The sequence below is a fragment of the Bos javanicus genome, chromosome 14 (genome assembly GCF_032452875.1).
Source record: "Bos javanicus breed banteng chromosome 14, ARS-OSU_banteng_1.0, whole genome shotgun sequence".
NCBI lineage: Eukaryota > Metazoa > Chordata > Mammalia > Artiodactyla > Bovidae > Bos > Bos javanicus.
Genome location: NC_083881.1, coordinates 57,818,033 through 58,971,465, shown reverse-complemented (window position 1 = coordinate 58,971,465; position 1,153,433 = coordinate 57,818,033). Strand labels below are relative to the sequence as shown.

At 39.2% G+C, this 1,153,433-nt stretch overlaps 4 protein-coding genes, 2 long non-coding RNA genes and 1 pseudogene across 26 annotated transcripts in view; 3 read left to right on the top strand and 4 right to left on the bottom strand.

Annotated features, from left to right (window-relative positions):
- ZFPM2 (zinc finger protein, FOG family member 2) overlaps positions 1 to 23,262 on the top strand; it is a 525,437-nt gene extending 502,175 nt beyond the window's left edge. For all 7 annotated transcript variants that reach the window (XM_061439163.1, XM_061439164.1, XM_061439169.1 and 4 more), the window contains 3 exons: positions 10,641 to 10,847; positions 16,223 to 16,447; positions 19,520 to 23,262. In XM_061439163.1, the coding sequence (XP_061295147.1) occupies positions 10,641 to 10,847; positions 16,223 to 16,447; positions 19,520 to 22,011 (2,924 nt within the window). In that variant the 3' untranslated portion in view covers positions 22,012 to 23,262. The remainder of the gene's footprint in view (positions 1 to 10,640; positions 10,848 to 16,222; positions 16,448 to 19,519) is intronic.
- Positions 23,263 to 443,023: 419,761 nt separating this feature from the next.
- On the top strand, positions 443,024 to 992,198 carry OXR1 (oxidation resistance 1). Of its 13 annotated transcripts, XM_061439148.1 has the most exons (18): positions 443,052 to 443,195; positions 542,746 to 543,022; positions 713,778 to 713,974; positions 869,561 to 869,647; positions 914,539 to 914,621; positions 917,531 to 917,638; positions 919,055 to 919,168; positions 929,153 to 929,305; positions 937,395 to 937,579; positions 940,699 to 941,456; positions 948,493 to 948,661; positions 953,125 to 953,287; positions 981,355 to 981,435; positions 983,232 to 983,357; positions 984,136 to 984,288; positions 985,652 to 985,747; positions 988,274 to 988,347; positions 990,294 to 992,198. In XM_061439148.1, exons 2-18 carry the CDS (start codon positions 543,000 to 543,002, stop codon positions 990,427 to 990,429), a joined length of 2,706 nt encoding a protein of 901 aa, XP_061295132.1. In that variant the 5' UTR covers positions 443,052 to 443,195; positions 542,746 to 542,999; the 3' UTR covers positions 990,430 to 992,198. The 13 variants fall into 13 exon arrangements, with proteins under 13 accessions (XP_061295134.1, XP_061295137.1, XP_061295132.1 ...); XM_061439150.1 differs by lacking the exon at positions 869,561 to 869,647 and having other exon boundaries at positions 443,024 to 443,195; XM_061439152.1 differs by lacking the exon at positions 917,531 to 917,638.
- LOC133260634 (uncharacterized) lies at positions 843,057 to 852,272 on the bottom strand. Its single transcript, XR_009740903.1, has 4 exons — positions 848,403 to 852,272; positions 848,157 to 848,213; positions 847,443 to 847,550; positions 843,057 to 843,534 (listed from the first exon to the last, which is right to left on the bottom strand). It is a non-coding gene; the product is annotated as an uncharacterized LOC133260634 (long non-coding RNA).
- Positions 876,766 to 879,844, bottom strand: LOC133260633 (uncharacterized). Its single transcript, XM_061439162.1, has 2 exons — positions 877,433 to 879,844; positions 876,766 to 877,354 (listed from the first exon to the last, which is right to left on the bottom strand). The coding sequence occupies exons 1-2, from the start codon at positions 877,668 to 877,670 to the stop codon at positions 876,924 to 876,926; spliced, it is 669 nt and encodes a 222-aa protein (XP_061295146.1). The 5' UTR covers positions 877,671 to 879,844; the 3' UTR covers positions 876,766 to 876,923.
- Positions 992,199 to 1,005,591: 13,393 nt separating the features above from the next.
- Positions 1,005,592 to 1,017,345, bottom strand: ABRA (actin binding Rho activating protein). The gene is made up of 2 exons (XM_061439146.1): positions 1,016,614 to 1,017,345; positions 1,005,592 to 1,007,536 (listed from the first exon to the last, which is right to left on the bottom strand). Exons 1-2 carry the CDS (start codon positions 1,017,282 to 1,017,284, stop codon positions 1,007,059 to 1,007,061), a joined length of 1,149 nt encoding a protein of 382 aa, XP_061295130.1. The 5' UTR covers positions 1,017,285 to 1,017,345; the 3' UTR covers positions 1,005,592 to 1,007,058.
- Positions 1,017,346 to 1,021,975: 4,630 nt separating this feature from the next.
- Positions 1,021,976 to 1,022,599, top strand: LOC133260184 (transmembrane protein 126A-like; annotated as a pseudogene).
- A 6,910-nt stretch (positions 1,022,600 to 1,029,509) lies between these two features.
- On the bottom strand, positions 1,029,510 to 1,046,419 carry LOC133260631 (uncharacterized). Of its 3 annotated transcripts, XR_009740901.1 has the most exons (5): positions 1,046,250 to 1,046,419; positions 1,043,394 to 1,043,435; positions 1,042,304 to 1,042,383; positions 1,038,749 to 1,038,796; positions 1,029,510 to 1,029,603 (listed from the first exon to the last, which is right to left on the bottom strand). It is a non-coding gene; the product is annotated as an uncharacterized LOC133260631 (long non-coding RNA). The 3 variants fall into 3 exon arrangements; XR_009740900.1 differs by lacking the exon at positions 1,042,304 to 1,042,383 and having other exon boundaries at positions 1,046,250 to 1,046,414; XR_009740902.1 differs by lacking the exons at positions 1,038,749 to 1,038,796; positions 1,042,304 to 1,042,383 and having other exon boundaries at positions 1,029,516 to 1,029,603; positions 1,046,250 to 1,046,410.
- Positions 1,046,420 to 1,153,433: the final 107,014 nt, after the last annotated feature.

Here is a 1,153,433-nt window from a genome sequence, read left to right as displayed (position 1 = left end):
TCAAATATTATTCAAAGCTATTTTCAGTTGTCATTTTCTGAGTTTCAAAGTAGACATCTCTCTATTGAACTGTTTGAACAAGTCAATGAAATATTTGATTATCAAGAGAGACTTTTTTGTTCCTAGACTTCCATTCTTTCTACTCTGTACAAACTGCGAATAGTTTACCCTTATGCCAGTGATCCTTAACTCTAGAGGCATAGGAAGCCTTTCAGGGAGCTTCTGAAAAATAATGAAGCCCAGACCTCACTCCTAGGGATTCTGATTTGATTTATCTGGGGTAGGACCCAGGAACCAGTGGTGATGAAGAGTTCCCAGGTGAATGTACTATGCAGTCGTGGTTATAAAGAATTTTGATGCCTTTTAGTATCCAACTCAACTTGAGCAAATGCTACATCCATATTTAATAGGTCTGAAATATTTAGACTAGCACTCAGCATATAGTAAGTACTAAGTATAAGCTCTTTGTCATGTTAGAAGATAACCTGGCATTACTTCCACATCACAAAGATGAACATTATTCTCCATATTGTGGTTATACATTTTCAAGCTATGTCTTATAACCGTGTAAATCTTCCTGATGTGCATGCTAAGTCACTTCTGTCGTGTCCGACTCTTTGCGACCCCATGGACTGTAGCCCACCGGGCTCCTCTGTCCATGGCGTTCTCCAGGCAAGAATACTGGAGTGGATTGCTGTGCCCTCCTCCAAGGGATCTTCCTGATCCAGGGATTGAACGTGTGTCTCATGTCTGCCACATCGCCAGGCGAGTTTTTTACCACTAGCGCCACCTGGTAAGGGCATGAACTATCTTATTTCTGATTCAGAGACATATCAGTGATTCTGAATACTCAAGGTAAGGTACAAGATAGTTAGTTAGTGAACATCAGATAGTGCCGTGACTTGACACCTAGCATTTCATCCAGAATCCAGAGCCCAGCTGCCTTGTTCAAAATCCCATCTCCCATATCTCCTTTTCTTCCACATCCCCTCTGGCTGTGTGCTCTTGAACAGCTTATGTAAAATTCCAGCTTCATGATCCCACAGTAAAATGGGAATAAACAAAAGTCACCTCACTGCTTTCTTGGGAGAAATTAAGATAATGGATGCAAAGCACAGTGTCAGTGCAGAACACATAGTAACCACTTAATATATGTGTGATTATTCCTGTTATTAGCACTTTGGTCACAGAAGCATAAAAAGGTGCTCACTACTTGATGATAATAATCTAGGGGTACCTAGCTAAAGACTGTCATGTTATAGATATAGCTAAAGGGCTTCTACAAGACCACACAATAACTAATAAAGTCAGGGCTAGAACTAAATTTTCTCACCCACAAGTCAAGCACTCTTTCTAGTTCATTTTTATGCTGAGGACAAATAAATTTTCAGTGATTTTGGATGCAAGCAATACCTCATTATTAGCATATAACCCCTTAGACCAGGATCATTAATTCTCGAATTACTGTGAAAAGAAAGTTGTAAAAATTTTATCAGATAAATCTATATGACATTTCCATACTTGCACCCAACTTACATGCATGCTCAGTCGCTCAGTCGTGTCCAACTCTTTGCAACCCCATGGATAGTAGCCCGCCAGGCTCCTCTGTCCATGGGATTATCCCAGCAAGAATACTGGAATGGGTTGCCATTTCCTCCTCCGGAAGATCTTCCTGACCCAGGGATCCAACCTGCATCTCCTGTGGCTCCTGAATTGGCAGGCAGAATCTTTACCACTGAGCCACCTGGGAAGCCCAACACCTTTACATAATTTTATTGATGTTTGTATCAATATACCATTCATGTAGATTAGTATGTAGAAAATCCTCTTGGTTTAAATCTGGAGACATTAAACATACCACCGCATTTGAAAGCTACAGAAAACATCTGTTTAGATTCCTTAAGTTTCACATCCATAGAAAGTTGACAGGAACACTAAGCACAGACAGAAACCCAAATCAACAAAGTCACCAGGAGCTGAAACACTCAAAAGTTTCAGATCTAACAAACATCTAAAGTTCATTCAAATGAAAATAGTTAATGTGGTCAAAGAAAGTAAACTGCATCTCAGTAGAAACTTCATTGTGCTGGTCTTGGCTGTCAGTTGCTGCTGCTCTGCTGCTGCTGCTGCTAAGTCGCTGCTGCTCAGCTGTGTCCAACTCTTTGTGACCCTATGGACCATAACCCTCCAGGCCCCTCTGTCCATTCGATTCTCCAGACAAGAATACGGGAGTGGGTAGCCATGCCCTCTTCCAGGGGATCTTCCTGACCCAGAGATCGAACCCAGATCTCTCGTGTCTCCTGCATTGTCAAGCGGATCCTTTACCACTGAGCCACCAGTAGTTAAAGTAGCTTCATTAGGAAAACTGAAGGAAGAAGGCCTCACTCTTGTTTGGCTTTTGCTGTTGCTGTTGTTCAGTTGCTAAGTCATGTCTGACTCTATGCGACCCCGTGGACTATGGCCATGCCAGGCTCCTCTGTCCTTCACCATCTCCCAGAGTTTGCTCAAATTCATGTCCATTGAATTTGTGATGCCATTTAACCATCTCATCCTCTGTTGCCCCCTTCTCCTTTTGCCTTCAGTCTTTCCCAGCATCAGGATCTCTTCCAGTGAGTCAGCTCTTCACATCAGGTGGCCAAAGTATTAGAGCTTCAGCTGAGATGTTGGTTTGATCTCCTTGCTGTCCAAGGGACTCTATACCCATTAAACAATAGTTTCTCACTCCTGCTGCCTTAGCCCCTGGCAACCACCATCCTACTTTCTGTCCCTGTCTTTGAACACCCTGAGGACCTCATATCAGTGGAATCATACAGTATTTGTCCTTTTGGGACTGTCTTATTTATAACAAGGTCCTCAAGGTTCATCTATGTTGTAGCATTGCCAGCTTTTTAAAGGCTGAATAATATACCACTGTATGTATACACTACATTTTGCTTATCCATTCTTCTGTCAGTGGACAGTGGGTTGCTTCCATGTTTTAGGTATTTTTAATAATGCTGCTTTGAACATGGGTATGGAAATATCTCTTTGAGACCCGGTGTTCAATTCTTTTGAGTATATACCCAGAAGTATAAATGCTGGATCATAGGTAATTTTATTTTTAATTTTTTGAGGAACTGTCATACTCTTTCCCAGGGTGGTTCTCCCATTTTACACTCCCACCACTAGTGCACAAGGGTTCTAATTTCTCTACATCCTTGCCAGTACTTGTTTTCTGGTGGTTTTGTTTGGGGGTTTTGGTTTGTTTTCTTTGTGTTCTTGTTTTTGTTTTGATAGCGGTGGTCTCATGTTAAAACCAAACATAATACCCTGTGATTTGTTTCCATTGAACATGAGGACAATCAGTAAAGACATCAAAAAACCTAAATATCAACATGATTTATCATTTTCATGCACTTAGATCGTTTCCTAATCAAGATGAATACTACTGTCCTCCAATAAATGTCCTCTCATTTATTGAATTGTAAATGAGAGTTGGCTCTATTTACCCTAGCTCTAAAACCAGTAGGGTAGGAAACTGGTTCTCCTGTCTCCTCAGCCCCATGTAGATTGCTAGAAACTATGTTAGTTTCTAATGGGTCAAGATACGGTATGTGATCCAAAAATGATGCAGCCTTAATCTTTTTTTCCGAAATGAGTTAGTTTTCTCCCATGAAGCACAGACACATGTACTCACTGAATTCATAGGTTTGTGTTTTCTTTCCTGTGAGATTTCTTTCCTTGGACTTAGCAGGGCAATGAGAAATGAGAAAAACAGACCCACCCAAACCAAACCAAAAGGAATAATGGTTAACAATTACATAGCACTTACTGAAAAGCTATGACCAACCTAGACAGCATATTAAAAAGCAGAGACATTACTTTCCCAACAAAAGTCCATTTAGTCAGAGCTGTGGTTTTTCCAGTAGTCACGTATGGATGTGAGTTGGACTATAAAGAAAGCTGAGTGGCGAAGAATAGATGCTTTCAAACTGTGGTGTCGGAGAAGACTCTTGAGAGTCCCTTGGACTGCAAGGATATCCAACCAATCCATCCTAAAGGAAATCAGTCCTGAAATCAGCATCATCGGAAGGACTGATGCTGAAACTGAAACTCCAATACTTTGGCCACCTGATGTGAAGAACTGACTCTTTGAAAAAGACCCTGATGCTGGGAAAGATTGAAGGTGGGAGGAGAAGGGGATGACAGAGGATGAGATGGTTGGATGGCATAACTGACCTGGTGGACATGAGTTTGAGTAAGCTCCAGGAGTTGGTGATGGACAGGGAAGCCTGATGTGCTGCAGTCCATGGGGTCACAAAGAGTCAGACACAACTGAGAGACTGAACTGAACTGAAATGCTGTTCTTAAGCTTCCACCTGTACTACCTTATTTAGTCCTCATGATAATATCTTGAGTTCAGTATTATTATCATCATTTCCATTTTTAATTTTGAGGAAACTGATAGAATGCTTAGGTGACAAGTTCAAAGTCACAGAGTTAGCAAGTGGCAGAGCCAAGATTTGCACCCCAGGAGTCTGGTTCCAGTGTCCACCAAGGAGTCTGGTTCCAGTGTCCACACTTCCTCCAGATGGGATTATATCTTCACTAGCAGTCACACTTAGAATATTTTATTTGAATCAATAAAACTGTGTTACAGTACTTGGGATATCTCTCCATATAAGTGGCTTCCTCAAGTTGTATGCTCTAAACTCATCATCTAAAAAATTTGTCCAAGCTCTTTCTAAGAATCAATCCTTGACTTTTGTGACACCATTTTTTTTGGTTCCCCCTCACCTTTCCAAATATATGTTTTCTATGTCTTTAAATGATTGTATCTCTTCTACCCACATCTTAAATGTTTAGATTCTCCAAGTTTCAATCTTCATTCTTTTTCTTTTCATGTGTATTACCACACCAATGCAAAGAACACCCATGGTTATTTAGAATGTGTTGATGACTTTCAAATTTTTTTTTTCTCTAGCCTTATTCTTCCCCTAGGTCCAGTTGCCTCCTGGATACATCCACCAAAAAACTACTCAGGTACCTCAAACTCTACCATTTCAAAGCCAAATTTCATTTCCATCCATATACATACACAAATACATACAACACACATGTACATACATGCACACTTGGGCTATGGAGGTGGACAGACAGAAATCTAAATCATGATTCTGCAAAGGGAAACAGCTTTGAAAGTGAGTTAACCTCTCCAATTTTTTGGAGTTAACCTCTCCAAAAAAAGCTTCAGTTTTTTCAAATCTTAAATGAGGATACTATCATTCACCTCAGAATAATCAATAGGATTAAAGTAGATGAGAAATACATAAACTACCTAGTCTATCAGGCCCAAAGAAATTATTCCTAAATTAATACCAATGATATGTACTGTCTACATAATACTACTTGTTAATATACCAGCTTTCAGTTCAGTTCAGTTGCTCAGTTGTGTCCGACTCTTTGCCACCCCATGAACTGCAGCACACCAGGCCTCCCTGTCCATCACCAACTCCTGGAGTTCACTCAAATTCACGTCCATCGAGTCGGTGATGCCATCCAGCCATCTCATCCTCTGTCATCCCCTTTCCTCCTGCCCCCAATCCCTCCCAGCATCAGAGTCTTTTCCAGTGAGTCAACTCTTCACATGAGGTGGCCAAAGTACTGGAGTTTCAGCTTTAGCATCATTCCTTCCAAAGAACACCCAGGGCTGATCTCCTTTAGAATGGACTGGTTGGATCTCCTTGCAGTCCAAGGGACTCTCAAGAGTCTTCTCCAACACCACACTTCAAAAGCACCAATTCTTTGGCGCTCAGCTTTCTTCACAGTCCAACTCTCACATCCATACATGACCACAGGAAAAACCATAGCCTTGACTAGACAGACCTTTGTTGGCAAAGTAATGTCTCTGCTTTTGAATATGCTATCTAGGTTGGTCATAACTTTCCTTCCAAGGAGAAAGCGTCTTTTAATTTCATGGCTGCAGTCACCATCTGCAGGGATTTTGGAGCCCAGAAAAATAAAGTCTGACACTGTTTCCACTGTTTCCCCATCTATTTGCCATGAAGTGATGGGACCAGATGCCATGATCTTTGTTTTCTGAATGTTGAGCTTTAAGCCAACTTTTTCACTCTCCTTTTTCACTTTCATCAAGAGGCTTTTTAGTTCTTCACTTTCTGCCATAAGGGTTGTGTCATCTGCATATCTGAGGTTATTGATATTTCTCCTGGCAATCTTGATTCCAGCTTGTGCTTCTTCCAGCCCAGCATTTCTCATGATGTACTCTGCATATAAGTTAAATAAGCAGGGTGACAGTATACGGCCTTGATGTACTCCTTTTCCTATTTGGAACCAGTCTGTTGTTCCATGTCCAGTTCTAACTGTTGCTTCCTGACCTGCATATACGTTTCTCAAGAGGCAGGTCAGGTGGTCTGGTATTCCCATCTCTTTCAGAATTTTCCAGTTTATTGTGATCCACACAGTCAAAGGCTTTGGCATAGTCAATAAAGCACAAATAGATGTTTTCCTGGAACTCTCTTGCTTTTTTGATGATCCAGCAGATGTTAGCAATTTGATCTCTGGTTCCTCTGCCTTTTCTAAAACCAGCTTGAACATCTAGAAGTTCACCGTTCACATATTGCTGAAGCCTGGCTTGGAAAATTTTGAGCATTACTTTACTAGCATGTGAGATGAGTGCAATTGTGCGGTAGTTTGAGCATTCTTTGGCATTGCCTTTCTTTGGGATTGGAATGAAAACTGACCTTTTCCAGTCCTATGTTGCTAATGGAATTACCATCATCTGGTTTCCCAAACCAGGAAAGTCTGTGTCACTTTCAAGAATTTCCTTTTTCTTGTCCATCTCACGAAACTACCCCAGTCCTCTCTCAGCCATGTCTCTGGAAACTGGCCCTTTGCTACCTTACAATTTACACGTCTTACAACTGAACTAAGTACAACAGCCTCCTAATAGCCTTTGAGGTAACATTTCCTACCCCTTCAGTTTATTCTCCTCATGACCCTCAGATCTATATTCTGAGGGGGAAGAGCTCAGGTCAAAAATTTTTTCATTCATTCACTGGAAAAAAAAAAAATGCACACCATCTCCCCACCATGAGCCAGACACAACTGTTTTTATGTTACATCAAAACTGTCTCACCCTCTTCTAAATTTTTTGTGGGAGGAAGCCCTGATTTGTAATGTTTCCAATTTTGACAGCAGATGCTCCAGCTCTCACAGCGGCTAGTATCTAGTTACCAACCTGACATCAACAGCACTCAAAACTCCTGACAGTTGAACATCCCACCCTGTGATCCTGAACAGGCTGGTTCCGGCGCCCCACTTCCCATAATCCACCTGTTTCCTCCCTCAGGCTCCAAGCTCCAGGTTTGCCAGCCCCTGAGTCTCTTCCGTAGCCCTGCCCTCACACCCATGTACCTTTCTCTGCCAGTAATGATGCCAGGTCCCCCCAAAACGCTTCAGCTAGTTTACCTCTATTCTTCTTGAGTTAATAAAAAAAGAAAAAAGTCATCTGGGATGCCTTGCCTGACTCCCCCAAGAAGTCTCAGCTATTCACCTGTCTCACATTTTCTTTAGCACTAGGGCATGACACCAGCATGTAGTATTAGAATTCGTTTACATGTGTACATTCAGTTTGTATGTAAGGTGTGTGTGAAGCCAAAGCACCCGGCCTGGCACACAGTGGGGAGTTCAGTGAATACTGAACTGAATGATTCATTTGAAAGACTAAATCCTAAAACAGCTGACTCTCTCGTCAAACCTGCAAAGTACATTTTCAGTCCAATTTAGCCTTTTAAAATGACATGCTCTGCTGAAACCATAATATAAAATGGTAAAGACAATAAAATATGAAACATTACTGAACACGTCCAAAAACATATGTATTACTGCTGCCAGGCTGCCTAATAATGTAGAAAAATGATTTTTTGTTTGTTTTTTGGAGAAGTTTTTCTACATGTTTCTTTATTCTTTTTTTTTTAATTGGAAGATAATTGTTTTACAATGTTGTGTTGGTTTCTGCTGTCCAACAATGTGAATCAGCTATAAGTATACATATATCTCCTCCCTCTTGCACTTAATAATTTGTGGATTTTATTTTATTTTATTGACTGGATCTTTTGGGTTCAAAGTTTGAGCACAAGTACTCGGAGTCATCTTGCTATGGAGCTCACTGCTGTGATAAAGATAAGCTGAGTGCTACCTTCTCTAAACTATTGATTTCTCCTGGGTACCTGAATTTACAACTTTTCCGTTGTAAAACATAGCCATAGCTAGATTTACCAACAATATAAATTTATCAAAAATGGGAAACTATTACCAGTAATATAAGTTATGCAGTTCAACGCTGAAATCCCGTGACTCCAAAAGACCAGGCTAGGAGGCTGAACTGCCTGCCTCTGCCCTCCCCACCTCTCTATTACACGGACTCACTTAATAAGCAGCTTCCCAGAGGAAAGATAAGGTGCAGATGATTACCTTGTCTAGAGCCGTGAGTAGTTTGGATCTGTATGCACATCAGAGAAGGCAGAGCAGCCAAATGCAGAAGCCTCCCGGGTGAAAGAGGTGGCACCAGCAGAAACAGCACCAACTTAGCGCTTTCCACGAATTCCATCATCGAATTCCACGATGATGCCATTTAGCTTCTACGTTTGTAAATCAATCAATCAGTACCAAAATGAATCTGTTTTTCAACTTGGGCAAATTTGTATTCTTTCAGATATGTTAGCGCCAAAGTGGAAAAAAAAAAGTGGTTGTTTTCTAGTCCTTTAGTAAATGTGTGTTTTCCTTGGAAATGTTCACATAAATTTGAGGTCGGTAATTTTAGCTTTATTTTTTCACAAACATACTGTCACAAACGGTGTCTTGTTTGCTTGCCTCTAACATTTAATCAGCTGCTTTAATTAACGTCCCAGGTCTCTCTAAAGCGATGTCCTGAATCTTCTAGTCAACTGTGCCATATCATATGCTGTTGTTATCTTTTCCACCCGAGTTTTACCACAAGTTGTTTAAAAACTATGATCTCTTTGAGGGTGGAAAAAATGAAGTGCAGTTGAAAAGGCAGTTACTCTGAAAGATAAACAGAGCAATATTACTTATCAGAATGGATACAGTTTTTGCTTGCTTAATGAGTACAATATATAGCCTTGCAATATATACACAATGAGAAAAAAGCTTTATAACATATCAACTATGCCATATTATTTCAGGCATAACTGTATAGGATACGTATCTAGGCCTGAGAGTGTAGATAACAAAATATAAGTGCTTTGCCTGTCTAAACATGTTAAATAAATGAGCATTTGCTATCGCATTCCAATACATTAGAAGATGTACTTGCATAGTTAATTTTCTTTTTAATGCACCACACGTGATCATTTGAAGCGCCGAGCCAGAGTCTATCTTAGTGTTTGAAGAAAGGGTTCTTTTCATTTAAACAAATCTTTATTTAAATAAGCCTTTTTGAAAAGGATCTTTGGTGTATCTTCTTTTCAGGAAGTTCAGTCAGGGTAAAGAGAGATAAAGAAGCTGTATTATAAGAAATATTATAAAAATAAAGATCACTCAGCATCTGCCCCTCCGGAAAAAAAAAAAAAAATGGAAGCAGACTTATGCGGAGAACAAAACTAACTGGAATTTCATTTAAACTTTCTAAATTTTAGGAAGTTTGTTTACTTGCTTTGTAGTTTTAGGTATCATATATATATATATATATATATATACACACACACACACACACACACACACACACACACACCAGTATCAGTATCTGATATATCAGTGTCTGGGAAAGAGAGAAAAAGAGGAGTAAGGTATAGGAAGAGTAACTTCAAAGGCTCACTTGGAATACATTTTGTGCTTGGATCCCTACCATGCTTGTTCTTTGGCAGTATATACCATGTAATAGCACGGTTAATGATTAAGTCAAGCACCAGAAGGCAAAAAGTTGTCAACGTTTTGACAAAACTCTGTACAGATTATGTCTATACTCGGTCCTTAGTCTTCTCCCACTGTTGATCACTGAACAGTACATTTAATGCAAGAAATATAATTTTCCACACAGGAGGTATGAAAATTCATAAAATGGAGTAGGAAGGTCAGATGCAGGAGCTGGCAAGTACCACTTAACTTCAATACAGAGCCCAACAGGAAGAAATGGACTTTGTATCTCCATCAGGAAGTGACACTATTTAATGCCGCTCAACTGGAGGAAGAAAGCATTTCTCGTCACCTGACAACAGCTCAGCCAATGAAAGTCTGTAACAACTCAGCCAATGAAAAGCCACTATATTTCAAACTTCCAGTTTCCAATGGACTTTTGGTTTATCATAGCTCTCCAACTTCCCCTTTTCTATAAAAATTTCCTCTCTTGTTTTACCAGACTTTCATGTGGTTTGCCATAGTTGCCTGTCCCGAATTGCAGTTCTTTGCTATTATAAACCTGTGTCGCTGGTAAAATAACTGGCTGTTTTATTGTTTTAAGTGAACAAAGGGAAGAGGAGGGCAGCTGTTGTCTTGATCCAACACTCCACCCAGTAGAAACTGATGTGAAAATGAGAAGGTGCTGTTAACATCAATCCAATGTACAGCAGGCTGGAGCATTCTATGTCAATTCTATCTTTCTCTTCCTTTTTTTTTCTTAATAGGGGGTCAGCTTTGGTGCACGACTACGAAGGCCATCTCTGAGGGTGAAGAGCTAATTGCCTTTGTGGTGGATTTTGACTCAAGGCTACAAGCTGCCAGTCAGATGACTCTTACAGAAGGGATGTACCCGGCGCGCCTGCTGGACTCAATTCAGCTGCTTCCTCAGCAAGCTGCCATGGCTTCTATTTTGCCCACAGCTATTGTCAATAGTAAGTTTTGAGTGTAATAGCCCAGTACAATAGCTTTGTAGTGGTGATGGGTATTTATGGGAGAGAAAAAAATAATGTCTACTGACAGGCAACCAGGGACAGAGTTTTCCTCCAGTGCTGTGATTTTATTTGATCTTCTCTCCAACTTTAACCCTGTGTGTGTGTGTGTGTGAGAGAGAGAGAGAGAGAGAGAGAGAGAGATCATTTCTCATGGGAATATAAAAAGAACTTAAATTCATTCATTTCATGTTGGGATTCCTGAACGTCACAAACGAAAATCTGATATTCTATACTAAGCAATGTTTAAGGCTATTTAGCTATAAGAAGGCTAATATCTTTCACTGATGCTCCTATGGTAGAATAATTTTGGTATTAAGAGCCAGAGAGTTAAAACATAAGAAAAAGGAAACAAAATCAAATTTGATTAGATATGCTGCTGCTGCTGCTAAGTCGCTTCAGTCGTGTCGGACTCTGTGCGACCCCATAGACGGCAGCCCACCAGGCTCCCCCGTCCCTGGGATTCTCCAGGCAAGAACACTGGAGTGGGTTGCCATTTCCTTCTCCAATGCATGGAAGTGAAAAGTGAAAGTGAAGTTGCTCAGTCGTGTCCGACTGTAGCGACCCCATGGGCTTCAGCCCACCAGGCTCCTCCATCCATGGGATTTTCTAGGCAAGAGTACTGGGGTGGGTTGCCATTGCCTTTTCTGGATTAGATATACTAATGAAAGGGAAATGTAGGCTAGATAAATCAAGACACCATCTAATATAAAAAATTAAAAAGAGAAAGAAAAATACTTCTTGGAGTACTTTGTATGCAAAATTTGAAAATATGCCCTGGAAAATCTGTCTTTGGGATTATATTTTATTAAAAGGGCTTTTGAACTTAGTTTGTATTTCTGGAACACATAGTGACACCTGATGTGACCTAAAATCAATGATGCAGGAGTCCCCAGATCCGAGTTCTAGAGTCCACTCTGCTTTTATCCGTCTCTGAGAGAAAGTATGAGTACCAGTTACATCTTAAGAGGAGAACAGAAGCTGAAGCCAGTGGGCAAGTGAAATATTGCCTTGAGTCAAAAATGTCCTTGAAAATGCCTGTGACTTTGAATGATGCAGAAAATTCTAGAGACTACAGCCATGTCTCAATATTATATATATATATATATATATATATACACATATATTCAACAGTAATTATGTTCTTGCTATAACTGCATCCTCTAGAATAAGAACTTCTCATGTATATCTGGAATTATTCTGCATGCAACCACTGGATTCAGTGCACCCAACCCAAGTCAGTATTTTCAGATGTCCTTAGTGTAAATGTAGTTATCTTCTTTATTGTACCTTTACTTTGGATAGTGAGGAACTTGATATAACTTGCATTTGAGACCAAGTGGTTTTGTTACCAGATATCCTATACATACATACTAAGTCATTTCAGTCGTGTCTGACCCTTTGAAACCCTATGAACTGGAGCCCACCAGGCTCCTCTGTCCATGGGGATTCTTTAGGCAAGAATACTGGAGTGGGTTGCCATGCCTTCCTCTAGGGGATCTTCCTGACTCAGGGATCGAACCCGTGTCTCCTGTGGCTTGGCAGTGCAAGCAGATTCTTTACCACTGAGTCACCGGGGATGCCCACCAGGTATCCTAGGGGTACCTTATATTATTGCGACGCTTCAGTGTATGAATGTTCATTCTATTTGAGGTTATACTTTTTTTGCTTTCTGTAGCAAGATAACTGTTAATCTCAAATAAATCAACATGGATGCATACAGGCTTTTGTTCTCATTCTTTAATTAGCTAATCAGCTAAAGTCATCTTGCATAAATAGCCACTTTATTAAATATTGTGGCCCTCTGAAGTGTAAATGTAACTAACTTGGGTGGGAAGGGTTAAATAATAAACAGTAGCCAGGTGTAATTTTGTAGTTAGATTGTATTGGGAAATTCTGTATTGTACCTACCTGTTCCTTACTTCTCGTTCACGAGAATTTGGTCCTTAATTTTCTCCTTATCTCCTTCAACAGGATCTCTTGAGCTGCCTCCTTCACTATCATGGGTTTCCACCACCCACTATACATTGACAGTTTATAAATCACAGGTCCAGCTGTGTCTGGCAAGTTTCAGACCTCTGTTGCCATCTTTGCAATGTTCATCTCTCTTTCTCACAGAAATACCCACTTGCATGCATCTAATGTGACCATGTACCCCAGTGTGCCTGGATTTGTCCCAGTTTACAGGGTTACCTGCCATCCCCTCTGATCCATGCCCCCTTTCACTATAAAAGTGCCAGGTTTGCACAATACAGTGTCAGAGTTGGTCGCTATACATGCGCTAGTCTGAATTCATCACCCAGCTGTCTTCTATGCCCTGTAGAGATGAATGAACCATCACTTAACACAGAAATGCTAACAAGAAGCCTAGGCACCAAGGACAAACCTTACCCTCCAAACTAGTGGTCATCACTTTCAGTCAGTTCTGCTTCCTCAATGTAATTTTTCTTCCTCTGTCCCTCTTGCCACTGAGGTATTATGGAAGAGTGTTTACACCAGGGTTTTCCAATCTCAGTTCACCCACTTACATGATCATGGCAAGTTACTCAACCTCACATTCTTTACCTATCAATGAATGGGGGTGAAAACACACACAGAAATTTTCCATGAATGAATCCATGAGAAATACATATCATACATATTATAGCACGAGGTGATGGAATTCAAGTTGAGCTATTTCAAATCCTGAAAGATGATGCTGTGAAAGTGCTGCACTCAATATGCCAGCAAATTTGGAAAACTCAGCAGTGGCCACAGGACTGAAAAGGGTCAGTTTTCATTCCAATCCCAAAGAAAGGCAATGCCAAAGAATGCTCAAACTACTGCACATTTGCACTCATCTCACACACTAGTAAAGTAATGCTCAAAATTCTCTAAGCCAGGCTTCAGCAATATGTGAACCGTGAACTTCAAGCTGGTTTTAGAAAAGGCAGAGGAACCAGAGATCAAATTACCAACATCCGCTGGATCATGGAAAAGGCAAGAGAGTTCCAGGAAAACATCTATTTCTGCTCTATTGACTATGCCAAAGCTTTTGACTGTGTGGCTCACAAGAAACTGTGGAAAATTCTGAGAGATGGGAATACCAGACCACCTGACCTGCCTCTTGAGAAACCTGTATGCAGGTCAGGAAGCAACAGTTAGAACTGGACATGGAACAACAGACTGGTTCCAAATTGGGAAAGGAGTACGTCCAGGCTGTATATCGTCACCCTGCTTATTTAACTTATATGCAGAGTACATCATGAGAAACGCTGGACTGGAAGAAACACAGGCTGGAATCAAGATTGCCAGGAGAAATATCAATAACCTCAGATAGGCAGATGACATCACCCTTATGGCAGAAAGTGAAGAGGAACTAAAGAGCCTCTTGATGAAAGTGAAAGAGGAGAGTGAAAAAGTTGGCTTAAAGCTCAACATTCAGAAAACGAAGATCATGGCATCTGGTCCCATCACTTCATGGCAAATAGATGGGGAAACCGTGGAAACAGTGTCAGACTTTATCTTTTTAGGCTCCAAAATAACTGCAGATGGTGACTGCAGCCATGAAATTAAAAGACACTTACTCCTTGGAAGGAAAGTTATGACCAACCTAGATAGCATATTCAAAAGCAGAGACATTACTTTGCCAACAAAGGTCCGTCTAGTCAAGGCTATGGTTTTTCCTGTGGTCATGTATGGATGTGAGAGTTAGACTGTGAAGAAAGCTGAGCACCGAAGAATTGATGCTTTTGAAGTGTGGTGTTGGAGAAGACTCTTGAGAGTCCCTTGGACTGCAAGGAGATCCAACCAGTCCATTCTAAAGGAGATCAGCCCTGGGTGTTCTTTGGAAGGAATGATGCTAAAGCTGAAACTCCAGTACTTTGGCCACCTCATGTGAAGAGTTGACTCATTGGAAAAGACTCTGATGCTGGGAGGTATTGGGGGCAGGAGGAGAAGGGGACGACAGAGGATGAGATGGCTGGATGGCATCACTGACTCGATGGACGTGAGTTTGAGTGAACTCCGGGAGATGGTGATGGACAGGGAGGCCTGGCGTGCTGCAATTCATGGGGTCCCAAAGAGTCGGACACTACTGAGGGACTGAACTGAACTGAACTTAACAAAAACTATATGGCTATTAGTTACAATTCAAACTGTAACATAGATCACTTAGATTACTTCAATTATCATAAAAGTCTTCCTTCCAAAGTTGCTACCTTCAAATTCTGCTCCACAGTGAGCATTATATCATAGCGGTTTCTGTCAATCTGTTATTTAAAATGATTCAATAACTTTCCATACTCATTGAGATAGAAACCTGAGCTTTAAAAGCCCTACAGTGGGGAATTCCCTGGTGGTTCAGTGGTCAGGACTCCTGCCAAGGGCACAGGTTCAACCCCTGGTCAGAGAACTAAGATCCTTCATGACATGCAGTGAGCCCCCCCCCCCACCAAAATAAAAGTATCCATGGTCTTTGGTAGTCTGTCCCTGCCTTCTGCAGCCTCATCTCTTCCAGCTCTTTACCTGAGATTACATAATAGCCTCTCAGCCTCCACCCAGTCCCTCGTAGACTCCCATGAATGATCTCTTGACTACAAGAATACAATCCCCTTCTCCACCTGACTAGATTAATTTCACCTTTCACAATGCAGCTAAGGCATGTCATCGTCTCCCCTCTAAATCCTTCTCTCACCTCATCCTCCCTCCAGTTCTCTCCCAGACTTGTATCTCTTTTCCATGCCCTAAAACACCCCTCAGATACCTCCATCAGAGCAGTCATCACATTCTTATATAATGATCTAACCACCTGTTAACCAGTCCCAAGCTATCTAAGCTCCTTAAGAACAGCTGTTTTGTCTCTCATTTTGTTTTACAGCCAACTCAGCATAAATCAGGCACTTAGGAGGCACTCTGTAATTAATTTATTAAATGAATAAGTGATGTCAGGAGTTGACTTCACTGCAGCAGCCATTAGATCCTTTACCTTTTAATCAAGCAGATAAAACATTTCATACTGCTATTTTCTAAACGCCTACTTTTCTAAACCATAAATACAATATAAACAATTTAGGATCAACCTCTTGTGCTTTATGTTGGGAGTCTCCTACAGCACCACTTTTTAAAGAGTCTGTGTGAAAGTAAATTGCATTGAATGTAACATTCCTTTATAAGCTCAGTCCTGTACAGTGGAACAACACCAACAATTCACTAGCCACTGTCTGATTACCTAATTCAGAACCAGAGAGCAGACTCAAAAAAACTGAACCAAATGCTGTTTACCCATGAATGGCTCTAAGTGGGCAGCAGCTAACGTGTCCCTGTGTTTCTGCTTGCAGAGGATATATTCCCTTGCAAGTCCTGTGGCATCTGGTATCGCAGTGAGCGGAATCTGCAAGCCCATCTGATGTACTATTGCAGTGGAAGGCAAAGAGAAGCTGCACCAGTGTCAGAGGAAAATGAGGACACTGCTCCTCAGATTTCCAGCCTGTGTCCCTTCCCACAATGCACCAAGAGCTTTTCAAATGCCCGAGCTCTAGAAATGCACCTGAACTCACACAGTGGTAAGTGCCTCCCTTGTTTCTTCTGCTCCAGGAGACCTGTTCTTTCTCTAAATACATACACATGTACATTCGTACATATTGTGCGTACATTCATTCATACGTCTCTTCCTGCCTATAAAATCAAAATTAAACTTGCTGAACCAGATAGTTATTACCTTTTGTCACGTACAATCAGTATATTCTGTTCAAAGGACTTGGGTCTGAATTCTTTTCTAACGACTTACAGTGCTCAGCTTACAGGCCAAAGCACTCTATAGTTTTTTTTCCAACTAAAGTCAAATAGCATCAGTTTTAGAAATCGCAATACCCTTTGTATATTGTCATCAATATTCATTCATTTCTGTGCCAGGTGATCTTTGCAAACTTACCATGCACTGTTTCCAACACAGCAGGGACTAAATAGTAGGTACATAAAAAATACTTGTATTTTTACATATTTTACATAAAAAGTAAAATTGCTTTTTCCATAAAATTCCAATGGAATTTCCAAAAATTCCATTATTGCTGAATGGAAATAAAGCTTTATTTTGAAAGATCCAATTAAAATCCCATTTGAGAGAAATTAACTTTTAAATACGGATCTGTAAAAGGTTCCTGACTTCTAGAGTGTGCATGATAACAACACAGTTGAATTTTTGACATAAAAACACTTTTAGTGCTATGTGTTAAAACTTCTTAGGAAAAATTAGCCTGAAAAACAAGTCTTCTTTTTTTAAAGCCTTCCCTTACCAGCAAGGTGGCAACTGTTCCCATTTTTTTAAATTACTTTTTATTGGAGTATATATGCTTTACAATGTTGTGTGTCTACTCAGCTGTATGTATTCACATATCCCCTCTTTTTTACTATTCCCATTTATTTTGGAATTGTATGCCCAGTCATCATCAGTATCACCTCATAGTATTCTAATTCCTATATTTTAAAAATAATTAAAGTGAACCAAATGTACATAATTACATTAATTTTAGGTATTTTTTTCGAACATTTTTGGATAGGGCAAACCAAGTTTTGGGAATCACAGTTCTTCAGCACCTAGAATACAAAACTTGTTAGACACCCCTGACTGACTTCCTTCACTGTTTTTGCTTGGGTTGAATAATTAAAAATTAAAATAGGTGCTCAGTTAAAAAAAAAAAAAAAAAAACTAACTCCAATCTACAATACTCTAGTACTGTGCAAGCTTTTGTCTTTGTACCCATAAAAATAGGCAATTTTCTTTTTACTCATTCTCTACCTTTTCCCTACAAATGAGCTGTCTTTATGTAGGTGATAAACCAGGGGAAGCAGAAACAGGTTGGTTGTCTCACACAGTGAGTGTAAAGTCATGCACAAAACAAAAATAAGAGATTTTTCCAGCTCAGTAGAAAAATGAGTCCTGGATTAGCTAAGGAGAAAAATAAAAGAAGTCCTCTTTTATCACTGTAGGACTGGGTGCTGTTGCCATATTTTTATTTTATGAATATAGAAGGTATTTCTCATTTTAGTCTAGAGTACAGAGAAGAGGAAGCAAGCCTGACTTAACCATATGAGAACAAATGGGACAGGAGTTGACCTTAGTGAATAAAAGTATCTAGCTCCCAATTCCAATTCATAGGGGAATGGTTCCCCCCGCCCCCTGCCCCCCAAGTAATTCTTTAGACACCAACTGGGTGTCCTGCAATTCAACTCCACTCAGTTCTGACGCTACCAAGAAACAGCATTGAATTCCACAGATTAAGGGGTCAGTTCTACAAGAGGGACCCCCCTCACTCTCATTCCAATTCAGACCAGTCTACTGTGCTCCTGACCAACTAGCTGTAAATCAGAGATTGCCACAGTACCCCCTCGGTTTGATTGATTTGCTAGAGTGATTCACAGAACTCAGATAACACATTAACTCACTAGATTACTAGTTTATTTTAAAAGGATATAACTCAGGAACAGCCAGATGGATGAGATGAATAGGGCTAGGTTTGGGAATGGGCAAGGAGGCTTCATTACATAGGCATGATTGATTAAGTTATTGGCCATTGGCAATTGAACTTAATCTCCAGCCCTTCTTCCCAGAAGTGGAAGGCAGCGTAAGTTCTAACCCTTTACTCACAAGGTTAGTTCTTCTGGCAACCAGTCTCCATCCTTAGGTTACCTGAGTGCTTTACAAAAGTCACCTCATTAACATAAAGACATATTTATCGCAAGACATTCCAACAGTTTTAGAAGCCTTGAGCCAGGAACCAAGGATAAAGACCAGATGCATAGGAGAAATAGATTTTCTTCATGTGAGTGACCAAATATACATTTCTTGTAAATCACAATATTGCATTGAGACTTATCCACCAGTCAGTGGTGATATTCAAAATATTTAATAACTGACCAGAAACAGGCCATGATCAATCAGCACAAATGTCAGTCTGAAACGACTATATTAGTATACTAATATAGTTGAACATACTAGTAAATATCAGCTGAATACCAGCCCTGGATAAAGATAACCCATATTAAGCAAAACATGAAATTCTAAATTTTTACCAAAGATAAATTAGGATGTTATTAATTACTTTACAAAATGATTTCTATTTGGATTCTGTTTTATAATTCTAGCACATTAAGTGCACTAAGTTATTTAGTTTGCACACAGGTTGTCAAAATTATCTCTGATAAATGCCTGCCTCTTCCTACTGTAGAGCACAGTGGTTTGGTAAGAAGACTTATTGGATTAGAAATCATAAAATCTGAGGTCTGGGCATGGCTTCATCACTGAATTTATTAGATGATTATTGAGATTTATTACCATAATCAATTCCTTTAGCCTCCTTGAATTTGTTTTCTGACCTGTAAAATTAAAACAGCAGTGCCCATCCCACTACAATGTGATAATACTCATGAAAGTGCTTTAGAAAGTATTAACTACAGTTTATTATTATCACATATGGTGAAAGGTATCATAGGAAAAAAGTTAATATCTCAAATGAGATTCTGCAAGATTTCAGTTCATTTCTGCTGTGTTGAAGACATGAGGTCATTAGTAATGGTTCATATCACCAGCAAACCAAAATGTGTGGTTCTCAGTATTCTGATTTTGTATGTTTCTCCAGGAGTGAAAATGGAAGAATTCCTCCCCCCTGGTGCTAGTCTAAAATGCACCGTCTGTAGCTACACTGCTGATTCTGTGATCAACTTTCACCAACACCTGTTCTCCCATCTCACTCAAGCTGCCTTCCGATGCAATCACTGCCACTTTGGCTTCCAGACTCAGAGGGAGTTACTGCAGCACCAGGAGCTCCATGTCCCTGGCAGCAAACTGCCCCGAGAAAGTGACATGGAACACTCTCCAAGTGGAACTGAAGACAGCTTACAGCCAGCCACAGACTTGCTGACCAGAAGTGAGCTCCCCCAGAGCCAAAAGGCCATGCAGACTAAAGATGCGAGCTCTGACACGGAGCTGGACAAGTGTGAGAAAAAGACTCAGCTCTTTCTCACTAACCAGAGACCCGAAATTCAGCCTACAACCAATAAACAAAGCTTTTCTTACACGAAAATAAAGTCTGAGCCCTCTAGTCCAAGACTCGCCTCATCTCCAGTTCAGCCTAATATTGGGCCTTCTTTCCCCGTGGGACCCTTTCTATCTCAGTTTGCTTTTCCCCAAGATATTACAATGGTCCCTCAAGCTTCAGAGATCTTAGCCAAGATGTCTGAACTGGTACACCGGCGACTGAGGCACGGAAGTAGTAGCTACCCTCCTGTCATTTACAGCCCCCTGATGCCCAAGGGGGCTACCTGTTTTGAGTGCAACATAACCTTCAATAACTTGGATAATTATCTAGTACACAAAAAACATTACTGCAGCAGCCGATGGCAGCAGATGGCCAAGTCCCCTGAGTTCCCTGGGGTTTCAGAAAAGATGCAGGAGGCTGTGAGTCCCAACACGGGTCAGCCCTCCATCAATCTTCTCAATCCAGCCGCTCACTCTGCCGATCCCGAGAATCCACTTCTTCAAACACCCTGCATCAATTCTTCCGCCGTTTTAGATTTAATTGGGCCAAACGGGAAGGGCCACGACAAGGACTTTTCCACGCAAGCTAAGAAGCTCTCCACCCCCAATAGCAATGATGATAAAATTAATGGGAAACCTGTTGATGTCAAAAACCCCAGCGTCCCCTTAGTGGATGGGGAAAGTGACCCAAATAAGACTACCTGTGAAGCTTGCAACATTACTTTCAGCCGGCACGAAACCTACATGGTCCACAAACAGTATTATTGTGCGACACGCCACGACCCTCCGCTCAAGAGGTCGGCTTCCAACAAAGTGCCTGCCATGCAGAGAACCATGCGCACGCGCAAGCGCAGGAAGATGTATGAGATGTGCCTGCCCGAACAGGATCAAAGGCCCCAGCTGGTCCAGCAGCGCTTTCTTGATGTAGCCAACCTCAGCAATCCCTGTACCTCCACCCAAGAAGCCACGGAAGGGCTGGGCGAATGCTACCATCCAAGATGCGAACTCTTTCCCGGAATTGTCTCAAAGCACTTGGAAACCTCCCTGGCCATGAACAAGTGTGTCCCGGTTTCTAAATGTGACACTGCTCATTCCAGCGTCTCCTGCCTGGAGATGGATGTCCCCATCGATCTCAGCAAAAAGTGTTTATCCCAGTCTGAGCGGACGACCGCGTCTCCCAAAAGGCTGCTGGACTACCACGAGTGCACCGTGTGCAAGATCAGTTTCAACAAGGTGGAAAACTACCTGGCCCACAAGCAAAACTTCTGCCCGGTCACCGCGCATCAGCGGAACGACCTGGCTCCGCTCGACAGCAAAGTGTTTCCAAATCCAGAAAGCGAACGAAGCAGCCCCGATGTCAGCTATGAAAGAAGCATCATAAAATGTGAGAAAAATGGCAATCTGAAGCAGCCCTCCCCCAATGGAAATTTATTCTCATCCCATTTAGCGACGCTGCAGGGCCTGAAAGTCTTCAGCGAAGCCGCTCAGCTCATCGCGACAAAAGAAGAAAACAAACATTTGTTTCTTCCCCAATGCCTGTACCCTGGAGCAATAAAGAAGGCAAAAGGAGCCGACCAGCTTTCTCCGTACTATGGAATCAAGCCAAGTGATTACATTTCCGGTTCTCTGGTCATCCATAACGCTGACGTGGAGCAAAGCACAAACGCGGAAAATGAATCTCCCAAAAGCCAGGCTTCTTCCAATGGGTGTGCTGTGCCGAAGAAAGATTCCCTGCCCTTGTTGCCCAAAAATCGAGGCATGGTCATCGTGAACGGTGGACTGAAGCAAGAAGAGCGTCCTGCCGCCAACCCCCAGCAAGAGAACATTGCCCAGAACCCTCAGCGTGAAGACGGCCACAAGTCTCCCTCCTGGGTCTCCGAGAACCCCTTAACCACGAACGAGAACGTCTCCCCAGGCATTCCCTCCGCAGAGGACCAGTTGTCTAGTATAGCAAAAAGTGTGAATGGCTCCACCCAGGCGCCCACCAGTGGGAAATACTGCCGGCTCTGTGACATCCAGTTCAACAACCTCTCAAACTTTATAACTCACAAAAAGTTTTATTGCTCATCACATGCCGCGGAACACGTCAAATGAAATCACTAAATCAATGGACATCAGTCACCTTTGGTACCAGTGTTTAGTATGTTGTTCTACCCAGTACAGAAAAAAAAAAAAGCTATTTGAATTACATCCGGGCGATCAGGAGATAATTCATTACGGCTGAGTTGAAGACTTAAGGTGTAATTTCATTACAGTCCATTAGTAAAGTGTATTATTGGTGCCATTTTCCAAAAAAAAAAAATTTTAATTTATTTTACCAGCAGTATTCATAGCTGTGGTTATGTTATTTTTTATTTAAAAACTTTATATTAAAGTCATTTGTAATGTTATTGTATAGTTATTGTGTAGCACATATGGTTTGCACTGTAAGTAGCTTTTGAAGAAAATAGTCACAAACAATACAGAAAAGCATTTTAGAAATAGCTTCCAAAGCACTTGTGTATCTTGATTTCTTCTTATATGCTGTTGCAGATACATGTATATGCTAAAATATAACTTGCAAAGATGTTCTAAGTACACGTGCTATAAGTTCGCCTTAAGATTTCAATTCTTGGATAATCAGGCTCCGTTTGCACTTTATATTTTAGCAGATACAGTCTCTTAGTCACTAGGCTTTGCATTTGTATGTAGCCGTACGTTTCCGTCCATTTTCTTAATCTTAAACATGTATGTTAAATGAAGATGGCGATTTTTTTCTTGTATAGTACTTGTATTTTCTTTCGCTGATGCAGCTCTGTCTCAATTTTTAAACCTTTGCTGTTAAATGCAATACTTTGTAAGAATGAACAAAATTACTGGAAGCAGTATTGTAAGTAATGAAGTAGTATTAATCGGTTTTATCTTTTGAAAGGCACAGTCTAAATCAAAACCCTAAACTCAATGCTGCAAGTATGAATTTAATTCATATATAAGATCTATTTAAATATAAGAGTAGCAATACTGCACCTGGTGATCACAAAGATAATGTTCTACTTCTGATAGAAATAATTTCTCAACAAATGTTGTTACTATGCATGTATATGAATGGAATAAAATTCCAGATTGTTGGAGAAGTTTGGCATACTTTTTTTCTTTAAAATACAAGGGAAACCCTATATGCCTGTTCTTTGTAACATGAGTAGGTTCAAAATAGTACTGGATAAATGTAACATGATGACAAACCAGTACAGGAAGAGGTTGTCCTTTTTATGCACCTAGTTAATATAAAACTTATTATATTAAAATGAACTGGAGACTCCAGGCTCTGGAACTAGAAAAGTTCTTCATTATAAATATATTTAAGAAGCACTGTCTTTGTGTTCTCTACCCCTCCACCCCCTACCCCCTACCAACTGTAGCACAGAAAAAGACTGATTTCATAAATGTCTGAAAGGCTTACAAAATCTACCGGAAGAATTGGCACCAAAGTTGGTTACATGCACCCAACTTTTAGATGGAGTTTGCCAGAGAGAGACGTTTGTCTTTTGAGCAGCAGCAAAGTGGTATGGTAAAGTGACTCATGAGTAAAGATGCCTGGGTTTCATGCTGGCAATTTGTACAAGACCCTAGTTTTCACACCTCTCATTTATTCATTCCAAGGGTTTGCATGTTGAGGGGGAATGAAGAGCAGATAATGTTGGTTAGATGATGGCAGATCTGATGGGCCATCCAGAGATGCTGAGATGTGATTCAGGAGGCAAGATGGCACCGGTCACACAGCAAGACAGATGCAGTCTACCACAGTTTCGGAAACTTCCCCAGCTGGAAAGGCAGTTGCCTCACCTGTGGCTAGGACTCACTGCTGGCAGGTAGGTTGTGATGCACTGTTCTTCCTCCTTATTGAATTTGGTAGCATAATGAACATAAGGTACTAGTTCCAAACATAGCTTATAAATACTGTGACAAAACAGTAAAAAATATATTGTGTGGTCAAGAACTTTTCTCCAGTTGCTTGTTGAGAATAACTGTTTTCAAATGTAAAATCTTGATCTTAGCTGATGTTTTCCGTTTTAGTCAGTGACTAGACAGTGAGGTGAACCAAACTGACATTCTTAGTAGAGTTTTGCAGGAATCTACTTTTAGTAGTATCATGTTCCTCGGGAACCACAGGACTGGCCGTGAAGACCTGCTGGGCTCTCAGATGGAAACCAGCAGGGCTGGGCATTCTTAACAGGACTTACTTCCCCAATCTCTTCCTTTTCCTTTTTTTTTTTTTTTTCTTTTAAAAGAAAAGAAAGTCTGCCAGGCAACATATTTTTATTGATCATGACTAGGACTGTATCCACTATTTTGAGGATGAAGCCAAAGGGGTCTTCCTTCCCCAGTCTCTTCCTTTTCCTTTTTTAAAAAGAAAAGAAAGCCAACCAACATATCTTTATTGATCACATTGGACTGTATCCACTATTTTGAGCATAAAGCTAAAGAGGTATGTTACGCGGTGGCTTCTCTAAAGGAGTTTGTCATCTGGCTCAGGTTAGTGTTTTCCAACGCTATTCCTTCATTTGAATCACTTAGGGAACATCTTTAAAATGCCAACATATATATATATTTTTGTTTGTTTGTTTGTTTGTTTGTTTTGGTACATTGGGTTACATACTATATCAATTTTTTAAAAAATCCTGTCTGTAGGTCTTGGGAATCTTTTATTTATATATTTTTTTTCTCCTTGGAAGATTTTATTTTTTTAAATTTAATTTAATTTTATTTTATTTTTTAACTTTACAATATTGTATTGGTTTTGCCATATATCAAAATGAATCCACCACAGGTATACATGTGTTCCCCATCCTGAACCCTCCTACCTCCTTCCTCCCCATACCATACCTCTGGGTCGTCCCAGTGCACCAGCCCCAAGCAGCCAGTATCATGCATCAAACCTGGACTGGTGACTCGTTTCATATATGATATTATACATGTTTCAGTGCCATTCTCCCAAATCATCCCACCCTCTCCCTCTCCCACAGAGACCAAAAGACTGATCTATACATCTGTGTCTCTTTTGCTGTCTCGTATACAGAATTATTGTTACCATCTTTCTAAATTCCATCTATATGCGTTAGTATACTGTATTGGTGTTTTTCTTTCTGGCTTACTTCACTCTGTAAAATAGGCTCCAGTTTCATCCACCTCATTAGAATTGATTCAAACGTATTCTTTTTAATGGCTGAGTAATACTCCATTGTGTATATGTACCACAGCTTTCTTATCCATTCATCTGCTGATGGACATCTAGGTTGCTTCCATGTCCTGGCTATTATAAACAGTGCTGTGATGAACATTGGGGTACACATGTCTCTTTCAGTTCTGGTTTCCTCAGTGTGTATGCCCAGTAGGGGGATTGCTGGATCATAAGGCAGTTCTATTTCCAGTTTTTTAAGGAATCTCCGTGCTCTTCTCCATAGTGGCTGTACTAGTTTGCATTCCCACCAACAGTGTAAGAGGGTTCCCTTTTCTCCACACCCTTTCCAGCATTTATTGCTTGTAGACTTTTGGATCGCAGCCATTCTGACTGGTGTGAAATGGTACCTCATTGTGGTTTTGATTTACATTTCTCTGATAATGAATGATGTTGAGCATCTTTTCATGTGGGAATCTTTTAAAGTTCTTTCCAAATGCTTCTAATATGTTAGAGTGTTGGGAGATACTAAATGGTAAACTAGGGCAGGGTATGAAGACTGAGGGAGATTAAGGGGCATAGAAAGACAAAAAGAAAAAGGGAAACCGATACAGGAAAGTTGGGGAAGACTCTCTGGATACGGTAGGATCTAAAAACGTGGGTGAAATGATAAGGAAAGCTACATGTCATTTTGGGAGCCCTGTAATACCTGTGCACTATATCCAAAAGAATAGTTTAAGTACTATTTGTATAGTTGAAAATAACTTCTAATAGCCATTCACAGAAGGAAATAACATTGGCTAAAATAGTTTCATTTGGACCAGAACCAGACCCTGCAGAGTACAGAGGAAGATAAACGTATTTGTACATGTGAAAGTAAAAGTCGCTCAGTCGTGTCCAGCTCTTTGCGACCCCTCCAGGCATTTGTGTTCATGGAATTCTCCAGGCAAGAATACTGGAGTGAGTAGCCATTCCCTTCTCCAGAGAATCTTCCCAACCTAGGGATTGAACCTAGGTCTCCTGCATTACAGATGGATTTTTTACTGTCTGAGGGAAAGAATCCCCCTACAATGTAGGAGACACAAGACATGTCAGTTTGATCCCTAGGTCTAGAAGATCCCCTGGAGATGGAAATGGCAACCCACTCCAGTATTCTTGCTCAGGAAATCCCATGGTCAGAGGAGGAGCCCGGCAGGCTATAGTCCATAGGGTTGCAAAGAGTCAGACACAACTGAGCAACCAAACCCAGGACCCTGTGAGGCCCTCCTGCACATAAAAGCCTTTTCATGTCCCTCATTTGTACGTGTAGAGACCATTATAAATGATAGCATGAAAGTAGTATGTGAGGGTGAAGAATGAATGAAATTTTTTTTGAAGAAGAGGGTTCAGCTTGGAAAATTAAAGAAAATAAAGGTATAAATAGGAATCTGGTGTCACATGACCTTAAATGCCAGGCTGAGGTTCATGGGCTAACCCTGTACCTTGCTTATTAGAATCATGAAATGAAAATGGAGTTTAGGAATGTGGTTGAGTGAGTGTGAGGCCTAGCTGCTAGAGAAGAAGATTAGTTAGAAGGCCATAGTGATGGTCTAAAGGGGGGTAGTGAGAGTCTACACCAGGTGAGTGGAGAAGGATGGGTCTGGGTCTGGATTACTTGAAGACCAAATCACAGAAAAAACCAAAGATCTTCAATGCTCACTGATAAGAATGCCCCATGTTCAACAAAACAAAATGTAGGTCAAAATAGCACCAGTTGAATGGTCTGGGGAAAGGGTGATGAAAGTGTGATGGTTTATATTTGTTCTCCAGGTTGTTCTGTAGTTAAATCTTCTATGGAATATGAAAATCTACTCTATCAGCATATCTTAAGAGTGAGACTGGATTTCTGAAGACTTTTGGCAGAACAACCATAGCGTATTCTATGTTCTCCTCCCTTGAGCACAAGATGAGAATCATTGAATTAAATGTAGACAGAATCAGAAGTGGTATTCTGTGGTCAGTATCAAAATAAACTAAGCTCGCAGCAGAATTTATTACCCAGTCAGTCTTCAAAGTGTTGCTATCTGATACGTAACTCATTTGAGTGTTTAAAACTGCTATAATTTTCAAATAATTCAACATATGACTTTTAACATTGAAATTAAAACTAAAAATTTGGTCATAATGGAATCTGTAAGCAATATCTGAAAATCTTTTAATCAGGTGGAAACGTCTCATTTTTAGGCAAAACTAAGGGTCAGAGATTTTAAACACCCAAAGTCACAAAGCTAATGGGTAAGAGCCAGAGACCTGAGTCCTGTTCTCAGGTTCCCTCCCCTCATCACTTTCCTTTTACCACTAAAGCAGAAGGAAACACAAGGCAAGCAGGCAAGCAGCTAAAATTCCAGCTACTTTTCCTTTCTCTTACACACTTAAGTCTAGCTCAAATGTTCTCTGGAGATAAGGAAAAGTGAGAAAGTTCATTTCTCATGACTGTTGTAACAATTACCACAGACTAGGTGACTTAAAACAAGAGAAATGTATTCTTTTTGGCACTACAATACACTCCATGCCTCAGAATGCCTGATTTGACAACCCATTCCTACTGACCTCATATCATATTACTATTTTCCTCAACCTCGCCCCAGAGTCAGTTATTTCCTCAAAGGATCCAGATTCCTTCTATTGGAGGATGGTATTTGGAAGCCTAGATCTTAACCCTAGGTTTGTTTATTGCTACTGAACATCCCTGCTTTTAGATCGTCTCAGCAAATAGAATTAGGATGTATGTATGTATGCTGCTGCTGCTAAGTAGCTTCAGTCGTGTCTGACTCTGTGCGACCCCATAGACAGCAGCCCACCAGGCTCCCCTGTCCCTGGGATTCTCCAGGCAAGAACACTGGAGTGGGTTGCCATTTCCTTCTCCAATGCATGAAAGTGAAAAGTGAAAGTGAAACCGCCCAGTTGTGTCCAACTCTGAGCGACCCCATGGACTGCAGCCTTCCAGGCTCCTCCATCCATGGGATTTTCCAGGCAAGAGTACTGGAGTGGGGTGCCATTGCCTTCTCCTGTATATATGTATAGCAACCAGTATATGTACACATTTCTATATCTATTTCTGTAATTGTTGTTATTCAGTCGCCAAATCATGTCTGACTCTTCAAGAAATATGTATTCCTATAATACATAATTACAGACATATGTATTTCTGTAATATATGTATTTTAAACTAAACTTAGGTTCACATTGATAATATAGCAAACTCTTAACCTAGCACTTATATTAACATTCAGGTCAACATAAAGAATTTTTTCTTTAGTATCCATTGATATGTTTTATTTCTATTTTTTAGAAAGAATTTATTTTTAAAGATGGCCTATAGCTATAACTATTTTATAGATCCACTTCTACATAAAAATAACTTATTTCTTAATAGCTAAGTATTTTTAAAATATACAGTTACACTTATTTTAACACCCCTTATTCACACTCACACATGTCCCCATCTGGATAATAAACTCTAAAGTGACCCTAAAGTGAATCAATCTGAGCTCAGTAGACCCTTGGAATGCTGTGATTTAGAGCGAAGCCCCTAAAGCTGTTAGGTCCATACGAGTCACCTGAGGATCTTGTTGCACTGCAGACTCCGATTCAGTAGGACTTGGTGGGGGAGGGGCCTGAGAGTGCATTTCTGACGAGCTCCCAGGTGACACGAGTGTTGCAGGGGTGCAGCTGCTTTGAGTGACAAGGCTAAAGATGATGATGATGGTCGTTACATGAGCTTTCATTGCGTGAGTTGCCTGTGTCGTCAGTCCTGTCCAGTCTTGCTTTCTTCCTTACTCCAGGCTCCACTCCTACTGAACTCAGTAACCACTATGATTCCACTCGGGTCTGTAGCTCTTTTCTGCATTTTGACACCTATTCGTGTTTGGAGGTGTATGATCAGTCCACTCAAAATGGCTGTTCTCTCGCTCTCTGTCTATCCCCTACTTGACCCATGCCTGCTTCACCTACACCCTACTGACAAGACTCAGCTGTTCTCTTAATCAGAGCCTAATCTGTAGATGCCTACATACCTGCCCCAGGCCCCACTCGGTGACTGTTCTAATCTTTAAATCAGAACTCTCCACCAAGATAGCTTCTCAAAGGGATGGTGAAGGGCGGGCTCCTCTGCTGGTTTCCCTGGTAACCAGTGAGCCCACCTGAAGTCCATTCCCTTTGTAGCTGGTAACCTCCCTCTCTGTGGTAGTGAAGACTGTTGCTGTGTCTTGCTCACCCTTCCTCACACAGAGCGGGTGTCGCTCCCAGACCTTGCTTCTGATGGGTAAGCTCCCCTACCAATTAAACCGCTGATGTCTCCGTCGCTGACTCTGGGCTCTTTCTTCAGTCTTGAGGTTGGACAAATACAAAGCTTGCAGGCCTGCAGGGAGCAGCCCAACAGGAGGATACATCATACAAACCAGGCAAGTTTATATCTATTGGTAAATTAAATTGGCCTTATTTGATAGATGGGAATAGGCAGGTATCCCTTTCACCCACTTTTCATTCTTTATACATAGTTTAGAAAAAAGAACTCATTATTTGCCAGACTGCATGTTTCACTTACACAAGACAGCTAGCTCACTGTGAATGTCCCCTTTTCAATTTAATATTAATTTTGATGAGTTTTTTAACCCAAGGAAAACACTTGTGGAGTCTATTACAAGATTGCTGGCCTCACACTGTGATCAGAGGCAGATGCTTCAGGGAATCGTGGAGTTATTTGTGATTCATGACCATTCCTGGTAGGGGGTAGGGTGGGAGTGGAGAGAGAGTGAGAACGAGTGGGAGCAGAGTAAATATGTAAAGAGAATTGCAATCTCGAGGCCATCTGTGCTAGCTGCATGCTGCAAATCTCAAGAAGAAACAGTATGAAAGCAAATGCAATTAGTTGGTTTCAATATTGTGCCCTTCAAAATTACTCTTGTTTCACTCATTCATTCACTTATGCATTTATTCATTCACTCATTCATTGTTTCATTCCAGTTTTGAGTTCTTACTCTGACACAAGCTCTATGATGAGCACTGGGGAGACCCTGGGTTCAATTAGCTTTGGGTAGAGAAGTGTAGAAGAGCATTGTTCCCTGTGGTAACTACGACTTCTGAAAGCTTCTTTACCTTTCCCTGAACTCATCTTAGTGATGTCAGCACCACTCCATGGAGGTGGTGGTGGTGGTTCAGTCACTAAGTTATGTCCGACTCTTTGTGACCTCATGGACTACAACATGCCAGGCTCCTCTGTCCTCCCCTGTCTCCCAGGTGGTTTAGTTGCTAAGTCGTGTCTGACTCTTGCGACCCCTGGCAGACTGTAGCCTGCCAGGCTCCTCAGTCCATGGGATTCTCAAGAATACTGTAATGGGTTGCCATTGCCTTCTCCAGGGGATCTTCCCAATGCAGGAATCGAACCCGCGTCTCCTGCACTGCAGGCAGATTCTTTACCGACTGAGCTATGAGGGAAGCCCAGCTATCTCCCAGAGTTTGCTCAAATTCATGTCCATTGAGTCAGTGATGCTGTCTAACCATCTCATCCTCTGTCATTCCCCTTCTCCTTTTGCCTTCTATCTACCTTCTCCCTGATGCATCCCAGCATCAGGGGGCCAAAGTATTGGAGCTTCGGCTGCAGCAACACTCTTTCAATGAATATTCAGGGTTGATTTCCTTTAGAATCAACTAATTTGGTTTCCCTATAGTCCAAGGGACTCTCAAGAGTCTTCACCACAATTCAAAAGCATCAACTGGTTGGCGCTCAGCCTTCTTTATGGTTCAGATGACTGGACTCCCGGACTCTGACCACAGACTAGGAGTAATCCTGCTCTTCTTCCACTGTCTTATTCTACTGCGCCCACCCCTGATTTGGAGACTCAGCCTCTGTGCACTGGTGCCGAATCAAATCCCAGAGTTTTAGGTGAAGTAGAAAAGAATAGCTCCACTGCTTTGCTGGGTGAAGGGGACACAGCAGGGTGCTGCCCTCAAAACAGTGTGTCCCAACCTGAAAGGTTTAGTGAGGAGTTTTATAGCAATGGTTCAAGGGCAGTCTTGCTGATAAGGATCAGGGTGTGTGAAGGACCAGCATTCCTTTTCTCTGGCCTCCTGTGGTTTTCCTGATGAGCTTTTGTGGTTCAGAAGGTTATCAAACTGTGAGCTTTCCTTTGGAAGGAAGAATGCTTCAAGTAGTTAACACCTCCATTTATAGGGGGTTTTAGCTCTGCCTGCAGGTGTGCTAAGTCACTAAAGTCTTGTTTGATTCTTTGGACTGTTGCCCACCAGACTCCTCTGACCATGGCTTTCTCCAGGCAAGAATACTGGATTGGATTGTCGCGCCTCCTCCAGGGGATCTTCCTGACGCAGGGATGGAACCAAAATTTCTTCTGTCTCTTGCATTAGCAGGCCGGTTCTTTACCACTAGTGCTACCTGAGAAGCAGGGCTCAAAGACATTGTTATGTGTATTCCTAGAGGCAGAACTTGGATCCTGTCCCAAGCCTGCTCTGTTACTTCTTAGCTGCTCCTCCATTGTCTCTACATCCCCTCTCTTGCCTGATTAGCAACTGTTTGAACCTGCCCTTTGGAATTCTAGGAAGGTCATGGAGGCTAATGCCTGTATTCCACACACAAGAAAGTGAGGACACGTGCGTCCATGCTCAGGAGCCCCACATGGTCCTGCTCAGTTTTCAGCCTCTCAATTTTAGAGGATCTTCTAGTTCTGTCAGGTCTTCCTTCTGGATATATCTCAAATGGATTTTCTTGCCTCCATTCACAGGACCACTAATTTATAGCACAATCATCTCTTACCAAAATTATAAAAGCCTCCAAACTGATCTTCCTTATTGCAATTTTCACCTTTTTCAGGTGGAATAACTTTTTGAGTATGATGTCAAAAAGGTAAAATGTCCAAAGGTAAAATCTGATTACTCACTTTCCTTTATTAAATCTTTCAGTGGCTCCCCATTGCTCTCAGGATCAGGTCCAAATTCTCTTATATCATTAATAAGACCTTTATTGGTTGGGCTCCTGCTTCCATCTCCACCTTGTTGATCCAATACTTGATTCATTTCATAGATACTTGTTAATCACTTCTATGTGATAACCACTATGCCAGACACTTTAAATAAGATAAACAGTCCCACCTGCTCACAAAAGATTTATGTTCTGCCAAAAGAGACACTAAAACAAATGATTCAGTTATTCAATTCAGTCAGTTCAGTCGCTCAGTCGTGTCCGACTCTTTGCAACCCCATGAATCGCAGCACACCAGGCCTCCCTGTCCATCACCAACTCCTGGAGTCCACCCAAACCCATGTCCATTGAGTCGGTAATGCCATCCAACAATTTCATCCTCTGTCATCCCCTTCTCCTCCTGCCCCCAATCCTCCCAGCATCAGAGTCTTTTCTAATGAGTCAACTCTTCACATGAGGTGGCCAAAGTACTGGAGTTTCAGCTTTAGCATCATTCCTTCCAAAGAAATCCCAGGACTGATCTCCTTTAGGATGGACTGGTTGGATCTCCTTGCAGTCCAAGGGACTCTCAAGAGTCTTCTCCAACACCACACTTCAAAAGCATCAATTCTTCGGTGCTCAGCTTTCTTCACAGTCCAACTCTCACATCCATACATGACCACAGGAAAAACCATAGCCTTGACTAGATGGACCTTTGTTGGCAAAGTAATGTCTCTGCTTTTGAATATGCTATCTAGGTTGGTCATAACTTTCCTTCCAAGGAGTAAGTGTCTTTTAATTTCATGGCTGCAGTCACCATCTGCAGTGATTTTGGAGCCCAGAAAAATAAAGTCTGACACTGTTTCCACTGTTTCCCCATCTATTTCCCATGAAGTGATGGGACCAGATGCCATGATCTTCGTTTTTTTGAGCTTTAAGCCAACTTTTTTACTCTCCTCTTTCACTTTCATCAAGAGGCTTTTTAGTTCCTCTTCACTTTCTGCCATAAGGGTGGTGTCATCTGCATATCTGAGGTTATTGATATTTCTCCTGGCAATCTTGATTCCAGCTTGTGCTTCTTCCAGCCCAGTGTTTCTCATGATGTACTCTGCATAGAAGTTAAATAAGCAGGGTAACAATAGCAACACATTTGAGAACACTTCTCCACAACCATTTTTATAATGTGAATACCCTAGACATTCTAACTATAGTATTTAGGATTATCTTGGGACTGCTACTGCTGCTGAGTCACTTCAGTAGTGTTCAACCCTGTGCAACCCCATAACAGTAGCCCACCAGGTTCCTCCATCCCTGGGATTCTCCAGGCAAGAATACTGGAGTGGGTTGCCATTTCCTTCTCCAGTACATGAAAGTGAAAATGAAGTCACTCAGTTGTGCCAGACTCTTAGCGACCCCATGGACTGTAGCCTACCAGGCTTCTCCATCCATGGGATTCTCCAGGCAAGAATACTGGAGTGGGTTGCCATTTCCTTCTCCATATCTTTGGACCGATCTATTCTGAAGTAGACATTTTTCTAGACCTTAATTTTAAAAGAGAATCATTACTTTAAAAAAAAAGCAAATAAAAAGCATAGTCATTCTATTAGTTATGGTAATGCTAGGTACTATGATAGACAAATTATGGAATTTTTAAGACAATGACAATTTATTTCTAGCACCTGTAGGCAGAAGGGGCTTCCCTAATAGCTCTGCCTACAATGTCAGGAAGATCCTTATAGAAGGAAATGGCAACCCACTCCAGTATTCTTGCCAGGAAAATTCCATGGACAGAGGAGCCTAGCGGGCTATATAGTCCATGGGGTCCTGATAGCTTATGGTGAACGGTGTTGGATTTGTGACCTCTGAAGAAGAAGATTTAACTTCAGGACCAGGGACCAGGTTTGATCACTCAAGAGCTTTTGTATAGCAGAGTTTTATTAAAGTGAAAAGAGACAGAGAAAGCTTTCAAAATAGACATCAGAAGGGGGCTAGAGAATGCCCCCTTCCCTAGTCTTAGCAAGGGAATTATATACTTTTTAATTGGTTATTACAATAAATCAAAATAATGTCTCAATGTTGTAAGATCTTACTAGACCCACTCCCATAATATACATTTTAAGATAACAGGATTAGTCAGAAGATTTTCAGGAAGGAGAAACATGTCCTCTATAATCCTTAGTACAGAGTTTAAACTGAGTTGTTTGTTGTGTAATCATCAGTTCTGGGCTTAAAGAGGAAAAAAAAAAAACCCAGCTTTATGTGACTAAGACTAAGGAATGGAGAGGGGAAAAAAAGCTGTTTGTCCTTTCTTCCTCCTTGAAAATTTCAGACCCCTATCTCTACTTCGAGAGCCCCAGACCTCTTTCTCCTCCTCAGGAGCCCCAGAGTTGTTATCAACCTGCCTAGGAATTGACTCTCTCAGTTCCAAAGAGTCAGACATGACTGAGAGACTAACACTTTCACTTTTTTCAATTTTCATAGGCAGGAGGGAGCAAGCAATCATCTAGGTATTCAGGCTGTTGCAGACTTTTTTCATTATTAACCCAGGGTTTCTAAGTTTTGGGAAGTAGTATGTATCCCTTCTAACCACATCATATTGGCTAAGATTCTTCACATAGTGAACTGAAAGGAGGCTAGGAAATTCAGAATAGTTCTGTGCCCAGAACTATGCTCACCAAAGTATGCAAATCCCTGGAAACAATTGTTAGGTAAGTAGAACAAGGAAAAGGAGTCCAAAATGGCGGTGGCTAAAAGACAAGGAAGGTCCGAGGACCAGAGTGAAGACTTCAAGCCGAACAAACAGAACAAACAGCACTCCTGGCTAAGCCCAATTTGCATAGGGCAGGCCCAGGTGGAGGAAAAAACATATAAAAGGAGGAGCCAAAGCGCTTTCTCTCGGACGCTGTCTCCCGCATGCGTGTGCTCTTTTCTTTCTCTCTCTCTCTGTCACTCTCCTGCTATCTTCTAAATAAAATAGAGCTGTAACATTGATTTGCCTAAGAGCTGTAGCACAGTTTGTCCAAGACCCGAGAGCTGTGACGCGCCGAGGGCTTTAATGTCCGTCACTCCAAATCTTTGTTGTGATGAGACAAAGAACCGAGGAACATACACTCGTGTGACACAATGACCTGTCTGTAGTGAGTTTACTGTCATTATCTATTGTCATCTGTACTATCTGTCCATGTTGGACTGACATGGCCATTTCTTAATTTATTAAAGAATTAATGAACGGAAACCTCAATTGGAGTTGGAAAACCAGAGTAGAGGACACTCAGTCCCTGCTATGGTAGGAGTCCAACAAGAGGAAAGACTGTTCTTCCCTGGCAAGATTTCAGCCAGTGAAAAGCCATGGACTCTGATTGCTGTAGCCCTCCCAACTTCTTTTCCCCTCTATTAAAGTCTGCTCCTTCCCTTGCTCTGCAGGGACTTGCACCTGTCTCTCTGTGATTGCAGACCCCGAATTTCCATTATCTGCAGATCCCAAATATACCCATCTTTGCTGGAGAAATATCTGGTGGTCTGTTTGTTTTAGGTCAGCCACCACACCCTGTAGATCATGCCATCACCATGTGCCTCACTCTCTAGTAAGGCTTATCTTCATCACAAATTTTAAAACAGATGATGATGTTAAAAATCTTTTTAAAATAATTCTGCTTCTGGGGTTAAGACTCAGAGCATCTGGTCCATTTGCTTTGTCTCAGCTGTGAGCTTTCTGTGGAAAACAGTCCCTGCCACCCACCCCCATGCCTACCTTTTCCCCTCCCTGCCTGTGTCCTTATCAATCTGCTATTTGCTAAATCTCAGTCTTCTTTTAGATCTTAATTTAACATTTCTTTTTATGTTGTACTCTTGTGATCTCCTCAAATCTGGGTTAAAGTGTTCCTTCCGTGAATTCTAGGAACACTTTGTCATCTCTAGCTATGCTTACTATGAAAATGTGTGAATTTGTGCCTAGGTAATTGTTTTATCTCTGGAATTTAGCACAATTCCTGACACATAGTACGCCTTAGTGACTGAATTGTTTTTCAACAAAGCTGGGATGTAGAGCATAAAGTAGGAAAAACATAGAAAGAGTCACTATCTTGGATATGACCTAAGGCAGTGATTCTCAGTGTGGCCCCTGGACAAGCAGTATAATCATCACCTGGAAATTTATCAGAAATGCTCACTCTCAGTCCTTTCCCCAAACACCCTGAGTGAGAGATAAGAGAGTGTAGCCCAAAAATTTATGGTTTAACAAGCCCTCTAGGTGGCTCTGATCTTCTGATCCCATGCTAAAGTTTGAGAACCACTAACCTAGGTTACTGGGCTTCCTTGGTAGCTTAGCTGGTAAAGAAGCCTCCTGCAATGCAGGAGACCTGGGTTCAATCCCTGGGTTGGGAAGATCCCCTGGAGGAGGGCATGGCAACCCACTCCAGTATTCTTACCTGGAGAATCTGCATGAACAGAGGAGCCTGGCAGTCCACAGTTCATGGGGTCACAGTCAGACACAACTGAGCAACTAAGAATAGCATAGCACAGACCTGAGTTACCAAAGGAAGCCTAGATAAATCTAATTTCAAGAAAAAAGAAAATGGCAATATTGATAATCTAATAATACCAGCTCTCATTCCTTGAGTATTTCTTATGCCTTTTATAAAATTGTGACCCCAGAATAGTCCTATGACTCACATAATCCAATTAGATGTGGCTTAAATGTAAAGCCTAGTACAGACAGATGAAAAGAATGTGATAAGAATTCAGAAGAGAATCAGCAGTAAATAGATTGATGTAATCCACTCAAGTGGTATAACCACCTGAGTAGGGATTACTGACTCAAGTAATTTGAAAATTAGGTAATATATAACTTGAATCCAATGGGCAAAAGTTGTGTAGTACCTCTTTTCAAGGCTTTGACATAGCATCTATGCAAACAGTCTGAGCTTGTCAATCAGAGTTGCATTCTGATTCATAGCTCAAATTATTAAGATTTTTAACAAGCTGAAGAGTTGGTTCTCAGCAATACTTGAAAAAGTGATCTCTGATAGTGTTTAGAATGACATAAATGGTTTAGAATTAATGTCAAATATGTGATTGTAGTTTAAATGCATGTTTAACTCATTGCTTTGAATTTATGATTTTAGGTTGAATTGTTACTATACTTGTAAAGAGTGTCAAAACATGTTAGGGAAATTAGTGTTTACCAAATTTTTAAGTTTATTTTGTTAGACCTTACAGAATTGCATAAATATTTAGGAGTTAACATGGAATTGAAAAACTTTTAAACATTATTAAATATGCTGTTTGTTAATGAAATTTAAAAGTTTCTAAATATTTAAATTGTGAGACCAGGATTTAAAAGTGCTGATTAAATTTGTTTGATTTATGATTATGAGACTCCTAAATTAAACTTGAACATTTAAGGAAAACTAAATTTTTAAATTTATAACTTTTAAACCCAATACAACTTTATAACAATCTTTTCTGCGTATAAAAACTGCCCTTGAGGATCTTCAAAAAGTAAAAAACTCACATTGAACACCAAGGGCTTTACCTGAACTGACTCATTTAACCCTCCCAGAAACCTGTGAGGTAGACAATGTTTTTATCCTTTTTTTATTATGAACAATAGATTAAATAACATGCCCAAACACACAGCTAGTAGGTGGCAGAACCAGGATTCACACCCTGGAGGTCAGGTTCCACAGCCCACCTTCCGACAACTCCGTTCCATTCCCTCCCACTTGCAGGCCTGTTTGGAGCCAGAGGGACAGACAATGAGACTGAGGGGAGAATCTTGGGGTTTATTTGGAGGAAATCCTAGTGGGAGTGCTCTGAAAGTGAAAGTGTTAGTCGCTCAGTCTTGTCTGACTCTCTCTGCCACCGCATGAGCTGTAGCTGCGAGTCTCCTCTGTCCATGAAATTCTCCAGGCAAGAATACTGGAGTCGGTAGACATTCCCTTCTCCAGGGGATCTTTACTGGCTATAGGGCTGAATTTTGCTTCTTTTCTCACCTCCTACTGGCACCTGCTCACACTCATGTCCCCTTTCTTTCCAATTCTCCAAGGAAGGAACTTACAGACCTCTGGTGGTGAAAGATTCCCAACAGGGGATTTATGCTGGGGAGATGGAGGGTTGGAATCCTTGCTACACTGCTTTTTGGCCCTGACCTTCTCGCTCCATCTGGGCCCCTGCCTTCTGGCCATAACCCGTCAGTCTGTCCTCTTGCCACTGGCCTGTTATTTGGGGCCTTTCTTTTTCTTTCTTTTTTTTTTTTTTTTAGGTGATACATTTTCTCAACAAATATTTAAGCACATAATTTTTATATATTTATTTATTTTTAATTGATTAATTGCTTTACAATACTGGTTTGATTTCTGTCATACATCAACATGAGTTAACCATAAATTATTGGTTAATTAACCATAGGTTCACAGGGAACATATGTTCCCTCCCTCTTAAATCTCCCCTCCACCTCTGACCACCCCTCCTTGAGGTTATTACAGAGCCTCTCCTTCCAGCGCTCTCCTTCCTCTCTCCTTGTCCACTAATCTGTTCTCTCTGTCTGCATCTCCATTGCTACCCTGTGAATAGGTTCATCAGTCCCATCTTTCTAGATTCCATATATATGTGTAAATAGATGATATTTGTTTTTCTGATTTACTTACACTCTGAAAAATGGTCTCTAGGTACATCCACCTCATTAGAAGTGATCCAAATGTGTTCCTTTTATGGCTAAGTAGTATTCCATTGTATACATGTACCACAACTTCCTTTTCCATTCATCTGTCCATGGATATCTAAGTTGCTTCCATGTACTAGCTACTGTAAATAGTTAAGCACGTAATTTTATTTCAGGACATGAACTAGGGACATAGATTCCAAAGGGTAAGATATAAAATAAATAGTTAATAATTTGCAACTATAATGTAAGAGGTCTTTCTCCTAAAAGAAAGTGTGAATAGCTCTTTGATAACAAAGAAGCTGGAAAAGAGTATTTCCAGAGAGAAAATATATATTAATAGGCCTGGAACTGGGGGGAGTTCAGCCCATTAAAGGGAACTGAAGGAAGTCAGAAAGGCTGTTGTTTTTCAGAGCAAGAAAGGAAACCACTCCCAAGTGAGGCTGTGAACTTTAGTGTCACTGTGCAAAGATTCCAGATTATCACACAATTGGTTTGATACTCAAGCACTGTTCATGGGATCAGGAGAGTTAAGCAAGTTGACCAAAGAACATTAACATTATCCATCAGGAGCTCTAATCCATCAGACAGGAGAAAGTGTTCTAAGACACTTGGACATATAAGTAAAAACCTACTAGTGGAAATGTGAGTTGACTATGGGCAGAAAGCAAAGAAGAACTAAAGAGCCTCTTGATGAAAGTGAAAGAGCAGAGTGAAAAATTTGGCTTAAAACTCAACATTCAGAAAACCTCCCATGGCATCTGGTCCCATCACTTCATGGCAAATAGATGGGGAAACAGTGGAAACAGTGGCAGAGTTTATTTTTGGAGGCTCCAAAATCACTGCAGATGGTGACTGCAGCTATGAATTTAAAAGACGCTTACTCCTTGGAAGAAAAGTTATGACCAACTTAGCATATTTAAAAGCAGAGACATTACTTTACCAACAAAGGTCCATCTAGGCAGGCTATGTTTTTTCCAGTAGTCATGTATGGATGTGAGAGTTGGACTGTAAAGAAAGCTGAGCGCTGAAGAATTAATGCTTTTGGAGAAGACTGTTAAGAGTCCCTTGGACAGCAAAGAGATCCAACCAGTCCATCCTAAAGGAAATCAGTCCTGAATATTCGTTGCAAGGACTGATGCTGAAGCTGAAACTCCAATACTTTGGCCAGCTGATGCGAAGAACTGACTCTTTGGCAAAGACCCTGATGCTGGGAAAGTGTGAAGGCAGGAGGAAAAGGGAACAACAGAGGATGAGATGTTTGGATGGCATCACCGACACAACAGACACGAGTTTGAGTAAACTCCCGGAGTTGGCGATGGATAGGGAGACCTGGCATGCTGCAGTCCATGGGGTCACAAAGTGGGACACGACTGAGCGACTGAACTGAACTGAAGAGTTCGGCTTTTTTCAGTTCATCAGGTGTTTATTGATCTTATTGACTGACTTTATTTGTATGTCATTCACAGTGTTAAATACTGGGACACAAGAATGAATAAGGAATCCTGGCCTTTGAAGACCTCTAGACTCACATTTACACACATATATGTATATATATTCTGTACATGACAACTATATGTATATTTAATACACAGCATATATGGCAAATATTTATGGCATATATTAGATATGCATATATGTATGTGGACGTTCTTAGTGGCTCCAAGGTAAAGAATCCACTTGCCAATGCAGGAGACAAGTTTGATCCCTGGGTCAGGTGATCCTCTGAAGAAGGAAACAGCAATCCACTCCAGTATTCTTGCCTGGAGAACCACATGGACAGAGGAGCCTGGTGGGCTACAGTCCATGAGGTCACAAAGAGTTGGACATGACTTAGTGAGTGAACAACAACAACAATACTTGTGTGCGTGTGTATACAAAGAAAAATATAAAAGTACCCTGGCTGTTAAGAACTGCTGGTTTAGTCTTGTGTGTACATGTATTTAGTAATACATGACTTAGAGTACATATATATATTGTTGTTGCTGAGTTGCTAAGTCATGTCCAACTCTTTGTGACCCCATGGATTGTAGCCCACCAGGCTCCTCTGTTCATGGGGATTTCCAGGCAAGAATGCTGGAGTGGGTTGTCATTTCCTTCTCCAGGGGATCTTCCTGGACCAGGAATCGAACCTGTGTCTCCTGCATTGCAGGTGGATTCTTTGCCACTGTGCCACCTGGGAAGCCTGATTTTTATGTATAGTTTATATGTTATGCACTTTAGTAGCTTAGGTGATGGGCCACTAATTAATGGGAATGCATGAATGAAAAGCCAGCAATTTACTTCCTAGGAAAAAGAAAGTGTCCCCCTATGGTCCAAAAAACAAAAAAGAAAAGAAATATTCTCTGTACAATCAGTGAGACATCTTCCGGGTCCTCAGGAGGGCTGACCCAGGGACATGGTTTGGTTATAGGATAAAGCTTTCGTCCTTAAGTAATTGAGAGATGTCTGGAGGATGAACCTGAGAACACTCTAGTTCTAAAAAGCAAAGCATCAAATCTGCTTAACCAGCATCTTTAACAGGACACCCACCAGGTGTAGCCGGGTAAGACTAGTGCTAGAACTGAGAAAGCTGATGACCCCTTCATCACAAGAAAGGCCCTTTTTTTCACCCACAATTTACATGATGATCTTGAAAGAAATGAAAGACATGTTTGGAAACATTACTTTACAGAAACATTTCAGTTCTTCACTGAGAACTATTGCCTGGGAGTAATGACAGCATTGCCACCACTTGAAAAGCTAACTTGGAAATGGAAGGGCTCAGTTTATCTCAGACCCCATGACTCATGAGGGAATCACTGACATCTCCTTCTCTTCATGTTTTCCAAAGAGACTTACTGATCAAAGTTGTTTCCTTCCCAGAGGTGTGTTCCTTCCAGCACGGGGATGAGGCATATCTCTGGGACACCCAGAGGACATTTATAGTCACTTCCCAAGTGGCTCTTGTTCTCTGGATTAAAAACGGAAATTATCTCTTGGCTGTCAATGTAACATCATCTGGCAGCATGAAATTCTGTCAAACAGCAATTGAAGATGAATAAAATAAAGATACACACTCAGGATTATTCCTATTGTGAAGCAGCAGTGCTCTGCCCTGACGATTCTACACCCTAATAGTAGATTTAGGGAAATAGAGACATACAGGTTTTCTAAATGCCCCTGTACACTTTGCCACGGGAAATAGCTGTGATTGAATAGACTGACAAATGCTCTGAGCAGATGCAATGAGCCAGCTCCACAGTGCTCCAGGGCAGGATTACAGATGATTTGTGTGCATGGAGGGGGGTAATCAGTTATCATAATTCCATTTGTAATTTATGTTTGCATGAAAATGCAGTTTTTAAACCATTGCTAGGATTTCAGGAACTGGTGCAACCTGTTTTCATTTTGTCAAACACCTAGGAATTTCAGAGTGTCTGTTCAGTAATCATGTATATCTACATTATTGGATGGCTGGTTTCAAAAAATAAATAACTACCCTTTATAGGAATAGTATTTATAGAATGTGTCTAGTGCGTGCAAAGTTTCATTCCCTGTTGGTCTTCATTCTACATAGACAGAAGCCCAAATTGAAGATGAAGGAAAGAAAGGCAAATGAAGAAGATGGTCAGAAAATGCCCTTCTCTCTAGATAAGTCAGCAACACCTGAAAGACAGGTTTTTAAAGAGAATCGGGGAGGGATATTGTACCGGGGTTCAGTCAGATGAGTTGCCTTTGAAAATTTCTTTTGTTTGAAGAAACAAGCAGGTGGTTCAGAATATGAGAGGGAGAGAAGATGTGGAGACAGCCATAGAAAATCACATATGAAGGGAACGTATGGACTAAAATGAGAGGTTTGGGGTAAAACAAAACATTCAAGAATTGAGAATGTTCCATGTAATTATAAGGGCAGCAACCCTTGAGCTTCTACGAGTAACATTATTATTATTATTTTTTTAATTGAAGTATGGTTGACTTACTGTTGTTAGTTTCAGGTTTACAACAAAGTGATTTTTATGTGTACCTATATATCTATTCTATTTCTGACTCTTTCCCATTATAGGTTATCACAAGGTATTAAGTATAGTCCCCTATGCTTTACGTAGGTCCTTGTTTGTGCTGTGCTTAGTCACTCAGTTGTGTCTGACTCTTCATGACCCCAGGCTCCTCTGTCCATGGGATTATCCAGGCAAGAAAACTGGAGTGGGTTGCCATGCCCTCCTCCAGGGGCTCTTCCCAACGCAGGGATTGAACCCAGGTCTCCCGCGTTGCAGGTGGATTCTTTTCCATTTGAGCCACCAGGGAAGCCTTGTTGTTTACCCGTATTATATATAATAGTGTGTGTCTGTTAATTCCAAACTCCTATTTTATTTCTGCCCACCTGCTTAGCAACAGTAAATTTTCTTTGAGCTTATGCTCCTGTGCATTTTTCTGGAAAAGGGCCATTGTTTCACCAGATTTGAAAAGAGATCAGCTTCCCTGGTGGCTCAGTTGGTTAAGAATCTGCCTGGATCTTGTCTGGAAAAGTCATGTTAAGTTTTCAAGGTTGACTTTTGGTTTTGTTTTTAAAAAAAAAAAAAAAACAATAAAGAGAGAATGAAAGTGCTATAAAAAAAAAAAAAAAAAGAATCTGCCTGCAATGCTGGAGACCCAGGTTCGATCATTGGGTTGGGAAGATCCCCTGGAGAAGGGAATGGCAACCCATCCACTCCAGTATTCTTGCCTGGAGAATTCCATGGACAGAGGAGCCTGGTGGGCTACAGTCCATGGGGTCACAAGAGTCAGACACAACTTAGCAACTAAACTACCTATGCATAGTAAATAAAGTAAGTAAATGTTGCTCAGTTGTGTCCAACTCTTTGCGACCCCATGGACTGTAGCCTACCAGGTTCCTCTGTCCATGGGATTTTCCAGGCAAGAATACTGGAGTGGGTTGCCATTTCCTTCTCCAGGAGATCTTCCCAACCCAGGGATTGAACCCAGGTCTCCTGCATTTTAGGCAGATGCTTAAACTCCCAAATCACTGATAGATTTAAGAATGTTAAATCCCTCTCTATGGAATGTATCCTAGTCCCAGAATTTAAGCTCACTGTTTCTCAAATGCTTCTGACCATGACCAATGGTAAGAAAGCTATTTTACCTGGGGACCCTGTACATAGCCTTTTTCTTTCTCTCAACTGAGAAAGTTTCCCTTGCGGTTGTGCTGTGCTGTACCGTTACACGTGCTCTATTTTCTACTCTACTCTAGGCAATTCTCTTTCATTTATAAAATGCTAGTCATGACCTTCTAAATTGACTTCATGACCTGTTTATGGATCGCATCCTATAGTTTGAAAAACAGTGTTTTGACTGACTGAAAGGTGACAAGCGCAGAAGAGAAAAAGAGGCAATGCACAGTTTCAATAGATGAAGTGAATTCCACTTCCCTGCTTTGACAAAGGTACCAGTGAAAGAGGGGAAGAGCTGACGTTCAGAAAACTGATGTAAGGGGACTTGGAGGGAGGGGGATCAGGATGTCCTGGTGAGATGGGGGCGGAGTTTACCATTCTGTTCAGACTAAATGAAATGGTCCATTAATCCAGGAAGAAAAAAGCGTTTAGTTCATTAAGCAAAAGACAAGTGTAATAGCTGTGTAGTACTTTGGTTTGCTCTGCCATTAGAGCCAAAGTTACTGAGAGAAACACTAGAAAGAGAAGATGGGAGAAGAGAGGGATTTGAAGAAAATGTTTATAACCTTACTTCAGGCCTCTAACAATAAACAATATTTCTATTACTAACCAAATGTGACTATTAAGATACCGTTTTAAAGAAAAGATTTAGGTTAGGGAGATGACTGTCATATTGGGTGGACAAATCACTCATGTGTTTTTTTCCTCCAAAACTAATAGAAGCTACTATAGGTCAAGACTAGCTCGAAGGGAGGCACAGTCATTCAAGCTGAAAATCCGGCTGAAGGTGGCAACAAGTGCCTTGGAACAATTCAATTAGCTAATCACAGATGGCTGCCAGACATGCAGTCTAAACTTGCATTTCACTAACAAATGTCACAGCTAAGAAAATCTGAACTTTGACAAATTGGGGGTGATTCCATGTGAAGGATAACTTCTGTTCTCATCACGATTTCATAGGAAACAGAAAAGGAGGTGGTTGTCACATGAGGGATGCTTCATTAGAGTTGCCCAATGTTGAGTGGTCAGCACATCGGGAAAATGAGATTCCTGTTGCTGATCTCTCTGGGGACTCCTTTGTAGGCGAGGCCCTGCACTTCAGGATCTCCATACTCAGCAAGACCTGGGGCACCAAGATTCAGAGAAGTGAATATTTAGCAATTTATAATTCAACAAATCCACTAAACCGAAGTTTATCATCAAGTGAATACATTCCACGGATATACACTATAGGTCCAGTTCCCTAGCTCTTTTCTCTTATAAGAGTCTTTTTCTAGAAAGACAGTCTCTTCTTCCTGTGGGGAATTGGCATTGTGATTTGATTCGTCTGCTATTGTGTCTGTGATTATAACTGTTTTTAAATAACAGAATCATTTGGTGAACTGATAAAAAATTTTTTCATAAAAGTGGATATATAGGCGATCACACAATCTTTCTCAGACAATTTGAAGTTTCAGAAATCTTGCAATCCATCCACAGGCAGCTAGGCTGTGAACTTAGGTTGTAAGCTACCTGGATGTATTTAGTATGAAAACCTAGTTTTTATATGGTTTGACTATGTTAAGAACTGAAACTATATTTGACACTCTCATTTGGGGTAGGATGGGAGAAAAGAGGAATCATATTTATAAATGTTCCTTGTAGTTGTCATTGGGGCTTCCCAGGCAGTACTTGTGGTAAATAACCTACCTACCAATGCAGGAGACATAAGAGATGTGGGTTTGATCCCTGGGAAGATCCCCTGGAGGAAGAAATGGCAACCCACTCCAGTATTCTTGCCTGGAGAATCCCCATGAACAGAGGAGCCTGGCAGGTTACAGTCCATAGGGTTGAAAACAGTCAGACACAGCTGAGAGACTTAGCATGCACGCACGCACGTAGATGTCATTACATCCCCATGGCGCATATCCTTTACCTAACACAGTTAAAACCATACTTGTCAGATTTAGTCTAACTTCTAAAAGTAAAAAACAACTATGTATATATCTGAGTTTTCTTAAAGGTTCAAGTTAATTTTTTTACAACAGAAAATGTTTCTTTAAGTAACACAAATCTTTTGTTCATCCCACAGTAATATTTGTAGGAGAATTAATGAATAGATGGGCTAATAAGTGATTTAGAGGTCTCTGTAATGAGGGGTAAATGAAATTGCTTAATTATCTAGTGAATCATGCCTCAAAAAACCCATTAGGTTTGGTTGATGTTTCCAAATCTTTTTCCCCTACAGGAAGCAGAAGACATTCAAACTACCTAGAAAACTTTAGACTTTGTATTTCCAAGTAAAAAATAGTCATCACCTATGAACACACATAACTACACTCCTTTTTAAACTTCTAATAAGAGCAGAAAAACCTGTTAAGTTCCATCAGCAGAGCCCATATCATAAAAGAGGTGTTTGGTTTGACTAATATAAGATAAAAGGTGACAGCTCCATTTATCTTCAAAGCCAGGGTCACTGAATTTTCTTCCCCACCCCAGCACTGGAGTGGTTCTGATACTGCGGATACACAATAGCATTATGAAGTGTGATACCCATTACTCCATTACAAACGTCCACAATCCAAATGGTGCAGGGACCTTAGAAGCTAAACTAGCAGATTCAGTTAGACCCAATAAATACTAAAACTCCATTTAGACTTTTGGATACAGCTTTGCAGTTACTCCTTCTACAGAGAAGTAGGAGAAGAGAGAAACCAGTGTGTTACCTCCCTTGTTCACTGGCTGGACCTGTTAACATTAAGGAAAAATTAAGTCCTCATATTTATGTCTATCTATATAGTACATATTTCAATATATGAAGGCATACATACTTATAATATCAGTTCAGTTCAGTTGATTAGTTGTGTTGAACTCTTTGCAACCCCATGGAATACAGCACACCAGGCTTCCCTGTCCAACACCTACTCCCAGAGCTTGCTCAAACTCATGTCCATTGAGTTAGTGATGCCATCCAACCATCTCACCCTCTGTCATCCCCTTCTCCTCTTGCCTTCAATATTTCCCAGCATCAGGATCTTCTCTAATGAATCAGTTCTTCGCATCAGGTGGCCAAAGTGTTGGAACTTCAGCTTCATCATCAGTCCTTCCAAAGAATATTCAGGATTCATTTCCTATAGGATTGCCTGGTTTGATCTCTTTGCAGTCCAAGGGTTCAAAAGCACTGACTCTTTGGCGCTTAGCTTTCTTTATGGTCCAACTCTCACATCCATACATGACTACTGGAAAAACCATACGTTTGAGCATATGGACCTTTGTTGGCAAAGTAATATCTCTGCTTTTTAATATGCTGCCTAGGTTGGTCATAGCTCTTCTTCCCAGGAGCACAGTCTTTTAATTTCATGGCTACAGTCACCATCCACAGTGATTTTGGAGCTCCAAAAAATAAAGTCTCTCACTGTTTCCCCATCTATTTGCCAGAAAGTTATGACCCACCTAGATAGCATATTAAAAAGCAGAGACATTACTTTGCCAACAAAGGTCCGTCTAGTCAAGGCTATGGTTTTTCCAGTAGTCATGTATGGATATGAGAGTTGGACTGTGAAGAAAGCTGAGTGCTGAAGAATTGATGCTTTGAGACTGTGGTGCTGGAGAAGACTCTTGAGAGTCCCTTGGACTGCAAGGAGATCCAACCAGTCCATTCCAAAGGAGATCAGTCCTGGATGTTCTTTGGAAGGAATGATGCTAAAGCTGAAACTCCAATACTTTGGCCACCTCATGCGAAGAGTTGGCTCATTGGAAAAGACTTTGATGCTGGGAGGGATTGGGGACAGGAGGAGAAGGGGACGATGGCTGGATGGGATCACTGACTCGATGGACGTGAGTTTGAGTGAACTCCAGGAGTTGGTGATGGACAGGGAGGCCTGGCGTGCTGCAATTCATGGGGTCGCAAAGAGTCAGACACAACTGAGCGACTGAACTGAACTGAACTGAACTGATGGGACCAGATGCCATGATCTTATTTAAGCCAGCTTTTTCACTCTCCTCTTTCACTTTCATCAAGAGCTTTTTAGTTCCTTTTCACTTTCTGCCATAAGGGTGGTGTCATCTGCATATCTGAGGTTACTGATATTTCTCCCAGCAATCTTGATTCCAGCTTGTGTTTCATCCAGCCCAGCATTTTGCATGATGTACTCTGCATATAAGTTAAATAAACAGGGTGACATATACAGCCCTGATGTACTCCCTTCCCAGTTCTTGCTGTATGCTTCTTGACCTGCATACAGATTTCTCAGGAGGCAGGTAAGGTAGTCTGGTATTCCCATCTTTCTAAGGATTTTCCACAGTTTGTTGTGATCCACACAGTCAAAGGCTTTAGCATAGTCAATGAAGCAGAAGTAGGCATTTTTTTCTGGAATTCTCTTACAAGATGTATATTTATAATATGTGTATACTTAATTTTAGGGCTTCCCTGCTAGCTCAACTGGTAAAGAATCTGCCAGCAACACAGGAGACCCCAATTTGATTCCTTGGTTGGGTAGATGCCCTGGAAAAGGGATAGGCTACCCACTCCAGTATTCTTGAGCTTCCCTGGTGGTTCAGATGGTAAAGAATCCACCTGCAATATTGGAGACCTTCGTTTGATCCCTGGGTTGGGAAGATCCCCTGGAGGAGGGCATGGCAATCCACTCCAATATTCTTGCCTTGAGAATCCCCATGGACAGAGGAGCCTGGAAAGCTACAGTCCATGGGGTCACAAAGAGTCAGACATGACTGAATGACTAAGCACAGCGTATATAATTATAAATGTTAAATAACTTGTTATTGTTTTCATAATACACATCATATAACATCTGAAGAGGTTGACCACCCCCCAAACTCGTTTACATTGTATAAATATTTGATCTTTAGAGTGTGTTATATCTATCATACTAGAAATTGAGAAAGGATAAAATGTTTCTTTTTATTGTCCCCTACAATTAAAAGTGACTTCAGAGGAAGAGTCAGAGACAAGTAACTTCATAAATAACTACTTGTTATTCAGTTACGACTATTTGTGCTAACATGCAAGTCAATATCATGAAACAAGAATGCCTTGCAACAATAAAACCCGGTTCTTCTCAAAGTGAGACACAACACTGAGTTTGAAGCACATTCATCACACTGACTCAAGTTCAGTTGAGGGAAAGCAAACATCTCAGTGTTTTTTAACCTGGCAAAAAGACACAAAAACGTTTTCTTCTTTTCATCATTTTAAGAAGGTAGGAAAGCAAAAATATTGTCTGAGTTACCTCTTTAAGCACAATTTAGTCTCCTTGAGAAGACAAAATGCTGAGCTTGGAGGTGACCGGGTAACACAGAATTAAAGCCCATTTTGAAGACACTCCCGGTTGTCAGCCTCAGGAGAAATGTGATGTAGCCTTTGATAAGAATAATGGATTTGAAAAAAAAAAAAAAAAAGAATAATGGATTTGGCTCATTACTGGCTGAAGACACGTGTTGTGAGATGGAGTATCCTCAAAGCAACAGGGAAATTTCAGCTTCCTTCAAAATGGCAAGGGTTGAGGCCCTGATGAGGCTAACAGTACACACAGGTACTAAGAAACAATCTAATGCAGAAGGCTTCTTCTACGGGATTACCTAATTTCAAAATTAGTTGTAAAAATTCATGTCAGGCTTCTAAGAGATGCAACTGATATCAACAAACACCTTTTTTTCTTTATTAAAATTTTTTTTCAAATTGAAGTGTAGTTTACAATGTTATATTTCTGGTGTACAACCAAGTGATTCAGTCATACATATACACATATTCTTTCTCATATTCTTTTCCATTATAGTTTGTTACAAAATATTGAATATAACTCCCCATGCTATACAGTAGGACTTTGTTGTTTGTCTGTTTTACATATAGTACTTTGAGCTTCCCAGGTGGTGCTAGGAAAGAACCTGCCTGCCGATGCAGGAGACGTAAGAGACCTGAGTTCAATCCCTGGGTCAGGAAGATGTCCTGGAGGAGCCCACGGCAACCCATTCCAATATTCTTGCTTAGAGAATTTCCATGAACAGGGGAGCCTGGTGGGCAACAGTCCATAGCGTTGCAAAGAGTCGAACACGACTGAAATGACTTAGCACACGTGCGCAGTTTGTATCCGCTAATTCCAAACTTCTAATTCATGCCTCCCCCTCTTCTCCCTTTGGTAACCATAAATTTGTTTTCTACGTCTGCTTCTGTTTTGTAAATAAGTTCATTTGTACCATTTATTTAATTCCACATATATGTGATACCGTATAATATTTGTCTTTCTCTCTCTGACTTCACTTATATAGGACAGTCTCTGGGTCCGTCCATGTTGCTGCAAATGGCATTGCGTCATTATTTTATGGCCGAGTAGTATTCCATTGTATATTGTACTACATTTTCTGTATCCCTCAATATGTGGCTGGACGTTTAGGTTACTTTCATGTCTTGTCTGTTGTAAATAGCACTTCTGTGAACATTAGGGTACATGTGTATTGTCAAATTACAGTTTTCTCCAGATATACACCCAGTAGTGGGATTTCTGGGTCATATGGTACATTTATTTTATTTTTTTAAGGAACCTCCATACTGTTCTCCAGAGTGGCTGCACCAATTTATATTCCCACCAACACTGTAGGACAGTTCCATTTTCCCCACATCCTCTCCAGCATTTATTGTCTGTAGACTCTTTGGTGATGCCCGTTTTGACCAGCGTGTGGTGATACCGTGTAGTTTTGATTTGCATTTCTCTAATAATTAGTGATGTTGAGCATCTTTTCACATGACAAGATGTCCATCTTTTGTCTTGAAAGATGAAGAGATGACCACATGAAAAGATGTCCAGCCTATTGTCCATCTGTATGTCCTCTTTGGAGAAATATCTACTTAGGTCTTCTGCCCATGTTTTGATTGGTTTGTTTGTTTCTTTCATTTTGGGTTGTATAAGTTGTTTGTATATTTTGGAAATTAAGTTCTTGTCAGTCGTATTGTTGCCAAATATTTTATCCCTTTCCTTAGGCTGTCTTTTTGTTTTATTTATGGTTTCCTTTGGGCACAGCTATCTTTAGAAATGTAGCAAATCAACTTGTAGCCTTAAAAAATATTTTTATTTTAATACCACATCATATATTTTTGTTTCTAAGTATTGTGTTGATTTTATAGTTATTTGAATGCAGACTTATTTATGGTCAAGGGTATAAATGTGAATATAAGTACATGTAGAGTGAGGACTCCAATATTATGTTTACACAGGGTTGATTCACCTATTTATTAAGTATATCTTAGATAATTACATGTGCTTGGTGACTTTTGTTCAAAATAAGGGCATCTAGCAAAAGCCGAATATCTTACCCTATTCTAAAATTCTATTCAAAGCTATTTGATTGTTGCAAATCAACGCTAATAATAAAAACTTCAGTAAAATAGAAGCTACATTTTATGGTGCATTCCATGGTACTCTTCTTTTGGAGAGGAACAGAAAAACCAAGACTTTTCAATAGATATATAATAAATGACTTGTTCCTATATAAGATATATAGCTCTGATAAATAAAACATAGAAAGGAAAAGGATCAAGTTATATCTTGCTGAGTAAAAATTCATCTTAAAAGATTTTCCATACACTCATTAAGAGGATTAACAATACTAACTTCTGTAGCCCAGGGAATCAAAGTAGATTTAGACTTTGGGTCTGGCAGGTGGTCTGTAGAAAAAGTCTTGAATATGTTGGATGGGAGTTGCAGTGATGTAGGGATTTCTCTGGTGGCTCAGACGGTAAAGCGTGATGTAGAGAAATAGAACTTCCAAGTCCCCATTCTTTGTGAGATAGTAAGTCATCAGGTCTAAAGCAAGCAAAATGAAGATTCCCTGTTCACAAGATAGGGAAAATTTGGCTTTGAAAATTTCTTTCTAATAATGAAATGTATGGGACTTAGACCTTTTCTAGATTTCGGTATAAGTCTTGATTCTTTCCTAGATATTGGTAAGATTGTCAGTAATACTTATTCTCCATCTTCATACATTGTTTCTGAACCTGTGAATGTTTTCTATTCCCAACTCTAAAATTTCTTCTCCTCTGTTTCAATTCCAGACACACATCTCTATGCCCCACTTATCTATAATTTTGTAACATTGAGGACATTTGCAATACCTTTGTAAATGAATTTTATACTCTGTATAAAAGCACATTGTCAAGTATATGATTAAAAATTCATTAATCTTTTAAAAAATTTTATTGAAGTATAGTTGATTTACAATGTTATGTTAATTATTGCTATAAAGCAAAGTGATTCTATTATACATATATATACACATATATATTCTTTTCTAAATATTATTTTCTATTATGATTTGTCATAGAATATTGAATATAGTTTTGTGTGCTATACAAGACCTTGTTGTCTATCCATTCTATATGTAAAAACTTACATCTGCTCACCCCAACCTCCCTCTCCATTCCTTCCCCAACCTCCTCCCCCCATTAAATTTTAACTATTACTACTATGGCTTCCCTGATGGCTCAGATGGTAAAGAATCTGCCTGCAATGTGGGAGACCTGGGTTTGATCCCTGAGTTGGGAAGATCCCTTGGAGTAGGGCATGGCAACCCACTCCAGTATTCTTGCCTGGAGAATCCCCATGGACAGAGGATCCTGGGAGGCTACAGTCCATGGGGTCACAAAGAGTCAGACATGACTGAATGACTAAACACACAAAGCACACACACACACACACACACACACACACTACTGCTACTGCAACTATCTCTGTTACGATTAAGCTGATATATAATATGCCTAGAACTTATGGTATATATTGAATAGACTAAAAATAATTTTGATCTTAGTTCTCTCTTTTAGCAGAGTGCTTTAGGTTTGACTCCTAGAACACTTATAGTTCTGTGGCCAGAGAGATTTAGTATTCAGCAATTCTCCATGCGTTCTTTAACATTTCATTGAAATGTTCTCCACTGAAATAAACTTTTTAGCTATGGTGCTATATAAGTGAAGTTGCTTAGTTGTGTCCAAACTCTTTGCGACCCCATGGACTGTAGCCCACCAGGCTTCTCCATCCATGGAATTTTCTAGGCAAGAGTACTGGAGTGGGTTGCCATTTCCTTCTCCAATGGTACTATATAGCCTATGGCTATTTCCAATCTAGACAGTGGGAAAGGGTGTGGAGAGCAGCATCTAAGCTCCAACTAAGAGCAATATTGTTCTTTATTTGCTAAGTCGTGTCTGACTCTTTTGTGACCCCATGGACTATAGTCTGCCAGGCTTCTCTGTCCGTGGGATTTCCATGGACAGTATTCAGGCAAGAATACGGAAATGTGTTGCCATTTCCTTCTCCAGAGATTCTGCCCAACCCAGGGATTGAACCTGCATCTCCTACATTTGCAGGTGGGTTCTTTATCACTGAGCCACCAGGGAAACCCAAGAGCAGCACAGAGAATCCTGAAGAGCTTGGAAGAGCCGGGCTGTATTACACAGCTCAAATACAGGCCATGATGTGCTAGAGGCAGTAGGGTAATCTCTTACTCTTACCTTCAGAACGGCTAATATTCACCGTTTCATAAATGTTAGCAGTTCACATTTTCTCATTAAGTCATCATGATGGCCATAAGGAGTAGGTGTTTCATTTTCCTTATTTTATAGAGATGTAGGCTGAGTTCTTAGAAGATTAAATGACCTACCCTAAGTTTGGTTGAGCTCTGGAATCCAGCTGAGAAGTGAGACAATGGGATTTGAGACAATTTTTTTTTTTTTTTTTTCCCTCTTGTGGGCTCAGTTTCTACATCTTAAGGAATTGTTTCATGGTTTGAATAAGATGGTTTAATCTTAAACAATGAAAGTGAAAGTGAAGTCTCTCACTCATGTCCGACTCTTTGCGACCCCATGGGCTGCAGCTTGCCAGGCTCCCTCGTCCATGGGGTTTTCCAGGCGAGAGTACTGGAGTGGGGTGCCATTTCCTTCTGCAATCTTGAACAATAAATATTAGCTATTGTTGTCACAAAACAGGTAAATGATAGACTAGAGTAGGATTCAAACCTAGGTTTCTCAGACTCCAAAATCTATTTTGAACCACTGAATACAACACCCTCCCCATTTTAGTCTATAATATGGTGCTCCATCACCTAATTTGTCATTTAATCAGAAGTCTGCAACTGTATTCCCAATAAACCTTGGAAAGCATAACACTGTCAGTCCTTCTTGTCCAGTTCTTCATATCAACCTTCTCTATTCAGTGAGTATGATAATTACTCACTTGACAAACATGTATTGAGGATCTGTTATGTAGTAGGCAACGGACTAAGAGCTGGAGCTACCAAGAGGGGCTCACAATCTAAAGGACAGGATAGACACCACACCCAGCAAATGTCAGTCAGCATTATTAGAATTACTTTTAAAAATGACTGTAGACAGTTTAAGGAAACTCTGTGGGCCCTATGCAACAGCTCAACCAAACCTCAAAAGATTAGAGGTTAAAAAAATTTGTCAAAATAAAGAAAGATAAATATATATTGGACGTTGGGATAGACTGTGCTCTTATTTACTAATATCTCATTCTTTTGTGGGAAGGATTATGTGTTCTTAGCCTCTTATGTCAGTTTGGGCCACATGGCTTGCTTTGTTTTTTATTTTTTAAAAGAATCTTGCTTTGTTATTTATTTTTTATTTATTTGGCTTTGTCAGATCTTTGTTTCAGCAGGTGGGCTCACTAGTTGTAGCACATGGGCTTAGCTGCCTCGCTGCATGTGGGATCTTAGTTCTCCCACCAGGGATTGAACGTGCATCCTCAGGAAGGCAGATTCTCAACCACTGGACCACCAGGAAAGTCTCCACATGGCTTGCTTTAGTCAACAACTTTTGTGTGTGTGTGCTCATTCTTGTCCAACTCTTTGCAACCCCTTGGGTTATAACCCGCCTGGCTCCTCTGTCCATGGAATATTCCAAGCAAGAATACTGAAGTGGGTTGACATAAGGGATCTTCCCAACCCAGCGATGGAACCCAAGTCTCTCGGATCTCCTGCATTGGCAGGCAGATTTTTTTTTTTTTTTTTTTTTACCACTGAGACACCAGGGAATCCAATGAAATGTTTATGTCTAGGTAAAAGCTTTAAAAGTCTTCCCAAGATTTGCCATATTCTCTCTTTCCCTTTGTCTATAAATGAACAATTAGTAAATATTTCAGAGTTTGCAGGCAACACAGTCCCTGTTGCATATTCTTTTTTTTTTTTTTAACCTTAGCCATTTAAAAAATTTTTGAAGCATTTTTAGATCATTGGTCATAAAAAAAAAAAAAAAAGCCCACAGATGGTAGGTCAGATTTGCCCACTATTTTGCCAACCTCTGTTCCAGATAATGGATGTAGAATGAGAAGAGTGATGACAGGGAGCAGAGAACCCAGGTGACCCGTGGTGGGCATGTGTTGTGATGATAAATAAAACTTTCTTACGAGCAGCCACTGAGACTTCAGCATTATTTGTTACTATAGCATAATATACTCTAACCCGAGAGATAGCAAATGTTGAAACATTCCACCAGGGGAAATTTAGAGAGTAGGGTTTTTTTTTGTAAAATGTTTTCTTTGTAAAATGTTATCTTTGAGATACATCTTAAAGGATGCATAAAATCTTGCCAAGGAAAGAAAAGAGCTAGGATTTTAAACAGAGAATACAGATTGGGCAAAGTTTTGCAATCTTGAATGTATGTGGGTGAGAGCTGTGGGGACTGAAGAATGGGCAGAAAAAGCCCGAGAGGGCAGCTTGTGCTTAGTCACATCCAACTGTTTGTGACCCAGTGAACTATAGCCCACCAGGCTCCCCTGTCTATGGGATTTCCCAGGCAAGAATATTGGAGTGGGTTGCCATTTTCTCCTCCAGGGGATCTTCCTGACCCAGGGATCAATCCTGTGTCTCTGGGGTTTCCTGCACTGGCAGGTAGGTTCTTTCACCACCGAGCCACCTGGGAAGCCTGAGAGGGCCCTGCTGCTGCTGCTGCTAAGTTGCTTCAGTCGTGTCCGACTCTGTGCGACCCCATAGATGGCAGCCTACCAGGCTCCCCCGTCCCTGGGATTCTCTAGGCACGAACACTGGAGTGGGTTGCCATTTCCTCCTCCAATGCATGAAAGTGAAAAGTGAAAGTGAAGTCGCTCAGTCGTGTCCGACTCTTAGCGACCCCATGGACTGCAGCCTACGAGGCTCCTCCGTTCATGGGATTTTCCAGGCAAGAGTACTGGAGTGGGGTGCCATTGCCTTCTCCGGAGAGGGCAGCAGTATTGTATTATTGTCCAGGATGGTAAGGGGGGATGTAATTTACAGAACCCTAAGTGCTTAGACTGAGCCTGGTGGGCTGCCGTCTATGGGCTTGCACAGAGTCGGACACGACTGAAGCGACTTAGCAGCAGCAGCAGCAGCAGCAAATTGCTTAGAAGACTACTTACATTTATTACAAATAAATGTAAAATTTTTGCCCAATGATTGAGGAAAGCTGTAACAGAGAATAAGAAATGTTGCAGACTAGAAGGAAAAAGACCCCCAAGTCCATTGTATAGAAGCTAAATCTCTTGCAGAGTTCTTCAAGACTATGTTTATAATTTGAGCAGTGCTTCCTAAAAAATAAAAAAAAAAAACCTAAAGATTTTAAAGAGGTTTTGAGGAGAGCTGAATCTCTTCAATATCTCAGTCCTCAAACAACCAAGGCTGAGGTGGGGATCACTTTAGTAGTGATTCACCTGAGCTTTAAGCTTAATAGTTCTGAAGATACATTTGTTTAGTTGCTAACTCATGTTTGACTCTTTTGTGACCCCATGAACTGTAGCCCTCTAGTCTCCTTTGTCCATGGGTTTATCCAGGCAAGAAAACTGGAGTGAGTTGCCATGCCCTCCTCCAGGGGATATTTCCAACTCAGGGATCAAACCCGTTTTTTCTGCATTGGCAGGCAAATTATTTACCATTGAGCCACCAGGGAAACCATTGTAAATCTATTATACTTCAATTTAAATAATCTGTATGGTGGCTAAATAGATTTTATAAGTTCAATTGGATACTTTTTACATGGGATTCATGTTAACTGTAATGCCCTATATAGGATAAAATTGAGTGATTGGAAAAAAGAAATTCTATGCAAATGATACTTGCCTGACTAGTCTATTGTCAGGCAAAGAAGACTTTAAATGAAACCTCTCAAAGAAACAAAGGTGGTTATATAATGATGAAGGGGAGGTAGGTATTATCACCCCCAATTTACACATGAGGAAACTAAGGCTTGGAGGATTAAGTAATGTTCCCAATCCAGGGAATGACACAGCTAGGGAACTAAGCATCTTGGGTTTTGCAAAAACTCTGGTGAAATAGAAACACATGTATACGACCTTAAAAAAATGATCTGGCACAGGAATTTTAGTCCTTCGGCCTAATTAGTAGAAAATATCATTTTCCTAATATATATTTGTTACAAGTGCGATTTTCCAGGCTACATTTTAGAGTATGGAGGTGATGGTGATGGGAACAGAGCTAACAATGAACTTGATAGCCTTACTATCAATCAAAGCACTCACAGTTTATAGAGCCTTATAGTTAAACTAATGCAATTTTCATTTTCAATCCCCTACTCCATTCAACTTGTATTTTTAAAAATTAGGTAGATATTTATTCCAAATGAGTATTTTGGTTATATATATGGATTTTCGATGACTCAAATGATTAACTTTTAACCTTGTAACTGGTTTATGAACCTATTAATATAAATGTCAGGATTCATTTGCCATCTTGCAGTAAGCTGTCACTAGTTGTTTTTCAATTAAAGTATAATATCTCTGCAGTGATTGATGTTAAGGTTGGCGATATAACTCTATTATATACACACCAGTTATTTTTAACTACTAATAATGCATTTTTGTTTACACATTTGTATGAGTTTGGGAATTTTTATGAATTGAGAAGTTGACCCAGTAAACAGAAACATGTGACCACTCCATTCTATAAAATGTCATTTCAAATTGTTCAATCTGGGACTTCCTTGGTGATCCAGTGGTTAAGACTCTGCGCTTCTAATGCAGAGGACCCAGGTGTGATTCTGGTCAGGGGACTAAAATCCCACATGCTGCACAGCCAATAAAAGTAAATGAATTTTAAAAATGAGAGAAAATAAGCATGGAGTCATTATGGAATCTATGATAATAAACAAACAAAAATTGTTCAAGCTATGAAAAAGATAGAAGGAATAATAGGGAGACATTGAAAGAAGAGAGAGCTAGGAATTATGATGTGAAGACCCTTCTAATGACCAGTTTTTTTTTTTTTTCCCCCTAATTTCAGCTGGGAGCTAATATGATAATTTCCAATAAATTTTTTAGCTGACAGGCTGTAAAATTTACTAGATATCTAAAATAGTTCAGCACAGAGCTGAATAAGGCAAATCCCAAAGCTCAAAATGTTTCTCTAGGAGGATGGAGTTGGAGACAGTCATGTAAAAGGAAACATGAGTTTCAGCAGGGCGAGCATGAGGGTATACTGCATCAAGAGACATGCGCACGCAGGGCAGCATGGACAGGCTCCTGTGAGGGCAGGGATTCGAGAAAGGTTCTTGACACAGGAGTAAGACACCTAAATTGAGTTTTAAGGGATCTAGAAGAGACAAGCAGGTGAAGAGAAGCAGGCAGCTTGAGCATCCCAAACAAAGGAGTATCCTCCTACCAAGTCCTTTTCTGGGGCCACGCTTTTCTTATATACAAAATTGTTCAGAAGCCCCACATTTATCCTGCAGTAGATGTATATGGTAAATACGTACTACAGGGTAGTATATAGTATATAGCATATACCACCCTGGAGTATAGTGTCCAGGCATTCTTTGGGCAAGAAGGAGAAAAACAAGAAGACCAACTTGTTGATGGAGAGGAGCTTTGACTTCTGCCCTGCATTTACCTGAGAAATGGCTCCCAGGGAAAAGTTTTGGTTGAAGATTTAGTCCTTGTGTTATGTTTATCAAACAGTTATCTTATACAACACATTGCTAGGTTGTTTGTGTTTTTTTTTTCCCCCTCATGCGTCCTTTTATAACCAAGAGAAAATCATGTTTAAAGATTTAGAGGATTGTTACTCAAGTCTTCTCAAAACTCCAATCAGATAGTATAACCTTTCCTCTGGGAGCAGGCAGTAAAGAGTACCTTTCTCAGAATTACTTTGGGTTCATAAAGATGTGAGTAAAGTCACTGGATATGGAGGACTTGGAAACGTACCCCTACATCTTCTTCAAGGAAGAGCTTTTTGCTCCAGCTGTTGAGAGGGCTGTGCAGTTGTGATATCTTTTAGAGTTTTTTTTGGCCCCAAGGATATGCCCTTCCCCTGACAGCCCTCATCCAATTACCGACTGGAGAAGCATCCAAAAGTGAGCCATCATGGGGCACCATGGGGCAACTCTGACAGGCTGCATACAGGCCAGTGCCCTGTGGGCCCAGTGCCAGGGAGGATCCAATGCAGAGCCACCATGAGTAGTGAAGTTCATTTTCCAGATAACCACATTCCTACCACATTGAATGCTCAGAGAAACAGAAGCTCTATATTCTCTATCTTCAATGAGACAGGATAATGATAATATTCTGATGCCTGATAATAATGTAGAAACAATATAGAGGCACTTTCTGCTCATGTAAAGTTAATATTGTCTAGAAAATGCTCTGAGTTAAATTCACCCATTCCTGTCCATTTTAGTTCACTGATTTCTAAAATGTCAATGTTCACTCTTGCCATCTCCTGTTGGACCACTTCCAATTTACCTTGATTCATGGCCCTAACATTCCAGGTTCCTACACAGTATTGTTCTTCACAGCATCAGACTTTACTTTCACTACCAGATACATCTGCAACTGGGCATTGTTTCCACTTTGGCTCAACCTCTTCATTCCTCTGGAGCTATTTCTCTGCTCTTCACTGGGAGCATATTGGACACCTGCTGACCTGGAGGGTTCATCTTTCAGTGTCGTATCTTTTTGCCTTTTCATACTGTTCATGGATACTCAAGGCAAGAATGCTGAAGTGGTTTGCCGTTCCCTTCTCCAAGGACCACATTTCGTCAGAACTCTCCACCATGACCCATCAGTCTTGGGTGGCTCTACATGGCTCATTGTTTTATTGAGTTAGACAAGGTTGTGATCCCTGTGATCAGTTTGGTTAGTCTTCTGTGACTGTGGTTTTCATTCTGTCTGCCCTCTGATGGATGAGGATAAGAAGCTTGTGCAAGCTTCCTGATGGGAGGGACTGGCTGTGGGGAAAACTGGGTCTTGTTCTGGTGGGCAAGGCCATTTTCAGTAAGTCTTTAATCCAATTTTCTGCTGATGGGTGGGGCTGTGTTCCCTCCCTGTAGTTTCACCTGTGGCTAAACTATGGTGGGGGTAATGGCAGTAATGTCGACCTCCTTCAAAAGGACTTATGCCAGCACCCCACACCTCCCAAGACTGCTTGTAGTCAGTGACCCTGACCCCGAAGCAGGCCACTGTCAACCCATACCTCTGCCAGAGACTCCCAAACACTCACACAGGCAAGCCTGACTCAGTCTCTTGTGGGGTCACTGCTCCTTTCTCCTGGGTACTGGTGCACACAAGGTTTTGTTTGTGCCTCCAAGAGTCTCTGCTTCCCCAATTCTGTGTAAGTTCTGTAATCAAATCCTGAAACACAGTACTTGGTGCAATCTCAAAAGCAACAGAATGATCTCAGTTTGTTTCCAAGGCATATCATTCAGTCTCACAGTAATCCAAGTCTATATCTCAACCACTAATGTCAAAGAAGCTGAAGTTGAACAGTTCTATGAAGGCCTACAAGACCTTCCAGAACTAACACCAAAGAAAGATGTCCTTTTCATCGGAGACTGGAATGCAAAAGTAGGGAATCAAGAGATACCTGGAGTAACAGGCAAATTTGACCTTGGAGTACAAAATGAAGCAGGCCAAGGCTAACAGAGTTTTGCCAAAAGAACACACTGATCATAGCAAACATCCTCTTCCAAAAAGTCAAGAGACAACTCTACACATAGACATCGCCAGATGGTCAATACCAAAATCAGATTAATTATGTTCTTTGCAGCCAAAGATGGAAAAGCCCTATACAGTCAGCAAAAATAAGACCAGGAGCTGACTGTGGCTCAGATCATGAACTCCTTATTGCAAAATTCAGACTAATTGAAAAAAGTAGGGAAAACCACTTCCTCAAGAGGGATAAGAAAGCATTCCTCAGCAATCAATGCAAAGAAATAGAGGAAAACAACAGAATGGGAAAGACTAGAGATCTCATCAAGAAAATTAGAGATACCAAGGGAACATTTCATGCAAAGATGGGCTCAATAAGGACAGAAATGGTATGAACCTAACAGAAGCAGAAGATATTAAGAAGAGGTGACAAGAATACAAAGAAGAATTGTACAAAAAAGATCCTAAAGACCTAGATAGTTACAGTGGTGTGATCACTCACCTAGAGCCAGACATTCTGGAGTGTGAAGTCAAATGGGCCTTAGGAAGCATCACTATGAACAAAGCTAGTGGAGGTGATGGAATTCCAGCTGAGCTATTCCAAATCCTGAAAGATGATGCTGTGAAAGTGCTGCACTCAATATGCCAGCACTGGGAAAATCTGGAAAACTCAGCAGTGGCCACAGGACTGGAAAACATCAGTTTTTATTCCAATCCCAAAGAAGGTGAAAGAGGAGAGTGAAAACCTGGCTTAAAACTCAACATTCAAAAAATGAAGATCATGTCATCCAGTCCCATCACTTCATGGCAAATAGATGAGAAAACAATGGAAACAGTGACAGACTTTTATTTTCCTGGGCTCCAAAATCACTGCAGATGGTGACTGCAGCTGTAAAACTGAAAGACACTTGCTCCATGAAAGAAAAGCTATGAGAAACCTAGACAGCATGTTAGAAAGCAGAAACAAATGTCCGTATAGTCAAAGCTATGTTTTTTCCAGCAGTCATGTACAGATGTGAGAGCTGGACAATACAAAAGGCTGAGTGCCAAAAAATTGATGGTTTAAAACTGGTGCTGAAGAAGACTCTTGAGAGTCTGTTAGACGGCAAGGAGCTCAAACCAGTCAATCCTAAAGGAAATCAACCCTGAATATGCATTGGAAGGACTGATGCTAAAGTTGAAGCTCCAATACTTTGGCCACCTGATGCGAAGAGCTGACTCATTGGAAAAGACCCTGATGCTGGGAAAGATTGAAGGCAGCAGGAGAGGGGACAAGATGGTTGGATGGCATCACCAGCTCAATGCACATTGAGGTTAAAGACAGGTAAGCCTGACGTGCTGTGGTCCATGGGGTTGCAAATAGTCATACATGACTGACTGACTGCAAAACAAGAAAATACTCTGGGCTTCCCAGGTGGTGCTAGGGGTAAAGCACACACCTGCTAAGGCAGGAGTTGTAAGTGACACAGGTTCAATCCCTGGGTTGAGGAGATCCCCTGGAGGAGGGCACAGCAGCAACCCACTCCAGTATTCTTCTCTGGAGAACCCCTTGGACAGAGGAGCCTGGCAGGCTGCAGTTCATAGGGTCGCAAAGAGTCAGACATGACTGACACGACTTAGCACACATGCAGAAAATACACTTGACAATTTTTTTTATTTTAAATGTGATTAGATGCTTTCCCCAGAGATCAGAAGCCAAACTGAGAGACTCATTCAGCAGGATATCTCCTCTGTCTTCTTGGAAATAAAACATGTTCACAAGATGAAATGGTTTCTCTTGCTCCTAAACTGCTTGATCTGCAAATTGGAAGGCTCAAAATTTCCTAAAGGACTCTAAAGACAGAAAAATTCCAGTTTTCTCCTCAGGGTCATTGGTCTTATGCATTAGCCATTCTATTATTATGACACCAATGCCCTTGTCCAGGAGAAATATTTTTCAAGTCGGATACCCCATATATTGAGTAATAAAGTTCTCTTATTTTAAATTTTTTTTAGTGTTACATGACATGGGACTTCTATGGATGTTTAATACAGAGCTCTGAGATTAAGGGAGACTAAAGGAAGTAAATCTCAAGACTGGTACATATACTTGAAAAGAATTTTGAAAAGAATTAAACATCTCTGCATCATGTGGACCCTAATAGATGGCAATCTGTCTTATTTTGAGAAATATATATACATTCCCTATCCACTTTACTGAGAATTCAAGGTCACTTTTATAAAGACTTCCGATAAATAGGAATCATTTGAATCATGAAATATCATAAACATTTGAAATATGAAAATAAAGGGCAGTAAAGCTCATGAACTTCAATACAACTATTACAGCTGAATAAAAAATTAGACATTCAGCCTCTTCATTCACCAAAGACAGAGGAGGTTAGAAGCAGTCAATTATGTATTTAACCTTCTCCACATAGAAAAAAGTCTTTTAAAAATTTTTTAGGGAAGGCAGTGTTTTCAGATATGAGGTCCTGAAAACAATTTCTCATGAGGGGTTTCACATCCTCCTCTGTCATTTCTGGCTGTGTGACTTTAACAGCGTGTGTAAAATCCCATGCTTTTGTTTCTTCATCTGAAAATGGAGGTAATTGTAATAAACTCATAGGTTTATGAAGCTTAATGAGTTAATACGTGTGAAATGGATGGAACAGTGCCTGACTCTCCATAATTGCTGTATCAATATTTTCTAAATAAAATACAATATAGGAAACTCCTAAATAACTAATGGACATATTCAGTAATATTCCCACAAAAAATGCAACAGTAGGTATCCTAGGGATATCATGTGTAGAGTCTTTCCATAGATGCTCAGACCACAATAAGAATCCCAGAAAGCCTTAATTGCACAGGACTAAAAATAGCACTCCAAGTATATAGCTTTTTGAAATAAAACATAGCCTTTATATCACATTAGCTTTTAAAACATGCTACATGGCATCCCATCATGATATAAAGTCTGCCCTTGAATCAAATAAGTTTTCTGAACGTGGATTTGTTTTAGAAACAAATCTTTCAGGACAAATAAATTATGTTCTATAAATCCACTATCATCCTGAAGGAAGAAGGGATAAAAGAGTGAGGAAGCAAAGGGGGAAAAAAGTTAAAAATCAGAATATTAGAATATATTGTTGATTGCTTATATATATATATATTAAATGTTTAATTGGATATTTTGCTTTACAATCTTGTGTTGATTTCTACCATATAATAATGTGAATCAGCCAAAAGTATACATTTACCCCCTCTGTTTTAAACCTCCCTCCCATCCCCAACAAATCTCACCTGTCTAGGTTGTTACAGAGCATGGGGTTGAGCGCCCTGTGTTATATAGCAACTTCCCACTAGCCATCTGTTTTACATATGGTAATTTATGAATTTCAGTGCTACTCTCTCAATTCGCCCCTGTCTGCATCTCTATTCCTGCCCTGCAAATAAGTTCATCAGTATGATTTTTCTAGATGCCATATATATGTGTTATTATATGATATTTATTTTTCTCTGACTTCACTCTGTATAACAGGCTCTAGATTCATCCACCTCACTAAGACTGCCTCAAATTCATTGCTTTCATGGCTGAGTAATATTCCATTGTATCTAAGTATCCCAACTTCATCCATTCATCTGTTGCTGGGATCTAGGTTGCTTCCATGTCCTAGCTATTTTAAATAGTGCTACAATGAACATTGGGATACATGTACCTTTTCCAATTATGGTTTTCTCAGTGTATATGCCCAATAGTGCGGTTGCTGGGTCATATGTTAGTTTTATTCCTAGGTTTTTTTGTTTTGTTTTTTTTTTAAGAAATCTCCATATTGTTCTCCATAGTGGTTGTATCAATTTACATTCCCACCAACTGTACAAGAGGGTTCCTTTTTCTTCACATCCTCTCCAGAATTTATTGTTTGTAGGTTTTTTTGATGGTGGTCATTATATATTTTTTAAAAATTTTTATTGGAGTACAGTTGATTTACAATATTGTGTTAGTTTCAAGTGTACAGCAAAGCGAATCAGTTACACATATATGCACTTTTTTTTTACGATTCCTTTCCTATATAGGCCATTACAGAGTACTGAGCAGAGTTCTAGATTTTTTATATAATATTAATTTCTCCCTTCTTATTAGCCAAACTTGGGAAGATTAATAGATCCAAATTCACTTAAAACCTTAATTAGTCAACTTTAGCAATATCATTCACCTCACCATTCATTGATTAAAGATTAAGTATGAGCATGACTCTGGCTTAAGAAATGTGGGGCAAAGTCTATGGTGGGATTTTTAGAAAAAGTATCCTCACTCTTAAGGAGATACCAGAAAAATTCTCTCTCTTCACCCTCTTGCATCCTCTTGTCTGCATTTGACATAAAGGACTGCTACATCCATCCTTCAGTAATGAGGGAAGCCAGTTTGTGGACAGAACCTGGAGACCAGGTATATTCCATTAATAATAAAATTATGGAAAGAACCTTGGCTTCTGGGAACATTGTTAAGTCATTAAATGAACCACCCTGAAGTCACCCTAACTCTGAATTTGTTATATGAAATAAATCCCTTCACTGTATAATCCTAATGAGATGAATTTTCCATTACTTTCAGATCAGATCTTCCTACATTTAACCAATGGTTCAGACCTTTTAAAAAATGAGAAGTTGGTGATCCCTTGACAGTGTATTCATCCGTTAATCTTCTTCCAGAATCAATTTTTTGAGAAAAGGGTTGAAAGATACCCAAAACAGCAGAATTAGCATTAACTTGAGATATTAGAATTATTTGAAAAAATACTGCAATAAGATTGTTTCAACTGTTATAGAGATAAAAAGAAAGAGGATTCATTTTTTTTTTTTAATGTTTAAAAAAAATTTCAAGCCATTCATTCTAAGAAAGAACCAAAGCCTCTCATGTCAGAGAGAAATTAAAATATAGACATTTTTAGATGCTGAGAGTTCAGACCTCTCACAGATTTTCATGGAAAGAATAAAGATGTAAATGGAAAAAACAAACAAACAAATGAATGATGTAAGTGATCTCAGTAAGATGAGATTTATACCAGAAAGGAAGAACTGGCATACAAAAAAAGCAAAAGTAATTGAAGAAATGGGTAAATGTGTGGTGAATCTAATAACATTTACACAGAGTCCATGGAAGAAACTGACATTTAGGCTTTGTTTGCCTCGGACTTGTCAGGGGTGATTCGTTAGAGATTAGCGAAAATCTCAAATAAAGTGACTTAATTTTGTACAGTGGTAAGAGAGATGGTCATGTGCTTTCTATCTTAAATGGATATTCATAGTATATATAAAGAGATATCTGTACCTGTCTTTACACACAGCTGAAGATATTATTTGTGGGTTGAATATGTTATATTCCTCGAATACATACGTTTCGTGACTTTTAGGACAATAATTAACACCTGCAAGGCCTGTCATAAACATTTTTTAAAATTTTGTGAGCTTCACAAACATCATGGTTAAAATTACATTCCTGAAGTGAGGAAGGGTATTTCATATTTAAACTTTCGAGTACCATGGAAAGCCTTTCATTCCTTCTTCTCAAACATACCCAATAACTGTGATAAAGCTAATCAGATCACGTAGTTTTAAACTTAACACAACCCATGCTCCAACTGGCTAATCTCTAATGGTATTCTTTGTATATAGAACTCATATGGTCACTGGAGTGAAAATTCTAACCTTCTCTTTCTTATCTCCCTAATTCCGACATGCACTTGAGTACTGTCAACAAGATAATTCATGTGTCAAGGTTTCTCATAAAATTCTAAATTACATTTCTAAATTTCCATAACTTGCATTTAAAGTTATAACTTCTGATTTTCACAAGGCTCAGGCACTTTCTGGGAGAAAACTCAAACTGTGTCCATTTTTAAAGTTTCATCTACCTTTAAGCTCATAAAGTGAAGGGAGACTTCAGCAGAAGCTTATGACTGTGTTTTTAACTTTTCTCCTATAAATTTTACGCATTTGTTGCTGAAATAAAGTCCCTTTTCTTCTCACCATATATTTCCTGTTAATATAAGAAACCTTTTGATTTTTGTATATTTAGTTCATAGCTGGTCTTACTAAATGTTTTTATTCCTAATACCATTTCAAGGAATTCTTTTGGATTTTCAAAATAGTCCATTTTCAGAAAACAACAATTTTGTATTCTTGCTTATTCTTTTATAGTATGTACAGCGCTGATTCCAAAATCTTACCTTTGGAGAAGCAGTGTACAGGTCACTGTTTATCACCAACAACCATGGATTCAAAAGATTTTTAGTTCCCCAGCTGTATCATTAGCTAGATTGGGAACAGTACTTAATCCTCCAAGCCTAGTTTCCTCATGTGTAAATTAGGGGTGATAATATCCACCTACGATAACCTTTGTTTTTTGAGAGATTTGACTTAAAGTCTTCTTTGCCTGACAATAGACTAATCAGGCAAGTATTATTTGCATGGAATACCTTTTTTCCAAACACTTAATTTTACCCTATTCGCGTGTGCTAAGTCGCTTCAATGGTGTCTAATTCTTTGGGACTCTATGGACTGGAGCCTACCAGGCTCCTCTGTTCATAGGATTTTCCAGACAAGAACACTGGAGTGGGTTGCCATGCCCTCCTCCAGGGATCTTCCTGACCCAGGGATCAAACCTGCATCTCTTATGTCCCCTGAATTGGCAAGGAGGATTCTTTACCTCTAGCGCCACCCAGGAGGCCTAATTTTATCCTATGTATGGCCTTAAATTTAACACAAATCTCATGTAAAAAGTATATAATTGAACTTAAAATCCATTCAGTCACCCTATGGAATTTTTAAATTGAAGTATAGTAGATTTACAATCATTTTCCTGGTGACTCAGTGGTAAAGAATCCACCTGCCAATGCAGGAGACACAGGTTTAATCCCTGGATAGGGAAGATCCCCTGGAGAAGGAAATGGCAACCCATCCCAGTATTCTGGCCTGGATAATCCCATGGACAGAGGAGCTGGTGGGCTACAGCCTATGGTGTTGCAAAAAGTCGGACATGACTTAGTGACTAAGCAACAACAATAATAATTACCTCAAGGTTATCAGGAACAAATTAAGTTATATTTAAATAAAAATTTAAGATGGTGTCTGACACACAGTAGGTACTCAAAATGTACTAGCTAGCATTATTTTTGCATAGCTATAACATTCTTAATAATGTTATATATAAATTTTGATAGAATTCTTGTCTTACTACTGATTCTAATGATGAGTGTTTTCTTATTATTTATGATATTGACTAATTTTGGGGGGATAATCTCAAGAAGTTGTAAGAACTGAAGCATAAGGGCATTTGTGGAGGGCCAATGATCAGAGTTACCAATGTGGTTCTATATTTTTTCTCCATTATTATGTAACAGGTGAGGAGGCAGAGGTTACTTATACCTTTACATTTATTGTTTGCAAGATGGAAAAGAGTCTTATCTGGATGGAATTTAATATAAATGTATTCAAATTTCAGTGAAGAAAATAGAAACATGATAGATATTTTAAAGCAAACTATATTGAGGTAGAATTTGCATATAATAAAATTTGCTGCCTTTAAGATTATGCTGTGATGAAGTCCGGAAAATATGTATACAATATAGTCATGACTACAACAAAAATATAGAATGGTGCTATCCAATGTGGTAGCCACTAACCACAATGGCTATTGAGCATTTGAAATATGACTAGTCTTAATTGAAATGCATTTTAATTTAAAATACATACCAGATTTCAACAACGTGGTATTCAGAATGTGAAATACCTTATTAACAATTCTATATTAATTACATGTTGAAGTTCTGTCTTAGATTGTTATTGTCACAAAGTCGTGTCTGACTCTTTGTGACTCCAGGGACTGCAGCATGCCAGGTTTTCCTGTCCTTCACTATCTCCTGGAGTTTGCTCAAACTCATGTCCACTGAGTCCATGACATCTTCCAACCATCTTATCCTCTGTTGCCCCCTTCTTTTGTCCTCAACCTTTTCCAGCATCAGGTCTTTTCCAATAAGTCTATTCTTTGCATCAAGTGGCCCAAGTATTAGAGCTTCAGAATCATTCCTTTCAATGAATATTCAGGGTTGATTTCCTTTAGGATTGACTGGTTTAATCTTGCTGTCCAAGGGACTTTCAAGAGTCTTCTTCAGTACCATAGTTTGAAAGCATCAATTCTTTGGTGCACAGCCTTGTTTATGGCCCAACTCAGACATCTGTACATGACTATTGGAAAAATGATAACTTTAACTATACAGGCCTTTGTGGGCAAAGTGATGTCTCTGATTTTTAATACGCTGTTTAGGTTTGTCATAGCTTTTCTTCCAGGGAGCAAGTGTCTTTTAATGTCATGGCTGCTTCACTGTCTGCAGTGATTTTGGAGCCCCTATATAGTCTAGATACAAATCCTTTGTAAGGTATCTATCTATCTATCTATGTATTTATGGTCAAAATTGTCTCTTAGTTTGGTTTTTAATTTTTGAAGCAATATTTTAGAAAAGCATAAATTTTACATTTTGATACAGTATAATTTATCACATTCTTTTATGAAATATGCTTTTTTTTTCTTACTGAAAGTTCTGTGCCTACTCCAGGTCATGAAGATTGTCTCCTATACCATTTTCTAGAGTTTTTATAGTTTTAACTTTTATGTTTAAAATTCATTTTGAGTTAATTCATTTGTGTATGATGTGAGTGCTTGCTATGTCTCCAAAATTTCTGAGTATTTTTCTGAGATAATCTCAAAGAGGAATACATTGTCTTAGTCACTTGCACTGGGAGCCTTGCCTTGAGCTTTTATTCAGTAACAAAGATGGCTTAAATAGATGAGAAATAACCTCCAAAAGGATAAGGGTTGAATGTACAGATTCAGCATAGGGTAGACATCAGAGAGCTGACTGGGTTTGGGAGAAGTACAGCAAGACAGCTTCTTACCAGCCCATAGAGGGTATATATGCCTTTTGCATGTTCACTGAACTGAAAAGTTGCATGTGGTGCCTAAAACAAAATTCACCCAATGAAGAACTTACCAGTTCCATTCTAGGCCCCAACTCCTCTAGATCTTACTGAAAAATATGTATTATAAGGCTATGGTAAGGGTAACTGACTCGAAATTGATAGGCACTGCCAACCCTGAGGGTACCCTAAGACATTCTTCATTCTTCTTCTACAGATGATTGAACTCATAAGCAACAAAAGTTATTTAACTTCTTTTTTATAGGCATATTAGTATCTGAACAGAGAATGCCATGGTGTTTTGTTTTGTTTTGTTTTTAATCAATGAAAAAACTCCACTTGGGAGATTACGGCCAAGAGGGTGACTTTGGAGGTTGTGACTAAATAACTAAGAGTTTGATCGGATAATATTTAAAGATGTTTAGGTTTGCAGAAGCCTAAGGAGTGAAAGAAAAAAAGACTCCATAAAACTTAAAGGTCTTCAGAACTAGATGGAAAAGGCATTTCCATATCCTAACAACCAGAGAAATGCTCCATCCAACAGAGATGTGGGGATAGGAACTTGATGGCTCCTGTTAGATTGCTCTATCCTTTTCTTTCTGTTTTATTACATATTATATTTAAATCTAGTTAAATTTACTTTTTCCCAGTTTTATTCAGATAATAATTATACAGTGATATATAACACAATATGTAGTGACATATAACACCATACAAGTTTAGAGGGTCAAGCATAAGGATTTGACTTTCCTATAGGCAGAAACCAACATAGTCTTGTGGAGACCACTCTATCTTGAGCATATGTTTTCACTGATGCAGTGAATCCCCTAGGAGTCTGTCAGCCTTTTAGCCAAAATGTCTTGTCCTTAAAAGTACAGCTTCAAATGTTTTGATAAAGCAACACAAAATTACATGGGATAATATACTCCTAACTTGTGTTAGGAGTATATAATAGTTTCTTTGGTAGGTGAGTACCTTTTAAACCTGAGAAATTTTAGAATTAAATGTACAAATGTTTGAAAGAAGAGAATCTGATGATCTTTATTAAATGGCTTATGTATGTTTATGATTTTATATGGAAGTAATATTTCAGTTATTTTGGCATATTAGAAAAATAATTTAGCCATGTATTCAAATTAATTCATACTTGTGATTTATGTAGAGTTCAGAATCACTTAAGACAACCCTATATTCATCATATATGTTCAAATTATTAGATACATAAGTTATTTTAGTACTTGGGAATAGTTTGTTTATTATTTCAGACAACCCAAGTACTTAGAAGGAAAGTAAAAATTTAATGAAATTTTAAATGAAACCAAATATTTTCCAAAGGCAATTAGGTGGTTGGTAAAATTTGCTAGAATTTTAAATAGAATTATATGAAATGTAACTCAAACAAAAGCCTCTTAAAAGAGAAGATAGGTTATTGCATTTGTAACTTTAATGGAATAAGAACTTTTAAAACAAAGAAAAAACACAAATTGACTTTTATGCATACAGAAATATCCTAGAAGTCACCCCAAAACTCTTTATGTAATGCATAAGCTGCACAAGTAACCAGTTTTACTAAAAAAAAAAAAAAAGATTCTTGTTTTACCTTGTACTGAAATGGCAACCCACTCCAGTACTCTTGCCTGGAAAATCCCATGGACGGAGGAGCCTGGTAGGCTGCAGTCCATAGGGTCACAAAGAACCAGACACGACTGAGCGACTTCACTTTCACTTTTCACTTTCATGCATTGGAGAAGGAAATGGCAACCCACTCCAGTGTTCTTGCCTGGAGAATCCCAGGGACGGGGGACCTGGTGGGCTGCCGTCTATGGGGTCACACAGAGTCAGACACGACTGAAGTGATTTAGCAGTAGCATACCTATTTAATAGGAGAAGGCAATGGCACCCACTCCAGTACTCTTGCCTGGAAAATCCCATGGATGGAGCAGGCCAGTAGACTGCAGTCCATGGGGTCGCTAAGATTCGGACCTGACTGAGTGACTTCACTTTCACTTTTCACTTTCATGCATTCGAGAAGGAAATGGCAACCTACTCCAGTGTTCTTGCCTGGAAAATCCCAGGGATGAGGGAGCCTGGTGGGCTGCCGTCTATGGGGTCGCACAGAGTCAGACACGACTGAAGCTACTTAGCAGCAGCAGCAGCATACCTATTTAATATTTATCTATATTAAACTTTAAGGCATGTGGTCAGTCTTTTAAATTCTTGTGTGTATGGGCAGTGCTTGGTCTTTACTTATAAGGTTTCAGATGGTGGTTATAAGCCTCCAGTACAAAAAGCAGAGAAAAAACCACCAGAGGATTGGCATGACTGATGGGAGAATGTCTCCAGTTACCTACAATATATAATACAGTTTCAACATAAAGCCTCGTGTATACTTCTCCCCTAAAACAGCGCTTATTCAGCCTCAAATGTAGATTACAGTATGTGGTACTGAAGTGTGCCAAACTGTTGGACTGAAAGCAAGAGAACGCAATAAATAACTATTCAGAGAGATTTTTTCCTCCAAAGGGTATTTAAGGAACCAAAACTGTACAAGAACATGTTCCAGGCTTCACAGTTACATTGAACAAACACTCAGTAGGCACACTTACATGACAAGCACTAGAAATGCAGAGACGAGGAAGACACGAATGGCCCCCTGCCACCAACCTTTTAGTCTAGACATAAGGTAAACAATTAGAGAAGCATTTATAGGACAGTGTTCTAGGAGCATCCATAGACGTGAAGGAGCTCATTGTATGGATCCCTAATCTAGTCTGAAAGGATGCAGAAAAAATATCAATGACCTGAAACTTGAACAGCAAGTAAGAGTTGTATTTGTTTCTTTGATAAATGAAAAATCATAAATATGACTTGGTGAATTTCAGGGTTGCTTTGGATACTGAAGAGCAAAAGGAAAATAAGCCAGAAATAAAGCTCTCCATTTGGTAGAAATGGAAATAAATGTGTCTGTATTATTGGACTCAAAATTTAGATTTCCAGAAAAGTAAGTGAGTTATAAATTCCCTTGCAGTGTAACCAAAGAGTACAAATGTTTGGGAGGCTAGGGCATGGATGGAGAGAGTCAGAGCATCTAACCCATGTCTCAGTTCTCCAGAAACTTGGAGGCTTGTGGTTAGGTGATGATCCAAATTAGAAAGCTGGTGCAATGTGGACCTTCTCTCTGATGATACAATATGCTCTGGTGGAAATGCCACAAAGCATCACAGCCATGTCAGAGCCTGATAAAACTGATCAGTTTTTTGGGCACAGAACTATGACATATCAAGACACACAAATCAAAGGGCTAAATTTACCATTTCCTAGGCTCCTTGGATCTAAAAACCTGAAGAACTAATGCACAATATTCCCAAAGACAGGAACATTGCTAAGAGCTAAATCATGCATACTTCGAAGTTTCCATACGGGCTTCATTCAATTTGTTGTTTAACTTTTAATTTGAAATTAAAGTGTTAAAATTTTCTTCTATATGTTGAATAATCAATATCCTAAGGCCTTTTTTATTTTTTCCCTTTTATTTTATTTATTTATTTTTTTTGCATTTTTTAAAAAAATTTTATTTTATTTTTAAATTTTACATATTTGTATTAGTTTTGCCAAATATCAAAATGAATCCGCCACAGGTATACATGTGTTCCCCATCCTGAACCCTCCTCCCTCCTCCCTCCCCATACCATCCCTCTGGGTCTTCCCAGTGCACTAGCCCCAAGCATCCAGTATCGTGCATAAAGAGATATTTCTATGTCAGTGTTGTGACCAGCATTTTTGCTTAGAGAAATGTGAAATGATTTATAATAGTCATAAAAGTTGGCATAGTTTATGATGCTTCAGTCAATGCTTCATTAAAGAAGCATATTTTCCAAACTTTTGTATAATTCTTATGAGTTATTGAATGTTTACATGCTTATCCCAGCACTTGGTATATACGAGATGCTCACTTAAAGTTTGTTTGATTGCATTAATTATATTGTGTGAATTGCATTGCATTGCTTTGCATTTAATTGTGTTGGACTACATTGAGCTGAATTTGGAATGAGTTTGGTTGACTTGAATTGCAGGGAATTGAGTTAAACTGATTTGAGTTGTATTCAAACGAATTGAATGAAATTGGCTAGTCTGAGAATGACAATACTTATTCCATATGCTGAGGGCCCTTATACTTTCATTTCATCCCTTTATCCCCAGAAATTAGTTCATTTCTCAGTACAAAGCACATACTTAGTAAAATTTTCAGTAATTATTAAAAGATAGACTTTAATAGCACCTATACATTCAATAATACTTTTAATCATACTACTCTGTAGGCACTGTGCTACATGCTAGGGATAGAATGGTGGGTAAGGAAGAGGCTGTCCACAAAGAGAGGACAGCTTACTGCTGGGCAACAAGCAAGTAAATAAGCACTAAAATATAGTATGAAAGAGTATCAAGTGTTTAGTAACTATTGGTAGGCCATGAGCCATTCATATGAGGCTTCCCTCAGCTCAGTTGGTAAGGAATCCGCCTGCAATGAGGGAGATCTGGGTTTGATCCCTGGGTTGGGAAGATCCCCTGCAGAAGGGAAAGGCTACCTACTCCAGTATTCTGGTCTGGAGAATTCCATGGACTGTATAGTCCATGGGGTTGCAAAGAGTTGGACACGACTGAGCGACTTTCACTCCACTTCACTTCTTCATGAGATCAGTACATCCTGACATCTGTACTGCAGTGGCCATCCTAAGTGATAGGAATAAATACCAGTCCTATGCCAGGACCACAAAATATGGTTGTGTCCTATGCAAAAGTCACTGACCCGAAAGGAAGTAATTAGTAATCCTGTGCTCTGGTAACCCAAATGTCTGCCTTCTGTGACCTATCTTCTGAAAATTCCCAGAAAAAAAAAAAATTTCCAATTCAGTTACATTATCACAACTGTCAGGGGATCAAACCATGAAGAGTATTGATTGAAATATTATTGTTAAGTGATGGAACAACCTGATCATATTTTCTTTTTGAAATTCATGTGAAAAATCCTTGGGAGGCTGGGAGACCATCCAAGAGGGCACTTCGGTAATTTTATCTAATTTTATCTAATTTTATCTTTCCCTCCCATCTCTTCAGTTGCTAATTTCCATGTTTTTGCTGAATCTTCTTCTCACTGCCCACCTTCCAAATTCTGGAATTCCTCAAGGATCCATCTGAGATCTCCTTATATTTTATCTCTACACTTAACTCCTAAACAGTCTCCTTCATTCCCCTGGTTTTAAACGCCATCTGGTGATATTCATGTCTCTGATTCTAACCTCATCTCTATGCTCCACTCCCATTTTCCCACTTGCCAGCATATCTTAATGTCTCCCAAGGAACTCAAAATAAAATGTCTCAAATTAAAGTCTTGATTTATTTTCTCCTTGCAGTCCCTCCCTTCCTGTGTGCATGGTTGTGAGCAGAACTTAAACCACCATGAACACGTTCAGTTCCTCCTGTCCTTCCATTGACCATACCTAGGGCTATGCCGCTGCTACTGCTGCTGCTAAGTTGCTTCAGTCATGTCCGACTCTGTGTGACCCCCAGAGATGGCAGCCCACCCGGCTCCTCCACTGTCCCTAGGATTCTCCAGGCAAGAACACTGGAGTGGGTTGCCATTTCCTTCTCCAATGCATAAAAGTGAAAAGTGAAAGTGAAGTCGATCAGTCATGTCCAACTCTTCGAGACCCCATGGACTGCAGCCCACCAGGCTCCTCCGTCTATGGGATTTTCCAGGCAAGAGTACTGGAGTGGGTTGCCATTGCCTTCTCTGATCTAGGGCTATACTGTAGTAGTAAATCTCTTCCCTGTCATCAAGACCTCTGTAGCTAACAGATATTGTATGGTGACCATAGGACCACGAGCCCTCTATGCTCTGGTAGTCTCCAAAGTGTGATGAAGACCTCTGCTGACATATTTCCAACAACTATGAGAATAGTTTTTGTTGTTGTTCAGTCTTTAAGTTGTGTCTGACTCTTTGCGACCTCATGGACTGCAACACAGCAGGCTCCTCTGTCCTCCTCTATCTCCTGGAGTTCGCTCAAATTCATGTCCATTGAGTCTGTGACGCTACCTAACTATCTTATGCTTTGTTGCCCCCTTCTCCTTTTGCCTTCAATCCTTTCCAGCAACAAAGTCTTTTCAATGAGTTGGCTCTTCGCATCAGGTGGTCAAAAGTATTGGAGATTCAGCTTCAGCAGTAGTACTTTCAATGAATATTCAGGGTTGATTTCCTTTAGGATTGACTCGTTTGATCTCCTTGAAGTCCAAGGGACTCTCAAGAGTTTTCCCCAGCACCACAATTTTGAAAGCATCAATTCTTTGGCACTCAGCCTTCTTCACGGTCCAACTGTCACATCCATACATGACTACTGGAAAAACCTGCTTTGTGGATCACAGCCTTGTCATGGCAAAGAGGCTTTTGTAACTCAATGAAGCTATGAGCCATGCCATGCAGGGCTACCCAAGATGGACAGGTCAGAGTGAAGAGTTCTGACAAAATGTGATCCATTGGAGGAGGAAATGGCAACTCCTGTGTTCTTGTCTAAAGAACCCCATGAACAGTATGGGACTAGTTACTCATTCATAAATCTTGACTAAGGAAAGCACTTTCTGTCTCCAAGCACATACTCCCAGGCCCTAGGTTAACTATAAAATCATCCGTTCGGTGGTGCAGAGTATAGCTGTGAAGGCTTCCAGATCTCATGCGCTCGATCTTACCCTATGAGTAAGTTACCCTTAATAAACTGATTCACTGATTGTCCTGATCTGCCTGTCTCATTTTTCTGTCTCAAGATACCTTGTCAGTTGGGGGCGGGGGGTCACTTTTTGTTCCCTCCCTCCTCCAAAACTGTATCTACCCAGTTTCACTAAATGCCACTCTCATGTTTCTCACGTCCTCAAGCCTCAAACTGTGATGTCACTCTTGATCCTGCCCTTCTCTCACCACTTGCTCCCACTTCCAACCACCATCTACACAAATAGCTTTTAAAACAGGGTTAGAGAACTCATGTGCTGGGGAGCTGGTTAGGAATGCTAATAGCAGGATCCTACTCCCTGACACTGTGTCCGTGGGATTTTCCAGGCAAGAATACTGGAGTGGGTTGCCATGCCCTTCTCCAGAGGATCTTCCCAACCCAGGGATCAAACCTGGGTCTCCTGAATTACATGAACATTCTTTACCATCTGAGTCACCAGAGAAGCCCCTCCCTGACACTGCCTTCCCCCCAATTTAATTAAATCTCTAGTTGTGGTGGCCAAACAACTACATTTCTAGCACATTCCCTATGAGTTCTTAGATTAAACTGTAAGAACTGCTGATAAAGACTATACCTTCAAAATATTCTTTATTACTCTCTTCATTTCCCCAATCTTCCCATATCAGCTCATTACTAGAAGAATAAAATAGCCTTTTAAATGGTCTCTTCAACTTCATCTTCTAATCTGAGAGTTAGCAAACTTTTACTCTAAAGAGCCAGCCAGTGTTTTAGGCTTTCAAGGCCATGTCTTTGTGGCAGGTACTCACCTTGGTCATTACAGCATGAAAACAGCCATAGAAAACATGTGAATAAATGGATGTGGCTTTGTTTCTGTAAAAGTTTTCACACACACACACACACACACACACACACACACACACCCCAACACACACACAAGTGCCAGCCCATTTGCCATAAAACTGCAAGAGTAATATTTTAGAATTGATTATTTGCTACCTGCTCTTGTTCTAGAAACAACATCCAATTCTTTAACCAGGGTCTTTAATGCCTTGGGTTACTTGCCTCCAGCCTCCTTTCCAGTCTCACCTGACTACCCATTTCCAGCTTGATCACTTCACTCTAATCACATGGCCCTCCCCACTGGCTCCTAGAACGCACCAGCTTTTCTCCCAGATTAGGATTTTTGCCCTTGCTCTTCCCTTTTTTGGAATACCTTCTCCCTCCTTTTGCATGTAGTTAAGAGAGTGAACAAAGGACTTAGTCTTATTCCAATAGTAGCTCTACTACTTATACATTCTGTGCCTCTGTTTCTTCATCATAAGAATGAGAATAATAATGGTTTCTATTTCATCAGGTTCCTATACGGTGCACTCATAAAACTTGTAAAGCATAGTAAAGTGTAATAGTATTAGATTTCATTATGGACATTTGTGTAGTTATATCTGTAGGAGGAAGGTATTTGAAAGCTGGGTCATTATTGCAAAATCGAAAATTCTTTCACGGTCTATGCAGAAATCCATGTTATCCTTCCATATTCTAACAATTGAAACTCTTTAAAAAAAAAGCATATGTTAAGAATGTGAACATCTACTTATTTTACAAAAATGACTTGATCTGTATAATTAATCATTGTACAGTTTCTTAAAAAGCCTCCTCCATATGCATTTTTTTCACCATTTGACCCCATGATATTGTGATGTATAATATAAAATATATATAGATTTGGTCTTTGCCTTATTTCTGGCACAGAGCTCATAAACCCTTGGAATTTCCTATGTGTTGAGACTAGACCATTCAGGTATGACCTAAATCAAATTGCTTATGACTATAGAGTGGAAGTGAGAAATGGATTTAAGGGACTAGGTCTGAGTGCCTGATGAACTATGGATGGAAGTTCATGACATTGTGCAGGAGACAGGAATCAAGACCATCCCTAAGAAAAAGAAATGCAAAAAAGAAAAATGGCTATCTGAGGAAGCCTTACAAATAGCCGTGAAAATAAGAGAAGCGAAAAGCAAAGGAGAAAAGGAAAGATATAGCCATTTGAATGCAGAGTTCCAAAGACTACCAAGGAGAGATAAGAAAGCCTTCCTCAGCGATCAATGCAAAGAAATAGAGGAAAACAACAGAATGGGAAAGACTAGAGATCTCTTCAAGAAAACTAGAGATACCAAGGGAACATTTCATGCAAAGATGGGCTCGATAAAGGACAGAAATGGTATGGACCTAACAGAAGCAGAAGATATTAAGAAGAGGTGGCAAGAATACACAGAAGAACTGTACAAAAAAGATCTTCACGACCCAGATAATCATGATGGTGTGATCACTCACCTAGAGCCAGACATCCTGGAATGTGAAGTCAAGTGAGCCTTAGAAAGCATCACTATGAACAAAGCTAGTGGAGGTGATGGAATTCCAGTTGAGCTATTTCAAATCCTGAAAGATGATGCTGAGAAAGTGCTGCACTCAATATGCCAGCAAATTTGGAAAACTCAGCAGTGGCCATAGGACTGGAAAAGGTCAGTTTTCATTCCAATCCCAAAGAAAGGCAATGCCAAAGAATGCTCAAACTACCACACAATTGCACTCATCTCAAACACTAGTAAAGTAATGCTCAAAATTCTCCAAGCCAAGCTTCAGCAATACGTGAACTGTGAACTTCCAGTTGTTCATGCTGGTTTTAGAAAAGGCAAAGGAACCAGAGATCAAACTGCCAACATCCGCTGGCTCATCGAAAAAGTAAGAGAGTTCCAGAAAAACATCTATTTCTGCTTTATTGACTATTCCAAAGCCTTTGACTGAGTGGATCACAATAAACTGTGGAAAATTCTGAAAGAGATGGGAATACCAGACCACCTGACCTGCCTCTTGAGAAACCTGTATGCAGGTCAGGAAGCAACAGTTAGAACTGGACATGGAAAAACAGACTGGTTCCAAATAGGAAAAGGAGTACATCAAGGCTGTATATTGTCTCTCTGCTTATTTAACTTATATGCAGAGTACATCATGAGAAACGCTGGGCTGGAAGAAGCACAAGCTGGCATCAAGATTGCCGGGAGAAATATCAATAACCTCAGATATGCAGATGACACCACCCTTATGGCAGAAAGTGAAGAGGAACTACAAAGCCTCTTGATGAAAGTGAAAGCGGAGAGTGAAAAAGTTGGCTTAAAGCTCAACATTCAGAAAACAAAGATCTTGGCATCTGGTCCCATCACTTCATGGGAAATAGATAGGGAAACAGTGGAAACAGTGACTGACTTTATTTTTCTGGGCTCCAAAATCACTGCAGATGGTGATTGCAGCCATGAAATTAAAAGATGCTTACTCCTTGGAAGGAAAGTTATGACCAACCTAGATAGCATATTCAAAAGCAGAGACATTACTTTGCCAACAAAGGTCCGTCTAGTCAAAGCTATGGTTTTTCCCAGTAGTCATGTATGGATGTGAGAGTTGGACTGTGAAGAAAGCTGAGCGCCAAAGAAGATGCTTTTGAACTGTGGTGTTGGAGAAGACTCTTGAGAGTCCCTTGGACTGCAAGGAGATCCAACCAGTCCATCCTAAAGGAGATCGGTTCTGGGTGTTCATTGGAAGGACTGATGCTAAAGCTGAAACCCCAGTACTTTGGCCACCTCATGTGAAGAGTTGACTCACTGGAAAAGACTCTGATGCTGGAAGGGATTGGGAGCAGGAAGAGAAAGGGACGACAGAGGATGAGATGGCTGGATGGCATCACTGACTTGATGGACATGAGTTTGAGTGAACTCGGGAGTTGGTAATGGACAGGGAGGCCTGGTGTGCTGCAATTCACGGGGTTGCAAAGAGTTGGACATGACTGAGTGACTAAACTGAACTGAACTGATGGCTGATTCATGTTGAGGTTTGACAGAAAATGAAAAAATTTTGTAAAGCAATTATCCTCAATAAAAAATAAATTTAAAAAGGCTTAATCAAAATATCATTGTCACATTGTTAAGAAATCAAAATAATGCCATAATATTATTAACTAAGCAGAGTTCAAATTTACATAATTATCTCCTTTGATTGTAACTATTATTGTTTAACTTGTCTCTTAAAACTCTTTTAATCCATAGATTCTTCCATCTCTCTCTCTCTTTTTTTTTCCCCTTGCAGTTTACTTGTTGAAGAAATCGATTGTCCTGTAGCACTTTCAGTCTATATTTTGCCGTCTGAATCCTCTGTTGTCACTTAATATGTTCATTAGTGTAGTAGTGCTAGTCACTTAGTCATGTCCAACTCTTTGTGACCCCATGGACTGTAACCCGCCAGGCTCCTCTGTCTTTGGAATTCTCCAGGCAAGAATACTATTTCCTTCTCCCAATATGTTCATTCATCACCTCTATTTCTTGCTTCCTGTATTTGAATCTAAAGTTCTAATCAGATTTCAGGCTGATTTTCTGGCAGGACTATTTCACTGTATACATCCATTGAGAGGCACTTAGTGTCTAGTCTAGCTCTCTTTTTGTGATGTTACTATGATCATTGCTTAGATTCTCTTATTCTTTAGGATTTTTAAAGAGAAGATATTCCAACTTTATCATTTCTTTTGTCTTCAACTTGAATACTCTTTCGAAGGGAAACTTCCAGTATCAGCTCATTGATTAGCTTGAGTGCAATTTGATTTGCAAAGAGAGGATGAATGCTTGATTTTTTCTTTCTTTTTACTTATAATACAGTTTTCAAAAATAATTAATTGGTCCCCCACCATCCCTCAAAGATGACTAATCAATTTTTCTTGTCCCTACAAAGTCATCAGTTTAAACAAATGATATATTTAAATCTATATTGTATTTATGATCCTTCTTGATGTTCAGATTGTCCCATCTGTGACTAATGAGAATCTGTACAAATAAGTTTCTGAGTACCTTGTTATGACTCTGGTACTCTTGGGCTGAATTTCAAACAATGGCTTCTAGGGCTTCATCTGTTTTATGTAATCTTCAGCTCAATAGGACTTAATTTTGCCCAGATGTTACCCATGAACACAGATATCAGTGACTAGGGCCACCATTGCCACTGATCTCTGAAGTGAAAGGGCAGGGGGGATTCTCTTAAGGCAATGTTGGGAGGAGCTTGCTTCTAACTAAGCATCTCTCTGCTGCATAAACACCACACACACACATACACACATGTCACATGCCACATGGCACATCAGTTCAAGGTAGGTTTCAATCTGGCTTGGAGTTCTTCATGGTTTGTTGGTTCTCTCTAACTTCTGTAGATTCTCCAGGTTTGATTTTGATCCAGTAGCTTATCCTAGTTCACCATCATGGCAGGAAGCAGAAGCCCCCTCATCCCACTTTTAAGCTAAGTTTTTCAGTTAACAACATTTGAAAATCTAATTATAGGCAGCCTCTTAAATATTATATGAAATGGTCTCAGAAACCACATCAGTCTTAAGTTTCTTGGTTTGGGGAGTAATGTACTCAGACTTATGTAAAGTCATCGAGATCTTGAGAACAATAATATTTCTAGAAGTTTTTAAAAAGGCAAAAAGGAAGATACCAAAATTAGAGCTAAAGGAGCCTTTAAAACACCAGTTTATTTAAGTGAATCAATTATGTTGTTCAGTCACTAAGTCTTGTCTGATTCTTTGCAACCCCATGGATTGCAACACACCAGGCTTTCCCATCCTCCACTGTCTTGTGGAGTTTGTTCAAAGTCATGTTCATCGAGTCAGTGATGCCATTCAACCATCTCATCCTCTGTTGCCCCTTTCTCCTCCTGCCCTCAATCTTTCCTAGCATCAGGGTCTTTTCCACTGAGTCAACTCTTCTCATCAGGTGGCCAAAGTATTGGAGCTTCAGCTTTAGCATCAACCCTTCCAATGAATATTCAAGATTGATTTCCTTTAGGATTGACTGGTTTGATTTCCTTGAAGTCCAAGGGACTCTCAAACATCTTCTCTAGCACCACAGTTTGAATGAATCAATTCTTCAGCACTCAGAATTCTTTATGGTCCAACTCTCGCATCCATACATTAAGCAGGAGGAAAGAGACAAATTTGAAAATTGTTCTACCATAAGTTTAGGGATGAAAGTATTATTCTTCCCTCCAAGCAGCTAATTATACTGCACCAAACATTACCATGAGTTAATAGATAACTTTTCTCTGACCTTCAAGGATCAGCAATTTTGAGAAAATATAGGGATATATGTATAAAGAAGGGAGTATCTTTAATTCCCCTTTTAAAAGGAGCAGATTCATTTCTAGGAGTATTTATTTTTCTGATTATAGAAATGGCAAATGTTTTTTGGAAATACAGAATATTATATAAAGAAAAAAATGTAATTTCAACCACCATAGAAAATCATTATTATTCATCATGATGGCATTTTTCTCTAGTACCTTCCAATCTTTAAAAATGTGTATGTATGAATTATGCAATTGACAGTTGAACAAAATGGGCTTAAAATGCAGGATCCACTAATAGGCAGATGTTTTTTCAATAAATACATAGTTGGCCCTCCGTAGTTCAGGGTTTTGCATCCTTGGATTAAACCAACTGAGACTGGAAATTTCTGTCTGCCATGTGTTGAATCCTAGAATGAGAAACCTGCAGATGCAGAGGGCTGATTGCATTCATTGTACTACGCCCTTTTATGTAAGCAAGAATCTGCATTTTGGTGTACATACAGCTCCTGGAACCAATCTCCCTCAGATACTGAAGGGCAACTGTATCCTTATATATGTACGTGCAAATGGTGTTCATGTCTTCCAGGTGGTTCAGTGGTAAAGAATCCGCCTGCCAAGGCAGGAGGCAAAGGTTCAATCCCTGGGTTGGGAAGATCCCCTGGAGAAGGAAATGGCAACCCGCTCCAGTATTCTTGCCTGGGAAATCCAATGAACAGAGTAGTCTGGTGGGCTAGTCCATCAGTTCAGTTCAGTTCAGTTGCTCAGTCGTGTCTGACTCTTTGCGACCCCATGAATTGCAGCACGCCAGGCCTCCCTGTCCATCACCAACTCCCGGAGTTCACTCAAACTCATGTCCATCGAGTTGGTGATGCCATCCAGCCATCTCATCCTCTGTCGTCCCCTTTTCCTCCTGCCCCCAATCCTTCCCAGCATCAGAGTCTTTTCCAATGAGTCAACTCTTCACATGAGGTGGCTAAAGTATTGGAGTTTCAGCTTTAGCATCAGTCCTTCCAAAGAACACCTGGGACTGATCTCCTTTAGAATGGACTGGTTGGATCTCCTTGCAGTCCAAGGGACTGTCAAGAGTCTTCTCCAACACCACAGTTCAAAAGCATCAATTCTTCGGCGCTCCATGGGGGCTCGCAAAAGAGTCAGATATGATTTAGCAACTAAACAATGGTGTGCATACGTGTGTATATTTATTTAGGTGCCTTAAAATAACTGATGACACATGATTCATACAGTTTTATTTTACACAGTGGTTAGGGTGTATGGATTTAATTTATAGCTATACCATTCATCTACTGTGGGATCTTGAGCAAGTCACTTAATCTCTCCAATATCTTACTGCTGCTGCTGCTGCTAAGTCGCTTCAGTCGTGTCCGACTCTGTGTGACCCCATAGATGGCAGCCCACCAGGCTCTGCCATCCCTGGGATTCTCCAGGCAAGAACACTGGAGTGGGTTGCCATTTCCTTCTCCAATGTGTGAAAGTGGAAAGTGAAAAGTGAAAACTGAAAGTGAAGTCGTTCAGTCGTGTCTGACTCTTAGTGACCCCATGGACTGCAGCCCACCAGGCTCCTCCGTCCATGGGATTTTCCAGGCAAGAGTACTGGAGTGGGGTGCCGTTGCCTTCTCCACCAATATCTTACTACAGTTTTATATTTTCTATCTGGAATTTACTTTATTATATATTGCAAATTAAAGATATAGCCATATTTTACTACATATTTAGCTAAATTCCCTAATATCAATTATTAAACAATGCATACCTTTCTAATTTATCTGTGATTCTTCTTTTATCATAATACTACACATAAATTCTTATGTATATGCTAAACCTTGTTTTAGATTGGTCTGTTTACTTGCTACATCTATTGAATCAGTATATCCTTGTTTAAATCAGCCATATATTTTAATATCTAGTATGGCAAGTTTCCCCATTTTGTTATTTTCAAAATGTCATTAATTTTTTCTCATTAATTATTCTAGAAGTAGAACAGCAGGAACATTTTGTCTCAAAACCTCTGTTATAATAATTTATATCTTCATAGCATTAACATTTAGCCTCTCAGTTTTAGGTTAGAATATATTCTAGGTGCTTTCTGTGCAATGTATTTTTTCCTTTCAAAAACCAGTTCAGACAGATAAAATTATAGCCTTTTTTTTGTCAAGAATCCAAAATTCAGGGAAATAAGTAGCTTGTTCAAGGTCATAACACTACTAAGTAGCAGAATTAGATTCCAAATCCAGATTATTTCTCTTCTAAAATGCTAAGATGCCATCACTGACTCAATGGACATGAGTCTGAGAAAACTCTAGGGCATAGTAAAGGACAGGGAATCCTGGCATGCTGCAGTCCATGGGGTCGTAAAGAGTCAGACACAACTGAGTGATTGAACAAGAAGATAGATGTTACAATCTTCCTTGTACTGCTTCACACTATCCTTTTCTACTGGTAAAATAAATAATTGCTCTATTAACTTACTTTGTAAGATATGTTTAAAAAGGAAAGTCACACTAAAAAAAAAAAAAAAAATAGCTGAAGGAAGGACTGATAGGAAAGGAAGTATCCAGGAATGGGTCATCTGAGGTCAAGGTCAGGGACCAACTAATGCTGGCCATCTCAAGGGCAGACAGCATGCACATTAAGTACAGCCAACTGTCGCCATGCTCAGCACCCTGCTCTGTATTCAATGGCACTTGTCTCTTTCTCCCCAATTCCACATATATATGATTGGTTTGACTAAAAAATATCATGGTAAACAAACACAATGACCACTGAAGTATAAATAAAAATAATAAGCGTGATCATTTCATCAGCCATATCATGTGGTAACTCTTCATCTGATTACTTTATCTTGTCCTTATTTCTCTCACTTTACACTGAGGAAACTGAGCCTCAGAGAGATTAATTCATTTACCCAAAAGAATGTACAGCTGCTATGTTGTAGAAATGGAATCCACACCATTGTCTGGCTTTGTCCTACCACCTTAGCATGATAAGATTGGAAGAAAACAGTGAGGTTACCAACTGTAAGCAAGGTTGTTAAGACATAGCTGACTCGTCAACTTATTTTGAAACACCTAAGGTCACAGGTAGTGACAAAGAACAAGCTAAATAATGAATCTTCTTCTACTGTTTACAGGCAAAACAAAGGCCAAACCCAGAGGAGTTCTTGCTCAATAAATGGGAAGTAACAAGTGAAGGAATCTGGAAGCAGAGTGAACAGCTAGCTGAATGGTGCCTTTATCCACAAGTAGGAAGTGATCTTTTCTTGTATTCTCAAGAGGAACTTACCTTTCATTGCCTTAGGACACTTTTTTCCCATGATGTAAACTCTAGAGACACTAGAGCTGACCAGCATAAACTGTATTTTAGTTTCCTAAATGAATACCAAAGTTAGACAAGAGTCAAGGTGGCAGGAAAGATACTACTCAAGCTGATTACAAGTATATATATTTTCTGTGAACCTAGAAATAATTGCTCCACAGCTCTTCCCCATTAGATTGCAGCAGTAATAATAATTAAGTTATCATGTTGTATTTTCACAAGATAGGCTATCATTTTGAATCCTCAGAATAACTCTGGGTCATCAAATGTATTGTCATGGAAGTTTTGGAACTGTTATATTTGCAGTACAGAGAATTCAAAGCAAGTCACACAGGTGGTGAATGACAGAGGTTGGCTTTGTAGTGAGTGAGTTGTGGGACATGCTGGGGTCTCAGTGACTCAGTAGAAAAGTAAGAAAGAGAAGGAAACTGGGACTGGGCCATTACTAGCCTGGCTACTGTTTGGGAGAAGGTTGGCTCTTGGCAAAGTGAGACAATTAGTAATGTCAATATAATTTAGATTATTTTTTTCTTCACTAAAACATTTATTAAACCTTCTGATGTTCTTCTGTCCAGTGACTAGCTAGTATCTTCAATGTAGTGGACGCAAGATAAATGCTTGATGAACGTATCAATTCGAATCCTTGCAATGTGAACGTTACATCCTGGTAAAGTCTATGTAGCAATATTGCTACATCTGGTCTTCAGGTGAACCATGTCTGGCTTCAGCACTGCTGAGCCAGTAGTAGAACATATGAAGGATTTTCCTTTTAGGAAGATTTTGCATATTCAAGATTAAGTGTTAGGAAAGGAATTGGTACAAATGCCAAGCTGAGAATATACTATTATACATTGGCAATTAGGAAATTGGAGAAAGAAAGAGTTAAAAAAAAATCAACTTAATGGCTTTCCAAAGTTGAAGAGCAAAATAGAAGTAGCTGAAGAACATAAACATGTTGAATATACAAGAGAAAGAAAAAGCAAGATTTAACAGTATATTAGTTTGTTGTGGCTGCTGTAACAAGTACCAAACTGGGTGGTTTAACAATAGAAACTCATTCTCACAGTTTTAGAGACTAGAATTCAAAATAAAGGTGTCCACAGGGCTGGGTTCCCCATGATGCCCTTTCAGAAGAACTTTTCCAAGCTGCTTCTAGCTTCTGGAGGTTGCTTGCATTCTTGACCCTTGGCTTATAGATGTGTCACGCGAGTGTATGTTCCTCGGTTCTTTGTCTCGTCACAACAAAGATTTGGAGTGATGGACATTAAAGCCCTCAGCGTGTCACAGCTCTTGGGTCTTGGACAAATCGTGCTACAGCTCTTAGGCAAATCAGTGTTACAGCTTTATTTTATTTAGAAGACAGCAGGAGAGAGAGAGAAAGTGAGAGAGAGAGAGAGAAAGAGCTCATGCACTCGGGAGAGAGTCCGAGAGAAAGCGCTTTGGCTCCTCCTTTTATATGTTTTTTCCTCCACCTGGGCCTGCCCTATGCAAATTGGGCTTAGCCAGGAATGCTGTTTGTTCTGCCTGAAGTCTTCACTCTGGTCCTCGGACCTTCCTTGTCTTTTAGCCACCGCCATTTTGGACTCCTTTTCCCTATTCTACCTACCTAACAGATGTATCACTCCAATCTCTGCCTCTGTTGTCACCTAGGTTTTGACATTTTTGTTAGGTAGGTAGAATAGGGAAAAGGAGTCCAAAATGGCGGTGGCTAAAAGACAAGGAAGGTCCGAGGACCAGAGTGAAGACCTCAGGCAGAACAAACAGAACAAACAGCACTCCTGGCTAAGCCCAGTTTGCATAGGGCAGGCCCAGGTGGAGGAAAAACATAAAAGGAGGAGCCAAAGCGCTTTCTCTCGGACTCTCTCCCGAGTGCATGAGCTCTTTCTCTCTCTCTCTTTTTCTCTCTCTCTCTCTCTCATTTTTCTGCTATCTTCTAAATAAAATAAAGCTGTAACACTGATTTGCCTAAGAGCTGTAGCACGGTTTGTCCAAGACCCAAGAGCTGTGACGCGCCGAGGGCTTTAATGTCCGTCGCTCCAAATCTTTGTTGTGACGAGACAAAGAACCGAGGAACATACACTCGCGTGACGATTTTGCTCTAACAGCTGTAAGACATTCACACAGACTTTGGTATGAGAAATGGGGCACTACCGTTGGAAATCATTTAAAATGTGAAGTGGCTTTAGGATTGGGTAGTGGGTAGAATCTGGAGAATTTTTGAATATTGAATAGGAATATTCTGTCCTATTCTGTCCCACCACTGTATTTTGGAAGCAAGTCTCTATTTTCTAGTTTTACAGGTCAACAGGTGAGGAAGAAATTCTCCCTCAAAACTGCAGCAACACCAACTCCTGTCTGGGTTTCTAGCTACCCTGCCCTACAGATTTCAGACCTGCAGCCTCCTCAGTCATGTGAGATAATCCTTTAAAAAATGTATGTGTTGGAGTAGGAAATGGCAACCTACTCCAGTATACTTGCCAGGAAAATCCTTTGGACAGAGGAGCCTGGTGGGCTCCTACAGGCTACAGTCCATGGAGCCACAAAGAATTGGGACATGACTTAGCAACTAGACAACAGCAAATGTAAAACTCAACCCACCCTATTCCCCCAACATCCCAGTTTGCCCTCCCACCCCTTCTTATCTTTAGTTAATGTCCCCAGGGTTCAGCCTGGCTAGAGTTGGAGGCCAGACATAACTTTTGGAAGCAGGGTGGTCTCTGGAGCCTCCGCAGCAAAGGGCTGGAGGTGGCTGTGTGGCTCCACCCGGACTCTGCCCCTTCCCCCAGTTAGAAAAGAAGTCCCTGGTGTCTCCTGGGAGAGCAGTGCAGTGCTTTGGAGTAGGGCAAGCTGGGGCCTGCCTGGCCTGGTCATTCTAGCGACCTAGCCCCTGCATTGCCTGGGGCTGGGAGGTCCCAGGAGGGCTGCCGCCCGCCCCCGCTCCTATACCCGGAGGCAGGGGTTTACATAGTTTCTGAGTGCCTTCCTTTCCCTGCAGGAGTGCATGGGCTGCAGTACACTCAGAAGGTGGCCTCTCACTCCATGCCAGTCCCCCAAAGCAGGCTGGAACAAGGGGTAGCTGGCTGGACCAGACTAGTTTCCCAGATGACTGGGATGTAGCACCAATTAAAAAAAAAAAGTATGTGTGTGTATGTGTAATTGTGTGTGTGTATGTACATACACGCAACCTCTCAGTATGCTTCATACCTACATACTTAAATTGTTAGCTCACCAAACAGTGTTATAATTGATCATTTAGTAGGTTTGATTTCTTTAAAGCTTTAGGAATACAGATACACATGTTAATTGCTAGCATGAAAAATGTTTCTGTAAGAGTTATGAAAAAAATAAATATAAAGGCTGCTACTGCTACTGCTAAGTCGCTTCAGTCGTGTCTGACTCTGTGCGACCCCATAGATGGCAGCCCACCAGGCTCCCCTGTCCCTGGGATTCTCCAGGCAAGAATACTGGAGTGGGTTGCCATTTCCTTCTCCAATGCATGAAGGTGAAAAGTGAAAGTGAAGTAGCTCAGTCCTGTCCGACTCTGAGCGACCCCATGGACTGCAGTCTACTGGCCTGCTCCATCCAGGGGATTTTCCAGGCAAGAGTACTGGAGTGGGGTGCCATCGCCTTCTCCGAATATAAAGGTTAATTGTACCTAATTAAAGCTTTAGCAATATGGCCTGTTATATGTTTACTTGGTCTGATTATAAGGCAGTTGGTCAGCTATATTGGCTATATATATCTAGAGAATAAGTTCAGGGTTTCAATAAATATTTAAATATAAATATTAATCAATGAGGTTGATAATTGTTTTTTATTGATGATGAATAATGCAGTGAGTTGTTTCCATACTTCCCTCTGTGTTTCTTCTCTCCTTAAAAAACTTACAAATCTTTTCTAAATGCCTAGTAAATACAAGCTGTGATTGAAGAATCCATGTCGTATCAAGGAATATATACCTGTAAATATATTAAGCTTGTCAACAGAATGGGAAAGACTAGAGATCTCTTCAATAAAATTAGAAATACCAAGGGAACATTTCATGCAAAGATGGGCTCGATAAAGGACAGAAATGGTATGGACCTAACAGAAGCAGAAGATATTAAGAAGAGATGGCAAGAATACACAGAAGAACTGTACAAAAAAGATCTTCACGACCCAGATAATCATGATGGTGTGATCACTCACCTAGAGCCAGACATCCTGGAATGTGAAGTCAAGTGGGCCTTAGAAAGCATCACTACGAACAAAGCTAGTGGAGGTGATGGAATTCCAGTTGAGCTATTTCAAATCCTAAAAGATGATGCTGTGAAAGATGATGCTGAGAAAGTGCTGCACTCAATATGCCAGCAAATTTGGACAACTCAGCAGTGGCCACAGGACTGGAAAAGGTCAGTTTTCATTCCAATCCCAAAGAAAGGCAATGCCAAAGAATGCTCAAACTACCACACAATTGCATTCATCTCACATGCTAGTAAAGTAATGCTTAAAATTCTCCAAGCCAGGCTTCATCAATACATGAACTGTGGACTTCCAGATGTTCAAGCTGGTTTTAGAAAAGGCAGAGGAACCACAGATTAAATTGCCAACATCCGCTGGATCATCGAAAAAGCAAGAGAGTTCCACAAAAACATCCATTTCTGCTTTATTGACTATGCCAAAGCCTTTGACTGAGTGGATCACAATAAACTGTGGAAAATTCTGAAAGAGATGGGAATACCAGACCACCTGACCTGCCTCTTGAGAAACCTGTATGCAGGTCAGGAAGCAACAGTTAGAACTGGACATGGAACAACAGACTGGTTCCAAATAGGAAAAGGAGTACATCAAGGCTGTATATTATTACCCTGCTTATTTAACTTCTATGCAGAGTACATCATGAGAAACGCTGGACTGGAAGAAGCACAAGCTGGAATCAAGATTGCTGGGAGAAATATCAATAACCTCAGATATGCAGATGACACCACCCTTATGGCAGAAAGTGAAGAGGAACTAAAAAGCCTCTTGATGAAAGTCAAAGTGGAGAGTGAAAAAGTTGGCTTAAAGCTCAACATTCAGAAAATGAAGATCATGGCATCCGGTCCAATCACTTCATAGGAAATAGATGGGGAAACAGTGGATACAGTGACAGACTTTATTTTTTGGGCTCCAGAATCACTGCAGATGGTGATTGCAGCCATGAAATTAAAAGACACTTACTCCTTGGAAGGAAAGTTATGACCAACCTAGATAGCATATTCAAAAGCAGAGACATTACTTTGCCAACAAAGGTCCATCTAGTCAAGGCTATGGTTTTTCCTGTGGTCATGTATGGATGTGAGAGTTGGACTGTGAAGAAGGCTGAGCACCGAAGAATTGATGCTTTTGAACTGTGGTGTTGGAGAAGACTCTTGAGAGTCCCTTGGACTGCAAGGAGATCCAACCAGTCCATTCGGAAGGAGATCAGCCCTGGGATTCCTTTGGAAGGAATGATGCTGATGCTGAAACTCCAGTACTTTGGCCACCTCATTCGAAGAGTTGATTCATTGGAAAAGACTCTGATGCTGGGAGGGATTGGGGGCAGGAGGAGAAGGGGACGACGGAGGATGAGATGGCTGAATGGCATCACTGACTCGATGGACTTGAGTCTGAGTGAACTCCGGGAGTTGGTGATGGACAGGGAGGCCTGGCGTGCTGTGATTCATGGGGTCACAAAGAGTCTGATACGACTGAGTGACTGAACTGAACTGAATATTATGCATGAAAAAGTGAAAGTGAAGTCGCTCAGTGGTTTCTGACTCTTTGTGACTGAATGGATTGTAGCCTACCAGGCTTCTCTGTCCATGGGATTTTCCAGGCAAGAATACTGGAGTGGGTTGCCATTTCCTTCTCCAGGGGATCTTCCTGACCCACGGATCGAACCCAGGTCTCCCACATTGCAGGCAGATGCTTTATCCTCTGAGCCACCAGGGAAGCCCCAATATACCTATTATACTGACACATTATTCTCTTCAAGCTGATTTCAGAGTTCCACTGAAAAGTTTAAAAATTAAAGCCCAACCCAGCACTGATAAATTACTAAAGAAAAAAAAAACAAAACTTGATTTTTGAAACTATAGACTGAATATATTATGTACATTGAAAATATATATATAATTTCCCAGGTATATCTTTATATGTTCTACTCACCTGCATTCTTTTATTCCTATTTTCACCTCATGTTTGACAAAGGGATGGGGTGTGCTGCATCAAAAGTCACATTAAGAGAAATGGACAGTAGCTATTGTCATGTGTACTGCGCAGTTTATGACTTAATAGTTCACTGCACTAGAAGTTGTGTGAAATGAGACCCCGGTATTCTCATACCCAGTGGTCATAGCTTACTGTGTACTATCAGAAAATCTGATGTTAAAGTTACTAAGAAGAGGGGACTTCTACCAGTGTCTTTGGTTGTCAAACAACTTTAATGAAAATAATTGTGATTTTATACATGTGAAGTCAAAAGGAAGTCAAATATGCATGCATTTCTCATCTACAGTGCCTGATTTGAGAAGGCATAGCCATGTCCGCTTGGTTGTCTTCTCTGTTCGTTCTCATTTCAGTTCTAGGTTTGAACAGCTCTGTGGGTTGAACGGGAATTTCTCTGTTGGCTCAGTTTCTAGGGTGTTCCCTGAGGTCACCCAGCAAGGGCTGCTGTCTCAGCTTCTCCAGTGAGCTTCAAGAGTTGGTAGCCTGCAGCTTCCTAGTAGCTGTTTTATATTTCCCCCTTCAAGTATTCTTTGTCTGACTTCACAGAAACCTACCTTAAGAATACAAAGCTTATATTTCAGATGAAAACTTAGGGGGACACCTTTATAGCTTTTGGGCTTCCCTTGTGGCTCAGTTGGTAAAGAATCCACCTGCAATGTGAAAGACCTGAGTTCGATCCCTGGGTTAGAAAGATGCCCTGGAGAAGGGAAAGGCTACCCACTCCAGAATTCTGGCCTGGAGAATTCCATGGACTGTATAGTCCATGGGGACACAAAGAGTTGGACACAACTGAGCGACTTTCACTTCACAGTTTTCAGCAGCAGCTACATCTCTGGAAGCTCTCTCTCGCTTTCTCTTTTTTTTGGCTGTGCTATGGCATCATGTGTGATCTTAGTTCCCCCACTAGGGATTGGATTTGCACTTTCTGCATTGGAAGCATGGAGTCCTAACTATTGAACCACCAGGGAAGTCCTATGTGAGCTCGCTTTACTTTTGATTATTCTGCTTCACAAATGCCAGCTCTCCTCATGATCATTTACTTTAACATCTATCTTCTTTTTCCTAATTTTTAAATTTGAAATATAGCTGATTTACAATTCTGTGTTAATTTCAGGTACATAGCAAAGTGATTCAATTATATGTATATGTGTGTATGTATATATATTCAGGTATATGTACTCAGTTATATGTATATGTGTCAGTTTTTTGTGAAAACAAAAAGTGAAAGTGAAAGTCGCTCAGTCGTGTCCTACTCTTTGCAACCCCAAGGACTATACAGTCCATGGAATTCTCCAGGCCAGAATACTGGAGTGGGTAGCCTTTCTCTTCTCCATACATATAACATTCAGTTATATGTGTGTGTATATACATACACACACATACATACATGTGCTTAGTCACTCAGTCATGTCTTTGCAACTCCATGGACTGTAGCCCACCAGGTGCCTCTGTCCACGGAATTCTGCAGGCAAGAATATTGGAGTGGGTTGCCATCCCCTTCTCCAGGGGATCTTCCCAACTCAGGGATTGAACCTGGGTCTCCTGTACTGCAAACAGATTCTTTTATATATACATATATATGTATATATTCTCTTTTAGATTTTTTTCCTTTATATGTTAGAATAAGATACTGAGCAGAGTTCCCTGTGGTATACACTACATCCTGTTGGTTATCTAGTTTATGTATAGCAGTATATATTTTAATCTCAAAACTCCTAATTTATCGTCCCCTCTTCCACAATCACCTTTGAGAACCATCAGTTTGTTTTCTTTGCCTCTGAGTCTTTCTGTTTTGTAGATAAGTTTGCTTATATCATTTGTTTAGATTCCTCATGTGAGTGACATCATATGGTATTTGTCTGTCTCTGCGCATTCGTCTTCTGAGTCAGCACGCTTTGTTAATGGTCCTCCATCTGTGCAGCCACCTGGAAGTGTCCCCCGGAGAGAAAGACTTCATGATCCAAGGGCCCCCTTTCCTTGAGTTCATTCTCTTAAGAATCATAAACCTGCACTGCCAGTCTTCCAACATCTAAGTAGCATCTAGCTATTTTGAATACTTTCTTCACTTATATAATTGTTCTGGCAAAAGGTTGAGCCATATTTAATATGTTCTATCATAGCCGGAAGTAGGATTCTCTAAGAACATATTTTATGTTTGTTTCTTGCCTTAGGAATAACTGGAACATCCGGATTATATAAATTCAAACTCCAAATAATTTAATTTACCTCCTACAGGATGTCTGTCTTGTCTTCTCCCTGTGTTAACTGGCATATTGCTTCTAGACCACCCTTTCACTGAATGTATAAAGCTTTTATCAAGGGAGGTCTGTTTTTTTCATTAGTTGATGAGGGCTAAAACCTAAATCCCTTGATTACAGAGTCTGGATTTCCCTTCCGTAATAGTCACAGTTTCATCACATTGCTCTGATTACAGTGCCTCGAATAAACAAGCAGTTAGTTCTATTTTATGGTATACTGATTAGCCCACTCATGGAGTAATGTTTGTTTTGATTGTTCCTTATTAAGAGGAAGATACACTGTCTTCAGTTACCAAGAAGCAGATTCTAAAATGAGGACTAATGTGAAAGTGATTTATTAAGGAAGGGCTCTGAGAAGATGGATGAGGAAGATTTCTTGGAAGCAGGACAGGGAGGGAGAGGACGCTGAGCAGGAGGTACTTTAAACCTCAATTTTACCTGGCTCTGCAGGGAAGCTTTCAAGTGAGAGACCTCAGAGTTATCCAGAATTGAGACAACTTTGTCACTGACCTGGGTTTTCAAACTTCCCATCTGTGATTTCTTGGCCAAAAGCCTTGAGGATGAGCAATAAATTCCCAGATGCACCAGTTTTCACCTGTCCACAAGAGTCTCCTGCAGCCCAAGGACATTCCTCTAAGAAATAGACCAGACAAAGCATACCCAAACACAGGGAGGGAACCACCACCCCAGTAAAAAGGGGTGCACAAGCCATGGTATTATATATGACTGACTGAGTGATAGGGTGTTTATCCAAGATGCTACAATATTCCAAGGGAGGGAAAAATAGAGTCTTTAAATAGTATCTTGTGAAAAGGTATTCAATCTGGTCTATGTGGTCTCAAGAAGGTAAACTAAAATTTCTGGATGAAAGGAACCTCTGAAAGGTTAGAACTTCTCAAAACGTTTTAGCAGAATTCCCTGTAGATGCCACAGTGGGGGTGGAAACATCTTTATATTCTTACTCTTATAGGTGTCAAGATCCTCTCCCCAGCACATCATACCAATAGAAGCAAGGTAAGGTATGATTACCAAAACTTCCAAATTGTAAGCAAGTTAGACAATCAAGCTTTCAGACTTGATCTCTGAAGATATTTTAAGAAAAAGGGCATATATCCTACTAACTGCAATCCGTCAAACTTCTACAAAATTACACAGTTATTAAAATAATGCATTCTGCTATCAGTTTCTTATTTTCCCTGTGTCACCATCCAACATCTATTCAAACTTCTGAAATGGTTTAAGTCCATGATAAGTTGGAGCTAGAAAAATGAATAGGAAAGGAAAAAGAAAAAAACTCACTTCTATACTTTCCTGCTTTCTTGTTTGCAGCACTATGAAATAAGTAAAGGGAATCACATAAAATCTCAGGAGAAGGAGGCCACTACCCAATCTGGGGACCTTCTGAGAACTTCCTTTTTTTTCACTTCTCTCTTTCCACTGTTGTTTTTTTTAATAGCTTTGTATACTTGTGAGCCTGTAGGCATAAACATTTTAAGTGTGGAGGATGGGCCTCTAAAAGAAGACTTGAGGGACTTCTGGCTAAATGTAAGTAAAGAAAAATCCCCTCACTCTGATCAAAACCACCAAGTACCACCAATCCGAGGAGAATTTGCCTTTGACCATTAGGCCAATGGGGTGGTCAGAAATTGAGAGAGAGGGACAACCATTTTCTGTTTCTAATGGTCCATGTCCAATCCTTCAAACTGAGGCTTTATCAAAATAAAATTTATTTTTTTTATTTTTTTAATTTTTTTAGAGAGCAGAAAATCCTCACTCGCAGGAGCTATTTAAAGTCTCTGGCCTTGCATTGAAACTGCGGATTTGGCAGGAGCAGGTTTCAGCTGGATTTTCTGGGCAGTAAGTAATGCAGCAGCAAATTTACTCTTTTTAATATAATGGCAACCATCGTTGGAAGGAAAGCGAATGACTGCAGGCGGTGCCAAATTTTAAATGAAAAATCTAACTATAGCTGTTCCCTGCTCTCGCTGGGAGACCGCTGAATGATTGTGCGGGAAGCCAGGGTGAAGGGTGACCTCAGCCTGCCTGCTTTGGAGACTAACTCACAGGGTAGCTGAGGTCAGCTCGCCCCACACTTGGCCCCTGGGGAGGATTTGCAGTCGTGTGACAATGGGAGCAGCCTGGAATTGAAAAGCAACTTAGCTCGGTTGAACCCACGTAGAGCTGGTATCCAGCAAGGGAGGTTTCCTCTTTGATCTCTGAGCCCTTGAGCTGAGACATGAGAAAGAATCAGAGTTACAAAATAAGAACCCAACTTACTGTGTAAGCCAGCCAGCGAGTCTCTGGGGCCTTTCTGGATTCTGTACAGGGCCTGATGGAGCCAAGGAGACATCATGGTGTACATTCGTCCTTATGTAAGTGAGGGGGAAAGACTTTTCATTGGAAAAGACTCTGCTGCTGGGAGGGATTGGGGGCAGGAGGAGAATGGGACAACAGAGGATGAGATGGCTGGATGGCATCACTGACTCGATGGACGTGAGTCTGGGTGAACTCCGGGAGTTGGTGATGGATAGGGAGGCCTGGCGTGCTGCAATTCATGGGGTCGCAAAGAGTCGGACCCAACTGAGCGACTGAACTAACTAACTAAGTGAGGGGAAGCACCTACTTAAGCTGTTTACTTATAGTGATTTTGCTTTTCACTCTATTTTTCTATCCCTTGACCTCCCATTCCACCTTAAAAAATGAATTGCTTTATGAAAGCAGACTTTGTGAATAATGATGTTAAGTCTCAGGGAATGACTCTCTACCAATCTAAAAGTAGATATTTGGAGTAGAGGGTACAGTCTTGAGCTAAACTGGAATTAAGTTATATCAGAGTGTGTTTGATAGAGTGATTTTCACTCTAGGGCAACTTTACCCTCGTTCATCACCCTGGACCAAGTTGGAAGACGGCTAACTTATGCAGGATGAGTTCCCAGATGTCATTAAGAGAATCACTGGGGAGAAAGGATATCTTCCTAGACAGGTTTTTAATGCAGAAAAAAATTTCCTGTTCTGGAAAAATAAAGTGCCACAAAGGGTATCTATTAGTACAGAAGATAAACGAGCACCAGGATTTAAGGCAGGAAGGAAGAGTCTAATGCTACTGTTTTGTACAAATACAGTCCGGTTTATGATCAGTTCTGCAACTGCCCCGATCTACAAAGCTGCTTATGTGTGACCCTTGAAGGAAAAGACACTGTCAGCTGCCAGTCTTTTGGTTGAACAACAAGAAGTGCTGGACAACAAGAACCCTTTTTTCTGGATTGTTTCTATCTATGGTCCTTTCCACCTGTTTTCCTTGGACAATGCCCGTAGTCATGCAGAACTTTATGAGCTCAACACCGAAGGGGTCAAAGTGGTCTGCTCATCCTCAAACACAGTGTCTCTAAAGCAGCCGCTAGATTAGGGAGTCACAGGACCTTTGAGGCTCATTCCACATGGTATTGTAAAAGGATCATCAACAACACTATGGAAGAGAACTCCAATAGAACATCATGAAGTTCTGGAAGGATCACACCATCAAAGGTGTCATCATTGTTATGGAAAAAGCTGTGAACAGCGACAAGCCCAAAACAGTAAATTCTTGCCATGTTCAGATGTTGTGTATGGCTTCAAAGAATTTATAACAGAGGCAATCAAGAAAATTGAGAAAGAGACTGAATATAACCAAAAAATATGAGGGTGTTGGTGAGGGTTTTAGATATGAATCTTCGAGAAATTCAGGAGTGAATAGACACCGCACCAGAAATTAATAGAAGATGACCTGATAAAAATGAGTGCTTCCAAACCAGTGCAGGCGATGAGGAAAAGGACATAGAAGAAGAAGTGCCAGAGAACAAATAGATATCCTACAGTCTGGCAGAAGAGTTTCAACTGTTCAAGACTGCTTTAGACTTCTTTTACAACAGGGACCCTTCTATGATATGGACACTGAAGCTAAAGCAAATGGTGGAAGAAAGATTAGTAACGTGTAGAAGCATCTGAAAAGAAATACAAAAGCAATAGAGTCAGACAGAGATTATGATGGATTTCCGTGAAATGACAGGAAGTGTGCCTGTCTCTCCTGTCTCCCCTTCCACCTCCTCCTCCTCTCCCACCTCTGTGACCCCTGACTCAGCAAGACCAGTCTCTCAAACTACTCAATGTGAAGATGATAAGGATGAAGATCTTGAAGATGATCCTCTTGCATTTAATAGTAAACAATCATCATACCATACAGATAATATTAATAAACATACCTGCTGTGTATGTGTGTGAGAGGCATTGTTTGAAAATCTAGTGACTGTACAGTAAGCACTGTATGAGAGGTTTCTGTGTCATTATCATCATGACCTAAATATTCATCGTGTACATCATGTGCAAGACTTGTACAGGATAGTCTGTCCTCATATAGGCTGAAGATGAGAGATATTTAATGCAAAATTAATAATGTATTAGTTTTGCTACTATTTCATAACTTTTGCTTTCAGTTAATCACCTTACCAAACAGCAGTGGTCCCTAACTTTTTTGGCACCAGGGACCGCTTTTGTAGAAGGCAATTTTTCCACGGATTGGAGTGGGAAGGATGGTTTCAGGATGATTCAAGAACATTACATTTGTTGTGCACTTTATTTCTATTATTATTACATCAGTTCCACCTCAGATCATCTAGAATTAGATCCTGTAGGTTGGGGGCCCCTGCCATACAGTATGCCTGTCTCTCTCATAATTTAAGAAATTTCATATCAGCCTAGCATCACAAGTAAGCGGCTTAAAAAAAAAGTACCAATGTTTACAGTACTGTCTTATGACTATGATACTGTATGCCCCAAAAATTTTATAACGATTTATTCAGGGTATAGGCTAGCTTACCATGAAGCAACGCACTGGACTAACATAAAGCAATCATTTTGCTGTTGCTTTGTTATCAGGGCATGAATCCTTATACCTTTGAATAAATATAAATTTCTTTTTCACATATCTTTGTTTTTGATGTCTAATGTTAGTAATATGTGTAACATCTAGTGTATCATGTGAGATAATATTGATGCAAGTACTGACAGTCAATTCATCTTGTAAACAAATGATATAAATTTATCATATTGATAAATACAGTGCAGAACTGTAAGTGTATTTTCCCTTATGATTTTCTTGATACACTTTCTTTTCTCTAGGTCTCTTTATTGTAAAAATATATATGGCATATAATACATATGCCATAAAAATTTGTGTTAATTGACTTTTTATGTCATCAGTAAGGCTTCGAGTTAATAGCTGGCTATTAGTAGTTAAGTTATTGGGGTGTCAGAAGTTTTTGACTGTACCTCTAACCCCCATATTGTTCAATGGTCAACTGTACTATTTATACATTGCAGTAGTAGTTTTCTAAAAACCTGAGTGCCAGCTAAGCAAAACTGAAAGCAACATGAACTCTTGAAAAACCCCTGTAAGGAGTTTGATCTCATCTATGCATTTTTCTACCAAAAAAAAAAAAAAAAAATGCTGTTCTTTAAGAAGCACTTCACATGGTTATCTCATTTAAACTTCACAGCAGCTCTATGGAGCAGATATGATTAGCTTCACTTTAGAGTTAGGTAGCTTAGACTTTGCAAAGTTAAAAAGTATGTCCAAGACCACAGAATCAACATGTAGAAAGACTAAAATTCAGCTCCTATTTGACTCTGGCTCACAGACTTGATCAAGGTGCCATGCAACACACCATTAGGACTGCCATGTTGATCATAAAGCCATGAGGATGAAAACGAAAAGCCAGCTTTGGAAGGCAGCAAAATAGAAGGAAAGAAAGGACCTGGATCTTTCATAATATCATTGATACATAGATCCCTGGAACTGTCTACTTCCAGACATCTTCCTAAGGGAACAGTAAGTATTGATCTTTTTTCCTTTCCTAGTAAAATTCCAAGTGCACCATGCAGTAAGTATTGTCAATAGCACATACCTGTGCAGCTCAAACCCTGATTCAGATGCAGAACATTATCATCCCTGCAGGAATTTCCTTTATGCCTCCTCCCAGTCAACCTCTATACCATCCTACCTAACCAGGCAATCACTGCTGTGATTTTCTTTTTATGCACCATAAATTAACATTGCTTGTTCCAGAACCCATATAAATGGAATCCTACAATATGGAGTCTTGGATAAGGCTTGTTTCACTCAACGTGTAACGGGAGTAGATCGTTGCTTTTATTGTTGAGTATTCCTTGGAAGAAAAGCTATGTCAAACATAGTATATTAAAAAGCAGAGACATTACTTTACTGACAAAGGTCTATATAGTAAAAGCTATGTTTTTTCCAGTAGTCATATACAGATGTGAGAGTTGGACCATAAAGAAGGATGAGCGCTGAAGAATTGATGCTTTCGAACTGTGGTGTTGGAGAAGACCAACCAGTCTATCCTAAAGGAAATCAACCCTGAATATTCATTGGAAGGACTAATGCTGAAGCTGAAGCTGTAATACTTTGGCCACCTGATGGGAAGAGCTGGCTCATTAGAAAAAACTTGATCTGGGATGGATTGAAGGCAGAAGGAGATGACAGAGGACAAGATGGTTGGATGGACCTGAGTTTGAACAAACTCCAGAAGGTGGTGAAGGACAGGGAAACTTGGCATGCTGAAGTCCATGGGGGTCGCAAAGAATGGGGCACAACTGAGCGACTGAACAACAAATTCCATTATACAGGGCTTCCCAGGGCACAGTTGTAAAGAATCTGCCGGCTGATGTAGAAGATACAGGAGATATGGGTTTGGTCTCTTGGTAGGGAAGATCTCCTGGAGGAGGAAATGGCAACCCACTCCAGTATTCTTACCTGGAAAACTCCACGGACAGAGGAACCTGGCAGGCTATAGTCCACAGGGTTGCAAAGAGTCAGATACAACTGAGCATAAGCACAATTCCATTTTACATGGTTTGTTTAATTTGCCTATTGAAAAACCTTGGACTGTTTCTGATAGTCAGAAACTATCAGATAGTCACTCAGTCATGTCCAACTCTTTGGACTTCCCTGGTGGCTCAGACGGTAAAGCATCTATCTGCAATGCTGGCGACTTGAGTTCGATCCCTGGGTCAGGAAGATCCCCTGGAGAAGGAAATGGCAATCCACTCCAGTACTATTGCCTGGAAAATCCCATTGACAGAGGAGCCTGGTAGGCTGCAGTGACTTCAATTCACTTATAATCTATAAACAATACATTAGAATATGTAATGAATCCACATACCTTTTCCAAAGGAATACCTGCGAAAAGAAATAGCAATAAATTTATAAATGACAATCATCAATCAGATGAAATAATTTAGATGAAGGTTGTCTCTCTTGAAGGAAGTAGTCAGGCAAGTAATCAGGAAGGAAATACAATGTGCTTTTAACTTTGTATGAAAAATTATGTTCAGTTCTGTGTTGCTGAACATAGTTCTGTTTTTGCCACATAAATCCTCTACATCAAATTATTGTCTGAATGCTTTATTAAAACGCCACTTCTGCCTTTGTTTTGGAATCTGTTATTTTCGTTGCCACCTCCTGATCGCTGTCCTCTGAAGCTTCCTTTTTCCCACTGTAGTCCGACACCTTGGATACCCTCATCCTGTTCCCTGAAGCCTCAACTGCCTTTCTGCAAGCTTGGGTTATTATCCGGGCAGGGAGGGGTGCTGGGCACAATAATATTCTTTTGTAAGTCTTTTTGTGGACATATGTTTTTATTTCTATAGAATAAATATCTAAATCTGGAATTTCTGGGATAATTCCAGTGTTCAGTTTTATAGAGGTTGGCCAGATCATGTTACAAAGTGGCTGTACATTTTACACAGTAGACAACAATGTAGGAGTGACTGGCTTTTCCACATGATCGCCCACATTCAGTGTTCAGTTTTGTCAGTTTTAGTTCTGGTGAGTGGACAGTGGTATCGCATTATGGTTTTACTTCACATTTCCCTAGTGACCAATAAAGTTGAACGTTGCTATAAAGCTACCATAATCAAGACAGCATGGCATTGGTGAAATTAATGATTAATTAATCAATGAAGCAGAATAGAAGGCCTAGAAATAGGCATACCCAAATATTATCAATTGACTTGTAACAATGGCTGAAAGGCAATCAATGGAGAAAGGACAGTCTTTTCAACAAATAGTGGTGAACAGTTGGATATTCATGTGCAAATTAATGACTTTGTATCCATAGCTTGCAACATGCACAAAAATAAACACAAAACGGATTATAGCTCTAAGTATAAAATCTAAAACTATTAACCTTCTAGAACAAAATGAAGGAGAAAATCATTATTAGTTTTAGGCAGAATTTTTTTGATATAAACATGATCCATTGAAGAAAAAAATAAATTGGACTTTATGAAATTTAAAAATGTTTGTTCTACAGAACTCACTATTGAGAGAATGAAAAGGCAAGCTATAGACTGAAAGAAAGTATTTGCAAATTATACTTCTGAAAAAAATTTCTATTCAAGATACATTAAGGTCTCCTAAAACTCAGCAATAAAATGAACAGTCCAATTAAAACTTAGTAGTAAAAAAAACAGAAAGATCTGAACAGACTCTCCATCAAAGCAAATACAGAGGGCAAACTGGTGTATGAAAAGATGCTCAACATCATTAGTCATTAGGGGAGTAAAACCGCAGAATGATACTACTGCACATCTATTAGAATGGCTGAAAAATTAAATATCAAACACTGCCAAGGACGCAAAGTGACTAGAAGTCATTACAGTGCTAGTAGGAGTACAAAAGACAAAAAAGGGCAAAATAGTGCTGCTAGGAATACAGCCACATTGTGGAATGCAGTACAGCATGTTTGTTTTAGTTTTTGCTATGAAGTTAAACGTACACTTATGATATGACCCACCAGTTCTCCTTCTGGGTGTTGACTAAAGTGAAAAATGAAAATCTCACACAAAAATCTGTATGTGAATGTTTATAGAAGATAATTTGCACTCACCAAAATTTAGAAATGCCATGGATATTATTCAATTGGTGAATGCATAAACAAACTGGCACATGCATTAAAAAAAAAAATAGACAAATCTAAGAGCATTTTGCCAAGCATAAGAAACCAGACTCAAGAAGCTGCATAGAATATGATACCATTTATTGCCAATGGGCTTCTCTGGTGGCTAAGTGGTAAAGATTCTGTCTGTAAATGTAGGAGATGTGGGTTTAATCTCTGGGTTGGAAAGATACCCTGAAGGAAGAAATGCCAACCCACTTCAGTATTCTTGTCTGGGAAATCTCATGGACAAAGGAGCCTGGCGGGCTACAGTCCATGGGGTCATAAAAAGAGTCAGATAGGACTTAGCAAATTGTTGTTGTTGTTTATTGGCAATATATATGCCATTCTTAAAAAAAAAAAAAAAACAGAACTGTTAGGAAGAAAATCAAGCCAGTGGTTAATAGGGATAGAAAGTGAAGAATTTGGTTGACTGCAAAGGAAGCATGTGGGAATTTTTAGGGAAATGGAACTATTTTATACTGTGACATTATGGTAGGTATACAACTCTGTGCATGTGTCAAATCCTATAGAACTGTCCATCACAAATAGCAAATTTTACTTCTTAAAAATCTTTATAAATCAACAACAATGTATGGGGAAACCTCAGTAAATACAACCTATAATTAATGAACTTAGTTGCACTGAAAGTAATAACATTACTATACAGAATGGAAAATCATATTTTGATTGGATAATGTAAGACAAAAGACTGAAAGAACCCATACACAAATATTGTATTCTAGATAGGAAGTTTGTTTCTCACAGAATTATAGGTTACCAATCCTGAAAATACTTTATGTTTATGCTAGATTTAGAAAATAAGTATATGGTAGATATTGAGAGCTGTTGGGTTTTTTTCGTTTGTTTTTTTTTTTTTTTTTTTTACTATTAGACAAAGAAGTTACAAATGATGCAAGAAATTGGGGTGGAAAAGCTAGAATGAACCCAAGGCATTTGATTAAATTCACAAGTATCAGTATGAATGCATGTTTTTGTTTTATTCTTGTTTTACGCATTTGTGTGTGTATGTATGTGTGTTCATATGGGTAGATAAATAAGGAGATAAATGTAGATGTGTATGTAGAAATGAGAGATAGATAGATAGACAGACAGATAGATCCAAACTCCTTTGTCCACTGAGAATGCCTAGAAACAATGAAACCTTACTAATAATTAATCCATCTAGCATCTATGTGATGAATTCTAAATATCATTCTCAAATAAATAAAAGGAATCAAACTAGTTTTAGACATGAAAGTTCAGTGAAACATGTGATCCTGGCACAGAAAAAGCCTCTGTGGAAAAGTGGTTGATTCCTGGCTGATTCCTGGTAACTACTAATGTCTCCTCAGCAGCAGCATCTGACGGTTGATCTCTGGTCTCTTCAGCTGATGTGGGCTTGCTCCGGGCAGAAAGATGGCTCACTACCTGCTCTCTTGCGGTCCTGAGGAGATAGTCACATTGCTGCCTCACTTCCAAGTGTAAGACCAGAGAGGCAGCAGGAATTTGCTTAATGGTCCAGGTGTAAGTTATCTCTGACAAAAGACAACATGTTGAAAAGCTAGTAAGATGTAGTAAATGGAAATTAATTGTAACGTTGTTCAGTTGCTCAGTTGTGTCCGACTCTCTGTGACCCCATGGACTGCAGCACACAAGGCTTCCTTATACAATATTTTTGGAGAAGGCAATGGCACCCCACTCCGGTACTGTTGCCTGGAAAATCCCACGGACGGAGGAGCCTGGTAGGCTGCAGTCCATGGGGGTCACTGGGAGTCGGACACGACTGAGCGACTTCACTTTCACTTTTCACTGTCATGCATTGGAGAAGGAAATGGCAACCCACTCCAGTGTTTTTGCCTGGAGAATCCCAGGGATGGGGGAGCCTGGTGGGCTGCAGTCTATGGGGTCGCACAGAGTTGGACACGACTGAAGCGACTGGGCAGCAGCAGCAGCAGCATACAATATTTATGAAAAGTGATATTGATAAGCTTCTACTGTATTGCGCTATTCTCAGGGTCTTTTTTCAGTTCACATGAAGAATGTTTAAGTTCATGCTTGGCCCTGGTCCCTCCACACCAAGCTTCAGTTTTTACACATCGGAGTTCTCAGGAGCATCGCCTACAGACAAGTGGACAAAGAGCCTTCTGCCCCCTGAAAGTCCTAATCGCCTGTATCTTTACTCCTCTCTTCATAGACACCGGTCCCCCGGTGGTTCAGAGGGTAAAGCACCTGCCCGCAATGCGGGAGACCTGGGTTCGATCCCTGGGTAGGGAAGTTCCCCTGGAGAAGGACATGGCAACCCACTCCAGTATTCTTGCGTGGAGAATCCCAGGGATGGAGGAGCCTGGTCGGCTACAGTCCATGGGGTTGCAAAGAGTCGGACAGGACTGAGCGAGTTCACTTCACTTCACTTCACTGACACACACCTGACAACTGCTGTTTCTCAAACATCCATGCTTAAAGCTCATTGCTGGATGAGTTACTTCAGGGGAACCTTCTTGAATTTTGATCACCTTTAAAAAAAATAAAACTAGTACAAAGCAATGTTAAGGCATTATTTTTTAAAAAAATAAAGCAAGCACACACTTCCAATTTACAATGAAAAGATTTTCATTTTTATATATTCAATGTTGATTTGTGCCCAGAGGCAATCATAATGTTATATGGTACTAATCATTGGTGTAGAAGGAATTTTATGGTCTTTTTTTTCTCATTTAAGCAGAGCATGAACATTTTCCCTATACTGCCTAGTCTTCATAATTACAGTTTTTAAGAGCGGCATAATCTTCCATCTAGTGGGTAGAGCATAGTGTATTACACCACATTCCCAGTGTAGGTCTTTTAAGTTGCTTTAATTATTTTTTATTATGAAGAGTGTTGCAATAAAATTAGCCATTTGTGGACCACTTTTGTTCTTTCAGGGGTTTCCTCAAGGTACATTTCCTTCTTCCCACAAATTTCCTCCATATCACAGATGGCTGGGCCACAGACTCTCGGATAGACTGCTGCTTCCTTATTCACTCAATGATCCTATTTGTCTTGATTCTTGGAAATAATAGAGGTATATATGACCTGCAAGGAATTTATAAGACAATGGGAGAGACAAACTTATAAAAGATCATTGTATTTCCCTTAAGTTTTATGGTGGAAAGAGGCACAAAGTGTTTTGGAAAAGAAAGTGAGGATGGTGCTAACCAAGAAGGAGGAGGTCAGGGGAGAGTCCTAGTGAACCAGAATATCAAAACATAAAGAGGGATGGAAAAGGGAAATGATAGAAGATGGAAGATGTGGAAGAATAAAAAACTGCCCTCTAGGCAGAAGGGAGAGGATGAAGGAAATGATGGAGAAACAAAAATGATGTAAACTGTTGCTGTTGTTCAGTCGCTAAGCCACGTCTGACTCTCTGTGACCCCATGAACTGCAGTGTGCCAGGCTTCTCTGTCCATCACTATCTACCTGAGTTTGCTAAAACTCATGTCCATTGAGTCAGTGATGCCATCCAACTGTCTCATCCTCTGTCATCCCCTTCTCTTGCCCTCAATTTTTCCAACATCAGGGTCTTTTCCAGTGAGTCAGCTCTTGGCATTAAGTGCCAAAGTATTGGGGCTTCAGCATCAGTCCTCCTGTGTACAGTACCTTAAGTAAATCGTGGTGACAGAAGCATAAAGAGTGAAACATAGAGTTGTAGTAGTAGAGGTTATCAGAGAGAATGTTGTGAAGATCTTAGGGGGCAAAAGTACATGCACTCCTGAAGAGTGCTGCATGATACAGTACATTTAGCCACATGTGGTCAATCAAATTTAAATTAATTAAAATTAAATTGAAATTTCAGTTCTTTCATCACATTTCAAAAGCCTTTAGCCACACTGACTAGTGTTTAGAGTATAGAACATTTCTACCATCGCAGAAAGTTTTCTTGGATATCACTGCCAGTGGCAATGGAAGTGTACATAAAAAGTTGTTAAAAGTTGTTTTAAATATTTTGCCTGAGGAGAGGCAGAAAAGAGAAATTTTCAAAAATGCAAATATTTATTTGTAGTTGCCTATATCACTTGTTGGAAAAAAAAAAGTGCAGTATTTTAGTTTTGCTAAACTCTGCATTTCCAGAAAGATGGATACCTGAGCCACTGAGGAATAAAGCCCTGTTTCCTTGGGAAAAAACTTGGTAGTGTCAATGCAAGGAAGAGAATAAGCTTCTTCCACTTTAAGGGCAATTAATTCTTTGCATGGACTTGGAAATACAGAAGGCAACTTAGTCAATTGTCATAAAGTGACTGTTCCCATTTAATTGGCATCCAGATCAAGAAGCAGAATATTACTAGCATCTCCTAAGTGCATCTACTCTGTGTTTGCTTCCCGGTACTACTCCCTCAGTGTAACCACTGCCCTGGTTTTACCAGTTGTAAAATTTTATATAAAGATTTAGGTAAGTACCTTTTCACATCTGATTTCTTTCATGAAACATGTTAACATGGTACTGCTAAGTCACTTCAGTCGTGACCGACTCTGTGTGACCCCATAGATAGCAGCCCACCAGGCTCCCCCATCCCTGGGATCCTCCAGGCAAGAACACTGGAGTGGGTTGCCATTTCCTTCTCCAATGCATGAAAGTGAAAAGTGAAAGTGAAGTCACTAAGTCGTGTCCGACTCTTCGCCACCCCATGCACTGCAGCCCACCAGGCTCCTCCGTCCATGGGATTTTCCAGGCAAGAGTACTGGAGTGGGGTGCCATTGCCTTCTCCGAACATGGTACTAGTGTTTTTTAATTTATAGAAAAAATTTTTTTTTGACGTGGACCATTTTTAAAGTCTTTCTTGAATTTGCTACAATATTACTTCTTTTTTGTATGGTTTTTTTGGTTGCAAGATCCCCAACCAGGGATTGAACCCACACCCCTTGCATTGACAGGTGAAGTCTTATCCACTGGACCACCTGAGAAGTCCCAACCAATGTTTTTTACTACATGAATTTTAAACTTCTTTAGTTATGTCACAGGCATACCAGAAAAAGTGCAAAATGCACATGTGTGTTTGAAGTGAAATGAGAAAATAAAAACTTGGGTATCCTCATCCAAGTTTACAAAATAGATTTTTACCAGGATCTTAGCAATTCCCTGTGTGCTTTTCTTTCACTACAACTGTTTTTCTCCAAACAGAAGTAACAACAAACTTGCCTGTGTAAGGACAACAGTGAGTACAGGAAGACAGGCAGAACAGAGTGTCTGGGTCCTGCTTCATCCAGCTGGAGGTCTGTGAGAACCCCTTCCAGGGACGTCTGTGCAAAAGTATTCCTGCCAGTTCTGGGAAACCTAGGGCTCACTACAGTCAGGGCAGGTGAAGCGACCTGCATGGACCAGGAATGTATTGTTGACCTGAAACAAACAGACTGCCAGATATTTCTCCAGCAAAGATGAGTTTTTTCAAGGTTAGCAGAGAATTGTAACTCCAGGTCTATAACCATGGTGAGCCATGTGCAAGTCCCCACACAGCAAGTGGCGTAGAATACATTTTTTTTTAAATAATTTGCTTTTTTATTGAACGATAATTGCTTTACAGAATTTTGTTGTTTTCTGTCAAACCTCAACATGAATCAGCCATAGGTATACATATATCCCCTCCCTTTTGAACCTCCTTCCCATCTCCCTCCCCATCCCACCCCTCTAGGTTGATACAGAGCCCCTTGTTGAGTTTCCTGAGCCATACAGCAAATTCCCATTGGCTATATGTTTTACATACGCTCATGCAAAGAGTTGACTCATTGGAAAAGACTGTGATGCTGGGAGGGATTGGGGGCAGGAGGAGAAGGGGACAACAGAGGATGAGATGGCTGGATGGCATCACTGACTCGATGGACGTGAGTCTGAGTGGACTCCGGGAGTTGGTGATGGACACGGAGGCCTGGCGTGCTGCGATTCATGGGGTTGCAAAGAGTTGGACACGACTGAGCGACTGAACTGAACTGAACTGAACTGAATGTAAGTTTCCATGTTACTCTTTCCATACATCTCACCCTCTCCTCCCCTCTCCCCATATCCATAAGTCTGTTCTATATGTCTGTTTCTCCATTGCTGCCTGTAAATAAAATTTTTAGTATCATTTTTCTAGATTCTGTATATGTGTATTCAGTTCAGTTCAGTTCAGTCGCTCAGTCGTGTCCGACTCTTTGCGACCCCATGAACTGCAGCACACCAGGCCTCCCTGTCCATCACCAACTCCCGGAGTTCACCCAAACTCATATCCATCCAGTCGGTGATGCTATCCAGCCATCTCATCCTCTGTCGTCCCCTTGTCCTCCTGCCCTCAATCCCTCCCAGCATCAGAGTCTTTTCCAGTGAGTCAAGTCTTCGCATGAAGTGGCCAAAGTATTGGAGTTTCAGCTTCAGCATCAGTCCTTTGAATGTTTAGGACTAATTCCCTTTAGGATGGACTGGTTGGATCTCCTTGTAGTCCAAGAGACTCTCAAGAGTCTTCTCCAACACCAACTCCAACAATTCAAAAGCATCAATTTTCGGTGCTCAGGTTTCTTTATAGTCCAACTCTCCCATCCGTACATGACTACTGGAAAAACCATAGCCTTGACTAGAAGGACCTTTGTTGGCAAAGTAATGTCTCTGCTTTTGAATATGCTATCTAGGTTGGTCATAACTTTCCTTCCAAGGAGTAAGCGTCTTTTAATTTCATGGCTGAAATCACCATCTGCAGTGATTTTGGAGCCCAAAAAGATAAAGTCTGACACTGTTTCCATTGTTTCCCCACCTATTTCCCTTGAAGTGATGGGACCAGATGCCATGATGTTAGTTTTCTGAATGTTGAGCTTTAAGCCAACTTTTTCACTCTCCTCTTTCACTTTCATCAAGAGGCTTTTTAGTTCCTCTTCACTTTCTGCCATAAGGGTGGTGTCATCTGCATATCTGAGGTTATTGATATTTCTCCTGGCAATCTTGATTCCAGCTTGTGCTTCTTCCAGCCCAGCGTTTCTCATGATGTACTCTGCATATTAGTTAAATAAGCAGGGTGACAATATACAGCCTTGATGTACTCCTTTCCCAATTTGGAACCAGTCTGTGGTTCCATTGTTACTTCTTGACCTGCATACAGATTTCTCTGGAGACAGGTCAGGTGGTATTCCCATCTCTCAAAGAATTTTCTACAGTTTATTGTGATCTGTACAGTTACAGGCTTGGCATAGTCAATAAAGTAGAAGTAATGATTTCTGGAACTCTCTTGATTTTTTGATGATCCACCAGGTGTTGGCAATTTGATCTCTGGTTCCTCTGCTTTTTCTAAATCCAGCTTGAACATCTGGAAGTTCATGGTTCATGTACTGTTGAACCCTGGCTTGGAGAATTTTGAGCATTACTTTACTAGTATGTGAGGGGAGTGCAACTGTGCGGTAGTTTGAGCATTCTTTGGCATTGCCTTTCTTTGGGATTGGAATGAAAACTAACCTTTTCCTGTCCTGTGGCCACCGCTGAGTTTTCCAAACTTGCTGGCCCATTTAGTGCAGCACTTTCACAGCATCATCTCTTAGGATTTGACATAGTTGAACTGGAATTCCATCACCTCCAATAGCTTTGTTCATAGTGATGCTTTCTAAGGCCCACTTGACTTCACATTCCAGTATGGCTCTAGGTCAGTGATCACACCATCATGATTATCTGGGTCATGAAGATCTTTTTTGTACAGTTCTTCTGTGTATTCTTACCACCTCTTCTTAATATCTTCTGCTTCTGTTAGGTCCATACCATTCCTGTCCTTTATCAAGCCCATCTTTGCATGAAATGTTCCCTTGGTATCTCTAATTCTCTTGAAGAGATCTCTAATCTTTCCCATTCTATTGCTTTCCTCTACTTCTTTGCATTGATCACTGAGGAAGGCTTTCTTATCTCTCCTTGCTATTCTTTGGAATTCTGTATTCAAATGGATATATCTTTCCTTTTCTCCTTTGCCTTTAGCTTCTCTTCTTTTCACAACTATTAGAAGGCCTCCTCAGACAGCCATTTTGCTTTTTTGCATTTCTTTTCCATGGGGATGGTCCTGATCCCTGTCTCCTGTACAATGTCATGAACCTCCGTCCATAGTTTTATTACTTCAGGCACTCTGTCTATCAGATCTAATCCCTTGAATCTGTTTGTCACTTCCACTGTATAATCATAAGGGATTTGATTTGGGTCATACCTGAATGGGCTAGTGGTTTTCCCTACTTTCTTCAATTTAAGTCTGAATTTTTCAATAAGGAGTTCATGATCTGAGCCACAGTCAGCTCCTGGTCTTGTTTATGCTGACCGTATAGAGCTTCTCTATCTTTGGCTGCAAAGAATACGGTCAATGATTTCGGTATTGACCATCTGATGATGTCCATGTGTAGAGTCTTCTCTTGTGCTGTTGGAAGATGGTGTTTGCTATGACCAGTGTGTTCTCTTGGAAAAACTGTTAGCCTTTGCCCTACTTCGTTTTGTACTCCAAGGCTAAATTTATCTGTTACTCCAGGTATCTCTTGACTTCCTTCTTTTGCATTCCAGTCCCCTATAATGAAAAGGACATCTTTTTTGGATGTGAGTTCTAGAAGGATTTGTAGGTCTTCATAGACCCATTCAACTTCACCTTCTTCAGCATTACTGGTGGGGGCATAGATTGGATTACTGTGATATTAAATGGTTTGCCTTGGAAACAGAGATCATTCTGTTGTTTCTGAGATTGCATCCAAGTACTGCATTTCAGACTCTCTTGTTGACTATGATGGCTACTCCATTTCTTCTAAGGAATTCCTGCCCACAGTAGTAGATACAATGGTCATGTGAGTTAAATTTACCCATTCCAGTCCATTTTAGTTTGCTGACTCCTAGAATGACGACATTCACTCTTGCCATCTCTTGCTTGACCACTTCCAGTTTGCCTTGATGCAAGGACCTGACATTCCAGGTTCCTGTGCAATATTGCTCTTTGGAGCATCAGAGTTTATTTCCATCACCAGTCACATCCACAACTGGGTATTGCTTTTGCTTTGGCTCCATCTCTTCATTCTTTCTGGAGTTATTTCTCCACTGATCTCCCCTAGCATATTGGGCACCTACTGACCTGGGGAGTTCATCTTTTAGTAACCTATCTTTTTTGCCTTTTCATGCTGTTCATGGGGTTCTCAAGGCAAGAATACTGAAGAGGTTTGCATTCCCTTCTCCAGTGGACCAACTTTTGTCAGAACTCTGCACCATGACCCCGTCCATCTTGGGTGGCCCTACAAGGCATGGCTCATAGTTTCATTGAGTTAGACAAGGCTCTGGTCCATGTAATCAGTTTGGTTAGTTTTCTGTGATTGTGGTTTTCATTCTGTCTGCCCTCTGATAGAGAAGGATAAGAAGCTTATGGAAACTTACTGATGGGAGAGACGGAGGAGAAAACTGGGTCTTTTTCTGATGGGCGCGGCCATGCTCAGTGAATCTTTAATCCAATTTTCTGTTGATGGGTGGGGCTCTGCTCCCTCCCTGTTGTTTGACCTGAGGCCAAGCTATGATGGAGGTAATGAAGATAATGTCCACCTCCTTCAAAAGTTCCCATGCATGCACTTCTGCACTCAGTGCCCCCGATGCTGCAGCAGGCCACCGCCGACCCATGCCTCTGCCGGACACTCATGGGCAAGTCTGACTCAGTCTCGTGGGGTCACTGCTCCTTATTCCTGGGTCCTGGTTCGCACAAAGTTCTCTTTGTTCCCTCCAAGAGTCTGTCTCCCCAGCCCTGTGTAAGGTCTTGTGGCTCTATGGTAGGGTTAATGGGGACCTTCTCCAAGAGGGTTTATGCCATACCCAGGTCTGCTGCACCTGTCTTAATCAGTGCCTGCTTAAGATGGGCCAAGTTCAGATAAGATTCCAACTCTGCCCCTCCTCCACTCCTGCCCGGTCTGTCTTACAGGTAAACATAGAGCAATTGGCGGTGCAGATATTTTAAGAACAGTCGTGAGTCCGTTGCATCACACTGCCCCTCTCCTAGTACACACTCTTGCTTCTGTTAATGGCATTGGAGATAAACCATAGCCATTTTTTTCAGAATAAAAGAGAAAGGAAATGTCCACTCCCTAAAGAAAACCTCTTGTTGAAAAGCCTTGTGTTAAAAGGCCCTGGTCTGCAAGTGGGCAGTTTCCCGGTGCTGCAGTGGTGAAGGATCTGCCTGAAATGAGGGAGACCTGGGTTTGATCCCTGCACTGGGAAGATCCCCTGGAGAAGTGAATGGCTATCCACGCCAGTATTCTTGCCTGGAAAATTCCATGGACAGAGGAGCCTGGTAGGCTATAGTTCATGGGATCATGAGTCCAGCAGGACTCAGTGACTGAGCACCACAAACAGGGAGCAGCGTATCCAGGCGACAGGATGCACAGGGTTATCAGGCGGGGTGGGGAGGGGTGCCCAAAACTAACTGTCTGGTTTTGCTGTTGACTTTGCTTTCTTCTTACTGAGTTGAATACATCAAGGCAGGATATAAACTCCCTGCTTTATTTCCCTTCCTTCTCAGTAATAAAGACATCCTATTATCTAAATGGGAGTGCATTGAGGTGACAGTAGAGAGGGGGCAGTCAGAGACCATTTCAGCCAGAGTTGGAAAATAAGCTCCTGTCCTCCACTGCCTGGGGTTTAAGGCCAAGGCAGAGTCGTCCCTTTGCGTCCTTCTTGTTAGCCTTTATCCACCACAACACTCCCAGTTCCAGGTGAGAGGTGTACACACAGAGCAGGCTCTTACAGAATTAGTTGTGTTCACAGGGAGAATTCTGAAAAGCGCCATTCATTGCTAGCAGCAGAGCCAGTGTGGGGAGGAAAGGCTTGGCTCCTCCGTTTGGAACGTGTGTCTTAACGCTTGTTTTCCATTCAGCCCGTAATTGCCAGGGTTTCCGGGAGGTGACCCGGGAAAGGGCTCCTGAATTCATCCCAAGTTAAAACCGCAGTGAAAAGAAGGAGGGTTGCTTTTTAAAATGTAAAAGGAAAGCAGCTCATTGCCCACAGGATCATTAGGGAAATAAACTAGTTTTACTAATTTCTAGTTTCGATTGGAGCGTGTAGGTTTGCTGTAGCATTTGCAAAAAATATTTCATAGAACTGGTGAAGGATGCTAATGGGTATATGGGAAGGGATTTTTGGTGGTTAAATTTACTAACTAAAAGAGATTTAAATAAGTTAATCATTAACTTGCTATGAACGGTCATAGTGAATTAGCTAGGACATTCTAACTGTAGTTAATGGACTATTTATTGTATTTCTTTGGTCGAACTCAGTTTTCTTATGAAACATAAAAAGCATTACTTGCTGCTGCTGCTGCTAAGTCGCTTCAGTCGTGTCCGACTCTGTGCGACCCCATAGACGGCAGCCCACCAGGGTCCTCCATCCCTGGGATTCTCCAGGCAAGAAGACTGGAGTGGGTTGCCATTTCCTTCTCCAGTGCATGAAAGTGAAAAGTGAAAGTGAAGTCGCTCAGTCGTGTCTGACTCTTCGCGGTCCCATGGACTGCAGCCTACCAGGCTCCTCCGTCCATGGGATTTTCCAGGCAAAGTACTGGAGTGGGGTGCCATCGTCTTCTCCGAAGCATTACTTCAGTTCAGTTCAGTTCATTACAGTGGCTCAGTTGTGTCTGATTCTTTGCAACCCCATGAATCGCAGCACGCCAGGCCTCCCTGTCCATCACTAACTCCCGGAGTTCACTGAGACTCAGGTCCATCGAGCCAGTGATGCCATCCAGCCATCTCATCCTCTGTCGTCCCCTTCTCCTCCTGCCCCCAATCCCTCCCAGCATCAGAGTCTTTTCCAATGAGTCAACTCTTCGCTTGAGGTGGCCCAAGTACTGGAGTTTCAGCTTAAGCATCATTCCCTCCAAAAAAATCAGGAGGTGCTATAATTTTATTTCCAGAGGGAAATATGCCCTTTAAACCACAAGAGGGCAGCAGCATCACATTTTTAATCTAATGCTTCTTTTGAAGCCTAAATCCATTATTAAACACGGTGACAATTACGTTTTTCTGCAAATGGTTCTTATTAATTCTGATGGTGTTTTATGAGGAAAGTTATTTTTAAAATTTTTGTGACTATAGTTTGTTACATATGAGATTACTTTCAAAGTGCAATAAGATCATTTTAATGAATGAATTAAAGTGCTTCACTAGGGTGAATTTTTTAAAACCTTTAAAATTCATTTTTAAAGATCACATCATTAAAATTCTACAAGTAGAGCTTTTCAGAAATATTAAAGGGTATTAAACAAAACTATATTTAGCAATGGATAAAACTTGTCATGGTCTAGATATATGTATTTTTTATAGCTATTATCTGGTAGTAAGTTTTAATAGGTTATATGTATCTTTAAAACTAGGCATAGTTAAAATGAGAAAATCAGTACCCATGAAAATTTACAACGAATAACCCAAATTTAATGTAAAAAATAATAGAATATTTTTCTGTGCTGACTCTACATTTTCTTCATTGCTCAATATTCTGTAACAACCTAATTGGGAAGGAATTTGAAAAAGAATATACATGTATATGTATAACTGAATTACTTTGTTGTATACCTGAAATTGTTAATCAACTATGCGTGTGTTAGTCACTTATGTCTGACTCTGTGACCCCATGCATTATAGCCTACCAGACTCTTCTGTCCAAGGAATTCTCCAGATAAGAATACTGGAGTGGGTAGCCATTCCCTTCTCCAGGAGATCTTTCTGACCCAGGTATCGAACTCGGGTCTCCTGCATTGCATGCAGATTCTTTACCTTCTGAATCAAATATTCAAATATAAAAATAAAATTCACTAGATTTTTTTGACAAGTACAGACTAAGTTTAATTTCTGTGACGGAATCCTTTGAGAAAATATGTTTTTAAAAATCCAGGGAAAGAAAATGCACTGTCTGGACCAGATAGTTCACAGAACTAATATGAAATTCATGTAGTGGTGAAACTTAAATGTGGATTTTGACCTTTTCACGCACAAAAGACAAAAGAGTCTATTCTAACAAAAGTCTTGTCCCATGGAAGCTACTTATTTTTGTCCCTGAAATTATTCCTTTTGTTTCTCAGGCACCGAAAAACAATCACATTTCATTACCTTTCACTTTAGTAAAAGGAGAAAGAAAATTGTTCCTTGATTCAGCAAAAGGTGAACTCAAATCAAATCTCATGTAATCTGTATCATCTTTAGATGCTGAAGTAATTATATGTGTAGAGAAGCCAAACTTTATCCTTATTCATTCATTCAAAACTAGTTCTGTTTAAATTTGGGGTGTGTGTGTGAGAGAGACAAATGACGTGATTGTAGATATTCTGCTATAGAATAAATCAACTTGGAATGCATTACCCATTTCATTTAAAATGTGCTTTACATTGATTACTTGTAGTATAACAATCAAATGATAAGAAAGTTATGAAATTTTACAGGTATGAACATAGTTTTAGGTCTGCTATGCATTGTTGTCAAACCATATATAGGAAAAGGAGCTACTAACATTTATTGAGTTCTACAGAGATGATTTTTTTTTTTCATTTATTATCTCTGTTCTCAGTTTTGCAAAGAACTAGAACTTGAGTTCTAGTTTTGGCCCTGCAAGCCATGCTCTTTTCTTCAAGGTTGGTAAAATCAATGAGGGGACAGGAATGTCACCTCATGCCTTCAGCAACAATCACTAAGTGATTCTGAACTTCTTTCCCTCTGAACCCGGATGGGGCTTTGGATTCTCAATTTAGCATTCCAGGTAATTCTACCATCAACTTGTGGCAGATAGCGAGGTTTAAAACTGTTTGCTATCTTGCCTTTTTAAGTCATATTGCTCATAAGCAGAAGTTCTCTTTTCTCAAAGTTTCTTTAAAGTTCTAGAAGCAATTATCAGCCATGGAACACTAAATAGTAACAGAAGGTTGAGACATTTGCTTTTAGTTCATGAAATTAAGTCCATATTTACTTGTATATGTTTTGTTGGTGGTGAACAAATGCCTGTCTTTTCTTAAGTTTCATTAATTCCCTGGTAGAGGAAGGTATGTGCCCTAAAATTGTTGGTATTTGAATTTTTAGTTATCTAACTAAACAAGATAGTAATCAAATAAGAGCTAGTATTTAATGAGTCCTGAGGTCTTAATCTGTGTCACCTACTGTTCCAAGTGCATTTTATGTGTCCTCTCGACAGTCCTATGAGCTACTTTTTATTGTCATACCCATTTGATAGATAAGGAATTTAAGGAAAAAACTTTCACATCAGTAACCACAAATCCAGGAATTTTGTCACACTTTTGGGTCAATGTTTGCAGAATCATGACTCAAACACTTTTCTCTGTTGGTCACTGGCTCATTTGCTGATCTTGGCCTGATCATATTAAACATTATGCTAGGTATTGATTTATTTTTTTCTCAGCTACAAACCTTGTCTTTACTCTTCTTTGTGCTGCTGGGGCTAGAACTTTACAGACAACAGGTCTGCTTTGCCAGCATCCCCTAAGAAACTCTACCAATAGGGGGACACCATGGGAAATAGATGGGGAAACAAGTGGAAACAGTGTCAGACTTTATTTTGGGGGCTCCAAAATCACTGCAGATGGTGACTGCAGCCATGAAATTAAAAGATGCTTTCTCCTTGGAAGGAAAGTTATGACCAACCTAGATAGCATATTCAAAAGCAGAGACATTACTTTGCCAGCAAAGGTCCATCTAGTCAAGGCTATGGTTTTTCCAGTAGTCACGTATGGATGTGAGAGTTGGACTGTGAAGAAAGCTGAGCGCCGAAGAATTGATGCTTTTGAACTGTGGTGTTGGAGAAGACTCTTGAGAGTCTCTTGGACTGCAAGGAGATCCAACCAGTCCATTCTGAAGGAGATCAGCCCTGGGTGTTCACTGGAAGGACGGATGCTGAAGCTGAAACTCCAATACTTTGGCCACTTCATGCGAAGAGTTGACTCACTGGAAAAGACTCTGATGTTGGGAGGGATTGGGGGCAGGAGGAGAAGGGGACGACAGAGGATGAGATGGCCGGATGGCATCACCGACTTGATGGACATGAGTTTGGGTAAACTTTGGGAGTTGGTGATGGACAGGGAGGCCTGGTGTGCTGCAATTCATGGGGTTGCAAAGAGTCAGACACGACTGAGTGACTGAACTGAACTGGACTTATCTGACCTGAGGGGCTGAAAGTGTGCAGTTCCCCTGAGCATCAGGGGATGCTTCACCCAGGGAAGAGCAGTGCCTTTTTGTAGCAGCAGCTGAATCTAGCATGCAGTTTCTCCAAAGTCTGTAGTTTTTCCAGCATTTTCCGTCTTCCCAGCATTTGTAGAAGCAGCCTCATTGCACCCTTCTCAAGGATTCTACCAGGTGAGCACAAGTACACGTACTCCTTCCTCTTGGAGAAGGAAATGGCAACCCACTCTTGTATTCTTGCCTGGAGAATCCCCATGGATGGAAGAACCTGGCAGGCTAAAGTCCATGGGGTCGCTAAGAGTCAGACATGACTGAGTGACACACACACACCCCTTCCTCCAGCTCCTTGAGTGTGCCTTCTCCAGGCTTCTACATCTTATGTTCAGCCCCTTCCCTTTGCTCCTCCAGTCCTAGCGGTGGTAGCTCGTCCTTCAGTTTCTATCACTGTAAAATGTTTTGGTTTTGTCATGTATGGATGTGAGAGTTGGACTGTGAAGAAGGTAAACTTTGGGAGGTAAAGAGTCGCAAAGAGTCGGACACAACTGAGCGACTGATCTGATCCCATCTGATGGATTCAATTGTGTTCCCTTAAAAGATAGTGAATTCCAAGCCCCAGTACCTGGAAGTGGAAACTTACTTGGAAATAGGATTTGTCAAAAACCAAACTCTGCACAGTGAGAAAAACAAAGGAGAAAGAGGTGTTTATTGCAAGGGTTTCCACCTGGAAACTCAAGGCTCTGAAAGCAATGAATTCCAAGTTGCTCACAGGTAAGGGGTTTTAATGAGGCAAACGTGAAAGTGATTTGGCTTTTTCATATGACTGGTTGCCGAGGGGTTTTCTTCCCTATTGGATTGAGGAGAACAAGCAAGTCCAGACCTGATGTGAGCAGACTTGGTGGCTAGGAGATTCGCCAAAGTCCTCTGCTGATTTCTGAGAAAAGCTGAAAATTCTATAACTTAGGTAAGGTTAAGGGTCATTTTCTTCGATGCACTTGCAGTGGCCAATTTTATTTTGTCCCTAACATAAGTACTGCTTTAAGTTCTGGTTCTTCAGGCCTTTGCAGATAGTTCAGATGGGCTCACTGGGGTGGGCCCTAGAGCAATAGCTTGTTGTTTTGTTGTTATCTGGTTGCTCTTCTGTGAGCCCATGGACTGCAGCCTGCCAAACTCCTTGGTCCAAGGAACTTCCCAGGCAAGAATACTGGACCGGGTTGCCATTTTGTACTCCAGGGGATCTTTCTGACCCAGGGATCTAACTTGCCTCTCCTGCAAGTCTCCTGCATTGCAGGTAGATTCTTTACCGCAGCCATGGGGGAAGCCCTGTGCAATATGACTCTGTCCTTCTAAAAAGGGAAATTTGGACACAGAGACAGTTGCTCACCCAGGGAGAACACCGTGTGAACAGGAAGGCAGGGATCAAGGTGAGATATCCATAAACCAAGGATTGCCAGAAAACAACAGAAATGAGGAGAAAGACAAGAAACAGCTTCTCCCTTACTGCCTTCAGAAGGAAGCACCCCTCCTGACACCTTGATCTCGGACTTCCAGTCTCCAGAACTGTGAGACGATAAACTTCTGTTGTCTAAGCCCTCCAGTTTGTGGTTCTATGTTATGACTGTCCCAGGAAATTCAGATGGCTAGTTAGCAATTTTTTAGGTTAAATTCTCTCTGTTAAAATAACTAGCATGACTTATCTCTCTCAACTGAGTACCAAATAATATAAGAACAGAGAATCATAGATCCTGTTTTTATCAGGGTACCTTTAAGGGTCCTCCATTTGACATCGCCGCCACATGATTCTTATTGAACTTTAGCTGCTGTGTTTCATTTGCTTGTGCTGCCATAACAAAGCACTCCAGACTGGGAGGCTGAAATAACAGAACTTTATCTTCTCAAAGCGCTGAAGGCTCAAAGTCTGAGATCAAGGTGTCGGCAGAGTCAGCTTTTTTCTGAGGTCTCTTTCCTGGACTGGTTTTCTCCCCGTGTTTTCACACTGTCTTCCCTTTGTGCGTTTCTGTGTCCTAATCTCACCTTAAAAGGTGACCAGACATATTGGAGCAGGGCCCACTCATACGACCTCATTTGAACTTAATCACTTCTTTAAAGACCCTATCTCCAAATGCAGCCACATTCTGAGATACTGGTGGTTAGGATTTCAACCTATAAATTTTGAGGTTGACACAGTTCAGCCCATAACAGCAGGAATCTTTTGATAAATAAAAAGTTAATTCCTTGGGGTCACACATCCTTCTTTCAGCAGCTCTTAGAAAGGCCGTGTGGCAGACCTTCCAATACTTTTCTTGCAGAAGCTCACAAATCGTTCCTTTAATAATAATCTAATTCAGGGTGTTGCCCAAGGTCAGACTCAAGAGCTCACTGATCAGTTTTGTCTCCTCTTGAAAAATCAAACTGGTCTTCAAACTTTTCGTATTCCTCCTGGTCTCCAGCAGTGTTCAGAGTTTAAGAGACCGGCAGGTGGGTCCATGGGCTTTCTCAGAATCCTAGAAGGTGGTCCATCCATAAGAACATTTTCACTCTTTTAAAAGAGAAATGTATTCTCTTAAAAATGTTTCACTCCTCTGGGCAAGTTGAGTAGTTCCACATGACTTTGCCATGCCTTACCAAGACTCTATTTACCCCACACTATTTTAATTATTTTGTTTCAAATGTAACTTAAAATCCTTTTAATCAGCTTTAATATTTTAATGACATTTATCTTTGAGTTCTAGAATTATCACTGAAATATCAAATCCATTTTCTTTGTTGTTGGTTACCTAAGTTTCGCTCCATTATTGAACTTAAAAATGAGATCTTTAGAAAGCACTCTGAGAAGGCTTTATATTTATCAATCCCTTCTCACTCTCTCCCTAAAGTAGAGCATTTCTAATCAAGATCTGGTTTTAAGATCAGATACATCTTTTCAACAAATTCTGTGCAGTGTGGGGTGTAACATTAACCATTCCTAACCTTTCTCCACAGAATACCAAGATGATAATTCTGATATTGAAATGACACTTGGACACCTAGTAAAACACAGGCATAATTCATGTTAATCCTCATAATTAGCCAATTTGAATGAAACTAAAAATAGTGTGAGCTGATTGGGAACCCTGGGAAAGCTCCCTGATTGCAGGGAAGTGATATTCATCTCATTAGGGAGGAATATTAAAATCTCCAGGTGGCACAAGCTGTCGCTACCCTCCACTAATTAGAACTCCCAACATTTCAAGGCCAGCAAGGTGATTTCTCCTGCCAGACCTCTTCCTATATTGGCAAGCTGTAGGTAGTGATAATAACTCATGAAATATGAAAATCTTTACTTAGAGCAGAACTTGACATGAAAAACTAGAGGAAAGCCATAATGTAGCTCTTCAGAAAACTGCAGTTATTAATTTCAGAAATAGTTCTTCTGAGAGAAAGTTACCATGATACATCTTCATTTTAAGTGACAAGTTCAGTTGGTTTTGAGCCTTCACTCTGTAAAGAGAAGTGTACCTGTGCCATGAAATATAGAGGAAAAGCTAAAGTGTTAGCCACTCAGTCACGTCCAAGTCTTTGCAACTCCATGGACTGTTGCCCACCAGGCTCCTCTGTCCATGGGATTCTCCAGGAAAGAATATTGGAGTGGGTAGCCATTTCCTTCTCCAGGGAATCTTCCTAACCCAGGGATTAAACCCAGGTCTCCTACTTTGCAGGCAGATTCTTTACTGTCTGAGCCAAAGGGAAATGTGAATATACTATAGTTTTAATAAAGTCACAAACTGAAGCTAAAATATATATGATCATATCAAAGTTGTAAATGTTCTGGAATGTTGTGTTTCCTTCCCTGTCCACCATTATTCTCTTAGCAATACAATGAAATTTTTGCCTAATCAATAAATCTTGCAGATAAACTCAAAATTATCAGTTCATCTTGGTCATGACTTACCTCCTTCCAAATATTAGATTGAAATAATGATAATTCAAGAGAACAAAAAAGCTTTCAGAGTTCATTTCTGAGATACAAGTGGTGGGTACTCAATTCGATATAGTCACAATTTTGTTTAAAAGAACTAAAATGGTAGTTGATATAGATAAATAAAAAGGTATCTATATGCCCCAAATATTTTTGGTCTGAGATCAGATCAGATCAGTCGCTCAGTTGTGTCCGGCTCTTTGCGACCCCATGAATCGCAGCACGCCAGGCCTCCCTGTCCATCAGCAGCTCCCGGAGTTCACTCAGACTCACGTCCATCGAGTCAGTGATGCCATCCAGCCATCTCATCCTCTGTCGTCCCCTTCTCCTCCTGCCCCCAATCCCTCCCAGCATCAGAGTCTTTTCCAATGAGTCAGCTCTTCGCATGAGATAGCCAAAGTACTGGAGTTTCAGCTTCAGCATCATTCCTTCCAAAGAAATCCCAGGGCTGATCTCCTTCAGAATGGACTGGTTGGATCTCCTTGCAGTCCCAGGGACTCTCAAGAGTCTTCTCCAACACCACAGTTCAAAAGCATCGATTCTTTGGCGCTCAGCCTTCTTCACAGTCCAACTCTCACATCCACAGGAAAAACCATAGCCTTGACTAGATGGACCTTTGTTGGCAAACTAATGTCTCTGCTTTTGAATATGCTATCTAGGTTGGTCATAACTTTCCTTCCAAGGAGTAAGCGTCTTTTAATTTCATGGCTGTAGTCACCATCTGCAGTGATTTTGGAGCCCAGAAAAATAAAGTCTGACACTGTTTCCACTGTTTCTCTGTCTATTTCCCATGAAGTGATGGGACTGGATGCCATGATCTTCGTTTTCTGAATGTTGAGCTTTAAGCCAACTTTTTCACTCTTCACTTTCACCTTTATCAAGAGGCTTTTGAGTTCCTCTTCACTTTCTGCCATAAGGGTGGTGTCATCTGCATATCTGAGGTTATTGAGATTTCTCCTGGCAATCTTGATTCCAGCTTGTGTTTCTTCCAGTCCAGTGTTTCTCATGATGTACTCTGCATAGAACTTAAATAAACAGGGTGACAATATACAGCCTTGACGGACTCCTTTTCCTATTTGGAACCAGTCTGTTGGTCCATGTCAAGTTCTAACTGTTGCTTCCTGACCTGCATACAGGTTTCTCAAGAGGCAGGTCAGGTGGTCTGGTATTCTCATTTTTGGTCTACACATTTTCAAATATTTATTTCATTTCAAAGTTCTTGCTCCTTGTAGATGAGTATGCAAACACAGCTGTTTGGATTTTTTACTTTTTTTACTTTTATTTTATCCTGGTGTACAGCCAATTAACAATGTTTTGGTAGTTTCAGGTAGATAGCAAAGGGACTCAGTCATTCACATATATGTATCCATTCTTCCCCAAACTCCCCTCCCACATAACATTGAGCAGAGCTCCTGTGGTCCTTGTTGTTTATTCATGGTTAATCCAGCTTTATGTCAGTTTACTAACATTTGTACAGGACTCAGGAACATGGCCACTCTCTAAAATACCTACATACCTACTCGGTCATTCTCTGGTTTAAGGAAAAATATCTGTTCTAGAAAATTCTGTTTCTAGAATTTTTCCAATCCAATTCTTGTATTACTCTTTCCTGTTTCACTTGCTTTTTTTCCTCTTCTTGCCTTTTGGTTTCAAGCATAGCAACCAATGAATAAAAGGTGCCTCCTTCCTGTATTTCCAGCCAGTCCCCAGTGGGGAGGGAAGGTGGATGATAAAAACTGAAAGAAAAATGAGAAGCAGAGAGGCTCTATACGTGAGACACCAGGGTGCTAACTACTTGTTTTGCTCTTATACTTACTGTTAGACTATTGATTTGGAATCACACAAGTCACAAGAGAAAAATGGACCATTCTTTAAAACTTAAAAGCGTGAGCAAGTCTGTAAAAGAGAAACAGTGAATGATCAATACAAAAAGATCACCTCTTCTCTAATCATCATCATCTTGGGGGATATTTAAGATGGATCACAACTTCCCTGCTTCTGGTTTCCATGAGGAGGCCCTTTCTCTCAGCACTCTCCCGGTCCTTTTCTTCTGTCTCTGTCTCCCCAGAGGAGGGAGAGTAACTTATTTGCATAGTAAATTTGAAAGAGATACTCAGCTTGGGGCTTCCCAGGTGGCTCAGTGGAAAAGAATCCACCTGCCAATGCAGGAGATATAGGAGACTAGGGTTCAATCCCTGAGTCAGGAAAATCCCCTGGAGAAGGAAATGGCAACCCCCTCCAGTATTCTTGCCTAGAGAATCGCATGGATAGAGGAGCATGGCGGGCTACAGCCCATGGGGTCACAAAGAGTCGGACTCGACTGACTGTGCACTCATGCACCCTTATCTTAGCTGGGCCTAGCTGAAGCTCTAACTGTCTTTTTTTTTCCTCTCAACCACCCCCCCCACCACCCACCCACCTCAGCTGGGCTCCAGACTTCTCCTGAGAGCCTGCTGCTTGCAGGAAGCACTGTTTCCTTCTTCTTCCAGCTCTGCCCCGGAGGAGAGAGGTGAAGGTTGGTTGGTGCAAAGGCCAGAGCTTCTGTGACTGGTGAGTCAATGTTTTTATTCCGAGGTTTGCATAACAGGTTCATTGGCTCACCTGGGCATCCATCTTATTCCTGACTAAACTCTCAGCACAGATACTAGTTTGGTCTTCTCTTTATTCCGTTTTATTTATCTATTTGTTTAGTGGAGAAGAGGGATGCTCTTTGTTGGAAACCATCTTGTAGACCAGCAGTCCCCAACCATTTTGACACTAGGGACAGGTTTCGTGGAAGTCAGTTTTTCCAATGGAGGAGTGGGAGAAGGGGAGGGCATGGTTTCAGGATGTTTCAGATGCATTACACTTATCATGTACTTATTTCTAATTTAATGCCTTGCTGATCTGACAGGAAGTACCTGTCCATGGTATGGAGATTGGGGGCCCCTGTTATAGAACATACCATATCGGTCATAATTTACTTAAATGCTCCATGAGCAATCAATACGTATAGAATTAAAGTTATTGCTGAGAACTTGGGTTTACAAAGCTGAGCCTACCAACACAGGCTATTGAAAACAGTTCAGTAGAACTAAGAACATCTTTAAGTGGAAATATGGGTATTTGTCAGCCTTCAAGTCTTGAAGTCTTTATATTCACTACTGTTTCTTCATCAAAGCTTTTGCACACAGTTTAAGTCTGGATTCAATCTCTTCTTCCCTCTTCTTCTGTTGTATATAAACCTCTTGTGCCGCACTTGCCAAAATCTGCTTTGTCTTACAAATGTTTGTGTACTGTTTTCATTGGAGATCAGGGGTCATGGGTTATTGTAATTAAATGCTTCCAACTCCCAGATACGTGCCCTGCATAGAGTTATACTCAATAAATGTTGATTGAAATCAATTAAATCACAGCTTCCTTGAAAGCTAACAAAGAACAAATATGAATTGCTTTATTAATAACTGAGAACTGAAGAGTTAGATAATAGAGGTGTGTTTATTCCACTTTACAAAATTGCTGTAGCTAGACTAGATAATTTTCCACTGTTTGTTTTTTCAAAATCTGTGGCAAGCTTTATTTCTACTAAGTTTTGTGGAAATTAAATTTTAATAAATTGAAGTTTATTTAATAAGTAATCGAGCCTGCAGTGATAATAGTAATTCATTCTGTACATGAAGAAGTACTTGGTAATGGGAATAATTACCTCCTGTATCACTTTTTCTGATATTTCTCTTCACATATGCTTGAAATTATCTATGCTTTCTGTTTATTCTTTTAAGAACTTAATCGCAGTTACAGATATTATTTTGGAAATGGCAGGGCTTGACACATGACGTTTCTCAATTTGATGAAATTCTCTCCTTTAAAAACTGACAGTCGTAGCTGTCATAACGTGCAGGACTGTATATTTAGTTAAGTAGTTTAAAAATATCAGGAATTCTATACAATCATTTATTATTTGTGAAAGAACAAAAGGCTTATGATTAGAGAACCTGACATATAGTCCTTGGATGACCACTTACTTGTTATGAATTTGGGCAAATAAGTTATTGTGGATGGTTTTCGCTTATTAAAAGTGAAATAACTACTTCAAGGGTTAAATGAGAAGATCAAGTAAGATTATGTATATAAATATGCATTGTCAACTTAAAGTTTATATAAACAATTGTTATCATTACTTAACAAGGAATACATTTGCCTTCTGGTCTCAGGATTATTAGAAAGATATGAATGAGTTTTCTTCGATTTTCTATTACTATTACTCTGGTACTTTGATGCATAGATGAGATGCCGCCTAACAGTGCTGTAAGCCTTAATGGAGTAGTGGGTGAACAATCTCCAGAGACCAAACTCAAAGTCACAGCTTAAAGACTTCAGAAACAGCCCACAGTCATAACCGAAGGTCTTTATGAATCAATATAATTTATTGACATGGTAAGTGATTATATGGTAAGGGGTTATATGCATAACTCTTTGAGTTCTACAACTTCTAACACAAAGGTGTTATTTTTTTCTGTTTTGTATATTATCATCAGCAACAGTTTTGCTAAACTCTCCAATACTTCCTATCAAAAACCTTTTCCTCCAATGTCCAATAATACTTTCTCCCTGTCTGCCTAAGCTTTATAACTCTGTCCTTGAGATATTTTCAGTTTTCAATAACAGTCTCCTCAAGGCCTTTCAGTCTCCTCCTAACCTGAGACTCAAAAGCAATGCCAATTCTTTGTAGCCTATATGGAAGCTCCCATGTCGGTTGTATCACTATTACATAATATTCATCCCAAAGTTTACTGGTCTAGTTGTTTTATTGGTTTAAACAACTGCTTTATTATAAATTCACATATTTAATGGGAAAGAAATTCAAACAGGACATAATAAGAATAGAAATTTGAGTCTTCTCTGTTCTGTGATATCTGGGGCCTCAGTTGGGAAGACTGAAAAATTGGATCTTAAGATTGGGTACTAGAATCATTTGGAGAAGGTCATTCACTGTCCATGATGGTTGCTGACTGCTGCCTAGGTCGTCAGTGGAGACAAACGATGAGGAAGAACAGCTGGTCCCACAGCACACACAGGACACGTGATTCTCTCATGACCTAGTGACTTGTACAAGCTGAAGCAGCCCCTCAGTTCAGAGGAAGGCCTGTAATTAGCTCCACCCAGGAAAGTAGTGGTATGAGGAGTTCAGCTAGTCAAGAACAGGTTGATACTCACAGTTAATTATTAGATTTTCTTTTAGGCTAGTCCTTTCTAGAATTAGTTTAAAGCCAGTGATATTTCAATATTGCAAAGGAAAAAGCCTTTGACTTACACTTTTAAAAGTGATTAATCTACAAGTATGTAAAATTTTATTTCACATAGACTTAAATGTGATCGGGTGTAGGTTTGACATGTTTCATATTTGCTAATATTGTTTTATAGATATTACTTAACTTTGTTTTCAATTCTATGAAAGGAATTTGCCCCTCTTCTAAAATGTCCTATCTTGAAATGAAGAAATAGAATTCCAGAGAGATGACATAACTTGCTCCAGTCTCTTAATAACTGGCCACAATCCCTAACTAGGTCTGTTTACATCAGATTTCACATTCTTTCTGTTGCATGGTGTGGGAGGGTTAGTTATATAAGACAATACATTTTTTTCCATTTAAATATAATAGTTATGCTTTGGTTTGTCACTTACATTAACAACTAAGTAGCAAACTAAGTACATGGGTGGCCAGGACATGCTATTATTTTCTTATTCATCAGTGTGGTGATATCATAAATGCCAGTGAGAGACAGATGAGGACTGACTCTCCCTGTCTCTTTGGATTGAGTTGTACTTGAATTGCATTTGAAAAAGTGCACTGTTAGAGATTTTAGACCCAAAGTCTTTGAAAGGAAACATTAGTTAACAGAAAAAAGTTGGGTATTTTGCTTATTGATGTTACATTAAAAATCATTACCCACTGATACTTGAAATTTTCAGAGTATTTTTGAAAAAATTAACATGCTCTAGAAAACTTGGAAAGCAAGTGAAAAATAAATTTATTGCTATAAGATTTTTGTAAATTTAATGAACTATGTGGTTTTATGGGTGGTACACAGGCATTTAATATACCATTTTAACACTTTATTGCCTAAAACAGAGAGGAGAATTCCCTTGTGTCTATATGTATAATTCTGAAGGGACACTGTGAAGGATTTTGTATTTTTTCCTAAAGGACAGTGTGAAGCTAGTAAAAATCTTAAGCAGTACAGAGACATCATAATTTTTTAAAAAAGAATTCTGGGTGTGGGCAGAAAAATGAAGTAGATGAGGTATGGACAGAGTGGACAAAAATCAGAAATAAATCATAGGTCAATTACTGTGGTTTAACTGATCAATAATAGTAGCTTGGGTATAGATGTGGCAAGGGAGCAGATCAAAGTAGATAGACATACTTTATAGAATCAGTATTACTGGCAATTTATTAGGGGTGTAAAGTATCAGAGCAGGTGGTGTCAAGAATGACTCTGAGGTTTCAGACACCTGCAAATGGGTAAGAAGTGGAGTCATTTACTACAATAGAGATCACAGCAAGAAGATCAGGTTTGGGTGCCAGGAGTCAATATCACGAGTTTAATTCTAGGTCTGTGGAACATAAGAGGCCTGTGAGGCATGTGTTTTTGCAGGGATTTGAGGAAAAGTCTAGGACAATCTGAACTGCTGCTGCTAAGTCGTGTCAGTTGTGTCCGACTCTGTGCGACCCCAGAGACGGCAGCCCACCAGGCTCCCCCGTCCCTGGGATTGTCCAGGCAAGAACACTGGAGTGGGTTGCCATTTCCTTCTCCAATGCATGAAAGTGAAAAGTGAAAGTGAAGTCGCTCAATCGTGTCCAACTCCTAGTGACCCCATGAACTGCAGTGCACCAGGATCCTCCGTCCATGGGATTTTCCAGGCAAGAGTACTGGAGAGGGGTGCCATTGCCTTCGCCACAATCTGAATTATTTTCTTTCAATTCTCTGCTGGGCATTTGTCTTCTATGATCATGCTCGTTCCTAACCTACAATTGGCCCATGCTATATTATTCTTTGCTTTAAAAGGTCAAAGGCATGAAAATACCAGTGTATGTTGCAATAAAAAGCAAAGTGGTCAGCCTGGTAATGTGAAGATAGTTATGTATGTTGAAATGCTGAGTCAGGCCATGATCCAAGTTAACTTTGCTAAGATCTAGAGATGATTTATAACAGATCAGGAGGCCATTAGCTTTCTAGTCCATCCTAACACAGAGGAAGATACTCTGGAAAGATGGCCAGGATGGGCTCCCAGCTTCAGGATCACAATAGCTGGGAGGATGGTGATATGGGTCATTTCTATACTTACTGATATTAATTCTTGAATATATCCCCACATGTCAAAGAATATCACAGTGTCTAATTTCTTCCCTTCTCTTTGCCCTATACTTTCTTCACATCTCTTCTCAGTGTCCCTCTTCAGAAAGGGCTTTCCTGATCATCTCTGTAAATCTGTAGCTATCTCATAACTCTATACCCTCATCTACTTATTGATTATCCTACTAATCACCACCTGAAGTATATTTATTTGACTTGTCTCCCCTGTTCTCCCATTTACCCCACTATAGAATGTAAACTCTATTAGGGAAAAGACTTGTGCCATTCACCATGTATTTCCACTTCATAGTAAAAATCCTGGCACATAGTAGGTGCTCAACAAATATTTGCTGACTGCGTATTGTTTGAATAATTACTGGATGAGTGGATTACTGGAAACTGGGGTGGAGAGGAAGGAAGAAGTGGCAGGCAACCAGAAAACCATACCATACTCATTCTGATTGTTAGAATGTCCTCTGTGTGTTGTGTTAATCATTGTCATACAGAAGTTTCATTTTTTTTACATAGTCACCATATTTTAAATTTTCCTTTAGATCACTGGGTCCTGGGAATTATTGATTCATTATTTCAGGTCAGGTGAAAAACTTTGTGAGTCTCTAAAGCAACATGTTTATTTCTTCAGTTAGCTCACTGATTGCCCTACTCTGTGTCCCAGTATTCACGCCTCATTTCTGTGCATGCCATCAGTTCAGTTCAGTCGCTCAGTCATGTCTGACTCTTTGCGATCCCATGGACTGCAGCGTGCCAGGTTTCCCTGTCCATCACCAACTCCGAGAATGTGCTCAAACTCATGTCCATTGAACTGGTGATGTCATCCAACCATCTCATCTCTGTCATCACCTTATCCTCCTGCCTTCAATCATTCCCAGCATCAGGGTCTTCTCAAATGAGTCAGTTCACATCAGATGGCCAAAGTATTGGAGTTTCAGCTTCAGCATCAGTCCTTCCAATGAATATTCAGGACTGATTTCCTTTAGGATGGACTGGTTGGATCTCCTTGCAGTCCAAGAGACTCTAAAACGTGTTCTCCAACACCACAGTTCAAAAGCATCAATTCTTCGGCGCTCAGCCTTCTTCACAGTCCAACTCTCACATCCATACATGACTACTGGAAAAACCAAAGCTTTGACTAGACGGACCTTTGTTGGCGAAGTAATGTCTCTGCTTTTTATTATGCTGTCTAGGTTGGTCGTAACTTTCCTTCCGAGGAGAAAGCGTCTTTTAATTTTGTGGCTGCAGTCACCATCTGCAGTGAGTTTGGAGCCCAGAAAAATAAAGTCAGCCACTGTTTCCACTGTTTCTCCAGCTATTTCCCATGAAGTGATGGGACCAGATGCCATGATCTTAGTTTTCTGAATGTTGAGTTTTAAGCCAACTTTCTTCACTCTCCTCTTTCACTTTCATCAAGAGACTCTTTAGTTCTTCCACCTTTTCTGCCATAAGGGTGGTGTCATCTGCATATCTGAGGTTATTGATATTTCTCCCAGCAATCTTGATTCCAGCTGGTGCTTCATCCAGCCCAGCATTTCTCATGATGAACTGTACATAGAAGTTAAATAAGCACAATGACAATATACAGCCTTGACGTACTCCATTCCTGATTTGGAACCAGTCTATTGTTCCATGTCCAGTTCTAACTGTTGCTTCCTGACCTGAATACAGATTTCTCAGGAGGCAGATCAGGTGGTCTGGTATTCCCATCTTTTTCAGAATTTTCCACAGTTTGTTGTGATCCACACAGTTAAAGGCTTTGGCATAGTCCATAAAGCAGAAATAGATGTTTTTCTGGGACTCTTGCTTTTTCGATGATCCAGCGGATGTTGGCAATTTGATCTCTGGTTCCTCTGCCTTTTCTAAATCCAACTTGAATATCTGAAAGTTCATGGTTTGCATACTGTTGAAGCCTGGCTTGGAGAATTTTGAGCATTATTTTGGAGCATGTGAGATGAGTGCAGTTGTATGGTGGTTTGAGCATTCTTTGGCATTGCCTTTCTTTGGGATTGGAAAGAAAATAGACCTTTTCCAGTCCTGTGGCCATTGCTGTTTTCCAAACTTGCTGGCATATTGAGTGCAGCACTTTCACAGCATCATCTTTCAGGATTTGAAATAACTCAATTGGAATTCCATCACCTCCACTAGCTGTGTTTGTAGTGATGCTTCCTAAGGTCCACTTGATTTTGCATTCCAGGATGTCTGGCCCTAGGTGAGTGAGCACACCATCATGATTATGTGGGTCATGAAGATTTTTCTGTATAGTTCTTCTGTGTATTCTTGCCACTACCATAGCCTGTAAATAAAAGCACACCTTTTAAAGAAAATGGTCAGTCTAACTACTCTGTGTGCTGCTGCTACTGCTGCTAAGTAGCTTCAGTTGTGTCTGACTCTGTGCGACCCCATAGACGGCAGCCCACCAGGCTCCCCCGTCCCTGGGATTCCCCAGCTAAGAACACTGGAGCGGGTTGCCATTTCCTTCTCCAATGCATGAAAGTGAAAAGTGAAAGTGAAGTCACTCAGTCGTGTCTGACTCTTAGTGACCCCATGGACTGCAGCCCACCAGGCTCCTCCATGCATGGGATTCTCCAGGCAAGAGTACTGGAGTGGAGTGCCATTGCCTTCTCCGAACTACTCTGTGTAATTCTACCCAAATACCAGCATATGGAGCTATTCAGCAACATCCTGATTACTCTTCCCTGAGAAAAGCGCTGTCAGAGAAATGGCAGTTTTTCCAAACTGAAATTTGAGGTTTTAGCTGCTTCAGTCCCCATAGTAAGGGACATCTTTTGTGTTGTCTCTTGTTCATAGTTATAACTGCTTTAGGTGTAGGTCTTACAGAAAGCATGTGCCCCAGAGCAAGTACAGGTATCTGGCTCTTTTTTATTTTTCCCTTTCTTTCAAGTCGCTTGGCTTTTGGGAAAGACCTCTACTCTACATTAGTACCTGTTTCACTAACCAAAAGAAATTCAAAGATTTCTGTTTTATGAATTAAGCTCTTCTCTACTAATATAAGTCTTCTGTAAAAGCAAAGTGGTGTAACGTGGGCTTTTGGAAAGCAGGGGGAATATGCTTTTTTAATGCTGTTTCAGCTCAAAGGTTTCATAGGAATGCTCTGTTGCTGGATAGTGGGGGAAACCTGTGTCTCATTTTCCAAATGCTGTGGAATTGACTACTCAAGGTGCATCTTTCAAGAGCTTAAGAAAATGTCTATTCTAGTTCCAACTTTGTCCTGATTCACTGTCTAGATAGGGTGTTCATTTTAAAATAATGTCTAATTAGGTGATCACTCCTATTGCTTCCACTTTAAAACTTTTAGTTTATGTCACTCTTTTCAAACTCCTCTAGGCAAAGCCAAATGCTAAAAATAGCTAAGAGTAGAAGGCTTGTGTGTACTCAGAGACCATGTGACGGATATGTAAATACATGTTCTCTGAAAATAAAGTGAAAGTTTTATTCTAAATACATTGTTTTTGAACTGTTTGACTTTGGGCAAAATTCTCAGCTTCTCTGACCTTCAGTTTCTTCAACTATAAAATGACAATAAGAAAACCTGTTTTTCAGAATTATTGCAAGTATGACTACTGAGGAAGCTAAAACTACAGTAGTTGTTATCTTGTTTTATAAATACGTGTTCTGTAGAACACTGTATATTAACCCAGGAGCCCCAAACTCACAGTAGAACAACATATTTGAGAAGACAGTGTGTTGGGAACTTTCTGTGAGGAGTCAGACCTGATTTAGATAGGCTTAGAAGAGAAGATTTCTTGTTTTTAAATAGAGTGATCTAATCCAGAAAAAAAAGAGATGCCAGTGGGTAAGACCTGTTTGCTGGGTAGCAGCAGCAGCCGCATGCTGTGGCTATGGCAAAACTACTGAAATTTTCACAGCCAGCGGGCAAACCAATTGTCTAGGTTGGTCAAGAACTCAGAACATGAGCCAAAGAACATGAACGTCACCAAAAGAAATGTCGATTCATGCACTTAATTTGTAGGAATGCCATTGGCATCTGGGAAGCCCACATGAATCTCTACAGACACATTTTTATTAAAAAAAAAAAAAACAGAAAGAAGGAAAACAGTGCTTCTAACCTGAGTTGAGGAGAAAACAAACATAAAATTTAAAAAATTAGTGGTAAGAAACCTCAGATCCTGACATCCTGGGGCTGTGTATGTACTACCTGATTATGAGTCCTGGGACCCCCTCATTGTAAAACAGCACCATACAACCATTGACATTCAGAGTGATGAGTGATGAGCCCGGTTTATGTATGTGGAATGTACTTTGAAAACATTACCATATAAAAGAATCACGGGTGGTAAGCTTCATTTATTTAGTATTTCAGTTTAATTTTCTGATTCTGAATTTTCCATGGTTTCTTAAATCATGCTTTCAGAAAGTTTTAAATCATATAAGACTTAAAACCTGATTCCTTCATTCATGTTTACAGTGATCTAATGTTTCCTGATTTTATTCTGTGTGTGAGACAGTGATCAGAACATATTGAGAGGTCTGACCTCTTGCTGTTTTTAATAATCCTTTACCTTGAGAAAGTTAAGTGAAGTGACAGTTGCTTAGTTGTATCTGACTCTTTGTGATCCCATACAGTCCATGGAATTCTCCAGGTTTGAATACTGGAGTGGGTAGGTAGCTTAGCTGGTAAAGAATCTTTTGCAATGCTGGAGACCCTGTTTTGATTTCTGCATGGGGAATATCTGCTGGAGAAGGGATAGGCTACCTACACCAGTATTCTTGGGCTTCCATGGCGGTTCAGCTGGTAAAGAATCCACCTGCAATGCAGAAGACCTGGGTTTGATCCCTGGGTTGGAAAGATCTCCTGGAGAAGAGAAAGGCTTTGGACTGTATAGCCCATTGGGTCACAAAGAGTCAGACATGACTGAGTGGTTTTCACTTTTGCTTTTACTGTGAGAAAAAGACAAGAGTGCGGCTACAGTTTATGTAAGACTCTGAAGTATTTTTCTACGCTTTGGGACAACTACTTAGAGCAAGCTGAAAGAGCACAAATTAGCTAAAAAATCCCATTACCCCTTACCTTCTCGTTCATGATTGATACAACAAATGAGAAAATGTAAATATAACACATTGTAAATCTATGACTTACAAAAAATAAAAAAAGAGGTGAGGGAAATATTTACCCAATGAAAAAATGTAAATATGCATATTTAAGTGGGTATTATTGATATATGATAAATAATTTTTAATAGAAGTACATGAGAATATGAATCCTTTTTTATTAATCTAAATTTATCATTTCAAACATTTGTATGCCTTTCTGGGGCAGGTTTAATTACAGTATGTAAGGCCAAATTTATTCCACTGAAAACAAGAGAAGTTCTATTCAGCTGACGTGTGAAAAATATAAATCCGAATTCAGTCCAAGACATCTTTTCCTTACTTGTTTCGGTACTCAATGGTGGACTCCTACATTTGTGGAAAGTTTGAAAACAGACTCAAGTACGCTTGCCCATCAGTGCCCGACATATTCCTCAGCCCTGGTCCTATTTCTTTGAGGACTTTCATTTCCCTCAAAATGCTGTTGTGGTTAGAGTAGAGTTGAATTCCTTAAGTCTTGAAATAGACATCGTTTTAAATGATCCAAAAGTAAAGAGGAATTGTGTCATTAAGTCATTTGGGGACCATGGAATCGACATCAGTAGGAAACAGATATGTGAAAAATTGTGAAAATGCTGAGCTCACTCAGTGAGCACATTCACCACATCCTGTGACTGGACCCTTCAGTGCTATTTGCACAGAATCCAAGAAGCAGCGATCTTATCTTGAGATGTGTATGAGAAACTGGCCGTTACATTCACACTCCAATCTCATATTATGCAGGCAAATGTATTGGTTACGTGACTTGCGCTGGTTGTTTTACATATCTATCCCATGAATGGCCTCAACAATCTTCTGAGTAAATATTGCATTCATCTTTTTTAATAAGTGATAAAACTATGACTCAAATAATTAAGTTCCTTTTGAAAGTCACTGAGTAGGTAAAAGACAAAAGTGGGATCTAAATTTTTTGAATGATTTTGGGGTCCGCAAGTACTGTCTGACACCTTATAATGCCAAGGTGCTTCTTAAATTGACCTTGAAGATAACAAAACCTCATTGTAGTTAAGTAGGACCTTCTGTGCCCAGTGTCAGCCCCAGGGAAAGCTAATTAGATACAGTAAGTTCCTATATATGAACCCTCAGTTGCGAACTTTCAAAGATGCGAACATGTATTCCATCAGTGTCAGGTCATGAGTGAAATTGGAGCTTGCTCTCATCTCCTATTGCTGACAATCCTTCAGCTCTACTGTCTCCCACCTCTTCTCCTTTCTCTAGTCAGTAACTCTTCTTGCCTCTTCACTGGAGGCCAGCCCCTGTATGCCAGCTGTTGTACTGTACTGTAAGATTAAAAGTGTGTTTTTTTGTGTTTGTTTTTAATACAGTATTATTTGTGTGAAAAGTAGTATACATCTATTAAAGAACAGTAGGTATAGCTGATTGTGTTAGCTGGGTACCTAGGCTAAGTTTCTTGGACTGAGGAACCAATTAGACTTACAAATGTGCTCTTGGAATGGAACTTGTTTGTATGTAGGGGACTTTTAAAAAAAATATGCTTTATTTTTTAGTGCAGCTTTAGGGTTTTTGCTTCCCTGGTGGCTCAGAGGATGAAGCATCTGCCTGCAATGTGGGAGACCTGGGTTTGATCCTTGGGTCGGGAAGATCTGCTGGAGAAGGAAATGGCAACCCACTCCAGGATTCTTGCCTGGAGAATCCCATGGACAGAGAAGCCTGGTGGGCTATAGTCCATGGGGTCACAAAGAATCAGACACCATTGAGTGACTTCAGTTACTTTACTTACTTACTTAGGGTCACAGAAAAACGGGATGGAAGACAGATTTCCCAAGGCCCTCTGTCTTCATTCATGCATAACCTTCCCCATTATCAACCTCCCTCACGAGGGTGTACAGTTGTTTCAATGGATAAACCTACATATCACTTCATGGCAAACAGATGGGGGAAATAATGGAAACAGTGAGAGACTTTATTTTCTTGGGCTCCAAAGTCACTGCGGATGGTGACTGCAGCCATGAAATTAAAAGATGCTTGCTCCTTGGAAGAAAAGCTATGACCAACCTAGACAGCATATTAAAAAGCAGAGACATTACTTTGCCAACAAAGGTCCGTCTAGTCAAAGTTATGGTTTCTCCAGTAGTCACGTATGGATGTGAGAGTTGGACTATAAAGAAAGCTGCTGCTGCTAAGTCTCTTCAGTAATGTCCAACTCTGTGAGACCCCATAGACAGCAGCCCACCAGGCTCCCCACCCTGGGATTCTCCAGGCAAGAACACTGGAGTGGGTTGCCATTTCCTTCTCCATAAAGAAAGCTGAGAGTCGAAAAATTGATGCTTTTGAACTGTGGCGTTGGAGAAGACTCTTGAGAGTCCCTTGGACTGCAAGGAAATCCAACCAATCCATCCTAAAGGAGATCAGTCCTGGGTGTTCATTGGAAGGACTGATGTTGAAGCTGAAACTCCAGGAATAACATATCACAATACTTGTCTCAAATTTTCTTATATTATCATTTTAGAACTCTTTTTTAAAAGAATATTTAAATTACATATTGAATCTCTTTGATTTTGGCTAAAGTTTTATTATTATCTACACCTTAAAGTTTACTCTCAAAGTTTTGGAACTTTTCTTGTGAGTATCACATTGAGAGCAGAAGACCCAGCTCTTCATGACTTAGAAATATCTCCTGTGTATTTTAATCATTTACCATGTTATTTATTTGTTCCCTCTGGTAGGATATAAACTCCTTGAGGTAAGGGATGCTTATTTCTTCCATTCATCACACTAGGCTCTGATCCTAGAAACAGTAGCTGATATATACCTTCTCAATGACTGTTGTGAGGCAATGACTATTTAGCAAAGATTGTATTGTTGAATGAATGAATTCCCCTTGCTTCCTTCAGTATGACACAGAAACTGATATTTCCCGATATGTTGTCAAAATGGCTTTAATCTTCTGTCAGTACTTTAGTTTGTCAATTATCTTTTTCAGATGAGCTTACCTTGGTACCACAGTCATCCCCCTTTCGTGGGGTTTCACTTTCCATGGTTTCAGTTATCTGCAGTCAACTACAGGCCAAAAATATGAACTAGAAAATTCCAGAAATAAATAATCCTTAAGTTTTAAATTCAGAATTGCCGTTCTGAGTAGCACGATGCAATCTCGAGCTTGGCCCCTCCATCCAGTCTGAGATGACCTCTTGTTCAGCGTATCTCCCGTTAGTTACTTAACACCTGCTTGGCACCTGCCTCAGTTATCAGATTGTGTATCGCAGTACCACAGTGCTTGTGTTTAGATCACCCTTATTTTTTTTTTTTTAATCAACTTTTTTATCAAATATTTATTGACTCTTTCTACTACAGATAAAAGTAGTGAACAAAAAAAGACTATATTCTTAGCAACCTTAAAATCGTGGGCTTATTCCATTTAGTAATGTACTTCTCCATTTTTTAGAGCAAACCTAGATTCTTCTTAAGGTGTATTCTTTAAACCACTAAGAAAAACCAAGGAAATATAAAGTAAGAGAAGTGCAGTTTATTAATTTATTGGCCAGATACTTTACAGGACTTTATATATGCTGTTTATACCTTACTAAAAACTTAAGGAATTTGAGGGCTTATTAGTTAGTGGGTCTGTTTTATGTTTAAAGAAGTCCTGAACGCATTCATTTTTTTTTTTCAATGCCATTCTCCCAAATCATCCCACCCTCTCCCTCTCCCACAGAGTCCAAAAGACTGTTCTATACATCAGTATCTCTTTTGCTGTCTTGTATACAGGGTTATTGTTACCATCTTTCTAAATTCCATATATGTGCGTTAGTATACTGTATTGGTGTTTTTCTTTCTGGCTTACTTCACTCTGTATAATAGGCTCCAGTTTCATCCACCTCATTAGAACTGATTCAAATGTATTCTTTCTAATGGCTGAGTAATACTCCATTGTGTATATGTACCACTGCTTTCTTATCCATTCATCTGCTGATGGACATCTAGGTTGCTTCCATGTCCTGCCTATTATAAACAATGCTGCGATGAAATAATGGCCCCAGAGCACAAAAGTAGTGATGGAGGCAATTTGGAAATGTCAAAGAAAAGTCAGAAACTGCTTCATTGAAGTGAAAAGGTGAAAATTCTCAATAAGGAAAGAAAAAAAAATGATATGTTGAAGTTGCTAGGATTTGCTGTAAGGAAGAATATTCTGTGAAGTTGTGAGGAAGGGAAAATAAATTTGTGCTAGTTTTTCTGTCACATTTCAAACGGAGAAAGTTACAGCCATTGTGTATCAGTGCTTAAAGATGAAAAAGACATTACATTTGCAGAGATCACATTCACATAACTTTTATTACACTATATTGTTATAAGTGTTCTATTTTATTAGTAACAGTTAACCTCTTACTGTACCCAATTTATAAATCTTTATCATAAGTATGTACATATAGAAAAAGTCATGTATGTGTCAGGTTCAGTTCTATCTGTGGTTTCAGGAATCCACAGCGGGTCTTGGGACATATCCCCCATGGATAAGGAGGCACCATTGTAACACTTAAGCACATAGAACTAGCACAAACGTGGTATTTACTTATGGTGTAATTTACATAATTTACATACAATTTACATAAGTTACTTATGAAGCCTCCATGTTAAGCATATATGTTCTATTTATATTGGGTTGGCTGAAAAGATCATTTGGTTTTTTTCCTTGCCATCTTACAAAAATATTTAACATTCTAAAATATTTAAAAATCCTTTCAGCTATTAGCAGGAATTTGACCACAAAATGGACTGGGAGCACACAGTGGATAGAATTAGCTAAGTAGATTTTGCCATCACTGTTGCAATAGCTTCACGGATTGTTTTTGGCTTAAAAGTTTGGGGCATTATGACTATTTACATTATTAACTGTTTAACTTGCAGAGTATTTAGGGTCTTCGCCTATCAATAGAGAAAGAATAATAACCAAAGCTACAAATCATCTGATCCCAAGAATACACCACTTGCTATTTGCCCTTCCGCTTGCTTTATTTACTCCTTGATATTAGAGAATAGCTTGCATAATTTATTATTTCTGGTATGTGTTTAATAACTGGCTATGCCTCCTAAGGGCATTTGAATCATGAGTCTGGAGATAGCAGTAGGATATATGATTCTTTACTTGAAAATGCTGCCCCATTTCATTTTGAGTCTTCAAATGCTCTCTGCTGAAAAACATATCTGTAGAATAAAATTTGTTCTTCTAGAGGTTAAAGGAGAAAAAAAAACGTGACAAGCTTTCATGCAAAAGGTAAAATTCATGAATTGAACTGAACTAAAAGAGCCTGTAACTTCTGTGCACTAATATTACAGAAAGTACTATGTAACTTGTCAATCAATCACTGGACTTTTGCTTAAAATATTTGCATTTTGGTACCTAAACTGTAGTCATCCTATTAAGTGAGTACTGTTTGAATTCATATTAGCTGTTTTTAGTTACTAGCTATTTGCTGAAAACTTGAAAATCCATTTTTTTCGGCCAGCTCTTTTACTTTCAAAAATCTTTGTTTTGAAATGAGGAAAATTTCTGAATAATAAATGTATTACTTTAATTCTTGATTTATATCAATCAAAATCAAAAATTAATAAATTTTGTACCACTACTTTGAATATAATTAGGTTTGGGGACAAAACAAGCTAAAAATGAAATAATTTGCTTTACCCTGTCCTTTCTACCCTTCCCTCTAAAAGAAGATTGGAACTTGAGAGAAGTGAAAAAACCTTATGACTTAACTTTAAAAAAAATCCCTACGCTTGGATATGTCAAGTATTTCTTTTTTCAACCCAGCCTTATAATACCTAAATGCTAAGCTTCTCTTGAAGACCTATGAAATTTTTTTTTCAATTAAAGCAATTTTTCTTTAATATGAAGGAGAGTAAAGTATTCACACTTATCTAGAATCCAATTTCAGAGATCTATTTAAGCTTATGAACTTCCAGGTGATACAATTATGCTTTCCTTCTCTCCCACTAAACTCCAGTTGCATTTTATATAAATCTGCTTATATTTTAAGAGCAGTTTTAGGTTTACACAAAATTGAAAGGAAAATAAGTTTTATTATAAGCCCCTATCCCCATACATGTATAGCCTCCTCTGTTTTCAACATCACTCAGTAGAATAGAATGTTTCATACCAAGGATGAACCTATATTGACACATAAGTCTTCCTAAGTCCATAGTTTATCTTGGGGCACACATTTGGTGGTGTATATTCTATAGGTTTGGACAAATATACAGTGACATATATCCATTGTTATATATCACACAGGATAGTTTCACTGTCCTAAAAATTCTCTTTGTTCTGCCTGTTCATCTCCCTCTACTCCAATTCCTGGCAACCACTGATGTTTTATTGTCTTCATAGTTTTCTCTTTTTAAGAATGTCATAAATTTGGAATCTTACAGTATTTAGATTTTTCAGATTGGCCTTTTTCACTTAGCAGTGTGCACTTAAGTTTCCTCTGTGTCTTTTCATGGCTTGAAAGCTGCTTAATTTTTTAATGACTCAAAACTTTCTGTATTTTAAAAATATTGCTAAAATACTCCTCCAGAGGGCAGTATGGTCATATCAGTGAATATAGCAGAGTGGTACTTTGCAGAAAATAGGACAGATGAAATCAAAAGTAATTAAATAACAAGAGGGTGCTGGCTGCATCTTTTTCTAATTTCTTTTTCCTTTTCTATCATTCTCAAGAAGTTGCACACAGAGGATCCCACAAGGGGGTTATACAGAAATGAGAAGAGGCATTTTGTTAGGACAGAAGTGAAGGAAAGCTATAAAATGAAAAACAAAGTTTTAAAGGAAATGTATTGTCCAAATGTCTGTAAATTTTTCACTTTCGTGGCTTTACTCTCTGGGAAAGCACCTGCTCTTTCTTAAAGATTCCTATGTTAGATGTCAGTTTCTCCCAGAAGCTTCTTAATTGACTACCAACCTCTGGAACAATGGCCTTCTTATTCACTCCCAGAACAGCCTGTGTTGCTCAAACCCTATTATGTCTCACACTAAATTATTATTTTCTACTGGTTCTACTGTTCTCAACCCACATACTACACTATAAACTCCATGAGTGTCTTTATCAGCTTTTTATGTTCATGACCTAATAAAGCATTAACAAATAATGACTTTTAAATAAGTATTTTTGAAGGAAGAGTTAACTAATACATGGATTTAATTATACACACACCATTAAATTAATTAAATAAGACTTAGGTGGCTCTCATGACATGACAATCTCAAAAGCAAACCAAAATTCCTCAGGGTTACAAGATCAAAACTTTAAGGGCAACAAATCACAGACAGCTAACTAGACTTTAAACTGCCAATCAAATAACTTCCTTTCTTTTCTTCTTCATTTTCTTTATAGAAGTTTTTCTTCCTGCCTCCAACAGGAGTCCTTCTAACCACCTCTGGTTTAGTGCTATCTGATTGGAATGGTTAAGTGCTCAAATAAACCCTTAAAATTTTTAATACACCTCACTTATCTTTTAACAACACACATCTGTGTTCTTTTGGCAATTATAAGCTATTTAGGAAGAGTTTCAGGTATCAAAAGCTAAAATTTCTGGATAAAGTGCCTTAAGAAGGTATTTCAATGCATCACTAAGCCACCAGAAAAGGAGGATTCCAGAAGTTTAGAAAGGAAGAGAACACACAAATCCCAAGAGGAAAGGGATGGCTAAAGTTACTGCTCTACAAGTAGCACCTGGAGATTTCTGCCCAGAGCTTGGACTTAATGAAACCTTGCCCCAGTTGGAGAAAAGATAAGATTTTGCACTTGTATTAATGACTTGGGAATTGAGCTCTGACTCTCTTGCATAAAACAAAACACCCTCAATGGAAATCAGGTGGAAAACATGACGTGAAGACAGTGGAACTACTTGTTTATTTTATTTTGGCTCTGGGTGAAAAAGAAATAAAATTTATACATATATATATAAATTTATAATGTGAAAGTTTTCATGAGTTGGTTTACAGGGGTAACTGGCAAAACTAAATGTCAATTCTTTCTGTAAAAAGGCATCTTGAACCCAAGTAGAAAAAGTAACCTGTAAAATAAGCCAATAAAATGTGTTCCAAGGAGCATGATTTCATGATTTACAAAAAGGAATCATTTCACAAAAAATGATAGTTATGTAAGTTTAAATTAACAATATAGAACATGAAAGAGTAATTTTTATTTAAAGGAACCAAATTGTATATTGAAAATATAATACATAAATAAAAGGCTGTCAAAAATAAACAGCTTTGATAAAAAGATTATCTGAAGAGGAAAATAATTAGTGATTGCTATCAGAGACTCAATGAATGAGTTGCCAGCACATTAATCTGAGATAAAGAATTCATGCACTAAAGATAACCCTAAACTCAGGATTCAAGGCAATGGCATAAGAAATGAAAATTATGAAAAGATAAAATTAGAAGAAATAAAAAGTTCTAACATACCCTTAATGAGATATTCAGAAAGGGGAAAAGATATGTCCAAGAAGCACTGTGTGAAGATCAAAGCAAAATCAGACTCCTCAGCTCTAAGAGAAGCTAAGAAATGGAGTATAGAAATAAAAGGAAATCCACCCTAGGCACGTCATGTTCCCACTGTAAAGCAGCAAAGGCAAAAAGAAGATCTTAAAAGTAACCAAGGTTGGATGCATGGATGGAAATGGTGAGAGGGTACGCTACCTACAAAAGAACGATAACTTCCATGTGGCTGATTTCTCAACAGCGACAGTAGAAGCTGGTGGATTGTGTATTAGTATTTTCAAAATGCTTAGAAAAAATAACTATCCACCTACATTTTTATAAACTGTATGACAATCATTCAAAAAAAGGAATGAGATAAAGCTATTTCCAGGCCAAAGACAAAAAGTAATATTGTGGGGTGATGTTCAGTTCTGCCTAAAATGGTCAGCTAATTCCTCTGGTTGCCCTTGCTACCCATAAGTTCTAAAGGAACTAGAGAGGAAAAGTGAAAAAAAAATAGAAGAAACCCTTCCAGTGACAGCTGGGCACAGGAGGTTCTTCGGAGCTAATGTGTGTGCAGAGGAGTAGATTTGACCTAGGACTGGAGGCAATCTGTCAGTGTTGTAAAAATGTATACTTTTTTCTTTTAATAGGAAAGGAAAGAAATTGTTGGAAAGCTGCTCTTGCTATTACCTTGGGAAACAGTGCGTGACCTACACCTGCCTGACTCAGATCTCTGATCCAGGTCCCCTAAAGGACAGAATTCAGTTCAGTTCAGTTTAGTTGCTCAATTGTGGCCTACTCTTTGCGACCCCATGGACTGCAGCATGCCAGGCCTTCCTGTCCATCACCAACTCCTGGAGTTTACTCAGACTCATGTCCACCATTGAGTCAGTGATGCTTTCCAACCATCTCATCCTCTGTCCTCCCCTTCTCCTCCAGCTTTCAATCTTTCCCAGCATCAGGGTCTTTTCCAATGAGTCAGTTCTTTGCATCAGGTGGCCAAAGTATTGGACCTTCAGCTTCAGCATCAGTCCTTCCAGTGAATATTCAGGACTGATTTCCTTTAGGGTTGATTGATCTCCTTGCAGTCCTAGGGACTCTCAAGAGTCTTCTCCAACACCACAGTTCAAAAGCATCCATTCTTTGGCGCTCAGCTTTCTTTATAGTCCAACTCTCACATCCATACATGCCTATTGGAAAAACCATAGCTTTGACTAGACGGACCTTTGTTGGCAAAGTAATGTCTCTGCTTTTCAGTATGCCATCTAGGTTGGTCATAGCTTTTCTTCCAAGGAGTAAGCATCTTTTAATTTCATGGCTGCAGTCACCATCTGCTGTGATTTTGGAGCCCAAATAAAAAAAAAGAAAATAAAGTCTCTCACTGTTTCCATTGTTTCCCCCCATCTATTTGCCATGAAGTGATGGGACCAGATGCCGTGATCTTAGTTTTCTGAATGTTGAGCTTTAAGCCAACTTTTCTACTCTCCTCTTTCACTTTCATCACAAGGCTCTTTAGTTCTTCTTTGCTTTCTGCCATATGGGTGTTGTCATCTGCGTATCTGAGGTTATTGATATTTCTCCCAGCAATTTTGATTCCAGCTTGTGCTTCATCCAGCCTGGCATACTTAGGATTATTTTCATTGGTAGGCACAAGTGATATTGGGCCATAGTTCCTAAGTGTCTAACATGATCACACTTTGGAATTAATTACTGTTGCATTCATTTTACAAAAAGATTCTGAAAGTTTCTCTCTCTCTTTTTTTGACTATTCTTTGAAGCAAACTAAATAATCCTGAAATTTATTAGCTCTTCAAAGATTTGGTAAACTTTCTTTGTGAAACCATCTGAGCCTTGTGATTTTTAGTAATATACTCCTTGATGAATTGGTCACCTATGAGAATCAGTCTATTTAAATCCTCTAATGCTTTAAGAGTCACTTTTTGTAAATATAAAATTTCCTGGAAAATTATATATCTATTCTTATTTTCACATTTGTTTTGAATTGAATTATGTAAAGTAGTTTCTTATGGTTTATTAAAATTTGAAGTATTATTCATTTCCTTTTTGAGGTCAAAAAACTGAAGCTGAAACATTTAGTTCCCAGCTGTACACTTAGGAGAAAACAAAGCCTGTCTTTAAAAATCAGGCTTTCTGACTCATTTTTGCATCTGTTCTCCTAAATCTCATTGCACATCCACCCAGTTTCCAAGCAGCTGGTCTTGACAGGACACTAAAATGTTAAGTTGTTGTCAGAGGGTGATAGAGTCTCCTTAAAATAATGCTACTTTTGCTATGATAGTGTTATGAGTTCTGTCAAATTTCCTCACTGAAGATAAATCCTGGCCATCCTTTACTGAAATTAAGCAGCCTGAATATAGCTAAGGGGACACTAATCAAAATGACATCCTGTCATATATTGGGCTAAGGAAATGGACTTCTTCTTTAAATTAAAAAAAAATCAAATTAGGCTCTCTTGCTGTGTTGCAAACTTTGCAAAAGAGTGTCTGCAGGTACAGAATACAACTCAGTACAAATTTACTTGATGAAAAGTATCTCACAGAAATATTTTCAACTTATATTATTCCTCATACAGAGTGGAAGTGTTTATTGCAATTAAAGTCCAATTAAAATAATACAAATAAGTAATATATATTTTAGAGGAGGTGTACTTGGAAACAAGGTTTATAGAATGGACTTTGATATATCAATTCATTTAAGTTTTTAGATTGACATAAAAATTGATTCTGGGTGAAAATATAATTGAACATCTCTTGCAAATGTAATGAAATGACCAATTGTGCCACGCTATCAGTGCCAGACAATTTCTATCCTGCATCCAGGAGCTCCAAGCACAGCGTGGAGTACAGTGCTCTATCCGCCTTGTGAGCCTGAACTTGCCAAGAGCCGGAGCAGCATTTGCCATGGACTAAACCCATGGGGCCGAGGACAGCAATTCCACGTTGTTTTCCAGCTTCACTCTAGGCTATGCTCCTGCTTGTTCCCTAAGCTTCAGTCACTCTGCCTGGCTTTTCAATTCTAGGAACATACATATTTTACTTGTTACAGGTTGGACCTCATCTTTACTTTTCCCCACCCCACCCCTGGCATAATCTTTTCAAAGGTCTCCATAAGGCTAACTCTGTCACTATTCAGCATTCAGTTCAAATGTCACTTTCACAGAGATGTCTTCTCTGACCACATCTATTATTGCCCTGAATACAGGTTAAATAGCAATGACTCACAAAGGACATTGTATCAATACTTCTGCTGCTAAGTCACTTCAGTCGTGTCCGACTCTGTGCGACCCCACAGATGGCAGCCCATGAGGCTCCCCTGTCCCTGGGATTCTCCAGGCAAGAACACTGGAGTGGGTTGCCATTTCCTTCTCCAATGCATGAAAGTGAAAAGTGAAAGTGAAGTCTCTCAGTCGTGTCTGACTCTAGCGACCCTATGGACTGCAGCCTACCAGGCTCCTCCATCCATGGGATTTTCCAGGCAAGAGTACTGGAGTGGGGTGCCATCAATACTTTTAGGGTGTGTTTAAATTCAAGGTACATTGAGTTTTGAATATGAAATAGTATGAAAATCCTTGGTTTTGTAATGTGCCTGGAATGAGAAAGATTTCCAACTGAGAATCTGTTTTAGCCTTTATAAGACGGACTAGGTTCTTTTACAAAAAACAATGTCATAAAAACTTGCCATATTCAAGCATGAATTTAAAAGGCTTATATAAAACAGATAAAAATATGTTTAGAAAAAACTTAATATTTTCATGTTTATTACAAGTATCTATACACTGATGCTACATTATATTCATGCATTTTAGACTTGCATTGAAAATGCACTTAGCTGATTTAAAGGAATTTCAGTGGGGACTTCAAAGGGATCTTATTCATGCAAATATGATCCAAGATGGTACAAGATTGTATCACATCTACATGTAGTATTAGCTGTTTTACTAAAATATAAACTACATTTTAGATACCATTTCTTTTTTATCAGTTAATAATTCTACCACCACAAAAATTGTTATGAGGTTACAAAAAAGTATAATAGGATCCTCATTCATACTATTAGTGTAGTCTTCTAATAGAAAGATGAAGTACATACAGGAGAGAATTGGTGACCAAGATAGCCTTATGTACTGAAACAAATCATAAATATACTAAATAATAAATACTAAATGATGTTAGAGAAGAGGCTGTAATGTGAAAAGTTTCTATGTAAAAGATTAATTCTTGGGGCCCACGGGACAGTAACATGAACTAAACTTTTCAGAGAATATTCATTGGATTATTGGAACTTCTCTATGTTGAAGGAAGATGAGACATGGATAAGATGAAAAAGGAAGAAGACTGTTTCCTAGACCTTTTAGGGTTTATACTTTTTTGTGTGCCTATATTCACAAAGTTGAATATTAATATATTCCAAAATAGATTTAAGTACATTTCATTTATGTTTTATATTGTTTCAATTGTATGTTGACTATACATTATGTCCACACAAGGACATAAGAACTCATGTATAGACTTGACTCTTTTTATAGTTGTAAGAACAATTAATTGCTCAATTTGGGAGGCAATGGGCTTCCCAGGTGGCACTAGTTGTAAAGAACCCACCTGCTAATACAGGAGACATAAGAGACCATCCAGGGGGTTCAATTCCTGGGTCGGGAAGATCCCCTGGAGGAGGGCATGGCAACCCACTCTAGTCTTCTTGCCTGGAAAATCCCATGGACAGAGGAGTCTGGTGGGCTACAGTTCATAGGGTTGCAGAGTCAGACATGACTGAAGCTACTTAGCACACACAATGGAGGCAGCACAAAATTCACCTCATTCAAATTGTCATCAAATCTCTTGTACAAGTCACTAGGTTCTCATCTGAGTTCTGCTTGCCCATGAAGCTAAGTGCTTGTAGCAGCTAATTTCATGTTTCCAGATGCTATTTTTTTAATGTCTCTGTTTGGACCCATGCTTATATTCTTGTGGTTGGCAGAAGTATGATAGCTGAACAGATAGAATTTTAATATATATATATAGCAAAAAAAAAAAAAGTGTTAATTAACTAGTGTTCTAACTAAAATCTCTAGATTTTGTCATCCTATAAATATTCCAGCAGTGAAGTTCAAGGATCACAATTTATTTGTGACTTTGTAAGATCAGCTTAAAGAAATTACTAAAACACCAAACAAATAAGTGCAGATTCAAGGTCACAGAACAGGTGATGACAAAATCTTTTGATATTGTTAACATTTTTTTAACCTTTAAAAAATTTTTATCTGGACAATTTTAGCCATAAACAAAGCAGAGAAAAGAGCCCCATGAGCCCTACAGCAAGTGACCTCAACTTGCTCTCCTCCATTCTGGTTTCAGCCACACACTCACTCCTCCAGCACGCCACCTCCTCATGGGATTATTTGAAAGCAAGTTCCATATTTCATTTATCTATAAATAGCATAAGATGTGGCTCTTTAAAATATCCTGAAGAAACTCCCACAACTGCAAAAAATTAACAAATCTTTAAACGTCTAACAGGTAGTCAAATTTAAACTCAGCCCATGTCCTCAGCATGTATGTCAGAACTTCATTCCCTATTGTGGTTGAATATACCATCATGTGCATTGGTATATGGCACAGCACATTTGGTTCATTCATTCATCTGTTGATGGACACTTGGGATGTTTCCAGCCTTTGATATTGTGAATAATGTTATTAAAATAGTGGTACAAGTATCTCTTTGAATTCTTGTTTTCACAATTGGGGGTATATACCTGAGAGAAAAATCGCTGGATCATATGGTGAATTCTACGCTTAACTTCTTCAGAAACTGCCAAACTGTTTTCTACAGCAGCCGCACTATCCCATTCCCAAGAGCAGCATTTGAGGGTTCTAATTTATGCACATCCTCACCATTTCTTATTTTCCATTTTTTGATATTAGCCATCCTAGTGGGTGTGAAGTGGTATCTCATTGTGATTTTGATTTGCATTTCCCTACACCATTATGGCAGAAAGCAAAGACAAGCTAAAGAGCTTCTTGATGAAAGTGAAAAAGGAGAGTGAAAAAGTTTGCTTAAAAAACAACATTCAGCAGTGTAAGAGGGTTCCCTTTTCTCCACACCCTCTCCAGCATTTATTGCTTGTAGACTTTTGGATTGCAGCCATTCTGACTGGCATGAAATGGTACCTCATAGTGGTTTTGATTTGCATTTCTCTGATAATGAGTGATGTTGAGCATCTTTTCATGTGTTTGTTAGCCATCTGTATGTCTTTTTTGGAGAAATGTCTATTTCTTTGGCCCATTTTTTGATTGGGTCACTTATTTTTCTGAAATTGAGCTGTAGGAATTTCTTGTATATTTTTGAGATTAGTTGTTTGTCTGTTGCTTCATTTGCTATTATTTTCTCCCATTCTGAAGGCTGTCTTTTCACCTTGCTTATAGTTTCCTTTGTTGTGCAGAAGCTTTTAAGTTTAATTAGGTCCCATTTGTTTATTTTTGCGTTTATTTCCAATATTCTGGGAGGTGGGTCATAGAGGATCCTGCTGTGATGTATGTCAGAGAGTGTTTTGCCTATGTTCTCCTCTAGGAGTTTTATAGTTTCTGGTCTTACATTTAGATCTTTAATCCATTTTGAGTTTATTTTTGTGTATGGTGTTAGAAAGTGGTCTAGTTTCATTCTTTTACAAGTGGTTGACCAGTTTTCCCAGCACCACTTGTTAAAGAGATTGTCTTTAATCCATTGTATATTCCTCTTACACTGTTGGTGGGAATGCAAACTAGTACAGCCACTATGGAGAACAGTGTGGAGATTCCTTAAAAAACTGGAAATAGAACTGCCTTATGATCCAGCAATCCCATTGCTGGGCATACACACTGAGGAAACCAGAATTGAGAGAGACACATGTACCCCAGTGTTTATCCCAGCACTGTTTATAATAGCCAAGACATGGAAGCAACCTAGATGTCCATCAGCAGATGAATGGATAAGAAAGCTGTGGTACATATACACAGTGGAGTATTACTCAGCCATTAAAAATAATACATTTGAATCAGTTCTAATGAGGTAGAAGAAACTGGAGCCTATTATACAGAGTGAAGTAAGCCAGAAAGAAAAACACCAATACAGTATACTAATGCATATATATGGAGTTTAGAAAGATGGTAACAATAACCCTGTATACGAGACAGCAAAAGAGACACTGACGTATAGAACAGTCTTTTGGACTCTGTGGGAGAGGAAGAGGGTGGGATGATTTGGGAGAATGGCATTGAAATATGTATAATATCATATATGAAACGAGTCGCCAGTCCAGGTTTGATGCACGATGCTGGATGCTTGGGGCTGGTGCACTGGGACAACCCAGAGGGATGGTGTAGGGAGGGAGGAGGGAGGAGGGTTCAGGATAGGGAACACATGTACCTGTGGCAGATTCATTTTGATATATGGCAAAACCAATACAATATTGTAAAGTTAAATAAAATAAAATAAAAAAAAATTACACCTAACCAAGTCTAAATACTCTAAAAAAAAAAAAAATCAGAAAACTAAGATCATGACATCTGGTCCCATCACTTCATGGCAAATAGATGGGGAAACAGTGGAAACAGTGACAAACTTTATTTTGGGGGGCTCCAAAATCACTGCAGATGGTGATTGCAGCCATGAAATTAAAAGACACTTGCTCCTTGGAAGAAAAGCTATGACCAACCTAGACAGCATATTAAAAAGCAGAGACATTACTTTGCCAACAAAGGTCCATCTAGTCAAAGCTATGGTTTTTTCAGTAGTCATGTAAGGATGTGAGTGTTGGACTATAAAGAAAGCTGAGGACCAAAGAATTGCTGGTTTTGAACTGTGTTGTTGGAAAAGACCCTTGAGAGTTCCTTGGCCTGCAAAGAGATCCAACCAGTCCATCCTAAAGGAGATAAGTCCTGAACGTTCATTGGAAAGACTGATGCTGAAGCTGAAACTCCAATACTTTGGCCACCTGATGCGAAGAGTTGACTCATTGGAAAAGACCCTGATGCTGGGAGGGATTGGGGGCAGGAGGAGAAGGGGACGACAGAGACTGAGATGGCTGGATGACATCACTGACTCAGTGGGCATGAGATTGAGTAAATTCCGGGAGTTGGTGGTGATGGACAGGGAGGCCTGGCGTGCTGCAGTCTGTGGGGTTGCAAAGAGTCGGACACAACTGAGCGACTGAACTGAACTAAGGATATTGAACATCATTTCATGTGCTGATTAACCATTTGTATGTCATCTTGAAGAAATGTCTATTCAAATCTTTTGCCACCCCCCCCTTTTTTTTGGTTCTGAATGTTTTTTACTTTATTTATTTGTTTATTTTAGTGGAATACAGTTTATTACACCAGTGGGCCCAAGGCAGAGTCTCCTCTTAGCCAAGGACCCTGAATTTTTTAAAATTATTCAAGTACTTTAAATTGTCTGTCTGTATTGAAGTGGTTTTTTTATTCCAATAGTCCACAAAATAGAGACTGTGTGTCCATTGTCCATTTCCTTTATCTCACTTCTAAAGGATATGTTGATGTACACTATATAATTTTTAGATTAAGACTAAACTATTAAAAACACTAAAGTGCATTTAAAAAATAGTGTGCAGTTAGAAATAAAGCTTTTTCTTGTATGAAAATGAGATTTAGATCAAAACTTGCAATAATATGTATGTTCCTTTACTTTTGCACTAAGTGATTTCACATTTATTTAATATTGCAAATGAAATTCCCAAATGAACAGTTATTTGGAGGAGGTTTCTCTCTGGAAATGGAGCTATACTGGTAGTATTTTTGATAACTTGAAAATATAACACATTCTTAATCATATTTTTAGAAAAGGATTTTCCACTGTCCTTGGTGATAACTACATTGGAACTACATTGTGCCATTAAAATATATCAGCTGCCAAATTCAGTAGTATTTATTAGTAAGTATTATTTAATGGAGTCTGCAATGAATCATTCAGCACATGAAGAAATGCTTAGTAATGGGAAGAACTGCTTCTTCTATCACGTCTTTGATATTTCTATTCACATATATTTGAAGTAATCTTGAAAGGATGCAAACATTGGGACAGTCAGTTCTGGCTTATGGTATGGATTGAGGAAGGAGACAGTGGTCAAGAATGAGGGAGCTACTCGTTCAAAACGTGGAGGTGAGATTAGTTGTTTGTCGGTTGTTTCATTTGCTATTATTTTCTCCCATTCTGAAGGCTGTCTTTTCACCTTGCTAATAGTTTCCTTTGATGTGCAGAAGCTTTTAAGGTTAATTAGGTCCCATTTGTTTATTTTTGCTTTTATTTCCAATATTCTGGGAGGTGGGTCATAGAGGATCCTGCTGTGATGTATGTCGGAGAGTGTTTTGCCTATGTTCTCCTCTAGGAGTTTTATAGTTTCTGGTCTTACATTTAGATCTTTAATCCATTTTGAGTTTATTTTTGTGTATGGTGTTAGAAAGTGGTCTAGTTTCATTCTTTTACAAGTGGTTGACCAGATTTCCCAGCACCACTTGTTAAAGAGATTGTCTTCAATCCATTGTATATTCTTGCCTCCTTTGTCAAAGATAAGGTGTTCATATGTGCGTGGATTTATCTCTGGGCTTTCTATTTTATTCCATTGATCAATATTTCTGTCTTTGTGCCAGTACCATACTGTCTTGATAACTGTGGCTTTGTAGTAGAGCCTGAAGTTAGGTAGTTTGATTCCTCCAGTTCCATTCTTCTTTCTCAAGATCGCTTTGGCTATTCGAGGTTTTTTGTATTTCCATACAAATTGTGAAATTATTTGTTCTAGCTCTGTGAAAAATACCGTTGGTAGCTTGATAGGGATTGCGTTGAATCTATAAATTGCTTTCTGTGGGAGAGGGAGAGGGTGGGAAGATTTGGGAGAATGGCATTGAAACATGTAAAATATCATGTAAGAAACGAGTTGCCAGTCCAGGTTCGATGCACGATACTGGATGCTTGGGGCTAGTGCACTGGGACGACCCAGAGGGATGGTATGGGGAGGGAGGAGGGAGGAGGGTTCAGGATGGGGAACACATGTATACCTGTGGCGGATTCATTTTGATATTTGGCAAAACTAATACAATTATGTAAAGTTTAAAAATAAAATAAAATTAGAAAAAAAAAAGGCAAAAAAAAAAACAAACAAACGTGGAGGTGAGACCAACATGGCCTGTGCTGAGAGAATGGCAGTCATTCCTCATTTCTGAAGCATCAGTATTCTTTCCACGGTTCTTGAATTTTTATTCTAAGTCCGGAAGGCTTTATAATGATTATACTTCAGGATCCGACAAATCTGGATTCAAGTCACACTAGGTGTATGACACAATATTTCTCTGACTCAAGACAAGTTATACATCTTTGTTAAGCCTTTCTGCCCTCATCCATAAGTAGGGTTAATAATGCCTGATTCCTCAGGTGCTTCTAAAGAATAAAGGGAATAATGTGTATCCATATTGTCTCTCAGTAAAGTGGGGTCGCACAGAGTCGGACACGACTGAAGCGACTTAGCAAAGTGTTTAGAGCACAATCAGTTAAAAACATAATAGGACTCTTGACCTTACTTGTGTTAGTATTCTATATGGCTGATGCCTGTGTCTGGGTATTTTGTGGGCTTGTTAAAGGATCCTGGTAAATGATCCTGTTGTGATCACTGATTCTTCTACCATGTAAACCAGGGATTTTCTCTCATTTACAGCTACAGCTGATAATCCTTAAAGCCTACCAGGGAAGCACAGAGAAGACACTGTGCAAATATACTACTCTTACTAGAAAGCAACAATGCATGGTGTGTGCATGCTTGGTTATGTCCGACTCTTTGTGACCCCATGGACTGTAGCCCGCCAGGCTCCTCTCTCTATGGGATTCCCCAGGCAAGAATACTGGAGTGGGTTACATTTCCCCTCTGGGGGATCTTCCTGGCCCAGGGATTAAATCCTCATCTCCTGTGTCTCCTGCATTGGCAGATAGATTTTTTTTTTAACCACTGAGTCACCTGGGAAGCCCAGAAAACAGCAATACTGCTACCTTATCTTTGAACTTCACTGTTTCAAAGCACCTTTACATAAAGCTGTGAAAATTATATAGAAAAAAGACACTACCATAATTAGTCCCCTTGTCTAGATCTGTAAATTAATCAAGAAATATAAGTAAATTAACCAAAGTCAATATATTTTGGCTCTTACTCAAGATACATTAGTCATATCTCCTTATGAGAAAACCTAATAATCATGATTATGAGATACAACATTATTTTGATTTATACTTCTTGTTTGCTGGTAAGTCTGCTGGCAACATACGTTAGTCTGTGGTTATGCAAAACCATCCTATTAAAGTGTAATAGATCACTGGTCTGTAGTCATCTCAAAGTGACTTCAGATGTAATGATATCAAAGGTATGTCTTCTACAAATGTGCACACCAGTGGTGACAGACTAATGCATGCAAAAGTCCTAAAATAAAGTTGAAGAAACAAGGCAAGACAGTTTGTATTTGCTTTAAACCAGCGGGATAGCTCATATTTCCATTTCAAACAAAAATTTTATGGAACTTCGGTTTCGTGTCAGCACTATGCTAAGTAGCAATAGGACATACAAACATCATTGTCAGTCTTAAGCAAGAGAGAGCTCATAGGGACTGAGTCACAAAACACATAACCATAGCATGCCTCATGAAATGTTTATAGTTACATCGTTTTGTAAAAATGTAACTGCCATAGTGTGAAGGGAGAGATCTGGAAATTCAAATGAAGAGATCTGATTTGGGTCTGGGCAAGCAAGAGAAGTTTTGTGATAACATTGATATTGAAGATGGTTCTTGAAAGATAGATAGTATTTTTATATGCAACACTGACAGAAAAGAATACCCTCTGGGTCATAGAAGCAAAAAAGAGATGCATCAGGGGAGAAAGTAACTTGAGAGGCTAGGCTAGAGCATGAAGTAGGAGAACCATGGAAAAACAAGCAGGATGTGACTATTAACGGAATATTATGGAGGGTCTAAAAGTGAAGAAATGCCACTCATTTTTCTTTTTTACGTAATGGGATGTCAGTACGTGTTTCTGAGAAGGAGTAGGATGGTGTGGGGAATAACTGAATCTGATCTACTTGACAATCACTCAACAGATCCTTGAGGCTAGATGCAAAGGAAAAAAGGTAGAGATTGTCATACTGAGTGAAGTAAGTCAGAGAAGGGCAAATGTCATATGACATCCCTTACATGCAGAATCTAAAAAGAAAAGATACAAATGATCTTAGTTACAAAGCAGAAACAGACTCAGAGAATTAACTTACAGTTGCTGGGTAGTGGGGAAGAATGAGGGGGAGGGATGGTTACGGAGTCTGGGCTCAATATGTATACACTGGTATATTAATAAAATGGATAGCCAACAAGGACCTATTGTATAGCATAGGGAACTCTGCTCAATGTTATGTGACAGTCAGCATAGGTGGGGGTTTGGGGGAGAATCGCTATATGTATATGTGTGGCTGAGTCACTCTGCTTTCCACTAAAACTATCACAACATTGTTAATCAGGGGTACTTGAATATAAAATGAAAAGTTGAAAAGGAAGAGCTGCTGCAAGGCTTTTTTAAATAATAAGAGCATAATACACACTGTACATGGAGAAGGCAATGGCAACATACTCTAGTACTCTTGGCTGGAGAATTCCTTGGACAGAGGAGCCTGGTAGGCTGCAGTCCATGGGGTCGCTAGGAGTCGGACACGACTGAGAGACTTCACTTTCACTTTTCACTTTCATGCATTGGGAGGAAATGGCAACCCACTCCAGTATTCTTGCCTGGAGAATCCCAGGGACAGGGGAGCCTGGTGAGCTGCAGTCTATGGGGTCACACAGAGTTGGACATAACTGAAGTGACTTAGCAGCAACAGCAGCAGCAGCAGGCTGTAAAAATGGCCAGGGAAAGGCTAGAATCAAAGCCTGGGTCTTTGGAGAAGTTGTAGCCATTTGACTTCATAAATCTGAGTGAAGCAGTGATGATGGGAAATGATGGAAGAAGGACACGGGCTTCAAGCCTTGCTGACAGTATCTTCTCAGGCCAAAAAAAAAAAAAAAGGCAAATCAGGAGTGAGGAGCTGTCATCCCTCATTGTACTGACCAATCGTGTTCACTCTGTGCATCTGACCGACGAGGCCCGGATCTTCTCCTTTGTCCATCACCATTTTGTGCATCTCTCCTGAAGGACCGAGCATGTCTAAAATATGAGGACTTGCCTAGATCGAGGAGGAGATTTTGTGAGGCAGTAGTATGAGGAACAGTAATCTGAAAACATGTGCTTCATACAGGGAAGTCCAGAGGAAGAGAATTTGATGAGTTTGGTCTTGAAAGTGTCAAGCTTATTTATTTATTTTTTAGTAGTGTTGGGGGAACTAATATCTTTCCTAAAAATTAATGTGTGAATTTTACTTTAAATGTCAGGTATCTCAATTGTTTCTGCTATTTAAAAATTTTTTTTCACTGGTGTATAGTTGCTTTACAATATTGTGTTTCTGCTGTACAGCAAAGTGAATCAATTGTATGTATACATATATCTCCTCTTTTTTAAGATTTTCTTCCCATTTTGGTCACCAAAGAGCACTGAGTAGAGTGCCTTGTGCTGTACAGCATGTTCTCATTGGTTACCCGTTTCATACACAGTAGTGTCCAAGGTAAGAGAAACCAAGTGAGACTGTAGGTGTTGCAAGAGGGCCAGACACACTGAAACCATAATCACATGGACCACAGCCTTGTCTAACTCAATGAAACTAAGCCATGCCCGTGGGGCAACCCAAGACGGGCGGGTCATGGTGGAGAGATTTGACAGAATGTGGTCCACTGGAGAAGGGAATGGCAAACCACTTCAGTATTCTTGCCTTGAGAATTCCATGAACAGTATGAAAAGGCAAAATGATAGGATACTGAAAGAGGAACTCCCCAGGTCAGTAAGTGCCCAATATGCTACTGGAGATCAGTGGAGAAATAACTCCAGAAAGAATGAAGGGATGGAACCAAAGCAAAAACAATACCTACTTGTGGATGTGACTGGTGATAGAAGCAAGGTCTGATGCTGTAAAAAGCAATATTGCATAGGAACCTGGAATGTCAGGTCCATGAATCAAGGCAAATTGGAAGTGGTCAAACAGGAGATGGCAAGAGTGAAAGTCGACATTCTAGGAATCAGCGAACTAAAATGGACTGCAATGGGTGAATTTAACTCAGATGACCATTATATCTACTACTGCAGGCAGGAATCCCTCAGAAGAAATGGAGTAGCCATCATGGTCAACAAGAGAGTCTGAAATGCAGTACTTGGATGCAATCTCAAAAACGGCAGAATGATCTCTGTTCATTTCCAAGGCAAACCATTCAATATCACAGTAATCCAAGTCTATGCCCCAATCAGTAATGCTGAAGAAGCTGAAGTTGAACGGTTCTATGAAGACCTCCAAGACCTTTTAGAACTAACACCCAAAAAAGATGTCCTTTTCATTATAGGAGACTGGAATGCAAAAGTAGGAAGTCAAGAAACACCTGGAATAACAAGCAAATTTGGAATACGGAATACGTATTGAATATGGAATACGGAATGAAGCAGGGCAAAGACTAATAGAATTTTGCCAAGAAAATACACTGGTCATAGCAAACACCCTCTTCCAACAACACAAGAGCAGACTCTACACATGGACATTACCAGATGATCAACACCGAAATCAGATTGATTATATTCTTTGCAACCAAAGATGGAGAAGCTCTATACAGTCAACCAAAACAAGACCAGGAGCTGACTGTGGCTCCTGGAGAGCAATAAGGAGATCATGAACTCCTTATTGCCAAATTCAGACTTAAATTGAAGAAAGTAGGGAAAACCACTAGACCATTCAGGTATGACCTAAATCAAATCCCTTATGATTATACAGTGGAAGTGAGAAATAGATTTAAGGGCCTAGATCTGATAGACAAAGTGCCTGATGAACTATGGAATGAGGTTCGTGACATTGTACAGGAGACAGGGATCAAGACCATTCCCATAGAAAAGAAATGCAAAAAAGCAAAATGGCTGTCTGGGGAGGCCTTACAAATAGCTGTGAAAAGAAGAGAAGTGAAAAGCAAAGGAGAAAAGGAAAGATATAAGCATCTGAATGCAGAGTTCCAAAGAATAGCAAGGAGAGATAAGAAAGCCTTCCTCAGCAATCAGTGCAAACAAGTAGAGGAAAATAACAGAATGGGAAAGACTAGAGATCTCTTCAAGAAAATTAGAGATACCAAGGGAACATTTCATGCAAAGATGGGCTTGATAAAGGACAGGAATGGTATGGACCTAACAGAAGCAGAAGATATTAAGAAGAGGTGGTAAGAATACACAGAAGAACTGTACAAAAAAGATCTTCACGACCCAGATAATCACAATGGTGTGATCACTGACCTAGAGCCATACTGGAATGTGAAGTCAAGTGGGCCTTAGAAAGCATCACTACGAACAAAGCTAGTGGAGGTGATGGAATTCCAGTTGAGCTATTTCAAATCCTAAAAGATGATGCTGTGAAAGTGCTTCACTCAATATGCCAGCAAATTTGGAAAACTCAGCAGTGGCCACAGGACTGGAATAGGTCAATTTTCATTCCAATCCCAAAGAGAGGCAATGCCAAAGAATGCTCAAATTACTGCACAATTGCACTCATCTCACACGCTAGTAAAGTAATGCTCAAAATTCTCCAAGCCAGGCTTCAGCAATACGTGAACGGTGAACTTCCAGATGTTCAAGCTGGATTTAGAAAAGGCAGAGGACCCAGAGATCAATTTGCCAACATCTGCTGGATCATGGAAAAAGCAAGAGAGTTCCAGAAAAACATCTATTTCTGCTTTATTGACTATGCCAAAGGTAGACTGTCTCTACCTTTGACTGTGTGGATCACAATAAACTGGAAAATTCTGAAAGAGATGGGAATACCAGACCACCTGACCTGCCTCTTGAGAAACCTATATGCAGGTCAGGAAGCAACAGTTAGAACTGGACATGGAACAACAGACTGGTTCCAAATAGGAAAAGGAGTACATCAAGGCTGTATATTGTCACCCTACTTGTGTAACTTCTATGCAGACTACATCATGAAAAATGCTTGGCTGGAAGAAGCACAAGCTGGAATCAAGATTGCTAGGAAAAATATCAATAACCTCAGATATGCAGATGACACCACCCTTATGACGGAAAGTGAAGAGGAACTAAAAAGCCCTTTGATGAAAGTGAAAGAGGACAGTGAAGAAGTTGGCTTAAAGCTCAACATTCAGAAAAGTAAGATCATGGCATCTGGTTCCATCACTTCATGGGAAATAGGTGGGGAAACAGTGGAAACAGTGTCAGACTTTATTTTGGGGGGCTCCAAAAAAACTGCAGATGGTGATTGCAGCCATGAAATTAAAAGATGCTTACTCCTTGGAAGGAAAGTTATGACCAACCTAGATAGCATATTGAAAAGCAGAGATATTACTTTTCCAACAAAGGTTCATCTAGTCAAGGCTATGGTTCTTCCTGTGGTCATGTATGGATGTGAGAGTTGGACTGTGAAGAAAGCTGAGCACCGAAGAATTGATGCTTTTGCACTGTGGTGTTGGAGAAGACTCTTGAGAGTCCCTTGGACTGCAAGGAGATCCAACTAGTCCATCCTAAAGGAGATCAGCCCTGGGATTTCTTTGGAAGGACTGATGCTGAAACTCTAATACTTTGGCCACCTCATGCGAAGAGTTGACTCATTGGAAAAGACTCTGATGCTGGGAGGTATTGGGGCAAGGAGTAGAAGGGGACAGCAGAGGATGAGATGGCTGGATGGCATCACTGACTCAATGGAAGTGAGTCTGAGTGAACTCCAGGAGTTGGTGATGGACAGAGAGGCCTGGCGTGCTGTGATTCATGGGGTCGCAAAGAGTCGGACTCGACTGAATGACTTAACTGAACTGAGTATATATATGTCAGTTCCAGTCTCCCAACTTCTCCCACCCTCCCTCTCCCCCTTTGGTGTCCATATGTTTGTTCTCTATGTCTGCGTTTCTCTTTCTGCTTTGCAAATAAGTTCATTTGAACCATTTTCCTAGATTCCACTTGTATGTGTTAATATGCGACATTTGTTTTTCTCTTTCTGATTTTCTTCACTCTGTGTGACAGCCTTTAGATCCATCCATGTCTCTGCAAATGGCATAACTTCCTTCCTTTTTATGGCAGAATAATATTCTATTGTGTACATATGTGCATCTTCTTTGTCCCTTCCTCTATTGGTGGACATTTAGGTTGCTTCCATGTCGTGGTTATTGCCAGTAGTGCTGCAATGAACATTGAGGGGCAGGTGTCATTTGTATGACTAGCAATTGAGTAGGACCAGGGGCTCCAAAGTGAGAATAGAGTCCTGTGATACCTGGCCAGAGGCAAGAGGCCACCAGTCCTTCATCGCTCCTTCACTACCTGCAAAGTCTCTAGGCCTTCTTCATGGTCAGGCTGATAAATGACTATTCTACCTTTAATAATTATTGTCAATTACAAAATAAATATTTGGTTCTCAGACTCATTTTACCCACAATTGACAGAAGATTGTTATTATTTAGTTGCTAAGTCATGTCCTGGAGAATCCCAGGGACGGCAGAGCCTGGTGGGCTTCCATCTATGGGGTCACACAGAGTCGGACACGACTGAAATGACTTAGCAGCTTAGCAGAAGTCATGTCCAACTCTTTTATAACCCCATAGACTATAGCCCACAAGGCTCTTCTGTCCATGGGGTTTCCCCAGCAAGAATACTGAAGTGGGTTTCTATTTCCTTCTCCAGGAGATCTTCCTGACCCAGGGATCAAACACATGTCTGCTGCATTGGCAGGCAGATTCTTTACCACTGAGACACCAGGGAAGCCCTGATAGAAAATACTAGGTATTAATTTCACAATCAACATGTTATCAAAAAGAACTGTTGAGAAGGAAAAAATCTGAATTAGATTTTTCTTACCGAGTGACATCAACAAATAAATTTAATCCTCTGAGTTAACTGAAATGGAACATGTAAATAGAGCTCCTACTGTGTGCATTTCATTTGGTCTTGGCAACTACATAAATCAGGTTTTGTTTTGTTTTTTTAAACAGGAGAGAAAACTTAGCTTCAGTAAGAGTAACACATCTATTAATTTCCAAAGTTTATATTCCAATCCAGTCATATCCAAAGTTCAAGCCCTTTCCATTCCAATATATTACCCCCAACCTTGCATCTGGAAGAATCCAGCTAATGCAATGCAAAGAATATAAAAAGCTTAAAGCAGGATGCAAATGTGGCAGGGATATTATAAATATCTTCTGAATGGTTCCGAGATACTTTCTACACACCTGATGATTTCTCTCTGAATTAACTGATTTGTTTAATCTTGCTATCTCAGATCCTATGGAAACCTTCAACCTGATAAAGGGTTAAAAGTGATTTAGATTAAGGAAGTCACTGAGCATTCACTGTGAGCACAAAATATACAGCAGTGTGGATTATGAAAAATCCAGAAACCTATAAGAAGTACAGTTAATCTGAAGAAGAGAGTGACAGAGATGAAACCTGTCCACTAACAACCAGGAAACATTTCCATCATTGAACATACATCCACCCAAATGCATCCATTGGCACATAGGCAACATTGGAACAATTCCCCTGGGGACAACAGTAATAATTTGTAAAGTGTACCCAGACTTTACACTCCATTAACAGTTTCCCTGAGACTTAACTTGACAGTCTAGCAGTAACTCAGCAAGCGACTTGGAAGTTAAAAATGTTCCAGGGTCAAAGAATCAGAGTCCCTAGGTGCTAAGATTGTCTTAGGAATTAATTCCAGGCCCTATTAACTTTAGGGCATGAGGTACTCATGTGTCTTAATTCTAATTTATAAGTAAAATTGCTTATAATTATGTTTGACTTTTATTCATTGTGTAAACTGGCTCAAGCCAGACGGGAGATTATGGTATAATCCCCACTTGGGCTTGGGCTATTTAATATTACAAAATATCAGAGAAGAAACAAATCCCGTATCCTGGCCAGTCCTCATGGCTGCTTAATGCACTCTGGGCCTTTACCCACCCCCATTGGCCCAGCAATATGTTTTCCCATGCCTGAATAATTCTTTTTTCTAAAAAAAAAAAAATGCCCTAAAGTCACCATCAAGATCATTGGTAGTAGCCTATGCTTTTCAAGATCTGCATGAAATTCTAAGGGAAGGAAGTACGGCCTCTTTAAAGTAAGTATCCTTTCAAGATTTGCAATCCAGGTGAGTGAGAAATAGTTTTCCATGGATAATTTTGTGAAAGGGACATAACACAGATACACATCAATGTTTATATAAGCATATACACATTTCCTAGGGGCAGGTGTTGATTTTGAAAAGACAGTAAAATTTGAAAAGGCTCTAACCTAAAAAAAGAAAAAAAAAAAAAAAGTAAAGAAACAGCTCCCTAGCTGTCCTTTAATTTGCAAGGTGGTATTTTTCACAAAGGAGTTTATGCTGGGGGGTATGAAGCAACGTTGTATTCAGCTATTTTCTCAAATTCATTCCAACTTTTCCCCCTGATGCCTGCTGGGCATGAGAAACATCTTCCTACTGCTGAACTACATGCCTTTATGATGTTTGCTTTCTCAGAGCCACATAAACCCAGGTGAAATACTGAGTTTTATACTCATAGGTATTTTTTTCTTTTAAGATTTTTTTGATGTGGACCACTTTTAAAGTCTTTACTGAATTTGTTACAGTATTGCTTCTGTTGTTTATGTTCTGGTTTTCTGGCCAAGAGGCATGTGGGATCTTGGCTCCCCCACCAGGGATCCCACCCGCACCCCGTGCTTTGGGAGGTGAAGTCTAACCCTGGGCCACTGGAAAGGTCCCACACATGGGCATCTTATCAAATTCTTAAGCAGGACCACCTCCCGTCTGTCTTAGTAGTAGAGCAGGTTTGTTCACTCAGTTACTCCTTTGTCTTCATTCTGTAAGTGCATTCATTTTTTTTTTTTTTTAACTTCTGAAATTGTGGCATATTTCCCAAAGCACTTAGAGTCCGTTCCACTTTGCCTTAACAGGAAACTTGCCCACTTCTCCACACCAATGACCTATTGCTTCATGTATGTTAGTCTGATTCTCCTAAACATACAAAAGGATCCTTAAGGCAGAAACTGAGATTTATACTTTTAGGATCTCCTAGAGCAGCGCTGTCCAAAAGATCTTCCTGTGATGATGGAAATATCCTAGCGCTGGCGGTTCAGCACCAGAGCCTAGAGCCACATGAGTCTACAAGCACTTGCAGTGTGGCTAGGGCAGCTGAGGGACTGAATTTTCATTTTATTTAAGTGTACTTAGCTTCATGTAGTTAGTGGCTAAGATACTTGAAAACAGAGCCTTAAAGCATCCAGTTCAAGTAGATTATACAGCAAATGCTCAGTAACTATTGGCTAATGAACACATAGACCTTCATTGGGCATAGTACTTCTGTTTTCATGTACAGAATTTTTATTCCCTTTGGAATTATATCATTAAGTAGGGAGGGGGAAAAAAAAACTTTTCTGAAAGAAAGGAAGGGAGGGAGGGAAAAAGGGAGAGGGAGGGGATGCTGGAATGAGATACTTTAAAAGGAGAACTTTAACTGATGCCCTTGAAAATCACTTTAAATTAGAAGTTATTCTCTCCACCTAGAGTTGGACTTAGCTGTATTATAATCTAGTTTCAAAGATTTCTTATGGAAGCTCAAAATGTAAAGTGGTTCTTACACTGATTGTAGTAAGACAAATTATCAGTAATATGAGGACACCTAATTTCATTCCAAATTGTTCAATCAGATTTAATCAACCGGAACCAAAGAACATCCATAAACATTTTCAGAAAATGTGAACTTGAATTGACTTAAAATTGTATTGTGTTCTTTTTAAATATATTGATTGGCATTTTCTTGATCAGTATTTTAGACTGTAAACTCATGCTTTTACTTCATAAAATATTGATGAACTTTTAAATGAATCGAATAAATGTTATTGTAAGTTTTATCACAAACCTTAAGATTCATGTAATGTTGCAATGTTGTAGGAAGTATATGAGCTGGTTACAGTAAGATAGCTATTCTAATTCTGTACCTGTGATTCAACTCTAAATGGAGGAGGATGTATAAATTTTAAACTATATTCTGAAGAATGGTTGAAAATATTTAATTTTCACAAATACAAAGACTGACATGCCTAAAACATTTACTCATAATCCCCATCACATATGTTTTGAAACACGCTCAGTATCTTCATTGATTACATACCTTAAGAAACATAAATATTAACAATTTAAACTTATAACTGAATTTATATTAAAGAAATATCACCTATATGTATTTTAGACAGGGGTTCTTATAAGGTTCTATTTGGACATGCTCCACTGCTAAAATCTTTCAGTACTGCTGGCCTGTAAGGTACCTTGGACTCGTCAGAGCAATCTTGATTGCTCCCGGCAATCTTGATTCCAGCTTGTGCTTCATCAGCCCAGCATTTTTCATGATGTACTCTGCATATAAGTTAAATAAGCAGAGTGACAATATACAGCCTTGACGTGAATTGTATTAATCAGTTGCTTTTCACTCTTATGTCCATTGTCATAATTGATCTTTCTCATGTTAGGAAGATAAGATTGGTGTGTGCCTACTAGTCTATTTGTGACCCCATGGACTGTAGCCCACCAGGCTCCTCTGTATATTGGATTCTGCAGGCAAGAATACTGGAGTGGGTGGCCATGCCCTCCTCCAGGGGATCTTCCTGACCCAGGGATTGAACTCCTATCACTTTCGTCTTTCTATTAGCAGGCAGGTTCTTTACCACTAATGCCACCAGATTGATATGTTTGCTTGACCTTATATATTATAATTATGATTGCAAGCCTCTTAAGCAACCTAGATCTTCTGACTAGTCAAGCTTCCTTCCCACAGAACTTTCCTGCACCTGGTATAATTTAGGTTGAAGATCTTCCTCTCCAAGGTCTCCTAGCCTGATGTTCCGGGGAGCTGTGGTCTATCTAGAAGTGTAAGACAGTTTTTCCCACTCTCAGATCTTGAACATCAGATGATTGAAATTGTTAATAGTTATTGATCACCGGAAGAAGAATTTTCACATGACAGGAAGAAAGTTTCCATCTGATGGTGAAGGTTCATGTTTTCCATTTCTCCCAAACTTCTACATAAAAAATTATGAAGCATTCAGCTCAGTAACTGCTATAGATAGTCTGCCTGGTGTGTGAGTTTAATTGCATTCCTCCAGGTGTACCGTTTGGCAAATCTAATTTGATTTGTACAAAGAGTCTTCCCTTAAACAGTGTTCCCTGAAAGTCCAGAGAGAAGGAGACTTGAATATAAAGTAGGAAAGGTTCTGATTCAGTTGATACACTGCCAGTCACATCCTTTAGACTTCATGGCTAGTGATAAGATGATGGAAACCAGCTATATATCTGAGGTGACGATCTGAAGAGCAATGAATTGGAAGGACAAGACCCATCTCAGACCTCAGAAACACCTGGAAAACCAGGATCTCTGACCCTCACCATGTGTGGGAAACAGATTATCTTCGAAAAAATGTCACTCACCATCAGGCTTTCCGTCTCAAGTAGGTAAACATTTTGACTCATCCTTACTCCTGTTTTCTTTCAAGTTTTGGAATTTTGTATGTAAGATTCAGTCTCCCAAAGACATTAACCTCACTATCTTTGATTATCCAATGCTAATTTTTGCAGAAGGATTTGACAGGTCCAGCTTAAGTCAGCAAATTGTATTAAACCAATCAGCTATGTCAGTGGTGAGGTGTGGTCTTTGGCTTAATTTGGATCAGGTCCTCATATTTCATGGCATTGGTGGGGCAAGGGTTGAGGTTAATAATGACATGCTGTGTACTCGCATCTTCCTCAGATTTTGAACTCGTTGAGGGTATAGACTGCTGTAGTCCAATTCCGTAGCAGAATGCTAGGCACATAGTAGGTGCCAAATGAAATGTTATGACTTCACTGTTGAGTTTTTTACTTTGCATTTGGGATAATATTGCAGCCAACATAAGAGTCTATTAAGCAGTTTCATATGTATTTCAGAGACCACAGACCTTATAATGGTTTCAATTTGTATACAAGTTAAGGCTTAGCCCCCACCACTCCATCCAAGGACTGTATACCAGGGCTTTCCTTATGTAGTTATGCTCCCTGATCCTATAATTTTAATTGTATTCTCCCAGGAGCTCAGCTTGACATCCAATTTGATTTGTACATAGAAGTTTCCCTAAGGCACATCCCTAGAATTGCTTACTCTAATGAATTTTAAAATCTGTTTTTCCTAGTCAGCCAATGGAACTATTTTTTTTTTTTTTTAGCAAAGAGAACTTTTCAATTTTTCCAGAAAATGTCTCACTGTGCTTATATTTTCTTTTTGTAATATTTCATATATTTTATGTATTAATCCAGGGAACTATTCGTTGCTTATTTTCAATATTGGTTTCTGAATATGTAATTTGTCATTTCATTTTGTTTTTTTCCACATACTGTTGCCCTTCCCTTTAAAGACAAGATATTTATGGGCAAGAAAATAGTCACTATGTGAAAAGAGAATTCAAAAAAAAAAACCCACAGCTGGCCAAAGAAATTCAATTCTTCCCTGAAGCTTGGAAACATCTCAAACTCAAGTGTGAGGAGAAGTCAGAGTTCTTTCTTATAATTATATCCTCCACTTACTATTTAGGATGATTCAACAGGTAGAGTTTTTTTTTTTTTCCCCCATAACCAATGTACATGTCATTTTGCATGAAATACCATTTTTGTTTGGTGTTATTTGCCAGGGTCACAGATAACAATCAAGCACTCCTTTATGTAATTCATCTGCTTTTACTTTTTTCAGTGTGTAGAGGGGTTGTCGATGAATTTAAACTTATGAATAACATTTAAAAAAAAACAAAGGTCTCCCTTCAAGATGGAGTCAATTCTGGAGCAACATAAAATACCGAGATTAACTTGCTGCAGTCACAGTTACCTCTCTATTTAGTACTAGCCATGTGCCAAGCATAATTCATGTACTTTCCTCACTTCCACTTATGCTGGATATATCAGTTAATATTTTTGTCTCCATTTCCTTATCTCTAACAGAATAATAGTTACCTACCTTATAGGATTGTTCTGAAGGTTAATTTTAAAACATGGTATTCTTAAACTAATCCCTAGCACTTAGTAAATGGCAACCCACTCCAGTGTTCTTGCCTGGAGAATCCCAGGGATGGGGGAGCCTGGTGGGCTGCCATCTATGGGGTCGCACAGAGTCGGACACGACTGAAGCGACTTAGCAGCAGCAGCAGCAGCACTTAGTAAACAGTCAGGAAATACTAAGTTATTCTTACTGGACTCTAGAGGGCAAAATTGGTATTACACTTCCACTATGGTCTAGAAGAAAAAGTAAATCTAATAATTTCTATTGTGTGTACAAAAATTCACGTAAAGTGAGGAGTGGCAATGAAGGTCTCATAAACTTATGGTAATTTTTATTAATATTAACCTCCTTCAATTCTATGCCCACCAAGCAATACTTCTAAGTTGCTGCATAAGATTGGGCTGCACAGCTCTAAGGACATCATTTGCACAGTAGTCCATGTAAATGGGGTCCCTGCCAGTTGTTCTGTATACAACCTGCACACCCCTACATGGCAGCCCTGCTTCGCCTGTACTCATTTAGAACCTACCCAAGGGCAGATGAGAAGGTCTGAAACTTTCAGATTCATGAGTTCTTTCATGTGATTCACTACTTCAAACTCTTACTGTCTCTAAATGAATTGATGTGATCATGTCACTAAATTTCAAAGTCTAAGCAAAGAATGATTGACCAGCAAGTGACACCACTTGAAAACAACAACACTCTAAAGTCCACCTTAACATCAGGCCAACCTCTGTCTTCATCATTTTTTTGGATAGAGTTACAGCAAATTTCTACTGAGCACTACTTATGGATGTGCACTGGGATAAGTTAGGTCCTGGATTGATTGATGTTCAGTTGCTCGGTCACGTCCGACTCTTTGTGAAAAGAGTGTCCCCATGGACTGTAGGACACCAGGCTTCTCTGTCCTTCACCATCTCCTGGATGATAGAGGTGAAGAAATTAGATGTAAAAGTTACTATCTAAACAGTATTGTCATCCTAGGTTAAAAACATCTGGCAGACTTGTATCCAAGAGGGACAGGTAATTGTTACCTCTCCTGTATCTCTTAATGGCGGTGCAATGGAATTTGGGGTGAGTGATTTTCCATCATATAGTAATGTCCCCTATAAAGCAATAGGATCCCTGGCCTTCAGGCCATGAGGTCAGGTAGCAAGTTTCAGTCATTGTGACAATCAACATTACTGGTCAATTTCCAGATATTTCAGTTGGAGAAGGAATGGTACTGTTTTTTGCATTTTTGGTTTTTGAGTTTGTTTAGCTCCCGCCCTACACATTAACCACTACTGGGCTAGAAGTTCATCCCTATTCTGAAAGAGCTTAATGCTAGGATGTGCAGAGAAAAGAGAGAAACCTTGTTACTTTCTTTATATCTCCCCCTTGAATGCTTTGACCATATGGCTGGATTATACTAGGATAGAATATTTTTTCTAATGAATAAAGAGTTCTGTCACTGTTTTGAACTTCTTTCTTTAATATGATGCTAAGATGTCCATCTTATCTGCATTCAGAATTTTCCATCTATATTTCTCTAATTTTTATGTGAAGTCAATAAATGCAATGTCAAATATGCTGTGATAGAAAATATAAGAGATAGTGTTAGTTGCTTGGTTTTTAAGCTCATTTTATTCTGTTATCAACACAATGTTTACTGAGGTATACTATTATTTATTGATTATTTCCTTGTTCTCTAAGCAAAGATTTTTTAAAATTTTGACATAGGACTTTATACCAATGTTCTTCCTTACCTTTTGATATTTCACTTTTCCTACAACATTTTTCCTTTCTCTACCACAATTTCTTCCTTTCTTTTCTACTTTTTTCAATTTTATAATCAAACTTTAAAATAGTGTAACTTTTATTTGAATATACTTGTCAAACATATGAACAGAAATAAACAAAGAAGAATAACCAATATAAAATATTGAATATGTCCTCTCTTATTTAGAATATTGAGTTAGTAATCCTGAGATAAAGCTTACAATCTTACTTTGTTTCAAGAGTCCAATCTGCCAAATGGGGATAATAATATCTGTACCATAATTTCTCCAGTGGGACAAACAACTAACCCCAGTATCGTGCTTCGACCTTTGAATACACAAATTCTGTATACGGTAAGCTTACTTTTATAAAAATGAGTTTAACTGAATTACCTTAAGCTTCTTACCATAGATTGTATGACCCAGATGCATGATTGTTCTGTCAGACACAGTTTAATGTACAAACTATGTTGAAATGCATACATAAACTCTAACCGCCCCATGCCTGGCTATGTTGTCTATCTAATTACTTGGCTAATGCTGAATGAGCCAAATGCTTAAAGACCATTAATTTTCCTCTCCTATTACTTCCTAATACTTCTCAGAAAAGCTTGTAATTTTCTTATCTAAATGTTTCAAGTATTAGGAACCACTGCTGAAGTTGGAATGGTAACATAAATAGCTATGAAAATTATCTCAGTAACCAGATATTATTTTCACTCCCTAGGATCCATCACAGGCAATTTTGTTCCAACTGCTAGGGAATGTCAGTGACCAAAATCTAGACCCTGTCGCCCTTTAATTCTTTGCATTCAAGTCCAAGTATGCTAAGCAAACAGCTCTAGTCTTTTATTTTAGCTTTCTGTTGGCCCTAAGAGATGCAGTAACTCTGTAGCTAATTGCATATATTTTAAAATAACTCACGTAAGCTCTTCAAACTATAGTTAGCATAGAGACTATCACATATTAGAGGATAGCAGTTTGTTATTTTTCAGATTGACATGGGCTGTAGCAATTTTCAAGGGTCCTTGCTCCTCTGTGAAGGCTAGTTCAATAAATCTATGTCAAATTTCCCACCATTCATCTAAGGCTTTATTCCCAGATTGATTTGTGTTCTTTTCGAATATGTCTGGTGGTTCAGGATTTAGGGAAATAGGTTTTACTGAGTATAAAGTAGGGATGTATTTACAATTTTACTTAAAAAAAAAATTCTAGATTCCAGACAGATCATAAAGAAACCAAAAACTGAGGTGAGTAAAACTAATGTTTTTCCTAAATATCTACATAATAACCTTCAAGAAAGGGTGGCTTTGGTGAAAAATCAGATTTTATAAAATATAGTCAAGCACATTTCCATTCTCTTAAACTTACCTGCCACTTGGAAGTTGTTTAATAAGCATTTGCTGAAGTAAAGCATAAATGAACGGTTAAGAAACAGGTTCTGGATTTGTACAGTGTTTCTATCACTGATGGGCTTCCCTGGGGGCTCAGCTGGTAAAGAATGCACCTGCAGTGCAGGAGACCTGGGTTTGATCCCTGGGTTGGGAAGATCCTCTGGAGAAGGGAAAGTCTAGCCACTCTAGTATTCTGGCCTGGAGGATTCCATGGACTGTATAGTCCATGGGGTCACAAAGTATCGGACACGACTGAGTGACTTTCACTCACTCACTGGCTCTATTACTGACTAGCTAGGGGATGTGTGACCATTTATTTAACCTCACAAAATCTGTTTCCTTAGGTTGAAAGGATTATATGACCTAATGCTCAGGGATCACCTTGGAGAAGGCAATGGCACCCCACTCCAGTACTCTTGCCTGGAAAATCCCATGGATGCAGGAGCCTGGTAGGCTGAGGTCCATGGGGTCGCTGAGAGTCGGACACGACTGAGCAACTTCACTTTCAACTCTTCACTTTTATGCATTGGATAAGGAAATGTCAACCCACTCCAGCGCTCTTGCCTTGAGAATCCCAGGGACGGGGGAGCCTGGTGGGCTGCTGTCTATGGGGTCGCACAGAGTCAGACATGACTGAAATGACTTAGCAGCAGCAGCAGCAGCTCAGTGATCACCTAGCATAGCCCCTGACCCACTAGTGCTCAAGAAATGTTAGAAAATAGATAATAATGATAATGCTCATAGCAGTTTACTCAAAGTGTAGGTAGCAGGGTGGGAGTTCATGCTTTCTTCCAGGCTCTGACATTGACATGACTCAACTCTAAATATTTTCAGTATGTGAGTGCCTTCACCCTAAGTTTCCAGTTGTTTGGATATTACCAGCCCAGTTAGGGTCAAGTGTCTACCCTAGAGACAATCAGCATGGTCAAAAGGACAGAGCCATGTAATGCTATCACAAGGGTAGGAGTTCTGCTTCTCTGTTGCAGGCCTAGTTCCATTAAAAGCAAAGGTGACTGAGAACACAGTAGTCACCTCAGGTATTGTCTAGTTTTACTATTGGGTTACACTGTTGTTGATTTCAGGTAGCAGTCCAGTATTTCAGTTAGTATTGGATTCATTCCTATTTAATGTTCTACTTCCATTAATGACCAGAAGGAGGTGACCTATTAACTTTAGCGGTGGGGGCCAGGTTGTGGGTTGGTATAGAGAGAGTTGCAGAACAGTAAAAACCAGAAAAATGAGGTTAGAATAAATTTTACATTAAGGAGTTAAGGAGTCAGGCAAAACAACAGGTTACCACGAAGGGGTAGTAATATCATTAGAAAACTATAAGATGGGTTAGACTCTATAATAGAATGAAAAAAAAGTTTTTTTTTCCTCTTAGGTTTTGGTTATTTTTATGTTTATATGAAATATGGTTGTTCATGGTATTCTAGGAAATTACTTCAGATAAAGTAATGAAGCTAAATTATGAAAACAGCTCAGTGAGAACTGGGAAGCAACCCCATGTTCCAACCTATTTCCTTAAGTAATAATCAAAGAAATCAACTTTTCTGTCTTTCAAACATTTCATCAATCAAGAAATATCTCAAGACATGTATTTGAAACTGAAAACACTTTTGTAGAAAAGTAAATAAAAAGAGTTACCCTAAACTATGATTTTATTCCACTAATGTGGAATCATTTTGTGTCAGCAAATAAATTCTTTTAAGTAGTGAAAAGTTCAACAAAGATTGAAAATCATATTCTCAAGTATAAACTTGAATTTGAGTAATTCCTAGTAGGGCCCTGCATTTGGGCTTACCTGGTGATTCAGATCATACAAGTATCTGTCTGCAGTGCAGGAGACCTGCATTTGATCCCTGGATCAGGAAGAGGGATCAGAAAAGGGAATGGCAGCCAACTCCAGTATTCTTGCCTAGAGAATCCCTTGGACAGAGGAGCCTGGCAGGCTACTGTCCATGGGGTTTCAAAGAGCTGGACACAACTGAGTGACTAACACTTGAGTAATTCAGATCAAAATAGTGTATCACCTTAATATAGCTAGGCAATTAGCCATGATAGTCGACAATGATAATAAAAGTGGCTATTTAATGACAAACAGAATATTCAAAATGTGTGGACACATTTTAAAAATATAAAATAATAAAAAACTTATTTTGTTTAATCAAACATTTTAAAATGAGATTAATATTTTGATAACAAATCTGTGGAGTTTGTAAAAGTACAGATTGTAAATAATAATAAATCCTGAATTAGCACTTTCCTCTATGCTAATCATGCTTATTTCTCTTACACAACCCCATGTTCCCATTTTATGTGAGAGGAAAATGAGGCACGGAGAAGTTAAATAACTTGCCCTAGGCCACATTAGTACAGCAAAAATTGCTATTAGAACTCAAGTAGTCTTTCTCCATAACCTGGGCTCTTAGCCTCATATGACAGGATTATTCAGAGAATACTCATCTAAATTAAAATAACACATGTCCAGATAATCTTTCCAGAAACTCTCAGCAAAAATATCTTTTGGCATTTGGAGATTAACATTTGTTCCAAAACCATATTTGAATGCTTCTATCTTTTCTTTTATACCAAATTTAATTTAAAGACTGTTTTGAAAGCTTTGTGTTCAAGTGTGCTGAATTTACCCAGAAAATTATCCAAGAATTGATTGTTATTGCAATGTCTGTCTCCAGTTTTGTCTCAACCAAGGTCTTTTGCTATAACTATGACAAACCTCAAATTGATGACTCACACTTCCAACACAAATACAACTCAATCTCATTCAGCTGCTATAGAAACTATGGAAACTATGCCCAGATGCTCAGTTACTATTCAGTCTTGACTTGAATGGCCAAATGTTTCAATGAGGATAATCAAGATAGAAAAGAAGTTGGGGGAAAAAGCAGTAATTCAGAATCTCAATGCAGTTTTTAATACACTATATCAGTTGGGGCACATCTGTATGATTCTCAAGGTTCAAAACAGTTTTCTACATTTCTCTGTGCTTCAGATGGGTCAAACTATGCAAAGAATTTGATCAATTTTTGTTAATAAACCAAACTTGGGTCCACTTGCCCACGTGCAGTAAAGCTAGTCAATTAACACAAGGTTGGGGTGAAGGAAAGTGCAGTGTTTATTGTAAAGGCCTCCATATGAGGAGTATGGGGTGACTCCTGCTCTAAAACCCAAACTTCTGGGAGGGTTTCAGCAAAGCATTTTTTAAAAAGTATTTATTTTTAGTTTTGGCTGTGCTAGATCTTCGTTGCTATGCACAGCTTTCTCTAGTTGTGGCAAGTAGTGGCTACTCTCTAGTCGTGGTGTGTGGGCTTCTCATGGAGGTGGCTTCTCTTGTTGCACAGCACAGGCTCTAGGTTGCATGGGCTTCAGGAGTTTTAGCTCGTGGGCTTAGTTGTCCCATGTCATGTGGGATCCTTCTGTTTGGGGATTGAGCCAGTGTCCCGTTCAACAAAGTATTTGTAAAGGTCAGGTGAGGGGGGCGGGGGTCACAGGGTATGTGATCAGCTTGTACACAATTCTCACAATTCTCTGATTTGTTGATGGTGAGGTAACAGGTTAGTGTCACAGGGTTAACACTATCAATCCTTAAGCATAGTAGATATGGGGAGGCATGTGCTCATGGTTGTCAAGGAGCTAATTTCTTCCATGTGGTGGTGGTTTTAGCATCTGTTAAACAACTCAGAAACTGTGCACTAGATACTATTATCTAGGTACTTCAAAGAGGAGCAAAAGCAGAGGATATGGGGGAGTGATCTGCCCTGGGAAAGCCCCAGAGGGTTCTGCTCAGTTACATTTCCATTTCTGCAAATTTCAAAATTCCAGTGAATCATGGAGCCCAAACCATAAACCATTATTTTAAGTAAAACTGAACAGAGTAAAATTCAAGCACAGTAGAAGACAGATATAGATTATATTACATGTTTAAACTGGAAGAGGTCTTTCAAGCTCAGATTTTCTAATTTTTATTGTTTGGTTGCCGAAATATTTTATTAAAATCAGAGCCCATATAGCAATATGTTCTTTGAAGTTTCCTTTATTATTCTCCTTTAACTCTCTTGCCTGCTTCCCCAGGGAAGAATAGTTCTTTTTAAAACAATTTCTATTGGAGTATAGTTGATGTACAGTGTTGTGTAGGTTTCAGGTATACAGCAAAGTGAATCAGTTATACATACACATACATCCACTCTTTTTTAGATTCTTTTCCCAAAGAGGCCATTAAGAGCATTGAGTAGAGTTCCCTGTGCTATACAGTAGGTCCTTATTAATTATCTATTTTATGTATAGTAATGTGCATATATCAATCCCAATCTTCCTGTTCATCCTTCCTCCCCTTTTCTCCCTGGTAACCATAAGTGTATTTCCCACATCTGTAACTCTATTTCTGTTCTGTAAATAAAATCATTTGTACCCTTTTTTTTTTTAGATTCCACATATAAGCAATATTTGCCTTTGTCTGACTTAGTTCACTCAGTGTTACAATCTCTAAGTCCATCCACGTTACTGTGAATGGCATTATTTCATTCATTCTTTTGGCTGAGTAATATTCCATTATGTATGTATACCCTATGTTCTTTATCCCTTCCTGTGTTGATGGACATTTATTAGTAGGTTGCTTCCATATCCTGGCTATTGTAAATAGTGCTGTAATGAACATTGGGGCACTTGTATCTTTAAGAATTATGGTTCTCTCTGGAAACAATAAATGCTGGAGAGAGTGTGAAGAAAAGGGAGCCCTCCTACAGTGTGGGTGGGAATGTAAACGGGTTCAGCCACTATGGAGAACAGTATGGAGGTTCCTTAAAGAAGAGCTACCATATGATCTGGCAATCCCACTCCTGGGCATATATCTGAAGAATAGTCCTTAATGCAATTGGCTCTGAGCATGTTTGCTCATGAGCAGAATCATGAATGAATACAGACATGTGGTTGCTCTTAGTTCTTCATCCTCTCTATCCTGTGTATCTTCACTAGGATACTGTCATTTGGCCAGCTCTTGGGCCTTTGTTCTCATCAGTACCTCCCTTTCTTGCTGAAATGGGGAAAGCTTTAGGTTGCCTTAAAGGAAGGCTTCCCAGTTGGTGCTTGTGGTAAAGAATCTGCCTGCAAATGCAGGCGATACAAGAGGTGTGGGTTCAATTCCTGAGCCAGGGGAGACCCCTGGAGAGGAAATGGCAACCTGCTCCAGTATTCTTGTCTGAGAAATCCCATGCGGAGGAGCTTGGTGAGCTACAGTCCATAGGGTCACAGAAAGTTGGACACTGAGCAACTAAGCATACAAAGGAAGGTGGGATACCTGTTGTTCCAGCCCACTTTATCAGTGCTCTGTATCATGATTTAGGGAATATCCCAGTAAAAATTAAGTTGTTTTGCTTTATTTTGTAGATTGTTTCTAATGGGAACGTGTAAGGAGAGGGTCTTCTAATTTGGATCTTTTATTTCCTGAAGGCCTTGGCTAATTTACCATTGAATAAGAGAGCTTAACATTGCTATAGCTTTGGTAAACTTTAGACAGCTTTAACTTTCTGATTCGAGGCCCTGACCTGTCTTTCCTTAGAGCATTCACTTTAGAAAACTTAACACTGTAAATTCTTTCTGTCTTGTTAAGATGTAAATCTTTTTAAAATCCTCTTGCCAGATTTATAACCCAGGAATGTCTTTCTTAAGGACCTGGAAACCATCTTTTTGAATTGTGAACATAAAAGAAGATAGCATCCTATCTCCCAGTCTTTACGGCAAACACAAATGGCCTAAACACAGAAGGAAAAATGTGCAAGCTCAGAAATAACTCACTGTACTTACATATCCCAGTGACCAGCTTCCCACAGTGGTTGTCCTCCAGTGCTTTTCCACCAGCTCATCCTAGTACTTAAAAACCCCTCCTGCCTTTTGGTTTAGTGGAGTTGAGTCCAGTCTGTCTCTCCAATTGCAATATCCAGAATGAAGTCATCCTTAGCTGTTTAACTTTGTCTAGTGCAATTTTTGTTTTAACACCATCTTCCCAACCCAGGGGTCAAACCCAGATTTCCTGCATTGCAGGTGGATTTTTTACCACTTGAGTCACCAGGGAAGCTCTGCTGGCTCAGACAATAAAACCATCTCACAGTCTTCAAATCGTAGATTGCCTTATGTTGATCTGGGCCCTATGTGGATGGAATGCTCTGGATCAATCTCTAGATTGTCCCTGGAAGCAACCTAGAGGAAATTCCCTCAGCCTCAGGACTACACAGAACATAATTTGAAACCTGCTGAATTCCAGCTTCCTCAAATGAGAGAGGTTTATCAGTTCTCTTAATTAACCATCCCCACCCCCACAGAGTGGAGAAGGAAATGGCATCCCATTCTAGTATTCTTGCCTGGAAAAATTCCATGAACAGAGGAAGCTGGCAGGCTATAGCCCAAGGGGTCACAAGAGTCAGACAGGGCTGAGTACACATGCACACACATCCTGCATAGACTATCATAGCCATGCAGGGTCTACTCTCTGGATCTTGGGACATTTTTTGTTTTTTAACAAGTGTTGTTGACTGAAAAAAGAAAGGCACAACCTAAAAGTTGAGAATTACATTTTTAATAAAATATATTTATTTTAGTGGGCTTGCTGAGCACTTAAGCCTGGGAGACAGCCTCTCAGATGGCTCTGAGAGATTGCTTCAGAGAGGTTAAGGGAGTAGCCAGGATGTATAAGAGGTGTTTTGTTGTTGTTTTTGTTTAAAAAAAGAAAAAAAGCTAGGTAGTTGGAATATCAAAAGATTACAGTTAATTAAAGAAAACCAGATATCTCAGATTTAAAAATTTAGCACTTTTTTGTGTTTGGGAGATTACAAGAGTCTGGGCTCAATGCAATCACTCCTCTAATATGTACCTCAGTTATCTAAGGCCAGTTTCTGGTTTTTCTCCATCCTGAATCCCCTCAGGGTGGACTGTCTGGGTGATTATAGTGGCTGGTAGCTTGATGGCACAACATTCTTTGTTTACCGATACGGGAGGTGACATTCTTACATTCCTCCGCCTCTCTCTTAACTGGCCTCTTACATATTATGGAGGTCTCTACAGAAGAGATGGTCACACCCAAAATGTCAAATACGTCAAAGGTGGTATTATAGCAAGGGTGTTAGGTGAGCCTGAGAAATGGAAAATTTCCTGCCAGATCAGTAAATGATGTCACAGTCATCAGTGATTGCATGGATGAGCCCTGAGGGAATTCAGGAAGGAAAGAATACCTGCTATCTAGCAGCCACCAGACTGCAGCCACTCCCTATGGTGAGCCCTGAGGAAACTCAGGATGTGAAAACACAGGATACTGGTCCCATATAGGTGAGGTATATATCAGAGGAATGATTTCAGCAAGCCCAGACTCTTGCATCTTTCCATACATAGAAAAGTGCTAAATTACTTCAGTTGACATATCTGCTTTATTTAATTAGCAGTAATCTTTTGATGTTCCTGTCTACCTACGCTTTTTTGCAAAACTCCTACATATCCTAGCTGCACACCCCCACCCTATCTCCTCCAGAACAGTGTCTTAGAGCTATAGGAAATGCTGCCTCCTAAGCTGCAGTCCTCATTTTTCCCCAAATCAAACTTAACTCACAACTTTCACGTTGTGTAATTATTTTTTCAACAAACGTAGTATTTAAACTCTCTGGGTGGGTCTGTCAAGCAAACTGAAACCAAGGCCTCGTGGTATCTATTAACTGGATTGACTTATTGGGGAGGAGGGAGAAAATTTTCTGGAAGAGTAGAGAATAGCAGGGTACCTGTTCCCTAGAATGGTCCCAGATGTCTGTCTGAGTTCCAGAGGGAACTCTGGGCAGAATTTCAAGGAAAAATGAGCCCTCTTGGGATACAAGCCTCAGTAATTCATAATGAGATAGTCTTCATCAAAAAGTATTACAATGTGGAGGCACAAGTTCATGAAACTGGAGTTCTTATTCTTCATATAATAATAACATAAAAAGCTGGAATAAACTTAGTTATAGTGGTAAGAAGCAATGATTCCACTGAGCAGCTGAGCAAATAATTTTTATAATGATACTTCTTATGACTTGACTTTTAATAAAGTCACATAAAAAAGGTTTCTATGTGTATAGAGGAATAGCAAATGGGGAAAAGAGGCACGTGAAAATGAACAGGAATTCAAATTTACTTGTTGTACATGGGGTTTACTTCCTTCTCATGTGGCATTTCCCAGAATATTTTTTTGGAACACCAGTATTTCCAGTCAAAAATGTTGGGTCACAGTGCATGCTGTAAGCATTGACTTCCCAGATGTGGATGTCACCAAACACAAGTTCATGTGCCCAATGTACAGGCCAAACAAACCGAAACATCAGTGTTTGGAGCAGAGAAAGGTTTATTGCAGGGCCATGCACAGAGACAGGTGGCTCATGGCCCCCAGACCCCAAACTCTCTGAAAGCTTTCAGCAAAACATTTTTAAAGGCCAGGTAAGGGAGGAGGGTCACAGGGTATGTGATCAGCTCATGCGCAATTGTCTGATTGGTTGGTGGTGACGTAACAAGGCTGTGTCACAGGGGTTAACATTATCAATTCTTAGGCTCCAGGTGACCTGGGGACTGCATGCTCATAGTCATCAAGTAGTTACTGTCTTTCATTTGGTGGAGGTTTTCCTGTCTGTAAAATGGTTCAGAAATTGTGCATCAGATACTTTTATCCAGGTACTTCAGAAACTAGCTAAAGCAGAGGATGGGGGATCAAGAGTCTGTCCCGAGAAGGTCCCATAGGTTTCTGCTGGGTAATAGATATGCACAATGCCATTTTAAGGAACTATGGTGGACAGACTCTAAGTTTCCATCAAGCTCTCTGTCTTCAGGGACTTCCCTGGTGATCCAGTGCTTAAGAATCCATCTCCCAATACAAGAGACTTGGGTTCGGTCCCTGGTCAGGGAACTTAAGATCCCACATGCCACAGAGTGACTAAACCCAGATGCCACAGCAAGAGAAGCCCTCACATGCACAACAAGGAGTCAGCACAGCCAAAAAAGATCTGCCTCCAGATGTTCGTGCTCATGCCCTTGTTCCTTCTCCCACTGAGTGTGGGACCTTTGGCTTGCTTCTGCAGGGGAGCAAAATAACCACCCCAAAATGCTCCTTTTGCACGTGGATTATTTCAAACTGAAGACAATCAAGACTCAAAAAAAGCAGGAAGAAACTTTGATCTTCTCCCTAAGTGTCTCAAAGAAGGACCTGTTGCAGGAAGGGAGCTATCACCATAGATAACTACACTGTGAAGCAGGTGTGTGGACAGGGAGGAATCTAACAAAGTCCATTTGTTAAAATTCCTATCTGAGTCCATTGTCTCTGCATGGCCCAGCATACATGTGTTTACTAAACTTTTGCTTTCCCATCTCCATGTGAATTGCCATCCTCTCCTTTGAAATCCCAAACCACTACTGCCAATATTTTCTTTTGTCTATAGCCAAAGATGGTATTTAAGATGAGAGTTTTGAGTAGTTTGGCAAGTTACACAGTTATCCTGGGTCTTTCCTGTATATACATGTTATTGCACTTCTGATTTTCTCTTCTTAATCTATAATATAATTCTTGGACCAGCCAGAAGAACCTAGAAGGGTAGAGGAAAATTTCTTTCTCTTCAACACTTGGAACCAATAGAATATAGCAAAGATGATAGCATGTTACATCCATAATCATGTTACATCATAGAAGACTGTACCTTGCATCTAGAGTCTCTAGAGACACTCCCTGCTGGTTTGAAGAAATAAATAACCATGTTGGAAAAGCCACTTGGCAAGGAACTAAAAGCAGCCTCTAGGAACTTATGGTAGCCTCTAGAAGTTGAGGGCAGCCTCCAGCAGAAAGCCAGCAAGAAGCCAGACCCACAGTTCTACAACTTCAAAGAAATGAATCTTGCCATCAACCTGAGTGGGCTTGGAAGTGATTCTTCCCCCAGTTAACCTCAGGATAAGAATGTAGCCTGAATGACACCTCAATAATACCCTTGTGAGACTTTGAGTTCAGGATCCAGCTAAGTTGTGAGACAGTAAGGATGTAGTATACCTTTAAAATGTTAAATTTGTATTAATTAGTTACACATCAATAAAAAAATGAATACAGCAACTGAACTATTTTGCAGTAGAGTGTGTGTTAGTCATTCAGTCATGTCTGACTCCTTGCAACTCCATGGGATGTAGCCCACGAGGCTCCTCTGTCCATGGAACTCTCCAGGCAAGAATACTGGAGTGGGTCCATGTGTATTACCCCCTTCTCCCCACTGGACTCTCTCTTAGGTATCTTAAACCTAACACTTTCCCCAAAGAAATCTTCCTGCATCTGAATACCACTGTCCACTTGGTCATACAAACAAACCCTGGGAATCATCTTAGTCTCACCTCACCTACCTCTCGTATATATATGTTGGCCAAGTCATATTGACTGTAATCTCTTGCAGCCTAGTTGTCTGCCTATTCCATTCTGATCCTGAGCAACTTAATGGAGGAAAAAATGTTCTTCCTAACTGGTCTCACTTTAAATTTTTTACTTTGTCTCATGTCTATAGACCTTAGGGGTCATCCTAAGGCAAGTGAAGTCTTCATAGCCAGGATTAGGGGACATTTTCCTCCAGCTTTTTTCTCTCTGGAATTCCTATCTGCCAGTCTGGAGGTGGGCTGTGATTTCCCGGTCCTTTTAGTTTCTCTGGTCAAAGAGGTGGTAATCTTTCTATCAGAGTTTTTAGCCTCCTGGACTGTGGAGGGTGCCCTGTGGTCCATCTTCAGGGCAAAGTTGCAAATAATGAAAAAAATGCCCCCCTGTGCCTCCCACTTCTCTAAATTTAGATTCCCCTCACCTGTTTGCTTTCTTTGGTTTCCAATTTGGAATCATTAAGATTGTGGGTTTTTTTTTTTTTTTTTTGGTGTCTGGTCCAGAGTTTATAGCTGTCATCAGTGTCAGGGATGCTCTTTGATAGCTTACTTTACCATTCTGGAAGTGGCATTCTGAGATATTTTTTTAAAATTATGTTTGAGTTTTTATTCCTTGTTTTTATTTATAGTATTATTGTGTTCTATTTAAAGTATGTGGTCTACCTAGTTTCTAGTATTCTGAATTGAGTGAGGTATGCTTATTGTCTTATAAGACATCTCATAAAATGATGACTGAAAAAATGTATTTTATATAATACACAGAGAGAAATAGTTTCAATACCTTCAGATATATTTTGTTTACTTGGTCTGTCAAAGACTGAGAAAATGAAATATAAATCCATTACTACTGTGTTTATTGGGCTTCACTGATAGCTCAGCTGGCAAAGATCCGCCTACTATGCAGGAGACTCTGGTTTGATTTCTGGGTCAGGAAGATCCCCTGGAGAAGAGAAAGGCTACCCACTTCAGTATTCTGGCCTGGAGAATTCCACGGACTATATAGTCCATGGAGTCACCAAGAGTTGGACACGACTGAGCGACTTTCACTTTCACTGTGTTTATTATTTCCCCTTATATTTCTGAAAGTTTTGCTTTATATATTTTATACAGTATTTTTAGAAGCATAAATATTCATGACATCTAGAGTTCCATTGTGAAGTTAATCCTTCATCAGTATAAAGTCATTATATGTGACTTCCTTTGATATTGATATTCTGAACCTTTCTTTTTATTTGTATTTACTTGGTGTGTGTACATATATATATAAAACTTCCTGTTTTGAATTTTTTGTTTTTACTTCTTTTTAAAGCAGATGACTGGCTCAGGTTCCTAAAGCTTTGTTTCCCCTTCTCAGGGGAGACATTCTTTTATTTTAATCAGTATTGTTTTTATTTTTTTTTCCCCCTGGAGTATTAGTTATTAGGGAATTTGTATTATGGTTTATTTAATTATGTTTTCTACATTGCAACAGAATCTAATGAATCTCTTCCTTAATGAGATACGAAGAAATTAGGATAGTCAATCTTGTCATTTTTTTTTTATCTCCATTCTGGGAGTTTTGTCGTGCTATATTATAGGATTTTTGGTCCCCATAATATTGTTATCATACTCCGCTTTCCTTCTTAACAATTAATATATATTACTATGTATATAATTTATAACTATAACCATTTAACATTAATTCTGTGTTCAGATATATACAGAGGTGAACTTTCATAAAGTTTACATTTTGGTTTATTTTCATCGCGCTAAATTACATACTCAAGTAGATTCATCAGGATGTACATGTAGATGATGTATTCATGACCGTTCACATAGTTGACAGCCTTTGTTGACTTTGCATTGACAGGACTGTAAGGAAGCCTAGTCTGTGATGCACATTCTGTAGCAAGTGCTGCACTTTTGTCTAACAGCTATTTTTGCTGACAGATTAAAGCATGACTAAATTTTTCACTTGTAGGTGACCTTCTGGTCTAGGTATATGAAGGACTCTTTCCTTATTCTTAGAGATCAGTAAGCTCATTAAAATTTTTCTGAGTGTTAGCTGATAAGCCCTATCCTATGAATCTGTAGTTTTAGGTTCTCATTCAATTCAGGAATAGTTTATCTTTGAATTTTTATCTGTTGAATTTCTTCTTGTTTCATATTCAAACATGAATATTATCTCAATGATGGATTTCCATTCTTTTCTACAGTCTTGATTATCTTGTATTTAATCACATGCTTTGAACTATATGATATTCTGAAATCTGTCCTCCATTCAGAGGCTTTTATATTATTACTTCTCTTTTCTGCGTCCAAAGTGGTTTTAAGATCATCAGTGTCATTTTCCCCTTTAATGCATTTTATGCTAACTTTTTTTCAGTCCAGTGTGTTTTTTTTTTTTTTTTTTTTTAATCATCTCATTGCTATCTCCATTTCTTAGAGTCAGGATTTTCTTTAATTTCCTTTAAGAAGGTAAAGTTACCCAATATTTTTTCTGTTACTAGGGGGAAAAATCTTTGAACATAGGCTTTTTTGTCAATCAAACATAGCATACCATACTTTCCTTTAAGTCCCATTTTTATTGCATACAGACTTTCTTATTTTTCCTTTATTCATCTTAAATTGTGAGTACAGTTGACCCTTGAACAACATGGGGATTAGGAAGACAATCTGAACATAACTTAAGAGTTGGCCATCCATGGGGCATTTTCTCTATATTCAGAGTTCCACATCCACAGATTTAACCAACCACAGATCATGTTGTACAGCAGTATTTGCTACTGAAAAAAATCTGTGTATAAGTGGACTTGCACAAGTCAAACTTGTGTTATCCAAGGGGCCCAACTATACTGTTTTTGGGCCTTAAAGTCTGAGAATGGACACACCTCAGCTACCTTGTCTCCCTGAGGTCCATTTGAAGTCCCCTGTTAGAATCTGACTGGAGCTTTGATACTGGTATTTGCATCATTTCCATCATTCAGGCATCTAAAGGTGTGACATGAGCATTCACAATCAGGATATTTTGCCTCTGCCTTCCAACTTCCTCTGTTCTCAAGGAGAGGGTAGGGGCTCTTTGCTTGATGCAGTTGCCATTCTCCTTTCTGCACGTTTGTTCCCAACTCTTACAGTGACTCTCAGCTGAAGCAATGGCCAGTCACTCCAGTCCACCACTAGACTTTCAAGGGTGTCCCTGCAAGTAAAATATTCTCCACATTCCCCTGGCTTGGCAATAGGCCTGACTTTGCAGAGAAGTGGTGTAGTTAGTCTTTAATACTTTTAAACTGTGTGGGAGGAATGCATGTGTATCCGTGTCCCAGACTGGCTGAATGATCAAAACACAATGGCTTTATAGATTGGGTCAGGAAAAGAATGGAAGAATAGACTAAGATCTTGTTTCAGAACAAAGAACTAATGAAATTCAAAGTGTATTTGCATGAAATAGAGCTCTGTGTCTTTTTCCTATCATTTACCTGTGGTAAAATAAGATTACGTGTTATGAAACTCTTATGAAAGTGACAAATATTTCAAACCAAAATAGGCTTTTATTGTTAAAAAAAGTTACCCACATAGGATTTTTATTTCTGTATGCTACCTCATTTCAATTTTGCTTTTAAAAAAGTGGCAGGATAAATAAATGTATCACAGCTTTCAACTGTTAAAGGATACATTAAAATTCTAATATATCATTATTTTTTAGAGATGGTGATCCAATTTCTTATGCAATAAATTCAGTTAAAATTCTCAGAATAGAAGAAAGGATTCTTGGAAGATTTTGAAGTGAATAATGAAATAATTTGATAGTCTTTACATTAAACAAGGCAAAAATCTTTGAAAATAAAAATAAATCACTCAAGAACAGTCTTATGAACCCCTATCTAATGAATATATAATTTCTTAAGAATTTCTGGTTGAAAATGCCTTCTAAGACTTTAGTGGCCAACTTATTGCCACTGGAAGCATTATCTCAATATCCCTCTTATTCTTTTGTTTATAGATAATATCCACCAGCTTAGTACCTTGCTTGTTATTCAGTAAGAAGATGATGCCCAACTAATCATAGGTTTTTCTTTCTTTCTTTTTTTTTTAAGTTTCTGGGAAGAATTTACATTCCAAATATCTATAGAAGAGAAAAACTGCCAACATTCTTGGAAAAACACAATACTGATGCTTGTATTTCTATCTAAATTTCAAGTTCTCTTTTATTTCCTAGAATTAAACTTAAAGTCATACCCTTAACATTAATCATTAGTATGCCTTCACATCCCTAGACAGGTGTTAATAATTTAAATATATAAAATTTGTTTAATATGAAAAAAAAGAACGTTGGTTCAAGGAAATGATGACCAAGTAGAAACAGCACATTTTTTAACTTTTGATCTGAAGAGTATTGTCTTTGAAAATAATACCCAATGATGATGACAGTTGGGTTGATTTTCTACATTAGAATCTTCTTAGCTCTCTACCGTTGCAATCATAGATAAAAGACATTACAAAGAATAATATTCAACTGAACAAAATATTTTTCAAGGACAAGCTATTACAAAGTAATATCATATAATAAATTATGAAGCAAATGTTTGGGTTTCTACTACTTCAGTGTTTCTCTCTATTCCTTTGTCTATAGGGCAGCCAATCAAGAATTTATTGAAATTGTTTAAGCTTCCCTCCCAGGCAGGGGAACTTTGGTAACTCTACTGGACATCTCTACATTTAAAAGTCTGCCTGTTGTCACACAGGCAGCCAATCACCACTTTTATGTGGATTTTAAACCATAATTCTGAAATGGTTAATGAAACAATCCATATAAAGCACTTAGGGTAGTGCTAGCAAAGAATAGGAGAAGGCAATGGCATCCCACTCCAGTACTCTTGCCTGGAGAATCCCATGGACGGAGGAGCCTGGAAGGCTGCAGTCCATGGGATCGCTGAGGGTCGGACATGACTAAGCGACTTCACTTTGACTTTTCACTTTCATGCATTGGAGAAGGAAATGGCAACCCACTCCAGTGTTCTTGCCTGGAGAATCCCAGGGATGGGGGAGCTTCATCACAACTGAAGTGACTCAGCAGCAGCAGCAAAGAATAAGAACTCCATAAATCTTAGTTGTCATTATAAATTATTAATATCATCATTATATTGTTCTCTTGCTAGATAAACATTCCTAAATATATGAAATACTAGGAAAGCTTCTATTTCTTAGATTCCTTCAAGTTCTTTGAATGTTGCCAACATCTCTCTCTACTTAAAAAAGTTGACTTCTCTCTTACCTGTTCTATTTTAAATTTCTGTTTAATCCTAACCCTGTCTCTGTCCTTGCTCATTTTACTTTTACTCCCTTTTCCCCTCTCTTTATAAATTTGAATGCATGTATCCTTAACTTGATTTTAAGGTGGACATTATATCCCTATTATTTTTCTCTATAAATGCTCTTAATTTTATATTTGGAACAGTTTTCACAGAAAAGTAACCTATACTAAGTAACTTTTTTTCTCTGAATAGTCCCTAAAATTGAGAATTTCCCAAGTTTTTCTGAAAGCATATTCTTCATCTTATGATTAGTCAGGGGTCACACATTCAGTAACTACAGGTGTAAGAGGGGAAATTAATGGGTGAAGCTGGTTAGGTTTTTTTCTCCAGCAAACTGGAGAGAATGCAGGCAGCTACTTCTTACCTCCAACCAACTGTTGCCTAGAGGAAATGTAGGCTGGTGTTGCCAGATCATCCGATTTTTTTTTTTTTCCCCAGAAAAAGCAGGATTATGAAAAGTTTTGGTGAGATCTTCGGGTGTTTAAGTGTTATTAATCAATTTACAAATTTATAAAATACCACATGTTTAGGAAGCAACAGTTAGAACTGGACATGGAACAACAGACTGGTTTCAAATAGGAAAAGGAGTACATCAAAGCTGTATATTGTCACCCTGCTTATTCAACTTATATGCGAAGTACACCATGAGAAACGCTGGGCTGGAGGAAGCACAAGCTGGAATCAACATTGCTGGGAGAAATATCAATAACCTCAGATATGCAGATGACACCACCCTTATGGCAGAAAGTGAAGAGGAACTAAAGAGCCTCTTGATGAAAGTGAAAGAGGAGAGTGAAAAGTTGGCTTAAAGCTCAACATTCAGAAAACTAAGATCATGGCATCTGGTCCCATCACTTCATGGCAAATAGATGGGGAAACAGTGGCTGACTTTATTTTTCTGGGCTCCAGATTATTCATCTGCTCACTGCAGATAGTGACTGTAGCCATGAAATAAAAAGATGCTTACTTCTTGGAAGGAAAGTTATGACCAACCTAGATAGCATATGAAAGAGCGGAGACATTACTTTGTCAACAAAGGTCCATCTAGTCAAGGCTATGGTTTTCCCAGTGGTCAGGTATGGATGTGAGAGTTGGACTATAAAGAAAGCTGAGCACCGAAGAATTGATGCTTTTGAAGTGTGGTGTTGGAGAAGACTCTTGAAAGTCCCTTGGACTGCAAGGAGATCCAACCAGTCCATCCTAAAGGAGATCAGTCCTGGGTGTTCATTGGTAGGACTGATGTTGAAGCTGAAACTCCAGTACTTTGGCCACCTGATGCAAAGAGCTGGTCTTTTCAAATGAAAAGACCCTGATGTTGGGAAAGATTGAAGGCAGGAGGAGAAGAGGACGACAGAGGATGAGATCGTTGAATGGCATCACTGACTCAATGGACATGAGTTTGGGTGGACTCTGGGAGTTGGTGATGGACAGGGAGGCCTGGCGTGCTGTGGTTCATGAGGTCGCAAAGAGTTGGACATGACCGAGCAACTGAACTGAACTGAACACGTTTGTATATAAAATATATGAAATCTTGACATGTAGATGTGACAGAGATGTTGAGCTGTCCACTGAATATCTGTTTTCCATTCTGTTGGGTTAAATTCTTCCTGGAAAGTGACTGCATAGCAGGGATTAAGTTTCCTGGTATCCTTTGCAGTTAAGGGAGGCCACAAGATGATGTTTATATACTTTTACATTCATAGGTCCTGTTGTTACACAGCTAGCCTCTTCTTTAAGTAGATGTGGGGGATGTTAAAAGGTAAACTGAAAAACCAGCATTTTCATATTTCCACCAATAAGAAGTACAAATGTCAATATACAATGACAACTTTTTTTATGGCAGTGTTTTTTATGTGAAATGTATTACAGAAAATTTTAGACATCGTGATTATAACGTGTGTTAGTTGCTCAATTGTGTCTGACTATTTGCGACCCCATAGACTTGGTCCACCAGGCTCTTCCGTCCATGGAATTCTCCAGGCAAGAATACTGGAGTGGGTTGCCATTCCCTTCTCCAAGGGATCTTCCCAATTTAGGGATCAAACCTGGGTCTCCCACATTGCACACAGATTCTTTACCATTTGGGCTACCTAGGAAGCCAATTAATACTTGGCATTAATTACTTCTTTCATTTGAATTATAATACTTTGTTCATGTTGTTTTGTAGTTTAAAAATCATCAAAGGGAAAAAGGCTATCTTGTATTCACTGGATTTAATCCAATTGCTGATGGTAGAACGGCTTTTGTTTGACACTCACTCACCTAATGGCCTCCAACCGGGATAGACTCATCTTCTGGTGTGGAGCTGGGCAGAGAAGAGCAGGATGGGGCAGGAAAGCAGCAGCAGCAGCAGATGAGGAGGTGTGAGTTGGGTCTGTCATTCCTACTATTATCTGTCTCCAGTATCTTCAGTAGAAGTGGAACCAACAACAACCAGCAGGTTTTTGGAACCCCTGCTGGTGTCTTGGAGGGACCAGTCAGCCACTGAACCCAGAGTTGCTCTCAGCTGTATTTAAACCCCAAATCAAATCTACCACCAGGTGGCACTAAGCCACACACAGGACGTGCAGCCTTTGGTATGACATTTCTCCGAGGCTAGCTGAGCTCTCACCCTTGTCAGTTCCTTAACCTTGAAAAGAAAAAAAAACACAGCTCCGTATTTTGTGCCATGTAATCATGTTGTATCCCACATATTGTCTTATGGCAGGAGTGTGACGTCTTTTCCAATACATTTTCTCACTTGTTAATAACAACCCTAAGTGGGTGAGGCTGGTATACTGTTGTCCTTTTGGGTAAAGAAATGGAGGCACAAAGATATAGTGTGACACTAAATAAAACAGTAAACAATAAAATTGATTGCACATTTTTTAATTCAAAAATTAATATTAAATGGAAGTTTTTAATTGCTCTATTGTAAAAGCCCTAAGTAAAGCAGTTCATCTTAACTTGTGTAAATGGTTTTCATGCAGCCATGGCATTACAGTTCATATATGTTGCTCTCTTGTCATGTAACATCCAACAGATAAGGTCCCAAGGGCTCAGAACAGTTACTAATTGTTTGATCTTTACATTCTGTAACATAGATAGCCACTGTCTCAATCAAGCTACAGGCATCACGGTAACAGAGGGAATTTGTCTTACTGCTAGCTGTGTATAGCAGACAGACATCGATCTAATTTGTTGGATAGCTATTTTGTATTTTAAAATATAATTTTTAAAGAAACAAGATGCCTAAGGACTTTTATTCTAATTTTACATGGACTAGAATTAGTTTTCTCTTTTTAACCTACTCTAATTCTCTTAGAATTAAATATAGTTTAAAGATGAATAAACAAACAGATAGCCATACTATGATTTAGGACTTCCCTGGTGATCCAGTGGTTAAGAATGCACCTGCCTATGCAGGGAACATAGGTTCAGTCCCTGGTCCAGGAAAATCCCACATACCGTGAGGGAGCTAAGCCCGTGTGCCACAGCTGCTAAGCCCGTGCTCCACAACACAGGAAGACACTGCCAGGAAAAGCCTAGGCACTGTGACTGGGGAGAACCCCAGTTCATCAATGAAGACCCAGCACAGCCAAATATAGTACATTTTCAAAAAACATACTATAATTGACCAACTAGGCTCCTAACTCAAAGTCATTAATAAATTCAAAGCTGTCATGCTATTAATGAAACCTACATTATTTAACATTGATTAGCAAAGGAAGAGTTGGGCTTAAAATGTGTCTGTAGTATGGCAAGATACCAGATTGCACTATTTAATTATGTAATAACAAATGAAAAAAACTATGAATTTTGAAGGAAGATTCAGATGTCCAAGAGTTCCATGAATTTGAGCAAAGTATATGCATTTGTTTTAAAGACTGAATACCAACTTTGTTGAATGGTTCTAAATTGGAGGGGCAAATTATTCTAGTAAGAGAGCATTCATACTTCAAACACTAGAAGAAACAAAAAATAGACAAATATGTTCCCAATTCTGCATTAATTATTAATTCAGAGGGCTGATCCCATGAGGTTCCATACATGAATAATGAACAGTCATTTGTATCAAACCTATAACTTGTTTATGGGCAAGGGAGACCTTTTCTTTATGAACAAGGAACTAACCACATTTTAAACTTCAGAAATAACTCATGAAAAAAGGAAACTTTTGCAGCTTATCAACATTCTTATTTAATAATTTCAGTTGCTTGGAGGTAAAACTTACCTTTCATGTTAATCTAAAATATTAATCTTTAATATGCATATTTTAAAGAGACATCACTCAAAATAGAAAAAAGACAAAAAATACTACATATGTTGATATATTTCATTGATTCTAAGATGAGCTTTTTCACACTTGATATGCTAACTTCAGGATGCATCTTCAAATGAATGATGTGTCATAGTGTAATTGACAGCAACTTTTTTTCTTTCTTGGTAGTGAAAAAATAATCTTAAAATTAATGACTTTCAGATTCAATGAAATATGTGATCTGTCTTCTACCTCTCTCTGTTTGAACCAAATAGATTCTCTCCCCCAAATTTGTATCGCCTCCCTCTCTTTTTCCTTATCTTTAAAAATGTATCTTAAGAACACTCCTACTATCCCTAGTATTCCATAAGTATTAAGTATATGTATACATGTTTTATACAAACATATTGCATAAATATATAATTTTATAGTTAGATATATTATTATGGAATATACTTAAAAACTTAAAAGCTCTTGCATAGGAAAGGAAACTATAAGCAAGGTGAAAAGACAACCCTCAGAATGGAAGAAAATAATAGCAATTGAAACAACTGACAAAGGATTAATTTTTAAAATATATAAGCAGCTCATACAGCTCAATACCAGAAAAACAAATAACCCAATCAAAAAATTGGGAAAAGACCTAAACAGACATTTCTCCAAAGAAAATGTACAGATGGCTAACAGACACATGAAAAGATGCTCAACATCGCTCATTATTGAAAGTGAAAGTGAAGTTGCTCAGTCGTGTCCGACTCTTTGCGACCCCATGGACACAAGGCTCCTCCATCCGTGGGATTTTCTAGGCAAGAGTACTGGAGTGCGTTGCCATTTCCTTCTCCAGGAATTCTTCCCAACCCAGGGATCAAACCCAGGTCTCCCGCATTGTAGACAGACACTTTACCATCTGAGCCACCTCAAAACTACAATGAGATATCAACTCACACCGGTCAGAATGGCCCTCATCAAGAAGTCTACAAACAATAAATGCTGGAGAGGGTGTGGAGAAAAGGGAACACTCTTGAACTGTTGGTGGGGATGTAAATTGATATAGCCACTATGGAATATGATATAGAGATTCCTTAAAAAACTAGGAATAAAACCACCATATGAACCAGCAATCCCACTCTTAGGCATACACCGTGAGGAAACCAAAATTGAGAGAGACCCATGTATCCCATTTTTCATTGCAGCACTATTTACAATAGCTAGAACATGGAAGCAACCTAGATGTCCATCAACAGATGAATGGATAAAGAAGTTGTGGTACATATACACAATGGAATATTACTCAGTCATAAAATGGAATGCATTTGAGTCAGTTCTAATGAGGTGGATGAACCTAGAACCTATTATACAGAATTAAGTGAGTCAGAAAGAGAAAGATAAATACTGTATTCTAACACATATATACAGAATCTAGAAAAATGGTACTGGAGAATTATTTACAGGGCAACAATGGAGAAACAGAGAATAGACTTATGGACATGGAGAGAGGGGAGAAGAGGGTGAGATGTATGGAAAGAGTAACATAGAAACTTACATTTTTTTTTTCCTCCTCTATTTTACATATAGTAATGTATCTTAAGAACACTCCTGCTATCCCTAGTATTCCATGAGTATTGAGCCATGAGTATTGAGTGTATGTGTACATATTTTATATATACATATTATATAAATATATAATTTTATAGTTAGATATATTATTATGGATTATACTGAAATTTCACCAAGGGGAGGAGATAACAGGAAATCCTCAGTATAAGTTGTCAAATTCACACAATATGTATGTGATCATATTTTGGGTCTTATCAAGTTTATTGCATGATGACCTAGAGACAGCCACTTTGACACTTCTTGAAAATAAAACAAAGTTTAAAAACTTTCCTAGATAACATGATCTAAAAACTTTTCATTCATCTTATATTTTTTCTCAATTATGTCCAAATGATAGCAGTAATAATAATGCCAATTTCTTTATGCCCTTTTGCCTAAGTTTTATTTTTATAACATAAAATAATTACATAAACTTTTCTGTATCATTGTGGTGATGATTATTTCTCATATATTTATGGCTAAAATTTGGTGATTTCATCTTTTGGTGTCACTTGCATTTCAAAATTGGAGAAGGAAATGGCAACCCACTCCAGTGTTCTTGCCTGGAGAATCCCAGGGACAGGGGAGCCTGGTGGGCTGCCGTCTCTGGAGTCAGACAGAGTCGGACATGACTGAAGCGACTTAGCAGGAGCAGCATTTCAAAATTAAATTGCAAAACTGCTGGAATAGAGTCAGTCATCGAGAATTATGCTATATTTTTCCTCTGTAATTTCTCACTGCTTCTGATACAGTTGAAATAGTGTTAAAGGCTAATTGACTTTAAAGATTCAACTCTTCAGGCTGTTTATAAACAATGTAAACCTAATCAACCCATTTTAAATAGTAATCAAACTAGTTATATGACATTTTTATTATTTCAATATTCACATTCTAGCTATTTTATCAATATTCATGCTAATTCAAATTATTTCAATTTTCACATTTCCACTATTTGACTATATCTTCACACATTTTCATGTGAAAGTGAAGTGAAAGTCATTCAGTCATGTCCAACTCTTTGCAACCCTATGGACTATACAGTCCCTGGTATTCTCTAAGCCAGAATACTGGAGTGGGTAGCTTTTTCCCTTCTCCACATATTTATATGATTCTCCCCTTATTTCCCTTACAAAATTAAAATGGCTTAATTTTTAAAAACAATTGGTAACAATTTTTAAGATAAAGAAGATAGACTTTATTATTTGTGTACACTTTGGTCACGATGAAGGGAGATAAAAGTACTTGGAAAAGGGATCAGATGGTTACCATAACTAAGCATTTAAATGTAGTTCTGTGGTTTCTGGCATTCAGGCTCCAAAAATTAAAAATACAAAAAGCAATAGCACTCATATTTTCTGGTAAATGTGTCAGTCCTTCAAAAGATAGAATGATTTGAATCTGAAGTTCAAAATAGATTCATCAGTTAGTTTCTTATACAAAGCTCAATGAGTAACATCATGAAGTTGGACATGGAAGTAAAGCAGAACTGGTATGTACAATAGGAGTTACACATTTTTATCTGGACTAGGTGATGTGTGTAAAATCCATAGTGTTTACAACTGTAATAATTTGAAGGTCTTTCTCTTTTGTAAATTATTTTATTTTGTGGAAAAGACATAAATCTGTTGAATGTCATAACAGAGATAACCCATACACTTCTTCAAAATGGTCTGTAAGTACAGTGTTCTTATTCTCACTAATATAACTGTATAGAAGTTTAAAATGTAAATGTCATTTACTCAATGACTGTCACCGAAATTGAATATATATGTGTGTATATATATATATGTTGTGCGTGCACACATACATCCCATTCATACAGCTTTCATTAACCTATACAAAGCATTGATTACCTTTTGTCAACATTTTAACCACCAAAATGTGGCTAGTTAAAAGTTAAATATCTTAGCCCTGTGTTTCCCTTTTGATAATGGTGAGTAGAGAGCCTACTGAACTTTACAGAGCAATACAGATCTTCTGAGTTTTTCAGGAATTTTTTTGGTATAAAATAAAATGCTTTTACACATGAATGATTCACATAGAAGTAAATCTCTGCCCCTCTCATCAATTCTTGAAAGTTTCAAGATTTTTAAAGCCCAAAAGCAATGGAAAAGCTGTCACTTTCTGTTATTTTCAGGTCAAGCCTTACTTAAATGACTGATAAATCTGGTGGACTTTGCAGCTTCAAGCCACAAGTACAAATTTTTAATTTTAAAAGAAATTCTGAATCCAAATTACATGATAAATTCTTGGGTCATCTCTGCTTTCCTGGATCAGTCATAATGGAAGAGATTTCAGGCATGAAGCTCCATTGGGGCTTAGAGCAAATGAATGACTGCACAATTTAACCCAAAATAAGACATTTGCATGGCCTGAAACCTTTGCATTTAACCAGCAACATTCTTCTAGAAGGCTACTGACAAGGATTAGGAAGAATATCAGGTTCTTACACAAATAAAATTGAGACTTAAGCCTCCTGCCAGTCCTAGAGAAAACTACAACACTAGGGAAAGAAAACAAATTTCTAAGATTAAGCCATTATTTCAGGGTATAAGAATGCTCAAGTGCCAAGTCCTGATCTCTCGGCAGCAAGATTTATTGCAAGGCCTTCTAGACCGTGGTGCTAAAATACCTAATATACTTACTGCTCTATTTGCTTTTGGCTCAGAAATCAGACAAGGCTGAGTCTCAAGGTAGAGACATCAGTGAAGTGATTGAAAAGGTAGGGACTGGTAGATTTTAATGAAGAATTAGAGTTCCTACCTAGTTAATAAAAAAATATTAACCTAGTTAATGAAAACACAGTATCACAATGGTGTCCAGGGCACATAATAAAAGCACCGAAAGAGTAGCTTAACCATATCTTATTTAGGTTCCCTGCTTCATAGCATAGAATTAGGAAATATGTAATTCAGGTTTGGTACATCAGTTCAAGTATGCCATCAAAAATTCATTTGCCTTCTGATTTCCAGATCTGCTGTTCTTAACACAGTATTTTTCTCATGCTCTCAAGATATCTACTCATTATATCCGTATTGCTGGTGGTGACATTTATTTATTAAAAAAAATCTCCAACAACTCATCTGGAAATATAACACATGACCATCCTTAATTGCAGTTGAGACCAAATGATTAAATTATTTTCTTTAGATATATTGATGTCCTGAACACAACTGCAGTTATGTTAGAAAGGAAAAAAAAGTTAAATGGATATTGGGTAGATACCTTCATTTTCTGCTCTGAATTTTCATATTCAAAAACCATGTATTTTGATATTGGATTATAAGATGTCCATGATGAAATGAATAGAGAAATTGTTGCAGAAACCCTAACCTTGAGGACATGAAGTAAAAATGGAATACTATACTTGAGAACTATTTACCTTTATTATGGAAACATAACAAACAACAAACTCTTTGGACTTTTTAAAGCTATTAAAGAAAACACAAAGTATATGGATATAAATGAAATTACAGACCCCATTCTTCATTCCCGAAATAGAAGGATATAAATGTGTATCATACACTGTTTTGATAAAAAAGTATAACTTGCAAATTTTTAATGTATTATCTTATTTTGGAGATAGATATGCAATCTCATTTGAGATATCTTCTGTGAGGTAACACTGAATTTTTAATGCTATTTGGAAGAGATTGTAGGAATAAAATGTCTTATCAACCCATTATGTTTCTCAGAGAGATGAAATTAGCATTTAGACATAGTTTTGCAATAGTCCTTTTAAAATAATTATATTCAGGTTTGTAGCTTTACATATTGTTAGTAAAATGCTATCTTAGAATATACTGTTTGTAACATCCCAATGCAAAATTCAAGCTTGCCAATTTTTGTTCGGATTCCTTTAATAAATTTCATTTGTACTGAACACTTCAGCTCTATTTAACCAAGGGAGAGATTTTCCATTTTATTGCCCATGTAAAATTACAACTTACTTTAACTCCATTCTTGTTTTTCAAATATGGTTATGTTATTATGAACATATTTTGTTAAGCACCCATCAAAATGTAGTATAATTTTATCCTTTATTTTCTAGAGTAGAGACTGCACCATGAATTTTTTAAAATAACATTTTCTTCGATTGACTTCAGATTTCTTTCTTATCAATAAGAATTATATCATTTCTAACCTTTTCATTATGAAGCCACATGGATGTGAAATATAAGTCAACACAATAAAAAATGAGGATGAACGGGCTTGAGATTCTGTAAGTGTGCTGAAAGGCAGGTTTTGTTGCGGTTGTTTAAGTAGTCAAGCTATTACTTCATTGCTGTAGAAATATGATGGCTCCAATTTTGTTTACAATGTGATTGAGGAAACACTTAAACAGGAAGGAAAAAAGACAATGGCATTTCATATGGGATATTCATGATGAAAAGTCACCTTTTAAATATAGCATTCACTGTAGTGGGACCAAGAAAATGCACAATGGCATTTGATAACATCTCAGAGCTACATGTGTGATCTAAAATTCAAATGTTTTCAGGTGTCTTAATGTAAGGAACAGACAAAGTCTTTTTAAAACTCTGTAGGACTTGAAAGACAACACTACCTCTCTGCTTTCGGGAAGAATGGATTAGAGACTGGATACAGAGGGAAGAAAACTGATGCAACACTTATTTTAGTCACTTTGCTGTAGAATAGGAGACAACAGAGTAGGAGTTAATCTTCTGCTGGCGGTTTCTTTCCTCAGAGATGGTATCTGTTGATTTGTCTTTATTGTCTGGTTTTGAAAGAAACCTTGGCAGTACAGTAATGCAGGCATGCTGACCAACCTACCTGTGGATGCCAGAGTGTTAGGATATCAAGAAAGTAGAAATATGGTTGGACTGTTTCTGCTGACAGTAACTGAGTTCGTGAAATAAAGGTTGCCGGATATAAACTAGTTAACATAAGGATTACCTACCTACCTGGCAGTATATGTAAAGGATAGTCCACGAAGGAAACAAAAAACGCTTATTTGTTGTGAATGGGGTATTTGGCAAAGGAAAATTCTCTATGTGTGTCTTATTATTTTTTTGATAAGTTTTGTTGGTATATAGTTGATTTATAATACTATGTTGTATTGGTTTCTGGTGTAAAGTGAATCAGTTATACATATACATATATCCATTCCTTTTTTAGACTTTTTTACATACAGGTCCTTACAGCGTATTCAGTAGAGCCCTCTGCTCTGATTAGTTCTAAGTTCTAATTAGTTATCCATTTGTCATCCCATATACTAGTGTGTATATGTCAGTCCCCATCTCACAATTTACCTCTCCCTTACCGCTTAATCCCCTGGTAACCGTAAATTTGTTTTCTACATCTGTGACTCCTTTTCTGTTTTGTAAATAAATTCATTTATACCGTATTTTAGATCCCACATATAAACAGTATCACATGGTATTTGTCTTTGTCTGACTCCCTTCACTCAGTGTGACAATCTCTAGGTCCATCCATGTTGCTGCAAGTGGCAGATTCCCTTCACTTTTTATGACTGAATAGTATTCCATTGGGGGTTTCCAGCTTGCTCAGTGTTTAAAGAATCTGCCTGCCAAGCAGGAAATGAAGGGTTTGACCCTTGCATTGGGAAGATTCCCTGGGAAACGAAATGTCAACCCTCTCCAGTATTCTTGCTTGGAAAATCTGAAGGACAGAGGAGCGTGGTGGGCTACAGCCCATGGTGTAGCAACGAAAACAGCAACAACAATATTCCATTGTGTATATGTATCACATCTTCTTTATCGACTCGTATGTTGATGGACAATTAAGTTGCTTCCACACCTTGGCTATTGTAAACAGAGCTGCATGTTTACAGGTACAGGGTACTTGTATCTTTTGAATTATGGTTTTCTCAGAATACACGCCCAGGAGTGGGATTGCCAGATCATATGGCAGTTCTATATTTAGTTTTTTAAGGAACTTCCATACTGTTCTCCATAATGAAAAGATGTTCAACATCACTAGTTATTAGAGAAATGCAAATCAAAACCATAATGAGGTGTCACCCCATACTTGTCAGAATAGTAATCATCAAAAAACCTACAGACAATAAATGCTGGAGATGGTGTAGAGAAAAGGGAATCCTCCTACACTGTCAGTGGGAATGTAAATTGGTACAATCATGAGATTTTTCATCTACCTGACTAAAAATTATTACATTTGGGAATTTCAAGCTAATATAACTTTATAGTTTTATTGTGATATTTTGAACTATATTGTATATTTAAAATGCTTACCCCAGTTCTTGACTAATAGTAAACATTCAGTAAATATAGTTATAATTAATATTTCATTAATACTATAAATTGTAAATATCTTTAAAAGATTTTTCATATATACACTGGTTTCATAAGTGGTTCCTCTTTTTTTTTAATCAACTCATTGAATATACATACAATACAATGCATATATTTTAAGTGATCAGTTCAATGAGCTTTGACAAATATTTACACCATGTGACCACTACCTCAGTCAAGATACAAACCATTTTCACTACCAGAGAAAATTCTTTGATGCCCCTTTTCAGTCAACCCTAAACCCCTAAAACCACTATCACCAATTTGGAGTTGTAGAATTCTAAATCAGAAGAGTATTGTACCTACATTTCTGTGTCTGATTTATTACCCTCATTATAATATTTAGATTTATTTATGTTGCTATATGTACCAGTAGTCTATTTTTATTGCTGAGGAACATTGTATTATATGAATATTCCATGTTTTGTTTAGACATTCACATGTTGATAAACATTAGATGATTTCCTGTTTGGAAAATGAAAATAGCTGTACAAACATCGATGTCTTCTTATGTGTGTGTCAGTCATTCAGTAGTGTCCAACTCTTTGCGACCCCATGGACTATAGCCCTCGAGGCTCCTCTGTCCATGAGATTTTCGAGCCAAGAATACTGGAGTGGGTTGCCACTTCCTTCTCCAGGGGATCTTCCTGACCCACGAATCGAACCTGGGTCCTCCTGCATTGCAGGCAGATTCTTCACCATCTCAGCCACCAGGAAAGTCTTCTTATAGCCACATCTTTTCACTTTTCTTGAGTAAATATCTAGGAATAGAAATGCTGTGTCATTGAGTAGGTGTGTGTACATATATGTGTGTGTGTGTGTGCATAACTTTATGAAAGTTAAAGTTCCCAAAGTGGCTGAACCATTTAACTTCTATCATCAGTGTGTGAGAATTTCATTTACTCTAAATTCTTGTCAGCATTTTGTTTTGTCAGTTTTTAATGGCTGTAGAGTGGTATCACATTATTGTTTTGATTTTATTTTACTGATGACTTACATTGAATATCTTATGATGTACTTACTGGCCATTCATATATCTACTTTTGTCTTTTGCCCATTTTATTGGGCTGTTTTTCTTAATATGAATATCTGAGTATATTTGAATAGGAGTGTGTTGTCAGAGAAATGTTTGCAAATGTTTTCTGTCATTTTGTAACTTGACTTCTCAGTTCCTTCATAGCATATTTTGAGAAGCATAAGTTTAAAACATTTTTTAATGATTAATGTGTTTTCTTCCTCTGTAAAAATCTTTTTGAATCTTAAGCTCATTATTTCACAATCTTTTTTTCTTTCATACAAGAATTTTGAATTCTGTTGACTTGGATTCAGTTTCATTGATATTCCTGCCATTGTGTTAATTATGCTTGAATTTAAGTAACAGGTGTCCAAGACTTTGTTTTTCATTCTAGTCCTCAATTTTTTATGCTGCCAAGGGGATTTGTTACTAAAATTTAATTGTATCAGGATTTGGTTACAACAGTAACCATTTGAGAGTGACATAACATTTTGAGAGTGAATTCAGAGGACTCTGAAACTAAGCATTATGATACTGCTGCTGCTACTGCTAAGTCACTTCAGTCTTGTCTGACTCTGTGCAACCCCATAGATAGCAGTCCACCAGGCTCCCCCATCCCTGGGATTCTCCAGGCAAGAAAACTGGAGTGGGTTGTCATTTCCTTCTCCAATGCATTAAAGTGAAAAGTGAAAGTGAAGTCTCTCAGTCATGCCCGACTCGTAGGGACCCCATGGACTGCGGCCCGCCAGGCTCCTCCATCCATGGGATTTTCCAGGCAAGAGTACTGGAGTGGGGTGCCATTGCCTTATCCAATTATGATACTGCTAGACTTCAAAGCTTCATAACCTTAAGTCTGCTAGATCATGGACCTGTGAGACTTGGGAGTCTATGAGACTTTGAGATTCTGAGAAAGTGTAGTTGACTTAAAGTATTAGTTTCAGATATGTAACATAATGATAATCTTCAAAATTTTTAAAGATTATTATCTTTTTAAGATTATTGTAAAATATTGACTATCTTTCTTGTGCTGTACAATATAACCTTGTAGCTTGCTTTATGCTTATTAGTTTGTACATCTTAAATTCCTACCCATATCTTGTCACTCTCCATTTTCCTCTCTCAATCGATAACTACAAGTTTGTTTCTGTTTTTTATATTCAATTATTTACTTTTTATCAGTTCAGTTTGGTCACTCATTCATGTCCTACTCTTTGCAACCCCATGGACTGCAGCACACCAGGCTTCCCTGTCCATCACCAACTCCCGGAACTTATTCAGATTCATGTACATTGAGTCAGTGATGACATCTAACCATCTCATCCTCTGACATCCCCTTCTCCTCCCGCCTTCATTCTTTGCAAGCACCAGGGTCTTTTCAAATGAGTCAGTCCTTTGCATCAGCTGGCCAAAGTATTGGAGTTTCAGCTTCAACATCAGTCCTTCCAATGAATATTCAGGACTGATTTCCTTTAGGATGGACTGGTTGGATCTCCTTGGAGTCCAAGGGACTCTCAAGAGTCTCCTCCAACACCACAGTTCAAAAGCATTGATTCTTCAGCACTCAGCTCTCTTTATAGTCCAACTCTCACATCCATATGCGACTACTGGAAAAACCATAGTTTTGACTAGACGGACCTTTGTTGGCAAAGTAATGTCTCTGCTTTTTAATATGCTGTCTAGATTGGTCATAACTTTCCTTCCAAGGAGTAAGTGTCTTTTAATTTCATGGCTGCAGTCACCATCTGCAGTGATTTTGGAGCCCAAGAAAATAAAGTCTCTCACTGTTTCCATTGTTTCCTCATCTATTTGCCGTAAAGTGATTGGACTGAATGCCATGGATCTTAGTCTTCAGAATGTTGAGTTTTAAACCAACTTCTTCACTCTCTTTCACTTTTATCAAGAGGCTCTTTAGTTCTTTGCTTTCTGCCATAAGGGTGGAGTCATCTGAATTTCTGAGGTTATTGATATTTTTCCCGACAATATTGATTTCAGCCTGTGCTTCAACCAGCCTGGCATTTCACATGATGTACTCTGCATATAAGTTAAATAAGCAGGGTGACAATATACAGCCTCGACATACTCCTTTCCCAATTTGGAACCAGTCTGTTGTCCTGTGTCCAGTTCTAGCTGTTGCTTCTTGACCTGCATACAGATTTCTCAGGAGACAGGTCAGGTGGTCTTGTGTTCCCATCTCTTGAAGAATTTTCCACAGTTTGTTGTGATCTTCACAGTCAAAGGCTTTGGCATAGTCAATAAAGCAAAAGTGAATGTTTTTCTGGAACTCTCTTGCTTTTTCAATGATCCAACGGATGTTGGCAATTTTATCTCTGGTTCCTCTGTCTTTTCTAAATCCAGGTTGTACATCTGGAAGTTCACAGTTCATGTACTGTTGAAGCCTGGCTTGGAGAATTTTAAGCATTACTTTGCTAGTGTGTGAGATGAGTGCAATTGTGCAGTAGTTTGAGCATTCTTTGCCATTGCCCTTCTTTGGGCCTGGAGTGAAAACTGACCTTTTCCAGTCCTGTGGCCACTGCTGAGTTTTCCAAATTTGCTGGCATATTGAGTGCAGCACTTTCACAGCATCATCTTTTAGGATTTGAAATAGCTCAACTGGAATTCCACCACCTCCACTAGCTTTGTTTGTAGTGATGCTTCCTAAGGCCCACTTGACTTTGCATTTCAACATGTCTGGCTCTAGGTGAGTGATCACACCATCATGGTTATCTGAGTCATGAAGATCTTTTTTTATATAGTTCTTCTGTGTATTCTTGCCACCTCTTCTCAATATCATCTGCTTCTTCTAGGTCCATGACATTTTTGTCCTTTATTGTGCCCATCTTTGCATGAGATGTTCCCTTGGTATCTCTAATTTTCTCAAAGGCTAACAGAGTTTTGCCAAGAGAACACACTGGTCATAGCAAACACCCTCTTTCAACAACATGAGAGGACTCTACACATGGACATCACCAGATGGTCAATACCGAAATCAGATTGATTATATTCTTTGTAGCTGAAGATGGAGAAGCTCATCAGTCAGCAAAAACAAGACCAGGAGCTGACTGTGGCTCATATCAGGAATTCTTTATTGCCAAATTCAGACTTAAATTGAAGTAGAGAAACCCACTAGACCATTCAGGTATGACCTTAATCATATCCCTTACGATTATACAGTGGAAGCGAGAAATTGAATTAGATCTGATAGACAGAGTTCCTGAAGGACTATGGACAGAGGTTTGTGACATTGTACAGGAGGCAGTGATCAAGACCATCCACAAGAAAAAGTAATGCAAACAGGCAAAATGATTGTTTGAGGAAGCCTTACAAATAGCTGAAAAAAGAAGAGCAGCAAAAGGCATAGGAGAAAAGGAAAGATATACCTATTTGAATGCAGAGTCCACATTTAAGTGATAACTTAAAGACTTGCCTTTCTCTATCTCACTTATTTCACTAAGCATAATACATTCCAGCCCCATCCGTGTGTTGCAAATGGCAAAAATTCATTCCTTTTATGTCTGAGTAGCTGCAGTCCATGGGGTCGCTAGGAGTCGGACACGACTGAGAGACTTCGCTTTCACTTTTCACTTTCATGCATTGGAGAAGGAAATGGCAACCCACTCCAGTGTTCTTGCCTGGAGAATCCCAGGGATGGGGGAGCCTGGTGGACTGCCGTCTATGGGGTCGCACAGAGTAGGACACGACTGAGGCGACTTAGCACCAGCAGCAGTATTCCATTGCACATATACCACATTGTCCTCACCTATTCATCTAGTGATGGATACGCAGGTTGCTTCCATATATTGACTATTGTAAATAATGCTGATATAAACATTGGGGTGCATGTATCTTTTCTAATTACTGTTTTTTTCAGAAAAATACCCAGGAGTGGAAACGCTGGCATGATTATCGACACTGAGCATCTTTTCATATGCTTATTAGCTATCTGTACATCTTCATTGGAAAGATATCTATTCAGGTCTTAAGCTCATTTGTAATCAGATTGTTTTTTGATATTAAGTTGTATGTCTTGTTCATATATTTTGGATATTAACCTCTTATCAATAGTAACATTTACAAATATTTTTCCACTAAATAGATTGTCTTTTTGTTTTATCAGTGGTTTTCTTTCCTGTGCAAATGCTTTGAAGAAATAGAAAATATGAGTAGTCTTAAGTATATTAAGATTGCTATGCAGTCTTGAGAGATTTTACAGTTTTAGGAGTGGTTTCCATGGTGGTGGTATTTTATGGACATATTTTCCATGTTGCAAACTGTGAGATTTCAAGACCAAAAGGCTGTGAAACTTAGAGGTCTTGATGTTATAAGACTGCATACAATGGGGTCTGAAATTGAGGACCGAGGACTACTGAGACTGTGACAGTGGGAAGATTGACAAGAGTCTCTGAGATTACAGGATATCAAAATTGTGATACTTTGAAACCAGATTGATCTTTTGGCTTTCCAGCCATTCCCAGCCTCTGATTATGCAGCAAAATTTGTAGATGCAATACTTTGGCCACCTGATGCGAAGAACCAACTCATTGAAAAAGACCCTGATGCTGGAAAAGATTGAAGGCAGGAGAAGAAGGGGGCAACCAAGGATGAGATGGTTGAATGATATCACTGACTCAAGGGACATGAGTTTGAGCAAACTCCGGGAGATGGTGAAGGACAGGGAAGCCTGGCATGCTGCATCCATGGGGTCATAAAGAGTCAGACTTTAGCGACTGAACAACAGCAACAGCAATGAGCAGAGAAACGTGTCTTTGGGTTTGAGCTTTTTCCAGATTGAAGCCTGACACACTAACCCACAGATATGTCAGAAGTTTGCCTGGCTTCTCCTCATCTAAGCCAGGATTTTCATTTTACCAAAAATGTGTCTCTCCTGTCCTCTCCTCCTAACACAGCTTTGGCCATGGGTCTCGAGGATGGAAGTTTCCTCCATCTGCTCCCTTGTAAATGCACAATGTCTCATTCCTCTGAGTTTAGTGTTTTTAGGTCCTACATTTCTTTGTGTTCACGTATCTTTAAAGAAAATATGTATATCTGGAGTAAAATGTTTACCTTTACATTGAAGTATATAATAAAACTGAATGATTTCTACTAATTAATGTAACTTTGCCAAAGCAGAATCGCTAACTTCTGCTGGATTGTCCAGGCAGCTAGAAGCAGTGATTCCCCATGCAGGAACACCCAGGAGAAACTTGAGAAACCCCATTCCATAAGCTTCCTTTCAAGAGACCCCACCACATTCTTTGTACATGCACCCACACAGACTTAGGAGTGTGGATATGTTCCCCATTTTCATATGCTTTAGTTTCTTCTTTACTGTGATAATCACAAAATTGCCAGTTGACATATGACAATACAGATAATATTTCAAGCTTTACATTATGTCTGTATCTGTCTATCTTTCTGAATATGTACATTTGTGCAGTAATTTCTTATTTTTTCAGTAGGAGTAACAGTATTTCATATCCTTCTACATTCTAATTGGTAGTGAGAACTTGGGTTTCCCAACTTTCCTGGTGTCTTGAGAGTATCCATTGTCCATTTCACAGGGAGTCCTCTGATATTAGTAGTTGAGACAGATTTCATCAGAAAATTTGACAAACCCTTATTGGTTATTTCAGTTTGGTTTTCCTTGTCTGTGTGGTGAACGGTGACTCATTAGTGTGGTCAATGTGTATTTGCAACATAAAAATTTTAACATTATAATTTTGTTCTTGGAACTGATATCTAATTTTAAATTGAGGCTTGCACTTTCCTGCTTTTTCCATTTCAGCTGAACACTGGAAAAATTTGGAATTTGGAACTTATGTGTAGAGTTTTATCTGGGAAAAGAACTCTCCAATTTGAGCCTTATTTCCACTTTTAGTCCATTTAGAATTGCCTTTTTATTTTTATTTTTCAAAAGGATGTTGAAAATGGAGCTATCTAATGTAGCTGCTATTGTACTGTTTTTTAATCTTGTATAGAGCGTGAGTCATGAATGGGTTACACCTTGAAAGTTGTGAATAGGACAACTTTAGTTAGTATTGTGTCATGGAGAAAAGAGATGGATTTAATTACTACACAAGGTCAAAGTTGTTAAAGTGATTACTAACAGTAGGAGACTTCAGAAAAGAAATAGAAGAAAGAACAGAGGTCACTGAGGTTTCTTTATAGCATTTTTTCATTTCCCAACATAGGACATTTTTAGTATATCTGTTTCTGAAAAGACATAATATGAGAGGCAGATGTCCTCAAGACACGGTGTTAAACAATTACACTGTCCTCTCACTTTCAGTGTTCATAACAGTGACACTAGAGGAAAATTACAGGTATTAGTCCTGCAAGTAATATAGCATATGTTATATCCCAGACAGACTTTGTTTTGTCTGTTAATTAATGTACAGTCTGCCCTATTTTTGACTAAAATTTCTGAAAAAAAATCTAATGTTAAGATAGCTACCAAAAATAGACTGTCATTGAATTTGTATTCAATGTAAAGGTGTTAAAGTCTAATATATTATTAATAATTAAAGTTCTTAATATTTAGGATTTATGTTCCTAAAGTTAACATATATGATAAATACTTTGAAATTGACTAGAGAGTAGATTAATACACATGAAACCTCTCCCCACCTCTCTCATGTCTAAGGGAGTTCACACACATACACAAATGAATCAGTCTTCTTGGGATAAATGCACTTTTTTTCCTATGGTACCGATTTTTCAGCACTCTACAGTTTGAAATTTTCATGAATAATAGTCTTAAAGAAAAGCTGTTTGAATTCTGAAGTAGATAATTATTGTAGTATACACGACTACAAATACTTATTCAAAGACATTGTCATCCTTTTCTTTTTTGTATGTGTTCCATTTACATTGATGTTCTTTTTTAATTGTATCTTATCCTTGAAGGATAACAATCGCACAAATAACTCATACATTCTCAGCAGAAGTAAATAAATTTGAAAAAATGGAAGGTACTTCCTCCTTGCATAGGTGATAGAATTTCATTGACAAGTATCTGGTGAGTCAGGTTTTAGTCTGAAATACTTTGACAGAATGTCAGAAGGTTGACTGATGTTACAAATGTGTGTAGTGAAATCTTACTTCTTAAGATAATTGAATAGGAAAGAAATCCAAGATCAAAAATATGTACTGGGACTAAAAAGGGAATAACAAGATGGAACAACAAGTATCAGATAATAGTCTCCCACTGAGTCCTCAACAACAGCAACCACAACAAAAAGAAGATACAAGAAGCAATGTTGCTTTTAAAGACCCTGGGCATCAGACAATGAAAGACAGTAGTCTTGAGAAATGGGAAACAAATGAGGTGAGCATTTCTATTGCCCTTGGCTTATTGTTTCAAGTTGCTAGTTCATGACACAAAAAAGGGAACCTGGGAGAGTCTGGTAGACTCCCTTCTTGAGGAGAATTGTCTAAGGATCCCAGAAGACCAAGTTCTTAGAGTTCATAAGACAGAGTAACATAAAGGATCAAGTTGCATAGAAAGAGAACTCTGGAGATCAACAGAAGATCTTTCTTTAGTAATCAGAAAATACAAAAAAATTTATCAAACTAGACATATAACTAGTGGAAGTATCTTCCAAAAGGAAAAGAAAAATGAAGACTTTTACAGACATACACTAGCTCAATAATTCATCACCAACAAACCCACCAGATTACAAGAAATGTTCAGACTAAAATATACAGACTATCAAGCAAACATTTAAAAGTCAAATATTAGAGCTGTAGATTTTGAGTATCCATCTCTCAGTAAATGATATAGATGTGAATAACGCTATCAACCGCATTGACCACATTGACATCTATAGAAAACTTAATCAAACAGCAAAAAATGTACATTATTTTAAGCGTACATAGAATGTTTCCCAAGAAAAACTATATACTAGGTTTAAAAATGTGTCAATTAAATGTAAAAGGATTCAACTCTCACACAAAACAAATTTTCTGAGCATAATAAAATTAGTAATTAAGAAAGAAGAATCATTGGCAAACATGCAAACATGTATGACTAAGTAACATTGCTAATAAAATACAATGGGTCAAAGAAGGACTCCAAAGGAAGAAATAAAATATTTTTAACTGAATGAAAATAAAAATGCAATATGTCAAAATGTGAGATGCAGCTGAAGCACTACTTAGCAGGAAATTTGGGGCACTGGATGCCCATAATTTTGTGTGTGCAAGTTCCTAAATCATTGTCAGCTTCTATTTTAATAGACTAGAGAAAGAAGATCAAAGAAGATCCAAAGTAGCATGAAAAAGGAAATAATAAAGATCAGAGTGGATATCAATAAAATTGAAACAGAATATCAATAGAGAAAACAAATGAACCTCAGAGATGATTCTTTGAGAAGATCAATGAAATTGATTAACTTTTAACCAGAAAAATGAAAGTGTTAGTTGCTCAGTCATGTCTGACTCTTTGCGATGCCATGGACTATAGCCCTCCAGGCTCCTCTGTCCATGGTATTATCCAGGCAAGGATACTGGAGTGGGTTGCCTTTCCCTTCTCCAGGAGATCTTCCAGACCCAGGAATTGAATACAGGTCTCTAAGCATTGCAGGCAGATTCTTTACTATTTGAGTCATGAGAGAGCCCTTTTAACTAGAGAGAAAAAGTAAATTAGCATGATCAAAGATGTGAGGAAGTCACCAATTGCATCAGCTAACAAGAGAGTCAGTCTGTCCTTTGATGTTTTGAAGTCAGATGTTGACTTCTCTCTAGCTGTGACATCTTCTTCCAACATAAGGCTGTTTCATATACATTGAAAGTCTGTAATTTAGTGTAGCTACATTTGTTAATTATTTTATCTAGATCTTTTGAATAACTTGCTGCAATTTCTATATCAGCACTTGCTGCTTCACTTATAGTTTTATGTCGTGAAGACAGCTTTTTTCCTTAAGGCTCATGAACAAACCTCTGCTAGCTTCATACTTTTCTGTAACTTCCTCATCTCTCTAAGCCTTCATAGAATTGAGGAGAGTTAAGGCCTTACTCTGAATTAGGCTTTGGTGGAAGGGAATGTTATGAGTGGTTTGATCTTCTATCCAGACCACTTAAACTGTCTCCATATCACCAGTAAGGCTGTTTTCAATTTCTTATTATTTGTGTATTCACTGGAGTAGCACTTTTAATTTCCTTCAGTCTGGATTCACACCTTAGCTAACTATTTGGTGCAAGAGGCCTAGATTTTGACTTATCTTGATTTTGGGCATGCCTTCCTTAATAAGCTTAATCATTTCTAGCTTTTGATTTAAAGTGAGGGACATGTAATTCTTCCCTTTACTTGAACACTTACAGGTCATCATAGGGTAATTACTTGGCCTAATTTCAGTATTCTTGTATCTTAGAGCAGGGAGGCCCAAGCAGAAGAGAGAGCTGGAGGAATGACTGGTCACTGCAGTAGTCAAAACACACACATTTATGGGTTAAGTTCACCATTCTTAGTTGGGTGCAGTTTGTAATGTCCCCAAACAATTACAATAATATCAGAGATTACTGTTTACAAATTACCATATGATATAGCAATTGCAAGAATTATTGATATTACAAAGACACAGAGTGAGAAACATGGTTGGAAAAATGACACCTAGAGACTTGCTTGATGCAAACCTTCAACTTGTAAAAAATGCAATGAAGTGAAGTGTAACAAAACAAGATGTGCCTGTATTTGATGATGAAAGACTGGATCCTTCCTCTCTAAGATCAGGAATGAAACAAAAAACTAGCAAACATTGTCGAGAGAATTAAAGACCTAGATAATTCAAGAGTTTCATGTTATTCACAGAGAAAAACACTTAATATTCTTAAAACACCAAATCTCTTAAAATTGACCTGTAGATTAAATGTGATCTGAATCAAACGCCCAGAAAACATTTTGTATTGATAGATTTATAAGCGAATTCTGAAATGTATGTGAAAATGCAAGAATCTAGGAAAAAAGAAACAACTATGACAATGTAAAACAAAGTTGAAGAATCGGCAGTACCTGATTTCAGCCTTAGTGTGAAGCTGCAGTATTCAAGACAGTTTAGTGTAAAGATAATCAATTTGATAAATGGGATAGAATAGAGACTCCAGAAGACCAAAATTATGGATTTTCAACAACAATGATGAAGGCAATTCATTGAAGAAAGAATATCTTTTCCACAAATGCTGCTGTGCTGGGATAACTGGCTACCCATATGCAAAAAAAAATTCTATCTATATTTTATAACATATACAAAAGTTAACCTAACAGACTAAAACTTCTAGAATAAAGGATAGAACAAAATCTCTGTGACTTTGAGTTAGGCAAAGATTTCTTAGATATGCCACTGACAGCGAAATTCACAAAATTAAAGATTGATAAATTCAGTTCAGTTCAGTTTACTCGCTCAGTCATGTCCGACTCTTTGCAACCCAATGAATCGTAGCACGCCAGACCTCCCTGTCCATCACCAACTCCTGGAGTTTACCCAAACTCATGTGCATCGACTCGGTGATGCCATCCAGCCATCTCATCCTCTGTTGTCCCCTTCTCCTCCTGCCCCCAATCCCTCCCAGCATCAGGGTCTTTTCCAATGAGTCAACTCTTTGCATGGGGTGGCCAAAGTATTGGAGTTTCAGCTTCAGCATCAGTCCTTCCAGTGAAATTGATAAATTAGGCCTCATCAAATTTTCAAACCTTTTTTTTGAAAGACACCATTAAGCTAATCTAAAGAAAAACCAAAGGCTGAAAAAAATAACTGCAAAGCATATATCTGATAAAGGCCTAGTGTTATGGGCTGAATCATGACCCCTAAAAATTCATATATTGAACCCCAAACACCTGCTCCCCCAACGTGACTCTTTTTGGATTTAGGGCCTTTAAAAATTAATTAAGGGGAAATGAGGTCCTGAGTGTGGGGCCTTAATGCAATATGACTGGTGTCCTTAAGAATAGGAGAAAACAGGGATGTGCATGCACAGAGAAAAGGCCTTGAGGATGCAGAAAGAAGGCAGCCATCTGCAAGCCAAGACAGGAGGCTTCAGGAGAAAATAACCCTGCTGTCTCCTCGATCTTGGACTTTCAGCCTCCAGAACTGTAAGAAAATAAATTTCTGTTGTTCAGCCCATCAGTTTGTGGTATTTTGTATGGTAGCCTATCATAGCACTCTTGCCTGGAAAATCCCATGGACGGAGAAGCCTGGTAGACTGCAGTCCATGGGATCGCGAAGAGTCGGACACGACTGAGCGACTTCCTTTTCACTTTTCACTTTCATGCATTGGAGAAGGAAATGGCAACCCACTCCAGTTTCTTGCCTGGAGAATCCCAGGGACGGTGGGCTGCCATCTATGGGGTCGCACAGAGTCAGACATGACTGAAGTGACTTAGCCACTAGCCTATCATATCAACTCATCTACTCTCTGGAAAATATGTATTCCATGCATACATGCTAAGTTGCTTCAGTCGTGTCCAACTCTTTGTGACCCCATGGACTGGAGCCCACCAGGCTCCTCTGTACAGGGCATTCTCCAGGCAAGAACACTGGAGTGGGTTGCCGTGCCCTTCTCCAGGGGATCTTCCTGACCCAGGGATTGAACCTGTGTCTCCTGTAGCTCCTGCATTGCAGGCAGATTCTTTATCACTGAGCCACTAGAAAATATACGTGTATATACATATATATATACACACATATATACAAAACTCTTAAAACTCAATAAGAAAAACAATCCATTTAAAAATGAGCCAAAGATTAATAGAAAATTCACCAAAGAAGATGTAAGATGGCAAACAAGCATATGAAAAGACTGAAAATATCATTACTCATTACAAAAATGCAAATTATAACCATAGGAAGATACCATAACAGACCTATTAGAATGGCTAAAATTTTAAAAGATTCACCACAAGTTTTTGACTGAATGTGGAGAAAATGTGATGCTCATACAGTGATGGGAATGTAAAATGGTACAGTCACTTTGAAAAGCAGTTTGACTGTCTCTGGAAAAATTCAGCATACTCCTATTGTATGATTCCTCTCTTAGGTATTTAATCAGGAGAAATAACAGCCTATGTTCATAAGAAGACTTGACACAATTTTTTATATCAACTTTGTAATATCCTCAAACGGGAAACAACCTTAATGCTAGTTCTTCAACATGTAAATAAATAGATTGTGGTGAAACCATACAATGGAATACTATTCTACGCATGGAAAGGAATAAACTGTTGATAACCGAAACATGGGTGAATGTCAGAAATGAATCTGAGTGAAAGCAACAAGAAAAGAAATGAAAGAGCATATCGTGTACGATTTTATATATATAAAATTCTTGGAAATTCAAACTAGTCTGTAGTGACAGAAAGTACGTAAATTGCTGGCAGCAGGAAGAGTACACAGAGAGAGGCAGTGGGTAGGGATGAGAAAAGGGCATGAGGAAACTTTGGGGGATGGTGGACATTATGGACTGACTGTGTCCCCTCAGAATTCATATGTTGAAACCCTAATCTCCCAGTGTGATAGTTTAGGAGGTAGGCCCTTGGAAAGTAATTAGGTCATGCGAGGGGATCCCCCATGAATAAAATTATGCCCTTATAAAAGAGACCACAGGGAACCCTCTTGCTCTCTTTCCACATGTGAAAGATACAAGATGTTGTCAGTCTGCAACCCAGGAGAGGGCTCTCACCAACTCAACCATGCTGGCACCCTCATCTTGAACTTTCAGCCTCCAGAAATTTGAGAAATAAAATTCTGTTATTTACAAACCACTCAGTCTGTGGGACTTTGTTACAGCATCCTGAACTAACAAAACGTGTATGTCACTATCTTTAATATGTGTTAGTTTCGTGGGTATATGAAGATATTAAAATACATCAAAATTTTATGTAACCTGAAATTTATCATGTATAGATTATTCCTCAGTAAAACAGTTAAAAATTAAATAAATTTAAAATACATTGGTGCATACTTTAATTACACACTGGAAATTATTTTCAGTTGTTTAAATTTAGCAAAAATCTTCGTATAGTGGCTTCCTGGCAAGCAAGAGATGTTTAAGTGGAACCTCCGTATATTAATTAGGCTGGTGTTTCAGAAAAATCGTGCCTGTTATATGAAAATGCAGTTTTTTGTTTTGTGATATGAATTAATGCTATTTTATAATCCTCACTGGTGACTCCACATGATAATTTCTTTCCAAATAGTAAATTCTATCAGATAATTTTACCTTCAGTTTCTAAGTGAATTAAGAACTTCACAGAAACTTTTTCTGTACCTAAGCCACTTAATGAAAAAAGTAGGCGATGGTTGTATTTAATGGTTATATTACTGTATGGGAATGTGTCCTCACAGACTCTGAATACCTCTGGCAGCTCTCCACTGACATCCAAATATTAGAATATCCCATGACCTGATCCTCTTATTTTCTGTCTCTTCTCTTAGACAAATTGATTTCATGTCATCCTGTTGTTTCCAATAGCTTCTCTGTCTTGATGATCCTCATATTTTTATTTTACTGAGTCCAGGCATTTTCTTCCTCTGCTGGGTAACTCTACACGTGGGAACTCAAAGTGGTTTCATCCACTTCCAGAGTCTGCATGAGGAATCTTAGCACATAAGAGAATGACTGCACTATCTAATTTATACACTAAGCTTTTTCACATTCATTGTGTATTTCAGACCTCTCTCCCTCTCTAAAATGCTCCTGCTATGTAGGCATTATAGCTATTATTCTCATTTTATAAATAAAGAAGCTAAGAGCCAAAGATTAAAACTCACTGGTAGTCACACAGTTAACAGACTAGTTTTACAGAAAAGCCCATTTTTATGCAGCTGGACTGTAAGCCATGTGAAAGTGAGGACTGTCCAACTCTTCATTATTATTCTTAGTTGCAGGAAATAAGAGATATTTAATCACTTCTTAAATGATTGAATCTATTTATTTCAATCTTGCTATTAAAATTCTTAAGTACAGTGTCAATCCATTTTGCTGATTGAAAACGTATCTTCAGATAACCAAGGATCTTAGAATGCATCTCAATCAAATTCAGATCATCAATTTTTATACATTTGTGAAGTTCAAACCTGGAATGAATGAAAATGAAACCCAGAACATTGTCTCAAAGGAATTTAAACCCAGAACATTTACCAAAAGGCATTAAAATGAAATGAAATTATAATATTGAATTGTTTTCTTGTTGTTTGCTTCATTTCCCACTTGTAGAATGCCAAAAAACTATTTAAGAGCTTTAGTTCGTATATCACTTATTTTCATAGCAACAAGTCACATTGTAAAATATTATCACTTAGTTTCATGAATCACAACATATCATAGAATTAGGTGACTGTAAAAAGGAAGTGATGACTTTCGGGTCAAATCTAGAGGAGATATGGGACTAGCAGTAGCTTCTCATTTAACGGTGCTGGCATGCTCAGGTGCTTCAGTCCTGTCCGACTCTTTGTGACCCTATGGACTGTACCCTGCCAGGTTCTTCTGTCCACGGGATTCTCCAGGCAAGAATACTGGAGTGGACAGCCATACCCTCCTGCAGAGAATCTTCCCGACCCAGGGATTGAACTTGTGTCTCCTGCATCTCCTGCATTGCAGGTGGTTTCTTTACCCACTGAGCCACAAGAAAGTAGTCCAAAGCAATTATTGTAAAACTAATTTTAAATCTTTGTTACTTTATTTATTTTTGGTGACAAACCATTTATTTACAAGCAAATAATTATTTCCTTTTATTCATAGTGAACTCATCCTACTTTCTTTTTTTAAATTTATTTTTAAAATTATTATTATTTATTTTTTTAAATTATTATTATTATTTTACTTTACAATATTGTATTGGATTTGCCATACATCAACATGCATCCGCCACGGGTGTACACGTGTTCCCCATCCTAAACCCCCTTCCCACCTCCATTCCCATACCATCCCTCTGGGTCATCCCAGTGCACCAGCCCCAAGCTTCCTGTATCCTGCATCGAACCTGGACTGGGGATTCGTTTCTTATATGATATTATACATGTTTTAATGCCATTCTCCCAAATCATCCCCCCCTCTCTCTCCCACAGAGTCCAAAAGACTGTTCTATACATATGTGTCTCTTTTGCGGTCTCGTATACAGGGTTGTAATTGCCATCTTTCTAAATTCCATATATATGCGTTAGTATACTGTACTGGTGTTTTTCTTTCTGGCTTACTTCACTCTGTATAATAATGAATGTAATAAACACAATGAATTTCAGTGAGCTTAATGAGTAAAAGTATTTTTTTTAGTCTGTAGATGAATAAAGAGGAAGAGTTCATCTTAAAGAAATGGGTTACTTTTAACCACTTTAGGGAAAATGTATACTATTCCTTAAATAAAAACGCCCTTAGAATAGGGATTCTGGTCATGGCAGTGGCAATTGTAGCAGAGATGTTGCATTTTCACAAATTCAAATGAAAACAGAGCAAAAGGTAAAACTAAATCATATGGATAGCATGAAATAAACAACACGGATTAAGCTGAGGGGAATTCTACAAAGCGAAATAAGCCAGACAGAAAGAAAAATAGTATATCGTATCACTTATATGTGAAATAGTAAAGGAAAAAATAGAGTTTACTTCATAGACCCAGAGAATAGTGGTTGCCCAGGGGGTGAGGGAAAAGAAAAATGGTGCTATAGGTCAAAAGGCACAAATGTCTAGTTGTAAAAATATGCTCTGAAGATATATATGAGTATATATGTGATTATATATTCACTAATGTATATTTATATATATATAAAGTATATATATAATGTTTAGTATTAATTATACAGCATTAATCATACATATTATATAATATTAATATATAATATTATATATCATTATATGTTGTATTATATGTATTATGTTAATGACACAGTATTAATAAAACTGAATGTTGCTAAGAATCGATCATAAGCATTCTTCACATTTCATTCGCTCTGTTGTGTCTGACTCAGTGACCCCATTGACTGCAGCAGGCCAGGCCTCCCTGTCCATCACCAACTCCCAGAGGTTGCTCAAACTCATGTCCATAGAGTCAGTGATGCCATCCAACAATCTCATCCTCTGTCGTTCCTTTCTCCTTCTGCCTTCAATCTTTCCCAGCATCAGGGTCTTTTCCAGTGAGTCAGTTCTTTGCATCAGCTGGCCAAAGTGTTGGAGTTTCAGCTTCAGCATCAGTCCTTCCAATGAATATTCGGACTGATTTCCTTTGGGATGGACTGGTTGGATCTCCTTGCAGTCCAAGGGACTCTCAAGAGTCTTCTCCCACACCGCAGTTCAAAAGCATCAATTCTTCAGTGCTCAGCTTTCTTTATAGTCCAACTCTCACATCCATACATGACTACTGGAAAAGCCATAGCTTTGACTAGATGGACCATTGTTGGCAAAGTAATGTCTCTGCTTTTTAATATGCTATCTAGATTGATCATAACTTTTCTTCCAAGGAGCAAGCATCTTTTAATTCCATGGCTGCAGTCACCATCTGCAGTGATTTTGGAGCCCCCAAAAATAAAGTCTCTCACTGTTTCCCCATCTACTTGCCATGAAGTTATGGGACTGGATGTCATGATCTTAGTTTTCTGAATGTTGAGTTTTAAGCCAACTTATTCACTCTCCTCTTTGACTTTCATCAAGAGGCTCTTTAGTTCTTCTTCACTTTCTGTCATAAGGGTGATGTCATCTGCATATCTGAGGTTATTGATATTTCTCCCAGCAATCTTGATTCCAGCTTGTGCTTCATCCAGCCCAGCATTTCACATGCTGTACTCTGCATATAAGTTGAATAAGCAGGGTGACAATATACAGCCTTGACATACTCCTTTTCCTATTTGGAACCAGTCTGTTGTTCCATGTTCAGTTCTAACTGTTGCTTCTTGACCTGCATACAGATTTCTCAGGAGGCAGGTAAGGTAGTTTGGTATTCCCATCTCTTGAAGAATTTTTCACTGTTTATTGTGATCCACACAAAGGCTTTGGTATAGTCAATAAAGCAGAAGTAGATGGTTTTCTGGAACCCTTTTGCTTTTTTGATGATCCAACGGATGTTGGCAATTTGATCTCTGGTTCCTCTGCCTTTTCTAAGACCAGCTTGAACATCTGGAAGTTCACAGTTCATGTATTGTTGAAGCCTGGCTTGAAGAATTTTGATCATTACTTTTCTAGCGTGTGAGATGAGTGCAATTGTGCGGTAGTTTGAACATTCTTTGGCATTTCCTTTCTTTGGGATTGGAATGAAAACTGATGTTTTCCAGTCCTGTGGCCACTACTGAGTCTTCCAAAGTTGCTGCCATATTGAGTGCAGCACTTTTATAGTATCATCTTCTAGGATTTGAAATAGCTCCACTGGAATCCATCACCTCTACTAGCTTTGTTTATAGTGATGCTTCCTAAGGCCTACTTGACTTCGCTCTAGATGAGTGATCACACCATCATGGTTATCTGGGTTAGTAAGATCTTTTTGTATAGTCCTGTGTATTCTTGCCATCTCTTCTTAATATCTTCTGCTTCTGTTAGGTCCATACCATTTTTGTCCTTTATTGAGCCCATCTTTGCATGAAATGTTCCCTTGGTATCTCTAATTTTCTTGAAGAGATCTCTAGTCTTTCCCATTCAATTGTTTTCCTCTTTTCTTTGCATTGTTCACTGAGGAAGGCTTTCTTATCTCTCCTTACTAGTCTTTGGAACTGTGCATTCAAATGGGTATATCTTTCCTTTTCTTCTTTGCCTTTTGCTTCTCTTCTTGTCTCAGCTGTTTTTAAGGTCTCCTCAGACAACCATTTTGCCTTTTTGCATTTCTTTTTCTTGGGGTTGGTCTTTATCACTGCCTCCTGTACAGTGTCATGAACCTCTGCCATAGTTCTTCAGGCACTCTGTCTATCATATCTAATACCCTGAATCTATTTGTTACTTCCACTGTATAATCATAAAGGATTTGATTTAGGTCATACCTGAATGGTCTATTGGTTTTCCCTACTTTCTTCAATTTAAGTCTGAATTTTGCAATAAGGAGCTCCTGATCTGAGCCACAGTCAGCTCCAAGTCTTGTTTTTGCTGACTATATAGAGCTTCTCCATCTTTTGCTGCAAAGAATATAATCAATCTGAATTTGGTATTGCCCATGTGTAGAATCTTCTCTTGGAGAAAGCAATGGCACCCCACTCCAGTACTCTTGCCTGGAAAATCCCATGGATGTAGGAGCCTGGTAGGCTCTAGTCCATGGGGTCGCTAAGAGTTGGGCACGACTGAGCGACTTGTCTTTCACTTTTCACTTGCATGCATTGGAGAAGGAAATGGCAACCCACTCCAGTGTTCTTGCCTGGAGAATCCCAGGGACAGAGGGGCCTAGTGGGCTGCCGTCTATGGGGTCGCACAGAGTCAGACACGACTGAAGCGACTTAGCAGCAGCAGCAGCAGCAGAGTCTTCTCTTGTGTTTTTGGAAGACAACTTATGCACAGAATTTCATCTTATGTCATTAAGATCAGATTATGAGCATGCCTAGTTCCTTCTCTTGACCAAAATGTGAGGTATTAAATAACTTTACTCATTCATCCAGCCATCCATTTATTAAACAAGCCAAATGAACAATAACTTATTCTCTCTCTCCCTCCATCCCCCTCCCAACCTTCTTCCCTCCTTCCCTCTCTTTGTCTTATACACAGTCACATTATACTTGTGGTATCTCTATAAATGGGAGGATCAGAGATAAATGACAGTTATCTTGATCTCAGAATTAATGTAGTCTGCTAGACATTTCCAAAGAATTTTATCAAGTACTTTATCAAAAAGCCTCCCAAAAGAGGATCAGAGCTATTTGGAAAATTTTAAAAGCCCACTCAATATGAAACAAGCTAAACTTTTATTTAATTTATTGACTTTTGAGAGGTTCATCTAAAATCTTATTGAATAAACATTTCTATATTAGACTTTTCTTGACTCTATTAAAGAAATAAACTTGCAATTTCTGATTTTCCTTCAGAGGTTGGGTGTATGGAAAATTTTTTCAATATAATTTTTGAAGATTCAGTGGGATTTAGTTTTATTCTGCATTTTAATTCTCAATTGAAAGTAAAGATTAAAGATATCTCCAAAAATATCAGAAAAGAGAACTATAAATGTAAGGTCCTTGTATATGCTATGTCTGCCATTTGTTTCTTTAAAACAACAGGTCCAAGTTCTGATCAGTCCAATTTTTTTTCACAGAGACAATTATAGAGTTTATATGAGAAAGGCACCCCCCTAATAAATCTTTATAAAGGATATTTACCCTGGAGGAGGGCACGGCAGCCCACTCCAGTATTCTTGCTTGGAGAATCCCCATGGACAGAGGCGCCTGGCGGGCTATAGCCCATAAGGTCGCAAAGAGCTGGACAAGGTGACCTAAGCACAAGCACAAGGATGTTTAACCAAAAATGAAATGGTTACAAGTTGTAGAAACTACTACTTAATCAGAGTTTCATTATGACCAAACTTTTAAAGCCTTGGCTCACCACCATAACATTAAACAGTTAACTCTGCGTCACTCACTCTCAAGATAAAAGCAATTATAATTTGTAAATGGCCCCCTCAGTTGTTTTTGAACAGCCACCTTGTAATTATATTCAGCACAAGGTTAATTGAAAACCTGCTTTCCTGGTTCAACTTGAATTTTTATGCAATTATCCAATTTTTATACATGAAATCAATATTAAGGAAGCAATTTGTTTGAAAGGAGTTCTGACTTTATGACTGAAAAACACTTTGCTAAAAAAAGAAAACTTTGTAAATAATGTACTTGGGGAAAAAAATCAGCCTTTGGCTCAACTCACAAAGTATGTACTTTGTCCAAGGGTAAAGATTCTCCTCTAGAGTTTTCTGATGTACACATAGGTTTTTCAACGAAGATATTACCAAGTTGTTAACCCAAACAGGTATCTATTAGAAATACAAATGCTTTGCGCCTTATTTCACGGTGTATGTGGTACAGAGACGTCTACACATGAAATCATAGTCGTGGTTAACACCCACACAGGGACATACTGCCCCTCCTGTAGTTTGTACCAGCTGAACACAGAGCGGCCTTTGCCCATTTCACTGCCAGCGGTGTTACATTGTTCGCGCCCTGGGAACCGTTTGTAGCTGGAACCATAAGGAAAGTTACAACTCAGAGACCAGCATGAGCAGTCAGTGTCCCATCACATCCCTGTGAGTGATTATCTTCAGCTAAATTTCTCCTATGGTGTTTTGTTATATTTTATAATGCTTTTCCAAAGCTGGAAGTGGCTCACGTAAACCTATAATCTAAGCACTATGAAAATGATTTAGCTATACTACTAATATAAATCTATAGCTTACCTGTCCACTCATTCAATAATTTATATGCAAATAGGAAGATCAGTCAGAAATTATTTGTGATGCACTTACCACTTGTAATGTGCTAGGCCAATTATTACAATAAACAGATGAATATTACAGTGAATAAAATTTACATCAAGTTTAGCGTATGCAGGTGATTCAGGGTCATTTAAACCTAAGGATTTGAAAGACATTGTCCTTATAATTTCAAGATATCATTTATAATCCAGATGGCAAGAGAAATTATAGATATTACCTTAAAACTCTGCTGGGCTTCTAAAAATGGACCACTGTATCATGGCTCAGTATTAATACTGCATTTCAAAGGCTCACAAACCAAATGATGACTTCTAAAATATATTCACATTCCAGGAAAATATCTCTAAGTCATAAAGTAACTCAGATAAAATAATTAGCTAAGAAAAATTATTTATGAAAAGATCATAAAATGTTTTGAAGAGGTGATCACTGTTTGTTGAGGGCAAGTGAAAAGGCATAGCAAGAAGAGCTTTCTCCAACGAAAATGTTAGCAACATTTTCAGCAAGCCAAAGGAATCAAACAGAAGAATCCAAGAAAAGAATAAAATGTCCAAAATTAAAGATCGAATGCTGCATTGGTTTTCATCACTTGGTTTCATTTGATAAGCTAGGCATTATTTTAATTCTCAGAACATACCTACAATGTAGGCATAGTTTTCTCTATGTTATGGGTAAGAGAATAGGGACCACATTAAACTGTATCAAGAGCACAGAGAGAAAATAGTAGGGCTTGGAACCAAGTTGTATTTTATACCTAATCACATATCATTTCTAAAGTGCTAAGTTGCTATCTTTGAAGATTACCTGAAGCAAAGCTTAGTGTATAGAAAGATCTGAGTACCCCTTGAATATCACATTCTGAACTTTTAATGAGAGAACGTGAACTCTAAAGGAGAAATACATAATAATTTATCACTACTATTTGCAAGCTAAACTATCCTTTGACCCAAATAGGCCCTAGTAAGTTTATTTCTGTTAGAAGTACTCTAAATATTAAATATATTTGTGTTATCATAGCAAAATCTAACAGGAAATCCACATGGAATGAAATTTATTGAAGTCAATAAATATCTAAGGCAAAATTCTGATGACTGAAAAAAGATTCAGTTCAGTTCAACTCAGTTCACTCAGTCATGTCGGACTCTTTGGGACACAATTGACTGCAGCACACCAGGCTTCCCTGTCCTTCACCAGCTCCCAAAGCTTGCTCAAACTCATGTGCATTAAGTCAGTGATGCCATACAACCATCTCATCCTCTGTTGTCCCCTTTCCTCCTGCCTTCAATCTTTCCCAGCATCAGGGTCATTTCCAATGAGTCAGTGTTTTGCATCAGCTGACCAAAGTATTGGAGTTTCAGCTTCACTATCAGTCCTTCCAATGAATATTCAGGACTGATTTCCTTTAGGATGGACTGGTTGGATCTCCTTGGAGTCCAAGGGACTCTCAAGAGTCTTCTCCAGCACCACAGTTCAAAAACATAATTCTTCAGCACTCGGCTTTCTTCACAGTCCAACTCTCACATCCATACGTGACCACTGGAAAAAACATAGCCTTGACTAGACGGACCTTTGTTGGCAAAGTAATGTCTCTGCTTTTGAATATGCTATCTAGGTTGGTCATAACTTTTCTTCCAAGGAGCAAGTGTCTTTTAATTTCATGGCTGCAGGTACCACCTGCAGTGATTTTGGAGCCCGAGAAAATAAAGTCTTTCACTGTTTCCATTGTTTCCCCATCTATTTCCCATGACGTGATGGGACCATGTGCCATGATCTTTGTTTTTTGAATGTTGAGTTTTAAGCAAACTTTTTCACTCTCTTTCACTTTCATCGAAAGGCTTATTCATTCCTCTTCACTTTCTGCCATAAAGGTGGTGTCATCTGCATATCTGAGGTTATTGATATTTCTCCTGGCAATCTTGATTCCAGCTTGTGCTTCATCTAGCCCAGCATTTTGCATGATATACTCTGCATATAAGTTAAATAATCAGGGTGACAATACACAGCCTTGATGTACTCCTTTCCAGATTAGGAACCAGTCTGTTGTTCCATGTCTGATTCTGTTTCTTCTTGACCTGCATGCACATTTCTCAGAAGGCAGGTAAGGTGGTCTGGTATTCTCATCTCATGAAGAATTTTCCACAGTTTGTTGTGATCCACATAGTCATAGGCTTTAGCATAGTCAGTGAAGCAGAAGTAGATGTTTTTCTGGAATTCTCTTGCTTTTTCTATGATCCAATGGATGTTGGAAAATTGATCTCTGGTTCCTCTGCTTTTTCTAAATCCAGCTTGAACATCTGGAAGTTCTCAAATCACGTACTGTTGAAGCCTAGTTTGGAGAACTTTGAGCATTACTTTGCTATTGTATGAGATGAGTACAATTGTGTGGTAGTTTGAACATTCTTTAGCATTGCCTTTCTTTGGGAATGGAATAAAAGCTGATCTTTTCCAGTCCTGTGGCTACTGCTGAGTCTTCCAAATTTGCTTGCATGTTGAGTGCAGACTTTTACAGCATTATCTTTTAGGATTTGAAATAGCTCAACTGGAATTCTATCACCTCCACTAGCTTTGTTCATAGTGATGCTTTCTAAGGCCATTTTGACTTCATACTCCAGGATGTCTGGCTCTATGTGAGTGATCACACCATCGTGGTTATCTGGGTCATTAAGATTTTTTTTTTGGGTATAGTTCTTCTGTATATTGTTGCCACCTCCTCTTAATATCTTCTGCTTCTGTTAGGTCCATACCATTTCAGGAAAAAGATTACTTAACAGTAATATAGAAACTATCATGTTAGATCCAAAGTTAAAGCTAATAGCCAGTTTCGTAGTTACTATAATTTTTCACATGTTATTGCAATGGTATATCTTAGCTCCATCAGTAAAATTTTGAGTAGATTGCACAGAACAGCAGTTGTCTAAGGAAACCTTAATATGCAATCGGTATCAACAAGGTTGGGAAATAGAGAAGAACATTATCATCTTATGGTAAGCTTCCTCTTGTGACATTTGAGATTTTCTATAATGGTGACCTATAAATTTATACTTTGGAACAAATTAGCAAAGGAAATGTTCCAGAACATTAATAACTGAACTTACAGAGCAAATGTAACAATCTAATGAGGTACTTCCAGAGCAGACTAGTCCTTACTTACAGAGGAACTGAAGAGATGATGGAAAGATGTAATATGATAAAATAATACCGTAATCCCTGAAGCAAGTTGTAATCAAATGCAACTCAGAGTAATTAAGAAGATGGCCACCAGATAGAACATAGTCATCAGCAATAATATGTGTTCTAACCTAAAAAGTGAAGAAGGATATAAGGAAAATGCAATGCATTGCTTCAAAAAAATACCAACATAATAAAAAAACAAAAATCAGTCATCTTTGCTGTGACTCTTACCAGTCTCCCCAGTCTTCCCTTCCCATCTTCCCTGATACACATAGAATGTGACCTAAATATTGAGAAAAAAGCATCATTCATAATCTCACTAGAGCACATTCAGGAGCCCCTCAGGGTAAAAGTTAACTAGATTGTCATCAGTGCAAAAAGATCCATTGCTTATATAGGATCTAGGGACAAGGAATAAAGAGAAGAACAAATAAAACATCTATGTTAGGCCTCTGATTTTCCACTGGACCCCTTTTTAAGCCCTTGACCATCTGACCATCCTTCAGCATATGGAGGAGTAGATGGATAATAGGAATCTGCAACTCAGCGGAGTATTGGTCTCATGGCTAGAATTAGTTCTGATGAAGTAGAAGAAAAAAACCAGAGTATATTCAGGTCAGAATTATCTTAGGTATATTTCCCCAAGATAAAATATCAAATCAGATCTCAAGCTTGCCAAAGCATAAACATTTACATACATATACATATAGGCACTTACACACACAAGTACTCAAGGTTTACTTGCTTGAAGTAGGTTGGAGAGAGAGAGCTACCATATACATATTCTTTTTCAAGGACAGCATAGCATGGCACACCTTGTGACACTGTACTTAATAAGCCTGAAATGAAATCTCCACTGTGTGTCCCTTTGTGTCTACAACTCATTAACAAATACAAAATATGCACTTAGTGGTAAAATATGGAATGGTGGTAGTTGCAGCAAATGGCAAGTTCTCCTTTCCATAAGTTTTAAATTTATTCGGCCCCTCTCAGACCTTAGGGTTTTCTTATGTTTTCGTTCAGTCACTAAGTCACGTATAACTCTTTGCAACCCCATAAACTACAGCATGCCAGACTTTCCTGTCCTTCATTATCTCCCAGAGTTTGCTCAAATTCATGTCCATTGAGTCAGTGATGCCATCCAACCATCTCATCCTCTGTTGCCCCCTTTATTATGTTAGTATTTCCCAAACATGGCAACACTTTAGAGTTCTGTGTAGAGATTTTTGAAAGTATTGATACCCTGGCCTCATTCCAGACTGTCAGAATGGTACAGATGTAGTCTGTAGCAGAAAACCATCATATTACATGATTCTGTGGCCACATGTAAATCAAGTCTGTAGAACCTTGTTATCACTTAGAATTGACAAGTATTGTCATGAGTTTTGGTGTCTTTGTGATAGTTATGAAAGCACATGCCGCCCTTTCCCTGTGCTTCCTTGGCTAAGAGTCTCCTCTAGCTGTCTTTTGTCCTTGCAGCATTCAAAAGAGTATCTTCTGATCTATTGCCCCCAGTACTTTTCTCATTTCTGCTCATCTTTCCTCCCAGTGGGATCTTATTCAAGCTTCAAATCACATCATTTTATTTCTACAGAAAAAAAAAAAAAAACTCCTGAGGCTATGAACTTATTGCAGTGAATCCAGAGAATAATTTCAGCCTTTCCTTACAATCAAATTATGTATTTTATTGAACATATATATCAAGAGATCTAAAATGAGTGCTCTAAGGTTTCAGTCCTCTTAAACAGAAATGGATTGGTCCCATATATATTTTTTTTTAAAGTAAGTATATCACATGCTTCTTCTGGTTCAATATCTCTATGCAACTACCATATTTATTGGTATACTGTCATGTATGGATGTGAGAGTTGGACTATAAAGAAAGCTGAGCACAGAAGAATTGATGCTTTTGAACTGTGGTGTTGGAAAAGACTCTTGAGAGTCACTTGGACTGCAAGGAGATCCAACCAGTCCATCCTAAAGGAGATCATTGGAAGGACTGATGCTGAAGCTGAAACTCCAATACTTTGGCCACCTGATGTGAAGAGCTGACTCATCTGAAAAGACTCTGAGACTGGGAAAGATTAAGGACAGGAGGAGAGGGGAACAATGGAAGATGAGATGGTTAGATGGCATCACCGACTCAATGGACATGGGTTTGGGTGAACTCTGGGAATTGGTGATGGACAGGGAGGCCTGGCGTGCTACAGTTCATGGGGTCGCAAAGAATCAGACACGACTGAGCAACTGAAATGAACTGATGAGGCCTTGAACCATGCCAAACTAAAGTGAAAATTTAGTACTTTTTTTTTATGCAAATATTACTCAGTTTTCAATTCCTACTGCCCCACCTCATTTAAATGAAATTAATTTTGGTACTGTTTTTCTCCCGCTGTGAAAAAATTAGAGAAAAACACAGGATGGACAAAACAACCACCCAAAATCTGGCATGCAAGAATAACTTCTGTATAATTAGGCTTCATGTGCATTTTAGGAGAGCAGTATCAATCTTATTCTTTCAACAATGGAACAAATGATAACTTTCCCAAAGCTATCAATTCAGTGAGTTACTGAAAAACTTCCTCATGACATTTGCTGATGTGCTAAAAAATGCATATTACAAGGCAGGATGTGAGAAAGGGTAAAGCAAAGTAAGACTGATAAGACTAGGTTGTTATATCAGAAATAGCTACAAAGAATTTAATGCAAGATCTAGGGTCATAAGTGACAACTGAGGTACTGATGGATGCTAAGAAGAGAGGGTAAGGTATCCGAGGAAAGCAGATCAGAAATGCAAGTCCTAAAATGTCATGAGAGTAGAAAGAAATCAGGACAGGAAAGATATTGACATTTCTTGAGAGTCAATTATGTGCTGGTATTTTTGCTTGACACTCAATTTAATTTTGTTGTTGTCATGCTGCAGTCCATGGGGTAGCAATGAGTCGGACATGACTGAGTGACTGAACTGAACTGAAAATACTATCAAGAGGGTCACTGGTAGATACCCAGCAAAATGTTTGCAGAAATATACATGGGAAACATGACAGCAAAGATCCAGTTATTCAATTTAGGACCTGAAATTCAGCCCCAGGGAAAACTTCTGTTAAAAATCATTACTGTCTTTCCAGAAGAACTGCACTCGAAACAGGGACCCAGACTGTAAGATAAGATAGATGCTTGGTCATAAAACTTTCTATTGTTAAGAAATAGGATGCAGGCATAGAAAATGACCAATATCTAGAGAGATTTGGAGCTAAAATCTTAGTCTAGAACTCCCAAGTTCATTTTGATGAAAAACAAGTCAGCAGGTAAATTGATCTAGCTAAAAGGCCAGGAAAACTGTTGACACAAGGAAGGTGAGTGTGGATGTGAATTTAAGATTAATTTTTTTAGGGACATAAGCTTTAATCTCTGTAAGATTAATTTTTTAGGGATGTAAGCTTTAATCTCTGCCATATTTGGGTTCTATTTTTTTTTTTTTTTATCCCAGTCATATGTGGCACTCCAACTGGAAGGGAACCTAAAATGTGATTTCAAGGTGTCTAACCACTTTGGTGCTGAAAGACATGCTAGTAAAGGGTTGACCTGGATGAGAAATGAGCAACTGGGCCATAGATATCATGTCTTTGCTCCATTCTATTGGCACAATCTTCAGTTCAGCTCAGTTGCTGAATTATGTCTGAATCTTTGCGACCCCATGGACTGCAGCACGCCGGGCTTCCCTGTCCTTCACCATCTCCCAAAGCTTGTTCAAACTCATGTCCATCAAGTCAGTGATACCATCCAACCATCTCATCCTCTGTCATTTTCTTCTTCTCCTGCCTTCAATCTTTCCCAGCATCAGGGTCTCTTCCAGTGAATCAGTTCTTCACATCAGCTGGCCCAAGTATTTGAGTTTCAGCTTAAGCATCAGTCCTTCCAGTGAATATTCAGGACTGATTTCCTTTAGGATTTACTCGTTTGATCTCCTTGCAGTCCAAGGGACTCTCAAAAGTCTTCTCCAACACCACAGTTCAAAAGCATCAATTCTTCTGCACTCAGCTTTCTGTATAGTCAAACTCTCACACCCATACATGACTACCGGAAAAACCATAGCTTTGACTAGATGAACTTTTATCAGCAAAGTAATGTCTTTGCTTTTTAATATGCTGTCTAGGTTGGTCATAGCTTTTCTTCCAAGGAGCAAGCGTCTTTTAATTCCATGGCTGCAGTCACCATCTGCAGGGATTTTGGAGCCCCCCAAAATAAAGTATCTCACTGTTTCCCCATGTACTTGCCATGAAGTTATGGGACTGGACGTCATGATCTTAGTTTTCTGAATGTTGAGTTTTAAGCCAACTTTTTCACCCACCTCTTTCACTTTTATCAAGAGTCTCTTTAGTTCCTCTTCACTTTCAACCATAAGGGTGATGTCATCTGCGTATCTGAGGTTATTGATATTTCTTCCAGCAGTCTTGATTCCGGCTTGTGTTTCATCCAGCCCAGCATTTTGCATGATGTACTCTGCATGTAAGTTAAATAAGCAGGGTGACAACATACAGCCTTGATATACTCCTTTCCCAATTGGAACCAGTCCATTGTTCCATATCCGGTTCTAACTGTTGATTCTTGACCTGCATGCAGATTTCTCTGGAGGCAGGTCAGGTGGTCTGGTATTCCCATCTCTTGAAGAATTTACCATAGTTTGTTGTGATCTACACAGTCAGAGTCTTTGGCGTAATCAATAAAGAAGAAATAGATGTTTTTCTGTAATTTCTTGCTTTTTCTGTAAACCAACAGATGTTGGCAATTTGATCTCTTGTTCCTCGTCCTTTTCTAAATCCAGCTTGAACATCTGGAAGTTCACGGTTCACATACTTTTGAAGCTTGGCATGGAGAATTTTGAGCATTACTTTGCCCAGCATGTGAGCTGAGTGCAATTGTGTGGTAGTTTGAACATTCTTTGGCATTGCCCTTCTTTGGGATTGGAATGAAAACTGACCTTTTCCAGTCCTGTGGCTGCTGGTGAGTTTTCCAGATTTACTGGCATTTTGAGTGCAGCACTTTAATAGCCTCATCTTTTAGAATTTGAAATAGTTCAACTGGAATTCCATCACCTCCAATAGCTTTGATTGCAGTTATTCTACGTAAGGCCCACTTGACTTCACATTCCAGGATGGGCTCTAGGTGAGTGATCACACCATTATGATGTGATCTTAGCCCAAGATTGTGGCACAATCTTAGCCCAAGGCTTTCAACACATCAGCATCAGATTACACATGATATGTCTCTTGTCTCCTATGTTTTCTCTTCAATCCTTCAATCAACTCATCTTTAAAACCTCACTTCAGGTTATCTCTCTGCTCAGATCATTCTTTCCTTTTTTTAGTTGATTTTTTAGTTTTATTGTATAACTTAAATTTTATTTTTTTAATTTTTAAATTAGTTTCTATTGGAGTATAGTTGCTTTACAATGTTGTGTTACTTTCTACTGCACAGCAAAGCGGATCAGCTATATGTATGCATATATCCCCTCGTTTTTGAATTTCCTTCCCAATTAGGGCTCCACAGAGCAGTGAGTAGGGTTCCCTGAGCTATACAGTAAGTTCTTATTCATTATCTATTTAAATATAGCATTGATAGTGTATATATGTCAATCATTTTCATCCATAATATCTTTGTTTCATTTTTCTTTGTATTGAATACTTCACTTAGATTTGCTTTTTTAGGAGGTGCTCAAAATTTATGTAGCTCTTTAAATTACATCTTTTATCTTGGCCTACATATACTTCTTCATCCTAATATAAGACCCCTAAGTTCACAGATTGTATTTTATTGTTTATTTTCCTCCTGGTGTCTAGCTCAGTACCTGATACATGATCTGTACATGACAAAGAGATTCAGCTCATAGAATGCATTAGTCTTTTGGTTTTTTCAGTGTCCCCTCAATGATTAGCATAATGACAAGTTCCATTGATTTAGTGTAGTAGATGCTACAGATGCCCCACCCATATCCTGTGTGTCTACTTCTGCAGATGCTTCCCTCAGGTCAGTGACTCCCTTTGTCTTTCTGCCTGAGGGTATTCTCTGGCCTCAAGTATGCTCTTCTATAGTTTCTGAAGGATTAAGGCCACAGTAGAAGTCTTTAACCAGTGAGGAACAGAACTTGTTGTTTAGTCACTAAGTTGTGTCCAGCTCTTTGTGACCTCATGGGCTGGAGCATGCCAGGCTTCTCTGTCTTTTACTATCTCCTGGAGCTTGCTCAAACTCATGTCCATTGAGTTGGTGATGCCATCAACCATCTCATCCTCTATTGTCCCCTTCTCCTCCTGCCCTCAATTTTTCCCAGCATCAGAGTCTTTTCCAATGAGTCGGCTCTTCACATCAAGTGGCCAGAGTAATGGAGCTTCGACATCAGTCCTTCCAATGAATATTTCTTGGATTTCCTTTAGGAATGGAAGTTGATGAATGAATATTCCAGCTTTCTCTTAGCTCTTATAGGAAAAACTCCAAGGCATGTTTCCTACAGTCTCATTACAACAGGATTATAAATTGGCTTTTTCCTATACTGCCCACAGAGGAAAACTGCTCAATAAAGCACTCTCTAATGCCTGTCTTCCCTGCCTGGTTTCACTTCCATACTTGTTTAGAGTACTTCCTGGAGTCATTTCCAAAATAAACTACTAGCACTCAAATTCTTGTTTAAACATATGCTTTGTGAGACCTCCACATAAACGCAGTTAATAATGTGTTCATTCACAATAATTTTTATTGACTCAGTAAAGCATCTCCACAGAATTTAACCCAAGACAGGGTAACCCAAAACTGTGCCTGACACTTGGTGGATATTTAATAAGATATTAATTGCCTTTAACTTTGTGTGATACTTTATTCACTTAGATTAAATAAAATTTGTAATAATTGAAGATTAAACATTGCATTTTACATAGTCATTTGTTGTGATTTGTTTTGATACAATGCATACTTATATTTCTAAATTGTGACCTAAGTTAATATATTTTTTTAAATCCCTCTTGTTATATTCCATATTAAAATTTCCAGCTATTTCTAAGTTTTTATCTGTTTGAATATTCTTTAAATGAAATTCAAATGTCAGAATCTAGTGTAACTTAGTAAAATTATGAGTAAGAAATTAATGAAAACAGTTACATCAAACTGCATATCAACTGACACTCTTCATGGGAACCTAGGCACAAAAGTAACTTTTGTTCTTGGGAAAAAGGCAACAGTGTATTTGTTCTTGGAAGAAAATGGCAGAAAGTCTTCAACTTGAGGCAGTTTATGTTATAATTTATTAGTTTCTATCTCTGGTAATTGCAAAATTTGTACAGTGAAGAATAAATTATGTGGAAGAGGCAAAAGCTAGCACTATAGCTTCCCTGGTGACTCAGATGAAAAAGAATCCACCTGCAATGTGGGAGACCTGGGTTGGGACGATTGCCTGGAGGAGGGTGTGGCAACCCACTCCAGTAGTCTTGCCAGGAGAATCCCATGGATGGAGCAGCCTAGCGGACTACCGTCCATGGGGTCCCAAAGAGTCAGACATGACTGAGTGACTAAGCACAGCACATAGATTTAGTACTATCTGTATCTGAACAATATTTTATCAGTTAGTAATTATTTTAGTATTTTCAACCTTCAGTCCTTACAATAATCCTGGAGAGTAAGTAGGGTTGTTATCCTTTGTATCTCCATTTTACAAAACAAGAAATGTAGCTGAGAGTAGCTGAACACTTTGACCAAAGTGACACAACTGAGACGTAATGAGCCAAACTTCAACTAAGGTTGTCTAAATCACTCTGAAGCTGCAGCATACTGTCACAGTGAAAACAAAGACTATGAATTTTGAACTTTCGGTGAACATGGAAATCGCTTTTAAAAGTCATTTCTATCCCTTATAGAAGAAATTTTAAAAGTTGGATCTAGTAGCCTCTAAAACTCTTTTGGAAAAGGTTTCCATTTTATATACTTGTTGACCTATCTGAATTTTACTTACCATAAACCAGGTTTGATTTTTCTCTTTGTTTAACTATCTACTAGCTTGTCTTTTAAAAAAGGGTTTTAGTTGGCTCATTCATGTTGTAGTTGCTTTTCCATTAACCAATTGCCCTTGAATGTAAGGCTAAAAAGTCTTAAAATATTTTTTATTGGAGAGTCCTATGAAAATGTTATTTCCACCAACAGTAGTGTGTCCATCAGTAAACAGATGTTCAAAGAAGTGAGACTCAGTGGTATCATAACCCAACTGCTGAATGATTTACTGACTGAATGGCTGGGCTAATAATGGTGGGCTAAAGTAAAGATGAAAAATAATGGTGAGGTGTAAGGAATGTACAAAAGGAGAATCAACAGGTCAGATCTGGATGATTGAATGTATAAGAAATAATAATAAAGAAATCAATGAATAGTAGAAGACTTCTGCTTCATCAACAGTTACAAAGCAAGTTATCTGGCTATCTTTGGGTTCATCTTCCATATGCACACAATAGAATGAGTTAAATGTGTATGATCCTATCAAACATGTACATATTTTTCTGTTTAGTGGTTTTATTAAACTGTAATCTAAATTTACACTTGTTCCTATCAGGAAATAAAAAGAAACAAAAGCAAGATTTCATATTTTATGGAATGCTAACCATGGTGTAGCACAGCTTTCTACCATATCTAAATCTAGAGTATTTTGTGCACTTCATTTTTTTAAGCTATTTTATGGCTCTGTACATCATGAGAAACGCTGGACTGGAAGAAACACAAGCTGGAATCAAGATTGCCGGGAGAAATCTCAATAACCTCAGATATGCAGATGACACCACCCTTATGGCAGAAAGTGAGGAGGAACTCAAAAGCCTCTTGATGAAGGTGAAAGTGAAGAGTGAAAAAGTTGGCTTAAAGCTCAACATTCAGAAAACTAACATCATGGCATCTGGTCCCATCACTTCATGGGAAATAGATGGGAAAACAGTGGAAACAGTGACAGACTTTATTTTTCTGGGCTCCAAAATCACTGTAGATGGTGACTGCAGCCATGAAATTAAAAGACGCTTACTCCTTGGAAGGAAACTTATGACCAACCTAGATAATATATTCAAAAGCAGAGACGTTACTTTGCCAACAAAGGTTCGTCTAGCCAAGGCTATGGTTTTTCCTGTGGTCATGTATGGATGTGAGAGTTGGACTGTGAAGAAGGCTGAGCGCCGAAGAATTGATGCTTTTGAACTGTGGTGTTGGAGAAGACTCTTGAGAGTCCCTTGGACTGCAAGGAGATCCAACCAGTCCATTCTGAAGGAGATCAGCCCTGGGATTCCTTTGGAAGGAATGATGCTAAAGCTGAAACTCCAGTACTTTGGCCACCTCATGTGAAGAGTTGACTCATTGGAAAAAAACTCTGAAGCTGGGAGGGATTGGGAGCAGGAGGAGAAGGGGATGACAGAGGGTGAGATGGCTGGATGGCATCACTGACTCGATGGGCGTAAGTCTCAGTGAACTCCTGGAGTTGGTGATGGACAGGGAGGCCTGGCGTGCTGCGATTCATGGGGTCGCAAAGAGTCGGACACGACTGAGTGACTGATCTGATCTGATCTGATGGCTCTGTAAGTTTAGAAAATTGATATTGATGCAAAGTATTCCTGACCATAGATATGCAAGTGTATTTTTTTCCAGTGAAGGTATACAGATCCCCCAACTCCTGAAAAAGGAGCCAGTTTTACATCTATTAACATACCAATTCATCATTGCTTTATTGCCTATGTATGTTTCTTCTCTTTGGCTTCTCCTTTTAACCAATTTTTATGCCTTTGCTCAATCCCTCATTAATTAATGTTAATTACTTTGCTCCATGTTCATTTTGTACTTGTATGAGAGTTATGGTTTTGCTGTATTTAAAATTATCTTGTAACATACCGCTTTTAAAAATCCAATGAGTTATTATTTCCTCTTGATAATATCTAAGTTGAGAATGATGGTGATGGTGGGGGAAAGAGGGGTTATGCATGTTGGATAGTAATTCAGTGTCAAGTTGCCATGGACAAAAGAATAAATAATGTTTAAGCAAGAATGAATTAAGCAGATGACTTGCACTGTTGAGTGGGGAAAAAAAAAAAAGCAGTGTGAGAACTGTGAGTTTCAGTTTTCTTTGGAAACTTACTGAGGACTGCAGCCCAGAGGACTGAGTTTCTCTCAGTGAGCCAAAGAGATAAGGGGGGTGGTCAAGCAAAAAAGTGAAAGTCGTTCAGTCCTGTCTGACTCTTTGCGACCCCATGGACTATACAGTCCATAGAATTCTCCAAGCCACAGTACTGGAGTGGGTAGCCTTTTCCTTCTCCAGGGGATTTTCCCAACCCAGGGATCGAACCCAGGTCTCCCGAGTTGCAGGTGGATTCTTTACCAGCTGAGCCAACAGGGAAGCCCAGGGGGTGGTCAGCATATATGCAATTTTGGTTTGGGGGTGAATACAATGAGATATGAACCTCAGTAGAACATTGCTGTTGGTCACAAAGAGTAGCTGTCTTCATTAAAGATTTTAGTGCTTCTCTAAGTATGAAAAAAACACAGAAAATTGGGTTCAAAAATTTTTCTTCTGAAAATACCTATCTGAAGGCCTGCTCTGCCAGTTTTTCCCAGAGCACAGTGCCTCATTTTTGATCCCCAGCCTGAACTGCTTTCAGGGGGTGTTGGAGGTCAGCAGCTGCAGTGGCTACTGACATAATCCTTGTAGAGCCAGAGGGAGAGTGACATTCTTTAGTTGGCAGCACAAAGGAATGGCGTACTTGGTTCTTACTCCTCATTAGTAATTATAGACTACATAAAGAGAGTTCAATTATTTCACCCTTTGCTTGCTTTTATACCTAAAATAGTAACTTGGTGAATTTATATATCATGTGTATAATAAGGTTGCTGTATGATGCAGAACTGATTCAATGGAAAAAAGTACAATTAACTGGTTGATTGGCTCTTGATGAAGTCTTGTAATTTCAGGTTCGATTTTAGCAACAGCCACAGATCTAAACCTCTTTGAAATATTGCTTTTATCATACGACGTTGGGTGCTTCACTCTCAATTTTTTCTCAAGTGGAAGTGCGAGCTTATTCCATTTTTTTCCCCCCCAAATAAGGAGAGGAGCCAAGATGATTCATTTAACTTTTACCTTCTGTGAGTCATGCTGTGATGCGTAAGCATCCGTCACCATGTGACACAGCCTCAGCTGCAGGCTGCTGGAGTCTAAACCTAATTACGGTCTGTCAGGATGCTATTGAAGAACATACCTCAAAGGTTCTGCATATGTGATTCTAGCCTGCCAGTCACCAGTTCTAAAATGATCAGCTTGGAAAAGTCATACCCTTAAGATACGCACATTGTTAACTAGTTTATGGCTGATTTCACTCTTTTAGGTAAGCCCAGGTATTTAGCTATTTACTTATAATTCCCATTTCCTTTCTTTTGTGAAATCTTCCACATGTTTTTAGGTTAAAAAAAAAAGAGAGAGAGAGAGAGGAGTTTGACTGTATCTGCATTATAGAATTATAGATTAAAAGATGTTTAGTAGAATGTAAGTTGCATTTATATTAAAATTCATTTTTCTTTTATGAGTTTTGAAGGAATGGAGGAGCCCTTTTCTTCTTAGCTCTGCTTTCCTTTACCACAAGCAAAGAGATCTTCATTTCTTTTCACAACAAGGAGAACAGAGAAGAGAGTCTGTTTCTCTTTCCACCCAGTATGTACTACATGACTGAAAGAATAACTCATGTAACTGGTAAGTGGATTAATATCCATTTGGTCCTTTTAGCAGTGGGCAACATTACTGTGTCTCAAAAGCAAGAACTGTTTCACCCTTTCCTGCATTGTTACCATGTGCCAAGGCTTCCCCTCCATTTCTCCTTCTGGAGGCAAACCTATAGTTTGATAGTTACTGGATTTCTGAAGAAACTTGCAACAATCCATGCATCTGGCTGGGTGAATATACTTGGAATCTGCTTCGAAAACTCAGTTCTTCCCACAGATGGAAGTTAAAGAGTAGATTTGCGGTAAATAGTAGAATGTCCCTACTTTGGCCTGAATTCCCAGACATGCTCCCCAATCTAGACTTTTCAGAAAGTTCTGTAAATTAGAAAATGAGTGAATCATTATTTACAAAACCTGTACATCTGTATTTGGTATTTTTATATTTGTATCTTTATAGAAGAACCTAAAGAAAAAGAGGTGATGATTGAGATCCAAACAGAAATGTTTGATTTTAAAGTTTTTTTTATGTACATAATAATCCTAAAGGAAACCAACTCTGAATATTCATTCATTCACTGATGTTGAAGCTGAAACTCCAATACTTCAGTCACCTGATGCAAAGAGCTGACTCATTGGAAAAGACTCTGATGCTGGGAAAGATTGAAGGCAGAACAAGGGAGCAGCAGAGGATGAGACGGTTAGATAGCATCACCCACTCAATGAATTTGAGCAAATTCTAGGAAATAGTGGAGGGCAGATGACCTTGGCTTGCTGCAGTCCATGAGGTCGCAAAGAGTCGGACACCACTTAGTGACTGAGCAACAACAACAAATAAACTAATTTTTCAGAATCAGATCTCTTTTGTAGTATTGCTTCACTTAAACATTTACCAGTACCGAGCAAATGTATGTTGTTGCTGCCAGCATTATTCAATATGAAAATTTGGAACCTTAAGAAATGCTGATAGTGATAAAATAACCATTCTATGCATACCTTAATGAGCAATGCAAGTATTTTATTTTGACTCACTTTTATTAAAAAGCTTTTATACTGTCTCCAGTTCAAGATAACAAGTTGAGCCCAAGAAATTATCTCATATCTCATAAGAGACCTTGCTAAAAAGATGATAAAAGAAATTTAAAAGTTGTAACAGTGAGGTGAAAGTAAGATGGACTATTAGGATATCTTTAAGTGCATTTCTGAAACATCAAAATTAAATAAGAACGTTGAAGGATGAATCAGCAAAGGAAGTTACAGCTAAGAAAAGATGTGGGGAAAACGGTAAAAAAAAAAAAAAAAAAGGAGCTGATCACTTTGGGAGAAACAGAGAGAAACTTTAGATCAGGATTAGCAACTATGTCCATGGACTAAATGTGCAACTGTGGTCCAGTCCACTGTCTGATCTTATAAACAGATTTTGATTAGAACACAGCTATTCATATAGGAATTTTCTTTGGATGTTTTCTTGTTATAATGGTAGAAGTAAGTAGTTGTGACTAAGACCATCTGGCCTTCAAAATCTGAAATACTTTTTTTCTGGCCTTTTACAGAAAAAGTTTGCTGACCCCTCTCTAGACTCAGAAATAGAATGTTGCATAGATAACCAGAGAGAAAAAAAATAGGACTTAAAAGAGAGAAGAAGTGAAGGTGGTAAGGTGTTAAAATATCTACCTCACCTTCCATCTCCCACCTTCTCATGCCAGGAAAGAGTAAAAACCTACCCAAGACTGAAAGAGGGAAAGTCACCTCAAAGTGAAAAGGAAAAGAGCACTTTGCCATTCTTCAGGCTGTGAAAATAAACAGAAAAAGCCAGCTTTAAAGTTAACAGAAAACAGTGTTTCACTCAAGATCACAGAGCTGTTGTAAAATGCTACCACCTGTTCCTCTTCAACTGACTACTGCTTTCTTATCAGTGATGCTCCAGAGCCATTTGGCAATTTTCATTTATTACTGGGAATATTGAAATGCTGTCTTCCTCACTTTAAGGCAGACCCAGTGCCTAGTCAATCCCATTTCTTTAAACCTGCTTCAGAAAAAGCAAGCCGTCCTGAACTGAAGGCGTGTGTGTGCTCAGTTGTGCCTGACTCTGCAATCGTATGGACTGTAGCCCACCAGACTCCTCTACCCATGAGATTTTCCAGGAAAGATTAATAAAGTGGGTTGCCATTTCCTCCTCCAGGGGATCTTCTTGACCCAGGGATTGAACCCACATCTGCTGAGTGTCCTACACTGGCAGGCGGATTCTTTTCCACTGAGCCACCTCCTTAGAGTCCTTCAGTGAAAAGCCAAACCTTATAAAACACACTTCCCTCCTCCCTCTGGGCCAGCAGAATTCCTCTGGCGTGTACTCCCTGGCTGCAAATCAATAAATCTTATTTTATCAGACCATGGACTTGTTCCTGGTCACCAGATTAGGTTTTATCAGCTATTCAATATAATATTCTGAAAGATAAGAGCGTGACTCTCATATAATTACAAAATGAACACATGTCAAAGATATTAAATTCAACTAATGAGGGAGTTAATAAAGTTATAGGGAAGCAATTTAATAGAGATTATGGTAGGGTAAGCATGCTAGGTTAGATACACAGCTGGTTAATGTCCATCTGGAACACAAGCTATCGTCTCTATCTCTAGGATCATCTTTTCTACTGGACAGAAATTATTTGTATCTCTACTAAACAAAAATCTAAAGATTAACCTCCACCCCCAAGAATTGTAAGACAGCACAGACAACATTAATAAAATATAAATCCCAGGAGTCCACTAAAAGAAAACTGAACAGTCTCTTCTGCCTTTTACAGATTTCAGATAATTCTCTTATCATGCAGATCACAGAGGGTGTAGACTATCTCCCCTCTCCAAGGCAAAATATCAGTAGTATTTTTGTTGCTGTTGTTAGTAAATTAGAAAAACTGGGGAGAATGAAGGAATCTGTTTGGCTCTCAATATCTCAGAGTCAGCTCCACTCAAACTTTCTGGTGTTTGTGAGGCTTTACCCCATAATGGTTGGATTTTGCCTGCTGCTGCTGCTAAGTTGCTTCAGTCGTGTCTGACTCTGTGCGACCCCATAGACGGCAGCCCACCAGGCTCCCCCGTCCCTGGGATTCTCCAGGCAAGAACACTAGAGTAGGTTGCCATTTCCTTCTCCAATGCATGAGAGTGAAAAGTGAAAGTGAATTCGCTCAGTCGTGTCCGACTCTTGGTGACCCCATGAACTGGAGGCCACCAGGCTCCTCCGCCCATGGGATTTTCCAGGCAAGAGTACTGGATTTTGCCTACTAACCCTAAAGCAAAGTTGAATGAGAGGTGATAAACTGCTCATATATGCAAAGATCTCAGTCAGTATCCTAATCAGGTAAGATAAATAAATTACCAGGCCTCATCAAATAGTCCAAGAAAGCTTTCAGAATAAAAAAGAAATAGAAGTGAATATATATATGTATACATAAATATATTTAAATTTAATATAAATTTAACAAATTTATTGTATTTTAATTTATTATCTTAATAAATAATTTTGTATTTGTGTGTTTATATATACATTTATAATATATAGTAAAATATTTTATATTTATAAATATATTTATATAAATATATATATATATATTTCTTAACAAGGAAGAAATATCTAGCCTTAAGAAACAAAATTTTTACTCTCAGGGATATTCAAAAAGATTCTCCACCCTAAAGAACTAGATAACCAAGAAAAAAGGGCAATGAAAATAGAAAAAGCTGCTGGACATTTAAAATACATTGCCAAGACCAGATTTCAAAAAGAAAATTTGAAAGAAAAAGGTAAATATACAATAATATAAACAAAAATTTAAAGAATGAATTTAGTTTGCCTACCTTCATTGGCCTGTTTATGAAAAACATTAACAAGTGATTCAACATTAATTGGTGATTTGGGAGTCATATCCTTGAAGTCTTTGCAAATGGGTATTTTATCAAATTAAATACCTAAATTTCCTATCACAGTATTGTACATTTGGAAATTGTTAAGAGTAGATCTTTAAAGTTCTCACCACAAGGAAATAAACTTTATAAAATACCTACACAAATGTACATACATACATCAGTTCAGTCACTCAGTCATGTTCAACTCTTTGTGACCCCATGCACTGCAGCACACCAGGCCTCCCTGTCCATCACCAGCTCCTGGAGTTTACTCAAACTCATGTCCATTGAGTCGGTGATGCCATCCAACCATCTCATCCTCTGTCATCTGCTTCTCCTCCTGCCTTCAATCTTTCCCAGAATCGGGACTTTTCAAATGAGTTAGTTTTTTGCATCAGGTGGCCAAAGTATTGGAGTTTCAGCTTCAGCATCAGTCCTTCCAGTGAATATTCAGGACTGATTTCCTTTAGGATGGACTGGTTTGATGTCCTTGAAGTCCAACGGACTCTCAAGTCTTCTCCCACACCACAGTTTAAAAGCATCAATTCTTCAGCACTCAGCTTTCTTTATCGTCCAACTCTCACATCCATATATGACTACTGGAAAAACCATAGCTTTGACTAGACAGACCTTCGTTGGCAAAGTAATGTCTCTGCTTTTTAACATACTGATTAGGCTAGTCATAACTTTTCTTCCAAGGAATAAGAATCTTTTATTTCATGGCTGCAGTCACCATCTGCAGTGATTTTGGAGCCCCCAGAAATAAAGTCTGTCAGTGTTTCCATTGTTTCCCCATCTATTTGCCATGAAGTGGTGGGACCAGATGCCATGATCTTAGTTTTCTGAATGTTGAGTTTTAAGTCAACTTTTTCACTCTCTTTCACTTTCATCAAGAGGCTCTTTAGTTCTTTGCTTTCTGTCATACATACCAAGTCAATAATAAATGTTGATTACTTACTCCTTGTGTAAGTTCTGCATAAGTTGCTGCGTATGGGAGGAGGACATAAAAAATAAAATTATAAAGCATCAGAAACCTCTAAACATATGCAAAATTTGTGATCTTTGTAGCTCAGCTGTATACGGAAATCTCTTCTTTAAATGAAAAGAATCCATTTCAGAAAAGTTAAAATTATTTCCTACTCATGTCTTAAGTTTCATTGTGACTAGTCTTCTAAACACTTGAAAGAGCTCACAATGATCATGAGACATAGACAATGATGTTCTTCGGTCCTCAGGGTCTCTGACAATGATGAATGATAAATCTTTAAATAAATGATCTGTGACATGGTATTGCAGGCAGTCTTACTTGTCATGCAGATAGCCTGTTTACCTCAAAAGAGCAAGAAGGCAGTAGTTAAGATATTTTAGTCCAACTCCATTGATGTTTCTGAAAAGCCTTACATGGACAAGGACAGGGTATAAAATTGATACGAGGCAGTAAAACCCAGTGAAATCTCATCATTGCTGGATGACGCCATGGGCTCACAAACATGGCTAATGGATAGACACCCAAATCTCCCACTCTTAGAACTCATACAAAGGGTGCTTAATTAGCATTCTTAATTAGCATTCTTGGGTTATAGATCTCTTAATCACCATTATTCACAGGTTAAATTAAAATGAACACTGTGTAATTGCTCATCTATTGAGAACACAGCTGTAACCAACAAAAAAGTATAAAAACAGCAAGTCAAAAGAGGGGAAATGGATGGCTTGGAATTCATTGCACTTTTTTTTTTTTTTTTTGGTTTCCATCTTCCAGTCTCTAACAATCTTCTTTTTCAAAAAGTATATTTTTAAAAAAATGATTTTTGAAGGTTACTTTCCAATTACAGTTATTTTAAAATATTAACTATCTTCCCTGTGTTATGCAATAAATTCTTGGGTCTCTCTTAACACGCAATAGTTTGTCCCTCCCATTCCCCAACCACTATTTTGCCCCTCCCCACCTCCTACTGGTAGCCACTAGTTTGTTATCGCTCTCTATGGGTCTGCTAACTTTTTAGCTATATTCACTATTTTGTAGTGTTTTTAGATTTCACACATAAGTGATATCATATGTTATTTATCTTTTTCTGTTGAAATTATTTCATTTAGCATAATACCATCTACTACCCTTCTTATTGCTTTTCTTTAGCAGATTCATGGCTATTTTCCTTCCTTTTCTTAGTATGTGGCACCTGCAGCTGTATCTTCCTTTTGGAAAAAGTCACAAAAGGAGGTACTGGGAACTTGATGATCACTCTACCACCAAAGTGAATATTTACTGTTCCTCAGAATTTCTCTACCAAAGTCAGCCCAAGGAAAGGACCAAATTCAACTTTTATTCTTCTTATTTTGTTTCCTGATAGTACAATATGTTCATTATATTAATTTTAAATATTGCTAAATTTGGAGATGAAATAAAAGACAAATGTAAATTTAGCTCTTGAGGGCTTAGATTTAAATAATTTATATAATAAATTTTGGTCCATTAAAATTTGATGCCTAATACTTTGGGATTAGATAATTCTATGAGAAACTAATGAAAAACAATGAACTCTTACCCTAAAGTCAGTAAGGGAATGAAAGTAAAATTCTGTTGTATTCATAAATTCAGGAGGTCCTTGTAACTCCTAAAACCAATTGGTAAAACAGTTAAGAATACTTGGTTAAAACAAAATGTCTTCTGTGAATGAAATAACTGACAGATTATTCAGCATGATTATGTTAATTACATGATACACACTGTTAGAGAAAAGAGCAGTATATCTTAGCAAAACAATTGATCAATACAGTTCAGTTCCGTCACTCAGTCAAGTCCGACTCTCTGTGACCCCATGAACTGCAACACACCAGGCTTCCCTGTCCATCACCAACTCCCGGAGCTTACTCAGACCCATGTCCATAGAGTTGGTGACGTCATCCAACTATCTCATCCTCTGTCATCCCCTTCTCCTCCTGCCAAGAAGAAAAGTTAGCATTTCAGGATTCAGTTTTTTAAATTTGTTTTCCACAACTTAGTCTTCCCAGATAATTACTTAATTTTTGCTTTTTGTCTTTGTGTTTTTAATGATTTTATCCTGTTTGGCTGTTCACAGTGTAAGTAAAAAAATTCTTTTAATCAAACCTGTCATCCTCCAGGCTGCTTAGTATACACACATTCTTTCAAAGCAGAACACAAAAGTGCTCACAGAGGGAGCTCATGTTAATTTCCTTCACCCAAACCAATGCCTATTTTCCCTTCCTTACAGCAAAACCCATAGACTATATAAATAAAATAATTAATTAACAAAGAAACTTAATTTTTAAATGTTTTCAGTTGTCCATACCAAAAACAAAATCTCATCAAACTGAAGTGATCACGATGTCTTTTGTATTTACCCCTCTGGTGGATTGGCTGTCACTTTGGCAGATACATCAGAGCTGTTTTTGCTCCTTTCTTGTGAATTTCTTGATGAGAAAAATAGGATTAAGCTATAAAAGCTGAATCATATTCAAATGCACATATTTTGCCCATTTAGATACACAGTTAATAACTTGCTTTCTTATAAAATAATAGTAGATATTGGGACTGTTTCAGAGAATCTCATATTTATTCTCTATTATTAGGAATCCCATAAAGCACTATCTCTCAGCCAGGCTGCAGTCTCAGAAATTCTGTTGTAGTTAGTTTGAGAGATAGTCTTGGCATCAAGATTTTTTTAGAGCTCTCCAGCTAAATCTAATATGAAGCAAAATATAAGAACTATTGATATAAATAATGATATTTTAAATAAGAATATACTAAATTTATCTTATAGCAGGTCTATCTAAAGCTAACGTTTTCCCTCATTACTCTCTGTAATTTAAAACAGTGCTTCCCATTCTTCTGATATCTTGGCCTACTTGGAAAATTGTGATAAATGTGATCAGTGTGATATGTGTGTGATATGTGTGATCAGTGAACTGAGGGTAAAGAGAGAAGGTTATTTGTATTAATAGAGAAGCCTGGAAATTTCAGCTGCCCCAGTAAGAACTAGACTTCTCTAGGGTCACAGAGGGTCAGAGGTCAGCATTGAGACATTTCAGTAAGCATTCTGTGCAATTCAATGTCTGAGACACTCGGTCATGGTTACACTAAAATGTAGAGTCAATGAATATCAAGAAAAACATAATAAAAAAGCTATTTGCTTTGATTTTTCCAATTTTCTGAGAGGTAGCTTAGTTTGGGGCTCATCTAGAAGGTTTCTAGACTGGAATGAACCTACGAGTACTTAGCCAATCTTGGGGGATTTCTGATGGAATATCTGACTCAAACTCATCCCCCCTCCTGAATTCATGGGAGAAGTAACACTTTTTTGCTCAAATCCAGTCATTCCAGGGAAAGACTCCCCAATATTATTCTGAGTTTTATTTTTCCAAGGCTAGACCGGGTTAGAAATTGTCATTTCCTTTATCTTACCTTAATCTTTACTGGGAGAAAAGTATGGAGAATCAATAATCCCTAGCACCTGAACCTAATAATAATGGATTTAAAAGCTATAAAATAATAGCATATGAGAAAAGAACAAAAGTTGATTTTTATTAAAGTTACATCTTAACAAGAAGACATATAGCATATGGGATGGGAATATAAAATAAGACAGAAGAGGCTGAGTTTAATTATGCTTAATTAAAAATTGTCCATGTGGGACTATGACAAAGCAAAGCATATTTGGCTTTAGTTATTTTTGCTTAAAACAGGTATGATGAAATGTAACTTTTACAGTCTGAAATTAGAGCACTATCGAGGTGTTTTATTGAGGTAAATTTCATATTTTAAAACTTGCAGGTGGAAAAACTTAAAAATATGCAATAACAATGTTCCAAGGTTTTACTTGGGAAGTGATTTTAAAATCAAATTTCAGAGTTTAGGAGGAGTAACTTGTAAGGACCTTTTTTTTCTCCAAATATTTATGAACCATCATTTATCGACAGTGACATTTTCTACCTAGACTGAAAGCTGAATTCAAGACACAGATGTATTAATAGAAGGGGGAAGTGGGGGAGAAAATGCACAATGTGAAAGTTGAAACTTATGTTTTATTGGTGGACTTTCTGAGTACCTCAGGCCTGGAGACAGGCTCTCAGATATCTTTGAAGGACTGATCCAAGGAGGCAAGGTGAGGAGCCAGTGTACATAAGAATTTTTGTAACAAAGACCAGGTGGTCAGAACATCAAATGATTACTGTTAATTAAAGAAAATCAGTTATGTCAAGTTAAGGAATTTAGTGCTTTTCTATGTATGGGAAGATGCAAGAGTCTGGGATCACTGAAATAATTTCTTTGATATGCACCTCAGCCATCTGGGGTCCGTATCCTGTGTTTTCTCATCCCCAGTCTCCTCAGGGCTGGCTGCTGCAGCTGACTGCTGGATGGTGGGTATCCTGTTTCCATCCTGAGTTGCAGAAGCTATAATGTGGTGGCTTCATGGTTACAACACCCTCTGTTAACTACCATGGCAGGCAAAATTTTTCCTTCACAGTAAGAAGGATGAGTGGAGAAGGCAATGGCAACCCACTCCAGTACTCTTGCCTGGAAAATCCCAAGGGCGGAGGAGCCTGGTAGGCTGCTGTCTACGGGGTCACACAGAGTCGGACACGACTGAAGTGACTTAGCAGCAGAGCAGCAGCAGCAAGAAGGATGAGAAAGAGGAATAGCAAAAGAAAGGATGTTGCAACTTATTTACCCGGTGGCTCACACAGTAAAGAATCTGCTTGTAATGCAGGAGACCTGGGTTCTATCCCTGGGCCAGGAAGATCCCTTGGAGAAGGAAATGGCTACCCACTCCAGTATTCCTGCTTGGAAAATGCCATGGACAGAGGAAACTGGAGGGCAGTCCAAGGGGTCACAAGAGTCAGCCATGATATTAGAGACTAACACTTTCACTTCAAAGAACATCATAGACATCAATGCCTTCACACTCTAGACAAAGTTCTAACTCTATGAATCTTCATTTAAAAAGTGTAGAGAAGAGTTTCAACTAAGTGAATTATTATGAAAAATGATAAGATGTGTGTTAGACAAACATCTGGGACATAGTAGGTCTGTGGTTGAAGTGAAAGTGAAGTCGCTCAGTCGAGTCCGACTCTTTGCGACCCCATGGACTGTAGGCCACCAGGCTGCTCTGTCCATGGGATTTCCCAGGCAAGAATACTGGAATGGATTGCCATTTTCTTCTCCAAGGGATCTTCCTGACCCAGGGATCGAACCTGGGTCTCCTGCATTGCAGGCAGATGCTTTAACCTCTGAGCCTTCAGAGAAGCCCAGGTCTGTGGTTAAATACCTTCAACACTTCTATCTCAGTGTGTTTAAGGCTGAATTCAGTTTTTCTCCCTATTCTAAAGCAACCTCCTCTCTTGAATCTCCTATTTTTATGCCACCTGCCCAATATTTCTCAGATGTGTGAATTTCTTTCTGTTCTCACCAATAGCTTATTAGTGAAGACTTTAGTTCTCCACGCTGTAGTTGTTGTGATGTCTCCTTAGCTGATATATTTTCTTTCTTGTAACCTTATTTGGAAATAGAATGGTTGCAGATGTAATTAATTAAGAAGTCGTGCTGGGGCAGTGTGGTTCCCTGATCCAATAAAAACGGTGCCCTTGTTAGAAGAGGGAAATATGGACACAGAGGGAGAGACACAGAGGGCAGGAAATACTGTATGAAGACACGGAAACACAGAAGATAGGATGCAAAGATGAAAGAGAGATTGGAGTTATGCTGCCACAGAACAAGGAGCCCCCAGGATGACCAGAGCTAGAAGAGACGGAAGGATCGCCACCACAGGCTTGAGAGGGAGCGTGGCCCTGTCAGCCCCTTAATTTTGGACATCTGGGTTCCAGAATTTTAAGAGAATACATTTCTGTTATTTTTAAGCCACTTAGTTTATGGTGTTTTATTACAGCTGCCCTCGGAAACTGTTAAATCCTCTGAGTTTTTGTACAGTGCTGCTGCTGCGTCACTTCAGTCATGTCGAACTCTGCAACCCCATAGACAGCAGCCCACCAGGCTCCCCCGTCCCTGGGATTCTCCAGGCAAGAACACTGGAGTGGGTTGCCATTTCCTTCTCCAATGCAAGAAAGTGAAAAGTGAAAGTGAAGTGTCTCTGTTGTGTCCGACTCTTCACGACCCCATGGACAGCAGCCTACCAGGCTCCTCCACCCGTGGGATTTTCCAGGCAAGAGTACTGGAGTGGGGTGCCATTGCCTTCTCCATTGTAGAATGCAGCCAACTGCAGATGTTAAGGGTCTGTGTTGAGGACAACTAAACAGTATAAGCAGTGGACGGTGAAGTCTCTCACACAGCCCCTTGGCCTACCTCCCTCCACCCCCACAGCTATTCCTGTTTAAACCAGCTGCAGGCAGGTGCCCCCTTAAAACACCTTGTGCTGCACGTCCTTTACTTTCCACGTTCAGTTGTTTTGTTTATTTCTTCTGCTGTTGTCTTCGGTGTTTCTAAATAAGATGCATGGACTCTTATTGTTGTATTGTTGTTTAGTTGCTCAGTTGTATCCGACCCTTTTTCGACCCCATGGACTGTAGCCCGCCAGGCTCCTCTGTCCATGGAATTCTTCAGACAAGAATACTGGAGCAAGTTGCCATTTCCTTCTCCAGGGCAACTTTCCAACCCAGGGATCCAAACTTGAGGCTTCTGCTGCATTTCCTATATTGTAGGCAGATTATTTATCACTGAGCCATGTGGGAAGCCCAAGTCAGATATTTATTGATTCTTTCCCCCTGTATGTAGAAGTGGTGTAGTTTCAGAAAAAAACGATAGAGGTTGTGGCATCCTGTGAAGGATTTATGCCATGCAGTCTGCTCATCATAATTTAGTTTCGTAACAGACATTCCATTTTATATTTAGAAATTAATCATTTAACAGCTAGTTTTATTGGGTACCACAGACCATGTAAGAAATCCTGGGCTATCTGGTTGCTCAACATGGGGAACTGAAGGTGCCCAGTTAACCACAGTCTATACTTCTTTGATGGAGAAGGCAATGGCACCCCACTCCAGTACTCTTGCCTGGAAAATCCCATGGACGGAGGAGCGTGGTAGGCTGCAGTCCATGGGGTCTCTGAGGGTCAGACACGACTGAGCGACTTCACTTTCACTTTTCACTTTCATGCATTGGAGAAGGAAATGGCAACCCACTCCAGTGTTCTTGCCCAGAGAATCCCAGGGACGGGGGACCCTGGTGGGCTGCCATCTATGGGGTTGCACAGAGTCAGACACGACTGAAGTGACTTAGCAGCATACCTCTTTGGAGGTGCATGGGAGTCAGCACTCGTCCAGGGAACCTGTGATCAGTGGGAGATGGGAGCCGATGGCTCACATTCCCCATTTCACTTCCAAATCCAGTGCAGACAATTCTGATGTGCTTCAGCTGACTCCTCCAAGGGCCCACAGTGGTAATTAGCTCAGTGTTGCATCCTCAAATTGCCTTTCTTTCCTTCCTGTTTCTCTCCTCTTGTCATCCCATTCTAGTTCCCTAGGATCTTTTTGCAAAGTAAATTAACAAAAAGGGAGCAGTCTCTGTTGTCAGAAGGAACCCAAGGAAAGAGAGCTGTGAAGTTTTTCCCAGAAAGTTGTACCTGACTTTTTTCTTTATTATTATAATACAAGGACCCAGCATAATACCTTGTACACAGTAGGCATTCAGTAAGTATTTATTTACTGAACGAACAAATGCACAATGGCTGATCCATTTATTATCACACATTATGTTTATACATGATCCTGGGCTTTCCAGGTGCACCAGTGGTAAAGAACCTGCTTGCCAATGCAGGAGATGTTAAGAGTCATGAGTTCAATCCCTGGGTTGGGAAGATGCCCTAGTGGAGCACGTGGCAATCCACTCCAGTATTCTTGCCTGGATAATCCCATGGACAGAGGAATTTGGTAGGCTACATTCCATAGGATGGCAAAGAGTCAGGTATGACTGAAGCAACTTAGCACAGCACAGCACATACACGTTATAGTTGACTCTCTACACAACTAATATCTTTATAGTGATTCAGACTGCACTTCTATGTCTTGCCTATGTGAATATTTGAGAAACGTTTTTTTAAATAGTAAGATAAGCTATGTATCTTGCAAATTGATAATTTATAATTCTAATAATATTATTAAAAATAAAATCATGTTTGTTTTTCAGTCGATCAGTCATATCCAATTCTTTGTGACCCCATGGACTGTAGTATGCCAGGCTTCCCTGTCTTCCGCTATCTCCAGGAGTTTGCTCAAACTCATGTCCATTGAGTCAGTTATGCCATCCAATCATCTCATCGTCTGCCATGCCCTTCTCTTTCTGCCTTCAATCTTTCCCAGCATCAGGATCTTTCCCAACGAGTCAGCTCTTCTCATCAGGTGGCCAAAGTATTGGAGCTTCAGCTTCAGGATCACTCCTTTCAATGAATATTCAGGGTTGATTTCCTTTAGGATTCACTGGTTTGATCTCCTTGCTCTCCAAGGGACTCTCAAGAGTCTTCAGCACCACAGTTCGAAAGCTTCAGTTCTTCAGGGCTCAGCCTTCTTTATGATCTGACTCTCACACCTGTACATGACTACAGGAAAATTGATTAAAATCAGGTTAGTGTTTGTTCAATGTCTGACATCAAATCTAGTGACCTGCATGCAGCTAGACCAACCTTCTGCCATGCTGAAGTGTCTTCCCTCCCTATCTGAGGAAAATCATTCTTGCCATCATAAGAATGTACTTATCTCCTACCATGCTAAACTTTTCTTCTTCCACTCTCCCATCATTTCCACTCCACTTTCTGGTATGCTGTGGCTTTATTCTCCTTTGACGTCTGCAAATGTGTCAATCTCTTTCTGAAACTGTGCAACTCAGATTGGGACTTGAACCCACATGGGGGGCTTCCCAGGAGGCACAGTGGTAAAGAATGTGCTTGCCGGTGAAGGAGACATGGATTTGACCCCTGGGTGGGAAGATCCCCTGGAGAAGGAAATGGAAACCCACTCCAGTATTCTTGCCTGGAAAATTCCATGGACAGAGGAGCCTGGCCAACTACAGTCCACGGGGTCACAATGTATCAGACATAACTGAGCAGCTGAGCATGCGTGCACACATGCTGGGACTCAAACTCAGTCAAAACCCATAGTCTTCCAACTGATATCACGCATCTGCTTTCAGGACTTCATGAAGTTCAGGTTCTTGATGTCTCATTGCAGAAAGAATTTACTGAGACACAAAGCGATAGGTAAGAAGTAGATTTATTTAGAAAGAAACACTCTATAGAGGGAGTATGGGCCATTTCAGAAGAAGAGAGTGGCCTTGAAATATGGCCTGTTAGTTTTTATGGGCTGGTTAATTTTGTAGGCTAATGAGTGGGTGGATTGTCCCACTGTTTCAGAGAAGGGGTGGGGATTTCCAGGAACTGGACCACCACTCACTTTTTGGCCTTTGATAGTTCGTCTCAGAACTGTCATGGCACTGATGGTGCGTCATTTAGCTTGCTGATATGTTATGATGAACATTTATTGAGGCTCAGGGTCGAGTGGAAATCATCTACCAACTTGGCCTTCTTTGGTTCTAATCAGTTTATGTTCTGTCCTAGGGCTAAGTCATTTTTTTAAAGTTTGTGCCCAGCCCCCTTCCCTCCTGCTTCATGTCCACCTTTCAGCCTTTATAACTATTCTTCCTTTGCCAAAAATATTCTTCCCCATTCTCCGTTCTCATTCAGAGCTCAGCTTACATGTAAACAATGGAGAGAAGCCTTCTCTGGCCATCATTTCAGAGTAACTACCTTAAACGTCCACATCCAATTCATCTCTGATTTTAATTCCTAAATCAACTCTTTCTATTTCGCTTTTTCTTTACTACCCTTACCCTAACTAAAGTGAGACAAATTGCTGTTACTTCTTTCCTTAACAACTAGGAAAACTCTCTTAAGAATTAACCCCTTGGGAAGGAGTTATCTAAAAAAATATCTACAATTTCAACTTATAAGACTAGATGCTGGCTGTAGTGCTGGAACAGCATTCTGGAAGCCCACTGCAATATCAGGTATAGTTTTTTTTATTGCTTGATTCTGGCACAAAGTCCAGACTACCCACTCAAATGGCAGGAAGATAGTTGGGCACATGATAGCAACTACTTCTAATAATGAAATTATGTCAGTATTTCAACAACAGGTATGGTTGCACTTTTGCAAACTGACTGATGCATACTGGTGCATACTTGTTAGTAACATATATGCCCAGCCCTACACATCTAAATATAAGGGACCTTAAATAAACATACACATGTGTGTGCACACATGTACACCCACACACTCAACATTCTACAGTGACTGCCCAATTCTTATAACCCATCGTTCCTTGATAATCTTGCCCTGGACTACCTTTACAATACCGTATTGTATCATGATCCCACTGATTCTCCTCAATACAGGCAAGCAGGAAGCTGAACCTAGCTGCGTTCATATCCCAGAATGTGTATATGACCCCAACAGAAGATAATGTGCACTGATGACCAGCTCAGAGGACAAAATAGCAAAGCAAATGAAAGCTTAAATGCCATATGTTGTTGTTGCTGTTGTTCAGTTGCTAAGTTGTGCCCGAGTCTTTGCAGCCCCATTGACTGCAGCACACCAGGCCTCCCTGCCCCTCACTCCCTCCTGGTGTTTGCCCAAGTTCACGTCCATTGAGTTGGTGATGCTATCCAACATCTCATCCTCTGTCACCCTCTTCTGCCTTCAATCTTCCCCAGCATCAGAGTCTTTTCCAATGAATTGGCTATTCGCATCAGGTGGCCAAAGTATTAGAACTTCAGCATCAGTTCTTCCAATGACTATTCAGGGTTTATTTCCTTTAGGACTTACTGGTTTGATCTCCTTGCTGTCCAAGGGACTCTCAAGAGTCTTCCCCAGCACCACAATTCAAAGCATCAGTAGTCACAAATGAGTGGCTATAGATAAGATATCTGAAATTATGTTTTTATGAATAATAGAAAGGCAATTGGGTAAAATGTACTAAAAGTGCATAAAATATAAATACCGTTGACCCTGCAATTTCAATCCTAAAAATCCACTTTAAAGAAAGAGAAATACACAATGTTTTTACACAAATATGTTAATTGTAATATTATTTATAATTAAAAAGTCAAAAAGTTGCTACACTAGCTGGTTAGTAAAATAAAATATGATTCTACTAGTGGTAGACATCCATTAAAAATGTTTGAGAGGTGTATTTAAAAGCATGACAAGGGTTTATTATGTATTGTCAAGTGAAAAAATCAAGTTATACAGTGGAATGTGCAGTGTAATTCCAATTTAGATAGAGTCAGACAAAGTGGTAAAGTTAGGTGATGAGATCACAAATAATTTTCTTCTTGTTTATGTTTCTCTGTATTTTTCAAATGTGCTTCAGAAGACTCGAATTACCTTTAAGATAGGCAGGAAAGCCAATACGTTTTATTAAAAAATGGTAGTATCTTATTTTTGAAAGGAATAAGCACCAATGTGCTTCACTGACATTGTGTTCTATTGTGAAAAGCAGACCTCTAAATTTCTATATTGCATAGATGATAAAGGAGATTTTGCTGAACAGAGTCAATATCATTTTTGGGGCTTCTGGTTTTTTTCTGTGACTTTTAAGATGCTTTAAGATGATGTAGCAGACTTTTTTCTAAGACCCAAGAGCAATTTTTCTTGAAGATGACTTTATGCAAATAACTTTTACACACTAAAAGATTGAAATAGAAACCAAACTTATAAAACAAGGCAAGATGAAGGGGAAAAAAGGTTCAAAGAGTCCTCCTCTAATTTCTCAAAAGAGCACTGTGTTCCCTCCTGGCTTGTCTTCATTAAAAAGACCCATGTGCTTAGCTTCTCAAAGACTTTTCGAATTTGCTATAAATTAAAGAGGTATGAAGTGACATCTGAGAATAATGTCAAGTGAAGAAAGCTTCTATTATTCACAGGGCCAAAGTTTTTAAGCCAATTTTGTCCAAAAGAAAAGCTGAAGCATTCTGGGTTAAGGAAAATTGAATCCAAACTCCTGGTTCATTTATTTTATTTTGAATGTCCGTTGATTAGAAGTTCATTCTAGCTGATAAAAACTTCAGTAGTGAATGTGTGAGGAATGCTTGTCCGAAGTTAAGTTAATGTGCCATTTGGTTATTCAAACTGAATCAACTTTCCCTTAAAATTATGTCTTATTATTTACGAGTTCTGATGACAAGAAAAATTACAACTTCAATTTGTAAGTGTCTTAAAATTTCTCAGTCTTTTATTCCAACAGGATAAAATCTCCTGTTTTCAGATGAAAGGAATTACTGATTACCTTCAATGTTTCATTTCCTACTTTTGTCCGTCTTCATTACCATCTTTTACGCATTGCTTCAGTTATCTCTTTTGTCTTGTTACAGAGAACATTTTGTCCCCGATTAGGTCCTGCTAAATGGTTTCCCCTAAAACTTCAGTTGTATCTTATCATCTCTCTTACATCAACAGTGACAACTTGTTGGCTAAGTACTCACACTGACCCATTCCATCTAGCATTAATATCCCTCCATGAGGTTACATTCTCAACCTAAACCCACATAAACTACTTCCCACAGATAATCTCTAATCCTGGCTGATTGTCCTTCTTTCTTCTTTTTTCTTTACTACATGGCATGTTATTCTTTCCTTCTATGTCATTCCTTGTATTTGCATTCCCATCTAAAATCATCTTCCTTGGGGCTTTTCTTTCTTCCTATGCTTAAACAAATTAATATCCTATCTCAAGTCTTTGAAATCCTTTGACAATGACTTCTATTCCTTATTATTTCAGCACTTTATTTGATTATCTTTAATATGTGTTTGTCTAGTACCTATAAAGTATAGGGGTTGCTCTGATAAAATTTCAAGCTTTTTATTGATAGAGATTGTATTTTAAAACTTGTACATCTCACTTAACTATTAGAATAAAATAAAGCATCTATGAATTGCACTTAATAAACATTGGAGAAATAAATTATATGATCTTTCATCATATTATTGTATTTATGTTACCTAATAAATTATATTACCTTTCATTATATTATTCAGAATGTGGTTACTAGTTTTAAAACTGTGTCTAAAGGCATGAATTTAGCCAACTGCCCATAAATGTATGTGAATGGAGTGGTTTGGAGATGGAAAGAGGTATCTGAGCTTATCAGTTTCTTCAACAAATTGTTATTGCACACCTCAGGCAATATCAAAAGTTTGTGGGACTTACAATCAACTTTGAGATAAGAGATGCTATGTAAGTTATTAGACACATAGACATGTACTTATAAACTGTTATAAATTCTCTGACATTAACAAGATGCAGTGATGGAGAAAAGTGGATGGAGGGTAGGAGGAGTACAACTTTTAGATGAGCTAAAGGAATGACCTTGCTAGAGGGCTGGCATTCACTTTGTAACCCAGAAGAGGAAGCCAGTCATGTGATGAGGGCTGGCACATTTCAGGTTGTGGCAACAGTATATGAAAAGGCTTAAAAATAGGGACAAAAGGAAAAATAATAGGCTTTGAAGCATCAAAGAGAAGCCAATAAGTTGAGGACACAGTAGCATGAGACAAGGATGAGATGTCGAATATTCCAGGTCATCCAGGGAATCACTAGCCATGTAAAAAAAAAAAAAAAGACTGAATTGGTTTAAACTAAAATGGAGATGGTTTGTTCCTTGAGGTCAGCTTTACTGCTTTGTGGAAATAGAGAATACCAAATAGACAAAATGTTTATGCTTTTTTTGCAAAAGCTATATCCTTCATTGAACCATATTACCTCAGTTAAGTTCAGTTCAGTCACTCAGTCGTGTCCGACTTTTGCACCCCATGAACCACAGCATACCAGGCTTCCCTGTCCATCACCATCTCCCAGAGTTCACCCAAACCCACGTCCATTGAGTCTGTGATGCCATCCAACCATTTCATCCTCTGTTGTCCCCTTCTCCTCCTGCCCTCAATCTTTCCCAGTATCAGGGTCAAATGAGTCAGCTCTTCGCATCAGGTAGCCAAAGTATTGGAGCTTCAGCTTCAACATTAGTTCTTCCAATGAACACCCAGGACTGATCTCCTTTAGGATAGACTGGTTGGATCTCCTTGCAGTCCAAGGGACTCTCAAGAGTCTTCTCCAACACCACAATTCAAAAGCATCAATTCTTTGGCACTCAGCTTTCTTTAAAGTCCAACTCTCACATTCATACATGACCACTGGAAAAACCATAGCCTTGACTAGATAATGGCAAATCATAGTATCACCTTAAATTAGATATTTTTAACTTTTGCAGTTGGTTATTAGACAATTGTCAGGTTTTCTTTTTAATGGTAGTTATTTCATTACTCCTTGAGACCATTTTGGGCTTCCCTGGTGGCTCAGATGGTAAAGAATCTGCCTGCAATGCCAGAGACCCAGGTTCAGTCCCTGGGTTGGAAAAATCCCCTGGAAAAGGGCATGGCAACCCACCCCAGTGTTCTTGCCTGGAGAATCCCATGGACTGAGGAGTCTGGCCAGCTACAGTCCATGGGATCAAAAAGAGATAGGCACAAGTGAGCAACTAACACCTTCACATTCAGAGAGCATTTCATTTATGTTTTAGTGGTAATTAAAAAAAAAAAAAATGCTTCCCTGAAGAAGGAAATGGCAGCCCATTCCAGTACTCTTGCCTAGGAAATCCCATGGACAGAGGAGCCTGGTGGGCTACAGTCCATGGGCTCACAAAGAATGGGACAGAACTTAGCGACAAGCCTCAGCAAACTTCATTTTCATTAACATAATTAGGAAATGGTTTTGTGTCTTGGTCATCTGTGTCCAGGCAGGGCATTCTGAGACATCTGTGTGGGATGCCTCACTCTCTCTGGTTATAGCCAAACCCAGGACCGGAGTTTTCTGATGAAAGTATTCCTTAGTAATCTTTGATACTGTCAAGTTCAAAACCACCTTTTGTCTCTGTTCAAGATTAAAACTTATTTGAGTCATTTCATCCTTACTTAACTCAGTTAGTGTCTTTCCTCATCTCTTACCTTAGCCTTGATTTATCAGCTAATATTTTTCTAAGCATCTCAAGGAATGGCTAGAACAAGTTAATTGTATTTCTGTAGAGCTGGACCTTTGGGAGGAAAGAAAACTCTTATATCTACATCCCCTAATCTGTAATATCTTTTTCAGTTCATGATAGAAAATGACCTAAATCAACCAAATTAGCAGAAAACATGTACGGGTTTAGCTTACATGGCCCTGATGTGATTGCCGTCATGAAATCATGAAACTCATACAATTTTAAACTGATCTTGAAGTGAGATGAGTAGAAGTTAAATAATCCTCTATTTTCTTGCATCGTGTTTCAGTGACAAATTCCATTTTAAACAGTTACATGATTACAAGCTCTGAAATTAAATTTCATGATGAATAATTAAGCACCGCTCTTCAGAGTCCCTGGGAGAAATCCCATTCTTGGCAGTGCAAACACTTGGAATAATCGATTGGGAGTCAATTGGCAATTGGCAAAGTACTTCAGATTTAATTTGCAGTTCTGAAGGATCCTCCTTCACTTCAGCCATTGCAGCCCCTTCTGTCCCATTTTTGTGGGGAAAAAAGGAGGATTCGATGTTGCTCTGGTCCTGTTTCACACTGAGGTATAGGATTCCTCACGTGGTAGTGAAAGCTACTCATATAAGAGGGTATTTAAACTTTTTACATACCACTATTCATTTTAACATTTTTTAAAGTCACAGGTGGAAACAATGAAAAACGTAATTTGAGAATTCTTGTTCACTGTAATTTATTCTGGAATACAGGGTACAGGCGATGTGGGAGTGTTGTCTAGAGAACAGACCCACAGCCTTTGTTTTGAGAGAAAAAACTCTAGATTTCAACCACTTGGGATCTGTAGCAAATGGGTTAAATTCTCTGTGTCTCAGTTGCTTTCTCTGTAAAATGGGTATAGTCATATTTCTCAAAGTTAAGAGTAAATGATATTATAAACAAAAGACCCTTCATCCAGTGCTTGGTCAGAGTAGATAGTTCTAAGGATAAAGTCTAGATTACTCCGTGTTCATAGACCAGAGAAAGGTTACAAGGAAGGTGTTCAATACTGTTTCCATTTTCAAAAATTTTACCTGCAGGAGTATGAGTGAAACATCAGTCTCTCCACACAGTAATGCTACTTTCTCAGGTCAGTGTATTCTGTCTGGGCTCTGCCACCGATGAAGAGCTAGATATTAGCAGTGTTGGTGAAAAGTAGGGGTCAGCAAACTTCTTTTTTTTTTTTGTAAAAGACCAGATTGTGGGCATTATAGTATATGCCCCATAGACTTAACTCTGCTGCTGTAGTGAGAAAGCAGGCATAGATAACACAATAATAAACAAGTATACCATTTTCCAATAAAATCTTATTTATGGGCACTGAAATTTGAATTTCTGATAATTTTCACTGTTCACAAAATGTTATACTTCTTTGAATTTTTTCTCAATCAATTAAAAATGTAAAAGAATTTTAAAAGGAGAGAACTGTATGGTTTCATTTTTGTAAAAAATGTATGAGGCAAGGAATGAAGATCTGATGGGAAAGATGTTTTGGGTTAAAACAAGAGTTTTAGAGTCAGACAGGAGTGGGTTTGAATCCTGTTCTCTTCCTTCTTTGGCTCCATGACTTTAAACACAAGGCTGTTGAAAATCTCTCCCTTGGTATTTTCACTTATAAAATGGTGATAAAAATACCTATTTGATTGGGCTATTGTAAGGATTAAATAAATTATTCTATATAATGGTTCTTGTATACAGTAAGTACTTAATAAATGTCATCATGACTAATCTTTCTGTTACTATGTGGTAGGCTGAACAATGGGCTTCCCTAGTGGTTCAGATGGTAAAGAATCCACCTGCAGCGCTGGAGACTTGGGTTCAATCCCTGGGTTGGGAAGATCCCCTGGAGGAGGGCATGGCAACACACTCCAGTATTCTTGCCTGGAGAATCCCCGTGGAGAGAGGAGCCTGGAGGGCTACAGTCCACGGGGTCTCAAAGAGTCAGCTGAGAGATTAAGCACAGCACAGGCTGAATGATGGCCCCCTAAAACAGACTGGTTCCAAATAGGAAAAGGAGTACATCAAGGCTGTATATTGTCACCCTGCTTATTTAACTTATATGCAGAGTACATCATGAGAAACACTGGACTGGAAGAAGCACAAGCTGGAATCAAGATTGCCAGGAGAAATATCAATAACCTCAGATATGCAGATGACACCAATCTTGTGGCAGAAAGTGAAGAGGAACTAAAAAGCCTCTTGATGAAAGTGAAAGAGGAGAGTGAAAAAGTTGACTTGAAGCTCGACATTCAGAAAATGAAGATCATGGCATCTGGTCCCATCACTTCATGGGAAATAGATGGGGAAACAGTGGAAACAGTGTCAGACTTTATTTTATTTGGGCTCCAAAATCACTGTAGATGGTGACTACAGCCATGAAATTAAAAGACGCTTACTCCTTGGAAGGAAAGTTATGTCCAACCTAGATAGCATATTCAAAAGCAGAGACATTACTTTGCCAACAAAGGTCCGTCTAGTCAAGGCTATGGTTTTTCCTGTGGTCATGTATGGATGTGAGAGTTGGACTGTGAAGAAGGCTGAGCGCTGAAGAATTTGATGCTTTTGAACTGTGGTGTTGGAGAAGACTCTTGAGAGTCCCTTGGACTGCAGCGGGATCCAACAAGTCCATTCAAAGGAGATCAGCCCTGGGTGTTCTTTGGAAGGACTGATGCTAAAGCTGAAACTCCAATATTTGGCCCCCCTCATGTGAAGAGTTGACTCATTGGAAAAGACTCTGATGCTGGGAGAGATTGGGGGCAGGAGGAGAAGGGGACGACAGAGGATGAGATGGCTGGATGGCATCACTGACTCAATGGGCGTGAGTTTGAGTGAACTCTGGGAGTTGGTGATGGACAGGGAGGCCTGGCGTGCTTTGATTCATGGGGTCACAAAGAGTCGGACATGACTGAGTGACTGAACTGAACTGAACTGGAAAATGTCCATGTCTGGATCTTAGGAACCTGTGAATAGATAGGTTATTATGCAGAAGGGAATTAAAGCTGAAGACATGTAAAAGCTGCTAATTCACTCACCTTCAGATGGAGGAGATTATCCTGGGTTATCCAAGTGGGCCAAGGTACTTACAAGGGTCCTTATAAGTAGAAAAGGAGGCAGAAAAGAGAAAACCAAAGACATGGCCATGAAGAGGAAGGCTTGCCCAATGTTACTGGCTTTGAAAATGGGAGGGAGCCATATTGGAATAAACACAAGGAATGTTAGAAGCCTCTAGATGCTGGAAAATGTGAGAAAAAGGATTATCTCCTAAAGCCACCAAAAAGAAACACAGCTCCTGCCAACACCTTGATTTTGGCCTAGTGAGACTCTTTTTGGACTTATGTCTTCCAGAAGTGTAGAGTAGTAAACTTGTGTTGTTTTAAGGCGCTAAGCTTATAGGAACTGGTTATAGCAGCAACAAGAAAGTAATACATACTATTGCGCCTCCCTGGTGGCTCAGATGGTGAAAAATCTGCCTGCAAGGCAGAAGACCTGAGTTTGATCTCTGGGTCGGGAAGATCCCATGGAGAAGGGATTGCTACTCCACTCAGTATTCTTGCCTGGATAATATTAATATCTTTATCCATGCTAAGAGAGCTAGTTGTCCACAAAAGTATGTGCTTCCCCCTTCCTTAGTGCAGAGAACTTTATGGAACTAGGGGGTGTCAAAAATCAAGAAATAGCACAATTAAAATCACCAAATTAATAAATAATAAATTCTGTACAAGGTATTATATATTTTTAATAACAGTTTGAAAATTGGGAGTTTTCAGATTCAAAGATTCCCATGAAGCTCAGGGGCAAGGTGTTGTTATAAGATGGCTTATAAAGCGAAAATGAGGTAGCTGTTAACCTTTGCAATGACTGGTTAATGCAATGGGAAGTTTCCAGATGGCAGGATATTGATTAAAAGTGATTATCTCGTACAATTTTTAGGAAGATGGCTTACGTTTCTTTTACGATTTTCAGAGGTGTTTACAAGAAGTAACATAAATATTGCTTTTATTCATGAAATAAGACTTAGTTTTATTAACATGGCTTTTTGTCTGCTCAGGGAATTCTCATTTCTAGTCTCCATTTTGTATTTTATTTGAACAATTTCCCCCTTTTGTTCATTCTCTCAGCAAGTTTAGAGTGTGACCAACTAGTAGAGTATTAACTTGCATTTCCACTGTTAATGGGGTCAGGCTGAAAAATCACATATTTGCTATTTCTGTTAGTTCAGTAGTCAGGATGGAGAGTCATGTAGTCTCCATAACCAATGATTTCATGTCATCATGAATGTGGGTATTCAGATCATTGAGTTCTTCCTATTGCCTAGTCCTCATGTATATCGTCTGATACGTGAGTGGCTGCTGAAAGGCATTTTAAAATGACCTTGAGAGGATACAATGCACTGGAAAGATTAACATGACGACTATATGGAGAATAATAGCCAAGAATTGAACAATTTCCCAAAACAGAGATTTGCAGAAGCCAAGATTTAATCAATTAAATAAATCAAGTGGGTTTTATTAAGATACAGGTTTCACTACATTTTTTTTTTGGATAATGTATGTGTATTTGGGTTTTGATTTTTTCTGCATTATTTACATAGGCAGAACATGCTGTATTAGCAATCACATATCCTGGTGACCACTTAGGAGAAGATGAACATGTGGATGTTTTTATTTCAGGAGGTGGCATTATAAGTGAACTTCTACCTAAGTTAGACCTCTATATGCTGTGGGCAATCAGGTAATTTAATGAGAAGCATTTCCATGGAAGCAAAAGAAAAACAAAGGTTAATTTTAAAGGTTAAGAGGTTAGCAAAGGTTAAAGTTCAAGTAAATTATTAATTCAGTTTCTGAATCTGGGGAGCAGCCAGTTGAGAAAACTTTCTAGATTTGAGTTGAATCCTCCTTACATGGTGGAATGAGGATGGCAGTTTCGTCTGTGGATTTTCCTGGTTTGCAGTTTGTTTGTATCAGATATTATAGAGCATTCTGGTGAACTGTCTTAAGGGACCATATAGCAACAGGCATGAGGTTGTCCACATATGGTCTGTTGTGGTGCTTTCTCTTAAATTTACAAGTAGATTCAGTTCAGTTCCGGCACTCAGTCGTGTCCGACTCTTTGTGACCCCATGAATTGCAGCACGCCAGGCCTCCTTGTCCATCACCAACTCCCGGAGTTCACTCAAATTCACATCCATCGAGTCGGTGATGCCATCCAGCCATCTCATCCTCTGTCGTCCCCTTCTCCTCTTGCCCCCAATCCCTCCCATCATCAGAGTCTTTTCCAATGAGTCAACTCTTCACATGAGGTGGCCAAAGTACTGGAGTTTCAGCTTTAGCATCATTCCTTCCAAAGAACACCCAGGACTGATCTGGTTTAGAATGGACTGGTTGGATCTCCTTGAAGTCCAAGGGACTCTCAAGAGTCTTCTCCAATACCACAGTTCAAAAGCAGTAGATTACAAAGTTTCAAAGACAATTAACAGGACTAGAATCTGATAATGGGTACACTAGAGTTATCTACTGAAATGCATTTTTTTATAGTCGGCACATTTTTATCGAAGATATTTACTGTGAAAGCAATTTGTTTGTAAAGTGAGACTAATCCTATTAAATGTGGCTTGATTGTTTACATAAATGTAAGGAAAAATAGTCTATGCATTTTCTTGAAAATGACTTTTCAGTCAAAGCTTGGGTCATATCTAAAGTACTTTACTGCTGTTATAAGGTCAACCTTAGTTCTTCAAAGTGTTTAGTAATAAGGAATCTCAGATTAGACCTTGAAAGTCTCTTTACGTAAAGAATCCAGGCTAAGAAATTGTCTAGTTGTGTTCTATTACACAAGGAGTACAGATTTTTATTGAACTTATGTAAGTACATATATTGTCAAGAAAAATAAGAATATTTAATAAGAGTTCTTGAATTCTGGAGCAATCAGGGATGGAGAATAACAAATGTTTCAACTGTTGTTGACAACAGTATATTTTACCATATTGCTGTAAGTTATAGATAGCTTAAATGAGAGGAGAAAAAAAAGAGTCCTTTAAATCTGGAAAACAAACCATTAAAGAGCCGGGAGTGTTTTGAATAAAGCCATGAAAATTATGATTATCTTCATCAGTACTTTCAGTCTCATGTAATTCTTGTTTTGTTCCATCTTGGGTTAGCAGATTTATGAATCAGTTTTCCATTAGTTTTAAAAATCCTTACCTAGTTCATTGTTGCAATCTTAAAGTGATCAGAAACATGAACTCTACAGTATTGTCAGGGTTTTTGCCATGAATATCTTTGAAGATGAAACATATTTGCCTATAATTGACTATGACCACTTTCAGAGAAGACTTGAGGATCTTCCCAACCCAGACATTGAACCCTGGTCTCTCGCATTATAGGCAGATTCTTTACTGTCTGAGCCACTAGGGAAGCCTAAAACTATAACTATGAATGACAAAAGTATAAATGACAAAAACTATAAATGACTTAAAAATATCTATGTTTAAAGATCTGTTGATAATTCATCCCCATACAAAAAATGATGCAGCTGATGAGTAAACTTGTGTTTGTGATATACAGTATTTTAAGATAAATGTTGGAATTATTATTGATAACATTATACCAGACAAGGAGTTCGTCAAGGCTGTATACTGTCACCCTGTTTATTTAACTTATATGCAGAGTACATCATGAGAAATGCTGGACTGGAAGAAACACAAGCTGGAATCAAGATTGCCGGGAAAAATATCAATCACCTCAGATATGCAGATGACACCACCCTTATGGCAGAAAGTGAAGAGGAACTCAAAAGCCTCTTGATGAAAGTGAAAGTGGAGAGTGAAAAAGTTGGCTTAAAGCTCCACATTCAGAAAATGAAGATCATGGCATCCGGTCCCACCACTTCATGGGAAATAGATGGGGAAACAGTGGAAACAGTGTCAGACTTTATTTTTCTGGGCTCCAAAATCACTGTAGATGGTGACTGCAGCCATGAAATTAAAAGACGCTTACTCCTTGGAAGGAAAGTTATGACCAACCTAGATAACATATTCAAAAGCAGAGACATTAGTTTGCCAAAAAAGGACCATCTAGTCAAGGCTATGATTTTTCCTGTGGTCATGTATGGATGTGAGAGTTGGACTGTGAAGAAGGCTGAGTGCTGAAGAATTGATGCTTTTGAACGGTGGTGTTGGAGAAGACTCTTGAGAGTCCCTGGGACTGCAAGGAGATCCAACCAGTCCATTCTGAAGGAGATCAGCCCTGGGATTTCTTTGGAAGGAATGATGCTAAAGCTGAAACTCCAATACTTTGGCCACCTCATGTGAAGTTGTGACTCATTGGAAAAGACTCTGATGCTGGGAGGGATTGGGGGCAAGAGGAGAAGGGGACGACAGAGGATGAGATGGCTGGATGGCATCACTGACTCGATGGACGTGAGTCTGAGTGAACTCCGGGAGCTGGTGATGGACAGGGAGGCCTGGCGTGCTGCGATTCATGGGGTTGCAAAGAGTCAGACACGACTGAGCGACTGATCTGATCTGATCAGAATTCTAGGAATTTCATATAATTTCTAAATTACTTATATTAATAACATATACCTATGTAAATATAAGAAACCTCCCTAGTGGCTCAGACAGTAAAGACTCTGTCTGCCAACATGGAAGATAGGGGTTGATTCCTGAGTTGGGAAGATCCCCAGGAACGACAACCTGCTCTAGTATTCTCACTTGGAGAATCCCACAGACAGAGAAACCTGGCAGGCTACAGTCCATGGAGTCTCCAAGAGTCAGAAAAAACTAAGTGACTAACCCTTTCACACATGTCATATTAATCTAAGGATGTTAAACGTCATTTATTTGATAATCTTTCCTATGCAATTTAGCATCAAATATGTCTTCTTGTTCAGTTGCCAAGTTGTGTCCACATTTTCACGACTCCACGGACTGCAGCACTCCAGGCTTCACTGTCCCTCACCATCTTCTGGAATATGCCCAAGTTTATGTCCATTATATGGATGATGCCAGACAGTCATCTCATCCTCTGTTGCCCTCTTTCCTTCTGCTCTCAATCTTTCCCGGCATCAGGGTCTTATCCAGTAAGTCTACTGCTCACATCAGATGCCTAAATATTGAAAAATATTTCTCTTTTATAAGGAGAAAGTACAACTTTTGAGATTTTCGAGAAGCCCTCTGGAAAATCCCCAAATTAGTGCAAGTTTGAAAAGACTTCATTCAAAATTTGATTTGGGGAAATTTGTCTGAAATGCCAATAGGTTTAAAACATTTGGTCAAACAGGAACATAAGTCACTGTGAAACAATAGTTATACCTTTAGCCAAAATGAAAATGAGAAGATATGCATTGCAAATACAGGAAGTTACATGGTTGTAAGTAAAACAAAAACAAAAACACCTTGGCTATTTAATATTGAAATGACTTAGTTTTTCTAAGTAATCAAAGACCTAATAAAGACTATGTGGAACACAGGAAATATTTTCTAAAGTGCAGAGTCTTTGTTTTCCTAGGCAGATTACATCTACATAAAGAAAAACCCTTTATAAACTTTAAGAGTGGATCAATAATCTGCAAAATGTTATGGCTTTAACAAAGAGAAAATTAAACTCTAGTTTTGTATCAGTACGTTATCTAACTCATTAAATGTGAAATGAAAGTGAAAAACTAATTTAGCAAGCTTTGGCCTCACAACATCATTTCTTTTCCACAGATCTTCTAAAAAAATTCTATATCCATTTAGATTTTTCTTATTCTTTTTCCTTTTAATCTGGAATAGCCAATCATTTTGTTTTGGATGGTATTACTCATTTTTCATTACAAAAACACTTGCTATATTCCTTGCTTACTCAATAACCTCAGATATGCAGATGACACCACCCTTATGGCAGAAAGTGAAGAGGAACTAAAAAGCCTCTTGATGAAAGTGAAAGTGGAGAGTGAAAAAGTTGGCTTAAAGCTCAACATTCAGAAAACGAAGATCATGGCATCCGGTCCCACCACTTCATGGGAAATAGATGGAGAAACAGTGGAAACAGTGTCAGACTTTATTTTTATGGGCTCCAAAATCACTACAGATGGTGACTGCAGCCATGAAATTAAAAGATGCTTACTCCTTGGAAGGAAAGTTATGACCAACCTAGATAGCATATTCAAAAGCAGAGACATTACTTTGCCAAAAAAGGTTCATCTAGTCAAGGCTATGGTTTTCCCTGTGGTCATGTATGGATGTGAGAATTGGACTGTGAAGAAAGCTGAGCGCCGAAGAATTGATGCTTATGAAGTGTGGTGTTGGAGAAGACTCTTGAGAGTCCCTTGGACTACAAGGAGATCCAACCAGTCCATTCTGGAGGAGATCAGCCCTGGGATTTCTTTGGAAGGAATGATGCTGAAGCTGAAACTCCAGTACTTTGGCCACCTCATGCGAAGAGTTGACTCATTGGAAAAGGCTCTGATGCTGGGAGGGATTGGGGGCAAGAGGAGAAGGGGACGACAGAGGATGAGATGGCTGGATGGCATCACTGACTCGATGGACGTGAGTCTGAGTGAACTCCGGGAGTTGGTGATGGACAGGGAGGCCTGGCGTGCTGTGATTCATGGGGTCGCAAAGAGTCGGACACGACTGAGCAACTGAACTGAACTGAACTGAACTGATGTCCCATTTTCTTCCCGTACTTTGCATACAAAGTTGCTTTCCTTTACTCTTATTATTTCTAGTAGTTCTACTTTTATAAATTTTTATTATAAATTTTTACTATCAGTAACCTTTACTTTCCAGCCAAAACTAAGAAATAGGCCATTTTGAGCTATCATATATTTACATCATATAGTAGATTCACAAATTTATAAATATGGAATTAAAGATTATAATTTTTTTAGAAACATGTTTTTCACAGTATAATTTTTAAACGTGGCAGAAGACATATTTATTAATATACTCAAATATACTTTGTCTCTATAAAAATCAAATCAAAAGTGGATAGATTTAAACATATTTAGCAATCTGTGTCTCAGTATATTATCTTCTTAGAAATGACCTTAATATTCAATGACTACCCAATACTTAGTTTAGTGTAAACTTTCATCTCATTCATATTTACTTAAGCTATTTGTTTTTAACGACTATGCTTAAACTTTGTTCTTGCCACCTTAATGTTCAGATGTCAGAATTCCCCAAATTGATATATTTCGTCTAGCCTGGCCTCTTGGTCTCCTGATACCCAGGGTCATGTCCTCTTATCTTGCTACTTGGTCTTAGTTATTCTGGATGTTTTAGAGTGTGTGTGAATGTGAGCACTCATTAAGTGGCTATGTTATGATTAGAAGACAACTGTACAGGAGATTGTGATTAAAATATTTATTTTAAAACAAAATGACAGGCTCTGCAAGCAAGTAGAGACAGCTCATAGGTCTTAATGGTTAGAGTGAGCTGAAAAACTGCAGGGCACCATTCTCAACCTGCTCTCCTTCAGAGCCAAAGTGTATTCTGCAGGATAATGTTGAGTGTTAAAGGAAGAAAGACAAGTTCTGCACTCACATAAGTTTGGGACATCCTGAATTAAACAAGTGAAACACATTTTTTTTCTTTGATACTATGGGAATATTTATTATATATTTCAAAGTGAAATTGCAAGCTTCCCAGATACATTTGATCATGGACTTGCAGGTATATTATATATATATATATGTATACACAACATCCAAACAAGAAATTACCATGCCCTAAAAATGTTTGTAAATTCCCTTGCTCATGATGCTGATTTTAAGGGACTAAATTTCTGCTGGTTTATTATTCATCTTGCTTTTTTTCCCCTCTTTATTGAATGGTTTCTACCTAATTGTTTATGTATTCTCCAGAGACTAACAGTAAAAGGGAAGGTATAAAAATTCTGAGCTCTTCCAGGCTTACCATTTCAGCTTGTCCAGCTGGCAAAGAGTGACTTGAATTCAATCATACCCATGTTTACTTGAGACTGATGTCTCCATGCAACATTCAGGAACTACAAATGAGAAAAAGAAAGATATCTAAAGGGGAATTAAATTTCTGTTGTGTGGTGTTTAAGAGAATAACACTTTATTCTTTCCTTATTCAATCATAAATAAGAAGTCTATTGATCTGGATATATTTTAGTTCAGGCTGCTATTAAAAAATAGACTGAAAGGCTTAATAGAAATTTATCCCTCACAGTTCTAAAAGCTGAGAAGTTCAACATCAAGATGCTGGATAATTGGGTTCCTGGTTTGCAGATGGATACCTTTATGCTGTGTCCTCATATATAAGAAGTAAGTGAAGAAAGTTCTCTCATCTCTCATCATCAGAGTTCTATTTCATGACCCGATTACATCCCAAAGTCTCCATCTCCAAATATCATCACATTGGGGATTGAGGATTCAACTTATGAATGTTGGGAGAAACACACAGTTCATAGCTAGGTGGGCTGTGAAGGTGCATCTCTTTTGGCTTCATGATGGTGTGATGATTGATGACTCAGGATAAGTAGACACTGTCCAAAAAGACTCATATAGGGGTACCACAATGTAGGTGAACAGTGCACCAAAGAGGGAGTTAGGAGCTGGCAATCCTACTTTTATGTTTTATCAACTGAGCATACTCGGTGACTCTGGGTCAGGGTTTTTCCTTCCATATCATGAGATCTACTCCCTGTTATCATGCAGGTACATTTTGATCCAAAGGTAAATGTTTTGAGAAAATGTTTTGAGAAAAAATAAAACTGATATTAGTGTAAGTATCAAATCCAGAACATACAATATATCTGGTTCATTGGCAATAACAGCCTCTTCACAAAGATGCCGTTAGTTCTACTGAAACATCTGAAAAAACTCTGAGTCATGCAGGTTGTACCATTGCCAGAAGAACTCTTCAGAAAGAGTAGCCATGGAAACAGCACACCAGACCTCTCAAGGGGTGTATAAAAACTAACAGTCTGAGGGAGTGCTTGGCAAACATTGGGAAAGGTAAGAGTCTGTGCTTACCTTGTGGGTGAAACAAGGGCCTTTTGATTGATATTACTGCTCCAAAAGGTCTAAGCATAAAGTTGAAGCAAGAATCCTGACCTCTGAGCAGAAACTGGCAACTACATTACATCTGGCATCTGTGACTTGCTCTATGGGGATCCTGTCATGACCAAGAATCTTTAATCTGTATCTACAGTAATGTGTCAGACTGCCATGGCAGCATGAAAAGCTCTGCCACCATCAATTCTGTTATTTGACGGTTCATCTCTTTATCTAGTAAAACTTCAGAGAGACTGTGCACAGAATGAAGGAAACAGTTGTCTCCGAATGCTCTGCTACACACGTGAAACCACACCACTCTCCTTATCACCCAGTTATTTCAGTGAAAACAACATGAGTTTACTTACAGGTGTATTCATTTTATTGTATTCCACCTGTGATGCATAGATTCGTTCTTGCAAAAAGTTTAACTGGACAGAGTACTAAATGAGACTTTTCTTTCCACTTCTTAATTCCCTGCTTTTTGAGAGGCAAACTTATTTATCAGTTCTATATAAAACCATTAAATCCCTTTCAGTCTCAGTCCTCCTGTTTATTGGTTTTGATTTGGGGGTTATTATTAATTGATATATTTTAACCTCCACTTAACTCTATCTTTTGAACATCTTCATATTTCTGTACATCTAAATCTGCCATCAAACTTACTGTTCTAAAATTTGCATCAAAATATGTCCCATTTTCCTGAGATAAAATATTTCCCTCACTAAGTAAAGATTTAGGGATAGTCAAGATTAGGAGAAAACAGGCTTTAAAATCAATGAAACATTCACATTTTATCTCTGCTGCTTAATAGGTAGTTGTGTGCATGAGTCCTAAATCACTCCATGTTCGACTCTGTGATCCCATAGTCTGTAGCCTACCAGGCTTCTCTGTCCATGGGATTCTCCAGGAAAGTATACTGGAGTGGGTTGCCATTCCCTTCTTCAGAGGATCTTCCTGATCCAGGGCCACGAGTGCCACCTGGGAACCCCTAATAAGTAGTTGAATTTGGGCAAATTACATGTACTGTATGACCCTTTGTTTCCTCACAAAAAGGAAGAGTGGTGGTTATTATAAAGTTGCTATGAATGGAAATAAAAAGAAACCTCACCCAACATATTATCTGACATGATGTAGGTACATAGCATAAATCAGTTTCCTTCACATTTAAAAAAATTTCTGTAAAACAGTGATATTCTAGAGCAGACATGTTGGTGATACTTGGCACGAATTAGGTGATCAGTGCATTATGTTGTGGATGAATGAATGAAGTTGCATATCCTGTGTAACAGATAGAAAAGATCTTCAGAATCCTGCAGATCTTTGTTTGACTCTGTTATAATTGTCTTACTTCCATTGGATGTGAGTTCTTTGAGGAAAGGATGTAGATTTGACTCAACTCTACACACGTCAGAATGTACAGAGCCTTGTCCATGGTTTCATGTGATCAACATACAAAATAGTCTTCCTATGAATGAATGAGGTTGGTTTCCAACTGAAACAGTCACCTGATTCTGCACCAAAGAGATTGCCTGTTTTCCATACCCTTCATCTATTATTTCCATTATTGTATTATCAATCCAATTACATTAAGTCTTTATCAATTTGGAAATTCTGGACACGTATTAAATGATCAATAAAAGTGTGTTGAACAAAATTGTCCGTTGATTACAAACTGAGGTTTCCAATCTTAGGAAAAGAATACTCAAATTAAAAATCAATTTCGAGAGCTGTATCTCTCTCTTCTTTAATCCCCTAGTCTCAGTGTGTTCTCCTCTCTCACTTCTATTCCATCCTCCCTCCTCTCTTCCCCAACTTCCTTCCATTTCATTGCCTCCTGAATTGGTCTATGATTTAGGAAGAACAATATCTGCTATGTAGTAGAAGTCAGTGTATAATTTCTCTATTAACTGCTCCCTTCCAGACTTTAAGGGTCCCCACTGTGTACTGGTTAAAATATAACTGCCATTTATATGCATCAGCTGATTTGTAGCTACCTGTCCAAAGTCATTTCAATCCATCTTTCCCTTTATTTATTAACCACTCTGATCTTCCTGTTTTTCAGAAGCTTGAGTACTTTGGGAACTTGGCATGTGCGTAAGTTGCGTTTGTGGGAAAGCTCCTCCTTATGACAGTTTCCTGGAATCATTTAGGCCTCACCAGAAATATCATATCCTCTGAAAATAGTACTACCTTATCTAAATTCTACTCACCCATTATTCTGTAACAGTTCTTTCTCTTTATTTCAAGGGTTTAAAATTTCAAATTGCAAGCAGACCACATAATTTTTTGTTTTGTCTAGTTCATTAATTTTTCAGCTTCTTGAACAGATCCCATGTATATTTCTTTTATAATTTGGGTATGCAACAAGAAGTGTGAGTTTTGGCATATAGTTGATATTCATAATTTTGAATAAATAAGTCAATAAAGGTTCAGATAAGATCAGATCAGTCGCTCAGTCGTGTCCGACTCTTTGCGACGCCATGAATCGCAGCACGCCAGGCCTCCGTGTCCATCACCAACTCCCGGAGTTCACTCAGACTCACGTCCATTGAGTCAGTGATGCCATCCAGCCATCTCATCCTCTGTCATCCCCTTTTCCTCCTGCCCCCAATCCCTCCCAGCATCAGAGTCTTTTCCAATGAGTCAACTCTTCGCATGAGGTGGCCAAAGTACTGGAGTTTCAGCTTCAGCATCATTCCTTCCAAAGAAATCCCAGGGCTGATCTCCTTGCAGTCCAAGGGACTCTCAAGAGTCTTCTCCAACACCACACTTCAAAAGCATCAATTCTTCGGCGCTCAGCCTTCTTCACAGTCCAACTCTCACATCCATACATGACCACAGGAAAAACCATAGCCTTGACTAGAGAAACCTTTGTTGGCAAAGTAATGTTTCTGCTTTTGAATATGCTATCTAGGTTGGTCATAACTTTCCTTCCAAGGAGTAAGCGTCTTTTAATTTCATGGCTGCAGACACCATCTGTAGTGATTTTGGAGCCCATAAAAATAAAGTCTGACACTGTTTCCACTGTTTCCCCATCTATTTCCCATGAAGTGGTGGGACCAGATACCATTATCTTTATTTTCTGAATGTTGAGTTTTAAGCCAACTTTTTCACTGTCCACTTTCACTTTCATCAAGAGGCTTTTGAGTTCCTCTTCACTTTCTGCCATAAGGGTGGTGTCATCTGCATATCTGCAGTGATTGATATTTCTCCTGGCAATCTTGATTCCAGCTTGTGTTTCTTCCAGTCCAGCGTTTCTCATGATGTACTCTGCATGTAAGTTAAATAAACAGGGTGACAGTATACAGCCTTGATGAACTCCTTTTCCTATTTGGAACCAGTCTGTTGTTCCATGTCCAGTTCTAACTGTTGCTTCCTGACCTGCATACACATTTCTCAAGAGGCAGATCAGGTGGTCTGGTATTCCCATCTCTTTCAGAATTTTCCACAGTTTATTGTGATCCACACAGTCAAAGGCTTTGGCATAGTCAATAAAGCAGAAATAGATGTTTTGCTGGAACTCTCTTGCTTTTTCCATGATCCAGCGGATGTTGGCAATTTGATCTCTGGTTCCTCTGCCTTTTCTAAAACCAGCTTGAACATCAGGAAGTTCACGGTTCACATATTGCTGAAGCCTGGCTTGGAGAATTTTGAGCACTACTTTACTAGCGTGTAAGATGAGTGCAATTGTGTGGTAGTTTGAGCATTCTTTGGCATTGCCTTTCTTTGGGATTGGAATGAAAACTGACCTTTTTGAGTCCTGTGGCCACTGCTGAGTTTTCCAAATTTGCTGGCATATTGAGTGCAGCACTTTCACAGCATCATCTTTCAGGATTTGGAATAGCTCAACTGGAATTCCATCACCTCCACTAGCTTTGTTCGTAGTGATGCTTTCTAAGGCCCACTTGACTTCACATTCCAGGATGTCTGGCTCTAGGTCAGTGATCGCACCATTGTGATTATCTGGGTCATGAAGATCTTTTTTGTACAGTTCTTCTGTGTATTCTTGCCATCTCTTCTTAATACCTTCTGCTTCTGTTAGGTCCGTACCATTTCTGTCCTTTATCGAACCCATTTTGCATGAAATGTTCCTTTGGTATCTCTGATTTTCTTTAAGAGATCTCTAGTCTTTCCCATTCTATTGTTTTCCTCTATTTCTTTGAATTGATCGCTGAAGAAGGCTTTCTTATCTCTTCTTGCTATTCTTTGGAACTCTGCATTCATATGTTTATATCTTTCCTTTTCTCCTTTGCTTTTCGCTTCTCTTCTTTTCACAGCTATTTGTAAGGCCTCCCCAGACAGCCATTTTGCTTTTTTGCATTTCTTTTCTATGGGAATGGTCTTGATCCCTGTCTCCTGTACAATGTCATGAACCTCATTCCATAGTTCATCAGGCACTCTATCTATCAGATCTAGGCCCTTAAATCTATTTCTCACTTCCACTGTATAATCATACAGGATTTGATTTAGGTCATACCTGAATGGTCTAGTGGTTTTCCCTACTTTCTTCAATTTAAGTCTGAATTTGGCAATAAGGAGTTTATGATCTGAGCCACAGTCAGCTCCTGGTCTTGTTTATGCTGACTGTATAGAGCTTCTCCATCTTTGGCTGCAAAGAATATAACCAATCTGATATTGGTGTTGGCCATCTGGTGATGTCCATGTATAGAGACTTCTCTTGTGTTGTTGGAAGAGGGTGTTTGTTATGACCAGTGCATTTTCTTGGCAAAACTCTATTAGTCTTTGCCCTGCTTCAATAAAGGATGGCTGGTTGTTAAATTTTGTAGATTTTAATTAATAGTTTCTTGGATACAACACTTAAGGATTTTAGTTTATAATGACCATAATTTCTATTTTGATGCTTTGAATCCTGGTGTATTATGATTTACTTTAACATACCATTTGTTCTCATTTTTTTCATTAAGCAAAGTGTTACTTTTTATTGGTTGGAGTTGTATTTGCCTTTAACCAAAGGTGTTCATGCAATTCGATTGGTCATCAGAAACCTAATTGATAGCACTAACGTGCAAGAAACTTTAAAGGACTTTCTGAGCCAATAAAATATCTCATTGTTAGGTGCACTCTCTTTTTAATACCAAATGCTTAGCAACTCCAGAACGTGTTGTCATTCTTAATGACATACCAAATAGTTCATTTTTATTGCACTAAAGTAGAACATTGTAAAATAGGACACTGGCTCAATCAATAATTTAAATGAATGTACCCAGAATATAAAGCCTTCAATTCTATGCTTTTATCCCAAATTTTGGTATATCATAAATAAGTATTCATAAGAGTTTATTAAAGGTACAGCATTAAACTATTATGGGTAAAGAATTGAATTCTATTTTTTCAAAGTTTCTTCTTGCCAAGAATTCTTAATTACTTTGAGCTCTAAAATCATTCCATCTGCACTAACATTTCCCTGATGGCATTCCTATTTTGAACATATCTTTTGAAATTATTTATTATAAGACCATTTACAAAAGAAGTAAAATGCAGTCTCTCTCACAGCATAAGTCAATCTCTCTTTTAGATGTTTATTAAAAATTTTTTAGAACCAGAGGTTCCTAAGAATGCAGTATGTTTCCTATAATACCAGCATAAGAATGGATTTTGCAATCATAGAAAAAAGGATCATTACTAGGAGATAATCGTAACAAACATACTTAATATTTTGCTCCTTATTTTCAGAACTTGGAACTGGAATGTTATTGAACCCATTCTGTAAAGTATTCTTCAGGGGGAAAGGAGACAGGGTGTTACCAAACTCCCTGGAGATAATCGTGATTATGATGACAATATTCAGTATTTCTTGAGTACTTGCAGTGTGCTAGACAGCGTGCTAATTTACATGCTCTGGTTAATCCAGTTCTCACCAAGTAGTAACAATGATTATCCCAATTCCTGAATGAGAAAACAAAGGCTTTGAGATGTTTCATGATCTCCTACAGTCGAGTCAGTTAGTCCCTGTATCAGTCTGTGGCTAATTACAGGGGCTGAAATACGTGGGAGGGGGAGAGGTACTGCAAACCTTCCTCACTCGGAATTACTAAGCGGGTAGAAGCTCCAAAGACACTGTAGTCTTCTAGATGAAAAGATTAATCAGAGTATTCATATATTGCTTTAGTAAAGATAGGTGACAAAAGAGCAGAAAGGTGGTGGACACTTAAATATGAGAAACATATCCCACCTGAATTGTTTAGTATATAGAAAATAGCAAGGAAAAATGAAAAGCATAGGGGTGTTTATACCCTAGTTCTATCTTGATATTGAAGGGAATTCTGTCATTTGTGAGACTGCATCCAAGTACTGCATTTCAGACTCTCTTGTTGACTATGATGACTACTCCAGTTCTTCTAAGGGATTCTTGCCCACAGTAGTAGACATAATGGTCATCTGAGTTAAATTCACCCATTCCAGTCCATTTTAGTTCGCTGATTCCTAAAATGTTGGTGTTCATCTTATCGTCTCCTATTTGACCATTTCCAATTTGCCTTGATTCATGGACCTAACATTCCAGGTTCCTATGCAATGTTGCTCTTTATAGCACTGGATTTTATTTCCGTCACCAGTCACATCCACAATTGGGTACTGTTTTTGCTTTGGCTCCATCTCTTCATTCTTTCTGGAGTTATTTCTCCACTGATCTCCAGTAGCATATTGGTCACCTACCGACCTGGGGAGTTAATTTTTTAGTGTCCTATCTTTTTGCCTTTTCTTACTGTTCATGGGGTTCTCAAGGCAAGAATACTTAAGTGGTTTGCCATTCCCTTCTCCAGTGGACCACGTTTTGTCAGAGCTCTCCACCATCTTGGGTGGCCCTACACAGAAAGGCTCATATTTTCATTGAGTTAGACAAGGCTATGGTCCATGTGATCAGTTTGGTTAGTTTTCTGTGACTGTGGTTTTCATTCTGTCTTCCCTCTGATGAATAATGATAAGAGGCTTATGGAAGCTTCCTGATGGAAGAGATTGACTGAGGGGGAAACTGGGTCTTGTTCTGATAGGCGGGGCCATGCTCAGTGATCTTTAATCCTATTTTCTGTTGATGGGTGGGGCTGTGTTCCCTCCCTGTTGTTTGACTTGAGGTGGTGGAGGTAATGAAGATAATGGCGACCTCCTTTAAAAGGACCCATGCAAGAACTGCCCCACCGGGTGCCCCTGACTCTACATCAGGCCACTGCTGACCCACACCTTCACCGGAGACTCCTGGGCACTCACAGGCAAGTCTGGGTCAGTCTCGTGTGAGGTCACTGCTCCTTTCTCCTGGGTCTTGGTGCACAAGGTTCTCTTTGTTTCCTCCAAGAGTCTGTCTCCCCAGTCCTGTGTCAGTTCTGGCAGCTCTGTGGTGGGGTTAATGGCGACCTCCTCCAAGAGGGCTTTGCCATACCCAGATCTGCTGTACTCAGAGCCCTTGCCCCTGCAGCAGTCCACTGCTGACCTGTACCTTCACAGGAGACATTCAAACACATTTCTGGCTTAGTCTCTGTGGGGTCTCTGGGTCCTGGTGCACACAAGCTTTGTTTGGGCCCTTTGAGTGTCTCTGAAAGGTAAGGTATGATTCTAAACATGATTTTGCCCCTCCTACAGTCTTGTTGGGACTTCTCCCTTGCCCTTGGACATGGGATATCTTTTTTTGGTGGGATCCCAAAAAAATCCAGTCAATGGTTGTTCAGCAGTGAGTTGTAGTTTTGGATTTCTCACAGGAGAAGATGAGCTAACTTCCTTCTACTCTGCCATATTATGCCACTAGACCATTCAGGTATGACCTAAATCAAATCCCTTATGATTACACACTGGAAGTGAAAAATGGATTCAAGGGATTAGATCTGATAGGCAAGAGTGCCTGAAGAACTGTGGACAGAGGTTCATGACGTTGGAGAAGAGGCAGCGATCAAGGCCATCTGCAAGAAAAAGAAATGTAAAAAGGCAAAATGGTTGTCTGAGGAACCCTTACAAATATCTGAGAAAAGAAGAGAAGCTAAAGGTAAAGGAGAAAATGAGAGACATACTCATTTGAATGCAGAATTCCAAAGAATAGCAAAGAAAGATAAAGTCTTTCTCAGTGATCAATGCAAAGAAATAGAGGAAAGCAATAGAATGGGAAAGACTAGAGATCTCTTCAAGAAAATTAGAGATACCAAGGGAACATTTCATGCAAAGATGGGCAAAATAATGGACAGAAATGGTATGGAGCTAACAGAAGCAGAAGATTTTAAGAAGAGGTGGGAACAATACACAGAAAAACTATACAAAAAAGATCTTCATGACCTGGATAATGATGATGGTGTGATCACTCACCTAGAGCCAGACATCCTGGAATGTAAAGTGAGCCTTAGGAAGCATCACTACGAGCAAAGCTAGTGGAGGTGATAGAATTCTAGTTGAGCTATTTCAAATCCTAAAAGATGATGCTGTGAGAGTGCTGCACTCAATATGCCAGCAAATTTGGAGAACTCAGCAGTGGCCACAGGACTCAAAAAGGTCAGTTTTCATCCCAATCCCAAAGAAAGGCGCAATGCCAAAGAATGCTCAAACTAGCGCACAATTGCACTCTTCTCACACGCTAGTAAAGTAATGCTCAAAATTCTCCAAGCCAGGCTTCAGCAATATGTGAACCATGAACTTCCTGATGTTCAAGCTGGTTTTAGAAAAGGCAGAGGAACCAGAGATCAAATTGCCAACATCCACTGGATCATTGAAAAAGCAAAAGAGTTCCAGAAAAACATCTATTTCTGCTTTATTGACTACACCAAAGCCTTTGACTGTGTGGATCACAATAAACTGTGGAAAATTCTTCAAGAGATGGGATTACCAAATCACCTGACCAGCCTCTTGAGAAATATATATGTAGGTCAGGAAGCAACAGTTAGAATTGGACATGGAACAGCAGACTAATTCCAAATTAGGAAAGGAGTACATCAAGGCTGTATATTGCCTCCCTCCTTATTTAACTTATATGCAGAGTGTATCATGCAAAATGCCAGCTGGATGAAGCACAAGCTGGAATCAAGATTTCGGAGAGAAATATAAATAATCTCAGATATGTAGATGACACCACCCTATGGAAGAAAGCAAAGAACTGAAGAGCCTCTTGATGAAAGTGAAAGAAGAGAGTGAAAAAGTTGGCTTAAAATTCAACATTCAGAAAACTAAGATCATGGCATCTGGTTCCATCCTTTCGTGGCAAATAGATGGGGAAACAGTGGTGGGCTTTATTTTGGGGGGTTCCAAAATCACTGCAGATGGTGACTGCAGCCATGAAATTAAAAGACACTTCCTCTTTGGGAGAAAAGCTATGACCAACCTAGACAGCATAATAAAAAACAGAGACATTACTTTGCCAAAAAAGGTCCATCTAGTCAAGGCTATGGTTTTTCCAGTAGTCATGTATGGATGTGAGAGTTGGACTATAAAGAAAGCTAAGTGCTGAAGAATTTATGCTTTTGAACTGTTATGTTGGAGAAGACTCTTGAGAGTGAGTCCTTTGGACTGCAAGGAGATCCAACCAGTCCATCCTAAAGGAAATCAGTCCTGAATATTCATTGGAAGGACTGATGCTGAAGCTGAAACTCCAATACTTTGGCCATCTGATGCGAAGGGCTGATTCACTGGGAAAGACCCTGATGATGGGAAAGATTGAAGGGAGGAGAAGTGGATGACAGAGGATGAGATGGTTGGATGGCATCACCGACTCAATGGACATGAGTTTGAGTGGACTCCGGGATTTAATGATGGACAGAGAGGCCTGGTGTGCTGCAGTCCATGGTGTCACAAAGAGTCGGACATGCCTGAGCAACTTAACTGAACCACACAATTGCAGTCATCTCACATGCTAACAAAGTAATGCTCAAAATTCTCTAAGCCAGGTTTCAACAGTACATGTACCATGAACTTCCACATGTTTAAACCGGATTTAGAAAAGGCAGAGGAACCAGAGATCAAATTGCCAACATCCATTGGATCATCGAAAAAGCAAGAGAGTTCCAGAAAAACATCTACTTTTGCTTGACTATGCCAAAGCCTTTGACTGTGTGGATCACAACCAACTGTGGAAAATTCTTATAGATACAGACCACCTGACCTGCCTCCTGAGAAATCTGTATACAGATTTCAGCGACTAAACTGATTGAACTAGAAAAATTAATGGTTTATTCATCAAGTTATTTGATTGTCATCATCACAATGCTGTCAGTAGTATCACCATTTTATAAATGAGAAAATGGAAGCATTGAGAAACCAAGTAACTGGCCCCACCACCCATGGCTATTATTAGAGTAAGACTAGGAATCAAATCCTGGGAGGCCAGCAGAAAAGTAAATTGCAGTCTTTATCACGGTGTAAGTAAATCTCTTAAATATGCTTAGTTATTTTTTTTTTTTAACAGAGTTTTGTAAGAATATAGTATGACAACAGTACTTCTGGTCCCCGTGTGACATTCTGTTGGATTGTAGGGGTGAGAGTCTGAGAAGCCAGAGGAAAGCTTTCTCATTTTTCAGTTTGGGTAAATGGAAAGTGCTTTTATTAAACTGGGGAGAAATGTGCATTTGTTTTATTTTGCATCTCATTTTTCAAGAGAGGACTAAAGAGGCAAAGAGGAGATGTAACTTGCCTGAGGTTACATAGGGAGATAATAGCAGAGATTCCAGCTTCATGAGACTAGATTCAAGGCTTAGCTCTGCTGCTAAGTCGTTTCAGTCGTGTCCGACTCTGTGTGACCCCATAGACGGCAGCCCACCAGGCTCCACCATCCCTGGGATTCTCCAGGCAAGAACACTGGAGTGGGTTGCCATTTCCTTCTCCAATGCATAAAAGTGAAAAGTGAAAGTGAAGTCGCTCAGTCGTGTCCGACTCTTAGCGACCCCATGGACTGCAGCCTACCAGGCTCCTCCATCCATGGGATTTTCCAGGCAAGAGTACTGGAGTGGGGTGCCATTGCCTTCTCCGAGGCTTAGCTCTATCAAAGTACTAACTGGAAGCCTTCTTATCTTTGGATCTCTGCTATGTCATATGAGAATTGAAATTCTTACCTCTACCATGAGCCATATTGCACATGGTACTAATAGATGGTAAGTTTCAGGGGCCCTTAACTCCATACACTAATACAGTTAATTCATATGTGGAGACCTGAAAAATGGGGACTGCCCCAGTGGCCTGGCCCACTTCACAAATCTAAACCTAAGTCAGCCTTCATTTACCAGAAACGCCTCACTGTCAAGCAAACCTAACACCAATCGTAATACTCCAACTCAGTTCTAGCTAGTTGAACTTACCCTAGAAAATAGGACCTGCTAGACTTACAAGGAAATCCCCCACTTCTGAGCCAATCATGCCCTGTTTCTGCATTGCCTCTTTCTTTTCTTTGTAATTAATTTTTTAACTGGAGGATGATTGCTTTACAATGTTGTATTGGTTTCTGCCATATGTCCACATGAATCAGCCACAGGTATATGAATGTCCCCTCTCTCTTGAATCTCCCTCCTGTCTCCCACCCCATCCCACCCCTCTAGGTTGTCACAGAGCACTGGATTTGAGCTCCCTGCATCATACAGCAAATTTCTACTGGCTACCTAATTTTGCATATGGTAATAGACTTTCTTTAAAACATGCTCTTGCCCAAAATCCCCAGGAAAGAGTGTACCACTGCTTGTTAGGCACTGTACCCCACCAATCCATGGATGGTCTTCTTTTGAATAAAGGACATCAGACTCATCACTAACATTTTAGTTTTGTCCTCTGGCATGTGGATCTTCCAAGGCTCTGCCAACTAAAGAAGGTTGCTAGCTATCTAGCTCTACAAGGATTGAGCCATTATTCACTGGAGTCACTACTTTTAATACACCCTGAAGAGTTCATGATGATCAGAAATGAGGCATACTCTGCTCCAGCCAAACTGACAGAATAGGCCTCTAAATATTTATTTTCAAGAGAAAAATTTTTATGAACCTGGATTCTTTCATCTTCTCATACTTAGAGAAGCCCTGAAACCATAAGATATCTAATCCCCGTGAGTGGCAGCAAACTGAGATGTGTACTTGATTGAATGTACTCCCTTCGCCCAAATCATATATACACTGACCTTTCCCCTTACCTCTTCAGAGCAGTTTCTCAGAGCTCTGTATTTCAGGCTGTACTCCTCAATAAGATACTGAATAAACTCCATACATAGCTTTTATGTTGTGCTTTTTTTAAAAAAATTCAGCAGCTCTACATTTAATTTTGTATTCATATATTTTTTCATTTTTTCCTCCTAGAATTTGCCCAGAGACAGATAAGCATCACACAAAGGTTGAATCTGCCCTGGATCTATTTTTACCTGAGGAGTTATGATGGCTTTGTTTATAAACCTAGGATAAAAAAATCAAGATCTCCTATTATCCTAGTCCCAGATTTCAATCCCCTAGACAACAGTGGATGCCTCTCCTCTCCTTTCTATTGTCTGGACCTTCTCTCCGGATGATCCTTTCTTCTCAGCCCTCTCACTGAGTCACTAATATTCAGGCACCCCATAAAACACGCCTAGGTAGTGTTGTAGGCTGTAAAAGTAACTTTTCTTCTCTGCAAATATCTGCAGGTAGAATCAAAATATCCGTCTTTTAGTTGCATTTTCTTTAAAGATTTTTTTTTTTTTTTGGATGCAGACTGTTTTTAAAGTCTTTACTGAATTTGTTACAATATTGCTTCTGTTTTATGTTTTGGTTTTTTGGCCAAGAGGCTCCTGGGATCTTAGTTCCTGGACCAAGGATTGACCTGCAATCACCTGTATCAGAAGGTCATGTCTTAACCACTGGACTACCAGGGAAGTCCCTAGTTACATTTTCTTAATGTTTGATGTTTGTCAAATCCAAAAGGTGAGGCACAAGTAAATTCTGCAAAGTTTTAACTCCCATTTTTCTCGAGAGCATTTGCTTTTTAAGAGAGACTGTTTATTAAGACAAAAAAAATGAGTGATTATATAAAGGTAGAATTTGCAGCTGCTGGGCTGGCTCCTGACTTTTTACAAAGCCCAATTCCTACTCTGATCCTGTTTGGCATCTGAGGATGGTGGTTGTGCCCCCATGAAACCTGGCAGATATAATTTGAGAAAGTGAGATCATAAGTCTCTAAGACTGATTTACTTCAAAAATTTCAATCCTGAAAAAATGTTTAGCCAAGGTTGTTAAAATGAAAAATGGAATTATGGGCTGTGTTGGTTTCATTTTTTTCAGGCTGCTTCACATGAATTCAACTGCAGTTAAAATTTTATACCTTGAAAATATTTGCATATTTCACAAGTATAAATTCAGTTCTGAATGGCATAAAGCAGACTTTCCAGTTAATGAAGCATTTCAAATACATTTATCTTCTTCTCATAAAAGAAACCAAAAAAAAAAAGTTGTTATTGAGTTTTAATCATCATCAAGGATGCTTGTCCAATAGTTTTTCACAGATAGTTAAAATCTCTTTTCCTATAATACACAATAGTCTTAAAGTATGTTAATTATTTATGTTAATTATTCTAATATGCTCATCTCCTAAATAATAATTTGCTAAGTATTAGCACATTCACTTTAGATTTTCTGCTATATGCAAATTAGTCCATGAATGATTTAATTCCAACTCATTTAACTTTAAGGTGATACTTATAAAGAATGCTGAGAAGTTCTAAGAACAAAATTACTTTTTTAGATCCTGATTTGGAGAAGATGGATGTATAACTAACAAAAGCACAATGCAGACTTAAAATGGAGTGTGAATGGAGCTCGTGCTGTGGTGCTTGCTGATTTTTCGATGCCCCAGAAAAATAGTCTGGTCATCATCTAAGCTTCTCTCATTCTTAACTCTCACATCTTGGGGGGTAGAGACAAACTTCCCCATGGCCCCTGATCTTTCCCAATGCTATCTCCAGACCCTCCTAAACAAAACAATCTCTGTGCATAGCTGGGCAGAATTTTGCTTCAGTTTCAGCCCCAAGCCATCTGGCTGGAAGTCTGACCAGAATACAAACAAGAAACCTTTTCAAGCCAATCAAGCTGTGATATGCAAATGAACTCTGGTGTCCAGAGATTTCACTACCAGTTCCCTAATTGGGGAAGACATCACTTCCAAATCCCCACCTCCAAGCAGCATGTAACCTCAATGGTGAAAGATAAGACTCTCTCTCTCTCCTGCAATCCAAGCACCACTAATGACCAGACTGGTCTTTGAAAAATGTAAACCTGATCCTATTATTTATCTTCTTAAAACCTTGCTTTCTTCCTAGAACAAAATTTAAATACCTACACTGTCTCCTGAGTCGCTCCTTTAATGAGGCCTCTCCAGTTCCCACCTCATCTCATTCTCCGTTCTTCCTTGCTCACCATATCCCAGCTTCCACAGCCTCCTCCTCTTCCATGGATCCCAGCTCTCTCCTTCCCAGAAGTTTTTGCATTTGCACTTCCTGCATCAGGAATCCTCTTTCCTGGCACTGTGCAGGCATATATGCCCTGGTCAGCCTGTCTAGCCTAGCTCTCTCTCTCCAATTAATTTCCCTGTCATCATTTTCTTTCCTCACCTCCCTCCCCACCTCAGTTTGTGCTGTGTTACAAACCAGTATTCTCTTATGTGATTGTTCATATTTTATTGTCCATCCCCATTTAGGATAACATAAGCAATTTCTTGGTACCTACAACAGTTCCAGGCACAATATAAGTGTTCAAAATTTCTGCTGAATCAATTAATGAAACAATATTAAAGGAAAGAAGAAAGGTGTCAATGAGTGACATGGTGAAAATTAGCATTTTTCCAAGAAAACTGTAATAAGGACATGGCGAGAAGTTCATTAGGAAATATACATGACTATTGTCAGCTTAAAAAATACATAATGTAAGAGTTGTGAGTTTGGGTTTTATTCAGGGACCTTACTGAAAACTATAGCCTGGGAAACAGTCTTTCAGGTAGCTCTGAGGAACTGCTCCCAAGAGGTAGGAGAGGACCCAGAATAGATAGGAAAAAAAACTTTTTTTTACAGTAAATACACAGGCAAAGATGTATCTTGATAAAAGATTACTGCTAATCATAAACAAGAGAGATCTCAACTTGATGATTTTAGTGCTTTTCTAATATGAGAAGATGCAAGAATCTGGAGTCATTGAGATTCTTCTTGAGGAATGCATCTTAACTAACTAGGAGCCTGGTCATCCAAAACATAGAACACATTATCCTTTTATTTTCCCATCCTGAATCCCCCTCAGGGCACCCTGTCTATGGGTGACTGAAGTGGGTTTGGATTTAACCCTTTGTATAACTGGATGGCCTAGTGATTTTCCCTACTTTCTTCAATTTCAGTCTGAATTTGGTAATAAGGAGTTCATGGTCTGAGCCACAGGCAGCTCCTGGTCTTGTTTTTGCTGACTGTATAGAGCTTCTCCATCTTTGGCTGCAAAGAATAAAATCAATCTGATTTCGGTGTTGACCATCTGGTGATGTCCATGTATAGAGTCTTCTCTTATGTTGTTGTAAGAGGGTGTTTGTTATGACCAGTGCATTTTCTTGGCAAAACTCTATTGGTCTTTGCCCTGCCTCATTCCGTATTCCAAGGCCAAATTTGCCTGTTACTCCAGGTGTTTCTTGACTTCCTACTTTTGCATTCCAGTCCCCTATAATGAAAAGGACATCTTTTTTGGGTGTTAGTTCTAAAAGGTCTTGTAGGTGTTCATAGAACCATTCAACTTCAGCTTCTTCAGCATTACTGGTTGGGGCATAGACTTGAATTACTGTGATATTGAATGGTTTGCCTTGGAAATGAACAGAGATCATTCTGTCGTTTTTGAGATTGCATCCAAGTACTGCATTTCAGACTCTTTTGTTGACCATGATGGCCACTCCATTTCTTCTGAGGGATTCCTGCCCGCAGTAGTAGATATAATGGTCATCTGAGTTAAATTCACCCATTCCAGTCCATTTCAGTTTGCTGATTCCTAGAATGTCGACATTCAGTCTTGCCATCTCTTGTTTGACCACTTCCAATTTGCCTTGATTCATGGACCTGACATTCTAGGTTCCTATGCAATATTGCTCTTTACAGCATCAGACCTTGCTTCTATCACCAGTCAAATCCACAGCTGGGTATTGTTTTGGTATTGCTTTGGCTCCATCCCTTCATTCTTTCTGGAGTTATTTCTCCACTGATCTCCAGTAGCATATTGGGCACCTACTGACCTGGGGAGTTCCTCTTTCAGTATCCTATCATTTTGCCTTTTCATACTGTTCATGGGGTTCTCAAGGCAAGAATACTGCAGTGGTTTGTCATTCCCTTCTCCAGTGGACCACATTCTGTCAAATCTCTCCACCATGACCCACCCGTCTTGGGTTGCCCCACGGGCATGGCTTAGTTTCATTGATTTAGACAAGGCTGTGGTCCTAGTGTGATTAGATTGACTAGTTTTCTGTGAGTATGGTTTCAGTATGTCTGCCCTCTGATGCCCTCTTGCAACACCTACCATCTTACTTGGGTTTCTTTTACCTTGGGCATGGGGTATCTCTTCACGGCTGCTCCAGCAAAGCGCAGCCATTGCTCCTTACCTTGGACGAGTGGTATTTCCTCACCGCCCCCCTTCCTGACCTTCAATGTGGGATAGCTCCTCTAGGCCTTCCTGCGCCCACGCAGCCACGGCTCCTTGGACGTGGGGTTGGTCCTCCCGGCCACTGCCCCTGGCCTTGGTCGTGGGGTTGCTCCTCCCCAACGCCACCCTTGGCCTCAGGCTTGGGGCATGGGATATCTCCTCCTGGCCACCACCGTGCCAGCGCAGGCGGCTGCGATGGGTGCGCCAAATCAAATCCTAAATAGATAGAGTGCCTGATTAACTATGGAATGAAATTCGTGACATTGTACAGGAGACAGGGATCAAGACCATTCCCATAGAAAAAAAAATGCAAAAAAGCAAAATGGCTGTCTGGGGAGGCCTTACAAATACAAATGTGAAAAGAAGAGAAGCGAAAAGCAAAGGAGAAAAGGAAAGATATAAACATCTGAATGCAGAGTTCCAAAGAATAGCAAGAAGAGGTAAGAAAGCCTTCTTCAGCGATCAATGCAAAGAAATAGAGGAAAACAACAGAATGGGAAAGACTAGGGATCTCTTAAAGAAAATCAGAGATACCAAAGGAACATTTCATGCAAAGATGAGCTCAAGAAAGGACAGAAATGGTATGGACCCAACAGAAGCAGAAGACATTAAGAAGAGATGGCAAGAATACACAGAAGAACTATACAAAAAAGATCTTCACGACCCAGATAATCACGATGGTGTGATCACTCACCTAGAGCCAGACATCCTGGAATGTGAAGTCAAGTGGGCCTTAGAAAGCATCACTACGAACAAAGCTAGTGGAGGTGATGGAATTCCAGTTGAGCTATTCCAAATCCTGAAAGATGATGCTGTGAAAGTGCTGCACTTAATATGCCAGCAAATTTGGACAACTCAGCAGTGGCCACAGGACTCAAAAAGGTCAGTTTTCATTCCAATCCCAAAGAAAGGCAATGCCAAAGAATGCTCAAACTACCGCACAATTGGACTCATCTCACACGCTAGTAAAGTAATGCTCAAAATTCTCCAAGCCAGGCTTCAGCAATACGTGAACCATGAACTTCCGGATGTTCAAGCTGGCTTTAGAAAAGGCAGAGGAACCAGAGATCAAATTGCCAACATCCGCTGGATCATGGAAAAAGCAAGAGAGTTCCAGCAAAACATCTATTTCTGCTTTATTGACTATGCCAAAGCCTTTGACTGTGTGGATCACAATAAACTGTGGAAAATTCTGAAAGACATGGGAATACGAGACCATGATCTGCCTGTTGAGAAATTTGTATGCAGGTCAGGAAGCAACAGTTAGAACTGGACATGGAGCAACAGACTGGTTCCAAATAGGAAAAGGAGTTTGTCAAGGCTGTATACTGTCACCCTGTTTATTTAACTTATATGCAGAGTACATCATGAGAAACGCTGGACTGGAAGAAACACAAGCTGGAATCAAGATTGCTAGGAGAAATATCAATAACCTCAGATATGCAGATGACACCACCCTTATGGCAGAAAGTGAAGAGGAACTCAAAAGCCTCTTGATGAAAGTGGAGAGTGAAAAAGTTGGCTTAAAGCTCAACATTCAGAAAACGAAGATCATGGCATCCGGTCCCATCACTTCATGGGAAATAGATGGGGAAACAGTGGAAACAGTGTCAGACTTTATTTTTCTGGGCTCCAAAATCACTACAGATGGTGACTGCAGCCATGAAATTAAAAGACGCTTACTCCTTGGAAGGAAAGTTATGACCAACCTAGATAGCATATTCAAAAGCAGAAACATTACTTTGCCAACAAATGTTCATCTAGTCAAGGCTATGGTTTTTCCTGTGGTCATGTATGGATGTGAGAGTTGGACGGTGAAGAAGGCTGAGCGCTGAAGAATTGATCTTTTGAACTGTGGTGTTGGAGAAGACTCTTGAGAGTCCCTTGGACTGCAAGGAGATCCAACCAGTCCATTCTGAAGGAGATCAGCCCTGGGATTTCTTTGGAAGGAATGATGCTAAAGCTGAAACTCCAGTACTTTGGCCACCTCATAAAAAGAGTTGACTCATTGGAAAAGACTCTGATGCTGGGAGGGATTGGGGGCAGGAGGAGAAGGGGACGACAGAGGATGAGATGGCTGGATGGCATCACTGACTCGATGGGCGTGAGTCTGAATAAACTCCTGGAGTTGGTGATGGACAGGGAGGCCTGGTGTGCTGCAATTCATGGGGTGGCAAAGAGTCGGACACGACTGAGCGAGTGATCTGATCTGATCTGATCTGATAACTGGATGATGGTCTACCTTCTTTGTTCCTTTTTTAAAAAAACACCATAATAACAGAAGTATTCCATTTTTATGTTTATCATGTTATTATATTCATTTTTTCTAAGCAATCTAGTATTTCAGAAAATAAAGTAGACTTGAGGATAGGTTCTCTGCAATGTTTTTCTAATAAATAAATCATTGTATAACTTGGCCAATTTGAATCTTAAAATATTATAAATGTATTCATCTCTTTCTCCTTTCCTGTTTCTGAACAATACAATTTTGATCCAAGACTTAAATACCACATTCATTTATTTCAATTGTGTGTGATGGGATGCTGCATGCACTGTTGTATTTTCCTTGGTTTTGACTTTTAACAAAGTTCAGTGCCATAATTCATGTTCAGAGGAAGAAAACAAAACAAAATTATGTTTCAGTTTTGTTTTGTTTTTTCAAACTTGTCTCCTTTTCAAAGGAACTCAGTCAAATAGGCCTTATATTACTTATGACACATGCCAAGCTGAGACACAGAGAGACGTCCAAATCCAGCTGCTCAAATAAGATAGATTTTTGTTCTTCTTTTATGTCATCATCCAGAAGTAGGTGGTTCAGGCTTAAAAAGGAAGTTCTGAAATTTCCGACACAGCCAAAGCAACTTCTCCAGCTCTTCTCATCATGAAGCCTGCATCAAAGACAGGTTGTTCCAGACTGAGTTAAACAGACAAGGAACCAAGTGAACAATAGTATATTATATATCTAAAAGTTGCTGAGAGTATATCTGGAAAGTTCTCAACACAGATAAAACAAATTTATAAATGTGTAGCAATAGATACTAATTGTGACAGCCATTTTCCAATATAAACATATATCCAATCATTTGTTGTGTACCTTAAACTTATTCAACATGAAATATAAATTATATCACAATAAAATTGAGGGGGGGAGACTGGTAGTAGGTGAGAAAGATTGAAGATGAGAAACACTGGGTGAGTTAGTGGAATTGTACTGGAGGGCTTGGTGAAGTGGGAAGGTTAATCAATGTGAACAGATCATCTGTATTTGTGAATTGATGCTTCATGGAGTTAGGCTCCTGCCTTTCCACAGAGGCTGGGAGAGAGGGACACGGTCTTTCTTCAAGGTTACCTTTCTAAGGGATGGTTCTCGGGACATTTCTTGGGCTTTGAATTTGCCAAGAGACTAGCAGAAGACTTCAGTAGCTTCCTTCCTTTGTTTCTATTTGGTTGTGCTGGATCTTCGTTGCTGCGAGCAGGTTTTCTCTAGCTGCAGGAAGGGGGGACTTCTCTGTGGTGTGCAGATTTCTCACTGTGGAGGCTCCTCTTGTTGCAGAGCGTGGGCTCTAGAACATGTGGGCTTCAGTACTTGTGGCACAGGAACTTAGTTGTTCCATGGCATGTGGAATCTTCCCGGACGAGGGATTGAACCTGTGTCCCCCACATTGGCAGGTGGATACTTAATCACTGGACTACTAGGGAAGATCCAAAGATTCCCATTTCAAAGGGACAAAGAAGGAATTTACAAGTTTTCTAAAGTAAATGCTTCATATAGTTTATCTTCCACCATGGGAAGAGCATGTCACTTCCCAAGCCTTCCACATGCTAGCCACCTCTCATTCCTCATGTCTAACCTGTGTGATGGCACTGATATAGTGGATTGATGTAATGTTCTGAGGAATTCTGTCTGAATCTCTCCAAATTATATGATGACAGAGGGCAGGAGAATTAACACAACCCTGAAGTAAAAACATAAATGAATGCCTTTGTGTCAGTCATGTAAATCCAAACTGTTTCTGATCCCCTTATCTGGCCAGACTAGAAAAGAGTGCACTCACTAAATCAACAACTGCATACCATGGGAACATGAGGCTTTATAAATCTGCTGTAGCAATGACACTATGTTGAGCACAGCAGCTGTGAACAGGGCTATTACTTGTTGGAGCTTGCAGTGGTCTATACTCTAGTCATTCTCCAGGATCCATTGTTAATGTTGAGTCACTAAGTTATCCAAATCTTTGTGACACAATGGACTACAGCGCGCCAGGCTTCCGTGTCTTTCACCATCTCCTGGAGTTGACTCAGACTCATGTCAGTGAGTTCGTTCTGCCATCCAACCATCTCATCCTCTGTTGCCCCCTTCTCTTGCACTCAATCCTTCTCAACATCAGAGTCTTTTCCAGTGAGTCAGCCCTTTGCGTCAGGTGGCCAAAGTATTCCAATACTGATGCTTTAGCATCAGTCCTTCCAATGACTATTCAGGAGTGATTTCCTTTAGGATTGACTGGTTGAATCAATACATTTCTGCAAGAGCCAGGTTGGCAAATTAGGCACAGATGGGAGAGGGACCACCCCAGCATCCTTTACGTTTTTAATAGTGACATTAACCTCTGACAATCTGAGTATAACATGAAGAAGAAAACGACTTACAACAATTATAGGAAAAAGAAAGAATAAATTGCTGACTCATTTATCAGGGAGATAGCATAATCTAGGCAAAATATACAGGTCATACCTGAGGAATAGTTATTGTTTATCTTGAAAACATTTATGTAATAGTTTGTATCTGCTTGGCTTTATAGAAGGGGGAGAGTTCTTTCTGTCCTTAAAACCTCTTAGTAGATTGCCTGTAACATGTATCACATTCCAGTTTAATGACCATTCAGTAATAAAACTGAATTCTTTTTCTAAAAAAAAAAAAAAAAAGATACAGGTCAAAAAGACCAAAGTTGCAGTGTTTTAGCCACATGGCCTGATTACTCTCTGCATGACCTATCACAAATTGTTCAACTCTCTAAGTCTCAAATTCTTTACCTGTACATAGGCTTAGTAATATTTTCCTTCAATCTGTTTAGTAGGAAAGACTATTAAGTAAACAGATGAATATAGACTGTTTCCTTAATAGTGATAGTTATTGGTGCTGTAGAAGAATGTTGGGCAGGCTAGCACATACCTGAAAAAGAAATGTAAGGCAGACAGAGCAGGAACTGAGACATCTGAGTTATTCATTCTCTAAAATCTGGATTTCAGTTCTTAACCTTCTAGGCCTGACAGATGACATTAGATATTTCATCTATCAACAGAAGGATAAAGCAGTATATTTCTAATATAGAAAGTAAAAGAAAATTTTAATTCTGAAAGAGATTGAAATAAGACCAGGGAACACAGAATATGAAATCTGTTTTGAACTCAGTTCCTGTAAATACTGGTTCCAAGATGAAAGAGAGAGTTCAATATATTCTTAGTGGAGCTCGACAGAGAACTGCTTTACTACTTTGAGATGAGAATATGAATGGATTATTATTAAACGAAATCATATTTCAGTTGTGATACAAGAGAAGGACAGAATAAGAGGAGGATTGGGGGCCACTTTAGAATCCCATTTAGACCAGTAACTCAAGATGCTACAAAAGTAAGAATCTCTAGCCGAGACACACTGTTGTTGTTCAGTCGCTAAGTCATGTCCAACTCTTTGCAACCCCATGGACTGCAGCATTCCAGGCCTCCCTGTCACTCACCATCTCCCACAGTTTGCCCAAGTTCATGTCCATTGCATTGGCAATGCCATCCAGCCATCTCATCCTCTGACACCCTCTTCTTCTGCCATCAATCTTTCCTGGCATCAGGGACTTTCCCAATGAGTTGGCTGTTCACATCAGGTGACCAAAATAATGGAGCTTGAGCCAGCATCAGTTCTTCCAATGAGTATGCAGGGTTGATTTCCCTTAATATTGACAGGTTTGATCCCTTTACAGTCCAAAGGACTCTCAGGAGTTTTCCACAGCACTGCAGTTTGAACGCATCAATTCTTTGGTGCTCAGCCTTCTTTATGGTCCAGCTCCCACATCTGTATGTGACTACTGGAAAAACCATAGATTTGACTATATGGATCTTTGTTGAAGAAGTGATGTCTCTGCTTTCTAATAAGATGTCTAGGTTTGTCGTAGCTTTTCTTCCATGGAGAAAGTGTCTTAATTTCATGGTTGCAGTCACCATCTGAAGTGATTTTGGAGCCCAAGAAAATAAATCTGTCACTGTTTCCACTTTTTCTCCATCTATTTGTTATGAAGTGATGGGACCGGATGCCACAATCTTCATTTTTTGAATGCTGAGTTTTAAGCCAGCTTTTTCACTCTCCTTTTTCACCTTCATTCAGAGGTGCTTTAGTTCCTCTTCACTTTCTGCCATAAGGGTGATGTCATTTGCATATCTGAGGTTATTGATATTTCTCCTGGCAATCTTAATTCAGCTTGTGCTTCATCCAGTCTAGCATTTTGCATCATGTTCTCTACATATAAGTTAAATAAGCTGGGTGACAATATACAGATTTATACATATTCCTTTACCAATTTTGAACCAGTCTGTTGTTCCATGTTTGGTTAATTACCCTCCTCTTTGTCCAACAACTAAGGGGTTAATGCAGGGGGGCTCTGATCCTAATTACCATTACTGTAATTTTCTTCTTTACTACCCATCCTCTCATCCTGTGTACGTGTGTGCTCAGCCATGTCCAACTCTTTGGACCCCATGGTCTGTAGCCTTCCAGGCTGCTCTGGCCATGGAATTTTCCAGGCAAGAAATACTGGAGCAGATTGTCATTTCCTTCTCCAGAGGATCTTCCTGACCCTGGGATTGAACCCATGTCTCTTGCATTTCCTGCACTGGCATGTGGATTCTGAGCCACCAGGGAAGCCCTGTGATTAAGCAGACTATCACTAAAGCAAAACAAAGTAACTCTCCCCATGAATGTCCTCTAACTCTCCCCCAACTTAACTACAATATTTCTGCAAGGGTCTATTAAATAGGTTGGTTTAAAGGCATAGAGGCATACATCCCCCATAGAGAAACCAGAGTACTATAAGCTCAGGGGCAATAGCAGTGCATAAGCAGGGGATCTACCTAAAACTGAAAGAATAGGAATGTGTTTGGACCATAGATTGTTTGTAAGGCACCAGAAGGTGATGGCGAGACTGGCGAAGAAGAATTGAGACGGTTGCATAGGGAATCTGGTGCCATTTTCCTTGCTTTACAACCCCAACTTCTTTGTGTGAGCCTGAGCATGTTATTCAACCTTCTCTGCTTTAGTTTGCTCATCTGAAAAATGGGAGTAATATCTTCTCACTAAGGTTATTAAGAGGATTAATGGGTAGAATGTGCTCAGAAAAGTGCCTGATTACAGGGAATGTTCAGTAAAGGAAGCTGGTATTATTGGTGAAAAGTGGTGATGTACTGTGTTTAAAAGGAGTCCTATGGCTGGTTCCATGGGCAAATGTTTGCATTTTAGTGACTAAATTTAACTGCCTTTGATGTCATCAAAGTATAAAGGGTGTGTACTGCAAACTATTCCAAAATGATCCACGACTCTTTTGAACAGAGGGTGGGAGGCTGTGCTGAGTCATAGGAAATACAGCAGATGAAGGCCCTAGAAAAGAAGTTCATTAGCAACCAGCTGGCCTAGCCTCAGTACAGGCCAGCTTATTTATCCTTTATGCTTCATGCCATAGTATGACACTGTTTGCAAAGCTTAGCAGTAAGATTTCTTCATTTTCTAATGCAGATCCCCCAGAACAATGTCTGTTTAGGTTACAATCCAATCCATACATACATTTTGCTGCTTAGAAGATAAATTTAAAGTTCTTAGCATTGGTGATTTAATAGGAATGAAATTTGGCTAGTTGGTACAGACTGATGAATATTAGTCTAGAAAGGTGGAGAAGTGCACTTTTCTCAGTAGCACTGGATTCTTTTAAACCCCAAAATAAGCCAGTGGCAAGAATTTAATACTAAAATGTTTTTAGTGTTAGAACCTGAGTCTGTGAATGGTAGTCAGGGCTTTTTGGGAAATGAATGTATAAGTTAGTAGGGGGGGGTAGGATCAAGATGCAAGATTGTGAGCTTGCCTCCTCCCACTGACACACCAAAACTGCAACTACATGTAGAATAACTCTGAGAATGGTCTGAAGACTAGTAGAAGAGCTCTTCTATAATTAAGAATATAAAGAAAACACGCACACACTGAGACATGTTGAAGGGAAGGATCAGTGTTCTAGTCTGGACTCAGGCCCCTCAAGAGGTGATCCCAAAGAGGAGGGCAATATTACAAACTCAGAGGTCCTCCATAAGGAGCAAGCATTTGAGCCCCACATTGGGCATCTCACCCCTGGGGATGGGCAATGGGAAGGTGACCCCCTTATTTAGTCTTGAAAACCAAAGGAGCTTACTATCAGAAGAGCTGGAGGGTGTGAGGAAACAATGGGCATGTGCACACGTGAATTAGCTCTGAGTCCCAGCACAGAGGCAACAGACTAAAAAGTGATTGGTACTCTACCTGGCCTGTCAAGGTCACCCAGGCATGACATCCAGTCCACACCTTGCTCCAGACCCCCGGGATCTCCTCCAAGGCTGTGGATTCTGATGAGCCCCAGAAAAAGGCCCGGTTCACACTCTAGATACTCTCAATCCAGCAACCACCAAAGCGGTGGCCCTCAGTGCATCCAGAAGAAGCCCCAGCATACATCAGACTTCAGCTCCAGTCCCTTCCACCCCACCAAGGCAGCAGCTTTCAACATGCCACAGGAAAGACCTCAGCCTCAAATGACTCCAGCCCTAGCCCTCCTGCAAAGACCATAGCTTCCAGTGCACCCTTGGAGAAGCCCCAGCTGGCACAGGGATCTGGCTCCAACACCCCACTTAGGCAGTGGCTACACGGATCATGGGAAAAGCAAGAGAGTTCCAGAAAAACATCTATTTCTGCTTTATTGACTATGCCAAAGCCTTTGACTGTGTGGATCACAATCAACTGTGGAAAATTCTGAAAGAGATGGGAATACCAGACCACCTGATCTGCCTCTTGAGAAATTTGTATGCAGGTCAGGAAGCAACAGTTAGAACTGGACATGGAACAACAGACTGGTTCCAAATAGGAAAAGGAGTACATCAAGGCTGTATATTGTCACCCTGTTTATTTAACATCATGAGAAACGCTGGACTGGAAGAAGCACAAGCTGGAATCAAGATTGCCAGGAGAAATATCAATAACCTCAGATATGCAGATGACACCACCTTTATGGCAGAAAGTGAAGAGGAACTAAAAAGCCTCTTGATGAAAGTGAAAGTGGAGAGTGAAAAAGTTGACTTAAAGCTCAACATTCAGAAAATGAAGACCATGGCATCCGGTCCCATCACTTCATGGGAAATAGATGGGGAAACAGTGGAAACAGTGTCAGACTTTATTTTCTTGGGCTCCAAAATCACTTCAGATAGTGACTGCAGCCATGAAATTAAAAGACACTTACTCCTTGGAAGGAAAGTTATGACCAACCTAGATAGCATATTCAAAAGCAGAAACATTACTTTGCCAACAAAGGTTCGTCTAGTCAAGGCTATGGTTTTTCCTGTGGTCATGTATGGATGTGAGAGTTGGACTGTGAAGAAGGCTGAGCGCCGAAGAATTGATGCTTTTGAACTGTGGTGTTGGAGAAGACTCTTGAGAGTCCCTTGGACTGCAAGGAGATCCAACCAGTCCATTCTGAAGGAGATCAGTCCTGGGATTTCTTTGGAAGGAATGATGCTAAAGCTGAAACTCCAGTACTTTGGCAACCTCATGCAAAAAGTTGACTCATTGGAAAAGATTCTGATGCTGGGAGGGATTGGGGGCAGGAGGAGAAGGGGACAACAGAGGATGAGATGGCTGGATGGCATCACTGACTCGATGGACGTGAGTCTGGATGAACTCCGGGAGTTGGTGATGAACAGGGAGGCCTGGCATGCTGCAATTCATGGGGTCACAAAGAGTCGGACACGACTGAGCAACTGAACTGAACTGAACACATCCCAGGAGAACCCCCAGTCCATACCAGGCTTCAACTCCAGCAACCCACCTCCACCCTGAGATAGAAGCCCCAGTTTGCACTGGGAGAAGCTTCAGACCACCCCACCAAAAAAGCTCTGGGCCATGCTCACTTCAGCTCCAGCCCTGTTTCTAGAAGCATCAGGCACAAGCAGTCTGCAGAGAAATGCTCTGCAGAAGTACCTGACTTCAAGAGTGGGAGAGGTAACTGTTTGACCTGCCTGTGTTTCACTTTCACACAGGAAGTGAAACAAAATGAAAATGCAAAGCAATATGTTCCAAAGGAAAGAACAAGATAAAACAAACAAACAAACAGAAAAAGCTCTAATGAAATAGAGATAGGTAATGATAAAGAGTTCAAAGGAAGAGTCATAAAAATGCTCACCAACCTTGGTAGAAGAATAGAGGAACATAATGAAGATGTCAACAATAAATTAGAAAATATAAAAAAGAACCAATTACAGCTGAAAGAGTAACTGAAATGAAAAACACACTAGAGGGAATCAAAAATTAAGTGATATGGAACAATGCATAAGCAACCTAGAAGTCAGAATAGTAGAAATCAGAGGACTAGAAGAGCAAAGAGAAAAAAAAAGAATTTTTACAAAATTAATATAGTTTAAGGGACCTCTGGGACTATATCATGTACCTATCATTCTCAAACTATTCCCAAAAATTGCTGAGGAAGGAACAGTTCTGTATCTATACTCATTCTACAAGGCAAGCATTTCCTAGATAGTAAATCCATACATTGAAACCACAGCAAAAGAACAACAGGCCAAATATCACTGATGAACATAGATATAAAAATCCTCAGCAAAACATTAGCAAACCAAACTGAGTAACAGATTAAAAGGATTATTCATCATGATCAAGTGGATTTATTCCAGATATGCAATTATGATTCGATATCCACAAGTCAATCAATGTGATAAACTGTTAAGAAAACGGAAGATTAAAATTACATGATATTTTCAATAGGTGCAAAAAAATGGATAAAATTCAGCATCCTTTCATGATAAAAGCTCTCAACAAAGTTGGGATAGAGGGAATATAATTCAACATAATAAAGGCCATTCATGACAAACCAGCTAGCATCATAATCAATGCTGAAAGGCTGAAAGCATTTCCTGTAAGATGAAAACCAAGTCAAGGCGGTCAACTGCCACCACTTTTAATCAACAGTATTGGAAGTCTTAGCCTCATCATTCAGACAGGAAAAAAAAAATGAAATAATTAATGTTGAAAGGCTAAAGATTAACACCAAGATTAACACCAAGTCAAGCCTGCCCACTGTTGCCATGTGTTTGTCTTTTTCCCCCTATTTTCTTCCTGTAATTGATTTCTAGTTTAATACTGTTGTGTTTGGAAAAGACAAAAGGCATTCAATTGGAAGGGGAGACATAAACCTGTCACTATTTGCACAAGGCATGATACTATATATAGAAAATCCTAAAGACTCCACTAAAAATTACTAGAACTAGTAAATGAAACAAGATATGAAATTAATACACAAAAATCTTGCATTGATATAAACTAATAATGATCTACCAGAAAGAGAAATCAATAGAACAATCTCATTTCCAATTGCATCAAAAATAAGAAAATACCTAAGAAGAAATTAAACTAAGCAGGTGAAAGATCTGTACTCTGAAAATTCTAAGATACTGGTCCCCAAACTTCCTGGCATCAGGGACTGGTTTTGTGGAAGAAAATTTCTCCATGGACTAAGGATGGGGTGGGAAGGTTTCAGGATGATTCAAGTGCATTGCATTTATTGTGCACTTTATTATTATTACATCAGTTTCACCTCAGATCATCAGACATTAGATTCCAGAGGTTGCTCTAAGATATTGATGAAAGAAATAGAAGATAACACAGATAAGTAGAGAGATATTTCTTCTTCATGGATTAGAAGAATTAACATTGTTAAAATGTTCATACTACCCAATACAATCTCTATCAAAATAGGAAGTGCATTTTTTACAGAGGAAGAAATATAATCCTAAAACTTGTATGGAATTACAAAAGATCCCAAATGTCCAAAGCAATCTTGAGAAAGAGGAGTGAAGTGGGAAGTATCATGCTACCTGACTTCAAATTATACCCCAAAGCTCTAGTAATCAAAACAGTATAGTCCTGGCACAAAAGCAGACACGCAGATCAGAGTAGAGAACCCAGAAACAAACATATGTACAGTCAATTAATCTGTGACAGTGGAGACAATAATATTCGATGAAGAAAAGACAGTTTTTTTTTAATAAATCATGTTGGGAAAAAATGAAACTAGACCATTTCTCACACCATATACAAAAATAAACTCAAAATAGATGAAGGGCCTAAATGTCAGACCTGAAACCATAAAAATCCCAGAAGAAAATATAGGCAATACACTCTTTGATATAGGTATTAGGAATATTTATCTGGATCTTTATACTCAGGCAAGGAAAACAAAGCCAAAAATAAACAAATTGAACCACATCATTTTATTTTGTTGATGTGAGTGAAAAAGAGTAAAAGAAGGAAAAATTCTCATCTAAAAATATCCATTTATAGGAACTTGGATAGCTAAAAAACACAGCTAAAAGAGGAGACGTGCTAAAGTACAACTTCCACAAATTACCAGATTTTTTAAAATTGCCAAACAAATATTTTAACATTAAAGAAAGTTTCTAAAATAAAAATCATATTTATCACTCATTACTGTCCATATTTTACTTAATTGTTGTCAAGACCTGTGTAGGCCTTGCACCATCCCAGCTATTCAATGGCCTTGACTCATGCCTTCCAGTTGGCGATTTCTTGAATTCCACAGTTATGAAGACTGAAAAGCTATCAAGGGTTTTCAAAGTCCTGAAAGTGAAAGTAAAGTCGCTCAGTTGTGCCCAACTCTTTGCAACCCCATGGACTGTAGCCTACCAGGGTCCTCGGTCCATAGGATTTTCCAGGCAAGAATACTGGAGTGGGTTGCCATTTCCTTCTCCAGGGGATCTTCCTGACCCAGCAATCGAACCCGGGTCAGTCCTAGACAGAAGGATTTAGAGGATCTTCCACTGCTCTATACTTGAGCATTCTGTAGCTCTTTGTGTTCTACAATTCCAATAGCCCACAATTTCTAGAAATTAACTCCATTTGAAAAGAGACTCAGATTTCTTTCTGGTCTGACCCCTACTCCCATCAACAACTACCTACCTCTGCTATAGTCTTTTGGATATCTATGATTTCACAGCACTTGCCAGGCATTGACCCCAGAAGGAGCTCTGTTCACCATCTGAGCCATCAGGCCAGAGTTTGTTCTTCTAAACTCCATCCAACTAAGGGCCAGGCTCAGGTTTCAAACTCTGGTTAATAAATATATAACCAGACTTTTCTCTGGTTAATAAAATAGGAATATTTTTCCTTCTATCTCTGACTCTCCATCTTTACTTCACACTTTTCAATTTGTTTTTTAATTGGAGGAAAATTGCTTTACAGTGTTGTAATGGTTTCTGCCAAAACAACACAAATCAACTATAATTTTACATATATCACCTCCCTCTTGAGCCTACCTCTCCTCCCTGCATCCCACCCGCTAAGTCATCAAGAAGTGCCAGGCTAAGCTCCCCATGTTATACAGCAACTTCTCACCAGCTGTCTGTTTTACACATGAAGTGAAGTGAAGTGAAAGTCGCTCAGTCGTGTCTGACTCTTTGCAACCCCATGGACTATACAGTCCAAGGACATGATGGTGTATATATGTCTGTGTTGCTTTCTCCATTCGTCCCACTCTCTCCTTCCCCTACCGTGTCCAAAGTCCATTCTCTGTATCTGCATTTCCATTCCTTCCCTGCAAATAAGCTCATCTATACCATGTTTCTAGAGTCCATATATATTCATTAATATACAATATTTATTTTTCTCTTTCTGGCTTACTTCACTCTGTATAAGAGCCTCTAGGCTCATCAACCTCACTATTTACTTGAAATTTTTAAAGCCAAGTGCTCTTCTCCATCATTCAGTTAAAATGTCCTTCTGTTGGGAAGCCTGTGCAGCATCAGATGGGCATACTGCTATAGCCCCTGGGTCTGATCTTGTGGACAGCTGTTCTCTTGCAGAGGATTTGGTAGGTGGTTAGATCTTCTAATGCCTTCCTTTTTTTTAATCTCAATCCTCTCGCAATCTCTGTGTGCATGTAACTGGCTCTGAGTACTCATTTACATTGTCCCTCATATGAGAGTCATTTTTTACAATTACAACCATAATGGGTTGATCATACTATATCATTTTATGATTTAGCATAATTTCTAGAAGTCTACATTGCTCATATTCTTCATAATGGTTCACTTTGGTGGTTGCATAATATTCTGTCCAATGAAAATAATAATTTACATGACAATTTCCCTATTGCTAAGTCATAAGTTGTCCCATCTTTTTGTGAGACTAAAAATGTAATGGTTTAGAGAATAAAATCCACAGTCTGATATCTTCTGCACTGTAACAAATTTCTTAAGCACTTTGTACCTCAGTTTCCTTATCTGGGAGATAAAAAGAGAGCATGTAAGGATTAAACAAGCTTATAAAGGATCTAAAACATTCTGGCACAGCATAAGTACAACATAAATGCTGGATGTTATGAGTATTATTTAGCTTTCATTACACAGAAAATATTTAATGAACATTTCTATAAATGTTTTGCTCTTTATTTTTTTAAGAATACATACTACAAATTTCATTTGCTCAATCAAGCTAAGACAAATTTTGTGACTTTTGTTGCTTCCCAAAAAGGCTATTCTAATTTCCAATGTCATAAAAATATATTAATATACTAGTTTAAAATATGTGTCAGATTTTTCTGTTGCTATTTTTGCTATGATACTGATTCATTAAAAATGAAATTAATTTTTATTTCTTTGATGATTAGCAAGAAATCTAACATGTTCATTACAGGATAAATCTCAACATGTTTGCTATATGATTAACCATGTTTTTCTCTACTTAATCCCAAGTAAACTCTTCTGTAGTATTCTGAACAATTGCATAATTAATGCATCCCACATTTGATAAGATGGAAGTAAATTTAAAATTTAGGAAACATGATGAGATTGGCAAGCTCATTAAAAACAGTAGATTTTTATTGGTCTCTAGGATAGAATTATAGGATACAAACTTTAAGAAGCCCATTGTGAGTTAGCACATATATAATAACTCTGTTTTCCTTTGACTTAGTTTAACTTAAGCCAGTCACTTGATAGATCAGTTAGTTGCCTCCACTAAAAAGAACAGGATGATTTGGAAAGAATGTTATGTTCCATTTATTATTAACATATGAATTATTTGTAACATTTTATGCCCTGATTCTAAAATCTGTTTAAAACTTCAAGTTAATTTTCATAATAATGACTCATGAGGATCGTTTTGATGGTGATGATGACGAAAGGTGAAAGTCGCTCAGTCGTGTCCGACTCTTTGTGACCCCATGGACTATACTGTCCATGGAATTCTCCAGACCAGAATACTGGAGTGGGTAGCCTTTCTCTTCTCCAGGGGATCTTCCCAATCCAGGGATCAAACCCAGGTCTCCTGCATTGCAGGCAGATTCTTCCAGTCAGCCACAAGGGAAGCCCAAGAATACTGGAGTGGGTAGCCTATCTGTTCTCCAGTGGATCTTCCTGACCCAGGAATCGAACTGGGCTCTCCTGCATTGCAGGTGGATTCTTTACCAACTGAGCTATGAGGGAAGTCTGATAATGATGAAACACCTATTAATTATGGAGCATCAAATATGTACCAGACATCTGTCATTCATTATCCCTAATCTTCATAAATTCTTCACAAACTATTTTTTAGATGAGACAATTGAGAATCTGAGAGAGTTAGTGCCTTGTCCAACACCGGACAGCAGAATGAATAGTAAATGAGGATAGAATTATTAATTCTGCAGGAGGAACTGCCATTTTTTAAGATAATCTCCAAACATTCATTTCACACAAAATAAAAAAAAAAATACTGTGAAAGACTATCTTGCTACTGTGGAAGACTGAAGTCCATTTTTTTCTTTTTTATGGGCTTCCCAGATGGTACTAGTGGTAAGGAATCTGCCTGCCAACGCAGGAGACACAAGAGACATGAGTTTGATCGCTGGGTCAGGAGGATCTCCTGGAATAGGAAATGGCAACTCACTCCAGTATTCTTGCCTGAAAAATCCCATGGACAGAAGAACCTAGCAGGCTATAATCCATGGGATTGCAAAGAGTCAGACATGACTGAGCGCAAACACACCACACACACACACAAGGGTGTTTATAGACAAATTAGAAACATTTATTTTTCACCCTGTAGGAAAAAAATTCCTTCTTCTTTGGAATTTTGTTTTTTATTTATATTGGCTGAGAGAACTAAAAATAAATTTCCGTTTCTCCTCTGTGTGCCTTCAAAAGTTTGCCAGCTTTGTAAAGTTTTGAGAATTTATTTCTTTCAGAACTTCATCATGGATTTGATGCATGAACAGAGGTGTAGTGTCCATGACTATTGCTCTAGACAAATTAATCCCTAGGAATTACTGGTTACTTCTCCTAGATAAATAGCCAGATTCTGAAAATAAACATATCGTGCGTTTAGGAACACATGAAATTAGAACCTTGCAGGACCTTAGAGCTGATCAAAAATCATTTTCTTCATTCATTTATTCACAAGCATGTATTAAGTGAACTTCCCAGGTAGCGCTAGTGGTAAAGAATCTGCCTTCCAATGCAGGAGGCATAAGAGACATGGGTGTGATTCCTGGGTTGGGAAGATCCCGTGGAGGAAGGCATGGCAACCCACTCCAGTCTCATTGCTTGGAGAATCACATGGACAGAGAAGCCTGGTGGGCTACTGTCCATGCTGAGTCAAACATGACTAAAGGGACTGAGCATGCATGCATATACTAAATGCTCACTAATGCAGGCACTAAAATGAGCTTTTAAAGGAAACAATGATCAAATAGCCTTAGTTCTGATAATACAAAAATAAACCTACGATTTAAGACATTCGATGAGATTGTGTTGTTATGGAAGCATTGAGGAAATGAGTCCAGCCCTGGTTACAGCCATGGCACTTTTTCATGGCTTAAGGCAGAATCACACATGGAGAGAAAGTCTCTGAGGTATATCAGAGACTCCCTAGTTTATCCTCAAACCTTTAGCAAGGGAACACAAAGCTAACAAGGCATAGACACCCACTGCCGAGCGGCACATATTCTTGTGGTGAATGCAAACGTGTATCTAGTGTCTGCTTCGTAAAGTAATGGATAAAGGTATATCTCAGGCCTCTGCGATGCTACTTTTCCTTGTTGTTGAATAACTCACTTGCAAGGAATTTCTCTTTTGCCAAATATCAGTTCTTCATGAAAATAAAGAGAACATCGTTGTTTTTTCTCTTATCCAAACTTATGACAGAAAAGTACATCTTTCACTAACTTGAACACAACCCTGTAGCTGTAAATAGGGGAACAAAGACCTAGAATATAATATTCTGGGAATGGCAACTGACATCTACACGCTGTGACTCTAACGGCAGCAATCATTTCAGGTTTAGAATGTGAATATAGCTTGGATCTCAGTGAAGTACCGTAATGCTTTTATATTCAAATTCTCTGTGCATTCCTAGAAAAAAAGAAGTAACCAAGTAGAGGACTTTCTGACTGAAATAACATCCTCGGCTTCTCTATATTGAACCATTCCTATTGAATCAGTGTGTTAACATTAACCAATTAATAATTTTGTGAACACCTATAATGCTTACCATATTCTTCCAAGTATTCTGAGAAAAAATCAAATTCCAGGTTGCAATCTAACTTGGGAGGCTATAAACATGTAATTTATATGTGTATATGTTTGGAGTTAGATATGAAGGTCCAGGTAATCCATCCTCTGAAACTGTATGTGCTTGTGAGTGTGCACATGTATATATTTGTGTATGCAATCTATATAAAAAGAGATAGATCTATTTTAATATTTTAAATCTATAAATTTTTATTTAAATACATTTTTTAGAAATATAATCTTATCTATAAAACAGTAAACATATACTAAGAATAATTCTGTATATTTTTGTACATGCCTTTCCTCTTAAAATCAATACCTAATGCAGCTCCTGGTGTTTAATAGCCATTTATTCAATATTTTAGGATGAATTAATGAATATTTTTCTCATCAAATATCAGCTAAAAGTGACAGCAATAAGCCAAGCCACGCTTTCCATTTCTTTTCATGTTATTGGAAGTTGAAAACATTTAGAGCAAAATCCAGATGAACATTTTGGTAGACTCTTAATAAGCAATTTTTGAAACTGAGCATCACCCTGACATCATAATGTTGACAAATATTTCATCACTGAAGGAAATGTTAGCTTGTCTATAATGGAGATGTGAGGGTGTCATTGCTTTACAAGTGGTGCAAAATTTATAAAACTGAAAGACTATTTTTTATGTCACTGCTAAAGCTCCCTCCATCCCAAATCTCATTTCCTAACTGACTAATCATTTTCTACTTCTCTGAGGCTATCCAAGGAGGCTCATCTCATTGATTCTTTCCACTGGAATCAGGTTTTCAAATCTGCTCTTGAAATACTGGAAGAGTTCAAAGTAGCCAAGATAAAAACAGGTTCTCTATAGCATTCCAGTAGTTTATTCCTAGTTAGATACAGAAAACAACATGCAAAAAGAAAATCCATTGACATCTATACTGTGTATCCTCAAGACAGGTTGAGTCATTTTTTTTTTTAATGAGCATCAACTTGATATCCTGAAATATGCTTAGACCTAGTGAGAGTGCTAGCCTGGTATTAGGACTTTCCTTTTGTTTTGTTGTTTCCAGACTTTAAAGGAGGAAATAAACCTCTGATGAGTTAGCATGTTTTCTTAGGCAGCTGCGATGCTTCCCTGAACACTGCCTCTGAGCAAACATACTTAATCTTTGGGTAGAGTCTCATGCTGTTGTTGAGCCACAAACTGTAGGTCTCATTAAAATGTGGTCTGACAGGTCCTGTAGAAATTTCTATCTGATTTCCTTCAGCCTCCATGTTGGTGAATTTAGGTGAAAAGGCAGGTTGGCAAAGAAAGAGGCTGTTTGGGGGAACATGGGCAGACATGATGGAATGATGAGAGATCTTAGAGGAATACCGTGAGGCATTCTTTTTCCAGCACAGAAAATAAATGTGAACTTTGATTTACTGTAACGGGGCGGTAAGAGTTTTCCAAGGAGAGGTGACTATATTTAGAAAGGGAATCTCAGACTCCTTAGGATTATGAGTACCAGGAATTCAAATGAACTTTGTCACTTCTGCCAGTTTTGTGAGAGAAAGATGTCCCTGGAGCACAGATGGCACATTCGAATGAGACCCTGATTATGCCAAGAGGTTAGAATGCCTGAAAGCACTGCTTATTGATCTGTGAGTAGGCCCTCAAGAGAATTAGCGATGAACATTGATTGATCTGTGAGTAGGACGCCTGGAGAGCTAGCCATGAAGAAGAAAGCATAACTCTCTCTAAAACACCTGAGAGAATCAAAGCAACTTGAGATACACATCCAATATAGAAATTATTTTAATCCCCCTGGTTTCTTCTATTCTCTGTCTTAAAATAACTGGAAGAAATTGCATCTGTTTAAAAGGTAGCACACAAAATTAAAAACATAGAACGTTTGAAAACAGTGTTCAGTTAAGAAATATTTGCAGTAGGTTCTCATTAGTTAGATATTTTATACAGAGTAGTGTGTGTGTGTATATATATATATATATATATATATATATATATATATAGTCAATCCCAATCTCCCAATTCATCCCACCATCCCCGTTTCCCACCTTGGTATCCATATGTTTGTGTCTCTATTTCAACTTTGCAAATAGGTTCATCTGTACAGCAGAAACTAACACAACATTGTAAAACAACTATATTCCAATAATTTTTTTAAAAAAGAAATATCTGCAGGCAGAATTAAGAAAAAAATATACAGGAAGTGCAGGAATAGCAAGAAAAGGAAATCCATAAAAAGTGATAGCCAGATTTGCTTCAGAAGCAAAATCAAACTGTGATACTCTGAAGTGCGTGCTTTCACAGGGCTCACTTCCCCTAAATGACAACCTCTGTATTTAGGGGTATGTGGCCAGTTTGACTTCTTCAGTACCTGATGGAGAATCAGAATACAAAGCATAAAAAGAAGCTTCACAGTAAAGTCTGTTACCTCTACCTAAATTTCTCATGGTCTCCAAGAAGCAGTATGTCTCTCTTCCTATAAGCAAACCTTACTTGTACAGCATAAACTTATTTAAGAATATAAAATATTTGGGTCTTTTTAAACTGAGCTTCCCTAAAGACCATAAGCATTTTTCGATTTCTCATCACTTGTAATTAAAATTCATTTAGCGATTCTGAATATATTAAGTAACAGAAAATAAACTTAAAATGCAAGTTTTTGATCACACACACAGTAAAATCTCAGAGGAGAAATCAAACTCTCACCCAAAAAACTCAACTTGAGAAATTTCTTTCAAATACTCTTAAAAAGTCTTGCTTACTTTAAAATGTAATTTGGAATATAAAGATAGATATAGCTTATATATCTCCTAAAATATTTTCAAATACTATTTTTTCATTCAAATTTCCCCATTTTTTGTAAGCAGTTACTGTTTTGTTTACTCAAATAAAACAGAAAAGTCAAAACCTTGATGTAGTGATTACATAAATAGCGCCATAGGGAGAAAAGTGGTTAATCTTTCACCATGATCATGGTTTATTAATTTCTTCATTTAGTTCTGCCTGAATTTGTTTTATAAATTAAGGTTATGTTATTAATTATAAAAAAAATTTGGAATTGCATGTCTACTTAGGAAATTGACCGTTTTATTACAAAGTATCTCTATCTTTAGTAATGCTTCTTGCCTTAAAAACCCTTTTTAAATATAACAGAGCTATATGAGCTGCCTTTTGGTTAGTAGCTGCATAGTTTATCTTTTCCTATGCTGCTTTTAACCTTTGTGTCATTATATTTAAGGTGTGTCTCTTACATGCAACATATCCTTGAATTATATGGTTGTTGTTTTGTTGTTTTTAATTCACTCTCTGAATTTATATTTTATTTTTATTTTATTGGTTGTTGTAATTTTATATTTTATATTTAATTGGTTGCTATAAATTAATGACTGGAATATTGGATTTAACTTTACCATCTTACTATTTGCTTTCCATTTGTTCAACTGGTTTTTGATCCCTTGTCTTCTTTTTTGCCTTCTTTTTGATTAATCAAGTTTATTTACTATTTCATTTTGCTTGGTGAACTTGTTGGTTATACATTTTTTATTACCTTTCAGTGGTTGTCCTAGAAATTATAACCTATCAATGACATTTTAGAATCTATTATAAATGAATACTTTTACCATTTACCAGCAAGGAGCTTAGAATATATTTACTCTATTTACCTTTCCCAGCTTCTGATGACATTATTAATTCCATATTTATTTAAACTCACAAGTCACTATTACTACTGCTTTATGCAGTTAATATTCATTTGTATTTACATGTTTATCCTTTCTGTGCTCTTCACATACTTAAATTTTGTGTAACTAGATTGTCAGCCCCTTATGCAAGACTTATTTGTCTTCTTTACAATAATACTGTTTTCTGTCTCCTCTGTCTCATCTCTTACCACTGCCCTGAACAACATAAATTCTAGCTTTAAAACACTGTTTCCCAACTCTTGGCTCATCTTATAATTTAGCAGGTTAGCTTTTATTTTGGTGTCTTTGCTGATGTTGTTCCTTTTCCTCCCAACATCTCCTCTGTCCTTCAGTTTTTTAAGTCATGCTGTGTCTTCCAGATTAGCTCAGATGTCTCTACCTCACAGACAAGATGCCCCATACTTTGACCAGATCTGGAGTGTATATCTCTCCTCTGTGACATGAATTTCAACCAATATATACTGGTTGAAAGTTAATAAGACCATCTCTCTAGTAGACTTTGAATTTCAGGGTACTAAGACAGTGCTTTTTGCCTTTGAACTTAGGTTCTGTGTTTGGCACGTTTTAGTTTTCTATGGCTACTACTATAACAAGGGCTTCCCTAATGGCTCAGACAGTAAAGAATCCGCCTGCAATGTGGGAGACCTGGGCTCAATCCCTGAGATGGGAGGATCCCCTGGAGAAGGGAAAAGCTACCCACTCCAGTATTCTGGCCTGGAGAATTCCATTGACTGTATAGCCCATGGGGTTGCAAAGAGTCAGACACGACTGAGCGACTTTCACTTTTCACTATAACAAAGTACCACTAACAAGGTGGCTTAAAGAACAGAGATGTATTGTCTCATAGTTATGGAGTCCGGAAGTCCAAAATCAAAGTGTTAGCAAGGTTGGTCCATTCTGAGGCTGTGAGAGAAGGTCTGTTTCAGACCTTTCTCCTTGGCTTGTGGATGGCCATCTTCATGTTCAGATATTTTTCTTATATGAATTATTTTCTAAATTTCCCTGTTTATAAGAAAACCAGTAGTACTGGATAAAGCCCACTCTAATTACCTCATTTTTACTTAATACTTTACCCCCCAAGCAAAGTCACATTCTGAAAAACTGGGGGTTAAGACTTCAATGAATGGTTTCCGAAAGGACGTGGTTCAACCCATAATGGCTTGTAACAGATATTCAATTATTGCAAGTGGAATAATTGGTTAGGGAAATGAGGAATTTGTGTCACCTGTGGGACAGAGTAGCGTTCATAAATAACCAGTAATCTGTATTTGTGCCAAATGGACTCATATTTCAGTTTATACATAAAAGTTCTAGACAATGTATGATCGACAAAAAGGTTAGAAAAATAATATAGCTATTTGAACCCCCCATAATGATAAATATAATTTTTAAACTTAATTTAAATGAAATTATTTGTAACACTTCAATTAAATTCACCATGTGGATACACATATAAAAATAATCTGTAATTACCAAAATATTTATTTTTTACTAAATGCATTTCTCTAAACAATCAGAAGCAAATGATTTTTAAAATATGAAAGTTTGAATTTAGTCACTAGAGGGAGCTATATGTCACTCTAGCAGTAGTGAGGCATTGGTTGCTCAGTCCAGTTGGACTCTCTGCGACCCCATGGACTGTTGCCCTCCACACTTCTCTGTCCATGGAATTCTCTAGGCCAGAATTCTGGAGTGGGTATCCATTCCCTTCACAAAGGATATTCCCGACCCAGGGATCTGTACATAGTATTAATAACTTAAAGAGCAGATGACAATATTTTCTAAATATAAACATTGGGAGGAACTAAATTCATAAAGTGAGAAAATCAGGAATAGAGGCACAGTAAGAATAACTCAGATTTTAGCAAATTCACCCAGTTTACATTTTTAGAACCTCTCCCAACTGCAGCAGAGAACACACTCTAGGTATATTGTAAGCCATTAAATAAGTCTCCAAAAAATTTGAAACAGTTCAAGACATACCGAGTATGTTCTCTGAGTGCAATGAAATTATATCTATAACAGAAAACTTCCTAAATATTTGGTAAGTGAATACCCTTCAAAACAACTCATGTATCAAAAAAGAAATCAAAGAGGAAATTGAAAAATATTTTGAAGTGGATGAAAATGAAAACACTTCCTATTAAATCGTATGGGGTGCTAATAAAGAAGTACTTGGAAACATATAAAACTAAAAACCTTTAGTAAAGAAAAGAATAAGGTTCTCAAATGGATGACTTCAGCTTCCATTTTAAGAAACCAGGAAAATAGAAAAGCAAATTAAACCCAAAGTAGAAAAAAGTTAAATTGTACTATAAAGGTCAGACTGAGATAAAAGAAAAAGAAAATCAATGAAATCTAATACTGGTTTTTTGAGAGATCAATAAACTTGATATGAACAAACCTCTAACTAGATAGACCAGATGAACAGAAAAGAGAAGACAAAAGACACAAAAACTCAAGACAGGGATGGGAGAGATGACATCACTACAGACTCTACAGAGTATTGTCAAGCTACAGTTGGGAATCCAGTTTTTCTAACCTACAGATTAAGAGAAGAATATCTGGCAACTTGTCTTTCCCATACTGACCTCTGTAGGCAAGGTTTGAGACTCTCTCTTTGGGGCCTCTATAGCATTTTTCCACCTACTCCACTGTATTCTAAAGTTAAAGTGAAGTCGCTCAGTCGTGTCCGATTCTCTGAGACCCCATGGACTGTAGCCCACCAGGCTCCTCCATCCATGGGACTCTCCAGGCAAGAACACTGGAGTGGGTTGCCATTTCCTTCTCCAACTGTATTCTAAATTATCTCTTTATGTATCTGACTCTCATCCTAGACAAACAGTTTCTGCTGCTGCTGCTAAGTCGCTTCAGTCGCGTCCGACTCTGTGTGACCCCATAGACAGCAGCCCACCAGGCTCCCCCGTCCCTGGGATTCTCCAGGCAAGAACACTGGAGTGGGTTGCCATTTCCTTCTCCAATGCATGAAAGTGAAAAGTAAAAGTGAAGTCGCTCAGTCGTGCCCAACTCTTAGCGACCCCATGGACTGCAGCCTACCGGGCTCCTCCATCCATGGGATTTTCCAGGCAAGAGTACTGGAGTGGGGTGCCATTGCCTTCTCCGAAGAGCTTCTGCAGGCAGATGCAAATACTTGAAACTATGAAGGTGTGATATACTCTAGATTGTATGAGCATACCACAGAATAAGAATGAATACTAGCAGAGGGGGGCTTCACTGGTGGCTCAGACAGTAAAGAATGAATACTAGCAGAGGCAGCAAGCCCACTTTGGGTGAGTTCTTGGGGGCACAGCCTGATAGCTCCTCTGAAAGAAAAGACCCTTCAGACATAGCAGAAGGGAGCAGCTGGATCTCTTTTACGCCTTTTGCCTCTAATTTGTTTTTTCTGCTGATTCCTGAGATTGAGCATCTTGTTTTGACCACCTGTGTTTCCTCTTGGAGCTGACTGTGGCTCAAATCAGGAGCTCCTTATTGCAAAATTCAGACTTAAATTGAAGAAAAAGTAGGGAAAAATACCAGGCCATTCAGGTATGACCTAAATCAAATCCCTTATTATACAGTGGAAGTGACAAATAGATTCAAGGGATTAGATCTGATAGACAGAGTGCCTGAAGAATCATGGATAGAGATTCATAACATTGTACAGGGGGTGGTAAGCAAAACCATCCCCAAGGAAAAGAAATGCAAAAAGGCCAAGTGGTTGTCTGAGGAGGGCTTACAAATAGCTGAGAAAAGAAGAGAAGCAAAAGGCAAAGGAGAAATAGAAAGATATACCCAACTGTTCTTTGCCACACATTCTTTTAACCTTATAGAAAGCTGCATAGAATAATTTCTCACAATTCTAAAATTACTTCTGTATCTGTGATTACATGTTCTCTCAATCTTAGTGTTGAACATTTTTGCTTTTTCTATTTCCTTATCTGATTGCATTTTAAAATCTATCTTATTGCACCTTTCAAAGTACCAGCTTGTGTATTTCTTTACCTTTTCTATTACTTTTGCTTGTTTTGACTTTTTCAACCCAGGCTTTAAAAACAGTGTTAAAATTATTGCATTTGTGTTGACACAACACTTTTAATTGAAGATTAGCTTTTCGATCTAAAATATTGATGTGTCCCTATAAAACAAAAGGCTAAACTTGCACAGAGGAATCAGCTATTTATTAAATATCTTCTGTGTATATAATACCTGCCAGTACTAAACACCCTCAGCTTCCCTAGGAAAGCTGAAATATCTCAAGAGGGAGGTAAACAAATGAAAAGACTGCTGGCTATGTGAACTCACAATACCATTTTTGTAACTTCTCACGGTGTCCTAGATTTTTTCCCTCAACTCAAGTTAAAATTGAACAGCATAGAAAAAGCAATTCCTAGCTATTAATTAAAGAAACACACACATGAAGACTTTAGGCATGAGCTAAGTGAAGTAAGAATCTCCTGTCTCTAAGCGTCTTATCTCTTTGCTGTGTTTTTTTTTTTTTTTTCACGTATTTTATATTTTACTCTCAGTAGTATTTTGAAAACAAATTCATTCTAAACAACATTTCTGCTTGCATTAAATGAATGGCAAACCCTCTGATAGTTGGAAAAAAAAAAATACCTCCCCTCCCCAGAAGGTATATTTACTTTCTAATCTCTGGAACCTGAGACTATTACCTGGTTTGTCAAAAGAGTAAATGCTATCTTCTTTGGAAAAAGGGTCTTTGTGGATGTGATTAAAGTAAGGATTTTAAGATAAGGAGATCAGTCTAGATTTCATCACAAGAGTTTTTATGAAAGAGAGGCAAAGGGAGATTACTTACACACACACACACACACACACACACACACACACACACACACAAAAGCAGAGAAAGAGGCTGAGACTAACTTGATATGGCCACAAGCCCAGAAGTATCACAAAAAGCCTGAAGCCACAAAAGCTGTAAGAGGCAAGAAACAGAATTCTCCCATAGAATGTGGACACTTTGATTTCAGACTTTGCCCTTCAGAAACTGAAAGAAGAAATTTCTGTTGTTTTACGTGACCAAGTTTGTATTAATTTATTACAGCAGCCCTAGAAAACTACTTAAATTCGAACTCTTTTTAATAGGTCCAGAGAAAGCTTTGGAGTCTATTAAAGTCATATTTTATTACTTAGGGTAAGAACTGAAATTCTTGTTCAATTCACAGAGATTTGTTTTTAATAGTCATTTTTCAGCAAGACAAAGGAAAACTGAAAGCAAATCATTAAAAATTATATGACTCAAATCCTAAACCCTAAGGCATCTCATACTGATTATCAACCAACAAAGTCCATATTGATTATCAACCAACAAAGTCAGTTTTCTCTGAAACCCATTAATAGATGAGGAGGCATTTATGAGTCTCACTGATTTTAGTTACATGAAATTCTTTTTAACTTCTTTTCTATGTCCACAAGTTCAAGTAACAGTTGATTAGAGAGAAGTCACAATAGAACAAAATCCCACTGAAGTAAAATTTTATTTACCTTCTCTTTCAAGATTTTTTATTCACACTGAAATTTAAAAATGCATGCATGCATACTCAGTTGCTAAGTTGTGTCTGACTCTTTGAGACCCCAAGGACTGTAGCCAGTGAGGCTCCTCTGTCCGTGGGATTTTACCCAGCAAGAATACTGGAGTTGGTTGCCATTTCCTTCTCCAGGGGATCTTCCTGACCTAGGGATCAAACCCATGTCTCCTGCATTGGCACATAGATTCTTTACCACTGAGCAACCAGGGAAGTTGGAAGTTAAAAGTATATACATATTACATATATTAGGTAAATCAGATTCTATCAGAATAAATACCAAAGAATTATCTTGCTTTAATAATAATAGCTAGTTTGAACAATTATCATTAGATTCTTTAGAGACAGTATCTCCAACCTATACAATGGTTTTGAAAAGTAAATTTTAGTATAGTTGACCATTAAACAACAAAGGAGTTAGGAGTGCTGATTCTCCATGAAGAAAAAGTCTGCTTATAACACACAGTTGGCTCTTTGTATCTGTGGTTGCTTTGCATCTGCACTTCCCTGTCTGAGGATTCAACTAGTTGTGGATTGTGCAGTGCTATAGTATTTACTATTGAAAAAAATCCACATGTAGGTGGGCCAGTGTAGTTCCAACCTGTATTATTCAAGAAATGAGGAGAATAAGAATTCTGTTCAGTTCAGTTCAGTCACTCAGTCGTGTCCAACTCTTTGCGACCCCATGAATGTTGATGATGGACGTGCTGCGATTCATGGGGTCGCAAAGAGTCAGACATGACTGAGTGACTGAACTGAACTGAACTGAATTCTCATTCTTCTCATTTATTGAGGTTAATTTACTTGGTGAAGTTTGTGAATAGCAACAACAGAAAGAACAAAGAATGTTGTTCATCATCCACTCATACAAAAAGGTTTGATATGAGCTCACTGCAGTCTCCCACCTTCAGCGCGCCTTGCAGGGGACTCAGGATGGTGAAAGCAGGATAAGGCCTTGGGTGCTTTGGCTATAATGGGGCCTCTAGAGAGTTAAGATGCATATCTCAAGAATAATTTCAGTGACCCCAAATTCTTGCATTTTCCCATGGTAAAGCCCTAAAATTATAAAGTTGAGATATCTGTAATCTTTTACCAAGATGTACTCTTGGCCACATGTACTTCTGGCCCTGCAAATTCATATGCATAGTGGCTCCTCTGCTGTCTCTTGGAAGCAGTTCCTCAGAGCTATCTGAGAGACTGTTTCCTGGGATATAGTCCTCGGTAAGGTCCATAAATAAAACTGAACATCACAACTCTTAGGCAGTAGGTTTTTCTTTCAGTAGACAAGGCTCTACAATTGATATAAACTGAAGGTCCTCTGATTTCTTAGCCTGTGTTCTACACAGGCTACTTCTCTGCACTTCCTCTTAATTCTGGTAGCTGCCCCCTCATATTGCTTGAAGAGGAGAACTTAGGGCTTCAGCTTCTTTGCCCCTTTATTCCTTTGTCTTCTCCTTTTCCTCCTACGTTCTCTCTTCCTCCTTCTCTTTGTCATCAACAAGGTCTTGAGTTGGCCTGGAAATATAATCAAAATGATCATTTTGTGTCTATAACAAAACATATTCTGATTTCCTATATCTGAATTCACATATTTAGTAATAAAATTAGTATTAGCACTTAATTTTATCATGCTTCATTTGTTGTACTCTGCTGCATTGTAAGTAATTTTGTTCTAAAACTCTCTTAAACATCATGTTTATGTCCAGAAATAGATGCACATAAATATAGTCAACTGATCTTTGACAAAAAAGCAAAGATAATACAATGGAACAAAGTCTTTCCAACAAGTGGTGCTGGGCCAGCTGGACATCCACATCCAAAAAAAAAATAAAAATTGAATCTAAAAGCAGATCTTACATGAAGTGGATCACATACATAATAAGTATAAAACACAAAACTAAACTATAAACCCCCTAAAAGATACCATAGGAAAAAACCTAGATTAACTTGGGTATGGTGATGGCTTTATAGATTCAACTCCAAAGACACAATCCATAAAAGGAAGCATTGATAAGCTGGACAAAATTAAAATTTAAAACTTCTACTCTGTAAAAAGTAATGCCCAAAGAATGAGAAGACAAGTCACAGGTTGGGAGAAAATACTGTAAAAGACACAGCTAATAAAAGACGATTATCCAAAATATGCAAAGAACTCTTAAAACTGAAGAATAAGAAACAAGCTCATTTTAAAATGGGCCAAAGACTTCAATACACAATTCATCAAATATATACAAATGGTGAATAAGCAAATGGAAAGATATTCTACATCATATGTGATGACAGCAAATGAAAACAACAATAAGATGCCACTACAACCCTATTAGAATGACTAAAATCTTAAACACTGACAACACCAAATACTGGCAAGATTGTAAAACAACAAGAACACTCATCCATTGCTGACGGGAGTGCAGAATGGTATAGCCATTTTGGAAGACAGTGCAGTGGTGATTTCTTCCAAATGTAAGCATAATGTTACCATAAGATACAGCAACTTGGTATTTACCCAGAGAAATTGAAAACTTATGTCCACATACAAAGCTGCTCACAGATGTTTACAGCAGTTTTATCCATATTTGCCAAAACTTGGAAGCAATCAAGATGTTCTTCAGTCAGTGAAAGAGTAAATAAACTGTGGTACATTGAGACATCTGAACACTATTCAGTACTGGAAAAAAAAAAAAGTGCTATCAAGACATGAGACATAGAGGAACCCAAAATGCATTTTCCTAAGTAAAAGAAGTTGATTCAAAAGGCTAAATACTGTATAATTCCAACTATATGACATTATGGAAAGGTCAAACTATGGAGACAGTGAAAATATCAGTGGTTGTGAGAGGAAGGAATGAATAGACCAAGCACAGAGGATTTTCAGGGCAGTGAAAATATTCTTTATGCTACTATAATGATGGATACTTGCTATTGTACATTTTTTAAACCCATAGAATGTACAACATCTAGAGTGAACCCCTCTGTAAACCGTGGACTTCGAGTGGTTATGATATAGCAGTGTAACCTCACCCATCATAACAAACGTCCCGCACTAGAGGAGCATGTTGGTAGTGAGGGAAGCTGCGCATGTGTTAGGGCAGGGGTATGTGGAAAATCACTGCACCTTCCTCTTATTTTGCTGTAAAACTAAAATTGATCTAATAATCTTTTTCAAAAAATCACTTTCATTACTTAGAGTAATCTTCTGAGTTATCCTTACTAATCTTCTGAATTTGGTCCTGTTTTTCTTTCCCTGTCCCAGAAAATGGTAAAAAAAAAAAAAAAAAAAAAAAACAGAAATAAGTTTTAACTGCCCAAGTTATAATTCTGCAAAATATATACAACTCTAGTCTTTTTCTTTCATCCGCTGATCTTATTTTACTCATCACCTGATCTTGTTTTTACACACACTTACTAAATTCTGTCTATCCTATCTAAACATGACAGTTCTTAAATTTTAAAGGTCATTGACCTTTAAAGTTTGAGGGTCATTGACCAATTGAAGATCTAATAAAACTCATGTCCAAATGGCACTAAAGGGTGTGTATAATTTCAGGGCATCCACAGAATTCACCCTTAGACCTCAGTGGCAGAAACTCTGCCCTACTAACGATTTTCTTCTTACTCTGTATCAGCTCTCCATCCCCACTTCACATTTCAGTTTTCTTCATCTTTCACCTGACATAGTTTAGTCTTGCAACCCATTTTCTGACCCCCATTTCCATTCTCTTCACTAATGAGATGCCAAGATAATCTATCTAAAATTGCTATTTGAGCCTGGTGCTGGGAATCAGCTCACACTGTCTGGAAAGTGCTGATGTGAGTCTCTTCCCAGCTTTGAGTTTAGTGATATCAGGTTGGTAGGTTGAAACCAGTCATAGCAGGAGAATTTACACTACAAAAATTGGCAAACGCTACAAATAAGGGTTTTGTTTTGAGAACAGATTTACCAAAACAATACTGCCTGTATTTTCAGGGCAGATATTTTCCATTGCCTAAAATTAAAATTCTTTTAGTATTTTTGACCTAAATAAAGAGGTAACCAAGATAACTCCAAAAGATAAGTTTATCTGGGAATAACAGAGGTATTGCAATATTAGGCAAGCAAACAGTAGCAAGCCATGGGCCTGTCCTTTGAGGGTTTAGGATACTTTTTATTCATGGGTAGAAACTGTAATAGGGCTACTGTTCAGTTAGTCAATTAAAATAAAAAAACAAATGGAGACCAGCCTTGAAAACTGCCCAACCAGAGGAAGATAGTGAAGAAATACAAGCAAAGCCCTATTCAGCCCCCTTTGTGAGACTTTAACCTGACCTAGGTCGTCATCTATTCATGCCTCTGGCAAAACTTGCCAAGGTTGATATGAGACAACTTCTGATCATCCCTCCCTCCGTCATTCAAGAAAATTCCAACACTAGGAGTTTTCCGTAAATCAGGCATTTATAGAAAATCAGTCTCTTAGGGCTTAAGTTTTGTCTTCCTGAGTGCACATGTAAGATTCTCATTTTACATCCTCCAGTTCTATTTTTGACTGAAATTCTTTCACAGCAAGTTAGGCCTCTAGAATCTGGCCTTGTACTTCCTTTCTGGCTCCATATCCCACACTGCCCATGGCCTATATTCTACAGTCTCCAACCACATCAGGCTGTTCACAGTTCCCTGATTATACTAAACTGTTTCCTGTATCTGTAACCCAGCATGTGCCAATCCCAATCCCAAGAAGCCCTCTTCTCAACAGCTAAATTTACCTTGTTAAAAAATCAATCATAAATATTATCCTAAGTCTAGCCTTCCCTAATACTCCCACTCAACATCAATCCCTACTCTGTGCTCCATGCCAGTCTTTCAGCCCTCTCAGGACATTTACCATTTGTTTAATAAACATTTATTAAGTATCCTCTGGCAACCCACTCCAGTGTTCTTGCCTGGAGAATCCCAGGGATGAGGGAGCCTCATGGGCTGCCGTCTATGGGGTTACACAGAGTTGGACACGACTGAAGCGACTTAGCAGCAGCAGCAGACAAGAGCAATATGTTTCTGTCTGCCCTAAATTTACTGTAAGTTCCTTCTAGGCAAAAGCTGTATTATTTATCTTTTTGATTCTCCAGACTGATCCTCTATGCTAAGTATCAAAATTTATTCATTAAATAAGTGATGTGCAGTAAAAGTTGGTCAGATTTAATCAAAACCCATTATAGTTCCAGTACAATTCAACATCTCATTTAATTTTTTATAGAATTCCAGGTCGTGAGGCTGGAATGAATTTTCTTTATATATTTCTCTTAACATTTTACAAAGTTGAAAATGGATGTCAACTATTAACAAAATGGAAGATTACATCTACAGGATGACACATTTGTCTTTAGGGCACACAGGAGTATTTCTAAGTAATTAACTTCTTGATCTAAAGGTTAATTTATAACCTGCCTTTTTAACATCATTTGACTATGTGCTGTGAACCCCTTTTGAGGACAGTTATTGGTAGAACTGCTTTTAGGAGCAAGTTTGAGAGTCTGTGCTTCTGCCTAGCTTTGCTGGGTATGAACTGAGCTAGTTGTCACATCTTTCCTCTGACTCATTCCTCACAGCAGTCAGGAAGAATGAATATTTCTATTCCTAAATTCCCAAAGAGGAAAGTAAGGCAGAAGAAGAAGGCTGTGTGGTTTGTTCACATTTAGCATGAAATGTGAATAGCATATGCACTGACACACAGCAACCAGACAGCATTTTAATTGCTCATCTAACCTCCAGAAAGAGTCACCATCTGTTGAAATTCCAAAGATTAAAAGATATAAAACCTGACAGAAAACTGAAAGCACATAATAAACCATAGAGCCTAGCCACAAATCTTGGAAAACATCCACGATAAAATGTAATTTATCTGCAAATAAGAAAAGAATAACACCACCAATTAAAAGAGAATGCCAAGGAGGAGTCATAGGAGGATAGAACACAAAGTGAAATATGTGTTAACCTTTCAAAGACATTCCCCAGTGGGAGTCTTGTTATCTGTGGTCAAGGCCAGGCCCCTCCCAGTCTCCCAAATCAAACATTGTCCCTGAAAAACAGCCTGTATTTTTATCACCAATGTTAGTTTCAATTAAATTATCAAAGACTAGATGATATTTGACCATGGCCCCAGGGCCAAGCTCTTCACCTCTGAAAATGTTAAGGTTTTGCCACAAATCAGTTATTAATTTAATATATATTTTTAGAATCTTGTTTTGCAAGTAAAAATGTAAGTGCTGAAACTGAACATCAATCTCCCATGTACTCATAGGTGCATGACAGAGCTCTCAGAGGGTTTCAAGTCTGCTAGGAAAACAAAATAATGTATGGACTTCAGATTTTTTTTCCTCTCTGTGAAATCTTGATTAATTGTACAGAAATCAGATTAGGTGAAATCTCAATTGAATTACTGCCCTAATTATAATCACCACTCATTAAATATTTGTTAATGATAGTGTTAACAGCTTATACTCATTGCTGCAGCCTATAAGTTTTATATTATTAATCCCCTCAGTCCTCACCATAGCCCTATGAGATCAGTGCCATTACCAGCCCCATTTACATTTAAGTAAACTGTGGCATCAAAAAATATTTTGTGGGTTTTTTTTCCCCCTTGAAGTATACTCAAGAACACAGTTAGTGAGTATGAAAGTTGGGATTCCAAACTAGGCAGTCTAATGCCTATACCACACACTTAACCACTGTTTTAAACCTAAGGGAAAATAGTGCTGATGAATTTTTTCTAGTATATGGTATTTATTAAAAACCCACACACGATGAAACTTTCGAGCCGAAGTTTATTTTTTGATGGCAATTGGGCAACAGCATTCACAGTGTTCTCAAACTGGACATTATTTTTAACTAATGACTATGAAATGTCTACTATATGCAAATGCTATGTGCAGCTGGGAATCTGAACATTCACCAGGCATGACTCCCCCAGAATATTAGAGTCACGGAGGCAAATTCATGAACAGAAATTGCTCTGTGGTGTAGGGCTATGACAGGATTTCACAGAACTCTAAGGGAGAACACAGGGTACCCGGTCAGCCAGATGTGGGAGATGAGAAAAGGACAGCAAGAGCAGGTGATATGTGATTGAAGACCATGACAGACAGAATAATATCTCCCAAAGATATCCATGTCCAGTCCCTGGGACCTGTGACTGTGTTATCATCATGGCAAAATGGACTTAAGAGGAGTTCATTACATTAAAGATCTTGCTGTGGGGAGATTATCCTGAATTATCCAGGTGGGCCCAAGGTAATCCCGATGGTATTTATGGGAAGGAAGTGGCAGGGGAAAGAGAAGAAAATGTGAAGATGGAGGCAGAGGTCAGAGTGACGTGCTTGTCAGCTTTGAAGATGAAAGAGGGCTGCAAGGCAAAGCAAGAAGACAGTCTGCACATTCTGGAAAAGACAACAGATTCTTTCCTTTCCTTCAGAAAGAACACAGTCCTGCCAAATTTTGCCTTTAGCCCCACAAATCCTCAGGCTTCTGACTTCCAGAACTGCAGCATAAATTTATGTTGTTTCAAGCCTCTATATTTGTGATAATTTGCTATAGCAACCATAGGGAACTAAAGCAGATCGCCTTCAGGTTTCAAGTTTCACATTCAATGTCAGCTTCAGGTTGTCCCTGCTCACCTGGACAAATGTTTCCCCTCTTACTCTTTTACATCAGCTGAGGTGTTTTTCTTCATAGACTTTAATATCATTTTAACTATGTAATTGGCAACCCACTCCAGTGTTCTTGCCTGGAGAATCCCAGGGGCGGGGGAACCTGGTGGGCTGCCGTCTATGGGATCGCACAGAGTCGGACACGACTGAGCGATTTAACTAACTTAACTATGTAATTACTCTTTTACTTAATGTCTCTTCTCCATTAAGCTGTAAAGGCAGGAAATATGCATTGCCTTGCACAGTACACATGGAGCACTCATGAGTGTTTGATCATGAAAGAAATAATTCATGAATCAGCTGAGTCTTGAGATACATCAGCCTTCAGGTCAAAATATAGAGATGGATCCTTTCAGGAAACAGAAAGTTCTTTGATGTGTTTGGAGCCTGAGGAGAAGGAGATTAAGAAGGCAAAGAGTGAGAAATTGGGACAGTGGTTTGGATATATGACTTTATTATGCCAGTGAAGGAATACCATTCCAAGATTTTTTAAGTTGGAGATTAAAGTTATCAAGTGTGTGTGTGTGTGTGTGTGTGTGTGTGTTTTGTCATTCTCACAAGTAATGTGGGGAATAATTGGACCAAGACTGGAAGAAGGAAAACAGATTGGAAAGGAAAACTAATGTTTGCGTTAGTCTAATAAGGAAATGATGAGCATCTAAGCCAAAAGTGATAAAGAGATGGAAAGAAGGCAACTAATTTACATAATCAAAATGAAATCACTTTTTATTTTGAAAGGCAGACTCTTGGAAAAATAAAGAAAACATGACAGTTCAACTAATTAATGCTGTTAATTTTCACTTACTATTATTTGTTTGGCTCAGTAGTTTAGACTTCTGGAGAACTTGTCTTCAGAGCTTTAAGAACATTTTTAACATAAAATAGTATTTCACAAAAACTTTATTCCAAACCAGATTCATTATATTTTTGCTATGGATTTATCATATGTCCTATATTTATAGTATTTTTATTTAAAGCAACATTATGTCAATAATTTTATAAAATGAGCCTAGGATGCCAGGCAATATCAATGAAACCATAGTTAAGAGTGCCAGTTGTATTTTTCTAAAACATTAAAATATTTAACTACTAAAATAAGTCTAATCTGTTTACCACCCCAAATCAGTTTACAATGTCACCATTACTGTGCAACACTATAGTTAACAAGAATAGCTAATCTGTGTAAGTATGTCTCTAAAAATGAAGCAATGTGAGTTTGAAAAAGAGAGTGAAACCAACCATAAGAAAAAAATTTTAGGTAATTTTTATTGGAGTATAGTTACTTTATAGTGTTAGTTTCTAATGTACAGTAAAGTGAATCAGCTATACATGTACGTTTGTTGTTGTTCAGTCACTCAGTCATGTCCAACATTTCGTGACCCCGTGGACTAGAGCATGAAGGCTTCCCTGTCCTTCAGCACCTCCCAGAGCTTTCTCAGACTCATGTCCATTGAGTGGGTGATTCCATTCAACCATCTCATCCTCTGTTGTCCCCTTCTCCTCTTGCTTTCAATCTTTCCCAGCGTCAGGTTTTTTTCTAATGAGTCAGTTCTTTGCATCAAGTGGCCAAAGTATTGGAACTTCAGTACCAGTCCTTCCAATGAATATTCAGGGCTGATTTTCTTTAAGATTGACTGATTTGATCTCCTTGCAGACCAGGGGACTCTCAAGAGTCTTCTCCAACACCACAGTTCAAAAGCATCAATTCTTTGGTGCTCAGTCTTTTTTACGGTCCAACTCTCACATCCATACATGACTACTGGAAAACCCATAGCTTTGAATATATGGACCTTTGTTGGCAAAGTAATGTTTCTGCTGTTTTTTTTTTTTAATTTAATTTAATTTTATTTTATTTTTAAACTTTACATAATTGTATTAGTTTTGCCAAATATGCTGTTTGCTGTGTGTGCTTAGTCACTCAGTCGTGTCCAGCTCTTGCAACCCCATAAACAGTAGCCTGCCAGGTTCCTCTGTGCATGAGATTCTCTAAGCAAGAATACTGACATGGGTTGCCATTTCCTTCTCCAGAGGATCTTCCCAACCCAGGAATTGAACCTGGGTCTCCTGCATTGCAGGCAGACTCTTCACCAACTGAGCTACAAGGGAATATGGTATCTAGGTTTCTCATAGCCTCTGTTCTAAGGAGAAAGCATCTTTTAATGTCCTGGGTGCACTCACCATCTGCAGTGATTTTGGAGTCCAAGGAAATAAAGTCTGTCACTCTTTCCATTCTTTCCCCATTTGCCATGAAGTGACGGGACCAGATGCCATGATCTTCATTTTTTTAATGTTGAGTATTAAGCCAGCTTTTTCACTCTCCTCTTTCACCTTCATCAGGAGACTCTGTAGTTCCTCTTCGCTTTCTGCCACAGGGGTGGTGTCATCTGCACATCTGAGATTATTGATATTTCTCCCAGCAATCTTGATTCCAGCTGGTGCTTCATTCAGCCAAACATTTTGCACGGTGTACTCTGCATAGAAGTTAAATAAGCAGGGGACAGTATACAACCTTGATGTACTCCTTTCTCAATTTGGAGCCAGTCCATTGTTCCATGTCCAGTTCTAACTGTTGCTTCTTGACCTGCATATAGGTTTCTCAGGAAGAAGATAAGGTGGTCTGGTATTCCTATCTCTTGAAGAATTTTCCACAGTTTGTTGTGGTCTGCACAGTGAAAGGCTTTGGCTTAGTCATTAAAGCAGAAGTAGATGTTTCTCTGGAATTCTCATGCTTTTTCTATTATCCAACAGATGTTGGCAATTTGACCTCTGGTTTCTCTGCCTTTTCAAAATCCAGCTTGAACATCTGGAAGTTCTAGGTTCACATTCATATATCCACCCCCTCCCCCAGCTTTTTCTTTTTTTTTATTTCCTTCCCATTTAGGTCATACAAGCACTGAGTAGAGTTCCCTGAGCTGTACAGTTATCTATTTTATAGATTGTATCAATAATGTGTAGATGTCAATTCCAATCTCTCAATTCATCCCACCCCTCAAAGTAACAAAATTTTGTTGAATCTCTCACCTTAGTCATTGATTTGGTGCTCAAACTGAAGTCAGACAATTCTCTGAGTCTAATATATTCATTTGGGAAATGATGGCAGTAGCCAGTGTACCTATCTGGTCTCTTTTATAACCTCAAGTTTTCCCTAGTGGCTCAACAATGAAGAATTCTCCTTTAATGCAGGAGACGTGGGTTCAATCCCTGTGTTGTGAAGATCCCTTAGAGAAGTTAAATGGCAACCCACTCCAGTGTTCTTGCCTAGGAAATCCCATGGACAGAGGAGCCTGACAGGCTACAGTCTATGGTGTTGCAAAAGAGTTGGACATGAACTTAGCAATTAAACAGCAGCAATCCTATGCTAGGCCAGCTTCCAAACTTGGCTAAATTGCTTCAATGGAAATAAATTGTTTTCTATCAACAGCAAAAATGATAAAAAACAGAAATTGTGGAAATTTGGATTTTTTTTTCAGTTATTAGACTGACTATTGACCAATCCCAAGGGGATGCTCTGGATTTTTTTCAAAAGATAAAATCCAAGTGTTCTGTTATCTTCTGGGTTAGTTATATTTTCCAACAGCTTTCTAAGGTTTTTGCTACTGTTTTATTTTACTTTGTTTCAATGTTCTGTATGTTTGGCTTCAGCAGAAGAGCTACAATATGTCATTCAGTTCACTAACATATCTTAGACTGTAAAGGGTAGCATATAATATTGCAAAATGAACGTGAACGGTCTTAAATCTGGATAAGCTGAAATTTGAAACATTTCATAGACTGTGTTTCTCAAAATATTCCATCAAGTCAACACAATACAAATTTGATTTCAAATATTTTAACCACTAGTTTTTGATGTGAAACTGTAAATGTGAAGTAAAATAAGAAAATTTTGCTTTTGTAATTTCTCCTCTCAGTCTAGCTTTATCCTACTGGCATTTACTGAATATCCACATGATGAATTAATTGAATCATATCCCTTTACCAAACTGTTATAGTGTAACCAAGTAATACATAATTAAGCAAAATCTCATTATTTTCTCACTGTATTATTTTGTAATATGCCACAGTTTGAACAGTTTTTTCTTCAATATACCTTCATAGATAATATTTTTTAAACTGCTAGGATTCAGTAGTGTAGATAAGGGGACCATTTAATCAGCTTAAAAGTTAAGAACAGTCAACTGCTTTAGGAATTTGGGGAAAAACATCCCTTTTCATTAAAAAAATTACATATAAACAGGGAGTTAGCTACGGAGTAGGAAATGGCAACTCACTCTAGTATTCTTGCCTGTATTCTAGTATTCTAGACTTCCCCAGTTGCTCAAATGGTAAAGCATCTGCCTACAATACAGGAGACCCGGGTCCAATCCCTGGTTCAGGAAGATCTCCTGGAGAAGGAAATGGAAACCCACTCTAGTATTCTTGTCTGGAAAATCCCATGGACAGAGGACCTTGGTAGGCTACAGTCCATGCGGTCCCAAAGAGTCAGACTCAACTGAATGACTTCAGGACACGACTTGAGCACACACACACACACACATGGGCATGTGTACACAGGGAGTTAGCTAATTAAACTGTTTCTAGCATCTTTGCCCAGTTACTAATTTATTTATTTCTACACATAGATATTTAAATGCATAAAAATTGCAAACACTTATGACAAATTTTAAATACTCCTAACATTTAAATATAGTACATAAAATACTCATATATATTTATAATATATATATTTTATATTTATAATATAAAATACTCATAAAATAGTCTTATATACTCTGTGTGTATGTACAAGGTAAAAGTCTTTTCCTATGTAATAAAAACATAGATTTTGTGTTTCTTATAGCTCAGCTTTCACTATGAGGATTGTTTTCTTCTTCTGAGTAATGTAAAGTCACATAAAATATAGACATTATGAATGTTATTTTGCTGTTACCATAAATACATAGTTCTAAACTAGAAAGATATCTACAAAAATGTAATTTTAAATTAGATTCAAAATCCTAACAATATGGAGTACCTACTATATCAAAATGAAAGTAAAACATTGAAATGTTGATTTAAACTTTTAAATAAACCTTGATTTTACCTTTATAGATAAACCAATACTTCTCATTAACTTTAATGGATATATTCATATAGTCAGAGATATCTTAAAAGTTTTAAAAGATAAAGGGTTTGGAAATTATTTTTAAATATGTAATGCTTTAATGTAAGATGTTATATGTATTATAAACACCTATCTCATTGTGTATAAAATTTTCTCTTTCTTCACAAAATGAAGATATATGCACTTCCCAGTTTATTACTCCTATGATCAAAACCCACCCCTCTCTAGACTTCAGGAAGGCCTATCTAATGAAACTGACCTTTTCTGGTATTTAAGAAAGAAGCTCTGTCTTATCTGCACACACATTAGCTTAATCTTTTCACATGTACATTAGGAATAAAAGTTTATTATTTCCATAGACAGTTTTCAGAATTATGATTTATCAAATTCCCACTTCCTTTGTGGCTCAGATGGTAAAGAATCTGCCTTCAATGTAGGAGACATGGGTTCAGTCCCTGGGTAGGCAAGATCCCCTGGAGAAGGGAATGGTAACCCACTCTAGTATTCTTGATGGGAAAATCCCACAGAGAGAGGAGCCTGGCAGGCCACAGCCCATGAACTCACAGAGTGGTACATGACTGAATAACACTTTCACTTTCAAACTCCCATATTGCCAATGTTTCTCACACTGCTTTTGAACTTTTTACAACTGAATTTTCTATGGAAATCTACATTAATAATATGTTGGATTTACTAGCTTTTCCAGAATTTCAGCCAAGCAAACTAGAAATAAAAATAGCCTTAAGGGTGAAGGCTTAAAATCTGCATATACCTTTGGCAATTTAACTTTTTTATGTATTTAAAGGTTTAAACAAAATAACAATTAACTCAATCTGAATACGGTTAATTTAGCATTCATTTAATTAATTTAACATTTAGTTAATTTAGCATTTAAATAAACATCAGAAAATATTCTGACAAAACTTTTGTTATCCTATATTTTTAAAAAATCTCATTAATACAGTAGTTTGTAGTCACTGGACAAATTTGGAAACTATAAAAAATTATAATGAGGGGGAAATCAACATGATCACACCAAATACAAAATAACTATTCTCATTTTGGTGTTATTTTCACCTGAAGATTCATGTAAATGTTCTGGGTCATACATACATAAACACACTTTTTCCTTTTATGTAGCTAAGATCACAATATATACTATATAAACTTTGGCTTTAAAATGTTATCATCATTATTTTTCTTACCACTATATTTTCTTTGCTACCATGATTTTAATGTTTGAAAAATACAAATAGCATGTCAAAGTGATATACCAAAATTTATCTTACCATTTTCCAAATTTAAATTGTTTCCAATTTTACCCATCTTAATAACACTATAATATACCTTGCTTATAAATTATTTCCTGTGAATCATTGATTATGTATAAATCTTTTCTCTTTCCAACTTGTCTGCCACCATCCCAAGTCTAAATCAAACATTCTGCACTCACTTTTGCTCACTACAATCCAAACTCCATATAACAGCCAGGGTGATTTTCTTATAACAGCAGTGTGCCCCTGTTTTCTGGCCTTACTTAAACCCTTCAATGTGCTCATTGCTCTTGAGATAAAACCAAAGTTCTTATGTTGAAATCCTGCCTGCCTGCCTTGTCCTCTTATCTCACATTGAGCTAGGTTTCTCTTCTTTTATCAAGTTCCCATTGCTCTAGAATTCTTACAGTTCCTCCTAAATGCCAGTTTAAACTCTTTTCCCACATGGAGACTTCTCATGAGCAATTCTGTCCATCTAGACCATTTTTCTCCTCCTCCTTCACACAGCCAACTTAGACGTATCCTTCATATCTTATTCTAAATGCTATTTCATCTAGGAGAAACATCCTATATGCCTTCTCAGTTCCCTAAAATTTCTCATAGCACTTATCACAATAGTACATCATCAATGTCAGTTCTATCACTCAGTCATGTCCGACTCTTTGCGACCCCATGGACTGCAGCACGCCAGGCCTCCCTGTCCATCCCCAACTCCCGGAGTCCAGTCAAACTCATGTCCATTGAGTCAGTAATGCCATCCAACCATCTCATCCTCTGTCCTCCCCTTCTCCTGCCCTCAATCTTTCCCAGCATCAGGGTCTTTTCCAATGAGTTGGCTCTTCGCATCAGGTGGCCAAAGTATTGGAGTTTCAGTTCAACATCAGTCCTTCCAATGAACATTCAGGACTGATTTCCTTCAGGGTTGACTGGTTGGATCTCCTTGCAGTCCAAGAGACTCTCAAGAGTCTTCTTCAACACCACACTTCAAAAGCATCAATTCTTTGGTGCTCAGCTTTCTTTATAGTCCAACTCTCACATCCATACCTGACTACTGGAAAAACCATAGCCTTGACTAGACAGACCTTTGTAGGTAAAGTAACACCCTTGCTTTTTCATATGCTGTCTAGGTTAGTCATAACTTTTTTCCCAAGGAGTAAGGGTCTTTTAATATCATGGCTGCAGTCACCATTTTTTGGAGCCCCCCAAAATAAAGTCAGCCACTGTTTCCACTGTTTTTCCATCTATTTGCCAAGAAGTGATGCAACCAGATGCCATGATCTTTGTTTTCTGAATGTTGAGCTTTAATGTATGTGTATATAATTGGGCTTTCCTGGTGGCTCAGATGGTAAAGAATTTGCGTGCAATGCCGGAGACCCAGGCTCAATTCCTGGGTTGAGAAGATTCCCTGTAGAAGGGAATGGCTACCTACTCCAGTATTGGAGTATTGGCTACCTACTGAAGTATTCTCTTGCCTGGAGAATTCCATTGACAGAGGAGCCTGGCAGGCTACAGTCCATGAGGTTGCAAAGAGTCAGACACGACTGAGCTACTAACACTTCACTTCACCTTACATATATAATTATCCTTTTGCAATATTTAATTTGTAGGTTTATACACCTTTCTGCACCTTGCCGTTTTTGCTCAGTAACATCCTGGGAAGGTCTTCTAAGTCATCTGGTAGCCATTTTTTAATGGCCATATAGTACACCACGTACAATTGAGTCTTAATCTATCCAGTCATTCATCTGTTGTTGAACACTAACTTTGTTGCCAGTTTTTAGTTTCAGTACCCAATACTGCAATAAAAATCCTCATAGATACTATATATTTTGTGTGTCAATGCTTTTATTTCTAGGAATTATTTTCCAAGAGTTTGCATAATACTTTTAAGATACAAGTATCTTACCTTGTAATAGATGTGGTCGGATTAAGTTTTTAAAAAGCTATATAATCTTATATTTCTATAAGCATATAGAATATCTGCTTATATACGCATATAGAATTCTATTTTCTCTATGTACCCACTAGTAATAGATACGTAGAGTTTTTCCAGTCTAATGAGAATAAAGTGATATGTCATGGTTATTTTTATTTGCATTTTCCTCATTGTTACTGGAATTAGGAAACTTTATGTGAATTCTGAGCCTGGTAGGCTATAGTCCACAGGGTCACAAAGAGTTCGACACAACTGAAGCGACTTAGCATGCATGCATGCGTATGAATTTGTGGGCTATTTGGATTTATTCTCCCATGTAATTGCCTAACCATGTATATTGCCTATTTTACTTTCATTGTTCTTCTTATGTCAATAATTTTGGTATATTGTGCTATTTAGCTCTTTGTGCATTATAATCATTATAATTATGTTTTGTGGTATTTTGTGTCTTAAACAAAAGTTACAGCTTGTAGGTATCAAAATGTTTACCTCATCTTATACATCTTCTTTCTCATTCTTGATTAATATCTTTATTTGGCATAACATGTGGCTTCACTTTTATTTCTTCCATGATGAATATCCAGTTAACTCAACATAACTTATTAACTCATCTTTTTTCCTATTTTGTTGAACTACCCTTTGGCAAGTAATAAATTCTTGTATTTACTAGGTCTAATTCTGAATTTCTGTATTTCCCACTCTTTGTCTATTTCTTTATCAATATTACATTGATATGATTACAAAGGCTTTATTTTCTAGTATTGTGATTTCTGATGAGACAAGAGTCATATTTGCATTATTCTCCTAATTAATATGTTCTGGCTATATTTTGATATTTAACCTACTATATATATATTTTTTAAGGTTAGTTTATTCAGTCTCTACTTAAAAATAATTTGTTGAGATTCTAATTGGAGCTGCATAATGTTTATAAATTAATTTCTGGAAAACTTAAATTTTATGACATTGAGTCTTACCATTCAAGATTCATCCTAATGAATAAATAGTAGCTTAGCTGGGTTTGGATTTTTGTGTTGTAGTTTTTTCCCTTAGTAATTTATAGATGCTGTTTCACTACCTTCAAACTAAGTTGGGAATGAGAGGTCTAGCATCCATCTGATTTTCTATTCTTCTGTAGACTACTTATTTTTTTCTGCACAGATGCTTGTAAGCTTGAGATTGTTGCCAGAATTTGCATAGGTCAGTGCATTTTCTCATTCATCCCGTCTGGAACTTATTAAGTCCTTTCAACTGACAATACAGATCTTTTCTCAGCTCGGAAAAAAAAAAAAATTTTTTTTTCTTAATTATTGCTTCTCTTACATCTGTTACATTCCCCTTCTGCAATTCCTATTTTTCATTTTTTAATTTTCTTGGACCCATCCACTAACTCTCTTATATTTTCCATTTTATATCTTTAATTTATTTAGTACTCCCCTCTGTACTTTGGGATAATGCTTAAACTTGATCTTCAGGTTAGTAATTCAGGTCATCCTCTCCCTCATACACATACTGAATTATATAGTTGTGAAAATCATGTTTCAGTTCCCAAAAAAAGTACTCTTATTTTCTCTTCATTTTTGCCTTCACCTGGAGCTCTATTTCACTTGGGATGGATTCCATTTATTGTGATTGATCATTCCTATTTCTGGCTTTTAGTCCCCTTAGATGGGTGTGTGTTTTTTTCCCTTGGTCTGCTTATGAGGATGCTGCTGCTGCTGCTGCTAAGTCGCTTCAGTCGTGGCCGACTCTGTGTGACCCCATAGATGGCATCCCACCAGGCTCCCCCATCCCTGGTATTCTCTAGGCAAGAACACTGGAGTGGGTTGCCATTTCCTTCTCCAATGCATGAAAGTAAAAAGTGAAAGTGAAGTCGCTCAGTCGTGTCCGACTCTTCGAGACCCCACTGCAGCCTACCAGGCTCATCCATCCATGGGATTTGCCAGTATTGGAGTATTGGAGTGGGGTGCCATTGCCTTCTCTGATAAGGATGCTACCAACATGCAATTTTCCTAGGTGACAGCATTCTCATAGGTAGTGGGAGGTAAAGTGCCCTACCCCCATGTGCTGATGGTATATATGCAGGCATTTGTTGATGGCAGCACCTGCAAGAAGATTCTAGGAGAATGAGAACCTTCTGTACAAGCATCTCTTCTTTTCTAAGGACCAAGCTTTTAGCAGGATCCACTCCTCTCAGATTTTGCATTGAGATGCATGCTGTTCTCCAACTGCTCTCCAAACCAGTAAGGAAGAAATCTCACTACCATCTTTGTCCACCAGGATGCCAGCCAAGACAAGAGCATCATTCGTGCACATCTATCTACAGAATCCTGTAGCTATTTGTATCAGTAGCATCAAATCGGAGAAGGCAATGACACCCCACTCCAGTACTCTTGCCTGGAAAATCCCATGGACAGAGGAGCCTGGTAGGCTGCAGTCCCTGGGGTCGCGAAGAGTCGGGCATGACTGAGCGACTTCACTTTCACTTTTCACTTTCATGCATTGGAGAAGGAAATGGCAACCCACTCCATTGTTGTTGCCTGGAGAATCCCAGGGACAGGGGAGCCTAGTGGGCTGCCATCTATGGGGTCACACAGAGTTGGACACGACTGAAGTGACTTAGCAGCAGCAGCAGCAGTATCAATTAGCTTGGGTTTAGGTTAGAGGAACACGAGATAGAGAGAGAATTGTGTCTGAGTCACCATGTTCCCAGAATACTTCTCCCAGATATTTTTCAAAATTTGTCTCTTCCTTTTAAATGTTCTCAGTGCTCCAAGAAGGCCCAAATCATGTCTATTTTACTCACCATTTACTCACCTAGCATGATGCCTACATCAAACAAAAGAAGTCACTAATTAAATGTTTACAAATGATGGGTATTTGTGATATCAATCCTCAAAGAATATTTTCAGTTAAATGTTTAGGGCCATAGCCATTTCCTGCATTGTTCTTTACACTGTGTTTATACTTTCAAAGTCTTTCCAAATCATGCGTCTGTGAACTATGTATGCTAAATTTTATACATAAATACATCAGAATTTCCCCCTGTTATCAGATGGTCCAGAGCTTTGCTTATCATAATGACTGACTTCCCTTGGGCCTATCAAAGATGAGCCAAAGCTTCCTTGCTCACCCAGCATGTGTGGCCCTTTACAAAAGAACATGTTTGCATTTATCTCAGGAGTATCTCAGTTCAGTTTTCCCATAAAACTAAATAGCCCTCAGGAAGCTGGGTAGTTAGTCTTAGATGAGCAACATGTGACAGTGTTTTTTAAAAGATAATGAAAAAGTACACTAGAGAACTTGTTTTCTTTTTTCTTTTTTATAAACTAGGGAGCTTCAGAACATTAACTGCTTTGCCAGCTGAGAACAGGTGCAAATCCAGTGATCAGGTGACACTGTTGCTGTGACAGAGGAAAAGTATTCTTGCTCATAACAGATATATCCAAAGGTGAAATGACAATATGTTCTAGACTATTTTTACCAGTAAATTTCCACATACATTAAAGAAGAGAATTTGTACGATAAAAATTCTCTTTCAACTCTACTGTGCTCCTCTCATACATGTCTTTATCTTTTGAATCAGTGGTTTTCATATCGTGAGAGTCTTTAACAACCCCTGATGACCAGACCACATACTATACTAATTAAGCTGATTCTCTGAAAGTGGAACACAGCATATGTATTTCTTTTTTTCTTATTTATTTATTTTTACTGAAGTATAGTTGATTTACAATGTCATTAATTCCTGTTATACAGCAAAGTGATTCAGTTATGCATATATATATATATATACATATGCTGCTAAGTCGCTTCAGTCGTGTCTGACTCTGTGCGACCCCATGGACTGCAGCCTACCAGGCTCCTCCATCCCTGGGATTCTCCAGGCAGGAACACTGGAGTGGGTTGCCATTTCCTTCTCCAATGCGTGAGAGTGAAGAGTGAAAGTGAAGTCGCTCAGTCATGTCCAACTCTTAGCGACCCCATGGACAGCAGCCTACCAGGCTCCTCCATCCATGGGAGTTTCCAGGCAAGAGTACTAGAGTGGGGTGCCATTGCCTTCTCCGTATATATACATATACACACATTCTTTTTAATATTCTTTTCCATTATGGTTTATCACAAGGTATATTTTTTATTGTAGTATAATTGCTCTACAGTGTTGCATTAGTTTCTGCTCTACAGCAAAGTGAATCAGCTATATGCATCCATTCTCCCCTCCCTCTGGAGCCTCCCTCCCACCCCGCGCACCATCCCACCCCTGTGGGTCATCACAGAGCACCAAGCTGAGCCCCTGTGTCATGCAGCAGCTTCCCACTAGCTATCTGTTTTACACGTGGTAGTGTGTATACGTCGATGCTACTCTCTCAGTTCAGCCTGCCTTTTCCTTCCCCTGCTGTGCCCGCAAGTCCATTCTCTATCTCTGTGTCTCTATTTCTGCCCTGCAAATAGGTTCATCAGTGCCTTTTTCTGGATTCCATGTACACATGTGTATTTCTTAGAGTTCTCTAAGTTAAAGTGATTCCAAAATGTGGCCATGTAGCAATAGCTAGGCCCTTGCTATTTAAAATGTTCTCCGAGGGCCAGTATTATGGTACGTGTCAGGGAACTTGTGAGAAATATTCAATCTCAGTCACCATTTCAAAAATACTGACTCAGAATCTGCAATTTTAAAAGTATTTAATATGCCCATTCAAATTTAAGAAGTACTGAACTGTGCCACCTGGTTGCTCTCACTGGTCCTAACTTCTGCAGACAGGTTCGTTCCAACAAATTCATTCAAAAGTTGCTAATTGAGTGTTTATTCTGTGCCAAGGATATAATAATAATCCAAGATATATATACTGTTTAGATAGCTATATATATATTTTTTTGGAGTATTGGAGCAATACAAAGTAAAATATATTTTAAGACATACAGGGTTAACTTCAGTTATTTCTCCAATAAAATTAGTGAGTAGGGTTGGCTATTCTACTCAGAAAAGCCAACCTCTAGGTGGCCACAAAACCATTATAGAACTTTAAGCCTTCTCCTGGGTTAGAATTTCAAGTTTAGGATATCCTATTCCTGCAGCAGTTATGCCTAATGTGTCACCAAATATTTGCATAACCGAACTAATAACCTGTCCTTCATGTCCTGAGTGGTACAGGTAGTGTGGCCTAGGAAAGCAGCAGTCTGGACATGCAAAGTAAGCTTGTTGGAAAGACTTCTGCATATAATCTGGAAGTTTGTATTACATCTGGTGTATAAATCTTTTGACTGATTTGGAGGGCAACTTTTTACTTGCTCTTTCTTTGGCATTTTTATATTTTAATGTTTAATATATTTGTTCTAAAAATTGGTGAAAGTGAAGTTGCTCAGTCGCGTCTGACTCTTCGCGACACCGTGGACTGTAGCCTACCAGGCTCCTCAGTCCATGGAATTTTCCAGGCAAGAGTACTGGAGTGGGTTGCCATTTCCTTCTCCAGGGCATCTTCCCAACCCAGAGATTGAACCCGGGTCTCCTGCACTGCAGGCAGACGCTTTGCAGTCTGAGCCACCAGGGAAGCTAAAAATTGGTAGCTTTTTCTAAATTTCATAATGTCCTCTCTTTTATGTGTAAATGATAAAATGCATAAGTAAATTATCCCTGAGTGCATAGCTAAATAAACATAAGATTTCTGACCTCCAGAACTCCGTATATTATACGTTTTCCTTTGTACTGGCAAGTATTAGGGGTTGCCATCATGGACTGAGCTTAATATCATAGGAAAAAGAAAAAAAAGCAATGCTACCATGTACCTGGCCTCCCTGGTAGCTCAGATGTTAAAGAATCTGCCTGCAATGCAGGAGACCTGGGTTCAGTCCCTGGGTCAGGAAGATCCCCTGGAGAAGGGAATGGCAACCCACTCCAGTATTCTTGCCTGGAGAATTCCATGGACAGAGGAGCCTGGCAGGCTACAGTTCTGGGGTCCCGAAGAGTCAGATATGACTGAGCAACTAACATTCTCATCGTATACCTAACAGTCAGTCAATTATTTCTTTGATGGAGATAATGCTAGAGTATGGATGTGAGAGTTGGACTGTGAAGAAAGCTGAGCGCCGGAGAATTGATGCTTTTGAACTGTGGTGTTGGAGAAGACTCTTGAGAGTCCCTTGGACTGCAAGGAGATCCAACCAGTCCATCCTAAAGGAAATCAACCCTGAATATTCATTGGAAGGACTGATGCTGAAGCTGAAACTCCAATACTTTGGCCACCTCATGTGAAGAGTTGACTCATTGGAAAAGACTCTGATGCTGGGAGGGATTGGGGACAGGAGGAGAAGGGGACGACAGAGGATGAAATGGCTGGATGGCATCACCTACTCGATGGACATGAGTTTGAGTGAACTCTGGGAGTTGGTGATGGACAGGGAGGCCTGGTGTGCTGCGATTCATGGGGTCGCAAAGAGTTGGACATGACTGAGCGACTGAACTGAACTGAACTGAATCACATAAAAAAAAGCAAAATCTTAGTAGAGTCTGCTTCTTCAGTTTATAAACAAATTTGCGCTCAGTCACTCAGTCATGTCCAACTCTTTGCCACCCCAAGGACTATAGCCCGCCAGGCTCCTCTGTCAGTGGGGATTCTCCAGGCGAGAATACTGGAGTGCGTTGCCATATTCTCCTCCAGGGGATCTTCCCAACCCAGGGATCAAACCCAGGGATCAAACCCAGGTCTTCCGCATTGCAGGTGGATTTTTTAACCTTCTTAGCCACCAGTGAAGCCCAAGAATACTGGAATGGGTAGCCTATCCCTTCTCCAGGGGAACTTTCCAACCCAGGAATCAAACAAGGTTCTCCTGCATTGCAGGCAGATTCTTTACTAGCTGAGCTACCAGGGAAATCCAATAAACAGAGTTATCAATTATTAATTGCAAGATACCAAAAAGGTGTAAGAACATTAGAAGAAATGCCCTAAAATCAAGAATTTACAGTGTAAATTAGATAATTTCCACATCTTATATTAATTTGCAATTGCTATATATGGTATCTATGAATCTACTCTACTCTCTGGTATATATATTCCAAATAATATCTGTGTTGTTTATCAAGTATTTATAGCACACAGTACATAAGTGAATCTATGCTATTTTATTTATTACAAGACTGTGTATCCCTAAATCACACAGTGTAGGGGAAACAATTCCTATATTTTATACTGAAAAGTTTGAGTTTGAAAAATAATATAATTCCTTCCTGAATCTTCTCATAAATAGCTACTGAGTACTTACAATGTACAAAGCAGTACCCTGGAGCTAGAATACAGTAATGAACCAACTTTTCAAGGTCTTTGACACCATGAGTATTATATTCTAATTTCAAGAGATGGATGGATGGACGGAGAGATAGATGAATGGTGGGAGAGGGAGAGATCAGCAATAAAAATCAAAGAAAAATTTAAAAGGTAGCAAGAAAGATGGTGATGGATACATACAGAAACTTGTCTTAGGAAAGAATTCTAGAGCTGAGACCTGAATAAAGAGAGAGTTTGACCATGGAAAGAGAACAATTAACAGGGCTGTGAAGTAGTGGTTTATTTTCATATCCCTGAAGCAGGTCAATCTGATGGGGGAGTAAGAAGAATTCTGCCATGTTAAGTGACTTCACAGGTTACCTTAGAAGGGAAAAGTACCCAGAAACTCACACATGGAAAGTTCTACAGTAACGTAGAACCCGATATGCACCTCGGGGTATGCTTATATGGACTAAAGACATTGCCTTAGGATCAGTTTAGCCAGATGACTAATTTGGGACAAATAGAACAGAAAAGAAGGTATAGACAACTTCTGAGAACTGCCTTTACCCTCTTTGCTGGCTGGAATGAAGACTAGAGCTAGAGCACAGATCTTAGAGCACAAAGCGGAAGATATGCTAGGCTTAGCAGAGCAGTGAGTGTAAGGAGCTTGGATCCTTGATGATTTTGGAGCTGCCACACCAAACCAGAGTATGCCTACATTTATATAAGACAAAAATTAATTTCTACCAGAAAAGTAATTGCTCACCACTGGTAAGTGGTATAAATGGCATTCCAAAACAGGTCTGCCATATTGAAGCAGGTATTCTTGACTACCATACTATATAGTGACTCAGAGCATATGATCTATTAGCGTCAAGATAACCCAAAGCCTCTACTTAATGGTGTAACGGCAACCCTCATCTACCACAGCTCACCACTGGGATTTCTCTAATCTTGTATCGTCTTCCACAGCTTGGACTTGTGACTGATTCCTAGTAGTTAATTCTTGCACTAAGTTCCAGTTTCAGTAAATGGGATTCTGGTTCCTTTGGCAAAACCTATATCCTCACCTTGAATTCTTACCCACCTCTCTCCAATTTTTCTCAGTTGATGAGGAATCTAAAGTCCTAATTCTTGTGGTCGAAACTGTAAGTCACTCAGTCATATCTGACTCTGTGTAACTGAACGGACTATAGCTCACCAGGCTCCTCTGTCCATGGGATTCTCCAGGTTAGTATACTAGAGTAGATAGCCATTCCCCTCACCAGGAGATCTTCCCAACCCAGGGATCCAACCTAGGTCTCCTGCATTGCAGACAGATTATTTACCATCTGAGCCACCAGGAAAGCCCTTTGTTCTCATGATTGGGTCTCCACTAACTGCAAATTACTCAGTTGTGGAGCATTTGTCTGCCATGCTGTCTTCCTGCTCTCAGCAAATTACAGCCCTGACTAGTCTCCATAATCAAAGATATGGAACATGATGATATGGGTCACAACGTGTAATGATTAAGCTCTCAGAGTCCTGCATTGCATTGTCTGCACTTAAATATCAACTTTGGCCCTATCTGCCTATGACCTGGATATATCACCTAACATGTCCATGCTTCAGTTTTCTCTTCCAAAGTGGAATAATAACAATAATAAACCCATAGATTTTTTCCATGGGAATTAAATGAGGTAATTTGAGTAATGCACATAGAACTGGCACATACAATTATTCAAGAAATGTTAGTTATTGTAATCATCACTTATTTCTAAGATAAATCTGACCTAATCACCTATGGCTTTTTCCTGTTGCTAGGCAAGACTTTAACTTTTCCTTGTTGACTCTCCAGGCTATCAGATTTTTCATGAGAACTGCTTTAAGTCTGGTTATTGGTCTACTTGTCTTTTTCTTCTAATAGATTGAAAGCCCCTCAAGGGAAAGTACTATGTTTTATTCATTGTTATTTCCTCTAAAATGCAGTGGGTACACAGATACATTTTTTGAATTGATTTAAGACCAGAAAGTCAAATAACTTACTTTAAAAATTAAAAACGGGAGGTCCAGACAGGTAAATATTCTGGCCAAGTCAATACAGCTATTTTCTGGTGAAACTGGAGCCAACACCATGTCATATCACATCTCTGTGCTTTTGCTCACATTGTTCTTGCAACCTGGGATTTTTTAAAAGTATGATCAGATGTTACCTTCCTCATGTGTTCTTTTCATGAAGTTAATTATTTTTATTTGTTTATTTTGAATACTCAGGGTAACATCATATACTCCTGTGTTTTATTTTTATGTCCAGTTCCATTATTACTTTTGAAGTCATAAATGTCACCGTGACTTATATTTTACTCCTGTATTATCCAATGCAGTTTCCAAAATATAGAAAGTAACAATAAATATGTGGTAGAGGAAATAAGTCTCATCAATATTTTACTGAATACTGTATGTACTGGCTAATCCTATTGCGCAGACTGTGCGGAGATTATAATAAAATTTCACTTGGCAGTTTCTCTTAATTGTGCGCTGGAGTTCAACTCTTCCAGAGATTTATAGAATCTTAACCCATCAACCTCCATCCCAGGAGACAAATGCCAATGTCCACCCTTCTTGTTGCTTTATAATAATTGAACAACTGCATTCCAGTTAACCACTACTATCCTAAATTACTCAGTTGAGCTCTGGAAATCTGTGGCCAAATTATCACTCTTAATTGTATAGATCCAGAAGATTAAAAAAAAAACCCAGGCAGTTGAATGAGAATCACTGCTTAAGAGTTGGCATTTGGGAAGTTCAAGTTTCTTCCTGTGTTCATGTCAAATACACCGCCTTCACATGTCTCAAGTGGAGTGGGCGAAAAGAGGAGGGCTCCAACTGAAGAGTGGGAAAATAGTAGAAAAACATACAACCATATTTATTTTGTATCTAACCCTTTGAGGAATCTATTTTTTAATATTTGAATGCCAAAATATATCATTGATTAACTGAAAAAATAAATATACTAGAGAGCTCAAAATTTTTTACTGATAAAATACATAATCAAAATGTTTGTTAACTGCTACCTGAGACATGGTAGTGTAGAGCTGACTTTCTCTTCAAAATAAAAGCAGAACTATTTTTGTTGTCACCTCTGTATGTTTTGGTGTCTCTATGTCTCTTTTTAAATATCTGATTCTGTTTTCACTGATTTTCTAATCCAGCTGATCTTTTAACAGATCCAGAATTTAAAGACTCAGAGCTAAAGTTTAATTCACATTTGTCTGCATGTGGCAAAGTCTGACTGGCTTCCATGTAAATGCATTTCCTTTCCTTAAGTTTGAGCACAGCCAGAAAGGAAGGAAAGAAATGGCAAGAGAAGAGGAGGGTGGTGGGGGGAGAGAGAAAAAGAAAGTAAGGAGGAAGGCAGAGAAGGAAGGAGGGAAGGGAGGAAGGAAGAAAAGAACGAAGGAAGGGAAGGAGGGAGGAAGGAACGGATGCTTTTGTTTTTCCTGCTGCTCAGCACTAGAGAAGATGAGAAGGCAGGCAGCTAAACAGGATTAGAAAAGTAATCAATGGCAAGACAAGTACTATAGATTTCTTCTCTCTCCTACCCTTGCAAAGATGAAATCCAGCAATTCATCTGTTTCTTACTTGTCAGTAGCAAAGTCAGTTGTAAGGACTTAGAACTATAATGATGAAAGAACAAAGTGCTAAATGATAGGGTTGTAAAGCCAGTTTATTTCTTTTAAAGTTTATGCTCAATTTTTAAAGGTTACTTTCTGTTTACAGTTACTACAGAATATTGGCTGTGTTCCCTATGTTGTACAATGCATCCGTGAGTTTGTCTTACACCAGTAGTCTGTGCCTTCCCCTCCCCTAGCCGTATGTTGCCCCTCCCCTCCCAATGGTAAGCCCTAGTTGGCTCTCTACATCTGTGAGTCTGCTTCTTTGTTGTTGTTATATATGTGTGTGTGTTGCACCTTCTTTATCCATTCATCTGTTGATGAACACTTAGGTTGCTTCCATATCTTGGCAATTGTAAATAATAATGCTATGGACATTGGGGTGCATGTATATTTTTGATGGTTTTTTTTTCCAGGTATGTACCCAGGAGTGGAATTACTGGGTCATATGATAATTCTGTTTTCAGATTTTTGAGAAACTGCCATACTGCTTTCCACAGTGGCTGTACCAATTTGCATTTCCAACAGTGTAAAGGGATTCCCTTTTCTCCACATTCTCACCAACAGTTATTATTTGTATTCTTTTTGATGCTAGTCTTTCTGACAAATGTGAAGTGATATCTTGATTAGCAATGTTTAGCATCTTTTGATTTGCTTGTTGGCCATCTGCATTTCCTTTTTAGAAAAATGCCTATTCAGTTTTTCTGCCCACTTTTTAATTGGGTTGTTTTTTTTTTTGATGTCAAGTTGTATGAACTGTTTATATATTTTGAACATTAACTCCTTACAGGTAATATTATTTGCAAATGTTTTTCCCCATTCAGTAGGCTGCTTTTTTTGTTTTGTTTCCATGGTTTCCTTTGCATTGCAAAAACTTTTAAGTTTAATTAGGTTCCATTTGTTTATTTTTGCTTTTATTTCCTTTAGGAAATGGATCCAAAAAAACATTGCTTCAGTTTATGTCAAAGAGTGTTCTGCCTGTGTTCTCATCTAGGAATTTTATGGTATCTGGTCTTACATTTAGGTCTTTCATCTATTTTCAGTTTATTTTTGTATATAATATTAGAGAATGTTCTAATTTCATTCTTTTACATGTAGCCATTCAATTTTCCCAACATACTTACTGAAGAGACTGTTTTCTCCAGTATATATTTCTGCCTCCTTTGTTGTAGACTAACTGACTACCATTGTGTAGGTTTATCTCTGGGCTCTTGATCCTGTTTCATTGATCTGATCAGTTGTTGTGCCACTGCCATATTGTTTTGATGACTGTAGCTTTGTAGTATAGCCTGAAGTCAGGGAGTATGATTTTTCCAGATCTGGTCTTCTTTCTCAAGATTGTTTTGCCTATTTGGAGTATTTTTGTGTCTCTTTTCATTGTAACGTAGTTTATAAAATTTGGTGAATATTGATGGACTCATTACCTTTCGGATGGTTGGGGACTAAATACTAAGGGGTACTTAAATAATATGTTCATGAAATAAGTAAACGCCATAAATTCTTTCTTTACCAAGAATTTTTCATGTATAACAGGTACAACCCAACTGTTAAATATTGGTTTAATACTTGTCATTTAACTCGGAGTCAAAACTTTAAAAAATATTTTTAGAAGTAGAAGATACTAGAACACCTCACCAAAAAATTAATCTCTTGGAGCTAATATCTTTGTTCCTAATCCCAAATTAACTCCAAAGCTAGCTGTGTTAACTTCTCCAGGCTCTTATACTAAATTAGTACGCATAGAACATTTGTTTTCTACTAAACAATTGCATTCACTAAGTTGTCCCTCCACAGCCAGTATTCAACACCTTCCTCAGAAGCTACCTCACTGTCCAACAAGGTGTAGGCAAGTCTGGTTGTCCTTTCAAAGCATTAATGGTTATACTTAGATTTTTGAGACCACACACATAAGAGTAAAATTGATGATGGCACCAAAGAAGACTTAACCAGTTTGCATTTAGAGAGAGCTGGTAAAGAACTCTTACCTGTGCTTTGAACACAGAGCTAGTTTTCACTTACTTCCTGGTCAAAGAAACTTCCTCACTCTTTTTCTATCACCTAGTAGGTTGCCTACTTGCTACTCATGCTTATGAGTATTCCCCTCCAGGGCACAGAATAGTAGATACTATTGTGGCTAAGACTACTAGTTGAGCTCCATTATGCTATGCTATGCTATGCTAAGTCACTTCAGTCATGTCTGACTCTGTGTGACCCCATAGACAGCAGCTACCAGGCTCCCCCATCCCTGGGATTCTCCAGGCAAGAACACTGGAGTGGGTTGCCATTTCCTTCTCCAATGCATGAAAGTGAAAAGTGAAAGCGAAGTCACTCAGTCATGTCCAACTCTTAGCGACCCCATGGACTGCAGCCCACCAGGCTCCTCCATCCATGGGATTTTCCAAGCAAGAGTACTGGAGTAGGGTGCATTGCCTTCTCCGTGAGCTCCATTAACAACCTCCAAATTTTAGTTTAGCACTTGAACTTCTAGAAAATGTCAGTATAGGTGAGTGTGTCATGTGACTAAATGCTGGCCTGACTAAATGCATTACTTAATTTTCACCAAAGTTCTATGTGGCAAACGTTGGGAGTTCTCCCTAATACCTCTTTCTCACTTCCTTTTTATGCCTTCTTTCATTATACTATTTGGAATGTAATCTCTTCGAAATCGAGTTAGGAGCACAGAGCCCACATGAGCTGGACAGGGTCTAGGGACCCTGAGTATTTCACAGAGCAGAGCTGCCATATTAATCAAGGTTTGCAGAATTCTAGACTTTTGATTAGGAGATAAATACTCTTCTATCTACTTTAAACCACTGTTTTCATTGTTATTGTTGTTTATTTGTTGGTCAGTTATACCTGAAGCAAAATCTATCTAATTTACCATATAAGATATAACATGTATACTAGATCAGAACTCATTCATATTTTGACCAGTTTATTGATAATGCATTCAGCTCTAATCCAAATGTCAGACCACCCAAGAATCCATTTCCTACATGGAGTAAGAAGCATGGACATTTTTAGGGTGATGGCACAGCCCTACTTTAAAAGGTTTCCTTAGCTAAAGTTATTTATTGTAAAAAAAAAAATATACACTTGGTTATACAACAACAGTTGCAGTCTAGGCTATTTGTCTGGAATAATATCATCTGACTTTGGCCTACAGAGAATTTTCCTTTTAGTATGATGTATGATGAGACTTGATTGCTAGATGCACTGACATTTTAGGAAGAAATAGTTTGCTGACAGCCCAGCCTGAGAGCTGGCTCTATTCCTGCTGCACACTCACTCACCCAGTGCTGCTACAGAAAACTCACTGCAAAAATGTCATAGGCAGGAAACAAACAGATGAAGGGCCAATTATCACTCGGAGAGAACAATCTGATTGCAATGGCTATTGCATGATACACAGAATCAAGGTGAACAGCTTCCCAGTTTCCAGGGTGAACAAAGGGCTATAAATCCATTTGAGGGGTAAAATAAGTGTAATATTTTACCTTTGTAAAATATATACTCTCCAAAGAGCTTGAAAGGATTTCCAAGATATACCAACAGCCTCCAAACTACTCTAGAAATGTACCAAAGGAGATAATCTGAAATTAAGCTTGAAAGAAAGAAAAAGTGAAAATGAGGACGCTCAGTCGTGTCCAACTCTGCGACCCCATGGACTGTAGCCTACCAGGCTCCCCCACCCATGGGATTTTCCAGGCAAGAGTACTAGAGTGGGTTGCCATTTCCTTCTCCAGGGGATCTTTCCGACCCACAGATCGAACCTGGGTCTACTGCATTGCAGGCAGATGCTTTACCTTCTGAGCCACCAAGGAAGCCCCAAAATTATGTTTATTCACCATGAAACCCTAATCCACTACCAGAATTCTTCCGCTGGCAGATAACCAGAATATACTCACTTTCCAGAAATGATTGAGGCCATCTTATATGAATTCCCTTCATTTTCTTCTTTACCTTCAAATGTTATTTCTTGAGAAAGATTTATGCAGTCAGTAGGTCTATTCCTATGGGACTTTTCTGTCCTCCTTGGCTTCCCCAGGACTTCTCTGCATCAGTACACACATTACATATTCCAGCTCCCACTGTCCATTTCCTCCCTTCCCCCAAACTATGGAGCTCCAAATCGATCGCTTCAATTCCATTTCCTTTCCAAACTGGCTAGCTTCTTCCTGTTGTTGCATAACTTCTTAAAAGAGCATCACTGTCTATTGCTTCCACTTTCCCTTTCTCTATGTTGGTTCATGTAATCTGGGCATAGTTCCCACTTCTAATCAAACTTCTTTATTAAGCTTCACTAATATTGTGCTATATTAAATGAACTTTTCCTAGGCCTCATTCTGCTTGACACTAAAGTCTCTGCTGTAATTAATGTTTTGCCTTTTCTCAACTCTTCCTTCTGCTTGTACTGACCTCTGCAGGGTCCCTTATTATTGACTGTATCCTCCTTAATGTTCTTTCCTCCTCTGGCATCCCTTCCACCTATGGTGGCCTAGTTCTCATCCTTCTCTTCTAATTTCTTCTGACTCTGCTTTTCTAGCATGTTTTATCAGCCCAACATCTAAATGTATGTTTTCCTGAGTTTATACTTTAGCATATCATGTTTCTCACTATGATTCATGTGCTATCTCATTTGATACTATTTCCATAGTCTTCATGATTAAGCCCATGCAAATAATTCTCAAATAAAATTGCTCAAGGTCTTAAGGTCCAGACCAGACACACTCTCTGTACATCCCACAGAGTTGTAGCAGAAAGACTAAAAATCAAAGTATTTCCATATAATACATCACCTTACATCTTAATTTTATTTTATTTTATTTTTAATTTTATTTTATTTTTAAACTTTACATAATTGTATTAGTTTTGCCAAATATCAAAATGAATCCATCGCAGGTATACATGTGCTCCCCATCCTGAACCCTCCTCCCTCCTCCCTCCCCATACCATCCCTCTGGGTCGTCCCAGTGCACTAGCCCCAAGCATCCAGTATCGTGCATTGAACCTGGACTGGCACCTCATTTCATACATGATATTTTACATGTTTCAATGCCATTCTCCCAAATCTTCCCACCCTCTCCCTCTCCCACAGAGTCCATAAGACTGTTCCATACATCAGTGTCTCTTTTGCTGTCTCGTACACAGGGTTATTGTTATCATCTTTCTAAATTCCATATATATGCGTTAGTATACTGTATTGGTGTTTTTCCTTCTGGCTTACTTCACTCTGTATAATAGGCTCCAGTTTCATCCACCTCATTAGAACTGATTCAAATGAATTCTTTACATCTTAATTTTAATTCTCCTTCTCCTTTCTGTGTTATTGGTCCCACTAAATGACTACTTCATCATTTTAATTTCTAAGATTCACAATACAAATCTTATCATCTCTTCCTCTAACTCATGACCTATCCCCAGCCTTATAACTTTTGACTTAACTCTAAATAAGTCCAAGGAATTCCAACATGCTACAGCAGATGCAAAGATCAAATATAAGCTTCTGAAGATGCCTGCAAGTTGTTGCTAGTCCTAACAACTCTGCCCACACAATGACTTGTTCATCCACTTTTATTCTAACAGACTCCAGTGCAAGCCCACATAAACTCTATTATTGTCCATTGTTATAGCCTCAAAAGAGGTCTCACTCCTTCCACGTTCTTCTCATATCCAAGGGATCCTCTACAGTGTTTCCATAGTTACCAATGCTAAAAGAAATCTAATCCAGATATTTGTCTCTGTTAAAAAAAAAAAAAAAAAAAGCCCTCAGTGCCTCTCTACAGCACCTAAAATAAAATCCATTCCCTGTCTAGAACTTAAATCTAAGCACAATTTATTCACATTGCCTGACAAGATTATTGAGTATATATGAGCCTAGGTACAGTCTAGATTCTGGGGGCACACAGCCCATGGCTGTATGAAATCTAAATTGAACATCATAGAGCTACAGATGACTTTAAACACAACATAACCCCGCCCCCCAAAGCAGAACTCTTACAGAATAATTTTTTAAGTCAAGTGGTTGACAGTAATTCGAAAGTAATTTCAGTCCTTATGCGCTCTTAGAAAACATTATCAGAAATTCAGTTTATATCCTACAGCAACATTCCATTAACAAGTATTTTTCTCTTCTGTTCACTAAAATTCTTTCTTATTAGAGATTAAAATGTAGTAAACACTTTAAAAATTCCTCTGCAGTCTACCCAGGCAGCAAAACCAAAGAACATGACTTTTGAAAGATGACAGGTTAGACAGGGGAGTCAAACAGAACTGAGAATATAGCACAAAGTTCTAGCTTTAGAGCTGCAGACTAGCCTGAAAAAGTGAAGCAGCAGAACTCCTGGCCTGGGCATGGATCCAGTCTTGAGAGGGAATTGAGAAGAATAGTGGACAGCAGTAGTCATAGGGACAATTAGCTCCCAGTCTTGTTTTTGCTGACTGTATAGAGCTTCTCCATCTTTGGCTGCAAAGAATATAATCAACCTGATTTCGGTGTTGACCATCTGGTGATGTCCATGTATAGAGTCTTCTCTTGTGTTGTTGGAAGAGAGTGTTTGCTATGACCAGTGCATTCTCTTGGCAAAACTCTATTAGCATTTGCCCTGCTTCATTCTGTATTCCAAGGCCAAATTTGCCTGTTACTCCAGGTGTTTCTTGACTTCCTACTTTTGCATTCCAGTCCCCTATAATGAAAAGGACACCTTTTTTGGGTGTTAGTTCTAAAAGGTCATGTAGGTCTTCATAGAACCATTCAACTTCAGCTTCATATATAAAGACAATTCTAAATTTTCAGCTTTCAAATGTTATTAGTATTAAATATGCAAGTCATAACAATACATTTTTGGATAGCATATTTTTTCAAAATGTGTAAAGCATTCATGACATGAAAATTGGATCTTAATACTATGAGTACTCTTCTTCAATCCAGATGTCATAACAATCTCTAGAGGAAGATTTCTTTATTTTACATGTAAAAGCATTCAAGTAATAGATTATTCATAATTTAACAGACACAATATATACATACATATTTATATTTATAACACACTATATATACAGTTATAACAGATACAGTATATATATTTATATTTATATCATGTCACTTCTTTAAAACAATTATTTACCAGTGAATTATTTCTTTCTATGCTAGTTTAATTTTAGAATAGTCCATAACTGAAATTATTGATACAACTGCAGATAACCTACATTAACTTTTGAAGTTAGTGTGAAAGTTGCTATTTTTAACAAGTTATTGATCTAACTAGAAACTAGTTTAATTATTTAATGAAGAATCCAGTTCAGTAAGTTCAGTTCAGTCGCTCAGTTGTGTCTGACTCTTTTCAACCCGATGGTGGCAGCACGCCAGGCCTCCATGTCCAACACCAACTCCTGGAGCTTACTCAAACTCATGTCCATTGAGTTGGTGATGCCATCCAACCATCTCATCCTCGGCCATCCCCTTTTCTTCCTGCCTTCAATCTTTCCCAGCATCAGAGTCTTACAGTGAGTCAGTTCTTTGCATCAGGTGGCCAAAGTATTGGAGTTTCAGCTTCAGCATAGTCCTTCCAATGAATATTCAGGACTGATCTCCTTAGGATTGACTGATTTGATCCCCTTGCAGTCCAAGGGACTCTCAAGAGTCTTCTCCAACACCACAGTTTAAAAGCGTCAGTTCTTCGGTGCTCAGCTTTCTTTATGGTCCAACTCTCACATCCATACATGACTACTGGAAAAACCATAGCTTTGACTAGACAGACCTTTGTTGGCAAAGATGTCTCTGCTTTTTAATGTGTTGTCTATATTGGTCATACGTTTTCTTCCAAGGAACAAGCGTCTTTTAATTTCATGGCTGCAGTCACCATCAGCAGTGATTTTGGAGCCCAACTCAATACATAACTTAATTATAAATGTCCCCCAAAACCCTGGGATTGGCATTCATTTCCATGTCTCTTAGTTTAGTTTCCTTTTTCCACTCCAATTCACTTCTCTCATAGACTAAGTAATCATTATTATACTGATAATATTTAGATGGTATGATAAGAATATCAGACTAATTGATCAGAAAATTTGGGAGCCAGTTTCAGTTCTTACACTAAATTGCTTTGTGACTTTCGGCATGTTATTTAAGCTATGGAGGTTCTATTTCATAATCTATAAAATGAGAAGTTTGTACCAGATGCTAAGATCCCTTCAAGCAATGAAATGCCATTAATTTCTGATTCTCAAATATAAATCTTAATTACTGATCTGTCTTTCATGGTCTATTTCTACAAACCTGATAGTCATTAGGGAATTTTCATTTGGATGCCCCATTCCCTATTATGTAAAAAAAAAAAAAAAAAAAAAAATCAAGCGAGTCTATAATAATTTGTACTTTCAAATTAATAATGTCTTCTAATTGTACAACTGGAATCCATATAAGCAAATAATGGGCAATAATTTGTTATTAGAAGAACCTCAGTTTAATGTCATAAGAGAAGCTCTGCCCTAAAAGAAACTATGTGTCTCCCCTTTGGTGAAGAAAATAAAATTTGAGGAAATTTAAAGGGCAGGGAATTTTACAGGAGTTCTCAGCTCAGGCTTTTTATTTTCCTTCTTAAAGTCTATATAGATTGATATAACATTTCCCACGGCATGCAACTTTTTCAGATAATATTTTCAGGTATGTGAGAGCTCTTAAAGAGAATTTAATAAGAAAATTGCCCCTGGGGCTCCACAAAACCCCAGTAAGCAGTTAATTTTTTAATCAGGCAAGTTTGAGCATTCCTATATGTACTGTGTATTATTTTCTGCTTGTCACTGGTTATGCTATTGCCCCATTCTGGAGTGATGGTCTCATTTTTTTCTGTTTGACAAGAGGCAGTATAAATATGCAGTTGGTTGACCAAATGTTTGGGCACTGTAGTCAGAAAGACCTGGGTTTAAGCCATCTTTTAGTCTTTGTTGGGGGCAAGAGGAGAAGGGGATGACAGAGGATGAGATGGCTGGATGGCATCACTGACTCGATGGACGTGAGTCTGAGTGAACTCTGGGAGTTGGTGATGGACAGGGAGGCCCGGCGTGCTGCGATTCATGGGGTCCCAAAGAGTCCGACATGACTGAGCGACTGATCTGATCTGATCTTAGTCTTTGTATGATCATGTTACTTTGTTGCTTGTTACTAAGTTACTTCAACTTTCTCAGTCTTAGTTTCCTCCAAACACAGCACTGAGGGTAGGTGTGAAAGGAAAGTGAAAGTGAAATCGTTCAGTCATTTCCCACTCTTTGCGACCCCATGGACTGTAGCCTCCTAGGCTCCTCCATCCACAGGATTTTCCAGGCAAGAGTACCAGAGTGGCATTTCCTTCTCCAGAGGATCTTCCTGACCCAGGGATCCAACCCGGGTCTCCTGCATAGTAGGCAGACTCTTTACCGTCTGAGCCACCAGGGAAGTCGGGTAACTGATAAATGAATTTTACATGCTGTCATCATCATTATCACCATCATCATCATCCAATTCTTATTGACTCATCCTGTTCTTTCACACCCATGAGAAATTGCCTCTGCTTCCTTCCCACTCTGACTTCAGCTAATCAACTGGTTAAAAAAGACTACTCACCCGTCTTTTGTTGTTGCTGTTCAGTCACTAAGTTGTGGCCAACTCTTTGCAGCCCCATGAACTGAAACTGACCAGGCTTCCCTGTCCTTCACTATCTCCTGGAGTTTACTCAAATCCATGTCCATTGATTTGATGATGCCATCCAACCATCTCATCTTCAGTTCCCCAGTTCTCCTCCTGCCTTTTCTAGCATCAGAGACTTTTCCAATGAGTCAGCTATTCACATCAGGTGGCCAAAGTATTCTTCTTTAAATCACCCATCTTTAAATCAGCCGCAAGCTTTGGTGGTATTTATAAAAATTTATGAAGTTATTTCAATCAATGTCAGACTCAAGAAGGAAATATTACTATAAGGTCTGTCCCAGGACTGAAATATCGATGGAGTTTCTAGATTTGCTTTCAGGGGTGGACAAAGAGGAAACTCCATTTATGGAAAGACCCTGTATCCTTTCTCCACTCTATTACTTTCTCTCTTTTTCATTCTTGATGTCACTGAAACTGATACCAGTGTGATAGGAATTTACACAAATCATTTTTGTTACCAGAAGCCTTTTCCTCATAATCTAGCGTCTAGAAAGCAGAGGTTAAAGCGGGAAAGAGCTGAGGGAAAGTAAGCAGCAAAGCAGAGAAGAGAGAGATACTTCCCCAGACTGGTCTCCATTCTTAGTTTGGTACATTTATTTCTGGAGAAAACTGAATTTAACAGAGATCTTAGAAACCTGAGGGCCTTCACTTGAAATGTTTCTAGTGGAACAAAACAAAAGAAAAACTCAGGTTTGCAGCAGTCAAACATCAAATAACATAACCTATTTGTAGGTGGTGCCCCAAATCTTGGCTTCCAGCTTCGGCTAGATTAATAACAAAACATTTGTGAGGGTATAAATAGACGCCTTAAGCCACCTTAATACCAGAAATAAGTCTTTTCTGTTATCTGAGATGCAGGGGGAAGAAAGGAAATAGAGGAACAAAACAATATTGTATTGTTATTATTATACATTTCATAACACAATTTTCATCTGGAAATATTCTTTGACTGTTCGCAGGTGCCTCCTACGCAAACTTATGAAAAGAAATACATTTCCCAAAATTTGATATTTTTTGTAGCTCAAATTCTAGACCTGGTAAATATAGGAAGCTCCAAAACAACTGAATAGTTGGATCTGACATCTCTCCTGTCTTAAAACATGTGGCAGCCTCTCACCATTGTTCTGTGAGGCACTATCACTTCTAAAGCCAGATTTCAGGCAGACATTATAATTGTTAGTTTGCACCAGACTTGAGGTAGCCAGGTAAATACAATTTTGCTGAGAGATGGTGTAACAATTTAGAAGTGTTATGCTTCTTATACCTCGAATGCTGTGACATTTTTCTTCTTCTCTGAAATAAACATTCTTATCCAGCCCAGCAGGGATGCAAGCAAAATTAACCTAATACTTCACAAATATTTGCCTCTTGGTAAATAAAAACCAGCAGAACACACATTATTGACATAGAGCTGCTTTTCCTGCAAGGGGCAGGGGGTTTCCGTCAGAATGTAAGTTCATATTTTTGCCTTCCAACTCCAAGGTGGTTAAGATGTTGGCTAGGAAGAGAGGTATGCTTTTTGCGGCATGGTCTGTCCTTTTGAAGTTCTCCTTTAATCAGGCAGAACATGACCAATAAAACAGGTGAATTGGTACCCTTATACTAATTTATACAGCATGATCCAGTAAATAGTATAAAAAAGAATAAGAATAGCTAACATGTACTATATGATTACTATATGGTCAACATTGCATATAAATTAATCACTTACTCAAAAACAGTATATCTTTGAATAGAAGGGATGACAGCATTCTTAATTGTTCTAATATTAGAGAAATATTAGAAATACTTTATTATTAAGTATTATGTTGGTTATATGCTTTTTGTAAATGATATCAGGTTGAAGAAGTTCCCTTCTATTCTTAGTTACTAAGAGTTTTTATCATAAATAGATATTGGAGTTTGTCAAATGCTTTATCTACATTTATTGAGATGATCACATAGTTTTTCTTCTTTATTCTGTTAATAACGTGAATTAAATTGGTTGATTTTCTGAAGTTAAAAGAAGTCTTCATTCACTTATTCTTGATCAGTCTAGCTAGGAATTAATCAATTCCGTTGACCTTTTCAAAATCTATTCTTGGCTTTCTATTTCATTGATTATGTGTTCTATCTTTACTTCTCTCTAGCTGTTTACATTTATTCTGCTCTTCTTTGCTAGCTTCTTAATATAGAACCTTCAGTCATTGCCTTTAGATCTTTCTTCTTTTCTCATATAAGCATTTAACTCTATAACTTTCTCTCTCTCTTTTTTTTAATCTGAATGTTACTTTATTTTATTTATTTTATTTTTTAAATTTATTTATTTTCTTTTTTTCTTTTTTTTCAATTTTATTTTATTTTAACTTTACATAATTGTATTATTTTTGCCAAATATCAAAATGAATCCGCCACAGGAATTGGAGGCTAACTACTTTACAATGTTGTATTGGTTTTGCCATACATCAACATGAATCCACCATGGGTAGTTGCATCTGTCAAATGCTGATATGTTGTATTTTCATTTTCATTATCCTTCAGTTCAAACTATATTCTAGTGACTTATTTCCTTTTTCACAATGGATTATTTATATAGTAGTATGTTGTTTAATTTCCAAGTATGTTGCTATTTCTTAGATATTATTATTGATGTACACTTTCTTCCCCCCCTCCCCCACCCAAAATACCCAGAATTATTCAATCTTCCAACCTGTATTATGATTTGTTTTATGGGCCAGTGTCTGATCCATCTTGAGAGAACAAGAAATGATCTATGAGAGCTAAAAATATTTTTGTTGTTTAGGAATTGTTGAATGTGGTATTATCTAAATATCAAGGTGTTTGATAGGGTGGTTTGGATCAGTGTTGCCACTGCTGAGCTTGTGTTCAGTTGTTCTATCAGTTACAGACTAGGTAATTTTAAAATCTCAAAATCCAATTCTAGAGTTATTTTCTTCCCTTCAATTACATCATGTATTTTTAAGACTTTAAATATAATTTACCTGCTCCTGTCTTCTGTATTTTTACACACATTTTCTTTATTGTACATAGACTGTATAAAACATGTTGGTTAATGTTTTATATAGTCAATATTCATTTATGTTTATGCATAAACATGCCCTTTCTGAAACTTCATTTTTCTGTTTGTGATTATTTTCCTTCCAATTGAAATTTTTTCATTAGAATATTGTTTTTTCTTTTAAATTTTGTTTCTGGTGACAAATTATCTCATTGGTTTATCTGAAAACATACTTATTTTACCTACATTGTTTTCTTTAAATTCAATTACTTTGCCATTTTCCTTATTTGGAGTTTTGGTGCTTACACCCCTGAATACATGCATTATTTTTCCCCAGGGCATTGTCACCTTTTATCTATGCTTTATTTAATTAATTAACTTATTTATTTGGCTGCACTGGGTCTTAGTTGTGATATGTGCAACCTTTAATTGTGACAATGGAATCTACTTCCTCGACCAGGTATCAGACTTGGCCCCCTGCATTGGGAACACAGAGTCTCAGGCACTGAACTACCAGGCACTTCCCTTACCTTCATTTTTGACAAATATTTCCAGTGGATATAGAATATAGATAAGCAGCTACTTTCATTTAGCATTACAAAGGCTTCTGGTATAGACACCATTCTCCCAACTGGAAGCAAAGATTGGAAACATTCCTCCAAGGAAATGAAATTCAAGTCATTCCCTGAATACAATCAATCCTGGAATATTTGGGGAAAGGACATTCCAGATAGAGGGAAAAGTAAATTCAGAAACTCTAAAGTAGAAATACATTTTTCATGTTAAAGAAACTGTCAGGGGTATTAAAAAAAAAAAAAAAAAAAAACCCAGTATGGTGGCAGGGTAAGACATGTGAGCAAATATTGTAGAAGAAAAACTGGAAAACTGCATTTGGTCTAAATCACACAAGACTTTAAGACTTTACAAGCCAAGATACAGTATCTGAATTTTAATATAATTATATTGGAAACCTTTGGAATGCTTTGAGAAGTGATATAACTTGATCGAAATTATTTTTTAATTAGTTATCTCATTTGTCTTCATAACCCATGTCATTTACTCCTCACAAGCCCTAGAAAAATTAATGAAGCAAGTGCTACAATTATCTCCATCAAATGGATGAGGGAACTGAGGCTGAGAGTAATTAAATGACTTATCCAAAGTTACACAGTCAATAAATGGCAGCACTTGAGTATTTACCTATATCTCTCTTCCTCTGAAATTGTAATCATATTTGGATTTGAATTTTACTTGAAACTTTATCACAAACCTGTAGTGCTAACCATTGAGTATAGTGTGTAAGATTCTTTTGTTTTCAAATAGTGCTTTTGAGGGAACATTTCTAAAAATGATGAGCTTGATTGAGTAAGGAGTCTTTTCTACTGGAGTTTTTGCACCTTGCTGTTATGAATATCAAAATATTTTTTTCAATAGAAATGGAATCCAGACCTACTTTCTGTAAAAGAAAACTTGAAATAGCTTTCTTTGCCTCTTTATTATATCTCAATAACTCTGCCACCTGTTCTCTCATTTAAGCAGCCCTTCTACAGATTGATCCAAACACTCAGAGAGCAACTTGGAAGTACTGAGTTAAATTTAAAATTTTCCCCAAGATTCTGATTTTCATACCACCTGATTCTTCTTATGTAGAAATTAAATTTGAAAATAGAAAAAATAAATACAAAATCTGAAAGTTTTTCACATAACATCAAAATTATAGTTCTGAGAGCTTACGGTGAACAGTGTCGGATTCATGATCTACAAAGAAGAAGATTTAGCTTTTGGACCAGGGATCAGGCTTGATCACTCAAGAGCTTTTGTATAGCAGAGTTTTATTAAAGTAAAAAGGGACTGAGAAAGCTTCTGACATAGACACCAGAAGGGGGATGGAGAATGCCCCCCTTGCTAGTGTTAGCAAGGGAGTTATATACTTTTTAATTAATTATTACAATAAATCAAAGGAATGTCTCAAGTTTGTGAAAATTTTACCAGACCCACTCCCATAATTTACATCTTAAAATAACAGGATTAGCCAGAAGGTTTTCAGGAAGAGAAACTGTCTTCAAGCAGGATACATTATTGTTATATAATCCATAGTACAGAGTTTAGACTGAGTTGTATATTGTGTAATCATCAGTTCCCAGCTTAAAGAAAAAAATGTTTTATGTGACTAAGACTAAGGAATGTAGAGAAAAAATGTATGTCCTTTCCTCCTCCTTGAGAATTCCAGACCCCTACCTCCTCCTTGAGAGCCCCAGATCCCTTTTTCCTCCTCAGGAACCTGAACTTCTTATCAACCTGCCTAGGAATTGACTCTCTAAGTACTATTCTATATACCTGGAGTATAATATAAATAAAGAACAGAAAAAAAAAGGAAATACTGTCATATCCATAATTATCAAGTTAGATACCCAGTAGCTGCTTTTCAGTGGAAAGAGAAGAAAAGCCAGAACCACACATATTTCCTTCCCATTCCATCCCAAGTGAGGGAAGTCCTCTTTCTTTGACCCAGGAATGGACACTAAAATTTGTATATTTTAAATAATCCAATTTCAGTTTGTAGAAAAACAAGAAATGGTGACAATGCAGATAAAAATTTCTCTTATTTTTAATATATGGAGTAAGAACACAAAAACGTGCAGAGATTTAAATGCAAAAAAAAAAAACAAAAACAAAAACAAAAAACCCTTTATTCTCTAGATCCAGCATGAGAATTTATTTTTGTAAATGATCCCTTTTGATCTTTCATAGCATATCCAGTCTAGTTAACTTTTATCTGCTCCCCCACAAACAAATCTAATTAACTGTAATCAATATCTTTCAGAAATACCTGGCTTTCCATCAACGCCTCTGATTATGCTCTTGATCTTAAAAAATGTGTACACTGATACTACAGCGTTTCAAGCCACTATCAGTAGGAATGCCAGGAGGTGAGGAAGTAGAGACAGTGCCATTGACTGTGTAAGAAGAATGTACTCTCCAGTCTGAGTTATTTGTAGTGTCCCAGAGAATGTAAGCAAGATTTCCATTTAGCAACTAATCTTGAGTTAATTTACAGATATGCATAGCAGCATTAGGAAAAGCACCTCTAGAAGAAATCCTTAGAGCAGGAGGGAACCATCTACATGTTAGATTTCACACTGCAAGTTCACGAGTTATCTAGTGAGTAGAAAGTCTAGGGTGAGAGCTTTTGGCTCTTTCATACAGCGAAAGAATATTGAAAGGTGGGACAGGAAGCTTCCTGAGATCATGAGTCCTCCACCACTGGAAGTGATCTAGTACATACTGATCAAACACTTCTTGGTGGTATTAACCAAACACCACGTGAGTGGAAAAAATAGATTTCTACCAAGTCCTCTTCCTGGGTTTTCCAGGTGGCACTAGTGATGAAGAATCCACAAACCAATGGAGGAGATTTAAGAAATGCGGGTTCAATCCCTGGGTCGAGAAGATCCCCTGGAGAAGGGCACGGCAATCCACTCCAGTATTCTTGCCTGGAGAATCCCATGGACAGAGGGAGTGTGGTGGGCCCTGGTCCATAGAGTCGCAAAGAGTCAGACATGACTGGAGCAACTTAGCACACATGCAAGGCCTCTTCCCATTGGGAATTGCAGACCAAACTATGAGAGAAAACAGGAAATTCAGGACAAATTTCTCACTGCTTGCTGTGGATACTTCAGAATTGTTTAGGGCCTTCCTTGCTGGTCCAGTGGTTAAGACATCACTTTCCAGTGCAGGGGGCCGTGGGTTCAATCCCTGGTCGGACTGCTGAGGTCTCACCTGTCTCTCAGCCAAAAAACAAAAACATTAAAAAAAAAAAAGAAGAAGCAAAATTGTACCAAATTCAATAAAGACTTTAACAATTATCTACATCAAAAAAATCTCAGAAAACAAGAATTGTTTAAATTATTTTTAATTTAAACAATTGTTTAAATTATTTTAATATTTTAAAATTTTTTAACATAAATTTTTACATTTACAACTTTTGTAACTTTTTGGGAACTCCATGACAATTTTAAAACCTTATTGTTTTATAGCCTGTGTTTCCAGACTAATAATCCCCAAGGATCCTGCAAATTGTCAGAATGAGGAACTTGATGCATTCTTGAAAAATATTGACTTTACCCTGGGCCAAAGAACAGTAATGTGAAGACAAAAAAAAAAAAAAACTTATTACAAGAAGAAACTTTAAATAGGATGATTCATTATCTTCTATTTCTTTCTTTGTATCTTTGTCACATCATTGCATTACACTCAATAAAATGCACTTCTGAACATCACCAGGAGGAAACGGAAAAATGGGATTCAAGTCTAATCTTCATTCATAGTAATTTATGTGATCAACATGTTGTTGAGAGATTCTGGCAAAGGAGACTCAGGAGAGAACCACCCCCCCAAACAGTAAACAGTATTGTGGGCTTCCTGACACATTTCTATTACTTTCTTCTCCTCTCTAGTTACACATCAGAAGCACTGAGGTCAATCATGCCAGCTTCCTTTAGGGATTCACAAGAGATTATATAAATTGTCAGTCATAATAAAGAACCGCATAAATGCCTACTTAAAATGTATTTCAAGGAGTAGTATTTTTTTTTTCTTTTCCAACTTCTTCATAATTTGAATTCAGCATTGAAATACATCATGAAAGGAAAAGGAAGCCATGCATGATTTTATTAAAGATTTAATAGCAGATCAGTCTTTCCTAATTATCTGTAGTTACATCTTAGTAACATCAGTTACTAACATCTTCAAACATCAAGTATAATGCAGTTTAAATGAGGTTTATTTTCCACAGCAGCATAATGGCACATTGCAATGATGTCAACTGACGTTCAGTCTCATTGTTTTCTATTCTATCTGAAGGACTCTTTCACAAATGACATTTCCCTCCTTAACAGTTTTTGGCTGAGTAGAACTTTCTCATTACAAGTGTCAACAATTCAAGCCCGAGATGAGTTGTGTTAGTTCAACAAAATAAATAAAATTAGATGCTTTCATTACCAAATCTCAGAAGAAGGACTTTTGCTGAATGGTGAGAATATGAATTATTTGATTTTATTATTTCTGACTCTCCACTCCAGCTCCGGAATCTGACCATACTTCTGGACCAGTTTTCTGCAGACTCTTGACACTCTTTCATCAAATATAGTTAGTAAAACCTCAACATAAAAACTCCTGACTCCAGGCCATTTCCGTGTAATGAGAACTCTAACAGCAGAGCATGTGCAGACCAGACGCTCCCCACGGGTTCCCAGTGGAGACAGTTAGGTCTGTTCTCCTCTGATACCACAGTCTGTTCTGATATTATTGTCTAAGGACATTGCCTTTTGAATCCTCTCTTTGGGGCTACTTTGCCCTATTCTCAATTCCATTTCCAATTCTATCCATTTCTTTCCCTTTGACAAAACAAGAAGCATTCCTTTTCCTAGGACCCTCAGTGAGTTTTCTTCCATTTTCTTTTCCTTCTTTCTTATTTGAGAATATGATTAAATTGCTCAGTGCTTTGGCCTCACTTCCTAGGACTCATTGTTCAAATGATCTTTTCCACATTAAGACAAGTTCTTAGCATGGATATTTTCCTCATGTTCACACTGTGGGTCTCTGGACTGGAGAATTAATCTGCTTGGATGCACATCAGCCTTGTCTTAAAATTGAAATGCCTTTTCTATTAATAACAACTTATCCCAAAGCCAGCGACAGAAATGAGGCCCATAGGGTCATTTCCCCTTATTGAAGCTGCTTATTGGACATTTATAAATATCATTTCACACTTAGTGGGCATCTACCAGTGTCAGGTCCATTCATGTAGATGATCTTACTTAATCCTCCTATGAGCTCTCTAAGTTAATTACATTCTCTGCAGCATCCAGATAATGAAATCTGAGCCCAGAGAGGTCATATAATTTAGCTAGTTCACACAGCTAGCAACAAACAGATCTGGGATTTGAGCTCATGGCTCCTAAATCTAAGTTCAGTACTCATGTTTCTTACCATGCGTGCTGCATGCTAAGTCATTTCAGTTGTGTAAGACTCTTTGCGACTCTGTGGACCATAACCCACCAGGCCACTCTGTCCCTGGGATTTTCTAGGCAAGAATACTGGAGTGGATTGCCATACCTTCCTCTAGGGGATCTCCCCAATTCTGCTGAATATCAAAGCATCAAAACCAGACAAGGATATAGAAGTTCAGTTCCTACTTATCTCTTCAAGCTATGTGGTTTTATGCTAATCTTAACTCCTCATGGCCCAACTTTTCCATCCATAAAATTATTTGCCACTTAATGGAGGTGCTTTGTAAATTAATAAAATTATGTTTAGAGATTAGCATGGAAATAAACTGTGAATGCCTTTAGGACAAGGCATGTGCCTTTGTCTTAAAAAAAAAAATGAGAATCAATAAATCTTGGGAAGAATCTAATATATGACATTTCCCCTGCAAGCCTGTGTAGAGTATTAAGAATAAATTTATACCAGACAGGAAATAATATACAAGCTCCAAAAAAACATAGTGTGATTATAGATGTGAGTAGGTCTGGTTGATATGGGTCCATTTGAAATATTTCAAAACAAATTTTACATTTATGATCTAAGGACTGTTATAGGTATGCTGTCATTGGCAGAAGGAGATCTATTCTTTTAGGAAGAAAAGCATCTCCTCCTCATTTATATAAATCTTGATGACAACAGTGAGGAGAAGTCATTTGTGAATGGTCACTACTGGGTTTTTAGGTACCCTAACCTGAGCTTGCAGGGTTAGGTATGATCCTTTTAAAGAAGGATAGAAACAGTTTGAGACCAGATGTGTAACAGATGGTTTACTTGTCCAAAAGAATGACACCTTTACATACCCAGGAATTTTCTGGCATTTGCTCTAGAGGTATGTGTCAGGTTCCCCTGTGTTTTCTGGAATGTTGGATGACCAAGCTTGTGACACTAACATGCTGCAAAATTATTCAGCAGACTCTGTGAATAGCCTAGATGAATGGTTTCTCTATCATCTTTTATGGAAGGTTTCCTTTACCTTTTTTCCAGGGCATTGAAGTGGGAAAAAGAGTAGGAGAAGCAAGGGGAATAGAGAGGAAGGAATTCTAAATAATGATAATCTAAAAGATTTACCATTGACTTAATCGAAAGGTGATTGCCAGTTGTATAATTGGATGATTTACCCACAAATTTTTAGATGAAAACTCAAAGTACTAAGTATATAATCATTGTATATGTTAAATATGTATATATTGAATGCTAACGCTATTCACACAATGCAGATGATGGCATGTGGACTTTTGGATTTGGTATTGTGAGAGGCAGATTCCTATAATGGCTCTAAGACATCAGGAATATATCTTAGATATCTCTAAGATAACATCAGTAAGATAGCTGACTACAACTGAATTGTTTGCATCTTTTCTTTAATCCCTGAAGGGGGATTAATTATTCATGCCTCACAGAGTTTTGGGTTTTGAGACTGTTGTACCTTTTACTATGTAAAGCTCTATGAGAGCTTAATTACACTTGTCACAGACAAAAAATAAAATAAGGAGATTTTCAAAACAATCAACTCAAGTTTAGAGGGTAGAATAACAATAATGTGAAGAGTTTGATTATGAATTCTGTAAAAACTTCCCATAATTTTCATACACTTCCACATTAACCTAATTTATAAAGGCATGCCCCTCCTGGCCATAAAGATTGGTTAACATTAATTTACAGCTCATATTGTACTTTAATCTCCCTGCTGTTATTTATCATACTTATTACTTTACACACTTTTAGTACCTAGAGTAAACATGTCAAACATTCAATAATATTACCTTGCCTAGGGTTGTTTTTTTTTTTTTATGAAAGCATCTCTAGTAGATTTTAGCTTATAGCTGTCAGGTCTACGATACAAACAGTGTCTAAAAATGATCCTTTCAGAGCCATGATTTTGCTTCAGTGATTACAGCAACCTATTCTATTTTAGGAGAGGAAAATTCATGCCTTCAAGGAAAGGAATCAGAGCCAGACACAGGGACAGGGATACAAAGTTAACTCCAAGAAGGTCTGCTTTTTGTTCATCCCAAGGAATCTGATTTACAAGAACAATGCCTCCTGATTTTTCAGAGCAGCAAAGGAGGAACCAACTTGACAGGACTCAACAAGATAAAAAAGTCCTATATAAGCTTTTCCCCTTGGGCTCCATAGGAGCTTTTCCAAAATATGCTCTAATACAAAATAGTTTCCAGAGTTCCTCATGAATGGAAAAAAAAAAAAAAAAAAAACAGGAAGGTTTCTGTTTTCAAATAAAGATCCAGCACTTCTCAGAGATTAGGAACCATTGGCAGTTTTAAGGTTTGGCAAAATCCCACAATAAAAAACCATTTAACTTTATTCTGTTCAGTGTTTCCTAAGTGCATTTGACCCGAGGATGGTCTTACTGCTTAATATTTACTATAACCACATTTTAGGAATCTCTAAATCACCAAAAAGTCACACATGAAATATGAAAAAGAAAAAGATGACCTCAGAAGTCAGCCTGCCCAGAAATGCAGTGTGCAGAATGTGATAGGCAAAGATACAGGGATGTAGGACCAAGAAGACTGAGATTTAAGCTCTTCCAATTTTCAGGGTTTTTCTAAATATCAATAAAATCTCTCTTCAGATATAAAAAATTCCATCAAGGGGAAACACACATGCTGATGCACACATATACAGAAGCGATCTAGACCAGAATCTGGGCCAAAATCATCTCTCATAAACTGTACCCTCGGTTATTGGCAGCAAAGGTTATGCCAATTTTCTAATGCAGCCTTTTAAACAGATGGCATGTGGAGTCCACTTCCTGTTCAATCATTTACTGATGTTTTGCTGACTTATATAGCAGGGATGCAGAATAGCAATATTTCCTTCCATCTTTTTGCCACTTTCCAGCTCAACAAGTAATCGAAAATACACAGTGTATGAAATATACTAGTGCACGCTTGACTACCTACCCAGATATTTTCCTCGTTACTGAGACAGCTTGATCCTCTCTATCACCCAGGTCTGTATTTCCCATACAGAAGGAACTAAACTAGACCCTTTCAAACACTGCACTTACTCAATATTAAGTAAGAAATGCTAGGGATTCTACCCAGACAGAATTGATGTCTAGCTCTACTGCCTGGAGTATCATTTTATTCCCTAAAACCTTAGATCTTGTTACTGGATCTTTACTCCACTCCTCGAGCCTGATTCTTATTCCTCAGAACAGATATATGCCAGTATCTGAAGAACTGCTGCAGAAGTAGGGGCTTTTTCACAAAGGCTGTGTGAAGGCTTAGGTTCTAGACTTGGAGATAGTGTCAGAGCAGGTCCACCTACAAGGCTTATTTGATTCTTCTGCACTAAAATACCAAGTGAGAATTCCTTAAGTCACAAAACCTAGAGAAATAATCTCAGAATCTTGCTGGGGGCTAAGCCAACCATGGGGACAATGGGGTGTCTGTGAAGACAGAGGGACAAAGGCAAAGGGTAGGTAAATCTCCACCTTTCTACCTCTCTGTATGCTTCTCCTCTGAAAACTTTTACCCCTGCCTACAACTCTGAATCCAGGTTTCTAGCAGCAAAGTGGAGTGGGGAAAAAAGGAGGTAAATCAGATCATTCAAGTCACTTAACTATCAAATAATAATGGCCAGAAAACCGGGGAATGAGGCTGTTGGGATTTTGTCTTGGGTTATCTTGGATTTCTGTTACTGTTTTCTTCATTTCCTGGGCATCTTATCAGATCAGTAAGCCACCCCTGCCCCCTCATCTGTCACCTACTTCATCAAAAATCAGTATTAATTAGTAAACTGCTGTGTTTGTAGCTTGCAGGAATTAACTCCACAGGAATCCATTTCAAAGATACAATCCATGTCTAAGAGATTTACAGGAAGATCCCCAATCTCCAACAAAATAAATGGGAAGTCTGTTTGGCTATTTGATCTGCTACCCTTCAACTGAGGGCTTGGGTTGTGTGCCTGAGCTTACTCTTAGCAAGCATCTCTATAAGTCAATTCCTATTACTGTCTATGCTGCACTCCAATCCTTCACTAGTTTCAAGTGAATTCGTCATTTTATAATTATTAAGTCTTCCATTTTGTCTGTAGAAATTCCTTTGTGACAGTCTAACTGTGTCTTTCAAAGAATTTTATGGCAAAAAATGCATCTCAAAAACTTGTAAATTTGTGTGTATCAGAAAAGAGAAATGTTTGAATCCTTAAGTCTCTGGCTAGGACCGTGGACTATAAATTAGAGGACCAGAGGAGGCTGGAACGGCAGTGCTGGTCATCAATCTGCCACAGTTTTATGTGCTCCCACTTACTGAATATTATATTCTGCTGAGGGTAACACCTCGGCACTTTTCTGTGAACATGTTCTGTTCTAAGTGCTACCAAAAAAGGAGAATGTTCCAACAGAGCCCAAAGTTGATGTGAAAACTTTAACCTACTTATGATTTTCGTCGTTCACATTTAGTTTGTTCAGAAGCCATAACTTACTTTTTTCAGTGTTTCAGTCTCCATTTGGGCCATAGCATGCATAGCCCTGGCTTGGTAAGCTAGAATGTCAACTTCCTTTCTTCTCTGATAATCACAGACACTTCTATGGTTCTTTGGGGATATGAACCTTGACCTTGAACCCCAAACCAATGACCAAGGTGCCCAATAGCCAGCAAAGAACTGTGTTTGTGGCCTATACCTTACTGTCTGCCTTCAAAGATCCTTCATATCATGTTCTACATGCTACCAACCAAAATACTTTCAAACTTGGCCTTCTATAGAATTGCCTTTTTATGCATCAATCACATGTTCTTGACTGCTGGATTCTTAGATGCAGACAGAATGACTTCCTCCTCCTGTACATGTGTGGCTCAGTCGCTCAGTCATGTCTGACTCTTTGCAACCCTGTGGATTGTAGCCTCCCAGGCTCCTCTGTCCATGGGATTCTCCAGGCAAGAATACTGGAGTGTGTTGCCTTGCCCTCCTCCAGGGAATCTTCCTGACCCAAGGATTGCATCTCCGGCATTGGCAGGAGGATTCTTTACCACTGCACCACCTGGGAAGTGCCCCTTCTCTCGAGGGTAAGGTTCATTTCTTCACCTGTTTTGGCTCTACGGTCTCAATAGTCTCTAGGTCTGTCCGTGCTTCCTTCAATCCACTGTTTTGCTAAGAAAAAACAAACAAAAACAACCTTGGTTATAATAAGAAATAAGTAGCAAAGACAAATACATATTTGAGGTTGAAGAAACTTCATGGACTTAGTTTAACTTCAGAAAAATAAATAAAAGATTGAAAGCACACACTCTTTATTATTTCATTCATATAAACAAATATGTATTAAATACCCATACTATGCCAGTCAATATGGCAGTCACTAAAGTTCTGAAAGAGATGGGAATACCAGACCACCTGACCTGCCTCTTGAGAAACCTACATGCAGGTCAGGAAACAACAGTTAGAATTGGACATGGAACAACAGACTGGTTCCAAATAGGAAAAAGAGTTCGTCAAGGCTATATATGGTCACCCTGCTTATTTAACATTTATGCAGAGTACATCATGAGAAACGCTGGGCTGGAAGAAGCACAAGCTGGAATCAGGATTGCCAGGAGAAATATCAATAACCTCAGATATGCAGATGACACCACCCTTATGGCAGAAAGTGAAGAGGAACTCAAAAGCCTCTTGATGAAAGTGAAAGAGGAGAGTGAAAAAGTTGGCTTAAAGCTCAACATTCAGAAAACGAAGATCATGGCATCTGGTCCCACCACTTCATGGGAAATAGATGGGGAAATAGTAGAAATAGTGTCAGACTTTATTTTTTTGGGCTCCAAAATCACTGCAGGTGGTGACTGCAGCCATGAAATTAAAAGACACTTACTCCTTGGAAGGAAAGTTATGACCAACCTAGATAGCATGTTAAAAAGCAGAGACATTACTTTGCCAACAAAGGTCCATCTAGTCAAGGCTATGGTTTTTCCAGTGGTCATGTATGGATGTGAGAGTTGGACTGTGAAGAAAGCCGAGCACTGAAGAATTGATGCTTTTGAACTGTGGTGTTGGAGAAGACTCTTGAGGGTCCCTTGGACTGCAAGGAGATCCAACCAGTCCATTTTAAAGGAGATCAGTCCTGGGTGTTCTTTGGAAGGAATGATGCTAAAGCTGAAACTCCAGTACTTCAGCCACCTCATGCGAAGAGTTGACTCATTGGAAAAGACTCTGATGCTGGGAGGGATTGGGGGCAAGTGGAGAAGGGGATGACAAAGGATGAGATGGCTGGATGTCATCACTGACTCGATGGTCGTGAGTCTGAGTGAACTCCGGGAGTTGGTGATGGACAGGGAGGCCTGGCGTGCTGCAATTCATGGGTCGCAAAGAGTCGGATACGACTGAGCGACTGAACTGAATGACTGAACTGAAAGATACAGTGGTAAATAGGACAGAGAGATGAATACTACCTGCTTTATGGTACTTACAGCCTAGTTTTAATCGACCACATATCTCCTATCCAATAAAGCTGAGTCATCTTGGGTAAGTCATTTAATTGTTTAAGCTCTCATTTCCCTTTTAAAATTTTTGGTAAAATAAAAAGGTTAAATTATATTATATCTGAGACTTTTTTCAGCATAATGTTTTAAGAAAATTAGCTCTTTTACAATCAGAGTGAATGATCTAAGCCATACACATATATCTTGTGAGTTAGCCAAAGCAATTCTGGTTCTTTTTAAACAATCTGTCCTTCCTCAAACATGGATGTAAAAGATTGTTCAATGGTAACAAGTAAATCATAGCACTGATAAACCAAAGGGAAGAATATTCCTTTAATTTCACTTGAAAATACATCTCAATAAAACCCTTAAAAAGTTAAATAAGAATGTTCACAAGTTATGTTTATGCAAGTCATGAAGTTAAGAGCGAATTGTGATTGATTCCAATTGTATGCAACTTTTCTACATTTTACCACCTGAGAATTACATTTTGAAAACAGGGCCATTCTTTCAGTTATTTCTGACATTGTATCATTGCATTTTCATCTCTACAGCCAGGCCTGCACAACACAGCACCCTCCAAATGTATGTTTTTAAAAACTATTTTCATAGAGACACCTATGAGTACCTGTCTCTACTTGGTACATAATAGGTAAATATTTTTTCCTGTGATCTGGCCTACAAGAAGATACTGCCAAATACCCACACAGTGTTACAGATAGCAACTTCACAATTTGTAATTACTAACCCTACAGAAACAGATGAACTAGAGAATGTCTCTAGATTCTGGAAAGATAAATTGAGGACAACTGCAAATGGCAGAGTTTGGAGAAACTGAAAGAGGATAAAAAGATGATAACTACAAGGAGCCTTGAGAGGAATAACCGTCCGGAAAAAACATCCATGTTCTTTTTCCCAAAAAGAATCATAGATATTAGTGCTCTCCTAATTTTCAGTAGGACCTGGAAAATCAGTAGTGTTTATGTCAGCATGCAAAGAGGGAGGCTGACAAGTAATGAGCTGGTTACAGTAGGATCTAAATAAAGCCCAGCATAAGCCATAGACTAGATACTCAAGGAATATTTGATAAATATGAATATGAATCTCAGCTGCAAGTAGCGTACAAAAGTCACCTTCATTTTTAAAATAGTGAGTTTGAGGTATCTGAATGGAAATGTGAAAGAAGCAGCTAGATTTTTAGTAGAGTACAAGAGAGATCTGAGTTGGACATAATATTCAGAGCAATTGAAGACACTCCTAACATGTATCTCTTACTAACTGCACTGAAAGACTTGGGGTTTCTACCATGAGATAGATGAATGATTAAAAAGAAACAGATAATGCTTTGTATGTTCTCAAGAGACTGAGTGGATTCATTTAGCAGAGAGAGTGATGTAAATGCACTTAGGTAAATTGAGGTGGGGATGAGCACTCTAGATAATGGAAAGGACAGGTAGAAGAGATGTTAGAATTCCAAACACATCAAAAATGGCACACAGTTTTAAAAAGTTGTGTCTAGGCACCCTGTAGAGAATACAACCTTCACAAATACAACATCCTCAGATTGCAAATTGTAAGACAGGATGAAAAAGGAAGAATCATAATTTTTTTATTATTATTAATTTTGTTCTTGCACAATTTCTTTTAAATTTAGAGGTGACTTATTTAATTAAAATTTCAATTATAATTATTTGGGTTATTATCCATATAATGGCCTAAACTCTCCATGAAGTTAGGAAACATGTCTCTGTTATCCCCCCACCAGTGTATGTCTAGGGCTGGTCTAGTGCATGGACTATCAGATCAGATCAGATCAGTTGCTCAGTCATGTCCGACTCTTTGCGACCCCATGAATCACAGCACGCCAGGCCTCCCTGTCCATCACCAACTCCTGGAGTTCACTCAGACTCACTTCCATCGAGTCAGTGATGCCATCCAGCCATCTCATCCTCTGTCGTCCCCTTCTCCTGCCCCCAATCCCTCCTAGCATCAGAGTCTTTTCCAATGAGTCAACTCTTCGCATAAGATGGCCAAAGTAGTGGAGTTTCAGCTTCAGCATCATTCCTTCCAAAGAAATCCCAGGACTGATCTCCTTCAGAATGGACTGGTTGGATTTCCTTGCAGTCCAAGGGACCCTCAAGAGTCTTCTCCAACACCACAGTTCAAAAGCATCAATTCTTCGGCACTCAGCCTTCTTCACAATCCAACTCTCACATCCAAACATGACCACAGGAAAAACCATAGCCTTGACTAGACGAACCTTTGTTGGCAAAGTAACGTCTCTGCTTTTGAATATGCTATCTAGGTTGGTCATAACTTTCCTTCCAAGGAGTAAGCGTCTTCTAATTTCATGGCTGCAGTCACCATCTGTAGTGATTTTGGAGCCCAGAAAAATAAATTCTCACACTGTTTCCACTGTTTCCCCATCTATTTCCCATGAAGTGATGGGACTGGATGCCATGATCTTTGTTTTCTGAATGTTGAGCTTTAAGCCAACTTTTTCACTGTCCACTTTCACTTTCATCAAGAGGCTTTTGAGTTCCTCTTCACTTTCTGACATAAGGGTGGTGTCATCTGCATATCTGAGGTTATTGATATTTCTCCCGGCAATCTTGATTCCAGCTTGTGTTTCTTGCAGTCCATCGTTTCTCATGATGTACTCTGCATAGAAGTTAAATAAACAGGGTGACAATATACAGCCTTGACGAACTCCTTTTCCTATTTGGAACCAGTCTGTTGTTCCATGTCCAGTTCTAACTGTTGCTTCCTGACCTGCATACACATTTCTCAAGAGGCAGATCAGGTGGTCTGGTATTCCCATCTCTTTCAGAATTTTCCACAGTTTATTGTGATCCACACAGTCAAAGGCTTTGGCATAGTCAATTAAGCAGAAATAAAAATACATGCTTTGATGGTTGATGGGTGGCTTCTTTGCTTGCTGATAAATGTATGTAGTAACATGCTGTACCAATGTGTTATGTGACCTCATACACAAGCCTGGAGATTTGAAGCCCTTAAGACTCCATTGTTCTAAGTTTGAATTTGGATCTATCCTACTGAAAATATTTTCAAAGATTAAAAATGTTAGATTAAAAATATTTAGAGCTTTCCACTTTAAAAAAAATTCCTATTCTATCTGATTTCTGATTTCAGGAATACTTTTAATGATGAAATGCAAAAGATAAAAGGAGACATAATTAATGTTTATTTTTACTCCTATACTCAAAACATTCTTTTCATGGATTAATTTCTTTTGAATAGTTTCTTCAGTGCTTTTGTCATAGCAATGCCTTACTTTCATGCAGAAAATATTAACTCACAGTTAGAAATGAAATATATACATAAGAATCACATCAAGTGCTCTGTTTAACTTCTCAACGAAAGTCACTTTGACAGCAAATTTTGAAATGGTTCAAAGCACAGTCTGTTTGTTGTATTGTGTTGTGTTCTACAGGCAAACTATTATAAAGTCTCGTCTGTGAATCTTTGTTTTGGGGATTTCCTCCCTCTAGTGGTGGAAAAAATTGTTTTGTTTTTTTCTGGTATGTTTTGCTTTTGATACAAAGGTCCTTTGAGGTAGGAACTCTTTCCTTTCTTGACCAAATTTGGTTTAGGTACAACTTGCTATTTAGCTAAGGGGGTTTCCATGTATTTTTGGTTATCTCATACTATTCTTTTTGCCCATTGTGTATAAATAGTAAAAAAATTCACAGCATATTGCCTGTTTTCTCTAACTACCTAACTGATTTCTTGTACTTGCTGTATTCAGGTTAGCTGCAAATTCTTTCTCATTGTCCTCATTGAGCAGTGAACTTGCTTTCTCCTCTGTTTGAATCTGGCTCAACTATAGAGAGTGGTATAAATGGCTCACTGAGCCAGGTGTAAGCGGTTCTTTAGGCGGGTAGCTGATTCTGCTTCCTCCCTCTGGGAATGCTGGCTTCTAGGACAGTTCACCTCAGTGTCCAGTCACCACACTCTGAGATGCTCAAGACTCGTGGAAGGGCACATGTAAATGCGTCGGCTGAGAGCCCCAAGTGAGCGCTCATCTAAAAGCCAGCATTAACTTCCAGTCCCATAAGAAATCTTGAACATTGCATTCAATGGACTCCTCAGATGACTGTATCCCCAGCCAATCTCATGAAGATTGCCAGCTAAACCAGGCAACCTGCAGAATCATGTGAATCAATAAAATGGTAGTTGTTATAAACACTAAGTTTTGAAGGGTGTTATGCAGCGTTAGACAGCTAGGACACTATCCCTAATGAAAGACCTCAATTTGAAATTTACCCCCCATGGTTCTTTTCCAGCTCCATGTATTGATTCTGAACAACTCTAACCAAGCTAAGAGCTCCAGGGAAATAAGCACTTGTCATTTTTGTCTAAGATACCAAGTTTCTAAGTAAACATTTTCAAAACAAATGAGTTTAATCACAAAAACAACTCCCTCTGTATTTTTGAAATTGTCAAGAGTAAAACATGTGCCAATATCACAATGTCTCCAGTCATAACTGTAATTAGAGTTGTGTTATTAATTATTATGCTTATGTGCATCCCCAATGGTAGCAATTCCACTTTGATATTTACCTTTTTTCTTTGGTGAACCTGGTAGTTCAAAAGTCATTTTTCCCAACTTGTCTATCTCTTAATGTTCCTGTAACATTTGGCCACTGCTTGATTCATTTCTGGCTCCTCTTCCTTCTCATAACATCTAAATGCAGCAATTCCTTCAAGTTCTGTCTGAATATCTCTTTATCTAAACCTGCCCTAAACGTCAGTCAAAAAGGACCTGCTTTAGTCAGGTCCATTCGTTTTATTTCCACATTAGTCAAGTCTTTCTCCAAATTTACATTCTGTTTTATGCCCATTTTTCTGAAACAGACTTCTGACCTATCCTCTGTGAACTTCTTTAAATAAACACAGCTCAGTTATATAAACTCACGTAGGGATCCAATGAGAATTCTATTTAGATCTTGAATCACCTTACTCTCATACTTCATGCTCACTTCTCCAATTTTTTTTTCCCTTGCACCATGACCCTCATTTATCACCTAGCCCTTAGCTTCAAAACCAGTTGATATGTGCTGCCTCACAACTTGTATTGCATACTGTCCAGACCGCATATTTCTATTTGCTCCTGCATCCCACCTTGCACCCCAAGGACCAGCATCAAGATCTAACAGAAATGCCCATGTCTGGCCGGTACTATTTACTCAGCTCACTTTGATGACCCCGATCACCTTTTTCTTTTCCATGAAGACTTCCTTGTTAACTGTTAAATATGAACTATCTTTACTTGAATTCTCATAGTACTAAGTACTAAGTCACTTCAGTCATGTCCGACTCTGTGCAACCCCATAGACAGCAGCCCACCAGGCTCCCCCGTCCCTGGGATTCTCCAGGCAAGAACACTGGAGTGGGTTGCCATTTCCTTCTCCAGTGCATGAAAGTGAAAAGTGAAAGTGAAGTTGCTCAGTCGTGTCCGACCCTCAGTGACCCAATGGACTGCAGCCTTCCAGGCTCCTCCATCCATGGGATTCTCCAGGCAAGAGTACTGGAGTAGGGTGCCATTGCCTTCTCCGTGAATTCTCATAGCTCTGTTTATATTTTGAGAACTTATCAATATTTACTTTGTACAGAAGTAGTTTGTAATTATGACTTATTTCCCTACTCATTGCTAACCTGCTTAGAGGGCAAACTCTGCTCTTTAAACTCATCATAAGCACTCGCTTTTGTCTTAGTCTTTATTATTTAGTCACATTACACATTTTACTTTCATCTGCATTGTGATTATCACTAACCCATATCTGTAAAGCCATTTCCCTGAAATCATAATTTAGGCATTATCTGCAAGTCACCTTCATTAAGAAATTATACTTTAGGAACTTTTTATACTCAGGAATAGCAGAGAATACTGTCTTTCATATCATATCATCATGAAAAATTTTGTTAGATGAGAAAGTAGGCTGATTCCCTAAAAGCAAATTATGTGATCAAAGTCTTCTTTCTGAATTCATGTTTTGCCTACTTGAATTCTCCTCTTGTTAAGACATTTTTCTGCTTAACATGGATGGGCCATTGCTTTCTCCATCTTTTCTCCCTAATTTATGCCAATTTAAAACCTTTATGAATGTTTTCAAGGTCACCACTAATCATACCAATCATCTTGATAAAAATAACATTGCTTCATCATGCCATTTTATCTTTTAAGTAATTTACTTCATTTATTTGGCATAACCCCAATTCCTTATTTAAACCATTTCTGTTAAAATAAAAGCAGAGGTGTTATTTTTTTAAAACCTACACTAATTAAAACATATGCCCTTTTAAATATGTTGGCAAGAACACAGAATTGTAGAAAACAAGGAAGAGAGTTATTATCACTGATTTCTCTTACTTTTCTATTTTCATTAGAAGGTGAAAATTCAGAAGTAAGATCTTAAGGGAAGTATGTCATATGCATCATTTGATTACTCAAAGCACCTAGCATGAAGTTTGGTAGGCTAAATGAGTTAACGAATGTTTTATATTGTCCACATGAGAAGATCAAGTAGGGGGAAAAGACAGATACATTTTGCCTGGAGATGGAGACTATGAGAAGTCTATGAGATTTTCAGGTATACATGTTCACTTAGCAAATGGTTTTAGGGCTTAATAAATGGGAAAGAAATTTGGATTAAACATACCAGTGTGAAAATCATCAGTGAGGAAATGGAGTCTAAAGACTAGGATTGGGTGAATATATCCAGGGAAAGCCTGTAGCATGAAAAAAAGAGAGAAAGAGAGAGAGGAGGAAATGATCTTATTTAGTACATCTGAATACTTCAGTAAAGAAAGAAAATAGAACTGTGTCTCAGAATATGATTCACCCAGGACCAAAGAGATAATGAGTGCTATACATAGAGGATAATTAGATATAAGTATCCTCCTTGCTCCAGCAGAATAATCCTGGGTTCATTTATGCAAACAAGACTGAACATAGGTAGAGGGGAAGGAGTAGTGTGATGAATCTGGGATATTTGTTGAATGAATGAGTGCATGAGAAATGTTGAATTTTGTTTTTGGACTCCAGAGGCCTACATGATCAAGCCTATTTGTAAAAACTTGCTTCCTTCTCCCTTGCTGCCTCCCCTGAGAAACCCTCTGGACAGCTGCATTGAAAAGTCAGTTTCTCCTTTTCTCTACTTGCTCTCTATCCTGTTTAACTGCTAAGACAGAGGTCCTCAACCTCCAGGATCTAATGCCTGATGATCTGAAGTGGAGCTGATGAAATAATAATAGAAATAAAGTGCAAATAAAAGTTATGTGCTTGAATCATCCCCAAACCACCCCTCCTCCCTGGTCCATGGAAAAATTGTCATCCACAAAATTGATCCCTGGTGCTAAAAAGGTTGGGGGCCACTATTCTAAAATGTACAGTAGAATAGATATTTCACTCAAATATGCCACCTCTGTTTCTCATCACACTATTTTAAATCCCTGCCATGCTGAGCATGATGATGTCATGAAAAGGATCTCTTTAATCTTAATTTTGCCTTCTCTTCTCTGAGCCCAGTTCTGGCCTTTCTAAAAAAGCAGAAACCTCCTACCTCCCAGGCTCAAATATGCCTTCCCTAGGCATATCACCCAATGTATTGCTCTGATAAAAGTGAAAGGCATGTCATTATCTCTTCAATCACTTCAGTTCAGTTCAGTCCAGTCGCTCAGTCGTGTCCAACTCTTTGCAACCCCATGAATCACAGCACACCAGGCCTCCCTGTCCATCACCAACTCCCTTCATTCCCATAAATAAAATGTTTTAGATTTTATAGTTTTAAGATATGTAAAGCTGGGCTTTCCTGGTGGCTCAATCAGTAAAGAGTCTTCCTGCAATGCAGGAGACCCGGGTTCAATCCCTGTGTCAAGAAGATCCCCTAGAGAGGGAAACGGCAACCCACTCCAGTGTTCTTGCCTGGGAAATCCCATGGACGGAGGAGGTTGGTGGTCTACAGTCCTTGGGGTCACAAGAGTCATAAATGACTGAGAGACTAAACCTACCAAAGCTGGGGGGATGTTGGAGACAGGAATTTTGGGGAAAGAGGATACTAATAAGTCTGTAATAAGAAGCTTTATCCTCTCTATGAATGATTTTATTTATCTAATGGATTTTTATTATTATATCTTTGGTGCCTGTAAGACCCATGGCAGACACTCTTGGATGCCTTAACAAATGAATCCCCCCACCTCAGTCTTCCATAAAGACAGAACTCTTTCTGCTCTCCACATGACATTGTGCTCACAGAAGGTATCAGGATCCCCAGCCTCAAAAGTGAGGGTCTTCACCTCCCAGAATATTGGAAATAAAAGCAAAAATAAACAAATGGGACCTAATTAAAATTAAAAGCTTTTGCACAACAAAGGAAGCTATAAGCAAGGTGAAAAGACAGCCTTCGGAATGGGAGAAAATAATAGCAAATGAAGCAACTGACAAAGAATTAATCTCAAAAATATAAAAGCAATTCCTGCAGCTCAATTCCAGAAAAGTAAATGACCCAATTCAAAAATGGGCCAAAGAACTAAACAGACATTTCTCCAAAGAAGACATACAGATGGCTAACAAACACATGAAAAGATGCTCAACATCACTCATTATCAGAGAAATGCAAATCAAAGCCACAATGAGGTACCATTTCATGCCAGTCAGAATGACTGCGATCCAAAAGTCTACAAGCAATAAATGCTGGAGAGGGTGTGGAGAAAAGGGAACCCTCTTACACTGTTGGTGGGAATGCAAACTAGTACAGCCACTATGGAGAACAGTGTGGAGATTCCTTAAAAAACTGGAGATAGAACTGCCTTATGACCCAACAATCTCACTGCTGGGCATACACACTGAGGAAACCAGAATTGAAAGACACACGTGTACCCCAATGCTCATCGCAACACTGTTTATAATAGCCAGGACATGGAAGCAACCTAGATGTCCATCAGCAGAGGAATGGATAAGAAAGCTGTGGTACATATACACAATGGAATATTACTCAGCCATTAAAAAGAATATATTTGAATCAGTTCTAATGAGGTGGGTGAAACTGGAGCCTATTATACAAAGTAAGCCAGAAAGAAAAACACCAATACAGTATACTAACGCATATATATGGAATTTAGAAAGAGGGGTCGCACAGATTCAGACACGACTGAAGCGACTTAGCAGCAGCAGCAGCAGCAACAATAACCCTATATGTGAGACAGCAAAAGAGACACAGATATACAGAACAGTCTTTTGGACTCTGTGGGAGAGGGCAAAAGTGGGAAGATTTGGGAGAATGGCATTGAAACATGTATATTATCATATGTGAAACGAATCACCAGTCCAGGTTTGATGCATGACACTGGGTGCACTGGGATGACCCAGAGGGATGGGATGGGGAGGGACGTGGGAGGGGGATTCAGGATGGGGAACACGTGTACACCCGTGGCGGATTCATGTCAATGTAGGACAAAACCAATACAATATTGTAAAGTAATTAGCCAATAAATAAATAAATAAATAAACTGAAAAAAAAAAAGTGTGGGTCTTTATTACTCCAAACCAGTGAAACCATGGTAATTCTATGTCCCTTTGCCAGTGATTGTCTTAGAATGAGTCATGGCACCCAGTCCTAGAGAATGAGTCAAAAGGGGAAGATGTATAAAGGAGCTATGCTTTTCGAAAAAGAATTTTTGTTCATAAAGAGAAACACAAAAGAAAGAAAAATTATTATTTCTTGCCTCTGAATAATTTGATGATGATTCAATTATTTGAACTGTTAATCATCTTATGACCACGAAAGGAGTAAAGCAGGGTATGCCTGAGCTGTTTGGGATAAAACTGTTTGAAGATATTTAAATAACCTGCCCTACCTCAGACCTCCTTGCTTATGGCACTATAACTTTGCTTTATTTTTATAACCTTGAGTTAAGGATCTTTTTGCCTGCAGCCAAAAGCTTATTAACTGACATGGGCCCTACTGAATAGGGTGATCACACCATCATGGTTATATGGGTCATTAAGATCTTTTTTGTATAGTTCTTCTGTGTATTCTTGCCACCTCTTCTTAATATCTTCTGCTTCTGTTAGGTCCATAAACATTCTAGGATACTGATGGAATGTGAAGTCAAGTGGGCCTTAGGAAGCATCACTACAAACAAAGCTAGTCGAGGTGATGAAATTCCAGTTGACCTATTTCAAATCCTAAAATGTGATGCTGTGAAAGTGCTGTACTCAATATGCCAGAGAATTTGGAAAAATCAGCTGTGGCCACAGGACTGGAAAACATAAATTTTCATTCCAATCCCAAAGAAAGGTAATGCCAAAGAAAGCTCAAACTACCACACAATTGCATTCATCTCACAAGCTAGCAAAATAATGCTCAAAATTCTCCAAGCCAGGCTTCAAAAGTATGTGAACCATGAACTTCCAGATATTCAAGCTGGATTTAGAAAAGGCAGAAGAACCAGAGATCAAATTGCCAACATCCATTGAATCATTGAAAGAGCAAAGAGTTTCAGAAAAACATCTACTTCTGCTTTATTGACTACACCAAAGCCTTTGACTGTGTGGATCACAACAAACTGTGGAAAATTCTTCAAGAGATGGAATACCAGACCACCTGACCTGCCTCTTGAGAGAAATCTGTATGCAGGTCAAGAAGCAACAGTTAGAACTGGACATGGAACAATAGACTGGTTCCAAATAGGAAAAGGAGTACGTCAAGGCTGTATATTGTCACCCTGTTTATTTAACTTATATGCAGAGTACATCATGCAAAATGCTAGACTGGATGAAGCACAGGCTGGAATCAAGATTGCTGGGAGAAATATCAATAACCTCAGATATGCAGATGATCCCTCCCTTATGGCAGAAAGTTAAGAGGAACTAAAGAACCTCTTGATGAAAGTGAAAGAGGAGAGTGAAAAAGTTGCCTTAAAACTCACCATTCAGGAAACTAAGATTGTGGCATCTGGTCCCATCACTTTATTTAAATAGATGGAAAAACAATGGAAACAGTGAGAGACTTTCTATTCTTGGGCTCCAAAATCACTGCAGATGGTGACTACACCCATGAAATTAAACACTTGCTCCTTGGAAGAAAAGTTATGACAACCTAGACAGCATATTAAAAAGCAGAGACATTACTTTGCCAACAAAGATCTGAATAGTCAAGGCTATGGTTTTTCCAGTGGTCACTTATGGATGTGAGAGATGGACTATAAAGAAAGCTGAGCTCTGAAGAATTGATGTTTTTAAACTGTGGTGTTGGAGACAACTCTTGAGAGTCTCTTGGACTGCAAGGAGATTCAACCAGTCAATCCTAAAGCAAATCAGTCCTGAATATTCATTGGAAGGACTGATGCTGAAGCTGAAACTTCAATACTTTGGCCACCTGAAGTGAAGAACCGACACATTGGAAAAGACTCTGACGATGGGAAAGATTGAAGGCGGGAGGAGAAGGGGATGACAGAGGATGAAATGATTGGATGACATCACCAACTCAGTGGAAATGAGTTTGAGTAAGTTCCAGGAGTTGGTGATGGACAGGGAAGCCTGGCGTGCTGCAGTCCATGGAGTCGCAAAGAGTGGGACATGACTGAGCAACTGAACTGAATAGGGTGGAGTCAGGAAAAAGGGTTAAAGGGCATTGATTTCCAGCTACTGTGGGTGGGTTGAGTGGATGAAAAGGACACTCCATTCTGGCCTTCCTTCTGGGTATTGGAACCTAAAGAAATGAATCGAAGGAAGGTGATTGAGACCCCACATATTCCAGTTTCTTCCATTTTAAAAAATGATGAAAAACATCACAAATAGAAGTCCAATGTTTCCTTTGCTTCTTTAAAAATAAAACAAAACACCAACCCAAAAGTTTCAGGGTGAGATGATCAGCATGTATCTAATTCACATTAAAAAAATTTTAGTCTCTATTTCTGTGACTTTTACCTTTTCCATAGAAATATCAGCTATCCCTCCAAATCGCTTTCTCTCCCAATTTTAACTGCCAATCTACAGCTGCTCACGGCTTCAGATTAAGCTCCTCCTAGTGATTATCTTCTTTCCTTTTCTGTCTTTCACTTTTATTCTTTCTTCCCTGCACCAGGGCAAGGATATTTGTCAATTTTGAGGGTTCTCCATCCTGGGTTTTCCCAAGTCCATTGTTCTCTGTTAGAGCTCTGTTCTGTTGCACAAAACCCCAAGAACATATACAGCAAAGTCAGACTTCACTTAGGGGCCAGAAGCACAAGACTGTGAATATTCACATCTCACTTATTACTATTTTTTGTTCTCAAAGATTCACGGCTCCAGACTAGGAAACTCTACAGGACAAATGACCTCGTTTCTTCTACAAATAAATTGCAAAGTAGTGGAAGGAGGGAGAGATAAAAGGGGAATTTACAGATGTGGACAGGCTAAAGAAACATATCAACCAATCATAATGTATAAACCTCATCTGGATTTTTTATTCCATCCCTCCTCAAAAAAATTAAAATTGAGTAATCAATCAGAGTACATCATGAGAAACTCTGTGCTGGCAGAAGCACAAGCAGAAATCAAGATTGCCGGGAGAAATATCAATAACCTCAGATATGCAGATGACACCACCCTTATGGCAGAAAGTGAAGAGGAACTCAAAAGCCTCTTGATGAAAGTGAAAGAGGAGAGTGAAAAAGTTGGCTTAAAGCTCAAGATTCAGAAAACGAAGATCATGGCATCTGGTCCCATCTCTTCATAGGAAATAGATGGGGAAACAGTGGAAACAGTGTCAGACTTTATTTTTGGGGCTCCAAAATCACTGCAGGTGGTGACTGCAGCCATGAAATTAAAAGACGCTTACTCCTTAGAAGGAAAGTTATGACCAACCTAGATAGCATATTGAAAAGCAGAGACATTACTTTGCCAACAAAGGTCCGTCTAGTCAAGGCTATGGTTTTTCCTGTGGTCATGTATGGATGTGAGAGTTGGACTGTGAAGAAGGCTGAGCGCCGAAGAATTGATGCTTTTGAACTGTGGTGTTGGAGAAGACTCTTGAGAGTCCCTTGGACTGCAAGGAGATCCAACCAGTCCATTCTGAAGGAGATCAGTCCTGGGTGTTCTTTGGAGGGAATGATTCTAAAGCTGAAGCTCCAGTACTTGGCCACCTCGTGCGAAGAGTTGACTCATTGGAAAAGACTCTGATGCTGGGAGGGATTGGGGGCAGGAGGAAAAGGGGATGACAGAGGATGAGATGGCTGGATGGCATCACTGATTCGATGAACGTGAGTCTGAGTGAACTCCGGGAGTTGGTGATGGACAGGGAGGCCTGGCATACTGTGATTCATGGGGTTGCAAAGAGTTGGACACAACTGAGCGACTGAACTGAACTGAACCGAACCAGAATGTTTGTAAGATCCAATTATATGGTCAGATGTGTCTGTGTGTATGTTAGTCACTCAGTCATGTCCAACTCTTTGCAACCCCATGAACTGCAGCCCCTCAGGCTACCCTATCCAGGGAATTTTCCATGCAAGAATACTTGAGCAGGTTGCCATTTCCTTCTCCAGGGGATCTTCCTGACCCAGGGATTGAAACCACGTCTCCTGTGTCTCCTGCATTGGCAGATGCAATTCTTTACCACTGAGCTATGTGGGACTTTATATGGTGAGGTATTTGCTTCAAAATAATATGTCCTGGTGGCTCAGACAGTAGAATCTGCCTGCAGTGCAGGAGACCTGGGTTCGATCCCTGGGTCAGGAAAATCCCCTGAAGAAGGAAATGGCAACCCACTCCCATATTCTTGCCTGGAGAATGTCATGGTCAGAGGAACCTTGTGAGCTACATTCCATAGGGTCCTGGGAAGGGTTGAAGTGGCCACACATTCATCCTTATTGAAGCTGGAAAATGGGTACTTGAAGGTTTATTGCATTCTTTTTCTGTTTGTGGCTGAATTTCTCTGTAATAAATAATGGATAAGTGATGATGACGATAGGTAGATATGGATGGATGGATGGATGGATGGACAATCAGATAAAGAGAGAGACAGAGACAGAGACTTTCAGAGGAATAGATGAACTTGAAAACACCTGGTAGGTGACTCGGTGGGGCAGCTAGCCTAGCCTTAAGGAGAACAATCCTAGAAGCTCTCTGGTTTCTGTTAGTACCTGTCACGCCCATCAGTTATCCCCCCTCATAGTTCCTGCGTTAGAACCTGGGCTTCAGGCATATCACACAGTGTTTGCAATGATCCTGAAGGTCACCATGACCTTTCCAGATTTGCTCAACACCTGACTACCCACTTACTTCATATATGAATACTGAAAACATTTCTTAACCACAGCCTTTGTCAACACATATGCTTGAAGCAGGGCGAAGCAAGTGAGCTACTAAGATAGACCTGTGTCCATTTTACTATTAATGCCATCAGCCTTGTGTAACAGGAATTTTAAAGGTCCATTTTTTCTGTCTTCCACAATGTCTGTGTTCAATATTCATCTCTTCTCCATATTTAGCATGGTTCATATGTGAGAAGGAGGTCAGAGGCCAGATTATATTTAAACATCTCATTTGAAGTTGTCTCAGAAGATGTAAAATTATTTTTCATTCATTATGACTCACTCTTTTATGAAAGACTTTAAGTTCAGAGTTTAATATCTTCAAAATATTCACTCAGTTTTGTTCATCTGAATTTTTAAATTTCATTTCTAATGGTTCTTATGCAGTTCTTTTTCGTAACTCATTTTTATTCATATGAGTACCAATTTCTAATTCTGTGAAACTGATTGTATTCTTTAGTTACTGAAACAAATAACTCTTGAACTCCAACATTTGTGTGTTCCTGTGACCTGGAGTACCTTTTATACAAATTTCTCCACCTGAAAAAAGAAAATGTAATTCCTTACCTGGTTATTCAGCTTTGTAATTCTTCAGAGCACATTCAAAGTTTAGCCTACAGGGTGGCAAGTTCAAAATTACGAAGTTTATTATCCCAATCCTAAAACATCGATGGATTCCTGGAGACTGACATGTAGTATAGTGGGGGAAGTGGACCGGGGACAAATGGAGCAGAGGGATCTTAGCTAGACGGCATTTGTGTTTTTCTTCTTTGTCTAATATCTGACCTCCCTCCTGTGTTTCAGAAATTCTCTGAACATGGGTGTTAGTAAGAATCTATCTTCTACTGTAAAAGCCAAAAAGCCCAGTGCATCTCCTTCTAGCCTCTGAGGCTGCCAATGTTCTGATTTTTGATCCAAGCTTAGCCAATCAAACGTGCCTGACTTGGATCTGGAGTCTGGAGCTAGAAGCAGGGGTATTATCTTTGTGGCAGCAGCACCAGCACCAACATGCAGTGTCCGGAGGTGGGACTGGCAGTGTCGCCATGGTGACGGCCGCTGCTCAGTGCCAGCAGCAGTGAGCGTGCACACTGTAATATCCATGCCTGGTGGCCTTAGAACCGGTCCTCTCGCTAGACTCCTTCTCAAAACTGATCTTCTTTTGTGGTTCTGGCTGCACCATCACCTTGTATAGTGGTCCATTTTCTGATTCCTTATTTTTGCCAAAAAGTCTTCAAGTAACACAGTATCTATTTAATGAATTATATTTTAGTTTAATTCAGCCAAAGTCAGCCTCGTAAGAATCTTGACTTTAAAGGAAATGGTACCATGAGTGGCTGCAGCATAGACCCTCCAAGAAATCTAGGAGTTAGAAAACATCCAGTCAGCTCGTAAGGGATAGAAAACTGTCAGCCTAGGACCTGGCAGACAAAGCATCTAATAAAATTAGATTCTGAGTTTCTTTAGAGTGAAGTTCCCACCAAAAGCAAAATTCTGAAGGTCAGTGTCACTGATGAAGTTTGGGGGCGGGGGAGGGGGGAGGGGAGTGAAGAATAAGCACTTATCAGCTCAAAAATCAAATGAGATACTCAAACCCTAAATTCTTCTCTCAAGGCATGGGCCTGTGTCTCTAGTTCTGATACACCATCTCCCCGTCCTCCACCACACAGCTACTGTGGTTTAGAACTGATTCTGCTCAGTGTCCTGGCATCAGCTGGAAGACAGCTAGACTTACATCCCCACTAAGTTGTGAAGTGGTGAAGTCACTCAGTTGTGTCCGACTCTTTGTGACCCCATGGACTGTAGCCCACCAGGCTTCTCTGTCCATGGAATTTTCTAGGCAAGAGTACTGGAGTGGGTTGCCATTTCTAAGCATCACTTAAAAGGCAGTGGTTAAGGCTGGTCTAATCAATAGGCAAGACCTTGAACAGTAGATGTCTTTGTCCTTTTTGCCTAGAAGAGTTGTCCTAAAACAAAATCTATACCAATTTGTGAAGAACACATGGTTTGACTTGACGGTCATGGACTTGGGGGTAAAAAAGAGGAATCAGTGACAAATGAGATTGGGGAAAAGTTATGGACAGACCCAGTGTATGACAGGTGTTTGTCATGTGAATTCTCACCAAAGATTCCCACCCTGGAAAAGGTGTTTCATAATTTGGAAGAAAGATGACTCCCCCTAGTGTTCATTCAGCAGGTGCATGCATAAAGTGACCAGTGTCGTGGTATCAGTTATCTACTGCTGTGTAACAAATCATCGCCAAACTTAACAACTTAAAACTGAGAACTGGAGAAAACCCGAGAGAATCATAGCATGAACACTTGCTGTGGTATTTCAGGGTCCTTTCTTCTGGTAAGCAGGCCTCTCCTTCACTAAGCAGTTTTCAGGCCCAACATTTGCCTCAGATCTAGCAAGGTATTATAACTCTGGAGGGCAATCACCCTCAGGTTCCCAGTGATTCATTCTTAGTGTCTTTTAATTGCACCCTTTGAGTAGTACTACCATCTGCTTCTAGTATTAGCTGCCCATGTATGTCACATGCCCAGGGACACCATGCTATATAAAACACTTCCATAACTCTCTGAAAGACGGGCCCTGCCTGGAAGCCCTTCCGAATCTGCCACTTCTTAAAATGTGCCTACCCGCCTTCCAACAGGTAAATGGTACCACTGAACTCTGTTGTTTCCCACTGCAAACCTTGCTATTAACTCCAGCTTACAGGAGATGGCCACCTCTGACCTTTTAACTGATACTGGTACTACTTTTATCAGGATATTCTGTATCGTTTTGGTGAGTGGTATATCCTCCAGGCTCTTCTATGGAACACGGTCCCCTAGTGAGAATTCTGGCCGTACATAGTGTATTTATAGTATATCCAATCCCTGGGTCAGGAAGATTCCCTGGAGAAGAAAATGGCAACCCACACCACTATTCTTGCCTGGAAGATGGAGGAGCCTGGCAGGCTACTGTCCATGGGGTCGCAAAGAGTCGGACATGACTGAGCAACTTCACTTTCTTTTTTCCCTTCTTTCCCTCTGCCACATCCACATCTCTGAGCCTTTTAATTGCTTCTTACACTACATGTTCTGGAAATTATGACATCTATACCTCATATGCGGTCCGTGACTAATCTTTTGTCTTCATTATTTTTCCCAAGGCCTTGTCAGATGTTCAATTGTCTATCCCAGGAGAGCTATCCCAAATAATTAAACAAAACTCCTTTGTCTAACCCTTATGTTTTCCCGATCAGATCAAACACTCCCAAAATCCAGGGTCCTGTGTAGTCCCGCAGGTCCTCAGGGGTACATGTTAGCTGGTCCTGTGGCAAAAGAAGTTAAAGTCCCTTTCCTTATTTAGCAGGCCCAGCACATCCCTAGCTGCAGTGATGTCATAACTCAATCGTCCTTTTTACCTAGTAGGCAGAAGGGAATTGAGGGCAGATCATGGGGGAATGGAGAGATACTTATTATCTTTGAGGGGAGAGGCTTTTGCATTATTTTCTCATGGAGGACAGTTTCTAGTCTTTAATAGGGAGAAATAAGCCTTTTAGTTGGAGTTTCCCTCGTGGCTTAGACAATAAAGAATCTGCCTGCAATGCAGGAGACCCAGGTTCAATCCCTGGGTGGGGATGATCCCCTATAGAAGGGAATGGCCACTCACTCCAATACTCTTGCCTTGAGAATTTCCATGGACAGAGGAGCCTGGCAGGCCATGGTCCACAGGGTCACAAAGAGTCAGACATGACTGAAGCGACGAACACCTTCACTTTTTTTCCAGCCTTTTTGTAGGCCCAAAGGACTGAACGAGGTCTGGGAAGTCAAGATTTTCAGGACATCAATGCCATCCCAAGGATCATGGTTCCATTTTTATTTTTTTCAACCAGAGTCCTGATCTTGGTGCAGCAGACATGCCTTGGAAGGATCTGGACCTTTTTGAAGCCCAACTACTCTTTAGGTGTCAATTTCTCTGCCTTTTTGTTGCAGAAGATGAGAGTCTCTTTGATGCTACCAAAGGGGCCCTCTGGCTTTCAAGTTTAGCTTTTAAGTGAAGCTTCATTATTCTAAGCTTTCTGCTGTTATTTCTCCAAAGCATCCATCAAGCTTAGCCAAGCCACCCAATTCCATCCTCCTCATAGTTACTATGTTCCCCTTATGTCTCAAACACTTCACACCTCACACCAGCTGGTACAATCTTTTCTAACTGTGTTTATCCCTGTTTTCCAAGGCAAAAGTCTTTGCAATGACACTGTCATGTGCCAGGCACTCTCCATGCTCTGCTTACCACCACTAATGGGGTCCTCCCCACCTACCATGGAGCTGTGTGAACCTGTCCCAAATCCCATCCCTGTGTGGGCTCCCTCCTGCCAACTCTCACTATTGGAGTTCCTTGATTCTGAGACAGAGGTGTGCACCCAGGAAGTTCATTAGGAAGGCCTAGTGGTCTTAACACCTGTTGAAGGGAAAGAGAAGCAAACAAGCAGAATGGGACAGAAGAAGGCAGCCTTGGGGCCCCAGCCAAATCTTCAGTCAACCCTCTGCGAAGTGCTGAAGGTGGAATGAGACAGCTAATCCATGAAGTGAAGTGAAGTGAAAGTCGCTCAGTTGTGTCTGACTCTTTGCAACCCCATGGACTGGGGGAATTCTTCAGGCCAGAATACTGGAGAGGGTAGCCTTTCCCTTTTCCATGGGATCTTCCCAACCCAGGGATCAAGCCCAGGTCTCCCACATTGCAGGTGGATTCTTTACCAGCTAAGCCACAAGGAAGTCTGGGGCCCCACGGCTTTGTCTTAGCCACATTATTTTCTTTAAGCCCAGAACTAATAATTACACAACATAACAACTCATCTTAAGCTCTGTACTAAGCTTTATGTAACAATAATGTATCTTGCTAGGACAAGTTTCTCCTTTTTAACAAGAACCTTCTGACTAATCTTGTTATCTTAAGATGTATGTTGTGGAAGTGGGTCTGGTAAGACCTTTCCATTGTTAGTTTTAATCTTGTTAATTTAAGACGTATGTTGGGGGAGTGGGTCTGGTGTTCAGTCGTGTCCGACTCTTTGCTACACTGTGGACTGCAGCCCACCTGGCTCCTCTGTCCATGGGATTCTCCAGGCAAGAATACTGCAGTGGGTTGCTATTTCCTTTTCCAGGGGATCTTCCCGACCCAGGAATCGAACCCAGGTCTCCTGCATCGCAGGCAGACTCAGGCAGATGCTTTAAACTCTGAGCCACCAGGAAGCCTGGTAAAAGTACATAAGGCCTTAATAAGACTAGCACGTGGGCTGATGTCTATGTCGAAGCTTTCTCAGTCCCTTTTTCACTTTAATAAAACTCTGCTACACAAAAGGTCTTGAGTGATCAAGCATGGTTCCTGGTCCCGAAGCTAAATCTTCTTCAGAGATCACAAATTAGACATCGTTCACTGTAAGCTATTAGGAACAACCCTACAGAATTGTCTCAAGTTGGAGAAAGGACGTTGGGTCAGCACAGAAAGCCAGCTTCATCAGGATGTACTCTTCAGTGGAGGCATCTCTAAAGAGGGTTAACAGGTGAGCGTTGCCCCCCAGCAGTACTTCCAGAAGTTGAATGAATAAATTATCCATATTTTACATCCTGTAAACCACATCAAAGCATCTCAAGAGGATACTTGTTTCATAGTGGAAACAAGGAAAAATTTAAATGGAACCATATGCCCTTTGGAGGGTACTACTGTGACTATCGGGAAAAAGGAATGAAAGACTAGAGGAGCCCCATATGAAAACTATTTCAAAGTAATTTTACCTACCTATATGCAATTTTGCCTGATGATATTGTTTAGTATGGTTACTGCCAAAATCTATTATGCAAAGATACTTTCATTGTGGAACCACATGGGATTGTTAATTATCTGGTGTTAGTGTAACTTTCGGAGAAGGCAATGGCACCCCACTCCAGTACTCTTGCCTGGAAAACCCATGGACGGAGGAGCCTGGAAGACTGAGGTCCACGGGGTCGCTAAGAGTCAGACATGACTGAGCGACTTCACTTTCACTTTTCACTTTCATGCATTGGAGAAGGAAATGGCAACCCACTCCAGTGTTCTTGCCTGGAGAATCCCAGGGATGGGGGAGCCTGGTGGGCTGCCGTCTATGGGGTCGCACAGAGTCGGACACGACTGAAGTGACTTAGCAGCAGCAGCAGCTAAGTCAAGGTTATGGTTTTTCCAGTGGTCATGTATGGATGTGAGAGTTGGACTGTGAAGAAAGCTGAGTGCTGAAGAGTTGATGCTTTTGAACTGTGGTGTTGGAGAAGACTCTTGAAAGTCCCTTGGACTACAAGGAGATCCAACCAGTCCATCCTAAAGGAGATCAGTCCTGGGTGTTCATTGGAAGGACTGATGCTAAAGCTGAAACTCCGATACTTTGGCCACCTCATGTGAAGAGTTGACTCACTGGAAAAGTTGACTCATTGGAAAATCCCTCCGGATGCTAGGAGGGATTGGGGGCAGGAGGAGAAGGGGACGACAGAGGATGAGATGGCTGGATGGAGTGAACTCCGGGAGTTGGTGACGGACAGGGAGGCCTGGCATGCTGCGGTTCATGGGGTCGCAAAGAGTCAGACAGGACTGAGCAACTGAACTGAACTGACACTGTGTACATTGTTGTATATCTGTTGAACGATGACAGCAGTCAATATAAAACACTGTGATCTAAATGAAGGAGTTCTCAGTAGACCTCAGATTTATTTTCTGATGTTTTCAACCATGATTTCAAGTTGTTCAGAAGCAACTTTTTGGTTTATTCATTACTTTAACATACTTAATATTTAACTCCAAAAGGTCTCAGTTAGGAAGAGAAAAATCTTACATCATTTTTTGTGCACTTGACCCTGATCATGGTTCAACTTGAGATGTAGCTCTCATTGACCTATGCTGGTGTCCTCAGGCCATTATTTCTCTTACTTTTCTGTGCTGTCTTTTCGAAGTTGGCAGGATGCCGAACTCTCCCCTACTAATATCCCATCGCTAATGTGTCTGCTCAGATTCACGGGAGCGCTCAGTCTGGTCACAGTGGTGACGCAATGGCTTTCTGTGAATAACTTCAGGCTCCCTGGGAAGGCATCGCATGACCTTACATGCCATCTGCCAAGCCATCTGTGTCTTACTCCAGAACCTAAATAAAAGCAATAGTCCCTGCTAACTCCTAGGCACCATTCACTCAGCAAGTATTTATTGAGTGACTAATATGGTAAGGTAACTCTGTAAGGTACCATGGGTAAAAAGGTCTCACAGAGAAGAGCAATAAGCAAGCAACTGACTACACGACAGTTTCACAAGTGCTACATAGAAGTATGTGCAGATTCTAAGGGAAGAATACGCACCTTGGAAAGAAAGCAACAGATTTTCTTTCTTTAAGGTGTGTACATGTTGTGTGTGTGTGTGTTAGTCGCTCAATTGTGTCTGACTCTTTGCGACCCCGTGGACTGCAGCCCACCAGGATCCTCTGTCCATGAGATTTTCCAGGCAAGGGTAATGGAATGGGTTGCCATTTCCTTCTCCAGGGGATCTTCCCAACCCAGGGATTGAATCCGGGTCTCCTGTACTGCAGGCAGATCCTTTACCAACTGAGCTACCAGGCAAGGTGTACATGTTAATAAGAATTTAATTTGACCATACAGAAAAACAGACTCAATGGTAGAGATACAGTGTGTTGAATTCTTTAGTCAGGTAATTATACCGGTCATAAAATGAATGGAGGTGCTCTGCTTTCAGCTTGTGAAATGTTACCTATTACTCATCCTTGAATGAACAGACCTCCCAGGGAGAGAAAGATCGATGAGTTTGGTAGGGGAGAGTGAGGATCTTGAGAAAAGCTCTGCTCCTTGTGACATTCGCAGCCATTGATGTAATTGCATATTCTTTCCACTCCTATGTGTTAGGCTATATTTATGTCAGGAAAAGGATCCTGCCAGTATGTAAAACCGGGACTGCTCTTGGTTCCCTCCCCCCATGCAAACTATGCTAATCATATCTTTACCTGTAATATTTATAGTCTTACATTTATGGCATCTTTACCTGTAATATTTATAGATTTACATTTATGGCACACACTGAACTGTAGTACAGAGGTAATGACATTTAATCCCTCCCAGGAACTCTTGGAGGTGTCTATTAGTAGCCCCATGCCAGTGAGTAAGTGGAGACTCAGACAGATTTACTAACGTAGCAGCTGACAAAAGAAACAGATGACCGATTCAGAAGAGACCATTTTCAAAGATGGAAATGGATAAGGAAAGCTACGAAGGACGGGACAAGGACACACATACTGGCAAAGGAAAGCGCCACAGCAGGCTGCATCTAACACACCTGGGCCCAAAGGGAAAAGGGAAGAGATGGAGGCAACTAGAGCCACATGAAGGCTTGAGTGAAGAAAGGCCATCCTCTAGGGGTTGAACCATAGTGGAGTGCAGTTCAGTTCAGTTCAGTCCCTCAGTCATGTCCGACTCTTTGCGACCCCATGAATTCCAGCACGCCAGGCCTCCCTATCCATCACCAACACCCGGAGTTCACTCAGACTCACATCCATCGAGTCAGTGATGCCATCCAGCCATTTCATCCTCTGTTGTCCCCTTCTCCTCCTGCCCCCAATCCCTCCCAGCATCAGAGTCTTTTCCAATGAGTCAACTCTTCGAATGAGGTGGCCAAAGTACTGGAGTTTCAGCTTTAGCATCATTCCTTCCAAAGAAATCCCAGGGCTGATCTCCTTCAGAACGAACTGGTTGGACCTCCTTGCAGTCCAAGGGACTCTCAAGAGTCTTCTCCAACACCACAGTTCAGAAGCATCAATTCTTCGGTGCTCAGTCTTCTTCACAGTCCAACTCTCACATCCATACATGACCACAGGAAAAACCATAGCCTTGGCTAGATGGATCTTTGTTGGCAAAGTAATGTCTCTGCTTTTGAATATGCTATCTAGGTTGGTCATAACTTTCCTTCCAAGGAGTAAGCGTCTTTTAATTTCATGGCTGTAGTCACCATCTGCAGTGATTTTGGAGCCCAAGAAAATAAAGTCTGATACTGTTTCCACTGTTTCCCCATCTATTTCCCATGAAGTGATGGGACTGGATGCCATGATCTTCGTTTTCTGAATGTTGAGCTTTAAGCCAACTTTTTCACTCTCCTCTTTCAGTTTCATCAAGAGGCTTTTGAGTTCCTCTTCACTTTCTGCCATAAGGGTGGTGTCATCTGCATATCTGAGGTTATTGATATTTCTCCCGGCAATCTTGATTCCAGCTTGTGTTTCTTCCAGTCCAGTGTTTCTCATGATGTACTCTGCATAGAAGTTAAATAAGCAGGGTGACAATATACAGCCTTGACGTACTCCTTCTCCTATTTGGAACCAGTCTGTTGTTCCATGTCCAGTTCTAACTGTTGTTTCCTGACCTGCATATAGGTTTCTCAAGAGGCAGGTCAGGTAGTCTGGTATTCCCATCTCTTTCAGAATTTTCCACAGTTTATTGTGATCCACAGTCAAAGGCTTTGGCATAGTCAATAAAGCACAAATAGATGTTTTGCTGGAACTCTCTTGCTTTTTCAATGATCCAGCGGATGTTGGCAATTTGATCTCTGGTTCCTCTGCCTTTTCTAAAACCAGCTTGAACATTGGGAAGTTCATGCTTCACGTATTGCTGAAGCCTGGCTTAGAGAATTTTGAGCATTACTTTACTAGTGTGTGAGATGAGTGCAATTGTGTGGTAGTTTGAGCATTCTTTGGCATTGCCTTTCTTTGGGATTGGAATGAAAATGGACCTTTTCCAGTCCTGTGGTCACTGCTGAGTTTTCCAAATTTGCTGGCATATTGAGTGCAGCACTTTCACAGCATCATCTTTCAGGATTTGAAATAGCTCAACTGGAATTGCATCACTTCCACTAGCTTTGTTCATAGTGATGCTTTCTAAGGCCCACTTGACTTCACATTCCAGGATGTCTGGCTCTAGGTCAGTGATCACACCATCGTTATCATCTGGGTCGTGAAGATATTTTTTGTACAGTTCTTCTGTGTATTCTTGCCACCTCTTCTTGATATCTTCTGCTTCTGTTAGGTCCATACCATTTCTGTCCTTTATCAAGCCCATCTTTGCATGAAATGTTCCCTTTATATCTCTAGTTTTCTTGAAGAGATCTCTGGTCTTTCCCATTCTGTTGTTTTCCTCTATTTCTTTGCATTGATCGCTGAAGAAGGCTTTCTTATCTCTTCTTGCTATTCTTTGGAACTCTGCATTCATATGTTTATATCTTTCCTTTTCTCCTTTGCTTTTCGCTTCTCTTCTTTTCACAGCTATTTGTAAGGCCTCCCTTGACAGCCATTTTGCTTTTTTGCATTTTTTTTCCATGGGGATGGTCTTGATCCCTGTCTCCTGTATAATGTCACGAACCTCATTCCATAGTTCATCAGGCACTCTATCTATCAGATCTAGGCCCTTAAATCTATTTCTCACTTCCATTGTATAATCATAAGGGATTTGATTTAGGTCATACCTGAATGGTCTAGTGGTTTTCCCTACTTTCTGCAGTTTACATCTGAATTTGGTAGTAAGGAGTTTATGATCTGAGCCACAGTCAGCTCCTGGTCTTTTTTTGTTGACTGTATAGAGCTTCTCCATCTTTGGCTGCAAAGAATATAATCAATCTGATTTCGGTGTTGACCATCTGGTGATGTCCATGTGTAGAGCCTTTTCTTGTGTTGTTGGAAGAGGGTGTTTGTTATGACCAGTGCATTTTCTTGGCAAAACTCTATTAGTCTTTGCCCTGATTCATTCCATATTCCAAGGCCAAATTTGCCTGTTACTCTTGACTTCCTACTTTTGCATTCCAGTCCCCTCTAATGAAAAGGACATCTTTTTTGGGTGTTAGTTCTAAAAGGTCTTGGAGGTCTTCATAGAACCGTTCAACTTCAGCTTCTTCAGCGTTACTGGTTGGGGCATAGACTTGGATTACTGTGATATTGAATGGTTTGCCTTGGAAATGAACAGAGATCATTCTGTCATTTTTGAGATTGCATCCAAGTACTGCATTTCGGACTCTTTTGTTGACCATGATGGCTACTCCATTTCTTCTGAGGGATTCCTGCTTGCAGTAGTAGATATAAAGGTCATCTGAGTTAAATTCACCCATTCCAGTCCATTTCAGTTCGCTGATTCCTAGAATGTCGACTTTCACTCTTGCCATCTCTTGTTTAACCACTTCCAATTTGCCTTGATTCATGGACCTGACATTCCAGGTTCCTATGCAATATTGTTCTTTACAACATCGGACCTTGCTTCTGTCACCAGTCACATCCACAGCTGGGTATTGTTTTTGCTTTGGCTCCATCCCTTCATTCTTTCTGGAGTTATTTCTCCATTGATCTCCAGTAGCATATTGGGCCCCTACTGACCTGGGGAGTTCCTCTTTCAGTATCCTATCATTTTGCCTTTTCATACTGTTCATGGGGTTCTCAAGGCAAGAATAATGAAGTGGTTTGCCATTAGCTTCTCCAGTGGACCACATTCTGTCAGATCTCTCCACCATTTCCGGCCCATCTTGGGTTGCCCCAAGGGCATGGCTTAGTTTCACTGAGTTAGACAAGGCTGTGGTCCTAGTGTGATTAGATTGACTAGTTTTCTGTGAGTATGGTTTCAGTGTGTCTGCCCTCTGATGCCCTCTTGCAACACCTACCGTCTTGCTTGGATTTCTCTTACCTTGGGCGTGGGGTATCTCTTCACGGCTGCTCCAGAAAAGCACAGCCGCTGCTCCTTACCTTGGATGAGGGGTATCTAGTGGAGTGCAGCCACTGGCAAAACCATAGGAAACAGAGGAAGTTTACCTAGGGAACAGAGACCCTGAGCTCTACTGTCTCTCCTCCCATCCTCTAGTCTCCTGCATGTTTCTCCCATTGACCAAACCCACCCAGAAGAAAGGGAGCCTAGGTGATATGCTCTGAGAAGTTCAGCATGGAGAAAGTAAGTGGGATGAGGGGAGATAGGAGTAAACAGAATCACTAGCACAAGTAACTTGCCCAGGGTCCCACAGCTAGTAAGAGGCAGTGCCCGCAGATTCTACCAACCATTATCTAATCCAAAGATCATGTGCTTTCCACTGTGACAAGTCATTTTCCAATAAATTATATTAATAGCTATTTCAGAGATCATATACTTTATACATCTAAGACTTTTTTTAAAAAGGATATCCTCTATAAAATCAAAATACTTTGGTTCAAAAACAAAAGAATTTCTATCAGCCAGAGCCATTCAAAGGTTACTTTGATAATCACTGAGATTCCTTAATGAAGGCATTTAAATCTAGTAGGCATTCAATTAATATTGCATAAATGTTTGTTTACCAGGGATCTTAGAAAAGAAAATTGCTATATACGTGCACTTTTCTGTTTCTGTCTAAGATTCTATGGTTCCATAAACATCCACTATGGTCCTCAGGCCTCTGAGTTACAGATGAGGGTTGCTCTAAAGAATGAGTCGTATAAGATGCTTAAGCAATCATATGACTGGAAATACTGCATTCCCAAGGGGGAAAATCAGGGAGGATCATGTCTCAGTCAGGAATGCTTTCAGCTGTTGGCATCAAAAAATTCTGAGCAAAATATTTAAACAAACAGGAAGAAAGGGTTTGTAAGGCACTTGTCGGAGCTGCTGTCTTTACGATCCTCCAGGGTGCTTTCCTCATGACTGTACATTAGCTCCTGTGATTCCATCCTCAGGGTTCACGATTAAACCCTGAAGAAGGAGAAAGTGGCACAAGGCCTGGATCAGGAAAACAGAAGTTTTCCAAGAATCTTACTATAGGACCCTGCTGCTATTTCATGACAGCCCAGAAAGAGGTCAGGAAGAGAGGGTTGAAAATAAAAGGTGGGTGGGCCAAGCGAAAGTGTCTGTGGCAGCGCCCTAGCGGTGGCAGTTGTAAAAATGGCCATTTACAAGTAGATGTTTGCATCTACTGTTAAAAAAAAGGGGGACAGCCCACAGCCCTGCACAGGTTCAAGTTTAGGCCCCAGTGTGTTCCTTAACATTTCCTCTAGAGATTAGAGTCCAGGGAATGTTGGCCCACAACCATCTGGGTAACTAGAATTGCTGTGACTGTTAAGCATGGGCAATTCCTCTGAATGGGTTTTAAAGGTAAATGCAACACTTAAAATCAGCCTTTCTGCTCTAGTTGTAGAGAATGAAATTAACCAAACTGGAAGCATCTTTGGTTTGGAGCTGAAAATTATTGGCTTATCTTAACCCCCAATCTGATGGGATTTCTGACAGAGTTTTATTCAGCATCTGTTTTAACACAGCTCTGGCAACAAGGAACTGACTCTCTCACAAGGCAACATCACTAATTTGTTGGAACAACCTTTAAAAACTTTTTATATTGAACTGAAGCTGGAAACCTCTAAAGTCCCAATCATGGATCCTAGGAATTTTTTTTCTAGTTAAATTGGGTTAAATCCCTATTGCCCATGTCATCCCCCCAGTGTTTGAAGTCATCTTTCATGTTTGAATTTGGCCATTTTGTCTTCTTTTCATCATTGTTTTGAGCTAGATGTCATTTAGTAATGTTCGTTCTATTATACTACAGTTTGAGAGTGTCCTTTTTAATTAATAAAAAATAAAACCCCTGATACTCAGGTAGAATAACACACTATAGATGTGATAAAATAAAGGCTGGTTCCTTTCTAAATACTATTTTTGTAGCAAGATTACATCAATTCTTCATGTGAACCATTGTTCAGTCAGCATAAGGTCAATTCAGAACCCTGTGGCCTGACTCCAGAGACCTTTCTTAAGGTTGCCTCAGTCTCTTAATCATTTCATGCCTGTTATGTTTAAAGGCATTTAAGGACATTCCCTTCCCCACCCCCATCCTCAGATTCTTCAACTTATGAGACTTAAATAATCATCAATCCCGGTACTTTTTGCCCATTTATACCATCAAATGTTTTGTCTTATGTCTTGTTGAAATTCATTACACTTAAATATTTATTTCCCCTTTAAGTAGATATTTTTGATAAATGAGGGAACAAAATATAGAAATTTTCAATGAAACTACATAAAAATTCATTAATCTGTAAAAATTCTAGAAGTTCTTCAAAATTGCTGATTAAAATCTTGAGATTAAATATGCTATCAAAATTACTATATACTTAAACACAAACACATACAAAAAAAACTCTTGCCATCTGTAGCTGGAAAATTTGAAGGAATTATCCTAGGAATATCCCCTTAAAAAAATAAATCAGGCAAGGGCTTCCTTGGTGGCTCAGTGGTCATGAATCTGTTCGCCAGTACAGGAGACATGGGTTCAATCCCTGCTCCAAGAAGATCCTACTTGCTTCATGGCAATTAGTCCTGTGCACCCCAACTACTGAGCCTGTGCTCGAGAACCTGGGAGCTAAAACTACTTAGCCCATGTGCTACAATTACTGAAGGACCATGTTCTAGAGCCTATGTTCTGAAACAAGAGATGTCATCACAATAAGAAGCTTGCACTCACTGCAACTAAAAAGCCTGTGCAGCAACAAAGACCCAGGACAACCGAAAATAAAATAAATAAGCTAACAAAATAAATCTAGGTAAAAGAACTTTAGCATCTTAGAACGCACCAGTCATGTTATAAATGAGAAATGAAGGAAAAAAGTATCATGGAGAGGCTCTAAGGTGAAAGCTGTGTCTTTAGAAATAGAAGATGATCACATGATGAGCACAGTATGCAGGCCATATTTAAATGGACAGAACTGATAGCAGAAGGGTAAGCAAATTATTGGTCAACATCTTTAGGGAAGAAGTTGTTAAGAGTATTTTCACTCCCAAATTGCTTTTTGAAGTGTGCAGGTAGGAGGTGCTTGAATAAACATTGGCAAATGCCCAGGCTATTCTGGAAATTACGAACAAACCAAATGCAGTTAAATCCATGAGACCAGATGGTAGCTACCTGAAATTTTTAAATTAAGCCAAGGAGGAAATTGTTAGGCAAAATGAAAAAAAAAATCCTTCCTAGATATATACAGTGATGCTAGAGGAGGAGAATTTGCCGTGAGACTCTCAACATGAGTAAAGCCCCTTCAGGAGGATGTGGAAACTATAGCCAGGGAACTGTTGCCTAATGTTGGGCCCCTGCACACATTAAGCCTTGTTACCTAAGACAATCCAGTTTCTAAAGAGGAAATCATGGTGAGCCAATGACTACATGGGGAGAGAATAGAAACAAATCCATTCATTTGGCAGACATGTACTGAGTCCCTACTAGGTACCAGAAGTTCAGGGACGTCAACTTAATACCTGGGGGGAGAAAAGCAAACTGACATAATCCTACTTAAACATCCATGCGTTTCAGGATTTATGTTTGTATTTCTCTGCACTTCAGCCATGCCTCAGAGAATGGAGGAGGCATCACCCTGTGTACCTATCTTTCACTTAATTATGGCCATGATCAAGCCTGCTGAAATTGAACAGGAAAGCAACCATACTCGAGGACTAAAAGTATAAACATTAAGAAAAGTTATAAGCAGACATTTGGTTTTAAAAAAAGACTCATAGAAGAGTGGAGGGTTATCACAAAGTGGCGGCAATTCGATTCCAGGTGTTACATGACAGGATGGGCAAGGGAGTGGGTTGCCTTGATACAGGAGAGGGGCAGCCAAGCTCTTCTCTAGGTTTCTATCCTCACTCTGGTATAAACCTATGAGGATTTTTAAGTGGCAAGATGTTTTAATCTTGTGTCTTTCTTGAAATAAAGAGGAAAAAAAATTGGGAGATCTGAGAGTTGCTTAAAATTGTGATTTTAGGATCTGCTATCGGATACGTGGACATGGACATGAACTTGGGCAAACTTTGGGACATATTGAGGGCTGGGAGGCCTGGCGTGCTGCAATCCATGGAGTTGCAAAGAGTTGGACACGACTGGCGACTGAACAACAACAACAATGGAAAATGCGCATGTGTATGTGTGTGTGAGACAGAGAAAGAGAGAGACAGACTAGCAGACAGAGACGAGAGAGATGGAGAAGATGCAGAAGGGCACTTGGGCAGTGATCTGGACAGCATGGAAATGGATGCTATTGTTTTGATACTGCAATACTGAAAGATAAAAATCCAAATATTTTAATATCACTAACAAAAACAGTGTAAGGATTTACAACAATATCATTCATTTTATAGCATGAAACTGTCTCTACTTATTACACAAAGTCTCATATTTATCTTGGCTGTCACTGGTCATTAGTATGACCATTACCATCTTTAACAAAAAGGGCAAGAATGAATAAACTACCACCAGAATAAGATTAGGCCTCTGTATTATTCACTCTCATGCCATGTTGTACTTTTCCCTTTTAATTTCATAGAATTAAACTTAATAGTTACTCATGAAATGTCTATGTCTCTGATACTAACCTTGAAGTTCCAGGATGGTCTGGACTTGTTCCCTGCTGTAAGCCATCACTAGGCAGGGTCTGGTACATGATGGGTCCTCAAATATTTGAGGACAAATGAATGACAGGGTAGTGCTGGGAGTGGACATGTCGGTGACAAGATGAGGGGAGGTCAGGAGTGATTTGCTGCTGAGGAATGAGTTGAGGATCAAGGATCAGGAGTAGAATTCGGGGACAGGAAGGGGGTAGCTGTTGTAAACAAGATGACAGCAAAATAAAATAGAACACTTACACAAATGTGTAAGTCGTTTATTCTTAGAATCAAAGTAAATATTAAGCCATGTTTCTTTTCATATTTTCAGCTCCCACTTCTGAAGTATTTCTTGCATATTCTTTGTGCTGAAATGTTGATAGCATTTTCTGGTTGCGATTACTCGAGGTTGTTCTCTTTGTGATGATCCAATGAGCTGATTACTCGAGGTTGTTCTCTTTGTGATAATCCAATGAGCTGTTTACTTTTGATACGCATGTGTGTTCTAGCTCCATACAAAGTCTGCTTTAAAAGATGCTAATATTTAATTAGCATGTACCCATCTACAGCTAGGCCTTTGCAAAGCTCTCTTTATTCAGATGTTAAGATCTCTAAAGAAAAACCATCCATCCTTGAATTGCACAAACTAGAAATGTTCCCATAGTTTACTTTTCATTCCAAAATCATGTTATCTGGCCCAGTACAAGAAGACATTGGACTTCTATTTTAAAGATCCTACCACGACTTACCTAGTGGCCCAGTGCTTAAGAATCCACCTGCCAGTGTAGGGACACAGATTTGATTCCTCCTGTGGGAAGCTTCCACATGCCACAAGCCCCTAAGCCCATTCACTGCAACTGCTGAGCCTGTGTACTCTAAAGCCTGTGCTCAGCAACAAGAGAAACCACCACGATGAGAAGTCCACACACCACAGCAAAGAGTAGCCAGCACCGCAACTAGAGAAAGTCAGTGCAGCAAGGAAGACCCAGGACAGCCAAAAATAAAATAAAAATGAAGGTTACAAATGAAGATCCCTGCAGCTCCAGCACTGAGTCATTCTGTGCCAGCCATCCACAGAGCAGCGAAAGCTTGTGCCTGGGGCCACACTGCCTTTGAGTGAGTGAAGTCACTCAGTTGTGTTCGACTCTGCGACCCCATGGACTGTAGCCTATCAGGATCCTCAGTTCGTGGGATTTTCCAGGGAAGAATACTGGAGTGAGTTGCCATTGCCTTTCTAGCCTCACAAGTCAAAGTGTTTGATCTCTTCTTGAATCAGAAGAAGAAGAAGAAAAAAAAAAGACTGCATAGGTTAGAGAAGACTCTTTGATGTTATTAACATATTTGTCATTATATCAGTTGAAAATATAATTTTTAATATTTTTATAGAGAAAGGGACCCACAAAGAAGGCATAATGTTGGCATAATGTTGACCCTGGGGAGGAAATAAAGTAGATAGACAAAGCCTATTATCTTCAAGCAGATCACGATCTTGGAGTGATGCAATCCACTGGGGCTTCTCCAAATTAGGTCATACACCAACTTAGCCTGTACTAGCTATTTTTCCTTTTATATAACTGTACACCGGGCTGTCTTTTTAAATGGAAAATTTCAGTAGAGACCGTCACTTCCATTTTGTTCAAATCTCTAAAGGCTTTTCAGAGCTAAAGACAGAACTTGCCCTGATGCTGCAAGGATGAAGAATACTTAGAAAATGTAATTCTTTTTAGATTTATTTCTTCTATTATCTATTTATTCTATAATTTTTTTTCTCTGTCTCAACTGCATTTTTTGCTATTAGTAAAATATAGTACATTTGAGTTTATACAGATGCGGGCTCCACAAATGTGGCAATCTCTGTAACTCCATTTGAAGTTGCAGCTGTGATAACTGCCTCTCTCTGTCTCTCTTTCTTCCTGTCTCCACTGGATGAAAAGTATATAACTCTATGTTGTACAGCCTACAGAAGAAAAGCAAATAAAAACAAAGGCTCTGTTCAACGTCCAGAAGAATGTCAAATGAAAGCCATAAATCACAAGCATAATTGAAAAATGCTCCTCATTATATATTCACTCAACTTTCATTCAAAAATATGAATATTTTAATGCTTTCTGTATGCCAGGAGTGGTAATTAAGTCCACAGGAGTGGGAAGTTTTCAACATCTGGTTCATCTTCTTCCCTAACAACCTGATAAAAGTAAGACCCAATCAAAAGTCCTAGGAGACTCCAGTCAATTGAAGGTAGATTCAGCTGAGAAGATGCTGTGTTCGTCAGCAACTGGCAAATTAACAATACATATCTTAGCTGAGAATGATTTACTCACTATGGACAATTTTGAATAGCCTAAAATAATCATAAACTGCTTTAAGCAAGTACGCAGTGCCTGAGAGCATTACAGCATTGAGTATCTGACTGGTTAACATTACCATGAAGATTTGGAAAGGAATAGATGGAAAATATAGGACACGGTCCCATTTTAAAAGGGGCTCCAATAGCAGACTGATGCTGTTTAATATATAATTACTACAGAGATGTTTTAAATTAAATTACAATTATATAATAAAGGATTCCTTTTTCATATAAGGCAGGCACCCCATTTCTGCTCTTAAATGAGGGAAACCCATTTTTACCTTAATGTTATTTTGGACCACCAAATTTACAATTGTGCACATGCATTTAAAATATTTATACATAGAGGATTTTTCCAGACTTATTCAACTTAGAAGCCCAGAGGAATCTACAATCCCACAAGACCAAATATTGAAATATACATTAATATCTATATCTATTTTCTAATTGCTCTTTACTTTCCCTAAGCTCATTTTAATGATCTTAAATTGGTATTAGTCCTTGGAAATGCTGACTGACCTTCTCCAGGCTCCCACAGCATCTTCTGAATTTTGGTGCATATTTTTGTCTAGTGGGAGGAGTTTGAATGCTGTGAATCAAATTTTAATTAAAATAAATTAGCTTGACTGTAGGCTTTCTGATGTTCTTAGTTGCACAGTTTTAATTATTCATATTAAGTAAAGAGCTGAGTCGGAGGAAAAGCTGGCAAAGAAGATAGATACTTTTCTTGAACAAAGCAGAACTATAAGGAGCAGGGAGAATTGAGAGGCAGCCAAATCCTAAGCTGTCTGATTAATTTGACTCTAGATTAAACAGGCATGCTTTCAGCCTAGGGCTAAATGTGGGATGCCTCTTTCTCCTTAAAAAAAAAAAAGAAAGTATAGAGCAGAATGAGATTTTTTTTCCCCCTTCCCCCAGTCTTAGCACCTACTACAAACAGAGGGGAAGGAAAAGCATCATTTAGGAATAGAATCCAAGAGAGAGGAAGAAAACGTATGTTTCATTATCATCTGAGATCATCTTGGGGCCCAGTGTTGGAGGTCTGGTTATTCCCATAGTCTGTTGTCAGGATTCCAGGATCCCTGCTGCCATTCTATCTACTTCACCCAGAGTAGAGCTGGAATGGGATGAGATGATGGAAAACTATACCAGAGGCTGACGAGAGAATAGGGGAAATCAGGGGAAGAGAAGCAAAACATTAATGGAGGAAAAAGGAAAGAGGAGAAAGAGTCCAAAGAAGTGGATTTGTTCCCCAGGAATTGTGAGAGACAGCTTTGTGAGGTGTCCAGTGCCTTTTCCAAAAGACCCTGATCTCCTGGTGAACTGGGAATAATTTGAAAAGAACAAAGGACCCACTTCCACACTTTTCCTCATCAAAACTCCAAGTTCTTGTGCATGCAATAGGGGTTAGAAATTGGATTTTTGAGCCTGAATTAAAGGCTTGCATATTCTTCTACTTCATGTGTTTGTGTAACCAGCAAACAGGAAAAGTGGTAGAATAATTGACCCTACCAGCACTCACTTCCAATTGTAAGGGGTTATGTTAAGTGGGCTTCCCTTGTAGCTCACTTGGTAAAGAATCTGCCTGCAGTGCAGGAGACCCGGGTTTGATCCCTGGGTTGGGAAGATCCCATGGAGAAGGAAATGGCAACCCACTCCAGTATCCTTGCCTGGAAAATCTCATGGACACAGGAGCCTGGTGGGCTGCAGTCCATGGGGTCGCAAAGAGTCGGGCACGACTGAGTGACTAACAGTAATGTTAAGTAAGGGAAACTAATTTCGATTTATACTGTTCAATTTATAGTCTAATCAGTCTAAGGGGAAACATAAATAGTCTGATTTTCTTTTCTACATACATAATATCGAGTCTTTCCAGAAACATAAATAGTCATATACTACACATACTGTTTGGCATCTTGCTTTAATAACATAGGTATCTTGAAAATCATTTCAACATATAAAAAGCTTCTCCATTATTTTTAAATGGCTGCATGTTGTTCTATTGTATAAATGTACCATTCTATAGTTCACTGCTTTCAGACTGACTGACGTTTAAGCTGCTTCCAGTCTTTTGCCATTGATGTTATAATGCTTTAATGCATATTCTTCAATATACATCATTTTGCACAGTGCAAGTATATCTGTAAAATAAATTCCTAGAAAACGGAATGCTAGGTCATTGTATAAGTACATTTGTAATTTTGATAGCTATTGTCAAATTATAATTCATAGACATTTTTGACAATTTATACTCACTCCCTCATTAACATAATGTTATTAAATGTTCTGATATTGCTGATCTTGTATATGAATCATAGCATATCAGTTTGCTTGTAATTTCCATTTCTCCTGTTTTGAATGATGGTTAGTATCTTTTCATATGTACGGCAATACTTATTTGTCTATTACTGGGACACATTATGCCTCCCAGATAAAAATTAAATTTGTATGTTGTTCTTGTTCCAGTTATAGGATCACTTTTCTGGTTAATGCAGCCATCATTAGAAGTCTTATATTGTTCAAATATACAGGATCCCTGGGCATCCCTGGTGGCTCAGTGGTAAAGAATCCACCTACCAATGCAGGAGACATGGACTTGATCCCTGGGTTGGGAAGATACCTTGGAGAAGGAAATGACAACCCACTCCAGTATTCTTGCATGGGAAATCCCATGGACAGAGGAGCCTGGCAAGCTGTAGTCCATGGCATCCCAAAAGAGTTGGACACGACGTAATAACTAAACAACAAATACAGGGTCCCTAGACCCAAAATATATGCTTCAGGAATACATTTTACAACAAGAGTTGTCTATAGGTGGGTATAGACAACAATATAAAATGAAACTTTTACCTTCTTTTCACCTTCAAGCAATGGATAGAATGTAACTATGAAATACATTAGTTGACTCCCAGATCAAAGTCCTCACGCCTCTGAAAGGTTAGCAGTTTTGGGTCTATTATTGGTAAATTCCCTCTTGAGACTGGTTTCATCGGACCAGGCTTTGTAGGGTCATCGCCATGGTTATCTGCATCCTAAAAGATAAGACCAAGAGACAGGGGGAAAGAAAATGAAGAAATAGATTTGATAAATAAATTAGACCATCTTCCCATTTTAGATATATTTTGTCATAATCACTATGGGTGCATGAAGTCCCTTCAGTCATGTCCAACTCTTTGCAACTCTATGGACTGTATCCCACCAGGCTCCTCTATCCATGGGATTTACTAGGCGAAAATACTGGCAGTGTGTTGCCATGACTTCCTCCAGGGGATCTTCCTGACCCAGGAATCAAACCCACATCTTTTATGTCTCTTGCATTGGCAGGTGAGTTCTTTTACTAGCACCACCGGGGAAGCCCATAATCACCAGGAAGGTCCTGCAAATAAAAGACTTGAACATTTCTTTGTTGAAGCCCAAGTGAAGAAATAAAGTAAATATTGCTTGTTAACAGAATTTTAACAAAAAAAAAATGTGGTTCATGAAAATAGAAGCTAAAAATTAGAAAATATACTGTTAACAGATGAGATTTTGTACTCATTAAACTAGATCAAGGACTTATGACTTTATGATCCATCAAAAATATTAATTAAAAATGGCAACTTCCTTTGGCCAAATAGGAGGCAAGTTATGCGTTAATTATGAAAGAAGTAATCCTTGAGAGCCCAAGAAAAACTGTATGTGGAACTGAGCAGGTATAGGAAAAATATAATTTTAACTCTTCCCCAGTTTATTTGATATTAAAAAGTTTTACTTGATAAAAGTTTTACTTTTCCAGTCTGGGTCCCCAATCCTATTCATTCTGATGAGAAGCTACTCTTGATCATAACTGTTATTATGATTTAATTTACCCCAATTTCCCTGATCACCTGGGGCTTCCCTGGTAGCTCAGCTGGTGAAGAATCCACCTTCCCCTGGAGAAGGGATAGGCTACCCACTCCTGTATTCTTGGGCTTTCCTGGGTGGCTCAGACAGTAAAGAATCTGCCTGCAATGGGAGAGACCTGTGTTCGATCCTTGGGTTGAGAAGATCCCCTGGAAGAGCGCATGGCAACCCACTCCAGTATTCTAGCCTGGAGAATCCCCATGGACAAAGGAGCCTGGCGGGCTACAGTCTATGAGGTCACACAGAGTCAGACACTACTGAGCAACTAAGCAAGCAAATGTTCCCTGATCACAAGTACACACCAGGTCATGAAGGCAAAGCTATCCTTATTTAGAGCATATGTGCAAAACACTTATGAGGCTCTCCAAAAAAGAAAAGAAACAAAACCAAAAACTCTGTTTCCACACCAGAGACCAGCTATAGAAGGTCTTAAATATTAATTACATTTAATCACACAGCTGAATGGCATCTATAAGCAGATTTATGGGAGGGGATAGACTGTTCCACCATGGTTACTGGGAAAATAAATCTTTGAAGAAAAACAAATGTTAATGATAACTGGTGTGCATAAAGCATAAGTCAGTTGTAAGGTGCCTGGTATCAGGATTGAGTTAAAAAGTACACTAGATTTTATCTTACAAAGCCTAACAATAAATGTTTCTATTAATAGACAGAATGTTCAGGAAGCATGTTCTGGTAGCCTGAGTGGTAGAGATCTCAAAATAAATTTCATTTTTAAAAACCTCAATCAAAGAATCAGCCTGATATAATTAAAATAACAAATGGAGAAGTACATAGAATATTAAGGATCAGGCCCTGCATGGTATGTACAGAAAATTAGGTTGTTTTAAGACTCCACGTGCATGCATGCTAAGTTGCTTCAGTTGTGTCCAACTCTTTGCAATCCCATGACTGTAGCCTGCCAGGCTTCTCTGTCCATGGAGATTCTCCAAGCAAGAACACTGGAGTGGGTTGCCACGCCCTCTTCTTTAAGACCCTACATAGAACTAAATCATATTTGGATATGAAACTTGCTGGGATTTCACCGGCATCATCCAAACTTTAAAAATTCCATGGAAGGTCTAGGTCAAATTGAAATAGATGATGCCAATGTTTGCCCAAATAAAAATCAGTCAGTTTGGTTTTAGGGAGACTGTGTAAATAAATGAGCAATGCTATAATGTAGTTTGAAATGCAGGACTCAGTCAACATTTAATTATGGGTCAGAGTTTGCCCACATTCAAGAGTCAGAGTTTGATTGGTTAAAAACAAAATAAGAATAACACTTGCTTTAAAGAAAGCAGAAATAGAAAGTTTCTCAAAATAAATTAAGACCCCACCACCCAAGACTGTGCCTTCAGTTCTGGAGTATAATTTTTTTCTTTTTTTTTAATTAAAGTATAACTTATTTACAGAATAGTTAGGAGAAGAAAATGGCAACCCATTCCAGTATTCTTGCCTAGAGAATCCCATGGACAAAGGAGCCTGGTGGGCTGCCATCTGTGGGGTCTCACAGAGTTGGACACGACTGAAGTGACTTAGCAGCAGCAGCAGCAGAAATAAGAAGTATACATTTACATGAGTTGTCATGAATAGAACACATCTGTGTAACAACCACTTGGGTCAAGAAATAAAATATGACTACCATCCCTGGAGACCATCTCATGTCTCTTCCAACTTTAGCCTCTGCCTCCTGTACAAAGACAAACTTCTAACATGATAGATTAATGTCACCTAGCTTTGTTATTCGGAGAAGGCAATGGCACCCCACTCCAGTGCTCTTGCCTGGAAAATCCCATGGGCGGAGGAGCCTGGTAGGCTGCCGTCCATGGGGTCGAGAAGAGTCCAACACGACTGAGCGGCTTCACTTTCACTTTTCACTTTCATGCATTGGAAAAGGAAATGGCAATCCACTCCAGTGTTCTTGCCTGGAGAATCCCAGGGATGGGGGAGCCTAGTGGGCTGCCATCTATGGGGTCGCACAGAGTCGGACATGACTGAAGTGACTTAGCAGCAGCAGCAGCTTTGTTATTCACATGTATTCTTTTGTATCTGGCTCATTTTGTTCAATATTTGTTTGTTGACTCTTGTTTCATGTTCTTGGAGTTTAGTTCATTTTAAGGTGTAATTTTAAGAATAGCATTTCAAATGTGTAAAGAAGTGAGGTTTGTTGAGAATGATACAATACCCACTGGTGAGCCTTGGGAGTGCCAGTTCATTTTTGATCTTCAGTCAATAAGCTGCCCCTTTGCTAGCTCTATGCTTATATACACGCTAGTGCACAGTGTATTGTTTTGGGCTTCCCTGGTGGCTCAGTGGTAAGGAATCTACCTACCAGGCAGGAGACATGGGTTTAATCCTTGGGTTGGGAAGATCCCCTGGAGACAGGAATGGCAACCCACTCCAGTATTTTTGCCTGGGAAATCCCATGGACAGAGGAGCCTGGTGGGCTACAGTCCATGGGGTCAGAAAGAGGCGGACACAACTTAGTGACTAAGCAACAATGACAACAGTGCATTGTTTCATTCCTCTGGTTGGGGGTCTACAATCAGAGTCACTGCAGTAGAAATAGGAATATCTGGCTCTGGGAGTCTACAATCAGAGTCACTGCAGTAGAAATAGGAATATCTGGCTCTGTTCTAAGAGGTTGTTATCACATATTCAAGACTTCTCTATCTATGAGAAAAGACTTAGCAATTCTAACAATTGCTCTAGAAATGAGGGGCAACTTAATCAGAGCATCCAGGGTTAACATCAGCAACCCTCAAAGGACCACACCTTCAAGGTTGCAGAGCCCCTAATTAATAGTGTAACTTTTATAACCACAGGAAATGTTAATTTTCAGAATGAAGTTAGGGCATTTGAATAGAAACCTCTGAGCACCAGTAGTATCATTCTTGAACGTAATGGACCGAGTGAGCAAAAAGGGACCCGCTTCAGTGTATAAATCATCTTAATCTGTATCGTACGTTAATATAAAATAAAGAGGCCATAAAGATGGGTGTTAAATGAGCACAACGATGAGATAAATAAAGTTGATAAATTACTAGGCAATTTAAAACTTGTGAATGGAGCACCCTAAGATGCTGAGAAAAAATGCTTTCTTGCCTAGCAGCTCACAGCCTAGCTGTGATTGGGCTGGGCGCCTATTTTTAGTTGTCTTCTGTTACTGAGCCCTGTGGATGCCACCCACTTCTTTCATTTACCTTTGGATAATGGCCAAATACCAGGATTTACTCTTCCTCAAATAGTACAGCTCCCATCTGTTCCCAAGAATAAGAAAAAAAAATGAGATATGGAATATACCATGGTCTCTTGGACATTCTTGCCACATCAGACTAAGAGAGCTTTGAGCTATTTTCTTGTGACTTTCTTTCTTTTTTGAACTTACGGCATTGGTAAATCACCATGAAGAGGGTATGGTATGGCAGTGCTTAATCTAGGTTTTGTCCAGGAACTCATTTATATAAGTATCAACAGGGGAAATAAAAGCATAGGATATTTTTAAGGATTTGTCTTACACAATCTCCTGAGAATGTTTGCATGTAGCTCTTTCAGGCTCTCTCTGTTAGAGAATAGAAGAACACTGCCTCTCAGTGCCCCAAATGAGAAAGGGAAAACAGTCATTGGTTACAGTGAGGCTCGCTGTCACTAGATTATGCTGGAGTAATAAATAATCCCCAAATATGCCTGGCTCACAGTAACAAAGTTTATTTCTTTTTCATATTACATGTGGCCTGGAGGTCAGATGTGGTTTTGCTCTGTGTCTTTCCTGTTCAAAGTTCTAGAATAAAGGAGCAGCCCCTACCTGGAATATGCCATTCTCATAGCAAAAGGAAACAAACAATGACAAAACTTCAAAATGGTTCTTACATTTTCTGCTCACGCTGGCTTATATCCCCTGTGCTCGCATTCTGCCGGCTTGGAAGTCACGGCAAGCCATGACAGCCATTGGGTAGGAAGAAGAGTACCCTTTTCCAGAGAGGAATGTCAGTGAGAAACAGTCTGATAGACTCATCAATATTTGGGGGGAAAAATACAATTTTCCAACATCACTGTCAATTAATTATCTTGGATGTAAAAGACAAAGACTGTTTATCCCAAGAAGGAGAGGCCTAACCTTGAGCCGAGTTCCAATGGGTCTTTGTTGGTTATCCATTTTAAATATAGCACTGTGTACACGACTTTCCCAAAGTCCCTAACTATCCCTTCTCGGCAACCGTAAGTTCCGTTTGCTAAGTGTTTGAGTCTCTGTTTTGTAAGTTAATTTGTATCATTTCTTTTTAGATTCCACATATAAGGGATGTATATGATATTTGTTCTCCTCTGTCTGACTTACTCCACTCAGCATGGCACTCTCTAGGTCCATCCAGGTTGCTGCAAATGGCATTATACAATTTTTTGTTAATGTTCTGTGCCAGCCTGAATGGGAGGGGGTTTGGGGAGAGAATGGATCCATGTATATGTGTGGCTGAGTCCCTTTGCTGTCCACCTGGAACTATCACAACATTGTTAACTGGCTATATGCCAAGACAAAATGTGTTTGGTGTTAAAAAATTAAAATTAAAGAAGGAGATGTCACTGTGGAAACTATTCATAGAATTTAACTACAAAAGATCCTTTTTGGTCCAACTTCTCTGAAACAGATAGTTGGTAATGTGACATTTTAACTGAATTCTAATTAAATCTTTAAAACAAAGTAGAATCCTGAGAAACCAGTAAAAGAGCAATCAAATCATTACATATTTCTACATATTTTACATATTTTTACATACAAATATTACATATTTTTACTTGAAAAGAAAATAAAGGGGCTTGGTTGGAAAACCCCGTCAGACCAGTAGCTATCTTTTATCATGCTCAACCTTTCCCTGGTTTCCTTATTGGAATAACTTAGAAATTAGTATGAAGCCTCAGAAGAAACAAATACCAGCTCCTCCATTTTAAAAAACCCCTTTATATGATACTCCCCCCAACAAAATATTTGCACAATCACAACTTCTGGACTTACTATCAGTACTACAACTTCAGGGAAGTAATTGATCTTATATTTTCTTTCAAGTCCCTTGGAAAGGATTCATTCATCCAGCTTGACTCCTATGACCACTCATAAACCCATCACCAGTGCCCAGGGATGGGGAAGGGATGAGAGTCATGACTGATTGATAGATAGGTACATAGATAGATAGATAGGTACATAGCTAGATATTTCCGTGGAACTGTGTGACTAGCAAGGGGTCAAAGCCCCAATTAAAGCTGAGGAGATATCCCACAGATAATAAACACAACCACTGCTGCCTTTGGACTCATGCTTATACCTGGCCTTCCAACTTCCCTCCTGGCTCTTTTTAAAGGACTTTATCCAAGATACTCTTTTCTGTTTCTTCCTGTTTCTGCCTCAGTGATATAAACAGCCTCAGACATGATTGCCGGAGATTCAGATTCACTTGCCTGATCAATATCTTGGTATGATGACACATTCGTTCCTCATGATGAGCAGTTTTTAAAACTACCTTAGTCAATGGCACCCCACTCTATTACTCTTGCCTGGAGATTCCCATGGACAGAGGAGCCTGGTGGGCTGCAGTCCATGGGGTCACAAAGAGTCGGACACGACTGAGCGACTTCACTTTCACTTTTCACTTTCATGCATTGGAGAAGGAAATGGCAACCCACTCCAGTGTTCTTGCCTGGAGAATCCCAGGGATGGGGGGGGCCTGGTGGACTGCCGTCTATGGGGTCGCACAGAGTCAGAAATGACTGAAGCCTTTGGACTCATGCTTATACCTGGCCTTCCCATATATTGCTGCAGCAGCAGCAACAGCAGTACATTTACTATACTGAAAAATACCAACCTAGAACAAACGATCCCATATACTCATTTATTTATTTATTCATTCACATATTTATTATTCATTCATACATTCATTTGCTCAGCAAGTATTCATTAAACACTTTAATACACCAGACACTGAGCTAGGTGAGTTTTGATTCCTATGAATATACAGAAAATGTGACTTCATTTTCATGACTTTTTACCATAAGATCAATGTATCTCACTGATTTTCAAATTTTAAGTACTAATTTTGGAGAAGTGGCTTGGAGTATAGTCTAACGAACCACTTATTTTTGTGAAATAGTCATTTGAAGCAATTTTTTAATAATTTGGAAAAAATATCAAGAATCATAAAATGTTTGTATAATTTGACCTAGTGGTATGTATTTAAGGATTTCTCTAAGGGAAAAATGCTCAGGAGATGTTTATTTGTACCATTATATTTATTATAAAAACTAGAAACCACCTGACAATATAAAAATAGGGAATGATTAAGAAAATTGTGGTATTTCAATTAAATGAAGTATTATCACTGATTAAAATAATATATATGAATATGAGTAATGTTTCTGTTAGGTGGAAAAGCCAGAATACAAAAAGGTCAACTCACTGTGATGCATATTATTTAAAATTTGATATGTAGCCCAAACCAAAAGGCAAAAAAAAAAAAAAAGTGCAAATATAGTTGTTTATCATTAATATGCTCAATAATTATATGTTTAATCATACTGTCCCGTTACATAATATTTTGTAAAACCTCAAGTTAAATAATATGTACATTTCAGGTATATTTATTTATTTATTTTTGGTTTGCACCATTTTTACAAAATTGCAACCAATTTTTTCCAGTAGTGATAATGCAATCAGCCACAATATTAGAGTGATACAAGCTGCTGTAACAAATTTGTCCCCCAGATTTATACTAGCTCAAGTATAATAGAAGTCTATTTGTTGTTCACAGGACAGCCCAATTCAAATGGTCTGCTTGGTGTGATAATATCTGCACATAGAGTCTAGGGCTCAGGCTGTCGGCTACTCTGCTGTCTTCAAGAGTTTCGAGATTGCTTTGGTGGTTGCCATCTCTGTTACAGGGGGTAGGGACATATGGAAGCGATTTTTATGGGGCAAACCTTACTCACTCATCAATTCTGCTCACATCCTGCTGGCTAAAATGCAGGCACTTGCCCATACTTAATTACAAGGAAGGCTGGGAAACATAGATTCGTTGTGTGCCTAGGAAAAGAGAAAATTAATTTTGCTGAAGATCTAGGCAACCTCTGCCTGAACCCAAAGTTCATTTGGCTCCAGATACTGGTTCCCTTATATATTTTCTTGATACATGAGTATGAAATAATTAACTGTGAGCTGAATTATGATGAGTTAGCACGTACAGATAACCTACTATATGTTGCTGCTGCTGCTGCTGCTGCTAAGTCGCGTCAGTCGTGTCCGACTCTGTGCGACCCCATAGAAGGCAGCCCACCAGGCTCCCCTGTCCCTGGGATTCTGCAGGCAGGAACACTGGAGTGGGTTGCCACTTCCTTCTCCAGTACTATATGTTAGACCTTGTTATATCTATATCTATATATATGGCTCAGATGGTAAAGAATCTGCTTACAATGCAGGAGACCCAGGTTCAATCCCTGGGTAAGGAAGAACCCCTGGAGAAGGGAATGGCTACCCACTCCAGTATTCTTGCCTGGAGAATATACATATCTGTGTGTGTGTGTGTATATAATTTATGTCCATACATAAACCTGAAAACACATTTTTTATAGCAGTTTTATTGCTAATTGCTAAAACTTGGAAGCAATGAACATGTCCTTTCAGTAGGTAAATGGATGAATAAACTGTGGTACATTCATAAAATTAAATATTAGTGATACAAAGAACTGAGCTATCTAATCACGAAAAAACATGGAGGAAACTTAAATGCCTCTTGCTGAGTGAAAGAAATCAATCTGAAAAGGCTACATATTGTACAATGCCAACTGCATGACATTCTGGAAAAGTCAAGTAGACAAAAGGTTAGTGGCTGCCAGGGTTTGAGGGAAGGAAGGAAGCATGAATACGTGGAACACAGTGGGTGATGTATGTGGCAGAGAAACTGTTCTGTACAATACCATACTAGTGGACACATGTCATTATACATTTGCCAAAATCCATAGACTGCACAGTACAAACTATGGACTTTAGTTAATAATAATGTAACAATATTGGCTCATCAATTGTAGCAAATGTACCACTAATGCAAAAACTTAATAGGGGAAACAGTGGGGAGAAAGAAAGGATGTGAAGATAGATGGGAATTTTCTGTATTTTCTGCTCAATTTTATGTAAACCTAAACAGCTTTTAAAAATTAAGTTTATCAGTTTTAAAATATGGAATGAACATTGCTATTTAGTCTCTAAATCGCATCTGACACTTTTTGTGACCCCATGGGCTGTAGCCCGCCATGCTCCTCTGTCCATGGGATTTTCCAGGCGTGAATACTGCAGAGGGTTGCCATTTCCTTCTCCAGGGGATCTTCCCCACCCAGGGAAAAACCTGTGTCTCCTGCATTGGCAGGTGGATTCTTTACCACTGAGTCACCTGGGTTGACTCATAATCTCTAAGTCTGTTTCTTAAAAGGTCAGTTCAATGTTTCCCATAGTCAATTTTATAATTTCTTTCAGTTCAGTTCAGTTGCTCAGTCTTATTCAACTCTTTGCGACGCCATGGACTGCAGCACACCAGGCCTCCAGGTCCATCATCAACCACAGTTTACTCAAACTCATGTCCATTGAGTCAGTGATGCCATCCAACCATCTCATCCTCTGTCGTCCCCTTCTCCTCCCATCTTCAATCTTTCCCAGCATCAGGGTCTTTTCCAATGAGTCAATTCCTCACATCAGGTGGCCAAAGTATTGGAGTTTCAGCTTCAACATCAGTCCTTCCAGTGAATATTCAGGGTTGATTTCCTTTAGGATTGACTGGTTTCATCTTCTTGCAGTCAAAGGGGCTCTCAAGAGTCTTCTCCAACACTACAGTACAATAGAATCAGTTCTTCAATGCTCAGCTTTCTTTATGGTCCAACTCTCCCATACATACATGACAATTGGAAAAACCATAGCTTTGACTACATGGACCATTGTCAGCAAAGCAGTGTCTCTGCTTTTTCATGTACTATCTAGGTTGGTCATAGCTTTTCTCCTAAGGAGCAAGTGGCTTTTAATTTCATGGCTGCAGTCACCATCTGCAGTGATTTTGGAGCCCCCAAAATAAAGTCTGTCTCTATTTCCATTGTTTCCCCATCTATTTGCCATGAAGTGATGGGAGTGGATGCCATGATCTTCGTTTTCTGAATGTTGAGCTTTAAGCCAACTTTTTCACTCTCCTCTTTCACTTTCATCAAGAGGCTCTTTAGTTCTTCACTTTCTGCCATAAGGGTGGTGTCATCTGCATATCTGAGGTTATGGATATTTCTCCTGGCAATCTTGATTCCAGTTTGTGCTTCATCCAGCTCCACATTTCACAATTGTACTCTGCATATAAGTCAAATAAACAGGGTGACAATATACAGCCTTGATGTACTCCTTTCCCAATTTGGAACCAGTCGTTGTTCCATGTCTGGTTTTAACTGTCACTTCTTGACCTGCATACAGATTTCTCAGGGGGCAGGTCAGGTGATCTGGTACTCCCAATCTCTTGAAGAATTTTCCACAGTTTGTTTTGATCCACACAATCAAAAGGCTTTAGTGTAGCGAATGAAGCAGAAGTAGATATTTTGGGGGGATTCTATTGCTTTTTCTATGATCCAGTGGATGTTGGCAATTTAATCTCTGGTTCCTCTGCCTTTCTAAATCCAGCTTGAACATCTGTAAGTTCTCGGTTCATGTACTGTTGAAGCCTAGCTTGAAGAATGAACAAAGTTTGTGGAGGTGATGTAATTCCAGCTGAGCTATCAAAACCTAAAATATGATGCTGTCAAAGTGCTGCATTCAATATGCCAACAAATTTGGAAAACCCAGCAGTGGCCACAGGACTGGAAAAGGTCAGTTTTCATTCCAATCCCAAAGAAAGGCAATGCCAAAGAATGCCCAAACTACCGCACAATGGCACTCATCTGACACACTAGCAAAGTAATGCTCAACATTTTTTAAGCTAGGCTTCAACAGTACATGAACCAAATATATATGTGTGTGTGTATATATATATAGTGTTTTATATGATGGAGTTTGATGGATAAATTAGGTGCAATAATATGTTAACAATAAGAGTTGATAATAAAATTATAATAATATACAATTATATAAATGTTATATAACAATATTATATAATAATAAAAGTAATGTGAATGTGGTCTCTCTTTTTCTCTCAAATTATCTTACTGTACAAACTTTAATGCCTTTTCTATCTTAACTGAGCGCTTACCATGCACTGTGGCTTTAACTTTTGCAGCTTGAGGTGCAACTGCAAAACTAGCATAAATTTCTGTTTCCTTCTTTGCAATTTCACAGACTGAAGATTCATTCTTCCCATTGATCTTAGCCACCTCAGCATTCTTCTCTTTCCTTATTAAGTGGAGAACTTTCACCTTTTCACTTAAGGAAGCACTTCACGGTTTCTCTTTGGCATATGCAAATAACCACCGTCACTACTGTTGCTCTGTAGAGCCAACATTTAGTAAAATAAGCATGACTTGAACACAAGCACAGTGGTATCACAATTGTGGATCGGATAACTGAGGAAGCTTTAGTTTGTTGTTTAGTCTCTCAGTCACGTCCGACTCTCTGCCACCCAGTGGATTGTAGCCTGCCAGGCCCCTCTGTCCATGGAATTTTGCAGTCAAGAATACTGGAATGCGTTGCCATTTCTACTCCGGGGTATCTTTCAGACCCAGGGATCAAACCTACGTCTCTTGCATTTCCTGCATTGGCAGGTGGACTCCTTACCACTAGCGACCCCTGGGAAGTCCAACTGAGAAGACTCAGTCAGTTCAGTCGCTCAGTCGTGTCCGACTGTTTGTGACCCCATGAATCGCAGCACACCAGGCCTCCCTGTCCATCACCAACTCCCAGAGTTCACTCAGACTCACATTCATCGAGTCAGTGATGCCATCCAGCCATCTCATCCTCTGGCATCCCCTTCTCCTGCTGCCCCTGATCCCTCCCAGCATCAGAGTCTTTTCCAATGAGTCAACTCTTAGCATGAGGTGGACAAAGTACTGGAGTTTCAGCTTTAGCATCATTCCCTCCAAAGAAATCCCAGGGCTGATCTCCTTTAGAATGGACTGGTTGGATCTCCTTGCAGTCCAAGGGACTCTCAAGAGTCTTCTCCAACACCACAGTTCAAAAGCATCAATTCTTTGGCACTCAGCTTTCTTCACAGTCCAACTTTCACATCCATACATGACCAATGGAAAAACCATAGCCTTGACTAGATGGATCTTTGTTGGCAAAGTAATGTCTCTGTTTTTGAATATGCTATCTAGGCTGGTCATAACTTTCCTTCCAAGGAGTAAGTGTCTTTTAATTTCATGGCTGCAGTCACCATCTGCAGTGCTTTTGGAGCCCAAGAAAATAAAGTCTGACACTGTTTCCACTGTTTCCCCATCTATTTCCCATGAAGTGATGGGACCGGATGCCATGATCTTCGTTTTCTGAATTTTGAATTTTAAGCCAACTTTTCACTCTCCACTTTCACTTTCATCAAGAGGCTTTTGAGTTCCTCTTCACTTTCTGCCATAAGGGTGGTGTCATCTGCATACTGAGAAGACTAGTGACTAATGGTGGGATACCCTGAATAAAGGGGCGATTGACCTCATAGGCAGGATGGAGCAGGATGGCGGGAGATTACATCAGGCTACTCAGAAAGGTGTGAGTTTAAAACTTCTGAGTTGCTTATTTCTAGAATTTTCCATTTAATATTTTCAGGCCACAGCTTACCATGGGTAACTAAAACCATGGTACATGAACCTGCAGATTAGGAAGGACTACCATACTTTTCCCCTAGACTTGTTTGGAGCAAATTCTATGGGGAATGAATAAAGGAGATGCCACTTTGGACACCAGAGCCTAGATAAAGACACTTCCCTTGAAAAAAATCTTGAAGAAAATTAAAAGGAAAGTATTCTTTTTTATACAAAGTAATATCAAAGTAGAAGTTAAAATTATTAAAATTACTATCTAGGAAATTAAAATCTTTTTTGAATTTAACATTAGTTGTACAGAGCTAAGCAAAATTAAACCTGTTAAATGATTCTGTGGCTATAAACTAAACACTATGATTTAATGAAGCAATCTCATCACTGTTCCCTTTTAAAAAGAAAAAGTCTTATTTTGAAAGAGTCTGTCTTTATTAATGGTAAAATTGGGTTCAAAATAGATATTCTCATGTTCACTGCTACTTCTAATTAAAGTGTGGAATATCTGTTAATTAATCAGATTTGAGTGAATTTCCCCAATTGTAGATTTTCTCACTAACAAGAAATACAGGAAGAAGAGTTTCATTTCTCTGAATAATGCATTTGGCACCAATATTTTAATATCTGACATTGAAACAATATCGTGTGTATCTAAAGGGACATTCTAAATGTATTGTTTGAAAGGTTGCCTTCAGTTCTAATCTGAATTTCAACTGCTGCAGTAGAAAGGAAAGTTCAAACTGCTTCCATTCTTGGTGATAACTCCCTGAGTTCCTGCAATGTGTCTGATTGCAGGGAAAAAATATCCTGATATTTTTATGGCATTGAGTCTTCAGGACACTAGAATCTCATAAGAAATTTGCTGTTGTGCTGTGCTAATTCATTTCACTTGTGTCTGACTCTTTGCAACCCTATGGACTGTAGCTAACCAGGCTCCTCTGTCCAGCATTCTCTAGGCAGGAATACTGGTTGCTGTGCCATCTTCCACAGGATCTTCTCAACCCAGAGTTAAGTCTCCTGCATTGGCAAGGCAGGTTCTTTACCACCTAGCGCCACCTGGGAAGCCCTAAGAACTAGTTTCTAAACTTAAATACGAACTAGATCATAATCTATTGTATTAACATGTAGAATCAAGAGGCTCAGGAACAGCAATGAAAATTTTAAGAAATTCATCTTAGACTTGAATTTATTTTCATGTTGCTAATGGTAATGTCACCATTTATTTGCACTTGCTAAGAATCAGACAATGCGCTACAATTTTGTTAATGCTATTGTACAACAATCACTATAAAAAGCTACCTTTAGATTTTAATGGATTCTTCTTTTAGAATAAAACCCATGATCTCCTAGACCCTCCTCAGTCTCAGCTCATGCCACCCTTCTCTTGATCTTTATTTGTTAACTGTGTGCATGTGTGCCCAATCGCTTCAGTCGTGACTGACTCTTTGCAACCCTGTGGACAGTAGCCCACCAAGCTCTTCAGTCTGTGGGATTCTCCAAGCAAGAATACTGGACTGGGTTGCCATGCCCTCCTCCAGAGGATCTTCCCTGCACAGAGATTGAACCTACATCCCCAGTATCTCTTGCATTGCAGATGGCTTTACCTCTGAGCCACGGGGGAAACCCCATTTGTTAACTAAGTGATCTTTTTAAGGCTCTTTCTAACTCCAGGGCCTTTGTCTACACGGTTCCCTGTGCCTGGAATTCTCCTGCCATGCTCTTCACTAGCAAACTCTTGCTCATTCTTTACCTTTCAGTTTACCAGTCGGTTCTCTTGAGAGACATTCCCTGATACCTTCCCAAATCTAAATGTGGTCCCTCTTTACGTTCTTTTTCATACTGCATCCATTCTTGTCCTCTATTATCATTCATTAAAATTTGTGATTATCTATTTAGTTACGTATTCATATTTTTTTCAAATAATTTCATTCGTTTATTTTTGGCTGTGCTGGGTCTTCGTTGCTTCACAAGTGTTTCTCTGTTTGTGGAGAGCAGGGGCTCCTCTCTAGTTGTGGTGTGCAGGCTTTCATTGTGCTGGCTTCTCTTGTGAAGCACAGGGTCTAGGGCACCCAGGCTTCAGTAGTTGTGGCTCCCAGGCTCTGGAGCACAGGCTCAGTAGTTGTGGCTCATGGGCTTAGTTGTTCCATGGCATGTAGGATGCTCCCAGACCAGGGATCGAACCTGCTTCTTCTGCACTGGCAGCTGGATTTCCCACAACTGAGCCACCAGGGAAGCCCCACATATTTGTATTTAATACCTAACTCCTTCACTAACTCAGAGGCTTCCGGAGGGCAGGGACCACCTCTAATTTGTGAAAGATACTTACTATATTTATTGAGTGAATGAATTAATACACCAAAAAAGGAGTTACATTTATAGTGTTGAAGCATCACTGATTTTGTTTAGTCGCTAAGTTGTGTGTTGAAGTATAGTAACTTCTAAACTATCAATATATTATTAAATAACTCTTTCATCTGATTTGGTGGCTTTTCTCCAGATTGATACTGTTGGATTGTTTTTTCATTATTGAAATATGATTGACTTAAAAGATTAAGTCATAAAACATATAGATTTGATACATTTACATTGCAATATGATTACCATTGTAGCAACAATTAGCACCTCTGTCATGTCACATAATTGTCATTTTTTTCTAACGATGGGAACAATTTAAGATCTAGTCGTGTAGAAAGTTTAATGTGTACAATACGGTTTTATTGTCTATAATCACGCTATTTTGCATTAGATCTCTAGGATATATACTAGCTGAGAATATGTACCCTTAAACATCTCTTCCATTCACCCACAAGCCAGCTTCCAGTAATTATCATCTATTCTGTCGTTTCAAGTTTGTTTTTTTGTTTTTTTAAACTCCACATATAAAGGATATGCAATATTAGTTTTTCTCTGTCTGACTTATCTCACTTAACATCATGTCCTTTAGGCCCATCTATTTTGTCACAAATGGCAGGATATCTTCGTCATACATTCATCAACTGATGGACACTTAGGGTGTTTTCATTACTTGACCATTGTGAATAATGTTACAATAAACACAGGAGTGATATATCTCTTTGACGAATTTTCTTTCCTCTGGATATATACCTAGAAGTGGGATGGTCAGAGTTTATGATGGAAATAACCTCATTTTAAAAGTTATCCCAAAAATGCTACTGAAGAACTTATTTTGTGTCTAAATACAATAGCCGCTTGCTTTTTTTTTTTTTTTGTAATTTGGATATATATTTGTAAAAATTATCTCTTTATTGTTAAAGTGGTGATCATTTTTCCACAGAACTAAAAGCCATCTTAACTCTGAATCAATCCTTCGACTTTTTTCACACAGGAAATTGAATAAAATATTCAGAATATCAAACATGCAATACTTTAAAACATCAAGCTTAAAAGAGGAAAAGGCTTATGGGATCATTTTACCAAAGCATTCTTTTGTAGAAGGTTAGATTTTAGTTAGTTTCAAAAAGGCTTCTCCAAATATCCCTACACTAAGATCTCCAGTTTTTAAAAATATTCTCCAACACTTATTGTAGCATTCATTTTTTTCAGTTAATAATGTACATAGGTAATTTGAATTGATATCCTGCTGTTTCATTTCTTACCTACCTAAATAGATGCATGCTTCCTCTAGAAAGTAGAGGCTGTTTCTTCAATCTCTTTATACTATCCTTATCTCTGTGCAATGTGCATGGATTGCATGATAAACACTTGCTAAATAAATGAATTCCAATTATTTTATCATACTGAAGAGTCCAATGCAATGACCAGCAAATAGTTTTGACTCTGCTGCTTTCACTGGGAATAGGAAACATTGCAGAAAAGTCTGTAGAGATGGCACAGGAAGACAGTATTTTCCATCTGGGCTTGATATTTATGGAATGTCTGTTATGTCCCAAGGTTCTAATAGATACTTATCTCACCCAATGCTTTCATCAGCTTAAAAGATTGTCATTATTCTGCCACTGCAGACACAAAGTCTAAGTTAATTTTTAAGACTAGCTAGCTAAAAAGAATTCAAATTGAGGTCCATTTGATTCCAAGACAGCTCTTTCCATTAACTCATCATACCTTTGAAGAACAGAGGTAACTACACTTTGGTTGTTGCAGATCGTCAGAGAGGAAGGCAACACAATGGGAAGGAATAAAGACGCTGAAATTTAGAAGCTGACATGGTGATTTGGAGAGAAAGAAGCTATGACTTTTCTTCTCATTTCTGCTGCAACTAAAATTACATGTTCAGCAGATTTTAGAGTAATCCAGGGGACCCAATGATTGCTAAGACCATGTCTCAACTGATAAGACTACCTGTGGGTATCTGCTAGAGACCAGGAGGAAATTCCCACAGTGAGATCCCAGAGATGACAAGGCAGAGTAATGTATCAGTGATGCATAAAAATGCTGGCTGGCAGATTGGACAGGACACAGGATGGGCAATGCTCTCTCCCTCTTGGGCTGTTGTGAACCAAGGGAGGAACTCCCTGAACTGGGATGTTAAGGATAGGAACAATTTGGAGTTTTCTTTTGTCTTTTGTTGTTTAGTCGCTCAGTCATGTCCGAATCTTTGCAACACCATAGGCTGTAGCCTGCCAGACTCCTCTGTCCATGGAATTTTCCAGGCAAGAATACTGGAGTAGGTTGCCATTTCCTTCTCCAGGTCTTTTGTCTTTTGTATATCATCAATTGACTTAAAACTTTTAAAAATATTATTTTATGTCTTTAAAAAATTTTAAACGTAGGAATAAGGCTGCAAGAAGATTGTAAGTGCCTGTACTAGAGTTCAGGTATTTTCAGCTCAAGGGAGGAAGAGGAAATTATGCTAGAACTAATATATAGAAGTGATTATTTTTGAATCCTCAAAAAGGTATGCTAATAAAAATTTATCCCATACATATGTCATTCCATATGAATAATGAACATATAAATAAATGAAGTGTGAAGTAAAATTCACAGAAAGTACAACTATCTGGCACCAGGTCTGAATTTGCAAGATGCTAAAATAATCCTAACTTAGAAAAAAAATCTAACTCTTAAAAGTTATCTGGTAAATATTCTTTCAGAATATTTATCCATTTCAAAGATCATTGGAAGTTTAAAGTGTCAGTTCACTCTCTCTTCACACATTGTTAGTAGAAATAGAAATATAAATGCCGTCTCTTCTGCTCTTTGCAGAAATTATTGTCCAATTATTCAGAACATATTTGAAAGACCATGATATTACCATAGATATCATCTTCATGATTTCAAATGTTTGCATGTAATTAAAGTACTTTGTTTCTAGAATTCATAAGTCTTTTTTGAAATTTTTATTTCTCTTTAAAAAATTCCTTCAAACTTCTAAAAATATGTATTGTTTTACAAGACTTTCTCTAAATTGCTCTGCATTATTAGAATGTGACATTTTGATAATGACTTTTTAATATGGAACTTCGAGCTGGAGGGAAACAAACCAAAAAAAGTAGATGACTTTGGAGCTGCAGAATTTACCTACGTACTAGAGACTCTAAAGGTCTGAGCCAAAAGGAAACCAGCATGTGGCCATCCATACTTCTTCTCACTCCCTGAAGGCCTTACAGTAGTCTGCTGCCACAGTGTGTTCTAAGGAACAATACTCCTGTAAGAGGTCCATCTAAAACTTTGGTGATAAAATAACTTTGGGAAATGCTTCTTATTAAATCCACCCTCATATAGACCCTTGGGAATTCTCATTCATGCTAGCTTAGTGAATGCTCCAAAGAGTGCTGAAATAAAGAAGCTTCTTTGTCTCGTAATGCCTGGTGTTTCCTAAACATATTAGACATTGGAAACCTTTCCTCTTCCAGAAAGAGTTTAGTAGTTTCTTTCAGACTTCAGAGTTCAAGGAACAGACTTTGAAAAATTGTTGTTAGTGGGGGTCACCAGAGAATGTGAAAGTGAAAGTCACTCAGTTGTGTACAACTCTTTGTGACCCCATGGACTGTAGTCCATGGAATTCTCCAGGCCAGAATACTGGAGTGGGTAGCCATTCCCTTCTCCAGGGAATCTTCCCAACCCAGGGATCAAACCCAGGTCTCCCACAATGCAGGCAGATTCTTTAACAGCTGAGCCACCAGGGAAGCCCAAGAATACTGGAGTGGGTAGCCTATCCCTTCTCTAGCAGATCTTCCCAACCCAGGAATTGAACCAGGCTCTCCTATATTGCAGGCAGATTCTTTACCAGCTGAGCCACCAGGGAAGCCCTCTCCAGAGAATATATATATATATATATATATATATATATATATAGTGTACATATTATGTACTTATACATATATATGGGACTTCCTGTGTGATGCTAATGGTGAAGAACCTGCCTGCCCATGCAGGAGACATGAGATGTGGATTCGATCCCTGGGTCAGGAAAATGCCCTGGAGGAGGGCATGGCAAACCACTTGCCTGGAGAATCCCATGGACAGAGGAACCTGGTGGGCTACAGTCAGGTTGGCACAGAGCTGGACACTACTGACTTAGCGTGACTTAGCACACATGCATACATATTTATACATACACAGAAAGAGACAGAAATTGAGGTTTATGATGAAGAAGTGGCCTATGTAGTTATGAAGGCTGCGAAGTCCTGTGATCTGCCATATGCAAGCATGAGATCCAAGAAAGTCAGTGGTATAATTCAGTCAAAGTCCAAAGGCCTGAGAAACAAAGGAGCCCATGATGTAAATCCCAGTCTAAAGTCAGGAGAATCTGAGATATTCTGGTTTAGTTGGAGTGAGACAGGAAACGCAAAGGAAAGAGACAGGTAAAGACAGGAAAAAGGGCTGAATTCCTCCCTCCACCTTTTGTTGTGTTCAGGCCTTACTGGACTAAATGATGCTCAACCACTTTGGGAGGGGCAGCCTACTTTACTGAATCCTAGGATTCAGATTCTAACCTCATCCAGAAACACCTCACAGATACACCTAGAACAGTGTTTATGGGGACATTCTTGTGGCTCACTCCAACTGACACAAGATTATCCATTACTGGGTTTAATTTGAAGACCACAACACGGGCAACCACAACAAACAAACAAAAATCAATAAAGGGTCAAAAGCACAATAAAACAAACTTCATTTAAGAGCCACAAATGGTTCAAATATTTGCATGACATCATGTACAAAAGTATTTATACTTTTTGGAAAGTAAAGTCCAAAATATGAAAAAAAAAAAAAATACAACGGCTATTCTAAATGGGCTTATCTTGATTCATTATTAAAAATGACACTGTCAGCATAAAGCTATGCTATGGGCTTAATGTGTGCCTCACATACATTTTCATATAAGCATGTTTCATATATACATTTTCATATAAATGGGTTTCATACTATGTGATTTTCATAGGTACAAAGAATGGCTCTAGTGTAGAGGAATGTTTTCTTTCTAGGTATCAGATTTGCTCGCTCCTGTTTATTCTCATCAAGCCTTTGACAAATTTTCATACTAGTGGAAAAATACATATCACAGCCCGTATTATCTGAAAGAAGTGAGCAATCAATCACTCCAGTGGTCTTGACCCTTCATCATTACAAAGCAAGATGAACTTTGACCTAACCTTTCATACTCTGTTCCCTTCTCCACTACCTTGATGTCAGTCAGACTCTGAACATCCCAGCAGATACAGAAATTGACCTGTGGCTGTCTGCAGTGACTTAACAAAAGAGAAAGGCAAAGGAAGTAAGGTATTCTTCAGACTATGGGCCTAAAGAATATCAATTATTAAACTATATATATAAAAGGTAGATAATTGCTTTAATTTGGGTAATTGGGTAATTAATCTAATTGAAGGGAGAAATATATGCAGAAATGGATGTGTCCATAATTTTTTTTAATTAATTCTTATCAGAGTAAAGTTGCTTTACCATATTGTGTTAGCTTCTACTATGCAGCAAAGTGAATTAGCTATGTATATACATATATCCCCTCTTTTCTGGATAAAGATGTGGCCCATATACACAATGGAATATTACTTAGCCATAGAAGTAAAGAAATTGTATCAATTGTAGAGACGTGGATGGACTTAAAGACTGTCATACCAAGTGAAGTTTAGTCATGATAAATATTTTAACCAAAGGAATTTGGAGATCTGTGTGAATGAATAGCCCAAATCTAATCAGTCATGAAACAATCAGCTCTCATTGATTGAGATCTAGATATAAAATCATGTGACCTGGTAGCATGGGGAATAAGCACTTAGGTTTCTGTTTTGCTGCAGCTTTGATGCTGTTCCTTTTTCAGGGAGCACTCAAAACTAGAGGAGCCTATCTCTTTGCACCAAAAGTTGGTACATTTTTAGACAGTAAGTCTCCATGGACTTTTTTGTTTTTGTTGTTAGGAAATGAGAAGAAGCAAAAAGAGAAGGGAAAGAGGAGGGAAGGAGGAGGAGGAGAACAGAGGAGGAGGAAGAGAGGTAGGAAGAGCAGGAGAGAGATAAGTGGGGAAAGGGGGGAGAAGGACAAGGAAGAAGAGGAAGAGGAGGAGGGCTGGAGAGAGAGGAGGTTCCCCTTCTGGTAGAAAACTAATAGTAACAAAACCAAGTTTCAGTGTCTACACGTGTGTGTGTGTGCATGCACACACACACACGTTCAACCATATCTGACTCTTGGCAACCCCATGGATTGTAGGCCATCAGGCTCCTCTGTCCATGAGGTTTTCCAGGCAAGAATATTGGAGCAGGTTGCCATTTCCTCCTCCAGACTTCCCAACCCAGGGATCGAATCCATTGTCTCCTGTGTCTTCTGCATTGGCAGGTGGATTCCTTACTACTCAGCCACCTGGGAAGCCCCTAATGTCTACCTACCATGTTCTAAAAAGAAAGTGTTTCTTCTGGAGGATTATTCTTAAAATGGGAAAACCCAGGAAACCCTTCCTCACGTCTCGGTAAGATCTCATGCCTTCGGGAGAATACATTTATGTCAGTTCTTTTGTTGCCAAGGAAGCAGTCAGCTTCCTTGGAGGTTCCAGGACACTCTTGAGGAGATGAGCCTATGAGAACAAAATTCTGGGCATTATCAGGAAAGAAGGAAGCAGAAAAGTGATTTTCCCTTTTCCCTACTCTATGATTTTGTCAAAAGCTGCTGCTGCTAAGTTGCTTCAGTCGTGTCCGACTCTGTGCGACCCCATAGATGGCAGCCCACCAGGCTCCCCTGTCCCTGAGATTCTCTAGGCAAGAACACTGAAGTGGGAGAAATTGTTATTTGGTAATACAGTACTTATAATCCTCTGTGTTGTTAAATCAGTTTAAAAAGGAGACCTGTTAGACAGAGGTGGCTCTCATACTGTGGTGATTCACAAAAACAAACCAAAATTTAAGCTTGTAAATGCTTCAAGGTTAGAAACTGAAATCCAAGGACAACCAATTTGAGCTTTGCTCAAATAAACAAACATTTTAATATGCCTCAGTTTATCTTTTCACAGTAGTTCGTATTTTTTTAAACACTCAGTTGGCTATAGCTGTGCTAACGAGACCTGATGGAGATTTGCTTGCTTTTTAAAAACTATACTTCAAGCAGAGTGTTATAGAAGGATCCATGCACAGCCGGAAGGATGACAGCAGTGATCAGGAGATCGCTTAGTCAGCCGCTCCTCCTCCTCCCAGACCTGTAGTTTTCCTTCCTTATAGAGTACCGTTAGCTCCTACAGCCCCTCCGTTCCATCATCCTTCTGCTATCACATCATCCTGGCTTTTCCTGGTGAACTACCTCTCTTGATTCTCAGACTATGGGGTTATCTTTAGGCTGATTCCATTCTGAGGCTCTAAGAGCTCACACACAATGCTGACTTGGTCAACCAAAAAACCCCCTCCCCTGGCTATAGCAGTTGCTTTAGGGATAGGCGTGAAACCCCCCGTTTTCCAAATAGAACCTAAACTATCAGCCCCAACACCTTTTCCACTGAAGTTGACCTCACAGCACATAGCCTAGAATAACCAGCAGCCATTACATGCAAAGAACTGAGAATTTACAAAAGAAAGCACAGCCATGGGCTGAGCGAGATGACCTCAGGTGAGCCTGAGGACATTGTTTGAGCACCTGGATCTAGTTATGCATGAAATTAACATTCCTCTGGGTTTTACAGTTATCTGGCCTGATGCGTTGCCTTTATTAAGCTACAGCTGAGCTTCTGATGCTCACCACAAACTTAGCCAATTCACCTATCCATTGCTAGACTTTGGAGGTAAAAATTTTATTTCATTACATATGTTTCCTTGCCCTTATCCTTTGGTGCTCCTTCATTTCTTAGCCTTCTTTCCCTGCATTTTTTCCAAGACAAAACACCAATTTACAATGCAAAAAGAAATAAACAACTACCTCCTACATGAAGTCCTGTCCTGGATTTTTGTAGCTAGGAATAATCTCCCCTTCCTTTAAATTCCCATGAGACTTTATTCCTCTACTATTTCACTTCTATTCTAAACTTTTTGCTCTTTATTCAACACGTAAATCTTCTTAAGACGTAGGCTACATCTGGTTTGATTTTGTACCCACCCAGCATCCGATGCCTTTCCTTTATTAAATTCTTACCTAAAATTGGAAGAATAAACAATCAAATGTAGTCAGTTACAAACACTGTCTTAGATATCACTCTAAGACTATTTTGTCTATTAAAATTCAAATAAGGTTTATTTTTCGTTTTAGGAGTGAACAAGTTTCAGAAACTTGCTTTCTTTTATGGAAAAGAGCTAAATGAACCCGTTAAGCAAACAAATACAAAAAGCTAGTTATAAAGTACTAGCCAGAGACTTCACTTTCACTTTTCACATTCATGCATTGGTGAAGGAAATGGCAACCCACTCCACTGTTCTTGCCTGGAGAATCCCAGGGACGGGAAGCCTGGTGGGCTGCTGTCTATGGTGTTGCACAGAGTCAGACATGACTGAAGCGACTTAGCAGCAGCAGCAGCAGCAGTAGCCCTTAATATTATTGTCTTACTAATGCTTTTTCCCTGAGCTCTGACTCCAAAATAGCTTTTAAATTACTTCCCAAGCTCCTTTGGAGAGCACAATCCTGAACTCTGCCAGATGTCACTGTCAGGGGAATTTCTAAAGGCAAGAAGACAAAGCCTTTTGTCCTGGACAAGCACAGGCAAAGTCAGGAGGAGAAAACAGAGGGTAGCAAAGTACAGCTGGAATTGAATGGAAAACACCAACAGATATCACGTGCTCATATCAGGTTATGAGCAGAAGTCAAAGTCAAGAAACACTAGATGCAACTCATGTTTGGCAGAGACCACTTCCTAGAACTTTGCTGGTTTTAAAAGGCTCTCCCCAAAACTCTGTGGGTCCTGCCTAGCAGCATCTGGTACATACCCAAAAAGAGGGAAATATATTGACCAATCCCAAACCTCTAAGTATAACCCATAAACTAGTTTCTCTTTTACTTTATATTCAATAAAGCATTTTAAAATTCCAAATATAGGGCTTCACTGGTGGTTCAGTGGTTAAGAATCACCTGCCAATGCAAAAGACACAGGTTCAGTCCCTCGTCTGGGGAAAGCCCATGTGTCACAACCATTGTAGTCCATGCCCTGTAGAGCCCGTGCTGCACAACGAGAGAAGCCCACACCCCACAACTAGAGAGTGGCCCCTGCTCACCACAACCAGAGAAAGCCTGCATGTAGCCTTGAAGACCCAGTGCAGCCAAAAATAAATAGAAATAAATATTTTTAAAAATTCCAAATATGTGCTTTCTATGTTACAGGCTCTTCAACCATTGAAGTACCTGTTATATCCCTCCCAACAATCCTAGGAACTTGATTCTTTTTCTTATCTTATTAATGAGGCAACTGAAATACAGAGTAGCTGTCTCTTCTATAACATCACTTATCTAGGAAGAGAAGCAGGGATTAGAACCCAAGTCTTTTGATATTAAAATAGTGATATCCAAGGAGAAAACTTCTTTCAACTCAGAACAACAGAGCATATTTTAATATGCATTTAGTGTACACTATTCATATGTTCTTAAGATCTTGAAAATGAGAATGTTAAGAATCAATCTCTGTTTCAAAAATTATAGCACAGAGTCATAAGAAAGATGAGCTTAAGGGAATATTTCAGGGAGAGTAAAGGATTAAATGGTTTTTTCTGTGTTTTATTTCAATCTTCTAATATTATACAAACATACAATATTATATATATTTCATTATTATTTTTCTTCCTCCTTCCTTTTATTTATTTTCTCTGATAGATTAAATAAACCGACACTGAGATGATCAGGAAAGGTAGGTGAGATTATACTGTACTGGACAGACTAGCTCATTTAGGAAAACCTTTCACAGTGCAAGAGACCTGGGTTTATCCCCTGGGTTAAGAAGATCCCCTGGAAAAGGAAATGGCAAACCACTCCAGTATTCTTGCCTAGAAAATTCCATGGATGGAAGAGCCTGGTGGGCTATAGTCCATGGGGTCGCAAAGAGTCGGACACGACTGAGAGATTTCACTTCACTTCTGGTTCCTTTTAGTAAAGAAGGCACATTTAGAGAAGAAAGAAGTGCTCATGAAATTGACAACTCAGAGGATGAAATGAGAGAGGCGGCCAATTGTGTTGTGGTATCACTTTAATTTTTTAATAAGGAGGTGTTTTTGAGAAACCTTTGAAAGGGCAGAGTTTTGTTGAAATAATTCAGAGCCTGCAATTTATGAGATTTATATGCACTAGAATAAAATATAACTAAATTCTGTTGTGTTTCCTGTATACAAAGATGTTGAATCATCTCTCTTCCTCTACCTGAAAGGACTTTCAACACATCTGTCTACCTAACATTTCAAAATTCTAATTTACTTTGGGAGAAAAACAAAATCACTCTGACATACCCACTGAGTAAACTGTGTAGGAGGGAAGAAATCTGTTTGCTTCCATTTGGGGGAAAAGATTGAGGATCCTGATTAAGGACATGATGGGGGGTATAAAACAGATAAAAGAAGTAAAAAAGATGAAGGAAAGATTTAAAGACATCGGAAAGAGATGACCACCAATTTGTACTTACTCTTTATGCACTGGTGCTCTCTGGCTGATTATTTATCCATATGGGTAGCCCATCTTCCCAACTGGGTTGTGAGTTCCTTTCAACTCCAGCACCTAGCTAAAAGCTTTTCTCTGCACTAACTGCCAAAAATCTCTGGCTGTCTACTCATCACAAAGAACAAAATGGAGATTTTTTTTATTTTATTTTAATGCCCAAAGAAAAGATCTCTTCCAATCTTTTGTGAAAGCCTTAACTGAAAAGAGAATTATTACACAAAGGAAATGGAAGAGAAGTAAGTGCTGTGATAGTTCAGAAAAGTAGCAGAGAGAGTTGGAGTTGCTCTGACCCAGGAAGCACAAGAGGACCATACATGCTATGAAGACCAGGGTCTCAAGAAAATGGAAAAGTTTCTTTCATTTCAGGTGGCAAGATAAAGATCCTGGCCTTCAAGGACCCAGGTCTTCCTGGACACTGATTCGCTGAACAGTAACCAGTATGGATTAGTGAAAAGCAACAACCTTCAAAGGCTGTATTGTACTGTGTTAGCAAAAAAGTTCATTTGGGCTTTTCTGTATGAAGTTTTTGGCCAACCCAAAACATACAACATTCGGAACTGTTGCAGAATTCTCCTGTAGGCAGAGTTCAAGGAGTATCTATGGCTCCATTTCTTGTTAGCCTACAGAGTGGGAGCTTTGGTTGAATTAAGTTGACTCAAAGGCAAAATTTCCTGCACAGATGTATTTTGGGAATAAATATCAGCTATTACATATTTCAAGTGTTTTGAGTTTTTCACGACATCAAAAAGGAAATTTAGTAATGTTTTAGGAAATGTTAGGAATTTTTTTTTAGTAAAGTTTTGCTTATTATTTCAAAAAATACAGGAAAGTATAATGAAATAAATAAGACATAATTTCACAATCCAGAGATCACCATGTCAGAATTCTGGTTTATTTTTCTTTCATTCTTTCTATTATCTATCTACTAGACTAAAATTTTCTAAATGCTTTTTCATGGAAAATGGAACATTTATATAATTGTAATCACTGTCATCTATTTCTACTACATGTTGTATCTTCCTGGTTAAAAAACACATTTAAAATTAACTTCACAACCATATGTAGAACAACTACCTAGAGTTAGCTTTATATATCTAAATAGTTTTAATGCCAGCACTTTTTGACTCACATTTCATCATTCTTGAGGGATTTTTTTTTTCCCCTAGCGATCATCCTTTTGTTCTATAGCACATCTTCAAGCAGATTATGTAAGCAATGTTGGCAACCAGTTAATTTTATAGGAAGCAGCACAGCATGGTGGTTTTTAAAAATATGCATAGTTTTTGAGATCATATAGCTTAGGCTTTGAATTTCTACAATAAATAATCTTGTGACTGACTTTAGGAAATTTATTTCACATGTCTGAGACATAAAAATAACTATCTCCTAAGGTAATTATAGTTGCTCCATCGTGCCCATGAGGCTCCTCTGACTATGAAATTCTCCAGGCAAGAATACTGGAGTGGGTAGCCATTCCCTTCTCCATGGGATCTTCCCCACACAGGGATCGAATCTGGGTCTCTTGCATTGCAGGCAGATTCTTTACTGCCTGAACCACCAGGGAAACCAAGGTAACTGTGGTGTGCTGTGCTTAGTCACTCAGTTGTGTCCAACTCTTTGTGACCCCATGGACTGTAGCCCGTCAGGGTTCTCTGTTCCTGGGATTCTCCAGGCAAGAATACTGGAGTGGGTTGCCATTCCCTCCTCTAGGGGATCTTCCCAACCCAGGGATCGAATCCAGGTCTCCCGCATTGCAGCTGGATTCTTTACTGTCTGAGCCACCAGGGAAGCCAAAGTAATGATAAGGATTAGATAAAACAATCTCTTATCTGTTAACCAATAAACTGTACTGGAAACATAAACTTTCAGTGAATAGTTATTGTTCACTCACTAAGTGGTGTTCGTCTCTTTGTGACCCCATAAACTGCAGCACGCCAGGCTTTTCTGTCATTCACTATCTCCCAGACTTTGCTCAAACTCATTTCCATTGATTCAGTGATGCCACCCAACCATCTCATCCTCTGTTTTCCCCTTCTCCTTTGGCCGTCAATCTTTCCCAGCATCAGGGTCTTTTCCAGTGAGTCAGCTCTTCACATCAGGTGGCCCAAGTATTGGAACTTTAGCTTCAGCATCAGTCCTTCCAATGAATGTTCAGGGTTGATTTCCCTTAGAATTGACTGGTTTGATCTCCTTGCTGTTGAAGGAAATCTTGAGTATTCTCCAGCCCCACAGTTCAAAAGCATCAATTCTTCAGCACTCAGCCTTCTTAATGGTTCAGCTCTCACGTCCATACATGACTACTGGAAAAAACATACCTTTAACTACACAGACGTTTGTCAACAAAGTGATGTCTCTCCTTTTTAATATGCTGTCTAGGTTTGTCATAGCTTTTCTTCCAAGGAGCAAGCGTCTTTTAATTTCATGGCTGCAGTCACTGTTTGCAGTGATTTTGGAGCCCAGGAAAATAAAATTTGTCACTGTTTCAAAATTTCTCCCCATCTATTTGCCATGATGGGACTGGATGCCATGATCTTAGTTTTTTGAATGTTGAATTTTAGGCCAGCTTTTTCATTCTCCTCTTTCAACTTCATCAAGAGGCTCTTTAGTTCCTATTCACTTTCTGCCATTAAAGTGGTCTTATCGGCATATCTGAGGTTGTTGATATTTCTCCCAGCAATCTTGATTCCAACTTGTGAGTCATCCAGCCCAGGCTTTCACATGATGTACCCTGCATGTAAGTTAAATAAGCAGGGTGACAATATACAGCCTTGATATACTGCTTTCCAAATTTTGAACCAATCCATTGTTCCATGTCTGTTCCACTGTTCCAGGTTGCTTCTTAACCTGCGTACAGGTTTCTCAGGAGACAGGTAAGATGGTCTGGTATTCCCATCTCTTTAAGAATTTTCCATAGTTTATTGAATAGTAGTTGGTACTATTCCAGGAGAAAGTATTCCCTTATAGGCTATGTTGAAGAGTTAGTCCTAGTCAGCAAAATTTGGTCCTATGTTACCCTCAAACGTCATCTACAGCTCATTAAGTCAAGTGTGGATTCTGTACATAATGGCAGTTAATCCATATGCTGATATGAAATAATAAAAACAATGGATCCAACAACAGCTAGTTGGACCAAGCATATTGTCTTTCTTGGGTATTTGACATAGATGATCTTGTAGACAGAAATGTACTTTTAGGCTATGGACGGAATGGATGCCTTTTAGGCTAAACACAGATGATGTCAGACGGAAAACTGAACCCACATGAAATGAATGGGAAGTTGGTAACTGTTTTGCTACCTTTTTTTCTTAAAAAAAAAAAAAGACTGTTTTGTTTAAAACAAAACAATAATAGCATATGTATTATTAATGTTTTAAGTCTCACAAGCAATGTATGAGATTTCCCGTCGCTCCATATCCCTGCCAGCTTTTGCTGTTGATAGTGTTCCAAATTTTGGCCATTCCTGTAGATGTGTAGTGATATCTTGCCACTGTTTTAATTTTCATTTCTCTGATGAAATATGATATGGGGTTTATTTTCATATGCTTATTTGCCATCTGTAAGTCTTTGAGGAGGTGTTTGTTAAGATCTTTGGCCTATTTTTTTAATTTTTGTTAATTTGTTTGTTTTTGTTGTGTTGTTACATTTTAAGAGATCTTTGTGTAATTTGGATAATATTTCTTTATTCAACGTGTATTTTGCAAATATATTCTTCCACCCTGTGATTTGTCTTTTCATTCTCTTGGCATTGTCTTTCACAGAGCAGAAGTTCTTAATTTTAATGAAATCCAGCTTATTAATTATTCCTTTTATAGATCATGCATTTGATGTTGTATCTAAAAAGACAACCCCAAACCCAAGGTCATCTAGGTTTTTTCCTATGTTATCTTTCAGTAGTTTTACAGTTTTGCATTTTACAATTAGTTAGATGATCCATTTAAGTTACTTATTTTGTGAAGGGCAGATGTTGTTTAAAAAGATTAATAAAATGGGCAAAAAAAAAAAACACCTAGCAATGTTAATCAAGTAAAAGAATATATAGAGCAAGAACATTGGAATGAAAGAGAGAATATTATAAAAAAATTTTATAGGTATTAAACCTATAATAAAGGATTATGAACACCTTTAAGCTAGCATTCAATATTTGGAACAAGGAACAAATTTCTTGATAAATGTAACTTACCAAAACTCAGGAATGGATAGAATATCTGTATAGCTTTATATCTATTAATTGACTTTGATAATAAGAAAGCTTTCCACAAGGAAAATTCTAGACCCAGATCATTACAAATGATATGAATCTTACACACATTCTTTTGGTAAATAGATAAGGAGAGAAAAATTCCCAACTCATTTTTTTGAGGCTATCCTACTTATTATATCCTGACAAAGACATTACAATATAGGTATATTACAGACAAATATACCTGGATCCCCAAAACCTCCAACAAAATACAAGAAAATTGATTCTAGTAACATAAAAAGGAATAACATTTTTGTGAATGTCATCCAAGGAATAAAGTCTTGATCCAGCTTTCAAAAGATCAGTCAATGTACTTAACAATTCAGAATAAAATTTTTAAAATCAATAAAATTCAGTAACTCTTTATTATAAACATTTTCAAAATTGAAGAAGAGAAGGAACTACTTTATTGTGATAAAGGGCATCATGAAGAACCTACAGCTCATATCATACCTCATGGTATGTTTAATGATATATCATTGGAAAAAAAGCTGATGCTGGGAAAGACTGAGGACAGGAGAAGCGGGTGACAGAGGACGAGATGATTGGATGGCATCACTGATTCAACAGATGTGAGTCTGAGCAAACTCTGGGAGATAGTGAAGAACAGGGAAGCCTGGTGTGCTACAGTCCATGGAGTTGCAAAATGTCAGACATGACTGAGCGACTGAACAACAACAAGTAATATACCTAAGGGTATACTTTATCCAAGATTGAGGAAAAAAAACAAAAATGTCTTCTATTTATCACTGTAATTCAATTTCTAGCCACAGCAATATGGAAAGAAAAAATAAGGCCTGTTTATTGGAAAGAAAGAATTAAATCTGCCTTTATTTGCAGATGGTAGGATGTTCTACATATAAAATCCCAAGTAATCTATTAAAAAGCTACTAAGAACTAATATGTGTTTGGGTTCCCTAGTAGCTCAGATGGTAAAGCATCTGCTTGCAATGCAGGAGACCCAAGTTTGATCCCTGGGTTGGGAAGATTCCCTGGAGAAGGAAATGGCAACTCACTCCAGTATTCTTGCCTGGAGAATTCCATGGACAGTGGAGCCTGGGGGGCTACAGTCCATGGGGTCGCAAAGAGTCGCACATGACTGGGTGACTAACACATACATACATAAGAACTAAAAGAAACTATATCTCTATGTGTCAATACTATCAACAAACATTTGAAAATGAAATTAAAATAGCAAAATTCCCTGGTGACTCTGACAGTAAAGCAGGAGACTCAGGTTTGAGCCCTGGGTTGATAAGATCCCGTGGAGAAGGGAATGGCTACCCACTCCAGTATTCTTGCCTGGAGAATTCTATGAACGGAGGAGCCTGGCAGGCTATAGTCCACGGGGTCACAAAGAGTTGGACATGACTCAGAGACTAACACTTTCACTATTTACAACATTAAAAAATATACAGCCTTAGAGTTTGGGGGCAGTCAGTATATAAAAAGTACTAACCCTAAAAGGAAACCAATTTATTTTTAATAGCCTCTGGAAGTGGAAGAAAGAACTTGATTACTTCTATAGCTACAACAGGGAATGCCTTGAAAAATCCTCTCACCACACTGGTTCCTCTATTGCAGAAGAGTTTGCACTACAGTCAGAATACAAGGCTTTCTCTTAGTGCTGAATGGGTCAAAATGATGCTGATCTTCAGAAGAAGGTGCAAGTCCAGGATATGGGCCTTTTAACCTCATGATCAAGCCTCATCTCCACATTTGTTCTCTGAATTAAAAAATGTCAAGATCAGTTCCTTTTCCCGCAAATCTGGGATGATGCTCTGTAGAGAGTCATGTCATCTTTCATGTCCTTGTTCATTAACCCATATTTATTTGAAGCTACTTTGTGCCTAGGCACTGTGCAACTGTGGGAGATATTATCTGAAACAAGACATACCCCTTTTCTCAACTGAAGTATCAGATGAGAAAGTAGTCAACAGCCACCAGTAAGTATTAGAGAGGAATGAGTACAACATGATAACACTCGCTCTAGGAAGAACATCCAGTCCAACTCTGGGAGGTGGGAATGGGGTGTCAGTGATTCTAGAAAGATGGTGGGAGGTGGGTAAATGAAGCAAATTCATCTGCCCTGTGTAGATTTTTCTCTGTTGGCATAGTGTACTGGTTATTTAGGAAGGAGTCTCTTCTCACTGAGAGGCATAAAGTAGCCTCTTTAAATAAATATGGGTTAATGAACAAGTTTCTTACCCTAGAAGCTTTAAAACAGCACAATTTTAATAGTAAAAAAAACAAAATTTTCACCAAATATTTCCCTTCTTACTGACTTCTTTGTTAAAAATTTGAAATAAAATAATGTCTTACTGATGTTCCATTTTTGCTTACTTGCTTACTTCTCTATTTTGTTCCCTTGACCTCCTGTCCTATTAAATATGCATCATTTTGGTGCTTCATGAACTGTTTGCTCAACAGTACGTGGTAAAAGCAAAAAGTACACAAAACAATATCATAATTGCCCTTTGTGACTGATATCTTCCTAGCCTCTCTTAAAGTAAGTACTTATGCTGTCCTTTTTCATAAATGGAAGTTCTTTCAAGCACAAGTCATTGAGATCTGAGAAAAATTTATAATGTTTATTACTTATTCCAAACCATGCTTCTTCCTCCAAATGATTATACATCAAATCTTGTTTTAGCAGAATTCAAAACCTTTTCTGAATTATAATGCTGAGCAGTAAAAACTTCATCTCTGCCTGAAGAAGATAGCTGCTATAAAAATTTCACCATTCTTTAGGAGAGGATGAGCATTAAATAACACACCTATCCATGGACATTCATTTATTCTAGGTGCTGAGATTGTGATGGTAACATGGTGGTCAACAAAGTAGACAAAATCCTTGCTCTTTTGAAGCATACATTCTAGCCAAGAGGGGCAACATTAAATAAATATCTGGGTAATAACTATATATATCCATAGATATATTCTTACATATATGAAATTTTTGCCTGAATCTATCTCCCATCTCCTGGATGTCTTCCCAAAACAACTTAGTGCACCTATGATTTTCTGATCACCATATCCTCCTAGGAGAGTGTCATCAGTTGCTCAGAATAAAACCTGGGGGAGGATGACATAATCAAGAGACTTCTGGATTGTATGTTATGGTGCAGAACCAGAGAGTTGATCTCACCCTGAAAAGAGACAGTAAATTGTTCTGCTTTTCTATTAAATAAAGGTGAAACTGAATACCTTCTACAGTTTTGTGCTTATAGAGACAATGAAAAACATATCTGGCCAATAAATAGATGCATACCAGATGTCAGGGGCTGTCTTGAGTTGCTCCAGTAATGAGGTCACCTTTGAAAAATCAACTGCAGTTGATGCAATCACCTAATTAAGCTTCTGAGAATCCTCTTTTTCTAGTATCCATATAGCTTGTGCATAAATGAAGGAGGTAAGTTAAATGTGGTGGGGGAGGGTGTGATTACATCACTACCCCTGCAACTTACATTTGTAAGTTGCAAGTTCAGTGGTAACACTTTTGTCTATGATTCCTGAAGCACTGTGATATTGCTTTGGCTCACTACTTATTACTTTGCTAGGGAGGTTGAGGCTTAGGTCTTTGGGGAGTATTTTGCTTTGCTTTTGTGTTATGAGGGGTGTGATTTTCTGCCTTGAAAACCTTCATGATAATGTAAAAGTTCATAACAGCTGCTGAGTATATGTATTCCAACTCTTCACTCAGGAAGGAAAATTAAGTACAGAATGTGTTTGTAGAATCACAGAGCCCCTGGACACTAAGAACAGAATTTTACTTATCCTCTGCCAGTGGACCACAGTGGTGCTCTCGGTTAGAATTAGAATGCAGTAAGCCCCAGAAAGATCTGGGTATTTCCCTTTTCCGAAGATAGTCACTCTGGGAAATAATTGCAAGTCCTTTGGGGGGAAATGAGGGAAAAGAATTAAATATCTACTTGTGGAAGGGAACAAGATGGTGGAGGAATAGGTGGGCATGGAGTACGTCTCTCTCCACGGATACATCAGGAATACACATTCAGACACCGACACAGTGCATGCAGAACACCAGCTGAGAGCAGACAGGAGTACCTGACCAGCGGAAAAGAATTTATAGAACCACGCAAAACTCGGTAGGAGGAAGGAACTGGGGGGAAGACAGGATTGTTAGTAGGACCGAACCTGCCTTCAGAGGGTGGGCGAACTGAAGCAGGGGTCTGACCCCACAGCAGGGCAATTGTCTGAGTCAGAGGAGAAACATTTAAAGCTGAGAGTGAAACAGCTGATCTGTGGCAGCCTAAATGGAATGAGAATCAGACAGTTCTTGCTACAGCCATACATACCCCAGACAGGGACGCAGGTGTCCTGGAAGGTGCAGCAGCTGGGAGCTGGAGTTTAGGGATTGTGGATCAACCCCAGGGTGAGGGCTGCTGTTGACTGCAGAGAGACGGATAGAGGGGATGTGAGGGAGGAAACTGTGGTGGGAAATGCCTGTGGAGGAAAGCTGGGCAGCCATGGAAGCAAGGCAATACTGCTGAGTCATGCGTAGGGGATAAGCCACCACCATAGCCTCTTTCTCCCCAAATGCGAGCATAGACCCCTGAACAGTAGAGAGGCTGCCCATCAAACATCTGACACACTGAACTACAGAGTAGAACCGCAGGCGGGGCAGGGGGCCCTCTATGTGCCTGACATGCTCAACAACGGAGAAGGGTCCCAGGCAAGGGAGCCATCTAAGGGCCTGAACGAGCAGAGCTACAGAGAAAGACTGACAAAAGAGGCCTGCTGATCACCAGCTACAAGAGGCTCGAAAAAGACTCTGATAGGGCCAGAACTCCAGAGGTGGAGGCAGTCCCTGCACACTTGGTGCCGCCAGGGACCCCGCAAGCCAAGCAGCTGTGCCACCTTCACGCTCAACTGTTATTGGGGCAGGGCTGCCACAGGCAAAAAAGTCTTGCATCTATTCACATGGAGTTGCTTTGGTCAAGTCCAACTCTTTGCAATCCTATAGACTGTGGTCTGCCAGGCTCCTCTGTCAGGGGGGTTCTCCAGGCAAGAATACTGGAGCGTATTGGCCAACACTGGTTGCCATACCCTTCTAGAGCACTATATTTCCTGCTGCCCTAGCTGCCAACTCCCCTGAGTATCTGGTGCTGCCAGAACCCCTGTGACCCAAGAAGCTGCACCACTTCCACACTTGGCCCTCACAGGGGCAACCCAAGTCCTCCAGGGCAGCCTCAGGAGCAAACCCCAGTGGATCACCCACATAAAGAGGTGGAAATAAAACCACAGTTGAAACCCAGGGGCAATGTGGCTAAGGAAGACCCCAAACCCTCCCACTAGCTATACAAGCTTCAGATTAAATCCACAAAATCAACTAGGCAGACTCTGTGTCTATGGAATATATGGAAGTAACCTAGATGTCCATTGATAGATGAATGGATAAAGAAATTGTGATACATATACACAATGGAATATTACTCAGCCATAAAGGGAATGCATTTGAGTCAGTCCTAATGAGGTGGATGAACCTAGAACCTATTATACAGAGAGAAGTAAATCAGAAACAGAAAGATAAATATCGTATTCTAATGGATATGTATGGAATCTAGAAAAATGGTGCTGAAAAATTTATTTTTAGGACAGCAGTGGAAAAACAGACATAGAGAATAGACTTATGGACATGGGGAGAGGGGAGGAGAAGGTGAGATGTATGGAAAGAGTAACATAGAAACTTACACTAAACCATTTGTAAAATATATAGCCAATGGGAATTTGCTGTATGGCTCAGGGAACTCAAACAGGGGCTCTGTATCAACCTAGAGGGGTGCGATGAGGAGGGAGATGGGAGGGAGGTTCATAAGGGAGGGGATATATGTATACCTATGGCTGATTACATCAAGGCTGTATATTGTCATCCTGCTTATTTAACTTATATGCAGAGTACATCATGAGAAATGCTGGACTGGAAGAAACACAAACTGGAATCAAGATTGCCAGGAGAAATATCAATAACCTCAGATATGCAGATGACACCACCCTTATGGCAGAAAGTGAAGAGGAACTCAAAAGCCTCTGGATGAAAATGAAAGAGGAGAGTGAAAAAGTTGGCTTAAAGCTCAACATTCAGAAAACGAAGATCATGGCATCTGGTCCCATCACTTCATGGGAAATAGGTGGGGAAACAGTGGAAACAGTGTCAGACTTTATTTTTTTGGGCTCCAAAATCACTGCAGATGGTGACTGTAGCCATGAAATTAAAAGACGCTTACTCCTTGGAAGGAAAGTTATGACCAACCTAGATAGCATGTTGAAAAGCAGAGATATTACTTTGCCAACAAATGTCCGCCTAGTCAAGGCTATGGTTTTTCCAGTGGTCACGTATGGATGAGAGTTGGACTGTGAATAAAGATGAGCGCTGAAGAATTGATGCTTTTGAACTGTGGTGTTGGAGAAGACTCTTGAGAGTTCCTTGGACAGCAAGGAGATCCAACCAGTCTATCCTAAAGGAGATCAGTCCTGGGTGCTCATTGGAAGGACTGATGCTGAAGCTGAAACTCCAATACTTTGGCCAACTCATGCAAAGAGTTGACTCATTGGAAAAGACCCTAATGCTGGGAGGGACTGGGGGCAGGAGGAGAAGGGGACAACAGAGGATGAGATGGCTGGATGGCATCACTGACTCGATGGACATGAGTTTGAGTGAACTCTGGGAGTTGGTGATGGACAGGGAGGCCTGGTGTGCTGCGATTCATGGGGTTGCAAGGAGTTGGACACAACTGAGTGACTGAACTGAACTGATGGCTGATTCATGTTGAGGTTTGACAGAAAACAACAAAATTCTGTAAAGCAATTATCCTTCAATTAAAAAATAAATTAATTTAAAATATATGTGTGTATATATATCAGTTCAGTTCAGTTCAGTCGCTCAGTTATGTCCCACTCTTTGTGACCCCATGAATCGCAGCACGCCAGTCCTCCCTGTCCATCACCAACTCCCAGAGTTCACTCAGACTCACGTCCATCGAGTCAGTGATGCCATCCAGCCATCTATCTCATCCTCTGTCGTCCCCTTCTCCTCCCGCCCCCAATCCCTCCCAGCATCAGAGTCTTTTCCAATGAGTCAACTCTTTTTATGAGGTGGCCAAAGTACTGGAGTTTCAGCTTTAGCATCATATACAAAATATCTACTTGTGGTAGAGGATTCCTCTCTGAATGTAACCAGACTCCAGTATTCTAACTCAGGTCTGTAATTAGGTGGAGAGCCATGATTTTCTATTTGATTTAAGTCAAGTCCATTTTCACCAGAGCACAAGGTACCTATAGATTAAGTACCTTAGTATGATACACAGGTTTCCAGTCCAAAAGAGACCATGACTTTTCAGCCACTTCTAAAGATTTCTGTGGGACTTCTCTGGTGGCTCAATGGTAAAGAATCCACTTGCCAATGCAAGAGATCTGGGTTTGATCCCTGGGTTGAGAAGATCCCCTGTAGAAGGAAATGGCAACCCCCTCCAGTATTCTTGCCTGGAGAATCTCATGGACGGAGGAGCCTGGCGAACTACTCTTTCATGGGGTCCCAAAGAGTTGGGCATGAGTGAGCAACTAAACAACAACAAAATATCTCTTTTGGGTCACACTTTCTATGACCGTTTCAGCCTTGTTACCTGCTGTGATAATCACCCACATTGACTCTGGTGGTTAAGTTGGTTCTTGACCTCTTCCACATTGATTTTCCTTTATTTCCATTAAATCCTAGAAACCATTTCAATGTCAACGTCTCTTACCTTTTTTTGTGGCCAAAGAGGAGAGTCAAGGAAGCAATTAGTGTCTTGATGAGAAGTCTTCTGGTCCTTCTTGGGGACCAGTAGGGAATAGTTGAGCCAATCCTCTTTGATAATGCCATACAAACATTCCTATCTCCACAACCTCACATCCCCTTTATATTACGCACAGGAATTTCTAGCATCTCAACTCCATTTAGGATAGTCTCCACAAGACCAGGATTTAGATAACCAAGTGAACAAACCATTAGAACCTTTTCCAGCCATTCAAACTTGTACATCAAACACAAACCCTCTGATAAGAACCCCCATATTGATAATTTATGTCCCTCTTCCTTCCCTGGGCTAGCATTCTCAGAATACAGACACACACACACACACACATACACATACATTCCTTCCCCTGGATCTTGCTGGTATAATTTTTAATACAGCAAAATTTAGTATTATTTAAACACATGGCTCATTGCTATTAACTAAACTCTAGATCCTATTAATTTTTTCATTAATTTCCTCTTTCTTTTCCAGGACCCAATCCATGGTACAATACTGGATTTAGTTTTCATTTCTCTTTGGTCTCCTTCAGTTTGTGACAGTTTCTTAGTCTTTCCCTGTTTTTTTTTATGATTGTCAGTTTTGAGGAATATTGTTCAGGTATTTTATAGACTGCTGCTCTGTTTAAGACTGCCTGATATTTTGTAGAATTCTAATTTGGGGGAATAATTCTATAGAGATGAGTGCCCTTCTTACCATATTGTATCAGGAGGTAAACAAGGTCCACATGACATCACTGGTGATGTTAACCTTCATCATCTGGTTACAATGGTGTCTGCCAAGATTCTCCACTGGAAAGTTGCTACTTCCCTTTTCCATAGATTATTTTATGGAAGCAAGTAACTAATTCTCTGAGAGTTTTAAAGCTAAAACAAGTGTAACACATTTGATCTATATTTAAAGGAGAGATCCTTAGACTATGCCAGTTGTAGACAAAGCCTGTTTGCAAGGTGGGGTAATAAAGCTGACACAAGGGAGAGATGAGGATGAGAAATGAACAGAATCATGACAGTATTTCCATAACCTGAGGTTCAGAGACGTCCCCTGCCTTCTGAAGGTTATATTTTGCACTATTGTGCTGGAAAATCTTCCTTTTCACCTAAACTAGCTTAGATTGGATTTCTATATGTACAATTTAAAAGATCTAAGTAACATACAACTTCACTGGATTGATATTAGAATTAAATGATAAAAATAAGCAAAGTAAGTACCTACTGAAGAATGAGATACAGAGGTAATGATAAGTGTTGGATATTATTAACTGATGCAGAATAGGATTTTTGAACTATTGTATTCAAATGTATTATAGAAATAACATAATGATCATGAATTTCTTGATAAAACTTGAGAATGTGAGATCACATGTTAAGAATATTTGTTATTGTAGCACTGGATTCAATGATAAATGAAAAGAGTTGCAGTTTGTAACCCAACCTTGCTGCCTGCTCAATAACTAAGCCATGTTTGTGTTAGATTTAGAGGCAAGAAAAGAGCAGCTTGATATTTGAAGTGCATAATTACCCACATTCTTCTTCCCTGAGGAAAGGGCCATCAGAGCTAAGTCTTTTGGTCAAGAAGCATTTTGATTCACAAATACTATGAGCATCCTTAATGTCCCATGACTATTACCCAGAGCAGTTTTAGCCTTGAAGTGCAGAGCGGTGGGGCGGGGGGTGCGGGGAATGCACATTTATACCTTTAGTGCATATCATTAGTTGATCTGTTATGACATTTATCTATGGTCATGAAATGAAAGAATAATTTGGGCATTAATGTCTTTGAATTGCTCCCATTTAGTTCTTCTTTTTATACATTTTTTTTCCACAATGGGAAAATAACAGGTATCAAAAAGACAAGCTCTTAATAGCTCTTCAATGAAGCCATCATGATACTGCCTTTTCTCTTGAGGAACTCAATTATGAATAATTTCACATTCCTAATTTAGTCCTGATTTTCTAAAAGGAAATTTAGTATGAAAAGAGTGCAATGAAGAGGCAACCTAGTGTTCAGGTGTCTAAAATAAACTGTCTGTATGTAATAGAAGTGGAATATACTCAGTGGTCAGTGCCAGTATCAGGGAAAATTACAGGTGCTTGGCAGTGTGGCACAGATCACACTGAAGCATTCCAACTTCGAGAAGGTTGGTAAGAAAATGTCAGGGAGGGAAGAAGGGGCTATACTGAGCTATCCCCAGACAAAATGGAGAGACAAGAAAAATCTACATGCCATGTCATCCTACCCCCAGCATCAGCCCTGTCCAGCCTTTCTCCAGTTAATGAAACTGGGAACTTCAGGCTTAGACCCATTCTTTCAGATCTAAACATTCACCTTCCCTTTATAACCCACTAACGCTTAAAGAACACTGAGCGCCGAAGAATTAATGCTTTTGAACTGTGGTGTTGGAGAAGACTCTTGAGAGTCCCTTGGACAGCAAAGAGATCCAACCAGTCCATTCTGAAGGAGATCAGCCCTGGGATTTCTTTGGAAGGAATGATGCTAAAGCTGAAACTCCAGTACTTTGGCCACCTATGCGAAGAGTTGACTCATTGGAAAAGACCCTGATGCTGGGAGGGGTTGGGGGCAGGAGGAGAAGGGGACGACAGAAGATGAGATGGCTGGATAGCATCACTGACTCGATGGATGTGAGTCTGAGTGAACTCCGGGAGTTGGTGATGGACAGGGAGGCCTGGTGTGCTGCGATTCATGGGGTCACAAAGAGTCGGACACGACTGAGCAACTGAACTGAACTGACTGAACACTTCAGCAAACATCTGTCAAACACTGAAGAAGAAAAAACACACACACATACATAAATTCTCTATAGTCCCAATCCTCTACAAACTTGTGTTTCGGTGGGAGAGGAAAAAGAAGTGTACAGATAACAAAAACAAATGGGACAGTGGTGTAAGAAAAAGACAAAGAACTAGGAAAATGAAAGAGGAATAATCAGAAGTGTGGATAAATAAGGTGTGGTGCAAGAGACACTGACTGAGGAGTTCTTAGAAGTCAATGAGAAAAAAAAAAGGAAGTCAATGAGGAGAAATATTAAGGAAAAGATCTGAATTTGATGATTTTAATATAATTATAAAATACAGTTTAAATGAAGTGACACATAGATTGCACTTATTTATTTATAAACAAATATTTAAAAAGGGAACAAGTGAATTCATGGATTGGGGGTATGAGAAATGGAATGATGATCACTTATTTCAATAATTCTCACAGTGATCCATAAGAAAGATGTAATATATTTATCATAGAAGAGTAGCATTTCCCTGTCAGGATTGGAGGCAAAAGAGAAATAGCCCAGTTTTTAATTGTCACATGGTTTACAGAATTATCAGGTATGTTAAATCAAAAAAGAAATAATGGGCTTTAAGAATGTGGAAAATGTCATTTTCTCATACAGACAGATTGCAGACTTGAGGGCTCAGCTGAATGAAGGCTCATTAGAAAGCTTTAATGAGTGGCACCACCTTGTAAGTATCTATGGCCCTGAAATATAGATGGAAAGGCAACAAAGAGGAACTAACTGCTACCCTTAGGCAGGCAAATCAAAGTATCTCTTCCTAAAAAGAGGACAGACACTTGCAAGCATCATTATTCTTTTGCTCATTTCTGAATAACTCAAATCAACTGATATCCTGCCATGGGCTTGCTGTCCCTTTTGTTCTATGGGGAAACAAATCCCATCCTCCACACAGAGGGTGCCTGTGGAGGATGCCTATTATTTCTATCTTTCAAGCATCCCTATCCCTTCTTCTACCGACTGTATACTTTATCTCCTTTGGAGAGGTTTCTTCCCCTAGAGGATGCACAAGGACAGCTAACCAGACTCCTTTTACAAAGATTGATGTGCTCATCAGAGCACAAGGTTTGCTTCCTTTGTAAGATCGCAAACTTTGTCATCTGCGTAAGGCTGGAGCTGCACTCTGGGCACAGTCTGATGAAGAACGAAGCCCAAACAGAAAGCAGTGCTGAGAGCAAGTGAGAGAGAGAGAGAGAGAGAAACACATTCCAGCTGATGCTATTAAGCCTTGAATCAGCCCAGCTGAGTTATCAATACACAGCCCAGTTTCCTTTGTTTGCTTGAGTAAGTTAGAGCTGAATTTTCTGTCATTTGCTAATAAGAATCCTGAAGGCAGCAGGTTTTCGAACTACGTGTATGGGTAGGAAATCATACAGGCTTCACTTTGACATAAAAATCTGCCTGTTTCATGATTAAGCTTAGTATGCATGCTGTAGCATGAAGATGTCCAGATAATCATACCCACTCTAGGATTAATTACTGAGAAAGGAAAAAGAAACACAACTGGGATGAAGATAAAGTATATTTTTCATCTTCTTTCAGTACCTATGGAAAGGCATTGTGCTGATACTCTAAGAGAAATTCCATTTTAATCTTCCTAGTGAATTGCTCATAGAAAATTAGGAACCTGGTGTCATTAAAATTAGGAACCTGGTGTCATTACCAAGTGGCTCTAGTTCTGGAGATGACATCTATGGGATGCACACACCAAAGGAATAAGGAATGGAGAAGCTGGAGACTAGCAAGTAAAAGGTCAAGCATTAAGCAATCATCTTTTTGGGGCTAGACATGGTACTAAATTTTAAGAGGAAGGGGAGGTAAGAGCGAGGACAACTTAGTCCAGAGAGACACATACCACTCAGTTCTGTGAAAATGTACACCTACATTACTTAGTAGGGTTACAGAAACCTCACTAACTTGTAACAACAGCAAAAGAAAGTAGGCGTAGCAAAGACTGTATAGTGGTATATAAAATACATTGTCAGTAGGTGCATTGTTCTTAGAAGATTCTCAGTACATCTTCTCTGAATGAATAAAAACAAAACGCGTCACTTTCAATAGAATACACACAATCTAAGCTGTGAATGTTGAGAAAGAAATTAGGGGGGAAATAATGAAGAGCAAACTCATATTTGGCATTTTCTCATTCTGAGCACTCCACAGAGAAAAATCGATTTTTCCCCCCCAGCTCTTATCAGGTAAAGCTATTGATTCAAATAAATAGGTTATGCGGAAGCCATCGGAGTTTCTAGTCAGGTAGACTCTGGGTTCAACACTATTATTCCAGACAAGAGAGGAACGTCCCTGAACTTCAACGTCCTCATCTTTCAAATAGGAATAATACTAATTCTCTTACTGGATGGTTGTGAAGGGTGAATGAAGACGGGAATTTGACCCAGGAAACTTTTGTACCTCTCACTTCAAGGAAGAAAAATTTTAAAAAGTAGATTTCTAGGAATGAAGGTAGACCAGACTGAAAATGAAGAGCGGGGAAGGTGTTTTTGCAGGTGCCGCGGTTCTAAGACCTTAAGGTTTGAAAGACCTGGATACTCAGGAGACCTCAGGATGCTTTCTGGCCGAACTGGTCAACAGTACCGAGCCCTCCCTGCGTCCAACTGGCTGGTTTCCATTCAGGTGTCAGAATCTACCCGTCACCAGTGTGCGTCCTTTCATTTTTTGCATGTAAAGTCGGTTTGAGGGAGGAAGGGTGGAGGTAAAACGTGCGGGAAAGAAATTACAGTTCAGATTACAAGAATAACAAAATCACTAAGGTCGGAGAAGGCAATGGCACCCCACTCCAGTACTCTTGTCCGGGGAATCCTATGGACGGAGGAGCCTGGTAGGCTGCAGTCTATGGGGTCGCTAAGAGTCGGACACGACTGAGCGACTTCACTTTCACTTTTCACTTTCACGCATTGGAGAAGGAAATGGCAAGCCACTCCAGTGTTCTTGCCTGGAGAATCCCAGGGACGGGGGAGCCTGGTGGGCTGCCGTCTATGGGGTCGCACAGAGTCGGACACGACTGAAGTGACTTAGCAGCAGCAGCAAGGTCAGGGAGGATGTCAGCGAACAATGCAAAATCCTATGGAATGAGGAGTTAGAGACGCCCTGAAAAGAATTCTATATTTTTACATGCTCTTTCCAGAGCCCCCTCTCCCGGCCGTGGATCATCACCCTCCTTTCCTCCTTTTTCCTTCCAGCAAAACTAAGCATTCCAAAAAACTTGAAGTTTTCTTTCAGAAGTCTTAATTTCGCTGTCACGGAGCTTTTCCACCGCTTTAACCCAACTTTCTTTCATTTCTTTGGCGAGAGCCTGAAATTCGGGCTGCCTGACAGGCTGCAGCCCGAAATCGGGGAAGCTTGGGGCTTCGTTCCGGCGAAGACTCTCGGGTGCTGGGGCGTAGAGCTCGGTTTTTCCCTGGGGTAGGGTTCCCAGCGCGGGCAGGGACCTAGTAGGACGCGCGCGCTCAGGTCCCCAGTCCCCGGTTGCGGGAACGCGCGAGCGCCAAGGCGGCCTTGGGGTGGGGGGGTAGGGGGGTGGCGCTTTAAACCCGAGCCGCGGCTTCCGCACGACCTATTTTTAGTGGCGCGTCGCCCCCCCTTTCCCTCGGCCTCCGGCGTGGTAGCCTCCGGCGGGCGGCCGCCTCCTTTCTGTCTCCCCCGCCGCCTCTCGCTCATGGTAGCGTCCACGCGGGCAGGTCTGGAAACTGAGCATGTCTGGAAGCGCTCGGCGGCCTCGGCGGCGGCGGGGGCAGAACCAGGCTGCGTCAGGCTGAGCCCGTCCACCGCGCGACCGCAGGAGCGCAGCGCCGGCGCCGCGCAGCCCAGCCCCGCCGAGAGGGGCGCACTCGCCGCCGCCGCCGCCGGGCCCGCCGCAGCTCACCGCAGCCCCCTCCCGGCGACCCGCAAGTAAGTTTGTGAGGTGGCTGGGCGGTGGGGCGAGGGACCGGCGCCCCCGGGGAAGCCCTGGCGGGAGGCGCGGCTGGTGCCCCGGAGAGCCCGCTGGCCCCGCTGCCCCCGGTGCCCGGCGCCTCGGCCAACCTTTTGGCCAGTTTGAAAGTGATGACCCCTGGGATGTTGGAGTCGGGGGACCGGCAAAGCAGGAGGGCCGGACTGACTCCGGTTGGAGGCTAAGGGGGCCAACTTGGGGAGAGGGAAGGACCGCACTGCCAGGAAGCGGGCTGGTGCCGGCTTGGGAGGCTGGGTTTGGGATGCGGGCTCCTGGCTGAGAACAGCCGCAGAAGGAAAGAAGGGTGTCCCCGGGGGATAAGGTGGGAGCGACGTGAAAACCCAGTGTGGAAGGCATAGGAGAGGGTGAGCGCGTCCTGGCTGGAGCGGCGGGAGGGAAGGTGGATGGAAAGTGGGGCGCGTGGAAAGCGGATTTGAACCAGAGCAAAGGACGCCGGTGGAAGAGGCCGTCTGCTTCGGGAAGCAAGTGGACTGTAATAATTTGGGGAATCTGTACCAGATCAGGGCAGTGTAATGATGGAGAGAGGTAGCTTTGGATCAAGGTCTTTGCAGCGAATATGCGGGGCCAAATGTTGGGAACTGGCAGAGCAGAGAGGATGGATGCAGAAAGTGGCCCGGAAGGGCCAGCTGGAAAATCGCTGGGGTATTTGAGTGAAGGGGAGGAGGGGAACAGTGCAGCGATCGAGCTGAGGAATGGAGCCAGGGTTGGGACCAAAAGGCTCAGGAGAGGCTTGGAGGCTGCTACGTGTGGTCCTCTGAATAGTGTCTTAGTAGCGGTTCTCTGAGGTTCATTTGCAAGCCAGCTCCTCCTTCATCTCCTACCTGGCTGGGTTACCGGGCGGCTTGCTTAAGGCGAGTTTGTAGCTTTGGACAGATCAGGCAACCGGGAAGGTAGTCGTTTGCAGGGGAGCTGTCCGTGCTTCCCTTAAGTGGTTCCCAGCACCCTTGGCGTACAAAGCAGGATCTGAATGTGTATGTTTCGGGGGATGTGTGTGTGTGTGGAAGTTGGGGGTTCTCCTCTAGGCCACAGGAGCCCGCGGTCTCGCCCCGAAGGTGCGGTGTTCGGGGCCGGGAAGTCAGGCAGAAGTCTGCAGTGTGCAAGTCGCGGCGGGGCGTGTGAGTGTTCGTGTGCGCGCGCGCCAGTGTGCGTGTTGCCCGCCCGGGGTCGCCTGTGTTGCTGCAGTCTGTCTCCATGACGAGGAGATCCAGGGCTTCACAGGCGGCACGGGGAGGGGATTAAAGGAAACGTGCTTTCCCGCGTCTCTCCTGCCTCCTTTCCCTAGGGTCACATTCTTTGCTCATCCAGTGATGTTCTTCTCTAACCTCTTCCCGGCTCCTGCACACCCCCACACCTGATGCAGGTCTTGTCTTCCGATTCGGTACCCGGAGGACGCGGCTGTCCCTCTTCTGCCAGAGGGAATCCCAGGAATCCCGGTGGTTAAAGGGGCTCCCGAATCCCCCCCGGCTCTTTCTCTGGGGCGTCACTCACGGGGACGGGGGCGGGGGCGGGGGGTTCCGCAGTTCGCTCTGCTGCCCCTGCAGGTGACTCTGTGATGTTGCCCCGCGGACCCCAAGTGATGGCTCCAAATAGCTAGAGTCCAGAAAATTGGACAGAGTGGCACTTACTGGTTCTCCGGAGGTGGGTCTCCCCTGAGTTCCCCACAGGTAATTGTAACTTAAAAAGGAAAAATGACTAGATTAGTAGACTAAACCAACTCTGAGGGCAAAAAAGCTGTATGTAAAAGCACCTCTTTGAAGAGTAGATATTTTACCCACCGACCTCAAGAAAGGAAGAAGCTTCTGCAATGTACAGATCTGAAATTAGAGGGGAAGGGGGCGGCAGAGCGGGAGTGGCATATTTCACCAAATATGAAAAACGAGGATGAAGTCAACTCTGGAAACTGGTACCATCTGTGGAGGGACTCAAAGAAGGAGGAGCGGGAACTGTACCTACTGTCTGCCGATGTCTCTGCAGACTGGGCTCTAAGACGGTGTGTGCAGTCATCAGAAATAATTCTGAATATCCAAATTGCAGGGGGGAAACTCAGAGGAAGGGAAGTGAGGAACTCTAAAAAAATGATGAGGACCATAGGAGGGGTAGTCTTGCAGGGTGATCACTGACCCTTGGAGGGACACAGCAGAAAGACCAACAAGCTTCTAATGGCAGGGATGTATCCTCTTATTCCGTGTGACAGTGGCTAGGCCAGTTTCTAGTAACTACTGGAATATACCTTTTGAAATATGACCATGATTCTGGTTATCTGTAAGGTGAGAAGTTTGAATAAAAAGACATATACTGTCATTTTCTGCTTCTACCACTGTTTTTTCTTCATTGATTATTGTTAATACATGTGGTGAAGGTAGAATAAACTATTATTTTGCCTGTTAATTCTCCCCAGAGTGCTGTTCAAATAGATGTAACAAAATATGTTTGTCTGTTTTTTGCTGGAGAGTCATGGAGAAAGGAGAGTTAGGCAAATTGATTAGGATATCAAGTAAAGTTAGAGTTTAGGCATCTGAAGATATTATATGAGTGTGGAGGTAAAACTTCACTTATATAATGCTAAATTCAGTATGAAATGAGAAAACCCTTCTCTCCTTAACTCCAAACTTCCTGCATTTGAAATACAAAGGGTTGTACCTTTGGACTGATTCCTAGTCTTCAGAAGTCTAGCTTGACAATAATTTTCCTGGAGAACTGTTACCTAAATTCAGGTTTGCTTTAGGAAATAATCAATAATCAACAGATTCTTTGCAGCCCTAAGGTAAAGACATTACCAAAAAAAAAAAAAAAAAAAGTGAAATGGCTTGATGAAGCAGAATAATGAGTGAGAGAAATATTAACCAAAGTGGGAAAAGAGAAATCACTTTCTCTTACTCCAGGGAATAGATATTACTGATAGGTTTAGAACTTTGGTTCTCAACAGGGGCAAGTTTGCCCCCCAAAGAACACAGGTTGTACCTGGAGATGTTTTGATTGTCACACTTTGGTGGGGAGGGGTGCTACTGGCATCGTTTGTGCAGAGGCCTGGGAAGTTGCTAATGTTCTACAATATACTGAGTTGTCCCCGCAACAAAGAATTATCCAACTGGGGCTTCCCAGGTGGTATGGTGGTAAAGAATTTGCCTGCCAATGCAGGAGATGCTGGTTCAATCCCTGGGTCAGGAAAATCCACTGGAGAAGGAGATAGCAAACCCACTGCGGTATTCCTGCTTGGGAAATTCCATGGACACAGGACCCTGGCGGGGTACAGTCCATGTGGTCACAAAAGTCGGACTGAGCACACACACACACACACAACTGTCAGTAGTACTGAAGATGAGGAACCCTGGCTTAGAACAGGTGTGATTAGAATGAAAAGCTACTCCTGTCAGGATGCTTTCACATGTTTTCATTGGAAGTCTACCTTGAAAAATCAAGAGTAGTTAATATTAAGAGACTGTCTTTGCAAACTGTTCCCCATTTACAAAAACACTTGCTTTAAAGGAAGTAAATTAAAGAGATTTACTTTTAGCAGAACTTCTTTTCAGCCTTCAAAAAAGAGGTCCTAAAATAGGTTGGGAATGTCTGAAAGGCCCATATAGTATGTATAGGAGCTGAGTAAGCTTTTTTTTTTTTTTTGATAACAAGTTAAAACTGTTCTACTGCAGTTTTTTTCACTGAATTTGTTTGGTAATTGCTTTTAAAAATACATAGCTTTTATTTTTAATTAATATTAATTTATTTTAAATTTAATAAATTCTTCACATAGTGAGGAATTGAACTGAACCAGAGGAAAATGTTAGCTGAACATTTATTAGAAGCCTCATGAAATGTTCCCAGATGAAACCTTAGTGTTTGTAGGTATCCACACAGAAAGGTAAGAATCCCATATAATTTTCATGGATTTAGTTTCAGTTTTAAATCGACAACAAGGCATGTATTGAGAGGCAAACCTTTCTGGCCTGTAGTACAATACACTGCCTGGAGAGGAGGAACAATAGCTTACACTCATAGATGTAATAAGATCAGGGCGCTGTTCTAAGATGGCCCACGTGCAGGAACTCAGAACACCAGAACACCTGTTAGACAAAACCTTGGTCATGATGACACTGAAGAGATTTGGTCAGCATTTCCACCCTCTCCTCTCTGTCTACTTCCACCTGTACAGTGCTTCTGTTGGTTGGCTGATTGGTTTCAGAATTCATTCTAAAGGGATTCTCATTAGGGCTGCTTACTTCCTTTCTTGTTATAATAACCATTCCCTCCATCGTTGGCCGTCACCAGCCCTCAGTCCCTCAGGAATTCACACAGCAGAAGAGCCTCCTGCTTAGTCTCTGGGGCAGTCAGTATCCCCTCCTTCACTCCTGTGTGTACAAACACAAACAACTGTTTCCGGCTTCTAAGAGGAACAGAGCTTTGTCTCTTGGAAAAATATTGGGTGGGGAGAGCCCTTGTTTTCCACAAAGGCAACCTCAGTTTCTCTGCTTGCAGCCTTTAATTGCCTTATTCAGTTGTTTGTTTAGTTGCATATTCTTGATCTTAGGAAGGCTTCCTCTTCCCGAAGACAAGAGGGAAAGAAGTGAGGAAAACACTATGAGCCACACTGGTGTTGATCAAGGGCACTTCTCATGGGCTCTGTGAAGCCTCAATAAAATAATCTGAACCAATGATAATACTCTTTGTAAATTCAGCGAGCCTGTGTAATTTCAACACTAGCAGGCTCTCCTCTGGCCACTTGAACTCAATGCTGAACTGCATTGTGCATTGCAACTGGTTTGCAAAACCACGTTTATTTAGAGTAACATATATGTATTTCATGTATGTCTCTAAAAGTGTGTCTCTACAAAGAAACACAAGATAGGTATTCATTTTCATTAAATTTGAAGAGGCTATAGAGATATATATAGCCTTTTCTTGAAAATATTGATACTTCAGACCCCCTTGGTGAAATGCAGAAGGAGTAAAAAAAAAAAAAAATAGGAGGGAAGCAGTTACATGGGTTTCTCTATAGATCAGACAAGGAGGGAGCAAGCAATTTGAGGTGAAAGGGGTCAGTTCTTGTCTACCTCTTCCTTTCTTTTGGAAATAGTTATTGATTTTGTTTGACATCTGAGCAAGGACAGATGGTTTCTTTTCCCGCAGACACTTGTTGAGCTGATGTGTGCCCTTTTATGCATTTAATAGCCATAGTAGGAGGCAGTGGGCTGGCTGGTACAGATGGTTAGAGTGAAGCAGAATTGCAGATCATTTTCATCAATAAAACTGCAACAAAGACTCACTTTCAAAAACTGAGTGTATCCTGTGACTATTTTGATGAAACAAATAGCAAAGATTACAGAGCTGAGCATCCCTGCTGCACTAGGCACTACCTAGGCTTTAAACTCTCAGAGTATACGTGTTGGGAATGGGGAGTGGACTAATGGCAGCTTCTTACCTGTAAACAAACTTGGTGGTCATTGAGGCAGGTCAGTTACTGTCCAGTTCAAAGAAGGACAGTGTAAGGACTGGACATTTTATTGAACAGTGTATGTTGCCCTTGCTGAATTCAAGAGTGAGAACAACAAAGGCAAGAATTTGAAATTTATGCTATAGCAAAGGCAAAGAGAGTTTCTGTTTTTAATTTCATTTTACCTTGTTAGCAAGGTAACCTTACCTATGGAAGGTTTTACCTTCGTTCATAAATGCTTATTCATCTGAAGAAGCAAATAGCCCAGAAGATTTCCCAAGGCTTTCAGCCTTATAAAGAGTGTGTCTCTTCTATCTCTGGAATATTCATTATGTGATATCATTTGGAATCTGAATACTGGGCTAAGTTGGTTGACATAATCCCTTCTAATTTTGTGGTTTAGAGCTGTCTCTGTCCTTTTAAAGAGGTGAAAGAGATATATTGTTTGTCATTGGGAGCACAGTTACCGGTGCTGGAAGCAGCTTCTTTTACACACAAACATGCCTGGTACTTGACATTGGTCTGGGACTCCACTGAACAAACATAGATCTTAGTCTTCTGGATTATGAAACATGATTTCAGCAGTTTTGATTTGAACTAGCATTGCAGCCTGGCTTGTGAATCAATTTGATGTATTTAGAAAAGACCAAAGGATGAGCCAAACACTCACTACCCAGTAGCAGAAAACAGGTATAGCAGTCCAGGGAGTTGATCTGGCACTCTTCCTTAGGAGTTTTGTGACTTTAGATGAAGCTTGTTTTTTTTTTTTTTTTTTTTTTAAATTACCTCATGGTGCTCCAATTTTCTCATCTCTGAAACAGAATTTTTTTTCTCCTATAGAATTCACTGTAGGGTTAGAGGAAATATTTTCAAAGCCAAGTGCCTGTCAATAGTGATGGTGACGGGCTTATGTGTCCTTCTAAAGCTGAAATTTAAATGGTTACTGTCCAGGATGGGGAAGCAGTGGGGCCATTGGTGAGCAAACTGAGGTGGAAAAGGACCTGGGAGTGGATCATAGTTAGGATGGGGTTTTGAAGGTGAAGTGGGCTGTTGTCCTTTTTTGACTGATGGGGCCTTGGGGACTCAGGGTTATGGTGTGATTTGCCGAAGGTTATGCTACATCATTTCAGCTGAGTCTATTTATAGAGTCTCCATCCCAACATTCTCCACTTAAGAGCACACTTATTCTCTTGGTTAAAGCCATGTTTATTCTGTTTATTTAAAAATGGTTATTCAACTCAAGAACCTCTCATTTCAGTTGTTATAAAGGTCTTTTATAGACAAATTAAGAAAGGCATCAGTGGATCTCTAATTAAATTTGTACAAGAGCTCAACTCAACTTTTCACTTAAATGATCAAAATGATATCTTTATTTTTTCCTAATTGGAGTGAACAAAATTGAATATTGGCCCTTGTTGATGGTTCTGTTGCTAAGTTAATAGTTTTGTTTTTGTTTTAAATCAGTGCTGTTGCCGTTGTGGTTCCTTGAAGAATTTCAGATTCAGTGAAAATGTAAAAATCTGCATGTGTTGGAAATACTTTGTGAGTTGTAAAGTATTTTATGTATGTTGTCTTATTTGTAACTCATGGTAAAGATATATTATCAGTTTCGATAATGAAGGACTTAAAATTGAAAGCCAGGACAGATGGCAACTTTGAACAAACATTCCCTTTTGAATCATTCAAACTTGAATTCAAATCTCCATGTTTTAGTCACTAGCTGTGAAAACTTGGACAAATAACTTGACTTTCCAGCTTCTCCTATCTTTTGCAAATCACATTAACCGGATTATGAGTATGATTCTTGAGATGATTCAGTAAGATAAGCAAGTAAAGATCTTAGCATGATGCCTGCACCCTTCTTTGTCCTTGTACGCTGCTAATTCACCATATTTCAGCTATGCCCTTGAAAGTAACTATTTAAACTTGAATTTGTTCATATATATTCACCATAAAGAATCAGAAAACTTGATTTTAAGTGACTTGAGAGGGGAATAAAAAGAGAGGCTTCATGGATGTGTAACTGAGGAAAACATGGGTTGTTATATGTATTTAGCTTCCAGTTGGACCTGATTTAGGGCTCGGACCATATGATTAGTTCACTGTTAATGGGAGTGAGAGTGAAAAGGTTGTTAGTAGTCCAGGTGGAAACTGTGCATTCATTTCTTGTAAGTTTTCCATCAGCTTCCTCTTCTGGACAGAGGCATAGAGGCTTGCAAAACACAGTAATAAATCCATTACAGACAATTATACATGGAAAAGTATTGAGCGAATTAGATTATTTTGTGGAAGGGAATGAAATGAAGCTGAAATTTCAATGGAACCTACTAGTAGTGGTAAGTCAAAAATCCAATCAGCAATAAAACAAAACAGAACAAAATTCAAAGCTTCAGTCTTGTAATTTATCAGCACTCCTTAACTGAATTAAATAGAAACTGATTCTGGATTATTTAAACAGAAAGGGATTCAGTGTATGGTCCTGGAAGAGTTTATGGAATCAAGGAAATGATGAAGAACGAGACCTTGGAAACGATAGCCTGGTGCTGGAATAAGTCAACTCTAGCCGTTTTCCATGATTGGGACTCTGTGCTTAAGACTTAGAATTCTGAGGGAGCCAGAAAGAGAGAAAAAGAGAGCACTGCCTTCCCTGTGCGCCATTACTCCTTACCTGTTACCTGGCAATGAGTCTTGCTCAGCCATTGGTCAGCACCGAAGCAGGCCCCGCCCACAAGCAGCCAGCTGTCAAGGAGCAACCTTTGGTGGGGGGATTCCTTCAACTGTTGGTGGAGTGTTGATCCTGAGATAGAGAGTGAGATAAGAGGTGGCTCCCAGCCTCTCCCCAAGACCCTCTAGCTCACCAGGCCTTGGGCCAGTGGTTGAGCTGGAGGGCCCAGGGAATAGGCTGAAGGCTGTGTCCGCCCACTGGCCTTGGCTCAGGCCTTGATGGCAGCCATGAATGTCTCGCCTATCCTCTCCTTTGTGACCTAATAGCAGCGAGTCTGCAGGTCACAACCTGTGGGACCTGCCTCCGCCCAGTTTGTGCAGCCTGAGGAGCCTGAGAGCCAGTTGGGTTGGACACCTGGCTCCCTCAGTGATGACCACTGGGTAGGGTCTGGGAACTTGGCCCTGAGGGACCTGCTGCCAACTGAGCTGTGTCTCATCTTAGCCTGGACCCAGACCTTGGAGGGTGAAAGTTGGACCCTGGGACCCAGACCCTTCCTAATCAGAACAGAGAATAATATTCATTCCATAGAGATTTACAGGAGCATCATTACCTGACCTCAAGAACAAAGGAATCTGACACAAGCTGTCTGCAGCAACTAACCACACCCCTCCTCACCTTTCCTAGAAAAGGGCTTTGCTGAAAACTTTTGGGGAGTTCGGGGTTTTTAAAGCATGAGCCTCCCATCCCCTTGCAGGGCCCTGTAGTAAATCTTTCTCTACTCCGAACTCTGATGTTTTGTATTGTTTGGCCTCGCTGTGCATCAGGCACACGGACTTGCATTTTGGGAACAAGTTCAGAGGAAGAACAGGGTATCATGACCGGCAGTTCACCACCCCTGTGCTTATGGACCCAAGGGGCTACCAAGGCATAATCTGTAATCCACCCCTAGTGGAAAGAGGGGACTAGATAATACTGGACAGACATACTCATATTCACGACATGGATTCCTGATGGAAAAACTGGCTTCAGTGATGATCAATTACTGGAAGGAAAACAAAACAAAAACAAAAAAGAAGTGTGTTATTTATGTGCGAGACAGAACCACTGTGTCAGTTTTCCAAGGCTGTTCTAACAAATTACCACCCACTGGGTGACTTAAAACAACAGAAGTTTATATTTTCTCACAGTTCAAGAAGATAGAAGCCTGTAGTCAAGGTGTTGGCAGGGCCATTCTCTCTGTAAAGCTTTCTGGGGGAGAATCTGTTCCATGTCTTCCCCTTAGCTCCTGGTGCTGCCTGTAATCGTTGGTGTTCCTCCGTTTACAGGGGCATCACCTTAGTCTCTGCCCCAGTGTCAAATGGCGTCTTTCCCACTCCCTCCGCCATGGTGAATCTGTGTCGCTTCTCTTCTCATAAGGCTACTAGTGGTATTGGATTAGGGACCTGCACTGTTCCCCTATGACCTCATCTTAATGTAAACAGTTACATCTGTAATGACCCAATTTCAAATGAGGTCACATTCTGAGATTCCAGGAAGAACATGAGATTTGAGGGGATACTATCCAACTTGCTGCTGCTGCTGTTGCTAAGTCCCTCAGTCGTGTCTGACTCTGTGCGACCCCAGAGATGGCAGCCCACCAGGCTCCGCCATCCCTCGGATTCTCCAGGCAAGAACACTGGAGTGGGTTGTCATTTCCTTCTCCAATGCATGAAAGTGAAAAGTGAAAGGGAAGTTGCTCAGTCATGTCCGACTCTTAGCGACCCCATAGACTGCAGCCCACTAGACTTCTCCATCCATGGGATTTTCCAGGCAAGAGTACTGGAGTGGGGTGCCATTGCCTTCTCTGACTATCCAACTTAGTGCCAATGTAATGTGGATAGGGTAAACAGCCATGCACACAGCGATATCTGAATAGTGGGAAGGGGTACTATCCTATTATTCTCTGTTATAAACTCTGTATGAAGTATCATGCCTGGTTTCAGGCTCCCATTTTCAGATGATCATGTGTCTGCTGGAGAACTAATGGAAAAACAGTTTGCTTTGTAAGAGCAGTTTTTTGAACTACAGACCATAAACTTGGCAAAGAGGAGTCCAAGATAAATATAAAATGAGCTTCCAAATGTCAAAAGGAAGAAAGATTTCATCTTTATTGCTTGCTTGAGAACTAGGACCTATGGCTGGGAATTCCAGAGATGCCGATTTTCTCTACGAGAGAACAATCTTGTGTGAGTGTGGTTCAGGAGTCCCTATCTCTGGAAACATTCAGCAGAAGCTCATCATATTTGTTACGGAAGAGATAGAAGAGATTTCTGAGTATGCAGGGAGCTTAGATTGATAACTGCCCCCACGTTTCATGTTAAAATTGTCTTCTTCTAGGAGTATATAGGACATTCGTGATCCCCAAAGCATTATTATATGTTGTGGCAATAGAAGAAAACATGGCACCCATAGACTGTAGTTATTACATAGATAGATATTTCATTGATCTACTATGGTGGTGATAAAGAACAAACCAGGAACCTGTACAGTATCTGGCATAGCACAAGATCAATAATTACTTGTTGAGTGAATTTGTTGTTTCATCAGCATCTACTTTACAAATATATGTTCAAGTTGTTTACCTGGAGTGCTTCCCTGATCCTCATTAGCCCTGTCATATTCTGTCACCCACTCCAGTGTTCTTGCCTGGAGAATCCCAGGGACGGCGGGGCCTGGTGGGCTGCCGTCTATGGGGTCGCACAGAGTCTGACACGACTGAAGTGGCTTGGCAGCAGCAGCATATTCTGTCGTACGGTTTCTCTGTAGCCTTCTGACATCCAGGATTACCTACCTTGTTCATATGTGATTCCCCTCTTTGTTTCATTTTTACCATCTTAAAAATAGGGTTGGAGGTGGGGAGTGATTTTTCTCCTTAATCTGTGTCCTCCTCTGGGCTGTCTTTGCCAAGAGAGGTAGCCCTGATCCTCTGAAATTCATCGGTTAATGTGAAGCCTGGAGGGGACTTTGACTAAAGAAGTATTTCTCAGCGTGTGGAACAGTGTGACTGATTCTACACGAGATGACTTTGGGAGCTGTATGGATATATATTGAACTGAAAAGATTGAATTGAAAAGATTCTGAGTTTGTTGTCTTTCAGTGTTTGTTATTAAGGCAAGGAGGAAGTTTCAATTCAGTGCCAGTGTTAAAACTAGTATCTCAAATACATGTTTATCTCCCTTTTGCAAATGGAGTAGGCTTCAGTTGCCAAGCTTTCAAAAGTTTCATAAAAGTATCTTGTTTTCATTGTTTTCAATTTTATCTTCTTTCATGCTAAGTGCTAGTTTCCAAATAAAATAATGACACAAAGCTTCCTTTAAAAATTCATACAGTGAAATTTCTAATGGTTTGATATTTTAAAAAAGCAAGAAGGTAATATAGATGGATGATTGAGACTTGGAGATTTCTGTGTCAGAGTTCTCCTATGAGTCAACTGTCTGGATTTTCTTCCTTGCTTTTCTGGCACACTTTTGCACTCTGGACATCTGGGATGAGCTGTTCTGTGTAAGAGTCCTCCCTTCCTGAATTGTTTCACAAGATACTTGTTGGCTCAAAGGAAGGGGAAATTGTGCATATAAACATGGCTTTGCATTGCTTACAGTGCCTAGATAATGTGTATTCCTAAACTGCTTTTTTAAAAGCAATTCAGGATGGGGGACACATGTACACCGACGGCTGATTCATGTCAATGTATGGCAAAAACCACTACAATGTTGTAAAGTAATTAGCCTCCAATTAAAATAAATTAATTTAAAAAAAGCAATTCAAAATTGCTTTTCTGGCTTTCAAGGTAGGTTCTTACATTGATAGAATGAATGTCATATTAATTTATATAATTATTTTTCCATTGTTTTCTCCATGTCACGGGGCCCAGGTTTCAAAAAGAAAAAGGAGATTTTTTTTTTTTTCATTTTGCCACCTTGGGTAATCAGTTATAATGCTGAAAAAATTTTAAGCTTTTCAACAAATTTTATACATGTGCATGTTTAGAAAATCAAAATTTTCTACAAAGCATATGATGTAACTAACAGTTTCTTCCTCCAGTGCTCACCATCTTCAGTTCCTTTTCATGGGAAACAACCAGTTTTTTCCCCCCCAGTGTTTACTTCCATATTCCTAAATACATACTAAAGAGTTCTAGGTCTTGATATTTGCTTTTGTCTGATGACTCCCTAAATTATAAAATATAGAAGATGTGCATTAATATCTCTTTTAGTAACATCCCTCCATCTTATTCTTCTATCTTCCCACTGCTCCCAACACTATTTCGTTATTTTTTAAAATGAAATAAAGTTCAGAAGTTTAGTTTCCACTTAAGATGGAGAAAGCCCCAAGAAATCACTCCCACCATCACGAGAAAAAGCTGAATAATATACAAAATCTTAACTTCTCTGGGGCCCATCAAGAACTGAACTCACAAGATAAGCAAGTGAACTGAAATCAGAGAAGGATGAGTCCCTCTAAGGAGATATGGGACATGAACCCTTTCACCTGTGCCAGAACACGGGAAGAACAAATAAGGGATAAGAAGAGTATGCCTGTGTTCATAGCATTAGCCACAGTAGACATGGGGTAGAAGCAACTCAAGTGTCTACTGATAGATGAATGAATAAACAAAATGTGGCATATATATATATATATTATATATACAATAGAATATTATATGGCCTTAAAAACGAAGGGAAATCTGATACATGCTGTAACATGGATGAACCTTGAAGACATTATGTAAGTGAAAGAAACCAGTTACAAAAAGACAAATTCTTATATGATTACATTTTTCTTCCTTGACTGTTTAAGGTACCTCAAATAGTTTTCTTCCTTGACTGTTGAAGGTACTTCAGACAGTCATGAAGATAAAAAGTAGAATGGTAGTTGTCAGGAACTGCAGGGAGGGGGAAATGGGGAGCTTTTGGTTAATGGATACAGAGTTTCAGCTTTGCAAGAGGATGAAAAGCCTTCTGGAGATGGACAGTGGTGATGGTTGCTCAACACAGTGAGTGGATGGTATGGGGAGGGAGGAGGGAGGAGGGTCCAGGATGGGGAACACATGTATATCTGTGGCGGATCCATTTTGATATTTGGCAAAACTAATACAATATTATAAAGTTTAAAAATAAAATAAAATTTAAAAAATAAAATAATTAAAAAAAAATGGTGAGTGGATTTAATGCCGCTCAGCTGTACACTTAGAGTGGTGAAGATCATAAATTTTATGTTATGTGTGTTTTACTGCAACTAAAGATAATAATACAAAATGATTTTAGAAAGCAAATAAGAAAGATGTAAAATATTTTGAAGTTTTTGAAAGTTAAGTGAGGGCTGACAAGATAGCCGAGAATACATGAGAGCATAGATACAAGGGGAGTTTGTGCTTTCTCACAAGGTCTTCCTTTTTTTTGTTGTTGAAGTATCATTGATTTACCATGTGTGTTAGTTTCTGGTGTACAGCAAAGTTATCCAGTTATAGGTACATATAATCTTTTTCATTATACAGGCATATGTCTCTTCTTTTATACATATACATGTATTTCTTTCCATTATGATTTTTTTGTAGGAAGATTGAATATAGTTCTGTGTGCTATATAGTAGGACCTTGTTTGTCTATTTTATTCATAGTAATTTGTATCTGCTAATCCCAAACTCCTAATATATCTTTCCTCTGCTTTCCCCTGTGGTAATCATACATTTGTTTTCCATGTCTGTGAGTCTGTTTTGTTTTGTAGATAAGTTCACTTGTATCATATATTTTTTTAAATTAAAATTTAAAAAAAATTTTTTTGGAGGGCTCTCCTGCATGGCATGTGGGATCTTAGTTCCCTGACCGGGAGTTGAACCCTGCTTTGGAAGTATGAAGTCTTAACCACTGGACCCAAGGAAGTCTCATTTGTATCATGTTTTAGACTGCACGTGTAAGTGCACAAGTTCTTTCCCATGGGCTTCTGCTCAGTGCATTCCAAAGAGTTTGAGGGCCGGGAAGTTAACCAGAGAGAGACTGTGTTGGTTTCACAGGTGTGTGCATAGTGTGAGGCTGCCCCTGGAAACAGATGTAGAATCCCACCTGCACCTCCACATTCTTCTCTTACCAACAAAAACTTTACACTGCTGGGGAAGGGGCAGAAACCCCACTGAGCCCAGAATGGTGCTCTGGTACAAAGCTGAGATCTGCCCCAGATCCGGAGCGTAGTCTGGCTGCCATGGGAGGACAGTGGGGCAGAAAGGGTGAGGAAAAGCCAGCCCAAGGTCCAGGTTTATAAGGCGTAAGAGTGAGGGTAGACCCAGAGAACTCAACTACAGTAGCCATATTCATAATTGCTAAATATTGGTAGCTGTACAAAGGTCCATCATTTGGGGAATGGATAAACCAGCTGTGGTGGTATTCCACAGATTAGGATTCTACAATGAAAAGGAACAGAAGGGATGTGCTGACCTCATTGCTGTGCCAGTGATCAGGGAGAGTAACCATCAAGGAGGGGGCTGTGAATATTTCATGGAAAACATGGCACTTTAGAAAATGCGGAGAGTCTAAAATAGATCAAGACAGTTATGTAGAAAGCAGGATAATTAGAGGGGCTGATTGTGAGGCTAGGAGAGACTTAGAGGTCATAATTTGCTCAGCAAGAAGACAGTCCTATATATGATCTCAGGTTTTTTCATTTTACCACATAAAATGCTATTGATGTATAAACTACTCTATTTTTGAAACTCAAAGCCCTCTATAAAAGTATCTAGTTTTTTTTTTTTCCCCTACCCTAAACTTGTATCACGTTGGTCATAGACTCATCAAGGTTAAAGGTTCTTTAGAATTCATCTAATAATCTTCTGAACTGGCGGCTCCTAAGCTGTAGTTCATAGGCATGGATAGAATTCGGTTAGTGCACAAACTTGGGTGCAGAAAATGACATCTTTATTGTTGTTAACCTCTAACTGGAAGTTAGCATTGTCCTTCGTTATGGGTGTAGGTCACAAACCACAGTAGCATGGCAGTACCTGTGGCCTTGTCAGCAAATAATCACAAATAATATCATATTTCATTACAATGGTTGGTAATACTTTAAAAAATCATCTGTGCTCATTCCTGCTTTGAAAGTATGTTTATTATTAGATCTGCTGTTAGATCTTTTTATTTAGAGTATTAGAAAAAGAAACATATCACAAATTCATTCTTTTATAATTTGATAACTGTTTCATTGTATTTCATTTCCTTTGTAATCCTATGTATATCATTCTTTGAAGAGGTCATAGGCTCAGACAGAATCCTAGAGGGATTTGTAATATCACAGAAGAACCTGGGACCTTTCTTGGACTCGCAGCAGATAGCTGGGACTGGGAAGCTGGAGCTGTTGAGTGTCTTTTTGCGCTCTGTACATGGGCTTGATCTGCCAGATGCCAGCTGTGCCATTCCATAGGAAGCAGTGGTTCTAGCAGGTTTCATGTTTGTTGGGGAGGATTCAGGATCTGTAAATCCTCTGTGGCCTCTTTGAGAGGCCTCTCCTAGAGTAGGGGCTAGTGCAGCCTTAGAAATAAGGAGATGCTGCGATGCCTTTTGATCTGGCCTGTTAGAGGGCCTTGGTCTTAGAACTCCACCCCATGTCTGTGGCTCTGGGCCTCTGGGACCCTTGCTGGGGAGACCGTCAGCTGTAACAGGGGTCAGCCTGGTGACTTCCACTCTCGTGTTTGTGAATTCTAGGAGGACTGGTATTTAACTTCAGAGCTGCAGGTCAGAGCTCTTTTTCTACTTGTGATTCAGTTCCCTGGCAGGTCAGGTAAGATTTTAGTGAACATGTCTCCCTTGCCAAGATTTTTATTATCTTTCAAACTTTCTTATAAATACTGTCATTCCAGAGTGAACCACTTGGGTGACTTAAATGTCAGCAGTGTTAGCAGACAAGTGGGGATTCCCTTAGACCCCTGAGGGATGGGAGGATTGCTTCCCTGTGGGTTATAGTTTACATAAATATTTACATATCCATTATGAAAGTAGATTGTCTAAATTATCTCAGGATAGATTATTTCATTTTTTGACAACCCTGACAGGAGGTTTTACCTCTTTTGGAATAAAATCTGCCTTTGTTTAACTTCTTTCACTGATCTAGGTCTGGTCTACAAAACCTCACAGTTATCTGGGAATTTTTCCTGAAGTTACTATAGTGTTCTTACTATGACCTTCCTGACGTGTAGAAAGACTGCAGATCACTGTGAAATCTGCCCAGAGTATGTTTTGACTGAAATATACTTTCTGGGAGACATTATCCTAGGCTGCGATGGAACATTTTTCTAACAAATGTTTGGGATTTGAATGCATGCTAGGCACTCAGCTGAACACTGACCATCTACATAAATGAGGGGCAGAACTCACTTGCCCCTGCCCCTGTGGGTGCTGGGGGGAGGTTGCCAGCTGTAGTGTAGGAAGGAGCTTGAAACCACAACTAGGGGGGGTGAGAGGCTGTACAGAAGTGGGATCTGACCTGGAGAAAAGAGGAGTGCTCTAATTGAAGGCTGGAGGGTGGAGCTGGGGGCAGGAATAGAGCGGTGTCCCAAGCGGAAGAAACAGCTTGGCACTTATGAGGAAGTGAAAGATGATCAGTGTGGCTGGGTCAAGGGTCAGGGTGGTGCCAAATGGAGGTGGAAACAGAAGCCAGCATCAGACAATACTGGATTTTCTTGGCCAGGCTGAGGATTTTGATTTTTGAAACAGAGACTGACATAATCAACTATTCCTTATTGACACAGAGGTAACACTATTTCTTTTCCAAGAGAACAGATAACATTAAGCAAAAGTAGAATGCCTTTCACCTTAAAAAGAAAAGTTTGCTGTTTAAATACAGGGAACATGACACATATACCATAACACATATACATTATTACAAGTATTCCTTCACTTCTGGGTAGCAGGCTTTTGGTCTCAGTGCCAAGATTAAATTACTTGTTTCTTTGAGGTTCTGAACTGAGGGAATTCTAAACCACTTGCCTTTGTCATTTGCCTTTGAAGACATCTTTGTAAAGTTTCCATTATAAAAGCTCTTATAACATCTTCAGTCTTTGAAAGAAAGGGTTATTAAAATCACTCAAGTATCTGCCTGTTATTTTATCTGCCATTGTTTACCTGTTTGTTCGAACCTCATTATAAAAGACTGGAGATAATCAATGCCATAATTGAATGGAACTGACTTGTAATTTTGAACACTGTTGTCTCTGTGGCCTTCTTAACCAATACTCTGAATTTAAAATTCTTGCAATATTTTGATCATGTGAATAAGAATGTAAAATACAGTTTTTATTTCATGTAAATACTTTTGGAAATGGCAACATTTTGTCCAGAGGTTAATTGGAGCAGCTCTTGCCTCATTTTAATATTAGTTACCCGTGGGGATGAGTCAATTACCACATGATTGTATTATTCTCATGGAGGAATTGGACATGAACAGCACGAACACTCTTCCCTCTCAGGCTGCCAAACCAGGATCTGTGTGTCCCCTTCTGTGCAATTTCTGCAAGGTTTTACATGAAGCTGAGGCAGCCTGTGCTGAAATGGCCAGCATCCACCTGTACTTAAGTGGCTTATTATTAATGCCCCAGTTCTTTTTACCTAGTACACAGAAGATCTAGAAGGATTCTTAAGGATTCTACATTGTGAAGGAGGACTTTGAAAGGACCTGAAGACAAGGATATTCGGAGGAGGTGACTAAAGCAGTTACAGAGAATCATTTTTCTCTGTGTTTGGCATCTTTATGCATGATGTCAACAAGAGCCTCAGCCTAACCATAACATCAGAGGGCTTTGTTCTCTATTTTAGGTCCTTTATTTGAAAATGTACTCCCATGAAAAGGTCATTTTCTTTTTTTGTCTGTGCAGAATTCCTTTGTGGACTGCCCCACCCCTTAGAATCAACCTTTCAGTCCTGCAGTTGATGCGGAGTGAGCCTGCCTCCTTTGCCTCCTTTGCTGCTGTTCCCCCAGGGTGAACGTGTGACCCAGCCAGCCACAGGCCCCCACCTGCAGTGACCGTGGTTTGTTCAAGGATGGGTGTGATCCCAGCTGGCAGGATGATGAGAGCACTCCCTGGGATTTTGACAGAGTACAGAAACAATGTCATCTTTCTCGTGGGGGAACAGAGTTGTTAGGATTGTATCTAGAGCTGCTGGTGGCCATCCTTGTTATCGAATGGAGAAAGCCTGCCTAAAAATGAAGCTTGTCCAGAGAAAATAAAAATGAGATGAAAAGTCACATGTCAGCTTATTGATCTGACTACACCTGAAGTCAGTAAGACTCCTAAATATTTCTTTCAGTGTCATGAGCCCATTTTCTCACTTCTATTTAAGCTAATATAAGCTAGGTTTTGTTACTTTTATTTATTTTTAAAATATTTATTTATTATTTGGGTGTGCTGGGTCTAAGTTGTGGCATGTGGTATCTTCAGTTGCAGCATGTGGGATCTAGTTCCCTAACCAGGGATCAAACCCAGGTCTCCTGTGTTGAGAGCATGGAGTCTTATCCACTGGACCAGCAGGAAAGTCCCCATTACTTTTAAATAAAATAATTAAAACATAAATGTGTCCTGTAAGCTCTCCTTATACTAAAATGGCAGCAGGAAGGGAAAGGTCTGAGTATGTCATTTGGTGTAGAGTGAGGGCTTTGAAAATTTCTATTGCCTGAGCCAGAAAGTTTATAAGGGAGACCAAAGGATATGCTCACCTTTCCTCCTGTTGCCATTTCCTTCAAATAGCCTTGGGTTTTGAAACCAGGTTCTGAGATAGTAGCATCTTGGTCTTTCCTATATACAGAAATGGAAGACAGTGCTGCTCTGTATTAAGAAACACACCTAAATGGTAGCTGGCTGATTCCTAGTTACAGCCTTGCCATCTGAAATCCATGGGTACATTTATCTGTGATGCATTTGCTTTTACCATGAGGCATTCCAAGTCCATTGTTCAACAAATAAGATATTACAGCCCCATTAATGGTCTCTAACATGAATAATAAGATTAGAGGGACAAGCAGTAACAATAATAAAAGACAAATTATCCTCAATTTCTAGTAAGTCAGCAATGAAAGACATTTAATTTCTTGTTTGGATGTTAAATAGCTAGGAAATACGAGTCGGTCATTCTGGATGCACAGTTCTGCAACAGCTTCATTCCATTTGGTATCCTAGGTACTGGTGTCTTACAGACATTTCCTTTTAAAGACAAGGACGAGCAGATGAACAGTATGGTAATGAAAAAGAGCACTGCAAAGTGTCCTGAGAACCTAAAGTGGAAAGCAGAGGGTCTATAATAACATTTCTGATACAAGTTTCTGCTAGTGGCTTATTTTTTTTTTTTCATGGTTTCTTTCTGAAAAGATTCATGAAACATCTATAAATTAGGATTGTTCGTGTCTTAAAGGAGGCTAGGGGAATCAGAGACATCATTAAGACTCGTTACATGGATGCTTATCTCATGGATAATAATTTCTGGTAAGAAGGGTTAGAAGATAAGCCCTTTAGCTAATAATAGAACCTGGTTCCTAAGCTGGAGAGGTACCCTGTAAATCATTATTCAGTGACCAGAACCTAAAGTGGAAATTTTCTTCCAGGATATGGCCAGAATGGTCTCCAAATGCGTAAAGAAACATCTTGGTTAGCTTACTGTCTTCCATTTAGAAGAGAAAATACAACAAACACCAGTTTTCTATTAGATATCATAGAATGTGCAGAGGTTTTTATTATCCCTTGTGCTCCTGTAATAGAAAAAAATAGATTTCTCCTTCCCAGGTAATTTAATGGGGAAAAACATCACATTTTCAAAAGAAAAATGCTGCACAAGAGAAAGTAGCATGAAGGTAATGAAACTCTGTTGTGCTGTGTTTAGTGAACCGATGGCGTAATAAACTATTGCCTTGGTGACAAAAAGAAAAACAAACAAGAACCAAAACAGTCCTCACCTTTGTATCCAGAGGAGGTTGATTAATAAACATGAATTAGCAGATAAATCTAAATTTGGGGTTTGCCTCCAAGTATTTGTTTTTTTATCAGTTATCATGTCTGTAAGAAAGCAGAGCTGAGAGAACAGAGCCCCCTGGGGTTGGTTCCAGCTAGATGGAGGCTTAGCAATCTTATACTGGGAAGTGACTGGAATGCACACTTCAGTGCAGGGAGTTTGCTGTGCGTTTGCACCTCAGTCTGCATGTTCTTCTGCCGAAAGGAGTGAGGTACAGAGCACCACCTGTTGCTGTGACTGTGCCCATGTTGGCTGCGGAGGTTGCTGGCCGGGACCTAAGGCTGCAGCCCAGGGACAGATGGGCCATGCAGACCCAGGGTTCCTGGCCAGTGAGGACTCATTTGTGGAGGGAATAGTCTATTGGAAGACAAGGAGCCTCCTTTGGTTTTGTGAAATTAAGATGAGAAAGAACTGGGTCTGCAGAAGTTCAAGTGGCGACTCTGAATGTATGAGCCTTGTACTTGGTACAATTGCTGACAGCAAAGCTGAGCGTTCTCTGCTGTTTGCAGTACAGACACTGACCCAGGGAAGGGATCGCTCCAGTACAGAAAAGCTGAGTCACGGAGGAGCCACGTCTGGGGGACCAAAGTCCAGGGAAAGTTCAGATGTTCCCTACAGCCTGGCATGCATGAGCACCTGATGGGAGCTGATATATAGGAATCCCCTCTCTTGAAATACATATTTTTGTGTAATACACTTCTGCTAACTGTGTAATAAACTGATTGTAGTTTGTATTTCACATTAATTTTGAGGATTCTCAACTCATTTATTCATTCTTTCATTTAGTATGTAAATTGATTGCTTACTCTTTGCCAAACGTAGAAAAAAAAAATGGTGAATAAATCCAGAGAAATCTCTGATTTTGCAGACATCACATTCTAGTTTGTGGAAACGATCAGCCATTAAGCACATACAGAGATAAAGGCTTTGAAGAAAAGATACTCCAATAAAATGTGGGTAATGTGAAAGAGCATGACAAGCCTGGAGGTTGAGGAACAACAATAGTACTGAGATTAAAAAGAGGAGGAATCAGAGGACTGGCTTAGAGTAGAGGAACATGTAGAGAATGGAAAGCAAAGGAGGAAAAGGCAAGGCGTCCTAGGAACGGCAGCCAGTGAGGCAGCAGGAGAACCAGGAAAGCGGTCCTTAGAGCGTGTGAACGTCATTTGTGAAGCCCAAGAGTGACTTGACCTAGCTGAAGATTTTGGAACTTCCACTCTGGCTGCCGAGAAGGCAGGATAATCACAGGACAGACATGGAAGAAGAGGAACCATTGAGTGGGCTGTGGCTGTGACGGATGTGAGAAATAAGTCTTGTTTGGACTATGACTAGTGGCAGAAGTGGTCGAAGAAACTGCATTGGGGATATGCACAAACCACGGTACCCAGAGGACTCACTGAGGGATTCGGTATTGGTGTGAGCGAACAAGAACCATCCGGATTGGGTGGTTTCTATTTAGACCAGCATCACTCAAAGTACTGGGGTGCAGGCTTTGATGTCGCTGGTCTGTGACAACATAAGAAGCTTGTGCCAAATGTAAATTAGCCGACTTTCTTTTGCATAGCTAGGTTTTCTCAAGGAAGGAAGCAGTGGATTGATTCAAATTCTAGCACAAGCTCTTTCTTTTGCCATAGACCAGAAAGAGTTTCCAGACCAGACTCATCTCTGGCCTTTACTGGAAACCAGTTGGACCAAGTTCTCAGAGTTATCCACATTCTTGAAGAATTGCTGATTTTTTAGTTTCATGTGTGTGCTGTGGTTGCCAAAGTTAATAGGACTGCACACAAATAAGTAAATAAAGTACTTTATGGAGCAATACCTTCTTAAAGATATGATTTCTAGATTTTGATTAGATTTTTTTGATTTTGTTTTTTGACTAGTAGGCAAGTGTAAGAGAATAGGCTTAGGAGAACAGTCTTCTTTTAAATGTTTTCTAAATTTTTTATTATTTTTATTTATTTATTTTGGCTTTGCCACAAGGCATGTGAGATCTTAGTTCCCCAACCAGGGATTAAACCCATACCCCCTGCATTAGAAGCACGAATCTTAACCACTGAACTGCCAGGAAAGTCCTGCATCCCTTTAAAATAACAAATTAACCCATGTTTATGAAGTAGGGTCACAGGGCAAGTCAAACTATACCATACTTGTTCTTCAAAACTTAGCACCATCTTTTAGGAAGCCTTCCAGGTTATCTAACCATTCTGATGGGTCTCATGTCTTTTCACAACACTGTGTGTGTTTTACCTTTTTCATAGCATTATTATAAATCAAGAATGGTTGACTGAAATTTCTTTGCCTCCCCCAAAACTATAAGCAAGTAGAAGGAAGACTGTGTCTTATAACGCCAGTAGCAAGTAGAATGTTTGGAATGGTGTAGATAACCAATTAAAATTTACACACTGTATCACTGATCCTGTTTGTGATGCCAGTTGTCTTGCTGTTCACACTGTTTGCTGAAACCAGGGTAGGCACGGCACAAGTGGGAAGCTGGAAGAAAACTCAAGGAGCCGTAGGAACTGCAGACACGTTTATTCTCTCTTGGCTGTTGCAGCAGCTTTAACAGTAGACACACTATATTCTGTCCTCTCGTGGCTGACCCATCGGACATAGCCATGATGCAGTAGTAAATGCCACTGCTTTCTAGGTGGAGCTTATGCATACAGCACAAAGTAGCCTGTGACCAAGGGAGCACCTCCTGATGCACATGCGCAGTGCTACAGATGGGCTCAGCTGTTACATAGTCATTATTTATAAAATGTGGGGCGAGAGAGTCTGAACACGCCATCTTGGACAATTTGCTCTTTCCGCACTCATGCTATGTAGCATGATCATAATTTCGAAGAACCAAAGGATACTGTGTACATTGCTGGGCATGATGTTTAGCATTCAAGTTTGGAGTAACCACCAAAGCAAAGGCTTCTGTAAGCTAACTAAAATCTGAGATGAATGATACTATTTATAGCCTCAAATATGTAAAAATGTTTTTAATAGTTAATGAGTTTTGCACATTGGACTTGTCAACCATGTCTATTAAAAGAGAGCAATTGGCCTGGGTGATATCATTTCAGATATAAAGGAGACTTCTGTACATATATTATATATTATAGTAATCTCATTGTACCACAAACAAGGGCTTCCCTCATAGCTCAGTGGGTAAAGAATCTGCCTGCACTGCAGGAGACCTGGGTTTGATTCCTGGGTCGGGAAGATCCCCCAGAGAAGGAAATGACAATTCACTCCAGTATTCTTGCCTGGAAAATCTCATGGACAGAGGAGCCTGGCAGGCTACAGTCCATGGGGTCGCAAGAATCAGACATGACTTAGCGACTAAACCACCTCCACCACAAATGATGTCACTGTCAGATTTGAGCCCGTGGCATCTAGCAATTTCTCTTTCTTTCTTTGTTAGCAGGTACTGGAGTTCAGATATGATGTTTGGCAAAATTCCTTGAAAATCTTAAGGTCTGATTACAGTTACAGGTGAACCAGTTACCATCTGGAGAGTCTAGGTTTTATAACCAATCAGAAAACTTGGAGCTCAGGTTTCATTTTTTTTTTTTTCATTCAACAGATTTTTGGAGCGTCTACTGTGTACAGAAAGTACCAGGTACCATTAAAGTGCTGGGTGATGTGGGGAAATAGAAAGATGAATCAGACATGGATTTTTGCCTTTAAGAAGGAGTAAATTGGAATATCATCAATCTTTTTGCTGCACCTACTTCCAGGTGTTATAAAATAACACAGACTGTACCTCTATCCCTGGAGTGAGTGAGTCATGCTTCTTTGGTGGAGATCACAAAGCCTGAATGTCTTCTAACCTGACCCTGTCTGCTCTTCCCAGGGATTACTCCCTGAGGCAGTTCTTCCATTGGTTCTCACAGTCATTGTTCCCTTGGGTGTACCACTCATCAGGAAGACCTCAACCATGGCAGCAATTTTCAAAGCCAGCTTTGTTCTCAGTCTCCTGCTGGTTGCTCCTGTCTGCAGTTCTTCTAGGGTCTAATGGGTTTAGCATCAATTTGCATTGTGCCCCATCCCTTTCTTTCTTTCTCTTTTTGTAGCAAAGTCAAGGCTTATTGCAGGGCCAAGCAAGGGACAGAGAAACAAGCCTCAGATCCACTCCTACTTGGTTTTTGAGTTAGGGTTTTTAAAGAAGAACAAAGAAATTGGAATTAATCATCATCCTGTGATACTTCTTAACAGTAGTTTCAGGAGTCAGAATGCCTGTGGATTACAGGTCTCTGGTCTGGTGGTTCACAAACTAGGGAGTCTGTTAGCACATCTTCTTTGCCTGGGAGGAACAACCTGAGTCTGTCCTTTAAGGATGTTATGATGTTATCAATGACAGCAATTTTAGTCATCTCACTCCCCTCTTCTTTCTTTTCTTTGTTTTGCTTTGAGGCAGTCAAAGATTCTATCAGCTCTCACTTGGCTATGGGTGAACTTCCTAAGGGCATCCTTCATATTGTTAGTCCTGAAAGCCCGTATAAAAAGGACTTAGTCAATAATGCTGATGTTGATGATGGTGATAGTAATAATGATATCACTAATATATATTGCACTGGTCATAACAAACACCCTCTTCCAACAACACAAGAGAAGACTCTACACATGGACATCACCAGATGGTCAACACCGAAATCAGATTGATTATATCTTTGCAGCCAAAGATGGAGAAGCTCTATACAGTCAGCAAAAACAAAACCAGGAGCTGACTGTGGCTCAGACCATGAACTCCTTGTTGCCAAATTCAGGCTTAAATTGAAGAAAGTAGGGAAAACCACTAGACCATTCAGGTATGACCTAAATCAAATCCCTTATTATTATACAGTGGAAGTGAGAAATAGATTTAAGGGCCTAGATCTGATAGAGTGCCTGATCAACTATGGAATGAGGTTCATGACATTGTACAGGAGACAGGGATCAAGACCATCCCCATGGAAAAGAAATGGAAAAAAGCAAAATGGCTGTCTGGGGAGGCCTTACAAATAGCTGTGAAAAGAAGAGAAGTGAAAAGCAAAGGAGAAAAGGAAAGATATAAACATCTGAATGCAGAGTTCCAAAGAATAGCAAGAAGAGATAAGAAAGCCTTCCTCAGTGATCAATGCAAAGAAATAGAGGAAAATAGCAGAATGGGAAAGACTAGAGATCTCTTCAAGAAAATCAGAGATACCAAAGGAACATTTCATGCAAAGATGGGCTCGATAAAGGACAGAAATGGTATGGACCTAACAGAAGCAGAAGATATTAAGAAGAGATGGCAAGAATACACAGAAGAACTGTACAAAAAAGGTCTTCACGACCCAGATAATCACGATGGTGTGATCACTCACCTAGAGCCAGACATCCTGGAATGTGAAGTCAAGTGGGCCTTGGAAAGCATCACTACAAACAAAGCTAGTGGAGGTGATGGAATTCCAGTTGAGCTATTTCAAATTCTGAAAGATGATGCTGTGAAAGTGCTGCACTCAATATGCCAGCAAATTTGGAAAACTCAGCAGTGGCCACAAGACTGGAAAAGGTCCATTTTCATTCCAATCCCAAAGAAAGGCAATGCCAAAGAATGCTCAAGCTACCGCACAATTGCACTCATCTCACACGCTAGTAAAGTAATGCTCAAAATTCTCCAAGCCAGGCTTCAGCAATATGTGAACTGTGAACTTCCTGATGTTCAAGCTGGTTTTAGAAAAGGCAGAGGAACCAGAGATCAAATTGCCAACATCTGCTAGATCATGGAAAAAGCAAGAGAGTTCCAGCAAAACATCTATTTCTGCTTTATTGACTATGCCAAAGCCTTTGACTGTGTGGATCACAATAAACTGTGGAAAATTCTGAAAGAGATGGGAATACCAGATCACCTGATCTGCCTCTTGAGAAATTTGTATGCAGGTTAGGAAGCAACAGTTAGAACTGGACATGGAACAATAGACTGGTTCCAAATAGGAAAAGGAGTACGTCAAGGCTGTATATTGTCACCCTGTTTATTTAACTTATATGCAGAGTACATCATGAGAAACGCTGGATTGGAAGAAACACAAGCTGGAATCAAGATTGCCGGGAGAAATATCAATCACCTCAGATATGCAGATGACACCACCCTTATGGCAGAAAGTGAAGAGGAACTCAAAAGCCTCTTGATGAAAGTGAAAGTGGAGGGTGAAAAAGTTGGCTTAAAGCTCAACCTTCAGAAAACGAAGATCATGGCATCTGGTCCCATCACTTCATGGGAAATAGATGGGGAAACAGTGGAAACAGTGTCAGACTTTATTTTTTGAGGCTCCAAAATCACTGCAGATGGTGACTGCAGCCATGAAATTAAAAGACGCTTACTCCTTGGAAGGAAAGTTATGACTAACCTAGATAGCGTATTCAAAAGCAGAGACATTACTTTGCCAACAAAGGTCCATCTAGTCAAGGCTATGGTTTTTCCTGTGGTCATGTATGGATGTGAGAGTTGGACTGTGAAGAAAGCTGAGCACTGAAGAATTGATGCTTTTGAACTGTGGTGTTGGAGAAGACTCTTGAGAGCCCCTTGGACTGCAAGGAGATCCAACCAGTCCATTCTGAAGGAGATCAGCCCTGGGATTTCTTTGGAAGGAATGATGCTAAAGCTGAAACTGCAGTACTTTGGCCACCTCATGCAAAGAGTTGACTCATTGGAAAAGATTCTGATGCTGGGAGGGATTGGGAGCAGGAGGAGAAGAGGACGACAGAGGATGAGATGGCTGGATGGCATCACTGACTTGATGGACGTGAGTCTGAGTGAACTCCCAGAGTTGGTGATGGACAGGGAGGCCTGGCGTGCTGTGATTCATGGGGTCGCAAAGAGTTGGACACGACTGAGCGACTGATCTGATCTGAACCTAGAAAGAGCCATCCATCAGGGTTATCTCTACATAACTAATCATGACAATAATAACACTAGTGTTTGTGCCCTCCTTTATCACAAAGTACTCAAAATTCACCTCCACTGTTTATCACCTGTGCGGAGACAGAAGAAATGAAATAGCATAGGCTTGGAAGCCAGAGCAGATGAGCGCTCTCTGGCAAGCTAGTGATCATCTTTGAGTCTCCCTGTATTTCCTATAAAACTGGGAGCTAAATCCCTACATCACAGGACTCCTGTACAGGTTAATTATAATGGATGTAAAAGCCCATCATATGGGAGTTGCTTGGCAGGTATAGGGTACTAACTATCCACTTTCTCTCCCCCTGCTCTGAGTTTTTAACTAAGTTGGACATCATATTCCCCAATGATTTAGTTTTTCCAGTATTTGTTGTGTTGGTCTCTTCCAGTTGACCTTCCAATCCCCAGTGGAGCCATTCCTGCAACCCACTGCTAAAAGCCAATCGGTATATATTCTGATCTGAATATATATTGAAGACTAAAATTAAGTAAGTCCCTAACTTAGGTGGTTTGCAAATATTTTCTCCCATTTTTTAAAATAAAAACTCTGGAAGGACAGTGTCATTATTACATCTACTTTGCAGATGAATAACCAAGGCAAAGAGAAGTAATTTGGCCATCACCCTCCTCAGTTCCAACCAGCAAATAGGAGGTACCTGTAAAAAGATCCCCAGATAGAGCTCTGGTTCTCCATTAGCTTTGGTGATTGGCTATACTCTAGTGATGCCCTGGGTTGGGTTGATGAGGAGTGATGAGATCTGTGTACATACTGGGGACTAAATATAATCTCTGGCTCTCATTCTGTCATTGGAAAAACAGTGAATATTTGTCTTTATAGTACTTAAGATTGGGTTGAAGGCCAAGGCAGGTTCAAGAGAGAAACGATAAAGCTGGGACTAGAGTAATCTTAGATCTTGACACCTAATTCCTAGCCCATGCTGGTACAGTTTTCCTAAATTTTGGTTCATGATGTCCATTAGTTATTTTGACCTGAAGTGGTAACAGATGCTGTGTTGCCACTGGTTTGCCCTAAAAAATTATTCTTCACCTGCCAAGGGAGTCCAAGCACACCCCAAAATTGTGATGATGGCTTTATTCAGTGTCATGATCACCTACCTCAAGTACTTCATTCTCATTAAATCCTTCTACAAACTTTAAGAGGTGATCCCACTGTGTTATCAATACAGCATTCCCAAAGCTGACAACTGCATCTCTCATTCACTTACTGTCAAGGTAAAGTGTTTTGAGCCGCATGATTAGGAATATATTAGACAAATGGACTCAGATTTTATTTTGTCATGCATTGTGTAATTTATTGTCTTATATAGATTCTCTTGCCTGTTCTTTTGTTTTGAATTAGATAATTTTCTTAAGGGAAAGGATACTATACTTACTAAATATCTGCTAAGCACTAAACTCCCTGGAGGAGGGCATGGCAACCCACTCCAATATTCTTGCCTGGAGAATCCCCCATGGACAGAGGAGCCTGGAGGGCTACAGTCAATAGGGTCACAAAGAGCCAGACATGACTGAAGTGACTTAGCACAAGCACGAAGCTCACTGTGGGCATGTGGGTTCTTCTTTTTACTAGTCTTACAATTCTGTGTAGATATTCATTAAGAGTGTTTTCTCACAGATGCACACACGTCTTGGCTCAAGAACACCTTGGGAAAGGAGTAGGGAGAAATCTACAAGATAAAGGAAATAAGCACAAACTGGTGAGAATACTTCATGAATACAGTGCAAATGCTTGACATGGGGAACAGATTTTTGATGGAAAACTATTGCCTTAATGGATATATAAAATTTATCACTGTGGGAGGCAGTGATCCAGCAAAGGACCAGATATAAACCTTGCAAAGAAATATTGCAAAAAATTTCGGTAAATAAGCAACAGTTTCTTTTCTCGTGTGCTCCTCTGCCTTCTCTGTCAGATTAGCTGCTGCTTTTTGATGCATATCAAGTAAGGATTAGGGGAGAATAAATCCGAACATTTGGAATCAATCATGATGAGTGCTGTTTCTATCTCTAGAATATCTGTTTTCTTATGCAGCATTTTATAAAGTTGAGTGGAATAGAATAGAAGTAGAGTGGAATTGAGTAGAAAATGATGCAAAGGTAGATAATCAGAATCAGAATCTACACGTAGATTCTACACATAGATGGAATATACACATAGTTGATTTGATGGGTACTAAATGGTAATTATGGGGATGGGGGATAGCGATGGGGAATAAATGATAATTATGTTTATTGTTTTATCGAGAGGAGACACTTCCAGGGGAGAAAAAGATAACAAAAGCAATTTTACTTATTAGCAGAAGAATAAGAACCTTACTAATCTTTCAACACTGACATACCTTTCTTTCCCCTCTAGTGATGCTGAAACTCCTGAAAGACAAAACATAAGAAAAGCACGTTTACACATGTATGTGTATATTTTGTATATGTATGCATTTACATGTAATACAGAGCTTATGTAATCCAGCATATATACACACTCATATAATTTGGGATAACCTAGGCTATGGAGTGTTAACAATCACCCCACAAATATTAAGAGTTCCAATGGTTGCCACCGTTTTTGGTGCCAGGGGCCAATGTCATGGAAGACAGTTTTTCTGCAGACCAGGGTGGAGGGATAGTTTTGGGATGATTCAAGAGCATTACATTTATAGTTCATTTTATTTCTATTTTTATCACATCAGCTCCACCTCGGTTCATCAGGCATTAGATCCCAGAGGTTGGGGACCCCTGCTTTAGATCACAGAAATGTGTCACTCAGGCTGTGTGTCCATTGCAAGTCAGCTGCGGCTCTCCTTTACTCGATTTTACTCTGAAGGCAGGCTGACAAATCAGCCTATATCTAGATCATTGCTTATCTCATAAGAGAGAGAGAGAAAATAACATGGCGGTTGTTGTTGCTGTTGAGTAGATCAGTTGTGTCCGACTCTTTGCGACCGCATCAACTGCAGCACGTCAGGTTTCCTATCCTTCACTATCTCCTGGAGTTTGCTCAAACTCACGTCCATTGAGTTGGTGATGCCATCCAACCATCTTATCGTCTGTCACCCCCTTCTCCTCCCGCCTTCAATCTTTCCCAGCATCAGGGTCTTTTCCAGTGAGTCAGCTCTTCACATCAGGTGGCCAAAGTATTGGAGTTTCAGCATCAGTCCTTCCAGTGAATATTCAGGATTGATTTCCTTTAGGATTGACTGGTTTGATCTTCTGGTAGTCCAAGGGACTCTCAAGAGTCTTCTCCAATACCACAGTTCGAAAGCATCAGTTCTTCAGCACTCAGCCTTCTTTATGGTCCAACTCAACTTTATAGTCCAACATGGCAAACCTTATAATAAATCCAAGAGCTTCTGCCCACCTGTGTCAATTCTTCCCACATGTCATTCGTCAAAGAAAGTCATGCTGCAGCCTGATATCAGCATGATGGGTATGGATGATCCTCCAGCAACAATGTTTCTGAACGATAATGTGAACTACTATAGTATGATAACCCAATATAGTGATGTACAAACTCTGTATTTGTTGGAGGAGTATTGGTGTATAGGGAATGCACTGTAGTTCTCAGAATGTAATTGTACCCACAGGAACTGGTACATCTACTCTTAGGTATTTTTTTCCTAGATGGTTGGGGAGATAGTAATGGATAAGAACAGAACATTGCTTTATGGCTCTGACCTCACTAATTCACATTCTCTCTCACTCTCCCCCGAAAAAAACTCTTTTGTATTTCCATTCATTCTGTAACTAAGGACATCGAGTCACTATTGCTGTATTATAAAGTAAACGGCCTGTATTTTTCAGTCAAGGATCTATTGAGAACCTCCTCTCTGCCAGGCACATTACCATATGCTTGATGACACCTTGATGTTATTCAGAAATGATGTTTCTTTGTTATTTCAAGCCTGGAGGAAATAGTTTATTTCATTAAAGAACAAATGTGTTACGTATATGCTATTCTTATGTATATATTATAAAAATATGTATATTAAGTAAGCATTCTAGCCACTGTATGAAATTAGATCACGATTTTGTGGAAGAGACAGACATGTCGAGGGCGAGTTTACAAAGTGCTTTGAAACATGGGGAAGAGAAAGGTAGATTCTTGGGGAGTGGAAACATTACATGGTGCTATAGATGAGATCTGTCCAGCCCTGAGAAAGATGGGTAGGATTTGGTTAAAAGTCAGGGAAGAAATGTCCCGAAAGCCTTCTAGGCAAAGCAGTTAGCATAAGCAAAATCTAAGGCACAGGGAAGAAAAATGCAAAACAATTTTGAAAAATACACCATAGGTCTTTATAGCTGGGATATAGCATTTAGGAAAAGCATAGTTAGAGATAAGAATGGGTCTACAGATTAAGAAAAATGGTGGAGTTATTCGACAGAATTTATCATATGTCTCTAGAAAGATCAACCTTCCTGAACCTATGAGTATGCTCTTTGGCCTGACTGTGGAGGCTTCTCAGTTGAGCGAAATCCCAGTCCAAACCCCAGGGTTTCCTTGCATCAGTTACCTTTGATTACTTTGAGCCCCTACCTGTCCCCTTTTCCACATCTAAGATTTATATTGAAGCCTCTTTGTTTTACAGCTTTTTCTATTTGAATAAAGTGAACTCATCCCAGTGAGTGACCTAAAACATTTCTCTCATCTAAATTAATCCCTTATGCGGACTTCCATATTTCATATACAATTTCACTTTTGTAAATGGACCCCTCAGTTAATGTGTTCAGAAAAATGAATTACTTGCATCATTTGCATCATGAAATGTACCATGAGTCACTGTTTTTATGGTGTTCTACAAATATTCAACCCAAGGCATATAGTGACTCATCTGTGTCATAAGGACTGTGCTGTACAGACATTTCAGAGACAGATTGAAATGTAACCTGCCAGGAAAGCCATCACTGCTTCAGTTCCTCTTTCATAAAAGTCAGAGGGACAGATGTTGGAAAAGGAGTTCTTCTGCATTACCTTTTAGAAGAGGTTTAGTTGAAACCAGGTGCATTAGTGGAACTCTGTGCATTAGTGCTGCACTTTCCACCAAGGAGAAAGAGTGCTTCATACCCTGCCTTCCAGGATATCTCTGCTAAAAACCCTGTTGAATAATTTCTGTTGGATGATTCCATTCTTTCTTCTCATCTTTTTCTTTCTTTATGTCTGGATTAGAGAATGAATAGTTTGGGTTTAGAACTGGAGTATTTCAAAATGATTAAAACCTTTACATTGTAAAATGTGACAGTTTTAGGTCCCAAAATATCAAGTGATGAAACATAAGTCACGTAAAAGCTGAGGTCTGAAGTCAAGAATCTTGATTTTCAATGTAGTGTTTGTTTGAGCATATCTGTAACAAATTAGGGATGATGGATGTTACTTAGAGCCAAATTATTCGAGAAAGGGGTGCTTGTTACTGATAAAAGGTTGTTTATAAATTTTATAACCACTGTTATTTTAGCTATACTTATGTATTGATCTAATGCTTTTGGAAGTTGAGTCATATAATTTGAGAGTTGAGGTGTCTTCGTGTTATACATATAGAGTATTTTAAATTTTCTTGTATTTATTTTTTATATTTGGGGGATTAATTTCAATATTCAATCAATAGGAATACACAAATGTAATCACACTTTGAAATTTACAGGGTCTGGGAGTGCAATAAAATGGAGAACTCTAGGTGTAGATCCATCTAGCCACTGTAATGCCATTGTAGAGAGGAGCAAGAGGGTTTGGATTGAATGAATCAGGCGGGGTCCAGATCTCTGCCATAATGATCTTGTTACTGACTTTCATCAAATGAAGATGTCATTGACTGTAAGTAGTTTCCTGATTTCAGGGATGCATTTGAATGACAAACCCATCTTAGAACCTAATGATTACAGTTGTTATGTGATTGGGGGCTATATTAAGTAACAACCACTTTGAACATTAATTTTGTTATCTGTTTAAAAGGTGAATGAAACTAATAACTTCCTTAGAAAGGTTTAAAGATTTGCAGAGAGATTCTAAGAATTATATGAGAGAACATGTACAAATCCTGAGGTTTATTTTGAGGATTCAGTTAATGCCTTAGTTATTAAAGATAACTTATTTTACACTTCAAGTAAAAATACTTCCTTTTAGATGTCAGAAATTAAAATATAGTTTTGGCCATATTTTTCTTTAAGAAGGAACAAAAATCTCTACCACATGAGAGAATTAAAAGTAGAGTAGATAAACATAAAAACCACCTTTGTTAAATTACTGATGATAGGGATAAGAAGGAAAGACTAGAAGGACCCATCTACATATGACCCAACTACGTATGGAGTTATCTCTGTGTGTAGGCTTTGTGACTTTATAAAGAGCTCATGGCCACCTGCTAGTATATTGTCTTTTGTCTTCAGCCCAAGTTCTAGAATCATTCTTTGGGCAGAAGAACTCTATGTTTGAATTCAGCAATTTGTTTTTCTATAATACTAAATTTATTAAGTATCATAATCAAGGGTGAGCCTGTGCCTTAAAAAAAAAAAGAGAAAAATTTGAGAATCATTTAGGAACTATGACAGTAAAGTATAATGAGGGGAAAAACCTATAGATTGAACATTTTGAGAGAAGAAGAAAAGGGAATACATACCTGTCTTTTCTAAATTAAAGACATCAAAAGGAAAGCCCTAAGTTAGCCTAATGTTTTAATTTTCTATATTGATTTATCTGAATTTGCCTTTGATATTTTTAAGTGTTATACACATTTCACATGTATAAGCAAAGGAGTAAATTATTGGATGCTTCAGTTCAGTTCAGTTCAGTCACTCAGTCGTATCCGACTCTTTGGGACCCCATGAATCGCAGCATGCCAGGCCTCCCTGTCCATCACCAATTCCCGGAGTTCACCCAGACTCACATCCATTGAGTCAGTGATGCCATCCAGCCATCTCATCCTCTGTTGTTGCTTTCTCCTCCTGCCCTCAATCCTTCCCAGCATCAGGGTCTTTTCCAGTGAGTCAACTCTTCGCATGAGGTGGCCAAACTATTGGAGTTTCAGCCTCAGCATCAGTCCTTCCAATGAACACCAGGACTGATCTCCTTTAGGATGGCCTGGTTGGATCTCCTTGCAGTCCAAGGGACTCTCAAGAGTCTTCTATTGGATGCTTACTTTTCCATAAACTTGTAAATTTGTGTGTAATACTCCCTTAAATCATTCAAGTAAACCTACTAGTTAGATTGAAAAACAGAATTCAAAGTCATTGTGGCATTTTTAGTATTTATGGTCTTATGCTCAAAAATACAAATATCTGTTTAATGTAATACCTTAACATATATTGAAATAAAATATGTGTAATGCATAAACTTGTTTTATTAAAATTTTAACTAAATATTTTAAAACTGATGTATTTTCCCTTTCAGCATCTGTCAGGTAAATATATTTGAGTATGTATCTCATTTTTCATAATTGTAATACCTACTAGTGGTTTATCAAGTATGTATTTCACTTACTTAGGTAATAACAACTCAAATAGTATTATTTACCTCTTTTTTTTGGCTGTGCAAATTACTGAAAGATTTTTTTAGAATAGTAAAAATCACTACTATAAAATGCCTTATCTGTTTCATTAAATAAAATTGTCTGACTCCATTTGTATATATTATTTTTAATTACTTTTACAGGAAAATTGATTGAATCAAGCCTTTCTGCTAGTGCCTGAAATCCTGATTAAATTTGAGTTGTTTAAATCAAATACTCTCTAGTTTGTTGCTGTGCTATGATTTAATCTCTTTCTAATCTCTCAATAGTAACTGAACTTCTTTGCTAACCCAAAATCTTTAGTCATCACCTACATCCCTAAATATTTCATGTACTTCTTTTAAAAGGCAGACAGCTGGATTTTTTTTCATCCTATTTTATATTCTGTGTCTTTTGCTTGAAGACACATTTTCTTGGATAAGTGTTTTGAGTTTGATCATTCCTGCTGTCTAAATTCTATGCCTAGAACTATGCCTATTCATTGAACTGTAAGAACCGATCTGTTAGTCCCCCAAAATGTTGGACTTAATCATTGTGCATTTTAATTTAAGAAAGTAAGATGAATCCATAGCTCTTAAAACCTGTGAGAACCAGATGCTCTACTTTGGTTTGTTTTCTTTTAAAGAATCTAGACCAGAGCTATTAATAGAAATATAATGTGAGGGCTTCCCTGATAGCTCAGTTGGTAAAGAATCCGCCTGCAGTGCAGAAGACCTTCTGGAGAAGGGATAGGCTACCCACTCCAGTATTCTTGGGCTTCCTTTGTGGCTCAGCTGGTAAAAAAAACCTGCCTGCAATGCAGGAGACCTGGGTTTGATCCCTGGGTTGGGAAGATCCCCTGGAGAAGGGAAAGGCTACCCATTCCAGTTTCTGGCCTGGAGAATTCCATGGACTGTATAGACCACAGGGTCGTAAAGAGTCGGACACGACTGAGCGACTTGTACTTTCACTTTAATGTGAGTTATGTTTGGAATTTGAAATTTCCTAGTAGTAACATTAAGAAAGTAAAAGAATCTGGTGAGATTATTTTGAATTATATACTTTATTTATCCCAATGTATAAAAAAATCAATATTTCAATTTATTAGGAATATAAAAATGTCAATGAGATATTTAGCATTTTATACTAAATCTTCAAAATCCAATGTGTAGTTTATACTTACAGCACATCTCAGTTAATGAAAAACGTTCAGCCCCTGCATTGCACTAGCCTCTTTCCAAGTGTTTCATAGCCATGTGTGGCTAGTAGCTACCGTATTGGACAACTCAGATCTAAATGGCTATTTGGGGGATTGTCTCTCAATAGGTCATACTTTGACTCAAGGCAACTTTACTTCACTGTTAATTGGGGTCAGTTGTCTGGAATGATCACAATGTAATTCACAGTAGCTAGCAGTTCAGCTAATATATAGATAGAAACCCACATGCCTACTTTAAATTGGTTTTCCATATGTGGGGCTGAGATAAAAATGTAACAATGTCTACCAGAATTACCTCTCTTTAGCTACATAGCACTTTAAGTAATATAGTATTTTATACAGAAAAGAATAAAAAACTAGGTTTAGAGATTTTGTACTTTTGCCTTCTAAATGAGAAGAAGAAATTATAAGTTAGGCTAAGGTAAAAGTATTATATAGAAAAAAATTATATTCTTTACAATTGAAAATATAGTGCTTTCCTATCCAGTGCACTCAGTCTACAAATTAATGTATTTTAATCATTTTTCATAATTCTGTGTTTTATTTATTCCCCTTTTGTTACTATAATTTGTATTATCTGAAAATTTTTTCATAGTCTCCAAAATATAATTTATAAAAAGATAGCCAAAAGAGTTTATATTTATTCCCAGCTTAAGATTCAACATGTGTGAAAGAACATGCTTTCAAATATTACTTCAGAGAGTCCAATTTAGCAAATATACTTTTAAGTGTTAATAGCTCTGAGTAAAGAAATGACTCCAATTAAATTAATTTAAATTTGTTTAGGAGATTTAAGTAATTTTTTTCATGGTTCTGCTAATAGTTCTTTTTCTACTATAATAAAGATGATCTTAAAGATTTATATTTACTTGAGAAATTATTAATATTTAATGATCTTTTTAGCTATGTGGATAATAATTTTCAAAGTCTGTTTTTATCTTCAGACATTCTCCAAATACCCATCCATTATTTTCTGCTATGGTTGCTACCCGTGTTTTTCTTTTTATCTGCCAGTGTACCCTTCCTTTCTGTAAATCCGGTATTTATTCTTAGCAGTTAATTGGGGTCAGTTGTCTGGAGTGATCACAATGTAATTCATAGTAGGTAACAGTGTCTCAGATTCATTTTCTGTTCTGTATTTTTACTCCATTGCCATTTGTTAACTATGTTAGTTGGATTTTTCTTCTGTTCTGTTCCTACCTATAACTAGGCTTCCCTGGTGGCTCAAATGGTAAAGAATCCGCCTGCCAATGCAGGGTTGAATTGGCAATCCACCTGGAGATGTGAGTTCCATCTCTGGGTCAGGAAGATCCCCTGGAGAAGGGAATACCCACCCACTCCAGTAATCTTGCCTGGAGAATTCCATAGACAGAGAAGCCTGGCGGGCTACCGTTTGTGGGGTCCCAGAGAGTTGGACACTACTGGGCAACTAACACATAACTGGGATAGAGAGATTTTTAATTACTATTTCTCACTCACAGCTGCAGTTTGTAATATAAAGCAAAAACTAAAGGACTTCTTGGTAATATTCTTAAGTACCTCAGGAGAGGGTAAAGTATTGTCCAAAGGGCTTAGATTTTAGGAAGTGAAATGGCTTTTCTCCCCTACTTTTTAGGCTACCTTCATTGTGCATTTTGCCCCATAACTTCAAAGCTCTTTTTTTCCCATTAAAATGCCGTATGAATCTGATCCTCTAGATTTTGAAGAGTTACTGATACTGTTATTCAACTGAGTTTTTAAAATTTCCTTGTACTAATTGTTTCTTCTTTGGGGACATCAAAGGAGTGGTTTTCATAATGACTCCTAAATTGTAATGTTAGACATAGTGTTCAGATTTTATCTTCATGTAAGACAATAATTTTAGATTCACAAAGAACTGATGTGCAAATCCTTACTCATAATACATTGTGATTGAAAGCTGTGGGAATCCATTATCACTATCTCATTAAACATATACATATAGTTAGGTCAAGATATTTATTCACAACAGATGGAAAGCTTTGTTTACAGAAATAGTTGTACATGTTCATATAGTAACTTTAATTGCAATAACTATCAACTGGAAAAATTTCAAATGTTCACCAACAAGAAAATGGATAAACAAATCCATACAATAGAATACTAGTTAGCAAACAGTATAGAGAAAATTGAAGTACTGATGCATACACAAACATGGATGTCTCTGCAACTTTTATGTTATGTGAAAGAATAGTGCATATTGTATGATTCCTTTTGTATGACTTGCTGAGATAGGCAAAGCTAATCTGGGTGACAGCAAATCAGAGTGGATGTCTATGGAGGTTGAAAACCGACTGCTTAGAAGGGAAAGCAAGAGAACTTTGGGGGATAATAGAGATGTTTTATATCTTGATTGGGATGTTGAGTACAAGGGTGTGTACAATTGCTAACATTTATCCAATTGTACGGGCTATACTTAGTATCTGTGCAATTTCACTCTATGTACATTTTATGGATATTTTCCAAATAGAATGTAGGTATTAACAAGTTTGCCCTAATAAAAGGAAAATGTTAGTAGCTAAAGGGAAGAGATGTAAAAAGAATCCAAAGATGGAAGGCAACTCTGTTAACCACTGGGACTGTCAACACCTCCCAAAGGTTGACAGAGAAAAAACACTTGTAGTTTACACAGCGGGACAAGGGGATAGTGAGCCTATATTTAAATTTACGTAAAATGAGTATTTTGCCTTCGAGGTAACATTCAAAAATCTTTTTATCTTTCATGGGCTGGCACCCACCTCCCTCTCCAGCCTCATTTTTTGTCAGCCTTCTTACTTCCTGATTCACTCATAATCTTCTGGTTTCACCTATAATCTTCTAGTTTCCAAATGTATCTTATTCTGTTTCATTCTGGGCTTTTATCAATGCTGTTTCTTCAGTTTCAAGTACTCTTCCCACAACAAACTTGTTGGGTCTCATATTCACTTGCTCTGGGATTTTTTTTGATCCCATTTGTTCCCCTAGCTTTTTAATCTATATATATATATATATATATATATATATATATATATATATATATATATCTCCTACTAGAATGTAAGCTTCCTAAGGGCAAGGACCACATGTGTGTCCTTTGGAAAGGTGTGTCCTCAACAAGTAGCACAGTGGCCTGGGGGGTGGTTGATTCCAGGGATATATTTTAAATTAATGAAGTTGGAATTGTTAGTGCCATGAATTTAACAAATAATGTAAGTATTGACTTCTAAATCTCTTCCCATGGTCTGTAGAAATCTCTGAAGATGCTAGGTCAATGGGTACACATTCTTGAAATGAGATTTCTGAGGATATAAAGGCTGTGGTTGTCAGTCTGATTTTTTTTTTTTTTTTTGTCAGTCTGATTTCTGACAATGTGTGGGATCTGCTATAAGTCCATAATCCAATGCTGACCTCTCAGACCTAGAAGAGTTCAGAATTCCTTCCCTGCCCTTTGTATCAGTAGCTTCCTTTCTATTTACTGCTTTCCATTTATATCAAAATCCAAAGAAAGAAGCTGCAAGTGAATATCCACACAACCAGAAGCTTTCATGTAATCCTCTATTGATTAATGCCTTAACAGCTCTCTTTTAATGCTAGAATGTATTTAGAAACCCTTTCCTATGTGAAAAACTGTGTCGTACTAAAAGATCTACACAAAATAAAATTGAAAGCTAGCTAAATGTGTATATTTCCAGGAAAATACTCAATATTTATCTACTTATTCAGTTCAGCTTAGTTGCTCAGTTGTGTCTGACTCTTTGTGACCCCATGGACTGCAGCACGCCAGGCCTCCCTGTCCATCACCAACTCCCCAGAGTTTACCCAAACCCATGTCCATTGAGTCAGTGATGCCATCTAACAACCATCTCATCCTCTGTCGTCCCCTTCTCCTCCTGCCTTCAATCTTTCCAGCATCAGGGTCTTTTCAAATGAGTCAGCTCTTTGCATCAGGTGGCCAAAGTATTGGAGTTTCACTTTCAACATCAGTCCTTCCAATGAACACTCAGGACTGATCTCCTTTAGGATGGACTGGTTGGATCTCCTTGCAGTCCAAGGGACTCTCAAGAGTCTTCTCCAACACCACACACAGTTCCGAAGCATCAATTCTTCAGCGCTCAGCTTTCTTTATAGTCCAACTCTCACATCCATACATGACTGCTGGAAAAACCATAGCCTTGACTAGACAGACCTTTGTTATTACCCTTATTACCTTATTATATGTAAATTGTTGACAGAAAAGAACTTCTCAGTTTGATACAGTCTATATGTGATTTCAGTTTATGACCTGAAAAGCTTTACAATTCTGGCTACAGAAAGTATTTACCAGATGGTCTTGTCCAAGAAAGGATTACTTGAATCTATTATTAACAGATACAATTTCTGCTTCTGTTATAAAATCTATTCTCAATCTATTTGAAAATGAAACTATTTAGTTGGCTAGATAAATGTGAATATACTTAAGGAATCCCTAATTGTTCTGTAGTATATTATTTCTTAAAGCTTCCTGGGTCTGTTATCAAGAAGGTTAGTATATTTAGTTGGAAAACAAATGATGAATCACCTTTGGAACTAACCTCAAAATTTAGAATAAGTGTACTTTTCCAATATTCATTAAAATATTTAGACATGTTCTTCATTGAAAATACTCATAGACGTCTATCTGTAACTTACAGGTATATGTTAAGTTAAAATTCTTATAATAAAACATTTTCAGAAAAAAATAAATAGCAAAATTAATTTTCTAGAACCTATATTTGAGTTTTAAAGAATTCTCTCTCTACATATCTATCTATCTATAAAATAACTTACATAGTCTGCACTTAATAAGAGTTACATGGGAGATACCCCTGAACTCTGTATATGTTCATTAATTTAGTATTTACTAAGCACCTTTTGTGATCCAGACACTATTCTGGGCACTGGGGATACAGTAGAAAATAAAATAGAATACCTGCCTTCATGTCACTTAGACTTGTGTGATACTTTTTACTCACCACCCAATGAAGCCTTGACATTTGAGAGAGATGCCTAACTTCTTTCAAAGTCTATACTCACTTAATGCCTACCAGTAGAGCAAATACCTTACTCATAAAACAGATATGTTATAACAAGTCAATTGCTACAAAGCACTATGGATTGGCAATGTTGGGTATACTTATCCAGTGAAAGTGAAAGTGCTAGTCACTTAGTTGTGTCTGACTTTGCGACCCCATGGATTGTACCCTGCCAGACTCCTGTGTACATGGAATTCTCCAGGCTACATTACTGGAGTGGGTAGCCATTCCCTTCTCCAGATGATCTTCCCAACCCAGGGATCAAACCTGGGTCTCCCGTATTGCAGGCAGATTCTTTACCATCTGAGCCAGCAGGGATGTGCATTAAACTATTCCACAAGTTAGCAGTTGTCCATTATCACAGTGTATTACTGCACAATTGAACAGCTTAGAGATACAATAACTCCTTAGCATCTCAGTTTCTATGGGTCAAGGCTTTAGAAGCAGCTGAGTTGGATGCTCTGATTAGGTTTGTCACCAGCTTGAGTCAGTTTGCCAGACAAGGTTACAGTCATCTGAAAACTTCACCTGGAGTGGCTTCTAAGATGTTTCATTCACACAGTGCTAGTGGTTGGCAGGAGGTCTTAGCTCTTTCCGGTCTGGACCTCTCCATGCTTGAGTGTCCTCATGTGACGCCTGGCTTCTGTCAAAGCAAGCAAGCTAAGAAAGCAAGGCAGAAGCCACAGTATCATCTATGATTTCACCTGAGGTGCTGCCCTGCTTCATTTCCTCAGCATCCTATGAGTTAAAGAGGTCAGCTTGCACTGTTCTTTGTTGGGGAGGACGCTCAGTGGAAATCACAGCTGGGCATACTGGAAGTTGGCTGCCATGATGGGTATTTATCCAGGCTCTTTCCCTGGTTAAAGTGCTCTCCATCATCATCCTGTGTGCGTGTGCTCAGCCTCTTCAGTCGTGTCTGACTCTGCAACTCTGTGGACTGTAGCCCACCAGGCTCCTCTGTATATGGCATTCTCCAGGCAAGAATACTGGAGAGGGTTGCCATGCCCTTCTACAGGGCATCTTCCTGACCTGGGGATCAAACCCGCATCTCCTATGTCTCCTGCGTTGGCAGGTGGATTCTTTACCACTCATGTCACCTGGGAAGCCCGGTGTCTTAAAAACAATGGAATGCTTTTCTCACAGTTCTGGAAGCTGGGAAGTCCAAGATGAAGGCAGTAGCAGACTCAGTGTCTGGTGAGGTACCACTTTCTGGTTCGTAGACAGCTCTCTTCTTGCCATCTGCAGATCTGCACACAATGTAGAAGATGGCAAGAAGAGAGCTGTCTTCTTGCTCTTTTCTTGTCCTCAGTGGCAGAAGGGACAAAGGAACTCTCTGTAGTCTCTTTTAAAGAATGCCATTTCCATTTGTGAGGGTTCTGTTCTCACGACATAATCTCATGACCTCATGACCTTCCAAAGGCACCCGCACCATATATCATCACATTAGTAACTAGGTTTCAACAGAGATTTTGAGGGGGACACATTCAGTCTGTAGCACTCTCAAGCTTGAGTGACTCAGATTGCACACTAAGTTGCACTAAATTTTATGGTATTACCTGTGAAAAATCAAAATTGTTTCTTGAAAATCATTTAATAAAGCTTAGGTTAACCCGGCAACCTATACCGTCTGTTATATAATGTGAATATGGTTGTCAACTAACACAAGACTCAATCAATGGGTTGGACTTAAAATTACTCCTTCAGATGTTAATGAAGGATGCCTACATTGTGTGTAGATCTATGTTTCATGGTGATCATATAGGCCAGATAATCAGATTTAAGATCACACCAAAACAGAGCCTTCTGTTTGAAAGAGCAAATCTTTTGAACTGCATAGACGACTTTGGAGGTATTATTTTTAAAAGTGGTCATTAGATGTTTACACTACCATAACTAGCTGGAAGGAAGCAGCTATATATAGCACAGGGAGCTCAGCTCTGTGTTCTGTGATGACCTAGAGGGGTGGGATGAGGGAGTGAGGTGCATGGGAGGGAGACTCAAGAGGGAGGGGATATATGTATACATATAACTGAAATATCAATAACCTCAGATATACAGATGACACCACCCTTATGGCAGACAGTGAAGAGGAAATAAAGAGCTTCTTGATGAAACTGAAAGAGGAGAATGAAAAAGCTGGCTTAAAACTGATCATTCAAAAACCTAGGATCATGGCATCAGTCCCATCACTTCATGGCAAATAGATGGGGAAACAATGGAAACAGTGACAGACTTTATTTTCTTGGGCTCCAAAATCACTGCAGATGGTGACTGCAGCCATGAAATTAAAAGACTCTTGCTCCTTGGAAGAAAAGAAAGATATGACAAATCTAGATAGCATGTTAAAAAGCAGAGACATTACTTTGCCGACAAAGATCTGTCTAGTCAAAGCTATAGTTTTTCCAGTAGTTGTGTATGGATTTGCGAATTGAACTATAAAGAAAGCTGAGTGCTGATGAATTGATGCTTTCGAATTGTGGTGCTGGAGAAGACTCTTGAGAGTTCCTTGGACTGCAAGGTGATCAAGCCAGTCAATCCTAGAGGAAATCAGTCCTGAATATCCATTGGAAGGACTGTTGCTGAAGCTCCAATACTTTGGCTATCTGATGTGAAGAAGTGACTCATTGGAAAAGACTGTGATGCTGGGAAAGATTGAGGGCAGGAGGAGAAGGGGAAATGACAGAGGATGAGATGGTTGGATGGCATCAACAACTCGATGGGCATGAGTTTGAGCAAGCTCCGGGAGTTGGTGATGGACAGGGAAGCCTAGTGTGCTGCAGTCCATGGGGTTGCAAAGAGTCAGATACAGCTGAGCCACTGAACTGAACTGGTGATTGATTCACTTTGTTGTTCAGCAGAAACTGACACAACACTGTAAAGCAATTATACTCCAAAACTGAAATAAAAACATGGTCATTAGAAACACATGATAATAAAGAACATCGGGGACCAGTTAATCAAAGTGAAATTTAATAAGGGTATATAGGATCTTTATTTTTTTTTACTTCAATATATTTGTGTTTCTGGACTAATACTCTGAGTAGTCATAATGTTGTATGAAATATCATTTCAAGATGATGGAAGATTGGCCTCTCCCTTGTTAAAAATAATTGTTATTTATCATGACTGACTTCAAGATTGGTGAAAATTTACTCTCACCTAGCTTCGTGTTGTCAGAGCTATAATTTCATTCTTGAAACTTTAAAAATTCCCTAAGTACATATATTTCTTTTGAAGAAAGTTGTCATATTAATTTTAAGTCCACTGGCAACCAGTATAATTAGGGTACAACATATTCTTTCTTGCAGTAGATTTCAGAAGCATGCAAATAAAGCATTTTGGTTGTTTGATTTTCATTTGGATGTTTTCAGATTTAATGAGGTTTTCCTAAATGGGTGACCAGAAAGTTCAGACCATGTTTTAATATGAACTTTTTTTTCTTTCTTAGCAAGCACCATTACAAATTGCTAGATTGCTATTTTGTGATGAGGAAGAATCTCTTGTGCAATGTAGTTTGATTTTGCCTCTTGTCAGGACAAAATGAATTATTTCAATCATGTCAAGCTTAAAGATATATTTTTTTCCAGTGGTAGGAATCCATTGCTAAATTAAATCATAAAGCTTTTTATGGAACTAAAACAGTTAATATGACATATAAGACTTAATGTCCTATGTTGTTCTCATCCTGGAGTGGTCAATACTAAATTAGTTGAACTTTTAACATTAACTCCAAGCCTCTGTAGAATTTTCCTGAAAATTGAAGAGGAAATCCACAATGCCATTGCTTTAACAAAAAAATTAAAGAGGAGTGTTTTTTGGGTTTTTTTGGTACTTTCCATTGGAATCTTTTAAATGCCAGACTGTCTTTCCATAGAACTTGGTTTAATAGATGTTATGTAGAGAGAGAAAAAAATTCTGTGATCATACAAATTCAAGAAGGTATAAAATTGTAGCATTAAACAGGCTTCCTTATTAGAGGTGGTCACAGAGCACTTGATCATCACACATGACCAAAAGGGAATATTTTCTACAGTAGGAATTCAAAAGTGCAGAGAGCCTTTTCCCTCTAGGAGTATGTCATGAGGTCAGAATCTATGGAATACATTTTTTCATTCATTACAAACAAGTTCGCCTTGGTTCTTGATGTTTTGATTAAGCTGTGACCTCTGAAAAGGTGGGTATTAGGGACCACCATGGAATTAGCACCAGCGCTTCTCTGATTCCAAGGGGAAGGCAATGTTTGATTGTTAATTAGTGATGGAACTGAATGTGACATGCCTGAGTCTAAAATTAGGTTTAATCACTTCTATATATAAGACACTGTGCACACTATGCTGGCTGCCTAAGCTAAAGTTAAATGCATTGAGAGTTTGAATTCCCTGACATAGGCTGTAAACTTCAGTAACGTTTAAAATATTAATGGAATGGGTCAGCTGAGCTTACTCTGTGCTAAGTGGGCTCAGAGCTTTATGAACATGGACTCTTAAATAATGATGACATTTGTGGCTTAAAGAAGCTCAGTAAGTAAGTGGTCCAAAGTCCCACAGCTCGAAACTAGCCCAGCCAGGCTTCACACAAACTCCTAACTACCTCTGGCGAATACAGGCATGGATAGAACATGAGTAATCAGTTGTTTAGTCTCATTAAAGAAAGAGTATCCTGATATATGTGAAAATAATGGGATCTTAACTGAATTTTAGAAAAGATGATTTCATTAGGATGTTACAATATAGTCACTCAAGAATTGTCTCCAGGGGATAACATTGGTTTTAAGGTAAGAAAAGTCAATATCCCTGAAGAATTAGGTTCAGATGATACAAAGGATATATTTCTAAGCAAATTGTCTTAAGCCTATGAAAGTATATTTTAGTAGAGATTTCGGTTTTTGTAAAATTGTTAAGTTGGCATTTTTTGGTGAGGCATTGTAATAGAAAGGGTCTTAGACTTTTGACTTTCCATTCTGCATGGACTAGGTCTTCTGCCTTAGTCAAACTTTTGTTTTTGTTGTTGTTTAACCTCTTTGGTGCCTGAGTTCCCTTCAATGTAAAATGGGGAAAATAGCATGTATTTCATAGGATTATTGTAAGTGTTAAATGAAAGGACTTACATACAGTACATAGACAACACAAATAGCCACTAAAAAACAAATGGTGTTTTCTTCCCCTTTTCCCTACCCCGGTAATATTTGTTAATGACATTAACTTATTTGATGTATTTATTTAAAGACAAGATAAAATACGTGAAACTTTCTACAACTGGATGGCATCCTCTTGACATACTAATTTATAGCTGAAAATCTCTATAGCGTGGTTGAAAATTACTTTTGAAAAATCCCTTGGTCTTGATTCTAAGACTCATGCTTTTACTCATTTAATATTTTAGAAAAGATGTTCAGAAAAGCTATTATTAATTCACTAGTGAGCCTTAGAATCAATGGCACCTTAGAATCAAAGAAATACCACAGAAAACATAATGGGTAAGGTAACAAAGAGAAGTAACTGTAATTGCTCAGTGTCGCACAGAGTCGGACACGACTGACGCGACTCAGCAGCAGCTGCACCATTGTTTTCTCCACTTCATTAAAAAGAAACCAAAACTCAGAAAGCCCATGTAGCAATGGGTATAGAGAGAGAACTTCTGATTCTGCTGGTCAGAGAAAGTCATCTCTACTTATATCTAACATTAGCTCTCAATTCCACAAAGAATAACTTCAAATGAGCCAAACTGGAAACAAGAGGCATGTAGTGTAGATCAGAAAAAACCTTTTATTTTTGGTATGTGTGTTATTTTTAAACTTGGGTGTGAACTAGGAAAGAATCATGAAATGTATTTCTCAAAGGCCTTTGGAAATGGATAATCGGTAGGATGGACCATTTGGAGAGGCAGATGGTCTTGAAAGGTTTGTGCGACTTGATAGTAATTTTTGTCAAATCAAAAACTGTAGTAAATCTAAAGTACCTTTGTATCACTGAAGTGACTCAGCATTGGTAACAGGGTGTGTAAAGGAAAATCTGACCATTGGAGAAACATAGGTGTCTTTTTTGGATAATTATGTTCTAATGTAAACTTATCGGTTGTTTGGTTATATAAGGGTAAATTTATAAACTACATGACTGAAAGCTTCTTTTTCTCTGTGTCACATGTGCACAAACAAGGCAAATCTCTAGGGAGGAGTTTAGCCTCCTGGAATGGAATATCTAAAGAATAATGATGTACATTCTGCCTTGAAGGCTACAATCAATCTTTATTGAAAAGAATCTAGACTGAAGACAGGCAGAGCTTTTTGGACAATCCTGCCTCATTACATTTTGCATTTGTCTGCCATCTCCCTACCTCTCTTGGTCATTGAGGGTTATAACCATTTACTTACAGTGATTTTTTTTTTTTTTAACAAAGAAAGATAAATGAACCTACAATAGTAAATCACATCCTTGTTTTCTTTATTTTATTTGGATCTCTGTAAAGATTCAGTATTGAACTTATCCCTTCAAAACTTAAGTAAAACATTAGGCTAGGAAAAGCTAGTGGCTTGATATACTTGTTTTATCCTTGAAAAGATAATTACAAATGTTCACTGCAATTTGATGACCAATTATCTGATTATTTGATGTGCAATATACCTTAGTATTTTTTATATGAAAGGTTTTGTAAATATACACACACACACACACACACATATATGTGAGTGTGTGTGTGTGTGTGTGTGTTCACTCAGTCGTGTCCAGATCTTTATGAACCCATGAACTGTAGCCTGCCAGGCTCCTCCATCTGTGTATTTTCCAGGCAACAATACTGAGATGGGTTGTCATTTCCTACCAGGGGATCTTCTCAATCCAGTCATGGAACCTGCAACCTGGGTCTCTTACGTCTCCTGCATTGGCAGATGGATTGTTTACCACTGAGCCACCAGGAAAGCTCATGTATCTATCTAATATCTATCTCTCTCTCTCCACACACACACGCACACACACACACACACACATAATATTGTTGTTCAGTCGCTAAGTCATGTCTGACTCTGTGCAACCTGATGGACTGCAGCATACCATGCTTCCTTTGAGTCGATGTTCCTAACCTTCTCATCATCTCTCAAGCCCCTTCTCCTTTTGCCTTCAACCTTTCTCAGCGTCAGGGTCTTTTCCATTAAGCTTTAGCTTCAGTCCTTCCAATGAATATTCAGGGTTGATGTCCTTTAGGATTGACTGGTTTGATCCCCTTGCAGTCCAAGGGACTCTCAAGAGTCTTCTCCAGCACCACAGTTCGAAAACATCAATTCTTCGACACTCAGCTTTCTTTGTGGTCCAACTCTTACATCTATACATGACTACCAGAAAAACCATAGCTTTTACTAAGTGGGCCTTTGTTGGCAAAGTGATATCTTTGGTTTTTAATACACTGTCTATGTTTTTCATATCTTTCCTTCCGAGGAGCAAGCAGTGAAATCACCATCTGCAGTGATTTTGGAGCCCCCAAAAATAAAATCTCTCACTGTTTCTACTTTTTACCCATCTATTTGCCATGAAGTGATAGGATTGGATGCCATGATCTTAGTTTTTTGAATGTTGAGTTTTAAGCCAGCTTTTTTTCACTCTCTTTCACCTTCATCAAGAGGCTCTTTAGTTCCTCTTTGCTTTTTGCCATAAGGATGGTGTCATCTGCATATCGAGGTTGTTGATATTTCTCCTGGCAATCTTGATTCCAGCTTGTGCTTCGTCCAGCCCAGCGTTTCTCATGATGTACTCTGCATATAAGTTAAATAAGCAGGGTGACAATATACAGCCTTGACGTACTCCTTTTCCATTTTTGAACCGGTCAGTTGTTCCATGTGAGATCCTAACCATTGCTTATTGACCTGCATGTAGGTTTCTCAGGAGACAGGTAAGGTGGTTTGATATTCCCATCTATTTAATAATTTTCCACAGTTTGTGATGATCCACGCAGTCAGAGGCTTTGTGCGTATCAACATTCTAAGCTTAAGGTCTGATTTTATTCATCATATTAAAGCATTTTGCATAAAGTATAACCATAATGTATATTTCCTGTAGCTTATGCCCCCAGATGACTTTCTATCTAGGACACCATTGGAGCAAGGCAGTTAACCATCGGAGTGCTTCTCTCCCACTACACAGCACAGTGCTTCCGGACATTCTATTTGCAGCAGCTGTCGGATCTGACTAACACAGCAGGATGCCCCAGAATATCTTTTCTGTAGAACTCTCATTCTTTCTCTCTCTCTCCCTTCACCCCCTCTTTTTTTCACTTTTTCCAAATAACAAAAAAAAAAAAAAAAAAAAAGAGTTGGGGAGTTTGTATAGTTTTTCTAGAAATTAACACTTAGAAAAAACTTTTCTTTTTCTGTCCATTGAGATTCTAAACTTTAATCCTCCATGAAAGAGGACACCAAGGGAAGACGAACAAAGAAAAGAAACCTGCTGTGTAAAGAATAATATTAAATGTGAGAAGATAAAATTAATCTAGTCCAAACGACATTGACAAGTAAATAGTGATACATTATTAAATTCCAATCTCTCTTACATAAATTTTATCCATACTAAATATATGGGATACTTAATACAGATGGGTATTGTAACTAAAAATCTAACCTTGAGAATTATGATAACAAAATAGATAAATTTAAAAAATATCTATTGCTTTGTTATCAGTGTAAACACACTCACAAAAGGGAAAGTCTGAAGTAATTGGTTAGGATTTCTCCTCTGTTCCCACCCTAGAACTGAGAACTGATTAAAATCCAAGTGTAAGAAAATGTAGTTTTCAAACACTCTGTTCTGTAATGTGTACTGTACTTATTTGTCTGAGGGGTAATTTTTCTGGCCAGTTGCTTTGTTTGTGAGTTGTCTTTTCCTCAGAAACCATGGACAGCTCCTCAGAGCCTCAAAGAAAGATTGGTTTTTTGTATGGTTTTCAAGACCTTAAAAAATCCAGCTTGTGAACTGCTTCTCCTACCCTTTCCCCCTGTTTCCTGGGCTCACTGAGCTCTCTGCCTTTCCTCAAATGTGCTACAGATTCACAGTATCTGAAATGGCACCCCATCACTTTCCTGCCTAGCAAATTCTGATGATTCTCAAAGCTCAGCTCCAATTTCCCCTCAAGTGAAAGCTTCTTGCATCCTTTCTTTTTTTCTGTCTCCTGGCCAGATTACTTCCCCCCACTCTGCATTCCTTTACTTTCTTTATTTATATCACAAGGATGGCATATATCACACTGTAATTATAGGATGCTTGCTTTTCTGCTAGTTTCTTAATCTTATGGAGAGCAGGTACTTGTTTATCTTCTCATCCACTAGAGCCTGGCATGGTGAAAGAGATAAATACATGAATTGAACCATAGTTTTATTTACAGTTGTCGACAGTCATTTAATAAATGAGGAAATATCCATAAATGTCTTTCCTTTCTATATGAATCTCTTTAATGTTTAAAGGGATAGATTCTTTGAGTAGTTGATATTTCTAGTAGTTTGTGTTTTCCCAAGGTAATTTACATTGCTCCCACGTTTTTCCATAGCTTAAAGCCCCAAGCGGTGGGCTCCCTAAAGATTCCTTCTGAAATTAATGTAACTAGCTAAAATAGAAATAGAAAAAAAAGGAGATGAGGACAGCAAAGGATGAGATGGTTAGTTAGCATCACTGACTCAGTGAACATGAATCTGAGTAAACTCTAGGGGATAGTGAAGGACAGAGAAGCCTGGTGTGCTGCAGTCCATGGGGTTGCAAAGAGTCAGAAACGACTTCGCGACTGAACAACACCAGCAGCAGCTAAAATGTCATAAAATATTCTTGAAACTTACCACTTCACAGGCTCTTTTTCCATAAGATCTTCCAGCAGAAGTAATTTAGGGTTATTATTATCTAGAAGCCCTCTGTATAGCTGATGGAATTGAAGTGGAGCCAGGGAAAAAGATAAAGAAGAAGGCTAAGTTCTCCTTTGCCAGGGAATCAGAAGGACAAGCTGAAAAGTGACTTTCTTTCGACTAAAGAAAACCACATTCCACTAAAGGCAGCACATTTTCAGACAGGTGATTGGCCAACTTTATATCCAGGAGGAAAGCGACTTAATAGGAGAGAAGTAGCTTTTCAGAGAATTAAACTTTTTGTCTAGGTCTGGACTGTAGAAACAAGGCCTATCTCGCCCATCCCACAGTTGGGCAATTACAGTTCTTTTGGCCTGAAAGAGAAAATCAAACTTCCAGGAAATTTTAAAAAGGCCTTTTGCTTGTGAAATATGACAGTTGCAGAAACCTTTTCTTCTTCCATTTACCTTTCAATGAGCAAACTTATCTTCCTGACCAAAAAAAATGAAAATGCACTAAGCAGCAGCTGCAGCCATTTCCCCTTAGGCAATATGCTGGGGGAATATTTGAGAGGATAACTCCCTGAAGATAAGTGGGCTCCTTGGTAGCCTCGGGCAGGAAGAATCAAGGCAAGCCCTTTATCTTATACTCTGGGCACTTCTGGGGATGGGCTTGTTAGCCCGATTTAAAAATCAGCGGAGCCCTTGATGAGGAATACGTGCTTATCTGCAGTAGTTCACATCCCGGTTGTTGAAGCTTTGCGGGGAGTTCCTCTGCAAGGTCCTTACGGTTATTTTTTTAAATTTTATTTCCATGTTTGAGGCAATTTGAGAGGTACCTTCTTGGGATCTGGAGTAAGACTGAGAAGCTGAGTGAAGCTTCACTCTGTAAATCTGTTCGTGTTTGTCAGATTGTCTCTCAGGCTGTAGGGCTCGGAGCAATAGTAACTATTATTGACATGTGATGACCCAGTCATATCATACTTCACTTAAAATCCTCTCTTAGACTGTGCTCACATCCCTCTTGATCATGTTCTGGGACTCTCCTCTTCACTGAACCTCACTACTTTGCCCCTCTCTCCCCACAGACGTGTCTTCTTTTTCATCAGGCACGTCTGCCTTTAGGATCTCCTTGTCCTGGATTGAGGTTTCTGCAAATATTTATTTCTCCCCTTTACCTCTGATGAGACCACAAAGAAAAGATAGCAGAAATCCTCAGAAGTGGAGAAGTGGGAATGGTTATGAAAACTAATGTTTTAACCTGTCCCATGATTCTGCTGCCTTGCCTATAAATGATGCTAATTGGATATGCCCTTTCATTTGGAATTCAGGGCAAAATAGATAATATTTTATCAGTTAAAAATCTACAGAGCATCTACTTCTTTCCACAAGTACTTTCTTGGTGATGAGTATGAAATCACTCTGTTTGTAACTCTCATTCTTTCTTTCTCTCTCTCTCTTTTCTTTTTTTCTTCTCGCCTGTCATTCTTGACAACAGTTATTATTCTGCTTACAGCTTTGACAGATGGAAATGTTGATTAATAATGTATAAGACTTAGTAACACAAGTCTATAGTATAATACTTCATGTGACAAGAACGAAATTCCTTCATATCTAGGATTCATTTTACCTCTTCAAATTATATGTTGAAAACAGTAATTTTTAGGTAGAACGGCCTTTGAAATCACAGTTTACAAAAACAGCTTGAAAAATTTTGTTTGTTGGGAGAAAGACCAGTGGGTTTACATACATTTTTCCCATATTAATGCTTTCAGTTGATTATTCATGTTTCAAAGAAAAAATATAATAGATCTGATAGGTTTTTTTTTTAGCATATTTTTTTTTCTCCCTCAGTTAATGAAAGTATTTGCAATGAGGAGGGTTCTTTGATAGTGGGCCGGTGAGTGGCAGTGGTGTAGGTAGCAGGGGGAGCAGGTGAGAAACGGAAGTTGGGGACAGATGTTGAGGTTGGGGATAGGGTTGCTGGGAAGGGCACTGATGGCCTGAGCATCCTGCTGTTGCTAAGTTGTGTGTGACTCTGCGACCCCGTGAACTGCAGCACGCCAGGTTTCCCTGTCCTTCTAGAGTTTGCTCAGATTCATGTCCATTGAGTCAGTGATGCCATCCAACCATCTCATCCGCTGTCACCCCCTTCTCCTCTTGCCCTCAATATTTCCCAGCATCAGGGTCTTTTTCAATGAGTTGGCTCTTCACATCAGGTAGCCAAAGTATTGGAGCTTTAGCTTCAGCCCTTCCAGTGAATATTCAGGGTTAATTTCCTTTACAATTGACTGGTTTGATCTCCTTGCTGTCCAAGGGATTCTCAAGAGTCTTTTCCAGTACCACAATTTGAAAGCATCAGTTCTTCAAGTGCTCAGCCTTCTTTATGGTCCAAAGTTGTGAATGTGCCTGGTGGTGAAAGTAAAGTCCGATGCTGTAAAGAACAGTACTGCATAGGAACCTGGAATGTTAGGTCCATGAATCAAGGTAAACTGGATGTGAACAAGGACATTTTAGGAATCAGTGAACTAAAGTGGATGGGAAAGGGTGAATTTAATTCAGATGACCAAGTAAACCCTGGATATTATTCAATACAAGGCAGAGCCTTTTTCCAACTTATAAATGACGTTAAGATTGTTTTGAAAAGATGTTTGGTGAGCAGTGGGAAGTAAGAGTGATAAGGTAGAAGAGGAAATCAGAGTGCAGCCTCACACAGGCTTTCCCTACAAACCAAAGGCGCAGAACCCAAATTCTACCCCAGAGTTCATTTGAAATGACATTCAAAGTTGCCTTCAGCACCCCTAACAAGGGGTTATTTTCTAACATGATGATTTATGCTGCTGCTGCTAAGTCACTTCAGTCGTGTCCGACTCTGTGCGACACCATAGACGGCAGCCCACCAGGCTCCCCCGTCCCTGGGATTCTCCAGGCAAGAACACTGGAGTGGGTTGCCATTTCCTTCTCCAATGCATGAAAGTGAAAAGTGAAAGTGAAGTCACTCAGTTGTGTCCGACCCTCAGCGATCCCATGGACTGCAGCCTACCAGGCTCCTCCATCCATGGGGTTTTCCAGGCAAGAGTACTGGAGTGGGGTGCCATTGCCTTCTCCGTGATTTATGCTACAATTGTGAAATAATCAACTCTCATTTGGAGCTACCAAATATCTCTTGGGTTTGATGTTGAAAAAAATTTGAGATTAACCTTTTGTTGAGAGGCCCTAGATTATTACTTGGAAAGCAAATTTGTTAAAGCACCTCTTTATGTAACATTATTTATCTTCATTATGCAAATAAAAATCGAACAGTAACAAAGCCTTATTATATGAAAGAACAGCATGTGATACAAGGAAAGGGCCAAAGGCTGGGAGCCAGGATGCCTGAATTCTAGCTCAGCCATCCCCATTCCCAGCGAGAATATCACTGCTTTTATTCATTTTGTGTATTGAATTTCAGTGTCATGTTTTATTTGAAAAGAAGGTTTTATACCAACAAAGAGGAAAAAAGCTTTAGAAATCCTTGTATGCTGTGTCCTGGGTTTGTCCTTGGGTACAGGGACGTTTCCTTTCTGTTTTCAGAGCACCTGGTGCTCTCTGTTGACATCAGCCACCCTCTGTCCCCCATGCTGAGCTCACCTGTCCTGAGTGATGATCAGCATGGGAGGAACTCTCTTTAAGTGTTTTACCTGTGGATTATCTCATTAATGGGTAAACTTTTTCTGTAGAGGGCCAGATGGTAAATATTTTAGGCTTTGGGAGCCTTAAGGACTCTTGGCTTATCTCTGCTGAAACACTACAAAAGAAGCCATGAGACGGTGTGTATTGTGTTTGAATAAAACTCACACAATGTAAGATGAAATATAACCCACATCCTTTAACTTTCAAATCTGGTAGGTTTTCTATAATTCCTTCTGCAGCCTCCTGAACTATAAAGGAAATTTTATAGGAAAAAAAATGCATTTATCATCCCGAAGTGGATAACAGACCTTTTAGGAAAAGAATAAAAGTAATAAAAGAGGAAGTAGACTTTGGAGAGAATTTTTAAACTTTTTTAGTTCATAGAAATTTTCCCCTCAGGAGAATAACGCATTTTCTTAATGTTGTTTAGCTGTTAATGAATTTTCGTGTAATGTATTCTGCTAATGATGTAAACAAACATTAATATCTTTGCTTCATTAATATTCTCGCGGAATCTGCACATTTTCCCTTTAGAATTAATCCGTATGTGTTTTTCTTTATTTGCACATTTCTCCTACAGAGGACCTACTACCTACAGGAGACAATATAGCATGATGTTGCAGTGGTTGAGTCCTAAGGCTGAAAACAGATTCCCTGGTTTTGACCTCCAACTTTGGCATTTATCTTTATCAAATTTGTAAACTTCTCTATTCTTCGGTTTTCTCAGCTGTACAGTGGGTATGATAATAGCATCTATGACAGGGTTGCTGTGAAGATTCTATGAACTAGTACGGGACAGCCCTAGCTGCTGTATGCTGGTTACTCTCACTCATTTTCAGGGAGTGTTATCCAATATCACTATTTCTGTTAATGCACATCAACTGTTGAATCACTCTGAAATTTACCAATCACATTTCTTTTTCCTGATTTATGTTTTTCATTTGGATCTGAATGTTTTAGGAAGATGCCCATACAGAGAAAACCTCAAAATGTATTTAAATATAAATTTTCTTTAAAGGTGAAAGTATTTCTACAGAAGAATGAATTTAGATGATGTTATCTATCACAATTCCTATTTGCTGCTTATGAAATAAACGGAGAGGTGTGCACAGCCAGAAGTCATCATCAATATGATTGATTTTGTGTAAGTACAGTATGCTTCTACAGTTAGATCATAGATGGAAATTAAGAGATCTGAGTTAGACTGTATGTCTTTGATCAAATCACATAACTTCTGTGAGCTCCCTTCCTCAGTGGGCTATTTTTAAGATCCTTTTCAGCAGTAAAAATGTGTCCCTAGTATTTTTATGAACATAAAATCACCCTCAATATATTTAAGTGGATACTAAATGGTAAGATGAAATCATAGAAACTTGAATGCTTTTTGCAAAGAACCTATAGAATAATGCTTGCTTTATCTAGTGATATATTTTGGACTCTGAGTCAATCTCTCTTTCTTTTTCATATCAAGTTGCCATTGAACTTGATTGGTATATACAGATAATTCATATGGCCAATTAAGTGTTGAGGAGGGAAAATAACCGTCTCCTGCTAGTGTGTGTTCACTTGGCTAGTGGGGGAAACACTTGCCTTCCTTTTGATACTTGTTTTTCAGTTCAGAATACAAATGAATTAAAGATCTCTACTGTAACCATCTTGTTTGAATTGTAAAGTATGAAAGTGTTTGATTAGTATTATATTGAAATTGCCAGTAAGTATCTGAATTAAGTTCAGTATCAGTTCAGTTCACTTGCTCAGTTGTGTCCGACTCTTTGCGACCCCATGAATCGCAGCACGCCAGGCCTCCCTGTCCATCACCATCTCCCGGAGTTCACTCAAACCCACGTCCATCGAGTCAGTGATGCCATCCAGCCATCTCATCCTCCGTCGTCCCCTTTTCCTCCCGCCCCCAATCCCTCCCAGCATCAGAGTCTTTGCCAATGAGTCAACTCTTTGCATGAGGTGGCCAAAGTACTGGAGTTTCAGCTTTAGCATCATTCCTTCCAAAGAACACCCAGGGCTGATCTCCTTTAGAATGGACTGGTTGGATCTCCTTGCAGTCCAAGGGACTCTCAAGAGTCTTCTCCAACACCACAGTTCAAAAGCATCAATTCTTCGGTGCTCAGCTTTCTTGACAGTCCAACTCTCGTATCCATATATGACCACTGGAAAAACCATAGCCTTGACTAGACGGACCTTTGTTGGCAAAGTAATGTCTCTGCTTTTGAATATGCTATCTAGGTTGGTCATAACTTTCCTTCCAAGGAGTAAGCGTCTTTTAATTTCATGGCTGCAGTCACCATCTGCAGTGATTTTGGAGCCCCCAAAATAAAGTCTGACATTGTTTCCACTGTTTCCCCATCTATTTCCCATGAAGTGATGGGACCAGATGCCATGATCTTCGTTTTCTGAATGTTGAGCTTTAAGCCAACTTTTTCACTCTCCTTTTTCACTTTCATCAAGAGGCTTTTGAGTTCCTCTTCACTTTCTGCCATTAGGGTGGTGTAATCTGCATACCTGAGGTTATTGATATTTCTCCTGGCAATCTTGATTCCAGCTTGTGCTTCTTCCAGCCCAGCATTTCTCATGATGTACTCTGCATATAAGTTCAATATAACAGGTTTTATTGAAATGTCCAGCTAGGTGTAGCATTGGATATACATTATTTGTTAACATTTTATAATTATCTGTTTGGGCAGTAAAATTTTCATAGGTCTAAAGATCAATGAACCATAGAAAATGATAAGACAATATACAATTTAGTGGCAAAGAAGAGGAAAATCAAAGAGCGCTGGATGAGGAAAGGTTTCCTGGGTTTAATAGGACTGGACCATGGCTTTAAAAGGTGTATTAGCAATCTCCAAGACTACCTTCAGGCTTGACGATTCACTAGATGGAATCACAAGATTCAGAAGTTGTTATATTCATGGTTATGAACAATAAGAAATCAATGAAAAACAACAACAAAATAAAAAATTGAAATACACGATGCATGCTTCCCTGGTGGCTCAGGCGGTAGAGAATCTCCCTGCACTGTGGGAGACCTGGGTTCTATTCCTGGGTCGGGAAGATCCCCTGGAGAAGGGAATGGCTACCCACTCCAGGATTCTTGCCTGGGAAATCCCATGGACAGAGGAGCCTCCTAGGCTCCGGTCCATGGGATCCCAAAGAGTCAGACACGATTGATCCACTAACAAATACATAAGCAAAACAGATGGAATTAAGTGTAGTGATTCCGTTCCTTTTTTAATGTTTTAATGTTGTATTCATGAAGCAAACTGTACTTTCAGATTACTCCTTTTTACTCTGTTTTAATTACTTAAGATGACTGTAGGTTCCATCTTGGTCTCTCAAGATTTGTGTGGTTGATCACAGGCACACAACTTTCTAGTCTGTCTTTTTTACCTGATCAACGAGAGTTTTTGAAGTTTTAAATCTGTGATTATAAGTGAAGAATTTTATTAATCAATAGAATAATTATATTAATTATTATTAATTCTAATAATTCTGTTAAGCAATCAAATTATGTTTCCAAGTCCTTAAGCAGTTTTGAAAATGTACTACTTATTTGTTAAAATGATTTCTAGAACCTGAAAAATCAGAATGGTATTGTATTAGGTTGGCCTAAAGTGTTGCATAAGATTAGTGTTAGGATACTCTGGTTAGATAAATTTTATCGTGTTTACCTGGATATTAAAAAGCATTGCCTGCAGTATAATCCCAATAAGATAAGAAAAAGGGTAAGAAAAATATATTTAAATTTAATGTTGCTCATATTTTCTGACCTAAATTCTACCCCTGGAAAGACAAGCAGGTTCTTCCTCTTGTCAGTGAAGATAGAACAATAGTCAAGTTACCAGGTGATTTTTGCTTCTGAATAGAAAATTTTAATTTAAGCCCAGGGATCTTTTTTAATATTTTCCTCCCTGTTCTCCACTTTAATCTTTTCCAAGAGGATCATTATTATTTAGAGGGTTTCTTCTTATAACACACTTATATACATCTGTGTTCTTCTCTTTTGAGGATCAGATCTTTATTTCTGAGAAACCTTGGCTGTTTGTTTTATTTGGAAAAAATCAGAAACCTGGATATTTAAAAAGACATTTTCTATCATCTTCTAACACCACTTCTCTTTTCCTCAACTTCAGGCCCCCTGAACTCTGCAGTCAGTATAATTTGGTTTCTACACCCTCAAGTGGACAAACTGGGGTTTCTGTTTCTCATCAGAGAGATCATTTCTGTTTATATCAACCCTCCTTCTCTCCTCTCTTCAGTGTACAGTCTTGGACAGAACAATGCTCTTGTTGCTTCCATGAACTGATGGAGAAAGCTCTGTTAGTGTTCCTTCTACTGAGCTGTTAGCCTGTCAAGAAGGCGAACTTTAAAAGGCCTCTATTGAGAGATGCTGCTGCTGCTGCTGCTGCTGCTGGCTGAGTCGCTTCACTATCATGTGTAAAATAGGCAGCTGTGTAGCCTAGGGAGCTCAGCTGCTGCAGAAACTAACACGTCACTGTGAGGCAATTATACTCCAATTAAAAAAATTAAATTGCAAAAAAAATGTAAATAAAAGGGCCGGCCTCCATTCCAACTTCTTGCCACATCCTTGATCCCATTATGGCTGCACATTCACTGTTTCCACCGTCTGTGCTGTAAGCCAGCTCCCCAGTTAGGGTTCATGGGTTACCGGTTTCACTGTTTTATCTTCATTTTTAGCACCTGGGGATTTTCCTTGTTTCTTCCAAGCTCAGATAATTTGCTGTTAAATTTTATCTCTCACTTCTGTCTGTCTGTAGCAAAAATAGGGGAAGTCGCACTAGCTGACTCCACCATATTACTGAAAATATGAGTCTTGGAGTCACTGTCTGTGCCATTATTTCACAGAAATTACCTCTTTTCCTCCTCATCTTCTCCCTCCCCACCTGCCTTTTCTGTCTCCCTTCTTTTTCCTCAACTGACTTGTTGGGTCTCATTTGCAAGAAAAAAAGAGATTACATACCGAGGAACAGGGGACTTATTTGTTTTCAAACCAGTATCCTCTGGGCCTAGGTGTTTTCTTTGGGCTCAAATTATGTATAGTTTTCCTCTTATGTACAATTATCAGTTTTACTAATTAAAGTACATTTTGGTAATTATAAGTTATGTTACAAACTAGAGGGCTGTATATGGTGTTTATTTTCATTCAGCATTGTCATAGTCAACTTTTCAGTTATTCATTAAACACATGTCTATTAAATACCTTTAATACTTCTCTAAGTGCTTGGACAAAAATATATCCCTGTGCATTTTTGTGAGAGAGGGGATAGAGAATAAACAAACATAATAAAAATTTCCATTTATGATGAAAATATTTATTTGCCTATGGTAATAATTTCAAAATGAAGTGTCCTTTATAAAAGTTTTCTCATATCTAATCACCTGATTATTTTTTAATGTGCTATGTATTCAGTTTAGAGCAGGGCCTACATTGATCGACTCACTATTCTCTCTGTTTTTATTACATATTTAGTTCATTCACGTTGAACTACATTGTGGAGAATAAAAATATAGAGAGCAATTTTATGTCCTTTTAAAAATTATAGCTTGAACTAGAAAGAGGTTACTTCTCTTACTTACTTCTCTTACTTACTACTCCTACTCTTTGATTTCATTTTAATTTCAAAACTAATTTCACGCTTTTAAATGTTAAAGTACTATAAGGGTTTTCAACTTCCTGTCTTTAATTCTACCATTATCTATTATCTACCATGCTAATTTATTTCCTGATTAATTGGGACTACAACAGACACCAGAACAGAAATAGCAGAGGTCAGAATGCTTACCAAATGATGTTCTGATATAATGCATAATTCATGAAATGTTATATTCACTCATATTTTCCATTGTGCTCAACTGAAAATGTGCCTTGCTAAATGCAACTCTCTACATTGTTTCAAATGTTGAGATCTACTAGCTTTTTCCTGTTAGCTTTCATCATAAATGATTCTTCAAAAAAAGGATGATTTTGGTTTTGTCTCTTAAGGTTCTCCAACGTTGGTTCCTCAGTGCCAAAGGAATAAGTATCAGTTCATAATTCAAGTTAATCTACTGATAATGAGTTTATTTCATTATATAATGTAGTTATTTTTAACCAATATTCTATTATGTTGTGTTTTCAAAGAGGAAGTTAATTTACTGCTGTTCTTGCATTGGTAATCAGGACTCTCAGCTGCAAGTGGCAGAAATTCAAATCAAATGAGCTTAACTGAGAAAGGAATGGGAAGGGTAAAGGTTGTGGTATTGATTCAAGCATGGTACAGCCAGGGCTTCACCAATAGCACGAATACCCTGGATGCACGCGTGTCTCTCTCACCTTGACTCACTTCTTACTTTGACATCCATTTTTGAGTAACAGGTGGCAACAGACATGGTCAGCTCTTAGTTCTAGGCCTCATAGTTCACATTTGCAGAGAAAAGACAATGATTCTCTTCCCCCTGATGTTTATAATTTCTTCAGAAGGGTTATATTTGGCCATACTCTCCAGCAGAAGTAGGCCAAACTCTCAGCAGGAGTAGTGCCATAATACGAGTCCTTATCACCTTTCATTTTAAGGGCATTTATCATGCCCTTTCGGGGAAGGCAATGGCAACCCACTCCAGTACTCTTGCCTGGAAAATCCCATGGATGGAGGAGCCTGGTAGGCTGCAGTCCACGGGGTCGCTAAGAGTCAGACACGACTGAGCGACTTCACTTTCCCTTTTCACTTTCATGCATTGGAGAAGGAAATGGCAACCCACTCCAGTGTTCTTGCCTGGAGAATCCCAGGGACGGGCAAGCCTGGTGGGCTGCCGTCTATGGGGTCGCACAGAGTTGGAGATGACTGAAGCAACTTAGCAGCAGCAGCAGCAGCAGCAAGGGTTATCAAGAGCATATTTCTCATTTCAGAGTCATTATTTAGAAACTTAAATATCTCTAATTGAATCAGTGTTTGAGTAGAGTCATGGCTTCTTTTCATTTCTGCTGCCAAAACTCACAGCTCCATCATTTCCAGCCTCCATTACCACTTTGGCCCTCCAGATACCTACCTACTCCATGATCTGTCCCCTGAAGTTCATGCAGAACTTTGGGTCAGGGTCACCTTTGTCTGGAGTCAAACTCATTGTGCTGCTTATCTTTGTGAGACTCATCCATGACACCTTTTCATCTACAAGGGCTTCCCTAGTGGCTCAGTTGGTAAAGAATCTGCCTGCAATGCAGGAGACCTGGGTTCAATCCCTGGGTCGGGAAGATCCCCTGGAGAAGGAAATGGCAACCTACTCCAGTACTCTTGCCTGGAGAATTCCATGGACGAGGAGCAGGACAGGCTGCAGTCCATGGAATTACAGAGTCAGACACAACAAGAAAGAAGCAAAACTTGTTTTTCTACACAAGGCCCTTTATTTTAGGCATAGACTTTGGAATCTTGGAGTGAGTGAAGTCGCTCAATCATGTCCAACTCTTTGCAACCCCATGGACTGTAGGAGTCTACCATGCTCCTCTGTCCATGGGATTCTCCAGGCAAGAATACTAGAGTGGGTTGCCATTTCCTTCTCCAGAGGATCTTCCTGACCCAGGGATCGAACTTGGGTCACCTGCATTGTAGGCAGACGCTTTATCGTCTGAGCTACCTGGAATCTTGGAGCCACAGTCAAATCATAATTCTGCTTATTAACTGGGTAACATAGGTTTCAGTTTACACACCTTCTTTGTTTCTCAGCCTCCTCATCTATAACCAGGTGATCAAAATAAGGTCTGCTTTTATAGACTTGTTTTGCAACGATTCAGTGAGAAAAAAATATATGTGGCATTTACCACAGCAGCTGGCATATAGTTAGATCTTTATTGAGGTATAGTTGACATACAATATTATATTAGTTTTAGATGTATAACATAGTGATTTGACATTTGTATATGTTGTGAAATAATCACCACAATAATCTAGATACCGTCTGTCACTGTACAAAGTTAATAAAATATTATTGACTCTGTTCTTTATGCTGTACTTTAAATCCCCATGACATTTGTTTTATAGCTAGAACTGTGTACCTCTAATCCTCTTCATCCATTTCACTCCCCCCATTATCCTCCCTTCTGGCAACCACCAGTCTGTTCTCTGTATCTAAGAGTTTTGCTTTATGTTGTCTGAGTTTTCTTTTTGTTTTTATTTATTTATTGTTTGTTTCTTTGTTTTTTAGATTCCACTTATAAGTGAAATCATGTAGTATTTGTCTTTCTCTGATTTACTTAGCGTTATACCCACAAAGTCCACCCATGTAGTCCAACATGGCAAGATTTCATTCTTTTTTGTGACTAAGCAGTGTCCCATCGCATGTATTCCACATCTTTATCTGCTCATCCATTGATAGACACCTAGGTTGTTTCCACATCTCAGCTATTGTAAATAATGCTACAATGAATACAGGGTGTGTATATCTTTTTGAGTTAGTGTTTTCATTTTCTTCAGATAGATACCTAGTAGTGGAATTGCTCGACCATTTGGTAGATCTATTTTTAATTCTTTGAGAAACCTCCATACTGCGTTCCATAGTAGCTACACCAAGCTGTTATCAAAAAGGACAAGAAATAACAAATGTTGGCAAGAATATGGAGAAAGGGAACCCTTTTGCATTGTCGGCACCTAGTTCGTCCTGAGTAAGTACTGTCCACACTATGACTTCTCTCTCTCTTCCTAGCCTCGTCTTTGGGCCGTTCCCCCATATCTGCCCTGTGACTTAGCTGCAAACTTCTTATTTCCTGAGTTGCCATTCTGTTTTATAAATCTTGGCCTTTATACATTCTGCTTCCTCTGTTTCCCCAACTAGGTTGAGTGATTTAAGATTAGTATTATATCTTACTTGGAGTTAAAGTTCTTAACACAATGCCAGGCACCTTTTTGAAGACTTGTAAGGAATAATGTTGAATGAGGACAGCTGTTCATTCCTGAAAATAAAATTAGCTCCTTCAAGTATTAGTATTTGCTTTTAGTTTGGCATTATAGTTGGGTAAGGTAGAAGCCTCACTGGAAAAAAAAAAAACTACTTCATCCTAGATAGCCAAGTGTTGTGGAATAGGTTCTTTGGGCTAAGTCAATGATTTTTTTTTGTTTTGTTTTTAATCACAACCCTTTTCAACTATCTCTGACCAAACTATCTGTTACAACAGACAGACACTTAACATTTGATACCATAAAAAGGGAAAATATGCTCATTTATGAAATTAAAAGGGAAAAGGAGATAATCGTCTCATGGGTAAAAGTTCTCTGAATGTGCTTTATTTACCTGATGAGTAGCATTAAGACTTGCTTATGGCTCAGTCTCTCAAGACCCCACCATTGCTGCTGCTGCTGCTGCTGCTAAGTCACTTCAGTCGCGTCCAACTCTGTGCGACCCCATAGACGGCAGCCCACCAGGCTTGCCCGTCCCTGGGATTCTGCAGGCAAGAACACTGGAGTGGGTTGCCATTTCCTTCTCCAATGCATGAAAGTGAAAAGTGAAAGTGAAGTCGCTCAGTCTACTTGGGAGCAAATCAAACTGAACCAGCATGACTCAGTATAAGTGCTGGTGACTGCTGTTTAGTTCATTGGGCTGTGTCATCACAGTATGAAGAGCTGCTGCTGCTCCACCAGGCTCCCCCGTCCCGGGATTCTCCAGGCAAGAACACTGGAGTGGGTTGCCATTTCCTTCTCCAATGCATGAAAGTGAGAAGTGAAAGTGAAGTCGCTCAGTCGTGTCCGACTCTTAGCGACCCCATGGATTGTAGCCCACCAGGCTCCTCCATCCATGGGATTTTCCAGGCAAGAGTAGAAAGAGCTCTTCAGTAGAAGAGCTAGTGGCACTTTTATTTGATCAGTTTTGAAGCATTCAACCAAAGTGATTGGACCACACAGTAAAATACATTAGAAACATTTCTACTACAAAAATATGTGGTTGTTTCTGGCAACTTTTTCTGAGGACTCAGAACAAATAATAATTCTCTGATCTCCAGAAGCTAATTTTGTTAAGTGGTAACTGGCTGGTCTTAAAACTGTTAGTTATGGAGGGAAGAGTTAGTTAAGGAGGGAAGTTAGTTAAGAAGTGCAAGAGGAACTAAGTTTCATTGTAAATATCTCTTAGACTTTGGAGTTGCTTTATTTGCATATTCCTGTGATTTAGTGTTGGTGAGTTGCCCAGAATCACAGAAGTACAATAAATAACTGTCTTGTTCAAGACCTACTTGTTATTTGTCTGTTTATGAACTGCTAGTCCAATATTATTTACTCTACTTTATAAATATTTAAGTTCACTTTAACTTTAATCTTCAAGTAAACAAACATTTCATCCAGTGACAAAAATAAAGTAGCATATTCTAATTGTCTAATATCAATGAAACATTTTAAAGTTAACTTTTTGCAGATATGGTTAGGTATTTTCCATCAGTTAATTGAAATGAAATATTTGAAAAATTGCTTCAAATGTTTTTCACAGTTAAAAATGTTGCCACCATAGATTAACTTGTCATGGAAACACTTATACAAATACATTTTTCTTTACTAATTCATTGCAATTACAGTATCTTAGATGAATTTTAGAATTAGGTTATAAAATTATTTTAAACATATATTAGCTTTTTAGTAAAGCTATAATGTAATAAATGATGGCTTTGAAGTTATTTGTGAGAATTACAGAAGGAATGTCTCTAAATTCCATTTTGACAGAATTTTATTCTTTGTAATCTGTGATAGGAAACACTACATAAATATCGTTAATGGAATCCTTTGGGCACCATTTGTTATATTTATTTCTTAGAAAGGATGGGGTGTGTGTACCTCTCCTCTCCTTCGGTCCAACTCCCCATACAGTAATTTCTTCTCCTTTTTGTTTTCTCATAAAATAAATAATAACATTTTTTGGATTAGGGAATTTATAGAACCAAGTCATGTATTCAGGAACTGGGAAGCTAATATGGGAGGGTATCAAGGGGAACATGATAAATTAACAGCTTCAAAATTAGAGCTGTGCATATACTGTTTTAAGAATCTGTTTTTGCTGTATTTCTTCTTCTAGTTGGATATTTTTCCAGTTGGATCTCCACTTTTAAAAATATTATAGAAGAAAAACTGACACTTAAGATCTTGCCATGTTTATTTAAGAAACTTGCCGTGCTTATCATAACAAATTAATGTTTTTCATTCTGATACAAGCTTCTATGTCAGTGCAGACTGGTAACTAACATTTATTTGATTAGCAGATATCTGTGAATTGTACTGGGGGTAGCAATACTCTTGTTGATCAGTGGTAAAGAATCTGCCTGTCAATGGAGGAGACTTGGGTTCAATCCCTGGGTTGGGAAGATCCCCTGAAGAAGAAAATGGCAACCTGCTCCAGTATTCTTGCCTGGGAAATCCCATCAACAGGGGAGCCTGATGGGCTACAGTCCATGGGGTCACAAGGTGTCAACATGACTTAGCCACTAAACAACAACAATCACTACCCTAAGTCACCTCCTGGGTCTGTATTTCATGTCTACTTGATATTTCTTTAACACATTCTACATGCAATATCAGAGTTTCTGTGCTCTTTACCATTCTGCATGCAGTGTATTGGAATTAATTTGCATCTTGTTTTCTAGATGTCACTAAGTTTCCATATAAAAAAGAAGAAATTTAACATACTTATCATAACAAATTAGATTTTTACTGATTCCTACATAATTTGTTGGTCAGAAATTGAATGCATTTATAGTACAAGGGCTAATCATGGGAAAAGCCAAGAAAGATAAAATTGAGTTTGAGAGACTTGTACCTTATAATTGAGACTCAAACCTACCATGTCATGTTTGTGGAGTTTACATTTCCTTTGGCAACACATTAAATGTTTTTTTACTCAAGATAAAATGTTTGCCATAAAATTCACCCCTTTAAAGTATAGAATAAGTAGTTTTTTAATATATTAAAAAAACCACTGTACAACCATCACTGCTAATTCCAGAACATTTGCATCATTCACAAAAGAAATTCCATACCTATTGGCAGTCACCTTCTATTCTTTCCTGGTTCCTGGTAACTATAATCTGCTTTCTGTCACTGTGGATTTGCCTATTCTGGACATTTCATATAAATTGAATTGTACAACGTAAGACTTCCTCTGTCTGTATTCTTTTACTCAGCATAAAGTTTTCAAGGTTCATCTGGGTATGTCTCAGTACTTCCTTTCTTTTTGTGGCTGAATAGTGTTCCTTCCCACTCCAGTAGTCTTGCCTGGAAAATCCCATGGATGGAAGAGCCTGGTATGCTGTAGTCCATGGGGTCACTAAGAGTCGGACATGACTGAGCGACTTCAGTTTCACTTTTCACTTTCATGCATTGGAGAAGGAAATGGCAACCCACTCCAGTGTTCTTGCCTGGAGAGTCCCAGGAACGGGGGAGCCTGGTGGGCTGCTGTCTACGGGGTCGTACAGAGTCGGACACAACCGAAGCGACTTAGCAGCAGCAGCAGTATGGTTGTATGGGTATGCTACATTTTGTTTACCCTCTTCTCAGTTGATAGACACTTAACTTCCTTCCACTTTTGCCTATCATGAAAACAGTGCTGTGAATGTTTATTGTAAGTTTTTGTGTGAATGCATGCTTTCAACACTTCTGTATAAATACCTAGGAGTGGAATTCCTGGGTCATGTAGTAAAACTATGTTTAAATTTTGGAGTAACTGACCAACTGTTTTCCATGTTTTTACTTTTTCATCAACAAGATATGAGAGCTCCAATTTCCAAACATTCTCTCCAACATTTAAATGTGTTAATTGCCTCAATTTTAATTGGATGGGTTTTCTTTTTATTGGTTGTAGGAGTTCTTATATATCGTGAATGCTAAAGCCTTAACAGCTCTGCTTTGTAAATATTTTCTCCTATTCTGTGGGGTATCTTTACACTTTCTTTGTAGTTCTCTTTGACATGCAAATATTTAATATTGAAAAATTCTAGCTTATTTTTGTTTTGCTTGCTTGTGTTTTAAAGTGTTTACCTAACATCTAAAAAAATTTAACTAACATCTTTTTATGGAACATCATGCCTACCTTTCCCGTTTCATCTCACGTCTTACCCTAAACACACAGACACACAGGCACACACATACCTTTTATGCCATACCCATTCCTAACCATGTCAACATGCCATGCTCTCTCAGTGGCCTTGACATATGTTTCTTCTCTCACTCAAAGTGCCTCAGTTGGCAGTTTTCATGAACTCTGACTTGACCTTTAGGAAGCTCACCCAGACCTGCCTTTCCTCGCCCTGATCCATGGCTGTATATCCTCCACTTTCCTCTTCTAATCCCCAGGCATACAGTTATGTCATACTTCAGCTGCACGTTTTCATCTCTGCCACCCACACTGCACCTTGAACTCCTTGAGATCGGGTCTTTCTTTGATTTCTGGTTATCCCAAACTGAACAGTGGTCTGCAGTCAATACTGAGAAATATTTGAATGAATGCCTACTATTAGACTCAGGCTGCCTTAGTCACCATCCAGAATTAAAGGCTGTGTCTTTCACAGACTTTTCCATGGGCGGGCTTGGCAGCTTGGACCTTCAGTGTCTGTTCTCCTCCTTTCACCCCATCATGCCCACTTGGTTACAGTCACTATGGTAGCCTATTCACTGCAGTAATAGTAAAGCATGTAATTTGAGCTAAATGAATTCCTGGATTATTTAGTTCCTCGTCTGATTACACACTAATTCTTGGGGTCAAGAATTAGAACTAGGTTCAGGATCTTTGATTTTTCTCTGAAAGAGTGAGTTTTTACATAGGTAATTCAGATTCACAAGATATGAATAGAAAAGTTGACTTTAACACCAATCCCATTTTCCTTAGACCCATTGAGAAGAAGGGAGGGGGTGAGGAAAGCTAGTGGAAAAGCAGGTGACAGGATCACAGTTCATGCAGGTTGGACAGGTGCAGACTGACAGTGAGGACTGGGTATTATCTGGCATCCCGTGCATCCCCAAGGATACTGAGGCGTCCATTGTGTGCTGTGGGGAAGAAGGGCAGTTGAGATGTGATGCGGGCATTCAGCAGTTCCAGTGGCAAAGTCAGAGACTGGGGGTGTTTCATCAGGCTGCCCTGGATGGCTGTGAATTACTCCCTTGGGGGCAAGTGACCTACCTCTGGTCACTAAGGAATTGGATTTCCCAGTCAAACTAACGCAGTGACTTCTTTGTAATATGTTGCTACCTCACTCACATTTCACTTGTAGACTTGTGCCTAAATTCAAACCAATGCATTGAATCGCATTGTGTCCATCAGCTTTAACTATTTTAGAGCACGTTTTTATTTTTGCCAGGTTCCTCCTCCCTGCAGAGTCTTTACTAACTGGATTTGGGAAGGGACACTGGCAAGGCCCACTACGTTGACTTCAGCTTCCTCTGCTGAAGGTATTTATTCTTGGTGAACTCCTCTACAGTTCTTTGTAGGAAATGCAAACCAAACTGGAGAATTTTTGGCAGTGTTGCAGGCTGGCAAAACTTCCTATTACTTCTTGTTATAAACATTAGGCTGGAATGACTCTTTAAAGACCTGGGAATGTTGACATAAACCAATGGCTTATGCTGGCAAGTGTCATTTAGGCAAAGAGCTTAATTCAAATGTTGTTAAGCAAATGTCTGTAGCATAATGATGGGATATTATAAACCCCTCATAAAGAAAGCTGTATTTGTATTTTACAAATATGTTAAAATTTAACATTGACTAAGCAGCTATGCTTAGTCAATTTTTAAATTGAGAACAATCTCTGCATTATAAAGCATGACTTATTTAGTTTTGTAATTAACATAGAAATACAGAGATAATTCATGAATATTCTTGCTGTTTCCTGATGAGATTTTAGTTATGATTTTTAAGTCCAAAATATCTCTATCAGATGTCATACTTAATGAATAAAAACAGTTTGGAAAAAATTATTATGCTAAGAAAATAGTTTTCTAGTCTAGATGTGTTCTGTACATGATGTTGGCTTATTGACTAAAATAAGAAAACTGAAAGTAAGAGCTTATGTCACATGTGACAGTAGCTTAAACAGAAATACAGAGGGAGGAAAAGTCAGTAAATGAAGAAAACTTAAAATTTCTTTCTCTAAATTATTTATTGTGTATTTCAGCTACATATGCCAACATTTGTCGAAATTAGTTTGTCAAGAATCCAAAAATTTTCTAAATACAGATTGTCACTGAAGCATAGGACATACCTAGTAGAATATTAAACACTTGATTTACTAATTTTTCTAAAAATAGGGAAGCAATATATTTGTGTGTGTGTGTCTCTGTGCAAAGCAGGAGAGACAGAAACAGAGAAAGGCAAGAAGAGAGATACAAAGTAAACTGTATTACTTACTATTAAAGCATGACTTGTGACTACGGTCTTCTAAGTACTTAAATATCTGATGAACATATCGTCATATACCTAATAACTGGAATACAACAAAATACATTTAATGTTAATATTATATGAAATACAATTTCATATTTAGGGATTCAAATTTTATTAATTTTTCCAAAGAGCTTTGTTAGCACAATCCTAGAATCTTAAAACTTTTTACCTGAGGTAACAATGGTAATACATGATAAAGATTGTTGGAATAGTGCTTGACATTTTATAAAACATTTCAGGCAGGTGACGTAGTTCATCTTCGTGTTTTACCGATAGAGACAGAGGTTGCTGCTCCTTAAAGGAGTAGCGTGGCGCAGGTTTCTGACGTCATCCGGGTAGAACCTGGCTCTGAACTTTGTGACATTGTGCGCATAGAAAGCTTTCATTATGTAACGACTCTTAGGTGCCTATTGATATGATGTTAAAAATTATTTAAACACTGTCAGAATTTGTTATACAAAGTCCTAAATGTCTCAGAGTTCCAAACATAAGTGTTCTTGACATCATACTTTTTCTGTCAAGTTATAAGGGACAGAAGAAAATATTTCTCCAAAGAAAGGAAGTAGAAATATAAAGTCTCCATTTTAAATTTAATCACCTTTACCTTATACTGAAATATAAACAGAACTTCATATCATGTTTGGCTTCAAGTACTATCAGAAGCATTTGTGTTTCAGTATTTAAAATTGTACATAACGAAAATATAACTTTGTAATAACTGTCTTAGACACTAAAAACTAATTTGGCTTCTTATAGCTTTTGGGGAAAAAAAACCCTTACTCTTCAATGGAAAATCTCAGAGTTTTCATTGTAAGTCGTTATGTCTGAAATGATTTACAGGTATATTGACATTAAATGTCAGTATATCCTGAATCATCCATGCTTTCATTCCAATCCCAAGAAAGGCAGTGCCAAAGAACGCTCAAACTACCGCACAATTGCTCTCATCTCACACGCCAGTAAAGTAATGCTCAAAATTCTCCAAGCCAGGCTTCAGCAATAGGTGAACCGTGAACTTCCAGATGTTCAAGCTGGTTTTAGAAAAGTCAGAGGAACCAGAGATCAGATTGCCAACATCCGCTGGATCATGGAAAAAGAAAGAGAGTTCCAGAAAAACATCCATTTCTGCTTTATTGACTATGCCAAAGCCTTTGACTGTGTGGATCACAATAAACTGTGGAAAATTCTGAAAGAGATGGGAATACCAGATCACCTGACCTGCCTCTTGAGAAATCTGTATGCAGGTCAGAAAGCAACAGTTAGAACTAGACATGGAACGACAGACTGGTTCCAAATAGGAAAAGGAGTACGTCAAGGCTGTATATTGTCACCCTGTTTATTTAACTTATATGCAGAGTACATCATGAGAAACGCTGGGCTGGAAGAAACACAAGCTGGAATCAAGATTGCCGGGAGAAATATCAATCACCTCAGATATGCAGATGACACCACCCTTATGGCAGAAAGTGAAGAGGAACTCAAAAGCCTCTTGATGAAAGTGAAAGAGGAGAGTGAAAAAGTTGGCTTAAAGCTCAACATTCAGAAAACAAAGATCATGGCATCTGGTCCCATCACTTCATGAGAAATAGATGGGGAAACAGTGGAAACAGGGTCAGACTTTATTTTTTGAGGCTCCAAAATCAGTGCAGATGGTGACTGCAGCCATGAAATTAAAAGATGCTTACTCCTTGGAAGAAAAGTTATGACCAACCTAGATAGCATATTCAAAAGCAGAGACATTACTTTGCCAACAAAGGTCCGTCTAGTCAAGGCTATGGTTTTTTCAGTAGTCATGTATGGATGTGAGAGTTGGACTGTGAAGAAGGCTGAGTGCTGAAGAATTGATGCTTTTAAATTATGGTGTTGGAGAAGACTCTTGAGAGCCTCTTGGACTGCAAGGAGATCCAACCAGTCCATTCTGAAGGAGATCAGCCCTGGGATTTCTTTGGAAGGAATGATGCTAAAGCTGAAACACCAGTACTTTGGCCACCTCATGCGAAGAGTTGACTCATTGGCAAAGACTCTGATGCTGGGAGGGATTGGGGGCAGGAGGAGAAGGAGACAACAGAGGATGAGATGGCTGGATGGCATCACTGACTTGATGGACGTGAGTCTGAGTGCGCTCTGGGAGTTGGTGATGGACAGGGAGGCCTGGCGTGCTGTGATTCATGGGGTTGCAAAGAGTCGGACACGACTGAGCGACTGAACTGAATTGAACTGATCCATGCTTTATAACTTGAAATTCTCTAAAACATATTTTTGGCTTCTCTGGTGGCTCAGCTGGTAAAGAATCTGCCTGCAATATGGGAGACCTGGATTGGATCCCTGGGTTGGGAAGATCCCCTGGAGAAGGGAAAGGCTACCCACTCCAGTATTCTGGCCTGGAGAATTCTGTGGTCTGTATAGTCCATGGGGTCGCAAAGAGTCAGACACAACTGAGAGACTTTCACTTTCCCAACGTATTTTATTCTTCTTGAAATCTATTCAAAGAGTGACTATTCAGAGAGGAAATACGTGCTTCCCCTGTCATACTGCTTCTCTCTCTCCCTCTCTCTTTAATGTTGAATCTGGTTGTAATCTAACCTTTTAGCAAATAGAGTTGTGAATACTCTCTGTCCTCTCTAGTTATCCTCATCCTCAGAAGAAGGAATTTACACATAGCACCTAAATAAAGTGATTTCTTTTTCAGTTTTCTGTTAAAGCTGCTTCTCTTCTTAAAAGGAGATTCATATTTTGCATTTCACGTTTTCTTTAAGAACAGACTTAGGTTTTCTGTTTCCACATTGGGAAACTGATTTGAAATCTTGCTATTTGGTAGTTACCCCTCATTGCATGTGTTCAGCAAATATAGGCATCGACAAATTTAACAAAAGATAAAACAGAAAGAAAAAAGATAACCAGTAATGTTCTGGCGGGAGAAGGCAATGGCACCCCACTCCAGTACTGTTGCCCGGAAAATCCCATGGATGGAGGAGCCTGGTGGGCTGCAGTCCATGGGGTGGCTAAGAGTCAGACATGACTGAGTGACTTCACTTTCACTTTCCACTTTCATGCATTGGAGAAGGAAATGGCAACCCACTCCAGTGTTCTTGCCTGGAGAATCCCGGGACGGGGGAGCCTGGTGGAGCAGCAGCAGCTCTTCATACTGTGATGACACAGCCCAATGAACTAAACAGCAGTCACCAGCACTTATACTGAGTCATGCTGGTTCAGTTTGATTTGCTCCCAAGTAGACTGAGCGACTTCACTTTCACTTTTCACTTTCATGCATTGGAGAAGGAAATGGCAACCCACTCCAGTGTTCTTGCCTGCAGAATCCCAGGGACGGGGGAGCCTGGTAGGCTGCAGTCCATGGGGTCGCACAGAGTCGGACACGACTGAAGCGACTTGGTAGCAGCAATGTTCTGGCACATGGCACATGCTGCTATTTAGATATATTGAATACATATTAATGACTCGTGCTTCCCAGGTGATACTAATGGTAAAGAATCCACCTAACCAAAGCAGGAGACACAAGAGACGCAGGTTTGATCCCTGGGTTGGGAAGATCCCCTGGAGGAGGAAACCACAACTCACTCCAGTATTCTCACCTGAAAAATTCCACAGGCAGAGGAGCCTGTCAGGCTACAGTCCATGGGGCCACAAAGAGTCAGACACGACTGAGCACACACACGCACACTGATGGAGTCATACTGGACTTTTCCAGTACCTAAAACACAAGTTCATTTCTGTCTGAGAGTCTTTATATATTATTCTATATTCCTTCTGATAAAAATATAATTTTTCTTTGCTATATAATAGATGGTAACTAATCTGAACAGGGTACTACTTTTCTCCCCATTTTCCAGACAAACTGGGAGAGCATGCTTAGTTTTTGAAAGAGGAATCGAGATAAAGTGCTTAGAACAAATTCTAAAATAGGGTAAGCACTTAATAAATATTAGCTTTTGTGATCTCATATGTAAATCATATTTTTTATCTATATGCTTCTTTTCTGAGTCAGTTGACAAACACAAATTTTCAGAGTTACGGAAAGAACTTTTGTAAGCCTACCACCAATACTTCTTCTCTATAGGTGAGCATTAAGGCCATCAGTTAGAATGTTTTAACTGTTTTCACTGAATCCTTTAAACTATATGTCTAGTTTTCCATACCATAGCAATTAGCAGCAGTCAACTGATAGGTTGTAATTGGAGCAGCTGTCAGTTGGGGAAAGGAAAGAAAAGCTTCTTACTTAAATGGATCATAATAATGATCTGCCACTCAAGTCACCAATAAATTTTCTTTGGTTTATTCCATTTAAGAAAGCAAAAGTAAGTGTAATAATATGCTTTATAAGTTTTACTTGAGGTGCTGTATTCCCTACTTTTATTTTTGATGTAACTTTGAAAAATTCTTCAAAATCCATAAGTACTTTAGAAAGATTCAGTTATTCCCTTATATATATATATTTTTTGTCCAGATGTCACCTCCTTAGATTGACATTACTTGACCACCATATCTAAAATAATAGCCTTATCACACGCAGGCTCCTTGCCTTACTTTGCTTTTCCTCACAGCATTTATCATTTCTTCTTTATTATTTTGTTTCTGTAATCTTTTTCCTATACTGTGATATTAAACCACATGAGGACAGCAGCTTTTTCTTTGTTTTGTTTTTGTTTTTTTGTTATAATCCTGGCTCATAGAACAATGCCTCTCAGGTAACAGTCATTTAAATATGGTTCAAAGAATCAATGAATGGATGAATTAATAAAGAACATAAAAGCACCAGGGAACACAGCAGAAAGCAATGACGTAAACTGCAATAAATTTATACTGCCTGTTACAATCTTGGATATCTCTCAAACGCTTCCTCTTAAAGCCACTGTTTTATTCAACCTTGCCTGATATTTGCAAAACGTTTATAGCAAATCTTACTGTAATCTCAAAGATACATTACATAAAATTGCATTATTCATACTGCAGAAATAAGCAAATATGAACTGTGAATAAAGACATTAAGTGATAGAGCTAAGCTTGAATAGTTTAACACAAGAGCATTGAAAATATTTCAGCTTTTATACTAAAAGTACTGTTCTCCATATCCTATAAAAAGGGGAGAGAGATTCCTGTGTTTTATGTCATCTATGTGTATATAATCTCTTTTATGAGCAATATGTTACTTAAAATTTTTTCTTGAGACTAAGGTCATTCTTCTGAGGGATTCCTGCCCGCAGTAGTAGATATAATGGTCATCTGAGTTAAATTCACCCATTCCAGTCCATTTCAGTTCGCTGATTCCTAGAATGTCAACATTCACTCTTGCCATCTCTTGCTTGACCACTTCCAGTTTGCCTTGATTCATGGACCTGACATTCCAGGTTCCTATGCAACATTGCTCTTTACAGCATTAGACCTTGCTTCTATCACCAGTCACATCCACAGCTGGGTATTGTTTTTGCTTTGGCTCCATCCCTTCATTCTTTCTGGAGTTATTTCTCCACTGATCTCCAGTAGCATATTGGGCACCTACTGACCTGGGGAGTTTCTCTTTCAATATCCTATCATTTTGTCTTTTCATACTGTTCATGGGGTTCTCAAGGCAAGAATGCTGAAGTGGTTTGCCATTCCCTTCTCCAGTGGACCACATTCTGTCAGATCTCTCCACCATGACCCACCTGTCTTGGGTTGCCCCACGGGCATGGCTTAGTTTCATTGAGTTAGACAAGGCTGTGGTCCTAGTGTGATTAGACTGACTAGTTTTTTGTGAGTATGGTTTCAGTGTGTTTGCCCTCTGATGCCCTCTTGCAACACCTACCATCTTACTTGGGTTTCTCTTACCTTGGGTGTGGGATATTTCTTCACGGCTGCTCCAGCAAAGCATAGCCATTGCTCCTTACCTAGGACGAGGGGTATCACCTCACCACCGCCATTCCTGACCTTCAACGTGGGATAGCTCCTCTAGGCCCTCCTGCGCCTGTGCAGCCACAGCTCCTTGGACCTGGGGTTGGTCCTCCCGGCCACCGCCCCTGGCCTCGGGCATGGGGGAGTGGGGTATCTCCTCCTGGCCACCGCCCCTGACTTCAGTTGCAGGGTAACTCCTCTCGTCACCGCCCTTGACCTCGGACACGGGGTAACTCCTCTTGTCACTGCCCCTGACAGCAAATGCAGGGTAACTCCTCTTGTCACCACCTACTGCAGGCAGGAATCCCTCAGAAGAAATGGAGTGGCCATGATGGTCAACAAAAGAGTCCAAAATGCAGTACTTGGATGCAATCTCAAAAACCATAGAATGATCTCTGTTCGTTTCCAAGGCAAACCATTCAATATCACAGTAATCCAAGTCTATGCCCCAATCAGTAACTCTGAAGAAGCTGAAGTTGAATGGTTCTATGAAGACCTACAAGACCTTTAAGAACTAACACCCCAAAAAGATGTCCTTTTCATTATAGGGGACTGGAATGCAAAAGTAGGAAGTCAAGAAACACCTGGAGTAACAGGCAAATTTGGCCTTGGAATATGGAATGAAGCAGGGCAAAGACTAATAGAGTTTTGCCAAGAAAATGCACTGTTCATAACAAACACCCTCTTCCAACAAAACAAGAGAAGACTCTACACATGGACACCACCAGATGGTCAACACCGAAATCAGATTGATTATATTCTTTGCAGCCAAAAATGGAGAAGCTCTATACAGTCAGCAAAAACAAGACGAAGAGCTGACTGTGGCTCAGACCATGAACTCCTTATTGCCAAATTCAGACTTAAATTGAAGAAAGTAGGGAAAACCACTAGACCATTCAGGTATGACCTAAATCAAATCCCTTATGATTATACAGTGGAAGTGAGAAATAGATTTAAGGGCCTAGATCTGATAGATAGAGTGCCTGATGAACTATGGAATGAGGTTCATGGCATTGTACAGGAGACAGGGATCAAGACCATCCCCATGGAAAAGAAATAGAAAAAAGCAAAATGGCTGTCTGGGGAGGCCTTACAAATAGCTGTGAAAAGAAGAGAAGCGAAAAGCAAAGGAGAAAAGGAAAGATATAAACATCTGAATGCAGAGTTCCAAAGAATAGCAAGAAGAGATAAGAAAGCCTTCTTCAGCAATCAATGCAAAGAAATAAAGGAAAACAACAGAATGGGGAAGACTAGGGATCTCTTCAAGAAAATCAGAGATACCAAAGGAACATTTCATGCAAACATGGGCTCGATAAAGGACAGAAATGGTATGGACCTAACAGAAGCAGAAGATATTGAGAAGAGATGGCAAGAATACACAGAAGAACTGTACAAAAAAGATCTTCATGACCCAGATAATCACAATGGTGTGATCACTGACCTAGAGCCAGACATCCTGGAATGTGAAGTCAAGTGGGCCTTGGAAAGCATCACTATGAATAAAGCTAGTGGAGGTGATGGAATTCCAGTTGAGCTATTCCAAATCCTGAAAGATGATGCTGTGAAAGTGCTGCACTCAATATGCCAGCAAATTTGGACAACTCAGCAGTGGCCACAAGACTGGAAAAGGTCCATTTTCATTCCAATCTCAAAGAAAGGCAATGCCAAAGAATGCTCAAACTACCACACAATTGCACTCGTCTCACACGCTAGTAAAGTAATGCTTAAAATTCTCCAAGCCAGGCTTCAGCAATATGTGAACCGTGAACTTCCTGATGTTCAAGCTGGTTTTAGAAAAGGCAGAGGAACCAGAGATCAAATTGCCAACATCCTCTGGATCATGGAAAAAGCAAGAGAGTTCCAGCAAAACATCTATTTCTGCTTTATTGACTATGCCAAAGCCTTTGACTGTGTGGATCACAATAAACTGTGGAAAATTCTGAAAGAGATGGGAATACCAGACCACCTGATCTGCCTCTTGAGAAATGTGTATGCAGATCAGGAAGCAACAGTTAGAACTGGACATGGAACAACAGACTGGTTCAAAATAGGAAAAGGAGTACGTCAAGGCTGTATATTGTCACCCTGTTTATTTAACTTATATGCAGAGTACATCATGAGAAATGCTGGACTGGAAGAAACACAAGCTGGAATCAAGATTGCTGGGAGAAATATCAATCACCTCAGATATGCAGATGACACCACCCTTATGGCAGAAAGTGAAGAGGAACTCAAAAGCCTCTTGATGAAAGTGAAAGTGGAGAGCGAAAAAGTTGGCTTAAAGCTCAACCTTCAGAAAATGAAGATCATGGCATCTGGTCCCATCACTTCATGGGAAAGAGATGGGGAAACAGTGGAAACAGTGTCAGACTTTATTTTTCTGGGCTCCAAAATCACTGCAGATGGTGACCGCATCCATGAAATTAAAAGACACTTACTCCTTGGAAGAAAAGTTATGACCAACCTAGATAGCATATTCAAAAGCAGAGACATCATTACTTTGCCAAAAAAGGTCTGTCTAGTCAAGGCTATGGTTTTTCCTGTGGTCATGTATGGATGAGAGTTGGACTGTGAAGAAAGCTGAGCACTGAAGAATTGATGCTTTTGAACTGTGGTGTTGGAGAAGACTCTTGAGAGTCCCTTGGACTGCAAGGAGATCCAACCAGTCCATTCTGAAGGAGATCAGCCCTGGGATTTCTTTGGAAGGAATGATGCTTAACTGAAACTCCAGTACTTTGGCTACCTCATGCAAAGAGTTGACTCACTGGAAAAAACTCTGATGCTGGGAGGGATTGGGGGCAAGAGGAGAAGGGGACGACAGAGGAAGAGATGGCTGGATGGCATCACTGACTCGATGGACGTGAGTCTGAGTGAACTCCGGGAGTTGGTGATGGACAGGGAGGCCTGGCATGCTGCAATTCATGGGGTCGCAAAGAGTCGGACACGACTGAGTGACTGATCTGATCTGATCTGATCTGATATATGTCAATCCTAATCTTCCAATTTATCCCTCCCTCCCTTACCCTGTTGGTAATCATAATTTTGTTTTCTATGTCCATGAGTCTATCAGTTTTGTAATATGTTCATTTGTACCAGTTTTCAAGATTTCCACTATAAGTGATATCACATGACATTTGTCTTTGTCTGACACACTTCACTCAATATGACAGTTTCTGAGTTCATCCGTGTTATTCCAGATGGCATTGTTTCATTCTTCTTTATGGCTGAGTAATATTCATTGTGTGAGTATGTATATGTATACATAGGCAAACACACCCCCCACGTCTTTATCCATTCCTCCGTCAGTGGGCATTTATGTTGCTTCCATGTTCTAGCTGTTGTAAATAGTGCAACAGTAAACTTTGGGGTCCATATATCTTTTTGAATTATGGTTTTCTCTTATTATTATTCTTGGTGATCCTGCCAAGTTTCAGTTCTTGCTTACAAACTCTGGGTCATTTGGTATTCTCTTAAGTTATGTAGTACAGGCTGTATAAGCTTAGTTGTGCCCATCTAGATGTGTGTTGGGAAATAGAGTGACACATTCTATTAGATGCCCTGTTTGAAGAACCCAGGAGCATGAAGTTAGCCACAGAAGACATTCTCTGTAACATGGGGGATGAAGTTCAGAGTTTGATGTACTTTTCCCAAATAAATAAAGTAATGTCAGTGTGGAGGGCTAGTGTTTATAAAGACTTTTCACTTTTTATACCACTCTCCTGCCTTGTACAACCTACATCTTGAAGCATGCTCACATATCTTTAGAAATACATTCCTATTAGGTATGTTGACTTTTTGATACTCTACCTGAAATTGGTATTACTCCAGGAGTTGGTGATGGACAGGGAGGCCTGGCGTGCTGTGGTTCATGGGGTCGCAAAGATTTGGACACAACTGAGCGACTGAACTGAACTGAAGGTCATTCTTTGCCAAGTAAATGCTGTCTTGTCTACAACAACAGCAAATACCATAAACATGATATTTAAATTCTAGTTAATTGGATTTGAATGAGATTGAGAAAAGATATTTAAAATAGTACATCCTTTTAGAAATACTTATTTTTTCTGTGTTTATTTGATCATTCAGTCTATGTCTACTTATCAAGACCTGTACACACTGCTATGTTTAAAATGGATAACCCAACAAGGACCTCCAGTATCACACATAGAACTCTGTTTGATGTTATGTGGCAGCCTAGATGGGAGGGAAGTTTGGAGGTGAATGGATACATCTTTATGTATGGCTGACCCCTTTGCTGTTCATCTGAAGCTATCACAGCACTGTTAATTCTTTACCATCAGAGTCACTAGGGAAGCCCTAATTGGCTATACCCCAATACAAAGTTAAATAAAAAAGAATATTGTTAAAAGAAAACAAAAAGAGCTAGGCAATATATGTCAAGGAAACAAAGGTAAAAAAGTTACTTTTATTTCTCTGGAGGAGTTCAGTCTAGTAGGGATAGATAGGTAAGAACATAACTATATGCTTGCACACACACACATATATGTAGTACTTGCTCCTGATCACCATCTGCTCCTATACCCCACATGAGCTCATCTATCTTGACAGTCCAGGGCTGCCCCATTGCTTAGCTTCCTACTGTTAAAAGGTATTGGAAACTCTGAACTCTCTTAGTCTTAAGTACCACAATTTCCCATTCTGTACCTAAAAATGTTCCTCTGTCTATAACCAACCTCATCTCTTTCTGTCAAGCCTCAGATAAAGTTTTCTGTCTTTTTTCTGTATAGGCTTCATCCTTCCATCTATTATTGACCTGACCTCTTCTCTCCAAGAATTTTTGTCAGTGTTTCACTTTGCAGTTTTTAATAATTTGTGTCAGCTTTCCCCCTTTGCTCACTTTCTCCACGCCTGTACTCCATATCCAGGTTGTTTACCAGCCCACCCCAGCATGGTGCCTGAGGACCAATAATAAGCATTCCTTCCCAACTGTCCTTTCAACGATGCCCCATTGGTAGATTGAAATTGCTCCCTTATAGTTGAATTATCTACATGACAGAAATTGGCAGATGTTTCAGACCAGATTTCCCCTCTGATTTTTAAACATTTATAGGCAGTAATAGGGGTTCTTAATTGGCAGCAATTAATTATGCCTAGGGCATGGAGGAATGAATTGGGCAATGTTTCTTAACTCTAAGATTTTAAATTATAGACCACTAAACATGTATATGCAGAGTACATCATGAGAAACACTGGGCTGGAAGAAGCACAAGCTGGAATCAAGATTGCTGGGAGAAATATCAATCACCTCAGATATGCAGATGACACCACCCTTATGGCAGAAAGTGAAGAGGAACTCAAAAGCCTCTTGATGAAAGTGAAAGAGGAGAGCGAAAAAGTTGGCTTAAAGCTCAACATTCAGAAAACTAAGATCATGGCATCTGGTCCCATCACTTCATGGAAAATAGATGGGGAAACAGTAGAAACAGTGTCAGACTTTATTTTTCTGGGCTCCAAAATCACTGCAGATGGTGACCGCATCCATGAAATTAAAAGACACTTACTCCTTGGAAGAAAAGTTATGACCAACCTAGATAGCATATTCAAAAGCAGAGACATCATTACTTTGCCAAAAAAGGTCCGTCTAGTCAAGGCTATGTTTTTTCCTGTGGTCATGTATGGATGAGAGTTGGACTGTGAAGAAAGCTGAGCACTGAAGAATTGATGCTTTTGAACTGTGGTGTTAGAGAAGACTCTTGAGAGTCCCTTGGACTGCAAGGAGATCCAGCCAGTCCATTCTGAAGGAGATCAGCCCTGGGATTTCTTTGGAAGGAATGATGCTAAAGCTGAAACTCCAGTACTTTGGCCACCTCATGCGAAGAGTTGACTCATTGGATAAGACTCTGATGCTGGGAGGGATTGGGGGCAGGAGGAGAAGGGGACAACAGAGGATGAGATGGCTGGATGGCATCACCAACTCGATGGAAATGAGTCTGAGTAAACTCCGGGAGTTGGTGATGGACAGGGAGGCCTGGTGTGCTGCGATTCATGGGGTTGCAAAGAGTCGGACACAACCGAGTGACTGAACTGAACTGAAACATGTGTATTCCTGCAAAACAGATAGCCCTCACTATCCGGACTCTTGCTATCCAAATATTTGCTAAAACAATGTATAAAAATTTTCACTAAAAGTTTACCATTCAAATAGAAATTCAAGTAACAAATTTATATAGTGCAAAAATGGAAATATTTAAGTTGCAGGTGATTCCATGTAGGAGAATGTGTTCTTCCATCATAGCTTAGCTGTTCTCCTTATAAGATCATTTCAGTGTCTTCTAATGAAATGGAAAAGCCTTTGAAGAAAGTTGGTGAGTGTAAAGATCTAGGGAATTCCTTTCATTGGAAGGATCATTGAAAGTATTTTGAAAGGGGTGAACACACAAAAGATGTAAGCCTGGTCATGTGTATGTCTTCATCTATAATACATAGGGGTTTTTTCACTACTTATAAAAATGTCTATCACAATTCTATATTACGATTATTGGTTTTGCAAAGCTTCACTGTGTCACTCAAGCATAGTTTGGTATGTTTGAAAAGCTAGAAATATACCTCATGCAATGGATAGATAATTATGATCTTTGAAAGCAGATAGATGTTACTGAAGGTACTACATAGCTGTGAAGATCTGAAGAAGAACATGAAAGAGATTGATCATTTGGTAAAGAAGTCAGGTTTCAACATCGAGCTAAGAATGTTACAAACGATTTAACAATTATGCAAGGCAGCATCATTTGAAGCAACTTTTTGGTAATGAGATTGTAGCAGTTTTTCCCAGTGAATTACAGAATACAGTCGACAAAAGGAGCTAGAGTTTTTTCATAAATACTTATTTTCTTGGTAAAATGTGGCATTTTAAAAATGAATGTTATCAGAGGATAAGAAAAAAGATCCAGGGTATTAAATATCCAAAAATAAGCTGATACAACTTTTAAGTGAGAATTTAAAGTAATGTTAAAAAACATTTCAACCAACAAATAAAAACCTTATGTATTTGCATAACTCTGTACACCTCAGTGTCCTTAAGGAAATGTTGAAGAGTAAATTGCCTATTATTTGGTTCTCAAATCATAAAACTTTGGCTGAAGATAGAGGCATTTAGTCATTATTCAAGGATTTATAATTTCTGACAATTCTTAAGGGTATGGTTTCTTAGAAGAACACAAAGACTTGGGGTTGAGATGAGTAAATTTTTATTTAATAAATTAAGAGTTGATGAAGAAATTGTTGAGTAAGTGCTGCTGTGAAAAAAGCAAATTTGGATGATAAGCTAAGAAAATCCTTTTTTTTTTTCCATCTCAGCATGAATATCTGAGCTATTTTTCCATCCCTAATTCGCTTTGCTGGTGGTGACACCATCCCTCTGCCAATGACTGTGTATTTCATTGAAACTTCAGTGATACTCTGACATGTTTAGAAAAACTTTCTGTTTAGTAATCAAAGGTGGAAGTTCCTCAGTTTTCGGTTTTAATTAAGCATGTCTGTCTCTGCAAAATGAAAGTCAAAGACTAGCAGAGAAAAGTCAGTTCTCTAGGCTCACCAGAAGGACTTGTTTGAAGACGTGAACTGACTTTTGATGCTGTTGGGTATTTTCAGATCATGACCAAAAGAATAAAACATGTGTCTTAGTAAAGAATGACATGCACATATTTTGCTCATACTGTAATTTATATCTAATAAAAATGCCTCACTCTAAGATGCTACATTCCCTATGAAATAGATATTTCCATGAAGGGGTTAACTATTTGCTTAGCAACAGAGAAGCTCTTAACATTTAAGAATTCATCTCTTGGAAGTAGGCCGTTTTTCCTTATATTTATTGAGTCTCTGCTTTGCAGATGACTTCACTGTTAAACAAAAGGAAAAACGGAAGAAATGTTAGAAAAAACCAATTATTTTCATGACCATAATAATAAAGAAATTCAACTAAAATCAATTTAGCAGATATTTATTGAATGTTCTTTCTAGATAATAAACCATACTAAGTAGTATGGAAATGAAGAAAAAAAAATAAGATGTAATTATTTCACTTAAGGAACTTTGTTGTTCAGTTGCTAAATCTTAGCTGACTCTTTTGCAACCCTGTGGACTGTAGCCTGTCAGGTTCCTCTATCCATGGGATTTCCAGACAAAAATACTGGAGTGGGTTGACCTTTCCTTCTGCAGGGGATCTTCCCTACCCAGGGATCAAACCCACATCTTCTGAATTGCAGGTAGATTCTTTACCACTGAGCCACTGGGGAAAACTGTTAAGGAAATACTAGACTCAGATAAGTGAATAACTATTGAATTTATCAGCTTTGTTAGTTTTTCTAAAATATCTATAAATAATTATATTTTAAAGAAATATTACTATATCTCCACTCTGATTGTCTGTGCATCTGTTAAAACACAAGATGCTCCTCACACCCATGGCTAGAAACTTCAGTCCATGTTTTTTTTTTTAAACAATTTCTTAGATAAAGAATATCATATTATTAAAACACAATGCTCACCTTTAACAGACAAATCATAGCACTAGTGAAACATGAAAAATATTGCAATAGAAATATATATATCATGAGAAGGGTATAAATATGAAGGGGACATCATTCTACTAAGTTTTAAATAACTAGGGGGCATTGATACTTGAGCTGCATTTTGCAGGACAAATAGATCTTCAGGATCAGGAAGGGAGAGATATTCCCAGGTAGGAACATAATGAGCAGTCTGTTAGTTCTGAAACATATAGTCATGACCATATTCAGTTTATTGAGGAGATAACCAAGCACCGTGTTGTCAGTCCTTAGGAGGCCTGTAGGGTGGGGGTAGCTTGAGATGACGATCAACAAGGTAAGCTGAGCTGAACCTTGAAGAGCCTGGAAGCCATGCTTGGCAAGTCTTCAGGGGAAAATCAACATCTATATTACATTCCTGAACTGTAATGTGTTCACGGGCTTGTTTTCCCTACTTCTCTTAAGTTAATCCTGAATACTAAAGTTCTTATGTTCTGAGACTACAGGAAGATTTATTAAGTGTGCCTAAGATATTTTTTCACTTGAAAGATTTATTTAGAAAAAATTCTTTCTGTTCTTAAATACACTGTGTTTTGTCAATCTTTTCTACTGGGCAATCCACATGAGATTGAACCTTTAGTGACTCATCAAAAAATATTGTAAATTCTAAGAACCTTAGGCAGTTTAGATGTATCATACATTTTAAAAGGCTTATATAGTTAGTGCTACCCTTGGGTACAATAAGGTACACCTGAAAAATTTGAGTTTTGAACTGGGATTTCAATTTAATATTTTTGAGTACTTACAATGTACAGAGTGCTGTGTGAGGCCTGCAGCAGGGGGTGAAAACAAATTTACTAAATGGTGGTAATCCAACTGAGTGAGGACAAGCCAGAAAATAGGGCCAAACAATTTGGAAGAAGATCCCAAGCGTAGTATTTAGGTGGTAGGATTTATTTGAGGTTTTCTAAATATGAAATTTGTGTGTATATGTGCTTTGCCTTAGTAAAATTAATTTATAATATGGATTGAGGATCAGAGACAAGTTCAAAGCCAATGGAACCATTTCTAGATAGTGATTTGAAAACCATACCAGAGAAGAATAGCATTCAAGGGATAGGCTTCAAGTATTTTCCAGAAAATGATATGTTCCCTATCAAACACTAAACTGCCAAAAGAACCTTTTAAAAAATCTATTTTTCAGTTAGAATGCTGGTTAGTCCATCTTAAGATTTTAAAGTGTTCTCTATTATCTATTTATTTATATATTTTCAGTTACCTAAAAATATCTGAAAAAAGATAGTTAAGACAAAGCATAATAAGAGCTTGAATTGGGTGGTGGTAGTAGGTATAAAGGAGAAGGAAATGGCAACCCACTCCAGTGTTCTTGCCTGGAGAATCCCAGGGACGGGGGAGCCTGGTGGGCTGCCGTCTACGGGGTCGCACAGAGTCGGACACGACTGAAGCGACTTAGCAGCAGCAGCAGTAGGTATAAAAAGTAAACAGTGAGTTGATATATTATTAAGTGGTAAAATAACAGCAAGAAACAAGGTTTTTCACCTGTTTAATAACTAGAAAAAATGATTCTGGAAGTCAGAAAAAAAAAATCAGATCCATAGATAGAACTTTGTGAATCATGTACTGGGAAAATCACATTAGACAAAACTTTGAAGAATTTCAACATAAAGGAAATGGAGGAATGATGATAGAATAATGGAGGACAGAGCGGGTTAGGAGAGCCTGGGTGTTTCAGCATCCTAGAAGTCAAAGAAGGGGAGTTCAGGACAAGTGAACAGTGAGAATGGCATCTGACAGAAGACTATCGGAATCGGTGGACTGGTCATGAGATTATTGGAGTAGAAACTAGAAAGCAGAGGTGGGTGATGAAAAAGGGAAGGTAGTCGATGCAGGTAATATTTCATGGCATTTGTTAGTAAAGGTAGGAAGTAAGATAAAGGAATAGTTTAAAGTTGTAGGAAAGATCGTACAGAATCAGGGACATGGAGGAGAACTAGGAAGAGATGGAGTTGGAAGATGTAGGCAGCAGAGAAGCTTATGACTATATTATGGTTTGAAAGAAAATGAGATCAAAGCACAAAAACACAGCTGTAAAATGTATCATTGTAGTTCATATAAGAATAAAATGAATTTTCCTCAGAAAGTCCTAGTAATATCTGGTATGGTCAATTATTCTGAAGAAAATAATCTCAAACTCTTTTAAGATGATCTTTGTTTAGTGTGTTAATTTATTTAAAAATTACTCTAAGGCCCATAACCTTTTATTTCTCTTATGATAAGTACTTCCTATAATGTGAACATAGGGGGTATTTTGGAAGTGGGTACTTAGGATAATCATAAATAGAGCCAAGTCCCTTATGATAAATGCTTTTAGACCAATTACTGACATGCTCAATTGAATACTAACATCTCTCTCCCATGAAGTGGCTTTAATACAAGTCAAATGACAGCTGCACTACAGTGGAAGGACACATAAAGCCTTGCATTAGCTTGTCTCCAAGGTTACCATCTGTGCTGTTATCAAGTTGTAATGTGTGGGATTTCCCAACCTTCTACAAAGACTGTATTTTGAGGGCCAAGTATCAATTGGGTATAAAAACTTGGAAGGTAATTGTGCTATTTGGTCTATAGCCATGCTGACCTTAATCACGGAATTGTTCTAGAGAGAGACATCTGTCTCCTGTTAGGGATTTTGTGTGATGATTCCAGAAGTAGATAAAGTGTTAGCACTGTTTGACCTCATTTTGCATATCCAAACAGAAGGATCCTAGTTTACTTAGTGTCCTTCTAAGCCATGGTTTGGATAAAATTGAAGAGCAAAAGAGACTTGAAAAAGGAAATGGTTTCCCCTCAACGTTTCCATAATTATTATTCCCTGATGTATACAAGTTTCAAAGAAACATAAAAAATCAGTTTAAAAAGTGATTACATTTTAGAAGTCTGGAACCTGTAAATAAAACTCAAAATAAAAAAAATGATATTTTTATAGTTTAAAAGAGAAAGAGTCACTGCTTTAGTTCAGCATTCTGTAGAATTTAACATTTCTTTATTTCAGACATTTATTTCTTTATTTTTTAACATACATTTATTATGTTTCTTCTCCGTCTCCGGCACTGTGATAGGCTTTAGGTTTACTAGGTTGGTTTGAAACTTGGTGTTCTCAAGGAACTAGAGGGAAATATAGACCTATGTAAAGGAAGTAAACCATTGTTTCCAAAAGTTATTGTGGATTAAGAACACGATATTATGAGGGAGCTGCACCTCACAAGGGTAAGGAAAGTTTGGAAGAAACACTATGTGAATCAGATCACTTCAAGTCTTATAAACCATACCAAGGACTTTGGGCTTTACTGTGAGGGCAAAGTAGGCAGACATCTGTTACCATCAGTGTCTCCTTATTGTTGTCATCATCATCATCATCATTTCCATTGTCATGTTTTTAAACTCTTACTATGTGCCAGGCAATATTAAGTCCTCTTATGCATTATTATTTTAATTCTCACCATAATCTTTTGCTAAGAGGACAATTAACACTCCTATTTTAAAAATAAAGAAACAACCAGAGTGGACTTGTTCCAAAGATCTCAGAAGTAGAATCAACCAGGCTTAGGGATTAATTGGGTGTGTAAAACAGTAGTACTTCTGATTTGAACAAGGTATACACTTCAAAAAGTGTATCTATAAAACCTACCACATTTGTTGGTACTCTCAGAAGCAGTGAAGTCAGAAAGATTAAGCTTATACTCTGTCTGTAGGAGTGCAAATTGATACAGCTTCTATAAAAGGCAATTTACCTATATCTTTCAAAAGTAAAAATATGCATAGATTTGACCCAGAAACCTTACTTCCAAACCTTACTAGCCACAAACATAACATCTACATTGTATTCTACATCTATAGATACATAGGTATACACTGCAGAGTTTGTAATTACAGAATATCAGAGGCAAACTGAATCTCCTTCACTATGAGACAGGGTAATAGAGTAAACCCATTCAGTGAAATGCTTTATAATCCTTAAAGACAATGAGGCATCTCTGTATGTGAATTGATAAGGAAATACATGTGTGAAAAACCAAGGTGCAGAAAAAGTATGTACATATAATTATGCACATATGTGAAAAAGCAAGGTACAGGAAAAAGTGTGCATATAGGGTACTTGTATATAGTAGGTAGGGAGAGAGAGAGAGTTTGGTATAGATAGAAATCCGTAGAATATCCCTTTAAGGGTAAAGATTGACTTATAGTCTCCTGATGTCTTGGAGGTCCTGAAATTTTAATAATACAAGTAAGAGAATAAATAAAAAGAAGTTAATATTTGAACCATTATTTTTTCACTTGTTCAAATCATATTGCTGCCAAGATATTACATTTTTTCCATTAGTTTATTAACATCTGATACTTTTGGACATAAAAGACAATTCCTGACCTTTGCAAACTTATAGTTTATTTAGGCAAATAAAAATAATATGTACATGAAAAGATTATGTATACCTTTTAATGCTTATTGTATTTTGATTGCTAACTTAGATGTAGATGAGTTCAGAAAGAGGGGAGATCAGAGATACCCAAACTATGAGACAGGAGTTCACAGCATCTGGACCTTGTATTGATCCTTGAAGAATTTGGATACATGCAGTTAGAGGGGGAAGAAAATGTCAGGCCATGGAGAAGAATCAGAACTTTGTAGTATAGTCAGGGCTCTGGAATGAGCACTGTAAGCAAACAAGATCAACCAGAGTAGGGAATCTGTCTAGGTTTGAATATCAGTATTAGTTTGTAGGGGCACCAGAAAGCAAGAAAAGGCCTGTGATTTGATGTAATAATTAAAAAATGGGCTTCCCTTATAGCTCAGTCAGTAAACAATTTGCCTGCAGTGCAGGAGACCAGGGTTTGATTCCTGGGTTGGGAAGATCCCCTGGAGAAGGAAATGGCAACCCAATCCAGTATCCTTGCCTGGAAAATCTCATGGACAGAGGAGCCTGGAGGGCTACAGTCCATGGGTTCGCAAAAAGTCGGGCATAACTGAGCAACTAATACTTACTTAATAATGAAAAAGAAGCCCCTCTGTAAAACTCAAAATATTCGAATATCTTCTTGACAATTTGCTTTGCTAACATTTATTTTGAATCTTTGGCATAAAAATGTTCTTCCCATACTTAATGCCTTTTATTCTTCTCTTTATGCCTATTATTTCTTAAAATGCTTTTAGTGGAATTAGAATATATGTGTACCTCATCACCTGTACATAATTTAAACAAAATCCAATGGTCTCATGCAGTTTGAAATCATCCTATAAAGTTTAGTATCACTCAATAGGGTTTGTGGTCAAAAACCCTTAATCATTTTCCTTTCCTATTCCAAGTATTTTTATATGTTTATTGTCTTAAGTATAGGGTATATGCTGCTGCTGCTGCTGCTAAGTCACTTCAGTCCTGTCCATCCCTGGGATTCTCCAGACAAGAACACAGGAGTGGGTTGCCATTTCCTTCTCCAATGCATGAAAGTGAAAAGTGAAAGTGAAGTCGCTCAGTCGTGTCCGACTCTTAGCGACCCCATGGACTACAGCCTACCAGGCTTCTCCATCCATGGGATTTTCCAAGCAAGAGTACCGGAGTGGGGTGCCATTGCCTTCTTCGATAGGGTATATAAAAACATACTTTTATTATATGGTAGGTTCCTTAAGCCGATATTCATGGAATTTTAACACCTCAAAAATACAAAAGCATCTGTCTATGTATGCACTAGGTTATGAAAATACTTCTTTTGTTTAAGTCAGATCACTTTACAGAAATTCTTTTATGCTTATAACTAAATGGCAAAATAGTTTCAACTAAATGAGCATATGAAAATACCATATTCCTTTCAGCTGGATTTTGAAGTCTAGAATGTTCAGTTCAGTTCAGTTCAGTCGCTCAGTCGTGTCCAACTCTTGGCAACCCCATGAACTGTACCTCCCTGTCCATCACCAATTCCCGGAGTTCACCCAAACCCGTGTCCATTGAGTCGGTGATGCCATCCAGCCATCTCATCCTCTGTCGTCCACTTCTCCTCCTGCCCTCAATCTTTCCCAGCATCAGGGTCTTTTCAAATGAGTCAGCTCTTTGCATCAGGTGGCCAAAGTTTTGGAGTTTCAGCTTCAACATCAGTCCTTCCAATGAACACCCAGGACTGATCTCCTTTAGGATGGACTGGTTGATCTCCTTGCAGTCCAAGGGACTCTCAAGAGTCTTCTCCAACACCACAGTTCAAAAGCATCAATTCTTCAGCACTCAGCTTTCTTTATAGTCCAACTCTCATATCCATACATGACTACTGGAAAAACATAACTTTGACTAGACGGACCTTTGTTGACAAAGTAATGTCTCTGCTTTTTAACATCCTGTCGAGGTTGGTCATAACTTTCCTTCCAAGGAGTAAGCATCTTTTAATTTCATGGCTGCAATCACCATCTGCAGTGATTTTGGAGCCCAGAAAAATAGTCAGCTACTATTACCACTGTTTCCCTATCTAAGTGATGGGACCAGATGCCATGATCTTAGTTTTCTGAATGTTGAGCTTTAAGCCAACTTTTTCACTCTCCTTTTTCACTTTCATCAAGAGGCTCTTTAGTTCTTCTTCACTTTCTGCCATAAGGATTGTGTATCTGTATATATGAGGTGATTGATATTTCTCCCGGCAATCTTGATTCCAGCTTGTGCTTCTTCCAGCCCAGCATTTCTCATGAGGTACTCTGCATATTAAATAAGCAGGGTGACAGTATACAGCCTTGACGTACTCCTTTTCCTATTTGGAACCAGTCTGTTGTTCCATGTCCAGTTCTAACTGTTGCTTCCTGACCTGCAGGTTTCTCAAGAGGCAGGTCAGGTGGTCTGGTATTCCCATCTCTTTCAGAATTTTCCACAGTTTATTGTGATCCACACAGTCAAAGACTTTGGCATAGTCAATAAAGCAGAAATAGATGTTTTTCTGCAACTCTCTTGCTTTTTCGATGATCCAGTGGATGTTGGCAATTTGATCTCTGGTTCCTCTGCCTTTTCTAAAACCAGGTTGAACATCTGGAAGTTCACGGTTCATGTATTGCTGAAGCCTGGCTTGGAGAATTTTGAGCATTACTTTACTAGCATGTGCTGCTGCTGCTAAGTTGCTTCAGTCATGTCCGACTCTGTGTGACCCCATAGCAGCCCACCAGGCTCCCCCGTCCCTGGGATTCTCCAGGCAAGAACACTGGAGTGGGTTGCCATTTCCTTCTCCAATACATGAAAGTGAAAAGTGAAAGTGAAGTCATTCAGTCGTGTCCGACACTTAGCGACCCCATGGACTGCAGCCCACCAGGCTCCTCCGTCCATGGGATTTTCCAGGCAAGAGTACCAGAGTGGGTTGCCATGCCTTCTCCGACTAATGTGTGAGATGAGTGCAATTGTGCGGTAGTTTGAGCATTCTTTGGCATTGCCTAGAATGTTACTCATGAATAAAACTATTAAAATAATTATTTTGGTAAAGTATAATCCCAATAATCCAGTTTTTTTTTTTTTAAACAGGTGTTATTCACATTGTTAATGACTATGCCAAGTGAGGGGTCTAGTATTAAATTCACACACCATTTTCCTTAATATTGTGCTAAAAGGTTAACCTAAAGAGAACAATTGTGCCTATACTTATAACTTAAAAGTCCTGGCTTGGCATTCAGGGAAAGTCAAATTATTCCATGTATTTTGAAACATTTATATAACCATGAAGATATATTCTCTTTTCCTTGTGACAAAGGGGCAGAATGTGGCTCTTAGTAATGCTAGAATTTTGGCCGAAAGCTATAAATTCATACTTCATTGTGGAGACTGATATTGGGATTAGAATAAAGACTGTGAATCATCACAGTAAATGGAAAATTTAAACTTGCCTTCAGATCATAAAGATATTTTTTTCTGGAAAGGTTGTATTGATAAACAATGAATCATTTAAGTGTCATTTAAAAGAATAACAAGCCCACTCTCAAGACCTCTGAAAAACTCTGCTTCATAGAAATGTAAACAAAGGGCTTTTCGTGCGTGTGTTTTTCAATTCAGTAAACTTTATTGAGTGCCTCAAGGTATATGTCCTTGAAGAAATAAATCATTTAGTTATAAGATGCAAAGAAAAATGCAAGATGACATAAATAACAAAACTAATGTCCTAGTAATTATGAATGCATACTAAGTCACCTCAGTCATATCCAACTCTTTTCGACCCTGTGGACTGTAGCCCTCCAAACTCCTCTGTCCGTGGGATTCTCCAGGCAAGAATGCTGGAGTGGGTAGCCATTCCCCTCTCTAGGGGAGCTTCCTGATCCAGGGATCGAACCTGGGCCTCCTGCTTTGCAGGCAGATTCTTTACCATTATCGCCACATGGGAAGCCTCAATTATCAATGGTCACTATGACTGTTTTTGTTCAAATATTTTATTTGTATACAGTCTAAATTAAAATGCAATTCTCTAGGGTTTTTTTTGTTTGTTTTACAAATCTACATTTAATATAAACTTAATATAAACTTATTGAAACCCAAGTTGATAGTGCTTGCTGGTAAAGTAGATTAAGAAAAGATTGCAGTTTTTAACAATATTGCCAGCACCTTAGGAAATTTTTCTGAACTCTAAAGACTAAAAACAAGACTCTCTCAAAGAAAAATTGAACCAGAGTTCAACTAGCAAGAACAACTTAAATCAAGACTGTTTCAATAGAGGAGGGGCTTCCCTGGTGGCTTGAGGGTAAAGCGTCTGCCTGCAATGCAGGAGACCCAGGTTTGATCCTCTGGTCGGGAAGATCCCCTGGAGAAGGAAATGGTAACCCACTCCAGTATTCTTGCCTGGAGAATCCCATGGATGGAGGAGCCTGGTAGGCTACAGTCCACGGGGTCACAAAGAGTAGGACATGACTGAGAGACTTCACTTTTTTCTTTAAGTAGAGGAGAGAGATGGAGCTCACCTCTGCTGAAACAAAAGGCAGGAAGGTTTTTATGTGCTGTGGGCAAGCTAGTAGAAAAGTCATGGAGGTGTTGGGGAGGTAGGCCATTGTGATAAGACATCTTTGCTGATTGGTGTTTATGGAAGTTAGACTTCTGTCCTCCCACTGAGAATGGGGAGTGGAGCAATATCTCCTTTTAGAGTTACATTTCAAAGGGTTGGTTCTTAGGTACTTATGAAGGGCCTTCCTTGGTTGTAAAACTGGCCAGAGACTGGAAGAAGATTTACATTTCAAAGAGGCAGAGAATGAATTTACATTGATAGTTTTTCTAAGGAAGGGGAGGTCAGGGACCCACAGTCAAAAAGAAGCATGTCTAAGGTTTAGTCAGGCTGAAGGCTGTAGTGGTTGACTCTTCACTTATGGTAAGTTGGATCACACACACTGATGTTATTTGACCTACAATAGCAACAGTTTTGTTTGACTTGATCTAAGATACTGGATCTAATTTCTTTACATGTTATTTCTTCCTTTGGTAGAAGCAAACAACTCTGGAACTGTGGTCTTTTCGCACTCTAAAACAGACTTAAGAATGGTTTTATATACATTTACATAAATATAGTGTGTGTATGTGTGTGTGTATGAAGACAGGTTAAAAATTAAAATTGGTAAACATGGAAAAATGGATTGGTATTAAAAAAAGCAGACCTCAAGGCCCAAGGCCTAATATAGTTCTTAAAGATATGTCATAAATTTGCTTCTGAGCTTCCCATAAGTTAAAGCAAGGAAATAAGCATAAATTGCAGTAATGCCATGTGCTGTTGAATTGTTGATTTTGTTCAGTCGTTAAGTCACGTCCAACTCTTTGAGACCCCATGAACCATACCATGCTAAGCTTCTCTGTCTTCCACTATCTCCCAGAGTTTGCTCAAATTCAGGTCCATTGAGTCAGTGATGCCATCTAATCATCTCATCCTCTGCCGGTCCATTCTCCTTTTGCTTTCAACCTTTCCCAGCATCAGGGTCTTTTCCAATGAGTCAGCTCTCCGCATCAGGTAGCCAAAATATTGGAACTTCAGCATCAATTCTTCCAATAAATATTCAGAGTTGATTTCCTTTAGGATTCACTGGTTTAATTTCCTTGCAGTCCAAGGGACTCTCATGAGTCTTCTCCAGCACTACAGTTTGAAAGCATCAGTTCTTTGGCACTCAGCTTTCTTTCTGGTCTAACTCTCACATCCATACGTGACTACTGAAAAAAACATGGTGATTTAGTTGCTAAGTCATGTCCGACTCTTGTGATCCCATGGACTCTAGCCTGCCAGGTTCCTCTGTCCATGGGATTCTCCAGGCAAGAATACTAGAGTGGGTTGCCATTTCCTTCTCCAGGGGATCTTCCTGACCCAGGTATTGAACCCGGGTCTCCTGCATTGCAAGCAGATAATTTAACAACTGAGCTATGAGGGAAGCGGGGAAAAAAAAAAAATAGCTTTAACTATACAGACCTTTGTGGGCAAAGTGATGGTCTCTACTTTTTAATATGCTATCTAGGTTTTTCATAGCTTTCCTTCCAAGAAGCAAGTGTCTTTTAATTGCCTGCAGTCACTGTCTGCAGTGATTTTGGAGACCAAGAAAATAAAATCTGTCACTGCTTCCACTTTTTCCCTGTCTATTTGCCATGATGGGACTGCATGCCATGATCTTAACTTTTTGAATGTTGAGTTTTAAGCCAGCTTTTTCATTGTCCTTTTCACCCTCCTAAGAGGATATTTAATTTTGCTTCAATTTCTGTGATTAGTGTTATCATCTGCATACCTGAGATTGTTGATATTTTCCCCTGCAATCTTAATTCCAGCTTGTGATTCATCCAGCCTGGCATTTCGCATGATGTACTCTGCAAATAAGTTAAGCAAGCAGGATAACAATGTACAGCCTTGACGTACTCCTTTCCTGATTTGGAACCAGTCTATTGTTCCATGTCCAGTTCCAACTGTTGCTTCTTGACTTTTATATAGATTTCTCAGGAGACAGGTAAAGTAGTCTGATATTCTCATCTCTTGAAGAATTTTTTACAGTTTGTTTTGATCCACACAAAGATTTTAGCATAGTCAGTGAAGCAGAAGTAGATGTTTTTCTGGAACTCTATTGCTTTTTCTATGATCCAAAGGATATTGATAATTTGATCTCCAGTTCCTCTGCCTCTTTGAAACCCACCTTGTACATCTGGGAGTTCTTGATTCAGGTACTGCTAAAGCCTAGCTTGAAGGATTTTGAGCATCATTTTACTAGCATGTGAAACAAGAGCAATCATACAGTAATTTGAACATTCTTTAGTATTTCCCTTCTTTGGGATTGGAATGAAAACTAACTTTGCCAGTCCTGTGGCCACTGAGTTCTCCAAGTTTTCTGACATTTTTAGGGCAGCACTTTAGCAGCATTATCTTTTAGGATTTGAAATAGCTCAGCTGGAATTCTATCACCTCTACTAGCTTTGTTTGTAGTGATGCTTCCTAAGGCCCACTTCACTTCACACTACCGAATATCTGGTTCTAGGTGAGTGACCTCGCTATTGTGGTTATCTGGGTCATGAAGACCTTCTTGTGTAGTTCCGATGTGCATTCTTGTCACTTCTTTGTCTCTTCTGCTTCTGTTAGATCCTTACCATTTCTGTCCTTTATCTTGCCCATCCTTGCATAAAATGTTCCCTTTATATCTCCAAGTTTCTTGAAGAGATTTCTAGTCTTAACCATTCTCTTGGTTTCCTCTATTTCTCTGCATTATTGAATAGAGATCAGGCAAACCGTATTGACAGAAACCAGAAATTTAGAAGATTAGTTTTCCTGGCGTTCTGACACATTTTTCCACTGAATGCTTATAAGGGCAGTATTTTTGTGCTAACTAATATTTCACTGAACCTAATAGCTGATTTCACAGGCCTGATTTTTGCTTGTTTACTCATTATTTTCTTTAATGATGTCCCTCAGTACAAACTCTTGGCAAAACCCCAAAGTATAATTCAGTAAGCATAATTTAGTTATGTATTAAAATAATAACATCCAGATATATTACGTCTCTCTAAAGATAGAATTAAGAATTTCTAGAAGGATGAATTGTGTCAGACAGTATTACATACATTTTTGGGGGAGAGGAGGGGGCAATAACCAAACCCTTGATAAGACTCAGTGAATATAATTATGAGCATTTGCAGTTACCAGTTTGAGGAGGAGAATGTCAAGTTCTTGTATCCTTAGTAAACATAGTTCAGTTTAGTTCAGCTGCTCAGTCGTGTCTGACTCTTTGTGACCCATATAAGCCCCCATATATTTTAACAATTAACCATGGGCAGGATGTACTTAAAACCTTCTTGGCATGTAAGATGATTTAGGATATAGACTTGCCAGCTGCTTACTCTGCTGGTAGTCAGAATCTCTTACAATTAGAATGTTAGAATTATGGTACTTTCTCTATTCCGCTATAGAGCAATTTTTAGAGTATATTTTATCTTACTTTTTATATGATGGTTTCTCTGTTAGACAATGAACTCTTTCTGAGCAAAGACTGTATTTTCTTAATCTTTGTGTCCTTAGTTAAGGCTTGGTAAATAGTAGGGCACAGAAAACATTTTATTGATTCTATGAATGATTTAAGAAAACTGAGGAAGCTTGATATTTAAAATTATATATAAAATATATAAAATTACCCATGAACATGGATCATTTCCACTTCCCCTCTGTCCCATTTTTGCCACTTTGCAGTTCAGTTCAGTCAGTTCAGTCGCTCAGTCGTGTCTGACTCTTTGCGACCCCATGAACTGCAGCACACCGGGCCTCCCTGTCCATCACCAACTCCTGGAGTCCACCCAAACCCATGTCCATTGTGTCGGTGATGCCATCCAACCATCTCATCCTCCATCGTCCTTCTCCTCCTACCCTCAATCTTTCCCAGCATGAGGGCCTTTTCAAATGAGTCAGCTCTTCACATCAGGTGGTCAAAGTATTGGAGTTTCAGCTTCAACATCAGTCCTTCCAATGAACACCCAGGACTGATCTCCTTTAGGATGGACTGGTTGATCTCTTTGCAGTCCAAGGGACTCTCAAGAGTCTTCTCCAACACCACAGTTCAAAAGCATCAGTTCTTCAGCACTCAGCTTTCTTTATAGTCCAACTGTCACATCCATACATGACTACTGGAAAAACCATAGCCTTGACTAGATGGACCTTTGTTGGCAAAGTAATGTCTCTGCTTTTTAATATAGTGTCTAGGTTGGTCATAACTTTCCTTCCAAGGAGTAAGCATCTTTTAATTTCATGGCTGCAATCACCATCCACAGTGATTTTGGAGCCCCCCCAAATAAAGTCAGCCACTGTTTCCACTGTTTCCCCATCTATTTGCCATGAAGTGATGGGACCAGAAGCCATGATCTTTGTTTTCTGAATGTTGAACTTTAAGCCAACTTTTTCACTCTCCTCTTTCACTTTCATCAAGAGGCTCTTTAGTTCTTCTTCACTTTCTGCCCTAAGGGTGGTGTCATCTGGATATCTGAGGTGATTGATATTTCTCCCGGCAATCTTGATTCCAGCTTGTGCTTCTTCCAGCCCAGTATTTCTCATGATGTACTCTGCATATAAGTTAAATAAGCAGGGTGACAATACACAGCCTTGATGTACACTCCTTTTCCTATTTGGAACCAGTCTGTTGTTCCATGTCCAGTTCTAACTGTTGCTTCCTGACCTGTGTACAGGTTTCTCAAGAGGCAGATCAAGTGGTCTGGTATTCCCATCTCTTTCAGAATTTCCCACAGTTTATTGTGATCCACACAGTCAAAGGCTTTGGCATACATCATAAAATATTGGGGGTAAAGATCACAGAGTCTCAAACATGATGGCAGATAGTACTAGTTTTCTCTCAAGGGCCACTCTGCCCACCCCACTTGCTTTCTCATAGACACCTTGATTTGTGACTAAACAGAGGATTGTCCAGAATAATGGCTGCATTTTCTAGTCTCCCTTAGACTAGGAATGGTCATGTGACTACATTCCAGCCAATTAAATGCAAGTTGAAATTTCATGTGTAAATCTTAGGATGCATCCTTCTTTCCCTCTTCCTCTTTTCTGCCAGCTGGGCCCAGACACTCTCCCTAGAGTCAGCAGCCAGTTAGAGCATGATGGAGACCATCTGTTGAGAATGGTGAAATGAAAAAGGAGCCTGCATACCTGGTGTCCATGAAGTTGCCATATCCATCTTGTCTTCTTAAGACTCAAGATTGGTTTCTATGAGAAAGGGACAAACTCTGTCTATTCTGTCACTTTAATTTTTTTTTTTTTTTTGAAACTTGCAACGAGATTTGATGGTATTAGTATGGGACATATTTTCCTTAGAAATCTTTTCAAAAATCTCTTAGTAGTGGGCTAGAAGCCCCTCTTCTGTATTCCCATACACTCTGTGTAAATTTTTCTTGCCCTATTTTATTATAATTATCTTTTTTATATTAAATATTTTTGATGGCAGAGACAATGTTTTATTCATGTGCCATTTGTCTTTATTCCTGAGCTCTACCTGCTGCTGCTAAGTCGCTTCAGTCATGTCCAACCCTGTACAACCCCATAGATGGCAGCCCACCAGGCTCCCCCATCCCTGGGATTCTATAGGCAAGAATACTGGAGTGGGTTGCCATTTCCTTCTCCAATGCATGAAAGTGGAAAGTCAAAGTGAAGTTGCTCAGTTGCGTCTGACTCTTAGTGACCCCATGGATTGCAGCCTACCAGGCTCCTCTGTCCATGGGATTTTCCAGGCAAGAGTACTGGAGTGGGTTGCCATTGCCTTCTCCAAGTAACTCTTCTCCAAGAGCTCTACCTAAGATAGCCTAAACATACATATTATATGTTCAATGAATGTCAACAGATTTATGACCTGAACTAATGAAAGAGCCTAATGTAGTACCATGGAGTTAATTGTACCCTAAGAAAATTTTGGTTTGAAATCATAGAACACTGTACACAGTAAATGCTCTAAAAAATGTGTGGAAATGTTTGTTACCTAAAAACATGCTGGTTATCTCCCATGTGTTACTCAGTATAAATTCTTATTTGTTCAGATGTAGTAATGAATGATTGTTTACTAAAACTTTGGATATAACAACAATTTGTGCCAAGGAACTCCTTTTTTCAGTATCTGCTATGAGCTAATCAGTATCTTGATCTTTTTTATCACAAGTGTATAAAACTGATTTGAAGCACATAATTGATTGACCCTAATGGGAAAAAAATTCAGTGCCTCTAAAATACAGTCTGTTCCCTCTGTATTTTCTGCTTCAGAGAATTGACAGTTTATTAATCTTTCACTCACTGTATTTTCCAGAAAAAGCATTCAGTTTATCATAAACTTGGTTTAATTTTCTTTGGTTTATGAGTGTCTTAACATTTGAACTAGGTATTAAAGATACTGTTTTCTTCCTTTTCTTTCCAGGTTTTCTCAAAGTGTGAGTAAATAAGTGGTTTGTGCATCATTGTGGTAGCAAAGCTAAAATTCCTGACGGTCTTGTCTACTTGACCTGCTGCTGCTGCTGCTGCTGCTGCTGCTGCTGCTAAGTCAATCCAGTCGTGTCCAACTCTGTGCGACCCCATAGACGGCAGCCCACCAGGCTCCTACTTGACCTACTCATTCCCTACTTTGAAACCAAGAGAAGACTGTGCCACAAGACTCCTCCAGAAATTGCTGCAATGTCTGTAACTAATTTATCATGGTAAGTGAATGACTTCCTAACTTTAAATTCAAATACATATATATCATGAAACAACATTTTATAAGTTCTGTGGTCAGAACTCAAAGAGGGAGAGAACTTAAAAATTGTTGTCCTATATTCAAGAGATTGTTGTCCTATACTAGGGTGAAGGAAGCAACCTGGAATTAAACTTTGACACGTTCAGCACCAGGGGATCTGGGGACTCTGGGAAGGGTTCAAGCCTGCCACTGAACTCCAATAACATCCAGTGTCGTTCTTTCTCTCACACTTAGGGGAAGAGAAGGGTGGGAATAAAACCAGCTTTCAGTGTTCCTCTCTGCTATCATATTCCCAGATTCAGGTCTCATAAGCTGTAAAGGTGCCTCTAAGGGTGGGATAGACATTTTCTCATCAATACTTTCCTTCAGGCCTTCCTTTTAAATAGATCTAACCAAATTAAACTAAATGGAACTTAAAAAGAAACTTTTTAAATAGATTCATGTCTCTAAATAGCTGACATTCAGAATAATCTTTGACTTATACTTCATTTAAAAGCTGTTTGTGGTTTTTAAAAATCATGAAGATGTTTTTCTGGCAAATAATCAACAACTTTTATGGCAATGAAGAGCAGTACTAGCATGGATGAATTTGATGGCATTTTACTGAACTTTGGGTTTTTTCTGTAGATTAAGAGCTGGATAAGTGATACTATACAAATTCACAGTATTCAGTATGTGGATGTCAGAAAAATCTGGTAATCTTTTCTGTTTCCTTGAGCCTATCTCATCCTTGTCTTCAATTTGTGCTGGCAACATAGATAGCCTCAGATTAAAGATGAGTTTCTGTGGTTTAACTGTGTGCATTTGTTTTTAGTTAAGTAAGCAGTTTCTTTAGGCAGAGCATAGGATCATTTGTTTAGAGTTGTGTTTCTGAAGGGCTTATTTTTATGGATGCCTTAGAATGTATTCTTTGATCCCTATTAGGTGCTAAGTATTTCAATTAAAAAAAAATTGAAGCTGAAATATATTCTGTAAGAATAAATGAAAAAGTATTTCAGGGGTAAATTATTTCTAAAAAGTGTTTACTTTTATATTCTGATGAAAATAAAATTATCATTAAAATTTAAAAAGTAAACAATTTCTGGAAAGCTTGTGAACCCCTTCAAACCCCTAGGAGATATTAAGGACACATCTTTTTAAAAGAATTACATCTCGGTGGCTTCTCTGGTGCTTCAAGGCTTAGGAATACATGTTGTAATCCAGGTGATACCAGTTTGACCCCTGTTCTAGGAATTTCCCATATGTTGTGGGGCACCCCTTAAGCCATGTGCCACACCCACTGATCCTTCACTCTAGAACCTGAGCCCATGTGCCTAGAGCCCATGCTCAGCAACAAAAGAAGCCACTGCAGTAAGAAGCTCATACAGAGCTGGAGCTTTCTTACAATTAGAGAAACCCCGCACACAGCAACAAGGACCAGCAGAGCCAATAAATAAATCCATATTAAAAAAAAAAGAATTATACCACCTGGCAGACATGTGTGTTGGAGTTGAATCCTCAAAACAAAAATTGAATGCCAAAGAAAAAGAGGAGGAGGAAGGGAAGGGGACAGAGAAAGGGGAGAAGTAAGAGGTGTGGGGTGGAGGGGAGAAAAAGGAGGTGAGGTTGGGCAAATAGAAGATGAACAAGAAGCAGGAAAGGGAGAGGGAGATTAAAACACAGATATAATTATCTTATCTCAAGACAGGCTGTGGTGTGGCCTGCTTCGCTGAGTCAGGAGGAGACTGACACTGGAGCCTGTCCTTGGTTTGTCCCTCAGTTAACAGATGCCTTGATGTGAGCTAGTGTTTTGACTGGGGGCCATCCAAAACACAGCGAACTCCTCACCAACAGGGAGATGGTATCCTGTGGTTCCAGTCCAATTGTCCAGCATGGCTCTTAGAATTTAGCGGATGTTCTAGAAATGTATGCTGTGTGAATGAGTAGGAAAAATGCAAAGTAGGTAATTCAATGGCAAATTAATGTTTTTATTTGAAAAGGGCATTTAAAATTGTGAGGGTATCTTATAGAATTCATATGTCTGAAATTTGTTGGAATTCTTTCCATGTTATAAGTTCAAATTTTACAGAAACAGTTCTTGGATATTTTCATGTGAAAATACTCATAATTCCGGCTACAACAGGTGTTCCGTGTTAGATCTTACAGTAAACTCTTAACTTGTTTCACCAGTGTCACCCCTTCATACAATTATGTGCAATTTGGTACTTCCATTCTGCCTCTTAGAATTTGGGCTCCTCACATACTGGTAAGAAAGCAGTATAGAAAGGAAATCTAAGAGGTACAAAACGAATCACTGATTTATTTCACTTGTACCCGGTTTCTTTATTTATTTATTCTTGCTGGCCACACCCCATGGCACATGGGATCTCAGTTCCCTAACCAGGAATCAAATCTGCACCCCTGGCCTTGGAAAGCACAGACCACCAGGGAAGTCCCTACACCCAGTTTAGAAATCATTAATCTTCTTTTTCACATTAACCTTTGTAAATCATCCATATGTCCTAACATTTCTAATCTACAATTTGGGGAATATTATCTTATAAATATTTAAATATATATAGATGCATAGTAACTCATCAATTCTCTATGGAAATTTCTCTCAGAGCTACATTAATTTAGTGAAATAGGGTCTGGCTCTCTGTTTTGAAATCCAGAAACTAAGACGTGAAAATATTGACTGCCATTGGAAAATAATGCCAAGACTACTAATTGAAAATAAGATATGTGTATAACTTTTAAGTGTGCAGACTGCTTGCTTTGGCCTGAGGAATGCACCCTCTTAACTGTTGTAGAAAACTATCTGGGAACCTAAATCAGAAGTTTGGCTGAGGTCACATCATCACGGAAAGGAGAGTTACACGCTTCCAGTGTTCGAAGGAAACAGAGTTGGCGTGCCCGACACTAAGGGATGTGTCTGCCAGACACCACCATCTGTTTCCCAGGGCAGCTTCTTCATGGCTAGGAGTCACAGTAACACTGTCAGTGTTCATCACTCTGATTCTTCTGTTCCAGGTCTGCTGGACTCTCCTTCGGTTGACTTTCTCATTAATATTAGCACTGGGCTTATAGCCAAAACTTCCTTCAGTCTGTGAAGAGTTTGATCTGCCTACTAAGATGTTATGCACACCTAACCATAACCATGTGTTGATTTTAAAATTTAACTTTGAGGATTAATGGGAGAAGGGATGCCTAATTCTGTTCCCTACATGTAACCTAGGATTTAGAAAATATAGGTTAAGATACTTACATTCATGTTTACAACTATCCAAGCAATACTCCTAGCTTTGAAATACAAGTATAAGAAAAATATCTTTTTACATGTTAAAATTGAAATGATTACTTTCTCTAGAAGTTATGTGTGTGATCTTTGAAAAAAAAGTAAAATAATTTGACTCTTTCATGCAGAATCTCAAAGAGAAATACAATCTAGGAAGGTTACAAGTTTCTGAGAGACTCTGCAGTGTTAGGGCTTCCCTGGTGACTCAGGCAGTAAAGAATCTGCCTGCAGTACAGGTGACCTAGACTTGATCCCTGGATTGGGAAGATCCCTTGGAGAAGGAAATGGCAACCCACTCCAGTTTTCTTGCTTGGAGAATTCCATGGACAGAGGAGCCTGGCGGGCTATAGGCAGGGGTCTCAAAGAGTTGGACACAACTGAGCGACTAATACTTTCAGTTTTATGCAGTGTCAAAGAGTGGTGGGAATCGATTACAAGTCACACAGGGACATACAACAGATGTTTCATGAATCCTCTTCTTGTCTTTAGTAAATAATTACCAGAGGGAGACAATGATGGAGTTGACACTGGTTGAGACCGAGACAGAGGGATGTACAGAATCAATTGCAGGCATCCATGGACAGGTGAGAGGTGTCAAGCTATGATCTGAGGGGAAGAATGGTTGCTGGTAGCTGAGATATTAGCAAGAGACATGAGGAGGCAGGAAGAATTGAAAAAGGGCCCTATGTCTGTAGCACAAAGAGGGAAATGGTACAATGCTGAGGGGTGCTTGGAAGGACTTTCAGTGCTTCCTTTTCTGATAATCATCCTGGATTCCTCCTTTCAAAAATATTTTTAAAAAATGTGTAGATATATGTGTGTGTATATATATACATATATAACATATATAAATACTTTATATGTACATATATGTAATGTTTTTAAGCATATAATGTTTACAATATGCAATCTAAGTAAATATTATCAAGAATGAACATTTACATGGCAGTTACCATGTACTAGGCACTTTAAAAAAAAATACTTTGTCCGCATACTCCTCCCAGCAACCATCTTAGGAATGTAATATTGCTATTTACATTTTTACAGATGGAAAAGTGAGGTGCAGAAAGTTAAGTAAATGGCCCAGTATGATACAGTCACTAAGTAGCAAAGTTAGGAAGTGAAGGTGGACAGCCATTTGATGCTCCTAACCACTCAACTACCCAAGTAAAACCCAAAACCATCAGTGTCAAAAGAGTATCCTAGCTCTGTGCTTGTGGCTTCAAGCCAAGTGCCCTAGTCCCCATCTCCAACCAGAATGTTCCCCTTAATTTCGTCTGTAGAGATATCCTAGAGCCTCTCCAGAAAGGAAGGGAGTGTGTGGACCAGGAGCACTAGCAGGCATTAGCAGTTGTTTGGAAGGTACGATGTGGGGTCAGGGAATAAGCCCCCTAATTTCCAAGGGGTGGTAAGGAGGTTGTTGCTGGAAGAAACTTAGTTGAATTTTCAAAATTCTGTAGAATTAGCTACCTAAACTACTAAATGTAAACCTTAGTTCTATTTGTTATGTTATAGGCTAGAAATTTGGAGAAGGAAATGGCAACCCACTCCAGTGTTCTTGCCTGGAGAATCCTAGGGACGGGGGAGCCTGGTGGGCTGCCGTCTCTGGGGTTGCACAGAGTCGGACACGACTGAAGCTACTTAGCAGCAGCAGCAGGCTAGAAATTGCCTGGTTTTCAGCAGGATACAAAAGAAGCACAACAGAAAGATACCAGCCCTTTGCTATAATTCAGCTGATGTGGCTCTCCAGCTGTCCATCTCATAATGACCCTCCACTACTAAGTCTGATACTTTCTACTCCCCCAGCTCTCTTGCACTCTCAGCTTCCATTATTTTCTTGTTGCTGTGCATACATGGGCCAGAAGAGTGATTCCAGTAGTGGCTCAGCTAACTTTGCCAAATGACACCTATTTTACCCCAAAGTACGTTTCAAGTGTGTAAATGCCTACACACTGGAGTCTTTGTCCCATGTTATCTTAAAGACTTTATGACATCTGGCAGAGGTAAAGGTAATTCATCTAGAGCCAGATAGTGGAGGCTAGAGGGCAGTGGATGAAAGTGACAAGCTATATAGGCAGTCAGAATCTGCTGAGCACCTGTTATGTGTCACGTGCTGTGCTCTGTGTTAAACACACGGAAGTGCTGGTAAAAAGCAATCACTGGTCTTAGAGGAGCTTAGCGTTTGGCCAGGAAAACTAACTGAGGTTGACCCTAGAACAGCACAGGTTCAGGTTTCAGCTGCCCAGTTCAGTTGCTCAGCTGTGTCTGACTCTTTGCGACCCCATGGACTATAGCACACCAGGCTTCCCTGTCCGCCACCAACTCCCAGAGCTTGATCAAACTAATGTCCATCAGGCAGTGATGTCACCCAACCATCTCATGCTCTGTTGTCCCCTTCTCCTCCTGCCTTCAATCTTCCCCAGCATGAGGGTCTTTTCCAATGAGTCGTTTCTTCGCATCAGGTGGCCAGGGTATTTGAGTTTCAGCTTCAGCATCAGTCCTTCCAGTGAATATTCAGGACTGATTTCCTTTAGGATGGACTGGTTGGATCTCCTTGCAGTCCAAGAGACTCTCAAGAGTCTTCTCTAACACCACAGTTCAAAAGCATCAATTCTTTGGCACTCAGTTTTTTTTTATAGTCTATCTCTCATCTGTACATGACCACTGAAAAAACCATAGCTTTGACTAGACAGACCTTTGTTGGCAAAGTAATGTCTCTGCTTTTTAACATCCTGTCTAGGTTGGTCATAGCTTTTCTTCCAAGGAGCAAGCGTCTTTTAATTTCATGGCTGCAGCCACCATCTGCAGTGATTTTGGAGCCCAAGAAAATGAAGTCTCTCACTGTTTCCACTGTTTTCCCATCTATTTGTCATGAAGTGATGGGACTAGATGCCATGATCTTAGTTTTCTGAATGTTGAGCTTTAAGCCAGCTTTTTTACTCTTCTCTTTCACTTTCATCAAGAGGCTTTTTAGTTCCTCTTCACTTTCTGCCAGAAGTGTGGTGTCATCTGCATATCTAAGGTTATTGATATTTTCCCCGGCAATCTTGATTCCAGCTTGTGCTTCCTCCAGTCCAGCATTTCTCATTATGTACTTTGCATATAAGTTAAATAAGCAGGGTGACAATATACAGCCTTGACGTACTCTTGTCCTGATTTGGAACCAGTCTGTTGTTCCATGTCCAGTTCTAACTGTTGCTTCCTGACCTGCATACAGATTTCTCAGGAGGCAGGTCAGGTGGTCTGGTATTCCCAGGTCTTGAAGAATTGTCCACAGTTTGTTGTGATCCACACAGTCAAAGGCTTTTGGTGTAGTCAATAAAACAGCAGACGTTTTTCTGGAACTCTCTTGCTTTTTCTGTGATCCAATGGATGATGGCAATTTGATCTCTGGTTCCTCTACCTTTTCTAAATCCAGCTTGAACATCTGGAAATTCATGGTTCATGTACTGTTGAACTTCTCAGGTTCACTTATATGCAGATTTTTTTCACTAAATATTTTGGCCTTCTATATATGCAGATGCACAAACTCCAGGTGTACGGACCACTGTGAGACTTGAGTGCACTGGATTTTGGTATCCTTGGCAGGTCCTGGAACCAATCCCCCAGAGATACTGAGGGATGACTGTGATCAAATAACTGACTTAATGTGATACATGCTCTAAGAGGATGTCCAAGGTGTTTTGAAAATCAAAATAGAGATTTCTTTTTTCTGCTTGGAAATAAGTGGCTTAGTTTTCAGAAATACAAATGCACCTCTTGCATTTATTTGTAAATATAAAGAAATAGGCTAATTACAGTCAAACACTATAGAAAATTACAAAGCAGAAATTAAAAGTGAACTGAATCCTACCATTCCTAGAAAGCCACTGTTATAAATGCTGAGATATAGTCTTTCCTACATACACTCACATCTTTTTCAAAAAATGGACTCAAACCATGCATGATCTTTGGGTATCTTCTGTTTTCACTGAACAGTTTCTGAAGTCGTCTCTCTCTTTGATGGATATAAAGTGACACCATCACTTGTAAAGGCTGGTGAGGTTGTATGGCATTGTTGTGCTTAGTTGCTCAGTCATGTCTGACTCTTTGAGACCCCATGGATGCAGCCTGGTCGGCTACAGTCCATGAGGATTCTCCAGGCAAGAATACTGGAGTGGGTTACTATGCCGTCCTCCAGGGGATCTTCCCAACCCAGGGATCAAACCCAGGTCTCCCACATTGGAGGCGGATTCTTGGCAGTAGTGTTATTTATTTTACCCAGGCTGGTTGGAATTTCATATGTTTCATATTTTTTTTTAAATTTTACTCTTGTAAGTACTTCTCTTGAGATGAAATTTAATCAGATATTGCTAGATCACAAGGTACTGGGTTACGAGGTACTGCACCAATCAGGCAAGGCTCTATCTTATTGCTGCTCCTGGAGTTGCAGACTGGAGAAGGCAATGGTGACCCACTCCAGTACTCTTGCCTGGAAACTCCCATGGGCGGAGGAGTCTGGTAGGCTGCAGTTCATGGGGTCGCAAACAGTCGGAGACGACCGAGCAACTTCACTTTCACTTTTTACTTTCATGCATTGGAGAAGGGACTGGCAACCCACTCCAGTGTTTTTGCCTGGAGAATCCCAGGGACGGGGGAGCCTGGTGGGCTGCCGTCTATGGGGTCAAACAGAGTCGGACACGACTGAAGCGACTTAGCAGCAACAGCAGCAGGAGTTGCAGACAGACATCAAGGATATGGAGAAAATGTGAGATTTTTGAGAAAGTTCTTGTCAGCTCAACTCCTTTTTTATTTTAGCAAAGGACTCATCATATATGTTAATCCTTTCACCAGATGTAGTCCCTCATAAACATTGAAAATGTGCTGATAATTGTCAGAGAAGTATTTTCTTATAGTTGACCGGTAGAATTTTATCAAAAGTCAATAAACTGTTTTATCACGCATGCTCATAGATTGGAAATATGACAAAAGTCTGAATTGTGTGAGTTACTGATATATTGACTAAATTTAGAAGTGGTAAATGGTCTTTATTGGATATGCCTGTAGTATAAAATGCTATTATGAATGTTGTTAAGTTCAATAATGCTTTAATAGGAGATTAAAACTAGTTTGATTATCTTTATCCAGATACAGTGTGTTAGAATCCTAGAATTGAGAAAGATATAAAATCTGATTTGTCAGGTTATTGACATTATTTATAATATTTTTACCTCAGTTTTTCTTTAATAAGTAATGAAGAAATGTATCATTTTATATCATTCTTTGGCACTTGCATTTAGGAGAAAAAATATTCTGGAGAGATGGAGCAGCCTGTTTATTCTAAGGCAGGGGGAGAAGGGGAATAATTAGGATCTTTCCTCAAAAATTGCCTTAGCCACTCTTCTGCAAACTTCTTGTCCTATTTACATTGTTAAATGGTAGGCTCTCAGGGACAGGATCTGCAGTTGCAGAGAAAGTGGAGACTTGAATTGTCTCTATTTTTGAAGGGATCAGAGCCCACAAGGGGAAAATGTGGATAGGTAGAGATTGCAAGGAACGTTTTTACCCTGAGTTTTACAGTAAAGGTTGAAAGTCAATTGTCATCAGCCTAATATTGGAGAAGAGGAAAAAATAAAAAGCTAATACATAAATATTTATGTGCAATGCTTCAAACTGGAAAAAGAGACGAGAGCTTCTGAGTGATAGGAAAAGTTTAGTTGGTTATCTACTGTGTGTATTTCTCAGCACAGTAAGTGCATGTTGAATGAATGGCTAGTATAATCAGGCACTGGGAAGAAAGAGTGGGTTTGAGAATCCTGGAGTGGGTTGCCATTCCCTTCCCTAGTGGATCTTCCCGACCCGGAGATTGAACCTGATCTCTTGCGTTTCAGGCAGATTCAAGAAAATCACCTGGGAGAGAAAGATAAGAGAGGATAAAATAGCCAGAGTGGAAACTCAGTGTGTCCCCCAAATTACACAATGCTTTATGTTATAGTGCAATGACTTGGATGAAAGTCAATTTACTGAATTCTGAAAAATTTCAGGATGTGTTTCTGTTCATAATATGCTCTTTGAAATAGAAATCCCTTCATCATTAATATGATTAATGCTATCTTGATTCAGGCTTGACACTTTAAGTAAACACACTGTATTTTTAGAATCCTTGACCATTTTTGGCTTTGCACTATGTATCTTTAGAAATAGCTTTTTAAAAATTTAGAGGAAACCTTCTGGATATTTTTCTCCATATATCTACCTCAGATTCTTTCTCTTTGGAATAAGAAAATAATTAGTGAAACAGAATGTTTTATTTTTATTCTTAAAAACCAGTGCCAACTAGACATGAATCACATTTTGAAGATAATTGTGTGGTAAGTTTTGGTCTGCTTGCAGGCATTGCTTTTCTGTGGAGTTAATGAGTCTGGGGTTGCCGGTCCCTTTCCCACAGGAGCCAACTAGTTTCACTCTTTGATGACCAAAGCCCACACCTGTAACTTTGACCAGCCCTCAAACTCGCCATTGGTCACAAGTCATAGAAATAGTTGATTGGTCACCAAGTCACTATCAGTATCGGGGGAAAATGTAAACAGTAAAATCAAGTACGCCTCAGGGAATGATAATGGGTCACATGTATCATCTTCCTTTTGAATATCATCCAGGTTTATAAATACACATAAAAATATGTCTTTTATCATTATCAGAGGAATCATAATTTCCTCTGTTGTGAAACAACTACAGTGAATAATGAAAGAAATGTTTCCTTAGACTGTAGAGGCTTTAATGTAAAACTCAGCAGTCCATTCCAATCATTAAGGCTGGAGTTACTAACACCAACTATTTTGGGACTTGAGCAATTAAGGTAAAGATCAGTGGATGTTCTATGAAAAAACTTTTGTTAGTCAAATAATTATATAGGCTAAGTTAATGTTATTTGGAGCATGATCACAATTAAATTGTCAAATCTTAAATATCATTTGCCATTGGTGTACAAAATTTTCAATAATTTTTTTATCCTGGTATATATCCCTCATGACTTTAAATGTTTGTTTGCTTATTGAGTTTTATTTGTTTGGTTTTTTTTTCCCTTGATTTTAAAATTATGAAGAGTTCAGTTTGACTTTTTAAAAATGTTATTTTACTGAAGTATAGTTGATTTATAAAGTATTCATTTCTGCTGTGCAGTCAAGTGATTCAATTTTATTTATATATAGATTTTTTTCTGTATTTTTTTTCCATTATGCTTTTATCATAGGATATTGAATATGGTCCCTGTGCTATGCAATAGGACTTTGTTGTTTATCCATTTTATATATAATGGTTTGCATCTTCTAATCCCAAACTCCCAATCCACTGCTTTTCTACCACTCCCCAGTCCCTGGCAACCATTAGAATGTTCTCTGTGTCCGTGAGTCTATTTCTCTTTCATAGGTAAGTTGATTTGTGTCATGTTTTAGACTCCACATACAAGCAACATCATAGGGTATGTGGCTTTCTCCTTCTGGCTTACTTTTCTTACTATGATAATCTCTAGGTCCATCCATGTGGCTGCAAAGGGCATTATTTCATTCCTTTTTATGACTTAGTAGTATTCCATTATGTATATTAATGCTGCATCTTCTTTAACTATTCTATGTCAGTGGAAATTTAGATAGTTTTAGATTGTTTCCGTGTCTTGGCTATTGTGAATAGTGGAGTTCAGCTTGATTTTAAAACTATTCCATCTCAATTGAGAAAAATCACTTTTTGAATCAGCTGAGTAAGAGTTAGGTTTATTCATTTATACTTGGTTTTGTGTTCTTTTCTAAAGAATATGAGTTGTTATGAGATTTATAGGAATATAAAAACAGTTCCTGTACAGTTAGAGACAAAGTTAGTATAGTTTAATTGCACTATTTTTATGTGAATTAGAATTTTTTTACAATTATATTTATCTATACTTCTTCATTCAGCAAGTATTTTGAGTGCCTACAATGTACAGTTTTCAATGCTGTGGATAGAATAATGAATGAAACAAGTCCCTACTCTGATTAATATTATATTCTAGTGCTGAAGACTAGTAAATAGATTAACAAATATGATTTATAATATCAGATAGTGGTGAAGATTTTGAAGAATAATCAAGCAGTGTGAAAACATGGAGTGATAGCAGGAGTGGGAAATTGGTCAGGAAAAGCCTCTTGGACAGGTGGCATTTAAATCAAGAGGGAATAAGATATACAACTCATAGAGGAAAGCCATTTTAGGCAGAGAAACAGGAGGACAAAGGCTCTGAGACTAAAATGGACCTTGTGTATTTGAGAAATCATCAAGGAAGCTAATCTGGTGGAGACAATAGGCTTCCCTGGTGGCTCAGATGGTAAAGAATCTGCCTGCAATGCCGGAGACTGTGTTTGATCCCTGGGTTGGGAAGATCCCCTGGAGCAGGAAATGGCAACCCACTCCAGTGTTCTTGCCTGGAGAATTACATGGACAGAGGATCCTGGCGGGCTACAGTCCTTGGGATCCAAAAGAGTCGGAAACCACTGAGCGTCTAATGCTTTCACTTTTCTTTCATCCAATAGAAAGGAGAGTCCCAAAAACTGCACTTGGAGAGGGTAGCAGGTGAGGGTAGCAGGGGGTGTAGGTCATGAGAACGACTGGATTACGTTCTAAATGTGATGGGGAACCTTGCCCTCACTTATCAGATTACAGGAAAAAGTTCATATGAAGTATGAATTTCAGTGTTAGAAAGAACTGACGGTTGAGATCGGAGTCTAAACTGGATTTCTTAAAAGGACATCTCTGTGATCTTCAAATTTTTTGAAACAATACATATTTTTAATATAAATGTACAACAGATATGATTAGTGAGATGTAATAATGAAAGAAAAATAGATTCATGGAAAACCTTTTTCAGGAATATAGCCTGTCTCTCCTTATCATCCATTTTTTAAAAATCCAACAAATCTGATACATCTGAATAATTACAGGCATAATATAGAAGAAATTTCATCTACAGAAATATTCTACCTTGAATTAAAGAGTCTTACAGAAGGTGAATGAATTTTTTTTTTGTAAATTTATACATTGAGACTAGATTATCAATTATCCAACTTACATTTTACATTTATTTTTAAATCTCTTCCTACAAAATAAACTTCAAGACTGATTTCCATATATAAACACAAAAGTGCATTAAACAGTGAAGTGTCTATTCTGTTCTGGTTGTTTATATATGTGGTTTTAGTGAGGAACCAGATGTAACACAACATCTGCTGCTGCTGCTAAGTCACTTCAGTCGTGTCCGACTCTGTGCGACCCCATAGACGGCAGCCCACCAGGCTCCCCCATCCCTTGGATTCTCCAGGCAAGAACACTGGAGTGGGTTGCCATTTCCTTCTCCAATGCATGAAAATGAAAAGTGAAAGTGAAGTCGCTCAGCCGTGTCCGACCCTCAGCGACCCCATGGACTGCAGCCTACCAGGCTCCTCCCATGGGATTTTCCAGACAAGAGTACTGGAGTGGGGTGCCATTGCCTTCTCCAAACACAACATCTATTCAAATGTTAATGTGTGTTTTGATCAGAGTGTTGGCATAGAAATATTAGACGTTCTTTCCTTGGGAAAAATTCATCTTTATTTTAAGATTATGGCCTTTCTACACTTTTGGTGGTACAGTATGGATTCTTTCATGGTACTGCTTATAGATAGAAATCAGGTTATTACTTTTTATGTCTTTACTTGGCAAAATTAAAGTTGAAAATACAATGTTGAACCCTCTTCTCCTATCTTGTATGTTTATGTGTGTGTTTTAATTTAATTGGACCGTAAATTTAAAAAGTCTGTAACTTCTGGTGTATTGGGAGTTATTTTAAACTGGCTCCAATGCAAAGTATTAATTGTCAATGGTATATTGATCCAGGTCATAGAAGAAATCATCCATGGACACCTGCCACCTTCATTAGGCACTATGGAGTTATAGATCCAATATATTGAGAAAGCTTGAAAATGATGTTATTGCCAAAAATGGAATAAAATGGCTTTACAAGCATATAATATCAACCTATTGGATTCTTCTTTTGCTAGATTTATGCGAGGCTCTGCCTATATAAGGAAGTGTGGCTAATCCTTCCTTCTTTCTGGATGTACCATTTGATGTCTAGGAGGTATCTCTGCAGGGTTATAACTACCACTTTCCTGCTATTTATTTTTTAGTCATATTTGACATTTATGGATTTCCTTTTCCTTTTAACAATTATTTAATAATTTTCTTTATCTGATAGCATTAACGTTTTTTATTGGTGGTTCAACAACATTAAAGTTTTTCTATTATGCACAGAGTCAATTAGATCATCTGTCAACGCTACTTAATAATGCTACTCCCAAGTAACAGTAAATATGTATATTTCATAATAACTAGACTTGAACTTTTGAATGTGTTTTGAGTCCCCAGAATTTGTAAAGTTACCTTCTTTCACATTCACATTGACAGAGGTCACATAAATGATGTTTGGTGAATTGAAACTATTAATTATAGATACCATGTTGAATTCAAGTGAACATCTTCCTTTGATCTAGGTCTCCTTAGGCAAAATGGTGCATGATTTTACAACTTCTGTGCTAAGGATGCAGAGCAGCACAGTCACAGTAACAGAGAGAGAACCACCTCCCCTGACAGATGATTCCTAAAGAACCAGACACACCAGGCCCCCCTCATTTGCTTGAGATCTCACCATATAGAGTGGAAGTCCTGAGACTTCGCCATGTTTTCTGACTGGTATATTTCACACAGGAGGGATGCTGTTGTTCCAGATGGCTTTTCAGCTTTATGCACGCTACCTTCCTGGACTCCTGCTGTAACCGAAAATTGGGTTTTACTCCAACATTTGACAAAGAAATTAGATTAGGTTAACTACTCTTTGGTTTTAGAATATTGATACAAAGTGCTTTCATGAATATGACAGAAAAAATTGAAATTCAAGCTAAGTGATGTCCCTGGGTACATTCTTATTTAGACATTTTCCCTGAGGTTTTTATAGTGTCATAAAATTATATGCAGATACAAAATTTGCATAGAATCAGGCTCATTGAAATTTTGATGATCTTTTTCAATCTGTAATATTCTCTTTAGTGTTTTTATGGAAAGCTAGCTAGATATTTGAAGTGACTATAAAGATGATGATGTGAAAAGATTTGAAAGGCATCTATTAATTCTCCTGCATGATGAAAGCGTTCATTATGTTTATTACTTCTGGGTTCTCATGAACTGAGTAAGAGAAAGTAATTTTCTTGAAGTGAGGATTTGCTTGATATCCCTCCATAGCTTTTCCAAGTTCAGATTTTAAGTATTTGGAGAATAAAACAGATATATCAAATACTTATTCCACTTAGCAAGGGGTAAATCTGATTGATTGAGGTGAAGCATGGAGCTCTAGCTGTGACCAGAGCATATATGATGAGATGTCTGACTCTTCAGCTTCTCAGTTAGAGTGTGTCTGGTTAGCCAACTGCTAGGACAGAGATGAGGTCAGCTTACACCTAGTTGGCACCTGGTGCTCACCAGATGCTTTGCGCTCATAACTGGCTGAACATTCACCAGAGTAGTCAGTCTTATTCCCCTCTGAGGCACTGTGATAGATAGGACATATATAGTTTTGGTAGGAAGAGCTCGTTTATAAAAAGGGCCAGTGCTGGAATAGAAGGTGGAATGATTTCACTGTGTAAGGCTATTTTGTGTGTAATGTGTGCAGGCACTTGTCATTGGGCACTGAGAAGTTCTGTGGATATATTTTCAGCTCTAAATTCAAGCTCTGGCTCACTGGAGCTAATTCAGGAGCCATCCTAATATTTGAGAAAATAAGGCAGCTCTGTTCCAATCCTGTGATCCTGATTTTTAACCTCTACACTTTGGAGAAGTTTTCTCAGAGCTGTGTTCTGTCATCTCCTGCCCTTTCTGTCTTTGAGCCCTTTCACATCATCAAAAATTATTGCCTGGCCTTGGTGGGACATTTGTTTAAAATCATAGAACGTTTTTGAGAAGGAAGTTTTGAGGTCACATAGGGCATTGGTTACAGAGTTGGGGTTCATGGACAAGGAACAGTCAGTAATGAACCATTTTGTTACAATATGAGAAAAATAAAAATAATTGCCTAATTTTGCTAAATTTCTTTCTTTCATTCAAAGTGATTATTTCTTATTAAAATGGTCTTTTGTGAAAAGGTGACATTAAACAGTAGTCATTGTCCCTAATTGATAAAAATAGAAGTATTTAGTCCAAAAGTGGATGTCCAATTTCAGTTTTCAGATTTATGTTTATATAAATCTAAGAGCGGGAACTACTGACCTAGTTTGGATAACTACCCAAGCCATGGATCCCATCAACAGAAATCCTAAATTGATTTCTGAACTAATCCTAATTCACTCTTTCCTCAACACTCTTCCTGTGAGTCCCCATCCTCATGGGCTACCCATATGAATTTGGGCTTTTCTTATTGTTACAAGTTTCCCTCTGTTTTGGCTCTAAGGCTACTACTCTAATTACTAGTTTATCATTTTACCTAATACCGTATATGCTATGTTACAACATTTTCCCAAATATCTTCTAAAGGACACTAATTCCAAGGTATATGTTAACAGTTATCATGAGGAGGAAGAGGAACCACAGTCAGATTATTTGGGGAAGAAAGAGTTCCAAACGGTCTGATTAATTTCAGTACTTCACACATTCTTTGTTGGGCTAATTCATTTAACGATTATTTATTGAGCATCCACTACATGGCATACAATGTTCTATATTCTGGTCTATACTGGAGATCTTTAAGAGGAAGGTACAATAATCTGAGTTTCCCCAATTTAGACTGTGGGACTTTTTTCTTTCTTTCTTGTAGTTTGCAGTTATTAGGGGAAGCACCAAGATCATTAGATAAAAGTTACCTTTTTCTCCTTCGCTGCCTTTCTTTGACCTTTCACAAACGAACCATGTTGATTCCTTTAACTATTACTCAGTTACATAATTTACAGTTCCTTCTTCTCTACCCTGGTGATGCCTTAGCTTGTCTGTTGCTTCTGTTGAAAGTATGGCTAATAACTGGACACCAAAACCAGATTTGGCTTGGCTTCATGCATTGTGGGACCGCTATCTTCTTTTTTGGGGAGTATATTCCTATAAGCGCAATTATAAGAGCTCATTTTTGTTTTATTTTGCCCTGCTTCATTTTTGTCAGTTTTTATCATGTGGTTATCAAATATGAGCTCTGAGTCCATAATGGGCACACATCTCTATTAAGCACCATCTTGTTAGAGCTGGCCCTTAGATCAACCTGTATCCTTAGGTCTTTTTGGAAATATGTTCTTTGGACTTCAGAGGAAAGCTTCCCACTGAAGTCTGCCCTTCATAGGGGCAGGTTATTGTAGGAATGACTCTGGAATAATGAGTATAGGCATCTCAGCCACACAGCTTGCTGTACTGCAGAAACAGTGACACAAGAAAGTGTCAGGGGAACACTGATACAGCACTAGGCCTCACAAAATTGAGAATGTGGTTCAGGAACTGAAGGCCGGTTAAGATACACTGATGTCCTTGTGACTGTCATCTCATTGCCCCAAGGAGCAAAACTTTATTGATCTCTCTTCTAGTTCTTTTGCATTCATCTAATTTACTGAGGCCTGACTTTCGCTGTGACTTTCTGATTCTGTATCTGCTCTCACTGTTTAAATCTCATCATGTATTTCAAGCTCAAGTGGTGGCCCATTCAGGACACTACTATCTTATGTCAATAAGTTTCTCAGTCAAGCAATTCTTCTACTATGGCAGTTCTAATCTACCATATGGCTTGTGTAACAGGTTTGATTTTCAATAACTGTCTTTGAGATAAATTAGTCCTAAGTAAGATCACAAGTAAACTAAATAGATTACTATAGAATAGGGAGTGGTTCTTAAAGTGTGGTCCCTGGGCTAGCAGAATTAACAACCCCTGGGAACTTGTTAGGGGCTCCCCCTGCAACCCTAGTGAATCAGAAATTCTGGGGTTGGGATCCAGCAGTCTGCAGTTTATTGAGCCCTCCAGGTGATCCTGGTACATGCTCAAGTTTAAGAACAGATGGTATAAATTGTCTCTCTGGAGTCTAGATTTATTGTGTGAATGCCAAAAATAATGACTTTGGGCATAATTGATATGCAGAAGATCTTTCTGTTAATATTTAACTAACAGTTTCAGCTGTTTTTTGTAAAGTTGTTTTTTGACAGGAGGAGAATTCTGTCAGCAGCTAAGACATGCGTCTTTTCCTATTAGCCGTGGCATCCAATTGATGTAAATTTGAGACCAAATTTTTGATATACAAATTAAAACAGTAATTCTGATTCCTTTATGTTTAAACTATTCAAAGGGGAATATGTGTTGCTGGAGGCCATTCCTGACTGTTCTGATTTTCATGGTATTTAAAAAATATATAACAGATTTATTGAAATAGAATTCATATGTCATATAATTTACTCATGTAAAATATATAGTTCAATAACTTTTAGTATATTCAGAGTTGTGCAACCATCACCATAATTACTGCCATGTTTTTATCATATAAATGGCATCATGTATGGACTTTTATCACTTGCTGCTCTTACTTAGCATACTGATTTTGAAGTTCATCTATGTTATAGCATCTATCAGTAATGCAGTCCTTTTCATCATTCTAAATCATTGCAAACAGTGGTTCATTAATATACATACATCTTATATCTAAGAATAGACAATATTTTACATATACATAAGTTGCATTTTATTTATCCATCCACCTGTTGATGGACACTTGAGTTATTTCCACATTTTAGAATAAATAATGCTGCTGTGAACACTCATTTTTTTGTATGGATATACAAATTTTTGTATGAACATTATTTTCATTTATTGTGAATACATTATTAGGACTAGAATTGCTAGGTCATATGGTAACTCTGATTTCTTTAGGACCTGCTAGACTATTTTGCAAATAGTTACATCACTTTATGGCTTCCCTTGTGGCTCAGATGGTAAAGCGTCTGCCTACAATGTGGAAGACCCGGGTTCGATCCCTGGGTCAGGAAGATCCTCTGGATAAGGAAATGGCAACTCACTCCAGTATTCTTGCCTGGAAAATCCCATGGATGGAGGAGCCCGGTAGGCTACACTCCATGGGGTCGCAAAGAGTTGGACATGACTGAGCCACTTACATCATTTTACATCCCCATCATGGATGTATCGGAGAAGGCAATGGCACCCCACTCCAGTACTCTTGCCTGGAAAATCCTATGGACAGAGGAATCTGGTGGGCTGCAGTCCATGGGGTCGCTAAGAGTCGGACATTACTGAGCGACTTCACTTTCACTTTTCACTTTCATGCATTGGAGAAGGAAACGGCAACCCACTCCTGTGTTCTTGCCTGGAGAATCCCAGGGACGGGGGAGCCTGGTGGGCTGCCGTCTATGGGGTCTCACAGAGTCGGACACGACTGAAGCGATGCAGCAGCAGCAGCAGCAGCAGGGATGTATGGATGTTCCGATTTCTCTATATCATTGACAGCACTTGTTACTGTCCATCTTTTGAATCCAGGCTTCTTAGTGGACTTGGAGATCACCTCATGGCTTTGATTTGTACTTCCCCGGTGATTACTGATGTTGATGTTAAGACTCTTGTTATATAATTTTTGGCCACTTCTTTGGAGAAATGCTATTCAGATCATTTGTCCATATTTTAATTGGGTTATTTGGCTTTTTGTTATTGAATTACAAAAATTCTTTATATGTCCTAGATGCAGGTCCCTGCCAGATATTATAATTCATGGTAGTTTTTTTAAATAAAGACTTGAAAGACTAGATATGATTTCTATGTATGGAAGGAGATTAGCGAGAGATTTGAAAGAGTGACTTTTCCATGAAACAAAGTAGCAGTGGTCACTGCTACAATAATTCAACTTCAGACTCACCTGTTATTTTTCTAGGATATTTAATTGAGCGGTTTTGCTTCAGATCTGTTGAGGAAAAAAGCAATACAGAGTTTTACAGGCAAGAGGGTTTTCAAAAGGGGTGCATAGCCAAACAATGAAGAGTTGCAGAATGAGAATTAAATATAAGCTGTGGAAATTAGGATCCTGGTTACTTGTGACACAGGAGAACACTTTGGAATGATGGGCCAGAGGCATAGTGTACTCAGCTTGGAAGTAAGGGAGAAGGATGATGTGGTGACATTTAAATCTGTGCCTCGATTAAATTGCCGTGTGATGAGTAGGAGAGAGGAGATTGGTCCTGAGGTGGAAGCAGGAATGAGGAAGTTCTTTAGACTGGAAAGATTTGAGCATGCTTGAAGTAAAGGGTAGAAAGTGTGTGGAGAGTGAACAATTGTTTAAACATAAAGGAGAGAAAGTGGGCAGAAGAGATAATATAAGGAGAGCAGTTCCATATTGGCCAACAGGCCATCTCTCAAAAGTCTTCAACCATCCTCAGACGTGGGACCCAAACAGACAGGCTGTGTCTTTTCTGTTCATATCATTCATTTACTGTTTCCTGAATGAGACGTCTAACTCTCATCACATTCCTTTCTCATAATATATTCATCTGAAACATCTATCAAGTCATTAGGGTTTATTTGTTCATAAAGAAATATTCCTTATTATAGAATATTCTGTTACTGAGGGTTTTTTTACAGTGACTTTCTGTTTGAGGCAAGCTTTTAATTGAAAAATTCACCTAATATCTCTTATAACTCAATATTTTAATGGCATAAATATACCTCTAGTTAAAAATCCAGGTGCTTATGTATGTGAGGGTGAAAGTGAAAAGTGTTAGTCACTCAGTTGTGTCCGACTCTTTGCAACCACATGGACTGTAGCCCGAAAGGCTCTCCTGTCCTTGGCTTTCTCTGTCCAGGCCAGAATACTAGAGTGGGTTACCCCTTCTCCAGGGGTTCTTCCTGACCCAGGGATTGAACCCAGGTCTCCTGCATTGCTGGCAGATTCTTTACCACCTGAGCCACCAGGGAAATCCCATGGATATGTGGAATGTTTACTAATTTTAATCTCTTAGCCAATGCAAAATTAATAATCTACACATTTCTAAATGTTAGATGCTTAAGAAACAATAATCAAAACATTTCTTTCCAAATAACAAGGTTCCTTCGGATGATATTTTCTTTGTTTTTATGGTTTGTATATGAAGCTTTCCATCCATGTAGTATCAATATCTGGCAAATAAGTGTATGCAAATAAGACTTTTAATTGACCAGAAACCAGAAGCTCTAACTTCAAGTCCCTCTGCAGTAACTGTCACCTTGACTAAATCACAGTTTCTCTGGATACTTTGTTTTCTTCATGGTAAAACTACAAGGTCAAAATGAAATTGCGCGTGCCTCCCAGATTTATTTTGTGAAATTTGGAGTTTCATTTTCTCTGTTTGTTTCCTAATCCAGATCCCCAAGTTAAAACACACACACACACATACACACATACACCATTCTGTTTCAAAGGTATAATGCAACAAGCATGTGTGTGTGCTTAGTCGCTAAGTCATGTCTGACTCTTTGGGAATCTGTGGACTGTAGCCTGCAAGCCTCCTCTGTCCATGGAATTCTCCAGGCAAGAGTACTGGAGTGGGTTGCCATTTCCACCTCCAAGGGATCTTCCCACCCAGGGATTGAACAGGAGTCTTCCGCATCTCCTATATTGGCAGGTGCATTCTTTACCACTGAGCCACCAGGGAAGCCCCATAATGCGGCATACTGTCTTATTTATCATTGCTGATTTTTTCAGTTGATTGCAAATCCTCCAAACAGAAATCTTGATGTTTTCCTTCCTGTCCTGAATCCTTTCATGTAGTGTTGGTTCAGAGCCTTTTGCCAGCCTGGCCCAGTCTCAGGTCTCCTGAACAGCACTTACACACTTGCTGGACCTTCTCCTCCATGTGAACCACTCTTGGGTTTACTGCCCTCTTGCTCTTCAGCCCAGACCTACCAGAGGGTCCCAGCAATCTGGTATTTTTTCTTTTCCTATCCAGGTCTGTGAATTGCAGTGAGGTTTTTTATTTGTTTGTTTGTTTTACTTGGGGGGTTGTGGATAGGGGACTGAGGATGTATTTTTCATACCAAGCACTGTGCTAGGTACGCTGTCATATAATCTCAGTAAAATTTATTTTTTTGGCTCTGTCATTTGGCTTTTTGGATCTTAGTTCCCCAAATAGGGTTCGAACCCGGGTCCCGGCAGTGAAAGTGCTGAGTCCTAGCCTTACTGGATCACCAGGGAGTTCCCTTTAATCTCAGTAAAATTTTATACATCTTCTGGAAATTGGGTCATCGCCAGTTTATGTATGAGGAAACTAAGGGTAATTCAGGTTAAAGAACTTATCCAAGTAAGTAGAGGGAGGTTGTTGGAACCTCTGACAGCTTCCATACAGAGTTTTTGTTCTTTGCTACTCTACTTTTGTACATCTAGAATAATCATGGGGTACAAGACTATTGGGCCTACCTAGAAGGAAGAACTTTAATGCTCTTTTCACTTTTTTTGTCCTGGATGCCTTGATGAGTGGGGAGGAGAGAGACTAAGTATATGGGGAAGGAAAGAATGATAAACATACCTCAGGGGAGCATGCTCATTTCATTTCAAAGTGTCTATTTTAATGGAAATCATGCTTTCCCATTGTTAATAATAAATGCTCATAAAAGCAGTTGTCATTCCTTGACTTGCTTGTGTAATGAGGCAAGAGCACTACTGATCAGTGTTTTAATTAGATGATAGCATAAAATGTATTTTTAAGTTTCTCTATGTAAAACTCCAATACATTTTACGTAGTTAACATCATTGGTGTCTGTACATCTAAATTTATCTTCAGTACCTGTAATAAGCCATGCTGTATTAGTTTGGAAATGTATTATCGGTGACATGTATTACATCCTCTAGGCAGCTACAAGATTGCATTAAAATGAAGTATCGGTTGTACACCAGATGTGTGCCTTGTCATTGCATCACTTGAAATACTGTGTTATGAAGAAACTGATACAGTGTTCACAAATCTATCAGGATTATCTTGCAGATGGTTGATAAGAACAAAGGGAGCAATCGTTACTGTGCAGAGGTTGGCAGTTCATCATATATTGAGTGCACACTTTTGACTAAAAAACAAACAGATGATCAGGACTGAATCTTAGGCTTCATCTAGCTAATAGTCTGGTAGAGGAGCCAGGAGATAATTGGATTTTCAGTACCATGGGAATCATCTTCATTTTGTTTATTCCTGTTTACCAAAATAGTCTGTACCCATAAATCACACTAACCAAGTCAAAGCTGTCCCTAAGCAGAATCCTTTTATCACACAGCACTTTGGTTAAAAAAATCACTCACAAAACGTAGTATGAAAAACAGTTGGCGTAATAGCAGCTGCTCAGGAAAAGACCTGGGGATTTCATTGGACTATAAAGTCAATGTAAACCAGAGTGTGATGCGCTCCCATACCTATTATAATACGCGATATCAATAAAGGCATAGAGCAAAACAGATGGGCAAGGAAGAAGACTTCATCTGTCTGCTCTACTAGTTAAATCACATGCAGAGTAGTGCATACTTCCAACCACCACATTGTGGAGGAGACTGACAAAATGAATCCATGTATTAAAGGTAGAACTGCATCTCATAAGGATGTTTTCATTAACAAACTGTTAGTCAACTCCAAGACCAATACAGAGTCTGTGAGGATGGTGATGAAGGTATCATTCATAACTCATGCTTATTATATTACCTTATTTAATGTTCTCACTGTCCAGTGGGGTAGGCATACATATCACCACCCATTTTGCAGAGAATAAAATGGGTACAGAGAGGGTTATGCATCTCCCTCTGATCACACAGTAAGGAAGAGGGACACGAGCCCATGTCCTTCATGGTATTGCCAGGCTGCACAACCTGTGAACAGCTGCCCATCCTGGACAGTGCTGTCCTGGGACTGCGATGCTTTTCAGGAGAAGAGAGATTTTATACAGTGCTACGGTGTGGACCTGGCCAGTGGGTTAAATTTGGCAGACAGATTCTCAAATTTTTGAGTAAAAGAATTTTCTGATTAACAGAGGAGCTCAAGAACTGGCAGGGGAGCTATTGTAGGTAAATGCAAGACCTAGAACAGCTCTTTGCTATGGTCTGGCCCTGATGGAGATGGAGATTTTCAGTTATCTAAGATACTAAGAGTGGTCAAAAGCTTTTGTTTTTGCTGTTTTACTGTCTTTAAATTATTGACTCAAAACAACATTAAAGAACATTGTGTTATTTCCCACATTAGTTCCAGTCTGGAGTCTATTTTTTTTTTTTCAGGGATGAAAATTGAGAGTTCTGTTCAGAATTCAAACATTCTGGGATGAGGTTTTTTTCTTTCAAAGAAGAAAGGTATCTGGAAGCTTTCATTGCCTTCCCTGGAACAGCAATCATAGGCTTTGACAATTACCTAATTTGAGGCAAGTTAATAACAGATTTCTTTTCATCCTTTAACAGCAGTATTACAAAAACATGGCAAAATTTTCATTGATACTCTGCAGGGACCATGTTCCATTAATTGCAATTTATATAAATTGTCTCCTGGTAAAGATGCACAGAGATCTTAAGTCAGCTTACATAAATTTTAAAAAGTCACAATTTCATAGAAATAGTTTTAACAAACATTTATTGAGCACTTAGTATGTAAGAGGTAGTGTTTCAAGCATTTTATATTTCAGTGCTCTTAATCCTTACACTGGAGAAGGAAACGGCAACCCACTCCAGTGTTCTTGCTTGGAGAATCCCAGGGACAGAGGAGCCTGGTGGGCTGCCGTCTATGGGGTCGCACAGAGTCAGACACGACTGAAGCGACTTAGCAGCAGCAGCAATCCTTACACTAATCAGGAGAGTGAAGAATTACAGATATCTCCTTTGTAGACAAAATAAATGGATAGAAATAACATGTGACTGCCAAAGATCACCGGAGAAGGCGATGGCACTCCACTCCAGTACTCTTGCCTGGAAAATCCCATGGATTGAGGAACCTGGTAGGCTCCAGTCCATGGGGTAGCGAAGAGTCGGACACAACTGAGCGACTTCACTTTCACTTTTCACTTTCATGCATTGGAAAAGGAAATGACAACCCATTCCAGTGTTCTTGCCTAGAGAATCCCAGGGACGGGGGAGCCTGGTGGGCTGCCGTCTATGGGGTCGCACAGAGTTGGACACGACTGAAGCGACTTAGCAGCAGCAGCAGCAGCAGCCGAAGATCACATAGGTGCTGTCTGACATGTGATTTGAGCCTTAGCAGTCTCAGTCCAGGGCCTACTCTCTTAATCAAGTCTTTGCAGGGCCTCATTATCCAGTTTGCTATCCATGAGATAAGCAAGCTGTTCATTGTATGATAAGCGCATGGAGCAGATGCTGCAGGCTGGCTCATTTGATATCCACTCTACTCCCCCTCTGGGCTTCCCACATGGCACTAGTAGTAAAGAACCTACTTGCCAATACTGGAGGCCTAAGAGATATGGGTTAGATCACTGCTGGGTGGGGAAGATCCCTTGGAGGAGGGCATGGCAACCCACTGCAGTATTCTTGCCTGGAGAACCCCAAGGACAATGGATCCTGGCGCTATAGTCCATGGGGTCACAAGGAGTCAGATATTACTCAAATGACTTATCATGCACACACGCACTGCTCCCCTCCTAGCATATCTTCCTGGGCTGGAGCCTGGACACTCAAACAGTACCTTTGCAAGACTCCCTGGCAACTAGAGCTTTCCTCGTGCTCTGGGCTCTGCCAAGCAGATTCTGTTGACTGAGACTTGGGGTGTGTGTAAGTGAGGTGCAGACAAGGCAACAAAGGCATTTGTTCTTCTGTAGTTACTGGTCTGATCTTTGACATCATAGCTGTTGAGCAGGGAGTTGGCAACACCAGCAAGAATTCCTGTATGAAATTCTTGTCATGTGGTTGGAACTTCATAACTACTTATTACCCTGCAATAAAATACTTTCTACTTAAGCATGTTCGACTACCTTCCCCATGAACAAGAACCCTGATTAATGCAAAAGTCTTCAAGTCTATACGTGGATATTATCCAGGCATCCCTCTGACTCTTGGTGGCCCTCCAGTACTGGAAAGTTGACTAGAGGCAGTAGATTCCACCAGTGTTAGAAAGTTGGACAAGAAAGCCCACCTCAAGTTTAAAATTTGGTAATTTTTGAGATTAAGGACCAGAATGGGGCTGAGAGGAAATACTTCCTACATTTGCTTAAGCCAATTTTTCAGTAGAGTTTATCTCTTTCTTTGCTGAGTTAGTCATCTCACAAAAAAGCACTGCATTTCTGGGATATAATGTGTCCAACAAAAAAGTAACGGACACTATCTTGAGGAATAATTGTTATTGTGTGCTCAGTCCTGTCTGACTCTTTGCACCCCATGGACTGTACCCCACCAGGCTCCTCTGTCCATGGGATTTCCCAGGCAAGAATACTGGAGCAGGTTGCCATTTCCTTCTCCAGGGTATCTTCTTGACCCAGGGATCAAACCTGCATCTCCTGCATTGGCAGGCAGAGTCTTTACCACTGGGCCACCTGGTAAACCTCCATAATTAAGAAGCCCTTCCCTCTCCCCAAAGCATTGCTTGTTATATGAATACTCTCGGCTGTGGAGGAGCAATCATGGAGATTGTTCTCATCTCTCTCTTGCCTTTTTCTTCTCCGAACCTCCCCACCAAGTCAACGCAAAGTGGGGAATTGTACTTTGTCCTAAAGGAGGTTGAATAGGACAGTACTAAAGGCATCCCTGGAGCTGGACATCCACTAGTAAGAGTTGGGTGACGTTAAGACATGAGTCTGCAAGCTTAACTGAGGTGACAGGAAGGGCAGAGAAATAGGAGAAGCTAAGATTGGAGAGAAGAGCTTAGAACTAAGGAGATAGTCTATTATGTGGATTGCCTGGTATTTTTAGCAGATTTTTAAAAAAATTTTATAGTTGATTAACAATATTGTGTTTCAGGTATACAGAAAAGTGATTCAGTTTATATATATATATATATATGTACACACACACACACCTGCACACTCACACACATACATGCATACACATGTATCTATTCTTTTTCAAATCCTTTTCCCATTTAGATTGTTACAGAATTTTGATCAAGACTTCTCTGTGCTCTAGTAGGTCCTTGTTTGTTTTTATTTCTTTTTAATTGAAGGATAATTGCTTTACAATGTTGCATTGGCTTCTGCCATACATCAACAGGAATCAGCTATAGGCATACATATGTCCCCTCCTTCTTGCACCTCCCTCCCACCCCACCCCACCCTTCTTGGTTGTCACAGAGCCCCAGTTTAAATGTAGTATTGTGTATTTGTCAATCCCAAATCTCAGTTTATCCTTCCTCCCAACTCTTCCCCTTTGGTAACCATAAGTAAGTCTGTTTCTGTTTTGTGAATATGTTTAAGTTCATTTGTATCTTTATTTGGTTTCTGCATGTAAACGGTATCATATGATACTTATCTTTCTCTATCTCACTTATTTCACTTTGTATGATTTTCTCCAGGTCTATCCATATTGGTACAAATGGCATTATTTATTTTTTAATGACTAATAGTTCCTTGTATGCATGTTCCACATCTCCTTTATCCACTCCTCTATTGATGGGCATTTAGGTTGCTTCCATGTGTTGGCTTGGTGAATAGTGGTGCTGTGAACATCGGGGTGCATGTATCGAACCATGGCTTTCTCCAGATACAGGCCCAGGAGTGGGACTGCTGGATCATATGATAGGTCTATTTTTAAAAGCCTCTTTTAAGAAAAGTAATATGAGGTTGGTAAAATGGATGATTGAAGGTAGGAAAGAGACAGACAGAAGAGTAGCTGTGAATCTACTTCAGGAACAAACATCTGAAATGCAAAGCTAGAAATGGAAAGTTCAGGATTAGTAAAAGGGTACTGGTCCAAGTTATGAAATTGTTGTGCAGCTGAGTTTAAAAAAAAAAAAAGAGAGAGAGAGAGAGCTTTAAAAAAATGAGAATGGCCATCAATGCCATGCCTCCATGATCTAAATAAGAATAAAAATACACAAAACTATTGAACTTAGCCATTAACTACCCTTGAGGCATAATTTCAAATACAGTTTTAAAAAACAGATGACAAACAGCAGGAGCTGCAGCTGCACACAGACCAGTCATTCTTCCTGGTTGTTTGTCAGTGGAAGCTGGCAACAGAGGTGTGACCAGCACTGAATGCCTGAGGTTACTGGAAATTCCATAGCAACTCTCTTTCTCCATCTAGACGTGATTACGTTTTCCAATGTGAACTAAGAGGAGCTCCATGCTATTGTTCTCATGGGCCTAGGAAAGGAAGATATCCTTTTGAGATTTTTCCGTTTGATCTAACTTTCCTTCTGTTTTAATTTAACTTGTTAACTGTCTTTAAAAACAACACTATAAAGGCATTGGAATACTTAGCAGATAATGGAAAACCCAGGGGTCATAAGTGGAACTCAAAATAGCTTTTTCTTTCCCACATGGAAAATTTTAAAGCTAAAAAAAGTATTTTAAGCCCAGAGTTGCATATCTTCTAGAACTTTATTTCAGTTAGATTATTGTAGGGCACGTACTATAGGCAAGTCATGTAGGTACACTTATTTTCCAGGTAATGAGATTGCTCAGAAAATGTTCATTGTGTTGAGACACTTAAGTGCTATGCATCAGGTCAGTACCAAGTTGGTGACTTTAGGAGCTCTCAATCTGTTTATAATAATGTCTTATTTATCTCAAGGTAATTTATTTGGGAATCTTAGCCATCCTAGAACACATTAAGAACGAGGAATAAAGTTTAAAATTCTCTTACGTCCTAAAATAGATGCAGCACTGTCTGTCGCCCAAGTGCTCGCCACGGGTAAAGCCCTCAGGCAAATATGACTTTTATTATAGATTTAATTTTAGGAAGTTTAGATTATGGCTTCCCAGACCATAACAAATTAGAAACAACAAACTGCAAGGGGGAGGCCGAGGTGACAGTGGCACATCCAGTGAATTCTTCAAGAAGTAACGACGAGGAGTTTCATTTTACGAGGGGTTGAAGATAAATATCATCCTTATTTCCCCATTCTCAGGAAAAGCTACTCAAAGGCCCAGATATAAATAAAATATGCGGCTAACCCTGAGCAAGTGATGGAATAATGATGTCCCCATCTCAAGCCTGTGTCATTGGATCAGTCCTCAAAAACACGCAGCCCTTGCTCTTGGCCTAATACTCCCATTATGCCACCTATTACCATAAATGTTTAAACTCTCTTAAGTTGAACATAAAAGGAATACAGCATCAAAGAAATTCTACCATTTTACTTGTCTGCACCTTAAGGTTCTTCGGTGCCTATTGTTAGAAGGTAAACTGCGGCACATGTAACTTTTTTTCAAGAGTTTGCGCATACAGTGTATCACGATGGCACAGTGCCATGCAGAAAAGTGGTAGGGAGCATTCCACCGACGGGAGCTACGGGCAAGGATTTTAGAGAAGATGCAAAAGCAAAGCAATGATTGGCAGCAGCTATTTAAACACTTGCCTTACCAGGGGAAGGGCTTCCCTGATAGCTTAGTTGGGAAGGGATCCACCTGCAATACAGGAGACCCCAGTTCAATTCCTGGTCAGGAAGATCTGCTGGAGAAGGGATAGGCTACCCACTCCAGTATTCTTGGGCTTCCCTGGTGGCTCAGCTGGTAAAGAATTCACCTGCAATGTGGGAGACCTGGATTCGATCCCTGGGTTGGGAAGATCCCCTGGAGAAGGGAAAGGCTACCCACTCCAGTATTCTGGCCTGGGAAATTCCATGGACAGAGGAGCCTGACCCTTCCAGTCTCATGCCCTCCTCGTTTAATTCCATGGACTGTATAGTCTGTGGGGTTGCAAAGAGTCATACACGACTGAGCGACTTTCCCTTCCACTGGAGAAAGCCTAGTTAGCTATTGGTGATTGTTAATAGTTGTTTTTAAGTTGCACTTTCTTGAATTCTAGTACATTAACTTTGGCTTAGGGCTTCCCTGGTGGCTCAGTGGTAAAGAATCTGCCTTTCCAATGTAGGAGACTCAGGTTTGATCCCCGGATTGGGAAGATCCCCTGGAGAAGGAATTGGCAACCCACTCCAGTATGCTTGCCTGGGAAATTCCATGGACAGAGGAGCCTGGCGGGCTACAGTCCACGGGGTCACAAAAGAGTTGGTCATGACTTAGTGACTAAAAAACAACAATGAACAAAAGGTTTTGGTTTACTTACATAGGCTACCAAGGCATTAGAATCACCTCAGTCTCATGCCCTCCTTGTTTAATTACTTTAACAGTAGTTTGGTAGCTTAGACCAGTGAACTAAGCTGGAAAATTGATAGTGTAAAATTCCTTAGGATGCAGTAGAAGTTATTTTGCCCAGAAAAACCCTGCTGTTCTCTCTCACTTCAGAATTTCTTCCTGGGGTCCCCTTGAAGCTCCAGAGGGATGAGAGTGATTATTTAATGGCCTTGATCAAAAATCAGAATTCAGTGGCAAAGTGAATGTTCACTGTAGACCCCGTCTTTACTCTCACCCTTTTAATAAGAAATGAAGAATCGTAGCAGTCCAGAGCCTTTCACAAGACAGTTTTCCAAACCTCAAAAACTCTATGTACAACACAGAGCAATAATTCATTTTGGTAATGATAACCCTAAGTTATTACAAAAATGTTAAATTATCCATCATAAAAATTAATCAAACAATGCCTGTTCTGGGCAAAAAAAGCAAGAAAGAATTAGAATGATTTTGGGAAATGCTCATGAAAATATTTGAACACTATATTAGAGGGGTTGTTGTTGTTTAGTCATTAAGTAGTGTCTGACTGTTTTGTGACCCCGTCAACTGTAGCCCAACAGCCTCCTCTGTCCGTGGAGTTTCCCAGGCAAGAATACTGGAGTGGGTTGCCATTTCCTTCTCCAAGGGATCTTCCCCACCAAGGGATCAAACCATGTCTCCTGCATTGCAGGTAGATTCTTTACCCCAGGGAAACCCCTGTATAAGAGCAGTAAGTTTAGGTTTTTGAAAAGTTTGATTCCGTGAAGCATTCCATATAATGCCAGTGTAAAGCATCTGCATATTTGCTGTATTTTCTCATAATAAAGCAAAGCAGTTAACTAAATATTATCTCCTTAACAGTTCTGGGATACCTATGTCTATAGAGCCTAGATACATTTTTAACTGATATTTTTAATCATTGTTGAGTAATTCATTGAATGATCCATATGCTTTGTGAGAGGCTAGTTAATTCCCATTTCCCAGTTATCTTTCTAATGTAGACCACATATCATAATTGATTGTATCTCATGAAAAGAAAGAAAATTTCAGCCTCAAAAAGACTAATACTGTTGTTGATATATGCCTTCAGATATTAAGTAGAACAAATCTCTGAGACATCACTGCCTTTTGGATATGGATTAGTTTCATTTGTCTTGGTGTTCAAATTTATCCATCATGAATATAAGTAGTAGTCACAGAATCTGTAATTTTTTCCTTCATGATTATTAGTTAATTAGAGTTTTTACTTTAGTAGGATTATCTATTCTCTAATGTCATAGTAAGTAATACACATTCATGTTTAAAATTTCCCCTATAAGAAGATAACTAAAGTTTTATGTACTTATATATTCAACAAATGTTAATTAGTGCCTGTTTTGTGTTAGTACTAGGCACTAAGCACTACGGATACACTGATGAACAAAAAATACTAGCCTTCCTGGAACTTACATCCTAGGGGTGGGGAGTGGGGTAGGGAGCAGTCACACTTACATAGTGTTTACTAGGTGCCCTGGTGGCTCAGACGGTAAAGAATCTGCCTGCAGTGCTGGAGACCTGGGTTCAATCCCTGGGTTGGGAAGATTGCCTGGAGAAGGGAACAGCTACCAACTCCAGTATTCTTGCCTGGAGAATTCCATGGACAGAAGAGCCTGGTGGACCGTCCATGGGGTTGCGAAGAGTTGGACACAACTGAGCGACTTCCACTTAAGCACTGTTATAACGTTTTCCGTATATTAATTCAGTTAATCCCTCATAACAGCCCCAAGAGATAAGATCTGTTATTATTCCCCTTCTTATACATGAAGGTACTGAGATATAGAAAAGTTAAGCAGTTTTTCCAAGGTCACACTGCAAGTTAGTGTCAGGGCAGGTCTTTATACCCAGGCAGTTTGGACTAATGCTGAAGCTGAAGCTCAAATATTTTGGCCACCTGATGCGAAAAGCTGATTCATTGGGAAAGACCTTAATTCTGGGAAAGATTGAAGGCAAGAGGAGAAGGGGGTGACAGGGGATGAGATGGTTGGATGGCATCATGTACTCAATGGACATGAGTTTGAGCAAACTCTGGGAGATGGTGAAGGACAGGGAAGCCTGGCATGCTGCAGTCCATGGAGTCACAAACAGTTGGACACAACTGAGCAAATGAACAAGTCTGGCTCCAGTCGTGTAGCTCATAATCATTGCATATGCTGTTTCTCTTCTATGGAAATTTTTTATCATTTACAATTATATGCAGAATAAATAATTCAGCAGAAGAGTTTACCTTTGAAAAACAAATGGTTAATTTGCTACTGATAATAGGAATAAAATTGCTTTTAGTTTCTTTTGCAGAATTCCCAAATCTTCTGTAAATCAGTACGTATTGACTGTCCCAATATCATACACTAAACTCTCCAATACAGTTTGGTCTTAAGTGAATCATTCAAGAAATTTCTATGACTATCCTCTTCAAAGTCCAGATTTAGTAGCTCCACCTAAGAGTGACTCATTCAGATTCTTCATGATTGTTCTCTTCCTTGTTGACTGAAAATCAAGAGGAACATAGAAAAAATTGTCAAGTCGGCAAAAGTGGTTTTTGATATATTTGACTTTCCTACTGGTACCCTCTGCCTGTCTTGTTTCCTCCTTCTTAAAGAACCTACAGCATGCCCTTTTATCTTTGTCTCATGATGGTTATTTCCCATTTTTGCTTTATCTCATTGAGAGCACTTATCATCTATCTAGCTCAAAAACTGATTGGTTAATGGACAGCCTCATAAACTTCCCGTTCAGGGCAACTGATGTGTATTTTTGTCAAGAGCTGGAGAGAATGTGTTAATGCTAGGGGTTGCCTCTAAGTCACTACCAAGCAGTCGGTAGGACTAAATGGTCAGTTTCGTGGTCATTTGACCTCTTGGAGCTCCTAAAAGTATGCTTTGTAGGAGACCGCCAAGTTTGTACCCATGATTTTTTTTTTTTAATAAGTGTCATTAAACTGAAGGAAACACTTTGCTTATGTTTGCCATTAATCTCTTATTGGGTTTGCCTTTGAAAACAATGTAGAAATTTAAATGTTATAAACTCTGAGATTTGTTTCAAAATAATTGGAGTTGAGGAAAATGAATGGAGGTATAGAAAAAGGAAGATTGGCATGAGTTGATAACTAGAAGATATGTAAGGAGCTGAAAATTATTGAATTGTAAGTAAGTTACATTATATCCTATTCTTGTATATATTTGAAATTTCCCTAAGAAAAGTTTTTAAAGATACAAATATTATATGTCTGATGAAAAAATGTCATAACATTTTACTCTATATCTTATTTTTCTGAGGTTATATCCAAAGTGAAATTTAGAGTATGCATTAGCGAGAGTTTACATAGATGGTGCTATGCATATGGTAGTACAAATAAATAATTAACTATTTTCACTAAAATGATGCCAGTGTTCCATGACCAGGACTTGAGTCATAAGGGAAAATATGTTCCTTCTTTAAAATATTTTTTGAGTAATGAATACTGAGATGTAACAAATAAAAACATGTGGTCTATTTGAAATGAAATTTCAAGTCTATGTCACTTGAGATTTTCATATATCACAACAAATATTCTTTACCATAGTCTAATTTCTTATGAAGCAGAAATGTATTTTTGTATTTTTTTGAGATCTCCAAACTCAAAATTTTAACATCCCTGGTTATTTTGTTTCTTTTTTAGTGTTCTTCCAAATGCTGATTTATTTCAGCACATTTGATGGCTGATGTGATGGCTGAATCAACACACTTACAAAAGAGAAAAATTTTAAAGATAGAAAATGTTAGAGAAGGAAAATGTCACCTGAAAATCTATAATCCAGAAACAGTGCTCAAAGATTGAGAGTAAGGGCCCCTTTGTCCCATGCCCCCTTAGCACCTCCCCAGAGGTAGGGTGGCATCAGCAGGAATGGCTACGTGTTGCCAGGCTCACCTCGGATTTCCTTACCCAAGCATGGCACACTAGCAGCAGAACTGGAGGACCTTGAAAACAACGAAGGGCAACGGCTGCTCGCCATGTGCATCACTCATCGATGGCGGTGGGCCCTCATCGTGCTCTTTACCAAGTGAGATCTCAGGAATAACAGTAGAGACCCAGGCCCAGTCATGAATGAGAGTGACTTTTTAATGGAATCTCTATCTAAAAAAGCAGACCGTATTATTCTAAAGATTTACAATCCATTAGATGATTAAATAACCACTGACTGGGCATTTGAGACACAATATTTTATTCTGAGAGTTGAGAGTGGAAGAGACGTATTTCTAAGCAACTGACATACAGCCACCCATATATCATGACATGTTGCTCACTTTGAAAATTAAATGTTTAAAATTAGAGGACGTTCTTAAGGAATATGTTTACTGCTACATACTTTCTGGAATGCAAAAAATAAGATATAAAATAAAACAGTTTCTTATAGAAATTAATCACATACTTGATATAGGACCCAACAACCCCACTCCCAGATAATTACTCAAATGTAATTAAACCTAATATTTACAGAGACACCTGTATGAAGATTTTTATAACTTGATTCATAATCACCGAAAATTGGAAACAACTTGAGTATGCATCACAGACAAGCCAATGTCATCTAGTCATACAATGGAATACTACTATTTAGCAGTAAAAAGGAAGTAACTATTGATATTAGCAATACCATGGATACATTGTAATTAGTTTGTTAAGTTAAAGAAGCTTAGACTGAAGAAGCTACATATAGTGTGATTCCATTTGTTTGGGATTATAGGAAATGTATAGTTGGAGAACAGATGAGTGGTTGTCAGGATTTTGAGGAAGGGACAGTGGTTGAATAAAAGAGGATATGCAGGGAAATTCTGATGAAACTGTTCTGTGTACTAATCCGGTGATAGATAAAGGACACTATGCATTAATCATAATCCATAGAAATGTATCACAAATGTGAAATTCAGTGTATGTAAATACATTTTTTAAAAGATCAACCATGATGTTGGGTGACTCTAGGGCATAGAATGTAGACTGGAAAAACAAATCTAACTTACAAATGTTGCAGATGTATGACATAACCTTAATTAGTCATCGTAGTGGGGAAAAAATAGTTTATCTAAAATAATTAGAAAATACATTTTGACCAGAAACTATAAAGCTGAAGACAAAAAAAGAACTGTGCATGAACATTATATTCTAATTGGCAAGTTTGTTTCTCTCAGGAGTACTCAGTAGCAATTCTGAAATTACTTTATATGTGTACATATATATGTAAATTGCAGATAACTAGAGTCAGCTTTGTCACTATCAGAAAAATAAATTATAAATAAGCAAGAGGGGGCATATGTCTCCTTAGAAGCCTGTTTTCACTTCCTTTGGATAATGGATTGCTGGATTATAAGGTAATTCTGTTTTTAATTTTTTGAGGAACCATCCTACTGTTTGTTCCCCATAGTGGCTGAACCAGTTTACAGTACCATCAGCTGGACAGACGTGTTCCCTTTTCTCCACATCCTCAGCAACACTTCCTTATCTCTTGTCTTCTTGATGATTGCCATTCTCACAGGTCTGAAATGATATCTCAGTTTGGTTTTTGATCTGCATTTCCCTGATAATTAGTGATGCCGAGTAACTTTTCATGTACCTGTTGGCTGTTTGGATGTCTTTTTTGGGGGGGAGTGGGGAGGTGATGTCTATTTCATTCCTCTGCCTATTTTTAAATAAATTTTTGTTGTTGTTATTGAGTTGTAATATAGATATGAGTGTGAGCGTAGCTTCATTTCTTTGCTGATACATCCCTGCTGCTAAGTCGCTTCAGTCATGTCCGACTCTGTGCGACCCCATAGACAGAAGCCCACCAGGCTCCCCTGTCCCTGGGATTCTCCAGGCAAGAACACTGGAGTGGGTTGCCATTTCCTTCTCCAATGCATGAAAGTGAAAAGTGAAAGGGAAGTCGCTCAGTCACGTCTGACTCTTAGCGACCCCATGGACTGCAGCCCACCAGGTTCCTCCACCCATGGGATTTTCCAGGCAAGAGTACTGGAGTGGGGTGCCATTGATACATCCCTACCTTACTTGTTTTTATTGTTCTCTAAAAATATTCCTCGTACATGCACATCCAGAGTTTTTTTTCTCATTTTCTTTAAAATTTCAATTTAACCTTCCCCCACCACCATTAACTAGTCTCATCCAAATTGGAATACTGAATATTTAACTTATGTCTCTATTGTCATTGTTTATTTTCACCTGCCATAATGGTTTTGATGCCCCAAAGACCACTTGAAAGTACTAAAATGTTTTGAAATGTAAGTAGAAGTGACTGCCAATTAGATTTTAAGCCTCCTAAATAATTCTGAGTCAGTTTCCCCATTTCTGACATGGATAAGCTAATTTCATAATTATGTAAGTGCATCATTCTGTTTTTGTGTAAATTAAATGAATAAAGATAATTAAAAGGGCTTGGTATATAAAATACCCTAGCTCTATAGTTTTATTCTGTTCAGGGATACAGCTGCAAAAATAGAAATTATAGCATTTTATCATCATTATTTCATCTAACTCTCAGCTCTTTACCCTCTGGGAAGAAATGGAATGAAAATGAGCTGTTATAACCCTTCTTGGGCTTTATAATCTGATGCTATCTACCCTATCCAGTATATTATTCTTTAAACTCATAATTCAAAAAAGAGTGTATAGCCATAGCTGTGATTAATTAAAAAGCATTATTTAAATTAACATTTAAATGTCCCCAAAGAAGCCTTTCTGAGGGCTTGTACTCAGACACCCAGATTAGAAGCCCTATTTTTCTTCTCATGCTAGTATTTCACTGGATTCAGGAAGAAGGAAAATAACCCAATTAAAATGGAATAAATGTGAAATAATACAATTTCTTCTTAGGAGTAAAAATATATACAGTGTTTTACATAATTTAGGTATGAAACACTAAACAGTGAAACTGCGTATATAGTGATATGAGTGGGTAATTGCCAGTTCAGCTCAGTTCAGTCACTCAGTCGTGTCTGACTCTTTGTGACCCCATGGACTGCAGCATGACAGGCTTCCTTGTTCATCACCAACTCCTGGAGCTTACTCAAACTCATGTCCATTGAGTCAGTGATGCCATCCAACCATCTCATCCTCTGTTGTCCCCTTCTCCTCCTGCTTTCAATCATTCCCAGCATCAGTTCAGTTCAGTTCAGTCACTCAGTTGTGTCTGACTCTTTGCGACCCCATGAACCACAGCAAGCTAGGCCTCTCTGTCCATCACCAACTCTGGGAGTCCACCCAAACCCATGTCCATTGAATCGGTGATGCCATCCAACCATCTCATCCTCTGTCGTCCCCTTCTCCTCCTACCCTTAATCTTTCCCAGCATCAGGGTCTTCTCAAATGAGTCAGCTCTTTGCATCAGGTGGCCAAAGTATTGGAGTTTCAGCTTCACTATCAGTCCTTCCCAGATAGGCGACATCGAAATCAGATTGATTATATTCTTTGCAGCCAAAGATGGAGAAGCTCTATACAGTCAGCAAAAACAAGACCAGGAGCTGACTGTGGCTCAGATCATGAACTCCTTATTGCCAAATTCAGACTGAAATTGAAGAAAGTGGAGAAAACCACTAGACCATTCAGGTATCAGATCAGAATCCCTTATGACTATACAGTGGAAGTGAGAAATATATTTAAGGGACAAGATCTGATAGATAGAGTGCCTGATGAACTATGGACGGGGTTCCCAGCGTCACGGTCTTTTCAAATGAGACAATTCTTCGCATCAGATGGCCAAAGTATTGGAGTTTTACCTTCTGCATCAGTCCTTCCAATGAATATTCAGGATTGATTTCCTTTAGGATGGACTGGTTGGATCTCCTTGCTGTCCAAAGGATTGTCAAGAGTCTTCTCCAACACCACAGTTCAAAAGCATCAATTCTTTGGTGCTCAGCTTTCTTTATAGTCCAACTCTCACATTCATAGCTGACTATTGGAAAAATCATAGCTTTGACTAGATGGACCTTTGTTGGCAAAGTAATGTCTCTGCTTTTTAATATGCTGTCTAGGTTGGTCATAACTTTTCTTCCAAGGAGCAAGTGTCTTAATTTCATGACTGCAGTCACCATCTGCAGTGATTTTGGAGCCCCCAAAAATAAAGTCTCACTGTTTCTATTGTTTCCCCATCTATTTGCTATGAAGTGATGGGACCAGGTGCCATGATCTTAGTTTTCTGAATGTTGAGTTTTGAGCCAACTTTTTCACTCTCCTTTTTCACTTTCATCAAGAGGCTCTTTAGTTCTTCTTTGCTTTCTGCCAAATGTGTGGTGTCATCTGCATATCTAAGGTTATTGATATTTCTCCCGGCAGTCTTGATTCCAGCTTGTCCTTCATCCAGTCCAGCATTTCTCATGATGTGCTCTGCATATAAGTTAAATAAGCAGAGTGACAAAATACAGCCTTGACATACTCCTTTCCCAATTTGGAGCCAGTCTTTTGTTCCATGTCCAGTTCTAACTGTCGCTTCTCGACCTGCATACAGATTTCTCAGGAAGCAGGTCAGGTGGTCTGGTATTCCCATCTCTTGAAGAATTTTCCACAGTTCATTGTGATCCACACAGTCAAAGGCTTTAGCATAGTCAATAAAGCAGAAATAGATGTTTTTCTGGAACTGTCTTGCTTTTTTGATGATCCAATGGATAATGACAATTTGATCTCTGGTTCCTCTGCTTTTTCTAAATCCAGTTTGAGCATCTGGAAGTTCACCGTTCACGTACTGTTGAAACCTGTCTTGGAGAATTTTGAGCATTATTTTGCTAGCGTGTGGGGTAATTGCCAACCCCCTGTGTAATACAGCAGAGAGAAATAATAAAATTAATGAATCATGATCCTCTTTGTAGTTCTTGAAGTTACTTATAATTTTCTTTATCCCAGGTAGGACATGCCTGTTTTGATTTTATGTTAGTTCAGGAAAGGTTGAGTGTTACCCTGCTGTGAAATAAGAGATAGGTTTTAACATATTTATATTATGTGTACCCCGGGGGTGCTAGTAGTAAAGAATCCACCTGCCAATGCAGGATAGATCTTGGGGTCAGGAAGATCCCCTGCCGGAGGAAATGGTAACCTTCTCTGGTATTCTTGCCTGGAAAATTCCATGGGCAGAGAAGCCTGGTGAGCTGCAGTCCATGAGCTCACAAAGAGTTGGGACATGAACAAGCAACTAACACTTTCACTTTCCTAGGCATTCATGACTAAAAGAGTCAGAGTAGTTTTTTATATTAAGTGTATACCTAACTTTGAAGTGGAAATACAACCAGAACCTTCATTACTTAACTTTCTATTCTTTTTTTCTAATATGTTCATTGTCAGAATTTTCAGATATGCTAAAATTTCTCTGGTCAAACATGTCTGCTAGTTTAATGACCTGGCATGCCATCTGTGTGTTTTCTCTCAACATGCTGGGAAATGTACATTTTTCCCTAATTTTCAAAATAATATGAAAAATAGGCACTTCACTTCAAATAATATATTCACCAACTTTACAATACATTAACTTATTTCATGAGTAAGTAGGAAATCAACAAGTCTTATGTATGGGAATCATAGAACACTGGTATTATTTTTCACAAGGACAAATTCAGAGAGTTTAACATTTTCTTTTTGCGTATTTTTTATTTAGTAGGCCTTGAGATCTAGAAAATAGATAATAGTATTGGTCAAACATATACTAAGTGTTTAATAATATGCCAGCCATTGTCTAAATATTATTGTCTTATTTCATAAGCCTCTATGAAAGTTCTTTGAGGGTGGTATTATTTCCATTTTATTTTTGAGGCAAATTAGGATCAGGCATGTTAAGACCTTTGCTCAAAGTCACACAGTAGGGCAGAAAGTCAGGGGTCACATACAGATTTTTCTAGTTACCAAAACCCCAGAATTTTTCCACTGTGTCAAAATGTTACTTTTTTCATGTCACTTGTAGCTTCTCTTGCCCATGAAATCTGAACAACGAGCAGTAACAATGGTGTTCTGCAGAACAGAACCTCTCAGAATCTCTAGTAAGATATGAGATCATCAGGCCACAGTACAATTTGTAATAGAATTTATTAAGACAGAAACTAGTGGGGAGAGAATGAATTAGACCCACTTTCCAACTATGACAATTGTAAGCATGGGAGTTAATTTCCTTTACACATGGTTTACTAATTGCATGCCGATCAATCTGAGAATCCAGATACGTCCAGACACTGAAATGACAACACGAAGGGGAGCTCAGACAGAGAAGCTTGGTGTTTTTGGTAACTTCTGCTTCTGTGGGTCCTCAGTCAAGTGTCTGCTGGCAGCCCTGAGTCCTGTTCTTGGTCAGCAGCATGACAAATAAGGAAGACCTGCCAACGGGGCAGTGGGAGAAAGAGGACAGGCTGAAAATCATCGGGTATCTCTGCATCTGTCCATCATCACAGCTGACCACGAGCCATTCAGAGATTAAATGATCACTACTTCATTTCCACTCTACATATCTCCTGCAAGTTTTCTTTTGATAAGAATAACCCAGAAACATACAAAGGGAGGGGTTCTGGGAAATGCAATTCCTACCCTGACCTAGTGGCTGTGGTACAATCCAACATACCAGCAGGAGCTGTTTCTCCTCGTTTTACAAATGAGGAGACTGGGGCACGTAGCCAAGGAGCTTGCCCAAGGCCACCTGGCCCATGAGTGACAGAATCAGGTTTAGATCCAGACAGTGCAAGCTCTTAATTCCTGTGCTTTGCTGCCTCAGCAATAAAATAGGGTTCCATCGGGTTCTTAGTGTATTTTTCCTTATTTCAAGTCTCCTTGTGTCTGGTAAGAAAATTCATCACCAGACAGCTATATAAAGCAATAATAGGAGTTGTCTTCATGCAGTTCTATTTTTGTCAACTTCCCTAACTTAGTTTTTCTCCTATTCTATATTTTGCCCTTTTAAGACCCACTGTTTTTTCCAAAATAAATTCTTGATTACTAGCTTTCTGACTACTTTGATTTAAAAAACTGTCTTTTAGCAGTTACATATCTTTCACTATTTTAATGATCATTCAAATGTGTGCTCTCTGTATATATTCTTACATCATTAATATCCATATGCCTTATATTCTCAAGCATATTCCAACATTCTTAAGTCAGGAATATTACCTACTTTTCCTTTGTTTCACCACCAAAGTGTGCGTGCTGCTGCTGCTGCTAAGTCACTTCAGTCATGTCCGACTCTGTGCAACCCCATAGACAGCAGCCCACCAGGCTCCTCCATCCCTGGATTCTCCAGGCAAGAACACTGGAGTGGGTTGCCATTTCCTTCTCCAATGCATGAAAGTGAAAAGTGAAAGTGAAGCCGCTCAGTCGTGTCCAACCCTCAGCGACCCCATGGACTGCAGCCTTCCAGGTTCCTCTGTCCGTGGGATTTTCCAGGCAAGAGTACTGGAGTGGGGTGTCTAGATGTTAGGTAAGATGCTCTTAACTACTTAAATGCCAAATCTTCTTGTTGTAAAGGAAGTTTCATTTGAATAACTGGAAATCATGTTCCTATTGAATAACAGTGCTTTCTGTATATGTATACCAGAGTATCTGTTTCAATTCTGGGTTTTATTATTGTGGTTTTATGGCTGCCTTCTTAAAGATACCCTCAGAAGAGGGTATGCTTCAGTTTTCCTTAGTCTTGAATTCTTGATTATATTATATTCTAACTCAGCATCATTTTGATATTCTATATACTGTTATATTTTTAAAACACTTGTATAGATAAGTTATACTTTGAATAACACCATAAATTTTTAAACGAAAGAAAAAATGACATAGCATGAGCATTTTGGACTGAAAAAATCCCAGTATTTCTTCAACGTTAACAAAAATATTCCTTTCAAATCAGTTTCTTCTTTTTCCCAGAATAGTAATATATTAAACAGAGTTTTTAAAACCTTTTAAAAATTAACATAAATTGATCTTATAATTTTATAGCCAGAGTTGGTAGATTACTTGAGTGACTGAAATACTGAGTTATAAAATCCAATTTGGATTAGGAAAATAAACAGGTTTTAAATTTGTTGCATCACAAAAGCAAATGTCTGTAACAAAAATGTCTTCATAACAAGGTTCTACTATGACGCACACTTAGAGATAGAATATCTAATTTTGATATGTAAATAAAACATGCTCAAAGGTATGATCCTGCTGAATGGACAAATGACAGATATATACAAGTAGGTATATATTTTGGGGGTTTAAATGATCCTTTTTACTTTATAATTCAATTTACATGGCTTAGTAGCTACTACTCAAAACTTTCAACGTGTTACCATGTACTCAGGTGAATAGTACATTTAAGAAAATGAACAATTAAAGACAAATGGCAAGTTAAGTTTTAAAAGTTGTTTTAGTTGAAACTATCCAGCAAATGAAAATTTTGATGATTACTTCTGTTCTTGTCGAGGAAGATAGGAAAAAGGCCATCAATTAGCACAAAAGTAAAAACTAACCAAAAATAGCTCCATGATCTTTCTGTATCCTCAGAAACGTGATTTAAAGAAGCAACTTGACAATGAATGATTTGAGGAAGAAGGGGAGTTTATCTCATTTTCTCAAACTGGGCAATATATATATATATATTTTTTTAATAGTTAGGTAAAGTCAGGAGAAGGAAATGGCAACCCACTCCAATATTTTTGCCTGGAGAATCCCATGGACAGAGGAGTTTGCAGGAAACAGCCCATGGGATTGCAAGGAGTCAGACACGACTGAGTGACTAAGCACCAGCATGAAGTCCCCTCAGTGACAGTAGAACAGCAGCCATGGAAAGCCATCACTATAAGGCAGTTGCCGTCATTATCCCAACTGTACAATAAGATGATTTCAGGTTAAAGAGATCGTTACTGCTCAGCTAGTGAATGACAAAGAAAGTTCTGAGTTTCAGTGGCTGACTCCCAGAGTTCAAAATTTAAACCATGATGTTGTCCTGCTAGTCTAATAACCCAGATGTAGCGGATTGCAAAACAATGGCATAATTCTTCACATTTTCCTGTATTTGTGCCCTGTACCAAGTGGCTTTTCGGCTTCTTCCATCAAGAAGTGAGGTTCATTTCCCCTTCCTTTGAATCTGAGTAGGCCTTGTGACTTACTTCAGCCAGCAGAATCCCGCAGAATCGACACCCTGCACATTCAGAGCCTGGCCTGCAAGAGCCCCCTGTGTGCTTCCACTCTCTAGGAAGCCCACCCAGACGTCATGTGTGCAGTTAGATGCTCACCTGCTGGCAGGTGAGAGAACGTAGTGTGGAGCTAAGTCAGCCCCTTGACCCAGCCATGGTCACAGAGATGTGAGAGAGTACAAAACAGATCAGCAATGCCAAGTTGCCCTGACGGCAGAAGTTAAGGAGGGCAGTTGAGAAAAAAGAACCAGCCAGATGAGTCCAGTCAAGATTGCTTATCCAGAGAATCATGAGTTAAATGGGTGGTTGCTTTTAGCTATTACCTTTCAGCGTGATTTGGTATGCAGTAGTGTTAATAAATCCACACTTTAACAATTGTTTGACTATGTTCATACAAAACCTGCATGTGGATGTTTTTAGCAGCTTTATTCATAATTGCCAAAGCTTGTAAAGACATAACTTGCCAAAATGTATTCAATAGGTGAACAGGGAAACAGGGATACATCTAACCAGTGGAATATTATGCAGCACTAAAAGAAATAAGTTATCACATCACGGAAAATCATGGAGGAAAGTTAAATGGAAATCACTCAATGAAAGAAGCCAACCTGAAATGGCTACATTACTGTGTGGTTCTAACTGTGACATCCTGGAAAAAGCAAAACTATTGGTGTCAATAAAAAAAAAAAATGTCAGTGGTTGGTAGGGGTTAGGAAGAAGGAAAGGATGAATATACAGAGCACATAGAATTTTTAGGGCAAGCTATGGACTTGGATAATAATGATTGTCACTGTAGGCTCATCAGCTGGAACCAGTATACCACTTTGGTGGGACATGTTGATAGTGAAAGAGTCTGTGCATCTGTGGGGCCAGGGAGTATATGGGAATTCTCTGTACTTCCCAGTCAGTTTTGCTATGAACCTGAAACTGCTCTAAAAAAAAATCTGTTTAAAAAAAAAAGAACATGGTTTATGTATTGAACTCAATTCTTCCTTCTCTCTCTTTGTGGAAACATTCAGTATTTTTGAAAAAAAAATGTGTACATATAAATATGAATATGCATACATCTGTGACATGACAAGATTATAACTCTTTGAAATTGATGCCGTCCCGAGCAGTTTAATTCACTGTCAGTGCAATAATGCTGCTGTTTGTCTTAAGGGTGAATGATTTCTCCTTTGAATCTGAATATGTTCCCCAGAGGGGTGTGAAAAGTGGGGATATATTTCTAATCAGTTTTCAGTACCTAACTTACTAGAATTGTTGTTTGATTAGTGCCCACTACAAATCAATATAACATGAAGGGTATCCATTTTAATGAGCAGAGAGACTTCTGTAAAAAACAACAAATATTTATCAAAGAATTTAATTTGAAGAGGCTCTGGAGGTCAAACACTAATCGAACAGCTTCACTTTATAAGACATGGGCACTGTAACTCCCAAAAGTTTAGTGACTTCCCAAGATCACATAGCTAGTGATTGAATCTGTACCATTATTTAGCAAGTTATATGTCTTTCAGCAGTGCAGAGTGTCCAAAGCATGTTATGGTAGAGAAGGGAAAGCATGAGAGAGCAGTGTTCATGTGCAGTTTGGAGAATTGACTGGCCCAGGGATGGTTAGTACTGACCTTGAATGTTCCCAGTTTTGAGATCTCCAGTTAAATTTACTCACGGTCAAAGGGTTCATTTTGGCTTTCTTAACATATTCTTGCTGACCCTTGAAACCTCAACTGGAGCATCACATCATATTGTTTGGGAAGCTTTCACTAACATCCCCAGGTACCGTTGACCATGACCCCACCATCCATGATTATGCAATATATCAGTTAGAGTAGTGGTTCTCAAGCAAGGGATGGTTTTACCTCTCCGGCGATGCAGGGCAATTGTCTGGAGACATTTCTGACTGGCATTACTTGAGTTTGCTACTAGTATTTAGTGGGTGGAGACCAGTGATGCTGGTTTGGAATAATGGTAGATGTTGGATCTTACTGATATCCTTAGAAGAAAGATATGACTTTTTATTCAGTAAATCAATTCATTAGTACAAAATCAACCCAGAACCTTCTTTGAAAACGAGCCCTGTACCTTCAGAAGGAGACTTGGCCTCTTAGAACATTTAATTAATTCCAAGGTAATTCCTGCAAATTGGTGCTGAGCCAAGACGAGATGCAAATGTTTACAGATATAGCAAAGGGGTTATCAAAATTCTGACTTGAAACCTAAGATGTGGATAATGTGATATGGGACATGACTCAAAAAATATAAAAGCATTGCATGGATGACTGATTGGTAATACAAGCAAAAGAAGGTAATGGGATGTGTACAACAACCAGCTCTACCTGAGTGTCTCAGAGAAAAGAGCAATCATTTCTAATAAGTCCATTGTTCCTGTTGCTGTTCAGTCTCTTAGTCATGTCTGACTCCTTGCGACCCCATGGACTGCAGCACGCCAGGCTGCCCTGTCCTTCATCATCTCCCAGAGCTTGCTCACCTCATGTCCACTGAGGCTATGATGCCATCCAACCATCTCATCTTGGTTGTCCCCTTCTCCTCCTGCCCTCAATTTTTCCCAGCATCAGGTTCTTTTCCAAGGAGTCAGCTATTTGCATCAGGTGACCAAAGTATTGTAGCTTCAGCTTTAGCATCAGTTCTTCCAATGAATAATAACTTTATTTTGTACTAAATTCTAAGCTTCTCAGTATTTCTCAATTTTAATGCATCTGTGGTCCACCAGAAATGGTTAAATGATTATATGTATGATCCAGAAAGGAGTCATTTATTCAGAAATTCTTATTCATCCACTTACTAATTCATTTATTCATTTGAATAACTCAATACTAAGGACCTACCAGTTATCAGATTCTATGGTAGGTGCTGAGATTATAGCAGCAAATAAGACTTACAGTGTTTATGGCCTTAAAATTAATTACATAAATAAGTGTTTATTTACATCAAGGTAAGTGTTGAAAAGGAAAATTATCTTATGGGCTGAGATTGATTTATAGGGAATTTTGACCTGACCTAGTGTGCAGAAGATTTCTCTATGAAAGTTAAACTTAAGCTGAAAGCTGCTGTGGACAGGCTTCCTGGGCTGGGAAAATATTCATGTCTTCAAGAATGATAAGAAGTGAGGGAAGAGAGTGAGATGACATGAGACAAGGCCAGAGCATGCACGGCACTTTGGACCAGGTTAAACATGCTGGCTTTTGTCCATTGGGTACCCATCATGTCCTACACCAAGAAGACAGAGTGTAGTATACAACTGCCACATAATAGGCACATTATGGTACATGATCGGCACAATGAAGGATATGAAAGTATGGAAGTCATAGTTGGTTCATTCAAGAACCCTTCAGTGTCATGAGGGAGACATATGGATGATGATACTTCTCCCAGTGAAGTTTCTGGGAGACAGTCTCTTATTTTTTATTTTATCCTGTGTCCCTAATGCAATAGATTTGTTCTCAGTAGTAAATATATATTGATGGCATAATTTTTTATAAATATCCATAGTGCAATGATAAGAATGCTTATCCAAGGTCCCTGATTTTTGAACAACCCTTTGAGTCTTAGAACATTGGCTTCTGGCATCTCGAGGGTTTAAGGCTTCAGGCTATGCCTGCCTTTGATCCTTTAGATTAAACTATATCATCTTAGATACTGTGGAGTATCACCCAAGGACCTGTATTTTGTTCAGAACAGGAGAAGTGCTGGGCTGCAAAAGGCCCTGCATTCTACCTATTACTCTAAGAGTATAGGTTTGAACACTTTGGATCTGGTGGTGACTGCTGCTCATTAACACTGTGATATTTTAATTTTCTTGTCCTCAGTTTCCCAGTAGTAAAATGGAGAAAGAGGCAGAACCTACTTCATAGGATTATTGTGAAGATTGACTAAAAATTTGTATAAATTTCTTAGTATACTCTCAATATATATTAATATCAAACCCTCAAAAATGTTCCATTTTTAAAATTATTGTTTTTATGTCATTCTTGCAGTTCCTCTGAAATACTAGTAACTCTAGCATTTGAACCTAGTTGCTGTTTTTTTTTTTTTTTTAACAACTTTCACTCTTGACTGTATCAGGCTGTTGACACCAGGCGTTGGGTATCTCTCGGGAAATTTCCTCCACCATCTCCAATAGCATACAAATCACTCCCCGGCATCCCAAAAAGCAACCTATCCTTCAAATGCTTGGATGGAGGAAAGGTGTTTCTGAGACCAAAAGGGAGCTACAAACTCACCTCTCAAACCAAGCTGTAAATATGAAAGCAATTTAAGGCCCACTGTTGGAAACAGTTTCCAGACTTCTTTAAAATTGTCACCATACATAACAGTGTGCTGCTGCTGCTAAGTCACTTCAGTCGTGTCCGACTCTGTGCGACCCCGTAGATGGCAGCCCACCAGGCAGATCCCACCAGGCAGCCCGCCCCTGAGATTCTCCAGGGAAGAACACTGGAGTGGGTTGCCATTTCCTTCTCCAATGCATGAAAGTGAAAAGTGAAAGTGAAGTCGCTCAATTGTGTCCGACTCCTAGCGACCCCATGGACTGCAGCCCACCAGGCTCCTCTGCCCATGGGATTTCCCAGGCAAGAGTACTGGAGTGGGGTGCCACTGCCTTCTCCGGTGAACCATTCTTTGTTGTGAAGTTGCTCAGTCATGTCCGACTCTTTGCAACCCCACGGACTGTAGCCTGCCAGGCTCCTCCGTCCATGGGATTTTCCAGGCAAGAATACTGGAGTGGATTGCCATTTCCTTCTCCTACATAAGTATTATTATCAATGTCCATAACCTAATTTATTCTGGCACAGAAAGTTCCTGAACCTGTATTATCATTTTCAAGGTGAAGTAAACAAGGAGTCAGGAGGTTTTAGACCTACAACTCTGTCCTGAAATAGAATTGTTAATGATCAAGTCAGGCAATGTGAGCCTCTATTTTTATTGGTTAACTGGCAGATTGAACTTATATGTAATGGGGTGATTTTCTTTTATTTTAGTATTTTCCTAAATTTTCTAAAAGTTTTATACTGTGTATTATTTATATTATCGGATAAATCATTTTCTTTAAAAAAGGTATATATTTCAGTACAGAATGATGATGTGTATATCTTTCATTTGTTTTCAAATCTTATTTGTTTTTATTGTCCTATAAAGGGAACACTCATGCTCAACGTGTTATAGATGATAGATGGTAATTTGCATTATTCTGAAAGCAAATCTTGATAAATAACATGAGTTTTCACTGCTTGCCAGGGGATCCATTTGGTTGTCTACAACTGACTTAGAACATTTTTTGACAGAGAGCTAAAGAAAAAATTTGTTTTACACAAGGCTTAGCTTTGCCTTCATTTTTAAAAAATATATACCTTATTTTTCAAGGGCTGTTACTGATCCGTCATATTCATCATACTTGAAGCCTGTTTTTAGTATTTTCATCCTATGATAATTTTTGACTTTAGCTTTGACTTTGATCTAAACTGCTTTTGAATACAAAGCCATTTAATATTACACCAAAACATGTATTCACTGTACATGCAGGTACCTGATCCCAGAAATACTGCTGCACTTGTCTCAGAATTAAATGTCCTTCCAGTACTCATTGGGATTTATTAATGTATGGACTAATAATTGTAGAAAGACATCACTGTCTACTGACCTTTTGGTTAAGGCTCTTATCTCTTAAAATATTTCAGGTCTCCTAGACACAGTTAAGGATTATTAGAAACTGTTAAATTGAATAAGAGATAAGACAAAATTTCAGTAACACTGAAAAGATTTTTAACAGGTTGGTAAAGGGTCAACAATTAGATTTTATTTTTATTTTATTACATAGCTTCATGCTATCTAAAAAATATTCTTAATTAGATGTTTTCCAGTTTTCAAAGCAAATTTAGTTCTCACTGCACACACAGTGGTTTGATTGTAAATAACAAAGTAGAATGAAAATATAGCTAATTCTAGATCTACTTTTGGTTCAATATCTTGTAATTATTTTATCATTAGAATTGTAGAGTGCTTTTCTCTTAACCAATAATATTTTTTTTTCTAAATAAGGAGTTAAGGGGCTATGTTAAATTTCTGAGTTTGATAAACTGATTTATGATATTTGGAACTTTGTTCTCTGGGATTGATGGGTTTTCATTTGTAAATGTGCCATCAGTGATTAGTCACTGATGACAAGGCACGTATTTCCTATGTGACAAGTGCTAAGAGATCATGAACTACTACCAGGTAACACAGTTGGAGTGTTTTCTGTCATGTAATGCAAGGTGGGGAGGGACTATGTTGAATTGGAGAAATCAGGGAAAGGAAAGTCAGTGTATATAGATTTTCTATCATGTGTCAGACACTGTAACAGAATCATTATATGTGAGATCTCATTTAACCTGCTTAAGCTTATCAGCAAGTAGAAAAAATTAGAATTCAGAATCAAATCTATCTCATTTAAACTTGCTACTTTTTCCATTTTTATCACTTACATTTCTTTAACAGACGAACTTATTGAGATACATTAGGAAAGCTTGAAAACTGTGGTCATATAGAGGGATGGGTCAGCATGGGATGTTAATGATGGGAAGCAGAAAGAGCAATCCATTCAGAATCTCATGAGTGAAGAAGACATCAGAAAGGGTGTTTGAGAAAGGAGAAGAAGTTTAGTTGGACCAGACCAGAACAACCCTTGGAGTGGTGAAAATACAGACTGGAAGGCAAGGTTAGCAACATATGGTAAAGGACTTTGAAATGTCAAGATACGGAGTATAGACTTAATTAGGAAGGCAGCAGGGAGCCACTGAAGGTTTTGTGTGGAGGAGCAATATGATTACAGCTGACAGCAGTCTTAATAAGGCTTAATAAATAGTCCAGTTTATAACCTTAGGCCAACTGCTGAGCAGAAGCCAAAAGCTGTGCTGCAGAATTAGCAGACTAATTACTGTAGGCATGATGGCCTGAATTTAATCTGAGTCATCCTTCATAATGGAGTATAAACTCCTAGAATTGTCAACAAATATCTGAAGTGACAGGGGACGTGTCTTCAGAGTCTGCTGCCTTCACTTGACACCATGGTGGCGCCCTGTGAAAGTGTCTTAACGGAGCCATGACTTACATGTCACCATTTTTGAAACCTCTCTTCCTTGTCAATATTCAGTGTATTTTTATGGCTTTTCTGCAGGCCTAAAATCTATTGCCATCTGTCTTATTACTTATAATAATGCTTTGCCATCTTTTATCAGTATTAATCTGCTTTGCCAAAAGGGAAAGCATCATTATGTTATCCGTAGTCTGAATTAACAGCTGATGTTGACTAGAAGACAATATTCGAATTTCAGTTCTAGCAACCAAGATAATTTCTTTTTTTATTTTAGGGAGTAGGCTACATAAGAATCCTTATGTAAGATAAAGTTCCCTTTATCTTTTGGTTACTTTAAAAGGTTGTAATGTTTTTTAGTGTGTGTTTATGTGTATACATGTGTTGTGTGTATATGTGCTTGTGTGCATACATGTGTGTTTGTGTGCCATGCTCGCATGCATGTGAAAGCAAGAAAGTGAGAGTGAGAATATGCATATGTAGAGAAAGAACTAGATGTTTATCATATTGCTTCCTTCTGGGGAATAATTCCTGGGAAATAAAAAAGTTGCATAATTAAGTTTTTTATAAAACTTTCTTTGATATATTATGGTGATCACTATCACCCTTAATAGTAAGAATTTTTTGCTCTTTTGTCAGCAAGCCAATATTATTTTGAACTTATGTAATTTTATATATTATGGACTGTTTTTTGTTTTTTTTTTTTTTGCCTTTTTTTCACCTAAATAGATTGTGTGTCTCTGGAGGATACACATTTATACAGAGCCTGGCACCTGGCTCACAGTATATCTTCAGATAGTTTTCCATCCTGTTGATGCTGTCCTCTTAGGACAGTCTTGCCTGGGCTTTCACTCACTCAACAGATTCTGAGAAACTCTCAAGTACTTTGCCAGGTAGACAGAATACAGGCTCCTCTCTTAAAAAGCTTGTAGACAAACAATCAGTTAATTACAATATAATCTATAAGTGTTGTGATTGTTTTAAGTACAGTGTAGAAACACCCCTGGGGTAAGAGTGACTTACTGGAGGCTATAACCTTTTATCTGAGTTTTAATATAATTGAGAAATGAAAGGCATGAAGATGAGAAAGCAGAAGAGAATTAGAACATACATGGGCCTGAGTATGACTGAGTGGTGGGATGACATTCCTGCAAACGTAGTTTGACTTTGGGAGGAGAGGTCATCAGAAAAGCTGAAGCCAGATCCTGAAGGTATTGACAGCACACAAAATCAGGTCACTCAGGCACTACGATTTCTATGTTGTAATTTGAAGCTACAATTTAAAATTAACTGGGTGCTTCTAAGTCAATTACCATGGCTACCCATTGTCATTTCTTTGAAAGAATAAAAAAGTTGTTTGGCTTAAAATGGCATAGTTTAGTCATTTTAAAAATAGTCTTAATGACCCAGATAACCATGATGGTGTGATCACTCACCTTGAGCCAGACATCCTGGAGTGTGACGTCAAGTGGGCCTTAGGAAGCATCATTACAAACAAAACTAGTGGAGGTGGTGAAATTCCAGTTGAGCTATTTCAAATCCTAAAATATAATGCTGTTAAAGTGCTGCACTCAATATGCCAGCAAATTTGGAAAACTCAGCAGTGGCCACAGGATTGGAAAACGTCAGTGTTCATTCTAATCTCAAAGAAGGGCAATGCCAAAGAATGTTCAAACTACCACACAGTTGTGCTCATTTCACATGCTAGCAAGGTAATGCTCAAAATCCTTCCAGCTATGCTTCAACAATATGTGAACAGAGAACTCCAGATGTAGAACTGGATTTAGAAAAGGCAGAGGAACCAGAGATCAGATTGCCAACATCCATTGGATCATAGAGAAAGCAAGAGAATTCTAGGAAAAACATCTACTTCTGCTTCATTGTCTATGTTAAAGCCTTTGACTGTGTGGATCACAACAAACTGTGGAAAATTCTCCAAGAGATGGGAATATTATAACACCTTACCTGCCTCCTGAGAAATCTGTATGCAGGTCAAGAAGCAACAGTTAGAACTGGATATGGAACAACAGACTGATTTCAAATCGGTACAGGAATACGTCAAGGTTGTATATTGTCACTCTGCTTATTTAACTTATATGCAGAGTACATCATACAAAATGCTGGGCTGGATGAAGGACAAGCTGGAATCAAGATTGCCAGGAGAAATATCAATAACCTCAGATACACAGATGATACTACCCTAATGGCAGAAAGCGAAGAAGAACTTAAGAGCCTGTTGATGAAGGTGAAAGAGGACAGTGAAAAAACTGGCTAAAAACACAACATTCAGAAAACTAAGACCATGGCATCTGGTCCCATCACTTCATGGCAAATAGATGGGGAAAAAGTGGAAGCAGTGACAGATTTTATTTTCTTGGGCTCCAAAATCACTGTGGACAGTGACTGCAGGCATGAAATTAAAAGACACTTGCTTCTTGGAAGGAAAGCTATGACAAACCTAGACAGCATATTAAAACACAGACATTACATTGCCAACAAAGATCCATCTAGTCAAAGCTATGGCTTTTCCAGTAGTCGTGAGAGCTTGACCATAGAGAAGGCTGAGTGCCGAAGAATTGATGCTTTTGAACTGTGGTGTTGGAGAAGACTCTTGAGAATCCCTTGTACTGCAAGGAAATCCAACCAGTCCATCCTAAAGGAAATCAACTCTGAATATTCATTGGAAGGACTGATGCTGAAGCTGAAGCTCCAATGCTTTGGCCACCTAATGTGAACAGTTGGCTCTTTGGAAAAGACCTTGATGCTGGGAATGATTGAGGAAAGGAGGAGAAGGGGGCAAGAGAAGATGAGTTGGTTGGATGGCATCATTGACTCAATGGACAAGAGTTAGAGCAAATTCCAGGAAATACAGAGAGTAGACAAGACTGAGTGACTGAACAATGAGGCACATTTAGAATACATAAGGAATTAGGATTCTAATTACTACTTAAGTAGGATAATATTTGTACCTACTTTTAAGGTCACTGTGAACTTTCAATGAGATAATGCAAAAAAAGTGAGTACATGGCAAATATAAGAATTCGGTATGTATTACTGGTGTGTATTATGAACTATTTCTGTCTTGCATTCCTGAGAACGACTTGAAGGGTTGTGAATGGTTACTTAATTAGCCATTTCTTATCTCCAGATTTAAACTGAAAGTTATAGCTTTTGAAGATTTTATTTTATTGGGTGGCTTAGTTGTCTGTAGGTGGTGAGACTTGGAAGGGGCCTTAGGGTTTATCCAATTTTCTCTTAACTTAAAATGTTGATTAGCATTACAGAGAAACAAGACTGATGCACAGGAAGGGTGTTATAAAGAGACTTAAAGGCATATTGTGCATCAAATGTATTTCTGTGTGCCCAATGAATCGTATTTGGTGTCTTACACTTACACAGGATGTCTCATGTGGCACTAGTGGTAAAGAACTCACCTGCCAATGCAGGAGGTGTAAAAGACATGGGCTGGATCTGTGGGTCAAGAAGATCCCCTGGAGGAGGGCATGGCAGCCCACTCCAGTATTCTTGCCTGGAGAATCCCTTGGACAGAGGAGCCTGGTGGGCTATAGTTCATAGGGCTGCAAAGAATTAGACATGACTGAAGCAACTGAGCACACACACACACACTTAACACAGCGTTTAAAGCTGTCAGGCTTCACTTCTAGCTGCATGTCCTTATCTGAAAAACAAAATAAGAAGAAGAATACAGATGTCATAAGATTATTGGAGAATTGTGCAATAATTTATATAATGTACCTAACATGATGGCTGTCAGATAGTAAATATTCCAACAATGTTCAATATTGAAACTCTGCTAGTATACAAATATGAGATGATAGTGTAAATAAGACAATTTGTGAAAATAAGAGAATGTGGATTTATCACTCAGATCTCAGTAAGGGTTACTACAGTACATTTTATATAGTCTTTACTCTCAGGAACTAATTCTTTCTCACTGCACTCCGTGAGATGGAGGAAATTCATTGTTTAAAACATAATCAGAAAACACCTAATAGTCTTATTAGGTCCTCAAATGTGCTTTTGAGGCCAGTGAACTCATTTATCAAATTTTTTGTTCCTAATATAATCATAGCACTGCTATCTACAAAATCTATCACTGTTGACAGAAAAAAAAGTTGTTTCCATGTCAACCAAATTTTGTGATGTAAACAGGAACCACTAGGATTTCCAACTATTACTATATAGCATCAGTATTACTTTTTAAAATTTATTTTCAATTGGAGGATAACTGCTTTACAGGTGTGTTGGTTTTTGCCATACAAAAACATGAATCAGCCATAGGTATACACACGTCCCTCCCCTCTTGAACCTCTCTCCCACCCCAGCCGCATCTCACTCTTCTAGATCATCACAGCGCACTGGGCTGAGCTCCCATGTTACACAGCAGCTTCCCACTAGCTCTCAGTTTTACACGTGCTAATGTGTATGTTCAGCACCACTCTCTCAATTTGTCCCACCCTCTCCTTCCCCTGCTGTGTACTGACTAAACCCTACATAGTTCATAGTACTATCATAGTGTCTAGTCAAGGCTATGGTTTTTCCTGTGGTCATGTATGGATGTGAGAGTTGGACTGTGAAGAAGGCTGAGCGCCGAAGAATTGATGCTTTTGAACTGTGGTGTTGGAGAAGACTCTTGAGAGTCCCTTGGACTGCAAGGAGATGCAACCAGTCCATTCTGAAGGAGATCAGTCCTGGGATTTCTTTGGAGGGAATGGTGCTGAAGCTGAAACTCCAGTACTTTGGCCACCTCATGCGAAGAGTTGACTCATTGGAAAAGACTCTGATGCTGGGAGGGGTTGGGGACAGGAGGAGAAGGGGACGACAGAGGATGAGATGGCTGGGTGGCATCACTGACTCAATGGATGTGAGTCTGAGTGAACTCCGGGAGTTGGTGATGGACAGGGAGGCCTGGCGTGCTGCGATTCATGGGGTCGCAAAGAGTCGGACACAACTGAGCGACTGAACTGAACTGAACTGATACCTATGGAATAGGTATAGTTTAGTCAGGGACCCAACCAGAAATAGTGGCACACTCAGAGTATGTAATTTAAGGAGACTTCAGTTTAAAAAGGGATGATTTACAAAGGGTAACCAGAATGTAGGGGGGCCATAGGAAAAGCATGGTAACCTCCAAGGATGAGGGACAGTGGTGGTGAGAGGGGGCTGGACCACTCCTAGACATGAGGTGACCAGGGATGGATGAGACAGAGGGCTTTGTGGATCGGGCTGAATCACTTTAGCTGAGGCCATCTCTGGGGCGTCTGGCTGTCCACTCAGTATCAAGTGGTCAGCTTGGTAAAGGACATCTTAAATTTTAACTTTTGACAATAGCAGCTTACAGAATGTGATTACAACAAAATTAAAAAGAAAAGACAGTAAACCAATGAGTGGGGGGAGGTTCATTTGGGGCTGTGATTACAAATTTGGGATTTTGTAATCTTTACTGTTTATTTCATTTTGTAAATGAACTACTTGGTGTGTGTGTGTATACATATATATATGTGTGTGTGTGTGTATATATATCACAAGATTCATTTGAAAATATACTAACGTGTTCATCTCTTCATGCCATCTTTCTGTATATTTCATGTCCTTCTCTCTTCTGTAATGTCTCTGTCATCTCCTGATCCTTTGTTCATAACAGAATGTCTGTTCTTTTGAAATGGTGCTAAACGTCCCTTCTGTTGTTTGTTGACGGTGTGTTTTTCAGAAAAAAACAGTGTATCCTTGCCGTGGAGCACAACGCAGCAGGCATTGAAAATTGCGCTATTAATCTGTTCATTTATGGGAGAATAGATATCCACAACAAGACGGGGGAAAAAGCCTTTTGTAAAATAGCACACACTTAGATAGGTTGCAGGCTGTTTCTTATCCTCCACTTGCAGAAAGGGAACATGGAAGAGCTGAGTGGCATATTGATTGGCTTGACGGAGGTCACATGGTGAGTATCAGTAGCTCTTCCAAGAACATCCCAGTCCCTAGAGCCTGGATCCAGTCAATAGCCTGTTGGCTCAAAAGCTAAAGAGATGACGGATGAGCTCGTTATCTGGCTAGAGGCACAGGGAGCTGAAATCCATGGAGTCTGCAAGACTTTCTGCTGCACAGTGTCTGCCTCCTTGGTAGGGCTGCAGAGGCTCCCCCTTCAGGACAGGCTGACGCACTGCATCCCTCAGCTCTGCATGTCTGGATTGCTGCATCCTTGGGGACAACCTCTTAGCCGCCCCTCAGGTTCTTTGTTCCTTAATATGGGCAAAAATTCAATGGATTTTTAAAATAACTTGGACCTTTTATTTGCCAGTTAGACTGCAGTAGTATAAAGTGACAAATTTGTTTCATTTTATGGAATTAGATATAACTCAAAACACTATGAAATCAATATGCACATCATATTTTAAACTTTTTTTTTTGAAGAATACAGTTCAACCTGGATAAACATATATATATATATATATATATATATATATATATATATATATAATTCCAACCTTTTTTCAAAGGGTTAAAACTGAGCTTTCTGGAAAATCAGTAGACCAGAATATGTAGCTCTCTGGGACTGAAAAGAAGGAAAGCATTTTTATGTGAAGAGGAGGAAAATTACTTGTGTTTTAAAAATACCTTTAAATATAATGTGTATGAATTTGGCAGAATGATCTAAGAGGAAAAGAAAAAAAAAGCATGTGGCAGCATTATGAGAATTTGATATAGAAGAAGACCATGCTGAAGCAAAGTTGACATTTTGAAATTACTCTCCTTTTAAAGACATAGCACATTGTAAAACTGGTCATGAATTGAAGGTTGTGCATCTTTATTTGTTAATTTGTAGAATTTATGTTCTAACATTTATCTTTACTCTCTGAAGTCATGAAGAATATGTCTTTCTTATACACGTCCTTAATCTGAAAAATACCTCACTCCTTATTAGTTTACTAATATATATATTTGTAATTTTAGTTCCAGTAAAGGAGTTATTTGGGGGTTTATGTGATTAACTAAATTAGCTGTATTTTAAAATCACTGTAAACCATTAATCTGTGCAATCTCTTACAAAATCAGAATTGCTAAATCTATAAAGATATAATGAGTATAAACTCATTAAAATAAAGGTGTCTTTTGGTAAATATTTTGTAGGAAAACTAATATATGTCTAAATTTTCCATCTAAAATATTTTCTATCCCAAATTTTAATAAGATATCAGTCTAATTTGATGTGGCAAACTAAGATGTTACTGCTTGAGGACCATGTTACATGGTCTCATGTTAAAGAGACTGTGCAGCATTTTCCCCTGCAAATGTTCTATATGTAGACAATATATTTAAAAAAGAAAACACTGTACATCACTACCCTTATTTTTCATTTTAATAGAATACTAATAATTTTTTAAAATATTTAAAATTGCATCATATTCAGAAGAGAATAGTGACACCTAGCCAATGAATTTGTCTTCATTTAGTTCCTGAAGAGATGACCCACCATGAAAGCCCATGCTAGATAAGAAAATTAACAAATGTAAACAGTCAAGATCAGTGCCCTCTGAACTTTGTTCAGGGTGTGTACCTATCAATAAAATATGTGCCTCCAATACATGTGCATATATTTAGTAATAAATTATACGTCAGCTATGATAATATACTCTGTACATGATAAAACGTATTCCCAAAATGGAGTTCTTTACATAAATAGGAATTTTAACACATTTTGTACCCTTCCCAAATAGATGATTCTTTATAACACCTGGATACAGGCCACTCCCTGCTACTCATACATACACACTTTGAATATTCGTATTCAAGAATACTATTCGTATAGAATTCTGCTCTTTCTTAGACCTCTTGAAATAATTCCAAGTTGTGTAATAGGAAGCTAAAATTGGAAAATTCTGGTATACAAGTACATCAGTTATCTACCACCAAAATAAAACCATGTAGCAACCTGCCTCCAATCATAGTAATTTAAAACAACAAGCATTTATCAAAATTCCCATGTCTGTAGGTCAGCTGGATGGTTCTTCTGGGCTCAGGGGGCTCACTATGTCTGTGGTTAGTTGTAGAGTGTGGAGGTGGTTTGCTGATCTTGGCTGGGTTCTCTCCTGTGGCTAGGTAAGGGCTGGGATAACTGGGGCTTCCTTCCACATGCTTGTCTATTATATTCCTTCAGAAGGCGAGACTGATTGTGTTCTCACCATGATCTCAGAGAAGCAAGATTGGAAGCAAATAACCAAATGCTCTTTCAAGCCTCTGCTTCCATCAGTTTCACTTCTATCTCACTGGCTAAAGTAAAGCAAGTCACTTGATGGGGCTCAACATCAGATTGGGAAAACAGTACAGAACTATAAGATAAAATGCTTGAGTATGAGAGGTGGGGCCATTAATGCAAGCAATCCATAGCATTAGTGCAGTATCTTTTCTGTTAAATATATGCAAATGGACTGATGATTGCTAGATAGCTTTAAGAGTAACCAGTGCCAGATGTACCTCAGTGTTCTGATTATTTCTGTATTTAGGGTAGTTTCCTGACCATAGATAGATGTTTCATCTTTGTAATTCAGCTCATTGGATGTTTAAGTTAAATTTTAAGATTGTATTTCCAAAGGGTTTTGTCATCACTGGTTTAGTCTCAGTTCTAAGGAAGCAGGAAAAGTGAAATTGTGACTATTTTAATTGTGTATAATTATGTATTCACATGTTTCACATGTGAAAAGTGAGCCGCTTTTCATGAAGCGTTGTGTGCATGAGTGCTCAGTGGCTTCAGTCATGTTGGACTCTTTGCGACCCTGTGGACTGTAACATACCAGGTTCCACTGTCCATGAGATTTTACAGGCAAGAATAGTGGAGTGGATTGCCATGCTCTCCTCCAGGGGATCTTCCTGATCCAGGGATCGAACCCATGTCTCCTACATTGCAGGCAGATTCTTTACCACTGAGCCACCGGGGAAGCATTGGAAATATGAGGAAATAAAGGTAATAAGGAAATAAAGGAAATAAGGAAATAAAGAGGAAATATGGTAAAATTCTATTGTTTAAGTTAGAAATTGATAATTCTGCAAAAAATTGATCTTCTGTATCCTGTAGCATATATTACACACAAACATTATTTAAAGAACAAGTACCCCAAAGTGGGAATAAATAATACGTCTCTTTAAAAATGAAAAAAAGTAAGTTAATTCTGAATGATAAGGTTGTATCTATTTTTGAGGTAACTGATAAATGTCCTGGATTTTGTAACTGTCATTTAAAGCATTATAAAATAGTAAAAAGGTTAATAGTAATAATATCATCATTTTAAGTCACATTTTGTTATTTTCTGTATGTTTCCCACAGGTGTGATTTCGAACAAAGAGCTAAATGGCTTCTCAGAGTGTGTATTCACCCTTATGGTATAACTCCCATTGTTGGAACACTATTTTGTGCCATATTAGGGCATTCATTTAGTGCTCACAACTCAATGAGGTAACTATGTTTATTACCCCAGTTTTATAGATTAAAAAAGATTTAGAAAGGTTAAGTAACTTGCCCAAGGTCACAATCAGTCATAAGAATCAGAACTTGAAATCATTTGTTTCCAACACCAAATCCTATGGTCTATATTTTTAATTTTATTCTCAATCATTACTCTGTAAAGCACTTAATATTACATGGGTTTTCAACATTATAGAGACCATTTAAGAGGTGAATGATCTGAATGGTGCCTACAGAGGAGTCAGAATGGCCTTTGGTGTTGCCCAGGAGAGAGATTCTCTCTGGCTGCTTAGCATAAACATCCAGCATTTCCCTAGGGCTCTAGAAACCTCTGACTTTCAGAGCTCAAAATCAATAGTCATATTGTTGACCTTGTCCTCATTGTGTCTTCATGGTTTCACTGTTATTTCCCCATTTGAGGAATTAATAAGTAGTCTGGTCCTGTGGGAGTGTGATTTCTTACTATAACTGATTAAATTACCATCTAGTCAAATAAAAATTTACAAAGCAAAACATTTCAAGACAGACCATGTCTTTTTATTGCTGCAGACTCAGTCTTTCAAAATGATATATGTCACTCTCAAAATGCACCTGAAGAGAACCCTCAGATTTAAGGTCCATCCTAGAACGTTGGTGGTGGTGGTCAGTCACTCAGTCATGTCCGACTCATTGCGATCCCATGGACTGCAGCATGCCAGACTTCCCTGTCCTTCACCATCTCTCGGAGTTTGCCCAAACTCACGTCCATTGAGTCGGTGATTTCATCCAATTATCTCACCTTCTGTCGCCCCCTTCTCCTCCTGCCTTCAATCTTTCCCAGCATCATGGTCTTTTCCAGTGTCAGCTCTTCACATCAGGTGGCTGAAGTATTGGAGCTTCATCATCGGTCCTTCCAAAGAATATTCAGGATTTATTTCCTTTAGGATTGACGGGTTTGACCTCCTTGGAGTCCAAGGGACTCTCAAGGGTCTTCTCCAGCACCACAGTTAGAAGGCATCAATTCTTTGGCATTCAAACATTTTTATTGTCCAACTCTCACACCTGTACATGACGACTAGAAAAACTATATCTTTGACTATATGGACCTTTATCAGCAAAGTGATGCTTCTGGTTTTTAGTATGCTGTCTAGGTTTGTCATAGTTTTTCTTTCAAGGAGTAAGCATCTTTAATTTCATGGCTGCAGTCACCATCCACAGTGATTTTGGAGCCCAAGAAAATAAAATCTGTTACTGTTTCCAGTGTTTTCCCATCTATTTGTCATGAAGTGATGGGACCAGATGCCATGATCTTCATTTTTTGAATGTTGAGTTTTAAGCCAGTTTTTTCACTCTCCTATTTCACCTTCATCAAGAGACTCTTTAATTTCTCTTCACTTTCTGCCATAAGGGTGGTGTCATCTGCATATCTGAAGTTATTGATATTTCTCCTGGCAGTCTTGATTCCAGCTTGTGCTTCATCCAGCCTAGCATTTCACATGATGTACTGTGCATATAAGTTAAATAAGCAGGGTGACGTTATACAGCCTTGACAAACTCCTTTCCCAATTTTGAACCAGTCTGTTGTTCCATGTCCAGTTCTAACTCTTGCTTCTTGACCTGCATACAGGTTCTCAGGAGGCAGGTAGGGTGGTCTAGTATTCCCATCTCTCTTAAGAATTTTCCACAGTTTGTCGTGATCCACACAGTCAAAAGCTTTAACATAGTCAATGAAACAGATGTTTTTCTGGAATCCCCTTGCTTTTTCTGTGATCCAGTGGATGTTGGCAATTTGATCTCTAGTTGCTCTGCCTTTTCTAAAGTCATCTTGTACATCTGGAAGTTATTGGTTCACATACTGATGAAGCCTAGCTGGAAGGATTTTGAGCATTACCTTGCTAGCATGTGAAATGAATGCAATCATGCAGTAGTTTGAACATTCTTTGGATTGGAATGAAACCTGACCTTTTCCAATCCTGTGGCACTGCTGAGCTTTCCAAATTTGGTGGCACATCGAGTGCAGCACTTTAAGAGCATCATCTTTAGGATTTGAAATAGCTCAACTGGAATTCCATCACCTCTAGTAGCCTTGTTTTTAGTAATGCTTTTTTTAAAAATATAAATTTATTTATTTTAATTGGAGGCTAATTACTTTACAATACTGTATTGGTTTTGCCATACATCAACATGAATCCGCCACGAGTGTACACGTGTTCCCCATCCTGAACCCCCTCCCTCTTCCCTCCCCATACCATCCCTCTGGGTCATCCCAGTGCACCAGCCCTGAGCATCCTGTATCGTGCATAGAACCTGGACTGGCGATTCATTTCACATATGATTTTATACATGTTTCAATGCCATTCTCTCAAACCATCCCACCCTCACCCTCTCCCACAGAGTCCAAAAGACTGTTCTATACATCTGTGTCTCTTTTGCTGTCTCACATATAGGGTTATCATTACCATCTTTCTAAATTCCATATATATGTGTTAGTATACTGTATTGGGAGTTGGTGATGGACAGGGAGGCCTGGCGTGCTGTGATTCATGGGGTTGCAAAGAGTCAGACATGACTGAGCGACTGATCTGATCTGATACTGTATTGGTGTTTTTCTTTCTGGCTTGCTTCACTCTGTATAATAGGCTCCAGTTTCATCCACCTCATTAGAACTGATTCAAATGTATTCTTTTTAATGGCTCAGTAATACTCCATTGTGTATATGTACCACAGCTTTCTTATCCATTCATCTGCTGATGGGCATCTAGGTTGCTTCCATGTCCTGGCTATTATAAACAGTGCTGCGATGAACATTGGGGTACACGTGTCTCTTTTCCTTCTGGTTTCCACAGTGTGTATGCCCAGCAGTGGGATTGCTGGATCATAAGGCAGTTCTATTTCCAGTCTTTTAAGGAATCTCCACACTGTTCTCCATAGTGGCTGTACTAGTTTGCTTTCCCACCAACAGTGTAAGAGGGTTCCCTTTTCTCCACACCCTCTCCAGCATTTATTGCTTATAGACTTTTGGATCACAGCCATTCTGACTGGCATGAAATGGTACCTCATTGTGGTTTTGATTTGCATTTCTCTGATAATGAGTGATGTTGAGCATCTTTTCATGTGTTTGTTAGCCATCTATATGTCTTCTTTGGAGAAATGTCTGTTTAGTTCTTTGGCCCATTTTTTGATTGGATCGTTTATTTTTCTGGAATTGAGCTGCAGGAGTTGCTTGTATATTTTTGAGATTAGTTCTTTGTCAGTTGCTTCATTTGCTATTATTTTCTCCCATTCTGAAGACTGTCTTTTCACCTTGCTTTTAGTTTCCTTTGTTATGCAGAAGTTTTTAATTTTAATTAGGTCCCATTTGTTTATTTTTGCTTTTATTTCCAATATTCTGGGAGGTGAGTCATAGAGGATCCTGCAGTGATTTATGTTGGAGAGTGTTTTGCCTATGTTCTCCTCTAGGAGTTTTATAGTTTCTGGTCTTACGTTTAGATCTTTAATCCATTTAGTAATGCTTGTTAAGGCCCTCTTGACTTCACATTCCAGGATGTCTGGCTCTAGGTGAATGATCACACTATTGTGGTTATCTGGGTTTTAAAGATCTTTTTTGTATAGTTCTTCTGTGTATTCTTGCTACCTCTTCTTAATATCTTCTGTTTCTGTTAGGTCCATACTGTTCCTGTGCTTTATTGTGCCCATCTTTGCATGAGATGTCCTCTTGGTATCTTTAATTTTTCTGAAGAGGTCTCTAGTGTTTCCCATTCTGTTGTTTTCCTCTATTTCTTTGCATTGTTCAGTTAGGAAGGCTTTCATATCTCTCCTTGCTATCCTTTGGGACTTGCTATCCTTTGCATTCAGATGGTCTATCTTTCCTTTTTTCCTTTGCTACTTACTTCTCTTCTTTTCTCAGCTATTTGTGAGGCCTCCTCAGACAACCATTTTGCCTTTTTGCATTTCTTGTTCTTGGGGATGGTTTTAATCACCACTTCCTGTCCAATATTATAAACCTCTGTCCATAGTTCTTCAGGCACTCTATCAAATCTAATCCCCTGAATCTATTTGTCACTCTGACCATGCTTTACTTTATTGGTAAAGCAATTTCAGGTGTGACGTTTTGGAACTGTCATTCAAATTAAGTGATTGGGCTTTATTTAAGGAGTTATTTCTATATTTCTGAAACTATGGCTAGAATATACTCTGAAAGCCAGTTTTAAAGAATAAATTGCCTAAATTCTGGTAGATAAATTAGTTATTCTCAGGATGGCATCTATATTAAGTTTACTTGCTAAGCCTCTGTTATGCAACTTATTGAACCTGAATAATTATTTAGCTAGTGGGTTTCTACCATTATTTAAACTTTTGGTAAGGCAAAACTAGATTTAAAAAGGAGAGGAAAATTGGGTAGTGTTGGTCTGTGTATGTAGGCAGCATTTTTAACCACAGAAGATGAGGATATAATGAAAAGCTGTACATGTCCAAAGAGGTTGTTCTTCATTCTCTGAGAGAGAAATTGTAGCCTCTAATTTCATCATTATCACCTTACATAAAATACTGGGAAAAGGTGAAATCCCTTCTCCCCCTTTATCAAACAGTTTTTAAAAAATTATAGTAATCATTTCTTTCTAAGTGGAAAAAAAAAACATGTCTTTTGTCGTTTTTAGGAAAATTAGAAAATACGTGAAATGAAAGGGAGGAAATCACTATTATCTAAAATTCAGTCATCCAAGTCCTTTAACTTTTTGTGTGTACTTTTCTGGAATTTTTCTGTACATTTCAATGGGTTCACTCTGTCATAATTGGTTGTCTCCTTTTCCTACTAAAATACACATAAATATTTCCATGTCATTAAATATTCTTGAATAACAGTAATGACTAGTAAATGGGGGTAAAATTCTATTAAATATTCTGTTATGTATTTAACCAGGTCACTTTGTTACACTGTGATTGTTTCTTGGTCTTTCACTCTTTGGATACCACTATGACAGGCATTCATCTGACAAATCTTCCAACGTTCAAAATGACTTTCTTGGGAAAAATTTGTAATGATGTAAATGATGGACCAATATGAGTTTAAAATTAGAAGTCTTTAATGAAGTTTTTGAATTGCCCTCTTTCAAAGTCTTACCCTGGCCAACAGTTTTATGAGATTCTAATTTCCTTGGACTCTATCATTGGTTTCTATAATTTAATTTTTCTCTATTGCATAAATTTTTTAATGATGCCCTATTTTATTCAGTTTTCTTTTATTACCAGTGAGGATTAATTTTTCTTATGCATTTTAGTATTTACATTTTTTTTCCTTTTGAAATATAGGTGTTTCTTTTAACCATCGCCAAGAATTGAGTTATTTAATGTAAATAGACTAAAAAAATAATTTGGATAATTTGGAGTTAACCTATGAAAACTGGAAATTGCAGTTCACTCAAATTTTGTTGCTATTTGGTATATTTTTTACTTTAGATGATTTCATTTATAATATTACATTTTACTCTGATACAATCTTATACATTGCATAATATATTTTGTGAAAGTGTAAGCTTTACCACTGAATGACAACAGTGATAACAACTAAGGGATCAGTAAGTCCCCATCCTTATTGATCTTATTGCTTTTATCCTGTAGGATGGTAAAAGGGTATACCATCTATAGTCATAGGATTGTATGAACCAGTTTCTCTCTGAAATATGTTTTATTTCCTAAAGTTAATCTTTTATTTTAGAATCTTTGACTCCTACCCCACCCCCCAAAGAATTGGCTGAACAAAGACTAGTGAGGAAAGGAAAGCCAATCCAGAACACCTATGCAGAAGTGTCTTCTTGGTATCAAACATCACTGTGCCTCCCTGAGGGAACAGACTTGACACAGGTCTGTTTCTTTATTCATTCAATAAATATCTGCTAGGTACTGCAGTTGGGGCCATGGATTGTCATTTGGGGAAGTCAGGGAAGGCCTCTCTGATAAAAGAGGAAATTACTCTAAGCTTCTTGAAGAGGGAGCATGAAAGGAACACAAGGAGTCTGAAACAGAGTGAACAACGGGGAAAGGAGTGGGAGCTGAGGTAGCGAAGAGGTCAAGGGCCAGATCACAGAAAGTGTGAAAGGTCAGCTGTGGAGCCAGATACCTGGGAGCACCATCTACTATCTGCCTGATCATCTCTGTGACAGCTGCTTTCATCTCTTATATGGGATAACAGTACTTCCCTCACTAGGATGTTGTGAGGGTAAAATGTGATGCTCAGAATAAGGTCTGGCACTTTAAGTGTTCAGTAACTGTTTGACATTATTATTTTTATGAATTGCTACCCAGATTCTACAGACCTCTAATTTCTGGAATATCTGCTATACTTTTCTTCTTTTATTTGTTTTTTATTCACTCTTTTAAATAATTGAGGATCATGCCTAAATCTAAAATAACTTTATATCTCAGAAAATACTCATTTTCATAATTGCTGTTTTCTGTTAAGAAGTAGGAGTATAAGTGATGGAGAAAAGTGTTGGTGTGGTCTAAGACTTCTGAGGCTATGAAAGTGTTAGTCTCTCAATCATGTCTGAATCTTTGCAGTCCCATGGACTGTAGACCACCAGGCTCCTCTGTCCATGGAATTCTACAAGCAAGAATGCTGGAGTGGGTTGCCATTCCCATTGCCAGGGGATCTTCCCGACCCAAGGATCAAACCCAGGTCTCCTGCATTGCAGGCAGATTACTGTCTGAACCACAAGGGAAGCCCTACTGGTATAAGTGATGGAGAACAAAGTGTCAGTGTGACCTGAGACTTCTGGGGGTATCTTGGTACCTGGATGAAAGTGATATTATCTGCATGAAGTCAATGAATAATTCTTGACATTTCTGTAGAGACATGATCCATTTGTAAGAATATAGTGACTAAGAGGAAGACCCTGGAGACAGATCTTTGAGCATCTGAATTTGAGTTTCACCATTTACTCATTTATTCAGCATGACCTTGGGCAAATTTTTAAAATTCTTTGTGCCTTAATCTCTTTATGTATAATATTAGGATAACAACCATAATTATCTCAGAGTACATTTGCAGGGATTTAAAAAAGTTTATTAACATTGCTTGCAATGCTTCTTGGATCATAATAAATGCTCAATAAATATTAGATACTCTTATAATCACTTATAACAGTGTTTTGTGACTTAAAAATAAATAAATAAGCTGAAATTAGAATTGCTACCTTAGGAAATTTGTCATAAATGTTCTTGAAATTTTCATCATCTGCTCCTCTTTTGCTATAACTAAGTTTAAATAGTAAGAAATTGCTTCATCAGATATTCTTTCAATTGATTTGAATTCTGTGATATGCCTCTATGTTTGGTAGGCTGATTCGTGACTATATTTATTGAAGCCTAATCAAAGTCTGCAGGACAGAGCTTCAAACAGCCAGGCTTGCAGCTGTGGATAATGTGGGTCTCAGATTCAGCTCTCATCCTGGAATAATTTTTAAGAGAATAAAAGAGACTGGTATATTCTGAAAGGACTGAGAGCTACTACTGGAGAGATTGTCATATACTGAGGTCAGTTGCTTCAACTTGGCAATGTTGTGATTGTGACATGATTGTGGCTGCCTTTCCTTTCTTCCTGAAATATTAGCACAGGAATATTAATTTTCTTAATTCTGCCATTATCTCTAGGGAGAGTACTTGATTATTTGGAGCTATGTGAAGAATATGTTCTGACAGACTAATCTAATCCTCTAAGAAAGTGTGAGAAATCTCTTGGATGAAAGGCTAGCGATAAATCAGAGTATGCTATTTCAACATGAAACAAACAATCAAGTACCTGGAGGCATATGGCTTAGCTGAGAGATGGGGACTGAAATGTTTCTGCCCTTGGCTTAGTGATAAAAATATTAACATCAGTAGCATTACAGTATATTTGGCTGCAAACAACATTTTATTCTGTGCAGTTTAAATAGAAATGTCTGTGATTATGGAAATGTTCTACAATGGCACTGTTCAATATTGTGGAACCAAATTTGTGATTTAATTAAAGTTTTAAAGCATATGTGACCAGTGGCTACCATATTGAAGAGAACATCTATAGATAAGTAAATACTAGTTTTATTTTTCATAAAAGAAATCTGGAACTAAGAAGTGTAGGAGTAACGTGGGTACTTAAAGGTGTTACTAAGGAAAGGAGCTCCTTCAGTATTGTTTCTCAGCAGGCCTAAGATTTGCAGCCCATTCATCCTCAAGGTCTTGAGATGTCTATACCCCGAGGCATGTCATCTGTATTCAACATAGAAAGAAGGAGGTTGGGTGGAAAGTTAAGGCTTCTCTCTAGAAGGCCCTTCTGTGTTACTCCTGGAACTTTCACTCGCCACTCCTTGGCTAGAACTTGTCTTGTCACATGACCACGCCTGCCTGCAAGACAGAATGGGAGTTCGTGTATTTTTCTTAGCACTTTCTATTGTAGAGAAAGCAAAAAGAAGAGAAGATTGGAAAGTGTGTGGAGTATACTGGTTTACAGTGTTGCCACAGCAGACATTTAGCTAGTAGTCCTAAGAGATTCCATATCCTATGGAATACCACAATTAGGGGCATGGAGTAGTTAATATCTTTCTCAAAAATCTAGGTGAAAGACTGTAGATGACACTAGACTTCGGCTTCACAACTGTTTACAGTATAGAACTATAGAGTATAGGGCTTTGATGTATTGGAGTGATGATAGGTACAGAGTATTGCATTTAATGAAAACTGACTAGTATTAAGTGATTTTTGAAGTATTAAAAACAACTTAGCATATTACTAAAGGAATAAAGATATTTGAGTTAGAAATTCAAATGTCAACATATGTAGGCATCCCAGTTACAGGATGTGTGGGAGGCATGGTCTGGTGCCATATGTACCAATGGGTCACCCTGGAAGGACCCCCCACACACACACACCACAAGATGAATACTTATCCTCTCAGCCACGAACAGATATTTAAACCCTTCTTTTATAAAATCGGAACCTGAGGCTTGGAGCAATTAAGGTGTTGTCTACAGCTTCATAACCACTGTGTTGCAGAGGATTCAGATCAGTCTCTGTTGGCAACAATCCAAAGTTGTCCACAAAAGGATAAAGTGAGAGCTGTCAGTACTCAGCGCCCTGAGCTCACAATCTGGTTTCCTCACTTACTGTGTGATCTATCTAAGATCCGTTTCTGTTCACATTTGTTTCCTGCTGAAAATTCATTAGCAGTGGCTGCCCTTTTAGATAAAATCGGCCCCTGGTACTTCACTGTCTTTCCCAAGTGGCCCTAGTGGTGAAGAGCCCGCCTGCCAATGCAGGTTAGGTATAAGAGATGCGAGTTCAATCCCTGGGATGGGAAGATCCCCTGGAGGTGGGCATGGCAACCCACTTCAGTATTCTTGCCTAGAGAATCCCAATGACAGAGGAGCCTGGCAGGCTGGAGTCTATAGGATCACACAGAGTCAGACACGCCTGAAGCGACTGAGCATGCACGCATGTACTTCACTGTCCACCCTCAGTTCCTCAAGGGTGGAGAGAAGGCTACCAGCTCAAGACTGTGAGCTCCTCAAGAGTTAAGAATTTCTTCTAAATATCTTTTGATCTTAGTACAGCATCTGACACATAGTAGAGGCTTAAGAAACAATTGATTTATCAAACGAGCTATTATAGAGATCAATACATCTCCTATTTTTAGAGGACTATAAGATTCTATATACATTTTTTCCTGTGTAGTTGAGTTTTTTTTAGACTGCTTTGGATTTCTCAGTTTTGCTAAGAAAATAAGATTGTGAAACATAGGTAAATTTGTGAATGTCTTCCGGTATTTTATTCAGTATATTTAAAGCTTATGTATGTTCAGTGTAAATGTTTTTCCAATGATTTCTGTATTAATATCTCTCTTTGAATTGATGGTTACAGCGATTTATATTTCCTTAAGATGGAAACTAAGGCTAGAAGGATTTCTGTAGCCTATTATTTGTGTGCAGATAGAATTTTAGTGATTTCATTTACATAATAGGTTCGTATCTTTTGTTTTCTTTAAGCATTTTTCCTTAAGTAATAATCCCTTATAAGATGAATGCATTTTCCAAACATCCAAAGGCCCATTCAATGAATTGAAAGGAACTTTATGTGTTATAAAAACCAATGGACCGATTTAGTTTGCTTAATCTTAAAAGAGAACTGATGGAATGAAGTTAGTTAGCATTTAAAAGATACAATTGTATACAGCACAATGGGGATGAAAGTTATGTTTATCTCATACTTTCTTCAAATGTAGATTGAGCTCTTTACCTATTTGACTTCCTTTCAGAGCTAAGTAAAGGAACATTTATTACTGTTTTCAAAATACCTTGATTTTAACAGCTGCCTCAAGAAGAAAAGTTTATTGATTTTATAATCCTAAGAATCAAGAATTCACTTGCCTATCTCCTTCCATGTCTAAAACCTGCTGAGTATAAAATTATACTCTCTACCTTTACCAAAACAAAGTGGCTACCTACTTTACAGAAGTCATAAAGCTTTGGGAACTAAGACAGATGCAGAGTTTGGAGTATCTTAGATGTGGTATTTGAGCTTACCTTCCTATCATGGTCTTCCAAGTACTAGAGAAAATAATCGAGCCTTATTAGGACTGTGCCACTCTTCCAGTCCTAGTGGATTTCAAGGATTTCCTTGACCCTCCTCATCTTAGAGGAAAAGGGTTTTGAGTCTTGTTTCTTTTCTAAGTCTATAGGGACAGATCCATTTTAGTGGTCCTCTCAGGTACTCACTTAACCCCTTGAATGACACAGGTTAAAACTGCATGAGTTCAGTTATATAAAGATTCTTTTCAATAGTCAGTACTGTAGTGCTATACTATACAGGTGGTTGGTTGAATTCATGCATGTAGAGCTGTAGATATGGGGAAACTATGGATACAGAGGGAGACTATAAGTTATAAACAAATTTTTGACTGCACAGAGACTTGGTGTCTGGCCCCTAAACCCTGCTTTGTTGCAGATAGTTTCTATACATTATTTGCTATCCTTACAGTGCTCTGAGGCAGACATTATTGCTCCATTTTATAGACTTAATTAATGAATTTTAGTTCATGCATCTCTAAGTAAAGTAATTCTCTGTGGTAGATTAAATTCCTGCTACTCCTTATAGAAAAAGCAAAAGAATTCCAGAAAAAAACATCTACTTCTGCTTCATTGACTATAGTAAAGCTTTTGACTGTGTGGATCACGATAAACTAGAAAATTCTTAAAGGTAATGAAAGAGAGACCTTACCTGTCTCCTGAATAACCTATATGTAGGACAAGAAGCAACGGTTAGAACCGAACATAGAACAATGGACTGGTTCCAAATTGGGAAAGAAGTACATCAAGGCTGTATATTGTCACCCTGCTTATTTAAGTTATTTGCAGAGTACATCATATGAAATGCCAGAGTAGGTGAGCCACATGCTGGGATCAAGATTTCTGGGAGAAATATCAATAACATCATATATGCATATGATACCACCCTAATGGCAGAAAGTGAAGAGGAACTAAAGAGCCTCTTGATGAAGGTGAAAGAGAAGAGTGAAAAGCTGGCTTAAAGCTCAGTATTCAAAATCCGAGATCATGGCATCTGGTTCCATCATTTCATGGCAAATAGATGGTGAAAAAATGCAAACAGTGGCAGATTTTATTTTCTTGGACTCCAAATCCACTGTGGATGGTGACTGCAGCCATGAAGTTAAAGAAGCTTGCTCCTTGGAAGAAAAGCTAGCCCAACCTAGACAACATATTAAAAAGCAGAGACATCATTTGGCAGACAAAGGCCCATATAGTCAAAACTGTGGTTTTTCCAGTAATCATGTACAGACATGAGAGTTGGACCAAAAAGAAGACCAAGCCCAGAAGAATTAGTGCTTTTTGAACTGTGGTGTTTGGGAAGATTCTCAAGAATCCCTTGGATAGCAAGGAGATCAAATCAGTCAATCCTAAAGGAAATCTACCCTGAATATTCACTGGAAGGACTGATGCTGAAGCTGAAGCTCCAATAGTTTGGCCACCTGATTCCAAGAGCCGACTCATGGAAAAGACCCTGATGTTGGGAAAGATTGAGGGAAGGAGAAGAGGGCAACAGAGGATGAGGTGGTTAGTGGCATCATCGACTCAATGGACATGAGTTTGAGCAAACTCTGGGCAATAGTGAAGGACAGGGAGGCCTGGTGTGCTGCAGTCCATGGAGTTGCAAAGACTGGGACACACGTTAGCAACTAAACAACTCCTCCCATTGAGAGGTGGAGCTTACTTCCTTTCTTTTTAGTATAAGCTGTCTTCGGTGGCTTGGTTCACCAACAGTATGTGACACAAGTGATGTTCGAGGACTTCCGAGGCTAGGTCACAGAAACTTTGCAGCTTCTGCCTGCAACTCCAATGACAGTTGTTCTTGGAGTCCTAAGCAGACATACAAGTCCAACTGGGGCCACCAAGTTAAAAGGAAGCCCAAGATATGCTAATATAGCCTACAGTTGTTCCAGTTTCCAAACTTCTGAAACATCCCTGCTGAAATCCCAATATCATGAAACACAGATAAACCTTCCACACCCGACCCGGACCAAATCCCTGACCCAAAAACTTCATGAGATATAATAATAATAAGGTGATGTTGATGATAAATTATTTTTTACCAACTTCCCACAGGAATAAAACTGAATAGATTTTTCTTCTAAGAAAACAAATAGAACCAATTTGAAATATCTCTGCCATCTTGTTTTATTTTTCTTCATATTCCATTATCCAAAATGGCCTTATATATATATATATATATATATATATATATATATATATATAATCTGTTACTTCAATTGTCTGCCTTTTTCTGCAGAATATAAACTCCATGAGGACTTCGTGTTGCTTTGTATAGCTTCCAAAGCACCTGCAACCAGAGTCTGGCAGCATGAGTGGATGCTCAAGGAATATTTGTTGAATAAATGGATGAATCATGATTCACAGTAGAAAAAAAAATAGATATTACTCTTTTCTGTACAGAATGTAATTCCTATGGGAAAATATGAAAACCAGGATATTAGAAAGATAATATATCAAATATCTGGGTATCCCAAACCAGGAATTAACAGATGTTCAGATTGTACCATGTTTGCATCAGAGTTTTTTTTTTTTTTCCTAAAGGAAATAAAATATTGGAGAGAGTTGAATCTGCCTAGATTTTCCTATTCCCCTTTCCCCTCTCCTAGAGGCAATACTATCAGTATTCAACATGCAAATTCTGTGTTTTTACTATGTATCATTTTATGCACGAACAATATATCTGCTCGGCTCTGCCTTCAAGTGAAAGTATATTATAGTCCCAAGCCCTGTTTCCCTGCTCTTGCTTCTTCCCTAGTCTCCCTCATGGCATCTTTTATCAGGTGTACTGCCACATCTTCTGAGCTGCTCTTTGATTTCTCTCTCATGGAATCATTTCAACATATTCCATCTCTTCTCCACCCAGCAGCTAGATTGATCCTTAAAAGCATCCATTAAGATCATGTATTAATAACTTCCATCATCCTAGCCCATGGGGGCGCCACTGCAACTGGAATAAAATCCAGAATCTTTGCCATGTTCACCAAGGCCCTGTATGATCCACCCTCCAACCTCCAAGCCTTCCACTCTCCGCCTTGCCCCCTGAGCTACAGGAGCACTGGCCTCCTTGCTGTTTAGGAAGCACTCCAAGCACATTTCCATCTCTGAGCTTTATCTCTTGCTTGTCCTTCCCCCAGATGACTGTTCCACAGACCTGTCTTCTGTGGTTCCATCAGATCACTGCCTGCATTTGGGTTTTGTTCAAAAGTCACTTCCCAGTGGGGTGGGGAAGCCATTCAGTCTATAGTTGAAAAGTCCTCATGATCCCTTTTCAGGCTTTATTTTTCTCCATAAAATGTCCCACTGCCTGACAGAATGTGCTCATGTATGCATGTATATATACATGCATTTATCTATTTTTGCTGTCCGTTCCTACACTAGATTATTTGTTAGGTCAGGTACCTTCTTTGATTACATCTTTTTTTGTGTCTCAAATAATAACTGACATAAAGTAGGTGCCCCCAAAATATGTGTTGAATGAAGAATATAGGAATATAGTATTCTGTGTATATAAATTACATCATATGTGTTTGTATCTTGTGGCAACTTGCTTTACTCAATCAACATTGTTTTGGAAATATGTTCATGTTTTTTTATAGTTTTATTTTTAATTGGGGGATAATTGCTTTACAATGTTGTGTGAGTTTCTGCTGTACAACAACATGAATCAGGTATAAATATACATATATCCCCTCCCTCTTGATCCCCCCTCCCTCCCTTCCCATCCCATCCCTCTAGTCATCACACAGCACCAAGCTAAGCTCCCTGTGTTATGCAGTCACTTCCCACCAGCTATCTGTTTTAGACACGGCAGTATATATATGTCAATGCTAATCTCAGTTCATCCCACCTCCTCCTTCCCCCACTGTGTCCGTGTTTTATCTATATGTTTAGATATCTAGTCCTATATTATTCCATACATTTTATTTATCCACCCCCCTATTTTTAGATTGTAGTTACTTTTTTAAAGATTTATTCATTTGTTTGTTTGTTTTTGGCTGTCCTGGCCTTTGTTGCTGTGCACAGGCTTCCCCTAGTTGTGGAGAGTGGGTGCTGTTCTTCATTGCTACGTGTGGGCTTCTCATTGGGGTGGCTTAGCACAGGCTCGAGGCATGTGGACTGTAGAGCCTGGCCTCAGAAGTTGAGGTGCAGGGGCTCAGTTGCTCCGAGGCATGTGGAATCTTCCCGGACCAGGGATTGAATCGGTTACCCTTGCATTTGCAAGGCAGATTCTTAACCACTGGACCACCTGGAAGCCCTGTAGTTACTTTTGGAATTTCACTTCTCTAAACATTGCTGAAAGAAATTTTTAGAAAAAATTTTATTGGAGTATAGTTGATTTATAATGTTGTGTTGGTTTCTGCTTTATGAATCAGGTATACATATACCCACTCTCTTTTAGATTCTTTTCCCATACAGGTCGTTACAGAGTATTGACTAGAGTTCCCCGTGCTATACAGTAGGTCCTTATTAGTTATCTACTTTATATATAGTAGCATGTATATTGGAGAAGGAAATGGCAACCCACTCCAGTGTTCTTGCCTTGAGAATCCCAGGGACAGGGGAGCCTGGTGGGCTGCTGTCTCTGGGGTCGCACAGAGTCGGACACGACTGAAGCGACTTAGCAGCAGTAGCAGCAGCAGCATGTATATATCAACCCAATCTCCTAATTTATCCCTCCTCCCACAAAAGCCACATTTTTAAAAATATACTTTTCTTGTTTGTTTTTCCTTGTAGGTGTATAACAGAATTAAATTTCTGAGTTTTCTCACCTAGCAGTTAAATTTATCTAGAAAAGTAATTGTACTGAAATGAGTTTTTGGCTTACAGGATTAATCTATCATCCATGAAATGTCCCTGTGCAAACCTAAAAGGTGTTTTGGGAGTGGGGAGAAAAACAACATTACAAAACATTTTTAAAGGACAAGTTTAATATTCTATTTATCTCTTAAATCTCATACTTTTCTGACATCATGCCTTAGTGGTGTATACGTTCTGCCATTAAAACTAGAATGTAATGTTACTTCTGATTAAATTATTTCATTTTGATGTTGTGTGCATGCATGTTTGTATGGGTGTGCATAGCAATATGATCATTTGAATTACTGTATTCTCAATGGTTTAAGCAACAGTAATATTCCAATAAATCATAGAGGATCTATTCAGAGAATTTTGCATTTTGCTTGCTACAGTTTAAAAAGGGCCAACTTTATTACAAAGTTGTGATCTTTGTTAACTGAAGAGGATGAGAAAAAATACATTGAAAAACTCATTCAAGCTGTAATTCTAAGATATAGACAATTTTCCAAAAACTTGGAGCTTTCAATGTGCTTTGAAATAGCATATTTTATTGGTGATATCATACATCTTGACTATGAAGCTACGAATGCCACTAAAACAAATAAGAAAAAATTGCTTTTGGGGTTGATCATTTTGACTTGCTCACTGTTAAATGATTTGGAAAGAAAAAAACAGCTGAGTTCAATTTACTTCATTTGTAATTTGTAACAATTTGGATAGAAGTTAATCTAAATGTCAACATTTTAAAAAGTTTATCTATGCTAAGAAAAATTAGAAGTAACTGCTGTTAAAGTCAAATGGCAATTATACCTCAGGGAACCTGGAAGAAGTTGGATTCAGGAAATATAATTTATTCATTTAGCAGTTACTTATTGAGGGCCTACCAAGAGTCAGGTGCTATTCCAGAGACTCAGGACACAATTATATATAAAATACTTGAGGTCTTTACTCCATTTGAGCTTACTATAACAGTAGTAGGTGAGATAATAAACAAGGAAATTCACACTTAAATGAGGTGATGCCACAACATGACCTGACTTGTGCCATGAAGTCCATAACACAGGGCAGTGTGATTGAAAGTGAGTGTGTCTGGGGACAGAGCGGGTCAGATCTGCCTTAGCTGTGGGATCCTGGGGCCACCTCTGAGAGGTAACAGTTGAGCTAAGAGCTGCATGAGGTATCGGCCATGCTGACATCTAGTGAAAGATTCTGCAGTCAAAGGAGCAGCAGGTGAGAATAAGGGTGAGAACAAGTTTGCTGTGTGCGAAGACTGCCGAGGTCTGTGTGGCTGAGAACGTGAGGGAGAGAGGGGCGGAAGATGGAGGAGGTGGAACAGCTAGGAACCTTGGGGTAGGAGCTGGATTTTAAGCTAGGAATTCCGAGGTATTCTGGGACGCCACTGAAAAGGCTTAGCAGGGGAGCGGCATGGCAGATTTATGTGTGTGTGTGTTAGGCTAGTTATTAATATACTTAAATTGTATTATTATAGTGCAAGAAAGGTGCCATTTTACCTCTCTCCTCTTAGGGTTTTTCAGCTTGGTCTAATAAATAAACTGAAAACAGATGGATTAGAGAAAAGCCTATAAGTTTTACCTGACATAAGAGCCCTCGTGAGGAAATGCAGACCCAAAAAGTGGCAAAACTTAAATGCTTTATGCCAGGTTGAACAAAGAGAGGCAATTGTGAGAAAGCACTTAAAATATACAGGGAGGCCAAGGGAAGATAAGGATGACGTTTACAAGGTGTGTTTGTACAGAATTTGCTCTGCTCTGACTCCTGGTGAAGAATGTTTCTTTTCTTCCTTCGTACAGGGAGGGAATCTATATATCTTGTTTTGGGGAAGAAAAGGGATTGGAATATGCTTCCTGCGTCAGTTTAGTTCAGTCACTCAGTCGTGTCCGACTCTTTGAGACCCCATGAACCGCAGCACGCCAGGCCCTCCTGTCCATCACCAACTCCCGGAGTTCACTCAAACTCATGTCCATTGAGTCGGTGATGCCATCCAACCATCTCATCCTCTGTCGTCCCCTTCTCCTCCTACCCTTAATCTTTCCCAGCATCAGGGTCTTTTCAAATGAGTCAGCTCTTTGCATCAGGTGGCCAAAGTATTGGAGTTTCAGCTTCAACATCAGTCCTTCCAATGAACACCCAGGACTGATCTCCTTTAGGATGGACTGGTTGGATCTCCTTGCAGTCCAAGGGACTCTTGAGAGCCTTCTCCAACACCACAGTTCAAAAGCATCAATTCTTCAGTGCTCAGCTTTCTTTATAGTCCAACTCTCACATCCATACATGACTACTGGAAAAACCATAGCCTTGACTAGACGGACCTTTGTTGGCAAAGTAATGTCTCTGCTTTTTAATGTGTTGTCTAGGTTGTTCATAACTTTCCTTCCAAGGAGCGTCTTTTAATTTCATGACTGCAATCACCATCTGCAGTGATTTTGGAGCCCAGAAATAAAGTCTATCACTGTTTCCACTGATTCCCCATCTATTTGCCATGAAGTGATGGGACCGGATACCTTGGCCTTAGATTTCTGAATGTTGAGTTTTAAGCCAACTTTTTCACTCTCCTCTTTCACTTTCATCAAGAGGCTCTTTAGTTCTTCTTCACTTTCTGCCATAAGGTTGGTGTCATCTGCATATCGGAGGTTATTGATATTTCTCCCGCCAGTCTTGATTCCAGCTTGTGCTTCTTTCAGCCCAGGGTTTTTCATGATGTACTCTGCATACAAATTAAATAAGGAGGGTAACAAAATACAGCCTTGATGTACACTCCTTTTCCTATTTGGAACCAGTCTGTTGTTCCATGTCCAGTTCTGTTACTTCCTGAGGCTTCTCAAGAGGCACATCAGGTGGTCTGGTATTCCCATCTCTTTCAGAATTTTCCACAGTTTATTGTGATCCACACAGTCAAAGGCTTTGGCATAGTCAATAAAGCAGAAATAGATGTTTTTTTCTGGGACTCTTTTGCTGTTTCAATGATCCAGCAGATGTTGGCAATTTGATCTCTGGTTCCTCTGCCTTTTCTAAAACCAGCTTGAACATCAGGAAGTTCACGGTTCATGTATTGCTGAAGCCTGGCTTGGAGAATTTTGGGCATTACTTTACTAGCATGTGAGATGAGTGCAATTGTGTGGTAGTTTGAGCACTCTTTGGCATTGCCTTTCTTTGGGATTGGAATGAAAACTGACCTTTTCCAGTCCTGTGGCCACTGCTGAGTTTTCCAAATTTGCTGACATATTGAGTGTAGCACTTTCACAGCATCATCTTTGAAAATTTGAAATAGCTCAACTGGAATTCTATCACCTCCACTAGCTTTGTTCGTAGTGATGCTTCCTGAGGCCCACTTGAGTTCACATTCCAAGATGTCTGCCTCTAGCTGAGTGATCACACCATTGGATTCATGAAGATTCATTGTGGGTCATGAAGATCTTTTTTGTACAGTTCTTCTGTGTATTCTTGCCACCTCTTCTTAGTATCTTCTGCTTCTGTTAGGTCCATACCATTTCTGTCCTTTATTGAGCCCATCTTTGCATGAAATATTCCCTTGGTATCTCTAATTTTCTTGAAGAGATCTCTAGTCTTTCTCATTCTATTGTTTTTCTCTATTTCTTTGCAGTGATCACTGAGGAAAGCTTTCTTATCTCTCCTTGCCATTCTTTGGAACTCTGCATTCAAATGGGTATATCTTTCCTTTTCTCCTTTGCTTTTCCCTTCTCTTCTTTTCACAGCTATTCATATGGCCTCCTCAGACCACCATTTTGCTTTTTTGCATTTCTTTTCCATGGGGATGGTCTTAATCCCTGTCTCCTGTACAATGTCACGAACCTCCATCCATAGTTCATCAGGCATTCTGTCTATCAGATCTAGTCCCTTAAATCTATTTCTCAAGTCCACTGTATGATCATAAGGAATTTGATTTAGGTCATACCTGAATGGTCTAGTGGTTTTCCCTACTTTCTTCAGTTTAAGTCTGAATTTGGCAATAAGGAGTTCATGATCTGAGCCACAGTCAGCTCCAGTCTTGTTTTTGCTGACTGTATAGAGCTTCTCCATCTTCTCCATGTTCTCCATCTCCTTCCTGCATAGGCTCTCTCTAAAGTGCCCTTCTGTCCAAAACCATTCCCATACTCATGTGACATACCTAGGGGTCGCCCAATCTGCCACCCCTCAATATGATTAATAATAGTGCAATATTATATATAGCACTTATTGTATACATATATGTTTATATGCTGGGTTTCCCTGGTGGCTCAGATATTAAAGAATCTGCCTGCAATGCAGAAGACCTGGGTTCAACCTCTGAGTCAGGAAGATCTGGAAAAGGGAATGTCTAACCACTCCAGTATTGCTGCCCGGAGTTCCATGGACAAAGGAGCCTAGTGGGCTACAGTCCATGAGTTGCAAAGAGTTGGACACAACTGAGTGACTAAGCACGATATGTACATGCTGTATCTTTATATATGTTTATGCCATAAATTTCTATATTTTAGTAGATTTTCTGGCTACTGCATGGAGAATGACCCCAGTTGAGAACTACTGAGAAGGGGATAGTATTGGAGATGGGGAACACCATCCATATTTAATATATATTTGGCAGTAGAGCATAAATGACTGATTGGACCTAGAACGTTCAGGAAAAAAGACAATGGTTCTAGTGCATGACTTCCCATTTGCCTGTAAATAATATTCTCATTGCAAATGATATTTATCTACAGTTTACTATGCAGAACCTGAAGGGCTTCTTTTGACAAGGACATCTTACTTGCTGACTTTATTGCTATTTACAGAGTCTACTTAAATGTAGAAAACTATGAAATGACTTACTAATCTGGGCTTGTCAGTTATTCAGTCAGGGCCTCTCCCTAATTACCCTCAATCATGAGGATTTGTGATACTGTGAAAGGAAAGTACCTGCTGCTGATAAATATCAGTACATCTGCTTAATCATTTATAAAGTCCTGAATTATTCATGTATGTTTGTGTGACTGCAAGCACTTTGGGGACTTGTGGGTATGACTTGATGTCCCAGATGGAAAGCTAGTACTGTGTCTGTAGGTAGCATGTGGAGGACTCCGGGGTGATCATAAAGCTATGGAAAGTGGAAACATTTTGACTCCAAATAATGGAAGCTATCTCCCTGTGCTTTCACTTTGCTGCCTGGTCCCCAGGAACCATCTTTTCTTAGCCATTGAGATATGTGCCCCCATCCAATCCCCTCAGATTTCCCTACCCTCAGCAGCCCCAGATATGACAGCCACTTTCCATGTGATGCATTTTCTCACCTTCAGGGCTCTGGTTCCTGACTGCGGTATAGGATGCCATTACATGTATCTATGTGACCAGCCACATCATGTGGACACCTAAACAAGCTTCAAAAGCAGTCAGATGGATGCTTTCCTTTGTTTATTCTGGATGCTACATTCATTTTCACTGTTTACGATCACATTCACTTTTTTGAAATGCACATGACATAGTTTCTTTTTCTCTCCAAGGAAAGATTAAAAATAATCATGACTTTTCTGGCTAAAAACTAAAACAGATACTATTTAGAATGCTTTTGACATAAAATATATTAGAGTTAGCAATCACTGAAATTGGTAATAACAAAACAAGTAGCCACCATTTCATGGCGGCTGGTCGTGTGCCAGGCATTTAGCTAGGCCCTCACATATGCTATTTCTAAATGGTATGGTGTTTCTCTCAAATACATATTATTATTCCCACTTGATAAATTTGGAAACTGGAACTGAGAAGTCCTGTAGTCTTGCTGAAATTTGCCCTGCAGGTGAGCAGCACGTCCAGCTCTCAAACATAATCTCTTTGGCTCAAGAGCTCACGTTCTCAGCCACCTCACTCTCCACCCCTTTTAAAATAAAAAGAGCACCGTTGACGGTTTGCATCCCACTGTATTTCAGGAACTGCATGAATATAGTCTCAATTGGCTCCTCCCCAAGACTAATAAAATGGCTATTTTGTACCTGTTTTATGACTAAAAAATAAGAGGTTGAGAAGTGTTCCGTAACTTACTGTTTCATCACGTGCTTAACGATTTCAAGAGAGAGAAAACCTAGTTGTTGATAATTCGTGTAAAGTCAAGGGGCAGGACTGGCTTCCATGATGCCAGAGCTCAAAATATGTCACCTCCCTCTCTCCATGTCTTGGTTGTGCTTCCTCTCTGTCAGCTACTTGCACACGCAGCCTTTCCTATTGAGGGGGCTGACTGCCAACCGCCGAAGGCTCACATCCTGTCTGCTTACCAGTCCTTAGCAGGCCAGCCATGCCTCTTTCCCTGAACTTCCTGCACATTTCTGGAACTGAATATCATTTTCCTTGTTTGGCTGAATCTGAACCCCCAGCAGGGAAGTGGGCTCAACACAACACAAAGCCCATGAAGAGAAGAGAAGTAGTCCACTGTTCCTTCACCCCCAAAAAAGGGGAGATGACCATGGAGTGAGTAAAGCAAACAACAAAATAACATCTGTCCATCCAGAAGCAGTAAGGGGCATAGCCAGGTCTCAAATTCAGATCTATAAGGCTTCAAAGCACTCTCTCTTACCCTTTACACTGATCTTCATCTCTGGATAATTGTCTTTAAAACTCTATTGTGAGATAATTTCAAAATCTCCTGTACTTTTGTGAAAAAATGCCATTTTGTTAAGGAAATGACCTTTAGAAGCATCAGCCTGCTTGTGATATATCTCTTAAGTCTGTCAATATACAGAGAAATACTATTTCTAGAAGCTAGAGATTCTCTAAAGTCAAGGTTTAAAAATGCAATGATTTAGTATCTAATTTCATAGCAGAATTTTGCATTAAATAAAATGTCCCTGTTTACACCTTGAAAATAAAGGATATTTGGCATAGAATGGACTTTTTCCTCACCTTTCAAGAATGCACTGCTATTTTCTATCTTTCCCCCACACACAGTCTTTACCAGCATTTCAGCAATCTTTATTTCAGTGTTTTTGACCTCTCACTTTGAGGACAATACTCTCCCCTTGGGAGAAATTAAGTAGAAAAAGGTGCACAGAAATAAATAATGTAACCCAGTGGAAAGAGTACAGGATGAGGAATCAGGAAGCCAGGGTGATGATCCCAGTATGATAATACCTCTCTGTGACTGAAGGATAGCAAATTAGTTCCTAACTTTTTAAGATGATCCTCCTACAAGCCTCTTAGATAATCTCATTATTGGCTGTGTTTTCACACTGGGGACAGTAGAGCTTTTCAAATTAGCCAGTGAATCAAAATTCATTCACTCAGACAAAAATGAATTGAGAGTCTGTGGCAAAGTGCTGTGGTAGATATGGTGAAACCCAGAAGATAGTTCTTCAAGGGAATCTGTTGTCAGTCCCTAAAATGCATTGTCTAATAGGTACATGACACAGTGCTAGAACAGGGGACTGTAAAGATATCTAGAAAAGCTCTAAGGGGCTTATAGTCCTACCTGGAGAGATACGGTCAGAGAGACAGATATGCAAAGCAGCATATACAATGTGTCACGTGAACAGGACACGTACTTAAGGCATTTAACTTCTGATGAGCAGTTCAGAAGTTAGGGACTGTCAACACACACCTTGTACGATGGGTAAATCTAATTAATTCCATGAATATCACCATAAAGGTAAATGTAGGAGATCAAGGGAGGTATACAAGGACCATATTGTTGAGCAATTATATCTAAATCCAGACTGGACTAAATAAGGAAAGAAAAGATTGGAAAAGATCTTTCACAAACAGAGAAATGGCCATAACAGTCACATATTAAAATGTTGTCCATATAGGAGCCACTAGTACATATCAACATGTGTTTTAAATGAAAAATACACATTGATTCAATGTGTAAAACCAGAATGCAAAATACATCAATAATTTTTATACAGACCACCTGCCAAAATTATATGATGACATTTTGGGTACACTGGGTAAAATAAAACATTATTAAAATTAGTTATTTTGATGTGGCTTCTACAGCTTATGTTATATGGCTATTTAACAGCACTATTTATTTATTTTTTTTTCTTTTTTTTTAATTAATTTTATTTTATTTTTAAACTTTACATAATTGTATTAGTTTTGCCAAATATCAAAATGAATCCACCACAGGTATACATGTGTTCCCCATCCTGAACCCTCTTCCCTCCTCCCTCCCTATACCATCCCTCTGGGTTGTCCCAGTGCACCAGCCCCAAGCATCCAGTATCGTGCATTGAACCTGGACTGGCATCTCGTTTCATACATGATATTTTACATGTTTCAATGCCATTCTCCCAAATCTTCCCACCCTCTCCCTCTCCCACAGAGTCCATAAGACTGTTCTATACGTCACTGTCTCTTTTGCTGTCTCGTATACAGGGTTATCGTTACCATCTTTCTAAATTCCATATATATGCGTTAGTATACTGTATTGGTGTTTTTCCTTCTGGCTTACTTCACTCTGTATAATAGGCTCCAGTTTCATCTACCTCATTAACAGCACTATTTAAATTGACCAGATAGGAACTGGGATTATGAATCCTGTTTTTCACCAGTTCTCAATTCCAAGTTGTAAGGAAGCTCTAGATATCTTTATTCTAAAGCCTGGTCACTAATTTCAAAATGTTGGGGAATTGGGTGAGAAAACACATACTTATTGAGCACCTGCTCTTTTGGGGGCTGCCATATAAAGTTGGATTTTTTTTATCCTCACTTCAAAGGAAGCTCATTCAGATTAAGTAACTAGTCCTGGGTCCATAGAGCACAAACAGAATCAAACTCAGGACGTACTCATTCCAAAATAGATCCCTGTCTAGATACTACATTGTCTGAACCAGTGCTGCCTGAGTAGTAGAGTGTCAGGAAGTCAACACAGTATTTACATATTTACATCAAGGTATTTACAGGGACAAAGCATAAGGGCTTTGGAGTCACCAACCTTGGATTCTAAGCCTGGGTCTGCTGTTTTGTAGCTGGGAAAATTATTTAACTACTCTAAGATTCTGTTTTGTCATCTATAAAAAGTGGGCATGAGAGTAATGCTGTTCTAAATGTTAAATCAAATTATATTAACTAAGTACTTAGTTCCCAGAATGATAGTAGCATGTTTAAGACAAAGGGCCAGGGATAAGCACGTTGATTCAGCCCTATTGCTTATCTGCTGGGTATAGAATTAGAGCACTACTCTGGTGCCCTTAACTTACCAGCCATGTGACCTTGGGCCAGTCACATCTCTGTGCCTCAGTCCCCACTGACATATGAATTGGGTTTAATAGGAATCCCATCCCCATTGTCACTGGGATGATTAAATGAGATAATACGTGAAAGTTGCTTAGAACTCTACCTGGAGCAAAATAGTGTACCAATGATAGTTGCGTTGTTGCTTTTACTGTTAATACTCAGAAGACATTTGTTTTTCCAAAATGTATTTATATGTATATATTTATTTATTCTTTTAGCTTTTTGTTTTTATTCTATTTCCTGATATTTGCCTTTAAATTTAGGGGTACTAAACCACTGGCTTTCTGAATTTATTCCTTTTAGACTCTTCCCAAAGAGCTAGTGCTATACATGTGCTGGCTTTTAGTAGCCACTGCCCTCCCCACTTCAACCAGTTTTTTACCTGCCACCCAAACAGTGTGGGTTTTATCATGCAAATCCCACTGGCAAAAGAAAAAAAAATCACTTTTTTTCCCAATACTGAATCCTTAGAACCTAGCAAAATTCCACCCACAAACTAGGTATTCAATAAATTTGTCTAATCAATGAGAAATCAGGTAGCTATGCCTATTAGATTAATAATAAAAATAAATATTTAGATAGAGTTCTAATTAGGTTCTGCATGTAGACTTCTTCTATGAAGAAAGTCTTTGAAAATTTGTAAATCATTGACTGTATTCTGGATAACTGAAGTCACTGGTTAAGTGAGATTTATTGGGGCTGAGACTGTTTGGGGGCATGAATAAAACTGCACTTACCTGACCTTTTTATTTCATTTTCAGTAAGATGGAGGAAATATCAGCTGTCTCAGACACAGAGGGGATTCATAGTGGTGCCCCTTGTCAGTGGGACTGCACTGGTCATTTTCAGATTGGACAACAGTTTTAGAAACTTCAGTGTGTTGTCTAGATTATTATAGGTTTATAACTCTTTGATTTATTCTTATACCCTCACTCTCCAAAAGCTGGTTGAATAGGCTCTGCTGTGAAGACAGGAGTGCATCATTGCCTGGACAGCTGTTGCTCAGGGATGCCCTATGAAGCCCTGCAGTTTGTCCTTAATACTAATGAATGTCACAATCGACACAACCCCAAATTATGGGGGTTTTTTCTGTACATGCTGAAAGCACTGCTGATTTCAATAATGATTTCAATATGGTAGGTAGTTAAGTGTGAAAGAGACTTTTATTCTTTTCTAGGTTGGGGTGATAGAATAACTTCCAACTCATTAAAATTTGATTGTTAAGTTTTGAGGCATGTATCTAAAAAATATCAGGCCACTGATGAGTAGATTACAGACTATCCACAGTGTCTACTCTCATTTGTTTCCTTCCAAAGAGGCACAGGATTTGGTTTATTAGTTATTACCTCTTTGGATAGAGGCAGATTGAAAAATAACATAGAATATCTGGCAGTTGGAATTTTTAAATAATAATGATAGAAATAAATAATGTAATAAAATCAGAGTGTATATTTCTTCTTGGATAAACACAGTAAAATAGAAAGCAGTGCCAAATTGAAATTAAAATATCAAGTACAGCATGTTAACCTAGATGATCAGGATTTTTTCACCAACTCATATTCGCAGGTTAAATGTATAGAAATTGTTAGTACTCTCCCATTCATAACATTTCCCAGTATGACTGTCAACTATTGTTTATTTTTATAGCTGAAATTGGACTTATAAACATCTGCCAAATACGAACAAAATTTTCCAAATACAAACAAAATTTTCAAACAAAAATTCCTTGTTTGAATTTTTTTAAAAAAGTGTCATCTGTAACTGTAGTTCCAAAATTATCCTAGAAAATTTATATATGTATATATATACACACCACCTACATATATCAAACAGATATTAGAATTAGGACAATGCAAGATATTGAGTTGGCCCAAAAGTTCATTCAGGTTTTTCCTTAAGAGCTTACAGAAAAACTCAAACAAACTTTTGGGCAAACCCAATAAATCATAGTATTTTAAAACAAATATAAAATACTTTAGACTTGACCTTGGGCAATAGGCATTAAGAATTCAAGGAGAGTTCTTTTTCTGGTGTTTCTAAATCCTTTGTCTTAATGAGTCTACCAACAGAGCCCTTTATTTATAGGGAATTAAATGGAAACCACTAAAGCAGTCCTGATAATATCCACCCACTTTCCTGTTATTAAAGAGACTTGCAGCGCAATGGAGTGGACAAACACTCTAATCTCACCTATTTTATTTCTAGTATAATGTCATGGGCTGGTGACAAGTGTGTAGTTACTTAAGAGGCTTATTTAGATACTAAATACCCAAGTAGGGGAACCCTGAATCATTCATTATAAGACATGCATGCTAAGTTGCTTCAGTCGTGTCTGACTCTCTGTGACCCTATGGACTGTAGCCCACCAGGCTCCTCTGTCCGTGTGATTCTCCAGTCAAGAATACTGGAGTGGGTTGCCATGCCCTCCTCCAGGGGATCTTCCCAACTCAGGGATGGAACTCAGTTCTCTTACAGTCTCCTGCATCGGCAGGTGGGTTCTTTACCACTAGCGCCACCTGGGAAGCCCATTATAAGATATAATAACAATAAAGAAGTAAAAAATACAGTGAGGCCTAACTGCTGAATTATGAGTTGGCCTAAACATGAGCATGTTCATAGGGCCAGGCAAATCCATCAGCACAATACTGCACCTAGAAGCCTGCTACCCATAGCTTGGGAACTGCGCATTGTTAACGGGTCATGTTTCAGACCGCCAGATGGCACCATGTCCAGTTTATGCTAAAGGACCAGCCTTATTGCCATGCCTGGGCCCTTCATGCCCTTCCCGTTTTGTGCCACAGTGTGGGACATCCACTTTCATTTCTGTCCATATCCATCATGTGTTGCCTTTCTTAGACTTTGCCTTTTAAGTTTACTCTGCATGTCCACTTAATCAGATCTTACCTGAGTAAAATATTAGGGACAGAAAGAAAAGATACACACACTCATTAGTTCACAGCTTAGCACTATTCAGATTGCAAAGGCTGGGAAGGAATTTCTACCCGTGGCAAGTCATATCTTACTATTTCTCTAAAAGTGCAACAAAAATCTAGCTCCTCTTGAAGAAAAGTAGCAAAACCAGATTTTATTGTCATTGGGCCTGGTTTAGTTCTACCTTAAAAGCAAGTTGGCCTTAATTTCTCCTGGGGCATGAGTGCTACGGAACAGAAGGATTGACAAGACCACAGTCTTAGCACATTTTTAAACCCTACTGTGTGCAGAGGGAAGCAGGCAGAGCCTTTTCTTTCTCGGCTATGATATGGAGGTTGACTTTGTGACAGTCTTCTTCTCTAGCCCAAGCAGGTGGATACGAGTGGAAAAAAGTGTGAATGTGATGAGAGTGTAAGGTGTGGCTCACCTCCCCGTCACTGTTTCCCTCTAGAAATTGGCAAGGCGGACGCCTTCGTGTATCCAAATGCAGCTCCTTAACAGATTGCTTTGTCATCTGAGGAAGCTGGTATAACACATTTCTGCTTCTCTTCACAAATCAAGGTGTGGCAATGCCCTGGGGCTTTCTTATTTCCTGGCTTCTCTGAATCCACAGGGAGCTTCTCCATTTAGAAATTGAATTTTTACAGTGATCTCTGGTAGAAGCAGTCTAAGCTTTTATCCCATCCCCAACATATCCTTTAAATGACATATGTTTGACTCTTTCTGCTCCTTCTGTTTATTAGGATGCTAGGTAATTTACACCTAAGGACTGTGTTTACAGGTTTTTAATATCTTCTCATCATCATCCCAGATTTTGAAAATAAATTAAAAGTTAAATGTTTCTTTGAAGGCATTTAAAACTTTTTGAGGGTATTAATTTGTCAGTAACTGAGGCTTATCTCCGGTAATGCTGCACACTAAGTTACAAAATCTACTTTATCTAAGTATTTCTTTTTTAGTACTTAGGAAGAATATTCTGGTGGTATGGAGGACTTTACCTAAAGTTATGTAATAAAGTAAAGGAAAGGGGATAAAGTGGTCAATAGGTCAGTGTTTGGAGTCTTAAAGTACAGAGTTCTAATCCCATGTCTGCCATTAACTAGCTATTTGCCCTTGAGCAAATTCCACAACTTTTCCAATTTCCCATTCTTTCGTCTGTTTAGTGGAAATATGAATAGTAGCTACTTCCTGGGCACCACTGTGAGAGTGAGTAATAATACTTCAGAGGCACCACTGTGTGGCAAAACAATACGTCCCACAATGCCTAGCACGTGGTAAGAACACAACTGAATTCTAGTGAGAGCTGTGTCTGCCTAATATTACTGCGTTTTCTGAAGATTTTAAAAGTCTGATATTGACACTGTCTCTAAAATGCTTGTCTGTTTTGTGTGCTACAAGGAAATTTCACCTGAGTACTACCTACCATTTACTAACACATCTTACTGTGTACTTTAAATGATATGCCATAAAGAAAAATACACTTATGGAAACATATTTCTCACATACATAATCGAAGAGCAATTGCGTTTATAACACCCTCCTTCTTTGTACTCACTGAATGGCGTGTTCTTTAGCGGATGACAGCTTGCTGTATGGAATTTAGGGTCTCCTTTTTCCTCGGATGTTTTTCTGCACGCGGGCCCCTCCCCCCCGACAGCCGGCCCCCTGGTGGAGGTGTGGGCGGAGCTTGCGAGACACCAAGTACCAGGCTCACAGGTAACACAATGCCCATCAGATCCGCCTGGGCTCCCACTCAGCTCTAAGGTTGCCTGCTCGCCCGCACAGAAATGACGAAGGACAAAAACAGCCCAGGGTAGGTGGGATCTACCAGCTCCATCTGTTGTTACTTCCTCTGTTTTTATGAAGAAAGAGTTTCCTACTTCCATTAGCAAATAGATCTCTGATTTCTGTGCAAATGGAAAATCAAATCTTTGTGTTTATGAAACCAAACAGATGGATTTCTGTTGCCATTTGTTTCCTGGCAAAATGGGACCATGAACAAGGCAGGCAGCCAAAGGCATAGGTATTAAAGAAAGGGAAAACCCTCCGACATGCTTGGTTTGCTGTATCCATTACTTCTGACCCCTTTCAAAGCCATGGTGCTTTGTAATTTTTTAACCGTATTTTTCCTAATTTCACCCCAGCACTCCCTATCATTGACTAGCACCTCTTATGGATGGGTTACACGACACGACTGAGCGACTGAACTGAACTGAACTGAAACGTTATTAAACGATATGGGGAGATAATCAGACATTTTGGTCTCCATTTTAGTATGTTGTATTTAGCTTGATACATTATTTAAATCATTCTAAAATAATTACTTGAGAAAATGAGTCATGAAAAAATGGTGTTTTTCTTAGAATGATAGTTTCTCAAGCACTTTGTATTTTAAACTAGCAGTGGTATTGGTCTAGCAACATAATGTATCTGTTGGGTAGTTCGGTTTTCAGTTGTTTATGGGCAATGGTAGATGTCTGTGTGATTTTTTTGGAGTATCTGACAGAGCAAAGGTATAGAAACTCATCTTTCACCCCAAGAAATAAACTCTCTTTATTTACTAATCCCTTTTATATCTATAAGGTTATGTTTTCATTTTCTTTGTTTAAGTACAATGTGGACTACAGAATTAGTATTTTTTAATGTCATTCAAATATCATATTATATTACTTTACATAATTAAAGCTGTTTTTTTCTTCTGATATGGAGTTTACAGATGGGGTAGGTGGGAAAAAACATGATTTTTGAAACTTGAGTTATATAACCAGGTTACTTAATTAGCACTTTGCCACCTGGTTTGATAAAGTTGACCACAAATTTGCATCTGGGAAGCAAGAAAACCAAATTATCTGGAAACATAATTAAAAATATATAGGTGTTTGCCTGAATTATAGTAATACTTTAGGGGTTGAAATTTCCTATATAAGAATTAACATGTTTCAACAGATGTCTCCCTTTTGACCAATTTGACACTTCATTTAATAATGAGAAAAACCTGCAGTTCTTCTTACCCTCCTTCCATCAGTATTTAAATGAGGAAAACCAGAGTTCTGAGGCAAAAACAGACAACTACGTAGAATATGCTTTGGTCGCAAAACCAGTAGAGTTATTCAGAAACCTTAGCAAATTATTTCTTTAGAAATGGCCCCAGATGTACCACCACTTTTATTAGAAGAAGATGTTAATCATTTAATACAGACCACTCTTCTGTGTGCCTTACATATATTAATGCAATTATCACAACCACTTCTGTGAAATTGGTATTGTTATTATTCCTTTTGTACTTATTAGGATACTAAATGTAAAAAAGTAAATAAATTTATCAGCATTGAGCATTTACTAATGATGACAATAGAATCCATAGTAGATTGGTAATAGATTTTTAAAAAATTAAAACAAATCCAACAAGATTAAGTTTTTAAAGTTCCACTGATACTTTCTTCATAATATTCCGATTATAAAATATGTGCTTATAGATACAAATCAAACAGCACAAAGAAAAATTTTGCCTCATCCTTTTCTGAACCTACTCTCCTGATAGTCTCTGCAGTTTTCTTCATGCTTAAGCAACAAACACATGTGTACTTTCCCACTTGCACACATGTTTTTAAGTGAGTGAAGTGAAGGTCACTAAGTCGTGTCCAACTCTTTGCAATCCCATGGACTATACAGTCCATGGAATTATCCAGGCCAGAATACTGGAGTGGGTAGCCTTTCCCTTCTCCAGGGCATCTTCCTAACCCAGGAATTGAACCCAGATCTCCTGCAATGCAGGCAGATTCTTTACCAGCTGAGCCACAGGGAAGCCCAAGAATACTGGAGTGGGTAGCCTTTCCCTGCTCCAGGGGATCTTCCCAACACAGGAATCAAATCGGGGTCTCCTGCATTGCACGTGGATTCTTTACCAACTGAGCTATGAGGGAAGTCCTGCATGTTCAGACATAAAAGCATCCTATTTGGTATTTCACTAAATTACATGTCATGGTAGAGTAATGCTTCACACCAGTAGTTATGGCTCAGGTTTACAGTGGTGTATAATATTTCAAGTGATGAATGAACCATGATTTATTCATATTATGATGGATGTTCAGATAAGTGAATGACCAATTGCCTAAGTATTTAAAATAGACACTTGACAAAAATAATGAGATGAACCAGTTACTTTAACCAAAGCTAAGATTTGATTATGAGGATATTTTTCATAATACTGCAATTTCTTAGTGGTTACTTAATCAAACTTATGCCTGACTGTATCCCAAGTACACACTTTATAAAATGCTCCCCATCACTTTAAAGACTATAATTGATCTCATCATCTTTTAGTTTAGATTCTTTGAAGCAAACCAAAAAGACTTAGGACACGGGATCACTTCATAGGAAATAGATGGGGAAACAGTGGAAACAGTGTCAGACTTTATTTTTCTGGACTCCAAAATCACTACAGATGGTGACTGCAGCCATGAAATTAAAAGACGCTTACTCCTTGGAAGGAAAGTTATGACCAACCTAGATAGCATATTCAAAAGCAAAGACGTTACTTTGCCAACAAAGGTTCGTCTAGTCAAGGCTATGGTTTTTCCTGTGGTCATGTATGGATGTGAGAGTTGGACTGTGAAGAAGGCTGAGCACCGAAGAATTGATGCTTTTGAACTGTGGTGTTGGAGAAGACTCTTGAGAGTCCCTTGGACTGCAAGGAGATCCAACCAGTCCATTCTGAAGGAGATCAGCCCTGGGATTTCTTTGGAAGGAATGATGCTAAAGCTGAAACTCCAGTACTTTGGCCACCTCATGCAAAGAGTTGACTCACTGGAAAAGACTCTGATGCTGGGAGGGATTGGGGGGCAAGAGGAGAAGGGGATGACAGAGGATGAGGTGGCTGGATGGCATCACTGACTCGATGGACGTGAGTCTCAGTGAACTGCGGGAGTTGGTGATGGACAGGGAGGCCTGGCGTGCTGCGATTCATGGGGTCGCAAAGAGTCGGACATGACTAAGCGACTGATTTGATCTGAGCTGATTAAATTTTTGCTGATGGGGGAAGTCAAAATGCTAAGTCATTACAGTTCTAAATTTTGGATTGAAAAGCAAAACAAAAGCAATAAAAACAATAAAGAGGTACAGGCAGCTCTGAAATAGATACATTGTCTGGGATATTCTCCGTAAGAATATGCTTTCCATGGCTGACTGAACAGCAATTCACTGTGTGAGTTCCATGTCTCCAGTGGCACCAATCTTATTTCCTGTAGAAGGAAACAGGCATCTTTTAGCCACCTAGGTACATAGGAGAATCATCCCTTAAATGCTTTTATGTTTCTATTTTATAGAGTCCTGAAAGAGACTTTTTTTTCCCGAGTTTGAAAACAAAGTAAATCTTCTACAATGCTTGGTGCTTTCTTTTTGTGCCTCAGAAAAATAATTCCTCATTTTTCTTATTTCTTAAGAACAAGCAGCTCGTCAAGTCATTTGCTTGACTTTTCCTGTTTCTGGAACTGAAGCAGGTTTGCTTATCTGGAGTATTGTGTAAAGCAGCAAACAGTGATTTCAATTCTGTCCCCATCACAGATTGGGAAAAAAGAGAGACTATAACACATTCTTTGTGCTCCTGTGGAACCCATCAGAGGTAGAGATGTGGAGCCTGGCTCTATTCTCTTCTTAAATGTCTGAGAGAGATTTTACGTTATGTTTATTTCTCAAAGTTTAGTGCAGAAAATACATATATGCTTTGGAGGTGATGACACGAACGCAGTCATCTGAGAATGGGAGTGTTAACGCTGATAATTCTGAACGTTCTGTTCTAGACCATCTGGAATCTAGGACTCCATCTGAGTGCATGCTATTGGAAGTCTTACAAGTATATATCCTGGCTCTAATATATATATTATTCATACATATGAATTCTACCCACTTGGAGACAAAAACTTATCCAGAAAATGCATCCTGGTAGTTACTCTTTAAATATACACTATTCAGAATAAAGGATTTGTTCTTATAATTTTGACATTTTGTGTATAGTCAGTTCCTTCAAAGCCAGTTCAGTTTCAAAGCAATTTATATGATCATTTTTAATTCAGAATGATAGAAACTTTTTTTCTTTTTGTTTGTTACATATTGATTTTGATGATGCTGGTTGGAATATTAATGATTTTAAAATAGCACAAAGGGACAGAATTTAGTATAAACTTTTAATTGTTTTCCAGAAATGCTCGTCTCTATTGAGACTGGCAATAAAAATTTTAAATATTGTTCAAGTATCTGCAATATAATTCAACATAGATTTCTTTAGCTTTTATTTTTTGAAAGACATTCGACTTTTTGTGAGAAAAAGATTCAAAAATGAATAAAACACAGTCCCTGCTCTCCAGATTTTACTGGTTAGTGAGTGAAACTCAGAGTTAAATGTGTAAATATTAATATGGTATCACATCAGGAAGGCTGCTGTGTGCTCACACATTGCAGTGTTAAAAACATGAGGCCATGAGATAATTTGGGGAAGAGAGCAACCTGGCTAAATGCCTGTTGTGTACTCAGTTTGGGGTCCCAGAATCTGGCAAGTGTCTCAGACATTTACTGTTTGTAACTGTGTGTAACACAGACCAGTGGTCTAGCTCCTGATTCCATCCACATTTGGTTTCTTTCTAGTAGGGTCATGTGAATAATGAAAGACACAGGAAAAGACATGGCTTCTTCTTCAATGGTAATTTTAAAATAGTAGAAGATGGATGCTGCCCCCACTAATATCCAAAGGAGAAGCATGACATTAGCTGAATTTTTTTATTCTTTTGTGGCTTCTTAAATCTGTGAAACACGTGTAAGTCTGAACTCAAAGACAGCAGCATTTTAAAGTTATTCTATAAACATGACAGAAAAGCAAAATGTTGATGTTAATCATTCATTTATATATACATATTTATATACTACTTATATTTACATATATATGTATGTAATACATATATATATTTACATGTATATATGTAAATATACTCTGATTCCCATGTGTCGCTACTGATAAAGAACCTGCCTGCCAATGAGGGAGACATAAGAGACACAGGTTTGATCCCTGGGTTGGGGAGATCCTCTGGAGGAGGGCAGGGCAACCCACTCCAGTATTCTTGCCTGGACAATCCCATGCATAGAGGAGCCTGGCGTCCATGGGGTCGCAAAGAGTTGAACACGACTGAAGCAACTTAACACACACGTGCACACAGAAGTATAAAAGAGAAACTTTTAATTAACAGGGAAAGGTTTCCATATTTTGTTATCTTTACAAAGAGTAATCTTTAGGCCACTCAGTATCTGTAGGCACCTTTTCTTTCTATTACATGATCCAAGTACATCATGGAATAATTCTGAAAGCACAGTCAGTCTCTCTGCTTGATATTGGACTTGTCCTTTTAAATTGGTCAAAAATTTACTGCTCCTGGCTTTTCCATTTTTAGAAGCATTTCAAATTAATTGCATACTTTAATGGGGACATATAGCAGTCTCTTCCCTTGCTTTTTATTGTTTATTGTGTAACATAATGAAAACCCGTTTTGGACTTGTTTTTATGTGTAATCCAGTTTAGAATGATAAAATTTTTGAAAGCCTATGGAAATAACCTAAACTGAAATATAGGTAATCCTATAGTGGGTTTACAGTACTCCAAGGTTAAATTGAAACTCTTTAATATTATATAAAGCTCCTTGGGTTTTATACACCCTAATCTCTCCCTCCTGTCCATACATATCCATATTTTGAAAATTGCTTCAAACATGGTTTTCTCAGCTCTATGTTTTTGCACAGGCTTATCTCTGCTCAGAGGGCCCTTTCTTATTCCACTCCGTGACTTTATTGTATGTCCTCAAGCATCTAGTCCTTCGTGGCTCCCCTTTGGAGGTCCTTCCCATCTCCAGGCAGTGCTGCAGTTCTGTTCAGTTTGAACTCTCCCAAACTGAATTTGCCCCTCTATCACTGCACATAATCACATGACCTTTCCATCTCTCTCTCTCCTTCACCTCGGAAGACTCAATTCTTCTTTGTATTCCCAGGACTTAGCTGGTGCCTTGCCCTCCATGTTGGGCGATTTAAGGCTACAGTATATGTAGCATTTTGAAAGTGACAATATGCTTGATGATCAAATAGCTCTCAAATGCTAGATTTTTTTTTTCCATCCATGGAAAGGCAGTTTGAATTGTGTGCTGGTTTTCTTTAATCATGAACTATGAGAGTGCAAATCATGTTGATTAAATCCTCTTCTTAGTCTAGCCTTTCATTCAGGCCCTCATTATATCTTGCACAAACTATCTCAGGATCTTCTTAACTAGTCTTCCCTATCATCAGTCCCCTTCTCTGCCATGCAGCCTGTACTTCACCGAGAGAGCTAACTTCCTGAAAATATAATAATATCTGACCATTCAATTCTTAACCCTTCCTGGGCACACCATATCATAATACATAATCCAGGCCCAGCATCTAAGACTGTAGCCTGGCAGCAGTGTGAGATCTGGGTCGCATCATGTTTTGTTCCCCATTATACCCCCAATACCTGGCACAGTGATTGGCATGCCCTACAATCCATGGGCTGTTGTAGGATGTCAGTGATCACAAAACACAGCTTTATTTTATATACTGCTAAGGGAAAAGAGTACACAAATTCTAGTATGGCACAAGTGTTTCTTTCTTACATGCCTTGGATTTTTTATTTTCTTCTTCCTGAAAGATTTTTGAGACTTCAGATAAAATCAGATTTTTATTACCTATCACTCTGGTGCATAAAGTAAAAGTGAAAGTTGCTCAGTCATGTCTAACTCTTTGCGGCCCCATGGACTATATAGTCCATGGAATTCTCCAGACCAGAATACTGGACTGGGTAGCCTTTCCCTTCTCCAGGGATCTTCCCAACCCAGGGATCGAACCCAGGTTTCCCACATTGCAGGTGGTTTCTTTACCAGCTGAGCCACCAGGGAAGCCCAAGAATACTGGAGTGGGTAGCCTATCCCTTCTCCAGAGGATCTTCCCAACCAAGGAATTGAATCAGGGTCTCCTGCATTGCAGACAGATTCTTTTCCAACTGAGCTATGAGGGAAGCTGGTAGCAAAGAATAAATCGCCAAAATACATGGGCTAAGGTGATTCTTAGGTACTTAGAAGCTTCCCAGGTGGCTCAGTAGTAAAGAACCCACCTGCCAATGCAGGAGATGCATGTTTGACCCCTGGGTTGGAAAGATCCCCTGGAGGAGGAAATGGCAACCCATTCCAGTATTCTTGCCTGGAGAATCTCATGGACAGAGAAGTCTGGTGGGCTGTAGTCCAAAGAGTCCCAAAGAGTTGAGCACAACTGACTGACTGAGCACATGCGCAAGGTGATTCTTACAACTGTACAACGAAAGCCTGGCATTTTGGCATCTCCCTCCCTCCCTACTCAAGAGTCATTGACATTTGTGTTCTGTTCCGGATAATGTTGTTTCCTGTTTCCTCAGGAGCATTAGTGACAATATGACTCAGAAGAGTCATTTTATTCCACCCTCTTTGGAAGTTTTTATGTGCATTCATAGGTAGTGACAAGATAATAAGTGCCACCTGTCCAGCGGCATCCTGATTTCAGAGGTTAAAAGGTTAAAACTGAAAAAAAAAAAAAAAAGGTTAAAACTGTAAAATATGTCTCCCGATTGATGAACTCAATGACTCAAGCGTGGGCTGAATGCATACTATTATTAAAATGCTCCCAACCTACGCTTTCCGAATCCTCTCCCCACCGCTCAGTCCCACACACTGTTCCTCTGAACTGTGAGACTTTGTCAATGGGAGGAGATTCTTTTGCAACTCTGTGCTGTCACATTCATTCCTACTCACTCAGCATGAAATTGACTTCTCTTTTCTCAAAGAAACACTGGTTCTCCGTGATCCAATTTAAATGCCATCTCCAAGTCTGCCATCCTTACTACCCCAGATGGACTTTGTTTCTGCCTCTCCGGTGCCCTCTGAACTTTTGTATACACTCATTTGAAAACTTCTCACACTTTTTGTGACTACATGCTGAAGGATAAAGACCAACCATATGGTATTTTTCTTTGTCCTCTTGCTGCTGGCACAGTTATTTTTCAGTGAAACTTGAATAAATATAGTTTGGCACATTTCATTCCCCTATTTAATTGTAGAGTGGTATGAAGTGAGAGAACATTGTTCCCTGGGAGGACTTGTGATACTGTTGCTCTTATATGAATAGTACCCTCAGTCCAATATCATTCAACAATGGACTTGTTATTTTTGCTTTAGATAGAATATCTAAGTTCTGCACTGGTCAAGACCTGCATTTTACAAAACAAACAAAAACTCACTAATCCAGTGTTTATGTACATTTCATCAAAATTGTACAAGGTATTTGCTAAACATCATTTACACATTTAGGACTTTTACACTACAATTAACCAGAGATCAGAGTCTCAAAAAGGACAATTAGAAGCAATTTTAGAACCTTTCAGAGAAAACTTAAATTCTCAGTTGGGACATTGTAGATTGATTAAAGAAAAACATTAGCCGGGATCCAATGACTGGTTCTTTAAAGATGTCTCCTCATTTCATTAACAAGGGTCAAAACCAGGAATCTGTGTCCAAACCCCTAATGTTAGCCATGAATCATTCTTTAAATAGATGGTAACATAACTCAAAGAGATACTGAATAAGGAACAGGTGATAGCCTTCTAGAACAGTGTTATTGAAAATATTGTCTGGTCCAGCCTGTATCAGTCACAAGGGATACTGGATAGAAATGCAGTATAGGGCCTCAGCTTCTCATTCCCTGGATTCTAAGTGACTTTTTATAGGCATAGAAGCTTGATAAGATGTGGTTTAGATCCTGATCCACTGAATCTGATACCACAGAAGATATAGTTAGTGTTTTCTTGATAATCCTTGACTAATTCCCAAATTCCAATAGGGATTTTTTTTTTCCTTCTGGGCTGTAAAAGTCAGAGCTCTTAGGTCCCATAATTCAAAAACTTTGAAAAGTATTTTCTAGAATATTTTTATCATTAGCCTTTCACTGTGAAATTCTATAAACATAATGCCATTTCAGGTCAGTCTATATACAGGAGGAGTTAATTGCTCTCACATTGAATACAGATGGAAGAAAGAACTAAAAAAGATCATTTTGTATTTTATGCTTTCCAGAGGAAATGATCTATGATATAGAATTAAACAGAAAACTTTTAAAAAACAATTCTGAGTCACCGACCACACGTAGAAAGAGATCTGAGTCATCCTAGGTCACCCAGAGGATAGAGCCATAACTGGCAATAGAATATGGATATTGTCCCCCATACCTTACCCCCTTCTTCCTTCCTCTGATGATTCTGAATCTAGTCATTGTGTCATGTGATCCTGCTCTTATAAAACAGCATGGCTGTTTTCTGAGCAGCTTTTCATTAAGGATTTTCTCGGATTCTAATATATTCAGCAGAAGCAGAATAAATATTACTTACTTTTAAAAAGGGCATGGGTTATTTACACAATAAAAAGGGCACTTGAAAAAATACTCAAATAATTTAGTTTGAACACAGCTAGCTCCATTGTCTGGCTTTATTCCTATTGATGGTATAATTATGTTGGAAATTATGTAATAGCATCATTGTAGCTTGAAAGAAAGAGACAATTTGAATCCATATCTATGAGCTATTGTGAGTTTTTTTCTCCCCATCACCTGCATTTTTTTTATATTTACATCTATCCATCATAAACTCCATAATAATAAATTAGCTGTTTGATTACCTCTGAAACCTACGTAATCCCTCTGCCCAGCCCCTCTTTCATTTGGATTCCTAGCAGAGTCCCATGTCAGCCAGGAATGGCAGATAAATCGAGACTCAGGAATCGAGACCACATACATAAATGTATGCCTGTGTATGTATTCTTCCTGTAAATTGCAGCTATATTTATTATAAGCATTTTATATAAAAATGCATCATTAGATTGACCTCTAATTAAGTGGTAAGATATCTGACTGGCATCATTATCATATCTTAGACAGTTTCCATCAACATTTTCAGTCTCATTGGGGTACACGTGTCTCTTTCCCTTCTGGTTTCCTCAGTGTGTATGCCCAGCAGTGGGATTGCTGGATCATAAGGCAGTTCTATTTCCAGTTTTTTAAGGAATCTCCACACTGTTCTCCATAGTGGCTGTACTAGTTTGCATTCCCACCAACAGTGTAAGAGGGTTCCCTTTTCTCCACACCCTCTCCAGCATTTATTATTTGTAGACTTTTGGATCGCAGCCATTCTGACTGGTGTGAAATGGTCTCATAGTGGTTTTGATTTGCATTTCTCTGATAATGAGTGATGTTGAGCATCTTTTCATGTGTTTGTTAGCCATCTGTATGTCTTCTTTGGAGAAATGTCTATTTAGTTCTTTGGCCCATTTTTTGATTGGGTCATTTATTTTTCTGGAGTTGAGCTGTAGGAGTTGCTTGTATATTTTTGAGATTAGTTGTTTGTCGGTTGCTTCATTTGCTATTATTTTCTCCCATTCTGAAGGCTGTCTTTTCACCTTGCTAATAGTTTCCTTTGATGTGCAGAAGCTTTTAAGTTTAATTAGGTCCCATTTGTTTATTTTTGCTTTTATTTCCAATATTCTGGGAGGTGGGTCATAGAGGATCCTGCTGTGATGTATGTCGGAGAGTGTTTTGCCTATGTTCTCCTCTAGGAGTTTTATAGTTTCTGGTCTTACGTTGAGATCTTTAATCCATTCTGAGTTTATTTTTGTATATGGTGTTAGAAAGTGTTCTAGTTTCATTCTTTTACAAGTGGTTGACCAGATTTCCCAGCACCACTTGTTAAAGAGATTGTCTTTAATCCATTGTATATTCTTGCCTCCTTTGTCAAAGATAAGGTGTCCATATGTGCGTGGATTTATCTCTGGGCTTTCTATTTTGTTCCATTGATCTATATTTCTGTCTTTGTGCCAGTAGCATACTGTCTTGATAACTGTGGCTTTGTAGTAGAGCCTGAAGTCAGGTAGGTTGATTCCTTCAGTTCCATTTTTCTTTCTCAAGATCGCTTTGGCTATTCGAGGTTTTTTGTATTTCCATACAAATTGTGAAATTATTTGTTCTAGCTCTGTGAAGAATACTGTTGGTAGCTTGATAGGGATTGCATTGAATCTATAAATTACTTTGGGTAGTATACTCATTTTCACTATATTGATTCTTCCAATCCATGAACATGGTATATTCAATGTTCATCGCAGCACTGTTTATAATAGCCAGGACATGGAAGCAACCTAGATGTCCATCAGCAGATGAATGGATAAGAAAGCTGTGGTACATATACACAATGGAGTATTACTCAGCCATTAAAAAGAATACATTTGAATCAGTTCTAATGAGGTGGATGAAACTGGAGCCTATTATACAGAGTGAAGTAAGCCAGAAAGAAAAATACCAATACAGTATACTAACGCATATATATGGAATTTAGAAAGATGGTAACGATAACCCTGTATACGAGAAAACAAAAGAGACACTGATGTATAGAACAGGCTTATGGACTCTGTGGGAGAGGGAGAGGGTGGGAAAATTTGGGAGAATGGCATTGAAACATGTGAAATGTCATGTATGAAACGAGATGCCAGTCCAGGTTCAATGCACGATGCTGGATGCTTGGGGCTGGTGCACTGGGACGACCCAGAGGGATGGTATGGGGAGGGAGGAAGGAGGAGGGTTCAGGATGGGGAACACATGAGAAATAAAGGAATAAAAAATTTAAAAAAATAAATAAATAAATAAAAACTAAAAAAAAAAAAAAAAAACATTTTCAGTCTCTCTCCACCTCTAAAACTAGGATTTACTTAATTAGCATCTACTTATTGATTGCACGTGTCCTAAATTCCTTCAGTGTGCCAGGCAGTGTGCTTGGCACTGGGACTCGTGAGCAGGATAATCACTTCTTTCAGCCTCCTTGCTTTTTGTACCACTTTACCTTGGGCTTCTGATAGCGCTTGTTAGGAGTAATCTTCTCTCTTCCTGTTCCCATCTGAAATTAAGAAACCACTTTCTGTCCTAAACTGGAGCCTTTCACTAGGGAGAAGGTGGGACAATCTCTTGAAAAACCCCTAGCGTATCTGCTATTCATTTAGTTTGTGTATATGTTTTTAGTCGCTCAGTCATGTCCAACCCTTTGTGACCCTACTGACTATAGCCCGCCAGGCTCCTCTGTTCATGGGATTCTCCAGGTATGAATAGTGGAGTGGGTAGCCATGCCTTTCTCCAGGGGATCTTCCTAACCCAGAGGTTGAGCCTGGATCTCCTGCATTGCAGGCAGATTCTTTACTGTCTGAGCTACTAAGGAATTCCCCTTCCTTTTATAATGAAGGAGTGCTTGTTTGTGGCAGACGAAGTACTGTGCGATGGTTGACAAGGCAGAGATGGTCCCGGCCTTGTAGATTGCAGTCTGTCACTTGTTCAGTTCAGTTGCTCAGTCATGTCCGACTCTTTGTGACCCCTTGAGCTGCAGCATGCCAGGCCTCCCTGTCCAACACCAACTCCTGGAACCCACCCAAACTCATGTCCATTGAGTCGGTGATGCCATCCAACATCCTCTGTTGTCCCCTTCTCCTCCTGCCCTCAATCTTACCCAGCATCAGGGTCTTTTCAAATGAGTCAGCTCTTCGCATCAGGTGGCCAAAGTATTGGAGTTTCAGCTTCAACATCAGTCCTTCCAACGAACAGCCAGGACTGATCTCCTTTAGGATGGACTGGTTGGATCTCCTTGCAGTCCAAGAGACTCTCAAGAGTCTTCTCCAACACCACAGTACAAAAGCATCAATTCTTCAGTGCTCAGCTTTCTTTATAGTCCAACTCTCACATCCATACATGACTACTGGAAAAACCATAGCCTTGACTAGATGGACCTTTGTTGGCAAAGTAATGTCTCTGCTTTTTAATATGCTGTCTATGTTGGTCATAACATGCCTTCCAAGGAGTAAGCGTCTTTTAATTTCATAACATGCCTTCCAAGGAGTAAGCGTCTTTTAATTTCATGGCTGCAGTCACCATCTGCAGTGATTTTGGAGCCCAAATCACTTGTAGATTGCAGTCTGTCACTTGTAATTTACTTTAAATTTACTTTTGACACCGGTGCTCTGAATCAGTGTCTTGCCAAGTTGACAGTGACCCAAAGAATCACTGAGAATCTCTTTATACCTGGAAATATTTGCAGACTTCCAATACACTCTCTGAGGCTACCCTGTCCTTCAAGAACTGTCACCATCAGTTTCCAAGTGCAGGATTAAATGCCATCATCATCTTTCTATGTATTCTGCTTCCAATTATCTGGGAATTGCATGGAATACAGCATGGTGGATTCTGTATACCTAGATTGTTACCTACATGCCATTTCCTGGCATTTAGTAAACACTTGTACCAAGTCAAGTGGTAGGGCCACCAAAAGCCTGGGTTTCAGAAGCATTTCTAATGGGAGCTAAGGGGCCTTAAAGCAGTCTTTTAAAAGTGGCTAATGTCTATGCCTCATGCTTGGGTAAAATCAGATCCATTACTGGCGGAACAGTTTGTGTAAATTATCATCATCTTAGGTAGTAAGCATGCACTCTGCTGGGAGTTTCAGAATTTGGGGTATGTTCTCGATAATGTGAAATGTTATGATAAAGACTTTCCATAAGGCAAAATCTCTCTGTGCTCAGAATGAGCTAGCCACACACACTGGCCTAAGACAGGTGACTAGCAGATGAGTTGAGTTATTTCCAAAGAAATTCAGATGTTTCCCAGATGCAGGTGCTACGATATTTGTATTGTGGACATGTGCTCAGACGGGCTGACCCCTTGTGTTTCGGAGATTTCAGATTGCCTCTGGGCTGTCACTTTTTACCTCTTTGGGATTTAACCCCTCCTCCCATACACACTCTGATGAGGATTGTTGTAGAGACATAAACTAAGTTGGAACTATGGAATCACCAGTGGTCTTGCAAAAAATATGCCACTAACTCCGATTAAACATCTTTCATTGTTCTGCATTCTCTGAAGCTCAGGCTGTCTATACTCTGTGCCTCCCAAGGAAATACCAAAAAGTAGCTGAGATATCTTGTATTAAGTCTGCAAATGAAGTATCTGAGAGTGGCATCAAATTATTGAGCATATTAAGTGTGTTTGTGTGTGTATACTTGTGACGTTGGGAAAAATATTTAATTGTTCTCTTTCAGTTCAGTTCAGTTGCTCAGTCATGTCCAACTCTTTGTGACCCCATGGACTGCAGCACGCCAGGCTTCCCTGTCCATCACCAGCTCCCAGAGCTTGTTCAAACTCATGTCCATTAAGTTGGTGATGGCATCCAACTATCTCATCCTCTGTTGTCCCCTTCTCCTCCCGCCTTCAGTCTTTCCCAGCATCAGGGTCTTTTCATATGAGTCAGTTCTTCGCATCAGGTGGCCAAAGTATTGGAGTTTCAGCTTCAGCATCAGTCCTTCCAATGAATATTCAGTACTGATCTCCTTTAGGATGGAGTGGTTGGATCTCCTTGCAGTCCAAGTGACTCTCAAGAGTCTTTTCCAACACCACAGTTCAAAAGCATCAATTCTTCAGCGCTCAGCTTTCTTTATAGTCCAACTCTCACATCCATACATGACTACTGCAAAACCATAGCTTTGACTAGATGGACCTTTGTTGGCAAAGTAATGTCTCTTCTTTTTCATATGCTGTCTAGGTTGGTCATAACTTTTCTCCCAAGGAGTAAGTGTCTTTTAATTTCATGGCTGCAGTCACCATCTGCAGTGATTTTGAGCCCCCCAAAATGAAGCCTCTCACTGTTTCCATTATTTCTCCATGATGTAATGGGGCTGGATGCCATGATCTTAGTTTTCTGAATGTTGAGATTTAAGCCAACTTTTCCACCCTCCTCTTTCACTTTCCTCAAGACGCTCTTTAGTTCTTCTTTGCTTTCTGCCATAAGTGTGGTGTCATCTGCATATCTGAAGTTCTTGATATTTCTCTTGGCAATCTTGATTCCAGCTTGTGCTTCATCCAGTCCAGCATTTCTCATGATGTACTCTGCATAGATGTTAAATATGCAGGGTGACAATATACAGCCTTGACATGCTCCTTTTCCTATTTGGAGCTAGTCTGTTGTTCCATGTCCAGTTCTAACTGTTGCTTCTTGACCTGCATACAGATTTCTCAGGAGGCAGGTCAGGTGGTCTGGTATTCCCATCTCTTTCAGAATTTTCCACAGTTTCTTGTGATTGACACAGTCAAAAGCTTCGGCATAGTCAATAAAGCAGTAGATGTTTTTCTGGAACTCTCTTGCTTTTTCAATGATCCAACGGATGTTGGCAATTTGATCTCTGGTTCCCCTGCCTTTTCTAAAACCAGCTTGAATATCTGGAAGTTCACATTTCACATACTATTGAAGCCTGGCTTGGAGAATTTTGAGCATTACTTGACTAGCGTGTGAGATGAGTACAATTGTGTGGTAGTTTGAGCCACCATCCCCAAACTTACCTTTAATTACTCTTTTAAGGCACTTCTCCCAGAGAAGGATTCTGAAGTCATGGACCCATACTCAGCACTCAGTACAGTGCTTTCTTGGCAGTGCCTGCCACGGACAAGGCAGCAGAAATTGTAGCATGTGTGTAGACCTGTAACATATATATAGCATGTGTGATAATCCTATAAATCCTTACTTTACTTATAATTAGTACTAGATGATGGAGTGTTTAATTTTACTTGGATTAGTCCACATACTTTTAAAATTAGATAAATCCAACTGGGCTATAAATTGATTGAGATACGTTACCACATGTTATACCACTTTAGTTTTTTTCATAGGTGCTGGTCAAATTTGGGATATATAGTAATTACTCAACCATTTATTAACTTGATAAAACAGTGTGATTGAATGACATTCAGTTTCATCTCCTTAGGCTTGTATAATATCTCACAAAAAATGCCATATTTGGAACCTGTGTGTAGAGGTTTATATTAAAAAGTTTACATATATTTACATAAATATATGTATCATTTTAAAAACTAGTGTATATTTATATATTATGTGTTTATTATGTCAAGTTATATGGTAATTTAATATAATACATATTTTATATATGCTTATATGCTTGTATTATATATGTACGTAATATAAAATATATTAATTTTATATATATATGTATGTATATATATATACACACATATACTTAAGACACAAAGAAGAGTTAAACAAGCAGAATGTTTAGCTTACAGGAAAGAAAATAGAGGGACTTAATAGACAAGCACATATATTTAAAAATTTATTTATCCAAAAATAGATTTGTCCTGTGACTTTAAAGGTAAACTCAGGCCAGTAATTTGAGATTATGTGAACAGACTTTGGTAAGGAAAAATTTCCCCAAATTCAGATCTGGCCAGGGTAAGAGCAATCCCCTTTGGGAAATGATGAGTTCCCTTCATTAGATGTTTTTACATATGTAATAGGAATTTTAGGGGGTCAAGCATTGATGTACAAGTTAAATATGGCTTTTATAGTTATCTTAAACATTAAAATATAGACTTCTTACTGATTCTAAGTTTCTTTATTTGTAAATAATAATAATACCTGCCTTTCCCCTCACAGGTTATTGTGCAAATAAGAGTAGATGATACAGCTGACCCTTGAATAACATGGTTTTGAACTGCATGGGTCCACTTGTGTGTGAATTTTTTTCAACGTATATAGCATCTGTATTTTCATTTTACAGATCTCTAAGTATGCGGGAAAAAGTTTGTGATTGATTAGAGATCACAATACACGGAATCAAAACTAGGGTTTTGAGACTTGATTCTATCCTGACTGTCTCAGCTTCCCGCCCTTGAGTGAATCATTTATCAGTTTCTTTGTTTTTGAGGCAGAGATAACACAACACAGATTTTCAACTGTGGGAGGTGGTGGAGGGGAGGAGCGGCACTCTGAACCTCCCCAAACCCTTACATTGTTCAAGGGTCAACTGTATATGCAAAGTGTTACAAAAATATAAAGTCAGTTCAGTCGCTCTGTCGTGTCCAACTCTTTGCGACTCCATGAATTGCAGCACACCAGGCCTCCCTGTCCATCACCAACTCCCAGAGTTCACTCAGACTCACGTCCATCGAGTCAATGATGCCATCCAACCATCTCATCCTCTGTCGTCCCCTTCTCCTCCTGCCCCTAATCCCTCCCAGCATCAGGGTCTTTTCAAATGAATCAGCTCTTTGCATCAAATATGGGAGTTTCAGCTTCAACTCAGTCCTTCCAGTGAACACCCAGGACTGATTTCCTTTAGGATGGACTGGTTGGATCTCCTTGCAGTCCAAGGGACTCTGAAGAGTCTTCTCCAACACCACAGTTCAAAAGCAAAATATAAAGAATAAGTAATATAAGTAATTCTATTGAGCCAAAGGGAGTTACTCATTGATGAATGTGAATCAGGTCTGATTAATACCACAGTTATTCATTAGCATTTGTAAGAAACATCCAAATTAAATCACCTAAAGATAATATATGAACTTGTATTTTTGACGTTTAAATTCAGAGGAAAGAGTACTGACTGACTTTAAAGGGATTTGGGTACAGGTGAATTTATTTCCCTTTCGTATTTATTTTTAGTTATATTTATGTATTATTTTTCTCTTACGTGGAAGATCTTAGGTGATATTATAGGTTTTTGTTTGTCGGTTACTCTGTTGGACTATTTTGTATGTCTCAAAGGAGCTTTGGAAAAAGATAATAATCTGTTCCAGAATATTATGCCTTTTCAAATAATTTAGAATTAAAATCATTTCATAGAAATGAATTTAGATTTCTTAGCTTTATATATTCACATTCGTACAGTAGTCTTTATTAACCTTTAAAGGACACAAGGTTTTTCTGATTGTTATGCTTTAGGCAACGTGTAAAGGTGTAAACAGGATATTGTGTTGAACTTCTTAATTGCTATTTCTGCATTGAATGTGTTATTTTTCCACCTCTGGTTTCAGTCATTATCCATTCACAGACTCTTCAGCTCCTGTGGGGAACTTTGGGAGAACACATTGCTTCTCTGAGTGGATAGGAAATGCAATCCAATACCTTAGATAAACTATTTAAAAGTATAATAAGAGCCTATGAACTGGTTTTTCATGAAGACTGAGAAATGCATAATGGAAGGCAAGGCAGTCTAGCTCTGCTTAGAGAGGTGGCATAGAGGTTGAGAACATAGCAAGGCTATCAACCTGCCTTGGTTCAGTCCTAGTTCAGCCTGTGTGACCTTGCTAAATTACCTGGTTTATGTTTGTCTCAACCAGTCTGTCAGGGAAGCAAAGATTATGGGAGCACCGGCATCACTGTATTATTCATGTAAAATACTTAAGGCAATACTAGCATATAATAAGAACTCAATAAATGCTTATAGCTAGCTATATTTTAGAGCCCTGGATTAGATGAGGAAAACCTGAGCTCTAAGCCTGACTCTTTCTAGTCGCACGTAGTCAGTTATTGCTCATAGAAATAGCATTTTCTTCATCAGTACATCATTATTCAAAACCACAGGTGCTTCTGTATTGCAGAATGTTAATTTCAGGGCCTCATCTATTTATCTTCACACTTAAGTGAATTTCTCTCTTTTTCTGTTATTTTTCTATTTATTTCATTTTAACATAAAATTTTCTAAAGCTCTGATTATATTCTCATTATTTGTTTGATTGTAGCCTTTGAGTTGAACTTAGAATCTTCATGGAAAATTATTGTCTTCCACAAATATTTCCTTTGGAATTATAATTGCACCTGATACTTTATAAAACATTTTCAAGCCCAGTGTTGCACTAATCCTCAAAACGTCTTGTGATACAGGAATTTTTATTCTTATTTTGTGTGGAGAAAACTGATAATGTAGTTAATGGAGTAAAACTAAGCTAGGTTATTTATTCAAGTTGTTTATTTCTGCTGCTGCTGCTAAGTTGCTTCAGTTGTGTCTGACTCTGTGTGACCCCATGAATGGCAGGCCACCAGGCTCCTCTGTCCACGGGATTCTCTAGGCAAACATCAGTTCACTTCAGTTACTCAGTCGTGTCCAACTCTTTGCGATCCCATGAATTGCAGCATGCCAGGCCTCCCTGTCCATCACGAACTCCCGGAGTTCACTCAAACTCATGTGCATCGAATCGGTGATGCCATCCAGCCATCTCACCCTCTGTCGTCCCATTCTCCTCCTGCCCCCAATCCCTGAATCAGGGTTTTTTTCCAATAAGTCAACTCTTCGCATGATGTGACCAAAGTATTGGAGTTTCAGCTTTAGCATCAGTCCTTCCAATGAACACCCAGGAGTGATCTCCTTTAGGATGCACTGCTTGGATCTCCTTGCAGTCCAAGGGACTCCTGAGAGTCTTCTCAAACATCACAGTTCAAAAGCATCAATTCTTTGCTGCTCAGTTTTCTTTATAGTCCAAGCTTGTGCTTCTTCCAGCCCAGTGTTTCTCATGATGTGCTCTGCATATAAGTTAAGTAAGCAGGGTGACAATACACAGCCTTGACGTACTCCTTTTCCTGTTGGAACGAGTCTGTTGTTCCATGTCTGTTTCTAACTGTTCTTCTTGTCCTGAATACAGGTTTCTCAGGAGACGGGTCAGGTGGTCTGGTATTCTCATCTCTTTCAGAATTTTCCACAGTTTATTGTGATCCACACAGTCAAAGGCTTTGGCATAGTCAATAAAGCAGAAATAGATATTTTTCTGGAACTCTCTTGCTTTTTCTATCATCCAGCGGATGTTGGCAATTTGCTCTCTGGTTCCTCTGCCTTTTTTAAAACCAGCTTGAGCATCTGGAAGTTCATGGTTCACATATTGCTGAAGTCTGGCTTGGAGAATTTTGAGCATTATTTTACTAGCGTGTGAGAAGAGTGCAATTGTGTGGTAGTCAGAGCATTCTTTGGCATTGTCTTTCTTTGGGATTGGAATGAAAACTGACCTTTTCCAGTCCTGTGACCAATGCTGAGTTTTCCAAATTTGCTTGCATATTGAGTGCAACACTTTTACAGCATCATCTTCCAGGATTTGAAATAGTTCAACTGGAATTCCATCACCTCCACTAGCTTTGTTTGTAGTGATACTTTCTAAGGCCCACTTGACTTCACATTCCAGGATGTCTGGCTCTAGGTGAATGATCACACCATCATGATTATCTGGTGTGATTATTGTACAGTTCTTCTGTGTATTCTTGCCACCTCTTCTTAATATCTTCTGCTTCTATTAGGTCCATACCATTTCTGTCCTTTATCGAGCCCATCTTTGCATGAAATGTTCCCTTCGTATCTCTAATTTTCTTGAAGAGATTTCTAGTCTTTCCCATTCTGTTGTTTTCCTCTATTTCTTTGCATTGATCGCTGAGGAATGCTTTCTTATCCCTCCTTGCTATTCTTTGAAACTCTGCATTCAGATGCTTATATCTTTACTTTTCTACTTTGCTTTTCGCTTCTCTTCTTTTCACAGCTATTTGTAAGGCCTCCCCAGACAGCCATTTTGCTTTTTTGCATTTCTTTTCCATGGGGATGGTTTTGATCCCTGTCTCCTGTACAATGTCATGAACCTCCATCCATAGTTCTTCAGGCAATCTGTCTATCATATCTAGTCCCTTAAATCTGTTTCTCACTTCTACTGTATAATCATAAGGGATTTGATTTAGGTCATTCCTGAATGATCTAGTGATTTTCCCTGCTTTCTTCAATTTAAGTCTGATTTTGGCAATAAGGATTTCATGATCTGAGCCAGAGTCAGCTCCTGGCCTTGTTTTTGCTGACTGTATAGAGCTTCTCCATCTTTGGCTGCAAAGAATATAATCAGTCTTTTTTCGGTGTTGACCATCTGGTGATAACCACGTGTAGAGTCTTCTCTTTTGTTGTTGGAAGAGGGTGTTTGCTATGACCAGTGTGTTCTCTTGGCAAAACTCTGGTAGCCTTTGCCCTGCTTCATTCCATATTCCAAGGCCATATTTGCCTGTTACTCCAGATGTTTCCTGACTTCCTGCTTTTGCATTCCAGTCCCCTATAATGAAAAGGACATCTTTTTTGGGTATTAGTTCTAAGAGGTCTTGTAGGTCTTCATAGAACCGTTCAACTTCAGCTTCTTCAGCATTACTGGTTGAAGCATAGCCTTGGATTACCGTGATATTGAATGGTTTGCCTTGGAAATGAACAGAGATCATTCTGTCATTTTTGAGACTGCATCCAAGTACTGCATTTCAGACTCTCTTGTTGACCGTGATGGCTACTCCATTTCTTCTGAGGGATTCCTGCCCACAGTAGTAGATATAATGGTCATCTGAGTTAAATTCACCCATTCAGTCCATCTTAGTTTGCTGATTCCTAGAATGTCGACATTCACTCTTGCCATCTCCTTTTTGACTACTTCCAATTTGCCTTGATTCATGGACCTAACAATCCAGGTTCCTATACAATATTGCTCTTTACAGCATCGGACCTTGCTTCTGTCACCAGTCACATCACAACTGGGTATTGTTTTTGCTTTGGCTCCATCCCTTCGTTCTTTCTGGAGTTATTTCTCCCTGATCTCCAGTAGCATATTGGGCACCTACCGACCTGGGGAGTTCATCTTTCAGTGTCCTACCTTTTTGCCTTTTCATACTGTTTATGGGGTTCTCAAGGCAAGAATTCTGAAGTGGTTTGCCATTCCCTTCTCCAGTGGACCACATTCTGTCAGACCTCTCCACCATGACCCATCCGTCTTGGGTGGCCCCATGTGGCATGGCTTAGTTTCATTGAGTTAGACAAGGCTGTGGTCTGTGTGATCAGATTGGCTAGTTTTCTGTGATTATGGTTTCAGTGTGTCTGCTCTCTGATGCCCTCTCACAACACCTACCGTTTTACATGGGTTTCTCTTACCTTGGACGTGGGGTATCTCTTCATGGCTGCTCCAGCAAAGCACAGCCACTGCTCCTTACCTTGGACGAGGGGTATCTCCTCACAGCTGCCCCCCTGACCTTGAACGTGGAGTAGCTCTTCTCAGCCCTCCTGCACCTGTGCAGCCACCATTATCAATTAAGTGGCTCCAAATCGGGAAAGGAGTATGTCAAGGCTGTATATTGTCATCCTGCTTATTTAACTTACATGCAGAGTACATCATGAGAAATACCTGGCTGAATGAAGCGCAAACTGGAATCAAGATTGCTGGGAGAAATATCAATAACCTAAGATACGCAGATGACACCATCTTTATGGCAGAAAGCGAACACAAACTAAAGATACTCTTGATGAAAGTTAAGGAGAAGAGTAAAAAAGTTGGTTTCAAATGCAACATCCAAAAAACTAAGATCATGGCATCTGGTCCCATCACTTCATGGCAAATAGATGGGGAAACAATGGAAGCATTGAGAGACTTTATTTCCGGGGCTCCAAAATCACTGCAGATGGTGACTGCAGCCATGAAATTACAAGACGCTTGCTCCTTGGGAAAAAAGCTATGACCAACCTTGACAGCATATTAAAAAGCAGAGATAAAACAAAACAAAACAAAAAAAAAACAAAGGTCCATTTAGTCAATGCTATGGTTTTTCCAGTAGTCATGTATGGATGTGAGAGTTGGATAATAAAGAAAGCTGAGTGCTGAAAAATTGATGCTTTTGAATTGTGGTGTTGGAGAAGACTCTTGAGAGTCCTTTGGGCAGCAAGGAGATCCAACCAGTCCATCCTAAATGAGATCAGTCCTGGGTGTTCATTGGAAGGCTAATGCTGAAGCTGAAACGCCAATCCTTGGGCCACCTGATGTGAACTGACTCATTGAAAAAGACCATGATGCTGGGAAATATTGAGGGCAGGAGGAGAAGGGGACGACAGAGGATGAACTGGTTGGATGGCATCACCGACATGATGGACGTGAGTTTGAGTAAGCCCCAGGAGTTGCTGATGGACAGGGAGGGAGGCCTGGTGTGCTGCATTCCATGGGGTCGCAAAGAGTCGGACATGACTGAGTGACTGAACTTAACTGAACTGAAGGCTTGTGTCACAGAGCCTCTTTCACAGGAGACAAGTGACAAAGGAGAGAGGGGTTGTTTTTTTCAGAGGGAAATAGAGGAATGCGATTATGGGAAGCAGGGTAAATGGAATCTAAATAATAATAACAGCAGGTATTTACTATAACCCTCAAATGTGAATTGGCTTAAATTTAGAGGTTAAACGCTTCTCAACATTTGAGGCAAACTGCTTACTTTAATAAAGAGTATGTTTATAGTCAAACAACTTGCTCACCCATGCTTAGATCATGGAAGAGACTTACGCAATTAAATCATATTGAACTGTTACTCCATGGTGATGTATCTTCTTTTCTTCTAAAATTAATATCCACATTGCCCTGTCATCTAATTATTGGTCTCCTTGATTGTATTTCTTAGCAGTTTCTCCCTATTAAGCCAGAATATCAGTACTCTGACTACATGTGTTCTTCCAGTCTCCATTGTAGTGTCCACATTTTTGAAGCTGTTCTTAACTTTGTACTCTAAAGTTTTTGTTTGATTTTTCCTAGCAGTAAGCCATTTTGCAAATTGCCTAACCAGAATAGACAGTGTGTTTTTCTGCCTTTTTTTGAAACTGCTACTCCAGTTTTACATCGCTGGTATGTCCTATAAAATCTGCTTTTGCACTTCTTTTCAGTTGACTTTGTTATGAAATGATTGGCAGGAAAGGTAATAAAGATTTTGTCAATACCATTTGGAAAAAGAATACTGTCACAGTTTAGTGTAGTCTCGGTTGGAAGATCGTGTTGGATAAAATGACCACTCAAGCTTTCTTCCAGCCATAAAGCAGGATGGAACTTAATGCCACAGCACAAATAAGCTGCTGCCACAACTGGACACCTGGGAAATGCCTTTTGATGATGGTGATTAAATAAAGGTCAAAGAATATCACTGCCTCCTAATGGTAGTCATCACACATCAGCTTTTCTCCCAGTGCCTTTGAAAATACCACTTGAAAAGACTATAAAAAATATGGGGTTTGTTTAGGCAGCAAATGCTCTCATTAGGCATCTCAAGGTTTCTTCAGAAAAATATAACAAATGTTAGGGTTCTGAGTACTAGATTGTAGGTTTAAAAGAAAACTAAATGTAACCTTTTGTTATGTAAATAATAAACTCTTAAGATAACCATAAAGGCTTTCTTTTAACACAAAGTGTATGTCTTTCTATTTTCTAGAAGGCTCTAAAAATAGTTATGTGCTATGACCAGACATCTATTGGGCGGGGGGAGTAGGGATGGACACTTTAATAAAGTAGAAGTTAACAGTGCTTAATTTCTAGTGGAAAGTGAAGAGATTTCTAAAGAGGATTGTTTCTATTCTTTAGGGATAAGCTTGAGTATATAAAAAATTATTACAATACTTTTAAAATAACTGCCTACCAAATTGTTTCTATACTTTTAATGTCTGGGGTCTCATCATTGGGAGAAGTTTCAGTCTTGCTTTTTCAATATTCTAAGAAAAATCAGATGAGAAGCATCTGTTTTCTTTCATATTACTGTGCCTTTCCTTGCCAGTGACATGAGTCTTACAACTGCCAATGGAAGGCAGAAAGGCTGTCCAATTTGTAAGCAAAACTTTGATTACATATTTTTACTCTGCTGTCATGAATTCAGATATGCAGATGATACCACTCTAATGGCAGAAAGCGAAGAGGAACTGAAGACCCTCTTGATGAGGGTGAAGGAGGACATTGAAAAAGCCGGCTTAAAACTCAATATTAAAAAATCTAAGATCATGGCATCTGGTCTCATCACTTCATGGCACATAGAAGGGGAAAAGGTGGAAGCAATAACAGTTTTCCTCTTCTTGTGTTCTAAAACCACTGTGGATGGTGACTGCAGCCATGAAATCAGAAGACAGTTGCTTCTTTGCAGTAAAGTTATGACAAACCTAAACAGTGTGTTAAAAAGCAAAGATGTCACTTTACCAACAAAGGTCTGTATAGTAAAGGCTATGGTCTTTCCAGTATTCATGTACGAACGTGAGAGCTGGACCATAAAGAAGGCTGAGTGATGAAGAATTGATGCTTTCAAACTGTAATGTTGGGGAAGACTCTTGAGAGTCCCTTGGACAGCAAGGTGATAAAACCAGTCAATCCTAAAGAAATTGACCCTGAATACTCACTGGAAATATTGATGCTAAAGCTGAAGCTCCAATACTTTGGTCATCTGTTGCAAACAGCCCACTCACTGGAAGAGACCCTGATTCTGGGAAAGATTGAAGGCAGAAAGAGAAGGGGGTGACAGAGGATGAGATGGTTGGATGGCATCACCAATTCAATGGATATGAACTTGGGCAAACTCCAGGAGATGGTGAGGGATGGAGAAGCCTGGAGTGTCACAGTCCACAGGGTCGCCAAGAAATGGACACAATTTCGTGACTGAACAACAACAAAATCATGAATTCAGCAAGAAATACGTACATATTTTATTTCATGTGAATTGCAGACCAACATCTCCTTAGTAATGACAATGTTATAGACTATGTAATCTAGAGAATTCTTCTATTTACCAGATAAATTGGCACCCCCATGTGCCAGGGGATCATTGTTACTCAAAGCATTCTTGGAAGGCTAAGCTTTTCAGCACCTGATTATGGACAGCAGCATGCAATTGGATGTATAGATTTCAGAGACTAAGAAACATTTATGTTAATCTAAAGAAGTGCGTTTTTACAAGATCCTTATGAGCCTTTAAGTTTAAGAAACACTTTTTTAGATTACAGTTGTTTGGAATGTGAACTCTGAAGATGGATTGTGAAGTGAAGTGAAACTGAAAGTTGCTCAATCATATCCAACTCTTTGTTGGAATATACAAATATACAACTCTTTGTGGAATATACAGTCCATGGGATTCTCCAGGCCAGAGTACTGGAGTAGGTAGCCTTTCCCTTCTCCAGGGGATCTTCCCAACACTACCTGGGATTAACATATCAGCTCCAACAATCCCAAACTATATCAGAAGTAGACAGACTATAGCTGGTCTTCCCAATCTGGCCTACTGCCTGTTTTTTAATGACTTGTAATTTAAGAATATTCATAGATTTGTAGAAATTTTTTTTAAATGGTGACACATAAAAATTATATATGAAGTTCACTTCTGTGTCCATAAATAAAGTTTTATTGGAACACAGCTATGCTCATTTATTTATATACCATCTGTGGTTGCTTGTGTGCTACATTACCAGAGTTGAGTAGTTGCCACAAAGACCCTATGTTCTGCAAATCCAAAACTTTTACTATCTGGCCCTTTACAGAAAAAGTTTCTCTTCCTCTGAGCTAAGCAGTCTTAGTTAAATCACTTAAATTCTTTGTGTTTCAGTTTTCCCATCTGTAAAATTAGCATAATAAAAATCTGTGGCATAGAATTGTCATGAGAGAATAAAGAGGCAGCATAGTGTAATGGTTTACAAGCACAGATTCTGGAGCCAAAATGAATTTAATCTTAGTCTGCCATTTAATAGCTTTTGGCCTAGACAAGTTACATGACCTCTCTGTGCCTTAGTGTCCTTACCTATGAAATAAGGAAAATATGTACTAGTCCCTACTTTATTGGGCTTCCCTTGTGGCTCAGATGGTAGAGAATCTGCCTGCAGTTCAGGAGACCGGGATTCAATCCCTAGGTTGGGAAGATCCCCTGGAGAAGGGAATGGCAACCCAGTCTAGTATTCTTGCCTGGAGAATACCATGGACAGAGGAGCCTTGTGAGCTACAGTCCACGGGGTTGCAAAGAGGCAAACACAACTGCAAACTACCAAACACACACACACACACATGCACACCCTACTTTACTGGTTGCTGTAAAAATTAGCACACTTCAGTCCAGTTCAGTCACTCAGTGGTGTTCAACTCTTTGTAACCCTGTGGACTGCAGCATGCCAGGCCTCCCTGTCCATCACCAGCTCCTGGAGGTTACTCAAACTCATGTCCATTGAGTCGGTGATGCCATCCAACCATTTCATCCTGTCATCCCCTTCTTCTCCCACCTTCAATCTTTCCCAGCATCAGGGTCTTTTCCAATGAGTCAGTTCTTCCAATTAGGTGCCCAAAGTATTGGAGTTTCAGCTTCAGCAACAGTCCTTCCGATGAATATTCAGGACTGATTTCCTTTAGGATGGACTGGTTGTATCTCTTAGCTGTCCAAGGGACTCTCAAGAGTCTTCTCCAACACCACAGTTCAAAAGCATCAATTCTTCGGCGCTCAGCTTTCTTTATATTCCAACTGTCATATCCACACATGACTACTGGAAAAACCATAGCTTTGATTAGACAGACCTCTGTTGGCAAAGTAATGCCTCTGCTTTTAAATATGCTCTCTAGGTTGGTCATAACTTTTCTTCCAAGGAGCAAGTGTCTTTTAATTTCATGGCTGCAGTCACCATCTGCAGTGATATTGGAGCCCCCCAAAATTAAGTCTCTCACTGTTTCCATTGTTTCTCCATCTATTTGCCATGAAAGGATGGGACCAGATGCCATGATCTTAGTTTCTGAATGTTGAGTTTTAAGCCAACTTTTTCACTCTCCTCTTTCACTTTCCTCAAGATGCTCTTTAGTTCTTCTACGCTTTCTGCCATAAGGGTGGTGTCATCTGCATATCTGATGTTACTGAAATTTCTCTTGGAAATCTTGATTCCAGCTTGTGCTTCATCGAGTCTGGGATTTCTCATGATTGCACTCTACATAGATGTTAAATAAGCAAGGTGTCAATATACAGCCTTGACATACTCCTTTGCCAATTTTGAACCAGTCTGTTTTTCCATGTCCAGTTCTAACTGTGGCTTCTTGACATGCATACAGATTTCTCAGGAGGCAGGTCAGGTGGTCTGATATGCCCATCTCTTGAAGAATTTTGCAGAGTTTGTTGTGATCTGCACAGTCAAAGGCTTTGGCATAGTCAATAAAGCAGAAGTAGGTGTTTTTTGGAACGTTCTTGTTTTTTCAATGATCCAACGGATGTTGGCAATTTGATCTCTGGTTCCTCTGCCTTTTCTAAATCCAGCTTAAACATCTGGAAGTTCACGGTTCACATACTGTTGAAGCCTGGCTTGGAGAATTTTGAGCATTACTTTGCAAGAGTGTGAGATGAGCATAATTGTGCAGTAGTTTGAGCGTTCTTTGGCATTGCTTTTGGGATTGGAATGAAAACTGACTTTTTTCCAATCTTGTGGCCACTGCTGAGTTTTCCAAATTTGCTGGCATATTGAGTGCAGCATTTTCACAGCATCATCTTTCAGGATTTGAAATAGCTCAACTGGAATCCCATCACCTCCACTAGCTTTGTTCATAGTAATGCTTCCTAAGGCCCACTTGACTTCCCATTCCAGGATGTCTGTCTCTAGGTGAGTGATCATGCCATCATGATTATCTGGGTTGTGAAGGTCTTTTTTGTATAGTTCTTCTATGTATTCTGCACCCCTTCTTAATATCTTCTGCTTCTGTTAGGTCCATACCATTTCTGTCCTTTATTGTACCCATTTTTGCATGAAATGTTCCCTTGGTATCTCTAATTTTCTTGAAGAGATCTCTAGTCTTTCCCAGTCTATTGTTTTCCTCTATTTCTTTGCATTGATCACTGAGGAAGGCTTTCTTATCTCTCCTTGCTATTCTTTGGAACTCTGCATTCAAATGGGTATATCTTTCCTTTTCTCCCTTGCCTTTTGCTTCTCTTCTTTTCTCAGCTATTTGTATGGCTTCCTCAGACAACTGTTTTGCCTTTTTTGCATTTCTTTTTCTTGGTCATGAAAAATTAGCACTGGTGAATAATACCAATGAGTATCTGGTGTTGCTACTGTAATTGTTTTACTCTTGGTGGTAGTGTTGTGATTGTTTTTACCACATTCCCTTTATAGTAATACAGTTATAGGATTTTCCTAAGAATTAAATCACATAGTCCAGGTGAAGTTTGTGGCATTTCATTCAATAAGTGTTAGCTGCTATTGTTATTGATATGTACATTTTCAGCCATAATGTGCTGGTGTATGTATAATTCTCATATTGGCAGGTATTGAAATATTGTCAGAATAAAAGAGAGTAGAAGCATAGTCATGTTGAAAGGCCTTCCATAGGATTAACACATAATATTTATTTCTGTATTTAAATTCATTGGTGACACTAACCTTAACACAGTAACTATTAGTAGCAGTATACATAAGTGACCTTGTTGTATAAATAGGGGAGAACAGTTTATTGTCAGTGTATGAATTTTATGTAGCAAGCAATTCTGCAAGGACTGAATGTAACCAAAGGAGCTCCTCATTTGGGGGCTTTTCCAGAAAAACATCTATTTCTACTTTATTGACTATGCCAAAGCCTTTAACTGTGTGAATCACAATAAACTGTGGAAAATTCTGAAAGAGATGGGAATACCAGACCACCTGACCTGCCTCTTGAGAAACCTATATGCAGGTCAGGAAGCAACAGTTAGAACTGGGCATGGAACAACAGACTGGTTCCAAATAGGAAAAGGAGTACGTCAAGGCTGTATATTGTCACCCTGTTTATTTAACTTATATGCTGAGTACATCATGAGAAACACTGGACTGGAAGAAGCACAAGCTGGAATCAAGATTGGCGGGAGAAATATCAATAACCTCAGATATGCAGATGACACCACCCTTATGGCAGAAAGTGAAGAGGAACTAAAAAGCCTCTTGATGAAAATGAAAGTGGAGAGTGAAAAAGTTGGCTTAAAGCTCAACATTCAGTAAATGAAGATCATGGCATCTGGTCCCATCACTTCATGGCAAATAGATGGGGAAACAGTGGAAACAGTGTCAGACTTTATTTTTCTGGGCTCCAAAATCACTACAGATGGTGACTGCAGCCATGAAATTAAAAGACGCTTACTCCTTGGAAGGAAAGTTATGACCAACCTAGAGAGCATATTTAAAAGCAGAGACATTACTTTGCCAACAAAGGTCTGTCTAGTCAAGGCTCTGGTTTTTCCTGTGGTCATGTATGGATGTGAGAGTTGGACTGTGAAGAAAGATGAGTGCCGAAGAATTGATGTTTTTGAACTGTGGTGTTGGAGAAGACTCTTGAGAGTCCCTTGGACTGCAAGGAGATCCAACCAGTCCATTCTGAAGGAGATCAGCCCTGGGATTTCTTTGGAAGGAATGATGCTAAAGCTGAAGTTCCTGTACTTTGGCCTTCTCATGCAAAGAGTTGACTCATTGGAAAAGATTCTGATGCTGGGAGAGATTGGGGGCAAGAGGAGAAGGGGTCGACAGAGGATGAGATGGCTGGTTGGCATCACTGACTCGATGGACGTGAGTCTAAGTGAACACGGGGAGTTGGTAATGGACAGGGAGGCCTGGCATGCTGCAATTCATGGGGTTACAAAGAATCGGACACAACTGAGTGACTGAACTGAACTGAACTGAATGTTATTTCACATAGCACAGTGGCAAACTCCTAACCAAATTATCATTAAATCTGAGTCCAAGTGGATTACTCTTTACTGTATTCTGTGCTTTAGGTCACCTCAAATCACCAGAAGTTGATATTTGGGGAAAAAAGAAACATTAATTCACACTTGCAATGCAGAGTAAAAGGATAATAAAAATATCTCATAGTTGAATTCTTTCATGTCTGAACAGTAAGTAAGAAAATGCTTGACAGGAAGCACCTATATGAAAAAAAAGGTGAAGCACCGCAATTGTTTGAAAGAGACTTTTATTTAGAGATTAGAGGGATGGGTGTGAAAGCATGAGATGTTGGTCAGTGGTCCCTGATGCCTTTGAGCTAGTCAATAGTTAAATTTAATATAATCTATATGATTAATTTTTTAAAATAATTTGATTATTGGAGAGAACTGTTATGTAATTTTCCTATTGCTTGTTTTTTGTTATAAACACATTATAACTTAAAGCAGTAAGAAAAAGTTTTCTTTCAAGTCAGGGTTAAAAATTAGAATTAGTTTCTAAGAAAAGTTAAAGAATACATGTGTATGTGTATGTGAGTGTGTATATAATTCAGAAGTAGGAAATTAAATATTCTAGTGCATTTAAATAATATATGACAGTTTAAGTTCCTTATCTAATTTCAGTCTTATACTTTAGACAAATTCTAGATATTCTTTATTGAGTATAATAGCAATTAAATATCTACTTCCTCAGAAGAGGAGAAGAAAGGTGACTTTTCTCTAGATTAATCACTTTTATAACTCCATCCTAACTTAATATTGGGCTTCCCCTGTGGCTCAGCTGGTAAAGAATCTGCTTGCAATGCGGGAAACCTAGATTAAAATATGTATTATCAATAATTAGCTTTTTTGATCTAAACATTTAGTGTGTACTCTGAATAGTACTATGTCAGTATATTTTATACTGTTCATTTCTCTAGGATAGTGCTTGTTTAAATTATTGTTGGATATTGTTACCAACCATACACTGCTGAGGACTTAATGCATGCTGCCACACTTCTCTGCCTTTTGGAATCAAAAATCAAAGTCTTTCATTCATGTCCCATTGATATACTATATGCAATGCAATGTCTCATCTGCCTAATAAGTCTTTATTATTCTCTCTAGTATAACTTTTGATTCTCTCATTACATATTCTCAGCTGCTAATTGGAAGCAGTTGCTTACATTGAATTCACATACTGGGCTGCCACGTTACATAATTCCTGGGTACACCGTTGTGCCCCTGGGATTGTGCAGTGCACCATCTGCCTGGCCATCATGGCAGCCATGTATTACCTTCATTGTGCAAACACAGGCAAATTCAATCTTGGATATTTATGTTTACTATTTAGAGCCTGCTAATTACTTCATATAAGTTAGCTTTTGCATAAAGATCCAGGATTTACTTACATGAACTCAGATGCTGTAAATTTAGTCAGTAGTCACATTTGTTTTTTTCTGAGAACTTTACAGTTATTTCTGAACCACAGGAAGCACTTGAGAATATAAAGGTCTGTATTCTAGACTTAATCACAAAAGGTTAAAGTTTCTAACTTGATTTAGAGAACAAACGTAAGAGACCTTACTGGAAATGGAAATGGTTTTGGCTTATTTACAGTGCAGTGTTTTCAGTTATGAAGTTAGCCAGCTATGTAGGCGGAAGCTGTAGGAGTTGTGACAGTCAGTATATTACAACATTTTGCCACTTCTTGACTTTTCTACATTTTTAACAATCATTGTAGCAATGCCTTAAGTTTCTGGAATGCTCTTCTCCCACAGTAGTTTCCAAACAGCTAATTTTTGTTCATTAATTACCAAACTCTGTGTGATAAGCAACTGAGAAGCGATGGGAAGAAGATGAAGAAAAAAAAGAAACCCTAGAAGGTCACCCTGATTTTGTTAGCATTGCCCTCAATATGCAGAGGCAGCCCAGGTATTTTGGTTCTCTGCATTATGATATTTCTCAAATCCTCTTGCTTGTAAAATTCAAATCTATTATAGCTATTTCACTCTCTCCATTTTTTTCTCAATTCCTTTTAGTAAAGGCCTGATAGAAATAGGCCTTTATATTTATTAGGTTTATGAAAAATAATAACTGCTCTGAGTATACTAATGCCTTTTTTTCTTAAACTTTTATTTCTTTTGTCCTACTTATGTCCTACTTTGATGGATGGACTGAATATTAGCTGATAATAAGCCATAGAAATGTTTCAGTCCCAGACCTTTTGAATGATAGTATTGCTTAATTCCTCTCTGTGTTTCTTATTTCCTGATCCAGATAGTGAATGTTGGAAGTGCATGCATGGTACACATGATAAGCCCTCAGTAAACACTTGTGATGGAGCACAGTGACATGTGTTCCAACACCGGGGGATGAACCTGGTTTTGTGTGTTTCCTCCATCAATCACTAGCTGTGTAAACTTTCAAAGTCCTGTAAACTTTCTGAACTTTAGACTGCTCATAGGAATATAAAGTTCTTGCCTTGACCATCTTACAAAGGGTTATGTGGATTAAATTATTTAATGTTCTTGAACAAATTTAGACCAGTAAAGTGCCATATGAATTTAAGGAAGAGAGTGATTGAATACTTATAACTAAATTAAGGGGATAGTTATTATTTAAAAGCTTCCTTGTTTCAGGTCACTGAGTGAAATAAATTGGTGTCTCTGAATCTTACATAATCATCTCCATCAGTGTTAAGACAGTTTACCAAGTAAATAAAGATAAAAAGGAGACCATGTCTAGAAGTAGGTAAGACTGATGAGGTGGTTGACAAAGGCCTCTCTTTTCTTTGAAAATTTTTTATTGTGCTGATCCTAAGACAGGCAAATGGTTTTCCAAAATCTGGTTGGATCTTGGTGTCTTAAACAACTGGGCCATGTACAATGTATAGAACATATAATGTAAAGACTGAATACTGAGTTGTCTTGGAAGACCCTGTACTGATGTTATGTAATGGTTTTCTGCTGCCTCCTCAATTCCACGTGATAGATTAAAAGTTAGGAGACTTTTAGAAGCTTGCATTAAAGATTTCTAACAATAGGTAGAGGCTGGATACAAGAAACATAACCAGATAGAGAAAGTTTAGACTGTTGTGCTTAGTTGCTCAGTCATGTCTGACTCTTTGTGGCTGCATGGACTGTAGCCTACCAGGCTCCTCTGTCCAAAAAATTTTCCAGGCAAGAATATTGGAGCAGGTTGCCATTTCCTATTCCAAGGGATCTTCCCCACCCAGGGATCAAAACCACGTCTCCTGAGTTAGCAGGTTCTTTACCACTAGCATCACCTGGGAAGCCCAAGATTTAGAATATATTGATCCTTTTTTAAACATAAAAGGCAATATTGCATAGTTCTCCAGTGAACTGTTTTGGTAGCTCTAGTTAAAATAGATGACTGGCTTCTTTTGAAGTGATCGCAGGACTAGAAATTGAAGGAACATATGAAGTGTCTTAGGCTAGACAATAAATTTTTAAGAAGACCCATGGGGGAAAAGAGTACCTCCAAATAGCTTTTGAGAAAGGAAAGTATAAATCATTCTTCACATGGAGCTACTCAATTTGCTACATTTTAACCTGTTTTATCTTATTTTGAAAAATATACCTAAAACATACTTTATGGATTCAATTTAATAATCTGATCTCTATTAAGTCAAAATATCTCTCTTAGAATTATAATTAATTTATTCATTAATGCTTATATTATTCTTTGTCATCTTCCTCCTAATTGCCATGCATATGAATTATGGGTAGATTTAAGTAATTCTAATTTTCCTTTATGCTTATGATGCTTTTAGACTTCCATGAGTAGGATATATAGAAAAAGAAATTTGAGATGTTGTTGCTAGAAATTAGGGAGAGGATAATGGGCAAGTTAAAAATAAGATGCACTTAACGTTCATGGATGCCTTCATTTATGCATTAAATAAATTTTTATTGTATGTCAAATATGAGACAGACACCATACTGACAGTGTTAAGTGAATCATGGTTATTTAATGAGGAAAATACATACAACTGCAAAACAAATTTAGAGTAAGATCAGGGTGCCTCCATGGCTTCTCTTCTTACTGGATTTTGGTAGATGGAGGGTTAGTACAGGGGCTCTGAAGCACTGTTCCATGGGCATGCATGTTCTGAGCCCCCAAATTTTCTGGAGGACAAGAGCACAGAGTGGGATTTAAAATACCTTCTGGAAGGTTCCAACCAGAGAAAATCATTTAACAGTGAGTGAATAAGATAGTGAGGCAGTGTGGAATACTGGTGTTTACTACTTTTTTGGGCTTCCTGGTGGCTCACATGGTGAAGAATAAGCCTGCAATGCAGTAAACCTCGGCTCAATCTTTGAGTCAGGAAGATCCTCTGGAGAAGGGAATGGCTATCCACTCCAGTATTCTTGCCTGGAGAATTCCATGGACAGAGGAGCCTGGTGGGCTACAGTCTATGGGGTTGCAAAGAGTTAGATATGACTGAGCAGCTAACACTTTCACTTTCTCAAGGGTTCCAACCAAGTAAATCTTTTAACAATGAGTGGATAAGATGTTGTGAAATACTTGGAAGAATAAGAATTAGGAATCAGAGGAAACTGGGCTCAGATTCCATGTGTAGCCCCTGCAAACTCATTGACATTGAGAAGGCTACAAAGATTCCTGAACAGCTTTGTATTTTAAAGTAGAGATAAAAAATACCTACTTCTCAAGCTCATTATGTAACATCCTGCATAGTTCCTGGCACATGGCAGGCAATTAATAAATATTAATTTCCTTATTACTAGATACTTTGATGGGTATTCAATTCTCAATATATCCATACACTTAAATAGCCAAGAAAGTACTAAAGTCTTCTTCCTCACCTCTACTATTAAGTGTGGACTTTGTTTTGTTCACTCATTTGGATTTCACTTCACTATGGATCTTCTTTTCCAGGCTTCAAAGATTCTTTCAAAAGAGCTGTGGCATTATACATATTAGAATGTGAAGGCATTTAGACCATTCTTTTAGTAATGTACAGAATGTGTCTTGCTGGTTTCCTTAATGCTTAGTTGTTGGGGCCTTAAATTACTATGAAGATAAAATCTTCACAGCTAATGAAACAGAATGGGTGAAAGTATATAGATAACTATCCAGAAATAAAACCATCACTTGGTCATGAGACACCTGTAGGAAGATGTAGTAGTAACAGGCTGTTCCAGTCACTGGGGACTAGGAAATAAAGAAATAAGATTGCTTTCTGATGGATAAATGTAAAGCAACTATTATATATGAGCTCAGTCAACTAAGAAATATTCGTAGAGCAAGAGTTTACTTGAAAGTATTGGCATTTTTATTTTAAAAGGAAGGAGAGAAGGATGGAGGGAGGGAGGGATGGAGGAAGAAAAGAAATAGACATTATAGCAATTGAAAATAAAAATTGGTGGCTTAGTAAGAGAATGCCTGCCAAGCACCTCTCACTCCATCTGTAGGGAGTGGTGATATGACACCTGAATCATGATTTCTTTTTAAAAAATTATGTCCCAATAATGCCATGAAAGTAGCCATTAAAATCATCTACTTATTTCCATCCTCATCAGAAAGCTTCCAATTATAATTTGGTTATGAATTATTAGCTTGTGTATTGTTGTTAATCAGTCACTCATTCAAGTATGACTCTTTGTGACTCCGTGGACTGCAGCCCACCAGGTTTCCCTGTCCTTCACCATCTCCTGGAGTTTGCAAGCTCATGTCCATTGAGTCGATGATGCCATCCAACCATCTCACCCTGTGTTGTCTCTTCTCCTCCTGACTTCAGTCTTTCCCAGCATCAAGGTCTTTTCCTATCAGTCAGCTTTTCGCATCAGGTGGCCAAAGTAATGGAGCTTCGGTTTTAGCATCAGTCCTTCCAATGAGTATTCAGGGTTGATTTCCTTTAGGATTGACTGGTTTGATCTCCTTATGGTCCAAGAGACTCTCAAGAGTCTTCTCCAGCACCACAGTTCAAAGGCATCAATTCTTCAGCGCTCAGCCTTCTTTATGGTCCAACTCTCACATCCATACATAACTACTGGGAAAACCATAGCTTTGACTATATGAACCTTTGTAGGCAAAGCTTGCATATAGGCCAATGGAATATCTGGTCCACTTTGAAACATTTCTCATTATAAATTCATGGCTTGGCATTGTGATTTTAAAGTGTTAGTCTCTTGGAAATCTGATTACCTGTGGACTTTGTCCCATGGATGAATAATTAAATTTTCAAGTCCACAAGCTGCAAACTAGATACTGGGAAAGGGCAATGTAATCACAAGCTAAGGGGGCCAGTTTATCTGGAGAGCCAGCCACTTTCCCCAGACATCTTTGCCAGCACCTTTCCATTCAAAACTAAGCCATTCTATCCTGGATTCAACTAGAATGACTGAATTTACACTTGATTTTCAAGGATCAGATAGAGATATTTAGCCTCTTACTCTGTTTATTAAAAATGCGTAGTTAGAAAACCTATAGGACCTTGAGTTTGGCAATTATTTTTTTTATTTAGAACACCAAAGGCACAATTTTTGAAAGAAAATTGATCAGCTGGACCTTATTAAAATTAAAATTTTCTCTTCTATGAAAGTCGCTGTCAATAGAATATATAGTCTCCTACAGATTTGAAGAAAATATTTGCAAATGAAATAACTGATAAGTTATAAAATTTATGAAGAAGTTTTAAAACTCAACAATAGGAAAACAAATGGCTCAGTTAAAAAGATGAGCCAAATCTCTTAACAGATACCTCACCATCGAGGATACACAGGCATCTAAAGATACTCCACTTTAGACATCATCAGGGAAATACAAATTAAAACTACAATACAATGCCACTATATATCTATCAGAATAGTTAGAATTCAGGAAACTGACAATATGAAATGCTGATAAGGTTGTAGAGCAACAGGAAGTCTCATTCACTGCTGGCAGGAATACAAAAGGGTACAGCCACTTTGGAAGATGGTTTAAAGGTTTCTTATAAAACTAAATATATTCTTACCATGTGATCTAAAGATCATGTTCCTTGGTATTTATCCAGACCAGCTGAAGACTTACATCTACACAAAAATGTGCACATGGATGTTTATAAAAGCTTTATTTGTAATTGTCAAAACTTGAAGGTAACCAAGATGTCTTTCAGTAGGTGAATGGATAAGTAAACTGTGGTACTTCCAAACAATGGAACGTAACTGTGCACTTAGAAGAAATATATATCACTCAAGAAATACAGGGATGGAAAATAAATTCATATTACTAAGTCAAAGAAGCTGGTGTGAAAAAACTCCATGCTGTACGATTCCAACTCTGTAGAAAGCAAAACTATGAAAGTAGAAAAACGACTAGTGGCTGCCAATGGTTGGGGAGAGGCAAAGACAGACACAGGAGATTCTTAGAACACTGAAACTACTCTATATGATACTCTAAGTTTGTCTAAACTCATAGAATGTACAACACCAAGAATGAATCCTAGTGTAAACTATGGACTTTGGGTGATAATGACATGTTGGTTTAAGTTCACCAGTTGTAACAGATGTACTCCTCTGCTGGGGTTTGTTGATAATGCTGGAGGCTCCAGGGAGGCAGTGCGGGGAGTATGGGGGAAATTCCTGCTGCTGCTTCTCATTTTTTTCTGTGAACATAAAATTAAAGATAATTTTAAAAAATACAGACTGGGATGAATTGAGAGTAGCATTGAATCATATACATTCAGTTCAGTTCAGTCACTCAGTCATGTCCGACTCTTTGCGACCCCATGAATCGCAGCACGCCAGGCCTCCCTGTCCATCACCAACTCCTGGAGTTCACTGAGACTCACGTCCATCGAGTCATTGATGCCATCCAGCCATCTCATCCTTTGTCGTTCCCTTCTCCTCCTGCCCCCAATCCCTCCCAGCATCAGAGTCTTCTCCAGTGAGTCAACTCTTCGCATAAGGTGGCCAAAGTACTGGAGTTTCAGCTTCAGCATCATTCCTTCCAAAGAAATCCCAGGGCTGATCTCCTTCAGAATGGACTGGTTGGATCTCCTTGCAGTCCAAGTGACTCTCAAGAGTCTTCTCCAACACCACAGTTCAAAAGCATCAATTCTTCAGTGCTCAGCCTTCTTCACAGTCCAACTCTCACATCCATACATGACCACAGGAAAAACCATAGCCTTGACTAGACAGACCTTTGTTGGCAAAGTAATGTCTGCTTTTGAATATGGTATCTAGGTTGGTCATAACTTTCCTTCCAAGGAGTAAGCGTCTTTCAATTTCATGGCTGCAGTCACCATCTGCAGTGATTTTGGAGCCCAGAAAAATAAAGTCTGACACTGTTTCCACTGTTTCCCCATCTCTTTCCCATGAAGTGATGGGACCGGATGCCATGATCTTCGTTTTCTGAATGCTGAGCTTAAAGCCAACTTTTTCACTCTCCTCTTTCACTTTCATCAAGAGGCTTTTGAGTTCCTCTTCACTTTCTGCCATTAGGGTGGTGTCATCTGCATATCTGAGGTGATTGATATTTCTCCCGGCAATCTTGATGCCACCTTGTGTCTCTTCCAGTCCAGCGTTTCTCATGATGTACTCTGCATACAAGTTAAATAAGCAGGGTGACAATATACAGCCTTAACGTACTCCTTTTCCTATTTGGAACCAGTCTGTTGTTCCATGTACAGTTCTAAATGTTGCTCCTGACCTGCATACAGATTTCTCAAAGGCAGGTCAGGTGGTCTAGTATTCCCATCTCTTTCAGAATTCTCCACAGTTTCTTGTGATTGACACAGTGAAAGGCTTTGGCATAGTCCATAAAGCAGAAATAGATGTTTTTCTGGAACTCTCTTGCTTTTTCCATGATCCAGTGGATGTTGGCAATTTGATCTCTGGTTCCTCTGCCTTTTCTAAAACCAGCTTGAGCATCTGGAAGTTCACGGTTCATGTATTGCTGAAGCCTAGCTTGGAGAATTTTGAGCATTACTTTACTAGCATGTGAGATGAGTGCAATTGTGCGGTAATTTGGGCATTCTTTGGCATTGCCTTTCTTTGGGATTGGAATGAAAACTCACCCTTCCAGTCCTGTGGCCACTGCTGAGTTTTCCAAATTCGATGGCATACTGAGTGCAACACTTTCACAAAATCATCTTTCAGGATTTGAAATAGCTCACCTGGAATTCCATCACCTCCACTAGCTTTGTTTGTAGTGATGCTTTCTAATGCCCACTTGACTTCACATTCCAGGATGTCTGGCTCTAGGTCAGTGACCACACCATCATGATTATATGGGTCGTGAAGATCTTTTTTGTACAGTTCTTCTGTGTATTCTTGCCACCTCTTCTTAATATCTTCTGCTTCTATTAGGTCCATACCATTTCTGTCCTTTATCGAGACCATCTTTGCATGAAATATCCCCTTGGTATCTCTGATTTTCTTGAAGAGATCTCTAGTCTTTCCCATTCTCTTGTTTTCCTCTATTTCTTTGCATTGATCGCTGAGGAAGGCTCTGTTATCTCTTCTTGCTATTCTTTGGAACTCTGCATTCAGATGCTTATATCTTTCCTTTTCCCCTTTGCTTTTTGCTTCTCTTCTTTTCACAGCTATTTGTAAGGCCTCCCCAGACAGCCATTTTGCTTTTTTGCATTTCTTTTCCATGGGGATGGTCTTGATCCCTGTCTCCTGTACAATGTCATGGACCTCATTCCATAGTTCATCAGGCACTCTATCTATCAGATCTAGGCCCTTAAATCTATTTATCACTTCCACTGTATAATCATAAGGGATTTGATTTAGGTCATACCTGAATGGTCTAGTGGTTTTCCCTACTTTCTTCAATTTAAGTCTGAATTTGTCAATAAGGAGTTGATGATCTGAGCCACAGTCAGCTCCTGGTCTTGTTTTGGTTGACTGTATAGAGCTTCTCCATCTTTGGCTGCAAAGAATATAATCAATCTGATTTCAGTGTTGACCATCTGGTGATGTCCATGTGTAGAGTCTTCTCTTGTGTTGTTGGAAGAGGGTGTTTGCTATGACCAGTGCATTTTCTTGGCAAAACTCTATTAGTCTTTGCCCTGCTTCATTCCATATTCCAAGGCCAAATTTGCCTGTTACTCCAGGTGTTTCTTGACTTCCTACTTTTGCATTCCAGTCCCCTATAATGAAAAGGACATCTTTTTTGGGTGTTAGTTCTAAAAGGTCTTGTAGGTCTTCATAGAACCGTTCAACTTCAGCTTCTTCAGCGTTACTGGTTGGGGCATAGATTTGGATTATTTTGATATTGAATGGTTTGCCTTGGAAACGAACAGAGATCATTCTGTTGTTTTTGACATTGCATCCAAGTACTGCATTTCGGACTCTTTTGTTGACCATGATGGCTACTCCATTTCTTCTGAGGGATTCCTGCTTGCAGTAGTAGATATAATGGTCATCTGAGTTAAATTCACCCATTCCAGTCCATTTTAGTTTGCTGATTCCTAGAATGTCGACTTTCACTCTTGCCATCTCTTGTTTAACCACTTCCAATTTGCCTTGATTCATGGACCTGACATTCCAGGTTCCTATGCAATATTGCTCTTTACAGCATCGGACCTTGCTTCTATCACCAGTCACATCCACAGCTGGATATTGTTTTTGCTTTGGCTCCATCCCTTCATTCTTTCTGGAGTTATTTCTCCACTGATCTCCAGTAGCATATTGGGCCCCTACTGACCTGGGGAGTTCCTCTTTCAGCATCCTATCATTTTGCCTTTTCATACTGTTCATGGGGTTCTCAAGGCAAGAATACTGAAGTAGTTTGCCATTCCCTTCTCCAGTGGACCACATTCTGTCAGATCTCTCCACCATGACCTGCCCGTCTTGGGTTGCCCCACAGGCATGGCTTAGTTTCATTGAGTTAGACAAGGCTGTGGTCCTAGTGTGATTAGCTTGACTAGTTTTCTGTGAGTGTGGTTTCAGTGTATCTGCCCTCTGATGCCCTCTTGCAATACTTACCATCTTACTCGGGTTTCTCTTACCTTGGATGTGGGGTATCTCTTCACAGCTGCTCCAGCAAAGCACAGCCGCTGCTCCTTACCTTGGACGAGTGGTATCTCCTCACCGCTGCCCTTCCTGTCCTTCAACGTGGGATAGATCCTCTAGGCCCTCCTGCCCCCCACACAGCCACTGCTCCTTGGATATGGGGTTGGTCCTCCAGGCTGCCACCCCTGGCCTCGGACGTGGGGGGAGTGGGGTAGCTCTTCCTGGCTGCTGCCCCTGACCCCGGACTGGGTAGCTCCTCTCGGCGGTTCCTGTGCCGTCACAGCCTGGCACTCTCGGCCACTGCCCCTGACCTCGGACATGGGGTAACTCCTCTTGGCCGCCTCCCTTCGGGCACGAGGTCCTCCCAGCTTCTGCCCCTGACCTCGGACGTGGGGTATCTCTTCTCGGCCGCGCTTAGTGCACTGGTCGCGGCCCCTGCTATATGTAAAATAGCTAGTAGAAAGTTGCTGTAGCACAAGGAGCTCCACCCAGTGCAGTGTGACTACTTAAAGGGGTGGGATGGGGTGGGGAGGTGGGAGGGAGGTTTCAGAGAGCAGAGACGTATGTATATCTATGATCTGGTTCACACTATGTACACCTACCTGATTCACACTGTTGTACAGCAGAAACCAACACAACGCTGTAAAGCAGTTATCCTCCAACTAAAAATAAAAAAAAGAATAAAATAAAAACTATGAGTAATTTTAAAAGCATGAAATTTCAGTTTTTCCATTATCAATTAACTCATCATTAAGGTATACTAATTTATCAATTTAAATATCATTTAATTTGCTTGTTTATTTTTGGCAAAAAAATCGCCCAAATAACTGGATTTCCATTGTATTGAAAGTTATCAGCATTGTTTTATCAAGGAAAATGCTTGATCTTGATGAAAGAATGCAAAACACCTCCTGGCTCATAAATTGAATGATTTAATTCAAAAACATGGCATGACTAACTGAATTTGAAGTCAGGAGTTTTTTCTTCAGTCACTTTAAATTTTAATTCCATTTTTTAATGCTCTAGATAGACTCTAAATTCCTTCTTCTAAGTAATCTAAATATATTAGATAAAATCATTAATTTAATGGTAGACTCTGTCCAAAAGTCAACATGGGTAAATAATCCTTATAAAATTATAAATGTATTTTATATATAGATAATAGGCAATGCTATTTTTTAAGATTATTTCAAGTCATTCTTCTTTGTATACCTGTCCTTCCTAACATAGCATGTTCTTGGATATATTCTCAGGTTTCTTATGGTACCTATGAAATTTAAATTTAAATATACTTATTAATGTGGTATTTGTGTATGTGTGTGTGTGAGTAATGTTATTCATGCCTTAAAAACAAGAAAATCCTACCATTTGTGAACACATGGATGGAGGTGGATGACATTACGCTAAGTGAAATAAGTCATACATGTAAAACAAATAGTCTGTGATCTCACTTGCTTCTACTCCTTGAAGAATCTAAACTAGTACAACCTCAGAGAAACAGAGTAGAATAATGGTTGCTAGGGTTCGAGGGAGGGAGAAATAGGGAGAGGTTGGTCAAAGGTGTACGATGTTCTTCATGATAAATAAGTTCTAGAGATTTAATATATAGCATGGAGACTAGACTTAAGAGTACTGAACTGTATACTTGAAATTTGCTGATAGGGTAAATCTTAAGAAAGGAAAGAGGAAATGGAGGAAGGAAGAGAGGGAGAGGAAAGGAAAGGAAAAAAGAAAAGAGTAAGTAAGGTGATGGGTTAATAAGCTTGCTTTTGGTGACCTTTTCACAATGTATATGAATCAGTTCAGTTCAGTCACTCAGTCGTGTCTGACTCTTTGAGACCCCATGAATTGCAGCACGCCAGGCCTCCCTGTCCATCACCAACTCCCGGAGTTCACCCAAAGTCTTGTTCATCGAGTCGGTGATGCCATCCAGTCACCTCATCCTCTGTCGTCCCCTTCTCCTCCTGCCCCCAATCCCTCCCAGCATCAGAGTCTTTTCCAATGAGTCAACTCTTCGCATGAGGTGGCCAAAGTCCTGGAGTTTCAGCTTTAGCATCATTCCTTCCAAAGAACACCTAGGACTGATCTGCTTTAGAATGGACTGATTGGATCTCCTTGCAGTCCAAGGGACTCTCAACAGTCTTCTCCAACACCACAGTTCAAAAACATCAATTCTGGTTCAGGGAGGAGGAGCTAAGATGGCGGAGGAGTAGGACGGGGAGAACACTTTCTCCCCCACAAATTCATCAAAAGAACATTTAAACGCCGAGTAAATTCCACAAAACAACTTCTGAATGCCGGCAGAGGACATCAGGCACCCAGAAAAGCAACCCAAGTCTTCGAAAGGAGAGAAACTTTTCATGTTTAACGTAGATGTTTTATCAGTGGTGCTGTATAGAAGGAGAAGCTATGAAACTACTGTAAAAATAAGACTGATAACTGGAAGCAGGAGGCTTAAGTCCAAACCCTGACTCCAGGGAGCTCCTGACTCCAAGGAACATTAATTGAATGGAGCTCATCAAATGCCTCCATACCTGCACTGAAACCAAGCACCACACAAGGGCCAACAAGTTTCAGGGAAAGACATACCAAGCAAATTCTCCAGCAACAAGGAACACAGCCCTGAGCTCCAAGATACAGGCAGCCCAAAGTCACCCCAAAACCATAGACATCCCATAACTCATTACTGGACATTTCATTGCACTCCAGAGAGAAGAAATACAGCTCCACCCACCAGAACACCGACACAAGCTTCCCTAACCAAGAAACCTTGACAAGCCACCTGTACAAACCCACACAGAGCGAGGAAATGCCACAATAAAGAGAACTCCACAAACTGCCAGAATACAGAAAGGACACCCCAAACTCAGCAATTTAAACAAGATGAAGAGACAGAGGAATACCCAGCAGATAAAGGAACAGGATAAATGCCCACCAAACTAAACAAAAGAGGAAGAGATAGGGAATCTACCTGATAAAGAATTCCGAATAACGATAGTGAAATTGATCCAAAATCTTGAAATCAAAATAGAATCACAGATAAATAGCCTGGAGACAAAGATTGAGAAGATGCAAGAAAGGTTTAACAAGGACCTAGAAGAAATAAAAGAGAGTCAATATATAATGAATAACGCAATAAATGAAATAAATGAAATAAATGAAATAAATAAAAACACTCTGGAGGCAACAAATAGTAGAATAACAGAGTCAGAAGATAGGATTAGTGAATTAGAAGATAGAATGGTAGAAATAAATGAATCAGAGAGGATAAAAGAAAAACGAATTAAAAGAAATGAGGACAATCTCAGAGACCTCCAGGACAATATTAAATGCTACAACATTCAAATCATAGGGGTCCCAGAAGAAGAAGACAAAAAGAAAGACCATGAGAAAATACTTGAAGAGATAATTGTTGAAAACTTCCCTAAAATGGGGTAGGAAATAATCACCCAAGTCCAAGAAACCCAGAGAGTCCCAAACAGGATAAACCCAAGGTGAAACAGCCCAAGACAAATATTAATCAAATTAACAAAGATCAAACACAAAGAACAAATATTAAAAGCAGCAAGGGAAAAACAACAAATAACACACAAGGGAATTCCCATAAGGATAACAGCTGATCTTTCAATAGAAACTCTTCAAGCCAGGAGGGAATGGCAAGACATACTTAAAGTGATGAAAGAAAATAACCTACAGCCCAGACTATTGTACCCAGTAAGCATCTCGTTCAAATATGAAGGAGAAATCAAAACCTTTTCAGACAAGCAAAAGCTGAGAGAATTCAGCACCATCAAACCAGCTCTCCAACAAATCCTAAAGGATATTCTCTAGACAGGAAACACAAAAACGGTGTATAAAATCAAACCCAAAACAATAAAGTAAATGGCAATGGGATCATACTTATCAGTAATTACCTTAAATGTAAATGGGCTGAATGCCCCAACCAAAAGACAAAGACTGGCTGAATGGATACAAAAACAAGACCCCTACATATGTTGTCTACAAGAGACCCACCTCAAAACAGGGGACACATACAGACTGAAAGTGAAGGGCTGGAAAAAGATTTTCTGTGCAAATAGGGACCAAAAGAAAGCAGGAGTAGCAATAGTTATATCAGATAAAATAGACTTTAAAACAAAGGCTGTGAAAAGAGACAAAGATGGTCACTACATAATGATCAAAGGATCAATCCAAGAAGAAGATATAACAATTATAAATATATATGCACCCAACACGGGAGTGCCACAATATGTAAGACAAATGCTAACAAGTATGAAAGGAGAAATTAACAATAACACAATAATAGTGGGAGACTTTAATACCCCACTCACACCTATGGATAGATCAACTAAACAGGAAATTAACAAGGAAACACAAACTTTAAACGATACAATAGACCAGTTAGACCTAATTGATATCTATAGGACATTTCATCCCAAAACAATGAATTTCACCTTTTTCTCAAGCGCATATGGAACCTTCTCCAGGATAGATCACATCCTAGGCCATAAATCTAGCCTTGGTAAATTCAAAAAAATAGAAATCATTCCAAGCATCTTTTCTGACCACAATGCAGTAAAATTAGATCTCAATTACAGGAGAAAAACTATTAAAAATTCCAACATATGGAGGCTGAACAAGACGCTGCTGAATAACCAACAAATCACAGAAGAAATCAAAAAAGAAATCAAAATTTGCATAGAAACTAATGAAAATGAAAACACAACAACCCAAAACCTATGGGACACTTTAAAAGCAGTCCTAAGGGGAAAGTTCATAGCAATACAAGCATACCTCAAGAAACAAGAAAAAAGTCAAATAAATAACCTAACCCTACACCTAAAGCAACTAGAAAATGAAGAAATGAAGAACCCCAGGGTTAGTAGAAGGAAAGAAATCTTAAAAATTAGGGCAGAAATAAATGCAAAAGAAACAAAAGAGACCATAGCAAAAATCAACAAAGCCAAAAGCTGGTTCTTTGAAAGGATAAATAAAATTGACAAAACCTTAGCCAGACTCATCAAGAAACAAAGGGAGAAAAATCAAATTAATAAAATCAGAAATGAAAATGGAGAGATCACAACAGACAACACAGAAATACAAAGGATCATAAGAGACTACTATCAACAATTATATGCCAATAAAATGGACAACGTGGAAGAAATGGACAAATTCTTAGAAAAGTACAACTTTCCAAAACTCGACCAGGAAGAAATAGAAAATCTTAACAGACCCATCACAAGCACGGAAATTGAAACTGTAATCAAAAATCTTTCAGCAAACAAAAGCCCAGGTCCAGACAGCTTCACAGCTGAATTCTACCAAAAATTTAGAGAAGAGCTAACACCTATCCTGCTCAAACTCTTCCAGAAAATTGCAGAGGAAGGTAAACTTCCAAACTCATTCTATGAGGCCACCATCACCCTAATACCAAAACCTGACAAAGATCCCACAAAAAAAGAAAACTACAGGCCAATATCACTGATGAACATAGATGCAAATATCCTTAACAAAATTCTAGCAATCAGAATCCAACAACACATTAAAAAGATCATACACCATGACCAAGTGGGCTTTATCCCAGGGATGCAAGGATTCTTCAATATCTGCAAATCAATCAATGTAATACACCACATTAACAAATTGAAAAATAAAAACCATATGATTATCTCAATAGATGCAGAGAAAGTCTTTGACAAAATTCAACATCCATTTATGATAAAAACTCTCCAGAAAGCAGGAATAGAAGGAACATACCTCAACATAATAAAGGCTATATATGACAAACCCACAGCAAACATTATCCTCAATGGTAAAAAATTGAAAGCATTTCCTCTAAAGTCAGGAAGAAGACAAGGGTGCCCACTTTCACCATTACTATTCAACATACTTTTGGAAGTTTTGGCCACAGCAATCAGAGCAGAAAAAGAAATAAAAGGAATCCAAATTGGAAAAGAAGAAGTAAAACTCTCACTATTTGCAGATGACATGATCCTCTACATAGAAAACCCTAAAGACTCCACCAGAAAATTACTAGAACTAATCAATGATTATAGTAAAGTTGCAGGATATAAAATCAACATACAGAAATCCCTTGCATTCCTATATACTAATAATGAGAAATTATTAAGGAAAAATTTCTTAAAGAGAAATTAAGGAAATTTCTTAAAGAGAAATTAAGGAAACAATTCCATTCACCATTGCAATGGAAAGAATAAAATACTTAGGAATATATCTACCTAAAGAAACTAAAGACCTATATATATAAAACTATAAAACACTGGTGAAAGAAATCAAAGAGGACACTAATAGATGGAGAAATATACCATGTTCATGGATTGGAAGAATCAATATAGTGAAAATGAGTATACTACCCAAAGCAATTTATAGATTCAATGCAATCCCTATCAAGCTACCAACAGTATTCTTCACAGAGCTAGAAGAAATAACTTCACAATTTGTATGGAAATACAAAAAACCTCAAATAGCCAAAGCTATCTTGAGAAAGAAGAAGGGAACTGGAGGAATCAACATACCTGACTTCAGGCTCTATTACCAAGCCACAGTTATCAAGACAGTATGGCACAAAGAAAGAAATATTGATCAATGGAACAAAATAGAAACCCCAGAGATAAATCCACGCACATATGGACACCTTATCTTTGACAAAGGAGGCAAGAATATACAATGGATTAAAGACAATCTCTTTAACAAGTGGTGCTGGGAAAACTGGTCAACCACTTGTAAAAGAATGAAACTAGAACACTTTCTAACACCACACACAAAAATAAACTCAAAATGGATTAAAGATCTCAATGTAAGACCAGAAACTATAAAACTCCTAGAGGAGAACATAGGCAAAACACTCTCCGACATACATCACAGCAGGATCCTCTATGACCCACCTCCCAGAATATTGGAAATAAAAGCAAAAATAAACAAATAGGACCTAATTAAAATTAAAAGCTTCTGCACAACAAAGGAAACTATTAGCAAGGTGAAAAGGCAGCCTTCAGAATGGGAGAAAATAATAGCAAATGAAGCAACCGACAAACAACTAATCTCAAAAATATACAAGCAACTCCTACAGCTCAACTCCAGAAAAATAAATGACCCAATCAAAAAATGGGCCAAAGAACTAAATAGACATTTCTCCAAAGAAGACATACAGATGGCTAACAAACACATGAAAAGATGCTCAACATCACTCATTATCAGAGAAATGCAAATCAAAACCACTATGAAGTACCATTTCACGCCAGTCAGAATGGCTGCGATCCAAAAGTCTATAAGCAATAAATGCTGGAGAGGGTGTGGAGAAAAGGGAACCCTCTTACACTGTTGGTGGGAATGCAAACTAGTACAGCCACTATGGAAAACAGTGTGGAGATTCCTTAAAAAACTGGAAATAGAACTGCCTTATGATCCAGCAATCTCACTGCTGAGCATACACACTGAGGAGACCAGAAGGGAAAGAGACACGTGTACCCCAATGTTCATCGCAGCACTGTTTATAATAGCCAGGACATGGAACTGAGCCTAGCTATCTCCCCTTCTCTCTCTCTCTCCATAAGCCCTGCTCAGGTTGCTCCTGCTGTAGCAGCAGCTCCACCACAATCTCAGGTGATGGAACCATTTAGTTTCCCAAGACAAAGAGACCTAGTCTTTGTTCTTTCCTCTTATTTCTTCCCGTCAGATCCAGCTGGTCTCTGTTTTATGTCCCTTTCCTGTATTCCTACTGCCATGCTGTAATTTGAGCTCTTAACATTTTGATTCTGATTTATAGTATTATCCCCCTTGTCCATCTGGTTCTAATCTTGCCCCTTGTATTAGATTTCTGTTGCTCCTGTGACAAATGATCACATATTTAGGGTTTGAGACAACATTAATTTGTCATTTTACGGTTCCCGACACTCATCTGGATAAAATTAAGATTGGAGCAGGGTTGCTTTCCTTTATGGGGTCCCTAGTGTTACTGAACCCAACTTTGGTCCACTTGCCCTTGTGCAGTAAAGCCAGTCTGCTGACACTGGGCTGTGGTGAAGGAAAGTGTTCACCACACAAAGTGTTGCCCTGCAACACTTATTGCAGGGCACCAAGCAAGGCGTTTAGGACCTTTAGAGCTCAAAATACCTAAACTCCCTAATGGGTTTCAGCAAAGCATTTTAAAGCTATGGTTTTTCCAGTAGTCATATATGGATGTGAGAGTTGGACTATAAACAAAGCTGAGCACTGAAGAATTGATGCTTTTGCACTGTGGTGTTGGAGAAAACTTTTGAGAGTCCCTTGGACTGTAAGGGGATCCAACCAGTTCATCCTGAATATCAGTCCTGAAATCAGTCCTGAATATCATTGGAAGGACTGATGCTGAACCTGAAACTCCAGTACTTTGGCCACCTGATGTGAAGAACTGACTCATTGGAAAAGACCCTGATGCTGGGAAAGATTGAGGGCAGGAGGAGAAGGGGACAACAGAGATGGTTGGATGGTATCGCCGACTCAATGGACATGAGTGAGTAAACTCCAGGAGTTGGTGATGTACAGGGAGGCCTGGTGTGCTGCAGTCCTTGGGGTCACAAAGAGTTGGACACAACTGAGCAATTGAACTGAACTGAACTGAAGGGGGGGTCATCCAGGGTATGTGATCAGCTCATGCACAGTTCTCTGATTGGTTGATAGTGAGGTAGCAAGGTGGTGTCACAGGGGTTAACATTATCAGTCCTCAGGCTCCAGTAGTCTGGGTGAAGTGCTCATGGTCATCAAGTTATTCACTTCTTCCTTTTGGTGGAGGTTTTAGCATACGTAAAACAACTCAGGAAACGTGTGTCAGATACTGTTATCTAGGTACTTCAGGAAAGAACTGAAGATTTTGTGACTGCCATATGGCTGACTTACTGTTTAAATTGTTACCAACTCTCCTGCTACTTTTGTTACTACACGTTTACATCCTTTTAGTTGTTAATTCTTGACCAGGCTTTTGTGACTCAGGAGACACCTGTGTGTGCTCAGTTGTGTCCGGCTCTTTGCAGTTCCGTGAACTGCAGCCCACCAGACTCCTCTGTCCATGGGACTTTTCAGGCAAGAATACTGGAGTGGGTTGCCATTTCCTTCTCCAATGCATGAAAGTGAAAAGTGAAAGTGAAGTCACTCAGTCGTGTCCGACTCTTCGCGACCCCATGGACTGCAGCCCACCAGGCTCCTCCATCCATGGGATTCTCCAGGCAAGAACACTGGAGTGGGGTACCATTGCCTTCTCCCTTTTGCTGTGCAAGGTAGTCTGTTTACAGGTTCAAGAGGTGAGGATTTTAACATCTTTTGGGGCCATATTCTGCCTACCACACTCATTTTATCCTTCATAATCATAATCCTTCATAATTCCTCACCTTCATAATCACCTCCATGGTGGTTGAGAGCATTGACTTTTAGTTCTTGCTTTATCAGATTCCACCTGGATGATGGTGTATCTGTACTGAAACTCTGTTATGAGTTTTTTGCCTGTAAATGAGTTTCCCTCTTGCTTAACATATTGCATAGATTATGGTACACATTCACCACATTGTAGCTATTTCTGATAACAGTATTGTCATCATGGTCATCAGTACCATGTTAATTAGCTGCTTCCTTACCTCCCTCTACATCTGTTAGCCTGTTTAGCAGATCTGCCATGTCTCATTCAGAGTATGTGTTTTGTATGTTCATATGATATGTTCTGAGATGGGGCCCCACAGCATGTGCTCAACTCATTAATGTTTTTTAGTTCATTCAATAAATGACCTTTGAATAAATTAATCAAGTAAAAGAAAACTATCTGCCTATTTCATAGTCTAACACACATATTTTACATGTGTCAAATGTCGTCTCATAATTCTCTAATTGCCTCCACTTTTTTATGTTAAGCTAATGTCACTGGAGCTTTACTCCATACTTCACGTTGGTTTTCTTCCAGTAAATTTTGCATGTGTACATTATATCAGATATGACCTTCTGGATTTCTGAGCCAACTATATCAAGAATTATGATATATTAAGGAACCCAATCTTGATAAAAAAAATATTCTCAAATCTTGCCTGTATTTCCTAAATTTGTTTAATCATACAGAATGAATTAGAGAAAAATACTGATAGTTTTTTTTTTCCAAAAAATAGTGAAACAGTGAAATAGTTCTCCCTTTTCAGTTGCATATACAATAAAATGAAGGTTTATATATTAATTTCCTGGACTTTTGGAAATAAACCTGTTTTATTTATATTGAGAGTTTTTTTAAATTTCTTATGGTTTCCTGTTTTATTTATGTTCCTAATTAATTTAATGCATGAAATGAGACTTTTCATCTTGTCTTTTATCATCTGGGAAGAAGTGGAATTTGTAGATTCCCAATATAGTACTCCAGTTAAGTTCATATGCATAGTTTCCTATTGAAATGACCAGATAGGTGTTGTTATATTACAATAAGTTGTAATTACTATATAATAATATATTCAATGTCAACATAATTTTTAACCTAAAAGTTCTTGAAGTTCAAGTAAGCAGCAGTTTGGGGTTATATTGAGTAAATATCTCAAATATTATGAGACCTTCCTGAATATTAATTCAGGTTCCTCTGGTGCTGTGAATGACTTGGAGTCAGGATGAAGGATGCAGAGGAGTCCTGGAGGACCCCACCCCAGTGCAGCACCATCACCGGGGTGATTTTGAGAAACTGCCAGAAAAATTGATCATTGTAAATTTTCACAGCAGATAGATTTCCTTTCATAATTAAGGCTATGTGCAATAAGTGTGCACATTTTATGTCAGTGTATCTGACATTATTTACTATTATTTACTATCTTAGGCATAATTGACACTAAATAAATATTTATTGATTGCTTAGTTTTTACATTTGAGGATGGGTATTGATAGTTGGGAATGTTAAATAAACCAGTGATGATGTAGACAACACAAAATGTTATTTAGATACATCAGGAGAGTTGTTATGACAGAATAATAATTTAAAAAATGTTCTAATTATTAATTATAAAATTTTTTTCGTCAAGCTGTCTTCTGTACTTAAGATGTTTGATTTTATGAAAGATGCTTCCCTTTGTTGATTTAGGATTATATATTAAGATCCTTCTGTGCTCTATGATTTGGAGGAACTAATTTAACCTTTCCTGCAACATATCATTCTCACCTATCAGTTTTTTTCCTTATGTAACTAACATGATATAATTTGTGTGCAAATTGAAACACTTAAGAGAGAATAAGTACGCCATTAATAATTATGGTAGGACAGCTGGCTCAAACTAGACTTTTCCAGGTGAATGGGAGGTGTGATCACTCTACCAGTAGCCCTCTTTTCATTAAACACAGCAAATATTTGCTGAGTACTATTGTGTGCAATATGCTTTTCTTTGAACCAAAGATACATAAAAAGAAATACATTTCCCTTTAATCAGCCTTCTCCTTCACCACCAATCAGCTGCGTTCCTTTTTGACACATTTTATTTATTTTCACTTAAACAATGTATTACCTGACTTAAAATACTTGCAAACCACCAGAACAGTAGAGTAGAAGAATTATGTTCAGTGCCCTGAGCAGGATTTAAAATGCTGTGAGGTGGAGAGGTTAAACAAAGCCTGTATGGTAGGAGGATGCAGCCTTTAAAAAGCGTGCTCCTCCCGAGGGTGAGCCTGGAGGGACTGTTAGAAAGAGTGAGGATGGAAATGTAAGCAGGAGGCTCCCTGGAGCAGCTTTTCTGCCTGAGAGGAAGTCTTCTGTCACCTTGGCTTGAAGAGGCACGGGGAACATGAGTCGGATTTGGTGAGTTTAGCCCCTGTGTTGGAGGAGTTGGAAAAGCCAACACCATATGGCATTATGGAGGGCTTTGTATGCCAACCTGAGGAATGTGTGCTTAATATAATGGTGTTTATTATTAAACGAATGATAGTCCCCAGTCCCTTCTCGTATCCTGGGTGTCCTCTTTGTCTTTATACTGGCTGCTTATGTTTCAATCTGGGGTTATCATTCATTTTTCTCTCCCTTCCTTTCAGATCCACTGTCCTGGAGCCTGTGCTCAAAATATAAGCATCCTTATTTCTACAGATTCTAAATACAATGCCAGCAGACTTGCTTTGGCTTCATACCCTTAGGAGGAATTATCCTTTTGCCCAATTTTGCCTAAATAGCTGGCCTTGATTTTCCTTTCTTTTCCTTCCTGTCCCCAGTTTATCTTTGCTATCCTTTATGGGTTTCCCCCTCGTTTCTTAGTTGGTATTTTATTTTGGTTAATAGAACGGAAATCAATGCGTGTGTGTAGACAGTCATTGCAGACAGACAGACAGACACACACACACAGCAGTGTGAGTACACTGTTTTTCCTTGACCCACAGACACTTTTTTTTCACATTTTAACTAATCTAAATGGAATGTATATTGTAACTAATGCATATAATTAATGTGATACTGTATCTCTTCTTCCCAACCCCTCCCCAAAAGCTCCTATGAAATCTGTGACATTTTGGAAGTGTGAAAATATCAGTAGTGTGAAATTTCCAGTTTTCAAGTCTGTGGAAGACGGCAGCGAGGCTTGTTGAATTCCATGTCACACTGTTGTTATGTCCCCAGCCTGCCAGGAGCAGCAGTGTGGTGGTGACAAGTGCCAGTTCCGCAGACACACCAACTGCCTGCTCTGAATGTAGGTGACCTTGAGCAAGTGAGTCAGTATCTTCTGTTCATTCCTTGTCTGTAAAATGAGCTGAGAGGGACACAGCTAGGTTGACATGGTTTTGAGTGAATATTTAGAAAAATGATTAGCACATCCTGAGGTGTCTATGTGGTCAGCCTTATTTTGTTGCCTCTGGATTTAACAATGAAAATGCAAATGTAAAAAGTGAAAAGTGGTATAAAACCATCTGGTTGTATTTCATGAGACATAGGTTTTCAAACTTCCTGGATTTACTAATCTCAGGGTTTTTTCATGATGCCCCAGAAAATACCTAAAATTTTGTTTAGTAATTAAGTTGAAGCAATGGAAAAGCAGTCATTTGTGTCAACTGAGAAAAGCTGCACAACCTTAAAGTTGAAGATGATGTTTTACTAAGGGGACATACTGAGGACTTAAGCCCAGGAGACGAGCTCTCAGATAGCTATGAGAGACTTTTCCAAAGAAGTAAGGGAGAAAAGCCAGGATATATAGGGGTTTTGCAACAAAAAACAAGGTAGTCAGAACATTGAAAGATTATTGTTAATTTAAAAAAACACATACATTTGAAGTTAGTTTAGAGCTGGTCTGTGTATGGGAAGATGCAGGAGTCTGGGCTCATTTAAGTCATTCCTTTGATATGCACCTTAAATATCTAGAGCCAATATCCTGTTTTTTCCTTCATCCTGAGTCCCATCAGGGTACACAGTTATCATTGTGGTTTCCTTGAAAATATTAAATCCCTCCCACCCTTTCCCCTTCCTTCTGTGAGTTTGCTGTGGCCCCTGAGGTATTTTAGGGCACAATTTGAAAGTGGTAAGGTACTTTTGTTTAGCTCTTTCCTCTGCCTGTTCAGCTGTTTCTTCTGGGCTTCCCTTGTGGCTCAGCTAGTAAAGAATCTGTCTGAAGTTCAGAAGACCACTGTTCAATTCCTGGATCAAGAAGATCCACTAGAGAAGGGAGAGGCTACCCACTCCAGTATTCTTTGGCTTCCCTTGTGGCTCAGCTGGTAAAGAATCTGCTCGCAATGCGGCAGACCTGGGTTCAATCCCTGGGTTGGGAAGATCCCCTGGAGAAAGGAAAGGCTACCCACTCCAGTATTCTGGCCTAGAGAATTCCATAAACTGTATAGTCCATAGGATCGCAAAGAGTTGGACATGACTGAGCAATGCATATGCATTATTCCATTCAGCAAGTGTTCTGTGCTACTGTCTCATGACTTCCTCCTCTCCAAAATCTTTGATCTGCCTCTTGATGGAGTTAGCTCAGAAAGCCCTCAGAATAAAACCTAAGAAAGAAAGCTGGGGCTTCTTGTAAAGTGCTGCATTGTGTCTGAAGGCCTTGAAGACTCGGTTCTCCATGTGTCCACTGTATCAATCACAGCTGCCCTCAAAACCTAGTCGTACCTGCTTTTATGGTTCCCTGGAGCTCCTTTGCAGGTGCACCAAGACGAAGGTACTTGAAGGTCACCTGCACAATGATGTAGGTAAAAGGAAATCCTAGTGTTTGCTGTCCCTCCCCAGGCTCTGGGAACCAGCAGTCATACATCAGTGTCCATTCATCATCTTCCAGATGGTTCCGTATGTTTTAAGTTGTCACCCACAGGTATTTGGGCTGGTTGTAAAAAGCTAAGTCTTTGGGGAAAGGAAGCACGGCCTCAGCAGACCTGTACACTGCCAGGCTAGTTAACCCCTCATGCATTGTATATTATAATATTATAATTAATGTTTACCAAACTGTGTTGTCAGTGATTTAATAAAATTCTATTGTCAGTGCTTTAGCAATACCAGTCCAGACACCTAGAGCCTAGGTTTCTGAACACTTGGAGGATAGAGACAAGAGCTTTTAAAAGTAATTTTTTTAATGTGTCATACATTTTTCCTACCTTCTGTAAAGATATAGTTACATATACTGAAGGAGCCAGAGTGGATCTTTGGGCCAAGTTACTTTTTACATTAAACTAATTAAAAGGAAATCTTTCTAAAATGCATTATAAATTGTCCTGCATCATTGCATGCTATAGCTATAGATAAACATGTGTGGTCAGTGAGAAGCTTTAGGGTCATACCATGTTGCTGCTGTGTTACAGATTAAGGAAAAGCCTGCAGATATGTCAAGCTGAACACACATTTGTTTGCAGTATGCTTCCTCCTTCAGGTTCAAATATGCACTGATTGCATCCACACCCCCCGGGTGCCTCTTCTGAATTCCTCGCCCAAGGATGCTCTTCTGTCATCTCCTCTCATTCTTCCTCCTCTGCCCATTTTACGCACTTTTTGTTATCACTCTATTCACACATCTGGAGACTCTGCACTCAGATGTGCTGTTCTCCTTTCAGGGATGTCACTGTCTTCCTGACTTGTACTTATTTTTCCTGGGGACTCAGCATCTGCTGATGGAATACCAAGATTGTTTGTTTGTTTTTACTCCTACGTTAGTGTTTATAGTCATTTTAGGAGAGGAGATTGAAAGAAAAATGAGAATAGGAATAAAGGTCAGTATAGCATTACATTACTAAAACGAGCTCTAATGAGGCAGTTTGAGCTAAAGGTAAGAACATGCTCTTTGAAGTCTGCCCTCTGTACCTGCTGTCAGACTCCAGCTCTTCGGTGTGGTGTTCACAGGATCTGGGCTGAGACACTCAGCCACTCTAAGCTTCAGTTTCCCCTCTCTAGAAAGGGCCTGGTCATACATTAAATATTTATTATGAGAAATAAGTTAGAAGATGTTGAAAGACTTAAGATCTCTGAAAATCATAAACACTGATTGATTCTTAACATTAGTCCCATTTTACAGATGGAGCATGGAGAAGGAAATGGCAACCCGCTCCAGTATTCTTGCCTAGAAAATCCCATGGATAGAGGAGACCGGCAGGCTACAGTCCATGTGGTCCCAAAGAGTCGGACATGACTGAGCGACTAAACCACCATGGATCAGGCAACTAAGGGCAGAAATAAGGGACTTGCTGCAGATCATGGTTCATAAATAGCATGAGCAGAGGACCCTTCCCCATCTGCCTCATTCTACAGCCTTTTGCCTACTAGGTATTCAGAGGCCATCTAGAAGCTGAGGGTTCTGAAGCATCAGATTTTTACAGTGTTAGGATTTTATTACTGCCTCCCTCCTGCTTCTCCCCCACCCCTGCCCAGCAGTTAGGGAAACTTCAAGCTGAATAAATTGTTCTTGGTCTCACTAAAAACAATGACTTTTCCCCATGGGAAAAAAAAAATTGTGTTTGATGACCTTTCTGCCCTAAAAATAATTGTCTTGAAATACTGAAGTATTTTCAAGTATTGTCTTGAAATACTTGAAATATTTAAACCATAATCCCCTTCCCCTTTAATCAGTATCCTGATTTATCAGCCAGAAACTACAGTGTGCCAGTTAATTTAATGAATATTCATTGCCACTAGTGTATGAATAATGAGCACCTCCTATGTGCTGAGATGCGGTCACATGACAGTGCTTCTCAGCCCTTAACAGACACACACATGTAGTGTGTGTAGTCTTATTAAGATGTCAAGTCTGGTTCACTCTGCCTAGGATGGGCCTTGAGACTGCTTTTCTGTGCTCCCAGGTGACACCAGTGTTGCTGGTCCAGGAAATGTGCAAATCTTATGCACGTTCAAGTTCTAGAAGCACTGTGTGGTGTCCCATTCCTCTTTCAATTTTCTAATACTTTTGAGTGTTTCCTCTTCTTTAACAATTTTACTTATTACTTATGTTCCCCAATAGAATTAAAGTTCTGTGAGAACACAGAACGTGTCTACCTTGATCATCACGTTATTCCTGGTGCCTAGAATAGTGCCTGATATGTGTGGCTATTCACAGTGATAAGCTGCAGCAGAAAGCAGTTTCATTGCACGCTATTACTCAATATTTGTGACTCCGTAAGTGACTAAATGAATACAGGTAATGGTAATATATATAGATATTGTCTATATTATCCTCAGAGCAACATTTGGATAAATCTATTATCAAGCTCAAGTTGTAAATATATAATAATACATGTTAAATTCGTTTTATGGAGAGCTACACTAAAACTTCTTGAAATCAGGCAACTATTGAAAGTTTCAGGAAAGAGAGAGAACTTGCACTAGTTTTAAATGAAGAAAAACACTTTTATAAATATAGAAAGAGAAGGAGAGGAAGGTAATTCATTTAGATAGAATGTGATAGGATAATTATTAGAGATTTTATCTTAAGGTTTATTCCCCTGGAAGCCTCCCCCCAATTTCCATACTATTATCCAGCTCCCTAGTTTCCCTATCATAGAGAATTGTGCAGTGCAAAAGCAAAAGTTGCTGAAAGTCTTTTCCATCTTTTTTAGAATTTTAAACTTGAAAAGATTATGCTGTGTAAAGTAGAAGAAAGAAGAGTTCTTTTGAGGGCAGTTAAAGGAAAAATAATTTTTCCCAAGACAAAAGAATTCAGTCTAAGCTGAGATGTTGCTGTAGGTATTATTCATTTTTCCATGGTCCCCTTCAGCAGTTTGGTGAGAATTATAAACCAAGCCTATTATATTGAAATTCACTTATCAAAACACTTTTTAAGATTGAGATATAGTAATATATGGGCTTCCTTGGTAGCTCAGATGGTAAAGAATCTGCCTGCAGTGTGGGAGACCTGACTTTGATCCTTAGGTAGGGAAGATCCCCTGGAGGAGGGAGTAACAACCCACTCCAGTATTCGTGACTAGAGAACCCCATGGACAGAGGAGCCTGGTGGGCTACAGTTCATGGGGTCGCAAAGAGTCGGACATGACTAAGCAACTAACGCATCCATAATAATATGTATTTATTTATTAAGCATCGGGCTTCCCAGGAGGCTCAGCTGGTAAAGGCTCTGACTGCAATGTGGGAGATCTGGGTTCGATCGCTGGGTTGGGAGGATCCCCTGGAGAAGGGAAAGGCTACCCACTTCAGTATTTTGGCCTGGAAAATCCCATGGACTGTATAGTCCATAGGGTCACAAAGAGTCGGACACGACTGAGTGACTTTCACTTCAAAAACAGTAAGTTCTGGAAACATAACTGGTAATTATCTTGATTTTGATATAGTGTTGAGCATGGATACTTAGTTATGAAGTGATATAAAAATATCTCTACTTTTTATTCATGATGAGCTTACAGGTACTGCTAATGCTATTGTGCTTTATTGTATACATTTGTAATAGAGGGAAATTGCAAATGTTCACTTAGAGGTTAATGAAAATAAAGATATTTAATATATTCATTCTCTCTGCCAAGTCTATGGTGTGGGCCTCGGGTTCCCAGGAATGACTGAGCATCACTCCCCAGCAGCCCATATCAGTCAGGAGAGTCCAGATCAGCAGTTCTCAGTGTCTTGTTCCTGAACCAGCAGCATCGGCATCACCTGGGAACATGTTAGGACCAGAAATTCTCAGGTCTTACCTGGTCCTGCTGAGTAGAAACCCTGGGAACAGGGTCAAGCAATCTGTGTTTTTACAAACCTTCCAGGTGATTCTGATGCATGCCCAAGTTAAGAAGCACTGGCACCCCACTCCAGTACTCTTGCCTGGAAAATCCCATGGATGGAGGAGCCTGGAAGGCTGCAGTCCATGGGGTCGCTGAGGGTCAGACACGACTGAGTGACTTCACTTTCACTTTTCACTTTCATGCATTGGAGAAGGAAATGGCAACCCACTCCAGTGTTCTTGCCTGGAGAATCCCAGGGACGGGGGAGCCTGGTGGGCTGCCGTCTATGGGGTCACACAGAGTTGGACACGACTGAAGTGACTTAGCAGCAGCAGCAGCAGACTAAATTATACTGCAGCAGCAAACTAGCCCCAAATCTCAGTAGTATGAAACAGCATGTTTCTGGTTTTCCATCAAGATTAATTTCCATGGTGGTTAGGATGGGCTCATTCTACTCCATGTCTGCTCACCTGGGATCCTGATTGACAGAACAGCCGCCATCTGCAACGTTACTAGTACTGTGACAGAGGAGAGAGAAAAATGGAGGCTCTCACACTGGCAATTCATGGGGCCAAATTGACACATATCACTTCCACTAACCACTAGTTGGCCAGAACTAACCACGAGGCTCTACCCCATGGCTGGGGGACAGGAAGCTCCTAAAAGCCAGGGAGCTAGTGATGACAAACACATTATCAAGAGACAGTGGGATCTCAGAGAGGATGACCCACTGACACCCCTGGGGAGACTTGCACCACCACTCCAATGACTCCCATGTTTGAGGCAAGCACAGAAAAAGCAAAATCACAGCCATGTGATTTGGGACAGTGGGTGGACCAATGTGAGCCAGCGTGACCACAAATTCTGTAACAAACCAGTGATTGGGGTGGGCAAGGGAGGGGACACTTACTTTATTTTGGTAATGCTTAAGATCCTGGGGCTTTTGGCACAACTCTGGACAAGGGAGGAATATACAAGAGTGACTGAGATTGAACTTCCTGCTGTAGGGTGTTTGATGTTAGATTTAAGTGGATTTAAGGAAAAATGATATTTCTGACACACCTGAGATTGTAGAGTAAGCTTCATATCCACCAGAGCAGTTTTCTGTGTAAACTGCATTAATGCAGAGTGTTTAAAAGGGTGATTACTTAAATGCTTTTGATGATGGTAAACTCAACTCCTTGGATACTTCAGCACTGATTAAATTGACATATTGACTTAGAAAATCTTAGACCTGTAATCTTTCTAAATTCATATTGGGACTCAGTCAATGGAGCAATGAGTAAGTGGTACTTAATCATTTCTTTGTGACAGGTAATTCTTTTTCATCTGTTATAAAATCTTACATTCAGTGGGCATTTTTCTACAGTGTTCTAGGCTTACCCCGTGTTTATCTCAAAGAGGAGGTATTTGCTATATAATGATGAGGAAGTAATCACAGTAAAAGTTGATCTAATACAGTCTTATAAAAAAAGCCTGGCTCATTTGGTGAAGATTTTATTACTTGACACTCTTGACATTTGAAATATCACTGGAATCTTAGCCATTATGCCTCCATAAATGTGTATTCAATGAAGATCAAAATTTGCTATTAAAATGCAGTATTTGTATTTAGTAATCCCTAATTTTTTCAGTTGCATTGTAATGTACCAGATGGTGATTAAGTCCCTCCCCCAAGGAGAAAAGATTTCTGTAGAAGAATTTATATGGTCACAATACAGTTTTTTGAGGGAGGGGGGGTTATCTTTATTGAATGTCAGAGAATGAGGTTTAACCTATGTTGATGAGAATGTTTCATCTCAGTTTGAAATGTATACATTTTAATGTCTGTGCACATTGTGGCCCTGTTTTTTCCTTAGGAAAAAATGTATTGTATTGCCCAGAAAAACATATTTATAGGATTAGTTAGTATACTTTTAACTGAGTTCAAATGTCCTGACTCATCTCTGACTTTTGTACGTACGACTTGTGTCTTCTCATTGTAGTTCCCTGCTAGAAATTAGCCAATAATTGTCCTTAAGCAATAGCCACCAAAAGTTATTACAGAGACTCCTGAAAATTGGCATATAGTGTCTTCTCTGAATTCCATTTTATAAAGTTATAATAAAATACAACTTTTATTAAATTTTGCAAGTGTATGAATATCACATTTTAAATTTATTAGCAAACATTTTTCTCAAATATGGTTTTGAGATTTGCTGCCTAGATATAAATCCACACGTGGACCATTCCTTTAAACATAGCCCAACATACTCTCTGTCTTATAAATCAATCAATCAAGAGAATATTTCAGACATAATTTTTAAAGTATGGGGGGAAATACACTATCTGCAGAAATAATAAAATTTTTGCTTACTAACAAACTTCATGAGACAGTTTGCAGCTGACATATTTTAGCGTTAATCAAATAAATCTTTGTATGAAATCCAGAAACTTTTAAATCGCAACATAAAGCATTGGAATGCAGATTGAGTCAGACTTCCTGACTGTTGTCTTAAATCATGATTGCATCTCTGTTTTCCATTCCATTTCCATGCATCTTAAGGTGTATGTGTAAATTAGACATGCAACTTGGGATTCATTATTATATGTCACTTGGAAAAGTTTTTCAAAAATGCTTGGAGTTGAATTTTTTCCAAGACAGTTTCATTTGTCATTAGTTCAAATGGCAACACTCTACAGTATTCTTGCCCGGAAAATTCCATGGACAGAGAAGTCTGGCAGGCTATAGTCCATGGATCACAAATAGCTGGAGACAGTTGAGTGCTCACACACACACATGCACCTCGTCATCCTCTATGGCAAGAGACCAGCTGATGCAGGTTTTACCTCTTTGGCTAAAGAGTTAATAGATATTTTAAAAGTATCTAGTATTTATGTAATACTTAAATAAAAAGTATGAAATAATAAAGTAAAAGTAGCGTGCCACGATTCATGGGGTCACAAAGAGACACAACTGAGTGAACTGAGCTGAAATAATAATATTATTATTATTAAAAGTATGTAATAATAATATAAAAGTAATAATAATTATAAAGTAAAAGTATGTAATAATTTTTCCCAGGATATAATTACCAGAATAACTGCTTGTTAATTTCTACTGTTTCTTTGGGCTAATACTTGTTCTCAAGAAAAGTCTTAGTTTTAGTTGTCTCTACTGAAGTCTGGTCCATAAGGGTCATCCTAAGTCAAGGAAAAAACTTACATATTTAATATGAAATATGTTCATTTTAATTTCTTTACCTTTGATGGCCCAAACCTTTGTGTAGCATGATTTTGCTTTTTCTGTTCTGTGTTGTCAGCAGTAAAGTAACAAAATAGATTCAACTCTGTATGCCTGGAGGGTTGTTTCTCCAAAACCTGTATAATATTTTGCTTCCACTGTGTAGGAAAGATTAAAATACACTATGGACTGATCACTGTCTCCAGAATTGCTCTGCCCTTAATCAACTGAGTGCATGACAAGAATTATGAGCATGTTTCACAATTTTCCTTCTTCTTTCTTGATTCTTAAGTAGCAAGTATAATCTTATTCAACATTTCCTGATGTATAGAAAGGAAATGTATAAATATAATTAGTTTGATATATGTAGTGAGATAAAGCAATATTTGGCTTCTGACTCCAATGATACCCTCAAGGTTAAACAGGAGAATATGTGGTAGAAAAAGAATTGTTCTTCCCCTAAAACTGACCTTCTCATCACTGTCTCAGCAATGACTTGCAATTTTAAATCTTAATCTGAATAATAATGCCGCGTTCTTGTTGCCTGTGAAGTGAGAAATGAATGTTAGAAGTGTAGTCACTGAACTTTACTTTCCTTATTCTGACAAAACCAATGACCCAGGAATCATCAATGAACATTAATGTCTAGCTGCCGGCTGTAGTGCTCTATGGATTTTGGGAGTGCAAATTGTCATCGTGTGTAGACTACTTAATCGAGCTCCTGAGAAATTACCAAAGAATTTCTTTAAAAATAAAAAATACAGTCATCAAGGAAAAACACAGCAGGTACTATACAGGAAGTGCTACATTTAACATGTCAGTCTTTTTCCTGCATATGTAAAAATCTCTGCAGAGAAGCTGTCAGTTTTAAATGATGGAAAGCACATAACATTTCCTTCTAGTTAAAAGTCTCTGCAGGTACACTGTCATTTTCAAACCAAAGTGTGTAGTGTTTCCTTCTTAGTTAATGCAGAATGAAGTATTTGTGTATGTGACACCACTGCTCTACGATCTAAAATCTTGTGCTAAGCATCAGAGATCTGTCAGTGAACAAAGCAGGTGAGCTTCCAGTTCTCACATCATTAATAAAGGGGTTAGGAATCACAGATGACTCATAATAAAGTATGTCTCTGATAAATGGTCTGAAGAAAATACAGATAAAATCGGGTGATGGAAAGAACTGACAACTTCAGGATGGGTGGTCAATCAAGGTCTTTCTGTAAAAAGGGGCTTTTGAGTTGAAACCTGAATGACAAGAAGCCAGACATATGAATTTCTAGGGAAGGTGCATTTCAAGCAGGGAGAGCTTATAATACAAATGCCTTAATAGAATTTCCAGGAACAGAAAAACATGTGAACACAACAGAGAATGAAGAGGAGCATAGGGATAAGGCCAGTGAAACAGGCAGGGGCCAGGTTGTGAAGGGTCCTGCAAGCTGTGGTAAGTGGTTTGAAATCTATTCAGAAGCTTTATTGGAAGGACTGGCTTGATCTGAATTATGTTTTTTTTTAAACAGCACTTTGCTCTTTGTGTGGAAAATGGACTGAATGTGAAGAAAGAGCAGAGGCAGTAAGAGGCTGTAGTGAAATCTAAAGGGGGGGTGGGGAATCATGGTGGGTCAGCCAGAACATTCTCAGGACTCTTCCAATCATCCTTGCTCTGAAATGCTGCCTGTCTCTGCAGAATAAATATGTGATCCCTCCAAACACCTTCTGCTTCAAGCGCAAAAAGGCCGGATAGCATCCTTCCCACAGCTGTTTCCCATCCCACAGCTGGAGCCGCTCAGTGTCCTTTTTTCCACATGGAGATTATTTTGAGCCATCCAGGAGGTTTTCATCAGATTGTGTACACGTGGAATATTATTATTCTTAAGCTCCAATGTGACCTATAGACACAAAGATCAACTTAAGCTGAGAACATTTTAACTGCCAGGAGCTTAAGACACTATTTAAATTCATAATCCGCAATACTTTAGAGTTGAGCTCTGACCTTCAAGATAGGATTTACTGACCAGTAAGAAAGACTTCATCAAGCTGGACTGTCATTCTAAAAGTGTTTCCTTAGACATGATTGCTTGGTGCTGAAGCGTCATTTTTAAAGCTCTTCTTTGGGAAATCAGTGTAGGGGATTGTGTTAGACAACATGGGCAGAGCAGCCTAACGCAGGTGCATCCCGTGCAACTGCCCAGGGCCTCGGCCTGTCTGCACTTGGCTGTGTGCTCTGCTGCTGTTATCCTGAACGCCTAATACATTTTATAATGAGGAACCTTGCGTTTTCATTTTGCACAGGGAACCACAAATTACGTACCTGGCCCTGAACTCAGGGCTTGGAAAATTGTAGGAAAATCTGTCCCCTTGCTGTAGGGCATAAAAACATAGAGGAAGGAGTAGAGCCAGTTTGAATACAGGGGTTCTTGGCAAAGGAAATTCATTGCCTGTAGAATTTGAGACGATCTAGTCCAGTGGTTTTCAAGTGCTTGTGGGCAGTCCATGCCTGCTTGATTTTTACCTCTCCAAGGAAAAATCAGAACATAGATGATGATACCCTCCATTTCTTGTAAAGATAAGTTTGTTCAGTTGACAGTTCTGCTCTTTATTCTGAAATGAGATTAATTTTGCCATTTTGGTCTAACATATTTTCTGTTTTGTAATATGTTGGTAATCAGTTCAGCTCAGTAGCTCAGTTGTGTCTGACTCCTTGTGATCCCGTGGACTGCAGGAAGCCAGACTTCCCTGTCCATCACCAACTCCTGGAGCCTACTCAAACTCATGTCCATCACATTGCTGATGCCATCCAACCATCTCATCCTCTGTCATCCCCTTCTCCTCCTGCCTTCAATCTTTCCCAGCATCAGGGTCTTTTCCAGTGAGTAGGTTCTTTGCATCAGGTGGCCAAAGTATTGGAGTTTCAGCTTCAGCATCAGTCCTTCCAGTGACTGATTTCCTTTAGGACTGACTGGTTGGATCTCCTTGCAGTCCAAGAGACTCTTAAGAGTCTAACAGTTCAAAAGTATCAATTCTTCGGCACTCAGCTTTCTTTATAATTCAACTCTCACATCCATACATGACTACTGGAAAAACCATAGCTTTGCCTAGACATACCTTTGTTGGCAAAGTAATGTCTCTACTTTTTAGTATGCTGTCTAGGTTGGTCATAGCTTTTCTTCCCAGGAGCAAACATCTTTTAATTTCATGGCTGCAGTCACCATCTGCATTGATTTTGGAGCTCAAGAAAATAAAGTCTGTCACTGTTTCCATTGTTTCATATGAAATTAATTCACATGAATATTAGAATTTAAAGGTAAATCCAAAATGGAGGAGGGATTACCCTCTTGTAACCAGAGTTCTTGTCGTTTTCTATAATTTTGTCTTATAAATCCATCCCCTTTTGTGTCCTGAAGGGAAGCAACAGGTTGTTTTTTTCATCCTTGTATCCCTAGCACTTAGCGTAGTGCATTGGGCTCATTAAGCTTTCACTGAATATGCTAAAAATCAATTTAAATGTGTGTGTGTGTGTGTGTGTGTATGATATTTAACTAGAAATGTTCCTGAAATTAGAGGATGGTTCCATTCTGTCACTACCTTCTTTGGTGGTTCCAACCCTTTCTTAGAGAGCAATGACCTTAAGAATGGTTAATAAAGGTATATTGCATCTGTAGCAGGAAGTTAAAATTAGACATTATCTGTAGTTCAACTGGATCTGAGAAGACACCTGTTACTCATTTTGAAATGAAACATGAGATCACCTAATTGAGATTTGATAAGCTGATGGTCAAGGACTGATTTTGTAACTCTCAGCTGACCACCCACCACCAATCATTATAACTGTTTGGAGATTAGAACAGGGTTTTTAGACAGAGCTGCTAGTGTTCTGGGAATCTTGTCCTATCCAACCCCCCAACCTCACCTTAAATCTATATGGGGTGCTTCACTGAGAACTTGGGGAAACAATGGGTTCAACTTTGACTCAACCAAGAGAATTTTGAAGAGTAGGGAGAATCTGACCCTGGGATACAAAGAGCTGCCATCTCATGAATGTGCTGAAATCTACAGGGCAAGGAATGTTTGTTTCTTATCAGCAAGATGTGGCCATAGCAGAGACAGAGATCTGGCCTGAAAGAGTCTTAGATCTTGTCTCTGAGGGCTGTCTGGGGGAGGGCCGTAATCCCAGCAGAAATAACATGATAGTGTACATGGAGGACTGGAATAGGAACTGTTAGGACCCAGAGGGACGATTTGTATTCACTCATAAAGAAGAAACTGCAGAGGAGGGATCTCCAGTAAAGAGTGAACTACAAAGAACCCATGAAATATCTCAGCTGATAAGATAAAACGTTGGCTTTAAATGCCTAACAAAATGCAGCGTATTGATGCTGGCAAGTAAGATCCCTGAAATCTACTACTGTGCCTTGAACATAGATGGGAATCAGCAGATGTTGGGGAACACAAAGACGTATAAACATGTTAGGCAAATATCACAGGGGTAATATCCAGCATGGTACAGATGAGTATGATGAGGTTCAGGTTAAGTGTGTTGCTGCTGCTGCTGCTAAGTCGCTTCAGTCGTGTCCAACTCTGTGTGACCCCAAAGACAGAAGCCCACCAGGCTCTGCCGTCCCTGGGATTCTCCAGGCAAGAACACTGGAGTGGGTTGCCATTTCCTTCTCCAATGCATAAAAGTGAAAAGTGAAAGTGAAGTCACTCAGTCCTGTCCGACTCTTAGCGACCCCATGGACTGCAGCCTACCAGGCTCCTCCGTCCATGGGATTTTCCAGGCAAGAGTACTGGAGTGGGGTGCCATCGCCTTCTCCTTAAGTGTGTTAAGTCAGGTTTATCCCCAGTTATGGCAGAATCTAGTTGAGAATTTGGTCTGAAAAGAAGCCCAGAAGAGTACTGTACTGCCATTACCTGGTTTGTGATAGAAAGCAACTAAGAAGTGTGTTCATAAGAAGACACAAAGGCAGTCTTTCCTGGGGCATTTGTATGTACCTAGTCCCCTGGTAGGCTGCAGTCCATGGGGTCGCAAAGAGTCGACACGACTGAGTGACTTCCCTTTCACTTTTCACTTTTATGCATTGGAGAAGGAAATGGCAACCCACTCCGGTGTTCTTGCCTGGAGAATCCCAGGGACGGGGGAGCCTGGTGGGCTGCTGTCTATGGGGTCGCACAGACTTGGACACGACTGAGGCGACTTAGCAGCAGCAGCAGCAGCAGTCCTTCAGTTTATTCCTAGGTGAAGTCAAGCCTTATTTTAATGGTGGCTGCTGTGTGCCCGTCAGGGCAGTGTGGCCCAAATATAAATAAGGCAATTCCTGACCTCAAGTAGCTTATGGTGGACAAATTTAAGGCAATAATTGGCTATTTACCTAACATACAGCCTGAGTTCCAGAAATATTAATTCCATTAATGCCACTGTGAAATTATGTGGTTGAACTCAGTCTCCCTACAGATTTTAAAGGTTCTCTAATCTATAATTAAATATAGATGCTATTTTTTGCCATCATCAGATTTTATTTCTTATTCTTTAAGATGATTGACTGAATATACTATTTTAAATAGAGTTATGTAGGGATTTCTATCAGTCCTTAATGTAATTAGAAATTAACATATATATGAATATGTTTTTTTATACTGCCCTTTTTTTCTGGCTCATTAATATGTAATACTTTGCTTCTCTGCATTCAATCTCCATTTGATTTTTCTCCTAATGTAATTTACCAGCTGCAAAAATATGAGACCCGGAAAATACAGGAGTGAAATGCCCATTAGCACAATGCCAGTTTATCAACACGTTTAAATGGATCTTCTAGCTCAAGCCTGTTTCTTAGATGATGCATTCAACCATAATTTTCAGCTTTCAAAATTAGCCCAGCTCATAGATCAGGAGACAGCTCTCCTTTCACATAACTGCTATGAATATTGTTGTTTTGTAACCAAAGAGATGTGACTGTAATTTCTTAAGAAAGATTTGGGACACTGTGACTGAGACAAACTGAAAAGGAAAGAAGTTGGAGAGAGTGAATGTAACCTCATGCCCTATAAGTCTTCTGAGTAAATTCACGTCTGGAGTCTGTGCAGAAGGATAATATATTCATTTATTCACCAGTTCATTTATTTGTATAGTAAATATTTTTGGTGTGCACTTACCGTGCAAGGCACATGGTAGGTGGATAAAGGACATGTGCTTCCAGGGCCACCCGAGTGAACTGTGAAGTGAGAGAGACAAAATGGAGGAATGGACACATGAACAAGTGTATCATTAGACTTGGTGATAAATACCATGAGGAGCAGGTGGGCAGAACACCAGAGAGCAGCTTCAGTGGGGCTGGAAGGCAGGAGAAAAGAGACAGCCTATTTAGAATCATGTGGGATGGTTTTTCTGAGGAGACTTAAAAAATGAGAAGCAACCAACAATTCAAACTGCATTTCAGTCAGTCAGGGGCAGGGGGAGCATGTGCAAAGGTCCTGAGGCCGGAAAGAGCTTGATGTGTTCAAGAACCTTGAAGGACACCAGTGAGACCAGAACAGGAGCAGGAAGAATAGCCCTAGATGAATTACAATATGGAGACATGCAGGGCCTAATTGACCATGGAAAAAAGTTTAGAAATGCATCAGATCATAGTGGGGAGCCATTCAGTGCTTTAAAGCAAGAAAACAGCTTGTCTCCTTTAGGCCTAACATGCTTGTTTTGGCTGCTGTAAGAATAGGTGGGAAGAGAGGGAAGTCTAACAGAGGAACCAACATGGATGCTGTGGCAGTAACCCAGAGGGCTGATGACCATGGAGGTGGTAGTGAAGATGGAGAGAAGTAGGGAGACTTAATGTGTAATTTGAAGGCAGAATAGAGAAAATTTGTTGATGAATTAGAATTAGAGACGACTGTTGAAAAGGAAGGAAACAAATACAACTTCCAGTTTTCGGGCTTGAATAACTGAAGGTGTTGGTGCCATGTGCTGATGGAAGAAGAGAGAAAGGGAGATCGGGGTGAATTTAGGGATCAAGAATGTGTTTAGGGACATGGTGAGTTTAAGAAGTGCCACAGGTAATGGATAATGCCAAGTAGCTAGTTATATATTTAAGTTTGCTGTTCTGGAGAAAGTGTGGGCTGGAGGTATAAATATGGGAGTTTCCAGCATAGAAATCTTTCTTCCAAGGGAATGGATGAGAATATTTAGGGAGATAGTGAATGCAAAGCAGAGGGAGGCCCAGTTCTTTTTAGTCCCCTGGATATTCCAGAACTTAAGGTTGAAAGAGAGGGGGAAAAAAAGGAACTTTTTAAGTAATGGTGGAAAAAAGGAATTTTAGAAGTGTTGTGTGTCAGGGGCTCTAAGCTAAAATGTTTCAATGTAAAGGGACTATTAAAAAAAAAGTTGAATACTTAGATGTTCTAGTACAGATCACATTGAATATTTATATGGATGAAATTCAGTTCAGTCACTCAGTCGTGTCTGACTCTTTGCGACCCCATGAACCACAAAACACCAGGCCTCCCTGTCCATCACCAACTCCCAGAGTCCACCCAAACCCATGTCCATTGAGTCGGTGATACCATCCAACCATCTCATCCTCTGTCATCCCCTTCTCCTCCTGCCCTCAATCTTTCCCAGCATCAGGGCCTTTTCAAATGAGTCAGCTCTTCGCATCAGGTGGCCAAAGTATTGGAGTTTCAGCTTCAACATCAGTCCTTTCAAGGAATGCCCAGGACTGATCTCCTTTAGTATGAACTGGTTGGATCTCCTTGCAGTCCAAGGGACTCTCAAGAGTCTTCTCCAACACCACAGTTCAAAAGCATCATGTCCTCAGTGCTCAGCTTTCTTTATAGTCCAACTCTCACATCCATACATGACTACGGGAAAAACCATAGCCTTGACTAGACAGACCTTTGTTGGCAAAGTAATGTCTCTGCTTTTTAGTTGCCCTTTTAATAATCCTTCAAGGCAAATACAGTTATTAAGTTCATTTTACAAATGCATATGAACTGTGGAGAGATTAAGTAATTTCACTGTAGATCCCATAATAAGGAGCCAGGTTTTATACCCAGGCCCCTAACTCCATCCAGAGTCCACGACCTTACCCTTTGTGCTTTGCATATCCACCAAACATCCTGCCATTCTAAGGCTAAGAGTGATGAAAACCAAAAGGAAGTAACATTTGACTGTGTGAAATAACTGAAAACCACAATGAATTGTTTTGTGAGAGCTCTGGGTGTGAGGCACTATTGGGGAGGATTGCAGTGATGAATAGAGAGAAAGGAAATCCAGAAATGGGATGGTAGCCTAAGGAAGAAAAGGACTTCTTGAAGTGATGGGAGATGTTAGCACCTGGTTGAATGCTGGTGGGAGATTCATGACCAGGGTGGAAGCAGATAACCTAGGAGTGCAGTTGAGAAAGCGATGTACGAGGAATCTTGTCTGCCTTGCCTGCATCGCTTCTTGTGCGTGTAAAATAGATTTCCTTCTTTTCTGAAGGATTTAGAAGAGACCTTGGGCTCTCTGTATCTCTGCCTCTCCTGAGAAAGAAGAGTGACTTCTCAGACCATGGAAAGGACTGCAGGGGTCCGGCCCCACCCCCTCTGCCTTCTCTCTTTGGGACATGAAGCCCACGGCATCCTCTTGATGTTCGCTGAACATGGGGTAGCCTCACCAGGGCTCCTGATGCTCCAGGCTGCCCGCTTGTGATGGGCCCCTGACTCCAGTCCTTATTGGTCAGTTGATTCAGAATTTACAGGAAGGAAGAGAATGGTTAGTACATTGAAACCTTGGCTATGGAGATGCAGTTGGATTCAGAAAACACATGGAGAGATTAGTTTTAACAAGAGGAGGATCATACCCTTTTCTACAATAGGAAAATGTTTTTAAATTATGGGGAAAGGTAAATTTAGGTTTATAGAGTTGTTACTGGGAAGGACACCAGTGACTTATTTAATGTAATTCTAAACATTTATGGTATGTTTATCTGAAGAAGGTCTAAAATCCAACTTTGTTGTGTTGGGAAAACACTTCATAACCATCGTATGTTAAACCACTATTATGTGAATTGAAGAAAATTATAACAGATTTCCCAGTGATCCTCAAATTGAGGGGGACATGGTGTACTATATTTTGCTAGGTAATTAGAATCTATGTGGGGGCAGGTTAAAAAATTCTTTTCACACAAGAATAAAATCAATATGCAATCTTACATGTAAAACCCACCAAGCAACATTTTTATTTGAAAATATGTAGAATGACTTAAGGATTTTTTAATATTCATCAACAGGACAGGTTGGTTTAAAGAGGTAAAGAAACAATGAATTAAGTGGAGTGATTTTTTTTCTCAATCTTCTGAATTAACATGTAAACAAGAGACCTATATTTTTATAACTTCTTTTTCTGTTTATCATGTATTCGTTTTGGGAAATTAACACAGGAGACTGTTGTTCTACCTTGGCATTTTAACTGCAAACTGTTGGGTTTTGGCCCAGATCATTGTTACCTACAGAATCTATCTTGATTTAAGTTTGGAGTTGCCTTATGTTGTGCATAGGCAAAACTACATTTTAATCAGCTAGTCTATATGCATTATACAGATAGTTTGTGATAGGAGATCCTGTTAAAAATAGATTCCTTTAATCGGCAATGTTGGATAGATGCCTGAAGTCTTAAAATAGTGCTTATTTATTCTGATTCCTTCTTCCTAAGATGAATAAACAGAATGCACTCGATGTGGCAATAGCATATTACAAATCATTTCATCAAAGGTAATAAAATTAAATTCTGTCTCTGTGGATTATTACAGAAGACTGTTCAACATTTATAAGAATTTGACTTCCAAATCCTTCAAGCCCTAATCTTTGGATTTGCATAATGTGTTTCTACTTCCAGGATTTTCCAGTTGAAAGGCTTTGAAGTTCCAAGGCAAAAACTGAAATAAATTGGAAATTTGTATAATTTCAAAGTGAATGCTTGCAATATAGTGGTATAATTGGAAAGTACACGGAAGGGGAAGCTCATAAAAATTTTACTATTAATACTGTTGACTTAATTTTTTGAAACTGTGTAGTAGAAAGATAGGAGAAGGCAATGGTACCCCACTCCACTACTCTTGCCTGGAAAATCCCGTGGACAGAGGAGCCTGGTAGGCTGCAGTCCATGGGGTCGTGAAGAGTTGGACACGACTGAGTGACTTCACTTTCACTTTTCACTTTCATGCATTGGAGAAGGAAATGGCAACCCACTCCAGTGTTCTTGCCTGGAGAATCCCAGGGACGGGGGAGCCTGGTGGGCTGCCGTCTATAGGGTCGCAAAGAGTCGGACACGACTGAAATGACTTAGCAGCAGCAGCAGTAGAAAGATAATATGCACATTCTTAATGAATGATCAAAAATATAAAGTAGAACTTCAAATCAAGAAAAGTATTTAATATTAGATTCCTTAAAATCAGTAGATCCTGAACTTGAACTCAAATTTTTGATTACAGAGTCCTTGATCTTTTCACTTCTTCATGCCACCACTGAAATTTTTGCATAGGGATGTCAATTTATCAAGACTGCATAGTGTATTTTTAGAAATTACAAGGCTAAATTTAGTGAAAAAAGAAATGTTCCAATTTATTATACTGCTGATAATGGAGGTGGAATAATTTCCTTTGTCTAAGCTTTGAAGCTACCATGATTGAGTGGGGATGTACTAAATTGATTATTACATCTGCCCCCAAACTGTCCAAAATTAGTTACTTTTTTAGCTTATTTTCATAGACTTTATACCTGAAGTTGCTTGCATTTGTGTATTATCTCTTGTGGCTTTTTCCCATCATGAAACCACTCATTCATTTAACAGTTTATTTATGATGTGCTTTCTATATGCCAAGAATTATGCTAAGTCCTGGGCTTCCCAGGTGCTAGCAGTAAAGAGCCTGCCTGCCAAGGCAGGAGATATTAAGAGACTTGGGTTTGATCCTTGGGTTGAAAAGATCCCCTGGAGGAAGGCTTGGCAACCCACTCCAGTATTCTTACCTGGAGAATCCCATGGGTAGAGGAGCCTGGCAGGCTGCAGTCCACGGGGTCGCAGAGTCGGACACGACTGGAGTGACTAAGCACCCATGAACGCGTGCTAAGTCCTAGGAGTGAAATGGTGAACAGACGGAATTTCTCTGAATGTAGGAATTCAGTTGATCTGGTGGTAAGCATCCTGATGAAAAATGCTTCTCTCCAGCCTCTTTTCTCTGGGCTGGTATAAGCATGAAGATATAAATAAACCACCTGGCAGATTTCAAGGATTTGGATGTCTTTTTCATGAAGGGTCAATAAGAAAGGCTAACCATTTACTTTAGGGTTTATTGAACTCTGTAGAGGCAGATTGGTTTTGGATTTAATTTCTATTATTTTTGTTATAAATTTAGGTTATCATAGCAATGGATTCATGTATGCTTCTATTTGGTTGATATTGTATACAGCTGGCCTTGCTCTTCACAGATTTGAATTCAGTTGCATCTAATAAGAGAATTTCTAGCAAACCATTTCTACATATCTTTGTACCTTTGGCTCAATTCTTGAATTTTTTGTTCTCTGAATCTCCAAGATAGGACAGCATCAACCTCTTAGAATGAATACAGGGCTAGAAACATCTTATTATAGCAAGGTATCTGGTTTTGCTGTCCCATTAATGGTTCCAATGCCAGTCTGCACTCCTGAAGGGTACTTCTGTTGAAACTTTTGCATTGGTTTTGAATTGTAAAAGAACATTGTGTAATTCGTGATCCCGTGTTAATGATATTTTATGTCTTAATCCTTGTTTGTAGGGGCACAAAAATAGTTTGGCTACAGCTGTAACAGAGCAGGCTGTAATTGGCATACTCTATACCCCAAGGGATTGTTTTCTTGTTTTAATGCATAGGTTTCCAATCTGTCATTTCTTCTTGTTGGATTTCTGAATCTGCTTGTTTTTTGCTGGTTTTGTGGTTTGTTCTTAGCTGCTGATTTTTAGTCAAACTGTACAAGGGGTAACAAAAGCCCTTAATTTTGCAGTGTGAAAATTCTTCAGGCATTTGCTCTCAAAAGCTCTTTTTCAGTGACTTGACATTTTTGCAGTACACAGTATCCAACTTGGAAAATCTGCATTCTCAGCAGCTTTACTACTTCAAAAAATATCCTTGCATTAGCTCTTTTAGGAAGCAAGGAGACAGCTTTGCTAACAGTAATGAGTTGTGCAAATGACAGATGGTCGTCTTGTTGGAAATGACTGGAAAGGACTACAAGCCTTGAGTCTTTGGGCACAGCCATTCACATGTATCCATGTATGTGTGTGTACATGTACGTTTGCTTAAGTATAGACCAAGTGAATTGGGAAAAGAGTGATTTTGTATAGCTACTGCTGTGTACTACAGAGTTCTGTGGAGTTTTACAATGTGCTTTCATTAACATTAACACATTTTCTGTTCACAATAACTCTCGTGGGTCAAGTAGGCATATAGTGTGAACACCACCATTATGAGTAAGAAAATAGAGACCCAGTCAAAGTTCTTGTCCAAAGTTACATGGCTGGTGAATGTTAGAGCTGAAATTTTTCTCTATCTCCTAATTCTAAAGTGTGGCTTTTTAGTCCAAATATTCTGATTGGATTCCAGCTTCCCTAAGTTTTAGCCTCCCAACCAAACTTTTCCTATGACCTAGGGAATATTCCCATTATACTATAGTAGGTTTTCCCAATGGTTTCTATTATTGCTATGGGCATCCTAATACTATATAATAAATGATAATATGAGGTTAATTTTTTTCTCAGATAGCTACAGAGCTCAGGAACATATCTGATTAATTATCATGAAGGTACAATTTAAATTCCACTTGATGGGAGAGAAGTAATTCCAGTTAAGAACCCAAGTTAAATGAAAATATTTTTTCTTACATACATAAATCATACCAGAGTTTAGTTCAGGCTTAAGGTAGAGTTCTATCATGCAGTATTCAACCAAGTTAACAAAACTATTAAAAGATGAAAAGCATAACAGACAAAGAAAGATGAAAAGTACTGCTTGGTTATGACTTAAAGGGAAGATGATGGAAGAGTGGAGATGATGGGAAGGTGCAAATCCCTCAGTGTGAGATGGAAAGGAAAGGTAAGACCAGAAGAGTACAACAGGTAATAAACCACGGTAATAAGGGCCAGATATGAAGAAGCTTAGAGCAAGCTTCTCCTTGGTGAAAGCTGTTGAAATAGAGGATTGACCCACATCTTGGGGAGAAGTCCTGTGTGATGAGCAGCTTAAAGCCATTCACTCACTTTTGGCACAAGCTCTGGGCTCCAGGATGTCCATTAAGCCCTTAGCCAAAATATTCATGAATTCTATTCCATTATCTTGAAATGAGTGAAAGATTTCTTATGTTTCTATTAAAGTCAACATAAGTTCCTTCCTTCTGCATGTGTGTTCAATCATGTCCGACTCTTCATGATCCCATGGACTGTAGCCTGCCAGGCTCTTCTGTCTGTGGGATTTTCCAGGCAAGAATACTGGAGTGGTTGCCATTTCCTCTTCCAGGGGATCTTCCTGACCCAGGGATTGAACCCGGGTCTCCTGCACTGCAAGAAGATTCTTTACCAACAGAGCTATGGATACCTGTATATGTATGGCTATACTCCAGTATAAAATAAAAAGTTTTTAAAAATTGTGCAGAAGCTGATATCATTTCCTCAGCATCCATAGAAGTTTGAACAAAATTATATCCCCTTAAAGATATTGGAACTTGCATTCCATGCAGGTGCTATGCTAGGTACTGTCCATAGGATATTTACTTAGTCCTCAGAACCTTTCTGGTTCTGTTTTTTTTTTTTTTTAACTTTTATTTTATTTTTAAACTTTACAATATTGTATTAGTTTTGCCAAATATTGAAATGAATCTGCCACAGGTATACCCGCCTCATTTTATAGATGAAGAAACTGAGTCTCAGAAAAATGTCCAACCTTGTTACCATAAGGATTTGCCTGCTGGCTCAGACGGTAAAGCATCTGCCTACAGTGCGGGAGACCTGGGTTTGATCCCTGGGTTGGGAAGATCCTCTGGAAAAGGAAATGTCAACCCACTCCAGTACTTTTGCCTGGAAAATCCTATGAACAGAGGAGAATGGTAGGCTACAGTCCATGAGGTCGCAAAGAGTCGGACACAAATGAGTGACTTCACTCACTCACTTTGTTACCACGATGAAAGAAGGCATTGGAATACATGTTTGGAGGAGTAGGAATAATCCTTGTTTGTTCACAAGAACATAGGAACAAGAAAAGGCAAAGATGATGAAACACAAGGGGGTCTGCCCGTTGAAGCCCTACCAAGGGGGAAACACCTATTTTTATTCAGTTCCTTTCCCCCTTCTAAGAAGTCGACAGTTATTTTTCCTTTGGTAATGCAAGGCTCATTAAACAAAGATCCTCTTGGTATCTATTGAGAGATCTTTTTGTCTCTAGTTGTAGTGTTTCATTTATTACTCCCATACACCTAAGTAGGCCATTATGCTATATTTACATTTGTTTAACTCGTTTAATTAAGAACATTGTTAAAAATTTACAAAGACTTCCCCTTTCATGAAATATGGAAATTGAAGGTAGCATTTAGCAGGTTTCCTTGTCAACCACAGTAGTCATTTTTAGGATCCTTAAAGGAGTAATTCGGTTACCCACACAGTTCTCCTTTCTAAGATCATGCAAATAGAAGCCTTTCCTTAAGCAAGCCCACAAATGTGCTAGCATCATTCCAGACTCCAGCGACAACAGTGGAAACATGTCACCTTCAAGTTTTGATTGGGACGAGTGTCTGGTGGGAAAGAGCAGAAAGAAGAGGGAAAATAGAGAAAATATAGACTGCTTGCCTTTGTCCTTTGCTTATTCCAGGGGCTATAAAAGGAGTTGTAGAGTACTTAGGTATTTGAAGTGATGGAGAGTTTCATTAATTAAGTATCAAGCCCTTTATCAAATATTTAAGATTCATTGCTGATGTCCTCCAGTGTGAGACATAAATTTAGCAACTCTGATCAGTTCTAAAACAGGCCAGCATAAAATGTAAGCAGTTTCTGGTGATAAAATAGTTTGCTCTGTGGACTGAAGATAAAACTTGTCACATTTACATTTTGAAAATAATCTTTCCTGAGAACTAAAGAGCAGTTGGGCTTCCCGGGTGACTCAGTGGTAAAGAATCTGCCTGCTAATGCAGGAGACGTGGGTTTGATACCTGTGTTGGGAAGATCCCCTAGAGAAGGAAATGACAACCCGTTCCAGTATTCTTGCCTTGAAAATTCCATGGACAGAGGAGTCTGGCGGGCTACAGTCCATGGGGTTGCAAAGAATCAGAAACAGCTGAGTGACAAAGCATGCACATAGGCAAAGAGCAGTTGGATTTCTTTCAGTAAAATGTAGCACCTTTCCTTTCAATTCCTACTCGTTCGTACCGCCTCTCCCCACCCCACCCCCCAAAAAAAAACTTGCTTTATGCTGAAACTCGTTTGATCTTGAAACAAAGTTTGTAAAAGGCACTATAGAAAATTAACATTTCTGTAGGTGAAAATGATCAAATATTGGTGATTTCTTAGAGTTTTTAGGGTTTAATATATTTTTAGTGTAGTCTACATCTTTGTGTGCCTAACTGTGCTTCTCTGGAAAACCATGTTGGAACAAATCCAAGTTGTTGCCTCGATGACCTTCACCTTGTTTCTTAACGTATTAATCTAATGCTGCTCACAGTACTACTGTAACTTTCAGCTACAGTGCATAAACTTCAGACTCGGACAAGAATGATGATGTTGGAGGACCACGGCATTAATAAGAACATAATCCTGTGCAAAGTAAACCCCTGTTTGCTCAAGTATGTGGTACTCTAAGTGATTTTTGGTATTGACTCCTTGAAGGTCATTGCATGCAGCTTGCTTAACTTGGAGATACAGCCTTCAACCTGATTTCAGCAAAGCAAACAAAGTGTTTTAATATACAGTCATCATGACCTGCCTCCTTGGATCAGACCCTCTCCTGGCCTCATTCTTAAATGACCTTGAAGCTCTATATAATCTGTCCTCTTTCTCCTGCACCCCATCTTGTTGATGGAGGGCATCTTGTTGACCCCATCTTGTTGACCTCATCTCCTGCTTCTCTCCTGCAGTCACTTTGTTCCTCTAATGCAGAAAAACAAGTTCCCCATTTGCTGAAATACTTCTCCCCAAATTTCTCACAGCTTCTCCCTTCATGTCTCTTCTCAGAAGTCTGATGGTCCGAGAGCCCTCCATTGGCTCTCCTTTATGTAACAATATGCTTGGCCACTTTTGTTGGCTATCCCTTTTACTCTGTTTTAATCACAGCATTTCTCACCACCTGATTTGTTATATATCGGTTTGTTTTGTTACTTATTACTTGTCTTCCTCCATGAGAATGAGGATTCCACGATGGCAGATATTTTGCCTCTTTGTGTTTGCTGTGTGTTCCTGGTCCCCTAAATATTAGCTGATGCAAAGTAGCCTTTCAAGGAATGAATGAATAGCCCCTTTCAGTTCACGGAAAGCAGGGGGACGAGGTCCAGCCAACCCAGTGAGGAAAGGGTTCTTCTTTAGATTCACTCTACTCTGGCCCTCTTTGGGAGGCTAGAGGCAAGAATTTCATTCTGTTTCTTTTTACTTGCTGCTTTGGGGCAAGCAGCTATTCAGTAACTATATATAATCTTAATTTTAAATGAATAAGTTAAAAATTTAGCCAATTTCCAATGGAAGCTCTATTGGAGTGTACTGTATACTCAGAAAAGATGCAGAAACCATAGATGATGAGATTTTCACAAAGTAAACACATCCTAGTACCCAGAACCCAGATCAGGAAACAGAACAGTCCCAGAGTCCCAGAAAGCCATTCCTGTCTCTGTCCGTGTAATGTGTGTGTGCTCCGTTGCTCAGTCATGTCCAACTCTTTGCAACCCCATGGCCAGGCTCTCCTGTCCATGGGATTTTCCAGGCAAGAATACTGGACTGGGTTGCCGTTTCCTTCTCCAGGGGATCTTCCCAATCCAGAGATCAAACCTGTGTCTCTTGTACCTCCTGCATTCGCTGGTGGATTCTTTCACACTGCACCACTTGAAAAGCCCGTGAATGTAATAACTCCCCACTATCCACACTTTTAATAGCAGAGAGAGTTTGATAGTTCTATCTGAACTTCATATAAACTGAATTCCATAGCATGAGCCTTTCTCTGTCTGCCTCCTTTTGCTCACGTTATTTTTATGAGACCCATCCGTGTCATTACAAGCAGGTGTAGTTCTTTCATTTCAGGAGCTGTATAAAATTCCATTTTATAAGTATTATCACAACCCATTTACCCATTTCTACTGTTGGTAGGCATTTGGGCTGTTTTTGATATTTATGTATTCATAAATAGTGCTTCTATGAATATTCCTGATTGGCCTTTTGGTGAATATGTCTATATTTGTGTAGCATAAATACTAAGAATATAATGAGTGACGCAAAAGATGCATGCCTTCAGCTAAGATTGTGGCAGGAATTTGCCCAGAGTGGTCTCCACTGTCAATGTCCCGGAATTCCAATTGCTCCTTATCACTACACTTCATGTCACGTCTTTGACATTTTAGCCAGTCTGGTGGTTCTGTTTTGAGTGTGAAGTGATCTTAATTTATATGTCTCATGACTAGTGCTGTCTAGCACTTGTTAATATACTTGTTGGCAATTTTCATAAAGCAAGTCAATTTTCATGAATATTAAGTAGATCACATAGGTAGTATGTAAACCAGTCCATCCTAAAGGAAATCAGTCCTGAATTTTTGTTGGAAGGACTGATGCTGAAGCTGAAACTCTAATACTTTGCTGTCTGATGTGAAGAACTGACTCATTTGAAAAGACCCCAATGCTGGGAAAGATTGAGGACAAGACGAGAAGGGGGCAACAGAGGATGAGATGGTTGGATGGCATCACCGACTCCATGGACATGAATCTGAGTAAGCTCTGAGTGTTGGTGATGGACAGGGAAGCCTGGCAGTCCATGGGTCGCAGAGTCAGATTTGACTGAGCAACTGAACTGAACTGAAATATAGCAGATATGCTACAGGTGATAATTAAATGACTAAATTTGAATAAACATTGCTTTCATTAAAGAATCTTTTAATAATTGGCATATTCTATTCCTTTAACAAAAATTTTGCTCTGATAAATTCAATTTAATAAAGACTTGTTGAGAGCTCATTATGAATAACCTCCCATGCAGAATGGTGTCAGGCCACCAAGGTCTGTGTCATAGAAAGTGTCCAAGAGAAGGCCACATGTAAGCCAAGTGTAGAAACAGGAGCAGGGTCTGACCAGTGGGGCAGAAAGTGAAGCTAATACACTGGAAAAGCTTGACTAAAACCTGGAGGTGTGAACTTTTATGAAACTTTTAGGAAGTTGCAAATGTGCAGGTGTGATTACCATAACCGATAAAACTGTCAACTAGTTTTCTGTAGGGAATTAAGCCTTGAAAAATGACACTTAACATTAGCCTCCAAAAGTACCAAGCACCGAGGGTATGCTGGGCTTAGGGTTCAGTTACGTTACAAATATCAGGTTGTGTAGCTTGAAGTATTTGAATTTAAGGCATATCACTTACCAATTATTTTTACACCAAGAAAAATGTTCTCGTGCTCTCGTGGGCTTTTGCTTTTCCTATTAGACCTATGTCCGCTCTCTAAAGTTTAGGAGGAGCAGTAGTATACTTACTGTCATTAAGAGTATCTGGAGATACAGTATAAACTCTGTAATTTTTCCAGCTAAGATGCTGTTACCAATGAAACAGAAAAGCACTGGCAGCCTCTAGTTATACAGATAAACATTTCATTATTCTTCTGGGGGTTGCAATTATTTGTTTCTAACTAATGTTTTACTGTGACATTAAAAAATACTCTGCTCAAAACTTCAAGCAATTCCTCAGTGCATTGTGTTTGTCTGAAGCCAGATTTTAGTTTGCTATTCGAACAGTTAAAGTCCTTTATCACCTTACATTTGAATGTATTTTAATGAAATGTTCTGATTAGAAGATCCCTCCCCTTGACTAGTTTCAAAAATATTTGAAGGATTTAAAATACTGTAGGGAAGATCTGTAATTTCTGAATAAACCTTGTTCTCTTTCAAGGCCAAATGTAGCTCAGTTGTTGACAAAAATTATGATGGAGATAAATGTGAAAAAAAAAAATGTGTCTCTCTCTGGAGTCAGGAGTTATCACATGTGGTATGCTCTACCTGTAGGTTGAAGAAAAAGTCCCAGTCGGTGGATATTACTGCTCCAGGGTTCAATCCTTTGGCTGGTGCAGGAAAGCAAATGCCACAAGCCAGTAAGCCCCCGGCACCCAAGACGCCCATCATTGAAGAAGAACAGAACAATGCAGCAAATTCCCAGAAACATCCTTCCCGAAGAAGTGAGCTGAAGAGGTTCTACACCATTGGTGAGTGCCATGATTTATGCAAATGAGTAGATGACGTCTATTCAATCAGAACCGTGAATGTGAGGGGCTGTGGTTAATGTCGCCTTGTTTATATAATATATATAACTGTTGCTCAGTATCCATGGGGATCGGTTCCAGGACCCCTAAAGGACACCACAGCTGAGGACGCTCAAGTCCTTTATATAAACCAGCATAATATTGGCATAGAACCTACACATATCCTCCCATATACTTTAAATCATCTCGAGATTACTTATAATACCAAATAGAACATGCTGCTGCTGCTAAGTCGCTTCAGTTGTGTCCGACTCTGTGCGACCCCACAGATCGCAGCCCACCAGGCTCTGCCGTCCCTGGGATTCTCCAGGCAAGAACACTGGAGTGGGTTGCCATTTCCTTCTCCAATGCATGAAAGTGAAAAGTGAAAGTGAAGTCGCTCAGTAAGTGTCCGACTCTTCGTGACCCCATGGACTACATCCTACCAGGCTCCTCCGTCCATGGGATTTTCCAGGCAAGAGTACTGGAGTGGGTTGCCATTGCCTTCTCCGAATAGAATATGAATGCTATGTAAATCGTTCTGGGTGTAAAACAATTGCAAGTTTTTTGGTTTTTTTTTTTTGGAACTTTCTGAATTTTTCTCCCCAAATATTTTCAATCCTTGTTTGGCTGAATATGTGGATGTGGAATTTGCAGATACAAAGGGGCAACTGTATTTCTGGTAGTTTCCATGGACATTTTCTCATACAGCCTGAACATAGAGTTGGAAAAATACCACAAGCCTCCAGCAAAGTGAAGTAAGAGAGTAGGCCTGAAGACTTTCTATATCCTGCCTAACAGAAGTAACTTACATATAGATATATGATTTTCTAAGTTTTAAGCTTATGCGCTGATGTTTTCATTTTTGCCAGTCTTTAGCCAGTGCTGTTTTCTCTGTGGGTTTTGGGTTTTTGTTCTTTTCATTCTCCCTCCAGGCTCTCAAGTGGCTGACCCTGTTCTGTCGGGTTGTTGAGGCGGTGGTTGATGTCAGCCTGTAACTAACAAAGCCACTAAGAAAATAGAAAATTATTACATTCTGAAGAAGGACGAATTATGTTGTAGGTCTGTTTTCACCTTGCACATTACTTTACATTGGAGAGAGTGAATCATGTCCAGATCCCATTGTATGATAAGGTAGTAGGCTAGGGAGAGGGTCTGTCCACATTCAGTTCAGTTCAGTTGCTCAGTCGTGTCCGTCTCTTTGCAACCCCATGGACTACAGCATGCCAGGCTTCCCTGTCCATCACCAACTCCCGGAGCTTGCTCAAACTCATGTCCATCCAAAATTTGCTGTACACCCAGAACTATTTACATAGCATTCGTATTATATTCAGTATTATAAGTAACCTATCTACATTGTGTCCCTTCTTTCTGAAGTAGAATAATATCCTATACTTCTGAACTTTAACACCTAAAGTGTGTGAGATAATACAAATAAGTTGTGTTGCCCACTTTTATGTACCAGTGTTTGCTTATCATGTCTTTGACCTTGATTTCTACCTCTCAATAACAATTTTCAGTGTGTGTGGTCTAATTGAGACAAAAGTTGCTAGACGTATATATGGCAGAGGTCATACATGGGGGAGATGAATTTACCCAAGAAGATGATGGATGCAGCGGTGTTGCTTATTATCTCTTGGAGAGATTTAATCATCACCGAAAACCCTTACAGTAGATGCTGTTGGCTTAATGGTTTTTACCAAAGTTACATTAAAGGGCTCATGTTTTACATGGTATCCAATACCCCTGCACTCCCAACATGGGATGTTTGTATTATTTTTCTCAGATATTTTAGTGTCTCTATCTAGAAATGTAATCGTATCAGATTTCAACTCTGATTCCCACACCAGTTTTCTATGTGACTTTGTGCAGTCATTATACTCTGTCTTTGGGTTAAATTACTTCCTTCACACTTAAAGAGATGCATGCCTCCATGTATGTCTAGTTGTATTCAGGATTTGGCGCCTAAAACCATGCTTTCTCTTCCCATTATGTCTTCTTCCTATATCTGTTCTCAGGTTTCCTCTTTCCAGATGAAGCTATTTGTGTCTTACTTTTTTAATGGGTGTCTTTCAGGATGTCAGTGGTCACCTATAATGAGACTTGATATGAGAGAGGGTAGACAGGAACATATTTCCATTTGTAAAACTTATAATAGCAGAGTTCTAAAAAGCAATCAGCTGCAAAAGCCCATGGCATTTACATAACTGCCTCTCTCCATTTCCCAGTGTCCTCTCCTGCCATCTTTCAACATGTCCACAACCATCTGCTGCTTTTCTGATTTATTAACTAGCTAAGATGACAGTATTTTTCCTTCAGAAAACAAAACTTATTTTACAACTTCAGTATTCCTTAAAGATGAGAACATGAGAGCAAAAAATTGACCAGCTTGATCAAAGGAAATAAAGAGCTAAGCATGGAAAATAAAAGTCTAAATTATGTTTGAATTGCAAAAAGATGAACTATGTTATTTTAAATAGCCCTGCCACTAGTGAATGGTTAAGTATTGGATTTGCAAGAATTTTATTCATAACTGCTGTCAGTGACATGTCTGTATATTAAAATAGACATAAGAATTGTCAACTTTCCTTTTTTGATATCACCCTTCTACTAATTTGGACCTGGAGACATTTTCAAGATTGAAATATTAGCAACCATGTAAATCACCTGTGTTGAAAGATCATTTTGCAGAACAAGTCTATTTAGTATCCCTTAGTAAATGTGTTGGTGATAAACAACAACAATTTTAATTGCCATTTATGAGTAATTCTCAATACCAGGCATAAGTTAAGTTCCTTCAATCTCAGCTGATCTTCACAAGTCTTGTTAAGTACTATAGTCTCTGTTTATGGATGAGAGATAGAACCTTAAAGGAATTAAATAAAAAATTGTGAGCCAGAGATAGCAGACTCTGTGAATGAAATTAACCTTCTCGTGACATTTTAGCATTAGCCTCTGTCACTCAGAATGATACCAACTCCTTCGACAAAGAGGTGAGCCAAAAGAGTTTCTATCGAAAATACAGTAGAGTGATATTTTTACTGCAATCCCTGGATAATTTCACTTAAGTTAACCATGCCAACTAACCCATCCACTGGCCAATATACCCTTTTGTTTAAAGATATTATTCAGTATGGTACATATATACAATGAAATATTGCTCAGTCATAAAGGAATAAAACAGTGCCATTTCCAGAAAAATGGAGAGACCTGGAGACTGTCATGTAGAAAGAAGTAGGTCAGAAAGACAAAAACAGTATTATATAATGTCACTTATATGTGGAATCTAGATAAGTGGTACAGGTGAACTTATTTGCAAAGGAGAAATAGAGACATAGATGTAGAGAGCAAACTTATGGTTACGAAGCGGGGAAGGGAGGGATGATTGAATGGGGAGATTGCGATTGACATATATACTCTACCATGTATAAATCTAGACAGCATATTAAAAAGCAGAGACATTACTTTGCCAACAAAGGTCTGTCTAGTCAAAGCTATGGTTTTTCTAGTAGTCATGTATGGATTTGAGAATTGGACTGTAAAGAAAGATGAGCACCAAAGAATTGATGCTTTTGAACTGTGGTGTTGGAGAAGACTCTTGAGAGTCCCTTGGACTGCAAGTAGATCCAACCAATCCATCCTAAAGGAAATCAGTCCTGAGTGTTCATTGGAAGGACTGATGTTGAAGCTGAAACTCCAATACATTGGCCACCTGATGGGAAGAACTGACCCTGATGCTGGGAAAAATCAAAGGCAGGAGAAGAAGATGACAGAAGATGAGATGGTTGAATGGCATCACTGACTCAATGGACCTGAGTTTGAGCAAGCTCCAGGAGTTAGTGATGGACAGGGAAGCCTGGTGTGCTGCAGTCAATGGGGTTGCAAAGAGTCACACACAACTGACTGCCTGAACTGAACTGATGTATAAAATGCACTTTTCTGGTGGCTCAGCTTATAAAGAACTTGCCTCAGTGCAGGAGACACAAGAGATGGGAGATCGATCCCTGGGTCGGAAGATCCCCTGGAGAAATGGCAACCTGTCCCAGTATTCTTGCCTGGGAAATTCCATGGACAGAGGAGCCTGGTGGGCTACAGTTCATGGGGTCGCAAAGAGTTGGATACGACTGAGTGTGCACACACACACATACACACACACACATATGTATAAAATAAATATCTAATGAGAACCTAATATATAGAACAGGTAACTCTGAAAAACTAAAAACTAGGCAACTCTAGGAACTCTAGGAAAACTAAAGAGGGGATTATGTGTATAACTAATTTACTTTTCAGTACAGCAGACACTCACACGATATTGTAAAGCAGCTATACTCCAATATAAATTAAAAAAAAAAAACAAATAAACATAGCTTTCAGTGCCTCAACTTATGACTCACACAACTGGAAAAACCCTCTTGTGGCTAAGTTGACTACTACATTTAAATTTAGCAATGAAATGATTTATGAAAATTCAAGCAATAATTCAGAGAATTTTTAAATTAAAAAAAGAACTTCAATTAAAAATAAATGACGTTTTCAAAAAGAGCTAAAACTTTTTTGGAATTATTTAAATGTCCCTTAGTGGCTGAGTGGCTGCAGTAGCTTTTCTAGAAATTTCTTTTGATCTCTCAGCTTTTATCCCTCGTGAACTTGTTTATGGATCTACTTCCTATTGAGAGAACTCTACAAAGAGAAATTAGTGCCTCCTTATGTAGGCAGTAGATTCAGGTCCTTAATTATTCTTAATAGCAGAAATATTTGGAGGAGTAAATGGCAACCCACTCCAGAATTCTTGCCTGGAGAATTCCAGGGACGGGGGAGCCTGGTGGGCTGCCGTCTATGGGGTCACAAAGAGTCAGACACGACTGAAGCGACTTAGCAGCAGCAGCAGAAATATATTAAGCCTATTATAGCAACCAAAACATGGCACAGCATAAATTCATTACTTTTTGTAGGAGAATAATTCATCTTACAAGAAGTGTAATAAAATTTTGTTGTTTTGAAATAAGTAGGGGAAAAGCTTTTCTCTTTCAATGTGAGATATATGAGTCTTTAGCTAGATTGAAACAGTTGTAATCACGGTATCAGGACTATGGCTAAAGAAAGAGCTTTCTCTGTGCTGCTTCTGTCACTAAGTGTACAGTCTTGCACAGTTATTTACCAACACTTGACCTTAACTTTCTCATCTGTACAGTGATAGATTTATAGCAAATTGGTCTTTCTGAGTATTTTTTTTCTCTTGCATTCTTTACTTTACAATTGACCATGTAAAATACTGTATACATTTTCTATTGCAATGAAACAAATTACCATAAACTTAGCTGTTTAAAACAACACCCATTTATCAGTTCATAGTTGTATAGGTCAGAAGTCCACATAGCATGCCTAGGTTCTCTGATCAGGGTGTATCTACAAGGCTTAACTCAAGGTATTAGCTGAGCTGAGTTCTTGTCTGCAGATTGGTCCAGCTAAGGAAGGCTAGACCTCCAACAAAAGGAGTGAATGCTTCCAAGTTCATTCCTTTTGTTGGCAGAATTCAATTCTTCTCCTTTGTAGGACTGAGGTCCCCTTTCCCTTGTTGGCGATCGGCTGAAGCTTCACTCCTAGCTTTCAGAGGCTACTCTCTTCACGTGTCATGTGGCCTTTTCCATCTTCAAGCCAGTAACTGTGTGTCAGATACTTCCCATGATGCATCTCTGACTTTCTCTCCTCGGGCTTGCAAGAAAGCTTTCTGCCCTTAAAGGGCTTGTGTAGTTAGGTCAGGGCCACAGAGATGATCTCCATGTTTGAAACTCAACGAAAGCTAATCATGGGAGTGATGTCCATCACCATCACAGGCCTGGGGATCACAGGAAGGGTGAGAGGGGTAAGAAATATTGGGAACTATTTTAGCATTTTGCCTAACATATTTTACACTACTTACCCCATGCACACTCAACCACAACACAGCTGAAAAAAATTTTCAGAAAACATTTCCTTTCTATTCATTATAATTGTTATTTTCTCATGTCTTAAATGCAGTCATTTAAATTTAATGTAGTCATTTAATTTAGCTCACTAAATTGATTGCATGTTCTGTTAAGGAGCTGTGACCTACAACTGGGCTAGATATTTGAAGTTCTTCACATACTTAAAATTCTATGATTATTTTTAAACCAAAGTGCTAATTAGAACTAGAATAATACAACGTTAAATTAGTGGACTAGCTCTAATGGCTAAACAGATGAAAAAAGAATAGAATTCTTCCCTACTCTAATTTTTGTTCATGCTCAATAAAGCCATTTGAGTTTGGCAGTTTATATGAGGAACCTGCATAGCCTTGAAAAACATAATCCCTACTTTAAAAACATGTATAATATCATATATGAAATGAGTTGCCAGTCCAGGTTCGATGCACGATACTGGATGCTTGGGGCTGGTGCACTGGGACGACCCAGAGGGATGGTATGGGGAGGGAGGAGGGAGAAGGGTTCAGGATGGGGAACACATGTATACCTGTGGCGGATTCATTTCGATATATGGCAAAACCAATACAATATTTTAAAGTTAAAAAATAAAATAAAATCAAAAAAAAATTTTTTTTAAATGGAAGATGAGGGAATTCCCTGGTGGTCCAGTGGTTAGGGGTCCGAACTTTCACTGCCAAGGTCCTAGATTTGCTTTCTGGTCGGGGATCTACGATCCCACAAGCCTCGTGCTGTGTCCAAAAAGAAGAAGGAAAAAAAAAAAACCAGATGGAAGATGAAATCAAATAATAGACTCATTTTTCATACTCCACGTACTTGCTACCTTTAATCCAGAGAACTACATGCAAGGACTTCTGAAAGAGCTGAAAGGTAGGCGTAGAGGTAGTGAAGAAGGCTAAGCACACAGGACCCCAAAGTGTCCCATCGCTCCCTAAGCTGAGCTTGTACGGTCCAGGTAATATTTGTTCCTTGGTTCAGAGTCTTAAAGCCAAAATTCCAGCATCTGTGACTGTTAGTAAAAGGTGCTCATTTCTTTCCATTCTGAGATTTTCCCCTTGAAAGTTAGGAAGTGCGACAGCTCTTGAGTAGATGCTCTGTAATCAGAGTCATTCATTGACACAAAATGCTGATTAATCTCCGATCAGACCTTGCTGTGGGAGGCCTGATAGCAGATGCTGTTCAGAATAAAAAGAGTAAAACAGAGATCTCTGCTTTCAAGGTGTTTACTGTGTGTGTGGTGGCGGCGGGGGGGAGTTGGGGGGAGGGAGTGTCTGATTAAAGCAGGCACGTCATTGAGTGGAACACAAGACAGATGCCCCCCAGTGCCATGGTGAGGGGTGGGGTGCAGAGGGGAGATGAGAGAGGAGCAGGAAGGGCAGGAGAGGTTCACTCCAAGTGCAGTGGAATCCAAAAGATGGACAAATCACATCAGATTGTAAAAACACAGGGGATCTTTATTGACTGCATAGATCCAGCCACTATTCACCACCCTCCACTGTCCTTGCTTATCAGCTGCCTTGCATCTGGCACCTACCTGTCTTCCTTATCTTCTAGTGTTGTCTGTCTGCATACCAAGTGTCACTTCTTATGAGGAGGGAAGGATGCCATAAATTTCACTAATCCCAGCACTTAGTTCAGTGTGAGGCACACAGTAAGTGCTCAATAAACTTTAGGGATGGGACAGAGGAGTGAGAGAGGGGTGCTAGGGGAGGTGGAGGTGACGATCCTTGCCCTTCTCATTGGGGGAAGAGGGAGGAGACCTGTTAGAAGTTCAATTTAAGGAAGAGCTTTGAAAACTCAGCACACTAGAGAAGGATTGGAACCCCTGCTGTGAGGAGCAGTGAATAAGATCATACAACCTTGATATCTGTTAGAAAATAAAAAGTTTAGAGTTAGCAAAGCCCTCATTTTAATTTTTTTAAATTGCAGCATAATTGATTTATAATGTTGTGATAGTTTCTGTTGTGCAAAGCAACTCAGTTATACATACATTTTTTTGGGGGGGTTTCTTTTCTTTTATACTTTATTACAAGATGTAGAATATAGTTCCCTGTGCTATACAGTAGGGCCTTGTTTATTTTAGATATAGTAGTGTGTATCTGTTAATCCCAAATTCCTAATTTATCCCTCCCCCAACCTTTCCCCGTTGGTGAAGGTGAAAGTGAAGTCACTCAGTCGTGTCTGACTCTTTGCAACCCCATGGACTGTAGCCTAGCAGGCTCCTCCATCCATGAGATTTTCCATGCAAGACTACTGGAGTGGGTTGCCATTTCCTTCTCCAGGGGATCTTCCCGACCAGGGATCAAACTGGGCTCCCACACTATAGGCAGATGCTTTACCATCTGAGCCACCAGGGAAGTCTCTTCCGCTTTTTTAACAGTCTTCTATGGAGAAGGCAATGGCACCCCACTCCAGTACTCTTGCCTGGAAAATCCCATGGACAGAGGAGCCCGGTAGGCTGCAGTCCATGGGGTCGCTAGGAGTCAGACACAACTGAACGACTTCACTTTCACTTTTCACTTTAATGCATTGGAGAAGGAAATGGCAACCCACTCCAGTGTTCTTGCCTGGAGAATCTCAGGGACCAAGGAGCCTGGTGGGCTGCCGTCTATGGGGTCGCACAGAGTCGGACAAGGCTGAAGCGACTTAGCAGCAGCAGCAGTCTTCTATATCTGTGAGTCTGTTTCTGTTTTGTAAATAAGTTAATTTCTATCATTTTTTTAGATTCTACATATAAGTGATATTATATAATATTTCTCTTTCTCCTACTTCACTTAGTATGATAATCTCCAGGTCATCCGTGTTGTTGCAAATAACATTATTTCATTCATTTTATGGCTTTATTCCATATATATATGTATATATACACATACATACACACACATATACATACATATACTACATTTTCTTTATCCATTCATCGATGGACATTTAGGTAGCTTCCATGTCTTGGATATTATAAATAACACTACATTGAACATTGCGGTGCATGCATCTTTTCAAATTAGAGTTTTTGTCTTTTGCATATATGTGGCCAAGAATGGGATTGTTGGATCATATGTTAACTCTGTTTTTAGTTTTCAAAGACCCTCCATACCGTTGTCCATAATGGCTGCCCCAATTTACATTCCCACCAACAGTGTAGGATGGTTCCTTTTTTCCATACCCCCTCCAATATTTATAATTTGTAAACTTTTAATTATGGCTGCTTTGACTGTCATGAGGTGAAAACTCATTATAGTTTTAACTTGCATTTCTCTAATAATTAGCAATGTTGAACATCTTTTCATATGGCTGTTGGCCATTTGTATGTCTTCTTTGGAGAAATGTCTATGTAGGCCTTGTCTCCATTTTTTGGTCAGTTTGTTTGGGTTTTGTTTTTATATTGAGCTGTATGAGGTGTTTGTATATTTTGCAAATTAAACACTAGTTGGTTGCATTGTTAGCAGAATATTTTCTGCTGTGTCTTAGGTAGTCTTTTTGTTTTATGGTTTTCTTTGCTATGCAAAAGCTAATAACTTTGATTAGGTCCCATTTGTTTATTTTTGCTCTTATTTCTTCTGCCTTGGGAGACCAACCTAAGAAAACGTTGCTGCTATTTATGTTAGAGAACGCTGTGCCTGTGTTCTCTTCTAGGAGTTTAATGGTGTCATATCTTATACTTAAAGCCCTTTTTTTAATTACTTACACTATTTAAATGCTCTCTGCAAGTTCAAGGAGAAGACAGAAAAGGGCTGAGTTTAGCCTTCCCAGGTTCCTAGCTTTGCAGGGTTTCCAAACAGGGCCAGTAGGGCACTCCTTGGCCAACAGGTGTCTGAATACCTCTGGAACCTTCTTTCAGTTGAGACTTACGTTCAGGTCCTCACCTTGTCAAGGAAACTAACAGTCTGCTCACCCCTTTTAATCTCCTGTTTGCCCTTATGCCTAGTCTCTACTTTTTATCCTTTCTATATTAATCTCACTGCACCACCTTCTCTTCGTTGGATACCACCTATGATGAACCAGTCACTATTCTTTACACAGTAATTTCTAGTTGTATTCAGAGGAACAAATTCAGGGTTTATTTAGTGCATGTGTTTAACTCAGAATTTTCCATATATGAAAATATGTTCCTTCATTTGTTAACCTATCCACTTATTAATTGAATAAGTACTTACTAAATGCCTAGTACATACCAGGTCTTATTTGAAGTGCCAGGAACACAAGAGAAAATAGATGAAGTCCAAGTGCTCAGGTGCTTATATTCTACTGGGAAAAACAGGCCATAAATAAATGGGATATTTAACACATTGTCAAAGAATGATAAGTTTTTAAAGAACAGTAAAACAGGTTAAGGGAAGAAGGCAATAGAAAAGTTACTTGGTAAAATGTGTTTAAATCTTATACAATTTTTGTAAACATTCTAGCAAATAAATGATACAGTTCTGAGAAATCAATTAAGCTGGTTTCAATTACAGGGCATTTGATGTATAATAATAGATTTATTTCAAAGAGTTGTTTTTCACTTGGCATAGAATTAGTTTATGAAAAGACTAATGGAATTGATATTTGTAGCATGAAGAATTGATATTTGCAGCATGAAGAAGAAAATGATTGATGGGAAATTTAGTGATTCTCAAGCTTCCCAGCATTGTTTTAAAGAGGAGGTGCCCAGATGTTCTTCATTTCTAAGAAAAGAATACGTTGTAGCAAAGAATATTAAAATGAAGTATCAAGGGAGTGTAACAAATTGAGCACATGTACTGGGAAGTTTGGGTTTTGTTTTCTGAAGTACAGCTGTTATGTCTTAAGAGTGGTTTAGGCATCAACTTGCCTGGAAAAGTGCTAAGATCAGCTCTCTGAGATCCTGAATGGTTTTGACCCGTGGCAGGAAGGCAGGATAGTCACGCATCCCATAGTACTTACAGAGTTCCTACTTCTGCTCCCAAAGGCAGGGTGGATCAGTGAGGAACTTGGCCTATGAAATGTGATGTCTAAGTTGGAATCCCATTCCCCCTGCCAGTTATGTGACCATGAACAAGATCCTTAAACCATGGACAAGATACTCAAAGCTCAGTGTCTTTACTTACAAAAGAAAATGAAAACTGGTGCTTCCCAAAAAGGCTGTTGTGAAGAGTATATGAAGTTGTCTGTATAAAGTGCCTAGACCTTGGAGGTTCTCCATGAATATTAGTGAATTGTTGTTGAGCATTAAAGATATGGCTTGAATGAGGTGCCATGATCCCTTCCCTCCTGCATATATGAAGCCAGCCTCCAGTCCTGATCCTTGTGGATATGCTCGCTTATCTCTTGGTTTTTAGCTGGCAGTTTCTCATTCCCCACCAGATAAGGTTGTTGCTCTATAGACCTTTCATTCTGTGCCCCAGTTTGCTGTCCAGCTTCGTCTCAGACCCCAGCCCTGCCCTCTAGCCATGCTTCTGTATGATGTGTCATGGGCTTTATGGAAGTATTTCCTTCTGCCTACAACAGTGTTAGAATTCCACCCCAATTCCCCCCATACTTGGCCACCCCTTCCCCAAATTTGATCACATGGATAAATCCACAGCATTTTAGCATATGCATTGTCTGTGTCTTAGGTTACTAACAAATACATGTTGAATTGGGTGAATGCTTATATTAATAACATTCCACTCAACATTAATGAGTGGATACTTATTATGGCCACTAGGTAGCATTCTGTGGAACTAAGTGTCTGAAAGTTGAAGATTTATTCACAATCACACTGGAAATAGTGGCAAAACCAAGGAAAGAATCTAAGTAGGTTGATAACTAATGGTAAACAGCTTATCTTCCAAATGTTTTCAGGTCAGGTTCTTTTCTCAAAAACAAAAATGAGACTAGAGCATTGACAGAGATCTCAGTGGGTGGTTTTGCAAGGGCTAGTCCATACCACTGATGGTGAAACAAATGCATTAAAAAAAAAAAAAATACTAGTTTTTCATGAAATTACATGTATTTGACCAAAGTGACCATCTTTTCCTTCTTTTTACTCATCCTTTCTTCTTTCTGTCCTTCTTCCCCTCCTTCTCTCTTTCCCTGTCTTTCTTTTCTTAACTCCTTTCTTATGTTAGTGAAGTCGCTCAGTCACCTCCAACTCTTTGTGACCCCTTGGACCGCAGCCCACCAGGCTCCTCTGTCCATGGGATTTTCCAAGCAAGAGTACTGGAGTGGGGTGCCATTGCCTTCTCCAAAGGGATGATACTTTAACATTATGTCTGTGAAATGATGACATAATATGTGTATTACTTCTGTAGAAATTTTTAATAAGATGTGTTATTTTTAAACCTCCTCACTTGTCAAAATTGTTAGGAAATATCCCTAAACTATTCTTTTGAACTATTACTCTTCTATGGAATTGAAAAAGTCTGACATACACTGATCTTGTCCTTTGCCCTGCCTTCAGAATAGAGTACTTTCAACCTCCAAACTTAATGAAGCACAATTAAATACAAATGTGTATCTTGCTAACCCCAGGCTGCTTATATATCGAAAAGAATGTCTATTAAATTAGGGGTTCCCTGGGAATTTTTCTGAGTAGTTGGTAAAATTAAAGCAGTAATAACTGGTTTGGAAATTCTAAAAAGGGGAAAGCAAGACATATTTAACTGCTTTTTAATTGCAATACACCAGGCATTTTAAAGTATCATCACATAACTTATATGACTCTCATTTTGAATCCAGACTTTTTAATTATATGAATAAAAAAGATCAACTCTAAAGTGAAAAATACTGTAATGGGAGACAGAGGGGGAAAAAAATGGAAAAAACTACTCTTGCTGGAGGCAATACATTCTGCAGCATAAAACTAGGTCATCACTGAACCAGCACCTACCTTCTTCCCAAGCTAGAAGATTCTTCATGTAAAACCAGGAAGTCTCTCTGATTTAATCAGAAGAACCAACTTGTCATGCAGGTCACTATCTATAAGCACAAAAACAAAATGGATAACTGCTCTGAGGATTCAAATTAAATTATGTTCTTGAGAAAAATGACTTTGTTTTGAAGTTTGTTTTGATATTTTGATGACTTCTTATATTTTCTGGGTCAGAAGATTATTTAAGGAAAATTATTCTGTTGTTGAGCTTCCTTGTTATACATGGAATCTGGACTTCCCTAAATGGACCTGGGATTTTCACAAATTTTAAAGACTGGTGCATATGTAGAGGTGGGCTTCCCCATGGTCAGTAGGTAAAGAACCTGCCTGCAATAAGCAGGAGACACAGAGACCCAGGTTTGATCCCTGGGTCAGGAAGATCCTCTGGAGAAGAAAATGACAACCACTCCAGTATTCTTGCCTGAAAAATCCCATTGACAGAGGAGCCTGGTGGGCTATAGTCCAAAAGGTTGCAAAGAGTCAGACGTGTCTGAGTGACTAAGCACAAACATACCCATATGTAGAAGTATCACATTGCAATAGAGCGGGCCCTTTCTACTAATATAGTGGAATTTAAAGATAGCTGAAAATCCAAGTTCAGTTTTTTGTTCACTTATAGGATAAGCAGACCTTGGGATTATCCAGTATATGAGAATCTGTGTCTGTGGGTACGTATGTGCTAGAGGGGAATTTGAATGGGTTTTTATTTAGTGTCATTTTAAAATTTCCATTTAAAGTCCACTTTAAAACGTGAAACCTAAGACAACTCACAGATGAAAACTCACTTTCCACTCTAGAATAAATATGAACACTTTATTTCTTTCAAGAGAAATCAGATTTCTTAACGAAACGTTTATACAATTTTAACTAAAGTTTACTAAGCAGTAGTAGGTATACTCAGAAAGAAGAAAAAGACATTTGTTTGATACCCCCTATAGACTGGTAATGTTCATAACATGCTATGGAAGCTTGCCAACTCTGGTTTACAAAGTTTCCATCAAATTTTGTACATGTGTCTTATGCTCTTTCCCCTAATTTTATTATTGTTCTCTGTCAGAAGTAATCAACCCAGGATCAAGGAACACACTTTAATTATGGTGGTGATCAGTGGATTAAGAAATGTCAATGCCCGGGGGTTCCCCTGAGCTACTAGTGTTGGTTTAGTGTTTGAGTTGCAGCATAAGTTATAACTTAGTAAAAACAAATTGTACCTGTCAATTCATTTAATGATTTCTAAGCAGCCTAATTAAAGCTAAATTGGTTAAAATTATGGAATAATTAAAATGGACATTATTTTGTGGTGGAGAAATAATCATGATCCTATTTGAAATTTGCTGAATTCCTATGACAATAAGTCCTTCGCAGTCCCAGCCATCAAAACGTGCCCTTTACACCCACCAATGCTTGTAGGGACTTTCCCATTTCACCATGACTAGGGGGAAAAAAATGACAGATTATTAAGAAATATCTACTTTATTTTAAATATTCAGGGACAGAGATAATGGCAATTTAAACAGTGAATTGATATGTTCAGTTTTCCCCAGTATTTCCATTTTTAAAAAAATCATCAATTTAAAGCATTTCTAGGATCTTACAAACATTCAGAAGTCGGACTATTGATATCCCCTTGTTACGTCACACACTTGAAACTAACAAATGCCTATGTCAACTATATCTCAATGAAAAATATATTTAAAGAAACAATTCTTATCATGTGATATTTTTAAGATGTGGCTTTTCTTCATACTTCATATCTAAAGACATTTTACACATTAAAAAAAAGAAAAATTCATACTCCTCAATAAAATTTTGACCATGTTCATTCACAACTCTGCCCAAAAGAATATTACTTCAAAGGATGTGAAAATAGTTAAAAGTGAGGCACAATTGAGGGACATGCTTCTATTTCCTATTTCTGCCAGAGGTTTTGAAAGGATGCTGACTACAGTTAATTACTTTGAATAACCCAATTATAAATGTTTCAGTGACCGTTCCTAATAGAGTCGCTGTGAATCATGTGCACATCTACATGCGAGTGAGCTTTCAGTGAGCTATTTTAAAACTGTACTAATTCAGATGTTGAATCATCTAGACAAGCTATGAGATAAAAAGCCTTTGTGTCAGTATAATCTGTGTGTAAAAAGCTATGTGAATTTTTAATGGAAACATGATTTCACAATGCAGAAAATATTATGTTCAGCAAATTAGTTTAATAGCTTTTTAGTAGGTAAAAATACCTACTAAGAGAAATTCATATGATGGTTTGAAAACAATGTTAAACATTATTTAATCTCATGTAACCATATATGTTTAAAGAGAACAAAGTTAATAAATGCCTTCAAAATATTCTTTGAATAAGTCTTTATCAATTTATATGGATGTTCCCTAGAGCAGAAAGCCTATACTCTTTGCCTAAACATGGCCAACACATGTTAGCATTCCACTTCAACTCCATTCTGTTGGTCATTTATTTGGTCAGCCTGTTTCATGAGTTGGAATCATAAGTCTTCCAACACGTCCTGTCTTGTGGACGTTAAATAGTAAGACATTACACATTAAGTATGTGGAGGATAGTCCAGCAAAGAGGAATCGGCAAGACTTTAACCAGTGCCTGCCTACTGGCAGCATCACAATGTTTTTTGTCTGCTAGGATTTTCACTCAAGGCTCCTTGGACTTTGTTACTTAAATTTTAATACACTGATAGAGAGGACATTGATTTCCTCTCCCAGTTCTCTGAGCCAAAAGAGACAAAAATTAGCCTCAATAGTATATTGGAGATGAAATATCACAGGTGCCCACAGAGACTTGAACCTTGCAACTCTATTTATTGAGTGTCTCATATTTCAATTTGGTAATTTTAGTGTCTTTAAGGTCTTTTTCAAGTATTATTTCAATTGAGTCAATATGTAACAAAACAGCAGAATAATGTTTAAAGGAACAGGGTATCTGGTATGCTGTTCAAGGCTACAAAGTTTCACTTTCTGCTTTAAATAAATAATTCTCTGGAATTACAGATTTTTTTGTGATATGAGAAACATTCTTAGAAACAAACATAGGGTGAGTGGGATGGGATGAGGATAGCCAAAAGGAGGCATTAAAATTAGAAAAAGTGGAATATAAATAGTAATTCTCTCTCCATGCTCTGATTTACTTTTCACCTCTCCCCTAATGTAAGCCTATCTAAATCTCAATTTAGTGGGCAGTTTTAAGAATGCTTACTCATGCATTTAATAAATGGATGACTAGTGTTGGCAACTGGCAATTAGAGATGAGACTTGAGAAAGATGAGAGGCCAGATAAAGAGGGGTGCTGTGCACTACAGAATTTGGACTAATTGTGACAGTTTGGGGGTTGTTAAAGGCCTTTCACTTCTGGAGTACCTTGATAAAGTTGCTTTATAGAGAAATGTTTTGAGCATCATATGGAGAATGGGTTGGCTACCCACTCCAGTATTCTTGCCTGGAGAATCCCCATGGACAGAAGAGCCTGGTGGGCTACAGTCCATGGGGTCACACAGGGTCGGACATGACTGAGTGATTAAGCACAGCATATATGCCTAGAGACAAAATAATTTTTTAGGTATTATGCTGTACTGTTTAAGAGCTTTGGCTCTGGGATTATATCAACCTAGTTTTGGATACCCACACAGCCATCCTAAGTAGCTCTGTGACCTTGGAAAAGTCACTTAATCTCTCTGAACTTCTAATTTTCTTTTGGGAAGTAAAAGAAAATTGTACCGCTCAGTTTTAAGAAGGTCTACAATGCATACAAATTGCTTAATAGATCCTGGTGCAGAGTAAGTGCACAGTAGAAGTTAAATAAAAAGTAAAGTATCAAAATAATATTAATGGAGAATGACAAGGTCCTAATCTAAGGCAGAGGCAATATGTAAAGAGAATTACAGAGAGGTGATGAACATAAGTGAAGAGGAATTGGCAACCAGCTGGAAATGAAAAAGAGGAAGATTTTCCAATTGGTTATGATTTCAAGTTTTGAATGCTTGAAGCAAATGTAGCTGACAGTTCCCAATTAAGATATGTCTTCTTTACTAAACTAAGCAGATATCTCTATGGGCCAGAAAAGGAGTAAAAACACATAGAAATAAAGGAGCATGGAACACAAGGGCCTTTGGATTCTGGTCCAGAAATAATCAGGGTCAGCCAAGACCTCAGCTCTAGCAGGGTGGCTGGGATTAGAAGAACCCCAGGAGCTGTCACAGTCAAGCACAGCTTAAGAGGACATGACACCTAAATGTAGAGCCATGTCCTGGATGGGATCCTGGAACAGAAAAGGGACTTTAGGTAAAATGTCAGGAAATCTGGATAAAGCATGGACTTTAGTTCATAGTAATGTGTTCATTAATCACAACAAATGTAACTAATTAATATAAGAGGTTAATAATAGGGGAAACTGGATATGGGTATATGAGAACTCTGTGCTATTTTAGCAATTTTTTGGTAAATGTAGAAACTGTTCTCAAATAGAAATTTTTCTTTAAAACAAAAAAGATACTATGCACACTAGGAGAACAGAGTCCCATTTACTTCTTCAAATATAGCACCTGAGCAGGGACTCCCAGGTGGCTCAGTGGTAAGGAATCTTCCTGCCGATGCAGGAGACACAGGATACATGGCTACGATCCCTGGGTTGGGAAGATCCCCTGGAGGAGGAAATGGCAACCCACTCCTGTCGACTGAGCAAGCATACACAAGGGATTCCCAACCATGAAAGAAGGAAGAAAAAAATCTCTGATTACTGCCCACCCCAGGTTGTGGCTTAGCATAAGCTTCAGAGGCCAGAAGAAGCAGAGAAAGGCTTGGAGACTGGACCCAGAAGTCAGAATCTGTTTTTCCCCCACTGGCAGCATGCAACCTGAGCCACCAATCTCATATCTTGTTCTGGAATGGAGATCTCAGGGGCAAGTAGAGCTAGAGTTGAAATGGCTGGAGGAGAGTGAACATACTGGAAAGAGAGAAATATGTGAAATTCAAAAGCTCCCTCACAAGAGGGAAATGTTGAAAGAGTTAATCACTCAGTCATGTCTGACTGCTTGCAATTCCATGAAATGTATCCTCTGTCCTTGGGATTCTCCAGGCAAGAATACTGGAGGGGGTTGCCATTTCCTTCTCCACGGGATCTTCCCAACTCAGGGATTGAACCTGGGTTTTCCTGTATTTCAGGCAGATTCATTACCAGGGAAGCAGTCTGAAACTAAAATGCAAGTACATGAGAAAAGCTAAATCTGAGGAAGTCAACAAAAGCAACAATTGGGTGAGGAGTTCAGTAGATAAAATGAAAAAAAAAAAAAAAAGACAATTTGTGTGAGGCTTCTGGGATAACTATCAAGTCTCTAATTTGAATGTCTAGGTGTACCAGTTTGGCATTTACCAAGATGGGAAATGCTCAAGGGGTCACTTCTAAAATGGGATATTGGTTCAGTGGTGGGGCCATTGAGCCTTGAGGTACCTGGGGAGATAGGCAGTTGGATCTGCAGTTCTGGAGCTCAGGAGTTAGGTTTAGGATGAAGATGTCACTCCAAATCAGCCTGTAAGTATAGAGGAGTTTCTTAAGAAGAGTGAATAAAGTGATAAAGAAAAATTGCTGTTCTTCAGTTGCTAAGTCATCTTCCACTTTTTGTGACCCCATGGACTGTAGCTTGCCTGGTTCCTCTGCCCTCCACAGTCTCCCAGACCTTGCTCAAATTCATGTCCATTGAGTCAATGATGCTATCTAACCATCTCATCTTCTGCATCCCTTTCTCCTTTTGCCTTAAAACTTTCCCAACATCAGGGTCTTTTCCCATAAGTTGGCTCTTCACATCAGGTGGCCAAAGTATTGCAACTTCAGCTTCAGCCTCAGTCCTTCTGGTGAATATTCAGGGTTGATTTCCTTTAGGATTGACTGGTTTGATCTCATTGCAGTCCAAGGGACTCTCAAGACTTTTCTCTAGTACCGCAATTGGAAAGCATCAATTCTTTGGCACTCAGTTTTCTTTATGGTTCAAAACTCAAGCTTGCTTAAAACTTAACATTCAGAAAACCAAGATCATGACATCTGGTCCCATCACTTCATAGCAAATAGATGGAGAAACAATGGAAACAGTGACAGACTTTATTATTTTGGGCTCCAAAATCACTGCAGATGGTGACTGCAGCCTTGAAATTAAAAGATGCTTGCTCCTTGGAAGAAAAGTTATGACCAACCTAGACAGCATATTAAAAAGCAGAGACATTACTTTGCCAACAAAGGTCCGTCTTGTCAAGGCTATGGTTTTTCCAGTAGTCATGTATGGATGTGGGAGTTGGACTGTCAAGAAAGCTGAGCACCGAAGAATTGATGCTTTTGAACTGTGGTGTTGGATAAAACTCTTGAGTGTCCCTTGGACAGCTAGATCTAACCAGTCCATCCTGAAGGAAAGCAGTCCTGAATATTCTTTGGAAGGACTGATGTTGAAGCTGAAACTCCAATACTCGGGCCACCTAATGAGAAGAACTGACTCATTTGAAAAGACCCTGATGTTGGGAAAGATTGAAGGTGAGAGGAGAAGGGGACGACAGAGGATGAGATGATTGGATGGCATCACCGACTCAATGGATATGAGTTTGAGTAGGCTCCAGGAGTTGGTGATGGACAGGGAGGCCTGGCGTGCTGTGGTCCATGGGGTTGCAATGAGTCAGATACAACTGAGCGACTAAACTGAACTGAGCTCACATCTGTATGTGACTATTGGAAAAACCATAGCTTTGACTATATGAACCTTTGTTGGCAAAGTGATATCTCTGCCTTTTAATACACTGTCTAGGTTTGTCATAGCTTTTCTTCCAAGGAGCAAGCGTCTTTTGATTTCATGGCTGCAGTCACTATCCACAGTGATTTTGGAGCCCAGGAGAAGAAAACCTGTCACTACTTCCACTTTTTCCCCTTCTATTTGCCATGAAGTGATGAGAACAGATGCCATGATCTTTTTTTTTTTTTTTTTGAATATTGAGTTTTAAGTCAGCTTTTTCACTCTCCTCTTTCACTTTCATCAAGAGGCTCTTTAGTTCGTCTTCACTTTCTGCCATAAGGGTGATGTCATCTGTGTATCTGAGGTTATTGGTATTTCTCCTGGCAATCTTGATTCTAGCTTGTGCTTCATCCAGCCTGGCATTTCGCATCATGTATTCTGCATATAAGTTAAATAAGCAGGTGACAATATGCAGCCTTGATGTACTCATTTCCCAATTTTAAACTAGTTGGAAAGAGTCCTCCCCAAAATTTAATATATAAGACCAGACCAATAGGCTTCAAAGGAAAATGAAAAAACATGAACAGGGACATAGGAGGAATCTTTGTGGTTTCCTCAAGCTCTGTGATCCTACAAATTTTCCATTTTTTGCCTCTTATTAGCTATGCAGGAAACAAATGAAACTATACCATTCATGTAACCAGAGGTGCAAGAGATTATCACAGTGTGTCTTTGAGATCCTAGGATTCGAGAATAGATGTTTTCAGGAAAGGTATGTTGGAAGAGGGGTAGAGTGGGGATATTCTTTTTCAGAGAGGGAGGGAGCAGCGACTTCTCTTCAATTCCCTTCTTTGGTCATCACCTGTGATTTAAGTCCATTGGAGTAATAAAACCTGTCAAGAAAAATAAGATGAACTAGGATTGTTGTCTGAAGTATCGCATCAGAAACCTTTTGATGTTAAAAGCAAATGGTTTTTATCTGATTTAGAGGAAAGTCAATGCATCTGAAAACATCTCTTCTTCCAGTATTGAATTAGTATTCATGAGCCTGTCCTCTTAGTATAAATCACACTTGTGATTCATTCTGTTTAAACACCCTATTTCTTGCAGAGTCATGCCACATCACACAGTCTGAGCACTTTCTCCTACTTTATTTTGGGACTTGTAGAAAACTTCAGGATAAGCAGCAGACAGCAAATGACTCAGGGTCTCAAGGTACTTCAGTGATATACCACCTGAATGGGGGAAACGCTTGGTCTTTTCATCAGCAGAACTCAGAAGGAAAGCTTGATTTTTTTTAAAATCTATATTACTTTATTTTTTTTTCAGACTTTAAACATTTTATTTTGTATTGGAGTGTAGCTGATTAACACTGTTGTGATAGTTTCAGGTAAACACCAAGGAGACTCAGCCATATATATACATATATATATGCACACATACATGCATACGTGTGTCCATTCTCCCCCCAACCTCCTCCCATCCAGACTGGCACATAACATTGAGCAGAGTTCCCTGTTCTACACAGTAGGTCCTTGTTGGTTATCCATTTTGAATATAGCAGTGTGTACATGACCTTCCCAAACGCCCTAATTATTCCTTCCCCCTGCAACCATAAGTTCATTTTTGAAGTCTGTGAGTTTCTTTCTGTTTTGTAACGAAGTTCATTTGTTTATTTCTTTTTAGAGTCCACATATCAGGGATATCATTTGATATTTCTTCTTCTCTATATGACACTTCACTCAGTGTAACACTCTCTAGGCCCATCCATGTTGCTGCAAATGGCATTATTTCATTCTTTTTAATGGCTGAGTAATATTCATTTGTATGTATGTACCACCTCTTTATCCATTCCTCTGTTGATGGACATTTAGGTTGCTTCCATGTCCTGGCTGTTGTAAACAGTGCTGCAGTGAACATTGGCATGCATGTAATCCCATTGGATTGTGTTTTTCTCTGGATATATGCTTAGGAGTGGGATTGCAAGATCATATGACAACTCTAGGGCTTCCCAGATGACACTAGTGGTAAAGAACCTGCCTGCCAATGCAGGAGACATAAGAGACAAGGGTTCGATTCCTGAGTCAGGAAGATTCCCTGGAGGAGGGCATGGTAACCCACTCTAGTATTCTTACCTGGAGAATCCCATGGATGGAGGAGCCTGGCAGGCTACAATCCATAGGGTCAAGAAGAGTCAGAAATAACTTAAGTGACTTAGCTTGCACACATGCATGGTAACCCTATTTTTAGTTTTTAAGGAACCTCAATATTGTTCTCCAAGATCAGTTCAGTTCAGTCGCTTAGTCATGTCCGACTCTGCAGCCCCGTGTACTGCAGCACGCCAAGCTTCCCTGTCCATCACCAACTTCTGGAGCTTACCCCAACTCATGTCCATCGAGTTAGTGATGCCATCCAACCATCTCATCCTCTGCCATCCCCGTCTCCTCCCACCTTCAATCTTTCCCAGCATCAAGGTCTTTTCAAATGAATCAGTTCTTCGCATCAGGTGGCCTAGAGTATTGGAGTTTCAGCTTCAGCATCAGGCCTTCCAATTAATACTCAGGATTGATTTCCTTTAGCATAGACTGGTTTGATCTCCTTGCAGTCCAAGAAACAAGGACTCTCAAGAGTCTTCTCCAACACCACAGTTCAAAAGCATCAATTCTTTGGTGCTCAGCTTTCTTTGTAGTCCAACTCTCTCATCCATACATGACTACTAGAAAAACCACAGCTTTGACTAGACAGACTTTTGCTGGCAAAGTAATGTCTCTGCTTTTTAATAAACTGTCTAGGTTAGTCATAGCTTTTCTTCCAAAGAGCAGGTCTCTTTTAATTTCATGGCTGCAGTCACTGTCTGTAGTGATTTTGGAGCCCCCTAAAATAAAGTCTCTCACTGTTTCTGTTGTTTCCCCATCTATTTGCCATAAAGGGATGGAACCAGATGCCATGATCTTAGTTTTCTGAATATTGAGTTTTAAGCCAACTTTTTCACTCTCCTCTTTCACTTTCATCAAGAGGCTTTTTAGTTCCTCTTTACTTTCTGTTATAAGGGTGGTGTCATCTGCATATCTGAGGTTATTGATATTTCACCTGGCAATCTTGATTCCAGCTTGTGCTTCTTCCAGCCAGGCATTTCACATGAGGTACTCTGCATACACATTAAATAAGCAGGGTGACAATATACAGCCTTGACGTACTCCTTTCCCAATTTGGAACCAGGCTGTTGTTCCATGTCCAGTTCTAACTGTTGCTTCTTGACCTGCATGCAGATTTCTCAGGAGGCAGATAAGGTGATATGGTATTCCCATCTCTTTCAGAATTTTCCACAGTTTGTTGTGATCCACACAGTCAAAGGCTTTGGTGTAGTCAATAAAGTAGAAGTAGATGTTTTTCTGGAACTCGGTATCTCTAATTTTCTTGAAGAGATCTCTAGTTTTTCCCATTCTATTGTTTTCCTTTATTTCTTTGCATTGATCTCTAAGGAAGGCTTTCTTATCTCTCCTTGCTATTCTTTGGAACTCTGCATTCGGATGGGTATATCTTTCCTTTTCTCCTTTGCCTTTAGCTTCTCTTCTTTTCTCAGCAATTTGTAAGGCCTCCTCAGATAACCATTTTGCCTTTTTGCATTTCTTTTTTGGGGGGAGATGGTTCTCCAAGTGGCTGTACCAATTTACATGCCCACCAACAGTGTAGGAGGGTTCCAAAAGGAAAGCTTTAAAGCCTTAAGACTGTTCTAAAGAATCCCTTCTTAAGTTTTAATATACATTGCAGAACCTTATAAAAATGCAGATGCTGACTCCGTAGGCCTGGGTTTGGCCCACCATTTTGCATTTGTAACAACACTGCAGGTGCTGCTGCTCTGTGACTAGCAAGGCTAAGGAGCCTGAAGGCTTCTTCACTTGGCAACACATGTAAAATATGTCTCGGAATTTGGACCCAACTTATCATCCTGGACTAAAAATTTAGCATTAAGACATTTGTTCCTTTCTTGAAACAAACTACTTGACTCCAAGCCCTTGACACCCATCACACAAGAAAATTTCTGAGTAAGAATAAGAATGTAGGTATGTTCACACATACATACACATAGTTTTCATACTATCAGATACAGAAATTTCCCTAAGGTGGTAATAGATAAAATTGTTTTGTTAAGATTAGAGCGTTTGAGACATGTTAGCAGTTTCTGAATTTGATTAGTCAGGGTATTATCTGGAACACTATCGTGTAGTTTAGTGCAAAGCAGGAGAAATGATGTGGGTTCTGACGCTAGAAGCCTGTTGTGCTGCAGTCCATGGGGTCACAAAGAGCTGGACACAACTAAGCATCTGAACAATAGCAATGCATATAAAGCTCTTAGTATTGAATCTGACTAGTAAATTCTTAACAAATAGTGGCTGTCTCATTAAAAAAGGAGAATGAAAATGAAAGAGGTCAATGGGGAAGTCATGACTTATCAGTAATAATCAGTAATAAGTATTCTTAGCTTAGGGAAGATACATGATTGATATATTTAATGTCTGTAGTACCAATTTTGCCCTGAAAGCAAGCATGAGGCTAAATTTTTATAACCCTTGGCAAAACAAATAAAATAGCTCAGAGTTTTAGCCTCCTTTGAAATATAAATTCGGAGCTCCAGGGAGATAAATCTCTGTCTATCTCCAGAGCTCTTTATTTATTCAGCCATCCTTTAAACCAGATGCCAATTTTCTTTGCTAATACCGGGCCTTCCAATGCTCCCTCCTCCTGTCCCCTTCCTATGACTCCTGAACTTTCAGCAAAGTTTACACAAATCAAGACATTTTGTCTGTGATAGGATTTCCTGTGGAAAATGATGGAAAGATGAAGTTCCTTGTCCTGGTTGAATTGGCAGAAGCAGTACAGTTGACTGACCCATGGGATAAACCCATGCCTGACATTAGGGTCAGACAGATAATCACTAACAGTGGGAAGAGGGGACTCAAAAATCAGATGGCTTTGAAACTGTTCCCACATTTATTCCTAAATCAAATGTGTGGTCTTGGAGCTGGGTCACTTATCCTCCTGGAATTCTAACTCCTACTTGAAAAACTGGGGAATTTGATATCCTCCTCATCAAGAAAACCGCTTTGAGCCTCTAAGCCTTGGATTTTAATATTTTTAACTGCATTTCATTAGTGTTCTATTCAAATGAAATTATTTTGAGCATTGATTTTTGGTATAACACGTATCTAAATATAGGTCAAAATAACATGTCTGTAAAAACATCTTCCATTACTTATACCATGTCCTTTCTGCCATTTTTAGTATTCTTTCATTAAATCTGGTTGTTCAAAAACTAATCTGGCTCTTTAATGAAAGTGTAAAAGTTTCAGGCTGGATCTGATTTTTTGCTGTTCATGATTGGAACTGTTCATCACAATTTGTCTTTTTGAAGTCTCCTAAACTCCTTTTATTTAGTGTAATTGTTTTGCTGTGTTAAAAGGAGCACCCTTTATAATAATTACATCCTTTATAGAAAGGATCCTTTTCTCAATGGCTATGTTCTTTCATGACCTCAGGTAGTTCTGACAAATTCAGCAATTCTGAATAGCATAGACAATGGGTATTTTGAGTGTAATAAGCATAGTTAAAGTTAAGCATGCAAAAATGCATGTGGAGCTAGATTCTCCAAGGGAGAATTCTCCAAGGGGAAGAAAAAGGAGAAAAACCCCAATAGTTATGAGCACATATCTTTGCTGGATGCTGTGCATTGTCATTTAATTTAATCATCATAAAAATCTTGTAATAGTAGATTTTTTTTTGGTCTTATATGTATACATTTATGTGAGGTTCATGGTTTTTCCAAGGTTATCCACCTCATAAATAGTAGAACAAAGATTTAAATCCACATCGGACTCCAAAAAACCTATCTTCTTTCCATTAAATTTCACTTTCTCCAAAGAGTCCTAAATAAGTTATCAACTTATTTAGCATATGAGATGTTGCTTGTATAATGAGCTCTAAGTCCTGTACAACTGTAACTCGTTGCTACGATAATTGATAAAACTCCAGGAATCATTTTAGATTCCTAGGGAATAATAATAAATAGGTTATCAGCACAATTATGCACTAAGTCTTGCTCATGTAATATTATTTCTCATATGTGTATTAGAAATAGCACTCTATAATTAATGCATTGTTCCCACTGAAGCACTAAACCTACCCTTTTCATATTTTCTCAATGAAAGCAAAATACTGGCAGTGTTTGAACACTCATTGTATGATTCAGCTTGAGATTTGTTACGGAGTGTATGTCTATGTAGATTCAAACTCAGCTTCCGTCATTTGTGTGTTTTCATGTGCTAGTAAATTGTGAAGTGATAAAATTACAGTAATTTTTTGATAGGAATCAAAGCTAGTTCATTCAACATACTGCTAAAAAACGGTAAGTTAATTTCAAATGTCATGAAATGGAATTGGGTGTGAGTTCTTCAGGAATGACTCATGTCAAACCTTTTCTTTTTAAACAGATTTAAGGATTAGGGAAATGTCTTAGAGAAAATATCTTGATTTCAGCAGAACCGTCTGACAGATAGATTCCTTGTGATGGTCAGTTAAACAAAGAGGGAAATAAGCATGACGCAATTCTGAGGATACCTTTGAGGGTAACTAGTAATTAAAAGTCAGCTTGGAGAGTGGTTTTCTAGTACTGAGTCACAAGGCCTGAATTTAGGACTTTGTCTCATTCACATTTCCCCATTGTCTTGACCTACACAGAAAAGCTGTAAATTGCCATAATGCTGACTGAGATCAAAATATGACAAGATAAGTTCACTATAAATGATTGACCCAGATTAAAAAGTTAACATTTAATAAACTTATAAACTAAAATTAACTTATTAAATGTCAACTTTTCTCTGCTTGAAAAAGTCAGTTGTACATTTCAGAAAACCTGATTTAACAACAATTTGGATAAGAAAGAGATGCATGGATTTTAGTTTTAGAAGTAGATTGGCAGCAGTGTGACATTGCAAGCTAAAAAGAGAATATGAGCTTGAATGATCAGCATCTCAGGGAAACCTTGTAGCTGTTTTCTACCCTAAGGATCGGTCATCATTTACATAGCCCCCAAGGTAGCTCTAAAACCAGTGGGCAGAAGTTCCGCTACAACTTTTTAGCTTAATATAAGGACTATATGGTCTTCCCAGTGTCATGTATGGTTGTGAGAGCTGGACCGTAAAGAAAGCAGAATGCCGGAAAATTGATGCATTTGAACTGTGGTGCTGGAGAAGACTCTTGAAAGTCCCTTGGACAGCAAGAGTATCAAACCTGTCAATCTTAAGGGAGATCAACCCTGAATATTCACTGGAAGGACTGATGTTGAAGCTGAAGCTCTAGTATATTGGTCATCTGATGCAAACAAATGCCTCATTGGAAAAGTCTCTGAAGCTGGAAAAGATTGAGGGCAGAAGGAGAAGAGGGAGTCAGAAGATGAGATGGCTGGATGGCATCACTGGTGCAATGAACGTGAACGTGGGCAAAATCTGGGAGATGGTAAGGGACAGGGAGGCCTAGCATGCTGCAGTCCATGGGGTTGCAAAGAGTTGGACACAATTGAGTGACTGAACAACAACAATAACAAGGACTATATAAAATTATGACTGCAAACGGAAGGGATTCTAAGAGAACTCTGCCCAACGGTTAATCTATTGTTTTCAATAATACTTTCATATTTTATTTTTGCATAAAATGATTTTAATGTCTATACTGTTCCATTTTTTAGAGTATGCAATGCCACAGTCAAATCTTGTTTGCACTTTAATAGACTTCTGAATGATTTCCTTTTACTTCTTAAGCATTACTGCCCTCAATTAGGAAGGTCCCTCAGTAAGAGGCAGTGAGAAGAGGGGAAAAGCCTTGGCTAAAAGCCAAACATAATCTGATTTACATCTCGGCTCTGCTGCTTATTAATACTATGTGCTTAATTTCTCTGAACCTCTGTTTCTACATCTCTAAAAAGATGTTGTCTGCATCAATAGTCTGTTCTAAGGATTAAATGTAGATAATGTGTTTTTTTTAATTAGTAATTTCCAATGAAATACAATAAGTATTTAACAAGTACTCTTTAATAGTCACTCACAAGAGTATGATAATTCATGTTTTTAAAACAGAAATATATCAGACATACAGTAAGTAGTGGATCAGTGACTGATGATTATGTTGGTGTGAAGCAAATTGATACAACAGTGCTCCTGGAATGCAGCACAAATCATTTATTCCCAATCCTTTTACCTCTAAAACAAGCAGAAACTCACACATAGCTATATGCTCTCCTTGATTTCCTACAGGAAATACAAGTTCATTTCACCAGTTTTCTTCACATTAATCCCTACCAAGGGAGATACAGCAGGAAAGAAATGAAGAAACCAAGGTTCGCTCATTGTTGCCAAGGCAAGCTGCGTGATTAGAGGGCTATCATAACGCCATATCTGTGCCCCAGTATTTTCTGTTTTGATTTGATTCCAACGCCCCCTCCCAATCACCCGCAAGTTATAAAACCAAGAGAAAACTTTTTCTGGGGAATCACTTATCCACGCGTGAAGAAGAAAAGGGGATACTTTTGCTTTTTGCTGTGAGCACTTGACAAAACTGAATTTAGCAGATTGGTGGCTAGTACCTTAGAAGCATGAAAGTGGTTTCCTGAGGTGTGATGAGCTATGGAGACAGTTCATTTCAGGGAGTTAAGAAGCAGGACAAGAACTAACACTGAGTGGTCGAAATACTGAGCCGTCTAAGAGGGATCCCTGGGAATGAATAGGTCTCAAAGGTGCAGAGAAGAAACACATAATACAAGTGGGGCTAAGGTTCCAACATTTTATCTAGGCCCAGTGCTTATTACTGTATTTCCTCTTGGCTCTTACACATATCATTCTGTATTATCTTGAGCATATACTATGAGCTGTGTATTTTTTATCTGCATTTAGTCAATGAGCAAGTTAAGGCTCGGATAGGTTAAGCAGCTTGCCTGAGATCCCCACAGTTAATAACCAATAAACCAAGGGTTTGAGTCTGTCCTGTACAAAGCAATAACCCATTTTCTGTCATTTCCTTCAATAAATAAAATGATCCTCTCTTATACAAACACAGCAAAATTATTTCACCATAATAAGTACACAGATGATCTCCTTAAGCCATTTGGAGAGAATTCTTTAGCTTGAGAGAGACTGTTTAGCAGCTAAGATTATACTTGGAGATTACTATGAAAATTACCCAACCTCAAATCCTAGTGAAGTAAGTTCACAAGAAAACCATAAGTTGCCTAAACCAAAACTATAAGTTGCCTAAAACAAACGTTTAGTAAACAGGTGGAGCACCTGATGGGGGAAATATATACTCCCCTCCCCCTCCCTGAGATAAGTTTGTTAATCTTCATAAAGCAATTCTGGGAAGTTTTGGAGGCAAAGCTTCCCAAACATGTAATTCATGTTCAGAACTTTAAAAGATCACAAAAACAGCTTATTTCTTCTTCCCAATCTATAGTTCTGCCAAAGTTTATTGAGAAAATGATACATATTCATATATTCACACATATACAATCATAAAATTATTTTGTCTTAGTAAATTTCCACTGTGAGTTAGACTGTAAAAGTTTTTTTTTTTTTCCCATTCCCTTCAATATAACTGTGGTAACATAACTGCATATAAATAGATTCAGTTTAAATAAATGTTTCCAATATAATCATGCTGTTAGCAATAGCCAGAAAGTAATAGCACTATAAAAAACTAAATTTCACACTGGCTTCAAGTCTAAGGTCATGAGAAAAAAATTAATGGAACTATGTGTAACTTACTTCTGGTATCTCAGAGAAGTTGCCCTTTTTTTAGCAAACCATCAAGCTCTGGTTTGTGCTCTTTTTCATAAGTGAAAACAGGTTATGTCAACAGTCTTCCTATAAGTGTTGAAGATATGGGACGGTAAATTTTTTCTCCCTGTAATTGATTTCAGATATGGCTGGTAAGTCTGCTAGCTTTTGACTTAAGACTCACAAATCTGAAGTCCCATTTTTATGACTATGATGGTGAATGTGCTACACCTGCAGAAATTTACAGCTTCTTTTTTTACCTTAAGCATAAAGAAGAGGTTTTCTACATGTCTGTGCTATTTGGCAATGTCCTCAGTGATTGGCTCTAAATATAGACATTGGAGGATTCTTCAATAGAGCAGGATGGGGGAAGGGAGAAGGATGCAGTCTAACGAGCGTGCACTCATCATTCACAGAACTTCTCAAATGGCTTATGGATCAAGTGCGCTACCTGGAAATTAATTTGACGTAATTAGTTTAAGCTGTGTCATCCTATCCCATTCATATGGTCATTCCTTTGTTTTTATACCCCCCCCCCTTTATTTTTAACATCCCCACCTGAGATAGAATCAGTTTATCTTTGTTTTTCTTCAGGGTTATGTTGATAGATTATTTCTTTTTTGAGGACCCACATGTGGGTCAGAGATTGATTAATTCCCATAAGAGAAGATATTGAACATTATATACACTTGAAACAAAAGACAAAAAAACACTGTAGAAATTATGTAATTTTTAGCCGTAAACAATTTCTTTAAAAATGTATGAAAAGCTACCGTCTTTCTTAGACAGATGATTTGATTTCTTCAGACATAAGTAGGTACACTTCTCCCTGTGGATACTCATTGGTCAGCTGATACTACAGAGTACTGGCTGAGGTTTGCTTAGGAAAACAAAGACCACTCTAGGTATTTGAACAAGATAGGACTGCCTACAAAGCCTATGGAAAAGGCTGGGAGTGAAGGTCAGAGAGAACTACTTCTGATTTTGAATAAAACCTGGAAGTGCCAATTTGACAGGAAGCAAACTCTCAGCTATGTGCAGCACCGAAATGGTTTTAGAAACATGGGAGAAACCTCTGAAAAGCTCACATTGCCATCCACCCATAAATCTACCTTTGCCACTAAGGAAGAAAAATAAAGTCTTCTTATCTTCTCCTTTTCAAGTCTTTATGAATACCTCTCATTGATGGACTCTAAATGGAAAGCTTACTAACAGGAGGATATAGAAAAATGTAGTTTTTAGTCTTCAAGCCCCTTGGGTCATTGTATCTAAAAGGTCAGGGATGGGACTGTATTGATATCTCTATAATAAAGAGAACACTGGTCAGTTCATATAAGTCTTAGATGGAATTGTGTATTCTCTTGTAAGGGCTAGCTTGAGTAATGTTGAGTGAGTTACCATTCTGAATGCTAACATATCCTTTCTTATCCTGACTCTTAATTGTAGAGAGGACAATTTTTTTACTTCCATTTACAAGATTGTCAAAGTGTATAATCCAACGGGAGACAGATATGTGTAATAAGGACGTTACCTAGCAACCAACAATATTGGCAAAATCAGCTTTCCTTTGCTGCCTTTTCTGAGCATTTTTGCTAGCAAATCTGATCATATTAAAAGGTGAAGCAAGCAGGAACCTATTTTGATATTTTCAGTTATATCTTGTTCTAGAAGGTAACTCCATGATGGAAGTGTTCCTTTAGATGTATCTGACTTTTTTCAGTTGATGAGAGCAGTTAAGCACATGTTGATACATTTACTGGTAGAAGGAGCCTCTGACAAAAGAAAGCTGCTCTTCCTGGGTGTCAGAGTCTTTTTGACTAGCACGAAAGAATGTGAAAGTGTTCTGTATTCCCCTGCAAATAAAAATAATGGAGGGAAAGTCTGATTTACCAGAACCCCTAGCCTCTACTCACTAGAAACTAGTAACACAACCCCCAGTGAGACAACCAAAAATGTCACCAGGCACTGTCAGATGTTCCCTGGGAAGAAAGTCCTCTCTGGTTGAGGAGTACTCGTCTAGACAATTCAGTATACTACAAAATAGAAGTTAGAAACAGCTACCCAAAGGGAGGAAAAATTATTGTTTTAGATAATTTGTTTACCTGATAAAATCAAGACATTCAACTGAGAAGTTATTTGAACAAAAGACTTCATTTAACTAGTAAAACAATGTATTTATACAAAAATTGATAATCATCAGAAACAAGCTAGGAAATGCAGTTTAGAGGTTCCTTTTGTGGTGGGCAACAAAAACCTATGGAAAATGCAAGCAAGAAATGTATGGACATTAAAAAAAGAAAGGAATGAAAATAATGTTGTCCTGCCGTGGCACCCCACTCCAGTACTCTTGCCTGGAAAATCCCATGGATGGAGGAGCCTGGTAGGCTCTGGTCCATGGGGTCGCTAAGAGTCGAGCACGACTGAGCGACTTCACTTTCAGGCATTGGAGAAAGAAATGGCAACCCACTCCAGTATTCTTGCCTGGAGAATCCCAGGGACAGAGGAGCCTAGTGGGCTGCCATCTATGGGATCGCACAGTCAGACACGACTGAAGCGACTTAGTAGCAGCAGCAGCAGCCAGATATACTAAGGCATCCCTTAAACCTATAATAATCGAGACAGTGGTACACCAACATATTTATGTAACAAACAGGCCAGTAGAAACAGAGTAAATGGCCTCACGCTGACTTAATTTACATTAAAAATTTTAGTTTTGAAAGGTAGCATCACAAAGCAGGCGGTAAAGGAAGGAAATTTTATTGAATGATGCTGGTACAGTTGTTTATGTGAAAGAAAAATGTGAAATCCATCACACTTTACATTTCAGCAGGATAGGTATTGAGTTTTTTGTGTCATTTTTGTGGGTTATCCCTCTATCCAAAGGCCTGTGCACGTCTTCACCAGTGCACTGAACACACCCTGACTTACCAAAGCCATTTCTCTTCTGCTTTCTGCTGTTTCTGGCAATCCCCCTCTTACATATTTCCACAGCAGGACAGGCTTAGCTTTTATTGTGAACGTCTATTTACTTAGCACTCTTTGTTAAACAGTCCTCTTTGAGACTTTTATCATTGCATTCCCAGGCTCTAGCACAGTGGTTGTAAAGTATACTTATTAAAAAAAAAAATTGTGGTAAAATGCCCATAACAAAAAAAATTACCATTTTAATCTTTTTTAAGTGCACAACTCAGTGACATTAAGTACATCCTAGAGTGTGCTACCATCATCCCATTCATCTCCAGAACACTTTGCATATTGAAAAACTATAACTCTGCACTAATTAAACAATAAGTCCCTGTTCCCAGATTGCCCCAGCCCCTAACAGCCATCATTCAATTTTCTGTCTCTGAATTTGACAACTCTAGGTGCCTCATGTAAGTACCTTTCATGACTGGCTTACTTCATTTAGCAAAACATCTTCAAGATTTAGCCATACTGCAAAATTTGTCACAATCTCCTTCCTTTTTAGGACGGAATGATATTTTAATATATGCATTTACCGCTTTTTGTTCATCAATTCATCCGTTGATGGACAGTGGGTTGCTTCCACCTTTTAGCTATTGGGCATAATGCTGCTATAATCATATATGTACAACTGTCTTTGTTCCTGTCTTCAGTTCTTTTAAGTATGTACTCAGCAGTGAACTTGCTGGGTCATATGATAATTCTATTTTTAATTTTTTGAGGAAACACCATACTGTTTTTTCATAGCAAGTTTGCAGTCTTATCAGAGAAGGCAATGGCATCCCACTCCAGTACTCTTGCCTGGAAAATCCCATGGATGGAGGAGCCTGGTGGGCTGCAGACCATGAGGTCGCGAAGAGATGGAAATGACTAAGCGACTTCTCTTTCACTTTTCACTTTCACGCATTGGAGAAGGAAATGGCAACCCACTCCAGTGTTCTTGCCTGGAGAATCCCAGCGACGGGGGAGCCTGGTGGGCTGCCGTCTCTGGGGTCGCACAGAGTCGGGCATGACTGAAGTGACTTAGCAGCAGCAGCAGCATACAGTCTTATACTCCTACCAGCAATGCACATGAGTTCTGATTTCTCTACATTGTCTGCCAACACTTGTTTTCATCTGTTTTTTTTTTTTTTTATAGGCATCCTAGTGGATATGAAGTGGTATAAATCATTCATTTTTATCTTAGCAGTTCTGTGATTTGACTCACTCATTTTGCCATAAGCAAACCTGAGTCAGAGAACTCACGGGACTCACCCCAGATTAAGGGGCTACTTATCTTGTTTCCAGGCTCCTGGTCCACTGCTTCTCCGACCAAGCATCATGTTCCTCTGGCTACACAAGTGGACACAAATAGGGACTGACCAGCAACTTTGCATTTTAATTTCACCTTTGTCTCCCTCCTGCTTTATGGCTAAACATCTTCTAATCTCTCATATAAAAAAGAGAGAGCAGGAAAATTACAAGACTGTGGAGGAAATAACTAAAAAAATGTGCCTGTAGGTAATAGTACTATATAGTACACTTGAAGTTTTGCTAAGAGGGTAGAAGCCCTGTTAAGTGCTTAAATTTTTTATATAAAAAACTGAATGAGGAACATGAACAAATAATACTTTCCCCACAAACCAGCAAAGAATGGTGAATTAAAAAGTAATATACACTGTGGTCTCAATAATGAACTGATAACCAGCTAAGGGGTTTTAATTTATTAGTGTGCTGTGTATTTGGGGCCTTGAAGTAGTGTTCAGGAAATTGCTGCGTGTAAAAGAGAGCTGAATATATTTGTGGGACGTGTACTGCCTATTGCTTTGTCATCTTCTATTAATATGGAGAGAGTTGGACGTGATTTTTAGAGTTCTCAAAATATTTGGGGATTCAGAGGTGATGTAGTCTGTGAATGTTTTTTAAGATGCACCATTTTCTGGCAGCCGAAAACCAGCTGCAGAAAAAGAACTACTTGTCTAAACATCCAATCATGGAATCCTTCCCCCTCACTAGAATCACAGCATAAAAATAACCCCAGCACATTCATGAATATATTAAAGCAACAGTGAAGAATACACCTGCCTCAGTCACGGGTGCTCCTGAAGCACACACCTGCCTCAAAGGTGTCATCCCTGGAAGAACAATGCAGCCGCGATGTAAACTCAGCCATGGGCATCCATCTCCTCTGGAAACTGGAGCTGCGGCATGGAACCTGTGGTCCATGAAGCGGGGTGATGTCATGGACCAGACTGCAGAACTCCCGGGGCATGCTGGATTTTTCCACTATAAAACCCGTCAGAAGTTTTGAAGTGGCTTTCATCCTTCTCTAGACTATAATCTCCAGAAAGTCAGGAGTCAAGGCTGCTTGGTTCATCATCATCTACCCTGCACTTTGCTCAGGGCTGGACACATAGGAAACACTCAATGAATATTTGCTGACTTTGTGAATAAATGAATGTTAAGAAACGTGTGTGAGCATGATTGGGAAAGTTCTAATTTTTTTAAACTCTGGAGTTTCATTTCTGCATATGACCCCAAGGGTTCTTTCTTACAAATGCCATGTTTGTAAAATGTTTCAGTTCAGTTCAGTCGCTCAGTCGCTTCTGACTCTCTGCGACCCCATGGACTGCAGCACCTCAGGCTTCCCTGTCCATCACCAACTCCCAGAGCTTGCTCAAACTCATCTCCATGGAGTCAGTGATGCCATCCAACCATCTCACCCTCTGTCATCCCCTTCTCCTCCTGTCTTCAATCTTTCGCAACATCAGGGCTTTTCTAATGAGTCAGCCCTTTGCATCTAGTGGTGAAAGTGTTGGAGCTTCAGCTTCAGTATCCAATGAATATTCAGGATTGAGTTCCTTTAGGATTAACTGGTAAAGTGTTTACTGTCTGTCAAATAGTATGATTACTCACATAAACACTAAAGATATAAATAAATGAAAAAGGGTCAACTATTCACTGTCTACTTGGGAGATCCTGTGTTCTGTTACTCCTGCTGTTTGTTGGGAAGAACATAGCTTAGTGTGGTCGTCCTGAATAAAAAATAACTGGTGGTTCTGAATTCTTCCTATTTGCCTGGCACCATGCTACTAAACTTTCCCTAGATATCTAATTTAATTCTTATAACAACACTGTACAATGAGGGTGAGGTTGCCATTATTCCTGTACTATGTATGAGAACACCACGGCTTAAATTGCTTAAATATCTACCGAAAGTCACAATGCTGCTAAGGAAATGGGACTTGGAAACCTCTGCTGTTAGTCCTGGGTTCCACCGCTCATATGGGAGATTCAAACTGCTCTCTTTCTGTCTCTGTCTCTCTCTCTAAGGAAGGAATTCCAGCGCAGAAAGATACTGTAGTCACAGCTCTCAAAACACTCAAGTTCCAGTGTAGACAGAGAACAAAAGCCAGAACGTGTATAACATGACAGCAGTCCATATTCTTGTTAGAAAGACTTAGGAAGCCTCATCCATTCACCCACGAATGAATGGATGGAATCCAAGTGCCTACCATATTTGATAAGCCAAAGACAGTGACATTGCCCAAGCAGAGCAGCAAATAGCTATCGCTACATTTAAACACTCAGTTGTTTCTTTATCCTAGACTGATCCTCTCTTTTAACCCTCAGGTAAGTTAGTCACCTATTAATGCTCTCAAACTTAATTCAAATGCTACCTCTCCTGTGAAACCTTCTCCCAGTCCCCAAATGAAGCTTTTCCTTCTCTGCGGCCACATTCTATTGTACCTTTGTTTACTTGGGCTTTTAATTGGAGTAATAGAATTCAAATAGTTTACCATCAGGAGCAGTTACATTTTAAAATACATTTTTGTAAATTATCCGGAAAATTCACTCATCCCAAAGTAGTATACTTATTTTAGGAAATAATTAAATATAGTATCCAACCAACAACCAGCTATGTCATGTTCAATAACTGCTGCCATTAGGGAATATTGCTTGTTGAACTAGGCAAAATTTAATGAAAGCATAATGATTAAGAAAAGAAATGAGCCCTAGGAAAACCACTCTAAAGTCCTCTTCTCTTCAAACACGTTTGGGTACAAAGGATTTTTGTATTTTTTGAGTGCATTTTAAATGTGTTTTTAAGCACAAAAATATAAGACTTTCACTTAGTTATTTTCTTAGCATCAGTTTCACTTTGGGGCCCTTAGAGGCCAAAATGAAACGCCCACCAGCTACTTGAATTCTGGTCTGCGTTTCTGATAACAGCTCAGTTTATTAATAGAATGCTGAAGCCACATCTGAGGTCAGTGTCTTAGAGATGGAGAGGGATTTCTTTGTTCTAGGGGAAACATTTGTACTAGGGGAATCCTTTTGTGTTCAGAAACCTGGGAGGATTTGTACATCATTTGAGATGCTGAGGCTTTACTTTCAGCTGCCCCCTTTCGGTGCTTGTCTGTAGGGAGAGTGCATGGCTGAACCATGCCGGAGGAGCTGCCCCTGAGATGAGGAACCGCGTGGTGCTTTCTTTCATGAATCTCTTCTGAATGGTCCTATTTCTGTTTATCAAGCAAATACATTTTGATTATGTCCCTCAAGTTCCATAGGAATATACTGTGTGGGCAGCTCTGTTCTCTATTCTTAGGCAGTGGACTTTGGGCCTAAACTGTTGCTACATTTAAAAATCAAAGTGGAGTCAGTGTCTTCAGGCCTCCTAAAAATCCATAGGGACTTCAGAGAGATTCAGTATTAAGCCTTCTTGATACATGTTGTTTCGCTGCCAAGTTGTGTCAGACTCTTCTTGTGACTCTGTGCACTGTGGCCCACCACGATTCTTTGTCCCTGGGATTTCCCTGGCAGGAATACTGGAGTCGGTTGCCATTGCCTTTTCCAGGGGATCTTCCTGACCCAGGGATCAAACCCGAGTCTCCAGAATTGGCAGGTGGATTCTTTACCACTCAGCCGATAGCATTCTGTCAACTTAGGGGCTAATTGGCCAGATATATTTGTGAAAGACCAGAAAGTAAAAATGCATTGTAACTCTGCTTATTCTCTGTATCTTCCTGAGAGAAGATTCAGTGACTCTTGCATTTGTGAAAAATAGAATATATAATTTTTCCATGGCATGAAGATAACAGAGACTATATTTAACTTTAGGTTTTCAGATGTGAAATTCATTTGAAATGTGCTAAGTTCATTAGTATGAATATTTCATGTCTCTTAACAGTGGTGACGTTGATGGGTTCTCAATTTTTTTAGTTCCACATGGTTTCTGTAAACCTGACTGTGGACATGGGTGGTGAGTCATTTGAACTTGTCTCTCCCAATAAATGGTAGCAACCTGGGTATCAAAGACTCCGTTTTATTCTCCTCTTAATTGTCCCTTGGCACTGATCAGTATACTGGGTGTGTAGTTAGTGTTTTATAAAGACTTACTGGCATCCTGGGAAAGAAAATGTTTCTAAACCCAAGGGGAGAAAAACTGTTCATAAGTATAATTAAAAATGTATTCTTATTTAGAGAAAAATAACCCTAAAGTCTTACATATTAAAAGACACAATCCAAGCTAAACTTGTAATGCTATTTTGTTCTGTTGCAATTTTTCTTATTTTATTTTCCTTATATCTTATATATAATCATTTTCTTATATATATAAATTTATATTTTTCTTATATATATCTTATTTTTCTTATATATTTTCTTTTCTTACATATATATATATATATATGTTTATACTATATAAAGGGTAAAATGTATATAGTCCACTCCACCCCCGACCTATGTAATTTGCTGTTCTTGCCTGCAATTCTTTATTCATAAAGAATTGCCTCATTTGCCTAAAGGCTATTATCCTCACTTTTCTTCACTTAACTTTTGCCTCTTCTTTTAAGATTCGGTTAAGGAAACATCACTTCCAGAAAGCCATCATAATACCTCTGTATTACCATTTGATGTTTCATTATAAAGATATTTTCTTCCCCATTACCTTAAGTTCCCTGAGGGCCAAGTTTATGTCCTATATATTTTTGTGTCCCAATGCCTGATGTGTAGGGAACACTCAATAAAAAATTTTAGGCCTAGGTGTCAGTTATTCATATTTATAATATTTATATTTCCATTTATATTCTATCATCAGTTTTCATTATCCCAGAATGTTTTTCTTATTTTCCTCTCTGTAATATTCAAATCCCAGAATCTATCAACTTACCATAGATTCTGGAGACACTATGATCTCTTCTGTATTAATGGGTCTCAAACTCCAGTGCATATTGGAATCACCTGGGGAGTTTTTAAATGTACTCATACTCATAGTAAGTCATATTAATAGCCCATACACTCAGTATGATGTATTAAGATGAGCTACGGTGTCACCTGTGTGGGATGCTTCCAGAAAGGGTATAACCCAGACAAATCATGAGAAAACACCAGGCCGATCCAGTTGAGTGGCATTCTGTGAAATGCTTGGCTGGCATGCTTCATATGGTTAACATTACATGAGTTTCACCTTTTAAAGACTTGTTTATTTATTTTTGGCTGTGCTAGGTCCTTGTTGCTGCACAGACTTTCTCTAGTTGTGGCGAGCTGGGGCTACTCTCTGGTTGCGGTGTGCGGGCTTTGCATTGCGTTGGCTTCTCTTGTTCCAGAGCGCGGTCTCTAGGGTGCGTGCGCTTCAGTAGTTGTGGCATGTGGGCTCGGTAGTTGAGACTCAGTGCTTGTGGTGCACAGGCTTAGTTGCTCCCTGGGCTACTGGAATCTTCCTGGATTAGGGATTGAACCCATCCATGTCCCCTGCACTGGCAGGTGGATTCTTCACCACTGAGCTACCAGGGAAGCCTGAATTTCACCTTTATTTTCATGACCTAATGCAGAGTCCTCTGAATCAGGCTGGTAATATTTGCAAAAGACATAGATTAGCTAAAATATTCTATCAGTGTTAATTTTCTGATCTTGATAGTTATACTGTGATTACATAAGATGTTAATGTCAGAGACAGCCAGGTGAAGGCTATATGGTAATCTTTTGTACCATTGTCACAACTTTTTTGTAAATCTACAATTACTTAAAAGTAAAAAGCTTTCTAAAAAACTTTTTAAGAATGTCACTTATGTCACTCCCAGGTTTTCTGATTTAACTTGTCTGGGTCGAGACCTTGAAAACTCAGGACTTTAAAAATTTCCCCGGGTGATGCCAGTGAACAGACAAGCAGAGAACCAGTGCTGTAAACCAGCAGTACTTGAATTTGCCTGTCCATTAGAACCTCTTGGAAAGATTTTTTTAAATCCCAGTGCTCAGCCTTTCGGAGAAGGCAATGGCGCCCCACTCCAGTACTCTTGCCTGGAAAATCCCATGGACGGAGGAGCCTGGTAGGCTGCAGTCCATGGGGTCGCTAAGAGTCGGACACGACTGAGCAACTTCACTTTCACTTTCATGCATTGAAGAAGGAAATGGCAACCCACTCCAGTGTTCTTGCCTGGAGAATCCCAGGGACGGGGGAGCCTGGTGGGCTGCCGTCTATGGGGTCGCACAGAGTCAGACACGACTGAAGCAATTTAGCAGCAGGAGCAGCAGCTCAGCCTTTCCCCCAGATTGAATTAGAATATCTAGGGTTTGGACCAAGGCATTGATACTTTTTAAAAGCTCTTCACATAATTCTATGCAAAATGTGGTTGAAAACTGCTGCGTAAGCTAATGTTCCCAAATGTGCATGATCGTAAGCATATCCTGGAATGTTTCATGATCATGACAATGGCCGTAAGCATTTAATATAGACTTAGGTGCTCCAAACCTACTGAATCAATATTCAGAGGAGAAGAGTATTTTTAATATTCAGCCAGGTGAATTTTATGATCAGAAAAGTTTGGGAAACATACAAATTATCTAGAAATCCTGAAGTTGGTATAGATTCTGGCAGTGAAGGCTGAAGCTCTACAGAGAGAGGCTTTTCCTTATTGTACCAGCAGGAAAAGAAAGGGTATAAATGATGGGCTACAGAGGATATCCATAGATGATAAATCCCCCAACTTGGATAGAATGTAAGTTTGGCCATTATTTATTTAATAGTGATTTACTGGGCAAAGAGTAATGAACAGGCAAGTCCCTGACCTCACAGAAGTGGTAGTGCATTCCAGTGGTAGAGGGATACAAATGATAAACAAGCAAATTCATAAGTGAGTGTGATAATTTCAGATAAATTACACTTGAAAATAATTTTAAAACAACCCAGCTGTTCATCAACAGATGCATGGATTAACAAACTGTGGTATACACACACAATGGAATGTTATTTAGCCATAAAAGAATGAAATATTGATACATGCTACAGTGTAGATGAACTTTGAAAATCTTAATGTTAAGTAATATAAACCAAACACAATAAGTCACATATTATATGACTCCTATATTAAATGTGTAGGAAAAGTCAGTCCATAGAGATAGAACATACATTATTGATCGCCAGGGGCTGGGGCAGGTGAAATGGCAAGCTACTTCTTCATACATGTGGCATTTCCTTTTGGAGCTATGAAAATATTTTGGAAGTAGTTAGAAGGTAGCTGCACAACCTTGCAAATGCACCAAATGCTACTAAATTGTTCACTTTATAATAATTTTATGTTATGTGAACTATAGCTCATAAAAATAGTAATAATTTTTTTTAATTTAATATGACAACATCATAGAGAAAAGCAGATGGTGGATGGATCCTCCAGATTGGGCCACCAAGGAAAGCATTGCCCAAGGAGTTACTTTTGAATTAAGACCTAAAGGATGGAAGAAGCCAGTCGTGTAAACTTCAAGGGGTAGAGAATCCCAAATGCAGGGAATAGCAAATGCCAAGGTCCTGAGGTGGGAATGAGCTACACATATAGGAGGAAAGGAAAAAGGCCAGCATGGCGAGGGAAGGGAGAGTGGATGAAGTTACCAGGGACAGTTGAGGTAGGTCATAAGGGAACTTATGCTGCTAAGTTGCTTCAGTCATGTCCAACTCTGTGTGACCCCAGAGATGACAGCCCACCAGGCTCCCCTGTCCCTGGGATTCTCCAGGCAAGAACACTGGAGTGGGTTGCCATTTCCTTCTCCAATGCATGAAAGTGAAAAGTGAAAGTGAAGTCGCTCAGTCATGTCTGACTCTTAGCAACCCCATGGACTGCAGCCTAACAGGCTCCTCTGTCCATGGGATTTTCCAGGCAAGAGTACTGGAGTGGGGTGCCATTGCCTTCTCCAGGGGAACTTATAGACCATAGTAAAGAGTTTTAGCAGCCACCATTTGAAGCTACTTATATATAGTGTGTGTGTATGTGAACACATGTATATGTAGTTAGTGTATATAGAACATGGATTGTTGGAGACAAGGTTGGAAGCAGAAACACCAGCTAAGATACTGTTTCAGTGTAGCAGGGAAGTAGTAACTTGGAGTAGAATGATAGTCACAGAGAGAGATAGAACTGAATGGATTCAGAATCTGTTTGAAGAATGTGTTGATGGAACAGATGCAGAGACTTGAGAGTTGGAAAGAGGAACAGGTGGGAGGTTCAAGGTATCTGAGCATGTTTGTTTCCGTATTTCAGATAGGATGGAATTTTCAGATAGGAGGAGAATTTTGAGGGAGAATGAAAATGTTTGATGCCTTTCAAGTCCCAAGGTATCCTTGTGACCCTAGAGAATTCTGTCTGGTCTTGATCCATGTCAGGAGTATCTAGACATTGAGTTATTAAATGCTAAAGATAAGTACCTGTTTCAGTCATAACTGGCTTTGTTCAAGGAAGTGAGATACGTGTCTTTATTTAATCACAACAGGGATTTTTTTTTAGTTGGTGTTTTCTGTGTTACATGTGTCCCTGGAGCCATTTGGGAATTAGAATAAAGCTGAATTTCACAATGAAGATTCTTTATGTGTGTTCAGTTCTTAATGCACAAATGCATGGAGTTACCGTAGAGATGAATAACTGAGATAAACGTCAGTGCTTTTCTGTAGACATCACTCAGACCTGCTCTGCTGGTGGCCATCTTCCTGCTTCTTGCAGACCCTGTGAGTATCCAGTTGTGAACATCGTGTTTCTTCATCAAGAGCTCATTTGATAACACCCCTGCCTTCCTTGGCATCGCCCACTCCTTCCTTGAACCACAGGTTCTTTTTTCTCCCGCTCACCACTGAGCTTCAGTGATTAAGGGTCCAGGAAAGCCTGGCAGTTCCTAGAAGAGGAAGGGCCATGTGGTCCCCACTACATTTCCTCCCTTTTCTTTTACCCCAATGCTTGCATTGAGGAGGTCGTGTCCTAATGTTGCCCTTCTAAGAATGCCTCCTGCAAGCCAACCTGATTACTAGCAGCATTTAGGAAGAAGCACAGCTGTAACTGCACATCTCTAAGCTGTCATTTTGTAACAGCTGCAGATCTGATCAGGAATCTTCACAAAGGAGGAGCATGGCATCTCCTTTCTTATTTGAATTTATTTGTTCTTACACTGGTGTTTAAAATGAAAAAATGTGTGAAAACAAATTTGGCATGTTATTTGAGGGAATTCACAATTTCCATATTCAGTGGAAATAATTTTCCAGTCTCTTTCCTGTGAAAAACCACCAGCACCATGCTAATAAATATGGAATAGTAAGTATCCTTGTCAGAAAGCAGGCTAATCTGATACTTTTCTACTTATCTGATTATCTTCTTATCTGATACTTTCTATACTTTTGAGGTAGAAAAATAAACTCTGCTTACACAACCTATTTATTAAATTAATATATTATGTCTAGGTTCGTTCCTGTATCTGTTAGAAACAATTTGCCAATGCGTATTGTTTAATATCTCCGTAACTTGAGAAAATAATTTATACCTATATCTATATTTTTTCTGTATTTATCATCTATATCCATTCTTGGCTTATGCAGTAATATACAACATGAGTAAAATAAACTGAGAACTAAATACACTGAGTAAATTTCCTTTCCTAGAACAGTGGCTTCTGCCATATCATGCTCTAGAACTTTAAATTTGCCTCAGAGTAGCTAATGCCCTGAAAAAAACCTCAGTTGCCCACATAAAAGTATTTTATTTCAAATACACAGTTTACTAAAGCAGCTTGATTGATAGCATCAGGTCTAATGCTGATAGCTTAAGATGAACGATGTCGGATTCATGATCACCGAAGAATAAGATTTAGCTTTGGGACCAGGGACCAGGCTTGATCACTCAAGAACTTTTAGTATCAGAGTTTTATTAAAGTAAGAAGAGGGTCAGAGAAAGCTTCTGACATAGACATCAGAAGGGGAGCAGAGAAGGCCACCCAGCTAGTCTTATCCAGGCCTTATATACTTTTTTCAGACCCACTCCCACAACATACATCTTATATTAATAAGATCAAGACTAGCGGAGAAGGCAATGGCACCCCACTCCAGTACTCTTGCCTGGAAAATCCCATGGATGGAGGAGCCTGGAAGGCTGCAGTCCATGGGGTCGCTGAGGGTCGGACACGACTGAGCGACTTCACTTTCACTTTTCACTTTAATTCATTGGAGAAGGAAATGGCAACCCACTCCAGTGTTCTTGCCTGGAGAATCCCAGGGATGGGGGAGCCTGGTGGGCTCCCGTCTACAGGGCCGCACAGAGTCCGGACACGACTGAAGTGACTTAGCAGTAGCAGCAATAGAAAGATCTTACCAGACCCACTCCCATAATATACATTTTAAGATGACAGGATTATTCAGAATGTTCTTATTAAGGAGAAACATGTCCTTGAGCAAGATACATTGTTACATTGACTAAGACAAAGAAATGTAGAAAAATGTCCTTTTCTCCTTGAGAGCCCCTGACCCCTTTAATCCTTCTTGAGGACTCCGGACCCCTTTTCTTCTTTCAGGACCCTGGACTTCTTATCAACCTACCTAGGAATTGACTCTCTCATTGCCAACCTACTTATTCATGTGTTGCATAAAATGAATATACTGGTCATAATAAGTGAGTCTTAGACTCAGTTTTCTCAAATGATGCTAAGGTTTTTTCCCAAGGTTTCAATTAAGTGTGAACTGAAGACTTTCTAGCCTCTGCTTATAATCAGCTTAATAAAATAACTTAGGACAAATTCTGAGCTTAACTATATGTTCTGGTTTGAAATGAAGCATTGTCATAGAGTAAGAGGTGACTATGGCAATACTGAGGAAATTGGAGATTAGTAGGATGCTATCACTAGTCAAGGCTATGGTTTTTCCAGTGGTCATGTATGGATGTGAGAGTTGGACTGTGAAGAAGGCTGAGCGCCGAAGAATTGATGCTTTTGAACTGTGGTGTTGGAGAAGACTCTTGAGAGTCCCTTGGACTGCAAGGAGATCCAACCAGTCCTTTCTGAAGGAGATCAGCCCTGGGATTTTTTTGGAAGGAATGATGCTAAAGCTGAAACTCCAGTACTTTGGCCCCCTCATGCGAAGAGTTGACTCATTGGAAAAGACTCTGATGCTGGGAGGGATTGGGGGCAGGAGGAGAAGGGGACGCCAGAGGATGAGATGGCTGGATGGCATCACTGACTCGATGGATGTGAGTCTAAGTAAACTCCAGGAGTTGGTGATGGACATGGAGGCCTGGCGTGCTGTGATTCATGGGGTTGCAAAGAGTCGGACATGACTGAGCGACTGACCTGATCTAATCTGATCTGATAGCGGAGAAGGCGATGGCAACCCACTCCAGTACTCTTGCCTGGAAAATCCCATGGACGGAGGGGCCTGGTAGGCTGCAGTCCTTGGGGTCGCTAAGAGTCGGACATGACTGAGCGACTTCACTTTCACTTTTCGCTTTCATTCATTGGAGAAGGAAATGGCATCCCACTCCAGTGTTCTTGCCTGGAGAATCCTAGAGATGGAGAGCCTGGTGGGCTGCCGTCTATGGGGTCGCACAGAGTCGGATACGACTGAAGCGACTTAGTAGTAGCAGCAGCAGCAGGATGCTATAGACATAATATTGGAGAAGTAAATGGCAAACCACTCCAGTATTCTTGCCTTGGAGAATCCCATGGACATAGGAGCCTATAGACCATGCAGTCACAAGAGTCAGACTCGACTGAGTGACTAAACCTAAACCTATAGGCATAATATATTTAAATGTTACATTTGCTCATCTAACAGGATATTGAATAGAGACCACCATAGTGTAATTTTCTCTTCTACTTAAGGCAGTTCTAAATTATTATTTATTTTGGCATAAGTTCTACAAGTCCTTCAGCTTACCAGTATACTGGTATGGTTCATGTATGTAAGAATCTTTTCTTTGGGGGATATATATATACACATAGATGTATACATGAGATATAAGTCAGTGTATCATTCCTAAGACTGGATGACTATCCATGGAAAGGAAATCAGTTTTCTATGATCTGGGGAGTTCCCTCAGACTAGGATTCAAGCCACATTGCTGTGTTGGAAAAGTACATGAGCAGAATCTTCTAGGAAGAAGATGAAATTAGCTAGAGTATGAAGTTATCTACACATCTATTTAAGCCAATACTTTGCCTCTGAGGAAAATTTGCAGTGTCCATTTGGAAAGTAAGTTCTATTCAGCTGTAGGTTTAATAAAGAACAGAAGCAGAGCAGTAGAAGCTCTCTAAGCTTGGCTGGAGATTAAAATGAGAAAAAAATGTTTGTGGAAATGTTAACAGATGCAGGGTGGAAGACATAAACAGACATTTCTCCAAAGAAGATATACAGATGGCCAAGAAACACATGAAAAGATGCTCAGCATCACTAAGTATTAAAGAAATGCAAATCAAAACTATCGCACCGGTCTGAATGGCCATTATCAGTAACTCTAAAAACAATAAATGCTGGAGAGGGTGTAGAGAAAAGGGAACCTTCTTACACTGTTGCTGAGAATGTAAACTGATACAACCACTGTGGAGAACAGTATGGAGTTTCCTTAAAAAACTAAAAATAGAACTACCATAGGACCTGGAAATTCCACTCCTGGGCATATACCTGGAGAAAACTATTAATTCAAAAACATGCATGCACCCCAGTGTTCATTGCAGTACTATTTACAATAGCCAGAAGATGGAAGCAACCAAAATGTCCATCAGCGGAGGAGTGGATAAAGATGTAGTACATATATACAATAGAATATTACTTAGCCATAAAATGGGATGAAATTGTGCCATTTGCAGAGAAACACTGCTACTGTTGTTCATGTCTGACTCTTTGTGACCCCATGGACTACAGCATGCCAGGCTTCCCTGTCCTTCACTGTCTCCCTGAGTTTGCTCAAACACATGTCTATTGAGTCAATGATGCCATCCAACCATCTCATCCTCTGTCATCCCCTTCTCCTCCTATCCTCAATCTTTCCCAGCATCAGGGTCTTTTCAAATGAGTCAGCTCTTCACATCAGGTGGCCAAAGAATTGGATTACAGCTTTGTGTAATATAATGAAACTATGAGCCATGCCATGTAGGGCCACCCAAGACAGACAGGTCATGATGAAGAGTTCTAACAAAATGTGATCCACTGGAGAAGGGAAGGGCAAACCACCTCAACATTCTTGCCTTGAGAACCCCATGAATAGTATGAAGAGACAGAGATATGGATGAACCTAGAGACTGTCACACAGTGAAGTCAGAAAGAGAAAAACAAATATCATATAATATATCTTATATGTGGAATCTAGAAAAATGATTCAGATAAACTTATTTGCAAAGCAGAAATAAAGACACAGATATAGAGAGTAGACATATGGATACCAAGGGGAGAAGGAGGGCGGGATAAATTGAGAGATTGGGATTAACAGATATACACTGCTGTGTATAAAACAGACGACTAATGAGAACCTATTGTCTAGCACAGGCAATTTCTCAATGCTCTGTGATGACCTAAATGGGAAGGAAATGCAAAATAGGAGATATACTTATACATATAGCTGATTGACTTTGCTGTGCAGCAGACACTTGTAAAGCAACTGTACTCCAATAAAAATTAATTTTAAAATTCCCCAAAGATGCCAAGTGCCTGAGCCTTACTGCAGAATGCATATTCTTGTTAGCACCAGTAGTATCTGAGAACTCCATGAAGGCATTAGGCATGACCCTTGCCTAGTAGAGCTGTCTTGGTAATAATAGCATTTGTAAAGTCCAGAAAAGAGTAAAAGTAGACTGGGGACATGGGAAGAAGCAGATTGAAACCCAACATTCCGTGCCCTTGTTACTTGCCTGTGGGTACGACTTGTTGGGTTGACAAAAAAGTTAATTCGGGTTTTCCCGTAATATCTATGGAAAATCCGAACAAATTTTGGTCAACCCAATAGAAAGCTAGAAAGTAATGAGGCTGCACAAACCTGTTTTGTAATGTGCTTTCGTTTAAGACTCTGGATTTAGGCATCTCTGGGAAGAACAAACCAGTGTTCTGTAGTGTTGAAGAATACACATTTTTATGTTTAAAATTCTGTTATCATCTTTAAGATCAGAAGCTGTAGAACTCAATGATAAGCATAAGCTTTGATATCAAATGACAGAATCTGTGTTCACATCCTGGTTCTGCCTTTATTTTCTGCGTGACCTCAGCTGAATACTTCATCTCTCTCTCTCCATTTATTTCCTCTGTAAAGCAGAGTCATTTAGATCCTCATCATTAACTGAGATCATGCATCAACAGCTGAGCATAGTAGGACAGCTAACCGTCCTTAAAAAGCAAGAGGCACAAAAAAGTGAGTTCAGCAAAAGCTGCCCAGAAGCCCCTTGTGCAAGACGACCCTGTAATGCCAGGCCCGTGTTTTATATAATCTTTGCTCACTGATTATGCAATGTCTTCGCTGGTGTTGCCTCACAGTTGCTTGGCTGGGTGTATGCTTCACTGCTAAATGTTCTTTCTAACTCACTATGTTTCCTAACAGCTATCTGAGCTTTCCTTCCATAGCTTCAGGCCACGGCTTCCTGTTCTCTCATCTGAAACTGAGCAATTCCCTTCCCTCATTAATTTTGTAACCTTGAAGCTACTGAAGCAGTCTGAGCAAATACCCACCTGCGGTTTTCTTTTTTATCTAAATTCCTATGAATTGGAATTCTTTTCTTTTCTTCATACATCCATACACACACACACACACACACACACACACACACACACACACACACGGAAACTCAAATTCCTTTTTCTTTTAGTGTTGACTCTAATTGTTGTTAATGAAGCATTTTCTATATTGAGCCCTTCCAACTAATCAATTTTTTTTCTTCTTCTAAAGAAAGAGACATAACCCATTACCTGAAAAGCTGATCAGTAGGATTTAAAGAAACTTTCCCCTTTATAGTACTTGAAACCATTTAAATTTCTTGCTGTAATGAGGTAGCTGAAGCATGGGAAATAAATCCATATGTAGTGGTATGTTAGTGCTCAGTATTTTAAATTTTAAAATTTAAAATCAACTTTTAAGTATACAAAGCATATAGTTAAGTGTTATGTTACCTTCAGAGGCTATTGTTCTGGCCTGGGTTTCTTCTAAATGATGACCACTTGGCATTGACAGCAAAGTCAAATGATTAATATTTCCTGGAAATGTTTATCTGAGGCACAGAAGTAGCAGATACTGGCTGTCAATAAAACTATGGTTTGTGAAATTCTGCTTATTTATTGGTAACTGTCTTATTACAAATAGGTCCTAGGAAGAGAAAGAAGCAAATATTTTGCTGCTGCTGCTGCTAAGTCACTTCAGTTGTATCCGACTCTGTGCCACCCCATAGACAGCAGCCCACCAGGCTCCCCCGTCCATGGAATTTTCCAGGCAAGAACACTGGAGTGAGATGCCATTGCCTCCTCCGTATTTCCCCCTAGATTCCATTTATTGAATTTATCACATAGGATGCTTTGGGACTCAGCATATATTCTCCATCTCTGCAAGCACCCAAGTTGAGCTAAGCGAAAATGCGGCAAGGATCAACACTTACAGTCCCCTGAGCACCAGTCAAGTCCAGTGTCATGCATGTTAGTAACAGACCCTCCTATCTGAAATGGGGTGTTTGTTGTGACAGTTCTTATTTGTTTTAGGAGAAAATGCTCCATATTAATAAAGAAGGAAAAATCAAGGAGTAATTTAAACATAACTAAGAAACCGAAGACACATCAGCAAACTAAAGTATATTGCATGTTACTACAGATGTTCACATCAGTGATGTGACGTCAGATATAACTGACTTTGAATTCTGGCTTTATCACTGATTAGATTTTGTAACTGGTGAAGAAGTTATCTCAGGTCTCTAAATCCTGTTTTCTCACATTCAGAGTGGGAATAACAGTCACTTCATAGAGTTACTGTGAAAATTATATGAGAGATAAGCTCCCATTTCTGGGACATGTGCTTGGAAAAGCTAGCTTCCTTCTTGAAGCTTCCCACTTCCTCCTCTGGGAAGTAAAAGGTCATAGCTCTCTTGTAAGAGTTAGCTGCTGATGCACAACAAACCAACCCCAAAGCCAGTAGCTTAAACAACTGTTTATCGAGCTCACAGTTCTTGCAGTTGGAAATTTAGGTAACACTGAGCTGGATGGTTTATTCAGGCTTCATCTGGGCTCTCCTGCTTCTCATGCTCAATCAAAATAATTGATTTTTATGAAAATTTATGTATTTTAGCCCCATTCAGAATCAGTTCAGTTCAGTTCAGTCACTCAGTCGTGTCCGACTCTTTGTGACCCCATAAATCGCAGCATGCCAGGCCTCCCTGTCCATCACCATCTCCGGGAGTTCACTCAAACTCACGTCCATGGAGTCGGTGATGCCATCCAGCCATCTCATCCTCTGTCGTCCCGACTTCTCCTCCTGCCCCCAATCCCTCCCAGCATCAGAGTCTTTTCCAATGAGTCAGCTCTTCGCATGAGGTAGCCAAAGTACTGGAGTTTCAGCTTTAGCATCATTCCTTCCAAAGAAATCCCAGGGCTGATCTCCTTCAGAATGGACTGGTTGGATCTCCTTGCAGTCCAAGGGACTCTCAAGAGTCTTCTCCAACACCACAGTTCAAAAGCATCAGTTCTTTGGTGCTCAGCTTTCTTCACAGTCCAACTCTCACATCCATACATGATCACTGGAAAAACCATAGCCTTGACTATATGGACCTTTGCTGGCAAAGTAATGTCTCTGATTTTGAATATGCTATCTAGGTTGGTCATAACTTTCCTTCCAAGGAGTAAGCGTCTTTTAATTTCATGGCTGCAGTCACCATCTGCAGTGATTTTTGGACTCCATTCAGAATAGTGATATTCAAAATATTTAACAGCCACTTTGGCAGAAGCTCAAACCAATCAAATTCAATTGCAGGACTGGATGCCCCCTGCAAGGAGACTGTTAATTCTTTAGTTCCTGGGTCATCAGTTGGCCAGAGGGGCCAAACTGGGGAGCCTGGACTGTGAGGGAGAGGGCTGGCTGGGGGAGGGGTGCAGTAGCTATAGATTGGCCAATGCAAAAGTTTCTGATACAAACTGGCTGAATGTTAGCCCTGTCCCATCCATATTATAATCTTCTCCCTGTCCAAGTTGTCCCAACTCTCTTGATAGCTCATCACTAATGTACCGTACCTTGCAATTAACACTGGTGCCCCCTGCATCTTGACACCAAGGATGCTGCTTACATCCTGTGTCTCTCCATCTCACGTCTCCCAAATTCCAATAAACCTACATCAATAACAAGCACAGGTTAGATACATGCTTCTTTGAAACAGGGCGATGATTCTTCACTGGGGAAAAGATGGCAATGTTTGGCTTAGGAAAAAACATATTAAACATTCCGATATTTTACCAGTCCTGTTTGTCAGGTGGGACAGAAAAAGTCCAATTATTTTTCATCATAATAGATAATAAAACTAAAGTTTGTAGAGATTTGCCCAATTCTCAAAATGGGAAGAGATCCACCTCATTTCAAAAAGCATCATGGATTAAAAACATTGAGAAACATAAAACTGAAGGTAATGTGGAGAAAGCCAGAATCTCTGGGGTGGAACGTGGGAGTCTGTATTTCAAACAATTCTTACTGACACTGAAGTTGAAAAATCATTGGCCCCAGGTGGTCCACAGTATTGAGGAGGGGCAGTTATGAAGAGTCGGACACGACTGAGTGACTGAACTGAACTGAACTGAGTTGTGTAAGGGAATTAACCTAAGTAAAAAAACAGGGATGTCAGCAGGTTTGAGCTATACACTGGAAACAGAAGTCTGTCCCATAAACTGGGCAGGGTCTTTCCTTGAACTCCTTTTGCAAAGCCCCTCCTGATAAGCCTGTTCTGATAGCACTGATGCTCCTAAGTGATTTGTTTTACCTCTTTGGAAATTGTATACAGCTGACCAAGATTCCTGGTAGCAGGCATCCAGAGGTAGTTTCTGCCCCAAACCTTGACAGGTAACCTATTAGGACTCTGTTGAAGTCCCTGCATGCCCTGGAATTCCCATCTGCTGAGGAGGGAATCTGCCTGAATGTCTTGGGCTTCAGATTCTGTACAGCTCACTTGCCAGGACAAGTAACTGGGATTTTTCAGGTAAGAGTGCTGGAGTGGATTGCCATTTCCTTCTCCAGGGAATCTTCCCAGCCCAGGAACCGAACCCAGGTCTCCCGCATTGCAGGCAGACGCTTTACCGTCTGAGCCACCAGGGAAGCCCATGACAAGTACATGCCACCCTCTAATTAGCCTATCTTATTTGTATTCAATTGGCCACAACAAACTTGACTTAAGAACTTGAATCTCTCCTGCAATTATTTTATTTTCACACTCTCTGTATCTCATAAGGTGTAGGAAGAAGAGGCAAGGGGGATCTTTGTCTTTTATAAATGCATGCTGTGCATAGAGAGATAGCTGGGATGTTGAATTTATTTAGATTCAAGACAGGTGGAACAAAGACTTCAGGTAAGTTCTCAGGTTTTAAAAAGATTACTCATGGCTTCACCAGATGCTCTGCAATTTCATCAGCACGGTGTGCTTTATAAAGATTCTTCCTCAAGAAGAGGAGACACTTGTTTGATGCCATGGCTTTTGTTTTGTGCTTAGCTCAGTGAGGAAAGGGTTCAGATACATTTTTTAGCCTCATCTGTCTGCGGTGTTTTCTATAAACTGATTTCCAGATAATTTCCCAAATAAGGAGTTACTTCTCTGAAGTTGGCCTGCAGAAATTCATTGTAATACTAAATATAAATGCTGTTAAATGGGGTAGCATTTAGAAACTCTTGTTTGTCTGTCAGAATAGTAAATAAATTATATAACTTAAAAGTTGTGTCTATTATGCATTTCTTCAAAACAGAGTATTCAGAAAGAGTCAATAAAGTTAAAGAAAACTAAGTAAGGGTAATGAAAGAAAATAATTTTTAAAGATAATTTTTGTGACTTTCCATTCCAGTTGCTAATAAACACAGTATATCTTCAATTAAAATGTAAATGAAATTCACTGCATAAAATATATCTGGATGATATGTTATCACTGAATAATTTGCAAACAGCCACTGAGTAATGACCAAAAGAAAGTAGAATTATTGCCTAATGACTCACACTATGATATTTTATGATCATTTCTCCCTAGTGCTAGGAGAATGTGATGCTGGACAAGTTGCTTAGCATCCCAGAGTTTCTGCCTTCCCATCTCTAATATGAGGAAATTGAAACCCCATGACGTACAACATCTTTTCCTGATCTAAACTTTTGTGGCTTTTTAGGTCATTGGCTTTATTATACCTTGTTTTCTTCTGCCTTGCCAACCAAGGTAATGAAAGGAGGACTGATTGTGGACCCAGATATGATTTCAGATCTTGTCTCCTCACTTTGTAGCTGTGTGAACACAAACAAAATACCTTTTCCATGATTGCTGATGTGTAACAAATGGAGATCACCTACCTGGTAGAATTATGAATAAGGAAGTTAAGAACTCCAAGTACAGAATCGCTCACTTATGACTCAGCTGCTGCTGCTACGTCGCTTCAGTCGTGTCCGACTCTGTGCGACCCCAGAGACGGCAGCCCACCAGGCTCCCCCGTCCCTGGGACTCTCCAGGCAAGAACACGGTCCACCATAAATTGTACTCCTTTTCTTATCCTGCATCATTTTGGAAATCTCAAATCTGCTTTTTCCATGGCCTCTGACCTCTGGCCCCTACAGAAAAAGTTGGAGTTCTGGTGACTGAACTAGAAGGATGATAAAATGTAGAACAGTGACAGGTGAAACCTAAAAGATAATTTTGGTTTTCTCCTGAGTTGTCTTGGTGAAAAGAGTAATGGCAGCTATTGAAATCAATTATCCAGTCTGACATTTCTTTTTCTTTTTGTCTATAAGGTCATAATGGCTTTATTTTTTGTAAATGAAATGTACCTGAATCGTGAGAAAGTGACATTCTTCCTAAATACTAGACAACCTTTTGTTTTTTCAAATGTTTATTATTGAAGTATAGTTGATTTACAATGTTGTGTTAATTTTGCTGTACAGCAAAGTGATTCAGAGAGATATATATATATACACGCACACACACACACACACACATGTCCATACACATACATCTTTTCCACATTCTTTTCCACTATGGTTTATCACAGAATATTGAATATAGTTCCCTGTGCTATATAGTAGGACCTTTTTGTTTATCCATCCTATATCTGCTAGTTTGTATCTGCTAATCCCAGACTCCCAATCCATCCGTTCCCCATCCCTACTTGGCAACTGTAAGTCTGTTCTCTATATCTGTGAGACTGTTTCTGTTTCATAGATAGGTTCATTGGTATCATGTTTGAGATTCCAATTATAAGTGATGAAAGTGTTCGTCAGTCATGTCTGACTCTTTGTGACCACATGGACCATAGTCCCTCAGGCTCCTCTGTCCATGGGATTATGCAGGTAAGAATACTGGAGTGGGTAGCCATGCCCTTCTCCAGGGAATCTTCCTGACTCAGAGGTTGAACCTGAGTCTTTAGCATTGCAAGTAGATTCTGAGCTACCAGGGAGGCCCCAATTATAAGTGATATCATGTGGTATTTGTCTTTCATTTAGTATGTAATCTCTAGCTCCACCCATGTTGCTGTAGACAGCCTTTTCTCATTGCTCCTTTTCAGCAATTTTTGGTTATTGCTGGCTGTTGTATATCCCAATTTTTCATTAAAAATAACATGATTATGTGTTCATTATACAAAGTATCAGAAAATATAAACAAATAGAAGAAATGAAGCACACACTCCAGAGAGAACTACTTTATATAATTTGCCAGATTTTCTAACTACATGTAATCTGTATATGAAAGTGAAAGTAAAAGTCACTCAGTTGTGTCCAACCCTTTGTGACCCCATGGACTGTACAGTCCATGAAATTCTTCAGGCCACAGTACTGGAGTGGGTAGCCTTTCCCTTCTCCAAGGGATCTTCCCAACCCAGGGATTGGCCCAGGTCTCCTGTACTGCAGATGGATTCTTTACTAGCTGAGCCATCAGGGAAACCCAAGAATACTGGAATGGGTAGCCTATCCCTTCTCCAACGGATCTTCCTGACCCAGGAATGGAACCAGGGTCTCCTCTACTGCACGCAGATTCTTTACCAGCTGAGCCACCACACTTTAACAAAATTGGTTGATGTTGTAAGATTCTAAGATGAGCAGCAGTATGTGTGCTCTGCAAGGACTGGGATGTGCTTAGATTTGTTCACTACTGTCGCTACAGCATCTGGAACATGCCAATCACAGAATATACACACAACAATCTTTTTAACTACTATATTCCTATATATATTTTTGTACCAATAAATATGATTCTGTAGCATCATTTTCAATGATTATATAGTATCTTATAGTATAGATATATTGCAACTTAATTGATCCTCTGTTATGGGACTTCAAAGATTTTGTTTGTTCATGTTTACCTACAACAGTATTTTAAGCAAAATCCATGCAATTAAACCTATGCATTTCTCCTTTTTATGACTTTGTTAGGATAAATATATCCTTTGTTAGGATAAATTCGAGGTGGGAATCACCAAGTTGAAGTAACCCACTCACAATTGTAGAAACTTATTACATATTTCCAGATTATTTTTCAAAAGATTATGTTGATTCACAATCCAGTCAACAGAGATTGACTGTTTCCCTGTCACTCTCATAGATTATTAGGTGTTGTATGCTCAGTCATAGCTGATTCTGTGTGGCCCCATGGACTGTAGTTCACCAGACTCCTCTGTCCATGGAATTTTCCAGATAAGAATGCTGGATTGGTTACCATTTCCTACTTTAAGGAATCTTCCCAACCAGGGGTCGTCTCACATCTCCTGCATTGACAGGCATGTTATTTACCACGAGCACCACTAATAGGTGTTAAGTTGAAAAAAATTAAAAACTAATTTAAAAAGTTGATCACTAAACACTAAATGTTTAAAATACTTATTTCTACATGCTACATAACCAGCCTAGGACGTCTTTCCAAACACTTTTTATGAGACATAAGATCAAGTAACCCAGAAAGGATAAAATCTTGCTAAAACAGTGTGTAGAGAGTTCTGTTTTGTTTGTTTCACTGATTTGGTTAACTTTGGAGAAATGACAAGAAATTCCCCATACATATTCCATTGATATTCACATCAATACTCTCAATTTGACATCCTACCCTTCTACTTTAAAATCATTTTCAGTAAACCATATTTCACATTTGTGTAGTTTGACGGTGCCCATTTAAATCAATCCAAACTTATGAAACCCAGAAAACTATAAAACTTTGTGAAATGTTTGTAAGCCTGTTTGATATTTTCCTCTTAAAGCATCAAGTGTGAAATGTCTGTGTGGGAGCTGTTTTACCAAGGTAAATATTATTTATATCTCTAGGTGCGAATGCTTTAAAATAACCAGAACACATTACAGCTGAATGCGGCCTTACATAATTTCCACAGCTACTACATTCTTGTCAGTACGCTGTCATGGTGCGACTCTGATGGTGTGACCCTGTGACCCCCTGACCATGATTGTGACTCACATTTTTATTATCCACCCTCCCTTATGTGAACAACAAATATGAGAATATCCAGTTGTGCTTCCTAGTGTGCTCTGACTTTGACATTCAGGAAAACCGTTAATGCTACTTCTACTGTGTCTGTCTTGAGATTTCAGATTTCCACCCCACACCCCCTTGAAGATATTTCTAGGCTACATAGTGTTGCAAGTACAAAGTCAGTGGCATTGTATTGGGTTCACCAAAATGAATTTTTCCATAGGATGTTACAGAAAAACCCATACAAACTTTTTGACCAGCCCAATACTTTATGTGGGCTTCTCAGGTGGCTCAGTGGTAAAGAATCCACCTGCCAAGCAGAAGACAGAGGTTTGATCCTTGGGTTGGAAGATCCCCTGGTGAAGGAAGTAGCAACCCACTCCAGTATTCTTGTCTGGGAAATCCCATGGACAGAGGAGCCTGGCAGGCCACAGTCCATGGGGTCACAAAGAGTCAGACATGACTTAGTGACTGAATAACAACACCGAAATACTTTCTGTATTCCATAGAGCTCAACTTGACGTGATCAGTTTATGATTACCAAGAACTTTAGACATGACTTCACTATTTAAGAAGCAGCTCAAAGAGAGCTAGTTGACAACATGAATACTCAAGAAAGAGGTTGGGGTAATATTGTGAAGATTTAGAGAAGGGAGGAGCAAGCGCATTTAAAAAGAAGAGTTAAACAGGAAGCTGAGAGAAAAAAACAGGAAAGTTGAACTTCATTGCCTCCTAGGAAATGATGATATAAAAGTCAGCAAAGAAGCTGGCCTCTATCTGCAGGGGAAGAAGGTTATTATGGAAAAGAAAGTTGCCAAGAAATCAAGGGGAAAATTACAGTAAGAAAGCAGAAGAATGGCCAAGAATTTTGCTTTAACAATCGAGATAGATTTGAACTCTGAGACCTTGGCTAGCTTAAAGGGATGGGGAAAAACTCTGAAAACAGCTCTTTGATAAAGAATCATTTGAGACAGCCTACTGAGGATAAAGATTGAGGAAGAATAGTTACTAGTTGTCAGACTGTTCAGATTTAGCACATTCATGTTTTTTTCTTTTTATAAGTCAGTGCTGTCTGCCTTGTTTTGACATTGAAGTTATTTCTGAGTGGTCTGAAAAATTCTGTTTTTCAAAAACAAAATTTTAAGTCTTCAAGTTTTATAGAAATGTAAAGAGGTAGGTGTTGGCTAATGTTTCAAAAACTCACATATGAAATGATATCTCAATGTTTTTATTTTTTTGGAATATATCAGTATTACTTATCTAAAGCAACCTAGTATAATAGAAAGAAACTGAGCTTCGGAGATTCAGTTCCCAGCACCGGGAGTCACCGCTGTGTGACCGTGGGGATCTTCTCTGAACTTCATTTTCTATGTCTGTTAATGGAGAACCTGACCTTCTCAGTTTTGAGATTAGACAAAACAGTATACATTGAATGCCTGACTCAAAGTAGACAGAGAATCAATAAAGATTTCTTTGCCGCCGCTTTCCCATGCAGTGTGGAGAGGTTTATTGCAGAGGTTTATGAAAGTAAACTGTGAAATGGTGTAACTAGTTAAAAACCAAGGACCGCCTTTAAGAGGGGATTGGCGATATCCACGAATGTGAGGTGAAATTAGTGTTGGAGGTTAGCCCGGAATTTGTCTCAATTTCTTGCTGTCTTTATCAGGCCTGATCTGTCTGTTTAAATGACAGCAGAAGGACCCATTTTTATGCCCTCTGCATTGCTTGTTTCTGCTTCTTCAGTGCTGACCCATTCTTTGTGAGCTTTCCACCTCAGCCCCAGGATGGCTACTTTAGTCCACATTCAGGTTTCTTTACGATTAACATGTCAGATCTGCATTAGCTAACAGTCTGTTGTGAATGGTTGTGGACTTGAGCTTGAATCTCATATATGCTATCTCATTTAGCAAAAAAGTGTACAGCTTTCCTACTCTCAAAAATCCTGAGCTTTGGCCTAAGTTAATCAGCTTAGAGCACTTGCCCACCCTTATCTCCATAAATGTATTGTGGTTGGATCTGGGTTAGGCCAATTAGTTTAGGTGTGAACCATTGATTCTTTAATTTGGAGGTCAAGCCAGTTACCCTCAAAGTACATGGGTTGTGTTGGAGAGGAATGGAGCCAGTACAAGAATGGGAGTGCTTTTACCAGGGATCGAAGGAATATATGGTAGTAGGCTAAAGGACAGATGGGAAACTTTGGGTTTTATGTATATATGTATGAAAAAAGTAATAAATATATTTATATATATTTGAAAAAAGAAAACTTGAAGTTCATCTTATACTTCTAGAGATGAAATTGGAGAAAGAGATTATTGAATTGAATTTTGTCTAAAGATAACTAACAGAGACAATGTATTCAGTAATAATTCTGCTGCAGTAGGTAAGAAACACCAAATACTAACTTTACATATATATTGTTTGTTTGTTTGTTTTCTCATGTTTTAATGATGATTTAGAGAATCTAGAATAGATTTCTAGTATATCCATTAGTCTTTCAAAGAAAGCCATTTTAAATGCTTGAGCGGTATTCAGTTGCAGTCAGTTTGTGGTTCAGTTCTCTTTGGGACAGCACCTAAGATACAAAGTAAAGCAAGATTTCTGTACACTTAAGATGTCAGGTCTGAAGTGCCTGACATTCCGTTGTGAACAGTTGAGAACCTGATTCTCTTTTCAGCACTGGTGTCAAAAATCAGGTCACCTGAAAGTGCTCCCAATATTATCCCAATAAATACTTTGAATTTTCTTCAGCAACTGAGTCTTAACCATATGTCATATGAGTGATATTTAATTTGGGAGAAAAAAAGGCATTCATTCATTGAAGGACCTTAGATGGCTTCTGGGACATCTGGTTTCAAGTAGCATGGCACTCTGTACCCTCAAATAGCTGTATTAATTGGCCTACAGAATGGGTTATTAAAGATTAGCTCTTTAAATGTTGAGAAATTGCTACTAAATATAGTGATTTTAGTTTTGGTGTAATTAATGGTGAACTAATCCTCTAAAAGTAATCAACTAAATCCAGCTGCTTCTGCCAGACAGAAGCAGCACGAGTTAAGAAACTAATTTGACTGTTGCTATAATAAAGGCCATGATCTTCATTTTCTGAATGTTGAGCTTTAAGCCAACTTTTCTACTCTCCTCTTTCACTTTCATCAAGAGGCTCTGAGTTCTTGACTTTCTGCCATAAGGGTGGTGCATCTGCATATCTGAGGTTATTGATATTTCTCCCGGCAATCTTGATTCTAGCTTGTGCTTCTTCCAGCCCAGCGTTTCTCATGATGTACTCTGCATAGAAGTTATATAAGCAGGGTGACAATATACAGCCTTGACATACTCCTTTTCCTACAATATACAGCCTTGACATACTTCTTTTCCTATTTGGAACCAGTCTGTTGTTCCATGTCCAGTTCTAACTGTTGCTTCCTGACCTGCATACAGGTTTCTCAAGAGGCAGGTCAGGTGGTCTGGTATTCCCATCTCTTTCAGAATTTTCCACAGTTTATTGTGATCTACACAGTCAAAGGCTTTGGCATAGTCAATAAAGCAGAAATAGATGTTTTTCTGGAGCTCTCTTGCTTTTTCGAAGATCCAGCAGATGTTGGCAATTTGATCTCTGGTTCCTCTGCCTTTTCTAAAACCAGCTTGAACATCTGGTTAGATGGGGAAACAGTGGAAACAGTGTCAGACTTTATTTTTTGGGCTCCAAAATCACTGCAGATGGTGACTGCAGCCATGAAATTAAAAGACGCTTACTCTTTGGAAGGAAAGTTATGACCAACCTAGATAGCATATTCAAAAGCAGAGACATTACTTTGCCAACAAAGGTCTGTCTAGTCAAGGCTATGGTTTTTCCAGTGGTCATGTATGGATGTGAGAGTTGGACTGTAAAGAAGGCTGAGCGCTAAAGAATTGATGCTTTTGAACTGTGGTATTGGAGAAGACTCTTGAGAGTCCCTTGGACTGCAAGGAGATCCAACCAGTCCGTCCTAAAGGAAATCAGTCCTGCGTGTTCATTGGAAGGACTGATGCTGAAGCTGAAACTCCAATACTTTGGCCACCTTGTTCGAAGAATTGACTCATTGGAAAAGACCCTGATGCTGGGAGAGATTGAGGGCAGGAGGAGAAGGCGATGACAGAGGATGAAATGGCTGGATGGCATCACCGACTCGATGCACATGAGTTTGGGTAAACTTCGGAAGTTGGTGATGGACAGGGAGGCCTGGCATGCTGCGATTCATGGGGTTGCAAAGAGTTGGACACGACTGAGTGACTGAACTGAACTAATGATAAAGGCCAAATGCATTTGTTTTTGTCCTATATAGCAGTCTGAGGGTAAGGAATCCCCTGGGCAGGTTTCTTAGTGTCAAGAGTACAGACTCCTAGTTCCTCTGGCATCTTAATATTCATCTTACATCTCTTGATCTAAAAAGACTTCTCCAGTGTCCACTGCAGCATCTGCATTTCAGCCAGTGAAGAGATGAAATGGAGAGATGGGACAGACCTTTCCTTGTAGGAGCATGACCCAGAAGTTGCCACATTGCTGCTTTGTTCATTTCTCCCTGGCCAGAAACTAATCACGTGGCCACCCCTTGACCCAAGGAAGGCTGGAAGACAAAGTCTTGTTGAACAGACTTGTTCCTGGTTAAACCAAGTTTCTCTATAGGAGATGACTACAGATATTAGGGAGAAAACTAGCAAACTCTAGCACAGCGTCTCTGAAGAAAGGAGGCTGCATGACTGCCTGTCCACCCAAGCTAAGTTACATCTGGCCAGTTCTAACGGTTAGTACACCAACTTGTCCAAATATAAACTATCATGGACAGAATATAAGATTTTATTTTTGCACACAAAAATAACGTCCTACCTCAGTTACCATGGGTTACAGAATCCAGCCTTTAAAATAATTATAACATGTACTGTTTGTTTCTGATTCTTCATAATGTATATTTTTGGAGGCTTGGAAAGTACAGACAAATATAAAGAAGGTAACAACCATAATTCTATTAGCCAGTGATAACCATTGTGAAGATTTTGGCACATTTACTTTATGGCTTTTCTCCATGAGACTTTCTTATCATGGAGATAATTGGACAGAGTTTTGCATTTTTTTAAACTGGTAATATACATTATTATCATGTCATTGAAATAGTGTACTAAATATTTTTTATGTATGCATTAACTTAACCTGTAGAAATACCAGAATTTATTCAGCATGTTACCAGTATCAAATGCTTAGATGTTTAGGTCTTTGTTGCTATTAAGAATGTTGCTATGAATATCTTCATGCATTAATATTTGCCTATATTTTGAATTATTAGATTAGGGTCTTAAAATTGAATCACAAGGTAAGAACATTTTAGAGACTCTAAATTTGTAATGCTAAATCCACAAATGCACTTTCCACAAAGGGTCATGAATATTTCTCCTGTTAGTTCTATTGATCTCTTTCATATCACTCTCACTAGCATTATTATAATTAAATAAATTTGTCTCACTTGATTCCATGGAGAAGGGCATTCTCAAATCCTTGAAGCCTGATGAGCCTGAGTGTAGCTTCATGTACCAGTGAGGTTTTCATGTCCATGTTAAATTCTATTATAGTGATCTTCAGTCTTTGTTTTAATGCAAATATAAACTCTCATGTCCCCAGCTGTTAGTCACTAAAGCAGGTGCAAAGTGAACATGTGATGTCTCACTTAATGACACCTACCTAATCATACCAACTAACTTGATTCAGCCAAGAATCCTGAAGACTGGATTTTAAAAAAAGAATGAGAGAGCAGGTATTGAATTGCTAACATACATGGCACCTCATTTATGTACCAAAGCTCATGCAGTTTTCTCAGAGCACAGACTTAACATTCTCATTTCAAAGTGCATTAACTCTGAAGTTAGATAAAATCCTGACACATTTGACTATATGATTTCCCAGTCAATGGCAGATTAAAAACAGCAAATTAGAAGAGAGTGACAGACATATTAACAACAAATAATAGGTTTGTAGGTAAGTAGGTTGGTAAGAGGTTGTCAGAGAAAGAGAAAGATTTTGTGTTGTTTATAACACACACAGCAACAACCTGAAAGTCTATTTTCTTTAAAATGTAGCTTTTTGTAAAAATAGTGTTTAATTCAACTATAGCTCATCTATTGAAAGTGTATATAAGAAGACCTTATAGATTACTTTTATAAGGAAATTAATATCACAGAAAATTACCATTTATAATAATTAAAAGCTGGATATAACTTTGAACATAGAATTTGACCACAATCATGATTTTAAAAATTTAAAAGAGACATCTTGGAAGTAAAACACTAAAATATTAGCTTGTGGTAAGATAAGTTTTCCTACTTTTTCTGTATCTTCTAAATTTTCTAAAATATATATTTATTACTCTAATAAAGAAAGTAAAGTTTTATGTTATTTTGGAATAATATTCTGGAAAATTTAGAAATAGAAATTATTACTTTGTAATTATTGGTAATATATGGAATTGTAAATCATTTGTACTTAACAATGGTAGCCAAGTTAGCCAGAAGAGATCCAGAGACTCTACTGCAGAAGACCTGAAAAGTATAATCTGTTTTGAAAAGATTTTTATTCAGAGTAAAAATAAACGTGCAGTATTTGTAACATTTAAAATGGAAACTAGATGAGATGCAAAACACATAATTAGCAGTGATGTAAAAAACATCAGTATTTAGGCAATAGTCTATTGGGGATATCTCTTGTATTCTATTTAAATTATTTGTTTTTTGAAGTAATGATCATAATGATTGATCATACATTCTAACATTAGAAAGGAAATTCTTAAATTAGATAATTAAAGCATCATTATATATTTAGACAGAGTACTTGTGCTATGTAAGTAATATTACAGACATTTGACAAGTTAAAATTGTTTCAGACATAATTAGAACATCAACAATTTAAACCAAAATGTATTTAAATTTTTTCATACATAGTCATCTTGCATGTAGGAGCTATAGGTTTATTTAAATTGTTTTTGTAGCATTCTTCAGTGTAAATTACTTTTCTTTGTATTTTAGGAGAGTAACTTTTAACTACTTTTACTTGGAAGAATTCATAATATTTTCTAGAAAATTACTAAATGTACAAAATATTTCCTTTAATAGCTTATAATTCATCATCTGCAGATTCTCTAAACTAGTCATGAACAGCTGAATTACACGATTTCCTTTATTAAATAAGAAGTTACACTGAACATATTTCTTCAAGTGACAAATACCTGTGGTGGATTCATTTTGATGTTTGGCAAAACTAATACAATTATGTAAAGTTTAAAAATAAAATAAAATTTAAAAAAAATTCAAAAAAAAAAAAATAAATAAAATAAAGTTATTGTCTCACAGATCCAAACCCACTCCCCATCTTAGCTCTGTTACAGCTATGGCTGCATCGCTGTGAAGCAACTTTATGCTCTGCCCATAAAGTGAAGTGAAAGTGAAAGTCGCTCATCCTGTCCGACTCTTTGCTACCTTATGGAATATAAAGTCCATGGAATTCTCCAGGCCAGAATACTGGAGTGGGTAAAAGTGAAGGAAGTGAAAGTGAAAATCGCTCATCCTGTCCGACTCTTTGCTACCTTATGGAATATAAAGTCCATGGAATTCTCCAGGCCAGAATACTGGAGTGGGTAGCCCTTCCCTTCTCCAGAGGATCTTCCCAACCCAGGAATTGAACCCAGGTCTCTCGTACTGCGGACGGATTCTTTACCAGCTCAGCCACCAGGGAAACCCAAGAATCCTGGAGTGGGTAGCCTATCCATTCTCCAGCAGATCTTCCCAACCCAGGAATCTAACAGGTGTCTCCTGCATATCAGGCAGATTCTTTACCAGCTGAGCTACCAGGGAGCTCTGCCCATAGTGGGCACAAAAGGAAGACACATTCTTTCCTGAGTGAAGGCTGGGGTCATAAGAGATGCCAGTTCAATCCGTGGATAGGAAGATCCCCTGGAGGAGGGCATGGCAATCCACTCCAGTTTCTTGCCTGGAGAATCCCATGGACAGTGGAGCCTTTCGGATTACAGTCCGTAAAGACACAGAGTCAGACAGGACTTAAGTGACTTTAACACACACACATGAGTAGCTGCCCAGTTCAGTTCAGTCACTCTGTCCTGTCCGACTCTGTGATGCCATGGACTGCAGCACGCCAGACTTCCCTGTCCATCAGCAACTCCCGGAGCTTACCCAAACTCATGTCCATCGAGTCACTGATGCCATCCAGCCATCTTGTCCTCTGTCGTCACCTTCTCCTCCTGTCCTCAATTTTTCCCAGCATCAGAGTCTTTTCAAATGAGTCAGTTCTTCACATCAGGTGGCCAAAGTATGGGAGTTTCAGCTTCAGCATCAGTCTTTCCAATGAATATTCAGGACTGATTTCCTTTAGGATGGACTGGGACTGTCCAAGGGACTCTGAAGAGTCTTCTCCAACACCACACTTCAAAAGCATCAATTCTTCGATGCTCAGCTTTCTTTATACTCCAACTCTCACATCCATATATGACTACTGGAAAAACCACAGCTTTGACTAGACAGACCTTTGTTGGCAAAGTAATGTCTCTGCTTTTTAATATGCTGTCTAGGTTGGTCATAGCTTTTCTTCCAAGGAGCAAGCGTCTTTTAATTCCATGGCTGCAATCACCATCTGCAGTGATTTTGAAGCCCCCAAAATAAACTATGTCACTGCTTCCATTGTTTCTCCATCTATTTGCCATGAAGTGATGGGATGCCATGCCAGATGCCATGATCTTAGTTCTCTGAATGTTGAGTTTTAAGCCAACTTTTTCACTCTCCTCCTTCACTTTCATCAAGAGGCTCTTTAGGTCTTCATTTTCTGCCCTAAGTGTGGTATCATTTGTATATTTGAGGTTATTGATATTTCTCCTGGCAGTCTTGATTCCAGCTTTTGCTTCATCCAGCCCAGCATTTCTCATGATGTACTCTGCATATAAGTTAAATAAGCAGGGTGAAAATACACGGCCTTGACGTACTCCTTTCCCAATTTGTAACCAGTCTGTTGTTTCATGTCCAGTTCTGACTGTTGCTTCCAGATTTCTCAGGAGGCAGGTCAGAGGATCTGGTATTTCCATCTCAAAAAGAATTTTCCACCATTTGTTGTGATCCTCACAGTCATTTGGTGTAGTCAATAAAGCCAGGTTTCATTCTAATATCTTCATTCTAATATCTAATGTCTCTAAGTTCCTTTGTTTTGATAAATGCAACCAATTCCTTTTGTTCCAGTAGCTACTTTCTGCAATTGCTATCTTTGTGGTAATCACTCATCTGACGTGCTATTGAGTAATGCTCAAAATTCTCCAAGCCAGGCTTCAGCAATACATGAAATTCCAGATGTTCAAGCTGGTTTTAGAAAAGGCAGAGGAACCAGAGATCAAATTGCCAACATCTGCTGGATCATTGAAAAAGCAAGAGAGTTCCAAAAAAACATCTATTTCTGCTTTATTGACTATGCCAAAGCCTTTGACTGTGTAGATCACAATAAACTGTGGAATATTCTGAAAGAGATGGGAATACCAGACCACCTGACCTGCCTCTTGAGAAATGTGTATGCAGGTCAGGAAGCAACAGTTAGAACTGGACAGGGAACAACAGACTGGTTCCAAATAGGAAAAGGAGTAGATCAAGGCTGTATATTTTCACCCTGCTTATTTAACTTCTATGCAGAGTACATCATGAGAAACGCTGGGCTGGAAGAAGCACAAGCTGGAATCAAGATTGCCGGGAGAAATATCAATAACCTCAGATATACAGATGACACCACCCTTATGGCAGAAAGTGAAGAGGAACTAAAAAGCCTCTTGATGAAAGTGGAAGAGGAGAGTGAAAAAGTTGGCTTAAAGCTCAACATTCAGAAAACGAAGATCATGGCATCTGGTCCCATCACTTCATGGGAAATAGATGGGGAAACAGTGGAAACAGTGTCAGACTTTCTTTTTTGGGCTCCAAAATCACTGCAGATGGTGATTGCAGCCATGAAATTAAAAGATGCTTACTCCTTGGAAGAAAAGTTATGACCAACCTAGATAGCATATTCAAAAGCAGAGACATTACTTTGCCAACAAAAGTCTGTCTAGTCAAGGCTATGGTTTTTCCAGTGGTCATGTATGGATGTGAGAGTTGGACTGTGAAGAAAGCTGAGCACCGAAGAATTGATGCTTTTGAACTGTGGTTTTGGAGAAGACTCTTGAGAGTACTTGGACTGCAAGAAGATCCACCCAGTAAATTCTAAAGAAGATCAGTCCTGGGTGTTCATTGGAAGGACTGATGCTGAAGCTGAAACTCCAATACTTTGGCCACCTCATGTGAAGAGTTGACTCACTGGAAAAGACTCTGATGCTGGGAGGGATTGGGGGCAGGAGGAGAAGGGGATGACAGAGGATGAGATGGCTGGATTGCATCACCGACTCGATACACATGAGTTTGGGTAAACTCTGGGAGTTGGTGATGGACAGGGAGGCCTGGTGTGCTGCGATTCATGGGGTCACAAAGAGTTGGACACAGCTGAGCTACTGAACTGAACTGAACTAAACCTTATAACTAAATTGTTCCTTATATTCTGTTCTGTCTCCTGGCTATACTAACTGAAACAGCATAGTTTCCTAAAGCAGAAATACAAGACTTGATAATTTTCCTTCTAGTTAAGTTAGCACTGGATATATTATGGTTACTCTGATAGAAGTTATCAGAACTTTGTCTACTTCGTAAAGAAATGAGTTCATATATAGGATATATATAGTTCCGTATGGTTCAGGAATACGAATCAGTCAGTTCTTCTCATGTTTCAGCATAGCTTCCTTGTCAACATTTTAAGGAATTAAAAATTTACTATATATACTCTATGAGTATATGTATATAATTGTATATATGTGTATGTGTGTGTATGTGTGTCTTTATGTACATTGTAAAAATGTGACAGGAAGAAAAATCTTACATATTTAATGTGGTTGTAAAATAGGTCAGTTGTTAATTTGTAACATAGGTTAGTTCCATTGTCCAGCTTGCATCTGAGGTCTGGACTCTTGAGTACTCAGTTCATTAGTTAGCAAAATACTTAACTCATCTGTCATTTACTTATTCATTAGTTCAAAAGTATTTACATGGTGTTTGCATTGTTCTTGTCAACAAGGTTGTCCTTGACTTCCTGTTGACTCTCTTCCCTGTTTCTGCCATCATCTGAACTCAACTACTATTAATACTATAATTGGCACCTTTGACCTTAGTTCCTACTTAGATAATCTTTTCAATCTTTCTCTTAAATAGAAATATCCTCCTGAGATAAATGCTCCCTCTTTTTTTATTGACTTGGACTGACCCCCTCCTAGGTCTTGAAATTCTTGACTCCCTACTCCTTTGCCTGCCTCTAGCCATGGCTTTTTTGATTCCAGAATTTTTGAGCTGACTGGTTCCTGGCTTGCTGCTTGGCTTTTGCTGTGATTCCCTATCTGTGGCTATGGTTGGTGCACAGTGACCACTTGAAACTTGTCCCGTTCTGTCTGACATCCTGTAATGGCTGTTCCTTGACCCTGGAAATTCCTCACCTCTGATTCGCATCACCTTCTAGCTCTTCTCCATGTCCTTTCATCTTACCTGAGCCCAGGGTTAGCCCTCATTTTACAGATTCCTGGGACTGCCAGCCTCTAGCTAAATAAAATTAAGTAGGAAAACTAAGCCAAAGTGGGAGGGTGAGTGACTATTTTTTACATCTCTGCTCATCTCAGAGTGTTTGGGGAAGGTTGCTGGAAAGCCATGTGGCTGAGTTTGCTGGCTCTGGAGTCAGAGGATTGAGCTCAAATTTTAGTTCAGCCATTACTAGTTGTGTGACTTTAGGTAAGTTTCTTTACTTTTGTATACCTCAGTTTCCTTATATATAGTATGAATAGAACATATCTGCCTCAAAATCATTGTAAAGATTAACTTAAATAAAGCAAGTAAATTGCTCAGAATGCCCAACACAGAAAAGCACTCAAATATTAGCCTTTGTTATGTTATCCCTCAATGATGATATTTGATAATTTTTTGTTGATGTCTAAAATTGAATATCTTGTCTAAATGACTACTTTCCAGACTTGTGAATCTTTATGAGAAGATGGTTAAGTACATATAGCTTCCCTTACACAATTATTGAATGCTCCCATTTTTATGTGGCATCTATTTCTATTAATGAGAAGGGAGAAAATTCACTACTAATAAAATCTTTCTTCAGTCTGTGTTTGAAGGGCCCAAAGATTGTAGGAACCTGGAAGAAGCAGTGACTAGAATGGAAATCTTAGAGCAGGCTGTTCCATGGACCCAAGTTTCTGGGTTAACCTGTTAACAGTCTAGCTGAGTTTGCACTTTGAGTCCATGTATAAGACAAAGATACCATTTTCATCTGTCAAGGCAAACCTGCATGTAATTGGCTAACATTTTTTTTGCCCTATGCAATGACTCCACAATGAACAGTTACTAATAACATACATCCTATATATATTTGATTCTTAATCCATACATCTTAATTATCAAATAGCTCTAATAAACTTCTTATATTTGTACAATAGTAGTGTTTACAGCTGTTTTTGGTAAGCATGATTACAGTTGATCATATTTAATTTTCAAGCTTTTAATAGAAATTAATCTAATTTTCCATATGAAGATACTGACACAAAATGTAAAGTTTATACATGTACTCAGTGTAACTTAGCTAATAGTCAGCAGCATATCTACCCTATCATATGGTAACTTACTACAAGTTTAGTATTCTTTCTATTACTACTTAAAACAGAATTCTCTTACTACTTCAAAAGATCTCATAGAGTTTGAAAGTAACAATGGTAAAAATTAATACCATTTATATTTGAATATTTAATATCTTAATATTTGAAGGAACCAGATAATCTACAAAATCAAAGTAATTATAAAGCCTGATTTTGGAGACTCATTAAAACAGTCTGACTCATTTTCCCACTCAGAATATTGAGAACAAAGCTATAGCTTCAAATATCTCTTCCAAAAAAGGAAAAGTTATAACGATAGCCAACGTTTAAGTGTCATGTGCCAGCACATATGTACTGTCATGTACAGTAAGCCTTTGCATGGTTCACTGGATGTACTGCTCATGAGAGCCACACAAAGTAATTTCAACTTGTTTTTTACCACTCAGATGAGAGAAAGCTTAAAGTTCAGAAAAGTTAAGAATTTCCAAAGTCATGCATATAGCTTCTAAGTAGGGAAGCCAGGATTCAGACTCAGAAAGGCTGAATTCTGAGCTCATATTCTTAATCACTATGCTATCTCTGTGCTTGATTTTGTGCAATTTAGCCTTCATGAGCTGCATAGTTCTTTAAATCAGTGAAGTTTGGGGGTAGTGATGATTGGTCAAAAACCCAAGAATTTTCACAGCAGAAGTGTGTGTGTTTTGAATGACCACAGACTTCCAGCTGCTTGCATTATCGATGATTTAGCCTGGAAAATATATCCTAATGACCACCATTTACGTCCTGTGTATGACTAGCCCCTATGATTTTGAACACACAGAATGATAGGCAGAGAACAGTTTAAATAGGAAGCTTTTCAAACAATATATCCTTTTTCTTACCATCTTAACCACTTTTGCGTGTACAGTAGCATTACTGTATATTTACAGTACATGTATATGTACAGTAGCACGTACAGTAGTATATACTGTATATCAATAGCATTAAGTATATTCACCTTATTATGAAACATCCTTTTTCATCTTGCATAAAACATTTTTTCCATTTTCCCCTCCCTTTTAGCCCTTGTTAACCATCATTCTTCTTTCTGTTTTTATGAATATGACTACTTTGGATACCTCATGCAGGTGGAATCATAAAATATTTGTCTTTCCGTGACTGACTTATTTCACTTAGTGTAAAGTGTTCTTAAGACCCCTCAATATTGTGGCATGTGACAGGATTTCCTTCCTTATTAGGACTGAGTGATATTGTGTTGTATGTATACACTGCATTTCATTTATCCATTCGCCCTTTGATGCACATTGAGGTTGCTTCCAACTCTTGGCCATTGTGAACCGTGCTGCTATGAACATGGGTATGCAAATATTTCTCTGAGACCCAGCTTTCCATTGTTTTGTATATAGATCTGGAAGTAGCATTCCTGGATGCTGTAGTAGTCCTACTTTTATTTTTTTGAGAAACTGACATACTGTTTTGCATGGTGGTTGTACCATTTTATAGTCCTGCCAACGGTGCCCTAGGGTTCTAACAGCACTTGGGCCTCTGCATTCTCAATAGCACTTGTTATTTATTTCGTGTTATCTTTTTCATTTTTTGATGAAGAAATATACTTTGTATTTCAGAAAACGTAATATTGCTCAAGCTAATATTTCATGAGAAACAACTTGGGGCTAACATATTTAAATATTCTTCCCTCTGACTGTGTTTAATCTAAGTAACTAAATACTTCTCATAACATTTCTTGAGTAAATGAATAACTTGCTCTTTCGAACCTAAAACACATACTTGTTGCTTCATTCTTTTGGCTATCACTGTCTTACCCAGCTTTAAAATCTTCTTAAAATTAGTCAGAGGAAGACAAGTGGGAAGGTGTAGACTTCTCACTTCAGTATGTGAGTGCTCAAGATGGAGAAAAAATGATGCTATTCAAAGACACTCTGTATTTGGATTTAGAATTTGGGATGGAAATAAACCCAATGAAATAGCAAGAGTGTTTGAAAGACAACCTGCCAGCCCACTACTGCAGAAGGCTGAATTCTAAAAAAAAATATGCCCAGTATCCGTGAAGCTGAGAAGTAAGTTTTTGAAATTATGCCTATTTTTTATTTCTCATTTATTAATGCTTGAAATGTCAGTCATAGTTAGGGAAAGCAGTATCCTACTAGTGAAGCATTTGGAAAATTAACCAAATGGTAGAATCTCATGCAAATAAGAATTAGTTTGGATATTTGTATACTGTCCCTTCTAGGAATAAGCACCAGAAATTGCTAACCTTGAACTTTAAGAGCTGTCATTATAATAGCTGTCTGTAATATTTTGATGTTGTGATATGGGTTTTAAAATATTTAAAACATTTATCTTACTTCTATTAATTTTTTTTATTTTTCTTGTTTCCATTTCTCATTTTATTAGTAGAAATGTCTAGAAGCAAATACCTTTTTCACTTTAAACATGAGAACAGATGAGTAAAATAAAATTATAATAATTTAATCTCATGTTTACTTGCTGTAAGATGATAATATTTAGATTCTCAAAAGCAATGCTACTATGGGAAAAAAACAAACAAACAGTATATTGAACATTTTCCAGCCAGTGACTGATAAATTTTCTAATACTATCTGATAAGTGATGAAAAAAAAAAAAAGCCAGACAACTAATTTTTTTAGTGTATTGAAAAACAAATATTGTTCAAGACTCAAGATAGCTTACTTGGAGAGAAATAAAAATAACAAAGACCTAGTAGATTAGACAAGATTATGTGGAAATATAAACTTTAATAATAAGACGAAAATAAGACACTTGTTCTGTATGGCAGCTAAAAATAGCAAAACTGCACAATGAAATTTTCTTTCACATTTATTCTGTGAATAAATGGTTATCTAGCATGTGGAACAAGACAGAAACGCCCTGTCATTACAGAGCTTACTATATATTTGTTCTCAAGGACAAGTGTTCAACAGTGGAAATCATTAAACAAAATTAAATAAGAAGTCTTCTACAACTCTTTAATTTGGGCTTTGCCCACCTTAAAAAGCCAAATTTCTTACTAGGTTTATGAGTAGAACATAATAATAGTGTAGTTAGAGGGAAAGCACCACGTTTTATATAAAGTAGACACAATAACTTACAAAGCAGCAGCAGTGTTGTACTTCCTGTTTTTAGAAATTAACTGCTATAGCTTATCACTTGACAAGCAGGCTTAATTTATGAAGGAATCACTAATGTATTGAACAGGGAGAATTTGGAGAAGTCTATAGACTTAATCACAAAGTGGTCACAAAGCAAGTAGATTTCTTAGAGAAAACTGGGGTAGATTAGAAATAAAGACCTTCGACTTCTCTAGGGACCTTTTTAATAGTAGTTGGAGATGGTAAATAATATCCAAACATAGTTATAATTTTTCTTTCTTTTCTATCAAAGTTCTTGCTGATGAAATATGCTATCGATAGTGTAGTATAAACAACATAGCACTATTATCGAGTGGGTCCTAATAACAGACTCAATAAGCCGTTCCACCTTGTTACAGTATTCCTTTCAGGTAACAGATATGCTTATTCTCTGGAGTCCTATATAATCACACCAGAGAATGTCTAACTACATGTAATTACTTCAAACCGCCAGCCCCTCAGACATTCCCTGAGGTTCCCTTTCACTCCCTAGGTGTCCTGTTTGAGGGACATTTGTTGTTGTTTAGTTGCTCAGTCATGTCCAGCTCTTTGCAACACCATGAACTGCAGCACACCAGGCTTCCCTGTCCTTCACCATCTCTCAGAGCTTGCTCAAACTCATGTCCATTGAGTCGATGATGCCATCCAACCATCTCATCCTCTGTCGTCCCCTTCTCCTCCTGCCTTCAATCTTGCCCAGCATCAGAATTTTTTCCAATCATTCAGCTTTTCACATCAGGTGACCTACATATTGTCAGCTTCAGCATCAGTCCTTCCAATGAATATTCAGGACTGATCTCCTTTAGGATTGACTGGTTTGATCTCCTTGCGGTCCAAGGGACTCTCAAGAGTCTTCTCCAACACCAGAATTCTAAAGCATCAGTTCTTTAGCACTCAGCTTTCTTTATGGTCCAACTCTCACATCCATACATGACTACTGGAAAAACCATAGCTTTGACTAGACAGACCTTTGTTGGCAGTAATGTCTCTGCTTTTTAATATGCTGTCTAGGTTTGTCATAGCTTTTCTTCCAAGGAGCAAGCATCTTTTAATTTCATGGCTGCAGTCACCATCCAAAGTGATTTTGGAGACCAAGAAAAAGTCTTTCAGTCTTTCCATTATATAATATTGTAACTCAACTATACTTCAATTTTTTAAAATAGTATTAGGTTGGTGCAAAAGTAATTGAGGTTTTACATTGTTGAACTTTGTCATTTGATATTGGAATACATTATTAAATGTGGTTATGTTATACATTTTTAATGCACATTTCTCACTTTATGTTTTTTTGCTACTGACTTATTACTTGCTGTGTATATTTATTTTAGACTAGGGAAAATGGGGTTAGATAAAAAGCAAATTCTAGCAATTTTCTTATTCAAGTTAAAAATGGGTCATAAAGCAGCAGAGACAGCTCAAAATGTCAACAACCTATTTGGCCCAGGAACCGGTGACAAACATACAGTGAGGTGGTGGTTTATGAAGTTTTGCAAAGGAGACAAAAGCCTTGAAGATGAGGAGCACAGTGGTCGGCCATCAGAAGTTAACAGTGACCCACTGAGAGCAACCATCGAAGCTGATCCTCTTACAACTACAAGAGAAGTTTCTGAAGAACTCAACATTGACAATTCTATATGGTCATTTGGCATTTGGAGGAAATTGGAAAGGTGAAAAAACTCAATAAGTGGGTGCCTCACGAGCTGACAGCAAATCAAAAAATTGTTGTTTTGAAGTGTCTCTTCTCTTATTGTATGCAACAGTGAACCATTTCTCAATCAGATTGCGGGGTGCAAAACAAGTGGATTGTACACAACAACCAGCAATGCCCAGCTCAGTGGCTGGACTGAGAAGAAGCTCCAAAGCACTTCCCAAAGCCAAACTTGCACCCCCCGCCCCCCAAAAAAAGGTTATGGTCACTGCTTGGTGGTCTGCTGCTCATCTGATCCACTACAGCTCTCTAAATCCTGGCAAAACCATCATATCTGAGAAGTATGCTCAGCAAATTGATGTGATATCTCGAAAACTGCCACACCTGCAGCCAGCACTGGCCAACAGGAAAGGCCTAATTCTTCTACATGACAACATCCAGTTGCACATTGCACAACCAACACTTCAGAAGCTGAATGCAAAGGGCTACAGAAGTTTTGCCTCATCTGTCATATTCACCTCACCTCTTGCCAGCAATTACCACTTCTTTCAGCATCTCAACAACGTTTTGCAGGGGAAACGCTTCCACAACCAGCAGAAGGCAGAAAATACTTACCAAAAGTTCATTGAATACTGAAGCACAGATTTTTATGCTAAAGAAATAAGCTTATTCCAGGTTCCTACAGGAACCTGGAGTAGGCTTCCCTGGTTACTCAGATGGTAAAGAGTCTCCTTGCAAGGCAGGAGACCTGGGTTTGATCCCTGGGTCAGGAACATCTCCTGGCAGAGGAAATGGCAACCCACTCCAGTATTCTTGCCTGGAGAATTAAATGGACAGAGGAGTCTGGCAGGCTACAGTCCATGGGGTTGCAAAGAGTCAGACATGACTGAGAGACTAACACACACACACACACACACACACTTGTTGGCAAAAATGTGTTGACTGTAATGGTTCCTATTTTGATTAATAAAGATATGTTTGAATCTATTTATAGTGACTTAAAATTCATGGTTTGAAATCACAATTATGTTTGCAACAACCTATTAACTTGCATTAAAAACAAACCATAAGTTAGATGCTCCTAAGTATTTCAGACATCTTAAAAACATGACTTCCAGTTAAAATAGCAGATTAAACACAGCCATTAAGGTCAATTCCTTTTTGATGCTCAACTAAAATGACAGTAAAGTGACTTTTTTAGAAGGACAATATAGGTTAAAGGAATACAGAGAGGAGATAACAGTTAAAATATCTTGGAAGTTGTAAAGCAGACAGCTTGACAGACCCAAGAAAGCTAAGGCTAACATTGGGAAAAGCTGAGAAGCCCAAAACTTATAGTGCAGAACCCCTGAAATGTAGTTGGTGATAATGAATATTTCATGAAGTAGGAATAAAGGTAGAACCAAAATAATGTCTTTTATAAAAGTACATTGACCCAGGAGAAAACACCTAATTATTCATGTTAAGAATTCTCCTAGAAATCGGCTCAACTAGAGGCTCTTAGAGTCAAGATGACAACTGACAAGCTGCACTTCCAATCAGCATTTTTTTAGTGTCCCACCCATATAGGAAAGCTGTTGAGTTGAGAACTTGGGAAAGCAGAAGTTAGAAATGGTGAATAAGGAATAAGTCAAGGAGCTTTTTTTTTTTAATCCAGAATAGGGAGCAACAGAAGGGATTGCTCATCTATGGAGTAAATTGGGTCAAAGAGGGCTTTTTTTAAGATGGGCAAAATAGCAGCATAATTTGAGAGTAATTCAGCAGAGAGGGAAATGATTGATTGTGGGGAGCCGAGTAGAGAGTTTCAGAAGGTTTGTCTTCGAATAAGCTAATTTACTTCCCTCAAAGAATAGGCTAAATTTCTCATATAAGTCCAAAGAGGTCAGTGTTTAATCATCAGTGAGTTTCTGTTTGACATGCACACGTGGCCGTGACTGTGCCTACACAAACACTGCAACCTGGCCTTTTCTCTTTCCTCTTTTCTTCAGACCTTTCTGTATCCCCTTCCCACATGTTTTCCCTTTTTTATTGGCATGTATTTCCTTTTCTTATGACATTTCTAGATAGCAAATGTTAATATTTGAACTGATGAGTATTCTTTTTAAGATGGTGAAAGAGAAAAAAAAAAGCATGAAAGGTACTAGAATAGCTGAGAATAGAGAAGGGAAAGTTACAGATATAGGTAAGAAATTGCCCAGAAGAATAGACCCATGAAGGTTAAGGCCAGCTGAACTATGATCTAAATATTTAAAAAATAAAAAGCAGGATGAAGGTGTAGAAATTCAGTGTCTCAAAAGGACTCTCAAATTATCTTGAATTACTATTGGTAGGTCTTCCAGATACTGAGTTAACTGAATATTGAATATCTTATTTGATGATCTAATTTCTCAAGCAAATGAAAAAAAATTTTCTCACTTCTTAGTTTTCATTTACTTGCAAGAGGTTCGTATAGTCCCTTGTTTACTTTTAAACTAAGCAGATTCTTATAAATAGTTAATGGCTTCCTTTCAGGGCTCGTATATCTCAGCTGTGTGATTTTAGGCACATGACTTATCTCTCACTGTTTGGTGTTCTAATATCTAATTCATAGGGTTGGCCTAAGAATTGAATAGTATTATTATAGATAAGTTATCATCAGCTAATTATTCTCAACATTCCTAAGGCCATAAGCTAGTATAAGGGAGGAGTGGAAATACCAGCACCACAATCCTTAAATCCAAATCTTATGGGTCCCAATATTAACTGCTTTCCCACATGGAAATAAAATCAGAAGGCAAGACTGACTTTTCCTTCATCCATAATCTGAAAACTATTTTTTCAAAAAGAAAAGACAGTTTACATATCATTTCTCTGAAGATATCAATTCTTTGCTTATCTCACAGGACTTAATGACTTGATGGAATATTTAAATACAAGTTACCCAGCTCAAGGGAAAATGAAGACACCTGAGCTAGAGCTGCAGATGCATTTTTGGCATGCTGCTGCCCTCTGCTGCCTAATATATTATTGTACTTTTTCACACCTGCGTGCTGCCTGCTAAGTCGCTTCAGTCATATCCGCTCTTTGCAGCCCCATGGACTGTAGCCTGCCAGGCTATTCTGTCCATGGGATTCTCCAGGCAAGGACAGTAGAGTGGGTTGCCATACCCTTCTCCAGGGGATCTTCCTGACCCAGGGATTGAACTGGTGTCTCTAATGTCTCCTGCTTTGGCAGGCAGGCTCTTTACCACTAGAGCCACTTGGGAACTCCTTTTCACACTTGGTACTGCTGATGCTGCTAAGTCGCTTCAGTTGTGTCCGACTCTGTGCGACCCCATAGATGGCAGCCCACCAGGCTCCACCAAATTGACGAAACTGTATCCCATATAGAATCTCACTAAGGAGGAAACTCCAGTACTCTTGCCTGGAAAATCCCATGGATGGAGGAGCCTGGAAGGCTGCAGTCCATGGGATCATTGAGGGTTGGACACAACTGAGTGACTTCCCTTTCACTTTTCACTTTCATGCATTGGAGAAGGAAATGGCAACCCACTCCAGTTTTCTTACCTGGAGAATCCCAGGGACGGGGGAGCCTGGTGGGCTGCCGTTTATGGGGTCGCACAGAGTCGGACACGACTGAAATGACTTAGCAGTAGCAAGGAGGAAACTGACACCTCCAAAGTGACCAAGATGACACAGATGGTGGAAAATTCAGGTTTAGGCTATGGAAAAGTCAATCGTTTCTACTTTGCCTTATAGCCCAAAAGTAAGCAAATTACTTCTTAGGTGCCCCCTGTGAATCTAACACTGTCAGAAGCACTGAAGATGGAGAAGAGGAAAACCAAGATTTCTTCACTGAAAGAATTCATATTGTTTCATGAGTAAATAGCCAAAAAATAAGGAAAATCAGTAAATAAAATAATTTAATGTTATGATAGATATATTAAACAATGATGATAATTAATAATTGGTGTCTCTGTGAACACAGAAGGTTAAAGGCACTGTTCACAGTGCTTTCTGTGATTTGATTTTGAAATCATTCTCAAATAGCTACTTCACAGGCAAGGCCAGAATGATCCTAAGAAGTGGAATCAGGATTTGAAACAAAAGCACTTCTGACCCTAGGAATGTTTAGGGCCAGTTTCTCTGGGGAGATGACTTTGAAATGAAGAGGAGAGCTTTTGAAGATCTAGGGGAAGGCAGGCCAGGCAGAAGGAACAGTAGGTGCAGAAGCCTAGAAGTGGAAGTGAGTTTGGAGTGTCAGTTCAGTTCAGTCGCTCAGTCATGTCCAACTATTTGCGACCCCATGGACTGCAGCACGCCAGGCCTCCCTGTCCATCACCAGCTCCCAGAGCTTGCTCAAGCTCATGTCCATCGAGTCGGTGATGTCATCCAACCATCTCATTTTCTGTCGTCCCCTTCTCCTCCTGCGTTCAATCTTTCCCAGCATCAGGGTCTTTTCCAATGAGTCAGCTCTTCACATCAGGTGGCCAAAGTATTGGGGTTTCAGCTTCAGCATCAGTCGTTCGAATGAATATTCAGGACTGATTTTCTTTAGGATGGACTGGTTTGGTCTCCTTGCAGTCCAAGGGTTTGGAGTGCCAAGGTACTAGGAAAAAAGACCCTGTATTAGAGGAGACTGCAGAGAAAGTAACAGAAGCCAGTTCACGCTCAGGATCTTGGATTTTTGTTCTAAATTCCAAGAAGGAGCCATTGGAGAATTGCCATCAGAGGAGGGACCTTATTCCTGTTTTTAGGAGCTCACTCTGGATATTGAAAGGACAACAGACTATAAGAGAACAAGAGCTGGTAAAGAACAACTTGTTGGAAGATTGATGACTTCTGTCGCCTCCGGGCCTCTTCTTCAGGAGACCTAGCATTCCTAGTTCCCCAGCCCTTCTTCTCCCCAGGGCCTTCAGCCACGTTGTTTTCTGATGTTCTCTGGTTTGCCAGTGTTCCTTAACACCCAACCCTGGGCAGGCTACTCCAGATCCATCAGACAATGGGACAGTCAGCTCCCTTAATCACATGTCAGGTCATCAGATTCAAGTGGGAGCTCCCTCTGATTTCCTTCCTCATGTGACCCATTTGGGATTGAACTTATGGCCAACTGAATCCCTTGCTCCTTATAAAAACTAGAATCCCACATCATGTAAATAGCAGCAGATTTCTTTTCATACTTCTTTTTATAAAAATAAGAAGGCCAACTCTCATGTTTCTAAATATAAAATCTTTTTTTCCCCTAAGCTTTCTCCCCAGCAATACCATAGGATACTTTTATTTTTACATCTGATTTCCTGTTCATTTTTTAAAAAATTGTTTTCCTTGCCAAAACTTTGAGAAATGTTGTAAAACCCTTTGCCTACTTTTTATCAATTTTATCTGGATTAGTACTTTATGGGAGAACAAAACCCTTTAGTCCATGGATACAGCAGAATGACTAATGAAATAATAGAGAATCCTCAATCTTGTTTCCGTAAGTTGTAGATATCATTTAAAACAGGGCAGTTAGGACTAAAATTTTCATTATTTTAGTGAAAATGTAATACTTGCATCAAAGGAAAGTACATTTAGCTGGTTGTAACAGAGACACAACTGTTGTATTTAGTCAAACTAAACCTTTATGCTCATGCAAAATGATCAGGGATAGGCATTTAAGGTTTCACAAAGTCATTGGACTCAGTCATCTTTCTGCTCTGCCTTCCTTAGCACAAGGCTTCTGTCTTTAACATGGCTGCTAGCATTCCAGCCATCATGCCTCTTTTATATAATCACCCGAACATCCCTTGGGTCCATCAAACTGAACTCTCCCTGGAAACCTGTTCCTACCTTTTTTCACATTTTTACCTGTAACACTACCCTTCTTCTGAGCCCCCAACTCTAAAGCTTATGTTATCAACACTCTCCTAAATAGCCTGTTTCTAAGTCTTAAATATTCTTCCTCTGAAATGCCAGTCAAACAAGCTTTCTCATTTCCATTTACACTATGGCTTCAGGTCCTCATTGCCACTCACATGAACAATGCAATAGCCTTTCTATCCTTGCCTCCATTTTCACTCATTTTACCCACTATTGCCAAAGCATGGCTCTGACTTGTTAAAGGGGAAGAACACTTATGTTTAGGGACTTTGTCATAAAGGGATTTGACTCCAGCTCTCCCACTTAATAGCTACTCAGTCATGGGAACATTAACCTTTGTAAGCTCAGTTTTATAATTTGTAAAATGAGAAATAATAATCGTACATATTCCATAGGATTTGTCATAAGAGTTAAATGAGATAATGCATGCCAGGAGTTCAGCAAAATGCCTTATTTTCTTTATCACTATCTTTATTTTGCTGAAGAACACCTGAGACGGTGTCTACTGAATTAAAAGCAGAACCCTCAGGTTTTCCTTCAGCGCCTTCCCCATCATGGACTCAATGTATTGTTAAAGCATTACCACCCATTTCTACCATTTCCATAAACATTACACAAATTCTAGAAACACTGAATCACATCATGTTTCCTAAATATTTGCCGATATTCCCTCTTTCTATTAATTTTTTTTATTTCAGAGTTTTTTCTATCTAGAATCCCTGCCTTGAGCCCTCTGCTTTCCATTGCAGCCTGCAGGAGAAGGGAATGACTGATTGGAGTTTCTGGAAATGGAAAACGCTGCCTGGTCAAACAGCAGCTCCTCTTTAGCTCCCAGAGGCCATTGCTTTGCAGAAATACCTGTCCCATTGCTGCCAGGTTTTTTAAGTGGAGGTTGGCATTCTGGAATTTTATGAAAAATCTCCTGTTCTTGAAGTATTGACAATTAATTAAAAAATAGTTTTGAAACTTATATATATACAGGCTTCCCTGGTGGCTCACCATACCCTTCTGGAGGCGGGTGGGGGTGGGGCGCAGATGTGGCCTCTGGATCGCCAGTTTGCAACCCTTCCTTAAAAATGATAGTAGGCTCCTGGCCCCTGGATTCTGAAAAAAGAGCATTCACAGAACTAGCTTTATGAATTATTAACCACCAGTTGCATCATTCCATTATCTGTTCAAACAGAGGAAGAATACCAGCACTATACCTTGTGGGGGAAAGAAATTAAGAAAGACAGCATTTCTCTTGTTTATATGATCAGTTTATGTATGTATTAATAATAATGGTGGAAGTGGCCTTTTCCTCCTTGCTTGGGGGAAACAGACATAATAGGAACAAGACATTCAGTAAAGGTTGCAAGTAAAACTCCTAGAGCGGTATTTGAATTCTCAATAATCTGCCAAAATCAGAATTTAATACATGCTTTGGAAATGCAATCAGGCATATCTAGCTATTATTGATCCAAGTCAGAGGAGACTAGTTAACAGAAACCTTCATAAGTTAGAGTGTTGAATCAGGCTTTAGATTTTTGAAAATGCATTCCAAAAGTTTCTTCTTAATGTTGTAACTTCTACTTACCGTAATTACTTTGAAAATGTAAATTTTAGCAACAGTTTCTACCAAACTTCCCTTTCATCTAGTTTTTTATTTGATAAGTTCAGTAAGTATTTGTTGAGCACCCGCTGGTGCCAGGCATCCATCAAGGTACAAGCGAGCCATCATTTAACAAAACAGATGAAGATACCTGCTCTCAAGATGTTTATATTTTAGAACTGATAAATAATAAATGTCCTAATATGTTAGAAGGAAATAAGTGCAGTGGAAAAAGTAAAAGTAGATCAGCCTGATTCCACTGAAGCTGAATTTGGTACCTCAGCAATTCTGTTTCCCCAGCACCCTGTGCTTATCCTTATAGGAACTAACTTCTTCTTCTGTAATAGCTTGTCTGTGAGCTCCTAGATGGCAGAGACTATGTCTTCCCCATCACTGTATCCTCAGTTTAGTTTTTGGCCCACATGGGTCTTTCAGCTGATGAATGAACAACATCATTAATCAGTTGTTCAGACCACAGGCTGCTGCTGCTACTGCTAAGTTGCTTCAGTCGTGTCCGACTCTGTGCGACCCCTGAGACGGCAGCCCACCAGGCCCCCCCCCAGTCCCTGGGATTCTCCAGGCAAGAACACTGGAGTGGGTTGCCATTTCCTTCTCCAATGCATGAAAGTGAAAAGTAAAAGTGAAGTCACTCAGTCGTGTCCAACTCTTAGCGACCCCATGGATTGCAGCCTACCAGGCTCTTCCGTCCATGGGATTTTCCAGGCAAGAGTACTGGAGTAGGGTGCCATTGCCTTCTCCGTCAGACCACATAGGAAGTTGCAGTTCTGGAAACTCCCATGAAAAATCTTGTAGGTTCAAGGCTTTTAATAGCTTTCTCCTGTTCATTGTCATTTGTCTCTACACTTCACCTTCAAAGCCCTACACAGTGATCCTCAGCCTTCATCCAAACTTATTCCAGAGGTATCCTGCAGTTTGTGCAGATGTGGTGAAAGCCGTAATCTGACTAGATCAAACTTCTCTTTTCACATTTTTTCTCGACCTTCCAAGATGATAGCCTCGTCGCTTTATGCATGCCTCCTCTGAGAGCTTGATGCTTCATTGGCATTCTCCTTCTGACTCCCTGCTTCTGCTAATAACTTCAGTTTCCTTCTGCCAGGTGATTCCTGTCCAGCTCTGTCACTACAGAAGAAAAGATAACTTTTTCCTCTAGGACTTTTCTCATTTTTATAATCACTTACCAGAGTCTGGCACTTCCCCAGTCCTGCCCTAACTCTCCTTTTACACTCCTTGGAAGTAAACTGATTGTGTTCATGAGTTTGATTCCCATCTTTGGAGTTACCTGCTTCATCTTCTTATTTCTAAGCACTTATCTTAACTATGGGTGGAACATGTCCATAGTGGTCTCGTTTATCTGAATGGCTGAGACTTTCTTGATCACAACAATTAAAATTAGGCATCATTAACTCAAAAGGCAGAGAAGGCGATGGCACCCCACTCCCGTACTTTTGCCTAGAAAATCCCATGGACGGAGGAGCCTGGTAGGCTGCCGTCCATGGGGTCGCTAGAGTCGGACACGACTGAGCGACTTCACTTTCACTTTTCACTTTCATGCATTGGAGAAGGAAATGGCAACCCACTCCAGTGTTCTTGCCTGAAGAATCCCAGGGACTGGGAAGCCTGGTGGGCTGCCGTCTATGGGGTCGCACAGAGTCGGACACGACTGAAGCGACTTAGGAGCAGCAGCAGCAGCAGCAACTCAAAGGGAGATTGTAAAGATCATTGGTATCATGGTCTGGTTCACCTGCCATATACATTTGGCTCAGGATGTACAAGCATTTACCAGTTATTTCCATTTCTCACTCACAGCAGAAATAGAACTTTGGGAACTTTGAAAGCTTGATGACCCCCTCTAGGTATAATAGTGGCAGTTTGCTGGCTATAGTTGGGGAAAAATACACTGGAGTATTTTAATTTGAAAATTTGATGGTTAATACATCAGATTTCCTTAAGAGCCTTCAAGTAGACAAAGCTTTCTGACCCACATTGTCTCATTTCATTTCCACAATACACATGAGGTGTTATTTTATAGATGAAACATAAGAGGCTTAGAAAAGTCAAGTGATCTTTTAAGCCCAAACTCACACAGAAGCAGCAGAACCAGGACTTTAGCCCAGGTGCTTCCTCTGTTGAATCAGACCACTTCTAATTAGCTCTTGTCTATATACAGTCCATGTCCTTAGAGAACATAGAGTCCTCTTCTTAATGCCAGGGACATTGCATGGGACCAAAGCCTGTCCAATAGCAAGTTCCTTCATCTGTTACTCTTGCTTAGTCTTTTTCTTCATTATGGGTTTTTAAAGTGATAGTCGTTCTCTTTTGGGCCCAATGCACTTAAGTCCTCGTAAATAATCTTAGGAAAACTCTCAGTTAACCAGAACGGACAGATAATTTTGCCTTACTGAATTTTCAGAACAACAGATGCAATTTGGATAAATATAATGTGAAGAGGGCTTCCCTGGTAGCTCAGGTGGTAAAGAATCCATCTGCAATGCCTGAGTCCCCAGTTCTATTCCTGGTTTGGGAAGATCCCCTGGAGAAGGGATAGGTTACCCACCCCAGTATTCTTAGACTTCCCTGATGGGTTGGACAGTAAAGAATTGGCCTGCAATGCAGGAGATCTGGGTTCAATCCCTGGGTTGTGAAGATCCCTTGGAGGAGGGCATGGCAACCCACTCCAGTATTCTTGCCTGGAGAATTCCCATGGACAGTGAAGCCTGGTGGGCTACAGTCCATGCGATCTTGGAGAGTCAGACCTGGCTGTGCTGGGCCTTCTTTGCTGCGTGTGGGCTTTCTCTAGTTGTGGTGAGTAGGGGCTACTCTTTGGTGTGGTACTCGGACTTCTCGTTGTGGTGGCTTCTCTTGTGGAGCACAGGCTCTAGAAATCTGGCTTTAGTAGTTGTGCCACATAGGGTTAGCTTCCCCTGCAGCATGTAGACTCTTCCTGGACCAGAGATTGAACCTGTGTCCCGTGGATTAGCAGGCAGATTCTTAACCACCGGACTGCTAGGGAAGTCCTTGGTTTTCTTTTAGTAATTCTATTCATTTATTTTTGTCTGCACCAAGTCTTCATTGCTGCGAGAAGGCTTTTCTATTTGTGGCAAGCAGGGGCCACCATCTCGTTGCGGTGCACGGGCTTATTATTGCAGTGGCTTCTCTTGTTGCAGAGCACAGGTGGTAGGGCACATGGGCTTCAGTAATTGTGGCTCCCGGCCCTAGAGCTCAGGCTTAGTAGTTTTGGTGTACAGGTTCAGTTGCTCCACAGTGATTAATTATAGATCACTAATTGACAGGCTTTTCATTACTGTTCATGGGGTTCTAAAGGCAAGAATACTGAAGTGGTTTGCCATTCCCTTCTCCAGGGGATCTTCCCAACCCAGGGATTGAACCCATAAATTAAAAGATGCTCGCTCCTTGGAAGAAAAGCTGTGACCAACTTAGACAGCATATCAAAAAGCAGAGACATTACTTTGCCAACAAAGGTCCATCTTTGGTTTTTCCAAAAAAAAAAAAACCATCTATGGTTTTTCCAGTAGTCATGTATGGATGTGACAATTGGACTATAAAGAAAGCTGAGGGCTGAAGAATTGATGCTTTTGAAGTGTGATGTTGGAGAAGACTCTTGAGAGTCTCTTGGACTGCAAGGAGATCAAACCAGTCAATCCTAAAGGAAATCAGTCCTGAATATTCATTGGAAGGACTGATGTTGAAGCTGAAACTCCAATGCTTTGGCCACCTGATGTGAAGAATTGACTCATTGGAAAAGACCCTGATGCTGGGAAAGATTGAAGGCAGGAGGAGAAGGGGATGACAGAGGATGAGATGGTTGGATGGCATCACTAACTCAATGGACATGAATTTGAACAAGCTCTGGGAGTTGGTGATGGACAGAGAAGTCTGGCATGTTGCAGTCCATGGGGTCCCTAAGAGCTGGACACGACTGAGTGACTGAACTGAACTGAACGGAATTGACAGGCTAATTGACCATAATCATATTAGATCAACTTTATGATATGATTTTTGAAGTTCATTCATCCTTCAAAACTGCCACTAGTTTCAGCTATTCTTCAACAGTTTTTGCCTGCAGCCTCTGTTTTTGTCCTCAACCTACTCAAGTCCCCACACAACCCAGGAAGGCACAAATGTGAACACTTCTCTGCATGAGTACACACAGGTCTGAAGATAATACTTGTCTTGTGAGGAGTCGTGAGGGTAACACAGCTCTGCAGACTGCAGAATCACAGGGCCTCTGTAGTGTGTACTGAGGTATCCCACTTGACCCCACACAGGGGAGAATCTAAGAATTATTAAAGGCAACTTCATGATGTCCCCTTCACACCTGCAGCTTTGGAGTATTGTAAAGAAAGTGTCTATACTTATCACTTATAACTAGTACTTAGCTGTAATTTAACTGAGAAAAGTTGATTTCCATCATCACAGATTGATGTTAGTGGGAGACCAAAGGTATCTCTGGACTTACTTAATTGGATGTGAAAAGTAACATAACAGTACAACTAAAATAAAGACTTACCAACTATCCAAAATGAAAACCTATACCCTACTAGACCTCAGAAAAACTGGCATGGAAGACTACCATGTGCTTTGGTGTATGTTCAGATGTGGTAAATTAAAGCCACAATCAGGCAACTGTTACAAAGTTTCACAACAACCTCCTGAAATATAAAGAAACCCAACTTATGGGAAAAATTTGATTATCACTTTGATTACTTACTCTGTAATCAAAATGTGGGTGATGATGTATTCTTCTGGCTCAAAATAGTTGACCAATACCACAAACATTTAAATAACATACTGTTATTTTATTTTACATAACATTAAAAAAAATGCTGTTATTCAGTATTTTAAAAATTGTTGCTCCAAAAAAAAAAAAAAAAATGAGTCTAGATTTAATACTACTTAAAAGGGATTTAGACAATTAAAGACTGTGGAATTCTCCAGGCAAGAGTACTGGAGTGGGTTTCCTTCTCCAAGGGATTTTCCTGATCCAGGGATTGAACCTGGGACTCCTGCATTGCAGGCCAAATGACAGCATAATGGCAGAGGAATAGGACGGGGAGACCACTTTCTCCCCCACAAATTCATCAAAAGAACATTTAAACACTGAGTAAATTCCACAAAACAACTTCTGAATGCCAGCAGAGGACATCAGGCACCCAGAAAAGCAGTGCATTGTCTTCAAAAGGAGGTAGGAAAAAATATAAAAGACAAAAAGAGAGACAAAAGAGGTAGGGACGGAGCTCCATCTTGAGAAGGGAGTCTTAAAAAGAGGGAAGTTTCCAAACGCCAGGAAACACTCTCACTGCTGAGTCTTGGCGAGCCTTGGAACCACAGAGGGCAACATAACTGGAAGGAAAAATAAATAAATAATTAAAATCCACAGATTACATGCCCAACGGTAACTCCCCCAGCAGAGAAGCAGCACAGACGCCTGCACCCGCCACTAGCAAGCGGGGGCTGGGCAGGGAGGCACAGGCTGCGTTGCTTAGAGTAAGGAGCAGGCCTGAATGCCCTGAGGGCAATCTGAGGGAACTAATTTGGGATAGCAAACCAGACTGTGGGATAGCTACCACATGAAAAGCCCTAACCTAAGACACCGTCAGGCCCGCTCACAGAACAAAGGACTGAACAGAGATATATAGCTGGCTGCAGACCACCCCCCTCCGGTGACAGGCAGCCAGAGCCGGAAGGGGGCAATTGCAGCCCCAGAGAGGCATTATCTACCAAACTGCAAGAAGGCTTCTTTGCTAACTAAGATATCTTGGGGTTCTGGACGGTCAACATCCGCCTGAGAAGGCACGCTGGTTGTACACCCAGAAAACCAAGTGGCAGGGACGGGGGAGGCGATAAGTCACAGCAACCGCACTCGCCAAACACCTCATCACCTGAGCTGCTCGGACCTGGGAAGGGCACAAAACACAGGCCCAAATGAGTCTGCACCTCTGAGGACTACCCGAGTGCCTGAACCTGAGCGGCTTAGAACTGGGAGGTGTATGCAGCCCAGGGCCAGCCTCGGACGGTTCCCAGCAGAGCAACATAGAGCCTGAGCAGTGTGGGCAGGGAGGGCACATGTGCTGTGAGCAGTGGCAGGCTCAGTGTGGCTGAGACACTGCAAGCACACGCCAGTGTTATTTGTTTGCAGCATCCCTCCCTCCCCACAGCGCGACTGAACAAGTGAGCCTAAAAAAAGTGTCCACCACCACCCCCTTTGTGTCAGGGTGGAAATCAGACACTGAAGAGACCAGCAAACAGAAGAAGCTAAAACAGAGCGAACTGCCTTGGAAGTGACAGGCGCAATAGATTAAAACCCAGTAGTTAGTACCGACTACATAGGAAGGGCCCTATAGATCTTGAGAAATATAAGCCAGACCAAGGAACTATCCAAAAATGAACTGACCCCACACTGCCCACAATAACACCAGAGAAAGTCCTAGATATATTTTTACTATTTTTACTATCATTCTTTTTTTTTTTTAATTTTTAAGTCCTCTATTAATCCTTTAATTTTCATTTTTATAACCTATTACTTTGAAAAAAAAAGAGACCCTATTTTTTAAAGCAAACTTCATATATATATATTTTTTTATAATTTATGTGACTTTTTTTTTCTTTAATATTGTATTTTTGAAAATCCAACCTCTACTCTAAATTTTTAATCTTTGCTTTATGGTATTTCTTATCAATTTTGTACCTTTAAGAACCTAATGTTCAGTACCCATTTTTACTTGGGAGCGAGATTACTGGCTTGACTGCTGTCTCCCCCTTTGGACTCTCCTTTTTCTCCACCAGGTCGCCTCTATCGCCTCCCTCCCCCTTCTCTTCTCTACCCAACTCTGTGAATCTATTTTTGTGTTCCAGACAGTGGAGAACACTTAGGGAACTGATTACTGGCTCGATCTGTCTCTCTCCTTTTGATTCCCCCCTTTATCCTCCTGGCCACCCAGTCTGTCTCCTTCCTCCCTCTTCTCTTCTCTGTATTACTCCGTGAACATCTCTCAGCGGTCCAGACTGTGGAGCACACATAAGGAAGTGATTACTGGCTAGCTTGCTGTCTCCTCTTTTGATTCCACATCATCTCATTCGGGTCACCTCTAACTCCCTCCTCCCTCTTCTCTTCTCCATGTAACTCTGTGAACCTCTCTGGGTGTCCCTCACTGTGGAGAAACTTTTCATGTTTAACCTAGATGTTATATCAATGGTGCTGTATAGATGGAGAAGTCTTGAGGTTACTGTAGAAATAAGACTGAAAACCAGAAGCAGGAGGCTTAAGTCCAAATCCTGAGAACACCAGAGAACTCCTGACTCCAAAGAACATTAATAGACAGGAGCTTATCAAACGCCTCCATACCTGCACTGAAACCAAGCAAATTCTTGGTCTATACCAAGACCAAGAATTGGTCAAACCAATTCTTGCGTCTATACCACGCAAATTCTCCAGCAGCACAGGAACACAGCCCTGAGCTTCAATATACAGGCTGCCCAAAGTTACTCCAAACCCATTGACATCTCATATCTCATTACTGCACACTTCATTGCACTCCAGAGAGAAGAAATCCAGCTCCACCCACCAGAACACCGACACAAGCTTCCCTAACCAGGAAACCTTGACAAGCCACCCGTACAATCCCACCCACAGCGAGGAAACTTCACAATAAAGAGAACTCCACAAACTGCCAGAATACAGAAAGGCCACCCCAAACACAGCAATATAAACAGGATGAAGAGACAGAGGAATACCCAGCAGGTAAAGGAACAGGATAAATGCCCACCAAACCAAACAAAAAAAGAGATAGGGAATCTACCTGATAAAGAATTCTGAATAATGATAGTGAAAATGATCCAAAATCTTGAAATCAAAATGGAATCACAGATAAATAGCCTGGAGACAAGGATTGAGAAATGCAAGAAAGGTTTAACAAGGACCTAGAAGAAATAAAAAAGAGTCAATATATAATGAATAATGCAATAAACAAAATCAAAAACACTCTGGAGGGAACAAATAGTAGAATAACGGAGCCAGAAAAAAAACACCAATACAGTATACTAACACATATATATGGAATTTAGAAAGATGGTAACAATAACCCTGTATGCTGCTGCTGCTGCTAAGTCACTTCAGTCGTGTCCGACTCTGTGCGACCCCAGAGACGGCAGCCCACCAGGCTGTATGCAATCACCAGTCCAGGTTCGATGCAGGATACAGGACTTGCTTGGGGCTGGGTGCACTGGGATGACCCAGAGGGATGGTACTGGGTGGGTGGTGGGAGGGGGGTTCAGGATGGGGAACACGTGTACCCCCGTGGTGGATTCATGTTGATGTATGGCAAAACCAATACAATATTGTAAAGTAATTAGCCTCCAATTAAAATAAATAAATTTATATTTAAAAAATAATAAATAAAAAAAGAATAATGCCTTAGTAATTAAACTAAGTTTTTCAGGTGTTCATTGATTGCTCTTAGACTCACATCAATGAAATAAATGCCAAGTACGTATTTATTAATCTGAGAGGGTAAGTGTAAAATTTATTGTACTAAAAATATTTTTTCTTATCTCCTCAATTAAAAAAAACACATGTTTTCTCCAGTTTTCATATTTTCCCCAAGTTTTATCATTTGGGAAATTTCCACAAAAAATAGAGGTTTTTGTGAAGAGAATTATAAACCCATGAGAAAGAGGGGACTTTGTAGCAAGTTCAGTGGCTTCTCTTGGTAGACCTTATTCAATTTAAGGAGGCAAGTTAACAGGTAGATTAGAGGATAGTGTTGCCTCCTCACATACAATGAACACTTTGATTTCTTCCTAGTTGCTGTTTATTACTGAATGGATAAAATGTCACCATTTTCTTTATCAGATACTAGTTCAGCTTCTCAAAGAGTAAACATTGGTGGTGGGTCACAGAGCTGGCCTACCACAGTGGTTTATAGTTACAGTGTGTGCTGATAAAACCACATACAATCGTAACTCAATGACTTAAATCAAAAAGAACATGGAGCCTGAATTCACTATTTACATGGTCAGAGAGACTTGTTACTTTCAGTACCTTCCTTCAAATATCTGAACTGGGCCATATTTATTCTTCAACTGGGAATAAAAAGATTAATTTTCTTGTGATGTCCACAGATATGTTGAATTCTTATCAAGTTTCTTACTGGGAAAGGTTAAGTTAATATTTTGATAACAGACAAAATCTTTGAAGTGAGCCACAGGCTTATGTAATGAGAGTTGGATTTCATGTCCAGGCTAGAATGTCAAGGATAAAGAGTCGAGAAAGGATTTGCCAGTCCCAGAGTGATGATTACTCTTAGTGTAAAGTTTACCTCCCTTCCTCCCAATAACTCTCTTAACATGTCACCTAGTCCTTGATAATCAAGTGTTGAAAGGGACCTTAGAGAATTCAAGAGCAGAAAACTCCTAGGCTTGTTTGGGGTCAAGCAACTACTATAAATAAACATATCCATCATTTGCAAATAATAAGAGTGATGGAAACCATGGGAATTTGAAAGCATATGCCCAATCTAAAGATATTCAAACCAATTTATTTGTTTTTTATTGTAATCTTTGTTTATTAAGATAATGTCATTTTTTAAAATGTTGAATTTTATAAAATTTGTATGGTTATGATTGCATGAATTATTGTATTAGTTTTCCTAATATTTAGCTATTCCTCTATTAGGGTGATGCCTTATTAGCTTAATATAATGCTAAATTTTATTTATGAAGTAATGGACCTCTAGTAGGCCCCCTGCTAGAGATCGGTACATGTGAGTGTGTTGCGTCTCTCAGTTTTAAGAACAGAGTCAAACCAATTTAAAAATAAATGTTGTTTGCCTTCCATACAAACCCATCCACAAAACAAATGTGGGCTGTGGATCTCCCATTTGCTACCCTTAAGATTTGGCCCGAATGGCACACCACTCCAGTAATTTTGCCAAGAAAATCCCATGGACGGAGGAGCCTGGTAGGCTGCCGTCCATGGGGTCGCTAGAGTCAGACACGACTGAGCGACTTCACTTTCACTTTTCATTTTCATGCACTGGAGAAGGAAATGGCAACCCACTCCAGTGTGCTTGCCTGGAGAATCCCAGGGATGGGAAGCCTGGTGGGCTGCCATCTATGGGGTCACACAGAGTCGGACACGACTGAAGTGACGCAGCAGCAGCAAACAGCACTTTCTTCCAACCTCTTACCCAAGCCTCAGATCCCTTCTCAAACATTTTTGTCAAGTGGCCATTCACTTCTGTTGAAACAATTCCAGTGATGATAACTCATCAACTTTTGAAGCTGCCAAAGTTTTTTGTTGATTATATCAGTGATACTAGTCTGTCTTATGCTTTTGGATAATGACAGCGATTTGTGACCTTCAACAGTAGATTGCTATGAGCATCGAGTCCAGTAGCTTCTCTGCTTTATGATTGTCACTTGAGAGTTTGTCACTACTGAGGATTTTAACACTTGGCTTCGAGGATGATATATACCATCTGTTAACTGCAGAAAGGAACCTCATATTTTCTATATTATTCCAAGTTTTTTTTTTTTTCTATGACCCGTATCATATAGGCTGATCTTAGAAAGGCCCATCTGCCATTAACATGTGTTCATCCCATCATATACTTACTGAGCAATTTCTTGGTGCCAGGCACTGAGCTAGGTACTGGTGTACAAAGGAAAAAAAGACACAAAGGGCTTTGCTTTCCCTGGGCTAACAGTCTAATCAGGGAAATGGACAGAAAGCAAGATGATGAATTTTCTCTGATATATTTCCTGAAATTATGTCTAGAATCAGGCACTATCCTTATCCTCAATGAACTTTCCTCCATAAAGTATAAAATACTTTTTATAGAATTTATCAATATAAAAGAAAAGCCCTCAACATTTTTCATCCTGTTTTTCTATATTTTTAAATGGTATGTGGTAGATGATATTACCATATTATCCTTCTGAGCTAAAGCTATCAATTGAAACCTGTACAGTATATCTCAAGTCATTTAAAATGTATTCTGTGTGTGAGGGTGTATTTAATTCACCATTAAATAATGGTTCCCTGTGAGTAATGGGATTATGATGGGTGGTTGTTTTATTTTTATTACTTTTCTATATTACCCAGATGTTTAAACATTGAAGATGTAATTTTTCTCTAAAAATAAAGATTTGGATAGAATTTTAAATTAAAAAAAAAAATCACTTTACAATGTCTTAGAAAGCAGTGCCTTGAAACTGCTTTATAAGTCAAGAATAAACAGAATCAACCTAACATTTGAAGGGACTAAGTGAAAAAACTCTTGAAAAAGCAGGCTTATACGGTGTAATTGTATGTTGTAACACTTTACCTCAAATCTACAATTATACTTTTGTAAAAACCGAAACCACCCTTTAAACATATATTTCAACCACCTTTTTAAAATGGATAGGGTAGAGGTGAATGGAATGCTGAAAGGGTAGAGCCCTGCTGGTGAAGGGATAAGCCAGGTTGCTGTGAAATCAGGAAGCTTGACTTTCAGAAGAAAAGGCAGTCTTTCACAGCCCAGCGTCAAACACACATATTATTAAATGGCATTTGCAAACCTCATGAAAGGGCCTACAGGCTTCTCTTTGTTAATGATGATAATATCTCTTGTTTGAGTTTTTTCTATGTACTGGGTAGAATGCTCTGTGCTTTACATGCATTCAGTTTCTGACACCTTTACAGAATATTATACACTGACTGATTGAGTGGGCTCTGGGGGCTGGTGATGGACAGGGAAGCCTGGCATGCTGCAGTCCCTGGGGTCGCAGAGTCAGACACAACTGAGCGACTGAACTGAACTGATTTTATAAATGAGAAAATCATATTTAGAGAGATCACCCCTTGGAGCAGGGAGGGTAGGATTTCACCTCAGGATTGTCTTACTCCTAGACCTTACTCTCAGCTATTACTTGCAATCCTTAATCTGCTGTCTCTCTAAACTGTTTTTCTTTCAAGTACATAAGTAATTTAACCTCCACTGCTTTCACGACTGGCTGTCATTGAATCAGACTGCTGCAACGCATTTCTCTGCCATTGTGCCTCTTCTCATTGCTCTTCCCTAAGGCGCTTGATGGGTGTAGAAGGTCACGCCCTGTGCCCAGTCTGCTTCAGGTTGGAAAGCCACACCTTCTTCCTTTGACTCCAAGACACAACTAAAACAACATTAAAAGTGTGACACACTTGATTGGAAGTGGGGAGAGAAGTGGTAAAGCAAAGAGCAGGAAACAACTCAAATTCAGTATCAGATACCACTGTCCCTAGTGATTCCTTTCTCAGGCTTGGGCCACTGACACATTACTGGACCCTCTGCCTTTCTTCTGGACTTTGTTTAAATAACTCCCACCGGCTTCCTTCCACTACTCCCTGATACTGGGAAGATCACACAGCTGTCCATGCTTCACCCCAGTCTAGGCTCTCATCCTGCATTTGTATTTTAATAACTCACTAAGACATTCTGCTAAGTCAAGTGTCGTCTGCTCGGGGTCTCTATGCCCACCTTTACAAAGGACTGCCTTCAGATTTTAAACTAAGGTCTTTTTCTGTATCATCTCCTGAGTTAAATTTTCCCACCATCAACAACCTCAGCAAATCCTCGGTATTAGGGTTCTCCAGAGAAACAGAATCAAGGGGAAAGACACACACACACATTTAAAAATACATAATCTATCCACCTATCTGTTGGGATATCTAGAATGATTTATCTAGAGGGATTTATTTTAAAGAAATGGCTCATGCTTTTGTGGAAACTGGCACTTCCCAAATCTGAGAGCAAGCTGGCAGTGTTGAAACTTATGTAAGAGTTGATGTTGCAGTCCTTAATCCTGATTCTGTAGGACAGGACAGGATAGGCAGGCTGGAAACTCAGGCAGGGTTTCTGTGTTGCAGCCCTGAGACCTAATTCTTTCTTTGGGAAATCTGTTCTTTTTTAAAAAAAATTTAAGTATAGTTGATTTATGATATTTTATAAGTTGCAAGTGTGTAATACAGTGATTCACAATTTTTGAAGGTTATATTCCATTTATACTTATTGTAAAATATTGGCTAAATTCCCTGTGTTGAACAGTATATCCTTGGAGCTTATTTTATACATAGTAACTTGTGCCTCTCAATCCCCTCCGCCTATGCTGCTCTTCTCCCTTAATCTCTTCCCACTGGTAACCACCAGTTCTCTGTGAGTCTGCTTCTTTTTTGTCCATTCCCTTTTTGTTGTTTTTTTTAGATACCACATATAAGTCATATCTCATAGGATTTCTTTCTCATACTTATTTCACTTAGCATAATATCCTCCAAGTCTGTCCATGTTGTTGCAAATGGAAATATTTCATTCACAAGTGACTGAGTAGTATGCCATTGTATATATGTACCACATCCTTTACCCATTCATCTCCATAGACACTTAGATTGCTTCCATGTTTTGGCAATTATGAGTAATGCTGCTGTGAACATTGCGGTGCATGTATCTTTTCAAATTAGTGTGTTTTTTTTTGTTTTTTTTTTTTTAAACATATATACCCAGGAGTGGAATTACTGGGTCATATGGTAGTTCTACTTTAAAATTTTTGAGAAACCTCCATATTGTTTTACACAATGCATGTGTGCTCAGTCATTTCAGTATGTCTGACTCTTTGTGACCCTATGGACTGTAGCCCGCCAGACTCTTCTGTCCCTGGCATTCTGTAGGCAAGAATACTAGAGTGAATTGCCATGTCCTCCTCAAGGGGATCTTCCAGACCCAGGGATCCAACCTGAGTCTCCTGCGGCCTGTGCATTGCAGGTGGGGTCTCTACCACTGAGTCACTGAAGAAATCCCGTTTGACACAGTGTCTATACCAATTTACATTCTTGTCAGCAGTGTAGAAGGGTGCCCTTTTTTCCACATCTTCACTAACATTTATTATTTTTGTTCTTTTGGATGATAACCATTCTGATGGGGTGAAATGATATCTCATTGTGCTTTTGATTTGCATTTCTCTGATGATTAATAATATTGAGCATCTTTTCAAGTGGCTGTTGGCCATCTGCAAAACCTGTCTTTTCTTATAAAGCCTTCAACTGATAAGGCCTATCCACATTACAAAGGTGCTTTACTTAAAGTCCATTAATTTAAAGGGTAATAACCCTCAGTGTGGAGAAGGCAATGGCACCCCACTCCAGTACTCTTGCCTGGAAAATCCCATGGATGGAGGAGCCTGGTGGGCTGCAGTCCATGGGGTCGATAAGAGTCAGACACGACTGAGCGACTTCACTTTCACTTCTCACTTTCATGCATTGGAGAAGGAAATGGCAACCTACTCCAGTGTTCTTGCCTGGAGAATCCCAAGGATGGGGGAACCTGGTGGGCTGACGTCTACGGGGTCGCACAGTCGGACACGACTGAAGTGACTTAGCAGCAGCAACCCTCAGTGTACTTAAAGATTAGTTGAAAAGCTTATGATTCTTTAAAATAACCTGTACCTTCAGAATCCGCTTACTCATTATGCCCCCCAACGCCTATTTGCAGTACTATCAGATTTACTAAATTGGGGTAAGGGCTAAAACCTCCAATGACAAGTTTGGCACCACTGTGTTTCGGGGGAGAGAGCTCTACATTTCTACATGAATCCTGGGCATGTTGTCAGTTAGTAAGAAAATAAGGACATCTGTGATTATGAACAATTTTGTTAGCTACTGGGAAGAAACTGTCTAGGCATAATGGTGGTGGTTAGATGGAATAATGGAGATGGACAGTCCTGAGTTGGAAATCCCAGTTTTGGAAAAAGCTCCACAGTGTTGAACTGTACTCTCAATCTTCCTATTTCCTTTTTATTGCCCATAAACTAAAAGTAGTATTTTTTCAGAGCTTTAGTAAAAGGGTCAAATGGGGAAAAAAAATAATAATTTTTTTTATCAGAATGTTTCATACACTTTAAATGGTAGTGTTCTTTCTAGTCAAGGCTCTCTGAGTCATAAGAAGTTAAAACTGGCCCCATTATTCTCAAAAACAGTAGGGATTATAATGACTGGGCAAGCAGTGACATCTGCAATCTAGGCTTGGTGAAGATAGGACTTGGTCCTAGAAAATCAGAAGTCACGGTTTTCTCTCTCTTCCCCTGCTGCCCAAGGTCTTTTTTCTTTTTTCTAAACTTTTAATTGGAGGATAATTGCTTTACAATATTGTGTCAGTTTCTGTTATACAACACCATAAATCAGATATAAGTATACATATATCCCCAAGGTCTTGGATTTCCATTTTGCTGTGCAAGTCTTTTCCATTCTCCTGTGTATAGACTAGTTTCTCTGCTTATCTATCAGCTTGTACATGGCTTTGGTCATTATGACCTGAACTGGACTTTAACAAGAAAGTCTTTGAGCTCCGGAATTCACCTCTCAGTTCCAAATTGAGTGTCTGATTATCCAGACGTCTGCTCATAGAAGAGCAGTCCTTGAGTCAAGTGTCAGGTAAGACGTCATCATCCAGTCAGCTCAGGGAAAAGGTCATAAGCAACCATATGCCAACACATATCCACCTCTTCAACAAGAGGAAAGTGTAAGTTTTGGTGATATTCCTAGACATGTCTACCACTTACAGCTACAGTGAAATTATAACACCTTGAAGTTATTCAAGGACTTCAGACCCAAAATACATATGAAGTATAGAATGTGGCTCCATAATTGTCATCTAAACCTCATGATAAATAAATCTATTAAAATTGTAGAGCTTAATATGTATAATAGAACTACAAAGCAGTATACCAAAAAGCAAACAGAAATACTTTATGGTCCCCCATCCATAATCCATTCACCACCAGGGTTTCATAGTTTTCTTAAAGTCATGTAGTTTGAGTGTCCAAACAACTACATACAGAATTTCCTTTTGTTCTTCCTTCAAACATGCTTTAGTGTGCGTAAGAATTTCTGTACATGTGGGATATACACAATACATTGCATACCATATATGTGGGTGATTTAATGATTTTTTTTTCAGTTATAAATTTGACAATACATCTTATTCAACTCTTCCCATTGACTTAAAGATTAACCCTATGTAAGCTGATCTTCCATGTGGTAATGCTCTTATTGGTCATGTCAAATGGAATATAGGCATTTTGAATTATAGATGGTGCTGATTAATATTTGATATCATTAGTTTAGTTAATTATAATACTAAATACTTGTCAGAACAGAAAGAGTTCTTACTAAGTTTAATTTTAAAGACTTCTCCAAGGTTTGTGCAACTGATTGGTTTTAGAGCCAAAATATGTGGACTCCTGTTCTTGCTTTTTCTCTCTCCAGTTTATTTACCTATAAGATTTGTTGTACTTCACAGTCATGAACCACTGAGTTATTTGAAAAACATTGGCTATTAATAGCCAAGAACTGTGGAAGAGGAAAACATGGCTATATCAAGACAAGGCCATGGCTATTAATGGCAAAGCTTATTTCCTGTGTTCATTGTTTGGTATCATCTTTTAACAGGGAATAAACACAAAATGTATAATTTGCTGGACAATATGCATATTTATGTGAATTTTTAAAAGACTTAGATGCTGCCATCTTTCTCCGTTCTATCATTATTGTTGATATCCTCTAAATTAGATACAATATTGTATTTTAGCTTTTTGTAAATTGCTATGGGTGTTGCTCTTATTAAGAAGACTTACAACATTAATAATCATTGCTTTTTGACCTCATCCATTTGTTTTCTGTGGACAGATGTCCAAATTTATGCAGTAACAAAACTCAGTTGCTTTACTGAAGTGTTGGATTACATGTTTTTAAACCAGGTGCAAAGAGAAGAGTGGAAGAGGTTTACTGAATAAAACTCTTTACTGCCATTCCAGTACACAGCTGATGAACAAATGGTTGTACAGCTGTTTGTAAATAACATAGAGGTGGTAGCTACCTTTTGATAATTGTTACATATGCTTTTCTTGTTTGTTCTCAGAGAGTGGTTTTCACAAAGTGTATGTACTGTACTATGCCTGATGTAACCATTTCACAAATCATATAGGCTACTCATGTTTATGTACAAGATGTGGGTGTATTTGTGTGCCCCGTGTACAAATGTGTGCATGTAACTTGCACACCTCTTTGCACAAAGTTTTTGAGGTTGTACAGCATGTCATTCTGGGTAAAAAGCCAGGTCAGAATATAGCCAGTTAATAGACCAGATGCCGCCTCAAGCTCTCTTCAGCTTAAATCTCTTGAAATCTTACAAGAAGAATGAGGTGAGATCCTGGGACTTTTAATTTGCAAATTTGCACTAGGGCAAAGTCATTCCTTTGTGCTACAGTGGGGTGAAGAAAAAGATTTCATGAAAAAGGCGAGCTTTTAGAAGCATTTACTGTGTAATTCATAAAAATAAAATTACATATAAATATATATATAAATGCACTATTTTACACTTGAAAACTAAAATGAAATATTTATAAAAACTACAACTACAGGAATTAAATTAAAACACAAGGATAGGGTATGGCTGGCTGTTGGCATTGCCTGTCTGGTTTCAGTCTTTTTGTACAAGTCAGGTGTTCTTCCTTTTTCTCTAGCAAGACTCGGCCTAGGCTTACCTAATAGTCTGCTTTAATTGAACCAACCACTTTCTGGAGGGAAGGAGCCAGGACAGAAAGAGTAAAATTTAATGTGAGTAAGGGCATTGCTAAAATAACCTCAAGTCAAATAGTTCCTACTTCTTATTTACATTGAAATGTAGACACTGAGTTTCAAGGAATGGAAATTGTTTATGACAAGGTCCTTTTTACATTCCTGGTTGAAAGCAAAGGATAAAAAGTCATCCTAACAAGAAAATAATTATACTGTTTTGTTTTTTTTTTCAAGGTTTCAAATGTGTTTACTATTTAGTCAAACAATATTTTTCAATTGTCAGAAGGAAATGTAAATTAACATACATGCTAAACATTCATCACTTCTGCAATATTGCTATGTGACACAATTTTACAGCCTATGGGACAGTATAATTCCCGAGGTCATTGTTGGCTTCTGTCAAATATTTTTCTGGTTAAATCATCTTCCCTTAAGTGATTTGGGAGTGAGATTGGGGCTAGGATGTTCAATTACAGACCAAATTTCTGTATCTACTAAATGAATAAACAGTCTCTATCTTTTATAAAAGGTAGAAAAATAATCATGCTGTGTGGGATTTTTTTTTTGCAAAATATACCATATAGGAAAAACATAGGCTGAATACAAAAGAAATATTTTCTGTCTCTTGGACACCCATAAAAAACATATATCTTAGTCTTTGACATACAGCCATTCAGCTGTTATTTTGCATTTACTTAAAATATCCTCTGCTAAATAGTTGTGTTCATCTTTAAAAGTAAATTGCTTAAAATTACATTCAATTTCTTTCTGTAAACCAACATTTCTTCACCTTGACAAAGGAAATACATTGGATACCACCGATGAGCTGTCATCAGCTTTACATTACACTTAGAGGGAAAAAAAAAATCTGAGTCTCAAATTAGTAGAGTTAACAAACTTTTACTGATTTCATATTATTTCAAGATGGTTTTCAAAGCCATCCTACAAGTCTCTATCTGTAATATAAAAACAAAACCAAAGCTATGAGCAATCTTTCTCTCCTGGATTCATTAAGGCCTTGGAATCATTTATATCTGTGTTTTGTACATTTTGATTCTCTTCCACATTTTTATGTACTTGCTTGTGAAAGCACTAGAACAAATTAATTGAAAGAAACCACTCTGAGTTAGGTGTGATTATAATCTGTTCTTGCCCCATTATACTACGATGTAGTTATCTTTAACTGAGTAGAACTACATTGAGGCATTTTCTAGGAAAGCAAGTTAATGACATCAGACTCCTCTCTAGAGATTTTGGAAGAATTTAGAGGGGGAGAAGGTAATGGCTAAGAGCATGGACTTTGGTATCAGACCAAGGTAGGACTTCTAATTTTAATTCTTTGTAAAATGGGGATAATAATAGGTCCTACCTCAAGTATGGCATGAACACTATTAATATTTAGCAGATATATCAGTTTCCTGTTGCACTTGTAACAAATTACCAAAAAATGAGTGGCTTAAAACAACATAAATTTATTATCTTATAGTTCCAGTGGTCTGAAGTCCAAAATGCATCTCACTAGGCTACAGTCAGTATGTGAGCAGGGCTACATTCCTTTCTGAAGGCTCTAGGGGAAGATCTATTGTCTTGTCTTTTCTAGAAGCTTCTAGTGATTTTTACAGGTTCCTGGCTACAACCCCTGGCTGTTTGCCCACTGCTGTCTTCTGTACCAGCAACAATCAGTCATGTCTTTCTCACGTGGAATCACACAGGCCCTGAGCCTTCTGTCTCCCACTTCCACTTAGGAGGACCCTTGTGATTACATTGGACCCATCAGGTTAATTTTCCATCTCAAGGCCAACTGAGTAGCAGCCTTAATTCATTTCACCCACATATCTATTCCATCTACAACCTTAAGCCCCTTTTGCTACTTATGGTAACATATTCACAGGTTCCGGGGATCAGGACAAGGGCACTTTTAGGTGTCGTTATTCTGTCTACTACACAAGAGTACCTGCCACGAAGCAACACAGGGAATGTTGATTTTTGCTATTCTTTGTTGTAAGTCTCTCAGTCATGTTTGACTCTTTGCGACCCCATGGACTGCAGCACGCCAGGCTTCCCTGTCCTTCACCATCTCCCAGAGCTTGCTCAAACTCATGTCCATTGAGTCGGCGATGCCATCCAACCATCTCATCTTCTATCGTCCCCTTCTCCACACATGTCCGTTTAGTCAGCGATGCTATCCAACCATCTTGTCCTCTGTCATCCCCTTCTCATCCTGCCTTCAATCTTTCCCAGCATCAGGGTCTATTCTAATAAGTTGGTTCGTTGCATTAGGTAGCCAAAGTATTGGAGCTTCAGTGGCACTCCTTCCAAATAATATTCAGTATTGATTTCATTTAAGGTTGACTGGTTTGATATCCTTGCAGTCCAAGGGACTCTCAAGAGTCTTCTCCAACACCACAGTTCAAAAGCATCATTTCTTCAGCGCTCAGTTTCTTTATGATCCAACTCTCCCATCCATACATGACCACTGGAAAAACCATATCTTTGACTAGATGGACCCTTGTTGGCCAAGTAATGTCTCTGCTTTTAAATATGCTATCTAGGTTTATCATAGCTTTTCTTCCATTGCTATTCTTAATCCCCCATAAAGAAAGAAACTCTCTCTGAATGTTTTTTGCTGTTTAAATAAGACATCAAATGACCAATGTCCCAGAAACCAGATGCATACGGAACCTTCCACACTGTGTTTCAACACCTTTTACAAACATACTTTTGACATTCAACCTTTAAAGATGAAAAACATAGAACAGGATTGTTACCTCTGACCTAAACACACATGGTCAAAGCTTTCCTGTTCTCTTTTTTCTCTGCACTTCCTCCTTTCTTAAGGGTATTTACAGCTGTCATATCAACTTACCTATAGGTAGCTAACTCCCTCAAGGGAAACTTGGGTGCTGACCTTTCTGTTAAGCTTAAAGCAGCACACGTCTGTCTGAAGCTGGGCAACTGTTCCTAATAGTCTAAGGGTCTCTGAAAACGTATCCAGGATTCAGATGACCATTTTGGACTCAAGCCATCTCTTCCTCCCTGCTGGTTGCAAGGGCAGCATCATGCTGTCTGCCATGCAGATATGAACATGAGGCGTCACGTGACTTGTGCTTGGTAACACACTCCCGAGCCCTCTGTCACAGATGCCATCCAGATATGAACATGAGGCGTCACATGACTTTTGTGCTTGGTAACACACTCCCGAGCCCTCTGTCACTGGTGCCATCCAAGCTCAGGCTTGGCGTGCCCTTGTCTGGACTGTAGGCACAGCCTGCTGTCTCCTGCTTTTCTTCATTCCCTGACTTATATCACCACCTCCAAGAAGTCTCTGTTCCCTCTCCTCTGTCTCTTCTGCCTTAAATCAATCCTTCTGCCTCAGATCAGTCCTTCTGCTTTGTGGTAAATCAGTCCTTGTCAGCATGCTGGAGGGCTCAGGGAATATTTTTTAAGCACCTACCATATGGCAGATATTGTACTTAGACATGTTACATATGTTATCTTATTTAATCCCAATTTAATGCCCTGGCAGGTATGTTCTGTCTCTCTTTCATTACTAGCGAGGAAACTGGGGGATAGAGAGCTGTGTGTAATTCAGCCAAAGCAGCACAGTAAGCAGCAGAGAGAGAATTCAAACTCAGATGTGTCTGATTTCAAAGTCCCTAATTTTACAGGTTTACACTGGAGTCTCACCGTTTGATTTTGTATTTAAGGTTCTCAAATAGGTACCGTATGAAGGTGCGCCCAAGTTCATGTACTTTAGGGGCAGATCTTCCAGTAGCCTAATGACAAATGTATCATTAGGGTTGGTCATCTTGCCAGTGGTTTCCGTAGGCTGCTAAGGACTGCTGTGTGTACTAATTTTTATCAAAGGCTTAAGACGTATCAAACATTTTCCTTTGCCATGGCTTGCAGATTAACTCAGGTCCATTTCTCACATCTAAAGAAAAGAGGGCTGGGAAAGAAGGAAGGAAGAAGAAGGTCATTTGCACATGTGTGGGTGGCTTTGAGCCATGTGAACTTAGGGTTCTTATGGAGGTAAATAATTCTAATAAATCTGTTTCTTTTCCATTAGAGATCAGCTCTCAATGACAAGCCCAAACATGCTTCTCTTCTTTGACCAAACACCCACAAAGGAAACAGAAACCAGTTTAGCAACTTTGCAAGTGGGTGCAAAAGGATTCCCATAAACAATGGTTCCTATTGTACAGCTCCGTCCTGTTAGGTTTGGAATGCTGATGGTTTATGTCATCCTACTCTGAACTCTTACTGACAACCTACTGACTTTAGCTCAAGCTGATTTTTTGATGTGTCACAGTTGTTAGAATTATAATTTTGATATTTCTTAAAGGTGACTATAATTGTAAAGCCTCCTTTACAGAATGAACTTTGTTTCCTTCTGTCACTATCCTTCACCCTTTCCTTACCAATTACTTTCTTGAAAGGAGAAAAAAGTAATATAACTCAAATTGGGTGATCTTAAGAACAGGAAGAATGCTCTCTGGAGTCTTAAGAAGCCTTATTGATCATTAAAAAAGCATCATAACAAATAAACTATACAAAACAGTTCAGTTGGGCAACTCTTATTCAAATGACAGCTTTGTCCTTACATAGATGATGGAACTTGTAGAATTTTTATAAAGCTGCAAGAGATGGACTTCACTAATATAAAGAAATATCCTTTCAAAGCTTATTACTTCTTTTGTAGGAAGGAAAATGCAAACAAGATCGAATCCTAAACATGGCTCTTAGATTTTTGTGTAATTATAAAAGCTAAACATAGCAGAAGGAGACCTTAATTTGAGAATTAAAAATACTTTCTGATGTTAGTATTGGATCAGTAGTCCAAACTCGACTGCAGAAGACAGTCATATAAAAGTATTATGTCAGTGTGAAATTGACTAAATTGAAAACTGCACTGCAATTCTATAAAAGAATAACCATATTCATAGGAAATATACATGTGCGCAATCATGATGCATGCAGCTTACTCTCAAATGGTTCAACAAATATATACACTGTACATCTGTGCGTGTACACGTGTGTGTATGTGTGTCAGAGACAGAGGAGGAAAACACAAATGTAAAACAAATGTGATGGATTATTAGCAGTAGCTGAATCTAGGTAAAGAGCATATGAGAATGTTAGCCCTAAGCAATATTAATTCACGCTGGTGAGTAGATGCTGTTCAAATCTAAATTTCCAACTGAGAAGATTATCATAAACTCTAGATCTATAAATTCAACTGTTTACTAGACATCCACTAGAATATACCACAGGTATTTCAAAAGCAATATTTCCACAGTCGGTTTCATAATTGTTGTCGTTGTTTAGCTTGTAATTTGTGTCCAACTCTTTTGTGACCCCAATGGAATGTAGCCCACCAGGCTCTCTGTCCGTGGGATTTCCCAGGAAAGAATACTGGAATGGGTTACCATTTCCTTCTCCAGGGATCAAACCCATGTCTCCTGCATTGGCAGGTGGATTCTTTACCACTGAGCCACCTGGAAGCCCTGATTTTAAAATGCCCCTCTTTTTAAACCTGAGTTTCTGTCATTCTTCTCTAGTCCCAAAATCAGTTCTTTCCTCTGTCTCCCCAACCACATCTTCCCCATTAACACAGCTATAATCCCTCAAGAAATCCTAGCAATTCTAACCTGTCAAGTTTTTTCAATTGATTCACTTCTTTCAGCCCCTACTGTCATTATGCTTAGATAGCATCATTGACTCAATGTATATGAATTTGAGTGAACCCTGTGAACAACAGGGAAGCCTGGTGTGCTACAGTCCATTGGGTCTCAAAGAGTCGTACATGACTTAGCAACTGAACAGCAACACTGTCATTATTCAGCTTCGTATACCACATGGATTATAATCATCACCTCCCAAAGTCACTCTTACATTCAGGCTGTGTCTCCCTTCGATCTGTCTCCTGTATTTGGGCTAATTTTTAAAGTTCAAGTTGGATCTTACTGATGCTTTCCTTATTGCCCTCTGATTAAAATCTTAATTCTCAGTGTAATTTACAAGGCACATGAAGGCCCTGGTTCGTATTTCTCTAATCTCATATCTCTCCTCCCTCTGCATGCTCTAATTTATCATATTGAATCCTGTACCCTGCTTCTGTCACACTGGACCTTTTGTGGTTAAAGCTTCCTGCTGAACCCGGTCTTTCCCCCTGTAATCTGTTTGCCTTGAATACTTTCCATTTCTCCTATTCCCAACTACTTTTTCAACACATGATCCTATTTACCTGATTTATTTCTCTTTTTAAATTTCAATGTAGACAACGTATCTCTAGCAAAGACTCATGACACCCCAAGTCTGAGCAAATAAGTAATTAGAAGCAAATTTAAAATAACAACAGGATTATTATGAATACATTTTTAAGTCTAGCATAAGTCTATTGCCCTACCTAAAGAATGTACACATTCATTCAGTCATTAAGGTTTTCCACAAATATTCACTGGACATCTGTTATCTGCCCAGCAACGTCTAGTTGGGCCATTGAACTGATGTTTCTTGGTCTCCTACAGTGTTCCAGACATCATTTCAGCTGTGGGGACTCTAACAGTGAACAATCTTAGGGGACTATGCAAAAACTTATAAAGGTATGATATCAGTTAGTGATGTGTTATGAAGGAAAAAGCATGTAAAGTGTGTTTCCCTGGATAGTGGATACTGTAGTGAGAAAAGACCTTTCTAAGGAAGAGCTGTATGAACAGAGACCTAAATAAAATGATGGAGCAAGTTCAGACCAGTGTCTGGGATGAGCATTCTAGGATAAGAGGAACTGTGGGTATGAAAGCCTTAAGACAGGAGCGTGCTTAGTGTGTTCAAAAAACAGCAAAGAAGCCTGAGTATGTTAAATTCAGTAAACAGGAGGGGATGATGATGAGAGAGTGGTCTTAGGCCAGATCCTGTGACGGTGAGCAGTGAGTCTACCTTCGCAGGTCTGATTTGGTCTGAGTATTGATTTCAGTTGCCCTCATGGATTTGTACTTGGACTGAGGACACAAGAGAGGATATTGAGAACCAGGGACAAGGTAAGGAGAGTCCCATCTAGTTCAAAGATGTTGCCTTAAGAACTAAGGAGCCAGAAGTGGGCAGACTCTGGAGAACTGGAACAGTGATGTCAAAAGGTGTTTTGCTTAAAAGCCTAAGTATCTCCCTGTTGCCCTCAGATTAAAATCCAAATCCTCAGTATAATTTACAAGGCACACAGAGGTTCTTTTTAGTTGGTAGAGCAAAGCCTTTGTCCCACATTGAAGTAGCACTGCTGGGCAGACAGCTTGGACATTCCAAATCTCTTCTTTTTGCCCTTTCCCATCCCCGTTCTTGCCTGACTGTCCCAAAATTAACCTAGTCAAATCTACGTTGTTTGTTTGTTTGTTTCCAGCCATTAAATGCTGATAGAGAATACTTCTACTTTTGAACTATAGCAGTGACTTTTGTCAGGAAGTATAATAGATTGTTTTTAAAAATATAATAATAAATTCCAGTTTTTACATCAATTTCCAGCCACATGGTCTGATTAAATCAAATACAGTAGGATTTCAATTTCTACACTACATATGGTAGACATATATAAAAACAAAAACTAAAAGACCATTCTGTTTTTCAAGAGAACTAACTTGTTTCTAAGACTAATCAATAGGACTAAGATCTTGAGTTATCTTCTCATATGATATCTATTCCATTTCTTATCCACTAATCATTTCATCATGGACTGCAAGATCCAACCAGTCCATTCTGAAGGAGATCAGACCTGGGATTTCTTTGGAAGGATTGATGCTAAAGCTGAAACTTCAGTACTTTGGCCACCTCATGCGAAGAGTTGACTCATTGGAAAAGACTCTGATGCTGGGAGGGATTGGGGGCAAGAGGAGAAGGGGACGACAGAGAATGAGATGGCGGGTGGCATCGATGACTGACTCAATGGATGTGAGTCTCAGTGAACTCCGGGAGTTGGTGATGGACAGGGAGGCCTGGCGTGCTGGGATTCATGGGGTCGAAAAGAGTTGGACACGACTGAACAACTGAACTGACTGAGCTGACTGAATCATTTCATCATTTTCCTCTTTTATTATCTTCTACTTGATCTTTGCTGTTTCCACTTCTCAAATGCCTGTACTCTTAAAAAAGTGTCTCCTTTTTGTTGAAAAAAAAGTTTTTTTCCCTCATATACATACTCTCTAAAATTTGTAGAAAAAATATAAATAAGTAAGGATAGAAGAGAAACTATAGAGGAAAATCATAGGTAAATGAAATCAGTATGTGTATATATATGTATGCTGCTGCTACTGCTGCTAAGTCACTTCAGTTGTGTCCGACTCTGTGTGACCCCATAGACACCAGCCCACCAGGCTCCCCCGTCCCTGGGATTCTGCAGGCAAGAACACTGGAGTGGGTTGCCATTTCTTTCTCCAATATATATGTATACATATAGGTATATAATTCATATACAGGGAAATTTTTAATCAATAGTTAAAATAACTAAATTCCCTGGCTTCCCTGGTGTCTCAGAGGTTAAAGCATGTGCCTGCAATGTGGGAGACCTGGGTTCGATCCCTGGGTCGGGAAGATCCCCTGGAGAAGGAAATGGCAACCCACTCCAGTATTCTTGCCTGGAGAATCCCATGGACGGAGGAGCCTGGTGGGCTACAGTCCACGGGGTCACAAAGAGTTGGACATGACTGAGCGACTTCACTTTCTTTTCACTTGCTTTATAATAACTAATAAAGTAAAAAAATTAATATATACTATTAGGCAGTGTCCACAGCACCACTGAATCAACACTGACTTTGTAAGGTATAGTTTGGGCCGAGGCAGAAAGAGGAAAGACCACCTCAACAGAAGTTCAGTTCAGTCACTCAGTCGTGTCCAACTCTTTGTGACCCCATGAATCGCAGCACGCCAGGCCTCCATGTCCATCACCAACTCTGGGAGTTCACTGAGACTCACGTCCATCGAGTCAGTGATGCCATCCAGCCATCTCATCCTCTGTCGTCCCCTTCTCCTGCCCCCAATCCCTCCCAGCATCAGAGTCTTTTCCAATGAGTCACAACTTCACATGAGGTAGCCAAAGTACTGGAGTTTCAGCTTTAGCATCATTCCTTCCAAAGAAACACCAGGGCTGATCTCCTTCAGAATGCACTGGTTGGATCTCCTTGCAGTCCAAGGGACTCTCAAGAGTCTTCTCCAACACCACAGTTCAAAAGCATCAATTCTTCAGTGCTCAGCCTTCTTCACAGTCCAACTCTCACATCCATACATGACCACAGGAAAAACCATAGCCTTGACTAGACGGACCTTTGTTGGCAAAGTAATGTTTCTGCTTTTGAATATGCTATCTAGGTTGGTCATAACTTTCCTTCCAAGGAGTAAGCGTCTTTTAATTTCATGGCTGCAGTCACCATCTGCAGTGATTTTGGAGCCCCAAAAAATAAAGTCTGACACTGTTTCCACTGTTTCCCTATCTATTTCCCATGAAGTGATGAGACCGGATGCCATGATCTTCGTTTTCTGAATGTCGAGCTTTAAGCCAACATTTTCACTCTCCGCTTTCACTTTCATCAAGAGGCTTTTTAGTTCTTCTTCACTTTCTGCCATAAGGGTGGTGTCATCTGCATATCTGAGGTGATTGATATTTCTCCTGGCAATCTTGATTCCAGCTTGTGCTTCTTCCAGTCCAGCGTTTCTCATGATGTACTCTGCATAGAAGTTAAATAAGCAGGGTGACAATATACAGCCTTGACATACTCCTTTTCCTATTTGGAACCAGTCTGTTGTTCCATGTCCAGTTCTAACTGTTGCTTCCTGACGTGCATACACATTTCTCAAGAGGCAGGTCAGGTGGTCTGGTATTCCCATCTCTTTCAGTAGGTTACCTTTATTCAGGCAAGGAGGGGTGACAGTCGGCCTAACGACCAGGCTGAGCGCGGAAAGGGATCAGGGAGGCTCCATATTTATAGGGAGGTTTGTGTAAGTGATAAGGCAAATGTTAATCAGGCGGGATGTTTTGGGTATTCTTTAGTTGAAATGTCATTTGTGGTTGGGCAGGGGGTGATAAGTCTTCTGGGCAGGAGAAGGGGGTGGAAGGTTTCTGGACAGTGGGTGATCAGTCTCAGATAGATGCAACAGGCCTGGAGCATCAGGGCAGAACCTAAAGTTCTGTTTTGTTTTTTCAAAAGTTATATGATTCAGCAAGGGCCTTTGAAACTGTTGTTTTCTTTTCCAGGTCCAAAAGACTCCTTCATTCCAGACCCTGAAATCGTAAAAAAAAAATGGGAGAAAGGGCGCCATATCTCTCTGGCTACTTCCTGCTGGATAGGGGCAACGATTTTGGGTCTGGAATGGAGGATCATCCTAGGGCCCAGGGTCTCCTTTTTCTGAGCTTGGGGTGAGGCTCTCAAGAAGAAGAATGGTGTTGACCTGATCTCAAGAGATGGCCCGAATCTGTTCTTGGAGAAAACTTTGAAAGAGATTGAAGAGACAGGGTCCAAATAAGAGGAATAGAATGATAAGTACCAGTGGTCCCAGGAAAGGGAGCAACCAAGGGAGGACCTGTTGGAACACGTTTTGGGGACTGTAAAGGTTTTGTAACTCTTTTCTGTAGCATTCAATTCTGTCTCTAAGTTCTTTGACTGCCCTGGACTATGCCCATTTTATTAACAAAATAGCAGCAGTCCTCTCCTAAGAAAAGGCAGGTCCCTCTCTTTTCTGTGGTGAGAAGGTCCCGGGCTTGCCTATTTTGTAGGGCCACAGGAGCTAATGAGTTAATTTGTCTTTGAATTGAAATGAAGGACTCCTCTACATGCTCCATGTCTTCATTAAGTTCTTGGGACAGCTTGTAGTAGAAATGGGTAGAGGTCGAGATGCCCCCAATCCCAGTGCCTAGGGCTGCTGCTATGCCAGTCCCAATCAGGAGGGGGGCTGTGACAGCTCGTCTTTTCCTGTGGGAAAGTTCCCCTTGAGGGTGGACTATTTGTTCTACCTCTTCTTCTTTGAGGAATGTTAGGCCCGGGGTCAGGAAGACCAAGATGCAAGGTCCAGGGGGTCCAACAGGAGACATGAATATGCATAGGTCCCGCAGAGAATGAAGATTCCCAGATTGGTGCAATTATTTGTGCTGTTCCAGAGAACCCAAGTGGAACAGAAGGAGGGAGCACAGCCAGATTGAAGGTAAAGGAATTGCTGTGTGCCGTGAGGGAGACAGTGACATGCATGCTAAACACTGGGATGTGTGTTGTGTGTACTGGAAGAATTGGAAGGAAGAGTTGAGAAAGCGGGTAAGGTGTTGGTTGCCAGAGAGAGGTTTTAGGAGAGGCCGTAATTGGGAAAGAAGGTCTAGGCGTTTATAAGGCTCAGGGGTGGCCTGTAACCAGGAAATGATGTTCTTTATGACTTGTTCTTGTTTCTTTTCCCGATTTTGATCTAGTACCCCGCCCCCGTCTGAGTACCCCCAGTGGGTAATGGGATAGAAACATGTTTCTTCCATTTGGCTTATGGCAGGTACTCACGAAACTCCCTCTCTTTTGTACTTTAAGAGTGAGTAGGGATTTGGACTTCCTGCCCCTGAGGTTCATGGTGCATGGTTTTGGAGCTGTATTATAACATGAGGAATGTGCATAGGAATAAATGTCAGAGCAGGGGCAGGGAGTAGCCAGAAGGCTGAGGAGTGCAGCAAGGATAAGGAACAGAGGAGTCATGGGGCTGATAGTTAGGCAGCGCAGAGGAAATAGCACCCTAGGAGTGGAACACAGCTAGCAATGCAGGTGATACCTACAGAAAGACGAAGGGCAGGTGGCCGGTCCTGAGGGGAGAGAGTTACTAGGCCTATAGCAAGGATTAAGATTAAGAGTGCTATTATGGTTAGAGACACAGGGAGAGGCCAGTCAGGGCGAGGGGTAAAAGGCCCCAAGTTGGTGGTTGTTTGAATCTGAGGAGGAACAGTGTTCATTAGGATGTAGAATGATGTAGAGAAGGAGAGTAAAGAAATCAGTTTTGTCTGGAGTCAGGTTGTAGAAGGTTCCCTGGAGCCACAGTTGAGACACCAGTGTAGTCAGGTCTTTGAAGGAGGTTCCTGTCGGGGCGCTGGTCCAGAGGTCTTGTAGTAGTTGGGTCAGAAACAGCTGTAGGTTGAAGAGTGTCCAGGTCATTCAGTGACTTCTTGGATGGTTGACAGAGGTTGTCGCCAGGTGAATTTTAAGGAGGTGGGTCCTGTGAGGGAGACCTGATAGGGGTCAGTTAAGGAGGCAGCGCAGGATCGGAGGTGACCTGTTTTAGGCGAGAGAGGTGTACCCAGGAGGTGACCTTCTCAAATTTAGCTGTAGTTGGGGTAAGGAGGATGATTTTGAATGGTCCCTGCCACTTTGGGGTTAAGTCACCCTGGGGGTTGTTAGGCAGATAGGCCATGTCCCCAGTTTGTAAAGAGGGCAGGGAGGCTTGGGGGCTCAGGGGCAGGCATACATCACCTCAAAGGGGCTCAGCCCCAGGGGCTTTCTGGGCAAAGCCCATATTCTGAGGAGAACTATTGGCAAAAGTTTAGTCCAATCTAGATGTACTTCAAGAGTTAGTTTGGTAAGGGTTTTTTTGATTATTCTATTCATCCTTTCTACCTTTCCTGAGGACTGGGGGTGGTATGGAGTATGAAATTTCCATTTACAGGGTATCTGTAAGAATTGGACAAGTTTTTGGGTGACCTTGGATGTAAATTCCGGGCCATTATCAGACTGTAGGGATGAAGGCAGGCCAAACCTGGGGATAATTTCTATGAGGAAGATTCGGGCCACGGTGTGGGCTCTTTTGTTTGTAGAGGGAAATGCTTCTACCCATCCCGAAAAGGTGTCCACAAGGACCAGGAGGTATCTGACTCTCCGGACCGTGGGCATATGAGTAGAGTCTATCTGCCAATTCTGTGCTGCGAGGCTGCCTCGCACTTGATGGGTTGGAAAGGATGTCGGTTTAAGGTTGGAATTGGGATTAGTACGTTGACATGTTTGACAGAAGTGGGTAAGGTTATCTAAATATTGTTGGTCAGCATTGGATATGGGGAAGTGGTTACGGAGGAACTGTTGGAGTGTCTTGGATGAGGGATGAAAAAGTGAGTGTAGAAAAATTCCTCTGGTGGTGGGAGGGTCGAGTGGAGTCAGAGCTAAGATGACAGGGGACTGGAGGGAAGGATGGGACAGTGCTATCTCCTTTCCTTCTGGTCTGCAGCATTGTTGTAGGCTGATATGAGACTTCCCTTTTGATGTCCCCTACAGTGGAGGATGGCAGCTTTGTTTGGTAAGAGTGCTGCCTCTAGAAGTTTGTGGATCAGGTCTGAACTAATAATGGGGGATCCCTTTTGGGTTAGGAACCTCTTTCTCTCCATATTAGGATGTTTGAGTGAAGTATGTTATAGGCATATTTGGAGTCTGTGGGGATGTTAAGCCTTAGATTTTTAGCCCGAGTTAAAGCTCTGGTGAGAGCTATCAGTTCTACCTGTTGGGAGGTGGTGCGAGGTGGCAAAGGTGAAGCTTCAATTGTGTGGGTTTCGTGATTGTGACAAAGGTCCCCCTGGATGATGGCATATCCTGCTGCAAAGGGTGGGGATTTTTGAGAGCTGCCACCAACGAACCAGTGTGGGATGTCTGGGTCTAGGATGGGCTGATCTGTGAAATGTTGGAAGGGGTTTTGGGTGAGATCTACTGTTAGGCTGCAACTATGTAGGAGGGGGTCTGTTGTAGAGGACGTGGGTAATAAGCTGGTGGGGTTAGGGGGAGAGCAGGGGGAGAATGAGAGCTGAGGGTCGAGGAGAAAGGCATGTAGGACCTGTACCCTGGAAGGGGGAAGGGAGAGGAAAGCCTGATGTGATAGTAAGTCTCAGGAGGTGTGTGGAGAACAGACTGTTAAAGGGGCATGTCTAGAGAGTTTATTTGTTTCGGGTACGAGGGCTGCGATAGCAGCCAGAGCCCATATACCAAGGCCACCTCTTGGTCACCACATCAAGCTGTTTTGATAGATAGGCTATGGAAGCTCAGGTGTCTCCAGCCTGCTGACACAGAAGTCCCAGGGCCTGTCCTTGGTTGGAATGTGCAAAGAGAAAGAATGGTCTGGTGTGATCTGTCAGGTGGAGAGTTGGCACTCGGAGGAGGCTCTGGGTGAGCTGGCGAAGAGGATTGGCCAGCGAGGAGGGATTAAAGAGGGGCTCACCCAGACATCCTTTAGTTGCCTCATAGAGTGGCTTTGCAAGGAGGGAGAAGTTAGGGATCCAGATACGGAAAAAGTTGAGGAGGCTGAGGATAGACAGGAGCTCCTTTTTTTTTTTTTTTTTTTGGAAGTGGACAGTTAATCAAGGCCTGGATTCTATCTGGGGGAATAGTTCTTTGTTGGTGGGATATGGAGAGCCCCAGGTAGGTGACGTTTGTCTGGGCTATTTGGGCCTTAGATCGGGATACCCAATAACCGCAGGATCCCAGGGCCCCAAGGAGTTTGGCAGTATGTTGGAGGCAGAGTTTTCGGGTTGGGCTACAAAGGAGGAGGTCATCTACTATTGAAGGAGATGACTCGGGGCTAGGTCTAGTGTCTGTAGGTCCTTTTGTAAAGCCTGTCCAAAAAAGTGAGGCCTGTCTCTGAACCCCTGGGGGGAACTGTCTATGTTAGTTGTTGTCCATGTTAGTTGAGTCTTGGGGTCTTGCCAGGTGAAGGCGAAAAAGGGTTGGGAGAGGGGGTGGAGAGGGATGGTGAAAAAGGCATCTTTGAGATCTAATACCATGAAGTGGGTTGCAGTCGGGGGTATGGTAGACAGAAGGGTGTAAGGGTTAGGGACTACTGGGAATGTCCATGTGATGGCCTCTTTGGCTTTTTGCAGATCCTGGACCAGGCTCCAAGAGTTTGGCCCCTTCTTTACTGCCAGAGTAGGGGTGTTGTGTGGTGAATGGATAGGATTAGGATAGAGACTTGAAGAAGACGATGATAGGCTTAAGTCCGTTTTGGGCCTCTGGGGTGAGAGAATACTGTTGTTGAGTGATTATAGTCGAGGGGTCTTTTAGGGTAATGTGGACTGGTAGATGATGTTTGGCTATGGATGGGTGATCAGTGTCCCAGACTTGGGGGTCTAAGGCGGGTAGATCCAAGGGAAGGTCAGGGGTGAGGATAGGGACCGTCCAGGTGTCATCTGAATGCAGAATATAGAGACTGTTTCGAGGGCAGGGGGTATGGTAATAAAGACCCCCAATTTGGATAACAAATGTCTCCCTAGGAGTGCCATTGGGCACTGAGGCATTATGAGGAATAAGTGTATAAGGGTCGATTTTCCAAATTGACAGAATAATGGAGGGCTGATTTTTGGCCTTAGGGGAACTCCAGAGACCCCCTTGATTGTGAGTTCTGAGTCTTGAGTTGGGCCAGAGTAGGAAATTAAGAGAAAGTGGCTCCAGTGTCTACTATAAAAGAGGTCTTTTTTCTGGCCACTACCCCATCTACCCTAAGTTCTGAGCTCGTGTTTGGGACAGGGCCAGGGGGCTGGAACCCGGGCCCCATCATTGGAACAACTCTTGTAGGGTTGGGCTGGGGTTCTGTGGAGAAGTGGGAATTTCCCCAGAGGCACCAGGGCGTCCCTGTGGACATTCCACTCTCCAGGTCTGGGAGGTGGGGACAGTCCATCTTCCAGTGTCCCCACTGGCCACAGGTTGGGCATGGTTTTGTGGGGGGCTGTGGGTTTGGGCATGCCTTTGCCCAGTGTCCTGACTGGTTGCATAGGAAGCAGGGCCCGGGTAGGGAGGGCAGGTCTTAAGCCCCGTTCTGGGATGACTTGGGCCAGGCTGATCTCTTCCTTTAATTGCTGCTGCCAAAAAGGCATATTTAGCTTTTCTGTCACGTTCTTTTTCTCTCTCAGCCTCCTCTCTATTACTGAACACCTTGAAGGCTACTTCTAGAAGGTCTCTTTGGAGGGTCTCAGGGCCCTTTTCTAGTTGCCGAAGCTTGTGTCTAATGTCAGGGGCGGACAGGCTGATGAATTGAAGGTGAAGGTAGAGTAACCAGCAGGGGTGGTGATATCTAGGTTGGTATACTTCTGGACTGCCTCTGTGAGGCATGCCAAGAATAAGGCTGGATTTTCGTCTGCCCCTTGGGTGATTTCTCTGACTTTATCATAAATGACATGGATATGAGTATTTTTCTGCATTCCTTCTAGAATGCAGGTAATCATATGATTGAGTCTCCTGATACCTGGGTCACCGGGCTGGTAAGTCCAGTGGGGATCTAACTGAGGCACCGCCTCATTAGCAACTGGGCTATCCTGGTCTTGGTTATGTAAATGATCAGCATGGGCTTTTACCGCTTGCCAGATAAGGTCTTTTTCGTCAGGGGTGAGAGTGGCATTTAGGATATAATATACGTCACTCCATGTGAGGTTGTAGGCCTGGGAGAGTCTCAGGAATTCTTTTCGGTATCTGGTAGAATTTTCAGAAAATGATCCTAACTTTGCTTCTGTCTGGCTCATATCTGACAATGAAAATGGCACATGGACTCGGGTGGGGCCCTCTGGTCCTGCCACCTCTCTCAGGGGAAACATGTGTTAGGTACCTGACCCTGTGGCAGGGGGCGAAGGAAGCGGGGAGGGGGAGTCGGGGAGATGGGGTAGCGGGGTCGAGGGGGAGTCAGGAGAGGTTTCCAGGCCAGTAGGTGAGTTGGATGAAGGGGAAGGAGAGGGTTGGCAGGGTGGCGGGTAGGGAGGGGGCTGGGTAGGGAGGGGGCTTGTCAGTGGGGTCGATCTCCAGGGGGTGCGGAAGGTCTGGGTCTGCGGTTACCTGAGAAAGAAGAGCCCTTTTGCTTGGGAGGCAAGGTGCATAGAAGGACCTCATGGGTGGAGCAGTCCTTGCACAGGGAGGGCCTGCTCCGAAGGGCCCAAAAGGCTTGGGCGTAGGGGACCTCCGACCACTTGCCATTCCGTTTAAGGAAATCTGTGAGATTTTGAAGAATGTTAAAGTCAAATGTGCTGACTTCAGGCCAGCGATCTGGATTGTCTAATTGGTATTGAGGCCAAATCTGTGTACAGAGTTGTTTTAAACAGTTAGCTTTGAGTTCAGTGAGTGAGAGTGGTTTGAGATTTTTTTTTTTTCTTTTAAATTTTATTTTATTTTTAAACTTTACATAATTGTATTAGTTTTGCCAAATATCAAAATGAATCCGCCACAGGCATGAGATTTTTGAGAACACAAGTCAGAAGGGAATCTTTTGGGACAGATTGGCCAGATCCCATAATTGAACGGCAAGCAGAGGCTCCTATTGAGGGCTCAAGTCATCACCCGTAGTCTCAATAGGAGTTATGAGAAGAGAGCTCTGTGTCGAGGTGGAGCGTCCCCCACCGTCACCTACAGAGTGGCCCTGGGCCGGGGGTCCCCGGGATCCGGAGAGGACTGGGTTCTAGGGCGCCTCTAGAACACTGTCCGGATCTTACCTTAATCTAGGGGCCGGCTTGAGTGGAGTGTTGCATGTAGAGCAGTCGAATGACAAGAGTTCCCTGTTCTGGAGGTCATCAGAGAGAGAGAAGGAGAGGGAGTAGAGCTGAGGCCTGGGGGTATGCAAAGCACCAATAAAGCCTTAGCACAAGGCTTGCACCGCTCAGGCACTGGGCGCCCCGAGGGAAACTTGAGCCCTGGCAGAAAAGTGAGCTGGAGGATTTCGTGCTCCCAGACTCCGGGAAAAGGGAAAACAATGAGAGTGAGAGAGAGTGAGAGTGAGACCAGTGCCTCGCCCCTTCCCGGCACCAAGAACGTAAGGTGTAGTTTGGGCCGAGCCAGAAAGAGGAAAGACCTTCAACAGAAGTAGGTTACCTTTATTCAGGCAAGGAGGGGTGACAGTCGGCCTAACGACCAGGCTGAGCTCGGAGAGGGATCAGGGAGGCTCCATGTTTATAGGGAGGTTTGTGTAAGTGATAAGGCAAATGTCAATCAGGCGGGATGTTTTGGGTATTCTTTAGTTGAGATGGCATTTGTAGTTGGGCAGGGGGTGATAAGTCTTCTGGGCAGGTGTAGGGGGTGGAAGGTTTCTGGACAGTGGGTGATATGTCTCAAATAGATGCAACCAGCCTGGAGCATCAGGGCGGGACCTAAAGTTCCCTTTTGTTTTCTCTGAAGTTAGATGATTAGGCAAGGGCCTTTGAAACTATTGTTTTCTTTTCTAGGCCCAAAAGGCTCCTTCAAACTTTAACATAATTCTTTTAGGCTATAATAATTTTCATGTACTGCACAACTTTGTGTGTGTGTAATCATTCATTTTCTTGAATAGATATTACTATAGAAGCTTGAAATCAAGCTTCAAACTCATTTGTCATTATCAAGTGAGTGTTTTTCCCTTTATTTCCTTTTGGCATCTCTTTTCTTAGAATAATTTTGAATTTTCAAAATTAGATAGTTAAGGAAAGCTTTGTTTTGAAGAATTCAACCTAATTAATTTCTACATTAGCATGGCTTATCTTGATATGGCTGGCAAAATGTAAAATTTCTACACCTAAGTTTTTAGGTTTCTCTTTATAATGATAATTTAATAAGCTAGCATTTATTGAGTACTTATTCCATGCCAAGTGCTATTCCTAATTCCTTGTATGTATGAAAACACTTAAGCTCATAGTAGTCGTAGGTGGCTGGATGTATTCAGTTGACCAAAAAGTTCCTTAGAGTTTCAAAAACCCAAAGGAACTTTTTTTGCCAAACCAGTATTAAAATGCTTGTTTCACAGGTGAGAAAGCTAAGAGGCAGAGACATTAATAATTTACCCCAGGCCTCATGGCTGGAAAGTGGAGGCTGGAACCCACGCAGACTGGCTCAAGAATCTTAACTGTTGATCACTCTAATGCTTAAATTAGCTGATACAGCCCACAGAAAGGAGACAAGCTGACCATTTAATGTAGATTGCTGAGAAATACAACAGGAGGGAAGAACAGAATGGAAATTGTGCTCCCTGCTTAATTGGAGACAATTTTCCCAAGGGAAATATATGCAAATTTAAGAAACTTTTTTCCTTTAGTCAGAAAATAGGTTCACGAGGAGACAGAAGAAGATTAAGACTGTGTATATCATGTCACTGAATCACCACTGTAACCCCAGTGCTTGGCACAGGCTTGCCTCAAGCTCTAGTTGCTCAGTAAACAGAGTTAATTTTGTTAGTGCTACATGATCTGATTTGGTGAAAGCTCTTTTAAGTAAACTCTACATATAGGAATTTTGTATGACATTTATTTCCAGGAAGACTAGCACACTTGAAATACCCTACATATCACCCAACAATAATCGCTACTGTAAGCAGTTCAAATTTTCTTTTAAAAATCACTCTTAAACATCCTTTCTCTTCTAAAAGGAAATTAAATACTCAGTAAGTAACCCTTCTTATAGAGAAGCTGGGTGTTTTCCCTCAACCAGGGAACATTGCTTTTCCTTGCATCCCCTAAGGGACCTTTGTTTCAGAACTGACACCATGGATCACTTAGCATCTTAACCACATTTATTTACAACTTTGCTCTTCACCCGAGGAGGTAAGTGTTCTTTTGTATTCTGAAGCATGCATTTTGATAAGGGTGTATATCATAATTAAATTTCACATCTCAAATTAAGACTACATCCCTGACTTAATGAGATACTAGCAAAAGTGCTTTATTAATACTGTGTTGTGCTGTGCTTAGTCACTCAGGACTGTAGCCCTGAGTGACCAGGGCTCCTGAGTGACATCAGGCTCCTCTGCCCTTGGGGATTCTCCAGGCAAGAATACTGGAGTGGGTTGCCATGCCCTCCTCCAGGGGATCTTCCCAACCCAAGGATCGAACCCAGGTCTCCCATATTGTAAGTGGATTCTTTACCATCTGAGCCATCAGGGAAGCCCAAGAACACTAGAGTGGATAGCCTATCCTTTCTCCAGGGGATCTTCCTGACTCAGGAATCAAACCAGCATCTCTTGCATTGCAGGCAAATTCTTTACTGATTGAACTACCAGGGAAGTTCCTTTTATACCTGCCAACAATTAACATAAATAGGAACAACACAAGATTCCAAAATTACTCAAGTCTTGGAAAGACTATTTTTCAAAAATTTCCCTTTAGCAAAGGATCCTACCCCTACCATCTTCAAAAAAAGGTTCAGTTTGAACAAGCCCTAGTTGTGTAATCAAGATTTATCCATCACATAAAAATAAAAAAAAATTTAAGTCACATTATCTACTGGAGAGGATGTGGAGAAAAAGGAACCCTCCTACACTCTTGATGAGAATGTCCATAGTGGCTCAGTATGGAGGTTCTTTAAAAAACTAAAAATAAAACTACCATATGATCCAGCAATCCCACTTCTGGGCATATGCCCAGAGAAAACCATTATTCAGAAAGAGTCATGCATCCCAATGTTCATAGCAGCACTATTTATAATAGCCAAAACAGATACAACCTAAATGTCCATTGACAGATGAATGTGTAAAGAAGATGTGGTATATAATGGAATATTACTCAGTCATAAAAAGGAAATAATACCATTTGCAGCAACATAGATGGACCTAGAACTATCATATTGAGTGAAATAAGTCAGAGAAAAACAAATATCATACAATATCACTTACATACAGATGAACTTATTTACAAAAAAAACACAGACTCACAGACATAGAAAACATAGTTACCACAAGCAAAAAGAGGTTGGGAGGAGACATAAATTGAGAGTTTGGGATTAACATATATACATCACTGTATATAAAATGGATAAACTACATAGGGAACAATATTCAATATCTTATAATAACCTATCATGGAAAAGTATCTGAAGAAGAATATATATACATACATGTATGTGTGTGTGTGTGTGTGTGTGTGTGTGTGTGTGTGTATAGCTGAATCACTTTGCTATATACCTGAAACTAACACAACTTTGTAAATCAGCTATACTTCAACAAAAAAATAATAAGGAAAATAGTCACATTATTATAATGAACAATAATGTACACAAAATTTTATATGTTAACACATTGAGTGTTAGAATTCAAATAAGAGAGCTGTAAAGACACACACATATTGAACACTTGTGAATTAGCCATATGAAAAGTACCTGTGTAAACAAGTATCTACATCTATATATATGTCATATCTACACAAGTTATGTATTTCTCAGTATGTCATCATTTGCTCTTTCTTATTTGCTTACATTAGGAATCTGGTAAGAGCTAGACTCTGTGGTTACTCACTATTCTTACCACAATAAAATTGGAAAAATACTTTCAATAAAAAATTAAGTCTTATTATCATGAATTAATCAAACCATATGATGTAACAGATATAAAGCAAACCAATGAAAAAGTGAACTAAGAAATACATTTTAAAACTAGAAAAATAATCTAGAATGAAAACTGAAGGTGATATAGAAGCAGTAGCATTCCTGACCACAGTACTAAAAATATTTTAAAATCAGAGCTTCTTAGCAACCTGGATCCTAAAGGTGATAGAGAGATAAGGGGAAGCAGTGCTCAAGAGCCAGTGTTTATTTATTGGAAACTATCTTGCTCATGCATAATGGACAGTTCTAAGCACAATTGAAAAATTAATTTGGTCTTACAAAAGAACTACACTTAGCTGACAAGTGAGTCAAATCTAGTTCCTATCAGATTCCTAGTGAAAGTGAATAAGAAAGAGCAAATGACAAAATACTGGGAAATATGTATCTTGTATAGATATGAAATGTGTATAGATATGTGTATTTGTTTATACAAGTACTTTTCATATGTCCAATTTACAAGTATGTTTGATATGTGTGTATGTCTTTATATCTCTATAATTTGAATTCAAACACAATGAAGATATGGATAGCATTACTGTCTGTGTGAGATGTAAATATATAAAAGCCCCCATTTTACATTTTCTGCAGATATTGAAAAACATGTTTATGTTTTGTCTAGGGTTTTGTGTGTGTCTCTCTCTTTTTGTGTGTTTGAGTCTATTTTTCTAATATAAAGTCTGCTTCAAAAAAAAAAAAAAAAAAGCCAGTTCATTCCTGTATTCTGCCTGCTTGCTGTTGTTTGCCAGGAGTCTGCAGCTATATTAAATTATATAAAGATGAACATTAGAGCAACTTCAAAACCCATCTTTCCTCTCTTTTTGGTTACCATATAAAGCTGCAAGGAAACATTCTGTCATTAATTTTCTATACATACCTAACTCTGCAGAACTTTGAGAATAAGCAGCGTCTCCCAGAGTGGTTGTGTGTGTAACTAGAGAATATTAGTTGAAGCACTTCATCAGAGATAAAGCCTTACCTGCATGTGAGGCATTGTTGGCATTAGCATTGCTCTAACGCAGTAGAATGGTATCTAGGACTGAAAAAAGCCAGCCATGTCGTTAAGGAATGGAATGGAAATTAATAGCTATTAAAACACTTATAGCTGAGTTTTGGGAACTTTACCAGAAGTTTCACACTGTTTGTCTTACTACTTAATAGCATTTGTAGGGAATACTGCTGGAAGTCTTAAAGGGACCAAATAATTTGTGGTGGTTACAAAGGTAGCTCCATAGAAGATTAGCTATCATACCTTTTCATTTGAGAACGAATCATATTGCCAGTGCAGACCATTGCCCTCTAAAATTGTGTTGGTTTGGTCAGGTACTTTACTTACTGATGGGTAGCCTATTGTAGAACTGTCAGAACTCAACAAATGCCAAAAGTTCTGTATTGCATGCAAAATCATGGTCTTACTATATTACACAGAAATGACAATGTTGTGAATTTGGTGGTATTCATGAACTCCGTTGTCTTTATAATCATTGTCTGTTCATTACAATGTACTAACTCTGCAGACAGTTTTCAGTGACATGTAGATCTTTTTTAACTTGCCCCTGAAACCCACCTATTGTGGCAGACAGTAGACCTTGGATCTTTATCTACTAAGCTGACATTTTCTCTATCTGATGATTTTCATCCCTACCTGTCAAATAAAGTACAGTGTTATCATATGTTTATATCCCAGTGAGCTGCCATTGAAGGATTTCATGAAAAATATAAGGGAAATGTAAGGGAAACATCCACCAAAACCTTCTCTAGATTAAGTATATGGACGGGGAGTCTATAGAGCAGGCAGTGGATGGTGCCATCTGCTTTTAAAGGATAACACAGAATGTGAATTAAAGAGGGGTTGGGGGCAGGTAGGAAAGGGGATTATTACGACTCTTATCCATTCATTCACTTGCTAAGTTGCAGAACTGTTACTAGTATGATGTACTCTCTCCTTGTCCCATCAGGGAGAAAACACAGAAGGAAATAACTGTAATGCAAAGCAATGTGCACTATATCATGACAATGCAGATGGAGGTTCTGGAGGAAAAAAAATCACACTTATGTTTGGATTATTAGCTCATCAACTAATAACATATTTAAATATTTGTAAAGGTATAAATATTGGGGCTTCCCTGGTGGTTCAGTGGTGAAGAATCTGCCTGCCAATGCAGGAAACGCAGGTTTGATCCATGGGTCAGGAAGATCCCCTGGAGAAGGAAATGGCAACCCACTCCAGTATTCTTGGCTGGGAAATCTCATGGACCAAGGAGTCTGGTGGGCTACGATTCATGGAGGTTGCAAAAGAGTTGAACATGACTTAGTCACTAAACAACAGCAAGGATATAAAACACCAACCAGGTTAGGACCCAGCCTTATCAGATCTGCTGAATGTCAGTACTGTTAGGACTAAATAACAGAGATTTGCTGTGCATTGATTTACTTTAAGATAAGAAGAGTACAGAAGTTAGATACTGAGTTCTGTTCTCTCACTCTATGAGAGACTTTAGAGGGTCCACTTAGTAACTTACTAGGCAGAGCATACTGGCACTGTTTCCAGAGTGTTCAGTGAACCAAGAATGAGGCTGCAGTCAGAAAGCGGATGCAGTGGGTTTCCTGTGTGCAGAAACCTCTGAATCTGAGTCTTGAACACTGCCACCAGAGGTCAGGGCCTGGAGGAGAGGGCAGTCTCTCCCAGGAAGGAAGTGTTGTATTACCTGAGGAAGCACAGGAACCAAAATCCCGTCCTCTCTTCCTGAGAGCAGCTCACTGCTGGCTGAATAGGGTTTGAAGGGAGGACCTCAGAAATGCTCTGCCTACGCAAAGGTATGTGTGAGTGCTCTCAGCTTTAAACCAGTCATTTTAGAAGGTCAGAGAAGGATGACTTTGTTCTATTTTCCAAATCCAGATGAGCCCTGCGGTTCTGTTGGCTGCTACCTCCAGAAAGGGAATGTTTGTTGGGAGTTACCAGGAGGGAGTGACTCTGTTAAAATACTAATCTGAATAGAGGATATAAAAAAAGACTTTCTCTGCATGTTCATTATTTGTCTGTGATTTTCTGTAGGTGCGGCTGCCGTGATTCTATATGGAGGCACTCCCAGAAATAGATTCAAACATAGTGATTTTAAGTCTGTTTTCATGTCCAGTGGCCATTTGAATATGTCATTGGTGGTTTTTTTTTTTTTTTTAGTGCATTCACAGGAAATCATTTGTCATATTTGTCAATTTGTCATTTGTCATATTTGTCAATTTGTCATTTGTCATATTTGTCTATCTTTTCCATATTACCTTCTCTTGCCCCAAACTGACAGTTTGTGCACAGCTAGGGTAATGATCGTGATTAAGTCATATGCTTATGTTTTTATCACCACTGTGCTCTGAGTTTCAGAGACTGGTATGCATTTCTTTAGATTCTCCTAACCATTCTCTTAAAAGTTTGCTTAAATGCCTTTGTTTTTCTTTAACATGTTATTTCAAGTCCTCTAGGCTCCACTGAAATGTGGAGGGAAATTGATAAGTTTTTGATTTTTTTGTTTTAAGTTTTTGTCAGACAAGTCAAAATAACTTTATTATTGAGGGGTTGGCCTATGCTTTTCAATGGAAGGAACAAAGACCTAAAAAGATCTGAGGCATGTGAGTAACCTCTTTGTTTTTAATGGCATACAGCAGATGGAATTCATTATTGACTTTTAAAAATGAAATTGTTCTGCATTATTATTTTATTTTTTCTTTTCAAAAGAAGTAAATACTATTACCAGGTTAGTTTTTCCTCAATCACAAACAACTGTGTAACAATATCAGAGTGCTGTGGGATATGCCCTTTCAAATTAGTGATAAATTTATGAGCATAATGCCCAGTTAAAAGGTTGAATGTTTTTCTTTTTATTTGGTTAATTTCAAAAGCAATTATTTCACAATACAGGGTAAATTATGTAATATCTTTGCAGAAAAAGAAATGTTTTTAATTAGAAATAAACAATCTAATTTCATTTTTCCAATTTAGCACACAGATTCAGTGCTGGTAATCATAATATCAATAATATGCAAAATGCCCAAGTTAGATATTTAGATGATTGGCTTTAGCCCAAACAACTTTTCATTTTAATCACAGAATCTAAAACTTTTAAGTCATCAAACAGGTTGATAACCAGTCATGCTGCTGCTGCTGCTAAGTCACATCAGTCGTGTCCGACTCTGTGCGACCCCATAGACGGCAGCCCACCAGGCTTCCCCATCCCTGGGATTCTCCAGGCAAGAGCACTGGAGTGGGTTGCCATTTCTTTCTCCAATGCAGGAAAGTGAAAAGTGAAAGTGAAGTGTCTCAGTCGTGTCCGACTCTTAGCGACCCCGTGGACTGCAGCCTACCAGGCTCCTCGGTCCATGGGATTTTCTAGGCAAGAGTACTGGAGTGGCTTGCCATTGCCTTCTCCAGATAACCAGTCATAGCAAAATGTAATTTCCAAGCAACACCCAGTGTTTAAACAATTACATTCAGCTCAAATTTGAGAGGTATCCAAAGTGTCTAAGTTTTCAATCTTTGAGATTTAAAAAATATACAAGAATGGAAAAACCTTTAGACTATAGATGTAACAAAAGTGTGTGAAGCCCTTTTTCAAAGCTGTTGTTTTTAAGAATCATTTCACATACAGCCCAGTGATTATATTTTATAAGATTAGGAGATCCATGCGCACAGGATTCTGGCCACTCCTGAATTTCAGTGAAGCTCTGGGTTGGGTTGGACCCCGCCTTCCATTCCTCCTACCTGTCCTCCAAGCCATCCTCCCCTCCCCCAGTTGCTTCCTCTTCTTTATTCCTCTCTTCCTCCCTCCTATATATCATATCCCCCTGGCAGTTGCACACCCAGGCATCTTTGTTGCACAAGCAGATTTGTTTTCTCCAACCAGTGGCCATCACTGTAAGACTGAAAGACAGCAATTAATATTTTATACGTGGCACTTAAGCCTCTTCGCCTAGATTACGCATTTTGCTTCTTTATACCCATCGAAAGGCACTTAATAAATGTTTATTGATTGTCTAGTTAGATTGTATTATGACTGATTTTGAGAATTTCCATACCCTCTGCTGTTACCGGCACTATATTTCCTGGCTTCTAAGACATACCTTTTTTCACATTTTAACTTTTTAAAATCTGAAAGTGTCTTATGATTAGTGGTGTGTTGTGGTTTAATTGACAGGATTTTGCCTTTTTCTCTCTCAGTGGTGCATCTTATAATCAATGCAATCTTGATGAAATACGTGAGTAAAAACTTTAGATAAATACATTACTTGTATTATATGCTAAATGCTATGCATTTCACATTTAAACTCTGTAATAGTATTCTCTTTCTGCTATGTTGCTTATCCATGACTAACTTGGGTCACTTCTCACTACTTTCCTCCACTCTAATTCCTTGTGGTTCTACTTGCTCTTGGACCAACTGCCTTGACTGAAAACCTCTGAAGATACTCCCAGAATTTTATTAGTAAGATAATTACCAATATTTAACAGTACTGATGTGGTTCAAGTTATGGTTCTACTCATTTAAACTATATGTACTTAGTGATTAATAATTGTTCTTAGAGTTTCAAATTACATATTCAAAGAATAGAAATAATGAATAAGTTCTTCATCATGAGATTGTTAGGACAATTTGTAAAAAAATATTGGACCAGTAAAATATTGAATATGAAATGTGTATGACAGCACTTGATAAACTATGAAGTACTGTTCAACTATCAACTGTAGCATCAACATTAAAAATCAGACTATTGGAGGAAAGAAGAAATTATAAAATTCATCCCAAATTAAAGAGAGTAAATTCTGCATTTTAATTATCACTGGAAATGATGATGTGACCCATTAACTCATTGACTAAATTGTAAGAAGAACTGTGAAATCTCTCTTCAGAGAACTTCCAGCTTTCGAGTCCAAAGCTGTCTTGAATCCCAGTGCTGAATGCATGCCAGTCTCTGAAAGCTTGTGTCCTTTATTGAATTAGCAGAACCACAGCCCACAGCACCTCTGTGGCATTAAAAATAAAAGATGGTACTTAGATTCCCCAATTCCTTTCCTATCTTTGTTCCTTCCATTTAAGAGTCATATCGATCTGTAAATTACAGTAAGACTTCGAAAAAATAACATAAGGGTGTTTAACAGTGTATTTTGGAATCATTATATGACAAAGTTTTGTCTAACGGAGGAAGACATGGTGGAATGGAGTGGTGGGGAGATGGCCAGAAATTATTGTTTTTTCTGTGTTTGAATTGATTGCTTGGTCTGGTTGAAGCAACCAAAACTTATTGTCTATTTATTGGGTCCCCAATGTTATTTATTTACCAAGCCCTGTTATACATAAAGACTTAAACAGAATAGGCACATGAACATACATTTTAGTAGAGTCTTATTTCCCACAGAAAGTCATGGTGTAAGTTAATGCCCACTGGGAAAAAATTCTGTAAGTAATAATACTCCCTGGTCCCAGATATTCACAAAAGAGAAATGATGCTAAATTGATTGAATCAAATCAGATAAGTCACATAGTTATTTCCATCATCAGGACCCTTTTTCTGCCATCAAGAAGATTTCAGATATTTTCAGCTTGAAATTTCATCTTACAATTTGCCAATGAAAAATGAATTCTACAGAAAAACATAGAAACCAAAAGTGCTTTTTAAAAAAAGCTGGTTAGGATATTTGTATGTATTTGAGCATTCTTTAATACTTATATTTCATTGTATTGGCTTTCACAGTTTCAAGAAAATAAAATAACAATCAAAAATAAATGTCATTGCTGTATCTTCAAAATACAGGATACTTCCACGTCAGTTAAAATAGTATTGTTGAATATAAATTTCATTGCTATAGTAAGTATAAAACACAATTTTTTTTTTGGAAGAGAAATATGCTTTGTGCATGCGTTGCTTTTGAAGATAGGGATACTTTCAAGAGCTAGAGTAAAAAAGACAAATACTATATTAAAGGCATGTGCAGGTGAAAAGGGGAATTGAAGGAGAGGGAATTGTGGTCATTTGAAAATCCTGTTTATCTTCTACACTTAAGCTTCCAATGGAGAGTCTGTCATTATCTCATTTCAGTCACTTTATTTTCAAAAGCCAAAAGTTTTCTACTGTGAACATTTTCTCATCTAATAATATATTGGGGGTTAAAACACTTCCCATCTCAACTTATTAATAGTTAACATTTAACACTTATATTGGATGGACTTAATATTAAGTACTATACTAAGTGGTTTACCCATATTAATTCATTAACATCTTAACACATTTTAGCAAAGTTATATAAATCATGCATCAAGCATGTATTAACTCCTGGAAGTTCATGGATGCACCATTTTTCTAGTTGTTCAGACCAGAGACACTGCTGCATTTTTAAGACTCTTCTTTTTCCTCTTCTACTCTGATCATCCCTGAGATTCAGCTGGCTCTATTCTCAAAATAAATCCAGAATCTGCCCAGCTCTTAGCCACCTGTGCTACTCCCTTCTGGGTCCAAATACCTTAATCTTTCAGCTGCGTTATGGAAACGGCCTCCTGACTGGTCCCCCTGCCTCTGCTGCTTTCCGCACCACCCCTCTACCCGTCAGCTTTCAGGAAGGCAGGTGGAGATATGTGGTACCAGGAATCTCACTGTGTGAATCTCATTGTCTCTCTCCTATGCCCAAACCTCTTCAGGGGCTCCTCTCTCTCAGAGTGAAAGCCAAGCTGAAGTTCTCATCATGGTGCAGTCTTAACTGGTCATCCCCACCTGAGCGCGTGCGCGCACACACAGCGCTTGTTTCCTTCAGTGCCGCTGCATTCCACCTACCTTCGCTGTTCCTTGAACCCACCAGACATGCTCGTTTCTTTCACACGGCTTTTTCAGTTGCTGTTCCCTTTGTCTTGGAGATTCCCAGGTGGCTCAGTGGTAAAGAATCCACCTGCAAATGCAGGAAAGATGGAAGATGCAGGTTGATCCCTGGATCAGAAAGATTTCCTGGAAGACAAAATGGCAACCCACTCCAGTGGAAAATCCCACAGATTAAGGAGCCTGGCAGGGTACAGTCTACAGAGTGTCAAAGAGTTGGACAAGTCTGAGCCTTGGAGGCTCTTCCTATAGAGGCTCATATAGCCAGCTCCCTCATGTTCTTTAGCCTTTTTTCAGGAGTTATAACTTTTCAATGTGACTTTCCCTGGCCACCTTATCTAAAACTTAAAACCCTCCAGCCCCGCCACATTTCATACCTGTCTTCTCTGTGTTGTTGTTTTTTTTTTTTTTCCTCCTTAGCACTTATCAGTAACAAATATGTGTGTTGATATTTATCTTACTAACTGGAATGCAAACCCTGTGAAGAAGAATTTTTTTTGTCTTTTTTTTTCATATTCTTTCTTTTATACCAAGAACAGAGTCTAGTGTGTAATAATATATCCTCAAATATTTGTTGACCGTATCTTCAGATATCAACCCTGTTCATTAGGTATAATTATTACCCCCATATTATAAACAAGGAAGTGAAATCGCAGAATGATTAAGAAAATGCCTGAAGTCAAGCAAGCTAAGGGTCAGAATCGGGATTCAAATCCAAGACTTGATTTTGGAGTCTATGTTCAGACCACTCCTTGTTTAAATCACTGAGTAGATCAATTGGAAAAATAGGACTATATATAGATTCAACTATTCTCTGGGATTTTCTGCAATTTGTTTTTCTTCCAGTTAAGGGGAAAATTGCGAGTGTCTGACCTGGCATGGCCAGACATAACAAAGCCTCTTTCCTCCATCTTTCTTTGACTTTTTTTTTTTTTTCCCTAAAAAGAAGGTGTAAGTTTTTAACATGGAAAAGTGTATAAACAAATGACTCCAGTCCCACTCATGTTTATGTTCTAGTAGTAATAATAAAGTAACATATGGGCAATGTTAAAAAGAAAAAGCAACACTCTGGAAAAATACAAAATGAAAGCATTTATTGAATGTCTACTGTGTTCTATAATAAATAAGTGCTAGAGCTCTGTATTTGGTAAGACAAGTAGAATTTAATGAGAAGGACAGACATATATGCAGACAGTTATAATTATGCATTTCGTAGAGTGTCACAGTTGGGTTATGTCTACTTCTGAATTGGAATTTAGATGAAACAGCAAATAGAGATCTGCTGACAGCTGAAAGCCGGGCCTTGGAGAGTTGTGGGGCAGGTGTGTAAATAGTGAGTGCGTGCATGTATGCTAAGTCACTTCAGTTGTGTCGAACTCTTTGCAACCTCATGGACTGTAGCTCATCAGCCCCCTCTGTCCATGGGATTCTCCAGGCAAGAATACTGGAGTGGGTTGCTGTGCTCTCCTCCAGGGGATCTTCCAGACCCAGGAATCGAACAGTCATCGCTTCCATCCCCTGCCTTGGCAGGCGAGTTCTTTATCACTAGTGCCACCTGGGAGTGAAAGGGGATTAAATATCTCAAGAGTCAGGAAACACTTTATGAAAGAGGAGGTTGGGGAATGCCAGCAGTAAATGTGACACGTCACAGTTTTGCTTTAGATGACTGGACTAAGTGAGAGAGACTACTTTAAAACAGCATTACATATGCTGCTAAATAGAAATTACAGACAAATCAAGTTATCTGAAGCTTGTGTAAATACATATTGAATTTAATTAGTAAAAGGATATATCATTACTTATCTTAATGCATCATTTGGAAAATTACCAATTGCACATCCTTCCCTACCCACCTTGCTCCTCTGGGAAGTCAGGTTTCCAGCTGATCATTTCTTTGATTTGACAAGGTCGCTGTGAACTTCTGACTGTCATCCAAGTGCTGGCAGTCCCGTCTAGCTTAGTGACAGACTGCTAAGTTGTTACTCAGGGTGTCTGTAAAAAGGACACTATGCCCTTCCATGGTGGTGATTTCTCCACAAACAAGTGAAAAGCAGGCAAGATATTTAAATAGTGTTAGGAAGAAAATATTAATAATAGGAAAAATTTAGAGTTATGTGATCACATGAGACTGTAGTAGGGTGGGGCAGCAGTGGGATTAGCTTGGATAATGATGGGGGGCATCTCTGAGAAGGTGTCATTAGAGTTGAAACCCATATGGTGAGAAGCCATACACTAACCAGGTAGAGAGATTGTAAATATAAAGGTTGGAAGATGAAAACAAACTTGGTTTGTTCACAGAACGGAAAAAGTACAACTGGACAAAGTAGTAATAGTCCAGGATGAGGTCTCAGAGTCAGCCAGTGACATAATGTACAGTCATAATTGATGTTCATTTAAGCCTAAGAGCATTGGAATTGTTTTTCTTCTTTAAGTGTGTCTCAAGTATAAATCCACTACTATTTCTATCAGTAGTAGAAAATAACTGGAATTTTCTCTGCACTGCATCATTTGTAAAAACCTTTACATGCATTCTCATTTTACTTAAAATTCCTTAACATCCTCATGAAGTGTGTGTGTGTTTGTCGCTCAGTTGTGTCTGACTCTTAGCGACCCCATGGGATGCAGCCCACCAGGCTCCTCTGTCCATGGGATTTCCCAGGCAAGAATACTAGAGTGGGTTGCTATTTCCTTCTTCAGAGGATCTTCCCGACGCAGGGATCAAACCCAGATCTCCTACATTGCAGGCAGACTCTACCATCTGAGCCCTGAGGAAAACTTCATGAAGTAGGCAGGACTAACTTTATTTCTATTTTACAGAGAAGGAAACTGTGGTATAAAAATGTTGCATAACATAAGGCCTACAAAGCAGCCCTTCCCCCAGTTACACAGATGTAGGTCATATGATTCCCCATGCATCATCAAAGTTGTCCAAGAGTCAAATCTGTCTTTTAACCTAGAGTTAAAATGAACTTGGGGCTTTGGTATATAACTAAAGCCTGCTTGCTCATTGCTGAAAAAAGAGGAACAAAGGAGTTCCTACAATGAATCAAAGAAAAGGTAATCTCAGTTTGCTCTAATAGCCTCTGTGTGTGTGTGTATGTGTTTTATAGCATAAGTTCTTTCAAGGCAAAAAAGAATTTTAAAAATGGAAAAAAAAAACAAAACAAGGCTTTCCATGTGGCTCAGATGGTAAAGAATCTGCCTTAAATGCAATCTGGGCATATTAGAAATATCTCAGGGCTGGAGCTATTAAGCTTGCTTATTAGAGGCAAGTCAGGGTTGTACACTTAACCTCATATTCTTTTTTTTAATTTTTAAAATTAAGTTATCATTTAAGTTATCATGTAGACGTATGATATTTATTGTCTTGGTCTATTAGCTAAGAAAACCCTTTTCACTTTTGTGGATTTATTATATTTTTAAATAGTATTTCCTGTTTCTTGCTTATTATATTTATATTTTCATTTGTATTTCTACAAATGTAATTCTCTGTAAGACATGGCCTTGATTGAAGTTTGGTGACTTTTCTCTTTTAATTCAGTCCTTTTTCATATTTTTAAATTAGTTTATTTATTTCTCCTTTGGTCTTTGGTTTCTTAACACCTTATCTGTGTGGATGATTAACTCTTAACAATATATTTTTTTTTACTTTAAAAGCATCTCACTTTTCTTAGTTTTTAAAAAATCCTACGTGTTTTTAAAGCTTCAGATAAATATTTCATTTAAGGATGGCTTTTTTCCCTATACTTTCTCTTTCAAGTCTTAAGGTTGATTTCCTGATTTAACATCATACATTTTTGTAATAATCAAAACAACCACCACTAAATCTTAAACTTGAAGAAACTATCTCCAGGTTATTATTCACTATTGTTGAGATACTTTTTCTCAGTTTCAAAATTATTAAATAGTCCATAGTTTAATTTACTCCATAATGTAATTCTTCAAGACATTTACAGTTTCTAGTTTTAAATATATAAATATTTAAAGTCAATTTGTAATATATATAATAATACATTTTAGAGGCAGCTTAATTTTTAATGTACTCTGTAGCTTAAGGGATAGCACATATATTTTATCATTTCAAAATTGCAAATCCTGAAAAACAGAAAATGTCCAGAGCCTTATTTTCCTCAAGGTCTTGACTCTTTTTTTTCTATACAGTTAACCTTTCAAGTCAGCAACCACATTTATCTTAAGGTACATGTACATGTTATGCAAACAATTGAAATTGTGGCAACTCTGAGAAAACATGTCTTGTTAATAAAAACTGGATCAGAGCACAAGCAGAAAGGGAAGACTTCAGGATAGAAAAGGTGGTATTTCAAAACTTGGTTTCTCATACATTTCTCAAAGTATATATTCAGACACTGGTCCATAATCAAGATAGCAGTCCTTATGAACTAGCTTCAGTTTTGTTGAGAGAAGACTGGCCATCAACATGTTTTAATCTTCCCTTACTTTCCTTTGTCTTTCAAAGCATATATTTTACCGTTGATAATTTTAAGCAAAAATAGTGAAAAGGGACTGCTGTTCCCAGCAGGAACATTAAATATAGAAAATAGGCTTTTTGAAATAGAAAAAATAAAACATTAGGTATGTGATGGTAAATCAATACAAAGTGAGATATTCTGTTTATATTTTGTATCACCTTTCCTACTGTGGATGATTTACTACTATTGAATCAATACAGGAAACTGATAATGATAACATAACCAACATATGAAGATGACAAAAATGATAAAGCTAGCAAACTACCCAAGTGTTTTTAGAGCTTCTTGTCTACTTTTCCCCTGCAGTCAAGGAACAATCGCACTGATACTTGGTTCTTCCAGTACCAGCAAGGGACTTACTTGCTGTCTTTTCAGAGGTGATTAAGCTTCATGCCACTTACTAACAAAGACGACCAATTTGAAAAGAATGCTGGTGCAATTCATAGCTGAAAACGTTAGCTGTAAGGCAAGTCCTAAAGCTTCTGTCATGACAGGATGTAGGAAGAGGTACAGATTGGAGGGGCAGGGGATCTGCCAGCTATTTTTTTCTGAAGCTCTGTAGTGTTGCATTGGGAATTTCCCATACTACTATATCTCAGAGTACTTGATTACAAGGAATTCCTAACTGGACTTCTAACCTTCTTTTCTTTCTTCATGCCCTTCCAATCCATTATCCACACTACCATCTTAATGATCTTTCTGAAACGTATTAATGGGACTGATTGGTTCTCTCTTTTAAAAATCCTCTTAAGATTTACCATTGCCTGCTACATATGTTCCGAGTCCTTATGTTACACACACTGTCTTTTATGGTTTGGAACCTACCTTCCTAGCATCTCCTGTGCTCTATATCCTCAGTCCTCTTTGTATTGACCTGATTTTAAGAATGCCTGTCCACTGGATTGTTGCAAGACTTCAGTGAGAAACTATATATAGATTACTCAATAATAGCCAGTATTTACTGAACACTTACCATCTTAGAAGGTGCCAAAGACTGGGCTGAGTCTTTATGTGTATTTTCTCATTTAATCTTCATACAACCTTGTGAGGTATAGACCCTTTTATCTACAATCTCCATTCTCTAAATGAAGAAACAGATTTTGAGAGGTCAGCCAACTTGCCCAAGGTCATACCTATAGCCAGAAATGGAGTTGTAATTTTATCTAGCCAACTACCAAACTGATGCCTTTATAGACTTTGCTGCTGCCTGGCACACTGCCTGGTGTACAATCAGCTTGATTAAATATTCATTAAAACAAACATTACTATAAAACTTACAGTGTCTAGAAAATGACCTTTTTTTCTTGCCTCCATGGTGCAGCAAGGTTAACTGATAAAGCACTTTTTGGCCTCTTTTAAGATGCTCCTATCTCCTCTACGCTGTCTTCTTTCACTTCACACTCACAGACCTGTAGTGTGCTAATTGTTTAAGTATCGAGTGCCTTTCATCTGTGGGCTCTTAGTCTCACACCATATCTTCACTGTCTTTGTGTCCTTGGAGAAGAGCAGTTCAGCAATTGTGAACGAATGGAAGCAGTGAAGCAAGCTCTGAAGAGAATTTTGAAATATGTGGGGTTTTCCCCTTTCTCAAAAATGAGGAATTCCTCCTTCCATTTAATGTGTAAGTGCATTAACATTCTGAATAACACTCAACTGGGTCATTATGAGAGAGCAGAATCAGACTTACGAGGTTGGAGTGGGAAAAGGGAAGATGAACCCTTCTTTTTCTTCAGTCCCCTTTTCCCTACACATGAAAAAGAAGCACATGATAACATTTAGAAATGGTGAAATTAAAATTCTCTTAAAAAATTAAAAAAAAAAGTAAATTCTCTAAAAAAAAATAGTTGACTAAGATTCAAGTCTTAGCTTTTCTGCCCTTACCCTTTTTACATTTTCTTTTTTCACCCTTTTACCCTTTTTACAAGTTACTTACTGTTGGCTCAGATGGTAAAGAATCTGCCTGCAAGGCAGGAGACCCAGGTTCAATCCCTGGGTCAGGAAGATCCCCTGGAGAAAGGAATGGCAATCCACTCCAATATTCTTGCCTAGAGAATTCCATGGACAAAGGAGCCTGGTGGGCTGCAGTCCCTGTGGTCGCAAAGAGTTGGACACGACTGAGTGAGTAACACACTCAGACAAACACAGTTATACCTTCTTTCACAGTGTTTCTCAAAGGTTAGTGAATTACAAGTGTTAGTCACTCAGTTGTGCCTGACTGTTTGTGACCCCATGGACTATAGCCCACCAGGCTTCTCTGTCCATGGAATTCTCCAGGCAAGAATACTGGAGTGGGTTGCCATTCCCTTCTCCAGGGGATCTTCTCTATGCAGAGATCAAACCCAGGTCTCCTGCATTGCAGGCAGATGCTTTACTGTCTGAGCACCAGGGAAGTCTGAAACAGCAGTACTTTTAAGATCTGAGAACTTGAGGGAAATCAACTGATGAGCGCATGGTCACAGAGTGAGTCAGTGAAATGTCTCGGGAATAAATCTGTTCATCTGACTGCTAGTTCAGGGTTCTACACATCCAGCTACATGCCCCTACTGCTGCTGCTGCTGCTAAGTCACTTCAGTCGTGTCTGACTCTGTGCGACCCCATAGACAGCAGCCCACTAGGCTTCTCTGTCCCTGGGATTCTCCAGGCAGAACACTGGAGTGGGTTGCCATTTCCTTCTCCAATGCAGGAAAGTGAAAAGTGAAAGTGAAGTCGCTCAGTCGTGCCCGACTCTTAGCGACCCCATGGACTGCAGCCTACGAGGCTCCTCTGTCCATGGGATTTTCCAGGCAAGAGTACTGGAGTGGGGTGCTACTGCCTTCTCCACATGCCCCTAAAGGAGTGATAAATCTTGAAGATGGTACAGTTGGGGCAAGAAATCACTGTCATTGCCACTGCCCATATTCTGTTTCCCCTGCTTAATAGAATAATAATTTTAAACTCATAAATGGGAATATTCTATTGATTAGCGTGTACTATTACGCCAAGGATACCAACAAAGAAATACGTCTAAAATTTACATTATCCCCTAAAATATAGAGAACCAACATATATCAGAACACAAGCATTTCTTAAGTCATAAAACAAATATTCATTATTTGGTATGAAGAAGAGGTTAAACATTATTTTTAATAAACTGCTTTCCTTTTTCTTTTTAACTTGTGTGGCAAGATCCTCCATCCCTAGGTGATATTAAACAACTATAAGGTCTAAAACAGATTTGTTACTCTGGGGGAATATAGTAATAATTTCCCTTAGTCATTGTAAGCTAATACAGTATGATATATCTACATTACAATCCCATATCTTAAGAGGGTGAAACCCCTGCTTCTGTCTATTAATTGGTAGGTAACCCTTAATATCCCACCCACTTGACCTTCTCTGTTTTCTCTTTGTATTGGGAAGTAGTGCCTTACCTTTCTGTGTAGAGATAAAAGTCAGCTAATACCTGGCTTTGGTTCCTTACACTGCTACCTGGCAGGTATGCAACCCCTCATTTCTTCATCTGCAACATGGGGATAATATTACTTACCTTCCCCACAAGGTTCTCACCAAGATGAATGACATATGTCTAAACGCAGGCTTAAATTGTAGAATCCTGGAACTGAAAAGGACCTTCCCAAGGTGAGTCTGCTTCACCGTGGTAAGGAATCCATGGTAAGTGCTGTGCCCAAGAACCTCCCTAGTGGTCCAGTGGTTTTGAATCGGCAAGAAAAACAAAAGAATCTGCCTCCCAGTGCAGGGGACAGGGGTTCAACTCCTGGTCAGGAAAGACCCCACGTGCCATGGGGCAACTAAGCCCACAACTACTGAGCCCCTGTTCTGCAGCAGGAGAAGCCACCGCAATGAGAAGCCGATGCACCTCAGTGAAGAGTAGTCTCGTCTAAACACAAGTAGAGAGAGTCTGTGCAGCAACCAAAAGCCAGCATGGAAAAATAAAATTAATTAATTAATTAAAAATATTAAAGTTACAAAAAAATGCTTTGCTCAAGACCAGTTAGCCCATGAGTCATACATCTGAGGCCTTTGCTTGAGTGTGCTTTGTTTTTATTTCCATTTTTTTTTTTCCACTTGATAGGCACAAGGGAACTGATATGCGCAAGGAAGGAATGTAAAGACTATGGTAGAATGAAGTCAAAGAGGAAGTAGGTATTCTATGCCAAGTAACGTGACAGCAAATAAGAAAAGAGAACGTACAAGGAAGAACATTTATTGGAGAGTTTATAGCATGCCAAACATACATTAAAACATGAAAAGCTTTTAATTATCCAATGTGTGTTACACAGATAAAATATCTACTAAGAATACTTTTTTAACATATGTGTGTGCCAAGTCGCTTCAGTTGTGTCCGACTCTGTGACCCCATGGACGGTAGCCTGCCAGCTTCCTCTGTCCGTGGGATTCTCCAGGCAGTAATACTGGAGTGGGTTGCCATTCCCTTCTCCAGGGGATCTTCCTGACCCAGGGATGGAACCCTGTCTTTTCTGTCTCCTATATGGGCAGGTGGGTTCTTTACTACTAGCACCACCACCTGGGAAGTGTAGAATTATTCAAAACCACTCCTTGTTGTCCCTGTCTCTGGTACTTTTCTAGGACTGCACACCAAATCCCTTGATTTAAGCTGTGTTGCCTCGGTGCTGGCTGGAAGTGGAGGGTGCATGAGGAAGTTCAAGGAGCTGAGGTGTGGAGAGAAGTAGCTGCTTGGGTTAGATAAGGGGGTGTCCAGGAGACCTCTCACTCACTAATGACTCTTCAGTGATTTCCAATCTTAGGCATCCAACTGGGTTTTTAAGTCCCTTTTACGAAATGGAAATATTCTCTTAAAATGATACTTACATCTCCGAAAATTCCTTCCTTGACAGTAAATCTACATTTCTCCTCTAATCACATCAGCTTTGATTGGTATGGAGAGGTGGAAGAGAGTGTAACTGAGACTTTCAAGCCCTTAGGAAAGGGCAGACCTAGATAGAGGTTGAGTGGTAGATATCAAAGGTTACTGAGCGCCAGGAGGCAAAAGAAACTCATTAAAAAAAGAAAAAGATTGGTGAGAAATGCCAAAAACAGCCTTTGGCTGATTTGGTTTTTTTACTTAGGGCATGGAGGTAACCAATTAAAATCTAAAATGTGATACTACCTTTTTTTTATGCTTAAACTTGATATTGAGTGCTGTATTTCATGGGTGCTAGGAAAAGGAACAAGTCAAATTCTAGCATCCTAAGCTGCTGCTACTAAGTTGCTTCAGTCGAGTCCGACTCTGTGCGACCCCAGAGACGGCAGCCCACCAGACTCCCCCATCCCTGGGATTCTCCAGGCAAGAACACTGGAGTGGGCTGCCATTTCCTTCTCCAATGCATGAAAGTCAAAAGTGAAGTCGCTCAGTTGTGTGCGACTCTTCACGACCCCATGGATTGCAGCCTACCAGGCTCCTCCATCCATGGGATTTTCCAGGCAAGAGTACTGGAGTGGGTTGCCATTGCCTTCTCCCCTAGGATCAGCAGGAACCATAATATAAAAGAGACAGTGGAGAGATTACAGAGCTGGAAACTGAAAACCTAAATTCAAACTCCTACTCTAGAAGTGAGGAGTTGCATCTGTCTGTGAGTAAAGACTTCTGATGATACTTATCTAAACATCAGATCAGGTAGGTCGCTCAGTCGTGTCCGACTCTTTGCGACCCCATGAATCGCAGCACGCCAGGCCTCCATGTCCATCACCAACTCCCAGAGTTCACTGAGACTCATGTCCATCAAGTCAGTGATGCCATCCAGCCATCTCATCCTCTGTCGTCCCCTTCTCCTCTTCCCCCAAACCCTCCCAGCATCAGAGTCTTTTGCAATGAGTCAACTCTTCGCATGAGGCGGCCAAAGTACTGGAGTTTCAGCTTTAGCATCATTCCTTCAGATCTAGGGCTGATCTTCAGAATGGACTGGTTGGATCTCCTTGCAGTCCAAGGGACTCTCAAGAGTCTTCTCCAACACCACAGTTCAAAAGCATCAATTCTTCGGCGCTCAGCCTTCTTCACAGTCCAACTCTCACATCCATACATGACCACAGGAAAAACAATAGCCTTGACTAGATGAACCTTTGTTGGCAAAGTAATGTCTCTGCTTTTGAATATGCTATCTAGGTTGGTCATAACTTTCCTTCCAAGGAGTAAGCGTCTTTTAATTTCATGGCTACAGTTACCATCTGTAGTGATTTTGGCGCCCAGAAACATAAAGTCTGACACTATTTCCACTGTTTCCCCATCTGTTTCCCATGAAGTGTTGGGACCGGATGCCATGATCTTCATTTTCTGAATGTTGAGCTTTAAGCCAACTTTTTCACTCCCCACTTTCACTTTCATCAAGAGGCTTTTGAGTTCCTCTTCACTTTCTGCCATAAGGATGGTGTCATCTGCATATCTGAGGTTATTGATATTTCTCCCGGCAATCTTGATTCCAGTTTGTGTTTCTTCCAGTCCAGCATTTCTCATGATGTACTCTGCATATAAGTTAAATAAACAAGGTGACAATATACAGCCTTGACATACTCCTTTTCCTATTTGGAACCAGTCTGTTGTTCCCTGTCCACTTCTAACTGTTGCTTCCTGACCTGCATACAAATTTCTCAAGAGGCAGATCAGATGGTCTGATATTCCCATCTCTTTCAGAATTTTCCACAGTTTATTGTGATCCACACAGTCAAAGGCTTTGGCATAGTCAATAAAGCAGAAATAGATGTTTTTTTGGAACTCTCTTGCTTTTTCCATGATCCAGCAGATGTTGGCAATTTGATCTCTGGTTCCTCTGCCTTTTCTAAAACCAGCTTGAACATCAGGAAGTTCATGGTTCACATATTCCTGAAGCCTGGCTTGGAGAATTTTGAGCATTACTTTACTAGCGTATGAGATGAGTGCAGTTGTGCGGTAGTTTGAGCATTCTTTGGCATTGCCTTTCTTTGGGATTGGAATGAAAACTGACCTTTTCCAGTCCTGTGGCCACTGCTGACTTTTCCAAGTTTGCTGGCATATTGAGTGCAGCACTTTCACAGCATCATCTTTCAGGATTTGGACTAGCTCAACTGGAATTCCATCACCTCCACTAGCTTTGTTCGTAGTGATGCTTTCTAAGGCCCACTTGACTTCACATTCCAGGATGTCTGGCTCTAGGTGAGTGATCACACCATCGTGATTATCTGGGTCGTGAAGATCTTTTTTGTACAGTTCTTCTGTGTATTCTTGCCATCTCTTCTAATATCTTCTGCTTCTGTTAGGCCCATACCATTTCTGTCCTTTATCGAGCTCATCTTTGCATGAAATGTTCCTTTGGTATCTCTGATTTTCTTGAAGAGATCCCTAGTCTTTCCCATTCTGTTGTTTTCCTCTATTTCTTTGCATTGATCGCTGAGGAAGGCTTTCTTATCTCTTCTTGCTATTCTTTGGAACTCTGCATTCAAATGTTTATATCTTTCCTTTTCTCCTTTGCTTTTCACTTCTCTTCTTTTCACAGCTATTTGTAAGGCCTCCCCAGACAGCCATTTTGCTTTTTTGCATTTCTTTTCCCTGGGGAGGGTCTTGATCCCTGTCTCCTGTACAATGTCACGAACCTCATTCCATAGTTCATCAGGCACTCGATCTATCAGATCTAGGCCCTTAAATCTATTTCTCACTTCCACTGTATAATCATAAGGGATTTAATTTAGGTCATACCTGAATGGTCTAGTGGTTTTCCCTACTTTCTTCAATTTAAGTCTGAATTTGGCAATAAGGGGTTCATGATCTGAGCCACAGTCAGCTCCTGGTCTTGTTTTTGCTGACTGTATAGAGCTTCTCCATCTTTGGCTGCAAAGAATATAATCAATCTGATTTCGGTGTTGACCATCTGGTGATGTCCATGTATAGAGTCTTCTCTTGTGTTGTTGGAAGAGGGTGTTTGCTATGACCAGTGCATTTTCTTGGCAAAACTCTATTAGTCTTTGCCCTACTTCATTCCGTATTCCAAGGCCAAATTTGCCTGTTACTCCAGGTGTTTCTTGACTTCCTACTTTTGCATTCCAGTCCCCTCTAATGAAAAGGACATCTTTTTTGGGTGTTAGTTCTAAAAGGTCTTGTAGGTCTTCATAGAACTGTTCAACTTCAGCTTCTTCAGCGTTACTGGTTGGAGCATAGACTTGGATTACTGTGATATTGAATGGTTTGCCTTGGAAATGAAGAGAGATCATTCTGTGGTTTTTGAGATTGCATCCAAGTACTGCATTTCGGACTCTTTTGTTGACCATGATGGCTACTCCATTTCTTCTGAGGGATTCCTGCCCACAGTAGTAGATGTAATGGTCATCTGAGTTAAATTCACCCATTCCTGTCCATTTCAGTTCGCTGATTCCTAGAATGTCGACATTCACTCTTGCCATCTCTTGTTTGACCACTTCCAATTTGCCGTGATTCATGGACCTGACATTCCAGGTTCCTATGCAATATTGCTCTTTACAGCATCGGACCTCGCTTCTATCTCCAGTCACATCCACAGCTGGGTATTCTTTTTGCTTTGGCTCCATCCCTTCATTCTTTCTGGAGTTATTTCTCCACTGATCTCCAGTAGTATATTGGGCACCTACTGACCTGGGGAGTTTCTCTTTCAGTATCCTATCATTTTGCCTTTTCATACTGTTCATGGGGTTCTCAAGGCAAGAATAGTGAAGTGGTTTGCCATTGCCTTCTCCAGTGGACCACATTCTGTCAGATCTCTCCACCATGACCCACCTGTCTTGGGTTGCCCCACGGGCATGGCTTAGTTTCATTGAGTTAGACAAGGCTGTGGTCCTAGTGTGATTAGATTGACTAGTTTTCTATGACTATGGTTTCAGTATTATCTAAAACACCAATACAGTATACTAACGCATATATATGGAATTTAGAAAGATGATAATAATAACCCTGTGTACGAGACAGCAAAAGAGACACTGATGTATGGAACAGTCTTATGGACTCTGTGGGAGAGGGAGAGGGTGGGAAGATTTGGGAGAATGGCATTGAAACATGTAAAATATCATGTATGAAATGAGATGCCAGTCCAGGTTCAATGCACGATACTGGATGCTTGGGGCTAGTGCACTGGGATGACCCAGAGGGATGGTATGGGGAGGGAGGAGGGAGGAGGGTTCAGGATGGGGAGCACATGTATACCTGTGATGGATTCATTTTGATATTTGGCAAAACTAATACAATTATGTAAAGTTATGAAAGCTATGGTACATATACACAATGGAGTATTACTCAGCCATTAAAAAGAATACATTTGAATCAGTTCTAATGAGGTGGATGAAACTGGAGCCTATTATACAGAGTGAAGTAAGCCAGAAGGAAAAACATAAATACAGTATACTAACGCATATATATGGAATTTAGAAAGATGGTAACAATAACCCGGTGTACAAGACAGCAAAAGAGACACTGATGTATAGAACAGTCTTATGGACTCTGTGGGAGAGGGAGAGGGTGGGAAGATTTGGGAGAATGACATTGAAACATGTAAAATATCATGTAAGAAACGAGTTGCCAGTCCAGGTTCGATGCACGATACTGGATGCTTGGGGCTAGTGCACTGGGACGACCCAGAGGGATGGTATGGGGAGGGAGGAGGGAAGAGGGTTCAGGATGGGGAACACATGTATACCTGTGGCAGATTCATTTTGATATTTGGCAAAACTAATACAATTATGTAAAGTTTAAAAATAAAATAAAATTTAAAAAAAATAAAATTAAATTTAAAAAAAATAAATAAATGGCAAACATTAAAAAAAAAAAAAAACATACAAAGCTTTATTTTTCTTCTGTGTAAAGAAGTCCAGAAATAGGCAATCATTGGTAAAGGTTCAGGATGTCAAGCTGGTGTCATTTTGAAATTTCCTTAGCCTTTTCCTCATTGTTCTCTGTGAACTACTATAGCTCTTGCCATCACATCCATCTTTCAGATAGGAGGAAGGTAACAGGCAGAAAGGGGTAAAACCCATATCAGTGAAGAAAAACTTATAGCAGACTTCCACTTCTATCTTAGTTTCTAGAACTGTGTCACAGAACTACCTAGAAAAAGAAAGTGAAAAATTAGCTTTTTTGCTAAATGCACTGTCATCCAAAATAGAATCAAGAAGGAAGAAGGGCAGAATGGATAGTTAGTAGTCGGGCAGAGCAGCATTGATGAGGGGAAATGAATGAGAATTTCAGCACATCAAAAAGCAGAATGTAATATATAAATATAAGTGACATATAAATAGAAGGGAAAGAGCTGTCTGTTTTAGAAGGAGACTGTAATGCATGCCTTTCTGCTTCTCTGGTCATTGGTGACAATAAAATAAGCATAAATTATTTAAAAAATCCATGGTGGGCATTTTAAAAATATACCAATAGGTGATAGAAATTTAACCTTAAAACACACCAGCTGCAAACTATTCTAACATCTTACTTTCTTACATGACCTCTGTGAACTCTTACCATTCAGCCAGTTGCACAATCTGAATGTGGTCTCAGTTCAGTTCAGTTCAGTTGCTCAGTTGTGTCCAACTCTTTGTGACCCCATGAATCGCAGCACGCCAGGCCTCCCTGTCCATCACCAACTCCCGGAGTTCACTCAGACTCACGTCCATTGAGTCAGTGATGCCATTCAGCCATCTCATCCTCTGTCGTCCCCTTCTCCTCCTGCCCCCAATGCCTCCCAGCATCAGAGTCTTTTCCAATGAGTCAACTCTTCAATGAGGTCTCAGAGCACCTTAAAAGATGGGTCAGATATGCCTGGTGTAGGACAAGACAGTTAAAATATTTCTACCTGGAAATCCCTGATGTGAATAGTTGGTTTAAAAAAGAGATTCCCCCCACCCCAGACAAAAGAGTGGGAGAAGGGGACTGAATTTTAAAAGTAAACCACATGGTATCATTTTTTGTGTATTCACCATTACAAGAACTTCAGACTTTTCTAGTGAAAAAACATTTATCCTTTGTCAGCTGACAGTGGTCTACACTGAAAAGTGTTTTTCAATGGAATCATGTGTAAAAAATTTTAGTTTCAAGAGTATTAGCACGTAATCAAAATTAGAATTAAGGTTAAAAGCCAGAGATGAGCTAACTAATATCCTGAAGCCATCCACACAATAACCTTCTCTTATAGATCCAGATTCAGCAATAGCCAAATAGCTTATCAATGAAAGATATCAGGAACAGCAGAGCTCTCTACCAATACTACTAATAAAAACATCCAGACTCTTAAGAGCTCAGATAGACCTGAGATTAGTAAAGACATTTATTTCACTGAAAGATTTGAGATCACTACCCAGAAGTTTTCTTTTTGTTTTTAATCTCCTGGACTGTTTTATTTTACTCAGGAGCTATCTTAAAAACCTGGAGCATAGTGGAGAGGGGTAGAAAGCCATTGGCCTCTTATTTATACATGGATCAGAGTTGAGCCAATATTCAGTAAATGGACAGGACAGTTAAATGGAAATTTCTGGATGTAACCGGTAGCATTATGCTCAAGAAAACATTAGACCAGTCCTCTGAAGGATTTTATTTTGGCCTTTTGCTGTGTAAAATGGGACCTAACCTCAAGTGTGAAGCCTGGAAGAATATACCACAAGGTCAAGAGAGCAAGGGAGAATCTTCTGGATCAAAGGTAATGGTTATCAGACATGGAAGTCATGGAAGGAGAAGAAACTGCTGATTAAATATCTCAAAGACAAATACAGGAATACCAGACTGCCTTATCTGCCTCCTGAGACACCTGTGTGCAGGTCAAAAAGCAACAATTAAAACTGGACATGGAACAACAGACTGGCTCAAAATTGGGAAAGGAGTATGTCAAGGCTGTATATTGTCACCCTGCTTATTTAAATTCTATGCAGAGTACATCATGTGAAATACTGGGCTGAGTGAAGCCCAAGCTGGAATCAAGATTGCTAAGAGAAATATCGGAGAAGGCAGTGGCACCCCACTCCAGTACTCTTGCCTGGAAAATCCCGTGGACGGAGGAGCCTGGTAGGCTGCAGTCCACGGGGTCACTAAGAGTCGGATACAACTGAGCGACTTCACTTTCCCTTTTCACTTTCATGCCTTGGAGAAGGAAATGGCAACCCACTCCAGTGTTCTTGCCTGAAGAATCCCAGGGATGGGGGAGCCTGGCGGGCTGCTGTCTATGGGGTCACACAGAGTCGGACACAACTGAAGTGACTTAGCAGCAGCAGCAGCAGCAGCAGTAGCAAGAGAAATATCAATAATCTCAGATATGCAGATGACAGCACCCTAATGGCAGAAAGCAAAGAGGAACTAAAGAGCCTCTTGATGAAGATGAAAGAGGAGAATGAAAAGACTGACTTAAAGCTCAACATTCAAAAAACTAAGATCATGGCATCTGGTCCCATCATTTCATGGCAAATAGATGGGGAAAAAGTAGAAACCGTGACAGACTTTATTTTCTTGAGCTCCAGAATCACTGCAGATGGTGACTGTAGCCATGAAATTAAAAGACACTTGCTCCTTAGAAGAAAAGCTATAGCAAACCTAGACAGCGTATTAAAAATAAGAGACATCACTTTGCCGAAAAAGGTTCATCTAGTCAAATTATGGTTTTTCAGTAGTCTTGTACAGATGTGGTAGATAGACCATAAAGAAGGCTGAGCACCTAAAGAATTGATGCTTTCGAACTGTGGTGCTGGAGAAGACTCTTGAGAGTTCCTTGGACTGCAAGGAGATCAAACCAGTTAATCGTAAAGGATCGGTCCTGAATATTCATTGGAAGGACTGATGCCGAAGCCGAAGCTCCAATACTTTGGCCACCTGATGTAAAGAACCGACTTATTGGAAAAGACCCTGATGCTAAGAAAGAGTAAGGGCAGGAGGAGAAGGGGGTGACAGAGGATGAGATGGTTGGATGGTATCATCGATTCAATGGACATGAGTTTGAGCAAACTCCAAGAGATAGTGAAGGACAGGGAATCCTGGCGTGCTGCAAGTCCATGGGTTCGCAAAGAGTTGGACACACATGAATGACTAAACAACAACAGGTTCAAGAATGAAAGGGAGAGAAGATTAACATGTGAGTGGTAAGAGATATGGGGCAGGAAGGAGAGCTGGAAGATTGTGGAAACGTTTAAAGTTTTTTAGATCTGAGTCTACACATCCAGGGGCTTCCCTGGTGGCTCAGTGATAAAGAATTTGCCTGCTCTTGCAGGAGATGTGGGTTCAATCTTTGGATCAGGAAGATCCCCTGGAGAAGGAAATAGCAACCCACTCCAGTATTCTTGCCATCTGAGACTAAACAACAGTAGTAACTACACCTACACAATTAAAACCCATAGTTTTCTCACATCTCACGACTACTTTATAGTGATTCTTGATACCGTAATGTGAGGATGTTAACAGCCATTGTTTTTCTAAGTATGGATGGAACATGAAATTAAGAAGACAAATTAAGTATTTTTAGAAATAGTCACCCTTGAACTCTTATACATCTTGTTTTGCATTTATCTATTACTCTTTTCGGAGAAGGCAATGGCACCCCACTCCAGTATTCTTGCCTGGAAAATCCCATGGACCGAGGAGCCTCGTAGGCTGCAGTCCATGGGGTCGCTAGGAGTTTGACACGACTGAGCGACTTCACTTTCACTTTTCGCTTTCATGCACTGGAGAAGGAAATGGCAACCCACTCCAGTGTTCTTGCCTGGAGAATCCCAGGGACGGGCAAGCCTGGTGGGCTGCCGTCTTTGGGGTCGCACAGAGTCTGACACAACTGAAGTGACTTAGCAGCATTACTCTTTTTGGGGTACACACACTCATAAATATCAAAATGTCTTTGTGGCTTTAATTTTAAATAGTTATAAATTGAATCGTAAAACGTAGAATATTTCATGGCTATGAGTCCAGACTGGAGCACTTAATGAACATTAATATGTTTTCATTGAGTCTGTTGATATTTTTTCATTTAATTCATTCAAAAATATTTATTGAATGGCCTCTGTGTGCCAGGAATGAGCTAGATCATGTCATAGAAGATCATAATCAGTCTAGTAAGAACGATAAGAGCCTAAATAAAAACATATAAATGTTCAATCACTTTCAACATACTTTTACTTGGGAACATATTACTGATGCAGTGATTTAATCGCCATCTGAAAAAACTCCTTCAGTAAAGTTTTCTGAAGAAATTGCTATGTCTGCTATTTATTATGACATGTTATATAATGCTATGCTTCTCATCATAATACACTGTGAAAAAATATGCTAAAGACTTGCAGTTTGGAAACTGAAATAAAACAGAAGCACTGGGAATATTCTAGTTCATATGCTGGACAAGAAAACAGAAAATGTCTACACTCATTGAGAAAATGTTATTGATATGGTCCCTAAAACCTAAACAGGTTTCCCTGGTGGCTCAGATGGTAAGGAATCCTACGGCGGAGACCCAAGTTCGATCACTCGATCGGGAAGATCCCCTGGAGAAGGGAATGGCAACCCACTCCAGTATTCTTGCCTGGAGAAATCTCATGAACACAGGAGCCCGGCAGGCTGCAATCCATGGGATCACAAAGAGTCAGAAACGACGGAGAGACATACACTGTCACTAAAATTAAATATAGTTTGGGAAAGCAGAAGGTTTCCTAGGAAATGTAGATCTTGCAAATATTTATTTATTTTTGGCTGTGCTGTGTCTTCATTCCTGTGCGTGGGCTTTCTCTAGTTGCAGTGAGCAGGGGCAATGACCTAGTTGCAATGCACGGACTTCTCATTGCAATAGCTTCTCTTATTCAGGGCATGAGCTCTAGGCATGAGTTTCAGTAGTTGTGGAACCTTCCTGGAACAGAGGTTAAACCCATGTCCCCTACATTGACAGGCGGATTCTTAAGCACTAGACTACTAGGGAAGTCCTTGCAAATGTTAAGAATGAAGAAAGATACAACATAATCCAATTAGACCCACCATTCAGATTTTAATAAATGGTTGGGGGGGGGATAAAATAATGATCTTAATGCTTAATGTGGAAGCAAATACTGCCTTCAGGTGTGATCACATAAGTACATACCTAGCTTTGCAGTGGCATCCACTGTGGGTGATGGGTCACATAATACATCTTCTGTACCTTTATCTTTACATGGATGATTTGGAAAATTTCTGTGGCCTAAATTCTAAATTTTAATTTTAATAAAATTCAACCTTGTTTCTAAGTAGACTTATTCCATCTAATTCCTTTTTATGTTTGGCTTTGAATCAGTAATTTCAAGCTAAATGCAATCAAATGTCTGAAAATGAAACAAATTGCCTAATACGATGCTCTATTATCTGATAATAGATGGATTGTCATTGTTAGCTAATTCTTATTCTGTATGGATTTGGTTTAGGTGCTGTAGGTGTGTGTATATATATATGTGTGTATGTATATATTGCTGCTACTGCTGCTAAGTCGATTCAGTTGTGTCCGACTCTTTGCGACCCCATAGACGGCAGCCACCAGGCTCCGCCATCCCTGGGATTCTCCAGGCAAGAACACTGGATTGGGTTGCTGTTTCCTTTTCCAATGCATGAAAGTGAAAAGTGAAAGTGAAGTCGCTAAGTCGTGTCCGACTCCTAGCGACCCATGGACTGCAGCCTACCAGGCTCCTCCGTCCACGGGATTTTCCAGGCAAGAGTACTGGAGTGGGGTGCATGTATATATTACATGTGGTTTTAGGTGCTATATATGGATGTGTATATATTATAGGTACTGAAAAAGGGGGGAGCACTTTTTATATACCACCTTTTTTTCATTTAAATTTTTACTGTGTTGTTAGACATAGTTATATAGTCTAACATATGATTTCTAGTTTTTCTTTACTTGTATCACATGTAAATACTGATTCCCGAACACTACATAATTGTAAAATTATGGTAATGTCACTATCCTATGGCTGTCTTGCAAGTAAGTCTTCAAAAGTAATTGACTTTCAGACTATTCTCTTCAATTATTTTGGTTTGCTGCTAGTACTCTTTGCCAATTCTACCTTCTTATCTTACTCTCCATATCGTTAAACTAAGAGAATACATCTCTGAAACAAATACATTCATTGTCTCATAGGAAAGTCATTTGAGAAAATCAAGCTCAAAAGGAAAAAGAGCAAAGTGTAGAAAAATATTGGGCTCCTTGCCTCATTTATTTTTGGCCCTGATCATCTGTACCAGAGCTTGCTTGCCATGAAAGATGACTCTAAGTGATTCTGTGCTGATGCAATTTATTAGAAGAGAAGGAATAATTTACAAGTCATGGTTTCAACTTACTGCTGCAGACTTCTTGTCCATATAAATCATGTGTTGTGTTCATATATATAGTCACTCATAAAAAAATTCGGAATGCACTGTGCTGTTGTGAATTGACCTAGGCTTTCTTCCCTAGCTTCTTAGATTTCCCAAAGTATCAAGTTTAATTTGGGGATTCTCTTCAAACTTCACAAGTTAAAAGAGAGATAAGGAAATATCAGAGTGTCCCATCAACTCAACTTCAATAATCTTGAAGATTTGCTCTCTGACTAAACCCTAGTCCTAGTATCAATTACTGATAATGTACAAAAAGTTCTATACTTTATATAAGATTATATGCATGAACAACAAGTTTCCTTAGTTTTACGGTATCCACTTAAGATGGGTGATTTGGGCCATTTCATATTGTACAATTTTATTACCTAAATTTTATTAATGAACTGCCAAGAACTGATACTTTTCGAAAGACTTACTTGAGTTGATCTAATATTTTTTAAAGTCTTAATTTCTAGTTATGATACCCTGAAAAAGCATGGAAAGGAAATCCCCCAAAAACAAATAATATTCTCCCCCTTAGGATCCTGCCCAGTTCTATAATCTGCACTATACAGAAGGAGAGAAAAGCTATCGCTTCTAGGGGAGCCTAAAATGAAGGAAGAACTGAGGAGTTAGTTTTAGAACTTAGAAGGAAGTCTCAGAAACTAAAATATTTTAACTTGGAATAAAAAGATTACATAATCAATAACAATAATAATAGATTACATTTCTCGAACAAATGCCACATCATTCTTTGGTTACTCTATAAGAGGAGAGCATTATTATACTCATTTTACAGATAAGGAAACTGAGTCGGGAAAAATTAACTTTTCCAAAGTTGTATAAATAGTAAGTGATAGAGGTGAAGTTGAATCACAGAAATCTGACTCTAGAACCAGCTATTTAACACAGCAGTTGCCATAAAGCATGTGATATTCATACAGATTGAATAGTACTTTGAATCAAATAATACTCCTTAAGATATTCATGTGGAAATAGGTGAGACTGAATCTATTCGAGGTTTAGAGCAAACATTATTCACAGAAACTAACGATATTAGAAGAGGAATAAATAATACCAAATGGAGACAAACATGGAAATTCAGACCATGGGCTATAGCCCAGCATCAGTGACCTGTTTCTGCAACAAGCCATTGGCATGCACAAAACAAACACCAGCAGAGCCTTCGCTTGTGTCTTACTGCTTCAAATACGCTCCATTTGGAGTCCAGCAACACTGACACCACCTAGACAGAGGATATCTCAGATCCTGCTTCAGGTCTTACTGAATCTTAAGATCCCTAAGTGATTCATTTGCACGTTAGAGTTTGCAAAGCACTGGTCTAGATGACTAGAGACTGAAATAATTGTAACAGGTAGATCTTGTTTGGATTGTGATTCCACAAGCCAAGTGCAAAAAGACTTTTTCACCTATCGGAGAAATTGGGCACGGACTAGTTCTTGGCTTCTAAATGCTAATTTTATTTGGTGTGATAAGGAAACCTATCAAAGGTTCCAACAAAGGTCCATATAGTCAAAGCTATGGTTTTTCCAGTAGTCACGTATGGATGTGAGAATTGGCCCGTAAAGAAAGCTGAACGCTGAAGAATTGGTGCTTTTGAACTGTGGTGCTGGAGAAGACTCTTGAGAGTCCCTGGACTGCAAAGAGATCAAACCAGTCAATCCTAAAGGAAATTAACCCTGAATATCATTGGAAGGACTGATGCTGAAGCTGAAGCTCCAATACTTTGGCCACCTGATGTGAAGAGCGGACACATTAGAGAAGACCCTAAGGAAAGATTGAAGGCAGGAGAAGAAGGGGACAACAGAAGACGAGATGGTTGGATGGCATCACCGACTTGACGGACATGAGTTTGAGGGAGCTCCAGGAGATGGTGATGGGCAGAGGAGCCTGGCGTGCTGCAGTCCATGAGGTCTCAAAGAGTCCTACATGACTGAGAGACTGAACAACAGAAAGGCACCTAATGGTTAATGATTAATGTCCAAATTACTTATTTTACTGCTTTTTTATATTTTGTGTATTTATTTGTGAGGTGGCACCAGGTCTTAGGTGCAGCACCTGGAATCTTTGATCTTTGTTGTGGCATATGGGATCTAGTTCTCCAGCCAGGGATCGAACCCAGGCCACCGTGTTGGGTGCTTGGAGTCTTAGCCACTGGACCACAAGGGAAGTTCCCAAATCTTGTAAAATGTAGACATGAATACCAAGATATATAGGGGTGAAATAATATGGCTGGAATTTGCTTTAAAACATTTTGGCAAAGACAGTAGCAGTAAGCGATACTAATGTGGTAAAATCTTGGAAATGTTTGAAACTGTCCTATTAGTTATTATGCTCCTGTGTCAACTTTTTAGTGTGTTAGAATATTTCATACATTTTTTTAAAATATCAAAATAATGCAAATCAAAACCACTATGAGGTACCATTTCACGCCAGTCAGAATGGCTGTGATCCAAAAGCTACAAGCAATAAATGCTGAAGAGGGTGTGGAGAAAAAGGAACCCTCTTACACTGTTGGTGGGAATGCAAACTAGTACAACCACTATGGAGAACAGTGTGGAAATTCCTTAAAAAACTGGAAATAGAACTGCCTTATGATCCAGCAATCCCACTGCTGGGCATACACACTGAGGAAACCAGAATTGAAAGAGACACGTGTACTCCAATGTTCATCGCAGAACTGTTTATAATAGCCAGGACATGGAAGCAACCTAGATGTCCATCAGCAGATGGATGGATAAGAAAGCTGTGGTACATATACACACTGGAGTATTCCTCAGCCATTAAAAAGAATGCATTTTGAATCAGTTCTAATGAGGTGGATGAAACTGGAGCCTATTATACAGAGTGAAGTAAGCCAGAAAGAAAAACACCAATACAGTATACTAACACATATATATGGAATTTAGAATGATGGTAACAATAACCCTGTATATGAGACAGCAAAAGAGACACTGATGTATAGAACAGTCTTTTGGACTCTGTGGGAGAGGGCGAGGGTGGGATGATTTGGGAGAATGGCATTGAAACATGTATAATATCATATGTGAAACGAGTCGCCAGTCCAGGTTCGATGCACGATACTAGATGCTTGGGCTGGTGCACTGGGATGACCCAGAGGGATGGTATGGGGAGGGAGGAGGGAGGAGGGTTCAGGATGGGGAACACATGTATACCTTTTGATAAATGGCAAAACCAATACAATATTGTAAAGTTAAATAATGAAATAAAATTTAAAAAATAAAATAAATAATAAAAAAAATCAAAATAAATGAACTTATGTCCTAGAAATTGTAAAAATAACTAAAAGAAGTTTCTTATAGTAAAAAGGGTTAATCATGTAACAAGATACCATTTTCTCCAAAGGATTTAAATATGTGCTGTTATTAGCACATATTTTTTGGTCTGTGGGCAATTTTAGATATAGTCCTGGTAAAAACCAGAAGACTTAAAAAAAATCTGCCAAGCTCCCTTTCTCAAAATTGATTCTGTGGTAGATGTTATGCTTTGTGAATACTCTGGGCTGTTGGTCTTAGATTTAATGCCTTCGTTGTGTTTAAAAACAAGAAAAAGCAGTTGGTGATGCCTCTGATCTCGCCCCATGTTTCCTCTCTTGTGGCATTCTTCAGTTTAATGGTTGATTGATGGAATGTTGAGCTGCATAGTCATCCAAATCAGGCATTTAATAGAGTCCTGTACTGATCTCATTCTGTTGAGAGTCTATGCTTGTAAGTGCAGACTAAGGTCCTTTGATGTTACGTGATCAATAGCAAACCCTTTAAGCTGGTATGTATTTGTCATATAGAAAGGCATTCCTTTCAACATCATATAAACCCTTCATGTATCTAACCACTGAAAAGCATATCATTTTTTTTTTGTTTGTTTCTGGAAAAGGGGATAAAAGAGAATCCCACGAGCTATTAAAAAGAGAAACCAAGTACTTTTGCAGCTTATTAAATGGCAGTATTTGTGGCAATATGTTTTATATTTTCTGGCTCCTTCCTGTAGACACCAAAGAGTGGTTCTCAAAGACTAAGTAATGAACTCTGCCAACATCCCCAGATGCAGACATTATACTGTTTACAGATGAACAACCGACGCCTGACTGGTTCAGTGGCTGCCTTGTGAGTGAGTCAGAGGATGAGTGAGCAAGGTGCTTCCAGAAACCTTCCCATTTGAACCCCAAGTAGTTTTCCCAGCGTGGCGCTGTATTTGGTCTATTGGCTTGGATTTGATGGAATAACTTAGATCTAAGGTTTTCCTTTGATGAATCTGTATTTGGAGGAATAAATGAATAATGGGACAGTGAAGGAAATCTGGGTGCTGACTTTGAATCAGAGAATGACTGACACTCAGGTGCTGCTCCGTACACTTCTGTAATTTAGGTTGTGCCCCGAGAGTCTCCCTGTTTATAAAAAGCTGCTTTGTTAGATGTCTGTGATTTTTTATTTTGACTTAAGATCTTTTTTTCTCCCTCTTCCTATTCTTCCTGGTAGATGGCCAGTCACCTAGTCTTTCTTTCTCTGTTCTTTCCATGAAAACAGCCTCTTATGAAATTTTCCGTATTGCTCATTAGCCCTCAAAAACCTGTTAGTTAAACTACGAGCTTTTCTCTTTTTTTATTGAAGTATCACTGACTTACAGTGTTGTGTTAGTTCTGGTCTGGAGCAAAGTATTCAGATATATTTCTATATATATTAATATCTATATAGAGCTATATTCATTTTCATATTCTTTTCCATTATTGTTTATTACAAGATATTGAATATAGTTCCCTGTGATAGGGAACAGTAGGACCTTGTTGTCTATCTGTTTTAAATAGAAGAGTTTTTATCTGCCAATCCCATGCTCGTAATTCACCCCCTCCCTTTTCCTTTACCACATAAGTTTGTTTTCTATGTCTGTGAGTCTGTTTTTATTTTGTAAATAAACCTATTTGTGTCATATTCTAGATTCTCCGCATAAGTGATAACATGGTGCTTGTCTTTCTCTTTCAGACTTACTTCACTTAGTATCATAATCTCTAGGTCCGTCCATGTTGCTGCAAATATGCACAATATACTGTGTATATACCACATCTTCTTTATCCATTCATCAGTGGATGTGTATTTATGTTTCTCCTATATCTTGGCTATTGTAAATAGTGCTGCTATGGACATTGGGGTGCATGTATTTTTGCAATTAAGAGTTTTCACCTTTTATGGATATATGCCCAGGAGTGGGATTGCTGGATCATATGACAACTCTATTTTTAGTTTTTTGAGGAACCTCCACACTATTTTCCATAGTGGCTGCACCAATTTACATTTCCAGGAACAGTGTAGGAGGGTTCCGTATTCTCACACCCTCACCAGCATTTATTATTTGTGGACTTTTTGATGATGGCCATTCTGATGAGTGTGAGGTAATACCTCATTATAGTTTTGATTTGCATTTCTCTAATAATTGAGATTTGTCTGCAAACCTCTTCCACTCCTTAGCTTGTTTGTTTTGCCTCAGCATAGCACAATATTATCATCTTTGTCTGGAGGATTATTATTAGAACAACTTGTTGTTTTTCCTAAGAGTTTTTCCTACTGTTAAAATTATTATCATAAAATATAACAATATTTCAAAAGCTCTAAAATACCTTTATTACTGGAGATGAGTTTTATAGGAAGCATGATGCAAAGTTTCATAGCCCCCAAATTAATAAATATACAATTAATAACTATTATATATCCTTTTGCTATTTTAAAAGAATATCATATTAAAAAAAAAAAAACAGAGAAATAAGATGGTCAGGGAGTACTGTGCTGCTGTGCTTACTCAGTTGTGTGTCCGATTCTTTGCAACCCCATAGACTGTAGCTCACTAGGCTTTTCTGTCCATGGGGATTCTTGTAGGCAAGAATACTGGAGTGGGTTGCCATGCCCTCCTCCAGGCAGAGAGTACTATTTAAGGATGATTTCCCCCTCAAAAAGGTAACATCAAGACCGATATAAAAATGAACGTGTTAAATACTTTACTTAACTCATTACTTAAGGAAGCAATAAGATGCTACAAAAAGATGTTACAGCCAACTTAAAGGAGAATCCAAATAGACATAGACATGGCTTATTGGAATGTGTGTGCAGATGGGGACACACTCTTCCACTGTTGCTGAAGAAAGTCAATTCAAAGTCTCTTGGACAGAACTTGCAAAACAAGAATGTCTTTGTTTATAGACTAGAATAATTTTGCATAGCTATCAGCTTTTACACTTTACAGAGTTGTAAATCTGCTTCCATAGAATCAAAATTAGATAATCCAGAAGAGTGTACTCTAGACACTGCATAGCTTTCCACTGAAGCACAGAATTATTTTCCCCGTAACATACGGTATCCCTAAGTGCATTGTGACTATCAGTGACCCTCAACTATAATCACAAAGAGGTCCACATTCCTTAGATGTTCACAATTTAGCTTCAGCCTCTTTCCATTTTCTGTTCTCTGGCCCAGTACCCTTAAACCCTACTTTATTCAGCCACAGTTAACTACATTCTACTATTTTTACCAATCCTTCAAGTCCCTGTTGTCACTTCCTCCAAAAAGCGGTATTGTACTTTATCTACTTTAACTGGGAATTACCGTACTTCCCCTTGACACTCATCACATTCTTGTGTATTGACAATCTGCTATGATCTATGGTAGTTCTGCAACTTGAGAGTACATCAGGATCCTCTGGAGAGGTGGTTAAAACACAGATTTCTGGGTTCCACCAGTCCTCTGATGGAGCTGAGTTTAAGCCTGAGAATTTTTATTTCTTACAAGATCCTAGATGCTGCTGCTGCTGCTGCTGTTCTGAAGATAACATTTTGATAACCACCTGCCCAGAGAAACCCTGTACAGATACTGCAGGTAAGATTAGTGAGACATTAGACGCAACCTTTTAGGAATTCATGTGTGTGCTAAGTCACTTCAGTCATGTCCAACTCTTTGCGATCCTATGGACTGTAGCCCTCCAGGCTCCTCTATCCATGAGATTCTCCAGGCAAGAATACTGGAATGGGTTGCCATTTCCTCCTCCAGGGGATTTTCCTGACCCAGGGACTGAATCCACATATCTTACATCTACATCATTGGCAGGCGGGTTCTTTACCACTAGCATCACCTGGGAAACCCTTTAGGAATTCATAATCTAATGTCAAAAGTTGGCTCCCTGAAATATCCCTAAAACTACCTTTTTGTAAGACAAATCTGCGTTTATTGTGGTAGAGAGACTCAACAGAGCCTTTGAAGTGCCTTCTGTTGGGATGGGGGAGAAGACTAGGGGAGTAATAGTTGAGATTTTTGAGATTTTCAAATTTAAAGCAGATCTTTCAGTGTAACAACTTGGTTAGGACTGGGTAATGGTTTTTCCAGTGGTCATGTATGGATGTGAGAGTTAGACTGTGAAGAACGCTGAGCACCAAAGAATTGATGCTTTTGAACTGTGGTGTTGGAGAAGACTCTTGAGAGTCCCTTGGACTGCAAGGAGATCCAACCAGTCCATTCTAAAGGAGATCAGTCCTGGGTGTTCTTTGGAAGGACTGATGCTAAAGCTGAAACTCCAGTACTTTGGCCACCTCATGCAAAGAGTTGACTCATTGGAAAAGACTCTGATGCTGGGAGGGATTGGGGGCAGGAGGAGAAGGGGACGACAGAGGATGAGATGGCTGGATGGCATCACTGACTCGATGGACATGAACTTGAGTGAACGGGAGTTGGTGATGGACAGGGAGGCCTGGCGTGCTGCAATTCATGGGGTCACAAAGAGTCAGACACAACTGAGCGACTGAACTGAACTGAACTGAGGGATCTTAGCATGGTAGTTTAGAATTGATAGAATAAGATGAGGATTTGGGGGCAAGGAGATCAAAGAGTTCTGGTGTGTAAACTGTCAGTTGATGCCTTCTATTAAGAATTGATGTATCTGTTTAGGATATTTATGAAATGAACCAGAAGAGAGTGGAGTAGAAAAGTCAAATTAACAGAGACAGTCAACTAATAGTTTCAGAGACAGACACATAAAGTGTGTCCAGAAACACCAAATACATATCTTATAAACATTCAATATTAAATTTTGAGCAGCAGAAAGAATTTATATTTATTAAGAAGCAATTATACTTAATTGTATATATGTGTGTGTGTATTTCAACTAACTGTATATGTGTATAAGACTATTGTGATAATTATTATTATCTCTAGCTAATGCAGATAAGAGAACCTTTGGATAGAACTCTTTATATTATCCAAAACTCATGGTCTCTTCTTTTTTGGAGAAATAAAGCGAATGTGATGATTTTAAAACACAGTAATCCTCTATTTAGAAATAATAGAAATAAGTGTGTGTGTATATATATATATATATATATATATATATATATATATATATTTTTTTTTTTTTTTTTAAGTCTGAATAGCAAGTGATTTTTACTTTGGGAAGTAACTCAAACTCTAACCTTTGGGGGCATAAAGTTGACATCTGTTACCTTGCAAATCAATTTTTAGAAACACCCTAAAGTGAGTGTGTTAAAATTACACCTGAAAAAGATAAATCTTTTGAAATTCAAATTCTGGCACAGGGTTCAATGTTTAAGAAATAGTTAAAACTTTGTACCAAATACAACCTATGTTTGGTCACAGTGCTTGAAAGAATACCCAGAATGCTTTTTAAGATTCTAAAATCAAATTAGAATATATGCATACTATAAAATAAATCGACTTAGATTTTTTCATGACAAGCTCATAAATGCATGTTCTATAAAATCACTGAGGAAAATTCATTTCAGTGTTCTTTTGCTGAAGTTTCGAAAAAACACCTGCAGATAGCACATCTTTGTTGTTGTTCAGTAGCTCAGTCGTGTCCTACTCTTTACAACCCCATGGACTGCAGCATGCCAGACTTCCCTGTCCTTAATCATCTCCCAGAGCTTGCTCAAACTCATGTCCATTGAGTTGGTGATGCCATCCAACCATTTTGTCCTCTGTTGTCCCCTTCTCCTCCTGCTTTAATCTTTCTCAGCATCAGAGTCTTTTCTTTAGAAGTTATCAAATACTTGCCATTTGTGCTAATGGTGTTCACAACATACAAATTTGTTTTCTACAGAAGCATCATTCTGTTAGCAATAAACTATTTTGCATGCATCTGTCTTGTCCCTTTGCTGTCTGGGGTTTTTTTAATCACATCTTTCTTTCAGTCTCAGATTTCTCTGTGCTAACTGTAGCTAAGTCAGAGTGGTGCAAAGAGGACTTCAGCAAGTAGGCATCTTAGTTGAGACCACATAGATTTTGAAACAGTAAGTAAAAATGTGGGGCTGAAAGAGAAAGCACAGAAAGATATTTCAGCAAGTGGCCATAGCCTGATCCCAAAGAGGTATCAGGATCCATAGAAACATGCTATCCCTAGGCACAACATACTAATGCAAATATAAAAAATCTTAAATATTATTTTAGCTAGGCAGAGGATGAAATAAGGCTGTCTGAGGACAAACTATAAAAGTTGCCAGAGGCATAATGCAATTATCTTTCCCACCATCTATTAGATCTGGGTTTCTCCACCTTGGCACTGTTGGCATTTAAAGCTGGATGACTCTTTTTTGTGGGAGCTGTCCTGAACATTGTAAGATCTTAAGGAGCATACTTGGCCTCCACCTACTTATATGCCAGGAACACGCTGTCCACTTGACAACCAGAAATATCTCCAAACACAGCTACATGTTCCCTGGGCTGGGGTCACCAGATTTAGAGAGCACCCAGGGAAACTGGAATTTCTGGTGAACAACAAATGACATTTGGGTATGAGTGTGTTCCATGCAAAATTTGGTATAAAATGTTATTTAAAAATCATGTGTACTTTATGTGAAATTCAAATTTAACTGGGAATCCTGTATTTGAGGGCTTCCTTGGTGGCTCAGCGGAGAAGGCAATGGCACCCCACTCCAGTACTCTTGCCTGGAAAATCCCATGGATGGAGGAGCCTGGTAGGCTGCAGTCCATGGGGTGGCAAAGAGTCGGACACGACTGAGCGACTTCGCTTTCACTTTTCACTTTCATGCATTGGAGAAGGAAATGGCAACCCACTCCAGTGTTCTTGCCTGGAGAATCCCAGGGACGGGGGAGCCTGGTGGCTGCTGTCTATGGGCTCACACAGAGTCAGACACGACTGAAGTGACTTAGCATAGCATAGCATTGGTGGCTCAGTGGTAAAGAATCCACCTGCCAATGCAGGAGACATGGGTTTGATCCCTGGGTTGGGAAGATCCTCTGGAGAAGGGAATGGCAACCCACTCCAGTATTCTTGCCTGGGAAATCCCATGGAGAGAGGAGCCTGGTGGGCTACAGTCCATGGGGTTTCAGAAGAGTCAGTCACAACTTAGTGACTAAACAATAACCAGTATTTTATCTTGTAACACTACTGGGAGGCAAAATCGCCCATGAAAGAGAGAACTTTCTTTTACCTTCCTGAGGTTACCAGTAACCTTGTTTACAAAGTGGGGCTAATTATCTTTCCTCTCAGGAAGGACTTGAGATCAAAGGAAATAATATAAGAAAAATCCTTAGTACAATGCCCAACATAGTAAGCAATTGAGAAATGTTCATTATTATTATCTCAGGATCCCTCACAAGATGATGTCATAATCATTACTGGTTTCTCAACTTAATTTTCACTAACAGGAAAGAAAACTGTATTACAGAAACAACAGGAGCCCAGTGGCGATTCTTAATTTTGGCTACACACTGCAGTCACCTAGGCAGTGTCCCTCCTAAGGTCTGTATCCCACCTCTAAGAGATTTGGATTTCACTGATCTGGAGTGTGACCTGAGCACTGGGATTTCAGAAGATCCACAGGAGTCCTAAAATGTGTAGCCAAGGCTGAGAACTGCAATTTGAGAGAATAGAGTTGGATAGTTGGTACTCCTAAATAATAAAGAGAGGGAGTAAGCTAGACTTAATTACATCTGTGTCTTGAGTTATAGAAAAGTAAGTTGGGATCAAATTTAGAGAAAAGATGGACATGATTTCACTCATCCATTCATTCAACAGATACAATACTTGCGTGTCTACTGTGTGCTGGGCCTTGTTCTAAGCAGTGAAGGGAGTCCCTGTCCTTGTTGAATGCCACTAGGGGACTGAAAGTTTCTCAGTCATGTCTGACTCTTTGCGACCCCCTGGACTCATCAGAAACCCATCAGGCTCCTCTGTCCATGGAATTCTTCAAGCAAGAATATATTCTTGCTTGGAGGGGTTGCCATTTCTTTCTCCAGGGGATCTCCGCGACCCAGGATCAAGCCCCAGTCTCCTGCATTGGCAGGTGGATTCTTTACCATCTGAGCCACCAGGGAAGCCCAACAATAGCAACAGCAAATAGACTTAAAATTTTTGGCCACGACATATGGCATGTGGAACTTCCCTGACCAGACAGATAATAAATAAGACATTTTAATCAAATGTCAAAGATTAGCACTAAAGAGAGGAAAGATGGTAGCATTCCAAAATATCAAAGTCATAACTAATCTTATTAAGAAAACAAAATGGGGAGAACTCAGTGACTTACCATGTTCTCTCAACTTTGACCCTGAAACAGATGAGTAGGAAGGGCATGTTAACCAAGAAAAAAGGGTGACATAAAACTGTGAAGAGTGTCAGAAAGGCTAAAACCCAGAGTGAGTTTGCAGAAACACTAAAGGAACCAGCCAACTAGCATCATTCTATGAAAAGGGAAGTCCTAAAATAAAGGAAAATAAGAAGGAAGTGTGAGGCTCTCTTCTTGAGGAAGATGTACATTGCTGAACTATTAATAGACAGAACAACTGCGCCTATTTTGCTTTGCTTTTCTCAGTTAAGAATGAATGTGCCAGACTTCCCTGGCAGTCCAGTGGTTAAGACACTGTGCTCCCAATGCAGGGGGCATGGGTTTGATCCCTGTTTGGGGAACTGGGATCCCACATACAGTGCAGCCCTTGCCCCCACAAAAAAAGAATGAATGAGCTACACATCAATTTAATTCTTAGTTTAGACAGGGGAACCTAGAAGGGTAGAGGAAAGTTTTCTTCCTTCCCAACAGAGCACCGATCATATGTCAGGCCTGTGTCAAATGTCATGAACTTATACTGTTTTCATTAGACACTAGGTCACCTTTGCTATCCCAGTGTGATGATAGCTGAGGAAACTGTGTCTCACCAGTGTTTACTGAGTTCTTTAAGAATACTAATCAGGAATTACTAGAAGCAGAAGTATGTCTGTCTGGTTTAGCACTTACTTGGTGCCTAGTGAGGGCACCCACATCTGTTGAATGATTGAATCAGTTCACAAACCTCTGGGCATTATTATTTTTTTTTTTTTTAATGAATGAACTACTAGAAAATACAAAACAAAAACTGTGACATGGAAATTTAGGCAAAGGTAGGTGAGGACATAGTGAAAGACCCCTTACATCCACTTTGCATGACTTGTAACCTCTTTGTCCAGAAAACTGGTTATGAGGATATTTCGATATGCAGTCATAGAGCCTGTGGTAGTGATATGCTGAGAATGATAGAAAACTTGTAAAATTACCCTCTCTTTTATAACAAGCAAACCTCGAAACATAGATAGTGGCTTAAATACAAGTTTATTTCTTGTTCAAGTCTGAAACTGATGTTCCTCAGTGGTAGGTGGCTCCCGTCTAAGAGAAGATCCAGGGACCCGGCTTCCTTCTATCTCATGGTCATCTTTAACAAATGTCTTCTAAGGTCTTTGTGTTCATCTGCTTCCAGGCTGTGAAAGCAAAGGACCATGGAGGGTCATCAGTGGGATGCCCTTGTGGGCCAGTCCTGGAAGAAGCACACATCACTTTTGCAATCCTTCCATTGACTAGAACTCAGTCACTTGGGCACCAAGATCAAAAAGAAAGCTCGGAAGAATAATCAGATTTGTTGACAGATAACCAGTCTCTATCTGGGTAGTAGGAGAGCTGCCAGAAAAGTATAATTAGATGAAGAATTCAGATTTCAAAAGATGGGGCTAAAGTGGAGTTGAAGGATACAGAAACAACAAAGTTCGTTTGAAGCCCACTGGGAAGGGAAAAACAGTGATCACTTGGAGTCTGGACCTCATCTTCTAATGAGAAAAGCATTTAACAGTTACATGATGTAGCTGACAAATGAAAACTGGGCGATGGCCTCAGGTAGTGTATTCATACTTCTTTGGATAAGTGTGTCCAGTGAGTAGTAATCACAGTCAACTGAAGGCACTCTCAAGTGTTTGTGCCCTGTGCCTGCCCAAGGCCCAAATATTTTGTGAACAACTTAGAGATAAATCTGTAGTTGGCTCAGGGAAAGAGATAATGGAATGATACTTAAGTGAAATAATCAAGAGTAGTTTCAAAATGATCTCAGCAACCTAGAACACAGGGGAGCAAAATTTTTCCAAAAACAGCATGGGAATACATCTGGGGGCTTTTGGGTCATAAGGTCTGAGTCACAACTAGTCATCTCTGCTGTTGTAACATAAAAGCTGTTATGGACAATGCATACATGAACTGGTGTGGCTGTGTTCCAATGAAGCTGCATTGATAAAAACAGGTATCAGGCTCGATTTGATCCACAAGCCACGACTTTGCTGAACCCTGACCTAGAAGTATATAGACTGAACTCTGAAGACAATAAATCTTAATTTGTTTACTTAAAGCCAAGGGACAGTGGGTCTAATAGTATGGTTCTGAACAGCGCGGGCGGCTGCGACCGGCGCACTAAAGCGCGGGCGGCTGCGACCGGCGCACTAAAGCGCGGGCGGCTGCGACCGGCGCACTAAAGCGCGGGCGGCTGCGACCGGCGCACTAAAGCGCGGGCGGCTGCGACCGGCGCACTAAAGCGCGGGCGGCTGCGACCGGCGCACTAAAGCGCGGGCGGCTGCGACCGGCGCACTAAAGCGCGGGCGGCTGCGACCGGCGCACTAAAGCGCGGGCGGCTGCGACCGGCGCACTAAAGCGCGGGCGGCTGCGACCGGCGCACTAAAGCGCGGGCGGCTGCGACCGGCGCACTAAAGCGTGGCCGAGAGGAGCTACCCCGCGTCCGACGTCAGGGGCGGCGGCCGGGAGGAGCTACCCCATGTCTGACGTCAGGGGCAGAAGCCGGGAGGACCCCATGCCCAAAGGGCAGCGGCCAAGAGGAGTTACCCCACGTCCGAGGTCAGGGGCAGCGACCGAGAGTGCCAGGCTGCGACGCTGCGACGGCGCAGGAACGGCTGAGAGGAGCGACCCAAGTCCGAGGTCAGGGGCGGTGGCTGAGAGGAGCTACCCCACACCCGAGGCCAGGGGTGGTGGCCGGGAGGAGCTACCCCCATGTCCGAGGTCAGGGGCAGAATCCCGGAGGACCCCATGTCCGAAGGGTAGCGGCCAAGAGGAGTTACCCCACGTCCGAGGTCAGGGGCAGCGACCGAGAGTGCCAGGCTGTGACCGCGCAGGAACGGCTGAGAGGAGCTACCCAAGTCCGAGGTCAGGGGCGGTGGCTGAGAGGAGCTACCCCACTTCTGAGGCCAGGGGCGGTGGCCTAGAGGAGCGCCACGTCCCCACGCCCGAGGCCAGGGGCAGCGGCCAGGAGGAGCTATCCCACACCAAGGCCAGGGGCGGTGGCCGGAAGGAGTAACCCCATGCCCGAGAAAGGGGCAGCGGCCAGGAGGACCAACCCCACATCCAAGGAGTGGTGGCTGCGCGGGCACAGGAGGGCCTAGAGGAGCCATCCCACGTTGAAGGTCAGGAAGGGCAGAGGTGAGGAGATACCCCTCGTACAAGGTAAGGAGCAACAGCTGCGCTTTGCTGGAGCAGCCATGAAGAGATACCCCACGCCCAAGGTAAGAGAAACCCAAGTAAGACAGTAGGTGTTGCAAGAGGGCATCAAAGGGCAGACACACTGAAACCATACTCACAGAAAACTAGTCAATTTCATCACACTAGGACCACAGCCTTGTCTAACTCAATGAAACTAAGCCATGCCCGTGGGGCAACCCAAGACAGGTGGGTCATGGTGGAGAGATCTGACAGAATGTGGTCCATTGGAGAAGGCAATGGCAAACCACTTCAGTATTCTTGCCTTGAGAACCCCATGAACAGTATGAAAAGGCAAAATGATAGGATACTGAAAGAGGAACTCCCCAGGGCAGTAGGTGCCCAATATGCTACTGGAGATCCGTGGAGAAATAACTCCAGAAAGAATGAAGGGATGGAGCCAAAGCAAAAAGAATACCCAGCTGTGGATGTGACTGGAGATAGAAGTGAGGTCCGATGCTGTAAAGAGCAATATTGCATAGGAACCTGGAATGTCAGGTCCATGAATCAAGGCAAATTGGAAGTGGTCAAACAAGAGATGGCAAGAGTGAATGTCGACATTCTAGGAATCACCGAACTAAAATGGACTGGAACAGGCGAATTTAACTCAGATGACCCTTACATCTACTACTGTGGGCAGGAATCCCTCAGAAGAAATGGAGTAGCCATCATGGTCAATAAGAGAGTCCAAAATGCAGTACTTGGATACAATCTCAAAAACGACAGAATGATCTCTCTTCATTTCCAAGGCAAACCATTCAATATCACAGTAATCCAAGTCTATGCCCCAACCAGTAACGCTGAAGAAGCTGAAGTTGAACAGTTCTATGAAGACCTCCAAGACCTTTTAGAACTAACACCCAAAAAAGATGTCCTTTTCATTAGAGGGGACTGGAATGCAAAAGTAGGAAGTCAAGAAACACCTGGAGTAACAGGCAAATTTGGCCTTGGAATACGGAATGAAGTAGGGCAAAGACTAATAGAGTTTTGCCAAGAAAATGCACTGGTCATAGCAAACACCCTCTTCCAACAACACAAGAGAACACTCTACACATGGACATCACCAGATGGTCAACACCAAAATCAGATTGATTATATTCTTTGCAGCCAAAGATGGAGAAGCTCTATACAGTCAACCAAAACAAGACCAGGAGCTGACTGTGGCTCAGATCATGAACTCCTTATTACCAAATTCAGACTTAGATTGAAAAAAGTAGGGAAAACCACTAGACCATTCAGGTATGACGTAAATCAAATCCCTTATGATTATACAGTGGAAGTGAGAAACAGATTTAAGGGCCTAGATCTGATAGATCGAGTGCCTGATGGACGGAGGTTCGTGACATTGTACAGGAGACAGGGATCAAGACCATCCCCATGGAAAAGAAATGCAAAAAAGCAAAATGGCTGTCTGGGGAGGCCTTACAAATAGCTGTAAAAAGAAGAGAAGCAAAAAGCAAAGGAGAAAAGAAAAGGTATAAGCATTTGAATGCAGAGTTCCAAAGAATTGCAAGAAGAGATAAGAAAGCCTTCCTCAGCAATCAATGCAAAGAAATAGAGGAAAACAACAGAATGGGGAAGACTAGACATCTCTTTAAGAAAATTAGAGATACCAAGGGAACATTTCATGCAAAGATGGGCTCGATAAAGGACAGAAATGGTATGGACCTAACAGAAGCAGAAGATATCAAGAAGAGGTGGCAAGAATACACAGAAGAACTGTATAAAAAAGATTTTCATGACCCAGATAATCACGATGGTATGATCACTCACCTAGAGCCAGACATCCTGGAATGTGAAGTCAAGTGGGCCTTAGAAAGCATCACTACAAACAAAGCTAGTGGAGGTGATGGAATTCCAGTTGAGCTATTTCAAATCCTGAAAGATGATGCTGTGAAAGCACTGCAGTCAATCTGCCTGCAAATTTGGACAACTCAGCAGTGGCCACAGGACTGGAAAAGGTCAGTTTTCATTCCAATCCCAAAGAAAGGCAATCCCAAAGAATGCTCAAACTACTGCAGAATTGCACTCATCTCACATGCTAGTAAAGCTCAAAATTCTCCAAGCCAGGCTTCAGCAATATGTGAACTGTGAACTTCCTGATGTTCAAGCTGGTTTTAGAAAAGGCAGAGGAACCAGAGATCAAATTGCCAACATCTGCTGGATCATGGAAAAAGCAAGAGAGTTCCAGAAAAACATCTATTTCTGCTTTATGGACTATGCTAAAGCCTTTGACTGTGTGGATCCCAATAAACTGTGGGAAATTCTGAAAGAGATGGGAATACCAGACCATCTGACCTGCCTCTTGAGAAATCTGTATGCAGGTCAGGAGGCAACAGTTAGAACTGGACAGGGAACAACAGACTGGTTCCAAATAGGAAAAGGAGTATGTCAAGGCTGTATATTATCACCCTGCTTATTTAGCTTATATGCAGAGTACATCATGAGAAACGCTGAGCTGGAAGAAGCACAAGCTGGAATCAAGATTGCCGGGAGAAATATCAATAACCTCAGATATGCAGATGACACCACCCTTATGGCAGAGAGTGAAGAGGAACTAAAAAGCCTCCTGATGAAAGTGAAAGAGGAGAATGAAAAAGTTGGCTTAAAGCTCAACATTCAGAAAACTAAGATCATGGCATCTGGTCCCATCACTTCATGGGAAATAGATGGGGAAACAGTGTCAGACTTTATTTTTTGGGCTCCAAAATCACTGCAGATGGTGACTGCAGCCATGAAATTAAAAGACGCTTACTCCTTGCAAGGAAAGTTATGTCCAACCTAGATAGCATATTCAAAAGCAGAGACATTACTTTGCCAACAAAGGTCCATCTAGTCAAGGCTATGGTTTTTCCTGTGGTCATGTATGGATGTGAGAGTTGGACTGTGAAGAAGGCTGAGCACTGAAGAATTTGATGCTTTTGAACTGTGGTGTTGGAGAAGACTCTTGAGAGTCCCTTGGACTGCATCGGGATCCAACCAGTCCATTCTAAAGGAGATCAGCCCTGGGATTTCTTTGGAAGGAATGATGCTAAAGCTGAAACTCCAGTACTTTGGCTACCTCATGTGTAGTTGTGACTCATTGGAAAAGACTCTGATGCTGAGAGGGATTGGGGGCAGGAGGAGAAGGGGACGACAGGGGATGAGATGGCTGTATGGCATCACTGACTTGATGGATGTGAGTCTGAGTGAACTCAGGGAGTTGGTGATGGACATGGAGGCCTGGTGTGCTGCGATTCATGGGGTTGCAAAGAGTCGGACACGACTGAGCGACTGAACTGAACTGAACTGAACAGTATGATAGCCTTTCTAGTCAAAAGAAAGCTACAAGGTATTATTTGTCCTTATTTTATACATAAGAAAGCTGCATCTCAAAAGTAAATAGTTTGACCTAGTTTTCACATTGGAAAACATTTTGTGGGCAATCCTGCCTCTTTAACAAATGTTTGAGTGAATTGAGAGTCACAATTAATTGCTCAGGTCAGAGAAGGAGAACTTCATGTGGCAGCACTCACTGTAGGAAAGCCCTGGGTTTTTCTGGCTCTGTTCTTACCCAAGCATGTGACTTTGATAGACTCGCTTGACTTCTCTGGGCCTTAGCTAACAAATCAATGAAGATAAGAGACGAAACTAGATTAACACCAAGGTTTCTCTCAGGTCTGACAAGGTTGTTATTGCTAAATTCAGGGCAGCATGTGAAAGAGAATTGAGACTTACTGTTTATAGCTCTAAAAGCAATTCTTTTCAAACTTTTTTTTAATATAGTTTTACCTAAAACCAATATATAAACATAAAAATGGCATGTTATGACCATACATGGGCTTCCCTGGTGGTTCAGACAAGACAGACTCCGCCTGCAATGCAGGAGACCTGGGTTCGATCCCTGGGTCAGGAAGATCCCCTGGAGAAGGAAATGGCAACCCACTCCAATATTCTTGCCTGGAAAATCCCCATGGACAGAGAAGCCTGAGGGCTGCAGTCCATGGAGTCGCCAAGAGTCGGACACAACTGAGCGACTAAGCATACACACACATGATCATACATATGGTTTACAAGTTGAAATTTATAATATTTTCTGATCATGAAAACATTTATTGAGAGAATTAGGCTGATAGGGCTGAAACTAAAGTTTTAAATGGGGAGTGATGGGTGATTGATGGGCTGTTCTCTGCATGACTACCTCACCATTTGGGCTTCCCAGGTGACGCTAGTGGTAAAGAACCGGCTTGTCGGTGCAGGAGGCATAAGATACGTGGGTTCTATCCCTAGGTTGGGAAGAGCCCCTGGAGGGAGCATGGCAATCCACTCCAGTATTCTTGCCTAGATAATCCCATGGACAGAGCAGCCTGGCAGGCTGCAGTCCATGGGATTGCACAGAGTCAGACGTGACTTGGCACACACGTACCTCACCATTCTACTCATTGTGCTTGGTTTGCTTGCTTGCTGTTGGTTGCAAAATGTCAAGAAAGTCCTTATTCATATACATTATTTAAATGGTAAATTAGTACATAATCTTGAAATCTGAGAATACTTGTCAGAATATAAAAATGGCAAGAAAGGCCTGAAAAACAGATACATGAACTTGACAATGTAAATCAGGTAGTGTTTTGTATATTAACTTGGAAGGTATGATAAAAATCAGTGAAAATTAACCATTTACAAATCCTTGTATCAGCCAGTTTGGCTAAGCTTATGCTATGGTGCCAAGTGAATCCCTAAACTTCAGTGGCTTACTGTAACAGTGTTTATTTCTTGATTTATTTCTCACTCATATTACATGTCCAATTCAGGTTGAAGTTGGGGGAGGGACTCTGATCTGCATAGTTTCTGGATCCAGGTTGTTGGAGATGGTGCCACCATCTCACCACGTGCCAGCTAAAGCAGGTAGTATCCTTGGTTGCCGAGGCAGGGGCAAAGGCATGTGAAGTGTAGAAAATTGAGTCCTTTAAACAGAGGCCGTTTCTTTACACATGTGAGTATAAAACATGTCACTTCTGCTCAGTGGCTCAGTATTTGTCAAAACTAGTCTTGTGGTCCTATTTCAGAAGTAAATGTGTGATCTGCATGAACTAAATATGCAAAACACTTGAAGAACTATAATATAAGGAGCAGATCTCAAACATGCCTCATAATCAAAAAATGAGGTTCCTGAGACACACCCTACAATCCTGGAATCAGGTTCTCTGGGGTATAGTTGGGAAATCTGAATTTTTAAAAATGTTCCACAGCTGATTCTCATTATCAGCAGGATTCTACTGCTGTGAAGAGGAGTTGTTTTTTTTTTTTTAATTAGAGGAAAAGCAACAGTTATATCTGTAGATTTGAGATTACCCAGCGGCAGTGTTGGAGATGATTAAATAGGGGAGAAACAAAAAGCTGAGAGGCTTATGTCACACAACAAACATGCAGTTATGTACCATGCAATGTGCAGTAGGACCAGCTCCATCTGAGAGTCTTAACAAAGCTGTTGTACATTTCTTTGTATGTTTAAGAATCTTTTCTCCACCTCTTCCTTCCTTAATTCTCAGAAAACTAGTAGAGTAGGCACAGAGTGGCTTCTAACCAGTCTTTGTTGACTTCATTCATTAAATGCTTTGTGTGCCTGTGTTGGTTGTAGAGCCTGCTCAGCACCCATAGAAGGCCCAGGGTAGGGAGTAGGGTAGGTGGCCATAGTCTGCTTCTTTTTTTCATTTTTCTAATACCTTAAAAAAAAATACAAAGCAGAGATAGGGAAATTATTTCTAATATAGTCTAAACTAAAACAACTAATAATATACAAATATAGAAGTTTGTAGGAGACTACTATGAAAAATTTTAAATACCAACAAATCAGATAACTTAGGAAAAACAGGTAAATTTCTAGAAAACTTTAAAACTGAATCATAATGTACTAGAAAATCTTAAGAGAGCAATAATGTAAGAGGTTTGGACCTGTAATAAAAAACATCCCCAAAAAGAAAGGTCCAGGACAGATGATTTCACTGGTGAATTCTACCAAACATTTAAAGAAACATTAACATCAGTCCTTCTCAAACTCTTACACAAAACTGAAGAGGATGGAATTCTCTTAAATTCATTTTGAGGCCATCATTACCCTAACACCAAAACCAGATAAGGACTCTACAAGAAAAGAAAACTACAGGACAATATCTCTGATGAATATAGATGCAAAATTTTTTAACAAAATACTAGTAAACAGAATTCAGCAACACAGTAAAAGGATCATACACCACAATCAAGTGGGACTTATTCCTAGAATGGAAAAATGGTTCAACATATGCAACTCAATAAATCTTATACACCACATCAGTACAGTGAAGAATAAAACTTATATGATCATCTCAATAGATGAAGAAAAAGCATTTGACAAAACTCAATATCCTTCTGTGACAAAAACTCCCAATAAATTGTGTATAGAAGGAATATACCTTAAAATAAGGGGTATATATAGATAAGACACAACTAAAATCACACTCAGCAATGAAAGATTGAAAGCTTTTCCTCTAAGATCAGGAAGAAAGCAAGGATGCTCACTGTCACCACTCTTATTCAACACAGTACTGGCAGTTTCAGCCAAAGCACTGAGGCAAGACAAAGAAATAAAAAGCAGCCAAATTGGAAAGGAAGAAGTAAAGTTACAGATGATATGATATTAATATATGATATGATTAATATATGATATTAAATATGATATGGTATAATTAATATATGATATTAAAACAACTCCAATAAAAGTACTGCTAGAACTAATAAACAGATTTCATAAAGTTGTAGGATACAAATCGACAGAGAAAATCAGTTGTATTCATATATACTAAAAATTAACTATTTGAAAAAGAAAGAACATCATCTCATTCACAATAGCATCAGAAACAATAAAATACTTAGGAATAAATTTAGCCAAGGTGGTGAAAGATCTCTACTTTGAAAACTACAAGACAGATGAAAGAAGTTGAATAAGACACAAATAAATGGAAAGGTAGCCTATGTTCATGGACTGTAATATTGTTAAAAATGTCCATACTACCCAAAGTGTTCTATATATTCAGTGTGATCCCTGTCAAAGTTCCAATGGAATTTTTCATAGAGATAGGACAGGACACGACTGAAGTGACTTAGCAGTAGTGCTAAAATTCATATGGAGCTGCAGAAGACCCCAAACCACCAAAGCACCTGAGAAAGAGGAACAAAACTGATGCACATCAGACTTCCTGATTTCAAATTTATTACAAAGTCATACTAATCAAAACAGTGGATACTGATGAACCTATGCAGGGCAGGAGTAGAGACACAGACGTAGAGCACAGGCTTGTGGACATACTGGAGGAAGGAGAGGGTGGGACGAACTGAGAGAGTAGCACTGATACCCACACAGTACCATGTGTACAATAAATAGCCGTGGGAAGCAGTGGTATTGCACAGGGAGCTCAGCTCACTGCTCTGAGATGACCTAGAGGGCTAGGATAGGGGCAGGAAGATTTAAGAGGGAGGGGATATATGTATACTTATAGCTTCCAAAGTGCTGCTGCTAAGCTGCTAAGTCGCTTCAGTCGTGTCCGACTCTGTGCGACCCCATAGATGGCAGCCCACCAGGCTTCCCCATCCCTGGGATTCTCCAGGCAAGAACACTGGAGTGGGTTGCCATTTCTTTCTCCAGTGCATGAAAGTGAAAAGTGAAAGTGAAGTCACTCAGGCGTGTCAGACTCTTCACAACCCCATGGACTGCAGCCCACCAGGCTCCTCCGTCCATGGGATTATCCAGGCAAGAGTACTGGAGTGGGGTGCCATTGCCTTCTCCCAGCTTCCAAGGTGGCTCAGTGGTAAAGAATACACCTGCTGATACAGGCAGCGCAGGAGACACGGGTTTGATCCCTGAGTCAGGAAGATCCCCTGGAGTAGGAAATGGCAACCCACTCCAGTATTCTTGCCTGAAGAATTCCATGGAAACCCAGTATTCTTGCCTGGAGAATTCCATGGAAAGAGGAATCTGGTGGGCTGTAGTCAGGGGGTCACAAAGAGTTAGATAGAACTGAGTGACTGAGCAAGCACACAGAGCTGATTCATGTGGTGCAGCAGAAACCAACACAACATTGTAAAGCAGTTATCCTCCAATTAAAAAAAAAAAAAAAGTGGAATACTGGCATAGAAACAGACACATATGTATATTCATATACCAGTGAAACAGAATCAAGAACCCATAAATAAAAATTAACCATGCATATACCATCAACTAATATTTGACAGGGGAGCCAAGAATAAATGCTGCTGGGGAAACTGGGTAGTCACATGTAAAAGAATGAAATTCTACGCCTATTGTACAAAACATACAAAAATTAACTTGAAGCAAATTAAAAATTCAGATGTGAGACCTAAAACCATAAAACTTCTAAAAGAAAACAGAGGGAAAATGTTTCTTGACCCTGGTCTTGGCAGTGAATTTTTGGATGTGACACCAAAAGCACAGGCAACAAAATGAAAATAACCCAGAGGGACTGCATCACACAAAAGAAATAATCAACAAACTAAAAAGAAACCGAAGAAATGGGAGAAAATTATTTGCAGACCACTTATCTGAAACGGGTTAATATCCAAAATATATATGGAACTTGTAAAACTCAATAGCAAAAAACCAACAGTTGAATTAAAAACTGGGCAGAGGATCTGAATAGACACTTTTCCAAAGAAGACATACAAATGGGCAACAGTTACATGAAACCATCCTCAGCATCACTAGTCAGCAGGGAAATGCAAATCAAAACCACAATATGATCACTTCACACCTATTAGAATGGCTGTTATCAAAAAGGTGGGTGAGGCAATGGCACCCCACTCCAGTACTCTTGCCTGGAAAATCCCATGGACGGAGGAGCCTCGTAGGCTGCAGTCCATGGGGTCGCTAAGAGTCAGACATGACTGAGCGACTTCACTTTCACTTTTCACTTTCATGCATTGGAGAAGGAAATGGCAACCCACTCGTGTTCTTGCCTGAAGAATCCCAGGGGCAGGAGGGCCTGGTGGGCTGACGTCTATGGGGTCACACAGAGTCAGACACGACTAAAGTGACTTAGCAGTAGCAGTAGCAGTATCAAAAAGGTAGTAAGTGTTACCCAGGATGTGGTGAAAAGGGAACCTTCATGCATTGTTGGTGTGGATACACTGGTACAGCCACTAAGGAAAACAATATGGAGTTTCCACAAAAAATTAGAAATAGACCTACCATAGGATCCATCAATCCCACTACTGGGTATATATCCATAGGAAATGAAATCATTATCTCAAAGAGATATCTGCATCTGCATGTTCACTGGAGCTTTATTCACAATAGCTAAGACCTGGGTAGAACCTAAATGTCCATCATTGGAGGAATGGATAAAGATGATGAGGTTTAGATACACCATGAAATATCATTCAGCCATGAAAATGAAATACCATTTGCAATAACATGGATGGACCTTAAGGGCATTATGCTGACCAAAATGTCAAAGACAGATCGTGTACTGTATGATCTCACATGTGGAATCTTAAAAAATTGCACTCATAGAAACAGAGTAGAAGAGTGGTTGCCAGGGTCTGGAAAGTGAAAGTGAAGTCGCTCAGTCTTATCTGACTCTTTGTGACCCCGTGGACTGTAGCCTGCCAGGCTCCTCCGTCCATGGGATTCTCTAGGCAAGAATACTGGAGTGGGTTGCCATTTCCTCCTCCAGAGGATCTTCCCGACCCAGGGATCGAACCCTGGTCTCCTGCATTGCAGGAAGATGCTTTAACCTCTGAGCCACCAGGGAAGCCAGGGTCTGGAGGATGTGGGAAATGGTGAGATGTTGGTCAAATGGTAGATATTTCCAAATTTTTCCTTTTTTACTGCGTGGGATTTCTCTAGTTGCAGCGAGCAGGGGCTACTTTCTAGTTGCGGTGCGTGGGCTTCTCATTGTGGTGGTTTCTCTTGTTGCGGAGCACAGACTCTAGGGGACTCGGGCTTCAGTAGTTGCAGTACATGGGCTCAGCAGTTGCAGTCCCGGGCTCCAGAGCACAGGCTCAATAATTGTGGTGCAGGGGCTTATTTGCTCCAAGGCCTGGTGGATCGTCCCAGATTCAGGGATTGAACCCGTTGTCTCCTGCATTGGCAGGCAGATTTCTTTACCACTGAGCCACCAGGAAAGCCCCTACGTTTCCAATTTTAAGTTGAATAAAATTAAGTGAGGGATCTAACATATAATATGGTGACTGTAGTTAACAATATTGCATTATATAGTTGAAGAGAGTTGCTAAGAGAGTAACTCTTAAATGCTCTCCTAGCAGCTATACCAAGAAGGTAATTATATGAGTTTATGGAAATGTTAATTAACCCTACTGTGGTAATCATTTTGCAATATATACTCCTATCAAATTATCTCATTGTATACCTTAAACTTAGACTATGTTATTTAAAAAAAAAAAATCCACCAATTCAACCTCAGGTATAGAAAGAAATGAGAATATATGTCCACAAAAAAATTTATTAGCAACATTATTCATAATAACTAAAAAGTGGGAATAATCCAAATGTCACTTATAAATGGATAAATATCTATTCCTATAGGATATTATTTGGCAATAAAAAGAAATGACTTACTAATACATGTTTCAACATGAATAAGCCTCAGAAACCTTAGGCTAATTGAAAGAGGTCAAACACCAAAGACCAGATATTGTATGATTCAGTTCATGTGAAATGTTTTTAAAAGGCAAATCCATTGAGACAGAAGGTAGATTAGTTGTCTATGCCTGTGGTGAGAATGGAGAGTACTACAAAGGATAAGAAGTTTCTTTGGGAGGTAAGTTTTGTTGTTGTTCAGTCACTAAGTTGTATTCATGATAGAAATGTTCAAAAATTAGATTTGGGATGGTTTAACAACTGTCTAAATATACTAACAACCAGTGAAGTGTACACTTTTAACAGATGAATTATATGGTTTGTAAAATAATATGCCAGTAAAGTTATTTTAAAAATAAGGCAAAGGGTTGCTAGAGGAGTCAGGCAAGATATATAAGGAAGGCCATTTTTTGTTTGTTTTTAAAGCTTGAGAGGAATATATGTAGATGATACAGGTAGGATAAGGAGGAAGGAACGAGAGTGGAGAGAGAAAAAATAGTAAAGCACAAAGGAATAATAAGGCTGGCAAGTCATAGACAATAACACACTAAGGTCAAGAATTAATTTGGAAAAGGAGAGGCATGGACAAGAGCAAGGACTTCCTTCCTTCTGAGGCAATATATGGAGATAAGCTTGCTGTAGATTACAAAGAAAAGGGGAAGAAAAGTGAGAGTGTTTCATGGTCTATGGTTTTGAGTCATACAGAAGACCAAGTAACATGTTTGAATAATGAATTTGGTAACTTCAGGAGAATAGTGACGGCTGAGACAACAAATGTGAAGAATTAAAAAGAAAAGCTGATGAAATGAATAAATGGATTTTAGAGACATTAGGGCTTGGCTGAGTTTAAATAAAAACTTGTAAAGCACTTAATCATCAAAGTTTTTATCCGGAGCTCTAGGTTTCTATGAAACTGAAGCAGGGAAAAAAAAAAAAAAAGGTTAACTGCTTGTAAGCCAGTGTTTGAACTGGTAGAGTACAGGTTCTTGCTAAGGTTAGAAATAAAGTGCAGATTTTATCAGGTATAAAAAACTCAACCACTGTTTTGCATATGATTATCACAAATAGCAAATGTGAAGATGTAATATGTATTTTATAAAAATAAAATAATTTGTTTATTTAATCAAATTTGGCCTTGGAATACAGAATGAAGCAGGGCAAAGGCTAATAGAGTTTTGCCAAGAGAACACAATGGTCATAGCAAACACCCTCTTCCAACAACACAAGAGAACACTCTACACATGGACATCACCAGATGGTCAATACCGAAATCAGATTGATTATATTCTTTGCAGCCAAAGATGGAGAAGCTCTATACAGTCAGCAAAAACAAGACCAGGAGCTAACTGTGGCTCAGACCATGAACTCCTTATTGCCAAATTCAGACTTAAATTGAAGAAAGTAAGGAAAACCACTAGACCATTCAGGTATGACCTAAATCAAATCCCTTATGATTATACAGTGGAAGTGAGAAACAGATTTAAGAGACTAGATCCGATACATAGAGTGCCTGATGAACTATGGACGGAGGTTCGTGACATTGTACAGGAGACAGGGATCAAGACCATCCCCATGGAAAAGAAATGCAAAAAAGCAAAATGGCTGTCTGGGGAGGCCTTACAAATAGCTGTGAAAAGAAGAGAAGCGAAAAGCAAAGGAGAAAAGGAAAGGTATAAGCATCTGAATGCAGACTTCCAAAGAATAGCAAAGAGAGATAAGAAAGCCTTCCTCAGCAATCAATGCAAAGAAATAGAGGAAAACAACAGAATGGGAAAGACTAGAGATCCCTTCAAGAAAATTAGAGATACTAAGGGAACATTTCATGCAAAGTTGGGCTCGATAAAGGACAGAAATGGTATGGACCTAACAGAAGCAGAAGATATCAAGAAGAGGTGGCAAGAATACACAGAAGAACTGTACAAAAAAGATCTTCACAACCAAGATAATCACGATGGTCTGATCACTCACCTAGAGCCAGACATCCTGGAATGTGAAGTCAAGTGGGCCTTAGAAAGCATCACTACAAACAAAGCTAGTGGAGGTGATGGAATTCCAGTTGAGCTATTTCAAATCTTGAAAGATGATGCTGTGAAAGCACTGCACTCAATATGCCAGCAAATTTGGAAAAGTCAGCAGTGGCCACAGGACTGGAAAAGGTCAGTTTTCATTCCAATCCCAAAGAAAGGCAATGCCAAAACATGCTCAAACTACCACACAATTGCACTCATCTCACACGCTAGTAAAGTAATGCTCAAAATTCTCCAAGCCAGGCTTCAGCAATACATGAACTGTGAACTTCCAGATGTTCAAGCTGGTTTTAGAAAAGGCAGAGGAACCAGAGATCAAATTGCCAACATCCGCTGGATCATGGAAAAAGCAAGAGAGTTCCAGAAAAACATCTATTTCTGCTTTATTGACTATGCCAAAGCCTTTGTGTGGATCCCAATAAACTGTGGGAAATTCTGAAAGAGATGGGAATACCAGACCACCTGACCTGCCTCTTGAGAAACCTATATGCAGGTCAGGAAGCAACAGTTAGAACTGGACAGGGAACAACAGACTGGTTCCAAATAGGCAAAGGAGTACTTCAAGGCTGTATATTATCACCCTGCTTATTTAACTTATATGCAGAGTACATCATGAGAAACACTGGGCTGGAAGAAGCACAAGCTGGAATCAAGATTGCCGGGAGAAATATCAATAACCTCAGATATGCAGAAGACCACCCTTATGGCAGAAAGTGAAGCGGAACTAAAAAGCCTCTTGATGAAAGTGAAAGCGGAGAGTGAAAATGTTGGCTTAAAGCTCAACATTCAGAAAACGAAGATCATGGCTTCTGGTCCCATCACTTCATGGGAAATAGATGGGGAAACAGTGGAAGGTGTCAGACTTTATTTTTTGGGGCTCCAAAATCACTGCAGATGGTGATTGCAGCCATGAAATTAAAAGACACTCCTTGGAAGGAAAGTTATGACCAACCTAGATAGCATATTCAAAAGCGGAGACATTACTTTGCCAACAAAGGTCCATCTAGTCAAGGCTATGGTTTTTCCTGTGGTCATGTATGGATGTGAGAGTTGGACTGTGAAGAAAGCTGAGCACTGGAGAATTGATGCTTTTGAACTATGGTGTTGGAGAAGACTCTTGAGAATCCCTTGGACTGCAAGGAGATCCAACCAGTCTATTCTAAAGGAGATCAGTCCTGGGTGTTCTTTGGAAGGAATGATGCTAAAGCTGAAACTCCAGTACTTGGGCCACCTCATGTGAAGAGTTGACTCATTGGAAAAGACTCTGATGCTGGGAGGGACTGGGGGCAGGAGAAGAAGGGGACGATAGAGGATGAGATGGCTGGATGGCATCACCGACTCAATGGATGTTTGACTGAACTCCAGGAGCTGGTGATGGACAGGGAGGCCTGGCGTGCTGCAATTCATGGGATCGCAAAGAGTCAGACACGACTGCGTGATTGGACTGAACTGAACTGAACTGAGACTTAAGTCATTCAAATTCAATTTTTAAAGCTTACTGAGTCTAATTTTTGGACGTGGTGCTAAGCTTAGTGCTTCCTTATGAAATGGAAATCTCAGAAAAACTGGGAGCCACTTACTACTCTACCAGATGGGTTCCTAGGAGGTACAGAACGAAGTCCAGAGCAGTGTTTTCCCAAGCACCACATCTAAACACATGGATGGTTGCTGGATATTCACATGCCTGGGTCCTTACTCAGAAACTCTGTGAATTACACTTTGCGGTATATGCGGTGTAGCCCAGTCATTCTATACATTTAACCAAGTATAAAAGTGATGCTGCTGTTAGAATGGTGAAGTCTGTTCTACCTGTTAAGCTGAAAATGCTAACAGTCGGAAAAAGACCAGTCAAATAATTGAAAAGGGGGCAGAGGCGTGCGGCCCGGAGGATAATCTTCAATGATTTTGGCAAAACGCTTAAGTTCCTGAAAGATGTTTTCTGGACTCCATTGTTAGGTATGATTAGCTCTCCAACTTTCTAATTTAAACCTTTTCTTCAAATACATTAATAAATTGGTAATTCCAAGAAAGTTTTATTTAATGCATGGTAAAAAATAAGAGCCATGTCTCCTAAGTGGCTTCAGTCGTGTCCGACTCTTTGCAACTCTATGGACTGTATTTAGCCCACCAGTCTCCTCTGTCCATGGGATTTTTTTTTTTTTCCAGGCAAGAATACTGGAGTGAGTTGCCCAGCCCTCTTTCAGGGGATCAAACCTGCTTCTCTTTTGTCTCCTGCATTGGCAAGCGGGTTCTTTTCCACTAGCGCCACCTCGGAAGCCCACTTCGTTAAAGATCCTTCAAACACAGACGTAAAAGGAATAGAATAACCAGCTCTCATAGGAGTCAAAATTGGGTACTAAATGCCTGTCAAATGTCACTGCTCTTTCTCTCCTTAAAGGGTAAAGGTGCACATTAAAGCCCTAATTAATTACCTTGCCTTACAGACCAGTCATAGAATGTCAAACTCTTAACATCAGTTCCTGATGCCACAGCGAACTTCGAACGTGACGATTGATGCTTTATTTTACGAAGATGGTTTCCTTAGGAAGCATCTTAATCTGGGCTGTTTTGTGTTAACTACGACCTTAAAACTAACCTCTCCTTTACCTCTCACCCACTCGGCCTCCCTCCCCCAAATTTCAAACTGCAAAAAGTTTCCTGTAGATTCGTGCCCATCCCCCTAACACACACTGAAACTTCTTGATGGACAGAAGCTTTTGGACGCTGCCCTCCCAGGCCCCAAGCTTTGCGCAAATACCAGCAAAGCCTCCCCAGGGCCACCCTGACGCCCGTGTCGGCCCTCGGGGCGGGAAACGCCCTCCCCAGCTTTCCCCCAGCGGCCTGAAAGTCCGGTCGGGTCGGCCCGGGGAGGGGCGGGGCAGGGCGGGGCGGGCCGGCTCCATTGGGGCCAGGCACGGGGGGGTGGGGGGAAGCGGACAGGCCCCGCTCGGCTTGCTAAAAGGCCGCTGCTTTTCGCCGCGGCCTCTGTTCCAGGAAGTATGTGTCTACTTTCTAAGCTAAGTTTGGCCCAGAATCGGCGTTAAGAAGCAACGGCAAAAACTTTTCAAAAACTTTCGTCCCGCTCCTACTCCCCCGCTGTAGGGTTCCGTGATGGTCGCCCCCGGGCCGAGCGGCGGCCGTCCCCTCCCCCTCCCCGCCTCCCCGGAGGCGTGAGGAGCCGCCGCCGCCCCCGCTGTCGGGTGGGACGCGCGGGCGGGCGCGCACCGAGCGGCGGCCGTCGCAGCAGAAACTGTCGGCCTCCTCCTGGGTTCCTGCCCCCCGTGGCAGGATGGACTACCTGACCACGTTCACAGGGAAGAGCGGGCGCCTTCTGCGGGGCACAGCCAACCGCCTGTGGGGCTTCGGGGGTGGCGGCGAAGCCCGTCAGGTGCGCTTCGAGGATTACCTGAGGGAGCCCGACCAGGGGGACCCCGGGTGCGGGTCCCCGCCCCACCGGCCCCCGGCGCCGTCCAGCCCGGAGGGACCCGGTGAGCCCAGCCTTCCTTCGCGTCCCGCGCGGCCGACCCGGGCTGAGGACGGGGGCGGGGGGTAGCGGGGGGGACGGCGGCGGGGTGGGCGCCGCGCGAGGGGGCGCGCGCCGGGCCAGCGTTGGCAGGTGTGCCGGGGCCGGGGCGGGGGGCGAGGAGGCCGAGCGCTAGCGCAGCGCTGGGGGCGGAAAACCTCCTCGGGGCTGCGTCGCGTCTCTTCCTGCCCTGCTCTTCCTGCTTCTCTGCGCTGGGACTCGACTTTCTTTACTGTGCCAACTGTTTCAAGGGTAGGAGCTCTGAAGTTTTTCCCTCCCACTGGGAGGTGAATATTGAATCAATTATGACCCTCGTGTTTTTCCTCTCAGTGGATCGTTAAGAATGCCTTGTCTGGCTTGGGTTTGGGCTGGGTCTTTGTTTTTATTTGACATGTGAGAATTCACATCAACGCTTACTTACTACGACTTTAAAAAAGAAAATGCGTAACGTACACAGGAACCCGGATTTTTGTATCGTGTATTTTGAAAGGCGTGTTGTCTTGAGGGGGCAGAACGTAACAAACTTCTCAGTTGTCATTTCTACCGCCTGTTGTGTTTTCTTTCGTCATAGTAGAGTTATACTATTCTTAAAAAAAAAAATCAATCGTAATGACACGGTACTGATACCGTACGAAATTTTTTAAAGCCCTTGCTAAAGCGGTATTGGCGTCTTGCATACGGTAACTTTTCCAATGTCGTTGGCTTCCTCAGACTTCTCATGGTCATATTTGATTCTTGTTACCTGTTCTGATACGCATTTTGGTATTATGAGAGTAAATTATATGAGCATTAGAGTGTTTAGGAATTAGAGAAAAGTACAGAGAATATAAAATCTATCCACAACCCCACATCCTACGATTTATTTTAAAGCAGTGAACCAGTGAGGACATCTGTTGATCTCTGTGTATAAGTGTGTAGTTTAAGCTTTGAATAAACTTGAATATTAAAATGTAATTTTTAGCATGGTCCCTTTTGTTAACTTTTCTTCACTTTACATAAAATCTTTTCTTCACAACTCCTGTTTATGAAATTAGAAAGACGAAAGGGTATGCACTTCGTTTCTGTTTTGAAGAACATTAATCAGGTGCAAAATCCTCTTAAAGGTGGACCAGGGATGAGGACTAGAACTTTAGTGTTTGAATAAGAGGTTTGTTTGTGTGTGTAAGATCTCAGATGACTTACTGAAAACAGTTGAAATGTGACCAGCCTCTAGGCAGGTGAAGAATATGTGGGGCAACTTTTAACCAGGAAAGGATATGGTGAATATTTTAATAAGTAAGGCCAAACATACACATCTGATTCATTGATTAAGAAACATTTATTGAGCACACTGCTATTAATATAGCAGACATTCTTTCAGAGTTGCAGCTTCAAAGTATTATACAAAGTCCTCTTCTGGGGAAGCTGGCTTGTGTACTCATGGCCCAGTCTTTAATATTCATTGTGCCCCCAAGTCTCTGATACAAGTTATAGAACCCTTGTGATGTCACAGTTCTAGCTACCATCAGGTGGGTAGGTACTTCCTACCATTAACTTGCTGAAAGAATTTGTGAAAATTACTTGCTCTTTGGGCCTATATTTTCTTATTTGTAAATGAGGTTGATTAGATGGGCTAAAAGGTTCTCAACTCTGGTGTTCTTTTTTTCATTTGGAACAGGATTAGTGAACATGTTGGGAAGTAAAGCTACAAAGTAGCATTTGGGGTTAAAAATATTGTAAGTCTATACAGTTATGCCTACAGAGTTCTGAAGATAGTTCAAGAAATGAATGTTCAGCAATAATTTGATCACCCCCTCTGGTTCTTGAATAAGTACAGCTTTCTAAATTAATTCCTTTGAGAGGCAACATGTACATATGCAGGTAAAAAGTAAATGGTTCTTCATTAATTTTTAGTCCAACCTTTGCTTAAAATAAGAGCTCTATTTTTTTGGCTTTGACTGTAGGGTTTTCCTTGCATTTGTGTCCTTTGGAATGAGTATCTGTTAGTCTGTTTCAAGGATTTCCCCTACTCTTTTTGCTTGTGACTACCATTATTTTAGACTTTTTTAACAGCTGCTTAAGTTCTCTGTTGTTCATTACTCTTCCTTCAGTTTAAAGTATCCTGTGTGTTGTAGCAGTATATCTTGTGCAGACACTTCCACACTTGGAGATTGGCTGTATTCCAGGACTCCATTTGTTGTTAGTGACCTTATCCGTCACCATTTCATGTTCAGTAATGATGATGGTAAAATAGTTTTACCATTGAAGGATGGGCCTAATAGAACTTGGGTCATCTGTTTCTGATTTTACTCTTTCTGTAAAAACAGACCACTTACTGACTGTTAACTGTTACTAATGTCTCTCTCCTCTCCAAGGTGTCTGCTTTTGGTCTTACAGTTTATAGTGTTTGCTGACTCCAACATTATAGTCCCCTCTATGGAAAACCATAATTGGGACTTAGACACGTTAAGGAGCTTATCACACCATTGCTCTAGTTAATAATAATTACAAAGAAAACACCATATGACCCCATTTTTGTTCCTGCTATAAGAGTAAATTGGACTTTCCTGGTGGCTTAGTGGTAAAAAATCTGCCTGCAGTGCAGGAGCTGCAGGAAACACATGGGTTTGATCCCTTCATCGGGAAGATCTCCTGGAGTAGGGCATGGCAACCCACTCCAGTATTCTTGCCTGGAGAATCCCCATGGACAAAGGAGCCTGGCAAGCTGCAGGCTGTAGGATTGCAAAGAGTCGAACACTGCTGAAGTGACTTAGCATGCATGCAAGCAAAGAGTAAATTATTTTATGATTTAAAAAAATTTTTAGGCCTTGCGCATAGCTTATGTTTGGAGGCATCACTATAGTCAGTTTACTAGATCATGTAGTTATAAGTATTTTTGTATTTTTTTTTTAGTATTTAGTTGTTGTTGTTCAGGTGCTCAGTTGTCTCCAACTCTGTGACCCTGCAGACTGCAGCACGCCAGGCTTCCCTGTCCTTTACTGTCTGTCTCCTGGAGTTGGCTCACACTCACGTCCATTGAGTTGGTGATGCTATCTAACCATCTCATCCTCTGTCACCCGCTTCTTCTGCCCTCAGTCTTTCCCAGCATCAGAGTCTTTTCCAGTGAGTTGCCTCTTTGCATTAGGTGGCCAAAGTATTGGAGCTTCAGCTTCAGCATCAATGTTTCCAGTGAATATTCAGGGAATCTGGTTTGGAAGGTCTGTGGAATTTGATTATAGAACTTTCACAGGATTGGGGAAACAGAGACTTTTGGAGGGCACAAACAAAACCTTATGTGCACCAGAACTCAGGAGAAAAAAAACAGTGACCCCACAAGAGACTGAGCCAGACTTGTCTGTGACTGTTTGGGAGTATGGCTGAGGTGTGGGTTGACAGTGGCCTGCCTTGGGGTCAGGGGCACTGACAGCAGCAATCCTGGGAGGCATGGTGTGCTGGCATAGGTCCTCTTGGAGGAGGTCACCATTACCCCTGCTATAGAGCCTATAGCCTACCATAGAGTTTGCAAACTCTAAGATTGGGTCACCTTAGGCCAAACTGCTGGGAGGGGCACAGCCCCACACATCAACAGAAAATTAAATGTTTAATGACCATGGCCCTGCCCACCAGAGCAAGACCCAGTTTTCCCCACAGCCAGTGCCTCTCATCAGGAAGCTCACACAAGCTTCTTATCCTCATCCATCAGAGGGCAGACAGAAAGAAAACCACAGTCACAGAAAACTAACCGAAACAATCACATGGATCACAGCCTTGTGTAACTCAGTGAAATATGAGCCATGCTGTGTAGGGCCGCCCAAGACAGACAGGTCGTGGTGAAGAGTTCTGACAAAACATGATGCACTGGAGAAGGGAATGACAAACCATTTTAGCATTCTTGTCTTGAGAACCCCATGAACAGTGGGGCTCTAAATATAAATATTAGAGTTCCAACTTAATTGTAATATAGTTTTTATCATAAACTTCCCTGTTATGGCAACTCTATTTTCCCACTTGGTGACAGTATACTTTAAATATGTATATCTGAACTCCTATTTAAAGTTTCTTTTCATTTACTTTTATCATTTATTAATAAAACTATATCTTTTGGGAAAATGACAATTAGAGCAGCTAAGAACACTTTATATGGGGCTGCTGCTGCTGCTAAGTCACTTCAGTCGTGTCTGACTCTGTGCGACTCCAGAGACAGCAGTCCACCAGGCTCCCCCGTCCCTGGGATTCTCCAGGCAAGAACACTGGAGTGGGGTGCCATTGCCTTCTCTTTGTATCGGGCAGCTACTACCAAATATTTTTGTTTAATCCTAATAACAACTTGGTGAGGTAAGTACTATTATTAACCCATTTTCCTGATTAAGAAACTTGGCTAGGCAGAGAAATGAGAGAGACAAAATCCATTTGAGTGTTATCTTCCTATTTCTAAGAGTTATGTCAGACAAGAAAAAAGCATGAGAAGAATGCAAGATTGTTTTGTTTGATGTTAAAGTTAAAACAATTTAGGTAAAGGATAAGATGGATTGTCATTGAAATTTCTTTAGAGTCAGAAAAATATTAAATGACTGAGCTGAAAATACAAACTCCAAGGAAGGTGTAAGAAAACTTTGATACATTTCGGGTTGGAAATTGAGATGCAGATTGTCTGAAAGAGTTAGATAATAGTTTAACTTGAACCCAGGAAAAACCAAGTGCCTGTAAAGGATTTGTAGTACCAATTGTTAGAAAGTGGAGTCACTCAGTCGTACCCGACTCTTTGGTACCCCATGGACTGTAGCCTATCAGGCTCCTCCGTCCATGGGATTTTCCAGGCAAGACTGCTGGAGTGGGCTGCCATTTCCTTCTCCAGGGGTTTTCCCAACCCAGGTATCGAACCCAGGTCTCCTGCATTGCAGACAGGCACTTTACCATCTGAACCACCAAGGAAGCCCAGTTGTTAGGGTAACTGTTAATTAAGAGTACTGGTCAGTCACGGAAGAAGATAATCCTAGATGTCTGCAGTCTTAGTCTCATTTCCTAAGGTGGGAGGTGGGGAAAGAATCTTTTCTAGATAAACAGCCTCAGTCTGCTCTGATAGTAACTTTGATGAAGTTTGAAGTCATAACAGTGTTCCCTGATTCCATTGGTTCTCACGAGTAGATTTGCCCATTTTAGAATTGCTGCTCATCTCACAGGATGGCTGAACGCAAGACTTATCTGTGTTTTTGGACAGAACTGCCTCTTGAGTATTTCAGGCTACAATAAAGCAGTAAGTCTCAAACTTTAGTGTGCCTCAGCATCACCCAAAGGCTTGTTGAAAATGTTGGACCCCTCCTCTAGAGTTTCTGATTCAATACTTCTGAGCTAGACCCCATAGTTTGCATTTCCAGCAACAACTCATCTAATGCTGATGCTGCTAATTTGGGGACCACACTTTGAGAATCACTGCTTTTTTTAGTGGGTACATTAAGATTTGTTCATGTTAAGGTCAGAAGTAAATATAGAAATGATGAAATTTGTTAAATACCTAGTATTTTGTATTAAGATTAGGAATAATTAGTGTATTTGGTCTTTAAAATATTTGTTATATTTCAGAGAATTAGGCCTATTAGAGTGCATGTAAATTAGTCTAAGAATTTAATTGAAAATGAATACCAAAGAGAACTTTTCATTATATTTAAAACTTTATTGTAATGTATTTACTAAAGAGTTTAGAAAGATTTTCTTGTTATAGAGGCAATTAAAGTGTTTACAATAAAATATAGTAGATTTATAAGTGCCTTTTAGTATAGATGAGAGAATGTAATTACTCTAGTTTATAAATGGGATTATTTAAGGATATCTAGTTTGTTTTCTGAGTTAACTATTGAAAGATCTTAGAAAGTGTTAAAATTTACTAGTTTTGTAAGTATAATACACTGACATAGTTGAAGACTTAAGGGAAAATTGGATTTTTATATTTGCACTTCAGTAAATCAAAGATTAATTAAAAAGTAAAGTAATTGCAAATAGTCTTCTGTGTATAAAAGTCCCAATGGCCACCAGCAAACTTATATTGAGACTCAATACATTTTGTTGAATGAATGAATGTTCATACAAAAAGGGGCATATTTTAAGGTCAGAGTAATGTATTAGGGAAAGGCCCAAAATTTGCCTTTGATTTCTAGCAATCAGTGAAAAAAGGGAAATGTGATCAGGGATAAATCACAATGTCACTAAGGTAAAGATAAAACTATTGCTTAGGTAAAAGAAACATGACTTTTCCTGATAGAATAAAGAGAAAAAAATCCTCATGCAACTCTTAACATAGCAAAAAATATCCTTATCATCTTTATAGTAAATACAGATTCTGATTTCAAAAAGCTGTTTTTTTAACACCATTGCTTAATGTAGTTCAATGGTATAACAACAAAATGCAAGGCTGTAAAAAACAATTCCATATAGGGCCAAAACGATTAATTTATATATGCAGTTATCTGATGGTTTGTCTTAACTGAGAGGTGGGTACTAGATTCTAAACTTTGGTAAAACTAATGCGTGCTAACTATGAAGTCATACATAACAAAAATTAAAGTTTAAAAGCTACCTCTAATCCAATATCTAGTGATATTACTAATTTTAGGGTAGATGTTATTGTTCAGATCTATTTTATGTATGTGTGTATGTTAGTTGCTCAGTCATGTCCGGCTCTTTGCGACCCCATGGATTGTAGCCTATCGGGCTCCTCTGTCCATGGAATTCTCTAGGCAAGAATACTGGAGTGGGTTGCTATTTCCTTCTCCAGTTTTATGTATATTTATGTATAAAATGATGAGTGGATGATTAGAAAGTAAGAGTGACTAAAAGATAATATTTGTTTGCCTTAAGCAAGTATTTCCTAGTGTGTCTAAAGTTAAGCAGAATTTGCAAAAATATTAAGAGGTTGGTATTATTACATTCTCGTTTCAGTTTTAGGTGGGGTTTGTTTAACTCTTAGGTAATTTGAACGTTCCATCTCCTGTATTTCTTCTCTCCACTTCCTGGTATTTATTACATTATGTTTGCAATTTTCCCCCCCTATATAATTGTTCAGTACTCCCTGTTAGATCCTTTTGTCATTCCTAGAGTTTTTATTTTGATACCCTTGGTATAATCTCATTCTTGTGTCTTAAGCAAGCTAGACTGTTTTCTTTTTCCGCTAGTCAGTGATTTGCTTCTTATGTATGAATTCTTGAAGAAATTTTCTTTTCCAAGCACTATAATTTAACCAGGAGCAGAAACAGGAATGACTAGATGTGTGTGCACAGGTATGTGTATGTGTAATAGCCTTTTAGGGAGTAGCCACTATATGAAATAGCCCTGGTCTTAAGATAGAAGGAAAAAAGAGCTAAGAAGTATAATGTTGGATCTTAACACTTCTGCCAAAAGACTTATGGTTTCTATTCATGTCTGACATCAGTGGGATGGTACAGTGTATTTTCTTTTCCTCCCCAGGGAGATACAAGATATTTAGTAACAGTAGTAATCTATCACAGTGACTATTAAACAATTAGTTTGACAGACGTTTGAAGATGCTAGTGTTACTGTCATGAGTGGGAAGTTGTAAAGAAGCCTATTTCTTCTGTCAGTTACTCAGTCTGCAAGCTTAATCCTTTCAAAATCTCTATTAACAGTGCTTCTCAAATTTATTGTGCATGCCAATGGGAATCAGTAGTTCTGGAGTGAAATCTGAGATTCTCTGTTCACAGTAAGCTCCCAGGTGATGCCAGTGCTGCTGATCCTTAGAACATAATTTTAAGTAGCAAGGCTGTATTAGCACTCTATATGGAAGTTCCCCAGTGGCTCAGCAGTAAAGAATCCACCTGCATTGCAGGAGATGGGGGTTCAATTCCTGGGTTGGGACTATCCCTAGAGAAGGAAATGGCAACCCGCTCCAGTATTCTTGCCTGAGAAGTCCCATGAACAGAGGAGCCTTGTGGGCTCCAGTCCATGGGGTCACAAAAGAATCAGACACAACTAAATAACAACAGTAGCATTCTATATCATGAAAGTTTAAATCCACGCACATATGGACACCTTATCTTTGACAAAGGAGGCAAGAATATACAATGGATTAAAGACAATCTCTTTAACAAGTGGTGCTGGGAAAACTGGTCAACCACTTGTAAAAGAATGAAACTAGACCACTTTCTAACACCATACACAAAAATAAACTCAAAATGGATTAAAGATCTCAACGTAAGACCAGAAACTATAAAACTCCTAGAGGAGAACATAGGCAAAACACTCTCCGACATACATCACAGCAGGATCCTCTATGACCCACCTCCCAGAATATTGGAAATAAAGGCAAAAATAAACAAATGGGACCTAATTAAACTTAAAAGCTTCTGCACAACAAAGGAAACTATTAGCAAGGTGAAAAGGCAGCCTTCAGAATGGGAGAAAATTTAAAAAAAATAAATTAAAATAAATTAAAAAAAAGAATGGGAGAAAATAATAGCAAATGAAGCAACTGACAAACAACTAATCTCAAAAATATACAAACAACTCCTACAGCTCAACTCCAGAAAAATAAATGACCCAATCAAAAAATGGGCCAAAGAACTAAATAGACATTTCTCCAAAGAAGACATACAGATGGCTAACAAACACATGAAAAGATGCTCAACATCACTCATTATCAGAGAAATGCAAATCAAAACCACTATGAGGTACCATTTCATGCCAGTCAGAATGGCTGTGATCCAAAAGTCTACAAGCAATAAATGCTGGAGAGGGTGTGGAGAAAAGGGAACTCTTCTTACACTGTTGGTGGGAATGTAAACTAGTACAGCCACCAAAGAGAACAGTGTGGAGATTCCTTAAAAAACTGGAAATAGAACTGCCTTATGATCCAGCAGCCCCACTGCTGGGCATTCACACTGAGGAAACCAGAAGGGAAAGAGACATGTGTACCCCATGTTCATCGCAGCACTGTTTATAATAGCCAAGACATGGAAGCAACCTAGATGTCCATCAGCAGATGAATGGATAAGAAAGCTGTGGTACATACACAATGGAGTATTACTCAGCCATTAAAAAGAATACATTTGAATCAGTTCTAATGAGATGGATGAAACTAGAACCTATTATACAGAGTGAAGTAAGCCAGAAAGAAAAACACCAATACAGTATACTAATGCATATATATGGAATTTAGAAAGATGGTAACAATAACCCTGTGTACGAGACAGCAAAAGAGACACTGATGTATAGATCAGTCTTATGGACTCTGTGGGAGAGGGAGAGGGTGGGGAGATTTGGGAGAATGGCATTGAAACGTGAAAAAAAAAAAAAAGAAGAAGTGGGCCACACACAAAAATTCCTTGATTAGGTAGAGGAAAGGAGCATTAAAGGGGAACAGCAAATGTTTTAGAGACCAAGGGACTTGAGATGTTACCAAATAAAAAGGAAAGGTGAGCATTAAGGCCTTAGTTTGGTGCTTCACAAAGAGCAAATAAAATAAAATGGAAAAAGCTCATCTGATTTTCCCCTTAGTTTGGTCTCCTTTACAGGTTTAGGGAACTGGGAAGACAGAAGCTATTGCAGTACGTTGTGGAATCTCTTGATAGAGTAAGGACAGTGAGACTAGACTAATTTCTAAAAGTTCAACTATGAAAAGAAGCAGAAAGGCTGATATCTAGAGCAGGATGGGTACAAAGTTGAAGAAAAACTGAGGGATTAAAAAAAATTTTTTTTCTGTTTTGACTATGGATAAGGAGTCACTGGCAAGTGAAAGGTTGAAAACATAGGCATAGTTTCCTATACTACTGCACTATAGATGGAATCAGTTAATTAGAAAAGCAGTTCTCAGTGTAACTTTCTTAGTTTTGAAGATATTTTCAGAGTTTAAAATCTGTTTTATCGTATGAAAATAATTGACTCCCAGCTCAATATTTTTAAATCATCAAACTTTTTATCAGTAACTACAGCCAAAATTACAATATTCAGTTATATTAGGAGTCTTTTAGTATATTAAAATGAGACTTCATACAGGATTCATCATTGGTTTTTCAGGCTTGCTTTATTCTAGTTTGCCTTTCCCATTCTATTACCAAAATGATTTTTAATTTAAAGGTCTGATACTGCTTTGTCAATTCTCTGCTTAAAAATCTCTTTGGACTTCTCAGTCTGGTAATAATAGCAAGCTAGATAATTCAGACTGTCCTGCTAAGAACAATTTAAAAAACTGGACCAATCATTGAAAAGCCTGCAATTAATAAATCCTGGAGAGTTTGTGGAGAAAAGGGAACTCCTACACTATTGGTGGAAATGTAAATTGTTACAGCTATTATGGAAAACAGTATGGAGATTCCTTAGAAAACTAAAAATAGAGTTACTTTATTATTAAGCAGTCCCACTCCTGGTAATATATCCAGAGAAAAACATGGTTCAAAAGGATACATGCACCCCATTGTTCATTGCAGCACTGTTTACAATAGTTATATATTGTGGAATACTACTCAGTCATGGAAGAGAATTAAATAATGCCATTTGCAGCCACATGGATGGACCTAGAGATTATCATACCAAGTGTAGTAAGTCAGAGAAAGCCAAATACCGTATGATATCACTTAAATGTGGAATCTAAAATATAATACAACTGAACTAATTTACGAGACAGAAACAGATTCACAGACATAGAAAACTTATGGTTACCAAAGGGAAAAGGGTGTGGGAAGGGACAAATTATGAGTTTGGGATTAGCAGATGGAAACTATGATATATAAAATAGATAAACAACAAGGTCCTACTGTATAGCCCAGGGAACCATATTCAATATTCTCTAATAAACCATAATGGAAAACAATATGTAAGGCTATGGTTTTTCCTGTGGTCATGTATGGATGTGAGAGTTGGACTGTGGAGAAGGCTGAGCGCCGAAGAATTGATGCTTTTGAACTGTGGTGTTGGAGAAGACTCTTGAGAGTCCCTTGGACTGCAAGGAGATCCAACCAGTCCATTCTGAAGGAGATCAGCCCTGGGATTTCTTTGGAAGGAATGATGCTAAAGCTGAAACTCCAGTACTTTGGCCACCTCATGCGAAGAGTTGACTCATTGGAAAAGACTCTGATGCTGGGAGGGATTGGAGGCAGGAGGAGAAGGGGACGACAGAGGATGAGATGGCTGGATGGCATCACTGACTCGATGGATGTGAGTCTGAGTGAACTCCTGGCGTGCTGCGATTCATGGGGTCGCAAAGAGTCGGACACAACTGAGCGACTGATCTGATCTGATCTGATCTATGTATAACTGAATCACTTTGCTATATATGAGAAACTAACACAACATTGTAAATCACCTATATTTCTATTATAAATAAATAAGTGCATGCATGCTAAGTCACTTCAGTTGTGTCCCACTCTGTGTGACCCCATAGACGGCAGCCCACCAGGCTCCTCTGTCCCTGGGATTCTCTAGGCAAGAATACTGGAGTGGGTTGCCATTTCCTTCTCCACCAGTTCTGTGCTGCTGCTGCTGCTAAGTCGCTTCCGTCGTGTCCGACTCTGTGCGATCCCATAGATGGCCTCCCACCAGGCTCCTCGGTCCCTGGGATTCTCCAGGCAAAAACACTGGAGTGGGTTGCCATTTCCTTCTTCAGTGCATGAATAGCTGGGCCAAAACAAATTTTATTGAGGCTATCAGAAAACTGATTGATAGAACTAGATTAGGATCTGAGTGAGGACAGAGGCTGAAGGAAGAGCAGCTCCAATTTGGGATTGCTTTTTTCCCCAGGGGAAGTATTGATTCCAGAAGCAGCAGCTTAGAGATTAAAAGTTGCTGTTGGCAGTCTGTTAGTATGAGGGAACAGGGACACAGTACAAGACCTACCACAGTAGAGGAATGAACTACTCTCACTTAGGACCCCCAAAATGCTGTAGGAATAGAGGAAAACTCATAGGATGGTAAATTGGCTTTAAATCATCATTCCTATAACTGCATTAATAAGATTTGGTATTGCTAGTGTCCTCAAGTGTTTGGCAGAAGCAAGCATTAATCCTGTCTAGAGAATTTCAGCTTTCTGTGTGTCAAATTCTGTCTATAGACAATTTTTCATATTTAATTTACAGTACAGAAAATATAATTAGGCACCTGGTAAGATATCAGAAACAACAAGAGAATAGAAATAGACCCACGGGAACCCTGTATCTTGCAGTTATCAGATTTAAAATAGCTGTGTTGAGAATTTTGAGCTGATTGAGAGTTTTGTAGAGATTCAAACTATAAAGAAGAAAAATGGATATTCCAGAATTGAAAATAATTTTCTAATTAGGACCTTTGTGGATGAATTTAATAGCAAATCGGCCACCACAGAAGAAAGAATTAGTGAATTGAAAAATAGATCAGAGGAAAATATCCAGAATAAAGCGGGGGGGGGGGGGGGGCGGAGCTGGAAAATAAAGGCGGGAATAAGTTTAATACAAGATATAATTAGAAGTTCTAATATGTGTATATTTGAGTCCCCAAAGGAAAGGAGAGAGAGAATGAAGGCAGAAGTATTATTTAAGAGAAGAATGACTGAAAATGCCAAGAATGATGAAATTCACAGATTCAAGCATCGCTACAAACCCCAAGTGTGTGCATGCTAAGTCACTTCAGTCGTATCTAGCTATATAGCCTACCAGGTTTCTCTGTCCATGGGATTCTTCAGGCAGGAATACTGGAGTGGGTTGCCATTTCCTTCTCCAAAGCCCCAAGTGGAATCAGTACAAATCTCACCAAAGATGAAGAATTTTAAAAGCATTTAGAACAAGTAGTCAGTGCTGTAAGAATAAGATTGACAGTTATTTCTCAACAGAAACAGTGGAAACTAAACAACAGAGGAGAACACGTACCAACTAAGAATCCATCCCCTGCAAAATTACCCAGAGTTGCGATAAAAAATGGTAAATATGAGGGAAGAACCAAATGAATGTTGACTGTCTAGAAAAATAATGTCTTAAGAGTGTTTTTGAATATATATATATAATTGAAATATGCAATAAATATTGCATATAAGTCTTGGTAGGATCACACAGTTTTTAACATCCTTACATTGACCAGAAGGAAGATAAAAGTACTAGTAAATATTAGACTGAAAATTAACAATTTAGGCTATAATTTATGGTATGACCACTAACATAATTGTTAATGTGTGTGTGTTAGTTACTCAGTCCTTTCTGACTCTCTGTGACCCCATGGACTGCAGCCTAGCAGGCTCCTCTGTCCATGGGATTCTCCGGGCAAGAATACTAGAGTGGGTTGCCATTTTCTTCCCCAGTGTTATATATCAGTTCAGTTTAGTAGCTCAGTCATGTCTGACTCTTCACGACCCCATGGACTGCAGCACACCAGGCTTCCCTGTCCATCACCAACTCCCAGAGCCTACTCAATCTCATGTCCATCAAGTCAGTGATGCCATCCAACCATCTCATCTCTCCTCCTGCCTTCAATCTTTCCCACCATCAGGATCTTTCCAGTGAATCAGTTCTTCTCATCAGGAGGCCAAAGTATTGGAGCTTCACCTTCAGCATCAGTCCTTCCAATGAAAATTTAGGACTGATTTCCTTTAGGATTGACTGGCTGGATCTCCTTGCAGTCCAAGGGACTCTCAAAAGTCTTTTCCAACACCACAGTTCAAAAGTTTCAATTCTTTGGCACTCAGCTTTCTTTATGGTCCAGCTCTCACATCTGTACATGACTCCTGGAAAAACCATAGCTTTGACTAGACGGACCTTTGTTGGTAAAGTAACGCCTCTGCGTTTTAATATGCTGTCTAGGTAGGTCATAGCTTTTCTTCCAAGGAGCAAGCGTCTTTTAATTTCACGGCTGCAGTCACCATCTGCAGTGATTTTGGAGCCCCCCAAAATAAAGTCTCTCACTGTTTCCATTGTTTCCCCATCTATTTGCCATGAAGTGATGGGACCGGATGCCATGTTATATATAGTAGCACATGTATATTCAACCCAAGTCTTGATTTATTCCTCACTTGCCACCCTTTCCCCTTTGGTAACCATAAGTGTGTTTTCAATATCTGTAAGTCTGTTTCTGTTTTATAAATAAGTTCATTTGTATCATTTTAAAAAAACTAGGTTCCTTCCACATATGAGTGATATGACATTTGTCTTTTTCTATATGAATGCCATCACTTAGTATAATCTCTAGGTCAATCTTTGTTGCTCAATTGGGACTTCCCTACTGGCCCTTGTGGTTAAGACTCCTGGCTTCCACTGCAGGGGGTATGGGTTTGATCCTTGGTTGGGATACTAAGATCCCACATGCCACATGGAGCAGCCAAAAAAATAAAAATAATTGTTTAAAAGTATATCAAACTTTAAGTCTAAAAATATTCTAAGAAAAGGTTCAACATAACCAGAAAGATATAACAGTTTTTATTTTGTGTGAACCTAATATCATGGTCTCAAAATATAGAAAGCAAAGTAAAGAAACGTTTGAGGAACTGAATAACCCACAATCATAGTGAGAGATTTTAACAACCTCTAGCAGTAATTTGAAGAAAGTGTGCAGAACCAAACCAATATGTATATAGAAGATTTGAACCCAGTCAGAAAATTTGATCTCAGGGATATGGAGATAGGTGTTTGTGTGTGGGTGTGTGCATGCATGTCCACACAAGCACGCACACACATACATATAGCACTGCCCTTCTGTATAGAGTACACATTCTTTTCAAGCACATGTATATGGAGCATTTGCTAAATTTATACATGATTGTAAAGCAAGTTTTAATGAACTTTACAGGTTTTAACTATTTAAGAGTATTTTTTTTATCACAGTATGGTTAGAAATCACTAACCAAAAGATGAAAATTTTTAATTGTCGTAGATTAGCAAATTAAGCAATATTCTTAAAATAGCAAATGGAGAAATTAGGGTAGAAGTCATGAAATATTTTGGATGAAATTATTAAAATACAGTGTATCAAAACTTATAGAATACAGTCTAGATGGGAATTTCTTGTTTTAGATTACATACATTAAGCTTCTGCTTCTGATATGTAGAGTAAAATCTAATGCCCTTGCTCTTTCCACCATACCAGATAATTGTACCTCAGGGGAAAGTATTATATATTCATTTGATATTTATGGAGCACCTTCTATATGTCATGGCTACTATTAGGGTATATTGCATGTTTTCCCACCTTGTGCAGGGTTGACATTTTGTGACAGATTGTTCTCTTGTGGGGGGACGGTTATTTGCATTTCAGCACACAGTGTTTAGCAGTGAACTGCTGAACAGTATCCTGTTGTAATAACCAAAATTGTACCTTGGTTTTCTCAGTTGTAAAATGGGAGTAAAAGTGATACCCTCTGTATAAGGTTGATGAATAGGTAAGATAGGAAATGAGTACTTAGAGCAGTACCTGGCACATGCTAGAATACTGGAGTGGGTAGCCTATCCCTTCACTAGCAGATCTTCCCAACCCAGGAGTCAAACTGGGTCTCTTGCATTGTAGGTGGATTCTTTACCAACTGAGCTATCTGGAAGCCCTGGCATATGCTAGGCACTTGATATATGTTCACTATTATTTTCATTTTCAAATCATAAATATCTATGCATTTCTAAACTGTAATACTAATAATTTTGTGAGGAAGCTAAATGGGGCCTCTCTTTTCCATACTCCCAATCCAGATTCATGTATACTGGCAACTGTCTTTAAGAGGGTAGTATAAAGTTAACAAATAGGAAACAGGGCTACGTAACCCGTGTGATCACTTTCAATTCTCAAATATTATGATTATATTTCTGTATTGATAGAAGAGAATGATTAGTGTATTTCATTGTGCTCTGGTACTTATATTTATTAATACATGTTTTAATATTGCTTATTAAAATAATTTTAGAACTTATAATGACATATTGCAATATATTTTATTATAATTTAAAATTATTAAAGTGAGTGCTTTCAGTTTGTTTCAAACTTTAAGCTGCAGAAAGCTGATATATTAGTTTTCTTTCTCTGAACTGCACTCCATGGTAAACTTTTGAAAATGATATTTCAGTTGCAAGTTTAATTATAATTGGTGGCTCGGACAGAGAATCTGCCTGCAATGCAGGAGACCCAGGTTTGATCCCTGGGTCAGGAAGATCCCCTGGAGAAGGGAATGGCAACCCATTCTAGTATTCTTGCCTGGATAATTCCATGGAGAGAGGAGCCTCATGGACTACAGTCCCTTGAGTCGCAAAGAATCGGACATGACTGAGTGACTAACACTTTCTTTTAGACCTTTAATGAACTCTTTTAACAGATTAAAAAATACAACTATACAAAGCAAGTCCAGACCATCATTTACTCCTGAAATCATGAAAGGATATATATTATTAGTTAAAAGTAATCTGAACTTATATTTTGCACTGCTTTTAAATTGCAAAATGAGATAGAGGAAAGGAATTAATGTTTTAATGTATTTTAAAATAGCTTTAATGTTTTATCACAAAAAACAAACTTAAATATATGCTGTTTAATGGAGGAAAATTGGAATATAGTGAAAAGAAAAAATGCTGTCTTTCCCTAAGAATTATACCATTTTTCATTCCCAGCGTAACTTTAGGAAAACATCTCTTTTTCTACAGCCAAATAGTATATAATTTTCTTCTTTGTCCACTTTTCTTTAAAAAAGAAAATGACTGTAAGAATTGTGGCAGTTCTAGATACAGTTTAAGCCGTAGCTTCAAAACATTATTTCATTCACATTTGATGCTTGCTATGGGTTAGTCTCTTTGTTAGGTACTGAGGAGTCATTGTGGAACTAAGTAGGGTGTTTTATAGGTTACAGTTTAGTGGAAGAGATTTTAAAAGAAACTTAAAACTGTGCCAGATACTGTGAAGGAAACAAAGACCCTATATGACTAGTAGTAGAGATCTACCTTAACCTGGGTGATCAGGAAGGTGACAGCCTTTTTAAGTACTGTAGAGCAAATTGGGTTTTTTTGAGATGTGAACTTTATTTTTATCATTGTTAATGCTTCATTAGAACCATTCACCCAACTGAGCTAATTAGATACGTATAAACAAACTCTAGAATAGTCAAAATATCAATTAAGATTGGATGGAGGGAGAACAAAGGAAGATATTTTGTAAATTCCTTAGGCTTAGGTAGAACTAATTTTTCTTTGAGAATTACTGTTTTAATCTTGTAAAAATTGAGCATAACTATAACATCTTGTTATGTTTATGATCTTATTCAGTTTTGAGTTTATTAGTTTTTTAGAGATTGATTTTATTTAAAATTGTTTAGATAGGAGTGATATTTTATCAGTTCTGTGCAATCTTTGTTACATGAAGTACAGATGAGAAAGCTAACACTAATACAGAATTTAAAACAGATACTATAAACTTGGTGGTAATGATGTGTTCAAATGAAATATCTTGATAATCAAGTGACAAATAGTTTGCACTCTATCTGAAATGGTGTGCATAAAAAGTATGTTTATATATGAAAGCATATCTTAATCTACTTCATGGTATGTATAAAGAATACAGTATTTTAATATAACTCCATAGTGAAGATTTTATCTTTAACTATGATTGTATTAGAACTAGAGATGTTTTCCTCTGTGAAGATTAATGTTACATGCTTCAAACTTGGTTTGGTTAATAATAATAAACTTCAAATATACTTTATTATAATAGGACTAGATGTGTTGAAAGATATTTAATTTACTTTTTAATAACTTAATTTACTTTTAATAAATTAATAAATTTTAAGTCCTTAATTTGCTTTTTAATAACTTCCTTTCAGCTGACAGTTGCATTTCTTCAATTTATTTTTTTAATTGGAGGATAATTGCTTTACAATATTGTGATGATTTCTGCCATACATCAGCATGAATCAGCCATAGGTATACATATGTTCCCTCCCTCTTAAACCTTTCTCCCACCTCCCACCACATCCTACCCCTCTGGGTTGTCAGAGAGCACACAGTTGAGCTCCCTGCATCATACAGCAAATTGCCAGTGGCTATCTGTTTACATGTGCTAATATGTATCTTAGTCTCTCAATTAATCTACTTTCTTTGCTACTCTCTCAATTCATCCCACCCTCTCCTTTCCCCACTGTGTCACAAGTCTGTTCTCTGTGTCTGAGTCTTTATTGTTGTTCTATTGCTAAGTCCCGTCCCAACTCTTTGCAACTCCATAAACTGCAGCACACCAGGCTTCCCTGTCCTTCCCTATCTCCCAGAGTTTGCTCAAACTCATGTCCATTGAATCAATGATGCCATCCAACCATCTCATCCTCTGTTACTCCCTTCTGCTGCCATCAGTCTTTCCCAGCATCAGAGTCTTCCAGTTTGTCAGCTTTTCACATCAAGTGACCAAAGATTGGAGCTTCAGCTTCAGCACCAGTCCTTCCAGTGAATATTTAGGGTTGATTTCCTTTAGGATTAACTGGTTTGATCTCCTTACTGTCCAAAGGACTCTCATGAGTCCTCTCCAGCACCACAGTTTGAAAGCATCCATTTTTTCCACACTCAGCCTTCCTTATGGTCCAATTCTCACATCCATACATGACTACTGGAAAAACCATAGCTTTAACTGTATGGACCTTTGTCAGCAAAGTTGGTTTCTCTGCTTTTTAATATGCTGTCTAGGTTTGTCATAGCTTTCCTTCTAAGGAATAAGTGTCTTTTAATTTCATGACTGCAGTCACCATCCTCGGTGATTTTGGAGCCCAAGAAAATAAAATCTGTCACTGCTTCCACTTTATCTATTTGCTATGAAGTGACAGGACCAGATGCCGTGATCTTAGTTTTTTGAATGTTGAGTTTTAAGCCAGCTTTTCACTCTGCTCTTTCACCTTCATCAAGAGGATCTTTAGTTCCTCTTCACTTTCTGCCTTTAGAATGGTATCATTTGCATAGCTGAGGTTGTAGATATTTCTCCCAGCAGTCTTGATTCCAGCTTGTGAGTCATCCAGCCCAGCATATAGCATGGTGTACTCTGCATATAAGTTAAATAAGCAGGGTGACAATATATAGCCGTGACATACTCCTTTCCCAATTTGGAACCAGTCTGTTGTTCCATGTCTGTTTCTAACTGTTGCTTCTTGTCCTGAATACAGGTTTCTCAGGAGGCAGGTCAGGTGGTCTGGTATTCCCATCTCTTGAAGAATTTTTCACAGTTTGTTGTGATCCACACAGTCAACAGCTTTTGCATAGTCAATGAAGCAGAGAGGATCTTTTTTTTTGGAATGCCTTTGCTTTTTCTCTGATTCAGCGGATGTTGGCAATTTGATCTCTGGTTACTCTGCCTTTTCTAAATCCAGCTTGTACATCTGAAAGTTCTTGTTTCATATACTGTTGTAGCCTAGCTTGAAGGATTTTGAGCATTACCTTGCTCTCATTTGAAATGAGTGCAATTGTACTGTAGTTTGAGCATTCTTTGGCGTTGCCTTTCTCTGGGATTGGAATGAAAACTGACCTTTTCCAGTCCCATGGCCACTGCTGAGTTTCCACATTTGCTGGTATATTGAGTGCAGCACTTCAACAGCATCATCTTTTAGGACTTTAAATACCTGAGCTGGAATTCCACCACCTCCACTAGCTTTATTTGTAGTAATGCATTCAGTGAGTCTATCTCTGCCCTACCCTACAATTTGCTGCCCTGCAAATGTTATATCAGTAACGTTTTTCTAAATTCCATTTATATGTGTTAATATTGCAATATTTGTTTTTTTCTTTCTGACTTCACTCTGTACAACAGGTTCTAGGTTCAATAGTCCATTGTTTATATGGACCAAAACTTCTTTATCCATTCATATGTCAGTGGACATCTAGGCTGGTTCCATGTCCCGGCTATTGTAAATAGTGCTACTGTGAACACTGGGGTGCATGTGTCTTTTAGAATCATGGTTTTCTCAGGGTATATGCCCACTAGTGGGATTTCTGGGTTATATGGTAGTTTTGTTCCAAGTTTTTAAGTGATGACTCCACACCCTGCATGTGACTCAGCAGTAGTGCCCTGCCTCCATGGCTTCCAAGCTTTGCTTCAAAAGCATTCCCTGTGGCCATATCTTCTCTCCTGTCTCCTCCTGCCATCTCTCTGAAGTGAAAAGCAGTCCTCACCCTGGGATTGCTCTCCAATCCCTACACTCCAGCTCCCAGCCATCACACGTTCTAGTGGACTTGCCTTCCTGTCTGGGGTATGTAGGGTCACGTCCCAGATTGTCTGTGTGGGTCTCACTCTATTCAGACTGTCACATATCAGCTGCTTCACTCTCCAGCAGTTTTGAATGCTTCCCCTCGGTTCCAACTGATTGCCCCAAATGTGGGGATCTCACCGCTGCTTCAGCTTCCCCACCTGCTGGGTGCATGTCTGACCCTGCTCACTTTGCTCTCTCTGCTCTTCTTTTTTCCTTCCTTCCTTCATCCTACTCAGTTTTGTGTGGCTCTATATATTCCTTTCTGGTGGTCAGGGACTCCTGCCAGCCTCAGCTCGTGCTCCACATGATCTTTTACATCTGATCTTCTGTGTTCCCGATACATCCATGGAGAGAGATGTGCCCCTTGTCCACCTACTTCTCCGCCATCTTGTCTCCTTCCTTCCTTAGGTTTTGAATTGACTTCCAGTTATTAAATGTATTGCTTCATACTGGTCAGTTTGTAAACCTAGCAGGGAAGGAAGTACATTTACTTATTTTGATATTTGGTTGTATTTTAGAGCAGAGAATCCTAGGTGGCAAGCTGTATTCCTGGTGAATCTGTAAATATCTGCTCCCTCAGCTCTATTTAGCTGTCCTTAAATTACTCTGAAAGGGAAAATAATTTAATAGAATTTTACATCATCTTTTTTTCCAGATACTGGCCAAAAGAAGACCCTAGACAAAAAAGATGGGAGAAGAATGTCTTTTCAGAAACCCAAAGGGACTGTTAAATATACTGTAAGTTATTTGTTTTGGAAAAGGTGATTTCTGTTTGTGATAGTCTTATTGAAGGTATTCTTTGTTTATACTGTAAATGAGACAAGGGTTCCTAATTTCCTTATTTTAAAAATCTGTACTTCACTGTCAGTAACTTTTACTAACAATGATACTTGTTTTTTAATTGTATTTAGGATTTTTTTTTAAGTGTGATATGAAGATAATTCTAGAAAATTTAATAAAATAATAGTTTGCTGGGAGTTAAAGTTTCTGTGCTACAATAATTTTTATTAGATTGGGCTTTTAGGTAAGCACTTACTTTTTAAAAAATGTGATCTTCATTGTATTCCCAGCAATGATAGTGATAATGAGAATGACAGAATATGGAAAAAGCAAATTGATATTAATTTTCTAGAATAACCTCTCTCATTCGATTATTTGCACTGATACATAGCTAAGTTGCTCTGTTCTAGAAATGACTCTCAAAAATGTCCTTAGAGTCAGCTTTTCATATTTCTGGTTACTATGGAGGACTAAAGTGAGAAATCTAATCTGTGGTATGCTGCTTATTTGATTAAATGTAAGTGTTGTTAGATAATGTTAACATGTTATAAAGCAGTTATTTTAACTATAGTTTGTCTAATATTTTGTTATATCTGTATTAAGAAAATAGTAAGTTATACATTTGTGTCATCACAAAGCCTTCCAATCTTGGCTTGAGTCTTGATTATTTTTTATAAATTCTAAAAATTGAACAAAGTATCAAAACCTTGAGTCACACTTTATTTTCATAAACTGTGTAATTGACAGTTTGAAATTTCTACCTTTCTAGATGCTTAAAGTTTAGGTAGAAATAGAAAAAAGTTTGGGTATCACTTCAGATAGTAAAGTTCTTAAGATTTCCGACTAATAGAATGGAAATGGAAAAGTGAAAAGATACAAGGGACCACTCACATTTGGAATCGACAAGAGCAGAACCAGCGAAACAGGTGTAAAATACAGTATCCTGGGAGATTTGTTCCAGCAGTCCCACAGATACAAAAATCCACAGGTGCTCAAATCCCTTACATAAAATGGCACAGTATTTGCATATAACCTACACATGTCCTTCATATACATTAAATCATCATATTTAACAAACTATAGAAAACCTTATACCAATTCTTTCTTCATCCTTGCCCAGTGCCTAGTTTTTTATTCCATTTACCATCAGTCTGTTGTTCATCCAGGTTGGCATTTTTGGATTTAGCATCAGTTGCTCATTAACGTTCACACCTGTGACATTCTACAACTACTACTGTATTACTACCTCATTCAGTCCATTCCTATATTCTCTTGAGTCTTATTTGAAAATCTTATACCTTAATCTCTTTTACATTTTTATTACTTTAAAGATTATCTACTCCTGTAGTATTTTATTGGTTTTTCTGCATCGATTCTCTTGTCTCATTAATCCTGGACCTGTTGCCACAAATCTAAGATGCCTCTCAGCCACATGACTTTATTGCTTTATATTGGTGGGCTTTTCTTAATTACTTCATTACCCCAATTAGTAATAATAGTGAAGATGAAATGTGCATTAATTCATATGAAAGAAAGTAATTTTATAAATTTTCAGATGTTACAGCAAAGTAAAATTGGTTTACAGAGAGCTTTTACATACATTATCTCAATAAAGTGAGTGAAATACCGTCTCACTGCATAGATGAGAAAGTTTGCACAGAAGGGAGCGGAACTAGGTTATTTATTCATGTCTTTGACATCAGTTTGGTTTTACAAACCTTAAAAGGAAAATATATATTTATTGGATATTTTTAGCCCCCCCACATTCATATCTACTTTTCCTGATTTTTCAAAGTCTGTTACAGTCTAATTCAAAATACCCTATTAATATCATCCTTTTTTGAGATTTAACTCTAGTTATTTCCCTTCATAAAATCATAAATTCATAAGTGTACTCTGGATATTTAGGTGGAAGTTACAAAATCTCACAAATGTGTTTTGTAACTTTTCTATCTCTGATATGTCGGTTCTATTCTTTCCACTTTGAATGTTCTTTTCCCTTTTCTCTACTTCTCAAATTCCTACCCCTTCTTCAAGATTTAGCTTTAAATCTTTTCCATAAAACCTTTCTTGGACATTTAGGAACAAATATGTTGTTTTATCTCTACTCAGCTTTTGTTGTATTTGTTGTTTCATTTAAACTGCTTTTCATCTTTTATATAATCTTTTTTGTCTTTCTTACTGTCCAAATAGATTATAAATCTTTTATGCAGTAAAACTATTTAATTGCACTTCATTTTGTTCTCTACAGAGCTCTCATAATGCTTTATTTATGGAGAATTCTAAAGGAATATGTTGACCAATCAAATGACTTTTTTGTTTCAGGATAATTGGCAATTAAATCTCATAATTTAAGATTTCTATGATTCATTAAGATAATACCGATTCACAAACATATTCCTCAGCTTTGGTTTGAATATATTTTCTAATTTATCCATTTAAATGACAGGTTACGTATATAAAGATTACTAGAAATAGCATTTCAAGTTTAGTACAACATGCTTTACTAAAGTAAAATTACTTTATAAAAGTTATATATATTTTTAGAAACTATAGTATATTGCTTTAAAGCTTTTGTAAGATGAAAATCACTTGTGTTTTGTAAATTATGGTTTGTATTTTGAAATTGCTTGAAGTAGAGAACTTCATATAATTGTAATGTATGATGGTAAAGCATATACTCTGATAATAGATTGAGACTAATTGTTAACGAACGCAAAATTTCTCAAGCTATTCTATCTCTAAAGATGGAAATACAGCACTTACCAATCAAATGTAAGATTGTTCCATAGACATATTAATGATCATTAAACCTTATGGTTTAGATTTTCTCTTTTGACACATTAATTTCTTTTTCTTTTAAACAGGTTGAATCAAGGGATTCTTTGAATAGTATAGCCCTGAAATTTGATACAACGCCCAACGAACTTGTTCAATTAAATAAATTATTCTCCCGAGCAGTTGTTACTGGACAGGTATCATTTTCTAAATGCATTGATGGTTAGAAGCATTCAGTTGTTAAGACAGAGTGTCCATTGCAATATAGTTAATTTAAGAAGAATAATTTTGTGCGTACTTTGAACAAATCATATTGGTTCTAGAAGAGAAGATTAAATGTCACTTATATCCATGTGAATTTTTAATATTAATGAAAATAACTAAATTGTCTTTTCAAATATAGTTTTAAAGAGCTTTTAGAAGTGTTCAAAGCAGGACATGTATATGATAAAAAATTCAAACTTCTTTAAGGGTAATTGACTTAAAGTTTTCCTTTCCCAGAAGCAACTGTAGTTACTAGTTTGTATACCCTTCCAAAAATACTCTGGCCCTTTCTTCTTTTTTTTAAAAAATAATTTTGATCTGGAAAAATGTTCTATTTATGCATAACTCAGTCTCAGACTTTCTCATGTATCTAGAATGTTGCACTGTACCAGTATACAGGTATGCATTGGAAATACTGTGGATTTGGTTCCAAACCACTGCAGTAAAGCAAATATCACAGTAAAGCAGGTCACAGAATTATTTGGTTTCCCAGTGTGTATAAAAGTTATATTTACACTGCACTGTAGTCTTTTAAGTATGTGATAGCATTATGTATAAACTAAGTATATACCTTGATTTAAACTGTAATTTGAGTGAACTTTATTGCTAAAAAATGCTAACCATCATCTGAACCTTCAGAGTCATAATTTTTTTTGCAGTAGTCACTGATCTCATATCAGCATAACAAACATAATAGTAGTAAAATGTTTGAACTATTTCAAGGATTACCTATTGTAACACACAGACAGAAAATGAGCACATGCTGTTGGAAAATGGCACTGATAGACTTGCTTGACTCAGGATTGCCACAAACTTTCAACTTGTAAAAACGTGGTATGTGTGGAGCACAGTAAGGTGATGCACAATAAAACAAGGTGTGCTTATATTGTGATTTAACTAAGCACGGTAAACGTTAGATTTTCTGCTTCTTTTGCTATTGTAAACATTGCTGTAAGGAACACTCTTGTTTATATCTTTTTTGTTATATTCAGGTATATCTATAAAGTGAAGTCCTAGACATAAAATGGCTCAGTTAAAGAATGTGTGCATTTTAAACTTTGCTGGCTGTTCCCAAATTGTCCTTTAAGAGGAACACCCATAATTTATAAGGATCATTGTTTCCCTTCACTGTCGCCCACAGTCTGTGTTATCAAACCTATCTAAATTAAATTTGAATCTTTTTAAACTTTGTTAAAGATTATTTCAGTAATAAGATACTTTTAATCTGAAGGTTTTAATTTTTAAAATTTATTTCTCAAGGATATTGTTAATGGTGTTTTCTTAGAGAACAACATGTGATTATTAATATTTTAGTTTGACTGAATCTTTATGTGAATGTGTTCTCTCAGGTTTTATATGTTCCTGATCCTGAATATGTCTCCAGTGTTGAGAGCTCTCCATCTCTAAGCCCCATAAGTCCTCTGTCACCAACATCATCCGAGGCAGAATTGGAGAAGACCACTGTAAGTTTCCCTTCTTTACAAAGCTATCAAGAATTGGCACTGTATATATATCATCATTATTTAATCTTAGTTTGACTATGGCTAGAATAAAATTTTACCTCATTTTGTTAATTAAATTTGTAAGTCCCAATTTTTAAAGTAAACATTCTTATTAAATCAGATTGCTTAAATTAACTTACTGTTAGTGGTGGTAGTAATCCAAAGATATTCATCATCCCTCTTATAAATACCACGTAATAATTTATAAATATCATAATAATTTAAATATTTAATAAGTTAATCATATAATATCATGTTGGCTATCTTATGAAAATGACAACACTGTACCTTTGTGACCCCATGGACTATGGCCCACCAGACTGCTCTGTCCATGGAATTCTCCAGGTAAGAATACTGGAGTGGGTAGCCATTCCCTTCTTTAGGGCATCTTCCTGACCCAGGGATCAAACCCAGGTCTCCTGCATTGCAGGCAGATTCTTTACTGTATGAGCCACCAGAGAAGCCCATGAAAGGAATATATTACATTTATTCTTATCATTGATGAAAATGGAAGTGAGGTTCTAATGATAGGTATTACTGGACCAAACGATGCAGGGATACCTTTTTGAACATGGCCATACCATTTTCTCATGGGCCTTAACAAAGTGCTGTATTCATAAGGGGCAATGACAAAGGAGAGTAGTGTAACCTTAGGATAGTTTAATTTAGCTGTGTTCCATACACCAAAACATAATTGTGAAAAGCTTGACTGTAGTATTTTGCCTGACTAGGAACCTGTGGGGTCCTTTTCTTGTCCTTTGCTTTAACCCAAATCTGCCTATTAAGTGGCTTTATTGAAAGGCATAAGATCAAAGAGAAGAGAGTGCTGAGGCTCAAGAGAGCAATAAAATCTACATGAAAATGCTGTCTTCTTCACTTAGCCATGTTGGTAAAAGAGAAGGAAAGAACAATAAAGCCGTGAAACATTTTTAACCTTGAGTGTCTCAGCTTCTGTCAAAGGTGGCCCCAAAGTGTCCTCTAATATGACTAGTCATATGGATAAATTCTTTCTCCCTGAGATGAATCCAGGAAAGCGGTAAGAAACATGAGTTCTTGAAGTTGCCTTTACCCACGTGATCATCACCACCTACTGTCTGATTGTGCGCAATCGTCAGAAATAATTCTTTTGAACAGTAATTTTATAAACTTTAGTTATATCTTTTTAAAGCTAGAAATATATTCATTACTAGCCTCTGAGATAATATTCCCATGTGACTTTTTATATACAATATTTCAAGTGCTTCTGTCTCTATATTGTAATTATTGAATGTATATTTCCCACACTCTGTGTGTAAGTTCCTTAGAAGCAAGGATTTTATGATCTTATGTTTTATTTGATATAATTCATCTGTATTATATTAATTCAAATACTGTTTATTAGTTTTTAATATGTTTTCCCATAAATTGTCAAAAGTTTGTATTTCTAATATTCACTGATTGGTTTCCTGAATGTTCAGCTTTTTAAGGGCTTATTTATAAGGCTAAAATGTTACTGCCATAAAGGATCTTTTTTGTTTTTTTTTTAATATTTTATTTTTATATAAAATATAATCTTTGGGAATTATCACACAGTCCCCCCTCATGTTTTCATATATTGATGAAGAAATGTGGAAGAAGATAGAATGAAAGTGAGAGTAAGTATATGCTAAAGAGCTAAAATTTACTGTATGTCATATAAAATTCTAAGCAATTTAAAAGAATTTCCATCTAAGCCTAACCTCAAACTTAAGAGATAAGCGCCTGGCCTGGCTGTCTTTGTTTTTCCCTCTAGACCTATTCTACAGCCTTCTTCATCCTTTTAGGTGGTAGCCTGCATCATGGATGGGCCACCCTGACCTTTCATTTCTGTTGGTTTTGGTCTTCTGAGAACATTAACAGAAGATAAGAGGAACAGAGGAGGAGCATATTTATTCAGCTGTCTTCCTACAGGGTCACTCCAGAGTGGCTGCATTCTTCAGCAGCTAATTTCTTGTCATATGACCATTTCCACAGAGCCCTCCCTATCTGTCTCTCTCCCTTACTTCTTGGGCCTATGGGTGACGATGAAGCCTCTGTTGTTTGCCCTAAATTTTCGTATACACTGTATACCTTTGTAAATAGTTCCATTATTATACTCTCCTAAAATCATTCAAATTGGTGTGCCATCTGTTTCTTCTAGTATATTAACAGTACAGTACTTATTTTACAGATGAGGAAACTGAGGGAGAAAGGTTAAGTACTCTTGCGTCTATCACTCAGCTTGCTAGTATCTGAATCAGGATTTCAAGGCAGGTTAGTCCAGAGTCCGTGTTTTTTGAATTTCCACTTTATAGCTGGAAATGGGTAACTCAGAAACTACTGTTGCTCAGTAAATATTTGGACCCAGCTCCTAAAGATAGGTAATATTTAATCATTGTAAATGTAGTGAGACCTATCACTTTTGTACTGTGAACGTTTCTTAAAAAAAATTTTTTAATCTGTCATTCTTTTATAAATATAGAAACCTTCTTTGTTTACTTCCTTTAATTTCTGTGCATCTTAAAATTTATTTATTATGCTAATGTCATTTTAGGCTAGAGCTGCTAATGTGATATACTCAGTATAGAATTCAGAGGAAAAATGTTTAATATAAGTAATATGGAAAAGTGACATGATTTTAAATAGCTTTTAATTTCTGCTTTATGTTAATATATTCCACTGAAGAATGGGACAGTAGATACCTTTATTCTCCTTAATATAAAACATTCTTTACTGTACTCTAAGTGAAAAATAAGAAAAGGACAGTACTTCTAATATGTTAAGGAAATATAATTTTCAAATTATATTTCATGGTAGTAAGAAAATACAATTTTGAAAAGCTTCTGAGAGATTCTATGGGAGGCCTAGAAGGTCTTACAGGAGAAAATATATAAAGTATTAATAGAGTTTACACACACTAAAAGCTTCTTTTTAAGCATAATTATATTGCTGCAGTTACTGTTAATATTTTAAAAGTAGTTACTATGCATTTATTATCGAGGAAGCTATGGCATAGAGAGAATGAGTAATTTATATAAGTCACATATTTAATGAGTGGTAAAGCTGAGATTTAAACCCTGACAGTCTGCATTCAGATTTTGTGTTATATTCTTAATCACTTTTTGAGCTAATTCATTAAAGCTTAAGGATTAGCAGTATGCATTCTCTGAGATTGAAACATACAGTCTTAAAATATTTGTGTCACAAGTTGTAGAAACTAGAAAGTTTGTAGTAAAGAGCTGTGTGGAAGTAATACAGCAAATTATTGCTTAACAAAGCAAAAATAAAAGTAAAGCAGATGATTCAGAAGTATTGCTTAGAATGATTAAAAGGTGAACAAAAATATTGCTTCGTTTCTTCTTTACTCCCAATATAAGATTCTCTGGACTCTTTAATATGTTGCTCTTCTGTTTTTATATCTGAAAAAATTATTTGCCTGTATTCATTTCCTAGAACTGCTGTAACAAAGGATCACAAAATGGGTGGTTTAAATCAGAAATTTACCTCACAGTTCTAGAGACTCGATATCTGGAATCAAGATGTTGGCAGGGGTATGGTATCTCCTTATGAGGGAGGGTCCTTCCTTGCCTCCTCTAGCATCTGGTGTTTACCCACAATCCTTGTCCTTCTTGGTCTTGGTGTAGATCACTCCAGTTTCTGCCTTTGTAGTCACGGGGCTGTCTTCTCCCTGTGTGTTTGTGCCTTCACATAGTGGTCTCCTCTTCAGATAAAGAAGCCAGTTAAGTTGGATTAAGGGTCCACTCTACTCCTGTATGACTTCAGCTTAACTTCATCTGTGAAAACCTGATTTCAAAATAAGGTCACATTCTGAAGAAGAGGGTTAGGACTTCAGCATATCTACTTGGGTGATACAGTGAAGCCATAAAAACTTTGCCTTTTATAAAATTTAAAGACAATCACATAGTTTAGTCAGGAAGCTGTAGAACATTTTCTAACTCGAGTCAAATAACATTTTTTTTAAAAGACATTCAGTGACTTTTCTTCACGTATAGATGAGAGGATATATAAAAGAGTGATGTTAATTTCTTACAGAGTTTTGGGGATCTTGAGAATATATGTGATATCTAATAAAATAAACCTCCCTCTATTTTAATCATACTAAGCACATAATTCATTGACATATTGAACTTACATACCTGAAAACAGATGTTAAAGTCATAGCACACATGCACAAAGTTAAAAAAATTTTAGCTAAAAATATCAATGTGGGTCGAAGAGATTAAATACAGCATATGCTTTAAAAATTGTTCTCATATATGCCATCCTTAGACTAGTTACAACATTCCTCTCCCCTCTGTTTACCTTCCTCTTTACTCCCTGCTTCCTCTCTCTGTCTTTGTTTATACTATTATATATTTAAACCAAGAATAAATTTAAAATACCTGTACGTGAAGTATATTTTACCTATTATACATAATATATATGTAAATTATTATTTTAACTTCCATGCTTTTAAATCTAAATTATCATATGTAAATATGTAACATATACTTTGTTATATAATAAACATAAGCTTATGTTACATATTATATTAAAATAAGTACAGTTCAGTTGCTCGGTCGTGTCCGACTCTTTGCGACCCCATGAATTGCAGCACGCCAGGCCTCCCTGTCCATCACCAGCTCCTGGAGTTCACCCAAACTCTTGTCCATCGAGTCAGTGATGCCATCCAGCCGTCTCATCCTCTGTCATCCCCTTCTCCTCCTGCCCCCAATCCCTCCCAGCATCAGAGTCTTTTCCTGTGACTCAACTCTTCACATGAGGTGGCCAAAGTACTGGAGTTGCAGCTGTAGCATCATTCCTTCCAAAGAACACCCAGGACTGATCTCCTTCAGAATGGACTGGTTGGATCTCCTTGAAGTCCAAGGGACTCTCAAGAGTCTTCTCCAACACCACAGTTCAAAAGCATCAATTCTTCAGCGCTCAGCTTTCTTCACAGTCCAACTCTCACATCCATACGTGACTACTGGAAAAACCATAGCCTTGACTAGACGGACCTTTGTCAGCCAAGTAATGTCTCTGCTTTTGAATATGCTATCTAGGTTGGTCATAACTTTCCTTCCAAGGAGTAAGCATCTTTTAATTTCATGGCTGCAATCACCATCTGCAGTAATTTTGGAGCCCTGAAAAATAAAGTCTGACACTGTTTCCACTGTTTCCCCATCTATTTCCCATGAAGTGATGGGACCAGATGCCATGATCTTTGTTTTCTGAATGCTGAGCTTTAAGCCAACTTTTTCACTCTCCACTTTCACTTTCATCAAGAGGTTTTTTAGTTCCTCTTCACTTTCTGCCATAAGGGTGGTGTCATCTGCACATCTGAGGTTATTGATATTTCTCCCGGCAGTCTTGATTCCAGCTTGTGCTTCTTCCAGCCCAGCGTTTCTCATGATGTACTCTGCATATAAGTTAAATAAACAGGGTGACAATATACAGCCTTGACGTACTCCTTTTCCTGTTTGGATCCTGTCTGTTCCATGTCCAGTTCTAACTGTTGTTTCCTGACCTGCATATAGGTTTGTCAACAGGCAGGTCACATGGTCTGGTATTCCTGTCTCTTTCAGAATTCTCCACAGTTTATTGTGATCCACAAAGGCTTTGGCATGGTCAATAAAGCAGAAATAGATGTTTTACTGGAACTCTCTTGCTTTTTCCATGATCCAGCAGATGTTGGCAATTTGATCTCTGGTTCCTCTGCCTTTTCTAAAACCAGCTTGAACATCTGGAAGTTCACAGTTCACATATTGCTGAAGCCTGGCTTGGAGAATTTTGAGCATTACTTTACTAGCGTGTGAGATGAGTGCAATTGTGTGGTAGTTTGAGCATTCTTTGGCATTGCCTTTCTTTGGGATTGGAATGAAAACTCACCTTTTCCAGTCCTGTGGCCACTGCTGACTTTTCCAAATTTGCTGGCGTATTGAGTGCAGCACTTTCATAGCATCATCTTTCAGGATTTGAAGTAGCTCCACTGTAATTCCATCACCTCCACTAGCTTTGTTCGTAGTGATGCTTTCTAAGGCCCACTTGACTTCACATTCCAGGATGTCTGGGTCTAAGTGAGTGAGCACACCATCATGATTATCTGGGTCGTGAAGCTCTTTTTTTGTACAGTTCTTCTGTGTATTCTTGTCACCTCTTCTTAATATCTTCTGCTTCTGTTAGATCCATACCATTTCTGTCCTTTATCGAGTTCATCTTTGCATGAAATTAAATAACTATAAATGCTGTAAATGCCAAATGTATAAATAACACATGAATTGTATATTATCTATATATTGTATAGTATAATTTAGCTTTGGTGCTTTTAAACTTAATTTAAAAACCAGGAGTTATAATTTTTAATATGTGCTTTTTAAATGATGGTGCTCTAATTATAACTTAGTCTTATAGTCTTAGAACAAAATTTTATATTTGAAATATGTGAAAACAGAACTTCATAGTAGGACTTAGTATTTATGTAGATTTTGGGAAAGCAGTTCTTTATATAGAAGAAATCTCTTTATTTGTAACATCACAAATAAATAGTTAAATTACTGAGTAAGAGGTTTCTTTAGATTCTGAATGGGAGCATTGTTTTCATAAAGAATTTAAAAACTGATTCTTCTTTGCTTTTTAACCTGGTTGCTAAAAAGTTCAAAGCCAGATCCAAACCCCAAGTACAGCACATAAAATTGCATTTAAGTTTTTCTTCACTCTAATATTTTTGTTTTTTATTTGTATTGTATTTTATTCTGCATGTTGGATTTAAAAGCCTCAAATTCTTAAGAAGTGGAATTTAAATAAATTCTGAGAGTGATAGTTAAACATAATTTATACAAAATAAATGATACTCATCATATTTACTGGTTAAGAAATGTACATTGCTTTAAAAATAACATTTTCTTTTAGATTATATTATGTTGTATGAAATAAAATGTTGGTATTTCTGTGCCTTGTATGGCTTTTCCTCCTCAAATTTTATATACCTTAACCTATGTGTTACCAGAGAACATTTCTACATATTTTCAGTCACTAAAGAGCAAAACCTCAATAAAGCCAAGGCAGCATGGGAAAAGGAGAGTTTGTAGTTGCTAATTAGCTTATGATAATGATTTATAATAATAGTCTACAAATTATATAATACTTAATCATATTGTACAGAAAAAAAGATGGCCTTTTTGGGTCACTTGTCATAAAATTGCTTTGCTTTTGCACATTTGAACAATTGAAGTGATTATTGAGGCTTGATAATTTTTAATTCTATATTTTTAAGAACCTTTCCATCCCTAGTGGCTAAAGCGAAATTGCAGAAAGAAGCTTCAGAAAGCAGTCAAATAAGCCTCAAAATCACCTTATTAAGAAACAGAATTTGTAAATTCACAGAAATACAGAGATGCTGATGCTTTGTATCAGTATGTATGTAAGTTAAAATGGATTCTGATTAAGATTCCTCCAAACAATTTTGATTTCTTTTAAAGAAATACTCTTTTGTGTTATAATTGAAGCATTTGTTAAACTAATCTGTGTTATTTTTAATAGGATTACATTGACAAATCGGAATTGCTAATGATACTGAGTTGTATAATGGAATTTGAGACTGTGATGTAACAACAGCAAACTGTTCTATAAGGTCTATTTTTAAGGGAAATATTTGACAGTGTAACAAGGTACATACAGTTTTTGTGAATAATATGGTTATATAGTAGATGATGTTGTCACCTGATTTGAGAGTAAGTGAACAACATCACAAACTTTATTTGTAGTTTTGTGCCAACTTGCAGGGGACTTTCTGATGTCTTTGTATTAACTTTTTCCCCCTGTGCACACAGTCATTTAGAAAAATATTTGAAATGGAAAGTACATAGTATTCTAGTTAAGCTCACTAGTTGATTTTTTGGCACTGTGGGTTTTCATCTCAGCTTCATCTTACTCATTGGGCAAGTTACTGAATTTAGCCAAGTATAAGTTTGCTCAAAAATTAAGGTAATGGAAAAAATAAATAAAAGTAAATTAAGGCAATAGTATATGTCTTATGGCTTTAATAATACTTAAATATAAAGATTCCAATTAATATTATTATTAATTCCCTTATTTATCATTTGTGCTAAATGAATTTATATATGATACAAAACTCTTAGATACAGTTCTGCCAGACACAATAGGATGAATGTGAAGTTAATAATTTGCATCATAAAATGAAAAAATTGATAATAATGATTTACAATGTCATGCAGCATTAAAATGCAATTTCATTTTAGATTTTTAAAAAATAAGCTATAGTATATTAAATGTAGTTGTTTTATAGTGTTCTTATCTGGTCTGTCTTGAAAAATATCTGTTGAATATCTGCTCAAGTGCTTGGGATTCAACCCTCCATTTTAGGAAGGGCATATGAAATTTAGAAAGGAATTCTAAAAATTCTTTCCTCATATAGGCTTAAGAAATTAGATCTACTTATTAGAGTAGGAAAAGTTACGTTAAAATTTGGTAGCTCTTTTCAAGTATATAAGAGTCTGTGAGATTGACGAAGAAGCAGTCTTGTTAATTATTTCAAAAGGACAAGTCATAACTATTAGGTATTAATTACAGTGTGGCAGGTTTTAGTTCAAAACTCTGAAGAACCTTGCTATTATATGAAAGCTATTTTATAAGTTATTGTGAATTTACTCATAAAACATGAAATGGTTTCGTTCAGTTCAGTTCAGTAGCTCAGCCGTGTCCGAGTCTTTGCGACCCCATGAATCGCAGCATGCCAGGCCTCCCTGTCCATCACCAACTCCCGGACTTCACTCAGACTCACGCCCATCGAGTCAGTGATGCCATCCAGCCATCTCATCCTCTGTTGTCCCCTTCTCCACCTGCCCCCAGTCCCCCCCAGCATCGGTCTTTTCCTTAAAACAGAAATTAAAAGGCACCTGTCTAATCGTCTTATTTTTGTACATAATACTGATCTTTGAGAGAACTATGAGTTCTTTGAACTTGGATATAAAAAATTTTAAGTGAAATCTAACGTTTTTGAGTATTAGGAATATAAGCAGTAAACTACAGAAAAGCACCAGACATACCTGTGACTTTGTCCCCAGCAGAACTCACATATTTTCAAATCAATTTAGTATTGTTGTAGATATCACAGAATGTTGTCTATGGCCATGTGCTTCAAAATTATCATTATAAGAGTCATCTCTAGATCTTTTTTATTTAATGTATTAATAAAGAATCATAGATACCTATATATCCAATTAAAAAGTGTTTTGATAATTGTGTTTCAATACAATTGTTTTTCTTTGTAATTTATTTTAAGTATTCAAAAAAAATTCCCTTCTGTAAAGGAAGTCTATAGGCTTCACTGTGGAAATGCTCCATGGCATCAAAAAAGTTAAGAACCTATGATCTAACTAATTAATACCTTGTAAAATGTTACTGATAAACTCATTATAGCTTGAAATTTTAAAAAGTTCTTCACTGAATGGATTCTGCTGAATTCCTAGGTTCATAGACAAGCACTCACATTTTCTCTGTCCCAACACCTGAGGAACTTATTAAATGATCAGGACCAGTCATTCAATTCAGGAGCAACTGAATGTGTATGTGTGTATTGTGTATATTTAGGGTGGCAATATAGAAGAGATGGTTTTCAACATTTTCATGATGATTTATATATATGTGTGTGTGTGTATATATATGTAAAAAAATCATTCTATAAATATATTCTCATTTAAGAAGTAATTGAAAATACAAGTTTAAGCTGTGCTGGAGATCTTTTCCAAATGTAAAAAAAGTGACTGTTTTCCCTTTTTTAAAATAATAAAAACATTTTGAGCTGATCTCCAGAATATGATGAGAAGGAAAAGTACTTACTGAGGAAAGCTATTCATTTGGCTTTAATAATGTGCTTAGTTTTATTTAGTTCACTGAAATGCCTTTATCTTTTTTTTTTTTTTTTTAAAGACTCCTGATGTAGTCCACCCAAAAGAACCAACTCCCTCATCTGCTTTTACTGCTATTCGACCTGTACGAGTTGTATCTTCAACTTCTGAGGAGGAAGAAGCATTTACTGAGAAATTTCTTAAAATTAATTGCAGATATATTACCAGTGGCAAGGTAAGGAATAGCACTTTAGAAAAACTTTTAATCATTTTTTACTAGTAAAATATGACAGTTTGCATTTATATTTTTAGTCATCAGCATCAGCACCTGGTGATCATTGTAAAATAAGCTTGTGAAATAGGCAGTTCTTTTCCTTCACCATTGGAGAAGGAAATGACAACCCACTCCAGTATTCTTGCCTGGGAAACCCATAGACAGAGAAGCCTGGTGGGCTGGAGACCATGGGGTTGCAAAAGAATCAGACATGACTTAGTGACTAAATGTTCCTTCACCACAGGGGAAAAAAGAAACTTTTTAAGAAAAGGTTAGCAAGTGCAGGGTTTCTCTATCCTGGCCAGAATTCAAATCCAGTTTGAATCTGTGTTTTATCTGTCACAATTGTTGATTTTCTAAGGCAGAGAACTTGTGATATTCAAAGGAAATTAGTAAAAGTACCACAGTGTTCAGAAGAAATCCACATATTTCCTAGAAAGTAAGTACCGTATGATACTACTGACTTGAGAAGTCACACATGAAAACCATTTCTTTATAGCTGTAATTCATAAATTATGAGTATTTGAGATAGATGTTTAGTGCTATAAATTTCCCCCATGTACTGTTTTAACTACATCCACAGTTCTGATATGTTGTATTTTTATTCATTACTTTCTCTTTATTTATTCTTTGGCCCATGGAATATGCAGAAGTTTCTTAGTTTAGTTTCTTTGTTACTTGGAGTTTTTTGAGATAGCTTTCTGTTACTGATTTCTAATGTTTTTCCACCATGTGGTTAGAGAACATGACGACTATTTGAAAACTTAATGTTTTATGGTCCCCAGTGTGATAAATCTTGATACATGTTACATGTGTACTTGAAAAGAATATGTATTCAACTGTTATTGGGAGAAGTAGTCTATAAATATCACTTATGTCAAGTTGAGTGTTATTTTTCTGTATCCCTACTGATTTTGTTTTATTAATTATTGACTGAAGGATGTTGAAATACCTCTACAATTGTGGATTTGTCTATTTTCCCCTCCTCATCTATCAGTTTTTATTTTGTTATTTTGAAATGCTGTGCTTACGTACAAAAATGTTTGGGATTCTTAAATTGTCTAGATGAATTGATTTGTTTAATTATGATGAAAAACTGTTTATTCTTGGTAATAGTCTTTACTGTGAAATCTGCTTTGATTGTTACGGATGTAGTCACTTCACCTTCCTTTTGGTTAGTGTTAACATGGTTTCTCTCTTGTCTTATTCTTAAAGTGGAATTCCATAGTTTACATCAGAATTCACTCTTTGTGTCCTACATTCTGCGGGTTTTGAGAACTGTATAATGATGTGTATCGAGCATTGCAGTATTATACAAAATAGTTTCATTGCCCCCTAAATCCTCTGTGCTCTGTTTGTTCATCCATCCTTTTCTTTGAACCCCTGGAAACTACTTACCTTTTTATTATCTCCATAGTTTTTCAGTTTGTCAGGGTCATACAGTTATTATAGAATCCTGAAGTTTGCTTCTTTCAGACTTGCTTCTTTCAACATGCATTTAAGAGTCTTCCATGTCTTTCATGGGCTTCCCTGCTGCCTCAGCACTAAAGAATCCGCTTGCCAATTCAGGAGACGCAGATTCAGTCCCTCGGTCAGGAAGATCCCCTGGAGAAAGAAATGGCAACCCACCTCAGTATTCTTGCCTGGAAAATCTCATGGACAGAGGAACCTGGCAGGCTACAGTCCATGGAGTCACAAAAAGTAGGACATGACCTAGGGACTGAACAACAACATGTCTTTTCATGGCTTGACGACTTGTTTTTGTTGCTGTGACTGTACAACAGTTTATCCATTCACCTACTGAAGGACATCTTGGTTGCTTTCAAGTTTAGACACTTAAGGAATATAGTTGCTGTAAACATGAATATGCAGGTTTTGTGTATACATATATTTTTACTTCCTTTGATTGAATACTAAGGAGTGTGATTGGTAGATCATGTGGTAAGACTGGGTTTAGCTCTGTAAGAAACTACCAAACTGCCTTTCAAAGTGGCTGCATTATTTTGTTTTACTGCCAGCAGTTGCTGAGAGTTGCTGTTGCTCCATATGCTTACCAGAACTCCCTATTGTCAGTGTTTTAGAATTTAGTTATGCTTGTTGGTCTTTAATGGTAATGCAATTTATACCTCCCTAATGATTTGTGATATTGAGCATTTTTTCATTTGCTTATTCTCTGTTCTATACAGTAGGGCTTTAGCTATCTTTTTTTTTTTTTTAAGTTTTAATTTTTAATTTAATACTTGCATATAAAGGACTTTAAAAGATCAACTAGTACAAAAGGGCATATAATGAAAAGCAGTAGATCCATGCCCACCCTTCTCAACTTTTGTTTTCCCAACCCAGAGGTAGAAACTTTTATATATGTCTGTTTAGAGGTTAACTCCATTTTTCCTAATAATAGGCTTTTCTTAATTTTTCTTAACTTGATGACATGAGGCATTTTCTACTGACTTTCTACTATTTCCTTGGTTTTTCTATGCCCCCTCCCACATATGGTTGTGTCAACTATTTTTAACTCTTCTGTTTGTTACCTTATTCACTTTAAAAATATAACCACTTTATATTCACTAAATATATTCACTTTAATAATATAACTTTAAATTTGTCTTACCCTTTCAACTAGAGACAGTATCTGAACTTCCTTGTTAAGGAGAATAACACCACTATTCCGTTTCCTCCCCTCTACCTGCCAACTTGTTGCCTGTACTTGTCAAAGTTGGTTAATATTCCCATTCTGTTCTGTGACCATAATTAAGTCTTCCCTGCTTTTCCTAGAGATTTACTCTAAAAATGAAAAGCCATAACTAATATTTCCATTGTAATGATTATCTAAACACTGTTGACTGAATAGCAGAGTTGAGCACTATGATTGGATTTTCCGTGACTGCAGAGTCTTGATCCACATGTGCCAGTGTTCAGACTCCCTTTCTCACTCTCCAGGCAATGGTTGAAAAACAGTTACATCTGATGTTGCTTCATATTTGAAGCATGCTCTCCTTGTACAGTTTGAAATGTTTGTTTTTCTTTGTAGGTTCTGTTTGCCCTTGTTTTTTCTTTTGGGATGAGGAAATGTGTGTTTTCCAGATAATGTGATTAGCTTCTAACTTTATCCATCTATTGACTAGAATTGACTCTATTCAGTTGGAAGTCTGTTCACTTCTTTTTTCTAATTTGGAAGATTTGCTTCCTATTTGGACCATTTTTGTACATTTTATCTTCACTGAAGTCGTTAGTAACTTTTCCTTTTTTCCCCATTGGATGCCCTTTGGGGAGGATGCTCAGTGTCACTTCCCTTTGTTTGTGCTGTCTTTTGTTTTATGTATGCAAGAGCTTTGCAGCTATTTCTGAGGATTTTCAAGTTAAATTCTGTTCCTTGAATTAGCTATTTCCTTGAGATTCAACTTCTCATTATATCTTAGACTTTTTGGTTATATTGCAAGCTTTCCACGAATAATGATTTCTAGTCACCAATTTACATGAAAATATAGGTCAGTGGCAGGACAGGCCAGCAGGTGTGTGTGCCTGAGGTGAGCTGGTCACTTTGCTCTAGAGGAGGTGAGCTGGGGGTGGAGGTCAGCCATCCTGCTGCCTCCCCCAACCTCAGTGCCCCAAAGTTAGTTGCTCTATATATGTAGATGCAGGCAGATGTTGAGAATCACTGACTCCACGACTTAGAAGTAGGGGAAGATAATATATAGCTACCAGGCCAGGTCAAAGAAGGTTATCAGCGTGCAAGTGGGTCCCTTGCTAAAGGGAAGGTGCCTAGCCATGGGTCGAGGCCAGGCATGACAGCTGCACCACAAGGCCCGTAGACAGGGCTGCCACAGCCATCGGGCTGGTGTAGCCACCCATTCAGTGCCCGGAGCCCAGCGCTTCCTGCTGGCTCTGTGGCCAAATGGACACACATGGTGGGAATTGGTGGGGGAGGTGGATTGTGTGGCCACAGATATGAGTTGCTCTGCAAGGCAAATACCTTCCTCCTCTAGCTGCCTTTGGGCCACTGTGGTCTGTTTATCTATTTTATTATAGTAGTGTGCACAGGTCATTTCCAAACTCCCAATCTCTTCTCTCCACCTAGCCTTACTCCTGATAACCCTGAGTTTGTTCTCTTAATCTGAGTCTGTTACTGTTTTGTAAATAAATTCATATGTATAAACTTTTTTAGATTACACACATAAACGATACTACATATTTGCCTTACTCTCTGATTTACATGACTTCATATGATAAGTCTCTGGGTCCATGCATGTTGTGTATTTGGCATTATTTCACTGTTTTTAATGACAGAGTAATATTCTATTGTATATATATGCCAGTTCTCTTTATCCATTCCTCTGTCGGTGGGCATTTAGCATGCTTCCATGTCCTGGCTATTGTAAACAGTACTGCAGTGAACATTGAGATGTGTGTATCGTTTCGAACCGTGTTTTTTTTCTGGATATATGCCCAGAAGTGGGATTACTGGAGCTCTATATAATAGAGTAGCTCTATTTTTAGCTTTGTAAGTAACTTTCTAAGTAGCTTTTTAAGTAGCTTTTAAGTATACAAATTTACCTTTCCACCAGTAGTGTAGGAGAGTTCCCTTTTCTTCACACCCTCCCCAGCATTTATTGTTTGTAGATTTTTTTAATTAAATTTTTTTAAATTTTTAATTACTTATTTTTGGCTGTGTTGGGTCTTTCTTGATGCCCATGGACTTTCTCTGGTTGCAGCAAGTAAGGGCTACTCTAGTCGTGGTACACAGGCTTCTCATTGCAGTGGTTTCTCTTGTTACAGAGCACAGGCTGTAGGGCCTGCAGGCTTAGATGCCCTGCAGCATGTGGAACCTTCCTGGATCAGGGATCAAACTTGTATTCCCTGTGTTGGCAGGCAGATTCTTCAACCATTGGACCACCAGGGAAGTCAGTGTAGATTTTTCTGATGATAGTCATTCTGACTGGTGTGAGGAGATATCTTCTTATATGTTTTGATTTGCATTTCTCTAATAAATAGGAGTTTGAGCATCTTTTTTCAGGTATCTCTTGGTCATCTCTGTGTCTTCTGTGAAGAAATGTCTGTTTAAATCTTCTGCCTATTTTTCAGTTTTTTTTTTTTTAATTGCTGATCAATTTGATTATGATGTGCCTTGGTGTGGGCCATCATCCAAAAAATATACAGGTGGTCCAGTAGTTAAGAATCTGCCTGCCAATGCAGGGGACACAAGTTTGATCCCCAGTCCAGGAAGATTCCACGTTCTTGTCTTGTCTTGTGAAAGTCACTCAGTCATGTCCTACTCTTTGCAACCCCTTGGACTGTACAGTCCATGGAATTCTCCAGGCCAGAATACTGGAGTAGATAGCCTTTCCCTCTTCCAGAGGATCTTCCCAGAGATCAAACCCAGATCTCACGCATTGCAGGTGGATACTTTACCAGCTAAGCCACAAAGGAAGCCCAAGAATACTGGACTTCCCACTGGAGTGGGTAGCCTATGCCTTCTCCAGCAGATCTTCCCGACCCAGGAATCGAACGGGGGAGATAGCAGGCAGATTCTCAAGGAGCAACTAAACCTGCATGCTCCGAAATGAGAGTTTGAAAATGGGATTAAGAATGTATATATTAACTCTGTTGACTTAAAAAAATGCACAACATGCACAGCACCTCAGATAGCTCTGAGAAACTGTTCAGATAGGTAGTGGGGAAGCACAGTATATATGTGATTTTGGTAAAGGGGGAATACATGCAATCAAGCAACAATTTTTGGTAGGAAGTTTCCACTGGTCTTGTGAAGCTTCTCCTAGTCATAGGAAACAATTGTCACCATGAAGGATTTTAGTGCTTTCCTCGATATGAAGAGATGCAAGAATTGGCTCATAAAATCAGCTCCTGAGTATATCTAACTATCTAAAGACCTGCCCTACCAGTTTTCCCAGAGCAGAGTGCCACATTTCTACTCTCCACCCTAAACTCCTTCAGGGGATGTTGAAGGTCAGCAGCTGCAGCAGCACACGGTTTAATCTTTGTAGAGGTAGATGGCAAGCACCCATGGCAAATGCCAGTTAGTTGACAGGGCCCCATCATGGTATTTAATTCAGTCATACTTTGGGAGGCATTTCATGACCATCCATCCCACATAGCTAGGAATCATTTTTAGGTGATGATTTTGCTGATAGGCCATTCAGTGTGCTATTCCTGGACTAGGTCTTTATAGTCAAAGATCTCTGGACATCTGTCTTCTAATTATGATCCAGGAAAGTAATCCCTCTTCTTTTATCCTTCCATATCTAGAATTGCACTATTAAAATCATTGATACCATACAGAACTATGTATTTGATCAACTGCTTCACATTACCTAGTCATCATTATTTTCATTGGAGGTTCAGTTACACCTTTGATATTGTAAGAAACAATAATCTTGTAAAACTGGCCAAGTACAAATAATATAGCTAGCAATATTATTAAGATCATAATTAGAATTAAGCCAGGAACTTCTATTAGGTTTAGCCCAGTGTATTCTCAGGTCCTCTGATGTAGTCTGTTCTATACTAATCTTTCAGGGAAATTATATATTGGCACTGTCCATAAAGCTCCCAGTCCAATTTCCTAGTGTTACTAGGCTGGTTATCCTTAGCATAATTTAATTGTTCTCAAGATTAAGTGCTAAGTCACTTCAGTCGTGTCTGACTCTGTGACCCCCTGTTAACTGTAACCCACCAGGCTCCTCTTTCCATGGGAAGGGGGGGCCTTAAATCTGAAATGACCACAGCCTGATGTTAACCTCATAAATCCATCCTATAATTGTAGGAGGTTTTTTTTTTTTTTCCCTTGGCTGAATTTTGCTTGTTGTTCTGATTGAGCTTGAGTAGTTTAGAAGAAAATTCATACTATGACCAGGGTCAAAACAGGCATTATTAATTGGCCAGATGAGAGGATCCCACCTACTAATACTGAATCACTTTATGCAGAAATCAAAGAAACATTGTAAATCAACAGTACTTCAGAAATAAATAAATGGATAAATAGTATGGGATTAAAGAATTTTTGGTACTTGAGTTGGAGTGATTAATGTTTGTAACTCAAATGTGGAGAGAGTATAGTATAAAGCATTGGACTTTTTGGATTTGGGATCTTAGTCCTACCATTTATTAGTTAGCTGTGTTGTTGATTATTTATAACAAATTGCCTAGCCTCTCTCAAATTTAATTTTCTTGCCTCTATTCTCATTTCAGTACTATAATTATGAAGAGGAAATGGAAAAAATATATATAAAGCATGGTACATACAAAGCATTCAGTAAATATTAGCTAATATTAGTGGGATCAGCTTCTTATGTACTTCAGCTTGCTCATTTGTAAGATTAGAGGGTTGGATTCTTTATATTTGTATTGCTATTTTATATAAATATATTTAAAATGTCATAGCTTTTCATGATTAAAGTAGATGCCATATGCCTTAGAAGTCATAGAAGTCATCTAATCTATCCTATGTTACAGATGAGGAAACAGCCCAGAGGCTGTGCTTGCCCAAGGCCACATAACTAGGCTAGCAGAGTTAAGTAAAGTTGAGACTTATTTTTAAAGATACTTTAAACAGATTATACTATTTTCCTTTTATAGTGGATTGGGTTATAGGCACATTATTTATTAAACTTGCATTGTCTGCATGAAACTATTTGATACCTTTGGTGAGGGAACAACACAAGAAGTTGTGTGCAAATTAATGTGAAACAAGGCTCATGCCTTTGGAGAACTGTAAAGTCCTCCATACACTACTGCAATTATCTTGCTGATGTAACTCAACAGTTTACTGAGGCTGCAGATTTTAATTCCTGACTCGACTGATTGACGGTGAATATAATATTCTTTGTACTTTGCCCTGCTAACAAGGAGAATTTACTGGGAAAATTTGGGTATTATTAAAAACATTTTCATGAGAATGCCATAGTGCTTGAGTGTACTACTTTTGTGTAAGGTAGGTGGCTTAACATGGGAAGAAAATCAGTAAAAATATCTAAAATAATTTTTGGAAATGTAAACTTTGAAGATTAAACATTATTTTCTTTTTTCATCTTAGGGCACAGTCAGTGGTGTATTGCTAGTTACACCAAATAATATAATGTTTGATCCACATAAAACTGACCCATTGGTTCAAGAGAATGGCTGTGAGGAATATGGCATCATGTGTCCAATGGAAGAGGTGATGTCAGCAGCAATGTACAAAGAAATTTTGGATAGCAAAATAAAGGAATCCTTACCCATGTAAGAGTGATATTTATACTCCTTTGCAGTTTTATTTCATCTAGTTAGTTGACCTTGGTCTAATAACTCTTAAGTATCTTTTAGTAGTTTTATTATGGATGCTTTTCATTTTATCAGTAATGAAACATAGTATTGAAAAGATTATTCTTTATGCACTGGAATAGTTAGGAATTGTTTTAAATTGATATTTGCATATTTGATCAGAGAACCTGATATTTAAAAATAACCTGTAGTATTCATTTAATTCAGTGTTTACCAGCCCTTTTTCTTCAGATACAGAATTCATAATTCTGTTATTTTTATTAGTAATTTAAAGTAATATCAGTAATCAAGGATACCTTTCAAATTTTCCTTAGAAGAGTCTGGAGAGTTGGGTGTGGGATTTGGGAGAGGTCATGAGCAAAGACCTGACATTAATAAAACTAGAGCAGCTTTGTCTTTTATTTACTGATTTATATGTTTGCATCCTTCTCTCTCAGGAAAGTATAAAATATAGGGGAGAAGACCCACAGATTGCACAAGTGTAAAGTTAACCTTGGAATGTACTGGTTATGGATGTTGTGTGTTTCAGGTAACAGGTGTGAGGTTACAGGTCAGCACAGCCTGTGAAAGTAATGACAGAGAGAAAAGGGAAGGATAATAAATAAAAGAAGAAAATAAAAGATAGGTATACAAAGAAAGGAATAGGAAAGTACAAAGGAAGAAAATTGAAATAGAAAAGAGCTTCCCTCCTTCTGCTGCTAAGTCACTTCAGTCATGTCCATCCCTGGGATTCTCCAGACAAGAACACTGGAGTGGGTTGCCATTTCCTTCTCTAATGCATGAAAGTGAAAAGTGAAAGTGAAGTCGCTCAGTCGTGTCCGACTCTTAGCGACCCCATGGACTGCAGCCTACTAGGCTCCTCTGCCCATGGAATTTTCCAGGCAAGAGTACTGGAGTGGGGTGCCATTGCCTTCTCTGAAGAGCTTCCCTCTTTCTATTTCTTCATAATTTATCATTCCTTTGTCAACGGTTTAAAAACTGTCTTCACTTTAACTGATACTGAGATTTCTGTCCCTGTAATAACCTACAAAGTTGATAATGATTGTTTTAAAATTAACCTTTGTGAGATAGAACTACTTACAAAAGAGACTTACAAAAGAGAGAAAGTTATTTTTGTTTCTGAGGCAGACTACATAAATTGTTAGAATACCTAAGGTAGAATAAAATCATTTATTTAAGAATGTCCATTATACCTGCCACCCCAATAGATAACTGTTTTGGCTTGGTAAATCATCTTTAGAGGTGCAGATTATTCCTAAGATTGCCTCTACTATTAGTTATTTAATATATCATCATCTAAAATCAGTCTGAGCAAATAAAGATTACAGTGGCAGGTAGAGAGGTGAGACAAAGGTGAAGGAGTGAAGGATTAGATTAAAAGAGAATTAAGATTATAGCTATGTCAGTCATGAGTGAGATCATTTTCTCTTGCCCTGATTTTCCATTTGTGTTAGGATACTTTGGGATTTTATTGAGTATTATGTGGTATGGTCCATAACTATTCTACACAGATGCTGTGGAACTCTTCCTCTTGTAAATCACTTTTTTTTATCATTTAGAACATCACCTGGAAAGACCATCTATTTGATCCAAACATTTTTTAAAAATTATTCCAAAAAGACATTTAAATCCTGCCTTATGAATTGATTAAAAACAAATATCTGGCAACAGATCAGATAAATGAGTCCTGTGGTTTTGCAGAATAATGTTATATATGGTAAAAATGAGGTGTATAAGATTTTATTGGTTTGCTCTAGTTTTTTACTGGGAAGTTGATTTCGAAAGTATTGTTCAGGAACAATAGCAGCATGACTGACATTAAAAAAAAAGTTACAACACTTACCTAAATCTGTGTCCTGTTGGATTTACTTAATTTTATCTCTTACCTAAGGCTCTTCTACAGATAGTGTCTCAAACCTTTTTGCTGAGTTCCAGGACTCTTGCCTGGAAAATCCCATGGATGGAGCAGCATGACATGCATGCTGCAGTCCCTGGGGTTACAAAGAGCCCCACTTCACTTTCTTTCAGGACCCTTATGTGCAGTTTTAGTCGATCACCAGTAGATGACACTGTTACATATTTAATAGCACAGACTAGATGCTTGGATTTCTTAAGGTGAATCAATCATTGCAAGGAAAGTAGAGATAGGAATTGGACTTCAACTAATTGATACTTTTTAAAAAAGTATCAATTATAAAAATATCAAATACTAGAATAAGAGGAAAAGAGTTACCCAACTTCACCATCCAGAGGTCACCAATAAATTTTGTGTCAACTTACTTCCCAGTCTTTTCTATTCTCAAACTTGCATAAATATTCTTTTCCCACTAAAAACTTATGTAGTTTCCATTTACTAGTTTTTAGCCATCATTTTAAATTGTTGATTTGTATATCATGCTGTAGTGTTTGTACGGCCTCCATGCAGAACTTACACTACCTAACCTTTGAACATTAGTGCTTGTATATTACAAATGGCATTAAACATGGAAATCTAGAAGTAACGATGAATCATTCAGCTAGCTAATATCTAACCTGTTAGCTGAACAAGTTCTCTTAGAATTGTTAAGAGTTGTCACTGGAACCATGAAGAATTCCTCTAAGTACTTTTGCCTTGATTCTGTTCAGGCTGATTTTTAGCTTTGCATTTGAGTCATTTATTTTAGTTTAATTTCTATTTAAATCTATATAAGCACTATGTGTGTGTACATAGTATCAGTCAATGTGCTTTATTAAACCATTCAAAATTTTAATCAAAACTTTAAGCCTATTTTTCATATTTCATCAGTGAGTAAATTTTAGTTTAGAAATACAGCTTCACCCAAAAGTTGTGTCTTCAACTTCTCTTCAGGTAGATCAGTTCAGTAAATCTAACATTGATATTTCCCATATCTTAAGTAGTTGATGCAGAAACTTAATTACTTGTTCTATATGAATCAGTTTTTTAGTATGCTATTAAGAGATGTATGCTTTGTCCTTTTAGAAAAGCCTTTTTAGTGATATTAATTCAGTGTTAAGTTTGTGGAAAATAAAATTCTATAATTTAAAAAATAATAACTCTAAATTTTGTTTACTGACAGAGAGATAGATCAGTTATCAGGAAGGGACTTCTGCCATTTAAAGAAAGTGACAAGAAGTAATACTGATGAACTAGACTCAAGAATCCGTGATGCAGCTAATGACAGTGCCAGCACTGCTCCTAGGAGCACTGAGGAGTCTCTTTCTGAAGATGTGTTCACAGAATCAGAACTCTCTCCTGTTCGGGAGGAACTTATTTCTTTGGATGAGCTACGACACGATAAATCATCTGGTGCGTCATCAGAATCTGTGCAGACCATCACTCAGAGCGGAGTAGAGTGTTTAGCGGTCATATCAGAGGCTGCTAGTACTCCTGATCACTTAAAATCTGGTTCTGGACATACTGCCAATGAAGTTGGGACTCTTTCTCTTAAAACTGGTTTAAATAATCTTGAAATGCCCACTAAGGAAGGAGATCAGGCTGCAGATAATCTTCAAAAAATATCAGGTCTTAAAGAACAAAGCACAGGTATAAAAAAAGATAACCAGGATTTTCCTCTTGATGAGAATTCACTACATCAAGAAGAAGTTGAAAAAGAAAGTATGCCTTGTGGGGAAGCAATAGAATTAAAACAAAAGCAAGTTGTCGACAAAGGAAAACAAGGAAGGGAACAAAATCAGGACTCAGAGGCTGAGGTAGAAGAGCTACGGAAACTCTGGAAATCCCATTCCATGCAACAAACTAAACAGCAAAGGGAGACTATGCAACAGGTGTCACAGAAAGAAATTAAGCATAAAATAGCAACAGCCGATATAGAAGGTAAGTGTTGAGGAATATATTAAGTTAGTTTGTCTTACTGTGTATTGTCTCTCTTTTTGCTCACTGACTCAAAAGCTGCTGTATCTTAGGCCACTCTGAAGGATAATCTAGTGGCCCTTGACTGATGTTTCTATGGGGCAAGTACATAGTGTCTGGTTTCTACTGTCTTATCTCACAGTGGATTGTACACATATTGAGCATCTTTTCCACCATGTTTAAGCATTCCTGATTCACTGCATTCTGTCTTTAAACAATTTATTTCTTAAAAATGCACACAAGTCTATAATACCTATGATTTCTCCCCCCCCCTTTTTTTTTTCATTTAGTTCTTGGTATGTTACATCATTAGAATACTATTTAAAATTGTGTAGTGTGTTAGTTGTTCAGTCATGTCTGACCCTTTGCAACCCCATGGACTGTAAGCCCACCAAGCTCCTCTGTCCATGGAATTTTCCAGGTGAGAATACTGGAGTGGGTAGACATTCCCTTCTCCAGAGGATCTTCCCAACCCAGGGATTGAACCTAAGTCTCCTGCTATGCAGGCAGATTCTTTACAATCTGAGCCACCAGGGTAACCCCTTAAAATTGTAGATCAGATCAGAGCAGATCAGTCGCTCAGTTGTGTCCGACTCTTTGCGACCCCATGAATCGCAGCATGCCAGGCCTCCCTGTCCATCACCAACTCCCAGAGTTCACTCAGACTCACGTCCATCGAGTCAGTATTGCCATCCAGCCATCTCATCCTCTGTTGTCCCCTTTTCCTGCCCCCAGTCCCTCCCAGCATCAGAGTCTTTTCCAATGAGTCAACTTTTCTCATGAGGTGGCCAAAGTACTGGAGTTTCAGCTTTAGCATCATTCCTTCCAAAGAAATCCCGGGGCTGATCTCCTTCAGAATGGACTGGTTGGATCTCCTTGCAGTCCAAGGGACTCTCAAGAGTCTTCTCCAACACCACAGTTCAAAAGCATCAATTCTTCGGCGTTCAGCCTTCTTCACAGTCCAACTCTCACATCCATACATGACCACAGGAAAAACCATAGCCTTGACTAGACGGACCTTTGTTGGCAAAGTAATGTCTCTGCTTTTGAATATGCTATCTAGGTTGGACATAACTTTCCTTCCAAGGAGTAAGCGTCTTTTAATTTCATGGCTGCAATCACCATCTGCAGTGATTTTGGAGCCCAGAAAAATAAAGTCTGACACTGTTTCCACTGTTTCCCCACCTATTTCCCATGAAGTGTTGGGACCGGATGCCATGATGTTTGTTTTCTGAATGTTGAGCTTTAAGCCAACTTTTTCACTCTCCACTTTCACTTTCATCAAGAGGCTTTTGAGTTCCTCTTCACTTTCTGCCATAAGGGTGGTGTCATCTGCATATCTGAGGTTACTGATATTTCTCCCGGCAATCTTGATTCCAGTTAGTGTTTCTTCCAGTCCAGCGTTTCTCATGATGTACTCTGCATATAAGTTAAATAAACAGGGTGACAATATACAGCCTTGACGAACTCCTTTTCCTATTTGGAACTAGTCTGTTGTTCCCTGTCCAGTTCTAACTGTTGCTTCCTGACCTGCATACAGATTTCTCAAGAGGCAGATCAGGTGGTCTGGTATTCCCATCTCTTTCAGAATTTTCCACAGTTTATTGGGGTCCACATAGTCAAAGGCTTTGGCATGGTCAATAAAGCAGAAATAGATGTTTTTCTGGAACTCTTGCTTTTTCTATGACCCAGCAGATGTTGGCAGTTTGATCTCTGGTTCCTCTGCCTTTTCTAAAACCAGCTTGCACATCAGGAAGTTCACAGTTCACATATTGCTGAAGCCTGGCTTGGAGAATTTTGAGCATTACTTTACTAGCGTGTGAGATGAGTGCAATTGTGCGGTAGTCTTTGGCATTGCCTTTCTTTGGGATTGGAATGAAAACTGACCTTTTCCAGTCCTGTGGCCACTGCTGACTTTTCCAAGTTTGCTGGCATATTGATTGCAGCACTTTCACAGCATCATCTTTCAGAATTTGGAATAGTTCAACTGGAATTCCATCCCCTCCACTAGCTTTGTTCGTAGTGATGCTTTCTAAGGCCCACTTGACTTCACATTCCAGGTTGTCTGGCTCTAGGTCAGTGATCACACCATCGTGATTATCTGGGTCATGAAGATCTTTTTTGTACAGTTCTTCTGTGTATTCTTGCCCTCTCTTCTTAATATCTTCTGCTTCTGTTAGGTCCATACCATTTCTGTCCTTTATCGAGCCCATCTTTGCATGAAATGTTCCTTTGGTATCTCTGATTTTCTTGAAGAGATCCCTAGTCTTTCCCATTCTGTTGTTTTCCTCTATTTCTTTGCATTGATCGCTGAGGAAGGCTTTCTTATCTCTTCTTGCTATTCTTTGGAACTCTGCATTCAGATGTTTATATCTTCCTTTTCTCCTTTGTTTTTTGCTTCTCTTCTTTTCACAGCTATTTGTAAGGCCTCCCCAGACAGCCGTTTTGCTTTTTTGCATTTCTTTTCCATGGGGATGGTCTTGATCCCTGTCTCCTGTACAATGTCACGAACCTCATTCCATAGTTCATCAGGCACTCTATCTATCAGATCTAGGCCCTTAAATCTATTTCTCACTTCCACTGTATAATCATAAGGGATTTGATTTAGGTCATACCTGAATGGTCTAGTGGTTTTCCGTACTTTCTTCAATTTAAGTCTGAATTTGACAATAAGAAGTAATTGCAATTTGTAATTGCCAAAGTTATATAATCCCTTCATTTTTTAAAAGTGTAATTAGACATAAAATCTGTTTCTGAAATTCTTCCAGGTATTCACAGGTTCCATCATTGTCTGGTTGTTTTTCTTTAAAATGCAGTACTAAAGAGACTTCCCTGGCTGTCCACTGGTTAAGACTGTGCTTCCAGTGCAGAGGGCCCAGGTTCAATCCCTGGTCAGGAAACTAAGATCCCAGATGCAATGCGTTGTGGCTATAAATGAATTAAACATTTTTAATTTAAAATAAAAAGCAGAACTGAGATAAATACCATTTTCTCTTTCAATTTTGTATTTTCATACTGTTTACTTTTGAAAATTATAGTAATAGCTTTTATTTCTACTACACAATGATTCTGCTTTGTACATTATGTTAAAAGTGGTATAACTCAAGTATCTTAGCTAACATTTCTCATATTCTATTGGAGTATTGATTTCAGATTAATCTAATTTACATATTTCTGTTTTATAATTAAAATATTAATTGTTCAGTTCAGTCGCTCAGTTGCGTCCGACTGTTTGCGACCTCATGAATCGCAGCATGCCAGGCCTCCCTGTCCATCACCAACTCCCGGAGTTCACTCAGACTCATGTCCATCAAGTCGGTGATGCCATCCAACCATCTCATCCTCTTTTGTCCCCTTCTCCTGCCCTCAATCCCTCCCAGCATCACAGTCTTTTCCAGTGAGTCAACTCTTCTCATGAGGTGGCCAAAGTACTAGAGTTTCAGCTGTAGCATCATTCCTTCCAGAGAACACCCAGGGCTGATCTCCTTTAGAATGGACTGGTTGGATCTCATTGCAGTCCAAGGGACTCTCAAGAGTCTTCTCCAAAACCACAGTTCAAAAGCATCAATTCTTTGGCGCTCAGCTTTCTTTATAGTCCAACTCTCACATCCATACATGACCACAGGAAAAACCATAGCCTTGACTAGACGAACCTTTGTTGGCAAAGTAATGTCTCTGCTTTTCAATATGCTATCTAGATTGGCCATAACTTTCCTTCCAAGGAGTAAGCGTCTTTTAATTTCATGGCTGGAGTCTTCCCCAAAATAAAGTCTGACACTGTTTCCCCTGCTTCCCCGTCTATTTTCCATGAAGTGATGGGACCAGATGCCATGATCTTCGTTTTCTGAATGTTGAGCTTTAAGCCAACTTTTTCACTCTCCTCTTTCACTTTCATTAAGAGGCTTTTTTTAGTTCCTCTTCACTTTTTGCCATAAGGGTGGTGTCATCTGCATATCTGAGGTTATTGATATTTCTCCCGGCAATCTTAATTCCAGGTTGTGCTTCTTCTAGTCCAGCGTTTCTCATGATGTACTCTGCATATAAGTTAAATAAGCAGGGTGACAATATACAGCCTTGATGTACTCCTTTTCCTATTTGGAACCAGTCTGTTGTTCCATGTCCAGTTCTAAGTGTTGCTTCCTGACCTGCATAATTGTTAAAATATGCATAAAATAAGATTTACGAGTTTAACCATTTTTAATGTAAAATATAGGAGCTTTAGGCATATTCACATTATTGTACAACCATCACCACCATCCATTTCCAGAACTTTTTCATCTTCCTGAGCTGAAACTCTCTGCTTATTAAATGATATCTTCCATTCTCCCCTCCTTACAGTCCTTGGCAAGCACCATTCTATGTTTTCCTTTTGTATGTGGCTTATATCCATTAGCATAATGCCTTCAAGTTTCATCTATGTTGTGGTGTGTCAGAATTTTCTTTCTATATAAAGCTGAATAATATTCCATTGTACACAGCACATTTCCTTTATATGTTCATTTGTTGATGGACATTTGAGTTGTTTACACCTTTTGGCTGTTGTGAATAATAATGCTGCTATGAACATTAGTGTACAAATAATTTGTTTGATTTCCTTCTTTCATTTTTTTTTTGGTTACATACCGGAAGTAGATTTGCTGGATTGTATGGTAATTCTGTGTGTACTTTTTTGATGAACCACTGATCTGTTTTCCACAGTGGCTATACCATTTTATAGTCTCCCCAGCAACACACTAGGGTTTGATTCAATTTTTCAAAACGGAATTTTCTTTGCATTTAGATATACTGAATTTCGGAGAAGGCAATAGCAACCCACTCCAGTACTCTTGCCTGGAAAATCCCATGGACAGAGGAGCCTGGTAGGCTGCAGTCCATGGGTCGCTAAGAGTCAGATATGACTGAGCGACTTCACTTTTACTTTTCACTTTCATGCATTGGAGAAGGAAATGGCAACCCACTCCAGTGTTCTTGCCTGGAGAATCCCAGGGACGGGGAAGCCTGGTGGGCTTCCGTCTATGGGGTCGCACAGAGTTGGACACGACTGAAGTGACTTAGCATAACATACTGAATTTAGATATACTGATATATACTGTATATAATTTACATATACTGAAGACCTAAGGATTATATTCAATAGATGTTAAGTAATTACATTCTATAAAAGCTTGAATATTTTTTCATTATTCAGAGTTAATGTTCATTAAAGAACTTTTGACAAATATGTTGCTTTTTAGAAAATTTATAAACAATTACCTGGAATTCATCACCTGGATTTGATCCTTGTTAATATTTGATGTATTTATCTTTGCTCTTTAGTGCGTATGTGTATCTACATACACACATTTACATATATACACATATACAATATTGATATAATTTGTATATATCTTGATATGTGTATAGTTTTCATATAAAATTAGGATTACATGTAGTATAGTTTCTTGCTTTTTTCACTTCATATTTTATGTCATGAACATTTTCCTGTGTCATTATACAGTTGACCCTTAAACAACTCAAGGGTTAAGGGGTGACACATACTCTTTCCCACATTCAAAATTTTATGTTTAACTTTACAATCTGCCCTCCATATCTGTGGTTCTGCATACATGGATTCAACCAACCATGTATAGTAGTATTAAAGTATATATTATTTGAAGATCTACATATAAGTGGACCTGTGCAGTTCAACCCCGTGTTGTTCAAGGGTCAACTTGAACCTGTGTAGTTCTTTCATGGTTTTTAATGGCCCTGTAATTCAGCTATTTCTGTATTTATTAAGACATTCACTTGTTATTAACAATTGATATTATTAAGATTGATGTTGTGACGAATGCTGGCATAGATATCTTTATTTGATATGTTTGTGTTTGGTTGTCTTATGTTCTGAAATCTTTGAAAACGATAAAATGTTGCATTCTGGTTGACCCAGTAATTTAGTAGACTGCTCGTATTTTATTGCGTTTGTTTGGGTGCAGGGTTTAATTGGGTTTTCCTTTTATGACATTACTAAAAGGAGAAAGTTTGGTAGATATGTTTAGATAGGTGTTCCTGGATTGCTGCTATTTGGTTTCTTCTTTTTTGTATGTACATATGGAGGGAGGACAAGAAAATTAGTTTTAAGTAGCTAATTTTAAGGAACTTGAGATTCTATATAGGGAAGTATTCAAAGTTTCTGATCTTTTATCATAAAACTATATAATATAAATATATAATGGAATATAATTGTGAGAAGAGTAGTAAAAGTTCATTCTTTTAACCTGATGCAAATGCTGGGGCTCAGATAGATTATGTATCTTGCACAGTGTTACACAGAAAAAAGCCATGACTACTATCCAGATCTCCTGACTATAGCAAAGTGCTTTTTCTTCCATAGTATGCCTCCTTTGTAAGCCAATGTCTAGTTTCCTGAATTGATCCTTATTGTCAGACCTTCAGTGTGTCATATGGCAGCATCTGTGGTTGGAAGGGTTAGAGATAATTCAGGCTTAATAAACTAAACAGATGGCTGAATCTAGCATATTGTTTTTGTCACACCTTCATATGTATGTAAAAGCCTCAGAAACTTTTTTACTGAATTTTTTCTGTAACAACCATATTACAGTAAAACTTTGAAAATTCTGCAAACTTATTTAGATATTGTTCTAGAAAGATGATAGAGAGTATGCAGAATATTGTATATGTATGTGTATGAATAATTACTTTAGTGTGGTTGTTAGAAAAATTTAACCAGAATTTCTGGATCTTCCACATTTTTTCCTAATATCCTTAGATATAATATCAGTTCATAACTCGGGTGTTAGTTTATTAGTCTTGCTATACTTGTCACTTTTGATGGAAAAATATACAAGCTACTTAAGAGAATTCACCTTTCAGTAAAGTAACGTTTTATTCTGTAATTATTTGTCAAAAGTTTAGAGATAAACATTACTTAGTCTAAATTTTTTTTAATTATTCAAACATGGTGTATGGGAATTGAATAAACACTCTATCTCAATTCTAGGTTCTGCACTTTTAAAAGAAAAGAGAAGGCATCGATTGCATAAGTTCTTATGTCTCAGAGTCAGAAAACCTATGAGGAAAACATTTGTATCTCAAGCAAGTGCAACGATGCAGCAGTATGCACAGAGAGATAAGAAACATGAATATTGGTTTGCTGTGCCACAAGAAAGGTAAAACAATAACAACAAAATCTGGAAAACATTGAGATTCCTGGAGTTGAAATTATTTTATATAACAGTTCACACCAGTAGCAAAGTACTGAAATAGTTTATGATTAAAACCTGACATTAAATATGTTCAAAATCAATTAGCTCCTCTTTTATACTCTTTAATTTACCCCACTTTTAATTTTAGTCCCCTTTGTGGTTTAATGCAAAAAATATGAACATATACCTCGTGTTACTAGTAAACAGTCATAGTTAAAATGTTTTAGATCAAGAAGGTTCATTAAAATATTAACTGGTACAGCCCCACCTCAAGGCAGGAAATGATACAATTTCTTTTTTTTTTTTTTTACTTTGTATTTTGTTAACTGGTATAGCCAGTTATCACTGTTGTGATAGTTTCAGGTGAACAGCAAAGGGACTCAGCCATACATATGCATGTATCCATTCTTCCCCAGACTCCCCTCCCGTTCAAGATGCCACATAACACTGAGCAGAGTTCCATGTACTATACAGAAGGTCTGTGTTGGTTATCCATTTTAAATATAGCAGTGTGTACATGTCCATCCCAAACTCCCTGTGTATAATTTCTTTTTTAAAAATTTCATCAAATCCTTTCTATTATAAATGCTTGCTGTATACATAGCATTAAATTAGCTACTAAAAGGATCTGGTCTTCAAATTATTTTTTATACTCACTGCACAGTGAAATTTCTCATATTACGATTGAGCAATATTTGTAAAGGATGTCTGTTATCACTGTATTGTAAATACTGACATTTTAAGTTCACTGTATCATAAATAATGACATTCTAAGTTAAAACTTACATTTATCTATTAAATATATCCAGTAGGATTTAGATAATGGAACAGTTTTCCCTTTATGATTAGATTATACATTTAAACACTACTTGAATGTGCTCTTCTAAAACAGTTAAAATTTGCATCACTACTTTTCTCTTTGAATTTATATTTCAATTATACTTCCTCATAGAATCTTATTATAAAGTAGTATATTTTTATTCCTTTTTACATTTTTTGCAACAAATTGCATATACTTACACATTTATCTGGGGCTTCCCAGGTGGTGCTAGTGTTAAAGAACCCACCTGCCAATGCAGGAGACATGAGATGCTGATTCGATACCGTGGTCAGAAGATCCCCTGGAGAAGGGCATGGCAACCCACTCCAGTATTCTTGCCTGGAGAATCCCCATGGACAGAGGAGCCTGGCAGGCTACAGTCCATACGGTCACAAAGAGTCAGACATGACTAAAGCGACTGAACATGCATGCACTGTGTGTACTGACATTACACATACTAAAAATTTTCTGATTATTCTCAGAAGAGTAAAGGATCTAAGGCTCACCCTACTTGTTAACAAGTTGGCCTGCCTCAGTTTAATGAGTGCTGGCAGAAGAGTCACAACAGCAGTAGTCACAGCTCTAGCACTTGTATGAGTTCTTTGAGCTTCAGTTCCCACTGTTGGGTGTGAAGAAGGCCAAGTGACAGCTGCATGTGCCATGGGTTATGTTAAAGAAGAGGAACCGTAAGTTTAGGGAACCTAAAATTTCTATAATGTACAGTAAGCATGGTTTCCCTTTGATCCAGAGTAAGATACTAATGGGCTTTCCAAGTGGCTCAGTGGTAAAGAATCAATCCATCTGCCAAGCTGGAGACACGTGTTCAATCCCTGGGTCAGGAACATCCCCTTGAGAAGGAAACGGCAGCTCACTTCAGTATTCTTGCCTGGGAAATCCCATGGACAGAGGAGCCTGGTGGGCTACAGTCCATAGGTTCACAGAAGAGTCAGACACAACGTAGCGACTAAACTTCCACCACAAGATACTGAATATTTCTGCCTTCTAAAACCATGCTATGCTTTGTTTTCTGTGCAAACTTACATGAAAAGGTAGTGCTGAACACAGGTACACAGTGCCTCTGCCAGTAAGACATGCAGAAATCCAAGAGAAAATTGTCTTTCAACACCTACATTATTCCAAATATTAATTAAACCCAGAATAACATTTTATCATTAAAATTATTACTAATGAACAGTTGATCAAAGCAACATGAATTATAATTTATCATACATAGCTATTAACACACAAAATGTAAAATACAGGAAATGTCTTAATAAAATAGTTAGGGCTTTCCCCCAATTAGTTTATGTATCCATTGATGAATATTGTTCATTGAAATGATAAGACTCAGTGGCTCAATTCTGCCCCCTCCCTTTTTTCTTTTTCTATAAGTACTAAAAAGCTTTGTTTATAAAAATGTCTATGAAACTGAGAAGTTTTATTATAATGTCAGTCAGTTCTTTAAACGTGTTTCTGTTTATATTCTAAAATTAATCATCTTTCATCAAAATTATTTTTAATAACCATCATTTGAATAGCTTCATTCAGTTTTGTGGAAATTAGTGAATTAGAAACCACCTGATATGCAAAAGGACTTATTACCCAGTTTTTAAAATCTTTCCCTGTCTCAATACCAACTTTAGGCAACCTGGAAGTCTTTATACTGCAAGTTTTTTGACTATAAAGACATGTACCATTGTAAAATTCTGGATGAGTGAGGATGGTACTTTAGTGAAAGCAGAGAAGAAACAATCTGTAAGATACCTTAACCACACTGTTCTCAAGAAGATGAGTAGGAGTGAAGATTACCATATGGAAACGGAAGAGAAAGAGATTGATTCCCTTAGATCTATCTTAAACGTCTGTATACCTCTTGGAAAGGCTTTATATGTTCCTCTGAAGACTTACTTTCAAGAATATAATAATAAAATTCTTTTCTCTCCCACCTCACCTAAATATACAGTACAATCTGTGCGTTCAACAAAATGTGATTAGAATAATTTAAAAATATGCTGTGATTTGCATAATTTATGAGTACATGAAAGGCAAAGAGCCAGAGACTCTGATTTGCCAGTGATACCAAGATGATTACAATGAAATATTCAACCCTATTATATCTTACGATTATAACATATTATATTTATAATTATATATATAATATATATAATCCTATAATTATAACCCTATTATAACATAAGGATTTATTTTTCTCCTTAGTGTTGGCTTTGTTTTAATTTTTGCATGGAATTTTCCATTTTAATATTGACCTTGCACCTTCGCTAATGTTCATTAAAAATTAGTTTTATTAGAATTTTGAACTTTATTGTATTTTAGGATTTTATGAAAAAAATGGCTTCATAGAGACAAATTATCTGAAAGATGATGCTTAACACCTTTTTAAAGCATTAGTTGCCACATAACAAATGACAGTATTAAAAATTTATTTTATTGCAAACAATGTCCAGGACAGTGATTATTGATTGCTATATGTTAGTAGAGAGTTTTTATTTAATATAAATTTATTTATTTTAATTGGAGGCTAATTACTTTACAGTATTGCATTGGTTTTGCCATACATCAACATGAATCCGCCACGGGTGTACACATGTTTCCCCATCCTGAAACCCCCCCTCCCAATTCCCTTCCCATACCATCCCTCTGGGTCATCCCAGTGCACAAGCCCCGAGCATCCTGTATCATGCATCGAACCTGGACTGGTGATTCATTTCACATATGATATTATACATGTTTCAATGTCATTCTCCCAAATCATCCCACCCTCGCCCTCTCCCACAGAGTCCAAAAGACTGTTCTATACATCTGTGTCTCTTTTGCTGTCTCACATACCGGGTTATCATTACCATCTTTCTAATTTCCATATATATGTGTTAGTATACTGTATTGGTGTTTTTCTTTCTGGCTTCCTTCACTCTGTATAATAGGCTCCAGTTTCATCCACCTCATTAGAACCGATTTAAATGTATTCTTTTTAATGGCTGAGTAAAGTAGAGAGTTTTATAATCACTTTTCAGTTATCCATACCAATTAAAGCCAATAAAGCATAGATGTTTGAAATGCACATCTGACCCTTCAGATAATTTTTATTTCAGGGATTTAGGCTTTAGTAAACAAAACTGAAAGAAGGAACATAAAAGTTAAAAATATTAAATTTCTGTTAACCTGGGAAAAACCTGTATAGTGGTCAGGTTTCAAAATAGGTAATTAGAGTAAGTTGTTAGTTGTATTTCAGATAATTAGATCATTGTGTGATTGAGGTTAAAATGGTGAGTTTGGTTTTCCTTCCCATTGTCAAGTTTCCTTCATGAAAAGAAATGTTGCCATGAACAGCATCTGAGCTAGTCAAAACCAGGCTGAAGAAAATCCTAGTGTAGTTAGGAGCTTGACAGAACACAGCCCCAGAAGTTTAAGTTAATGTCTTCTTGGTAGTCGGCTTTGTTTTATTTTTAAATAAAGAATAGTGTATGTAATATTTTGTATATTTTAAGTCTTCAAGTTTTGTGAAGCTGTTTAACAAAAATAATTTTTAAATTCTTGCTAACAACTCAGAATAGCAGATGTATTAATTCATAATCACTCATTCTAACAGGACAGACCACTTGTATGCCTTCTTCATTCAGTGGAGTCCAGAAACATATGCAGAAGATACTGGTGAATATACCAAAGAACCTGGATTTATAGTAGTAAAAAAGATTGAAGAATCTGAAACAAATGAGGATTCTACTAATGAAGCAGCAGCTAGAGAATGGGAGGTAAGGGGGAAAATGTGAAGTTTTCATTTATCTTTTTTCTTTGTATGAATATATAGTTTTAGAGTTGGCAAAGTTCAAGTGATCTTTAAGTGAGTAATATTTTAAAGGTTCACTGTCCTTGTATATATGTGTTTATTGAATAAATCTGATTAGTAACTTTGGTTTATTCATTTCCCTTTTGCTTTAAAATGCTAGAGAAACAACCTATCATCAGCAAAATGCCTTTTATTGAATGAACTTTAGGAATAATCACTGTTATACTAATTTTCATAAAACATTTATTGCAGATCTAATTCACTTTAGTGTTATCTCCTGCATGGAGGAGGCATAGCAGTTATTTAACACATTCATGCAAATTAGCACTCCTTCTAAGCTCGTATCCAAGCATTATCTTGACATGAGTTTAGCAATATGCAAAGAAAATAAGCTGATGCTAATTTTACAAAGTAATGAAAGTTTTATGCTCTTCTCAAATATACTGAGCTTGTATAAATGGTCAAATTGACACTAAACAACTTTTTTTAACCCCTCTTAGATCTATCTTTTAAAATTGTGTATTATGATTTTACATGCTTTGTCATGTGGGATTGATAGAGTGATGTATCTGGTCTTTCTTTTGTTATGGTTCCCTGGATTCACCTCTTCATGCATTAGAAAATACAGAGCAGATGCTAAAATGTGATAATAAACTGAATCAAATTTTGTTATCCATCTGGTGTTGTTCGTGATTGTTTGTGTGATTAATGTGGTGTATATGTACTTAACATGTATAATGATTAAAGGTATACATGGCATGTCTTTTGTTTAAAATGCACACCTGATTTTGTATGTGCCTCAGTCCATTCCGTGTAGTACATTCAGCATCAGTTTCTATTGTGACTACGATATAATGGAGGAATCTCCCTACCAGCTTTCACAATAGCCATGAACTGGAAACAACCTGAATGCCTGTCTGCAGGTTATTGGATAAAAAAAAATTTGGAATATTTATAAAATTCCAAATAATGAAGCAACAAAAAGGTTCTGTTGGTACAACAATGTGGATGAGTCTCACAGAATAAAAGAAGCCAAGCCAGACATGAAAGGACTATATATTATACAATTCCATTTACATAAAATTCAAAAGGGCAAAACTAGTCAAAAGTCCACCAGACTACCTGTTTCTGGGAGTTTAGGGGTTGTCTAGGCTCAGGAGGGAACTTTATAGAGTACTGGAGGTAGTCTGTATTTTATTCTGGGTGATGATTTACTTGGGTGTTGGCATATGCAAAACAATCCCTGTGTATTTACAACTTAGATTTAGAAGACTTTTAAAATTGCCCAGGTGATCAAGGATGTAAACCTATACTAAAGCAGTAACAAACAAAGGTAGAATGGAAAGGGATAAAATAAAGTGTTTTAAAAAGGTATTAACCTAGCTAATAAAACAGGATATAGTGTCAGATGATGGTGAAGTACTAACTTGGGTGGCAAGGTAGATGGCAGTATTTTCAATCAAGTCAGAGAATTGACAGTTTTCTCTCTTTTGAGATTGAAACACTTAATTTTGGAAATAACAGACTTTAGTACCAATTTTTTGAGTATAAACTTTTTATTTAAAAGGGACCATCTTAATTCTTATGGACAACTCTGCAGATTATAATTTCTAAAGAAAAAGTTTTCTCACCTGTTTTCAACTAGAATTGATTCAAATAAAAAGATGATAAAAAAATTGATAAAAAATTAAATTTTAGAAACTTTCTGCTGTGTTATCTAGAAACATTTTGCTGCACTGTCTAATAGAGTAGCCACTAGTGACATGTGGCTATTGAATACTTGAAATGTGGCTAATGCCACTAAGGAACTGAATTTTTAATTGTTTAATTTTGATTAAACATAAAAATCAATACTTGATTCAGTATTGGATGACTTTTAGATATGTTTTGAACAACTTAGATATATGAATTATTTTAAACTATAAATTTCATAAAATCTCAATATGATCTCATAAATAAGATCAGGTATTTCCTGTGAAAATCTGGTATCTGCATTCAGATGTAGTTAAATATGCTAATTCCTGTAAATACAATAGCCCCTCACTGCTTGTACACAGCTGTTGAGCAAGGAAATATGGCTAGTCCAAATAGAGATAATCTGTAAATATAAAAAATATGCTGGTTTCTAAAGATTCAGAACTGAAAGAAAAAAATGTAAGATATCATTAAATCTTACATTCATTATGTTGAAATGATAATGTTTTGGATATATTGGATTAAGTAAATATATTAAAATTGATTTAACTTTTTTTTTTAATGTGGCCACTAGAAAATTTATAATTGCATATGTCTTGCGTTGTATTTCTCTTGTACAGTATTGGTCTAGTGCCTGATAGCTACCAAGTACATAAAAAGCTGCTGTTTTTTGTTTTTTTTTTTTCCCCATCAAAAGTCTGTTCTTTACCTTAGAGTTCACTCTTGGTGCTGTACATTCTATGGGTTTGAGCAAATGTAAGAAAACATAAAAAGTATTTTAAATGTTTAAAGGATGTTTTAAAAGGGAATTTGAGGTGAATGAACCTCATGCCTGTTACACAGAGTGAAGTAAGTCAGAGAAAAACAAAATGTTATATATTAATGCATACATATAGATTCTAGAAAAATGGTACTGATGAACCCACTTGCCTACTTGCAGGGCAGGCGTAGAGAACCTACTTGTGGACACAGCAGGGGAAGGATAAGGTGGGACAAATGGAGAGAGTAACATTACATACATACACTGTCATGTGCAAATCAGATAGCTAGTGGGAAGTTGCTGTATAACACAGGGAGCTCGACCCAGTCGTCTCTGACAAATTATAGGGGCAGGAGGGAAGTTTAGGAGAGAGGGGATATATGTATACTTATGGCTGATCCCCAGTTTTGTATGACAGAAACCAACACGACATTGTAAAGCAATCATCCTCTAAATAAAGATCAATTTTAAAAAGGAAATTTGACTAGAGAACATACATAAAATAAGAAAAACTCAAAATTTCTACCTAGGTGTAGAGAATAGGTGACTTAGAATTTAAGATGAATTTGTTATGAATTTATTTCATGCTGACATGAAATTTGTACATTGGGGAACGTTTGCCTATGATAAACTTACCTTCTCAACTTCTTTTCTGTTCTCCCTTCCTATTCCCCTTTACCTTCCCCCTACCTATGTAAGTACCATGAGGGCAGGGTTTTATGGGTTTCATACACTGTTCTATCTGCTGAGCAGTGCAGATTATATGACAGTGCAGTCATATAATTAACCCTTTGTAAATACAGCATTAGTGAATACATTTGGACATAGATTAAAATAAATAATAAATATAACTTGTACTTGTTAACAGTTGGTCTAAAATAAGTTCTTATGTCACTTGTAGTAAATATTTTATCATAAAGCCATAGACTCTTAGAGTTGAAATTAACTGACAGTTCAGCCTCTCTCATTTTACATCATTCTTGATTATACTCTAGCATATTTAGTGATAGGGAACTTACTACCTCAAAGGGCAGTAAGAGGTGAGGGCCACAGAAACCTACCTTTGCTAGCAAAGAGAAAAGATAATTGTATTTTAAGATTGTTAGCAGTAATAACCCTTTATGATACATCAGAACTAAGATTTCTGAATACTTGGAGAAAAAATCTAAGAAATACTACATGTGTAACTCAAGATGTGTGTTGGATTAATGTTATTTAATATGTACACTTTATTCAAATTTAGTTGTTAGTATAAATACAGTTAGCATAATATATCAGCTTACCTCACCATTGTTTCTTTTTTAACCATACTGTCTTGAGTATCTTAAGAATAAATTCTTCTGCTGTTGGTAATTCAGTAGCCCTACCTTGCAGCTGAAGTAGAACAATTTCTACAATTGGTAGAGTCTTCTCTGTTTTTCTTCAGTACTCAGTTCCAGAAATCAGTAAAGCATGTATACTGAGGAAACTGTATTATGTGGGCTTTTGCAATTTTGTGAGAAATATTCCTTTTTCATGGGGATTGTTTTTATGAATTTTCATTGAAAACACACTAATGGCATTTCAACAGTGTAAGGAAGATCCTGAGGTGAAGGTGGGAAAAGATACCTGTTGACCTCTTATTACTTGCTGATGATTGTGCTTTTATTTGATTAATACATACATAAAGAGATTAACAGTATCGTGAATTTGCATGTACCACTCAGCTTTATCAACTCATTTCATTTATAATCCTTTTCTACAGTTCTTCACATTTCTTCACAGGTGATAAAAATGTTTAAAATACACATAATATGAGTGTATTTTTACAATTTGCTGTTTGAGTCATCATCCCAGCATGTGGCATATAGTTCTGTGACCAGGGATGGAACCTGGGCCCCCTGCATTGGAAGCACAGAGTTTTAGCCACTGGGCCACCACAGAAATCCCAAAGCCTGTTTCATTTTTAAGATTCATGTGAATTTTGCATTATCATAATTCATCTGATATACATTAAAAAAACCTTTTAAAATTCCTGATCATGAAGTAAAAGTGATGCTACAGTAGTGAAGAAAATTATTCTGGTTTACTTTTCACTTCTCACACTTGCCTAATTATTGACAAAAATATCTTACATTGAGTTTTTGATTTCTAATATGACTTCTCCATTTTTATGTGCTTGACATTACTCACATTTTCTCAAACGATCCAAGCTTTCATTTAAGTAAAAATATAAAGGTGGCACTAGTGGTAAAGAACCTTCTTGCCAGTGCAGGAGACACAGGAGATATGGTTCAATCCCTGGGTCGGGAAGATCCCCTGGAGGAGGGTGTGGCAACCCACTCCAGTATTCTTGCCTGGAGAATCCCATGGACAGAGGAGCCTGGTGGGCCATGGTCCATAGGGTCACAGAGTCAAACATGACTGATGTGACTTAGCACATATGCATAGATGTAAATTTATTGGTTACTTATCAAATAAACCTGTACAAAGGTTTTGTAATTATGTCAAATATTTTAGAATTTGCTTTCTGATGTAATTTTGTAAATCATTTATAGGATTTTCCCATTTTGACATTAATTTTTAGTGGTTAATTTTATAAACATTTTAAAATATTTAACCTAACTGTAGCAATTTAGGCTGTAAAATTTATTATATCTTCAGTGATTTGGTTTTCCACCTGGATGTGATAATTACCATGTGGAATCAGTTCTGTTTTCTTATTTGTCATTAAGTTATTGCTATGGTGTTTTATTACATTTCTCAGAGAAGACTTAACAGTTTCATATTGTTGAACTTTAAGAACCAACAGTTTCAGGACTGGTTAGTATTTTACTTCTTAAGCTACCAGACAATGAGTATTCTGGTGTTCATTTTCTTAAGGACATGGTTTGTGTGTGTGTGTGTTTAATTAAAGTAGCAAGTAGTGCCAAAATTAAAACTGAGTCAATATGTAAAACAAAGCAAAATTCCTGATCTCTTCTCAGTCTAGTCAGCAAAATCCATACAGAATTGATTTTGTTCAAAATAAAAGTAGTCTCTATCTCTGAGTCACTAAATAGAGGTCACATTTATCACATAAAAGTAATTAAAATGAATATACTTTTGTAAACAAATTGAATCACATAGGATTATAAATCATAACACCAAAAGAAATTCAGTAAATCTGAAACTTTTGTAAATCAAAAACATTAAAAACATGAGTTACACAAATTGTCTTGTGTAATATTTCCATATTGATTATTTTTAGACTTCTTTATTGAGGTATGATTGATATACAAAAAACTGTTCATATTTAATATATACAACTTGAGTTTGGAGACAAATATACATCCATGCAAAATTCAGGCTTAAATTGAAGAAAGTAGGGAAAACAACTAGACCTTTCAGGTATGACCTAAAGCACATCACATAACAATTACACAGTGAGGGTGACAAGTAGATTCAAAGGATTAAATCTGCTAGACAGAGTGCCTGAAAAACTATAAATGGAGGTTCATAACATTGTACAGAAGGCAGCCGAAACCATCCCTAAGGAAAAGAAATGCAAGAAAGAATAGTGGTTTTCTGAGGAGGCATTATAAATAGCTGAGAAAAGAAGAGAAGTGAAAGGAAAAGGGTAAAGGGAAAGATATCTGAATACAGGGTTCCAGAGAATAGCAGGGAGAGAGAAGACAGCCTTAAGTGAACAATGCAAAGAAATAGAGGAAAACAATAGAATGGGAAAGACTAGAGAATCTCTTCAAGAAAATTGGAAATACCAAGGGAACATTTCATGCAAAGATGGTCATAATAAAGGACAGAAACAGCAAGAATCTAACAGAAGCAGAAAAGATGATGAAGAGATGGCAAGGAAACACAGAACTATACAAAAAGGTCTTTATGACCTTGATAACCATGATGGTGTGGTCACTCACCTAGATCCAGACTTCTAGAGTATGAAGTCAAGTGGGTGTTATGAAGCATTACTATGAACAAAGCTAGTGGAGGTGATAGAATTCCAGCTGAACTATTTCAAGTCTTAAAAGATGAAGCTGTTAAAGTGCTGTACTCATTATGCCAGCAGATTTGGAAAACTCAGCAGTGGCCACAAGCCTGGAAAAGGTCCATTCATTCCAATCCCAAGGAAAGGCATCACCAAAGAATATTCAAATTACTGTACAATTGGACTCTTTTAACATGCCAGCAAGATTATGCTCAAAATCTTTCAAGCTAGACTTCAACAGTACATAAACAGAACTTCCAGTCGTACAAGCTGGATTTAGAAAAGGCAAACGAACCAGAGCAAATTGCCAACATCTGTTGGATCATGAGAAAAGCATCTACTTCTGCTTCATTGACTACACCAAAGCCTTTGACTTGAGGATCACAGCAAACTGGAAAATTCTTAAAGAGATGGGAATACCAGGCCACCTTACCTGCCTCCTGAGAAACCTGTACGCAGATCAAGAAAAATCAGAGTGAAAGTGGCTCAGTTATGTCTGACTCTTTGGGACCCCATGGACTACACAGTCCATGGAATTCTCTAGGCCAGAATACTGGAGTGGGTAGCCTTTCCCTTCCCCAGGGGATCTTCCCAACCCAGGGATTGAACCCAAATCTCCCACATTGCAGGCGAATTCTTTACCAGCTGCGCCACAAGGGAAGCCCAAGAATACTGCAGTGGTAGCCTATCCCTTCTCCAGTGGATTTTCCTGACCCAGGAATTGAACCGGGGTCTCCTGCAATGCAGGCAGATTCTTTACGAACTGAGCTATGAGGAAAGCCCTAAGCAGCATTTAGAACCAGACATAGAACAACTAATTAGTTCAAAATTGGAAAAGGAGAATGTATATAGCCACCCTGCTTGTGTCACTTATATGCAGAGTACAGCATGCGAAATGCCGGACTGGATGAAGCACAAGCTGGAATCAAAATTTCTAGGAAAAATATGAATAACCTCAGATAGGCAGATGACATCACCCTTATGGCAGAAAGCAAGGAGGAACTAAAGAGCCTCTTGATGAAGGTGAAAGAGGAGAGTGAAAAGCTGACTTAAAACTCAAAATTCAAAAAACTAAGATCATTATCCAGTCCTATCACTTACTGCAAATAGATGGGGGAAAAGCGAAGACAGTAACAGATTTTATTTTCTTGGACTCCAAAATCATGGTGGACAGTGATTACAGCCACAAAATTAAAAGACACTTGCTCCTTGGAAAAAAAGTTATGACAAACCTAGACAGCATATTAAAAAGCAGAGATATCACTTTGCCAACAAAGGTCTGTCTGGTCATAGCTCTATAGTTTTTCCAATATTCATGTGTGGATGTGAGAGACCGTAAAGAAGGCTGAGCCTGGAAGAATTGATGCTTTTGAACTGTGGTGCTGAGGAAGACTCTTGAGAGTCCCTTGGACTACAAGGAGATCAAACCAGTCAATGCTACAGGAAGTCAGTCCTGAATATTCATTGGAAGGACTGATGCTAAAGCTGAAACTCCAATACTTTGGCCACCTGATGCAAAGAACAGACTCATTGGAAAAGACCCTGATGCTGAGTAAGATGGAGGGCAAGAGAAGGAAGTGACAGAGCACTAGATGGTTGGATGGCATCCCCCATTCAGTGGACATGAGTTTGAGCAAACTCCAGAAGATGGTGAAGGACGGGGAAGCCTGGCATGCTGCAGTTCATGGGGTTGCAAAGAGTCGGACACGACTGAACAACTGAACAACAAATACACCCATGTAGGCATCACCACAACCTTTACCATAAACATTGGCCATCTCCAGAAGTTTCTCATCTCTTATTATTTTGTAATAACACAACATAAAATTAACCTTCTTAGCAAATTTTGAAGTATATGTTTAGTACTGTGCTGTAGAGTAGGTCTCTGGTTCTAGGCTATTAAATGTTTTCATATTAGCTTTTAGCATGCAAGAGTAATTATGGTCTGTTTTAACTATTACTAATATTAGCTGTGGATGTTAACTATCTCTGGAAAGTTTTGAACAGTGCTTTGCTTTCTTTATTAATATTCGTCCTCAGCTGGTAGCCAAAAGCTGTAGGCTGTAAAATTTCCATTAAAAATCCAAAATGTTACTTAATTTATATTGTGAGAAGGGATGAATAATGAATGACTGTTTTATGATTTTAAAATTAAAATATGTTTTTTAAAAGTGCTTCATTTTTATAGTCTGTCATTTTACTTTTGTAATGCTAAATTGATATCTCCTTCAAGCTCTGGGGTATCTAGCAAAATTTAAATGACCTGGCATTACGTTTTCTGAGTAATATGAAAAAAGAAGGGATAGAAAGGAGATTTACTGAGCTCATTTTATGTATGCTAGGTAGGTATTACATTCATTAATTAGGAAGCATTTGGCTTCAAGAAATAAAAAATCACACTTAAAATAGCTTAGACCAGTTGGTTTTTCTTTTTTAATTGAGGTGTAAATGACATATAACTTATTAGTGTCAGGTGTATCACATTATGACTTCACATTTGCACATATTATGAAATGGTCACCACAGTAAATCTAGTTAATACATACTTAAAATTTTGTGATAAAATATTTTTAAAATCTACTCTCTTCAGTTCAGTTCAGTTCAGTTACTCAGTCGTGTCCGACTCTTTGTGACCCCATGAACCACAGCATGCCAGGCCTCCCTGTCCATCACCAACTCCCGGAGCCCACCCAAACCCATGTCCATTGAGTTGATGATGCCATCCAACCATCTCAGCCTCTGTCATCCCCCTCTCCTCCTGCCCTCAATCTTTCCCAGCATCAGGGTCTTTTCAAATGAGTCAGCTCTCCGCATCAGGTGGCCAAAATATTGGAGTTTCAGCTTCAACATCATTCCTTCCAAAGAACACCCAGGACTGATATCCTTTAGAATGGACTGGTTGGATCTCCTTGCAGTCCAAGGGACTCTCAAGAGTCTTTTCCAACACCACAGTTCAAAAGCATCAGTTCTTCAGCACTCAGCCTTCTTTATAGTCCAACTCACATCCATACATGACTACTGGAAAAACCATAGCCTTGACTAGACGGGATCTTTGTAGACAAAGTAACATCTCTGCTTTTGAAGATGCTATCTAGGTTGGTCATAACTTTCCTTCCAAGGAGTAAGCGTCTTTTAATTTCATGGCTGCAGTCAGCATCTGCAGTGATTTTGGAGCCCAGAAAAATAAAGTCAGCCACTGTTTCCACTGTTTCCCCATCTATTTGCCATGAAGTGATGGGACCGGATGGCATGATCTTCATTTTCTGAATGTTGAGCTTTAAGCCAACTTTTTCACTCTCCTCTTTCACTTTCATCAAGAGGCTCTTTAGTTCTTCTTTACTTTCTGCCATAAGGCTGATGTCATCTACTCTCTTAGCAACTTTCAAATATGTGTTGCAGTATTAACCATAGTCTCCATGTTGACTATACAGTTCTTATGACCTATTTATATTTTATAATTTGGCCCCCTTCATTCATTTTGCCCACCCCAGCATCCCCTCAGTGGCAACCACCAGTCTGTTCTCTTGTATCTATGAACTTCATTCTTTGTTTTAAATTCCACATATACATGAAGTCTGTGGTATTTATCTTTATTTGAATGTTTCACTTAGCTAATGAACTCAAGGTCCAGCCAATACTGTCTCAAATGATGAGGTTTCAGTCTTTATTTTGGCTAAGTAGTATTCCATTGCATATGTGTACCACATTTTCTTTATCCATTCATTGATGGACACTTAGGTTGTTTCCATATCCTTGTTCAGTCACTTAAGTCTACTCTTCGGGACCCCATGACCTGCAGCATGCCAGGCGGCTCTGTCCTCCACTGTCTCCTGGAGTTTGCCCAGACTCATGTCCATTGAGTAATGGATGCCATCTCATCCTCTGCCACCCACTTCTCCTCTTGCCTTTAATCCTTCCCGTATCTTTTCCCTTATCTTAGTTATTATAAATAATGCTGCAGTGATTATGGTGGTACATACATCTTTTTTAAAAATTAGTTTTCATTCTTCAGATAAATAACCAGGAGTGGAATTGCTGGATCGTATAATAGTTCTATTTTTAATTTTTTTAAGAACCTCCATATACTGTTTTTCGTAGTAGCTATACCAGTTTATCGATACAATCCAATCCCACCAATAGTGCACAAGGGGGGGTCTCCGTTTTCTTCATATTTTCTCCTATGTTTCTTATATCTTGTTTTTTTGATAATAGCCATTCTAACTGGTGTGACATGATAGTTCATTGTGGTTTAATTGTTTTTCAAAGTATAGTCCCCAGACCAGCAGCAGCAGTAGTATCTAGGAATTGTTTAAAAAGTTAAGGAAATTCACTGGTGGTCTAGTGGTTGGGATTCTGTGCTCTCCCTGCTGAGGACCCAGGTTCAGTCCTTGGTGCTGCTGCTGCTAAGTCACTTCAGTCGTGTCTGACTCTGTGTGACAGCATAGACGGCAGCCACCAGGCTCCCCTGTCCCTGGGATTCTCCAGGCAAGAACACTGGAGTGGGTTGCCATTTCCTTCTCCAATGCATTAAAGTGAAAAGTGAAAGTGAAGTCGCTCAGTTGTGTCCGACTCTTAGCGACCCCATGGACTGCAGCCTACCAGGCTCCTCCATCCATGGGATTTTCCAGGCGAAGTACTGGAGTGGGGTGCCATTGCCTTCTCCGTCAGTCCTTGGTAGGGGAGCTAAAATCCCATAAGCTGTGGCACACCATAAAATTAAAAAGTCCATTCTCAGGCTCCACTGCAGTCTACTTATCAGAAACTGGTTTTGGAGCCCAGTGTTCTGTTTTAACAAATGTTGCAAGTGATTCTGACATAGCTAAAATTTTGGAGCCACTGGTTTAGATCTTTAAGAGCCCATCCTGTCTCGACATGAAGCCAGTTTTCTCAGAAACATATGGCCGAAAGATACCTTAACAAAATCAAAGCTGTATTAGGAAGAAGGTGTGAGGATGTATACTAAGACAAAATAGGCTATCCTATGCATGGTGTGTGTGTATATATATGTTTTATATATATATATATATGTATGTATGTATGTATGTACGTATGTATTTTAACCAGCTAGACAGCATATTAAAAAGCAGAGATGTTACTTTGCCAACGAAGGTCCGTCTAGTCAAAACTATGGTTTTTCCAGTAGTCATGTATGAATATGGTAGTTGGACTATAAAGAAAGCTGAGCGCCGAAGAATTGATGCTTTTGAACATTGGTGTTGGAGAATACTCTTGAGAGTCCCTTGGACTGCAAGGAGATCCAACCAGTCCATCCTGAAAGAAATCAGTCCTGAATATTCATTGGAAGGACTGATGCTGAAGCTGCAACTCCAGTACTTTGGCCACCTGATGGGAAGAACTGACTCATTTGAAAAGACCCTGATGCTGGGAAAGATTGAAGGTGGGAGGAGAAGGGGACAACAGAGGATGAGATGGTTGGATGGCATCACCGACTCAATGGACGTGAGGTCAAGTAAACTCTGGGAGTTGGTGATGGACAGTGAGGCTTGGCGTGCTGTGGTCCATGGGGTCACAAAGAGTCAGACACTACTGAGGGACTGAACTGAACTGATGCATGGTGTGTGTGTGTGTATATATATTTTTTAAAATCTCATTTAAACCACGTTTTGGTGTGCATATTTTTAGTTATAGAAATTCTGACTGGAAGTAATGATAGGTTTTCAAAATAGCATCCCACTACCACCAAATTATTTAATGTTTGTTTTATGTGTGAGGCAGTGCAGGGATGGGAGTTGGTGACCACAGTTCACTGTATATGTAAGAGGACTCTGTATTGTACAGATGGTGTAGAGATGGTTATAGTGTGTCTATGAGGGGTTGTGGGAGAGAGATCTTAGGGTAAGTGTGATGTAGAGCTGGTTGGGAAGATACAGGTGTGGCTGGTGTGAGTGGCAGGGTGGATGTTCATCAGAGGTGTACTGTGTCCTATGCATGCACATCCTGGGATGTGGAGAAAGGAGATGTGTGGGTGTGGGTATGGTACAGTGCGTATACTAGAAAAGTGGTTGTGTACGTGTGAAGGGCGGCCTTGTGTGCACAGCTTTGTGTGTACACACAGCAAGGTAAAGGGGGAAGAACAGGTTTAATTTAAAATGGAAGAAATATTCAGTGTATCATTATGATACATTCAGTGTATTATTTACCTCTAGCTAAAAGTCAGGTAATTTAGATATTTTTTGTTTATAGTCATAATAATAATCTTAAAAATTGAGTTACATTCAGGATACCCCTTGTTAGTGAAGTATATACCTAGGCATAATAGATAATAATTACTTTTTCAAGAAACTAAGTGTTAGGAAACGCAGTTTAAAAATGGGCTGTGTAATACTCAGAGGAATTTTCAGGTCACACTGAATATTTGTATAAGATTTATTTGTAGTAGATTGGCTTCGTTTTTATAGTCACTCTGAAAGTTTGAAGGGTCCTCAAAGGATATTTTAATGCTTAAAAATACATAAAAGATGAAATGTTATAAGGATTCTTAGACATAAATAAGGCACAATTTTATGACTGTAGAAACAGATAATAAAATGTTAATTGAAGTCATTTGTGTACTTTGGAAGGGATTCTGGAAACTGTACTGATTCCTTTTTTTATGACTGAGGTATTTTTAGTGTATTTCTTAATGTACTGGTGTTTGGAAATACATGCTCTGTATCTTTAAACCTTTGAGTCCTTTCTTTGCACATTTGGGTACAGTGCAACCAAACTTAAACATGGGAAATCCTCTCTTCCCTCCCCAACTTAACAGTCTCCACTCAGGACTATCTTTGCAATGGATACTACTTAGTGATTAGCTCTCTGTCTTGTCAATCAAATCGTTGTCTCCAGCAAACTGTTTTGTCATTGTAGTAGGGCTCTTGTGCTGGAAATGGATCTTTGACAGAGGAAGAATGCTTTTTAAAACAGTTCTTAGGAGATGATGTAACTTAATTTGTCCTGGAAACGAAATGTCTCGTCTCTGGTATGGGAAAAAAGGGAAAAGGCATCAACCAATTAATCAAAAATATACTCTGGTAAATCTTAGTCAATGATTTCAATTTCTGTATTTACTAGTCTTTTTATGGTGACATTCTGCAGAATTATGCAATTTTAAATTTTAAACATAAAGAATACTTACAGAATTCAAAATTGTATGATTGTGAAAAAGTACCTTCAAGTTATTTCTGCTAATCCTAAATATCTTCAAAAGGAAATAAGTAAGGGACTATGATTTTGGTTTGTCAAAGTGTTTTGGTTTTCCTGTTTTGCATCAGCAGGAAGTTATAGAATTTTTATTACTGTCTTAATTTTCAAGTTAAGCTTTGTAGGAAAATACTCAGAATTTTGTTTTCCTTAAAAATGAGTAAATTTTTGTTTTGCTTAAAAATAAGTAGACCCTTCTTAATGAATTTCTATTTTATTGATTGGATCCCAATCCAAATACATTTATAATTTAGTGTATGAAGATTATTGTTTTAGCCATATAAGACCTTTTTTCAGCTATCCAAAAAGTTTCAAGCATTACTGCCTAATACAAAACTCTAAATAATATTCTAACAAAGAAAAATCTTATTCAACCTTACTGTTATAAGACTCCTAGGTATTTTTTGGTGTAAGTATTTATGCATTATTTGTTAGAAAATGTATAACAGTTGTTCTTTCTTTGGTAGTTTAGGATTATATCTTGCCTTATGAATGTTCATTTTATTTGTATTATAGTCGTAGGTGATTTAAATGGGACTGGATATATACTTAGACCCCAGAGTGACTTTGAAAGTTGCACCCAGCAGCTTGCCACTCTCAATTGTGTAAAAATATCAAAATGATTTCTATTAGTAGTGTTTTAATTTGGCTGAGAGTACTTTGTTAAATCTTTTTATTTTTAAGTTGACGATTTCAAGTTTTTGTTTATGAAACATCACCACAGAGGGTTTAGTCATCTGAAAATGACTGGATTTGTTAAAATTCTGATCAGATTAGCCAATTAACACAGTTTTTTTTTTTAAACCAAGAACAATGATGCTATTCCTATATTTTTAATTTGCAGTTTGAATTAACATTTATCATTAGTTTGCTAATACTGTAATATAGTTCATTACAAATATAGGCAAAATGTGGATATTTTAAACTTTGTAGGTCATTATAATGTACATCACACATTTATTACAGTCACAGATTCATTTTCAACCTTATAGTAAGGTGTTACGTGATTTTGTCATATGAGAGCATGCTTCTCATTGGTCCTTAGCTCTGCACATAATTAGAGTTTATATATAATACTTCATTTAACCTTCACAATAAGTTGCAAAGTCAGTAGTATCACTTGGCATTTTAAAGGTGAGAAAATTCATATGGACTTATTACTGAACTAAGCTGTCCTGGAGAACAGAGACAGCTCAACCCTAGCATATTCATTACCTCACTAGGATGTCTTTGAGAGTTTTATAAGATGGTACAATATAGTATAATGTGTTTTGGTGTGTAGACAAGCTCAGGTCCCCATTTTCTAACTGTTTTCCTTGCTTTGGAGTAGAAATCCCAGAAGCTGTAGGGTAGGAGAAAGGCTTAAGAAAATTTGCCATTTGCAACAACATGGATGAACCTAGAGGGTATTATGCTTAAGTGAAAGAGAAAAACAAATACTGTATGTTATCACTTGCATATGGAATCTAAAATGTAAAACAAAGTAGTTAATATGACAAAGAAGAAACCATTTTACAGATACAGAGAACAGGGAATATAGCTGATATTTTATAATAATTATAAATGGATTACAATCTATAAAAATTTTTGAATCACTGTTGTACACAGTGATTGATAAAGTCAAGCATGCTTCATCAATATGGTTCTCACTTAAGCTAACTGGACAGATTTTACTTCATTCTGTATATTTTAGAGTATATTCTACCTATTAGTCCTATTAGTTCCAAAGATGGCTTTTGCCAGTGTCTCTGTCCCCAAGGTGAACTTATTTTGCTCCCTGCCTCTACAGAACTCCAAAATCTGCAAGCAGATCTAACTCTGGCTCCTTTCAAATTACTGCTTCTGTCCCAAGTCTTTCAGAGTATGTGTGCTCTTTTAAGGCTGAAGTCTTCTTTTTCCTACAACTCTCTGGGTCTCCTGAAAGGAAACCCCACTGGTCTTCAGAGATAAACATTCTGGTGGCTCGGTTTTTCTAGCAGAGAACGCCCACGTTCGGGAACCTGGTGTGGGACTCAGACTCCTTTAGAGAGAACTTCTGCAGTTATAGTTAGCCTTCTGTTTCTGGTTCACCTACCAAAGGTATGGTCTGCACTATACTATGACTCCACCCCTCTTGCCCATTGCCCATCTTCATTATATCTTCAGTTGTTAAAGATCTTTTCTGGTAGGTTCCAGTCTGTTTCACTGATAGTTGTTCTGTGAATAATTCTGATTTTGCTGTGCTCATGTGCTCAGCGTCTTTCTACTCAGCCATCTTGCTGTCTTATTTTTAAAGGCTGTTGCAGAGTTTATTCTGATGTATAATGTAAATTTAATAATTTACTTAAAGCTGTTTATATATTTAGTATACCCATATACTCTGCCTTTTTTGTGTTTGTCAATAAATTGTAATTGACATGAAGATTTATAAGCTCATTTTATACGGGTGTAAGCTTAATCACATTAAAGTCACAAAATATTAACTATTTTTTATATTTGTTTAATATTTAAAATATTAAACATCACTTTTCTCTGTCAATTATTCACTAGATTTTGTCATATTTCCCTTTTTTTGTTGTTCCCTAGACCCTCATATATGCCAAGATAAATTTCTTTTTTATATTTTAGGCTTTTATGTTTGAAAACACATGATGAATTATTTATGTCTGTGTAGAAATTAGCTCACAGCTAGAATTTTAAGAAAAACAAATTTAAATGTAAAGCTCTTTCCAGTGACCTCAGCTGAAGAATGATTATAATACGGATAAAAAAATTACTTATACTAACACTATACATGTACCATGAGTTTTTTAAATTTAATCCTCGAACTGTGGAATATTGCCACTTTCACCTTCATTTTACAAAACAGAGACATAAGATAGTCATATTGCAACCAGAAGTGGGGGCTGTGGTTTGAATCCAGCCATTCTGTTCTGGCTCTAGGCTGTGCTCTCAAATTCTTTGCTGTATTTGCTCTCAAAATCGTCAGAATATAACCAGGAGAAGGGGGTTGACATTTATTTTGTACATTTATTGTATCAGTTTCTACTTTATATATATCTTATACATACTGTTATTTATTCCTCATAAAGTGCCTAAGATCATTTTCATTCGAAAAACCAGAAATAGATTAAGTTTGATTGCTCAAGTTCACCCAACTAATATAATCAGCCTTCCTTATCTGCCACTTCTGCCTTCTATGGTTCTGCATTTACAGATTCAGCCAACCACAGATCAGCAGTATTTAGGAAAAAATTCCAGAAAGTTCCAAAAGGCGAAACTTGAATTTGCCACATGCTGGCAACTATTTCCATAGCATTTATATTGTATTTACAACTATTTACATAGCATTTACACTGTATTAGGTATTGTAAGTAATATACTGGAGAAGGAAATGGCAATCCACTGCAGTTTTCTTGCCTGGAGAACCCATGGACAGGAGAGCCTGGTGGGCTACAGTCCATGGGGTCACAACAAGTCGGAAATGACTGAAGCAACGTAGCATAGCACAGCACAGGTAATATATAGTTGATTTAAAGTATATGAGAGGGGTGTGCATAGATACATGCAAATACTTTGTCATTTTCTGTAATGACATCCATAGATTTTGGTTTCAGTGACAGTTTCTGGAACTGATCCCTTAGGCATATGTAGGAATGACTGTTAAAGAGAATCAAAATTACAACAGAGGAGTTTTACAGCTAAACCCAGGATTCTTTCTGCCATACTGCGTTTCCTATCTATAATACATATTCATGGGAAGTTTAACAAGTGGTTATATATGCCTTATTGTATAAACCTTCTGCTCTCTGGTTACAACGTAATTGAAAAAAGGACATATACAGATATATTCAGCGTAGAATATTTTATTTGACTTCAGTAGTTGAAAAGCATATTTATTAGTATATAAGTTGTGAGACCTAATGATAAAATGAGTCTCTTTGATCCCACTCACTCACTTACTCACTATCCAACTTAAGAACTAGAATGTTACCAATGAACCAGTATCATCCTGTGTGTTCTTTCTCTTTCTCATTTCATGTCACTTCCAGGTTGGTAGCCACCTCCCTGAATTTTGTTACCGTTTCCCTGCTTTTCTTTAATTATCAGATTTTATTTTTTGGAGCAAAGTTTACAGAAAACTTGAATGGAAAGTACAGAGAGTTCCCATATACCCCGTTTATCTCCAAACACAGTACCCCTATTATTTACATCTTGTATTAATGTGGTACATGTTATATTGTATAAACTAATATTATTATACATCATTACTCAAAGTCTATAGTTTGCTTTGGGGTTCATTCTTTGTGTTACACATTCTATGGAATGACATGTATCTGCCATTACAGGATGATGCAGTGTAGTTTTCATTACCTTCAAAATACCTGTGCTCTGTTCATTTCTCCTTTGCTCCACCTGAAAACCAGGTAACCACTGATGTTTTTACTCTTTCTGTAGTTTTGCCTTTTCCAGAGTATCATATGGTTGGAATCAAACCATATGTAGCCTTTCGTATTAGCTTCTTTCAGTTAGTAAGATGAATTTAGGGCTCCTCCCTGTCTTTTCATGGCTTGATAGCTCATTTCTTTTTAGTGCTGACTTTTAATATTGGACTTCCCTTGTGGATCAGCTGGTAAAGAATCAGCCTGCAATGTGGGAGACCTGGGTTCTGTCCCTGGGTTGGAAAGATCCCTTGGAGAAGGGAAAGGCTACCCACTGTAGTGTTCTGGCCTGGAGAATTCCATGGACTATAGGCCATAGTATCGCAAAGAGTCGACATCACTGAGCGACTTTCACTTTAATATTCCATTGTTTTAACATACCATAGTTTGTTAATCTGTTCACCTACTGGAGAACATTTTGGTCACTTCCAAGTTTTGACACTTAAAGAAAAGATTGTTATAAACATTTGTGTTCAGATATTATGTGGACATAAATTTTCAGCTCATTTAGGTAAATACCAGGGAGTGTGATTGCTGGATTATAAAAGTGTATTTTTAGTTTTGTAAGAAACTGCGAAATGAAGTAAGCCAGAAGGACAAACACCAATACAGTATACTAACGTATATATATGGAATTTAGAAAGATGGTAACGATAACCCTGTATACGAGACAGAAAAAGAGACACTGATGTATAGAACAGGCTTATGGACTCTGTGGGAGAGGGAGAGGGTGGGAAGATTTGGGAGAATGGCATTGAAGCATGTGAAATGTCATGTATGAAACGAGATGCCAGTCCAGGTTCAATGCACGATGCTGGATGCTTGGGGCTGGTGCACTGGGACGACCCAGAGGGATGGTATGGGGAGGGAGGAGGGAGGAGGGTTAAAAAAAAAAGAATGGTGTGTTTAGTATGCTCTCTTTACATGCATTCATTTTGCTGGCTTGTTCATGAGAAACTCTAAATCATATGAGAAATGAATACCATGGTCTCCAGGAAAGATGTGTGTAGGAACTATAAAAACTGGAACAGGAAGAAGGTTTTCATTCTCTAACTTTATATTTATTCTTAAAATTGAAGGGAAACTAAAGCAATTATAAGTTCTTGGAGACAGTAGGTATTAGTACTATCTTATAGGAAATGATTTGTCTTTAGGGGTCCAGAAACATAAAAATATCCATGACCTTTTCCCCGTTAATTCTTCTCCTGGAAATTTACTCTCCAGAAGGACTTCAATAGGGACTTCCTTGGTGGTCCAGTGGTTATGAATCTGCCTTCCAATCAATGCAGGGGATGCAGGTTTGATCCCTGGTGGAGGAACTAAGATCCCACATGCCACACGGCCAAAAAAAAGAAAGAAAGTTGAACTCATAAAAACAAAGAAAAGAATGGTGTTTGCTAGGGGCTGGGGGATATATATATCTAATGTATAACACAGTGACTATAGTTGATAATGCTGCATTGTATGATTGAAATTTATTAAGAGAATAGAACTTTAGTGTTTGCACCAAAATAAATTTGTTGTTGTTGAAAAAAAAAAAAAAAGAAACTGCAAAATGGTTTTCCAAAGTGACTGTACTGTTTTGTCCTTTACCAATAATAAATGAGAGTTCCTACTGCTCCTCATCATCACCAGCATTTAATGTTATCAATGCTTTCATCCTGAAGACGTTTATAGTAGTATCCCATTGTTTCTTTAATTTGCGTTTCCCAGATGACATATAACAGAGCATCTTTTCATAGTCTTGTCTGCTCAGATGTTTAGTTCATGTTTTTTTCTCTCATTGTTTTTAAGTTCTTCGAATATTTTGGATAACATATGTATCAGATATAAATCTGGCAAAGATTTTCTCCCAGCCTGTGGATCATTTTTGTATTCTCTGGACAGTGTCCATCACAGGCCAGTTGTTTTTAGTTATAATGAAATGCAGCTTGCTTTTGGTGTTTTATCTAAAAAGGCATCCAAACGCAAGGGCACCTAGATATTTTTCTGTGTTATCTTCTAGTTATTTTATAGTTTTGCATTTTACATTTGGGTTTAAGATCCATTTTCAGTTAATTTTTGTGAAAAAGTGTGAAGACTTTGTCCAGTTTAACTTTTTTGCATGTGGATGTCCAGTCGTTGCAGCACTCTTTGGTAAAGACCATTCTTCATTGTGTTATCTTTGCTTCTTTGTCAAAAATCAGTTGACTGTACTTGCCTATATCTAGAGTCTGTATCTTCCATTCCATTGATCTGTTCTTTTATCAATATCCAGTCTTGACTATAGTAAGTCTTGAAGTTGAGTAGTGTCAGTCCTTCAGTTTTCTTCTTTTCCTTCATTATTGTGTTGGCATTGGGATCTTTATACATAAACCTTAAATAATCGGTTGCATATATCCACAGAATGACTGAATAGGATTTTAATTGGAATTGTGTTGTCTATAAACCAAGTTGGGAAGAACTGATATTTTTTCTGTACTAAAATAAATAGTATTATTTTACATTTCAGATTCCCATTACTCACTGCTGATAAATAGAAAAGCAGTTGACTTTTGTATATTAACCTTATATCCAGCTAACCTGCTGCAATTGCTTATTAATTCCATTGGTTTTTGTTGATTTTTTTAGAATTGTGCTTAGAGTTTAATTCCATCCTTCCCACCTGTATACCTTTTATTTCCTTTTCTTGTTTTACTGTGTTAGCTAGGTCTTCCTAGAATATTGAGTAAGAGTTGAAAAGTATTTTAATTGTAGGACTTTTTTTTATTAGGTGTTCTTTATCAAGTTTCAGGTGTTACTCTCTATTTCTAGGTTGCTGAGAGTGTTTATAGTGCATGTGAGATTTTGACTAATGCTTTTTCTGCATCTATTTATGTGTAATGGAATATATCAGTTAATTTTCACATATTGAAATATCTTGCATATCCCTTGCATGTGTGCTGTGCTAGGTCACTTCAGTCGTGTCTGACTCTTTGCAACCCTCTGGACCATAGCCCACCAGGCTCTCTGTCCATGGGATTCTCCAGGCAAGAATACTGGAGTGGGTTGCCATGTCTTCCTCCATGGGATCTTCCCAACCCAGGGATTGCACCCACAACTCTTAAGTCTTCTGCATTGGTAGGCAGGTACTTTACCACTGGTACCACCTGGGAAACCCCTATCCTTTAACATACCTGCAATTAAATCCCACTCGGTCACTGTATATAAATCTTTTTTTACATGTTATTAGATTTATTTGTTGAGGGGTTTTTGCATGTATGTTCATCAGAGATAGTGATCTGTAGTTTGTCTTTCTTGGTATGTCTTTATTTTTTATTAGTGTAATGCTGCCCTCATCAAATGAGTTGGAAAGTATTTTCTCTGCTTTTATTTTTTGGAAGAGATTGTAGAGAATTGCTATAATTTATTCCTGAAAGGTTTGATTGAATTCAGTAGTGAATCTGTCTAGATTCATTAGAGATGCTCCAGAGCCAGAGATCATGCCACTTTGGGTTCCTTTGTAAGCACAAACTCAGCTGTGATGGGGTATGAATGTTTCCTTTGCAGAAGTCAGTATCATATTGGCCAGAATGAAAGTCTGTTAATTTTCCCTTTTTTCTATTATCCTGTCTGTCGTAGCTTTCAACAAGTTTGAATAGCTTTTGATAGAGTTACCTTAATGTTTATTGGTAGCTAATTTATTTTAGTTGGCTAGAACTAGGTCTGGTACTTTATGTTTTACAAGACTATAAATTATTAATTAATTAATTTAGTAGATATAGAGCTACTCCAGAGGATCTGTTTCTTCTTGTATGGATTTAGTGTTTTGTGTCTTTCAATGAATTGGTCCATTTCATCTAGGTTTTCAAATTTGAAAGTGTAGAGTTGTTTATAATATTCCATTATTATCAACAGTGATGGCCTCCATATATGATATAATTTATTTGTATGTTCTCTTTTTTCAATTTTATTAGCCTGACTAAAGATTTAAATTACAACTATTGAAAACAGTAGTTGTAATTTAAGGCAAAAAGAAGCAAAGTTTTAACATAATCCAAGTCTTATTTTGTAATAAAGACTTTGTCATATATTATGAAATGTAGAACAGAGTTTTAGGTAGTTACAGGATGCTATTATATTCCCTTTTTTGTTAGCTACAACAGCTCAACTTTAATTTCCTCCTTTTAAAAAATATTTTTGGATATCAAAGTAAATATAAATAGCATTGGTAGTAACATTTTTCTTTCTACATTATCTCCCTTTACTAAGGAATAAAAGAAGGAGTAAATGAGAAATGAAAATTCCACATTCACAGATATCTCTGTTAGTCTGCAAGGCAGTTGGGGGAAGGGAGATTTGTTTACAGATAATCCAAAGGGGAAATTCAAGAAAGAGAACTGTTGAAGCCAAGCAAAAGACACTCAGTTGTGTCCTTCCTACTCTCTGCAACCCCATGGACTATAGCCTGCCAGGCTCCTCTGTCCATGGAATTCTCCAGGCAAAAATACTGGAGTAGGTTTCCATTCCCTTCTCCAAGGGATCTTCCCAACCCAGGGATCAAACCTGGGTCTACCACATTGCAGGCATGTTCTTTACTGTCTGAGCCACCAGGGAAGCCCAAGAGGACTCTTAGACCGAAGCATTGCTCTTTCTTTCTAGGAAAACGTGTTCTTATTCACGACATTTACAGCAACTATACATTTCCTCTTTTTTCAGCTTTTCTTCTTAGCTGTGTGTCTCACTGTAATAGAGATGAGTGGATTTCATTCTGCCTTTAGGTTTGTAATTTGTTGAAAGTAAATGCTTAGGCAAACACTTTGTGAGAGTCCTTTGTCAAGCAGTTCCTACATATGGGATTTAGCAGTGTATCCAAACCACTTTGCACCTTAAGAAATGACTTTCTAGCCAGACGGCTAATACACTTTTAGTTAGAAGGTCTTGCAATAGAGGAAAACAATAGAATGGGAAAAACTAGAGATCTCTTCAAGAAAATTAGAGATACCAAGGGAATATTTCATGCAAAGATGGGCTCAGTAAAGGACAGAAATGGTATGGACCTAACAGAAGCAGAAGATATTAAGAAGAGGTGGCAAGAATACACAGAAGAACTATACAAAAAAGATCTTCACGACCCAGATAATCACAATGGTGTGACCACTCACCTAGAGCCAGACATCCTGGAATGTGAAGTCAAGTGGGCCTTAGAAAGCATCACTACAAACAAAGTTAGTGGAGGTGATGGAATTCCAGTGGAGCTATTTCAAATCCTGAAAGATGATGCTGTGAAAGTGATGCACTCAATATGCCAGCAAATTTGGAAAACTCAGCAGTGGCCACAGGACTGGAAAAGGTCAGTTTTCATTCCAATCCCAAAGAAAGGCATTGCTAAAGAATGCTCAAACTACCGCACAATTACACTCATCTCACATGCTAGTAAAGTAATGCTCAAAATTATCCAAGCCAGGCGTCAACAGTACATGAACCGTGAACTTCCAGATGTTCAAGCTGGTTTCAGAAAAGGCAGAGGAACCAGAGATCAAATTGCCAACATCCACTGGATCATGGAAAAAGCAAGAGAGTTCCAGAAAAACATCTATTTCTGCTTTATTGACTATGCCAAAGCCTTTGACTGTGTGGATCACAATAAACTGGAAAATTCTTCACGAGATGGGAATATCAGACTACCCTGCCTGTTGAGAAACCTATATGCAGGTCAGGAAGCAACAGTTAAAACTGGACATGGAACAACAGACTGGTTCCAAGTAGGAAAAGGAGTACGTCAAGGCTATATATTGTCACCCTGCTTACTTGAATTCTATGGAGAGTACATCATGAGAAACGCTGGGCTGGAAGAAGCACAAGCTGGAATCAAGATTGCCGGGAGAAATATCAATAACCTCAGATATGCAGATGACACCACTATTATGGCAGAAAGTGAAGAGGAACTAAGAAGCCTCTTGATGAAAGTGAGGGAGGAGAGTGAAAAAGTTGGCTTAAAGCTCAATATTCAGAAAACAAAGATCATGGCATCTTGTCCCATCACTTCACGGGAAATAGATGGGGAAACAGTGGAAAGTGTCAGACTTTATTTTTCTGGGCTCCAAAATCACTGCAGATGGTGATTGCAGCCATGAAATTAAAAGACGCTTACTCCTTGGAAGGGAAGTTATGACCAACCTAGATAGCATATTCAAAAGCAGAGACATTACTTTGCCAACAAAGGTCCGTCTAGTCAAGGCTATGGTTTTTCCAGTGGTCATGTATGGATGTGAGAGTTGGACTGTGAAGAAAGCTGAGTGCCGAAGAATTGATGCTTTTGAACTATGGTGTTGGAGAAGACTGTTGAGAGTCCCTTGGACTCCAAGGAGATCCAACCAGTCCATTCTAAAGGAGATCAGTCCTGGGTGTTCTTTGGAAGAAATGATGCTAAAGCTGAAACTCCAGTACTTTGGCCACCTCATGTGAAGGGTTGAGTCATTGGAAAAGACTCTGATGCTGGGAGGGATTGGAGGCAGGAGGAAAAGTGGACGACAGAAGATGAGATGGCTGGATGGCATCACTGACTCGATGGATGTGAGTTTGAGTGAACTCCAGGACTTGGTGTTGGACAGGGAGGCCTGGCGTGCTGCGATTCATGGGGTCGCAAAGAGTTGGACACGACTGAGTGACTGAACTGAACTGAACTGAACTGATTTCCTCAACTGTGTACTTTAATACTTGGGAGTATGATACAGGACATTTTGTAGCAATCTGTCCATTTTCTACTTAGGTTTAATCTTTTGAATAAAACAATACTTTCTGTACATGGATTATGATTTACTAAGGGGTTAAAAGTTAATTTGAGACTAATTTCAGATCCACTATATATACTAGGAATCTGTATCTCTTTATTCATTTTGATAGGGGAAAGTATATTTCTTTAGTTGCTGGAGGAGATAGATGGGCCTAAGGCTGAGCAGCTGGAGTTTGTTCTTTATGGGCAGATACTCCAAAATGAAGACAAGAGCAGGAAGAAGGAGTATCTGAGCCTTGCCCAGAATAAAGCTAATAAACCATATATTCCTCATTCTCAAAGTCAGAGACCTTCCTGACTACACGTGCACAGAAAGGCTCCTCGAAGGTCAAAAGGGGTGGGGGTGTCTCTCCATAGTAGGTGACATCAATCTACCCATAGGCCTCTTTGCAAGAATCCATCTTGTCTAAGAGATGTGTGAACACACATGGAAAATCTGTGGGATAAGCCAGATACAGTTTCAGAACCAGGCAAAGCAAGGTGATTGGCCAAAGGAAGCCCAGAAGAGAATGCCCCTTACGACTGTTCAAACTACCATGAACGCGAGATGTGCTCTCTGAGTTCACTGATGTGAGTCTATTCATAACATACCCTTTTTCCTCCTAATAAACACTGTACTTGTTTCACTACATTTTGTCTCTCTTTCGGAATTCGTTTATATAGAGCCCATGAGTCAAGGGCCTTGTCGCTGGCCACTGTGCCTGGTGGTCCAGTGGCTAGGATTCTGCGTTATCACTGCCACAACGTGACTTCAGTCTCTGGCCAGGGAACCAAAATACTGCTTCAGGCCAAGGCCATCCGAGATCATCGTCATTTGATTTCAAGTCTTTCTTCTTTATTAGTTTACCTGCACTTTTGACACTGTTGTATATCTCCATTCGTCACAGCATGAGTAAATATTTAAGGGAAAGGAGGTGGTGAGTTTGCAAGTCCAAGAAAGGAATATAGTTTTAAAAAAAAATTAGAAAAGTAGATTTGTGATATTAAAGAAACTGTGACAGTACCAGATATAATAAGTTTATAATGGCAATTTATGGCTCCCTCTCTGTCAGTTCCTGTTCTAGGTGATGTTGGTACATAGATTATAACTGATCCCTTTATGAGCAAATTCAACTTTACTGTCCTCCAGGAAGTGTGTTTTATATGGTAAAAAGAAGAGCTTTAAGTGTAAGATAAGCGCTGAGTGGAAGAATAGAAAGAATGGAAAGGAATAGTTAAGTCATATAATTTGAAAACTCTTGTATAGAAAACTCCTGTAGACTGAATGCCATAGGAAAACAGAAGAAAAATATAACTGATCTTTAAATATTTTGTAGAAAGTTCTGTTTGTGACTTAGAAAAGGAAGCTGTGATTTTTAGTTTTTTACTTTTAGTACCCAATTTTTCTTTCATATTTATTGAAAATGCTGTTCTTAATTGAACAATCTTTAATATTTTTAAATTTAAATTTAAGAGTAGGGAAACTGGGCTTCCCTGATAACTCAGTTGGTATAGAATCCGCTTGCAATACGGGATACCTCGGTTCAATTCCTGGGTCGGGAAGATTGAAAACCGAAATGTTTTAATATCAAAAATAAAAACCAAACATAAATATGGATACTCTTCAGCCTTATTCTCTAGTCCTTGGGTAAATGATGAAAATCATCAAGTAAAAGTAGTGTTAATCCCTATTTACTCTGTGGTGGGCACTATATTCAGTCCTTTATGTGCATTTCTTTTTATTTACACAGAAACCCTATTTGGTATGTACTCTTATTGTTTTCATTCTTTTATGTACTCTTATTATTTCCTTTGTCTTATTGTTCCCATTGAGAAAAATAGATAAAGGAGGAGGAAAACCTAGTTCCATCCAATTCCCCAGAGGTTGAGTCATAACCACTTCATGTTTCTTTGTAAGTAGAGAGTCAGCTATCATATTGTATGTTCTTTGCTTTGCGAAAGTCAATCTAATAATGGCCAGAATGAGAAAATCTGTTCAGTTTCTTTTTGGTTTTTTAATTCTCATGTCTCTCATTGCTTTCACCAAGTTTACTTTGCTCTTTATAGAGATGACTGATTCCTTTTAGTTGGCTGGAACAAAAACCTTTTTAAAAACCTAGTTTAGAAGTCTTGTGGGTCAATTGGTTTAACTGCATTTTGTGGCCAGAACCTCTGCAAATAACTGTTTGATCACAAGAGGAATTTGTCATAGCTCAGGAGTATTCAGCACATATTATAGCACGACCAGAGTTCACTGTATTATGGTTACTGTTTTGGTAATTATGTCATGATCTGAAAAAGCGGTAGCTGTTGTGTGAGTCTGAGGAAACTTGTCTGTTTTCGTGGGCTTTTTATAATGTTTATCTGTTATACATGGCTTTCAGGTTCAGCAATGAGCAACAGAATAGTCTAGGCAACTATAGAAGATACACAATTTCCCTTAGTAATTTAGAATGTAGGAAAGTCATTAAGTTTTAGTCACAGATAACTGCTACAGTACCGACTCTAAAGTAGTACTGTAGAGGAGGGGCAAAAACTTTCAGTTCAGGGTTATTTAGAAAGACTGAAGTAGACTTGCCTGAGAATACAATTAGATATGCTTTTAAAAATGTAATTTTCTGTTTCCGGAGCTTATTTTTCTTATTGTCTTAGGTTTTAAAATGTGCTTCATATCTTTTTCTTGCTCTTCCACTTCTTTGTTGTGATACAGACTGTATAGCTTGGGTATATGCTACCTTTGCCAAGAAGAAATTTTTCCAGCATTGCTGTTAGGATGTAATGTTTGAGTTAAACTGATTGGGAGAGTTGAAACTACCATTTTTTCTGTAAACTGCAACACAGTTAGATTTTAGATGTTATCTTTGATGTTAGCAAACATGTTATATTTCATACAGCATTTTTTTATAAAGGACTGTGATGCTACCTAGTCAAATTTTGTCTACATGAAACAATCCATAAAATAAACCTTCTACATTGTATACTAGTAGTAGTGTGTTAGTAGTAGTTAGTAGTTAACTACTAGTAGTACTAACTACTACTAGTAGTTGGTTTGGGTGTGGTAGTTAATAAGTTAAATATATTCACGTGTATTTCACTGTAGATTAATATATAAATCTCTTAGATTTTGAGCATGGAGTGGGGAAAGAAATCCTAATTACAGTTCACTTTCCCATTTAAACTTCTCCAGTTTTTATTTTATTTGGGCTGTTTTTCTCAACTGTCAGTGGAATTATTGTCTTCCTGTCTCCATATTCAGGTAGTGTCAGTGGCTGAGTATCACCGCAGGATCGATGCTCTAAATACTGAAGAACTGCGCACACTCTGCAGACGTCTCCAGGTGCCCCATTCAGTAGTTTAAACCCCTTCAGAGATTGAATACTTCCTATTTTTAGTGTCTTTCATCAGAGCAAATCTCTTTTTTGAAGGATTTGTTTTGACTGCAGCACTAAAATGCCCCATCAGAAAATTCCTTTTTGTATTAATAAGAGTACAGTATTGCCTTGAAGAGCTGTAGGGCTATCTTTTCTGGCATCTTTTCATTTATTAAAAATATTCAGAGGAATTTTCTGTTATTTTAGAACTGTTCTTAGTACTGTGTTTTTTAGATTGATGAGTTTTCATTTAACATTGGAAGAACGTCTTGAGTTTGAGATTGAATCTTTACTAAACGGTATCTGAAAGGTGTGGTACTATGGGGAAATGTTTAAAAATTTAATGGATAGCAAGGTTCTCTTTAAGGCTATTTCAGTTGTATCAACCTTACATCAAATATCTTAATGAGATGAATTGTTTTTGTCCTTGAGGTTTTCCTGGTTGGTATTAGACATATTTTGGAGTAGTATTGATTAGGTACTAGAACTAGATAAATTATTTAAAAATATGTGAAATAATCTTTGTGATTTTTCAGAAATAACTATATATTTGAACTCATTTTTCAGTTTTGTGTATTATTGTGTGTTTTCCTCTTTCTTAATGAGATACGCTTTCCTGAATTTTTTTCTTTTAATGCTTCTCATGCTGCCTCAGATTTTTTTTTTTAACCTTTCACATCATCAAAATAAGGGTAAAACATGATGTGAAAGAATTAATATAGTTCTCATCAAAAAACAATACAGTTCTAGAACATGTATTGGTTGAAAATGTATGTTGTTAAGTTTTGGTAAGAAATCTGTTAAAAGAACAAAATAATTTAGCAAGATTTCATTCCTGTGTGGAATCACAGTCGCCGAAAATTGCTGCATTTTAGTTATCTGCTCCAATAGAATTCTGTTTTCCGATTTAAAAGTTTCATCAGTAATACTTATGTTTTCATATATTTTACTTTCCAATATTATTGCATTTTATAGATTAAATTAACATGAAAAAGTGCCAACATAGTACATTCTAAAAGAATTTATTTTGATTTAATGAACATTTTTATCATTTTAAGAATATCAGTGAGATCATTTTCATCAAACAAACATATACATTCTTTTAAGTGCATCAGATTGTTCTAATTTTAAAAATAGGTTTGTGAACAAGTTTTAGATGTATTGTTTGGTTCAATTAGATTTAAAAAATTTGTGTTTAGAAAGTAAAAATTTTAAAGGCATTTTAAAAAATAACAGTAACTTTTTCAAAGCATATAAATTTACATATATATGCACACCAATGAAATATTATACTTTTTATTGTACTGTTTTTAAAATTAAAATTAAAATTTTGGCACCCAGGAAGTTTTCTTAATTATATTTGGCAAATTTTGTTTCCCATGAAAAAAATAATCTCATAAAAATAATATCTTAAAATAGCACAGAGAAAAAAGCAGGCTAGCTCGCTCACTTTTGCCCTTCAACAGAAGAAGTATAGTTTGCATGCAGTTTACCCTTTTTACACAGAAATACAGGGTTTATCTTTCAATACCTGTCCTTATTCATGTAGTGGATGAGGAAAATGTCTTCTTTAGCAGAAATCTCTTTCTACATTAGACATGCCATTGTTATTAGATGGAGCATCTTTTGCCTTCTACAATCCTAAATTAAAGCTTTAGCCACCTTTTTCAAGGTATAAGATTTGATATCTCTCAAAAGGCTAAAAGTTTTAAAGGTTTGTTGCAGTTTTACATTAATATATTGCTTCTATTTGCTTCTTTAGATTACTACGAGGGAAGACATCAATTCAAAGCAGAGTACTCCAGTGAAAGCAGACCTGGAATCTGAATCTTTTCGACCAAACCTAAGTGATCCCAGTCATCTCTTACTGCCAGATCAAATTATAAAGGTATGATATTACCCACTTTTGTAAAATTCTGAGTATGTGCCCATGAGAGTAAAATAGCTTCTTTTTAGTTGATTTAAAAACTGAAGAAGCAGAGCTATTGCTCCTGTTCTTACTCTTCAATGAAGAAAAAGTAAACAAATTATAGCAATTAATGTAATGGAAGATATTAGGAGATTTGGGTAACCAGACATTAAAATAAATGGCAATAGTAATTTAGGTGAAACAGGATAATAGCCAGTATTTAATTTCTTATTGTGTGCCAGTTACCTGCTTTATATAGGTTATCTAATGTAGTTGCTGCAGCCCCTGTAGGAGTTGGATGCTCTTATTGTCACATTTTGTAAATGAAGAAACTTGGGTTTAGAGAGGCTGAATAAATGTTCAGAGCCATACAGCTGTAACATATTGAAGCTTGATTTCTAATTCTGAGAGTCTTACTCTAGATTTGAGAGGTGTTAATAATCAAGGTAACAGTTCATCTGATATTTTTGTTAATTTGATACAGAGGATGCAAACAATAAGGAATCCATGTTTCTTGCCTCTAATGTATATATTGTTTGATATGATTCTTTTTTTGTCTAATGAACAATTAGTGTTTCATACCAAGAAATGTACAGACTTCAAGCATCTCTGTATCTTTCATAATGATAAATAATTTCTACTGTTACTTTCATAGCCTACATTTTATAAAGTATCATTTAATTCCAGCTGGCATTAGTATTCTGCAGATTGACAATAAGAAACTATCAAGTATGTGTTAACAATTTATTTTTCAAAGCTTACCAAGCATCTTCCACCAAGAACAATCGGCTATCCATGGACTCTTGTTTATGGTACTAGGAAGCATGGCACAAGCTTGAAGACCCTTTATCGAACAATGACAGGTTTAGACACTCCAGTGCTGATGGTGATTAAAGACAGTGATTGGCAGGTATGAAAAGTAACCACATAGACACCTTACCTTTTAAGAGATGGAAGTAGCAGGAATTTTGGCATATTCTTTTGATAAAAAGCATTAGTATATTTTATTAAGTTTATTTGGTAATTATTGAGTGCTCTTGATATGCAGGGCAGTGCTGAGTTCTGCAGAGGGATAGATATGAGCATGAATAATTAAAGAGTTCCTACCTTCAAAGAATTACAGTCTGGTTAAAAAAATATTAAAGTATGAGAGTATCTCTGATGCCAAGCAAAATATGCCTTAGTATAGTGAGAACCTATAAAAAGTAAAAGAGGTGTTTATATTGTTCATTTCTGTCTGGAGGAGATAAGAGTGAGGTTCAGGGAAATGGTGAAAATTGACAGTCCTGAAGTGTGGAGAAAGTTTTGAAAGTTAAAGATTATTGTGTGAGGATGTCAGATAAGCAAGAAACACATTGGTTATCTCTGAAGCAGTAGTTTCATAAATGGACAGAACAAATCTTTGTATCATCAGACCTGGTAGCTTCCTTTGGGGAGGTGGAGGTGGTTACATGGAGGAGGCACAAAGGGAGTTTCTGGAGTACTGGTAATGTCCCGTTTCTTAATATGAATAAAGGTTAAATGGGACTTTGCTTTGTGCTAATTCCATATCGAGCTGTATAATTATATTTTATACATATATTATTTACACACATACCTTACAATAAGAAAATCTATTTAAAAATTAAGAGTATGAAAATAGAATATGAGGGGATATAATGACTATAGAGATCATCAATCAAACTCTACATTCCCATTTCATGATCTGAAACCTTAGACCTAGAGATTGGAATGACTTGTCCAGGCCTCTTATTCATTGTGTGTCTTGTACTGTGTAAGGCCAAGGCATTATAATACTGAACAATTCAGACCCAAATTCTGTCCTCATGGAATTTACTGTGTAATGAAGAAAAAACTAGCATACCTTTTTAGTAGGAGAATGTTTACCCATGCTGGAGGGTTTTTGCTTTCTTAAGTTCTATAGTACTACAACAGCTGTTGTCTTTATTATACGTACATTGTCATCCTGAAATGTGTCTACCACTTTTTTAGATTGTCTTTTTTAATTGTTATAATGAACATCTTTCTAGGTTTCAAAATGAGGAAAAATCTAGTATTTTCCCACTGAAAAACTGATATGTTTATACCTGCCAATAATATGAGTTGTTTAACAACTGATCATGCTTCTCTGTTAAAGTACAGATAGATAAAACTATGGTATATTTCCTTTTTTTTTTTTTTTTTGTATTTTAGTTAAACATATATAATGGACTAATGCTTAAAGAAACAAATTGATAGTTGTGTCATTGAACATGCCTTTTTTTAATCCTTAGGTTTTTGGTGCATTTGCATCTCAGCCATTTAAAGTGAGTGATGGCTTTTATGGAAATGGAGAGACCTTTGTTTTTACATTCTGTCCAGAATTTGAGGTAAGGACAGTTATTCCAGTTACATTCAGTTTGTGAAGAGATGGTATCATGAACAGAACATTCAGTCTGGAGTTTTGCATACTTGGATTTGACTCTCAGTTTCTGCCTTTTACTGTTAACTTGGCACTTTTTTTTCCATTACCATTTTCACCTTCAACTTTCCTGTGGATAGAATGGGAATCATAAAATGTAACAGGGTTGTTTGAAAATTGAATGAAAACCATACATGTGTAACACTTGATGTGGTACCAGACACACATCGTGGGTCCAGTAAGAAGTATACATCATAATTACTATTTTGTTTATGAATCATCATTGTAAAATTTCTAGAAGCTTTAACTTACTAAATAAGTTTTAATAATGAAAGTCAGTCTTAAAAACTTAAAAAATAAATCATTTGGGTTTAAGTCAAAAGTGATTACCTGATTTTTCTTTATTGTGACTTGACTAAAGTAGATACATTCTAGTGCCAATAAGATCTAAAATTTTTAAATGTACCTAAATTTTAGTGAACGTGCAACTCTGTTTGAAGCATCGAGTGCAGTCTTAGTGTCTCTAATACAGTCTGATGCAGCATGTCAGACAGTTCCTAGGAGATAAAATTTTAATCTTGAAAATAGGAACCAACATAGTTGCTTAAAAAAACAAAAAAGAGTTGTCTTTAGGAACAGCTTCTGGTTAATCTGGTGAGCCACTTAAACCCAAGTTTGGTAGGAGAGTTCTTATTGCGTTACCAAATTCTCTTTTTTTCATGCCTTCCTGGTGGCTCAGTCAGTAAAGAATCTGCCTACAATGCAAGAGACCTGGGTTCGATCCCTGGGTTGGGAAGATCCCTTGGAGCAGGGTATGGCAACCCATTCCAGTCTTCTTACCTGGAGAATCCCCATGGACAGAGGAGCCTGACGAGCTGCAATCCATGTGTACGCAAAGAGTTGGACGATACTGAGTGACTAAGCACAGCTTATAGAAAGTGAAAGTCTCAGTTGTGTCCGACTCTTTGTGACCCCATGGACTATACAGTCCATTGAATTCTCCACGCCAGAATACTGGAATGGGTGGCCTTTCCCTTCTCCAGGGGATCTTCCCAACCCAGGGATCAAACCCAGATCTCCCGCGTTGCAGGCAGATTCTTTACCGACTGAGCCACCAGGGAGGCATGAACAAAATATAATTTGGTAGCACAAGAAAAACTCTCTTAACAAACTTGGGTTTAAGTTGCTCACCAGATTAACCAGTGCTTTCCATTCCTTCCATAAAACATATCAACTGACTCCTACAGCTAGCTGGAAGCTTGTAGTTGTTACAGATTTTGGAAGTTTCAGTTGTGCTTGTTTTCAGTCCTTTTTGTGATACTGTTTCTACCTGTTAACTAACAATGCAATTAAACAAATGTTATGTATCTATGAAAAAGTGAGTGTTAAAAGTTTATTGAGAATTATAATGAATACTTTGGAAAATGTTTATAAAGACGAGGTACTAGAAATTGATGTTGTATTAATATTATGTTTAGGTAGAACTTCCATGAAAGATTGGAAATATTTAAGAATATTACTAGAAGGTTTTTTTGGCTGCTCTGGGTCTTTGTTGCTGCACATGGACTTTCTCTGGTTGTGGAGAGTAGGGCTACTTTCTAGTTGTGGGCTTCTCACTGTGGTGGCTTCTGTTGTTGCGGAGCACAGGCTCTGGGGCCCGTGGGCTGCAGTAGTGGCAGCTCATGGGCTCTAGACACAGGTTTAGTAGTTGTGGCACGTGGGCTTACTTGCCTGGCAGCATGTGGGATCTTTGTGGATTAAGGATTGAACTCGTGTCTCCTGCATTGGCAGGAGGATTCTTAACCACTGGACCACCAGGGAAACCCAACATCCAGAAGTTTTTACCCTTGAATTTCTCAGATGTTTTTATATTCATTGCTCTTTAAAAAAATTGAAACTGGAAGTCATAAATAAGCATGTTACTCGTTTTTATGAGAATAATGATAGAGCAATTCATACCCAAAGAAAAGACCTTGGCCATAATCAAAATATTAAAATATTATCAAATTAATATACATTTATATTTGATGTCTCTGGAAGAGGGAATGGCTACCCACTCCAGTATTCTGGCCTGGAGAATTCCATGGACTGTATAATCCATGGGGTTGCAAAGAGTTGGGCACAACTGAGTGACTTTTACATCACTTAAATTTGGTGTGAAAAATAGCATATACTCAGTTTTTAGCTGATTTACTTTCTTTGACATTTCTCATTTAACCATCAAATTCTTGATACCTGTGTAGTCAGAAAAATTTGTATATATGAAGAAATAGTAAGATGTGTGTATTTAAATTATGTTGCAGTTGAACACATGCTTTCAAATTTAGTCTTAAAAACTGAAAGCAAAAGCACCACCCTTTCGGCCCAAACTTTTTCTGTTCTTGTTATTCTTCTTGCTGTCTGTCTAGGCTTTATTAACTATTTGGGATTCAGGAGAACTAACTATAGTAATCATTTTCATCTACATATTTAAAGTTTTTTTTTTTTTTTGTAGGTCTTTAAGTGGACAGGAGATAATATGTTTTTTATCAAAGGAGACATGGATTCACTAGCTTTTGGTGGTGGAGGGTAAGTCTCTTGAAAATTTGACTATGAGATTTTAAAAGAAACTTTAAGAATTCATTTGTGTTATTTTTAAATCAGCTATCTTTGAAAAGTTTTGATATTAGAATCCTAATTTATATATTATGAATAATTTTTATATTATGACTAAGAAAGTATGTATTTGCAGGAAAGTGCATAAGTGTAATATATGAAACCCTTGATAGAATATTTGTTTATTCATCTCAGAATGCTGTTTAGTTGATTCCCTTTCGATTAAAACCCATCTTCTAGAGTACACAGACTCCTTGATATTTGACAGAGAAATATACTAATCCCTTCGAGCTTCTCAAATTTTCAAAAAATTATGATGATTTATTCTTTCTTTCAATTTATTGTTTTTAAAAAAGGTCTAAATTTTTTCATATTATTCTACCCTGGGGACTGTTTGGATTGATATTTTAGACAACAGAAGTTTGTTTTCCTGTTAAAAATTTTAGTGATCCCACCCCCCCCCCCGCCAATGTTTTCAGGGCTTGTTTTCTTATTTATTTTGTTTTTAGCAGTATGAGTAATCAGCAGTTTGATTTGATTTGTTTAGCATAGCAAGCACTGCAGGAAACTTCGGTTTCTTATTCTGGTATTTCAACTTCATTTGGTCTGCATGGTGTTTGTAGATAGGTGGCTCTACTGCCTCCTAGCCCAGACTTCTTAACTAGCCCTTGGCAGATGTGATCTCCTTCGTTTGTTACTTCTCTGTGTCCTTCAAAATAAGACATAATACATGCTAAATAATTCCCAAATTTATGTAAGTGTTATTTATTTCCTATATTTGAGGATATATATAATAATAATAATTCATTCAGGTTACAGAATCATATTAGCCTGAATTGCATCATCCCAAGTCTAACAGATTCTCTTAACAACTTCTCTGTAGATAGGTATTTGGAAGACATGATTTCAGTGATTAAAAATTAAGCGTGGTTATTATAGCCTTCTCTGAAGGACATAACTGGGTAACTAACAACAATGTTGTTTTTAGTTATTGGAATCAGCTTATGGTGTTCATATGTTCCATCTTTTTTGGTGGAGAGGGGCAGTCAATCAGCCCTACTTCAAATGGTAGTCTTACATGTGATTCAGTTAGTTCTCCAGGAAAGCCTCACAAGCAAGTGGCTTATAATTTCAAACTGTTAAGCGTGCCTTCAGTCTTTGAAAGTAATATACACAGTGTCATTAGATGTTGGCTGGAACTTGGTTTTGATGATACAGCATGATTCCAGCAAACTAAACTAACCATTGGGTCATTTGATAACAAATTAGAACAAGTTTACAGTCTTTGAAGAAGGAGAGTATGGTCTCAGGAAATGGGAGGAAAGGACTTGATATTCCAGAATTCCAAACAGGAGCCCCAAAGAAATCAAAATCATGTAACAGACTGAATATAGGATTTAGAATCAGACCTGATTCAAATTCTCAGCTTCAGCACACATTATGTATGGGACCTTGAACAACTCAAGTCTAAAGTTTCCTCAGCTGTGAATTGGAGATTGAACCCTTAACACTAACCACACGTTTTATTTTAGATGATAGGGAGTTTTCATGTCTCTGAGAAACTCATATTAAATATGTTAAAATCAAACAGCAGAGAGAAATTTATAATACCAGACAAAGAATAACAGAGTAGTGCCTGCCTCAAAAGCTAATTCTTTGTGAAACTAATTTTAGAGGGTTCATTATATTCCTTGCTCTGTATGTTCAGTAATTTTATAATGGGATGAACAAAAAGTTGCCTTGTGCCAGTGTGGAAAGGAGTAGAGAATGGTTTGAAAAAAAGAATGAGTTTAGAGTTGCTGGATATTGAAATGTCTCATTAAATTAATATTTTATAGCCTCTGCAATAATTCTTTTATAACTTAGGGCATAAGTATTAAAAGACTCTTGTTAGAACTATTGTCTTCTATATATTACAGGGGAGAATTTGCCCTATGGCTTGACGGAGATCTCTACCATGGAAGAAGCCATTCTTGTAAAACATTTGGGAATCATACACTTTCTAAGAAGGAAGATTTCTGTATCCAAGACATTGAAATCTGGGCTTTTAAATGAATATAATGCTCTCTGTCTTAGCAGGATAATGGCCCAAACCTGACATAGACAAACAAGCATTGTTTGGAAAGTTCAAGAAGCAATACAATGTAATATGTAGCTCGTGTTTTAAAATTAGTTCGTATCACCATTTATTATAGCTATAATTTTGGAATTTATTTTTAAAATCATGTTTCTGTCCCAGACGTTTTTAGGTTTATACCATGGCATGGGTCCATGGAACATAACAGCTTAGGTTTTGTCAAAATTTTGGTAGCATTTTGATCATAGTGACCACCTGATCTCTAATCCATGTTTTCTCAGTCTCCTAATAGGATGGTGCTCTTTTGTTGAACCTATTTTGGTTTTTTATTTTTTAAACTATATTGATTGTTTTACTAAAGTAGTCTAACTTGAGATATCTAGGGAATGAATACATGATACTGCCGTTATCTGTGAGGTTGGCACAAATGACTATTGGACATGCTCAACCTAGTTACTCTTAGAAAAAAACACATGCCAAAACAACACGTACTTCATAGATCACTGAGTTCTAGTTTTAATTCACACTACTGCATTCTCTTTATTAATTTTGCCGGTAATCTCAATTTCATTTTAATAAAAATGAAATTTGAGGAGAATTCTGATTGTAATAGACCACAATGCACATGGTCTTCAGGTTTGGGCATATGCTTTCATCATTGAATTGTCTGATGAAGAGTTATAAAATGACAAAGGAGAATGAGAACTTGATGATTCTACTGGATTTAATATATCAAGCAAGAAAATATCTATTGACATATTTGTAGCTTAGCAGGGCATTATCATAACTAAAAAACTATGAAACAGATGCATATTTCGTCAACATATTGTGTCAGGTAAACTGTTTTATAGTTCTGTTGTTTTAGCCTTGTTGCACACCAACTCCCAAAATATAGGTTCCTATTCAAAAGGAAAAAAAAAAAACTTGTGATTTTTTTAAGTGGTATATGTTATTACCATTAGCATTTGCTGTTACAAAAGGGCAATGATTATAGTAGAATATTGTAACTCAGTAGACTTGTTGAATATGCAGACTTACTGTCAAGTGACCTCAAAAAAAAAGAAAAGATAGAATATATCAGTAGTTCTTATCCTCTTTTGTAGGAAACCAATAATAAGCCATTATGGCAATAATTCATCAGTTAATTTCAAAGCTTCATGTTATGCAAAAAAAAAGAATCCTGCTGTTATACATGTGACAGTGACCTTGTGCTGAAATTTCAGCTATTCCAGATAAACATTGTATATTATCTTGTAAATTAATGTTTAAAGGTAGTTTTGTTCTTATAGAAAGTGTTGATTGCCAGGTTGCTTATAGCACTTTAAATTATTCTGAAAATGAAATTATAAGCCAAATATGTTGGCTTAAGTAGTTTTAGTTGTATAGTACTTGAATATATTTAGATCTTTTGAAAATTTAGATAATATCTAAAGAAAGCATAATGCTAATGAAAAAGAAAATCTGATATTCTATTTAATATGCTATTGCTGAATATGAATAGAAATGCAGGGCATCGTTTCTTTGTCTATGTAAAGCTCTCATTAAAAATTACTAACAGTGTATAGATTAAATGTTTACAATATAGGGAACTGTAAATAAATATATCAGTTTTCCCCCCTTTGGTCTTCCACAGCAGTATTATTGTCTTTGTGGAGTTGACTAATCATAAAAAAATCCTGTATTGGATTTCAGTTACAATAAGGTCATAGTGGTGTATACCAAATAAAATTAAATACATAAATATAAATTTGAATTTGTATTTATTGAATAATCAAGTTATTTTCTATTTAAGAAGTCTTTGATTAACCATTCTACTGTGTTTTACATGTGAAAAATGGTTCTAGAAACTGTGGTGCTTGTGGTAATATTAATAATGATGGAGGGATGAATTTAAGAGTCAGTTTAGAAAATGGGGATATAACAAGGTACTTGGCATGTGAGAAGCTCATGTAAGAGTGTTTGTTATTTTTAAATTATATCACTTTTTTTCTTTTTTTAGTGGAGAGTGCATAGCAAGGTAAGACTAATTTCATAAAGAGCTTTGTTTTTGTACAATGTCAAGAAATTTATTTTTATTTATCTCACAGGAGCAGTTAAGAAAATTTGAATAAAAGAATGACATGATCAAATTTCTGCTTTAAAGAGATATCTGTGAAAAATTATTAATAGAAAAAATAGAGACAAGGAGACCAATAAACAAGCCTGTTGAGAAGTCAGGAGAAAAATTATGAGGGCTGAATATGAATAGTAGCGATGGTGATAAGAAAGGAGGCATGTGTTTGAAAGAGACTGAAGAATTAGGGTTAAGAAGATCTGGTTATTAGGTGGATGTCAGAAAAAGTTAAGGATAGCTGTTGGGTTTTTAACTTAGGAATGGGGTACATTATTCATTGAGATGGGTAATCTACAAAGAAGAGACATAATCAGCAGATAGGGAAGTTAGGTTTGTTGTGAACCTTATTATAATATAACATGAGAAACTAGAAAGTAGACTGGAGAAGTGGGGGTTATTATTCTGTTCTGATAAATAAAAAAATTTTAAATCAACATCATATAGGTAGTTGTTGAAGCCACAATCTATGTGTGAGATATCTTTGGAGATTATAGACTGTTAAAAAGAAAATTCTTGAGATAAATTTTGGGGTATAGTAATATCAAGGGACAAGCTGAAGAAAAGGCTCTAAGCGTCCATCTCAAGCAGCTAGAAAAACAGCATCAAATTGAACCTAATGGAGATAGAATGTAGGACAAAGATATAAGTAAAAAAATTTAGAACAAGCATACAAAACAAAATCTCAGAATAGTAAAATTGTGAACCTCCAGCAAGATTAAGAAAAAGACAAATCACTGTTAAGAAGAATTTAAATGGTGACATCATTGGGGCCATCAGGCCTTAAAAAGATAGGATATTGGGAAGAACTTTGCATCAATAAACCTGACAATGTAGGTGAAATGGAAAAATGTTTTGGAAAATAATTTATTAAAACTGACCTTGTGAAGAAATACAATTTTTGTATTAAAGAAATTGAATCTCTTAATTTAAAAAAAAAGTCCTTCCCACAGAAGTCTCAAGCTTGTATGTATGTTTCTACTGTGTAATGCTTTTAAGTTTTTGAAGGAAAATAAAATGATCAGTTTTACATGAATCTCCCAGGCTGCTAAGAAAAGAGAGAACTTCAGTCTCTTCCATGATCATCTCTGTGGAAGCATAAGAAACATTTGATCAACTTCAGTCCCTGTTTATGATTTTTTTTAAAAAACTTAGCAAATTAGGGAAAAATTATATTCCTCAACCTAAAAAAAAAGTTATCGTTGAAAATTGTACAGGAATCATCATCTATAATGGTCAATTATTGAAAGTTTCCTCCCAGAAATAGGAAACCTGACAATAATAACTGCTTTCACCACTTATATTTAGCATTATCTTGGAAGTACCAACCATTTCAGTAAAGCAAGAAGAAGAAAAGGCATAAGGATTGGAAATGAAAGACATATCATTTGTATATGACATAATTGTGTACATAGACATTTCCAAAAAGATCCAACTGTTGAAACTAGTTGATTTAACAAGGTCACAAAAGACAAATTCAGTATTAAAAAAAGAAAAAAATATATAAAAACCTTTCTTTTTATTCTTTCTAAACCAACAATAAGAAAATGAAGCTTGAAGTACTGTCATTTTGTAATGCCGTTGAAAATATCAGATATATAACAAAAAGTTAAAGACAAATGGGAAGATAAGTGGGAAGTATATACCATTAGGGACCATACTGATGATCTGAAGACATAATTGAAGGAAGTTATTTCTCTAAAATCAATCTGTATTGGCAGTGAAAATCTCAGCCAGAATTTGTGGAAATAAGCTATTCTGTGATTTAACATGGAAATGGAAATGCAAAGATTAAAACTAAAGCAACACTGAAGAATGGACTGTGGTCTTAAATACCAGATATTCATGATCTATTAAAAATATGATTAAAATAATGTAGTATTGGTCAAAGGATATACTAAATAACCAATCAAAGAGAGTCTAGAAACAAACTGATTTTTTATTTATTTTTTTTATGGTTAATATATTTTTCTGTTTGTTTTTTTTCTTTTAATTTTATTTTATTTTTAAACTTTACAATATTGTATTGGTTTTACAAAAACTGACACTGCTGCTCAGTGAAGAGAAAGGTCTATTTGGTAAATGATGCCAGTTTAATGGGATATCTGTATGGAACACCGAATCTTAACCTATCTCATACTGCATGCAAAAGTTACAAGTTATAGATATAAATGTGAATGTCAAAAAATAATAATGCTTTTAATTTGAAAAGTATAAGAGATACTGGAGAATAATCATCATGACTTTAGAATACACATACATTGGGCAGAAAAGCATTAACTGTAAAGGGAAAATTGATAAATTATACTACATTAAAATTATAAGAGCTTTTCATCAAAAGAAAACATTGAAAATGAAAAGGCAATCAACAGTTTTTGTAATACACAGATCAAATGAAGGTCTCATATACACAATATATAAATGATTATGAATCAAAAAAGAAAGGCAGACTTTGTCAATTGTCAGTTCTAGAGCTGCAGGAGATGCCATCCTTGGGTCATGAAGATCCTCTGGAGAAGGAAATTGCAACCCTCTCCAATATTCTTGCTTGAGAAATCCCATGGACAGAGGATCCTGGCAGGCTACAGTCCTTGAGGTCATAAAGTGTCAGGCACAACTAAGCGACTGAGCATGCGCACGCCAAGAGTATTAAATTAGCCAATAAAACCTATTAAGTGAAGTGAGTTAACTTTGGAAAATTTTTTGCCAGTATTCTTCTAAACCTAACTTTGGCCAGCAAATTTTATTCCTTGTATGTACCCTACAGTAAGTTTATATTTGTTTACCAAAATATATGTACCAGCATGTTTACAAAATAGCTATTTGCTTGCTTTCTCTTCTCCCAGTCATATCCCCTCTCCCTCCATGTACTTCCCTGACTTACCTATGTTACTAAGTCTAATTCTGTTACACTTAATCTAAATGTTTGCTTGCATCCCCTAAGAACAAGGGTATTATTTTTAATAACCATAGTAAGTGATTGAGAAATTTGTATGCAGGTCAGGAAGCAACAGTTAGAATTGGACATGGAACAACAGACTGGTTCCAAATAGGAAAAGGAGTACGTTATTGTCACCCTGCTCATTTAACTTATATGCAGAGTACATCATGAGAAACGCTGGGCTGGAAGAAGCACAAGCTGGAATCAAGACTGCCGGGAGAAATATCAATAACCTCAGATATGCAGATGACACCACACTTATGGCAGAAAGTGAAGAGGAACTCAAAAGCCTCTTGATGAAAGTGAAAGAGGAGAGTGAAAAAGTTGGCTTAAAGCTCAACATTCAGAAAACAAAGATCATGGCATCTGGTCCCATCACTTCATGGGAAATAGGGAAATAGATGGGGAAACAGTGGAAACAGTGTCAGACTTTATTTTTGGGCTCCAATATCACTGCAGATGGTGACTGCAGCCATGAAATTAAAAGACGCTTACTCCTTGGAAGGAAAGTTATGACCAACATAGATAGCATATTCAAAAGCAGGGACATTACTTTGCCAACAAAGGTCTGTCTAGTCAAGGCTATGGTTTTTCCTGTGGTCATGTATGGATGTGAGAGTTGGACTGTGAAGAAGGCTGAGCACCGAAGAATTGATGCTTTTGAACTGTGGTGTTGGAGAAGACTCTTGAGAGTCCCTTGGACTGCAAGGAGATCCAGCCAGTCCATTCTGAAGGAGATCAGCCCTGGGATTTCTTTAGTAGGAATGATGCTAAAGCTGAAACTCCAGTACTTTGGCCACCTCATGTGAAGAGTTGACTCACTGGAAAAGACATGATGCTGGGAGGGATTGGGGGCAGGAGGAGAAGGGGACGACAGAGAATGAGATGGCTGGATGGCATCACTGACTCGATGGACATGAGTCTGGGTGAACTCCGGGAGTTGGTGATGGACAGGGAGGCCTGGCGTGCTGCGATTCATGGGGTTGCAAAGAGTCGGACACGACTGAGCGACTGAACTGAACTGAAGTGATTTAATTCAGGAAATTTAACATAATCCAGTAATATGATTTAATTAAAAAATCCATTTTTTAATTTCACCAATAGTCCTAATAATATCTTTTAAAGCACTGTTTTTCCTGATCCATAATCTAATTCAAGATTCTATATTGCATTCAGTTGTTCTTTATGATCTCCTTTAACCTGGGAAGGCTCATTAGTCATTCTTTCTATTTTATGACAGTGCTGTTTTTGTTGATTGATATTCAGGATTGTTGAATATCCTTCAATGTGGATGTCTGCACTTTTTCTGTATTTAGATTATACATTTTGGACAGGAAAACAGAATTGATGTGTCTTCTGTATCATATTAGGATGCACACGATGTATGTTTATTCTTTATTGGTGATACTTTTGTTAGTTAAAATAGTATCCACCATGTTTCTCCACTGCTATCAGTTTTTCCCTTTGTAATGAATAAGAAATATGTAGGGAGATACTTTGATATCATAGATACCCTATTCTTCACCAAACTGTCAGTGTTTTTGATATCAATTAAGCATTTCTTTCCTGAATTACTAAAAGATGCAAAATAATGATTTTTCTATTTTTTTTATTCCCAGCACATTTGTTTGTCAGGGTTTTCTGTAAGGAAGAACTTCTGTTTCTGTAAGGAAGAACTTCAATTTTCATTTGAAAATTATGTTGTTATTGTCATGGTTTGTGTGCGGGTTGCAAAAGAATTTCCAGACATGAGGCAGAATGAAAGGAGATGGACTGATGGGTTTATTCTTTGCTTTTTTCAATTCAGTGCATCAAATAATCTATTTCTGTCCTAGATTTAACCAATGGGAACCCCATCATACTGACTTCTGTGTGTTTCTCCATTTTCTTGAGCACTTGCTTGCTTTAGGTGCAGCAAGATGTTTCAGACTTACCTGTACTTTCTGTAACCCAGTCCTGAAATCAGCCATTTCTTCCAGTTAGATGTGTTTCCTCTTAAGGAGAATGAAATTTTGAACATTGAATATATTTTACTTGTTGCTGCTGGGGTGACATTACTAGAAGCAGTTGCACCAGAGCAAGAGGGGCTGATGCAGGTGCCCAGCGTGGGCCAGGGCATGCACTAGAGTGGTCACAGAACCAGCCAGAGCCTTGGGTGTTTCCAGTCTATTTCCTTTGCCTTTGTTCCTGGGAGTAAGCAAGCTTCACTAGCAGAGTCTCAGTTCTTACACCCCTCTGATAAGTCACGTAAGAGGACTCACATTCCCAGCATTGGACTCTAGCTCTGGGGGGTATGTTTCAAGCCCTCAATCCCCAGCCAGGATCCCCGAGCCTGTGACTTGCCTCCTCCCCTGTGTGTTCCCTGCTCAGGATGTAGCTCTTGACAGCTTCTCTTCTCTTCCTACCTGACTCTGTGTAGATCTTTCTTTAGAGCCTTGGTTGTAGAATAGCCTTTCTACCAGTCTCCGTTTGTTTTCAGAAACAGTTGCTCCATGTGTGTTTTCGATGCATTCCCGGGGTGGAGGTGAGCTCAGCTTTCTGTTCTGCCATCTTCATCTACCCCAATCCTACCTTTTACTTTTTTTAGAGCTGCACTCATGTGGAAGTACCATACTTTTTTCAACCACTTTCCTATATGTATTGTTTTATTGCATTATTTTACAATTAAAAATAGTACACACTGTGTTATGTAAGAGCAATATTGCATAGGAACCTGGAATGTCGGGTCCATGAATCAAGGCAAATTGGAAGTGGTCAAACAGGAGGTGGCAAGAGTGAACATCGACATTCTAGGAATCAGTGAACTAAAATGGATTGGAATGGGTGAATTTAACTCAGATGACCATTATATCTACTACTGCGGGTAGGAATCCCTCAGAAGAAATGGAGTAGCCATCATGGTCAACAAAAGAGTTCGAAATGCAGTACTTGGATGCAATCTCAAAAACGACAGAATGATCTCTGTTCATTTCCAAGGCAAACCATTCAATATCACAGTAATCCAAGTCTGTGCCCCAACCAGTAATGCTGAAGAAGCTGAATGGTTCTATGAAGACTTACAAGACCTTTTAGAACTAACACCCAAAAAAGATGTCCTTTTCATTATAGGGGACTGGAATGCAAAAGTAGGAAGTCAAGAAACACCTAGAGTAACAGGAAAACTTGGCCTTGGAATACGGAATGAAATAGGGCAAAAGCTAATAGAGTTTTGCCAAGAGAACACACTGGTCATAGCAAACACCCTCTTCCAACAACACAAGAGAAGACTCTACGCATGGACATCACCAGAGGGTCAACACCGAAATCAGATTGATTATATTCTTTGCAGCCAAAGATGGAAAAGCTCTATACAGTCAGTGAAAACAAGACCAGGAGCTGACTGTGGCTCAGATCATGAACTCCCTATTGCCAAATTCAGACTTAAATTGAAGAAAGTAAGGAAAACCACTAGACCATTCAGGTATGACCTAAATCAAATCCCTTATGATTACATAGTGGAAGTGAGAAATAGATTTAAGGGCCTAGATCTGATAGAGTACCTTATGAACTATGGAATGAGGTTCTTGACATTGTACAGGAGACAGGGATCAAGACCATCCCTATGGAAAAGAAATGCAAAAAAGCAAAATGGCTGTCTGGGGAGGCCTCACACATAGCTGTGAAAAGAAGAGAAGCGAAAAGCAAAGGAGAAAAGGAAAGATCTAAGCATCTGAATGCAGAGTTCCAAAGAATAGCAAAGAGAGATAAGAAAACCTTCCTCAGCAATCAATGCAAAGAAATAGAGAAAAACAACAGAATGGGAAAGACTAGAGTTCTCTTCAAGAAAATTAGAGATACCAAGGGAACATTTCATGCAAAGATGGGCTCGATAAAGGACAGAAATGGTATGGACCTAAACAGAAGCAGAAGATATTAAGAAGAGGTGGCAAGAATACATAGAAGAACTGTACAAAATAGAGCTTCATGACCCAGATAATCACGATGGTGTGATCACGGACCTAGAGCCAGACATGCTGGAATGTGAAGTCAAGTGGGCCTTAGAAAGCATCACTATGAACAAAGCTAGTGGAGGTGATGGGATTCCAGTTGAGCTATTTCAAATCCTGTAAGATGATGCTGTGAAAGTGCTGTACTCAGTCTGCCAGCAAATTTGGAAAACTCAGCATTGGTCACAGGACTGGAAAACGTCAGTTTTCATTTTAATCCCAAAGAAAGGCAATGCCAAAGAATGCTCAAACTACCGCATAATTGCACTCATCTTACATGCTAGTAAAGAAATGCTCAAAATTTTCCAAGCCAGGCTTCAGCAATATGTGAACCATGAACTTCCAGATGTTCAAGCTGGTTTTAGAAAAGGCAGAGGAACCAGAGATCAAATTGCCAACATCTGCTGGATCATCGAAAAAGCAAGGGAGTTCCAGAAAAACATCTATTTCTGCTTTATTGACTATGCCAAAACCTTCGACTATGGATCACAGTAAACTGGAAAATTTTGAAAGAGATGGGAATACCAGACCACCTGACTTGCCTCTTGAGAAACCTATATGCAGGTCAGGAAGCAACAGTTAGTACTGGACATGGAACAACAGACTGGTTCCAAATAGGAAAAGGAGTACATCAAGGCTATATATTATCACCCTGCTTATTTAACTTATATGCAGAGTACATCATGAGAAATGCTGGGCTGGAAGAAGCACAAGCTAGAATCAGTATTGCCGGGAGAAATACCAATAACCTCAGATATGCAGATGACACCACCCTTATTGCAGAAGGTGAAGAGGAACTAAAAAGCCTCTTGATGAAAGTGAAAGAGAAGAGTGAAAAAGTTGGCTTAAAGCTCAACATTCAGAAAACGAAGATCATGGCATCCGGTTCCATCACTTCATGGGAAATAGATGGGGAAACAGTGGAAACAGTGTCAGACTTTATTTTAGGGGGACTCCAAAATCACTGCAGATGGTGATTGCAGCCATGAAAGTAAAAGACGCTTACTCCTTGGAAGGAAAGTTATGACCAACCTCGATAGCATATTGAAAAGCAGAGATATTGCTTTGCCAACAAAGGTCGGTCTAGTCAAGGCTATGGTTTTTCCTGTGGTCATGTATGGATGTGAGAGTTGGACTGTGATGAAGGCTGAGCGCCAAAGAATTGATGCTTTTGAATTGTGGTGCTAGAGAAGACTCTTGAGAGTCCCTTGGACTGCAAGGAGATCCAACCAGTCCTAAAGGAGATCAATCCTGGTGGTTCTTTGGGAGGACTAATGCTGAGGCTGAAACTCCAGTACTTTGGCCACCTCATGTGAAGAGTTGACTCACTGGAAAAGACTGTGATGCTGGGAGGTATTGGGGGCAGGAGGAGAAGGGGACGACAGGATGAGATGGCTGGATGGCATCACCGACTTGATGTACATGAGTTTGGGTGAACTCTTGGAGGTGGTGATGGACAGGGAGGCCTGGCATGCTGCAATTCATGGAGTCGCAAAGAGTCGGACACTACTGAACGACAGAACTGAACTGACTAAACTGATTGTTTGAGTTGTATCTTGAAAGGAAGTTTTAGGATTGGGATTTTTTTCTTTTCTTTGACAAGGCGTTACCAGGCTGAATGGAAGAGGAAAAGACCATCCGTGTAACAAATAGCTTAAATGGAGTTATAAATCAACTCTGTACTTTTCAGAGGATTTATTCAAGTGAAGACATGTCCATTCAGGACTTCATGGCTTTTTCTTTTCTTTTTGCATATGTGGAAAAATAACAATGTAGTTAACTATTCCAAGGCAGAAGAGTACTATGAAAAAAGAATATAATGTTATGACTTTTTTAAGACAGCATCAGATATTTTAAGATTTGGGTTTAATGAGATGTAATTTTTTTGTCTTTTTAAAATGGATGGAAACTTTTCTTTTAATTTAATTTTGGTTGTTCTGGGCCTTCGTTGCTGTTCCTAGGCTTCAGTTGTGGCACACAGGCTTGTTGCAGTGACTTCTCTTATTTTGGAGCATGGTCTCTAGAGCTCACAGGCTTCAGTACTTAGAGCACAGGGACTCAGTAGTTGCGGCTTAGTCTCTCTGTGGTATGCGGAATCTTCCCAGACCAACGGTCGAACCCATGTCCTCCACGTCGGCAGGCAGATTCTTCACCACTGAGCCATTGGGGAAGTCTATAATATTTCTTATATGGGATTTTTGTCTCCTCAATCTTCATTACCATGTATGTTTCATATTTTAAAATGAGAGTATCCTACTAAGATCAATTGAGCAGACCCTGATCCATATTGCATTAACCCATGGCCTTTATAGCCACATTGTCATTTTCCCTCACTTACCTCTTTCTCTAAGCAGATGAGGTAGGGAGAAAAAGAACCAGGTGTGGCTTTCTTGACATAAGCCATTTTTGGCCTATGTTATTTTGTGATCAAGCCTGGCCACAGTGCTTGACCTTGAACAGATCTCAGTAATAAATGGATTTCAGTTCAGTTCAGTTCACTCACTCAGTTGTGTCCGACTCTTTGTGACCCCATGAATTGCAGCACGCCAGGCCTCCCTGTCCATCACCAACTCCCGGAATTCACTCAAACTCACGTCCATCGAGTCGGTGATGCCATCCAGCCATTTCATCCTCTCTCGTCCCCTTCTCCTGCCCCCAGTCCCTCCCAGCATCAGAATCTTTTACAGTGAGTCAACTCTTCGCATGAGGTGGCCAAAGTCCTGGAGTTTCAGCTTTAGCATCATTCCTTCCAAAGAACACCCAGGACTGATCTCTTTCAGAATGGACTGGTTGGATCTCCTTGCAGTCCAAGGGACTCTCAAGAGTCTTCTCCAACACCACAGTGCAAAAGCATCAATTCTTCAGCACTCAGCTTTCTTCACAGTCCAACTCTCACATCCATACATGACCACAGGAAAAACCATAGCCTCAACTAGACTGACCTTTGTTGGCAGAGTAATGTCTCTGCTTTTCAATATAGGGGACAAAAAATATTTGGGGACAAAACCATTACCAAGCAAGAGAAATAACAAGAGCAAAGATAGCAGTTGTAAAGATTGCTAGTTCTCTGTCAATGGTTAAGGCTAGCATAAAGCACTGTCTTGAGCTGGTTTGCAAAATTTAAATCCCAACAACCAGATCAACTGGAATCTAAGGGATAATGATGCTGACCTTTTCTGACCCTCATGTTATTAGTCAACTAAAGTTTGAAGTCTGCCTACCACCCAAGCCCCTTCATGAATATGCCTGTACCAATAGCTTAAAGTTGCCCAGTTTTGCTGTTCAGAGAGACACTGTTTTGGAAAAGTCCCTGGTGTTCTCCTTACTTAGAGCAAGTAATAAGTCTAATGCAATTTGGCTTGGTTGTATCTTACAGCAAACCCAGTTTTCAGGTAAAATTTCTACACGATCGAGCCTACTTTATAGTTTTTCATAATTTTTATATACACAGCATTTAGTATACATACACAATACATTGTGATAATTGTGTAAGAGGAAAGGCTGGGGTGGCAAGGATTCCTAAGCTGGTTTGGGGAGAGGGTGAAGAAAGAAAGTTGTCTGAGCTAGACTTTAAAGCTTTTTTTTTTTAAAAAAAAAAAAAAGGACCATGTGTGTCTGTTCTTCACACTACCCAGCACATAGGAGTTATTCTGGTGTGACAAAATGTTGTGAAAATGGAGGAAAATTGTTTTGGGTGGAAATAATAGACATCCTCAAAGGAGGAGGAAGGACAGAAATTAACATTTTTTACTGAAGCCCTAAAATGTGCTAAAAATGCTCCATGGGCAGGACTGAAGATAGATGTGAGGGGCAGTGATTAGTTGGTATGTATGGCCACGCATGATAGCTTCACAGTTCTCAGTTATATTTGGAAAGAGGTCATTTACTTGGAAAGAACAGGTAGTTGGCAACATAATTGGCAACAGCTGAAGCCCTCCAACCTCTAAACTACACTTTGTGTGAGGAAATAAATTCCCTTTGTTATTTAAACCAGATTCTGTTACACAACTGAAAGCAGCTGAGCTTTATGTCAGAAGATAAAGGTGTTAAAACCTGAAAAAGTGACAAATTCTCCCTGTTTTGCTCTAAGGTGGTCTAAAGAATAACAGCCATAGTTGCACCACTTTGGAACTTAGAAAAGCCAATTCTTGGGCCCCATCCCAGACCTACTAAAATCTCTGGGGTTCACCCAGGGGTCCTTAGCAAGCTTTCCAGGTGACTTTTCAGCATGCCAAAACTTGAAACCTCTGCAGTGCTGAGCGACTCCTTATTTGCATTTCTAAAAAGCAACAGGTGTTGCTGATGTCTGTGGAAGGCAGATCAGCCTTTAAGTAGCACCTCTGAAATTCTCTGTTCCCTGAGGTGTTGAAGCAAACAATTCAGAGCTTTGAAGAGTGTGCACTAAGTTTTCCTCCTCTTCAGAGGGAAGCAGTAACTGCTCATGAGCCAATTCAGGCTGGTTTCTTTCCAAAAGAAGAGGTGACTAATGGAGAACGTTTTTTTTCTCTGTAGATTAGGGATAAAAATATATCCTATTGTTACCAAAAGTGGGGTCTGGCTGCTTGCAGTACTGGAATTTCTTGGTCAAAAAGTCAATATGATGTTGTTCTGTTAGAGACAGGTTGTTTTTATGTGAAGAAACAGGGATGCTCCCCAAATCTGGGCACACAGTGCCATGAGAAAATCCTTGTTGGTATTCCCAAAGAGTTTTAAGGTTTTTCTTCATTATGAAAGAATTCAGAGACAAAGCAGAGAGGTTAAGAAAGTAAAATGAAAGTTTACTTAAGCAAAAATACACTTTGAGAGAGAGAGTCTGGTAAGGAGCTGGGTGTCTACAAATGGTTGACTTTAAAAAGATACACAGCGTGAAAGGTGAGTTAAGTTTTATTTGGGGTAAAATGAGGATTGCAGCCCAGGAGACGGCACCTCAGACACCTCTGAGGAACTACTCCAGAGAGGGGTGTGTGTGTGTTGGGAGAGGGGTGTATGTGGGGTGGGGGAGAGCAATATATGTGATTTTGGTAAAGGGTGCGTTCATGCAATAAAATGCTTATCTTTACAAAAAGGTTCTCTGCTAGTCTTGGTGAGGAGCTGATGTCACCGTGAAGGGATTTAGTGCTTTTCTAGCTATGAGAAGATAAAAGGATTGGGCTCATAAAATTAGTTCCTGAAAATGCCTATCTAAAGACCTGTTCGGCCTTGAAGGTCCCTGCTCCTTTCTCCTTGGAATAGATTTTGTTTGCGTCCTCCAAGAGTCTCTGTTTCCCTCAGTCCTGTGGAAGTTCTGTAATGAAATCCTGCTGACCTTCAGAGTCAGATTCCCTGGGGATTCTCAGTCCTTTTGCCAGATCCCCGGATTGGAAAGTCTTTTGTGGGGCCTAGAACTTTCGCAAGAGTGCAAGGACTTCTTTGGTGTGATTGTTCTCCAGTTTTGGATAGCCCACCTGGCGGGCCTGTTGTGGAGCTAATGGCAACCTCCTCCAAGAGGACTATTGCCTCCACCTGCTGCACCTCTCAGAACCGCTGCAGCCAGAGCCCCTATCCCCGCGGCAGGCCACTGCTGACCCCGTGCCTCCACAGGAGACCCTCAAACACAGGCAGATCTGGTTGAGTCTTTCGTGAGGGTCACTGCACCTTTCTCTGGGTCCTGGTGACCACAAGGTTTTGTTTGTGCCTGCCAAGCATTCTCTGGCGGGTATGAAGTTTGATTTTAAATGTGATTGTACCCCTCCTACTCTAACAGGAGGGAAAGGGGTAGGGCACAACTTTTGAAAGAATGACATAGCCCAAGGATACAACATAAACTGATTAGAATCAAATGGGACCAAGACTAGACCTTGATCCTGAGTCAGCAAGTGAAATGACACACCCAGAGGTGGCATGACAGTTCCAAGGCCCTGTTAAAAGACCAAGGAGTGGGCTGTGGCCTAAATCCAGGAAATCTCCGCCCCTTCCCCAAAACAGTTGGAATAGTCCCCCAACTCATAAGCATATGAAATTACCCAGGCTATAAAAACTATTGCCACATTTCATGGCCATCGCGTTCACCCTCTGCAATGGCCCACACTGTGGAGTGTGCTTTGGAACATACTTTAAAATAGTATTACAAAAACAAGAACATAGAAGTATGTTTTATTCTCGTGCCATGTTTTAAGCTTTTGACATAGGTTTCACTGTTATGATAAAAGTATACATCTTACGTGAAATTCTACTAAGTAATATGTAATTTGACAAATCTATTATTAAAAATATACAAACTTTCCTCTTTAGGAAGATATTGAAACTTTCAGTTTGAAAGAAAATAATTTATGAAAGCAAAGATAACTCTTATGGTAGTTTAATCCATACTTTGTATTAAGCCTAACAGTTTACAATTAGGAGCACCTATTATTTTGCTGGATTATTCTTTGACATTAATTTCTGTATGTAACACCAAAGTGCTATCATTTAGTAACTTTCGTTGAATTTCTTAAGAATTGTAATCTCACATTTTATTCAGCTTGTTTTTAGAATTATATAAGGCACACTAATGGAGAAAAATGACAAGGAACAGATTAGTGCCAAATAAATTTCCTTGTCATCATTAAACTATACTTCTTTCACTTTGGCTGGACTAATGTTGCTGTTTTTAGACTTCCGGGTATTTTCAAAACTTTCCTTAGATCACAAAATAAAATGAAACAGTAAAATGACTTGATGAAAGTTTGTTTCTGATCTACCCGTGACTCAGATTCTTCTACACTCAACATTCCAGTTCATTGTAGCGTTTTCTGTTTTTCTACTTTGATGTGTATTGAGGTAAATGTAGACAGCATGACTCATTAAGGTTTTTGAGGAAAAAAATAAACTTCCCCAAGCAGTCCTGCAAAGGCAGAGAAATCTAAATCTCTCACCTCTGCTTTATCATAGAGAAGGTGAACAGAATTGCTTTCTCTGCTGGCTCTATGACCACCAGCGATGCCTGTTTTCATATGATTTGCCCAAATCACATCAGAGAAGGATGGCTAACTTCTGTTGGAAACCTATTAAATTCAAAGACCACAGAGCAATTTCATCAATTTCAGTGTCTTATTTGAATACAACTTTTTATTTATGTGCTTATTTTGTAAGTGATGCTATCATAAAAATAATAGAACAAAGTCAGGATGCTTAGAAAATTTTAAGTTTAGTTTTGCCAGAATTAATGGAATGGTTTTTCGTTCCTAAACAATGACATATCATAGTATGGTTTGCTGATATTTACCCGAATTCATCTTAGGTATAATTATTTACATTAATATCTATAGCAACTTTGCAAAGAATAGCCAAATATCTTTGCCCAAAGGGTAAGTGGAATTTTAAATACTTATTGTGCACAAATAATCCTCAGTGTGCTTTCTGAAATGCTTTGTGTGTACTTCCTCTGTCTTCAAACTCCCTCAGAAATAGAGTGCTCAAAAGTTATTTATGTAAAAAAATTGTTTAATAATTAGTAACTTATTACAGAGCAGTTTGCATTTTACTTTCTCACTACGTTAGCATTTAGCATTAAGACAAGAGTGGGTCAAGTTTGGTTTGTGTGATTGAGAGTTCACTTGAGTAGAGTAATCACAACATGGTCATCGCGGCCTTGCCATAACATCTCTCCTTCAAAGTCGACCAGTCCATGTTTCCTGGCACGCATGAGAATGCCCACGACTTTATCTGAAATACGGACATATCTGTCAAAGAGATCCCCAAAGGTAACCTGGATCTTGCCATCCCGTCTGTGGCGAGCCATCGAGCGGATGATGAAACACATGTCCAGGATTTCTCTGTAGATGTGTTCCTCGGCTCTCTTGGCCCGTTCGGCAGTTTTGGTTCCTTCCTTGGGACGGCCGTAGCCTTCGTCTCCTTTGTGCAGGCGGGTAGACATGGCCAACTCATAATCAAACTCTTCACTGAAGGGATTGAGCTTCTGGGATTGGATATGTTCATCAGCCCATTGTTGCCATCTCCCTTTCAGATTGCCCACTTGACTGTATTTCCTCTGGGCTTTGCAGTTGAGCTTCTCTGTGAATCTGTTTGCCCTAAAAGAGAGGGAAAAAAAATCAAGATATTCATAATTTAGCAAGGGTTGCTTTCTACTTGTACTTCTTATATATATGCATCTTAATGTAAGTCTATAAATTTTTCATTATAAAAGACATAATTCAAAAAAATAAGAGATGGAAGAAGGAAAGTCATGGACGATGCCACAATTGTTCTGAGTTTGAGATAGGTCCTAGATTATTTTCTCTGTGAGTAACAATAATGTTTTAAGCCCCATAAAATGATATTAAACTCTATTTCAAGGAAAAACTTCCTTACACAAAGGTAAGGCAAATATGTGTAGCTCAAACTTGCATGTTAGTAACATTTAGAACTGGAATCATATCAGTGGGTTAAGGGAATCCACTTTATACACGACTTCAAAAAAGTTATTTGTCCAAAATAAGGTTTTTATCAGCCACATACTTATACTATTCACTCGTGTAGATTTTTAAATTATTTATTTGAATTGGAGGATAATTACAATATTGTGATGGTTTTTGCCACACATCAACATGAAGCCATAGACATACATGTGGCCCCTCCCTCCTGGACCTCCTCCCACATCCCTCCCCACCCCCCATCCCTCCAGGTTGTCACAGGGCACCGCCGTCATACAGCAAATTCCCATTGGCTATCTACTTTACATGTGTTGATATGTATGTTTCAGTGCTGTTCTCTCAAGTAATCCCACCCTCTCCTCCTCCCACTGTTTCCAAAAGTCTATTCTTTATGTCTGTGTCTCCCTTGCTGCCACCTTTGCCATGTATAGATTTTTAAATACGTATTTTTAATGAAGCATATTTATGTTCATATCTATGATGTTCCACAAATTTTGAAATATCTAGTTGTATAAATAGACACTAGCTAACAGTAGTAACATTTATTGAATACTATGTGCTAACATTCTTCTAAACACTTTCTACTAATATTTCCACAACCATCTTATGAGATAGGTACCATTAATCTCATTTCACAGATGAGCAAAGTGAGGGCAGAAGGGTTAGGTAACTTACAGTCACAAAGTTGTTAAATGATGGAGCTGGGACTCGAACCAAAGTAAAGCCAGCTCCAGAGCCTGTGTATAACTACTGTGAAATGCTGCCCCAGCCCAGCGGAAGACGTGGGATTCAGATCCCAAATGTCTGAGGCCAAAGACCATGCTCTCTCCACTACGTGATGGCGCCACTCAGCCTGCCAGGGCAGTGTGTAATAAGTGGATGAGTTTTCTCTCAAATGTGTGGGTCTGCCATTGCAGCCTGGAATGCATTTCTTATTAAAAACCATCATTGGCGAGTGTAGACCTAATTTTAAAACAGCAAAGTTTGTCTTTAACAGACATTCCTGTCATCTCTCTAGCTCCAATCTTATAAGTAAAGCATGAACTCTTGGACTATATAAAAGTCAGAAATCTATATTCCTCATCCCCACAAGTGACTCACCCATCCTTCTCCCCAACACCAAGTGGCTTCATGACTGGAAGCTTTGGAATTGGAGATGTAGGGTAGAGCTGAAATTGCTTATGTGGCTACAGTCCATGGGGTCGCAAAGAGTTGGACATGACCGAATGAGTAAGCACACACACACACACATGTGAATGGCATGCATGAGTTCAATAACCCCTCCCTGAACTCTCATAATTTGCTGGTCAAAACCCAGGAACAAGACAGATGCGGGTGTTCCTCACCATCCAAATTGATTTCCTAAAATCTGATCAATCAAATGCAGGAAACTAACAGATATGGGTAGGGAGGCATACATGTATTATTTTTCGAAGAGGACCGACAGCCACTAGGTGGCGAACTTGCATTAATTCTCATGCTTTGTGTCCCTAGCTTGCTGCATTGTTTCACTGTCATAACAGAATTGAAACCAGGAGCACACTGCTACAGATAACACTACTATTCTTTATTGTAAACACATGGACAAAAGTATATGATTAAGTCAATTGGGAAAAATCAGCATCCGAAAACTTTACACAATTATTACAACTTTAAAAAAATCACGTATGTATGGAAGGGCTTCCCAGGTGGCTCAGTAGTAAAGTATCTGCTAGCCAATGCAGGAGCTGCAGGAGACAGGGTTCCATCCCTGGGTGGGGAAGATCTCCTGGAGGAGGAAATGGCAATACACTCTAGTATTGTTGCCTGAGAAATCCCCCTGACAGAGGAGCCTGGCAGGCTACAGCCCATGGAGTTGCAAACAGCCAGACGTGACTGAGCAACTATGCACACACATATGTATGGACAAGTGCTAGGAACTACACTGCCCTGAAGTGAAACGCATTTTCCTCAGCCCTGCTGGTCCTTGTCTTCATCTGCGTCTCCACAGACTGTCCCTGTTCAGCTGCCCAGAGTATGGGCTGCTAGATCTCATGATCGGATGAGAGTAAATGCCTAGTCCCCTTGCAATGACGGCAATCCATGGCAGACACAGCCTTCGATAACAAGCCCAGTGTCATCCTGGCAGAACCCAAAGCTCATATCAAACTTGAGGCTGGAACAGCTTGCTGGAGAAGAGACTTGAACATCTCAGAAGATAGTGAAAAGAACAGCATGATTCACTAACTCATGCTTTTTGTCTCCTGAGCCCCAACTGCGGTCTGTCCTATAGTATAGAACATAATACGTCCTCCCTTTAAGGAATTTCTGGGCACTTTGACATTCCTTCCATCCTTTATTAAATTATGTATGACACCTGTTGTGTACCAGACACACTTTTTTCAAAATTAATTTATATTTCTGTGGCTTTGCTGGGTCTTTGTTGTTATGCGAGTATTTTCTCTAGTGGGGCTACTCTCCAGTTGCGGTGCGTGGGCCTATTGTGGTGGCATCTCTTGCTGTGGAGCACAGGCTCCAGGGTGCATGGGCTCCAGTAGTTGTGGAGCACGGGCTCAGTTGCCCCACAGCATGTGAAATCTTCCTGGACCAGGGATCAAACCCGTGTCCCCTGCATTGGCAGGTGGATTCTTAACCACCGGACAACCAGGAAAGTCCCAGATACTCTTTTAAGTACTAACTGAATATTCAGTAATGAAAAAGCATGGTGAATAATCACTAAAAGACATTCATAAAAATAAACAGAATAAAACAAATTTGAGCACATGCTCCAATTTTAACTATGTAAAATGTATATATGCACCAGGTTGAGGAAATCAAGAGTACGTGCATAACTGAAATTGTTCGTCTAGAGATAGTTGGTTTTCTTTTAAATTTTTTTTTCAAAATTCTTTCTGCTGGTATTACAGTTGACCCTTGAACAACACAGGTTTGAACTCCATGGGTCCACTTCTATGTGGACACTTTTTCATAGTAAATACTACAGTACTGGGCTTCCAGGTGGCACTAGTGGTTAAGAAGCTGCCTGCCAATGCAGGAGAGGAGAGACGTAAGTTCCGTTTGGGAAGATTCCCTGGAGGATGGCATGGCAACCCACTCTTGCCTCTCCTCCCATGGACAAAGGAGCCTGGCGGGCTACAGTCCATAGAGTCGCGAAGAGTCGGACATGAACCAAGCACCTGAGCATACGCACACACTGCTGTACTACAGGATCCGCATCCGCTTGTTCGGGGGAATTATGTATGGGGGCGGGGGACTCGGATACTTCAGGCACTTGAAATCTTGAGTATAACTCTACAGTTGCTTCCCTAGTGGCTCAGCTGGTAAAGAATCTGCCTGCAATCAGGAGACCTGGGTTCCATCCTTGGGTTGGGAAGATCCCCTGGAGAAGGGAATGGGCTACCCACTCCAGTATTATGTCCTGGAGAATTCCGTGTACTATATATATGGTCCATGGGGTCACAAAGAGTCGGGACATAACTGAGTGACTTTCACGTTCTACAGTTGCACTGTATCCATGTTTCCACATCCATGGATTCAACCAGCACAGGTTGAGCAATATTCTAGTAAGCATTTGCTGCTGCTGCTGCTAAGTGGCTTCAGTCCTGTCCGACTCTTAGTGACCCCATGGACTGCAGCCTACCAGGCTCCTCCATCCATGGGATTTTCCAGGCAAGAGTACTGGAGTGGGGTGCCATTGCCTTCTCCCAGTAAGCATTTATTGGAAAAAAAAAATCCACTTATAAGTGGACTCACACAGCTCAAACCCATGTTGTAAGAGTCAACTGTATTGATTTTATAACTTAGAGAAAGCACAGAATTGAAAAATATTCAAATTAGTATCCAGATATAATTAGCATAAACTGTATATTATATGGGCCTCATTCTTTGATGATATATATATTTTTCTTTTTACTAGGAACCTAAATTCCCTGAGTGTTGAAATTCTATGTCATTTGGGATAAGGGTTGGGTTTGGTGAGGTAATAATGCTATGAAGAAGAGAAACATCTAAAAGAGCATCTTCTAAATTTTAATGTCCATTTGTTATATGGTCAAACTATAATTCCCAATAATAGGAGAGAAGGCAAGTGAAAAAACTGGTCCTTTAAGCAAGAATTAGAAAATTGGGTTGCTTAAAAATTACTAGAAGGAAATATACCTTAATGAGTATTTAATTTTATCTATCTTGTACATGTTCGGTATTACTTTCATATTTTCAATTTTTAAAAAGTCTGAAAGGATCAGGTTTAAATCAGGATTAGTAAGTCTCAGACTCTGAGCATCTCCCTGTTCACTGAATGTAGGAATCAATATAGAAGCTTATCCTGTTTTTTAAATTTTCAAGTAAAATATGAATGATAGTTCAGATTGAGCTTTAGAAAGATGACCTAGTATAAATTCATAGAAAGCAAAGCAATATTGAAAGACTGGCACCATGTTCATATCTTAAGCTAAAACGCTTCTCTGTCAGTAAAGCCAAGAACTTCTGCCACATTTCCGATGTCTTGGGGAAGTTCTAGGGAGAAGCTGCTCCTGTGCACACTCATGTGCTTAGTCTTCTTACAGGAAGTATATTGCGAGTTTGGTTAATGGGAGCATGACCTCCACAGGGTCACATTTATCAGAAGCAGAGTGACTGTATATTCACAACTGTGCTCTACGTTCTGTTATCAGCCAGGTGTGGGAACCAGGCCTGTGCTGCTCTGCTGCTTGCAGACTGGTAACCGTCCTGAGTCCATGGAAGGGTTCCAAGCTCTAGAACTGGGGCAAATACTAGAAGGCCATACTTTCCCCTTTGTTTCTAGCAAATACCTTTAAAAAAAGTTGCACCAAAACATTACACTTTGGGAGTTTTCCTGGGATTCCACAATGGAGGTGATGCTTGGATCTCCATTTGATTCGTTGAGTCTGTTCTCTGCTGAGAGATGAGTCTAACACAGTGGTTAAGAACACAAGCTCTAAAGTCATTCTTCCCTGGTGGCTCAGATGGTAGAGAATCTGCATGCAAGGCGGGAGACCTGGGCTCGATCCCTGGGTTGGGAAGAACACAAGCTCTGGCATCACTTCCCGAGGGCATCACTTACTGGCTCTATGACGTGGATACATTTCTTTGTTCAGTTCCCTTTTCTATAAAACACCCCTTCATGCTCAACCATTTCATTTTTACTGAACAGACCTTGGAGGAGAGGGTGGATGCATGACTCTCATTTTAATATTGTGCCATTACTGTATGTAACACATTGTGTAATATTGCACCATTACTGTAATGGGGGACAGATAAAAGTTGCTTTGTCTGAAGGACCTGGACCAAACAAGTCACATAGCTACGCAGTCAAAAGACTTTTAAAAACAAAGCATAAAATGGAACTCATTTTCATAGTAAAGCCCCAGTTAGTAAACTTCTTTTGGTAAGGAATATTTCTACTTTTTATTGAACCTGAATTGTTTGTCTCTGTTATCCGTAGAACCACCCAGAAAACTCTCTTTCTGCTTAAATATCCATGACACATCATTTTCTCCCTATTAGTGGATATGGGGAAAGAATGGTGCTTAGAATTAAAAATAAGTGAACAAACCCCCTCTCATATAGGCCTAGTCAGGGATGCCACATTTATGTATCCAGCAGTATGTGAGCACCCCATGAGGTAAAAAGTCCCATCAGGCTTCCGCTGTAGCTTTCTGAGCATCTGTCACATTGGCTGACATTCAGAGCTGCTATTGCTGTGGGCAACATTCCAGTACCCTGCGTGCTCTAAGACTGAGGGAAAGGAACCCAAGAAGCAAGGGAGGGATTTCACTCCCATAGGTAGGTACGTAGGTTTAGTCACTCAGTCATGTCCAACTGCAGTCATGTGACCCCATGGACTGCAGCCAGGCAGGCTCCTCTGTCCATGGGATTCTCCAGGCAAGAATCCTGGAGTGGTTTGCCATTTCCTCCTCCAGGGGATCTTCCCAGCCCAGGGATGGAACCCAGGTCTCCTGCATTGCAGGTAGAATCTTTACCGACTGAGCCGCAAGGGAAGCCCTATTCCCTTCCCCAACCCTGACAGCCAGTCTCCTAGTATCGTGCAGTGTTGGGATGACCAGGGCTGGCCCCTTGTATTATACAGAGCACAACTCTGTGCCCATCACTTTACATGATTGATACCAAAATGACTCTATGGATTATCACAGCTTTTTTTTTTTTTTTGGTGAGAATGAAGAAACTTTAGGATTTTCCCAGGTAACCAATATTCCAAATCTAATTGTCTCTCATTCAAAGCCTATGTCCTGCTCTAGCACACAGAGAAGGTGTGTTTTGGGGAACCATGAGAATGGCCAAGTATGCATGTTTCCACTTTCAGGTGAGACAGTTTAGAGTAGTGGTCAATAAGGTGGGCTCTGGATCCAGAGTGCCTGGGTTTGAATCCCATGGACAGTACAATCTTATACAAATTCCTTAATATTTCTTTGTCTCGTGTTCCCATCTATCCAGTGAAGATAATGATTATGCCTACCCTGAGAGAATGTTGTGAGGATTAAATAAATAAACATATGAACAATTCTTAGGTGCCAAAAGAGAGGACATGTGTCAGAGACTGGTCCCAGCTGTCATCTCCCTGCCCTCGGCCAATTCAAAAGATGCTGACAGGAATATCTTCTTTGTGCTACCCTCGGTTTTTACTCTGTTGGGTTCTATTATTTCATTTTCTAGCATGCATACCTCCTAAATCCATGAGGCTAAAATTTAGACTATGGTTCCATATGACCTGGCAGAATAGTGATTTCTGGTTATGAATTCCTATGTGAATGTAAGTAGAACACAAATCCAGATCTCTGAGTGTATCCTCAAGGCGCTGAGTGAGAAGTAGCATCATGTCTGGTTTCAAAGCGTGACATTTGGAGATGGGCATGCATGTCTCAGGTCACTAACTTGCTGAGTGAACTTTCCCTCTGAGCTTCATCCCTAAAATGAGATATTACCAACCTTATTGTGAGAGTTCAGAGGACAAAGCAGGTAAAACACCTATATGTGTGTGTGTTAGTCACTCAGTTGTGTCTGACTCTGTGCAACCCTCTGGACTGTGGCCCACCAGGCTCCTCTGTCCGTGCGATTTTCCAGGCAAGAGTACTGGAGCGGGTTGCCATGCCCTCCTCCAGGGGATCTTCCTGACCCAAGGATCAAACCCAAGCCTCCTGCGTTTGCAGGCAGATTCTTTACCACTGTGCCACCTGAGAAGCTCTCTGGGAAGCCCATAATAGTGCTCATTCTTTCAAAACATTTTTAAGGTCTCAAACTGTAAGGCAACTTTTTGTCAAATAAGGTTCCCAATTTTGTTCTTTACTGATTGTTCCATAAAAGTTGAAAAGCACACCTTCACATATAACTGTTCCCAGAGGGAGTCAGCTTGTAAGCATTTCATCACATCTGAGACTTCCCCCATATTCTGATATCCTGTGGTTGTAGAGTGAGAAATCCTGACTTTCTGTTCTGTGGAGGGAGAGTTACTGTCTTGAAATAAAGCATGTGTTTCTTGTCACAATATATGTATTAATGTATCAGTCTGAGTCCATGTGTTGGTGTGTGTGTATGCATTTAACTGCTTTAGGATTGTGCTTCCCAGGTGGCGCTGGTGGTAAAAAACCCGCCTGCAAATGCAGTAGACATAGACTCAGATTTGATCCCTAGGTGGAAAAGATCTCCTGGAGGAGGGTGTGGCAACCTACTCCAGTACTCTTGCCTGGAGAATCCCATGGACAGAGGAGCCTGGTGGGCTACAGTTCATGGGGTCACAAAGAGGTGGACACGACTGAAGCAACTTATCACACATACACAGCACACAAGCATAGTGATATTTTAATTACCTAGCGTTAATAGCATTCTGCCTTTGTTTATAAATGGAAAAAGCTTTCTGAAAGTTTGAAGAATTGCTAAATAATAAGCTCTCTATGAGGACTAATAACTTCCATATAGTGAGCTTAGGAGCAGGCACTGTGCTAAGTTCTTGGCAGCTTTAATCTCATCTACTTCTCTCAAAACAGCAGAATTTATTGTTGCCATCATTTTACAAAGGAGGGTTTGGAGAAGAATAACTGGCTATTTTGTGTGTGTGTGTGTGTGTGTGTGTGTGTGTGTGATGAGAACACTTAAGAGCTATTCTCTTAGCAACTTTCAAGTGTACCACAGTATCATTATCTATAGCCAGGGCAGAGATGGGATTTGAACTTGGGTCTGTCTTACTTCAGAGGTGGTTCTCCAGTCAGACAGCAGCCTCCCACCTGTGTCCAGGCTCACAGAAGTCTGTGTTCCATGGGCACTATTTGGGTAGATGTGTCTCTTGATAACATTACATACACTGATTTGAGACAAGGGAAAGGTCTCTCCCCTCAGTCTACCAGGAAATATTTTTTTCTGCAGAAAAAATAAGCCAATCCTTACTCATTATAGAACTGACTTCAAACATTAACCCGTAGCAGACACCTATCTCTGGTGGCTTCATCTTTGCTGTGGCTAAACCTTGAGGGTTCAGAACAGAGAGGAGAAACCAAAGGGGGCGAGCCCTTGACCCGGAGGTCCATGACTGAGCCGGGCACTGTCCTCTTAGCCCAGGGGCGAGCCTTCGCCCAGCCCCGGCTGCCAGCCCTGTCGGCGAGTCCCCCCCTTACTCGGGCAGGGCTCCCCTGCTCTCTGGCACCCCTCAGCTGCTCGGGGCACGCGGCAGGCGGGGTGAGGCGCTGAGAGACGCGTTCACTTACTGGGAGGGCAGGGGGCGTCTGATCCTGGCCACGGCCACCTGCTCTCCATCCGGCTCCGGCCTCTCGTCCGTCTCGCCTCCGTAGCCGCTGTCCTCTGTGTCCACACTGTCGCTCCTGCACTTGGGCTCCTCCTGCTCCATCGCCTTCCAGCCTCTGGTCAGCTCGGTCACCAGCTTGGCACACTTTCTCCTCAGCGTTGGGGAGCCGCGGCTGCGGAGGAGTCTGTCAACATCGCTCTCTGGCTGCCTGGCCTCCGGCTGGTCGCCATCCTGCTCGTACCGGTGGCTGAGGTGGCCCAGGTCCCCTCCTCTCTCGTAAGCCTTGCTGACCACCGTTTTGGTCACCTCTTTCCTTTTGATAGGAGAAACCGCGCTGGCTTCCTCTGAGCCGTGTCCATCTTCTCCACAGCCCTCCGGCTTCGGGGAGGAAGGCTTTGGGGCCCTCTGAGCTTTCCAGCGGCTGGGGGCGTCTATCGCTGGTCCAGAAGCATCGGCTGGGTCCTGGGTGCCCCCTGGCATCCAGCCTGCAGGCTCCTGGGCCTGCCTGATGCTGTTTTCGTTGGCCCACTGCTGCCAGCCTCGGGCCAAGGTGATAACCAGGGTGGCTGTGTGCACCTTCCGGAGGGCACTCTTGGCCGGCCCGTCCCCCCTTTTCTTTTCCCCGGGAGCCATGCCACCCTTCTCTGCTGAGAGCCTGGGTACTGGCTAAAATGAGTGTGGACCGGTGGAGGGCCCAGGATTTAAATAGAAGCGGGGTGTGGGGTGGGAAGAGAGTTTGGTGACTGGAAACTATGTTAAGCTCTTCTTGCCAAGATGCGGTGCCTTCCCCCTGACCGTGCGCTTTTTTTAAACCCTGATGGCTCTAGTTTCATCACAGCAGAGGGACATCTCTCTTGGTAAAGGACAGTGATAGGATCCTGCCCTTTCTTCTCCAAGTGCCAGAGTGGAAACTACTAGATCCGATCATGTGCTCAGCCTTAAGTTTTTCTTGACCTTAAAATATGGTCCGACCATTTATAGGAGCAGAAAATACGTGCACAAGTTGTACTGGGAACATAATAGGCTTATTTCCATTGAAACCTCAGCAGTGCTCGATACAGCTTTAATTAGTCCCATTTTATGGCTGAATACAGTGACGCATAACTTCCTATAGCTAATAATATCTAAGACTGGAACCCAGATGTCTGATGCAAAGCCTGTGCCTCTTTTCATCCTACTCCTCAAAGGCATCCGACTGCCTTTTACTTTTGCCTTCAGCTCTATTTGATGTAGACCTTAGAGGTCATCTCATCCAAGCTCCATTTACCAGATGAGAAAACCGAGGCCCAGATAAGCGGGGAGAAAAGGGCCTAGTATTCTAATTTCAAGTTTGAATTACTTTATAGACAAGTCGTATTAATACACAAGACAATAGTCAAAATTTTAGTCCAATTATTTTTTTAAAAAATCTTTAAATTGAGACCTATACACACAATGAACTTCAGAGACTGCTATTACAACAAATCTTTTCAAATATTTTGTTAAATAAGACTATTTAAAGACAAAGTAAGTGAACGTTATCAGAAGCAAGCCCCACTCAGCTGTTTGATTTTAATAACACAAACTTCCTTGGCATAACATTAGGTTCATGCAGAAAAAGCCATGCTTTCAGTTCTGAGAACAAAGACTGGAATATAGTTGTGTTCTGTTTTATTTTAAATAGGACTGGATAGATGGGTCATTTGTATAGAGAAAGAACTATCTAGGACAAGTCCTAAACCAGGTAAAAATGTGCAGGGGTCAGCATTGAGTATTTCTTAAAGTAAGACAAATAGAAATTTTTTTCATACCACAGTTCTATAGATTTTTACACTTTCCTCCAATCTTGACATGCAGTTAAACACACTGAAAATTGCTGTCCAAGAGCATTAAAAAAGGTAACTGTAATTACTTCTGAAATTGAGACAAATTTATTTTTAAAAAATGTTATCAGTTTTTCATCCTGTAGGTCATTTACCTCCTAAGATTAAGACAATTGGGAAGATGACTTAATACTCTATCTAGAAATCTGTCAGATGTTTTCAGAGTTCAACAGCATCTGATAATGTTAACTATGGGCCAACAATTCAGAGACAAAATCCCAGTTGATTAATTAAGAGGAAATTGGATCACATGAAGAGAAAACTATGACAAGGATTTCCATCTGAGTCTGAAACTTCTGGCATTCTTTCTTGGAATGTAGACACACTGCAGGTGGTTTGATTCCTGTTAGATTCCCTTTACCCACTTGGAATGCCTTGGGAAAGGAATGGGGTTCCTCAGAGACATCCATGCACTCAACCCAGGATCAGGCTGATTTATAACTCTCAAAGGAACTTTTCTGCTTCCCTGTCCACACCTGTTCCTTATTCACTTCTTACAGGGGGAGAATGAAAACAGCAAAATGTTAATAGTCTTTCACATATTAACGGGCATTGCAGCTGGCTGCCTGGGGCTTACAGCTGTCAGCAGATAGTCTTGGCAAAAACCAGGGAACTCCTAAAAGAATCTAATCATTTCTTCTGAGATTTTACTTCCACGCCAACTGTGGTCCTTCATTTATGCTTCTTCAGAAGAGAGTGTACAATCCCTTTCCTCCTCGTGTCTGCTTTGGGCGTTCCTTCCCTACAGAAAGGTCTGTATGCTGCCTACTATGTCTTTTATAAGAAATGTCTTATCTTCTTTCTCAACCTAGATCTAGATTCTTGAGTTCAACATTCTTCTGCTTTAAAAGAAGGTATAAAAGAAATGATATAAAAAAAGACAAAGATACCATGAACTAAGTAGTTTACATTGTGAGTTTCCTGTGAGACACGAGATTAGAAACTAGGTGATGATGTAGACCTGATTAACGAAGTATTTACCACCTAAGAAATTTGTGGTGTGAATGTGTTTTATAAAAAATATTAATTATTATTTGATCATATGGGCAATACTAGGAAAAGGAGGGAGTTAGTATTTATACACTTCTCATGATATGCTTAGAACTCAGGTAAAGTCAGCTATCATCACCAGCGATATAATCTTACTAAAGAAACTTTAGAAAGCCACATTTGCTCAAAGCTCATACGAATAATAATTTCATTGATCCTTTCTATGTAAATAAGTCCTTTTCTTGTTCAGTTACAGAAAAGTGGGAATGAAAAGACTTTAATGGACATCAAAAAAGGGCTTTTGATTTCAACTGAATTTACTTAACTCAGTGCTCATGGAAAGAATACATGGGTGAGGCCTGATGGTGGTTGTGTGAGGAAGGGTGTGAAACTGATTAAAGCAGAACCCCCTTCAAGGTCTTCCCATCTAGCCAGGACAGAATTGTGCATATAGCTGCCTTTAACAGTTTGGGGAGAGCTGCATTAGAAATGGGGCTTCCCAGGTGGGCTCAGTGGTAAAGAATCCACCTGCCAGTGCAAGAGATGCAGGTTCAATCGTGAGTCAGAAGATCCCCTACCTAAGGAACTGGCAACACACTCCAGTATTCTCGCCTGAAGAATCCCATGGACAGAGGAGCCTGGTGGGCTATATATAGTTCATGGGGTCACACAGAGTTGGACACAACTGAGCAACTAAACATTAGAAATAGAAAGCTTTATTGAGCACAGGTGAATGATTTTATTGGGAAGACTTCACAGAAATGGTGGTCCTTTATCTGAGCCCTTCAAAATAAAACTTTACCAGGGGGAGAAGGGGCACACCAACCTGAAGAAATGCCGTGAACCAAGTTACGAAGTTATGGTGCGCCTAGAGACCTTCTCACGGCCCAGCATAGAGACCATAACCCCAGACGCCTGGAGGATCCCACAGGCCATTGAACACACAAGGTTAGCTGGGTTGGAGCACAACTGTGGGTGTGAGGACTCGGGAAACTGGTGAGGTAATGTCTCAAGAGAAGTAAGAAGTCTGGGTTTTTACATGAACTCTCCCAGTTCCTTACACGGTGAAGAATTCCTTACACAGTGATGGTTAATACACACAATAGTACAAGGTGAACCTATACAGTTCTTGGACCAGATTCTGTGGGCCCCCAGTTTCTGAACTTTAGAGAAGACCGTGTTTATGGGGTAAGGACAAGAGGCCAGGGCACATTTGAGAAATAAGTTGGAGCTATATTTTGAAGAACACCTTGCTAAGGAATCAGTATTTTATCAAATGAAACTCATTGCATCATTAAAAAAAAGTAAACCTCAATGTGATATCAAATTTGCATTACCAAATGGTCAAATCAAAAACCAGTGAAGTGGGCTATGGATTTGAAAAAGACAAGTCTAGGATAGGGAGATAACCTAAGATAACCTTATCCTCAGGAGATAATCCCTGCTTAACAGGGGTTATGAAAATAATCTTGGAGGGAACCATAAAGAATGGTTCTGAGAGAAGGATCTGAAAGAAGAGAAGAAGGTTTGGGAGCCAGTGAGGGTCAGAGCAGACTCACTAGTTGCCATGGGTGATGGGTGTTGGGGAATGATCTAGAGGTTTCAGTTTGAGTGACAGGTGTGAGGAGGTGACATTATCTGGGAAGGGGCTGGAGAAGAGGAGGATTTGTGGCGAGAAGGAGTTTCCCTCTGGAGCTGCAGAAGCGCTGGGGTGCTTACATGGAGACGTGGAGCAGTGAGGGGAGCCGAGGACATGAAGCCGGTGGTCGGGCAGAACCAGGTGAAAACCCAGACTGCAGGTTAGCATGTTGTCTAATTTTTCCAAGATTCAGTTTCTTCATGAGTATCAGAGAATCTGCCTCACAGAGTCAGCATGAGAATAAGAGTAACACACATGAAGCACTGAACACCATGCCTGAACACCATGGCACGTGGAAGCTGGAGAAGCAGCTGTTGTTATTATCATCTTGAGGTCGAGCCATGGAGTTAGAGAATTAAAACTCCTTAGACAATTCTGTGTGACCTAGGACAGGACTGATACCAAACCCCCGGTAGGGGGTGCATCTTCAGGTGGGAGGGTCAAGTAGGGTGACTGGTAGGAACTGGAGGCTGCAAAGGGAGTGCTTATTTATAGTGCTTTATTTTAAGGTAATTTATAGTGAGGCCTTTAAGACAGTGTCTGAAAGGTTTCCCTCAGCCTGGTCAGGGGTCAGATGAGGTCTCAGTTCCTTGGTAGTAATTACCAAAGAGTTGCACACAGGTGCCTTCCTGGAAACTCCTGGAATATGGAGCTCAGTGGTTTCCAATCATTGAGGATCACATTAGGGTCTTAAGCACATTAGGATGACCTGTGAAGCTTTGAAAACTAGAGCGAAGCCAGAATGGCTACACCCAGGAGCACAAAGGGCGAAGGGAACCCTTGTGATGGCTTTGAAGACCAGAGGAGGCAGCGACTGCTGAGAGGAGAGCTAGTAAGGTACTGGCATTCTGGGAAAAGGGTTGCAATAAATGGAAAACCATGAAGCAGATGATACTGTCAAGGAGAACTTAACTGATATCATAACCAGAAAAATTAACCAACTTCCAGAAGCAGAAAGGAATCTGCTTGAAATGAAACAGCCTATATTGGACTTAATACTGCTCTCTGTGGCCCAATAGCAGCTTGTCTTTTTCGGTGTATCTTATATGTGGCACAGGCTCCTGTAGCTGCTGCCTCACCACTGGCAGTGATCCCACTTTTGATGGCATGTGTACTGTACAAGTTTCGTAAGTTTACCTTTGAATACAGGTGATTTGTATTGTGAAACTTGTGCCATAACATGAGGCGGATGAGGGGGTCTTGTTTTTGGTGGCCTGTACCCTGTTTTCTTGGCTAACCGTGTGAATGGTGGCCTAGCAGCCAGGTGTAACTCAGCCTGGGCTACCCGAGAAAGGAAACATCTTAAATGATTGGATGAGGATTTCTAAGCCTTCCTAAGAAAGATGTTATTTCCCATTTGGCTCCAGCCTGGGTTTGCAGCATCCTTTGGGTCGAGACAATATATACTACTGATAAAGGCTCTTTGGTTACCTGAACCTGTCCTAGAAATTCAGTGATTGTTGAGCAAATCTGTACACAAAGATAAAACTGTGGGGGTGGGGGGGAAAGTAGCACCAAACTGTCTCTGGAGGCAGGCCTTGCTTGGGTAGGGAACCTAACCCACCACCAGGGCTGACAACCCTGCTTCTAGCTTCTAGAGGCTGTGGGGGCCAGTAGATACTCCACATGCAGGTCTCAAGGGTGTGGTGACCAGTAGCCCAGGTATGGGTCCAGACAGATTGGATCTCCATTCAATTCTCTGTTGACTTCTCTGAGACTCAAATGCCTTGTCCGAAAGTGGCAAAAACATGACTTTCCCCAGCACTTTTTCTGTGTTCAAGTGAGATTGTTTGTGAAGCAATTAACATAGTGCCCAATACACTGCATAAGAACATCATGCGGAAGTGGTTCACAGTGTTCTTTACACTCTTACTGAGGCTAATGATGCCACCTTCTAAATAAATGACCTTGATTCACAGTCAACGCATCAAACCTCAGTATGTACTTATAATACTGCATAAACTTTTACATCATAAACAATACATACATTGCCAGAGACCAAAGAAAACTTTAGAGAACACATGTCACAAAAACCATGATCAAACTATAGCCACATTGGTTTAGTTTAGGAAACAAACACATAAATGCTTATGATATTAAATCTAAATGGTGGTGTCTTAGAAATTGGCCTTGTAATTATGACTAAATTCACTCTTCTTTGAATAATAGTTGTTCAGTCTTCACTATGTTATTAACACTTACTTGGTTCAATTCATGCTTAATCTATTAACTCCAAACTGTACAATTTAGAAGTGTATCACATTAAATTGAATGACACCCTGAACTGACAATACCCATTAAAGTATAATCTTTCTAATTGCTCTGATCTTTCAGTAGTATAGAGTCAACCTACAGTTCAGTGAAAGTAAAGTGAAATCAACAGCTGGTTTGGTCTGACCATCACCCACTTAATTAGTGCGATATCTCCTTAATATATTTCACTCCTCATTTTGCTGTATGCAAATCCATCCGTACACATCTCCCTTGTTTATCTTAAAACTCAATTCATGTCTCACTCAGCTGATCAAAACACTCTAACCGCTTCCCAATACCATTCAGGAAAAATTAAAAGGTCTTAGCCTCATAGTCAAAGCTTGCTATCATTTGCCTTCACTTTTTACTCCTTTCCTTTATAGTTTGGGTGAATCTGGAATTGCAATTGCAAAAGCCTTTTTCTTCCTATTTTGAAAGATGTATGATTGAACAAGAATGCATATAGAGGAGAAGTTTTGTCTGTGCTGAGACAGTTCGTTTAATTTTTGCTGTTTCTACCTGTATAAATCTTCTTTGTCATGGACTTGGTGTGAGAATTAGTAATATATACCGAAGTCTTTCATAAACTGCAAAGGGTGATAGGAGACGAATCACCATGCTCAGTTTTTTCTTTCTTTCTTCATCACTGCATGCATGCAAGCGTGCTGTATTGCTTCAGTCATGTCCGACTCTGTGTGACCCAATGGACGGTAGCCCACCAGGCTCCTCTGTCCATGGTAGGAGGAGACAGGCAAGAATACTGGAGTGGATTGCCGTGGCTTCCTCCAGGATATCTTCCTGACCCAGGGATTAAACCCGTGTCTCTTACATCTAACCTGCATTGGCATGTGGGCTCTCTACCACTAGCACCATCTGGGAAGGCTTTCTTCACCACTGGATAAGATAGTACTGTGCCCGTCTCTGGGTGTATTACAGCCACTGAGCTCTGAGTGCCGCTGGTGCCACCTGTCTTTACCTTACTACGTTATGTCTTGTGCACTCATGTAGTCACTAAGCACCACGTGTGTGCTATGGAGGGGATGGGTGTCAAGAGATGAATCTGCCCTAATGAACCTCACAGTAGGACATGGAGAAAGTGAGCAATCAGGTGTTATCATTATATACGGGTTATGATAGCAGTGTATCTGAGGTCATAGTAGTATCTTTGGGATTAGGGAAGGCCTTAAAAATAAGGTGCTGCTTGAGCTGAGCATGATGGGTTATTTTCCAGTGGAAGGAGCTGGGCAAGAGTAAACCCCAGAGAGAAGCTTAAAGATTCAAGGTATGGAGGAGGAAATAGCATGTCTTACTAAAGTGAGACTTGAGTTTCCCTACAAACTACAGACTGATGGGGTCGCCTTTCTTTTAAGAACCAAAGAAAATGATATACATCCCCTTCCACTCAATGTAAACAGAAAGAGTCTGGTAGTCTATCTTAGAAATCTTTTCAAATAAGAGTGTGCATGGATGTATCCAGAATGTGACCACTTCTCACCATCTTTACTGACATTAGCCTCCCCACCTTCACTCACCTAGTAGCTTTCAAGCTACCATCTGCTCTTCTGTGAATCATTGCATTGTCTCCTTAACTGGTCTTCCTGCTTTCACTCTTAGCCGGTCCATTCCCAACATTAGTCAGATCCTTTAAAAACCTAAGTCAGATTATATCACTTTGCTGAAAATTTTTCTATGATTTTTTGCTTCAAAGCAAAGGTCAAAATCCTCACAATGGTCTGCAGGGTCTTACCACACTCTCCCCTTGTTAGGCCCCCAAATGCTTCCCCTCTGACTCTCCTCCACCCATTCTTCACCCTGCCTTGGCCACTCTGCTCTCCAAACTGTCACCTGCCCCCAGACATGGGCTCTTGCTCCCTTTGTCTTTTTTAAAAATATTTACCTATATTTAATATTTGGCTGTACTGCATCTCAGTTGTCTTAGTTGTGACACGTGGGATCATTGGTTGCAGCCTGCGAACTCCGCTGCAGCATGTGGGATCCAGTTCCCTGACTAGTGATTGAACCTGGGCCCCCTGCGTTGGGGGCACAGCGTCTTAGCTGCTGGACCACCAGGGAAGTCCCTAGTTCCTTTGATCTTCACCTCCTTATTCCCCACCCTTGGTTTCATTGCCTCTGTATATTCAAGCAGCGTAATAAAGTCTCTCTAAACAAAAGGGGTTCTCCTCTTAAGAGCACTGCTACCTCCTCTGCAGTGGAAACTGAGAAGGAAGTACAGTGACGTTCGTAGCTGGAGAGATAAGTAGGATCAGATTGTGGAGGAACTTGAAAGCCCTGATAAGAAATGTAGATTTTATCCAAACGTAAAGCTTTAACCTGAGGAATGGTGTGATCAGAATTGCATTTTAATACATTCACTTTGTCAGTGGTATGAAGAACAGGGGCTTCCCTGGTAGCTCAGCTGGCAAAGAATCCACCTGCAATGCAGGGGACCTCTGTTCGATTCCTGGGCGGGGAAGATGCCGGAGAAGGGATAGGCTACCCATTCCAGTATTTTGGGGCTTTCCTGGTGCTCAGTCGGTAAAGAATGGACCTGCAATGTGGGAGACCTGGGTCTGATCCCTGGGTTGGGAAGATACCCTGCAAGAGGGCACGGCAACCCACTCCAGTATTCTTGCCTGGAGAATCCGCATGGACAGAGGAGCAGGGAGGGCACAGTCCATGGGGTCGCAAAGAGTCAGAAGCAACTAAGCACAGCACACATGGAGAGTAGATTCAAGGATGGTGTGTGGGCAAGAGAAGAGGCTGAGATCATTTTTATTCTTTTATCCTGAGGAAACCCCAGCCAAGAGCAGGCTATTTGGGGGTCTCTATAGGCTCTCTGGAGAAGCAAATGGCAACCCAATCCAGTATCCTTGCCTGTAAAATCCCATGGAAGGAGGAGCCTGGGGGGCTGCAGTCCATGGGATTGCAAAGAGTTGGGCATGACCGACGGAGTGACTAACACACATAGGCTCTCTGGTCTCTCCCCCATTCCCTTTAGGCTTTTCTAATGCAGAAGTTCCAGTCAATTAGCTTCATTAACTAGTTGAAAGTAAGGCTGCTGCTAAGTCACTTCAGTCGTGTCCGACTCTGTGCGACCCCATAGACAGCAGCCCACCAGGCTTCCCCATCCCTGGGATTCTCCAGGCAAGAACACTGGAGTGGGTTGCCATTTCCTTCTCCAGTGCATGAAAGTGAAAGTGAAGTCGCTCAGTCATGTCTGACCCTCAGCGACCCCATGGACTGCAGCCTTCCAGGCTCCTCTGTCCATGGGATTTTCCAGGCAAGAGTACTGGAGTGGGGTGCCATAAGGCAGACCCAGATTATTTCCACCACTCCTGCAGGGAGAGTGAAGGGGCAGCCCCACTCACCAAATCTGGTTACTATGGTGACAGCCTAGGGTAACCTAAGTGCCCCTCCCACCCTCCTCCCAAACTGAGAAAATTAATTGCAGGTGCTGACTGAGCCGAATTCTAGCCAATGGACGGCTGTTCCTGCTTTTCGCCACCCCCACCCACCCAGGAACCTGATTCCTGAATCTGGACTAGGGATTTCTGGTTCCAGGCTAACTGCGTGGGTGCTGGGCAGAGGAATGCAGAAGTCTAGGTAAGAGTTGATGAAAACCTACTTTTAGGTGGTAGTGGTAAGGTAGGAAAGGAGGGCATAAGTAGTACAGGTGAAAGTAAGAGGTGAGATTGATACGGCTGATCACAATGAGATGTTAGATGTGAAGGAAATGAAGGCATCTGGGATGGGCATAGCCTTTTTGGCTTGGATTTGTAGGTAGGTGGTGGTTTGATCCCCAAAGAATAAAAATACTAAGGGAATACTAAGCTTGGGGATTGGGCAGATACTAAGTTTTGGACATGTTAACTTGGAGATACCTTGGAGGACATTCAGGGTAAATTATCTAGTAGACAGGGACTGGAGCTCAGGAGAAAGGTCTGGGCTCTTTTATATTTAGATTAGGGGATCATTTTAGATCAAGGAGACTAAGGGGATCATTTTAGATCAAGGAGACTAAGGTCGTGCCAAGTCACAGAGCCAACACGAGTTAACAATGGGATCAGAGTCAAGCACTCTGACTCCAGAATCAGGGCTTTGAATGGCTGTGCTCTGACACAGACTCCTTTCCTCCTCCTCGCTGTCTACCCCCACCTTCAAGGACGGGACTTCGAAGCTTGTGACATCACTCTCTAAACAAGCTTCTTAAGAAGATCTAAATATAGAGTTTCTTAGCCCTGACTTTCTATCTGATCCTGTAAAGCTTTCCTTTCGTTCATGCCAAGTGTCATTATGTGACCCGATAGAGGTGCTAACTAACTCGATCCTGGTAATAATTTTGTAATGCATGTGTATCCCATCAACACATTGTGTACCTTTAAGCTTATACTTCCCTGTATGTCAATTGTATCTCAGGAAAGCTGGGGATAAGGTATCTTGAAATAGTCCTTACTCCTTATTTTAATAACTTTTCTGTTCACTTCTCAATCCATTCAACTCACAATTCTGATTTCTTCCCACAAACTCAGTTTAGTCAGGGCACAGATGCCTTCCTCATTGTGAAACCCAGGGGATATTAATTTTTTTTTTTAATTTTTGGTTGCACTGGGTCTTCATTGCTGCCTGAGGGCTTTCTCTAGTTGAGGTGAGCAGTGGCTCGCCTTCTCACTGCAGTGGCTTCTCTTGCTGTGAAACTCAGGCTCTAGGCAGGCTGGCTTCGGTAGCTGCAGCTCACAGGCTTTGGAGTGAGGGCAGTAGTTTCAGCGGTACGTGGGCTTAGTTTCTCCATGGTATGTGGAATCTTCCTGGACTGGGGATCAAATCTGTGTCCCCTCCACTGGCAGGTGGATTCTTACCCATTGTACCACCAGGGAAGTCCTCAAAGGACATTTTTTGTGCTCACTTATTTAATCTTTATATAGCATCCTCTCCTGTGAGTGTGTGTGTGTGTGTGTGTGTGTGAATATGTGTATGTGTTGAAGCTAAGAGAGTCATGACAGAAAGTTTGGAAAACCAAGAAAGAACAACCAGTCCTAATCATATCACACTCAAATACCTCATTCATAGGCCAGCATGAATGTAACATACAGAATTAAAATATACTCCAAATCCTGAAAATTTGGCTGTGCTAAAAGTATTCCTTTCAGTTCAAGGCTGTCATTTTGAGAAAGCTGAAATAGCCCATTTTACGTGGCTTTCTACACCACATGTTTACCCTCTTGTCCTAGAAATCATCTAAAAGCAACAGGTAAAATTTTTTTAAAAAGCCTCTTAGACTCTATCTTCTGTGAAGTAGGACACAGATAATCTGCAGACAACTCACTGGAAAAGACCCTGATGCTGGGAAAGATTGAGGGCAGAAGGAGAAAAGGGCGTCAGAGGATGAGATGGCTGGACGGCATCACTAATGCAATGAGCATGAACTTGGGCAAACTCCAGGAGATGGTGAGGGACAGGGAGGCCTGGCGTGCTGCAGTCCATGGGGTCGCAAAGAGTCAGACACAACTGGATGACTGAAGAACAGCAACAATCTGCAGACCCTGACGTTTGTGAAATGACTGCTAAAACTAACTGAGATTGGTTAGAATTGATCTAGCATAAAGTCCAGAGGTATACTGAGATGGCCTGGCAATGGTGGGTTGCAGAAGGAATTTGCAAAAACACATTTTTTTTTTTTGGAGGGAAGAGCTATGTCATGTAGTAAAAAAGCTGCATGGCTGTTTGCTGTAGTAAGTGTAGAAATCTGGTGTCAGGGCTGGCAAGCAAAATGCTTCTAAACTTTGACTTTGAAAAGCAGGTAATTGAAACAGGAAGAAGCAGTTAAGGTACACAAAGAATGCAATGAGGGCATCATATTTGCAGGAAGCAGTCAGATTTCTGTAGAAGCAACAGGTTCTCTGGATTGAAACACCTGCAAGCTACTCTGATCCATCCTCTTTCCTCACAGGAACTTTCTTAAATGCCTAGCGCAGAAAAGTTCAACCCACTTAAAAGATGTAAGATGGTACAATAGCAACCCAGATACACTTTAAGAAAAATCTGTGAAAAAGAAGAATAAAGTTACCAACAAAGAACACTCGCCAGAAAAAAGCTGCCACAGAGCAGGTGAAAAATGTGAACCTTCAGCCAAAAACTTAAAGAAACATCACCTCTATGAATAAGAAGGGAGCAGCAGATATAATAATTCCAGGGCGAGATGGCAAGACACCTGTCAAAGACAAAAAAATTACAGAAAAAATATTAGAGGTAGAAAAATGGGAACAGAACAGATACATCTGGTGGTATTCTCAAAGAATATGAATGTATAGTTGGAAAACATGAGAAGAGCCCACATGGTAGTCACTTGACAAATGTTTGGTCAGTGAATGAATGGGTGATGGGGGAAGGAGATGTTACTGCATTCCTTTGTATATCTTTAATAAATAATTTTTTAAATAAAAATGAAACAAAAGAGTGAATGATAGAAGGGCCTCTGATTTATTCTTTTTTTTTTTTTCCAATTTAAAATGTATAGGAATCTATCTCCATCTCCCTGACAGTGTTTTGATTAGATGAGGACTGAAAACATGTAGTTGCTGTGAATATCCTGGGGCCTCCTCTCAGCCACATGAGCTCAGTGTGTCTGACTCTTTGTGACCTCATATACTGTAGCCCACCAGGCTCCTCTGTCCATTGGATTTTCCAGGCAAGAATACTGGAGTGGGTTGCCATTTCTTCCTCCAGAGATCTTCCCAACCCAGGGTTGGAACCTGTGTCCCTTGCATATCCTGTCCTGGCAGACAGATTCTTTACCACTCAGCCATCTTGGAAGAGCCTCCTCTGTATCTCCCAAAATGAGGACAGGGTTCCTGATCCTTTTTCTCAATCTCAAAAAAGAGCCACCTGGGTGATTTCAATCTGATCTGCCCTTTGGAAGGGGCTGACTTGCCACAGTCTCCTCTGTCTGCCCTCAGATGATGCCAGTCTTGGAGACACTCCTGGCTCCCACTTGCCACACTTTCAGCTGCTCCCATGGGCCAAGTCAACAAATATTCACTGAGCTACAGGTGAGTATCATGAATGTAAGAGATACAAAGGGAAGCAAGGTGGTGTCTCTTATAATCTAGTCATGATAATTACAGGGGCCTCCAAAAGTGTTAACCTAAGGATTTTTGTCTAATTCTGTATTATTTTGCTAGAGCTGCTGTCATAAATTGCCACAAATCTGGTGATTTAAAACAGAAACTCACTGTCTCACCATTTTGGTGTCCAGAGTCAGAAATCAACATGTTAGCCTGGCTGTGCTTCCTCTGAAGGTTGCAGGAGAGGACCCTTCCTCGCCTCTTCTGCCTCCTGGCTGCTCCGAGCTCCCCAGGCTTGTGGCATTGCCCCTCTGGTCTCTGCCTCTGTCTTTTCACAGTCCTCTTCTTTGTGTCCATGTCTTTTCCTCTTCTTTCTGTGTCAGAGCACCTTCTGCCTCTCTCTTGTATAAGGAGACTTGTCGTTGGATTTATGTCCCACCCAGATGATCCAAGTGACACAGTGGTGAAGAATCCGTCTGCCAGTGCAGGAGACACCGGAGACATGGATTCGATCCCTGATCGGGAAGATTCCCCTGGAGTAGGAAATGGCAACCCACTCCAGTATTCTTGCCTGGAGAATCCCATGGACAGAGGAGCCTGGCGGGCTACAGTCCATGGGATCACAAGAGATTGGATGCAATTGAGTGTGTGTGTGCCTGCACATGCACGGTCCAGGATGATCCCAAGTTCCTCAAAATTCATTATATCTGCAAAGACCCCTTTTCTGAATAACATTATATTCACAGATTCCAGGGGTTAGGATGCTTACATCTCTTCTGATGGCCACCATTCAATCCACCACAGTCTTCTTGCAGAGTCTTCCTTCAGCATCTTTTAGTCTCTCTGTTTGTATTATATAGGCTGACTTTGGATCAGATGAAATCCCAGTTACCAGCTACCTGTATGACCTTTGGTCATGTTACTAACTTGCTTCTACTGGAATTCTCTATCCAAACAGGAAGTGTAAATATGCTTTTGACAGGATTGTTATAAAGAGTAAATGGGGCGTGGATGGTAAAGCTATTAGCCTGGCTCAGTAAATACAGAAAGAGATGATTTCCCTGTGGTTAGCATCTGTGACAGGAAGGGCCGGGAGGACATCAGCTTTTCAATGTGTAGTTTTACAAGGAGGCGTTGCTCTCTCCTTTATCCCTTTCTGAATTCTCCCAGTGCCCAGGGAAGCGCTGCAGACTTGCTCCAACATCAAGACATGGGCTTTGCTTGCAAAGTCTTGCAGCGAGCTGGCAACTCACTATTTTAAGTTTTAGGACACTGGCAGGAGGTCTGAGTTATGTTAATTTCAGAACACTCTGACAGGCTTATCTTCAGATTTCTTTCTTCTTTTTTGTTTAAATAGAGATCGGAGCCTACTCAAAGAGGCAAGGCAGCTGTGCAGGGAAGTATCTTGTTTAACATCTGTCTGTCATTTAACACCACTTGTTAGCCCATAGGAGGAAGGAGAGGCTGCCAGAGAGCTAAATTTAAGTTGCAGGGGTCTAAGCAGCATTTGAAGAAGAGAGATAACAGCTTCCTGTCGGGGAGAGACTACCAAAAAAAGAAACTTTAATTTAGCCTTTCTTATGCTTCTGGTGAGAATAATTTACCTCCTCCAAAGTCCAGGGAACATTATTTGTAGTTAGTTAAGATGTTTTAAATCCTTGTACGTCTTTTCTTCAAAGTAAGTATCTTTTCTTTTAAAACACCAAGGAGTGTTCAACACCTGTGTGTCTGAAATCTATATTGCTTCTTGTGTTAGGTTTATTCACCTAAGATAATCTCTTGGTTACAACTCACAGTGGAAAAACATGCATGTAATCTTCATTTTACAGACAGGTAGGTGAAGCTCTGGAGGAAATGTGATTGTCCTCGTTATGGAGGAAGTACGTGGCACTAGAATTGAAATCTGGCATCTTGATTCAAGTCCCGATACTCAAAACATCATAAACTGTTTGCTAGGTGGCTCAAGACAGGTTCAGTAGAAGACTGTTGTTCAGTTCCTAAGATATCTCCAGCTCTTTGCAACCCCATGGACTACAGCACACCAGGCTTTCCTGTCCACTATCTCCCAGAGTCAGCTCCAACTCATGTACATTGAGTTGGTGATGCCATCCAACCATATCATGCTCTATCACACCCTTCACCCTCCGCCTTCAATCTTTCCCAACATCAGGGTCTTTCCCAATGAATCAGCTCTTCACATCAGGTGGCCAAAGTATTGGAGTTTCAGCTTCAGCATCAGTCCTTCCAATGCACATTCAGGACTGATTTCCTTTAAGATTGACTGGTTGGGTCTCCTTGCTGTCCAGGGGGCTCTCAAGAGTCTTCTCCAGCACTACGGTTTGAAGATGGACTGTATTAAACAGACATTTCCCAGCACACATCTCAGCACTTGCTGCTTTATTCTGCCTTTCCTAACCTACCAATCAGTAAATAGTGTAGACCCTTTCTGAAACTTTGTTTTGGGACTTGTAAAATGTTACTTAGATTACACACCGTCTCTTGCAGGTATAAACAATGCAGAAGCAATAGCAGGTCTCTGAGCCTTTGAGTGGCAGCCTACCTCCTGTCATGACAATCAAATTAGAATGGGAGACAAATTATACCCTTTCTTCTGACACAGTTTTTAAAACCACCATGTGAAACTTCACATGCAATATAATTTCCAAGCACTTGCTTTCTGAGTATTCTTGTCATTCTCTGTCAATGCCTATGTTACCTTCTTATTGGAATGACCTTGTATATTGTATTTTAAATACTATTCAGATATTTTTAATTATAATGGCCTTTCAGGAGACGTGTATCTGGCAGCCTCCTATTATATTGTTCTTTGTTTTGAAGCTCAATATGCATTCAGGGCTTTTTTTTTTTGTCCTACTTTACCAAAGACACAGCTGGTTCTTGGCAAATACCACAGATGGGGTCAGGCTGTAATTGAACTTTCATAAATCATCCTCCACCACGTGGAACCAAATTCCTGCAAACTTTTCTTCCCTCAGAGACATTTTCAAGCCAGTGAGGGATGAGATAAAGAAACAGGTTTATCTCCCTTGGTACATGTTTTACTTTTCATTCCTTTATCAACTAAGCGTTTGGGTTTTGTGGCTAATGCAAATAAGCTGTTTTCAAGTCAACTGCTGAGGAAATAGAAAGAGCTGTGAAAATTGTATGTGTCCTCAGATATTCATGATAGTAAAGTAGAGGATATACAGGATATATATATATATATATATATACACACACACACACACAGATGTATATTTGTTTAATCAACTTACTATGCAAGTCTTGATGTTTACAAGTCATGTCTCAATTAGAAGACAGGTATCTGCATACATAGGGCTTCCTTGGTGGCTCAGTGGTAAAGAATCTGCCTGCCAATGCAGGAGATGCAGGATCTTCGTGGGTCAGGAAGATCCCCTGGAGAAGGAAATGGCAACCCACTCAAGTATTTTTGCCTGGGAAATCCGAGGGACAGAGGAGCCTGGTGGGCTATGGTCCATAGGGGTTGCAAAGAGTCAGACACCACTTAGCAACTAAACAACAAGTCTGCTGCTGCTGCTAAGTCACTTCAGTCGTGTCTGACTCTGTGCGACCCCATAGACGGCAGCCCACCAGGCTCCCCCATCCCTTGGATTCTCCAGGCAAGAACACTGGAGTGGGTTGCCATTTCCTTCTCCAATGCATGAAAGTGGAAAGTGAAAAGTGAAAGTGAAGTCGCTCAGTCGTGTCCGACCCTTAGCGACCCCATGGACTGCAGCCTACCAGGCTCCTCCGTCCATGGGATTTTCCAGGCAAGAGTACTGGAGTGGGATGCCAACAAGTCTGCATGCATATAAATACTTATTTATGTTCTTATATTAGATGTTCCTGGATTTGTAATATACTCTAATCAACCCTAAGATGCCAACATCATTATTTTTTCTTATTGTGGTAAAAAATATGAGAAGAATATATTTTTTTACCCAATCAAGAATATTTAATTTATGGATGGTGAAAAAGAGGGAACATAAACTTCCCTTTAGAACAGAGGTCCCTGACCTCTGGAATCTAATGCATGATGATATGAGGTGGAGCTGAGTTAATAATAAGAGAAATAAAGTGTATAATAAATGTAAGGCACTTGAAACATCTTCAAACCATCCCCCAACCCCAACTCCAGTGGAAAGTTGTCTTCCATTAAACCTGTTCCTGGTGCCAAAAAGATTGGGAATCACTACTTTAGAACACTATTAGGTGCTGGAAGTATCTAACATCAACACAATGCACTACTGATGATGACTATACTTATGCCTTCTTTTAAATCTGAACCTAGCTAAAATAGTATTTATGCTTTTTTAATGAGCACGTTAGGAAGGTTACAGGACAAATATTCTTTAAGACTATTTCAAAGACAAACAATGCTGGAGAGAAGTGAGATTTTTGGTGACAGATCGTCCTCTGGAAAGTTTTCACAATCACTGTGTTTTCAACTATCTTACATACAAAACCTAAGACATTGAGATTAATCACACAATTGCATAAGAAATACAGCAGAAATACAAAACCTGGACCATATCATGTTTTCTGGTATATCTTGTAATGAATAATTTGGAGCAGCCTAGGCTATAAACAGAAATAATATGATGCAGGTGTACACAGACACAACTAATACAGTTGCTAGAATGTTGAAATACTCATGTAAATAGCAGCTGTGCTCAGACCCAGGGACCTCTTGACAGTGGCCTCCCCCACCACACACACACAATCCAGCAGCCAAAGGGTTACAACTCTCAACTCAGGTTTAATTCAGTACACAGGCTGTCTGACATTGTACAGGAGGCAGGGATCAAGACCATCCCCAAGGAAAAGAAATGCAAAAAGGCAAAATTGTTGTCTGGGGAGGCCTTACAAATAGCTGTGAAAAGAAGAGAAGGGAAAGGCAAAGGAGAAAAGGAAAGATATACCCATGTGAATGCAGAGTTCCAAAGAATAACAAGAAGAAATAAAGCCTTCAGTGATCAATACAAAGGAATAGAGGAAAACAACAGAATGGGAAAGACTAGAGATCTCTTCAAGAAAATTAGAGATACCAAGGGAACATTTCATGCAATGGTGGGCTCGATAAAGGACAGAAAAGGTATGGACCTAACAGAAGCAGAAGATATTAAGAAGAGTGGCAAGAATACACAGAAGAACTATACAAAACAGATCTTCATGACCCAGATAACCACGATAGTGTGATCACTGACCTAGAGCCAGACATCCTGGAATGCGAAGTCAAGTGGGCCTTAGGAAGCATCACTATGAACAAAGCTAGTGGAGGTGATGGAATTCCAGTGGAGCTATTTCAAATCCTGAAAGATGATGCTGTGAAAGTGCTGCACTCAATATCCCAGCAAATTTGGAAAACTCAGCAGTGGCCACAGGACTGGAAAAGGTCAGTTTGCATTCCAATCCCAAAGAAAGGCAATGCCAAAGCATGGTCAAACTACTGCACAATTGCACTGAATTCACACGCTAGCAAAGTAATGCTCAAAATTCTAGAAGCCAGGCATCAACAGTACATGAACCATGAACTTCTAGATATTCGAGCTGGTTTTAGAAAAAGCAGAGGAATCAGACATCAAATTGCCAACATCCGTTGGATCACTGAAAAAGCAAGAGAGTTCCGGAAAAACATCTATTTCTGCTTTATTGACTATGCCAAAGCCTTTTGCTGTGTGGATCACAACAAACTGTGGAAATTCTTAAAGAGATGGGAATACTAGACCACCTGACCTGACTCTTGAGAAATCTGTATCTAGGTCAGGAAGCAACAGTTAGAATGAACATGGAACAACAGCCTGGTTCCAAATAAGGAAAGGAATATATCAAGGCTGTATATTGTCACCCTGCTTATTTAACTTATATGCAGAGTACATCATGAGAAACGCTGGACTGGATGAAGCACAAGCTGGAATCAAGTTTGCCAGGAGAAATGCAGATGACACCACCCTTATGGCAGAAAGCAAAGAAGAATTAAAGAGCTTCTTGATGAAAGTGAAAGAGCAGGGTGAAAAACTTGGCTTAAAACTCAGCATTCAGAAAATGAAGATCATGACATCTGGTCCCATCACTTCATGACAATAGATGGGGAAACAATGGAAACAGAGACTTTATTTTGGGAGCTCCAAAATCACTGCAGATGGTAACTGTAGCCATGAAATTAAGACACTTGCTCCCTGGAAGAAAAGCTATGACCAACCTAGATAGCATATTAAAAAGCAGAGACATTACTTTGCCAACAAAGGTCCATCTAGTCAAAGCTATGGTTTTTCTAGTGGTCATGTATGGATATGAGAGTTGGACTATAAAGAAAGCTGAGCACCGAGGAATTGATGCTTTTGAACTGTGGTGTTGGAGAAGACTCTTGAGAGTCCCTTGGACTGCAAGGAGATCCAACCAGTCCATACTGAAGGAGATCAGTCCTGGGTGTTCACCGGAAGGATTGATGGTAAAGCTGAAACTCCAATACTTTGGCCATCTGATGCAAAGAGCTGACTCATTTGAAAATATCCTGATGATTTGGAAAGATTGAAGGCAAGAGGAGAAGGAAAGACAGAGGAGGAGATGGTTGGATGGCATCACTGACTCAATGGACATGGGTTTGAGTAAACTCTGGGATTTGGTGATGGACAGGGGAGCCTGGCGTGCTGTAGTCCATGGGGTTGCAAAGAGTCAGACACGACTGAGCGACTGAACTGAACAGTCTGTCTGAGTGGTTCAAGAGTTTGAATGTTACCCATGAATAAAGTTGTTTAATAAGTCATTTCAGTGCTAGTGGAGTTTCAGTGGTTGATATGAACCACTGAAACCATCTTAAAAAGAATCCTGATATGTCTTCTCTATGTTGCAGTTTGTTTTGCTACATCTTCATCTCAAGCTCTAAAAATGTCAATTTACCTACCTCTGTTCTATAAAGTTCCAACTGGCAAAGCTATTCCAGGGAGTCTTATATTTGGAAATCTGAATGAATACCTTAATGGAACTGCTACAATACTCTTGCTGAGACAGGAAAGGGAGATAGAAATGAAATGGGGTATATACATATGTTTTATAACAGTAATCTGAGGAAAGCAGAAATATTATCAGAAAAGACTTAGAAGATTTGGGTACATAGCTGCAAATTTTGTTGGTTATGACGATCTGGCTTCAAACACATAGGAATAAAGGAGAGATTTTGATCTTCCCTGGAAGATAAACAATGGAGGTCTGTAAATTAAGTTAAATAAAGCTCATGTGTTGTTTTTCTTTAAGTGAGAGAGGAATAGTAACAGAAGTTTGAAATAACTATGAATAACCTTGTTTGTCTTTTTGCAGCAATGATGATACAAGGTTAAAGCAACATTTCATGTGGAAAGATCCACCTTAAACTTCCAACATTATCTAAATGTCTCTAATGTCAAGATTAGTTCTTAGGGAAGGAGACTGAAGACTAAAATTTCAGAGGATAGTATCTGTTTCAAAGGCTGTTCAGAAATGCTGTCTTACGACAGGTTGAGCTCAACCTCGAGCTCAACCTTTATCTTGCATGGAGTCAAATTGATTTTGTCCCCTTTACGACCTTAACTCTTCTGCATTCCTAATTCTCATCTTCCAAGGAAAACTTTCTTCTGGTGAGTAGTGGCCAGTCTACATCAACAAGATGTTGTACTGTTGGTTGACAGCCGGTGTGATTTTGCTTTCTTGCAGGGCCCTGTGTACTGATTTAACATGAAATGTACCAACCCCTACCCCCTTACCTTTCCCACCCTACTTGAGTGGCTTCCCAGATCCCATTATTGAATGCTATTAGTGAAATCCTGTGTTTTCTGATACGGTGACAGACCGAAGATCATAGCCTGAGTTTTCAGTCAATGACTGGACAATATGATCTCATTTTTCCCTCTTGGTATGTTCTCCCTGTGGGCTTGGCTTTCAGAAACAATTCAGTTGCATCTTAGTCCAAGTGTCCAACTGAGTGGCTTGCCCTTTTCTATGCTATCGAGTCTCTCAGGGCAAATCAGGCTCTCAGCCTCCCACTTTCACATCTCATAGCAGCAGGCAGAACATGTTCTTATTCACTACTTTTCCAGCCACTGACTGTTTTGCTCAGCAGGCAGCTATGTTACGGCTGGACAAGGTAACCATGCAACAGACCTAATATTTATTTAACTAACATCAACCCCTGGGGCTCACTTACAGAATGAGCCTCAATTATACATTTTCTGTACATGCTTAAGCATGTCAAGGACTTGTGATTAGAAACATTGATAGAGTGGGATTTATACTCACTCAGGCTCCTGAATGCCTTTGGGGCTCTCAGCTTATACTCAGGACACTCTTGAAATATGGAAAGGAAATAGCAGTGGGTGTTACAGTATAATTCAAAATATAAGCCAAGATCTATGTTAGAGATGAATCCCGTTGGTCCAATTAACATTTTTAAATGCATTTAAGGGAAAGTAGCCTTTTATTAAAGCATCTAGGGATAGACTTAGGTGAAAAACAGGTGAATAAAATCAAACTTTAATTTTTTTAAAAAAGGATAAACCATTAATTTATTATGTTTTAGTCCCTTATAGAGTCTAACATATAAAAATATTTGGGCAGATTTTATTTTTATTGGATTCCATGTTCTTAGTTTTTCTTCCCCAGGAGTCAACTTATTTCTTAACTAGACCAGCTCTCAGGATAATCCATATATCATTCCAATATAATTCATAACTCTTGCACTTTACACTGAAGAAGATGACTATTTCCCTGCCACCACTTATCTGTCTTTTAAACTTGCCTCCACCTGACCTTCTGTCCCTTCTTCAATCCTCACTTCACATGCCACTATTTGACCTCTCTTTTGCATCTTTCTATTCTTATCGGTTGAAGTAAGTGTGTTCTAGAGAGCAGAAGTCATGTAACAAGTGTCATGACAGTATTAATCACCTCTAAAACACATGTTGATGGTATCAACAAATACGCTGAGTTTGCTTAGTTTAAAAGCAGAAGCAGAGGAGTTAGCTCTTGGAATATAAGTGTCCCTTGCTATCCAAAAGGGGTTGTTTCCAGGACCTCCCGAGGCTACCAAATTCCTCAGGTGCTCAAATGCCTTGTATAAAATGGCATAGTATTTGCATATAACCTATGCAATCCTTCCATATATTTACTGGTCTTCCCTGGTGGCTCAGCCTGCAGTGCAGGAGACCTGGATTTGATCCCTGGGTAGGGAATATCTACTGGAGAAGGGAATGGCTACCCACTCTGGACAGAAGAGCCTGGCAGGCTACAGTCCATGGAGTCACAAAGAGTCAGACATGACTGAGCAACTAACACTTTTCACTTTATGCAATCCTTCCATATGCATATACCATCTCTATGTTACTTATAATACCTAAAAGAATGTAAATGCTGTGTAGGTAGTTGTAAATACAATGTAAATGATGTGTTAATAGTTGCTGGTGCTTGGCAAATTCAAGTTTTGCTTTCTGAAACATTCTGGAATTTTTTTCCAAATGTTTTTGATCTGTGTTAGTTGAACCTGTGGTGCAGAACCTGCAGGTATGGGGGCCACTGGACTCGTTCTTGGGATGCTAGCTAGGACTACAGCCGCCGTGTTGGGAGGTACCCAAGCCATATGGATTGGCCATGGGTAGACACTTTAATCAAGAGTGGTCAGCTGAACTTTTAGTCAGTAGTTCTATGAGGTGTCTTGGGTCTGCAGCATACTGATGTAATTAGACAACTCCAGTCCCAATAGCTGTGTAATTACCTACATGAGAGACTGTAAGAGAGAAACTTCCAGATGATCCTGGTCACCTTACAGAACCCTTTTCCAGATGGAAAATGTATCTCAATTTTTAACCGAATAAAGATGGTCTGAAGGTTGCAGTTTTGTTAAGACTCCTTGTAGGCCCTTTCAAGTAAATAAGAAGTCTTTTCAGACTCTTGGAGGCATCATCTCACCTAAAATTGCCAGATAGAATATAGGATATAACATTTGTCAATACTTACATGAAATTAAAAGACGCTTACTCCTTGGAAAAAAAGTTATGACCAACCTAGATAGCATATTCAAAAGCAGAGACATTACTTTGCCAACAAAGTTCCATCTAGTCAAGGCTATGGTTTTTCCTGTGGTCATGTATGGATATGAGAGTTGGACTGTGAAGAAAGCTGAGCGCTGAAGAATTGATGCTTTTGAACTGTGGTATTGGAGAAGACTCTTGAGAGTCCCTTGGACTGCAAGGAGATCCAACCAGTCCATTCTAAAGGAGATCAGCCCTGGGTGTTCTTTGGAAGGAATGATGCTAAAGCCGAAACTCCAGTACTTTGGCCACCTCATGCGAAGAGTTGACTCATTGGAAAAGACTCTGATGCTGGGAGGGATTGGGGGCAGGAGGAGAAGGGAACGACAGAGGGTGAGATGGCTGGATGGCATCTCCGACTCGATGGATGTGGGTTTGGGTGAACTCCGGGAGTTGGTGATGGGACAGGGAGGCCTGGCGTGCTGCGATTCATGGGGTCGCAAAGAATTGGACACGACTGAGTGACTGAACTGAACTGAACACTAAAACTTCATTTATTGTGTATCTGAAAATCTAATTTACCTAGATCTGTATTTTATTTGCTAAACTTGGCAACCTAGCATACCCTGAATCTCAACCCAATATTGAAAGGAGCTGGTTTCAAAGAGACTCTTTATCTTCTCTATCCATGCTTGATTCCTTGAATCCTTGTTAGATCAATACGGGAAGTAAAATCCCTCGAACAATCAAATCCATTTATTAAAATCCTGTAAACCTTTCTCTAAGATCTTTAAGCAAACATTTATCCCCAATACTCCCAAAATATCTACAAAATATGTAACTCATTCCCACAAAACAGTCCAAAGGAAAACTAGAACTTGGGCTTTGGGAAAATCAATTGCAAATAAAAACAAACTTTGAAAAAAGCAAAGCATTACTTGTTTTGATTTGTCTCTGAATGATACAGTGAAAGAAAAAGAAACCAAAGAACTGAAATGATTTTCAGTGACAAAAAAGGCCTTAACATTCATGGAAAAATAATCCCAATACCATTTAATTGTTGGAATTGACTCTTAGTTTATAAAAGATTCTTTTCTAATTTGAATTTCATAAGAACCAATATGATGTAGAAAAGCAATAGATCATTTTTGAATCTTATAGACCTTAGCTCTGATTGGGATTCAGTACATTTTTATGTGGTTGAATAATTATTTCCATTTGCCCACAGAGAAATTGAGGTTCTGAGAAATTATGTTAACTGCTCATGGTCAGAATTAGATAATATGTAAAAAACCCAGGACTTGAACTTGGTATTCCCAGTCTTGATGACGTATAATGGTATACATGGTTTAATGGTACCATGCAGCCTCTGAAAATTCTGTAACAAGTGAAAATCATTTTTAAAAATAAGCAAATAGCATCATAGATGAGCAAAATGCTGATTCATGTAGTATTACTGAACACCTATTATGTTGTGTGTCAAGTACTATGTGGTTTTGCACACATTTTCTCACTTTCCAAGGACTATCAGCAAGAATTTAGGTGGAATCCACATTTAAGTTTCAGAGCAGTTAAACAAGCACCAAGCTGTACATTTATTTAGTCATTCAGCCATATTTACTGAGTACCAGTTAGGTATTAGCCACTGTGGTAAGGTTCTAAGAATGCATTCATGGCTCTGCTGTCTTTGACTTTAGAGTATAGGAGTTGATGGACCTAACGTAGTTTATGCACTGAAACTGTGGTACCTTATTCACTGATTCAGTGCAGAGTTCCTTAAATGATATATGTGGTTTTATTTTAAACAAATTCTAACAAACTCAGTTACCTATTTTGCTCTTCTGCCACAGGTTGGAAATGGCAATAAGGAAGACCCTCTTCCAGCACTAAGAAGCCGCAGCTGACGATCTGGCGGTGGTGGGGACACAGTGGACACATGAATTGCATGTGAGTTTGAAGTTCTCTAATATACTGGCTAAACATCCATAAAACCCTGTAAGTTATTGCAATGTAAGCCGTGAGACTGTCGCTGGTTTTTGACGTGTTAATTTTTAAAATTTAATTTGGTTGTGCTGGGTCTTTGTTGCTGCACTCAGGCTGGTTTTTAGTTGCCATATGCAGAGGCCACTCTCTAGTTGCCGTGCGTGGGCTTCTCATTGCGGTGGCTTCCCTTGTTACAGAGCACAGGCTCTAGACATGCAGGTTCAGCAGTTGTGTGGCTCACAAGCTTTATTGCCCTGCAGCGTGTGGAATCTTCCCAGGCCAGGGATTGAACCCGTGTCCTCTGCATTGGCAGGCAGATTCTTTACCACTGGACCACCAGGGAAGTCCTTGATGTATACATTTAGTTGGTGTTTTTATCTATGACCCAGATATATATGCTCACTAAGCTACTACATAAAATAATGCACTTTAGAAAGATATATTGAAGTAACACATCATTCAAACAATTATCTGGAAAATCTTCCTATATAGAATGTCTTGGTCTACAACGGTGTTAAACAAGACAGTATTATTTTAGGACACTAAAAACCAACTACATGTGTAAAGCAATGACAGTCGTTGATTTCTACTTTCATTTTAAGGGATGGATCATTCTGCAAATTTTATTGTTGATAAAATCCTTGGCAACTTCTGCATTACATGCTAGTATAGGTTGAAAAATCTAAGAACAAATAAATCCAAAATAAATGCAAACGACATAGACTGAGCAGCCAGAACAATCTTTAGTAGGCTAGAGGCTCTCCTGCAGAGTTCGATTATACCCTAAGGCTCATTGTTCAGAGATCAGCAGTTCTCCAACTTTTGTCTGCTTTTCTATATGTGAGAGACGGGACTTAAAAAAATCTGGATGTAAATATAAGCAAAATTTACCCTGATGGCATTAGAGTCAGTATGAATATGGAGATACTACTTACTTTTTGCATTTTCCCTTGATCTCTTCCTTATTCAAAATGTATCTGTCAATAAAATGAGAAAACAACTTTTTAAAATTTATGAAATTATAATCCACAAATACCACCACAAAGCAATCACTGTTGTTTTGCAAGAGAATAAAACATAAATTAGGATCATCTGGTTAGGCGCCTTTGACAAATGCTTTTACTAAAACTCTACCTTGCTATATGGAGTTGATTACGAAAGGAGTTTCGTCTCCTTTGTTTTCATTTTTCTCTTTTCTGGAAACAGCATGTCAATTTTTGAGAAATCATCTTACTTTGTAGTTGAATGGGACTAAAAACCCACCACCTGCCTAGTTCCTCCCTTCCTGGTAAGTGACTGATCTCACAAACCAGCGTGTTTTTATCCTCCTTAGATGTAGGAAGGGACAAGTGACCTTATTAATATAGTGAGACTCAATCCCAGAGTGTTTCTAGAATTATTGGGAAGGAAAGGTTTTGTTTCTATTGGTATTGCCAAGTTCTAAAGTAAGCTGTTTTGCTACACAGGGAGACACTGTATAAAAGTAAAATCAACCTAAAGGAAAGCAAATCAGAAGATAGAGAGTGTCCAAATAACACTGTTTTAGCACCTTGGTCAAGCCATACCTGAAGATGTTTTTCCCCTAAGACTCTTCAGTTATGTTAATTAATAAATTCCCTTTTTAAATGTTACACTGGACTGGAATTTTATCATTTAAAATCAAACTAAATCCAGAATTAAAATATAAACCAGTGAGAGTGACATTATAGGAAAATCCATGATTCTGTTTTAAGAAAAGCATAATCTTTGATCCCTAATTGCAATTACTTTAATTAATTAAATAAATTATTAACTATTTGTGCCACTGACTTCAGAGCACTGTGAGATGTCTGTGAGAAAGAGTCATTATTTGTTCTTTGCACATATTTAATTAAATTAAGGAGTTTGCTATACCTAAAAATGTCTTATGGCCTAGCATCATAGACAAGTAGTCACCTCCATTCATGAGAAATTCCAGAAGAAAATACAACAGAATACTAAGCCTAATGGATGGTAGCTTCTTGAAGAACATAATATGGAACTCAAAAGTACTTGAATTACTTGATTTAAGGTAGCCTACCCATGTGGGTGGGCTTCCCTGGTGGCTCAGACGGTAGAGAATCCACCAGCAATGCGAGAAACCTGGGTTCGATCCCTGGGGTGGGAAGATCCCCTGGAGGAGGGCATGGTAACTCACTCCAGTATTCCTGCCTGGAGAATCCCCATGGTCAGAGGACCCTGGTGGGCTACAGCCCATGAGGTCACAAAGAGTCAGACATGACTGAGCTACTAAGCAGCACGAGCACCCATGGGAGTGTCACAGATGAAGAAACAAGTTGCCTTATTTTAGCTTCAAATGCTCATGGTCAGCTAGTATAAAAGTTACATCATGGAAAAGATGCTATTTAAATAATGGCTGTAATGGGCTGTGAGTACTATGATCTTTGCATTGACAGTATTATTAGCCACAGGATTGCTGTACTAGTGGTGTTAGGGCAATAAATACTTATACCCTTCCAAAGGGTTGTATCCAGTTTTCCTGCCAAAGAACTTGTCCTTCAGGGTTAAGAAGGACATTGTAACTGCATTCACAGCCATCTGGCCCAGATACCTGTGGGTCTCGAGTGCTTTCCTCCCTTGGCAGGGAAACACAGTTTCTCTGGCAAGTTAACAGGTCACCTTTGCCTTAGATGGGACTCTCTTCTGAATTCCAATCAGAAGTTATTTTTGATGCATCCTTTTCAGGGATTTCTTTTTCCATAGTTTCTGACTTTCAACCCACCAAAATCACCGTGTGTCTGCACATGTCTACATGAAGAACAACTAGTTACTTTAATTTTTTTAATTAAAATCTTTTTATCTTTTATTTTTTTAATAAAAATTGTACATATTTAGGGTATACAACATGATTACTTGATATACATGTACAGTGAAGTTGATATTATAGTCAAGCTAGTTAACATACTTCCTTGCACAGTTACCAACTTTGTGTGTATGGTGAGTGCATCTGAACTCTATTCTCTTAGTATATATGCTATGCTAAGTCACTTCAGTCATGTCCGACTCTGTGCGACCCCATAGATGGCAGCCCAACAGGCTCCCCCGTCCCTGGGATTCTCCAGGCAAGAACACTGGAGTGGGTTGCCATTTCCTTCTCCAATGCATGAAAGTGAAAAGTGAAAGTGAAGTCACTTAGCCATGTCCGACTTAGCGACCCCATGGACTGTAGCCTACCAGGCTCCTCCATCCATGGAATTTTCCAGACAAGAGTACTGGAGTGGAGTGCCATTGTATCTAGTATTAAATAAATACGGTATTGTTGAGAATAGTCATCATGACAAGTGGCTGCTTTTAAACGTATGAGTGACTCTATCATATGCCAGATTGGAGCCCTGATGAACTTCTGGAAGGAAAAGAATTTCACAGTACTGGAGACAGGCGAACTCCAGTGAGGGATAAGGACACAGTTAGATGACCTACCCAACGAATCAATGAAAGGGTTATGTCTTCACTTGGTCAAAGCCAGAGAGAAAATACTCTGATATATTTTATTAGTCTCTGTTGGATTTAATAAGATGGGCTCGTGTTGTGGTGAAGGGCATGGGTTCTGTAGTTAGAGATCGGTTTTAAACCCAAGCTGAGCAACTTACTAGTTATACGACCTCGGGTCACTTTCTGAATCTCTCCGGGCTTTGGTTTTCTTATTTGTAAAATGGGAAGGCGACAGCTAAGAGGTTGATATTTGATGGTATTGGTGAAGTGCTAAGTGCCCAGGGGGCACTCAGTAGCTCACTGTTAGTCTCTGATCTTACCTGAAAGTGGCCAGAGAAAGGGACCACTTGCTCGAGTGGTCACTATCCGTCTTGTCTGTTAATTCAGCTCCTCAGTGGCAGTTGAAGAGAGACATGAAAATCTTGGCACAGTTTTTACTGAAGTCTGGACTAAGAATTTGGATTGTGACAGACATCTAAGTTCTAACTTAGAATGGAATGACCAGCTCACTGGATTCTCAGTTCTCTGGCATTTTGAGAGCGAGCCCAGCCTGAGGGTTTGGATTCACTTCCTGAATCCTGCCACATCCCTACACAATAGGCTTAAGCATGGGTGTTTCCAATCCCTTTGATAATATTGTGTCCATTTGGAGGACCAGACCTGCCATCACTGAGATAGAAAGAATGACTCTGAGAGATTTCCTGTCCTCGCTCATTCACTCAGAAACCGAGTTGGGAGGTCTGGAGGCTCCTTGGAGTTGGATCTCTTCCCTCTGGGAGAATTGGACTCAAAACTTTTCAGAAAATGAATAAGTGTGTTTTTGTTGTTCAGTCTTGATGATCTGGTGAATCTGACAATATCTTTGCCAAGAGAGAATATATATACAACTTGTGATCTCTGCTGATTTTTCCTTCTTTGTATGTGATCTAATTTTAATTTTCTGAGCCCAACTTTTCACTTACTTATAATCCACAGCAGAAGGTCTTTCAAAAGCAATCTTAGGTTTGCTGAATTCATCAGGGACTGTGGAGACTTTGTTCTGCCTTTATTCATCTACTGAGATGCCATTTGTTATAGCCTTTTTAAAGGATTTCAGTTATCTTAACCCTCTCTAGTAGTTTATGTATTTACCAAGGATGTGCTTTAAAACTCCACAGTAGGGAAGCACAGGCAAAAGTCAGTATTTGTCAAACATAGACAAAAGTCTAGAGTATAATGTATTAATAATAATTTCTATGTACTATGAATCTCCATCAGTCAGATTCAGTTTAGTTGCTCAGTCATGTCTGACTCTTGGAGACCCCATGGACTGCAGCACACCAGGCTTCCCTGTCCATCACCAACTCCCGGAGCTTGCTCAAACTCATGTGCATTGAGTCGGTGATGCCATCCAACCATCTCCATCACAGGTTCAGTAATCATAAGCTAATGCCAAGCTCATCTCACCTACATGAGTACCCACTCTCCTTCCATTGTCACACTGTGTTGAAATAAGCCCTAGAATAACAGAAGATTTTATTAATAAAGTTTATACCCCGATTCCCTGGTGGCTCAGACAGTAAAGAATTCACCTGCAATGCAGGTGATGCAAAAGACCTGAGTTTAATCCCTGGGTCAGGAAGATCCCCTGGAGTAGGAAGTGGCAACCCACTCCAGTATTCTTGCCTGGAGAATTCCATGGACAGAGGAGCCTGGTGGGGTTGCAAAGAGTCAGACACGACTGAATGACTAACATTCACTTCATTTTTTTCTTTCTGAAAGATCTCTTATTTTTATTTTATTTTTAAACATTACAAATTGTATTAGTTTAATACATCAATTATGCCATAATCACACCTAAAAAAATAAACCGTCATTCCTTAGCATCACAATCTATCAGTTAGAGTACAAATTCTACCAAACTCATCATACTTTTAGCTGCATAAACCTGTAGCTTCTTTTCCTAGGTTGATCTCTAGAGCTAATCATCAGTATCTGTGGCCACCAGTGGATGGTCACTCTGTGCCTACCAAGAGTACTTGGCCACCACGTGATCCACTTCTTCTCAGGACGTGGGGTTATTCCCCGGGGGGCTTTGTGTGCCAACCTCCAGGAGCACTGCCTGCTCTGAGAAGCGGGGGAGGGGTGGGCCTGAACGTGCACGTGCATTCATGAGACGCGGAGCCAATGGTAGTCGTTAAGAGAGGCAATCAGAGAAGGCTTTCTCTTCATCCACTAGTGAGCTGGGTGATGCAGAGGTGTGGCAGGGACCCTCCGTATAGTTGGAGAGATGGCATCGCTTAGACTTGTCTCCACACAATCTCCTCACCTCCCACTCCGCATATTGTGCAACCCTGCGGGTGGGATGTGCAAGAGAAAGGCTGGAATTAGTATCTGTCATTCCAGAATGTCCTTTCCAGTCATCCCCTGGGGAGGAGGATGTGGAAAGCAAGGATAAAACCCTGCCGGTATGGGAGGGACATGCTCTCTCACTAACACCAGCTCTCCAGCCTCTCTCTCTCCAGAAGAGGCTGTGCGCTGGGAACAGCGCTGATGGGGGGCGCATCCCAGTGAGGTCCCTGCGCACGTCTGTCTGCTGGCAGTGATGCAGGTACCAGAACCAGGGGGCTGGAGCCTGCGCTGTGCAGCGCTCCTCTGGTCCACAGGCGCCTTCTGGGAGAGGGTGGAGACTTCCTAGCAACCTTAGGTGTATACGGCAGAGACGGGGTACAGGGACTCTGCCACCAGTGTCACCTCTAGGCTGTGTGCAGGACGTGTCCACAGAGGGTCAGTGCCTGGGATGTCTAGGCTGGTCCAGAGCTTTGCCTGAAGAAGAGACAAGAGACACGCCCTGGGATCGGGTGTGTTGCTTCCAGCGCTTGGGGACGGGGTTTTCCTTACTCCCTCTGTAACAAAGTTAATGTGGCTCCACCACAGTCACACCAAGGAGCAGAGGGACTCCAGCCCACCTTGCCATCCTCATTGCTGGGCACCCTCCCCCGATCCTCTACAAACCAGCATGAGCAGCTTCTACCGCTTCCTCAGAAATACCTTGCTCTCTTGATTGCTGGCCTTCATGCTTGTCCTCTGTTTGGCACATTCATTCTCTCCCCAGTTCCCCTTCCCTCTCCTCCCTCTGGGCTCAGCTTGTAGGCCCCTGGCACTGGCAAGCCCCTTGTCCACCCCAATGGGTGAGAAGCTGCTGCTACAGGTTCCTACACTTTCTCGTATTTCTTTATTCTACCCCATTTGGAGAGGGAGGCTGGAGAGCGGGTATTAGAGAGAGAGCATGTCCCTTCCATCCTGGAACAAGCGAGTGCTTGTTTATGTGTATATTTTTCATGGTTGACTCTTAACACCTTGAAAGGCAGGGCCCACCCCTGTCTTGCTCACCCCTTTCATCCCAGTGCTTCTACAGTGCCTGACACAACTAGGTCCTTATTGAGTGAATGATTTCAGTTTATAAATACACTCAAGGAATAGACTTGAGCCAGTTTTTTTTTTTTTTTTTTTTTTAGCTTTCTGCTGCTGCTGCTGCTAAGTCGCTTCAGTCGTGTCTGACTCTGTGCGACCCCATAGACCCTTTGCGACCCCATGGACTATACAGTCCATGGAATTCTCCAGGCCAGAATATTAGAGTGGGTAGCCTTTCCCTTCTCCAGGGGATCATCCCAACCCAGGGATCGAACCCAGGTCTCCCACATTGCAGGTGGATTCTTTACCAGCTGAGCCACAAGGGAAGCCCAAGAATACTGGAGTGGGTAGCCTATCCCTTCTCCAGGGGATCTTCCCATCCCAGGGATTGAACTGGGGTCTCCTGCATTGCAGGTGGATTCTTTACCAATTGAGCTATCAGGGAAGCCCAACTCAAGGAATAGATTTGAGCCAATTTTTGTTTAGCTGTCTAAAATGCTTTAATTCTTTTCTTAAATTGGAGTATAATTGTCTTACAATATTGTACAGGGATGTGAATCAGCTATATATACACACATATATCCCCTCTCTCTTGCTCTTCCCTCCCACCCCCCGCTACCATTTTACTCCTCTAGGTTATCACAGAGCACCGAACTGAGCTCCCTTGAGCCAAAATTTTGAACAAGCTCAAAAACATCAAAAGGGGACCTAACTAATTAGGGATGGGATCATCAATTGATTACAAAACACTTTGCTGATGGCGAGGGGAGTAAGGGCAGAGAAGAACAGACAGTGGGCCATCTGTGTTCTCTGCTGACCCATGCTGTTGACAGAGCTCATGCTCAGTCATGACTAGTGGCTCCAACACAGGACAGAGGCCACACATCCTGTCCCTGATGCCCTGGGGGCTGTCTCAGGTCCCTGTGGGGCTGGGAGAGTCATCTGACCTCTTAGAAGCCAGGACCTGGAAGCCTTAGCTGATGGCCACCTCCAGATGCTGGAGTGGACCCTGGCAGCATGAAGAGGCTGTTCTAAGGGCTGCCTAGCCTCTCCTTTACATCATTTTTAGTTGATGATGCAGACCCTGCAGGAGGAGTTGATGCCCAGTGGAGCTCAGTCTATGGCTAAGCCATTCTTATTAAACAACCAGACGTTTCTTTTTGTATTTTGCTCTGAAACCTGATTTTCTGAAGCTTCCGTCCATCAGCCCTCATTCTGGAGAAACTCAGAGGGACTTAATCTCCCCTGAGGTAATGGACCATGAAATATTTAAGGAGAACTATAAACGTGTGGTCATGATGCCTTTATCTGTAATGTAATTGAGGCATCACCTTGAATCTAATCTAAAAGGGAAATGGGAATTAATTATTTTGAAGGAGAAATGTTTTTTTTTTTTTCCCTAATTGTGTAGTGATTATTCTTTATGGGTAATATATTTATAAAAGTTATCTAAAATAGAACCCTGCTAAAAAGATCTCATTTATCTATCACTTTTAACTTACTTTTCCATTCCTAAATACTGCTTCCAGGGACTATTACCACATCTGGCAAATGGACATCATAAATGTACTTCAAAGACAATCCCAACTTAAAAACTATCCTATAAAAGAAACCCAGCTGAACTTATCGATGGTCTGAGAAAAGATGTCACCCAAATTCTTGGATATTTTGCTATAGAATAGAACCCTGGGCTCAGTGCTCCATTAATTTATTAATTTGAGTTCATCTGATTGTGATAATGGATTAAGGTTTGCTCTAGTGATGTCTTCATTTTCAAATTGTTGTCTGCTGAATTAATATACTGGCTTATTCACAGGTTATAAACAACCAACTCTGTTGCTTTGTTTAGTTCCTAAATCACTTCCCTATTTTTAGATCATTACCATATTTGAGAAGAATAGATAACCTTTGATTTCTTGTACATGTGGCCGCCTGAGATGCCAGCACTTAAGGTTAATGTAGCTAAATTTCATTCATGGAATAGAAGTGTGGGGCTGTTTGTATGTGTGGACATCTACTTCAATGGAGTTTTTTTCTAAGAACAGATCCCATCTGATAACTTTAGCCCAAGTTAATTTAGCTCTGCTGGAAGCTGCTGCCCCTCTCAGTGAGTGGCTCTGTGGCAACATCCCCTCTGCCCACTAGCCTGTGCCCTGTAACTCGAAGCTACCTCCAGTTGGTTGAGTTGGTGCCTGATCGATCTCCTAAGAAGTCATGCCATGCCCTTACAAGTGCAGCCACCATACCTTTCTTATTTAATGCCATTCGAAGTCAGTTTGCCAGAAAAAATGATTGACTCATGGAAAAAGAGCTTGTGTTAAAAGTAGGGGAGAAAGCAATGAATTTATCCAAATATCTAAGTCACGCAAAATGGATATTTATATCCCAAACTGTGTTCCATGCATTGAGAACCTAATGACTGGTGGGATGGACACATCCTACCAGCATATATTTCTCAATGGAACATTTTCCTATTCTGAAATAGCCAAGTTATTCCTGGAAGACGGCTTCTTTTATTTTCCCCCAATATACCTTTGGGATAAAACATTGGTTCTCAGTCATCCATAGATTTTTCTCGAGGGGACACTTGGCCATGTCTGGAGACATTTTTGATTGTCACAGTTGGAGGCTACTGGTATCTAGTGGGTAGAGTCAGGGTTGCTGCTAAATATCCCACAACGCACAGGACACCCTCACCACCACCAACACAGAATGGCCAGGCCCCAAATGTCAATAGTCTCAGACAACTTGAGACACCTTGAGCTGGAGAATTTATTTCTAATTGATTTAAAATTTCTCCCAATGATCTTTAACTTTATTGTTTTAAATTGTTTTCTGGTATCCAAGAATGACTAAAGTTAGTACACAAGTTCTGCTTATCAGAATCCCCTACATTGTATCCAAGATTAACTCACACGACAAGAGTAACACATATAATACATATTACTAGCATATTCCTAGGAATGTATATTCCTAGGTGAGACTGCGTCTCCATGTCTTTTCTATGCTTAATGAGAAGAGACTGAAAAGGAATAAGGAATTACTTTTTCTATGGCTGCTATAACAAGTTACCATAAACTTAGTGTCTTAAAGCAGCACAAATGTATCTTACAAACTGTAGGTCAGAACTGTGGGCTAATGTCAGGGTGTTGGCAGAGCTGTGTTCCTCCTTGAGGCTCTAGGGGAAATCCATTTCCTTGCTTTTTCTGGCTTCTCTAGGCTGCCTACATCCCTTTGCTTTTGGCCCCGTTTCTTCACTGCAAAGCCATTAATGTTGCATCTCTCTGACCAGGCTTCTGTGGTCACATTTCCCTGATCACAGCCAGGAAATGTCCTCTACCTTTAAGGACTGTTGTGATGACATTGTGTCCACACGTATAATCCAGGATAGTTTTCTAATCTCAAGATCCCCAACTTTACCACATCTAGAGTTCCTTTCACCTTGAAAGGTGACACACACATGCACAGGTTCCAGGGATGAGGATATAGACATATTTGAGAGCTAGTATTCTGCCCATCACAGAATAATAACTAATAACCTAATTGCCACTGAGCTATTGATATCCTACAAACTGGGGCCAGGCTAAGCACACGCACTTTGGGAAGAAGGTTATCAGTCATCATAGAATTGTCCTGTGAACAGCTCAACTGCAAGGTTGTAGCTGGAGTGAGTTTGCCTCCAACAGAAATGGATGTTTCAGTTGTCAGCCATTCTGGAAAGAAGTCACTGCTAAATGAGGCTTAGAATAGGGTGGGGAAAACATTTTCTTCTTTCTCTGGGACTGGGTTCCCTTTGACCTACACATGGAGATGTGGTGGAAGTACCTGGAGCACAGACAGCTGTTGGATAAACCCTTGGGGCTGAGCAAGTGGCCTGATGTAGAGGAGAGGACATGCCATAAACTTGGTTTATCAGGGATCTTAAAGGAGCGGGGGACTGTGCAGTATCTTTGAATTACTTTTAGAATAAATTTAGTATCTTTTTTTTTTTTTTTTCAAAAGTAGCTTGTATCTGCTAGGCTATAAAAAGTGAAGGGGAAGAGTTTCTGTTCTACTTGGGGATGGCTCTCCTTAGGGAAGGAGAAGCAGTTCACAGAATCCAGAATTAAATGCCTGGTGAAGGGAGGATCTGGGAAACACACAAAATACTGAGATACTCAGGAACTGTTAGTAGAGGGAAAACCTATGCTAACCTAAACATGTAGATGGAATGTTTATGTCCTCCCCACACCCCAAATCCGTGTTGAAACCCTAAGTCCCACGGTGAAGTATTAGAAGGCCGGGGCCTGTGGGAGGTGATTAAGTTGTAGGAGCAGAGCCCTGTGAATGGGATTAGTGCCCTTGTAAGAAAAGGTCCAGAGAGCACCTTGCTCCCTCCCACAGAGGACACAGTTAAAAAGCATCCGTCTGTGAACCAGAGAGAGAACTCTCACCAGACAGCAAAGCAGGCAGGAGCCTTCACCTTAGATTTCCAGACTCCAGACCTGTGAAAAATAAATTTCTGTTGTTTAGAAGCCACCCAGTCGACAGTATTCTGTTAGAGCATCCTGAACTTGAATGGACTAAGACAGCCTGGAAAAGATTGCACATCAAAAGGATGAGGGGTTCCAACTGTTGTGATTTATGTATGAAAGGGAAATGTGACCTCCTGGGTGCTGAAGTCTGGTATATTTGGGCTATGTGCTAAAATATGGGCTTCCCTGGTGGCTCAGACAGTAAAGAGTCTGATTGCAGTGTGGGAGAGCTGGGTTTGATCCCCTGTGTTGGGAAGATCCCCTGGAGAAGGAAATGGCAATCCATGCCAGTATTCTTGCCTGGAAAATCCCACGAACTGAGGAGCCTGGCAGGCTACACTCCATACGCTTTATAAGAAACAGTATAAGTGTGAGATTGGAAAGCATTTTGGTAATAAACATGGCATTTTACATTGGCATAAAACTCTCTTAAATCACAAGGTTTTCCATTGTGATACGGTGAGGGTGTCATTAAGTTTTTCCTTTGAAGGTATTGAGTAGAGTGGGTCTTCTGGAAAGAACCTTGGATGGCTCATGAGGAGACAGGATTTTGTGTTTCCTGTTTTCACTCTGCATGTTGTCCCTAAGTAAGCTCTTCAGGGAGCTCAGCTTGGTGCTGTGATGACCTAGATAAATGGGAGGGAGATGCAAGAGGGAGGGGATATATATACACATAGAGCTGATTCACGTTGTATTGCTATAACTGACACGACATTGTAAAGTAATTATGTGTATGTGTGTGTGCGCGCGTGTGCACTAAGTCATCAGACTCTTGGTGACCCTAGGGACTATAGCCTGCCAGGCTCCTCTGTCATGGAATTTTACAGGCAAGAATATTGGAGTGGGCTGCCATTTCCTACTCCAGAGGGTCTTCCCAACCCAGGGACTGAACCCATGTCTCTTGCATCTCTTGAATTGGGAGGCAGATTCTTTACCGCTGCATCACTTGGAAAGCCAACAAAAGCAATTATACTCCAATTTAAAAAAAAAAAAAAGAAAAGAAAAAACAGAGTTAGATGACCATTTATACAAATACATTTTGTTCTTTCAGTTCCAATTCGTTCCTGCTATGTCTGCACAATACAAAGTACATTAGAAGTAAATTTCACCCCTGGGCTTTGTAAGGTAGAATCAAAGGAAACAGTTTCTGGGCTTTACATCAGACAAAGGTTTGGGCAAAATGAGGCATGAGGTGGGCTCTGATCTTTAAACTTTCCCTTTGCTGTGTTTTCTTTTTAAGCTTCTTAGATTCATGTATCTTGTATCTGGTTCAACAGAGGGAATGTAGCCATTCCCTTGGCTGGGACCCCCATGAGTTCTCCAGCTCTCCCCCTTATTCTCCAAAGGAAAGGCTGAGGTTGTGTGCTAAAACATTTCTTAATTGCATTTTCCTCCCAGGAGCCACAGCAGCTGCCTTTCTCTAATATACATGTCCTTTGAGATTCGGCATTCGGGTGATGACAGAAATATACTGGTTTACGAGTGCCAACACCCAAGGCCACCACAGGGATGGAGAATTCACCTGCCAGAGCATTTGACACTTGCGTCAGGAAAAGGCAACAGCTGAGAAAAGCCCTGTGAGAAATAGTTTCTCATGTATGTGGGAAAGACTGTCCAGAATCGTAAATCAGTTGGATCTCTGTTTCTTCCAGTGAATTCTCCCGAGGGTGGAAGAGACGAGGAGTCCATTCAGCTCAGTTTGCACTTATGTACAGAATGATAGCATACCAGAGATGAAGGAATCATTTTGTATCATGAGATGGAAAGCCTTTGATTCCTCCTCCTTAGAAGCTTGGCTAAGACTGGAAGACCAATTACTTCCAGATGGAAATGTTTGGGTACAATCCTCTCTATTTTTAATAGGAGAGGTCGTAAGCTTTGAGCCTGTCAAAGGAGACTAGCTCTTTCATTTGGCCACTCGTGACAATGGTATTCAGATGTCCTACTCTTAGCTCTGTGTCCTTGAGGTCTAATCTTAGCTTTCCTTTCATTTGGAATGGTGTCTAGATGCCTTTCAGTTCAGTTCAGTCTCTAGTCGTGTCCGACTCCTTGCGACCCCATGAATCACAGCACGCCAGGCCTCCCTGTCCATCACCAACTCCAGGTGTTCACTCAAACTCACGTCCATCTAGATGGTGATGCCATCCAGCCATCTCATCCTATATCGTCCCTTTCTCCTCCTGTCCCCAATCCCTCCCAGGTTCAGAGTCTTTTCCAATGAGTCAACTCTTGGCATGAGGTGGCCAAAGTACTGGAGTTTCAGCTTTAGCATCATTCCTTCCAAAGAACACCCAGGACTGATCTCCTTTAGAATGGACTGGTTGGATCTTGCAGTCCAAGGGACTCTCAAGAGTCTTCTCCAACACCACAGTTCAAAAGCATCAATTCTTCAGCGCTCAGCTTTCTTCACAGTCCAACTCTCACATCCATACATGACCACAGGAAAAACCATAGCCTTGACTAGACGGACCTTTGTTGGCAAAGTAATGTCTCTGCTTTTCAATACACTATCTAGGTTGGTCATAACTTTTTTTCCAAGGAGTAAGCATCTTTTAATTTCATGGCTGCAGTCACCATCTGCAGTGATTTTGGAACCCCAAAAAATAAAGTCTAACGCTGTTTCCACCGTTTCCCCATCTATTTCCCATGAAGTGATGGGACCAGATGCCATTCGTTTTCTGAATGTTGAGTTTTAAGCCAACTTTTTCACTCTCCTCTTTCACCTTCATCAAGAGGCTTTTTAGTTTCTCTTCACTTTCTGCCATAAGGGTGGTGTCATCTGCATATCTGAGGTTATTGATATTTCTCCCGGCAATCTTGATTCCAGCTTGTGCTTCTTCCAGCCCAGCGTCTCTCATGATGTACTCTGCATAGAAGTTAAATAAGCAGGGTGACAATATATAGCCTTGACGTACTCCTTTTCCTATTTGGAACCAGTCTGTTGTTCCATGTCCAGTTCTAACTGTTGCTTCCTGACCTGCATACAGATTTCTCAAGAGTCAGGTCAGGTGGTCTGGTATTCCCATCTCTTTCAGAATTTTCCACAGTTTATTGTGATCCACATAGTCAAAGGCTTTGGCATAGTCAATAAAGCAGAAATAGATGTTTTTCTGGAACTCTCTTGCTTTTTTGATGATCCAGTGGATGTTGGCAATTTGATCTCTGGTTCCTCTGCCTTTTCTAAAGCCAGCTTGAACATCAGGAAGTTCACGGTTCATGTATTGCTGAAGCCTGGCTTGGAGAATTTTGAGCATTACTTTACTAGCATGTGAGATGAGTGTAATTGTGTGGTAGTTTGAGCATTCTTTGGCATTGCCTTTCTTTGGGATTGGGATGAAAACTGACCTTTTCCAGTCCTGTGGCCACTGCTGAGTTTTCCAAATTTGCTGGCATATTGAGTGCAGCACTTTCACAGCATCATCTTTTAGGATTTGAAATAGCTCAACCGGAATTCCATCACCTCCACTAGCTTTGTTCGTAGTGATGCTTTCTAAGGCCCACTTGACTTTGCATTCCAGGATATCTTTAGATGCTACAAGAAATAGGCCACCCAGTGTATGGTATTTTCGTTTTAGCAGCCTGAATGAACTAAGACACTCTCTCTTGCCTTCTGGGACATTAAACTTTACAGATATTTATTCCACATCTTTGACTGTGTCTTGATGGTTCCTTGCCCTGTCCCTTAGAGGTCAGTTCCTCCAAAGCTGGCCAGACTTCATATATTCTTCCTGGTCAGTCTCGCCCATTTTTATATTTTCTGCAATATCTCTATGGTGATGATTCCTAATTCTCCATTTAAGTTTGGACCATGCTTTTAACTTTCAGAATAACTGAACAACAAGGACATTTGCCATCTGCCTCAGCAAAGATTGAACCCTGGGCTGCTGTGGCTGCTGACCTTCAACACTCCCTGAGGGGAATTCAGGGTGGAGAGTGAGGCACTCTGTACTCCAGGGAAACTGGTGGAACAGGTCTTTGGATAGTTAGAGATTTTCAGGACTGATTTCATGATCCAAATCCTTGTATCTCTTCATATCTAGATAAGCCCTAAACCCCTTCATGGTGACATCATCTCCTCATGACTAGCAGAAAACCTTTTGTAAAATGAATGCTTAATTGCACTGAACTCCCCCTTCACCAAAATCTTATATATTGACCTTCCCCTACTGCCTCTTTGTAGCAGTTTCTCAGAGCTGTCTGAGGTGCTGTCTCCCGGGCTGCAGTCCTCATTTTGCCCCAAGTAAAACTTAACTCAAAACTCTCAGGTTGTGCATCTTTTTAGTTGACACCTTCTAAAGTACACCAATACCTGGTCACCCAGTTTCTGCCTGCACTGGAGGTTGTTGTTTGTCAGTGGTATTTATAGACGATGCAAAATGGCTTTTTACATTTTTTTTTTTTTTTTATAATGAGAAAGAAATACTGAACCAGGAAAAGTTTGGGGAAAATCCTAGAATATATAAACAGAAGTAGAAAGAAACTGACCGCTTTGCAAGAAAGAAATCATGTAAGCAGGTTGGAAAAGGGGGCTGAACTATTCACCTCCTGTAGTACCCATTCAAAAGGGAGACTCAAAAGCTACAGCTGTTTCAGTTTTGCCAATTTCACCCTCTAGATTAGACACGTGCCTGCCATATACTTTAATGGGAACCATATGTGTGCAGTGCCATGTTGGTACTTACTGCTAAGGAAGTGAAGTGCTGAGTCCCGCCACCCACCCACATCTGCGGCTTTGCAAGCCACAAGAAAATGAAAAACAAACACACTGCTGGCATACCCAGAAACTGTGGAAGTTTGGCAAAACCAACCAGAAAGGAAAAGAGAATTGGAGTGTGGAGACTGTGCTGGTGGGAAGCCGGAGCATTACAAAAGGTCAGGTCTTAATATTTCAGCCTTTGGGCATACTTTGCTCTTTGTCGCTGGGGTCTTTGGTTAAAATTTTGGAGGCTGTTTCTAAGACTCTAGGGTCTGGTAATGAAACACAAAATACATGGGCAATAAAGATAAAATTGAATTTTAAAGAAAAAACCTCTTTTCATAAGTACACACAAGGATATTCACTGCAGCGTTCTTTAGGATGTCTCTGAATTGGGTAAAAGTCGGTGGTCAGAATAGTGAACTTGCTGAATAGATTATAAAACTTTTGTACAATGAAATCTGTAGAACTTGAGGGAGTAGGGACTGGTATGAACCCCTTCCCAAGACATTGCTAAGTGAAAAAAGAAAAGCTGCAGAAAATCAGGTGTGTAGGCTTTTGTTCAACTGACTGAGGATTCTCTTAAAAACACAATTTCTTTAAAAGCTTAGTAGGCTTGGGCTAGTTTTGGGCTCTGTTAGATGTCAGTAAATTTTAATAAAGACAAACTAGTTATCTTAAGTCGGTGCCACTGACTTTAGATACTGGTGAGTGGGCCCCAGAGTAAGCTCTGTCCAGCTAACCAGTATCTAATATCTCTCCAGTTTGGCCTCTGTCTCAAGATGGGTCAGAAGTCCCATCTCACCTTCCCCTTCTCCCTAATCTGCAGTCCAATGACTGGCTCTTTTCCTTGGGGTTGACTGTCTCCTTTTAAAATAGTCACAGGAAGTTCACAGGTCGAGGCTTGTTTAAAAGAAGCCTGAGGGAGAAAGTCATTGATTCCTCCTGCTATCTTATCTCCTGTTCCACTTTTAGCTTCAATTCCACCTTTATCCTGGCTGGGGCAGATAACTTAGGATCTCTAATCCAGCAAGTAAAATGCAAACAGAATTGAAAACATCTCCAATTACTTGTAGGTAGAAAGGGTCTGTCTTCACAAGGTTTTATGTTCTTCCCTCTGTGTCCAGTAAGGTGAGCATGCGTATAAGTTCTTTGTAAAGGAAGTTTATTTCTTGCTGGAGCTTAGTGAGGAGTAACTTGATAAATCCCTATGTTCTAGAGCTTTTCTGCAAAATTTCCTAATAGTCCAGGCTTCTTAGGCAAGCGCTCTGTATCCCCAGGAGCAGTAGGTCAATCACCTCTTAACAAACACTTCCAACTTCTTAGCTTAGTTAGGATAGAAGTCTCCTAGTGCTGCTCGGCCAGTTCCCTGTTGTGGACTCTTTTTTATAATAACCCTAATTTCTAAGCACTGGTTTCTGTATTGCATGTAACTTTCAGTCTCAAGTGACAGAAACCTAGCTCAATATATTTTAAAATAATTGCTCTTTCACTTGTGAAACAGGATAGTTTTCCTTGAAGTGCAGCTGGTTTCCATCAGAAACGTAGTAGGTTTGGGATTAACCTACTGGAGTGATGCTCTTACACACAAGTGCACTTTCTTTCCACCTCTGTGTTCTGGGTCCTTGTCGGTTTTCATTCTCAGACTTCCTGTACTCACTTTGGGCTATTAGACATGTATTCTATCTCTCAGGCTGGTATCCTCAGAAGAAAGAGAAAACTGTTTGTCTGACAGCTTAAGCAGTCTTGAAGTTGGCCTGTTGCTGCTAACCGTCCTGACTGGCCTGTGCGCATCCTGAGTAGACAAGTCACTGTGGATTCCAGGTGATGGCCAGGCTCACATTCAGCCCTGGAGACAGGTTTGCTCAGCCACATTTGAAACACTTTCAAGAAAAGGGGTGGTTTCCTGAGGAAAGTGCTCCTATTACTAGAAAAAGAAATCATGGGTGCTGGGCATAAAACATAAAAAGTAATGATGACAGAAATATGATAGAGACAGAAAGCTATTTATAGAAGGAAAGGATGGGTTAGAAAAAGAGGAGAGAGAAATGAAAAATGCTGAGGAGGCTGAGTTTTTGAGAGACGGGGTGTTTTTGAAAGAGCTTGGAGGAGATGCTAATATTAGAGATGCTTGTTATTTTGCGATGTAGAATTTTGGGAAGACGGTGTTTTTAAGCTTAACTGTGCTATGTTTTATGGCTATATAATTTCTTCTCTCTAAACTTTTCAAAAAAGGATAAGCAAAGACTCATACCCTTTGTCAAGGCTTTTTGGGGATATACTTGTGCTGGCTTGTGGACACAACACTATGTTAATTCTGGTCTAGAGGGCACCCAGCTTTGGGTTACATAAGATACTTGGAAACAATTGCTAAATCTTTATGGATGATGACTAGACTCAGGATAACATTGAGTACAGAATCTCTGCTTTTAAGCAACAGTTTCTCTAAGAGCTCTCCCTTTGTCTTTTATTTTCAATTTTTAAATTTTTAATTGGAGGATAATTGCTTTACAATATTGTATTAGTTTCTGCCATACATCAACATGAATCAGCCATAGGTATACCTATGTCCCCTCCCTCTTGAACCTCCCTGCTACCTCCCAGGCTATCCCATCCCTTTCCTAATAGTCTTCCTTTTTTTTTTTTTTTTTCCTTAACTAGTAAATTTCCTTTCAATGAGGAATTAAGGGCCATTTGCAGTACTACGTATAGCAACAGTTAGAGGTGAACAGTTAAGGGTGGTCAGCCCTACAGGAAGAAAAGGCATTGAAAAACTTTTATTCTGAAACCAATAAGAATTTATTGTCTCTGAAAATAATATAAAGCAGAAACGCACTTAGCTGCACATGAGAATCATAAGGGAGCTTTAAAAAATACCAGCACAATGGCCCTTCTCCTGGTTATTTTGACATAACTGTTCTGCGGCAGGCTAGGCGTCAGCATTTTTAAGAAGCCCTTTGTGTGTGCTGTGCTCAGTCACGTCTGATTCTTTGCGACCCCATGGACTGTAACCTGCCAGGTTCTTCTGTCTGTGGAATTTTCTAGCCACGAGTACTGGCGTGGGTTGCTATTCCCTATTCCAGAGGATCTTCCTGACCCAGGGATCGAACCTGCGTCTCTTGTGTCTCCTGCATTGGCAGGCAGATTCTTTACCGCTAGCAGCACCTGGGAGCCCTCTAGGTGATTCAGAAGTGCCTCTGGACCTGAACTATTGCTGCAGAGGTCATGCCATCAGGTTTGCAGATGAGGGTCAGTCACATGAACTGCATTTGTTGAGCTCGTGTCTTTCATCCAACACCGACCTGTTAGTGAAGTATTTAACTTAGGTGAATAGGATATGGGAATGCCTAACTGGAATGCTTCTCTCAGGAAGTAAGGATGGTGTCCAGTATGCTCTCTGGGTTGGCCCAAGGAAACAGGAGTTGACCTACAGAGTGACCCTGCCTATCACACTCTAACAAAGTGACTAAATAAGGAACTTCACGAACATAGTCCATGTTGCACCTGCAGTAAAGGACAGAGCTGGCCCAGAGTTAAAGGTCAGCATATACGTATCAAAAACCTGCAGCCAAGGCCTCTGAGGTCTACAGAGCCAGTCAAACATTCCAGCAGTGGTCTGACAGCAAAGCTGTTTTGACTTTCTGTACCTGTAGAAAGGAGGACCCAGGCCACTGAGTTCGTATTTAGCATATGTGTCAACAGTAACTCCCATGTAGGGGAGCTGCCAGGGACTTACGGGAAAAGAGTTGATGAGTTAGAAGCTTGGACGTTTCACTTCCTTTCCCCTCACCTGTCCCCTGCCCCACATGCCCCTGTTCCCTGTTTGCTGGCTACCAGCCACCCCCATTGCCTTCCCATTTTGATTAGTCCTAGCAAGGGATTTTTGCAGAAACTAAGCCTGTGGCCCATGAGTTGTTCTGTGAGCAACTATTGAAACACCTGTATTTGAATAAATATCAACAACGTTTTTGCACCTAATGTATTCATGTGAAACTGTTCATTTCTTCCTAAAACATTCTAATATGTCATTCGAGTCTGATAGGTAGTGTTGCAGACACCTCTGTGCAGGAGACTGTCTTACAAATCTACTGTGTTTAACTGCACCTTCCCCTAGAAGAGCAGACTATACGTTCTGGTGGCATTTTTTTAGTCCTGTGGGTATTATTTCCTCTAGAATGTTGTTGTTTAGTCCCTAAGTCGTGTCCGACTTTTTTGCGACCCCATGTACTACAGCCCATCAGGCTCCTCTGTCCATGGGATTCTCAGACAAGGATACTGGAGTGAGTTGCTATTTCCTTCTCTAGGGAATCTTCCCGACCCAGGGATCAAACCTGCATCTCCTGCGCTGCAGGCAGGTTCTTTACACTGAGCCACCAGGGAAGCCCTGCTCTAGAATACCTTCTTTTATTTTGCCTGATAGTTGACAAGGTGGATCTTTGCAGGAGAGCAGAGTTGAGGTGGGGGAGGCTCTTTTACAAACGCCACGAAAAGGACCAGCTATTGGACTGCCATTACATTCACCAGAATGGTCAGTTACCCATTCTCTAGCTACTGCCAACAACAATTGCTTGTAAATTACTTTATTCTGTGCATTAAGGCTGCAATAAATTTTAAGCTCTAACAGCTTCGAATGGTGCTGTTAATTGTGTCACTCTAAAACCCTATTGATCCATCTTTGGTCAGTGAGATTCTAGGAAGGGGGAGGCAGATGATCGATCTCACTGGCAGATGCTATGATTGTCACTCTTGAGGTGGCTTACTTACCTGCACAGTGAAAGTGAAAGTGAAGTTGCTCAGTTGTGTCCGACTCTTTGAGATCCCGTGGACTGTAGCCCACCAGGCTCCTCTGTCCATGGGATTCTCCAGGCAAGAATACTGGAGTGGGTTGCCATTTCCTTCTCCAGGGGATCTTCCTGACCCAGGGATCGAACCCAGGTCTCCTGTATTACAGGCAGACGCTTTAACCTCTGAGCCACCAGGGACGCCCTGCACAGTAGCATCCTGTAAGTTCAGGTCTGGATAGCAAATGCCTTGTTGACTGTTGTCTGCATTGGTTGTCTTTCACTCCTGGTGAGGTGATTGCATCGTGTTAAGACAAAACAACAGAACTTAATGGCATGTTGAAAATGACCTTTTTGATGTTTCTGTCTTCCAGTAAAATACTTCCTCAGTCATTTGGTAGTTTTGTCTCTCAAAAATAGCCATTTCTGCAGGTGAGGATCACTAGAACTTCCAAACTGAGGGATTGGAAAATGGTGTTTCACTGGTTTTGTAATGAAAAAGGTTTGACAGAGGTGAGCTTCTGCACAAGAAAAAGTGCCGTAAGAGTCCTTAAAGGGAAGAGAGGAAGCAGAGGGAACGCATTCCTTGGCTTTCAGGTTGCCAAAACCTCCAAAAACACAATGGAGTCTTCTTAGACAAACACATGTGTGTGTGCTCAGTCGTGTGCGGCTCTATACGGTGCCTTTGAATCGTCTTTCTTGTTGAAGGTGAAGGAGATTGTATTCTCTGTAAGATCTGTTTCAGATTATCTATTACTCTGTCACAGACCACCCTCAGGTAATGGCTGGTTACAACGATCTCTCATTATCTCCAATAGCACTGAGTTGGTTGGGCTCAGCAAGGGGATTCCCACTCGAGGTCTCTCATGGGGTGAAAGTCCTCTGTGGCCGAGGCTGGCTGGTCTCTAAGGTCTCCACACGCACAGTCTGCCGCCTGGGCTGAGGACGCCACAGCTGGGGCTCCTCAGGTGTCTTTCTCTGGGTCTATGGGCTCTTTCCATGTGCTCACTCCATCACGGTGGTTTGAGGGTAGCAGCACTTCTTACATGATGTCTTTAGTCCCTAAATACACTTGTCTCATGAGAGATTGCCAGGCAGGTTCCTGCCTGTGGCTCGCTCTCTCTTAGAGCTTAGGCTTCTAGGGAGGCCAGCTGCCATTTTGTGTGCAGTCCTTTGGAGAAGACCCTGTGGTAACTGCGGGCTCTGAGCAACGATCCCCCGAGTGACCTTGGAAGCAGATCCTCCAGCCCAACCAAGACTTAAGGTGACCACAGCCCCAGCTGATTCTTGACTGCAGCCTCCCCAGCCAGATGCACCCAGCTAAGCCTCCTTCAGATTTCTGACACTGAGAGAGAATTAATACATTTTTGTTGTCCTAAGGAACGCCATTCGGGGTTAATTTGTTATACAGCAATAGATAACACGTACAACCTCTTTTCTGCAGTTTCCTAATCTTCCATCTGCCGAGTAGGCACTTAGTCGTTGTGGAATGAATAAATGAATGAGGAATGAGTAATACACTGTCTTTGACTGTGAAAGGTAGTCCCTTGCTTCTTATAGCACACATTTGCTTTTGAAAGGGAAACTTTATACATCCATGTTGATTGTCTACAAAGCTGGAAATTGCCAATGACCATTACTTAATCTCATTCAATAAGTCAGTGATATAAACACATATATACAAGTACACATAGCCTATGTGTATATGTATCTGCGTATTTGTATATATGTACATACACACACTGGGCTGCCGTATATTTTTCATGTCAGAAAGCGTTCTCTTTTCAAATAAAATAAATCAGATGTTATGTTGGTTTGCCACATCCAGAAGTTATTTAGGTCTTAGCATGGTGGCACAAACAGTAAAGAATTTGCCTGCAATGCAGGAGACCCAGGTTTGATCCCTAGGTTGGGAAAATCCCCTGGAGAAGGGAATGGCTACCCATTCCAGTATTCTTGCCTGGAGAATTCTGTGTGCAGAGGAGCCTGGGAGGCTACAGTCCACGGGGTTGCAAAGAGCGGGACATGAATGAGCAACTATCGCTTTCACTTTTCAGTATAAGTATGATATAACCCCATAAAAACATTTCGTTTTTTCCTGACATGTTATATACTTGGCTGTTTTGCTGTTCGTAATATTTATTTTTCCCCATTTACTTCTCACCTCTTTAAGTCAATTTAGTTGGTATCTGGGAGTTATAAAAATATTTTAAAGTAGACTGATTTTTACTACCCAATCACTGGGTTATGATTTTGAACTCTCCCTTAGAGAATATATAGAGGAGATATATATACATATATATATATATAATCTAGAAGTAATTTTTATGCCAGTCAACTCTGTTGAATGTATTTGTTTTGGATCTCTAGTGCTCAAACTATTTTCTGTTCAGTCGCTCAGTAGTGTCTAACTCTTTGCAACCCTATGGACTGCAGCATACCAGGCCTCCCTATCCATCACCAACTCCCGGAGTTTACTCAAACTCATGTCCATTGAGTCACTGATACCATCCAGCCATCTCATCCTCTGTCATCCCCTTCTCCTCCTGCTTTCAATCTTTCCCAGTGTCAGGATCGTTTCAAATGAGTCAGTTCTTCGCATCAGGTCGCCAAAATATTGAAGTTTCAGCTTCCAGTGAATATTCAGGACTGATTTCCTTTAGAATGGACTGGTTGGATCTCTTTGCAGTCCAAGGGACTCTCAAGAGTCTTCTCCAACACCATAGTTCAAAAGCATCCATTCTTTGGCACTCAGCTTTCTTTATAGTCCAACTCTCACATCCATACATGACTACTGGAAAGATTATGTTAGAAATGTACTAATAATTCACTGAAACCTAAGTCAAACCAGAAAGAGTGAGTTGCTTGGGATTTCTTTTTTAGTAACAACAGGTAAATAAAAAAGATGAGTGAAGACATTCTAGGTAGTGTTTCTAGGTACTTCTCATCTGCTATACATCTCATCCAGGGCTGTCATTATGGGGAGACCTTTTTCCCTAGTTCCATCAGAGGTCACTCCTGGTCTTCTTGCTCCCCTGACTTATTCCTTTTAGCAGAGGAGAGCCTTGGCCGATGTGAGTTTGGATGAGTAGATTAAGTATGTATGGCTTAGTCTTTTCCCTTTTTTTGGCTCAGGGAACCCTAAGGGCTGGTCTACTCTTAGCCATGGTGAGGTTGGTGTGTACTGCCTGTGACTCTGGAGAAGGCAATGGCAACCCACTCCAGTGTTCGTGCCTGGAAAATCCCATGAATGAGGGAGCCTGGCGGGCTGCCGTCTATGGGGTCACACAGAGTCAGACACGATTGAAGTGACTTAGCAGCAGCAGCAGCAGTAGCCTGTGATTCAGTGAGTTAGCAAATGCTGTGGATGTCCCATCTCTCTTCTCCCAGCCTTCACCTGGACAGGCAGAAGGTTGCTTATTACCAATACCTGCACTCCCTTAGTGTATGTGCCTGGCCATAGGAACGTGTTTGGCCCATGCACAGGACAAGCTGGAAGTGCCCTAGAGCTGATATCCCTAGAGGCAGCTCTCTAACGAGCTGGGTGGGAATTGATTCATGTAGACACTGGGGTGAGTAACTCTCAGAGATGAGTTCTCTTCTTACTCCCAGAAGTGCCCTGCTGGGTTGAGGTCAGGCTGCCCACATTGGTAACTGGCTTTAGCACACACTCTTTGCTGACTTTCTTCCCCTCCCTGTCCCATTCCCTCACTCTTCTAATACTTGGATTAGCTCCCAAATAAACTGTTACCTGTGGTCAAACCCTTGCCTTGAGTCCTGCTTCTAGGTAGATCTGTTCAGGATACATTGTTAGGGACCCTTGCTGCCTCCCTCCAGAGTTGCCTCCAAGAGCTCACGTCAAGCTGACATTTGTGGTCTCATTTGCCTGACTTCTGTTTATCTCGGTTAGTTCAGAACTCAGGAGAGTAAATCATTTATATTATTAGGGCTTCTTCTTAAATCCCCATAACTGGTACTTTTCTACTTCTTCTAGTTTCTTCGCATTTAAATTTAAAAATATAAAATTAAGCCTTAACAAGCAAACATTAAGTGAGTTTGGCTCACAACCCATTCTGTTCCTGCCAAAGATATGGAGGAAAAAAACCAATATTCTGATATATGACAAATATATAACTTCTGTTATGTTTACAATGGTACAGTCTCATGACAAGTTTAATATTCTTAGCCTAGAATTTGACAAAAATTGCTTTAGCTGACTGTACTGAATGTTTTATTTATTTTTTTTCTGTTGGATAACTGTATTTGCCTCATTGTTCTACCTTTATTTGGTGATTTTCTTGGGAAACTGAAAACAGTTACAGTAGCATATGGCTCTTTGTTTACTTGCTCTTAGAGTTGAGTCAGAAAGATTTACAAATGGGAGCTTGTTGCTGAAGTTAATTCAATGTGCAAACGGGTTAATTATTTAGCCTTGATCTCCTCATCTGTAAAATGGACGTGGAATTATTATACCTACACAACAGGAAAGCATAATGTGGTAAAAATATTAATTTTTATTTCTTCAAGGATAATTTTGTTTTTGAGGCAAACAGCGGTAGCTAATTCTTGAGAAATGGCTAATTTGAAAGTACAGGTGAGGCCCCCACAAGAAACAATGACTTCATAGTAGAAAAATATGAAATTTTCTAGAAGGTACCCATCTGTTCTAAGCATAGCATTGTAATTTTAGGTCTGATGGAAGTGAAGGGAACTGATTATTTTCACTTGATTCTTTGTGGCAGTATCAATTCCCTAAATAGGGGAACCTTTTCTAAAATTGCCAGTAAGGATCTGAGCAAGGTTATTTGCATGGGGAGAGTGGAAAAGCTAGTAAAAATTCCTTGGGATTATTCAAAAGTTGTGTTCCTCCAATAGCTGTCCATTTCATGGGATGCTTGTGTTGATCCCAAGTGGAAATGCATCTGATGGCCAAGTTTATGAAAATAATTTACTGTTTGCTGTGTATCTGATCAATAGGAACCGTTGTTTCTTTCTCCCCTGATGCAGCATTGGTTAACTAAAATAGATGTTCTTTGATAATATGAGAAAAATTGGTAGTTCATTTATCATGGTCTTCATTAACAAAAATTTTTGGTAATTTCTTTGTATTTGAAATTCCCTTTATTATCATTACTTTTCATTATTATTATTAAAACATGTCCAGAATGTTATCTCCTAGTGTAAATTTAGACAAGTTATCTTTTTTAAACACCCAAACTTGATTTCATTTTCTAGCTTTCGCTGACATCTGGTGGCCTCTCCTGCTCTAGGGAAGGAAAGCCATGCTAGGTTGTCCTTGGGACAGCAGCCTGGTGTCTTCTGCATAATGTGTTTGAATCTCAAAGAATCTTTAATTTCTCATTGAAACAGTACATCCTTTCTAGAGCCATGACCGTCTACCTTCCGTATCATGTTTCCAGTGATGGATTTCCTTTGTTTGCTAAGGATTTTCATTATCAAAATTTTATATTTGCTGAGGTTAAGTTTACTTTCTATTTTATATGGCTATTAACCTTCTCCCCATATTTCTTCTCTTTTCTTTCTTTAATAGAATCTTGCTGTTGTTATTTTGGAGAGAAGTTGAGACCAGATGACCTGTAGGATGTGTTGATATTCTAGATTGTATTGGGTCTGCCTTTGCAGCTTCAGAATTTGTATGTGTGTGTTTAGGGAGAGGAGGAATTAGAACAGAAGAATTCAGTGTTCACTCTGAGTCTTTTTTTTTTTTTTTTTTCCTTTGCCCTGGGGTCATAAAGAAACTGTCCTGGAAAGTGAAATTGAGTTGGTTTAGAAATGGCCAGTTGTAATCCTGTTTGTATTCTACGATACTGACCCTACCTCTCCTCTTCTGTAAGTGTTAACAGGTAAAAAACTGAATCAGGGAAAACACATCATTTTTAAATAAAGAACCAGTAATTTCTAAAACTGAGGACTCCTTGATTGGAAGTTAAGGCAAAATTCCTACTGCTTCCATCTGAATCCAGACCTTGCACTAGCCTTGGGAAGAGTTGAGTCTGCTGGTGAACTGACTCTATAAGCTTTGTAGAGGATCTTGGATTGCCTTATTTCCATGTTGGTCTACTTGGGTAGCAAGATTCTAATAGCCTTGGGATAGGCTTTTGTCTCACACTAATGGCATCCAAAATGAACACTCAGTCATGGTTCACAGGTGCCCAGCAATAATTTTTGTCTACACACAAACTTCACAATTATTACTGCCTCTGTTTAAACCTTATTCTAGCAAATAGAATATTTGACACACACGGTAGAAACAGTGGAGATAATAGACAAGATGCTGTGTGGGTAATGACTCACTAAGATACATCAGAAACTGGTGTTAGTTTGGTCTTCCTTTAAACACTTTCATAGTTGACCAGAATCTTCAGAGTTGGGTTTTGGACACATATCCCCAGGCTGCCGGCCTCCTAAATAAAGTAAACTTTTTGTTCCTACCAGAAAGAAACATTCATTTTAGTTTGCAAAGTGGAAGGAAGTTGATGAGAATTTAGTCACTAATTACCTTGAATTCCTGTATGTAAATGAAATTGACCTAATAGGCACTAAAAAAAGTGCTATTTGAAAATTCAAGGAGGATCTGAATAAAGGAAGAGTATCTGTTGCCTATGGAAGCACACTTATTACTAAAATTACTATCTCATCACAAACTCTCCACGTGCTCAGCACCATGCTATGGAACTCCTCAGTCAGTTTCCCCTTTAAAGGGTATATTGGAGTTCTCCAGAGAAGCACTATCTATAGAATCTATACCTGAGGGGATTTGTTATAGGAACTGACTCATGAGTGTGCAGGCTAAATCCCATAGTCTGCCATCTGCAAGCTGGAGGCCCAGGAAAGCCAGTGGTATAATTCAGTCCAAGTCTAAAGGCTTGGGAACTAGGGGAGCCAATGGTGTATCTACCAGTTTGAGCATAAGGCCTGAGAACCTGAATGGTAAGTGCACTGGTGTAAGCCCAGTAGTTCAAAGACCCAAGAATCAGGAGCTCTGATGTCTGATGACAGGAGAAAATGGGTGTCCCAGCTGCAAGAGCAGGAGGGGAGGTTGAGAGAGATGTTTACCAGCTTTCTGGGAATCCCTGAGGCTAGTGATATTAAAATAGAAAATTAACCATCTACCTCCTGGTAGCTACGATGGTAAAGAACCTGCCTGGGTTCGATCCCTGGGTCAGGAAGATCCCCAGGAGGGAGGAATGGCTACCCACTCCAATATTCTTGCCTGGAGAATTCCATGGACAGAGCAGCCTGGTGGGCTACAATCCATGGGGTCGCAAAGAGTCAGACATGACTGAGCGACTAACACATTCAGTGACACTTAGCGTATAATTCTTTTCTTCTCTTTTCAAGAGAAATAGTATTAACAAACTGTGCTAGTTGTTTATTCTTCGTAAATGAGTCACTGTAAAATATATTCTATATATTACACAAGTAGAGAAAACATGTGAATCGTGTAAACATTTCTGAGATTAAAATTGTCCAAAATTCTGCATGTTGTTTAATGATTCTATAACAGGTTAGAGAAAGACTTGTCCCTTTATGTCTCAAAATGTAAAGTAAAAGAGTTGTGATCTGACAGCACAGTTGAGATCCAGGTGGTATTAAAAGGATGTAACACTGCCTCACTTTTTGTAGCCATCAGTTGGTCAAGGCCATGAGGTTTGGTTATGGGTTGTACACGTGCCTTAAGAATCCTGGATCACTCAAGTTGGGGAGACACACACCAGACTCAGAGCAGGGGCAGAGCTGGTGTTTTCTGGGTAAACAGACAAAAAGGGATGGTAGAACCTGCCTGGCTGGTCTAATTGTCCTAAGTTTCCATCTCACTGTGATTAAAACAATGCCAAATCAAGTCCTACCTGGAATGGGGAGATGTCGCTAGTCTTGTAAAGCTCCCAATGTCTTTGGCAAAAAGATTTGACAGGTACTGAAACAGTGCTGGAGAGACACACTTGGCAAATGCCTTGTTTCTGCAACAGCCCAGTGTCCGTCTTTATTTTGAGCTGCTATAATACCATGAAGGCAGAAACCATGTTTTACTCACCCATGAATCCTCAGTAACTGACACATCAGAAGACACACAACTAAGAGATAAATGGGTGCAAGTTAGGGTTCTATGGGGAAAGTGGGAGTTGAATCTAGAAGGTTAGAGTGATGATGGGCAACTCATGAAGGATCTTGAATGAACCCTAGCAACTGTGTGGTTGATTTTAAAAATAAAAAAATATATATATTTTTTTAGTTGAATATTTGAATCTGTAAGTATAATACTTTGAAATCCAGGTGGTGGTTTAGTTGCTAAGTCATGTCCCACTCTTACAACCCCATGGACTGTAGCCTGCCAGGCTCCTCTGTCCATGGGAATTCTCCAGGCAAGAAAACTGGGGTGGGTTGCCATTCCCTTCTCCATGAAATCCAGGAGAGGCACATAATTAGAGAAGTATGGTCGTGTGGCCTCTGTATGAGATTTAGGAGCTCATCTAACTGAGACACAATAGTGTCTCAAAGAGTGAAGAGTTAAGGATGGATTTTTTGCCAAGTCTCTCAATGTCAGGTGTTCATGGGAGCTTTTGGCCGGAGTCGGATCAAGAATTCCTGTCTGCATTCTTGGAGTGCCCGAAGTGCCAACTGACTGTGGTTTTGATTAAAGATAGATCTATATGCCTCACATGCCAGACTTGCAGGCTGTGGAGTTGACTTTCTGCCATGAAATGTTAGCAGCCCCGGCTTTTGTGCTGACGCACAAGGGTCATCCCACAGCTGGGAGGAGGCTTTGGGGCTGCCTGAAAGCAGGGGAAATATGTTTGTTCAAATAGCCTAGGCCTTCAAGCCACTAATTGTCTAGGGAGGCGTTCATATCCCTGTGTAAAAAGCATCCTAAAAGACCTATTAAAACCTTGTTAGGGATGGCCACCAGTCTGGCTACTTTCGGCTTATTACAGTTTGAGAAGACTGGAAAAATTATATACCAGGAAAGGCCTTTTGTGCCCTGGCTTCCAGGGAAAGAGAGTCAGACAATCGAATCAAGTTCATTAATGAAGCTATCAATAAAAGAGAATGTCTGGTAGATGTCTAGGTGTCATATCAGGCCTCCATGTAAAAAAGTGTCACAGTAACTTTAGAACTTCTTCAGGTCAATTAACCATGTTGCTTAAAAGTCTTCAGTGGTTCTTTATTCTAAAGTAACGTTCAAACTCTTCAATGTGATCTTCAAAGCTCTTCAAAATGTGTTTTCAAAGTGCCTTTTCGTTGTCTTCATGTGACTCCTCCCATCTGTTCCCCAACCTGCAGACACTCGACAGAATTTCACACCTGTCTAGCTACTTCTATTATGTTCTCTAAAATAATCTGCATTTTTAAAATTGTGGTAAAGTATATATAACAGAAAGCTTACTGTTTTAACCAACTTACAGTGTAAAACTCAGTGCATTAGGTATGTTCATAATATTGTGCAACTGTCATCACAATCTAGTTCTAGAACTTTCTTTATCCCTGCAAAAAGAGACCATACCAGTTAAGTAGTCACTCTTTATGTCCTTGCACCCTTCCCCTCCTAGCCCTTGGCATCCATTGACCTGCTTTCTATCTTTGTGGATTTACCTATTGTGGATGGATATTCTATACAAATGGAATCATAGAGTAAGCGGTCTTAGGGTGTCTAGCCTCTTTCACTTCACATAAGTTTTCCAAGATTTATCCAAGTAGCAAGTATTGGTAGTTCATGTCTTTTTAAAGCTAAATAATACTCCATGGTATGGATTTATCTCACTTTGTTTATCCATTCATCTGTGGTGGACATTTGGGCTATTTCCACCTTTTGGTACAGTGAGTAGATCTGCTATGAAAATTTGCATACAAATTCTCTTTTGTGTATTACACACACACACATACACGACCACCTAGGAGTGAAATTGCTGAGTCTTGTAATAGTTCTATGTTTAGGTTATTGAGGAGCTGCCAAACTGTTTTCCACAGTGGCTCTACCATTTTACATTTCCACTAGCAATGTATGGAGGTTCCAGTTTCTCTACATCCTCACCAGCAGTTATCTTCTATCTTTTATTGTGGCCATCCTAGTGGGTATGAAGTGGTATCTTGTTTTGATTTGCATTTTCCTAGTGACTAGTGATGTTGAGCATCTTTTCATGTGGTTGGTGGCTATTTGTGTGTCTTCTTTGGAGGAATGTCTATTCAAGCCCTTTGGCCATTTATAATTGTCTTTTTGTTGTTTTTGTAAGAATTCTTTCTATATTCTAGATATTAGACCTTATCAGATACATGGTTTGTAAATATTTTCCCTCATTCTGTGCATTGGCTTTTTCACTTCCTTAATGTGTCCTTTGATGTATTAAGTTTTCAATTTTGTTAAAGTCCAATTTATGTATTTTTTCTTTTGTTGCTTTGCTTTGGGTATTGTATTTCAGCAATCATTGAAAAATCATTTGGATTTTTCCTATGCTTTCCTCTAATAGCTTTTCTTATTTGGATCTTTGGTCCATTTTGAGTTGATTTTGTATATGTTGTATGGTAAGGGTCCAACTTATTCTTTTGAATGCGGATAATCAATTTTCTTAGCACCATTCACTGAAGAGACAACCTGCGGTTTTGACATTTGCTTGGAATGCTTTCAGTTTTCCTTTTTTTAAAGTGAAGCATGTTTTCCCCTGATGATACTGCCTTTCTGGCCATACTCTCAAATAGAGGACCTTTCCCCCTACTTTCTCCTTCTCGTTGATCCTGGGAAAGTCATTATATGTTAAGCTTCCATTTTATCTGCTTCTTTCTCGGTGCTCCCCATAAACCCTTCTTAATGTCTTTCTTTGGACTCCCAAAGTGATTCACTTAATGCCACTTTCTCACCGTCTTCATTGCTATTATCTACATATTCTGTCTTATTCGAGGACTTCGACACTTGGGTACAGGCAAAGGCTTCTCTGCATCACTGTTTGCATCTTTGTAAGACTTCAAACATTGTATTGATGACTGGCCTCTTCATTCTTCAACTGTCACAGTGCCAGGAACTTGATCTTCCATTTTCACAGCCATAATTAGTGAGGCCATGATTTAGACAGCATAGCTCTTTTATGGAAACAGCTTCTTTCATGTGGTAAAATTCTGAACTCCTTCTCGGCATAGCCTCACTTCTGTCTTGTGAATTTTGTTGTTGTTACTGTTGAACTTGATCTTAGCTTCTGCATCATTTATGACCTTTCTGCTACTCCTAATTCTTCTAAAACAAGAGATATAAACATTACTTTTAATTTTAATACAACTTCAATCCTTCAGAAAAATTGTGAAAATAGTGCACTCTGTACTTCAGATTCAGATTCACCACTTATTCACATGCCAGCTCTTTTGCTTTATCATGCCTTTTCTCTTTGTGAATCATTTAAAAAATAAGTTGCAAATCACCCTTTATCCTAAATATTTCAGAGTGCATTTCCTAGAACAAGGACCCTTTTATTTACTACTATTATTTCTCATCTAATTTATATTCTATATTCAAAGGTAATTTTCCAATAATGTCTTCTTTTTTCCTTCCATCCCAGTATTATGCGTTACTTTCAGTTTCTCTGTATCTTCAGTGTCTTTTAACCTGAAAGTGAACGTAGCTCAGTTGTATCCGACTCTTTGGGACCCATGGACTATAGTCCAGGGCATTCTCCAGGCTGGAGTGGGTAGCATTTTCCTTCTCCAGGGAATCTTCCCAACCCAGGGACCGAACCCAGGTCTCTCTCATTGCAGGTGGATTCTTTACCAGCTGAGCCACAAGGGAAGCCCAAGAATACTGGATTGGGTAGCCTATCCCTTCTCCAGCAGATCTTCCCAACCCAGGAATTGAACTGGGGTCTCCTGCATTGCAGGCAGATTCTTTACCGATTGATCTATCAGGGAAGCCTTTAACCTGAAACAGGTTCTCAATCACTTTTGTCTTTCTAGACCTTGATATTTTTTTAAGAGCGTGTGTGTGCTAAGTCACTTCAGTTGTGTCCCACTCTGCAACCGCATGGACTGTAGCCCTCCAGGCTCCTCTGTCCATGGGATTCTCCAGGCAAGAATACTGGAGTGGGTTGCCATTCCCTTCTCCAGGGGATCTTCCCCACCAGGGAATCAGAACTGCACTTTTTTATGTCTCCTGCATTGGCAGGCAGTTTCTTTACCACTAGCGCCATCTGGGAAGCCCCGTTAATAATTGTTTTGATGTCCAGACTTCCCAAGATTAGTCAGTGAGGTTTCTTCATGCTAGATCTTGTGTCCTCTGGGCATAACTCCATTGTTCTTGGAACAGTTCCTTACTTTCTGGCACAGGAAGATGCTGTAGATTTACCTTCTACTTATTCTGTGGTTTCCGAGAAACCCTGATTCCTTATTTGGGAGAAATGGTATTTTGAAATCAAGATCTATATGTGTTCATTGTTCCTCAGGTGCCATTGCTTCTATTTTACTCAGCAGAAAGAGCTGTGTGTGTGTGCTTGTGTGTGTTTCTGTATTTATTTACTCTGTTACTTATTGATTTATGTCAAATACCCCAAGTTTATACTAATACTCTTAACTCCAGTTTATAATTCTTAATTTCCATATTTGTAATTTATTCTCCAACCAACCAGCCAGTTGGTTGGAGAATAACAGAAACCTGGCTCCTGTTATTCTCAATATATTGTCCTATTTGCTCAATCCTGTAATATATACAAAATAATTTGAGATTTGCTAACACATATCACTGAAAAATAAACTATGAACCTCAGTTCAATATTTGTTTGCTTTTTTGTCTTAAGACTAAGGGAGGATTTTAAGTTCAATTATGAACAGTTAAACTTGAAGTGCTTATTCCCTGAGTAGAGTGTAGAGTAGGCTTTCTGGATTTCAGAGTAAACAGCAGTACAAAAGATACAGATTCAGGAATCATCAGCTTCAAAATAATATTAAGATAATTTTAATTCATATGCAATTGTGTGGAAGTTTGAGCATTCTTTAGCATTGCCTTTCTTTGGGATTGGAATGAAAACTGACCTTTTCCAGTCCTGTGGCCACTGCTGAGTTTTCCAAATTTTCTGGCATATTGAGTGCAGCACTTTCACAGCATCATCTTTTTTGCTGTACATGGGACCAAAGTAAAGAGTTGGGAGCTGGAGGGAGTTGTTATTTTTTTAAAGATATCAGATATTACAGCACATAAGTATGTTGATAAGAATGGGTCAGGGAGACAGTAAAAGAATGATGTAGGAGAGGGATGTAATTATGCAGGAGAAAAGTCTTCAAAGAGCTGAGATTAGTGGTAGATTTAGGAGCAGAAGGCAATGGCAGCCCACTCCAGTACTCTTGCCTGGAAAATCCCACGGACAGGGGAGCCTGGTGGGCTGCCGTCCGTGGGGTCGCATAGAGTCGGACTCGACTGACGCAACTTAGTAGCAGCAGCAGTAGGAGCAGGAAGTCTATCTAAGACAATAAATAAAGGGAACTAACGATTCAGAGCTGCACCTGGCTGACTGCTGAGTCACCCAGAGGTAAAACAGCATAGTCACTGCACTGGTCAATACTGCTTTAGGTGATCTTTCAGAACCAGTTTCCGGTTATTCTGTCTCTTCCCCGGCACCTTATCCTCAAATCACTAGTCCATGTATCTGAATAACATTCCTGCCTCCTCCTGAACATGCTTTAAAAACTAACAGTCCTAAAGAGAGCATTTTCATTGTTTATCTCTACTTCCTTCTTCCAGCCCCAAGACATGTTCCCATCAGCTTTCAGCCTTGGGCTGTGGACTGCTTGTAACAAGAGACAGGACTCTCCTTACAATAGAGGAGATTTTGGCCTCCATTCCTGAGGTCATGTTTTCTTTGTGAATCACCTCATCACCTACCCCAGACAGCAAGGGGAAAATGACAGAGAATGACCAATTTAAAAATAGAGGACCTCAAAATTTTTATGTTTAAAACTCAGGGTCCTCCCTACCCCAGCACCAACCTCAGGATGGCTGAGCTTGGAGGCTGCAGAGGAAACATCGTGTATCTAAGCATCAGAGGGACAGTCACTGCCCTGTCCCCCATCTCCCATCTGAGTTTCTCGGGACTGTAGACAATCCTAAGTGTTCTTGAGTTCCCCGGGTCCCTAAGTGAGTGAAGAATTGGAATTTTTCCCAGTCTGCTACCTGGTGACCAAGGCTAGAAGCAGGATGAAGTGTAATACAGGAAGCTTGGTCAGAATCTCAGTAGACCCTGAAAGCCAGGGAGAGGGAAATACATAGTCAGTTACACAGGATGCTAAGGTCATCATTGTTTATGTGAGGAACCCACAATCACTCAAGCTCCAGGGAGAAATGGGATAAAGACCCAGCAGCTGGTTCTGGAGCCTCCCTGGTATTAGGAATGTAGAGGCAACTCAAGAACTGGGTAAAGGAGGAAACCCTAAAACACGTGAAGGAATTTGGAACTCTAACAAAATTGTACTGTAGGCCTGAACTTAAGTGCTTGGGCTGGACTGAGAACTGATCTAGAATTGACCATCAGCAGAAATGAGGCTGTATAGTTAGTTATAGAGAAGAGGCCTATGTATTTTCATATTCAAGCATGTACTTAAAATTCCAATACAGTTATAATAACTTACATATTTAATTTAAAATTAGTATGTAAGTATCTACAAAGATCTGATCTTCATCTCTCTATTGTTATATTTTGTAAAACACAAAAATGCTCTAGGAAAACACACTAAATCTGGTATAAATTAATAATTTGTACATAAAATCTAGTAGAATATTTAACTGCCCAATAAATATTTGAGTAGTAGAGTATTTAAACAATCAAATAATCTTTGCTCATTTGATTCAGTGTTATTTTTTGGTAAATTTCCGAATGTAGATTAATTTGTGTTTTGGTGAAGTTTATTTTATATTGTCTTAGTGGTAGCAAACTATAGAAAATTGGGCATGTTATCTATTTTTGAAAATAAAGTTTTATTGCAGTATAGCCACTCCCATTTTGTTTATAAATTATCTACCATTGCTGTTGCAACAGAACATTTGGCTTGCAAAGCCTAAGATATTTATTATCTTACTCTTTGTAGAAAAAGTTTGCCAAACTCTAGACTAAGATATAATCAAAGCAAAGTGTATTTGTAATCTTGCTTTCACATTATTAAGTAGAGACTGTTTTATTTCCCTTCGAGCATATTTAGGTCTTATTTCATTAAGGCATGATGCTTTCCAAACACAGTGCTTGGAGCATTGCAAAGAATGAATGTCCTCTAAGAAATGGAGCATCAAGGAGAATATTAATTCTAGAACTCAAGCTGACATTTATAGCTATATAGCAATTTTCTTTAGCTTGTTATGAAAACTAAAATACTTGCTACAGTAGCTAGAAAAGAACATCTGCTGTGCGGTTGAGAAAAGTTCAGTGAAGTGTTTCTTGTGTCACTTTGACTTTCATGTACTAACACCATCCCACTGCAGTACAGATTCCTGCTCTTCAGAGTTAGTTTGCACAGTGTTGAAGTCAGAGCTAATGGACATTATGATGTACAGGCAGGAAAGTGTGACGATGCTTTTCTATGAAATGACTCGCTACCTTACAAAGATCAAGTCCATCTGGCAAACCCTACATGTCAGGCCTGACATCCTATTGATTTCCCTTTGTCTAATCTTAAAATGTATTCTTAATGAGCCTCTTCTATTCCAGCTGGATTCATTTCTTCTTGTCTGCTCTATATGCTACTCTCATTTTTTTACTTCAAAATGTAGACTCTCCCTTATAGCCATGAAAATACTCTTGTAAGGAATTATTTGGGTGAGGACCAAAAGTCCATCTTTGGATAGAGGCTCTGTAAGTAATAGCGTCTTGGACTGGACAGGATTGAAATCTATATTCATTTTAGAAAAAAAGACAGAGTTTGAAATAATAGAAAAGGAAAAAAAATGAAACATTCATACTGCCTCCCTACTTTCCCACTGTTGCTAATTTTACACCTTTTGTATAAATACCTTTTATAAATTTTCTATGAACATGTTTTTTCAATTTCAAAATAATTTCACTAGATTTTCCTTTTTTCTTTCACACTCTGTCTTCCTTGATTAATCTCTTCATCAGGTAAGCCCATATAATTAAATTTGTTTTCTCTGTGCTTATAGAATCCTGTTGACCTGTATACATGTATATATATATATGCATTCATATATATAGATATATGCATTCATGTATATACATATATGCATTCATGTATGTGTGTGCATATATATATATATATACAGTTCAGTCACTCAGTCATGTCCGACTGTTTGTGACCCCATGGACTGCAGCACACCAGGCCTGCCTGTCCATCACCAACTGCCGGAGTTTACTCAAACTCATGTCCATTGAGTTGGTGATGCCATCCAGCCATCTCATCCTCTGTCATCCCCTTCTCCTCCCTTCAATCTTTGCCAGCATCAGGGTCTTTCCCAATGAATCAGCCCTTTGCATCAGGTGGCCACAGTATTGGAGTTTCAGCTTCAACATGAGTCCTTCCAATGAATATTGATGACTGATTTCTTTTAGGATTGACTGGTTGGATCTCCTTGTAGTCCAAGGGACTCTCAAGAGTCTTCAACACCACAGTTCAGAAGCATCAGTGCTTTGATGCTCAGCTTTCTTTATAGTCCAATTCTCATATCCATACATGACTACTGGAAAAACCATAGCTTTGACTAGATGGACCTTTGTTGGTAAAGTAATGTCTCTGCTTTTCAATATGCTGTCTAGTTTGGTCATAAATTTTTTTCCAAGGAGCAAGTGTCTTTTAATTTCATGGCTGCAGTCACCATCTTCAGTGATTTTGGGACCCCCCAAAATAAAGTCTGTTACTGTTTCCACTGTTTCCCCATCTGTTTGCCATGAAGGGATGGGACTGGATGCCATGATCTTAGTTTTCTGAATGTTGAGTTTTAAGCCAAGTTTTTCACTATCCTCTTTCACTTTCATCAAGAGGCTCTTTAGTTCTTCTTTGCTTTCTGCCATAAGGGTGGTGTCATCTGCGTATCTGAGGTTATTGATATTTCTCCCAACGATACACATATGTACATATATATGTTCATGTGTATATACATATATAGACATGAATGTATACATTCAACAAACTCCAGGAGATAGTGAAGGACAGGGAAGCCTGGCATGCTGCAGTCCATGGGGTCACAAAGAGTTGGGCACGACTGAGCAACTGAACAACAGCAATATATGTTCATAGTAATTATTTACAGAACTGAGACCACATTACACTCATTTTCTGTGTCTTGGTTTTTTCCTCTCTGGTTCTTGCAGAAAGTCTACCAACTCATTTGTTACACCTGTTCCTGTTAGGGGTGCTCACTTTATTTCTACTAAAATACATTGTGATTTCGGCTTCAACCCTGTAGTTCAGCGTGTGCTCTTCCCAGCCCTTGTGGCCGCACCCAGGCCCTCCTGCCTGGGGATGGGAAAGAGATGGCATGAGAATGTTGCAGCACCTTGCTCCAGGTTTGGCCCAAAGCTGGCCCACCTGGGGGTCCCCCATTCCTTCCTCTCAAGGTGGCGAAGCCCCATCTATTTCAGGGGGCAAGAGTGGTTTTGGTTGTGGAAGGGAAACAAGGTGCCTGTGACCACAGCAGCTGTGGGGACAGAATCCAGTGGGGCAGGACTCCTCTGGGCTGTCAATAGCCAATGGTGGGCTTGTTTCATGGACACACAGTTTTTATTTTTTAAACATAAAAATTAGGTGGCACCATTTGTATTGTAATGTAATCCAGTCATGAGTATCTTTCCATATTGATAAACAACAACTAGTAACCTTTGATATGTTTTATATACCTGCCACAAAATTTGTGTAAAGCATCACTCTATCCTTTGATCCTTTGGTTGATTCCAGATTTTATTACTATTCATGATGCTGTGAAAAATATGTGTATCTAAGTACTTGATCAAATACTTTTTTAGGCCAATTATAAGGTCAAAAGATCTGAACAATTCTGATGATTTTGACACCTATTACCAAATTGCTTTCTGAAATGGTTATATAATTTCGCTTTCTCTGAAGCATAGAAGCATGCCTGTTTTCAACACCATCACCATGACCAGGTTATCTAATTTAGTGTCTTTAAAATTTTTTCTTGACTATGACCCAAGAGTAGGAAAAAAACACTTTATATTGTGGCTTAGGATTCATACATTCATATACACATAATAAATGCATATACATAAACACATATTTAATGAAAACAACATTCTCACAAAATAATGCTAACCGCAACTGTATAAAATGCATTTGATTCTTTTTATTCTATTTCATTTAAACAAATGCTGACTGAGATCGACCAAGTAGATATCATAAGTGATATTAAACTGGAAGAAATGGTGGAATTTTAGGGTTAAAAGAAATATGATCTAAAAAGTATTCTATCAGCCAGAGCAAAGGTCTGTAACAAGATGAAATTTAACAGTTATTGCAAAGCTCCTCAATCCGGATAAACCCCACCATCAACACCACCAGGACCTGTGTCTAGGTTTTCCAGCCACACGACACTCATCCTGCCCTCACGTGCTAAAAATCTTCTGAACTTTCAGATGTTCTTAATGGTTTCTGCTTTTGATTCATCATGAAGTTTGCCTTATTCTCCTCAACATGCTCCCTGCGTCTTAAAAAAATCTGTATTGGTGATGACCCTTCCAGCATGTAGCACCATTCCACAGCCTTCTCACTTTTAGGCGCCTTCAAATTTAATTCAGGTACCCCTCTCTGTCCTTAGAATTATCTTTTATCCCATTATTACTTTTGTCAAACTGTCACTTTGCCCCTGAGCATCCATCTGTTCACCTTCTCCCTTCCTTCCATGTGCTAATAACCTTCATACAATCTTCTCTGCTTGACTCTTTCCTTAGATGATGTTAAGATGCTCCTCAAACCCTAAGTCCAAGGGGCTTGTGTTTGGCCCATCAAATGTGCTTGGGGATTTCTGAATTTTAGGAAAAGACATGGGTGTTCCCTTCTCTCATCCCGGCCATTCTCATGAAGACCTTCAGGGAAATGGACTTTACTGGCTAACTTTGGCAGAGTCATCAAAACCTGGCTTTGTTCTCAATCCTCAGAGCATTTCATGTATTGCCTCCAGAGCTCAGGGTCACTGCCCGCTTGTTTCCTACTTGGTAATAGCCAGTGGCTTACAAACTGTGATCTGGAGGCCCAGGAGTTTCATAAAGACCTTCATGTGCCTGAGCAGGAGGGAGATATATTAGTGGGGGGCAGGGAGGCTCCAGAACTCCAAGTTCCTTCAATGAAGCTGCCACACTTTTAAAACTTTTTATATGCTGGGCTTCCTTCTGAAATATACTTTAACTCTCTACCAGTAACTTCCATAGCATTTCCAATTCTGAATGATAAGAAAATAAGAAAATTATCCCCAAATCATTAAATATGTTAACAATTATAATTCAGCAAGGAGTATTAAAAAGACATCAAGTCCCATTGGGACATTTGTGTTGTTCTATTAACTCTCACATAGATGAGCAAGTGAATGGCTGGAGCAGTCTTTAAAGGATTGGGAGAGCTGACCCTGGTGGGTCTTAGCCTAATAATAGTATTGAATTTCACATGGGCAGAGAGCAAACCAGATGTTTCCTTTTAGGTACCTGTCATTTCCTACTACAGCATAAAATAAGTTGAGTGGAATTGGCTTTAAGCTTGTACTTGGTCCTGTATCCAATGCTATTTCTCTGCCAAGTAAGCGGAAATCCACTGCATTTTCTCCAAACAGCCCATTCCAGGTTTGTACAGCATCTCCCACCAGAGTTGGGGCCCTGAAGGTTGTTCTTAGCTTTATTGTCTGTGAAAGTCTTACAGAGCCAGTACCAAGCCGCTGATTACAAACTGCTCTCCATGGTGGCCCCCAAATCTGGATTACCGCTTAGTTATGAGTGCAGCTCTGGATGTAGAACACTGTGTGTAATGTGTTAGTTGCTAGGTTGTGTCTGACTCTTTGTGACCCCATGGACTGTAGCCCACCAGGCTCCTCTGTCCATGGAATTCTCCAGGCAAGAATACTGGAGTGGGTTGCCATTTCCTTCCCCAGGAGATCTTCCTGAAGCAGGGATAGAACCCGGGTCTCCTGCATTGCAGGCAGATACTTTACCACCTGAACCACCAGGGAAGCCCTTGAATGCGGAACGTCTGGATTCAAATACCAGTCCTGCAGCTTCCTAGTTGTGGGTCTTTGGGCGAATTAGATCTCTCCATGCTTCACTTTGCTCATCTAGAAAAGAGTTTCAATAAGCATAGTACTTGGCACAATAGTACTTAAGAAATAGGGATATCATGGGAATTATATATACATAGGGCACTTAGATCAAATCCCTTATGATTATACAGTGGAAGTGAGAAATAGATTTAAGGGTCTAGATCTGATAGAGTGCCTGATGAACTATGGAATGAGGTTCATGACATTGTACAGGAGACAGGGATCAAGACCATCCCCATGGAAAAGAAATGCAAAAAAGCAAAATGGCTGTCTGGGGAGGCCTTACAAATAGCTGTAAAAGAAGAGAAGTGAAAAGCAAAGGAGAAAAGGAAAGATATAAGCATCTGAATGCAGAGTTCCAAAGAATAGCAAGAAGAGATAAGAAAGCCTTCCTCAGTGATCAATGCAAAGAAATAGAGGAAAACAACAGAATGGGAAAGACTAGAGATCTCTTCAAGAAAATTAGAGATACCAAGGGAACATTTCATGCAACGGTGGGCTCGATAAAGGACAGAAAAGGTATGGACCTAACAGAAGCAGAAGATATTAAGAAGAGGTGGCAAGAATACACAGAAGAACTGTACAAAAAAGATCTTCATGTCCCAGATAATCACGATGGTGTGATCACTGACCTAGAGCCAGACAACCTGGAATGTGAAGTCAAGTGGGCCTTAGAAAGCATCACTGCGAACAAAGCTAGTGGAGGTGATGGAATTCCAGCTGAGCTATTTCAAATCCTGAAAGATGATGCTGTGAAAGTGCTACACTCAATATGCCAGCAAATTTGGAAAACTCAGCAGTGGCCACAGGACTGGAAAAGGTCAGTTTTCATCCCAATCCCAAAGAAAGGCAATGCCAAAGAATGCTCAAACTACCACACAATTGCACTCATCTCACATGCTAGCAAAGTAAGGCTCAAAATTCTCCAAGCCAGGCTTCAGCAATATGTGAACCGTGAACTTCCTGATGTTCAAGCTGATTTTAGAAAAGGCAGAGGAACCAGAGATCAAATTGCCAACATCTGCTGGATCATGGAAAAAGCAAGGGAGTTTCAGAAAAACATCTATTTCTGCTTTATTGACTATGCCAAAGCCTTTGACTGTGTGGATCCCAATAAACTGTGGGAAATTCTGAAAGAGATGGGAATACCAGACCACCTGACCTGCCTCTTGAGAAATTGGTATGCAGGTCAGGAAGCAACAGTTAGAACTGGACATGGAACAACAGTCTGGTTCCAAATAGGAAAAGGAGTACGTCAAGGCTATATATTGTCACCCTGCTTATTTAACTTCTATGCAGAGTACATCATGAGAAATGTTGGACTGGAAGAAACACAAGCTGGAATCAAGATTGCCGGGAGAAATATCAATAACCTCAGATATGCAGATGACACCACCCTTATGGCAGAAAGTGAAGAGGAACTCAAAAGCCTCTTGATGAAAGTGAAAGTGGAGAGTGAAAAAGTTGGCTGCTGGGGACCAGCCCCGGCTGATCCAGGGTATTCGAAGGAGAGACAGCGTAGGCGAAGATCAGGAAACAACTGCTTAATTAAATGTAAATTAAGGATATAAAGAGCAATAGAATGAGGATAGCTCAGTAAAATTCAGTGAAGAAAAGAGGCTGAAATAAGGATAGCTCAGTGAGGAAATTCAGTGGAGAAAAGAGGCTGAATAATTCAGCCAGAAGGTAAGAGAAAGAATGACATGGTGAGACCAAGTTTCGGTGAACAAGGCCCGCACTTTATTTTCCAAAGTAGTTTTTATACCTTAAGTTATGCATAGAGGATAATGGGGGAAGGGGTAGAGTCTTGCAGCAAACCAGGCTTTCTTCCTGCAAACTTATCATATGCAAAAGCTTAGGTGATTTGCATCATCTTCTGGCCCGGAGGCCTGTTAACATTTTAAGACCTTTTCTTCAGAAAACTTATTTTTCTCTAAAGGTGATTGGTCAGGAGCCACCCTCCAAAAGCATTAGATAAAGTTGCATTCCTACAGCGCAAAGGTGTGGTGGGCTATAACAAGAAAAAGAATTAACTCAAGGGTCCCAGGTTACAAACATTAAAGCTACTACTTACACCAATTATATTAATCAATACACTGCCAGGGACACAGCAGGTAAGGGATATGGAGACTTAGCAGCAAACATTGGCCCAACAAGTGAAAATCCCTTCACCAATACAATTTCTAATCAATCTTTTAACTACTCAAAAGAATCTGTGTTTAGACAGTTTAGAACATCTCCTGCCTCTCACAGTTGGGAGGCTCTGAACAATCACATGTGGCCGGAAAAACCTATTCAGGTAGGCTAGAGGATTTCCAAAGGAGTTTGTAGGTTGAAACACTGTCACACCCAGGAATTATTAACTGGAGCTGTAAGCTAACTCTTTTTCAGAGAGGTAGTGGGGGACAGCCCCCCGTAAAGTCAGAGGTGTAGGTGAAAGCACAAAGCAGAAAGTAGGCAGACTCTGGTTTTGGGGGTATATGCTCGAGAATTTCCAGGGGGACTCCTGAAGCTCGATCCCGCCTTTGCGTATGCCGAGCCTTCTTCCTCATGACCTTTGTCATGGGCGGAGTTCCTCACGCTGGCTACCGGCAGTGATAGAATTCCAGTTGAGCTATTCCAGATCCTGAAAAGTGCTGCACTCAATATGCAATATGCACTCAATATGCAATATGCCGGCTCCCGGCATCTCCCCCTTTTTATTTCTTAAAACAGCCAGATGCAGCTCAGTCGCGAGCTTTTGAATGTTCTGCCGAAGAATCCTGACAATACAAGGAAGAATGATTATGAGAAGCAAAATTAGAACTAAAGATATTAGACAGAATGTTTTTTCCAGAAATAAAAGAGAAGGTGAGAAAAAAGTCATTAGCTGCTCCAGCGGTGGTAAAATCCAGTTGAGAGTGTTCCAGGGTCTGTATTTGATTATGAAGTTTCCCTAAGTCCAGGCCAATGTCAGAGCTGTTCCAAACACCTGAGATATGATTTTTGATTTTTTCCCATTCATAATCTGTCTCGTTTACCTTTAAAGATGTCACGCATATCCACCGGTAATCAGCGTGGCAAGACAGAGCCATTTTCACTTTTAAAGCCTGTAACTCAGTCCCAATATGCATTATTGCCTCTTCTAAGGCGTGTACTCTCATCTCCAATTTTCTGTCTATAACTTCCTGTGTTGCTAGAGTTAAAGAGCCATTTTTAGACATAGCATCAACATATTGGGCAGTATGCACTTGTTGAGTCAATGATATTGCTGCCACAGTAACAGAAGCAATTGCTGCTATTAAAGCTGATATTCCTAAAATAAGTAAGCCCACAGATCGTCGTGATCACATTAAATCTTGTAGTTGTTGTAACACAGCAAGACTATAGTTAACATATCAATAAGTGGTTACATCATAAGATAAGGTGGACGTTGTAACACTACAAAGGAGCAAACATTATATTGAGGGTTTAAACAAGATGAGAGCATGCATTGTTCACAAGTCACTACACTGGGTCCACCAGTGAAAGTCACATGTACATTAAGTTTTCCAGAATTGTTGGTAAAGGGAAAAACATAAGGAGAGGATAGACAAGCCAAAACAGAATAAGTAGAATTATTTTCTGGTTGGAGTTCGCGCTACAGCAGCCCCGTCGGTCCCGCCGGGATCTCGATGTTTATCTTGCCTCCCCTTCCGGCGGGCTCCTCTTTTGTGATCAAAGCTATGGGGGAACTGGATGTCTGGGGGTCTGCAACATGGCGAATCAACCTGTCCTGGATCTAAATTGGAGAATCTGCGTCCTGTGGAAAAATACAAGCACATCCTCGACCGCTAGTTAATAATGGGTCAGGACCCTTCCATTGTCCTGAGAGGAGGTCCTTCCATTTGACTAATGGTTTTGCATTTAATTGCTCCAGGCATCAATGATGAAGCATTGCAGTAGTTCCAGCCAGATCAGTATTTAGAATATTTATTACAAAAAGAGCATGTTGCAAGATTTGATGGGGAGAACTATACTTAAACTCCCCTTCTTTTAGTTTTTGAATTTGGATTTTTAATGTTTGATGTGCTCTTTCAACAATGGCCTGTCCCTGGGGATTATAAGAGATGCCTGTATTATGTTTAATTTGAAACTTTATACAAAATTCCTGAAAAGACTTAGACGCAGGAGCATTGTCAGTTTTCAGAGCTTTTAGCAGGCTCAAATATGAAAAACAAGTAAAGAGATGTTGTATTACATCTTTAATTGCTTCCCCTGTATGAGCAGTTGCAATAATAACATGAGAAAAGGTGTCTACAGTTAAAGAACAAAGGACATTTTTCCAAATGAAGAAACATGAGTTAGATCCATTTGCCAGAGTACGTTAGGTTTGAGACCGCGAGGATTAACTCCCATAGGTAGACTATTATAAACAGTGGGGCAATATAAGCAAGAACGCACAATCTCTCGAGCAGTCTCTCTGGGAATTTGGAGTTGATATCTTAAAGCAGTAGTGTATTGATGAAGTGAGTGAGAGGCTCTGGCCTCCTCAATCACAGTAGCCACTGTATTTCTGGTTAACAAGTTAGCCAAATCATTAAAGGCATTTTAAGGGCCGGGCAATCTGGAATGAGCCCAAATGTGTCCAATGAAAAATATTTTATTTGTTTTCCAAATTTGTTGCTGTAATTTAGTTAACAAATGAAATATGGTAGTTCTATTTTCAGGCAAAACCGCAGTTTCAATGTGTGGAAACAACCTGACAATATACTGAGAATCAGAATAAAGGTTAAATTCCTCATCTGCAAACATAGGAAAAGCCTCTATGACTGCTGTTATTTTAGCGCTTTGAGCTGAAGTTTCTTGTGTTTCTAAAACCTTTTGGTGATTTTTAGTAACTATGGAGGCTTTACCGTTTGCTGACCCATCAGTAAAAACTATTTGAGCATTTGGAATAGGAGATTGTTTACATCTGACAGAAAAAATAACTGGATGTCTGGATATAAAATTCAGCAAAACATGTAAATGATGCAAAAATTTTGACCAAAATAGTTTCCTTTAGCAATCTGCCAATTTTCAAACATTAGAAGAGCATCAAGTTGTTCCTTATTATATGGAATTACAATTTCTGATGGCTCTTTACCAAATAATTCAATGTTCCACTTTTTTCCTTTAATATCAAAGTAGCTATCAATCCTGGATAAGAAGCCACTACCTTTTTAGTTTGAGCGGGAAGATGGATCCACTCTAGGGGGCCGTTTTGCTATAAAACCAATTTTTTGTCTGGCCACCCCAATTACACCTATGGGGGTTTTATGGCAAAGGAATTATCAAGCAGTTGTCAATTTAATTTTTAAAATTTACATTTTAACAATATAAATTTAGAGATATGTTAATTTAGGTCTAATGTTTAGTTTAGGTCTCCGTATAAATTTAAATAATAAATGTATAACCTCATCTCATTTTGGTATACAGATATACCTAAATGCAAAATGTATTTATATATGGCAACAAGTATAAACTTATTGACATACAATATATATAAATCAATATACTTGAATTAATCTTATAATTAATATATTAATTCATATATATTACAGCAATACAACACGCACACAGCCAATACCAACCAACACAAACCAATGTACTGCAGTAATACATGTCACACATATATAATTATACAGCATACAGAACATATATCATCACAGCACATCAATCCATACCAATTAATATCAGCCACACACATTATATTACTGCAATATACATTTAATTATACAGTATATATATAATACATATATTGATTTATATACAAATTAAGTAAGTATAGATCTATAAATAGAATTAGGTATACCTTTATTATGTTTCATTTATACCCATACCTAATTAGGCAAACTGTAATTAGGCAAATATATTTATATTACGTATTTATAACAATATATAAAGTATTGTTAATTGTACCACCTGTTGATAACTAAGAAATTGAGAAAACCCTTCTCTGAGTATCTCCTATTTGAGACAGCACGTCCCTCCCCCATAGGGTAAAGGGGAGCGTAGGAACTGCATACGGTTGGAAAGTTCCACAGGTATCCTCAAACTGCCAATCTAACATTTTTGAACTTTTAACTACTGTGGGGGCTTGAGGGCAAATGAAACAAAATTTGACCCCTGAAATCTATCAGGACAACTTGCCAATTATCACTATTTCATAAAAGACTTGCAGTTGATCCTTATTGAGTGAAATTATTATATTTGCTACTTCTTTTCTAAAAAGTTCCACACTTCTTTTTTCCTCCTTTTATAATTAATTGTGCCACCAAGCTGGGATAAGATAAAACTCTTTTTCTTGGGATCACTGGTAGATGGAACCAATGGGCCTTTTTGTCACAAGCACCCTGTAGGTGTATGTTTTGTGGGAAGAATAATTTAATCTCATCTTTTGGTAACATTAATCCTAATTAACTGATCATTTAAAGTCTCATCTACTTTAACAAGAGCCAACTCTGTCTCACTAGTCAACTTAGAACTGGAATTAGGGTCGCTTTTGAAGCAATTAAACAAAGGCTTTAAATCTGCAGTAGTCAGTTTTAAATGTGGGCATATCCAATTAATGTCCCCTAATAATTTTTGGAAATCATTTAAAGTTAGTAAACAATCTCTCCGCAGCTTCAAAGGGGCATTGTCAGTTTTTTAAAACTTTTGGCCGACCTAAATATGAGAAGCAAGTAAACAGGTGTTGCACAACATCTTTATAGGCTTCTCCAGTTATCGTTTTGTAACCTAAATCTGATCTATAGCTTTTTAGATGACAAGCAACCATCTAATCTTTGCTTGAATACTTCCAACAACAGGAAACTAACTACTCTTCAAGGTTTTAAACTCTCCCTCACCCTTTTCTCTACAGCATTCCCACCCCGCATACCAGTTTCTCTAATCTCAACTCATTTTCAGTAGTATGTGTTGGCCAGGAGCTGGGTCAGTCTTTCCCAGAAATGTTAAGAGACGTCTGTTCCTGTGTCTAATAGCCCTGACATTTTATTTTCTTGAATTAAAAGATCTTTTAAAGGCCTTGGAGCTGTAATTCCCTGCACCCAAAAAGCTAGATCACTAAATCTAAATGCTCTGTGCCTCTTAGCTTGAGAAGTCAAGGTTTTTCTTGTCTGATAGTAAGGTAAAAGCAAAAGCTGTGTTATTCTTTGACCTTTATTAATTTGCACAGTTTTGGTAGGCAGCGAGATCAAAACTTTAATTTCTCCAATATAATCAGAATCTACTACACCATATACCACCCAAATTCCTTGAAAAGAAAGCGAGCTACACCCTAGCACAAGTCCTACAATGCCCTCAGGCAGGGGACCAGCCACTCCCATTGGAATCGGAGCAACCGGCATATCAGGGGTTAATATTGTTGCTAAATCCCTTTACCATCCGCTTTTTTCTTAGCTTGGGTGAGACCCCCCCTGAGGGGGTTTTCTCCAAGGAGCACTGCATATTGTGCAGGCAGTCAGTTTTAAAATCTCCACTGTTCAAAAAAACTTTTTATCTTCCTCAGGCTTAGGCAACACTTTGAGAGGCTTTGGGGGCAAAGTGGGGAACTCTTGGGCCCTGGAAGGCGCAAATGGAGGCGGCAGCAATGGCCTTAAATCAGAAAGTGGTGGATAAGTTGTTGTTGTTGTTGTTTTTTTAAAGGTTTGCGCAGAGGAGGTGGGAGCTCGCCAGGGCACCTGGTCACAGCGTCTCTTACAGTCTCTCTCTTCCTCTCTTCCTGCTTTTCTCACTTTTCTCTCCCCCTTCCTTTTTCGCTACCCTTCTCTTTCCTTCGTTTCTTTCCCTTTACCCTCTTGCTCTCTTTTTTTTTTCCTCCTCCCTCTCTTTCTCTCTGTATCTCTTTTTCTAACTTCCTTTCTCAATCTTGCTGCGTTCCCTGATTCCTTCTTTCTCTGTTCCTCTCTCCTTTTCACTCTTTAGCTTTTTCTCTATCTTTAGATCTTTCTCTATTTTCTTTTTTTCTTTTTCACCTTTTTTTTCTTTTTATTTTTTCGCTTGGGTGAGGCCCCCCTGAGGGGGTTTTCTGCAAGGAGCAGGCTCTGTATATTGTGTATTTTTTAAAAGCTCCTTTGTTTAAAAGAAATCTTTTTTATCTTTTTCAGCTTTAGGCAATGCTCTGGGAGACTTTGGATGTAAACTGGGGAATTTTTAGGCCCTGGGAGGTGCAAGCGGAGGTGGAGTAGTCGCCTTAAATCAGAAATTGTTGGATAAATTTTTAAAGGTTTGTGTAGAGGGGGAGGGGGCTCGCCAGGGCGCCCGGCTGCAGTGTCCTGTAAGCCCTCTCCTTCCTCCGGAGGTAGAGCACAGTCTCCCTCCTTTTCTTTGTCAATGGCAAAAAATATGATCTTCGCAGAAGGTGGAGACCCACTACCATCCACTGCTATAGCCTCTCCCATAGGCTATCCCACAGCCTCATGATGAGGGTCCAGAACATTTTTAATCATATTTATAGGATAAGTTTTTAGTTATTTTTTACCTTCACCCAAGTATCTAAATTAACAGTAGCCTCTTTAACAGTTTCAAGATTACTTGTATAAAGAGTTGCCATTCTTAGTTTCAGTGTTACCCATGTCAGAAAATTAAGTATAATAGAAGATAAAGCTTTTAGCTTTTAAAAGATCAGGCTCTTCTTTGGCCTTTTAACTTCAGAAACCGTTTTCTCTAAGTCTAACTTTTAACACTTTCAATACTTCCCACTCCTCTCGCCCTGTCTATCCTACAGGGGGGTCCGCGGCACCCTTGAGTGGGGTCCTAGCCGTCCCAAACACTGGAAGAACAATAGGGCTGATGACCCAGATTGTTCCGGGGGAGGAACAGTAGGCTGGTGACCCAAACTGTTCCAAGGGAGGAGCAGTAGGGCTGGTGACCCAAACTGCTCCGTGGGGGAACAAGAGGGCTGGTGACCCTGATTGCTTTGGGGAGCTTACCTTCGAAAGTCCCTGTTCGGGCGCCACCTGCCGGGGACCAGCCCCGGCTGATCCAGGGTATTCGAAGGAGAGACGGCGTAGGTGAAGATCAGGAAACAATTGCTTAATTAAATGTTAATTAAGGATATAAAGAGTAATAGAATGAGGATAGCTCAGTAAAATTCAGTGAAGAAAAGAGGCTGAAATAAGGATAGCTCAGTGAGGAAATTCAGTGGAGAAAAGAGGCTGAATAATTCAGCCAGAAGGTAAGAGAAAGAACGACATGGTGAGACCAAGTTTCGGTGAACAAGGCCCGCACTTTATTTTCCAAAGTAGTTTTTATACCTTAAGTTATGCATAGAGGATAATGGGGGAAGGGGTAGAGTCAGGCAGCAAGCCAGGCTTTCTTCCTGCAAACGTATCATATGCAAAAGCTTAGGTGATTTGCATCATCTTCTGGCCCGGAGGCCTGTTAACATTTTAAGACCTTTTCTTCAGAAAACTTATTTTTCTCTAAAGGTGATTGGTCAGGAGCCACCCTCCAAAAGCATTAGATAAAGTTGCATTCCTACAGCGCAAAGGTGTGGTGGGCTATAACAAGAAAAAGAATTAACTCAAGGGTCCCAGGTTACAAACATTAAAGCTACTACTTACATCAATTATATTAATCAATACACTGCCAGGGACACAGCAGGTAAGGGATATGGAGACTTAGCAGCAAACATTGGCCCAACAAGTGAAAATCCCTTCACCAATACAATTTCTAATCAATCTTTTAACTACTCAAAAGAATCTGTGTTTAGACAGTTTAGAACATCTCCTGCCTCTCACAGTTGGGAGGCTCTGAACAATCACATGTGGCCGGAAAAACCTATTCAGGTAGGCTAGAGGATTTCCAAAGGAGTTTGTAGGTTGAAACACTGTCACACCCAGGAATTATTAACTGGAGCTGTAAGCTAACTCTTTTTCAGAGAGGTAGTGGGGGACAGCCCCCCGTAAAGTCAGAGGTGTAGGTGAAAGCACAAAGCAGAAAGTAGGCAGACTCTGGTTTTGGGTGTAAATGCTCAAGAATTTCCAGGGGGACTCCTGAGGCTCGATCCCGCCTTTGCGTGTGCCGAGCCTCCTTCCTCATGACCTTTGTCATGGGTGGAGTTCCTCACTGGCTCCCAGCAGTGATAGAATTCCAGTTGAGCTATTCCAGATCCTGAAAGATGATGCTGTGGAAAGTGCTGCACTCAATATGCAATATGCACTATGCACTCAATATGCAATATGCCGGCTCCCGGCAGGTTTGATTTAGGTCATACCTGAATGGTCTAGTGGTTTTCCCTACTTTCTTCAATTTGTCGGAATTTTGCAATAAGGAGCTCATGATTCATGATATGAGTCACAGTCAGATCTTGTTTTTGCTGACTGTCTAGAGCTTCTCCATCTTTGGTTGCAAAGATTATAATCAGTCCTATTTCGATATTGACCTTCTGGCAATGTCCATGTGTGGAGTAGTCCCTTGTGTTGTTGGATGAGGGTGTTTGCCATGACCAGTGTGTTCTTTTGGCAAAACTCTGTTATCCTTTACCCTGCTTCATTTTGTACTCCAAGGCCAAACTTAGGTACCAATAAGACCACTTCTGTATCATCAGCTGATCACAGGCTGTTCCATGTCCTCAAGTAATCATGCCACTCTTTTACTTTCTAGAGTCAGAGGTGACCTACTAACTTCTATATTTACATTTATTGTTTTCAACAACTCTCCTTATATGACTGGATATCTCCCTTCCTATTTATCATGATAAAGTGTGTGCAGATATTGAATCCTGAGATCCGACTCTTTTAAATGTGTGCACTGCATGTTGCCACCTCTCTGGATAGCTCTGTACCATTGGAGGAGGTTGTAGAGATCGCCACTGTGTTGGGTTGACCAAAACATTCATTTGGGTTTTTCCTTTCCCTCTTATGGAAAACCCCAAATGCACGCTTTGGCCAACTCAATTTTGGCAAGAAGAGTAAACCTTTTAGGTGGAGTGCTAATTCAGACTTAGACTCTAAAAATCATTATTTTTGTTAATTTTTGTTTGCATCATCAGATAACACTATCCCCTTTGCTCCTGCTTGAAATCCAACTAACTGTAGCTGTAATGAAATCTCTCCCCTTACTGATCAGCAGGGTGATGATGGTTTTTAATTGTTTCTCTGCTATACATATTGGTTCCACACAAAAACTGAAGCTATAAGGGAAAAGACCAGACCAGAGAGGGAGAAAAAAGAGAATAGTTTATCGGGTTTGTGTTAAGTGGGGTTATCTTGGTTGAAAAGAACAGAAACCATCTAAAATGAATTTCAGGTAAAGGTTTCTTAGTAAGGACACTCGGTGAAGCATCCCAAGGACAGGAATCCTTATGTGCTTCACGAAAGGCAGGATTCAGGAATCTGATTTTTCTTTCTGTTCCTCACTCTGTACAGATTTATCGTTTGCTCTTCCTTACATGATGGAATACGGTCACATGCTAACAGCTCCCAGGCTTTGTAGACACACAAGGAAAGGCTGTCTCTTAGTCTCTTGATTCAGGTGTAAATTTCTAAGGAAGGAAACTCACTAGCTAGCGGGCAGGTGACCTGTTGTAACTCGACAGCTCCTGCAACAACCACCTAGGTCATGAAGGGATCAGTTCCTAGGAAAGGAATGCTGGACACACACTCACAGAGGTGATAATTTTGGATATTTTACCCCAACTTTTTTTTTTGCCTCAAGCCAGTTTTGAATTAATCTCTACAAATTTCCATTGCTGTCCCCTCCCAAGTAACCCATCTGAAAGAAGCAGTACTCCCACATGTCCCAACTCCACCTCACTGGGATGTGAAGGAGATGTTAGTATCAGGGAATCAGGGGAAAGAGTCTGCTATTCCATGTTGGTGTCTCTTGGGTTCATTTTTCTGTTCCCATTCCAGCCTCACCCTTACAGAGCTACATGTTCCAGAACTTTTAGCTTTCTCTCTCCTTTGCTTGTTATGGTTGCCTTTCTGTGCACGTTTTCCACTTCTTGAACCTTGAGTTTTTGACATGAGGAATGATTTCCAGCAAAATGGTTGTGTTATTTATTAATGAAGTTCGACATGGCTCGTCAGCTTAAATGTTAAGATTGTAAATTTCATCTGTATCATATCCCATGGCCTCTGGGGCTAAATACCGCACATGAATTTCTGCCTGAAATTCATTGATAGACTGTGGTATATTAAGAAACTGCTTGTTTTGTTCAGGTTTTGAAAAATGTTTGGAGGCAGCCAGGTTATTCTTGACTAGTAAAAAAAGGATGAAAATGTAAGTTTCTTGAAATTTGAGAGCCCACCTTCTCAGAAAGCTATTAAATCCTTTCTGTGAGAAGTTCATCCCTTGGGTGATCTATTGGTTATTAATAGTGACAGAGGAAGCGTGGAGAGGGTGGGTTCAGCTTGTACAGGGTCCTAACTTGATTGCTTGGGAATTCAGGGATGAAGCAGGAGGATTTTGCTTTTTCTGTTTTCCTACCTTAAATTTTCTTCTGTTTTCTCCATCCCTTTCACAACTTTTTTTTTTTTTCCTGCTTCTGTTTGCTTCCCCTGACCTGTCCACTATCTATAAAGCATCCTGTTAGGAGGGTGAGGCTCAGACAGTGAAGAATCCATCTGCCAATACATGAGATCCAGATTTGATCCCTGGATAAGGACGATCCTCTGGAGAAGGAAGTGGCTATCCACTCTGGTATTCTTGTCTAGAGAATCTCATGGGCAAAGGAGCCTGGTGGGCTACAGTCCATAGGGTCACAAAGAGTCAGACATGAATGAGCAACTAACACTTACACTTTCTTAAGAGGATGGAGTAAAACATGCCTCACACAAGCCAAAATCAGTTCAGTTCAGTCGCTCAGTCGTGTCCGACTCTTTGCGACCCCATGGACTGCAGCACGCCAGGCTTCCCTGTCCATCACCAACTCCCAGAGGTCCTACCCTCCTGTTCCACCCTTCTAGGTCATCACAGAGCACTGAGCTGAGGTCCCTGTGCCATGCAGCAGTTTCCCACCACCTGTCTAGCTATTACTATCCCCAGACTATAGTTAATGGTATTGTATACTTGGAATTTCTATGGGGTTGGATCTAAGTGTTCCCACCACAAAAGAAAGGTAGCTGTGTGAGGTGATAATTGCTATTTTGAAAATGCAAATTTTAATCAGGAACAGATCTAAAAGGAGACAATGATGGAGAGGGTTTCCACCACCACACCTGTGTACTTCATCCACCCTAGTGTTCCTTGCTTCTGCCAGTATCCCTCTGGGTTCTCTATTTGACATGACGGCATGGTGACCCACTCCAGTATGCTTGCCTGGAGAATCCCCAGGGACAGAGGAACCTGGCGGGCTACAGTTCATGGGGTTGCGAAGAGTCAGGCATGAGTGAGCAACTAGCACAACACCATTTCTCTTTCCTCTTTCCCCCATACTAATTTCTTGTGATGTTTAATTTTTCCAAGTAAAAGCAAGAATGTACGTGCTGGTAAACTACGTTGGTAAGATATTTTGTGGTTATAATTTAACATGAATACTCATGTCACTTCTAGACTGTGAACAGCTCAGACAGCGTTTATGTGACCAGCCTCCCGATTATCACCTGGTCTGTGGTGGGTGACCAGTAGTGCTGGTTACCTAGACTATTTTTTTTTTTTTTTTACTTTTTTGAGGGCATGATTTTAGATTTATAGAAAAGTTGCAAATATGGAGCATTTCTGTGTTCATTACCCAGCTCCTCTGCTTATATAACAAGCTTGGTTCATTTGTCAAAACCAAGAAATTAACATTGATATTATGCTACTAAATTAACTACAGACTTTATTCAATATCACCAGTATTTTCCATTAGTGCCCTTTTTTGTCTGTTCTAGGACTTAATCTATGAAGCCATCTGGGTTTTGTCTTCATGTAATTTTCATATCCTCTAATATTGAGTACTAATTTTTAAATTTACCTTTACAATTTTACTTTTAAAAATAATTCATGATAAGTGGTATGGAACATAAGGGAAATAAACATATGAATATGTAAAATAAACTAGACTATATGTCATTTTACAGTGATTCTAATTTTGTTTAAATTAAGATTGCCTAGTATCAGTATCAGATCAGATCAGTCGCTCAGTCGTGTCTGACTCTTTGCGACCCCATGAATCGCAGCACGCCAGGCCTCCCTGTCCATCACCAACTCCCGGAGTTCACTCAGACTCACGTCCATCGAGTCAGTGATGCCATCCAGCCATCTCATCCTCTGTCGTCCCCTTTTCCTCCTGCCCCCAATCCCTCCCAGCATCAGAGTCTTTTCCAATGAGTCAACTCTTCGCATGAGGTGGCCAAAGTATCAGTATAGTACAAAGAAAATTTAACAGATTTAAATTTCAAGATGTGGAAAGGGACCATTTTCACTTGACTTCTGAAATTCCCTTTATTTTAAAATATAGGTCTATTTATTGGACTTTCATAATACAGTGAAAGTTTCTTTTTAGCATTGATAATTCAAACTCTACTCGGTTGGCAAGGTCAATACTGATATCTGGAGAAAAATATTTTACAATTTTATTTTTGTAAGGAAATTAAATTCCAAAGGAAATACCTTTAGAAACAAAAAGGGTTGGAATTTTGGAGTCAATCTTCAGATTTTTTTGTGGTAATCCCAGTAGGATTTTTAAACATTGCCAGGCACACCCAGTCTTCTGCGTTGATTATTGTTTTATGTATTACTTTTCTCGCATATTTTTTAGTTGCAGCTTCCTGGGCACCATACAATTATATTAATATACTGTCCAAAAGTTCCTGCCTTTTCTCCAGGAAACAAAATACCAGTGTTTTTTCTAAATCGTATGGTAAATAAAGGTAATCTTTTAAAGCTGAGTGATATTACTGCCCCAAGTCTAGTAGATTTCTTGGCATATAATATGCATTCACAAAAGAGGTATCGAGAAGTTGAACTCATAGAAGCAGAGAGTGGAATGGTGGTTGCCAACTGGAGGAGGGGGAAATTGGGATGCTGTCGATGGAACAGAGGCTTTCAGTTATAAAATGAATAAATCCTGGGGCTCTAATGTGCAGCACCCAGACTATAGTTAACAATAGCGTATACTTGAAATTTCTAAAGCAGTGGATCTAAGTGTTCTCACGATAAAAAAAAAAAAAAAAAAAAAGGTTTAACGGTGAGGTGATGGATGTGTTAATTACCTTGATGGTGGTAACTGTTTCACTTTATGTTCATGTATCAAATCATCATGCTGTAAACCTTAAATATGTGTAACTTTTAATGTTTCAACTATACCTCAATAAATTTTGGGGAAAAAAGAAAAAAGTTTTGTTGATGGGCTGAATAATAGGAGATCTGAATCAGAAAAAAGCTATGAAGTCTTGTGCTAGAACTCTTAAACTCAGTCTAAATCTCCACCTGCCATCTTGTGGACACAGTGAGAACTGCAACAGATTCTATCTAAACCTTGCCTACTAGTGAGCAAGGCAACGTTTATTGAGTCAAGGAGGAGAAGAGACTACAGTTTTTCAAAAGGATGTGAATTGAGACAGTTATTCAGATGATTAAGATGGAAAGGAGTTTTCACCATAAATATTCCAATTATGGAATCAATTTACAACAAAATTACTGGGAAAACTACTTGATCTGCTTAGATTGGACAAACAAACAAAAAACCTATATTTTCTTAAATTCTTCAGTATCTGTGGGTCAAATTCTATTGCATTTAAATTGTTTCGTTTTCTTAAAATCTATAATGCTTAGGTTGGAAACAAAAACAAGAAGACTATTGATAATAAAGGAACAGGGAGGGAAGAAGTTCAGGCGAAAAAACAAAATGCTGCTTTGCATAGCCTCAATGGATGCATTGTAAAATCATGTAACGTGAGCACAATGGAGCGGTGGAGTGGGAGGCCAACTAACTCTAGGCAGAGTCCTTTTTCTCCCTTTCTTTGTCCTTCTGCCTCATCACAAATCTGTACCACTCTTATTTTTATTCCCTTTTTTATATGTACAGGGCACAGTCCCTTTCTCTACATTCACCCTCGGTTATATCTGGTGGCCCTTTGAACCTCCCCAGTGTCTGGCGCACAAAAGGTGCCCTTTGTGTGAGCAGGAAGGCAGGGCCCACGCCCCGTCCTTCAGCGTCCTTTGTGGGGTGACTGCTTCCTTAGCATTTTTAGTTTTCTCTTTCTGGTGTTTTTTTTTTTGAAACATCATGGGTATTGTTCTCTGTAAAACTCATTGCACTGCAAGTCCGTCAGTTCAGCCCACGGCCCTTCACCTCTCCATTTCCTGTCTCACCCACCTCGTGAGGGCACGGCTGGATCCTTCCAGATGTCTCATTCCAAAAGCCCAGCTGGCTGTTCCCTTCTTCACTGTGGTGCATTGCCAGCCAGGCGAGGAGAATACTTACGTCATTACAGGCACATTTTCCACATGACGATTTTTAATGGGTATTATCCATCCTGGGATTGACAAAATCATTAGAACATGGTATTGGGGGAGCACACCCAAAGAGGAAGTGGTTCTGGGCACTCATTTTCCCCAGTACAGAGTGAAAGGTCAGCGGGCACAGAGATTTTCTGCCCACTGTGGGCGTGTCTTTATACTTCTCTTGCTCTGGTTGCTTCAGTTCCTACTTGATACTGTATAGATCTGTGTAAATGCAGAGCCTGAAAAGCGCTCCATGAGCCCTTTGAAAGCTAATGTTTCTGAAAAACTGCACCTTGCTATATGATAGGAACTCATGCCAGGCACTGTTTGAAGTGCATTACACAGAGTAACTCATTTATCCTTTCCCCTCTGAGGGAAAAACTTGTCTCTGTTTCAGAAATGAAAAGCTGATGAAATTCTTCTCCTTTTGTAGCTTCATGGGGCATTCTCCACAGCAGGTACTTAGGTAAACAAATTCCTAAGTTGTAGAACCAGGATTTGGACATCAGCAGTTGGGCTTGAGAATCTGTACTCAGATTATCTAGATGCCTGTTGCTGGTGAATACTTGCTGGGGTGAATGTGAGAGGGGTGTTTTATGGGCTTAATTGGATTTCAAATGATCCGATATACTCCAGCAGCCTGTGGTTAATTGAACATGTTAACTCTGGAAGTATGAGCATCAGACATTAGGAGTTTGATTAGAGTCTGTGTGTGTCCACCAGAGCCCCAAGTGAAGGCTCTCAAGGAGAATGTTCTTGTGCTGTTTTTGTGGGAAACCCTTCACCTCAATAAAGCTCTTCTCACTGAATGATAAGGGATCAGGTGAAAAGCAACATTGGACTTAGGAAAGATTCTATGATCTAAAGAATGACACCACTTTTCTCAAGTTGTAGAGAAATACCAGACTTCTAAAAATTAAAACACATAAATTATATAAACCATCTGCTTTGGGGTTTCTTTGGTCGCTCAGACGGTGAAGACTCTGCCTGCAATGCAGGAGACCAGGGTTTGACCCCTGGGTTGGGAAGAGCCCTTGGAGAAGGAAATGGTAATCCACTCCAGTATTCTTGCCTGGAAAATCCCAAGGACAGAGGAGCCTGGAGGGCTAGAGTCCTTGAGGTCTCAAAGAGTCTGCTCTGGGTTTTTGATACAATACAGGAAAATTATTCTATAAAATTATATAACCAACACATACATGTGTGTTTATATATACACACACACTAGCATAGTCATATAATATACATTTGACAAGAAATATGAAAAAGGAGTAACTCTTATGCAGGTAAAAATAGGAAAAACCTGTATAAAACCTAAAAGTGATGAAGCTTGATTTATAGCTTGAATAGAAGCAGTGAAGGGCGTAATCAATATTCAAGAAATTCTATTAGAGAAAAAATGGTCCTGGTCAGAAAAAAATGAAGAGTAATAAGTATCAACTGTACAACAGCGTAAAGCTTTACTGACGTAAGAAAGACCAGTTGTAAATAAAGTAAGTGCACCAATTATCAGGCAGAATTGATGAAAAGACAGATTCTGATGAATTATTTTAAAATTTTAGAGCTAGAGAACAATCTATTTAAGTATCCAGTTGGAAAAATCAAAAAACAAAAAAACAGACCAGGGTAATTACAAATAAATCGAAATGAAACTGTTTTTTTTCTGACAGTTCTTTACATCAATTATAGACTCTAAGGACACAACATTTATACTCACTCCTGGAAAGGAACTGTGATCCAATTTTTCTCTTTTTTTTCTCTTTTAAAATTTAAAATATTTTAATTGAAATTTATTTGCCGTGTAACATTGTTTAAATTAAAGGTATGAAAAGTGAAAGTTGCTCAGTCATGTCTGACCCTTTGCACCCCATGGACTGTGTACTGTATGCCAACTTAATACTTTTACAGGTTGTATAATACGATTGGCACTGTAGCAATAATTAACATCTCTACCATGTTATATAGTTATTTCTTTTTAATGATTGGAATAATTCTTATCTCTTGGGAAATTTGATTTCCATACAGCATTGCCTATATTCACCACATTGTGCTTCAGATCTCTAGAATTTATTTACTACTTGTTTCAAATTTGTCCCCTGAAACATCTGTCCTGTCCCTCTCATGCCCATCCCCTGCTAACCACCTTTCTGCCCTCTGTTTTTGTGAGTTTGGCTTGGGTAGATTCCGCATATAAGTAACATCACATGGTGCTTGTCTTTCTCTGACTTATCACGCTTAGTGTAATGTGCTCAAGGCGCATCCTTGTTGCCAATGACATGATGCCCTTCTTCACCATAGCTGGATAACACTCTGTTGTATAAATACACCGCAACTTCTTTATCCATTTGTCTGCTTTTGGGTGCTTAGGTTGTTGCCATACCTTGGCTATAGTAAACAAAGCTGCAGGAAGCGTGGGAGTGCATGTATCTGTTTCGTATCCTGTTTTCATTTCCTTTGGGTGTATACCCAGAAGTGGAATTGCTGGACCACACACTGTATCTATTTTTAATTTTTTGAGGAATCTCCACCTTGTTTTTCATAGAGGCTGAAGAACCAATTTACATTCCCATCAACAGTACACAAGATTTCTGTTTTCTCAACATCCCTACCAACACCTGTCATTTTTTTCTCTTCTTGATGATATCCCTTCAGACACGTGTGAGGTGATATTTCATTGTGATTTTGACTTACATTTTCCTGATGTTGAACATCTTTTCATGTACCTGCTGGTCCTTGGCCCATTTTTATAAAACACATTTTTGGTCATGTTCTATGAATTGTTTGTATATTTGAATGTTAACCTCTTATCCAGTGTATGGGTTGCAAGTTTTTCTCCCGTTCTGTAGGCTGTCTTTATTTTGTTAATCGCTTCTTTTGCTGTGCAGAAGCTTTTAAGTTTGATATAGTCCCTTCTGTTGTTTGTGCTTTTGGTGTTATATTCAAAGTCGTTGCTGAGACCGGTATTGAGGAAATCCTTCTGTATGTTTCCTTCTAGAACTTTCATGGTATCCTACTTTGTGTTTGAGTCTTTGATCCATTCCTGGGTAATTTTTGTGAGTGATATAAGATAGGGGTCCAGTTTCACTGTATGTGTTTATCCAATTTTCCTAAGGCCATTTATCAAAGAGACTACCCTTTCCCCACAGGTATCGTGGCTCCCTTGTTGAACATTATATGACTGTGTGCTTCTGGGCTTCCTGTTCTATTTTTTTGATGTAGCTATTCTTATACCAGTGTTGTGTGTGTGTGTGAAGTCGCTCAGTTGTGTCCGACTCTTTGCGACCCCGTGGACTGTAGCCCACCAGGCTCCTCCATCCATGAGTTTCTCCAGGCAAGAGTACTGGAGTGGGTTGCCATTTCCTTCTCCAGGGGATCTTCCTGACCTAGGATCGAACCCAGGTCTCCCACATTGCAGGTAGATGCTTTAACCTCTGAGCCACCAGGGAAGCCCTGTGATTATTACTCTAGCTCTGTTGTGTAGTTTAAAATCAGGAAGGGTGATGCCTCTGGCTTTGTTTTTCTTTCTCAGGATTGCTTCGGCAGTTTGAGGATTTCAGGGTTTTTCTGTATCTTTAAAGAATGCTACTATTGTTCTGATGAAGGTTGCATTGAATCCATAGATGGCTTTGGGTAGTATGGATGCTTTAATAATACTTGTCCTTCTAATCATGAACATGAGATGCTTTTCCATTTGTCTGTGCTTCCTTCAGTTTCTTTCAACAAATTCTTATAGTTTTTACTGTACAGTAAAACTGTACTCTACCTCCCTTGGTTACATTTATTGCTAAGTATTTTATTATTTTTGATGCTCTTGTTAATGGGATTGTTTTATTTCTTGTTTATCTTTTATAATTAGTGTATAAAAATGCAGCTGATATCTGTATATTGATTTTTTTTCTTTTTTTTTAGAATTTTATTTTATTTTTAAACTTTACAATATTGTATTGGTTCTGCCATATATTGAAATGAATCCGCCACAGGCATACATGTGTTCTCCATCCTGAACCCTCCTCCCTCCTCCCTCCCCATACCATCCCTCTGGGTCGTCCCAGTGCACCAGCCCCAAGCATCCAGTATCGTGCATCGAACCTGGACTGGCAACTCATTTCATACATGATATTATACATGTTTCAATGCCATTCTCCCAAATCTTCCCACCCTCTCCCTCTCCCACAGAGTCCAAAAGACTGTTCATACATCAGTGTCTCTTTTGCTGTCTCGTATACAGGGTTATTGTTACCATCTTTCTAAATTCCATATATATGCGTTAGTATACTGTATTGGTGTTTTTCTTTCTGGCTTACTTCACTCTGTATAATAGGCTCCAGTTTCATCCACCTCATTAGAACTGATTCAAATGTATTCTTTTTAATGGCTGAGTAATACTCCATTGTGATTTTATATCTTTAAAATTTACTGAAATTTTTTTAATAGTTCCAACAGTTTTTGGTTGAGTCTTTGGGATTTTCTATATACAAAATCATATCATCCGCAAATAATGACAGGTTTACTTCTTCCTTTCCAATTTGAATGCCTTTTATTTCTTTGTCTTGCTTAATTTCTCTAGGTAGGACTCTCACTAGTGGTGGGAGTGAGCTTTGGAACCCTTGTTTTATTCTTGGAAAAGCTTTCAGTTTTCCACCGTTGCGTATATTGTTAGCCACGTGTTTGCTGTATATGGCCTTTATTACTTAGAGGTATGTTCCTTCTTTACATGAAGATCTTTTCATTTCAGCTTGAAGAACTTTTGGCATTCTTGGAGGGAAGGCACACTGGTGGTGAACTCCCTCAGTTTCCCTGGGAAAGCCTTTATTTCTCATTCATATCTTAAGGATAACTTTGCTAGATAAGTACAGCTGGCAACTTTTTCCTTTCAACACTTTGAATATGTCATATCACCCTCTCCTGACCTGTAAGTGCTTCTGCTGAGAAATCTGCTGATAGTCTAATTGGTAATTGGGGATGTCTCTGTACTTCCTTTCCTCCTCTTGATGCTTTTAAGATTCTTTCTTTGTCCCTGATTTTTAACAATTTCATTACAATGTGTCTTGGTGAAGGTCTTTTTGCATTGAGACAACAAAGTGGATTGATACATTCAAGTTCTTCCTCAGGTTTGAGATATTATCAGCTATTATTTCTTTAAATAAACTCTCTGCCCCCTTCCACTCTACTTTTTCTAGTACTCCAGTTATTCTGATATTTGCCTTTCTAATCAAATCCAATAGCTTTTATAGGGTTTCTTCAATTAGAAAAAGATCTTAGTTCTCTCTTCTCATTAAATTATTTCTATTTTCCAATCCTCTGGACCATTTATTCTCTCTCCTAACCATTCTTCCCTGTTATTGCTGGTTAATATTGCATTTGGAAGAGGAAATGGCAAACCATTCCAGTATTCTTGCCTGGGAAATCCTATGGACAGAGGAGCCTAGCAGGCTACAGTCCATGGGGTCGCAAAGAGTTGGATACAATGGAAGTGACTGAGCATGAGCACTGCATTCTTTATTTCATTTACTGAATTCTTCAGTTTCAGAATTTTGTTCTTTTTTAAAAATAATTTAAGTCTTTGGGTAAAGAACTCCTTCTCTTTAAATATCTTATTCCTGAGTTCTTTGAATTGTCTTTTCACATTTTCTTGGAGCTCAGTGAATTTCTTTGTAACAGTTCTTTTGAAGTCTTTATAATTTAGACTGCAATATTCCATGCCTTTGAGGTTGGCTGCTGGAGAGTTATCAGTTTTTTCTTATGAAACAACATTTCCTTTGTTTTTCATGCTGTTTGGAGGTATGCATGTCTGCTTTTGTATTTGAGGTAGCAGATCCACCCTTAATTGAACTTTGATTTTGTAGTTCTTAAAATTCAACAAGCTATTATACTCCAGAAGGTGGCGCTACAGCTCAAGCCTGCGGTTTCTGCTACTGCAGCTGGCTGATGCACTTGGGAATGTGGAGCTGATGGCAGATTAGGGGGTGGTGGGAGCTTAGCACCTGCAGCTTTGGGGGTTCCCATGAGCCCAGGTGGGGACTTCTCAAGTGTGTCACTCCCAGAGGTCCACAGGACGACCGCCTGCTGAAGTTGTGAAGCCGACAGCAGGAAACACATTCCTTCAAAGTCCTTTTATGTTATTTGCCTCCTTCCCTTTCCCTTCCCCAGTCACAGAGTTCCCTCCTCACAAACCTGGATGTTGCTGGAGAGAAACAGGTTTCTCCAGCTGCAACCCGCACAATGGCGCAGCCCGGAAGCCACTCACCACTTTGGCTTTTTAACCTCCTCCGTGGGAGAGTTTAACTTTTTACCTCCTCGTGGGAGAGGCCACCACTTTCCACCACCTCTGTCAGAGAGGTCGCCACTGAAAGTGAAAAGTAAAAGTGTTAGTCACTCAGTTGTATCCAACTCTCTGCGACCCCATGAACTGTAGCCCAGCAGGCTCCTCTGTCCATGGGATTCCCCAGGCAAGAATACTGGAGTGGGTTGCCGTTTCCTTCTCCAGGGGATTTTCGCAACCCAAGAATCGAACCTGGGTCTGCTGTGTTACAGGCAAATTCTCTACTGTTTGAGCCACCGGGGAAGACCTCTGCAGCCAAAAGCCCAGCCATTTCCAGTGTTGCCCTGGCGAGAGGGCATCTTGGCCCATTCCATCCTCTCCTATCATCCAAACTCATCTATCTCCATCTTGCTTCTGTGGTGTGCCAGACTCTCCCCTCAGAAAGACTGGACTCCCACGAAGTCTTCCGCACAGGTGGCCATGGGTATCCACCCAGTTTTGTACCCTCCACATTTCTTTTCTCTGATCAGGTTGAGTAAAGTTGGGGCAGGCTTGTCAAGTCAGCCTCATAGCCACTACCGAATTCCTATCTGCCCATTTTCAGAAGCACGCGTGAGTAGAAACCTTCTGCGAATCCTGGTGTAATGTGCACAGGCCCTTTAGTCCATTATGTGGTGGTGTGTGTGTGCTGGGCTAAGTCACTTCAGTCGTGTCTGGCTCCTCGTGTGCCCATGGACTGCAGCCCGCCAGGCTCCTCTGCCCATGGGATTCTCCAGGCAAGCATACTGGGCTGTCTCGCCACGTCCTCCTCCAGGGCATCTTCCTGACCCAGGGATTGAACCTGTGTCTCTTGCGTTGCAGATTTTTACCGAGCCACCTGCAGATGTCTAATTAGGTGTTAATCAAAGAAGAGAGAAAAGAATGATTCACGCTGCCATGGTGCTGACCCCACTCCCAGCTTTCCTTTCTTTTCCCGAGGTTTATAGGAAATGTGAAAATAGGGGTATTTATAAGATGACATATGAAATAAAGGACAGAAATTCTCATAAAATAAAAAAATAAAAATTATATCACTCATTCATTAAAAAATTAAATGTAGCACATTGGAATAAGACATAAATTAATAACAAACTCAGAAAAAGGACAGATTAAGCCATAGAAGTCTGACTTTTTAAACTTTGACACCAGTGATACAAGTTTAAATTCTTACTGTAAATATAAATTAAAAATAGTACAAATATAAATATATGCCTAAAGAGAAGGTACAAGATAAAAATAATTCATGCCTAAAGAATTCATATTTATGAAAAAACTGAATAGGTGAGAGAGAATTAAGAAAAGCCAAAACATGTTAATTTTCTTGTTTGTAGGGGTAAGTCAAGAGATCTTGAATCCTTAATCAATAGAAAAATAAGTCCAAGCACATTTTGAATTTTGAAAACACATAGAGTATCTTTGAGTTGACGAAAGTAGAGAAAATAGAGCACTAGTTCATAAAGCAAAACACAAAAAACAAGTTATAGGTCATACCATGAATAAGGACATATTAAAACATATACAAGTAAATAACCAATTTTTCTGTAATTTAAAATTGATCATAGCTTTTTATTTTTAAAAAAAGAGAGAAAAAAACAAAATAAATATGTTTCCAAGGGACGACACCAAAGCAACAAAAATTTTTAAGAGTAGAAGGATTGGCCAGACAAGGTCAGACACACAGAAATTAAAAACAGTTGTGGCACAGTGTGAACTCCTGTGGTGTGGGCTCTCCTGTGATTCCAGATTAGTCTCCCCTAGTTAAAAATAAAGTGGTTTATTTGCTTGATTAAAAAAGCAAAACAAACAAAACAGTTGTGGCAGCATCAACATTCTGCAGAGAAGGGCCATTTTCTCTGACTATGAAACTAAGTAGCATGCGCACTCCAAAACCAATAAACACAACACAAAATCCCACCCGGTCACACATATACACCCTGGAAATTAATATTTGGAGAGCAGTACCTGTTTACTGACTTCTTCACTTTGTGCACTTTGACAGCAAAATGGTCTCTTCAATGGCTCCACTCTTGCCATCCAGCTTGCGTGCTTCATAGTCTTTTCTTGGCTCCTCTCATTACTTATGTCTGTGCTGTGTTTACTACTTGATTAATCCCTACTTCCCTTCTAAACTCTGTTAAGTTTTTACGCTATAATCCTAGGTTTTATTTTCCTACTTTGACCAACTGCCCCCCAGAATCTTTCATAAATATGTGTTCTCCTTAAGACTCAGCAGATTTTTCACCTTTCAGCATCCCATCCCAATGCCAAAGTATCAGGTGTCATGTCTGTTTAGAGAGGTCAGTTTAGATCTGTCATCCTGATTTCCTTTCTCAACTGCAAGATGAAAATTTCAACTCTAATATGCCTACTTGGAAAGATTTCCTGAGCATCTCCTATGTGACTGGTACTAATTTAAGTGTGTTCATAGGTTTGCTCACTCAATCTTTGGAAAATCCTGTAAGGCAGATAGTATCACCACATTTACAGGCATGAGGGTTTTAGCTCCCCGACCAGGATCCAACCTGTAACCCCTGCATTAGAAGGAGAAGTCCTAACTGCTGGATCGCCAGAGAAGTCCTTCAGTTTCTTTATTTTTAAAATGAGGAAGTTAAATGTCTGATGACCAAAGCCCTTTTTGGTTCTGTCGTTATAAAATTCAACAACTCCAAAGAGAAGAGTTGATCTCTGAGAAACTTGCGTACCGTAGTAACCAGAGCTGCAATTCCATATTTTGCCTCAAAATTCACCCTCTGCATTCTCATTTGATCCAACGTGCTTCTCCTCCTGTGATCTCCATCTCAGTCAATGGCACCATCCTTCATTGAGCTGACAGACATCTGTGTGCATTCCCTGCCCTGCCGCCACTTTAATTTAGACAGTTACCTGGAGTCTATCTACTTCTATGTCCATTATAACTTTCAAAACTGGCCAGTTCTCACTGGTACAACTTTAGTCTCAGCTACCCTTAACTGGGCTTCTCAGGTGGCTCAGTGGTTAAAAAAAAAAAAAAAATCCACCTCCCAGTGCAGGAGATGCAAGAGACACTGGTTCGATCCCTGGGTCAGGAAGACCCCCTAGAGAAGGAAATGGCAACCCACTCCAGTATTCTTGCCTGGGAAATCCCAAAGGCGCCTGATGGTCTACAGTCCATGGTCACAAAGAGTTGGACACCAGTGAGCACGATTGCACCCTTACCTCCAGCCTGTAACAATGGAAGACCCTTGTTACTGGTCTCTCTGTCCCCACTATGGCCCTTCTCTTCTCTCTTCTCCACAAGGAGCCAGAATGGTCCTTCTGAAAACCAATTCTCATAACAAAGCCTTATTGTGGAATTCCCATAAAATCAGGGTAAAATCCAGTGTTCTCAGCATAGCAAATATTACCCCTACTGTATAAATGACGTTTACTAATACATCTAGCCTTATTACTTGTCACTTCTGTCCTGTCCCTGGTAGCACTGAGTTAGCAGTAGTGCCCTGACTCCATCACTTTCTCTTGACTTTGAGTCTTTCTATATATAACTATTCTTGATGATCAGATGCCCTTTCTTCTTCTCCTCACCTTGCTTTGCAGCTCTTCAAGTTTTCCTTCTCAAGCTTGGGTCAGGTGTCATCTCTGTCAGCTTCTGCATTATCCAGACCATCCTGGACTTCCCTGTGGTACCTTCAAGTGGCTTGTTAGTTCTCTGTCTTCCCACTAGGTCCGTGAGAAGAGCATGTATCCAACCCAGTAAATGGCATATCTCAGGTGTGTAGTAATAGTTGTTGAATGAATGAAATAATTTCTAGAAGAGTCATCGTCCCTTTTTACATCCACTAATCTTTTATTCCCAAAATATTTGTTCTTGAGGCTCATTTCAGTCCTAGTCTGCAAGTCCTGAGGGAATACTTGCTAAGAAACACAGAAGCGTGAAGAGGATGGGAAAGTCAGAGGAGGGAAGGCGATGAAGTTTGACAGAAAGGGAAGAAAAAGAGCAAATAAACTCCACAGAGCTGACTGGGCCCATTCCAAGGCTGTTTTTCTGGACAAGGAGCCAGACCAGAGGCGCTACTCAGTTACGCTAGGTGGGATGTCTTACGCTGGTGAAAAGTGTCAAAATAAAATGCCAAAGACCCCAGAAGCCCTGTTCTTCAGGATTCATTTACAGTTCAAAATCATTTTGCCTTGGATTACACATTCTATAGTAGATTTTCCATCTTTATCTGGACTTGGCCTTTCCTTTCCTCTCATACAGGTGGTGCTTTCTCTGCTCCAAGTGTGAAATCTACTCTCTCCGATAGCAATGGTACTCCTTAGAGGCAGTCCTGCTGCTTAGGGATGTTTTGGAAATCTGTGTGTGTGGGGGGGTGTGTTTTATGGTTGTTCCATGATTAAAAGGCTCTCCTGGCATTTAGTGAGTGGAGAATCATGAGGCTGGATGTCTAATATTCAGGTTAGTCTGGAGTCACAAATCACTGTTTCTTGTACTGCTGACTTTTAGAAGTCGTGCTGGACATTCATATAGGTCAAGAACTTATTTATAATTTTCTGAAGGAAGAACCAAATGATTGTTTTAACGTATAAGCAAATGATATTTTATGCAGTTTTAATATCCACTGAATTTGCCAGAATACAACTATTGTATGCATAGAGAGAGGGCTCCCATTATTTTATTTGGAACTTTTCCAGGAGTTATTCATCATTATTGGAACATCTCATCACTGTTGACAATGCCGCTTGAGGTACTTGAGTCAAAATGCAGCACACCTGTGTCAGTCTGCAGTTTTGGCTGTTGAGATCATTATTTCTCCTAATGTGAGATTTTGTATATTGAATTATGTATGATTTTTTTTTTACTGAAATTTGCTTTGTTTTTATTTCTCTTTTATATAACAACCAGGGAGTTTTATGGGGTTTTTTGTTTGTTTAATTATATCTGTAGGAAGATTACACCTTCTGTAAATTTATTTTAGGGTTTTGAAATAGGAGTTAGATAATATTTTTTTAAAGTGGGTATTCAGTGTGATAGGGTTAAAAACCATTAATCTATGGAGGAGAGCATAATGATTTAAAGGCAAGGGCTATGGAGTTGGTCTTGGGTTTGAATCCCATCTCTACCTGCTTGCTGGGATCTTTGAAAAGCTTTCTCTTTGATTTAGTTTCCTCGTCTATAAAACAGTTAACTTGTAGGGTGGTTGTGACCATTATCTAAGTTTATACAGCTGAAGGTACTTAGATCTGGACATGGTACAGAGAAAGTATTTGGTAAATGTTAGGTATAATTATTATAAGCCTTGATTGAATGGCTTTTGAAAAAAGAACAGCTTTATTGAGACATAATTGAGAAACCATGAATTCACACATTGAAAGTGTAGTTCAGTAGTTTTTAGTATATTCACAGAGTAGTAGCATCTTCAAGACTGTCCAATTTTAGACTATTTTTATTACTTCAAAGAGAAACCTGGTGCTCATTAGCAGTCATTCCTCATTTCCCCCTCCCCCCAGCCTCTGGCAACCACTAATCTTTTTATTTCTATAGATGTACCTATTCTGGAAATTTCATGTAAATTACATTATACAGTACTGGCCTTTCACTTGACAGCCTTCCTCACTGGCATAATATTTTCAAAGATCATTCATGATGTGGCATGTATCATAACGTCATTCTTTTTTATTGATGAATAATTTCTGTTCTATGCAAGCCTTGATCATTTAAAAACTTATTTGCTATCTCTTTTTAAAATCATATCTGAAGGCATCTGTTTTAATTTTTGGTTCCCTTCTGTTATTTATTATTAGACTATGAGACTTTCCAAAGCATTTTCATCTTTGAATATGAAATATAACTTGTCAAACTCTGTTAATATTCCAAAGTTTGAAGTATACAGTTGTTCATTTAAAAATGCTTCGAGACACACATGAGTTGGAGAGAGTTTATAGTCATTACAGGGAACTGTTATAATAGTAATAAATAGTTAGAGATTAGGGTTTGTAAATTTACTTGGATAATAAATGAATATAAAATTTGTGTTTGAGACTTTTTTTGGAATGGAGACAAATGTGAAGATTAATTGGTGGAGAAAAGATGAGACTGCAAGGTATGACAGTGAGGTGGCCTTGATTAATCGAGTAATCCATCTTAGTCCTTCTTTTTATGGAAGAAAACAGCCTGTAGATGTCCCCTGACACTGGTGTGCTAATAGTTAAAGCTGAGCTTTGCTTAAAACAGTTATCACTTTTGTAAACTAGCAGCAGCTCCAATTAAAGGGTGCAGGGGGGACGAAGACAAGCTTGAGATGGTTTGTCAGGGGAAGGGCAGAGGAAGTTCAGACAGACAGAGGAGTGTCACAGAAGACAGGCATGGCTGCCAAGCAATGGAGAAAGAAGAAACGAAGTCTCTATTTCCAAGAAAGAGCATCAGTTATGGATAATAGATTTGTTTGGCTGAGGCAGTGCTAAACTAAAGTTTTTTTTAATTTACTTGATAAGTTTGAGATGGAGCTTAAAAAAAAAATTCCCGACAGATAGTTAATTTTGTTGATACGTTGCAACATATGTTACTAATTATTATATTCCTTAACTTAGGAAGAAAAATCATAAATTATTTAAATATATTTATAGTCAGAATATTTCTGAGATGTTATTAAATTCTTATTTCCACAGGAAATGGCATAATGTGGATATATTTTTGATGCCTTTTAGCATCTAACTAGTACATTGACAAGTTGGAAATTGGACATGTAACACAGCCTAAGAAACAAGAATTTAATCATTATAATTCAGTAGTTTATGAAGACTATTGGGTATAAAATACCATGTTTCACTAACAGGAAAATGAATACGTAACATTTGTTTACTTCACTGGAAAGTTCAAGTGAATTAGGTTTTCCAGTATTTGATTCTACAAGGCAGATGACATCTTGGACCTCCAGCAAAAGTCTAGCTGAGAGGACTTACATGGAAGGAAGTCTTAGTCTAACATGCTTGCCAAGGTAGGTGACTTTGCATCAGCTATTATTTTTCTGGGGAGAGCATTGCTATATACAAATGCTCTAGATGCAGGATAAATGATGGAAGCGTTAGTAGAATTTTAGAGCTCAAAAATACAACCTAAGAGGTAAGAGTGAAAAAAGTGAGTGTTAGTCACTCAGTCATGTCCGACTCTTGGCAACCCCATGGACTGTAGCCCTTCAGGGTCCTCTGTCCATGGAATTCCCCAGGCAAGAATACTGGAATGGGTTGCCATTCTCTTCTATAGGGATTGAATCCTAAACCACAGATTGAACCCTGGTCTCCCATATTATAGGCAGATTCGCTACTGCACGAGCCACCAGGGAAGCTACCAAGAGGCAGAGTGGACTGCATTATTTAAGCAAACCAGGGCACGTTTCAGCGTGAGAGGAGATGCTATATGAGCTCCAGGAGAGCAGGTGCAGACTGGGTCTGTTCTGGAATGTATGGTCATTTACTAAAAAGGTCAACCCTTCTCATGGTACATGTTAGGAAATGCAGCCACAGAGATTTGCAATTTAATGAAGTCACATTCCATCAGGGACCAGAGTAGGACTACAACCCAGCTCTTGGTAATGTGGTATGTATCTGTTTTCTCACTCACATGACTTCTTTTCTAGTTACCTCTTTTACATGTTTCTACAATCACCTTGCAAGAGAGGCTAAATTTTGATCTTTGCAAATACAGAAGAAAGTAGAGCAAAGGTAAATTCTTATCCTCAGTTTTTTAAAAATTGATCTTTTTGCCTTCTGCTTGCATAAAATGGAGAGATACTTGGGAGAGAAGGAAGGAAAGGACTTAAGAAATATGCTGGTTAGTGAGCTCTTCACTAGCTCAATGTTACTGTTGCAGAGATTGTGTTACTTCAACTACTTTAATTTTTATTGGCATATAGTTGCTTTACAATATTGTGTTAGTTTCTACTGTACAACAAAATGAATCAGCCATACATATACATCTATCCCCTCCCTTTTGAACCTTTCCATTCAAGCCAGTGCATTAAGTTCCCTGTGCTGTGTTCAGCTCAGTTCAGTCGCTCAGTCATGTCTGACTCTTTGCGACCCCATGGACTGCAGCACGCCAGGCCTCCCAGTCCATCACCAACTCCCAGAGTTCACTCAAACTCATGTCCATTGAGTCGGTGATGCCATCCAACCATCTTATCCTCTGTCATCCCCTTCTCCTCCTTCCTTCAGTCTTTCCCGTGCTATGTTGGTGGGGGTATAAATTGATACCACCACTATAGAAAAATTATGGAGATTCCTTAGGGAAACTAAAATTAGAACTACCACATGGCCCACTAGCAATGGCCCAGTAGCAATCCCACTACTGGGCATATACCCAGAGAAAACCATAGTTCAAAAATGCATGCCCTCCAATGATCATAGCAGCACTATTTACAATAGCCAGCACATGGAAGCAACCTAAATGTCCATCAGCAGAGGAGTGGATAAAGAAGGTGTGGTACATATATGCAATGGAATATTACTCATCCATAAAAAGGGATGTAATTGGGTCATTTGTAGAGACGTAGATGGACCTAGAGATTGTCATACAGAGTGAAGTAGGTCAGAAAGAGAAAAATATCATATATTAGCACATACGTGTGGAAGCTAGAAAAATGGTATAGATGATCTTATTTGCAAAGTAGAAATAGACAAATGTAGAGAACAAATATATGGATACCAAGGAGGAAAGAGGTGGGGTAGGAGAAATTGGGAGGTTGGAATTCATACACATACACTATAGATACTGTGTATAAAATGTGTGTAAAATAGATATCTAGTGAGAACATACTGTAGCACAGGGGACTCTGCTTAGTGCACTATTACTTCACCCTTACTGTTTCCTGAAGCTTGATTTCAGAGTGTGAGTTTCTTTCATTGTTCTTTTCTTCTTTCTTTCCTAAAATCTGCAACCTGGTAACTCTGCATAGATTGTGATGCTGTGTTTTTCAACCTGAGGTGTCTTTATGTTTGCTCGGCTTTGTTTTATGCAGCTACTGTTTAAGCAGTCTTGCCCGGGCACTGCTTAATTTTGTGCCTTGTTCTTTGTAACCTGTTCTGCCACAGGAACCCTGGTAGGCATCAAATTCCCGGAGACCGTGCGGAACATAGTGGTGTCGGTTGCTCAGTCGTGTCTGACTCTTTGTGACCCCACAGACTGTAGCCCACCAGGCTCCTCTGTCTATGGGATTCTCCAGGCAAGAATCCTGGAGCGTGTTGCCATTCTCTGCTCAGGAGGATCTTTCCAACCCAGGGATGGAACCCAGGTCTCCTGCACTGCAGGCGGATTCTTTACCGTCCAAGCTACAGGGAGGAGAGCATACTGTGAAGAGGCCTTCACGTAATGCCTCCAGGGCACCCAGCATTGAATTCCGGGGTCTGCTTTAGGGGATCAGCGGTGGACACAGCCAAGCCAGAGGGCTATAAGTTTGAGGACCTTTTTGAGCCTCCAAACACAGTGAGTTCTGAATCTACACACTAGGTTCTGAAAGCCCTTTAGCCTGTGGCCATGGCTGCGGGTATCACTGCACCAGATGCCAGGACATCTGTAGTTCTCGGCAGATGGGAAAACATGTGGCAAACATTTGATTTTACTCGTCAGAACTTTATGAAAAAAGATCTGACCGCAATAGCATTCATTTTTTTTAATAAAAAAATTTGTTCATTAAAATGAACTTTGTATAAATTCTTCAGCTTTACAATGATTGTTTTGTGCATTTGAAATAACTGAAGTTATTTTGAATTTGTAATATTAAATTTTAAAAATTTGAAATTTTATCCAAAGAGTACAACTGAGCACAGAGAACTGAAAAATGAGGTCATAGGAGCTCCTGTTAATCGAGCCCTCACCACATGGCAAACATGGTATTATGTGATTTATAGGTCTTAAAAAATTAATCCTTAAGACAACATAATAAAATACTCATTATTATGATCATCCTCTAGATGAGTAAGCTGAGGCTCACAATGTTTGAGTTTATTGTCCAAAATCACACAGCTGGTAGTGTTGGAATCTGGGGTTAACCTGGCTTCTGTTTAAACCAAAGCACATGTCTTGTTTCTTCACCTAAACAGTAGCAAAAGCAGCATAGTTCAAGTAATGTCTACAGAGTTCATGTCAGCTAGAGTTTGGACTTTTCCAATCAAAAGTAGTTTTCACAGTTACTAAGGAGAATCATATCATCGTTAAAAATCAATCCCTTGGGGCTTCCCTGGTGGCTCAGGGGTAAAGAATCTGCTTGCCAGTGCAGAAGACGTGGGTTCTATCCCTGATCCCGGAGGATCCCACGTTGCTGTTTAGCTGCAGAGCAACTAAGCCCGGTGCGCCAGAACTATTGAGCCTGCACTTTAGAGCCCGGGAACCACAACGACCGATCCTTTGTGCTGCAGCTGCTGAAGCCTACACACCCTGGAGCCTGGGCTCCGCACCGAGAGAAGCCACCATAATGAGAAGCCTGCGCACCACTGCTAGAGAGGAGCCCCAGCTCGCTGCAGCTAGGGAAAACGGCCTTGTGGCAGCGAAGATGGCACACAGCCAAAAATTAAATAAATAAATAAAATGATTAAAAACCATTAATCCCTGTCCTGTTCCCTTTGAGGAACACAACATACACACAGCACAGGAAGGAGCAGCTTGAGGCCGTCACAGCAATCTGAAGCATCTACACTTCGGGCTTTCTTTCGGAGGTCAGATTTGAAACCAAAGCTTTCTCTGTCAATGGTGTCTTAACATACTTGGCAATTTTTCTTCAAGTTGGCAGCCATACTGGGCTTTTTATGTTCCTCAGTTTCAACTGTTCAGGCTCTTGAGGCAGTTGTTCAGTCGCTCAGTCGTGGCTGACTCTTTGTGACCCCATGGACTGCAGCACGCCGGGCTTCCCTGTCCTTCCCCATATCCCTGAGTTTGCTCAAACTCATGTCCATTGAGTCGGTGATGCCATCCAACCATCTCATCCTCTGTTGTCCCCTTCTCCTCCTGCCTTCAATCTTTTCTAGCACTAGGGTCATTTCCAATGAGTTACTTCTTATGTAACAAACCGATCTGATGACAGTGTATATACATCCTATTCATGTACTATAGCAGTAGGTGAATACATGCATAGACCAGAACTTTAATGATCATTTTTAAAAAACTTTTGTTTCTGTGTCTTTTCTACTGAGAGGAGAATGAATGTGGATACTTGAGATAGAATATGTAGTCTGTAGAATAATCATTCTCCCTTTGTGGTAGACACTGTTAGTGCTCACTGACTCCTTCCTCTTCCTGGGCATGCAGGAACCCCACTCCACAGTCCACGCAGCTGAGTGGGCTCATGTTTCTAGTTCCTGACAGTGAAACATGAGCAAGAAAGAAATAGGTACTATTGGCTTTCCCTGTTTATATAGCTTGACACCCTGTTGCCCTCTGGGTAAGGACCAAAGTCTGAGTATGGTTTAAAAGGCTTCCAACTCCCTGATTGCCTTAACGTCTCCATCCCTTCTCTATTTCATGCTTTCCTGTCTGTCTCAGCCATTCTGAAGCTCCTGGAAAGCACCTAGCTTTTTCTTACCACTGGTTCCTCCTTCAAATGACGGTTATTTCCTCCAGGCAGTCCTCTCTGACCTCCAAAGCATGGTTCAGGTGCCATTCCTATATCCTGCTCCAGTTTCTGCATATTCCTAATCATAGCACTTAGCACGTTTGATAGAAAGTTCCTTCTTGCTTGTCTGTTTCCCCACAGTTTGAGGACAAAGATTGATGTGTCTTCATTCATTCATTCATTTAATACATATTTCTAACGCTAAATACCCTCCCCTTGAAAACGTTTCTTCTATTCTTTCTTACAACTCTCTATTTTCCTCCTTTTTTTGAAAAATTACTATAAGACATCTTTGAATCCTTCCCCCCTGCCTTTTTCCCTCTCATATCCAACAGTAGTCCTGTTGGTTGTACCTCCTAGATGATGATGCATCCATTGATTTCATTCCTTCTCCACTGCTACCACTGCCTTAGTCTAATTTCTTGTCTAGGTTATAAAAATACCATTCAAATTGGATTCCTTACTTCAACTCTTACTCCTTATTTGTGAAGTCAGGTATATATTCCCTGCTTAAAACTTGCCAGGAGTTTCCTATTTTATTTAGAATTTAATGCCAGCTCCTTGTCCTGGCCTGTGGTCCTCTGTGAATTGGCCACTGCCTCCTCCCTTGACCTCACCTCACTATGCTCAACGCTTTCAAGCACGCTGGCCGTGCTGTCCCTTGAGCTGGTATGCTCCACGTGTGTGTGTGTGTTCACTGTGCTGCGTGAATATCCCATTGTGGCACGACAGAGTGATTTAGGGCAGAGATCATGGAGCAAATACAGTGACATGCCATCTGTACCACTTCTTTTCCTTCTTTTGCTGTGTCAGTAAACTGCTCTATGGTAATTAGTCTTGCAGTCATAAATTATTTTGTTAGCTAAAGAGAAGTAGCTAAACCATTGCATAATGGCTTATGGGATAAAGTATGTCATTGCAGTAGGCAGGAAAATTTCTGTTCTCCTGGAGTGGACACTTGTTTATCTGGCAAAGAGCAGAGGGGGAAGTAAGTGGACAGAGACAGGTTGAAACTGAAGCTGCTTACCGACTAAAGGCACACCTCGTTTTATTGTGCTTCACTTTACTACACTTCACACACCACAGTTTTTTAAAACAAATTGAAGGCTTATGCAGTCTTGCATTGAACACATCTGTTAGAACCATTTTTCAACAGCATTTGTTCACTTCATGTCTCTGGGTCATATTTTGGTAATTCTTGTAATATTTCCAAGTTTTGTTACTGCATTTGTTATGGTGTCTTGCGGTCAGTGATCATTCATGTTACCATGACTTGCTGAAGTCTCAGATAATGGTTAGTATTTCTGGAAATAAAGTATTATTTAATAAGATATATTTTCTTTTTAGACATAATGCTATTGTGCACTTAATAGACTACAACCTAGTGCAAATGTAACTTTTATATGCAGTAGGAAACCAAAAAATTCACTCATATGACTCACTTTATTGTGGTATTTGCTTTATTGTGATGTCTGGAACTGAACCTATAATATCTCCAAGGCATGTCTATATTTCATTCTTCAAGGCTCTTCCCATATTTTCAATAACCTAGCTGGCACTAAAAATCTAGTAATGACTAGGAAGAAACTAGATTGAGCTCTCTCAGTATAAGAAAATATATTAATAGGAATATGACAAAATTGAAAATTGATTCAAGTGAGAAATATTTTACCATTAAGCAGGTGAAAAATTAGAATAGAGACTTTATAAAATTAAATAGTAGCTATCAAAATAAATGCTCAAAGTAGAAATAATAGAATGTAAGAAAAATATTAAGCTGCCAGCACTAATTAAAGAAGCATGAGAAATAAAGTCACACCAGAAATAAAAAATATAGATGAATTAGCAAAAAGAAAATTGAAGATTAGATGTTGCTGAAAATGCAATTGGTGGCATGAAAAATTGAGCAAACAAATTTTGAGGAATGAGGAAATTGAATAAACAAATTTAAAAAATAGAGTTAAAAAAAAGGAATAGAGAGAACTTGCCAGGTCAAAGAAAATACACATACATTGATATTTTGCAAGAAAAGAATAGAAAAAAATGGAACAAAAATGTATAGTTAATCCTTTGAACAACACAAGTTTGAACTACACAGGCCCATTTATATGCAGATTTTTTCCCATAGGCATGACACAATCTGCAGTTGGTTGAATCTGCAGTTGCAAAACTGCTGATATGGAGGGCTGGCATAAAGGTACATGGAATTCTTCACTGTGCAGAGGGTCGGCACCTTTCCCTTACGTTGTTCAAGGGTCAACTGTATTAAAATATATGAGGCCAGAATTTTCCGTAGCATTGTGAATTAGATACTATAAATATTTCTTCTACTGTAGACAACTGAAAATACTAGATAAAGCATATCTTTTCAAATGCATCACTGAGCTGACAAGAAAACAAATCCATGCAAACCAAAACCAAAGTGGAAGTAGGAATGCTGGGAAGTGAAGGTTTGCCCTAAGGATATCTGCTACACCGTGAAAGTGAAAAATTGGACATCGTCGCTCAGTTATATCCGACTCTTTGAGACCCCATGGACTATAGCCCACCAGGCTTCTCTGTCCATGGAATTCTCCAGGCCAGAATACTGGAGTGGGTAGCTGTTCCCTTCTCCAGGGGATCTCCCAACCCAGGGATCGAACCCAGGTCTCCCACATTGCAGGCAGATTCTTTACTGTCTGAGCCACCAGGGAAGCCCAAGAACACAAGAGTGGGTAGCCTATCCCTTCTCCAGCAGATCTTCCTGACCCAGGAATCGAACAAGGGTCTCCTTCATTGCACGCAAATTCTTTATCAGCTGAGCTACCAGGGAAGCCCTGCTACACCTTAAGTGACCCTAAACTTCTGGTTATTTGATTTTTAATATTTTATTTCAACGTTGTTTAAAACTACAAAAAAGATGCAAGAGTAGCACAAAGAACTCCTATTTAGCAATCTCTCAGAAACCCCCATTCAAGTTTTGCTAATTGTCCCAGTCAAGTTTTTGAATAGTTAAGGGATCTAATGCTGGATTACATTACACCTATTGTCTTGCCTTTCAACCTGGAACATTACCTCAGTCCTTGACTTTCAAGCCATTGATGGTTTGAGAATGCTAGGCAGGTCATTTTGCCAAATTCCCCTCAATTTGTGTTATTCTAGTGTTTCTTTGGAGAAGGAAATGGCAACCCACTCCAGTGTTCTTGCCTGGAGAATCCCATGGATGGAGAAGCCTGGTAGGCTGCAGTCCATGGGGTCGCACAGAGTTGGACACGACTGAAGCAACTTAGCAGCAGCAGTGTTTCTTACCATCAGTCCTAGATTATACATTTCACCCACCAAATATCATTGAATCCTATTGGGGAGCACATGATGACCATTCATCCCATTATTGATTGTGTTAAATCTAACCACTTTATTTATTAAGATTATGCCTGCCAGGTGTCTCCACTCTGAAGTTACCCTCAAATAGTCCTCCCTTTTCAATAATTACTTTGTGGGGAGGTACCTAGAATCTATACGAAGTCATGATTCTTAACTAACTTTCTGAAACCAGGATCTAAATAGGACTTTGTGGATGATGCTAAAGAAGTGCACTCTTCCCAAGTTCTTTCAGTGGAAAGATTAAGAAATGTATGTATATATGTACAAACACACATTCATAGAAAAAATACATTTGCATTTACCTCTATATGTTTAAAGCCACGAGTTTACATGGTTATCTCTAGTTGCAATCCAACCACATAAGGCTTATTCTAGCTTTTCCCTATTTGCTATTTCTACTTCCTCTGATGAGAAAGTTAGTTCCCACTGTCTCCATCTCCCTATGTATACATCCAGTGTTCTCCTCCTGCTGATGTTAATCCTCTCCTGTAGAAGAGTGCTTCTGTAAGACACCATATCATTTAGAATTATCTCATGGCTTTTTGATGAAGAAAAGAAGAAAGTCAGCTTTTTAAATGAAGAAGATAAAAGCAAAGGAAGGGAATTGAACCCCAATTTTCAAATTTCATACACCTTGATGTATGTGAAATAAAATCTAGGACCTTCTCAATGTGAAGACTCTGACAGAAGACCCTGCTAAAGCTGGAACCTCAAAGACTCACACTTTAACGTGATGGAAAATGAATGATAGCCCTGCCCCACAGAAGAGGGCATGACTTTGGCATTAGTTGAAAGAAGAGCATTTCTCCCATGATGATTTGTGTCACAAGTTAATCCTTACACAGGTTTGCTACTCGAATTCATCTAATCTGCTTGTTTCAAAATTAAGTCATGGGTAAACCACTTTAAATTTAGTGAGAAATCTGTAATAAAAGAGTATAATTGAACTTTTTGAGACCACATATTTAAAAAAACATAGAAAATACATAAAACAGGATAAGACACACATGATAGTAAAAATCATCTAACATACACCTAATTAGAATCCCAGAAGAAGTAAGAGGACTAGAAAAGAAACAATATTTTAAGGGATAAATGCTAAGACTTTTCCAGAATTTTGGAAAGACCCCTCAATTGAAGAGAAATGAAGATAAGACACAAAATTAACAGGATAAATAAGAAGAAATTCTAACTTAGATGAGACAGAGTGAACTGTAGAATGCCCAAAAGCAAAAGTAAGATGTTGAAAGCAAGCAGAGAAAGAAAAATGATTAGTACAAAGAAATGGCAATTTGATGGATGACTGTTTAATAGCAATAGCCGAAAGACTAGTAAACACCTTCCAAGTGCTGAAGAAAATAACTGTCAACCTAAAACTATACATCTGGTGGAAATATCTTTCAAGAATATTGATAATATGAAGTCATTTTCAGACAACAGTAACTGAGAACATTTATCTCCAATATATCCACACTACAGGACATTCTAAAGAATATTCTTTAGGAAGAGAAGAAACATCTTACTATAGGGAAGTTATCAGAAGTGAAAATAAATGGTGAACAAAGATATGATAATTGTGTCAGAAAGCTCTAAACATTTGTTGTGATATAATATCTGTAAGAATATAATTTAAGTTTTTTGAACTGAATAGACAGAGGAAAATGTAAAACTGAGAGGTTAAGAGAAAAGGGTAGTGAGATATAGTCTACGTAGTCTAACATATTTCATCTAATCTGAGTGAAATACAGTCTAATGTGTCATGCGATGTGTAATAGTGGAATTAATAATACAAGATAGAACTGAGACACTAGAATATAATTGCATATGCATTAGTAGGGGATATCAGAATTAATGTGTCCTAAGACTCTTATAGTTGAAGGGGAGGAGAGTAAAGATCTGATCTGGATTTAGAATTGGTCTGGATTTAGTCATACATGGAACTTATTAAAAGAATAAGCATAAAAGTATATGATATAAATTAATAGAAGGGAGTAATGAATTGAGAAAAAACTTCTTTCTGTTGATCAAATAAGGAAAGACAGAAAGAAAAATAGGAAAATCAGGACAATGAAAAAGTACAAATAAGATGGTAGAAATTTATCAGTAATCAAGATAAATACAAATAAAGTATACTTTCTCCAGATAAAATACAGTAATTGTAAGACTAGATTTTAAAAACCCAACTTTGTGATATTTATAGGTGAATTGATGTTCAAGCTGGTTTTAGAAAAGGCAGAGGAACCAGAGATCAAATTGCCAACATCTGCTGGATCATTGAAAAGGCAAGAGAGTTCCAGAAAAACATCTATGTCTGCTTTATTGACTATGCCAAAGCCTTTGACTGTGTGGATCACGATAAACTGTGGAAAATTCTGAAAAAGATGGGAATACCAGGCCACCTGACCTGCCTCTTGAGAAACCTATATGCAGGTCAGGAAGCAACAGTTAGAACTGGACATGGAACAACAGACTAGTTCCAAATAGGAAAAGGAGTACATCAAGGCTGTATATTGTCACCCTGTTTATTTAACTTATATGCAGAGTACATCATGAGAAACGCTGGGCTGGAAGAAGCACAAGCTGGAATCAAGATTGCCAGGAGAAATATCAATAACCTCAGATATGCAGATGACATCACCCCTATGGCAGAAAGTGAAGAGGAACTCAAAAGCCTCTTGATGAAAGTGAAAGAGGAGAGTGAAAAAGTTGGCTTAAAGCTCAACATTCAGAAAACGAAGATCATGGCATCTTGTCCCATCACTTCATGGGAAATAGATGGGGAAACAGTGGAAACAGTGTCAGACTTTATTTTTGGGGGCTCCAAAATCACTGCAGATGGTGATTTCAGCCATGAAATTAAAAGATGCTTACTCCTTGGAAGGGAAGTTATGACCAAACTAGATAGCATATTCAAAAGCAGAGATATTACTTTGCCAACAAAGGTCCACCTAGTCAAGGCTGTGATTTTTCCAGTGGTCATGTATGGATGTGAGAGTTGGACTGTGAAGAAAGCTGAGCGCCAAAGAATTGATGCTTTTGAAGTGTGGTGTTGGAGAAGACTGTTGAGAGTCCCTTGGACTGCAAGGAGATCCAACCAGTCCATTCTGCAGGAGATCAGCCCTGGGGTTTCTTTGGAAGGAATGATGCTAAAGCTGAAACTCCAGTCCTTTGGCCACCTCATGCAAAGAGTTGACTCACTGGAAAAGACTCTGATGCTGGGAGGGATTGGGGGCAGGAGGAGAAGGGGTTAACAGAGGATGAGATGGCTGGATGGCATCACCGACCTGATGGACGTGATTTTGAGTGAACTCCAGGAGTTGGTGATGGACAGGGAGGCCTGGCGTGCTACGATTCATGGGGTTGCAAAGAGTCAGACATGATTGAGCGACTGAACTGAACTGAACTTGGCTAAAACAAGATACTAAGAATTTAAAAGAAAAATAAAAGGGAAAATATGGTGATATACCAACCAGAAGAAAGTGAAATTCCAAAGTGTCTGAATTATTAGGCAAAATAGACTTCAAGGTAAAAGAAAATAGACTTCAAAGGTGATTTAAAGAAACATTTTATGGATTCTCCCTGTAATGAAATAATGTTTGATTCACTTGGGAGAAATAACAATTATGACTGGAAAATATGGCTACAGAATATTATAAAACAAAAATGTAAGTGAAAAGAAAAATGGGGAAATCCATCATCATCTAGGAAGGATTTATCGTGCCTCTTTCAGTACCTGATATACGAAACAGTCAAACAAATCAGTTAAATACATAATAAATTTGATCACTAGTCTTGAAACCAGACTTGATGACAAAAATAGAGCACTGTATTGAATAACTGGAGAATATGTCCTGTGTCAACCTAGGAAGAAAACACTTAAGTGCTAGCCTGCAAAGATATTCCTATGCGTTACTGATGGGAAAGGGTTAAAATCTTGAAATTCTTAGGGATAAAAATCCAAAACCCTAGACAGAAGCTTATTCCTCGGTCTTTACCTTTGTGTTTTTCTATTTCCCTCCTAAACTTCAAATGTTTATATGTAATGAAGTTGGCTGTATTTGAATTAAAAACCTGCTGAGAATGAGTTTCTGTTTTCCTCCATCTGTGTCTAATTGGATTTCCTTCTTTCATGGGCTGGTCAAATCAAGAAAAGCTTGTCTACAAGCCAAGGAGATTGTAAATTCCCATCCAGATTTGTGATCAGTCAGGCTTTAACAAGAGTGTTTATCATTTTATGTGGGACAGGCCCAATGTTCAAGCATAAAGGCGATCTTGAGCTTGTTCACAGAATATTTAGTTTCCACTAATATGCTGCTCACCTACTATATGTGTTTTTATTTTAACTTTTCTTTTGGACTGTCCTTTTTTAATGTAGGGTCTTGTGAATGAGTGGCCATATGGCCATTCTATATACCTATTTTAGTAAAACATATAGCTTGTTTATATTGAAATACATATTGCATTGGTATCTGGTTCATGAAAAGAGGTGTGTGTGTGTGTGTGTGTGTGTATCCCTATTCATAAAAACAATGGATGGTCACATAACATATGCAGTAATTTCATCTTTCATATCAAATCTCAAAAAATAAATCAACTTCCATGAGGAAACTGATGTTCTAATCTAAAGAGATACTCTGCCTACTAAAATATAGGGTTACAACTATAGTTCATATAATTGGCTGAAAAATAAATCTTAGAGAAGAATCCCGTGTAAGAAAGAAATGCAATATGGATAATGGTTAAAGCTTCTGATTTCTTTTTTCTGTGGAGCTTCAAAATCCCTTATCTGTTCTTTGCCTGATCAAGTTCTTGTTTTTAAAGTTGATGTTTACAATCCAGCTCCATTTCCTCTTTTTTTTTTTTAATTTAAAAAAGATAGTCTGTCTTTTAAAATTATTATTTTTCAGTTTTATTAAAGTATAATTGGCCAATATAAATTATATGTATTTAAGGTATTCAACTTGATGCTTTGATGTACATATACATTGTGAAATGATTACCACCACCACGCTCATTAATGTACTCATCCTCTCACATATTTATTTCCTTCTTTCCTTCCTTTTTTTTTCTGTGTGTGTGTGTGACAGTAACTCTCAAACCTACTGTCTTAGCAAATTTTAAGTACACAGTCTAGCTTTGTTAAATAAGTCCCTGTGCAGTACGTTAGCTCCCCAGCACTAATTTATCTGGCATAACTGAAAGTTTGTACTCTTTGACCAACGTCTGATTTGCCCTTCTAGCCCCTGGAAACCATATTCTGCTCTTTGCTTCTGTAAGTTTGACTTTTTTAGATTCTATGTTTAAGCAGATCATGCAGTATTTGTCTCTCTGTGTCTAGCTTATTTTACTCAGTCTTCTAGGTTCATCCACATTGTTGCAAATGACAGGATTTCCTTCTCTCAGTCCATTCTAAAGGAGATCAGCCCTGGGTGTGCTTTGGAAGGAATGATGCTAAAGATGAAACTCCAGTACTTTGGCCACCTCATGCGAAGAGTTGACTCATTGGAAAAGACTCTGATGCTGGGAAGGATTGGGGGCAGGAAGAGAAGGGGATGACAGAGGATGAGATGGCTGGATGGCATCACCGACTCGATGGACGTGAGTCTGAGTGAACTCCGGGAGTTGGTGATGGAAAGGGAGGCCTGGCGTGCTGTGATTCATGGGGTCGCAAAGAGTCAGACATGACTGAGCAACTGAACTGAACTGAACTGAAAGGCTGACTAATATTCCATTGTGTTTATTTATATACTATATTTTTTCATACATTTGTCTGGAATGTGGAGATCAACTTTTCCTTGGATAACTGAATACAAGACAGTTGAATATAAGCTACCCTTTCCATTATGATCATTGCCAGGTGTGCAGGAATCTCAAAGCTGGTTCAAAATAAGAAATCCTTCCAATAAATTGACTTGCTGGGAACTAAATCCCCACTATCAGGTTGCAAGGTTGTAGCATGTGTTTGCTTCCCAGGTGCTTACTGCTTCCAAAAAATCTATGCCATGGAAAAATTCAGGGTATATTTATTTTGTGTTTGTGAATCTGATTAAAAGATTTGATGTTAAAGTCATCCTACAATGACTACTTTGGTAATAACCACAGTGCTTGTATACAGAGAAGAGTTTCTAAAACTTGGATGTGTCTGCCTACCCCCTGAGAATCTTGCTAAATTCAGAATATGATTCAGTTATGTTTGCAGTGGGCCTGAGATTCTGCCTTTTTAGTGAGTTCCCAGGTAATGCTGATGTTGCTAGGATCACGCTTTGGGTAGCAAGGGTGTAAAGCTTTGCACATTTACACAGAGTTCTCCCATAGCTGCTTGGGGTGGGTATTAACCCCTTGTGCATATGAGGAAATAGAGTTTAATAGAACTCATCTGATATTGTCATGTATCTATAAGTCTTCTGATTAAGCTTTTTTTCCCTGCTTCTGCTCTTCAACTTCATTCTTCCAAATAATCTTATGTCCTGAATTATTATTTTTATGTATTTTATTTTCAGGTAACAGCAATTCCTGCTCTTCCCTTAGGGATTTTGTATCTTCTTTGTAAGTTCTTTCAAAAATAGTCATATTCAAGTAAATCATAACACTTGTTAGCACTAGATTTTAAAAATCTTAGAGGCTTGTAATTTGTCCTGCCCCTTAGACATGGCAGCCCCACTGTGTTCTGTATAGCTGACCACAACACAGTTTCATGTTGACCTGTGTAACATAGCATGTTCTGCACACGTAACGCCAGGAAGCTAATCTACTAAACAGGACATTCTGCTAAAGGTGATTTTGAGATCTCTCCTCATTTTTGTAGAAGAAATTCTCTCAGAAGTTAAGAAAATTCTGGCCTATTAAGAAGTAAGAAGTACTATTAAGAAGTAAGAAAATTCTGGCCTACTATTAAGAAGTACTTGTGAGCTTTTAAACACTACCGTCATTGATTGCCAATCACAGAGTCTGACCAATTGTTATGGGGATGGAATAACATTCCAAGGACATTTGAAATCCCTGACACCGGACTTCCCTGGTGGCTCAGATAGTAAAGAATCTGCCTACAATGCAGAAGAACCCGCTTAGATCCCTGGGTCTGGAAGAGCCCCTGGAGAAGGGAATGGCTACCCGTTCCAGTATTCTTGCCTGGAAAATTCTATGGACAGAGGAGCCTGGTGGGTTACAGTCCATGAGGTCACAGAGTCGGACACGACTGAGCGACCATCACTTTCACTACTTTCAACTAGGCTGACATTACGGGTGATCAGAAGTAATCATATTCTAATATTGGGACTGAAAGCTATTGTTTTAAAAGAACTGATATTTAAGTACCTACATACCTAGGAATATTAAATCACAATTTGGGGTAGAACCCAAACATAGGTATTTTTTTAAAGCTTCTAGGTTATTCTAATGTGAAGTATGTTTGAAAATTGCTGCCACAACTCATTTTTCTAGTGAGTTCATTATCTTTGAGATGTATGGCTTTTATTAGTGATGTGGTCTTTTAAAAAAGGAGTTACTTTCCTTCTCCCAAGATTAATAAGAATTATCACAAGAGGCTAGGGGGTTAGCTTTGGTTAAAATGATAACAGTTCTGAAAACTGAAGCAACAAGGAAAGGGTATCAGTAAGATGAAGTCAGACTGTACATGTTTTAAATCAGTAGTTTGTAAATAAGAATATAGTAATTACTTGTCAAATAACTGTCAGTTAATCACATTTAAGAATAATTCCAGGATGCAAAGGTGAAAACACTTTGAGATCTCATATTAGGTAAATTGTTAGAATTCATCACATGTTAACTTTTATCTTCATTTTCCCCTATAGTTTTTTTTTTCCCTTATGCAAGGTCATGCTGATTTGTCATGTAAGCTATTTTAGCTTCATAGATCTTGGTTTCTTATCAGGTTCAATGCCATGTCTGTTAGTATAAAAACAGCAGTTACAACAAATTCACAATGTATTCTTGGATAAAAATGGAGTATGACTAGAATTCATTGCTCTAATTTATCTGTATTGTGTTGCAGAAAAATCACAAAGCTATTTTCTACAGTGCAATGAACTATGTCCACATTTCCATATGGAAAGCAAATTCAAATTTAGAAGCCTGTCTACCACTTCTTTCTAGAGAGACATTGAGATTTAAGTCGATCTTTTCACAATTTAATTAGAGATTTTTGCCCAAGTTGAAGGCAAAATCAAAATGTTGAGGTGAGACCTTAGGGAGTCAATTGCTTAGCTTCTAATATTCTAGGTAGTTAAAATCATCATTTTGCATGTTTGCATTCATGTAACATACTCTGCTGAGGTTAGCTAGTTAATAGTTAATAGACAGTAAATAGTTCTCCTTATCAATCTCTTGCCTAATAGACAGTAAATATTTCTGCCTTATCAATCTCTTGCCCTTAACAAAGACCCTCTATTTGGAAAAGATTCTTAAATTTTGTGTGCTTTCAAAGATTGAGGCGGGGCATGGGCAATGGACTACTTCCAAATGATAATGGTGATGTGACTGAAATGCAGACCTCACAGTGACATTGCTTCATAACTAATGGGTGCTGAACTGTTAAAAAATGTAATAGGTCTTCGTGGTGAACCATGAAATGCTAAGATCCCTGATAAGTTTGTGGCAGATTGATAGGTGTTTTTCTTTACTTCTTGCCAGCGTTTCTTACTTTCTTTTGTAGAACTTCTCTCCTTCTGTTCTGTGCTGTGCTCAGTTGTGTTTGACTCTTTGCGACCCCAGGGACTATATCCCCCCAGGCTCCTCTGTCCATGGAATTTTCCAGGCAAGAACACTGCAGTGGGTTGTCATTTCTTCCTCTAGGGGATCTTCCCAACCCAGGGATCGAAACTTCATCTCTTACAACTCCTACACTGCCACGCAGATTCTTCACCAATGCATGACCTTGACGGTTAAACGAAGCTGAATTTCTTTCAGTTCTTGCAATGACATTACAGCCCTTTTGGCCTCTAATATTTTGCACACTTTTCCCCCTTTGCTTGGATGAGCCATTCTCAAACTGTTTCCTCACAGGATCCCTTAACACACTTTAAGATGCTTGAGAACTCCAGAGAACTTTTGTTAAATGATCATGTCTACCACAATAGAAATGGAAACAGAAAAAAATTTAATTATCAATTTTTCTTTTTTTTTTAAATTTTATTTTATTTTTAAAATTTACAATATTGTATTAGTTTTGCCAAATATCGAAATGAATCCGCTACAGGTATACCTGTGTAGATTTTTCTGATATAGTGACAGAACCCATTGTATTATCACAGATAACATTTTTATGGAAGATAAACTATATCTTTCAAAACAAAAAGTAAGTGAAAGGAGGGGCATTGTTTTATGTTTTTTCAAATCTCTTTAATAGAATATAGGCAGATTCTTACATTGTTCTGTATTCAGTCTTTTGTAATATGTTGTTTTGATTGAAGCATTTGAGCAAAATCCGGCTTCAGACAGATTTGAAGTTGGAAAGGGAAATGTATTTTTATGATCCTTTTCAGATGACTGTGAATATTCTTCCTTGCTGCTAAACCAAAATTCAACAACAGCTGCTTTCAGCTTATTTGTGCTGTTGCTGCAAGATTAGTTCACTATAGAAATTGTTAAGATGCCCAAACATAGATTTACTCCCACTTTTTGGAGAGAACAAAGAAAGCTCCACTTTTATGAACCTTTCAAATCACCTAACACAAGCCAAATCCTGTTATGGATCATTTCTAAAACCCTCTTGTGGAGCTCTCCCCATGGTTCTCCATGGTATGTATTCTCCTTTGTTGCAATAAGTCAATCAATAATGCCAACTTTGCTTGACTGCAGGGATATTCCTGGTGGTGGTCTTAGACTGGAGAGAACCAACAATTTCTTCTATGGTTCCTTATGAGTGAGGATTTGTAGAGTATATTTCTGCAGGAAGATAAAACGGCTTATTATTCTAGAGATTGCTATAAAGATAGAGCAGCAACAGGCCTACTTTAGGATTGGTGCTATTCTGACAGTACAACTGCTCTAAGTCTTTTGGCTTTCTATATAGAAGACTCTAAACCTAGTAATAAACGCTACAAGTGTTGTTGAATTTTAACATTTACATCTGGACTTTGTAAATCTGAATCCTAGAGTCAGACTCCCTGCTTACTGATTGAATGATCAGGTGCAGTTCATTTATGCTCTCTTGTGTTTTAGCTTTCTCATCTGAAAAGTAGGGGTCATAATATCACCCATTACGTAAGACTGTTATTTGGATTTAAAGAGTTAATACTTGTGTTCACTCTGCATAGCACCATCGGGTACATTACTTATATGTGTGTGCATGCGTGTGTGTGTTTTAAACAACTCAGTTTCTTAACAACAGAATCTGAACTCTTCATATCCCCTTAGACCTAGATCTCAGTTTGTCACATCTCTAATATCAATTTAAAAATTTTAAATAAAGCATCATGTCTAATAAATAAACAGAGGGTCTACATTCATGGGGTCGCAAAGAATCAGACACATCTGAGCTACTAAACAATAACAAACACAAAGCATAGTGGGTGATACACAATACGAACTCTGGAACTTGGCTGTTTTAGGTTCGAATCCCAGCTTTGCCACTTACTGCCTGGATAACTTTGAGTAAATTATGCCTTTGTGCCGCATGTTCTTTACCTATAAAAAATGCACTTGTAATAGTACTGCTTATAGAGTGGCTGTGAGTTTTAAATAGGTTAATATTTCTAAAATACTCATGAGTGCTTGTCATATAAAATACACTGTTTATCAAAATAAATACAAAGACTTCTCTAAAATATGAAATTAAACATTTAAAAACTTAAAAAATTGATGATTGCAGAACTTATTTATAAATTTTATACCAAATTAATAATAATAATTTGATTTACTTATTATTTCTCTTGATTTCACAACTCCTTGTAGTTTCAAACTGGCCTAACTGTATAGGGCAGAAATATCTTATACAAGTGGACATTACCTGCTCAATTTTGGAGATTGTGATGCAATCAGATTTGAGTTACTGGCCAAAAATTTGAGGGATAGGACCTAGAATTTGTTTTGAATTTATACCTTCCAGAAGGATTTTTTCCCTAAAATATTTAATGTCAATAATCTGATCTTACTCTTAATGGTGGGACTCTGCTTGCTTTGTCATAGACTACTGAACTTGCATAATTACAGCATATGTGTGTGTGCATGCTCTGCTGCTGCCAAGTTGCTTCAGTCATGTCCGACTCTGTGTGACCCCATAGACGTCAGCCCACCAGGCTCCCCCGTCCCTGGGATTCTCCAGGCAAGAACACTGGAATGGGTTGCCATTTCCTTCTCCAATGCATGAAAGTGAAAAAGTGAAAGTGAAGTCACTCAGTCGTGCCCGTCTCTTAGCGACCCCATGGACTGCAGCCCACCAGGCTCCTCCATCCATGGGATTTTCCAGGCAAGAGTACTCAGTCATCTCCAACTCTTTGTGACCCCATGAACTGTAGCCTGCCAAGTTCCTCTGTCCATGTGGTTTTCCAGGCAAGAACATTGGACTGGGTTGCATTTCCTACTCCATCCTAATTACCGTAGCTGTGGTTTAATTCATCAATCTGGTCAATTTAGCTCTGGGGGATTCCCAGGTGGCTCAGTGGTAAAGAATCTGCCTGCCAGTGTAAGAGACATGGGTTTGATCTCTGGGTGGAGAAGATCCCCTGCAGAAGGAAATGACAACCCACTCTAGTATTCTTGCCTGGAAAATCCCATGGACAGAGGAGTCTGGCAGGCTACAGTCCCCGGGGTCACAAAGAGTTGGACGTGACTGAGCACACACAAATTTAGCTCTAACCCAATTTTCAACTTCAATCTTCCTTCTAATCTTGTCCTAAAATTTAATTGTCTGAATGGGAAGGATACGATTTTTTAGACTTTACACAGACTTTAAGTAATTTATTCACTAGTTGTATTATACTAATCTCTCTATTATTTGATAGAATTCTCAATTCTTCTCATTTTTCTTATCTTTTTATACTGTGTAAAATTCTATGGTTATTTTATTGACAACTTCCTCAATTCCTCTGCTCTCTCTTTTTATTTATTCCTAGACAAAGCACAAAGGAAACCAATTACACTATTACACTGTCTGACATTGACAGTCAGATTACCAGCCTCTCTTGGCAAAGCTTTATATCCCGGCTGCTGGCCCCCTTCACATGGAATACCTTGGACTTTGTGCTCCCTCTCCAGAAACAGTTTATCAGAATCTGAAAGAAGTAGCTAAAACACTGCACCATCCTGCCATTTGCTTTCCAGCAGTCTTGAATTCTTTGGTCACATGATCTGGGTCTCAAAATACAACAATTGGTTCCTTACTCAAACAACTTTTAGATTTAAAGCAGCAAGAATCGAAACTTTCCTAGCCCTTCATGTAAGAAAATCTCACCGTTTGTTGTTCAATCTCTGTGCTTTATTCACATTTTAGCATTTGGCACTTCCAAGGACTAATTTCTTTATTAGTTAGGAGTTTCAGTTGCAAGCAACAGAGGATTACTCTGTTTAACATAAGTTTGAAAGCAGAAACTAGGGTTATTGAAGAAACAGTGTGATAACCCATAGACTCAAAGGAAGAGTGGAACAGCCTTGGGGAAGTAAGAGGAACAGGGGGGCTTTGGATCCTCTCTCCAGTGTTCTGACATTTTGATGACATAGCACGAAAATTTTTTCATCAATTACCTAAGTCCATCTTCCTGCAAAATTCTACTTAGACTCTAACAAGCTTTATCAAAATTCAGTGGTTCTACTTGGTCTTAAAACCCCCTTTACTTTACAGATGAGAAAACTGATCTAGAGAAGTTAAATAATTGGATTATTGTAAATAAAATAAAGTTCCTTTGACACGTAAATAAATCCCTCTGAATGGCCCTAAGCGTAAATTAACTTCTATAGCATTCCTAAGAGTAAATATGATTAAAGTGACATTTTTACCAAGATGCACTGTGTAATTTCCTTTGTTGTATCACTGAATGTGACACCATGATCTTTATATCTATTGTCTTTATACTTTCCTCAGCCCTTCTCTTTTATCTTCAAAAATACCAAGATTATGTATCAGTTGTTGCCCAAAGTCAATCAGTAACAATGAGAGCACATTTGAGACAGACTGCCTAGGCCTAGATGTGATAATATAGAAAAATGTTTTCCCCAATGGTACCTCACTACTTTTTAATCTAGTGGCTTATTAAGATTAGATTACTCTGAAGAAAGTTTTTTCTTTGGAATTTCATTCACTTCTCCAATAAAGATTTATTGACCATGTACTATATAAGGCACATAATTTGGGATGTATTCATGAACAAAACAAAAACTAAAAATATCTGAGGCTTCATGGAACTTACGTTCTCATTGGAGCTTACTTTATTGTAAAAATACAGCATATAACACATATATAAAATAAGTTTTAAATATGTGTTTATCTACTGTTTGCATTGTTGGTAGGGCTTCTGGTCAACAGTAGACTGTTAGTAATAGTTATACTTAGATTTTCCACTATTCAGGGGGTTGTTGCCCTTAACCTTCATGTTGCTTAAGGGTCAACTGTATTTTTATTTACTACGTACTTGATGTGAATAAGTACCTACGTGTATTAAAGGCAGTTGCTCATTGATGCTGTTACTACATTTTTATAAAATGTGTTTTAGAGCTACGTCATTTACTATTTCTAAATGGCTTGAAATACTCAGATGCCAGTTTGTTACCCCTGAAACTGAGCGAAGGCGTATTCCTCATGCTGTCACTGGGTTCTTAACATTTCCTAAGTTTTACAGAGTGTAAAAGAGCAGACATTTGGAGAAATAAGGAAATCAGATATTTCAAGTTTTCATGAGGTGCCATACTGTGGTCAGACCAATTCACTAATGAAAGCTATAGCTGCGGATATATAAAAATGCTGTCTTCTTTGTTAACAACTGAGATGAAACATAAATCTAGGTTGTATCAGAAGCACTCCTTGCTTAAAATGATAAGCTAAGGTCAGCTCAATGGTGGGAAGGATACTCAAGTGTGGCTCCTTCTCTAAACCCACCACACTTGTCAGAGACATTGGCCTGTGTTAACATAACAGGAAGCAGGATTGCCCAATGTGATGGAAGCATATGGAAGGAACATGAGCTAGCAAATTCATAAATGGCATTTGTCAATAGCACTGCCTACAGTTTTGTTGCTAGAATAACATGTCTTTTGGAATAGCTTCAGATGGCCAAACAAGGAATGGTTGGGCATAAATGAGGATGGGAAGTCCAGGCAGGATATGGTTTCATCCTATTAAATTTCCAGGTTTTTGGCACAAACTCCACTGCTGTGGGGAGGAGTCCACGTAGCCCATCACATCACAGCTTTCTTTTTAAGTTGACAGGGCTTCTATTGTACCAGGCAGATAAAGCCCAAGAGAGAGTCATTGGGATTTAGGCTTTGGGTGGGAACTGGGTTAAATTGTGTTCCCAGCTCATGTTCTACATATCACATTCTTAAACCAAATAAAAAAACACCCATCCCTTCAAGGTTGACATACAACTGGGTTTTACTTCACATAGTGAGATTGAATTTTTGAACAGGGAGCATGTCCCTAGGGACCATTTATGGCTGAACTTTCACTCACTCCAAGCTGAGTGAAAGTCTCAGCAGCATATGAATATTCAGTGAGAACATCAGTGTTTTGTTAGATTGCAGGTCCTGTTTGATTTTTTTGTAGGATAGGTGCTTGTTCATTATGATTTTTCTCCTTGGACATTATTAAATTGAATGGTTTTCTTCCTTTAATAAAATACTTTAAAAAGAGGATTTTTATTCCTTAAGCCAGGTAGATTCCCGTGATATTTACCTAACCTTCACTGACATCAGATGTTCACATTTGTTCAACTGACTTTTAGCTATTTCAACAGCTCTAGCTATTTCCTAAAAGAAAATAATTTTCTGAGATTTTCACACAATATAGAATCTTCCCACTTAGCATATAATATTTTCTAAAATTTTAGGTTTGGATATAAAATTGTGTCTCTGTTTTCTCCTTCTTCGTATTTACCACCACGTTATTACTTTGTGAATTGTGTTTATAGACAATGCATTAGAAACTTGAGGTGTCCTTTTGCTTTTGAAATGTTTGCTATCACAAAGCATTCCACACTGCTAAGGTAGAAATTAGCTCATTTTTGTGGCCTCATTTAAAAGAGTTTTCATGACAATATTGTATTCGGCTCTCACCTGATACTGTCTTACAGTGTAACCTTTTTGACCATCATGTCAACACCCATCATACTTCCATTCTCATATTCATACATTCTTACTGTTGTGAAAGATGTTGTAGCATGAAAAAGTATAATAGACTTTTTTTTTTTTTCGTTTAAAGTGCACAACTAAGACTGACTACTGGTATTACTTTAGGAATTTTCACAGCATGTTTTCTTTCTGGGAATTATGAAGTTAGTTTTGGTATCTGGACAAGTTACAAAGAATTCTGAGAATCTGAGTTCTAAAAGTAGCTATATCAGTTCAGAGGTCAGGTAGTTTGGCCAGTGAAAGGGCAGTGCTGGGGCAAGTGACCCTTCATCATACTGTCATAGAACTGCTGTTTTCTTCTACAATCTGCAATGGAGAGAATGACTTCTTTCCAACCACCTAGCCCCGTTCTGCTTCCTCAGTTAACATATAATGTGGGGGCCTGACTTACTCTTTGGGGCAATGACTTACTGAAGATTGGTGAGCTTTGTTGCTGCTCATCTCTCTTGACTGCTGGCAAGACTAGGTACATTTGTTTGGAAGATGATTTCAATTTTTTTTTTTTTTAAGAGATGAAAGTGCCCCGTTAAAGGCCCAGTCTTGTCCAGAGGCCCCACTTTTTTCATGGAAAGGCATTTTATCTCAAATATAGCAGTGTGTACTTGTCAATCTGAAACTCCCAATCTATCCCTCCCTTCCACCCTTCCCCTCTGGTAACCATTAAGTTCATTCTCTAAGTCTGTGAGTCTGTTTCTGTAAATAAGTTTATTTGCCATTGTTGAGTTATGTTAATGGTGATCATATCCTTCAAACTGGCACATTTTTGAGAGTGAAAGACATGCCATGAATAATTACACTAGGGGACAGATATTGAGTAAGTCTGCTCCAGACAAACAAGGATGAAATTTCACTGTACCTGTAACAGTATAGCTCTGGTTTCAGTGTATCGCTGTAGTGAGAGGGACTGACAAGACAAGGAGAAATGTACAGCCATAAAGTGAACTAGATGGTGGATTGATGTTGTGCCCATGCAATGACCTTTTAAATTAGAGTCCACCCGGACCAACACAGAAGGGAAGCACCAAATCATTGCTTATTTTTCATCCAAGCTTGGTTTCAGTAAACTAGGATATGCTTCACTTTTTATAACAGACACATTTTGAAATATGATAAAAGTTAATAAAGTGTTCTTCAAAAGAATACACATAGAGGTTACATTTTGCATGCAAGTCCAGGGAAGTCTCACTTTTCTTGAAGCCATCTATGAAAATACGGGGACTTCCCGGTGGCACTAGTGGTAAAGAACCCATTTGCCAAAGCAGGAGACAAGGGTTCCATCCCTGGGTCAGGAAGATCCCCTGGAGAGGGCATGGCAACCTACTCTAGTATTCTTGCCTGGAGAAGCTCATGGACAGAGGAACCTAGAGGACCACAGTCCATAAGGTCGCAAAGAGTCAGACATGACTGAAGCGACTTAGCACGGCACATGAAAATGTGGTCCCTAGATTTATCAGCCCTATAAGATTACACTGCACAATAGACTTTTACTACTTTTCTTTCAAAGGTGCTATAATAAGTTTAGGACTATGTAACATGTGAAGAAAGCTGAGCGCTGAAGACTTGATGCTTTTGAACTGTGGTGTTGGAGAAGACTCTTGAGAGTCCCTTGGACTGCAAGGAGATCCAACCAGTCCATTCTGAAGGAGATCAGCCCTGGGTGTTCTTTGGAAGGAATGATGCAAAAGCTGAAACTCCAGTACTTTGGCCACCTCATGCGAAGAGTTGACTCATTGGAAAAGACTCTGATGCTGGGAGGGATTGGGGGCAGGAGGAGAAGGGGACGACAGAGGATGAGATGGCTGGATGGCATGACTGGATGGACAGGAGTTTGAGTGAACTCCAGGAGTTGGTGATGGACAGGGAGGCCTGGCGTGCTGCAATTCATGGGGTCGCAAAGAGTCAGACATGACTGAGCAACTGAACTGAACATGTGGAATCTATTGAAATATGATCAAAAACCATCATGTATCAGGTAATATACAAAATGTGTATGAATCTAATTCAAAAGTACTTACCTTAAGTTTGCTTTTGTGGCTGTTTATCACTGACTGACTTCTGGACCAACTGGGAGATGATAAAGAAATTCATATCATCAGAATTCAGCATACCTAGATCCCCAGAAGGTTACTTCACTAGAGGTATTGTTTATGGCAGTGATCACAACTTGGCAATATTCTGTGGCTGTAGCTGATGTGAAATCTTATGAGGAACACAGGCCAAATTTTTAAAAAACTAGCATCTATTGAGTACTTGCAGAGAACCAGGCTTGCATTACATCCAAGAACTTCGCATGCATATCTCAATTGTCTTACATGTAACACTCAAAGTATTTGATTTCAAATTGCATTTCTATTTCATAGATGAGGAAACTGAAGCTTAGAGAGGTAAAGGAACTCCCTCACACATTCTCATTTTATCCCAGATTATCTGACTACAAAATAGGCACTCTCCCTGGATAACATATAGGCTACAATTTATGAGTACCCTCTTTTCTTCTGCTAATGTTACAGGATTACAAACAAGAGAAAATATGACAATGTAGGGGGAGGAAGAAAAGAAATTGTCCATGATAGGTTACAGTTGGCCTCACATGTCATTTTAGAACTGCCTCAGGAGAAAAGAAATGAGGATTTTTGAAAAAGGTCTTAAGCTAGTTGTGATCAAGAGAATGTAAAGATGACGTTTTGATAGAAATAATGGTAAGAAAATGCTTCCCTAGCTGTGCTTCAGAAGACATGGATTCTACTTAGCTTTTATGTCAATCCCTGCTTGTGCTTTTTCTCATTCTTTTTATAGGGACATATTCAAAGGCTTTCTACCTCACTTGGAAATTCTATCCCATTTTTGATATATTTAAAGAAACTATAAATTGTTTAGGGCATGGCCAAATCCTCTAACAACCTCTTTAAGAAAAAATGGAATTACCTAAATATGAGAAAAAAGGAAAAAAAATTATCGTGTATGGATACAGCAGAAACCTATGCAGCTTTAAAGATAAATGAATTAGAATTATAGTTATATGAATAATTCTAACAATAAAATAAAACAAGAAGAACATATTCAGTATGATATGACTGATACGATATATCAGTAGGGGAACAGATTTATGTGACAAAAGGATAAACAAATGTAATACAAAACACTTACTTCAAGTTAATGTTTATCTTTAGAGCAAAGGATAGAGAAAAGTGACTGTGAAGTGGTATGCAGGGGGCTTCAGTCCTGCTGTCTTCAGCTAGAGGACTTGAGGGAAAGTTCCAGAGAGGAGTCACCTGAGAACTTTCAGTTGCCATTACTGCCAGCAGCTGGGGGAATAGGATTTTGTATCCTATAGTGGGGGTCCATGTGGGTACCACAGCAGCCACTAAATCATTAGAAATCAAACCTGCCTGCACCTTAGGATGACTTGGGGAGATTTACAAACTCCCAATTCCCAGTTTGCATGCTGGACCCATTAAACCATAATTTCAGGAAGTGGGGCCCAGGTCTCAGCACTCTTTAAAACTCCCCAACAGTTACCAATATGCAGCCCCAGTCAAGTTGAAGAAACACTGCATATCAGTACAAGCCTCCACTTATCTAGGTATTAAAAAAATGACTTGCAGTATGATTCTTTTGCATGTCGCTGTCCAGTTTTCCCAACACCATTTATTGAAGAGACATTCTTTCCTCATTGTATATTCTTGCTAGTTTGCTGTAGATTGATCACCCATATAAAAGTGACTTCATATCTAGGTTCTGTATTCTGTTTCATTGATCTGTGTGTCAATTTTTGTGCCAGTACAAAAATTTTTTGATTACTATAGCTTTGTAATATAGTTTGAAATCAAAGCATATGATACATCCAGCTTTGTTCTTCTTTGTCAAGATTGTTTGGCTATCCATGGACTTTTGTATATCCATGAAAAATTAGAATTATTTGTTCTAGGTCTGTGAAAAATGCCATTGTTATTTTGATAGAGACTGTATTAAATCTGTAGATATCCTTGGATAGTATGGTCACTTTAATAATATTAATTTTTCTAATCCACAAATGCAGTATATCTTTCCATCTGTTTATATCCTCTTCAATTTTTTGCATCAGTGTTCTATAATTTTCTGAGTACAGTTCTTATATCTCTTTAGATTTATTCCTAGACATTTTATTCTTCTTGATGTGTTTGTAAATTTTTAAAAAATTTCTCTGTCTGATAGGTTGTTTTTAATGTATAGAAATGCAACAGATATCTGTGAGTTAATTTTATATCCTACAACTTTAATAAATTCATTGATGAGATTTAGTAGTGTTTGGTGGCATCTTTAGGATTTCCTATGTATGGTATCATGTCATCTGCAAGTAGTGACAGTTTACTTCTTTTCAATTTGGATTTCTTTTATTTCTTTTTTCTCATCTGATTGAATCAAACTGGATTACTCTCTCATACCATGGGCAAAACTAAATTCAAAATGGATTAAAGACTTAAATTTAAGACCTGGAACCATAAAAGTTCTAGAAGAAGGCATAGGCAGTATGCTCTTTGGCATCAGTCTTAGTAATATGGTTTTGGATATATCTCCTCAGGAAAGGGAAACGAAGGCAAAAATAAGCAAGCAGGACTCCATCACTCTAAAAAAAAAGAAAACCTTTGTAAATGAAAGGAAATTATCAACAAATCAGGGAGGTCGTCTACTGAATGGGAGAAAGTATTTCCAAAGAATATGTCTGATAAGGCGTTAATATGCAAAGTACGTAATGAAATCATGCAACTCAGTATCAAAAAACAAACAACTGGGTTAAAATATGGGCAGAGGATCTGGATAAACATTTTTCTGAAGCAGATAAGCAGATGGCCAACAGACACTGGGAAAGATGTTCAGTGTCGCTAATCATCAAGGAAGTGCAAGTCCTATACTGGTGGTGGGAATGTAAATTGGTATAGTCACTGTGCAGAACAGTATGGAGGTTCCTCAGAACACTAAAAATAGAGCAGTCCCACTCCTGGGCATGTACCCGGAGGAAACCATGATTGGTACTTTTATATTTCTAATTCTTTGTTGAAATTCTCAGTGTGTTCCTGTATTCTTTTCCTGAGCTTGCTGAGTATTTTTATGACCATTTCTTTGAACTCTTTATCAGGTAAGTTATTGGGCTGGCCAAAAAGTTCAAGTTTTTCCACAAGATGGCACAGAAACACCCAAATGAATTTTTGGGCCAACCCAATACTTCTCTCCATTTCATTAGTGTCATCTTGTTTTTTCATTTGGAATATATTCCTCTGTAGTCTCATTTTGTTTGAATTTCTCTGCTTGTCTCTATGAAGTTGGACTATCCCAGCCTTGAAGCATGTCCTTGTGTAGAAATGTCCCTCCATGGTCTACATGTGGCCAGTGGTTTTGGTGGGAGTGTCGGAGCTGAAACAAGCGTGGGTTGGGGCCTTTTCTGGGGTGCACAGGGACTGCTGGCATGGCGGGTACAGACTAGAGCTGGGGGGCTAATGCCAGAGCCTGGTGCAGACCAGTGCTTCTTACGGGACGTGATTGAAGCTTTTTCCTTATTTTTATCTATTGAGTTTTTAAAAAATTACCTAAAATTCCATTATTAAAATTTCATTTTCTCTTGTTGCTAGTCTACAGAAATAAAAGTAATTTTAAAAAGTCTATCTGTGTCCATCAATCCTGATATATTTTCTTAGTAGTTCTCACATATTGCCTATGTTTTCTCTTGTAATATCTCTGTGAATAATTATAAAGTATTGAATAATAATTGTTAATTTCCCTCTTATCAGTGTTATCCTCTTAAAGTTTATTTTCCCTATCTTGGTGTGATGGCTTGGATCTCCAGGGCTAAGTGGATAACAAGTGATGATGACAGAAATTATCCATTCTTGATTTTAAGGAGATGCTTTTAATGATTCATTATTAACTATGGTATTTTTATAGCTTTCTGTAGATCTTCTTTATTAGGTAATAAAATTCTCTTCCTGATTTTATAAAAGTTTTATATTTACTGATATAGATTTCAGTTCAGTTCAGTCTCTCAGTCATGTCCGACTCTTTGCGACCCCATGAATCGCAGCACGCCAGGCCTCCCTGTCCATCACCAACTCCCGGAGTTCACCCAGACTCACATCCATTGAGTTGGTGATGCCATCCAGCCATCTCATCCTCTGTCGTCCCCTTCTCCTCCTGCCCCCAATCCCTCCCAGCATCAGAGCCTTTTCCAATGAGTCAACTCTTTGCATGAGGTGGCCAAAGTATTGGAGTTTCAGCTTTAGCATCATTCCTTCCAAAGAACACCCAGGACTGATCTCCTTCAGAATGGACTGGTTGGATCTCCTTGCAGTCCAAGGGACTCTCAAGAGTCTTCTCCAACACCACAGTTCAAAAGCATCAATTCTTCAGTGCTCAGCCTTCTTCACAGTCCAACTCTCACATCCATACATGACCACAGGAAAAACCATAGCCTTGACTAGATGGACCTTTGTTGGCGTTATCGTAAAAAAGTTACAATGTGTTACTTCTTTTTTCTTTGGAGAATTTGTGAAGTTCATAAACATCTTTTCCTTTACTATTCAGTAGAATTCATCTATAATACAGTCTGAGATACTTTGGATTAGATTTTCTACTAGTAACATAATTTCTTTAATGATTAAGGAGTATATATGTTTTATTTTTATTCTTGAGGGAGTTACACTAAGTATAAATTTGTAGGAAATTGTCCATTTTATTTAGGTTATTAAATACATTGGCTTAATAATAATATATAATTGTTATAATGTCTTATTCTGATTTTATGGCTTAGTTGGCCCTTATATAATTTATTTGTACATTTTCTACTTTTTACTGGTATTTTCTCATTGGGAAATCTATTCATTGGTCTCTTCTCATGCTAATGGTGATGAGTAGATTCATATTCACATACTTGGTCCAAAGAAAACATTGGATTTGACTAATGCTCTTCTGCGAACAAACCCAAAGTTTTTCTAATGACAAACATATTAAGCATATCTTGGGAGAGGTGGGTGTTAAACTCAAGAATTTTGAGAATTTTCCCATTCTGATTATTGAATAGTACTGCTTTGCTCTCATATATTGCCCAAGTATTTGTGTTTAACAATGAAGTAAAAAATTAAAAGTCATATTCAAAAACAAAGAATTCAAAGTGTGCAGTCAAGCAATGAACTGATTTATTAGTTCATTCATTTATTCAATAAGTATTTGTTAGACACATGTGCCAAGCAAAATCTTAGGCACACCACATTACTAGGCATTACCATTTTTCCCGGCCTAGAATGCACATTGCTCTGTAATTTGAGATGCGATATTTCTAAAGATCCAAGAAAAACACAGAATATTCATAAGGGCCAAAATCAGCAATAGGATGAAAACACTGCATCAAGCAGTTGATAGAAACTAAAACATTGGGCTTTCGTTCTATGTCTCTTCAACCTAAGTCTTTGTGACAGAAGTATATTTAGGTATGTTTCTCTCCTAGTGCTCCTGTTTATGTCAGATTGATGTCACCCAGTGAGAGGATTATTCACTTCATACCATTTATATTGCTGGTGAAATATGAATAGTATATTTATTTCTTTAACTGAGTTATTTTTTTATTTCATCACTGTCATTTCTAATATATTCTGAAAGAAATTTGGTTAAGTAGTTATGCCCACTCACATAAGGAAAACCATTTGGCTTTGATGATATTAGTACGTAGTTTACAATGTTATTACCAAAATCTAAGAGTCAATAGCCATTTATATGAGAACCATTTTATAATTTTCAATTGTGACCTGTTGCAAGTTGCTTTTTCAGGGTACAGTGTTTGGCATGTTTCCTGTCCTTTGGAGGAATTTAGATACTCATTCCCATTCTCTGTTATTAATGTAAATGAAATCACTTGAACATGCTTTGAAGACAATTCTCATTTCAGTGTCCATCTAAATTTGCCTTTAATACTCTTTATTATGGAACTTCAGAAGAGAACTTCAGACATTTCAGGATTGAGTAGTTGTCCATCCCAGTGCAACTGAGTAACTCAGATGCTTTCATTAGTAAGTAAGATACCTTATCAGTGATTTATTTGGAAGCAGAGAATGGTATGAAGTTTATAAAAATCAACAAAGAAGTTTATTTACAAAGAATATCATAAATATTTGTTGAGTGTTGGCTATATGTTAAACACAATCTGAGCTTCTGAAGATATAGGCCTGAGAACCTTGAGCAGGATAGTTACTATTCTCTTAGGATTATATTGATGAACTTTTATCAGGTAATGGGATAGGAGTTAATGCAGGATTTAGGATTTAGTGTGGATTTAATACAGGTGCTCATAGAGCATGCAAGAGATGAAAAGAACCCAAATTTGGAGACTACAGAAGTCTTCCTGGAATAATTCTCTCTCCACCAAGACCTGAGTAACAACACTTAGCTAGGTGAAGAGATGTCAAAGTTGTTGACTTGGAGGTTGAGCATTTTAAGAAGAAGAAAACAGGCAAACAAAAATTCGTGTGAAATGGATTGGGGTTATATGAAGCAGATCAAGTTTATGAATTTAATATTCATCAGCTGCACTAGAATGTGTACTGAGTGACTTGAAGCAGTTTTAGGACATGAGTCTGTCCCTCTTTGTCTTGTCATTTCATTCTTATATACTATGTATACATTTCCTTCTTATATACTTAGTGTGTGAATTAATTTATATACCACCCACTACAGGGTTTACTTCCTTAGGCCCCAAAATCAAATGCATAAAAAGGACAAAAGGAAGTATTGGGAGAAGACTGGTGGCTATTAGTAATCTGTCTGGTGAAAGGAGCACCAAATTTAGATTAAAAAAAAAGAAAAAAGCCTTGTTTTCTTTGGCTCAGAATAACATTCCCCATTCTACAGAAATATCAACAACCTCAGATACACAGATGATACCACTCTAATGGCAAAAAAACCAAAGAGGAACTAAAGAATTTCTTGATGAAGGTGGAAGAGGGGAGTGAAAAAACTGGCTTAAAACACAACATTAAAAAAACTAAGATCATGGCATCCAGCCCTATAACTTCATGGCAAATAGATGGGGAAACAATGGAAATAGTGGCAGATTTTATTTTCTTGGGTTCCAAAATCACTGTGGATGGTGACTGCAGCCATGAAATTAGAAGATGCTTGCTCCTTGAAAGAAAAGCTATGACAAACCTAGCCAGCTTATTAAAAAGCAGACACATCACTTTGCCAACACAGGTCCATATAGTCAAAGCTATGTTTTTTCCAGTAATCATGTAGAGATGTGAGAGTTGGACCATAAAGAAGACTGAGGGCCAAAGAACTGATGTTTTTGAACTGTGATGCTGGAGAAGACTCTTGAGCACAGTATGGAGAGCAAACCAGTCAATCCTAAAGGAAATCAACCCTGAATATTCATTGGAAGATCTGATACTGAAGCTCCAATACTTCGGCCATCTGATGCCAAGAGCTGACTCAATGGAAAAGACCCTGATGTTGGGAAAGATTGAGGGCAAGAGGAGAAGGGGATGACAGAGGATGAGATGTTTGGATGACATCACTGACTCAATGGACATGAGTTTGAGAAAATTCAAGGAGATAGTGAAGGACAGAGAAGCCTGGCATGCTAATGTCCATGGGGTCACAAAGAGTGGGACATGACTTAGCAACTAAACACCAACAACAGAAGTCACTGATGCCAACAGCTCCAGAGTTAAACATATCAAAGCCCTGTCATCAGAGAGAAACTTTCTCAGATGTTCAAAGAATCTTGGAAAGAGATCCTTTGGCTCAGAGCAAGCCAGAGGTCCTCCTTGGACCAATCAGTTGTGGCCACTGTGAATGGTCTGCTATTATTGACTGCACTTAAGTCTTGTTTCCACTCTTGGACCTGTTGCCAGTATGAATTTACATAAGACTTGAAAGTTCTCATAGGAGTCTTATGAATGAAGAGGAGGGCAAGGCATTTCCCAGGATAAAGAAAAATCCTTGGCAACCAAAATATATCTACTACACTAAAAGTTACTATAAAAAATCACTTAATTTTTCTGAACCACAATTGTCATATCTCAAAAGAGTATGAATTTGTATCAAGTGAGATATTTACAAAGTGTTATAAATGATTAAGTTCTATGCAATTATAAAATGCTTCTTTGATTATTAGTATGACTTTGCTGAAGTGGACACTAGAATCTAGCTCTCAAGATCTTTAATTTGTGAAAGTAGAATGATTTTCTTCAATTTCCTGTGGTTATGGACCAAGAAAACAAGCAAAAACCTTCCTTTTAAAGATGCTTTATTATGTAGCAAGAATTACGTTAGGAGCTTTGTATTTAATTTTCACCACAGTCACATTAAGTAGATATTCTAACCAAGTGCAATGTAAATTGAAGATAGTAAGTAGGTTAAGCGTCTATAATTAATAAGTATCAAAGAGAAGTATTAAATCCAGGTCTGAGAAATACCAAAGATAAGGGATGGATGGCAGGAATTTTTAAGGAGTCATTTCAACTTGTATGAATGAATGTATTATAATTATTTTAAAAATTAGTCATTTATTTGGCTGCACTGGCTCTTGGTTGCTGCACACTGGATCTTTTAGTTGTGGCATGTGGGAGCTAGTTCCCTGACCAGGGATCAAACCCAGGTCCCCTGCATTGACAGCAAGGGGTCGTAGCCTCTGGGACCCAGGGAAGTCCCATATTATAATAATTTATTTTTATTGTTCATCTTTATAATTCAATTATTATGGTTGTGCTATTTCTTAACTAGTATTCTTTTAGAAATTAAAATAATATTTTACTCTTTTTTTTTTTGGTGATCTAGTGATTGTATTCAAAATCCTATATTTTACAAAGACATGACTTCCCTGATAGCTCAGATGGCAAAGAATCTGTCTACAGGAGCAGGAGACCTGACTTCAGTTCCTGGGTTGGTAACACCCCCTGGAGGAGGGCATGGCAATCCACTCCAGAGTTCTTGCCTGGAGAGTCCCATGGACAGAGGAGCCTGGTGGCCTACAGCCCATGGGGTCACAAACAGTCGGACACAACTGAGCAACTAAAACAACAACAGTTTTATACAATGGATCTGTCAAGAGCAACACTACCAGTTGATAAATTAAAAAATTTAATTCTGAATGGAAAGTTTGATTTTTGTAAATAACTGCAAGGAGAGAGGGATAAGTAATCACAATTTGTCCAGAAACAGTATAATAGCCTCCAGAACGTTTTCTGGAAAATTCTTAATAGCAGGTCAACATTTTTGGTATCCATAGTAGAAAGTACATATGAGAATTTCTGGATTCTGAGCAGCTGAACAGAATACACCCTCTATTCTTTTACAATCTGTATCTAAAAGGAGGAGGTATCTGGCCCATCTGAGCATGTATGATTAATTTTGTGAAATAGTGTTCTAAATATGAATAGTAGTTTTCTAATTATCGTTGTAAAACAAAACTTTTCAGCTAGATATCAAATATCTTAAAAGGTCTTCTGCTTAATGTTTCTTAATATAATGAAATGTTATTATATCCAAATTATATCCAAAGCAATGAGTGAGCCAGCCATGTGATAGTTCTTATCACTGGGATATTTTATGACCCTTTCAAGTATTTCTGCAGACAGATGGGGGGGGCAGAGTCTACTCTTCATGAAGCCTCTTCAGGCTGGTTACTGTTTAACTCTTGACTTCCAGAAAGTCTCTGTGCTATGCCTTTCTTTGTTGACCTGACTTTAGGTCTGTCCTTTGTTGGTCCGGGTGGCCCAGAAGGTAAAGCGTCTGCCTACAATGCAGGAGACCGGGGTCAGAAAGATCCCCTGGAGAAGGAAATGGGACGCCACTCCAGTACCCTTGCCTGGAAAATCCCATGGACAGAGGAGCCTGGTATGCTACAGCTTATAGGGTCACAAAGAGTCAGACACAACTGAGTGACTTCACTTTTTTTTTTTTTTCTGTTGGTCCGATGTGTATACTTAATGGTTCTCTTTCAAAGAGTATTATTTCTTTTAATGTTTAGGCTCCTTTGTGGTTAATCCAAACTTGTGGCTTCACATATTCATCTGGGAACCATAAAATTATTTATATACCTGCGAGAACAATCTCACCTGCAATGTATTGTCACATTACTCAGAAAATATATTTCTTTGGACGTGGTTTCTTATCTGTGGGTTATCTCTTCCATGTACCAAAAATGTCCCAGGTACATATAGCTTTCTTATTTGAAAATACTTTCAAACATGGTGTCCTGTGATGTTGGAAGAAAATGTTATATTATTTCTATTTTGCAGGTGGTAGAACTAAAGTTTTATGGGATGATTTTATACAGCTGTTACATGGCACATTGGGAAGCAACATGGTGTTTGTCCTTCTCCATCTGACTTAGTGTACTACCCTCCAGATCGTCCATGTACACACACACTACATCTTCTTTATCCATCCATCTATTGATGCATACTTAGGTTGTTTCCATATCTTGTATATAATGCAATGGATATAGAGGCACATATATCTTTTCAAATTAGTGTTTTCATTTTGGATATGGAGAAGGCGATGGCACCCCACTTCAGTACTCTTGCCTGGAAAATCCCATGGATGGAGGAGCCTGATAGGCTGCAGTCATGGGGTCGTGAGGAGTCAGTCACAACTGAGCAACTTCACTTTCACTTTTCACTTTCATGCATTGGAGAAGGAAATGGCAACCCACTCCAGTGTTCTGGCCTGGAGAATCCCAGGGACGGGGGAGTCTGGTTGGCTGCTGTCTATGGGGTCGCACAGAGTCAGACATGACTGAAGCGAATTAGCAGCAGCAGCATTTTGGATAAATAGCCCTGAGTAGCTGGATCTATTCTTAACTTTTTGAGGAATCTCTATAGTGTCTTCCACAGTGGCTACACCAATTTACGTTCTCATCAACACTGTATGGGTGTTCCCTTTCCTCCATGTCCTCTCCAACACTTGTTATTTCTAGCCTATTTAAAAATAACCATTTTAATTGGTGTGATACCTCATTGTAGTTTTGATTTGCATTTTTCTAGTGGCTAGTGATGTTAAGCATATTTTCATGTGCCCATTGGCCCTCATATGTCTTCTTTGTGAAAAAGTCTATTCGTGTCTTCTCATTTTTTAATTGGGTTGTTTGGGTTTTCTTCTTCTGTTGTTCTTGAGTTTCATAAGTTCTTTATATATTTTGGGTGTTAACCCCTTATTGGATATACAATTTGAAAATCTCTTCTCCCATTTGATACGTTGTCTTCATTTTGTTTGTGGTTTTCCTTGCTGTTCAGAAGCTTTTTAGTTGGATGTCATCCCATTTGTTTGTTTTTGTTTCCTTTGCCTGAGGAGACATACTCAGAAAGATATTGCCAAGGCTATTGTCAATGATGCCCAACTTCTTTTAGGAGTTTTATGGTTTCAGGCCTTACAACCAAATCTGTATTACATTTTGATTTGATTTTTTTGTATGGTGTGAGATGGTGGTCTAGTTTTATCATTTTGCATGTCATGACAGTCCAGGTTTCCCAGCACCATGTATTAAAGAGATTATCCTTTCTTCAGTATATGTTCTTTGTTTGTTATTTTAAATTAATTATCCTTATATATATGGGTTTATTTCTGGGCTTTCAGTTCTGTTCTGTTGATCTATATGTCTGTTCAGCTAGTACTATGCTATTTTGTTATTATAGTTTTGCAATTTTTAGTATTACTTTGGCTATTTGGGATCTTTAATGTTAAATTCTGAAAGAGATGGGAATACCAGACCACCTGACCTGCCTCTTGAGAAAACTATATGCAGGTCAGGAAGCAACAGTTAGAACTGGACATGGAACAACAGACTGGTTCCAAATAGGAAAAGGAGTACGTCAAGGCTGTATATTGTCACCCTGCTTATTTAACTTATATGAAGAGTACATCATGAGAAATGCTGGATTGGAAGAAACACAAGCTGGAATCAAGATTGCCAGGAGAAATATCAATAACCTCAGATATGCAGATGACATCACCCTTATGGCAGAAAGTGAAGAGGAACTAAAAAGCCTCTTGATGAAAGTGGAAGAGGAGAGTGAAAAAGTTGGCTTAAAGCTCAACATTCAGAAAATGAAGATCATGGCATCTGGTCCCATCACTTCATGGGAAATAGATGGGGAAACAGTGGAAACAGTGTCAGACTTTATTTTTTGGGGCTCCAACATCACTGCAGATGGTGACTGTAGCCATGAAATTAAAAGATGCTTACTCCTTGGAAGGAAAGTTATGACCAACCAAGATAGCATATTCAAAAGCAGAGACATTACTTTGCCAACAAAGGTTCGTCTAGTCAAGGCTATGGTTTTTCCTGTGGTCATGTATGGATGTGAGAGTTGGACTGTGAAGAAGGCTGAGCGCCGAAGAATTGATGCTTTTGAACTGTGGTGTTGGAGAAGACTCTTGAGAGTCCCTTGGACTGCAAGGAGATCCAACCAGTCCATTCTGAAGGAGATCAGTCCTGGGTGTTCTTTGGAAGGAATGATGCTAAAGCTGAAACTCCAATACTTTGGCCACCTCATGCAGAGAGTTGACTCATTGGAAAAGACTCTGGTGCTGGGAGGGATTGGGGGCAGGAGGAGAAGGGGATGACAGAGGATGAGATGGCTGGATGGCATCACTGACTCGATGCACGTGAGTCTGAGTGAACTCTGGGAGTTGGTGATGGACAGGGAGGCCTGGCGTGCTGCGATTCATGGGGTCTCAAAGAGTCAGACACGACTGAGCGACTGATCTGATCTGATCTGATCTGATGTTTCCATATAAATTTTAGTATTTTTTTTAAACATATCATTGGGATTTTGATAGGAATTTCTTTGAATATGTAGATTTTTGTAGGTAATATGGATAGTTTAACAGTTTGCACAAAATATTTTTTCTTTGTGCCATCTTCAATTTCTTTCAACAGTGTCTTATAGTTTTTAGTGTAAAGGTCTTTCACCTTGGTTAAATTTATTTCTAGGTGTTTAATTCTTTTTGTTGCAAAGAAAATAACCTTTTTGATTAAGACCTACATCTGTTCTGTTGCCAATAAAATAAACATTTCTTAAGTGATAAGTGATTTAAAATTTTAAGAAATATGGAAATTCTTTTCATCTAAGTCAATTTAAAAAACGTTCTTACAACTCTTTTCTTTGACACCTAATTGACATAAATTTAAAACCATCATTATCTGCATCTTTCAGAACATCTGTTAATTTGCTAAATGTATACTAGGAGGCAGTTTAATATTTATTACCAGGAAAATAAAGGTATGTATTTCAATTTTTAAAATATCACATAAATAAAAGTGGAATCAGACAATGTCCTAGCCCTGGTGTTATCCCTAAAAGTTGTATGACTTTGAGACAGTCACTTCTCTTTCTTGCTGTGGGCCTATATTAGTTCTCTATTGCTGCCTTTATATACTACATATACTTAATGGTTTAAATGCACAGATTTATTATCTTTTATTTCTGTAGGTCATAAATCTGATCCAGGAATCATCGAGCTAAAATCAAATTGTTGACAAGGCTGCACTCCTTTATGGATGCTCAAGGCAGGAATCTGGTTTCCTTGCTCATTCAGCGTATTGTCAGAATTTATTTCCTGGCAGTGGCAGGACGAAGGCCCCTGTTTCTTTGCTGAATGTTGGCTGCTGGTCATTCTGAGTTTCTAGATGCCACCCGTATTCTTTGACATGTAGGCCCTTTTGTCTTCAAAGCTAGCAGTGGCAAGTGCCTTCCTTTTTGTGCCTTCTTTCTCCGCCTCCTTATCTGTCATCGCATCTCTTTGACTATAGTTGGGAAAGATTTTCTGCTTTTAAGAGTTTAAGTGATTAGATTAGGGCCACACTGATAATCCAGTGTAGTGTACTCACCTCAAAATCCCTACTTGCATCATATCTGCAAAGTCCCTTTCGAACGTGAAGTAACATTCTGTGAATTTGAGGATGGGCGTTTGAAGGTCCATGTTTCTTGCTACCACATGTTCCTTATGAGATTCTTTAGCTCTTTCAAGTTTCTCTCTGCAGAATAACTCTTCTTTGACTTCAGAGAAATAAGAAATATTGGGAATATTGTCTGCTTCTCTGGAGCTAAAATCTTTCAGTTTAATTGCATTAGAAATAACTTTCAGGATGGATAAAATGGGTTAACATCATCAGTAGGTATAAGCTTAAAGTTACAAGTTCTGTGGATATAATATACAGCATGATGGCCATGGTTAACAATATTGCATTGTATATTCAAAAGCTGCTGAAAGACTAGGTCATGAAAGTTTGCATCACACACACATAGTCAGAATTTGTAACTACATGCGGTGATGGATGTTAAGTAAACACAGTGGCAATCATTTTGCAATATACACATAAATCATTATGTTGTACACCCAAAATGAATGCAGTGTTATATGTCAGTTATTGCAATTAAAAACTTAAAACATTTTTGTTAAAACATTAAAACTCCTACTATAGATTATAAATATATAGAAAAATTCTTGAATAGCAAAAGCTGTATTTAAATATTTTATCTAAACTATTTGAAACATTGAGAATTAAAGTGCTTTATCTGTTTGTAGAAAAACTTCTTAAGAGTATTTTGAACAGTGACTGCCTTCTTTTCATCATATGAATAAAGAACAAATATCTTAAAGGAATCCTTCTGGGAAAACAAGCCCTCTGTTCTAATTTATGCTAAGCATACTGTTGCAAGTGAGAAACCGGAAACAATTTAATCATGAGCTTGCTGTCCTTTATCCATGGAAAACAATCCATGGGTTGGGAGAGTACAATGCCTCTTAAGCAGTAGAGATTTCCTCCTAAGGGGTTTTGGACAAGAGCAAGCTATGTAGACTGTTAGAGCAAGCGATGTGGATACAGGGCATGATTAGCAATGAGGTTGGGTGATTTCTTTAAAGGCTAGATGGTCCTGTTTTCTAGGGTGAGGTAAGCTAGCTAAAGCTGGGTTGGAGGATTGTGATTGGTGCTCACT

Coding starts and splice junctions, on each gene's coding strand:
- OXR1 (XM_061439148.1), top strand. CDS start 543,000: ATGTCTGTAACTAATTTATCATG. Junction 919,169..929,152: donor CAGAATTGGAGAAGACCACT/GTAAGTTTCCCT, acceptor TTTTTTTTAAAG/ACTCCTGATGTAGTCCACCC. Junction 985,748..988,273: donor CATTCTGTCCAGAATTTGAG/GTAAGGACAGTT, acceptor TTTTTTTTGTAG/GTCTTTAAGTGGACAGGAGA.
- LOC133260633 (XM_061439162.1), bottom strand. CDS start 877,670: ATGGTTTCAGTGTGTCTGCCCTTTGATGCCCTCTTGCAACACCTACTG. Junction 877,355..877,432: donor ACTCCTTGGATGTGGGGTTG/GTCCTCCTGGCC, acceptor GGTGTGGGATAG/CTCCTCCTGGCCGCTGCCCC.
- ABRA (XM_061439146.1), bottom strand. CDS start 1,017,284: ATGGCTCCCGGGGAAAAGAAAAGGGGGGACGGGCCGGCCAAGAGTGCC. Junction 1,007,537..1,016,613: donor AGACGCCCCCTGCCCTCCCA/GTAAGTGAACGC, acceptor CCTCTCTTTTAG/GGCAAACAGATTCACAGAGA.